The sequence below is a fragment of the Lissotriton vulgaris genome, chromosome 6 (genome assembly GCF_964263255.1).
Source record: "Lissotriton vulgaris chromosome 6, aLisVul1.2, whole genome shotgun sequence".
In the NCBI taxonomy this organism is placed as follows: Eukaryota; Metazoa; Chordata; class Amphibia; order Caudata; family Salamandridae; genus Lissotriton; species Lissotriton vulgaris.
In genome coordinates, this window is record NC_141694.1 from 1,330,772,549 (window position 1) to 1,331,878,002 (window position 1,105,454).

General features: G+C 45.0%; 1 protein-coding gene across 3 annotated transcripts; it reads left to right on the forward strand.

Annotated features, from left to right (window-relative positions):
- The first annotated feature begins 40,481 nt into the window (after window positions 1-40,481).
- Window positions 40,482-762,425, forward strand: LOC147708847 (MFS-type transporter SLC18B1-like). Of its 3 annotated transcripts, XM_086927467.1 has the most exons (14): window positions 40,482-40,647; window positions 113,231-113,370; window positions 113,508-113,603; window positions 171,358-171,431; window positions 220,354-220,501; window positions 242,566-242,722; window positions 312,528-312,664; window positions 321,090-321,191; window positions 334,183-334,274; window positions 414,137-414,232; window positions 509,066-509,140; window positions 694,111-694,204; window positions 759,456-759,505; window positions 760,509-762,425. In XM_086927467.1, exons 1-14 carry the CDS (start codon window positions 40,605-40,607, stop codon window positions 760,573-760,575), a joined length of 1,371 nt encoding a protein of 456 aa, XP_086783593.1. In that variant the 5' UTR covers window positions 40,482-40,604; the 3' UTR covers window positions 760,576-762,425. The 3 variants fall into 3 exon arrangements, with proteins under 3 accessions (XP_086783593.1, XP_086783594.1, XP_086783595.1); XM_086927468.1 differs by lacking the exon at window positions 694,111-694,204 and having other exon boundaries at window positions 40,490-40,647; XM_086927469.1 differs by lacking the exons at window positions 694,111-694,204; window positions 759,456-759,505; window positions 760,509-762,425 and having other exon boundaries at window positions 40,490-40,647; window positions 509,066-509,144.
- Window positions 762,426-1,105,454: the final 343,029 nt, after the last annotated feature.

The window sequence follows — 1,105,454 nt, forward strand, 5'->3', positions numbered from 1 at the left end:
TGGATAGATTCTTGGCAGAAACTATTTAACTCAAGCTACACCTCACTTACTTCTTCCCTTGTACTAGACTTAGGTTAGGTGCACCGGGGTAGGTGTATTTTAGATGCACCAGTTGAGTTTCTTTTAGTCATTATTTATCATTGTATGTATTTTATCTATTTTAAGAATCTAATGGCTTAGAAACCACATAATGCTTTTACAGTATTATTTCACAATACTCCTTTTACTGTACGCGCTTTACTTCATAGCAAGTATTACGATTGTTGCAATTAACTTCTCTTGCATGAGAAAGAAGACTGCTCAATAAATAACCTTTGTATTGAAAACGCCCGTCTCTCTATTTCTCTGCAAAAGCCCTGGTGAAACAAAGCATGCACGATTGACTGAGTGAAATAGGCATCTATTGTTTCTGCGACTCTGGAGATATATTTCTTATTCTTGGGGAACAAACTTGTCATGTTATATGGTTGTCAGAAACAAATCCCTTCTTGTGTATTCGAGAAAGTGTCTAGTGACCTCTGAGCTAGCTGGCATTCACAACTAAGTCTAACATACTCAATAGAGACCTAGTCGACCTAAGTCCTACGTCTAAACAATCGTTTATGTTATTCCAATGAGCAGAGCCTATTGGGAATATAGGAACTACACTACAAGTTACAGGGCACAAGGTACAGGGGCTAGGTGGCGTAGCAGGCAAGGGGAGAGATTAAGGGGAGAGGGGATAGGAGCAGATGAAGTAGACAAAGAATGAAAGAGGGAAAGCGGTAGGGGGGGTGATAGAGAGCATGAAAGAGGGGGGAGGATGTAGGGGACGTAGGCCGGTAAACGGGTAAAAACCGCGTCCAAGGTCTGGTAAGCTGAGATCCAACAATGTTGCGAGAATTCGTAGGAGGGAGGGGTGGTAGGAGCCAAAGTAGGGAGATGAGGAAGACATGTGCCCAATGTCTGGCTGGGTAGGTGATGGTCAAGGGGAAACCAGGGCCAATCTTCTCTATAGCTGTCTAGCAGCTCCACCCGTATCAGCCATGTTCCTCCGGTCTGAATTAAAACACTCAAGTAAACGACACAGATTACATAAAAAAGGGAATCTATGGTGTTCTCGATAGTATAAACTTAAATTGAAGGAGAGAGTAGCACTGGATGTTTCTGCGATTGGTCCTTGATAATTTAACATACAGAACTGTTTCAGAAGAAGACACTCACGAAAATAGGTGATGAAATAGATTAATAAAAAGACACCCCAGGATACTGAGGTCTCTTGCCAGGTTTTTCGGTCCGATAGATGTGCTGTGCCTAAAAAGAATGAATCCAGATTATCTCTACTGGTCTATAGAACACCCAGTACTGCACCCACTGACATCTAGATTGAATAAAATACTTCATTTTCTAGGACACACTCTTAGGTGGTGGTAAGGTGACTTCTTTGGCACAGGTGGACATTTCTTTTTTCTAACTTAAGTACATTAGAACTTGCCTTCTAGCTTCCTGCAGTTAATTATCTCTATTTCTGAAATCATTTTAACTCAAGCTGATTCCCGATTGTGCCATGCCACTCCAGCCCTTATTTATGGGATTCTGTGCTGCACCAGGCTGGTATGACTGTTATCGTCTTAGTAGTTTTGAACCTCTCCCTTCCACCCACAAACATTTCAAGTCACAGACTCGGAGATTTTTTCCAGCTCTATATGTTATGTTGATTCTTCCCTTTTCTTTTTTCTTTTTACTTTTCCTCGTTGTATACTCATAGTCAATACCTATGCTGCCTTTAGGCTTTACTGCAGAAATTGTATTTATCTTGGTATCTGATATATTATAATCAGAGGTTTCAGTATGTTTAGAAATCTGGAGAGCCTTCTTCAACTAGAACAGTTTTAAAAAAAATCTGACTATATAACAATAGGTGGAATCCTCAGGCTGTCGCGTGGAGGCGCCAAAACTCCACTGGCAACACAGTGAAAAGAACCACATATATCTTAGATTTGAAAACTGTTCGGTTGCATCTACTATTAGCTTCCAACCAAACCAGGAACATCCAGAGAATCATGCCAAGGTAAGTGGATTTCGAATATTCAGTGTTCTTAATTGTCAAGAGAAAGGTAGTCTATAAATGAAAGTGCAGCGATTTTTCAGGGGGGTTGCAAGATGAAAATGAAAGGTCTGTTGTGTCAATGCCTAAAGCATCCCAATTGCCAACGAAAAACCCAGCAGGCTAGGCAGCAAACATTGGAATAGTGTTGGCAGAGTAGCCACAGCTTACCCATTTACAGCAGGCCATTGACATAGTGGCATCAGAACGAAAAGAAAAGGTCAGAGATAAAGGGAAGGGGGCTCCATGGTTCAATAAACCACTAAGAGAAAGGAAACAACTCCTCCATCAAGCTGAGAGGCGGTGGCGACAAAGCTATGAGTCAGTAGAGAGAAATGCCTACAAAGCCCTTTTTGCTACTTACAAATTAGCTATCTTAGCTAGGAAAGCAGAATATTATGAGGTAAGGATTGTCTTGGCAGAGAATAAACAAAAAGAGACTTTTGCCATTCTGAAGGAACTCAGTCAAAAAATCCACAATCACATCTCTAGATTGTGATGCTTTTCAGGAGTTTTTCCTTCAGAAAGTCACGGACATCATCTTGGAAATTGCTAGAACCCCCACTGATCCTAATTCCCTTGACCCGACTAGGTCTCCTCCCTGCCTTAGTAGTCAGCTGTCCAAATTCCCTAATCTTGACTCAGCCACTTTGGTATCATTAACAAATCATACCACATCAGGCTCTCGAGCAGACCCTTGCCCTCCGAGGATTTTTGAAATGGCCCTGCCAGGGCTGGAGAAGCAGGTCTTGGGCCTACTCAATAATTCTCTGGATTTGGGATATCTACGAACAAATCTGAAACAAGCCAGAGTCACCCCCCTGCTGAAAAAGTCTGGTGCGAATACCCTGACCTTAAAGAACTATAGGCCCATCTCTCAGCTCCCCTTTCTAGCTAAGATCTTGGAACAGCACGTACTAAAGATACTCTCAAAGTATCTGTAGGTACATTAACTGCTCCATGCTAGACAGGCGGGCTTTAGAGCTCATCATAGCACAGAGCTAGTGATGGTGTCCGTCTTGGACGAGTTCAGAGTTAGGACCGACAGTAAACAGCTGAGTGCCCTGATTTTATTAGATCTGTCAGCAGCATTCGATACGGTCAGCCATAACATACTGCTGAACCGTCTCACGAATCTGGGTATTAATGGGCAAGCATGTCAATGGCTAAAGTCATTTTTGTCAGACCGAACTCAAAGAGTTCAGCTGAGTGAGCAGTTATTGTATCTGGGCTCCCTGACCTGCGGAGTACCCCAGGGCTCTGCATTATCCACTCTCCTTTTTAACATCTATTTGCAACCCTTGGTGGAGACCCTGACTCACATGGATTGTCAGGTCTTTAATTATGCAGATGACACCCAACTTCTTGTTTGGTTTAATAACACCTGCCAGGCTCAGGAGTCAGCAAAAAACCTGCTCAGGTTCACTGTAAATTGGATGACAGCCAATTCATTGAAAATAAATCCAGATAAAACTGAAGTGCTTGTCATTCCAAGAAGGAATAGCCCATGGTGTGATCGCTTTTGGCCTCTGGAACTTGGAGTAGTCCCGGCACCAGTCCCGGTCGTAAAAAGCCTGGGGCTGAAAATCAATTCTGAACTGTCTATGTCTTGTTAGGTTACCACTGTTGTAGGAACCTGCACGGGCTTACTTAGGCAGCTATTGAAACTTGCTCCTCTCTTTTCAATATCCTCACTGCAGTCAATTGTATCCTCCACTGTCATCTCCAGGCTGGATTACGGGAATGCCCTTTATCTTGACCTCCCCCAGAAGCTCCTCATGAGACTACAGGTTGTACAGAACGATGCGGCTTAGACTCCCTAGAAAGACACGAGCCACCCCTCTGGTACATAAATTGCACTGGCTGACTATTAAACAGAGAGCGCAGTTTAAGGGCCTTTGTATCGCCCACAAGGCAATTTATGGTGAGGCACCCAAGTATATAAAAGATCGCTTGATGAAGTATGTTCCCGGCCGGGTTCTACGATCATCTGAGGCTTGCAGGTTAGCTCCCCCCAGGCACATCTCCAAATCTAAAGGGAGTAGAGCATTTTCTGCGTTCCTCCTACAGGTCTGGAATGATCTACCGGAGTACCTGCGCAAGGAACCGGCTTTGCTCATCTTTAGGAAACTCTTGAAAAATTATCTATTTAGAGAGGTGCTAACAACTGCGTAACTCCTGCCTCCGCTGCTGCCTTGACATTTCTTCCCTAGTGACTTGCTCACTCTTCTCTAGATGCGCTTAGAGACCTGATGGTGATTTGCACTATGTAAAAGTCATATAACATAACAACATAACATAACATAACAAGGGTGCAATGATCACCTAGCAGCTGCCAAGGACACCCTGTTAGCAGATAGCTAACTGATCCACATCTTCATAGCCCTCAGTCTTGCTATCCTGTGACACAGGCAGGCCCTGCAGGGGGGTAAAATAATGATAGCCTTTGGAATGGTGTGTCGCTGTGGTTTCTCATGAAGCTCAACATATGTGACAATGGGGAAAATGTTGTTTTCTGTTAATTTAATCCTGAGTCTGCGAATTTGTTGCATCTAGAAAGCCCTGCTTGGAGGAAATGGAATACCATTTAGACAACCTGATTTCAAAATCCATGGAGACTGACCGAGAAATTGGCGTTTCACTGATTGTGGTCCTTGTCTTGATTCTCCTCCAGCATGCCAGAAAAGACTAGAATAGATTGAACCATTTGAGTACCGGAAAAGTAGTGTTAGATGTCTTGGTTTTCTCTCTCTTTTCACATTCTTCTCCGCCAACCTCTTTTTCCTCAAATGGGCTTGTTATCGATGGACAAAGAATTTGGTGCCAAATTTAAAGTTGCTGAAGATTACCTAAAAATTCATGTAACTTTACTCCGTTTTCCTCACATGGTTGGCATCAACTTAAGTTGGATATGAGTGCCTTTGTCCATGATAGGGAACAAAGTGCTTTTTTTTCCAGCACTGTATTATTTTAAATAAACATAAAAATAAAACAGTAGTGTAAATTGGATGCTGACAGTTTCTAGTGTTGACGTCTACTTGCAGAAAGTGAAGCACAGGTAAGTGACAGTTGAAAAACAAATCCGTCAATGGCACACACTGTGTCTTACTTTACTTCTTTGAAAACACAATAGTGCTCTGTATTGGACAACTCATACAGCACAAACGAAGGTGAGCACTACCTTCAACCTGAATTTATTCTCCCATCAGGCCTCGCCTGCTACTTTGTTATAAAAGCCACGGCTTGGTGCTGTCACATGCTCAACATCTTTGCCTTCTTTCTGATTTAGCTTCAGTGCTTCTCCAGCGCACAAGGAGTAAGGTAAACTTTTAAGGATAACACTTTCTCCTGGTTTTTGCAGTGGTATGGCTCTGAAGCCTAGGAAATTGCAGCCCGCGCATGCGTGCAATACTTTGAAACTTTGGCAAAAGTCTTTTGGACCTTCTTAAACACACCAAACGTGCAAACTGTTGCCAACTTCTAGTAAAGTCTCAAAACATGGGGATACAAATGTTGACTTCTTATCGGTATTGACTCATGGTATAAGATTCACTCTCAACTTAGTTACAGTATATTGGTTATTTGTAATGTTTCCTAATATCCCTGTTATTCACTGTTTCATTTAAACTTCGCTTTGATCCATGATGTACATCTTTTCCAACACTTGTTTCACTAGTATCCATGCTTCCTCATGGCAATGATTCTTTTTACGTGAACAATTCAACTGTTCCGAAGCTTTAAACTAAAAATAAAAAACATATATACTAATGAATGGTTGAACCTTGAGGGTATGCAAATTCATAATGTGTGTCATTTCTTTATGGGAGTAAAACACATGAAGCTAATTTTAAAATACTTCCTAAGCATTTAGAGATCCCAGTAGAATTTACCCACACATGTGATTTATTACATCTGCGCGGTGTCACAGTCTGCAGGTGACTAACCGGGACTTGCCTGCGGAACGATTGTGTTCCTTGGCATCCCTCTCACCGGACACCATTTCGAGTTTGTAAATATTATGAACTCGCAATTGTTTTCCCGCACTTGAGGGAACTGTCTCCACACTCATCACGGGAGGGGTACGGATCTAGTGGACCTACCTCACCCCAGGGGTATTTTTATCTGAAGTACGGAAAAACCCTGAGTGGTACTGAGTGCGACGGTCCTGAAGAAGACCAGAGTGACCCTATGGGCACATACAGAGCGGTCGAAACATGTTGACTCTGGCAGTGGTAGGAGGGAAGCCTTGAGATTCCTAATTATCTTGTAGTGGCTTTTTCCCATCCTTTTCCTTCTTTTTAATCATGGTAGGGGTGTCAAGAAAAGCTTAATAACGGTTGTGTTCTGGTTGACACCCTTAATCAGTTTTAAATCACTCTTCCTAACTACACCTTTCGTCGCACTTTCTCAGTGGTGGTCACTTGGTGTTTACACGATTTTCACCAAGATTTGTGTTATATGTCGTTTATGTCCACTTGTCTTGGCTGTATGTCTTGTTAAGAGAAGTTTATTATTTTCTTCCCCCTCCCTAATGCTCCGCCCTGTGTGTGGCTACACCAGGGAGTTTTGCAAGCAGGCCCGATGATGAAGCATGTCACATACTTTGGTGTGTGAATGAGGGCAGTTTTTTCAAATAGAGTAATTTGCCTTATTGGGGCTTTCTCTGTTTGTTTATTTTGTTTATGTAACTCACTATATACACCCCCTTTGTGCGTACATTAGAGTTTCTTGGCGGTCCGGGGTGGTAGAGTATAAATAGTCTTGACCCTCACCGCTCCTTTGTCTTTAATATTTATTACAAATGAACATTTAATTGTGCCCTGTCTCATAAATGTACAACTGAAGCCGGTTAGCTGCCTTATCTACAGATTGGATTTCCACCTTATTCAAGTAAGTCGTTAGACTATCCGTGTCTGTCGGCGAGCGTGCTATATTTTTATTTGCCGCCTACACCAAATGCTATCGGAGCGTACGGAGTCTTCTTATGCAGCTCCCTCTGAATTAAGCTGCTACTTAGGAATCGTTAGAAACCTGTAAGGATACATTAGGTTCAATCTATCAAAGAAACAAAAATAATATATCATTTCAGTGAATTAACTTTGAAAACAAAATCCCTTGTAGCTATCCCTCACTTTTACTATTCAATACCCAAGCCTACAAGGGTATATTGGGTCCTCCCCACCTTTTCTGATTCTGTCTCATAAATGTCAAGGCATATACAAAAGGACAGTCATTTTATCATTGGTGAAATCCAGGGTCGGACTGGTCTATGAGGAGCTCTGGCAGTGGTCAAGAGGCTTATCTGAGATATCAGTGTATGCAAGGTTTTTGGCTCTTTGTGGGCTGGTTCTATTGTACAGCGCTCTAACACCTTCGGGTAAAGTCCGCGCTATACAAAAGTGCATTAAATAAATCACCTTTGGTTACCCGTCCTTGCATTGTACCTCGATTGTTGAGTCTCTCCTCCTTCCCGTGTCATCTTACTCCCCATTGTTTATTTATTTCACAGGCTGTAGGCAGGACGGAAAGTGCATGAGGCAATTATTTACTAAAGAACATGGTGGGCTATCGTCTCTGCTTACACTTATGGCAGAGTGGGATGTAATCTACGTCGCTGTTGTCAGAGCTTTGCCACTTTCCCGTTCTTTTTGAAACCTCATATTCTATGTGCAGGAGGAAACGTGCATTAGGCATTTATTAATTAAACAGCATAACAGTCAATCGTCTCAAGTAACACTTGTGGCCGAGTGGGTAATACTAACGGGTACTAAAATAAGAGCAAATGGCTACTTAGTAGCTGATTACTCCCCTGTACTTTGGTGGCACCTAAAACTAAAGTTCCTGACATGCTATGCTGCCACCAGGAAGCCGTGCACACTTTGCAAGGGGCCAGTACTGGGACCGGGTGCGACTGATTCTTTATACTATTGTTCCCTGTTTTTGTTTCGGCGATGGTCGTGTTTGTGGTTATTCAGCCTTAAAAAGCTATTCATAATGTTCCAATCGCATTGCTGTGCGTGCCAAATCCCCCAAGCCGCATCCTGTTCCTCGCACACTCAATGGTGAACGTGCAGGTTTCTCCTCATATCAGCTCCAAAGGAATCAGTGCTCGCAACCGGTCGGAGAGAAGGTATATTTCCATTTTTCGGTTTCGCCTGGCGAACAGCTGCGCAAGCAGCGTTTCGCGCAGGCAAAATCTTATGTTAGAACAGTATGGCCTTAGTTCCGCCTCTCTCTTTCATTGGCTAGCTCCATAAATGGAGGCTAGCCATTGGAAGAGAGATCTGTCCGTCATTCACCGAGGCGATTGCTGGCCGTTCCGTAGAATTTTTCCCTTTTGCCTACGTCATGCGGCTGTGGGCGTGTTTATTTTTTTTGGGAGGGAGGTTTTTTTTTGTCATTCCGCCGACCGCCATCGGAAGAAGTCGTCCTTGGTGAGTGCTTGCTGTCCTGTCTTCCCCCGGCGCCCCTCCCGCTGTCCGTGTGCCCGTTACAGCCCCCGCTCCCGCTGTCCATGTGTGTCCGTTCCCGCCCCCCCTCCCGCTGTCCGTTCCCACCCCCCCTCCTCCCGCTGTCTGTGTCTCTGGCATTGTAAATGCTTGTTTTCACTTTATTCCAATCATGCCATGTGTTTACAGACCTTCTCTCCTTTATCGTCGCTCACCGCTCCTTTTCACTCTCTATTGTCTTGCTGCCCCCCTCCCCGGTTTGTTATCCCATCTTTGCTTTCCCGTTTTTTTGCTCTCCCCCTTTCCCTGTTTGATGCTTGCCCCATACCAACTAGCCCCCCCTCTCCCGTTCTTGCTTGCTTTGCCATTGCTTTCCCATCACGTTGTAGTTTGCCCCGCACCTTTTGGCCTACCAATGCCTTGCTTCCCCTCTCGTTATCACGTCCTTGCTTGCCTGTTTTTTGCCCTCCCACAACACCCTTAACACAGTCTAGGTAAATGCAGGCCACTAGGTAGAAGATGGGATTCGTTTGAACTTCCATGTCATTTGATCACGAAGAATGCACACAAAGCACCATAATCAAGCCCTACACCCTGCAGGTGTGATAAGTCCCTGCTGGGACATACCACATTGAAAGCGGCTGAGGGGGATGGCTCTCTGCTTGAGGTCATATGACTCTGATTTTACTGATATACCTCCAGCCCTCTTGGTTTTTTGACAATGCTTGTCTTATCAAAATCTTAGGAGTAAGATAGAGCAAACATTGGCAAAGCCAATAGGTTTCAACTACAGTTTACCTGCTGTGCATCATGGCTTAAAGTAAAAAAAAAACTCTATGACGTGGCCAGCTTTGACAACATCATAGATTTTTTCTTAAGTTTAAGCCATGTTGCACATCGCTCAACTGCGATGCAACATAAAAAATTTGACAAAACCAATAGATTTCACATATGCGAAACCTTGTGGCTTTTCCAATGTTTGTTTGAAGTGCTGGCACTTAACCTGAAAACGGATCTTGTTGTGGGTCTGCTTATTTGCTTCTTTGGCACATTATTACTTGCCTACAAGAGCAAATATGAACCTGCAAATGTTTTTTGACTTTTTAGAGTTTTAATGAGCATTGGTTATGTAATTATTGTGCACTTATTCAAACTGCAATTTTCCAACTTTAATTAGTTTGTGTAACAAAATTTAATTGGGCGTTAGTTTGGTGTTTGGTGTGTGAACATTAAATGCTTTTTCAAGGGGACTTGCTGAATACTCTCGTTCTCAGCCTTCGTTTTACACCCTCACTTTCAACTTGAAAAAAATATGAAGTAAAGTGCAGTGTAAAAAAAAAAAGTTGAGTTGTTGAATAAAAGATGTTACGTTTATTGTGCAAATGTGGATGTGCGCTGCATAGGCATGTCTTATTGTTGGTTGCGCATAGAGGAGAGTTTTCTTAATTAGTAGTTTGTCGCTTGTTTTTTTCACTGCACAGTTCATTAGCAAATAGTTTGATGGCGCAGCCTTTCCACTGGGTCTGCCTCCGTTTGTTAGGCCTGGAATAGTTTATTTTCTCTTGCTTGCCTCTCACCAGTGGGTGTGACTGACTCTGTTAGGCCTGCAGTACTTTTTCTTTGCTTGCCCTATCCATGGGTGGGGTTATGTTTGTTAAGCCTCCAGTGCTTTCTTTTTTTTTCTAGCCTTACGGTGGAGTGAGGGATGGAGGCGGGTGTGCTGTTTCATTAAGAAGTCTTTAGCTTATGTTTGCTGTAAGAGCGTGGTTGATGTGAATGGATACCGTTGTTTATTGTCGGGTCTCTCTTATCGTCCACTCCCCTTTAGGCACATTCTTAGTGAGAGGACCAAGGCTCCCACTGACCTTTTGATAAGTAAACTAAGCAAGGAAAATGACTAAAAGCTTCTCAGGTCATGTAAATGTAAATGTAAATGTATAGGCATTTATATAGCGCACTACTTACCCATAGGGTCCCAAGGCGCTTCGACCGCTGCGAAACCCTTCCTGGCTTCCCTGAGAGATGGTCCCTTAATGGGTATCTCCAGGGTGAGACCAGGCATCCCCGGCGGTCTGGTGGGGCCGTTAGTGAAGATGAGGCAAGCTAATGCCCAGAGTTGCCGAGTGTGATCGCTGATCAGAGTGGGCACCGAGGCGAGAGAATTATCGAGTCCGCTGACCCTGGTCCAGAAACCTGCCACGCTGGGAATCGAACCCTGGTCCCGGGCCGTCCTCTGCTCTCGGGTCTGCCGCCTCTAACCAGTGAGCCACACTACTTCACTACGTCATTAAATATTTAGCACTGTCGACTATGATCTAAAGATTGTAGTGTCAATTTGTAATCACTTTGATCATTTGAAGTGCTCGAATTTTAAGTGTGTAATTCCAAATAGGTCATTAGGAACTAATAGGTATATTTATTTGTTTTATAACCCTAGCAGAAACTATTTTTGCAGGTTGTGAATTATCTGTTTTTCTGGGACATTTTGAGGGCTGGATTGTTGCCAAAACTGATTGCCTTTGTCACTCAGGGTGTGCTACTGGTTATGACCGATGACCAAACCACTTTCCTTGGTGTACGCTTCTCTTAGGCATTTCCTGTTACTTTGAAAATCTGTTGGCTAGTTTGGGTGCTTTAGACGTGTTATGGAAATGACTAAATCTCCTTCTGTCCTTTGTATACGAATGACCAAGATCTGTTGAATTTTAGTACTGGGTTGGGTGGCATGAGGTTTTTGCTTGTTTGATGCTCTCCCATTGAATGGGACATCCGCAGCATTGTACATCAGGCGAACAGGCGCTCTCAAAAGTAGTTGTGCCTAATCCCAATAAAGGCTGAATTGTTTTTAGGGAAAACTGACTTATCTATGCAAATGTGACTGAAAAAAAATATGCACTGCAAACTTGGTTGTGCCTGAACATCTATGTAAAGTTGTGTTTTTACTTTATCACGTAGGATGCAACCATATATTCTGATGAATGACTTTTGCACAGGCGCTTGCATGTAGGACAGATGCAAGTGGGGCTATGTTGACTGACTTCATGAAGTAGTTTATCGAAAGTTGTTTCTAAAAATCAAGTGATTCCATATTAAACTGATGTTGGTAACGCTGCAAAAGTATCCAGTGAGAACTCAATACAAGTTCGAAATTGCATGCTTTATATGTTATGTGGTACAGTTCCCGACACCAGACTACTTACCCAATACGTTTATTTTAGAGTGATCCAGGAAACCAATGAGCAAATTACCGTCCCTAGGTTTAAAAAAAGAAAACAACCTTATCAAATTCTTCTCTGGTATTGTGGTGGGTTTTGGGAACAATGTACCCTTAGCCTTCTAGGTACTTGCATATTGTGTCCACATACAACTGCACTCTATTACCTTATAGGCACTATTGGGGTATAGATATTGTTAGTTTGTGAAACATTTAAGGCTATTTTTTCTTATGGATTTTCTGGTAGTAATGACATCATTAGAATAACACCGACACTGTAGAAAACTACGAACTGTCTGTTGCATCGATCACATTTGTCTTGGTTGACCTCCGGATTCCTGACCACGTCCAAAAGAATTCCGAGTGGATACAAGCTCTGCATCAGAGCACTGACGTTGGTGAAGGGAAATGTAAAACTAACTAAAGCAGAACGCAATGCTGATTACTTAGCTGTTTCATGAAAGTGGGTATGTTTGCTCATATGCAGCGGCAGAATACTGTCCAGCTAGACCTGGCGCAGGGTTGATGTTCTGCTGTGGTGATTGGACTCTAATGAGGAATTAGACCAGGAATGTATTTTTTTGTTTTCTTCCCTAACTTTTCCCCCTTGATTGCTTTACTAATTTGGTGGCCTGTATTGGGAAAACTGTAAGCATCTGCTTTATAAAGCAGTATGTGCAGATTTCATTAAGAATTTGGTTGTCCCTTCATTTTGTAAAGTTTGTTAAATTTTCTTGTTCTATTTTTTTTCAGCTCCCAGCCTTTAGCCTTCACAAATGGTATGTAGAATTCAGTCATTAAGACACATGAAGTGGTTGAAGGAGTAACTGGTATGCCAGACTACTCGAATGGTCTAAATCTGTAGTCTGTTAACTGTTCGTGCTAGTTTACAATGTTTACAATTGGTACTGTGGTTTACAATTGTTCCGCACTTGAGGGTTAGCAGGCCCAGTTTATCCAAGTATTGTTTTGGAAATTGACTGTCTAAAGCCTGGTTTAATTTCTTTCTTTCAGATGGAAACGGACAAGCAAGACTAACAACCGCTCCAGTTTGTTGGTTCACCCTAAGGAGCTCTTGGTTTGGTGGCTCAGTGTTGGTGCTGCCATTGAGGCTGTTATCGGTGCTCTCAAGGGAGCGTTATTGGAATGGGGTCAGCATGTAATAAAGAGACTGGCATTGAACCTTCCTAGTAGTCCAGGTACTGCAGCACCACAGAAGCAAAACGCCCAGGAAGGTAGCATCGTTCTGTGAAGAGCAGCTAGCACATGCCTCATGGTCACCAGGTTTGCTTGTTCTAACTGCTTTGCAGATGTGTGAAGATCTCTGTAAATTGGAGACTTGCTGCGCCCCCAGGGGAGGGAGTGTTTGGACCCAGGTTTGTTAGCATCGCTGCAATGATGTGGACTCTCACTGCACAAGAATGCTGACTAAACCAATTTTTATGAATTCTTTTTCCAGGGAAGAGGGTGTGGGTTTTAAGAGAGGGCGTGGCCATGCGCTTGAGGAATTACCTGCACCTTGTAAAATGTCTTTGGCAAAATATTCTTAAAATCTAAAAATATGAGAACGTTATAGTGATAGAGCGACAGCAACCCTGGCATTACATGTGTTCATTAATCCCTCAGGAAAGTCTTGATTTTTGGAAGCTGGCGCTTAACCGCGAAAACAAGAGGTGGGTGTGTGCGTGTGTTTTTTAATTTTATTTTTTAATAACCTTCCTGCGCTCTTTATTACTTGGCCTCATATGCGTGTGTTATGCTACGCCAGCTAACTATTCCTTCAGAAAAAATCCATGTTTCTCCTCTCAAATGGCCAATCTCCACTCCAAACCTACCCAAGAGAGGAAACAAGATTATTTTTTGCATAGGCAGCTGTGCAAGGCCTCCGGACAGCAGATATGAAGATTTCAATAATATATTTGGAGTTTTTATTAGCCATACTGTTGGGACAGTAAAGTCCCTCGCATGGTAACAGATGTGTACTATTCACTATGGGGACGTTCTATTAAAACTTGGAAAACAGGATGCTGCTATTCATTTAGTGCTTTTAATGTTTTAGTATTTTGTTTAGGAGACTCTATTATTCTATCTGGTACCTTCCCTGCATGTTCAGTGCTTAATCTTGAAATATGTGCCCATGACAAATGAACCACGTTGAGTGATGCTTTAAAATGGCGCTTAAAATTAGCATCCAGCTCCTTAGACTTTTCTTGTTTTGTTGGATTTGGAATCTGGGCTAAGAGAGGTGGAGAGGTGAAGATGTTTATTTAGAATCGTAGAATATTGTTAAGTGAAGGTACCGGAAAAAAGTAAACACGGCTTCCAATTTTGTTGCTGAGCCGCATCTCTGACTGAGCTAGATGCTCTACATGGAAAATGGGAGATTTCCCAACATGTTGGACACTTTAGAGGTATTGCCTATTATAACGGGCTAACTGGCTTGTCTGGGCAGAGAGATTGAAGGTCTGACCAGATTTAACCACTTTGAAATATTTAGTGACCAGTCCCCATCTCTTAGTGTTGCATAAATGAGGGGGAAGTTTCTGAAATCTGACTCCACCTGAAGAGCCAGTATGGCTGGAAAGAGCAAATTTTATGTGAAAGGACATTTTTCATCCATGGACTCTGGGTGTGTGTGTGTGGCTCTGTGTGTGTGTGTGTGTGTGGCTCTGGGTGTGTGTGTGTGGCTCTTGGTGTGTGTGTGGCTCTGGGTGTGTGTCTGTGGCTCTGGGTGTGTGTGTGTGGCTCTGGGTGTGTGTGTGTGGCTCTGGGTGTGTGTGTGTGTGTGGGTGTGTGTGTGTGTGGCTCTGGGTGTGTGTGTGTGTGGCTCTGGGTGTGTGTGTGTGGCTCTGTGAGTGTGTGTGTGACTCTGGGTGTGTGTGTGGCTCTTGGTGTATGTGTGTGTGTGTGTGTGGCTCTGGGTGTGTGTGTGTGTGTGGCTCTGGGTGTGTGTGTGTGGCTCTGGGTGTGTGTGTGTGTGGCTCTGGGTGTGTGTGTGTGTGGCTCTGGGTGTGTGGGTCTGTGTGTGTGTGGCTCTGGGTGTGTGTGTGTGTGGCTCTGGGTGTGTGTGTGTGGCTCTGGGTGTGTGTGTGTGGCTCTGGGTGTGTGTGTGTGGCTCTGTGTGTGTGTGTGTGGCTCTGGGTGTGTGTGTGTGGCTCTGGGTGTGTGTGTGTGGATCTGGGTGTGTCTGTGTGGCTCTGGGTGTGTGTCTGTGTGGCTCTGGGTGTGTGTGTGTGTGGCTCTGGGTGTGTAAGTGTGTGGGTGGCTCTGGGTGTGTGTGTATGGTAGTAATTGCTGTCTGCTGAGCTCGTCCGTAGGGTACAATAGGTCTCACATTTGCGAGAGATTAAGCTAATGGCAATGTAAATGACAATGCCATTTATTTATCTGTTTTCAAAACCAACACATAAATACAAATTTTGTCATTTACAATGCCAATAGCTCAAACATTTCCAAAGGCGAAACCATTGCATTGTAAATGCTTGTTTTTCTTCCCATTGTTGCATCTTGCCGCAATTGTTGCACCTCTCTTGCCCCATCCTGTGTCGTTTTCCTTATCAATGTTCATTTAACGGACTGCAGGCAGGGGTGAACATGCAGGAGGCAATTATTTAATAAAACACGTGGCCGGCAATTATCTCTGGTTACCCGTCCCTGCATTGTGACTGGATTGTTGCCTCTCTCCTGCTCCTTCTCCCGTTGTCTTACTCACCATTGTTTATTTATTTAAGGTAATACTTCTATGTGACCTTTTACTTAGTGCGTGTTTTGTGCTCAAAATGTAGCCAGAGCCACTTGCAGTTGGAATTGAACTAAAATCTCCGGATTTCAAGGGTTGCTAAGAGAAAACAATTTTGTTTCACTTTTTTCATGTTTGTAGTATCGAATTTCACAAACTTTTCGTGCTCTAGCCCCAGCGCTAGCAGGGCATGCACCTACTAATATCTAAAATACTCCGTCATTGGAGGAAATTAAAAGCCCCGGGGCAGCGAAAAGAAGTGCCTCACCAGACGTGAGCGGACAATCTGAGTAAGACGCACCACAAACTACAAAATATATAAAATATAAGACAACCTATCTACCTCATGATACCCGGGACAGATAAATAGTAGCTGTAACTAGACACAATAGGCTGGGGGTACCCCCAAGCAGATACAACGAGGCTCACCGCCGGACGGTGGCATGCCCAACGGACCACAGGACAAAAAGGAACAAACCGAACAAGCCAGGACGAGGCAACAGAGATAGAAGAAGACTGTGCCTTTTTCCCTCCTACCTCAAGGCTATATCAAAGGAAGAACACAAACTCTACCTCAGGGACGATGCGGGGCAGAGGAACTTTGTCGTCGCACACCCACTCAGCAAGTAAGGGAGGGCGGGGGGCGGGAGGGGAGGGATGGGCGGAGGGGGCAGGGGAAGCGGGGGGAGCAGGGAGCGTGTACATGGGCTTACTTTCTATCATCTTCTCTTTTTCTACTATCTTTCCCTCTATACTCTCATATCGAGGACCAGCAAGCACAGGCGTAGAGACCTGGATCCACACACAACCCAGAGACCAGAAGCACACAAGGAAGGGCCAAATAGACTGCGAAATACAAAGCATCATAAATGACAAACAGCAACCAGAGTAGCATCGCGACTGACATTAAGATAGTGTCCCTAAATGTCAAGGGTCTTAACAGTCCGGTGAAAAGGAGGAAGGTGCTCGAGCACCTTCAGAAACTTAAAAGCGACATATATGTGCTCCAAGAAACGAGATTAGAAGCAGCAGACATTGGGCGCATAGGTGCAAACTGGATAGGCGAGGTTGGGGGATCTCCGGCACAGAATAAGAAGAATGGGGTAGTAACAATCATCAGCAAAAACTCCAAACTAGCAGTGGTAGACTCACAAGCAGACACCCAAGGAAGGACACTTGTGACCACTCTTAGAAGAGCGGGAGAAACATTTCATGTAGCAAATATATATGGTCCCAACACCGAAGACAAACCATTCTGGGAGGGGGTAGGAGCACAACTACACACCCTACCGCTGGGAGACCTGCTGATCGTCGCGGGAGATATGAACCAAGTTCTTGACCCAGCGATCGACAAGCACCCACACAGACCAAGCCAAAACGACAAACAATCCCAACATCCTGAAGAATCTTTGCTCCAAACTCAGATTGAGAGATCCATGGCGCCTAAGCAACCCAGATGCCAGAGAATACACATTCTACTCCGACCCACACAACTCATACAGTCGAATAGATTATATCCTTATGTCAGAAACACACACACCTCATAGACCACACAGAGATAGGACCCAGATCAGTATCAGATCACTCGCACATAAGTCTAACCTTATCTGGCAGGCACAACGAAAAGCCAACCCGCAGATGGCGATTCGATGACAGTCTACTCCATCACACCTCAGCGAAAGCCGAGATAGAGGTGTGGTATTGGGTTCCCAAGGCCTACATACTCCGCAGAATACCCATTACACCGAAAGAACTGTTGGCACGGAAACTGAAAAGTACAAAAGACAAGTTTATTAAGACCCCATGGGGTGGTGGTACATTCCTACAGCACCCTTCGGCAATGCAAGAAGTATCACACCGAACTTCGGTGCGAGTCCCTCTTTTATACAGTTTTCAAACAAGAGAAAGGTAGGCGGTACATGGTTACAGAGTTTTAGGTACATATATGGTCATTTTTGGAACACAGCCAACTCATGGGAGGGGTTACAGCACCACTGGTCAGTTTGACGGAACATTCCTAAGGGGTGACTGGTCAGTCGGAACTGTGCATGTACAGGCTTGACCGTTACTAAAAACAGCCTGTTGCTGGGCAAACTCAAGTGGTCAGTGGTATGGGCAAAGGACTAAAGGGCATGCTGACCATGAGGCCGCTCATTCCCTAAAATGGCCGCCGTAACATACAAAATGGCGTTTTCGAATGAGGCCAAGATAAGGGAATAACGTGTAGCAAAGCTAAGCGCTAACCCAGCCATCGTCAAATTACGACAGACGACCCTTTTAGCGTTTAGCTGAAGCTACCTCATAATGGACATAGTCAGGATACTCATCCTCTATATCAATCGACATAATTTGGGCCACTTCTTTATGAAGCATCAATTCATTTTGGGCAAGAGCTCGTCTAGATGGAATACAAGCTGATAAACACATAGAACACAATGCAGGGCCACATTGTATACATAGACACAAGGAGAATATTATCCCAACTATGATACATAAGATTGTCAGTAGCTTCCAGCCCCATGTACTAAGCATTGACCAGAACCACCCCGAAAAGGTCCATGTACCATTGCCCGGATGTATCTCAGCAGCAATTTTGTGTAATTTGGATATGGCATCATATACAGATGGTGAATTGTCTGGAACGTACACACAGCAGCTACTTCCGATAATTCTACATGCCCCCCCTCGATCGGCTAGAACTACATCTAGAACCATCCGGTTCTGGAGCGTGACAATTCTAGATATTTGAAGCTCTTCAGTTATATTTCCCAATGCAAAAGCAGTATCATTAGCTACAGCCTCAACAACACGGGTCAGTCGTCGTATCTTTCGACTGTTTAAAGCAGCTCCCACAAAGGAAAACAAACCCAAATTAAAATCCACATATTGTTGCAGAGAAGTATCGGTCTGATCGATATCTTCAAGAACTACAGCACGTTTGACTCTATTTAGCACAAAATCGTGATATAAAATATAGTCATTATGGTACATTGGTGGGGCAATGAATACAGGGGGCAATACAAAAGATATATAGCACGTGCCTAACCATCCTAACGGGAGACGATGATAACCTTTATTACCACAGATGAAATATGTATTACGGGATGCCACAAATTATTTGCCATTCGGACTGTCAAACGTAAGTGTGGTGTTACATTCACTTTTTCCAACAGGGATTGTACCTTTATTTCGTATGCAAAGATCAGCCTTAGCATCTATAACATTAATAACATGAGAGCTGGACATATTGATGTTCCGTTGATTACTGTAAATTCGGGGTGCAGACACGGTGTCGGGGCGGTACTCTTCCCATTCGAATCGAGTACCCTCAGCTTGTGGATAGCCGTCCCGATCATGATAACATATCTTGTTTAAACGAAAAAGCACCCCCCCTTTTGATGGCCATCGCAGAGTAAACAGAAGAGTATACCAGGCATTGCAGGAACCATTGTGGGAAAACGGGAGTGGGATAAGCGGCGTGCCTCCTTTCTTCTGATGCCCAGGCAACATCCCACATACCCAACAGTTAGAAGTGTTCGTCATATTGTGAGTATGATGCAAAATTTGAATGAAGCTATTGTTCAAATAAGTCTGTCGGTGCCGTTCTTCATGATATGGTAAGGTGAAATGAAAATGCTTAGATGGAGCCGGGGTAGTCGGCAGCAAATGTTCTCGTACAGGCACCACAAGTTCTACTACCCAGGCTATCACTGCTATCACCACAATTGTCAATACAAACAATATGGCACCAAGAATTCTTTTGTCTCGTGATGCAGAAGACGCCATAGTTCAAAAGAGTTCACAATGTCTCAAATATACAAGTAAAAAAATAAAAATGTGAGTGCTGAGCTCCGAGGTAGCCGTTGTTTTCTTCTCCGGGGTCAAGACGGGTGTCGCTACTCTTGGCAGAACTGATCCCCCCCCTTGAGATTCCCGGCTTCCGTTTCACAAACCCCAGAGCGGTAACTCAACCAGTCTCGTACTAAAAAGAAAAAAAAAATCTTCTCCCTATCGCGGCCGCAGATTGTAACGCTGTTGTCCAGAAACGGTGTGGTCCGGGAAGGCTCCCTCAGAGTCGGCCGGCGTCACAGCTGGGCTTTTCTCCTCGTCCAAGATGTCTCTGTAATCAGACAGCAAGGTGGGATTCACCAGGTCCGGAGAGACACGACGGCAGTGAGTTGAATGCACCCACCGCTTCCTGTTGGTCACTCGCACAGCCGTTCGAGTTGCAAGCAGGACTTGCTCGGGGCCACGCCACCTTGGTTCCAAGCTGTTCGCCCTCTCAAACGATTTTACCATCACAAAATCGCCAGGACGAAGATTGTGAGCCTCTCCAATAGAATTGTCAGGGAGCGCTTCTCGAACCTGTTGGTGAATAGAAAGTAAATCATTTGTTAATCGTGCCAAATAATCGTTCATCATTATACAGGGCACATCATGTAACAATCGCGGCTTAGGAACTCCCCATATATTCATTGGCCTTCCAAACACCACTTCATAAGGTGTGAGGCCAGTTCGAGAGTGAGGTACTGATCTAATAGAGAGTAATGCTAACGGCACGGCATCCGGCCACTTCAAAGATGTGGACGCCAAAATCTTAGCCAACTTTAGTTTCAAAGTGGCGTTGTACCGTTTGACATGACCTGCTGATTGAGGATGGAACACAGCGTGAAACTTTTGCTGAATCCCCAATCCCTTCAGCACATATTCCCCAATTTTCCCAACAAAATGAGGACCATTATCGCTCCACAAAAATTTGCAAACTCCATATCGAGGGAAGTACTCTTTGAGCAAAACCTTAGCCGTTGTCAAAGCCGTATTATCTTTCGTGGGGAAGGCCTCAACCCATTTGCTAAAAGCACATACCACCACTAAGACATACTTAAGGTCATTGCAACGCTCAAGCTGGATATAATCCATCTGAAGTACCTCGAATGGTGCAGAAGGTGGAACGAACCCTCCTTTCGGAGTATGTGTTCCTTTTGCAGGATTGTGCTGTAAACATATCAAACAAGTCTGCACTACTCTTTTGGCCGTATTGGCAATCTCAGGATGCTCCCAAACTCGTGTTAACAATCGAGTGATCGCAAGAGCTCCAACATGTGCCAACCCATGTGTCATCTGGACCATCGCTTGCAAGTAAGCTGCAGGCAATTTCCATCGTACCATATCCTTGCTCCTCCAACAACCCTCATCATCCAGCACCCCCTCTGCTGCCCATGTTACAAGTTCTGCTTCAGTCGCTGATTTCTGGATGTCCAGTATCTCTGCTCTAGCATCATGCCATCGCTCGGCCTGCGACTTCACTACATACATGGGGGAGTCGTTTCGTGACATAGCTGTTTGTCTTGCTATACTGTCTGCAAAGGCATTGCCTTGTCCCACTTTGTCAGTGACCTTTTTATGTGCACTGCATTTGATTATCGCCACTTTCTTTGGACAAAGCAACGCGTTTAGGAGGTCACGCACTAGTTCTCCGTGCATAATGTGTACTCCATGCGAAGTCAAAAACCCACGCTCTCTCCAGAGTTGGCCGAAGTCATGCGCTACTCCGAAGGCGTACCGGCTGTCTGTGTAGATGTTCACACATAGGCCAGCAGTCAGTTTGCAGGCTCTTGTCAAAGCTATCAGCTCCGCTGCTTGGGCTGATTTCTGGGGTATTCGTGCTGTTTCTACCACCGTCTTAAGTGTCGTGATCGCATATGCTGCAGAAGTTGTGCCATCTGGCAGCCTCAAACACGATCCATCAACCCACAGTTCCCCATCCACATCTGGAAGTGGCATATCCTGTAAGTCGACACGACCCTTTGTTTGTTCCTCAGTCAGGAAAACACAATCATGGTGCTTTTCCTCCTGGCCCTCTTCAACCGGATATGGCAATAAAGTGGCAGGGTTCAGGGTAGCGCATCTTTTCAGTGTGATATGTGGTGCCAGAAGTGTGAGCTCATATCCTGTTAAACGTGCGCTCGTGAGATACTGCGTTTTCGTTTGATTTAACAGGGCATCTACTGCATGGGGAACTAGCACCAACAATTTGTGCGACAAAACTATTCCCTCACTCTGCCGTATAGCTACTGCTGTTGCTGCAACTGCTCGAAAACACCCAGGTAACCCTCGCGCTACAGGATCAAGCATTGCTGAGAAATACGCACATGGCCTCTGCTTATCCCCGTGTGTCTGCACTAACACTGATAACGCGCACCCATCTTTCTCGTGCACGTACAACGTGAAGATCTTTGTGTAATCTGGTGTACCTAACACAGGTGCAGAACAAAGGGCTTGTCTCAATTGATCAAAAGCATTTTGACATTCATCTGTCCATTCAAGGGGCATTGGTGTAGTTTTGGACAATAACGCTAACAAAGGTTTTATAATGTGCGAAAACCCCATGATCCACTGTCTACAAAAGGACGTTAATCCTATGAAGGCGCGTACATCTCTCTGAGTGCGGGGGACTGGTGTATCTAAAATCGCTTGAATTCGATCAGATGTTAATGCACGCCCCTCCTTAGACAAAAGATGACCGAGGTAGGTCACCTTGGGTCTACAGTATTGCAGCTTTTTCTTAGAGACTTTATGATTGTTCTGAGCCAAAAAGGAAAGCAAAGCAAGTGTATTCTCCTCACATTGTTCATAGGTGTCTGCAGCCAACAGGAGATCATCAACATACTGTATAAGGGCTACTCCGGATCACAATTCAAAAGAGTCAAGCTGTCTTTTTAAAGCCTTGCTATAGATGCTAGGACTCTCTGTGTAACCTTGGGGAACTCGACAAAATCTATACGATTTATTATTTAACGTGAAGCCAAATAGGTATCTGCTGTCAGGATGAATGGGAATGGAAAAGAACGCGTTCTTAAGGTCAATAACAGAAAAGGTTGTTGCAATTGGGGGTACCAATGTAAGCAATGTCGTGATATCAGACACCACCGGATATTGGGGAATGACAATTTTGTTAATTTCTCTCAAATCAATAATAAATCGATAGACTTTGTCATCAGTGTCTTTCTTAAGGATCGGAAGAATAGGGCTGTTACAGACATTGTAAGGAACTTCCTCCACTACTCCTGCAATGATTAAATCCTGAACGATGTGCGTCAGGGCAATTTCACCTTCCCTAGAGATCTTATACTGCGGGGCACGTGGCAAAAGTACTCCCTCCTTGACAGTAATTCGAATAGGCGGAATGAGCATCTGTCCCACATCCGTATCTGAGGTCGCCCATAACGTGTGCGGGAGAGAGGCTAATGAGAGTAATTGTCATTCAAAATAACCCGCACTCCTTCAGGAGCGCAGCGTATCGTTGCTCGAAAATATTTGAGCAAATCAATGCCCATAATGTTATCTGGAGTGTGAGGTGACAACAAAAATGGGCAAAAGCTAAAAAATTTGTCAATACAAAGTGCAAGAGGCTGTGATAATGGGCTAGGAGAGGGTGTGCCATCAAACCCTATACATGTTATCGTACAGGCAGAAGACCTTTTCCGAAGTTGCCCGGCGTTAGCCGCCTCTATACCCACTTAAGTTTACCAAACAAAGAGGCAGGCGCTGGAGACTGGAAGGCAGGAAACAGAAGTTTTATTCTCTCCGGAGGAGAAACACATCAGTTCGGACAGCAAGTATCGTCACGAGGTGCTCTAACTGCATCTCCGAGGCCTGGCCTCTTATACACAGGTTTATTACTTTATTGCATAAAACACATCTCTGTCAACCCTTTGATGTACGGAAAGACATCCTCGGAATCCCCGCTTCAGGCCCGTTCCCACACACATTTACAGTTGAAGTCCCCACCCCGGTCACAACAGATGATGATTATAGCGCAGCTGGACATTCCGCCGATTCACGGAATGTGTGAGGTTGATCGGATCTCATGGGGTGGGGGCTTTGATTAGCTCAAGGATCCTTTGATGGGGGGGGGTGTTTCCTACTGTACAGGAGGAAGGGGGCAATGACAGTACCCGCAGGGCCAGGTGGCGGCTTGGGAACGAGTGAGACAAACGGGCACAAAGGAAAGAGGGGTGTTATCAAGGGATCCGGGACCATGAAAGGGATGGAGGGAAGTGTCGCGCTGGGAACAGGATGGGGTTCCGAGGCAGAGCTGCATGGATGGGGAGGGTTTATGGCCCATGCATGAGAGAGCGGGGTGACCAGTGTGTGGGGGATGCTTGTGAGGGCGAAGAGCCGTGCTGGGGGTCAGTGGCGTGCAGAGGGTGGTTCTGACCAAGGTACCTAAAATGGCGGGTGTGCACGACAAAAAGTGTGGCATCAGGAGAGAAGGCAAGATGGTGCAGATAATGTTTACCAAATCGTATTAATTTTCCACAGTCCTCCCTTTAACATTCCTAAGACATCTTGCTGGCCTATTTCCTACCATGTCGATTGTGGCAGTCATAAGTAAAGAAGTAGGAACCCAGGTGAAGGAGCTATGCATAAACATTACATTTAAAATCTTTCATCTTAGGAGGCGGGCTCATCGCTGAGCTCGTTGCAGGAAAGTCATAGTAATGCAATATCGGACAAGAATGATTTTGTAGTGAAAGCGTTGGGTACATTTCATAGATGCTTATAGTCATTCGGAATATGAACTGATAGGTGATTACATATGTAAGTTCATTTTGTACTTGGTTGGAGCATAATCAATACAATGGTAGCTGGGAGAGAAATGAGACGTAGTAAAAACGATAATCAGGGGTGTCATTGTTCGAAGAGGAGGGGTGTTGCTTTTTCCAGTGTCTTATTGTCGTGGACCATTATTAGTGAGTTCTCAGCATTCTTTGTCGTCTTCTGTTGGCACTGTTGAGCACCGGCGGTGGAGCTATGCGTCCAGCTCTATTCCAGGTCCTGCGTTGCAGGGCATGACCTTTTCTTCGTGTTTCCGGTCACAAAGGTCCTTTCTCGCCCTGTGTCCTAACTATTCTTTTACGGGTACCTTAGACAGGGCACCCAAGTTTCATTTTAGTTCGCAACAAAAACCCTATTCTATCTGAATGCAGTTTTTCTTTCTCGAGTCGATAGTCAAAGAGTTCAGGTGGAAGAAGGGGGTGTGTGAGCGGTCCTTAGGGTAGGTCGGAGGAAGAGGGGATGGAGCAGGGCCAGATCGGGGACAGACCAGGGGGACGAAAAATTTCAGGTAGGTGGGCCCATGATCGGGCTCAGAGGGCGGGGACTTTCGGCATTTGTTGATCATCGAACAGGGGCATCAGGTCAGCCCTTTCCTTTCATTTGGTCGGAAACAATGCCTCGTCCTGCGACTCCTTACTGTTGCGGTCCCGCCTTGGTCAAAGTCGCAGATGATCCACGATCTGCAGTCAGGCCACGTGCTCCCACATCCGGTCTCTCTCTCCTTCGACGGTGGTACCCTTAAATGAGTTTGAAAAGACAGTCTTTAGAGAATTGGCAGTAGAAGGTAATCACATAAGTCTATTTCTCTCCCAACTCCAAGCAACTGGGGAAACATCCGCTACATTGGGGATTACAACCAACGTATGGATAATTGATGATAGGTTTGCTGGATTCCCTACAATTTTCCTTTGTATCTTATTTCTTTGGCGTTTGTTGGTATTACATTCATTGTCGTGGTACGAGGTCTGATACCTATTCATTGCATTTGTTTATTACAGTCACATTAGTTCTTCTGGCAGAGACCTACTTTTCTAGTACGAGTCTTACAAAGCTAAAACGTCCTTCAGGGCTTTGTATTCTACAAAAAAAGTGCAACGTGCTATCACCATGGTCTGATAGGTATCTTTCTGAGGAATGAACCTAGGCTAAACAATTTTCCATTATATCAATGCATCCTATCTTTCAGCTAAACATTTTACTCTCAACAGGGTCTACTGCAACAATTTCTTCATTTCAATCTAATCTTAACTTTGCAAACATCATTCTAATTTCTACATAGTTTCTTACAATCTGGCTACTTCATAAAAACGAGGGGGGGCTTGCGATAACTATTCAACTCATCCTTGGGGTGAGGGGTCTTATGAAAAACAACTAGGAACATAGCAAACTGGGGTGAGGGACTATCGTCTTGCTTTGAGTCGCAAGGGCGTTATCTAGCAGAAGGCTACAGTTCAGTTGGTAAGCGTTCTGGGACATTTCTCAAATTCTAAATTTTGTAGCTTGTTCATCAACAAATCATTTCTAGGAACAACGGCTGGCCTGGGTCGGCCGTAAGTCGACCCATCTCTTACAACCAGGGGTGAGCCACATTTTTCAAACTCTCGTCCGGGGCAGCTGATACAAAACTGGGGGCGTTCTGGGAAAACGGGGGTGCTTCGATCACTTTTACTGTTTGGACATTGAGACGATTCGGGACGGGGAAGGTCGCGTTACCTGAGGCATTTTATCATAGAAGCCACTGACATGTAGTTCCCTGATTACGGGTCAGATTAGGGAACCTCAGTCGTCTTACCTGTCCTTTCCTTTTTGGCCAATTTAAGTTACATCAATATTTAGCAGAAAGGAGAGGTAGTAACATGGTATCAATGTGATTTTATTTAGGACAAATTTGTTCAAATACTTGCGGTATTTGGAGCCAATTGGGTGGTGCACCAGGGATGGGGGTTCGCCAATTAGGTGCCAGTCGTTAGTAAGAGTGGGAGTGTGGAAGAGAGAGAGAGAGAGAGAGAGAGAGAGAGAGAGAGAGAGAGAGATGCAACAATAGGCTAAACAGTACACGTGCAACATGGAGAGTGGCCGTGTACTAAGATAGGCTATTCAGCGCTTTACACAACATGAGACATTACAGGTCTGTGTTAGAATATAGAAAGCATGCAGTTTGGGACGGACGAGCATTAGGCCTGGTACAGAGGGACATGCATTGAGTAAGAAGCACCATTGTGCCGCACTTCTCGCACTCTCGGTCCTTCGCCTAGTTAAATCAATGCTTCAGTCGCACAGAAAACTTTTTCTCAGTTTCAGACATACGTGACATGTGCTTATTCACGCAACACGGGTTAGGGGTGATCGCGTCTCATCATATCATACAACTATTGGTTCTTTCGTTACAAGAGCAGTTTGTGGGTGTCTTTAGGCGCCACCTTGCAGCGTTAGTCCGCGTCATTGTATCAGACATGGCGTGGCTTCAGATCTTCACTATACTCCAGTCGTGATTCCAATGTAACCTGTAGAGGGAGGAAAAGAGGGGAAGGGAGGGGGACAACATTCGAGCATATCACATGTACGGGCACGAAAGTCCTTTACTTACCACATACTCGTCTTATCCCCCCCGGGATATAATCCCTAGGGTCTTGGTTTCTGAAGCCAGGGGCGCGGGCAATGTGGTAAGGGTGGCAAGCGATAGGTTGTTCATGAGGGAGACGGTCTGAGTGTGGCATTTATAGGTCATGTGTAGGGAAACGTTAAAAATCAGAGGCGCTTAGTGCGAGGTATCTAATTTGTAGATATATCCAGCTATCGGGATCCTTAAATCATTCCCCATGCGGTGATGTCCTAAGGCATATCGGCTCTTCGGCCAACCCTGTTCCTTAGTACCTGTGAGTACCATGCCTTTATAAAATTTTATCAGTTACACCGTGTCACTTTACCCGTTCTCAGAAGTCGAGATCCTTCTTCATGCGTTTGTTCCTGAGCTAGTCGCACATTTGGGGGCAGCGTATCGTGCCTTAGATTCAATCATCAATCCGAGGCTGAGCGACCATTTTCTAATAACCTTAAAAAGAGAACAAAACAGGTCGTACAGAAAAACCTTCCCGCTGATCCCACATTTACAAAAGTATGCGATACCTGTTCATAGTTTGAAAAACCTTTATTAACACGATTTGATCAGTATGTAAAATATGAGAGTGCAATAGTATTTGGCCGGACACGGCGTTGGTTGAAGCACGTACAGTAGGGGGATATTTTGCAGCTTTAATAAAACGTGTAAAAAGGGTTTGTTTTGTCATTTTGCAGGAGAATAAAAACGTCTATCAATAGTTGAGGGATCAGGGGGCATTCGTTTCGTAATTGGAAGCATAGTTAGACTAGTTGCAATCAAATTTCCTAGATGCATACCGTGGGCGGGTGTCATAAGCGACGTTATGTATCAGTTACAATAATATCATAATAAATCGTACATTGAAACCAACATTTTAACGGGATCTTTTTACATGTTCGCCAAGTGAACCCTCCCTCTTTTTCGTCAAGTGTACAAAGGATCATATACATATTTCAGAGCATCAAGTCTTATTAGCTAAAAACACCACGAGGTGTTCGTGAGTTCCTGTTGACACCGGCGCCATTTTGGGCGAGGCCGGGTTAGTCCGGAAGCAGCATCAGGGACAAAATGTCTCCAACAACCGGCGGTTGGACCAGAGTTCCTTTCGGTAGTTCAAAAAGACTTGTGCTAACAGAAGGGGCAGGCAATGTGGACCATCAATCAAAAAAGGGGGGGGGGGAAGGAAGCTAAATTTCCCCTACCGGGTCACGTTGAGGTTCAGCCGGAACTTGCTCGAATTTGTTAGCCCACAATCTTTCAGGATGGTTCAGACTGAAGCTGGCGCTGACACGAGAGCACCACCATCTTGTGGCTACGTCGTTAGTGATCAAAGCAGTTGTTCCCCACCGGAAGCCTGTAGGGGCCGAGGGCTCCTGGGACTCTTGTAGAATCTTCGAGGTCGTGGAGATGCTGTCGGAGGTGGGGACTCGTGCCCAGGTGGGCAAGCGTCCTAGTTACATAGACTTCTTAAGGCGAAAAAATGGAACACCGTGCCGAAGGACATTCAGCTCGGGGCGCTAGGGTGTAGCTGTGGCGCCTCCACCTGGGGAGGCGAGGGAGGCTTGTCCGCACCGCCTCCCTCTCCCAGTGCACCCCACGCCGTCCCTTTGCGCGGGTCTACATGATGGCCATTGTGTGTCCTGTGCTGCGCAAGTAGGGTTGCTGGCCATCGTATGTCCGGTGCTGCGCAAGTAGGGTGGCTGGCCATCGTATGTCCGGTGCTGCGCAAGTAGGGTGGCTGGCCATCGTATGTCCGGTGCTGCACAAGTAGGATGGCCGCTCGGTTGGAGGATTTCTGCGCCGGGCCGGGGCTGGGAAACCTCCACCTGGGGAGACGAGGGAGGCTCATTCGCGTCGCCTCCCTCTCCCAGCCCACCCTGCACCAATTTTCAGTGGAGGTATTCGTGATGGCCGGACCAGAAGATACGAGGGAGGGGGTCATCTGCATCCGCCCCCTCCCTACTCGTGGCCCGGACCGCGGCGGTGAAAACCAGGAATCCTAACCGCTAGACCATATGGGAGAGGAGGATGGGACATGCCGGGCCCATGGTGCCTTCTGGGCATCCCACCGGCGACCTCCGTGATTGCTGGCTGTCGGCAGGACCCGGCCCCACACGTGCTGAGTGTTTCACCCTCCGGATGGGCGTGACCGGTGACCTGTTGCATCTTGGGAACTTCCGGAGTGGGTGTAATATGTATTGTATTGCTCCTATTAGTATGGCTTTACTTTACTGGAATTAAATCTTAACTTATATTGACAGAGACTTGGCTTCCTTGAATCTTTTTACTACGAGAACCTCACTGCAGTGGGGGTAGGTATTTATGCCTGGGTAATGGGGGGGTGGGGTGTCCACAAGAACAGTTTTCCTGAACGGGGGGTTGTCTATGCAGGCCTGTAATTGCTTTTGTCCACAGAGTGGGGGCAGCAGAGAGTAATCAGTCCCATTGTGCTCAAAGTTTGAGTTCATTAATGGAATGTGTACTAATCTGTCTGAAACTACTCTGTGTGTTGTTTCTGTATGTTATCCGAAAGGGTGGCTTTTGTGTTCGGGGACAGTAGCGGTAGTACGGGGTTCGTCACCGGGTAACCTAGAGCTTGACTGGGTTTCCCGTCTTAGCGCTGTTCGATCTACGAGAACTAAAACATGTCGCTGAAATCGGTCTGGCGAAATCTGTGCCATCGGGCGTAATCAAATGTGGTGGTTCTATCCGACCTGTCTGTGTCAGTCTGATTCATCTTTGTCTCACGCTTTTTCCCTTTCTGCCGGCCTGTTATCTCTGTCGGCTCTCTGCTCTTACCCGTGTTCAGTAGAGTCGGGCATTGGGCTTTCCAGTGCCCGGAATATTTACAAAAAGCACATTGATTTTGTCCTAAGTCTGTTCGTCCTGCGCGTAATGTCGGAGGATTACGTTCGGGTCGTCGTGTCTTGGGGTTGTCCTGTCGGTACATCCCTTTACACCGTTCCCTTCCAGTGTTTACTCCTTGGAACCGTGTCGCCGCTATCCCTTCCTTTGGCCTTTCGGATGCTTGGAAGGTTGTCTGTCGCGTTTCTTTACCTACTCTGACTTTGTCTCTTTCTTTTCGTAGCATTGCTTCTTTGCGCCACATACCGAGACTGTCGAGCATAATAGGCGTTGTCTTGCTACTACAAAGGGCTATTTCTAACGTTTCTATTTTATCAAGGTCGAAGGATCCTATCAGTGGCCACTGTTTCTCTTGATTTTCTTTGGTATACTTGTGCCATAGCTTACTATAAGCTATGGTAACTAATCCATACTTTGTGAACATGTCTTTATTAGGGGTGCCTTCCAGCGGAGCTAGATGGTCCACCTCTAATAAACGGTCCGGGTTGAACCAGCTACCAATCAGCGAGGAGAAGATAGACATGACGGATCACAATGGGGACAAAAGTCGGCACTGCCTATCTTATCACTGCGTGCAAAGACTAGACAGAATATTTCTATTCTACGTTGTTTGCAGGCAGTGACTACCTCATGAACCAATATCAAACAGTCAATGTTCGGTCAATCAAAACAATCAGTGGGGAGAATAAGTAGGCCCGCAAAGATCTGCGTCACCTACCCTTTCACTATCTGCAAAGAGGGAATATGTTCTTTCCTGTTTGCAGACAGAGAATCTCCAGAAAACAATCCGCGAACAGTAGTTCGGGTTCAATCAATTAATCAGTGTGGGAGAGGGAAATCTCCCGAAAACAATCCACGAACCGTAGTTCGAGTTCAAACAATCAATCAGTGGGGGAGAAAGATAGGCACGATGGCTGCGTTACCTATCCTTCACTGCTTGCAAAGAGAGAGCCGGTTGTTTCTCCGTTTGCAGACAGCGAACCTCCAAACAAATCAACAAAGAGTAATACTAGTATTTTTCAAACAATCAAACAATCATTTCGCAATTTGTCGTGTTTACACGACCTTACCCGGACCGCATGGTCAGTTTCTTGTCTTCCAAATCCAGCGCCCGATCGTCCTCTTTTCTCCGTATTCCTCGCGGCACTCCAGATGGTTCCCAGTCAGGACCGTAGATCACTCGAGAGAGGTCTGTTCGGAACCAGTGAAGTTCGGATGATCGGCTGCCAGACGAGGGTCTATTGGGCAGGAGCTCTCCCGATCGTTGCAGTCGTTCACTCTGTCGTCAGGACCTCTCCCACTGGATCCACGTGTCGCTGATGGGCCCCACGTTTGGGACGCCAATTGTTGAAAAAGGTACAGGCAGAAGACCTTTTCCGAAGTTGCCCGGCGTTAGCCGCCTCTATACCCACTTAAGTGGGTATAGAGGCACAAAGAGGCAGGCGCTGGAGACTGGAAGGCAGGAAACAGAAGTTTTATTCTCTCAGGAGGAGAAACACATCAGTTCGGACAGCAAGTATCGTCACGAGGTGCTCTAACTGCATCTCCGAGGCCTGGCCTCTTATACACAGGTTTATTACTTTATTGCATAAAACACATCTCTGTCAACCCTTTGATGTACGGAAAGACATCCTCGGAATCCCCGCTTCAGGCCCGTTCCCACACACATTTACAGTTGAAGTCCCCACCCCGGTCACAACAGATGATGATTATCGCGCAGCTGGACATTCCGCCGATTCACGGAATGTGTGAGGTTGATCGGATCTCATGGGGTGGGGGCTTTGATTAGCTCAAGGATCCTTTGATGGGGGGGGTGTTTCCTACTGTACAGGAGGAAGGGGGCAATGACAGTACCCGCAGGGCCAGGTGGCGGCTTGGGAACGAGTGAGACAAACGGGCACAAAGGAAAGAGGGGTGTTATCAAGGGATCCGGGACCATGAAAGGGATGGAGGGAAGTGTCGCGCTGGGAACAGGATGGGGTTCCGAGGCAGAGCTGCGTGGATGGGGAGGGTTTATGGCCCATGCATGAGAGAGCGGGGGTGACCAGTGCGTGGGGGATGCTTGTGAGGGCGAAGAGCCGTGCTGGGGGTCAGTGGCGTGCAGAGGGTGGTTCTGACCAAGGTACCTAAAATGACGGGTGTGCACGACAAAAAGTGTGGCATCGGGAGAGAAGGCAAGATGGCGCAGATAATGTTTACCAAATCGTATTAATTTTCCACAAGGGGAGCCCTTGGAACCAAGTTTTTAGACAAAGCACTACGAGTAGCTCCTGTGCCAACTAAAAACTGATCAGTAGAACCCAAAATGCCCGCTGATACATATGGACCTCTTTGATCTACTGGCACTTCAACCGATTCCACACCCCATCCTACGCAATCCTATGCATGCACATAATCCTGATGCTCCACATTCTCACCCTCCGATATCTGATACTGGTTCCGTCTATCAAAGGTGTTTCGTTCATCCTGACCACGACCCCTCGCTTCAAAACGACCACGATCACTTCCACCACCTCTCGCTCCTGAATAACTATTCCTCGACCTTCCACCTCCTCGCCCGCGCTGGCTACGTTGCTCACGAAGCACCGGACAATCTTCAGCCCAATGCCCAAACTCTTTACAATATGCGCATTGGTCCTCAGCAATATCGGTACGACCGTACGACGCATTACCCCCTCCTCGCCGGCCTCTATCATTCCCTCTAGAGTGCGCACCGCGAACCTGTGCCAACATCACCTTCGTTTTCAATTCCTTCGCTTTCTTATCAACACTTTCTTTAGCCTCTATTTCCTGCCGCTCGTAATACTGAGCCATAGTTAACAAAGACGCAGGGGTCGCTGTGGTCCAAGAACTTTCACTTGCTTTCAATCTTTTTGCAATCTCCGGTAGGAGATTAGCCACATACTTATCTACAAACAAATGCCTACCCGTATCATCTGTTAATGATTGACCACTGTAATCATGAAACGCTTCTTCAAAACGTGTGAAAAATTCAGATACCGATTCTTCTTGCTTCTGTTTGCACGAAGCTAGCATAGTCCAATCGATCTTTTTAGGGGGGAGAAGCGTTTTCAATTTGTTCAAAATAGCTGTTGGAAGGTCTAAAATTAAGTCACATGGTTTGCATGCAGGTTCCCTGTCTAAGTCAGCCTGGCCTATCTCCTTCCAAGTTGCCCCAAACATCGTTTGATCATTAGTCTTACGAATCTCTCTCCACATATCCGGGGGAAGGATTAATCCAAAGAAAAGATCTATATCAACTAGAGTCATAACACAAGAAGAAATGGCCCCCTCCACACCTTCATAGAATGCTGCCGGATTCTTACGGAGATCAGGTAAAGCGTTTTTCAATGCCATAACATCTGCTCTGTTCCAAGGCGTATACACCCAATTATATATAAAATACCCTTTCGCATTCGCGGACATTTTATCCTCATCTGTACCTTGCCCTTTAGGGGGAACATACAAAGGTGCAGCTTCTCGCATAGGCATACCATGCACTTTAGAACTCTTATCTGTTCCAAGGATAGAACACTGTTTAGACTGTTCCGTCGACTCCGGCTCAGGCTGTTCTGATGCCTTTCGTGCTTCCCGCAATTCGGACGCCTCATCCCGTAGCTGGAGCAATCGTAAGAAAAACCCGTCTGCATTTGTAAGAACAAAGAAACCTTTACGCATGTTCTCATGATGGACTGACACATCCTTAGGTTCTAAGTTCACTGAATTTTTACGATATCGAGCAATAACTTCATCTGCAAAAGTATTTAAAAAACACATCAATTCTCGTTCCGACCACTTATCCTTTTCAGCTACCACCTTTGACATAGTTATTCTATTCATATTCAATTTCCTGGCTAAACCACGCAATTCCGCTCCTCTCTCAGCTGTTAACCGCGTGCTCGTCTTATCCTGACCTTCATCATCGGAATCCTCGGACGGTGCCGTAGGCTGAACATACGGAGGCGGAGATCGATCTAGTAACGAAAAATCATCAATTTCATTAGTAAGGACAGGATAAAGCGGACGACGAATAGGAAATTGACCGGTCGTTTGCAAATTACGTTCCCGTGCCTCCCTCTCTTTCTTCTCCTGTGCCTCCTTCTCCTCAAGCTGTAAAGCTTTATCTCGAGCAGCCTTACGCTGCTCTTTGTCCGCCAAGGCAACCTCACGCTTCATACGTTCACGCACTGCTTTCTCCCACATTCGCACACAATCAAACATGTCCTGTCTAGACCTGCGCTGAAACAAACTGCTCCACAAACGGAACCTTTCGCAAATCAAACGACCCATGTAGTGGCCATTGCAACTCGGGATCGGTTCTAGTATATTTATGCCGTAATTTACTGTACAGTATAGGGGGAAGGCCAAATTTAACATACATATCACGATTAGGAGTTCCCTCTGGGGGAGCCGGCTGAGATTCGTTTAACCTATATGAGGTACCATTTCCAAGACAGCACATCCCTCGGAGTGTGCTTAAAACAGGCATGTTCAAAAAGTACCACGAAAGCGTGATACCGTAAAAATGGCACTTACAATACTTCACACAAATGTGCCGCTCAAAGTATGAACATCTCTACATGCCTGCCTATGTGAAGTGCACTGCACATATGTATTCAAATTCACAAAGTCAAAATGTTAGCTAACTCAAATCATAGTCACATTCATAGAACTTCAGTAAGCGTCCGTAGACTACCTTACCGATCACAAATCTTACCCAAGTTTCAAATGTCCAGATTCCAACTGCCAAGGTCTTTGATCGAATCAGCCAAACGGGCACTATACAGCAACTCAAACGAACAGGATCTCAGTCGGGGTCCGGCGCCACCTGGAAGGTCAGATCAGAAGGAAGGGAAGAAAACACCGTGGGTGCCAAGACTCGGGTCACTCAGTGGCAGCGTACGCGTCCATGGCGAGTTTCCAATCCTTCGTCACGACCTCTCCTTCGGGCATCCGAGTCGCCGATGAGTCCCTTCGTGGTCGCCAATTTGTGGTATTGGGTTCCCAAGGCCTACATACTCCGCAGAATACCCATTACACCGAAAGAACTGTTGGCACGGAAACTGAAAAGTACAAAAGACAAGTTTATTAAGACCCAATGGGGTGGTGGTACATTCCTACAGCACCCTTCGGCAATGCAAGAAGTATCACACCGAACTTCGGTGCGAGTCCCTCTTTTATACAGTTTTCAAACAAGAGAAAGGTAGGCGGTACATGGTTACAGAGTTTTAGGTACATATATGGTCATTTTTGGAACACAGCCAACTCATGGGAGGGGTTACAGCACCACTGGTCAGTTTGACGGAACATTCCTAAGGGGTGACTGGTCAGTCGGAACTGCGCATGTACAGGCTTGACCGTTCCTAAAAATAGCCTGTTGCTGGGCAAACTCAAGTGGTCAGTGGTATGGGCAAAGGACTAAAGGGCATGCTGACCACGAGGCCGCTCATTCCCTAAAATGGCCACCGTAACATACAAAATGGCGTTTTCGAATAAGGCCAAGATAAGGGGAATAACGTGTAGCAAAGCTAAGCGCTAACCCAGCCATCGTCAAATTACGACAGAGTAGGCGATAAAAGAATACATGCTAATGAATGACACACCAGAGACAAACAGGGAGGTACTATGGGACGCCCTAAAAGCCACCATCCGGGGAAAAGTCATGACAGTTAAGGGCAGAATGAACAAAGTGATAAGTGTCCCTTCTGTGTAACAGCAGTAAAAATATTGAACATCTTTTTTTCTGCTGCCCTATGTATTTGTTACCCAGGAAAGTTTGGCTTTTACCAGTCTGTCGGTTACTAGGCACCAGCTCTGCTCTTGCAGCGTGTAGGATACTTAAAACTGATACTTCCCCCTCCATCGCTATTGGTGTAGCAAAATTTGTGAGTTGGGCGTGGTCAATCCGAACCCGTAACCTTGGCAAATGATGTTTTTATTGTATAGTTTTTATGACTATTTGTTTAAAGTAGCACTGTTTTTATGTAGCAAGGGGTCTTCTCGTTCATCAATGTTTAAAAATGTAATACTTTTCTTAACTTGCTTTTAAATGGAATGTATTTATTATCTTATATGCAAAATGAATAGTTTTTTAAATATATATGTATTTGTCTTTTATGATGTGAATCGAATAAAGACCTCTTGACTGACTGACTGACAAAGAAAGGAACAAGAAAATTGAAGACCTAGAGAAAGAGATTAAAAAGCTGGAGAACAGCCTTATAGCCAGAATGGAAGATAAGAACACACTCACGAACTTGACCAAACAGAAGTACGAACTTAATAGAATATTGAGTGAGCGAGCAGGGACCTGGATTAATAAATACAAATCTATTAACCTCTGCACTGCAAACAAAGAGGGCAAAAACCTAGCATCCTACCTAAGGGGAAACAGAAACAGCACATGATAGGGGCCATCAAAGACAGACAGAGCAAGTCCATGACTACAAACAAAGATATCCTAGAGGTCTTCAGAGATTTCTATGAGGGACTGTATACCAAAGAGGAAACGCTAAAGGAGGATGGGGGCAAAGAGCTGCTAGGGAACGTAACCACACCCACACTATCTGACCGTGAACGCGATATCCTAGAGCTGGCCATAACGGAGGATGAGATAGAGAAAGCCACGACAAGCCTCAAGGACAATAAAGCACCAGGGCCAGATGGTTTCACAGCTGGCTTCTACAAGCAGTACCTGCACATTCTCAAACCCACAATGAAACCGGTATTCACGGAATGTGTCCAGACTGGATGCATGACACCATCAATGGCTGAGGCAAACATAATCGTTATACCAAAGGAGGGGAAGGATACAACTGAGGCGAAGAATTTTAGACCGATCTCCCTCATAAATGTAGACTGCAAGATCTACGCAAAAATACTTGCTAATAGACTCAACGCATACCTGCCCAAACTCATACACAACTCTCAAGTGGGCTACCTCAAAAACCGCATGTCCCACGACAATACGAGACTACTATGCCACATAATTAACCACTCCTCCTGAAGCAGCAATGCAGCAGTCATGATAGCCCTGGACGCTGAGAAAGCTTTCAATAGGGTCTCAAGGCCATTTTTAGATCAATGCATGGGGAAATTCGGGTTAGGACCAAACTACAGGAAGATGGTGATGGCCCTATACAACAATCCCAAAGCGAGGGTGGTGGTCAACGGAGGCACATCGAACATACTCAACATAGGCAGGGGAACGAGACAAGGCTGCCCACTCTCACCAGCCCTATTCCTATTAGCCATCGAACCACTCCTCACGATGATTATAACAAACGAAGATATAGTAGGGATACCAATAGGGGGAGAAACCTTCAAGTTAGCGGCATATGCGGACGACGTACTAATAGTCACAGAAGACCCAGAAAGATCCATTAAAGCACTGACTGACACTATTGATAAATACGCCCAAGTCTCAGGGTACAAACTCAACAAAGACAAATCAGAGTGCAAACCCCTAAACATCCACACAACAAAAACGGTACTAGGGACATCAGGACTAACATGGCAACAGAAGCCCATAAAATACTTGGGCATCCTCTTTGAGAGAGACCTAAGAACAACACTGGAACACAATGAACAAGCAACAATCCAGAAAATGAAGGATAAAGTAGAAGGGTGGTACCCCAAATTCACAACATGGTGGGGGAGGGTAGAAGCGATAAAAATGATGCTTACACCAGTGGTCAACTACATGCTAACCATGCTCCCACTGACTAACACAGAAGACTTCCACAAGAGACTAGACAAGATACTGAACAACTTCTTGTGGAAAGGGAAAAAACCCAGAATAAGCCTACACAAGCTCAGGCTCACAAAAGATCAGGGCGGTCTGAACATAACAAATTTCAAACGATTCCAGGTAGCTTGCATAGCCAGACAGGGGCTACACTGGCTGGACCCAAGACAGGAATATACCCCAGCATGGCTAACACTCGAGCGTGGACTATTAAAATGCATGAACCCCATCACCCTCCTCACCGCCACCCGGCACCCAGCAGTCAAGGACAACCCCGTCCTGAAGAACACGAAAACAGCTCTTCTGAGTGTCGACAAACTATTGACAACAAGCATAAAGGGTAGCCAATTTGAATCCATTTGGCACAACCCTACATTGAAATACAGAGATAAGGTTCTAGACATGCACGAATGGTACAGACATGGCATCTCCGCTGCCCAAGACCTTCAGAAACAGGGCGCGTACACAACATTCGACACCATCAAGGAAACTTACAACCTACAAAGCATAGAGCTCTAAAACTTCCTGAAAATTAAAGTGGCAATCAGGAAGGCAAACCTCAACAGCCGGACGCCATCGCTCATACAACTTGCAGCCAGTCTCAACACACTAGGACACCAAGTAGCAAACCTATACAAAGTCCTCCGCCCCAAAAACACCAAACTAAACGATAAAGTCACAAATTTCTGGGGGGCGGTAGCTGGAGGGAGCTAAGCAAAGCCGAGAAAGCAGAGTTGTGGAGATCCTCCACTAGGAAAAAAATAACGGCAGCGCTCAACCAGACCAAATATTGGCTAGTGCACAAGGCATACTGGACACCGGCCCGCCTGGCCTCCCTGGGGATCCGAGACAGTGATGCATGCTGGAATTGTGGCAAAGGGAAGGGATACTTAGAACACCTTCTGCTCAGCTGTCCTAAGGTCAGGGAATTCTGGAATAGAATTGGAACACTGATCAATGAGATCACAGGAGTAGACATACACATAGATTTCCCAAGTCTAGTCCTAGGTTTTGCGTCCCCGTCAATCACAACTACAGAAGATCGCGACCTCATTGATCTATTGCTGACGGCTGCAGTCAAAACAGTCCTAAGTAATTGGAAAGATACTTCGAAAGCTGCGCCCCAGGCATGGCTCAACTGGGTCACGTTCCTAAGGGGGGCAGATAACATCACAGCGAAACACACACCGAAAACTCACAGGCAGTCGAACATGTGGGGACCCCTAGACTGCTACCCAACATCGCATAAACCCCCATAGGCGCAGAATCTAGACAACAATAGAGGGGGCACACTTTACGGATCTGTGCGCTTACAAAAGCAAACCAGTGTGCAAGGCTCCTCTACCCTTTCTTTTTCGACCTTTATCCTTCTCTATCCTCTCTATCATCCGGGTCTTGGGGAAAGGGATACCAACGAACAACGAACAACGAAGCATTGCAAAGGGGGCGTCAGAAGACAACGACTAGCAGAACTTGGACAATCGAACTATCGCAAAGACATGGAAGGCCGCCAAATCCCCCACCCCCCGGAGCCTTTTCTTTCTTCTTCCTCTTTCTCTTCCCCTTTCCTCCACTCATGTATATCCCATGCTCCATGTAAATATATATTTTTTATACAATAAAAAAATTACAGAAATCAAAAAATAAAATAAAAATAAAATAAAATAAAATACTCCCTCATTCATTCCATTGGCCATGGGACTCGCTCCGAATAAAAGGAGCTTCTTAACACATTAAACAGGTCACCATCTTTCTATGTCATGGGCAGTTTTTACAGGCTTAACACAAACACACATTCATTCATAAGTTGTATGCTGAATAGCAGAAGAAAAACAGAAGTGGGAAGAGGAAGGCTAAAACCAATATCAGTGGTGGCTCCCTACCATCTCCTCACGCTGCTTTTTACACCTGGCCTTTAGACAGCTTTAGCTGTCTCTCCAAACTCAAAATACAACACAAACACAGGGCCTTTTAGTCAGCTCATTTCAGGCTCTGGTCTGGCCGAGGGTTATTTGCTTCTATAAATCACAGCAGCATACACCATTGGGGAATCGGTCATCCCACTTCACCCATTGCCTCTTGCAGACTGAGTGACAGCACTCACTTTAATTACATGAGAACAGTCGCCTGAAAAAAGGAGCCCCCTGAAATTCCCGGACACTTTTATTATTATATGTTTTCATACTGTTTTCCTTTTTTTTTTGCATACTGCACCTTTGCAAAAAAAAAAAACAGTGAGTTTGCCTAGGCCTGGCCTATTGGATTTGCCAATGCTTGCTATAAGAGTGTCCTACTCTGCTAAATCTACTATCCATCTCCAAAAACAAAGCATTAAACAATGGCACTAGAATGGCAGTAAGGCTACAGCAACTCATTCGGTTCTGCCACCAGCCTGCCCTCTCCACTTTATTTGTGTGTCTGCTCGCTCTGCTGGTCCTGCTTTCTAATTTCACCAAACAAAGCAGTAAATATTATACTAGGGTGGCTTTAGGATGTACCAGAATCTACTCATTTCCGGTTCGCGTCCTTATATTTCAGTTTACTTACTTTGCTGGTCCTGCTCGCTACCTTCACGAACAAACATTTGCAATGCAATGGGTTTCGCATTTGCTAAAGTTAGAGCTGTTGGCGTTAAAAATTACAATGTTTTTTACTAGTGCTATTATATACCCATCGATAGCGCTGTGCAAATATAATTACTCCACTGCAAATAAAAACAACAAGTAAAAAACATTGTCATTTTCAATGCCGACAGCTCTAACTTTAACAAATGCGAGACCTATTGCAAAGCAAATGCTTGTTTACCTATCTGTTTCGCTAATGTGAAACACTTAATTGTTGCCAAGACTTTGTTGCCACGACAATTCAAGTAAAACGATCTTGTAAAGTGATCCAGGTGGGTGGGTATCACCATTCTTAATTAATATAAGTACGTGTTTACACGACGTATACATGTATAATAACTAAGTAGTTTGTACAAATCAATTAACGTTTAATTTGAAGAAGAGCGCACATTTCTAACTTCATTCAAGCTCATATCGTGAATTATGACTAATGCCTGCGATTGTACCCGAGGCAGTCCTGCTTCCAGTGCTGCCCTCTGCTGGGACAGAGGCGGAAGTTTTCATGTCCGAGCTGCAGGCTGTCCTGTCTAAGTGAAGGTTCCAAGAGGGGAGGAGTTGTTGTGCAGCCGGGAGCGGGTGAAACACGGCGTCTTCGCATTCTCCGCACCCCCAGGAAAAGGCAACCGAACGCTCCTCGCCGTCCCTGCAGACCTGTTGCCATGGACGGTGCGGAAACAGGACCCGAAGCAGGCGACCTCTCCGGTAAAATCATGGAATCATTTCCAAGCAAGGCGTGCGCCTTAGTGTCCATACGTTTCATGTATTCCTCCTCTACTGTCACTGTGCGGTTTCGTAACTGCAGTGTTGCATCAGTAGTATTAGCAGCGAGTTGTCGAGGGAAGGGAATCTGAACTGGCCATATCATATCCATAGCTGCCAAGATTTCACACTGCATATGACAGCGGTCGAAGTGGGGACAAAAAGTCGGGGAATTGTGGGCGGATAATCGGAGGGCGGGAATAAACTGTGGCTTGGGTCAGTGGGCGGAGTCAGCGGTGTGGCCAGAAAGAGCAACACATTCCAATTCTTAGTATTTATTTGGCATTTCACTGACCGGTTCCCGCTTATTACGTTTTTTAAATCAACCAATGGATGCTCGTGTTTATTTAAGGTTCAATATAAGTTATTGACATTAAAATATCCCTCATTGTGAATGTAAATTTCCAATCACACAATGTGCCAAATATGCTTAAAAGTGGAACCATAAGGCATTTGTCTCTGAGCCATGCAGTTTCTGTCATCAGCCCTTTTCCCTTTTTCCACAAGAGCAGTTCAAACATGAATGGCAAACTATTCTAGGGGCATATTATCAAGAAGGGTGTTAAAACTATTGCCGCTTTAGCTGCAGGAAACTGCAGCTAAAGCGGCGATAAGGGGCTTGGTAATATGCCCTTGTGAATTGCCATAGAAGCCCAGGTTCGGGTGTGAACCTGGGCTTCTATCGGAATTCTCAAGGGCATATTATCAAGCCCATTATCGCTCCTTTAGCGACAGTTTCCTGCCGCTAAAGCGGCAATAATTGTAACGCCGTTCTTGATAACATGCCCCCTAGTTTTCAAATGCTTTCCACATAAGTATGGATCTGCCACATTTGCCTTAAAATACATAATCTGCTGCATAATCTGATGATTTTAACTAACAAATTGGTCATAGCTCAAACGCATAAAAAGTTACTAAAAAAGTGACATTTTGGTGCTGCGAAGAGGAGAGCCCTTTGCAATGGTTGATTGGTCACCATTCTCATTGCTGCATTAGCATATTACACTGGTACTAATGAGGCAAATTCTTTGAAGAGACATTTAGTATGTGTAAAAATGTCAAAAAAATAAAGTAACAGAAAATTTACTGCATTACGCTTCAGCCTTTATTTATGCTGCATAATTTAGTCAACACTGTGACATCATTTTGTCCTCCAATGCTGCATAATTCCAGAGACCCCAAAGAAGGCAGCATATGTTAAAAGTGCTTGTGCATGAAGTAAAGAGACAGTGAAATTTGTGAACTTAGTTTGGTGTGCGTGCAAATCCTGCATTGCCGATCCCTTCTGAGTTGCACTCTACCTGCTCAAACAAGGCCAATGTAGGTATCAATGGGTGAGGTGGAATAGCCTCAAGGGTCCTGTGACCTCAGTGACAGAGACACTGTTGCTCTAGGGTGTTCAGCTTCGTACGTCTGCCCGCAAGACTAAAGGTAAACTTCAGTATGAATTGTGGTGGACAGATATTCAAGGTTAACCCAACCTTGACACTGCTAGGGTCCACCTGCTGGTGCTAAGACACCAGAGCTTCTGAAGTCTAGCGGGCCTTCTAAGGTCTAGCATGGGAATGTGCATCTTCAGGAGAGTGGCCTGCTGGACTGGTCATGAAGGCTGAACTTGGTTCCCCAGTTCCAAATTCGGCAGCTCTGGCCATACTGCCACATCCTCTCCCATACTGAACACCATCCTACCCCACCGAGATAAACTTGCTCTGCCTTCAGCTACAACCCAATTATGCCCCGCTATAAACACCTGGGTGCAACTCAATTCAAATTATGCACTAGACAAGTAATACCATCCTGGAAAAAGCAAACGCTCATAGGGAATGCAACTTCAAGGAAAGGATGTGAAATGTTATCAGGAACAACATGGTTACCTTAACGCTTTTACACTCATTATTCAGAAATCAGTGAGTGTTTTTGCCTGAAAAGTTAAGGACGTGACTACAGAGCCCAGAAGGGACTTGTTTCAATAATCATTGCTTATTTCCTTATAAACCTTAAGCAGTATGGTTTAAAAAGACCACATCCCTGAACACATTTTATAATCTAAAATAAGGAAAACAGCTGATAAGGGTCACATTAAACGGTTTCCACTCCAAGCATCAACTAGGTATTGGGAATGGTGCTGTTTCCCACACGGGGAAAACAATGTTGTTCAAAGAAAGATGAGACAACGAAAGTAGCGCTTCCCTGGCAAACTCTTTAAAGTGGCACAAATGCATTTGGGTGTGAATGAAACCATTCTGGCCACTTTGCGACCACGCTGCTTTGCTTTATTTAGTTATTTTTCTTATTTGAACCATTTTTTTTTCTCTCCTTCCCAAGGCAAAAATGTCAGAAAAAGAGGACATTTCCAGCAAAAGTGTTTCTTTCTTTTTTGGATCAATTTCACAGGGGAACAAATAAAAGAAAGTAGAGAGGGCAAAAGCCGTGTCTTGAAGTCACGGTTTTCATTCAGCAAGTGAGAAAGAGCGAGACAGAGACAGAAAGAGATGTAAGAAGAGGAAGACAAAGAAAGAGTGGATGGGCAGCTGAGAGCGACAAAGCAGGAGAAGTGGACACTGTCCTTGCCTTCTCTGGGCAAGAAGGAAGAGGCAGAGTCCCTTTTCCTCTCTGCCCACCCCCACCGTCTCCGAAAAGCCAAGCCTTATCTATAGCCTTGGCTATTTCTGCTGTGCTAGAAAACATTTTTGAAATAAAATAGTAGGGGAACAGATTCTATGAAATTGAAAAAGTAGGGGTAGATCGTGCCCGGCCGATCCTGCCCACTTCGACCACTGCATATGTGTGACATTTTCGTGATTTCAGTGTACTTATAAATGACATTCAACAGCCAAACGTGTGACACTTTCCCACATGTAAACCCAAGCAATGAAGTCCATGGAAATACATAAACTACACTGGAAGGTGGTGGAGCTAGGCAAAGGCAGTCTCTACTTGGCCTTTATTGACCTAAAGACTGCCTTTGACCTGGTTCCTAGGGAGGAACTTTGGAGGGTGCTACACGGTCTAGGGATGCCCCCGTATTTACTAAACCTCCTTATCAAATTGCATAACAACACCTATGCCCAGGTCAGATGGGGGTTGAATGGGGAAAAGACCGACAAGATCAGGGTCGAGAGGGGAGTAAGGCAGGGTTGTGTCCTGGCCCCCACCCTATTTTCCCTCTATATCAATGGGGTGGTAGATCATCTACTCGGCGAACCAGCAGACGCTCCCACTTTGGGAGGCGTAAAAATTCCAACTTTGCTGTTCGCCGACGACACCCTCCTCATCTCTAAAACCCCCCAGGGTCTCCAGACACTACTGAATCGCTTCCAGGACTTTTGCACCACCAAGGGACTTGTCATCAACGTGGAAAAAACTAAGTACCTAGTTATGCATCCACCTCGCAAACTTGGCCGCCGTCCCACTCTGAACTCTATACCCCTTGAAAGAGTGGCAGAATTCGATTACTTGGGAATTCGACTTAATGACGCGTTGAGTTGGACCGCCCACATCAATAAAATGACAATGGCCCACAAAAGGGTGGGGGGGGCCCTCCTTAAGGAGTTCAACAACTCAACAAAACACTGTGTTGCCCCTCTACTTGACATATATAAAGCACGTGCGGTCCATGCGTCACTTTATGGAGCCGAACTGTGGGGCCTGGGCAAAGTGGATCTACTGAGCAAGGCCGAAAACAAATTCATCAAAGATCTCCTTGCCATTCCATCGAGTAGTCCGACTATCCCAGTGCTCATGGATACTGGCTGTAAAGCTATAAGGGATCAGGCCCGTCTTCGACCCCTCTTGCTCTGGGCTCGCCTGTGGAGGGTACCGGAGCTAAAATCTTATGCCGATGGCCTAGCTGAGGTGATGCACTCCGACGGTTGGCACAGGATTAAATGGCTGAAGGACATTAAACATCTTTTAGGGGACCTAGGCCTGTATTCCTGCTGGCATAGCCACTCCGCCCCCCCGAAGGAGACCTTAAAAAAACTTTTTTGGGAGTGGGTTCGTGTGAAGCGCATCAGTAATCAGCAGCACTGCAAAACCACCACAGCTTTTCTGCTGATAAAAGATGTCGTCGCCTACAAGCCGTACATGGACATAATAACAATCGCCATGGACCGGTCCTTGTACATCAAATTCCGCTTAGGAACCCTACCCTTGGCCGACCTCTGCTCCAGGTGGAATAAATCCCAGTCCTCATCACGCTATTGTGCTCTTTGTCCCGATAAACCAGAGACGGTGCCTCACTTTCTCTTCGAATGCCCGGACTATGGTCGCCCCAGATCACGTTGGCTTGGACCTATCTGCAGAGAATTAGGTACCCGCCAGTACTCTGTTGCCCTTCGGATTCTTTTAACCAACACAGCCCCTCCTATTGTTTGTGCTGTTGCCAAGTTTTTAAAATGGGCTTGGTTGATTAGACTTAGAAGACTGTCCATATCAATTTAATTCTTTTTTTAACTAATTTATGCTGATCAAATGTGTTTTACTCTTTTATCTAATGTACAGTCATACTTTTTTTTGATATGCTGTTTTTATCTTTTGTACCGCTTTTATGATATATGCATATCGAAATAAAGCAATCAAAAAATAAATAAATAAATAAATAAATATCAGAAAAAACACCCCTTTGAGCAATGAAGAGCTCTAAAAGCATTTTGAAACTGCTACAAAAAGCCTGAAATGTAAAGTCACTAATGTACTACTCCTTTCAAGGATGATGGTGCTGGAAAACAATTGTGGCCCCATGATATTAAACAATAAGTCTTTGAAGGCAATAAAAATGCACAAGTCAGTATTACCCCTCATAACCATGATTTAGTAATGTTTCTCTCTGGTGACACACACACACTCAGATAGCTGCAGTGATAGCATTAACCTACAAGACTTCATAATGTTAGAGTGCATTTCCCTCTGATTCCTCTACTTGCATTTATCTTTCATCATAACATGCATGCTGCGTTATTTTACATTCATTTAGCTGAAGGTAAAATACCAACTTTTTTAACCACGTCTTTGCATTGCCCCCACACTCTGACAGTGGCAGCTGGTATGTACAGAGGGAGGTGGGGTATATGGGCCAAAAATAAAAGTAAATAAAAAGAGAATTAGACTTACCTTCTCGTGCCAGTGCTCTATTGGACTTCCCTGTTCAAAGAACTGACATCCAGGCTGAGCCAGCACAGAGTATCTTTACAGTTGGGCTATACTAGGGGCCACTGGGCATCAAGACGGTGTGCTAGTCTGATTGAAGACTGAGGTGCGAGGCCAGCAGGACTGCTCTTGCATCTGCAAAACTGTGTCACTGCTGTCCTCTGAGAGGCCAGCTGCGGAGCTTGCCTCTGTGGTTCTTGGTGCTGTGAATGGCTGCTGAATGCGTAAAACAGTGTGCCCCCTGAAGTCCGTCACTGTTGAATACTTGTTCTCTACCAGCATATAAATGGGAAAACACACAAATCTTATATATTACTTTTAAGTGAAATATGGTTAAATAACCGGTTAGCTCCACACATTTCTATGTCTCGCTTTGATGGCTATAAGATTGTAACTAGAAACAGACTCCATACCTAAGGAAAGTATCAACTGCATGTTAGAGCAACGAGCCAAGTAAAGTTCCAAAGTTTGATGTGTAAAGAGTAAAACACCACGAAAATATGTACCCCAAGCGCGCAATAGTGTGGGCCCAAGAAAATAAAGAAATTATAAAGTTCAAATGCCATTAAATTATATAATTAATCTATTACCTCAATAGTGATTTCACAAATTGTAAATCTCAGTGTAAATGATTTGATGGGTTCTGTAACAAAGGAATACCGCACATACATTTCCATATAGTTGGAAATCTACAAATACCCTTAGCAATTCATGCTAGTATACTCACAAAGTGTCCAAATAATGTCGGTACTATAAATATCCAATTTATCCATAAATTGTGACCATTAGGTATTCAAAATCCAGCGTTATTATCCGTTCATATAGAAATGTCGAGTAACCCTGCGAAACATAAATGTAAGCCATGCCTTAGTACCACAACATAAATCAGACCCGATGTTAGAAATAATAATTATAATAATCTCACCTCCTACTCGGGCTTCTCCATAATATAAGTAGTGTAAGATTCAAAGATATAGATATAATTTTTTCCCCAAATCAGGCACGAGTACGTGTCCCTAAGTAAAAAGAAAGAAATATAATAAATCTGAGAGTCAAACCGCTATTTCCTAGCGATACTGACTAAATGATGGCCCCAAAGGGTAAACTTTGGATTGACCATATATACTACTGGGTAAGATACATTGATGATTACTTGTTAATTTGGCATGGGACCCCAGATGAATTGCAAGCCTTTTTTGATTTTCTGAATACTAATGAGGTTAACATGTCTTTCACAACACATTTTGATAAGAAACATCTCCCTTTTTGGATATTGAACTTTTTGTGGATGGTGATGAATTATGCAGTCGTATGTACCGTAAAGAAACCAGTTGCAATGCACTATTACATGCAGATAGCTGCCACCCTAGAAGCCAGGTTAATTCAATTCCCTACGGAGAAATGCTAAGAGCTCGTAGGAATTGTACAACAGATCGAGACTTTTCTTTTAAATTACAAGATATGACTAAGAGATTCAGGAACAGAGGCTACGATGAGCGAATTATTGATAATGCATTGTCTAGAGTATCCCGACTTAATAGATTGGATACCCTTAAGCCCAAACAGAAATACTCAACAATGATACAGCCACAAAAGATTAGATTGGTCACCAATTACGGGACTGGTAGCCATAAACTTTTTTCTGTTCTTGCTAGATATTGGGACTTATTGAGGACTGATAATGATACTATCCCATTTTTGACAGATCGACCTAGTCTTGCATTTAGAAAAGGTCTCACATTGGCCAATATTGTTAGTCCCAGTTATCCCAAATCTATATGACTGGTTGAGCCAACGCCCAGCTGGCTTTTATTACTGTGGAAGATGTAGTTCTTGTCGTTGGGCGACTAAGAAAATTAAGCAATTTCAATGTAACGATACAGGTAGCTATGAAATTAAATCTGTGAGACAACATTTGTTGTATACATTATTGCCTGTTCATGTGGCAAAATCTATGTGGGCAGTACGGTGAGACGTCTTAAAGACAGAATGATTGAACATTTTCGGGCCCTTAAAAATGGGGATACTAGATACCCTATTTCCTTACACTCTGTATGAAATGGTAATGATTCCATCAATCATAAATTTACGTACCATGGAATACAACACATTACCATGGACCGTAGAGGTGGTAACAGAACCCTTAAATTACGTCGCGCTGAAGCTAGATGGATTATGAAATTGCGTGCAGTTGAAGAGGGATTGAATCTTGATTCTGAACTACAATTCTTCCTGGGGGATTAAACAGTATTATTTATATATCCCTATTTTATTACTATCTGAGTGAGAAGTGAAGTCTTAAATTACGAATTCTGTAAGATTGAATGTACATACAATAGTAATGGACTCTGTACAAATAATGTTTTGTAAATTCAATTTATAATTAATGGCCTATGTTCCTCTACATGCAGTGTTCCTGAGGATAATAAGATTATAATTCTGTATATATAGTATAGATATGTGATTTACATTATGCTGGTATGTGATAGCACTTTTGATAAAAATTTGGGACTGTTATTGAATAATATGTACAAATGTACGTGTTTCCTTTTCACCCCTTTCCTTGTTCTATCACTCATCTGTCTCGTTTATTGTTTATTAATTTCCTTGACTTAATTTAAATGATGGTAGATCTGTATTATGGGAATGCCACACTATATGTTGGAATATAGCTCATATTATTTAACATCACTCGTGTGGCGTACCGCCTAGCTCTTGGGATTCCAGTTTGGGACATTAGCGGTTCGATTCTGCTATTGGTAAGATTATTTAATGAGGTCGGTTTTATTAATATATTTTTTGGTTTTGGTACCCAACATAAATCATATAATTCTAATTAGTATAATATGCTTCAAACTACACTGTTTTTTCCTATAAATAAGAGCATGACAAAGGGTGTGCTATGCTACTGAAGATCGTGGCAGTGGACTTGACTGAGCCTGCGATTTGAATCTCCGTGGATTTTCCCGTGAAACTTACTTTATGTGGTTCTTTTACGTACTTGAGTATTGTATTCTATAATGGTGATGAATTTTTACTGCTATTAGACGATTACTTACCATGGTTATTACTAATTGCATATTACAAGATGGCGGGGACTTTTAGACACTATGCCGGCTTATAAGCTCAAGATGGCACCCATGTAGAACACTAGATGCCGAGATCGCGGTTGAAGTGAGGACGTACACTCGACATAGGTAAGGGTTATGTGATGAGGGGCCATCATTTAGTCAGTATCGCTAGGAAATAGCGGTTTGACTCCAGATTTATTATATTTCTTTCTTTTTACATAGGGACACGTACTCGTGCCTGATTTGGGGACAAAAATTATATCTATATCTTTGAATCGTACACTACTTATATTATGGAGAAGCCCGAGTAGGAGGTGAGATTATTATAATTATTATTTCTAACATCGGGTCTGATTTATGTTGTGGTACTAAGGCATGGCTTACATTTATGTTTCGTAGGGTTACTCGACATTTCTATATGAACGGATAATAACGCTGGATTTTGAATACCTAAGGGTCACAATTTATGGATAATTCGGATATTTATAGTACCAACATTATTTGGACACTTTGTTTGTGAGTATACTAGCATGAATTGCTAAGGGTATTTTTAGATTTCCAACTATATGGAAATTTATGTGCGGTATTCCTTTGTTACAGAACCCATCAAATCATTTACACTGAGATTCACAATTTGTGAAATTGCTATTGAGGTAATAGGTTAATTATATAATTTTATGTCATTTGAACTTTATAATTTCTTTCTTTTCTTGGGCCCACACTATTGGGGCACTTGGGGTACACATTTTCGTGGTGTTTTACTCTTTACCCATCAATCTTTGGAACTTTACTTGGCTCTTTGTGGGGGATAGCGTATGCTCTTCCTTAAAGGTTGATATTAAGGCCAATAGGTTATGTTTTTTGTATATAATGTTAATTGTTTATAATTAGTGATATTATTTTTACTTCTTTTGGGTTGCAGCCCTGATCAAGTCAATTGTGCATTTGACAATGCTTGACGAAACACGTGTTGGCTGCTGAAGTATTATCGTTTTTGAAGTGGAGGATTTACAATAAACTCAGAATTGGAATTGTTGACTTGTCAGAACTTTGTATCACAGTGCCACGTTACTTTTGGAGATTGATCAAGTGGATCTCTTATCTGATCAGGGCTTACTTACAAACATTGTTCATTACCTGGATTTTTTTTGATACTACTGATACTACTGTGTGATTTATTATTGAGTGCTCCTTGAGAATTTAATTTTTCTTCATGTTCCTGGAGTGTCTTTAGGATCTGTGGGATAGTTTGGTAACCTATCCCTCTCACTGTGAAGCACCTGAGTACTTTGTGATTTATCTTTAATGTTGCCTATACTTTAGCTGTGCGCCTGATTCTGTGCCTGGTTACCCTCAAGTTGTAATGTTAGAGCAACGGTTGGTATCTGGTGAGTAGCTGGAAACATGGAATTTCCTAATGGTCTTTGCAATATAGAGGCTGACTTTCCCCTCAGCTGCCTTCTGCTCTGCCACCATCTGTGGGCATGGTGCCTTATTGGCCTATCTCAGAAATCGCAAGACAGATTTCACATGACAATGCCCAGCCACAATGCCCTCAGTCGGAGGGGTCTAACAGTCGCAGATGACTAAACATATTTTGCTGGCTGGCAGTGCTGCTTTTAACAGTGCGCTCAGCTGGACAGGACTGTGGGACTCCAACATCATGCATGTGACTGGACAGCTGTTATAAGACACGGATCTGCTGCTGTCTTACAGCGTGATCTGCTCCCCAGGTCATTCAACACTGAGGTGTCCGGCATGCATAAGGTCCGTGCCCTTGAGTCAAAGGGGAGTAGCACAGACCATAAATATGCTCATTTGTGTGGAAAAGGGTGCTTTATTTAAGACAAGGACACATTACAAAATACCCTATGCCTTTGCCTTACAAAACTAAACTTCACTATACATTTGTTCACTTACCCCCACCCCTAACATTCCCACACCCTTTACATCCTTTCCTTGCAACTGTTTATCTCAAATTCTGTATTTAACTGTTGACCTTTAAACTCCTGTAACCTACTTCTAATAACATCTAACTATCTAAGTATCCTCCACCTTAGCTTATAATTTGTTTCCTCCTCTTGGTGTAACCTTTCTGCCATCCCCCCTTTTCCTGGTTCTCCTCTGTTCACAACCCTAATCATAATTTGTAACCATGGCAAAAGTAGCAGCCAAACGCCACTCAAAAAAGGCCTCCTCATTTCCTGCAACTTGTCTGACCTCCCTATTTAGGCACTGCTATCGTACCTTCTGATGTTCAAAGTCCTGTCTAATGCCTCCCTCACTTGTATCAGATAAAGTTTCATCTCGTAGCAAGACAAATGCACCCTGTCTCCCCTGAAAAAATCGAGCATCTCATACTTCAATTCAGGGTGTTCCAACCAACCGAAACCTCTGACTTTACAAAACACCTGCATGTCTCTGTTACTTTTCCACCTTTCTTATCAATGGCGGCGAGTTTCGCAGTCCACCTCCACTTCCTCCTTGGAATAAATTCCATCCACAGGATGAAGCATCCGGACCACTCATTTCAATTAAGGCCCTCTTCATCTGCTTTAACAATGCTAAACCTTTATATACCACCAAATAATTTTTCCCCTAAGTGTAAGACCAACATATCTGGGCATGTGTGCCACCGCTTCAACAATTTGTTTGAACACCCCAACAATTCTTACCATCTCATCCCACCTTAGCCATGCCATGTGATCTTACCCAAACTTTCGTTGAGCCTGGGATTCAAACCTTGACCCTTCTGTATTTCATGCCTTTATTCCTATTTCACAAACAAGTGTCCTATAATCCAGATAGACAATTCAATGCTTCTGGCCCTGCCACAGCACCTGAAAAGAACAACATATATGAGAGCCAAACAATTGACCTCTTCATCAACACTCCTGCTTTCCCAGCCGTACATACAGAGGAAAGCATTTCGACGACCAATGACCCAGCTGCATGATCTTGTCCCTGTCCCAGCCTTATTGAACTGCCTCTGGGGCCACTTCGATCCTGAACGAGAATGTCCCGTACTCTCCTGGGGCTTCCCCTAGTTTTTCCAGCGCCTTTCACATAACCCAGAGAAACTGGTTAGAGGTCACCACTTCCCCGTTACCTAAACAAAAAACTGTGCCAGGCCTGTCCCCACAGATTACATTCAGCTTAACTCCCCAATGGACTCGGCACAGGCCCACATCAGGGAAAGCATGTAATAACACTGTCTTCCCGTTGGATCTTTGGTCTGTCTCAGATTGGCAAAGGCGCATTCTAAGCTACCCCACTCCTACTTGCCACCTCTGACCACCCCAACACTGGCACTCCTTTCCTCCCCAATAGCTCAAACACCCTGGACACCCCAAAGATCATCAAGGATATCAATGTCGAGAACAAAACTGTCTGCCCCTCCCCTGATTTGTCTTGCAGTATTCCTAATATGTTGCCTAAAAGTTGCCTCAACACTGTCCTCCTCGCCCCCACCTGTTTCCTTTGTCTATCCTTCCAGCATACTTCTCCCCTGTTCCCTGGCTGACATTAAGTTACCCCAAAAAGGTCTTGCCCATGAAGGCAATCCCTGACAGTTTCTCTGTAATCTTAATCCAAGATAACCCCTTTTCGATCAACTTCAGAATAAATTGCACAACATAGTCTTCCCTGGCCCAGACCTCTTACCTCCGCCTAGCCTCACCAGCTAGAAACCCCTTCCGAGCCTGCATGTACAATTTCCTAGTGGATTCTGCCAGACACCCTACCACTAAATACAGCATCCTTTCTCTCCTACGGTCCACATTCCCTTCGGCACAGGTGTCTTGAGCTTGTCCGCCTCCGAGGCCAGCCATGGGACCTCTTCCATTGTGAACGAGACAAGGCATCCACAACTTTATTGTCCACCCATGGCACATGTCTGGCCTTAAATGCTATATCTTGTCTCAGACTGCCTATAACGAAAACCCTCAGCAGCTTAAGTAGTTGTGAATTCCTTGCCTCCTGTTTAATCACCACATGTACCACAGCCATGCTGTCTACTCTAAAAAGAACCTTCCTATGTAACAGTTCCTGCCCTCATCCAGTCTACTACCAAAATCTTTTTAAGGGAACATATTGATGTGGAACAATATGCACCATGGATTTCTTTTTCAATCCGAAATAAATCAATTTCTTTTATTTAATTTTTCATATCAAAAGCATTTTTTCATTTTCATATTGTTATATACATATAAATGACATTTGCACCTTAATACATCCTAGAAAACAAAAATGTAAATTGCATTCACTCTCTCTCTTTCTCACGTTCTTTTCCATGCATCCATACATACAACCAACAACCTATCGCAAACCTCTTGGTTTTACAGAAACACTATATACATTTTTCATCTGTTATTTACAAAAACAAAGCCATGGAGAATTATTTTACATATTAATCCAAATTATATCATTGTAAGCACGTTCCTATGGCTGAAAGAAGAACTGGTCTACGAGTTTCGAACTCCCTCAGTTGAGGGGAGTTCTCATCAGGACCACGTAGCTTAATGTTAATTTAATTGGCTGTTCTCACATGAGATAAGGGGGGTGTCTTCTAGGTCTGCTATTACAATGATATCATTTAGATCCCATGGTGGACCGTATCGAAGGCCGCGGAGAGGTCCAGCAGCACCAGGGCAGCCCTCCCTCCCGCATCGGTCATCGCTCTGATCTCCTCAGTTGTTTTAATAAGGGCGGATTCCGTGCTATGGTAAGGTCTAAAACCATGTTGAGAGGGGTCCAGAGATTGAGTGGCAGCAAGGAAAGAACTTAATTGAGTATTCAGAGCCTTTTCTATTAGTTTAGCTGGTAGAGGGAGCCTTGCAATAGGGCGGTTGTTATTTGGGTCCCTGATATTAGGTTAGGTTTTTTCTGTAGGGGCAAAATCGAGGCATGTTTCCAACACGCTGGGAAACCTCCTGTCGCAAGCATTTTGTTAAAAATGGTCACCAGCGATGTGACTATCGGTTCAAGGGCCATTTTTATCCCAGCCACGGGGCAAGGATCTGACGGAGCGCTTGATTTTGCTGCTAACAGTATCCGCCTAATTTCGTCACAGTTTACTGGCGAAAAACAATCCAACTTTTGTCCTAAAGTTGGCTCCATAGCGTTTCCTAAGGAAGCCGCCTGGCTATTCATCCTCTCCTGACTAGAGAAGGCTTTGAAAATTATCTCCACCTTACCTAGGAAGAATTTGGCAAGATCTTCGCATAATTCAGCACTCGCGGGAATGGCCGCAGGGACCGGGTCATCCAGAGCAGACACCGTTGTAAACAGTTCCTTCGCAGAGTTCTTAGCAAGGTTTATGCGATTAGTATAGTATTCTTGTTTTGCCTTCCCCACCATTTTTTTATATGCTAAGAGGCTTTGTTTAAGAAGCATTTTATCACTTTCCCTGTATTCCGTCCGCCAGATCCTTTCCAGCTTTTTACATTCCAACTTGTGATTTCTTAATTCCTCAGAAAACCATGGTGCTGAGGGCTGGGCTCTGGCCAGGAGACGCAATTTGGGAGGGGCGAGGATGTTACAAGCTTTGTCAATCTAACTGGTATGGGCGAGAGCCGCCGCCTCCACCTCTAATGGGAGGGGCTCCTTGGAGGAGAGCAAGTGATCTTCCAATGCTCTACCCTCAATTTTGTTCCAGGCCCTGCAAATCCTGGCTACTTTAGGCAGACACCCTCCACCTTGGGATTTTGGCTCAGAGATGGCAAATAGCAGTGCCCTGTGATCAGTCCAAGTGACCGGTATAGATTTGGTAAAGACCAGAGTGGGGTGGTTAGAAAAAATCCCATCTAGGGTATGACCAGCCTTATGCGTAGGACCCCTAACCAGTTGTTTAAGCTCGGCGCCATCCATCAGGTCAATGAGTACCTTGGTGTCCGCGTCCAGGGGGTTTTCTAAATGGGAATTGAAATCTCCCAAGACAGTAAAGTCCTTAGAGCAAAGTCCCTCCTCCAGTATGCTTCCCACAGAGCTCAAAAAGATATTTTTAGAACCAGGGGGTCTGTAGACTAAACAACCGTTAAATGAATGATGATTAGCTAAGGTGAAGTTAAATGCTACCGCTTCACAACCATCCACAGTTAACGGGTGGAAGAAGGCATTAAGGGAGTTATGTTATATAACTGCCAAACCCCTAACTTTTCTCAGTGGCCGATCTCTCGTAAAGCTAAGGTAACCAGGGGGAGTGGCATTAACTAAGTCTGGGCCTGAGGCCGCATCTATCCATGATTCGGTCACGAAAGCGATTTTGATATTTTCTTCCTGTATTAACAACGCACACTCCAAGCTGTGCATTACCAGCGACCTAGCATTCAAAAAGAGCCAATCAAAGTTGCATCCCTCTGCTTTATATTTTCCTCGATATGATCTAGATAAGGCCTTAATGGGGGACATTAGTACGGCTTGGATCGCACTCATGCAGCCTGAACAGGCACACAGGCTTTCTGATTGGTCCATATCCAGATTTAGAACTATGCAGTTGGGTTTTATCCCTGGTCCACTCAAATTTTCAGTGTATCTGCACTATATGTCACCCTATGTGGTTCCCCCCTAATGTAACGCGCAGGGTTCGTGGCACTAGGCACGGGCCAGGCGCGGACGGGCGCAGACGGGCTTGCCTTTGGCGCGACCGCTGCGCGGTCGCGTCATCGCGACCTTTAAGCAGCAGGGGAGGAGAAAGACTAGACTGCTCGGCCTTGGCCTACCACAAGATGGCGGCCGTCCAGGCGAGCGTCCGGTCGCTGTCCCCCCCCTCCCTGTCTCCGTCCTCGAACCAGGCTAAGGGCACAGAAACTTGTGGATCAGCCTGCCCCTCCCGCCCGTGATTCGGAAATAAATGAAAGAAATTCGGGGTAAGATTAATAAAATACCTCCGTTAAAAGGGAGCAGCGCAGAGGACCCGGTAAAAACACAGTAACACACAATATAGGCTAAGACACAATAAAATCAGTGTATCCTCCCTAGCTCCCGGCTCACGCCTCAGGAGCATTCCTCTAGTCCCAGTCCCAAAGCACTGCACAAGTGGATGTCTTCCAGAGTACTTAGCAAAACCAAAACAGGGTCTGGGCTCACTGGCAATAAGGACAAGCCTCACTATCAATAAACTATAAACCAAAACACAATACCAGTATTGCCAACTTAATTACACTTGGACCACGGGTGGTCACTCGAATCGCTGACTGAAACAGTGACTCTCGGAGAACAGTTTTGTCCGAAATAAATCAAAAATGTTTTAATTTTGATATAACATATACCATATCAATGGGCAATTTTTTGTTTTTTAGATACACATTTGGATAGCTCCACAGAAGTATGTCAACACAACAAATAATGAAGACGAGTACAAAAAGACACTTTTTAGACAAATTGACACCTTGCATTCAACATTCATACGGGACAATACACATATAAATATACATATATACACAATCGAAAGATTCTATTTACAGCATATATTTTTGAAAAACAACGCATTGGAACAAACGGACTAGACAATTTTCATGTGTTTGAGAGTAGATCAACAGTTCCTAATGCTGGATAGAGAAGGTCTACGCGTTTCGATGACCCCTTGTTCTGGGGAAATCTCGTCAGGACCAAAAAGCCTTAGAGTTGCTGGGTGCTCTTTTGAGATTTATAATAGTGTTGCGCAGGGTGCGCTCTCAAAGGGTCTTCGAACTGGATGATGCCGGTAACTGCATTCACTTGACAGAGACCGAAGAACGTGGACCCCCAGATATACTCATCATACTACAAGCATACAGGAACTAATCTAACAAGGCGTTTCACCGTGCGGATCCGGGAAACAGCCCCGTCTCCACGCTTCAACCTGATATCTCCACTTCCACTTATGGATGAGAACAAAACCCTTTGAGAGCGCACCCTGCGCAACACTATTATAAATCTCAAAAGAGCACCCAGCAACTCTAAGGCTTTTTGGTCCTGACGAGATTTCCCCAGAACAAGGGGTCATCGAAACGCGTAGACCTTCTCTATCCAGCATTAGGAACTGTTGATCTACTCTCAAACACATGAAAATTGTCTAGTCCGTTTGTTCCAATGCGTTGTTTTTCAAAAATATATGCTGTAAATAGAATCTTTCGATTGTGTATATATGTATATTTATATGTGTGTTGTCCCGTATGAATGTTGAATGCAAGGTGTCAATTTGTCTAAAAAGTGTCTTTTTGTACTCGTCTTCATTATTTGTTGTGTTGACATACTTCTGTGGAGCTATCCAAATGTGTATCTAAAAAACAAAAAATTGCCCATTGATATGGTATATGTTATATAAAAATTAAAACATTTTTGATTTATTTCGGACAAAACTGTTCTCCGAGAGTCACTGTTTCAGTCAGCGATTCGAGTGACCACCCGTGGTCCAAGTGTAATTAAGTTGGCAATACTGGTATTGTGTTTTGGTTTATAGTTCCAGAGTACTTAGAGCACTCACCCCGGAATCTACAATATTCTCTTCTGCAGAGACCTTTGTTAAAATCCCAGCAGGTCCCTTGCGTTCCTGAGCGAGTGAGACTAAATAAGGGTGAGGAGGGTCATTCTTGGCACAAGGGGGAACCCGTGCAAAATGCTGGCACATAAGATGTCATTCTTAGTATATGATACACTAGTGGCAAATCACTTACCAATTCCACGGGATGCTTATCTCAGGCGACTTTAATAGTAATCTAACAAGTGTTATGCATGACAAAAACAATATCCCAAAAATATGGAACAAGTTGGAATCCATAGGATTAACGATCCTAAATGGAAATATGAAGGGAGATCAACCCGCAAGAATCACCTTCTCGAGTGGAAAGAAAAACTCCATACTAGACTTCACACTAATTAGTAAAGATCTAATAAAGATGGTCGATCATTTTGAAATAATAACCCGACCGGAAAGTGATCATTTCCCACAAGAGACGATACTGAGCATAAACACCGAAGAAAAAACGAAGATAGCATCATTAGCTTTTATTCCGGAAGTATACAACCTGAAGAAACTCAGATGGAGGGGTCCTATAAAAAAAAGAGATAATGGAAATGGTGTTCGAACAAGTAAAAATCATGGAGGCCATTGGAAACCAATCGCTCGAAGAAAAATGGGAGAATTTACATAAGCTTGTGCTAGGAAAATTTCCCGTAAAAACACCAATAAAATACGGACAAGATTCTAACAAAGAGCCATGGTACACTACTAAATTAAGAGATAAAAAAAGGGAAATCACGAAAAAACTAAGAACAAAAGCTGTAGACAAGAGGTTGGGAAAAGAAGCAGATAATAACGAAATACTGAAAATGAGAAAAGAATACAAAGAGGAATGTAGAAAAGCGAAAAGATCGCACACAGAGAAAATTTGGGAAGATCTGCTACGGACGAGCAAACTACCTAATAGTAGTGAATTCTGGAGCATAATAAATAACCTATCAAAAGGAACGGGCGGACACCACAACATAGGAATTAGTGAAACCACATGGCTACATTATATTGAAAGCCTGAAAGCCTGTATAACACACAGAGGTATCAACCACATAAAGAAATAAAGAAAAATTCTATAAAAGGAATGGTTCAGAAAGAAGCAGCAACTGGGCACGTAAAAGTTGACCAGTATGAAAATTCTTCCAATGGCGATCTAGAAGATCTAACTTTGCTGACAACAGTAAAACAAACAATCACCATGATAAAAAAACTGAAAGCGGAAGGAGCAGCAGGCCCCAATGGGCTCCCAAACGCTCTATTCAAATACGATCCCGATTTTTGGGCAAAGTATCTCACACCATTATTCAACCAACTATACATGGAAAAAAAGATACCGCAGTCCTGGCAGGGTAACATCTTCCACCCAATATATAAAAACGGGTGTAGAATGGAACCGGGGAATTACAGATTGATAGCCCTAATTGACGTTGAGGCAAAGCTCTTCGCATCTTGTATATTGATTCACCTTCAACAATGGATAAATAAAAACAAAATAGTACCAAAATTCCAAACAAGTTTTATGGAATGCACGGGTTGTACAACTAATCTCTCAGCACTGGCGTTGCTAATCGAAGGAGCAGGAAAAAAGAAGACCGGATTACTAGCGTGTTATATAGATTTGAAATCCGCTTTTGACCGTGTGCCAAGAGACCGCCTGTCGAAAAAACTCAAAACATGGGGTCTCCCGCAGAAATTAACTGACATTATAATAGCTTTATATAGCGGAACGTGGGAAAAAAGTAAAGCTAGGTGATGGGAGACGAATATCCGCAGAATTAAAAACAAGAAATGGCCTCAAACAGGGCTGTGTGCTCTCTCCAAGCCTCTTCAACATATACCTGGCAGACTTAGAAAGCCATCTGCAGAACGTGAACGGACACCCACCAAAATTGGCTAACTAATGCATCCAGTTCTTACAGTATGCAGACGACATCGTAGTTTTAAGTCAAACACCGATAGGCCTCCAAAGAGTGATAACTAACTTAACTGAGTACTTTGACTTTGAAGGTCTAGAATTAAACATCAAAAAAACTAAAGTAGTGAGATTGGCGGGCTCAAGCAGACGATCATTCAAATGGTATACAAAGGACAACTATAACACATACGATTACGGGGGACCCTAGGGCTAGTTTAATGACCGTGCTCTGGATACAAAAGATAAAGATATTGAGGAAACAACATCATATAAATACTTAGGAGTCACACTAAGCAAAAACATGTCTACATTACACCAAAAAAGAAAAATCAATGCTAGAGCCCAATCACTGAGTTTCGCCTATAGAACACTCCAAAAGAAACTTCAATGCCCATCATACGAACATCTTCTGAAAGTTATGGCAGCCCAAGTATTACCATCTCTGTCCTATGGGCTAGAAATATGGCACGGGAAAGAAATCGACATTTTAAACACACTCCAGATAAAAATATATAAATCGGTGTTCAATCTTTATAAAGGATCAGCTCCAGCACAAATAAGATTGGAATTTGGCCTGCAAAATCAAACCTACCAAAGGAAAGCAGTCTTAGCGAAATGGTGCTTCAAAGCTTAGATCAGCAGAACCAGGTTCACTAAATAACCTATGCTGGCTGGAAATAAAGAAACAATATGATCAATATGAACCAAACTCTTGGGGTGATGATTTGCGAACAACCTTGGAAACCCTTAAAATAGAGGAAATATGGAACAGCCAACTGGAAGAAGCGTCCTTTAAAAAGATCTGCAAATTAAACGCAAAAGCTCCATCCCTGGTAGAAGACAAAAAGACCTTGGCCAAACATCGACATGCATGGACCGTATTAAATTCATATAAACGGTTAAAACCGCAACCTTATCTTGTGGCACATTTCCGGCTATCTTTAAAAATGAAATTTATGGCTTTTAGACTGGGCGACCACTCTTCTAAAGATCTGATTCCATCTTAGAAAAACACACAACAAAAAACAAGATGTAGATTATGCGGATATCACACGGAAACCTTATGCCATCTATTGTGTACGTGCGAGTCAATAAAAGAGGAGAGAAGAACTTTGCTGAAATCAGTTCTAAATGCTCTTCAGATCCGTACCTGCAGGCAGGCTGTCACCAGCTGGATGGGTGCAGGCTCGAACATTTTAATATGCCGCGGGGTGAAATGTATGAAAAAAGTAGCGACTCTGCTTTCAAAGGCCGAATTAACTGAAGAGTGGGGACTGTAAAATAATGTTTTACTTTTAAAGAACCGAAAAAATTTGTAATATATTTTAAGAAAATGAATTTTATCTTTTGTACTAATTGTAATTTGTATATGTATACTTTATGTTTGTGACAAACCAAATAAAGTTAATCTTGACTGACTGACTGACTAGTGGCAAAGCACTGGTGCTGAAATACTGGACGTAATTCTTGCATAAGTGGAAACTATGGCAAAATGCTGGCACTGGCAGATTGGAGCTAATTCTTAGCATTAGGGGTACCTATGGCAGAATGTTGTTTAGTCACATTGGAGGTAATCCTTGCCATATGGAACACCCATGGTAAAATGGTGGCACTGGCACATTAGTTGCAATTCCTGGAAAAAACAGCACCCACAGCAAAATTCTGGTGCTGGCATGCTGGATGTAATTCTTGGCATAAGGGGCACCAGTGGCAAAAATACTGGTGCTGGCACCTTAAGGTATTTCTTGGCATATGGGACACTTGTGGAAAAATGATGATGCTACCTTAGTGGAGAAAATTCTTGGTATTAGGGAGGACAAACACTGTACAAATGCAATGTATTGAAAATACATTGCATTCACTGCAGACTATGCTATACTGGTATTGTGAATGCTGTTTTCTATTTCTTAAAAAAAAAATATTGCTACTGTGACCAATTGTTTATTGTACTGCAATTTTGACCCGGGGCTAGTAGCATTTTGGGTTACCCCATTGATACTTAACACGTGGCAGATGGGAGGCATCATGACAAAAGTTTTCAATAATAGAGGTAATTATTGACAGACAGGGGCACCCATTTTGCATTTTACAGGAAATGGGATGTACTACTAGGGAGCTTCTGCTTTTATTGGTTTGCCATATCATTAAAGTACTACGTATCTAACAATACACCTTTTGACTTAATTTTTTTCAAAATTTTCTTGGGGGCATTGGAGAGATTAATTGGAGTTCTTTGCATTTCACATGCTAAGTGTCTGTTAAGCAAGAGTTTTAAAAAGCCACCATAAAAATATATAATTTGTAAACTCTTGGTTGTGGCACATGCATTTCAAATATAGCACTAAGGGCCTGATTCTGATCTCGCTCGGAAGGGCTCTGGACGGGATCCCTAGCGAGCGAGTCCGATTCGTAGCCCCGGTTTCCAAAGGACTCATACCGCTGTACGTGCGAGCAAGTACAATGTGAATATCATGACTTGTACCCGTCAGCGAAGCACTCTGGACGACTACAACATGGTTGACTCGTGCAGGGCAATGGGTGCAATTTCAGCCGTATCGAGTTCGAGCCTTCGACTTGAAAAAGCTTCAAGAAGCGTTCTTTGGGGGGCTGTAGCAGGCCCCCCTTCAACCGGGCCCTTTGAATCAGTCACAGGGTGAGGGTACCCATGGGTTCCCACAATCCAAGCATGCACATTGTGTCTGGCACCATGGGGTGCCCGCCACAGGGTTTACGCAATTCCCCACCTATTTCCTGCAGTGGGAGCCTATGTACGCGTCTGTACGCAGGCTCGCATAGACTTCAATTAAAGTCAGAGAAAATCGAGTCCGTATGCTTAAGGGCGCATCGTACTCACTCGCTTTGAAGCCCAGAGCATGTTTCGTCTGGAAAGTGGAATCAGGCCCTGAGTTCAATTTCCCCAGAAAATGAGCATGTGGATTGAAAATAAAACATTTTCAGGTTAAAAAGACAATTTTTTTAATTCAAAGCTAAATTAACACCAACAGAGAAATGCAAAAGAACCCAATTGCTTCAAATGTAACAATATTATTGACAATGTACAAAGTAAGAAGAACAACTCTGACACAGTGAGCGATGCCGCCAGTGATGCCACAACCTGCACGAGGCTGAGGGCACCGTTTGTGAAGTGCCGGATGCACCGCGCCGCCTACACCACAGTTCCGAAGCCCCTAGCGCCTGCAGTTATCATCCTTGCTGACGCCAGTGCTCACACCAACACTGCTATCATCACATTATCACAGAGCGGATATCTGACGAGGGTGACTTCACAAACTCTTCGATGTTGCACCAGCTCGCCGAAGCCGACGCCTCCTGGTCAACTCCGCCTAACTTCCCCTGTCCTGGATTTGACGCCATGCCTCATCACGGACTCAATGCCTCACCTCCCCCGTGGCAGAGAGGAACCAGCTTCACTTCAGCACCAACGCCTCACCCCCACGACACCGTGCATCGTCTGTTGACAACTTTTTCAAGGCACTGTTTCTTGGAGGGGCCATGTAATAAACCCATAACACAGTCCATAGGAGTGACCGGAGTTCCCACCTAGATGTCCGGCACAGTGATATGTGTATCAAAAGGTTTGGAGGGGCCCCTACCCTACTCTTTATGATTATCAGCCCAGCTCCTTCCTGGGATATGCCCAGACTCCATCCTTGTGACCGCTTACTGAATCTTCAAAGTGCAACCTGTAAGGTTTACAAGGGAATAGTGGCTCTCCACTCTCCAGTGTTTTTCCCACCCTACTTACAGGACAATAGCAATGCACAAATCTGAATGGGGGGATTTCTCTACCTCCACTCCATGTTTCACCATGTGGGCTTGGGTCCCCTAAAATGGAACCCCGGGCCCTCCAAGAATTGTACCATTCATAGGCACCCCTGCACCCAGTGCATATACACAGTTACACACACCTCACAGTACTATTTCCTCCATTTGCTGTACCATTCATATGCACAGATGCATCCATTACATGCATTTAACAAGTGCTCGGAGGGCGTGGCCAAGATGATGACCGTACCAGACGTTCTGTAACAAAGCTCTGGCACAAGCCCGACTGTTATCCTGTATCCCGGCACTCCCCACCTACAAAAATAAGCAGAGGAGGGAGCGGAACCTCAACGGAATCCCTCGACAATGAGCTGGTGTGGAAAGGGCCTAACTTCCCCCGGTAAGAACCCTGAGAATATAAGACTGCCGGAACCGGCCTCTACCATCAGGCGCCCAGCTGATCACCCATGAAGACCAAGCTGGCTGCATTACTGGAGCGAGAGGGGTAGTGCTGCCCCTGAAGATGCTGCTGATAACCCCAGACCGCCAGTCAGACTCGTAGAACACAAGTCCTAGCCCTCCAATGGCAGGCGGGTTGGGTAACATGAGCAGCGTCGGCCACGGGAAGTAGGCCGCAGCATGCGAATCGCGGGGAAGCTGGGGTTTGAGGGCCTACCTCTTGAGACGTGATGGAGTGAGAAGAGGCCCGATACTGCGCCATCCCCGAAGCCGACCCTAGGCACCCAGCGACTCACTAACGAGAATGAAGCCGACAGCTACTACAAAGCGGTGGGGCAGCGCTGCTCATGGAGTCAGCGTTGGAAACTCTAGATCATCCAGTGAAGCCGTGGAACATAGCGCCTTGCCCATTGACATCCAGCGGGGAAAAGAGCCGTGATTGGCGCCGGACATCAGAACACGGCCGCTGCATGCGACCGTCGAGAGAGATGGGGCTAGGCGATCCGGTGGAACAAGGCACAGGAACAGATCCACACACAGAACGAAGCAGAAGGCCCCGGCCCAGGAAGTAACACTGCCAAAGACGGGAACCTCCCCCAACAAAGAATCCCAGGGACCTAAAACTCAAGAGGGGCCCTGCAGTCTTGAACTCCCGGCCTGGCCCTGAGTCCCAAACTCGACAACCCACTCCTTCTCAAGACATCGGAGTGCCACAAGCGACAGTCGGACCAGTGCAAGATGGCGCCCTGAAGAACCTGAACTAGCCGAAGGCATGTCCTGGGAAGGAAGCTCCAACGCCGAGGCAATGCAAGCACTCCTGCAAACATAACAGAGTGTCAGAATGCGGAGCCTACATGCTGGGGCCCAACAGAAAGTGCCATAGACACTACTACGGCTCACACACAGAAACGAGATGGGTACCTAAAAACATGGCTGAACCATGTAATCGTTGGGGGATGCTTGCGACTTTCTTTGCTTTACTTTAACATGGGTGTCGTGGAGCCTGGGACAACGTGTGGACTGGCACCAGTATATCTGAGGGAAACGGGCTGCCTCCTTTCAAATATCAGCTGCACTGTGTGCTAACGCGTATCGTGCAGCAGCATTTATAAGCATGTATTTCACTGTGCGGGGGTCCTGATGCGCTGGTCTACACGAGTACCATACTACACTGTGTAGGGTGTGCGGTTGGCAGGGTATTGTCTTTGTTTTGATCCTGTGTGAGGAGAGTTTCTGTGTCATGCAGGAGGACCACGAGGTGCGGTTTTGGGTGCAACAAGCCCACAAATGTTTGTTTCTTACTGTCGCCTGGTTCTAGGAGTACATCAGTCAGCAAAGAAATTGTCAGCGTGACCCCAGTTTAGCTCTACTAGTAAACATTGATAGTCTGTATTATTAAACACAATAATATATGTCCTAAACAGTCATTTTGCATTTATACATGCCAACATCTTAATATCAAAAAACTGGAGATTTTGAAAAAAAATCGGGGGCTAGTGTTTTTGACTTCTGTTGAAGTGCAGGGGGGAGGCAGCTAAAATAAACCCATTTGGAACACACACAAAAAACGGGAGTCTCACACCTGAATCGGTCCTAAATCACCAACCCTAAATTCTCATAAAAGCGTAAACATCACATGTGCACAATACACTGCTGTGACGGCCGCTTGTGCACCAAGAACTCCTTCCTCTAAGGGCCTCTTGTGAACAGACACCGGCTGCATGGGCCGCTTGTGAACTGAAGCAAACGGGAGATAAATCGTCAAATACAAGTTAGCTTTTTTATTGAATTATGTATTCTTAATAAAACGGGTCTTCTTTTCCCAGATCCTCGCTCCTTCCTGCTCCTTATGTTTCCCATCCCTCACTTCTTTAGCTTTCTCCAATACCATGACGTCGCTCAAATTCGAGTCTGCCCATCATTTTTATCCATGTTCTGTTCCCTTCTCTTCTTCTTTCACAATTCCTAATCTTTCATGCCTTCCCTCTCTCACTAACTCCTCTGGTCCTAGGATTTTCCTCTCCCATCCCTAACGCCCGATTAGTGCACCCCCTGCAGTCACTCCCACAATCTTTATTCACGCCCGTACCTCCCCATCTGTCTTCATGTATCTTTTCTCTCTACCTCACCAATCACAACATTCATGCTCATCTCTTTACCTCGCTTCTCCGTTTCCCTTTCTCTACACACACACACACCCAGACCCCTCACACCGACACCCCCCCACACACACAATCCCCCCACAAACACAATCCCCCATGCACACACCCCCCACACACACAACCCGCGCACACAACGCCCACACACACAACCCCCGATCCCTCCCACTCCCCCCACACCCCCCCACACCCACCCCCCACACATACCCCCCCACAAAGACCCCCCACACAGACCCCCCCACACAGACCCCCCCACACAGACCCCCCCACACAGACCCCCCACACAGACCCCCCCACACACAACCCCCCCACACACAACCACACAACACCTCCACACACACAACCAAACACACACAACCATCTATCTATCTACCTATGGCCCTCACTCTATCGTCCTCACTATATCTGTCTATCTATCTATTATATATATATAATCTTGTCTGTCTGCCTATATATCTATCGCCCTCACTCTATCACATCTATCACGCTCACTCTATCTATTTATCGCCCTCACTCTATCTATCGCCCTCACTCTATCGCCCTCACTCTATCTATCGCCTGCACTCTATCTATCTATCACCCTTACTCTATCTATCGCCCTCCCTCTATCTATCTATCGCCCTCCCTCTATCTATCTATCGCATCACCGCAGCATCACTCAGCACCACCACAGCATCAATCTATACAACCATTCAATAACAACTGGTTCAAATATGTTCTCTCAATGTTTCAAGCTTTATTACAAATGTCACAAAAAGATGTTAAAATTTCACTTCTGTTCTCGGATTTTCATCACAATAAAATACACTGAGCATAATCTTCACAAAAGTCATTTACAAAAGTTTAAGCTATTGCCATTATAAATTACAATAACTTTCATTTGAGTATTAATTATTTAAAAAAATGAAAAGCCATTGTTATTTGTAATATCAATACATCTAAGTCACGTAAATACAACACATATTGCAGTACAAATGCTATAGGTGTCACATTTGCGAAAGTTAAAATTATTGGCATTGTAAGTGACAAAGCTATTAATTTCGCTATTTTCAAAACCAACACAACAATCAAAAAATTGTCATTTACAATACCAATAGCTCAAACTTTCCTAATGCGAGACCTATTGCATTGCAAATGCTTGTTTAACATTTTATTCACCCAAAGGTCTTTCTTTTTCGTTTTCTTTGAAGTTCTTTTTGGGATTAGTTCGTCAACAGCTTTGGTCTTCCATTCAAGAAGTTTCTCTACTGAGTTTATTGTTTCTAATTGTGTGTGTGGTTAGCTAAGACCCCAACTCTTGAGTCTTTAATTTGTTCTATTGCCTGTATGTTACTGTGGCATTGCAGGACCTCTTTATTTTATTTAAGATTTTGAGTGAGAAAGTGATGATGTGATTGCCAGTCAATCCGACTGTTGAAACATGTTGAATAGCCATTGGCTCCGGTATGGAGAAGAGGAGACGGTGTCCTCCATTGTATGATCAGCTATGTGCGTAGGTCCGGGGAGGATTCTGTGTGTTTAACCCTGATGAAGTGGCATATGGCTGAGGCATATTTGGTTTATCAAACCCAATTTTAAGTCACTGAGTATACAGATATTGAGAGTCTGGTCCACAAATCTGACATAGTGTCCATGAAAGCATATGTAAAAGCTTTGTCCTTTGGAAGTGGTCTGCATGGCAAAAAGAAGTTGGAGGTGAAAATGTAACTGAGCTTGCATTTAGTAAGAGGAGCTTCACAACCTTACATTGCCACCTCTTTCTTCTTGGTGACTGTTATTGTATCATTTAAGATACTAGCCAGCCTGTCACATTTCTTTCCTTGTTGGTTGTGTAATTGCTTGATAACCAGATGGGTTAGCTTCATGAAGTATTGCAATCATATATATTCCCAACCATGCTCCTTTGATGAATAAAATGTCTAGTTCCGTACCTATAAGTGGATCAACACTGTTGTATTCGTTTTTGCTCATTGAACAGCACGCAGTTTAGATGGGGGTGTTTTCTTTTGCAGAAGGAGGATTCAGGTGAGGCATTGGCAGTTTGATTGGCATCCAGTGGGTCTCTTCTCCATCTTCCAGCTGGAGTTTGACTTCCAACATCCAACCTCGATGCCGTGGACAGACTTGGCAGCTTCACAAGTCATGAGTGTAGGCAGGGCATGGAGATAGATATCTGTTTATCTCTCAGCAGGAGAATGAGCGCAGTGGATGTGCTGGGAATGAACTCTGGCTGAGGTTTAATCTTATCTAACTGAACCACGTGTAACATTAATCTTGCTTTCTAAGAAACCACAGTCCAATAAACACACATCTAGCAGAAGAAAAAAGGGAATTCACAGGGTTCGACAGGCATCAGCAACTGATTAAAGTCGAGGTGGATTCGCGAAATTAAGCTGTCAATTTCGGTCCATTATTATTGTCCGCATGCATCAGACACTGTAAAGTCACGAATACAGACCGAATGTTGATGTGACTTTCCAGTTGCTCTTTTATTTATCCACATTAAGATGTGCTCCTTTCTTTTGAGCTAGGGACAAATACACATTCAGTAATGGCATGCTCCTCTTTGGTAGCTATTTATTGAAGTGTTTGGAAACCATATCAACATAGTCATTATCCCCCGTTACGCTACAATAACTTTTCAAAAGTTTAGAGAATAAATGCACAACTTTGAGGGTTTGATCTGCCAGGAGAAACACGCCACGTTAATTTTAAGATATACTTTTTCGTAAGTTTGAGGTATTGTATTTAGATCCGTTCATTCAATTAATTCGTTCTTTCGCTATTGATTTGCAGTTCATAAAATAATACATAAGTGCTCCATTGTTATTCCACGCTGCGGATCTTGGCTCTTACTCAGGGTTGTACTATGACACCGTGACCAGCATCCGGAACATGTGATAACTCCAAACTGCAATGCATGACTTAGAGCTGAAATCTTTAGCTCATTCATACTATACCGAACACTAAAGCAGGACTTTATTATATATAGCCGAATTATAATTATTTTAAAAAGTTTTAATAGCGTTTTGCAGTGGGTGCATTCAGAACATTAATGTTCGCAGTGAAATCAAATTGACATGAATGCAAGCTATGAACATTATATTCAGTTATAGTATATCAGTGACGGGAATCAAGTAGCAGGAATCTATGTCAACAGTGCATCAGTGCTTCATCACGTGGGTGGTATCACCTCCTCCAATGGGCCAGGAGCCGTCTCGCTATTGGTGGAGGAAGGGTCTGAGTTCACTTGCTCCTGGAGGTAGGTTCGTAGTGTATCCCAAAAACCTTTAGGACAGGACATAGGATGAAGTTACTGAGCATATACTTCGGCTTGGTCTCTGCGATATATCATGTCTTGTAATTAGCGATCATGACGAGGCACTCCTGTTTGCATCCAGTGCATAGCCACTCTCCTTTGGCCAGCAGGAGACCCATCACTGTGAACCGCTACTTTTCTTATGGTGACTCACTAGGTGCACCCAGCAGAGCAACGCCTTTAGTATGGAGGAGCTGGGCCGCGGGCACCTGTATCCTGAAGGGGGCACAGAGCTGTGTGGATTAAGGTAATGCTAACAGCAGCGCTATTGTAAACTAGTATTTGCAATGCAATAGGTTTGGCACGCGAGTTTGAGCTATTGGCATTGGAAATAACGTTGCCTATTATTTATCTTTTAGTTTTAAAAACCTAAAGAAAAGGTTTTGTCATTTACAATGCCAATATCTTAAACTCTCGTAAATGCGAGACCTATTGCAATTGCAAAAGCTTGTTAAAATTATTTTTGCCATGTTGTATAGCAGCCATGCTTATGCAGCATGGCTCCAAATAATTTCCAAAGTCAGCAATGCCCATGCTGTACACCATGAACAAAAAGGCAATGGCAGACCTAATGATCTCAAAGGCTAGACCTGTTGGCTTTACCAATGCTTGTTTTTGTCTGCAGACATTATTGTTGAATGTAGTTTCACCAGCATAATCAATCAATCAATCAAGGCATTTATAGAGCGCGCTACTCACCCAGAGGGTCCCAAGGCGCTTGGGGGAGGGGGTGGGGTGCCGCTACTGGTCGAACAGCCAGGTCTTGAGCTTCTTCCTGAAGGAGAGGTGGTCTTGGGTCAGGCGGAGGTCGGTAGGGAGGGTGTTCCAGGTCTTGGCGGCCAGGTAGGAAAAGGACCTTCCTCCTGTTGTCGCTCTTCGGATGCAGGGGACGGCGGCGAGGGCGTGGTTGGTCGATCGGAGGTGGCGTTTGGGAGCGTAGAAGTTGAGGCGGTTGTTGAGGTAGCTCGGGCCTTGGTCGTGTAGGGCTTTGTGTGCGTGGGTGAGGAGACGGAAGGTGATTCTCTTGTTGACGGGGAGCCAGTGCAGGTCTCTCAGGTGTCCGGAGATGTGGCTGCGTCGGGGGATGTCGAGGATGAGTCTGGCTGAGGCGTTCTGGATCCGCTGGAGTCTCTTCTGGAGCTTGGCGGTGGTTCCGGCGTAGAGGGCGTTGCCGTAGTCTAGTCGGCTGGTGACGAGGGCCTGGGTGACCGTCTTCCTGGTCTCGGTGGGGATCCACCGGAAGATCTTCCGTAGCATGCGCAGGATGTTGAAACAGGACGCGGAGACGGCGTTGACTTGTCTGGTCATGGAGAGGGAGGAGTCCAGGATGAAGCCCAGGTTGCGTGCGTGGTCTGTCGGTTTGGGTGCGCTGCCCAGGGCGGGGGGCCACCAGGAGTCGTCCCAGGCGGAGGGTGAGGAGCCCAGGATGAGGACTTCCGTCTTGTCTGAGTTCAGTTTCAGGAGGCTGGTCGTCATCCACTCTGCTACGTCTTTCATCCCTTTGTGGAGGTTGGTTCTGGCGGCGGCGGGGTCGTTGGTCAGGGAGAGGATCAGCTGCGTGTCGTCGGCGTAGGAGATGATGTTGAGGTTGTGCTGGCGTGCGATGGCCGCAAGGGGGCTCATGTAGGCGTTGAAGAGGGTGGGACTGAGCGAGGAGCCCTGAGGAACGCCGCAGATGACTTCCGTGGCTGCAGATCTGAACAGGGGTAGGCGGACTCTCTGTGTCCTTCCAGCGAGGAAGGAGATGATACACTCCAGTGCCTTCTCCTGGATTCCGATGTTGCTGAGGCGCTGCACTAGGGTGCGGTGGCAAACAGTGTCGAACGCCGCGGAGAGGTCTAGGAGGATGAGGGCCGCTGTTTCACCGTTGTCCAGCAGGGCTCGGATGTCATCGGTGGCAGCGATGAGGGCGGTCTCGGTGCTGTGGTTGGCTCGGAAGCCAGACTGTGAGGGGTCCAGGGATCCATTTGTCTCGAGGAAGGCGGCCAGCTGCTTGTTGACGGTCTTCTCGATGACTTTGGCTGGGAACGGGAGGAGCGGGATGGGGCGGTAATTCTTGAGTTCGGTGGGGTCCGCTGTTGGTTTCTTTAGTAGAGCGCTGAGTTCGGCGTGCTTCCAGCTCTCAGGGAAGGTGGCGGTGTCAAAGGAGGTGTTGATGATGTCCCGCAGGTGGGGTGCGATGACAGCGTCGGCCTTGTTGAAGACGTGGTGGGGGCAGGGCTCGGGCGGAGATCCGGAGTGGATAGAGTTCATCGTGCAGATGGTGTCTTCTGTGTTGATCTGGGTCCAGGCGCTGAGGGTGGTGGTGGGGGGGCGTTGGTGCGGTCGTGGGGAGCGTTGTTTGTGGGCTGAAGCTGTTGTGTATGTCAGCGATCTTGTTGTGGAAGTAGGAGGCGAGGGAGTTGCAGAGGTCTTGCGACGGGGTGATGTTGTTGTTTCCGGCGTTGGGGTTGGAGAGCTCTTTCACGATGTTGAAGAGTTCCTTGCAGTTGTGTGCGTTGTTGTCCAGCCGGTCCTTGAATGCTGTTTTCTTGGTGGCGTGGATCAGTTGATGGTGCTTCCGGGTGGCGAGCTTGAGGGTGGTCATGTTGTCCGGTGTTGGCTCCTTCTCCAGGCTTCCTCGAGGGCTCGGCAGTTCTTCTTGGAGCTCTTGAGTTCGTCGGTGAACCATGGGGCCTTCTTGCTGCCGGGTCTGCTAGGCGGGGTCCTCAGTGGGGCGAGGTCGTCTGCGCAGTTGCTGATCCACTTCGTGAGGTTGTCGGCGGCCTGGCTGGGGTTTGCTGAGCTGGCGGGAGGGTGCTGGCTCAGGGAAGCGGCAAGCTGGTCTGCTGTGATCTTGTTCCAGTTTCTTCTAGCAACCTGTTGCTGGTGGTGGTGGATCGTGGATCTTCTGAAGGTGAAGTGGACGCAGCTGTGATCCGTCCAGTGGAGTCCGGTGGCGTGGCTGAAGATGATGTCCTTGCTGGATGAGAAAACAGCGTCGAGTGTGTGTCCGGCGAGGTGGGTGGGGGTGGTCACTAGCTGCTTGAGTCCGAGATTGGCGAGGTTGTCAAGCAGGGTGGTGGTGTTGCGGTCGTTGTTGTTCTCCAGGTGGAAGTTGATGTCCCCCAGAAGGATGTAGTCAGCGGAGGGGAGGGCATGCGGGCAGATTAAGTCGGCGATGTCTTCGCTGAATTGTGTGCGTGGTCCCGGGGGTCAGTAGATGAGGGTGCCTCTGAGGGTGGTTTTGGGGTCCGTGTGGATCTGGAAGTGCAGGTGTTCGGCGGTTTTCAGGGTGTCGTCGGTGTTGGTCGTGATGCGGATGCTGTCCCTGTAGATGATGGCGATGCCTCCTCCAGTCTGGTTGCCGCGGTCTCTTCGGGTGATCTTGTAGCCCTCTGGGATGGCGATGGTGATGTCGGGCGCTGAGGAGTCGTTCATCCAGGTTTCCGTGAGGAAGGCGACGTCAGGAGCCGTGGTGTCGAGGAGGTTCCAGAGTTCGATGGTGTGTCTGTGGACGGAGCGGGTGTTGAGTAGGATGCACTTGAGGTGGTTGCTGCTGGTGTTCGGCTTGGTGGGTGCTGGTGCGGGGCAGGTCCGGTTGCAGGAGAACTTGCAGGCATGACAGCTGAGGGGTCCGTGGGTTCGTCTCGGGGTGGCTCGGTAGCATTCCGGGATTCGGCCGGAGTTGAGTGCGTTGAGGGTGGCGGCGTCGTACGTCCGGCGGGCGGGCTGGGGTCTGCGGGGGCCAGGGGTCCTGGCACTGGGCGCGGTCCAGGCGCGGACGGGCGCAGACGGGCTTACCTTTGGCGCGCCTTCGGCGCACAATCGGCGCGCCCGCTGCGCGTTACCGCTGCGCGTTACCGCTGCGCGTGCACACGGTCGCCATTTATGGCCAAGTGCAGGGAGGGAGGGGCAGCTGGGAGGCGGGAGCGGGGAGGAAGGGGGCGTGGCTACACTCCCCGGCGGCGGGAATCGGCAGCGGGGAGCGGGAGCAGGGGTCGGCAGCACAATCGGGGGGAAACCAGGGGCAGCACGGGGACAAAATAAACAAAAGTATCAGGGCACAGTAGAAACAATACAGCAGGAACAGACAGACAGAGGTACACAACGCGGAGGAAGCAGCAGGCGGGGGGCGTGGCCTGAGGGCGGACCCCAATAGACTGAATTCAGACAGTAGACTCTCGATTTTTGAAGCCAAATGATGGGAAACTTTATTTACAGAGCAGGCGGAACTGTTTCCTTGCATGTGGAACAAAGCTTGCCTAAACCACGCCTCTGCCATAACCACTCGTATGCCTTATGCAGTCAGCGGTCTAGATGTGCGCATGGGCGGGGAGGAACAGAAAGGTTCGGACAAGGAAACTCCAGGACACGGCCTGGTAAGTAGGACTGGGGCAAGGTTTTGGGGGTAGTTTAAAGGTTTGGGGGCAGTAGCGGCTGGTGACTTTTGAAAGCAGTGGGGCGTACAACTTTTTGCCGTACTGCACTATGGGAAAGGAAGGTTTTTAGATACTAAGCCAGAGCTCAAACGCCTAACTTCACAATTGTCCTAAACTTTTTTATGCTTTAAGGGCATATTTACACACATTTCTGAAACACCAATGCGGCCTGATGCTGATTTACATGACACTGCTTAAGAATGCATGCTTTCAAGAAATTATACAGTGCTTATTTTCACAGCACAGGTTTCCCCTTTTTACACATTACTGCAACAGAAACTGTCTTTGTTGAGGAGCAACAGACCAAGAATTTAATCAGAGTTGGGGAGGATGAACTTGCGGCTTTGACCATGTATTATAAGAATAAAATACCTCCTACTGTATGTAAAATGGATATTGCAACTCGCTGCAGTGTTACGCGCCAGAACTCATGCGTGACTTGCACTACGCTTCTAAAATACTGCATGGGTACTTTTTCCATATATTATTTAAGAACTAACACTATGACAGTATTGAATGATAATCCTAGATCTGCTCTAATTGTGTCATGACCGCACATAAAAATGCCTGATAAAGAGCATCATGTGTGTTCTGCATCGTGCCTCAGGGCTTTTAATTACCCACAGTAAATCATGACAGTTAAACGAGAGGCCACATGACCCAATGAGTGAAATATTCCAGATCACATTTATCTGACCTCTTCCCAAATGCAGGCAGCAGTTTGAGAATATTGGACTGAACCCTTGCGGCGCCGATTTGGCTCGAACCCCTCCCCCATCACTTCAAAATACAGATTTCTACTCACTTGCGCAATGCTCCAAACAATGAAAAGCAACTCTTAATAAAAATATAATAATATGAATAAATAAATAAACACTGTTCTCAAGCAACCCTGTAATCTCAGGCGTGCTCATTTCACCCTGCCATTAACACAGACAGCTTACATACATTTAAGAGCACTTAAACGGTCAACTGTTGTAAACACCGATTGGAAAACAAACAGATGAAAGACACCATGAAATGCATTTTCATTGAAAACAGCAGAAGCACTTGCCACATAGTATGCAGAAATATAAGCGCTTCTACCTGAATGTGCATTTTCTGTCTGCAGTACCTTCCTTCAAGTTCCCGCCTTCAAGTTCAACTGCCGACTCCCCGACTCCCGCCCTCCTCTTCTGAATTGATTCCCATGGTGCTCGTCGTCGTCACGTTAAGGCAGGAAGGCTGCAGGCAGCCTCCCTCCCCTCCACCACAGCACAGCGCTGTGATTGGTTCGTCCGGCTATCCCAACACCACGTCATTTCTCTGTATGCTGCAGCATACAGAGAACAGGGAGAGTGGGAGGGGTTACTCGAGGGCAGGGGGGGAGCGGCTTGCCCGCTGTTATTAATACAGTTAATACTGTCTGTTTGGACAGCCTCTCAGGCTGCCCAAACAGACAGTATTAACAACAGTGGGAAAGCCACTCCCCCCTGCCCACTCTCTCAACCAGGAACTTAATCTGCTTTCTCGCCGTGCGAGAAGGCAGAAACAAATGGTAGTATTCTACTATTTGCTTCTGCCTTCTCGCACGGCGAGAAAACAGTGGGGCGGCGCCCAAACACCCCCATGGAGGATCCGCCACTGTTTGGGGGTCAGTTTAGGGCTCAGAGCTGGGATCGGTGTATTTTTTTCCGGCAGGGATCATGGTTTTTGGGCTCACGGCGGGTGGGTCAGGGTAGTTTTAAGGGCTGGGGCCGGGTTTTAGGGCTCAGGGCAGAGAGTAGAGGCGGTTTTCAGGGGTAAGGTTCAATTTTAGTGCTCTGAGGGGGCTTGGGTCAGGGTCGTTTTTGGCAGGAGGCCGGTTTTTAGGCCTCTGTGCGAGGTAAAGGTAAGGGGCAGTTTTGAGGCCTGGGCGTCAGTTTTAGGGCTCTGGGCAGGTGGCTAGAGTTATGGTAAGTTTTTAGGCACGGACTGAGTGTTCGGGCTTAAGGTGACAAGATGGGGTCGTTTTAAGGGCTGGGTCGGATTGGATTGCAGGGCTGGGGTCTCAGGTGTTTGGTGATATATTCGTACGTACTTAATCAAAACTCTTAAATATTTCGAAAAATAAATATTTCCATTTTAAAGTCTTTATCATTTGTTTTCAAAACATTTGTTGCTGATTTGCATATGGCAAGGCTCGTACTCTGCTCTAAGAGCCAATCCAGATCCTTGCTTCGTCTCCCTCCATGGCTGACCCCCTGCCTCCCCAGAAATGTAGTACCCACTACACCCTTCAATAAAGATATCACTGGACATGCAGAAACGGCGACTTCAGGGGGACTGTTAGAGTTGGGGGTCTCTAGTTTGTTGACCAAATAGGGACCCTTGCGTCTAGTCAGGGTAAGGGGCCATAGCTTGGCATGAGCAGACAGGCTTATTTCAGAGGCAGTGTGTGGTGCATTTGCGAACACATACAGTAATCCAGTGACAACACTACAGATGGACCCGACACAGGTTGTATATAAAAAAAAAGTATCTTTATATAGACTTAACACAAGACCATAAACAACAAAAATCCACAATACTGTACTTAAAAATGGTAGAAATAGCTTAGTTCTCTTAAGATGGTAAATGCAACACTTTATGCTCAATGTACCTGTGGATGCGTAACGCTATACAACGAAAATGTTGTAGGGAAGGTGATGCGTCAGTTCCTTACACGCAAGAACAGTGATTCGTCGGTTCCCTACTGCTGCGTAGGGGACGATGATGTGTTGGTTCTTCTCGGCGTAGGGAGGTGATGCAGCGCTTCCGTGGCGATGCGACCAGCCATGCCTTGATGCGATGACGATCCGATGCAATGCAACAAAATGGCGTCTTCTCCTTGATGCGACAGCAACGAGGCGATGTTTGCACGCCCAACGGCTGTGCGGCGACTCTGTGAATCTTCTGAGCCGTGACAGGCCCTGCAACACGCTTCTGGGATGCGACGCCGTCTGCTGCGACGGCAACACTCTTCTCCGCTGATGCGAGTTGCTTTGGTGATGTGATGCGACAGCGGTGGCACCCTTCTTCAATGATGCGACGATAGTGACTGCGGCAGCGACATACTTCTTCGTTGATGCGACGGCGTCTGCTGCGACGGTGACACTTTTCTCTAGCGATGCGAGACGCTTCGGTGATGCGATGCAAAAGTGGCATCGGCTGCAGCCTTCTTCAGTCACGCTTCTTCGCCGTGAGTTGCACGTCCAGCTCCCTGTGACATACAGTCTCTCAGAAGGCCCAGCACAACAGTAGGCACTTCAAATTCCCAGCAAGGGAATGTAGGGGAGTTGGTTTGTGAAGTCTGTTGTCCCTGAGAATTTAGCAGGAAGCAAGCTCTATCTTCAAGCCCTTGGAGATCCTTTACAAGTTGATGAATGTAGCACAAAGTTCCTTTCTCCTTCTTTGGCAGTCAGGCAACCACTGCAGGCCAATCCCCCAAACAGCACTCAGCTTAGGGATAGCCTCCTCCTTCACTTTCTCTCTGGTTCCTCTCCTCCACAATGGTTCTTCTTGTTTCCCAAAAGTGATCTAAAGTTCTTGGGTCCCAATATTTATACACCTATTCTCTTTGTTTTCTGAAGGCAGAGAGTGTCCTGTACCTAGTCCAAACCAGTACTGGCCAGTCCTGGAACACTTTGTTGACAAGCTTTCTCCTTTCCTTTGACAGTGTGGCCCAGGGACATCAGACACATCGCAGGAGGTGGAGCCAGCATTGTGGAAGGCAGTCACAGCCCTATTCAGGTCCCAGGTGCAACTCCTCCCACCACTCTATATGCAGATAGCTATCTTCATCCCTGTGCTGACTCACCCTGCCTCCTGGAATCCCCCAGCCCCTGTCACTCAATCACCAGACAAGGAATACACAACCTAGCAGAGGCAGGCTTGGATAGTTAGGCAAGAACATATCTACTTTCTAAAAGTGTTTTTTTCAAACACAGAATGTTAAAACCAACTTCCCTAAAAGATGTATTTTATCATTCTGAGTTCAGGCATACTAAACTCTAATTTCTACCTAGTTCCCTGATTCAGTTAGGATTATAAAATGTAATAATCTAACTGCCCATTCTGGCCTATGGGGAACAGGTAGCCTTGCAATAGTGAAAAACAAAAATGGCTGTAATTCACTATCAGGACATGCCGCACACATCAGGGCATGTCCTACCATTTACCTACAATGCACCCTGCCCTTGGGCCTACCATAGGGGTGACTGATATGCAGAAAAAGGAAGGTTTAGGGACTGGCAAGTGGGTGCCTTTGCCCAGTCAACATGGCAGTACCAGACTGCACACAGGCTCTGCAATGGTAGGCCTGAGACACACTTTATAAGCTGCTCCGGTTGGTGGCACAATCAGTGCTGGAAGCCCACTAGCAGCATTTGATTTACAGGCCCTAGGCACACATGGTGCACTGTATTAGGGTCTGACAAGTAAACCATATAAGCCAATCATGGAGTCACTAATCCATTACAACAAATTTCAATAGAGCATATGCACTTAAGTACTGATCATCAGTTGTAAAGTGCCCAGAGTCATACAACCAACAAAAAGAGGTCAGACAAAATAGAGGAAGAAGGCAAAAAGTTAATGGATGACCCTGCAAAAAGGGCCAAGTCAAACAGGGACACATGCTACGAAGTGGTATTCTACCCAGAGATTATACCTACTTCAAGAAGACAAAGGCTCTGGATGAAATATAGGGGAAAAACATGTAGAAATGGACACAGCTAAATTCGATTTCTGTAGGCTTTTCTATATTTCTAAAAAACGCATATTCTTCATTCTCTCTCTCTCTCAACGACCACCACGCATCCCCACCCACACCCACACACACACAACCTCTTCCTAGGAAATTAATGGGGCCAAAGGTAATGGGAAATAGGTGGGATTTTTTACAGGCCACTAATAAGGAGGTCCTACCTGGTCTATGTGGCCCTTACATTTTGTTGATAGGAGACCTGGTGAAGCGCCATGTCATACCGGAAGACTGGACTCTAATTGCATCGGCCCATAAACTGCTGCCATCATCATCATAAAGTTACTTACAAATACACATACATTTTTGGCCTTTCAAGTAAAAGACAAAATACTTAATTCAGCTGTCAAAGTTTTGCCATTGAAATAATACCATAGCTAGGACTTCCTCCAAATGGCATGCTAACCGTACGTATTGAATTCACTGGGTAAATAGGATAAAACATGAACAACTACTTGCATAGAAATACAAACATAAAAATATGTTTGCATTTGTTGGAGCAAACCTTACCCAAAATCGTCAGAGGAGTAACCTGGCTTAAACACTTAGGGGGCAGTATGTATTAATGAAGCATATTTGGTAGGAAACAATGATGAGCAAACACTCGCAGTTTGGATGTGGTGAGATTTCAAGCTTAGGTACTCAGAAGCCACAAAATCAATTCCACTGGGAAGCGCCTATAAACTAGCTATGCTTGTAGTTCCTTTTATATACACCTGATGACAAAAAGGAATTAGCGGGGGCACTGTTCTAGCTTTCGTCGAATGGCTGTATAGCAAACTACTTAAAATAAATGGAGACAGGAGGAGCCCTCCTTATTTTTGAACTTCTTGTTAAACCTTTTCTCAAAAAAAGTTTAAACCTAGCGTGCTGCAGGGGCTGATATGCTGTCTGGTCATGCAGATTTTCTATGCCTTTCTATTTCAAGTCTTAGCGCTTGCCCTCTGCGCACTTTAGCTACTGTGCATTTGCTGGAAAAATCTCTTAATACTATTTACCACATTACAACTTCTTGTACCAATAATATGTGATACTAAAAACCAATATTCTGGTTCAATTGAATCAAACATTTATTCTGTTGTGAATCACAGAAGACATTCAATCTTATTCAAAAAACAACACAATCTTGTTGTGGCCCATGAAGAAATTTTTCGCTGTGCCCAATGCATTTCGGGCCTGCGTGGCCCTTTTTCAGGGCTTGATTTTATGAAAAATATAGACAAAACATTTACAAGAAAATGTACAAGGAAGCGATTTAAAGATTTCATACCAAAATTTGTACCTAGGATTCACAACTGAAATGTCGTGAAAATGTAAATGCTGGCATACATACATTCATCCATTTCTCACATTGTATATATAACATGTCCCTGTAAACATAGGTGAAAAGAAAACCAAAAAAATTAATTAACAATATTGCTCAAACGAAACAAAAAAGTGCACACAAAATAAACTCTACCATAATCCATGATATCACCCCGAATGTGATTTTAACACCAATTACACAAAACATGACATCTCTTTCAAAGGCTGTGTTCTTCGTCGAAAACAACAACGTGATACTGCTCCTGGAAAAATATGTAAATACTGAGTATCTGTGCCACCTTAAAAACCATAAAATCATCCTTCTAACACACCCGTTGCAACAAACTGACCTGGATGGATGCTGCTGTGAAGTCAAAAACTTTCAATGTCCCGCTGAATACCAAACATCCACAAAAACCATGTGAAATAATTATTCTCCCTAATTTGTTACCGAAACCTGCAACAATAAACTCCACCTTCAGCAACGGTCTTACCTCTTCAAACGCTATGAACAGCCAGGTGGCTTCTCCACATTTAACGATCATCTACATTGCGTCTCGTTTGGGACACCATTAATCCCACGGGTAGATGATGTTAGATTGCATCGACGATACAACACAATATACGAAGGACTACAACAATTGTAATTCTCTAGCTAGACTAAGCCCGAAGACGGCAATAAAAACAACTCCGAGTTCAAATAGAAACTCCAAAGATCTTACATCTCGAAACATGATCAAATACAACTATTGCCACGTTGCGTGAAACAACATAAAGACCAAACCAAGAAACAACATGAATAAAAAGAAAATCAACTAAAATAAAAATACAGATACATATATAATAAAAGTATATAAGTGAAAAGAATATACTCAGTGACATGAATATTTCTATTTACAATGTTAAGGTAGTAAAACACCCTTCTTGCACTGGTAGTGTTCATAGTATCCAATGGCGCCTTCCTACACTTTCCTTACTGTTACAGTCATAGAAAGCATCCTAAGTCTATTTTAGCATTATTACCTTTCGGGTCCTAAGTGTCCAATTTTTTTATCCAATAAACCGCTCTTTGTAGCTGGGTCTTGGTTAAATCTCTACCCGGTGTGAGTTCTACCATTTCAATGACCTGAAATTTTATTTGGGCTATTGTATGCAGTGCTTTCATCCAGTGCAATCCTAGACTACTTTTCGTGTTGCAATTTCTGATGGTGCTTTTATGTTCGGAAATGCGAGTTTTTATTTTCCTTTCCGTTTTACCTACATAAAGTAGTCCACACGGACACTTTATGCAATAAATGAGATTTTCTGCATTGCAGTACACATAGTGTTTGTTTTATAGTTACTCCTGTCGATGGATGCTAAATTCTGTATCCACAGATAACATTATTGCAATGCACACAGTTTAAATACATTTGGGTGCCCTTAAATACATTGGTGGTTGATTTGGGTTTATTTGTGAGCATCTCTTTCAAATTCTTGGATCGTTTATATGCATGTAAGGGTTTGTCCTTTGAAATCACTTTCATTTTGTAAGATTTCCCACCTATTGTTGATAATCTGTTTCATAAATCTTGAGCAGGTAGAGTATTTAGAAACAAATACTTGTCTAGTAATTTCTGGTTTCGGTTCATTTTCCAATAAACTGTTGCGTGTCTTGCTTTCCATCTTCTTAGTAGCTTCATTCAGAATATGCTCTGGGTAACCTTTCGACAAATATCTAGTTGTTTGTATATTGATGTTCTTTTGTAATCTTTGTTCATTAGAACATATTCTTTTGGCGCGTAAAAATTGAGAATATGGACGATTGTGGATCAAATTCTGAGGGTGAAAGCTGTGAAGTGAAAGTGCATTATTCTTATCCGTCAGCTTATGGGAGACCTCCGTGTAGATGATGTTGTTTTCTATTTTTACCAACACATCTAAAAAAGGTAACAACTGTTTATTGATTGTACTTGTAAAGTTGGATACATTCATCAAAATAATTCGATTGGGTGATTTTCTTTTCCAGGACATCCCAACTGCCGCTTCAATGTAGAAAAATATCATCAATGTACCTGCGATATAATAACACGTTGTCTGTCCATGGTCTTCTTGGATTGGCTTCTGTCAAATACATTTGTGTAGTATTTGTTATCCATCCCATTTCTAGAGCCTTGTTAAGCATAGTTTCCAAAGTTGAGATCAACTGTTTTGTGGGATCTTGATCCAATGCAAAATAAGTAGTAAAGTCCGTAATGTGTTCTTCAACCTTCCAGGTGTAAAAAGTCTTGTCCTTTATAACAGTAGCTCCTCCATTGTCTGCTTTTTGTATCATGATCCATGAATCTTGTGCTAGGAGATGTAATGTGTTCCTTTGATGTATAGTGAAATTCGTTATTTTCAAACTTTTTATTTTTATTTTTTGTAAACCATTTTTAACTAAGTTCTCAAATGCATCCAACACTTTGTGAGATGTTGGAGCTTGGAATGTGGACTTCCGTTAGAACAACCCGAACCAGAATTCATGGAGTTCACTCTCAGTAGTATTCAGATTTGAAAAGAAATAACGTAAACGTAAAATCCTCATAAATTTGAAGAAAGCTAATACATTCTCCAGAGTATTCATTTGATAGGTAGGTACATACCCCAATTCTTTGTTCAGGATTTTAGTTTGGTGAGTGGTTAATTCAATGGATGAAATATTGACAATTAGGTTATTCTCTGGCTCCTCAGGATCTGTTGTCATTTTTCTTTTGCTTCTCATGGTTTTCCTGCTAGTTTTCCTGGTGGTTAGCTTGTGTTCATTTACTGGGCTAAAAAAGACTTGGAAGTAGATGCTGCTGCTTGCACTGCCAGTTCCCCTACTGTTTCCACTCATGCCATTTCAATTCTTTTTTCAACCAATGGAGCTGGTCTGTTAGCATTTGTATCACTCTATGTAGCCACACTTTCCTCAGATGATGTACTTGTATTTCTCTTAAAGAATACTCTTCTTTTGGTGTAAACCTCCGCCCAACTATGCTACCTCGTTGAGTTTGTGGTCCAAGGTGTCTCTTTTGTACTTTCTTAACTTTCCTTCTTGCAGTTCTTTCGAGTATGCATCCAATTTGGTATTCATATCTTCTAATACTTTATTATTATGTATATGTACACTATCAGTGCAAGAAGGGTGTTTTACTACCTTAACATTGTAAATAGAAATATTCATGTCACTGAGTATATTCTCTTCACTTATGTACTTTTATTATATATGTATCTGTATTTTTATTTTAGTTGATTTTCTTTTTATTCACAGCGTTTCTTGGTTTGATCTATGTTGTTTCAGGCAACGTGGCAATAGTAGTAAGACAGGGTAGTTTCTTTCTTTTTAAGTAAGGAACATGGTTTTCAACCTGATTTGTATCTGAGTAGCTTTGAGCCGTTTCGAGATGTACTATCTTTGGAGTTTCTATTTGAACTCGAAGTTGTTTTTATTGCCGTCTTTGGGCTTAGTCTAGCTAGGGAGTTACAATTGTTGTAGTCCTTCGTATATTGTGTTGTATCGTCGATGCAATCTAATGTCATCTACCTGTGGGATTAATGGCGTCCCAAACGAGACGCGATGTAGATGATCGGTAAATGTGGAGAAGCCACCTGGCTGTTCATAGCGTTTGAAGAAGTAAGACAGTTGCTGAAGGTGGAGTTAATTGTTGCAGGTTTCGATAACAAAATAGGGAGAATAATTATTTTATGTGGTTTTTGTGGATGTTTGGATTCAGCGGGACATTGAAAATTTTTGACTTCACGGCAGCATCCATCCAGGTTAGTTTGTTGCAACAGGTGCGTAAGGAGGATGATTTCATGGTTTTTAAGGTGGCCCAGATACTCAGTATTTACATATTTTTCCAAGAGCACATTTTAACCACATATCATCCGAACATTGCAGTGAATTTAAAAATAAACATAATACTTTTAACATATAGTTGCTAAATATCATTACATTTATTTTAAATAGAACAAAGAACAAACCAGGTTTACTGCAGAAGTCTTAAACAGATAAAATTTCAACAACACCAAACTAAGCTATTAAATTGAAAAAAATTCAAACCAACCAATAACAATCTCCCACTCTTACATCATCCAATCAAATGAAGCAACTAATCAAATACACGGTATAAAAGGATTATTTTCCTAATGCTATTTCCTGCTTCTAACTCTAAAAAAGAAGGTGACACTCTGACCAACTGTTTCCTGAGAAAACTACTTTACCAGACAAGACTCCTACAGAAATAATTGAAGTAAGTTAAACTAATTTGTAAATGAAACAAAAGTATTAGGCTAAAAGTTCTACTATTTCTCGAAACTGTTTAAATAACATTTATTGTTTACCTTTTACATTTCTTCTACAGACATCTCCAAAACACAGCAATAAACCTTAAACAGATTATTTACTACAAAATTCTAATTGTAAGTATATTTAAATGTTTTCTAACACACCAACTGCATAAATGAAACCCACATTTCTAATACACATTTTCTTTATTCTATCTTCTTAACAGAAATTTTGAAGACATCAAAAAATTACTCCATCAAAGCTAAAGACTCCACAAATTAAAAAAGTAAGTATATTTTTAAAATTATTTAAGAACCCTAAAATCTTAACTACAAGACCGCTTCCCCCCTACAAACCTCTCAAAATGTTTTTAAAGAGTAGAATAACCAAGTTTTTTTTCATTTCTACCAACAGAAATAAAACAACAAAATAGAAGAGAAAGCTTGAAAACACCTTTTGAACATTTCAAATTACAACAAAAAATAAATGTAAGTATACTCATTGAAATATGAATGCACTTAAAACATGTATAGCAGTATTTTAACTTAAAATTTCTTTCTTTCTAATCTTTCCTAGCACAACAAATATAAACATGACTGAAGGTGCTGAGTTTGTTATGTCACAAAAGAATAAACTATTATTATGTTATATGGGGTATGTGTATACTCAAGAAAAACAGTCAGAACGTAAAGTATTTTGGAAATGTAGCAAATACTACTCTAACAAATACTATGGTAGAGCTACAACTGAAGAAGCTAATGTACTATCTACCAAGGAACACAATCACCCCCCTAACGTAACTGAAATTGAGGTCAGGGATGCCCTTGAAAGCATAAAAGAAGCTAGTACAGGGACTGACAAACCAAGAACTCAAATATTAAAAGAGGAACTCTTAAAAGTTCCTCAGCATGCTTCTGGGCAACTACCCTCAATAGACTCCCTACAACGAACAATTGCAAGGCAAAAAAGAGTCACAACAACTACTCAACCTAATCCAAAAATGTTTGAAAAGTTGTCATTCCCCCAGAACTGAGTATAACTCACAATAAGGAACCATTCTTTCTATTTGACAACAAATGCCCTACAAACCGAATTATAATGTTTGCTACTGCAAACAATTTAAGAAAATTACAAGACTGCCAACACTGGATGATGGATGGGACTTTTAAAACATGTCCTAAACCATTTTACCAGCTCTACAGCATACATGGACTGTACCACAATTCTAACATCCCATTAATTTACTGTTTATTGCCCAACAAACAACAAAATACATACACAGAAGTCCTAAATACAATAAAACAGAAAACAAATATTTATTTTCCACAGAAAATAATTATTGATTTCGAACTAGCAATGATCAATAGTATATTAAAAACTTTTCCACACACAGCAATACAAGGGTGTTATTACCATTTTAATCAAAGCATTTGGAGACACCTACAAGAATCGACGTTAAGCATACAGTATGCTACAAACAACAGTTTTGCATACCAAATAAAAAAATGAATTGCCCTATCCTATGTCCCTGTTACAGACGTAGCAGAACATTATAACATACTAATCGATAGCCCATATTTAAAAAAAAAAATGAAGATACACTAGCACCACTCGTCGACTACTTTGAGGACACATGGGTGGGAAGGCTACATCGATCTGGCCATAGACGCCAACCTAAATTTCACATAGCTTGGTTGAATGTATATTTAGGTACACTGAATCAAGAAGCTAAAACTAACAACAGTGTTGAAGGATGGCACAATGCTTTTCAAGCTACCACTAGCAGAGGGAAACCAACTGTCCAAACACTAATCAAAGCTTTACAAAAAGAACAAAGCTACCAAGAGCTACGCATACAACAATCAGTAACCCAAATAGGACCTAAACTAACTAAACAGACTAAACAAATGTTTAGACTACTCCAAAGCCAAGTCACCTTATATCCTTCTACACGAGGCCTAGACTACCTATCCCTAATAGCCAAAAGCCTACTGTGAATTATGTACACACAAATAACAGTACTCTATTTTATTTATACAAAATCTGATAAGTAGCATAAAAATATTATATTATAACAAATATTCTATAATTGTCATCCATATTTATGCGTATTTTAAAAAAACAGGATGTAGACAATTAAACAATATTTCTTATAATATATAAAAAAACAATAATAATAACAATAGCATTTCCCACCCAAATAAAATAAAATTAATACATTTACAATTCATGTTGCTGAAAAATACGTAATACAACCACTTGTAATCCATGGTCTCCACTGATAATCCATTCCAATTCCAATTTGTGGAAACCCTCAAAAACCCGAAAACAAATAAAATTGAAAAAAACGCTCCAGGAAATCCCGATAAAAAAAAAGTGTGGTAACTTTATTATTTAAAGTGACATACACACACTTTTAGTTAAAAAAAATGCATGATCTTCTCCAAATCCAATTCGATACCCTTAAAAACCAGAAAAGTAGTTTAAAAATTGAAGAATCGCTCCAGGAAATCCCGACAAAACAAAGTGTGGAAACTTTCTTAAAAAAAGTAACATACACACACTTTTATTTAAAAAAAATGCATGATCTTCTCGTAATCCAAATCGATACCCTTAAAAACCCGAAAAATAGTTAAAAAGTGTAAAAATCGCTCCATGAAACCACGAGAAAAGGAAAGAGTATAAAAAATGAATTTAACAAACTAATGCACACTTCTTTCCCCAAAAAAAATATGCATCCTTCTCCGGAACGGAACGGCGGAATCCCGTTACCTGTAAAAAATATCGAACACAAAACCACCCACACAAAGCCCCCAAATATTACAAAATACACATAACAATATTTTAAAACATTACAATCAACATATGTTTAAATCAAACACAGAAAATACACTAGGCCTCAAACACTCACGACACCTCCGTAAAAAACAACTAACACCTAAAACATACCAAAACCGTGACAAAATACCTAGAGTAATACTACACACCTCCGAAATACACTCAAACACTACTACTCTCTAACTTATAATAGTTAAAAATAACCTTACCTTTCCCAACGCGACGCATCATCCAACCACGAGCTTCTCCAGTCCGGAATGAAGCTAAATAACCTTACGCTGTAAAAAAATAGTCCCATTTACACAATAATAGAAACTTAAACATTAAATACAATGTCTAAGTAAAAATAAAATATACTACTAAACTTAAAATATTATACATTTATTTCTATCACTTATAAATATATTTGTAGATAAATCCTCCTTAGGATTCCTGCACTGATTTGCTTTGCTGTTGCCGTCCAGACGCTGAGTCTTCGCTGTGCTCCTGTGAGTTTGCTTTCACTTCTACCACCACTGCTAGCAGTACCCGCTGCGCGGGTCCCGCGTCGCTTGAGGGCACCCTTTGACAGCGCTACTCCCTGAACTGTGAATTTGGGTACTGGGACCTGCAGGGCTGCGAGCGTGTTGTGGGCGCAGGACTCAAAGTCCCAGGAGCGCCCACAACTCCCAAACGTCAGCAGCTGGGACGCTCTCCCTGCAGGCTCCTCCCCTGGCTGGTCAAACGCGGTATTAACCCGCTTTCTCACCTGTTTCAGCGGATTCCTGCACTGATTTGCTTTGCTGTTGCCGTCCAGACGCTGAGTCTTCGCTGTGCTCCTGTGAGTTTGCCTTCACTTCTACCACCACTGCTAGCGGTACCCGCTGCGCGGGTCCCGCGTCGCTTGAGGGCACCCTTTGACAGCGCTACTCCCTGAACTGTGAATTTGGGTACTGGGACCTGCAGGGCTGCAAGCGTGTTGTGGGCGCAGGACTCAAAGTCCCAGGAGCGCCCACAACTCCCAAACGTCAGCAGCTGGGACGCTCTCCCTGCAGGCTCCTCCCCTGGCTGGTCAAACGCGGTATTAACCCGCTTTCTCACCTGTTTCAGCGGATTCCTGCACTGATTTGCTTTGCTGTTGCCGTCCAGACGCTGAGTCTTCGCTGTGCTCCTGTGAGTTTGCCTTCACTTCTACCACCACTGCTAGCGGTACCCGCTGCGCGGGTCCCGCGTCGCTTGAGGGCACCCTTTGACAGCGCTACTCCCTGAACTGTGAATTTGGGTACTGGGACCTGCAGGGCTGCGAGCGTGTTGTGGGCGCAGGACTCAAAGTCCCAGGAGCGCCCACAACTCCCAAACGTCAGCAGCTGGGACGCTCTCCCTGCAGGCTCCTGCCCTGGCTGGTCAAACGCGGTATTAACCCGCTTTCTCACCTGTTTCAGCGGATTCCTGCACTGATTTGCTTTGCTGTTGCCGTCCAGACGCTGAGTCTTCGCTGTGCTCCTGTGAGTTTGCCTTCACTTCTACCACCACTGCTAGCGGTACCCGCTGCGCGGGTCTCGCGTCGCTTGAGGGCACCCTTTGACAGCGCTACTCCCTGAACTGTGAATTTGGGTACTGGGACCTGCAGGGCTGCGAGCGTGTTGTGGGTGCAGGACTCAAAGTCCCAGGAGCGCCCACAACTCCCAATCGTCAGCAGCTGGGACGCTCTCCCTGCAGGCTCCTCCCCTTCCTCTTCAGATAGTATATAGTATATTTTCAACTACAGAGTCCCGCTGCGCGGGAGCGCGCGGGAGGGCGCCGGGCGAAGCCCGGGACAAGGGCGGGACCGTCTGAGGCCGTCAGAGGCCGAAGTAGGCTGGGCTGGGCCCCATCCCTTTGATTATCATTGTAATTAATAGTGTTTACTATTGTTATTCTACCTTCGTACGGCGGTTTTGCTCTGGGTTGTATCGTGTCTTTTTGCTTTATAAATCTTAGAGTATCTTCCCTAGTTTACACATGACGGCAAAAAAACTTCGTTCTGGTCGTGTCTTAGTGGGGAGATCTGGTTCCAAAACAAAATCGAACCCTTTACGTAATAAAATTACGTCTTCAATGCAACTGAAAGGCCAATGTCAGCTCTTTAATTTATGGGATAAAGGGAAGGACAAGTCTGTAGAGACCCTCCTCCCCAGTGAAGTTTTAGAGGATAATGTTCCCGAGCCAGTTAACATCATCAATAAGGATAACTTTATTCGGGGCTCGGTTTCTGTCCAGCCTCAGTTTGCATCTCTCTGTCCCGAAACAGTGGGGGGTTTACCTTTGGTATCCACTGATTCGCAACGGAAATTGGACCCTCCTCTCGAGACCTCGGGATGTAATGGTAGGATATCTGACAATGCCAGCCTTCCTCAAGCTTCTCATATGGCAGCTCCTAAAGCCATAGAGAATACTAGTATTTTTTCTGTTCTGCCAACTAATTCTGCCATTCCAGAGGGTGATTTTACACTACCAGATATTGATTTGATAGCTCATAAAGGTTTGTTGAGACCTTCTCAGGACATTCCCAGGGCTAATCCCAATACTAATGAAGTTATAACAATTTCGAGTTCTTGTCCTCTTAGTAGTACCCCCTCAAATAAATTAGATTTTTCCCTAGCACAGTTAAATTTTACTTCCTGTTCTGGCCCCAATTTGAACAATTTTCCTGTGAGTCCTTCGAGTACTAACGGGAAGCTAATCTCCAATTCATTGTCCTCTTTGGAATCTTTAATATCTTCTATTTTGAGTTTACTTGAAAAATTTGTTGTAGGCTCGGAGTGTATCCTTGATACTGTAACTCAAATCCTAAGAGTACTTTTGCAGAATAAGAGCGGGTCAGTTTTTGAATGTTTTTCAATGCCCGCTAATCCCTTGGAGATCCCTAATAAGGGATCCCCGAGTGGAAAAGTAATATTAGACCCAGTTCAAACGCTGTCTAATCTTGAAGGTCAGAAAATAAATAAACCAGTAGTTATATCAGCTGATCCTAAGGTTTTCAAGGCGGCTTCGGCCGGATCTAATTGCATAGTTACTCACAATGACGAGATAGATGTGGTATCTGCTTCCCCTGTTATTCAAAATTTGGAAACTCCCTCTCTTTTTCCTATATTCTCGTTACAGACAAAAAAAGAGGATGAGGCCCTTACAGCTTCTCCAGGTAAGGTTGAAAAAATAGTCCCTCCAAAACAAAAAAAGAATAAAATAAAAAAGAGAAAACCCATTCGAAGATTTTCTAAAAAAAGACAGAGGAAACTCATGTTTGAAAAAAGTTTGGAACCAATACTAGAAAATTCCGCCCAGACTGAGCAGTCCTTTGCCACACAGGAAAATATGATTGTTTCTCCTAAGGTAGATTTAACGTCCATAGGGTCTGGTCCTATAAGTTCCACTAATCCTTTCCTCCCCAATGTTTTATTACCCTCTGCTAATCCTCTCCCTTCCTCTCTTAATCCTTCAGCAAGACCTTTTCAAGATTTATCCACAACTGCAGTTACTCCCCTGGTGCCTTCTAGGGAAAAAATAAATGTAGATACTTTTTTTCTTGATTTTTCGCCTTTATTTGATACTGATCTAATTTTAAACAGATTAGCCTTACTTATCTGTTTTCAAGAGATTGAAGGCTTAAAATTAATTCAAACTTCGGACCTGGATGAGGTATTTCTTCTTAACACTTCAGTGGGGAGAGTAGCAAGGGTAAAATTTCAGTCTAAAGTGGTGCTAAATCATATTTTACAGTGGGCTGAGGAACTACAAATCAGAGGGATAGACGTTACTCCATACTTCGGGGAAAAACGAAGTCAAAGTGCTCCATCCAATTTGTCATCTTCCACTAATATGAATTTGATGCCTTCTGATTGGTCCTCTGTTAGATCTGAGGACTTAAAAATATGTGTGTCAAGAAATGAAAGGCAAGTTCTTTATAAAAACCCCCCTCCTCTTAAACAAACTTTGAAGGATGATCATTCTAAATGGAGTTGGTTACCAGGAGTTCTGTCCAGTAAATCTTCTTCCTGCCCTAAACCGCCTTCAAATTTTTAACAGAGACTTGAAGTTTATCTCTTGGAATACTGCTGGTTTTAAAGATCATAAGGAAAAATTATGTTTCTTGCGTTCTCTGGAGGCAGACATAATTTGTCTACAAGAAACGTGGGTGGAAGGTAAATTAATACTAGAAAAAGAGTACTTTGTCTTAGAAGATAGTGCAATCCATTCTAGGAGAGGTCATGCGAAGGGAGGAATAGCATGTCTGTTATGAAATAGAATTAATTGGAACTATTCTCACTATCTTGATCCGGGGAAATTGTTCCAGGCAATAACTTTAAAAAATGTATTCAAGGATTGCCCTAATAGATCACTTGTTTTGATAAATACTTATATTCCCCCAAACTGCTGCTTCGATGATGGTTTAAAAACACTCTTCTCTTTTATAACTAAAATTATGGACACTACCCCCACCCCTTATGTATTAGTACTCGGGGACCTGAATTGTAACATATCTAATTGTGGGCTTGACTTGTTTAGAAACAAACTTAGGGAAGAGTCTCTGAGTATACCTCAGGCCCAGTTCCCGCTTAATGTCAAATCTAATAAAAGAGGTAAACTAGTTCTGGAAGGTCTATATAAAGTGGATTGTCTAATAATAAATGGGAGACTTCCCTCTGATACTCCGGCAGCTTTTACGCATAATTCAAATAAGGGAAACTCTATTATTGATTATGTGATTGCAGATTGTGCTTTCTTTTCCTTTTTGAAAGACCTTTTGGTTATTGATACTAATCTTAGTGACCATAATGCGTTGATGCTCACAGTTTCCCTCAGTCCACCCATGGCGGATTCTTGGAGTATCGATACGGATATGGCGAATTTTGACTCCAATTCCGGGAAATGTTTCTGGAATACCCGTTCCTTTGAGAGCTTGTTGACGCTCTTAATCTCTACTGTGGAGAATCTATTCCGCTGGGAGGGGAGAGAACTGTTAGGATTTGCAGATTTTTTAGAATTGGTAATTTCAATAGCTAAAAAGAACTTCATCGTCAAAAAACCCTTAGTAGTCCCCCAACCACTTCGAGCATTAAACATAGAAATAAATAAAGTAATACGGGGGCAATATTTATCATTTAGTCAGGAAGCCAATCTGAAGTTAGCACTTTTAAAAAGAAGGAGATCCAGGCTTAAGGCCCGTTTAAAACGAAATAAGGAGGATTCAGTATGGATTCAACTTAGGGAAGTTTCATATAACGGCCAAGCCAGGACATTCTGGTCATTAATCGGCAAAGGCTGTGGTACTAGAGTCAGTCCTACGCCTATTGCCATTGATGAACAGATCTGGGTCCAATATATTGAGAATCTGTACAGTAATAATAATTTACAATTAAATAATGATGCAACTTATGTTGACTCTCGTGTATACGATTCTCCCTCTGAAAAGGATATTGAATTTGCTATTAAGAACATGCGCTCCTCCAGTGCGATGGGACCCGATGAAGTTCCCATCTCTGTATTAAAACAACAGAGTGAGCTATGGAGCAAAATTCTTTTTCCTGTGTTTAAATCTTGCTTCTTCAGCGGAATAGTTCCTCCTTCCTGGAAAGGGAGTATCCTTGTTCCTTTATATAAAAAAGGGGCAAGAGACCTTCCTCAAAATTATCATCAAATTGCTTTACTTGACGCCATCGGTAAGGTTTTCGCAAAATGTATTCTCACTTTAATTAACAATTGGGTAACTGAGTTCAAAATTCTACCTTTTGAACAAACTGGTTTCAGGCAAAAGCATGGAACGTTAGACAACTTGACTGCACTTCAGGTTATTACGGAAAAATATGTGAAAGTGCGTGGAGGGCATGTATATGGTGCATTTATTGACTTCTCCACGGCATTTGATAAAGTGGACAGAACACTGCTGTGGAGAAAGCTATTTGATTTAGGGATGCCCCCTTTCCTTATTAAATTAATCCGTGCCCTTTATTCAGACACCTGGTGCAGAGTGCTGCTTGGCGGTGAAAGAGGTTTATCTAGAATAATACCCACATCCAACGGGTTAAAGCAAGGTTGCCTTTTGGCTCCTTTGCTTTTCTCACTCTACACAGTAGATCTACCTCTAGCGCTCTCAGCATGCTCCGGGATTGCCCCGACCTTGGGGGGCGTTCCGATTGTATGCCTCATGTATGCAGATGATATTTTGATTCTCGATCTTACCCCGACGGGCCTGAATAATCGCCTGCAAGCTCTTTATGAATACGCTGGAAACCATTATCTGTTGATAAATACTGCAAAAAGCAAAGTGATGTGTATGGCTGGAAGGAAGAAACCTAAATTTTATAACTTTCCATGGGCAGTAGGGGGTCAAAAATTGGAAACCGTGAGTTCTTATGCCTTCCTTGGTAAAATTGTCATGAGTAATTTAAGCGAGAAAGCTCATATGGCCAATAATTCCCGGAAGGCTATCTCGCAGGGAAAGAGTTTGGTATCCTTGTATAAAGCCACAGGTAGAAGGCATTTTTCTATACTACTGGATGTATTTAGAGCAAAAGTTCCTGCCTCCCTATTATACGGAATAGAGTTAATTGACCATAAAAATTGGAGCTTTTTAAATTCCTCGGAAGGAAAAATTTTACGTAGTTTATTATCCGTTAGCACAGCAAATTCTACTGCTTCCTTAAGACAGGAACTCGGCTTACGCAGCAGCTGGGTCCAAGGTCTGGCTGGTATCATACGCTGGGTTGTAAGTCTTGCAAAGAGTGAGCCCAATACCTTAAGACATCTCATAAAAAATGAATTGCTGGGAAACTTTAATAACTATTCTTCGATTGTAAAAAATTTCAGATATGCTGTGGGTCAATTGCAATTAGATAAAGATGTTTTATTTTCTTTATCTTCCTATCAATTAAAAACCCTTTTGAAGTCCTCCACGTGGGAACTTGGGTTTAGTCTGGATAGAGATTTCCGGATGTTGAAAAAAGGTTGCACTCCTGTTATTGAGTCCTGTCTATTGAGGAAAGCTCAACCGTATACTCAATGGAACATTTCGCACGGAGTTAGACGCCTAGTGCTTTTAGTAAGACAGGATTTGCTTCCGTTGAAATCTCTTTATTCCAGATGGTATGGTCACTCTGCGATCTGTGATTTTTGTCAGATGTATGACCAAGATTTGGCTCATGTCATTTTCGTTTGTCCAGCTCTGATGACTTTCAGGCGAAGATGGTTAAGACCAATCTGCCTTCAACTCAACATTTTGTCAGCCTCTGCTTTCCGGGCGGCTATGATTAACCCGCCAAATGAAATGTTTTGTTTTAAACTGTACATGTTCTTCAAATGTTTTTTAGATCTGTATTAAGTCGGAAAATTTTTAAACTGTTGTGTATTTGATGCTATATGCTAGTTCGAAATTTTACGCTTAATGCTCTCTTGTATGCATATTTTATGTCTTTTTATGTGGACCTCGTAAAGAGTTCCGTTATCATAATAAACTTGAACTTGAATAATAAATAATAAAAATGTATTACTAATTATTATTAATTCTTCATTTAATATATAAAGAGTGTAATAAATACATGGAACAAATACAACTTGAATTTATATACACTTAACATTTATGTATTATTTATCAAGTTACTATACAATTATGTAACATTTGTAAATTAATAATAATAATTAATAATAACTATTATTTTTTATTATTATTCATCATATTTATCTATATAAATTGTAAATAAATACAGAACCTAATTTACACTTGATTGAATATTGTCCAAAAATGTTTGTTATGTGTTAAAATATTTAATAATTAAATAAACTATGTAAATTAATAATAATAAATAATATTACATAGATACAATTATTAATAATAATTAATATACAAGTAAATAATTTAAAAATACAAATCAAACATTGTACCTCACTGTACAAATTATTTTCTTTCTTCTATTGTATTACAAACTACTTTTTAATTAAATAACCTTAGTATATACTTTACAATAATTCATTACAAATATTATGTATTACTAAGAACATTGTATTTTATATGTATAAATGTTATTAAAAATATATTTTGCATTTCAAAGTAGCAAATGTGTACTTACCTTTTTATACATTTTTGTTCATGTAAAAATGCTAATTATTTAATTAATACATTTAATATATTATATATTAACATTATTAATTAAATATTTAAAATACTAAAAAACAAACACTTTACAAAAATCTTTATCGGTTAAAATTTGTTTAAAATGTTTATAAAAATCCTGAAACAAAACTGTATATAATATTTTTTGAAATACTGTTAAAAAATATATATTTTGAAATGTAAAACATTTATGAATATAAATAAATGTAATGTAATACATTTTATTACCTACAATGTAACACAAAGAATATATTTTTTTATTCTGTACTGTGCATATTATAAATACAAACTGTTAATAAAAACTTTCAAACACTACATCTCTACTTATTTTGCTGCTAATAATAAAAAGTGTGGTTATTATAATATTATTTATATATTTACATCTATCTTTTTCCATTAAAAATATTAGGGGGCCCATTAGGATGGCGGGCGGATTGCCTCCGCCAGGGTAGCGGTGGCCACCGCCACCCTGGTGGAGGCAATCCGCCCGCCATCCTTCCCTGCATTCCCCCCCGCCATATTACGATGGCGGAGGGGACCGCAGCGGTCGGAAAGACCGCCCGCCTGTTTTCCGCCCCGGTCGTATAGCGGCCGGGGCGGAAAAGGGATAACATGGTGGCGTTGTCTATCAGACACCGCCAGCCATATTAGAATAGGCATTTCTCAATGCCTTTCCGTGGCGGCAATGCCGCCACGGAAAGGCATGCGGTGTTCACTCTGGGGGGCCCCTGTGGGCCCCCAGAGTGACGGGCAAAGGGGGGTGGCACACGGGGGGGTACATGTGGTACCCCCCTGCATTTGCATAATCGCAGCGGCAGGCACCGCGCGGTGCCTGCCGCTTCGAGTATGCAAATGCGTGCATTTGTTTTTAACATTGTGGCGGGCGGTGCAGTGAGCACCGCCCGCCACAATGTTACTTTGAGGAATGCGCCCGCCACAGTGGCGGGCGCATCCTAATGCCAATGTCGGGACCCCCGCCCTTTAGGCGGGCGGTCCCGATCTCCGTTAGGGTGGCGGGCGGACTGTTTCCGCCCGCCATCCTAATGGACCCCTAAATCTGTAAATATAAAATCATATATTTAGTTACATTACTTTTAAGATTAAATGATAAAACATATATAACTTACTAATCCCACTCCATTCAAATAACAGTTAAGGAATGTGCTGGACACTAACCCCATTTAATTTACTATTCCCACTCCTTAAAGGTGAAAATCAGGGAAGGTGCTGGACACAGACCCATTATAAATTACTATTCCCACTCCAGTCATATAAAAATCAGGGAAGGTGCTGGATACTAACCCAATTTAATTTACTATTCCCACTCCAGTCAAATAAAAGTCAGGAAAGGTGCTGGACTCTAACCCAATTTCATTTACTATTCCCACTCCAATGAGGTGAAAATCTGGGAATGTGCTGGACATATACCAATTATAAATTACTATTCCCACTCCAGTCAGATAAAACTCAGGGAAGGTGCTGGACACTAACCCAATTTAATTTACTATTTCCACTCCAGTCAGATAAAAGTCGGGGAAGGTGCTGGACACTAACCCAATTTGATTTACTATTCCCAATCCAGTCAGATAAAAGTCAGGGAAGGTGCTGGACAGTAACCCAATTCTATTTACTATTCCCACTCCAATGAAGTGAAAATCTGTGAAGGTGCTGGACACATACCCATTATAAATCACTATTCCCACTCCACTCAGATAAAACTCAAGGAAGGTGCTGGACACTAACCCAATTTAATTTACTATTCCCACTCCAGTCAGATAAAACTCAGGGACGGTGCTGGACACTAACCCAATTTAATTTACTATTCCCACTCCAGTCAGATAAAAGTCAGGGAAGGTGCTGGACACTAACCCTATTTAATTTGCTATTCCCCCTCCAGTCAGATAAAAGTCAGGGAAGGTGCTGGACACTAACCCAATTTGATTTACTATTCCCACTCCAGTCAGATAAAAGTCAGGGAAGGTGCTGGACACTAACCCTATTTAATTTACTATTCCAACTCCAATGATGTGAAAATCAGGGAATGTGCTGGACACAGATTTATTATAAATTAGTATTCCCACTCCAGTCATATAAAACTCAGGGAATGTGCTGGACACTAACCCTATTTTATTTACCATTCCCACTCCAATGAGGTGAAAATCAGGGAAGGTGCTGGACACAGACCCATTATAAATTACTATTCCCACTCCAGTCAGATAAAACTCAGGGAAGGTGCTGGCCACTAACCCTATTTAATTTACTATTCCAACTCCAATTATGTGAAAATCAGGGAATGTGCTGGAAACAGATTCATTATAAATTACTATTCCCACTCCAGTCATATAAAACTCAGGGAAGGTGCTGGACACTAACCGAACACAAAACCACCCACACAAAGCCCCCAAATGTTACAAAATACACATAAACAATATTATAAAACATTACAATCAACATATGTTTAAATCAAACACAGAAAATACACTAGGCCTCAAACACTCATGACACCTCCGTAAAAAACAACTAACACCTAAAACATACTAAAACCGTGACAAAATACCTAGAGTAATACTACACACCTCCGAAATACACTCAAACACTACTACTCTCTAACATATTAGAGTTAAAAATAACCTTACCTTTCCCAACGCGACGCAGCATCCAACCACGATCTTCTCCAGTCCGGAATGCGCTAAATAACCTTACGCGGTAAAAAAATAGTCCCATCTACACAATAATAGAAACTTAAACATTAAATACAATGTTCTTAGTAAAAATAAAATATACTACTAAACTTAAAATATTATACATTTATTTATATCACTTATAAATATATTTGTAGATGAATTCTCCTTAGGAAATTAATAATTAATAAAAATGTATTACTAATTATTATTAATTCTTCATTTAATATATAAACAGTGTAATAAATACATAGAACAAATACAACTTGAATTTATATACAATTGACATTTATGTATTATTTATCAAGTTACTATACAATTATGTAACATTTGTAAATTAATAATAATAATAAATAAGAACTATTATTTTCATTATTATTAATCATATTTATGTATATAAATTGTGAATAAATACAGAACCTAATTTACACTTGATCGAATAGTGTCCAAAAATGTTTGTTGTGTTAAAATATTTAATAATTAAATACACTATGTAAATTAATAATAATAAATAATATTACATAGATACAATTATTAATAATATTAATTAAATTTAACATTACCTTCAGAAAACTAACCTTTCTCTTTAAAGTCTTTCTGCCCATTAATTTCCTTTGAATGTTGTTTAACAAGTTGTATCAACATTTTTTCTTTTCTTTCAGTCTTTCTTAATAACCTCAACACATTGTATTTTATATGTATAAATGTTATTAAAATATATTTTGCATGTCAAAGTAGCAAATGTGTACTTACCTTTTTATAAATTTTTGTTCATGTAAAAATGCTAAATATTTAATTAATAAATTTAATATATTATACATTAACATTATTAATTAAATATTTAAAATACTAAAAAACAAACACTTTGCAAAAATCTTTATCTGTTAAAATTTGTTTAAAATGTTTATAAAAATCCTGAAACAAAACTATATATTATTTTCTGAAATACTGTTAAAAAATATATATTTTGAAATGTAAAACATTTATGAATATAAATAAATGTAATACATTTTATTACCTGCAATGTAACACAAAGAATACATTTTCTTTATTCTGTACTGTGCATATTATAAATACAAACTGTTAATAAAAACTTTCAAACACTACATCTCTACTTATTTTGCTGCTAATAATAAAAAGTGTGGTTATTATAATATTATTTATATATTTACATCTATATTTTTCCATTAAAAATATTAAATCTGTAAATATAAAATCATATATTTAGTTACATTAATTTTAAGATTAAATGATAAAACATACATAACTTACTAATCCCAATCCATTCAAATAACAGTTAAGGAATGTGCTGGACACTAACCCCATTTAATTTACTATTCCCACTCCTAAAAGGTGAAAATCAGGGAAGGTGCTGGACACAGACCCATTATAAATTACTATCCCCCCTCCAGTCATATAAAAATCAGGGAAGGTGCTGGATACTAACCCAATTTAATTTACTATTCCCACTCTAGTCAAATAAAAGTCAGGAAAGGTGCTGGACTCTAACCCAATTTCATTTACTATTCCCACTCCAATGAGGTGAACATCTGGGAATGTGCTGGACACATACCCATTATAAATTACTATTCCCACTCCAGTCAGATAAAACTCAGGGAAGGTGCTGGACACTAACCCAATTTAATTTACTATTCCCAATCCAGTCAGATAAAAGTCAGGGAAGGTGCTGGACAGTAACCCAATTCTATTTACTATTCCCACTCCAATAAAGTGAAAATCTGTGAAGGTGCTGGACACATACCCATTATAAATTACTATTCCCACTCCACTCAGATAAAACTCAAGGAAGGTGCTGGACACTAACCCAATTTAATTTACTATTCCCACTCCAGTCAGATAAAACTCAGGTACGGTGCTGGACACTAACCCAATTTAATTTACTATTCCCACTCCAGTCAGATAAAAGTCAGGAAAGGTGCTGGACACTAACCCTATTTAATTTATTATTCCAACTCCAATGATGTGAAAATCAGGGAATGTGCTGGACACAGATTCATTATAAATTATTATTCCCACTCCAATCATATAAAACTCAGGGAAGGTGCTGGACACTAACCCTATTTTAGTTACCATTCCCACTCCAATGAGGTGAAAATCAGGGAAGGTGCTGGACACAGACCCATTATAAATTACTATTCCCACTCCAGTCAGATAAAACTCTGGGAAGGTGCTGGACACTAACCCTATTTAATTTACTATTCCAACTCCAATGATGTGAAAATCAGGGAATGTGCTGGACACAGATTCATTATAAATTACTATTCCCACTCCAGTCAGATAAAAGTCAGGGATGGTGCTGGACAGTAACCCAATTTTATTTACTATTCCCACTCCAATGAGGTGAAAATCAGGGAAGGTGCTGGACACAGACCCAATTTAATTGACTATTTCCACTCCAGTCAGATAAAAGTCAGGGAAGGTGCTGGCCATTAACCCTATTTAATTTACTATTCCAACTCCAATGATGTGAAAATCAGGGAATGTGCTGGACACAGATTCATTATAAATTACTATTCCCACTCCAGTCATATAAAACTCAGGGAAGGTGCTGGACACTAACCGAATTTTATTTACTATTACCACTCCTTTCACATAAAAGTCAGGCAAGTTACTGGATAATACTCATATCAAATTTACTATTCCTACTCCAAAATATTAACATTTTTAACAAAATCATTCATTTTAAACAATATATCCCATATCCCCTATCAAATAAACCTCCCATTAATAATGTATATATTTATATTTTTTACCTATTTAATTTGTTTTATTAATAATATATTTAAATTAATTATTTTTTCAAAATTTGTAAAAAAATGTATTTCAAATTATCCGAAAATGTATTTTTTAATTAATTTTTTTTTCTAAAATATCAATATCCAGCATTAAATACTATTAACACAAATTGTAGTTAATAATATTAAATTTGAAAATTATTTCTAAATTTTAAATTTAAATTTTCAATTTGCATAAAATTTGCAAAATAATTTTTTGCATAATATGTTTTTTTATCATACTTTCAAACACTCCCCAACCTTATCCCCTAATAACCCAACATCCCTCTCCTAAAATTACATTAAAAAATCTGTAATTTGGATAAATATTATTTTTAAATAATTTCAAATATTTAATTTAATTTGAATATTTGAATATTTTTTTAAATGTTTTAAAAACACTCCCCACCCTTATCCCCTAATAACCCAACATCCCACTCCTAAATTTACATAAATACATTTAAAATTTACATTATTTTTATTTATATTTTTTAAATTTTAATTTTTAAATTTGCATATTTAAAAAAAGAAAAACAATATTTTAAAACACTCCTCACCCTTATCCCCCAATAACCCAACATCCCGCTCCTAAAATTTCTAAAATATATTTAAAATTTACTAAATATTTTCAATTTTTTTTTAAATTCTAGTTTTATTTTTCATAATTATAAAATGTATAAAAAAATATTTTAAAACACTCTCCACCCTTCTCCCCTAATAGCCCTACATCCCGCTCCTAAAATTTTAAACAAATATTCCAAATTTAATTTTTTTTTAATTTTTAAATTTAATTTACATAATTAAAACATTTTAAGAAACAGTTTTTGAAACACTCCCCACTTTATCCGCTAATAACCCAACACCCCGCTCCTAAAAGTGAAAATACATTTTTTTAATTTATTGTTAAATTTTATTTCTTATAAATTTCAATTATTTTAACAAAATGAACATATTTTTTAAATGTAAAACTAATTATTTTAAAACACTCCCCACCCTTATCCCCTAATAACCCTACATCCTGTCCCTAAAAAATTAACATAAAATACACAATTTAAACATTATTTCAAAATCAGAAAAAATCAACAATAGAAACACATTTGTTATATTTATATTATTACCATTATATACATTTTTTCCATATTTTATACTATCTATATTTTTTCGATATTTTTTACATTCAATATATGTTAAAACAATATTTTTAACACTAACAAATCGATATTAACATTACACAATATTTTGGATTTGATATTATTTACTTCGATATTTACTTAAGTAAAACTAAAACGATATTTGTATCATCGATATAATTACATTCGATATTTCACTACACTCGATATTTTTGACTCGACATTATGCCCATTCGATATTTTTTAATCGATATTATGCCCAGTTACCGTTTTATCCTATGAAATAGGAATGTGTAGCAAGCTACGCCTTAGAAAACATTATTATGTGGGTGCTTTTCTCAAACCACACTGCAGGAGATATTATTGTGTGAATGTTTTTTTTCCAAACCACACTATAAGAAATAATTCTCATCATTTAGCGACGATCCCAGCTCCGTAACAATACTCCCACACCCATAGCTGAAGAAAGGTCTTCGCCATGGCATCCACAACACTTTCGTCCTAACCCGTCCACATAACACACTTTTGTCGCAGACCATAACTGGTGTTTGGAGTACTACTTCTACTCCTCAGTCGAATAGATGCCCACAATAGAAGCACGAGATTGCAACCTAACGATAGGAACGGGCCAAAACATAAACAGGAAATCACCACTATCGAACAACGACAACGTCCGCTATCAATTTATTTCACCAACCACCTGCGCCCTTATGAATTTCCACCAATCACAAGGGAATTGCTACGTGTCTGTAATTTTCCCCATGTTCTGCCTATCGTCACATTTTCTGAGACAATTATTGCAACACTAAATGAGTGTTTATATTGAACTCTTACGATATATAACCTAAACACGACCCTCTCCTTTTGAAAAGTTGCAGCCATGTGTTTCCACTCGCCGGCACACAGTAACTTCCTCTGCTGGGCCGTAAGCTTCTCCCAACATCTGGCAGCCTTGCCTGACTTCTGTATTTCTCGAGGCAGTGGTTCTGGCCGATCTCGGCGGCTCTTCACAAATGCGGGGTGGGCTCCCGCTTCTCAATGCTCGCAAATGTGGAGTGGGCTCCTGCTTCTAAATACTTGTAAATGAGGGGTGGGCTCACTCTTCTCCATGAGCCCAAATGCGGGAGCACTACATTAAAAACAAGCATTGGTGATGCATTAGAACTTGGGGTGGTGGCGTCCCCAGAAGTCATGGACTGCGGGAGGAGACGGGGGTGGGGAAGGCGGGGGAACAAAATAGTGTTTACAGTAAAGGGGCCAATTGCCATGGAAGGACACAAATGACAACATGGCAGTCAGTAGGAGGGACAAACAAGCCTAAAACCAATGGGAAGGCTGTATTTAGGACCGAAGCCAATACAAAAAAAATGGGCAGAGAGTGGGCAGAGCTTTAACAAATCTTCCACGCTATTATACATACTGCATGTTTTAACGAGACAGCCCAAGCACTTCCTAGGCGAGACCTACAAATGTTGGCATGTACGTAGTATCTTAGTATTGATTGTAGAACTTGGACAATGGTTGAACTTCAGTAGTTTACAGGTTACTTATATGTTTGCTCGCTAGATATTCTAGGTAATAAATAGGTTAATTATTAACAACCACATACATTGCAAAGTATGTTCACCTTTGATGCAGAGTTTGACCATGGTTGCTGTCTTCATAATTAGATTATCCTTTCAACTATAAAAGGTAGTGTTTTGCCAATATTATAAGTAGTATAACGTTGATTCAGCCATATCATGTCTTTATTTTTGTCTAGAACTGATACGCCTTTACCCTAATTAAAAAAAATATCTAGCCGCATATCAAGAGCACACCACATGTTTCCATGGTGTACCCTGAGGGTATACCAGACATCCAGGCACTTTGCACTGTACAAGCAAAGCATGGCCTGAGGCTGTAATCTGCATCTAATGTCATCACATGCTATCTGGCTTTATAGGCATGTGAATACCGTATTACCTCTGGACATGACAATATTGTACTGCTCACAAGCCATGACCTCCAACCATTCCTTGTGCAGAGTAATATTAAAAAAAACTTGTTTCATACAGAACTTACTGGAGTTTCGACATTTTTGCTGAAAATAACTAATACTGGTATTAGCTAATTGCACAGTGTGCAATTTGTCAACCTTGTCAAGATATACTCCGCGTTGGCCAGGTTAAGATTCTAGCTCATGTCATGACCCAATTGTCACACATATATATTAAGAGGGAACACTTAACTCAGTGAGACATCTTTGTGCACTGGTTGCACCATGCTCTTTGTGCAGTTTTCTGTACCTGTGTTATTTGTAAATATATAGTGCTTTGGGCAGGACGAGAACCCAAATTGCCATATTCTAGGATTTTCTAGGTCTGAATAAAGGCAGGTTTCGATGTTAAGAGACCTCATGCCACTAATTCTTCAAATAAGTACACTACGAAGAACTACAGAAAGAAACAGAGCGGGCTTTGTGTCTAACCACATCTTAGGCACTGGCTTTCATCAAGCCTGTGGTATTTGAAGAATAGTTACATTGTCCCATCTCTCTCCTATTAGGTTTGAACTGGGCTCATGTTGTTTGTTAGACTGCAGATGCATCAAGATGTGTAACTTGTAATTTCGAGTGTTTTTTGCTGACACAACAAATTTTACTCGGTGACTTATGGCTTTTTTGTTAGTAAGTGTTGGTGTTTGAATGCCTAAGACTGTCATTCGGGCATATTACTCTTCTCTAATTGGCCGTGGGTAGTTATTTATTTCATTCTGCTGTCATGATTATGTCATTGTGTTTATAACTTTGTTTGCTCCTAAAGTAAAGATATTGGCACACAGGTTTTCTTAAAATGCAGCAAATGTACTAGCTCTTTGTCAAAAGTATCTGCATTGCACTATTTGAAGGGTGCATATCTTTTAAGTTCATCACTTATAAAATAAATTTCATCTTCGGACTCCTTTTCATGACACTTTGTTGAGGCTACATCTTGCTTTACCCTGCTAATGCAGTCTGTTCTGCAAGAGAGCAGTACACTATAATTCTGAATTGCTTCAATTATGTAACATTTGTAAATTAATAATAATAATAAATAAGAACTATTATTTTCATTATTATTAATCATATTTATGTATATAAATTGTGAATAAATACAGAACCTAATTTACACTTGATTGAATAGTGTCCAAAAATGTTTGTTGTGTTAAAATATTTAATAATTAAATAAACTATGTAAATTAATAATAATAAATAATATTACATAGATACAATTATTAATAATATTAATTAAATTTAACATTACCTTCAGAAAACTAACCTTTCTCTTTAAAGTCTTTCTGCCCATAAATTTCCTTTGAATTTTGTTTAACAAGTTGTATCAAAATGTTTTCTTTTCTTTCAGAGTTTTTCTTAATAACCTCAACACATTGTATTTTATATGTATAAATGTTATTAAAAATATATTTTGCATGTCAAAGTAGCAAATGTGTACTTACCTTTTTATAAATTTTTGTTCATGTAAAAATGCTAAATATTTAATTAATACATTTAATATATTATACATTAACATTATTAATTAAATATTTAAAATACTAAAAAACAAACACTTTGCAAAAATCTTTATCTGTTAAAATTTGTTTAAAATGTTTATAAAAATCCTGAAACAAAACTATATATTATTTTCTGAAATACTGTTAAAAAATATATATTTTGAAATGTAAAACATTTATGAATATAAATAAATGTAATGTAATACATTTTATTACCTACAATGTAACACAAAGAATACATTTTCTTTATTCTGTACTGTGCATATTATAAATACAAACTGTTAATAAAAACTTTCAAACACTACATCTCTACTTATTTTGCTGCTAATAATAAAAAGTGTGGTTATTATAATATTATTTATATATTTACATCTATCTTTTTCCATTAAAAATATTAAATCTGTAAATATAAAATCATATATTTAGTTACATTAATTTTAAGATTAAATGATAAAACATACATAATTTACTAATCCCACTCCATTCAAATAACAGTTAATGAATGTGCTGGACACTAACCCCATTTAATTTACTATTCCCACTCCTAAAAGGTGAAAATCAGGGAAGGTGATGGACACAGACCCATTATAAATTACTATCCCCCCTCCAGTCATATAAAAATCAGGGAAGGTGCTGGATACTAACCCAATTTAATTTACTATTCCCACTCCAGTCAAATAAAAGTCAGGAAAGGTGCTGGACTCTAACCCAATTTCATTTACTATTCCCACTCCAATGAGGTGAAAATCTGGGAATGTGCTGGACACATACCCATTATAAATTACTATTCCCACTCCAGTCAGATAAAACTCAGGGACGGTGCTGGACACTAACCCAATTTAATTTACTATTCCTACTCCAGTCAGATAAGTCAGGGAAGGTGCTGGACACTAACCCTATTTAATTTATTATTCCAACTCCAATGATGTGAAAATCAGGGAATGTGCTGGACACAGATTCATTATAAATTATTATTCCCACTCCAATCATATAAAACTCAGGGAAGGTGCTGGACACTAACCCTATTTTAGTTACCGTTCCCACTCCAATGAGGTGAAAATCAGGGAAGGTGCTGGACACAGACCCATTATAAATTACTATTCCCACTCCAGTCAGATAAAACTCAGGGAAGGTGCAGGACACTAACCCTATTTAATTTACTATTCCAACTCCAATGATGTGAAAATCAGGGAATGTGCTGGACACAGATTCATTATAAATTACTATTCCCACTCCAGTCAGATAAAAGTCAGGGATGGTGCTGGACAAGTAACCCAATTTTATTTACTATTCCCACTCTAATGAGGTGAAAATCAGGGAAGGTGCTGGACACAGACTCAATTTAATTTACTATTTCCACTCCAGTCAGATAAAAGTCAGGGAAGGTGCTGGCCATTAACCCTATTTAATTTACTATTCCAACTCCAATGATGTGAAAATCAGGGAATGTGCTGGACACAGATTCATTATAAATTACTATTCCCACTCCAGTCATATAAAACTCAGGGAAGGTGCTGGACACTAACTGAATTTTATTTACTATTACCACTCCTTTCACATAAAAGTCAGGCAAGTTACTGGATAATAATCATATCAAATTTACTATTCCTACTCCAAAATATTAACATTTTTAACAAAATCATTCATTTTAAACAATATATCCCATATCCCCTATCAAATAAACCTCCCATTAATTTATTTCAAATTATCCGAAAATGTATTTTTTAATAAAAAAAATTCTAAAATATCAATATCCAGCATTAAACACTACTAACACAAATTATGGTTAATAATATTAAATTTGAAAATTATTTCTAAATTTTAAATTTAAATTTTCAATGTGCATAACATTTGCAAAATAATTTTTTGCATATGTTTTTTTATCATACTTTCAAACACTCCCCAACCTTATCCCCTAATAACCCAACATCCCACTCCTAAAATGACATTAAAAAATCTGTAATTTGGATAAATATTATTTTTAAATAATTTCAAATGTTTAATTTAATTTGCATATTTGAATATTTTTTTAAATGTTTTAAAAACACTCCCCACCCTTATCCCCTAATAACCCAACATCCCACTCCTAAATTTACATGAATAAATTTAAAATTTACATTCTTTTTATTTATATTTTTTAAATTTAAATTTTTAAATTTGCATATTTAAAAAAAGAAAAACAATATTTTAAAACACTCTCCACCCTTCTCCCCTAATAGCCCTACATCCCGCTCCTAAAGTTTTAAACAAATATTCCAAATTTAGTTTTTTTTCAATTTTTAAATTTAATTTACATAATTAAAACATTTTAAGAAACAGTTTTTGAAACACTCCCCACTTTATCCCCTAATAACCCAACACCCCACTCCTAAAAGTTAAAATACATTTTTTTAATTTATTGTTAAATTTTATTTCTTATAAATTTCAATTATTTTAACAAAATGAACATATTTTTTAAATGTAAAACTAATTATTTTAAAACACTCCCCACCCTTATCCCCTAATAACCCTACATCCCGTCCCTAAAAAATTAACATAAAATACACAATTTAAACATTATTTCAAAATCAGAAAAAATCAACAATAGAAACACATTTGGTATATTTATATTATTAACATTATATAAATTTTTTCGATATTTTATACTATCTATATTTTATTTTCGATATTTTTTACATTCAATATATGTTAAAACAATATTTTTAACACTAACAAATCGATATTAACATTACACAATATTTTGGAATTGATATTATTTACTTCGATATTTACTTAAGTAAAACTAAAACGATATTTGTATCATCGATATAATTACATTCGATATTTCACTACACTCGATATTTTTTACTCGACATTATGCCCATTCGATATTTTTTAATCGATATTATGCCCAGTTACCGTTCTATCCTATGAAATAGGAATGTGTAGCAAGCTACGCCTTAGAAAACATTATTATGTGGGTGCTTTTCTCAAACCACACTGCAGGAGATATTATTGTGTGAATGTTTTTTTTCCAAACCACACCATAAGAAATAATTCTCATCATTTAGTGACGATCCCAGCTCCGTAACAATACTCCCACACCCATAGCTGAAGAAAGGTCTTCGCCATGGCATCCACAACACTTTCGTCCTAACCCGTCCACATAACACACTTTTGTCGCAGACCATAACTGGTGTTTGGAGTACTACTTCTACTCCTCAGTCGAATAGATGCCCACAATAGAAGCACTAGATTGCAACCTAACGATAGGAACGGGCCAAACCATAAACAGGAAATCACCACTATCGAACAACGACAACGTCCGCTATCAATTTATTTCACCAACCACCTGCGCCCTTATGAATTTCCACCAATCACAAGGCAATTGCTACGTGGCTGTAATTTTCCCCATGTTCTTCCTATCGTCACATTTTCTGAGACAATTATTGCAACACTAAATGAGCGTTTATATTGAACTCTTACGATATATAACCTAAACACGACCCTCTCCTTTTGAAAAGTCGCAGCCATGTGTTTCCACTCGCCGGCACACAGTAACTTCCTCTGCTGGGCCGTAAGCTCCTCCCAACATCTGCCAGCCTTGCCTGACTTCTGTATTTCTCGAGGCAGTGGTTCTGGCCGATCTCGGCGGCTCTTCACAAATGCGGGGTGGGCTCCCGCTTCTCAATGCTCGCAAATGTGGGGTGGGCTCCTGCTTCTAAATACTTGTAAATGAGGGGTGGGCTCACTCTTCTCCATGAGCCCAAATGCGGGCGCACTACATTAAAAACAAGCATTGGTATTGCAATAGAACTTGGGGTGGTGGCGTCCCCAGAAGTCATGGACTGCGGGAGGAGACGGGGGTGCGGAAGGCGGGGGAACAAAATAGTGTTTACAGTAAAGGGGCCAATTGCCATGGAAGGACACAAATGACAACATGGCAGTCAGAAGGAGGGACAAACAAGCCTAAAACAAATGGGAAGGCTGTATTTAAGACCTAAGCCAATACAAAAAAATGGGCAGAGAGTGGGCAGAGGTTAAACAAATCTTCCACGCTATAATACATACTGCATGTTTCAACGAGACAGCCCAAGCACTTCCTAGGCGAGACCTAAAAATGTTGGCATGTACGTAGTATCTTAGTATTGATTGTAGAACTTGGACAATGGTTGAACTTCAGTAGTTTACAGGTTACTTATATGTTTGCTCGCTAGATATTCTAGGTAATAAATAGGTTAATTATTAACAACCACATACATTGCAAAGTATGTTCACCTTTGATGCAGAGTTTCACCATGGTTGCTGTCTTCATAATTAGATTATCCTTTCAACTATAAAAGGTAGTGTTTTGCCAATATTATAAGTAGTATAACGTTGATTCAGCCAGATCATGTCTTTATTTTTGTCTAGAACTGATACGCCTTTACCCTAATTAAAAAAAATATCTAGCCGCATATCAAGAGCACACCACATGTTTCCATGGTGTACCCTGAGGGTATACCAGACATCCAGGCACTTTGCACTGTACAAGCAAAGCATGGCCTGAGGCTGTAATCTGCATCTAATGTCATCACATGCTATCTGGCTTTATAGGCATGTGAACACCGTATTACCTCTGGACATGACAATATTGTACTGCTCACAAGCCATGACCTCCAACCATTCCTTGTGCAGAGTAATATTAAAAAAACTTGTTTCATACAGAACTTACTGGAGTTTCGACATTTTTGCTGAAAATAACTAGTACTGGTATTAGCTAATTGCACAGTGTGCAATTTGTCAACCTTGTCAAGATATACTCCGCGTTGGCCAGGTTAAGATTCTAGCTCATGTCATGACCCAATTGTCACACATATATATTAAGAGGGAACACTTAACTCAGTGAGTCATCTTTGTGCACTGGTTGCACCATGCTCTTTGTGCAGTTTTCTGTACCTGTGTTATTTGTAAATATATAGTGCTTTGGGCAGGACGAGAACCCAAATTGCCATATTCTAGGATTTTCTAGGTCTGAATAAAGGCAGGTTTCGATGTTAAGAGACCTCATGCCACTAATTCTTCAAATAAGTACACTACGAAGAACTACAGAAAGAAACAGAGCGGGCTTTGTGTCTAACCACATTTAGGCACTGGCTTTCATCAAGCCTGTGGTATTTGAAGAATAGTTACATTGTCCCATCTCTCTCCTATTAGGTTTGAACTGGGCTCACGTTGTTTGTTAGACTGCAGATGCATCAAGATGTGTAACTTGTAATTTCGAGTGTTTTTTGCTGACACAACAAATTTTACTCGGTGACTTATGGCTTTTTTGTTAGTAAGTGTTGGTGTTTGAATGCCTAAGACTGTCATTCAGGCATATTGCTCTTCTCTAATTGGCCGTGGGTATTTATTTATTTCATTCTGCTGTCATGATTATGTCATTGTGTTTATAACTTTGTTTGCTCATAAAGTAAAGATATTGGCACACAGGTTTTCATAAAATGCAGCAAATGTACTAGCTCTTTGTCAAAAGTATCTGCATTGCACTATTTGAAGGGTGCATATCTTTTAAGTTCATCACTTATAAAATAAATTTCATCTTCGGACTCCTTTTCATGACACTTTGTTGAGGCTACATCTTGCTTTACCCTGCTAATGCAGTCTGTTCTGCAAGAGAGCAGTACACTATAATTCTGAATTGCTTCAACCCAAGATGTTACTTTATTATGGTATTTCCTTTGTAGGACATCTGAGGGCAGGGCCCTATTGGCTGTAGCAGGCACTGGGCTTTTCCCCAGTGGGCCGGAAGGTTGGGGTCGGTTTTGCAGCAGTACTGAAAAATCAGTCCCTTTCAACAAAAGCACCCAGCAGTGCTCTAGCCCTGCCAATTACGTCTACACCCCCCCTCCTCGGGGGGCTGGTCAGGCTTAATTGCCAGGGATGATTTGTGATCCCAGTCAAGCCTTGTCTGAGGGCAATGCACTAAGTCACCCGACTAATACCAAATACTTCCACTGTCAAACGCCAAACCTATTGACTTTGCCAATGCTTGTCTTTCAGATACCCAGTTCAGCCCCATACATTCATGTACATTCTCATATACCTCATAATCACACGTGTATAGACTAATTTGGCCAGTGCTGCCTAATGAGCAAAACCATTGGAGCCTCATATAAATCTTTGTGCACCCTCTTCAGCCTCATGAACTCACCATACTCCATATGTTTAGAAGGGCCTTATATGAGGAGTTGCCATTAGACAAGCATAGAAAAAGTGTTAAACTTGGCTTTTTCAGCTGGTTCACCCACAGACTTTTTGCCTCCTGTTTTTGACCTTGCTTTATATTGGTTTTAGGACTCTTGGCACTTTGTCACTGCTATTCAGTGCTAAAGTGCATATGCTCTCCATGTAAATTGTGCTTATGGATTGGTGTTTTTACATGATTTGCTGATATGATTTACTACCAAGTCCCTAGTACAGTGCACTGTGTGTGCCCAGGGCATGTAAACCAAATGTTGGTAGTTGGCCTGCAGCACTGATTGTGCCACCCACACTGACAGCCTGTCAGAGGTGTCTCAGACCTGCCACTGCAGTGTATGCATGCAGTTTTCACTGCCATGTCGACCTGGCAAGTGCACTCACTTACCAGGCCCACACCTACCCTTTTCTCTATGTAAGGCACCCCTCTGGAAGCCCAAGGTACCCCATGGGTAGAGTGCAGTGTATGTGAAAGGTGGGACATGTACTGTTGTGTTTTACATGTCCTGATAGTGAACAACTGCGTATTTCATTTTTCTCTATTGCAAGGCTATCTGTCCCATAGGCTGACATTTGAGTTGCTTTGTAACATCTTACAAGCATAACTTTCCATTGGGACAAGATAGAGAAATGGAGGTTAGGATGAACTCAGGATTTAAAAGTACATCTTTTAGTGAAGATGATTTTATATTATGTGTTTGAAAATACTACTTTTAGAAAAGAGGGTATTTTCTTGTCTAACCATCCTATTTGCCTCTGCCAGTTTTGTATTCAGTGTCTGGGTTTTAAACTGACAGGGGCTTGTTTGTGCATTCACACTACACAGACGCCAGGGGGAGTTGAGTTGCGTCCTGCCTTTCCTGAGAGACTCATAGCCAGGCTGAATAGACCTGGCTGCATTTAGAGTAGTGGGAGGAGTTGTTGCTCGCGCCTGAATGGACTGTGTCTGTCTTCCACAATGCCTTCTCCACATCCTGGAGTGAGCCTGGCCTGAGCCAGGCAGAACTGGATTATGTATGCCAGTGGAACTTTGTTTCTGCCAACTTCAGAAGGAAATGTGGTATACATATTTGGGCCTTGACCCCAGAACATTAGATTACTGCTGGACTAAGGAACCTGTCAGAAAGAAGAGCTGGACCAGCTATGAGGAGAGACTACCACTTTTCTGTGTGCTTTGCTGGGTTGGCCTGCAGTTGCTGCTTCTGTCTTGGGCAGGAAAAGGACTGGACATTTCTTTCTGCATTCTAAGTATCTCCAGGGGCTTGATGTAAAGCTTGTCTTCTGTTGGAAGGCTCAGGGAAATCAAAGATTTCAACTTCTTCTGGGTACCAGTTTCTGGAACTAGATGTTTTATTTGCCCCAGAGGAAAGGGGTAACCCGACGCTGTCAATGCTGCCACTGCAGGCCTTGTGACCTGAAGGCACTGCAGAGGGCACCGCCATACTTTGCACCGCAACCCTAGTGTCACCGATGCCGCCGCCCTATGTCGCCAGCGAGCCTCTGCTTGCATTGTGATCTATGGGCACCACCTCGCTTCGCACCGCCACTTGGTATGCCCAATAACGCAGACACCGCTGTCTGCACCGTGACTTGTGGACACCATTCTCTCCCTGTGTGGTGGAGGTCATGAGTTCAGCACCTCTGGTGGACTGCCTAGTAGTCCGCCAGGATCTAAATGATTCCAGAAGTATAAATGTATACACCTGTGTTCTTTGACCTTCACTAGCACTTTGAAGTTTCTTAAAGATTTGTGACTTTTGAACTTTAAAATATTATACATTCTTGACATTTTTATTGCTGTTTTACTTATTAAATGTTTATTATTTTACTACATTCATATGGGAATTGTGTAGTTTGATTTCTTGACTTTTGTTTTATTTGGTGCTGTTTTAAATACTTAACACTCACTTTTCTCTTAGAAGGGCCTGTTGATTTGTGTCAGTGCTACTAATCCCTAAATTCTCATTGCCACCTGCTTTACAAGGTCCTCGAATATTAATCTGTGTGGGAGTTAATACCCTGCCTCCTCCTTTATTGTATTCCAGGATTTCACTATTTCCAATTTCATTTTTTGTTTCAGGCAGTCAAAGACCAGATGAGTTCAAAGAGGAATCTGGAAAGCTTTCAAGAGCACAGATTTTCACCCTGATCTCCTGTGCTTCAATTAACTTTAGCTCAATGATCATCTACTCTATTTTGGCCCCCTTTTTTCCTCAGGAGGTAGGTGGTTCCTTTTTACATCAAGCAGTCCACATTTGCTTAATCATGTAGTTATCTCACACTTGTTCATTTTAAGCCCAACTTGCTCTGCTGTTCATGCTCTTTGTTTTATTGTTTTTATGTGTCCCCCCATGCAGGCTGCGAAGAAAGGTGTTAGCAATACAATAGTTGGATTAATTTTTGGATGCTTTGCTCTATTCAATTTCATATCTTCGTTAGTCCTGGGAAAATATGTAAGTAATTTTCTAAATTGTGGATACAATTTCATGAATGTCTACTTACAAAATTGTTATAATTAGCAGAAGTGATTTTGTGCAGTTTATCACTTTCAAACAGACTTTTCACACTCTTTTCAGAGGTTTTCTCCTCATAGTTCTGCCAAGTCCTGCTAAGGAGGTAGGGGAAAGGTAAGGAGTGCACAGTACAGAAAGTAACTTCAGTCTTAGAATCCTCTTTACATTCTTGTCACGCTGCTGCTTTCATGAGCCTTGAAACTGAGGGTTGCAGAAACAGTTCCAGGGTCAGCAAAGGACAAGCTATGGGTACCACTTGCTGCCCCTTTGGTACTCCTGACTGAAAATTCATGTTTTATCTCTGCTTACCCCCACATTTGTGCTTGCATTTATGAGGAGTTTGTCCCCGTAAACAACTTAATTTACTCATCGAAGTTTAACTGAAGTACATAAATATCTTTGAAAATTTGGCTATTTGTTCAAATTATAGCACTTGCTGAATTGAAGTTTTATTGGCTGCTTAGTATAAGTTATCGAAAATGGCAGTTATCGAAAATGGCAGTTAAGACACTTATTCTTTTCTGAATTTGGCTAGGGGAAATTATTTAAATAATGATACAGAAATCACTGGCAAAACCAAACAGTCTGAGGTTTACCAATGTTTGCTAAGCAAGAAAATATGAAACAGTAGGCATAGCCATTTTGCTTTTTGTGTGTTTTATTTATCAACAAACCAAAATGCATTTTAGTGGGGTAATATAATATAAAAAAATTCAAAAGGCTCGAAATACATTTTGTAAGCGTTTATGTGTAAATTTATTTACTGCTACTTTCCACTGGTGCGTTATAGAGGAAATATTCTTAGTGTAGTAGAAATTTTCAAAAATATGTTGAAGGACGTGAGAAGAGTTAACCTATTTTGTTGTAAACTTCTGTTCGCTTGAGAAAAGCTGTAAGTGTTGTACATAACAGAGAAAACTAAATATTTTGTATTAGATAAATTGGATCTTCCTTCCTTACTAATGTGCATGATTGCGTACATTACACATACCACCAAGGTGGAGGATTAAGTCTCACATCCTTCTGGTATATCCATGTACAATAAAGGTTGGCAGTAGTGCGAATTGACAGGTATTTCTGGTGTATGGCCTCGCTGTGTGACTGTTCTTTGCAGGTATGATAGCGATACTACCATCAGAAGTGCTGTGAATAGTGTAAAGTGTGTGTGCTAATGGGGAAGAAGTGGTCCGCTAAGGCGAAGGAACGCTCCCCTCCAGCCAGCAGCCTCAAAACGTGGAAAATAAAATGATAATAAAACAGGTTTATTATCTCTTTATTTATCCTCTGAAGGCTGAGTCTTAGGGGGCAGGTCCATCGCTATGGCGGCCCCGGAGTGGTACGGGTGGACACTGCTATCAGTGCACATGCTGGTTTGGACTGCTGTCTTAGGACAGCCACACCCTCATGCGCACTGAGCTGTCTCCAACCTGAGGTTGGATCCAGGAGGCACAGGCTCCCAGTCTCTCTGGAAACGCAAATCAAGGTCGATCAGGCCAATCCTCACACTGCTCTCAGCAGCTTGAGAGCAGCATCTGGATTAGCCTCTTGGAAGTCTGGGAGCCTGTGCCTGCAGAGGACTTGAGCCAGAGAGGAGTGGAAGAGCTCCAATGCGGCCAGTAAGTTATTTGTTTTTTGTTGTGTTATGTTGTCCCCCCACTTCTTTGGTTTGCCACTGGCCGCTGCTGGATCTGACCCTCATTCCCACCATCCTCATGTTGACCGATAGGTAATTCAAGGGCCAAAACTCCTTTGATAATTACCACATCAAAGCCACATTGTGGAGTATAGTGATTATAATTTATAATCACTATACTTCGCAGTGTGTACATGTAGATGGACATTAATTTCCTTTCCATTCTGCAGCTGTTCTGTAAGTCTGTTTCCGTATCTCACGCAACACACTTGGGCATCTATTTGTTGATATCACCCAACAACCTGTGTTCACTTTTTCCAGACAGAGCAATTATTGTTCTGCTTAAGCAAGCATATTTTACTCATGTAAAACGTCTCACTGTGTGCTCGTTACCCTCCTGAGGCGGAAGCTGGGAGGTCTGTTCTGCACTTACTATTTTAAAAATTTACTTATTGCTCGTTTGTAAGAATTTTAATTGTGTCACTACCTTTATTACAAAGCTGTTAGCTGGCCTTACCTTTCCCCCTGGCCTCGCTGCCCGACCCACGCCTCAGCCGATTTACAGGCTGATCGCTCTCGGCAGGGCACTGTGAACCTAGCGGCCATCTTGGAATAGTATTAGCGCTGTGACGCGCTCTAGTTTCCTTTAAAAGGGGACAGTCATGACTCCGCGCAGCGGACGCGAGCAGCGGACGTGCCGGACTCGTGCCGGACTCGTTCCGGAGTTGTGCCAGAGTCCTGCCTCGCCTCGCTGCCCGACCCACGCCTCAGCCGATTTACAGGCTGATCACTCTCGGCAGGGTGCTGTGAACCTAGCGGCCATCTTGGAATAGTATTAGCGCTGTGACGTGCTCTAGTTTCGTTTAAAAGGGGTCCCATTCCACGCAGCGCGTGTCTCACTGTGTGCACGTTACCCTCCTGAGACAGAAGCCGGGAGGTCTGTTCTGCACTTACTATTTTAAAAATGTACTTATTGCTCGTTTGTAAGAATTTTAATTGTGCCACTAGCTTGATTACAAAGCTGTTAGCTGGCCTTACCTTTCCCCCTCGCCTCTGAGGAAATATAAATTTTATGGTCCAGTAATGTTCCCTAACGTGTACCCCACCGTCTCCATGTACCAGCTTAAAGTGCATGTAACTTCCCTCCTGTGCCAGCTATGAAGACGCAAATACATTTGCGTCCAACGTTAACATGTCCTCTTTCAGACCCACCCTGAATGGGTTGAATGTTCCGTTCCTAAGTATGCCATGCCAACGTCTTTTTGTGGTGTACTTTACACGTTTTTCAGCTCTGGCGAAGTAGGCCCTGAATTCTGCCATCAAGCCTTTTCCTGCCTTCTGACTCTGAAAGCCTTAGCCTAGGCTGCCTCTGTACCCGTGACCTCTGCCTTACTCCCTGTGCGGCTAACGGCGCTTAGCTCAGCCTGCTGCCTGCCAAGACTGAATTCAACCTTCAAATTATCTGTTCCGCTCCTCGAAAATGCATTCCTACCTACTAGTTTAAGTAAACATCTCCCCAGCTGCAGAGCAAAGGGCCCGGCCTCACTGTCTCCGTGCAAGTAATTCATAGCTCCGTTACCATGGTAGGCCCATGCCCCCTCGCATCTCATGCAGACACTTAGACGCTTATACACGCACTCACAGTCAGTATAGAATAGCCTATGCCCAAGAGACCTTTCCCTCTAGATAATATGGTTCCCAAACATCAGATATCAGATATGATATAGGTACGAGTTGATCTGACATGCCAGACTTCTGTCTCTTTCCGCTAGCGTAAATGTCAAGTCCCCTGCACCCTCCAGTTCCACGTCAATCACACGTCATGCAGCTGCGCGCGCATCCAGGCCTCAGATTTCTGCTGACATTGCAAGATTCTGCTAAGTACCCACCTACTCGTGACACTTACCTGTGACGTTTCTAGCACACACCTCTATGTTCACGCCCAGTTCACGCCTCCTGATTACGTATTGCTAACACGTGTATGCTTTTATCTTGTTTCTCTCAGCTGTTACGCCTACTGTATTGGTATTCATTCTATGATTAAAGTATAAAAGTTATGTCTTGTCAATAAAGTATGCTCTATCCCTTCCTGCACCCCAGTGGTGGCAGGAACCCGATATCCGATCTGGTACCATGACCATTCCTTTTTAAGGAATAAAACCCCTAAGAACTCTAACACCACGGACTCTGCCTCTTTCTTTCCGATTGAGTTATTTTTGTTTAAGTACTTACCTGCATAGAAATTAAGACGGTAAATCAAATATTTACCACACCTCGCTGCCGGACCCACGCCTCAGCCGATTTACAGTCTGATCGCTCTCGGCAGGGCGCTGTGAACCTGGCGGCCATCTTGGAATAGTATTAGCGCTGTGACGCGCTCTAGTTTCCTATAAAAGGGGTCCCATTGCACGCAGCGCGTGCCTCACTGTGTGCTGTTTACCCTCCTGAGACGGAAGCCGGGAGGTCTGTTCTGCACTTACTTTTTAAAAAAATGTACTTATTGCTCGTTTGTAAGAATTTTAATTGTGTCACTAGCTTGATTACAAAGCTGTTAGCTGGCCTTACCTTTGCCCCTCACCTCGCTGCCCGACCCACACCTCAGCCGATTTACAGGCTAATCGCTCTCGGCAGGGCGCTGTGAAACTAGCGGCCATCTTGGAATAGTATTAGCGCTGTGACGCGCTCTAGTTTCCTATAAAAGGGGTCCCATTCCACGCAGCGCGTGTCTCACTGTGTGCTCGTTACCCTCCTGAGGCGGAAGCCGGGGGGGTCTGTTCTGCACTTACTATTTTAAAAATGTACTTATTGCTCATCTGTAAGAATTTTAATTGTGTCACTAGGCTGATTACAAAGCTGTTAGCTGGCCTTACCTTTCCCCCTCGCCTCGCTGCCCGGCCCACGCCTCAGCCGATTTACAGGCTGATCGCTCTCTGCAGGGCGCTGTGAACCGGACTCGTGCCGGAGTTGTGCCAGAGTCCTGCCAGAGTCCTGCCAGAGTCCTGCCAGAGTCCTGCCAGAGTCCTGCCAGAGTCCTGCCAGAGTCCTGCCAGAGTCCTGCCAGAGTCCTGCCAGAGTCCTGCCAGAGTCCTGCCAGAGTCCTGCCAGAGTCCTGCCAGAGTCCTGCCAGAGTCCTGCCCGTCTGCGCCCGTCCGCGCTAAGGAGGCGTCAGGGGGCAGTCAGGCTGCAGACCTCAGCCCCTCTCCCATACTGAACACCGCATTCTCCCTTAGCACCATGAAAGCACTCCAGCCACCTAGGTTACCCTGCCACCATAAACACCGGCCGGAGGAACTACTTAAAGGGTGCAAATGTCTGTGTTTTAAGAAAGGCCGGCAGCACATTCCCCCTCACACACCCGCGACCACTATCATTGAGACGCATACCCCCTCTCTCCAATCCAATGAGACTGGCTTTCTTATCAATGCCCGCTCACTGGTGAAGATTAACATTGCTTTTAATGACTTCGTTTCTGACAGGAAACAGTCTTGGGTTTTTATTACAGAAACGTAGGGCTCTGACTCTGCTGGTCCCGATTTGGTTGATGCCATTCCTGACGGCTACGCCCTCGTTAGACAGGACAGAGTCGGCCTGAAAGGCGGTGGTATAGGCATTCTGCATAAAACCACTTCTCGCTGTCGCATTGATTGCCTTCCCTCCCTCCAAAATTCCTTCCAGGCCGCCCATTTTACACTCAACCCCTCCCCCAGTGTTTCCTTCACGGTGGTTCTAATCTACAGACCCCCTGGTCCAAGGTCAGTCTTCCCCACTAGCCTCTTGGAAATCCTTGAACCTTTCATTGATGCCCCCAATTTTACCATCCTAGGGGACTTCAATTTCCATCTGGAAAACCTCAACTCATCTGACACCGGTTCGCGTGTCGATTCCCTGGCCTCTTGTGGCCTTTTTCAAAAGGTAAACTGCCCCACCCACTCTGCAGGCCACATTCTTGGCGGGATCTTTTCCAATGACACCAGATTGGAAGTGGGCCCTCCCATCTTGTGGTATTGGGTTCTCCAGACCTACATACTCCGTAGAATACCCTCTACACCATAACAGATGTTGGCACGGAAACTAGAAAATGCAAAAGACAAGTTTATTAAGACCCCATGGGGTGGTGGTACATTCCTACAGCACCCTTCGGCAATGCAAGAAGTATCACACCGAACATCGGTGCAAATCCTTCTTTTATACAGTTTTACAGTAATAAAAATGTAGGCGGCACACAGTTACAGAGATTTAGGTACATATATGGTCATTTTTGGAACACAGCCAACTCATGGGAGGAGTTATAACACCACTGGTCAGTTTGGAGGACATTCCCAAGTGATGACTGTTCACACTTAACTGCGCATGTGTGAGCTTGACCAATACTAAAAATAGCCTATTGCTGGGCAAACTCGAGCGGTCAGTTGTACAGAGGAAGGACAAAAGGGCATGCTGACCACGAGGCAACGCATTCAACTAAAATGGCCGCCGATACATACAAAATGGCTTCCGACAACCATAGTCAAGATAAGGGAAATACGTGTAGCAAAGCTTAACGCTAACCCGATCACCGTCAAATTACGACAGACGACCCTTTTAGCGTTCAGCTGAAGCTACCGCATAGTGGACGTAATCAGGGTACTCATCTTCAATATCAATAGACATAATTTGCACTACTTCTCTATGAATCATTTGTTCATTTTTAGCAATGGCTCGTTTAGATGGAATACAAGCAGAAAGGCACATAGAACATAACACTGGGCCACACTGGATACAGAGGCATAAAATAATAATATCCCAATTATTACACATAAAATCGTCAGTAACTTCCAACCCCAAGTACTAAGTAATGACCAAAACCATCCCGAGAATGTCCATGTACCATTATCAGGATGTATCTCAGCAGCATTTTTATGTAATTTAGATATTGCATCATACACAGAAGGAGAATTATCTGGCACGTATACACAACAACTACTTCCGATAATACGGCATGCTCCTCCACGATCAGCTAATACTACGTCTAACACCACACGGTTTTGGAGCGTTACAATTCTGGTAATCTGAAGTTCCTCTGTTAAGTTTCCTAAAGCAAAAGCTGTCTCATTAGCAACAGCTTCTACACAACACAATTCCTTCTCCTCCAGCTTTAAAGCCTTATCTCGAGCAGCCTTACGCTGCTCTTTTTCCGCCAAGGCTATTTCACGCTTCATTCGTTCACGCACTGCTTTCTCCCACATTCGTACACAATCAAACATATCTTGTCTAGACCTGCGCTGAAACAAACATTGCTCCACAAACTGAACCTTTCGTAAATCAAACGACCCATGTAGTGGCCATTGCAACTCTGGATCAGATCTGGTGTACTTATTCCATAATTTACTGTATAAAATAGGGGGAAGGCCGAATTTCACATACATCTCCCGATTGGGAGTCCCCTCTGGGGGAGCCGGCTGAGATTCCTTTATTCGATAAGTGGTACCATTTCCAAGACAGCACATTCCTCGAAGTGTGCTTAAAACAGGCATGTTCAAAAGTATCACGGAAACGTGATACCACAAAAAAAATGGCACTTAATATACTCCACACAAATGTGCCGCTCAAACACAAACAAATTTTAGAGAAATATCTCTACATGCCCGCCTATGTGAAGTGCACTGCACATATAGTTCAAATCATAGAATCAAATGTTAGCTAACTCAAAACATATTCAAAGAGCCACAGTAAGCGTCTGTAGACTATCTTACCAATCACAAGCTTACCAAATTCTCAGATATCCAGGTTCCAACTGCCAAGGTCTTTGATCAAATCAGCCAAACCGGCACTATACGACAACTCGAACGAACAGGATCTCAGTCGAGGACCGGAGCCACCTGGAAGGTCAGATCAGAAGGAAAGGAAGAAAACAACGTGGGTGCCAAGACTCGAGTCACTCAGTGGCAGCGTACGCGTCCATGGCGAGTTTCCAATCCTTCGTCACGACCTCTCCTTCGGGCATCGGAGTCGCCGATGAGTCCCTTCGTGGTCGCCAATTTGTGGTATTGGGTTCTCCAGGCCTACATACTCCGTAGAATACCCTCTACACCATAACAGATGTTGGCACGGAAACTAGAAAATGCAAAAGACAAGTTTATTAGGACCCCATTCCTACATCACCCTTCGGCAATGCAAGAAGTATCACACCGAACATCGGTGCAAATCCTTCTTTTATACAGTTTTACAGTAATAAAAATGTAGGCGGCACACAGTTACAGAGATTTAGGTACATATATGGTCATTTTTGGAACACAGCCAACTCATGGGAGGAGTTATAACATCACTGGTCAGTTTGGAGGACATTCCTAAGTGATGACTGTTCAGACTTAACTGCGCATGTGTGAGCTTGACCAATACTAAAAATAGCCTGTTGCTGGGCAAACTCGAGTGGTCAGTGGTACAGAGGAAGGACAAAAGGGCATGCTGACCACGAGGCAACGCATTCAACTAAAATGGCCGCCGATACATACAAAATGGCTTCCGACAACCATAGTCAAGATAAGGGAAATACGTGTAGCAAAGCTTAACGCTAACCCGACAACCGTCAAATTACGACAATCTCCCTCTCGTGGTCCGACCATATGGCACTTCCCTTCGACTTCGACCCCGGTCCACGGGATCCGCCTCTCAAGGAAAATAGTGTCTGGACTCTCAAAAGGAATCTCAGAGGCATCAATAAAGTAGCCCTCACCCCCTTTATCGATAAATTCATCTCCTCCTTCAAACCTGACACCGATGCAGCCGCTCTTGAGCTGACTCAGACCATCGCTGAAGCAGTCAATACTTTAGCCCCTTTGAAATCCCACTACTGCGCCAGGAAATGCCCTTCGGCCCCCTCGTTCTCTGACTCCCTCAGATTACGTAGGCAGGAATGAAGGAGACAAGAAGGACTCTGGAGAACTCATCTTGAGCCTGAGGAAAAAAACAAACCTAAAAATCTCATCATAGGTTATAAGGCCGAAATACAAGTGGCCAAACAATCCTATTTCACCAAACTAACCACCCCCCTCAGTTCTCCTAGAGATCTTTTAAAATTGTGGACTCCCTCTCTCTCACCCCGACACCAGATCCCATTGTCCCGACCCAAGAACTCTGTCACCAGATTTCCACGTTTTTTCACAAAAAAATAGTAGATATTCACTCTGCTCTAGAATCCCTTAACTCCACTCAAGTTCACCTCACTCCCCCTGACCCTATTCCTAACCCTATTTTGCCTCTAGCATCTCCAGAACGACTGTCAAACTTTCCTCCCCTCTCCCATGAAGGCTTAAATGCTCTTCTAGATAAGCTCAAATCTGGCTCCCCCCTCGACCCCTGCCCTCTCAAAACTCTGAAAGATTGCAGAGAAGTCCTTCTCCCCCCTTACCTGGAGGTCATGAATTTGGCAATTTCAAATGGTGTCTTCCCTGAATCTTGGAAGCTGGCTATTGTAAAGCCCTTATTGAAGAAGCCCACCCTAGACCCTGGCACTCTTAAAAACTTTCATCCCATATCCCTTTTGCCTGCCTCTGCCAAAATGCTTGAGACACACCTCAACCACCACCTCAGCGCCTTTCTGGACAAAAGCTAGCCTGCTTGACTCTTCACAGCATAGTTTTCGAAAGACGCACAGCACTGAGTCAGCCCTTACAGTGGTAGTCAACAATATCCGCGCTAAAGTCGACAGAGGTCATCCTACCATCCTGATCCTGCTCGACCTTACAGCTGCCTTTGACACCCTGTCCCCTACCATCTTGTCTAGACGGGTCGGTGAAATGGGAGTGGAAGGACCTGCCCTTAGTCTTCTGACTTCTTTCCTTAACCAACGCTCCCAAAGAGTCAAACTGGGTGACTTCCTTTCCTCTGCCAAGCCTTTGCACTGTGGGGTCCCGCAGGGCTCATCCTTGAGCCCTTCGTTGTTTAACATATATGTGGCTCCTCTTGCTAAGCTTGTTAGATCTTTTGGACTGGAAGTCTTATCTTACGCCGACAACACCCAGATAATGGTCTCCCTATCCCACTCTGTGGAGTCCACGGCCCTCAACTTTAAGAACTGCATGGAAGCCGTGGCAGGCTGGATGTCCAAGAACTTCCTTAAGCTAAACAGTGAAAAAACCGAGATCCTCATCTTTGGTGGCAAACAAGATCTCTGGTCATCGGACTGGTGGCCACCCTCCCTCGGAACATGCCCCCTGCCGTCCTTAGCTGCCAGAAACCTGGGGATCACCTTTGACATCACACTGGCAATTGACAAACACGTTGGCAAAACCGTGTCAACTTGTTGTGGGGTCCTGAGGGTCCTCAGGAAGCTAGTACACTATCTCTTCCCCGATGCCCGGAAACAGGTGGTTATGGCTCTTATCTCACCCCGCCGGACTATTGCAATGCCCTCTATCTTGGTATCTGCAAAAAACTCGTCCACCGCCTACAGACGATTCAGAACGCTGCAGCCAGGTTTGTGGTGAATGCCCCTAGACGTGTTTCTGTCACACAAATCAGAAAAAACCTCCACTGGCTACCTGTCCAGGCTAGGATCAACTTCAAGGTTCTGGTTCTGACCTATCAGGCCCTTCATGGCTTGGAGCCGAGGACATTGGGTCTCTCGTGTCCTTCTACACCACGGGCAGAGCCTTGAGATCTGCTTACAAAAATCTTCTCGCGACCCCCCGGATGGCCAAGGCCAGATGGGGCGGGAGGGCTTTTTTCTCCCTCGCCCCCAAGCTATGGAACTCGCTTCCAACCAACCTCAAAACCCAGCCATCTCTTGCCCTGTTCCGGAAAAATCTCAAAACCTGGCTTTTCACCCTATCATATCCTTAAGTGCTGCCTCCTCCTGTTGCATCCGACCACTCAGTTGTCTTTTTCCATCTTCTGCGCCTTGATGCCTCCGGGTTAAGTTGCACTCTTATAAATTGACAATTCATTCATTCATTCATTCATGTCTTTTGAAAGTTTGCTTCAGTAAACTAACTTACACTATGTTCCACGGCTTATTGATATTTCTTGTTCAGTTATCAATATGGTTTATTAGGGATTCCATTGAATTGTGAAATATTTTCTCAATGAGACCTCATTGGAATATTGTTGACCTATATTATAGATCGCTTTCATTTCATATAGGGTTTAGGGGCAGCTCCTCTGCCTTACTACTTGTTAAGTTCATGGTATAAGTTTGGTGGTGAATCATGTGTTCTGCTGGATGGTGTGAGGAAGGATTGTGTGCCGAAGAGAGAGGGGGGAGATGAGAGGTGAAAGAGAAGCGAGAAACATTGGGAGAGAAATGGAAAACAGAAAGGAAAACAGGGCAGATGAGAATGGGCATAACATGGAAGAGAAAGGAGGGAAAGGGAGAGGCAGATAGAAGAGAAATGAGAAGACAAGACTTCAGAGATCAAGCGGAGAATGTCGAGGTGCGTGAGCAAAATTAAGAGAGAGACCGTGGAAAAGTGAGTGACAGAAGTCAGGAAAGAGTATAGTCTGATAGGAATTTGGCTACAGAGCAGAAAGAAGGTATATTGAAAATAGGAGGAATGGAGAATAGGAAAGAAGGGAAGGCAGAAGGGGAGAAGTGAAAAGAGTCAATGGGAAGGGAAAGTACAAAGTATAGAAACAGAAGGAGAAAGAAAGATGGAGGCAAGGAAAATTTGAAATACGTTAGTGTATAATCTTCCATTAAAATAAGTACCCACCATTCAAACAATGCTCTGTTAGAGACAAGCAGGTAATATTATTAGAGGTTTAGTCATAATTTATTATATCTTCTGCGCTCTCATTTTCATTTAGATTTATTTTAATTTATAAAAGATGTTAAAGAGCAAAATGTTGGAGCTTCACTTTACAAGCATATGTTTAACAATTAATGTCTTATCACTCTTTATAAACTGTGATTTAAAGAGAAAGAAACTGAGGCAAAGACGCTTGCACATATCACTTATGGTCAATGTAGTTTCCTTAATGTGGTACTCCGATCAGGATGGGCAGTCCCCTATCCTTCCGTAATAAAATTAAACAAGCATGACCAGCACACACACTTAAATATTAATATCCAAGTAGTTCTTGACTTCTTACAGCATGGGTTGTGTAGCAATTCATCCACAGGAGTCCTTGTTTCTTTAGAAAACGTATTTATTCAATTCTTCACAAGATCAAAAGAATTCTCAGTAGCCAAAGCGTTTTGTCTCTATAAAGAGACTTCTTCAGGGCTACACATGACAGACAATTTGCACTTAACCCCTTCGATGCTCATGACGGAACCATTCCGTCATGAGGCAAGGGGCACGAAATCCCTCTACTGCAGACAGCAGAAGGATTTCCTTTTCTCCCCTGTGACCTTGGGAGCTGGGGAAGAGCTTTCCCAGCTCCTGAGGCCCCCTCCCTGGTTTCTGTTTAATGACGATGAGCGCGCACGTCACCCTGTCGTCATTGAACACAAACCGAAACAAAGGCTCATTTCAGTTTCACTTTTTACAGGCTAGGGGGCTATCTCAGCCCCCTGAGCACGTAGACAGACGGGAGAGGTATCATTGGAAAGGGGAGAATCTCCAGTTCTCCCAGTGGATCCCTGCTTGGGGATCGCCCCAGGAGGGTGATCCCCAAGCAGGGATCCACCCACTAGACACCAGGGAGGGGGGAGCGGCCCCTTGGGCAAGGGCCTTCACTCCTCCCATAAATAAATTAATATTATTCAGTCTTTCCTCCCCCCCCCGGGGGGCAGATGGGGCAGTAGCCCGCAATTTGCCCCCCCGGGGGGCAGAAAGCCCACTATACACCAGGGATTTTTTTGTGTGCACTTTTTTTAGGGTGGGGGCTGCCCGAAACGGGCACGCCAATGCCCCCACCCCCTGCGACCATTACTGCCTTTCTGCCACCCCCCTAGAGGGGCAGAAAGCCCACTTGACACCAGGGATTTTTTTTGTGCAATTTTTGTTAGGGTGGGGGATGCCCGAAACGGGCACACCAATGCCCCACCCCTCCCTCACAAACATTACAGCCTTTCTGCCCCCCAGGCAGTAGCCCCCAATCTGCACCCCCGGATGGGCAAGAAGCCTACTAGACGCCAGGGATATTTTGGGGCAAATCTGAATTAGGGTGGGGGCTGCCCAAAATGGGCATGCCAATGCCCCCACCCCTCCCCCCCAAAAATTACAGCCTTTCTGCCCCCCCCTGGGGGGCAGATGGGACATTAGCCCCCAATCTGCCCAAGGGGGGCAAAAAGCCCAATAGAGGCCAGGGATTTTTTGGGCAAGTTTTAATTAGGGTGGGGGCATTATCATGCCCATTTTGGGCAGCCCCCTCCCTATGTGCGCAGCCGGCACATACGGAAACCTAGCAAACAGGTACATTTTTGAAAACTAGACACACTGGGAAATCCAGAATGGGGTGCCTTTACTGGCTCTCACCAGGTTCTGTTACCCAGAATCCCTGGCAAACCTAAAAATGTGTCCCCAAAATATTTTCCACACATTTCTGTGTTGGAAAGTTCTGGAATCTGCGTGGATCCACAAAATGCCCCCCCCCCCCCCAAACCAGGTAGTTTTTCTATAGGTAACTTTGAAGTCTCCACAGTACGATTTGACCTATTTCCTGTTGCAGCCACTATGCCTTCCCACACAAGTGAGGTACCATTTTTAACGGGAGACCTGGGAGAACGTTGGGTGGGAGGCAATTTGTGGATCCACACAGATTCCAGAACTTTACCACACAGAAATGTGAGAAAAAAGTGAATATTTCGGTGAAATTCGAGGTTTGCAGTGGATTCTGGGAAGCAGAATGATGGGGGACCCATGCAAGCCATACCTCGCTGGACTCCCCCGGGTAGGTAGATTTCCCTAGATGACCGCCGAGCCCCGGGCCAAAAACTCATGGGACTCCCCTTGCAAAACCTGGTTGGTTTGTGATAGGTAATTTTGATGCCGCCTCAATAGGTTTTGGGCTCTTGCCTGTCACGGGTCCTTGACCCACCCACGCTAGTGAAGTACCATTTTTATCGGGAGACCTGGGGGAACACTGGGTGGGAGGAAATTTGTGGATCCACGCATATTCCAGAACTTTCCACTACAGAAATGTTGGGATAATGCGTTTTTTTACAATGTTTTAGGTTTGCAAGGGATTATGGGTAACAGAACCTGGTGGGGGGCAGTCAAGTTTCCCCGTGCTGCATTCCCTTGGGTGTCTAGTTTTCAAAACTGTATAGGTTTGCTAGGTTTCCCTAGGTGCTTGCAGAGCTAGGTTTCAAAAACTACAGCTAGGCACTTTGCAAAAAAAGGGTAATTTTTCACTGCTGAATTGAGGTGCGACCACGTTGCGTTTTGCGCCATTTCCTGTCACAGACACTAGGCCGACCCACACAAGTGGGGTACCATTTTTCTCTGAAGACTATGGGGAGCGTGGGGTGAAAGGAAATTTGTGGATATACGCAGATTCAAGAACTTTCCAGCACAGAAATGTGGAGAAAATGTGTTTTTTGGACAATGTTTGCAAGGGTTTCTGGGTAACAGAACCTGGTGGGAGGCAGTCAAGTCACCCCATCCTGGATTTCCCTGGGTGTCTAGTTTTAAAAAATGTATAGGTTTGCTAAGTTTCCCTAGGTGCTGGCGGAGCTAGGGTTCAAAAACTACAGCTAGGCACTTTGCCAAAATAGGGTCATTTTTCACTGCGAAATTGAGGTGTGACCACGTTGCGTTTAGCGCTGTTTCCGGTCGCAAGCACTAGGCCGACCCACACAAGTGAGGTACCGTTTTTATCGGGAGACTTAGGGTAATTCAGATTTGTAAATCAACTGTCATTACCTATTGAGTTTTCATGCATTTCTCCCTTCCAAATGAAAGACATTGTGTAAAAAAGAAGTTATTTTGAAAAATGACCAATAATTCTCATGCTAGTATGAGTATTCCCAATTTTGAAAATGTGCAAATATGTACTGTTTCTAAACTCTATATTTTGTACCCATTTCAGAAATACATAGGTGTTTTTCATACTGATTTTTCCATGTATATATTTTCCCAGAATAATTGCTCTATACCCGGTACATGCAAGTTGCTGCTCAGTTTTTGGCTCTGGGTTCGTCGGGTTCTTGGTGAACCTACAAGTCCTATATATCCCCACAACTAGGAAGGTCCAGCGGATGTATCGGTATATTGCTTTCAAAGAGCTGTCATAATTACAAGAAGTTACATGCGAAAAAGTTGACACAAAAGGCTGTTTTTTTCAACTATTTTTCAATTTTTCCAATATTTAACTGTTAGTTTCTATAAAGAAACCTTCATGGATTTATACAAATGACCCCTTTCTGAATTCAGAATTCTGTCTACTTATCTAAAATGTATAGCTTTCCAGGATCCATTATTGCTTTCAAACTCATTTTTACCATTAACTGAAAGGAGGTTGAAAGCACTAAAAATAGCAAAAATAGTCTATGTCCCAGAAAAATGCCAAAACTGTGTGAAAAATGTTGGTTCTCTGACAAACGTTTGTCATTCCCTAAAAGCTGGGGAAATGGTGATTTCACCCCCACAAACCCTTTTTTGAAAATCCCAGAGGCTTTCTTTTGCAGCCCGTTTTGTCCCATTTTTATGAAAAAAACAAAAATGTTACTGTATTTTGCTTAATTTCTGGGACCCCTCAAAAGGAAACCACAAACCCTGGGTACCTTTAGAATCCCCATGATGTTGGAAGAAAAGGACGCAGAATTGGCATGGATACCTTATCTGGTCAAAAAGTTACGGGGGCCTAAGCGCACACTACCCCAAAAAGCCAAAAAAAAGGCTTAGCACAGGAGGGGAAAAGGCCTGGCAGCGAAGGGGTTAAATGAAACCATTTACAAAATATTTTGATTTATATACAGTTTAAAATCTTATTTACATAACAGAACATGCCCCATTATATTTCATCTTAATGAACAAATAATAGCAGTTCACCTATCAGTTTGTACATCAATTTATACTTCCTATATGCAACCCATCTGTAAAGTCCTATATTTCCTTATATGTAATTCATTTATAAAATGTGCAAATTCGCAAGAGACACCCAATTTGATTTAGCAACTAACAACAACATTTTTTATATACTTCAGTGGTCATAATTTTAAAGTTATCCATGGGGAGCTATACTTTATTTGTTTCTCCATATATACACTATGTTCAACTTAACTTCATAATATAGAGACAGATCCACATCATAAAAGAAAATGCCTCAATTCAATTTCCAGACCAATTAGATCTTATCTTGGGCATATATTTCAGTTGATCTTAAATTCGGTGAGCCCCATTTTGTAGACATTTTAGCATAATTTTAGACATTATACATAGGACAATGTTTCTTATTTAGTTGTCCAATATCATAAATGGGTCCTTTTAGCCACAGTTAGACTCCACACACCGGTAACCGCGATCCCATTAGGATTCATATCTTAACATCCTCACTATAGTATCTTCTACATGTCGACAGACTTCAGTAATCCATAACATATATCACAGGCCTATGTTGGCATCTTTTTTTTTATCCTCATTCGCCGTTAATCTCACTTCAAAATCCACCCTGGGCATCTGGACTCACTCTCATGACACTGAGGAATGTAGGCTATTAGAATTGAGCCCCGTCTACTAGTACTAGACCTGCCTTGGGTATCAATGAACAAACCACTGAGAGACCCCTTCTGCCAAGCTCAAGAGCTAGATGACTTTCGCCGATAAACCGCCACAATACCTGGCAGTACACTGCTTAGCCCGAAGGGTGTTAACAGCATAATCATAGGACTTGGGGAAGAGAAAAAAACCACAAAAAAACACGATTCTACTTCGTCATCTAAGAGTCCCATCTAAGTTGCAGAGGATTCCAAAATGTTCTTCTTGCTACTTTCCTGTCTGGCTAGATCTAATTTAGAGACTGTCGAAAGTGATGACTGCCACTCCGCAAAGGTGGGAAGACTAGATTCTGTCCATTTTATACAAATTTGCCTCCTGGCTAGCAAAACCGAATAAAAGACAAAGCTTCAGCTAGGCCAGTGATGTTTTCTGCAAGACCAAATATTATTATAGGTAAATCTATGTTAATAGCTCAGCCTAAAACCCTTGTCAGAAAATATCCGACCTCCCGCCAGAAAGTATCAAGAGAAGGACATTCCATACACATTCCAGGCCACATTTTTTTTACAACTGACCGGTGGCCCATCTGAAATTTTTGTCAGTTAATAGGGAGTAAAGTAGGCCATGTGGATGGTGATAACAAAAACAAGATTCCTTTCTGTGTTGTACTGCAATGTAGTGACCAACTGGTCTACTAATAGTGTATTGTATGACTGGCTAAATTGACAGGCAATATAGGCACTAATTTTATACTCCACACTAGAATAGTTTTGTTTCTCTCAGCTGTTTATTTTTGCTTGGTTAAAATTCATATACATTTCACAGAAAAATTTATATCAAGCATAAAAACATTTGTTTTGAGCGTTCCCTAATCTAATACAGAATTGATCCTATTCTTGTTATCGCTCAAAAGCATAAATTCTTAAAATTTTACAAATTACATAATAAAAAACCAAACTTTTACATTTATTCAGTAAAAAACTCATGCACTATGTGTTGAGTCAAGAAGTCCTTATTGTCGACGCGTTTCGGTGCGTGGGGATCTTTAGGGCACCTTCTTCAGGACAGACTTTTTGGTTACGAAAATATTGTGCTTCTTTCTAAAATTATGAATAAAAACAATTAGTATCTAATTTGATGCTGAGGGTTTTTTTTAAAACTATCTCTAGAGTGTTAGTCACTCCTGGTGCCTTATATATCACTGTCTAATTATAGTACTCCTCTTACTTTGATAGCCAGTATTATCCAGACAATCCCATTTCTTGTCTTTGAGGATTGGTCCACAACTACTTTACTTGTATTGAGTAGTCTCTGTAACATAGGAGAGAAATCTATTATATTTTATTCTATTCAGGTAGCGACTAGGTTGATATTCTTAGTTCACTTACTTAAAAACAGGATTATATTATAATATAATAGATTTCTCTCCTATGTTACAGAGACTACTCAATACAAGTAAAGTAGTTGTGGACCAATCCTCAAAGACAAGAAATGGGATTGTCTGGATAATACTGGCTATCAAAGTAAGAGGAGTACTATAATTAGACAGTGATATATAAGGCACCAGGAGTGACTAACACTCTAGAGATAGTTTTAAAAAAAACCCTCAGCATCAAATTAGATACTAATTGTTTTTATTCATAATTTTAGAAAGAAGCACAATATTTTCGTAACCAAAAAGTCTGTCCTGAAGAAGGTGCCCTAAAGATCCCCACGCACCGAAACGCGTCGACAATAAGGACTTCTTGACTCAACACATAGTGCATGAGTTTTTTACTGAATAAATGTAAAAGTTTGGTTTTTTATTATGTAATTTGTAAAATTTTAAGAATTTATGCTTTTGAGCGATAACAAGAATAGGATCAATTCTGTATTAGATTAGGGAACGCTCAAAACAAATGTTTTTATGCTTGATATAAATTTTTCTGTGAAATGTATATGAATTTTAACCAAGCAAAAATAAACAGCTGAGAGAAACAAAACTATTCTAGTGTGGAGTATAAAATTAGTGCCTATATTGCCTGTCAATTTAGCCAGTCATACAATACACTATTAGTAGACCAGTTGGTCACTACATTGCAGTACAACACAGAAAGGAATCTTGTTTTTGTTATTACGTTGATACCCAGTCCTTTCTGGTTTATCTGGGAAACTCTCTTCTTTGAAGACATGTGGATGGTGAACAGGTGGTTTCTTTTTAGCCAAACTGGTTTCACAACTTCATATAAGATCTTACAAGATTTCTGCCATAGTTTAGCACAATCCTGTGTGGGCAAAGGTCCCCCCCCACAGTTCATCAGCAAGCTTAAATTCCATATCTACTTCTTCCAGCAGGATTTGGTACCAGAGGGAAACTTCTTTCTTCTCTGGGGGTTTGGTCACAAGCTGATGTTTTAAAATGCTTCCGCATCCCAAGGCGCGCTTCCGTGGGTGAGATTGGACCCAACTTGTAAGCTGATAATGTTTAAACGGAGAGAGTCCTCCCCCAACCCTATCCTGGAGATATTCCTAGGGGATAAGGTGCCTCCAACGAGGAGGTTTCTCCAAACCAATAATCCTGCGTCGCTCAAAGGTTTTGCCAGACTGTCCCTTAGGCACTCTGGGGTTCCAGGAGAATCCCAAAGGGGAGCCAAGCTGGAATGATAGTCGAGCCCCCCTACCCCCCTAATTTGGGCCCAGATTTTGGCTACCCCCTGAAGAACCTTCAGACTAATTTTTTGTTTAAACTTCGGATTCCCGAATTTGAATAAAAAACCTTCCTCTGACAATTTGGCAGCCCTGAGCATAGCCAAAAACATCCCTCCAGCACCAGTATCCATGGGCATTCTCGGTAACACGTGCATGTGAGAGTTGGAAAGCCCAGGGATATAGCTGGAGGTTTGGTAAGGCCAGGCTACCTTTTCTCTTCTCCGCCTCAACTTTTTCCAAGCAATCCTAGATGCCTTAGATGCCCAGATAAATGAGTTAATGTCGCTCTGAAGCTTCACAATCGTAGATTTTTCAAAATAAAGAGGGATACAATTAAAAAGAAATGTAATCTTTTGGGGTATCGTCATTTTGATCAGATTAGTTCTTCCCAAGATTGACAATAGAAGAAAAGCCCAAGATTTCATAAGCCTTCTACATTCCTTTGCCACTATATCTAAGTTGATCTCAGCGATCTTTGTGATATCCTGCACCACATGGACTCTCAGGTATCTAATTTTGGAGCTAGGCTGGTGACATCGCTGTGTCTCTGCCAAATTCCAGGTCATGATTTCAGTTTTCACGGCATTGATCTCATAACCAGAGACAGAGCCAAACTCCTGGGCCAAACTCATGACTGCTGGGAAAACTGACTGTAAATCCGCCGAAAAAACCAAGATATCATCAGCATACAGGGCTACCTTCCTCTCCCACTCCTCATACTTAAATGGCTGTATATTAGGATCCGCCCTAAGCCGTTGGGCAAATGGCTCGATGTAAAGATCAAATAGAAGAGGGTAAAGTGGGCAACCCTGTCTGGCCCCTCTTGTAATCTTAAAAGAGTCAGTAATATTCCCTTTAACCAACAGCCTAGCGTGGGTTCTGGTAAATCAACGGAACCATGTGACAAAATCTTCCTCTAAATTGAACTTCTTCAAAGCCCCCGACAGGTGAATCCAATTTACTCTGTCGAAGGCCTAGGTGGCATCTAAAGTCATGGCTGCCAATGGGAGGGAATATGTAGAGGCAAGATCAATAGCGCCAATAAGATCATACGTGAGATCTGAGAGCTGCTGATTCCTACCAAAACCTTTCTGATCCAAATGAAGGACATCACTCCACAAAAAGACCCAATCTCGCTGCCAAGATCGAAGTAAAAAATGTTTAATCTACATTTAAAAGAGAGATGGGTCTGTATGACCCACAACTTGACAGAGGTGTCCTGGGTTTTAGTATCAAGATTATTAGGGTGTCGTTCCAAGAAGCAGGGAGCCCTTAACCAGCCTCCACCACATGATTAAACAACTGCGTTAAGACGGGGATGATCTTCTCTCCCAACATCTTATAGATCTCTGCCGGAAGGCCGTCAGGGCCCGTCGCTTTCCCGGACTTAGAGCTTTGGATGGCTTCTCTAACCTCGGTTTGAGTAAAGGCTTGATCCAGATGTTGCTGTTGGCCCTGTCCTAGAGAGGGGAGGGGGATATCCCTTAACCAATTTTGAAGGCTGGCGACGTCTAACCTTTTGTCCTCACAATATATCTCTTGAAAGTAGGTCTGAAAGGCCTGGCTGATTTCCCCATCTGAGCGGAAGATCTCATTTCCACTAGTAATCGCATTAATATGATTTCTTGCCCGGTCAGCCTTGGCTTTCCAGGCAAGGAGTTTGCATGCACCCTCTCCAAATTCAAAATGGGCAATTTTACTAGCCTCCCATCTATAAATAAGCCTGGACTGAAGGATGCTTTCTAGATGCCCTTTTAAATTAGCCCATTTGGCTTTCCATTCTTGCTGGGCTTCGAGCGAGGCTTGAGGGGATAGCTCAGCTTCTAGATCTTTTAACTTCGCCGCGATGGAAGATACCTCCTCTTTATACTTTTTATTCCTAAAGCTTACCCTGCTGGTGATTGGACCATGCAGAAAAGCTTTAAAAGAGTCCCACACATTTAATATTGATGTTGACCCCATATTTGTATCGTGGAACCATTCAGTTTCTTGTAAAAGGAAAGCTTTTTCTTCCTCCACCAGGAGTAACAAACGATCAAATGACCATGTACGAATATGCCCTACTGATGGACCATCCAGGCGTAAAAGAACCCCTGAGTGATCAGAAAGATGATTAGCCAGATATGTAATATTGTTAACTCTATCTCTCAGCGAGTTACTTATCAGCATGTAGTTGATTCTGGATTGGTGCCAATATTTATGATTTCTAAACAACAATCCCTGCTGCAGGCCTGGTCTGTCCCTCCATATATCTAAAAGAGCAAATTGTTGCATTGCCTCTATGATAATGATACTTTATTTGATTTAAAAAATCATAAAAGGGTGGGCTTACCACCATGCAAACAGCGTATACATCATAAAAAAGAACAACACAAATTCAGCTTTGAATGTTGTTAAAAACTGGTATCATAAAATATGCAAATTTATCGGGGAACACAATGTTTTTAACTCATGATAAAGGGAAAGAAGTAGAGGTGTGGGAAAATAACAGTAGTTCAAACGGGGGGCACGTTATTTTTAACTCATAGTGCAAAAAGACATCCGTTTGGAAAGGAGGAAAAGGAAGAGAAGAGTCCGTAGCCGGCCGAGGCCTGGCCTATTGTCCAGAGACCTCTTTGGTTGCCGCCCTGTTTTCCAGCTCTATGGCGGCGAAGTTCAAAAATGTTATGGTTTTGCATGAAAGTTCTATCCAAGATCCACTTAAGCATCTTATCACCGCCGCTCTGCAAGTTCTCACCTGAGCTTCTCTTAGAAGTGGTCGAAGAAGCATTTTTCTAAGATTCTGAAGTGCCGGGCATATGCATATAAGGTGCAGCAAAGATACCGCACCGTTGCCACAGAGACGGCACTCGGGAGTTGCCCACGACCGTAGCCATTTAGGAGTAAGCTCTTTGGAAGAGAAGCAGCCCAGCCTTAAGAGACTAAGTTTCCTTTTGTGATGGTCCCTGAAGCATTCTTTCAAGTATTCCTGAGGTTTTAAGTTGGTATATGATGGCAAAACGATCCAGGCATGGTTTTTGCCGGCCACTGCTGCTTTGTCCATGAGTAATGATGCTTGTTTGACTGCTTTCTTGGTTATCAGCTTGAAAGCGGAGTAAGTCATGGGCAAAAGCCAGGATTCTTCCAGTTTTAGTGCCTCAAGAGCTTGCCTCAAGGTCTTATATGTTGAGTTTGGTAGACCAGCTTGTTTTTCGACTTCTGACCAGCAAAGGTGGGCCAGGGATTCGTCTGCTGCGTCCCTCATGCGCCAATAATATTTGGCGAGTGCTCCTTGTCTTGCAGGGAGCTGGTTGGTAAGACCATACTCCAAGCAAATTTGAGCTTGAGAAATATGGCGCGGAATTAGGAAGAGGTTTTTGAACAGCCTGGATTGGGCGAGGTTTAACGCTGTGGAGTCCTGGGTTGCCAGTAATTCTGAGCCGTATGTTAGTGATGGCAGAAATTTAGCGGCTACAATCTTAAGAATGTGGCCGGTGGAATGTCCGTTTAGTTGCTTTTGAACAGTTTTAAAAGCAAATTGAAGCTGCTTGGCTTTGGATTTCCCCTGTTCCAGGTGCTGTTTAAACTTTTGTCGATGGTCCAATAAGATTCCTAGGTATTTATATTTGTCTACATGGGTTAAAGAAGTAGAATTTATCTTCCAGACAAAATTTTGTTTTTTCTTTCTAGAGCCGCAGAAGCATAGAGTGTTTTTTTTTTTTAGGTTTATAGTCAGCTGTGCCTTCGCGAGGTACTGCGACAGTTTGGAGATCAAGCGTTGTAGGCCGATGGGGGTTTTTGACAGGAGAACTATGTCGTCTGCATATTGAAGAGATATTATAGGTGAATTAGCCAATTTTGGAGGATCACCCTGAGTGGTACGTAGGTCGCTTTCTAGATCCGCGGTGTAGATATTAAAGAGGCTGGGGGCCAGTACACAGCCTTGTTTTAAGCCATTGGTTGTGTGGAATTTCCTTGTCAGGCGTCGACCATCTCCTTTTTTAACTTGGACCCAAGTGTCTGAATAAAGCTCGATGATTGCTCCCAGCAACTTTGGCGGCACGCCCCAAGCTTTCATTTTGGCCCAAAGAATGGATCTGGGCACTTTGTCAAAAGCCGCTTTTAGGTCCAAGAAGCAAGTGTACAGCGGGGTGGAATTGTGAATTGCTTTGTTAACAAGGAGGGTTAAGGCGGATAAGTTGGTCAAGGTGCCCAGTCCTGGCCGAAAGCCTGTTTGTGTCCGGGGAATTATCCCTGTACTGCTCACCCAAGAATCCAGTTCTACCAGCAGATTGGAGGCATAGATCTTGGCCTCCACGTCTATTAAGGCTATTAGCCTATAATTGTTAGGGTCTGAGCGGGACCCGGATTTGTGGATTGGATGAAGAATACTGCCTCTCCATGATTCGGGAATATTCCCGGTTTTTAGACTGTGACCAAATAAGGGTGTTAGTTGGCTGGCCCAAAATGTCGGATCTTTCCTGAATAAGGCATTGGGAAGCCCGTTTGGTCCAGGTGCTCCATCTGTTCTCAATGATTTTATAGTGTTCGAGACCTGCTTTAAAGAGAACAATTCCATGTCTCCTGTGTTCTTAGATATCAGTGAGTGCCCACTGCTTTTTGGAGCCAGCTTTGTGCTCGGGCTGAACCGGGGAGGCTCCTCTGGACGCTCGTTGTTATTGTCGGTGGAATTGTATAATAAGTCTATGTGACTGCTCCAAAGCTGGTCCGTCATGTCCGAGTTAAACTGGTGATGTTTGCCGTTTAGCATAAAGTTTATTTTTGTCCAAAAATCTTTTGAGTTATTCAATTTACTTGCGTGGAGTATGGAGCATGCTAGTTTCTCCCTATGCAATCGCTTGGCCAGATGATCTCTCTTTTTAGTTCTTTTTTTAGAGATTCAATTTTGTTCAGCGTGCCTCTATGAGGAGATCCCTAGATTTTAAAGGGACAACGGCTTGCTATTTGGAGTTTTATCCAGGCCGGGATTTAGAACTATATTAAAATCTCCAGCCATAGTTATTGGCTCAGGAAAATCTAATAAATGAGAAAAGATGGTCTTAAGAATAGAGGGATCATGTTGGTTGGGTCCATAGTAGCCGACCAGCGTATACAAGGTCTCCATTATCTTAACTTTAACAATGATCCATCTGCCACCTGGGTCAACCAATTACTGTAAAATATGCGCTTGGGCTGATTTCTTAAAAATTAAAAGGACTCCTCTGATGTCAGCTGTCTGGCTCGTGCATACATATGAACCCACCCATCTTTTATTTTTAAGAAGGGAAAATATTTCCTTTTTCAGGAGATGTGTTTCCTGAAGGATCAGAACCTGAGCCAATGAATATTGGCGATACTATACTATCCTGTCCCTTCTCGGTCTGGTTCACAGGCCATTAATATTCCAGGACAAGATCTTTATAGGAGTCATTTTATATCAATCGGGAAGCCCAGCATAAAAACCGAGGTTTGAATTTGAAATGACCAGTACTGGCGATCGATCCAGCTTAGCTCCAAAACTCTCAACCAACAAATAGCAGGAGTACAGCCAACACAAAGAAACAGTGCGAACCGCTAATCCCTACCCCGTGCCCCCCATATTCCCCCCTCCCTCACTGGGAACTCATACCCCAATTATCTGGACAGATGGAGTCCAGGCAATTGCGTCCTGGAAGTATCTGCCCAGCCACCATCCTAATAAACAAAACAAAATACCCGGAGAGAACTAAAAAGATAAAGAGGGATAAAAAGCAGGGAGGCCCTGACTATACTAAAAGCACATACAAAAAATCTGGGATACAGATAGAGAACCTAGCTATATAGACAGATTTGCATCAATTAGTGTTTGATGTGATCCAGAAAGGAAAAATGTCCTTTCTTGAGTCCCCTCACTCACCAGGGTTTCCCTACGGTGACATGCTTCATCCTAGGGGCCATCCCAACCCGCTGCGGGTTGAGGCATGTTGCGACTTGCGAGATATGTAGGAGCACTTTAATGTGAATCTATGTGTAGTGCAGTGCTATGTGTGGGGTGATTTTAAAACTATCTAACTAGTGGGCAGAATTACTGTATTCTTGCTCCTAGCCGATATATTAAAAATGGGGTGGTCTCTAGGTCAAACTGATATGCAATGACTCCGGAGTCCTAGAAGAGTGCCAACATGTTTCGAGCTTACTCCCAAGCTTTTCTTCAGGACATCACAGGGACCAGACCTGTGAATATCACTCCAAAAAGTGCAATATTTACAGTGATAATAAATGCTATTTACTAAGCATTAGTAGAGAGATACATACGACAATTACTAATGTTCCGTAATGATCTGTAAATAGAAAGAACAACAAAATGATGACAAGACAAGTGTATCTTATATAGCGCACAGCTACCCCAACGGGGTGTCCCAGCGCTTGCATTGGGAACCCGTCCTGGCTTTTCTCTGTGAGATAACCCGCACTGGGCATCCCCAAGGTGAAGGCCAGGCATCCCGCCGCGGGGGGCCGTAGTGGAGATTAAGCAAGCTATTGCCCAGAGTTGCAGAGTGTGAACCCGTGGTTCGAGTAGGCACCGAAATGAGAATTATCGAGTCCGTGGACACTTGGGCTCAGACCCTGCCGCGTCGGGAATTGAACCCTGGTCCCGGGTCTGACCTCAGCTTCCGGGTATGCCTCCTCTAACCATTGAGCCACACTTCTCCACTAAAAAAACACTAAAAAACCACACCCTGCTTTCAGCAGTTTCCTTTAGGGAAAAGCAATTAATTCTTCCCCGTGGTATTCATGGCGAACGTGTCATGCGTCAAGAAATTACTGGCTTAGATCACAAACAAGTGCCTGTAAAAAGAATGGTCATGCGCTTGTGAACCTGTAATAGGAAACAACAAAGTGGTGCGTGGTGTCCCCTTTGTGATTTTGAGCGGGGAAGACCGAAAATACATAGTGCCATATAGAAAGCATACGAAACATAGTCACAATTCACACAACATAGAACATACTTTTTAAAAGCTTTGTCTACTGGTGGGACGTTATTGGGAGCACTCATGCCCCTAGAAGCATCCCCGAATCATTATGTTGGGGGACCAGACCTGTATCTTGAGGGACTGGGTCCATTGCTGTGGCTGTTGTTATTGCTGATTCCACTACTGTCTCCATCCCTATCACAGGGACTATATCTGAAGAAGAAACCAGTGGCGTAGTCAATGGCATAGAGGAGATTAAACTTGCCGAACCCTGACCCAGAGATCCTGGTCGTACGCCAATGACCAACACTTCTGGCTGAACCCTAAAATAAGAGCGCAGTGATGGGGTCACTTTAACCACGCTGCTAGCTACCTTGTGTTTTGGCTTCTTGGGTTTAATAGACTTCCCCTTTACCTGGTAGACCTGAAAAGCAGAGTCACTACCAATAGACTTGGTCGTTTCAGCTAAAGAGACCTGTACTCCACAAGAGGAAAGCCCAGCAGCAATAGCAATTTGCGGTGTCACAGCGTCGTTGGGATTCCTGCTGATATCTGTTTTACCAGGATAACTTTAATGCTCTTTTTACTATTTGCTTTAACTTTCTTAGAACCCCCTGTGGCCCCTCTTGTTGATTTCCTTTGTCTTCTCCCAGCTTCTATCTGTGGGCTTACAGCAGCAGGAGAGGTAACCTCTTGTATATTAAGGGGGGTCTGGTGGTTACTGGAATGCTGCGCTAATAAGGGAGCTGACACCTTTACCTTTAACTCACCTTTCAAATCACCAGCAGCCTCCTTCCCAACCTTACAGCTGAGTCCGTCTTCCTCCTGATCCTGTCTTTGTTCCTGTTCGGGGCCATTGTTTAAGTCCTTCCCACGCCGAAAAAAGCAGGTGATACTGACTTTATTGCCCCTGCTGAGGAGCCCCGTCGCTACCGCCTTGCGCCCTCTCCTGAGCTCTTGCGTGGCTTCCAGCAGGCAGGGAGGCGTAGGGAAACGGTTACCCACCTCCTCTCTGCACATCCCTGGTATCCGGCACCCAGCGGCTCTCCCCTCAGCAGCTCTTGAGGAAACACCACACCACAGACCTCAAACACTGGCACAAACACTGGGAAAGCCCTCCAGCACGGCCGCCGGCAGACACCCAACGTCCAGCGTCTCCCTCCTCGGCAGCCCCGCAGAAGAGCCACACTGCCACACCGTAAACAACAAACACCGGCACAAGCACAAGCCGGCAATCAGGTAACGGCCCCCTGCTCCTCCTCAAATTAATTACAGTCTATTTTCTCTCCCGGGTCTAATCCTTGATGGCTGGTGCAGGGGCTCCGGGCGCTACCGGCCAACGTGCAACCGCCATGTTCCCCGCCAGGCCTATGTTGGCATCTTAAACTAAATAGATAAACAATATTTCTGTTAGATCAATTTCAATGTACATGCAATTATTCATTGTCATTCCCTAAAGGACTACATCCATATTCTCAATTATCAGATACTTGTAATTCATCATAAAGTATCCTGTTAGCGGATCAACAGTAAGTCATTTTGTTGAAAAAGGAGCTGTTTCATATTCTAATTACTAGAGTTGCACATTCTCCATCTGGAAATACCGGTGGAGTACCTGATAGAAATCGCCATCTTGTGGTGTGCAACACTTGTAAAAATCATACCATAAAAGACGGTTATCGTCTCATATTGGATTGTTCTAATCAATAACATTGTGAAACTGCATTAACTTCTAAGTTCTTTTGTTATCGGAAAAGGAGCTATATTGTACTGAATTTTTCAAATGTATAGAGTTACACATGTATGTCTAAATATACAGCTGAAGCTTCTAATTAGAAGCCGCCAGCGTAGTCACAGAGAGTACCCGCCATCTTATAATGTGCAACAAAAGGGGATGATGGACGGAGCGTTTGAGCAAATCAAAAACTCACCCCCAGTCAACTGATCTGGGTTTAATCCATCACCATTCTTTAGCTCACTCAGCCACTCCAGTTCAGACATGGCCATATGCAAATCAGTCTGACCCTGTGCCTCATGGGAACAGTCCAGCCCGAACTGCCAAGCCATGTCTTCCCTGGACCGGAAACAAGCATCCTGGGACCGGTTTCGGATTCATAATCCTCATCAGCCAGGCTATCTTGAATCCAGTGGCCAAGTGAGCAAGGGACTCACGTCTGAGCATACCCTGCCAACTTAGGGCGAACAAAGCCAAACAAAAGGGGATGTTGGACGGAGCGTTTGAGCAAATCAAACACTCACTCCCAGTCAACTGATCTGGGTTTAATCCATCACCATTCTTTAGCTCACTTAGCCACCCCACTTCAGACATGGCCATATGCAAATCAGTCTGACCCTGTGCCTCATGGGAACAGTCCAGCCCGAACTGCCAAGCCATGTCTTCCCTGGACCGGAAACAAGCATCCTGGGACCGGTTTCGGATTCACAATCCTCATCAGCCAGGCTACCTTGAATCCAGTGGCCAAGTGAGCAAGGGACTTTTGTACCACTTTGTCGCCATAAGTTGGCTGGGTATGCTCAGACGTGAGTCCCTTGCTCACTTTGCCACTGGATTCATGCAAGCCTGGCTGAAGATGGCTGGAATGCCAGATACCGGTCCTAGGAAGCTTGATTCCGGTCCAGGGAAGGCATGGCTTGGCAGTTCGGGCTGGACTGTTCCCATGAGGCACAGGGTCAGACTGATTTGCATATGGCCATGTCTGAACTGGGGTGCAGAGTGGGCTAAAGAACGGTGATGGATTAAACCCAGATCTGTTGACTGGGTGTGAGTGTTTGATTGGTTCAGATACTCCGTCCATCACCACTTCCTTTTGTACCGCTTTGTCGCCATAAGTTGGCAGGGTATGCTCAGACGTTAGTCCCTTGCTCACTTTGCCACTGGATTCAAGCAAGCCTGGCTGAAGACGGCTGGAATGCCAGGAACCGGTCCTCGGAAGCTTGATTCCGGTCCAGGGAAGTCATGGCTTGGCAGTTCGGGCTGGACTGTTCCCATGAGGCACAGGGTCAGACTGATTTGCATTTGGCCATGTCTGAACTGGGGTGGCAGAGTGGGCTAAAGAACGGTGATGGATTAAACCCAGATCTGTTGACTGGGTGTGAATGTTTGATTGGTTCAGATACTCCGTCCATCACCACTCCCTTTCGTACATCTTATAATGTGCAGCTTACGTGCAAATTGTGTAATTAGTCACATTGCCCAAAGTTCACAAACCTTATCCTTTGGGGTTTTCATACATATTGCAACAGAAAGCCACATGCCCCACGAGCATATCTAAATTAATTTTAGATTATTTTAATCCCTACATGTTTCACAAAACATACATTGAAAGTTAGTAGCCGCCATCTTGTAAGTAGGCAACTTTAACACGAATCACATGGTTAAATCTCAGTACCCAAAGTTTGGGAAATGCATTGCCTTTAATTTTTTTGTGTTGTTGGAAAAGGGGCTGTATTTAATAACGTTGCATATATATGCCTGAATATACTGGTGGAGCTCCTAATAAGAAACTGCTGGCGCAGTTCACAGAGAGTAGCCGCCATCTTATAATGTGCAACTTACACTGAAATCATATTGTTAGGTCACACTGCCCAAGATCACAAACCGTATCCTGTACAATTTCCATACAGATCACAACAAAAAGCCACATTCCTCATGAGCATAATACCCAAATTCATTTGAGATAATTTTAATCCCTACATGTTACACAAAGTCCGCATAGAGAGTTAGTAGCCATCATCTTGTAATAGGCAACTTCAACACAAATCACATGGTTAAAGCTCAGTGCACAGGATTCTGAATACCTTTTTCTATACAGTCTTCATGTAAATCATAGCATAATGTCATATCGTGCAGAATTCAAAAAAGTATTGTTTCCCTCACAGTCCACCCCATTCTTCTTAAGATTACTTCTTTCCCTCATGGACACAAGAACTACACTATTTTGAATTGTTCTAGTTAGTGGTAATTGCAAAAGTGCGAATACAAGTTTGTCCACCCCATTGTTCTTAAAATTGCTAATTTATCTCAGGGACACACTGACTATACTATTTAAAATCGTTCTAATTCGTAGCAATTACAAAAGTGAGATTTTTTGTAATCAGCACTGGTCATAATAGGTGGTCGCCATCTTATAATGTGCACCATTCAAAAAACGTTATGTTTAGTCACAATGTAAAGTGTTTAAAAGACTCTTTTCCTTCCATCCCGTCCGATTTTTAAAAATGTATCCGTTTGACACACGGAGGGCAGGCAGGGGGTGATATCACCGTGGAGAGTGGGAGGCTGGCAGGGGTGAAGGAGAGGGACTGCATACCAAAAAAGTAAGTAAAAATGGAGCACCCGCAGGAACCTGCGGCCAGCAGAAGAAAATTGGCCATAGGAAGCAGTACTTGGGCCATGCTCCACAGCAAGGACAAAGACTTTAAACTAAGCAGGAAGTTTGGAGGCAGTAGGAGATGCTAACCAATAGGAGGCAAGGAAACAAGAGTGACATGGGTGGCAATCAATGGTAAGTTAAGATAATTAATAGTCTGACTCTAGACCCCTTTTAAGAATTATTTTCTGTACAAAGATTTTGCAAGCACTGCACAAGCGCTGGGGAGGAAAATCTTAAAAAGCGTGGGAGGTGCTGCGTTGCGTCACTCCTCGATCCTTCATAGCACCGGTGATCTCATCCCCCATGGCCATGTGTTATTTAATAGGCGAGTAGGGCCCTTCTTCACAAGCCTTGGAAGCCCCTGGTACCCAACCCCCCGGGCCGGTTCAATTAGTCTGTCCTGGTGAGCCAACACCCCTGGACAGAGTAGTTTCCCTGCTTGCATCAGTGCGGACAGGAAAACATAGGTTTGTTTCCGCTCAGCGGGAGAATTTTTAAATATCCTGCAAAGTAGGAGCACACATGACTTCCCTGCCTGCTGCATTGTGGGCAGTCAAGGCATGTTGCTCCCAGCTGTCGGGAAATAAACTAATGCTCCAGCTGGGTGAGAGAAGACATCTGTTTCTCTGTCAGCACCCCTGCGGGCAGGGAAACAGACATTGCTCCCGCCTGGAAGGAGCAAGCATAATTAGTTGCTGCATTTGAGCGGTAGCAATGCCGGCTCCCACATCATATGGGGAGTTGGCTGAGACACTGGGCCTTTCCTCCGTGCCCACCAACTGTTGGTTTGTGGGTACTCTGCATGGGCGCCTCAGAACCCGCCTCAGGAGTCCCTGGCGCGCACGAAGGTTTGGACAGGGTGTTCACATGTCCCTAACCTTTTTTGATGTATTTGGCCTTTGGGAGGAGGACCCCAGGGCCTATTAAATTTTGGGATGGTGACCACGCAGCCCCTCATTTTTTATTGCATTTGTCCCCAGGGGATGAGTTTCCTGGGGCCTAATAAGGCTCAAGGATGGGCAGCACCCTCTTCTTATTTTAATACGTTCAGCCCCAGGGGGTGGGGTCGACGGGACCGAAGCAGGTTCAGGGAGGTGGACCGTGCGCCCCACTCCCCTTAGTGGAATATGGCCCCAGGGGATTGGGTACCGGGGCTTAATATTGGTCTGGGAGGGGGGCCATGCAACCCCTCCTGTTTTTAGTGGTTAGTCCTTGGGTTTGGGGTCCTAGGGGTCTCTTAAGGCTCTGGGAGAGGGGTAGTGTACCGTATGTTTGTGGTTGGCCCCAGGGGTAGGGTCTACGGGCCTCCTAAGACTGAGGGGCAGGGGCCTCGTGACCCCTCCCCTATTGTTAGATTTTGGCCCCAGAGGATGTGGTCCCCAGGGCACATTTGGGCGAGGGGAGCGGGGAACCGTGCCCCCCTTCTCTAATGTAACTATGTTTGGCCCCCACAGGATGTGGTCCCTAGGGATCTTAAGGTTCAAGGGGGAGGCCATCCTCCCTTATAATTACTGAATGGCCCCCAGGGCCCATTTGGGCTCAAAGTGGGGGGCAGTGTGTCCCTCCCCAAATATAAATCTTTTTGGCCATAGGGGATAGGGTCCCCGGGGCCAATATTGGCTTGAGGGGAGGGACCCACAACCCCCTTCCTCCGGGAGGGAGCTGACTGCCTGCAAGAGGTTGGCCGCAGGGCCTAGCCTTTGTAATGTAATGTAATGTAACACAACACTTCTATAGCACACTATCACTCCAGGGAGCATCTTGGCGCTTTGGATCAAACTGATGTAAAAAATGACCCACAACTGTACTGTCCATGGGCGCCAACACTCATACCAGCTCTTTGCATACTGTATCCGTAAGACTGTAAATCCAGGTCTTAAGAGATTTCCTGAAGCACATTTCAGAAGAGATCTGACGAAGATGAAAGGGGAGTTTATTCCAAGCCCTAGAGCCAATCACTGCCAGGGATTTCCCTCCCTTGGTAGCAAGCCTAAATTTAGGGATAGTCAGTAGGTTAGCCGTGGAGGATCAAAGGTTTCGTGATGGACAGTAACGGGTAAAGCCTTTCAAAAGATATTTCGGGCCCTGAGAATGAAAGGCCCTGAAAGTGATAATTAAAACTTTGAACAAAATGCGTTTATGGATGGGAAGCCAGTGGAGGGCATCCAGCACAGTCGAGGCAGAGGAGTTCCTAGGCCATCTAAGTACCAAGCGGGCGGCAGCATGCTGGACCATCTGTAGCCAACCCCCCGCCGCGCACAAAGGTCATGTGCAGTCGGGGATTGGCTTTACGTATGGTAATGTAATAATACTTTGCATTTTTAAAAAAACACTAGAAATTTACTGGAAAAAACAAATGTTAAAGTAACGTTATAGTTAGGTGTGATAATAAAATCGAATTTTGTTTTAAAGAAACCTTGGAAATTCACTGAAAAGTCCAAAAGTTAAAGGGACGTTATAGTTAGGGGAACATTTCAGTGCTAATGTAATGGTTTGGATTTAAAAAAAAACTCGGTGCTAACTATAACTTGCCCCCCGCCATGCACTGCTTATGACCTCACATATTACATCACTCATGACATGTTTCATGACATCACTGATGACCTCATCCAAGCTTCTTTTGCACACATTCATTTATAAAGGAATATAGCATTTGAGGTATGAAAATAAGTAAAAAATAACTCGGAATAATTTTAAGCATCATTAATGCATTCACACATACAACTCTCTTAGGTGGAGCAAGCTTCTGTTAAGTGCTGTATTTACCCTATACCATACACTTAATGGGAAACCAAGCTCATGGTGACAATCGCCCACACATAGATGTGTAATCCATACTGCAAACTGTGTTCAATCTGTATACAGCTATTCAGAGAAAACCAACTTCCTCCAGATGCTCAAGCCCTGTTACATAGGTTATGCCCTACTGCGGAGACAGCCTTGAGCATGTATCAAAAATTTTACAGTTAGAAAACCTTTCATGAGAAAATAATTGGATAGGAGTAGAAAAGTGGATACTATTAACAGCATGTCACCTAAGCATGGACTTTACCATGTACCACACTGTTTGCAGACAGTCAAACTCTCATGAGGCATGTACCACAGATTATTAAATAGTATTTATTAAGAGCAGTATTCATTATCTCTCCAAAGAGGCACTATTTACTGGAAACACCTATGGCTGAAGGTGCTAAAGCTGATACTACCCACACCTTTTAAACTCTGCTAAAACATTATAGATAGATCAGCTTTGTTGGCTTATTGAGCACATGTACATGGGGAAGCACCTGGTGCACACAGTCGTCGGACCTATATAGAAATGATCATGCTAAGATGAATTTGTAAAGGGTTACACCCATTAGCAGCAAAGAGGCTGTACAAAATTAGGCAGATAACTAGGATGGTCCTTATCCACCATTATGTAAAATATAAAGGAATCTGAAACACTCATCAGATGATGTCATCCGTGATTTCACAAATGTCATTTGAGATGCTATTAGTGAAGTCATAAATGATGTCATAGAACATGTCCTGAGTGATGTAATATATGAAGTCATAAGCAGTGCATGGCGGGGTAGCAATGTATAGCTAGCTCTGCTTACTATAATTGGTGAATTTCTGTGCTTTTTCTAAGTTTAAAACATTGCATTGGCACTGAAAGGTTCATCTAACTATAACATCACTTTAACTGTTGTTTTTCACATTGAATATATATTTTATAGTATATTTATTCCAACAAAATGCTTCTAAGCACCTGAATGAGGGTTGTGCACAGCCTCTCCAGGGTGCACCACACCCATTAACAAATTCTCACACAACCTCTCTACCCATATCCAAAAGAAGGCACTGGCACTTACTTTCCTGAATCGTGCAAAGTGTACTTTATTGTCCACACACCATCTGCTGGCTCGAAGCGTTTCAGCTACCACATAACCTTGGTTACAATATTGAGCGCCATCATTGGATTACTTTTTTAAACCAGCAGGTGTCATTACAAACAAAATATATAAAATACTATAGTAAAAGGCTCTGATTTTACAGATGCATTTGGAACCAGTGTCTCTACCGACATGATGCACATAATGTAGCACCATTCAATGTACTGGGATTTAGATGTTATTCTAAAAGCAACCAACTTAATTTTCATTCCATAACAGTGTATATTTCATATATTGGATGCTTGTATAGTCATTGCTGGGATCTTGAATACCTTCACAGAGGGAAAACACAGTGCCTAAGGGTATAGGTAGTACACAATTGCCAGTCACGGTGGGGGCTGAAAAACTCTCATAGCTTGAAAGGTATTCAGGATAATGTATGTAGGAATCCTATGAGACAGTAGTTTTCTTCTCTGAGGATAGGAGAGTCTACAGAGGGGTCCAATTCATTCTAATGAAGCTGAAACATTAAGTGCCATAAGAGAAAAAGGAAGCCTACAAAAGAGGAGGATCACTCAGGGATGTAACACCTTCCTTGTGGGGGAAATGAGGAGGCTGGATTGGAGGGAGCCCAGAAAGTGATGTCACTTTGTCAAAAGCCCTTAATGAGTGGAAAATGGGAAGTTGTCTGGGATATACAGAATTGGGAAACAGACATCCTCTACAGAGAGGAAAAAAGAAGCCACAGTGAAAGTCTTAGAGGCAACTGCGGGCTTCAAAGGATCAGGGAAGCAAAAGTTTGAGAGTTGAAGGAATCCATAAGTGCTATGCACCACAGGGGTCAAAAAACCAGCATGCGGTGAAATATGCAGATAAGGAGGCCTGAGTATGCCACAATGGGATGGAACCACTTGGGCTGGAAAACCCTCTTGCCATGAACACAAGAGCTACAATGGAGTGGGCAACAGGTTGAACTGTTCCTTCAAACAGAGGGGAGAGAAGCAAATTTTTGTGGAAGGTGCCTGCAAGAGGCAAGCTCTGTTTAGGGTTCAAGGGAAAACCCTCACAGACTGACTGAACAGGTAAAGACATGGAGGTGAGGGTAACAAGAGGCAGGCAGCACAGGTTGCCAGGGTTATGGGAAGAAGTGGAGCTCACAAGGACACATGTGGGGGAGGAGAGTGACACTATAGCCTTGCACAAAGTAAGATCAGCTCTCATTTTCTTTGTACATAGAGGTGAGAGAAACACTGAAACTATGCCCCCAATACTAGTAAAATACCTGAAGCTACAGGTGGATGTATCCTAATCCCATTTACTCACCATCAGACAAAAAACACCAAGAGGCACTGTCACAAATACATTTATGGGTACGTGAAGTAGTAGTATTACAGGAGCACTACTACACTTACTCCTAAATAAGTGTGTGTATTTGCCAGGCAATGTCCAACTCCCCATTATAAAAAGAGCGAAGAGGTGAGAGTCCATTTTATTTGTCCTAACCGTATATGATTTCCTGAATAGTCCGATTTTACATATTTTGGGGTCAATTCACAAAGGCTTTTATAAGTCTGTAAAGTAGTATCAAACAAGTACTTCTTTGCATACTTATAAATGCCATTGTAAATTGGCCCCCAAATGTACACAGCAAGTGTATTATAACCCCATTAAACATTTGAAGTAGGGAAGTGCTTTGACACAAAGAAGGGCACCAATAGCACAATAAAGCCGTGTATGCTGCTGTGAATCCTTTGCACACAGCCCCAGCACAAGCAGCAGGGGCCGTATTACACATAGTGCCCCGGGGGAGCAATGGGCGTTTGAGCCCACTTGGTGCACCCCGGGACACTTTGGTATTGCACAAGGGGCTGCAGACCCTTGTGCAGTATCTTCTCTAAAGTACCTTCTCTAATTCTCTAATTCTCTGGCGCACATAAAGTGCCAGCGCTTCATTCAGAGGGCGTTCCTTTATTTGCAAGGGGGCGTCCCCCATTCAAATGAGGGAATACCTTATCGCCGTATTACAGACGCGGGTGCAGAGGCAAAGAAGCTCTCAGGAGGTGCACTAACAGTGCGCAATCTAAAAGGTGGCCCACTGTCAGTGTGCAGCCTGAGAGCAGCTCCCCTGGAGGGGCAAAGGGGGTCCCCTTTAAAAATGCAGGCGGGTTGCTGCCTGCCCAGTGAAACATGGTGTGGCTGCTTTAAAGTGTCTCCGTATTTCACCTGAATGCATTGCCCCCAGGGCAGCACGACTTCGCGGCAACCCAGAGGGTAGCGCATTCTATGTAATAGGGTGCACTTTCTCTGTTTGCACCCAGCTCACCTGTATTAAGGTGCGCCAGGTCTCAAACCAGGAAAGTGTGCCCTATACATAGTAGGGCCCCCAGGGGCTGTATTACTGTAACAGCGCATTTTCATTGTTTGTTCTGGGCACACCTTTTAAAACAATGAAAATGTACCCTATTTGCATAAATGTGCTTTCCCCAGGACAACCGTTAACTCGTGCTGCCCTGGAGGCAGCAAATTCAGGTGAAAAATGGAGCAGCTGCTTCAAAGCCGCTCCCTGTTTTCACAGTGCAGGCGGCAACCCTCCCGCCACTGTTAAAGGCGATTAGAGATCCCCTTGGAGGTAAGTGCAGTCATGGACCACACCCGCCTGCAAGGGGATGTTTAGGGGGTGTTTAAGCCCCCCTTTACCCCCTGTAGAGGGCTGCTCTCAGGGGGCACACTGACCGTGCACAACCTTTTAGGTGGCACACTTATTTGCGCCCATGTTGGTAATACGGCGCAGGCTCAGAGGCAACTGGATTCCTTCATTTGGATTGGCCTTGCCCCCATGCAAATGAGGGAACACCTGCTGCAGACGCGTTGGGGCTTTATGTGCACCAGCGCTATTGGTATCACAGAAGGGCAGCATAAGCGTCTCTGGCCCCTTCTGTAATACCAAAGTTCTGCGGGGGCATGCAAAGCGGGCGCAGATGCTTATTGCGCCCCCAAAGGCACTCTCAGTAATACAGCCTCAGATGTGTTTTCCTTCTACTCGGTGAAGATACACAGAGTGTGTGGTTCACTTTCTAGCCCTTACAGATGCATAGGCAATGGAAGTAGGTTGGAGGGGGGATTGAAGCACCTTTAAGATAATTATGCTGGAGTTTCAAGGTAAATATGGATTTTGAATTTTGTTTTGATCTTGTTACATTTGCTGTGGTTTAGAGAAAGAGGTAGAATGTATGGCTAGTTTTCTGACATTTTGTTGCTTGTTTTAACACAGATTGGAGATTCCTTTTATTTCTCGAGAGTGGGAAAAACGCTGTTGCATGTCATTTTTTGTAACGCACAACAACATTTAAGTGCTTCTAAAATGAGCTTTACAAATATTTCAAATTTGGAATTCTGAAGTGTGATGGAAACAAATATTTTAATAGTTTAAAACCAAATCACGAATTTACTTGGTGATGTCCAATGACAAATACTCACTGAAACCGGATACCCTCATTTATTGTTTGTGCCCAGTATGTTGTTTTATCAGTAAATCTGTATGTTTGTGTACATTTAATGGTTAATTAAATGGAAAATGTGCACAGTGTGCTCCATAATGTAACACCAGCTACATTCTACACCCTTACCACATTCTTGCTGAATTGGTGTGGCTTATTAGAACCGTTCTTCTTTGTGTATGCTTGGATTTTTCACAATCCATGAGTTTAGTGATGTAACATTGATGACAACACACCCACTCTGAAAATTGTTCCAGGACCTCTGTACAGATGCTTCAATATTTTAGTCCTAGAACCAACAAAAACAGTTCGGTTGTATTTCATATGTTTTCGTTACACTAGTTACTTTAGTACTGCACATAAGGTCATTACAAAAAAAACACCATGGGTACATTACCTCTCAAAATACACACAGCAGTACAGATGCGTAACACTTTTGCTACCTTTGAAATGTGAGAACAGACCTGTTCTAGAGGATGGGCCTGGTCCACCCAAGAAAGCCGCACTGGCCCTCCCAAGCCCCATTCAGAAGCCGAAGAGAGTTCATTGTCTGTCCTGCCAAGTACCACACATGCGTTACTCTAATGTATTCAGGAAAATTCATCGCACCACCGCAAGCACCCAATATTGTCCCACCATTGTGTTGAGTAGCATGGTCTTTCTCATTGTGCTTGCGCTAGTGGTTCAGATGCCTACTCTGCCTCTCCTTGGTTCTATTTCTCAGTTGCAATGCAATAGTGTCAGTAATACTTGTCAGGCTGAGCGAGGCGGTGATAGCCTTTGTTGCCTGCAGTTTGTTTATGCCCTTCCAGGAGGTGAGTTGGCCCAGCCCCACATGTATCCAGCTTGCACAACCTGTATCCAGCATGCTGCTTCCCTCACCAAAAATCCTGAGAAAATCTATTTGTATATATATGTATATAGCGATAACTCTAACCATTAGTATGCAGTAGACCTTTTACTCACTACCATTCCTATGTGATTCTTAGTATTTATCCATTTGTATCTCTTCCTTGAGTGACTTTACAACTTGTACATTTGCAATTTTCTCTGTTTGTATCTCTTCCTTGTGTGACTTTACAACTTGTACATTTGCAATTTTTTTCTGTTTGTATCTTTTATGTAACTCATGTAATCCTAAGTCCTTATGTATCGCAACTGGTTCTTTTTTAAAGTGCTCTGACACCTTCAGGTAATGTTCGCGCTACATAAAATCACATTAAATAAAAATAAACTGCACAGCCTGCTTGGACCTCAGAGTGAGTCGGCAGCAGGTGGAGGGAGGGGCTTGGGGAGGAGGGAATTGTGCTCTACAGTTGGCAGAGTTGGCAGACTCAGAGCCGACCGCTCAGGCCTTAGCATCCTAACTGCTCCCCATTTGCAACCTAAGATCTCCTCCAGCCCAGAACAACTGAAGATAACATGTTCTGATAGGCTCTGTCATGGCTGGCAGTACTGGTTTGCGAGTCTGAGAGCAGGGATATCTTAAGGATTTTAGGGGGCCTGGGCTGAACTTATTTTTGGGGCCAGGGTCGGATCGGTAACGCGGGCCCTCTGGCAATGCCCAAGGAGCCGGTGTCCAGTTCCAGCTGTGGGCTGCTGTTTTGAGCAGTCTGGGGGGCGGATTTGGGCGGTGTCTGTGTTCGGATGCAGCCAGTGGCCCAGTGGGTGCCTGAGTGGCCTTTCTGAGGCAGATGGGCGTCCATTACCTCCCTTTTATTAACAGGCAGGGGTGTCACTCCCAATCTCTCGCTGGGCCGGCCCCATTAATGTATGCAGATTGAGCGCAGTCAGGTGGGCGACCAGAAGTGGCCTCACTTGTTTTCAGGTGTGTTTCACCAGTGTAAACTAATTTGTGCATTTTTTACCCACGCCCCCTTTTTTAAAAATAAAATGTTGTCGAAGCAGTGTTTTGTGGAAAGGTAATATGCAAATGTGGGCCACTTATTTTAACGAGCCCGGGCCGAATTTAAATCCCAATCAAACCCTGTTTGGGGCGGTCTCGAATTTATGATTCAGTTTCAGCTCTTTCATGCCCTCTCTCGCCTGTTCACTGACAGTGCAGAGGCACAATCGTCCAAATTCTAAAGGTGTTTCCTTGGAATATTCAGGGATAGTGAAGTGTGTTTTCAATATTGTAACACTGCAGCAGCTTAATAATATTAATGCAAATCTCTGTGACTCCCTCCCTATCATATTTGTGGTCCTATTTTGATCTAAAAGAAAATATGGGACTTTGCATGAAAAATAAACCCAACATTTCTTTGCAAAACGTCTGAATTAGACTCTCACACATCACTCAAGTTAAAAATAAATTAAAGGAAAATGGCATTTAAAATAATCCGTTTAAGAGTTATTGGAATTCATCAGGGCAAGACTTTGCGCAACAGAGCTGACTGTATCAGGGCCCCCCTGAAAGTCTTGGGCCCTGGGCCATAGCCCACTTTGCCGATGACTTAAAACGTCCCTGTCTGGGAGTGTGAACTGCGCGTTATTTCCTTATAACTGTTTCTCTGCTGTGTCCCCACCCATCACTTGGAACCTCTCTATATCACGTCCTTCTGTCTATGTGTCTTGTTCTCTTCCCATTCTTTTTTCTTTCTATTCACATCTTACCCCATTTCGCTCTCCTCTTTCTCCTACTGTCTCTTTGTGTTACTTGAAAGAAAAAAAAACATCTTTCTCAAGTTGTTTCTTTAACGATCCCACTTTCTCATTCTCTGTCGTTGTGGTTTTTCTCACCATACTTTTCCCTCTGTTTCAACTTCTTTCTCTATATCTCACTAGTTTTTATGTTCAAATTCTTTGTAGAAAGTGTCACTCGAAGAGTCACACTTGAGGTATATAAATGTCATACATATGAACACTGCAAACATAGAATTGTCAAACATGTAAATACTGAAAACTTGGCGGCTATGGTACATTCATGTTTTTGAAATGTCTGTGCCTGTAACATGTCCTTAGTGCCTAGCGTCCCATTCATGTGAGCTATGGCGAACATACCTTTTTGCTGCAACGATTTCAGTGCTTTCATTAGTTGCTCACAAGGATGGGGCCACTCCATGCCAGTGAGATTCAGATTTTTGCTGTCAAGACGTTAATCTGTAAACTACCAATTGAAAGGGTTGCCTCTTTTTTTCTGAGAATGACAGCTATTTTTTTCTCATGCTACCTTTAAGCTGCTGCCTGCATATAGGAGTGGGTGATATAATAGGTGCTGCAGTTCACACCTGGCATTTAACCTCCATGCCTAGGGTAAGCTTTCTACACCTTAGGAATAAGCCAATCTAGCCATGTTTACAGGGGGCGTACAAGCACTTTTACTATTGGTTAGGAGGGATAGGGTGGACAGAATTCCAAATCCAGCAAAGTAGATAAGGCAAACATCTGTGGGACGTCACACAAAAGATAGTCACTTTCTGCAATTATGTAGTTCGTCTCCCAACCACTCACGGTATGTACTGTGCTCCATTGTTTCTTAGCTAGGTTTGTGCTATATAAATATCAAAGCATACATGGGGTCCTGGCCGGACCACTAAGAAGAAAGGTACAACTATTGTGGTGACTGACTTTAGTGTTTCGCCACCATTAGAACCTATTTTTTCTTAGTTTTAGCAGAGAGACACAAGAAGAAAGGTAAAACCTACAAGTCTCAGAAGAGGGAATTTGCTCAAACTAGGCACGGAGGCGGCACTGGTTTGCCTAATGATAAAACACAAAAATAGGTACAACAGGAAGATTAAATGGTTTAAACTCATTCAACTAAATACATAAATGATTGTGAGAAATACATATATATTTTCTAAACATTAATTATTCACAGTTACAATGTAAAAGTTTGGCAGTACTGGCCTCACTAAAGAAGCTAACATTAATTACTAATCGTGCGTAATCTTTAATACATATTAAGAAGAAATATTCTACAATTTAATCCTTTTCAATATGGCATCAGTACATTCGACAAACCACTTGTGAGTTGAGAGCCAGAGCCCATCAGGTGTCAAGTCTGCCCTGGTGGCATTGTCCTACCAGGCCTTACAAGGGTAGGGAGAGGTTGCCAATGATGAAGCCTGAGGCTTTCTCTTCCATAAGAATGGTTTCCCTTCCCTTGGTACTTGGACAGTAATTATGTGACGTCCTCAGTGGACTTTCCCTTGTTTTCCTAAATAGGAAAACAGTCAATCATCTTCCGCCTATAGATGCCGTACTTTATTGAGGTTGAGGCATTGGCCATCTAATCAAGGTATTACTACAAAAGCACAGTTTTGTATGCCAACTCTTGTAAAGGGAATTTTTAAATACCTTCTTCATTCATTTTGAAGCTTGAGGAAACAATACATTACATGCACAGGAAACTCTTTGATATTATTATAGAAACTGAAGCAACCTGCGAGGTTTGGGTTTATGCTCACTTGGCATTGGTCCTCCTATCAGAAAAGCCCACACCTTAATTCTAAAAACAAAAGATAGGAAGCAGGTCTAACCTATATCTCTACAGCTTACTGCAGGAGTAAGAGGCTAGCCGTCAAAGAGCTTGTTTTCTTTCAGCTATTAGTTTGTAGTATCCTGCATTTATATTGTACGGTATTTTACCACTCCTGCTCAGCCAGTGCCTGTGCTCTGACTCATCAGAATGTTGGAGTCTGATGATGCCTCGGAATGTTGGGACGCCGAGAGGTGAAGCGACAGTTGGTCATGGGCCGACAGGCAGCTCCTGGTGGGGCTCCGTTTAACAACCTTTTTGTCAAATACTAAAACGTTTGTTGTTTTTACTGCTGTTGTTTTTGCTGTACATGTGAAGGATACTTAATTGATGCTACAGGTCAACACTAATTCAGTTCAGTATTATTATGTCAGCTGCGTACTGTAATATTGATGTCAAGTTCTACTCTTTCTGTGGGGATCAAGATTTATGATTGACCAAAGCAGCCCCTGAGTCTGATACACAGATGCTGAAAAAGAAAAGGGTGAGCACACCGCCGTGTTTCTATATCCTATAACCATAGATCCCAGAGGATAAAGCAAAGTTGCTATTAAGCCTTATTTGAAACTAGGTTCTACTGTATAGCTGTCAGATAGCTTGTAACAGTATTGAATTCCCCAGATATTACATTTATTCGACAATAAGTTCCTATCACCTCTAAAAAATGTTATTTCAAAGTTCATAAAGCAAGCATACAGTAGTACCCCACTATTAAAATATTTACAACCATAGGCAGTGCTAACATTTTGTCTGATATACTACCAAGGAAGCCTATTTAAAGAATGGCAAAAGATTTTGGTGTGCAACCCATGGTTGTAGTTCATGTAACAACTTCAACATCAAGTAATGTCATTAGACAATAGTTTGATACGTTTGTGCAAAAGGCTGTTTTATACAGCAGGCTCATCAATGCCCCTCCCATGTATTCCATAAAACCTATGTTGAGTTTTGTCTGCTTCACTCATGCATACTCTTGGCCCACCCAGGTGTTTCCATGGCCAACCCAGGTTGAGAATCCTGGAGCTGGGCCTGTGCGAGAAGGAATATTCTAACAATGTATTCATCATTAACTCTGTGCATATCAACTGGGCTTTAGCAAGCCAGGAACAATGACGCTCACTAGAACCAAGAAACAACTCTCCCTTCTAGCCATTATCATGTGCTTTGCAAAGAGCCAGCTTACGGTAAAGAAAAACTTTTCACCCTGACCTAAAAATGACTGCATCATTCTTAAAACTAATGTATGCTTTTTTTTGTAAATTATTTTTATTGCAGAAAAGACCAGCATGGTATGCGATTTTTCCGCCGTCCCAGAAGCGGGAGAGGCAATATGCATAAAAAACACTTTGTCACACAGCCGTTCAGCCCACACCCCGGAGGTCGGGCGGCGTTTGCAAGATGTATGTTGAAGGCAAACCAATTTAGCCGGCGTGGATAGTCTACATCACAGTAAATATCTGCTTTTGTGAATTGGGCTTGAATCCCATTGAACCCTCAACTCCCCCTCCCCCCCTTCAACTTGTCAACTGTTCAGCCACTGGATACACCTTGGGTCGTTTTCAAGAGTCTTTAGTCACGTACATATACCAATCTATCAACAACCATTCCCACTCCACCCCTTCCCCTCGCAACCGCCAATTTCAGCATTTCCATTTCCCCACGGGGTCTCATGTACCAGAGGTACCTCATTGTTGGGTGACATAGTCCACATATGCCCCAGTATTACACAGTTCATATTCCAGTCCTCCTTTTTCCCCTTGGCACTCTTCCTCATTGCCCTCCCTCCAGACCGTGATACTGTCTCCACTTGGCCCACACCCTTCGGAACTTTTTGGGACATCCCCTCGCTTTATAGGTCACCCTCTCCGCTGCCATGTAAAGGTCGAGCCCCCGTCTCCATTCCTCAAGGGTCGGCGATTCTGCTGCTCCCCAATATTTTGCAATGTCTCGCTTGGCGACTACAAGCTCTAGAACCAGAAAAATGAGCAGGGGGCGAGGCAGGTCCACTTCAGTGGTCAGGCCCAGTAGGGCTAACTTAGGCTCTTGGGTGAGTTCCACCCCCAAAACCTCCCCCAGCTCTGTATAGATGTCTGTCCAGTAGTTTTGTATGTTTGTGCATTGCCAAAGGGTGTGATAGAAGTGCCCCTGCTGACTACCACACCTTAAGCATGTGGAGTCTGCTATTTTCCCCATCCTGAGCAGTTTCACTCTATCAAAATACGTCCTGTGTAGCACGTTTAACTGGATGAGGCGGAGCCTGGACTTGATCGCCACCTCCCGGGGGTGCATAAGGACCATCTCCCAATCAATATCTTCCATCTCACCCACCTCTGCCTCCCACACTCCCTTCAGTCTCACTAGGTCGCCCAGTATATTATTAGTCAAGGTTTTATAGGTGAGGGAGACCGCTTTACCCAATATGTGTTCCTGGAGTAGTCTACCCTCTAGTGGCGCATACTCAGGTATGTCTGCGAGTTGTAGCTTTTGTGCCCTCCAAGCGTGTCTCAATTGCATGTATTTGAACAATTGTGTGTGGCTGAGCCCAAATTCCGTCTTGAGAGCCTGGAACGTCTTCAATTCCCCCCTATAGATCATGTCGCCTATGTGGGACATACCTATATCGTCCCATCGTTGGAAGCCTCTGAGTTTACCAAGTTCCGGGAGCCACCGGCAGTGCCACAATGGTGTTTGTCTGGTGAGCTTTCCCTCCCAGCCCATGCGTTTGGTGGCTCGCCGCCATGCCTTTAGTGTGATTGACGTCGCCGGTAGCAGCGATTCCCCGATCCTCCCACCATACAAATAATAGAGAATGTTTCTGTTCGATAGTGTGTGTCTTTCCAACATATATGTCGGGTGGTCCGCCTGGACATGGATCCACTCGTTTATGGGCGTCAGGTGTTCCGCCCAGTAGTAGGCCTCCAGATTCGGTAGAGATATGCCCCCACTATATTGGTGTCGTTGGAGTGTCTGTAGAGCTATTCGCGGCTGCTTTCCCAGCCATAGGAAGGTACGGAGATCTGCATGTATCTTCCGTAGCGTATCGGTCGGGAGCGGGTAGTATTCATTCTGGAGTGCATAGAGGAACTTAGGCAGGGTGATCATTTTGTACATCGCTGCCCGGCCCAGGAGCGTGAGCGGTAACCGTTTCCATCTGTCCATGTCCCTCACCGCGTCTCCCATGATTCTGTCGATATTTTTGGAGAAGGAGAGTTTCTCATCTCGGGTGATATATATCCCCAGGTATAGAAAGCCCGTGGAGGTCATGACCAGGCGTTCTGGGATGTTTCCCCACTGCTCCCTCCCTTGCGGGTCATATAGGGCCGACTTGTGCCATTTGATGGTGTGGCCCGCCTGCGAACCAAAGCTGTCCAGTTCCCGGAATAATTCTGGCACTGTTATGTCGGGGTTGGTGACGTATAGGAGCACATCATCCGCGTAGAGTGATATCTTTTCCTGCATCGCCCCTGGGGTGTCTAATGAAAAGCCATGGATGTTTGGGTTCCATCTGATATTAATTGCCAGGATTTCGATGGTAAGTATGAACAGTAGGGGGGATAGCGGGCACCCTTGCCGTGTGCCCCGTGCGACCTTAAATTCGCGGGATAGTTTCCCGTTCACTCTCACTCGAGCTCTCGGGGCATGATATAGGAGCCGTACCCAGCCGCAGATCGCCGGACCAAAGCCAAACCGCTGGAGCACCGCCATAAGGAAGGGCCAGTGCACCGCGTCAAATGCTTTTTCTGCGTCAAGGGAAAGGAACCAGTGAGGTTCGCTCCTTCCCTTGACCTCCTGCAGCCAGTTATGGGTGCGTCTAAGGTTTAGTTTTGTCGCCCTGTCCGGGAGAAACCCCGACTGGTCCATATGTATAAGGTCTGGGATCACCGCCCTCATGCGTGTTGCCAGGATGGTCGCTAATACCTTCACTTCGATATTAAGGAGGGAAATGGGGCGATATGATGCACAGTCCTCTCTAGGTTTGCCCTCTTTGTGGATCGGCACGATGGTGGCCAGCGCGAGGTCTGGTGGCAGCGCGTTCTGTTGGAAAGATTCAGTAAGGAGATTTTTAAGGTGCCGGGTCAGGAGGTCCGACGCTTTTTTGAAAAATTCCGCTGGGAACCCGTTGGGACCCGGCGTCTTGCCCGTTTTTAGTTTGGCTATGGCGTCTGCAATCTCGTCAAGCGTTATGTCGCCATCTAGGGCCGCACTGGACTCAGGTGATAGGATTGGTATCTCAGTCTGTTCCAGGTATTGCAGCGCCACAGCTACGTCCCCTAGGTCCCTAGCTGTGTAGAATTGCTCGTAATGGGTCGCGAACGCCTCCGCTATCTCAGCGTCGGTGCAGCGCACACCACCATCTCCCGTTTTGATTTGTTCCACCCACCGTGCATCTCTGTCTCTCCTGCTGAGCCAGGCCAAGAGCCTACCCGACTTATCCCCCACATCGTACAGACGATGTAGAGTTGCTAGCGACTGTGTCTTTGCCTCATTGGAGACCAACTCCCTATATGTCCGCTGGGTATCTAGCAGGCGCCGCAACGTGTCCTCCCCCTTATGTGCCTGATAGTCCTCCTCCAGTGTCAGTATGGAGGCCTCCAGGGCTGCCACTTCCTCCTGCTGCCTCCGTCTCGCCTCTTTCAGCCTGCCCTGTATTCTGTCTCGTAGTACTGGCTTCATCGCCTCCCAGAGGGTTATCTTAGAGGCAACGGACCCTTCATTTTCGGCTATGTACACTTTAATGTCTGCCCTGACTCCGCTGGCAAGTTCTGGGGATTGGATGTCCCATGCCGCCAGACGCCATTCAGTTCCTCTCCTCCGTCTCGCCCCCCCCCCACTTTCGCGTAAAGGGGTGAGTGGTCAGAAATACCCCTCGCCTTGTAGTCCACTACATCTTCCGCCGTTAAGTGTTGCCTAGCCATAAAAAGATAATCTAGCCTGGAAAAGACTTTGTGTGCCCCCGAGTAAAAGGAGTAGGCGGGTTGTGTGGGGTGTCGCCATCGCCATATGTCCATGAGTCCTAATGTGGTCATCGTTTGTGCCAGAACTGTCTGCGGTCCCCCTCTACGTGGTAGCCCCGTACGGTCTAGTTCGTCTGACATCACATCGTTGAAGTCACCTCCCACTATCTGTATGGTGTCTGCCGTGTCGATGAGGAGTGATGCTATCGCTTGAAGTGTACGTGGTTGAAGCTTTGGCGGCGCATACACCGACACTATAGTGTATCGCTGTCTCCTCCACATCCCTTGAACCCCCACATATGTGCCCTGTGGGTCGCTCCATGTGTGCGTGACGCAGAAAGGTGGCGACTTTTTAACCAGAATCGCTACTCCCCTCGAGTCCGAGGTGTACCCTGCGTGTGCCAGGACCCTGAGCCTACCTCTCGCTATGAATGCACAGTTGTCACCTTTAAGGTGCGTCTCCTGCAGGAGAACGACATCCGGCGCTAGCCTCTTAAGATATGCGTTCACTAGACCCCGTTTGACTTTCGACCCGAGGCCATTAACGTTCCACGTTAAAATGGATAGTGCCTCTTCCTCCCCTGGTTGCGCTGTTAGTGTACCTGCCATCGTGTGTGTTGATTCTTAGCTGTTAGCGGTGCGTACGGTGGGTGTGTCTGTGGCAGTGGTAGAGTATGTTTTCTCGGGTGTTCCCCAACTGTGGCTTCCCCCCAACCTTGTTCCCCCTTCTCCCAACTCAAGATAACTCTGTTCCCCCTTGGACCCCCCCCCCCCCTCCCCACCACCCTCCCCTTCCAGCCTCATCCCCATATAGGACCGAGCTTTCAGCGGGAGACGGTCTGTCGCCCACCCACTCCTCCCCTCAACTTAACCGGCCCTCACCTTTCACCACAACTCGAAAGGCTGTGAGAGCACTAGTTCCAGTGTCGTTTCTAGCCCAATGTCTCAACCAGTTCAAGGAAAGAAAAACATGTACACTGGACAGGGGAGAGATAACAAACACAAGAAAGTACTGTCAACTTGCGTGTCTTCGTGCCTCCCGGCCGTCTTCTCTAGTATGCCACTCTGCAGTTTTCATGAGTGTGAGTCTTGCGTAGCGGAGTCAGTTCCGCTCTGTTTACCGGACAAGTCCCGTTCCAAATGGCGGATCTCCTTCTCAAGCGGGTGCATCGAGTCCCGTTCCTCACTGGGGTCTACCTCCTCAGGTTCCGATACTCCCTCTTCCGCCCGGTCCTCGCCGTCTCCTTCTGAGAGTGCCGATTGGCGAGGGACCTGTCTTTGTGCGCCCGCAGTGGAGGATTCTCCCGGTGATTCCGATCGCCCTCTTCTGGCCCCCGCGGATGTGTGGGCTTGATATGGTGTCCCAGCTGTGCGGGAGTGCAGCCTCCTCGATTTCCGCCTTTGTGGTTTTGGGAGGCCCCAGCTGACTCTCTCTCTCAGTGACCTGTCCAATTCCTCGCGGCCTGCCGCTTCTCTACTATTGAGGACAGGCCTCTCCTCCAGCCACTGCCAGGCGTCCTCAGGGTGTGTAAAGAAGAGTGATTTGTCCTTGTAAATAACCTTGAGTTTCGCCGGGAAGAGCAGCATGTAGGTGATATTTAGCGCCCTCAGTTTTGCTTTCACCAGGTCGAAAGAGCGACGCTGATTCTGGACCTCCTGGCTATAGTCCGGGAAAATCATGATGTTAGTGTTCTCTAGGCGGATCTCCCCCATTTTCCTAGCCTCACGAAGAATTAGATCTCTGTCAGCAAAGTTCAGGAAACGTGCAATCACTGGTCTAGGTCTTGCGCCTTCTGGGGGCTTCGCCAGCAGTGCCCTATGGGCCCTTTCGATTACGAAGCATGCCGAGAAGCGTGCCGTCGGGAAAGTCGTGGTCAGCCAAGTGTGGAGGAAGGCTGCCATATCGTTCTCCTCGATTCCCTCCCTAAAGCCCACAAAGCGGAGGTTGTTGCGGCGTGCCCTATTTTCCGCATCATCCACCTTCCAAAGGAGTTGTCTGTGAGATGCTTGGAGTTCCACCATGTCTTTGCGTAGCGTGGTAATTGAGTCTTCCGCCTCTCCAATTCGAGTTTCAGTTTCTGTGACTCGCGCCGAAAGGTTCCTGAAGTCCTGCCGGAGGAGGGTAACCTCGGACCCCACCTCACCTATTTTAACTTCCAGCGCCGCTCTCGACTCCTGGATGTCGGATCTTGAGGCTTGAATGGCCGCTAGGAGTCTATCGGTGTCCAGAGAGCCTTCCTGAGCAGCATTGGGGTGTTCCCTCCCTGGGCGGGAGGTCGCGAAGTTGTCCATGGGGCCTTGCTTCAGGGTTTTAGGGACAGGATCCTTCTTTCCCATGGTCGCCCACCGACGAGGTGTACCGCACTGGTGCCGGTGAGTTCCACTCCCCCTCGCGCACTGGTTGCCGCAGTCCGTACGTTTCTCGAGATTGCGTGTATCAGCCGCCAGAGCCCACTCCGTGCCCCGGGATAGCTCCACGTGTTTCCGCTCTCTGCCCGTTGGTTTTCCTTCACCCCGCCGGCTGGACGCCAAGCACCCCTGCTGCGCCAGCTATCCGTATTTCTCTCCAAGTCTCAAGGGCCACCTGGGCGCTCCCCAAGAGGGTCCCGCGCGGCCGCCAATCGTTCGTGGACGGAGAGTTGGTTATGAGGGATAAGGCCCACGTGGATGAGGGGGGGTAGGGGGGGACGGGCAAATCTCCGGGTCCGTGGTCTGACACAACCTAGGTCGGAGGCAGCAGCGTCTCCTTCTGGGCCCCCCCGCAGCTCCGGGCCCCACCGTCTCGGGACACCTCACTCCGGTGGTTGCCTGCGTGGGCCGGCTCCCCTGGACTGGCACCCAGGAGCCTCAGGGTCCGCCGGCACCTTCGCTAGTCGCTGTCCGCCCCCTCTCCGCGCCAGCACCAATGTTTTCCCCCTCGGGTTGCGTCGTTGTCAGGCGCGGGGTTGCCTCAGTTGGGCGCCATGTTGGTGAAGGGCAGCCCCGTCGGAGTAAGGTGCGCGGGGCCGCTCGCTGCTGCTCCTGGTCCTCTGCGGGTAGGTGGGGAGTCCCTCTCAGGCAGCGCACGCCATTCCCCGTCGGGCCATGTCCCCCCCAGGCAGTCCCGGGTCCCCGACCGACGGTCAGGCTGCCATGTTGGTAAAGGGCGGTCGCGGCCGAGGAGCCATGCGGGGGGTGGGGGAGGATTCCCACCGCTCACCTAGGGCTCTCCGTGGGTCGCCGCCGCTCCAGCCGGGGTCCGCTGTGCAGCGTGGTGTTCTCCCCCGGCATCGGCTTTCGGACTCCTCGCCGCCAGCACCTCCCCTCACAACAGCGGCTCCACCGTCACTCGGGGTCGGTCCGTGCGGGCTGTCGGGCCGCAACACCCCCTCTCCTGCCCCGCGCCCCGCAGTGCCAGTGCGCGGTCCTCCCGGTAGCTGTGCTCCGCTCCCCGTCGTCCGGTGTCTGGCTGAGGCTAGCTCCGATCCCGGGGCGCCATCTTGGTTTTGCCGCCTCCTCCTTCTCTGACCAGGAAAACCCCGCTAAAGATAGGGTTCCAGCGGTTCCGCGGACCTCTCTCGGCAGCGGCGCAACTTCAGCGTCTCTGTAAGGGATCCGTGTGGCGATTTTTAGATCTGTGGCATGAAGTTTATGGCGGATTTTGGTATCGACGGCCGGGAGCTCCCGAGCCTTGCGTCTAGCTCGGCATGCTGCTAAGCCTTGCTCATCGCTTGTCCCTAGCTGTAGTGCAGTGTGGTGAGCCAGTGTACCTAGAGCAGAGCATAGTACAACGGGTTGCATTAGTAACAAGCATTTTCAATGCAATAGGTCTTGCATTTACGCAAGTTTAAGCTATTGGCATTGTAAATGAGAATGCGTTTTATTTAAGTTTTAAAAACAAAAAAAAATAAAAGGCATTTTTATTTGCAATGTGAATAGCTCAAACTCAAATAAATGCAAGGCCTATTGCATTGCAAATGCTTGTTGTGAATAGAGGGAGGGGGGAGCCTGTTGAACTGTCGCTACTTTCGTGCCTGCGTGCCCGGCGCTTACCTCAGGCAGTGCAGCCCTACATAATTACTGAAGCATGAGGTAGATAAAACATCCTGTGCTCCCCGGGTTGTTAGAAATCCGCCTCCTCAGAAATAACTGTGGTACACGAGATCTGATTGGCAGCCTCCCGCCTAGAATTTTCTCGTTCAGTGGCCGGGAGCATTAGCAGCTGCCCTGCTATCTCAGAGCGCAGGAGGGGGGCTTGCATCAATATGCTCAGCAGAAGGGCGCCGGGATGTAAATGAGGAGGAGGGGGTGGCGGGGTAGAGAGGAGAGGCGCTTAAGAATGAATGGGAAAGTGGAAATAAGTCCAACTGCGGCACGACTAAATGCACGAAAACAAAACGTTTACATTGAAAACTGCAGGAGTCTTTGCGTCCACTAGGTTCACAATCGGCGTAAGAAGCACAAAAAGATGCCTGTTGCTGTGATACAGTCTGTGCATGTTTGTCCAACCAGTATTTGCATGCTTTAGCATCCGGGAACAGATGGGCTCAAATGAATCACTGAGGTATGCCATTCTGAACAGTGCAGCATGCTATAGCGACAAGAGAACCAGCATGTCGACCTGGTGCCTTATGTCACGTGTGATACCTTTCCCCGTCCAGGCCTGTACAAGGCAGGACGCTGTATGACAGGACTTACTATTGTGTGTGAAAACATACCAACACGTAAAGGAAGCGTGGCTACAAACAGGACTGCAGAAGGTGTCGTACAAGACCACAGACTCGTACATGCACTAGGTGTGCTAGCAGCATGTCTAAACCAATGTACATGGAGGGTTCAACATTGCACTAACCTTCTTAATCAATATTCACAAAGCAAAAGCCAGAGAGTTGTGTGTGTGCGCGCGCGTGCTAAAATACATTTTTTAAAAGCACACGAGTGGTGCGCACACGGCGGCAAAAGTGAAAGCGACTGCAGCGTCACGTCTGGAGAGTGGTGTGCGATGTGCGTGCACCATGATGAGAGACGAAAGCCAGATGGCACCTCTGCTCGTAATTGTTCATGTTACCACACGCTCTATGCCACACAAAAAGCTGTGGTCGGCTTTTTGAAGCCCACTCACTAAATGTCTTGCCAGACAGCGCAGGCGCTGGCTCAGGCGAGACCTAAAAATGTAATGCAGTGTATTACGTGAGTGCATTTAGGCTGCAGTGCATGTCCTAGGTTTCTGCCCTTAGGATGCAGTTGAGTATGCTGGTGTCTTGGGTGCTGTGTCGTAGGTTTCAGTCTCTGGGATGCAGGGCAGTGCTGTAAGTTAGTGCCTCTACTCTGTAGTGCTCTGTGCTGAGTTTTCTAAAATGCAATGCAGGGGGTTGGTAAGTATTGGCAATAGCAGGGGGCGCTAGAGGGCGCACAAGCAGAATGGCCACACTAACGTGAGGCTCCTGCAGCCTGGAAACACAATCCTACATTTATCCTTCTTAACCGACTCCTTGCCCGACAAAAACCACATAAGGGTGCTGAGGGTACCTTTCTGCCGCATCAGTGAAAAATTGAGAACTCCACGTCGTGCCGAGACAAAGATATAGGCAGCGACACCTGGACCGAGCACTGGCTGGTGCTAGGCGGAACGAACGGAGGGGGCCTAAAGACTACGCCAGTCCGTGGCGCGCCACTCGGCGCGCAGGCCTCTTGGGAGGATCACCGGGAGACGGCCACCTATCTGTGTTACTGAAGGGCGGCGGACCAAGAAGCATCGGAACGGTACTGGCAACTCCTGAACTACCGGGATTGAGATACTGCGTTGCAGGCAGCACGTACCAACCAAAATCTCACGTGTGATGGTGTCAGTTTTTCCATTTATCCAGACTTTACGCCTATAGTGCAGGAACAACAACGTAAATTCCTAGATGTAAAAAAAAAGCTCAGTGCACTACAGGTTGACTATGCGCTGCTGTACCTGGCAAAATTGGGAGTGACCCACCAAGCAAAGCAGCACTTCTTCACGAATCCGCAACAGGTGGAAGATTTTCTGAAAGCTCTGCGACTGGAACGTTCTGGGCAAAGAAATAATGGTAATGAGAGACGGGAAGATGAACAATCACCAAATGAAGACAAATCAAGCAATCAATCAATGGCATTTATAGAGCGCGCTACATACCCGTAGGGTCTCAAGGCGCTGGGGGTGGGGGGGTGCCGCTACTGCTCGAACAGCCAGGTTTTCAGCTTCTTCCTGAAGGAGAGGTGGTCTTGGGTCAAGCGCAGGTCGGTCGGGAGGGAGTTCAAGGTCTTGGCGGCCAGGTAGGAGAAGGACCTTCCTCCTGTAGTCGCTCTTCGGATGCGGGGTACGGCGGCGAGGGCGTGGTTGGCTGATCGGAGGTGGCGTTTGGGAGCGTAGAAGTTGATTCGGCTGTTGAGGTAGCTCGGGCCTTGGTCGTGTAGGGCTTTGTGTGCGTGGGTGAGGAGGCGGAAGGTGATTCTTTTGTTGACGGGGAGCCAGTGAAGGTCTCTCAGATGTCCGGAGATGTGACTGGTTCGTGGGATGTCGAGGATGAGTCTGGCTGAGGCGTTCTGGATCCGCTGGAGTCTCTTCTGGAGCTTGGCGGTGGTGCCGGCGTAGAGGGCGTTGCCGTAGTCCAGTCGGCTAGTGACGAGGGCCTGGGTGACGGTCTTCCTGGTCTCGGTGGGGATCCACCAGAAGATCTTCCGTAGCATGCGTAGGATGTTGAAGCACGCCGAGGAGACGCTGTTGACTTGCCTGGTCATGGAGAGGGAGGAGTCCAGGATGAAGCCCAGGTTGCGTGCATGGTCTGTCGGTTTGGGTGCGGTGCCCAGGGCGGGAGGCCACCAGGAGTCGTCCCAGGCGGAGGGAGAGGAGCCCAGGATGAGGACCTCCGTCTTGTCCGAGTTCAATTTCAGGCGGCTGGTCGTCATCCACTCGGCTACCTCTTTCATCCCTTCGTGCAGGTTGGCTCTGGCGGCGGCGGGGTCGTTGGTCAGGGAGAGGATCAGCTGGGGGTCGTCGGCGTAGGAGATTATGTTGAGGTTGTGTTGGCGTGCGATGGCCGCGAGGGGGCTCATGTAGACGTTGAAGAGGGTGGGGCTCAGAGAGGATCCTTGAGGGACGCCGCAGATGACTTTGGTGGCCTCTGACTTGTACGGTGGTAGGCGGACTCTCTGTGTTCTTCCGTCGAGGAAGGAGATGATCCATTCCAGCGCCTTGTCCTGGATTCCGACGTTGCTGAGGCGCTGTACTAGGGTGTGGTGGCAGACAGTGTCGAATGCCGCGGAGAGGTCTAGGAGGATGAGGGCCGCTGTTTCTCCGTTGTCCATCAGGGCTCGGATGTCATCGGTGGCGGCGATGAGAGCGGTCTCGGTGCTGTGATTTGCTCGGAAGCCGGACTGTGAGGGGTCGAGGGATCCATTTGTCTCGAGGAATGCGGCCATCTGCTTGTTGACGGTCTTCTCGATGACTTTGGCTGGAAACGGGAGGAGCGAGATGGGGCGGTAATTCTTGAGTTCGGTGGGGTCCGCTGTGGGTTTCTTGAGTAGAGCGCTGAGTTCGGCGTGCTTCCAGCTCTCAGGGAAGGTGGCGGTGTCGAAGGATGTGTTGATGATGTCTCGCAGATGTGGTGCGATGACTGCGTCAGCCTTGTTGAAGACGTGGTGAGGGCAGGGGTCGGTCGGTGATCCGGAGTGGATGGAGTTCATCGTGCGGATGGTGTCTTCGGTGCTGATCGGGGTCCAGGCGTGGAGGGTGGTGGTGGGGGGTGGTTGTTCGGTCTTGGTGTGCGTTGGTTGGTTGTTGAAGTTGTTGTGTATGTCCGCGATCTTGTTGTGGAAGTATGAAGCGAGGGAGTTGCAGAGGTCTTGCGATGGGGTGATGTCGTTGTTTCCTGCGCTGGGGTTGGATAGCTCTTTCACGATGTTGAAGAGTTCCTTGCAGTTGTGTGCGTTGTTGTCCAGCCGGTCCTTGAAAGCAGTTTTCTTGGCGGCGCGGATCAGCTGGTGGTGCTTCCGGGTGGCCAGCTTGAAGGTGGTCCTGTTGTCCGGTGTAGGTTCCCTTCTCCAGACTTTCTCGAGGGCTCGGCAGTGCTTCTTGGAGCTCTTGAGTTCGTCGGTGAACCACGGGGCTTTCTTGCTGCCGGGTTTGCTGCCGGGTCTCCTCAGCGGGGCGAGTTCGTCCGCGCAGCTGCTGATCCACTTCGTGAGGTTGTCGGCGGCCTGGCTGGGGTTTGCTGAGCTGGCAGGAGGGTGCTGGCTCAGGGAGGTGGCGAGCTGGTCTGCTGTGATCTTGTTCCAGCTTCTGCGGGCGGCCTGTTGCTGGTGGTGGTGGGTCGTCGTTCTCTTGAAGGTGAAGTGGACGCAGCTGTGGTCCGTCCATTGAAGCTCTGTGGCGTGGCTGAAGTCGATGTCTGTGCTGGATGAGAAGACTGCGTCGAGTGTGTGTCCGGCGAGGTGGGTGGGAGTGGATACCAGCTGCTTGAGTCCAAGATTGGCGAGGTTGTCGAGCAGGGTGCTGGTGTTGCGGTCGTTGTTGTTCTCCAGGTGGAAGTTCAGGTCCCCCAGGAGGATGTAGTCAGCGGAGGGGAGGGCATGCGGGCTGACGAAGTCGGCGATGTCGTCGCTGAATTGTGTGCGCGGTCCCGGGGGTCGGTAGATCAGGGTGCCTCTGAGGGTGGTGTTCGGGTCGGTGTGGATCTGGAAATGCAGGTGTTCGGCGGTGGTCAGGGTGTTGTCGGTGCTGGTCGTGAGACGGATGGTGTTCCTGTGGATGATGGCGATGCCTCCTCCCATTTGGTTGGCGTTGCGGTCCCTCCGGACGATCTTGTAGCCCTCAGGGATAGCGATGGCGATGTCGGGAGCTGAAGAGGCGTTCATCCAGGTTTCTGTGAGGAAGGCAACGTCAGGGGCTGTGGCGTCTAGGAGGTTCCAGAGTTCGATGGCGTGTCTGTGGACGGAGCGGGTGTTGAGCAGGATGCACTTGAGGTGGGTGCTGCTGGTGTTCGACTTGGCGGGTGTTGGTGCGAGGCAGGTCCGGATGCAGGTGAATTTGCAGGTGTGGCAGCTGAACGGTCCGTGGGTGCGTCGTGGTGTGGCTTGGTGGCACTCTGGGAGTCGGCCGGTGTTGAGTGCGATGAGGGTGGCGGCGGAGTACGTCCGGCGGGTTGGTCGGGGTCCTCGTGGGCCAGGGGTCCTGGCGCTGGTCGCGATCCGGTCGCGGACGGGCGCAGACGGGCTTACCTTTGGCGCGCCTTTGGCGCACAATCGGCGCGCCCGCTGCGCGTGACCGCTGCGCGTTCGCACGGTCGCCATATAAAGGCGAAGTGCGCGGGTGGGCGGAGCAGCTGGGAGGCGGGAGCGGGGAGGGAACAGAAGGAAAAAAGGGGCGGGGTCAGCGGTGGTGGCGGGAAGCGGGGAGCGGGGAGGGAAGACGGAGGGCGGCGAGGTAGGCGGGCAAACAGGAAGGACACAAGCTGAAAAATACAGGCACAAATGGAAATCAAAAAACGCTAACACGGGCAAGAAATACAATTTAACAAGCACAAATGGCGAACAAAGCAAAAACAAAACAAACGACAACAGAGTCAGCCGGCAGCGAGGCAGGCAGCGAGGCAGGGGCAAGGCAAAGGGGCACACGCAGCAGCTGGTGGCCGTGCGGCGCGGGGGTGTCCCACAAGTGGGCCACACTCACCTGTGTCGCACGGTCGCCATATAAAGGCCAAGTGCGCGGGTGGGCGGAGCAGCTGGGAGGCGGGAGCGGGGAGGGAACAGAAGGAAAAAAGGGGCGGGGTCAGCAGTGGTGGCGGGAAGCGGGGAGCGGGGAGGGAAGACGGAGGGCGGCGAGGTAGGCGGGCAAACAGGAAGGACACAAGCTGAAAAATACAGGCACAAATGGAAATCAAAAAACGCTAACACGGGCAAGAAATACAATTTAACAAGCACAAATGGTGAACAAAACAAAAACAAAACAAACGACAACAGAGTCAGCCGGCAGCGAGGCAGGCAGCGAGGCAGGGGCAAGGCAAAGGGGCACACGCAGCAGCTGGTGGCTGTGCGGCGCGGGGGTGTCCCACAAATAAGTTGGAGCTCTGATTGCTGCGGTGCTGTGATATCCCATTGACAGTAACTAGAGGCCCACGGGAGGGCTTCACTCGTGAGAATACACCGCTGCTGATCGTGTGTGCCATGGACGGGTACTGGACTGTTGGTGGTAATGTTTTCCAGTTACCCCCCCCCCTTCTCTTAATTTGCCCGACTGAGGCCGAACAGGACGTAGGGCAAGGTGTAGGGGGTGGCTATGTGCGCACCTTTAGATGAACCCCATAGGGTATACCCCAATGGACATGTTGACTATATTGCAAATGTTGGGGGTTTAATGGTTGCTAGGGAGGAGGGTGGGATGGGGATTCTGGCAAGTTGGGGGTGCTTCAGTGGGTGGGGGGTGGTCTAGGGGTTTTTGTAACAAATTTGGTTTCCTCTGCTATCGTCTATGACTAAAAAAAAAATATTGGCAATAGCAAGGAAAGCTGATGTGTGGAAAAAAAACCTCCATAGAAACGCACAGGTTATCACTGCCTGCCCCTGTCTTTGAGCATTTTGTTCTTTCCTAATTATATTTTAGTGCTGAACTTGTGAGTATTTCAGTTAACAGTACTGTGCTTCTTTTTCAGATTGTGCAAATTGGAGCAAAGTTCATGTTTTTATCTGGAATGCTTACATCTGGAGTTACTACTATTCTGTTTGGGTGAGTTTCAGTCTTATTAGCAGTCACCAGACGAAAGGTGTGTTTTGTTTTCTTAACCCTTTCGATGATGCACGGTTGAGCTGTGCTGATGACGAGCTGAGCTCGTCATGAAACCATAGCAATAATGAAATATCAGCATAGGAGGGGAAAACACCTAGCAGCCAAGGTGTTAATATGTTTGGCGTCATTTGATGAATCTTGGATGTGGAGTATGATAAACAAAAAAAGAACAGTAATTCACTAAGCAAAAAAACAAAGTTTAAAATGAGTTTATTGTTGACTTTGTTATAACAACTTAGCATGTGTTAAAAAAACCTCAGAAAGCCACCCAACAAACGACTGTCAATATGCAGTTATGGCTGTCAATCAAGAGGGAGAAACCACTGCAATTTGCAAGTTATGGTTAGGAACTCAAACAACAGCCATGCAAAAACCATAACTCCCACACCTATTTCAATGCTTTTGACCTCATAATATATATATATACCAATTACTAAAAACACCAAAGAGCAAAATATGATTAAAGAACAAATGACAGTACATTCTCCCTCATCCCTGTCAAAACGATGAGTAATGTGATAAAAAATGCAAATCCAACCTGTGTAAATGTATCTGTTTCATCAAGGGTGAAGTCATGAGCTTTGAATTTGGTATTTGAGTTATAGTTTGCATGGCTGTTGTGTTGGGTATTGATGGTGGTTCTAACCACAGTGACAGATTTCAATGGGTTTTTAGTTTTAATGCATAATCACTATAACTGTGATTTTTATTTTAGGTCAATATGTATACAGTTGAAACAATGGCACACGGCAGCTTCCGTACAATAATTTATACAGTATTTCAGAGTGAAATGTGTGGAGGCAGGCTAACTGCAAACGTTCCAGTTTAGTCATATTTCCATACAAAAGGCACACTTTATAGAGTGGTCTCCCCTGTTTGGCATCTTGTCTTATTTCAAGTAGGATCTCACAGTATAAAATAGGCTTTCCCTTTCAGTGCCAAAAAGTTAATGTAGCCCAGCCTCCACAGATTAATCACTGGTAAAGTTCAAAGCCACTCCTGGTTTAAATGTTTCATAGCAAAGTTATAAAAAAAAAGATTTTATATATAGAGAAGTATCCTGACAAGCCGGATGGCAGGCTCAACACTGAGTGCGTCCTGGAAAGCTCAAGGGCATTTGTTGATTATAAATTGCAACACGGCGTCCTTGCCGCTTCCGGATGCACCATCTTATTTCACCGTTTTGCGAGAAATGGATAGAAGAGGCTGCGGATTGAAACAAGTTCAATCTGCCCAGCGTGAGGAGCCGGAGGTAAATAACTGTCCACAATACTTGGTTTCCTACTGAAGGACACCTCAAATCCTCAAATCAAATATGCGATATTGAACTTACTAAAAGAAATAACTTTGGCTATTTGTAAATCATACATTTCCCAGCATGCAATAAAACTGGACATGAACGAAGTGCAGCCCACTAAGGGCAGGGAACCAAAAGAAAGCATGCAATTATTTGAAATTAAAAAGCCCTTTAACATTGCATACTTAGCAGCCTATGATTAAGGGGCGGCAGGCCGTGAAAAGCGCCAGGCACTATAATTCACCTGGGTTTTGATGGAGAGAAGTATCCTGACAAGCCGGATGGCAGGCTCAACACTGAGTGCGTCCTGGAAAGCTCAAGGGCATTTGATATCTATCTATCTATCTATCTATCTATCTATCTATCTATCTATCTATCTATCTATCTATCTATCTATCTATCTATCTATCTATCTATCTATCCTGGGGCGCAACAGACTTTACATTCAGAGACCACAACAAAACGTGCACATTTTACAATCACCCAATGGAGGGTATAAAAGAAGAATAAATGTGATGGTAACAGCAAGTACGAGAAGACCTTGCAACCTACTATGGACGCCCACCAGGGTGTGAACATTTGAATAAAAGACACATTGCAGGTGTTTCCAATCATCCGTGTGTTAGGTGAGAGGCGTACCTTTGAAAAAGTTCAAGGCTGAACGAAATATGTCAGGAATGCCGTCTGTCTCATAATAAAAGAATGTAAGCTTTGTTGTGGTGTGCGGCTGACTTTTTCTATGCAAGGGGGATTCCTGGTGAAATATATATATATATTCACTGAAAAGACCATAGGTTTCAGACAAGTTATAGTTAGGAATTAGCATTTAAAAAACCTTGGAAATTTAACGAAAAAACCATAGGTTTTTGGGGTGTTATTGTTAGCTAGACATTTCACTCGTATAAAACCATTGAAATTTCCCTGTTATATTTAGTTGTACTAACTACAACTCGCGCACCCGCAATCCACTGCTGATGTCGTCACATATTACATCATTCATGACATGGTCAGTGACATCACTGATGACATCACTGATGACATCATCCAGTGAATGTGGTTTGCTTCGATATTTAAATAAGTATTATATATATATATAGCAATCTGCCTTGAAGACTGAGTGGATGTATAAGTGTCTGAATGGAGGATTTAGTAGCAATGTGATTGACTGTCTATATGACAAATTTACAGTGTCTCACGAAATATATGGGATATTGATTAAACTTTGTGAATACCTGTATCACTATATCTCTTGTTGTGTAAACTATTACATAAGTTGGTTACTAGCTATGTGAAAGTCTACATTAGTTATTAATTAGTTAAGTGAGTATTTGTATGCGATAGTGTATGAATGTGTGTGTGGTTGGGTGGGACGTGTGTGACTGTCGAAAGATGTGTAAATAGTTGATTTAGTAGGTATATGAGGTTAAGACTGTATGTGGAAATAGTTGTTTGGGTGAGTAAATCTCTTTATGGGTGTGGTAATGAGTAAATATATTTCTCAATGATATAACAACAAACAAAAAATATAAAAGGCAGTGTATGTGACAATTGTTGTATATAAATAAGTATACATAAAACTCAGTGATTGTATGAGTGACGTATGGTTAACTGTATACCTGTAATAGTGATTTTATAACACACTAAATATGTTACTATCTATATGAATAAATAAAGTGGTGTTTGTGTAAGTGTGTAGCTTAGTAAATATAAGTATGATCAATTGTTTGCATAAGTGAGTAGGATGTCTGCATAAGTGAATAGGATATATCTTAAAAACGCTTCTTTCCCTCCCAAGATCCACAGCAAGCTTCATAGTTCATCAGGAATGCGGCGTGGACTATCTGGAGGATAGAATTGCCATGGCCCCCATTTTAAAGTGGATTTCAGTCTGGCTCAATCTTGAGCTTGAAGTTAATCATGAAATCCTAAAAGACTGCCTAATGCTAGATCACTGGGAAAAGATCCCTTGGCTGAAATATGTGCAACAAATGTGCGAAAAGTTGGGTCGGCCTGAACTGTTCAACAAACCTTCTAGTTTGTTGAAAGGTGATTTGAAATGGGTTAAAAATACCTTTCTGTTGAACAAAGGAATGGAGAGAGAAGGTAGGGAGCTGTTAAAACCCTCTGTCAGGTCCCATCAACTGATTGTTTCCTCTGGCCATGAACCGGAACTTTACCTTAAGGTCGTCAACAACTCCAACCATAGGTATCTTCTAACTAAGTTCCGATTTAACAAATTCCACTTATTAATCTCTGGCCGCTCTGGCTGGACCAGGAGCACGGACTTAGATTTGTGCAAATGTGATGGCTGTTCAATCATGGATACTGCCCACTTTTTGTTTTTTTGTGATTATTTCAAAGGCATTAGGAATAAGTACATCATACCCCTGTTAAAAGGGAAAGGTTTTAGACAAGTGAAGCCAGCTTTGCTGTACCTTCAACTTTTAGCGGAAATATGGGAAATTTACAACATGGCTAAATTCCTAACCATAGCGGTGAGACTTAGTAAAAAGATCACTTGGTCTTAGATGATTCTCCACATATGTTGACCATTGTAACTTGAATCAAGTTTCTTAAACCTACAACTCTTTATAATGAATTCTTTAAGTATGGATCATCGTACATGTTGTTGTTTTTAAATTCTTGCCACCACGTGCTGCATATTTTATGGGGTACTCCCTCTCTTTTTATGCTGTATTTTATTATTTGTTATGCTGCTTGGTGACATGTGGACTTTTTTATGTTTGTGTACTTTTATGGTTTTTGTGAATTGAACCGAATAAAGTATTTCTTGAACTTGAACTTGAATAGGATATGTGCTGGTGTGTAATGTTGATGTAGGTGTATAAGTATATTTAATAGTGTTCCATTTATCTTTGTTAGCATGTATGAGTGAATCTATAGGTGGGTGTTTAGATGTGTATGTAGATGTAGGAATCACTGAGTGGGTTTTTAGAAACTTGTACTGGTGTGTCAATGGTTTCAAATATGGTACTTCATATTTCATAATGAGTGTTGAAAGGTTATGCTACTGTATGATGAGATGTTTCCGTTTGTCACATGGATGATGTCATCAGTGATGTCATTTAAGATGTCATCAGTGATGTCACTGACCATGTCATGAATGATGTAATATGTGACATCATCAGCAGTGGATTGCGGGCGTGCGAGTTATAGTTAGTACAACTAACTATAACGGGGGAATTTCAATGGTTTTATACGAGTGAAATGTCTAGCTAACTAGAACACCCCCAAAACCTATGTTTTTTTCCAGTGAATTTCAAAGGTTTTTTAAATGCTAATTCCTAACTATAACATGTCTGAAACCCAAGTTTTTTTCAGTGAATTTCAAAGGTTTTGTAAATGACAATTTTGAAATGTAGTGCAGTTATATTATTTTTTTGGTACTGATTTTCTACATTTTTTCTACAATTTTTTTTAGATATTTTATTTTTTTAAATTACATTATACATTACATTACAAAATATGCTTTCTCAGTATGAATTACTTTAGTTTAAATACTTTGCATATAGGCAGTAGTCTTCTAAGTACAGTAGTTACAGTTGTAATGCGCAGCACAATATCAGACACAATGCCACACTGAGGTCAATGTGAATTTCTAGTTAAATGCAATTTGTTACTTTTTGGATTACTTTTCTAACCACAGGACTGAATCCAAAATTCAGTCCTTGGACATCTCCTGTAAACAGTTGAGTAAAAGCGTTTGGTTAAAGTAGAGAGTTTTAAGGAATATTATTGTATTTTAAAAGTTGGCACTTAGAAACTTTTTCACATAGAATCACCAATGTTATCCTATCACTTAGCAAGTAAGTAGTGTTAACGTTACTTTTTCTTATTCAGTGGTGGCTCCTGGATCCCGCACGGGTGCATCTCCTGTAAACAGTTGAAAGAATGTGTTTAAGTCAAACAGGCGATTTTTAAAGAATATTTTTAGTTTGTGAAAATAGATACTTAGAAACTTTTCTGGTGAAAATCAGACAATAGATTCCTGTGGAAGGAAATACAAGTTACTGGTAAGTATGGTTAGAATTACTTTTCAGGATCAGTACTGGGCTCAAAGAAGCAGCACTGAGGTCACTCCTGATAACAGGTGAGTAAATCAGAATTCGTAGTTCGGCTGATTTTAGAGGAATATTTGTATGTTTCAAAAATCAACAAACTTTTCTGCTGAAAACCACACAATGGATTCCTATGGAAGGAAATACAAGTCACTGTAAGTACGCTTAGAATTATTTTTCAGGGTCAGTGCTAGGCTAAAAGATGCCGTACTGGGTTCTCTCCTGATAACAGGTGAGTAAATGGGAATTTGTAGTTCGGCTGATTTTAGAGGAATATTTGTACAATGGTGAAGGAAGGGGGCGGGGCCTGAGGTAAAATGTGTGCAAACAGGCCCTGTGGCACTTTTTAAGTTGCGGGATTAAGTGCCCTTGAATCCTGAGGTCCCCTGGGTGCCAACTAGCCCACCAGGTACCTCTAGTATGCGCCAGGGGGCTGCGTTGCAGAGAGGTGTTCAAAGGCCATGCCCCTTTTTTTTTATTAAGTAGGGGGGGCTGTGTGGCCCCCTTTCCTTTTCAATTTTTTTTTAGCCCTGCGGACCCCATCCCCCAGGGCCTTCCCTCAATTTTTAATTTATAAAAAAAAAATCGGGCACGGGGCCGCCTGGCACCCCTCCCAAGGCCATAATCTACCCTGGGGACCCCATCCCCCAGGGCATGGCCTTTTTTTATTTATTTTTTTATTAGGAGAGGGGCTGTCTTGCCCCCCCTCCTATGGCCACTTTTGGCGCCGGGGACCCCATCCCCCGGGGCCGGCCATTTTTTTATTTTTTGGGGAGGGGGGCTGCGTGGCCCCCCTCCCGTGCCACTAATAGCCCCGGGGACCCCATCCCTTTGGGGCTGGCCCACTCCATTGGCAGGTTTCCTGCTCTCTCTTCCAAATAGGAAAGCAGTTTGCAATGGCAGGGTGGGTGCAGCGAGGCTCACATCCTGCCATTGCAAACAGCAGTGTCCCGGAGGTGGGCACCCTGGGACACTGCAGGAGCCGACCCTGGGGGGTGGTGGTCCCCAGGGCACTCGAGAGCTCCAGGAGGAGGGCCGTGGGGGGTGGTCCCCGGGGCTTGGGAGTCCATAGCGGACCCCCAAATTAAAAATGTAGTGCCCCTGGGAGGTGGCGGTCCCCGGGGCGTGTAGGAAGGCTCAGGCCCTCCCCACACAGGTTTTTTCATTAAAAAAAAAGCCCCAGGGGTGGCGGTTCCAGAGGCTGCGGGGGGCCCCGTGAGCCCCCCGCAAACATTAAAATAGGTTATAAAATCACTATAACAAGTATACATTTTTTGATACAGTGACTCATACAATCACTGAGTCTTATGTATACTTATTTATATACAGCAACTGTCACATACACTGCCTTTTATATTTCTACTTAGTTGGACATGTCTCATTGAGAAATATATTTACTCATCACCACACCCATAAAGAGATTCACTCACTCAAATAACTGTTTCCACATGCAGTCGTAACCTCATATACCTACGAAATCAACTATTTACACATCTTTGGACAGTGAAACACCTCCCACCCAACCACACACACATTCACTGTCCCATACAAATACTCACTTAACTAATTAATAACTAATATAGACTTTCACTTAGCTAGTAACTAACTTATGTAGTAGTTTACACAACAAGAGGTAGAGTGATACAGATATTCACACAGTTTAATCACTATCAAATATATTTAGTGAGACACTTTAAATTTGTCCCTGAAACAGTCAATCACAGTGCTACTAAATCCTTCATCCAGACACTTATACATTCACTCACTCTTCAATGGAGATTGCTATATACATAATACTTATTTAAATATTGAACGGAAAACATTCCCTGGATAATGTCATCAGTGATGTCATTTTAGATGTCATCAGTGATGTCACTGACCATGTCATGAATGATGTAATATGTGACATCATCAGCAGTGGATTGCGGGTGCACGAGTTATAGTTAGTACAACTAACTAAAACAGAGGAATTTCAATGGTTTTGTATGAGTAAAATGTCCAGCTAACTATAACACCCCAAAAACCTATGTTTTTTTAAGTGAATATATATCAATATATATATTTAAATGCTTACCTTCTTTGTATCCGACCACGCATGCAACCTAGGTCTCATCCTCACTCCACCCTCTCCATGACTAAGAAGATCAACACCGTCTCCTACTCCTGCTTCAACACCCTCCGCAAGATCTACAAGTGGATCCCCACCGAAACGAGAATAACGGTGACCCAGGCCCTAGTCAGCAGTAGGTTGGACTGCGGAAACGCACTCTACGCAGGAGCCTCGGCAAAACTCCTGAAAAGGCTTCAACACATCCAGAGAACGCCTCTGCACGCCTGATCCTCGACATCCCTCGCCGCAGCCACATCACACCCCACGTGAGAGACCTGCACTGGCTCTCTGTCAGCAAGAGGATAACTTTCAAGCTCCTCATCCACACACACAAGGCACTCCACAACACCGGACCAGCGTACCTCAATGGATGACTATGCTTCTACACCCCCACCCACCAGCTACGCTCCGCCGACCTCACCCTTGCCACAGTCCCCCGCATCCGAAGAGCTACCGCCGGCGGGAGATTGTTCTCTCACCTCGCCACAAAGACCTGGAACACGTTCCCCATCCTCCTGCGGCAGACCCAAGACCTGCTGACCTTCAGAAGAATCCTGAAGACCTGGCTTTTCGAGCAGTAGCAGTATCCCCCCCTCCCCCAGCGCCTTGAGACCCCCACGGGTAAATAGTGCACTTTACAAATGCAATGATTGATTGATTGTTATTTTTAATTAAAGTGCTGCCAAACTGATTTGTTTTTACTTTGAGAAAATTCTTTGTCACTGTTTGGTGTAAAGCTGTTCAGCCAATATCGAGAAGTTAGTCCCTAACATCCCCCTCCCCACCGAGAACGAACAACTTCTTCTCTACCTGAACAAGAAAGGTGCTGATGCCTATGGTATTGCTGAAGTTCGAATTTTTATTTACAGTACTGCCAAACTGACCCTTTTCGGCTATGGCCATATCCTTTGTCACTGTGTGGTATAAATCTGTTAAGTCATTTTTGAGAAATTAGTCTTTAAACAGGAAACCAGGTTTGGCATGAATGGGTTAACACTCAAAAAAAGTTATAGATAACTGACTTGTTGGTACCCCAGGAGTTCTGCAGGACTTCTGCAGTACCCAAAACATTTTAAACTAATTGCTACTGAATGGCAGCTGGAGCTTTTTTCCTTTTGGTCATTTTAGTACTAGGGTACCAGTATCCAAAAACTGATTGGCTGGCTGAAACATTCAAGAAAATGTTGCACCCATCATTACAGGAATCAAGGATTTGGTCGCAGAGTCTTGGGAAAAAAATATGAAAGTGTACACAGGGGTCCTGGGTTAGCACACACCGACTCACATTCCTGGTGGTTGGGGGGGCAAAGGCAACCACCATTGTGCAGGCCATAGCTGTGCTCACTATGGTTGGCTACCTGCCGTTGCCTTGACGTGGGCCCAACGATCTGAACCACATGGCTGAAGGATTGGCCGCCCTTGGGGAGTTGGGGCATGGCCTGTCCTGAGACATGACCCTGAGGCCAACCCCCGGTGCGCGCAGCTAAAGGGCATATGAAGTAGTCAGTTGGCACCAGCTGAGGTTGGGTGCACCAAAGGTCATGCACAACAACGATGTTGGCCTCAGATTGCCTGCCAGTTGACCGCATGGATTTGAAATATGCTTAGCTTCAAATGTGATGAAAAAAGCCCACAGAATTTCATTGAAAAAAACTAAGATTATAGTGAACTTATAGTTGCATATGGTAATAAGATAATAACTTATGTTACAAAAACATATTCAGAAACAAAAAGTCAAAGTAGTGGTATAGTTAGATATTGAAATGAGATATAAATTAATGTAAAAAAAAAATGAAAAACCCTGAATGCTGATTATAGCTTAGTAAACTGTTTATAACATTTGCCCTCGTCATGCACTGCTTATGACCTCATATATTACATCACTCATAATGTGTTAAATGGCATAATTTATTTTATCCCTGAGGACATCTCAACTGACATCATTGATGAAGTCACTGATGAAAACACTTATGTCATCATCCATAATACCTCTGCTTACATTACTCCATATAATCCTACATCTTGTTAAAAAGAAAGATGGTGGTTAGGGGCTTGTTGTCAAATACAGCGTAGAATTATTGTGTGTACATTTGTGGCTGCAATGGATATCAATAGCGTAAGTGTGTCTGTGCATGGTGAAAGTTATAAGTTGCATAGTTTACCAAACAGTAAAGTTTTGGGTGCAAGTAGTGTTCCATGTTATGCAAGGTTTAGGCTGAGAGCTGATGCGAGTTTTAGGGATACAAAGATAAGTTGATATTCCCACAAAAAACAATGGTCTATTACTAAAATCTAATTTCTAGCATTAGTTGCGTTATGATGGTTGCATTATTAACAGTGCTGTCACAAATGGAACATTAGGTTAAAAAACTCATCCTTACCGATCCCAGCAACTACCCACTGCCCTTTCTTAGCAGCATACAATTTGGTACATACCCATTGCTTATGTTTGATTACAATGGCAACCTCTTGAGTACTGGCAAATGATAACCTAAATTACTATACTTTCTTGGCTTGTGCTATGCTAAAAGAGTCTGTTGGAGACATATAATGCCAGGATTCATATGATGGATTTTATTCTTGGAGCTCTGGAGAGAAAGTGCCCCACTGCCAAAATCAAATATCAACAAATTCATACGTAGTGAGAACCCTCCTTCCCCCACCTTGTTCTCCTTGTCCCAACCTGATGTGGGTTGCAGAGGCATTAATCAAATAGTTGTTACTGAAAGCCAGTTGCACGAATTCTGTGAGGAAAGCAAAACCTTTTGTTCATAGTGGATGTCTAGATGTGTGCCCATGTTAATTAAATAGTGGCTACACAGTGCCATAGACAAATTCTATGTAAAGAGCACATTTACAAGGTGTGGATGTTTATTTTCATAACTTCACCGAAGATTTCGCAACATTGCAGATTGTTGAATAATGTAGAATGTAGATGGTGTAAGCATGTATCTCAGGTTGTATGCCATCGTACATATCGGTGAAATATGGGTAGTTTATTGTACCGACTACAGAGGGCTATCATAGTACCTAGCTAAAGTGACTAATGCACCTGTCAAAATCTTGAATTGGGGATCATATGAAGTCTTTAAGAATGTGAACTCATTGAAGTGAATAGAGAACAAACTCATTTTGGAGGTTATTTTAGATTTAAAAAGTGGGTGACCCCATTAAAGTCTTTGAAAGCATTTTGTTTGTCGGGAGAGTCAATACCAGTATCAAGAAGGTAATATCCACCATATGTGCGAGAGTGACAGATATACTATTTGTTCATCATGTGGCCAAAGGTTATGTCATTATCGCTTCAATAGTGAATGCAAATTGGGCACAGGTGTAGCTTGTTGAATTGATTCGCAGTCACAAAGTCATAAAACGCTGTTGCCATCATTAGATGATGTCATTCAGTGAAGTCATCAATGATGTAATTTGAGATGTAATCAGTGTGGTCATTGATGATGCCATTTAACATGTCATGAGTGATGTAACATGGGTGGTTATAGTAACGTCACTAAACTATAACTGATGAATTTTAGTGATTTTTTTCATTTTTTAAATGTTAGTTCATATCTTTTCAGCAACTAAGTACGTAATGTTAACCTCTGTTTTTTTTCACTAAGTGTGTGTGTGTGTGTGTGTGTGTATATATATATATATATATATATATATATATATATATATATACACACACACACACACACACACACACTTAGTGTATATATATATATATATATATATATATATATATATATATATATATATATATTTATATATCTAGCAAGTGTGCTCCGGCGCTTTCGGCTGGCATCCTCAACCTTCCTCAGCCATCCAGCATTTCTTGCCTTGTATTTGTTCTGCAACCTTTATTTTCCTTTATTTTCCTTAATTGTTCATCATGAGCCCGACGCGTTTTGAGGCAAACAACCTCCTCTTCATGGGGTCTTTGTCAACAAAAGCGAGCATTGCAGTCTCCCTTATTCAGTCAAACTTGATTGCGTTTGAGAGAGTAGCCGCCCTAAGTGGGCGTGGTTTCACTGGTTGCCCATCAAGAATGATGGTAGTTGTAGTTCGTAAGGTTACTGTTGTATGTGCCTTGAGTAGGTTGCAGGCTTTGTTGAATATTAGTACCAATTATTGTTGCCCTTAAGTAGGGGTAGAATGCAGGGAGCAGAACAGTCATTAAGCAGGAAAGTTGAACCAGGCAGCGATGCTTGTGCGTCGCCACGGTCTCTCCGCGTTGTGTGCCATTTCTTTGCAACCGGAGATGGTGCCCTGCCGCACGGCCAGGAACAGCTGTGTCAAATATCAAATCTAGCAAGTGCGCTCCTGCGCTTTCGGCAGGCATCCTCAACCTTCCTCAGCCATCCAGCATTTCTTGCCTCGTATTTGTTCTGCAACCTTTATTTTCCTTAATTGTTCATCATGAGCCCGACGCGTTTCGAGGCAAACCGCCTCCTCTTCATGGGGTCTTTGTCAACAAAAGCGAGCATTGCAGTCTCCCTTATTCTGTCAAACTTGATTGCGTTTGAGAGATGCTACCCTAAGTGGGCGTGGTCTCACTGGTTGCCCATCAAGAATGATGGTAGTTGTAGTTCGTAGGGTGACGATACAAAAAAGTGTGTAGGAGCGAGATGGCACCTCACGGGCGCACCACCAACGGGAACCTGGCAGGTACTCACCAGGATTGCCCTGTTATCCTCATTGGCACCATCAAGCTCGGGAAGAAAAAGAATTGTGTCCAGAAAACACAAACAGAAATAAGTGTTTAGTGTGAGTATGCTGTGAAGGTAGACCACACTTTTTTTTAGGTCCCACACCCAACACAAGAGACAGAATAAAATTTCATATCTGTGTTGTCGTGTGCATTTTATTTGTTGTTTTTTACACTTTATTGGTTGTCCTGTGGTCTACCTTCACTGCATACTCACACTAAACACTTAAACGCAGGTTCCCGTTGGTGGTGCGTCCGTGAGGTGCCATCTCTCTCCTACACACTTTTTTTGTATCGTGTCCTGGGTATAGTTTTGACACTAAGGTGTGTGTTTGTTATGTGTCTCGCAATTGGAATTTTACTGTTACCATAAGGGAATGGGCGCTTATTAAAGGAGGCACACTTTTAGGACATACCGACTACCCCAACAATTAATAAAAGGGGAGGAATTTTCTAATATTGATGCAACATATAGTATACCTAAAAAGAATCACAAGAGTCGATAAGTGCCAACAAAGTCTAGGTCATTAATGTGGTGTTTGCTTTTTGAGTGGAGGGCGACCTACGACTAGCTTTACCCTCTAAGCTCCTGATATTTTCAATGAACATGACGACACCAGGATGCTTTAGGAATCAGCAGATGCCGTAGTGCTGTTCCTGCACTATTTGAATTTGTGCTGCAGGCCAAGAGCTCTCTGTCAGTGTCTTACCAATGAAAATATCAGCATTTTGACAGTGACTAGGTCAAATCTCTCCTAAACTGTCAAGCCTAGTCACAGATGCCACAAGCAGATGTCCCTTTCCAATCCACATGACAACAACATGTAGTGTCTTGGATCGCAACACAACAAAACAGCTTATAATGCGTGTGCCTCCATGCACCTGAAGATCTTCTGGGACCTAAAAGCCAAATTGTTTTTGGCTAAGACGTGCTGGTAGACTCCTAAGGGTTCTCCTTCTGCCAAATATAAGTTACATATACAGAAATGATCTTCCAAAAGATGTCCTAAAAAATACAAGAAATGCTAATGGCAGGATTAGTCCTCTTCCTCCAGCAAATTGTCCTGATTTGATTTTTTCCTGATTCTCTGAGTCAACTGGGGCTACGTATGCTTTCTTGGTCTCTCGCTGTCCCCCGCTCCTCTTTGCCCCTTCACCCATTTGGTTGGTACTGAGTGCTGCTTCTCTGTATCTTTACATCGCTCTAGACCGTGCAGCAACAGATTTGCTGTTGCGTCTCCTCCCAGGCCATCAGCCAATATATTGAACACAGTGATGCTGGAGATTGCAGCACTGTCACCTCTGTATCAACAATGTGGAATATTGCGAGTTTGCAGACCTGTTTGTGTAGCAGGCTCAGAAGTATATGGCACTGAGACTCAGAGTGAACTCAGCATCTGTCAACTCCACTCATCTTACGCCTGGCTGTGTGGGAGATGTGTCAACAGGAACACCAAAAGCTGACAGAAGTACTTTCAATTCAGAGAATGCTCAGATGGAGGAGCCAACAGCGAAATGGTCTCTGTTAAAGGCCAAGAATTGGAAATTGGGGAAGGCAGCATTCAGAAGGAAGTGGGTGAGCCTGCCTACTCAGTTTGTCCAAATATCTCGCCAAATGTTTATGGCAGCTCACACCCTTTCGAATCTTCTGAAATAGCTGCATCTAGCACTCTGTCTGGACCTAAAGAATCATCCCCTAAGCCTATCCAGGCTGTTACTAATATTTTACTTATTGGACAGCTCTAACCCTGACAACTCTTGTTGTTCAAGTAATGAAGTCTTTATTTCTGCTGTCACAAACCTACCAGTTTGGGAGCATCAAATATTCTGTCTGAACAGCATGGTGTACCGTCCGCCAAGGGAGGAATCGTAATGAATAAAGACCACAAATTCACTTTAAAAGCTTTAACCTTGGATAAAATGAATGATCATATTGAAACCTCTGAGGTCCTTGAAACTTTTTTCTTTATCAGACCGTTCTGAAATAATTTGAACTCTGACCTTAACTCGGACCTACACATTGACTCCAAAACACAAGGAAGGCTACCATGGATGCCTTTTATAAAAGGGGGTCTTAGCAACCAGAAAACGACCTCTCTGTATGCAGGTATGTAGGAGATCAAGCTTATTTCCAAGTAAACTGTAATTTGAAAACCATATACAAAAATCATACTGTTTTTGTTGCACTGCACAAGGCACTAAGGCAGCTAGTGTTTTAAGAATTAATAAATAGACAATGAGTTAGATGTTTTGTACTTTTCGTGCTTTGGTGGGAGAAGGAGGGTTCCCACTATGTATTCATTTGTTAATATTTGAATTAGGCATTGGGGCACTTTCTCTCTGGAGCTCACAAAACTGACATCCATCATATAAATCCTGGCATTATATGTATCCAAGACACTCTTTTAGCGTAATACAAGACAAGTAAGCTTAGTAATTTAGGCTATCATTTTCCTATACTCTAGAAGTTGCCAATATAGTCAAACATATGCAGGGGGTAAGTACCGAATTGTATGCTGATAAGAAAGGGCAGTGGGGAGTTGCTGGGATCGGTAAGGTGATGTTTTGTAAACTTAATACTCCATTTATGAAAGCAGTGTTGACGATCCAACCATCATTATGCAACTAATATTAAAAACTACATATGGTAATGGACCATTGCTTTTTGTGGGAATACCAACTTATCTTTATATCCCTACTTCGATTCAACTATCTCCTAATGTGAATATTGTATTCTTTAAGGCACGTCAGTAGAATGTTGATCTCTTTCTGTTATATAACGAACAGCGAACCTCTTATATGGCCATCTATTCAACAAAATTATTTCTTCCCATTTATTTGGGACACTATAAAGGCTGTGGTGCATGAGGCTACCATTAGCTTTACCTCACATAGAGATGGTAATCCTCAGAAGGAAGATGACGATTTGCAAAGGAAAGTAGCATCCTTTGAATACACTTGTATTCTTCTTATTCACCAAGGGATTTTTCCCTTTCAAATGTCCCTTCTCAAAACCAAACATCATAAAGTTACCTTAGGATAAAGCACAGAAAAAACTGTGTTATGGCAAATCTGTATTCTTCTGAAACAATAACTGTATGGGGCACATTCTATCATTTCATAGTAGAGACACACTAATAAACATTGTATTCATTGTGTTACAAATGCAAGTAGCTAGGTAATTACTGTCAAGATAAGGTTATTGATATTTTCTGGCAATATAATACTGACCTTCGTAGATTCTGTTCTTGCTTATCTTAATCAAGATGCTTAGCAAAAATAAACTTTGGACTCTCCCTTCATATTGCAAGAGATTAATTTTGCTATTTGTTAACGTCTTGCAACATTCTAGCACTATAAGCTGAAAGGCTAGAAACTAGTTACTTGTATCATCACGTGTACATGGACCGAATTTGGGCAGTAGTAGCAGTTTTTGAGTCTGAGTCTGATGCAGTTAGTGTCAATTAGTAGATGCTACCAAGTGACATTATTTCAATGTGGGCTCTCCAATACACAAAAGCAGAGAAAATATCACAAAGTCTGTATAAGCCTAAATTGAGCAATTATATCCAGTGCCAAGTGCACTCATATTTTAATAATGCCTTGTCACGTTGTAATAATTTGCACTTTCAACAGAAACCATAATGCTGTAAAAAGCCCAACAATGATTTAAGATACAGTCTTCATAAAAGGGGGCGGGAGAGGGAAAGGAAAGGGAAAATACCGCCATATCCGCATCAGGCAATATTACCATGTGACATCATATAAATACAAGCTCTCAATGTGGGAGATTTCAAACCCTGTATCCCCACATCTGTGTGGACCACATTGGGGCAAATATAACAATTTAAGTCCAGTGCTGTCTATGCTAAAGAATGAAAGCAATAGTAAGTGATTTGCGGCACACCGTATAAGGTTGACTGAATGTTTCGTTAATGTGAAATTCAGATGACTTTTCTGGGTGCCTTCGGGTCTAATCCCCTCTAACACTGGGGGATTGAAAACTGAAATAACAATAGGTGCAGTGTCGACCAAACGACACTGTGTCCTTCAGGCACTCCTTGTGAGACGCGTCTCAGGCGGTAACTCAGTTGTAATCCTGTTCAGATCAAATAATGTAATCAACATCCGCTTGTCATTGATCCAAACGATAATACATTTATTTAAAAAATACATGTAAGTCTCTTCATTGTGACGTTCAAAGTTTTTCTTCAAGTAATCAATTTTCAATACAAATAGATATCGCTTCTTCATTTGACGCAGACTCAAAGTGCGATGTGTACATCCCTATGCATTTCAGGACCCGTGCCCTTCATCAAGGGGTAAATGTACGATCTGAAAGTGAAAAAATATCTGCTGTAGTGTAGTGTTCATGTGTGGTTACTCTTCCACTAAGTTTAATTAAGGAAAGATATGCATTCTGGAATCTGAGACATGTCCGGCGGAAAGTTTCCACCCGACATTGTAATGAAGCCCTTTGTGCAGCTGGAATTCTCGTTTGAAAATCAATAGTACTATGCTGCAACCATTATGGAAGGCTGTTAATACTTGTATGATCTAGGAATGTATGTGAATAAATTAAAGTCATAAGTTGATCAAAATACCAAATCAGGCTGCAAGGGACATAATGGGTGTAAATACCAGCAAGCAGTTACAAGTTATATGGTGCTTGGTGACTGCAAATCTATCTCAGAAAGATCATCACTAGGGGCATTCCTCATGGTGCATAATGATTGTAAATACCATTGAGCAGTTGCAATGCATGTGATGCTAGTGCCCATAAAATGATAATCTGTTAAGATTCAGATCAACACCAGGGTAGTTCGCATATACGTTTCTATTAAATAATCCATTAGGATGGAGCACCTTAATTACACCAGTCCTATCAAATGACAGAAGTATTGAGTCTAGATAATGAGAAATTATAGCAAATAATCAATGACAGACCCATATGTCATTGGTTCAAATTGTTACTAACCATATAATTCATCCTGCAGATGTCTTATACTTTGGAGGTTGCTATGTGAATGTGAGCTTTAACCTACCACCATGGTCCTTAATATCAACAAGACCAACCTTCATGTTATCTTCAAGGCTATACATAGTCCATCGGCTATCTGAAAAAATGTATGATAATATTTTAAAGTCAAATAAATGGCAGTATGCACATACAGCATCACAAACATCTAATAAATTCAACGGAGCTTTGGGACTAAAAACAATATCAAGACAATTAAACAAGACCGTACAGTGTGGCTTCAATTAAAGGCAAAGAGTTCAAGTCCAGTCATGAGGCCAAATGCAACTTGAATACGAGACTGTAATGAATGGTCACCAAGAACAGTACAGTTGGTAACTTTGGACCCAGCCTGCCCTAAAAATTACAGGCTGATCTGCCTGTTACCCTATCCCTCCAAAATTGTAGAACGCCTGGTTAGTTGTGCGCTCTCTAAGTATCTGGAAAGTAACAGAATTTTAGAGGATGTGCAATTTGGGTTCCGTCCAGCCCATGGTACGGAGACGGCCTTAGTGACGGTGACGGACGAGCTTTGTATGCGTGCAGACAGAGGTCAAGCGGTGGTTTTATTCCTGCTTGACCTGTCTGCCGCATTTGACAGAGTCAATCACGCCACACTTATGGAAAGGCTTAAAGAGGTAGGAATAACAGGTACGGCATTGAGCTGGTTCCACTCTTTTCTTTCTAATAGGAAAGAGGCAATGGCGCCCCCCCTATCAGTCTGTTTTTTACTGACATTTTGCATGGCGTCCCGCAGGGCTCTGCGCTCAGCCCTATACTTTTCAATGTTTATATGAAACCTCTAATTACTGTTATAAGGTCACACATTAACATTGTAAATTATGCGGACGATACCCAATTGAATCTTTCCTTAGAGGGAGAACAGTTCACAACGTTGGAAGTGTTTCATGAGTGTCTCCGAGATACTGCCCAATGCCTGAAGGAAAACTCGCTCCAGTTTAACTCACAGAAAACTGAGATTCTATATTGTGCAGTGGGGAAGAACCCCACCTGGCTTCCCCTGAATTTTTGGCCATTTGCAACAGCTAGTCCAGTGTTGCCGGTTGAGAAGGTCCGTAATTTGGGTGTTATGTTCAATAGTAAGCTGACTCTTGAAGCACAGGTAATAAAACGGTGGGGAGATGCTTTGCCATTATCAGAGCCCTGCGTAAAATTCTCTTGCTGCTACCAATGCATGCACGAGCACTGATAGTGCAATGCACCATTGTAAGCAGATTGATTTATTGTAACGTGTTATTGCTTGAGTCCCCGAGATATTTATTGGATAGTCTCCAGAGGATTCAAGCGATACCAGCAAAACTTGTCTTGGAGAAGTCAAGGCGTGCTTCTACTTATTTGGCTCTGGCTGAGTTGCACTGGCTTCCGATATTCCATAGATTCCAGTTTAAATCCTTGTGTATAGTTTTTAAAGCTCTGCATGGACTTGGGCCGACACTGTTGAGAAGGAAATTTGCGTGGTATGTTCCGTCGCGCAGCCTCCGCTCCTCTACAGCACGTCTGGTAAAGGTGCCTAGGTACAAAAAAATAAAATTAGGCAGTAGGGCCTTCAGCACTGCAGCTGCGCGACTGGAATAGCTTCCCTTTGGAGCTGAGACAAATGAAGGACCTCTTCCTTATTAGGAAGAGATTAAAAACTTGGCTCTTTCCTAGTCCCTAACTGATCATTTTGCGTCTCCCGGAACATAAGTCTGATCGTCACACTGTTGGTTTCAGTGCCAGGATGTCTGTTAGGTGACAGATTCAGAAAAGGGGGTGGTGATGAACAGAGTGTCTGAATTAAGCAGACCACTCTTACCCAGTCCAAAGATCAGGGCTTGATCCAGCACCATTATTTATCTCACTGCACCATCCCAGCTCAGAACCTGGCTATATGCAAATCAGTCTGTCCCTGGCCCAGTGCATAATGGGAACAGGGCAGACTAAACTACCAAGCCAATTCTTCACCAGAAAGGAGACAAGGTACCGGGGACCGGTTTCTGGCATTTCAGCCGTCTTCGGCCCGGCTTGCTTGAATGCTCATGGTGCAGTGAGAAAGGGACTCATGTCTGAGTATACCCTGCCACACCTATAGTGGCCAAAAACGATTCAGAAAAGGGGGTGGTGATGAACAGAGTGTCTGAATTAAGCAGACCACTCTTACCCAGTCCAAAGATCAGGGCTTGATCCATCACCGTTATTTATCTCACTGCACCATCCCAGCTCAGAACCTGGCTATATGCAAATCAGTCTGTCCCTGGCCCAGTGCATCATGGGAACAGGGCAGACTAAACTACCAAGCCAATTCTTCACCAGAAAGGAGACAAGCTACCGGGGACCGGTTTCTGGCATTTCAGCCGTCTTCGGCCCGGCTTGCTTGAATCCTGATGGTGCAGTGAGAAAGGGACTCATGTCTGAGTATACCCTGCCACACCTATAGTGGCCAAAAACGATTCAGAAAAGGGGGTGGTGATGAACAGAGTGTCTGAATTAAGCAGACCACTCTTACCCAGCCCAAAGATCAGGGCTTGATCCATCACTGTTATTTATCTCACTGCACCATCCCAGCTCAGAACCTGGCTATATGCAAATCAGTCTGTCCCTGGCCCAGTGCATCATGGGAACAGGGCAGACTAAACTACCAAGCCAATTCTTCACCAGAAAGGAGACAAGCTACCGGGGATCGGTTTCTGGCATTTCAGCCGTCTTCGGCCCGGCTTACTTGAATCCTGATGGTGCAGTGAGAAAGGGACTCATGTCTGAGTATACCCTGCCACACCTATAGTGGCCAAAAACGATTCAGAAAAGGGGATGGTGATGAACAGAGTGTCTGAATTAAGCAGACCACTCTTACCCAGTCCAAAGATCAGGGCTTGATCCATCACCGTTATTTATCTCACTGCACCATCCCAGCTCAGAACCTGGCTATATGCAAATCAGTCTGTCCCTGGCCCAGTGCATCATGGGAACAGGGCAGACTAAACTACCAAGCCAATTCTTCACCAGAAAGGAGACAAGCTACCGGGGACCGGTTTCTGGCATTTCAGCCGTCTTCGGCCCGGCTTGCTTGAATCCTGATGGTGCAGTGAGAAAGGGACTCATGTCTGAGTATACCCTGCCACACCTATAGTGGCCAAAAACGATTCCGAAAAGGGGGTGGTGATGAACAGAGTGTCTGAATTAAGCAGACCACTCTTACCCAGTCCAAAAATCAGGGCTTGATCCATCACCGTTATTTATCTCACTGCACCATCCCAGCTCAGAACCTGGCTATATGCAAATCAGTCTGTCCCTGGCCCAGTGCATCATGGGAACAGGGCAGACTAAACTACCAAGCCAATTCTTCACCAAAAAGGAGACAAGCTACCGGGGACCGGTTTCTGGCATTTCAGCTGTCTTCGGCCCGGCTTGCTTGAATCCTGATGGTGCAGTGAGAAAGGGACTCAATCGTTGTGTCCACCACAAGCGTGGAAGGGTATGCTCAGATGTGAGTCCCTTGCTCACTGCACCACCAGGATTCAAGCAAGCCGGGCCGAAGACGGCTGTAATGCCAGAAACCGGTCCCCGGAAGCTTGTTTCCTTCCCATTGAAAGAATTGGCTTGGTAGTTTGGTTTGCCCTGTTCCCATCATGCACTGGGACAGGAACAGACTAATTTGCATATAGCCAGGTTCTGAGCTGGGATGGTGCAGCGAGCTAAAAAACGGTGTTGGATCTAGCCCTGATCTCTTGACTGGGTTAGAGTATTCTGCTTAATTCAGAAACTCTGTCCATCACCACCCCTTGTTGTTTAATTGTTAGGTGACAGAGCGCTCTAGTAATATCCTAAATAAATAAATAGATAAATAAGCCCACCACGAAGGTCCCTAGGGACATATATATTGAGGATCCGTTAAGGAGATAATCAATTATTCTTCCAATACAAACCCCTACTCAGACCAACCACATCTTCAGCTCTTGTGTCAATAACATATTTTTAAATAATTAATGTAAAAAAAACAAGTACAGAAACAAAAAACATGCACCATCAAGTACATATAAATTAATTAAAATACATACAAACACAACATATTTCTTTTTTTAAAATATACAGATGTTTATCAAACCATTTGTAAGGAATGTAGGGTGCTTGTGGAAGCGTGCTTTCTGGCAGACACATGTACAGGGTCACCCTTTGTCCACGGGTTCAAACAAGAAGGAAAATAAACACTGGAGTGAAGTAAGAATCAAGCAATTTATTAACACTCATGAGCGGGGGAAAGCACCCAGAGATTCTCCAGGAGGAAGCACACCAAGCAATGATTACATGGGTTTTTATAGAAAAAAGATCACAAACAGGTGACGCCTCATGGTGTAAATAGAGCTTTGAGAAAAACAAGCAAATGAGGTCATGGTGAGAATCAACAGCATTGGTGTTTTGAGCAATCTTCACGTCTTGAAGCTGCACAACAAGATATGTTATCTGTGTGAACTTTATTCAGGACTGGACCATTGTCTGGAAACTCCAAGCAGGCGCCAGCTGTTCTTTTGCACTGACTCTTCATGTATACACAGCCTGCAATACCCCAATCTAGAGTCTTTACATATTTTTTGTGCAGGTGAGGTGTCGAGGATAGAGCCGGGGCTGGAAAGGAAGGCAGAGGTATAATGGATGACGCAAAGCTAAATTGAAAAACAAGAAGTATCGGATTTTATATTTCATCAGTCCTTCCTTTTTAGCCTATGTTAATCCATTTTTAAGTACATATATTAATATTGTATATCAATCCTCATGAGTTCATCAATTTCGAGTTGCATCATCATTTGTCTATTTGATTCATGAACAATAATTGGGGGAGGCTGATACTGTTACAAGTAGCTATACAAGCTGTAAATATCACAGGGGCACACTGAATGCAGCAACAGCAAGGGGGAAAGATGGCTCCTATAATTACTATCCTCATTAATAATTTCCAGCCCCAAGCAGAAACGATACCCCACAACCACTCAGACCAAGTACGTGTTCCGTGTTCCTTGTTCCTGATGTATTTCTGCAGTTATTTTATGCAGTCTGGATAGACAGAAGGAGCGTTGTCAGGAATGAACACACAACAGCTACTTTTGATGATGCGAAATGCTCCACCACGGTCAGCCAATATCACATCTAAAACCCTTCGATTTAGCAAAACCACAGTCCTGGTAATTTGGAGCTCTTCTGTGATATTTCCAAGATCCATTGCTGTTTGATTAGTCACTGCCTCTACCACTTGGGTCAAGTGTCTTACTTTTCTGCTATTCAGGGCTGGACCAACAAAGAAAAAGAGCTCCAAATTAAAATTAACATACTGTTGTAATGAAGTGTCAGTTTGATCCACTTCATTGCCATTTATAGTTCTTTTGAATCGTTTCAAGGAAGTGTCATTAAACAGTTTTCGATCTTTGGGATAAGATGCAGGTGCTAAAAACACAGGGGGAAGCAAGAAGGACACATAGCATATTCCAGACCATCCGATTGGCAAATGATAGTAGCCTTTGTTTCCACAAATGAAGTAAGCGTTATATGATGATAGAAAACTGCTATTGTTTGTTCCAGTGATATTCAATACTGTAGCACAGTCACTTTTTCCCACAGGGATACTGCTTACACAGAGACTTGCTTGGGCTCTTTTAACAGCGATAACAGGAGGCCCATTCCACTTGGCTGTTCGAGTGTTGGGGAAGATGTACCTTGTGTCGGAATTTCCCCTGCTGTATTTCTCCATTTACAATATAGTTCCTTTGTGGGAGGCCCTCGTAATTAGGGAAACACTCTTTATTCAATTGTGCATTAAGTCCCCCTACATCAGCTGTAGTAATATTATTGATTTTAGAGGCCCACCAAAGTCCGTACTAGGCTCTACAGGAGCCATTATGTGAAAATGGCAAGGGAATGAGGGGCGTTCCTCCCTTCTTCTGATGGGCTGGCAGCATTCCACATACCCAGCAGTTGGTAGTATTTTTAGCATTATGATTATGATGCAACATTTGTATGAAAGTATTATTGTGATATCACAAGTGATGCTTCCTTTCCTGATAGGGAAGAGTGAAGTAATAATGTTCTGTGGGGAAAGGAGTAGTTGTAGCAGACAGTAGGCTCTGGTCTGGAATTACTTCCTCCACTGTCTATAAGGCTGCTGCCAATATTATCAACAATATGATCTGTGTCACCATATACAGAGTCTTGTCCTTGGTTCCCAACGTGGATCCCAATTTCTGCATTCTCCTTACCAGTACCAATACAACCACAGGTTGGAGAGATACCCAGGTATACCTGAGCACGTATCACAACCTGCACTGCACGTAGTTCATCCGATTTTGCGATCCCACTGTGCCACAGCTGACCCTTCCCACTAATTGGGAGCAGGTCCTCCTGTATCTCTATCTGCTCCTTCCCTTCCTTGGTCGTAAATTGTACCCCGTTACTGCAGGCGTGGTTTGATCGGAAATCAAAGTTTCTTCATTCTCAGGAGCAGTATTCTTCTGAGTTTGCAATATGTCTTTCAAATCATTTCTGCCTTCTGGTTATAGAGAACAGTTGCTGGTATACTCTTGCAGTGTGAGGCATGGATCCAGTTCTTCCTATTCGTGATGCGGTTAGTGGTCCGAGTTGCAAGCAGGACTTGCTCGGGCCCTTCCAGCGGGGTTCCAAATTCTTGGAGCGTTAAAATTTTTTCGTCAATACGAAATCGGCAGGTTGAAGACGGTGGGCTAGACATTCTGAATTGTCAGGTATGGCTTTCATGTACCTGTTTGTGGATTATAGACAATTTTTCAGTCAAGTTTTGTAAATAATCTCTGAGAACAGGGTACTGTATTTCTTTCATTACATTTGGTCTTGGAGGTCCCCATACATTCATTGGCCTCCCAAACACTATCTTATAAGGAGAGAGGCCAATCTTACTATGTGGGATGGAACTAACTGATAACAGGGCTAGGGGCAAGGCATCTGGCCATTTAAGGCCTGTTGTTGTCTGTATTTTAGCAAGCTTAAGCTTCGGGTGGCAATGGAGCGCTCTACAAGTCCCGCTGCCTATGGGTAATTGGCAGCATGAAGCTTCTGTTTTACCCCTAGACCTTTCAGTAGGTACTCTATTATCTGACCAGGGAAGTGAGGGCCATTGTCACTCCATAGGACCCTACAAATTCCAAACCGAGGGAAGAACTCTTTCAACAAAATTGTAGCCATTGTCAAAGCAGTATTATTTTTTGTTGGACAGTTCTCCACCCACTTGCTAAATGAAAAAACAACTACTAAAGTGTACTTCAAATTGTTCCAAGTGGATATAATCCATTTGAAGTGCTTTGAAAGGTACATGGGGTGGAGAAAATCCTCCTGTGGGGGTTGATACTCCCTTCCCCGGATTGTGTTGTAGACATATATACAATGCTTTACTAAATGTTCAGCTGTTTTACGAATGTCTGGATTGTTCCAAACCTGTTTTAGTTGGGAGATGGTGTTTTAGTACTAACGTGGGCAGACCCATGAGCCATTGTCAAAAAGGGCAGTAAATAGGCATGGGCAATTTCCATTTTGACATATCTTTGGACCTCCAACATCCCTTATCATCTAACTCCCCTTCCTTTTCGAATTCTGCCTTTTCTTGTTCAGTAGCTGACTGTTGTATCTCCTGAACCTCCGTGTACATGTTTTCCCATCTTTCAGCTGAGGACCGTAGTACATACATTCTGCTTGTGTGGGTACTTGCAGTATCTTGTGCGATCTCATCTGTGAAAGCATTTTCTTGTCCCACCTTATCTGTAATTTTCTTGTGGGCACTAAATTTGATGATGGCAATGCAAGGGCGGTGAGGAGGCCATTTACCAATTTACCATGTTGTATTTTGGCACCATGTTAGGTTAGGACTCCCCATTCTTTCCAAAGCCTGCCAAAGTTGTGTGCCACATCAAATGCGTACTGCTGTTAGTGTAAATGTTTATTGATAATCCCTGATTGAGTTCACAAGCTCGGAAGAGTGCGATGAGATCAGCTGCTTGGGTGTATTTCTGTGGAATGCGACCTGTTTCTATGACTGTCTGCAACGTGGTTATGGCATAAGTTGCAGAGGTAGTGCCATCAAGTAATTTTAAACAGGAGCCATCCACCCATAATTCTGCAATGGATCTGACAGGGCTGTGCCTTTAAGATCTACTCTCCCCTTGGTTTGTTCCTCTGTCAGGAAAATACAACCATACAAATCATGGGGTTGTTCAGATGGTAAAGGTAACAATGTGGCGGGATTCAATGTCAAACACCTCTTGAGGGTAATTTGGGGTACCAAAAGCATGAGTTCATACCCTGTGAGCCTAGCACTAGTCAGGTGTTGTGTCTTGGTTTGGTTAAGCAGTGCGTCTACGGAATGTGGTATCATAACCATAAGTTTGCTGCTTAATCCTATACCATCAGATTGTCGTATGAAGATGGTTGTAACAGCCACTGCCCTAAGACAACGCAGGAGTTCTCTAGCCACTGGGTCCAATACATCTGAGAAGTAAGCACATGGGCGATGTTTGCTGCTGTGTGGCTGTGTCAAGACTGATAATGCACACCCTTCGCTCTTGTGTACATATAGTGTAAAGGGTTTGGTGTAATCAGGGGTACCCAACACAGGAGCAGAACAAAGGGATGCACAAAGCTGTTGATATGCATTTTGACATTCAGATGACAATCAGTGAGGAAAAGGGGTGGCTTTGGTAACAAGGGACAAAAGGGGTTTGATAATGAGTGAAAGGTTGGGGATCCATTGTCTACACTATGAGGTAGTGCCAATAAGTGCTCTGACTTCTTTTTGTGTAAGGGGAATGGGAATGTATATGATAGGTTGAATCCTATTCTTGGTGAGAGTGCATCCCTCCTTTGGCAAGAGGTGACCTAGATAGGTGACCTCTGGTCGACAATATTGTAATTTATTCCTAGATACCTTATGTTCTTTAGCAGCAAGATGGTGTAATAAGGAGAGGGTGACTTCTTTGCAATGTACCGTTGTGTCAGCCATGAGCAGAATGTCATTGACATATTGTGACTCCTGTTGGTAAGGGAAGTTCAAACTACTGTTGTTTGAGTGCCTAGCCGTAGATGCTAGGGCTTTCTGTATAGCCTTGAGGGGCTCTACAAAATATAAATGAACGACCTTTAAGTGAAAATCTCTACTATCCGGATGTATAGGGATAGAGAAAAAAGGCGTTCTTAAGATCAATGAAAGAGAACACAGTGGCTGTGAGCGCGACCAAAGTTAACAGGGTGGTAATGTCAGAAACAACAGGATATCGAGGACCTACTATCTTGTTAATTTCTTTCAAAGCGATCACAAATCTATAAACTTCATCCTGTAGTCCATCCCCTCTTTTAAGGAGAGGAAGAATAGGGCTATTACACACATTAGAGGAGACTTCCTCAAAGACCCTGGTAAGTAACATGTCATCAATGATGTGCATTACCGCATCTTCACCTTCTTTTGATATTTTATATTGGGGACAAGTGGAAAAAGAGCACCTTCCTATTGTCCATTCTCCCAACATCTGTGTCTGTAGTAGACCAGACACATGGGGGAACGGAATCGAGATCCGAGTGTTGGGGAAATATTACATTGTTTAGGCGATGTCTACCTTCCAAAGGTGGCACGCACCCCAGATGGAGAGCAATGTATGGAAGCATGAAAATATCCATGCTGGATCTAAGCACCATGCGAAGTTAGGAACCCACGTTCTTTCCACAATCGTCCAAAACTGTGAGCCACACCAAATACATACTGGCTGTCCGTGTACACATTCACTCGTTTTCCTTTCGCCAACACACACGCTCTTCTAAGTGCAATCAACTCTGCTGCTTGCGCTGAATTGTGTGGGATACGTGCAGCTTCAACAATAGTATGCAAAGTCGTCACAGCATATGCTGCAGTCGTATCACCATTTGGCAACTTGAAACATGAACCATCAACCCACAAAGTACCATCACATTCTGGAAGAGGAGTGTCTCTAAGATCTACTCTCCCTTTCGTCTCTTCTTCGGTTCTCAGAAAACAGTCATGCTGATCTTCACTATCATCATCTGCCTCAGCTAAAATCGGCAACAATGTGGCTGGGTTTAGTGTATTGCACCTCTTTATGTGTACATGACTTGCCAACAGTGTCAGCTCATACCCTGACAATCGAGCACTAGTTAAGTGCTGTGTCTTTGTTCTGTTTAACAGAATGTCTACTGCATGCGGGACCATCACAATTAACATGTTATTCATTACTAACCCAGCAGACTGTCGAATAGAAATAGCTGCTGCCGCAGTGGCTCTCAAGCAACTCGGCAACGCCTTAGCTACCGGGTCTGAAGTCGCCGAAAAATACGCGCATGGACGCTGTTTGTCCCCAAAAGACTGTGTCAGAACTGACAATGCGCAACCTTCTTTCTCATGGACATACAATGTAAAAGGCTTACTGTAGTCAGGGGTACCCAACACAATGCATCACTCAATTCGGAAAAACTTTTCTGACACTCTTCAGACCATGGATTGGGATTTGGTGTATCTTTACAAGTTAATGCCACCAAAGGTTTGGCCAATAAGGAAAAATTCGGTATCCATTGTCTGCAGTATGATGTAATACCCAAGAAGGCACGCACTTCTCTCTGTGTCCTTGGGACACTCAATTTTACAATTGCCTGAATTCTTTCTGGGGTCAGTTTCCTTCCCTCCTTCGATAAGAGGTGACCTAAGTAGGTTACTTCTTGTCGACAATATTGCAATTTTGATAGAGAGACTTTGTGGCGCAGATCACACAAATGACGCAACAATGACCATGTGGCTTCTTTACAAATATCCTCAGTATCTGCAGCTATTAGCAAATCATCGACGTATTGAATAAGGGTAGCGCCGTCCGGTAAAACAATCGTGTCAGGCTGTGTTTTTAAAGCCTGGCTGTATATTGATGGACTTTCACAGTAGCCCTGAGGAGCGCGTTTGAAGCGGAAACTTTGGCCTCCTAAACTGAAGCCAAAAATATCCCTGCTCTCCTCGGCAATCGGGATGCTGAAGAAAGCATTCTTCAAGTCAATCACCGAGAACCAAGTGGCTGAAGCTGGAATCATAGTCAATAGGGCAGTAATATCGGGGACAACGGGAAACTGTGGCACAACTATTTTATTGACCTCCCTAAGATCAATCACAAACTTGTAAACGGGTGGCTGGGAAGGATCAGTACGCTTCAAAACCGGCAGAACAGGACTATTACAAACATTACCTCTTGTCTCTTCAATTACATCTTTCTCAATCAGATCATGAATGATCGCTAACAACGCCTTTTCACCTTAACTAGAGATCTTGTATTGGGGAATGCGTGGCATTCTAACATTGGCTTTCAGTGTTACATCACATGGCGCTATTTCCAAGAGACCCACATCATTAGGTCCAGTAGCCCAAAGAATTTCCGGAAGAGAAGACAATTCTGTCGGAAGTTTATCCTTCGACAAATACATTGGAGAAACCACTTTCTTACCCAGTGTAAGTTGTACTCCCAAAGGAGAACAGTACAAAGTCGCATATAATCTTTTCAACAGATCCAGTCCCAACAAATTTTCACCACAACCTGTCGTAAGAATAAGGGGTGCTTCGAATTCACATGGTCCAACAGAAAGGGACATAGGACTAGAAATCGGGTTCCTAACCGGGGCGCCAGAAAAACCTACTGTAACGTTAATTTCGCCAGACAAAGGTGCGCCAGGGAGTTTTGAGTGCATAATAGAACTCTTTGTAGCACCAGTATCCAACAGAAAAGGCTCTGACACACCTGATGTAATCACCTCAACATAAGGCCCACTCTGATCTACTGGAACTGAAACGACTCCCTCTCTTTGTCCATGGCTGTCCTAGCAATCATCACCTTCCATATTCTCATCTTCTGCATAGTAGTCATCAGCATAGTACTGAGCTGTCCTAGTAAACGCGTTATTCTGCTGGTCGAAACTATTCATGGAATTCTGAGGTGGGAAAGAACGAGCGTTCTGGGAGAAATTTCCACGTCCCCAACCTCTGGGAGCTTGTTGAACACCTCGACCTCTTGCACCAGAAGCACCATTCGTACGCTGTAACAAGAACGGACAACTACTCTTGAAATGACCCTCTTCTTTGTAATACGCGCACTGATTGGGACCATACGGTAAACGTTGCTGAGAAAACTCGTTTCTTTGCGAGTTCCTCGAATATTGCTGAGGTTGCTGATAGTCGCGCTGGATAAGCTTGCAGTAGGAGGACTTTAGTTTTCAATTCCTTAGTCTTTTTATCCGCTTTCTCTAACTCATCTTTACACCTATTCTCATAGTACTGGGCCGTAGCTAAAATCTGTGCTGACGTTGAGACAGCCCAAGCACTCTCGGAATCCTTTAACTTAGCACACAACTCCGGAAATAAATTATGCACAAATTTGTCGAAGAACAATCTCTGGCCACCTTCGGTAGCCATATCCTGACCACTATGATCTACAAAAGTGTCTTCAAACCGCGTGAAAAAGTCAGACACAGTTTCATCCTTTTTCTGTTTGCACGCAGACAACTTGTCCGAATTAACACGCAATTCGGGCATCAATGTCTTCATATAAGTAATTATTCTACCAGGGAGTTCCGCAATTAAAGGCTCGGGCTTAGCACCACCAACTTGCCTAGCATCAGCAGCGGCAATTTCAACCCATGTGTCGCCTAACTCTTGATCATGATCCGCATGACGAATCTTTCCCCATAAAGGCTGTGGAACAACATTTCTAAACAACATGTCTATATCGGCTAAATTCATGATACAGGAGCCTGCAGTCTGTGATAATTCTTTGTAATATCCTGCAGGATTTTTACGGGAATCAGGCAATGTCTGTTTAAGAGCCAAGACTTCAGCCCGCTTCCATGGGACATGTACCCACACACGCTGAAAATGTGGCAGAATGGCTGGAACAGCATTTGCGTCCCCTTCCCTCCAAACTGGGGGAACCTCTCTCATGGGATATTGTCTTGCCTTCTGCTTAACCTCAGAGTCAAACGACTGAGAAACACTCTCACTCCTAAACGACAACAATGTCGCAACTGCTTTCTCAACATCAGAACCTACAATTGTGCCTTTTGCAAACTCGAACCATACACGGTCTTCCTCCAATTCCTGGCAAAGGAAAACACACATTTTCTCAAAGACGTATCTCTGCTTCGATGCTTCCCACTGATGGAAGACATCCATAATAGATTCTAAATCATATCGTATCGGGTCTGTAACCCATTTATGTGCCAAACGATCCAATATCTCTTTCTCTCTAGAGTCAGGCAACTGACTGCGTGACTGTCTACGCTCTGTACCAGGGGACATACCCAACTGTCCTAACCAAGGAGAAAAGAAACCAGAAAAGGCAGCAGTCATTCGCTGTCTGGTAGAAGGAGAAGAAGAAAGAATAAGGGAAGAATCCAGAGTTGGAGCAGAAGGAGCATTAGGAACAGACGTAGAAGTAGCAGGCAAAGGCAAAGTTGGCGGCCCCTGAGGAGGCTGCGCCAAAGGAACGGCAACCAACGGAAGAGGAGCTGGTTGTGGAGGAATCACAGGAGGCATAACAATCGGAGTTTGTACAGCCACAACTGGTGGCGGGGGTGCCGTAGCATTCTGTGCATAAGGGGGTGGTGAACTCAAGAGATGTGACATTAACGGATCTTTCTCAAGATCTTTCCTTGCTTCCTGTTCTTTAGTTGGCAAGGCTGGGTAGCATCTATCTACCGCTAACTTCTTTACTCGTTTCATCTGTTCACTTTCTTGTTCTTCTTCATTATCCCTAAATGCAACAGCAGCTTGTACCATTGACATACCCCGTTCTCGTTTATTTTTCTTCGCTAATTTCATTTCCCTCTGTTTGGCTTCTTTGCGCCATAGGCAAAAAGAGTCAAACATCGCCAGCCGGGCTTTTTTCTTAAAAAGTTTAACCTCTAGATTATCCAAAATTTCTGTGTCAAAGCTACCATAATGGGGCCATTTTAAAACACCATCCTTTCTGGAGTATCGGATACATACTTCGTTACATGTGATAGGGCCTACGCCATGCTTCACATATAATTCATAGGTCGGAGTTCCAATCGGAGGACCCGGACACGAGTCCCTACTACAACCAAGACAAAACAAATTCCCAAGTCTGCTAAGACCAGGCATCTTCGCTCTCTAGTCTAGCTTCAAACTTCAAAGGATTATCGAATACGATAGTCTTGTGAATACACGAGTCCTTCGGCTTTGGCACTTGCAAGCTCCAAATCAAAGCGATCCCAAAAGGATACCAAACTAAGAACCAAACTAAGGACTGGGAGACGCTCCACTTATACTTAACTGAGGTATCGATGATCGATGACATCACCAGAAGACTTGTCTATCGTTTCGCTCTACCAATCATCAAGGGTCCAAAACAGGGCGATAGTCAGGGCAGCAGTCCTTCGTAGCCGTCGGGACGCGGGGAACCTCGCAGCAAAGACCTTTGGACCACGTCGACATACAGGGGTCGCTGAAGTGGTTGGCCGTCCTTCGGGATTTTCACACGAAGCTCCTCACGAACCTCTGGCTTGGACCGGTACCGCTGATACCGCCCCACCTTGGGCGCCAACTGAGGTACCGGGTTTTTATGGACCTGGCGGTGCCAGGGAGAACACCCAAAGACCTCGAGTCCTTCCTGTTTCAGACTACAGAAACACAGAGTCTTCTAGGTGAAGTCAAAGATCGTATTTATTGGCTGCAGCCAGTAACAGGTATCCTAGAAGTACAACAGCATGTATGTTCTCAGGAGACTGCTCAAATTTACAAAGCCAGTCTTCTCTTTTTATACAAAATATTAAGCTTCAGGCAAACATTCCTTATTTTACAGTTGACCATACACATATTTTTACTACAAAGGAAAAGCAGAGTCATGATGACAAGCCCACATTTCAGTTTGTCCAGTCCATGATAGATTACCCGGCAAGGCCCAGAACTTTCATCAGATATCGACGGACCCCTAAAAAAAACGGGCACCTCCTCCTCGTAAAACAGGTCATAAAGAAGAAACAGGGACAGGTGTATGTGAGATTAAGCATAGCTTGTGTGCGATGAACGGTTTATGACATGTTGTGCCTTGATACTAATCTTGTTCAGCCACTGGGAAAGGAACTGCCCGAACAGGTTTGGCTTGAGGCAGTGGAGTCAGCTCGCCCAGGTCACAGAGGAGTCAGCAAAGGAGTACGTGTCCTTCAGTTCGAATTCGGCCTTAGTTATTTGGCTATGTAAGGGCAATCACAAAATGGCTGCCGCTCACAAAATGGAACCCGAGGGTTCTGGACGAAAACTTCGATTTCAGGGTGATTTCGTCACTCGAACATGACGAAAAAGCTTATGTATAGTATTTAAGTCATTACCGGTCTGCTAGTACCAAAATGGTCATGATACGACGATATTTATGACACGAGTGCAGTGGTTCAGTACCACAGATACCCGAGTCCAGAATTTTAAGTACCACACATCTCCCGCCTGAAGCCAAAATGGGGCATTTAGAATGCCAGTGGCCTTTCTCTTTACAATATGCACACTGATCCAGTCCTGGCGGTGTCTGTGTACACCGTGGTTCTTTTGGAAGTATTTGTCTAAAATGTTGACCACAGCCCCGACCCTGGGGTCCGTAAGCCTGAACCATCACTGCCTTGGTCTTTAATTCCTTTATTTTGCCTTCTCTTCTATCATGCTCAGTTGTCACCTGGTTCTGGTAATACTGAGCCATATCTAATATGGCCTTAGGGGATACTGAGGCCCATGTACTTTCAGACCCCTTTAAATTAGGGATTCAGGAATTCAGGAAGTATGTTGCCAACAAATCGGTCTACAAATAAATGGGATCCTGTGGGTGTAGATGTGTCGTGGCCACTAAAGTCATGGAAAATGTACCGAAGCAAGTAAATTAACAGGGGCGGACTCAGCCTGTTTTTGTTTACAAGCAGTAAGAAGCGTTATATCTATTTTCCGTGCTGGAATCATCGTTTTTTTATATAAGTGAGTATGTTACCGGGGAGGTCCGGTAGGAGCTGATTAGGATTTTTACCAGGCTTCCTATTGGCTACAGCTGCTATTATTGCTGTCCTATCTCCTCCTAACTCAATAACCTGATCCTGTTTCTGGGTGAGTCCGGCAGTAAGATCATGCCAAAAAACATATCAATGTCAGCTAGCGTCATAACACAAGAGTTAATAGCTGCCTGTACTTCATCATAAAAACCTTTGGTCTGGGGGTCAAAATAATTAAAAATCTTGGGAAGTTAGTGGCTGTTAACTTGGAAAGAGTAGGAAAGAAGATAGATGTATTATTAAAGAAATGGCAGAATCTTACTCTTGCGATCTATGGTCGGATTAACCTTGTGAAAATGTCCATTCTGCCAAAGCTTACCTTTCTCTTTGATAATATTGCGTTGTAATTTGAAAAAAAAGTTGCACAGGAAGATCTCCTCTTTCATATGGGCTAGTAGAGGAATACGCCCCTCCTGGAAGAAGCTGAGACGGAAAGTAGGAGTGGGGGGTTTAGGTCTCCCTGATTTTCCAATTTATTGCTGGGCGTTCAATTAAAAAATAATAGGATGCTTCTACAAAGACCGGATGAATCTCTTATAGGGGCTATGTTTAAAGCCATGCTGGTGGGTTTGTCTGATAAATATGGGGCTCCGAATTTTTTCTAGAAAGTTAGATTTAAATGCCTTCAGTCAGAGGCAAGAACCTGGTGCGAGACAAGATCCATGCTAGGTATTCCTTATTACAGCAGGTTGTTGCCTATTTGGGATTCTCCTGGTACCCCGGAATGGCTGTTAGATAGCTTTGCAAAACCATTGAAAAAGCCAGATGTCAGGCAGTGGGGTCATTTGATAGATGGTGTGCAAAAGCTAACCTGGAGCTATTGGCATACGAAGACAAATAGAGCAATATCTAGATTTAAAATCTACCAGATTACCTCTTATCTTAAGACTTAGAAAGGGTTTGCTAGAGACTCAGAACAACTGGAGCTTAAACTTCAGATCACAGCGGAAAAGAAAAAAGAGGTGGCACTTTGGTATCATCTTCGTTTGGATGCAGAACTGGCTGGTATGAAATCACCACACAGCACATGGGATGGAAGGTTGCCGGAAGCAGAGCTGGCGGATTTATGGCAAGTATCATGTACTACACTTTATCGGGTGGTTAAACCGGCTACTTTAAAGAAAAATCACTTTTTTACTCTACATAGAATTTATTGGACTCCAAAAAAGCTGCAGAAGATAAAAGGAAGTACAGATTCAAAGTGTAAGCGATGTGGCAGCGAAGATGCTGATGATGTGCTCTGTAGGGGGTCGACATAGAGGTAAGCCCTGAGTTAATTTTGTTTGGGATAGTCCAGCAGGATAAAGATAAGCTTGACTTGCAAGTGAACTGTCATTATCAGATTTTTTATTTAGTACTATAGCAAGAAGAGAAATCTGTAAAGTGTGGACCCAAGTGGAGGCCCCTTCATGGCAAGCCTGGCAAAACTCTGTCAGTTGGTTTAGAGAACTGGATAAAAGTAATCTCAGGCTATGGAATCTGTTAAAATTTTGAAGACCTTTTTTCTTGTTCAATGATTACACCCTTCTGTTTCAGTAACTGGGAGGGCAGCGAAAAATCTCGAAATAATCAACCCAGAAATTCTGACAACTTTATAGCCGATATTGGGTACTTATGAAGAGCGTCTCCTCTTGTGCCAATCGGTGGTGTTATGAGAACATTTAAAAAAAAAGAATCTTTGGGGTTCTTTCGAATATCAGGTAGAGAGGCTTTAAGAGTGAGAACATCCGTCCTTTTTCAGGGCTTATATATCCAATTATACATCAAATGGGCTCTGGCGTTGAAGCTGTTAGAATCATCATTGTTTGCGTTCCCTCTCCCGGGGTATAAATTGGGGCGGGGCTTCCCTCATAGGTCTTATCCGGGAAAAAGCAAAAAGATCACCATGGTGTCGCATTATGGTTGCTATGGCGGTATTAACCCTTCCTACAGGGAAGGCCTCTACCTGGCTCTGCTGATTAATGGCTCTAACATCATCTGGACCATTTCCCCCTGTAATCATCTCCCATTGGGCTAAACACTGGTAAGAAAGTTTGTTTATGAGACAAAGGAGCTCGCCTTCAGAGAAATCTTGTATCTGGTCTATTATTTCTCCGGCCTCCATTTCCGAATCATTTAACCATCTCAATACTGTCTGTGTTATTAGAGCTTGGCGGGCTGAGGTATGGCAGAGCGGAGAATTCGGGATTGGGATAGGGACGGGACCATCTGCCAATTCATGTGCGTTGGCTTGGGTTTGGGGAATAAGGGATGGACCTGCACAGGTTCAAAAGTGGGGGGTTGGACAATCATTGGTGGAGGAGGTGGGGGCTGTGGAACAGGAAGTACAGGATTTGGTGGTCCATGGGGAGGGGTTGCCAAAGGTGCATATGGGGGTAGGGGTTGTTCAACCATAATCTATTGGTTTCGGAGTCAACATTATCATGGTGGACTTGGGCCGTTATTGTTGGCGTAACAACGTATTCTTTAGATATTGTCAATCTATGTTCTCGATCTAAACATTCTATATTGTCCTGAACTTCTTTATCCTTAAATTCCTTAAACTTTTGATAAACTGTCTTCCTTTCCTATTTCCTTCTCACTTTCTCTGCCTTGAACTGCCGCTCCTTCACTTTCTTCCTCCACACACGCAAATAGTCAAACATAGCTGGTCTAACTTTCCTAGCAAACAATTCTTTCTCTAAGTGCTCAAGTTTTTGAGGGTCCATCGTCCCCTCTAATGGCCACTGAAATAGGGGATCCCCTTTTGTAAATTTGTTCCACAATGCACTATACATGATGGGACAAATACCATGTTTAACATACATTTCAAAATTCGGCGTACCTTCTTGTGGTGCCGGCTGACTTTCTTCTAAAATGCGCTGCTTATCACAGCAGCAACAACAAAACTTCGATAGGTTACTAAACACAGGCATGGTTATAATATATAAATAAGAACTCTTCAGACAGAAATTACGAGAGAAGTCTCTCACATTACCTGTGGTATTAACATTTACAAATGTTAATTAAATAAATACCAAACAAACAAAAACCGGTTCAATACAATCCTACCTATTTGTAGTCTTCAACTCCCACCTGTCGATCCTCCGTGATCAAATGATCAATTCAAAATAGCCACCTGAAAGCCCCAGTCAAGGTCAGCAGCCACCGGGAAGATCAGAGTCGGGAAGCTGAAAGAATCACTTTGACCACGAGAACTAGTCTCCTCAGGTGGTGTGCTCCTTAGTGAAGTACTTCTCACCGACACGATCTCCTTCCCCTGTCCAACTGCTGGCCTTTGATAGGGCACCACGTTCAGGTGTCAATTTGTGGAAACTTGCCTTCTGGTAGACACACTGGTGCAGGGTCACCCTTTGTCCGTGGGTTCAAACAAGATGGAGAATCGACACTGGAGTGAAGTAAGAAGCAAGCAATTTATTAACACTCATGAGCGGGACCTCGTCCAACATACACCAAGACATACTCATGGAGGAAGCACACTGAGCAATGATTACATGGGTTTTTATAGAAAAAGATCACAAACAGTTGACACCCCTTGGAGTAAATAGAGCGTTGAGAAAAACACACTAATGAGGTAACCGTGAGAATCGACAGCCTTGGTGTTTTGAGCAATCTTCGCGTCTTAAGGCTGCACAACAAGATATGTTATCTGTGTAAACTTTATTCAGGACTTAACCATTGTCTGGAAACTCTGAGCAGACGTCAGCTGTTCTTTTGCACTAACTCTTCATGTACACACAGCCTCCAATACTCCAATCTAGATTCTTTACAAATGTTTGTGCAGTTGAGGTGTCAAGGATAGAGCCAGGGCTGGAAAGTAGGGCAGAGGTAAAATGGATGACGCATGGCTAAATTCAAAACCGAGAAGGATCGGATTTTATATTTCAACATGCTGACCCTGTCTTTTTTGTTTTGCACATTGCAAACAACCACATTCTTCGAAAAGAGTGTCACAACACCTCAACACAGTATAACTGTTAAACAGGACTTAAAAGTTAAAAAAATTTAAATAGGATATAAAAGACCTACTTACAAGATAAATAGCATCAAAGGTTTCAACTAAAACTTCTGGAACAAAAATCCAGAGGAATGTGCTGCCCCAAACATAAATCAATCATTTGCTCATAAGCACCTAGTGCACCAGATCCAAACAGACCATAAATCTTTTGCAGTAGCAAACACTATAACTCTCTTTGTGTCTGTGCTAAGTCTTCTATGGGCCTCCAAATGCGTCTGGTTCCCAGCAAACCACAGGTGGGCTTTGTCCATTCATTTCTTTGGGTAACCTAAGCTGGACAAAAGAATAGTATGTGGGTTGACGTCTCTGGGGCTCCCATGCATACTGGACATAGATTATCTTTAACTGCTACATCTGTCCATTTGCTACAGAAAGCTTTTGTTGGTAATCACTTCAACTAAACTGAATATACAGTTTACATCCTCTCATCTGCACTATTTAATCTATTGTAGACTCCTAGTATGGGTCATGTTTATGATTCAAACATTCCTCAGTTAAGCTACTTGTCTTTCCCGTGACCCTTAGGACCGCCATAACTTCCCAGTAAATCATTTTTAAGCTGGCTTTTGAGACTAAAGTCAAATCATCCAGGTTTAGGCAAAACCTCTCAATGCCCAATCTGCCCAACAGGTTTTCATAAATTTGAGCCATGGAATTGTCATAGCCTTCCCTGGCTCCAATACCTCTCTTAGGCCTACCCGATAGGTATCAAGGGCTGGGGAAGACAAAAGAATATGCCAATATATCAAAATTCTACATTTTTTCTCTTCATTTCTTCCATGCCAGATCAAGGTAAACTGGAACCAGTGGGTTACTCGTTGGTAATGTCAATAAAGTTCTTAGAAGCTTGTGTTTGGCTGTTTTCAGTAGTTTGATGTTTGCACAGACCCAGATTTCTAAACCATATAAAACAGCTCTTTATGCCTTCACATTATATATCTCTAGTAGCGGAGCCACCCTCTTCTTGAAGGTCGTCTTTTGTAATTTCACAATGTAGGCAGCTTGTAGATAAGTTAGAGATCCATATTCTTTTTGGATTTGTAAGTCTCCATTAAGATTGGACATTAATCTTATACCTAAATAATCAAAACTGGACACTTACTCAATTTGACTTGAACCAACGTGCATCTGCAATCTTCCCAGTTTCTTTTGATGTAGTGGGCTAAAAACTGTTTTTGTGCTGTTTAGCTCAAACCCCCCTTCCCTACAAAATGCCATGAAATCATTTAGCGACTGCTGCAGCCCCCAGGAGGGTTTAGATAGCAAAAGCATGTTGTCCGCAAAGAGCAGGGTGGGCACCCAATGGCCCCCCACTTTTGGCAGATCACACCCATCCTTAGCTAAGTGATCAACTATGCCATTTATGAACAGCGAGAACAGGGTTGGTGCTAGGACATAGCCTTGTCTGACAACTCAATCTATTCTGAAGGGGTCAGTCAACTGTCTCTGTTCTCCCCATCCGGCACAGCTGTCCGAGTGAAGCTGAATTAGTATATCCAGAGATTTTCTGGTAAACCCATTTTTTGAACTCCTTCTATAAAATATCCCTAGGTACTAGATTAAATGTAGCACGCAGGTCGACGAAGGCAACATCTAACTTGCCTCCACCGATCACTGCGGTATTCCAAAATATACAGTTAAAGCACACCACCTGATCTAGGGTACTGATGTTCCTTCGGAAGCCCGCCTGGAGATCTGATAATATACCAATATCTTGTATCCAGGATTGTAGATGGGCCAATACCTGTTTACAGAAGATTTTTTGTAGTGCATCAGTCAAACTGATTGGTCTGTAATTTGCTGGTTCATTGTGTGGCCCTTTTCTGAAAATTTGAATAATCTCTGCAGACTTCTATGATGGGAGATGTCAGTTCCTGCAATATAGCATTGGAAAGTACATTTATGGAGGGGCCCCAGATTTCAGGGGCAACCAAATATAGGTCAAATATAGGTCATTAGGTAGCATATCTCGACATGGGGCTTTGGAGACATGACAAGATTTTATTGCAGCCACGATTGCACTGAGCTCACATTTCATACAACTATCATTTGAGGCCTCAGAGCTAACCAAAAGAGCTCCCGTTCTCCTTCCTGACACTTCTGGGCATGAGTATTTGTCACCAAAATAGGAGGCCCAGTCCAAGGGTTGGATAAAAAGCTCCACATTCCTTTAAGTGCCAGTGGCACTATCTGAGGCGATTATCCAAAAGGATCTAGGGTCCTTCGTTGTCATAGCTGTATACATATTTCCCCACAACTTGCCTTCCCACTCCCTCTTTGCATTGTCTAGTTCACTTTTACAAGCAGCTCGATTTTTCACCCAGTCTTCCCTGCACTTCGATTGCACAGCCCTAAACGGAACCCCTTTGGCTGTTCTACAAAAAAACCTTGTACCAGGCTGCCTCTTTGCTCATTGGAGGATCAGCTCTTTTGTTCTGGGCTAAGAGATCTTTAATCCTTTAATCCTACTGTAGAGAGTATCATAGATTCTCTGCAGATCCATTGACCTCTGCTTCAAGGGGAGACTGTGAATATTTTCCATTTTTGTTTTTACCATTATAAGGTAATTTACTAGGTCCTCAGGATGCTTGACTACCCATTCCCACGTCCAAATATTTTTATTGTTTGACTGGAGGATATCCTCTACCAGCGTATTTGCCTTATTTAGATTTCTCAAAAACATAGCACACTCTAGAGACTAGGTAAGGGTGTTATGGTCCCTGTCCTTTCTACCTTGGACACCCATGTCCTTCCGGAATGGCCAGAGTTGTTGCCCCACTAGGAAATAATTGATGCAGCTAGTGTGGCCAATTTTATTGAAAGTAGCTGTAATCTCTATCAGAAGATGTCATTCCATTTGCTGCTCTTAGATCATGACTAAAGGTTAATGATAATAGTTGTGCTGCTGCTGATCTCACCACGGGGAGGTCTGGTTGTGGAATCTTCCACATTTTACCGAGATAGGAAGTCAAAGCTTGTAGAGCTAACCCCAAGGGTTCAAAGGTTGTATTAAAGTCACCCCCCATTAAGAGGAAACCATCACCAGGCAGGTCTTTGAGCACATCCTCGATTGCCTTTAGCACCAAGTTCTCAGAACTTCGGTTCCAACCCAGTTATAGACATTAAAGATGGTCAAGCTGAGGCCTAAGGGCGGAGATAAACTATTTACACAAGCATTAGGCGAAGCAATGGTGATTTGATGTATTTTACCGCATATCTTTGTCGTAACCCAGACCGTTAGTCCTCCTGAGGGCCTCCCTCTACCAGACTGTAGTGCATCAATACAATACAAGGTAAACCCATTACTATATATTGTGACGGTACACCAAGTTTCTTGAAAAAGGCAGGTGTCATAGGTATCAACAAAAGTATCCCAATCAGTTTTGGATAACTCCCTACCAATCCCTGTCACATTTCAAGATATAATTTCTACATCATCCAGAGCAAGCTCAGTTCTACAACTATCCTTCCTACCTTCTCTATGGGCATAGGGAATCCCTTTGATCTTATCCTTTGTTCCTCTGAGAGTTCTCAGTTCTCAGTTCCTACGGTCACAATCATCAGAGCCCAGGGCTCTTCCTGGCCTGTATCGGACAGAGCTACTGACCCACCATCTACATTGGTGCATTTCTGGACTGCGGGAATTCCTACATTATTTCAATGGGAAATACTCTGCCTTTCCAGCCAATACACTGAACTTGGCTCGAATGTGTCAGTGTACCTCATAAACTTTACTAGGAGTATGGTTGTCACCCAGGAAAAGACACCTCATGGAGTTTGTATTTAGGCTGAATTTCGGTGTTCGCTCTCAGAATGGACCTTGCGTCTATCTCCATCAAACCCTTTACTAAGGCTGTGTATTTGAGCACTAATCTTAATGTGTCTCTGGTGTCCCCCTGCCCCAAAAATCTTTCTACATCCATTATACTGTTCTTAATAATTGAAAAGCACTGACACACCCACCTAAACCAATGTGTGACTTTATTTAAAAGGGAGACCTTTCCTTCTTTGGCCCTCACTGACAACTTGGGAACTTGGGTTAGGTAAACTATAGGTTCAACCCTATTCGCTGAATCTCTAGCGTAGGTCCCCCTCTGAACCTGTCCCCTGGGATACGACAACAGTGGGGGTTGTTTAATTGGGATGGACTCCACATCCCAGCACCCCATCCCTGACCCGCCATTCCTCCTCACCAGCCCTCTGGCGCGTTCAGATCTTAGATCTACCCCGGGGAGATTTGCGCCCCTCCGATCTACTCTCACAGCCTTTGTGAAGTTACACCCCGGGGTTTGGGGGTATGAGTTTAGATTTTGGTTTGGGGCACAGTATTCAAACTGGAATGCATCTGTGTGTTGGACATAGTAACGGTCACTGCCAAGCTGTCTAAGTACTGCTTTGCCCCGTGAGCTAAATCACTCCTACCCCCAATGGTTTGGATAGTTGCCTTTTGTGTTGGCACAACCCGAAAGCTTCTTTTCCAGGCTTTTCATAATGTTATTAAGTTAACCCACCTCTTCCTGAAGGCACCCACCCACAATTTCCATTGTTGCCCAAAATCTTCTAGATGCCCTGGTACCCCCCACTTTGCTCCGTCTTGTAACTGCACCGCTGCATCACCTTTTTTAATCACATCATTATTGACATCATTACCTATTGACAATGAACTATTATTGCCCGAGGCAGGTAAGCTAATTTTACACTCAATAACCGAACCGTGCTGGGGTTTAGGCTGCAGCTCAGTAACACTCAGAGATTCTGGGTATATTGGAGCGACTTTATTGGAAACTTTACACCTGCTGAGCTCATCTTTTTTGCCTTGGCCAACTCAAAAATAGAGTGAATGCGCTTTTGCTTTAGCTTTTTAGAAGTCAGAGAGCTTTAGATGGTGGCATGTTGTCTCAATGCAGAGGGAGGGAGGTATTTAATATATACACACTTTTGTCGAGTATGGTGTCTATGTTATCTATATTATTTATCACACAATTACTTCCTGCTGTTTTTATTCACTTTCTTTTTTCAGCTTGGCTGTCGCAGGTGCTCCCTCAGTAGCTTTCCTTTCCTCCATTTTTGTGAGTAACCTGTGCAGGAAAAGTCAAGGGAGCAAAGTCACCCCCTTCTCAAACGGGATTGAATTCCATCCCTCTAGGCAACACACTGCGAGGGAAAAACACAAACACTAAACCCCAGAAATGTTTGCCAGGACTCAATGGCACATAGAACCATGTACTACTCTAGCAAATAGGTAAGATCGTACCCAGGGAAATCTTAATGATTTTGGGGGCCCTGGGCCAAACCTGTTTTGGGGGTCCCTGTTTGGGACAATAATTTATGATCCAATTTCACTCGCTTTCATGCCCTCTTTGGCCAAGTCACTAAAAGAATGAGAGCAGGCTAACTCATATTAGACCTGGAGAAGGCATTCATCTCCCTGGAGCGGGGATTCCTATTTGCCACACTAGATAAATATCATCTGGGGGAGTCTTTTCTCAACATGGTGAAGCTACTGTATAGTGCCCCTACTGCAAGGGTTAAAGTAGGCCCCTACATATCCGGCCTCGTGGAAGTGCACAGAGGGACTTGGTAGGGCTGACCACTGTCTCCATTGCTCTTCGCACTGGCAATTGAGCCACCAGCGGAAGCAATACGCACATAGATACCAGATGGTATTGCGCAAGGAGACGGCACACGCACAATATCTTTGTACGTGGACCATCTTTTGCTATATATAAGAGACATCCACTGCATCCCACAGAGATTAGCAACCATATTGGAAAACTTTGCTTCTATAACAGGACTATGAGTAAACATCACTAAACCCTGTCTATATTCCTTGTCTGTTTGTGTGCATACATGTTCCTCTACCTGGGCATCCGCATATAAAGATGCCCAAAAGACTTAGAAGATGGCAACCTGGGCAGAGCACTGACCGCAGTCTGCTCCCAGATGGCGTTTTATAACACGCTTCCACTATCAGTGATGGGGAAAGTGGCCATATTAAAGATGGTAATACTGCCAGGTTTTTATATTATTTCACAAATCTCCCATGCTACATCCCTTCGTCCTTCTTCCGGCCCTAGAAAGATTAGCAAAAGATTTCATATGGGGAAAATGTAGGCACAGAGTGGCGATCAGCAAACTCTACTTCCCGGTGGACCAGGGTGGCCTGGCAGTTCAACACTTGGAACAGTACTACTTAGCAGCCCAAATACAATGGGTTGCCAAATGGTTTGCTGACCGCCACAGTGGAGCCACAGTAACCACACAAGACCCCCTACAGATCACGGAGCTAGTGGTAGTGGTAATATTCCAACCCTGTTCAAAAGCCAAGCCGCCGGGCTCACTACTGCTGAATGTGGCCTACAAGAGCTTCCTTAGAGCACTGTATATCACCCGCAAAACCACACCATACACTTCAGCTCTACCTCTGTAGGGAACACCCAGAGGTCACACAGTAACCACAGCAGCAGGTCTCAGAAGCTGGCACACTGTCGGAATTCAGGTATTTGGGATATATATCGAGAGGGCACACCAGTCCCATGTATAACGCTAATGGCGGAAGACAAATTAGCTCCCAGCCAATTTCTACTGCATCACTCCCTACTAGCGTTGATAACAACTAAATGGGGAGACATGACTACTGAACCAGAGACACACCTCACCATACAATAACTACATGTTATGGGGCAAGGTGAGCACCTTGTCAAATGGTTTGCAGCATCCCTCAGGCATCACACAGCGGCAAACCTATCGGCCCTTCACCAGCACTGGGAGGCATACATAGGACCCCAGCTCACAGACACAGAATGGGCCTCGGTGTTGGCAAGTACAACTCATGTTCCAAGGAATGTGCGCCTGTGAAAAATACAATTCTATATCACCCATTGAGGGTACCTCACGCCAGCGAAGATCAATCAATACTTTAGACGCCAAGACACTAAATGCCCCAGATGTATGCATTTAGATGCAGACTTGCTACACATGCTATGGAAGTGCTCCACATTAACAGAATATTGGTCGGCAGTAGCCGACGCGCTGGCGCACTACACAGGTCGCACACTCCCATTTGAATGGAACATATATCTTCTGCATGTATATCATAGAGCCCGCAACAATAAAACCACGTCTAGATTTTTAGATCTTTGGTTGGCAGTAGCAAAAAGGCTTATCACAAAAAGATGGTAGAACCCTGACCCGCTGCTCATAATAATGTGGAGAAGCTCCATGCTAAACTGTGCGAAAGCAGAATGCACTGCACTCAAATGTGAGGACATGCTTGGGATCCGCAAGATCCCCTCACTTCAAGTTGGGATGAAATCCTACCCGCACTGACCCACACACAAGGGAATGACTTGCCCTCTCAGACTCCTGTAGATGACACACCTCAAGAGCACATACCATAGAAGAGAGCATGCGGGGAAGAGAAGCGGAAAGGAGTGAGGTAAAGAATTCCAACCCACCGAATAAGTGCAACCACGAACATGCCCTTTCCAAGCTAGCATTGCGCCAGAGCACAAATGACAGACATTAACGCCAAGATAGTTGCTCCCAGGGTACCTAATCTCCAGCCTCACAGTTGAGATCCCTAATCCGTTAAGTATTATTTTGCCACAGTTTTGTTAACACCCCTCCTCCACAGTTACGGAGCACATCGTGACAAATGCTTGCCCAGCGCAGTTGCACAGTGTAATACGTATTAGGAACATCATCACTGACACCACAGACATATATCCAAGACAATGTGCCTGATTCCAGGCAAGATATAAAATATGTTATATAAGTAGTATAATTTGCTGTGAAACTTTAAAGGATTCATTGGACACAGAAAGATGTAAATGACACAAATATCAGAAATGTCCTTCCTTTTTTTTGTCTGTTATCGTTGCGTGTTGCAACTTAACGAACCACTGTGTGGCTGGTATGTGTTTATTATGAAGAAAAAAAACTAATAAAGACAGTTGTTAAAAAAACGTAAATGAAAGGAAAACACTATTTAAAACAATCTGTTTAAGAATTAGGTCAAGGTCATCAGGGCGGGACTCTGCAGAACAGAGCTGGCGCTAACAGGGGGCCTCCTGAATGGCTGGGGCCCTGGGCCCGAGCCAACTTTGCCCATGCCTTAAAACGTCTCTGAGCATACCCCCTTTACGGTGTTGATAGGGGGATGGCCTGGCCCAACCCAACCTCCTCTGGGCTCTGATGGGCACGGACTGGCCCTCCCTTGCCCGGCCCGTGCAGTAGGACAGCGCAAGGTTTAAGTGGATACAGCTGCTGAATGGACATGCAGTGGGATGTGGGATATGTAGTCCCCAGCGGCCGCTCAACGAACCAACGGCTTCACACCCTGCAGCAGAGTGGTTGATCCAGGCAGTGTCCCCTTGGTTCCCGGAGCAAAGCACTGACCTAGACAGTTGTTTCAAATCCCACAGGGCAAAGCAGCAGTGTCTGCTGTTCATCCATTTCCCCCGCCGACAAGGACTCTTATAGTCAGCCTGTGGAGTTTCCTCTGTGACGGCCTCTCCCTGCCAGGATCTCTGACTGCAAGCCCTCAGAAGTAGGGACCCCATGAGTAAGAGCTCACAGCAGGCCTCATTACAAACAAAGGACCAGGCGAGTCACCGCTGTAACCATCAGGCTTACATGGAACAGTCGTACAGCTGCTGAATTAGCCTTCGTGGCTGATCTCAGCAAAGTCCGGGCGGCAGCTTCCACCGAAAGCAATGCAGGTGAATATAGCTCCTCTGGTCCGTCCTCCCGTGTGCCACCTGTGCCCAGGCCATACCTGCAACAAGACTCACTGGAGAGGCACAAGGAATCCGGCAGCAGGCAGGTACCTCACGGATTGTCAGTTCGTCTGCGGCAAGCCTCCAACTGCCTCTAGCGCCTGGCCACCATGCCTCATGGCCCCTTAGCAGGCCGAATCGTAAACCGCTATTTTTGTGTGACGGCGGTGAGGAGGGAGCCGCTGGACACCCCTCTTAACAGCATCTTCCTGCTGGGGTCATCCACGTATTCTTGGGTGTTGTCAGGCCAGATTGAAGCGGTATACACCCGGATGGTTTGCTGGCCCAAGACAGAGCTCACTAATGCACGTCTTTTGTGGCCGCCATGCGATTTTTGATTTTGTTACCCTGTGCTGTGGTTTTGATTTTGATGGTCGGAATTGGGATGTTTACTATCACCTGTATTGTTTTTAACAATGTCTTCATGCGGGGGAGGAGCCTAGCCAGCAGCCGAGATGGCCGCCTAGCGCCTCGGCTCCGTCGACCCGAGTGCCTTTCTTCGACATCCTGACCCTAATCCTGCACCTCCGCGAACCCCACTTACCTCGGAGACGCTCCCACTCCCGCTGCGACGGATTCCGGCGAAAGCGGAGCGATCCCGGGGGTGTAGAGCCTCCGCTTCCACCCCGGCCTCTTGAGTGGCCACGGCAGGGATATCGAGTGCGGAGACGGCCGGCGGCGACAACAACAGCGGCGGCTGCAGCGGAGGGGGAGGAGCCGGTGGCCTGCTTCCACGGGCTGGCGCTGGGCTTTCTCACTGCAGCTTTTCCCGGCTTGGCTGCCCAGCGCGCCTTCCCTGCAACATTGTGTCGCCTTCATTCAGTGTATCCCGGCCTCGCTGGATGAGGGCCGGGATTGCTTCTTTGTTGCACTCTCCCACAGCGGACGCCATTTTCCGCGTCTACATTCCTGCATCTGCCAGTGGATTTCCCTGTTTTTCCGGCTCCCTGGTCTATGAAGCCCCCCTTTTGACCGGCTGCCTTCCCATCCCAGTGCCAGCTGTGTCCTGCTGACATTGTGCAGACCTTCGGGGGCGGCTCGTTGACGAGTAAGGCTTGCTTTCATGGCGCTCCACAGCCGTACACACAAGATGGTGGCCAGTTGCTCATATCCCATTCTGGATCCTCCGCTGGGGCTGCGTGATGTCCTAGAAGCAATTGTGGACTTGCGTATGACCTTCCGTGTCCTTACTATCGATTTGGGGGCCCGGCTCACTGAGATCCTTCCAGCTGGTCACGATTGCCCCTCAGCTCTGCGCACTGCGCCACATCCTCCATCGGTTGAAGGTGGATCACCCGCTCTGGAGTGTACCGGGGCGATGGATGGGCGCACCTCCATGACTGCTGTGGTGTCCCTCGGCTCCGCCTCGCGAGGGTCCGGCGGCACTGCTTCTTCGCTGGGGCCGTTGCTCGGGCCTCGGACGCCATGTTGCCCTTCTCCTTTGTTCTCTGGCGACATGCTTCCTCGCATCATTCTGGACTTGCCGGTTGGGCCCCGTCGGGCTGCTACGCTGGAACTTTTATTTGGTCTTGCGCCCAGTGGTGTGGATTTTGGTTTGGCCGTGAAGAACTCTTGTGCCCCATGTCATCGAACTTTCAAACAATTTGCCCCGTCGCGAGCACCTCGACTCCAGCACTGGATTTCACCGGAGCCCTCCTTATCCACGTTGGCTGATCTGGACTTGGACCCTGTTGACACGCCGGTTCGAAGGGGACAGGGTTGATGTTGTTTTCGATTGTGCTGCTGCTTTCTATGTGTATGGCCGGGACTGTGGACGTAACTTGTTGGAGGTACAGATCGATTAGGTACTGGGTCAGGGCCTGGGGTCGGGCGGCCGTGGGTGACGTTGCTATCCGTGTGTTCATTGCATCGGACATGCTGGATTGGCCCTCCTCCGGTCTTATGTGAAATGTGCTTCTTTTTCTTTCCTTCTCCTTTTCTTTCTTCTTCTCAATTTCTCTTTTCTTACTACATTTCGGGTTTTTTGGGGAGATGAAACACTCTGCTAGGGGGGGGGGTAGGCCGTAGCCTCTGCATGTGTGTAGGGTGGGGGGGTACGTTTTAGTTGGTGTTTATTTCTATGGTGCCTTTTGTTTTTATATACTTTTATCTTTCCTGGGCCCGTGTTAGGCAGACTGGGGGATGGGTGGTGGCGCGGTGTTGGTTGGGATGTTGCGTCCTCTCCCGGGGTATGCATACTGTGTGGCCGTCCTCTGGCTGGAACTTGCATGTTGCGAGCCGCACTGATTGAGATGGATGTTTGTTGTCGAGTCCCACCTACATGGACCTAGTTCTCTTCTTCTTGTTTGTATTAGTACGGAGCAGTACGACCTGAACTTCATTGTCGCGATGAAAACCTTCAAATTAACCTTCACCGATCCTGAGACATGGCAATATGGTGATTACAGTGTAACTCGTTTAATGCTTGCCTATAACAAAGATATTGCTGTGTCGTCGTAAAGTTGCATTGATGCTCAATTGTTAGCGTGGCCGGCCGGAAGGTTGTAGGCCCGTATTTGTACTGATTTGATGCACAATAAAGGTTTTCAAAAAAAAAAAAAAACAATGTCTTCATGTATGTTTTTTATTGTATGAGCATTATTTGTTAATTTTTGTTTATATATGTGTGCAGCCCTGAATAAGTGTATTTTATGAATGAAACACGTTGGCTAAACAGTTATGCTTTAATCTTTGCATCTTTGCATGGTTCTTTTGACTACATGCATTTTCTATCATAAGGACTTACTCAACTATTTCTTTGCAGTATTCTGGACAAGGCAGCTGATGGCACACCTTTTGTTGTTCTGTGCTTTGTATTGAGAGCAGTGGATGCGGTTGGGTTTGGAGCTGCCATGACAGCCTCATTTTCTATTCTAGCAAAGGCATTTCCTAACAATATCGCCACAGTTATGGTAAGTTTATTCTATTTTTGGAATTTTAGTTGCAATTTCAGGTACCTTTAAACAATACTGACATGCATTCATTGGATTTACTAATTTTCTCTTGCCTGAAATAATAAAATAGTACCTACCTTTTTTGTAGAATGTATTTCACTGTAAGGTGGCATAAGATAACATTGATGTTTACTTCAACGTAAATTAGGAGTATCAGGGTTAGAGCTAAGATCCCCTGATTTTCTCTTTAGTATCCAAGACCTTTGTTAATGTTTGGCACCAGGGGCTACTAAGGCTGCAGCAGGAACAAAAAGTAAGTAGCGTTCTTACCAAAGCTCTTCAGCATCAAATAGGTGGCTGTATGTTATGTTTATGCTTATGCAAAAACAACAGTTGATGGACAGAATGCAGAACAATGTCATACATTCACTCCAGTACAGAGATCTGGGCCTAAATCCATCGTTTTTCTGCACTCCACACCACCCCAGTTCAGACATGGCCATATGCAAATCAGCCTTGACCCTGTGCCTCATGGGAACAGTCCAGCCCGAACTGCCAAGCCATGTCTTTCCTGGACCGGAATCAAGCATCCTAGGACCGGTTTCTGGCTATCAGCCGTCTTCAGCCAGGATAGCTTGACTCCAGTGGTGTGGAGAGCATGGGACTCACGTCTGAGCATACCCATCCCACTCGGGGTGACAAATGCAAAAACAACAGTTGATGGAAAGAATGCAGAACAATGTCATACATTCACCCCAGTATAGAGATCTGGGCCTAAATCCATTGTTTTTCTGCACTCCACACCACCCCAGTTCAGACATGGCCATATGCAAATCAGCCTTGACCCTGTGCCTCATGGGAACAGTCCAGCCCGAACTGCCAAGCCATGTCTTTCCTGGACCGGAATCAAGCATCCTAGGACCGGTTTCTGGCTATCAGCCGTCTTCAGCCAGGATAGCTTGACTGCAGTGGTGTGGAGAGCATGGGACTCACGTCTGAGCAAACCCATCCCACTCGGGGTGACAAATGCAAAAACAACAGTTGATGGACAGAATGCAGAACAATGTCATACATTCACCCCAGTACAGAGATCTGGGACTAAATCCATCGTTTTTCTGCACTCCACACCACCCCAGTTCAGACATGGCCATATGCAAATCAGCCTTGACCCTGTGCCTCATGGGAACAGTCCAGCCCGAACTGCCAAGGACCGGTTTCTGGCTATCAGCCATCTTCAGCCAGGATAGCTTGACTCCAGTGGTGTGGAGAGCATGGGACCCACGTCTGAGCATACCCATCCCACTCGGGTGACAAATGCAAAAACCACAGTTGATGGATTTAGGCCCAGATCTCTGTACTGGGGTGAATGTATGACATTGTTCTGCATTCTGTCCATCAACTGTGGTTTTTGCATTTGTCACCCCGAGTGGAATGGGTATGCTCAGACGTGAGTCCCATGCTCTCCACACTACTGGAGTCAAGCTATCCTGGCTGAAGATGGCTGATAGCCAGAAACCGGTCCTAGGATGCTTGATTCCGGTCCAGGAAAGACATGGCTTGGCAGTTCGGGCTGGACTGTTCCCATGAGGCACAGGGCCAAGGCTGATTTGCATATGGCCATGTCTGAACTTGGGTGGTGTGGAGTGCAAAAAAAAGATGGATTTAGGCCCAGATCTCTGTACTGGGGTGAATGTATGACATTGTTCTGCATTCTGTCCATCAACTGTGGTTTTTGCATATGTTTATGCGTATTCATTTGTGTAATGCATATTACAAAACCTAACTACATCTAGGTCTTAGTTAACATTACTCAGGCCTTGGGGAGATGAAAGGAATGTAATTTACATCTTCATTAGTTGCAATGGATTTGTCCTAAATACATACATCTTACTGAAAGAGTAAGCACAACAATAATGGACAGGAGCAGAGTGTGTAAGTTAAAAAGAAAAACTATATCTGCGAGATGCATACTCGGAATAGAGGTGCAGCACTTACAGTTCTTGTTTAAGGAAATGTTAGACCCTGGATGTACTAGTGTTGGGAGAGGCATTTTTAGGTCACGTTGAGTCAGCGCATACGCTACTCAGAGAGACATTTAGTAGTTAAGTTTTCAGAGTGCTACTGGCTGGCATAGCGCTTGCGTTCACGCGAGCAGCCGCCATCTGTCTTTCACGGGTCACACTTGGCCGCACGTCTTTCTCTTTGATGTCTTTCATGGGTCACACTTGGCCGCACGTCTTTCTCTTTGATCTCGATCGCACTTCCGATCGCGCTTTCTGTCAAGGCTCATTAAGCACACACGAGCAATTGCTTTTACGAGCTTTCTTTCATATTCCTGAAGCCGATCGCTTCCTTGTGTGCGCGGCCGTAGAAGTGTTTGTTAACTTTTGGTACAAGAATAAGAAAGGATGCTTTACCATGTTTGACTTTGAAATAAATGACTGTTATTGATTATGATACTTTGAAGTGAATGGCAAAGATCTATTCCTTAGAATGCGGTTTGTAATGAAGAAGCTTGCCAATGTTTCATCACTGACCTAGAAAACATAATTTACGTTATTAATGCTTTCCATGATCCTTGTAAATGTAGTAATACAAAATTATGTTTCTAGTTACATGATTCAAGTATGGCCCTACCTAAATGTTTCTTCTTAGATCCAATCTGTTAAATCTGGATCTTGCTAACACTCTCTAGGCTATTAATTTGCAGTTCACTATGTGGCATTAAACCAGGGCCGTGTACATGCAGCCCAAACCAGATATTTGTACCTTTCGATTCTGTTGCTGTGGAATCCTGTAATTGTTATCCAGCTGCACATAGACCTGGCCCTGATGAAGACAATCTGAAGTTGATGGTACAGTGGCCCACATGCATCATTGTGTCATTTTGCATTTCTTAATTTGCGAAAAATAAGGAATCGCAAATTAAGAAGTGCAAAATGCTATGCATCATTTTTTTCGGTATTTCTTTGTGATTCGGTAAAAATCGCAATTTTTACCGAATCCCAAAGAAATACCGAATTCTTAAGTTAATTTTCGCAATTCCCATTGATTCCTATGGGCCAAAAGGCCCATAGGAGTCGATGCAAATTGCGAGTGGCACTTAGAAAATTTCATGGGTGCAGGGGGGGGTCCAAAGGACCCCCCCATGCACCCCTGAAATGTATTTTTCGCATCATGTTGCACACACACATGTCCTAAGGACATGTGTGTCCGTAACATGAATGTTGAAAAAAAAGCATTTTCAACATTTTAAACACTTTTTCCAAATTTACCGAGTGGTTCAACCACTCGGTAAATTTGGCACCCTATTTGCGAATTTTCACTTTTTAAAATAATGATGCATTGCTTTTAAGAAATCGCACATCTGCGACTTCTTAAAAGCACGCGCAATTTTAGAACTCGCAACAATGTTACGAATTCTAAAATTGCTTCATGCATCCCAAAAAGCACTTTTGCATTCGCAAACGGCCGATTTTAAGGAATCGCACCGTTTGCGAATGAAAAAGTGCTTGATGCATGTGGGCCAGTATTCGTACAAGCTTCATAATGGAGGCAAGGCGGCCAAGTAGTCCAACCAATTGCCGTGGTAGCAGTGTGTGAGATAGTTGTGTGTATTAGAGTCCGGCTCCTCTGCTTGTCTTTATGGGCTGGCCGATCATCTGCAGTAGAGTGGCATCAGGTGTGCCACAAGTTTAAAAGGTCAGAAAAGTGAGGAATGCCCCATGGCAGAGAATTTTGAATTGTGAATTGTCATTCATTCAAAGCCAGGAGAAGGACATTAGTGCCGGTATGATCTGATTGTGCCATGTGACACTGAATATCAGTCCAGTAGCATGATGATGCATTACTTGTAGTGAGATTTCTTAAATTCCTTATAGATGCCATTAGAGTAGTCTCAGCAGGACATAACAGCTGCAGATACTAGTGAGGTTTTCTAGGATGTGCAGAAAAGGCAGGATGTAGGATGAGGCCAGTTTAACGACAATATTTATTTTAGGTTGGACTGATACTTCACTGTCCAAATCACACACTCAAATTTCGTGCTCAGTTCGCAGAGGCTCAATGATTTAGGCCTGGTCACCGGCAGGTAGAGTGCTTTGCAGGACTGGAAAGCAAAACAACATTTCAATCTCGTCCCCATTCAGACGTGACATTAGGCAGAGCAGTGCTCTGGAACTATTAAGTTGTTAATTATAGAGAATATTTTATTTTGTGCTTTGTTTCCCAGGTTCGGGCAGATCGGGGTTTCATCTAATCAGAGCAGAATGGGGTTCACTTTACTAGTGAGCAATTGGAAGTATGACCATTCTTCTGCTGGGACAAGTTCTAATTGAATAGGGGGCAGGGGTTTACTGAAGGTCACACCATAAGTGGTTCATATTTTATACAGTGGGTTGTGTACTTTTTGAGATGCTGCGCCTATTGGAAATTGGAAACATTCAAGGCACCGCATGTAAAATTCAGTCGATTTCTGTACTAGTAAGGACAATTTTCAGAAACGAGGACATAATGCTGCTCGAGATGGCAAAATCAGGCACGCAATAGCCTATTTTAAAATAAAAGTAAATGGACAGGTAGACTTCAGAGTCATTTATCATCCGTTCATCTTTTACATACTTTAAGATTGACAATACATATTCTGGCAGGTGCATCAACGTAGCCTTTTGCTATTCTTAAATAGCGATTTTTAAGGAATCACTATTTAGGAATAGCAAAAGCCTATGCATGTAGGAATCGCTATTAAAATAGCGATTCCTTAACATTCCTTAATTGCTACTCGCAAATTGCTAGTCGCAATTAAGGAATGCGGTCCCATTCATTCCTATGGGCCTACAGGCCCATAGGAATGTATTGGAGATTGCATGAGCAATTTGCGAGTACCAGTAGATACTCGCAGTTCACCCGGAGTCCCCACAGCTTCCCTAAGTATAGGTGAGAGATTACTTTCGGGGTCGCAAACAAACAAAAGAGTATCTTCTGCATATGCCGATATTATAAACTGATGTCCCAGGAATCGCAGGCCCCTGTGGCTTTGGTATTCTCTTAGAGCACAGGCCAGTGGCTCAGCCACCAGCGCGTACAATAAGGGTGACAAGGGGCATCTCTTACAGGTGCCCCAAGCAATCTCAAAGGGCACCATGACATGGTTGTTCACTCTGACTCTGGCAGTTGGGCCCTGTAGAGTAGCACAATTAAGCGCAAGAACATGTCCCCCACCCCAATCCTGCACAGTACAGCCTTCATGAATACCCAGTCCACTGAATCGAATGACTTTTTGGCATCTAAAAAGATGGCCACAGCCTTCACTTCCAGATCTATCTGTTGCATCAGGCCAAATAAAGTGCAGAGATTACAGGTGATACTCCGTCTTAGGACGAAGTTCACTTGTTCATGACAGACTATTACTGGCACCAACAGGGCCAGGCGGTTGGCCAGAACTTTGACAAAAATATTGGTGTCCACATTTAGTAACGACAAGGGATTATGGGAGGTAAGGTCATTGGGTGGTTTATCCAGTTTTAAGAGGGCAACAATAAGCGGCTCCCTTATTGTGGGTGACATCATGTATGTCTCGACCAGCTCCTCAAAAAGGGTGATTGGTAGGCCTTGTAGAAGGCCACAGTGAGGCCATCAGTACTTCGGGATCCAGTCACACGCATTCCCTTGAGTGCAGCTCGTATTTCTGAGGGATCCAGAGGTGCCATGAGGTGCTCTCTGTGTTCCACTGTGAGCCATGTCATGTGTATGTGCTCCAGGTAGTCTGCTACAGCTTCTACGTCAGGAGCTTTGGAAGAGCAGTAGAGCTCAGATTAGTATCTGCAGAACCTGTCAGCTATGCGTTGCGAATCATGTACCGGCTGGTAATTTTCATCTAATATTTCCATGATCACTCCTGAATATCATCTGTGGTACATTAATGCAGCCAACGTGGTACCTGGATGTTGTCCCTCCCATATACTCTGGCAGGGGCATATTTGACTAGATGCTTAACTTCAGCATCTGCAGTCTCCTAAAATTCCTCAAGCTTTTCCCTGATGTCTTTGAGCAGTGGTTCATTACCTGCCCATTGGTGTTTTATTTACAGTTGAGCTATCTCTCTCTTTAACATAGCTAGTCTAGTTCTCAGGGACTTGAGTACCCCCTGCATGCTTTGGGATTGTTGTGCCTCTAATGTAAACTTTGAGGGTTTCCTAAACCATGCTAAAGCTAGAGACAGTACCAATATTGTGTTGGAAGAGTTCCTCAATCGCCTGTGCTAGTTCCGCCTTGAATACTGAGTCTAGTATAGAGTATAGCAGGAAACGCCAGGAGAATGCAGTGAATTTCCGACCTCTGAGAGCTATGTCCAACACTACGGGTGAATGATCAGAAAAGGACTCGGTAGCGGTTCATACTTGATAACTCGGGACACCAAGCCATTGGATACCAACCAGAAATTGATATGAGTATGAGTTTTGTGCGCTGCAGAGAAGTGCGCAAAACCTGCACTCTCTGGAGCGCGGAGTGTCCATATATCGACCAGACCTAAGAGTTCTCAGATACCTATGATTGCTCTGGCGGCAGCAGAGGGGTGACGAGAAAGACCATTTGAACGGTCACTGGTTGGATCTAATGCCGTTGAATTCGCCACCCCATATCTGTGGCAGGTCTCCCCATTGATACAAACGGGAACTAAGTGTATTGTAGAACTGTGGGTCATAGTGGCTGGGTCTGTAGACCCCAACCAATTCGAATGCTTCCCTGTCCCTGGGACAACGAACAATGGCAATGACAAACTTGCCCTCTTACGGAGCTCCTGCAGTGTAATACCAGACCTATTATTAGCCCATCTCAGCACCCCTGAGCATGTATGGTGAATTCCACCACACTAAAGGACCCCTGTAAGTTATGTTACAATAAGAGCCCACTATTTATAGGTAAGTGTGTCTCTTGCAAAATCGCTAAATCCACCCCATGTCTGCGTAAATCTGGTCCTATTAATAGGCAAATATACATGTGCTAAAGAAGGAAGACTATATCTCTGTTTTGCTGATTTCAGCAGGGCTTTCGATCTAGTAGATTATACTATCCTTTGGACTACTCTGCTCGCTATGAGGGCACCTAAGCCTATTATTTGCTTTTTGGCAAGATTATAGGAAAAAATGTAAATCCGTATTTGTAAAGCGCAAATTATTATTATTATTGCCATTTGTAGAGCGCGCGGCTACCTCCAACTGAGGTGCCCTGGCGCTAGCAGCAGGGGCAACGGTATGACTAGGAAACTAAGAGTGTTTAAGTCAAGTTAAACAGCCACGTTATCAGTGCTTTCCTAAATAGGCGTTCCGATTTGGCCTTCCGTAGATGTTCTGGCATAGAATTCCATAGAACGGTTGTTCTAACAGAAAAGGCACAGCCACCAATCCTAGCTTTCCTGAAGCGCGGAGTTACCAATAACTCCTGATGATTTGACCGCAGCGCCCTGATTTGATGGTATTTCCGAAGTCTTTGCTTGAGGTATTGTGGACAGGAACCTCTAGTAGCTCTGTAAGCCAGGGCCAATGCCTTGAACTCTATACATCTCTTAACCAGCAACCAGTGTAGGCTCCGGAGGTGGGGGGAGATGTGATGGCGATATGGCACGTTCCTAATAAGCCTTGCTGCCGCATTTTGAATAGTCTGCAGTTTCCTGATTAGGCAGTCTGGCATTCCCAGATATAGACTGTTTGCATAGTCAAGCTGTGAAATGATTAATGCGTGGACCACTGACTTTCTGAAGTCCATCGCCAGTAGATGCAAGAATCTTCTCAAGGCTTTCAACTTCCAGAAACTAGTGGAAGAAACCTGGCAAATCTGAGATTTGCCTGATAGATTGAAATCAAACTTAAATTTGGAATTTGGAATTTGGATTGGTATTTATAAAGCGCAAGCGGTCGCTCCGGAAGGAGCATCATGGCGCTATAGGTCCTGATTCCAGTCATAGAGGGGAGTGGGGGAGGCTAAATGGCGGCTTTGGACCAATCGTCAGGGAGCGTGAAGATCCAGGTTTTGAGCAGCTTCCGGAATGGTTTCTCAGATGTTTGAAGCCTGAGATGCCTTGGCATACTATTCCAGGCTTTTATGGCTAAGTTGCTTAAAGTTTTGCCGCCTTTGGATTTCAGGTTGAATTTAGACAAGGTCATGAGGTTGTCTTGTGAAGATCTTAGGGAACGGCACGGAGTGTAATGGGGGAAGCGTTTGGTTAAGTAGGAAGGGCCGGTTTTGTTGAAGGCTCGAAAAGCTACAATGAGAATTTTAAAGAGAATTCTCTTGTGTAGGGGGAGCCAGTGCAGTGACTTAAGGGCTGCGGAGATGGAGGATTTTCGTGGAAGTTTCAGGACAAGCCGGGCGGCAGTGTGCAAGACACTTTGCAATTTGGCGAGGGTCGATTTTTTGGTCCCTGCCATGAGTCCGTTGCAGTAGTCAACTCGGGACAGAATGAGGGCTACCGCTACCGTTTTTCTCGCTTCGAGCGGGAGGAAGTCAAAGAATTTCCTTAATGATTTTATTATGCCGAAGCATTTACCTGCCGTGATCGAAGCGTGGAGGTCGAAGGATAGCTCTGAGTCGAAGAGGACACCGAGGTTCCTAGCTGATGAGACAGTTTGGGGAGGGGCGGCAGAGTTGTCCGGCCACCACAGGGCAGGGCAGAAGGATGCATTTTTTCCGATGGGGAGAATCTCGGTTTTGTTCGAGTTGCAGCGCAAGTGATTGGTGTCCATCCACTGGAAGACTGCTGTAAGGCAGTGTTTCAGGTTGAGCTCAGCCGTGTTGGTATTTTCATCAAGGGGGATGATCAGGTTCCTAGCCGACGTTGCAGGAAGGGGTGGGGGATTCAGCTCTGAGGGCCACCAGAGTTCTGACCTGGGGGAGAAGATTGATTAAAAAATAAAACACTCTGTTTTTTCTGCGTTTAACTGCATGCAGCTATCAGTCATCCAAGTCACCACTTTCAGCAGACACCGCTTGAAGTTGGTGAATGCCGCCGCTGAGTGATCCCTGAAAGAGAACACAAGCCGAGTGTCATCAGCATTCGAGATGACCTTAACTCCCAGTTGTTCAATTATTGGAGCTAAGGGGGCAAGGTAACATTAAAAAGAGAAGGGCTCAAATCTGAGCCCTGCGGTACTCAGTATACTAAAGGGCTGGAAGAGGACACATGCGGGCGAAGAAACACTTTTTGAGATCGTCCCTCCAAAAAGGAGCGGAACCAGCTTAAGGTAGTTCCTGTCACTCCCACAGACACTAGTCTTTCTAGGGGGCTCTGGTGCGACACCATATCAAATGCTGCAGACAAATCCACTAGCACCAGCATCGCACAGTTACCCTGGTCCACAGTTTCCCTGGTCCACAGTTTCCCTTATAGTTTCCGCCACTTTTAGCAGGGCTGTCTCAGTGCTCTAGCCTGACCTGAAACCCGACTGAGAGTCATGAAGAAGTTTGTGAGACTCTAAGAATTCGGCCATTTGTATTTGGACTTCCTTCTCGAGTACCTTAGCCGGCACAGAAAGAAGCAAGATCGGTCTAAAGAACTACTCACCTTTACAGGTCTCAAGGCGCTGGGGGCCATTGCGGAAATTAAGTGCGCTATTGCCCAGAGTCACATGGTGCTGAGCTGAGCTGCCGCCAGAGCCGGGGATTGAACCATGAGTCCTGTGCTCCGAAGTCAGCTGCCTTGGCTGCTGCACCACACCTCTCCAAAGAATCTACTGTGTAAAGCACGCTATGGTCCACAAGGCGAATGTACCAATAACTTTGCAGTTAAACGCGGTATTCGGCAAGGCTGTGTACTTGCCCCTTTACTTTTTTCTTTGTTTCTAAATAGGGTGGACCAGACCCTACAAACAGTGCGTGCCGACACCCCACAAGTTGCTGGCCGACCCACACCAGTGCTCTTGTATGTAAATTATGCTGTCCTACTGACCAGGACTCCGGTAGGGCTGCAGTGTTTAATGAACACCTTTGGGGATTTTATTGCTGCTAGAAAATTGATTAATAACAAGAGCAAAACTTATACAATGGTTTGTGGGTCAAGGGACAAATAATGTAGAACAGTTCTTATGGATAAGTCCTCGGTGGCTACCGTTGATACCTTTTGCTATCTGGGTATTACTTTGTCAGGTAATAGCCCATGGTCCAGTGAAGTCACTAATGTCAGGATCAAAATAAACAGATGCAATCATGGAATTTTTTGATTTTCAGCCAAGCTGGGCTCTAGGCCGGTTAAGTAGATGATAGCAATTGATAGGGCAAAGGTTTTATCTATTGCGATATATGGGCTGGTGTGTCGGGCCACCATAAAAGTAAAGCACTCCAGATGGAGGAAAATGTTGTTTTTTAAATATACCACTGACACAGGAAGAAGAAGAGAAGTTGTTTATTCAACCCTGATCCTCAGGCACCAGCTGGCAACTGAGGCACACCAAAGTTCTAAGGTGAGCTTTACCTCAACATTCTAAGGTAGGGAAATACCAAGGCAGTGGGAAAGGAGGGGAGGAGCAGGAAGGGATTTGGGTTACAAGGGGGCAAGAGAGATACCAACTATATGTTATATAGTAAACATGTGGAAAGACATGCAAAGGTTACACTACACCTCCCTTTGACAGGGAAGAGAAACATCTGCAATATAGTGGATCATATATAATGATAACCTCATGAAATAAAAGAAAAAAGCATCACATTTCATAGTCCTCTTGCCACAGTGATGGACGATGTGTTCTGACAACCCTAGGCTGTTGCATGTTTGAGAACGACTCATCCTGACATTTTTTGTTAGTGGCCATCGAAATACCGACTTTGGGGTAGCAGGCTATATTGTCCATGCTCCAGCTGCTACCGTGTTCCAAAACCACTAAATTACTGTTTACATGCTGGATTCTTAGAGGTTTAGAGAATGATGATACTTTGAAACGACCAACCTGCGGTCTTTTGATCACTACCCATTGGCCTTCAAACCACTCTTTCTTGGTAGTTCCCCACTTCTGGTCATATTTAGTTTTGTACTATTGATGCTGACCAACTTTCTCCATGACTGATACCCTATCTACCGAGACAACACTTCCACCATTTAGCAAATTGGGACTGAGTTTAGAACCTGGATTCCTCCCTTTCAGGGACACAAATGGAGGAACTCCTGTAATGGCATTGGGAGAGGAGTGATATGACCATAGCATCCTTCTCATAGCTTCATCTATGGGTTAGTGTGACGTAATGGCCATTTGAATGATGTTATTTATCATTCTATTAGCCCTTTCTACCAGTCTATTAGCTTTAGGACAATTTAGGTGAGATTTTACATGCGAGATGGCTAGTTTGGATAAGGATTGCGTCATTAAATCCAACGTAAATTGAACACTATTGTCTGTGACCAGGGTACTGGGTATCCCTTTTGAGAAGACATCTTTTAGAAATTAAATCAGAGATGGTGTGGTGATGGAGGAAACCATTTTTGTAGAGATCCAATGAGAATGATAATCAATGAGTCCGAACATGAATCTTAGAGAAACATTTAGTAGATTTAAAGGACCTATGATGTCCAAACCTAGTTTGTCCCAAGGTTTGGAAGGAACAGACACACGATTGAGGGGTGCTTTTCGAGTGACCTTGGATTTGTCACATGATCCACTCGCTAGGCAATTTTTTACTGTTCTTTCCACCATACAGTCCATGTTTGGGAACCAATAGATTTGTCTAATTTTACTTTTGGTCATACTTCTTCCTGGATGTCCCTCATGTGCCACCTATATGATTGTTATGTTGCTTCCTTTAGTATTGTATGTGTCACCTTAAGGCTCGTGGTGTCAGAGGTTAGAATTGTACTATGTAGGTGTGGTCTAGGTGGACAGGCAGTTACTGACTGACTGCGGAGCCTTCCAGTTGTGTTCCTGGCACTACCTGTTCTTTCAACAATTCAACTCAATAAAGATACTTAAGTAAACCAGCTGTGTGGTTACTTAACAAGTGGCGACGAGGGTGGGATGTGTCTTTGGGTGGTGTAACGGTTAAGGTGTATGCTGATTCTGGATCCCCATATACCATTGTAAACGAAGAAGTGTGGAAAAAGAAATTTGTACATAAAATAGGGGATCATTTGAATGCATCTGATGTGAGTCCAGTGGGTTACACAGGTGAGAGGATAAATTTGTTAGGATTCAGATGGCTCTCTTTTCTTTTTAAAGGAAGAATGAAAGAGGAAAATTATATATAGCAAAGAAGGGGCCATCTGTGCTAGGATGGTATGACCAGAAAAATCTTCATATCATTCTAGATCCAAATAGTAAAGACAAAGTGCTGGTACTAGATGAAGGCAGTAAAATAGAGGATGTTTTGAAGGATAAATTTGCCAATGTTGTAAGTCAAAAGTTGGGGAAATTGAAAGGGTTTGAGAACAGGATTATGCTTAAGGCAGATGCTCAGCCAAAAGTACACAAGGTCAGACCCATTTCAATGTTAATAAGGGAGGAAGTGAAGAAAGAAATTCAAGGACTTTTGTCTAAGGGGGTTATTGAGGATGTGGACACGTCGGAATGGATTTCTCCGATTGTTGTCGCAAGGAAGCCCAACTGAAAAATTTGTTTGTGCATTGATTTACGCCATCAGAATAAAAACATTGTCATAGAAAGGTTCCCTTTACCAAAAATAAATGAGATGGTTTCATCTTTAAGAGGGGCAACATGGTTCTCAACGATTGACCTTTCTGCTGCCTATCATCAGGTAGTTTTAGAACCAGAATCGAGACATCTGACGGCGTTCATCACGCCATTCGGATGTTATCAATTTAGGAGGATGCCATTTGGCTTGGCATCAGCTGCAGCTGTTTTTCAGCGGTTGATGCACAAGTTATTTGGTGAAATGGAGGGTGTATGTTTTTTCCAGGATGATGTTCTTATTACTGGAACTAACAAGGAGGATCATGACGCTAAGTCGATGAGAGTGTTTGAAATGTTAAGCTCAGCTGGTTTGACAGTAGAATTAACGAAATGTAAATTTGGAGAGAGAAGTGTTTCTTACCTTGGTCATGTGATTAGTGAGGATGGTGTCAGACCTAAAGTTTCCTTGGTTGAGAATATCTTGGCTGCGCCAGCCCCAAGATCTAAAGAAGAGATCAAGTCATTCTTAGGGATGGCGGAATATTGCGCACAATTCATTAATAATTTTGCTGCGAAAGTTTATAACATCAGATCATTGCTCAAGAAGAATGCGAGATTTGAATGGACCAAACAGTGTGAAAGGGAGTTTGTTGAGATTAAGATGGATTTGCAGAAAGTGAGTTCACTTTCAAGTTTTGACCCTAATTTGGATTGTTTGCTGACTACAGACGCAAGTGATAAGGGTTTGGGTGCAGTACTTTCGCAGATTGGTGGTGACGGGAAAGAAAGGATTATTTTGTTTGCATCCAGGGCTTTGTCACCAGCTGAAGGAAGATATCCCATCATAGAAAGAGAGGCGCTGGCTTGTGCTTGGGCTCTAGAGCATTTTCGTGCTTTTGTATGGGGCAAGTTAGTACATATTCGAACAGATCACAAACCGTTGGTTCATATTTTGTCTACAGAAGGGACTGCAACGGCATCAGCTAGACTTGCAAGAATTTCAATGCGTATGAAAGAGTATATTTACAAGTTGAGTTACATGCCAGGTAGGGATAACGTAGTAGCGGATTGTTTATCCAGGTTACCTATGCCTCTGAAGGAGTGTGTAGATGATCCATGGGGAAGTTTCAGTGTGGCTTTGGTTCAGGATTCTGGTATACCTGCTATTAGTAAGGAGGATTGGGCTAGAGAGCATGGTAAAGATAAGATCTTGGTTGATATAGCTAAGTTTATTTGCGAGGGTTGGCCTAAAGAAAAGTTTATTGCTGATGGTTTGAGACCGTTTTGGGAAGTACGCTTGGAGTTGTCCTTTGAAAAAGATGTGTTGCTGAGGGGAGACAGGATTGTTCCTCCGGTGAGTTTATGGAAAAGGATTATACAAATGTGTCACGAAGGGCATTATGGGATAGTCAGGACTAAGATAGCTGTCAAAAAGTTGTTTTGGTGGCCCAAAGTTGATAAGGAGGTAGAAGATTTTGTAAGGGCATGTTTGGTTTGTACTTCTGCTGACAAGTCTTTAAGGACTTTGAAACCTGTGATGAGTGAGGGATTAATTCCCAGTTTTCCTTGGGAGACAGTTGCTGTGGACATTTTTGGTCCAGTGGGGGAACTCAGAGAGTACGGATTAGGTGCTATTGATCTTTTTTCAAAATGGCCGGTGGTTGAATTCGTGGAGAAGGTAGATACCCAAACTGTTCTTAAGTTTTTGGACAAGATTTTTACAATGGAAGGGTTACCAGTAAACATTTTAACGGACAATGGTGTTCAATTTTTGTCGAATTTGGCTCAGGATTATTTTGGAAGATGCGGAATCAAACATAAGACCACAGCTCTGTACAATCCAAGTGGTAACAGCACTGTGGAACGGTTCAATAGAGTAATTAAAGGAATTTTGCAAGCTGCTATTAACAAGAAGTTAGATTGGAAGGTGCAAATACAGAAGGCTGTATGCATAATAGTACAGGGTTATCTCCTTTGTGATTTTGAGAGGCAGGTCACCAAGGTGTAAGTTTAGCCCGGGATGGATGTTTGAAGGTAAACTGGAAAAGTGGTCAATTGATGAGGTAAAGAAGAATTTGGAAAATGTGCATTCTAAGATCAAAGATTATTATGACAAACTTCATGGTACTAAAGATACCCAGGTTAAGATTGGAGATTGGATTCGTGTTGAGAAGCCTTTTAGAGTTCAGAAGGGTGAGAACAAGTTTGATGTGGCTAAACAGGTAATTGAGGTTTTTAAAAACTCGGTTAGGTTGGATGATGGGAAAGTGTGGAATCTCAAGGATGTTGCATTTGATATCGGTTTGGACCATGATAGGGTAGAGTCTAGGAATGGTGTAGCAAAGGATTTTGATTGGGTGGAGGATTATTTCGAAAATAGTGATTTGCAATCTCGTTTGGCTTTGGAGGAGAAGCATGGTGTACATTCCCAAAGTGGTCCTTGTAGTGTGGATGTCTCGGCTGTGCCTTCTCAATTAAGGGAAGGGGAAGGGTCGGTGGATGAGCTGATGGTGGATGGTGATGTGAACAAAGCTTTGGTGAATGGTGCTTGTCGCATGGATGAAAATATGCAGTCAGGTCTTGTGAAGGATACTGGTTGTACTAAGAGGAAAAGGACGTTACCTTTGTGGTTGAATGAATATGTCATGTGAGTTTTACTGAATGGCTGTCCAGTGTGTTATTATGCTTCATTATTGTTCTATTGTTTTTTTTTTTTTTTTTAGTTTGTTGTATTTTGTAAGGGGGGGATGTGTTATGTTGCTTCCTTTAGTATTGTATGTGTCACCTTAAGGCTCGTGGTGTCAGAGCTTAGAATTGTACTATGTAGGTGTGTTCTAGGTGGACAGGCAGTTACTGACTGACTGCGGAGCCTTCCAGTTGTGTTCCTGGCACTACCTGTTCTTTCAACAATTCAACTCAATAAAGATACTTAAGTAAACCAGCTGTGTGATTACTTAACAATGATGCATTCCTGCATGTTAGTTGGAGGAACAATTTTGTTGCCTTTGTAGATTTGATCCCCAATTATGGATAGTTCATCTCTCACCACCCATAAAGACTTGAGAATCTCAGGAAGATCTTTGATAGTTCTGGGCCATCCTTTGCAGATACAATTTTTTATATCACTAAGAATGGTGCTTCTTGTAATCCCTTTTCCCATTCTTCTTTGTTAATGGCTGGAATGTCAATTGCAGGGATGGTTTCCTCAGGAGGGTTAAATTGTGAATCCTTTTTGGAAATGGGAAGTCTTGACAAATAGTCAGCTATTTGGTTTTTATCACCTGAAACATAACATATGGTGTAATTGAAACCTTGTAAGCCCAACACCCATTTAGAAATGCGGGGAGTAGCTATTTCTATACTTTTTCTGGAGAACATAGGAGGTAGGGGTTTGTGGTCTGTACGCAGGGTAAAGGGAATTCCCCATAGGAAAAATTTGAAATGGTTTATTGCCCAATAGCAAGTAAGAGCCTCTTTCTCAGTTGTGGAATAGTTACATTCAGGTTCTTTCAATGACCTGGACGCAAACGCTATCTCTCTCTCTTTACCATTTGCGTGAATGAGGCTCCTAGCCTTTTCATGCTTGCATCTGTAGTCAAAGTTGTCCTGGCACTGGGATCAAACAGTTCTGAAGTGGGAGCTTTTACTATGGCTTGTTTGATATAAGTGAAGAAGTCACTTTGGCATTGGGAATTCCAGTTAAAGGGGGACCCTTTTTTAACAATTCTGTTAGAGAGTGCACATGTCCTGCAACATTTTCCACAAACTTAGACATGTACTCTACCAGGCCCGAAAAGGATTTAAGCTCTTCCTTGTTAGAGGGAGCTGGTGCAAGCTTGACCGAATCTAATTCCTTCACCAATGATAGTGTGGGCCAGATATACTACAGACTTCACAAGTATTTTACATTTGTTTCTGTGAATGGTGAACCCTGCCTTGCTTAGTTTGCAAAGAACTTCTCTTAGGACAGAGGTCTTCAAACTTTTTGATGCTGAGACCCCCATTTCAAAAGATTTTAGGCGTAAGGACCCCTCCTGAAACAAATTTCTGGAACCTGGTACTCCTCATCCTCCACAACCATAAACGTCCCCTATTCCCACGGCAAATAATTTTTATGGTGGTGAAACAATATTAAACTGTACGGGCCGCCATGCGCATAAATGTAACCTGCACGGGTGCTGCACTTAATGTAGTAGTAGCACAGTGCCCGGTTAATTTATTATGCAGGTATACCACGCTTGATGATGTAGTCGGTGCCCATTTTCATCATTATTTATTTATTTATTTATTTAAATCGTGCAACCTGGCCTTCTTAGTGCCTCATTTAAACATGGCACCCGCTTAATTAAATACGTATAGGCTCCGCAGTTTTCTGCAGGTAAAGTTCCACTGGTTGACAAAAATGAGAGTTGGACTCAGTACTTAAGTAAGCAGTAAGCAAACTTAGCACTCTTCTACAGCAACATATGTTAAAGAGCAGTGCATGCTGGTTTCAAGTCACTGTGCGGAAACAGCTTCTTTAATATGATGCATTGTTATCTTTACTCATTAACTGCAGTGATTTGGCAATAGCAGCTACATTGCATCCTGGTAGTTAATTTTCCCAATGCTTGCACGTACTGCACTGCATCAAAATCGTATTTTGACATTTTTACGATATGGGCTTTTCATGAGAATATGTGAACTACATAGCTAAAATTAGCAATGGGATAATTACAGGCCCAATGGAACTGCCCATTAATAGCACATGCCTGTATTGCAGTCTCTGTTGGTATTTCGCTGGAAGTAGCTCAAGTGGCTGTTAGTATTTCTAAGATGGCCACTACACCTTGTGAGAGATCAGCCTACTCCTGCCCCTGACAAAAGGAATGTTTAGTGAAGTAGAGAGAAGAGAAAGTGTCTGTTGAGGCCCCATTGGAGATCAGCTTGGTTAGTAGGAGTCTCTCCCATGGGCTGCATCCATACTAACACCTGTGAGGTCATTGCAGCCTCATACTGTCGGAGGTACTGAGCTGTTAGCAGTTGAGCCAGACTGGCTTAGTGTGCATGTTTAGGGTCAGTCCTCTCTAAACTCCGAATTCCTGGTGATGTCTAAACAACTGCACTATGGGAGCAAAGACAAGCTAAGCGATTCCATACACACAGAAATACTATATTTTGCTTGCCACCGTTAGAACTTTGGAGCAGTTGAGGACTTGTGACAGGATCACACAGAAATGTGAGTAAGGGTAAATGCCAACTGCTAAGCAGAATGAGATATAAAAGCCCATAATGTGCTATTTTAATTTCAAAATGAACTGCCCAGGGACGGTTTACTTTTCCAAGTGGCCAGGCGGAAGTGAGCCCAGGGAATGCGCGACCCCCTTCCCAGGACTCCACGACCCCCCTGGGGGTCGCGCCCCACAGATTGAAGACCTCTGTCTTAGGATCTTGTTGTGTTCAGTTTCTGACTCTCCATATATCAGGATGTCATCCTGGGAACACAACACTTTGTCCAATCCCTTTAAAATGTGTTGCATTATTTGTTGGAACACTGCCGCGGCTGAAGGCAGACCAAACATCATTCTGTAGAATTTGTAGGCTCCAATGGGCGTTATGAAGGATGTGAGGGCTCTAGATTCGGGGTGGAGAGCTGCCGTGGGTTTTCTTGTCAGAAGTACACCTCACCAATTGATCTCTAATAAGAGATTCCGTTAATGTACCGAACTCACAGGTAGAGGCTATCCCCTAACACTGCAATGTAGCTAACTACTTTTTAATTCTTCCCCTGTGATCTAGAGAAAGATTTATGGCTTTTTGGGACCACATACATTTTTTCTTCAAATTGGATTTCTAATTTTTTAAGGGTATTTTGATAGACCTCATGTTGAGGGTCTCCGTGAGCATCCTCAATTCCGCTTTCACCTTCAATTAGAGTGTCAGGGAGATCATCAAAAATTTCTCTTGCATGTTTTCTCAACCTAGGTTACCGAATATACTGTTTGAGTACAGAAGAAAATCTGCCCCCCCCATAGCAATTAGATAAGATTCAAAAAGATTCACCCATCTTTTCCAAGGAATAAGTGGTTCTTCCTCAGAATTCAGGAACGGAGGAGGTTGAGACATTGCAAATGACGCCACAATAGCAAGGAAAAAATAGGAGAATAATAAGAGACAAAAGACAGGAGTAGGGTAAGAGAAAAGGTGGAAAAAAGGAGAAAAAGTGATGAATGGGCGAAAGAAATGGAGGAGTTGGCCAATCTAATACTGAAAATGTTTAAAAGTAACAATAATACAAAGAGTATGTTAAAATACTAAAGTTTCTAAGAAATATAACACTTTTCACAAGTATAGCACCAATAGTGAAATGTCAGTGTCAAGAGTAATACTGCGTACTTTAGCTGTGGAGGAGAATACAAGTTGTAAGCTGTGCCCGTCAGCGATAAGGTGTTTAACATGCACTAATAACAAGATGTGAGCTGTGCCAGTCAGCGGTAAGCGCACTGGCAGGGAAATCCAGGTAGATACACCCCGCACTGGGAGAAACCGATAGAGAAAACCTTATGTAAGCTGTGCCTGTCAGCGTGGATGAGGCTGGCAGGCAAACCTTTGTGGAACAATCAAAACCAGCTTGTTGAGAGAACCTTCGAGGCATAAACAGGAAAAATAAACACGAGAAGAAATCTCAGTGGCAGCAGGTGTGGAAATCACATGTTGAATGTTGAGAACAACTGGAATGGCGGATGCGTCACCGCACCTGAATGTTCTCTCAAAAAAGAGTTCATTACAAGCGCACAACAGATTCCTCACACAACTGCGAAGATTAACCCTTGCGCATGACCGAAACCATCCATCAAAACAGCTGGGAGGCTGAAGTGGAAAATTTGTTACCGCGCCTTTCCCACCAGATGAGAGGGTTGAGTCCTTACGCAGCGAATTCCTCTCGCGGGTGAGGAGGATTCCCACTGCACATGGCAGACACCGACAAATGCTGAGGGATTGCTGGAGCAGCCGAAGCGGCAACGAAACAGTACCGCACTTGACAGCTGGGTTCAACTGCGATGGCTGAAACTGTCAGATCCTCAGGCACCAGCTTGCAACTGAGGCACACCAACGTCCTCAGCTGAGCTTCACCTCAACATTCTAAGGTAGGGAAATACCAAGGCAGTGGGAAAGGAGGGGAGGAGCAGGAAGGGATAATGGGTTACAAAGGGGGCAAGGGAGATACCAACTATTCATTATATAGTAAACATGTGGAAAGACATGCAAAGGTTACAACAGATTTCCTCAAATGCCTTCTCAGTTTGCCTACCTCAGCCTCTTCCAAAATAATTCACAGAGAAGTAGGGTTACAGTATCTCACAGACCATATGGTCCAAAGACGAAACCAGTTTTACCAAGTCAATTATTTTAGACTGTTTATTCCTGGACAATGTACTGGTGATTCCTTAGTTAAGTTATAATACTTCTTTGTACAGTAAATTATTTAAGGTTTCTGTCCGGACTAACCATTTATTGGTAACATAACTTACCAAGCTGTCTATCAGAGAAACATTCATGACCCATAAAAGTGAAGTCCAGTTGGATTGTGAGAGAAGGAAATCAACTGTAAAGTGTTATCTAACACTTACTTTAACAGAGGGCTGTCAATACTATTTTATCTATATTCCTAATCTCATGCATCGTTTTGTACTAGTTAGATTTAGATTTTGAATTGCTCACCACCTAGTTGCCTTCACCAATATGAAAACTTGTCCCTTAGATTCGACCCCTTGCACATGTGGTGGTCAGAGCAAGCAAAGCACTGTGCACTTCATACTGTTTTGTAGTTTTTATTCAAGTTTTAGAAGTTACTATTTAAAACCACTCTTGCTTCCACAAGGTAAAGAATAGCATATTGCTGCCTTAAAATACAGGTCTGAAATAAACAACACTAAGGTCTGTCTTAATGTAGCAAATTTTTATTATAAATGCAATGAATGTAAGTAAAAGTATTGTCGTTCGGACATAGTGATGACCCTGGAGGAATTTAAATGGAGATTGTACCTCTTTTAATTTTTTTTAGTGTTTTTAGATATGATTAACTTTGGTATTATGCTGCATACTGGGTATACGCTTGTAATATCTTTTACTATCTTCATACCATTCATATGTAATGTAATCAGCTTTTTATCTATGTATTCTTTCATGGTTGTCTTACACACACCGAATAAAGTTTTTGAAACAAAGACTCACACAAATGGCTTGAAAATTATAAAGACTAGGTATTGGCAAGCCCTTTCTTGTATATATTGATTAGAGAACGGTGGGAGTTTTTTTATATTTAAATGATAACCTGAGTTCTTAGGATTTTTTGGAATAAATTAAATCATTTAGCACGAGCACTTTATTTTAAATTTAGATTGGGCATTCTTCCAATTGCAGTGTTTACTAAAGATTGGTCAAGCGGTATTCAGATGTCTGTTAAATAGACATTGCAGAATAAACAATAAAACATGTGAAACAGTTATTCGTTCCAGTGTGTTTTTTTTTCAGTTTCTAGAGTCCAAATGTACGAATCCTTTTTTCAGTAGTCCCCTTGCAACCCAAAAAAGGACTTTTTGATGTAGAAACCACCAATTGCAATTTGAATTTGCAACCAAAGTCCGAATCAGTATTTTGAAGGTGTGTGGGGTGTCCTTCCACATCCCAAGTAGTATTTGGAGTAGTATGTATTCACGTTTTGCGACCAAATTTCGGTAGCAAAACTTTAATATTTTACTGACTACAGAAATGTAGTGGTGAAACATTCGTAAGCGAGAAGGGGTCCCCAAGTGCTCCTTCACTTTTGTGAATGTTAAGAATTTTTTTTTTAAGTAGGCGGTGGTGACCACTGCCTAGCGTTAACATTTCGTTTTTCTTTAAGGAAAAACACACATGCTTGCTTTATTTAAAAGCAGTCTAAAACATGGTGGGCCTACGCAGCAGGCAGCGATTCATAGTGGATCGCAATTTGTGACCTACTGTATTAATATTCATGAGTAGGTCAATTTGTGGCCCACTATGAATCCGGTGTTTGTGAACCAACCTATTAGAACATAGGTTTGCCTGCAAAAACAGAATAGATTGAGTAAAAGGTGGTTCACAATGTGTGACAACCTTTACTGGCTCCGTTCTTTATTCATCTGGCCATAAATTCCTAGAGTCTGCATGGCCCATTAGGGGCACATTTTTTATGTAATTATTATATGACATGATTTTATTCTTTTCATTTTATGGATTTTAAATCGGTACCAAGCAAAGTGTTCTACATATGTTATGACTGTTTTACTTGTTGATGGATTATTTGATCTCAATACATAAATAAATGCAAATAAATGAAATCATTCATTGTGCTCATCTGAAACATATATTCACCTGTTGACTTCTGTGCTGATCAATATCTACCTTTAGTGATTTACACAGTTAATTTAAGTGTTTCAACAAAGAAGAAACTTTATATGTTTGACCTTTCAGGGAACACTGGAAATTTTTACTGGACTAGGCCTTGTCTTGGGCCCTGCCATTGGCGGAATTTTGTACCAGACTTTTGGATATGAAATTCCCTTCATTGCTTCAGGATCTGTTGTGCTTCTCATGTTGCCACTGAACATGTACGTCTTACCCGGATATGGTAAGAAACCATATTTCGTTGTTTCTGTTTGAAAGTGGAAGGTGTCGTTGAGCTCCACATAATTAACTTTTACCCCGTTATACTTTGTCATTTAAAAATAAGTGAAAGAAAACATGACAAGAAGATTTGTGATTTCCATGCATTGATGTTTTCTCTAACTACTAAACTGTTTAGCTACCAAAGTGGTTCTGAATATTTAAGGTGTCTAAAAAAAGCAGACTTTAGATGCAAAAAGGTGTTCCTATCCTATATGTGTGGGCTCATTCACCTTGCAAAAGTTGTGACAGAACTAAAAGTATGTTATGGTTCACCCAGTTTTTTCCTTTTCTGACTACCAGTTACATAAGGGTTCTAGCGACTTTCAGTGTTTGCCTACAGAAGTAACCATCCTCCTATTTATCTAACCTAACATTTGTCTTGTGATTAGTTTAACTGAAAGTTGGTCTGGTGGGAGAACTAAGAGGGAACTAGTGAATGAGTAACAAACATTCTGACTCTACCCACTAAAAAGTTGGGTCTCTATCACAAGGCTGGGCATCATTTTCCATTAGCCACATTCCTCCAGTCCCATGTCGCGTCTGCAATCCTTTTGTGGGCAGATTCTCAAAGGGAGGAGTGGCAGCAAGGGAGCAGAAAGGAACAGTTGGGGTGCTGTGTGTGGCCCTAAGAGCCACACAAAAACTGTATGGAGCAACCAAGACCTGTAGAAAGGTGGGTACATAACGAAGCAAAAACAAGAAAGGCAATTGATTAAATCTAGGTAATTGTTGACATTGTTCCTACTGCGAAGAGAGGAATCAAAGTCAACTTTAGGTGCACAATTAAGGATGGAAATTCACATATTAGTAGAGAAAGAAAAAACAACAAGAGTAAAACCTCCCCAAGAAATGTTTATGCTCAAACCACTACAGGACCCATTTCTAATAACGATTGGCAGGTAGAGAGAACATAATGGCAGAACAAATCCAAACGTGGACGCTCTAATGGTTCTCATGAAGTACTTTATGAGAAGAAGACAAGACAAGATTGATGTACAGTAACATCGGAGGCTTCTTTGATAACTTAGACAGCAGTGATATGAGTGTGAAGCAGAGAACTGAATATTTTATAAGTTGAAAACGGCAGAGTTGACAACAAACAAAATCATATTGTTGATTTCAAAATGGTGGTATCGCATCCATTCTATAGTTGTATGGTAACATGGTGTGCCTTTAAAACAGTGTCTTTAAAACAAAATACAAATAGAACTATAATACAATTAAAATGTAGAGCGAAAATGGGAGAGATTAAAACTTGATTATAGTTTCTTATATTACAAGTACTGTTTTTGTCTCTTTAAGGCACATTGAAAAAATAGAGCCAAAAATAGCAGGTAAAGGGATCCGACAATTGTTTTAGGAAATATTGAGGTCTATATCTGCACAAGAATGGGTGATTGAACCTGTTCCTCTCCTCACTATAGAGTTTACAAAAATTTAAAACATGAAGTTTGTGGTAAATGAAAGATGCAGAGTCCGCTTAGTAAGTTAAGATCCTTTATTGCAGGTTCCTTCCAGGTAAGATAGACAGGTTAAGATTGTAAGGAAAACCCCCCCAGGAGCCAGCTGTTAGCAGCTCAGCCTGAGATGACCAACTGCCACAGAAAGTAATAGAAAGGCACAGTGAGCTAGAGGGACACCCTGGCATTCTATGATGTCACAGATAACATAGTACAGTCTAGCCAGAGAAGAACAGTGGAGAGGACATTTACTACAAAGTTCACATTGGACTGAAGAGGAGTCACATGGGCAGGCATACAGGGCTTCCATAGAGTAAGTGTTAGCAGGATAACCCAGCATTAAGGGAATATAGTACAATCGGAACCTCACTAACAGGAATCTATTTTGGATGTTTGTCACAAAGGATACATAATTAAAAGCGGATATGTTAATTTGTGGCTCTAGGTGGTATTGTTTGACCCAGGATTTAGAGCAGTTGGCTTCTCATCTCATTTGCCTCTGTTTTTCTGTCAGTAGTTTTTTCAGTTCCGACCTAGAGATGGCGGTGCATGTAGCTGGGTCATCAAATAAGTTAGGCAAGCCAATAGTATATAGACTATGCTTGACAAACTGAAGCCACTTTATTTTACGTGACCCGTCAAGTTTTAAGCAGTCATGTAGAATTTCATGTGTTAGCTTCAATGTTTCTCTTCTCCATACTGGGGGGGGGGGAGGGGGGAATACATCTAGGCCATAATGAAAGGAACATCCAATTTGATGTGGCAAATATAAGAGGCGCAAAACTGGAGGACACCTATCTGGTGTTTCCTAAATGTATTCTTAATTTGTTGTAGAGTAGATACATTAGTGGCTCCCCAAACTTGTGCCCCATATGTTGTCACAGACTTTGTTTTGGCTTCATATATTTTCTTATGGCCTCCATAGGTTTAGACCCCAATTTTTTGATGAAACAAAAAACTGCCCCTATGTTTCTTTCCATCATGAGGTGTCTATTGGCCACCATGTTTTGTCATGTGTTTTTCGAATCGAATAGTACCCCCAAATAGCAGAATTAATCTACTACCTCCAATTTCCTCCCTTCTGTGTTCCAGCTAGGTGGATTTCTTAGTCTTGCTCCTGCCACAAGCACAAATGATTTAGATCCATTCACTTTAAGGTCTAGATTCTTCATAAATATTGTGTAGGAGTCTATGAGCGTCTGCATCGCATTGCCAGTCTGGGCCAGCAGTACCGAGTTATCTGCATAAAGGAGTAGGGGCACAAACACAGAATTAATGATAGGAACATCGCTGGTGGACCCAACCAATGCATCTTCTGCGCCATTCGTATAGAGTAAGAATAAAAAGGGAGCGAGTATACACCCTTGCCTGACAAATGCGGGCGACTAAAAAAATGTCTTGAAGCATTCCTCCTCCCTCCCAAGGCGAACACAACCCGTGGCAGCGGAATACAACTCTTGAATAAAATTAATTATTGGCTTATCTATGCCCATGTCTTCTACTATTGACCATAGCTTCTTGTGAGCCACTCGGTCAAAGGAGGCTGATAAGTCTATAAATGCTGTGTAAAGGTGGTCTGCCCTAGCTGTTGTATATTTAGGAATCAATACTTTTAAGTTGAGACACAGATCCACAGTCCCTTTATTCTTTCTAAATCCTTACTGGGCTCAAATTGGTATCTTGTTTTTTTGAGCCCAAACTTCCAACCTGTTTAGCAGAAGACGACCCATTAATTTTGCTGTACTGTATAGCACCGATATTGGTCGATAGTTTTTCGTTAATGCTTTGTTCCCCTTCTTATAAATCGGATTAGTAACTGACTTTTTCCATGAGGGGGCATTAGTTTGTGCTATAGCATTAACAACATTAGTGAGTAATGGGGCCCATAATTCTTGATTAATTAAAAAGAAATCTATTGGTACCCTGTCTGGCCCTGCTGCCCTCGATTTGCTACATTGTTTCAGTGGCTTTTTCATTTCATGCAGGGTAAAATATAGTTTGGCTCCCTCTGCCTCTGGGTCAGGCAGCACCGTGGCATTACAGAGCCCTCCCCTTCTGCACCAAATGGCCCCATGAAGTGAGTTAACCAGACTCCCTCCGTTACATGCTGGTCTAGGGAGATATCTGCCTTGTCTTTGAGGAACGGGCCATTAATTATGTGCCAGAAGTCCCTGCTGTTTTTTAATGTTGCTGCTTGTATTCATTTGTCCTAGGCTCCTTCCTTTAGAACCCTCAGATTATTATCTCTTTATGTTTTATAAGAGGAGTGTAACAAAATTACCAGCACCATATCTCTTGGTTTTGTACTGAGGGCGATATCAAGGTTTTTTAATGCTTTGGTACAACGATCATTAAACCAACATACTGACCCCCTGGCCTTGCGGTTACAAGGCGGCAAGAGATTAATATAAATTTCAATTTAAATTCGTTCAAAGGCTGCAGGGATTTCTTCAGGTAGTGAGAGTAGGTCTAAACAGATTGAGATTTCCTGAGTCATATTGGCAACAATACTACAAGTGAATTTCGAGGTGCCTAGCTTGTCCCATTTCAGGACAATCCCATTTTTCCTTGCAATTGATGGTTTTGGTACTCGTTTACCAGGATTAATGTTATTTAAACCCCATGGCATTTGGCAAGTAATTGCAGCTTGATCGCTAAATTGATAGTTTTCTGTCTTGAGAAGGGAGACATGGGCTCTTATAGCTTCAGAGGCAAGAATGAAATTGATGGTTGAATTATGGGATCGGACAAATAACTTATAGTCTAATTAGCATGTATTAGGGTCAGCTAAATTTATTATCTCCAGGTTATAAATCAATATGTATGAAGATAGCAATTAGCGATTCTGTAATAGCGATTTTTAAGAAATCGCTATTTCAGAATCGCTAATTGCTATGTATCAAGAAAATTGCAATTTTGTAGCGATTTCTTGATATTCCTTAATTGCGAATTCACAGTTTGCGAATTCGCAATTAAGGAATACTTTCCCATTCATTTCTATGGTGCAGGAGGCCCATAGGAATGAATGGGAAATTTGCGATTCTCAATTTGCTAATCGCAAATTGAGAATATTTTCAAGGGTGCAGGGACACCCTGTTGCACCCCTGAAATATGCATGGGTGCACATGTGGCGCACATACATACATGCCCCAGTGCGTCACCTGGCACTTCGAAAAATGCAAAAATATGCATTTTTCAAGGAATTCGCAACCTACCACCAACTTGCGATTCTTTAAGGCCAATTTGCTAATTGTTTTGGCTTCTTACATTGCATTGCATTTAAGGAATCGCAAAATTTGCGATTCCTTATTTTGCAAGCAGATTTCCTTGATAATACCATTAGGCCAAATTGCATTCGCAAACGCCGAGATTCTGCGAATTTCGGCGTTTGCGAAGTCAATTTGGCTTGATACATATGGCCCTTGTTGTCTATTTAGTGCAGAGCCATAGTCGTTATGGGAAAAGTGGCAAATAGGCTCCCCTAAATCATCTATCAGACCACAGGCCACGGGCTCCATCCAGTTACAACTATAGGTGTTAAAATCGCCCATTCATATTATATCTAGGTGATTGTGGTGACTTTTCAAGAGATGGCCAATATCTTATTCAATTAGCTCTACTACTCCGACCAAATCTCCTGTAAAGGTATTATACAGATTAATTAGAAGCCAATTCCTTCCATGTTGACCTACACATAAGAGAATGTGGTAGCATGTATTTATGAACTTTATTACCTTGACCCCAGCTGTACTGGCTTTTAAAGTATTTAACCCCCCCAATTGCACGTCCTGCTCTGGACGGAGCTGCATCTGTCTGGAAGGTGCAATAGCCACCTATACTAATCTCTTTGATTTCCCATGTTCCTTGGAGGCACAGGATATCCTACTTTGAAACGAGTAGTAGCCAGTCCTGATTCTTTTTTTTTCTGTTATCCACCTCTAACCCCAGAATGACGCTTATTTTTCGATTAGTGGTTGGGGTATTTCCAACCTGCAGTACAGTTGTAATAGTAAGTCAATCACATACTTCTAAGTCAGTAAGTGTTGTGTATCGGTTTCTAATTGAGATCACTGGGCAATCATAAAAGTATCGATTATGATTGGAATATAAAGTGGCTCTGTCCTGAGAGCTACAGGTAAGTCAAAATGGTTTATAGAAAAAACCCTATTGGCAGTGTAGAGATCTGTGTATCAAAGCATGGGACACTAGGCAATACATTCAGTAGGCACTCAATCAGCCTATAGTTGTTAAAATGTATGACCACACAGCCCCCCCCCCCAATGGATGTTGTGCCTTGGCCCACCCAATTTGTCGAGCCATAATAATATGAATAAAGCATGAGGTCCTCCGTATTGAATCTAGATAACCAATACAAAGCCTTATCCATTAATTCCACTGTCGACTCCTGCTGATGCGGTTCACCCCTGGGGGCCCGCAACGGGCCCCCGAAGACAACACCGTATGCCTTTGCACGGCGGAAATGCCGCCCTGGAAAGGCATATGACCGCAGCTATCGTAATCTGGCTGGCGGTGTCTGATAGACACCGCCAGCCATGTTAGACATTTTCCGCCGCGGTCGGAAGGCGACCGCGGCGGAAAAGCGGCGGATGGAAAATAGATCCCCCAGCCATCCTAATCTGGCGGGGGGTCTTTTTCCAGTCTGCAGCGGATAATCTGCATCCTCCGGGCCGGCCGGCCCGGAGGATGCGGATTATCCGCAATCCTAATGAGCCACTTAGTTGGGTAATATCGCCCTCCTCCTTGCATTGTCCATGGATGGGAGTTTGGGCTATTTCGGCTCTAGCTAGTGGTATCTGAAGAGGAACTGAATCTTTTATGCCCACCTGTTTTGACTGTGGGGGCCAAGGTGGCCTAATTTGACTCATGTGTCCTTGCTATCAGCGATTGTCCTCTCCTTTGATCATCACTACTTAGGAGCTTTAAACCTTCTATCTTTGTTAGTTTGCCAGTGATTGGCCCCACATTATTCAATTTGTATGTGAAACCGCTGGCTGCTGTCGTCAGGCAATATGGCCTTACGATGACATTGTATGCCGACGACACGCAGCTGGCGGTGACACTTAGTGGGGACCCTGAGGTGACTGCGCCCAGATTCCGGGCAGGACTGATAGCTGTGGCTAGCTGGATGCGTAACAACTGCTTACAGCTTAATGCAAAAAAGACCGAGGTCCTGATTGTGGGGAAGCAGGCGGAACTCTGGGGAGACCAGTGGTGGCCTCTCGAACTGGGGGCGATGCCTATTCCAGTGGACGAAGTAAAAAATCTGGGGGTATGGCTGGATTCTAACCTTTCCTTTGCCAGCCAGACAAAGAAGACAGCAGCCACCTGCTATGGCATTCTGCGAGGACTTAGACCAGTTCTCAAATTTTTCGACCCTCCCACACGTCAACTGGTGGTTCAGGCCTCTATCCTCTCACGGATAGACTACGGGAGTGCCTTGCTCCTTGGAGTCAATCAGGCTGAGGCGACGAGGCTCCAGAGGGTGCAGAATGCTGCTGCACGGGCCATTGTAGGTCTTCCGAGACGATGTTCTGTCTCTCCTGTCTTGGCCTCTCTGCACTGGCTTCCGGTCAGACAGAGAATCAAATTCAAGGTTCTCTGTCTGGCATTTAAGATCTTAAAGCTTTCTTCTCCTCCGGCCTTGACAGGCCTTATTTCTTCTTATGTCCCCACGCGATCCCTCAGATCCGAAGCCCAGTATCTGGCGAACAAGCCTAGGTTCAGGCTTAGCAGGATGGGAGGACGTTCCTTCCGCGTGCTGGCGGCAGATTTATGGAATTCCCTTCCTGTTCACATTCGGGCCCTCAACAGCTTGACCCTTTTTAGAAGGGCCATCAAAACCCACTTGTTCATCTCTGTAGGCTAATATCCCCCTCTGTCAGCTCTGATCTGTTGTGTTGTTGCATATGATCAGGCGCCAGGACGCCCCTTCGCTGGGGCAGCTGTTGCGCCTAATAAATGTTATTAACATAACATAACATAAGGTGCTGATAATTTGTTTCAATTTTCACTTCATTTTTTGGCAAATAACGTCCTCTATGGGAAGCTGAAGTGGTGCTGATAACGCGTTTATGTTATCCCTAAGTGGGGGGTTTGTAGCCATGTTTTTACGAAGTCTAGGGGCCTTAATGTTAGTAACTGTTTTGGACCTCCCCCTTTTCCACTTTTCTGGGGGTTCAGCTGCCGTACTACGCTCAGCCCCGTTTGGATTAAGTTCATTAAGGCTTTCCATCAGAACCGTCAAACTAGGAACTGATTTGGTTGCAGGATGCTCCCACATAATGCTCAGAGAACCCATACCCGTCTCCTCAAGGTTAATAGTAGAAAACCTTACCTCTTCCAGCTAGAGGCGGCCCTCTGTAATCTCAGTATCCTTTGAGAGGACATCAACTGCTCTTATCATGAAGAAGACCAGGGTGGTTAAAATCTCCCCTGCCCCGCTTCAGCTGGCTTTATCTTGCGCTTGCCCATATACGAGAAGTCAGGCCTCAGGTCCCAGAAGTGAATATGTGATGTAGCAACGCAATCAAAATGATCGCTCTATGTTACATCGCAGTTTTTACAATGCAAGTCGTTACAACAACTTGCGCTGGTGGCCGCTGGACTTCGGAGTAATAAGATTTACTATTCCAACACCAGTCTACATACAGTAGGGAAGGTGTTGGAATAGTAAATCTTACTATTCCCTAGGTTATTGTGCCATACAGCGCAAGTTGATATAACGACTTGTGTTGTAATGGCTGCGCTGGAACTGCATCGCGGTGTACTCACCGCAAAGTAAAGGATGTTTCCCCCCAGAAGTTAGGGGGGTGGCCCAGCCCAGCATCCTCCTGGCAATGACTGGCGTGGACGGGCCCGTCTAAGCCAAGGCACATCCCGCGGGTCAGCTTCGCACTTAAGAACACTTTTCCCAGTCGCAGGGGGCGATGGGAGATGAAGTCCCCCCCCTGCGGTGTCCAGAATCGTCCGTGGTCAGTAGTGAGGCTTTGTTGGCAGCTACAGTGGCCGCAGGCCGACATCGCGCTTAAGAGTGCTTTTCCAAGGCTCAGGGGGTGATGGGATATGGAGTCCCCCTGTAGTATCCACAATCATGTGCGGTCCCTTCCCTCCTGTGGATTCACTAGTGAGGCTTTGTCGGCGGCTACAGTGGCCGCAAGCCGGCGTCCCGCTTAAGTGTGCTTTTCCCAGTCGCAGGGGGTGATGGGATATGGAGTCGACCTGTGGTATCCACAATTGTGCGCGGTCTCTTTCCTCCTGGGGTTTCACTAGTGAGGCTTTGTTGGTGGCTACTTCTATCACATCGTGCAATGCTTTGAGACCTGACTAAGGTCTCCAATATGAATCATGCGGATATGGTATCATTTTATATTATCTGTGTTAATAAAGCATAAAGTGGCTGTAACATGGTCATCAGAAAAGCCTCAAAGAGGCTCATAATGGTTCCGCTCTAGTTGTTATAGAAAAATACAAGAGAGTGATGGCACATTTGCGATAAAAGGTTCCTGTAAAACAGATACATTTGTCCAAAATCATGAGGGCTACTCAGGAGCCTAAAAAATCATTTCATGCCTATTTCAAAAAGCTAATGCAGATCTATATAAAGTATAGTGGAGTTAAAGATCAGACAAAAGAAAGCATAAGCGTATTTGCGTCAGTGTTGGAAATGGCCCTTTTTGCCTGGTTATCCTCAAACTTTTTGCTTTTTCCTCCTATTTTTCCATGACCTGTTTGTGTTGGTTTTAGGACTCTGGGCACTTTACCACTGGTAATCAGTGCAAAAGTGCATATGCTCTCTGTGTAAACTGTGCTATGGATTGGTATTTCCATTATTGGCTATTTGATTTATGTGTCAGTCCCTAGTAAAGTGCACTGTGAGTGCCAGTGCCTATAAATGAAATGCTGTTGGTGGGCTGCAGCACTGGATTGTGCCACCCACGCAAACAGCCCGTAAAGTCTAACTCTGGCCTGCCATTGCAGGGCCTGTGTGCAGCCTGAGGCTGCCATGTCGACTTGGCAAGTACACTCACTTGCAAGTCCCTAAACCTTCCCTTCTCTACATGTGAGTCACCCCTAAGGTAGGCCCAAGGTGCCCCCTTGGGCAGGGTGCATTGTATGTGAAAGGTAGGACATGTGGCATGTCCTCATAGTGAATTACAGCCAAATTTGTTTTTCACTTTTGCAAGGCTACCTGTTCCACATAGGCCAGAGTGGCCAGTTTGATTATAACATTCTTATAATCCTAACTGACTCAAGGAACATGGTAGAAACACAAGTTTAGCATACCAGAACTCCGAATGATAAAATACATCTTTTAGTGAAGTTGATTTTATTTTCTGTGTTTGAAAATTCCACTTTTAGAAAGTAGGTATTTTCTGACCTAATCATCCAGCCTGCCTCGCTAGCTTGTGTATTGTCTGTTTGGTTTGTGAGTGACAGGGGCTGGGGGAGACTCCAGGAGACAGGGTGAGTCAGCACAGGGCTGAATAGACCTATCTGCACATAGATGGGTGGGAGGAGTATCACCTGGGTCTGAATAGGGCTGTGCCTGTCTTCCACAATGCTGGCTCCACCTCCTGTGGTGTGTCTGATGACCCTGGCCCACACTGACAAAGGAAGAAGGTGCACTCTGGCAGGATGCACCCAAAACTGGTTTAAACTAGGTCCAGGCCTCGCTGCCTTCAGAGGTCAAAGGAATTGCTGGAATAAATATTGGGGCCCAGACCCCAAGACTTTAGATTACTTCTGAACTAAGGAACCTACCAGGAAGAAGAACCAGGAAAGCTGGAGGAGGAGTACTGCCCCTATGCTGCGTGTTGAGGGGTTGGCCTGCAGTGGTTGCTGCTGTCTTAGGTAGGGACTGTGCTTTCATCATCCTGCTGTTAAAGGTTTTCTCCAAGGGCTTGTTAGTAGAGCTTGCCTCCTGTTGGAAGTCTCAGGGATAGAAAAGACTTCAGAGCACTCGCTTGAATCTAGGAACCTGCCAAGAAGAAGAGCTGGAAGAGCGGACAGGAGGAGTACTGCCATTTTGCTGTGTTGTTGCTTTGTTGGGTTGGCCTGCAGTTGCTGCTTCTGCCTTGGGCAGTGAAAGGACTGTACTGAACTGTCTCTACTTGTGCTGAGTATTTCCATGGGCCTGAAACCGAGCTGCCTCCTGTTAAGAAGTCTCAGGGCCTGCAAAGACTTCACCAGCCTCTGGGTACTGCTCCTGGAACTGCTGTTTCAGTAGCCACAGAGAAGACGGAACCGCGACCGACTCTGTCACCGACTCCGTTGCAGGCCTTGTGTCCTGAAGGCACCGCAGGCCGTACCGTCTCGCCCTGCACCGCACGCCTTGGTCTCACCAAAGCTGTCTGCATGATCGTCACTGAGCCGCTGCCTGCACTGCATCGAGAGGCACTGCAGCCCGCACCGCCTCGTTTCACTTCGCTGGCCTGGTCTCACCGACACGATCGCTGCTGGCTCAACACCAGCTGTCCGGCTCCTCCAGCTCCAGTTCCCAGCAACCGGCTCTGTCGCCTGCATCACAACCTGCCAGCACTGCATCAAGCACCGTCTTGCCCTGCACTGCTGTCTGGACGATCGTCACCGAGCCGCTGCTGGCACCGCATCAAGAAGACACTGCACCTTGCACCGCTTCCACTTTTCATCGCAACCGCGATGGATATCAAGACCGACTCGCTCCTCCGTGTGAGCCGCACTTAGAAAGGTACTGTTAACGGGTCTGTTCATGCTGTTGCTGGCCCGAACCGACGCGTCAGCTGGAACTGCAAGACTTTTTTTAAAAACTGGTGTGGTGTCCTTTTGTAGTGCTTAAACTATATTACTGTTGGTTATGTGCAAATGCTTTACACACTGCCTCTAAGATAAGCCTGACTGCTCGTCCTGAGCTACCAAGAGGGTGAGCAGGAGTTATTTTAGGAGTATAACTCTCTTATCCTGACTAGGAAGAAAGGTCCCTACTTGGACAATGGTGCAAGCCATTGCCAACTAGAGACCCCCATTTCTAACAGTTAGTGATCGGTATTCTTCCAAAGCTTCTCATATTGAGCAGAGTGTGATGTGTTGGCAGACTAAGAGAGTAGATGAACTACTCAAGTGCAAAGTACTACAGTGATTACTTTAATGTCACCACTGTAGTTGTAAACCGGTGGTCGGACCACTGGTGCAGCAGTCCCAGACCGAAACCAGACCTCCACCACGAGTTTGGCGGTCCTTGTATCAGGCCCTAAGCATTTTCAGAAAGGTGAAAGAGTCAGGCAATGGATGCACATTTTGAGACTGGTTCAGTTGATAGTGGAAATTTGAACATATAGAGAGTAATTTTTCAAGAATGTGATAAGTCTAATGATGGTCCTCAAGGCAGAGGTAAGGCTTTTGTGAATAACTTGAATGGAACAAATACAAACATCAACAGGTTGTAAAAGTGCACCCCTTGCTATTACTGCAGACATCTTGGACACTGGAAGTGTGAAAGTAGACAGATGTTAGATTGAATGGAAAATTATTTTGTTTCCTCAAATGCAGCAGAAGCCAATCCAGATGGAAATGCAACCAACTGAGGTAGTTGACCCAGTCCAACTGGCTTCTGAGCTGAATTTGTTAAATAAAAGGCAATTCAACATGAATATGCCAGTAGCTTCAGTAACGCAACACAACATGCAATATGCCAGTCTATCAACAGAGTCCTTTAATGCCTAATAATGATTATCTACAGTTTTCAGGATCTGCGATTAATTCACAATGACGGTTACTAGGGGAGAATGGTTGCATGCTTGTTGCAGTCCTGCCTAAATGTAGATCAGGGTAGATCATATGTAGATGGTGAAGTGAATGGCCTTCAGTATAATTTCTGATCTATACTGGCGCTACCTGCTCCACAGTTCAGCTCATGGAGGCTCCAAACCTACCCCTCTCAAACAAACAAGTCCCAAGTTTGAATTAATAACAATCAAATTATAAATCAGATCTCAGCAAATGTTCCTATAAACATTGACCCATTTGAGAGCAATAATTTGTGATATGAGCTATATAAACCTTTTAGGTAGAGATCGTCGTTGCAAAGTGAATTGCATGATTTATGGTACACCGGATGGTCAGTGGCAGCTAGTAAGGTATGAGGGTGGCGGGGCAGGGAGGGGGGGTTGAATAAAAAATGTAAAAAATCACACATCTGATCTCGCTGCGTCTCTCCATCTTTGCATTTTTTACATGACTAATGAGTCTCTTCCAGGGACCATGAAGCTCCGAGGCTCCCCACAGCCAGTAACAATGCTGTTATGCAGCGTTGTGATTGGTAAGCACCCAGGCTCCCCTGAGCCAATCACAATGCTGCAATGCAGTGTTGTTATTGGTTTGAGTGCAGTCGTTCGGCGCTCAGCCAAGGAACGGGGGCCTGGGCATGTTCCCTATGCAGGCTGTAATGCTGCCTGCATGGATAACATGCGAAGTGCGAATGAATGTTTGGCTGGCCTTGAGGGCCAGTCAAACATTCATGCACACTTTATAGAGTGCGCAACCACTCCTACTCCCCAACATCAGGAGAGCCAATCCCCACCTCACCCTAGCCTGACTATACAGAAAGTAAAATGATGATAACTTCAGTTATTATGATTTTATTTTTTCATTTACACGGCTCCGTGAACAGTGGGGCGCTGCTCCTCCGCCTTAGCGGAGGAGCCACCACTGCAGATGATGCAGCAATTCAAACGCGGGTCGAAAACTAAGTTTTAAAAATCACAATATTTGATTTCTTTCCAGTACACTCATGATTTGTCTCCTAATTTATGCAACACATTAAAGGAGGCGATATGGGATTTTACAGGTAAAGCAATATGGTTGATTAAAAGCAAAGTGCAAAGCCAGTGAAAATTAAGACTAAACCTAATGTAGTTTGCACTCAAACACCTTAGTACAAGCTTGTATGGGAAGCAGAGTAGGGCAGGAAACTCTTAATCAAGAAAATTATAGAACAGGGTATTTTAAAAGAGTGCTAGGCAGTCCCAGTAATTCCCCTGTGGCTAAAATTAAACAAGCATTGGTATGGCCAATCGGTTTCGCCTTTGGGACCTTATAAGTGTTTAACCATGCAGCACATTATCCCGGATGGTGTGCACCAGGGATTGAATATCTATACAATTACTACACACTGGGTCATACAGTGTGATTCAGGAATATATGCTATCCTCTGGCTCACGCTTCTTCTTTCTGGGAATCATTATGATAACTAACACGGGGAAGGCTTGTGAGAAGTCAGATGCAATGGGCACCAGAAACCAGTCTATACAACATAAATATTTATTTTTCTGTGCGATCTTTGAATATCCAATGGCTCATGCAAAAGAGAGTTACTGGTGATGAGCAGTGGATCCGTAACCATGAGGTAAGAGAGAGGTGGTACACTGACTTAGGGCTAAGCATGGGCGAATTTTGCGAATTGGCGATTCGCGAATTTGCGGATTTGCGAATTGGCAATCCGCAAAATTCGCGAATTAGCGGATTTTTTTATTTTTGGGTGTTCGCGAGGCGCTTTGCATGTTCGCGGGTGTTCGCGAGGTGCTTTGCAATTTCGCGGGGGTTTTTTTTTTTGCCTGCTTAATCACTGCCACCCTCTTGTTTTTTATGCCCATCTGCCCTCGGTACCACTTGTTTCTGTGCCCTTCTGCCCTCTGCCCCACTCATTTTTTGTCCCCTTCTGCCCTCAATCCCACTTTTGTGCCCTTCTACCCTCAGCCCCACTTAAAATGGCGCCGGCAAAGTGCCAGCGCCATTCTAAAATAGCTAGAAATCGCTTCAACAGGAAGCACTAATAGATAAAGTAAAGCAGGTGCTCCAGTTGAAGGTCAAATTAAGTTACACAATCATTAATCACCCCAGGTTTGGGAGTGATTAATGATTGTGTAACTGAATTTGAGCAGCACCTGCTTTACTTTATCTGAGAGCTTCCTGTTGAAGCTGACTTTTGTAACTATTTTAGAATGGCTCTGGCAGCTTGCTGGCGCCATTCTAAAAGAGTTACAAAAGTCAGCTTGAACTTTTGACCCAATCCCCGTTTGCGGATTTCTGTTCGCGGATTTTGCGGGAAATTTGCGAATCTCGCGGATGGTGAATTTACCGAAAATCCGCGAAATCCACGAGCGGAACGGATTTTCCGCCCATACTTACTTAGGGCATACCTAGAAGAAGGAGGGTCACTGGTCAATCAAGAGTCAATGCAAGGTGCGGTGGGACTTTTGAGGGAGGCTAACACATCTGCTTTACAAAACAAAGTAATCAAACGGAAGCGTTACCAAAATAGTGTTATGTGCTGACTGCCTTATCCCCTGGAAAAAGATCTCATCTTGAAACAGTTCTCCGAAGGCTGGACAGTGAATGGGCCTTAATCAGTGTAAATTGCCCAAAATCACCATATGTTAGGGTGACGCTAGGACTGTAATTTGATTTCATCCTTTGAAATATCCCAGGTGTAACCTTGTCAATTGTGTACAAGTTGTATTAAGTACCAAGATATAACAGCTGATGCCAGGAAAGATATCACAGTGTGAGGTGTGTGTTTTAAAGAAGGGACAAGGAGAGAAAATAGAAATGTTAACTAGGTCAGCAACGTAGACCGTAAGCAGCACGTGTGTGAATGGTTCTTAACGAAACCGTATCTGTATTTGTTTATTGTAAGTTTGTTTTTAGGTCGAGCCTGGGCAGCACATGCGCTGCTCTGTGAGGCATGTTGTATTCGAGTATGGACTTGAAGCTCCCTCCACACTCCGCCCTTATTTGTCATTGGCTTGAGTCATTGTCCTTCGTAAATGCTGGCTTCTGATTTGTTAATAGGCTTATTAGTCCCCCTTAGTACTGCCTTGTCTTCATTTGTAACCTTCCATTAGGACTGCCCCTTTTACTTCTGTTGTTACACGGTATGTCTTATTTAGTCTGTAAGCACTATTTTATTTAATGAGTTTCTCCTACTGTAGGCATAACATGCTTTCCTGCAACAATCAGCTCGCCATGCGCACTTTTACTTTCCAAGCAGCTCAGGACAGTGGCAGCCGCTTCTTTGAAATAACATAGGTCTCGCATTTACAAGAGTTTGAGCTATTGGCATTGTGAATGACAATGCCTTTTATTTATGGGTTAATTATCACAACAGATAAATAACAAGCATTTGCAATGCAATAGGTCTCACATTAATTAAGTTTGAGCTATTGGCATTGCTAAATATTGCAACACCAATTACAACAAAAGTCTATAAATTGTAGGCCAAAAAAATGTGTATTTATTTTTGAAGCAATGATGGCATGCTGCTCTTTAGATGAATATGTGTAAAAGTAAAGTGCGCCATACTGCGATTCCTACCATAGTTAATTGTAGATGCGTTAACAATTGATGTGTTCACTGATGGCTGGTGGTGTGTGTGCCTTTAGAAATTGTGCACTGATGGCTGGTGGTGTGTGTGCCTGGTGGAAGTGTGCACTGCCGACTGGTGGTGTGTGTGCCAGGTGGAAGTGTGCACTGACGGATGGTGGTGTGTGTGTGCATGGTGAAAGGATGCACTGATGGCTGGTGGTGTGTGCTTGGTGAAAGCGTGCACTGACGGCTGGTGGTGCAGGGCCGGCTCTAGGCATGTGCAAGCTGTGCACCTGCACAGGGCCACCAAACCCCAGGGGCCACCACGCCAATATATATCCTTAATATATTAATCCTCTGAGGATAGATACATATTTGCGTGGGGGCCCCTGGCAGGGATTTGGCGGCCTCTGGCTCTGTTCCACTACTAAACACCCTGACCCCCTCCCCTCTTTACTGGCCTGTGCGCTCCGCCCCGCCCCGCCCGGACCACCTCTTCCGGGCCCCCTACCTACGCTCCTTGCCTAGAGCCGGCCCTGGGTGGTGTGTGTGTGCCTGGTGAAATCTTGCACGGACGGCTGGTGGTGTGTGTGTGCTTGGTGAAAGCGTGCACTGACGGCTGGTGGTGTGTGTGTGCCTGGTGAAAGTGTGCACTGACCTCTGATGGTGTGTGCCTGGTGGAAGCATGCACTGATGTCTGGTGGTGTATGCCTGGGGGAAGTGTGCCCTGACGGCTGGTGGTGTTTGTGCCCAGTGAGCGTGAAGTGACGGCTGGTGGTGTTCGTGCCCGGTGAAAGCGTGCACTGACGACTGATGGTGTCTGTTGAAAGTGTGCACTGACAGTGTGGTTGTGTGTGTGTGGTTGTATGTGTGTGGTTGTGTGTGTGTGTGGTTGTGTGTGGGGTTGCATGTGTGGTTGTGTATGTGCTTGTGTGTGTGTGTGGTTGTGTGTGTGTGGTTGTATGGGTGTGTGTATGTGGTTGTCTGTGCTTGTGTGTGTGTGTGGTTGTGTGTGTGTGGTTGTATGGGTGTGTGTATGTGGTTGTGTGTGTTTGTGGTGTGTGTGGTTGTGTGTGTGTGGTTGTGTATGGTTGTATGTGTGGTTCTGGTTGTGTGTGTGTTGTGTGTGTGTGTGTGTGGTTGTGTGTGGTTGTATGTATGTGTGTGTATGTGGTTGTGTGTGGTTGTGTATTTGTGTGTGTGGTGGTGGTTGTGTGTGTGGTGGTGGTTGTGTGTGTGGTTATGTGGTTGTGTGTGGGTGTGTGGTTGTGTGTGTGTGGTTGTGTGTGGTTTGGTGTGGTTTTGGGTGTAGTTGTGTGTGTGCGTGTGTGGTTGTGTGTGTGTGTACTGTTACATCACTGCTCTTTATCTGATGCTGTGTTGGCCCAGAACGGACTAGTGTTTATCATGCGCAAGGATCACTTATGAAGCAGCTCGGTAATTGCTTGGATGGGTTAAGCGTGCAAGCCAGCCAATTACAAAGCCAATCGATTCAGCACAGGCAGCACATACTGCACGACGATGCAATAATAGTACTGACAGACTACTCATGGTATCATCAGCAACTGTATAGTTGGCGCAGGCAGCAGTGAGCTGCCAAATAACACTAACGGAGCGGGTACTGGCATTACTGCGAGACGCTGAGAGACAGTCAGCCTTTAATTAATTTTTATTGCGTGGCAATCTTGGGGCATTGCACTGATACAACAAAAATCGGCAAATGCGTTAGTCTGGCACAAGATGCGTGTGGCACTTGTTGAAATGTCAGCCATGAACGACACTGTGTGCCCTGGGGATGTTAGCAGTCTGGTTCTAGTCTGGAAGAGGAACTTCCAGGAAGGGGAGGAGGGAGTAAAAGGCAATGTTAGAGCAGCCGAGGCAGGATGGCAGAAATAAAGGCAGATACTACAGTGAAGCTTCATAACGTTTCTATAAAGAAGAGACTTAACACATTTCAGGGCTGTTTTCCGCCTGATATTGCATCTGCTTTAATAGAAGTCAATTGGGAAAATACGACCCCCCCCCATGTTTTTCCCCAAAACCTCCTTGTTTCCTGTTCTAGCATGTTAACATGTATGCAATTAGGAAGGCAGGGTAGGACTCCCCACACCAGTCTACTTGCATTAGCCATAAAGTGCTTGGTTGATTGTTGTTGATCAGAGCACGTTGCTGCTACGCTGATCCTGTGCGGGGTTACTGGTACAGTACAGGCGCATTAAGACCTCTCAAGTTTCACAGATCCACGCAAAAAGTTCGTTTTCTGTCTGTACTCGGCCAGGACACAAAATCACGGCCACGTGCTGACAGGTTATCCGATACTTCTGACAAAAGCATCAGCAAATAGTGGAGATGAGCAATCCCTGAAGGAAGGTGCCCATGTTGGTGTCTTAGACACTTCCTCTATAACCCCTCTGTCCTTGAGGTAGTGCTCTGTGTTTTTCTACGGATGTGGCCATCAGAAGGGACAGACCAGCAGTGTGCATCATTTTGATAACTCAAGGAATTTGGCAGCTGGAAAGGCAACCAGCTGGCTTAGTGAGGAAGACGCTTCATGTGGACATATGAGACGATCTTCAGGGCACAAACTGAAAGCTAAGACTATGTTTATGGGGTCAGCAAACTCAGTATACCCCTACAGTAGTACCTCTTGTTAACAGCGCTTAGGATGGGAAAAGTGGTGTATGCAACAACAAACATACACCTGAGCTGCATAGACTGTAGTCTTTGGAAATTGCCATTACTTAATTGATGTGCGCCACCAATGCTAAAGCCGGCCCTCGGACAAGTGCAACACTTTCAGCCAGTCTAGGCTTTTTACCAAGCAGCAGAATGTATTCTGGGACGTGTAGTTTAATTTGTCATCTATGTAGGTGCTCAAAAATACATGTGGACAAAACGCTGTTGTCTAAAAGGATGGAGGTGTCACAAATGACAGACCTCCAGTTGGCAACTATGTAAGAGACTTCAAAGAAGAACAAGTTGCGCTGAGGTATCCGGATCATTCAATGGTGGACTCTGTTCACCCTATTCGTAGGCGGAACTGCACATTCCTGGCATCCAAGTCATCCAGTTCGCAGTTTAGTGAAGCTGCTTTAAAATAGCTCCCCTCGGCGTACAAATGCATGGAGAACATAGAAAGCATCTACCCCCTCTCTTCTTACACCAACTGCATGCTGCACAGTGGCCATGTGAGCTAGTGAACCCATAAGTGGCAGAATGGGGGATGGGCAGCATTCGGTAAAAGAAGAATCTGATTCCAATGCGATCCCCGCCCCATGCCCCGGAGCGAAAGATAGAAAATCTGGTGCAGTAGGCAGGAATGTAGGGCTTCCTGTGTAACTCAACAGACTAAGGGAATCTGAGCAGGCAGCGGTGGGGTGAAGTGTGCTCATGTGCACTGATACAACACGTTTGTGTGAATTTGGCGTATCCACTTAGGTGAACCTACGTCCTTGCGTCCAAATGCAAAATGTGCACTCCGATGTGCGCTCACAAATAAAATGTACTGAGACGCGCATGCATAAGGAGCACATACACAGATTTGGGCCCCTCAAAAATACACAAGTGCACTTGATGCACACCCAGAACACACTAATCGAGTCAAAAACTGACACACACAAAGCACGCGGACGGGGTCTGACAGGCAGATATTTTGCAGTGCGTCTCCAGTGGCACCTAATGATACACATGTGGAGCAAACGCACTGTCGCTAATTAGAGCAGTAAGCATTTCCGAGGAGCTTCTAGCAGCCCTTAATGATGGAGCGGTGGCAGCACTCGTTGGACTCGATCGAGGAATATACAATATGTTCTACAGGTTGCATGCAAGCCAATCGATGTAGTTATGTTATGAGAATTAAGAACCGACGGTGGTGCTTGTTAATACCGGGGTCTTCATTTTATTTGCATAAGGCTAAAACGGAGTCTTGAGACAAACTGGCAGTATCAAGCTAACAAAACAGTTGTCCAGCAATAATAGCTTTGTCTATGAAACTAGGCTGTATACGTCCTCTTGATCAAAGCATTGCTACAAACTCACTCCTTCATTCTCCAAAAATATTTACTCCCCGTACATGAAATCTCATGAGATCTAAAACAATCAGTTTTGAAATTATCTGCCAAATGGGAGTCTCGTTAAGCCTGAAGAAACAGTACCTTTCACACGGTCACTTTGAGCTTCTAGGAACTTAAAACACTACAATTGTTATTTAGGTTGCTTTAAATGTCCTACAGCACACCAGAGAGGTGGCCTGAGGGCCTGCATCAAAGTGTGCTATAATGCATTTGCCACTTAACAAAGACAGCGTTCCATCTAGTTATCCACTTTCATAACCTATTCCTAGGCCCACTTGTGCCAGTAGCAGTTCCTTTGAAATGCTGCTTCTTTGCCGTCGCCACTGATGATGCTTAAAGGGCTTTCTCACCATGGAATTCAGGTTCAGCTCAAACAGTGGTAACTTGGGCAGCATCCGGACTGTGAATTGGAGTGGAATGGGTCTTTTACATGTCTAGAGCCAGCAAGCATGTAGCATAAAAATCTTACGTGCATTTGGATAGTCAGCAGTGCTATTAGGACAGGTGAGAAGTGCGGCCTTCATGTATCATTGAAAGTGATGTTTCACGAAACCCATCACGTTTATATTACTGGCAAGAATTCAGTCTCAAAAACATCAGCAGAGAAATCGAGTGATACCAGATTTCTTATACCTGCGTGTATTGTCCCCAGCACACGTCCCGAAAGATACAGAAATATATTAATATCGAGGCTCTTCATTCCTGTGAACGTTTGATCCAATTCAGAGACTGCTTCAGCCAAAATGTTTTTCCTGTCAAACTGGAGGCATTTCGCAAACACTATTCACATTTTCATTAGTGTGGGAACTGCAGAGGAACTCGATGGTCAAAAAGTGCACGGACTGCAAGGCAGGAAGGAAAGGCCAAGCGCTCAGATACGTTATGCAGTGTACTATGCCTTGATTAACTCAGAATAAACATCCATCTGGTGGTAAGACAAAGTTATGCTGAATGACTGCAGAAAGTGGGATAAGGGAGGGAGTGGCAAATGGTGAGCGGCCGCTTTGATGTTCTCAGTGGCCACGCGGCTCGCTGAGAACATCAAAGCAGCCGCGAGAGTCCTCCCAAAGGCTGCAGGCGGACAAATGGTTCGCGCGCCTGTCGCACATGCACTGTACCTGATCCGCCTGCAGACTTTGGGAGCATTTTTGAAAGCCCTTACTTTATTCTCGCAGAGCAACGCATGCGCGTTGGCTCAGCGAGACCTAAAAAGCATTGTCATTTACAGTGCCAAAAGCTTAAACTCTCGCAATGTGAGACCTATTGCAGTAGTTTCTGGTTGTGTTGTGAAAGAAGACGCATAGCTGTGTAGATTGTTATCGCTCTCGTGAGCTGCATATGGTTTTCATTTGTGAATTTAAACCTTCAGTGAATCGTCCAAAATTACAAGATGGGAAGCTTCCCACCGAGGAATGACCCTAGTTTACAAGCTGCAATTAAGTTTGATGTAGCTGCAAAACCACATCTGCTGTGTTATGTATATATTTTTGTCTATTTAGAGTAAATAGTCAAGTGTTTTGGGGGAAAATGTGTGTTTAGGGCATCTAAAAGGCAGCATATGGTTTTGTTCCTATCTATATTTTTTCATTGCCAGTGTTGCAGACATAGGTAAGCACATTATTTGAACAGTATACGTATATACGCTGCATTTTCTTTTTCAATACATACATTTGATGGAAAAGAGACACAACTTTTTAGATGCCACTGAAAACAATTGGAAAAAAGACAACTTTCCTTTCAATTTGCATAAATGCACCAATAAATGTCAATGTTTAAATAATTAAGTGCATACTTTATAATAGCAAACGAGAGAAAGACGCTGCTTTTATTGCACACTCTTTATGGCAAATTAAACAGCAGTGTGCCTTTCGTTTGCTACATTGTTTCAGTATTTAAAGCTATATTGTGTTTAAACTTAATAAAAAGTATATCTATTTTTTATCAATTTTCACATTTGTCGGTGCCTTTGTGCAAATTCAAAGAGGGCGGAGGCACATGCAGGGCTGGGCTGTTTAAAAATACGATGGAATGTCTGAGAGAGAATGGTCTACCCAAAATTGCGCTACTGAGGGAAAAATACAAGTGATACCCAAATAGATTTCAAAATTCTGAGCACAACTCTGAGCACAAGCAGAAAGGAGGCGAGAAAATATGCGGGGAGCACGACAGAATGCCTGAATGGATTAAGGAAGCACACATAGCTAAGAATGCACAGAAAGAGTCAGAATAGCTGGTGAACGCAGAAACGCAGAAGGGTGAAAAGGCGGACGAGAGGCAAGAGTGAAACAAGCATTTGTAATGCAATAGGTCTCGCAAGATTGCGAGATTTTAAGCTGTTGGTGTTGTAAATGACAATGCCTTTTATTTGCTTTTAAAAACCTGCAATAATAAAAGGCGTTGTCATTTACAATACCAATAGGTCAAAGTTTCTAAAATGCGAGACTTATTGCATTGCAAATTCTTGTAGTTTACAAGTGCCCCATTTTGGCTTTCACATTAATAGAGGCCACGCCACTTTCTTAAGACGAGCCGTGTCTAAAGAACGGTCTGGGGCCACTATTAAAGTGAATGTGCGGCATGGCACGCTTTACCAATAAAATCATTTGTTAGTATTGTTTGTAAAGTTGACAAACAAATGCTTTTTTTTTTTTTTAAAGCACCTGTGAAAGCGGGCATGGCATGCTGAATGTTGCAGGAAAGCTTGTAGTGCCTTCAGTAGGAGAAAGCATTCAATAAAATAGAAGACTTACAGTGTAACAACCGAAGTAAAAGGGCCAGTCCTCAGGGGAGGTTACAAATCAAGACAAGGTGGTACTAAGGAGGGACTGAAAAGCCTGTTGATGAATCAGAAGCTAGCACTTACGAAGGACAATGACACAAGCCAATGACTAATAAGGACGGAGAGTGGGCGGAGCTTCAAGTCCAATCTTGAATACAGCATGCCTCACAGAGCAGAGCATGCGCTGCCCAGGCTCAACCTAAAAAATTCTGAGCACAACTCTGAGCACAAGCAGAAAGGAGGCGAGAAAATATCCGGGGAGCACGACAGAATGCCTGAATGGATTAAGGAAGCACACATAGCTAAAAATGCACAGAAAGAGGCACAATAGCTGGTGAAAGCAGAAACGCAGAAGGGCGAAAAAACGGACGAGAGGCAAGAGTGAAACAAGCATTTGTAATGCAATAGGTCTCGCAAGATTGCGACATTTTGTGCTGTTGGTGTTGTAAATGACGATGCCTTTTATTTGCGTTTAAAAACCTGCAATAATAAAAGACATTGTCATTTACAATATCAATAGGTCAAAGTTTCTAAAATGCGAGACCTATTGCATTGCAAATTCTTGTAGTTTACAAGCGCCCCATTTTGGCTTTCACATTAATAGAGGCCACGCCACTTTCTTAAGACAAGCCATGTCTAAAGAACACAAGCCAATGACTAATAAGGACGGAGAGTGGGCGGAGCTTCAAGTCCAATCTTGAATACAGCATGCCTCACAGAGCAGAGCATGCGCTGCCCAGGCTCGACCTAAAAAGTGAAACAAGCCCAATGGGGTGGAGAAAAAAGTGGAGAAGGAGCAGATGAGTGGCAAGAGTAAAAAAAGAGACTCAAAGGGGTCAAAGCAAGATTGAAGGACTGAAAAGTGTCGTGAGATGGAGCAGTTACATGCGCAAGAGAAGGATCAGAAGTAAAAAGCATGGGAGAAGCTAAAAGTGGGAGAAAGGGGAGTAAAGGAGCTGAAGCGAAAAGCGATGTGGGATCATCAGGCAAAAGGATCCGAGTCTGAAAGTGTGTACACTGATCGGGGGATCAGTTCGACAAGTGGGGGCGAGGTGCTTGGCTAAGGCACTTGCTCCAAATATTCCAGAACTCTTGAGTTCTTGCAAAAGCCAGATGCCTGGAGGTTTTTAATTTTATATGTGCTGTGGCGAACTGAGATGCAGCTCACAGAAATTGCAATTGTACACTGGAAGGGCTATAGCTGGGGAGTTGCAGAGATCATTTCAGCAGGCGTACCTTAAAACAGATGGGCTGGACATGATATGCAGGCGAAGCCCAAACTTCAATCCACACTTCGAGAAAACACTGAGCACTATCTAAAACCTACTTCCTGCTTTGCAATATTGACTGTTTTTTCAGGGCACACGGTTGAGTAGGGGAGAGGTGTGAGAGTTAGTTGAGAGTTGTTGCCAGTTTAATATTCTATTCATGACTTACTATGAACATTAAAATACAATAAGAAGATGTGAAAAGGATTGACGTTACTTGAAAATTTTGAATTGGCAATCTAAGTTTTACCTGTAGTTTAATGTTTTTCTTGGAATTGTTGGTTGTTTAATTGTTCCCTGTGTCTTGGTTTGCAAATAAAGAGCACCTGTTCCATCCGGATATATAGCAGCATAATTCTTCTGTTTGACGTACAGGATCATGGGTACTTATTCTGTGAGGCACACATTTAAAGCATGAAGTAAGCTATTACTTGCAGTCGAGTTGAGCCTGCAAGGAGGTCTGTCGGCCATGTTTCAGACTGAATCCAGTATTCTTAAGGTTCCAATTACAAATTTACCATTGTATCAAAGTGGGATCTTTTGAAAATCAATTGCTTTCCTAAGCCCCTTAATCAGACGGAAAGTAGACCTGCTGGGGAACCAAGTAAATATTGGTAATAGGCGCAATGGAAAGTAGACATTTATGTTTGCAGGGAAGGCATAACTTCATTGCCATCAGATAACACCTCACAAATATTATGTTTTCTGTATCCAGCCCAATTACGTGGGCCTTAGTAAGCATTGGAGTCCTGGCACACAACCCGACACCTGTGAGACAGAAAACAGGATTGTGGAATAGCGAAGACCAAGCTTAAACTGTTTTCAGTATAAAGAGTCACAAATATGGCTTTAAAGATTGACACGTTATTGTTTTGTGGATTAATTCATCACTGTGAAGACATCTAACTGTAAAAAAAAGTGGCTTCTTACATTGTGCGAACGCTTTCATGTTGATTGAAGCCATGGTCGAAGAACCAGCGCAGGCTCGCTACGCTTAAAGGAGAAGTGGTTCTGCCTTTTGCTGCCGACACCGTACATTGGCCGCAGTTAATATGTGGTGCGGAGCAGCAGCAAGTCATGGAGCAGTAGAGCCTGCTTTCACAAATGGAAATTCCTCCATTCTCTCCATGTTATATTTATTTTGGTTTGTAATGCAAGGCACAACTCCACTGTAACAATCTGGACCACAGAAGGGAGAGGCAGGGAGTGTGTGCCGTGATGTTGTCTCCTATGCCGTTAAGCTTGCCTGAGGCATGGATGTTGTGGGCATTGTAATGACTGTAAAAAGCTCAGTGTAAAATATGAACACAAAGTCTGTGAGGTTCAGTGCAAAAAGTAAACGGGAGTCTGTGACAGAAAAGTGATGCCTCCTGTAACAAGCCATCACTCAAAGGAAAGAACGAGTGCCACAAAAACATATCAATTAAAGAATGTCGGAAAACCACATGCAGCGGTGGCGGTCTACAGGGAGGATCTAAAACAACAAAAGGCAGGAGTAATTAGAAATGCTGACCAAACAGAAGAATGCATTTCTAAAAGGCACAAATGAAAAAAATAGGAGGGTCTTCAAGCCACAGTGTACAATACAGCGTGCCTCAAAGAGCAACACCAGTGCTCCCCAGGCTTGACCTAAAAGCTGGGTGGAAAATAGCAGGTCATACAAGATCTTAAAAGTTGAAAAAAAAATGTTGTCCTATAGCACTGAATCCTGTTGTGTTTTTGTTTCAGATTCCTGTCGATGTAGAATAGTACACAGTCATTGACTTTTGCCAGAAGTTCTTCTCCATTCTTCTTCATGAAGACAGCCAAAATCTTTTCATGTTCAGATTCCTCAATAAAGTCCTCGATTAGTATTTTATTCCACAAAGTTATATGGAAAGCACCTCCGTTTTTATCTAGATTCTTAAGAAAGATTTGTAAAATCCTGTACACTGAGCTGGTGCAATACATGGATGAATCACAAAAAGGGGCTACTGGTCCTAGAGAAGGAAAAAATATATATAGGCAGGTTGTGGGAGACTAAAAAAAGGCACAGGGACAATCAAGGGGAACTCATGCTTCATCATAGGGCATTTGCTCCTCGTTGGACCGGCGCTGCAATGCCCAACAGGTCTCCCGAAGGGTCACTTTAGAGGAGATCTTTTATTGAAAAGATTGTAAGTGGGGTGATGTATTGAATCTGCTTTTTACAAGAAGGACAGATCCTAACTGCAACACTCCCGTAGGCCAAGGCATAACCCAGCACTTCCCCAAGGCGAGCTAATAACACCAATCGAAACGTATGAAATATAACACATATAAACTTATTAATACACTACTTCAAAAAGGCAGGCCGAATGCATTAGTCATGGCAGACTCACAAGTAACAAATGGATAATTGAAATAAACGGTCAAAATTGAATTATATCCAATGAAACTCCTGAAGTCGAATCTTCGACAGCAAAAACAGGTACGGACCACTCGGTGCACATTTTCAAAAATCAAAGTGCTTTATTCCTATTTACTCCGGCAGCATGACACGTTTCGACCAGGGCAACCCGGTCTGGATCACATTGTGCTTGCAGAGATCGTTAAGTTTAAAGTGCAGAGAGTCAACACAAGCTCCTCCCCCCAACAGACATAAACATGAAAGACATACTTTTAAATAACAGAATTATTTTCTTGCTGTCACTGAATGTTACGTAAAGAGATGACATAATTCATGTATCTGCAATGAGTGGATATATTTCACAAAATGTAATACGATAAAATCTATATTAAAATGGATTAATCACACTCAACGGCATATAAATAAATAAAGGGCGAGTGCCCACCTATGGTCAAATCTCAAAAGTATATCAAAAACAGACAGAAGCTATTAACATAGTCTAAAATGCCAACAGTAGAAGGAGCAATGTGCAAATAACAATAGTGCAAAAGTGAAATAAAATTTTGAGTTTTACATATATTCACTCAAATATCATAATAGCGAATGTCAACAGAATATTCTTAAAGTGCCAGGACATATATTCTATTTTAATGAACCCCAAACGGTCAATGTGATATACGTTTCCAACGTTATATAAATAAAGCTGATGTATAATACCAATACAAGGTTAAATCCATTAATAAAACAATGCCCAATAGTTAATCATAGAAAAAAATCTCTCTATTTGTATTAACAAATCCTCATATTAGGCAATACCAACAATCAAATTATATCTCCTTATTAATCTACACGATCCACTGCCCCTCATCATACAGTGGAATTGTGAGTTACCAATACATTCAGCAAAAAATAGCAGCAAATCATGGAAAAAATGTAAACAGTTAGAATGGTCTAGGGGAGCAAACTTGCCCCCAACAACAAAATTGATACTCAGTTAACAGTTAAATTGCTAGTTACAGACATTTAAATATACAATAAATAATAATAAATATTCCATAAATATTCATAAAAATTCATAAAAAATTGTATAAATCTTCCCCTATATTCAGACCGTTTGGAATTTTTGTGTCGAGGAGTAGGATATAGTGTCTCTCCAATTGTCTTAGGTTATGTTCCCTATCCCCGCCTCTCTTCAAACTTGGAACTGCATCGAGAACAAAATAACTCAAATCATTGAGGTTATTTTGATGCACCAGTTTGAAATGGCGTGCCACTGGACAGCTTGGATCGGAGTTAACAATTGCTCTTAAATGTTGCAAGATCCGGTTGTAAACCTAGAACTTAGTGCGCCCAATGTACTGTAAATTGCAAGTACACTTTAAAACGTATACTGCATAATCTATTTTACAGGTTAACAAACCGTTGATTTGAATCGCCTCTTGACTAAAAGCATCATGATATTCCTTCTTGTTAACTCCGAATTTACAGGCTCTGCACGAACTGCATTTAAAAAAGCCTGTACGGTTGGAGAGCCAGTTTGAAGATTTCACTACCAAGGGACTAGTCTTAACCAGAGCATCCCTCATTGATGGTGCTCTTCGAAACGTAATACAGGGGACCTCACTCAACAAAGGAGCCAGGGTAATATCCGTTTTCAAATTCGGCCAGTTAGACTTGAGGATGTTACGAATCTTTTTCTCATGATTACTAAAAGTCATAATTAATCTAACTTTCGGATCCTCTTTCAAAGGAGCAACAATGCCACTTATTGGCCCAGTTGCAGGTTGAATGGCTTTTTGTGTGGCATCAAATGTTAAAAACATTTTATTAAAAGCGTTCTTAAGGTCAATTTCTCTGTAACCTCGGCTCAAAAATCTGTCAAATGACTCATTCAAACATTGTTCCAAACCATTCTCATCGCTGCAGATACGCCGAATTCTTAAAAACTACCCATAAGGGATGCTCTTAATGAGGTGGCGGGGATGAACACTAGATGCGTGTAAGGTAGAATTACCCAAGGGGTCACTTCTATTTAAATAAAATTAATCCCTGGTGCTAGTGGGGACATTTCCGCTGCACAATCGCGATGCTGTGCGCAATCTTGAAGCATTAATGCCCTATAAAGAGACCACAGGGGAGATTAAAATCTCTTTCCTCTCCCCCGATGCCTCGAGCATTGTGCAAACACCCCAGGAACAAGGAAACCTACCTTGTTTCTCCAACGCCTGGAAGCAAATGACTTCCAGAGCGTCTGGGACTTCCTGAAGATGTCAGCTTGCGCTGTGACATCATGGGATTCCCATGGGGGTGGAGTTGGGGGTGGCATCGGAAACTCTTCCGCTGCCATCCCCCTTTGTGGGGGCAAACTCAGACAACCCTAGGGGGAGCACCAGCTCTCCCTAGAAGGGTGGGTGCCATGACGGAGCGGTTTCGTCATGAGCACATGCCAACCGTGGCTCATAATGGAACTGCTCCGTCATAAGCATTGCATGTGTTTAGTTTATATATATATATATATATATATTACCTACTGGTGGTCGCCAGTAGGTATATATAGTTAGGACCTAGTTTCCATAGGAAATCCGCAACATTCTATTGGGAATAACTTTGGCGCTGGTCGATGAATCTTCGCAAATTTCTCAAAGAAGATGGCCCACTCCGCTCCTCTCCTTCCCTGAAAGTTTTGGGGGGATTAGTCAAGTGGGGGCTGAGAAAAAAGGGGGGTCCCAAAACGTGTTTTCCCCATGTTAATTTCCATAGGACCTTTAGACACGGCTACAGCTTGAACCGCTGAACGGAATTACACCAAACTTGTCAAAATGGTAGAGTCTGGTACGCAGATCACACTTTTGGTTAAATAGTGTAAATCCCTCCAGTAGTTCTTGAGAAAATTAAAAGAGAAAAAATATATATATCTGTAAGCGCGCACCGTGCTCGCACCCTGCGATTTTTCGAAAAAAATAATTTGGGGGGGGCTTTGGGGGGCTTCTCTATTTTATTTTAATCTCTTTATTTTAATCTCGAGGGTACCCACCCCTCGTTTTGCCCCCCGAGATCACCGCCGCGGCCCGAGCCACCTCAAGATGGCCACCGCCTGATTGTGGGCGGGGCCGGGAGGACGCGGTTTCCGCTTCCCCCTGCCTGGGGGAAGCCTTTGATGTGCCCGTCCGGTCTCCCGTGCCGAGGGGGAGACCGGGTGATGCTGCCGGCCCGAGGAAGAAGTGTGGGCTGGTGCGGGGCTCCCGTGTGCTGAGGGAGGCCAGGGAAAAGAGGAGACGCCGCCCGTCCCGCAGCGGGGCCCACGTGGTGTTGGGAGAGCCCCGCAGCTGCCGGCGGAGAGGAGAAGGCGAGCCACAAGAGAAGAGCCCGCCGCACCTCCTTCACCATTGGAACCTTTTCGGAGCACATGTGCACATTCACCAAGCGAGTACAGGGTAGGGTTGATTGGCCAATCCCTCCTTTCATTTATTTTTTTAGGTTACTTTGAAGTTTTAATTTCTGTAGCATATGATAGAAGTAAAACAATTGCACAGTTGCCAAGGCATCATTTATTTGACAACACTTTGATTTGCAGGAGAAAAGAATCAGTCTGTGACTGCAATTTCACATTTTGAAGCACAATCCTTTATTATAAATAATGTAGCCGAACCAATTTTCGTAAGCAGCACCAAATTGCTTCTAGTTGTACAACGATCCATTCAAGCACATATGTATACACGTGCAAGGTTGTTCTTTCTGTAAATTAGTTTTTCATGATGTTCCTTATACACATTTTTCAAATTACTGTTCCCGCTGCTTTCGGCCCCACAGTACCGTAGAGTGACAGATGAACATAATATGTGCCAATATTGATTGTGCACCGAGAGCCCATCCTTGCAAATGGCCGCGGAATACTAAAACCTTTAAAATGTTCATTTTCCCTGTAGAGTTTCGTTTCACGGGCTTTAACTGCCAGGCGGATTTGCGAGCCTTATCAGCCCCTCTTTCATCTGCCATTTTCGATGGGGCTGAGAAGAGCCGGGCTGTCTGGACAGAGGAGAACAATTAAGCCATTCAGCCTTTCCCATTCATTAAACCACATCTGTTTACATGCACTGTGTCCACTGCGGAACGCCTGGGCCCTCCCACCTCCATTTCATCTCACTTCACTCAGGCTGAGGGTTTGGGAAGCTTAGGTTTTCAAGGTCTGCGTTTCCAATTTACTTTCGAAGACTCAAAGGTGAAAGGCTGCTGGAAAAAAACACTGGCGCACTTTTTACTCGGTGTTGTGTGGGCTGAATGAAAGCGAGATTAACTGGAATCTGTCCAAACCCAGCCATTAGTGGAAAAAGTTCCAAAGCCTGCACCGTTTTCTACATATAAGGGGATCTCACTGATTATCCAGTTTTTAAGTCCTTCTTTTTTTTTTCTATTTGCCTGCATTAATCTGTTACGCTATATGTGACTGAATGGTAAATATATTTGACTCAGTTGTATGTTTTTAGCATGAGATTATATGGGAGTTGTCAGGATATAATGCACTATAAATGCATCTTTTCTGCAACATGAAAATGATTTGGCTTGAGTCAATATATGTCAGACTTATTTGAACAGTATGCCTTCTGCCATTAGTATGGTCTCGCAGCCCTAACGGAATTCTGGTAGTTTTCAAGTATTCTATCACACACTGGAGCCTGATGTGGATTGTTAAGATTTATCAGCAATGGGTTTATGGTTCCTATAAGCACGTTAAGCATGAACAGGTCTGGGGATGGCAGATAGACATGTGAAGATGATGAGCCTATCTAGGCTTCTCGGGTGCTCTGCATTGAGGGCAGCTCTCATATTCTTTCACGCAACGCAGCAAGGGAACTTGATGAGCTGCGTTGCGTGAAAGGGAGATACCAGAAATGTGCCATATTTACTGAGATATGGTGCACTTCTACTTTCTCGTTGCTCTGTCGCACTCCAGGAAGCTTAGCGCCATTGCAGGCACCCTTGCACTATAGTGCAATGTGTCTGCGTCACGGGCAAGATTGTTTTTGTGCACACAGGCATGCATTCATGCACAAAAGCAATCCTTAGAGGCATATCTAGTGTATCAGAGCGTTTTACAGGATTAAGGGGTGGTATGCAAAGCGTAAGGACGGGAGGGATCAAATTGGGAAAGATAGGGGATATAGTGGGCACCTGCAACGTTTCGGTTTTGCGCCGGTGGCGCACCCCTGACTGGCGCTGCATTGGCAGCGCGCCCTGACATTCTGGACACAGGGCTCTTTAGTCCCTTTATTAGATGGGGGCTGGTATGTGATTTTATTTAGGCGCAATGTGATTATCAATGTGATGGTAATTGCCTAAAGTGAGTTTTGCGCAATGTGATATGATGCTAGGAAATGTAATGCATTTAATATGATTACGCACCTTGATCTTACACCTCTGAATGTTTTTGGGCATCATGTGTTTTTGCGCTATTGAGTTATGTTCTGGCACCTCTGAATGTTTTTAGGCATCATGTGTCTTCCTGGATTTTACACCTCTGAATGTGTTGGTTTATGCATCATGTGTTTTTCCTTCCCTACACCTCTGAATGTTTTTAGGCATCATGTGTTTTCTTTCCTTACACCTCTGAATGTGCAACAAATACGGCACAATCAGGGAGCAGAAGGCAAGAGGGCAAGAGATACGGCACAATCAGGGTGCAGAAGGCAAGAAATATGGCACAATCAGGGTGCAGAAGGCAAGAAATACGGCACAATCAGGGGGGCAGAAGCCAAGAAATATGGCACAATTAGGGGGGCAGAAGCAAGAAATACGGCACAATCAGGGGGGCAGAAGGCAAGAAATATGGCACAATCAGAGAGCATCTTGCTCCGGTCCAAAAATCGGATCCCTAGGGCTGCTCAGGTGATCCCACAAGGATATTAACATATTTAAACGTTATCCGCTAATAGAATTAGCATTTTCAAAACCTTGCAAATTCACTGAAAAAACCATAGGTTTCAGGACTTATATAGTTAGGAATTAACATATAAAAAACCATTGAAATTCACTGAAAAAACCATAGGTTTCAGGCCTTATATAGTTAGGAATTAACATCTAAAAAACTTGAGATTTGAGATGTCATCAGTGATGTCATCAGTGATGTCACTGACCATGTCATGAATGATGTAATATGTGACATCATCACCAGTGGATTGCGGGTGCGCCAAATATAGTTAGTCCAACTAACTATATAGGAGCAATTTCAATTGTTTTTTATATGTTAATTCTTAACTATATAAGCCCTGAAACCTATGGTTTTTTCAGTGAATTTCAATGGTTTTTTATATGTTAATTCCTAACTATATAAGGCCTGAAACCTATGGTTTTTTCAGTGAATATATATATTCATGTCTGCATATTTTGCACAATCTTGCTGGTTGCAATATCTGTACATTGTCTCTGTTGCGTGTTTTTTATAAAAATGAATAATATATTTTTATAAACCAAAAACATATTTATTTTTTTATCTATAAAATAAATTGTAATATCATCGTGATTTTAACATGATTATGCATTTATGCTGTTATAACACTCATGTAAAGACTCTGCATGGCACTGATTTGGAGAAAAAAAGACTGCTTAAGCCTAAGATATGTAGTGTGTCTTCAATGTTTACTACCACGTGGTTGTGAAAAAAATGCCCGGGAAAACTCTTTGTATTTAAGCTATTGAGATTGTACTGACCAACGATCTGTGAACAAGGGCGGATGCCCGAAACGCGTAGGATCTGGTGGCTTGAGCGCAAATAAATGGTTTTTTTGGCCCATGACGAACGTTGGTGTGGCGTGGCTTCTTTTCGACATTGCTGCGGCGGCGGCTGCGATAATTACTGGAGAGAGCCTCACTTTGTGCATATATATATATCAGGACTGATTACCGATCTTGTGGGAAGTTTCCTGAAATTACCTGGGCGCTGAAGAAGGCAACACCTTGCCGAAATGCATTCGCCACATCTGTGTAAATAAAGAAGCTTCCTTGAATGTCCCCTGGTGTGGCCTCTGCTCGTTCGTGAGAAGGAGTTGGATGTGATATATATATATATATATATATATATATATAAAAAGCAATCCCAGCCTGTCGGTGGATGACAGGAAACATCAGGGTGCAGACCTCATTACGCCACAGCAAACAGTCAAAAGCGAAGCTCACAAAGGATCCAACTCAAGTGAGTAGCAGGAATAAACGTTTAATAGAAGATGACGCGTTTCGCTCCACTAGGGAGCTTGTTCACATAAGCACTCAACAAAAAAGTGGGAGTATATATACATTAACACTGGGAGGGGCTTAATTGGGGGAACACGCCCAAAAGAAGGAAAAAGAAAACAGTGCAAAAAATAAAAAATGTTATTTTCACATATGCAGAAACATGCACCGTATATTGGCTGTTCAGGTTATGAAATAGACATAGTAATTGTGAACAAAAAAATATGTACAGTGTGTTGGGTAAACATGAAGAATGCTAAAAAAAAATAAGCATAGGCCATAGGTGGATAGATTATAAAAATCCTGGCTGAAAAATAGTACATAGTAATCAATGAAGCAATGAAGCAAGCGCAAATTGCAAGTATAATGGCATAGTGCCAAAGGCAATATAATGTACTTACAAACATGAAGCAAAGAAAGTTTATACAAGCCAGCAGAGTAATGCAGAATCTAAAACACCTGAAACTCAAGACATAGTGTCTGAATACCACAACAATGCTACTGTTGTTAAACATAAAACTGCCATATTCACAAAAGAGACCCCGAAAATGGTGCAAGTCATGTGCTGCATAAACAGTGCCGAAAATAAAAATAGCTGTGTATAGAGAGAATAAAATAGATTTGAAAGTGAAGAAATAATAATAGATACAGAAGCCCAACCGGAAATGTGTAATAAAGAAAAATCCAGATGGAAGCAAAAGAAGAATTGTAGCATATGAGGTTAAGTGTGCTAAAGGGACATGGATGCCTAGTCAGAAAATTAGCATAAAGTGACTATAAAACGGCATCCGGATTAATGAGTAGCAGTAGGCTTAAACCAATGGTGACACGTTGACCGAGCAAGAGAAAGTAAGAGAAACGAAGTAAATGCAGTTATAGAAAGAGATAGACAGAGACCAAGAACAAAATAATCCACAGTACAGATATTTAGAGGAAACTTTTCAAATCTTCACTCAGGTTGAGCCCATTCGGGGCCTTAGTATCAAGAGACAGAATGAGTTGAGATTCTCGCTGCCTTAGTAGTTTCTCACGGTCCCCACCTCGACTAGGTTGGGGTACTGAGCAGAGGACCGTGTATTGCAAATCTTTAAGCTTTTTATCATGGACTGCCTCAAAATGCCTTGCCACGGGGTAATTGCTGTCACTGTTAACGATGGCTCTGATATGCTGAAGTATTCTTTGGTGAACAGGCAGCTTGGTGCTGCCTATATACTCCAGATTGCATGTACATCTGAGTTTGTAGACAACAAACTCCGATCTACATGTCAAATATTCCCTGATAGGAATGGGTGTATCGCTAAATGCGGTGACATATTCAGTGGTGTTAGTGGCAAAGTTGCAGGCACGACAAGATGTGCATTTGTAAAAACCCATTTTGATAATCTTGGTGAGTTTGGGTGGATTCTCAGGTGCTGTTCGATCAAGAGCGCCACGCATCGATGGCGCACGTCTGAATGTAATGGTTGGTGTTTCTGGTAGCATGGGACCAAGGATGGGGTCCGTCAGAATGATCGGCCATTCAGTGCCAATAATGCACCTAATCTTACGTTCCTGTGAACTGTAAGTGGTTATTAATCTGACCGTACACTGAGTGCCTTCCTGAGTGTTTTTAGTACTGTCAATCGTAGAGTCCCTGGGTGTTAGAAGTGAAACTCTATCCACTAGTGATGCTTTGGCTAAGGCTTATATATATATATAATCATTTGTTTTGGGAATTTTAAGCGCAAACTAGACCCAAAGGTATTGGAGCACTTTATGCGAGCATCAGTTGTGTTACAAACAGACACATTATTTTTTTGTGAGGTAAGGGAGATTTAGAATTCTAGTGTGAGCAGAAGACTCTTGAAAAGCATGCCTTATTTAGAGAGGTATGCCAATTCAATGACTCTTACCTCTTCAGGAAGCAGCTTCCAGAGGGTGGCCATGTGCCACCTCACTCTAATATCCTTTCCCGTATTATCACCACTTTATCAGTGGGGGGCCAAACCAGGATTTTGTAGGTCTGTAAGTCGGCAATCACATATGCCAAGTGGGGCTGCTGTTAATATTGCTGACGTGCAGATCAGTCTGTACCCTTTGGCTAAGGCTTATATATATATATAATCATTTGTTTTGGGAATTTTAAGCGCAAACTAGACCCAAAGGCCTCTTCAGGAAGCAGCTTCCAGAGGGTGGCCATGTGCCACCTCACTCTAATATCCTTTACCGTATTATCACCACTTTATCAGTGGGGGGCCAAACCAGGATTTTGTAGGTCTGTAAGTCGGCAATCACATATGCCAAGTGGGGCTGCTGTTAATATTGCTGACGTGCAGATCAGTCTGTACCCTGTATGCAGTACCAAGTCAGCAATTCTGTATGACTAGAAAGTCTGGCATAAAGAATGCTGTATTGCCGATCAGGATGTAGCCCATGTGCAGAGGAGAAATGCTGATCCTCTATGCCAAAGGGGCCACTGGGGTAAGACGAGGAGTGTGGTCTGGTCAAGAACGTTGATGGAAGAAAGAGGCTGCTGTGGTGACCTGTGAAGACCCAATCCATGGCTGGGGACCAGCACTAGGAGCATCGCTCAGCCCTCCTCTACCATCTTTCGAGAATCGCAAAAAAACTTACCAAGTATCAGAAGAGCATCAAGGACTGCCAACTGCTGCAGGATTGCATGTTAGGAGCTGAAGGATACCTGACTTCAGTCCTCTCTGACTGCCTGTTAAAGAGTTAGAGCAGCCGCTTCGGCTACAGTTCTTGCAAAGGGGGCACGTTTCAGAAACGTAGTCGCTTGGATCCTGCTGATGCTCGTAAGACTGATTTACGGGCCTGACAGTCCCTGGGATGCTTACCCACCAGATAGCCCTTCAAGGATGGAACACTTTTAAAAATAAAGAAATCTTTATTTCAGGTTTTTATATAACAAACGGTGCAAGAACATTCCAAATTCGGTAAGCAGAATGTCAAAAAATACAATACTGTGTCCCAGACTCATTACAAACACAAGACATTCCCAGTTCCACTGCTTCCTCCCTCTGAGGTTCCTAGTGACATCACCTACTCAGTGATGAGTTCTCAGAGGACAGGGGCGTGGCTGGTCTGCCCATTCCCGACCCCTTATCTGAGCATTCGTCCGGGCAGTCCTTCATGGCCAGAGACATCCGTTCCTGCTGCATGCCTGCCCACTCAAAACAGTCCTCTTCTACCTTATCATCCATCTGGACTTCACACATCTGCACTCCTCAGTCAGGACCACACACTCATATCCCTACTTAATTGCAGAAATGTAGGCACCCTTGAATCATCCATCTCATGTCTATTCTACGATTTGCCAGCACAAAGCCTAGCATTGCAAACTTATAATACACTTTATCCGACTTTGGCTAGGTATGAGATGTAACTGGCAATGGTGCATTATATGATCTATGTGTATGTCGGTCTCCTCCCGGAATCTGTGCGTAATCACCTGCCAGAATGTTGCCAGCTTCGGGCACCCCCTGGCCATATGTAGGAAATCTGCTGCGTATCTGGGGCTGGCACTTGACCTAGTCCAATAAATGCCCCACAATCATTTCAGTGAACGTTAAGCGCAATGTAGGACATAGAAGGGTGCTAGTTTAAATATTGCAGTGTTGAAAACTCCCCGGACCAGTGCACAAGCTTTCGCCAGGCATGGTCTGTCAATGGCTCCCCCAGGTATGTATATATATATATAGGCATTTATATAGCGCACTACTTACCCGGAGGGTCCCAAGGCGCTTCGACCGCTGCAAAACCCTTCCTGGCTTCCCTGAGAGATGGTCCCTTAATGGGTATCTCCAGGGTGAGACCAGGCATCCCCGGCGGTCTGGTGGGGCCGTTAGTGAAGATGAGGCAAGCTAATGCCCAGAGTTGCCGAGTGTGATCGCTGATCAGAGTGGGCACCGAGGCGAGAGAATTATCGAGTCCGCTGACCCTGGTCCAGAAACCTGCCGCACCGGGAATCGAACCCTGGTCCCGGGCCGTCCTCCCCTCCCAGCCATGTCTGGTGACCTCAAAGGTGGCTGATCTATCCTGTTTTAGTGCCTGTACAGTTGTAGGACTAGTCCCTGAGCAGATCCCACCTCCACCACCTCCTTCAGTTTTTATGATCAATGAATCAATCAGCGGGGCTTGTATAGCGCAGCTTGTCACCTTTGGGGTTCTCCAGGCACTGTGAAGTGTGAGCGATCCTCGGTCGGAGAGAGGTGGAGATCGAAGAGCCATGTTTTCAGCTGCTTCATGAATTCCTTCAGAGAGGTGGAAGTTGAGTTTCTTCCAGGATTTGTCTGCCAGGTAGGATACGCATCGGCTGCGATCGATGCATGGGACAAGGTGAGAGTGGAGGAGCCGAGCTCTGTGGCCGGTCGGTGGAAGGTCAGGCGGTTGTTGTTGTAGGTGTGTCCGGTATTTTGGAGGGCTTTGCAGGTGTGTGTGAAAAGCTTGAAGAGGTATATTTTCTAAACGGGGAGCCAGTTTGAGGTCCCTGATGGAGGGGTGAGGCTGGGTCTTGTGGGAAGGTCGAGGAGGAGTCTTGCGGCTGAATTCTGAATAGTTTGTAGGCGGTTGAGGAGTTATTTGGTGGTTCCAGTCCCACTGAGGTCTGTGTGTAGCCTATCCAGATATCACTAGCTGTCTTGGAAATTTTGGCAAATGGTAAACATTGGCCAGGGCCCACTCCGAATGCCTCCTGAGCCTCTTTGAATGTTATTCAACGTTCCCTAGGGGACGTCTCTCCCAAAGTTTCCTAATATTCTGCAATCCAGGCCTGCCTCCAGAGACATAACCCTCTTGATCTACTAAATGGGCTTCCGCCATCACAATGCCAGTCTCACAGAATAAAGGGGCCGGCATAGCACCCGTCTTTTAGCAGTTTCTGAGGTCTGCGCCACCTACTGCACAATATATGGGCAATCTCTGTGTAGCCCGGCTCCCTCCATAAGACAGATGGGCAGCTAATCTGCACTACATACCCGCCAATAGCCTCTTTTCATCATTAGAGCCTTCAGGGGACAACTGTGCAGCATGCTGTAAGTGGCTGCTATATAATACAGTTCCAGATTTGGCAGGCCCAATCTTCTTCCGTATATGTCCAGCTTGGGGACCCCCTAAGTACTGCTCGGAGATACCCAGTCCAGAGCTATAAGGAGTCTGTTGCGCTCCGGAATGTCAAACGCCCCAGAGGACCCTGGGTGTTCTGCAGCACATTTATCAGGGCAGGAATACCATTTTTGGCAACCTCCACTCTGCCAGCTACCGATAACTGCAGCTTGCTCCAAATATCCACTGAACTTTCCAGTTCCTCCAGATCTCTCCTCATTTTCTAAGCGAATTGATTCTCAGCCTTGTGCATCAGCTGTATCCCCAGGTACCGGAAGCTATTCATTTTCCACCTCCGGCCCCGGTCAGAAAGGGGGTCAGGTGCATCTCTGGCCCACCATGTGATATTGAATATCAGGGACTTAGTCACATTTAGCTGGAGGCCAGACAACCTTTCAAATACAATCAACACTTCTCGGAAGAACAGCACCACAGACGTTGATCCACTGATGTATACCAGAGCTTCATCTGCATACAGGGAAACCTATGCTTGGTGTCACCCACCCGTATTCCTAGGCCATATAGCATTGCCCTCAGATATGCTGCTAGTGGTTCCATGGCAAACGCAAACAGGAGAGGGGACAGGGGTCAAAGACTTTTTCTGTGTCTAGTACCACCACTGCCATCTCCATCACTACATCCTGCACTGAGTACGTAAAAATGTGTCTGTGTTTGTTCGTGAAGGTGCTTATCTGCAGTCTAAATTTGCAGTGATCTTGAAGCACCAGCGAAACAACTACCCCTCGCAATCTATTAGCCAGTATCTTAGAATGGATTTTCACTTCGTCGTTTACCATGCACAAAGGATGATACGAACCAAGCCGTTCAGGGTCTCTGTCTGGTTTAGGAGGCAAAATTATCAGTCTTCTCTTTTTTGGCGAGCCCATCAGAGTATGCTGCATAAAATTCTGTAGGGAACCCATACGACTCTGGGGTCTTATATCATGGCATGGCCTTAATCAACTCCTGTTTCTCCTCCTTAGTCAGTGCCAAATACAGGGCCTCCTGCTGTGACAACAATTGTTTTCTTGAATCTAAGACGGCCGAGAACTCCTGCACCTCAGAGGCAGCACAATCCTCCTGCATTTGGTATAGGCATGCCCGGAGTTCGCTATTGATTGAATCTTGCCTCATAATTTGTTTACCCCTGCTGACTGCAGGGACATTATCAAGGTGGCGGTCTCTTTCTAAGAGGAGCCATGCCAGAAGGTGGCCTGGCCGATCACCTATGCTATGTAGCAATTGTCTGTTTTCCCTCAGTGTGACTTTATCTAGCCTGTCCCAAGTCTCACCCACTTGGCATTCACTATTTTTCCCTGTAATAGGGGGTTACCTGCCAACCCCACTGCTGAAGTCTATCCAGCTCACTCTCTTGCACCCATAACTCCACCTTAAGCTGGTGCTAAATGCTAGACACCTCAGAGAGGCACATTTATGTCATGAGCACCGGACATGAACAAACAGGAAACACCCTAGGTGTTCCACTGCCATCACTTTCTTTATCAGCCATGTCTCGCGCCACAAGGATCCTGTCCATCCTCCTGTTCCTATCATGCATTTCTGAATGAAAAGTGTATTTCTCCCTGTTGGGTACACAGCTTGCCCCGCATCAATGCAATCCAAACGTGCCATTGACGCTGCCAGCTTCTTAACCATCCCTGGTGTAGTATGCTTGGGTGGGAGGGTGGTTACTATCTATGTCTCCTTCCAAAAGACAATTGAAGTGCCTGCCCCCATGAGATGCGTCTCCAGACAATGCAATAGTATGCCCAACACCTTACCAAAAAAGGCACTATCATTGTAGTTGGGGGCATATGCATTCATGAAGCTAATGTCCCTTCCATATAGAGCTCCTTGAGAGAAATAAGTAACACACCTCCACATCTGCACACGTCTCACTAAGGCAAAAGGGCACACACCCGGGACAATCAATATAGCTACTTCTCTATAATAAGAGGAGTAAGTAGAGATGTACAGCTGCCCCCTCTGTTTCTTCTGCAGCTCATCTACCTCTAAATCTGTGAGGCCTATCTCTTGGAGTAGACCTATGACCACCCAATGACATCTAAGGTAGGTGTGGACCCTGTATCGCTTCTTATAATCTCGTAATTCATTGACATTCCCGGAAAAAAGTTTCACTTCCCCCGCCATTGCATCTCAGGTTGCCCCCTGTCTCCCCGCCGGGCACCTGCCTCTTCCCTACCCTTCTTGCCTCTGAATTCTGTGAAGGGTAACTTAGTCAATTTCCTGACACCCACATCCACTCTGGAAGTGTCTGTGCCCCTGTTTCACATGTGTAAATCTACCCCCTAGAAATGAGCACCAAACTACAACCACCACCAGACCAAGAAAGCCCCACCCCCAGGGTAAACATCAAACCGCTTCTTCCAGAGGTGTTTCTCCATTCAAGATGCCTATGAGTTCTTTACTCCCTCCCACACAGTGTAGCAGCCACAAACCTCGAGCTAACCGACAACTGACATCTAACAAACCTTGAGCCAACTTCATGGAGGACATGTGCCAGCCAGGGCCAGCTGGTTCTAAGGGCCAGTTTTGAAATCTCACTCCTGGAGTCCCCGAAATCCTAACCTGTTCACTAGAGCTGCTCAGTTATAACATGTGAAAAAAAAATGAAAAAAGTAGAAAGCACAGAAGAAAAGAATGGTGAGAAAACCAAATATTAGAATCAAAAAGGACAAGCGAAAAGATGGGAATGTGTGATGGTCCTACACATTGCTCCTTCCATCTTCCCTGGTGGTAAACACAGAATTAACATACCTCCGCCGCAGCAAAAAGGATTCAGACCAACTCCTTAGGTCCCATATGAAGAAGGAGAACAACATGATCCAACCAACTTATATTCAGGAGGCACTCAATCCCCAGATATCCCCTTCACAAATAGCAGCATAATGTCATGGTGGGGGGGGCTGCCCATAGTGTCCTCTGAAGAGGCAGACTCTGCCACAGCCAGCGCTATCCCACTGCACTTCTACCCGGAATTTGGTCTGAAGCAGACCCCAATGCCTTTGCTTGGTCGATCCACTGGGTTTAAACAGCTTGCTTATTCATGGGCTCTGAGCCCCCTTCTGCTCCCTACCCGCATCCTGTAAGTCCTCTGTGTCTAACCAGTTCCACACCTCCTTAGGGCTCATGAAGAATTGAGACTGGCTGCCATGCACCACCTATTGCTTAGCAGGGAACATCGAAATGTATTTGTAGGCCAGGAACTGGAGTATTTGCTTGGCAGATTGGAATGTGCGCCTCGGGCCTCAAGCCTACCGATTTAATCTCAGAATGTCTCAATCTCTGTTCTGTCATAGTGAGGGGCCCCATGTGTCGGGGGCTATTGTATTATGCTGTCGCGATCACTATAGTTGAGCACCTTTGCGATCATGGTGTGTGGCAGGACACCAGTTGGCGACTGGGACGTTAACACAGGGTGCGCTCATTCAATCACAAAATAGAGTGACAAGTTCAAGGAGTCGACAACACCCTAGAGCCAATGTTTCAGGAAGGCTACCGGAGTAGCACCCTCCAGTATCTCCGGAAAACGAATGAATCGCAGGTTGCACCTTCGAGCTCTACCCTTCTTGTCCTCCAGGTGGATGCTCAATTGTTTTGCTTTGACTAGCAGTGCCCCAACCATGGCCCGAAGTTCTTTCATTTCTATTGAAAGGGACTCCACCTTCATTCCGGTTTCCTGGGACCTCTCTGTGACCTTGCGTGCATCTGCATGAAGGAGGTGACCTCAATGTAGATGGAATCTATCTTCCCCTCCAGCGCCTGTTTGGTTGATGCAATGGATGCTAGTATCTGCGCACCTGTATTTTCCGCCCAAAATCACAGAGGGCTCCCCCACATCTGTCTCAGAGTGGCAGGGCACACAGTGGGGAGCCTTGTATATTAGTTCATCTTAGATTTCTGTGATCTGGAGCACACAGTATTAGGTAGGTTCAACTCGGGGGAGGCCGGGTCCCCAACTGCCAATGGCTGTCTCAATCCAAAAGTTAGCAATATAGCAGTGCATGGTCCACAGAGGTGACTACCCCACTGCGCTCCGGTTCCCACAGACTCCGATTGCCAACCTGCAGTTCAAAGCTCCAGTCAATGTATTAAATCAGTAAACCCAAGATCAGACACCGAACCAAAGGCACAACAGGGGGATTGGAGACAGTAGTCTGATCTATTTCCTTCATGCCCTGGCCCCCCCAAAGGTATGGGGGCTCTCCTAGCCGCACCAGCACCACAGCAGCCACCACCAGTATGAATGCGGGGAGGAACCGCCCAATCTGTGTTGGTTCACATCAGCTTTGAATGCCAGCCCCAGAACACTCCCTGTCAGAACTCTCCCGGTCGATCCCCAGGCCAGCCGGGGGACCACATGCAGCCTTCTCCTACCAAGCCTACCCGTCCTCAGTGCTGTACATGAAGACCTGGCCTGGGTCCAGTCACTACCCAAGGGGTCCGCACCATTCAGAGGCCCGATTCTTGTATTACCGCCGCAAGCATCCCCCTCCTCCTCTCTCCAAGCTGCGGACCCTAGATCTTGCTTCCCAGGCTAAGTCATGGTCAGCTTTGACTTTCTTACACACCCAGTAGGTCTCCCAGGCCGTGTTGTCGCACTCTGTGCTTAGGCCAAATAAATTATGGCTGAGGATCCCTGCCATATCCGCTCCGGCCATGCTGATCCAATGAACGCCAACTCTGCCTGGGATGGCCCCCTCAGTTCCATTGTCCGCAGGTTAATCACTCCAAAGCTCAGCCCAAATGCTGCACCATTTTCTGACATTCGTCCCGCTCTCACCCAACACCACTTTCCAATGCTCTGGCTTCGTTCGGAGTCGCTTTGCTGTAGCCATCTTGCGTAAAGGCCCCAGCGGGCAGATCGCTTCTCCGATGGGCTCTGCCACGTCACCGCTCCCCTCTCAATTCTGGCCCCCTCATTACTTGCAGTGAGTCAGTACTGCATCAAAGCGCCAACGGTCGGGCACTCAGCAATGCCAAGTCAATAAAGCAGTTAGATGCACCACTAGCTCTGTAGCGCTTTTAAAGGCCCAGTAAGCAGCAAGCCATGCAGTCTAGGTGCTTGTCGGCCTGTAGTGCATACAAGGGTCGAGCAGATCCCCTGTCCAGGGCGTGCTGGTGATCGGGCAGTCCCAGAACATGAGTGATATCTGCTGTGGGAGCACAGCATTGGGGGGATACAGGCAGGATATATTGTTTGCAACTTGGCAGGTGTTCGATATTCTCTGTGCAGTATATTATTTTGTATGTATTAAAAACGTGCAATACGGGAGACCTTCCGTGTGTATGCTAGCTCCCAACTCCATTCTTTAGGGGATACTGTACATCTAAGGAAGTGTTCTCATGTTTGTCGTTGGAGAACAAGCAGGTCTAGTGCTTTAATGTGAGATGGCTTTCGCAAGCTAGGAGATGAGTCTGCGCCCTTCACCCATTGTGCAGTGTCTGTGTCGGGGGTGAGGGGCGGGATATGAGATAGTTATGCCCCACATCCGCTCCCCTACTGCGATGATGCGACTCTTTATGCCAGAAACGTACTCGCCTGAGGTCCTGTCTGCTACGTAAGTAGGTCAAATGGGATGAGTTCTCCATCATTAAATAAGTTGCCTATGATCCCAATTCCTAGGGTTTCTGAAATGTTACACACCCTTGCAGTGCCAATCTGAAGGCGCCCATGAAGCGCAGAGGGATTCCCGGCACATTTAGCAGTGAACATTGCATTTTAATTTGTGTTTGGATATAAATACTTCCTTTTTCATAATAGCAACTATTCGACGGGGCAATAAGTTATTGCTGCTACTACACCTATTTTGAGTTATGAACTGTTTGTCACCCCCTGTGTCTATCTCCCCCTGAGAAGCCTTGGACTACTCGACCTGCGTTACCACGTTCAGGCCTACCCCCCACCATCTCACCAGAGGATGCAAAGTATGTCCTTATTGCTCTTCCAGGGGGCACATATCTATTAAACAAAATACCCCTGTTCCATGAACGGCATTTTCGTTAAAAAGCCCCCTCCCCCAGTGCTTTTAGTGCATACATAGAAACCAGAATATGGGGGAATAAATAGAAAAACTCTTTCGAAGTCTCTTGAGACAGAGTAGTCGCGCGAGAATTAGCAGCCATCTTCTATTTTAAGCAGTGCTCATCTTCTGGAAGTTGCTTGCTGTTCGACCTTGAGAGTTTTCTCTTCCTGGTCACTGCTCCCATCTTCACCTGGATTCCTGGTCTCCATTGCTGAGTTGCTTTCATGCCTGGGTGTCTAAGAAGGGAAGGAAAGGAACAGCATTAGGACAGCGCATAGTATACAATTGTGATTAAGAATGCCAGACTATTTATTACTTTGCAATGTGGGAACTGTCTTGTGGCCCCAATGAATAGCGATTTCTCTTTTGGGCAGCAGTAAACTGAGGGAGACACATTTCCTGACTCCTTTGGGGAAGTTTACCACGTAACCTAAAAGTGCCACTTCGGGTGAGGGGATGAGTGTCAGTTCGGTCATGTCACGTAGTGTTTTGGTACCGCCTCCTAATATGACTGTAGTTTTGGACAGGTCCACGTAAGATGGGCAAAATCTGCGTGTGGGCCATCACATTTACGACAGGTGTGAGGTCTGGATGGATCAAGTCTGTGGGATCTGGCAGGGGTGATGTATATTCTATGCAAGAATTTAAAATGGAGTAATTTAGGTTGGCTGTTTAAAGAGACTTCTGTCGTTACTGCGCAGCATTTAGACCCCTGGTCGTCTGTAATGGGGCCGCCTAAGTCATCCTCCCAGTCTTTACGAATCCTGTTGTCGTTGACCGGTATAATGCCAGAACATGCCTTGTATAGTTTAGATATAAGTAGAACCCTTCTTTTGCTCTCAATGATCATGGAGAGTGGAATGAACGATTCCGGTTCAATAGGAAAACCAGGCAGGGAGGCACGTAGGGCCGAACGGAGTCGACCCAGAATGAAGCGATACATGAAGGTGGCGTTGTGGAATTGGACGTCGTCCGTCACCGAGAAGACATGCCCTCCAGGGTACAAGTCTCCAAAATTAGTGATATCAAAGCTGGCCAAGGTGTGCTGCACCAGTCTCTCACCAGTGATTGGCAGAGAGCGAGCATTGGGGATAGGTAGAGCCGATGAATATAGTGTGGTTGTGCCGGTGGCCTGCCTCCGTTTCTCCAGGCCCAGCTGGTGGTATAGGCTGTCTGTATATCGGTATGTTGTCTGGGTATGCCCTTCGGTAATACTGTAGATAACTTCTCAGGCATAACAAAATCTGCCTCAAGGCGGAGAAATGGGATCCTAGCATCAGGGTGGAACCAAGCAAAGGCGTAGCTGCATTGGGCCACTAGATAGTAAAATTGTAGGTCAGGCACACCTTATCCTCCCCTCTCATATGGCAGGGTCAGTACTTGCCAACACATGCAAGCCTGTTTGCCCCCACCCCCAAGACCAATCTGATAAGATGCAAGCGTAATGTCAAAAAGAAATTATTCAGGGATGTTATTAAAAATATATAAAAATTTGGGGAGAACAACCATTCTTGATTACTGCAACTCTGCCAGCGATAGACAATGCCATCCGCAGCCATCTCTCCACCTGATCCTCGAGGGCGCTAACTGTTTGACCATAATTAAGGTGGAGGATCTGGGCGGTGTCCAGATGTATAATAATGCCCAAATACTTAATGGAGTTGATGCACCAGTCAAGGAGGAATTCACATTCCCAAGGAATTGTGCTCGAGGTTAAGGGGAAGTTAATGCCTAGGCCAGAATGTTGTCCAAATCTGATTATCTCTCTGATGAGAGGCTCCAAGTTGACCTGAGGTTCCCTGACATTAAGGATAGTGTTGTCCACATAGAGCGAGACCAGAATGTGGCCAGTGTTGATTTGGAGGCCCCTCTGTAGATGATTCTCTTGGAAATGGCGGATTAAGGGGTCCATAGCGGGTATAAAGAATAAGGGCAACAGGGGACAGCCTTGGCGTATGCCGCTAGATGGGGAGAAGGGTCAGGAAAGTGTGCTGTTCAGGCGAAGTCTCATCATGGAGCAGCAGTAGAGTAATGCAGTGGTGGCAATGAATCCCACAGTCAGTCCCATGCGGCGCATGACAGACGCAAAAAAGGCCACTCTAAGGAGGCAACTGCCTTCTCAGTGTCCAACAGGATTGCGGCAGCTGGGACCTCTGGGTTAATTCTGTGGAGAATCGAGATGAGCGTCCTGAGATTCAGTGAGGTAGATCGGTGGGGAACAAAGCTGGATTGGGCTGAAATGATAAATTCCATCAATAGAGACAAGCGCATGCCAAGGATCTTGGCCAGAACGTTATAATCTAAATATAGTAGGGATAACGGTCTGTATGGCCCACATAACGACAGGTCCTTGACTGGTTCGGGGAGGAGTATATCGACAGCCTCACAAAGTGTGGGGTGTAAGATTTTTTTCTCGAGGGCCTCCGCATATACCTTGTTCAGTTGCGGCACCAGTAAATCCTTATGACTTTTAAAATTCCCCCGTAAAGCCATCGAGCCCAGGGGCTGAGGAGCTTCGAAGGGCGTCGATGGCACTAATGACCTCGTCCTCCATGATCAGCTCAGACAAGAAGTCCTGTAGATTCTTCTCTAGGTAGACCACAGCAATCTCAGATAAATATGCTTCTTGTGCAGTGGGATCGCTCCCTTCTTTAGAAGGGTATAGAGTGGTGAAATAATCAAGGAATTCGTAACAAATCTCTGAGTTGTCAGTGAGCATCTTGTTTGTGGAAGATCGCAACTCGGTGATGTAGGATTTGCTTTATGGGGGTCGAAGCATCTGAGCTAGCACCCGGCCTGGCCGCGCGCCTTCGCCATAGAGACGAGCAGTTTGATATTTACCTAAAAAAAGTTCTCTGTGTTCAGTAAAGAGGTCTAACCGGTGTCCAACCGCCTCTGGATTAGAAGTGTTCATTGTTGCGCTATCCAATTCTGTCAGGTCGCGTTCCAAATGAGAGAGTTTGGCTCATAGAGTTTTTAGTACCCTGGCATGTTTGGTAATGCAGACGGCCCTAATGTATGCTTTAAAACCCTCCCAAAGGACTGCTCAAGTGTCAACCAAGCCAGTGTTGATGACAAAGTAGTCTTCAAGGGCTTTGCGCACTTCAGAGCAGAAGAGGTCATCGTTGAGGGAGCGTCTTGGATAGTGCCATTGACGTTCAAACCCATCTGGTTGGGGAACTCTAAGGATAAGCTTAACCGGGAGTGGTCGGAATATGTTCTCGGGAGAGTCGTGATTCAGTGGTACCAGCTGGAGATGCCAGGAGAAACCAGCCAATAATCGATCCTAGTCAAAGTGTTGTGTTGGCCAGCAAAATGTGTGTATTCAGTGAGGGAGGGGTTCACTTGCGCCAAATGTCAAGTAGCAATAATTGTTCACAAAGGTAAAGAAGAGCACGGCATGCACATGGTTTAGTTCCAGGAGGTTTAGCTGCGCCATCCAAGTCTGGGTTAAGGAGCAACAGGATCTAACTTTAAGAGCTGGGCATGCAGGGAATGAAAGAATTCCAGGGAATCAGTGTTCGGGGCATATACGCACACCAGTGCAGTGCTGTGACCCAATATGTACCCAGTAACAATTACCCTCGCTATCCTTTATGGTGGAGTGAAGACTGAAGGGGACCCTTTTGTGAATAAGAATGGCCGTGCCCCTAGCATAATTGCGGAAGTTGGCAAACTATCTCTATGCACCCCAGCTTGAAGCAAAATGTGCGCAATCAGATTTGGGCAGAAGCGTTTCCTGCAAAAAAGCAATGTTGATGTTGTGACGAAGTAAATCGTGGACAACATGTCTTCTCTTACGATTATCGTTAGGACCCCTGATGTTCCAGGACATCAAGGACAAGCCAGAGCGACCATCAACATTACCCAGCTGGGCCATCTAGTGGTTTTGGCACAAATGACAAAAAAAATCAATTGCTGATAAATGCTAAATCGGACAGTGAGAAGAACAGTAAATAAACAAAAATGTCTGTATGATAGTTGTCCCCCCAGCCCCCACCCAAACTAACCTCACTACGAAGAAAGCAAGACAAAAACCACAAATGACAACGAAACATGATATACCTAGTAGTTTTGCATTGGAATGAGAAAACCCTGGAGCAGTATACCAGTGTTACTAGAAACAAACTCAAGGTGTACACCATGAGGGGTGGCAACGTCACGTCAGTCATCCAGCTATTCGACACATTTTTATTGATAAATAATATTATCCCAATATAGCCATGCAACAATGGGAGAGGACCAGTGCGATAGAGTCAGCCCGTTCCAGCTCTTGAAAAGAGTTCCATACTTGCGTTGGAGTCGCTGTGCGGAGGTAGGTCAGCGACCGTCTGGTTATTGTGTTATTTGTATGTATGGAGAAATTCCTGCACCTCGGTTGCGTTATCGAAAACGCGGGCCCGGCCATCAACATAAATCGCAATCTGGAAGGGTATAGCATGCCACACTTCAAACCCATGTACCTGAGTGTGGCCTTGACCCCATTGTACTTATGACGGGCCTCCTGCATCATGATTGTAAAGTCTGGGTAGAGAGATAGTTTGGAGCCCGGCTATATGGTATCCCCGCATTCTCTGGTGAGGCGTAGTGCGGCGTCGTAGTCCCAAAAGTTCATGATGCGTGATATTATGGGTCTTGGGGAGGCAGCCCGGCTTCGGTCGGAGGCTCAGAGTGCAGTGAGCACCTTCCACCACAAAGCCAGGGGTAAAGGACTCCCTCCCAAACAGATCAGTAAGCAAGGCCTCAACAAAAAGGTCTAGACGCCCCGTGGCTGTGGTCTCCAGCACCTTCAAGAGGCGAATATTATTGCGCCTGCTGCTTGCCTCAAGGTCCTCGTTCTTGATCACTACATCCTTGAGGATACGTTCAAAGCAGTCCAGCCTCTTGAGTGATTGTGCAGTGCCATCCCCTATGTCCGAAATGCGCGCCTCAGCCACATCTAAGCACCTGTCATGCATTTGAATTTTGGCCCCCAGACTCTGGAGCGCTTGTCTAAGGTGTCGAACCGCCCATCTAGCGACCTGAAACCCGCTGACAACTCCTAGTAGTAATAAGGATTGAGCACTGGAGTCGCCATCCTGGTCCGCGCCCTGTCCTTCTCTGCCATGTCAGAACTGCCCTCCGGCACCTTCTTGAAGAGCTTATCCAAAGGAAGGGTCCTTTTCTTAGGGTCCTTGCGGCCCATGCCGCTGTGTAACAATGAGAAAAGGGAGGCAGTAAGATGATCACTGAGGAAATAAAGGGTGAGAGACGAAACCAGGTCCCTCTACTAGGGAGAGGAGAGGGGGGAATGGAGACAGTGCGCAGGGTGCATCAAGAGCAGTTGAATCGCAACCCGGGGCAGCCCTCCAAGAGGATTGATGAGTGCACAGGCAGCGAGCACTCCGTCGAGCCCTCACCGATGTAGAGGTATGACCGGATGTTAACTGCGCCTCAATGCAGTGATGGGGTCTGTGGGCTGGAATGCATGTAATCGGGAGCAGATGAAGTATGGCTCTTTGGCAGTTGCATGTAGGCCAAGGCGCAGGATTCAGATGCCCCCAAGCGGGGAAGTGCCACGCTGTGGTGTCGGCAATCTCAGGCCCCGTGATGCAGGTGGAAGGCAGAGAGTTGGGCCTACATGCCCACACCGAGTGGGCCGTTATGGTGGGACGTCGTGTGGTGGCAACTAGGCGCCGAGAAAGATAGATACACCCCCCACAACCACAGCAGCAAGCAATTGAGTGGACGCCTCCCAGGCTCACCCGTGTGCCCTGTCCCCACGAGGTCTCCAGGAGAGGGAAGGAACAGGTGGAACAGCCCGGGCACAGCCAAACGTGGCTGCGCCCCGGATGGACCGGAGAATATGTGGAGGCGGGAAACATAAAGAGGGACCCGTGGCCGGCGCACTCACGGCAGTGGTTGCTGTTCATTCCAGTCTGACGACAGCCCTCGGTCGCGTTGAGCCTCTAGTCGAGCTGCGCAGGGAACGGATCCGGCTGCGGCCGACAATAGCCATGCCCTCTGAACCTCCTAGCGCTGGGAAATCAGTTGCGGAGCCTTCAACAGGGAACCAGAGGAATCACCATGTACAGCACATGCATAGTGATCGAGCGACGTCAAGTTGGGGGTCCGCTAATGCCGCATATTGAGGGGATATTTCTGCTGAGCTGGAAACGGATGGCGGAGCTTCAATGCCGCGCAGCCATCTTGGTCGGCGACTTGGCCACGCCCCCAAGAATGACTCACATTAACCTTGTTTGCCTGGAGTGTGTGGCTCTTTAACACTTATTTTTGCATGCAGCTTGTAGCTCACTTGATGATAATGTAATGCATGTATAGAACTATATATACATCTCTACTCAGTGAATTGTTAGCACGTGATGATGTGAACTGTTAAACCAATGGCACTGGAGATTTCACATGGACACCGTAAGAACTTCAAGTGTATGATAAGAACCTGATAGAAACATCATGTTTAAGAAAAGGGGAACAAGGAGGGGGACAAAGTGGACAAGTTAAAGAAGAGCTAGAAGACTAAGTACTGATATATCCAAGGTCATACTAGGATCATACCAAGGAGTGAGAGTTCATCAACAGCAAAAAAGGGGACAAATACAGGTCAACAATTGTTTCTGAGGAGGTAATAGAGAGGATAAGATTCAACTTGAATTCATAATGTGCTAAAAACGTCTTTACTATTGCAGATCTGACACACCATTAAGAGAAGGAACAGCAAACTACGGCGCTGACGCACCGCGCAACCAGAGATTGTCCTCCTAGCCGCTTTCTCTATTCATTACATTACCATTGTGTGTGTCTTTGTCCTGAACAAGTGGAGAACGTGGAAAGGGATTTGGTATCAAGGTGAGTTGGAAGCCAGCATCTTGGAGTTCCAGCACACCTTTGCAGCACCAAAAAGGTTAGTATTTGACACTGAGAGCCAAGTGCTGAAGGGATACTTGGCTCAGTTGATCAGGATTCATAGTTGGTTGGGCTCCAGCCCATCGTGAGTATAAGGCCTCAGCCACCACAGGTGGGACAAATAGCTCCTGCTTGCACCGTGGCCCTCTGACCAGGGTTCTGAGAGCTGGTGGCAAGAGGTACCATGCCTAACGTTTAGAGAAGCCTTGGACTGCTCAACCTGCATTTGCATTAAGCCTGCCATCCACCATCTCAACAGAGGATGCAAAGTATGTCCTCATTGCTCTTCCATGGGGCACTGGGAAGTGGTGTCATGAGAAGGGAGAATAGGGAAGTTCTCTCATGTCCACGGGGAGGACTTTGTCACTAGTGCCACCAGGTGGGACACTTAAAGAGGGATTGTCAGACAAAAGACCATTACCCAGCAGCACTCAGGATAGCAGTCATATTACATGTGGGAGAAGGGACCAGAAGGGTGTGGTTGCACTCAAACTAGTAACTATGGTGATCTGGGGGAGGGACCCAGGCGCTCTGAACACAATGAGGTTTGTGCAGGAATTATCAATGTCCTGAGGAATACTGGAGGATTCTGCTCTATGGTTGAGAGGAAGTACCTTAAGCCTGAGGAGATACTCTTTGGGACTATGGATACAGGTTTGGTAGCCAGTGGAGAGGGCATAGAGTATCCACTTGACAGGGTTGAGATTGAGCTCATGGCAAGGTGGCCATGGTCCATGTTTGTGTAAGGGAAACACAGGGTGCTGGATGTCTCTTGGGCATTGATTTGATTGCCCCTGACTGGGTTCCTGGATCAGGAGTCTTTATAGCCCGCCCCACAGCAGTGAAGTGACCAAGGCACATACTGCAGATAAGTTTCATAGTGCAGGATCCTCCTGATTTGCAGGGACAAGCACTAGGTATTTGGCAGGAAATGAATTCTGGACATGGAGGTTTTTGCTTCTACTACAGAGGGAGGAGAGGGGAGGAGGAGGTTCCAGAATTGGGCTTGGTGCTGGAGGCTGGGTCACTTCCAGAGCTGCAGTGTTTGCTAGTTGCGGGAGGGCCTATTGGGATGATTTCTGCAAGGCCCAGGAAGTTCGTGATTGAAAAAAATATTGAGTTTTGTATGTTGGGAGAAAAAAATCTTGTGATACAAAAGCGTTGTCAAGAATATAATTATTTTTGCATGTAATATCATTTTAATAATATAGTTGTTCATATCATTTTGAATAATCTAGTTCTAAAAAATATTGTTTTTTAATGTGTTTTAGTTCATGTATACATTTTGTCATTATTGTTTGTATTAATATTAATAATATTTGCAAATATAGGTTGCAATTTTAAGTACATTTTAATTTTTCATGTAATTACTAATAGTACTTTATATGGTTGTAGTGAGTTGCTAGGTTTGTAGAGGTATAGGGAGGGAAGTTAATTAATAATTTACAATTAAATATTAATTTATTATTACAGATTTAATTGTTTAGTACTTTTGTAAATTGTGCAATAATTACATTTGATATATTTTTTTGTGCTGGATACTGGGTTTATAGTAGTATAGGGGGGGAAGTTAATCAAGTAATAATGAACATTTAACTATTAATGTATTCATAATTTGATTATTATTGATCTAGATTGTGTAATACCTTTATATATTAGTTACATTTTATTTGTGGGCAGCTGTTTTGTAGAGATATATAGGGTATGAAGTTAATTAAGTAGTAATTAACAATTAATTATTAATGTATTATTCATTATTTTAATTGTTAATTAATTATGTAAATTTTTTAATCATGTTATACATTAGTTCTATTTTAGGTGTGGGCTGTTGGTTTTATAGGGATATATGGTGGGAAGTTAATTAAGTGTGAATTATGAATTATTTATTATTAATTAGTTAATTGATAATACAGTTTTTACATTATGTAATATTAATGTATTTTAGTTATATTTAGCTTCTGGTTGCTAGGTTTGTAAGGGTATAGGGCATGACATTCATTAAGAAATAATTCACAAATATTAATTAATTAATTAATCGATTATCAATTATGTTAATTTTGTAATACTTATTTATTTTAATCATTTTTTAAGTGTGGGTTGCTGGGTTTGTGGCAGTATAGTGTGGGAGGTAAGTAATTAATAAATAACAATGTGTTTGCATTGATAATTATTAAATTGTGTATTCTTGTAAATTGTGTATATATATATATATATATATATGTATATATATATATGTATATATATATATGTATGTATATATATGTGTTTTTTGATTACTCGGAAACGAATTAAGGGTAACAGAGGCTGCCACCAGACACCAGAGTCAGGGATGGATCCACGCGGCCCTAAACACGGGAGGCACACTTCTGGAAACAGTATTCCAGTAGGACAACTCAGACAACGGAAACTAAAACACCACAATCACTCTTTCCAACCCGGACCTGCGAAATGAAGACTACAGAGACCATCATGCCAGGCGCAGTTTGACATCGAATCAACCACCAGGGGCCGGCATGAACTAATAAAAGTGAACATTACCTGCAGGTCACACTCAGCTCCCGAGGATTGTGGAAACCTTTGAGAAAGTTCGGAGTCACGAACGAAACGCATCAGGACTTCCAGTAATGAATTGCCTAATAAATGCTTCAGCATAGGTGTGCAGTGTGCGGCGCAAATTTCTTCCGGAACGGGGAGATACCTTGTGTCATATTAAACGACGTGGTCCAGTCGTAGAGCAAACGCACCACCAGCGAGAGCGCCTCGAATTACCCGACCTTGGACTGTTTTTTGATTACTCGGAAACGAATTAAGGGTAACAGAGGCTGCCACCAGACACCAGAGTCAGTGATGGATCCACGCAGCCCTAAACACGGGACCGCGACGGGAGGCACACTTCTGGAAACAGTATTCCAGTGGGGCAACTCAGACAACGGAAACTAAAACACCACAATCACTCTTTCCAACCCGGACCTGAGAAATGAAGACTACAGAGACCATCATGCCAGGCGCAGTTTGACATCGAATCAACCACCAGAGGGCCGGCATGAACTAATAAAAGTGAACATTACCTGCAGCTCACACTCAGCTCCCGAGGATTGTGGAAACCTTTGAGAAAGTTCGGAGTCGAAACTTGTATATTGATACAGAGCCCCGTGCACCTTATATCCGGTGGCAGTGCATGGCATAAGATGGCTTTTGGCCTTTGAATCAGTTGTTCTCTCAGCACCCTGATGAAGGAATTGCTTGTGTACATTCCACTTCTGAAGCGTGTGTCGGCGCTTTCTCTTTTGGTGTATTTGTGCATCTAATTTATTCAGCTAATATTGTATTGTAAGTTGGGATGTGTATGTATTTTTATTATCCGTGTTTTTATTTATTGTGTATTTGTCTTCACAAATTTGTATCGTCTTTTGTTATGTTTTTCTAATTGATTGTCATATTATGTTCTTTGTTTTTCATTATGATAGTGGGGCTCTTTTACAATTGATGTGCTAAAAAATATTATATATTGGTGTATATTATTTTCATGTATATGTGTAATACCAAAAACAATAAATTTACAAAAATGATTTATACTTTTGATAATAAAAAATGAAAATGATTGGTTTGCGGTACAATTTTATATGTATCTTGGATGTACTACCAAACATTGATTTATTGACTTCGGAGAAGTTATTGTTGTTATGTACCTTGTTTTTCCCTGCCTGCTTCTCCTTATGTCATGACACTCTAGAGTTTATGTAGTTCCTATAGAGAATATATATACAATCTGTGCATTTAGACAACATACACTGTAGGATTGGTGTCAGATGAACTCTGATCACCCCCACCGGATAAGTTAGCCTTTCTGTATCAGCTCGCTCTTCTTACTAAGGCGAGAATAGTTTCTGGCAACCTCAGAACATGACAACCCTGATCCCTCAGGACCATGGAAACAATGTACTACCTTTCGCTAAGTCATTTGTGGTTACTTAGTTTCTCTCGGAGAGATACACTGAATAAAACAAGCTGGGCGATTTCAATAATCATTTATTGAACAGTTGTTGTTCTGGTGTAGAATAGGTGTGCTGCAACAACCGTTAGACAGTATAGGATATAAATGATTAACAGTACTATGAAAGTAAAAGGATGGTATAGTTCTACCATCTTACTAAAATCATGAATATATTCAAGTATATAAAACACACGATAAAAGGTGAGTACTCCTACCATGCCTCCCTATCTTGATGTACCTAAATGTACCTAGCATGGGTGTAGGTGTTAAGCCAAGAATTCCTCTAGGATCTAGTCAACCCCATTACCTTAAGTGAGATTGTGGGACCCCATCCTGGTCTCGAGTTGGACACCCCGTGAGGGATGTTAGACCACTGCGAACTGGAGAGTCTGCATGCAGGAACCTCAGCGTCTCTGGTCAGTGTGTCAGCCAGGAAGTCTCAATCTCCTCTAGCTATCTTGGCAAGACATGATGTATATATACCCTTAGGTCTCCCAAGGGGACCGACCTTGCTGTGTTACTGTGTTGGCCTAAGGATGACGTCGAGTCTGAACTTTGTACAATGATTTTCTACAGTAGATTGTAGTCCTTCTGTGCTTCCAAGAACCCTCATGCATATTGTATGAGATTTCAAACTAGGGAAACCCTTGTTCTGAATGCAGTATAATATCTAGGCAAAAGGTAAGTCCCTGTAAATCGTGACAAGTGTAATGTAGGGAGAGAATGTAGGTGAAGGGCAACAAGTTTACAGAGGCCTATATCATAGTACCTATATGGAATAGAACACCCACTCCTCTTCCAAATGGATGGCATAGTTTGAAATTCTACATGTATTACTAGGTGTTCTAAATGTGTACACAAAATATACAAAACATTATTTTGCTAATATGTTAAAAACATTAGTTTAAAAAGTTTTTCTAAAAAAAATGTTTGTTAAAAAAGGGAAAGTATTAGAAATTGACAAATAGGCTATTGCTCTATGTCCGTAGATATAATCCGAACTACTGCAAGCATTTTGAAAGCCACACATGCGTGAAAGGAATGTCAATTTTGATATAGAGTTTCAGTTTTCAGGGTTTTTTTTTAAATTAAAAAAAGCTGAATTTCTTCGAGGGCACATGACGGGCCAAATGAGCCAAATGTTTATGTCCTGGCTGGTAGACGCAACATTCATGTTGCTTGCTTCTGCAGTTGGCTGTCCCTGTAACACCTCACAGATTATATCTATTGAGCACAGATGATTTTCTGTACTGTCCACAGCCGGTGCTGGGGCAGCCTGTGCGCCATCCAAGGTCTGGGTGCGAGAGGAGGAGCAGGTGTTTGTACCAACAGGTGCTGATGTTACCTGCGGTGGCTCTAAGAATGCCGACATCAACATAAGAGTACGCTGGGTACACTGCAAAACCTGTGCCGTTATCAGGTCCAGTAAAGCATCAACGTGCGGTCGCGCACCTGATGGGAGTGTCAGACAGAGACCCAACACGCATTCGTCTCCCCAAAACAGGCATCTGAGGACAGGTAAGATGCAGTCCATCCAGACTGGTCTGAACTATAAGAACCAAGAAGCACTTAGTTCCCTTAGGAGAAGTGTGGCTTGCCATGCGATCACAGTATTTTCTCTTCAGGATTACTGTTTCCATCTCCTTGGTAACCGGAACATCCATTACATAGCAGAAAAACGACAATCCGGATACCTGCTATCAGAAACAGGATCAGCGGCAGTCCTCCAAAAATGCTTCCCAATACAGAGTGTATAAAGTTTGGAATAACGCTGAGGACAGTCTGAAAGGTGCTTAACAGTCCAGAACCTACATTAAATAGGTGAACAATGCCTGTCCTATCAGACACGTTAAAGATACGATTTAGCATTTCTGCAAAAAGGAAAGGGCAGTTGGTACGTATAAGGGCCTGTATCACTGCTGAAGACCTTGCTATTTGGAGATCAAGAGTCTCCTGCGCGGAGGTTAAGGACACGGATTTCTGGGTAATCATGGCTTTCATTCTGCTCAAAGTATCAAACCATATTAATGAAATATTTAATGAAGGCAATAGCGGTGCCTCCCTGACTGTATGTGTTGGGGGAAACAATACTTGCATACAGCAAGTAACCCAGAAGCTTACAGTTACCAGACATGCAATGCCTGGAAGCATCCCACAGTAACCTTGATAGTTCAGCATCAAGTAACTTTCATTCGAAAGTAGTTTGAATACTGGATTTATCATGGCAGCTGGGGCACGCTCGAGGTGACAGAACAAATCTGCTATTGAACCATTACAGGCCCCATGAAGCATTATATCCTGGCATATAAGTGATCCACTTAAGGTATTCTCACAGTTAGTACCGCTAAGAAATACTTATTTTTCCCCACTTCGGCATTGAAATCTGTATTAAAATTTCCAAGATCCCTTGACAAATTCCTTACCCAATTTCTCATATCTGCCTGCATTTGTTCTAGGCAATAATGGAATTGAAAAGTTGTGACCGGGAGAGTTATGTGGCCATGGATTAACCATTCTGTAGACGGTGATTCTGCCACTGTAAATGTTAATCTGTCCAGTATTTCAACGCGCGGCATTGTATACTTCACTCCCCTGTGTGCCATTTCTATCTGTTTCTCTGTCAGATTGTAAGATTAGAACAGAGATATGTGGCTTATAAAATGCCATGGCACATAGCCTGCGCACAAAGATTGCAGCATCCAGCTTAGCAACATAATAGAACGCAATTGCGATTGTCCGTGTTGTAGTATGGACACGCCTAGTTTTAGTACATCGATAGCAGAAGATACAATGTTGCCCAGTGAATATATCTTGGATGTTAAGGTTGTTAACCAATTATCGACCATTGATAGAGCTTTCTCTAGATTTAGACGAGTGATTTCTCGTAATCTTTCCGTGGCTTCTAGTTGAGAAATGTTCCATATTTCATTATAGACAGCATATAAAAAAAACTTGGGACGTTGTTTCCTAGGACCTAGTAAAAAATCCTGCAGGTCCACATCCCCTGTAAGTAAGGATAAGTGTTGTTTCACCTGTGTGAGTGTTGAGGTTTGTAGCCAATCGAGGCATAACTTCCCAACACTGTATGATGTCACTACCCCTGGGTGTTGTGTCTGTACATAGCATGGATCTGGCCTGTTGATACTAAATCCTTCAGTTTTACTCAAGAATCTTTCTTGATGGTTATTGGTGTCTGTGGGCCAAATCAACCATCCTTTCCAATCGGGGTCTGATCTATTGCTTTGCAAGATGTCATCTTTAGTAACCACTTTTTGTGATGTTGCATTCTCCTCAGTGTTTGATGGTTCTTGCACCCGAGGTGTATTTAAATCTTTATTCCTAGCTAACTCAAGACAAGTTGTTTGTTGTACTTTTCCACTTAAGAACATTATTTGATGAGGAATGAGAGTGCCTCTGTTCCCTGGACCTGCCAGTCTCTAGTACCCTAGACTGATTTTAAGTCTATTGTGTCTTTCCATAGGTCATACCCTTATTCTTGCAACTGGGCAATAAAGGAAGCAGAATAGATCTGTTTGGTGTTTGTCAACATATTTTTCTGTGCTGGTGTAGGTGCAACCTTATAATAATATGAGGCTGGGTCTGACGTGTTAAACCCTGAAAAATACCAAACTTTTTGTACAAATGTTTTTGAACTGCTTCTCGGCGGTGTTCGGCAATGTTCCCATTGGTGATATGTGAAAACCTTCCTAGGGTTAGCTAATTTATGCCGAAAAAAATGACCATAATGTTGATAGCAATACATTTTCTCAAAGTCTGATGTGTCTTCTAACATTTCATTATTAGAAAAAGCATCAGATTTCTCTAAATCAGACAACATATTAGTTACAGTTTCATAGTCCCAATCATCGGAAAGTTTTAAAAGTTCAGTCTGGTCAAATATATCGAAATCAACCTTGCCCCATACTATACCACCAGGTACAGGAACTGCTGTAATGTTCACTGTTGGCAGGCCTCTTCTTTCACGATGTGATGATAGGTGCTGTTTCAAGATCATATTCATTTTTCGTGTTGCAGAGCTTTCTCGAAGATAAGTTCTATTAATAAGCATACTAAAAACAATTACTAAGCCTATCCAGAAAAGAAAGAAAAGTTTCATGTAGATACCTAGAGTTTTTTTGGGGTGGCGTTGTTTTGGTTTCGCTTGGATCTAATGAGAAGTTGTCAAAGTCAATGAAATAGCCAGATGCAGTTCGATCAATTTTCGGTAGTACCCCCATTTTCGTGGAAACTGTAGCTTGCTCCAGTTGGGGCATGTTGACGTAGATATCCATGTTTGGTCGAATTGAAATTTGTCCTTAAGCTGAGTTATCATGTTGAACTTCAGGGTCAAGAGAAATGAGTTCCATTGCGTTGCTGCTTAGTCCTTCATTCCATGTAGGTGACCCTTCAAAAGTGATGAGTCTGTTTAAACTTCTTGTATAGTTGTGAGAGGAGGGTGTCTGTTACTTCGGAGTCCACGTGGCCTACTACTCAGTATCGGACACATAGTCTGGTTTGATTAGGTCCATTGAGACAAATATTTTGTCATTTTTACTGGCAAGAGGTGGCAGAAGTACTGTTCTTGTTCCTTCAACTGCCAGAACAGGTACAGGCTTTCTGTATGATGGCCCAGATTCTTTTTTGTCTGCTATTTTCTCTCTGACTAGATCCCTAACTTTAGGGATCCAGACAGGTCTTGCAGTGACACGTTTGCTTCCCCAGTGGCGTTCTTCTTTATATTGACATTACTCGGTCCTGGTTTCATTCAGCTCCAGTAAAACAGCCGAACGTTTATGGATGTCACAAGGTTTTTTATCCGCCACTGGTCCTTCACAATCAAGAATAGGTACCCGCATTCTCATCCCAAATAGAATCTCATAAGGAGTGACCCCCCCTAGAGAGCTTCTTGGCTGATTATTTAGCGCTCTTTGGACTCCATACAGATGTTTTACCAAAATGCCACCAAGCCTAATAATCTAGCTGTTAAATATCGCTTTAAGTCCCGGTTTTTCCTCTCTACAACCGAATTTCCCTCGGGCTGGTACGGAGAGGAGTACCGCAATGATACCCACACTTCCCATAGCTTCCTTGTAAACCCAAGAGCTAAACACGAGGCCACGGTCATAATGAAGTGTGCCTATTGCATATGTCCCTATAAAGACTCGCAAATCTTTTATAACAGTTTGAGCGTTAGCTGATCGCTGTGGCCACACCCTTAGGAACCTAGAGCAGGAATCCACTGCAACCATGATATACTTGTTCTCCCCATCAGATTTTAAGGGGCCGCACTGGTCCAAATAAACACACACAAGTGGTTTGTCTGATATTAGTAATGTTGTTGCTCTGGACGTGTTACTATGGAACCTTTCATCTGCTGACAGATGTCGCATTTCAAGACGTAGTCTTTAGTCTGCCTTCTTAGTCCTGGCCACCAGTAGTGTTGTTTCAATAAAGAAACCGTAGCAGGAACTCCTGCATGTGCAGAGCCTATACCTTTGTGTGCTGCTAGAATTAATCCTAACCTTTGTTCCATATTTGGTATTACTCTATTCCCCACTCCAGGAATCTGAGCAAATGGAACATTGTTTGCATCAAACTTGTAGGAGTACTTGAGTCGAAACTTTTTCGGTACCACTGAGTTATTGCGTGTGGCAATAATCACAACCATTATTTCACCGTCTATTCTCGTTTTTGAACGAGTGATTGCAGCTACGGAAGCCGTGTGTACAGCCCCCTTTGCGGCTTCGCCAGCCAATGAGTTTTCTTCAACGTGGATGCCATTACGTTGATGACTCAGTGTGTGTATCACGTGAGCCCTTGGTAGTTCATTTTTCAACTCCACTACCTCTTCCCATAGAATTTTGTGCTTAATTGTGCCAGCTTTTGCATCTTTAAACCCATTCTGTCCTCAGTAGATATTAATTGTTTGACTGTACACAGTAAAAAGACTCACACACGATTAGTGTGGGGAATTCTCGATCCGTATTTACCAGTTCCAGTATTAGTGCTTTTAGTTATGCCAGCTGCGCTGTACAGTCGCCAAGAGACTGTGTTTTTGTGTAATTTACCATCCTGTATCCTGTATCCGTCCTTTAACGATTTCACACGCGGCACTGAATTGCTCTTTACTCCCTAGGCCGGTTGCGCAGAACCATCAGTGTAAATATTGTATTCAATACAATCTAGAGGCATTATTTCATTCGGTAGAGGATATTCTTGTTCGTACTCCAGAAATGCTTGTGTTTTTAAATGTGGGTCGTGCCTGTATTCTACATCTGTTGCAGTGAGAGAATTGGCCCATTGTATCCATCCTGGATGTAAGGCTTTAGCATTGGGACTGCTTGCCTTTGTTGCAGCCTCTAAGGCTGGAACCGAGGTCACAACTATTATACGTTTTCACTGAGCCAGGGCTCTTTCTCGGACTACAGCAGTCTGTACTGCTGTTAGAATTTTTTCTGTAGAAGTGAAACGCATCTCAGCATTTGTGTACAAGTGAGATTTATATGCTATTGGTACTGTTTCACCTTCATTATATGTTAGATAGGTGTATCCTGATTGACCCGCAACTATTCAGATCACCAGGTTGTGTACATTTACGCGTGTCTATAAGTGTTTTGAAACTATCATGTCAGCTTATTAGGAACTAAGTGTATCTGTGTGTTCCTGTGTCCAGTTTCTAACTGAAAAGTCAGGTTTCATTAAATTGCAGAAAGGTTTTACTAATGATTTCAGGGGTTAGAGCAGCGCACAAAAAGTTAGCGTCCAGACTTTTTCCTCCACTCGCAAGTTCATATCCTAGAAAAAGGACGTTAAGGTAGGCTATTTTCGATTTTTTAAAGTTTAATTTGTAACCCTCCGAGGCGAATCCCAAAATTATGGTATTTACTCTGTTCAAGTGTTCCTCCAGGTCATCGTCCGTAAGATAAATATCATCCACATAGGACAATGCCTCTTCATCCAGATTTTTAGGTAACTCATTTACTCTAGTTGAAAACAACCCCGGGCTGTTCTTATACCCCTGGGGAGCTGGCAGAATTGCAGCTGGGACCCTAGCACTGAGAATGCTGTCAAGTATCTGCTCTCAAGCGCTATATTTCGGCAAAAGAATCCATATGCGATATCTATTGTTGTTTTGTATTTTTTCCGCACAATGTTATTCATCATTGCGACACTGTGTGCAATTTGAACTGCAAACGTCTTGGTGTAAGTATTTAAATGCCTGTAATCTAAAACTAAATTATATGAATTGTCTGGTTTTGATACTGGAAACAAAGGGTTATTCATTTGAGAGGTGCATGTTTCAATCACCCCCTGACATTCATGTTGATCTAAAATCTCCCTGACCTGTTTTTTAGCTTCTTGCTTTATAGGGTACGGCCTTTGTGCAGTTGGATTGTTTTTTAGTGGAATAATTTGGTGGGTTGAGTCCTCATCCCATCCAACATGATTTTTGTATAATGCTGGAGCCTGGGCTACTGCCCACTCCCGCTCATATGTATTTTTTAATTTTTTTGGAACGTTGTCGGAAAATGCTGGTAAATTTATCATTTCTCCCCTAGGGCAATCCATGACGAATGCTGGTGGCCAGTCTTGTTCAGCTAACAAAATGTCATAGCCAAACGTCAGGTTCTCCCTAAAGAGACCTCTAACTGTACTACATTTGTCCCCCTCCATATGGAGTGTTATTTCATACAATTTATGTGGGACACTTACCCTAGTATCAGGTGTTTCCACCGTGATATAATCATTCAAGTCCGCTGTCACCAGAAATTCCATCAGGTTCTGGTGAGCTATTGTTACTTCTGCCGCACTGTCTAGCATCGTCAGAGGCTATTCCCAGTTCAGTAGTTGAGTCCTCAGAATTATGGGCTTGTCTGATCTTTAGACCTGCAACCTTCTTCTTTTTGAACTGTGGCTTTGGTTTGGCTTTATCTTCTTTTTTGGAAGTATATTCTTGAGCATGCTGCTTGTCTCTGGACTTTGTACTATCTTCTTGTCTTTCTGACCGATCTTCCCTTTCAGAGTTTTTCGATGAACCCTGAAAGGAACGGGAGGAACGTGCATCAGTAATCCTGATACCTGTCAGGTTTCCTAATGTTACCCCTATTCCTAAGGATATATATACCTACTTTCGGAGGGTTCCTGTAGAGGAGAAATACCTCTGGATGGAGATCTTTTTTCTTTACCATTTTGTTTTTTGTTATTTTCCCTCTTCTTTTTAGAAGGAGTTGGTGTCTGCTTGATAGTCTCCTTCTCGGAGCTCCCCACAAGTTGTGGTTTTAATGCTTTTCCACCCAAACTGTCCCTGCCTAATTCTGCATTTGCAGTTTCAATTATTTTGGGTAGTTCCTCCTCCTGTTGGTTATAAAGGACTGAACTCCCTTAGGCGTTGGCGGATGGCCACTGATGCTGCTTCCCCTTTAATATTTGCCAGTATTATCGCTGATACCTGGGCATAGTTACCTAGTAACTTCATCCCTAAGTTTGCACGCTCTGCTCCGTACTTATTTTGTATTTGTCTTCATTTGTCTGGTACTTCTGCTAATGACGGGATACCATCAGTTCTGGTATATAGGACAGCGAGAACTGTACCCCACAAGGTACAGTCCTCTAGTTGTTATGTGATCCCCATGGGCAAGCAGATTGTTAGCATTCTGTGTTTTTCATATGGGCTAGTATTCAGGAATACTACTTCTAGCTGTATTATTTTCTGAGCTATCCAGAATGGCCTTAATTCACGTTTTGTGGGCATTTATCCATTACTGCGTGTAATGTTTGTGGTGTAATTTTAGTACTTGTATTTCGAACTTGAGCTGTATTTGTTGTTACCATTGCTGGCAGGACTGTTAATGTTCTCATGACGTATGTTAATGTTAATGTTAATGTTAATGTTAATGTTACTGATTTGGTAAAGCGCAACAGCTGCCTCAGCAAAGAGGCGTCCCGGCGCTGCTAGACCAGAGGATCACAAACTCAAGGACAGTCAGGTAAGTAAAGGGGGCCTATGGCAGTGAGAACAGGATGGTCTTAATGGCTTTCCGGAAGGCTAGTAGGTTCTCAATGCCACGGATGTGGACCGGCAGAGTGTTCCATAGTTTGGCCGCTAGAAGCTGAAAAGACCAACCGCCCATCCGAACGAGTTTGGTACGTGGGACCTCCACCAGATATTGCCCGGAGGAACGCAGGTTCCGGGATGGCCTGTACCAAGACAACAATGGGCGTAGTAGAACCGGACTCCCGGATTTAAGGATTTTAAACGCCATGACAAGGGCTTTAAATTTAATCCGTGACGCAATCGGGAGCCAGTGTAGTCTTCCAATCGTTGCTCTAGCGGAGCATCTGTGGGGGAGCCCAACCAAAGATCTTGCTGCCAGATTCTGAACTCGTTGAAGTCGCAAGATCTCGGCTTTGTTCGCCCCTAGGAGCAGCACACTGGCATAATCCAGGCGCGAGAGGATCGTGGCCTGAACTATGAGCTGGCGAACTGTTGGGTCAAAGTACTTCAGGATAGGTTTAAGGCCCCTTAGCAGGCCCACACAAGTAGCTGCCACTCTCTTTGTGTGGGACAGAAAGTTGAGCGAGGCATCCATCCATACTCCCAAATTCTTCACTAGGGGTTTGGGCGTTGGTATAGTACCCAGCGATGCAGGCCACCAGTGTTCATTCCAGAGGGAAGTATTTTTTCCTACCAGTAAAACCTCTGTTTTACTGGCATTGAGTTGCAGACAGTTCTCAGACATCCACTGGGCTACTACTGCCATGCCCTCTCTAAACCTCGTGGCAGACACCGATGGCCCTTCAGCTAAAGTAATGACCAGCTGTGTATCATCCGCATATGATACCAGCTCCAAGTCCCACTCTTTTGCCACAACAGCCAGGGGTTGCACATATATGTTAAATAGAGATGGACTGAGTGCTGAACCTTGCGGGACTCCCTGGCCGATAGAGTGAGACTGAGAAATATATGGTGGTGCCGAAACCCGGAAAGATCTCTCCTCAAGGAAGGATCGAAACCACTGTAAGGCAGCTCCCATGATCCCTACCCCTTCCAATCGATGCAGAAGGATCTCATGGGAAACCGTATCAAAGGCAGCGCTGAGATCTAACAGAATCAGCGCTGCACTTTGACCGGCATTGAGGTCAAAGGCATTGTGTCATGTTTCTGTAAAGTTTTATTCATTCTTTGTGAAATGTGAGTAAGTCTGGTCCTGGCATAGTTTCCATGTCAGGATGTGGTGTATAAGTTGCCAATATTGGCCATGTCGTTCCTTCTCTTCCGAGCGGACCGAGTCTTACTCTTCTTCTTGTATGGGGTAGTGCGCCTTTAAACCAGTATAAGTGTTCCTGGTACTTAAGCGGAACCTCAATGTCTTCAAACTGACAATATTCGGCTGGTGCATCACTTTCTGTGTAGGAGTGAAATGGTTTCGTTCTTGCATTTGCTACTGGGAATGTAACCCATGAATAAAATACCTCTTGTCTGGATGATTTGTATGCCTCGATCACGAAAGCTATTATGCCACCCCTAACTGTTGAACATGCGCAAGCAATTTCAGGGTGACTGTATGTCTAACATTTGCTGCAATCTATATTGCGTCTGCATCCTCCTCGTCTTCTGAGAGGTCCAGTGCTTGATCTAATGGATTTATGTCCGTGTTAGTCATTGTGTTTTCAGAACACCAAATAACCTTTCAAGAAAACTAAGATAAGGTTTTTGCACAATTTTAGGAATGTTTCTGTTTCTACCTTGATAAACTATCTGCCAATAAATAGGATGTTTGCCTACTCAGCTGTTGCGGATTTTAGCCTACCCACTTCAGACGTCTCTGGTGTTTTGTGAATAGGGATTTCTGACCAATAGCAGTACTTAACTACTCAGATTCTACTGTTAAATAAGTACCCAACCAACGTTGGTGGCCCCATGTCGTGTAGTTCCTATAGAGAATATACAGGATCTGCGTGTTTAAGCAACATACACTGAAGGATTGGTGTCAGTGGAACTCATGATCACCCCCAACGGGTACTTTAGCCTTTCTATATCAGCTAGCTCACAGTGCCACTATAATCTCCTCTTACTAAGGACAGAATAGTTTCTGGCAACCTCAGTACATGACAACCCTGATCCCTCAGTACTGTGGAAACAATGTACTCCATTTCGCTCAGTCACTCATGCTTACTTAGTTTCTCTCAGAGAGACACACCAAATAAAACAAACTGGACGTTTTCAATATTCATTTATCGAACAGTTGTTATTCTGGTGTAGAATTGGTGTGCTGCAACAACCGTTAGACAGTATAGGATATAAATGATTACCAGTACTATGAAAGTAAAAGGATGGTGTAGTTCTAGTATCTTACTAAAATCATGAATACATTCAAGTATATAAAACACATAATAAAAGGTGCGTATTCCTAAGATGCCTCCCTATCTAGATGTACCTAAGTGTACCTAGCATGGTTGTAGGTATTAAGCCAAGAATTCCTCTAGGATCTAGTCAACCCCATTTCCTTGAGGGAGACTGTGGGACCCCATCCTGGTCTCGAGTTGGATACCCCGCGAGGAATGTTAGACCACTGCGAACTGGAATGTCTTGTCTGCATGCGGGAACCTCATTGTCTCTGGTCAGTGTGTCGGCCAGGAAGTCTCGATCTCCTCTAGCTATCTTAGCAACACATGTTGTATATATACCCATGAGTCTTCCCAGGGGTCCTACCTTGCTGTGTTACTGTGTCCGCCTAAGGATGACGTTGGGAATGAAATTTGTACAAAGATTTTATACAGGAGATGGTAGTCCTGCTGTTCTTCAAAGTATCCTCATGCATAATGTTTGAGATTTCGAACTAGGAAAAACCTGCGTTCTGAATGCAGTGTAATATCTAGGCAAAAGGTCAGTCCCTGTAAACCTTGACAAGTGTAATGTAGGGAGAGAATATAGGTGAAGGGTAATGAGTTTACAGAGGCCTATATTATAGTACCTATATGGAATATAACACTTCATCTGGCCTATGCCTTGAGTGAGTCCTGACGCTCCTTATGTTGCCCAACCAGTCTTGGACCCTTGGAAGTGGTGCTATAGGTGCTTCTTCAGCCAAAACCTAAAACTTTAAACATTTTCCACCAATCATTTTCCTGAGAGCTTACAGAAGACCAGGACCTAACTGCTCGCTGATCCGCCTGAGAAGCAGTCTGACTTTGCAGTAGCCCCCTCTATGCTCTTCTCTGCAGCAGCAAATCCTGTTCAGCTGGTCCTCTCGGAAAAGGTATTCCGCCTTATGGAGCCCTCATAGGCAACAGCCTCCAGCTTCACCAGCCTGGAGATTTTCGACTTCCAAAAAGGGTACAAAGTCTGGACATAGAAATCTTCACTGCGACTATGTCCAGTGGCTCCTTGACCACAATGCCTCCTCCTTAGACACTGCCGGCTCCCTTACCTCGCTGAAGTTTGCCTTCTCAGGAAATTATCTTCAGGCCAGTTGACCTTGTGTATCCGTACTGGGCTCCATCACGTCTGGCCATAACTTTTGACTGCCCCAGTCTCGGGCAACTAGATGCCCAAGGTTGGCGATTTGATCTTATAGGCTCTATTTTCCACTCAAAATATTTGAAATTCATAACTCTGGTTCTACTGATTACATTTGTACATGTAATTTTCATTTATTACATTTGGCACATTTTCTGTAAATTGGTGTGAGGCTTTTTACAGTATTACTGTTGATGTGCTTCATATACACTTTACATGGTGCCTCTAAGTTAAGATTTATTGTTTTAGTTCCAAGCTACCAGAGGCTTAGCACAGGTTCATTTAGTGACTTTTATAGTTCACCTTGGCAAGGATTGTGGTTCTTGCTTAAGTTGGGTTTTCACCTCCCTCAGTCAATAACCCAATTTCTTACAGCTTGTTTCATGGATTGTGTTCTTTTTGGACCAGTAGGGACGGGCAAAGAGCTACCCTCATAGGGATGAAAGGCTACTGCCTTTGCCAGTAGTTAAATGGGATAAGCGCAGTGGTGGCAGCATACTGTTTAGTAATCAGTACAAGTGAGAATCTCCTTTTTACCTGTGTCACTGGAGTGAGGCCTACGGGCTCATTCATTTAAAGTTCTTCTGCAGTGTGCTTAACTCACCCGTGTTCTACATCAGTTTGGTGTGTAGGGCTGCACAGTGTGTGAGTGGAATATATTTGCTGGGTGTATGTTGGCCTGTGAGTGGTACAATACAGGAATAATACAGTGCTGTGCAATCCCTGTATCTCATGTGCACGTGCTGGGTGTATGTATGCCTGTAAACGGTACAATACATGAAAAACTCATGGGTTCTATTTTGGGAGACCTCGGGCTGACTGGAGGATCAGGAGGAGAGGTGGTAGAAAAAAATGTGTATTGCTGCATTCCTGTAAGCTGGGTGAGATACACTTATGGAAGGAGAGCCAGGCTCTTCAGTACACTTCAAAGGGAGCTCTTTGATTAAGAAAGAGGTCACTTGGAAGGGAACTGGCTCATCTCAGTAAGGAGATGGGGATGATGACAGAAACTGAAGATTTATTGAAGTAAGCTTTCTATTGTATCCGACTGTATGTTTATCTATAGGTCTTCTCACGTTTTCCCAGGAGAAGAGCTAGGCACCTGCTTGTTTGCTACTAACTTGAGTTTCTGTTGAACCGCGTATTCCATTCTCTGTTTGCTGCATTATAGGAAACCTATAAAAGAGCACCAAAATGCAAGTGAGTTTTGCATTGTATGTTCCAACAGCTCAGATGACGAAGCCCTGGTCTGTTGAGATTGCGAATGTGATTTAGAATATTTTTTATATTTGCTCTACATTTGCATATGTACTAAAAATCACAGGGTTTCTTCAAGTGCTTTATTTTTTATCTGTCACAGTGATCCTGTATTAATGTGTAAAAAAGTCAAATATAATTTCATTAGTTGCCCGCTCTTCATTCTGATGTCATTATTCAGTTTTTACAATGATGTTAATGGAATGAGTATTGGATTAATTGTCCACTAACATTTTCACCCTGGGAATGTATAGAAAAGATCCCAGATGGAAAACAATTGTTACAGGTAAGCAACTTTTTCTAAGACAAGGACATCACTTAAGAGCGGGGTCTGGACACTAGTTGTTTTGTTTGTTTTGTTTTCAGTTTGGAGGTAATTTCTTTACTTTTGTTTCCTACCTTTTGTAATCCAGATGCAGTTCCAAGCCGAGATTCTTTCTGGAGGCTGATCACACTACCAAAGATAATGTTTATGTGCCTTATTATAACCTCAATGAGCTCATGCCTGGGCTTTCTGGATCCCACTATGTCACTTTTTGTCACAGAAAAGGTAAGCCACAACCTGCCTGCAACCCTATTTGCCCTTGTGCCTTCTGTACTCGGGAAACCATTTTGCTCTTTCAGGGGCTCCTATGCCAGCCTAGTCATGTAGTGCCAAGCCTCCTAGAATTTACAAGAACGATGGCTATATACTTTAGCTCCCTACCTTCTGAGCGCCGAGGAGGGTAACCGATCAACAGCAAGTAGGTCTTACAGTATATCTGCTTCATGACTTTTAAGATTCTAAGATGATTTGGAATTGATTAGCGTTACCCTGTTTTGCCTTTTTTTTTGGAAGGTTACTCCTTTCTATTCCTATAGTACAGTTACATTGTACTCAAATTTACAATGCAAGAACACACTGAGTGAGTCGGTTGAGAAAATCTATTGCCTAGCAGCTCCTTCTCACCACCTCTGCGGTTGTCTTGTTTCTGCATCTAAGAGGGACAGATTTTTATAAAGGTTGTACATGTGGTTGCTGCCTGTTTTGGCTCGTTAATGTGCAATTTACCCCTCAGCAGAAGGAGCTGCCCAATCTGGTTATCACTGAGGTTTGGGTGGTAGCCAAAGGTGTGCAGTGTGGTCCTAGATACAGGGATGAACTGCCATATTAATCTCTGCAGATTGTGAGATTGCATCATGTACCTAGCTTTGCATCTAAAGATGCAACTGATCGTTTCAAAATTACTTTTGAGGGAAAGGCTAATATCTTTTACTTGTTTTGCTCTTCACGACTCTCAAGATGACGTATGCAGAACTTGCATCTTCTTACACCATAACAAGCAGAATACCCTGGTTGTCTTCACGTCACTCTCGTCACTTTTGAGATCTCTCGAACTCTCCTTAACCACAAATTTCAAGGACAGCCACACAAAGCACAGTAACTAATGGGTACTCAGTCACACTTTATGATTACAATATTCAGAATATCGTCACTGCAATGGGATTGTCTGTTCTCAAGGATGACACCTTTCCACCCAAACATTGATTATGTCTTCAACATCCTGGTTCTCTCCAGAGGCCCTATTATAAAGGGTTGAGCTGCCTTGATAAAAATGGAGATTGAGTTGCCACTGTTGTCATATCGCTTTCTTGACATCTGCTCACTTTAAGTTTCCTTGTTTTAAAATCAACTGCAATGAAACCTCCCATGTTCAACAGGGTAATAACTGGCATAATTCAATGTATATCTTATGTGAACTTCCAAACTAATCTGTGGGTCTTGCCAGTGCGTGTTTGGCTGTCTCTGCATTGTGGCTCACCGATGGGGTTTGGGTTTTTAGGACCCTCTACCTTACCCGTTTTAGCTACTGTGTGCCTGGGTCTACCTGAGTCCTGACATGTGTCTTGGTCATTGTTCTTCACAGAAGACAGTGTACATTGAGTGGGAACCCATATTCATCTGGTCTGGCTAGGTGTTCGCGACTAGGTTGTCGAGTTCCTGGTGTTCTGATTAGGATCTGTGAAAATCTCTAATTGTGGAGCCCTGTTGACTGAGTACTATGAAATGTCTGTAAGGATTTGTATTGAGGTCTGTAGCCCATAGAAAGTGTTGCCTTGCAATAGGTGGTTACTGTCCTTTTGTCCCTATTGACCATGTTCCTGTGTCCCTGGGCTCAATGCTGCATGTTCCCTGTGCCCTCATTCTATGACGTACGGTGGAAGCCGTTCCTGGGAGACTTGCAGCTATTTGGCGATTTCCATTCAAATGCCGGCCTTGCATCACCCAACAGGCACATTAACAACATTCCAAAGTACCATGAGAATATCAGAAAAGCTGTGGCTCAGGGCTCCTTGTAGCTTTAAGCAGGATCAAGAATCATGTCTGGGAGTGAGTGCCCCCAGTCTTCTGTACAAACACAAAATATGCTTTAACCCATAATGTTGACCAATTATTTGTATTTATACATTGCCATTAATGTGCTGAATGCAATACCTGCAAAATTTGAGCTGGTGCCATGTCAGAGCCACTTTCATGCAAAGATGACTTTTAAAGCTTGGTTCCCAGTGAAATATACTGACCTTTATTCATTTCTCCATGTTTCTTTTATCTGTCAGTCAGTAAAATGTTTTATTTTGAGAACATAAAACAAGTTTGCACTTTTCATAAAAATACGACAGATGTTTAATTTTAAGCTAAGCAGACTCAATTATCTGACTCAGCCACCGACAGATAAAAAAGTCCTAGGCGGTGCAGGGCATGGCATAATCAACCTAGCAGTATGTTGAAGATATGCAATTGATAAAACATATGCGTTATTATTATCTTGTCTTATCTTTTACAATTCCAACCATACAAACGGTTATAGTAGCTGAAGTACAAAAACAATTTGTAAACTTCGATTGGCTGGTGCCATCCAACTTATTCAAATACTAGGCTTTAAGACTGTACTTACACTAATCTTTCCTAATAAATTTACACATAGTAATAAGCTTAATAAGTGTTTCCTACGCCCAATTGTAATTGTGTTAATATTTCATTAGTATAAGCAGTGGAAGCAAAACAAAGTCAGTGTTTCGTTGCTTTTTACTGCCTGCCATTTCCAGCTACTTCTGGGGCTTCTTCCCTTGGCTCACTGACTTTTTCTCTTAGCTACGGTGCCACTACTGACAGTGCTGTAAAAAACATAAGACAATATAGGGCGAAACAAATAATGCCAAGAAGGAATTAGAAGAGGAACGGGAAGAGAAGGGGCGAGAGACAAGAGTGTAGAGAGTTAAAGGGAGCGTGTAAGCGGGAAGTGCAGAGAGAAAACAAAAGAGGAAAGAATAGGAGCCAAGGATGGCAAAGGTAAAAGAGGGAAAAAAAGAGAATGTGATTGGGAGCAGAGAGATAGAAAGGGAGGGCGGGGCCATGGAAGTAAGGGGGAGAGAGTGGAGATAAGAACAAGCCAAAGGGTTAAAAGACAGCAAGAGGACATATATTACGCTTTTGGAGAGAATGGTAAGAAGGAGGTAAATGAGAGATATGAGCAAAGACAAAATATAGTGTGAAAAGGAGGGAGGGCATATAGGGCAGGAGATAAAATGGATGGAGTGAGAGGAGAGAATGAAGGAGAAGTGAGGATGCTGGTAATAGGGAAAAAGATTGGGTAAAAGGGAGCAAGAACAGAAGACAAGGTGGGGTACACATATAGACGTTAAAGGATTTGGATTGGAATATGTAGTAAAGAACCAACCACATTTATTAAAAGATGATATCTGAGCAGGCAGTAGATACAAATAGGTCATGTTGTTAAATAAGTAATAGATTTATACCAAATGAAAGGCTCTATTTTTTCCAGCCGAACGCCCCCTAGGAGCACCCCCCATGCTCACCCCATTCTCTCTCCCAACCTAGCCTCATAGTGACCCATTGTGTAGCATAGGCAGGTCTGAGCAGGACCCGGATCTACAGATATATGATTATGACCCTCTTGGACTTTTTTTTTTGAATTTGCAGGACACGATTCACTGCCACACACTACACCTTACACATGAGTTGGTTCACAGAATAAAAAAAAAATACTATAGTAGAACGAAAATGTGAATTGCAGGACATGAAGAACAACGAGAAACAGCAGAATGACATGATGCAGAAGACGTGGCCGGCCGTTAGGTGGCAGCTTAATGAACCCCTTAAACTTTTACAGGAACGAGACAGCGACACTACAGTCAACTAACTCGTTAATAAGTAGACCCCAATAACAAAAAATTGTCCGATTGACGAATAATCTGTGCTTGTATGTTTGCTACCTCCATATGGGGAATGAGGCTCATCTTACAGTTCCCCATTTTGGAGTTTTGTAAGCCAGTCTGCGAATACAGAGCACATCTATTTGGCTGGTCAGAATACATACAGCAGGTGATGGGAGGAATGCTTGCCAAAAAGTCTAACCACTGGCAATTACTCGGAGCAGCATTCCAACCCTTTGATTTTCATTCATTGTGTCGCTCTAGACAGAGGCACGCCTTAAGCAAATGTTTTTCACCCATTGTGCTGTTCTAGACAAAGGCACGCCATGTGCAAATAAGTACACCTGTGCTCCTCATCGGAAAACTCATGCCGAACTCCCAGACTAGGTCCCATCCATAAGGTACCATATGCAACCCCAGACTGGTACAGCTTGAAACCTATGGCACAGTGAGCAAGGGCCCCCCTTCATTTCCTTGGCCATATAGAGCATTACATAATACACACAAATGTTGATGGGAGGAAGGCTTGCAAAAAGTATAACCACTGACAATCCTTCCGGGGAACATTCCAACCCATTGTTTTTCACCCACTGTGCCACTCTTAGACAAAGGCTCGCCTTAAGCAGATCAGTACGGACCCTGCTCCTCATGGGAACAGTCCATCCCAGTGTGTAAAATAATGATGGACCGGAATGCTGCCTGAGTAATTACCAAGAACTTTTCTAGCACATGCATCTTTCAGTTGTCCTGAAAAAAACAACGTATTGTACAGGGGAGGTGGAGCTCGTGACAGACTTTCCCTGCATAATCTAAGTGTTCACTGAGTCTGTCTCGTTCCTGCCTGTGTGAAAGCTCCTCCCTAGCATCTTCATTTTCTCTTCAACAGCAGCATCACATTGAGGAAAACAGCCATTGTTTTGTCTAGCCTGTCCACCTTTTAGTCTTACTTAGGAAACTGCTCTCTTGGAATTTATATGACCTCTGAACCTCCAAAAGTACATTAGGTTTTAATTTGGGTAGGTCAGGAAGATATTCTGATCTCTCTCTAGTTCTGCTTGACACTTGTCTTCCCAGCTCTATCCCATCTTGCCTAACACTTGTTGACTGTAAAGACTCGGGCTCAGATTCTGATCCTGTACTAAAGTCTGGTCTGATTAAAGATTTGCAACTGAACAAAATTTCCTGAACCTGTCCTCTTTAGCATGTAAACCCGATATTTCATCCGCTAATGATTGAAATTGATTGTTTAAAGGGACATCTACAAAAGTCCACTGTGCTCTGGTGATTTGACTGCTTGCTTGAACTACTGCTTCGGTCCTTTTTTCACTTCTGCGACAATCATGCTTAGATTTACTCCTTTCAGGATTCCAAGCTCTTTCTTCTTAAGAAATGGGAAAAATGTAGAAGCAGGAGTTGCAGTACACCTCTCACTCTAGGATGAGGCATGTAGCTACTTCATGGGCTTAGATGTGTCCCACCAGCGTTCATTCATTGGAGAAGCAGCTGCTGGGAGCCACCACTAGTTGATGAGGTATAAAATTAAATGCTATAGGTTCCTGTGTCCTAGTGGCAATTGTTAATTACACATGTCTCGCTCCCTGTTGCAGCACTGCCATCCTAAAAATATGGCCCCAGGTGTTGATTTGCCGTGCTCTACAAATCCGAGTATTTATTTATTACTTCTTGTTCTTTAGTAGGACTATGGTGAGTTTAGATCTCCTCCTGAGGTATCTATCATGTATGATTTTGACTTCATGATGTCATCCAGTGATCACAGCGTGTACCCAAAGCCTGTGGTTGCTCTGGAAAAGGAGCTGGTCATATCCTAGTTCCTTCAGCACCCAGAATATTTAGGTTAACAGGGACATGAACTGCCCTGGATCCTGCAATGTTGCTGTTGTCTGATGGTTTCTCCCCTTCAGTCTCCCCCTCTCCTCCCCTTTCATGCACCTGCGTCTGTTTGGGAGGATCCTCACTCTTCGGTTTCAGGATTGGCACTTCTGATCTCTGCCATTGACTACTTACGAGTCGCAAACCGTGACAATGGTGTACCCATCAATAATGTAGCTGATTCGGGGGCACCGGGCCCCAGGTTTTTGAGGGGCTCACTGCACCCCAATTATAGCTGCTTTTTCAGTTCCAAGCCAGGAATTGAGGGGCCAGGTTTGTTGTTTACATGAGGGCCAATCTCACCCTCACTGTGCCACCACCCCATGACACCAAACCCCCATTAAGTCAGCAAAAGATCATGCAGCCCTTAGAGATTTTCACTTGTGTCAGAGACAATTGTAGTAAAGGGATGGGGGACACAGTTAGTTTGCTAAATCAGAGGCTCATTTCTGGGGATCATCCTTCAGAAAAGAGCAACGTTGCCAAATGTGAAGGGGCCCAGGAGAGCAACCAAAATGTAATTCAGTAAAGTGTTAACCATTCATTCCATTTGATCTGACTCTGAGTCCTTCTGTCCTGCTCTATTAAAGCCCAATTGTAAGTCAGGTGTCTTTTGGTGTCCCAATCTTCATGCACCCGGATGACCTGGTTTTGTGAACACCAGGCCCTATCAGATTTTACTGGCCAGAAAAATCAAGTTGTTAAAATCACAGAAGCATCGGAAATGGGTTGAAAGCATACGTGTAGCCTGGTCCCATACTACGGCATGGGAGAGCATGCATGGCTCCCCTCTGCCTGGCTCCATCACTACTCACCACTGACATTCTACCCTCTCGTTGCCTCACCGCCTGCCCTCCAACCCCATTCACCACCTGCTCACAGCCTGTGGGAACTGTGAACATTAATCTGTATGGAGTAGGAAATTATTTGCAAACTAGAACTGAAAATCCCAAGTCCCTATGGTTATTTCAAATTCTGTGAGGATGAACTCTTAATTGCACTGCTGTGGCAAGTGTTACGGCACGTATTTGCACATTCAGAGTTTGGACCGCACCAATTCCATTCAGCTCGTTTCTGGGCCTCCCCAGAGTGCTGCTTTCAATGGAGCTCTAAAGCCGCTGTTTCAGATTCCTTTAATTTAGATTGCAGTGTTTTTTCGGTCGAACCTGGGCAGCTCATGTGCTGTTCTGCGACGCATGCTGTATTCAAGTTTGGAGTTGAAGCTCAGCCCACCCTCCACCCATATTTTTCATTGGCTTGTGTCATTTCCCTTTGTACATGCTGCTGGCTTCTGATTCGTTAATAGGCCTGTTAGTCCATCTTAGTACCGCCTTGTCTTAATTTGTGACCGCCCATGGGGACTGGCCCTTTTACGTCTGTTGTTACATGGTCTGTCTTATTTAGTCTGTAGCACTATTTTCTTTAATGAGATTCTCCTACTGCAGACACAACATGCTTTCCTGCAACATTCAGCGCACCATGTGCGCTTTCAGTTTCCAAGCAGCCCGGGACAATGGCAGCTGCTTCTTTGAAATGAAATAGGTCTTGCATTTACAAGAGTTTCAGCTATTGGCATTGTAAATGTCAATGCCTTTTATTCATGTGTTAATTATCAAAACAGATAAATAAAAAGTATTGACACTTACAATGCCAATAGCTTAAACTCTCGCAAATGCGAGACCTATTGCACTGCAAATGCTTGTTCCTTGATGTAGCTTTCATGCAGGGCTTTAGCATGACATGTCTGCTTTAAATGTTGCTTAGGTCTGTGTATTTTTATTACATTAAAACGTGGCAACCATTATTTCATTTTTGTCTAAAATGTGAACAGTGGGTATGTTAAAATCCTTGTAATAATTAAACTAAATCGCATATGCAATACGACAATATTAGTCAGGCAACTTTAACAGTGACTCTACATTGAATGCAAGTCCCATCTCCTAATAAGTCAAGATACATTTGTTTGCGGGGTAATTTGATATTTACTTTACAAATGTGTTACTTTTAATTACTCATGGCATTAAAAATACGTAATTAGCTGGCAACTTTCAGGCATATTTTCCATAGTTCTATGCCAGTCACTCATAGAAAACCAAATAACACAGGGCCATATGTAGGTAATCTCTATTTACCTATTCTTAAATACCGAATTTTACCAATTCGGTATTTAAGAATAGGTAAATAGTATATAGGTAATTATTCAGTAACTTTTACCGAATCGTTACGATTCGGTATTTACCGAATCGGTATTTACCAAATAGGTATTTACCGATTCGGTCATTCCCATTCATTCCTATGGGCGTGGAGGCCCCTAGGCTGAATGGGAAGCCATTCACTCTTACGAATCGGTACTAGGGGGGCACATATTCAAGGGTGGCAGGGTGTCACATTGACACCCTGTTGCATCCCTGAATCGTGCATGTGTGCACATGTGGCACACATACCTGCCCTAAGGGCATGTATGTCTGCCACATGGCACTTTTGGAAAAGCACAAATTTGCTTTTTCAAAGGTTTTCGATATTTACCACCAAATTGTAGTTGGTGGTAAATAACGAATCCTCAACTCAGAAATGCACTCACTTGAGTGCTCCCTACATTACGGATTCAGTAATTTACCGATTCGGTATGTTAAGGATTCGGTAATTTACTGATTCCTTAAACTACCGATTTGGTAAATTACCGAATCTTTCAATTTGGCCTCCTAGATCTAAAAAGCCTAATACCGGAGGGTAACGGCCGAAATTCGGTAATTTCGGCCATTACCGACCGGTATTAGGCTACCTACATCTGGCCCTAAATGTATTGTTTTTATAACTGGAAAATTGGAATGCGTGTAGTTTTGACAAATGCATTAATTTTGTATCCACAGTTCCATTTACCAGTTGGCAAAGTGGGGTTGGTATTCCTTGGTCTTGCAGTGTCCTATGCACTTTCATCACCACTGCTAGGCTTAATAAGCGATAAAAAGCCAGTAAGTATGATATATTACTATTCTGTATGCAAAAACGGTACGAATATTATTGTGTAATATGTTAGATTGAATAACACATTGGTTTTTGGATATCATTCATAGGTCACTAGGGATCGCCATTGCAACCTTTATGTTTTCCCTTTTAATGTTACTGAAATGTTCACCTTTCAGACAAGCTCACTTTTGGGGGCGTGGTTCCCAACAAATCGGGGCGACAAGAACTTATGTCCACCATAGGCGTGGGCGGAAAATCCGTTCCGCTCGCGGATTTTGCGGATTTTCGGGAAATCCGCAATCCGCGAGATTTGCGAATTTCCCGCAAAATCCGCAAATCCGCGAGCTGCGGATTTTGCTCGCACTGCTCGCACTGTTCGCGTGAGTTCGCGCCCCGCGAATAAGTGCAAAATTGCAGAAATACGATCTTAGCAAAACTGAAAGTAACTACTTACCAGGTTCAAAAGTTCAGGCTCATCATTAGTAGCCATTTCCTGGAGTGCTTCCTGAGGGGCCCCTCCAGAGTTCAGTTGCCAGTTGAAACTATTATGTGACCCTGCTCTGAATCTCAGAATAGTTACACATATGCCACAAAGGTCCTGAATTACAGCTAAGGGAGACAAGCAGGAGCCAGGCTGGAAGTTAAAATCCATTAATCAGCCCCTAATTCATTATTGTCAGTTGGGGCAGGGCAGGTGTTGTAACTAATTTTGCAACAATGAAAGCACTTAGCAAGTGCAAAAGATCACTAATCAGGGCGCACTAAGGAAGCAGGTGCCAGCTAAAAAAATATTCTGTGACACATGAATCAGCCCCAAATTAATTCAGGTCACTTGAGGCAGGGAAGGTGTGCTTTGCTTTGCCGAAAATAATGTACACTGGACAACCAGAGGGTGTGGTGATGAAACAGAGGGTGGCATGGGTGGGCCAGAGGGTGGCATGAGTAGTCAGAGAGTGGCAGTGGTGACAGAGAGTGGCAGTGATGAAGAAGAGTGTCCCAAACAGGCTGGACACGTAGAAACAACAAGTTCGCGAAACTTGCGACCCGACAGGTAAGTTCGCAATTTGCGAAAGTGTACAAAACCCTCGCGAACTGGCAGAAACACGGGCGAACACAAAAAAAAAAAAAATCCGCAAATTCGCGGGAATTCGCGGATTTTGCGGATTGCGAATCCGCAAATCCTCAAAATTCGCGAACGCGAGATCCGCAAAATTCGCTCATGCTTAGTCCACCATACACTGCGCCCTACATGCTGCGGACACTGCTGCTACATTAGGCATGCATGGCTCCATATCTCCAGTTTGAAACCAAAGGTCCAGCAAAATGTATTTTACCTGATCTTCGATGGTCAATATCTCTTTGGACTGCAGGTTGATCAGTTATTAGAGAAAATGTAGAAGGGCGCTTAGACAGCTAAGGAAATGGGCACCTTTCAAACCCCTACCTTTTGCTGCGCAGCCTATTGTGGAGGTTGAAAGACCAACTCCCCAGAACCCTCCATCTCATACCATCGTCCACACGCACAACACACTACACCCAGAGACTATTTTCGAGGCTCCTACAGAGGTAACAACTCCAAAGGAAGAGGTAAAGGTGTCTCTCCCAAAGGAGCTGCCACCAGCGCTAAGCCCTAACTTACCTCTCCTTCCCCATGACCATATAACACCAGTCAGTGTCGACTTCAGGGGTTCTTTCCTGCTTGGTGGCACGTCACCTCTGACCAGTGGGTATTGGATATTTTCCAACATGGTTATTATCTGTAGCTCACTTCTACACCTCCCACTAGTCCACCTCCCAAACACAAACTCTCCCCACAACATCAACAGCTTCACATGAAGAGGTACACACGCTCCTTTAAAAAGGAGCTACAGAGTCCATCCCTCACCATTAACAGGGTACAGGAGTTTTCTGAACCCCCAAAAGGCTGGGTTACTCAGACCAGTTTTGGGCCTCAGGCCCTTAAACAAATACTTGCTCACAGAGCACTTTCACATGGTCACTCTTCAGGATGTCATCCTGCTACTAAAACATAGTGACTTTATGGCCGCACTCGACACCAAGTACGCCTATTTCCACTTTCCAATCTATCTGGCACATCGCCGATACCTCATATGTGTAGTCAGCAGAAAGCATTGTCAGTTCAAAGTGCTCCCTTTCGGAGTCACTACCAGACTCAGGGTTTTTACCAAGTGCCTCGCGGTGATGGCCGCTCACCTATGCAGTCAAGGCATCCACGCCTTCACCTATCTGGACGATCAACTCATCAAATGTGCCACTCATCAGTAATGCCTTGAACACACTCTGGTCGCCCTCAATCTACTACACAAACTAGGCTTCACCTCAAAATCATACCTCCAGCTCCTCCAGATTCAACCTTATCTGGGGGGCAATCTTCAACTCGGAGATGGGCATGGCCTACCAAAATACCACCAGGATACAGTCTTTTGGACACTCATCCCTCTGTTCCAACCAGGCAAACAAGTCACCATTAGGAAAGTCATGCGTTTTCTCTCCATGATGGCCTCCTCTATCGCCATAGTGTGGTAAATAAAGATTTACCGTATACTGAATTTCTATGCGGTATAAGTTCAATAAAATAGCTCAATCAAAAGGAGAGGCAGAGTCCGTGGAGTCTGAGTTTATAAGGGTTTTATTCCATGTAATGGAATGGTTCGAACCATGGTATCATGTTCCATCACCACGAAGGTTCAGGAAGGGATAGACAATGCTTTATTAACAGTGTACAATATATATAGTCAATGCATACAATGGTGATGGATACAGAAGGCGTAACAGCTGAAAGAAAACGAGATAAGAACACATGTGCGTAACAGAAGGCGTGCACGGAGGCGTACACGGAGGTGTGTGCTAGAAACGTCACATGAAAGTGTCACAAGTGGGTGGATTCATAGAGGAATCCTGCAGTGTCAGCAGAAGTATATGGCTGGATGCGTGCGCAGGCAACATGACGTGTGATTGACGTGGAGCTGGAGGGTGAAGGGGACTTGACATTTAGCTCCAAACGAGGAGACAGAAGTCTGGCGTGTCAGAACAACCTAAACCCAATCATATCTGATATCTTGTGTTTGAGGAACTGTATTATCTAGAAGGAAAGGTCTTTCGGGTAGAGGCTTTTCTATACTGACTGCTAGTGCGTGTATATGTGTCTACGTGTAATGCGAGGGGCCATGGGCCTACCATGGTAACTGGAGCAATGAATTACTTGCACGGAAACAGAAAGGCCGGGCCCTTTGCTCTGCAGCTGGGGGGATGTTTACCTAAATCACTAGACAGGAATGTATTTTCGAGGAGCGGAGCAGATAACTTGAAGGCTAAAGGGTTTTTGGCAGGCAAGCAGGCCGAGCCGGGCACCGCTCGCCGCGCAGGGAGTAAGGCAAGGGTCACGGATGCAGATCCAGGCTGTAGCTTTCTGAGGCAGAAGGCAGAAAGGGCTCGATGGCAGAAATCAGGGCCTAACTCAACAGAGCCAGGAAAACGTGAAAGTGCACCATGTAAGGACGGTGGCAAGGCATACTTAGGAACTGAATTATCGATCCATTCATAGTGGATCTGAAAGAGGACATGTTAACGTTGGACGCAAATGTATTTGCGTCTTCATATCTGGTCATGGAGGGAAATTACATGTACTTGAAGCACGTACATGGAGCCGTTGGGGTCTACGTTAGGGGACACAATTGACCATAAAATTCAAATTACCTCAATAGTACCCCATGCCAGGTTACACATGCGTCAGTTGCAGGAGTGCTTAGTGCACCAGTGGTCTCAAGTGGAGGGTCATTTGGGATGATCTAGTGTTGGTGGGCCATTAAGCTTATTGTTCTCTGCAATGGTGGAACACCAACAACCGGTTACAGGAATGGCCTTTTCCCGCCCCACTTCCGCAGAGGACAATCAAAAAGGATGATTCCGTTATGGGGTGGGGGGGGGTGGGGCCTACTCACAGGTCCTGACTTTTTAAGGCCAGAAGACACCTAGACACACGGGTCTCCTCATAACTTATCTGGTACCACTACCTGTTAACCTTGTGTAGGAAGCCTTTCTTCTCAACCTCACTGACAAGGTAGCCTTCTTCAAAACGGGAAACATGACCACATTACCTTCAGAAGCAAGGGGGCACCCGTCCCCTCAGCTCTCTCACTTAGCCCAGAGCATCTGGAGATGGGCCCTCATATACAAGATCCATCTGTTAGCGAATATTTACTGGAAGTGGACAACAACTTTGCCAAACTACTCAGCAGGATGCAGCTACAAGTCCATGATGGGGAACTTCATCCTCAAGTCCTTCTGAACTACTTCCGATGCTGGGAACTGCCGGACATAGATCTCTTCACAACAGCAGAAAATGCCAAATACCCAAACCTTGCCTCCAGGTTCCCACACTCACTATCAGGGGCAATTCACTATGGATCAGTTGGTCAGGGATATTTGCTTATGCTTTTCCTCCTCTCCCACTACTTACGTTTGTGGTTCGGAGGCTTTGGCAGACATCTGTCCCCCTCAGCCTATTAGCTCTCACATGGACACTCCAACCATGGTTCACTACCCTCATAGAACTCTCAGTAGTTCCAAACGATAAACTCCCCAACAGGCTGGACCTTTTCATGCAGAACCATGGTGAAATCAGACACCCGGACCCCAAGTCACTCAGCCTTGCAATCTGGCTCCTGAGGTCCTAGAGTTTGGGTAACTTAACCGTCCACCCCAATGCATGGACATTCTTAAAAGGAGCACAAGCCTACTACTCGTGAATGTTACGCGGCTAAGTGGTACAAAATCGTTTACTATTGTTGTTCGAAACCAATTGGCCTACTAGCTAGCTAAGTACAATACATTGTCTGCTACCTGCCTCCTCTGAAAACTTGAACTAGCTTTCACATCCATATGATTACATCTAGAGTCTCTAGCTTCAGAATATGCAACACATTTTCGTCTTCAAAATTCCTATAATTTTAACTTTCATGGAAGCGTTTAAAAGAGTTATTGCTCCTCGGATCCCGCAAGCACAGACATGGACTCTTAACATTGTCCTAACAAGACTGATGGGCCTTCCATTTGAATACCTCCACTCCTACTCTCTCCAGTTTCTCTCTTGGAAGGTATCAGTTCTGGTCGCCATCACTTCACTTAGGCATGTCAGCGAGCTTCAGGCACTAACTTTAGAAGAAACTTTCTTCCAAATACACAGAGGCAGTGTCGCACTCCGCACCTGCCCCAGGTTTCTCCTAAAAGTAGTCTCCCAGTTGCACTTCCTTCAATCCATTGGACTTCTTGTTTTTTCCCTCAACCAGACTCAGCTGCGGAAGTGTCGCTCCATACAGCAGATGTTAAATGAGCCCTCATGTATCATATTGACAAGACTGAAACATTTCAGAAAACAGAGTAACTTTTTGTTGCTTTCTCCAAACCCCATAAAGGCAAAGCTCTTTCTAAATCAGGCATTGCTAGGTGGATTGTTTAATGCATACAAGCATGCTATGCCAAAACAGAGGTAATTGCTTCCGACCCCCATTACCATCCTCCCCGCCCAACTTTCCATTAGCCCCTAACCCAGTTCTCCAGTCGAAGGCACATAAACCCACAAATGCTTCCCAAGGGAAGCAATACTGGAAAGCTTCCTGGTGATGGTTACCCTCAACCAACCCTGTTCCACCTTTTCCACCATTGAATTCCCCACATCATCATGCCGTCTGCCATTGTGGCTGTCCCAACTTCTCCTCTGGACCCCTAATGTCAAAAACTCCCACCATGCCTGACCGTACACCCATCTTGTAGAAATGGCCCAGGAACCAATTACCAATTGCAGCATCCTTACTCTCCTACTTTCCACAAGTCTGCCGGCATCACCATCTAGTCCTTGCCCACTCCCAAACAAGACGACAGAGTCTCTGTCACTGAAAACAGGACAGAGCATCGGCACTGTTATTATCTTGTCCTGGTACATGTCGTGCCTCGAAACAAATGTTCTGGCATAAACAGATCAGCACAAAAAAGTTCAGAAACTTTAAGACTTGCACCTCACGCGGTGGCTGGCGGTTCACCACCTCCATCACTATCATGTTGTCCATGTTGAACAACACTTTTATGTTTGCAAATTCACCTCCACACAGAGCCCACACCATTAACAATGGAAACAACTTCAGAAAGGCAATGCTTCTCCCACCCCTCTTCTAGTCCTCCACCCATCGTTCAACACACCAATATACCTGCCATTACAGACCAAAACATGTCCTTCCTGCAGAATCAGAAAAGACTTGTATTTGCCAGTCCGGTCATTCACCTAAGCCTTCCAATGACACCCCTTTGAAATGAGTCAAGAATGCCTGCCACATCCCCATGTCCTCCTTAATCCCTGCTTCCAAACGTATCCGATAGTGGAGCAAAGACAGATATTACAATGCCAGCCATTGACAGTGCCTTATCCACGTACCAGTGTTCCCCAAACTGTATACGCAACAGCTCAAAATACTGGAGAGAAACAAGCAGCAGCCTGAACACTGACTTGATGTCACTCTTTGCCATAGTCGCCTCTGACCTGCCTTACTCACAATGTCCAGTGCCACATCCATTGAAGAGTAGATCCTAGAAAGATCCTCTGGAATGAAATCATTAATGGCCTGGCCCAGGGGCCAGGACAAGGTGCTGTATCAGTATAAAGCTTCCCCTTCTCCCTTTTCAGTAATACCCCAATTTCGAGACAATTTACCTCTCTTGTGGCCAGGCGTTGAAAGGGCCCACGTTCTGCCCCTCCATGACTTCCTTGTATAGCTTACCTTGCACCACCTTTGGGTGGTCTCGCTCTGACTTTGTTCTCTGCCCATCTCTATACCTTCATACCCCAATGTAATGCCATCGGGAAACCCTGCTGTCAACAACTCCCTGTCCTCCAGGTTCCCGTACCATTGCAATCAGTATGCCAATCTATACAATTTAACTGGCATATGAGCCCTTCCCCAGTGCCTGAATTTCCCAGACTGCCCCCTCTGTCCCCTTACTGCTGCCAATGTCCCCCTTCCCCTTTTTTGTTCCTGCATTCCCTCTGCAATAGATATGTGGGTGCCTGTTCGCATTTCTTGAACATTTGTGTCTAAATTTACAATAATCCCCTAAGGCACGAGTCTGTTTTATGCTGAACACGCCCTTCTCTTACTTGGCTGTCCTTTTCCTGATGCTTCCATAGGGCTGCTATGTCACTGGCAACCCACAGGCCATCAAGACCGTTGGCGTGGGCCATGATAGCCCCATGGTATGAGGTCACAAATCCTTATCCAACTCCCCCCTCCACTTGCCCTTTGCATCGTAAGCCAAACTTGCTCTGAATTCCTCATCATACCTCACCCAGGTGTACCTCCCAAAAGTGATGTGAACCTTCCGGATCACATACATGTATTTAAACAACTCTGCACAGCGTTCCTGGAATTTCTCACAACACCTGCTGGCGTATATCAAGAATGCCGCCATCCTATTCTCAATAGTGACTGGTACTTAGCTCTCTCATATTCCTCATCCTAGGACCCTTCCTTTGCTCTATCTTGCTTTAATCAAATGAGCCCTCATGAGCTAGGGGATGCCCATGTAGGGCAATTTCTTCACCTTGAGCTCCTTGCTTTTCTCTGAAACGACTCGGTAGGTGGTTCTGAGGGGATTGGCGCTCAAGGGCAGTGCGCATGTGAGTATACACTAATAATAAGTAAGGATTGCGGTGCATAAGGGTAGGGAGAGCCACCCTCCTCCCCAGCGCGGGGATAACCACTGGTAGACCAAAACAACAATCTACTGCACACACTAACAGTATATACAGTATATCAATAGCAGTGTAACAAAAATGCTTGATTCTTTTCTGGAACAATCACTTCAGTTTATTCTCGAAAGCCTTCGCCAACTCGTGTTTCATTGCGCTATACGGTTTTGCGCAGCGATTTCTTAACGGCTAAGAAACAAACAAGTGTACAAAATTGGAAATGATAAGCATCCAACAATAACAGCTAATGTCAGTTTCCCAATGCGACAGTATATATTTGAAGGATATCGAGACGGCCCCAGTGTCTGTTCGTCCTCTCCTACCAACTCGAGTAGTTTGGCGCACCCGGCCTTCGCTCTTTCCTGACACTTGACGTTCTTTATACTGTCCCCTAAGATGTCTCGTACTTCCCCACAGTATGGCTCACCCACCTAATTGCCTCCTCCATTACCTGGACGTCATTAGCAACACTTTGCCTAGGCGTCTTACACTTCCTCGTGCACTCTACCCTCATTTCCACACGGCACACCAGGACGTTTCCAACCTCCAATAGCCCTGAAGAAGTCACTGGTAGACCTCCAGAGATTAATCGATGGGTTTGCGGCTTTTATTAGTAAGAGGAAGCTGATGATAAATAAGGCTAAAACTTTTGCAATGGTATGTGGCCCGAAATACAAGAGTTTGAAACCTTTTTTTATTGAATGCAACAAAGTACAAAACGTGAATAATTTTTGTTATTTAGGTATTTGCTTTTCTTTGGATGGGAAACAGAACCACGAATTGTCACATCTCCGGGTCAAATTGAGGAAAAGCATATATGGTGTTTTTAAATTTGCTTCTAATTTAGGGGATTACCGTATCAAAGACATAGTTAATATTTATAAAGCAAGATGCACATCGGTTCCACTCTATGGGGCTGTGCTTTGGGGATACCAATCTTGCTGTGATTTACAAATGGAAGAGAATTCTTTTTAAAAAAAGCTTTTATGTCTCCCGGTCTCAGCCTCCTCTGAGCTTATACATTGTGAAGTTGGTCTCAATTATCTGATGGATTTAATAGCCCTGAGACCACTTCAGTTATGGAGATCAATATGGTTAAAAGAGGAGACCATTTTTACCAAGTCTACTATTAATGATTGCCTGCGACTGGATAATTACCTAAAGATCCCCTGGCTTAATTATTTAGCCAAATCCTTTGGGGTCATATTCGATCGAACTATGTTGGAAAATCAAAATGAAGCATCTGGTTTGTCCAAACAGGAGTTAAAGAGTACCTTCCTGTCCCATAAGAATGAATGCAGGCTGAAAATAGTAAGGAGCTAAACAACAAAATGTGCCCCCTCCCTCGATTGCTTCAGTATTGGGAACCCAATAAACACAAGTTAAATCAGGTCCGGTATATTTATTTATACCTCTTTTTTAGTGATTATTTGAAAAAAAACTACTTTTTCATGGCAGATCAAAAATACAACATACACAATTATTAACAAAATACATTAAGCTACATTGACACAATGAAATTGACGAACTATAATGTGAAAAACAGTTTCAAGTGTCACATCCCACAAATAATCCAGTGCTGAACCAAAAGCGTAACAGTGAAATAATTCTAATACAGACAAATCACGAAAAACGAAAAAAGAGAGCCAATTCAATACAAGAGCACAAAGGCGTGAGGCAATATATTTTTAGTACACAATGAATGTATATAGTTAGCTCTTGCTGGATTGCCGACGCGTTTCAAGTTTGGGCATGAAGTTTCCAAACTATCATCAGGGCTCTTGATTATGTTCTGTTGGAATGTAAAAAATTTTTTTTTAGTTTTAATACAACCAAATGGCCTCCTAAGAAAGGTAGAAGTACCGTTTGAATGAAATTAAAAGTACCTGGTTGTTGGTAATGGGTTGGCCTGTGTGGCTTTCTATCAACGGACCGAATCCTTGATTTAGGGCTCAACCAAAAATGGCTTCATTGACAACACCACCCTAGAACAGAGGTGTTATCATCATTTAGAATGTGGTCTCCAGTGTACGGAATAACATCCCCTATACACTTTGCTAAATAGTAGTAAATATTGACGGAATCATACCTTGAGGTGATCGATTCCGTTGTCAATAGTGGAGGCTGGGGGGCGGAGGATTATCTTTACTCGTTAACCTGTGCATAAAAATTGTACCTGTTTATGATTAGGGAAACCTTCATGATTTACATACAGAGGCGCTCTAGTTTGCCAGAAATAAATGTACCTTTTGTTTGGGTCTTTGCAGCAAACCTCGTCCCCACTCTACTGCCCCGGCCGGGGCTGTAAGGAATCACAGGAATGTGAATTCAGTAAGTGCTTCGCAGACGCGAACAGTCGTTTGTCTGAAAAAACGCACGAGTGGTTTGTTTACTATGAGGCACACTGAATGAAAGGCTCCGGGTAGATAAGCCTAGCTGTTTATTCGGCTTACCTCGGGAATCCCGAGGTTAGCCGAATAAACAGCTAGGCTTATCTACCCGGAGCCTTTCATTCAGTGTGCCTCATAGTAAACAAACCACTTGTGCGTTTTTTCAGACAAACGACTGTTCGCGTCTGCGAAGCACTTACTGAATTCACATTCCTGTGATTCCTTACAGCCCCGGCCGGGGCAGTAGAGTGGGGACGAGGTTTGCTGCAAAGACCCAAACAAAAGGTACATTTATTTCTGGCAAACTAGAGCGCCTCTGTATGTAAATCATGAAGGTTTCCCTAATCATAAACAGGTACAATTTTTATGCACAGGTTAACGAGTAAAGATAATCCTCCGCCCCCCAGCCTCCACTATTGACAACGGAATCGATCACCTCAAGGTATGATTCCGTCAATATTTACTACTATTTAGCAAAGTGTATAGGGGATGTTATTCCGTACACTGGAGACCACATTCTAAATGATGATAACACCTCTGTTCTAGGGTGGTGTTGTCAATGAAGCCATTTTTGGTTGAGCCCTAAATCAAGGATTCGGTCCGTTGATAGAAAGCCACACAGGCCAACCCATTATCAACAACCAGGTACTTTTAATTTCATTCAAACGGTACTTCTACCTTTCTTAGGAGGCCATTTGGTTGTATTAAAACTAAAAAAAATTTTTTTACATTCCAACAGAACATAATCAAGAGCCCTGATGATAGTTTGGAAACTTCATGCCCAAACTTGAAACGCGTCGGCAATCCAGCAAGAGCTAACTATATACATTCATTGTGTACTAAAAATATATTGCCTCACGCCTTTGTGCTCTTGTATTGAATTGGCTCTCTTTTTTCGTTTTTCGTGATTTGTCTGTATTAGAATTATTTCACTGTTACGCTTTTGGTTCAGCACTGGATTATTTGTGGGATGTGACACTTGAAACTGTTTTTCACATTATAGTTCGTCAATTTCATTGTGTCAATGTAGCTTAATGTATTTTGTTAATAATTGTGTATGTTGTATTTTTGATCTGCCATGAAAAAGTAGTTTTTTTTCAAATAATCACTAAAAAAGAGGTATAAATAAATATACCGGACCTGATTTAACTCGTGTTTATTGGGTTCCCAATACTGAAGCAATCGAGGGAGGGGGCACATTTTGTTGTTTAGCTTCATATAGGGTCCAGCCCCCCCTCGGCCCCGCTAAGGACCTATCTCCTTTCTTTGTGTGCTGAAAATAGTAAGGAAGCAAACCACGTATCAACTTTATCATCTGCATATAGATACGGAGGGCTTCCAAACATATCTTTCACTTGTCACGAGACTTTCCCACCGCTATGTTTTAACCAGAATAAGGTTAGGCCTTGTGCATCATTTAGTTGCGTTCCCTACGATGAACAGCGCCCTGTTTCCCAATGCCTTTGTGACGGGAACACAAAGCAGAGCACCTTGCACTTTTTACTTTCATGCAATTTGTACCTGTCTTTTAGAATTGCTTATTCTAAACCATTGTTTAAAAAGTATTATGCCAAAACCACCAATGCTGCTATGACCCTACTTTTTGCACAAAGAGAACCTGAGATTTGTTACTATACTGCTACATTTATTTTAAGTTCAGTCAATGCCAGGAAGAGTATGTTGTTCTAATGCAATTAACCATATCCACAATGATTAGGGATGGTCTCACTAATTAAGCACCCTGCACTTTACATTTTGCACTTTCTGAAGCCTACGTGTCCTGGATCTCTGTTATCAAAATCATGTTATGCTGCTATGATTTTACTGTTCACATTAGGAGAATTGATGTAGTTTATGTACTTTATACTTTGCACTTTTTGAAGCCTACGTGTCCTGGATCTTTGTTACCAAAATGGTGTAATGCTGCTATGAGTCTATTGTTTACATTGAGAACTGACGCAGTTTATGATGTTTAATGGAATCAGTATTTGTATGTCATTTTCATTATGGATGTCGACTTTTTATCAATTGTTTTTTATGTAATGTGATTAGATATTGTGCTTTTATGGTTGTATGTCCCAACCGAATAAAGCTTATTTGAATTGAATTGAATTGAAGTCACAGGACAATTCCCTATGTGACGAAACCCGTGTTGGCTGGTTGTTTCTTTGTTGTTGCATTATTAAATACTTTCGAACAAATATACTGGAGTTGACCACAGAAATTGGTACAATACGAGACATTTCTACCATTGTTATGTCCCCATAACGTGTGCCCGGGACTGTGTTTACATTACTCCTAGTACTTTTTCGTTTAGAATAATTAGCACCTTCCATCTGCCCTGTGGTGACAATCCCATCTGTATTTCTTTGGTGCCTTCAGTCAACTAAAACAGGAAGTGAAGAGGGTGGGTGGGGCTTTAGTACTCTTTTTGGATTTGAAAGGGTGGCACATAATGAGGCACTTCAGCCTCATTATGTAATTGACATAGTCGAAAATGTACTCTGAGTAATGTAATTACTGGTAAGTAATTAGAACATTTCTTATCTTTGCATTGGTTCTTTTTCATTCTTTTTTGTGAATATTTTTATGCACCAAAACGATGTAACAAGAGATAGTCATGTAATCTTACAGATGAAACCATTAGTCACCAACCACATTGTAACAGGTACCATGAATGTTGTTCCATATTTGTGCCAGATAAGAAGTGAAATGAACATGAAAGAGGTAGTGTATGGCAGTAAAGAGCTGAATAACCCAAATTAAGTATTAGCCAGAGAACAGAAAAAGGACAACAAAGTAAAATGTATAAATGTGCACTGAAGAAGATGCATTTTTTGTTTTTAGGCGGTACGTAAATGGTTTGTTGTCATTGGTTGCTTGGGGACAGCTGCATGTTTTGTCCTGTTAGGACCGGTCCCTTTCCTGCACATTAAAAGGTACAGTTCACTTTATTTATTTGTTTTAAGTGCACCACAAAGTGAAAAAAGTTAACATGCTATCGGATTTCTCCATGGAGCTGTGTATTATCTGCTAAATATGAATAGAAAGAAAAAACGGATTAATTACTCATTGACTGTAAAGGAGAGAAGGATCACAAATTTAAGATTGGTAAATTGGGATATTTTAGTCACTCTAAATGCTGAACATTTGCTGTGCAATCAATCAATCACAGTACTTGTAAAGCACGCTACTTGCCTGTGAGTGTCTCAAGGGGCTGAGGGGAGGGGGTGCTGCTACTGCTCGAAGAGCCAGGTCTTAAGGAGTCTTCTGAAGGCAAGTAGGTCTTGGGTCTGCCGTAGGTGGGTAGGGAGGGTGTTCCAGGTCTAGGCGGCGAGGTAGGAGAAGGATCTGCCACCGGAGGTTGTTCGTTGGATGCGGGGGACAGCGGCGAGGCTGGCGGAGCTGAGCTGGCGGGTCGGGGTGTAGAAGCTGAGTCTGCTGTTCAGGTAGGGTTGTCCGGCGTTGTGGAGTGCTCTGTGTACGTGGGGGAGGAGCTTGAAGGTGATCCTCTTGTCGACGGGGAGCCAGTGTAGGTCTCTCAGGTGGGGTTGATGTGGCTGTGGCGGGGGACGTTGACGATCAGTCGGCTGGAGGTGTTTTGGATGCGTTGTAGTCATCTTAGGTGTTTGGCTGGGATTCCTGCGTAGAGTGCGTTGCCGTAGTCCAGTCTGCTGCTGACGAGGGCCTGTGTCACCATTCTTCTTGTTTCAGTCAGGATCCACTTGTAGATCCTGCAGGGCATGCGGAGGGTGCTGTAGCAGGAGGAGGAGACGGCATTGAACTGTTTAGACATGGAGAGGGAGGAGTCGAGGATGAATCCTAGGTTGCGTGCATGGTCTGTGGGTGTCGGTGCTGTTCCCAGGGTGGTCGGCCACCAGGAGTCGTCCCAGGCTGTGGGGGTGGGTCCGAGGATGAGTACCTCCATCTTGTCCAAGTTCAGCTTCAGACGGCTGTTCCCCATCCAGTCGGCGACGGCCTTCATTCCCTCGTGGAGGTTGGTTTTGGCGGTGTGCAGGTCCTTGGTGAGGGAGAGGATGAGCTGGGTGTCGTCGGCATAGGAGATGATGTTGAGGTCGTGTTGGCGGGCCACTTGTGCGAGGGGGGCCATGTAGACGTTGAACAGCGTCTGGCTTAGCCTTGGGGTTGCCGCAGATGATGTCTGTGGCCTCGGTTTGGAAGGGCGGGAGGCGGACGCTTTGGGTTCCACCGGAGAGGAAGGACGTGGTCCAGTCAAGGGCCTTCTCTTGGATTCTGGCTTCTAGGAGGCGTGTCTTTAGAGTGCGATGGCAGACCGTGTCGAAGGCGGCTGACAGGTCCAGGAGGATGAGGGCTGATGTTTTGCCGTTGTCTAGTTGGCGCCTGATGTCGTCTGTGGCGGCGATCAGGTCTGTCTCGGTGCTGAGGTTCCATCTGAACCCAGACTGGGACTGGTCCAAGATGTTGTTGTCTTCCAGGTGGCGGGCCAGTTGCATGTTGACTATTTTCTCGATGACCTTCGCCGGGAACGGGAGCAGGGAGAAGGGCCGGCAGTTTTTGAGGTCCTTGGGGTCCGCCTTGGGCTTCTTGAGGAGGGCGTTGATTTTGGGGTGTTTCCAGATTTCCGGGAATGTCGCTGTTTCGAAGGAGATGTTGATGACCTTCCGTAGTTGGGGTGTGATGGCAGCGTCTGCTTTGTTGAATACGTGGTGTGGGCACGGGTCTGACGGAGATCCTGAGGTGGATGGAGTTCATGACCTTGCGTGTCTCGTAGTCGTTGACTTTGGACCAGGAGGTCAGGCGGTTGGTGCTGGTGGTGTTCACAGGGGACCTGGGGTCTGGCGTGGTCGGGCGGTCATGGTGTTGAAGCTGTCATGGAGGTTAGCGATCTTGCGGTGGAAGAAGATTGCTAGTGAGTTGCACAGTTCTTGTGAGGGTGGTATGTCGTTGGCGCTGGGGTTGGAGAGTTCCTTTACGATGCTAAAGAGGTCTTTGCTGTCGTGTGCATTGTTATCCAGGCGATCTTTGAAGGAGGACCTCTTGGCTAATCTGATGAGGTGGTGATGTCTGCGGGTGGTGTCCTTGTGGGCTGCGTGGTTGTCCGGCGGGCATTCGTGGAGCCATATCTTCTCCAGTTTCCGGCAGGCGTGTTTGGGGGACTGCAGCTCGTCGGTGAGCAGGTGGCTCTCTTGCTGGCATGGTTGTTGGAGGGTTTATAGAGTGGGGCAAGGGTGTTGGCGCAGTCATCGATCCACTGTCTGAGGTTGCGGGCTGCGGTGTCTGGGTTGGTGGCGTTGATGGGCGGGTTTTGGGTGAGGGTGGTGATCATCTGGTCTTCGGTGACTTTGCTCCAGCAGCGGCGAGGCAGCTGTTGGGTGCAGTGGTGCGTGGGTGGTTTGTTGAAGGTGAAATGGATGCAGTGGTGGTCGGTCCAGTGGAGTTCGGTGGTGTGGTTGAAGGCAACGTGGGTGCCTGTGAAGAAGATGGGGTCCAGCGTGTGGCTAGCGGCGTAGGTGGGTGCGGTGACGAGTTGTCTGAGGCTGAGGTTGGCGAGGTTGTCAATCAGGGTGGCGGAGTTGGCGTTGTTGTTGTTTTCGAGGTGGAAATTCAGGTCCCCGAGGAGGATGTAGTCCGTGGAGGCGAGTGCGTGGGTGCTGGCGAGGTCGGCGATGGAATCGCTGAATTGAGCTCGGGGTTCGGGTGGTCTGCGGATGAGTGTTCCTCTGAGGGTGGTGTTGGTGTCGGTGTGGATCCGGAAGTGCAGGTGTTCGGCGGTGTTGAGGGTGTCGTCTGCTTGGGTGGCGACCTTGAGGGTGGATTTGTGGACGATGGATATTCCTCCTCCGATTCTGTTGGCGTAATCCCTGCAGGTGATCTTGTAGCCGTCCGGGATGGCTATGGCAATGTCGGGCGGCGAGGAGTCGTTCCACCAATTCTCGTCAGGAAGGCCACGTCTGGGGCGGAGGTGTCGAGCAGATCCCATAGCTCAACGGCGTGTTTGCGTGCAGAGCGGGTGTTGAGGAGTATACAGCCGAGGTGGTTGGGTCCAGTCCTTGGAGGTTTGGTGGTTCTGTCGCAGGTGAACCTACAGGTGTGGCAGGACAAAAAAGGTCTGTGAGTCCGTTTGGGGGCAGCTTGGAAGCAGGTGTGGTTACGGCCGGCGTTGAGTGCGTAGAGGGTGCTGGCGTCGTAGCGGAGTCTGGTGTTGTGGCGTTTGCGGGGTCCAGGGTTTCTGGCGGTGGGCTCGGTCCAGGCACGGACGGGCGCAGACGGACTCGCCTTTGGCTCGCCAGCGGCATGGCCGCTGCGCGGCCTCCATAAGAGGGGGAGAGGGAGGGAGGAGCATCTGGGAGGCGGGAGTGGGGTGTCCAATGGGGAGCAGGGGTGTGGGGCCGCAGGGATGCAGCGGTGGGAAAGGATCGGGAGATGGCGGGAACCAGACAGCGGCAGGAAGCAGAACACGAGGCAGCTGGCGGCTGTGTGGTGGCGTGGGGAGTGACCTGCCTGTGAGCAGGGTCAAAGGTCACTCCACCATTGAATCCTTTTCTGTACTATTAGAGTATCAACCCTGATTATCACTGTCTTGCTTGAAAACCTTAATTTATTTTTCTTCATTGCTCAGGATACCTTTATGGCAGTCCTCTAGACTTTTTGCTTGAGCTAGTGGGGTCTTATTGTAACACAATATACTTAGTTTGTCTTCTGAGTTTAATGAGATGAGCTTTTTCTGATAGATTCTCTCCTAGAGCAGTTTCAATGCAGCACTTGATAATACAGAGGCATTGCTCACACATGAGATTTCATGCAGAATCACATTGCCAGTTGAACGAGCAACTGCAATTCTTAACTCCCAAAGCAGAGTGAGCATGCAGAGTGGTTAAAGTGAGAATGCAGAGTGGTTGAATGCACACACTCCTTTCTGCATTGCAAAGTGTTCCTTGTTCCTTGAGTTCTGCACATCCTCTAGCTCTTCACATTGCAAAGACTAACCACCAGTCCCACATGTATGTGGTTTCCCCATTCCCCTTGGACTAGATAATGGAAATGCTTCTCTTTCTCGGCTATTGTTTACCACTCATAAACCTGTGTTTTCAGAAATCTTCCTCTCAAGCCCTTATACTAGTTTTAGTATTGTGATGGATCTGATTTGTATTCTTGGTAAGCTGGCCCGCTGGCTTTCTGAGGTTGGGGGTTAGGGGAGAGGTGCTCAGAGTGCCCCTGCCCCAGGGCCCAAATATTAATTAAAAATAAATAGTCATGCTTTGCAATCCGCAGTACTCCAGCGAGACAGAATATGGCCCTCCCCGTGAGATACTGAAGTACACTTGTAGGACCCTGCACCATTCTCCTGCGAGGTACCACCAGCCTCCGGTGAGATCAGTTCAGCATCACTGTGCAAGCTTCAGTGGGTGAAAATGTGGGATGAGGGCTGCTTGAGTTGACCATCCCCCCACTGTGGGCTAAAAGCTGTTCTCATTAAGGGAGTTGGGTGAGTATGATCAAATAATTAATTAATTTTCATTTTTTTCCCTACGGTACTCTTGCTGCAACAGAAATCTCTTAATTTTTTATTTTAATGTATCTGAAGCAGTTGAACAGAATTACCCAAATCACAAAAAGTACACATTCACAAAAAGCACTCTTTCAGAGCAGAGAAAGCTTTAGCCAAATTTAGTGTAATTCTCATCAGTCATTTTTTGTGTATCTTTGTTTAATTTTCCCTCTGGAAATTGCATGGGGAAATAGTGTTTTGGAAAGATGTATATTACACAGTGGGCATTTCCACTGTATAGTTATAATTAGGTCACACTGCATAGCAAGAGTGTTTTTTGTTTTTCTAATAACTTTGGTGCTGTTTGACAAATCTTCACAAAACTTTCTAAAACCAAAGTTCATTCATCTCCTTCTTGGAAAGATTCGAGGTGATCTCTCAAGAGGACTCCGAGAAAAAGAGGGGTGGGTTTTCAATATGCAATGTTCTCATTAAATTTCCATAGGTAATTTCAACAGTGATACAGAGTAAATGGCTGAACTGAGTTTCGCCAACTTTGTCAGAAAGCAAAATTTGTATAAAGAAAGTGGACTTTTTGTGATTTCTGTAAATCTGTTCTTTACAAAAAATAGAGACCTCTGGACGATTAGTCCTGTGAAACAGACAATTTAAAAAAATTCCAGTTGGCTTAGATGGGCTTTTTCCTGCTGGCCACTCCGCACCATGGGACCCTAGCATTCTAATTGTCTGGCCACACGTAACCCCAACAGAGACTTGGTCCCCTTATACTGATAAATAAAATGATGATCAATTTAAAGGGGTAGGGTAGGGGAAACCTTTTGCATGGCCTTTGTAGGTAGGTCCAGGGCCAAAATAAAAGCAAACAATAATAATTCAGTTCGCTGTTCCTGCACTGTTCTCACTCGTGTTATTGGTAACTCCTGCAAGAGACCCAAGAGACTCAGCCTGTCTCCCATCTGGACCCCCAGGAGATAAATAAATAAATAAACAAATAAAATTCAACCCCAAATTGGAATCTAAGCCTGTACTATGCACATCCTTCACCTTGTACAGAAGTCTTCACAGAGAGTATACTTCCTCTAGGTGCCCAAGCCCAATTAGGTGCTCATGTCCCTGCTATGCGTACCAATCCCTTGTATAGAAGTCTTCACCGAGACCCCATTCCCTCCTGACATCAAAGCCCCATAAGGTGGCTATGCTCCTACTATGCACATTGTTTACCTTGTAGTGGAATCTTCACAGAGAGCCCACTCCCTCCAGACACCTAAGCCCCACGAGGTGACTATGCTTCTGCTATGCTCATCCTTTGCCTTACATAGGAGACTTCATGGAGAACCCACTCAGTCAAGACAACCAAGCCCCATTGCTTGGGCAGGGTAAGTCCCTAGTATACTGTGCCTTTACCCAACACAATGGCCAGTTCTTCCATACTCGCATGTCCTGTTAGATGGCAATGCTCCTACTGCAAACACCCTTCACCATGGACAAAAGTCTTCACAGAGAGACCATTCTTTAGGCACCCAAGCCTAATTTAGGGGCTTAGGCCTAGATGTAGGTAATTTCATTTTACCACTTCTTAAATACCGAATCTTACCGATTCGGTATTTTAAGAAGTGGTAAAATAGAGGGGGGGGATGTAGGTATTTCAGAATCGGTAAATACCGAATCGTTAAGATTCGGTATTTACCGATTCTGTAAATACCGATTCGGTAATGCCCATTGATTCCTTTGGGCATTGAAGCCCATAGGAATCAATGGGCATTACCGAATCTGTATTTACCGATTCGGTAAATACCGATTCCAGCAAGGATGCAGGGGGTTTCACTTTGACACCCTCTAGCACCCCAAATACAGGCTTGTGTGCAATGTGGCACACATACATGCCCTAAGGGCATGTCTGTCTGTCACATTGCACAGGTGTACATGCACAGATGTGCATGCACACCTGAATTCGGTATTTTACCACACAATAGGATTGTGTGGTAAAGTACCGACTCTTAAGGGCCTGTGGCACTGTAAACTGTGCCACCTACATTTGTAATAACAGAATCGGTATATTTACCGATTCGGTAATTTACCGAATCAGTAATTTTACCGAATCGGTAAATATACCGATTCTGTAATTTTTAGCCCCCTACATCTGAAAACCCTAATACCGGTCGGAAACGACCGAAATCGGCCGTTTCCGACCGGTGTTAGGGCTCCTACATCTGGCCCTCAGTTCCTACTATGCAAACCCTCACCCTCGTGTTTAAGCCTTCACAGAGAGCCTGCTCGCTCTAGACCAGTGCTTAAATTGAACCTGGTGGTTTTCGGTTCTCTGCATTTAATTGTCAACACCGGCACTTATGACAGTCTGCCACATGATGGCACTGTCTGTTTAATTTAGAGATGAGCACAACAACAGTTGGATATTCATTTAATATAAATTAAAAATGACTAGTAACTGCCACCCAAGCAATTATTATAGATTTGAGGGCCTGGAATAGTCTGAATTGCCATATTTGTAGGAGTGTAATGGTTGTTACTGTTATTGACAGTGCTGGCAGTATTGATGATGGTGCAATATGCAGTGTCCCCTACTACACACATCCTTTGCCATGTACAGAGATCTTCAAGTACAGGCCAGTGCCTCACCATACCCATTACTTGTGTAAGCTTCTACTATGCACAGCCTTTGCGCTCCTCATAGGTCTTAGTGAGGGCAGTCCTTCACCACACCTCAGCCCTCTTACGTGAGCAAGCCCCTACTACACAAAGACTTCGCCTGTACAAAGCTTTTGACATGGAGGTCAGTCCCTTGCCACACCAAATATCCTTTGTGTGGGCAGACCCCTAATAAGTGCAGATGCGATGATCTTTGGAGTTGCGACGATCTCCGGGGCGACGATGCGAGGACCAGTGGTGATCTCTCTCTCACAGCTCCTCAATGCGATGGCTTCTGCGACGACACTCGCTGTGACGTGATGCGGTCCGCAAGCAAGCGGTGCAACAATCTCACCCAGCAATGACAGGCTCTGGGACGACACTCGCAGTGATGGCAATATTCCCGCACCGGTCTGGTGCGTCCCGCAAACGAAGGATGTGACGGCTCTGGCACTGTCAACACGCGCTGCGACAATCTCGACCTTCGTAGCGGTGGGAATTTCCTCGCACTGTCGGGGATGCACTCCGCAAGCCAGCGATGCGACAAAACTTGCAGAAAGTCTTTGCGCGGCGCGTTCTATTGAGCGGGCAGGGCCATGACGGAACCGCTCCGTCATGAGCACAGCGCAACCGCAGCTCGTGACGGAGCGGCTCCGTCACGAGCATGCGAGCGCCGCTCGCCCCCCCCCCCAGCGCTGCGGCGGAATTGCCGCCGCAGCAAAGGAGTTAAAAGCTTGGTTTCTAACTTCCCAACACAGGTACAACTTCTAGAGGCAACACAACTGGCCAAGCACTCTAGGAAGGACAGAACTCTCTCAGCAGAGTTCAGGGAAGCTGGGGTGAAGTCCTTTTGTTTCTGGGACTTCTTAACAGGGAGCCAGCTCTTCTCAGGCCCTTGGAGATTCCTTCAAACAAGGGGACTGTCACGGTTAGCAGCGGACAAAGAACCCAAGTAAAGAACACACAAGCCACTAACCTGAGGTATCTAGCCAGCGGGGACCACAGCGTGATGACAGTCTTCCCGATACCCAATAGCACTGACCCTCCCCGTGTGAACACACACACCAGAGACAGGTAGTCCTCCGGGTAGGGGGAAGGATCGTTGATCGGGGGAGGTTGTTGTGAAGACACCCTCTAGGTCTGGTCTAAGAATTCGGATGACTTCAAGGCACAACTATTCTGGAAACACAAGAACACTTGTTTAGCATGAGGATGGATAAGACGCCCTGGTTGTCTAATATATATATTAACAGAGCTGACACTTACTGAAAACCTTCGCTCTGAAAGCCTGAAGTCTGGGGAAGGTTCTGACTCGAGTTCAAGCGGAATCGGGGGGCTGTTACATCACAGCTCGATCCAACAGGCAATTAGGACACAGTATCTAGCACCAAGCAGTTAGCGTCACTACCGGCTGCCAATATCGCACAGAGTCTAAATAGTTCAACGTTCCAACAGGGTTCAGGATACGAAGGAAAATTAGAAGACGGAACACTAAGGTAGCACGGCCGTGCTAAAAGACAGAGGTCCGACCTCTAACTCACGGGAAAGACAAAAGTGTCTCAGCGTCCTCAGCGGGAAGGAAAGCGTCCGCGCACACCCACTCTCGGCGTCCACAGCGGGAAGGAAAGCGTCCGCGCACACCCACTCTCGGCGTCCACAGCGGGAAGGAAAGCGTCCGCGCACAATCACTAGTTTCTTAAGGAAAGCTTTGCTCCAACTCGATCAGCTACCTGAAGGATTGACAAGCACCCGGTAGTAGTAGGGGAGTGTTTTTATAGACGCCCTGAAGGCGTGTTTCGCTTCGCCAGGACCCAGGGCTTTCTGGGAGTTGTAGTGCCGTTTCGATGTTGCCCTATTCTCCCTTGATATCGCCTGGTAATCGCTACAGAACCCCCTCTCAAGGATCGCCGACCCGGCGGTCGGCCAGGCTTCCCGGGATTTAACAGATGAAACTGCGCTACCAAGTCAGGGCAATTGAGGTTCTGCACTGGTTCCCAAGTTCTCTCCTCAGCCCCAAAACCTTTCCAACTGACCAGGTACTGGACCCTACCCCGGTGGATCCGAGAATCCAGCAACTCCTCAACCTCATATTCTTCCAACCCCTCTACCAACACCGGGGGGGCACGTACGGGCAATCTAGTGTCCACGGAACAGGGCAGGAGTAGGGAGACATGAAAAACAGGGTGGATCCGCCAGTTACGGGGGATAGCCAATTTCAGTGCCACAGGGTTGATGACCTCCTCAACACTATAGGGACCGATGTATTTTGGTTTTAATTTGTTAATACCCCGGAGATGAATGTTTTTGGTGGAGAGCCATACCTTGTCCCGCACCTTGTAGTCCGGTTCAGGACTGCGTTTCTTGTCGGCGTTGCGTTTCTGCGAAGCCTGAGCGTCCGCCAGATGATGCATTGCATCCATCCAAACAGCCTGAAGATGCGCATGATGTTCTTGAATGCTGGGCAGATTGGAAGACACCGGCCAGTCGAAGGGGAGGATATTCGGGTGATACCCAAGAAGGCAGAAGAAAGCGGAGCAACCCAAGGTGGAATGGTCGGAGTTGTTATATGTGAATTCCGCTAACCACAAGAGGGTGACCCAGTCCGTCGAGTTTTGTAAGGTAAAACAACGCAGGTATTGTTCTATGGTCTGGTTGAGCCTTTCCGTTTTGCCATCCGTCTGCGGATGGTAACTTGTTGAAAGCCTGGCATCAATGGCTAAAGATTGGCAAAGAGCTTTCCAAAACCGGGACGTGAATTGTGTTCCTCTGTCCGTGATGAAGACACTTGGAATTCCATGTGCTCTGATGAGATGCTGAAGTATAACCATGGCCAGTTCAGCGGACGTTGGTAGTCCTTCTAATGGCACGAAATGGCCCATTTTGGTCAAGTGATCAATAAGCACCAGGATTGTTGTTTTTCCTTGACATAACGGCATCTCCACTATGAAATCCATAGAGACCGTGTGCCACGGTTTAGGGGGTACAGGAATAGGACGTAGTAGACCCGTAGGTCTGGTATGTTTCGCTTTACTCTGGGCGCATACCGAACAGTTCCTGACGTATTTCTTGACGTCGTTTCGTAAAGTAGCCCAGCAGAAAGATCGCTCGATGGAGGCTATCGTTTTATACACACTCCAATGACCCCCTAACACTGAATCATGAGCCCAATTCAGTACCTGCATTTGCAAACCCGGGTCAGGCACGTACAAAGCATGGCGATAATACAGGAGTTCATCAATTTGCGACTGCCATTGAGGCTCATCTTGGAGCCAGGCCTGGGCATCAACCTCCGTTAACGCCACCTTGACGTCCTCGATGAAATCTGTGGATGTTAGCAATGCAATGGTGCTTTCTGGGAATGACCTTTCAGGCAGAATAGATGGTGGTTCCTCTGGGAGGACTGACTGAGTGTCTTGGGTGTCTTGATTCTGAGAGAGGGCATCGGCCTTTCCGTTTTGGGGGCCGGGACGGTACTTAATAACAAAATCATAATCCGAGAAAAATAGAGTCCATCTAAGTTGTCTGGGGGTGAGGGCCTTTGCTGTTTTCAGGAACAACAAGTTCCTGTGATCCGTGAAGATTTCGATGGTATGCCGGGCTCCCAACAGGTAGTGTCGCCACTCCTCACACCCCCTTTTGATGGCAAGCAACTCTTTGTTGGTGATAGAATAATTGACCTCGCTAGGAGTGAGTTTCTTAGAGTAGAAGGCCACCGGGTGGATTTGCCCCGTTGTAGGGTGGCGTTGCGATAGCACCCCTCCCAAAGCAAACTGTGAGGCGTCGGTTTCCAAAATGAACGGAAGCTGGGCTTCCGGGTGGCGCAAGATGGGGGCTTGAGTGAACCTTTCCTTAAGGATCCGAAAAGACTGTTCAGCTTCCTCACCCCACTCAAAAGGAACGTTTTTCTTTAACCTCTTCGCCGCTAATGACAAGGGTAACTCGTCATGGACTTTCCATTGATTTCAATGGAAAATCAATGAAAAGTAAAATATTGCCTTAGCAGCCAAGTGGTTAACAGACTGGATATGGGTTGGATAATCCTGGGGAAGTCTTTAATAAAGCGTCTATAATAGTTCCCAAAGCCTAGAAAGCTCTGCACCGATTTGACGTCTTATGGGGTTTTCCAATTAGTGATGGCCTCAACTTTACCCTTCTCCATCTGAAAGCCGTTTGCGTTTATCACGTACCCCAGGAAGTAGACTTCAGTTGCATGGAAGAGGCACTTCTCCAGTTTGGCGTATAGATCGTGCTGTTGTAAATGACTTAATACTTCCGTGACATGCTGCTCGTGTTCCTGGATAGTCCGTGAGTAGACGAGGATATCGTCAATGTACACCATGCATATGGTATCCAGTAGGCCCCTGAGCACTTCGTCCAAGAAATATTGGAAGGCCGCAGGTGCGTTGCATAGCCCAAAGGGCATGACGTTATACTCGAATAAGCCGAACTTAGTTCGGAACGCCGTCTTCCACTCATCGCCCTTCTTGACCCGGACCAGATGATAGGCCCCTCTAAGATCCAGCTTGGTGAAGTAACGAGCCCCCTTTATCTGGTCCATCAATACCGGGATCAATGGAAGGGGATATCTATTCTTGACCGTGATGTTATTCAAGGCCCTGTAGTCGATACACGGTCTCAGCTCGGCACAGTCTTTCTTAGGTATGAAAAACAGGGGTGACGAAGCAGGCGAAGTGGAATGGCTTATGAACCCTGAAGCCAGATTCTCCTCAATGTAATTCTGTAGATACGCGTTTTCATGTTCGGTAAGGGCGTAAACATGACTACATGGAATAGCCGCCCCTGGGAGTAGGTCAATGCAGCAATCGTAAACCCTATGCGGGGGTAACCTGGTAGCCTTCTGTTTGTCAAAAAGGGAACGAAACCCCTCATAAATCTCGGGTAGACTGGTAGTACTGCAGATGTGTTTCTCAGTACACGCCATAGCCAGGTGGCGAACACCAGGACACGCTTCACCTTCAAGTGTTAAAGAAGAAGGGCGGTGACAATGTTCCATACAGTAGGAGGAGTTCAATGACACTGTGCGTGCGGACTAGCTCACCACAGGGTCATGTAGCGTTAACCATGGCATGCCAAGAATAAGGCGAAACTGAGTCGCCGCAATCAAATCGAACTGGATATATTCCGAGTGTTCTTCATGCTGCATGCGTAGAGGGATCATGTGCTTTATGACTGGCCCAGAAGACAAGGCGGAACCATCCACCGCCTTCACGTGTTCAGGTTTGTCCTTCTTTTCCCATTCTATTCCTAGGGAGGTTGCATAGTCGATGTCCATATAATTACCCGTTGCTCCAGAGTCCAAAAAAGCATCCATCTGCGTGACCTTGTCCCCTGTTGTCCACAAGGACACTGGCATGTTGATATGAGCCACAGCAGGCATCATAGTGTTTGCAAGAAGCGAGGAGATCGTAGTCTGTCGTATGTCCACCCCAGAGATCTCCACCTGGTTTGGATGTTCTAGTTTTCCGATGTCTCTCTCGTTCCCATGACGGCTGGTTTTCGAGGCGCTGGACTTCTCTCAGGTTGTTGGGCCCTTGCCCTACACTCCCTGATGAAGTGCCCTCCTTTGCCACAGTTTAAACACAGTTTCAGTTTACGCCGTCGCTCTTGTTCCTCGGAGGACAGAGGGCCTCGGATACCACCTATCTGCATGGGTTCGATTCCGTCCGTACTTTTGGCACTGTCTTCCTGTGGGATTTTTAGTTTGGGATACCATCCTCTGCCATCACCCCTGCTCCGATCTCCTCTTCTCTCCAACAGGCGATGGTCTAATTGCACCGTTAGGTCAATGAGTTCCTCACAAGTCGCCGGTAGTTGGACTACCTGCGATAAGACGTCCTTCAACTCGCTTCTTAGGCCTTGATAGAACAAGGAGGTCCGTTTCTCCTGTGGCCAATCGGTTTCGGTTAAGAGCCGGTTAAAGGACGTGATGTAAGACAACAGGTCCTGTGACCCTTGGTGCAACGTAAGGAGTTCTTTGTCCAATGACAACATGTGTGTCTTTCGGTCAAACAGTTTTCTTAAGGCAGAACAGAAATCGGGGAACTGATGCAGAACGGGATCATTCTTTTCCATTAAGGGGATTGTCCAGCTTGCAGCGTTTCTGCCCATGTAAGACATCATAAACGCAGTTTTCGCCGCCTCGTCTTGGAACACAGACGGTTTACACAGAAAGTGGAGGCGGCACTGGTTCAGGAAAGTCTCGAATTTCTTGGGATCCCCATAGAACCGTTCAGGGGGAGCAAGAGGAATTCCAGTATTCTAAATTACGTGCACTGTTGGGGAGTGGTCCGTGGAGGACGAAGGTATGGGGGTAGGAGAAAAGAACCCACCCCCTGCTGCCATTGGGGTTGTAGGCTGTGATACAGTTTGTCCGGGAGGGGGAAGTGTGGCTTCTCTAATATAAGACCCTGCCCCTGGATTTTTTCGAGACATGCCTGCGACTTCCCTATGCATGGTGTTCATGTCTTTTCTAAGTTCTTGGTTCTCAACTCGGGACGCATGCACTTCCTGCTGAAGTACACTAAAACCCTCAAGTAATGAGGCCAAAGCTGCACTCGTGTCCATGGTCCAGGCTAGGCTTCTTCCTTGGGCTTGTCAATCTGTCACGGTTAGCAGCGGACAAAGAACCCAAGTAAAGAACACACAAGCCACTAACCTGAGGTATCTAGCCAGCGGGGACCACAGTGTGATGACAGTCTTCCCGATACCCAATAGCACTGACCCTCCCTGTGTGAACACACACACCAGAGACAGGTAGTCCTCCGGGTAGGGGGAAGGATCGTTGATCGGGGGAGGTTGTTGTGAAGACACCCTCTAGGTCTGGTCTAAGAATTCGGATGACTTCAAGGCACAACTATTCTGGAAACACAAGAACACTTGTTTAGCATGAGGATGGATAAGACGCCCTGGTTGTCTGATATATATTAACAGAGCTGACACTTACTGAAAACCTTCGCTCTGAAAGCCTGAAGTCTGGGGAAGGTTCTGACTCGAGTTCAAGCGTAATCGGGGGACTGTTACATCACAGCTCAATCCAACAGGCAATTAGGACACAGTATCTAGCACCAAGCAGTTAGCGTCACTACCGGCTGCCAATATCGCACAGAGTCTAAATAGTTCAACGTTCCAACAGGGTTCAGGATACGAAGGAAAATTAGAAGACGAACACTAAGGTAGCACGGCCGTGCTAAAAGACAGAGGTCCGACCTCTAACTCACGGGAAAGGCAAAAGTGTCTCGGCGTCCTCAGCGGGAAGGAAAGCGTCCGCGCACACCCACTCTCGGCGTCCACAGCGGGAAGGAAAGCGTCCGCGCACACCCACTCTCGGCGTCCACAGTGGGAAGGAAAGCGTCCGCGCACAATCACTAGTTTCTTAAGGAAAGCTTTGCTCCAACTCGATCAGCTACCGGAAGGATTGACAAGCCCCCGGTAGTAGTAGGGGAGTGTTTTTATAGACGCCCTGAAGGCGTGTTTCGCTTCGCCAGGACCCAGGGCTTTCTGGGAGTTGTAGTGCCGTTTCGATGTTGCCCTATTCTCCCTTGATATCGCCTGGTAATCGCTACAGGGACACAGCAAAAAGCAAAGTCCTTCCCCTCTCCTTGGCAGCAAAGCAACAGTAGGTCAGTCCAGCAGAGCCACAACAGGACAGTGTTCCTTCTTCAGTTTCAGCTTTCTCCTTGGCAGAGGTTCCTTCTTGAATCCAGGAGGATCTAATTTTCTGTAATCAGGGGTCCTGTACTTATACCCCTAAAAGTCTTTGTTCCCTTTGTGCAGGAGGGCTCTGAGCCTGGTCTGAACCAGTTCTGGGTGTTCCTTTAGCACTTTGTTTTCCTGGCTTCTCCTTTCCTTAGAAAGTGTGAGGGGCAGGGTCGTCAGCCGCCCAGCAGGAGGTGGAGCCAGCATTGTGGAAGGCAGACACAGCCCTATTCAGGCCCAGGTGCTATCCTCTCCCACCACTCAAGGTGCAGATGCAGTCATTCAGCCTAGGGTTGACTCATCAAGCCTCCTGGGGGCTCCCCAGCCTCTGTCACTCTCAAACCAAACAGTCAATTCACCAAGGCACACAGAAAGGTCAGACAAGAGAACCACAACTTTCTAAAAGTGCTGTTCTCAAATATAGGAGTTAAAAACCACCTTTCCTAAAAGATGTGTTATTAAATTCTGAGTTCAGGGATACCAAACTTTTATGTCCTACCTTGCTCCTATGGGAAGATATGCTGGTAGCCACTGTAGCCAGCATTCCCCACGATAGCCTATGGGCAAGATAGCCTTACAATAGTGAAAAACGAAAATGGCTGCCATTCACTACCAGAGCATGTCACCTGCACTAGTAGATGCTCTACCTTTCACATACACTGTCCCTTGCCCAGGGGGGGGGGTACCCTGGACCTTCCTTAGGGGTGACCAATGTGCACAGAAAGGGAAGGGTTATGCCTGGTCAGTCGGGACACTGACCAGGAGGACATGGTAGTTCACAGACTGCACACAGGCACTGCGGTGGCAGTCCTGAGACACCATTTTAGGGCTACTCATGTGGGTGGCACAATCAGTGCTGCATGCCCACTAGTAGCATTTGTCATCAACAGCCCTGGCACACCCAGTGCACTTTACTAGGGACTTCTTGGTGATACAAATATGCCAATCATGTATATCCAATCACAATAACAATTTACACAGGGAGCACTTACACTCTGACACTGATCAGCAGTGGCAGAGTGTCCAAAGCATCTAAACCAGCAAAAACAAAATCCAGCACAGCATCAAAAATACAAGAGGTAGAAGCAAAAAGATAGGGGGAAACCACGCCAACGATGCCAGGTCTAACAGTTGATTATTATATAAACAGTGCACTGTACCTTTACAGGTCGGAGAGGCATTCCAGCCATGACAGTCCTGGAACGACAGCTGTGTTCGTTCAACATCAGCTAAAAGGAAGCAAAGTGACTATCATTATAAACATGAAGTAAAGGATGAAAAGTCATAAATATATATATATCCAAGAGCCAGCGTCTCTCTCCACACGCTCAGGAATTCTCCCAGCAAGGGATCACGCAGGCACGAACCAGTTGAGTGCTAATGTTTTTTATTTAGTGCAAGTTAGCCGCATGACGTTTCGGCTCAAAGGAGCCTTGTTCACATGAAAGTGATCACAATCACGACGAGTCCTTTTAAAGTGCCAGTAATTGGTTCTTGCTTAGTCACGTGTAAGGGCTATGAATGAACATAGAAAACATACTGGGGTCTTTATATCATACAACAGAGTTAATATCACATCCAGTTGAAGACAGTACACATTACAATCTGGATTAAATACAATAGAAAAATTCATTGGGCTAATTAACAAAATACAAATCACTGTAAAATACCAATAGATTCTGAATGTGTGTATACAATTAGTATACGTAGTTTGATGTGGCAAATTATGAATAATGATTTACCTATCCAATATTCAAATTAATAAGACTAAAGTGCTAATGCTTGATATTGATGTGCAAAGTACGTATTAGTGCAAAATTCAAGACTTCGGATATATCACTCCAAAAACGTTTTTTGTGCAAAATGCGCCAATGTGCAAATAGCAAATAAAGTACAAATTACATGCTTTGGTAGGTAAAGCAACAAATAAAAACCGTATACCTGATTCCCTTATAAATAAGTAAAATCATGTTAATATCCATTTTATATACACATTACCAATCATAATAAGTTAAAATGGCCTATAGTCGCATATTTACTGTAAATGTATACTGTATCATTATATTGACCCCTAATTAGCTGACCATGTAGTGTTTGAATAAATGAAATAAAATGTAAGTGAATTTGCATCATACATTCTGAAAATCGACTGTTGGGGAATAAGGACCCTCCTAGTCTAAACAGATATGATGAGCCCTCATTGTGTACAATTTTTTTTTTCAAATCTTATAGCAGCAGCTCCAGCAAAAAGTCTGACGTGTTTAAATGTTATCATGTCCGTATCCCCTATCGTGGTGTTTCCCAGCCGGGTATACTCTCACGATGGGACACTGTGCCTACTAAATAATTAGTACAGTTCTAGCTCAATACGATGAATTAAATTGTAGTTGAATGGCTCATGGAAGACACGTGTACAAATCCTCTGTGATGTTCAACCCCCCTGGGGCCTTGGTATCAAGTAAGAGAATATAACAAGTTTCCAATGTTCTCAGTTTGGCCTCTCTGTCACTGCCCCGTCTGCTAGCATTTACTGTATCTATCACAAAGTTTTTAAGTGAGGTGTTAACACTTTGGTGGTGGTCACGAAAGTGTCTCGCCACCAGGTAAGTATTATCCACATTTGTGATAGCTCTCAAATGTTGGAGAATACGTTGGTGTACAGGGAGTTTCGTACTACCAACGTATTTTAGTAGACGGGGGCATTGCAATACATAAATTGCATACTCAGTTTTACAGGTTAATACCTGTGTAATTGGATGTTGTACCTCCTCACTAAAGCCATCAGTATAGGTTTTAGTATTTATTCCATGATTACAGGCTTTACACTTGAAGAACCCCTTGTTATTCTGCCACCTGTCTACTAGTTGGTCTCTGAGAGAGGGTGCCCTACTATACGTTAACGATACCCTTTTAGGTAGACCAGCACCAATAATAGGGTCACTCTTAACTATGGCCCAGTGTCTGTTAACTATCCTGTAAATCTCACAGTGTTGTTTGCTGAAGCCAGTGATAATTCTAAAGTTCTTAAACTCCTCTGACTTCTTCTTGCTTACATCTGGCTCAGTCCCAGGTTGGTGTCTGATACTGTTTGTAAGGAGTTCCTCTCAGGTGAACGTCATAGATTTAACCCTGGCCTTTTCAATAGTTTGTACCGAATAGCCCCTTTCGAGGAAACGCTCTCTACTTTCAAATTGAGCTTTTTCCAGGTCTATAGGATTGCTACACACACGTCTCATTCTTAGCATCTCCCCATAGGGGATGCTGGATACGAGATGCATAGGATGTGCACTGGCCGCAAGTAAAATGCTGTTATCAGCCGTGGCTTTGGGAAAATTCTGGATTCAAGTTGACCTTTGTCAATATACAGTTCAGTGTCTAAAAATGTGACCGCACTCTGACTAAGTGTAGCAGTGAATTTGAGGTTTAAATCATTCTGATTGATGTTATCAATAAAATTCATTGCTGCTTCCTCACTGCCCCTCCATATCACAAGTAAGTCATCAATAAAGCAATACCAAGCTATCACATTGTTTTCAATAGTTTGTTGGTGTGTAGCCCTGAGTACCAGCTCCTCCCAAGCTCCCATGTGCAAACATGCGAAGCTCGGGGAGAAGCTGGCCCCCATTGCAACCCCTTGTAATTGGCGGTATATTAAGTTATTAAACATAAAAATGTTGTTAGTTAGACAAAATTCTAACATATCCAATAGCATCTTATTATGCCCTCCAAACATAGGGTCACGTCTCGATAAATAATGTTTTACAGCTGACAGTCCATGTACATGTGCAATACTGATAAATAGCGAAGTCACATCAAGTGCCATCAGCCAATCACCTGGTACCCAATCAATGTGTTTTGTTTTCACCTGAAAATCACCCGTGTCTTGCACATAGGAATCAGGTTTTTGCACATAGCCTTGTAAAAAGTAGTCTATGTATGTCGATGTATGTTCAAGCAGGCTACCTCTTGCAGATATAATCGGCCTGCCAGGCGGATGTAATGGATTTTTGTGCACTTTGGGGATAAAGTACATGATCGGTGTGACTGGATTATCAACCTTAAGGTATTTGTACTCTGCATCACTAATTAATTTGGTTGATTTCCATCGAGCTAATTTTTGATGGTATTCCAATTTGATGGCTTTCAAAGTCTGGGCCTTGATACGCTCATAACAGTCCCGGTCATTTAGTTGGGAAAATGCCTCCTTATCATAGTTCTCTTTAGTCATTAGAACAATGTTCCCGCCCTTATTGCTCCCTCTTATGATAACTCCTTTTTCATTAGATTGGCGGGTCGTGAGGGCTGTGTATCGTTGTGACAGTCCATCATACTTTCTTTTGGTGTTAGATATGTTTCTTTGTAATTCTTTCAATTGTCGTGAAAGATGTCAATGGCATCTCTTGGAAGTACCGGGGTGAATATCTAAGGGGGTCTGAATAGGGTTTCAACTGATAATCTGTTTCCTAACTCATCCATTTCACGAGTTTTTCTTATGGCTTGTGTAGCTCCTTCATAGCCTGCCCCCTCTGTTTCCCATAATTCCGTAATGGTCCTGGTGCCTTGGGATACATTGCTCACGGAATTATCATTTCCACTGGAAGGCTGCATGGAGTCTTTTGGCTTAGCTTTGAGTGCGCATAATTTTCGCAACTTAAGTCTTCTCACCGCTTTATAAAAGTCACATCTCGTCGTGGGATAATTGAAGTTGCATTGTGGAGCAAAAGATAAACCCAAATTAAGTATCTCTTCTTCCTTTGGGGTCAAACTTAATAGGGTTAGGTTGATAATCGTTCGATTCTTACCTCCAATTAATTTTGCTGGCCGGCAGATCCCTGCCCCCCACCTCTCTTCTTTTTCTGATACCCTCCTCTTGGCCGCCCTGTGCCTCTGGCGCCTCCTGCAGTTTGCCCGCTGTTTGCGTGTTTTTGCTGTGTATTTGATCTCAGGGTTTGAAGCCTCTCTTGGCATAAAAAAACAATCTCTTGCCCCGGTGAGGGTTTCGGGATACCTTCTGCCTGGGCTTGTTTACGGCGTTCTGTGTCTGATTTTGAGTCTATATCAGAACTGAGAGTGGAGTTAATCATGCCAACTTGTCCTTTGTTTTGTCGAATTATTTTGGGCTTAGGTTGAGGTTTGCTTGTCCCACTTCGCAATCAATCATACTTTCTGGAGAACGTGAAAATTTGTCCTAAGTCGTAATCACCACGATCTCGTTGAAACTTATAAGTTTTTCTCTCAATGATTTTTGCTTCCTCCTTCATTCATTGCCTTTGTAAGCCTGGCTCGTTCCTCATCTTCGCCCACACTCTCTAATTGCTCCTGAATGGCTTTAATTTCAGTTAGTAATTTGGCCCGATCGATATCAGCATATTTGATTAGAATCTGGACTTGGCGGCGTGATGCCTCCAGGTTACATTCCGCCCATTCTTTCATCAGATCGGGATTAGGATCCTCGTACGTGGGGGCTGTTAGTATGCGTAGACCTCGTGGGATGCGGTTTACCTCAATATACCTCTGTAATGATTTAGATTCCCACCATTTAGATTGTTCACTACGGGATTTATTTTCTAATGTCTTGAATAGGTCTCTTAGTGCTGTGCTGCTGCTACTTCTGGCGCCATTGTCAGTCCTCCCCCGGATGTTGGTAGGGAGAGGAGAACTATCTGAAAACATTGTTGATGCCAATGCTTCCTGGTCTCGAACACTGTCAGACGACATGCTTGCAATACTAAATGATTGTTAAACGGCATCAGAGCTGCCCGATATGATAATTGGTAAGCAGTGCGCCTATGCACTTTACTCTTCTCTCACCATGCCGCTCAGTTAGCTTACTTGTTGACTAGTCTGTAACTACCGGTTCTTTAATCACCCGGTCCGCCACCATGTGGGCACCATGTGGGCACCATGTGGGCTCGTACACACCAAGTTCTTTCTGATTCACAGTTGCGGCTGTTGGAGGTCAATCGTCTTACTCCTTCCGGAGTTTGAAGATCCCGGAAGCAACTCCAAGAAACGCACCGATTTAGGCGTTGACCAGTTAACGAAGAGGGTATTGTGTGTTGGTCGGTTCGGAAACTGCCCGACCTATATATCCAAGAGCCAGCGTCTCTCTCCACACGCTCAGGAATTCTCCCAGCAAGGGATCACGCAGACACGAACCAGTTGAGTGCTAAAGTTTTTTATTTAGTGCAAGATATATATATATATATGAGAGTATCAGGTACTTATATTTTTTATTTCGGAGCTGATGTGATTTCTTTATCCACTGTATCTACCCTGTGTATGATCACTATCTTTGTATGCTATCACTGTCTGAGAGCCTTGTCCCCCATCATAAGATCATTTTTTCTTTGCACATCATTTGATAAATATCTGATGTAAATATTTGATTTAAATTTGAAATATGAGTGAACCGTTTAAATTAGTAATTTCCATAGTATGATAATGTGGTATCCTTGGGGATATTATTATGGCACTACATCCTAATTTGTTTCCTCACAATGAAATTCAACAAGTAAAATGTTTAAATATATAAGTGTGGGGTACCAACTTGCTTAGCACTGTAGTCACAGAAAGTATATAGGACCTGGGTAATCCACTATTTTTAACCCCCGTACATGTAAACCTCCTAATAGGGTACAACATGGTGGGGCACGAGCATTCCCTTGTATATTCCTTGACCTGTTTTTTTCTGTATGAATTGTCCAGCCACATATGAATCATTTTTTGATCAGGTACCTGAATCTTAAGCTGGTTCAGATCGCACTTCGATTTTGTATTTCAATTTATTGCACTAGGGTTGGTCACTTTTGGGTCTTTTTTCAATTAACACTGTCATGTGAGCGGGCCTAGCAAATAATGAACACGATTGTGCACTACCATCCGGCATTCACAGGGTTCGTATGTCAAATCTTTTGTGTTTATAACATATGAAAACAGCAATGATGAATGATTTACATCTATATATTGTATAGGCAAAAGTCAAAATTTGCACTGTAAATTTGTATAATGTACATAGATTGTACATATGGATATTGAGATCAATTTCTAGACTGTATATATTCAGTTTTAATCATTGTTAGTATGGGTCTGTTTTCAACTACGGATGCTGTGCATCTAGTGTTTTTTCAGTTTCTATCATTTTCCCGCCTTCTGTGTTGATTGGTTACCCTTTATAAGCATTATCATTGGTTTCGTTCGACATGTGATCAAGGTCACCGTGTAGTGACCGAAACGCGTCATGCTGGCGAGTTCGTGTGAATAAACCATTTGAATCTTACCATTGCGCTGTGGAGTGGTCTGTACCTGGTGATTTCATTGTGGCAGATTGGATCTTGGTCCTTGTTTGAGACAGCGGAACAGGACTGTGAAGTGTATATCATTCGGAAGGTATTGGATCGTTACCTTCCTTACGGACCCTCCTTTCAACTGGGCTTTTCAGTTTCTGCGATCCAAAGCGGAAGCACTCTTGCAATTGACCCGGAAGGAGTATTGGAGCCGACAGCCCCTCGTAAGGCAATTAGGAAACCCATCGAGCCGGAATACCTGGAGCCGCCGTTCGTGAGTCCCTTGAGGGTCGGAGGACACCGAGGAGACGCCGCCGGCGGATTTCTGTGGTAAGCCAGCGGACTGGGATTGTTTTGCTGAATTCAATAGCAATTTTGCCATTTGACGGGAGAAAGGAAACGCACTAACAACACGATTGCCGGTTGCACGCAATCCTTCTGCAACCGGTTGTCTCAAATATATAGGTTTTTTCACTCGCATCATGGCCACGCCGGCAGAAGCCTTACGAAACCGGGAGGCTCTAGCCGATGCTATGTTTGAAAATCTACCCACTCCGAATAAACAAAATGAACCTGTGACACAGAAAAATGAAAGCATTGATTTGAAAAGCAAACTAAAAAAATTGGAAAAACTTCTTAGAACGGAGACCACAAAATGGTGGGAAAAACGGTCCTTGCAAAAATATCAAGAAGTGGGTCGTGTCCCTAGGGGGTTGAGGATCCTGATTGCACCATCATTTGAAAATCCCAACCCTCTAATGTTAAAAGAATGGGCAACAGGAAATCTTGACGCTTCAATGAACATGGTCAGCTTACTGATTAAATATGCTGAAATTGACCGCAATGAAATCTTGCAGGAAATAGAAAAATTGAATAAAGAACTGGAAACTGAAAAAGATCAGGAATTGATTAAAAAGACGAGAGAAGAAATTGATGTTAGACTTGCCAAACACCAGGAAACTATCAGCACGCGGAAACAATATAAGTTTGCACGTGACAAACAAGACTATGAGACTGGTAGAATTTTCACTTTTGCCCGCAAGTTCGACAATGTTAAAAGACAAGCGATGGCACATAAGGTAACTGCGCAAGGCACAAGCACTAATCAGGTTGTGGAACTGTCAGAGCCTGAAATGAGTTCAGTCACTAGTGGTAGTGAATCTGAGGACAACATCGCAGGGGGGTCCAACATGGGTCCGGTGCCCACAAAATACACACCTTCTGAGGAACTGGGTTTTATGGTCGAGGACAGATTCAAAACTTTGCGACCACAAACCCGGCAACAACGAAAGATAAACGAGCAGCAGCAAATAAAAAGCGCAGCGCAAGGAGACGATGCAGGCGCCAAAGGGAAACCAAAGAGAGGGAGAAGAAAAGGAAAGAAATGGTAGAATCTCCTTCTTCCCTTCTACCCACTTTATCCACGACTGCTATGGTATCGGGTATTTGTAACAGTGGAGAACAGGCAACTATTAATATGGAGAGCAATACTGTTATTAATTTATCTGATGTTGAATTATACAAAGCTGAATTGCAACTCTTGTCCCTGGGCCTGTCGTACTGCCCTAAAAATTCATTCAATTATGTACAGACCAGGGTGGATGTGTTTAAGTTTATGAGGAAATATGAATTTTTATGATCAATTGTGTCCCCTATCTTAGACCCCAACGACTCCGTGTACGCGTTACAAGTACATGTATGTTCCCTCCACTTCCAGGTATGAAGACGCAAATACATTTGCGTCCAACGTTAACATATCCTCTTTCAGATCCACCATGAATGGGTCGAATATTCCATTCCTAAGTATGCCTTGCCAACGTCTTTATGTGGTGTACTTTACACGTTTTTCAGCACTGGCGAAGTAGGCCCTGAATTCTACCATCGAGCCTTTTCCTGCCTTCTGACTCTGAATGCCTCAGCCTGAGCCTGCATCTGTACCCGTGACCTCTGCCTTACTCCCTGCGCGGCTAACGGTGCTTGGTTCAGCCTGTTGCCTGCCAAGACTGTATTCAGCCTTCAAGTTATTTGCTCCACTCCTCGAAAATACATTCCTGTCTAGTAGTTCAAGTAAACATCCTTCCAGCTGCAGAGCAAAGGGCCCGGCCTCACTGTCTCCGTGCAAGTAATTCATAGCTACTGTTACCATGGTAGGCCCATGCCCCCTCGCATCTCATGCAGACACGTAGACGCTTATACACACACTCACAGTCAGTATAGAATAGCCTCTGTCCGAGAGACCTTTCCTTCCAGATAATATAGTTCCTTAAACACAAGATATTAGATACGATTTGGGATTAGGTTGTTCTGACATCCCAGACTTCTGTCTCCTCATGTAGGGCTAAATGTCAAGTCCCCTTCACCCTCCAGTTACACGTCAATCACACGTCATGCTGCCTGCGCGCGCATCCCTGCCATGTATTTTGCTGACACTGCAGGATTCTCTTATGGATCGACCTACTTGTGACTTCATGTTAATGACGTTTCTAGTACACGCCTTCATGCACGCCTATTGTAACGCCTTTTCACTACGTATGTGTATTCTTATCTCTCCTCTCAGCTGTTACGCCTTCTGCATATGCCTTTACTGTAATGCATTGACTATATATATGAATGATTGTCAATAAAGTATTGTCTGTCAGTCCCTTCCCGAACCTACGTGGTGACGGAATGGTATGCCACCTTGGCTCGAGCCAAATACCCAATTCCTTTTTAAGGAATAAAACCCCTTTTTGAAAACCTCAAATATCACGGATTTTGCCTCTTATTTTTCTGAGTTATTCTTATTGAACTTTACCGCATAAATTAAGCATAGGTAATTTAAATTTACCACATAATTGGCGCCCGAACAGGGACCCCTCCCCCATCTCACGCGCCGGAGGTGCGTTGCAGGCCTAGCCCCCTGCCACAGCCGGACGGACAACTACGCGTACCCACAGGATTTCCTGTATCTCCCTCAGGCCAACGGAGGTGACTGAGGCTGCGATCAACACCCAGACGAGGCGGTGAGGAGTGCGGAGGATCCCGACCAGAGCCTAGCTGAGAGAGCAAGATCCGAGGTATACAGAGGCCCACCAGATTCCGAAGTTCCGAAGTATCTGCGTCACGAGTCGAGTCCGGTCCAGTCCAGTCCAGTTTCCGAGGCCTTCCGTTTCCGTGCTTCCCGGTGAGTACCATTGCTGGGGACGCATCTAGACGTGCGCATTAATTTGTGCCGGTCAAGACGGGTTTGGGTACACAGACCTGGTCTGCACTGTTTAGCAGTGTATCTGTACTGTTTAGCAGTATATCCTGTCTGCACTGTTTAGCAGTGTATCTGTACTGTTTAGCAGTACATCTAGTATCATGCAGTTAGCTAGTTTTATTCTAATCATTGTTGTTCGTTTTAAAATGTTTTAATGTGTTTTCAAAATGTCGTGGTATGAGTGATTGTTCGATCTTCATTATTGTGATTATTGTGTTAATTGTGTTCATATCTAAGTAAGGACCAAGTAGCCTGAGTTTTAAGATGCCGTTATTCTCCAAATTAAGACAGATAAAAACTAGAAAAGGGATACTCGAGGAAGCTGTTCCCATTCCACCTAGGGACACTCCAGGGTACTTTATGTACCACAAACATGGCCTAGATGCCGTTTTATATCTCGATTTATGGGTGGACTACACCAAGGATCTAGCAGAGAATCAGAGATGGCCCGCTGCTGGGACATGGGATGCAGATTGCATCATGAGAGTAGAAGAAGCATTATGGAAAAAGAAAGCCAGACAGTCACAGAAAGATGCCATTGAATTATGGCGTAAAGAATCGCATAGGCGTACAGAAAAAGCACACAGAAAAGAAGAGAAAAGTAGAGAGGATTCAGAAAAAGCCAGAGAAAACGTATTAGTTGAGGAAGGTATCCGAGTAAAAATAGAACAAGTAGATAGACAACGAAACACCCTTATGAATGGTATGTATCCTCTTCTGGCCGAGGGTTTACCTAAGGCCACCCCGTAAGTACCAAAAGATCTGCCACCTCCAATGCTCCCGACTAAAATGCATCAGAAAACCGCAAAGGATATTTTCCTTTCTTCCTATCTAGACGATGTAGCCCCCGAATATGTTAATACCGCACAGCCGCACACACCCCCTACTGGCGGCGCTCGACCCAGAGATAGTCAACCCCCACCTCCGCGACAAGCTACTCCTCCTCCCGTCCCAACCCTTCCAGCGGTCCTTCCATCACTGCCTGCACCTATTCCTCCTACTTTACACCCAAACAATCCTTTCGGAGCCGGCGCCTCAGGAGGCGCGTCCGGAGGGGCGACAGGTTTCCAAACCCCGCCACCAACACATCGGTGGACTTATAGAGAACTAGCACAACAACGTACACCTCGAGCAGCCGATTTTGACATATATGGAGACCGTCTTGCAGACTGTAGATATGATCCAGTACCTGGTAAAAAGAATGACGAGGGAATGTTGCTCGCATCAGTACGATTGCGACGAGTCACAAACTTTTTGTTGACACTACCTGGAATGGTAGATCATCTAGATAAAATATATCATTTTGTTCAAACAGGGGCAGGGCCTGAAAGTATTAAGGAAGCATTGGCCTACCAGAAAGTTGATACTCAAGGCAAGATACTACGGTTTCTTATAAACTGTCTAATAAGAGAAGCGGATAGGCCGGGCACAAACCTGGACGACATAAAAGCACTTCATAGATGGGGTCAGAAGATAGCAGAAGGGAATCATGATAAACAGGCTTGTATAGAAAATATGTACCGAAGGATCAGGAATGTAGTAATAAAGATGCATGAAAGAAGACAGCCAGTACCAGAAATAGATTCAGACAAACTTGAATCCTCAGGGGAGGAGGACGAACCAGAAGAAGTAACAGGACAAGTACAATTACCAGTTAGAGAAACGATAGCTTATGTAGGTAAAGGAAGACCCTTTAATAATTCAATGCGTCCAGTACGTCCAGAAAGTAAAAGAATTTTTCAGGAAGCCATGTGTAATCCGAGAACTCCTGAACACTTATTCCAAGCCACTGATAACAGACTTCGAGAACGAATGGGGTACCATGTACTCGATTCTATGGATGAACAGGAATTAGCTAGGTCAGCAGTACAATGGGCTGACAATCCTGAGAAATATAGTGATGATGCGTTAGCACACACATTTTTGAATATGACACCAAGCGAACAGCGTTTAGCTGGTACATACATGATACAACACCTGCTCTTATTATATAGAAGCCAACACTCTGATCCCGGTCCCCTGCCTGATATATTAACAGAACTGCTCATGAATAAATGGAGAGGTCTAGGTACCTATCTAATTAAAGTAATTCTAGAACATCGGCACAGATATAGTGCCTTCCTATGTCCACAATCTGATTCAGCACACTCCATGGAAAGAAAAATGTATTACATAGACAGACACAATCCGTTACGAGAAGTGCACCCAGTTCAGAATACCGACAATACGCTTAGACGCGTGTTTGTGTACACGCCCATAACTAAAATAGAATTATTGGAAATGAAAAAATTAGTACCTAGCCATGACAAAGATCCCGCAGGTTTTCATCGTGAAATAAAAGACATGTTACTCATGGGTGATTACACTTATCCAGACCTTATGAAAATATTGAAAGTACTACTGCCTGCTGGTATTTACGAGAAACTCAAAGAAAAAGAATGGGAAGTGGGAAATGCAAAGATTGATTGGACTGCATTAGAAAACGAAGAAAATACTCGAGTTCCAGGCCTAGGGCTTGGAGACAAAGTTAAAGCGTTACCAGGATTGTTAGTGCAAGTACTGCCACGTTTATTAAGTACGAAAAAGGAAGACTGGGGTGCAATGTCAGCCTGTAAACAGAAACCCGATGAAGACACTAGTGATTTTTATTCCCGATTTGAAAAATGTTTTGGTATTAATAGCGGCCTGAAAGCAAGTAGCAAGTCGTATCCACATCTTTTTGTAACGAAATTAGTCGAGAATTCACTGCCCCAGGTTAAGAACAGAGTACTGAAAGTCGAAAGCACTTGGCAAGCTAATACTCCTTCACAAATGTTACAAATGTTACAGTATCACCAGAATAGAATTAGAGAAGAACAAGAACACGAACAACGACGTATGAAAGACACAAAAATGAAAATGTTAGTTGCTCAGTCAGTTCCAGCTGACGGTCACAAAAAGGGTGCGACCCAGCCCAGTAATTCGACGGCTCCTGTTAAAGGAGTATGTAACTATTGTAAACAGCCAGGTCATTATATAAACGATTGTGCAGTTCTGAAACATAATATCTCCACGGGTAAGACCAAGGAGAGACCACGTCCACCTAGACAAGATCAAGCCCAACAGCAAGTACCCCAGAATATACAGCATATACCACCTATGCCAGCTTCACAGCAGACCGTAGCAGTACCACAGCAACAGCCTATTGCCGCAACACAAAACACGACACAACAGATGTACCAGTATGCACAAAATGACTACCCCGATTACCAGCGATACACATGAAACAGCCTAGAGAGGGAGTTTGGCTTGCCTCTTATTGAGGTTCCTGTAGATCAAGAGGGTCCTTATGTACACAGTCAAGTGTTAGGGAAAGACAGAAAGTTTTTAATTGATACAGGGGCAAGCCGTACAACGATTAGTCATGATGAGGTTCCAGGGGCACCCCTCTCAGGCTCACAGAATGTTTCCCTTGGTTTTTCAGGAAAACCTATTATTAACGAAGTATCACAACCTCTTCCTCTTGCAGTCGGTCCTCTGACACGGACTACAGACTTATTGCTTACCAAATCATGCCCAGAAAACTTGCTAGGTATAAAAACACTGAAAGCTCTAGGAGCTATAATATGTTGTTCTCCGGAAGGAGTACGATTATTCTTGCGAGATTTTAAAGGTCATTATGTATTGAGAGACATGGATCACCGATTACAGAATGTCCCTGCACATTTGTGGGCACAAGGCCCCACTGATGTAGGTTGTATGCACATTACACCATATCGAGTCACACTCAAAGCAGGAGTGGTATTACCACGAATTCGGCAATACAAGTTACCCCCAGATGCTGTAGTGGCTTTACTGAAAATCATTGACGAGCTCATTGCACAAGGAGTGGTTGTGGAAACCGACTCCAATGTATGTAATTCTCCTATCATTCCAGTCCTTAAACGTACTGATCCAAATGCACCACCAGTTTATCGATTAGTTATTGATCTGCGCGAATTGAATAAATGCATTGTACCACAGTATCCCGTGGTCTCAGATATCTCTTCATTACTGACAGCTATTGATCCAGAGACAACGTTCTTTACTGTAATTGACCTCAAGAACGCCTTCTTTAGCGTCCCAATCGATCCGGAAAGCCAATACTTGTTCGGATTCTGTTTAAATGGACGAAGTTTCAAATTTGCACGCGCACCTCAAGGATTCACAGAAAGCCCCAGCATCTATAGCCAAGCACTGAAAAGACAACTCAACAGTATCCACATGCCTGTTAACACCGCCCTGCTTCAGTATGTCGATGATCTGCTGATCACCGCCCGAAGCGAACCTGAATGTGAAAAAGCATCACTGACGGTTTTAAATTTTCTGGCTGACAAGGGGCACAAGGTATCCCCTTCGAAGCTGCAATTCTGTGTTCAGCAAGTTGTGTACCTTGGTCACTTGCTGTCCAAAGTGGGGAGACAGCTTACACCTGATCGCATTCAGTTAATTATAAACATGACACCACCCAAGACACAAAAGGAGGTGCGGGCCTTTATAGGCCTCACTTCGTACTGCAGACAATGGATTCCCCAATACGCATTCCTAGCAAAGCCACTCATTCAGTTGACAACACAGGAGGCAGCGACATCGACTGTCCTCCCTTGGACTCAAGAACATACACAAGCTTTTGAAGACTTAAAGAAAGCCTTATGTCAAGCACCTGTTTTAGCAACACCATGTTACAGTAAGCCTTTTACACTTTTTGTCACAGAACGTGAAGGTACTGCCTTGTCAGTACTCACTCAGGAACAAGCAGGTTCACACAAACCGTGTGCTTACTTTTCTAGCACATTAGATCCAGTAGCCCAGGCTCTGCCTGCGTGCCTGAAATCAGTTGCAGCGACAGCTTTAGCAATCAGACAAAGCGATTCCATAGTACGAGGACATCAATTGACAGTACAAGTTCCACATTCCGTGGAAGTTTTTTTAAATCGTACACAGACCCAACACTTGACTATAGCAAGACTAACAGGTTATGAATTGACATTGTTCCAACCACACATAGAAATCAGACGCTGTAGCACATTGAATCCTGCCACACTTTTGCCATTAAGTGGTGTAGACCCATTGGCACATGATTGTATTGAAGTCATTACTATTACGACGAAACCCAGACAAGACTTGACAGATGTTCCATTACCAGATCCAGACCTGACACTTTATGTGGATGGTTCATGTATGAGAACAGGTACAGGTGAATTAGTGGCCGCTTACGCAGTCACGACAGACACCGAAGTTATTGAAACAAATTGTATCGACACCCTGTCAGCTCAAGCAGCAGAGCTCATCGCTCTGACACAAGCCTGTATTCTAGCCAAAAATAAGAAAGTTAACATATACACTGATTCACGTTATGCATTCGGAGTTGTTCACGACTTCGGAGTCCTCTGGGGAGAGAGAGGTTACTTAACTTCTCACGGTGCCAACATTCAACACGGTCCCCTCATTCAAGCCCTGTTAGATGCAATACATCTGCCTACTGCAATATCTATTATGAAGTGTAAAGCACATACAAAAGTCACCGATATCATTTCCCAGGGTAACGACCTGGCAGATCGAACAGCTAAGCAAACTGCTCAGAATCGAACTCATGTAACTAACTTGACAAAGACAATAGTTCCGACATCGACACACTGCATGACAGTTAGGGATCCCGCACATGATGTAATCGACATACAGACACATGCTACACCAGATGAAATTAAGAAATGGACTGAACTAGGAGGGATCCAAACAGATCAGGGATGGATGACGAAGGGAAAATCTACATGGTTTCTCCCCGACTCTATGGTTCAAGTTATCATTAACACGATACATAGCCCAGCACACCTAGGAGAAAAAGCCATGCTAGACAGTATTCAACATATATGGTTCAATAAAAACTTACGAACAGCAGCCAAACAAAAAGTGCGTACTTGCATGATATGTTGTCAGTTCAACCCAGGGAAAAGCATTCCCGTAGAGCAAGGTGGATTTCAGCCTCCCGATCACCCTTTTGAAGTCCTCCAGATGGATTATATCCAGATGGAACGTTGTCGAGGTTTCAAATATGTCCTCGTAGTCGTATGTGCACTTTCCCGATGGACAGAAGCATATCCAGTCCCAGATTACACTGCTCCGACCACTGCCAAGCAGCTGGTTCGTGAATTTTTCCCACGGTATGGTTTGCCCCGTATCGTGTACTCAGATAACGGTCAGCCATTCTCATCCGAGCTTGTGAAACATATTACACTCCTGTTAGGCTATCAGTGGAAGTTCCACTGTGTCCGGCATCCCGAGGCAGCAGGTCTCGTGGAGCGTCATAATCAGACTCTGAAAATCCGACTTTCAAAAATCTGCAGAGAGAAAGGCGTTGACTGGATAGTAGATTTGCCAGTTGCCCTTTTTTATATGAGGATGGTAGCGCATTCTCGAACTGGGCTATCCCCGTATGAAGTGGTCTTTGGTAGGCCACCAAATATGTGGGGGACGCCTATACCTCGTAAAATAACAGATGTTGACTGTATTATGCTGACAGATTACCTTGCCTCCTTGATGTCTGCACTACAATCTTGTCGTTCACAGGTAGCTGCAGCCTTTCCCGACAACACCGAGGTGAAGCCCCATGAAGTGGTCCCCGGCGACTTTGTCTTCGTTCGTAACTTCGACCGGAGAAGTCCGTTGGAACCCCGCTGGCAAACTCCGAAATTGGTTCTTCTGACGACGAGGACCGCTGTGAAGGTTGAGGGCAGAAAAGGGTGGCTACACTCTAGCCACATTAAGAAGTTTCACGGACTCCCTTCGGACTTGGACTCTAAGCCCTGCCCTCCTCCAGACTGATTCTAAACTCCCCCTGGTTGAGAAAACCGCCTCCAAGGAATATAGACTAAAACTACGGTCTAGCAAGTCAGACAGTTTAATTGTTTAAGTCCTCCCCTAGGTGAATCGGTTAAATTAGTTTCTGACATGTATCCCCTAGACCGAGATAGAGAGAGAGATAGACAGAAACAACTCAAGAAACGTGCATATTGTAAATCACTTCGTAGTCACTGTATAGTGACATTATTGATTATGTTTTTCCTAAGTCTGCTGATTATTGCTGCCAGTATATTATTGCATATATATTACCCTATTTTCAAGCGTGCACCATCTGCTTACAACGTCACTGCCGAACATTCTTTTAGCGAATTACCTCCACACGAATTGTCTTACAGACTTGCGCTGCGCAACAACACATTCATTAGTATGTTACATCACTCCCATCAGACCAACAACGCTACAAATTGTTGGATATGTGGCCGACTCCCTCCCTACCAGAAATACAAGGGAGTTCTGCCCCTCTTTCCATACCCGTTCACTCACAACGGCTCATGTGGTGCATGGTTTAGATTGATTAATTCTTTAGATTCTGACACTATAGTGTATGCAGGAAATTGGGTTTGGGGAAACCTGAACTTAGTTTTGCTTAAAGCCTGCTACCCTAACAAGGAGGGACTTCCCACAAGGACAGGAACTGATCTAGAAAATGAAGTATATGGATTAGGTAATTATACAATTAACCTCATGATTTTAACAGTTGAATCCGAAGCTGCACCAGTATTGCCTGCTATGTCAGTATTACCAGTCACAGGTGAATTATGTGTCAGAAAGAATGGTTCAGTACACTTAGGTCATAGTAAATGTACTACTGTGGTCGAATTCAGTGATCAAGGCAAGTCTACATTCAGAGCTACTCGTCATTCCTACTTCGTTTGTGGTCATACCGCATACATACGCTTACCTTTAGATTGGGATGGTACCTGTTATATTGCATTCCTTCTGCCACCTGTTTTCCTAGCCCCTCCTGATTACCACAGAAATACCAATCTAGTAAACAATAGACTTCGAAGAGATCTCCCGATTGTCGACTACACTGAAACGGCATGGGAACAATACACAGACTTCAATAAAGGTTTCTTTCCCTACTTAGGTGCTGTCTTTAATAGTAAACTGATACGCAAATTGACTAGAACCCTCGAAGCAGTAGTGAATGAAACTACTTCCGCCTTAGGCAACTTGACAGAGGAGCAGTCTGCTATGCGGGTTGTTGTTCTTCAAAATCGTCTTGTCATTGACGTCATCCTAGCAGATAGGGGCGGAGCCTGTAAGGTCATCGGGTCGAGCTGCTGTGTTTTCATTCCAGAAAACGCACCAACAGTATATAAAGCTATAACACGTCTCCATAAGATTGCAAGTTTGATACATCAGAATCCAGGCACCTGGACTTGGTCCGGTTGGTTCTGGACAACGTTGACCGCCTGGGGATGGAAGATCCTATCCTTCCTAGGCATTGGCCTTCTTATAGTATTTAGTTGCTGCCTATGTCTGCAATGTGGGCCAGCGATTTGCGGCCTGTGTGCCACATCATGTATTCCACATTCAAGTTCCCATTCAAAACGCGAAAAGAAGAAAGAAGAGCAAATGATGTTACATGAACAGATTGATCGATTCATGAGGATCGATATATCATGAAGGGTCCGTAGGGGACAAGGAGGGAATGAGGAAATATGAATTTTTATGATCAATTGTGTTCCCTATCTTAGACCCCAACGACTCCGTGTACGCGTTACAAGTACATGTATGTTCCCTCCACTTCCAGTTATGAAGACGCAAATACATTTGCGTCCAACGTTAACATGTCCTCTTTCAGATCCACCATGAATGGGTCGAATATTCCGTTCCTAAGTATGCCTTGCCAACGACTTTATGTGGTGTACTTTACACGTTTTTCAGCTCTGGCGAAGTAGGCCCTGAATTCTGCCATCGAGCCTTTTCCTGCCTTCTGACTCTGAATGCCTCAGCCTGGGCCTGCATCTGTACCCGTGACCTCTGCCTTACTCCCTGCGCGGCTAACGGTGCTTGGTTCAGCCTGTTGCCTGCCAAGACTGTATTCAGCCTTCAAGTTATCTGCTCCACTCCTCGAAAATACATTCCTGTCTAGTAGTTCAAGTAAACATCCTTCCAGCTGCAGAGCAAAGGGCCCGGCCTCACTGTCTCCGTGCAAGTAATTCATAGCTACTGTTGCCATGGTAGGCCCATGCCCCCTCGCATCTCATGCAGACACGTAGACGCTTATACACGCACTCACAGTCAGTATAGAATAGCCTCTGTCCGAGAGACCTTTCCTTCCAGATAATATAGTTCCTTAAACACAAGATATTAGATACGATTTGGGATTAGGTTGTTCTGACATCCCAGACTTCTGTCTCCTCATGTAGGGCTAAATGTCAAGTCCCCTTCACCCTCCAGTTACACGTCAATCACACGTCATGCTGCCTGCGCGCGCATCCCTGCCATGTATTTTGCTGACACTGCAGGATTCTCTTATGGATCCACCTACTTGTGACATCATGTTAATGACGTTTCTAGTACACGCCTTCATGCACGCCAATTGTAACGCCTTTTCACTACGTATGTGTATTCTTATCTCTCCTCTCAGCTGTTACGCCTTCTGCATATGCCTTTACTGTAATGCATTGACTATATATATGAATGATTGTCAATAAAGTATTGTCTGTCAGTCCCTTCCCGAACCTACGTGGTGACGGAATGGTATGCCACCTTGGCTCGAGCCAAATACCCAATTCCTTTTTAAGGAATAAAACCCCTTTTTGAAAACCTCAAATATCACGGATTTTGCCTCTTATTTTTCTGAGTTATTCTTATTGAACTTTACCGCATAAATTAAGCATAGGTAATTTAAATTTACCACGAAAATTAAAACTTAAAAAGCATTTCAAATTGTCCAATGCGCATTCCAAAGCCTCCGACATTGTCAGTGGAACTCAACCTTCCAGGATATTTTCTATTTCTGACACTAAAGATTTGGTGGTAGCACAAGAACTAGCATTGGAAGAGGATTTTGTTCCTGGGGCGACTCAGCAAAACCTGAGAAGTGCTGGTATTACCACTAACCTTCCTTGTGCCACCAATTTCAAACCACCATCAACGTTTTGTCCCATAATGCCTAAGGATAATATAGATGCATTTGGGGACATGGTGGTAGAGGAATTGAAAAAATTACAACATAACACCACTCGCAAGAACAGACGTATGAGATATATGGAAAAACAATATAGTAAACTCATGAAGAAATTGAGGAGTGATTCCAATCTCATAATAAATAAAGCGGACAAAGGAGGCAACACTGTCATCTGGCCTCGAGACCAATACATGGCTGAAGCGGAACGGCATTTAAGCAATGTATCCTGCTACAGGAAAAGCAACTTTATTGACATCTTGCGCCTCAAGGAAAAAGTGCACAAAGATCTGAATGAATGGAGGCGTGAGGGGTTGTTAAGTAAACAAGAGCTTGCATTCCTGAAAAATGAGTTCCCTATAACCCCTTTCTTTTACTTAATACCAAAGATTCACAAGCAAACAACTCCAGTGCCCGGCCGTCCTATTATCTCGGCCCAGGGCAGCTTGTTAGAGTCTGTTTCACGCTACGTAGACCATTTCCTTCATGAATTTGTGGAATCATTACCTTCGTACATCAAGGACACTGGACATTTTTTGTCCAAAATCAATGATGTGTTATGGGACAATGAATCAATACTGATAGCGCTAGATATAGACTCTCTCTATACTAGCATAGCACATCATGATGGACTGAATGCTGTCAAATATTTCCTGAGTAAGCGTGATATTGCCTTTAGTCAACACAGTAATATGCTTTTAAAAATGTTGGAGCTTTGTTTAAATAACAATTACTTCCTTTATAACAAAGAGGTATACCAGCAGCTAAGAGGAGTGGCCATGGGGGCATGTTTTTCCCCCACGTATGCATGTCTTCATGTAGGGTGGTGGGAGGAACATGTCCTCATGGGGTCACTGGCGTCCAAATTTCCAAACAAAATATCACACTTTTGGCTCTTCATAGATGATATTTGCATGGTGTGGAGGGGGTCTGTGGAATCAGCTACTGAATTTGTTAGAGTAATTAATGAGAATCAGCTCAACCTCAAATTCACATCACAAATCAGTAAAGAGAAAATCCAATTTCTGGACGTTGAGATCTATGTCCAGAAGGGGAAACTCCAGACCAGACTCCATAGAAAGCCTACAGCGGGCAATTCTATTTTGCACGCTGGTAGTGCTCACCCAGGTCACCTCGTGAAAAGCATCCCCTATGGGGAATTCCTGCGTATTCGCAGGATTTGTAGTTCAGAGGATGACTTGATAAAGTGCCAAACAGAGCATTTAAAAGTTTTGTGGCTAGAGGCTATCAGACTACTGCCCTCAGGGAAGCTTTGAATAAAGCTAATGAGCTAAACCGAGCAGAATACCTAAATTCGACCACAGCTGTCAGGATAAGACAGGAATCAGCATCTGAGGTCCCTGAGAGGATTGGCAAGATTACCACTTACAATAGTGAGGAGAGAAAATTGAGAGGCATTCTTAGAAAACACTGGCCTTTGCTAAAAACTGACATCACTGTAGCCCCTTTATTACCTGAGGAGCCTGTAATAACCTTCATAAGGGCACCCTCGATGCGGGATGCCCTGGTAAGATCTAGCCCAGAGGTCATTCCTAAAAAGGAGGGATTGTTTGAAAGGTCAGGTTTCTATAGGTGCATATCTTGCAGAGCCTGTAAATTTGGTGTTTCCACCAAGGATTACAAAACTGCATTTGACTTATCTCCTACTCCCATCAGGGGGCACTATACTTGCCGGTCTGAGTTTGTAGTTTATGTGCTCCAATGTACTTGTGGGCTCAAGTACGTTGGTAGCACTAAGCTACAGGCCTTCAATCGAATACTCCAGCATCTCAGGGCCATTGTCAATTCAGACGACAAATATCCTGTGGCTCGTCATTTTGGCCTAGTCCATCAGAGGAATGTAAATCATCTCAGCTACTTCATTATTGATGGAGTCCCTAAGAGCATTAGAGGGGGCAATAGGGAGAAATCCCTCAGACAGTTGGAAAGTAAGTATATCTTACTGCTAGATACGAGAATTCCGAACGGACTGAATACGGGAGAGGACCTTCATTGTTTTTTATAATATCTGGGCAATATATTTGGCCTTGTCGGCCATAGTTCCAATAGCATTTAGTCCCCCCTATTCTAATCACCAGCTAGATTTGATCCTGAGAGTATCAGGTACTTATATTTTTTATTTCGGAGCTGATGTGATTTCTTTATCCACTGTATCTACCCTGTGTATGATCACTATCTTTGTATGCTATCACTGTCTGAGAGCCTTGTCCCCCATCATAAGATCATTTTTTCTTTGCACATCATTTGATAAATATCTGATGTAAATATTTGATTTAAATTTGAAATATGAGTGAACCGTTTAAATTAGTAATTTCCATAGTATGATAATGTTGTATCCTTGGGGATATTATTATGGCACTACGTCCTAATTTGTTTCCTCACAATGAAATTCAACAAGTAAAATGTTTAAATATATAAGTGTGGGGTACCAACTTGCTTAGCACTGTAGTCACAGAAAGTATATAGGACCTGGGTAATCCACTATTTTTAACCCCCGTACATGTAAACCTCCTAATAGGGTACAACATGCTGGGGCACGAGCATTCCCTTGTATATTCCTTGACCTGTTTTTTTCTGTATGAATTGTCCAGCCACATATGAATCATTTTTTGATCAGGTACCTGAATCTTAAGCTGGTTCAGATCACACTTCGATTTTGTATTTCAATTTATTGCACTAGGGTTGGTCACTTTTGGGTCTTTTTTCAATTAACACTGTCATGTGAGCGGGACTAGCAAATAATGAACACGATTGTGCACTACCATCCGGCATTCACAGGGTTCATATGTCGAATCTTTTGTGTTTATAACATATGAAAACAGCAATGATGAATGATTTACATGTATATATTGTATAGGCAAAAGTCAAAAATTGCACTGTAAATTTGTATAATGTACATAGATTGTACATATGGATATTGAGATCAATTTCTAGACTGTATATATTCAGTTTTAATCATTGTTAGTATGGGTCTGTTTTCAACTACGGATGCTGTGCATCTAGTGTTTTTTCAGTTTCTATCATTTTCCCGCCTTCTGTGTTGATTGGTTACCCTTTATAAGCATTATCATTGGTTTCGTTCGACATGTGATCAAGGTCACCGTGTAGTGACCGAAACGCGTCATGCTGGCGAGTTCGTGTGAATAAACCATTTGAATCCATTTGAATCTTACCATTGCGCTGTGGAGTGGTCTGTACCTGGTGATTTCGTTGTGGCAGATTGGATCTTGGTCCTTGTTTCTGAGGAAGCCGTTTCACGGCGAAACGCGTTTGTCTTTTGATGGGGTGACGGGGGTCTGTCAATAAACTGAAGAAAACATCCAGCTCCGAGTGCCGTCTGCTTTCTTGGATGCGAGCGAGCGTGCAGCGATATATATATATATATATATATATATATATATATATATATATATATATATATAGAGAGAGAGAGAGAGAGAGAGAGAGAGAGAGAGAGAGAGAGAGAGAGAGAGAGAGAGAGAGAGAGAGAGAGAGAGAGAGAGAGAGAGAGAGAGAGAGAGAGAGAGAGAGAGAGAGAGAGAGAGAGAGAGACTGTTCATCCTTTTCTCCATGTTCATAATGATGGTTACTTTGCTCTGTTTTAGCTGCCTAATAATTGTAGCTCATTCTCTCTATGAAAGATTACGATTGTTTAAATAAATGTATTGAAAACATATTTTGCATCTTTCTTATGTTTACCAAGGGCATCCATGAGTTGACAATAAAAGGGATAAGGTCTGTTTCCATGATCCTTTGGGGATCAGAGTGTCATGTTCAAGGTTGCTAAAATGACCTGCTACCTTGTAAAGCTTAGGTGTTTGAGTGAGGCACTGTGAGCTAGCTAAGAATTGGGCTAACAGCCTCTGATGGTGTAGATGGACTCAGTCCCTGCATTCTGATGTGCTGTTTTCCTAAAAATGTGTCCTACATTTTCTGGTGGGATCCATATAACATGGCGCCACCTACGTTGTTAGGTCAGGTACTTACTTGACAGGTGTCCTGAATAGTTCTCATGTGTTCGCAAAGTACTCTAGTCCCTTTCAAATGGAGATGCCCGTGGTGTTATGGATAGATTCTCCATGTGTTCGCAAGGTACTCTAGTCCCATTCAAATGGAGATGCCCGTGGTGTTATGGACAGATTCTCCCCAGCATAATAGGGTGATTCCCTCTCTGAATCCTACTCACCACAATAGTGAATGCAATCAGTATTCCTGATAATTGCAGACCTGCTGTTACAGCCCATTTAATATGACATGGGTGACAAAATTAGGGTGGAGTTGCTACCTTCCGATTGAGGCTCACAAAGCTTATAGAACTGTAGTATTCTGGTCATGGTTCTCTTTTCTAGCAATAGATGCTAACACACAAACTTTTCTCAAAAATACAATGAAGCTGTCTTATCAAGCCAAAACAGAGCTTATAACAACTTAGAAATTCCATTAATATTTCAGGAACATCAAAATTGGTTCCAAGGCGACCTACCACATATATTACATAACATTTGACTGGGTGCCTTCAGCAATGACGGAGCTACATGGTTTGCATTGACTGGTTACACACCATACCTAAATTTAGCACTGCTTAATGCGGGTGATCTACACAATCTCTATACTGGTCTAGTTACACTATACAGACATTTAACACAGTTTGTTATTCATACAATAACAACAGCGCCAGCAAGGGCTGTTAAAGGTCTCTAGCCACAGTTAGCTGTGCTTGCGATTAGGCCCCTAACTACCAGTGCTAACATGGCTATGATTCCCACCGGATGGAAGGAAATTCTGTTCTGGGTTACACAAAAAACAAATCAGCTTGAAGCAGTGTTTCCCCATAGTGGACAGTGGTAAGGATTGCTGATGCCTACAGCTAGTGCACAATTTTATGCTACGCTTTAAAAAAAACTTAAAAACCTTGTGATTTTTAACTGTTTGATTTTAAATTTACTCCAGCACTTTTTCATAGTGCTAATTTTTATGTAGTCCCGCTTCATTTTGCCTCCTTACTGCCCTGGTGCACCGCGGCAGCATTGCCGATTGTGCGGAGGGCTGGTCTTGGCTTCCTCACTTCCATCCAGCCTCTTCTTGCCAGGTTAGCAGTCCAGTTGCATCGAAGGCCCTCGCCTACTTAAATCGATGGTAACGCAGACGAGCAGTGAACGCTCGCAGCAGAGGTGCGCAGTGGGTGCACCGTTGGCGCACCAAAGGAGTGCCTAAATTAAGCATGTCTGCACCAGTCAGCGTCCCGAAGGTGACCGGCGCCAGCCATGCTGCCCATACTGCCGCAGGTAAGATTCTACTGTTAGAACATAAGTGCAATAAACTCTTCAGTCTAAAGTCTTCCATATCCTGCCAATGTAGAATTGTAGACCTTAATACCTATAACAGCCTCCATTGCCAAGGCTGCAATTGGACCCCTTCTCAGACTATAGAGATTTTATCTAAGGCTCCACTTCCTAGCAACAAGCTAAAGGACATGAATAAAATAGAGAATATTAACGCTACATTACTGAATTGTCGCTCTATGCAAAATCATGAGGTACACATTCATGACTTCCTGCTAGATGAACAACCAGATCTTCTATTTCTCACTGAGACCTGGCTGTCTGAGGCCTCTAACCACACCATTTCCTCAGCCATCCCTGCGGGCTACAAAATCCACAGAAGCTTGTGGGAAAGGAGGGGGTGTCACTGATTATCTTTAAACATAAACTGGACTGTTCTTCTATTATGATTGATAACATCGAGGGGGCAGAGTATTTATGCTTTTGTTGCATTTTATCTCCCCAACTAAGTATAGCAGGAATTCTATTATATAGACCTCCAGGTGCACTCAGTAATTTTATCACTACGCTTAACATAGTAGCCTCCACCTCACTGGCCTTAACATACAACAATTGCCTAATTTTGGGAGATTTTAATATACACATGGATAAAAAACATGACCTCATAGCAACTTCTTTGTTGGTTACTATGCAGGCCTGTAATCTTATCCCATCAACTTCTGCTTCCACCCATGCCAAATGCCATACCCTCTACCAAATTTTTCACAACTTTGATCTACTCGCAAGTTCACCTCTGCCTATTACCTGGTCAGAACAACTCCTTCTCAATTTTAAAATTCCCAACATATGTACATATCCCTTACCAAATGCAAATAGGAGGGACTTTAACTGCAGGGCTTTTCACAAAATATCTATCCCTGCTTTAGTAGACACCCTCGACCGGTCTTCCACGGATTTTACTGGCAATCCTGACAGGGATGCCTTCTTACTGGAGTCCTGGCTCCGAGCAAACATTGATGCTGCCACACCCACAGCCACCCGCTCCTCTAAGAGGTCGGCCCCAATCGCCTTTGTTCAACGAATCTCTTAGAACTAGCCAAAAGAACTGCAAAAGATTGGAAAGGAAATGGCGAAAACATGCCGAAAGATAGAAAAACCTACAAAGACACCTTAAAAGCTCACTTTACACAAGTGAGGGTGGCTAAGAAAAACTTCTTCCAGACTAAGATCGAATCAGCCCAAAACAAGAGTAAAGAAAGTTTCAGCATACTGAAATCATTCCCTTTCCCTAAAGCCGATAAGAAGGAAAGACCACTCACGGCGGAATGGTCAAGGCAGGTAGCACAATTTTTCCATAACAAGATCACTTTAATTCAACAAGAATTCGATAACATCTCTGAGGATTACTAGGTAAATGGAAAGCTTGTCTTGCATGAGATCCCTACTTTACTATCTTTCCCTGAGCTACAATTAGATAAGTCACTCACTGTTCTCCAAAGCATAAAGTGAGGTTCTCCAACTGACTCTTGCCTGACGAATATACTACATTTATGAGCATCTATCATCAATCCTACAGCTAATAAGCTATTCAATCTATCCCTTTCTTCTGGTAATATGTGCACATATGGAAGGTGGCACAGATCCTACCTCTTTTAAAAAAAGCAAATGCCAATCATAACGATCCCGCCAACTATAGGCCGATCTCCCTACTTCCCACCTTCTCTAAGGTATTAGAGAAACATGTAAACAGAGCTCTCATTAAGCATATTGAAGACTGGAAGCTACTTCATGATTCACAATCAGGCTTTAGGTCTAACTACAGTGCGAAGTCTGCTCTGTTGGAGGTGACAGAATTTATCAAGGGTAAGCTTGACCAGGAAGGAAAAGCAGTTCTGATCCTACTCGATTTGTCAGTGTCCTTTGATACGGTCCCACACAAGAGGCTTCTCTGTAGACTACTGAACATTGGATTGGGCAGGACCGCCATAACCTGGATGTCCTCCTTCCTGGAAAATAGATCACAGGACATCTGGCTCTCCCCTTTTTCCTCTCCCATATCTGCTATGAATGTGGGTGTTCCCCAGGGCTCTATCCTCGGTCCCACCCTATTTAATATATACCTATCACCCCTTGCATCTTTGGTAGAAGAAGAAGGCGCTAAAATTGTCTCGTACGCGGATGACACACTGCTGATGTTTACCTGTGACAAAGGAACTGATTTTGATGGAGCAAATATAAGGTCCTGACTCACAAAGTTATTTAATTGGGTCAAGATAAATTAGTTGAAGTGTAATCCAGATAAAACAGAAATCGTGTTCTTTGGACCAACTGAAACTTATAACTGGAGCGCTTGGTGGCCAAAAGACTTGTCACCTTCAGCTTAGAAGAAAGTCAAAAACCTAGCTATTGTCATTGGCAATACTCTCTCCATGCGTTCAAAGATCCAAACTTTAACAGGCGCCTGTTTTGGCATACTCTGCATGTTAAAACAATTCCTGCCACTTCTATCACTAGACAGTAGAAAGATTGGGATGCAAGCCTTGGTGACTTCAAAACCAGACTATGTCAACAGTTTGTACCTCGGATTGGCCAAATGTCTTATTCAGCGCCTGCAAGGGGTGCAAAATGTGGCTGCCAGTGCTATTGTGAGAACCAAACCCAGATCTAGTATTCCTCCCATCTTAAGGTCCTTGCACTGGCTGAGCATGAAAGATAGGATCAATTTCAAAGCTATGGTGATCTTTCTCAAAGCTTTTTATGGCATAGGAGCCTGCTATTTAAACAAACACGTAAACTGATATATCTCAACAAGCTATCTAAGATCTTCAAATGCTAACCTTGCCCTCATTCCCTTGCACGTACGGGTGGAAGATCTTTTGAATTCCTTGGTGCACGGATGTAGAAAAGTCTTCCTCTGAGATTAAATCCAGACCTGATAACTTTCATGAAGAATCTTAAAACCTGGATTTTTAAAAACTAGCCCTTCTTCAGCATTCTGCCACTCTTGCCGCTTCCATGCGCCAGGACACTCTTGTTTGAGTAGCTGTGCGCTATATTAAATGCGTCCATTTCATTTCATTTCATGATGTGCTTGCCACTTTGGATGGTTCCAAACATTGATGACTGTCGCACATGCGGTACAGTTTTGGTAGCAATATATACCATGACACATGGTACACCATCACTTGCTGTTTTGCCGAAAGTGCTGAAACGAATTCAAAATGAATACGGGGCCCCTTCCCTGGATTTGGAGATGTTATTCATGGGGAATTTTGCTACTATATCCTCATTCATTTTGAGTAATATTAAAGGGAAAGCAGCAGCATTTGTCATACACCAACGCCTCAAACAGGTTTAAGTAGCATAAATTAGCAATCAACTTTATTCGGTTCAGTGAACCATAAAAGTGCACAGTGCAAAAACATTAGCGACAGAAAACATAATCAATACTAAATGCAGGCCATAGCGGTATAAATGTATAAAACAAATGCAATCGTAGTGAATCGTTTGTTAAAATGCTATCACAATACTGAGGCAAAAAAACCAAAGGAACAAAAACCTCAAAAGAGTCCTAGGAATGTGCTCATTAATGGTCCGCTATGTCACCTGCATTATCTATATGGCTTTCTTAGTATGGACATCTCAAAAACACACACTGTGTAATAAAATCAAAATAGGTATCATTATACTACTGCATTTCTCCCATTTTTTCTTACCGTTGTATTTTGTTTACTTTACTTTGCTTACCAAACGTGAAGTCAAAGTGCAGGATCAGTGTTTAAAAAACCAATTATAATCGTGGTAAACAAAGATAGGTGCTATTAGGCATAAATTCATCATTAAAATCCATATAAGAAATAGAAGTCAATAAAGTAGCAATAAGCACTTCAATTCATTTTACACCATTGAAGGGCTACACAGTAAATATTTTCATAAAATTTGTGCCTAATTCTCCACATAGGGAGAAAATTACAAAAAACAATTTGATGGACAGAATGTAGATCAATGTCTTACATTCACCCCAGTACAAGGATCTGGGCCTAAATCCATCGTTTTTTGCACTCCACACCACCCTGGGTTAGATAATGGCTTTATGCAAATCAGCTCTGACCCTGTGCCCCATGGGAACAGTCCAGTCCGAACTACACAGCCATATCTTTCCCAGACCGGAATCAAGCATCCGAGGACCGGACCGGTTTCGAGGTAACACCTCTCATCAGCCCGGCTAGCTTGACTCCAGTGGTGTGGAGGCTCTGGGACCCACGTCTGAGCTACCCCAGTACACTCAGGGAGAAAATTACAAAAAACAATTTGATGGACAGAATGTAGATCAATGTCTTACATTCACCCCAGTACAAGGATCTGGGCCTAAATATATCGTTTTTTGCACTCCACACCACCCTGGGTTAGATAATGGCTTTATGCAAATCAGCTCTGACCCTGTGCCCCATGGGAACAGTCCAGTCTGAACTACACAGCCATATCTTTCCCAGACCGGAATCAAGCATCCGAGGACCGGACCGGTTTCGAGGTAACACCTCTCATCAGCCCGGCTAGCTTGACTCCAGTGGTGTGGAGGCTCTGAGACCCACGTCTGAGCTACCCCAGTACACTCAGGGAGAAAATTACAAAAAACTATTTGATGGACAGAATGTAGATCAATGTCTTACATTCACCCCAGTACAAGGATCTGGGCCTAAATCCATCGTTTTTTGCACCCCACACCACCCTGGGTTAGATAATGGCTTTATGCAAATCAGCTCTGACCCTGTGCCCCATGGGAACAGTCCAGTCCGAACTACACAGCCATATCTTTCCCAGACCGGAATCAAGCATCCGAGGACCGGACCGGTTTCGAGGTAACACCTCTCATCAGCCCGGCTAGCTTGACTCCAGTGGTGTGGAGGCTCTGGGACCCACATCTGAGCTACCCCAGTACACTCAGGGAGAAAATTACAAAAAACAATTTGATGGACAGAATGTAGATCAATGTCTTACATTCACCCCAGTACAAGGATCTGGGCCTAAATCCATCGTTTTTTGCACTCCACACCACCCTGGGTTAGATAATGGCATTATGCAAATCAGCTCTGACCCTGTGCCCCATGGGAACAGTCCAGTCCGAACTACACAGCCATATCTTTCCCAGACTGGAATCAAGCATCCGAGGACCGGACCGGTTTCGAGGTAACACCTCTCATCAGCCCGGCTAGCTTGACTCCAGTGGTGTGGAGGCTCTGGGACCCACGTCTGAGCTACCCCAGTACACTCAGGGAGAAAATTACAAAAAACAATTTGATGGACAGAATGTAGATCAATGTCTTACATTCACCCCAGTACAAGGATCTGGGCCTAAATCCATCGTTTTTTGCACTCCACACCACCCTGGGTTAGATAATGGCTTTATGCAAATCAGCTCTGACCCTGTGCCCCATGGGAACAGTCCAGTCCGAACTACACAGCCATATCTTTCCCAGACCGGAATCAAGCATCCGAGGACCGGACCGGTTTCGAGGTAACACCTCTCATCAGCCCGGCTAGCTTGACTCCAGTGGTGTGGAGGCTCTGGGACCCACGTCTGAGCTACCCCAGTACACTCAGGGAGAAAATTACAAAAAACAATTTGATGGACAGAATGTAGATCAATGTCTTACATTCACCCCAGTACAAGGATCTGGGCCTAAATCCATCGTTTTTTGCACTCCACACCACCCTGGGTTAGATAATGGCTTTATGCAAATCAGCTCTGACCCTGTGCCCCATGGGAACAGTCCAGTCCGAACTACACAGCCATATCTTTCCCAGACCGGAATCAAGCATCCGAGGACCGGACCATTATCTAACCCAGGGTGGTGTGGAGTGCAAAAAACGATGGATTTAGGCCCAGATCCTTGTACTGGGGTGAATGTAAGACATTGATCTACATTCTGTCCATCAAATTGTTTTTTGTAATTTTCTCCCTGAGTGTACTGGGGTAGCTCAAACGTGGGTCCCAGAGCCTCCACACCACTGGAGTCAAGCTAGCCGGGCTGATGAGGTGTTACCTCGAAACCGGTCCGGTCCTCGGATGCTTGATTCCGGTCTGGGAAAGATATGGCTGTGTAGTTCGGACTGGACTGTTCCCATGGGGCACAGGGTCAGAGCTGATTTGCATAAAGCCATTATCTAACTGGACGCCCCATATGTATGCGTTCTGGATAAATGATTACTCCTCGTTTACTCTTTTAGGACATTGTGCTGCCAGTATAAGATTGCTGCAAGCTGCCTAGGGTAAGTCCCAGATCAATCGCAGCCCGTGGCTTGTGACAGACGATAACAGTTTTTTTCATTAGTTGGTTATTATTTTTTGTTGCCCTTTTCTTTTTGTCTTTTTGTGTCGTGTGTGTATTTAGATTACTGACACATCAACACACGAAAGAGGGTTTGATTCCCTGAAGACTTAAGGTAGGCAGTCTGGTACCGGTGGTTGCTGATCAGTTGTGGTAATTTGGCAGATCAGTCAGTCTAAATTTGTGTGTTTCATTTTTTTGTAGAGGCTTGTGGTCCTGAGGAGAACCCTAAGATCGATTGGGATCGAAACGCGTCAACCTTGTTCTGGTCCCATGTCCTATATAATATGCCGCTCGCAGAGGTTGCTATTGTTCCTGGATTTTGGCCCTGACTTTGGTGCTTTTACCGTATTTGCCAGCACTCGTGTCCTGAAGGCTTGGGCTCTGGGATTTCGCTGCAGTGAGAGGGACGGGACTGCGAGGACCAGCAGCCCCGTAACCACGCACAGCTGAGTGCCTCTTCCCGCTGCCTGCCTGATTGCCCTGAAGAGTTCTTTACCTCGTGCGGCCCCCGCTTCGCGGGTGCCACTCGCAGAGGTTGCTATTGTTCCTGGATTTTGACCCTGACTTTGGTGCTTTTACCGTATTTGCCAGCACTCGTGTCCTGAAGGCTTGGGCTCTGGGATTTCGCCGCAGTGAGAGGGACGGGACTGCGAGGACCAGCAGCCCCGTAACCACGCACAGCTGAGTGCCTCTTCCCGCCCCCTGCCTGATTGCCCTGAAGAGTTCTTTACCTCTCGCAGCCCCCGCATCACGGGTGCGGCTCGCAGAGGTTGCTATTGTTCCTGGATTTTGACCCTGACTTTGGTGCTTTTACCGTATTTGACAGCACTCGTGTCGAAGGCTTGGGCTCTGGGATTTCGCCGCAGTGAGAGGGACAGGACTGCGAGGACCAGCAGCCTCGTAACCACGCACAGCTGAGTGCCTCTTCCCACCCCCTGCCTGATTGCCCTGAAGAGTTCTTTACCCCTCGCGGCCCCCGCTTCGCGGGAGCCTCTCGCAGAGGTTGCTATTGTTCCTGGATTTTGACCCTGACTTTGGTGCTTTTACCGTATTTGCCAGTACTCGTGTCCTGAAGGCTTGGGCTCTGGGATTTTGCCGCAGTGAGAGGGACGGGACTGCGAGGACCAGAAGCCCCGTAACCACGCACATCTGAGCACCTCTTCCAGCCCCCTGCCTGATTAGATATAACTAACTCAGATCTCTTCTGCGCAGGACGAGCGCGGGTGCGCGCCGGGAGAAGCCCGGGACAAGGGCGGGACCGTCTGAGGCCGATTGAGGCTGGGCTGGGCCACCCTCCTAAGCTCCAGATCTATTTTGTGAGACTTGATGCTTTTTTTTTTTTTTTAATTTTTGAAAACCTTTATTCAGAACAGAGCACACAGCTATTCAGCCTGACATCCCGGAGGCAAGGCAGCATGGATAATAGGAGAGCAATAGTGCAAAAAGATCCAAACATAATCATTGAAGGTTAATTTTATATTAAGATGAAGAACTCAACAAAGGAGCGCCCAAGGGCGCGAAAAGATGGCAATAGAGTCAATATGAGTCAGGGCGTCAGGGACGGGTAGGGGAGGAAAGGCAGGGAAGCGATCATCAAGGAGAGGATGTCAGAATGGGAAGGAGGGGGGGGAGGACAACAGGAGAATGCAGTACATCAAAGCTCAGTTGGTGTTACAGGTCAGGGTGACACATGTTCGTCCAGAGAGACTGGTTCAGGTGGCAAGCACACGTCTCCCCTATATTCATTCCAGGCCCCCCACACTTTATTCCAGGTTCGAGGTCTCCCTCTTGCCACATAGACCGTCTTCTCCCGGAACATGCACCAGTCCATATTGGCTTTCCATTGTACCACCAGGGGGGCCGTGGACGCACCCCACTTCTGAGCAATGTCCCTTTTGGCCACCATGTTCCCCAGGGTCACCCACCTAGTCTGCGCTGCGCTGTGATCAGAAGGCTCCCATACATTTAGGAGGCACCTACGAGCTTCCGTGTGAGCAATCACGCCAGTAACTTCTTCCATGATTCGGTGCACCCTCCTCCAGTAGGAGGCTATTACGGGGCATTCCCAAAGGATGTGTAGGAAAGTGGCGAGGGACCCGCAACCTCTGCGGCAGAGTCCGTCAGGCGAGTACCCCATGCGCATCAATCGGGGGCCCGTCACATACACCCGGTGCAAGATCTTGAACTGCACTAGGCGGAGACGAGAGGAGATTGCAACCTCTTTAGGGGAGGAAACTGCGCTCTGCCAATCCTCATCGTCAAGTTCCAGGCCATCCGCCACCCACTGGTCCCGCAAGCCAAGGAGGAGATCTGTGCGCACGTTTATCAACTTCTTATATGACAGGGAAATCGCGCTGTCTGGCATGTGCCCATCCAATATCCTATCCTCCAGAGGGGAGCTTTCAGGAATGTCGCCGTCCGGCGGTGTGGCCGAGAGCAGCGCATGTCTCAGCTGGGCGTAACGGAAAAACTCAGTCGCACCCAGTTGGTATTCGGTTTGCAGCTGGGGGAAGGTCTTAATAGTGCCCCTGGAAAGCATGTCCTCAACTCTGCTGATACCGATGAGGTCCCATTTATCAAACCCCTTGGTGTGCCACAGTCTACCCAGGATGTCCGATTCAAAGAGGGGGGTGAATCTGGTTAGTCTGCCTTGCCAACCTTGCGCCTTGGTGACCGCCCGCCAAATGTGGATCGCCGTCCGTGTAGGACCCGTCAGCCGTCGGTCGAAGGACTTCGAGTACAGGGCCCGATAATAGTTGCCGTCACCCAGAAGCCATCTATCCATGGCGTAGCCGGGACTACCCACAGGACCATAGAACCCGTGGTTGAGGGCAGCAAGTTGAGAGGACCAGTAGTAGCGGCGCACATCCGGAAGGGCGATGCCGCCGTCGTACCACGGAAGCGTGAGCTTATGGATGGCAACACGAGGTCGACCGTCCCAGAGAAGGGTTCGCAGGAGACCTTCAAGGTCTCGGAAATAGCGCGCCGGAACCGTATCTTGGGCGTTCTGCAGGGCGTACAAGAACCTGGGCAGGGACATCATCTTAAACAACGCAGCACGGCCAAGTGTGGAAAATAGACAAATTGATGTACATAAGCAGCGTTCATTTCCCTTTTTCCCACTCCTCTCCCTGTATGCACCATGAATACCATAAAATATTGACCGTATCACTCCGCCAGTAAAAGCCCGTGCCCATATGTACATGACAGCCATTTTAGGCACCTTGGCCTCTTGCCCACTCATTAGAATCACTGGCTTCCCTCCTGCGCGCATTTGAGCACCCCCCTCCCACTCTCACATGCATAGACCATGAAACCCAGCACTCTGCACGACCCTGCTATGAAAGGCAACCCTCCTGCTTGACCCAGACACCCCCCCCATTTCCCTCTTGAAGAAGCATCCTTCGCCTCAGCTGACATAGCCACCCAGCTGTATCTGACTGCCCCTGTTCTCTCATGTACGGGTCATAAGACCTCTCTCTCTCTCTGTGCGACTCTGACCCTGCGCGCACCCTGACCCCCTCCTTCTCCCTCACATGGACAAGTCATAAACCTTCTCCTTCTGCAAGACCCTGTCCTTGGGAGTCACGGCCGCGCCTGACCAACACCTCCTTTCCTTCCATAAATGCCCCTCTGTTGACAAGCCTTCCCTCCGCGCTCGATTGTCCACGCGGCATGAATGCCACTCCTTTGATGACCCCTTCCCCCGAGTCCGACTGACCACACATGTCCGAGGCCATCGCCTAAGCCAGAGGATACCATTTACTGCACTTTATTGTATGAAGTCACTCCTCTTCAAAAGGACCCACTATTGATCCTGGTCTCCCCACCCCCTGGGCTACGATCAGGCGCACACATCCTAATAATCAGCGGAACATTCAGCTGCGTCATTGCCCCCTCTCTTATCAGCAGGTCAAGGGTCCCTATTGTGAACACATGTGGGGTAGGATTGACACGAGGATTATGGGGTTATCTTTTCTTTGTTTTACAATGCTGTGACTGTAATGCCAAGTGTTTTGTAAGGTATAAAAGGCTGAGTCTCAGCTCACTTGTTAGAGCACCTCGAGACGATACCTTGTTGTCTGATCTGATGTGTTCTGCTCCGTCGGAATAAACTTCTGTTTCCTGCCTTCTGGTCTCCGGCGCCTGCCTCATTGCTTGGTAATTTGAATGGTACAAGGGCGGTTAGCGCCGGGCAAATCTTGAGAAAGGTCATAGCCCTACCTTTTTCTACAATTGGCGTCCCAAAGCGTGGGGCCCATCAGCGACACGTGGATCCAGTGGGAGAGGTCCCGATGACAGAGTGAACGACTGCAACGATCGGGAAGAGCTCATGTCCGATAGACCCTCGTATGACAGCCGATCATCCGACCTTCACTAGTTCTGAACAGACCTCTCTCGAGTGATCTACGGTCCTGACTGGGAACCATCAGGAGTGCCGCGAACATCACGAAGGAGAGAGGACGATCGGGCGCTGGATCCAGAGGACAGGAAACCGTCCATGCGGTCCGGGTAAGGTCGTGAAAACACGACGAATTAAGGAAACTTGTTTTGTTTGGATAATACTAGTATTACGCTTTGTTGAAACCTCTGGAGATTCGCTGTCTGCAAACGGGGAAAGACAAACAAGCTCTCTCTTTGCAAACAGTGAAGGATAGGTAACGCAGACTTTTGTCCCTATTGTAATCCGTCGTGCCTATCTTCCTCCCCCACTGTTTCCCGAACTGTCGTTCGTGGATTATTGTCTGGAGATTCTTTGTCTGCAAACAGGGAAGAACAAGGTCTCTCTTTGCAGGTAGAGAAAGAGTGGGTAGCGATAACTTTTCGTGCCCACTTATTCTCCCCACTGAATTGTTTGATTGGCCGATTATTCGGTATTGGTTCGTTTGAGGTATTCACCGCCGGCAAACAACGGAGAATAGAAATATTCTGTCTAGTCTTTGCCCGCCGTGATAAGATAGGTAGTGCAGACTTTTGTCCCCGGTGTAAACCGTCATGCCTATCTTCTCCCCACTGGTTGGTAGCCTGTTTAGCCCGGACCGCTTATTAGAGATGAACCATCCAGCTCCACTGGAGGGCACCCCTAATAAGGACATGTTCACTAAGCATGGACTAGTCGCTATAGCTTATAATAGGTTATGGCATAAAAATACAAGAAAAGGAGTTGAGCGAAATCAGTAGGCCACTGAGGAGTTATCAACTTCGCTAAAAATAAAATAAGAAACGCTAGAAACAACCCGTAATAAGAAACATACAAATGGCGAGGGAAGACAAGTTTGACAGCAGGCAAGCCACGAGGTAGCTAGGCTCTACTGCCTGTTCCTGCTCCCAACATGTCTGCCTCATTGCCCGCCACGCCCAAATAACGGTCACATGAAATAGAAACAATCCAATAGGTACCTACCCCCATTCCGGAAGCTCCCGAAGTGCAACAGGTCCGCGGTTACGCCCATCCGGAAGGCGAGGCCTCGAGGCACGAGGGGCTCGCCTGACCACGGTCGGGAGGAGATGATGTTGGGCAGGCGGTCCAAAGAATGGCAGAGTCCTCTCCTTCTCTCCACTTCTGCTGCCCTGCAGGCCACGGGGGGAGGGGGGGCTGTCTTGCCTCAGCCACCGACCACCCCCCCCCCTTCTGTCTCTCGCCTGGTCCGATCCACAAAGAAGGCCGAAGCCGGGGGCGAGAATGGCGGCAAATCAAGTAGTCCCGCCACATGTCAAATTCCTGGATAGTTACAGGTAGTGCCGCCACATGTCGACGCCTGGACAGTTCCAGATAGTCCCGCCACATGTCAAGAGAAGAGGGGGGGCTGTCTTGCCTCAGCCGCCGACCACCCCCCCCCATCTTCAATAGCCAGCACGGCCAATATCGAAGCGACGGAGCCGAGTAACGGCGCGGGGTCGCTGGAAGGGGGAGGTGACGCGAACGAGCCTCCCCCACCTCCCTCCAGGTGGAGGCTTCCAGCGACACCCCAATGCTCTTACTTAAAGAGGGTCAACATCATAAAGCGGTCTTCTGCCCAGGACGGGCACACGCTCCATGCCTTCTCCCCTCAACCTTGAAGATTCTATAAGAGCCGGGGGGCGCCCCGATCCCTCCGCATGGGTGCCCCCGCCCCCTTCACTGGGAACCACGACGCCGGTGCAACTCCTGCCGGCACCAGCCTCGGATTGGAAATGGCTAAAATGAAGCCACGGCACGGACTTGTTCAGTTCCGGAGGAACACCAGGATGACCCGGTAGGAAAAAAATTGTTGCCGCCCTTCCCACTCTTTGACTCATGGTCCATATTTGATTAACTATTGACCACATAGCACAAAACTTTTTGAACTACCAACGGAAAGTTCTGGGCCAACCACGCGAGACTAGAGACTTTCTGACTGTGCTGGAACTTGCCTGACCCCACCTAAAATGGCGCCGCCACAAAATGAAACGTATTTGAATAAACTTTGTTGCACCCTGATTGCGCAGCTTGTTGCCCCGAGATCTATGTGCAGTTTTTGGATAATGAAAGTAGATATGAAGGGCGTTGAGTATGTGCTTGGATAATGAATTGACTTAGGGTGGGTACTGATTATGATTTGGAAAATGAATTGGTGTAACTTAGATAACGAATGAGTATTGGATAATGAATTTATGAATTAATTAAAAATGAATTCTTGACATGCATCATGCTTGCTCTGTAAGGAAATTTTAATACGATTTTATTGCACTGCTGCACTTTATGCAATGAACTGCCACCAATTTCGTTTATTAAAAGTATTTTGAAGAAGAAAGCATGGTCGTAGCAGTTGTATTAATGAGTTTTGGATGCCTTACTACTGTGAGCGAAGAGTAAGTATGATGAAGGATGTAGATCACAAGGGATCAGATATTTAGCAGCTACATTATGTGCCACAAGCAGCCGGAAAAGTGTTTTAGACCCTTAAAATGACACCACAGAAATGCCACCTGACTGACACCCTTGCACCCGATAAAGAGGGTTACGACCAAGTAGCTCATGTAGATACGCAGATCGTCAATGATTATCTATCTGACACCACTGGTCCCTCTGGGCTTAAACGCCGAGATGGCAAGGGAATGCAGTACGAGGTGATAGGGCGAGTATGTGGTAGGTAAAAACATTTTCGAACTACTGCATGATGATGTGCTTTGAATGCTGCCCCCCCCCCACCCCTTATTTTCCTCCCTTCTGCAGGTCACGTCAGAACGTCGGCTGAAGTGTGGAAGAGCGACGGTTGGACCACCGATGAAAAGGGGAAAGAGGGAATATGTGTTTAGTCGTTATAACGATAAGTTTTTAGAGACATAGACTTAAATATGACTGTTCCTCCATTAGAGCATAGCGACTGAGAAAATGGACTGACATAAAAACTCGACGGGTACTGTATGACGGAAATTGACTGGAAATTAGCACGTTAGACCGGCTGGGAGGATGGACTGACATAGAGACTTGACGGGTACTGTATGACGAAAATTGACTTGAGATAACACGTTAAAGAATGTAACTAGACGTTTGACTAGGTAGGGAAAGGACAGAAGAAAAATGCAAGAGTTAGGGTTACCAAGGCTGCTGCCATCTGGGAAGTTAGAAATGTTGCTGATGTTCAAAAATACTGCTCCCCCCACCCCCCTTCTCACATTATAGATCTAGCCAAGCTGTCCGACTGATCTCCCGATCAATACTTGCCGTTGCCTCAGCCTGGAGAACTTCCCACCAAAGGAAGGAACTGAAAAATGGTTTAAGATCCAACCATGGGTAAATAGCGCGACCAGGTTAATTTCAGATCGACTGACCATGGTGTAAGTATTAGCGACTGAGAACACTCACGAAGATAGTAAATGAGAGAAAAAGGAGGAAAAAGGTAAAAAGAGCTAAGCACATAGATAAATAGGATACTAAAGATGCGCAGCATGCAGAAGTTCTCTTTGGCCAATAACTGTTTTATGTTTTGTCATGAACCCTTTTTGTATGTAACACATGTACTGCCTTCCCCTGTCTGAGTTTGTGTGTATGTAATGTACGAGTTTTATGTCCTCCCTCTGTCTTGTGTTTCCGTGTTACCTGACCCCTACCGTTCTGTGTTATGAATGCACTAAACGACCTGTTGCCGTACACGTCTCTTTCTCTCTCTCCCCTCGATCTCCCTCTCTCCCTCTATCTGTCTCTCTCTCTCTCTCTCTCTCTCTCTCTCTCTCTCTCTCTCTCTCTCTCTCTCTCTCTCTCTACATGTCATATGTGTACTGAATAGCTCGTTTAGGTTGCGGACGACTCTCACTCTCTACGAGAGTCCCCCTGTTCCATCTTCCTTTTTTGTATATATTTTGTGCCCCGCTGGCACCAGTCTGATTGGATACTCTGTGAACACAAAGGTGTTCGGTGAAATTGACAGATAATAAAATGATTGTGATTTGCCATATTACTACCTCTCCTTTCTACAAAATGAATGAACTCGAATTGGCTAAGAAAGAAAGGACAGGTGAGACGACTAAGGTCCCCTAATCTGGCCCTTTTATAAGGGGGACTATATGTCAATGGCATCCTAATTTTTATTGTTAGAGACAAGCGCCAAGGTCCAGATTGACCCCCAATGCCCAGATTGCCCCACCCCCTTTGCCCCAAGCGCGAATGCCCGAAGCGTCCCCGCCCCACTTGATTGACCCCAGCTACTGTCCCCGATATATATATCTGATGACCATGAGTAACTGCCGCCCCTCGAGAAAAACCTGTTTGACCCTGTCTTTCAATGATTGCACCCCCGCTCTGTTTGAAAGAGTTAGCCAGCTCTTAAGGGAAATGTAAGACTGTTAAGGCTCGGGTTAGAAGGACGAGTCTCCCCTGAATGTTGTCAATCTTGGGGTTTTTGTTGAAATACGCAGGTGATAAGAGTCTGACCTCTGTCCATATATGTCATGAACGAACGCCGATTAGACTTGGTGCGAACGCAGTAGAAATACCCACCTACTTACTTCATGCTAATAGACTTCTGACTATGACCAATGAGCATAACGCCAGGTGCTAGGATTGCGAGTGGAATTCAAATGTAAAAATCTCTTCTCCTGCCAGGTCTCTAAAACTTGTTTTTACCCATTTAAAGATACTCAATCACCGGAGGAGAAGGGCCGGACGTGACGCACAGCGTGGCTGCAGATCATGAGACACATGCGACCTCGACCAAAGGTGGAGCCGCAGCACAACAAGAAACGGGACGAGGCAGCACTCTCAAAGGCGGTAAAAGAAAGGATGAAGGGCTGTCCTGAAGCTCTCTGTCCGCCAACCCACGTGTGCCTGGAGCCTCCGTCCCTCTTTTCAAGCCCGATTGATGGGCCCGCTTGCTTGTTATCCATTGCTCCCTTGGTCCCTTTGGTGTGTCCCAGGAAATCTGCCCCCACTCCGCCCTCTCACTCCCATCAACTATCGAAACAACACACCCTCTTTTCCATGCGACTTTCTGCTGAAAGGAAGAACAGCATCTAGGTGGAAATGGGGTTACGCCACGGAAACATAGGTGCCAAACTTAAGGCGCCACTAAAAGGATTGGTTAGGGAACAGGACTGTGGTCTAACAGCAGAGGACTGACCGCACCCTGCAACGCGTAAGGATAGAACCGAGCTGGACCTATAGCTCCACCGCCGGTGCTCAACAGCGCCAACAAAAGGACACGGACTAGAGCCTACCAGTGATGGCTCACTACTAAAAAGACACTGTGACGAAGAGATCTTATTGGACTGAATTCCTCCCTCAACTACTTGGTCAAAATGATCATTGGTCACATTCGTTTTTGAAAGTCAGAAGCATTTATGCTATGTAGTACGTTTACAAATGCAATTTCCTATGTACTGCATTTTGCCAATCGCACCAACTGTTCATGATTTTTATGCAATATGTTAGTATTGACAAATGCTATTTCATCAACCACATGTTTATATGTACGCCCCTTAACTAGGAAGGATAGGAAAATGAACTTCATTGTTTATATGTACCCCCATCAACTACAAAAATGAACTCTGTTATGTAAAAAGGGGCGACTGTGGAAAATAGACAAATTGATGTACATAAGCAGCGTTCATTTCCCTTTTTCCCACTCCTCTCCCTGTATGCACCATGAATACCATAAAATATTGACCGTATCACTCCGCCAGTAAAAGCCCGTGCCCATATGTACATGACAGCCATTTTAGGCACCTTGGCCTCTTGCCCACTCATTAGAATCACTGGCTTCCCTCCTGCGCGCATTTGAGCACCCCCCTCCCACTCTCACATGCATAGACCATGAAACCCAGCACTCTGCACGACCCTGCTATGAAAGGCAACCCTCCTGCTTGACCCAGACACCCCCCCCATTTCCCTCTTGAAGAAGCATCCTTCGCCTCAGCTGACATAGCCACCCAGCTGTATCTGACTGCCCCTGTTCTCTCATGTACGGGTCATAAGACCTCTCTCTCTCTCTGTGCGACTCTGACCCTGCGCGCACCCTGACCCCCTCCTTCTCCCTCACATGGACAAGTCATAAACCTTCTCCTTCTGCAAGACCCTGTTCTTGGGAGTCACGGCCGCGCCTGACCAACACCTCCTTTCCTTCCATGAATGCCCCTCTGTTGACAAGCCTTCCCTCCGCGCTCGATTGTCCACGCGGCATGAATGCCACTCCTTTGATGACCCCTTCCCCCGAGTCCGACTGACCACACATGTCCGAGGCCATCGCCTAAGCCAGAGGATACCATTTACTGCACTTTATTGTATGAAGTCACTCCTCTTCAAAAGGACCCACTATTGATCCTGGTCTCCCCACCCCCTGGGCTACGATCAGGCGCACACATCCTAATAATCAGCAGAACATTCAGCTGCGTCATTGCCCCCTCTCTTATCAGCAGGTCAAGGGTCCCTATTGTGAACACATGTGGGGTAGGATTGACACGAGGATTATGGGGTTATCTTTTCTTTGTTTTACAATGCTGTGACTGTAATGCCAAGTGTTTTGTAAGGTATAAAAGGCTGAGTCTCAGCTCACTTGTTAGAGCACCTCGAGACGATACCTTGTTGTCTGATCTGATGTGTTCTGCTCCGTCGGAATAAACTTCTGTTTCCTGCCTTCTGGTCTCCGGCGCCTGCCTCATTGCTTGGTAATTTGAATGGTACAAGGGCGGTTAGCGCCGGGCAAATCTTGAGAAAGGTCATAGCCCTACCTTTTTCTACACAAGGAGGGAGAGCGGGAGCTTACGCCAGCTATCCACATCGCGCTGTAGACGCTGGAGAGGAGGGAGTAAGTTGAGGTCGTACCGCAACTTGGGGTTACCGGAGATGTAAATGCCCAGGTACTTGAAGCCACGTACGGCAATCTGAATGTTGCAGCCCCTGGGGAGTCGTGGAGTATCTCCTTTAAGGACGTACAAGGACGACTTGGCCCAGTTTATAATCAGGCCAGAGTAGCGTCCGAAGATTCTGAGTACGTCACAGGCCACAATGAGGGACTTGCAGGGGGAAGTCAAATAAAGCAAGATGTCATCAGCGTACAAGGATACCCTGTCTTCAAAACCAGGGGCCCAAGTAATACCGTGTAAATCAGGATGCGTGCGCAGTAGGGCTGCGAGCGGTTCAAGGGCCAAGGCGAACAGAAGGGGCGATAGGGGACAACCCTGTCTGGTACCCCGATGTAGGGGGAATGACGTCGACAGGCGACCGTTGACCGTGACGTTGGCCATCGGTTCAGCGTATAGCAGCTTCACCCAGCTCACAAAGACCGGCCCAAATCCGAGTTTGGACAGCACTGCCCAGAGGTATGGCCACTTGAGAGAATCGAAAGCCATCGTGACGTCAAGGGACGCGAGGATAGCTGGCTCTTCGAGGGTGTGGGCTCTAGCCATGACACCGTGAAGGCGGCGTAGATTGAGGGCGGTATTACGGTGGGGGATGAAGCCCGACTGGTCGGGGTGTACGAGGTCGCCAATGACACCAATCAGTCGGTTGGCGAGCAACTTGGCGAGGACCTTGGGTTCCACATTCAGGAGAGAGATCGGCAGACGTCTCGTGGTTTACCCTCCTTGTGGATGACCACAATAGTGGCCAACCTTTGATCCAGGGGGCGACGGCCCCTCTCAAAGGATTCCAAGAACATTTTCCGCAGATGCGGGGACACCGCGTCCGGGCGAATTTTATACAGTTCAACCGGGATGCCGTTAGGTCCCGAGGCCTTACCGGTGCGTAATGAACGGATCGCCAAGGCAATCTCGTCAGCGGTGATCTCTCTGTCTAAATCCGCACTTTCGTCCTCGGAGAGGCAGGGAAGTTCAATACCCGAGAGGAAAGCCGACGAGTCCGCCTCAGAGAAGTCCGAAGCGGACTCATAGACCCCCCCGAAAGTAACCAGCGAAGGATTCGACAATGGCACTCGGGTCCGTAAGGACCACCCCGTCGTCCCCCAAGAGTTCAGGCACCACTCGGCTGGCCATCTCCCTCCTGTCCAACCAAGCCAGCAACTTCCCATCCTTGTCGCCTACGTCGTAGACACGGCCCTGCTGTTCTTTAGCCAGAGTGAGTGCGGCATTCGTGGCAAGATCGTGGTATTCCGCTTGCTTCAATGAGAGGGTATGCAAAACCGAGGGGTCTGGCTCGGGCCCCAGCTGGGACTCGAGACTCAAGACCTCTTCCTCAATACTCAGCAAGTCGGCATCCCTAGTCCGACGGGCCTCAGCAATGAGCGCCTGGGCCTCGCCCCGGAGCACTGTCTTAAAGGCTTCCCACAACGTAACGGCCGAACCAACCGAGCCCACGTTTTCAGCAAAATAAAGGTCAATGGCTTTGGCCAGGAGGGAGCGGGTCTTGATGTTGCGGAAATACCACGGATTGACCGTCGCCGGTCGCTCCGACAATACCACGCCAAAATCAAAGGAGACCCACAACGGAGAGTGGTCAGAGATGCCCCGCGCTAAAAAGCGGGCTTCGGAAACGGCCGATGCGTGCGATGCCAGTATAAGGACATAGTCAATGCGGGAGAGACTCCCATGTGCACCCGAGAGAAAGGAAAATTGACGGAGCGTCGGATGGAGAAGACACCAGCCGTCCACCAGGCCCATGGACTCAAGGAAGGAGGGAAGCCACATCTGTGAGCTACGGAGGTCCCGAGACGGTTGGCGATCAAGCGAACCAGAGCAAACCGAGTTAAAGTCACCCCCCACTATTAACAGGCCAGCCGGCATAGACAAAATGGCACCACCAAGGTCCTGAAAGGTACTGGATTGCAACCCCGGGGGGACGTATACAGAAAACAACGAAAGAGAACGCCCTTCCCATCTACCCGCCACGGCAGCGTAACGCCCCCTGTCGTCAATCATGGTGACATCTATCTCTAGGGGAAGGGACGCGCGCATAAGGATACCGGCCCCCCGGGATCCGGAAGAGAACCCCGAATGAGCCACCATTTTGTAGCCTTTACGATTCAAAGCTTTACACGTATTACCCACCAGATGTGTCTCTTGAAGGAGGACAATATCAGGCATGTGACGTTTGATCAGTTGTATTACCACCCCTCTTTTGACTCGGTCACCCAACCCGTTGACATTCCAACTGAGAATTCTTAACTTCCTACCCCCCATCACCACGCAGCCCGCCCCACCCAGTCCCAGAAGACACCGATCTCAAATACAGTTCAGGAGCATAAGTGACCCATTGCCAGACAGAGAAAAGAAAGAAAAAACCAGCAAACAAGATAACTCTTCCCAACATACCCCCCACCCTGCACCCCTGCCTCAGACTAAAAAGCCCCCCCAACCAGCAGTGTGCCTGTCGCCCCATTAACTAATCTACGAAAGACCCAGAGGAGTAGGGAATCTCCATGAACACGTCCCGCCACCCACCATGTAAGTAAAGGAGAGTCAGGTTGAGTTACGAGTACCAGCTCCGGCAGTCATTCGAGGCGGGGGTGCCACCAGCCCCCTGCTTAGTCTCACTGTTCTGCCCCACCAGAGGCACCTCCATCTCTATCTTCCTGTTCATCCCGACGAGGCGAGACTGTGTCCAACCATTCACTGACGTTTTCAGGGAAGTCAAAGAAAAGGGCACGTCCCTTATGTTCAACACGGAGTTTAGCGGGGAACATCATTGAGTATTTGTAACCCATTTCCCTGAGGCGCCTCTTCACTCCTGCGTAGCTCTGGCGTTGGCGCTGTACCGACCTAGTGAAGTCCGGATAGAAGTGCACCTCCGCATTCTGGTAGTGGAGTGGCCCATGCGATCTAGAAGCTTGCAGGACCACGTCCCGATCTCTAAAGTTGAGGAGGCGCGCCACAATCGGCCGTGGCGTCACCCCTGTCTTTGGCGGGCCACCCGGTACCCGGTGGGCACGTTCCACCGAGAAAAAGTTACTCAATCCAGAGGGTGCCAAATGGGTTTTGATCAAGTCCTCCACGAACAGGTCCGTCGCAGCATCTTCGGATCCCTCCGGTACGCCGACTATGCGGACGTTCTGCCGCCTGGCTCGCCCCTCAAAGTCCTCCAGCCGCCTCGAGAATAGGTCCGTGGTCATCCGCAGGTTGCGGACCTCGGTCTGCAACTCGGATACATCGGAGGTTAGGCTGGAGGTCTTAATATCCAGCGCCTTCACACGCTCATTGGTCTTGCCCAAGTCGGCCCTTATAAGAGTAATGTCAACGGCCATTGAGTCGACCTTGTGGTTTAGAGTTTCGTGCTGTTGTTGCATATCGGCCCGGAAACTCGTGATGGCGCCCATGATGTCGCCGAGGGTAGGGTCCAATCCATCCGGCGAGCTCGTCGATGGGGGCCCCTTAGACACGGCCCCCGATGTAGGCGGTGACTTTAGGTGCACATAGCGCTCAATGCGATTCTGTTGCGCTTGCGACTTGCCCCGGCCACCTTTGTTCGATGCCCTGTCCGAGTCGCCTCTGCCCGCCATGATGGGTTCGAGAGAACAAAGGCAAGGCGCCCCTCAAGTCCGGGTCCACAGCCGACGAACAGGCAGGGCCGAGGAGACAAAACCAGGGTGTAGAAGGCACAAGCTGGAAACACTATCACTCCGCCAGTGAGGACAGCAGGCGGCCACTACGCATTTCAATCGTGCGAAGTGGCGAAGTCCGGAGGGACAATGGCACCGTACCGGCGCGGAGTTCAGCTCGACGTAACTCTGCACAGGAACCACCGATTTGGAAGCCGAGGGCAGTCCCCGCCTCAGCAGACCACCAGCAATAAGGTTCCACCAACGTGGATCAGGATTTCGAGCAGGATATTTGCGGTGGGTCGGACGGTCCACGGAGCTCCGAGCTTACGCGGCCATCTTGGTTGCCCGCGAAGCTCCTCCCCCGAGACTTGATGCTTTTAATGGTTTAATATTTTTTATAAATTACTGATTTTAGGGCAATCACATGTTTAAAATTAGATCTGGCTTATTATTTAATATTTAATATTTACATGGTTAATACTTTTTATACCTGCTTGTTTTTATCATTATCTTAATTTTTTGAGCACTTTGGCCAAATGACGCTTCGCTCCGGGAAAGGAAGAAAGGCTATGCCCAGTACTATTGGGGGGTCAGAGACTGGTACGCTCGACCAGTTTATTACTAGGGCGGCAGTTGTATTGGAACACGAGATTGCCTTAACCTAGAGACGCCTATCTCTAGACCCCATATTTGGTCTGCGGTTATACCGGAGCAGCATTTAGCTAAGCAGGCCATGGGTGATGTGAATCCCAGAACAAGTTTAATATCGGTAGGCTCTGAGGGATCTGTTGCTTCCACTCCTCTGAATAAATCTATAGAGAATTTTCCTTCTATAGATAACAGGCGGGGAAATACAACAGTGCTATTTTCACCTAGTCTTCCCAGTATAAACACAAATCAGATCGCTGAGCCAAAAGCGAGTAAAGGAATTAAGGCCCAGCAAACATTGGGGAAAAGAAAGTGAGGAGGATTCCCCCAAAAGGGAAGAACAGCGAAAATAACCAAACCTCTAGACAGACTCCCTCCTTAACTAGTAATGAGTACCTCCCTAACTCCACTGTGGATATAAGTTCCCAAAAGTCTGATCAACCGTCCGTTCAACTAGTTGCTAAACGACCAAATGATAGTCTTTTTGATGAAATTGAACAACTATTGAAATCTTTGTTACCACTTTTGGAGAGAATAAAGTTAATAAACGTGAATTTGGGAAAACTAGAAAAAGTTGTCACAGCGATTTCTAGCATGCTTGAAAAGGCCGTGGAGAGTTTCCAGGGACCCAGTTCCACAATTCACCAAAACCAGGATCCCGGTCCAATGATCAATGCTAAGGACTGCCCCCCAAACGTAGTTAGCATTGTTGGTAGCGATAAAAATAGGAAAACTGTACTCAGTTCTGAGCGTCCCACTGAACTGAGCAATCCTTCATATCCTATTAGGGTGGGTGATATAGTGTCGGGTAGGGAGGAAGGTAACCACTGAGTAATCAGAGAACGGGCAGATGAGACGATGTCAAAAGGGATTAATGCCCAAGGTAAAGAGGGTGGGAAAAAGCATCTCCCCCGTATCAACCTACCTCCTGAATCCGTCCCGTATACGGTAATTTTGGCCGGAGTCTCGGGGATTAATGAAGACAAGGTGGAATCTCATAGAGAGCTGAAAAATAAGGTTATACACTGGCTCAACAGAAAGAGGTCACTCCCAGCCTACACAAATGCAGAAATTGTACACGTAAGGAGGGTGAGTTGGGTGGGTTGTAGACCGAAAGGTATAGCGAGAGATTGCATAATTGTAAATTTTAGAGATCCTAGGGTGGTCAGGTTTATTTGCTATGAAGCAGGGATAGGAGGGGTGGGGAAAATTCAATCAATAGGCTTAAATTATTTTTATTCGCGAGTATCCCCCTCCCAAGTAAGCTACCCCGACTATAGTCAAGAAAAGAGACCATATAGACAGAATCTTGAAGATAGAACTGAGTTCTACCCCTCCCTGACCAATCGCTATGAAATACTTGCGGGGCTGGAAGGGGTAGACTGACTTAAGATTCATACTAAAGGGTCTATAGAGGTCCTGCACCTGTGTAATAAAATGTCGGGAGGAATAAAAAGTAGAGTGCAGGAAACTGATGCAGTATTGATGACTCCTGATAGAGATTCCCTTATGGAGGGCATGGGTCTAAGTTTGCCATCCGGACCCCCATTATCTCTAGGGGAAACCGGTTTGGTGGATGTAGCGGGAGTCCGATTGGATGAGCGAACACCAGAAAGGAGGGTTCCTGTGTTTTCGGGTTATGGAGCATCAAGTGGAGGAAGGATGCCAAACATGACCTCGACCCCGGTTAATATCCATAAAAAGGTTAATCCCACGATGACATTAAAATATATGATATTAAAAATAATCTCCTGGAATATTGCAGGCTTACAAAGTAAAACTTCAATAGCAGAATGGTCGGAACTAGTGGAAGATCATGATATCCTGATTTTCCAAGAGACTTGGGCTGTGGACTCCATCCACCGCCCTGGGTATTTAAATTTTCACAAACCGGTGGTAAGAGCTAAAAAAGGTAGACCCTCTGGAGGACTATCCATTTGGGTTAGACAATCACTTAACTATAGACCACTCGAAGTACTGGTAGAAAGCCCTGATATTCTTGTTATTAAACTGAAACGGCCCAACCAATTAGATTTGCGTATTATTAATGTGTATGTGAGAGGTCAACCTGGAGGGAGGGGTTCGGCAACCTTCCTGGAGTTTGACTCTTTTTACAATTCTGTGGGGTTGGACTGCCATGTGATCGTAGCAGGGGACCTTAACTGTTCGTTTGAACCCCTAAACCATGAAGGCGAGTCTCTCTTGGCCGAGGAAGATGCTCTATGGAACATTCCCCACCTTGATTTGAAACCTATAAATAAGTGGACAGAAGCAGCCCTACAGTGGATGGGCTTCTGCCTGGAGCGAGGCTTGAGAGCAGTAAATGGACGTTCCACTTCCGACAGGATTGGTAGGACTACCTTCGACAATGGTATTTGTTCAAGTCGAATTGATTATATTTTATTAAGGATAGACCATTGGTCTATACTTGATGATATGACAATACTTGATCGACCGGAGAGCGACCATAATCCGCTTGCATTGAGTCTTAAACTAGATGGGGGGACCAAGAACTATAAACAAACTGAGATAGCCACTGCGGATGCCCTGCTTACAAATGATAGGCGCAGGGTACTGTGGGCCAAGGTCATTAGTGACCCCATGACACTAGTAAAGATCACCCAGGAGATATCATGTACTTTGGGTGCCCTGAGATCACTCCCCACACAGGAAGATATAATTGGGAAGACAACAGCATTCCATGAACAGCTTTTTATGGAATTGAAATCCCATTTTTCTAAAACATGTAAAGTTACAAAATGTCCAACACAAAAGTCTGGGAAATCGTGGTATAAGAAACCGTGCCCTGTAGCCCATGTCTCACTGGTGTCAGCAATTAGGTCCCGTAATATCGTAGATATTAGGACGGCCAGGCTAAATTATCGTAAAACCCAAAGCAAGGCCAAAAAAGACTGGGACGACCAGCACTGGCAAGATCTTTTTGAGGCTAGCAGGTTGAAAAACCAGACTAAGTTTCGGCATATTGTGAAATGGGGAAATTCTGCGCACTTTGAAGTTCTAGAAAACCATGTGCCACCTCATGATTGGATAGAGCATTACCAGTCTCAGGTTAGGGGACTGGAACAGGAGAGCGACCCTACTTTTGGTGATATATCTCCCTTGCCGATGTCATCTCCCCAAACTTTATTATTTATAGAGAAAGATGTAGAGGAAGCATTGAGAAAGGTGCAAGGTGGTGAAGCCCCGGGAATGGACTGTATTACGGCCGATCAAACAAACTGGGTGCCTTATATCTCTTTTCTTGCTAATGCAATTGTGAGGGGGGCATGTATTCCGGATTCTTGGTACGGGGCTGAGATACTGCCTATATTTAAAAAGGGAGATCGCTCAATACCAGGGAACTACTGTCCAGTAAGTTTGATAGATGCCGTCCAGAAAATTATTGCAAAGATGGTGCTGGCAAGAATCCAGTTCTGGATGGAACTAGAGGAAGTGCTGTCTTCCCTTCAAGCTGGTTTTAGATCTTGTATTAGCACGATCAAGCAGGTTTTTAGATTTACTTTAATTTATTGAAGGGTTGTTTGGCTAGGTGGTGGCACTATTTTTGCCGCTTTTGTAGACCTTAAGTCTGCTTTTGATTTAGTCCCCAGAGTCAAGTTGTGGGGAGCCCTAAGAAATATGGGGATGCCACAGGAGCTTTGGTGATTAAGTTGTATGAAGCAACTTTTGCACAGGTTCGATGGTGTAAACAAGGGCAGGTTACGGAGAGATTCCCCATGTCCCGGGGGGTACGTCAAGGGTGTGTACTAGCGCCGACCCTGTTTTTGTTGTTCATTAACAGGGTCGTGCAGTACTTTGAAGCTTGTCCAACTGATGCTTCCACTTTGGGTGGCGTGAAGTTTCTGTTACTTATGTTTGCAGACGACACCCCAATCCTGTCAAAAACTGAGAAGGGCTTGCAGGTAGCATTAAACAAATTTGAGGAATTTTGCAAAGACAATAACCTACAGGTTAATATAACAAAAACTAAATTCATGGTTTTAACAAAAAATAGATCAGTGAATGGGTATGTTACTATGAATGGATCAACCCTAGAACAGGTAAATGTTATGACATACTTAGGGATTGTCCTGGAGAGTAGGCTCAGATGGAAGCCTCAGGTGGATACCCTTTCTCTTAAATTTGCACAGTTAACGGGATGCCTAATTAAAGAACAGAGGTCCTCATTAACAAAAAGGATAGGCCCTGCCTTAAAAATTTATAACGCCAAAATAAGTTCAGCAATCCTGTACGGAGCGGACTTATGGAGTTTTGCAGACCTTTCCAAGTTAGTTAGACTTCAAAATATTTTTTTTAGGACTCTAGTAGGCTCCCTAGCTCGAGTCCCATAAAGCCCCTTTTATTGGATTTAGGGTGTTACGCAATTGATGACGTGGCACGCTTTAAGCCTGTGGCTTTATGGAGGAGAATTTGGACAACCCCTGAACTGGCACTTTTTACCAAAGAAATCCTGGATGTCAGATCAGTGGTGGGCTCAGGTAACATTCCATGGTTTAAAAGAGTAAGATTATTATTAGAAAACATGGGTCTGAGCAATTTCTGGACCGATCCGGCAAATACTCCGTTCCCATCTAAAAAAGCTTATAAGGAAATATATTGGCTCACAGTCCGCCAGCAATACATAGACCAGATTAATACCTCTTCTCTGTTCAGCAAGTTTTTGGAACATAAACTAGATCCATCCTTAGAAGAATACTGGGATACCATCACCAAGAGTAGTGATAGGAAGATATATCACCAGTTTAGGATTTGCTCTCTCCCAATAAGATCATTTACAAAAAATTGGAATGGGCAAGTGGACGAGTTCTGTCCTTGGTGTGCGGAACAGAGGGAGACAATTGGCCACATTTTCTTTGTATGTCCTGCCTATCTAGCCCCTCGAAATAAATGGCTCAAACCTATGTGTAAAAACCTGGGTACGCGGGTGGGGCTAGAGGCCTTAAGGATTATGAGGACAGATACAAGGAAACCCGTGGTAATCGCAGTAGCAAAATTCTTGGGCTGGTTGTGGATTATTAGAGCTAAACCGTGATGCTAAAGGTTGAATTTGGTATTTATCGGACTTGTCCAAAGTTAATTGAATCCGAGGAAAGCTTTTCTCATATTTAACTAATCTGCTGCTAGGTGCACCTTCTTTGCACTTTCGTATTTTAGTATCTCTGTATATTTTTGTGTAATCAAATTGTATTGTATGTATAAAATGCACAGTCCAAATGTTTTTAAACCATTATGAAGTGTTTTAGAAAATGGTGATTATTTATTTTAAAATGTTGTCTTTTATGATGAAATATTCGAAATCTGAATTTCAATATGCCCTAATTTGTGATTAGTTTAAAACTATTGAGATTATGATGATGATGTAAAATATACAATCAAGGGAATTTATTATATTTAGCATTTTTTGTTGACATTGGACTGTTGCTGCCCATGTTGAGGGTCATGCAACAGTGAGTCTGTCCACGACTGGGTTTTCTGGAAGAATGGTGTGTGAGTGTGTGTGATGATTTTTGCCTAGCCCAAATTTATGAAAGGTGTGTTGTGTCGGTATGTACAGAGTGGAAAGGTTTGAATGAATTGTTCTTACTGTATATAGTCCGTTTGTAGTGTTTTGATGAAATTATATAAAAAAACGACTCTTTGTAAAAATTATTTGAATGCAAAGAAGTGCAATGAACCATTTATTGGTGCAATTCAAAAAGCTGATCTTTATGTTTTATCCATAAGATCTAGTTAGAAAGTTGTGGTAAGTGTAGCTCAGTATTGGCATTTGTTTTGTTCTTTAGGGATAAGGGATTCAGCAGCTGTTGGCGAGTTAGAATCATGAGTGGAATACAAGCTTGTAAAATGTGCAACCCAGGTTACCATGGGAATATACATTTTTGACTGGGGCTTACCATCCACTGATCGAGTAGCAATTATGCTCCAAAAGGAGTGTGAATCCCTTCTTCTTGCCGCAGCCAACAGATTGGTCCACTTCATCCATTCCCATTCTCTCTTGGCCTCTGTTATGCAGCCTTTATAGTTTAATCGAGCCTCCCTTCATAGAGCGGTCCTGCTCTTTTATGGCCATTGTCAGTGCTATTTTTGCAAGGTTACACTGCTGGTTGTACCATGTTGGGGATTTGAGCCTTCTGCTGGAGTGGCCGGGTTCTACATGGAACAATTCACATCATTTTCCAAACAATGTTAATATGAATCTGTAAGACTTGCCCATTTTCCAGACTCAAGCTGAACTGGTCTAAGAATATCAGAAGATCGCCAATTCCCCCAGCAACACATCAGTAAATATTGTCAATATTTTCTTCTGATGTTAGAATAGTACTCAAGCTGAACTGGTCTAAGAATATCAGAAGATCGCCAATTCCCCCAGCAACACATCAGTAAATATTGTCAATATTTTCTTCTGATGTTAGAATAGTACTCCAGCGCACCTTCCACCTGCTAGATGACAAGAGGGCCATTTGGGTTAGTACATGCTGTTGGTATTGTCATCTTCAGCTCTAATGATACGGAATTGTGGTCACTATCAATGCGAGGGATCACTGTCATGTCTAATACAGCAGCCCAGAGACTCGCATCCAATAGGATGTAATACAAAAGAATCGACCCCCCCGGATGGGTAAATGTATGGGTTCCCTCTATATGAGGTAGAACTACCATTACAAGCCCTAAGGCCCTTGTTTAGCACGAACGCGTTTAGTTGGACTGCCAAGGGGGACCATTTGACTGCTGGTAAAATTGACAATTAGGGTATAGGCCAGGCCAAGTCTTCCTCTGTAGAATGAAGTCTAAAGTGAGCATCCAAGGGCTCAAACTGACAGTTGATCACCTGCTACAATTTTCATTATCTCATTTGGGATGGAATCTAAATGTGCAATTAGCAATCTGATCACATCCGACTCTGGTCTGCCACCCCTGGCCACCTGCAGTATATATTATAGACATGACAAGGAATAGTACCACACAATGTAAGACTAATTCTAAGTATGTCCGGTGACCGCAGGTTAACCTCTTTATTGTAGTAAAGGATGAAGACGGCAATATGATAGAAGGAGCAGTTGGACAATTAGAGGGCTTCGTATAAACAAGCCTGGTTTGCAGAGATAACCCAGGGGGAGTGGTAGAATGTTGCTAACAACCGGGTGACTAACTTCTTTCCGTAAAAGGAGTTGCTTAACTGGGGGGTGGGGGGGGGGGCGGGGTGATTTGAAATTAATTATTGCACAGTCACTTAGTCTGCCCTTAGGTCCAGGGCCAATCCAACCCACACCTCTGTTAGCAAAATGTTGCTTCTCAACTTGTGGGGAAAGTTCCTGTGTCTTGTTACCCAATACAGAGATTTATTCAAGAGGTAATTTTGTGTCTTGAGTTGGTCCTTCCACAATGGAGGGACTCCTGATGGTACCAGAGTATAGGGGCAAGATGCTGGGGGCAGGGTGATTACTGGCTGCTTAATAATTTGAGCTGAGCCCCCCATTAGCTCTGTTCTTTGTCTTGCACAAGTCTCCAGGGGATCCCTTTGAATGTATCTTATTTCATTTAGGGTAGAATCATTGCCCATTAGAGGTGGAATCAACGTGGAGTGGCTTTGTAATTGCAACAATGTTGTGGAATCACCCTGTGATGGAGCAGATAGTCCTTGGATGCTTTCAGCCCAACCTTGGTCCGTGACTGAAGCCGGCAATGATACTAAAGCTGCAGCGGGGTTTAGGCGTGCTCTGTCCTCTGACTGATTAATCGCAGGAGTGAATGTTTCAAGGCATCAAGTCGTGAGATGATCAGTGATACTACTGCTTGTAATAGGTCTTTGAATATTGCAAAGCAATCCTCCAATAACTGTACCTCGTCCGGCGACTGAGGGACTATTATATGGGTCCTAGCTTTCTCTACCAATGAATTGGGCTGTTCACAGATAGAAGCTACAGTTTGAGAAGTTTGAACAGGGTCTAGGGTTGGAGCTTCTGTCTGCCTGGATGATTCCCTTTGGGTAACCTTTGTCAGCCGTTTTGAGCATTTGGTGGCTGGCATGGGACTAGCAGAGAGATATGAAGGCCTTGTTTCATAAAAACTACCCAAGTCCACAGAAACATGGGATGCGGCGAGGGGTAGGGCCAGATTTGATAAACCAAGGGAGAGCCTTCACTCAGTGATGTCTATTTAATTACTAATCGCACTCACCGCCCTCTGTCGCATTTCATCATTGATGTAGGAGGGGAGTACCTAGTTGCATGGAGCTCAAGGCTGCCTTCTTCCCCATGTTATACCATAGAGGTAAAATCAATAAAATCTGCAAAAAAAATTATTATGATTGTTATAATTTGTGTGTGACCAGTAAAAATAGGCTTACTGGCTGTGAGTTAGATAAACCGTCTCCAACTCCTTATGGTCTTCCTTGTGCTGTAAATCAGACGGTTCCTGTCATTAAGGAAAGGCCACTGGCTCAAGGGAAACACCTAACTGTCATTACTCCTGTCCCAACCTTAAAGGCTGTTACAAAGCCCAGCTTTCCTAACGCAAAAGCCTTTCATCCTAGATGAATACAATGGGCCACTTCCCTGATGGCTACTGATGCAAACTATGTCTTTGACACTACTTTGCAAAGTCAAGAATTTCTCAAATGTGAATATGAATACAACATGCCCTGTAACATATTGCCTCTTGATTAGTATAAACAAATCATATATACTGATGTTTCAGCCCAGCCTGGTATAGACATTAAACACCAATACTCAGTGGCTTGTGCCACCGAACACGGTGTCATGACGGCTGGAAAATTCCATCTTCAAGAAGCTTTTACACAGTCCCTAGGGGACTGCACGGTACAACTGGCTGAACTAAAAGCATTGATTCTGTCACTAAAGAATATGGATCCTGAATTTCCCACACTAATAGTGTGTTATTTGTATTACTGTGTAGAGTCTTTTAATGAAAACGTGCATTTTGGCTCCTTAATGGATTCAGAGACTCAAAGGGAAATACCATCAGGCACAAGCTCCTTTGAGAAAAGTTGGCACAACTTGAAGACAGTTTTCCACAGGCTCAGGTGATACACACATTGAGGCATCAGCGTGTTAGAAAACACGTTGTAGGGAATTTGTTGACTGATGAAGCAGCCAAATCTGTAGTCAAGACTGCTACAGTCCTGCGATTACTTGTGCTCCTATGAGGGTAGATTAAGCTATCATGGCTGCAATCAATGTTTCCAGCTAATGCACCCCTTTACGTAAACAATAACCAGCAAAATAATGCTACCACTTAAGTGCCCAAAATATTCCTTTTGCTACCATCCCTATGGTGGGTGATTGTGTAATTCCCAATCAAGACCCCAGGCTAGAATAATCAAAGCTGGCCATGAGGGTATAATGTCAGCCCATGCTGGTGTGGCGGCCACAATTTCTTTACTACAAAAGCATTGCTGGTCTGTGCAAGCAGGCAAAACAGTATGTCCTTAGTTGTAACACTTCCGAACAAATAGAATGCTCCACCATTGCACGCCCACCGCAGACAACCTCTTAGTTTCAAACAAACTGCTACACTGCTTGTACCTAGATCATTGTGGTCCTCCAAGTTAGGATGTTGCATTTAAATTAATTCTACTTGCTGTATAATCTTACTCCAGATTCCTATATGTGTGGCCACAACAATTGGCTGACGCTTGCACTGTTATCAAATATTTGCAAGACTACCAGGTCCCCTACCGCTGTGACAACTTTTCAGCTAAGAATGGCATCTACCAATCTCAGAGGACACCATTGTGCTCACTCTCAAGATGCCTGAACGCTCCCTTGGATGTTAGGCAACCCTAAAGGTTTTGCTACCTGTGAGCTACATGCCCATGGGAAAACCAGTTCGGCCCTTGGTCTCTACTCTCTGATTCCACCGCCAGCCTGTCTGCCTTAATAAAGGGCAGCCCCACAGGAGTTTGATTGCGGTTTGCCCAGCAAAGGCAGCTTATCATTTGAAGATAGCCTTTTTGGGTAACACCTTTAGTGGCTTGCTGCGAAGGGGAGGTAACGCCTCCCTTTTAGCAGGCTGCTTTTGTTCCTACGTGTAGAAGCTGTTCACACGACTCCCAGGAGGGCAGAAAGCTGCCTGATGGCCAGTGGCTATGTTAGACCACTGTACAAACTGGGTCATAGAGTGGCAACTTTCTAGAAGTTGCATTTCTGCAAAAGACATTAAATTCAGCTGGGCATCAAGTCGGGTTTAATGGCACACTTTATTTGGTACCTTGAAGTACCCTTTTTAGGAGTCCTATTCAGAAGTTAGGCTTAGTGGTCAGCTGGTAACTCTGTGTTAGCAATGGAGTTACTAACACCCTCCAAAGCAAAAACAACAATTTGGAAGTTTTGCTGTTAGGACATATATAAAATAAAAATACATGTCCCACCTAATAATATACAGCTCCCTGCCTCACGGCTCAATGAGTCTTCCTTAGGGGAGAATTAAATATTTGGTTAAGGGAAATGGTGACTTAGCCATTGGTTTGAACTGCAAAGTCGAACTAGCAGTGCTAAAACTGCTCTTCCAGTCTGCAGTGGCAGGCTGGGAGCCATTTTGTACTTTGTCACACACAGGGTGGCACAATCAGTGGTGCAGCCCTGGATAGGCACTCTGCCTTACATAGCAGGGGTACCATATACTAGTGACTTTTAAATAAGTCAGTCTCCTCCAGTTGTGGTTAGCCAATTCCACATACAATTTGTTATGGGTTAGAACAGTGGCACTGAGGTCTGGATAGCAAGCCTCAGTGCACTCTCAGAGTCGAAAAACTGCAGCAAGCGATCCAAATGGGGCAAAAAGTTGGGGGTGGGTCTGCAAAAAGCCTGTTTCCTTACAGTGTCAGAGTAACCTGTGATTTGTCTCTGTTTATTTAGGACAGCCTGCTACCCATCTGACAGAATTGTGCAAAGATACTGTCCTCTGGTCTTAAAGGGGATTGAGAAAAATAAATTCATCTAGTTAGTGGCTTAATGGTACTTCATGTGACTAGGAAACCTGGGTTCAAATCCCGGATTCCCCACATGTTTAAATTGGATGATCTATGTCAAATCAATTAACTTCATGTATCTACTTTACATGATAGTGAACTTTGGGAGCACTTTCAAGTAATTGAGTTCAAGATTGATCGTGTACAAAATCTCACTTTCATATGCTTTTGTAGATTGTATTGCTCCACCGCCCATAAGAATAATATTGCCCATGATATACGGGACACCAGACAATTGGTTCCCTTTGTTCACTCATGGTGTTGTAAGGAGGGAGGATTAATAAATGTTTTCCAGTTCATTTTAAGAAATGTACAATTCAAATTCATGTTGCGGCAGTGTTGTGATCTAATGTACTAAATTGAAAAACTCCTATATGTTTAAAGAAGCACTTCCTACATTTTAAAATCTTTATCATGTTCTTACGTTTTGTTAGCTGTGTAATTTACGTTCCAAATATTTTGAATTTCTGCATGTTCTTTGGCACTTGGTGATTGGCCAGATCAGTAGTTCAGCTTGGCTCGACTGTCAAGGCATTTTAAGACATGGGCAGTGTGGGCAATTGCACTGGGTACAACCTTCCAAGGAGTCTGGCTCCTGCTCATCCTACACACGCATCACTTGTGGAACATTGCCCCAGCACACTTTTCAGGGGTGGATGGGGGCTGCTTGTTCAATCACTTGACAGTGCCTCTACTCTTTCTGGCCTCTCTGCCGAGGCTCCTCTCTTGGTACGCAATACTTTCCACTACTCGTAAAGGACCCAATTTGCCTGATTTTAGGAATGGTTTCCCCTTTTTTTTTTATCTGGTTCCTAACAACAGCATTTTGGATTAGTTGCTGTGGATTTGCATCTGATCTTGACTTGGAGAAGTGTGGCTCACTGGTTAGAGGAGGCATACCCTGAAGCAGAGGTCAGACCCGGGACCAGGGTTCGATTCCCGGCGCGGCAGGGTCCGGAGCCCAATTGTCCACGGACTCGATAATTCTCGCTTCGGTGCCCACTCTAAGCACGAGTTCACACTATGCATCTCTAGGCAACAAGCTTTCTTAATCTCCACAACGGACACCCGCGGCGGGATGCCTGGCTTTCACCTTGGGGATGCCCAGTACGGGTTATCTCACAGGGAAAAGCCAGGACGGGTTCCCAATGCAAGCGCTGAGATGCCCAAGGGTAAGTTGAGCGCTATATAAGAACACACACACATACATACATACATACATACATACATACATACTTCATGTTGCTTTTTAATTCTCTTTGTCTGGTAGTCGCAGCTCCCAGTTCAGAGATAAATATTCAGTGCCTGGCAATCACTGCATAATGCTGCAGACGGGCCTTCTTGATGCTGTGAGGCTACAGACAATTTTTGGCTATTTCACATCCTGTCATTAAGTGTGACACCGTCACCCACACAATCTGCTGTGCTTCATTTCTTTAAAGTCCAGTGAAGGGTGAGTAGACCCAGTTGTTTTAAACTGTTAATATTTATTATCAAAATGTTGCTTGTCTCCAAGAAAGTCTGGGTAAATTTGGGGTGATGTCCTTGACACAATGCCCAAGAGCCTCAATTTACTATTGAACAAGGACATAACGTGTCTCTTGAATGTACCATTCCCAGTGTCTGCCTGCTGATACCTCTGGATCGGTTCGCTGCACAAAAAGGGTCCACCTCCCTATCGCCTCAATTCTGCTTTCTCTTAAAGCACAGAATGAGATGATAAAGTTAGGGAAGGAAAGGATGGGAACAGCAGAGAAGAAGACCTAGAATCAAATAACACCATTAACAATATTATCTCAGAGTCACACATATTCATAATTTTTCCCTATTCAAATACCTGTAAAATAATAGATCGGTCATCGGTGACGTCTGTCGTACAAATATGTATGTAGATAGATCTATCTAGAACATGGAAGTCTGCTATAAATGAGATATATGAATTATGATGGCACTGTGAAAAGGGAAAAAGAAACACAAGATCTAGAATTAGAACACTATAAAAGTCTTTCTTTTGTTGTTCCTTAGTAAAATATTCTGTGAACAACTCACATTGAGTGTTACCCACTCTATGAAAGCTCCTGCCAAGCTTCATAGGGGAGGAGAACTAAACTGCACCCCCTGTTTATTGGTAATAGCAAAATAAACAAAGCAAATTAATTCTCCTGTAGGTGAAGGCTCTTGATATTCCTCTTACAAGAGCTCCTAAACATACTTCATAGTGATCAGATTTACACAGTTGTAAAAAGCTATTATATTCCCCATAGCTTTATCTGTAAACCCCAGGAAAAGTATTTTTCTTTCTTAAAACTTGTTTGTACTATTGCAAACAAAACACAGCCTCAAACATGACACTTTATTTGGAATTCATTACCCTTCTGAACTCTGTTTATTCACACAGCATTAGACCTAAAGAATTGTTTCCATGAAGGAAATAAATAAATACAACTTGAGTTTATTTCTCAAAACTTGTTTGTTCTGTTCCAAACATAGCACAGCCTCAGAAATTGCACTGTATTTCGAATTCATTTCCATCCTGGCCTCTCTGTTTATCACACAGCATATGAGCCCCAAAGAATTGTTTCCATAAAGGAAATAAATGCAATACAACTTGACTTTCTTTAAGAATTGTTTCCATAAATAAAAGAAAAGAAAATCTACTTGAGTTTCTTTAATAATTGTTTGCATAACTAAAGAAATGAACAGCAACTTGAATTGCTTTCAATTTAACTTCAATAAATCCATAGGTCACCTGAAAGGGCAGACTACCCATTAATCAATCCTTAACATTAATTCATTTCCGCTGAAAACACTGCTGTGTCTCTTAGGATTTCCAAGAAATACAAAATAGAAAAAAATAGAAAGAAAGAGCAATGGAACCTCCCACCAAGGATTCCCCTCACTTAGGAGTGAGGCAAAAAAAGAACCAAAAAAAGGTGCAATGGCACCCTTACCCCACCACAGATGATTTATCCACTGCTGATATCCATGCTGAAGAAACAAATTATCTGCAACACACTGTGGGAAAGCATGATTTATAGTCCTGCCTCTCCCACTTCCTGCTGAGGCTATGGAAGCATGGAGGAAATGTCCCCACAGCATCATGGGACATGTATGCGGCAGACCTGGACGAACTGGGCGGCTTGTATAGCGACGGAGAGCTGTTGCCCTTCGAGACCTTGGCCGCAGATACCGGTCTACCAGTGGGCCAATTTCTGGCACACGCCAGACTTCTCCGTGAGCTCACGAAGACATGGGGTGACATGGGCCACGAGCCGTCCACCCATCTGCTTATCCAGTATTTGCATGTGATGGGCGATGGTTCCCATATAGTGCATTGGTTAGCACAAGCACTGCACAGCCATACTCAATTCTCCTCCCAAAGACCGAGGGAGAAGTGGACGACCGACCGGGGTAGCGACTGGACAGACAAACAGTGGGCCGCGGTGTTAGCGGGCGCCAGAAATATTCCTCGCAACGCGCGCTTTAAGACCATCCAATATTACATCATACACCGCGCGTATTTGTCCCCAGACAAACTGAATCGCTACTTCGGACTCACATCGTCGGCGTGTCCCAGATGTGGCCTCCTGAATTCGGACCTACTGCACACACTCTGGAGTTGCGCCCACCTCACCTTGTACTGGTCGGCGGTCACTGACACATTGACGGCGGCCACAGGCGATACCCTCCCCAAGACGTGGGAAACATGCCTGCTGGGACTCTACAAGAGGACCAAACAGACCAAGCTACGGGCGCGTTTTTGGGACTTGGGACTCATCACGGCCAAGCGTCTCATCACGAAACGATGGAAGAGTGCCACCCCGGCGCGCCCTGCAGACTGGCGTCGCTCTCTTGGCAACTGGGCTTGCGCGGAGAGTGTGTCTCTACACAGGGAGGAGACTGCGGGCTTACGGAAGTACCCGATCGCCCAAGACTGGGACGCTACCCTAACCGCGTACCATCGGGCGTGCACCCAGGCCGGTATAGCGTGACCACCCCGACACGGAATAGTGGGGGCCCAGTAGACTACTGTCCAGGCGTGGCGCGTGCTCCCCCTCTCCTCCGTCCACCCCCTCCCCCCCCCCTTCCCTTCCCCCGACAACCGGGGTCTTGCCCAACGGGAGATGTCCCCTGTCGCTCCCCCCACCCTCCCCCCCCCGCTCTGCAGTTGCAGCGACATTACATCCTCAACCGCCCCCACTCCCACGCGGCCCGCATAGGGTGCACCATACACAGCTAGGATCCCTGATACACTACTGTACACGCAAACACTAGTCCGACAGTTGTTGAAATGTTTCTCTGTCCCCCTCTTCTTTTAATTCCCAGTTATGCCTCTTGGTTGGCAAAGAGATTGTTTCTACTGTACTCATGATAATGCTCGATTTCCCCTCCCCGTTTACTTTACACACAATGCCTGTTGGACACTGCCGGGAACAGGAGACTGAAACCCAGCGACCCGTATGGCTATGTGGGATATGATCCTGCCTTTGACTGCCAATGTGCCACTCGGGGAACGCGACCCAAGACAATTGGTTGCTGGATTTCATGACCACCTTGGTCCTTTTTCAATGCTGCGGGCCACGTGCACTGCAGCCCGAGACATTTCCTGGCACTGCCGCTTACGGACTAATGCATCTCCCCTGGCTACTGTTTATTTTCACTCATGTATAACTGACATGTCAAAATGTGCTACTTGCTGGGTACCGTTTGTAGTAGTTCTTCCTTTTTATGACATTGTGTGAATACTTGCCTTCTTATCTGTGAAACTAAATAAAGTTTGGGACCGTTGGTCTTAAAAAAAAAAAAAAATCATGGGACATGTAGTGTTCCGTGATCACATGGGATTATTCACCATTTATTAAACAATACTCCTGACTCCTGTTTGTATATTATCTGTGGTGATAGGGTGAGCTTTTGTTTCATCAAAGTTAGACTACCCATGTTTACCTGTGTTCATTCTTAAATGCCCAGGCAGCGTTCAATGTTCAGAGTGCTTTGGACGTGACACCTAGAGGCAATCACATATAGATCATAGTGAATAAATAGTGTAATATAAAAAATTTGAAAATAAATGCACTTATACAATAGTGGGGTATGGTCGCTCCTTGGATGTGTCTGTAAAATTGGCCTCTTGTCCTGAATATTTGTCCTGAATTGCAGTCCTTTCCAGAGGTTGCCTCCATGCCAGGTGATCACCATAAGCACTGGTCGGGGGATGTCACCACATGATGTAGCACAAGAGGAGTATACGTGTGATTACTGCCCCTGCCCCAGTTTTCTGGGCTAGACTCATAGAGCGAAGCCTACACGTTCAGGATCCAGCTCACCCACCTTCTCCATGGATTGGTGTATTTGTCTCATAGTAGCTGTAGAAGGCGGTCCTAACCTGATCTTTGGAAGAAGTGTGGTTAACCCAAAATGAAACACGTCTTCTGGTAACCTTTAAGTCCATTGATGTGAAACTCACTGAGGGGTTCTTTTGGAGAAAGGGCCTGAGGAGGAAAGACCCTCTTCAGCCATAGACCTGCTAGGTCAGTTCCCTCGGTGACAGGAATTACCTGTTCCCCCTTCTGGTTGATAGCGCACAATGATCAAAGGCCCTGCACAGAGAACGGTTATTGGTTGCCAAAAGGGAACCCAAAATTGCAAATAAGAGTGGCTGAGAGCTCCCTAGAAAACCAGTTATATTTATTGTGTATGTCCTGATGAAAGTGTTTCATTGCAAGGGACAGAGACAACAGAAACAAGCATGAGTTATGTACAGTTCCTTATCTCTTGTTTGCAGAACGGTGATTATCATTGCCGATTTTACATGATTAGTATACTGTTGAATTTAGACATAGCATGTTCACAGAAGAACATTTGCTTGCTATTTTGTTCTACCCTTGCATCACGCCTGACTGAGATGAGCGTAGGTGATTTCATGTGATTCCATGTTGTTTCTGTGACACAGCCCTATAGTAAGGTCTGACCAGGCACTTGCACATCAGTGCCCATTGGCAGACCGAATCAGTCACATGCCTAGCTTTTTCGTTATTATCAATCTCTTTATGTTTTAGCCAGTACCTAAAGTCGTCATCTGATCAGAAATAATCACTGTTACTTTTCAAGAAAATCAATCAAATGTGTTAACTGATGTTTCCCACTTGTTTTTTCACAGTGTGCTCTGGCTGTTCGTCTTAACACTGGTCATTCTGGGCATTTTTCTTGGGCTGTCTGGCATTCCTATCTTCCCCGAAATGCTTTCGTGTGCATAGTAAGTAATAAATCATGTTCTTTCCTGTGGTTAAACCGTTACATTTAGAACACTGTCAAAGTGTTTCATTTATTAACGTGGTGTTTTCTCCGCCGGGTTTCGCAGTAGAAAGATTACTAAAGACCGCTCAAACAGTGTGATAAAGTAAACTAACATGCAACAGATGTGTTCTGATTGGTCCACGTCATATCTATTTATTCTACTAGTCCTTTGCCTTATTTATGCGTGTATTAAATACATTGAAACACATTGTAGTCAAGGGCTCAAGTGATAAAAGCAAAGGTCTTTATGGAAATACCTGTAGTAAAATGTAAGTAATTGTCTGAGATATACAGTATGAATGTTAATGGTCACTTTAACTGCAAGGGGTGAAGGATTGTGAAGGAAGGTTGTTCTACCCTAAAGGAGTTGACAGTATCAAACGCCTAATGGTTACCAGGGAGACCCATAGGCAACAAACCATGAAGATGGAACATTATAGTTTTGGTAGTTGTTTACACGACGTACGGACGATTTGTTTTGTGTATATAGGAATGAAGTCATCCTGCCAGCGTTTTATAAGTTTGGTCAATGATTGTGAACTTGAATTGTTAACATAGACGTAATGTAGACTTCATGGATTAGATGCAACATTTTTTTCTGCATGACTCAAAATTACGATGAAAACGACTACAACCATTAAGAATGTTCTAAGGCAAATGAGTGATTATGTACAGGCACTGCCTACCACGGGTCTGGTGGCCCAGTGGACTAATGTATCTACTGTAGGGGCCTGTATTCGACCTCGTGGTCACAGGTTCAAATCTTGGCGGGTCCATCCAGCCTTTTATCCTTCTGAGGTTGATAAAATGAGTACCATTATGTTGAGTAACAATAAACATCTGTCATTCAGCGCCAAGATCCCATTGATTGAACGTGTGCTTTACAAATACATGTTATGTTTTGCTACTCTATGTAAACAAGCTGAAGCCCACCAGTGAAGAAGCTGTTTGGACAGGTCTTAGAGTCAACATTTTTTTTTTACAGTTTTTTGTTACTATAGAACTTATTTGGCTCAAGACCTTCAGAGTGTTTTATATGAGCACAAAATTGCATTACACAAGGTCAAAATCTTTTGTTTTTGGTGGGGGGCTTGGCTCGACAATCCAATCTGGCAGACAGGCCTTAGCAAAGCTCCCGTAGCCTGCTAATAATCCTTCAATAATCCTGCCGCATCTGCCACTCCTACCTATTTATAAGCTACTGTGGAGACCAGAAACACTCACCCGAAACATATTGAGGGCTCCAGAGAGTGCAACACCGTGATTGATGCTGTAGAGTGGCAGCTTGGTGATCGGCCCTGATACGGCGGTGAGACACGCTTTGCGGAAGACGAGCTGCTGAGATACCTGGATGCCTGCTCGGCAGAAGGCTGTGGGGGAGGTCACGCCCGACGAGGTGATGCTGCTGGTGACGGCACCTGGGAGTGTGGAGTCGGCTGTTCCCGGTCGAATCCGGCCGGTCGTTCGGTGGTCGGATCGGGCCGTGGAGTGGGAACAGGCGGGTGCTGTGCTGATCACCCGGGCCCTGTTGCGGAGCGACTCCTGCTCCTGGCCATCCCTGATGGGCACTGCGGACAATGGTTGTGAGGGTGCCAGGGCGGAGGGCGGCTCCACACTCTGTGCCAGATCTGGAGAGGAGACAGTTGCTGGGCATTGGCGCCATCTGTCTGCTGCCGTTTGAGGGCTAAAACACTACTTTGGCGGCTGCAGCCCCACCAAAACTGAGCCGCCTTGAGCCTGCGGTGTGGTGGGAGGTGGACGCACCACCACTTGAGTGCCAAGAGGCTGCAAGAGACACTCCTGATCCGCCTTCTGTCTTGCGGCCTGTCAGGGCCTCGGGGTAGGGTGGCCAACTGGCATGGGTACAAATTCAGGACAGTGAGTGTAAAAATTCAGGACAAAGGGTCCAAATTCAGGACAAAAATTCAGGACAGAAGGTCAAAATTCAGGACAAAAATTCACGACAAAATAGAAGTTTTACAGACACATCAGAGGAGGTCGCTCAATGGTATATATGTACATAAATAGACAACCAACATAAATACAAGTCAAAATAAGTTCATATAAGTTGTGATAATCGTGGATTTCACGGTTTTCTCTGCATCCATGCAGCTTTGAGCATCAAAGCAGGTATTTTTATTGTAATTCATATGGTCATAATTTATTTATATGGTTACTGCACTGGGTTGTCCATTGTGATATTTTGTTTATAGTTCATGGTCCTGAGCAGGCATGTTTGGTGAGAGAAGTGGTCGGGAAGATCTGCTCGGATGGACTTTGTTACCAGCATCTCATATTTGAGTGACATTGTGAGATGTAAAGTGTCACGCATAGATTGTAGCTAATTGGGACCTGCAATGCTCGACTAGAGTGCAGTTCTCCGAGTGACCCGCTTTATGTGTCAGATCGCTTCAGGTATTCCATGTCTGCTTAGCTGGTGATGATTGGTTGTGGTGTAACGGCCGGAGCTGCCGACTTCAGAGCTGGTGAGACCCAGGTTAGAGTCTCAGCAGCGATGGCAAGATCCTGTGGTTTTGGGGAATCACTTGATCTCCACATGCCTATAATGCAGCACCTGGAGACCCTCACAGGGGATCTGCTGTGATTTACAAATCATGGATTATGGGGCTGGTACAGTACTGGGTGATGGGAAAGATCCATAGTGAACACGTCTTGTATCTTTGACTATTACGTTTTGCTTCAGCCCAGTGGAGTTCTCACCTAACTCTACTGGCTAGTTAGGTGTATCCTTCCACCTCTACTTGCGTACTTGCACTGAAATTCATGAGACTACTTTACAGCTGTTACCCTCTCTTTCTAATGTTGTTGGCTGTGTATCGTGGATCTCGCTCTAATATGCTAATGCTGCAATCAATAAACGCATCGAACTTGGACCTTTTGTCTTTGCCAATACTTGTTTAAAATGCAATAGCTACCTTCTACTTTGAGCTGATCAGCTGCTTTCTTACTGTTCAAGTCAGGCCTCTCTTCTTTTTTCTGGAATGAAGCAAGGGGAAAATCTGCGAATATTCATTAGAGAGAGGTGTGTGGTGTCTCCAAATGTCCTTCTAGGATTGCCAACTAGATAAAGATGAGAATGCAGATGGGAAAACGCGGGCATAAAGGAACTGTGGATAACTGCCTTTTTGAAAAGGGGATCCACTTGGGTGCTTGTGGAAATGAAGTTACAGAATGAAAGGAGTCTGAGAAGTGACAGGTGGTAAATATTTTCACTTGCAGGATCACTAGTCACCTGTTCCAGGGAGATCACACAGTGAGGTTCCAACTAGTAAATTGGCTGCTGCTGGCTGGCAGGAAGGACCTTTACCTTCCTAGTCTAAGGATAAAATAATAAAACATATGTTGAAACTCAAACCGGTGTGTGCCACTACTTCAATTTGGCAATGAGCACCACCAGCAACTTCTGGACCAACACCGAGGTGAAGCGACAGAGGAAACTACTCCACACCATGCGAATGAGGAAAGGTGTCGACCTATTGTTGTGCCTGAACTAAGTAAGGCACTTCTAATTTTTGGCACAATGATTCTTTAAGAAACACCTGCATGGATTTTTAATAATTGACTGAGCACCTTTTAATGTCTATTTTTGATCAGGCCATCACGTGCAACTAATACTGCACAGCATTCACCATATAATACTGAAACATTGCTAAGCAACCAGTGTGACAGTTTGTCCCTGTGCCTCACTCAGTGCACACCCGCAACCTTTCATCACTGCCATCAATGTGCACATGTCTCACTCAAGTGCACAAGTGTGACTCGCATCAGTTCCATACTGAATGAAGTTCTTCCTGCTTGCCAAATCTGGAAGCAACGCGTTCCCTGCTTAGTGCACATGTGTGACTTCACACCAGCATCACTATTGTGTATGATGACCCCCATGTAATTCCTCTTGTTTATCAAATCTGGAAGTAAACATTTGACTAAAACCACTCATCGCAATGCCATTGTGTGTTTCATTGATAAACTGCTAGAAAAATATACTTGACATTCTGCAGAAGAGACTATGGGCGAAATCAATTATAATTGAAAGAAGCGATAGCAATTGTGAATACTGTTGAAGAATCAAGTGCCTGCATGAAGGAATTGGAAATAAAATAGTTTTATGGAATTGAGACAGACTGACTTTTATGTAGGATGGGGGGGGGAGTTGTAGGCTTTGAGTACTCGATCATGTCTGATTACTCACCTGAACCTCCAATGTCAATAAGCAAATACTGAGGGATAGGCTTGAGATTAGACTTGGCTTGTCACCATCTTAAATTTCAAGTCTTATGGCCTGATTACGATTGTGGTGGACAGGGTTACTTGGTCACAAACATGATGGTTATTCCGGCTGCCAAATTACAATTCCATCAAATCTTTTGGAACTTGTTATATAGCTGACAGAGTATTCCATCCTCCAAGTTTGTAATCAGCCCCAAGTCCTTTTCATAACACTCCATAGACAAATAATAACTCGTCATCTAGTTTTCTTCTAGTAAACTCACTTACATGTTTGTCATGTAGCATATAATGCACTTGTGCAACCTCGTGCACGGATGCAACTGAGTTTCTTATGGTTTTTAATATAATTTGCTTACAGGAAATATAGACCTGTAACACAATTGAACTTCTTGAGCTCCAAGCTCTATCAAAAATTGCAGAAAGTATTAGGAAAGGGCACCTAGAGAGGCTTAATGCTTGTTGCTTCAACCAGCTTACACAGTTCTGTTAATTCACATGCTTTCAAATCCATAAAGCAAAATTGTCCATGTATTTTAAAGAAAGAACCTTTCAGAAAAATGTAAACCTTCCTATATAGTCTTTCAATCCTGTCAAGTGATACTGGCCCAGTTTGCTTGAAAACATTTACCACTAATTTCCCAAACGCCCTTGGGGAAGAATCCCCAACCTCCTGATCTCTTCACAAGGAGAGGGCGATTGAAATTATTTTACCTTGGACCCACTCATTTCGGGGCCCCACTCTCCTGTTACAGCCTGTTTTGAAATAATATAAAACAAGGCCTCACCTGTTCCTTCTTACTGCAGATACAGCAACAGCTCTAATGATACAAAAGTCTGTGTTTTCTCTTTCCCTTGAGTACTTGGCATCCAAATTACGAGCTGCTTCTTGGATCACAAACCTAAAGGCTGCCGCAAATGTACCATACAAACCATGGTGGGTTTTGGTCCCAGCCCTACCAAAGCTGCTGTCATGCTTGCCAACTCCTTGTAAATTCCTCCATCCAAGCTTAGAGTAATATTGTCTTTTATTGCTTGTATCAAGTTCAGAGGATGTTAAACATCCAACTAATTTTACAGCAAATATGTTGTATTCAATTCAAAATGGGACTCAGCATGGCGTTTGTAATACAGGTATCACAAGACCTTCTGGCAGGACTGGTAACCCAATGAACAGCTCTGAAGACAGAGCCAATAAGACCTTCCCAACCTGAGTGGTTACTCTCTGATCCTGTTAAATGTGCACCCAGAAGGATGGATTCCCTCTGTGAACCTTGCACCAGAAATAAGATCTGAGTAACCTGATAGATTTCTAGCGGTCTAGTGCTAAAACCTCTGTGATTTGTCAAGTCTTGCTGATACCTGTTATGCCTGGTTAGTCACTGGCCTGGTTTAAGACTGATGTAACAGCTTGAGTCCCACCTCAGCCTCTCCACTCTGCTAACTCCACTGACTGAAATACAAACACATGTTGGCAGGAGAGTGTAGGAGGTGGAAGGGGGTGTTTTATGGTTTCACAAATGCGATTGATGGTTCACACTAAACAGGCACTTCAAGAATGAATTCACACACATTAGTAGTGCCCTGCACAATACGTTTAGTTGGACCTGTTTTATAAGCAGATGAGCATTTGTAAGCTAATACATGACAGGTACCCTCCAATTAAATCACTTATTGGACGGGATGTTACAAAGATGCAGTTTTTATAGTCACTGTTGGGTTTTTTAGGGGCACTGCTGCAATTTCAAAGTCGCTGCATTGATGTTGCTAAAATGCACCTTTGCACTGTAACATTTTACAGTATAACTTTGCACCTGCTTTAGTATATGCTGCCGGGTGGTGATTTTTGGCACTGCTGATGTTATCAAGTTCCACAGCGCCCTTGCACTTGTAAATCTGGTAAGATGCCCAAGTTGCACCGTTAGGGAGGATACTTCAGACATCTTGTTAGTGCTCATTTGAGCTGCTGTTGAGTGGTCAGAGTGTGAATGGAAAACGACAACTAAGCTTCTGATTTTGCGCGTCCCTTGCATTTCTGTCTCTTCCAGGTATCACCACAGTTGTTGCTGGTGTTGTGAGCATATTGTACTCTTGGGAGTCTGAAACTGGGGATGGGGGGATATGAGGAAAGAGGGCTCATGTACGCTTTGGCTATCGTGGTGCCCTTTGAGATTGTCTGGCAACTGCACAGAGCGGCCCATTATCATTCTGTATGTGATAATTAGGCCGACATACAGAATGATAATGGGCCTGATAGCAGTCTGTGCTGGGTCGGGGAGGTGCTCTGCATGTCATTGAATTCACAGCAGGAGCACGAGCTGGCCCCTGCAGTGAGAGTTACAGAACTCTCACTGAAGGGGCCAGCTCGCTCCTATGTCGGAAATTACGGATAAAAGGCGTCCGTGAAAGAATGTCTCACGGACAACGGACAAGAGGCCCAAATTACGGGCGGTCCATGAAATTTACAGACGGTTGGTCACCCTACCTCGGGGGTTAGCTCGAGCCACGGTGTACATTGTCCACTTCCCCGATGGGAGACGCACTTGGAGCTGTGGTGGCTGGAGGAAGCTTTGGATGCGCATTGAGCCCCGTGCTGGCTGCAGGGGATATTTGACTGGCCCCTGTTGAGCTCTACAGACAGGCTTGGAGCGGGGCCCTTCACCCCCCCCCTCGCTGTTTCTTCCCGCCTCTGGGCTTCCTGGTGCAGCTGTGGCGGGGTGAGGGGGAACTCCAGTCATTGGCCTGATATCGGGCCTGGACACTCGCTCCTTTTTGGCAATCTCCACTGAAACCACACAGACTCCTCAAGCGACTTCCCTACTGTGGTGGTATTTGATTGGGTGGTTTGTAGGCACCAGCTAGGGGATGTGGGGTGCCCAGCTCGCAGAAGCGGTCGGACTAGGTGCGAGTCAGCTTGCCGATGTGGCACTCTTGGCTGGCTGAACCCGCCCATGTAGACCTGCCAAACAGATTGAAACGAGTGATGTTGTTCTGCGCTGAGTGTGAGGGGCTGGGTCGCTTTTTGGCTCTGCACTCACAAGACTTTCTAGTAAATACATAAACAGAATGGCTAAGGATAAGCCTCTGGACCTCCCATCTGAGCAGAGCACAATGGATAAATATACTGGTGCGGGGTCCCCGGTGCTGACTCAGGGTGTCCATGAGGCAGGCCAAGCCGGAGAATGCGGTACAAAAGGGAGTGGTGATGGACGGACCATCTGAACCAATCAAACACTCACACCCTGTCAACAGATCTGGGTTTAATTCATCACCGTTCTTTAGCCCACTCTGCCACCCCAGTTCAGACATGGCCATATGCAAATCAGTCTGACCCTGTGCCTCATGGGAACAGTCCAGCCCGAACTGCCAAGCCATGCCTTCCCGGGACCGGAAACAAGACTCCTGGGACCGGTTTCTGGCATTCCAGCCGTCTTCAGCCAGGCTTGCTTGAATCCAGTGGCAAAGTGAGCAAGGGACTCACGTCTGAGCATACCCTGCCAACTTGTGGCGAACAAAGGTGTACAAAAGGGGTGGTGATGGACGGAGCATCTGAACCAATCAAACACTCACAACCAGTCAACAGATCTGGGTTTAATCCATCACTTGGCATTTCGGGCTGGACTGTTCCCATGAGGCACAGGGTCAAGGCTGATTTGCATATGGTCATGTCTGAAATGGGGTGGTGTGGAGTGCAAAAAAGGATGGATTTAGGCCCAGATCTCAGTACTGGGGTGAATGTATGACATTGTTCTACATTCTGTCCATCAACTGTTGTTTTAGCATTTGTCACCCTGAGTGGGATGGGTATGCTCAGACGTGAGTCCCATGCACTCCACACTACTGGAGTCAAGCTATCCTGCCTGATGACGGCTGATAGCCAGAAACCGGTCCTAGGATGCTTGATTCCGGTCCAGGAAAGACATCGCTTGGCAGTTTGGGCTGGACTGTTCCCATGAGGCACAGGGTCAAGGCTGATTTGCATATGGCCATGTCTGAACTGGGGTGGTGTGGAATGCAACAAACCGATGGGTTTAGGCCCAGATCTCTGTACTGGGGTGAATGTATGACATTGTTCTGCATTCTGTCCATCAACTGTTGTTTTTGCATTTGTCACCCCGAGTGGGATGGGTATGCTCAGACGTGAGTATCATGCTCTCCACACCACTGGAGTCAAGCTATCCTGGCTGATGACGGCTGATAGCCAAAAACCGGTCCTAGGATGCTTGATTCCGGTCCAGGAAAGACATGGCTTGGCAGTTCAGGCTGGACTGTTTCCATGAGGCACGGGGTCAAGGCTAATTTGCATATGGCCATTTCTGAACTGGGGTGGTGTTGAGTGCAAAAAAAGGATGGATTTAGGCCAGATCTCTGTACTGGGGTGAATGTATGACATTGTTCTGCATTCTGTCCATCAACTGTTGTTTTTGCATTTGTCGCCCGAGTGGGATGGGTATGCTCAGACGTGAGTCCCATGCTCTCCACACCACTGGATTCAAGCTATCCTGGCTGATGATGGCTGATAGCCAGAAACCGGTCCTAGGATGCTTGATTCCGGTCCAGGAAAGACATGGCTTGGCAGTTCGGACTGGACTGTTCCCATGAGGCACAGGGTCAAGGCTGATTTGCATATGGCCATGTCTGAACTGGGGTGGTGTGGAGTGCAAAAAAACGATGGGTTTAGGCCTAGATCTCTGTACTGGGGTGAATGTATGACATTGTTCTGCATTCTGTCCATCAACTGTTGTTTTTGCATTTGTCACCCCGAGTGGGATGGGTATGCTCAGACGTGAGTCCCATGTTCTCCACACCACTGGAGTCAAGCTATCCTGGCTGATGATGACTGATAGCCAGAAACCGGTCCTAGGATGCTTGATTCCTGTCCAGGAAAGACATGGCTTGGCAGTTCGGGCTGGACTGTTCCCATGAGGCACAGGGTCAAGGCTGATTTGCATATGGCCATGTCTGAACTGGGGTGGTGTGGAATGCAACAAACCGATGGGTTTAGGCCCAGATCTCTGTACTGGGGTGAATGTATGACATTGTTCTGCATTCTGTCCATCAACTGTTGTTTTTGCATTTGTCACCCCGAGTGGGATGGGTATGCTCAGACGTGAGTATCATGCTCTCCACACCACTGGAGTCAAGCTATCCTGGCTGATGACGGCTGATAGCCAGAAACCGGTCCTAGGATGCTTGATTCCGGTCCAGGAAAGACATGGCTTGGCAGTTCAGGCTGGACTGTTTCCATGAGGCACAGGGTCAAGGCTAATTTGCATATGGCCATGTCTGAACTGGGGTGGTGTTGAGTGCAAAAAAAGGATGGATTTAGGCCAGATCTCTGTACAGGGGTGAATGTATGACATTGTTCTGCATTCTGTCCATCAACTGTTGTTTTTGCATTTGTCACCCGAGTGGGATGGGTATGCTCAGACGTGAGTCCCATGCTCTCCACACCACTGGAGTCAAGCTATCCTGGCTGATGATGGCTGATAGCCAGAAACCGGTCCTAGGATGCTTGATTCCGGTCCAGGAAAGACATGGCTTGGCAGTTCGGACTGGACTGTTCCCATGAGGCACAGGGTCAAGGCTGATTTGCATATGGCCATGTCTGAACTGGGGTGGTGTGGAGTGCAAAAAAACAATGGATTTAGGCCCAGATCTCTGTACCGGGGTGAATGTATGACATTGTTCTGCATTCTGTCCATCAACTGTTGTTTTTGCATTTGTCACCCCGAGTGGGATGGGTATGCTCAGACGTGAGTCCCATGTTCTCCACACCACTGGAGTCAAGCTATCCTGGCTGATGATGACTGATAGCCAGAAACCGGTCCTAGGTAGCTTGATTCCGGTCCAGGAAAGACATGGCTTGGCAGTTCGGGCTGGACTGTTCCCATGAGGCACAGGGTCAAGGCTGATTTGCATATGGCCATGTCTGAACTGGGGTGGTGTGGAATGCAACAAACCGATGGGTTTAGGCCCAGATCTCTGTACTGGGGTGAATGTATGACATTGTTCTGCATTCTGTCCATCAACTGTTGTTTTTGCATTTGTCACCCCGAGTGGGATGGGTATGCTCAGACGTGAGTATCATGCTCTCCACACCACTGGAGTCAAGCTATCCTGGCTGATGACGGCTGATAGCCAGAAACCGGTCCTAGGATGCTTGATTCCGGTCCAGGAAAGACATGGCTTGGCAGTTCAGGCTGGACTGTTTCCATGAGGCACAGGGTAAAGGCTAATTTGCATATGGCCATGTCTGAACTGGGGTGGTGTTGAGTGCAAAAAAAGGATGGATTTAGGCCAGATCTCTGTACAGGGGTGAATGTATGACATTGTTCTGCATTCTGTCCATCAACTGTTGTTTTTGCATTTGTCACCCGAGTGGGATGGGTATGCTCAGACGTGAGTCCCATGCTCTCCACACCACTGGAGTCAAGCTATCCTGGCTGATGATGGCTGATAGCCAGAAACCGGTCCTAGGATGCTTGATTCCGGTCCAGGAAAGACATGGCTTGGCAGTTCGGACTGGACTGTTCCCATGAGGCACAGGGTCAAGGCTGATTTGCATATGGCCATGTCTGAACTGGGGTGGTGTGGAGTGCAAAAAAACGATGGATTTAGGCCCAGATCTCTGTACCGGGGTGAATGTATGACATTGTTCTGCATTCTGTCCATCAACTGTTGTTTTTGCATTTGTCACCCCGAGTGGGATGGGTATGCTCAGACGTGAGTCCCATGTTCTCCACACCACTGGAGTCAAGCTATCCTGGCTGATGATGACTGATAGCCAGAAACCGGTCCTAGGATGCTTGATTCCGGTCCAGGAAAGACATGGCTTGGCAGTTCGGGCTGGACTGTTCCCATGAGGCACAGGGTCAAGGCTGATTTGCATATGGCCATGTCTGAACTGGGGTGGTGTGGAATGCAACAAACCGATGGGTTTAGGCCCAGATCTCTGTACTGGGGTGAATGTATGACATTGTTCTGCATTCTGTCCATCAACTGTTGTTTTTGCATTTGTCACCCCGAGTGGGATGGGTATGCTCAGACGTGAGTATCATGCTCTCCACACCACTGGAGTCAAGCTATCCTGGCTGATGACGGCTGATAGCCAGAAACCGGTCCTAGGATGCTTGATTCCGGTCCAGGAAAGACATGGCTTGGCAGTTCAGGCTGGACTGTTTCCATGAGGCACAGGGTCAAGGCTAATTTGCATATGGCCATGTCTGAACTGGGGTGGTGTTGAGTGCAAAAAAAGGATGGATTTAGGCCAGATCTCTGTACAGGGGTGAATGTATGACATTGTTCTGCATTCTGTCCATCAACTGTTGTTTTTGCATTTGTCACCCGAGTGGGATGGGTATGCTCAGACGTGAGTCCCATGCTCTCCACACCACTGGAGTCAAGCTATCCTGGCTGATGATGGCTGATAGCCAGAAACCGGTCCTAGGATGCTTGATTCCGGTCCAGGAAAGACATGGCTTGGCAGTTCGGACTGGACTGTTCCCATGAGGCACAGGGTCAACGCTGATTTGCATATGGCCATGTCTGAACTGGGGTGGTGTGGAGTGAAAAAAAACGATGGATTTAGGCCCAGATCTCTGTACCGGGGTGAATGTATGACATTGTTCTGCATTCTGTCCATCAACTGTTGTTTTTGCATTTGTCACCCCGAGTGGGATGGGTATGCTCAGACGTGAGTCCCGTGTTCGCCACACCACTGGAGTCAAGCTAGCCTGGCTGATGATGACTGATAGCCAGAAACCGGTCCTAGGATGCTTGATTCCGGTCCAGGAAAGACATGGCTTGGCAGTTCGGGCTGGACTGTTCCCATGAGGCACAGGGTCAAGGCTGATTTGCATATGGCCATGTCTGAACTGGGGTGGTGTGGAATGCAACAAACCGATGGGTTTAGGCCCAGATCTCTGTACTGGGGTGAATGTATGACATTGTTCTGCATTCTGTCCATCAACTGTTGTTTTTGCATTTGTCACCCCGAGTGGGATGGGTATGCTCAGACGTGAGTCCCATGCTCTCCACACCACTGGAGTCAAGCTATCCTGGCTGATGATGGCTGATAGCCAGAAACTGGTCCTAGGATGTTTGATTCCGGTCCAGGAAAGACATGGCTTGGCAGTTCGGACTGGACTGTTTCCATGAGGCACAGGGTCAAGGCTGATTTGCATATGGCCATGTCTGAACTGGGGGGGTGTAGAGTGCAAAAAAACAATGGATTTAGGCCCAGATCTCTGTACTGGGGTGAATGTATGACATTGTTCTGCATTCTGTCCATCAACTATTTTTTTTTCATTTGTCACCCGAGTGGTATGGTATGCTCAGACGTGAGTATCATGCTCTCCACACCACTGGAGTCAAGCTATCCTGGCTGATGACGGTTAATAGCCAGAAACCGGTCCTAGGATGCTTGATTCCGGTCCAGGAAAGACATGGCTTGGCAGTTCAGGCTGGACTGTTTCCATGAGGCACAGGGTCAAGGCTGATTTGCATATGGCCATGTCTGAACTGGGGTGGTGTTGAGTGCAAAAAAAGGATGGATTTAGGCCAGATCTCTGTACTGGGGTGAATGTATGACATTGTTCTGCATTCTGTCCATCAACTGTTGTTTTTGCATTTGTCACCCGAGTGGGATGGGTATGCTCAGACGTGAGTCCCATGCTCTCCACACCACTGGAGTCAAGCTATCCTGGCTGATGATGGCTGATAGCCAGAAACCGGTCCTAGGATGCTTGATTCCGGTCCAGGAAAGACATGGCTTGGCAGTTCGGACTGGACTGTTCCCATGAGGCACAGGGTCAAGGCTGATTTGCATATGGCCATGTCTGAACTGGGGTGGTGTGGAGTGCAAAAAAACGATGGATTTAGGCCCAGATCTCTGTACTTGGGTGAATGTATGACATTGTTCTGCATTCTCTCCATCAACTGTTGTTTTTGCATTTGTCACCCCGAGTGGGATGGGTATGCTCAGACGTGAGTCCCAAGTTCTCCACACTACTGGAGTCAAGCTATCCTGGCTGATGACGACTGATAGCCAGAAACCGGTCCTAGGATGCTTGATTCTGGTCCAGGAAAGACATGGCTTGGCAGTTCGGGCTGGACTGTTCCCATGAGGCACAGGGTCAGGGCTGATTTGCATATTGCCATGTCTGAACTGGGGTGGTGTGGAGTGCAGAAAAACAATGGATTTAGGCCTAGATCTCTGTACTTGGGTGAATGTATGACATTGTTCTACATTCTGTCCATCAACTGTTGTTTTAGCATTTGTCACCCTGAGTGGGATGGGTATGCTCAGACGTGAGTCCCATGCACTCCACACTACTGGAGTCAAGCTATCCTGCCTGATGACGGCTGATAGCCAGAAACCGGTCCTAGGATGCTTGATTCCGGTCCAGGAAAGACATCGCTTGGCAGTTTGGGCTGGGCTGTTCCCATGAGGCACAGGGTCAAGGCTGATTTGCATATGGCCATGTCTGAACTGGGGTGGTGTGGAATGCAACAAACCGATGGGTTTAGGCCCAGATCTCTGTACTGGGGTGAATGTATGACATTGTTCTGCATTCTGTCCATCAACTGTTGTTTTTGCATTTGTCACCCCGAGTGGGATGGGTATGCTCAGACGTGAGTCCCATGTTCTCCACACCACTGGAGTCAAGCTATCCTGGCTGATGATGACTGATAGCCAGAAACCGGTCCTAGGATGCTTGATTCCGGTCCAGGAAAGACATGGCTTGGCAGTTCGGGCTGGACTGTTCCCATGAGGCACAGGGTCAAGGCTGATTTGCATATGGCCATGTCTGAACTGGGGTGGTGTGGAATGCAACAAACCGATGGGTTTAGGCCCAGATCTCTGTACTGGGGTGAATGTATGACATTGTTCTGCATTCTGTCCATCAACTGTTGTTTTTGCATTTGTCACCCCGAGTGGGATGGGTATGCTCAGACGTGAGTATCATGCTCTCCACACCACTGGAGTCAAGCTATCCTGGCTGATGACGGCTGATAGCCAGAAACCGGTCCTAGGATGCTTGATTCCGGTCCAGGAAAGACATGGCTTGGCAGTTCAGGCTGGACTGTTTCCATGAGGCACAGGGTCAAGGCTAATTTGCATATGGCCATGTCTGAACTGGGGTGGTGTTGAGTGCAAAAAAAGGATGGATTTAGGCCAGATCTCTGTACAGGGGTGAATGTATGACATTGTTCTGCATTCTGTCCATCAACTGTTGTTTTTGCATTTGTCACCCGAGTGGGATGGGTATGCTCAGACGTGAGTCCCATGCTCTCCACACCACTGGAGTCAAGCTATCCTGGCTGATGATGGCTGATAGCCAGAAACCGGTCCTAGGATGCTTGATTCCGGTCCAGGAAAGACATGGCTTGGCAGTTCGGACTGGACTGTTCCCATGAGGCACAGGGTCAACGCTGATTTGCATATGGCCATGTCTGAACTGGGGTGGTGTGGAGTGAAAAAAAACGATGGATTTAGGCCCAGATCTCTGTACCGGGGTGAATGTATGACATTGTTCTGCATTCTGTCCATCAACTGTTGTTTTTGCATTTGTCACCCCGAGTGGGATGGGTATGCTCAGACGTGAGTCCCGTGTTCGCCACACCACTGGAGTCAAGCTATCCTGGCTGATGATGACTGATAGCCAGAAACCGGTCCTAGGATGCTTGATTCCGGTCCAGGAAAGACATGGCTTGGCAGTTCGGGCTGGACTGTTCCCATAAGGGACAGGGTCAAGGCTGATTTGCATATGGCCATGTCTGAACTGGGGTGGTGTGGAATGCAACAAACCGATGGGTTTAGGCCCAGATCTCTGTACTGGGGTGAATGTATGACATTGTTCTGCATTCTGTCCATCAACTGTTGTTTTTGCATTTGTCACCCCGAGTGGGATGGGTATGCTCAGACGTGAGTCCCATGCTCTCCACACCACTGGAGTCAAGCTATCCTGGCTGATGATGGCTGATAGCCAGAAACTGGTCCTAGGATGTTTGATTCCGGTCCAGGAAAGACATGGCTTGGCAGTTCGGACTGGACTGTTTCCATGAGGCACAGGGTCAAGGCTGATTTGCATATGGCCATGTCTGAACTGGGGGGGTGTAGAGTGCAAAAAAACAATGGATTTAGGCCCAGATCTCTGTACTGGGGTGAATGTATGACATTGTTCTGCATTCTGTCCATCAACTATTTTTTTTTCATTTGTCACCCGAGTGGTATGGTATGCTCAGACGTGAGTATCATGCTCTCCACACCACTGGAGTCAAGCTATCCTGGCTGATGACGGTTAATAGCCAGAAACCGGTCCTAGGATGCTTGATTCCGGTCCAGGAAAGACATGGCTTGGCAGTTCAGGCTGGACTGTTTCCATGAGGCACAGGGTCAAGGCTGATTTGCATATGGCCATGTCTGAACTGGGGTGGTGTTGAGTGCAAAAAAAGGATGGATTTAGGCCAGATCTCTGTACTGGGGTGAATGTATGACATTGTTCTGCATTCTGTCCATCAACTGTTGTTTTTGCATTTGTCACCCGAGTGGGATGGGTATGCTCAGACGTGAGTCCCATGCTCTCCACACCACTGGAGTCAAGCTATCCTGGCTGATGATGGCTGATAGCCAGAAACCGGTCCTAGGATGCTTGATTCCGGTCCAGGAAAGACATGGCTTGGCAGTTCGGACTGGACTGTTCCCATGAGGCACAGGGTCAAGGCTGATTTGCATATGGCCATGTCTGAACTGGGGTGGTGTGGAGTGCAAAAAAACGATGGATTTAGGCCCAGATCTCTGTACTTGGGTGAATGTATGACATTGTTCTGCATTCTCTCCATCAACTGTTGTTTTTGCATTTGTCACCCCGAGTGGGATGGGTATGCTCAGACGTGAGTCCCAAGTTCTCCACACTACTGGAGTCAAGCTATCCTGGCTGATGACGACTGATAGCCAGAAACCGGTCCTAGGATGCTTGATTCTGGTCCAGGAAAGACATGGCTTGGCAGTTCGGGCTGGACTGTTCCCATGAGGCACAGGGTCAGGGCTGATTTGCATATTGCCATGTCTGAACTGGGGTGGTGTGGAGTGCAGAAAAACAATGGATTTAGGCCTAGATCTCTGTACTTGGGTGAATGTATGACATTGTTCTACATTCTGTCCATCAACTGTTGTTTTAGCATTTGTCACCCTGAGTGGGATGGGTATGCTCAGACGTGAGTCCCATGCACTCCACACTACTGGAGTCAAGCTATCCTGCCTGATGACGGCTGATAGCCAGAAACCGGTCCTAGGATGCTTGATTCCGGTCCAGGAAAGACATCGCTTGGCAGTTTGGGCTGGGCTGTTCCCATGAGGCACAGGGTCAAGGCTGATTTGCATATGGCCATGTCTGAACTGGGGTGGTGTGGAATGCAACAAACCGATGGGTTTAGGCCCAGATCTCTGTACTGGGGTGAATGTATGACATTGTTCTGCATTCTGTCCATCAACTGTTGTTTTTGCATTTGTCACCCCGAGTGGGATGGGTATGCTCAGACGTGAGTATCATGCTCTCCACACCACTGGAGTCAAGCTATCCTGGCTGATGACGGCTGATAGCCAAAAACCGGTCCTAGGATGCTTGATTCCGGTCCAGGAAAGACATGGCTTGGCAGTTCAGGCTGGACTGTTTCCATGAGGCACGGGGTCAAGGCTAATTTGCATATGGCCATTTCTGAACTGGGGTGGTGTTGAGTGCAAAAAAAGGATGGATTTAGGCCAGATCTCTGTACTGGGGTGAATGTATGACATTGTTCTGCATTCTGTCCATCAACTGTTGTTTTTGCATTTGTCACCCCGAGTGGGATGGGTATGCTCAGACGTGAGTCCCATGTTCTCCACACCACTGGAGTCAAGCTATCCTGGCTGATGATGACTGATAGCCAGAAACCGGTCCTAGGATGCTTGATTCCTGTCCAGGAAAGACATGGCTTGGCAGTTCGGGCTGGACTGTTCCCATGAGGCACAGGGTCAAGGCTGATTTGCATATGGCCATGTCTGAACTGGGGTGGTGTGGAATGCAACAAACCGATGGGTTTAGGCCCAGATCTCTGTACTGGGGTGAATGTATGACATTGTTCTGCATTCTGTCCATCAACTGTTGTTTTTGCATTTGTCACCCCGAGTGGGATGGGTATGCTCAGACGTGAGTATCATGCTCTCCACACCACTGGAGTCAAGCTATCCTGGCTGATGACGGCTGATAGCCAGAAACCGGTCCTAGGATGCTTGATTCCGGTCCAGGAAAGACATGGCTTGGCAGTTCAGGCTGGACTGTTTCCATGAGGCACAGGGTCAAGGCTAATTTGCATATGGCCATGTCTGAACTGGGGTGGTGTTGAGTGCAAAAAAAGGATGGATTTAGGCCAGATCTCTGTACAGGGGTGAATGTATGACATTGTTCTGCATTCTGTCCATCAACTGTTGTTTTTGCATTTGTCACCCGAGTGGGATGGGTATGCTCAGACGTGAGTCCCATGCTCTCCACACCACTGGAGTCAAGCTATCCTGGCTGATGATGGCTGATAGCCAGAAACCGGTCCTAGGATGCTTGATTCCGGTCCAGGAAAGACATGGCTTGGCAGTTCGGACTGGACTGTTCCCATGAGGCACAGGGTCAAGGCTGATTTGCATATGGCCATGTCTGAACTGGGGTGGTGTGGAGTGCAAAAAAACGATGGATTTAGGCCCAGATCTCTGTACCGGGGTGAATGTATGACATTGTTCTGCATTCTGTCCATCAACTGTTGTTTTTGCATTTGTCACCCCGAGTGGGATGGGTATGCTCAGACGTGAGTCCCATGTTCTCCACACCACTGGAGTCAAGCTATCCTGGCTGATGATGACTGATAGCCAGAAACCGGTCCTAGGATGCTTGATTCCGGTCCAGGAAAGACATGGCTTGGCAGTTCGGGCTGGACTGTTCCCATGAGGCACAGGGTCAAGGCTGATTTGCATATGGCCATGTCTGAACTGGGGTGGTGTGGAATGCAACAAACCGATGGGTTTAGGCCCAGATCTCTGTACTGGGGTGAATGTATGACATTGTTCTGCATTCTGTCCATCAACTGTTGTTTTTGCATTTGTCACCCCAAGTGGGATGGGTATGCTCAGACGTGAGTCCCATGTTCTCCACACCACTGGAGTCAAGCTATCCTGGCTGATGATGACTGATAGCCAGAAACCGGTCCTAGGATGCTTGATTCCGGTCCAGGAAAGACATGGCTTGGCAGTTCGGGCTGGACTGTTCCCATGAGGCACAGGGTCAAGGCTGTTTGCATATGGCCATGTCTGAACTGGGGTGGTGTGGAATGCAACAAACCGATGGGTTTAGGCCCAGATCTCTGTACTGGGGTGAATGTATGACATTGTTCTGCATTCTGTCCATCAACTGTTGTTTTTGCATTTGTCACCCGAGTGGGATGGGTATGCTCAGACGTGAGTCCCATGCTCTCCACACCACTGGAGTCAAGCTATCCTGGCTGATGATGGCTGATAGCCAGAAACCGGTCCTAGGATGCTTGATTCCGGTCCAGGAAAGACATGGCTTGGCAGTTCGGACTGGACTGTTCCCATGAGGCACAGGGTCAAGGCTGATTTGCATATGGCCATGTCTGAACTGGGGTGGTGTGGAGTGAAAAAAAACGATGGATTTAGGCCCAGATCTCTGTACCGGGGTGAATGTATGACATTGTTCTGCATTCTGTCCATCAACTGTTGTTTTTGCATTTGTCACCCCGAGTGGGATGGGTATGCTCAGACGTGAGTCCCATGTTCGCCACACCACTGGAGTCAAGCTATCCTGGCTGATGATGACTGATAGCCAGAAACCGGTCCTAGGATGCTTGATTCCGGTCCAGGAAAGACATGGCTTGGCAGTTCGGGCTAGACTGTTCCCATGAGGCACAGGGTCAAGGCTGATTTGCATATGGCCATGTCTGAACTGGGGTGGTGTGGAATGCAACAAACCGATGGGTTTAGGCCCAGATCTCTGTACTGGGGTGAATGTATGACATTGTTCTGCATTCTGTCCATCAACTGTTGTTTTTGCATTTGTCACCCCGAGTGGGATGGGTATGCTCAGACGTGAGTCCCATGCTCTCCACACCACTGGAGTCAAGCTATCCTGGCTGATGATGGCTGATAGCCAGAAACTGGTCCTAGGATGTTTGATTCCGGTCCAGGAAAGACATGGCTTGGCAGTTCGGACTGGACTGTTTCCATGAGGCACAGGGTCAAGGCTGATTTGCATATGGCCATGTCTGAACTGGGGGGGTGTAGAGTGCAAGAAAACAATGGATTTAGGCCCAGATCTCTGTACTGGGGTGAATGTATGACATTGTTCTGCATTCTGTCCATCAACTATTTTTTTTTCATTTGTCACCCGAGTGGTATGGGTATGCTCAGACGTGAGTATCATGCTCTCCACACCACTGGAGTCAAGCTATCCTGGCTGATGACGGTTAATAGCCAGAAACCGGTCCTAGGATGCTTGATTCCGGTCCAGGAAAGACATGGCTTGGCAGTTCAGGCTGGACTGTTTCCATGAGGCACAGGGTCAAGGCTGATTTGCATATGGCCATGTCTGAACTGGGGTGGTGTTGAGTGCAAAAAAAGGATGGATTTAGGCCAGATCTCTGTACTGGGGTGAATGTATGACATTGTTCTGCATTCTGTCCATCAACTGTTGTTTTTGCATTTGTCACCCGAGTGGGATGGGTATGCTCAGACGTGAGTCCCATGCTCTCCACACCACTGGAGTCAAGCTATCCTGGCTGATGATGGCTGATAGCCAGAAACCGGTCCTAGGATGCTTGATTCCGGTCCAGGAAAGACATGGCTTGGCAGTTCGGACTGGACTGTTCCCATGAGGCACAGGGTCAAGGCTGATTTGCATATGGCCATGTCTGAACTGGGGTGGTGTGGAGTGCAAAAAAACGATGGATTTAGGCCCAGATCTCTGTACTTGGGTGAATGTATGACATTGTTCTGCATTCTCTCCATCAACTGTTGTTTTTGCATTTGTCACCCCGAGTGGGATGGGTATGCTCAGACGTGAGTCCCAAGTTCTCCACACTACTGGAGTCAAGCTATCCTGGCTGATGACGACTGATAGCCAGAAACCGGTCCTAGGATGCTTGATTCTGGTCCAGGAAAGACATGGCTTGGCAGTTCGGGCTGGACTGTTCCCATGAGGCACAGGGTCAAGGCTGATTTGCATATTGCCATGTCTGAACTGGGGTGGTGTGGAGTGCAGAAAAACAATGGATTTAGGCCTAGATCTCTGTACTTGGGTGAATGTATGACATTGTATTGTATTCTGTCCATCAATTGTTGTTTTTGCATTTGTCACCCCGAGTGGTATGGGTATGCTCAGACGTGAGTATCATGCTCTCCACACCACTGGAGTCAAGCTATCCTGGCTGATGACGGCTGATAGCCAGAAACCGGTCCTAGGATGCTTGATTCCGGTCCAGCAAAGACATGGCTTGGCAGTTCAGGCTGGACTGTTTCCATGAGGCACAGGGTCAAGGCTAATTTGCATATGGCCATGTCTGAACTGGGGTGGTGTTGAGTGCAAAAAAAGGATGGATTTAGGCCAGATCTCTGTACTGGGGTGAATGTATGACATTGTTCTGCATTCTGTCCATCAACTGTTGCTTTTGCATTTGTCACCCGAGTGGGATGGGTATGCTCAGACGTGAGTCCCATGCTCTCCACACCACTGGTGTCAAGCTATCCTGGCTGATGATGGCTGATAGCCAGAAACCGGTCCTAGGATGCTTGATTCCGGTCCAGGAAAGACATTGCTTGGCAGTTCGGACTGGACTGTTCCCATGAGGCACAGGGTCAAGGCTGATTTGCATATGGCCATGTCTGAACTGGGGTGGTGTGGAGTGCAAAAAAACGATGGATTTAGGCCCAGATCTCTGTACTGGGGTGAATGTATGACATTGTTCTGCATTCTGTCCATCAACTGTTGTTTTTGCATTTGTCACCCCGAGTGGGATGGGTATGCTCAGACGAGAGTCCCATGTTCTCCACACCACTGGAGTCAAGCTATCCTGGCTGATGACGACTGATAGCCAGAAACCGGTCCTAGGATGCTTGATTCCGGTCTAGGAAAGACATGGCTTGGCAGTTCGGGCTGGACTGTTCCCATGAGGCACAGGGTCAAGGCTGATTTGCATATTGCCATGTCTGAACTGGGGTGGTGTGGAATGCAACAAACTGGTGGGTTTAGGCCCAGATCTCTGTACTGGGGTGAATGTATGACATTGTTCTGCATTCTGTCCATCAACTGTTGTTTTTGCATTTGTCACCCCGAGTGGGATGGGTATGCTCAGACGTGAATCTCATGCTCTCCACACCACTGGAGTCAAGCTATCCTGGCTGATGACGGCTAATAGCCAGAAACCGGTCCTAGGATGCTTGATTCCCGTCCAGGAAAGACATGGCTTGGCAGTTACGGCTGGACTGTTCCCATGAGGCACAGGGTCAAGGCTGATTTGCATATGGCCATGTCTGAACTGGGGTGGTGTGGAGTGCAACAAACCAATGGATTTAGGCCCAGATCTCTGTACTGGGATGAATGTATGACATTGTTCTGTATTCTGTCCATCAATTGTTGTTTTTGCATTTGTCACCCCGAGTGGGATGGGTATGCTCAGACGTGAATCTCATGCTCTCCACACCACTGGAGTCAAGCTATCCTGGCTGATGACGGCTAATAGCCAGAAACCGGTCCTAGGATGCTTGATTCCCGTCCAGGAAAGACATGGCTTGGCAGTTCAGGCTGGACTGTTCCCATGAGGCACAGGGTCAAGGCTGATTTGCATATGGCCATGTCTGAACTGGTGTGGTGTGGAGTGCAAAAAAATGATGGAATTAGGCCCAGATCTCTGTACTGGGGTGAATGTATGACATTGTTCTGCATTCTGTCCATCAACTGTTGTTTTTGCATTTGTCACCCCGAGTGGGATGGTTATGCTCAGACGTGAGTCCCATGCTCTCCACACCACTGGAGTCAAGCTATCCTGGCTGATGATGGCTGATAGCCAGAAACTGGTCCTAGGATGCTTGATTCCGGTCCAGGAAAGACATGGCTTGGCAGTTCGGACTGGACTGTTTCCATGAGGCACAGGGTCAAGGCTGAATTCAATATGGCCATGTCTGAACTGGGGTGGTGTAGAGTGCAAAACACAATGGATTTAGGCCCAGATCTCTGTACTGGGGTGAATGTATGACATTGTTCTGCATTCGGTCCATCAACTGTTGTTTTTGCATTTGTCACCCAAGTGGGATGGGTATGCTCAGGCGTGGGTCTCATGCTCTCCACACCACTGGAGTCAAGCTATCCTGGCTGATGACGGTTGATGGCCAGAAACCGGTCCTAGGATGCTTGATTCCGGTCCAGGAAAGACATGGCTTGGCAGTTCGGGCTGGAATGTTCCCATGAGGCACAGGGTCAAGGCTGATTTGCATATGGCCATGTCTGATCCGGGGTGGTGTGGAGTGCAAAAAAACGATGGATTTTAGGCCCAGATCTCTGTACTGGGGTGAATGTATGACATTGTTCTGCATTCTGTCCATCAACTATTGGTTTTGCATTTGTCACCCCAAGTGGGATGGGTATGCTAAGACGTGAGTCTCTAGTTTTCCACACCACTGGAGTCAAGCTATCCTGGCTGATGACGGCTGATAGCCAGAAACCGGTCCTAGGATGCTTGATTCCGGTCCAGGAAAGGCATGGCTTGGCAGTACAGGCTGGACTGTTTCCATGGGGCACAGGGTCAAGGCTGATTTGCATATGGCCATGTCTGAACTGGGGAGGTGTGGAGTTAAAAAAAACTATGGATTTAGGCCCAGATCTCTGTACTGGGGTGAATGTATGACATTGTTCTGCATTCTGTCCATCAACTATTGTTTATGCATTTGTCACCCCGAGTGGGATGGGTATGCTCAGACGTGAGTCCCATGTTCTCCACACCACTGGAGTCAAGCTATCCTGGCTGATGACGGCTGATAGCCAGAAACCGGTCCTAGGATGCTTGATTCCGGTCCAGGAAAGGCATGGCTTGGCAGTACAGGCTGGACTGTTTCCATGGGGCACAGGGTCAAGGCTGATTTGCATATGGCCATGTCTGAACTGGGGAGGTGTGGAGTTCAAAAAAACTATGGATTTAGGCCCAGATCTCTGTACTGGGGTGAATGTATGACATTGTTCTGCATTCTGTCCATCAACTATTGTTTATGCATTTGTCACCCCGAGTGGGATGGGTATGCTCAGACGTGAGTCCCATGTTCTCCACACCACTGGAGTCAAGCTATCCTGGCTGATGGCGGCTGATAGCCAGAAACCGGTCCTAGGACGCGTGATTCCGGTCCGGGAAAGACATGGCTTGGCAGTTCAGGCTGGACTTTTCCCATGAGCACAGGGTCAGGGCTGATTTGCATATGGCCGTGTCTGAACTGGGGTGATGTGGAGTGCAAAAAACCGATGGATTTATGCCCAGATCTCTGTACTGGGGTGAATGTATGACATTGTTCTGCATTCTGTCCATCAACTGTTGTTTTTGCATTTGTCACCCCGAGTGGGATGGGTATGCTCAGACGTGAGTCCCATGCTCTCCACACCACTGAAGTCAAGCTATCCTGGCTGATGATGGCTGATAGCCATTGTTCTGCATTCTGTCCATCAACTGTTGTTTTTGCATATGCCGGAGAATGCAGCGCTACTTGCAACAATTACACAGTCGGGGGATCGCTTGAGGCCAAGATAGGTGCTGTAGGCTCGAATGTTATGCTGCTCAGGCAAGTTCTTAGAAATACTATGCAATGCATAGTTGAATCAGAAACCCTGGTCTCAGCGGTGGAAGACACAGTAAACACCCTCCAAAAGAAAGTATCTACCCTGGAGACGCTCACGAAGGGCCTGGCGTTGGGTTTACAAGGCTCAGAAGGGTGCGCTCATAGACGTAATCTGTTTTGTTGGATTCCTCGAGGAAGCGTAGAGGACCTCCTCATAAAATGGCTTACAGAGTTGCTCCTGCCTAACACAGTCTCTCCATGCTTTATAATCAAGCGTGCAAATCGGGTGTTGCTGCAGAAGCCCCCCCTGGGTGCCAACCCAAGGCCAATCATAGCGAGGCTCCTTACTTACAAAGACAGAGATGTTAGAATGCAGCAAGCCAGACTCAAAGCTACCCATGTATTTGCCTCACTCCATAACATGATCTTCCCTGACTATACCAAACTGGTACAGCAGCGCCAACAATCATTTGTGGAGGCCAAGTCTCGTCTTCGTGGCCTCAAGATCCAACACGCCTTACTATTTCCAGCCCGCCTGAGAGTGCACGCACTTCTTTGAGATGTCAGAGGAGGTATTTCACTGGACAGATGAGGTCGTGAAACTTCGGCCCCATACTCCACCCAGACTTGAGTCTGACTCCTCATCCGGGGGGGCCTGTCGGCGGGTCCCCTGAGGTGGCTGTAAGCAGCACCGCCGATCGCGTTCCAAGAAAAGATCTAAAATTTGCTGTAAGTCTTGTAGACAATTGGCTGAAGACCAGCCGGAGCACGCTGCACACTAATCAATGCCCAGCTGAGGACAGTGAAAAAACATTTACAACTCAGATGTTTAACAGACTTGGGCTACAATTGTACATATGTCTCTATGTTAATAGACGTTGTTATGTGCAGGGGACTCCAAATGGGGATCCATTGACTGAATGTTGCTTCTACTACACCATTAAATGAAGCTTGCGAGTTCACGGTGCGACATTGCAGAGAATTTAGAGGCAATTACGCCTGTTTTTTTAACTTTTATTGCTATCGTTTTTTATTTGTATCGCTAAGACTAGAATCTTATTTTAAAAACTTACCTATATCAGGCAGACTTTGGGGGTGACCTCCTTCCTCCCACACAATCCTCCCACACACGCTCAGCTCCATTGCCACTCTCCTGAGTGCGTGCCCGTCAGTGCGAGCAGACCCGCCATCTTTGGAGTTAGCGGTCCAGCTTTCGACGCTGGTGGGGCATAAAAACTGATGACGGTGCGAACCCGTGCAGCGGGCTCGCCAAAGGCAGGCCCGTCTGCGGCTGTCCGCAATAAGGACGCGTCCAGCGCCTGCCACGCTGCCCCTTCCACTGGAAATCTCGGAGGTACGGTGAGTGGGTCTACCATAAGGTATTCCGGTGCGGAGCTACGTAACATAGGGGTTCAGGGTAAAGGTACAGGGAGTATTAGACTTGAGGTAACAGCTCCACCAATTACAGATTTTGTGAGTAAAGAACTGCTGTCATGCAGCCTTTTGAATGTAAGATCTTTACCTAAACATGGTGTGGAAATTCAATTGCTGTTGGAGCATCATGGTTTGGAGGTTCTGTTTTTGACGGAAACTTGGACTCGCCCGGACTGTGATGTTGACTCGGGTGTGACTTGTTCACCCGGTTATAAATTCTGTCACAAACTAGATTGAGTGGGAGAGGGGGCGGAATTGGGGTAATCTATAAGGACTCCTGGGACTTGGTATCAATGAGATTGAAGGAATAGAACTTTTAGGCTTTGCCATTAAAAATGTCCATGCGTATGCGTTAACAGGGATTATCTGTTATAGGCCCCCTGGGGTCTTTACGGGGCCTCAACAGCAGCTATTACTGGAGATCTTTACGATCCTGGTCGCTGCACATCAGAGAGTGGTTATATTAGGAGATTTTAACCTTTGGATGAATGGCTCCCTCAATTCAGGGTATCTTAATGTTCTCCAGTCATGTGAGGGCCTTGGCCTTTTTCAGTGGGTGGTAGAAGCAACCCATAAGGGAGGCCATATACTTGATCTGATTTTCTCTGAAGATCATCTTCTTACTATCACGGAATTCTTACCTTTGGTTTGGTCGGACCATTTTTTAATTAAATTTGTAGTGGACATGGTCAAAAAGAACCATCGAACAAGTGGGGTTAGAAAAAATGATGTTGGTCGTGGCTGGAAGGGGCTCTTACGCAAGCGAGGCTCAGTCCCGCTGTTTGCGGTTGATAATTGTTTTTCAGTTACCAAGCCAGTCGGCGAAAACTATACTTCTCTCTGCGCAAAGATCACGGCAGACCTGAATGTTCTGGTGCCGTTGAAAAAGCATAGAACTAGAGGTAGTCACTCTGCACCATGGCTCAATGATAACTTAAAAACTATGAAATTGGATTGTAAACAGGCTGAGAAAAAAAAGGAGAAGGGGCTACTCTGATTCAGATAAACAAATATGGAAATCTAAGATTGTGGGCTATAAAAAGGAGATAATCAGGGTTAAGGCAGAATATTTTTCAAATGTGATCCTTAATGCCCCCAATGCTTCCAAAAGTATTTTTAATATTTTAAATAATCTTACCAACCCGGAATGTACAAAAAAGCAGATACCTCCCTCCCAGGAATTGTGTAACAACTTAGCTAACTTTTTTCATCTTAAGATCAAAGCTATCATTGACGAGTTAGGGGAGGAGAATAGGCATGTGGTGCCTGGAACCACTGATTCTGTGGGTAGCGGCGATAAGGAGAAAGAGGTAAAGGTTGTTCCTATTGACCACCTAGATACTAAAAGTGATAACGTTTTAATTGGGTTTGCTCCTTTGACCTTGGAAGAATTTTGTAAAGTAGCACAGGGCATTTCATAGAGCTCCCCCTTAGACCCTGTACCTCATAACATTTGGAAGACCTTTGAGACAGAGGTGTTTCCTACGCTTAGGTTAATCTGTAATCAGTCCCTTAATATCGGTGTAGTGCCGCTGCAGTGGAAACAAGCTCTGGTAACTTCTATGCTTAAAAAGGCCACTTTGGATCCAGAATGTCCCCAAAACTATTTGCCGATTTCACTTCTGCGTTTCCGGCCAAAATTACGGAGAAAGTGGTCAGTAGGACCCTCTCCAATCATCTGGAGCAGCACAAACTGTTGGAGGAGGCTCAGTTCGGCTTCCGGCTGCCCATGGTACAGAGTCGGCCCTGGTGACCTTGATGAATGAACTTCGGTCGCGGTTAGACAGGAATCAGGCAGCGGTTCTTATCCTGCTTGACCTGTCTGCCGCGTTCGACACGGTCAACCATGGAATTCTGCGCTCGGAGGGCGACGAGGAGGAGGACTCGGAGGGGTGTGAATCCGGAGGAGACGGGGAGAACAGTCGTGCCGAATCTGTCCACCCTCTGGTCGCCGAAATACAGCTACTGGAACAGGACTCATCGGGTCTGGGTTCCGCGGCAGACACTCAGGACTCGCACTCATGATCATGGATTTCCGGGGGACACTGAGATAGCAGCCCGGTAGCCGGGAACACGCAAGTTGACACGCCCTCCTATGCTATTTTTCTTGTTTGTACCGTTGTTTGGTATATGATGGGAGGGGAATGTGGGAGGGCAACAGGCCTCCTCCCGCGGATGGTTAGGTCCCGGGTTGGGACGCGACTGGAAGGGGAGGGAGGTGGGGTGGGGGAGGTAGGGAAGGATTGGTTTTTCTGCATATGTGAGTTGGGGGATCAGGGGAGTTGGGGAGGGAGGGGGGAACCAGTTGAGAAACAGCAACTACACGCCATGACGCACCTTGCACCGCACCACCTCGGGAGACCCACTTGGAAGTACGAAGGGAACACACAATGGTGGACCCACTAGATAACACCCACATTGGTGAGGCAGGAGTCACAATATTGTCTTGGAATGTGAATGGCCTTGGGTCAAAGATCAAACGAGGCCTAGTAAATGCATATCTTAAAAGGCTAGCGCCGGACATTATCCTACTCCAGGAAACCCACCTTAGAGGCACTCAGTGTGCTTTTATAGCAAGAGGCAGACACGTGGTATTAGCGCACTCAGGCTACACGACAGATTCCAGGGGGGCTGCAATCCTCGTTAAAAAATCCACACTGTTCATTACCACTCGTACATGGCTGGACCCGCAGGGAACCTATGCAGGAGTACAGGGAATATGGAGGAGGCGCCGGTACACAATCGTCTCAGCCTATGCCCCCCCAAAACTGCAGGCACGCACCCTCAATGCGGTCACTGCTATCCTTCTAGATACGGCAGACACGATCCAGATAGTGGGGGGGGACTTCAATGATGTGATGTGTGTCACAAGGGACAGATCGGGGACCCCATACACAGCAGTGTCAAGGCACAGCGCTAGCCCGGCGGATGCACACCTTGGGCCTCACAGATGTTTGGAGATGGCTCCACCCTACACAGGAGGCCTACTCCTTCTACTCCGGGGCACAGAGGGTCTTTTCCAGGCTGGATTATATATTTACTTCCAGGCAAGAAATCACGGTCAACGACTTAGCGGAATACAAAGCATGGGGAGTCTCAGACCACTCCCCCCTGTATGCACACCTGGGACGAGGGAGGAGGGAAAGGACCATGGAATGGCGCCTTGCGGACTGGGACCTACAAACACCTGACGTATTGAAGGGTATCAGAGCAGACATAAAGGTGTATGTGGCTGAGAATGAGGGTTCGGTTAAATCAGGGATCACACTTTGGTAAGCAATGAAGCCAGTCCTCAGGGATCGTATACAGAGCAGGTTGGGGGCGGCCAAGAGGGAGCTACAACATACGGTAACTAGTGAGGAGGTCTCGATCTTAGCCCTCGAAGCAGAATACCACCATGGGAAGGAAGAAAAAATACTTGGGAAACTGCTAGACACACAAAGACACTATAGAGAACTAGTCACTGGGGAAGCACGCACACAGGCGCTGGCGACACTCCACCGATTATATGACGTGGATGATAAATCTGGTAAACTTTTAGCATGGCTGAGTAAGAGAAAGAGGGCTACACGTTGGGTGGATAGGATTGAATTGGCGGGGAACAGATCAGCATGTACGGACGAGGCTATAACAGAGGCCTTTGCAACTTATTATGAAGACTTTTATAGGGCTAGAGATCTGGGTGGCGAGGCTGAAGAACGCCAATATCTTTGCGACATGGAGGTCCCGACACTGTCCCCAGAGGATGCTACGGACCTGGAAGCAGAGATTGCACTAGAGGAGATAGCAGAGGCAATAGCGTCTCTGAAGCCGGGGAAGACGCCGGGGCCCAACGGCTTCCCAGCGGAATTCTTCAAACGTACGGCGGACCTGCTGCAACGCCATGTAAAAATGCTATTTGTTGAGGCATTCCAAACGGCGAGCCTGCCACCTGATCTGGCCACGGCCACAATTGTCCCCATATTCAAGGAGGGCAAACCCAGAGAATATGTGCCTCCTACCGCCCGATTTCTCTCCTCAATATGGAGACCAAGATTCTGGCCACTGTCCTTGCTAGACGCCTGCGGAGGGTAATTTCTGATCTGGTACATGCGGATCAGTCCGGGTTCCTTCCAGACAGGGCAACCAAATTAAACGTCCGCCGCACACATAACTGGCTGCAGGAAGTCCGAGAGAGGAGCGAGCCCCACTGGTTCCTCTCGTTGGATGCAGAAAAGGCCTTCGATGCAGTCCATTGGCCCTTCTTGTTTGAGACGCTACGGCGGTTTGGCTTTGGCCCTCAGTTTTTGCAATGGATTCAACTCCTATACTCTGCCCCAAAGGCACGAGTGCGGGTAAACGGAAGGCTGTCACGCGAATTCCACATTAGCAGGGGAACACGCCAGGGATGCCCATTATCCCCCCTCCTCTTCACATTGATGATAGAAATCCTAGCGATCCGGATTAGACAGAACCAGGGAATCAGGAGGTTCACCTGGGGAGACTCGGGGGATACCCAAGAAAAAATTTCATTATATGCGGATGACGTCCTGCTGTTTGTTACAGAACCGGATGCTACAATCCCGATGCTGTTCTAGGAACTGGACGATTTTGGCGCGAGGGCGGGCCATACTATTAATTGGCATAAATCGATTCTATATGACCCGCAGGGCCGAGAGCGAAGGGATTGCCTGCCGGAACTCCTCATCCACACCACAGAGGGATTCCAATATTTGGGTGTGTACATAACGCTAGACAGGACACTTTCCCTTAATAACAATGTGACCCGAATCATGGCAAGTGCGAAGGCAGAAATGGACCGGTGGAGGCAGCTCCCGCTCACCCTATTGGGGCGCGCAGCACTATATAAAATGGTTCTGCTTCCAAAGTTCCTCTATGCCCTGCAAAACGAAAATTACCCGCTTCCGCCTACAACTTTGAATAAAATTCACGCAGATCTGCGAACATTCTTATGGCTGGGGAAACAGCCGAGAGTGGCCTTAGCCACATTGCAGCGCCACCAGTACAGTGGTGGGATTTCCCTTCCCAACCTAGAGGCTTACTATTGGGCGGAACACCTTACCCCGATAAATGAATGTTTGCATGCAGCAATAGATCACCCTACCTATGCGCTAGAAAGGTCGAAATGGTCTCATACCAACGTCCTGTACTACTTGTACGGAGGACTCGGGGGGAGACACCTTCTGCCGGCTACTAAGATCACGTTGACTGCCTGGCATAGGGCGACCAAACGCATGGGATGGGACAAGAGGCCCACCCGACAGACACCACTATGGCACTGTAAGTGGTTGGGTGAACTTAACAAACTGAAAGGCTTTCGACGATGGGATTACATCGGCATTTCGACCATAGGGGACGTGATTGCCAGGGGAGAACTGAAAACATTCCACGCCCTACAGGGAGACTTTGGCCTACACAAAACTCAGTACTACAAATACACACAGCTAAGACACGCCTGGAGGGCACAAAACATAGCTCTAACAGACATCCCAGAATACGCTCCGTTGGAGGGTAGGTTACTGCAGGAGCAGATAGGGAGGGGAGCGGTATCCCTCACATATAGAAGGCTGACCAACAATACATTAGGAAACCTACAAGACTTGCGAGGCAAGTGGGAGGCAGACACGGGGGAAATGGAAGACCTGGACTGGGAAATGGTTCTTATGCACCCGCGTGAGGTAGCGATTAAACCTAGACTCCGTCTCATACAGCTGAAGGTGTTACATAGAGCCTACTTCGACAGGGTGCGCCTGTACAAAATGGGGAAGGTCATGGACACGGCGTGCCTTAGGTGCCACCAGCCAGAGGGAAACTTCTACCACACACTTTGGGGCTGCGAAATCATACAGACATACTGGGAGGCCATATTTATAGAATTAGATGAGGTCCTGGAAACTACTCTACCACGTGACCCAAAGCTAGCCCTGTTGGGGTTGACGACCGAAGTAGACTTGGCCCGCCCCTTGATCATATTCCTAGTGCTGGCCTTGGTGGTGGCCAAGAGAGACATTGCACGACTCTGGGGAGCGTCCGAACCGCCAGACTTGGAGGAATGGAGGAGGGGGCTCGACCTATATATGGCGGCTGAGAGAGTGACATATAAAGCCAGGGGCTGCCCCAAAAAGTTCCGGAGAGTGTGGACAAAGTGGAGGCAATATCACGGACTAGAGTGAACCCACAGGGGATCTGAAGGAGAGCGCTGTTACACTTGCTGATTGATACATGCCTAATGGTGGCGACGGAGGGTGGATATGTTAAATGCCGTACTGTATAACCCAGTTTTTGACCGGTGGAAGAAATTTCATCAGGAGAGGGTGGGCAAACCCCGGGGGGGCGGGGGGCGGGCATGGCAGTAGCTGTTTTTTAGGGGTTGTTTTTTCTCATTTCTTTGCATACGTAATATGAGTTCGGTTGAACCGTAATGTGTTTTCTTGATCTATGTGTAATCCTCAGAGGCAAAAAAAAAGTTGCGTAACTGACGGATACTGGCTGAATGTTGAAGCCAGCCCGTGTCCTTGTATATTCTCTGGTGATACTCCCAAAGCAACAAAAAAAATGTATTTAAAAAAAAAAAAATTGGCTTAACATGTAGGGTAACTGTTGCTTGTGTGGAATGGGTTATGTGTCTGGAATGATTGTGGAATGGCTGAAGGAAAATATTGAGTGAATTGGGTGTCGTAAGGGTGTTTGTCTAAATTGTTATGAACTGGTGGTTGTATTTTTCTATTGAGTTTAATAATGTATTGAGATGGATTTTCTAAAACTTAGCTAAAAATTTGAAAATAAAAAGAAATATGTGAATTGATTTCGGTTTGGAACCTGTGATGTATTTGCATTGGTACCATTAAAAATGTGTATGGGAAGTAGTGTTCAGTATTGGCACTTGTTTGATTCAGACTTAAATGCCGAAGGGCACCAGTCACAGAGAACTTCGAATCATTTGCTAGAATGTCCGTGGCCTCCTGGACAAGATTAAATGGGGAGCCGTACTCCGACAGGCTAAAAGCTATAAAGCAAAAGTGTTACTCCTACAAGAAATCCACTTGCACCAAGACGCCCTGCCTGGCTAGATTTGGGTTTGCTCAGTCTTTTCACTCTGGGTTTACTAGGGGGTCGGGCAGAGTAGCAATCCTCATCCACTGTAGCGTTCTTTTTGTTCACTCTAAGACTTGGTCTGACCCGCAGGGCAGATTCATAGTGATTACTGGAACACTATATGGTGAGACCCTTGTTTTGGGCAGCATATATGCCCCTCCTCCCTTATCTTGGAATCTCGTAGAGCACTTGACAATGCTCTGGACTGAGATCCCATCTGGCCTAACGATAGTTGGTGGGGACTGGAATGATGTGCCCTGCTTGAGATAGATGGCACGGCGTAGAGCGACTAACGGCTATGCAAGAGTCAAAACTTCTGCCGTTGATTCAGGGAATGGGATGGGGCGACTCCTGGAGGACGTTACACCCCATGGAGCATGAATACACAAACGTTTCGGGGATACACAAGTGCTTCTCCCTGAAAGGTTTTATATTTATTTCTGTACCTCACACCCACAGACTACAATCAGCTGAAATTCTACCCCGAGGTCTGTCTGACCATTCACCAATTTCACTACAACTGTGCCTCGACCCTGAACGCTCACGGTTCCGTGGCTGCTGCAAGATGAACAATATAGACTACATCTCCTTACATCTATCACTGATTACTTTTCATATAACACGGGCACAGTCGGATCCCCTATAGTTTTATGGGAAGCCGTGAAACCTACAGTTAGGGGGGCGGACATAAACTTTTGTGCCACGCCGCATTGACAACGCCGTGAGAAGGTATTACAGAACAAAGCCTGGCTGATTGAGTTGGAGTATAAAAGCAGGGAGGAAGAGGGGTTACTGTGCGCAGACAACTACTTAGCACACAGCAAACGCATGCCAGCGAGCTACTAGGCGAAGCTAGACTCTACTGGCTCGCCACCCGTAGCCAGATTCACCAGTGGGGTGACAAATCCAGCGCCTTACTTCACCCCCTGTGTCAACAGACATTACATCCACACATTCGTCCATATATATGTGGCCCAGATGGGAAAATACTTACAAACCATCACAAATCGTAGCCGACGTTGCCGCCTACTTTACAGACCTCTATCCCCCTCGAGAGACCCTCCATGCCAACACTATCCATAAATCCCTTGCAGACTTGCCCCAGTGGACCCTTCCTGATTGGGTATGTGAGGCCCTTGAAGCTCCCCTGTCGACGGAGGAGATTCAACAAGCATTGATGGATATGAACTCGGGCAAGGCACCCAGCCCAAACGCTTTCCCCTTTGAGTTCCTTAAAATATACCAATCTCAACTGATGGCGCCATACCTGGTAGCCATTAATGCAGCGGTGGAAGATGGCTGCCTCCCTCCGGATTGTAGGCACGCAGAGATAGTAATTTTTTTAAAGGCGGGTCGACCACCCGAACTCCACTTCTCATATTGCCCTATTTGACTCCTCAACTTCAAAGCCAAACTCCTGGCTAAGTTAATTGCTAACCGCTTAGTCCCACATATTACAGACCTGATTCACCCTGACCAGGCTGGCTTTATGCTCAACCCAGGCCACATGGCATATTATTCAACAGGTGCACAATGCTATCGCTGCCGTAAATCAACTCTATCATTCGATTCACTTAGTTGGACCTATCTCTTCGCTTTGCTCAAACGCGTGAATATTGGTCCTCGACTACTTTCCTTAATACACTTGCTATATACTGACAACACAGCTCAGTTCGCGTGGCCAACTCCATCTCAGATACCTTTAGAATTGGAGGGGGAACTCGTCAGGGATGCCCCCTTTCCCCATATCTATTTGCGCTTGCTATGGTGCTGCTTGCAGCGTGTGTGAGAATAGATGCTCAGATTTATGGCTTTGAGTGGTCACAAGAAGTCTCGGACCACATAGCGCTCTAAGCGCACGATGTGCTGTTCTTTCTCATGCAGCTCAATAGAACTGGCCAACGCCTGCTCAGAATGATGAACATTTTTTGTGAAATCCCTGGTCTCTACATAAATCAGGGTAAATCCTTTTTGTGGCATTGCAGGACGGGGATCAGTTGGGTGGATGGTTGCGAGAGGTGACGGTGGTCCCCGATGGATTCAAGTATTTAGGGGTGTTCCTCTCTGATTCCCAATCCATCTCATGGGACTAGAATCTGGCCCCACTGTGGACACAGACCGGGAACCAGGTGCGCTCATGGTTCCATTTACCTCTGACCCTGTTTGGCAGATCTGCCATATTTAAAATAGTCTTGTTGCCTTGGCTGCTGTACTAGCTGCAGGATCGCTCATACCCGATACGGCCCTCGTGGTTCAGGCAACGAAACTCAATCCTTGCTCAGTTTCTTGGGGGGGTGGAAGGGGAGGGGGTGTGGCACAAGTGGTGTTGAAAACCTGCTTCAAATCTATCTACTGTGGTGGAGTGGCCACTCCAGACATCCAGGACTACCATGCAGCATCACATTTCCTCCTCCTTAATGACTAGGGGTATGAAGACAGAAGGTATCCTGCATATGCATTTGAGCGTTTGTTGATGGATGCCATGCCGGTACATATAGTACACATACTGTCCTGTGACCAGAACAGTTTTTACAACCTGTAAACAGGTATTATGCATGATGGGATGGTGGGGTAAATTGACCAAAGAAACCCCTCTTGCATAACGGCTTGTTGCCAGCTGCCTGGGTTTCGTGGTTGGGAGTATTTCTGGGATTGATACAGTGGGGGTAGTCATGCACAGTCGAAATTTGAAGTCCTTTCAGGAACTCCAGACAGAATATGCCATGCCCAGATCGCAATTCTACAGATACGTCCAGTTCCGACATGCCTTCTCCCCGTAGTTAGCACAGCAGGCGGACATAGTAGATTTCACCCCATTAGAAGCTAAGGTGTTTACGGGTGATCTGGAAGATCATAAAATAGCCAAAATATACCGCACAATTATAAATGATAGTCCCACTATGCTGCACAAGACTTAGGACACATGGCAGAATGACCTTGGCCCACTGGATGAGGACGATTGAGTGGAGGCGTTGGAGTCAGCACCGCAGCGATTGCGGCACGCTTGAGACTTTTTCAATTTAAATACCTTCACAGAGTCTACTTTACTAGATATAGGCTTTAGCCTGTTGGGCGTGTTGCCTCCTTCCATTGTCTGTGTTGTGGGGTGGTGGAGGGCACCTTCATATACATATGGTATGGCAGTGTATGTCTCTACTGAGGCTTTGAAGGGAGGGGTGACCACTTGCCTTTTGAAAGTCCTAGGATGGGATATCCCACTTTCACCATGCCTGACTATGCTCCACATTACTGATGGACTGGGTGGCAACTGTTAAAAGCGTCACTTATTATTTCTAGGCCTCACACTAGCTAAATGTGATATTGCCAGCGCGTGGAAGGATGAGTCTCCGCCTTTTGTCGCAATCTGGAAAAAAGGCCTAGATTTTTCTATGGGTCTGGAAATACCTTTTTTTAAGGTGAGGGGATGCCCCCAGAAACTCCCTAAAATATGGAAGAGGTGGGCAGACTATAGAGGGCTTTACCTGGAACCTATTCCTCAGCTTCTAATATTGAGGGACTGCAGACATGACTGTTTTGTACAGGGCCCCGGATTGTGAGTATAATTGCCTTTTCACTGGAGGGCCTGATCTATGTATCTTAGATTTCTTTATTTCTTCTCTAAGCTTAATATGGCACGTTTGTTTTGTTGTTAAAAGTTGTTTTCAAACATTCATTTGTTAATCATTGTATAACTGTAATGATGAACATTTTGATATCAGTATCATTAATAATTACTGTTCGTTTCTGGCCCCCCCTGGCGGAGCCAGATCTGTATCGGCTGTCAACAATAAACCATGTTGTGAAAAAAAAAGAATAATTTTTTCAGCTACGAGGAGATTAAGTGATTTTCCGAAAATCACAGGATGTTCAGCTGACACCAGAACACAAAGCTGGTTTCCCAGTTTGAAGGTCGACAGCTCTGGCTATTATGCCCTATCTCCTTCCTTGCAAGAAACAACACGCAACGACAGGCACTTGTTAGCTTCAGTGGATCATGACAGTAAGGGAGAGCTTGAGTCTCATGGAACAAGCAGCACTGGATCCATATGATGGAATACCAAATCCATTTCAGGAAAGTGCTTGAGCCATTGCTCCCAGACCACTGAATAACATATGGCATCCTTTCCACCATTTTCCAGCTCATCTAAATTACGAGGTTCCATCTCTGTTTAATTAAAGATGGTCGATAGGCATGAAAGGAAGAATCCTGAACCTGAATGCTCAGGCAAAATCATTAGGAAAACCTGCATAATAACACAGCTTTTCCAGTGTTCAGTATTTTTAGATTTATTCACCCTGATAGTAACTTGACAGAAGCAAACGTTAATTCATTGAGGGAATTAGTCTAAAACCAAAATCATAAATACTCTAATGCAATGTACGTTTAAGGATTTGAATAAGCACTGCACATCTGGCAATTAATCAAATAATAGTAAATAAGTCCCACAAGGACCACAAACATCTGTCCCTCCCTGAGCAACCAGCAGATTGACCCTAAAGCTGTCTAAACAACTGCATGCAGTGCATGAAAGGAATAGGTCTTTCCCAAAACATCTGTCTTTTTACAATGTTATGAACGATGAAAACACATAATTTTCATAGCACATTACGTGAAAACTGTATTGAGATTTTATTTGCACATCTAACCATTTTGCTATTAATTTAAAAACAACTCCTACATGTTCATTATTTTCATTGGCTAACAATGCACATAACTTGTATCACAGAAGAAATTGCACGTTGTATTAACACAAAACACAAGAAAACTATGAACTGCGTTTGCCCATAAATAACACCGACATGTTAACGGAGGCTCAGCTGAGCAGCCTTGCAATGTTGCAACACGAGAACATCGTTTCAAGGGAAGCCAGTGAAAGGTTATTTTGTTACATGCAAATAGAGACCCTAATTGAGTTTATAATGATTTCCTTTAAAGGAAATTGAAACATGAACGTACACAGCTCATTTACACTTTATACTGTTCATGGTGTTTGATAATAGAGTAATATACTATGGACAAAAAACTATAAGAAAGATGTAGCTATGTATAAGTCACACCTGCAGAAGCAGGAGTAGGTAAGTGAGTACAAATATAACAATCTGACAAATTCCCTATAGGCTTTGAAAAATGCACTCGCCCACTCGCTATGACGAGTCAGATTTTATCAGGTCAAGCTATATTTAGGACCTACTCGCCCATTCTGGCGAGATGCCTTTATATATTTTTTTATCTTGTGATATTTGCTCTGTGTCCAGAAACAGAGGCCAGAAGTCAGTTTACAGTTAGTTTTCCTTATCTGACTGCATAGTTCCAGGATTTTGTAAAGTGAACTGTCTGACCTGCTGTACAAAGTGTGAAATGAATAGCTGTAGTGTATCAGGTTTTTTCTAACACACATTTAAATAGCTAATAACTGTACAAACATTTCAAAAGATATATTTCAGTAGTTGTGATAGCCCATTTGTTGTTCCTCTGTGTTATGAAAAATTATTTTAATTGGGTGAAAAACAAATCAGAAGACTTTAATTGGTGATGTGCAACTGATAAATATGCATTCTGAAACCCACTTCTCACAGATTATTGTTAATACACTATATAGTTTTATCAGTAAAGCTGCAAGGTAGTAGGAAGATTTTAGCTAATTGCTGCCTGTAACTGATGCACTACTATATATATATATATATATATATATATATATATATATATATATATATATATATATATATATATATATATGTATGTATGTATGTATGTGTGTGTGTATGTATATTTATATATATATATATATATACACGTGTGTGTGTGTGTGTTACCTATTGGTGGTCGCCAGTAGGTAGTTATAGTTAGGACCTTGTTTCTATTCAAAAAGCGTTTATTCGTTTGCCAATATCTTCGGTGCTGTTTGACGAATCTTTGCCAAATTTTCTAAACTAATGGGTCCCTCAGATCAGCTCCTGTCCTGAAAGTTTCAGGGTGATTCGTCAAGCGGGGCCAAGAAAAAAGGGGGGTCCCAAAAAGAGTTTTTCCCATGTTAATTTCCATAGGAAATTTTGAAACATTCTACAACCCGAACTGCTGAACGGAATTACACTAGAATGCTAACTTTTTTAAATGGTGTAAGTCCGTTTAGTAGTTGCTGAGAAATTAAAAAAATAAAAATGTATATATCTGAGCACTGATTGGCTGCCAACACTCCAAAGCAGAATGTGTTGGCAGCCATCTTGCGACTTGGTAACTGAGTCATAAGAAAAAGGGAAAACAAAGTGAAAAATGAAGAAAAGGGGGCAGGGTAGAAACACCCTGATCCCCTCAGCCCAAAACAATCAAGTCCTGCTGAGAAAATAGGAAAAAAATTAAGAGCTGGCTCCCACACTTGGTTTTAATGAGCCCCTGGGTGGGCCAGGTCCTGGGGTCAATGTCAAAATTTGCAGCCCCAGGGCCCACCATCTCCCCGGGGCTTTGCTAATTATATGCGGGGTGCACATGGCCCACCTAGTTTAATTTGATGGGGGGACCAGGCCCCTGGGACCACCACCTCCCCAGGACTTTACGTAGTTATGCGCTGGGGCACATGGCTCCCCACAGCCCAGGTGACTGCCACCTCACTGTGACTTTATTTTGGGTGTGGGGGGGCCTCACAGACCTCACCGCCACCTCCCCTGGGCTTTAGTAATTTATTTGCTGGGGGCCTCGCAGACCTCCCTCAAGCCCTGGGGACCACCACCTCCCCGGAGCTGTTCAAATGATGGGAGGGGGGCCGCACGGCCCCCCTCCTGGAGCCCTTGATGGCCCTTGGGACCGCCACCTCCCAGTGCTGGCTCCTGCAATGTCCTGGGGTGCCCGCCCACGTAACATAGCTGTTTGCTATTACAGAGCGGGAGCAAACACTGCTTCACTTCATGGAAGAGAGAGCAGGAAAGCTGCTCTCGCTTCCATGAAGCGAAGCAGATTGCTTTTTGGCAAGGGCAGCTGCATGTTAGCAGCTCCCCTTGCCCAAAAGCAATGCTGGCTCCCGCAGGAGGCAGGGAGCCAGCAAGAACCGTGGGGGCATTGGGCCTTCCCCCACAGTCCTCAACTTGATGGTGGGTCCCGGGGGATGGGGTCCCTGACGCCAGAAGTGGCCCCCTTCCTTTATTTTGAAAATAAAAAATGGCCGGGCCCTGGGGGATGGGGTCCCCGGGGCCAAAATCGGCCTGGGGAGGGGGTTGCCTAGCCCCCCTCAAATTTAAAAATAAAAAGTCCAAGCCACGCGGCCCCCCTTCCCTATAAATATTTTTTTTTAAAAGAGGCCATGCCCTGTTATTTTATGTATGTATTTATTTTTTTAGAAGGGTCAGGCCCTGGGGTATGGGATCCCCAGGGCCCCAAAAATACTAAAAGAAGAAAAAATATTTTTCAAAAAGCCAGCATCTCTCCAGAGGCCCTGGCCCCCTCCCTACACCACTCTGCACACGCGCACCCTGGCGTGGTTTAAGTTGGGGAATTAAGTCCCCTTGAATACTGAGGATCCCTGGGGGCCAACTAGCCCACTAGGTACCTCGATAAGCGCCACACAGCTGAATTGCTGAGAGCTGGTCAGAGGCCATGCCCCTTTTTACACCACTCTGCAAACGCGCCTCTTGACGCACTGCTGGCGGGTGATGAGGTCCTCTTTTGTCCTGAGGACCTTAGTACACAACTGAATTTCATCCCCTAGCAGCAGTGCGCTACAAGTTGCATTTGCAGAGTTGTGTTAAAAGGGGGCGTGGCCTTTGAGCACTCTCAGCAATCTAGCTGCATGGGGCTTACTGGAGGTAACAGGAGGGCTAGTTGACCCCCAGGGACCCTAAGGAGGAAACGGGACTTCATCCCCCAACCAAGAGCACGCCAGGAGGCACGTTTGCAGAGTTGTGTAAAAAAGGGGGCGTGGCCTGTGTCCACCTCTCAGCAATCCCACTGTGTGGGGCTTACTGGAGGTAAGAGGTAGGCTATTTGGCCCCTAAAGGACCCTCAGCTGTGAAGGGGACTTCAATCCCCATCCAAGAGCGTGCCAGGGAGCTCCTTTGCAGAGTGGTGGGCAAAGGAGCGTGGTCTGCTATGAGAACTTAGCAATCTTATTGTGTGGGACTTGTTGGGGGTAATAGGAGGGGTACTTTGCCCCCAAGGATGTGCCAACTACCCCTCTTGTTACCTCTAGTAAGTCCTACACAGTGGGATTGCTAAGACGTCTTCGCAGGCTATGCCCCCCCCCCTTTCTCCACCACTCTGCAAACGTGCCTCCTGGTAGACTACAGGATGGGAGATGAGGTCCAATTTACTCCTGAGGGACTTTGGGGGCCCAGAAGGCCTCCTGGTACCTCCTGTTAAAGAAGTGTTTGAAATGTAATAGGTTTCACATTTGCAAGAGGTAGAGCGATTGGTGTTGTAAATGTTTTTTACTAATTTTTTTGGGAGTGGAGTGGATGTACGTTGTGTGTAGTGGAATTATGTGGTATGTGGTGCAGTGAAATTATGTGGATAGAAAGTATGTGGTATTTAGTGTACAGGAATTATGTAGAGTGCGATTATGTATTATGGAGAGTAATTCCATAGTGTGGTAATCTGTGTTGTGGAGTGGTAACATCAGGTTTAGTCTTCCTCATCTTCATAGAAGCTCAACTATGAACTCAGTGAGACAAATAAAGAAGGAATCACTGACCTAGTCAGAGGTATGAGCAGAGCCACTGGAATTATGCGACTGGCTGCATCGACTTTTGCACAATTATACATTTTCCGCATTAGCCACATAATTCATAATCTTTTCCCCTATTCTGCAGATTTGAACAAAAAAAGCCTTGTTTCTAGCTCAAGCGGCTCAACCGTTACCAAAAATGCAACAAGTGTCACAACGTGGTGGAAGCCCCTTTGAAACCTAGATTGTTCACCTGTTACTTATTGCTAAATAAGGGTGTTAAATTGGTACTAGTGGTGTGCAAGACACTCTTGCTTCCTTCTGCACCTCTCTTGCCTTTCTCTGTATTTATGTTGCTTCTTTCTGCACATTTCTTTATTTTTCTGCACTTCTCTTGCCTCTTTCTGCTAATCTCTTCTACTGTCTGCACCTCTCTTAGCTCTTTCTGCACATCTGTTGCCTCTTTCTGTACCCTTCTTGCCTCTTTCTGTACCCTTCTCTCCTCTTTTGAACCTCCCTGTCCTTTTTCTATACCCCCTTACTTTCTGTACCTTTTTTGCCTTTTTCTGCACCTCTGTTCCTTCTTTCTGCAGTTCTGCACCCCTCTTGCCTCTCTCTCTTCCCCTCTTCCCTCTTTCTGCACTTCTGTTGCTTCTTTCTGTACCTTACTTGCCCCTTTCTGCACCTCAATTGCCTCTTTCTGCACCTCAATTTCCTCTTTCTGCACCTCTCTTGCCCCTTTCTGCACCTCTCTTGCCTCTATCTGCACCTCACTTGCTTCTTTCTACACCCCTTTTGCCGGTTTCTGCACCCCTCTTCCCTCTTTGTACAACTCTCTTGCCTCTTTCTACACCGCTTGTTAGACCTGGCATCCTTGGCGTGGTTTCCCCCTATCTTTTTGCCTCTAACTCCTGTATTTTTGATGCTGTTCTGAATTTTGTTTTTGCTGGTTTAGATGCTTTGGGCACTTTGCCACTGCTGTTTAGTGTCAAAGTGCAAGTGCTCCCTGGGTAAATTGTGATTGGTTATCCATGATGGGCATATTTGTATTACCAAGAAGTCCCTAGTAAAGGGCACTGTGTGTGCCAGGGCTAGTGATTCAAATGCTACTTGTGGGCCTGCAGCACTGATTGTGCCACCCACATGAGTAGCCCTAAAATTGTGTCTCTAGCCTGCCACCACAGTGCCTGTGTGCAGTCTGTGAAATGCCATGTCCTCCTGGCCAGTGTCCCCACTGGCCAGGCCTAACCCTTCCCTTTCTGTACACATTGGTCACCCCTATGGAAGGCCCAAGGTACCCCCTTGGGCAGGGTGCAGTGTAAGTGAAAGGTAGAGCAGGTACTAGTGCAGGTGACATGCTCTGGTAGTGAATTACAGCCATTTTCATTTTTCACTATTGTAAGGCTATCTTGCCCCATAGGCTATCATGGGGAATGATGGCTACAGTGGCTACCAGCATATCTTCCCATAGGAGCAAGATAGTATATAAAAGTCTGGTATTCCTGAACTCAGAATTTAATAACACATCTTTCAGGAAAGGTTGTTTTTAAATCCTGTGTTTGAGAACAGCACTTTTAAAAAGTTGCTGTTCTCTTTTCTGACCTTTCTGTGTGCCTAGGCCTGTTTGTGAATTGGCTGTCTGGTTTGTGAGTGACAGGGGCTGGGTGGCTCCCAGAGGCTGAGTGGGCCATCCCTGGGCTGAATAGCTTCATCTGCATCTAGAGTGGTGGGAGGGGGTAGCACCTGGGCCTGAATAGGGCTGTGCCTGCCTTCCACAATGCTGGCTCCACCTCCTGCTGGGCGGCTGACGACCCTGCCCCTCTCTCTGAAAGGAAAGGAAAGGAGAGGCCAGGAAAACAAAGTGCTGAAGGAACACCCAGAACTGGTTCAGACGGGGCTCAGAGCCCTCCTGCACAAAGGGATTGAAGACTTTTAGGGGTATAAGTACAGTACCCCTGACTACAGAAAATTAGACCATCCTGGAATCAAGAAGGAATCCCTGCCAAGAAGAAAGCTGAAACTGAAGAAGGAAGACTGTCCTGCTGTTGCTCTGCTGGACTGACCTGCTGTTGCTTTGCTGCCATGGAGAAGGAAAGGACTTTGCTTTGTGCTGTGTCCCCTTGCTTGAAGGAATCACAAAGGGTCTGAAAAGAGCTGGCTCCCTGGTAAGAAGTCCCAGGAACAAAAGGACTTGACCCCCAGCTTCCCTGAACTCTGCTGAGAGCGTTCTGTCCTTCCTGGAGTTCTTGGCCCAGTTGTGGTGCCTCTGGAAGTTGTACCTGTGTTGGGAAGCTGGAAAACAAGCTTTAAGGAACTTTCTGCAAGTTTTATCGCATCGCTCACTTGCGGAGCACATCCCCAACAGCGCGAGGAAATACCCGCCGCTACGAAAGATCGTCGTTGCATTCTTCGTTTGTGGGAAGATTACCATCGCTGTGAACATCGTCACAGAGCCTGTCGTCGCTGGGTGAGATTGCCGCACCGATTGCTTGCGGACCGCATCATGTCGCTGCGAGAATCGTCGCAGAGTCATCGCATCGAGGAGCTGCGGGAGGAAGATCACAGCTGGACCGTGCATCGTCGCCCCGGAGATCGTCGCAGCCCCCAAAGATCATCGCATCGTGCTTTTGTGAGCCGATGTAATGGCTGGATTTTCTGGTTAGATGGGATCAGCCCCTAGGGGCCCCTCCAACCCAGCCAGAACGTAATCACATCCCTCCTCAGGACCAACTATCCAGGCACCTGGGTACCTACCTGAGGATGGGGAACTCGCAATATACAAGCTCATATTATTAAAAACACCACTAACTCTATAGGGATACTAAGAATACTCACTGATTACTAGGGATATCCATACCCTACACCACACTTATATTCACATCAGTTGGTCTCGCGGCCACTCAGACCCAGACCGGTCTACCCTAGGGCAGATATGACACCAATCCGGTGCGTCTACACATGGGCCTGCAGAACCCAATGCTCCCTTTTCCAAACGGTTCGCAATCCGGCAAACCTACACGCCAGTCTCCTTCCTGGCGCTCTCACTTATTCAAGCCACAATCCTGTGGGTATCCACGCTGGTCTCCCACCCAGCGTTCTCACTAACGCCGCATATCAACGACGACCACATTCCTATGAACACCTATATATATATATATATATATATATATATATATATATATATATATATATATATATATATATATATATATATATATATATATATATATATATATATATATATTGGGAAGTCTCTTCACTAAGGGTCTGCTACTACAATATTAGGAGTTAGCCAATTAATATAATGTATCTCTTATTCTTGGCATCATAGGTCCACTCACTCCCTATTTATGTGATCACCACTTACCTGATTGGGATTACTCATCCATTCATGTACCTAGTAAGCACCTAGAAGTTTTATTTACCTAGATTGAACAAAAGTATGAGACACATGCCAGTTTTCTACAAACTGGGGGTTATTTTATTAGTACAATATAAACCTTTACACAGAACTGACAAAGACTATAGGTAGAACACACCGCTGAAAGAGAAAAGATTAAACATAACAGGAACACTCCGCTGAAAGAGAAAAGATTTAAACATACAATGGCTTAGGGAATAAGGACAAGATTAAGGATGGAGTTCACCTTATTAGTGTGTAGTCTTGTTCTAGCTGTCATCTGGGTTCCTCTCTCGACTGTGCCTTGGCTCATCTCAGACTCTCTCTCTCTCCTGCACTCTTGGGTACACCTCTGCGCTGATCACTTTGCACTGGACTCCTCTCCCCCACGAACTGTCTCCACCTTCCAGCTTCAATCTTAATGGTTCCTGCCGCTCTGATCACCGTTCATTCCACTAGCTTATTCACTCTGTCTCTGCGCCAATGTCCAATTAACTCCATCTGCTCCCATAGGTTAGTCCACGATCTCTCCTCCGTCTCTTCTAAAAGGCATTACTTCAGACTCCAGCTATTCACACCTCCTCCTGATAAGTAACTGCTTCTGACTGCTTCCTTCAGTTCCAGCTCACTTTTCAACTCAGCTCTCTCTCCAGCTTGAACCCTCTCTCTCTGCCAACTCCACTCCACTGCTTTCCACTCCTCCACCTTAACACGACTGACTGGCACCGCCACTTTCACTCGACTGCAACTCTACTCGACTCGACTCCCTGACTCCGCCTCTGCACTTCACTGATATAGAATGCTGTTTCCTCATGGAAAGTTCCAGCCATTAGCCTGCCGCCCACCAGGTCTCTGCATCACCTCGCATCAAGGACACACACCCAGCCGGCCGGCCTTTTGTTGTGTCTTCCACACAGAGAATAATACAGCCTACCGATAAGGGCTGGCCCAGACCGGTTCTCTCCAAGTGAAAAACAGCCTTAACTATAAACTTTGCCTTTACCCTGAAAAGCCTCTCAGCTTCCTCAAGATGGAGTCGCTCTAGTTCTAGGCCTGTAGGCCTGAAAGGGATGAAATGCCCCTTAGCTCTGTCAGAATACCTACATAAACCATACCAATGTGTCTAATATGTCAAAGCCAATAGGCAATAGACAGGTTAAAGTCAAGAATAAAGGATCTATTATCATATTAATCAGCTATCCTCTTCTAGGTCTGGAAAAAAGGGCTTAAAAGGGCCAACACAGGCTAAGAATACCTATACTAGATGTGAGCAAGATTAAGGTCTATATCACTGCTAAATAAAGCCAAAAACTCTGCCATTACAGCCGCTTCCACCGAAAACCTGTGCACCAGAATCCACGCAAGGTATTGCATCCCTCCCCGTACAGAACGGAGTCACCGCAACACGCCCGCTACATCGAGCGGGGTTGTCGCATCGCCTCCCCAGGGTCTCAGAAGTGACGCATCGCTTGCTTTTCACTGCTACAGCTTTTCACTTGGAACTTTGTCGCATTGTTGGCTAAAACGCGACGCAACTGTGAACAATTCTAATGCAACCTTGAGAACTCTTTTGAAACCATATTCTTGAACTGTGTATGTTGGATTTTTGTTGTGTTGGTCTTGTGCAGTTTAGATTAAGTACCTTTATTGTTCTAAACTGTTGCATCGTCAGTTTGTGGTGTTTTCACTGTGATACTGTGTGTGTTCGTACAAATACTTTACACACTGCCTTTGATAATCCTTGACTGCTCGTGCTAAGCTACCAAGGGGGTGAGCAGGGGTTATCTCAGAGGGTTTCATCCGTACCCTGACTAGAAGCAAGGGTCCCTATTTGGACAGTGGTACCTACCTCTGCCAACTAGAGACCCCCAGTTCTAACACCTCTCTTCCCTCTTTCTGCGCTACTTTTGCCTCTTTCTGTACCTTTGTGCCTTCACCTGTCTTGTCTCTTTCTGCACCCTGCGTGCCTCTTTCAGCAACTCTGTTCATTTCTGCAGTTCTCTTCCTCTTTCTGCACCCCTCCTGCCTCTTTCTGTACCACTATTGCCTCTTTGTGCACCTTTCTTATCCCTTTCTGAACCCCTCTTGCCTCTTTTTCCAGCTCTGTTGGCTCGTTCTGCACCTCCTTTTCTTCATTCTGCATTTCACTTTCCTCTTTCTGTACCCCTCTTGCCTCTGTCTGCACCTCTGTTCCCTCTTTCAATATCTCGTTTGCCTGTTTCTGCACCACTCTTGCCTCTTTCTGTACCTCTGTTGCTTCTTTCTGCACTGCTCCTTCTTCCTGTACCTCTTTTGGCTCTTTCTGCACCTCTCCTACCTCTTTCTGCACCCCTTTTGCCTCTTTATACACCTCTGTTGGTTTTTTCTGCACTGCTCTTGCTTCTTTCTGAACCTCACTTGCCTCTTTCTGCACTTCTCTTGGTTCTTTCTAATCCTCTGTTGCTTCTTCCAGCAATTCTCTTGCCCTCTTCTGCACCTCTGTTGCTTCTTTCTGCACTTCTCTTGCCTCCTTCGGCACCCCTATTGCTTCATTCTGCACTTTCCATGCTTCTTTCTACATCTGTCTTGCTTTTCTCTCCACCCCTGTTGTCTCTTTCTGCACTTTCCTTGCTTCTTTCTACACCTGTGTTGCGTCTTTCAGCATTTCACTTGCCTCTTCCTTCACTTCTCTTGCCTGTTTCTGCACCTCTATTCCCTCTTTCTGCACCAGTTTAGCCTCTTTTTGTACCTCTGTTGCTTCTTTCTGCACTTCTCTTCCTTCTTTCTGCACCCCTCGTGCCTCCTTCTGCTCCTCTGTTGCTTCTTTCTGCACTTCTCTTGGTCATTTCTGCACTGCTGTTGCCTCTTTCTGCATCACTCTTGCCTCTTTGAGCACCTCTTTTGCTTCTTTCTGCACTTCTATTGCCTCCTTCATCACCTCTCTTGCTTTTTTCTGCACCTGGCTTGCCTCTTTCAGCACCTCTGTTGCTTTTTTCTTCAGATCTCTTGCCTCTTTCTGCACCTCACTTGCCTCTTTCAACACCTCTGTTGCTTTTTTCTGTATTCTCTTCCCTCTTTCTGCACTCTGTTCCCTGTTTCTGTACCTTTATTGCCTGTTTCTGTGCCCTTTGTGCCTCTTTCAGCACCTCACTTGGTTCTTTCTGCACTGCTCTTCCTTTTTTCTGCACATCACTTGCCTCTTTCTGCACTTCTCTTGCTTCTTTCTACACCTCTGTTGCTTTTTTCAGCAATTCTCTTGCTTCTTTCTGCATTTCTTTTCCATCTTTCTGTACCTCTCCTGCCTCTTTCTGTATCTCTCTTGACTCTTTGTGCACCTCTCCTACTTTTTCTGCACCCCTCTTGCTTCTTTTTGCACTTCTGTTGGTCTGCTCTTCACTGCTCTTGCTTCTTACTGCACTTCACTTCCCTCTTTCTACACGTCTATTGCTTCTTTCTGCACCTCTCCTACCTCTTTCTGCACCCCTCTTGCCTCTTTTCATGCCTCTTTTTATACCTCTTGGTTCTTTCTGCACTGCTCTTGCTTCTTTCTGAACCTCACTTGCTTCTTTCTGCACTTCTCTTGCTTCTTTCTAATCCTCTGTTGCTTCTTTCAGCAATTCTCTTGCCTTTTTCTGCACTTCTCTTGCTTGTTTCTGCACCTCTCTTGCACCTTTAAGTACCTCTGTTGCCTCTTTCTGCTCTTCAATTGCTTCTTTCTGTACATCTCTTGCCTCTTTTTGCATCTCTGTTGCTTCTTTCTGCACCCCTCCTGCCTCCTTCTGCACCTCTCTTATTCTTTCTGCACCCTTTGTGCCTCTTTCAGCACCTCTGTTGGTTCTTTCTGCACTGCTCTTTTCTACGCCTCCCGGACAACTTTCTGCACTTCTCTTGCTTCTTTCTACACCGCTGTTGCTTCTTTCAGCAATTCTCCTGCCTCTTTTTGTACTTCTTTTTCTTCTTTCTGCAGCCCTCCTGCCTCTTTCTGTACCCCTCTTGCCTCTTTGTGCACCCTTCCTGCCTTTTTTGCACCCCTCTTGCCTCTTTTTACACCTCTGTTGGTTCTTTCTACCCAGCTCTAGCTTCTTTCTGCATCTCTGTTCCCTGTTTCTGCCTCTCTCTTTCCTCTTTCTGTACCTCTGCCTCTTTCTGCTTTTCTCTTGCTTTTTCTGCACCCTTCGCATCTCTCTCAGCACCTCTGTTGGTTCTTTCTGCACTGCTCTTGCTTTTTTCTGCACCTCACTTGCCTCTTTCTGCACTTCTCTTGCTTCTTTCTATAGCTCTGTTGCTTCTTTCAGCAATTCTCTTGCCTCTTTCTGCACTTTTCTTCCTTCTTTCTGGATCCCTCCTGCCTCTTGCTGTACCTCTCTTGCCTCTTTGTGCTCTCCTTCTACCTTTTTCTGCACCCCTTTTGCCTCTATTTGCACCTATGTTGGTTCTTTATGCAATGCTCTTCTTTCTGTACCTCACTTGCTTCTTTATGCACTTCTCTTGCTTCTTTCTACACCTCTGTTGCTTCTTTCTGCACTTTACTTCCTTTTTTTCTGCGCCTCTCAGGCTTCTTTCTGCACCTCACTTGCCACTGCCAGTACCTCTTTTGCATTTTTCTGCAGATCCCGTGCCTCTTTCTGCACCCCTCTTTTCTCTTTCTGCACCTCTCTTGCTTCTTTCTGCACACCTGTTCCTTGTTTCTGCACCTTTCCTGCCTATTTTTGCAGCTCTCTTGCCTCTTTCTGTACCTTTGTTGCCTCTTTCTGCACTTCTCTTGCTCTTTCTGCTCCCTTTGCGCCTCTTTCAGCACCTCTGTTGGTTCTTTCTGTATTATTCACGCTTTTTTCTACACTGCTCTGCCGTCTTTCTGCTCTACCTTGGTTCTTTCTATACCTCTGTTGCTTCTTTCAGCACTTTTCTTCCCTCTGTCTGCACTTCTCTTCTTTGTTTCTGCATCCCTCCTGTCTCTTTCTGTACCTCACTTGCCTCTTTGTGCACCCCTCCTTTCTGCATCTCTGTTCCCTGATTTCTGTACCTCTGTCTCTTTCTGCACTTCTCTTGCTCTTTCTGCACCCTTCTCATCTCTCTCAGCACCTCTGTTGGTTCTTTCTGCACTGCTCTTGCTTTTTTCTGTCTGCACCTCACTTGCCTCTTTCTGCACTTCTCTTGCTTCTTTCTACATCTCTGTTTCTTCTTTCAGCAATTCTCTTGCCCTCTTTCTGCACTTTTCTTCCTTCTTTCTGGATCCCTCCTGCCTCTTTCTGTACCTCTCTGGCCTCTTTGTGCTCTCCTCCTACCTTTTTCTGCACCCCTTTTGCCTCTATTTGCACCTCTGTTGATTCTTTCTGCAATGCTATTCTTTCTGTCCCTCACTTGCTTCTTTCTGCACTTCACTTCCTTTTTTTCTGCGCCTCTCAGGCTTCTCTCTGCACCTCACTTGCCTCTTTCAGTATCTCTTTTGCTTTTTTCTGCAGATCCTGTGCCTCTTTCTGCATCCCTCTTTTCTCTTTCTGCACCTCTCTTGCTTCTTTCTGCACACATGTTCCCGGTTTCTGCACATTTCCTGCCTTTTTCTGCATCTCTCTTGCCTCTTTCTGTCCCTTTGTTGCCACTTTCTGCACTTCTCTTGCTTTTTCTGCTCCATTTGGGCCTCCTTCAGCACCTCTGTTGGTTCTTTCTGTATTGTTCTTGCTTTTTTCTTCACTGCTCTGCCATCTTTCTGCTCTTCCTTAGTTCTTTTTATACCTCTGTTGCTTCTTTCAGCAATTTTCATCCCTCCTTCTGCGATTTTCTTCTTTGTTTCTGCATCCCTCCTGCCTCTTTCTGTACCTCTTACCTCTTTTTACATCTGTTGCTTCTTTCTACACTGCTCTAACTTCTTTCTGCATCTCTGTTCCCTGTTTCTGCAACTTTCATCCCTGTTTCTGCACCTCTCTTGCCTCTTTCTGTACCTCTGCCTCTTTCTGCACTTCTCCTGCTCTTTCTGCACCCTTCACATCTCTCTCAGCACCTCAGTTAGTTCTTTCTTGCACTGTTCTTCTTTCTGTACCTCACTTGCTTCTTTAAGCACTTCTCCTGCTTCTTTCTACACCTCTGTTGTTTCTTTCAGCAATTCTCTTGCCTCTTTCTGTACTCCTCTTTCTTCTTTCTGCACATCTACTGCCTCTTTCTGTACCTCTCTTGCTTCCTTCTGTACCCCTCCTGCCTCTCTCTGTAACCCTCTTTTCTCTTTGTGCAACTTTCTTGCCTCTTTCTACACCTCTCTTCGCTCTTTCTGCACTAGTCTTGCCTCTTTCTATACCGATGTTGCTTCCTTCTGCACCGCTCCTTCCTCTTTCTGTACCTCTTTTACCTCTTTCTGCACCTCTCCTACCTCTTTTTGCACCTCTCTTGCCTCTTTTTATACCTTTTTTTCACACCTCTGTTGGTTCTTTCTTCACTGCTCTTGCTTCTTTCTGAACCTCGCATTCCTCTTTCTGCACTTCTCTTGCTTTCTAATCCTCTGTTGCTTCTTTCAGCAATTCTCTTGGCTCTTTCTGCACTTCTCTTGCTTGTTTCTGCATCTCTCTTGCATCTTTCTGTACCTCTGTTGCCTCTTTCTGCACTTCACTTGCTTCTTTCTGTACCTCTCTTTTGCTCTTTTGGCACCTCTGTTGCTTCTTTCTGCACCCCTCCTGCCTCTTTCTGTAACCCTCTTGCCTCTTGGTGTAACTCTCTTGCCTCTTCCCTCTTTCTGCACCCCTCCTGCCTCTTTTTGCACTCCTGTTCCCTGTGTCTGCACCTTTCCTGCCTGTTTCTGCAACTCTCTTGCCTCTTTTTGTACCTAAGTTGCCTCTTTCTGCTCCTCTCGTGCTTTTTTCTGCACCCCTTGTGCCTCTTTCAGCACCTCTGTCGGTTCTTTCTGTATTGTTCTTGCTTTTTTCTTCACTGCTCTGCCGTCTTTCTGCTCTACCTTGGTTCTTTCTATACCTCTGTTGCATATTTCAGCAATTTTCTTCCCTCTTTCTGCACTTTTCTTCTTTTTTTCTGCATCCCTCCTGCCTCTTTCTGTACCTCTCTTACCTCTTTTTACACCTGTTACTTCTTTCTGCACCCCTCCTGCCTCTTTCTGTACCTCTCTTGCCTCTTGGTGCACCCCTCCTTTCTGCATCTCTGTTCCCTGTTTCTGCACCTCTCGTGCCTCTTTCTGTACCTCTGTCTCTTTCTGCACTTCTCTGGATCTTTCTGCACCCTTCGCATCTCTCTCAGCACCTCTGTTGGTTCTTTCTGCACTGCTTTTGCTTTTTTCTGCACCTCACTTGCCTCTTTCTGCACTTCTCTTGCTTCTTTCTACATCTCTGTTGCTTCTTTCAGCAATTCTCTTGCCTCTATCTGCACTTTTCCTCCTTCTTTTTGGATCCCTCCTGCCTCTTTCTGTACCTCTCTTGCCTTTTTGTGCTCTCCTCCTACCTTTTTCTGCACCCCGTTTGCCTCTATTTGCACCTCTGTTGATTCTTTCTGCAATGCTCTTCTTTCTGTACCTCACTTGCTTCTTTATGCACTTCTCTTGCTTCTTTCTACACCTCTGTTGCTTCTTTCTGCACTTCACTTCCTTTTTTTCTGCGCCTCTCAGGCTTCTTTCTGCACCTCACTTGCCTCTTTCAGTACCTCTTTTGCTTTTTTCTGCAGATCCCGTGCCTCTTTCTGCATCCCTCTTTTCTCTTTCTGCACCTCTCTTGCTTCTTTCTGCACACCTGCTCCCTGTTTCTGCACCTTTCATACCTGTTTCTGCACCTCTCTTGCCTCTTACTGTACCCCTGCCTCATTCTGCACTTCTCTTGCTCTTTCTGCACCCTTCACATCTCTCTCAGCACCTCGGTTGGTTCTTTCTTGCACTGCTCTTCGTTCTGTACCTCACTTGCTTATTTAAGCACTTCTCTTGCTTCTTTCTACACCTCTGTTGCTTCTTTCAGCAATTCTCTTGCATCTTTCTGTACTTCTCTTTCTTTTTTCTGCACTTCTGCTGCCTCTTTCTGTACCTCTCTTGCTTCCTTCTGTACCCCTCCTGCCTCTCTCTGTAACCCTCTTTTCTCTTTGTGCAACTTTCTTGCCTCTTTCTACACCTCTCTTCGCTCTTTCTGCACTAGTCTTGCCTCTTTCTATACCACTGTTGCTTCTTTCTGCACCGCTCCTTCCTTTTTCTCTACCTCTTTCTGCACCTCTCCTACCTCTTTCTGCCCCTCTCTTGCCTCTTTTTATGCCTTTTTTTTCATACCTCTGTTGGTTCTTTCTGCACTGCTCTTGCTTCTTTCTGAACCTCGCATTCCTTTTTCTGCACTTCTCTTGCTTTCTAATCCTCTGTTGCTTCTTTCAGCAACTCTCCTGCCTCTTTCTGCACTTCTCTTGCTTGTTTCTGCATCTCTCTTGCATCTTTTTGTACCACCTCTGTTGCCTCTTTCTGCACTTCACTTGCTTCTTTCTGTACCTCTCTTGCCTCTTTTTGCACCTCTATTGCTTCTTTCTGCACCCCTCCTGCCTCTTTCTGTAACCCTCTTGCCTCTTGGTGCAACTCTCTTGCCTCTTTCTACACCCCTCTTCCCTCTTTCTGCACCCCCTGCCTCTTTCTGCACTCCTCTTCCCTGTTTCTGCACCTTTCCTGCCTGTGCCTGCAACTCTCTTGCCTCTTTCTGTACCTCAGTTGCCTCTTTCTGCTCCTCTTGTGCTTTTTCTGCACCCTTTGCGCCTCTTTCAGCACCTCCGTTGGTTCTTTCTGCACTTCCCTTGGTTCTGTCGGAACTGCTCTTGCCTCTTTCTGCATCCCTCTTGCTTCTTTGAGCACCTCTTTTGCTTCTTTCTGCACGTCTCTCTCCTCTCTCTGTATCACTGGCACCTCTTTCTCCACCCCGTTTCCCTCTTTCTGCACTTCTATTGCCTCTTTCTCTAGCTTCTTTCTGAACCTCACTTGCCGCTTTCAGCACCTCGTTTGCTTTTTTCTGGAGATCTCTTGCCTCTTTCTCCCTCACTTGCCTCTTTCAGCAACACTGCTGTTTTTTCTGCAGATCTCTTGCCTCTTTCTGCACCCCTCTTTTCTTTTTCTGCACCTCTCTTGCCTCTTTCTGCACCAATGTTTCCTCTTTCTGTACCTTTCCTGCCTGTTTCTGCAACTCTCTTGCCTCTTTCTGTACCTCTGTTGGCTTTTTCTGCGCCTCTCTTGCTCTTTCTGCCCCCTTTGCACCTCTTTCAGCACCTCTGTTGGTTCTTTTGCACTACTCTTGCCTCTTTCTGCATCCCTCTTGCCTCTTTGAGCACCTATTTTGCTTCTTTCTGCACTTCTCTCTCCTCTCTCTGTATCACTGGTGCCTCTTTTCTCCACCCCTTTCCCTCTTCCTGCACTTCTATTGCCTCTTTCTCTACCTCTCTTGCTTCTTTCTGAACCTCACTTGATGCTTTCAGTACCTCGTTTGCTTTTTTCTGCAGATCTCTTGCCTCTTTCTCCCTCACCTGCGTCTTTCTGCACCTCTGCTGTTTTTTTCTGCAGATCTCTTGCCTCTTTCCGCACCCCTCTTTTCTCTTTCTGCACCTCTCTTGCCTCTTTTTCTGCATCAATGTTCCTTGTTTCTGCACCGTATCTGCCTATTTCTGCACCTTTTTTTCCTGTTTCTTCAACTCTCTTGCCTCTTTCTGTACCTCTGCCTCTTTCTGCCCTTCTCTTGCTCTTTCTGCACCCTTCGCATCTCTCTCAGCACCTCTGTTGGTTCTTTCTGCACTGCTCTTGCTTTTTCTTTACCTCATGGGCCACTTTCTGCACTTCTCTTGCTTCTTTCCACAGCTCTGTTGCTTCTTTCAGCAATTATCTTGCCTCTTTCTGCACTTCTTTTCCTTCTTTCTGCAGCCCTCCTGCCTCTTTCTTTACCCCTCTTGCCTCTTTATGCACCCCTTCTGTCTTTTTTTCTGCACCCCTCATGCCTCTTTTTACACCTCTGTTGGTTCTTTATACACTGCTCTCGCTCCTTTCTGCATCTCTATTCCCTGTTTCTGTAACTCTAATCCCGGTTATTGCCTCTCTCTTGCCTCTTTCTGCACTTCTTTTGCTCTTTCTGCACTCTTTGCATCTCTCTCAGCCTCTCTCTTGGTTCTTTCTGCACCTCTGTTGCTTCTTTCAGCAATTCTCTTGCCTCTTTCTGCACTTTTCTTCCTTCTTTCTGGACCCCTCCTGCCTCTTACCGGTAGTCCAGTCCGGGTTTTGCAGTCTTGCCAGCCAGCAAGCAGCAGAGCAGAGTAGGGGAGCCAGCAGAGCCAGCGGTGTTAGTGGTGTCGGGAAAGCGGGAAAGACCATGATGTTGCTCAGAGAATTCTATGTTGCGAGATGTTCATATGATTGTCATAAAAGGAGTATCCTATCAACTACATATAGGATACTCCTTTTGTGACAATTGGCTATATAGTGGGATTATCCATCAGAGTTATGAGCAGATGTAGCCATCATATGAACATTTTGCAACATAGAATTCTTTGAAGCCTAAACTTCAATTGGGAGACAATAAACTCGCTAATCCAATGAGCATCGTTTTTGTCATTGATTTTTTCATAGTTTTTGTCATTTTTTTTTCATGGTACATATGCTATTAACTAAGTACTGTCAACCTTTTGCGTCTCACAGCTCGCCATTACATCTGGTACCTTAACGCATTGTCATTGCGCCGCACAGCTAGGGCAGTCGTGCACTGAAGGTGAGCAGCCTAGTGCTCCGAATGATGAAGCATTGCTGTAACGCCTTACGCACTGTGTCATCGCGCAGCGCTGCTAGGACAGTCACGCACTGAAAATGAGCAGTCAAATGCTCTGAATGATGCAGCATTGCCGTTACGTCCTCGCGTACTGCGTCATGAATCAGGAAGAACGGCAGCCCAATAATATTTAAAGACAAGACGGTAACTTCCCGCGAGGCACATCCAGTTTCAGAGGATACCGAAATAAGTGTACATGCGGGCGAGCTCCGAGATGAAGTAAGGTTTTTCTATGTCATAATTCAGAGTGGCATGAACTCTTCATTTCCTTTTTGTACCTGCCAGTCACGGACCCAGACTCTTCATCTAATTGTTTCCATTCTCATTCAGAGTATCAAATAGGAACTCACCTCTTCCTAGAACCGAGCGGCCCAAATAAAAACACGATTAATGTAAATTATATGGCAATATCCTGTTTTTTCTGTTTCACAATAGAAAGCCGACATTAATTAGCAAGAGCAGAGCACCCGCTAAGTTACACACAGATGCAGCTTCTCAACCGCTATACTCAGTCACTATCACTTTAAACTTAGAGCGATAAGTGACACTTCACGCTGCGTGCACTCGCAACAAGAGAGACCAGCATGCTCACCACATTTGGGTTACAAGCATGCTCGTCAGGCCGCAGCCAACATCGCACATCTCACGGCTGTTCTTGACATAGGGTGCAACACACCTATGACCTGTTTTTATTTACGAGCATGTCCACTACAATTGCAATTAAGCTTTGAAAGCATGTATTGCTTGCATTCGTATGAGTGTACTTGCATGGAGGGACACCGAGTGTTTTGAGCACCACTTGGGCAATAACAGAATGGAAGTTAAAACCATAAATGCCAATGTTTTTACAAATTTTCTCATATATGTTATATGTTGTTTTGTCCTGTCTATTTTCTTCTTACAGGTATTTTATCATTGATGGACCCTAAAATACGGTTTGTCCATCCAGCATGACATGCACACCTTGGAGCGTGTGCTAAATATGCATTAACACGTGGTGAAATTTTTACCACTCACTTTTTCACTCTGCACCACCATTCACTAGAGAGGTCCTGGAGAAAGCTCCTTGATTTTTACTGTGAGCTGAAATATGTTGACCTAGGGATAATCATGACACAATTAGTAGTTCTGACATATTACCCATCTTGTTCATTCATTTTTAATATACCCTGGGCCACTGGGAATAAAGTATTGGTTAGTGAGTTTCCCAGAAGTATTTTTAATTTCACTGCACTTTAACACACTATCGCCTTAGTAATACAAAACAACCTGCGCACATGATTATAATACCTTCATCAGCTTCATCCCGAGGCCGGTATTACATCCCCCCACCCTTCAAAAAATCTAGAATAGTGGGGAGCCATGCTCAACAGCCAAAAGGACAAGGGAGCCGTGGGTCAAAAAAGTTTGGGAACCACTGGGATCAAAGAACATCAGTTAAACCTGGTGGTGGCACAGGGTCCCTTCCACAAATGGGGGAGCCTTGGCTCAATCTATTTGCCACTGTTGAGAACGTGCAATGTCAGCAGCTCTGTACATTGGAGTTTCTAAGGCACCACTCACTAGGGGACACAATCTGCCTAGAATGGAACTCAGGACACATGTATGCCTCCTATCTAAAACCACTCCTACCCCGAGTTCTGAAGAGGATAGGGAACAACCGAGCCCAAGTCATTCTAGTAATCCTTGATTGGACATGTAGAGTATTGTATCAAGCTATCTTGGGCATGAACATCGGTCACAACAAACGGGCCAGGTTCTGCACCTAGGCCATCGCAATATCCACCATCATGCATGGAGATTAAGTGGTGACAGCAGTACACCTTGATTTTCCTCCAAAGGTGATTGATGTCATCATGGCTGCCAGGCTTCCCTCAAGAAAAACTTTATACACCTGTCGTTGGGATATATATGTGGTTTGGTGCAACACATGGCAGATTGACCCCTCCAGGCCAAATGATCTGACCCTCTATTGTTTGTTTGGCACTTGCTCAGCAAGGCTTTGCTTTAGGCACAGTTAAGGGGTACCATTTGGATCTTTTGCTATTTTTATGGTTGCTGGATCAGCCCTTTATATTCAAGTCACCAGTTGTTATGTGTTTTTGAAGAGTCTCCAACACTTGTTTCCTCCCTTTTCTTTTATCATACGTCTGAGGGACCTTTACTTAGTCCTCACATATTTGATATGCACTCCGTTAGTGCTGCTTCTAAGCTGTCCTTTGCGCCACTTCACCCTCAAGAGTGTGTTCCTCATTGCTATCACTTTGGCATGGCGAGTGAGTGAGCTTCAGGCTCTCTGTGTCAGGCTGCCGTGCACACCTTCTTCCCAGACAAAGTGGTTGTGCTGACACATTCATCTTTCTTACCACATGTGACGCTGTTCAACGTCAGTCAATCCAACACCCTGCCGGTGTTCTATGCTCCGCCTCACCCTTCTAAGGAGGAGGAGATGCTTCATCATTTGGACCTCAAAAGAGCGCCTAGCTTACATTATCATCCCAAAGAACACCAGGAGGACAAGCAGCTCTTTTTGGGATTCTAATGGCGCGGGATTACCAGCTCAGTTTACCATACTCACCTGGGCCTAAAACATTCACACCTTGAACCGGTAATCCCACTTAACCTGCCTATCTGAATTTTATTCACTTTAGGGCTTCTGCTTATACACCATGACTCACCAAATCCTTATCACCTGTGCTCTGAGTCCTAAGGATCAAAGGGAGTTAGCAAAATAGGTAATGAAATAAAATTTACCTTTATAAATAACCACAGGCTCAGAGAAATTTTAAACACTTTATCGATGTACGGTTTTGTGAATAATTGTCCAAACAAGTGCAGTCATAGACTTTTTGAGCAAGAAAATAATATTCAAAGTAATGAGCTGTAGAAATACTACGAGATTATTTCTAGACATTGGTACCTGCGAATGGTGAGAAAGGGATTCGGCACATGGAAATACCACACATGTTATATTTTCCTAGATTGGTGCGAAGACCAACCCTGGCCACGGGCTGGAACAAGGAAATTTCCCGCGACTAATCAGGTGCCAATTAGACAGGACTAGTGCGGATCAGGACAGGCATCCTCAGCTAAGTCCAACGCCAGCTTCACACCCCTCTCTCGCTACTCTCAGACCCCGACGGGGTAATCAATATTTCTCCTTCAGCAAACCCCGGTTCTTCTGACAGAGTGCTCGGCCAGCCCTCTGCTCTCAATTCTCATTCAGCATACCTTGGGTCAGTGACAGGTCTGTGACAAGTAGGTCAAACTAACTGACTAAGCCTACCTTAGTTATACCAATTCCAGGGCAATGTGCCACGCCCCAATGTTGTGAATATGTGTATTCTTTTAATTTAATTGGTCAGAAAGCCGTGGAGAGGTCATCACACCATGCCAGTATGAGATAATTTCCATTGGCTATAGTTGATCGATGTTGCCGCCCATAATTTAATTTTCCATGGGTTTTATTTTACCCAGCAATATTATTTCATTTAATGTACAATGTTAATATAAGTTTGCAAGTTGTCTTCCTCTTTGCAGGTCACAGGGTCGGGTTCCCATACGCATCTCAGGCAAGACAGTCATTGGCATTGGTTCAAGGCCACCGCTCGAGGTCTCTCAGCACTTTTGGTTCATGCTCAGTACGGATTCAATATGGCGTTACAAGTCACCCTTCAGGCCCAAATACGAGCTATTAATAAAGTCAAAGAGAGACACATTAGAATGCGAAAATAAATTAATGCACTGTATACCACGTATTTCTACTCTATTCCCATTACTTTATTTTAACTATAGCATTAATAGTTAAGCAGAACAAATGAATGAATGAACAGAGTCTTATATCGCGCAACTTAGCCCAAGGGCATCAAGACGCCAAAGCAGGTCACCCAACACACAGTCAGACAAAGTCGGCTTTACAAGTACGCTTCAGAAAAGAGCCCATCTTTAAAGCGTTACGGAACAGAGCGAGCGATGGTTGCCCTGAGAGCTCAGGGGTAAGAGTTCCACAATCTGGTTGCTACAGAGGAAAATGCTCTGCCTCCCCATTTGGCTCTTACAAACCTGGGGACCTCAAGAAAGTTTTTATTGAGGAACGAAGGGATCTACTAGGGAATAAAGATGAACAAGAGACTTAATCCTCTCTGGGCAGTACCGTAAAAAGCTCCATTAAATAGACAAAGAATCTTAAAAGTGATCCTGGAGTGCATAGGGAGCCAGTGCAGGTCCTCCCGGGCTGCCGAGGCTGATGCAAATCTAGGGAGGTTCAAAACCATCTTCGCCGAGCATTCTGGACCATTTGGAGACGATGGATAAGGCTCTTGTTAACGCACAGATAAAGGGCGTTACAATAGTCCAGTCTAGAGGAGACTAATGCCACCGTAGCCTGTTTCCGAGCTTCAGGGGAAAGATAATGGGCGATCTTTCTGAGAACCCTTATGATTCCACAGCAAGTGGAAACGGTCCTATTGACCTGACGGTCAAAAGAGAGGGCAGTATCCATTAGCACCCCTAAGTTCTTAGCATACTGGTGTGGGGGGGGGCATTCCCCAAGTGAGGGCGGCCACCAGTCACTTGACCAGATATCCTGATTACCCCCAAAGATCAAAACCTCAGTTTTCTCCCCGTTCAATTTCAGGAAGTTCTGCACCATCCACTGGGAGACAGCCTCCATACAGCTCCTGAAATTCTGGGCAGAGTCCTTCACGGAATGAGTGAGAGAGAACATTATTTGGGTGTCGTCAGCATAGGACAGCACCTCCAGCCCAAATGATCTAACCACCCTGGCAAGTTGGGCAACATAGATGTTAAACAATGTGGGGCTCAATGAAGAGCCCTGGGGGACCCCACAGTGCACAGGCTTAGGGGCAGACAGAAACTGGCCCAGTTTTACTCTCTGTTCCCTTTCGTTGAGAAAGGAAGAAGGAAGTCTCAAGGCAGGGCCCCTGACCCCTATCTCCCTGAGGCGAGACACCTGTAAGGATGGGGAAAGAGTGTTGAAGGCCGCCGTAAGGTCTAACAGGACCAAAAGAGTGGTATGGCCTTTGTTGACCTGAGAGTGAATGTCGTTAACAACAGCAGTAAGAGCAGTTTCAGTGCTGTGAAGTCTCCTGAAGCCCTGCTGAGAGACATCAAAAAGGGCAGAGTTCCTGAGGTAAGAACTAAGATGGAGATTGAGATGGGACTCCAACATCTTTGCGGGGGCAGGAAGAAGAGAAATTGGCCGAAATTTTTTCAAAACCCCTGGGTCCCGAGCAGGTTTCTTCAGAAGTGGTTTTACAACCGCCATCTTCCATGAGGAGGGAAAAACTCCCTCCGAAATGGCACGGTTCATAACATTCATAAGAGGTGGAATACCCACTTCCTGGCAAGCTTTCAATACTTTAAGCAGACAAGGATCTAAGGGAGAGCCCGATTTAGTATTGTCCAGAAGCTGAGTCATCACCTCTGATGTTAAGAGAGGAAAGGACAAAAGACTCGAGAGCAGCTCACCAGGCAGACTCCCGGCCTCAAAAGAGGCAGGGAGGATAGGAGGTCCCATACCCGAGTTTAAAGATTCAAGCGTGCCATAGATATCCAAGATGTTAGTATGGAAAAAGGTAGAAATGTTATCGCACAGCTCTTGAGATTCCACTATAGAATCTGCTACCTTGGGAGAGGATAGGGAGTCTATGATTTAAAAAAAACTCTAGGAGAGTTAAGAGAGGCAGTAACCTTAGAGAAATAAGCCCTCTTTTCCTCCACAACGGCGAACTTATATTCCTTTAGATAAAGTTTTTGTTGTTCCTTCTCCAAGAGATCGAGATGGGCCTGCCAAGCCTCTCCTGTTTAGTTCAAGCAGCAGCAGGTACATTAGTGTGTAAGACATGAAGCAGCCTTCTTTGGCATTTGTGCGCAGCTGTGGAAATGTCCCACCAAAAGCAGAGATGGATCACATCACGTAGATGTGGCAGACGCATGCGCAGTACGGTTCCTGTGTTTTCAGCAGACATTTTTAGATACTCGGGTTACTGTTAGTAAAAGCACATACGCAAGCTTCCCTTAGATAATAGAAATGTTGTGTAATGTAATTCCTAATAATACAAACATGTTGATTAATAAGTTACATGTTAATTTAAGAGGTTTGAATCCAAGCAAGTTTCTTTACGTATGAAACCTTGCTCCATCAATCCCCTCTTTGATGGTATTCTATACCATCACTAATTATGGAACCAGATGCCAACTTTAACATTCTCCCAGTTCTATTTCTTCTATTACTTTAGAATGTCTTCTATTTTTATTCTTTTGAAAGCCTTTCATTCTTTTATAAAACGCCCCCTTCATTTCTTCTTCTTTCCTTTCTCATTTACTGCATACCATTTTCTGTTTCTGCAGCATTTGCACCAAATCATCCTCAGTAAAAATCAATAGGGCTATTCCCATTATTGGCATCAGTATTCGACCTACAATACTTTTTCCTACGTTAGAAAACTAACCACCGACAGAGAGACCATAATATAGTCTGTTCCATACACTCTCAACCTCCAGTGGTTTCAATTCTTCTTCCAAATGTGCACTTTTCTATTTCGACACTTTTATCAGGAATGTATGTGCAACAATGATGAGCCCTCAACATTCTGCAGACTCCGCCCTCTTTTGCCAATAAAATATCAAGAGCAAGTCAATTTTGTAAAACCATTGATCTTACCGCAACTAATTCAGTATTGATCATCAAGAATCCTTCAGCAGTGTCGGTCGATAAGCGATCCACTACTGTTGATAATTTGCAAATTCCTTGTGCATTCAGAACCACTCCCACTGAAGGTATCAATGCATGAAATATGTCACGTACAATTTCATCAAAACTAGCTCTTTTATTTTGTGTTAGTCCATTATTCTCTTCATTGCTTCCAGTGATTCTTTTTATATGGTATACCTTTGGGAATACTATTCCGAAATAGCAACTCCCATACCATTGATCAGGCAACCTAAAATATGCCTTGTTCTCACAAATATAATAGATTCCAGGAAACACTGCATCAGTTCCCCCTTTTAGTCCCCAACCCCCAATTATCAGGAAATTGTGTTCACATTCACTGGAACCAATAATATTGTTATACTCTGTTTTTAACCTATGAGACAGATTTTTCCTTTCTTTTCAAAGTCCAGCGGCATAGCAGCATGAGCCTTGCCAGTTGCAATAAAATCCTCCCTTTCAGCCCATATGGATATCTGGGGTTTCGGTTCAGTGGCTTTCTATGGAAATCTTGTCTCCTTTTCTCTACTAAATTCAAAAACACTTTCTCTTGTTCATATAGTTTACATGTAAGATTATCTTTGTGTGCTTCAGATATATCTATTGTTTTAATGGTTAGAAAAAATTTACCAAAAATTGTGCCTCTTCAGCGCTAAGGACAGGGTTGATGTTTCTACGTATAGGAATCTCAGAAAAAAACATATCTATGTTAGAATAATAATACTGTAACTTTCCAGTTCTATAAATAAACTAGTTAGAATGCTACATGAAACACCATATGTCAATAATCATATTCCTATTAAAGGGCTTCACATCTTATCGATGTGAAGCCCTTTAATAGGAATATGATTATGATTATGATTATGTTGGTTTATGATTCAACTTGTACTTTTCTGTAGTTTGCTTTTCTTGTTTTTCTTTCTTCTTTGATTATGTACCTATCTGGATTGAGTTCAATAAAAAAAAAAAGAATGCTACATGAAACACCATATGTCAGTGGTAAATGATGATATGTCACTCCTTCAGCTACTGATGTGGGCAATTTCATGCACACATAGCACTCACTAACTTCCTTAGGGGCCCGATTCACAGAATGAACTTACTACTTTTGGCATTCACAGAATGCACTTACTACTTTTGGTATTCACAGAATGAACTTACTAATTTCGGTATTCACAGAAGTTAGGACTACTAACTTTAGGACTCTTAAATGCCTTCTGTGAATACCGAAAGTCTTAAAATTAGGATTTTTCTCAATTTAGTAATAGTAAAGTTAGGACTACTAACTTTAGGACGCCTAAATGCCTTCTGTGAATACCGAAAGTCTTAAAATTATGATTTTTCTCAATTTAGTAGTAGTAAAGTTAGGACTCCTAACTTTAGGACTCCTAAATGCCTTCTGTGAATACCGAAAGTCTAAAAATTAGGATTTTTCTCAATTTAGTAGTAGTAAAGTTAATTATCCTAACTTTACTACTACTAAATTGAGAAAAATCATAATTTTAGGACTTTCGGTATTCACAGAAGGCATTTAGGCATCCTAAAGTTAGTAGTCCTAACTTTACTACTACTAAATTGAGAAAAATCGTAATTTTAAGACTTTCGGTATTCACAGAAGGCATTTAGGCATCCTAAAGTTAGTAGTCCTAACTTTACTACTACTAAATTGAGAAAAATCATAATTTTAAGACTTTCGGTATTCACAGAAGGCATTTAGGCGTCCTAAAGTTAGTAGTCCTAACTTTAATACTACTAAATTGAGAAAAATCGTAATTTTAGGACTTTGGGTATTCACAGAAGGCATTTAGGAGTCCTAAAGTTAGGAGTCCTAACTTTACTACTACTAAATTGAGAAAAATACTAATTTTAAGACTTTCGGTATTCACAGAAGGCATTTAGGAGTCCTAAAGTTAGTAGTCCTAACTTCTGTGAATACCGAAATGAGTAAGTTCATTCTGTGAATACCAAAAGTAGTAAGTGCATTCTGTGAATACCAAAAGTAGTAGGTGCATTCTGTGAATGCCAAAAGTAGTAAGTTCATTCTGTGAATCGGGCCCACAGTTTCTACATGATGTACTAAAAAATTAGCAAACACATTTATTTCTGTCTCATTTCTATTTATTCTGTGATGTAATTTTTTCTCATCTGGTGCTTCTAATTCTACTCTGCCTTGCTTAAGATTAGCTACCTTTCCATGAGCACTAGTGTCATTCTGTCTACACTCACTCATTAAGTAAGGTATAGCTATTGTCTGTCCTAACCATGCTATGAGTACTATTAAAATACTACATATGCATATTCTACGTCATGTCTTACAACTATTTCTTTTCTTGTTTCCTGCAGCTCTAATATCAGCCATTTTTGACTATGAGGACTTAGCCCCTCTTTGTAACTTTAGCAAAGAATATAACCTCTGAAGTTAGTTTCTAGTTGATCTCACTTCTTCGTCAAATTGATTAGCAATTAATTCATCAACACTGATTTCCAGTTTCTCAAACTCTTCGAGAATCACGTACGGCTATTCAGGACCCTTGAGTTTATTATTTAGTCTTTTTAATCGTAGACTTCTCCTTCTGTGTTTTTCTGTGGATGGTCCAGACTGACTTGTTACTTCATCTACTTGATCAGGTTCTTCATTTATTTTAAGGCGATATTTCAGTCTTTCAATAAAACCAGGCCAAGTATCACTTTTTCTGAGCCTCTTGGCTAGCACTGTGCTTTTATTTTCCTCAAATGTCCTTTTATTTTCATTAACTGGTGGAACACTTTGATTTTCTTCGTCTTCAGAATTCCTCTCTATCTGACCTTGTCCAGGGCTTATTATTATTGTCGTTTCCGCCTGGATGGGTTCTTCTACACTAGTCGGACCCTGTTCAGGAGTTTGCTAGATTTGGTTTTGACTTTGTTCTCATTCTTCTTCCTGAACTTGTTTTTCTATACCTGTCTGGTCCTGCTCAGGTCTTTCTTTCTCTTGATTTTCTTCTGCCTGAGCTTTTTCTCTAGTACCTATCTGTCCCTCCTCAGACTCTGGAGTTCTGGCGGGTGTTTTGTGTGTCTGAGTATATTGATCTTTCCTTATCTGGTCCTCCTCAGAATTACTATTGGCTTTGATTTCTGTAATCTGAGTGCGTTCTTCTATTCCTGACTCATCCTTACTATCGCTCTGTCTATCTAGATAGGTTTGACTTCTGGTTCTCACAATATCTTCAGGTATGTCGACTATGGGTATCCACTCATCCTGACTGGTGCTAGGTCATTCCTCATCAGCTACTTCAGGATCTATTTCTTGGGACCCTTCAGCTGGACACTCCCTTGATGGTCTGTTCACGAATGACCCTGGCATATCTGTACTAGATATCATCCCAATTACTTGGTCTGACCACAGGGCCATTATCTTCCAAATAGACATACGACCTGTCGCCCCTTTGGTCTCCAGGCCTGGAACCAGAATGGGCACTCGTGCCTGGAAAACTGCAGATATGCCTCAGATGCTACATTCTCTGGCTTCCTCCCGTCCTCAGGGTGGAAATACTCCGGCACTATCGGCCTCAACTTTTCAGGACTGGATCCGAAGTGCTGCTGACCTAGTGGCCCCAGAGAAAATCACGAAGCCCAACAGAGTATCCCCCTCGGCCCCCTGGTACAATGAAGATCTTCGACTACATCGCCAACATTGCAGAAATTTAGAAAGGCGCTGGAGGAAGATCTATTGCCCCATAGCCAGACAAACTTATAAAGATGCCCTTCAGATTTACAAAAAGGCAATCTTGGCCCGAAAAACTGAATTTTTCTCGGCACAAATTAAGACCGCTGCTAATTCAGCCAGAGAACTCTTCTCTGTTGTCACCAGCTTGTCTACCCCCCTGCTGGGCCTGAAGTGGAGCCCTCACAGGCTTTCTGTAACGAATTAGCAACCTTCTTTATCACAAAGGTTGCAGATATATATGCTTCCTTTGAAGATAACTCTAGAACTGAATGTAGAGGTGGTAGCGGGAAAGAAACATTGTTCCACCACAATCATGACCATCTTTCATGCTTTCTACCCGCATCACATGAGGATGTGATTAAAATTGTCTCTACCATCAAATCGGGCTCCCCACTGGATCCTTGTCCCCCAACCGTGATGTTAAAACTCACAGAAGTGATTTCCCGCCCTCTCATGGAGATCTGCAATACTGCATTTTCGACAGGCCAATTTCCAAGTATATGGAAGAACGCTGTCATAAAACCCCTCCTGAAAAAACCTTCCTTAGATCCCACAGCCGTTGCAAGCTACAGACCGATCGCGTGCCTGCCCTTTCCTGCCAAAGTATGTGAATACCTAATGAATAGACAGCTCTCAGAGTTCGTCGAGATTCACCAACTTCTCGACGATACGCAGTTTGGATTTAGGAAAGGGCATGGAACAGAGACTGCCTTGATAAAGGCCTCTGACGAGATCAGGGTGATCATGGACCAGGGAGGGGCAGCTGTTCTTATCCTTCTGGATCTGTCAGCAGCTTTCGACACGGTCGACCATGCCACCTTAGTCGACCGTGTCACTGCTTTGGGGATTAACGGTTGCCCCAAGGATCTTATCTCATCGTTCCTGGCAAACCGTACCCAGACAGTAAAGTTGGGAGATTTCTATTCCCCTATCTCTGCACTCCCTTGTGGAGTCCCACAAGGCTCCTCGCTAAGTCCTATGCTTTTTAATATCTATGTAGCGGACTTGGCGAGGATAATAAAGGCCTATGGGATACAGCTTACATCGTATGCAGACGATACCCAGCTGGTGCTGGGTATTCACAAGGATGGTCTCACCGTAGCAGCCAACTTTCAGAAAGCTATGCTTGAGGTCAGTAGCTGGATGGCTCTGAACTGCCTTCGCCTCAATTCGGATAAGACCGAGATCATGACCTTCGGAAGACTCTCCCCTGAATGGTCTCTTGGTTGGTGGCCAGAAAAGCTTGGCCCTCCACCTGTCCCAGTAGAAAAAACCAGAAACCTGGGAGTGGTCTTCGATAACAAGTTGGTTTTCGACCTCCACACCAATAAGGTGGTGTCGTCGTCTTTTTTCATGTTGAAAAAAATCAAGAAGCTGCTGCCTTATCTTCCGCCGTCAGCTGGGAAGACTCTGGTCTCTACCCTAGTCTTCTCCAGGATGGATTATGGGAATGCACTTTTCCTTCACACCCAGAAGCGTGTCACAACGAAGCTGCAATCTATTCAGAATGCGGCTGCTAGGATTCTTCTCAACATCCCTCGTCGCAAATCTACCACTCTTGGTATTCGTCAGCTTCATTGGCTGAGAGTGGAGAACCGCGTCAAGTTTAAGGCCCTCTGTATTGCTTATAAGGCTGTACATGGCATTGGACCTAGGTTCCTGGTTGAAGCCTTCCAGACGTATACTCCTAGGAGGCAATTAAGATCGGCCAATAACAGTCTCCTCCCGGTGCCACGCACAAGATCGGTCACCTGGGGAGACAGGCGCTTTCTTGTGGCCACTCCAAAACTTTGGAACCTCCTGCCACTAGCCATCAAAACCGCCCCGAACCTGATGAGCTTCCGCAGGCTCTTGAAAACATGGCTGTTCAATCAGTAAGAGGATGATTTGATGACAGACTCCAGTTGCTCTACAGCGCCGAGACACCTCCGGGTTTTGTTGCGCTATAAAAGTTGCGTAAATAATAATAATAATAATAAATAAGTTGCACAACCTTCAGCTTCTGCCTCGTCAGGTTCATTAACCTTTTTAGTATGGCTGGCATATATCCAATTTGGCATGCCTTTACATTTCACAGCTGTGTTGGTAACCAGTATTACTTGATGTGGTTTTTACCACCTTGGAGCTAGGCACAACTCTCGAGTGTGATCTTTTATCACTACCCAATCACCTGGATTCAAGGCATGTGCTGGAGTGCATTGTCTGGCCACAGCGTCTTCCCCAACCTGGTGAGAGATAGAACGCACTTGGTCAGCCAGCTCTTTGCAGTACTCCAGTACCAAATCATCATTTATATTTATCAGCTTGTGTCCTGGTAACCATGCCTGCCTCATTGCTCTTCCCATGAGTATCTCATGGGGACTCAAGCCTGTATTTTTATCTGGAATGCTTCTGAGTCCCATCAGAACAAGAGCTAAAGCATCAGGCCACTCAAATCGAGTGGATTCACACATCTTTCCCAATCTCAATTTGGTTGCGCCATTGAGTTGTTCTACCACTCCAGAAGCATATGGGCGATTGTCACATTTCACCCTAGATGCATTAGGTATACGATGAATGCCTGAGGGATGAAAGTTGGAACTACACTTCACAGAATGCTGAGGGAAGAGGAGTCTCACAGTCTTTTCTTCATTGATTATTTAAGCTCCTGCTCTCCTACTATCAGGTGCTTGTCACCTGATTTCATGCTTCCTTGACCTCGAATCCTTCGTGTTCTGGCTGAAAGACTATGCTCATGGTTTACTGGTGAGCCTTTTTTGATTGTAGTCTCTGGTAGTGTAGAAAGGACATTTCCGCGCTGGATTTAGCTGCACTCAGACGCGGCGAAAAAGCGCATTTCCGCGCTGGATTAACGGCTTGAATACGCGGCGGACTCCGTATGTTAGGAGCGCATTGCCGCATTGAATTAAATGCCCGTAGACGCGGTGGTCTCTGTGTGTAGCAATCGCATTTCTGCGCTGGATTCGGCAGCACTCGGATGCAGCGGAATGGGAGAAGAAGGAATGCGGAAACTGAATTCCAAGTTTGCTGCGGACATGTTCCTTCTGTGAGGCCTCGCTCAGAATCTTGCCCTTGTTTCTGTGAAAGCGCAAAGAGGCGCTTTCATCGTCCAAAAGGAGTCTTCAGTTTTATTTGGTTTCCTTTCTGCACGTACTGTTTGAAACCAGAAAGGCTGATATTAAGCCCTTTAGTGCACTCCTTTTCTCCCGCAATAGGACGCACTTATGTTCCTATTTGATATTTTCCTTGGAATGCGTTCTGGTACTAACAATTACAAGGTGGAACTCTCCAAACCACATCAATCGTCAGAGCCCTTTATCTGATGAACAGGGCTGTTGATAATCTCGGATTACCTTGCTAGATCCAAGCAAGAACTACAGTAACTAGAATCCATCTGGTTTTCAGATAAGTCATGTCAGGAAGTTATGTTGAGTAACTTGAGTGTGACATTCTGATTTCGTGATACAAGACTTGCTTTTTTTTCTTTTCTTGCTTTATTTGTACCTTTTGGGCCTTTTTTATGAGAAATAATTGTGGCAGTTTACATGTAAGTGTATATCTTCACATAGTCATATATGATTTTCATTAGGGAGTGTGTGTATTGTATGTATGACATATTCTCTCTCCCCTGCAGAATTCACGGGCTATAGAGGATTAGGATCCAAGCAGCTCTCAACCAGTCCTTGAGTGATTATTCAAGCTGCTGCAACTTTATTGTTTCTTTTGTCCCTTTTTCCCCTTCCCCTGTTGTGGTGCTGTCTGCTTGAGTTTACTATTGCTCGCAGGTAGTTCCATGTATGGGGAAAAGAAGAAGTAGCATTGGTCATCGCTCCCGCTGTACTAGGCTTATGACGTTAGTGATAACCTATGTTCACTTCGTGACAGCAGTATGCACAGTGCAGCTTTTGCTCAATTTTGAATGCTTCACAAATTAGACAAATTATATCATTATTAAAAGACCCTCGGTCTGATTCAATCGTCACTGGAAAACCAAACATAAGAATTAGCTCTCTCAACAGGAGTTTGGCTACAGTTAAGCTGTCATTCCTTCTGGTCAGGTAAGCCTCCACCCATTTGGAAAACAGGCAGAGAATGACAAGGACATATTTCAGTCCTCGACAAGGTAACTGAATGAAATCCACTTGTAGTCTTATGAATGGGCCTTCTGCCTTTCCAATTTTCCCGGGGCAAACTGCAGTTATCCTACCAGGGTTCATTTGTTGACAAATTAAGCTTCTCTGCCAAAGACTCTCTGCTACATTCCTGAACCTTGTGCTAAACCATTCTTGTCTGAACAGTCTTATCATTGAATCTCTGCCTATGTGTGTGTCCCCACGTAACATCCTAGCCATAGGTGCAAGCATACAGTCCGGTAGCACTGGTCTCCAATCTAGGTAAATTATGACACCATCTTCAGCCCTTCACTGACAACCTATTTTCTCCCATTCAATGTTTTTCTTTTGCTTCTGCTTAATTTTGTAAGTCTCTCACTTCCTCCCATGTTTTTACTCCTTCTAACAGCATAAGTTGGCAGCTGATTCCATATGCATTGATTTTCTTGTTTACTGCCATTTGGTATTTGGCACAATGTTGGGCCACCGGATCAGCATAACGATTACCGGCTGTCACTTTGTCATTTCCAGATTGGTGAGCAGCACACTTGACCACGGCCACTTCTTTTGGCAATTGAATTGCATCAAGTAATTCTTTTACAAAATGTCCATTTTTAATAGGAGTTCCTGAAGAAGTCATAAATTCCTTTTGCATCCAGAGTTGGCCAAACTCGTGCACAACCCCGTAGCCATACTGACTATCAGTGTATATGGTTACTTTCCAATTTTTCCCAATTTTGCAAGCTTTTATTAGAGCAATTAATTCAGCTACCTGGGCAGACTTGACTACTGGTAAATAAGATGGTCCGACTATACCACTCAATGTGCTCACAGTGTTAGCAGCACTCAATCCTCCTTCCTCATGTCTCATGCATGAGCCATCTACAAATAGCTCGTACTCTGATTCTTTTAGTGGTTCTTCTCGTATGTCTGGATGTGGTTTAGTACAGTATTCTTTAAGATCGACACAATCATGCTCGACTTCTACTCTTACCTCCTCAAAATGTGAATTAGGTAAATGTGTTGCAGGATTCAGGACAGTACATCTTGCTATTGTTACATTCTCTGCCCCTAGAATGACTCGCTCATACTTAGTCAGCCAACTAGGAGTTACTTACTGAGTGCATGTTCTGGTTAACAGAATCACAACTGCATGAGGAACATACACTGTCACTGGATGTCCCATTATGATAGACTCACTTTGTTCTAAACTCATGCAAGTTGCAGCTACAGCTTTCAGACATCCTGGCAATGCAGATGCCACTGTATCCAGTGTGGCAGAAAAATATGCCACAGGGCGTCGCGTTATGCCATGGGTTTGGGTCAGAACTGAAAGTGCACAATTGTCTCTTGCATCACAGAATAGTGCAAATTCTTTTGAATAATCTGGCTTCCCTAATGCTGGAGCTGAGCACAGACAGTTACGTAATTTTAAGAAATCAGTCATGCTCTTTTCAACCCATTCTACTGGATCTTTTGCTAGTTTCTTTGTTAGTTTAATCAAAGGCTTAGCTAGGACTGCAAATCCCACAATCCACTGCCTACTGTAACCTACAACCCCGAGAAACATCCTTATTTCTTTTTGTGTTTGGGGTAAATTCATGTTTCGGAATATTTTACTTCTCTCTGATGTCACTCTCCTCTCTATCTGGTGTCCCAGATTTTTCACTGATGTTGTACAGAATTGCAATTTTTCTGGTGACACTGTATGTCCTCCTTCAGCCAAATGATTTAACAATGCAATTGTATCCACAATGCAGTCATTTCGGGTATTAGACTCAACCAGTAGGTCATGTACATACAGCACCAATACTGACTGTCCGGGCAGCACCAAAGATTCAAGAAATTATTTCAAAATCTGATTAAAAATCGATGGACTTTCAGTGTACCCTTGAGGAACACGATTCCAGACATGTACCTGCTCGTCAAACTTAAACGAGAATAAAAATGTTCTGTCTGGATGCATTGGAATGGAGAAAAAGCATGGCATAAATCAATTACAGTAAACCATCCAGTTCCTCATGGTATCTGATACAAAATCACTGCTGGATTTGGTACTAATGGGCAACATAGAACAACAATTTTATTTATTTTTCGGAGGTCTTGGGCCACCCTATATTTCCCAATGAGTTTCTTTATGCCAATTATAGGTGAATTATATGGACTGCTCATTATTTCTTTTAAAATGCCTTGCTCAACCAAACGCTCTATTTCTGCTGAAACAACTGCCTTTATTTCTGTGCTCATTTTGTACTGTCCGGTTTTTGGGGAAACTGCGCCTTACTTCACTGTCACTTTTATTGGATCAACATTTGCCATTAATCGTACTTCTTTTCCGGTAAAATCCCACACATTAGGATTTACAGTATTTTGCAGCTCTTCTGGTAAATCTTTTCTGGTAATCTTTTTAATATCGGTTTCTTACTTAGCTAACATTAATTTATATATTCCATCCTCATCTGGAGTCTGAATTTCAATACCACTTGGGGTGCAAAAGATTGTGCAGTCCATTTTGCACAACAAATCCCTACCTAGCAAGTTTACTGGACTGGAGTCACACACTACAAACGTATGCATTTCTTTAAAATTGCCAATTCGTACTTCCATTGGTTCTGTAAAAGGGGTCCTAATCTGTTTATTAGAAACGCCCACTACTCGCTTCTCCTGAGAGGGGCAGGTTTGGGATGTCTGCTGTTCTCACAGTAGAACGTGTAGCACCAGTGCCCAACAAGAAGGTGATGTAATTTCCCTCAACCTTGTCTTCCACGTTAGGACCTGACTGATCTACCGATACGGATGCACCAAGTGCGCATTCCTCTTTTCCCCCTCTCAGGCACCGTCAATAAATGTCTTCTTAAAAAAATGTGTCACGCAAAAGAAATTGTGGTGTTACCGTATTTTTCTTACCACTTCCCTCCCGAAATCTGGTGTCCACACTGTTTTTGGCTTGATTCACAAAATCTGGCATAGGGGCAGGTGGTAACTGATTTTGTATTACCTGTTGCTGTTGTCTCCTTAACATCTCGTTCTGCGTCTGTGGATTTAAATTGTCATTTTAGACATTATTACTTTGTATAGACTTACACTTGTTTTTCCAATTCCCCAATTTTCTGCACCAAACAGGGAAACTTTTTCTTTGTCTATTCTCTGCTCAATCTACCTTTTGATCTGCCCCCACTTCCATCTCCTTGACCTTCTCCTTTTCCTTGATTATGTGTCTGCGGACTTAACTGAAGTTCCCATTGCTTTGCTAATTTTACTTGTGCCCAGATTACCTTCTCTTACAAATTCTTCCGCATGTTTTCAATTTCATCCCCACAATATTTTGTATATTTGAGGATTTCATCAACAGACTTAGCCTGCCAGCATATTTTATGGTCTTTATTCATTTGCGAAATTTCTGGCTTCAAACCTGACACAAAACGATAAATAAAATGTGTAATTTCCTTGTTATCAATATTTTCCAACCCACTGTACTGTTTGAATACTTGTAAAAGGCGCTCATAATATGCGTGCATTGACTCATCCTTATTTTGGGTTGCTCTATCTATTCACGTCGAATCTGTCTCTTTTGAAGGTACCTTTCCTTTCAAAAAGTTATTACCTGATGGTATTTTTTCATACCATCATCTGACGGAGCTCCTATTTTTGGATCTCTAGGGTATTGGGCCAATCTACCGCAATTTTGCATTCCGTCCATAAATCTGCAGGGACAACTATGTCAAATACACCATCTAAAACTTTTAGCAGTACTTTTGAAAGGTTCACAAACCTTTCAACTTGCCTGTACCATTCTACAGGTTTCTCTCTGAGTTTTGGGAAGTCATTTGTAAATGATAAAATATCCTGTCGGGACCAAGGGACATGTACATAACTTCCTCCTGCAACTTCTCTCATTGGAGACAGTCATTCTACCTTTTCTGTTTCTGTCATTAAATACTCAGATGTGGTTCGATTTGCCTGAGCTTCCTCCTTTTTCTTTGTCCGTCTAGCTTTCCATCTGTCTAAGTCCCTCCATTTTTGTAACAATGACAATAATTCCTTTATTTGCAATTTTCGTCCAGAAACATTCATGTTTTCTAAACCTTTGTCAGAAAATTCAGCTCTGTAAGGTTTCTGCAATACTTTAGATTTACCTATGTCAATTCCCATGTCGGAGGCCAAATTCATTAATTTCTCATGAAATATTTTTGTATTACAAGTGATACTTCTGCATATGAATAACAATTCTTCTTCACTGAATGTATCTAGTCTTTCTAATCCAACTTTACCAGCTATCATTTTTTCTAGTTTGAAAATGTCCAATACCTTTGGCTGTGATTTTGGCTTCTCTATCTCACAGGACCATCTTTCTATTTCTTCTGGGGTCACTACAGTGGCATTTCTCGTTCCTGTGGATGTTTCAATCTGTACTTCTCTAGAAGATCTAGGAGTAACTTTCCTGATCGAATCACCCATAGGTTCTTTTATGGGTAAATCCATCAGGAAAATAACTGACAAGCACTCACTTGCCTGGTCATCAATTATTATATTTTCTTTTTCTGGGTTGTACAACAGGTGTAGTCAGAACAGGAGTTTTAGAACTAGGTTGCTTATCCCCATATAAGGGAACGACAGGACCTATCGTTACTGCTATTGTTAGGGCTTTCGGACTCGTATTTACTTGAGTGATTTTCTGAACTAATTCACTTTTCTATTTATTGCTTCTCTTTCATTTTCTCTTAATACCTTTTCTAATGTGGTCTCATGTACAATTTGAGGAACCAAAGGTGGTTTTAGGAACAGAGCACTTGGGGTACCTCCCTTGTATCTTCTTGATAGGGTGGTGGATTTCTCATTAATATATCCTCAAGATCATTATCATCTGAATCACCACTGCTAGTTATTCAATGTTTCATTTTCTCTGTATTTTTATTTCCTGACTGTTCTTATGTGGTAAATACAGGAAATAGTCCTTCTACTAACATGGACTGTCTCTATTGTTTCATCTGCTTATCTCTGGTATCTTTTGGAAATCTGGGGTAAATCTACTTAAATTCCTGTCACACCAGGGCCTGTCTCACTCAAAAGCCTCAGTTTACCACTCTTCTAATGCTTCATATTGCGTTATTCTTGGTCTGAGGTCTAATTCATTCATGTGAGTTTGTATGGTGTGCAAAACCCTACCATTAAATGTACCATATTCTGGGAAAGCTAATATGCCATCATCCTTTGTATACTCTATCCAGTTTTCAACCATAGGCAAGTGTGGTAGCCCCTTTCTATCATCATGTATGATGCAGGCATTTTTGGTGGCGGTATAATAATCTCTTCTCTCGTTTAAAATTGTTATCCTTTTTTAAATAATTCTTAATTTTCTGCAAAAATGAAATTGTTCTCTTTTCTCCATACATGATATATGGTCTTCCTCTAATATACTGTTCGTGAGCGAAACCTAAGTACCTTCTATCATGGCGATTGCCTATAATTGTTGGATCTAAATGCCACATATACTTAACACTTAAACCTTTAATTATTGGAGTATACTCAATTGTTTACTTCCCTTAAATGCTTCTCCAATACTAGCGCTTTTCTTATTTTCAGTGACCTATCAACATTTAAAATTCAAATAATTTCAACCAATGGTTGCGTAACTTTTCCTTTGAGATGATTTCTCGCTCTCTGCTCTCACCCCTCCTTTACAATATTACCTTATTAGGATACCCGCTGCCTCAACCAATCCAAACTCTGCTCTCTGTGAGGTCAGTGCAGCACCTGCGACTGACCCCTCCTTTGCTAGGTAATACGACAACTCAATTTATTTTCAATTTAAATGTGCATTTTATTAATTATTTTTTTCTATCTTTATTTCGATCACTTGGACCATAAAAGATATACATCACAAGTTAAAACACACAAGAATAATACATGTTCATAAAACAAAGATTTTAAAAATCACTACTGTTATCATCTTGTGGTACAGATTCAAAGTGCTGGTGCAAGATAAGAATCAAAATGCTAATTATGTTTCAAAATCACATCTGTTATAGTAGATAAAACTAATTATAATCCCTTCTAATTTGTGCTTATCTATGCTTTGGTTTTTACATTGCCTGTACCAAGTGCGTATCAGCGTTCAGGATATGGCGAGTGCACTTGTGCCAAATCGCTGTTAAGAATTTAGCCACCGCAAATACAATAGGAGGTGATAGATCCGTCTTGAGTATTCTGTATGCTGGAATGCAATGCCTAAAACCTAAGTTTTTAAGAAGAAGAACAAGCCAATACTTTCTAGATTTTTGATAGGCATTGCAAAAGAATAAAACATGTAATTCATTTTCCAACTGGTTTAAACATGCGGGGCATTGCTTAGTGGAGGAGGACTGAAACCAGCAAATGCTTTAAGGGGGAGGGTACCATACCTCCACTGCAAAAATAACTTCCTGGTCAAGACAGGACAGATTCCATAAAGGACCTGCTCCAAATGGTAGGAGTCTTTAAATTGGATAAATGTATTTGTTAAAGTCCCCAGCCGCGAATTCCCTAGTAAGGTATTTAATTTAAAATCATAATATTCCTTTATTAAACATTTGAGTGAGACCTTACTACAAACGTTATCAGGGTCTAGCCATAATTCTGGCCTTCCCAGACTTTCGCATATCTTTTTTATGTATTTTAACAAGGGAATATTCACCAGATTTGGTAAGCTTAAAATCTCTTTCAGTTCCTTCCTAAAAATGAAGAGCTCTGGGGTACTCCAGAGTCGTCGCCAGAATGTTAGAGGTTTTAGGCCCAATTCCTCATCAATCGATCTAAGGCCCAAATCAAATCTGAGAGGGAGGAGCGGAGTGCTTGGAGGTAGGGCTGCCAACTGTCTGATGAACTTATTTTCTGTAATCATCAAGTCTTGGCAGGATGTGTGCCCCCACAATTCCCCGCCATATGTGACTGCCCCCTCGCCTGCATTTTATAAATTTCGAGCAATGGGCCGAAGGGTTTAAGGGTCGATCTATTTATTAACCTGGAGATGCCACCCGTTAACTGCACCAATTTAAGATTAGCTTTTGTTCGATGCGTATCCCAGGTCATATTTTGATTGATGGTCACCCCAGGTACTCAAATGTGTGCACCCTCTCTAGCCTCATTGTGCCTATGGTTGGATTGGGGCGGGTTGTGGGCGGGGGGCTGAGAATCATGAATTTAGTCTTGAGGGCATTAATCTCCAGCCCCCTTTTCCCACAGAATGTCACGAAACCATTCAGAACATGTTGTATCCCCATCGGGGATTTTGACAGCAGCAGGGTGTCATCCGCAAACATGATTGCGGGCACCCTGCTGCCATTGAGCCTTGGGGCATCTATGTCATTGATCCCAGTCAGGTGGGCGATTACCCCATTGACAAAGAGGCAGAACAGGGTAGGCGCAAGCACACACCCCTGTCTCACCCACCTGTCACCAGGGAATCTCGCTGAAAGCAATCCGTTCCTGCCACACCTGACCCGTGCAAAGTTTTCTTGATGAAGTCTCATCAATATATTCAAAAGATCAGGTGGAATACCCAACTCTACTAACGCGGACCACAGTTTAGTTCTTGGCACCAAATCGAAGGCGGCACGCAAGTCTACAAAGACCGTATATACGCTTCCGCCCTCGATTGTTACAGTTTTCCAAAAAAACAAGTTAGGACGGAAAATCTGATCCGTTGTTGAGGTTTTCTTTCTAAATCCTGCCTGGTAAGGGCTCAGAATAGAAAACTCTTCAATCCAATCCTGGAGGCGATCTAGTATCAGTCTCCCGAATAACTTTTGTGACACATCGATGAGGCTGATGGGCCTGTAGTTGGCCGGGAGCAGAGGTGAACCCTTCTTTAATATGGGGATGATCTCTGCGCCCAGCCAAGTACAGGGCACCTCCATTCCCCTCAGGACGGCATTAAAGATCACCAACAGATACGGAGCCCATACTACCTTAGCCTGTGCAGTGATTCCTAGGACTGAATGTCTCACTGTTAAATTTACATCTCCTAGGCTCTCTTTTGTTGCTGTTCTTATTTACCGACCCCCTAATCCCATGCCCTCCTTTCCCCGTCAGTTTGCTGATTATATTTTATCAGTTGACTATCAACAATGCCAAGGTCATGATTATTGGTGATCTTAACTATTGGCCCTCTGATCCCCGAGAAAGCCACCTCTCGGTGGAATTCTCTGACCTTTTATCAGGCCTGAACTATTATCAACATATCACCAATCCTACCCATTGCAAAGGCCACATCTTAGATCAGGTGTGGATAACCAATCTAGATATCTCCTCTTCCATTGTGACCCCATGCTCTTGGTCAGACCACTACTTTATTTCTTTTGTTCTTAACTTGTTCACTTCTAACCATCCTCCCTCTTCGACCAACTTCCATGCTCGGAACTGGAAGAAAGCCAATCTAGTGGAACTTCATTCCATTTTGTCCTCTTCAATCCCTCCTACCTCGACTTTGGTGTCTCATCAGGCTTCTCTCCTTGATCAATGGCTATTATCTGCTTGCAATTCCATCGCCCCTTTAAAAAATATAAAAACTAGGCGCCCTCATGACGCCCAGCGTTGGTTCACTGACCAACTGAAGGCAGATAAACTGGCCTTACGTCAGGCGAAGCGCCGCTGGAGGCGTAATTATGACCATCAGATGAAAACTGATTTTGTGGACCATCTGAGAACCTATAAAAAATCCCTTCTATCGGCCAAAACGATCTACTTTTCTCAAAAAATCATGTAGTCCGCCTCTAAGACAAAGGATATTTTTTCCATTGTGAATGAGCTCTCCCTTCCAGATCGAGTCACCCTTCAACCTCAACCCTCCCAATCCTTGTAAACTTGTAAACTTGGGGATTTATAGAGCGCAGTTGTTGCCCGAGGGCGTCCAAGCGCTGGGAAACCGTGACCTACAGAGAACAGGGAGGAAGGAACAGCAGTTTAGCAAGCGGATGTAAATAGGTAAGTCTTCAGTTGCTTACGGAACGTAGTAAGGTTCTGAGTGGCTCTAAGATGGAGTGGCAGAGTGTTCCAGGCCTTGGATGCGTTGTAAGTAAACGTCCTTCCGCCGATTCTAGATCTTTTGATTCTTGGGACCATTGCTAAGAGAGACTGGCTGGAACGTAGACTTCGATTTGGGATATAGTGGGTAACCAGATCACGGATGATGATGGGTCCCATGTCCCAGAAAGCTTGATGGGCTATGCATAGCGTTTTGAACAGAACTCTCTGCCGGACCGGGAGCCAATGAAGGTTAGTTAGTCCGGTCCTCACTGAGTGTCTGCGAGGGATTTTGAGTAAAAGGCGAGCTGCGCAGTTCTGAACAGTCTGTAACCTACGAAGGGTGTATTCAGGTGCACCCAGGTAAAGTGCATTGTTAAAATCAAGGCGCGAGTGAATGAGACCTTGAATGGCTGCCTGTTTGGCTTCCATAGGGAGGAGTGGAAAGATTTTATTTAGCACTCTCAAGATGCCAAAACAGGTGGCGGAAAGTTTTGTGACTTGGACATTGAAAGATAGAGAACTGTCCAGCCACACTCCGAGACTTTTGATGGTGTTTTTTGGGGTAGGGGGGGTCCTAGGCAGGGGGGCCATAGGGAGGGGGGGAAGTGTTGGTTCTGAGGGTCCTAGGAGCATCAGCTCAGTTTTGTCTCCGTTCAGTTTCAGGGATGATGACGACATCCAGTTCCTCACTTCTTCCAGGCATTCTCTGAGCCCGCCTGGCGCAGTTCGAGAGGCCTCCTGCGCCAGTGAGACCACCAGTTGCGTGTCGTCCGCATATGAGATGATCTTGACTCCAAATGGGCGGACGACACTTGCCAGCGGTCTCATATATAAGTTGAATAGTGCAGGGCTCAGAGAGGAGCCCTGAGGAACTCCACAATTCAAAGGTCTGATGGAAGAGATGGAGTCGCCATCAAAAACCCTGAAAGATCTGTTCCCCAGAAAGGATTCAAACCATGCCCAGGCCTTATCCTTAATCCCCACACAGGACAGGCGGCTCAGTAAGGTGTCATGACTGACCGTGTCAAATGCCGCGCTTAGATCAAGGAGGATCACTGCCACTGATCCTCCCTGATCCAGGATTTTTCGCGTCTCCTCTATGACCATGAGGAGGGCGGTCTCTGTCCCGTGCTTGGGTCTGAAACCCGTCTGGGTAGGATCCAGTATGTGGTGGTCTTCTAGATAGTTCACTAGCTGTTGGTTCACATATTTCTCCAGAACCTTGCTCAGCCAGGGGAGCAGAGAGATAGGGCGATAGTTAGCCAGGTCAGACGGGTCCAGATTGGGTTTCTTGATCAATGACCTGACCATTGCTTGCTTCCAGATGGTTGGCACAGTGCCGGAGGAGATGGAAGAGTTTAGTACCTCTCTGATGACGGGCAAGGTGGTATGAGATGCTGCCATTCGGATGTCGGGAGGGGCGGGGTCGGCCGGAGAACCTGATTTGACACTAAGGGCTAGTGATTCTAGGGTGGAGAGGTTTAGAGGGGGAAAGTGGGTTAAGCTGTATGGAGTGGGGGGGTGTGGCGGGCTGGGGAGGTTGGTAGGTTGACTAGACCCGTCACTACTTGGTGAAGAAAATGTTGAATAGATTTTATTAATTTTCTGATAAAAGAATTCGGCAATGTCATTGCATTGGGTGACAGATTTTTCGACATGCACCGCAAGTGGAGGGTTCGTTAATTTTTTAATGATCTGGAAGATCTCTTTAGGTTTAGATCTAGCCTTCATGATTTTGTCGGAGAAATACGTCGACTGAGCTGCTTTTACTTGGGTTTTGTATTCGTTAATGGTTTCACGGTACCGGGTTTTGTTGTCTGACGATTTGTCTAAACGCCAGCGTCTTTCCGCCCTTCTACAGAGACGCTTTTTTTCCCTAAGAGACTGGGTATACCAAGGGGCGGTTTTGTGGAGCCGCTTCAATACAGTCTTGCTCATTGGGAGAGTAGAGTCCAGAGTGTCAGTGATCCAGTTGGTATAGGCCTGGTTTGGCAGGTGTGAGGCAGAGAGTTTGATGCACCACTTGTCAATCTCAAGGCGCGGCCAAGCTCGCCTGATTTTGGTGGTGGGGGGGTGGAGAGAGTTTAAGCGTGGTCCATCTGAAGGGGATTAAAAAGTGGTCAGTCCAGGGTAAGGAAATGCCTGGGTCCACTGTGATATCAGGACAGTTTGAGAAGATTGGCTCCAGTAAGTGACCTTTTACGTGAGATGGGGAGGGGACAAGTTGGGTGAGTTGAAGAGCTGCTAAATCCTCTAATAGGATAGCGGCTGTGTGGTCCGAGGGGGAGTCAAAATGGAGGTTTAAGTCACCTAACACGGTAAAGTTAGAGGAGGTACTGACTCTGATGGCCACCTTAGATGGCAGTGTTTCAAGAAACTGCTTCGGGAGGCCGGGCGGGCGATAGATAAGGGTGCTTGAAAAGCAGATGTTCGGGGAGAGGTTAATGTTAAAACCCATGCTCTCGCAGTCTGAGATGGTCTCAGAAGAGAGTCGACAGTGGAATTGTTCCTTATGGATGATAGCAAGGCCTCCTCCTCTCCCTTTTGGCCGATCTTGCAGTGTAATCTGGTAGCCGGTAGGGAGGGCCTCTACTATCGCCGGGTTGGAGTCACTGGTAAGCCAGGTTTCCGTAAGGAACAATATGTCCGGGGTATATTCCTCTATCAATAGGGCCATTTCGGCGCTATGCTTGGGCAATGAGCGGCAGTTTAGTAGAAGCATATAGAATTCATGTGTGGCCGTTGTACACAGGTTGGGTTTGAGGGGCGCAGAACAGGTAGGGCAGGTTGATGGTAGGTCCGTGGCTTGAATAGAGTGCGGAGAGCAGGCGTTGGCGGGGGGCCTTAACTTGTAGAGGGTTGTCAGCGTGTAGCTTCTGCGCGAAGACAGCTGGGATGCAGGGGGGGAGGCCCAGGGCCCGGACTCGGCGCGGAAGAGCGCAGACGAGCTTGCCTTATGCACGCCTTCGATGCGCAATCGTTGCGCCCGCTGCGCTCGTCCGCTGCGCTTCCTGTACATGCACATGTTTGTAGTCTGGGAATCCTGGGGGGGCGTGGCCTCGGAGTGAGCGTGTCCTGCTCCGGGCGGGGAGAAATGTTGTTGCGAAGTGTCTAGTTTCTATCCTTCCTAGTGCTCGTTTAGCCGCGGGGACAGGTGTCTGCACACAGCAGTCGTGTGCCAAGTAGCAGGAGTAAGTGCAATTAAAAGGTTACAATTTCAATTTTTAAAAGCAGTGCGTGATTCAAATAAGATGCAAGACTCCCGGCTGTGCCTCAGGAGGAAAGCGATTACCCTTGTGTGACTCACTTAATGTTTTCTTTACTGATAAAATTATCAATATTAAGAACAACATTCCTATGCCCTCATCCCCTCACCCCCCTCCCTTACCTCCTAGAAACCCTTGCCGCTTGGATGCTTTTCCTCCGATCTCCCTTTCTGAGTTCTGTTCACTCCTGCACAAAGTGAGCTCTGGCTCCCCTATCGACTGCTGTCCTCCCCAGGTTATTAGGGACATCTTCTTGGCCTGCCCTGATCCTCCCCTGGCCTTACTCAACAACTCTCTGGCGCCAGGTGTGGTTCCGGATTCCTTTAAACAGGCAGTGGTGACACCAATCCTAAAAAAGATCAATGCCGACCCCACGGGCTTAAGTAATTATAGACCCATTTCCCTTCTCCCCTATCTGGCAAAAATTCTAGAGACTTATGTCACCCGGTGCCTGAGCGCCTTCATTGAGACTTCATCTTTCCTGGAGGCCCACAAGCCGGATTCCGCCCCCTCCATTCCACCGAGGCGGTTATTGTGGCTGTCATGGACACCCTCAGGAAGGGCGCCGATAATAACATCCCTCAAGCCCTGGTCCTTTTGGATCTATCGGCGGCTTTTGACACGGTCGATCACGCTATACTGATCGACCGTGTCAGGAACGCCGGTATTCAGGGCATGGCTCTTGAGTGGGTCAGGTCTTTTCTGGATAATCGCTCTCAGGCAGTGCATTTGTCTACCTTTTCGGCTTCCTACTCTCCCTTGTCCTGCGGTGTCCCTCAGGGCTCCACTTTATCCCCTTTATTATTTAATTTATACATGCAACCTCTGATTTTTTTCCTTTGCAAGTCCGCCGCTACCATCTTCAATTACGCGGATGATTTGCAGTTAATTTTTCCCACTGATACCTCCCTTTCCTCACGTACTACCTTTCAATAAACCATGCTTAAGATCTCTGAGTGGATGTACCATAGTCAACTCAAATTAAATACCACTAAGACTGAGCTTCTTTTGGTGGGAGGAGCAGCCAATCCATGGAATGACAGCTTTTGGCTTCCCTCACTAGGGCTCCCCCCCTGTCCTGTCAACTCAGTGAAGAGCCTTGGCATGGTCATCTCTAGTGACTTATCCATGGGGCCCCAGATCAGTGCGGTGACGTCATCCTGCTTTTACCAACTACGCAGGATACGAAAAATCTGTAGATTTCTTACCAGAGACGCACTGATCCTTGTCATCATGGCCCTGGTCACGTCAAGAATTGACTACGCCAACACCTTGTATGCCGGTATTCCTGCATACCTCCTTCACAAGTTGCAACTTGTGCAAAATCAGGCTGCTTGCCTGATCTATCACCAACCCCGACATCAACATGTCTCGCCGCTACTGCGGAGCCTTCATTGGCTCCCTGTAGCCAAGCGTTGCATTTTCAAACTGGGCTGCACGATTTTTAAAGCCCTAGCTGATCTTGCTCCTATTTTTATCTCTTCTAAATTGAAATGTTATGTCCCTTCTAGAAACCTCCGCTCCTCTGGCCACAATTTGCTAGTCATTCCAAAAACCAAATGGAAAAAACATGGCGGCTCCTGTTTTTCTTTCTGCGCCCCCAAAATCTGGAATGCTTTCCCGCCTGCCATCCGTCACTGCTCCACCTATGGCTCTTTTCGTAAACTGTTAAAAACTTATCTTTTTCAGTCTGCTGTTGAGTAAAACACACGTCCCTGCCTCCCCGCATTTGTCATGAGCGCCATGAAACCGTACGGTGTCCGAGCACGGTATAAAACTTTTTACCATACCATACCATACCATCTGGCTCTTGTTTAAAAAGATCACCCGGGATCCCATCCGGGCCTGGAGCTTTACCAGATGCCAGCCTGGAGATTGCGGGAATAAACAACACAACTGCCAGTACTGGACTGTAACTTACAGAATTTTCTGTTAACACATGTATGAATCAAACATACCGGTCCGTTTTTTATATAACGTCACTAGTTTATTGGTAAATTTATTTCACTAGTCTTCCATTTTTTTCTCCTTTTTGTTTCTCAAGAACACTTTTTTGTGCATATACAAAATGAACAATAAAATACAATTACAATGACATATATTCTCTATACATATTTACAATTAAATTCAACTCATATACACCGTACGTTGACTAGTCCATTCAACATACAGTCACACACACTCATGCATACTACAAAAAAACTGTAAAGTGTGGCCCTTAGCCAAAAGAAGCAATTCAAAATTCAATGTATGTGTTTTATTACATGCTACTAAGTGCCTATATTATATGGAATTGTACTGTAAGAACCTAATTCCTTAATGTCCTAACTCAGTCCTTATAATGTTATTATTGGCAAAGGGCCAACATAGGGTCGACGCGTTTCAAACCCCCTGACTGCGGGGTTCTCCTCAGGACCGTACAGTTCTAAAAAAACAAAACACAAGACAAATGCGCCAGATTAAGTCACCTAATTTAAAATGCCTTTTTTGAAATAAACATGTGGCCGCCAGCCCCCAAGTATCTGCCTACCTTACTTCAAGGGAACACGATGTCTTTATATAATCATGTAGTGTAGTCACAAAATTCTAGACAAAGACAATTGTACAAACACATATGTTATAGATACACTAAACATGTATATGACAATAGATCAGCTCGTCTCACAATGGGTCGGAAACATTGGGCCATTAACACTCACCCAATTTACGGTGTAGAATAAGTTACAGGCAAGTACTGGCAGTTGTGTTGTTTATTCCTGATATTTGGCTTAGCCTTGCTGGGTTAGGAGTCAAGACCCTGTGTTGTTATCCAAAAGCCTGGAGATTGCAGCCCGCACCTCTACCTCGGTGAAAAGATCCCCCTCTAGCTGTAGGCCATTAGTTGGCATTAGGCCAGCTGAGGCCCCATCTGGGTCCAAATAGGCTCCCATGTAAAGAGCTTGGAAAAGTTCATCCCAGACCTTCGCTGAGATGTTAGGTTCAGTGGCCGAGAGCGGCTCTTCAGACCCCGTGTTTACAATTTGACAGAATTTACGGGAATCTCTATCTACCAATGTGATGGTAAGATCCTCCAATTTCTCCTGTTCCCATTCCATCCTGGCATGGCGGGTCAACTGCTTGTAATCCCTTCTCCTTGCCTGTATTACAAATCTATTATTACTTTGTTTTAGGGAAAGTAGTAAATCTGATTTAGCATTTCGGCAGGCAGCGTTATACCACGAAGGACGGTGACTCCTGATGTCCCCAGTTTTTCCTGGGGAGAAAAGAACCTCAGGTATGATCTTTAAAAGGTCCTCATGAGAGGACCAGAGTTTTTTGTGCGTGTCATGGGCGTGGGTTTGCGCCACTAGTGCGCTAACCTTTTCAAGTGTGGGAATAACACAACCGTACAACTTTGAAACCTTTTCTGGATTAGTGGCTAGTTTGTCCCACATCACTCTACAACTATTGTTCGCTAAGGTCAACCCTGGAACCGGGTCATCTACACCAGCCCGGTTTTCCTTGTCTATACCAGGCAAAGAGAATTCTAATTCTAGCGCATTATGGTCGCTATCATCCCTGACTATCACCCTGAAGTCCTTAATTTTAGACCAGGAGGACAATTGGACTAATATATAGTCCATTCTTGACTCCCTCCCCACTTTATTAAATGTGTATTTGGGGGGAAAGTCTGAATTCATACGCCCATTACCGGCCCTAATAGCATGTTTAAGAGTTAGAGCAGTAATCTGGACTGCTAAAGGTGTCCAGGCTCTAGGGGGAGGGGCCAGCGTGGGAGGTACTGACCACAGCGCGTCCTCATCCATTGTTGTTCCATCTAGTAGACCTGTTAGTGGCTCATAGTGGCAGTTCAAATCCCCTCCATCCACGAAGGGTTTACCCTTGGGAATGTCATTGAGGAAAATGGAGAGTTCTTCAATGGTATTCGATTCCCGGGTTATATTCACCGGCCTGGAGTAGACATTTACCAATGTTAATTTAGTGGAATTGGGCCACTCCATGAGCACGCATACGTCCTCCGATGCTGTGAAGTGGGACTTAGCTGTGCAACCCAAATGGGTTGCCACCCAAATAGCAAGGCCACCAGAGGGACGCCCCTTGCCCCCCCATCGGGCAGGAATAGAAAATGCAGCAAAGCCTGGGCAGGTGTATTCCTCTCTCGCCCAGGTTTCTTGGAACATACAAACGTCTTTGGTGTCTATGAATGTGCTCCAGTCTGGGCAGTCAAGCTTGTTTCCTAAACCAGCCAGGTTCCAAGACAGTATCTTTAATGATGCTGGTTTGGAATTAGAGGCAATACTTGGAGTACCCCCCTGACCTGTTAGGCTATCCGGCAATATTACATTTTGATTCGGATCCCCTTGTTTGCCTGTAGGTTGCGTATTTCTAGGTGATAACCCGGCGATGGGCCGTTGGCATTCCTTGTCAGGCTTTTGTTCTCTGGGAGACTTAGTCTATGGGATGCCAGCGGTATCTTGACCGGGGAAGATTAATTTTTCCACCTGCTCACCCCTGGGTCGGTAATGGACCACGCCCCTCCTCAATGGGTAATGTCAGTCATTCATGTCCAGGCAGCTAAACCTATTATATGTTGTTAGATAGGCAGGCTGCTGGACTATGGGTCGGGGAAAATCCCTTCTCTCCCTATTTCCCCAGCCTGATGATTTCTCGCTCTCTGCACTCACCCCTCCTTTACAATATTACCTTATTAAGACACCCGCTGCCTCAACCAATCCGAGCTCTGCTCTCTGTGAGGTCAGTGCAGCACCCGCGACTGACCCCTCCTTTGCTAGGTAATACGACAACTCAATTTATTTTCAATTTAAATGCACATTTTATTAATTAACAACATAAAAACATTTGCTACTGTACCTGATTGAATAAATTCAAAGAAAATGACAAGTTCTTTCACTGCGAGTAAAACCTTTCCGTTTACCCTTCACACACTACGAGTAAAACCTCTTCCGCTTACTCTTCATACGAGCATCAAAGAACCTATTACTCCTTCAGACTTACCCTTTCTAGGTGATATAAGACCAAAGTTTTACCAGTGAACTCCTTTGCTATCAATTATTCTCACTTTTACCCCTGAAAATAATCTCTAACTAGTGCTTCAAGTTCTACCTAACTTTACACACTTACTTCATCAGGCAAGTAACCTCAATGCAGTGTGGCTTCCTTTAACCACCCGCTATTCAATATCCCCTGGGAATTCCAGACAACATAAAACAATACAAATGGATTTTGGTTAATACATATTATCAATAGAAAATCAATATAAAGTCAATGTGCAACTAACTACCTATCTTAACTAACCCTAACCACTACTCTGCTACCAAAGAAATACTGATAGCCCGGGATTACCAGCTCAGTTTACCATACTCACCTGGGCCTAAAACATTCACACCTTGAACCGGTAACCCTACTTAACCTCCTGCCTATCAGAATTTTATTCACTTTAGGACTTATGCTTATACACCATGACTTACCAAATCCTTGTCACCTGTGCTCTAAGTCCTAAGGATCAAAGGGAGTTAGCATAATAGGTAATTAAATAACATTTACCTTTATAAATTACCAAAGACTGAGAAATTTTAAACACTTTATCTATGTAATGTTTTGTGAATGATTGTCCAAACAAGTGCAGTCAAAGATTTTTCAAACAAGAAAATATTAATCAAAGTAATGAGCTGTCGAAACACTACGAGATTATTTCTAGACATTGGTACCTGAGAAGGGTGAGAAAGGGATACGGCACATGGGCATACCACAGAGATTATATTTACCTAGAATGGTGCGAAGATCAACCCTGGCAACGGGCTGGGACAAGGGAATTTCCCCCGACTAATCAGGTGCCAATCGGACAGTACAGGTGCAAATCAGGACAGGACAGGTATCCTCAGCTAAGTGAAAACGCCAGCATCACACCCCTCTCTGGCTACTCACGGACCCCGACTGGGTAATCGATATTTCTCCCTCAGCAAACCACAATTCTTCTGACAGAGTGCTCGACCAGCCCTCTACTCTCGATTCTCCTTCAGTATACGTTGGGTCAGTGACAGGTCTGTGACAAGTCGGACAAACTAACGGACTAAGCCTACGTTAGTTATACAATTTCCAGGGCAATGTACCACCCCCCAATGTTGCGAATATGTGTATTCCCTTCATTTGATTGGTCAGAAAGGGGGGGAGAGGTCATCACACCATGCCAGTATAAGATCATTTCCGTTCGCTATAGTTGATCAATGTTCCCGCCCATAATTTAATTTCCCATGGGTTTTATTCCACTTAGCAATATTATTTCATTTAATGTACACTGTTAATATAAGTTTGCAAGTTGTCTTCCTCTTTGCAGGTCCCAGGGTCGGGTTCCCATGCGCATCTCAGGCAAGACAGTCATTGGCATTGGTTCAATGCTACCGCTCGAGGTCTCTCAGCACTTTTGGTTCATGCGCAGTACGGATTCAATATGGCGTTAGAAGTCACCCTTCAGGCCCAAATACAAGCTATTAATAAAGTCAACGGGAGACGCATTAGAATGCGAAAATAAATGAATGCACTGTATACCACGTATTTCTACTCTGTTCCCATTACTTTATTTTAACTATTGCATTAATAGTTAAGCAGAACAAACAAAGTTTAGTTCAAGCAGCAGCAGGTGCATTAGTGTGTGAGACATGAAGCGACCATCTTTGGCATTAGTGCGCAGCTGTAGAAATTTCCCACCAAAAGCAGAGATGCGTCACACCACGTAGATGTGGCAGACGCATGCGCAATACTGTTCCCGCGTTTTCGGCGGCCATTTTTAGATACTCGGGTTATTGTTAGTAAAAGCAAATACGAAAGCTTCCCCTAGATACTAGAAATGTTGTGTAAGGTAATTGTTAATAATACAAACATGTTGATTAATAAGTTACATGTTAATTCGAGAGGTTTGGATTCGAGCAAGTTTCTATACGTATGAAACCTTGCTCCCTCAATTCCCTGGAGCGAAGAAAGGCAAGGCCAAGGTGGGGAAGTGTGGCTCAATGGTTAGAGCGGCAGACCTTGATGAGGAGCGCTGGCCATGGGCCAGGGTTCGATTCCCGCCTCGGCGGGATCGGGCTTAAATTCCTCTGACCGGATATTCTCGCCTCAGTGCCGAATCTAAGCATGGGCCCCACGCTGCAACTCTGGGCAATAGCTTGCTTAGTCTCCACAACGGCCCCGATAAACAAGGGATGCCTGGTTTCACCATGGGATGCCCAGGAGTGGACACCTCACAAGGAAAAGCCAGGAGGGGTTCCCTTGTGGTAGGAGTACAAGCGCCGGGATGCTTATGGGTTTCTGTTCGCGCTATACAAATACAACACACATGCAGAAGAGGACCACCTCTTGCTGGATCGTACCCTGCAGCAAGGTCTGCTACGCACTGACCAAAAAAGCAGCCTCCAGAAGGTCGGCAAAACCCTTTCTCAAGGGCCAAAGCTGCTTCCACTGTGTTGGCACAAAGAGTTTGTGTGCTGGACACCTGCCAGGTGGTTAAGTGGCATTGTTTCATACATTCAAAAAACACTACTGTCTGGATAGCCAATTTGCCAACAGGACCGGACAGGTTGTAGCGGGCACCGGGCAATTCCCCGGTGGGCCACACGGGTGGGGGCCGGTTTTGGGCCCAGGGGCCATTTTTGTTGCAGGGCCGTTTTTTGCAGCATAGCTGCAAAATCGGCCGTGTAACAAAATCGGCCGAAAACCGGCTCTGCAAAGAGCTCGGCAGAACCCCCAACCCTTGGGGGAGGGGGGCCGGCCGAGCACTTTGCCAGGGCCGGTTTTGGTTCCCAGTCCGGCCCTATTTGCCAAGAAGGGCATTTCGGTTGCTCGGTTTTACAGGATTACTTGGTTTGAGCCAATTCACAGACCCACCTCCTAATAGGTACTGCTCTGGTATCTATTAAAAAGGTGAGGAATCTGCGGTTAGCAGCCTTTATCAGAAAAACAAGTTACTTACGTTTGGTTACTCGTTTTCTGATAGAAATTCCATATAACTGCAGATTCCTCAACAGCCATCCAATCCTCCCTGTTTTGTGAAGTGGGCTCCACCGATTAATAAGATCTGATGTCTAGAAATCTACACACTGGTAGTCAAAGCCAGTTTGCTGCTGGTGCTCTGCATCTTGGGTCCTGAACAGCCTCGAAAGCAACTGAGGTCAGTGTGAAGGATTGGTACCTACATAGGCGCCCTGTATGTCAATCTCTGAGTGATACTGCGTGAGTGCAGATCTACACGGCCCCACCTACCGGCATGCACAGGTGCTGCTCAAAAGTTTCTGGAATCCACTCTGATGCCTTGGAAATATTCAAAGTCAAGCAATCGAGTAACAAAGAGTTAGTCATCACAAATGTTGCCCTTAAATGATCGCACGTAAAGGATAACAATCAATAGGATTTTATGAGGAACTTAACTAGCTCTAAGTTAGAGAACAGGATTCAGAGAATATGAATACGTTTCAAATTATATTTTATAACGCATAAATACAAACCAGCTAGGCACGCGGCTATGGTGTTTTCCTTACTGTTAAAAGAAATGAAACACAAATTAAGTTTCAGTATAAACCTGCATCTCTTATCGAACAAGATTTACGTATTGGAGCAAAACAAGTTTCTTTTTACATGAAACTCAGAGCCATCAATTTCCTTTGAAATTAATTCGCTTTTGAAAGGTTAGTAAACCAATAGTTTCCATTCGAATGACTTTTAAGCGACTATCTAAAATGCCTTACTCCTTAATTAAGATACTTGTAGGAGCGAGGGCCGCTCCATCCTTCAACCTGGACAGAAATTCTCACCTGTCTAGAATCTTATACATCTTATATATACCTGTATATACTTGACCTCTCCTGATGGGGCTTCCACCCTGTTTCTGATTGCAGGAAGGGCTCCTAGTTCCGTTTACGTGAGGAGCTGCTAGTGGAAGGGACAGAGCAGCGCTGCCAATGCCAAGGCGTCCTGATCCAGGACTGCGGAGCCGGTGTTCGTTGCTGCCGCTTTTACAGTTTTATTGTTTTGAAGGTCTGACTCCTTTCTGCCGAGGATCACAAAGGGGTGGGGGCAGCGCACTGTGATGATATTGAGAAGCACTGTGATGCAGGGTACACATGTGGTTCTTCTGTACAGTGAAGGAAATGGAGATTCGAAAGAAAAGTGGTGCTTGTATTAAAAAAACGCCCAAACTACAGTACTAAAAGAAAAGCACTGTTTAGTGTGAAAAGACTTTGGGCCAGATGTAGGTGGCCCAATACCGGTCGGTAACGCCCGAAATTACCAAATTTTGGCCGTTACCGATTCTGTATTTTTAGGAATTGGTAAATTACCGATTCCTTAAAATACCGAATCGGTAAATTACCGAATTTGCAATGTAGGGAGAACTCAAATGAGTGCTTTTCCCATTTTAGGATTCGTTATTGGTGGTAAATAAGGAATACCTTTGAAAATGCAAATCTGTGCATTTTCAACTGTGCCATGTGGTAGACATACATGCCCTTAGGGCATGTATGTTTGCAACATCTGCACACAAGCACGATTCAGGGGTGCACCAGGGTGTCAAAGTGACACCCTGGCACCCTTGAATGTTTTCCCCATTTTCCCGAATCGAAATACCGAATCTTACCGATTCTGTAATTTTTACCGAAAATGTATCTACATCCCATTTACCTATTCTTAAATACTGAATCAGTAAAATTCGGTATTTAAGAATAGGTAAATTGTGATTACCTACATCTGGCCCCTGGTTCTGCATATCAATCCTCGTGGCGTTTTACTTTTACTTGGTTTTTATTGGAGGCCTAGCTAGTTCTTAGTGACCAACTGGAAAACAGCAAGCAGTGAGTATGTCATCGGAATCTAGAAATCTAAGGGCACATGCATCAAAGGTAGGCAATTGCGATTCCTTAATTGCGATTATTAAAGAATCACAATTATGGGAATCGCAATTGCCTATGCATGTAGGTTTCGCTAAAATATTAGCAATTCCTACTTATTCCTTAATTGCCAATTGCAAATTGCGGTTCGCAATTAAGGAACAGCTTCCCATTCCTTCCTATGGGCCTAGAGGCCCATAGGAATGTATGTGAATTGCATGCACAATTTGCGAGTACCAAATAGGTACTCGCAAAATGTGCATGCAATTTCAAGGGTACAAGGGGGCGAAAAGGCTACCCTGATGCACCCCCGAAATAGGCATGTGTGCACATGTGGCGCACACACATACCCCAAGAGCATGTGTGTGTGCCACATGCCACTTTGAAAAATGTACTTTTGTGCATTTTTTAAAGTTTTTGCAAATTAGCGTTTCCTGAATGCGAATTCACATTTAGGAAAGGCTTGTTGCATCCAAAATAGGGAATAAAATGCATTCGCAATTTAGGTAATCCCAAATGCCAAAATACCGGTCGCAAAGGGGCTGATTCTGTGAATCGGCCGTCTGCGACCGGTATTTTGGTTGATGCATGTGCCCCCTAGTCCCTGCACTTTCACTCACTATCAGCTATGGACATCTCTTCTGTCAAACTCTAGTGGGATACAATTGAACAACAAAACTATTTTAGACAGTATACACATCTTGATTAGATTGACCCTCCCATAGATAGTTAAATATAGGTGCTGCCACTTCTCAGAAGGATATTTATGTCTGTTGATACCCTTGACAGTTTTTTGCGCTGAGCTTCTCTAGTTTCTGTTTGATGTTGATCCACAGGTATATCATCTCTTTTACTTTAGTCACGGTTTTTGAGTTCCATGTTATTACTTCTGCTTTGTGTTCTTTTAAGTGGTATCCTGAGAATTTACCAAACTCAAGGTGCTTATATGAAGAGCCAGGTCTTCAAATTCTTATGGAACTCAAGAAGTGAGGGGGATGCTCTGATGTGTTGAGGGAGGTCATGCATATCTTGCTTTTGCTGATGCAGGGAGTGTGTGCAAGTGATAGTGAGGCAAAGCGTAAGTGGTTAAGAGTATGTAGCTGTTCAGGTATTCTGGCCCTGTGCTGTGTAGGGCTTTGTATATGTGTGTGCTTAAGAATGGGGAGCCAGTAAGCTTCTTGAGGTGTAGTGTGATGTGGATGTGGCATGGTATGTTGAGTATGAGTCTTGCGGCTGCATTCTGGATGGTCTGGAGTCTGTGTAACAGTTTCTTGAAGATTCAGGCTTAGAGAGTGTTGCTGTAGTCCAGCCTGCTGGTGCTAAGTGCTTGTGTGCTAGTCTGGTGGTATGCATGCTCACTGCTTTGACTTTAGCCATCATGTTGAACTTGTCATCTAGCATAATACCTAGATTTGTTGCATGATCTGTGGGTGTTGATCCTAGGTCCGACAGTGACCAGCTGTAATCCATGGGGATGTCTTCTTGATGAAGACTGGTACGTCCATCTTGTCGGTATTGAGCCTCAGCCAGTTGGTTCACATCCAGTCTGTGACCATTGTCATGCAGTTGATGAAGTTGTCTTCTGGTGGTGATTGTCTTGCCTGTCAGGGAGAGAATGAGTTGGGTGTCATCGGCATAAGAGATGGTGGTGATTTTTTTTGTGATTGGATGATGTTGGTGAGCCGTGTCATGTTTATGTTGAAAAGAGTGGGGCTGAGGGGCGATCGCTGTGGGACACCGCAGATCAGTTTTTTGGTCTCTGATGTAAAGGGAGGCAGCCTGACCCTTTGGGTTCTTCCTGTGAGGAAGGAACAGGCCCATTTCAGAGAGGATCCTTGTATTCTAATCTCATGGATCCTTCTAATGAGGTAGTTTTAAGACACAGTGTCGAAGGCCGTGGAGAGGTCGAGCAGGATGAGGGCCACCATTTCTCCTCTGTTCAAGATGTTTTGAATGTTGTTGGTGGTTGCGGTGAGTGCTGTTTCGGTGCTGTGGTTCTTTCTAATTGGCCTGTGCCAGCTCAACATATATCACAGCATTATCAATGCTCCTGTTGCAAAGCAAATAGTATTTAATATAAATAAAACCAACAGATTCAATCTCCTTAATTCTCTGATTAAGTAGACCCAAGTTCAAGGATAATTGGTAATGCCTTGTATAATTTAAGGACCTTTAATTATCAATAGAAAGTGATTCAAAGATCCTTGTTGCTTAGTTTAGAGAATCATCAATTTTCAAAGCCCCGTGATAAGGCACATTTTCCTCGGAAACGTTACTATACACTGACGGATTGTTTCCCACCACAAATGTTTATTGTTTTCATAAATGGTGTATATTTTGGAATTTCCAACTGTAAAAGCCAAAGTCTTGGCGAAAAAACATTTTCTAAAAAAAATTAGACTCGTACAGATTCCATGGTCGATTTACTTTACAAGCATATCTTTTTACTTAAAACTGAACTCAGGTTCTTTCAGTTTACATTTCTTTTGGATTTCAGTTGGTGAATGACGTACTTCAGTGTAGTTGTTTGTGTCAACCTCTACATGTGTATTTAACTGTATTTCTGTGATGCATGCTTACATTTTCAAGTTTTCCAAATATGTAATTGTGTCTTGCCAGTTGTATGATTGATTCACTTATTGCATTTTTTGTGTTTGCAGTGAAAATGGATTTCAGGAAGGATTAAGTACCCTAGGTCTCATTTCTGGGCTCTTTACTTCAACCTGGTCGATTGGGTAGGTACAAAATCTCTATGCAGTTTTAGCTGTAGTAGTAGTAATTTGCATGATTTGTGTTAGTTATATTAATCTACCACAGAACTCTCTTCACACGTAGGCAGCTCGTGTATTCTATAACCATGGTCAGCACCCAAATTTCGAAAATAAAATTTGTAATACACATTTTTCTTGCCATTGATGTAACACAGTATTTATAGATTTCATCTTTCTAGAAGATTATTTGTCAGAGTTTAGATAATACATGTTTACCATTGTAACCCTTGTTAGAGATTTGTATGGTTTTGTGTTTTTGCACATTGTTAACAGCATTAACAGTGTGAGTTATTCGGTTAGACATACAAATTCACCTGTATAAACTGATGTTATATGACTGGTGTTGAAACAAATTTCCTATGACACAAATAAGTGTATTTTTGTTATATTTTTACCCTTGCCACAATTCTGTGCAAATCAGCCTCTTGCCCAAGATGGTAGTCATCTCTGTCACTCATTCAGATCCTCCTCCCTCAGGCTTTTCAGAGCACAGTCAAGCTGAAATCTGCTAGGTACTGTCCACTGGCATAATTGTTGCCCTGTTCCAGAGTAACTTCTGCAGTAAGCTGTAACTCATAACATTTATTCCTTCTTTCCACTTGTTAACTGAGACCTGTTTTTTCACATAACACTAAGGGCCTGATTACGATGCCGGTCAGATCAGCTTCCATGGTCCTGTTGGAGGCAGTCTGACTGCCACTGTTTCATTGGAAGCAGTAGGTCCGACTGCTGAATTATAATGCATGCATCTTCTACTCCGACTGACCTCTAAAAGACCACAGACTTCCCCAGCCTTTGTTCAACTTCCGAGATGGTGGTTGAAGAAATATAGCATCCATTGGGCAGCCGACCGTCGTCTTGATTACGATGTGAGTTTCCGATGACCCGAATGTGGCAGTCTGACCGTCTGCCTGGAGTCTCCATAAACAATTGATTTGGGGTGCATGCTCGCTCAAATCAACTTCTCCACAACAGTCTCCAGCGTGGATCCATTTATCCAGGTCTACCCTACACCGCAGCAGCTGAACCCCGAAGAATACAACCCTGTGGGCACTGGAATGCAGGTAAGTCCATAGGTGGCATGTATCCCCATTGAATGGACTGTGCACAGATGACCAGACTCCAGAAATAGGTACATGGTGCACAAGGCATATCCCCACATATGTCATGAATGTGTCTGCACATATCACACGTTTTCTGTGATTCTGCAAGCACTTGCAGCGACCTACTCGGGGGTATCTCCACAGCTGTTGATGAGACTGCCGCTGTAACAGCGGTTGCATCGTAATACGGCGGGGGAATTTTCCTACCCTCAGCAGTTCTAATCGGATCGCTCCCATGGCAGACGGTCCGTATGGTAATTAGGCCCTTTTTGTTGATTTAACATATTCTGTTCCAGCATGTCTGGATGACATTAGTATAGAGGGTCTTACATAATTATGAATTAAATTGGGAAGTGCTTAAATAGAAAGGGAATATGACGTTTATTTTTCTTGTGCTTTTATTCGCTGAGGAAATGATAAATTTACTTGCACCGGGATGCATATACCGAAGCGTTGATTTATTAATTAAGAACAATGTGTAAAAAACCCTTGATTTGGGGGATGAACCAGAAGATTTTCCTGCAGACATGGATGCTCAAATAGATGCTGTCCCTTTTTCTATCGATTTTGCAATCCTTTGGGACTTACAATTATTTCTGATTTTCACATACTCCTTATACCTCTGTTTAAGAGAGCCTTTATGGCACTGAATCTGTACCACTTATTTTTGAATTTTGTAATTAAAATGTTCTTTGTTCTAGAACTCACTGATTAAGTGGTCCAATCGAAGTTAAAATTGGATTAATTTAAATGCTTTGTATTTTCTCCTGATTTGAGGCTTTAGGGAGTGCCTTAATGTGGAGGTAAATTGCCTCATGAAATTGAGGTTTAAAACCATCTCCAATACAGTAAATATAGGAACAGTATTTGAGGTAAAACTTCAGAGTGTCTTGATTTTGGGGTACAGAGATTTTGCCTCTCACATATCCTGGTTGCAGAGGATGGTTACCTGTTAAAGAGCACCTCCTTTTCTGCTTCTAAAATCCCTTTGTGCCAAGGCTTTTTGCAATTTTGATCCTGAACAATTTGGATTGTAAATATGAATAGGGTAGAATAATTCTTGTGCTCGTGACAGTGGTTGAGGTGTTTCTAATGTGCAATAGAGATTTTGAAGTTTACGTTAGAAATTGATTTGTCTGCTGTATTTGAGGTGTTTGGATATTTAAGGCTGATTCTGGGTTCAGCTGATGGGTTGACTACTTTTGCTTTGATGTATTTCTTTATTTGTGATTTATATTGCAGAGGATTTTGTATTATTATCGGTAGGACTTGTTTATTGGATTCGTCAAAACCCAACATCTTCAGATACTGTGGTTTTATATGTCTCCATAAGTTACTGTGTATTGTGAGGCACCGCATGCACACACATATTGTTTTCTGAATGAGCAGCTTTCCTTCCTAGAATCGTGTGTCTAATCTGGATTGGTGTCTTTATTTCTAAGTAGCACGGAGTAGGTTCATTAATCAGGGTGGATTGCCACTGGATGGGTGTCTGCCTAGTGCAACTTGTGGCTTAAACAGTGCCAAAAGAGGGATGTTCTTGTTTCTGTTGGTTGCAAGATTTCTCGAACTTTAAATCACTGATTTCCTTCTTATTTAGGTTGAGCAAACAGTTTAGTTTTTTTTTTTTATTTAGAGGAAGTTCAATGAGAAAGGCTTTGCAGTTGTTTTCCTCATTCACGGAGTGGGGTGCTGTAATAGGTTAATCAGCCGGAGAGTAGCACTGAAATTGGCAAGACATCACCACAAAGACACGCTGGCAATGATTGATTGCTCATAATACCAATGAAAATATGGTGGTCTTGCAATGATCCATAGTATAATGTATACACTACTAAGTCCTCTGTCTGTCTCTAATCAGAACAATTCCAAAAGTGTGATGATTGGGGCACTCTGATACATGTAGCTGTGATCAAAGAAAGTGAAGGAAAAAAAGGAGAAAAAAAAGAGGGGAATGGGAGATGTCCACTCTAGGATATTTGGTATCCCATCATTGCACACAGATAGGTGCCCAGTGTCATCATCTGGGTTTTTACCAAACAACTATGTATCACTCTCTCTTCAGCAATTGAGAGAGCCTATAGCTATAGTTGTATCCTCTTGTGGTTACTCTCAAGGGAAAGAACGTGCAAGATAGGAAAACGTTTTTCAAAAATACTATAAGAAAGCAGTGTATATGGCGAATGTGTGAGTTAAAATCAGATAACCTCCTACGGTTCCAAATGTACCTATTCAATCAATATGTGTTCAGCGGAGTTTCCCAAATTAAAAACTAAGAGTGCAGTAAGAGGACAGTTATACCTTAATCACTGTCCATGTGGTCAACATGTTTCAGCCTTCGGGACCATGTTCCCATGGCTTTCGTCAGGACCTAATTAGATGTAATGTCACTGCAACATTGAATGTAGGATATATACATACTTTATATCCAGTTTCGAATTCTTGGAACAAGTATGAGAATCTAAGGGGAAAAAATGAAAAAAAGGGAAAGAGATGGTATCTACATTCCATTGTTCATGTCTGTACCTCACCTCTCTCGGATCCAGCTCGAGTATATAAATGAGGCCCGCTCTGAGAAAATTAATTAATACAAGTCTATGACTACAGACTTATTTCAAATGTTCAGGCTTAAACTTTTTCAGCCTTTACACTTTAGTGATTGAATCAGCATTAGTAACTCTCCATCCTCCACTAAATGCATAGATGAGAGACCGCAGTCAGCCCATCTGATCATTTATTGTGTGTTTTCAAATGAGCCCTCTATGTGGCGAAATGGCATTGACATATGATTTAAACTGAATCATCAAGAAGGGAGGGAGAAGGAAGGTGTGATCCATTCAGCTTCCTTGAACTTAGTATGGAAATAATCAAATGGGGAAAGGATCACTTGTCCTGCATAACCTGTGTATGCAATATTCCGACGTGTCCCAATAAAACACCCTCATACACGTTTTTTAGATGGGAGGGACGGTATATCTTGGTTCTCCGCCTATTGAACACGTGTTTGCATCATCACGGGGCTAGTGATTATGCAACCTCCACCGGGAGGAATACCCCTGGTTAAAAACAGTAGTGATCAGTGATGTGTTGAAGGGGCAAACTCTATAAAATACTCGTACAACCAGAATTGGATTTTAATCGGTCTGGGTTCGAGATAGGTATTAAAAATATATGGTGCGCGTTTCTGAGAGTGTTTAGGGCTCTCGCGCACTGAAATTAACTGGTATATACAAAATGGTCGGCATGTTTCAGTCTTTGGTCACCCAGGTGTGTCAGGTGGGCTTTCTTCAGGACCAGAGTGAAGTGTGATCTGAGATAGTGAGTGTCTCAGAAAGTGTAATCCCTAAAAATAAATGTTCTTATTGGGAAAAAGTGAAAAATAAGATATAGTAATCTTAATCTTGGTACGGTCTTGTTGGTACCTGTAATACACGAGAAACAAAGGGGAGGGAAGGAGGAAGGGGAAGGGATTTATGGACACATGTAGCGAAACATTTTTCCATTTTGGTTACAGCAACTAGAAAATGGCAATACTTTGTGAGACCACACAGCCATCACATGGCAAAGAGTCACTCTCTCACTCTCGTTGTTTTCATCAATAAAGGTCATAAGGGCAAAATATCTCTACTTATTCTTATTGAACCTTTGTATTTTCATCTCAATTAATTTGGACGATAGAATTAGTCAATAACTCTTAAGTGTGTTACTATAACTTTCATTCAGTGTCATTAATTGCAACAGTCATGTGGTAAGGCGCCAAACGATAAATGGACACCGAAATTGTATCTGCTACCCTTTCGTTGCGTCAATATTGTGTTTTGCACAACATGCTCATTCACTCTCAAAAATATACACAACAGTGTCACCAGGGGTAGTAATACATGATGTGCGCTTGCGGGTGAAAAACGCTGCATTTTTTACGAGCGTTTGTTAAGAGTGAAAGCCGCGTTTAGCCGCCGGTATTTTAGAAAAAACAAAACACGTACCTTCATTGTTATTATGAGGTGCCTCAACGGGTCCCCGGGAGTTTGCGAGGCCTGCTAATCTAATATTGACAAACATGACATATTTAGAAAAGAGGTTGAATACGTTACAGTTTTTTTAGGCAGCATGCTGAGTTCCCATGGTACCTGAGGTCTCATTTCATGCACGACTTGTGCTGACTCCTCCAGTGTAGACCCGGATGTCGTTTTCTGCTTCCGGGTGTGGTTTTTATCGTTTGTGATGAGTAAAGAAAGAAAGAAGGCAGACTAAAAAGATGAAGCCTACCTCTTATCTTTTGTTTACGGATTTAAGGGCTACATTATTTTTATTTTTAATGATTAAATATTTAGTCATAATTTGTGTGTTGTGAAGCACGTAAAAGTAGAAGTAGAATAGAAGACAGACTTGCATGCGCGGTCTAGTCGGTTTTATAGACACAAGTTGCTTGGCGCCAATATTTGATGATCGAATCAATCATAAAAATTATAAATTGTTCGAATTCACTGATCACATTGCATTTTGCTTAGTTGTTAAAAGAGTTCAAATAGGGTGGTTTACTAAACATGTCCCTCAAGATATAGCTAGTTAGGCTTGATACGGCAGTGGCTAATAGTAATGGTAACATTCTGTGCTAGATGAGGCTCATATCTTTGTTGGACAAAAGGTTAATATAATTCCTAGAGATTTGTCAGTTGTTAAGACTCAGCCAGGGAATATGATCATTCAGTCCTTGTGTGTCAGTTTTCAATCTGTGCCCCCATTTTTGCTCTTTTTCGAAGAGGATTTTCTCCGCATTGTGGTTTTTTAGCATCAGGGTTTCTAAGACAATCCATTGTAAGCCTGCTATTGAGTGACCTGCTTCTATGTAGTGATTGCTCATTTTGGTTGTGCTTTTCCTTCATTTGACATTGCTTCTGTGTTTGAATATTCTTTGCTACACTTTTCGGCACGTCATGCCAATGTAGCGCATGGTGCATGGACATATGATCATGTAGATCACGTGGCTAGTGTTGCAATTTGTATGATTTCCCATTGTCCATGTCGAGTTTGGTAACAGTTGTATAGTTTTAACAGTACTTGTGAGGGCGCAAACTGAGCAGTTTCCACATGGGAAGTGGCCTCTGACTGGGGCGTGGTCCCATAAACGGGGGATCTCTGTTACATGTTTTATGGGCGGTGGTCTAGTGTGGACTAGTATATCTTTTAGGTTTCGTGTCCTTTTATTAGCAAACCTAGGTTTTCGCCAAGTCAGATTCGCAGAGGTCAGAATCCTCCAATTTTTGTTGATTATTTTCTTCACATTATTGGACGCTATACTGTATGTTGTTACACATGTCAGTTGATCTTGTTCAGGTGCCCATTGAACTGTTTCCAGTAGATTGTCTCTGTTCTGGTTTCTTGCTCTCTTTTTACATTTGTTGATGATTCTGGGTGGATAATCGCGATCTTTCAGCTTGGCGCTCAAGTTGTCTGCTTGTTTTTTATATTCCTTAGTTTTGCTGCAATTTCTTCGGAGTCTTAGAAATTGACTTAGAGGGCGTGGGTGGAACTTTGGAAAGAGAGCAAGCTGTTTTTTGCAGTTGATTTAAAATAGGTTTTTGTCTGTAGAGTATGGTTTTCAGCATAAATTGTGATATCCAGAAAGTCAAGTTTTTGTTTATCTGCTGTGTATGTGAACCTCAGCCATTCATCCCTGGTGTTGATCCACGAGTGGAAATTTAGGAGGCTCCCCATGTCACCCTCCCAAATGAGGATGATATCATCTATGTAGCGCCTCCAGAATCTTATTTTCTGATGAAAGGGATTGTTGGCGTTGTTTATGTGTGTTACCTCGAAATGGCTAACGTAGAGGCCCCCCACACTTTGGGCGAATGTGCTCCCCATTGACGTGCCATGGCACTGTTGGTAGAGAGTTTAGTTGTATTGGAAGTAATTTTCTGTTAGGGCCAACCTACTACATTCGAGTACAAAGTGTCTTGGGGTTTTGTAATGCCATTCAGTGCTGAAAACTAGAGTCTCCAGGGTGTCGATGGTCTTTTGTTGGGGGAGGCTAGTGTAGAGGCTCTCTACATCTAGCCCCACCAAAATCATGCTCTCCTCTGAGTAGTCAATATCTCGTAAAAGGTTCAGCAATTCTCTAATATCTTTGAGATACGTGGGTGTTTTCTGTGCTAATGGTTTTAGATACTGATCTGCAAATTGCGAGAGTGGTTCAAGGACTGAGCCGATTCCAGAGACGATAGGTCTTCCGGGTGGGGGTCTGCGTGCCTTGTGAGTCTTAGGTAGTGATTAAAAATATGGTATTATTGGATTATTGGTCTCTAGGAACTCCGCCTCTTTTTTGGAGATCCAGTCATTTGTCTCAGCTTCTTCCACCTTGAGAGCAATGGTCCTTTGCAGTCTTTGTGTAGGATCTGTATTGATTATTTTGTAGAATTTTTTTGTCTGAGATTAGGTCCATACATTGTTGGTTGTATCCTTCTTTGCTTAATAGGACTATTCCTCCTCCTTTTCCGCCTGTTTCATCACAAGTTCTCCATTATTTCTTAAATCATCTAGGGCTTTTTGTTCTGCCTTTGTGATGTTGTGGAAGAGTTTCTTGATTTTTTTCATTAAGTTCATCTACTTCCTTCATGATCGCTTGTTCAAAAGTGATGATTTCGATTGGTACTTGTGAGTTCAGAGGACAAAATTTTGATTTCTTCCGTAGGGGCGTGTCTCCATCTGGGGTTGGGTTTTCTTGATTTTTGAAGAAGGCTTTCAGTTTCAATTTTCGGCAGAATTCAGCAATCTCACACTTGGTTCTGAAAATGTCCAGATTCGGTGTGGGGACATAACCCTTTGTTGGTCTCATCTGTTGATACCGAACAAAACTCTGCGCAAGGTGACAGATTAAAAGGGTTTTGCAATATATAAGAGACAACAATGAAAAATTAGGGATTGACAGTTTAAATCATATGTCAATGCCATTTCGCCACATAGAGGACTCATTTGAAAACACACAATAAATAATCAGATGGGCAGACTGCGGTCTCTCATCTATGCATTTAGTGGAGGATGGAGAGTTACTAAGGCGGATTCAATCACTAAAGTGTAAAGGCTGAACAAGTTTAAGCCTGAACATTTGAAGTAAGTCTGTAGTTATAGACTTGTATCAATAAATGTTTTCACACCGGGGCCTCATTTATATACTCGAGCTGGATCCGAGAGAGGAGAGGTACAGACATGAACAAGCATTGGTAAGCACTTCTAGTTTATTTTATTTTATTATAAATAATGTGTCTTTAAAAACAGACATGTGGGCACAATGGAATGTAGATTTCATCTCTTTCCCTTTTTTCATTTTTTTCCCTTAGATTCTCTTACTAGTTCCAAGAATTCGAAACTAGATATAAAGTATGTATATATCCTCCATTCAATGTTGCAGTGACATTACATCTAATTAGGTCCTGACGAAAGCCATGGGAACATGGTCCCGAAGGCTGAAACATGTTGACCACATGGACAGTGATTAAGTTATAACTGTCCTCTTACTGCACTCTTATGCCCACATGCATCAAGCTCCCGTTTTGCCTTTCCAAATTTGCGATTTTTACTGAATCGCAAATAAGAAATCGCAAAACGGGATGCATTATTGAAAGTGATTAATATTTGCGATTCGGTAAAAATCGCAATTTCTACCGAATCGCAAATATTATGCGAATTCAAAAATGCGAATTCGCAATTCCCATTGATTCCTATGGGCCAAAAGGCCCATAGGAATCAATGGAAATTGCGAATTCGCAATTTTGAAATCGCAAATGTTGATGCATTCCATGGGTGCAGGGGGGGTCCAAAGGACCCCCCCCCTGCACCCCTGAAATGTATTTTAAAATGGATGTTTCACACACACATGTCCTAAAGACATGTGTGTCTGTAACATGACATTGGTTAAAATGCAAATTAGAACATTTTAAACATTTTTCGCAAATTACCACGAGGTTCAACCTCGTGGTAATTTGCACTTGCAATCTTCAAGATCGCAATTTTTTTAAAGAATGATGCAATCGCATTTAAGGAATCGCAAAATTGCGATTCCTTAAATGCAATCGCATTTTAGAAAATCGCAAAATTAGCGATTTTCCACTAAAACCAATGATGCATCTCAAAAAGCATTTTTGGAATCGCAAACGGCCGATTTTAAGGAATCGCACCGTTTGCGACTCCAAAAATGCTTGATGCATGTGGGCACTAGTTTTTAATTTGGGAAACCCCGCTGAACACATATTGATTGAATAGGTACCTTTGGAACCGTAGGAGGTTATCTGATTTTAACTCACACTTTCACCATATGCACTGCTTTCTTATAGTATTTTGAAAAACTTTTTCCTATCTTGCACTTTCTTTCCCTTGAGAGTAACCACAAGAGGATACAACTATAGCTATAGTCTCTCTCAATTGCTGAAGAGAGAGCGATACATAGTTGTTTGGTAATAACCCAGATGATGACACAGGGCACCTTTCTGTGTGCAATGATGGGATACCAAATATCCTAGAGTGGACATTTCCCATTCCCCTCTTTTTTTCCTTTATTTTTTCTTCACTTTCTTTGATCACAGCCGCTTGTATCAGAGTGCCCCAATCATCACGCTTTTGGGATTGTTCTGATTAGAGACAGACAGAGGATTTAGAAGTGTATAAATTACGGATCATTGTAAGACCACCATATTTTCATTGGTATTATGATAGTTAGGTATTTGAGGATTTAAATTTGGTTGCTCTATAAAGATAAATTTGGTTGGTCTATAAATATTTCTCCCTAGGGCCCTCTTTTTGTAGTATTTGTTTAATGATTGATTGCTGACAGAGATAATAGGTTGAACTTTGACAGAGCCGCATTGGAATTGATTGTTGTCTGCTACCTTGGTCTGTGTGTGTTTTTAGTAGTTTTTAGCAAAATAAAGGGTGCTGTATTGAAAAAAATTGTTTCTTTTGTATGTTCTACAACCGATGGGTTGCGGGTCAGAAATTACCCTCAGGGTTAATGCCTGCAGACGAAATGATGATGGACTTCGGGAGTTATAACTGTACCTTGATTTCTGAATGGAATGAATATACTGCTTCTGACAAGAACTTGCAATTTCCTTTAGAAGTTACCTTTAATATTAGAAAGCTAGATTTACTAGGACAGCCCATGAGTGAGAAAATGCTCTACCATGTCTTATACAGTTTGAGGTGCACCATGTGATCCCAAGCAACCGAAATAGAGAGAAAAAAATGACATTGCTGGTGAAGGGCTCATTTAGACAATGGCTTGAAAACAAGTTGAGTCAACAGGAATAGTGCCGGAGGGAGACCTAATGGAGGGAGTGGGAGTTTTTCCAGCAATAGTTAAAGCAATAACAAACAAAACAAAATCTTATGAGGGAAATAAGAGGAACATAATCAAGAATCATAACTTTTTAAATAACCTTTTGAATGCGAGACCTCTTCTGTATACTGATGGGATGTAGAGACAGGGACTTTGTCCTGCTGTGGTGCTGGATACAGGTTCAGTAAGAAATAGTATAGGTGTACTAGTACAGGTAACAACTATGTGTGAACTTAAAATGACAACCGTGACAAGTACTCATAGGGATACTGCAATTGCTTCTCTTGCCCCCAGAGTTAATTTACTGGTCACTACTGCTGTCATTTAAAAACCATCCAAAAGGGAGGGTTGTCAATGTGGGTCTTTGAAAATTTGAATTTGGAGCAACGCTACAGAGAACTGTTTGCCTGAACAGGCTTTTGACTTATGTTTAGAAAATTGGATATCTGATTAAAGAAGCTGCAAGATGTGCAAATGGGGCACATTATAAACTTGATGATTTGGCTGATAAGTGTGAGGTTGACCTTAGCAAATGAAGAATGTGAAGATAAATTACAAAATGGATTTGACCAATTGAACATTAAAATAATTGGGATTTATAGCAATAGGGTCACATATTAAGGATTTAATTGAAGAAACAAGATAATGAAATGACTTAAAGTAAACCCGGGAAAGGTGGATTTCTGCTTGTCACTTTTGTGGTAATATTGGGCATTGGAAAAGAGAATGTCAACAGAATTCTGACTGAATACAGAATCATCTTGTTCCTCAGATGCAGAGAAATGTGAAACAGATACAGATATGGTCAGTGACAACAACTCAACCAGCTTCTGTGCAGAGTATTCACGAGCAGAGGTTGTTGTCCATGAATAATATACCCAGTGTTGCAGCATTACATTAAAAAATGTGGTATAACAAATGGTACCAAAAGAATTGATTGTAAATAATGATTTTCCTCAGTTTTCTCTTGGAAAAGATTCCTAATGGTGGTGCCTGAGAGGAGATAAAGCTTGCTTGCTTGAACCAGCCCTTGAGGTAGACCAAAGTGACCCATACCTTGATGCTGAAGTCAATGGCCACCCCTTTTCTTTTGTGATTGATATAGGAGCTACCCGCTCTACAGTGCATTCTGTGAAGGTTCTAAACCTACCCTTCATGGGAAGAGAAGTCCAAGTTGTAGGGATTATTAATAAACAGATTGGTAATACACATTGTTAATTAAGTCACAGTTAAAATAGGGTAAATGGAGCAGAATCATCCTTTCATTTTGAGTGATTCAAGTCCTGTAAATTGTAGGGAAGAGACTTGCTTTGCAAGCTGAACTGTATGATTTACTGTACACCAGAAAGTGTTGGAACTGAAACTCAAGATGCAAATTCAGTGTTCAAAATTAAAACACATGACAGTTCAATTATTCTCAGTTCTAACCCAAGAATATTTGCCTCTGGATTTAAGACATGGTGTCAAACAAGAGATGTTGGATTTCTCTAGCAAAAAGACAATATTAATAAAAGGTGCCAAAGATATCAGGATTAATGTGAATCCTAATACCATTTTCCCTAGAACTAAACCGTGAAAGGAGAAGAAGGGATGAAACCTGTCAAATAGGATTGAACAGGAAATATTTTGTAAAGTGTTTGGTAATCCTTGTAACTCTCCCGTAATGGGAATTAAGAAACCAAATGGTAAAAGGGGAATAGTGTAGCATTTTAGAAAAACAGAGTAGTCCTCTCACGTTGTCCTGTGGTACAGAATCCAGCAGTAATTCTGTTCCAAATTCCATCTGAAGCAGAATGGTATTCAGACATTGACCTATGCTAAATGTTATTCTCCATTCCTTTTCAAGGGGAAAGACATTATCTCTTTCCGTTTCAATTTGAAAATGAAGTTCTCGTTTGCTGTAGGATACTGCAAGGTTATACTGAAAGTCCTTAAAAGTTTAATCAAATCCTAAAGAAGGATCTGGAAAATGTGAGGTTGCCTTGTAATTCAGTCTTTTTGTAATACATTGAGGACTTGCTACTTGGATCTAAGATGGAAGAGTACTACAAGCGTGACACAGTTGTTTACTGAATCACTTAGCTGACTGTGGTCACAAGGTTTTTCCTACACAAATGCTGTGTTGTAAAAAGGAAGTTGTTTATCTTGGTTGTTCAGAGGAATTCTTTATATCACAAGACAGTTTGCTGTTATCAAGTGTGCTACCCATAAGGCTAAACAAGATGTTGTCACTCTGGAAAACCTATGTGCAGAGTATGTGACTGGGTATTATGCACTTGCAAATGAAACAGTGATTCAGGAGACTGAACAAGATGAATTGAGACTAAATTCAATGCAAAATACTGGAAGTGTTAATTGTTCCCTGCTTATTTCAGTCCAACCTTCTTTTCATGAATTGAGAGACATTTATGAAGAAGTTTCAGAAGATGAGAAAAGGAAATAGTAGACGTTGGGTTACAACAGAAATTGTCAGGATTTATATGTGATCCCTGAACATAAGTACATCTTGCCCCACTCTATATTATTCCGAATGGGGTGCCATCTCCATGAACAATCCCATTCAGGTAGAGATGCCATGGAATTTTCAAAAAATGTTGGGAAAATACCAATTTTGAAAAAGTTGCAGATGACATATATACGCGCTGCCTGGTATGTCAAAAGAACAGCCAAAGCCCCAAAAACTTTTGTTGATAAACCAATTTTATTATTTTATATTAACAAATGATAACAAACTAATTCAAATGTAACATTTCAGTTGTAATGGAACATCTTCCATCTACCCCCATCATCTCATGTCCTTCAGTTTGTTTTATCCAGTCCATAGTAAGGTCCTCATTTGCCCCAAATTTTAGTGTGCTTCTGAGTGCAATGCCAGTGCCTGACATGTTATATAAGTTGTTCCTGCTTAGCACACCAATCCACCCTTCTCCACCATTCTGTCAGTGTATGGGGTTGGGGTGCTTTCTATTGGCTACCAATATCTCACTTGGAGACTAATTTTGCCACTCCCACCATTGTCCGCTCACGTCATGGCCCTCCTGATTCCACCAGTATCCCAAGCAGGCCCACCCTTAGGGTCATATCCACCACTCTGTCCAGAACATGGGGAGCGTTCATTCGATGCCCAACCAAGAGCCTCTTATTTAAGGATGCGCCCTCACCACGTGGAAGAAATCTGCCTTTGTCGGGGTACATCGGAAGTATGTCAGCCCCAGCCATTCACAGGTGCTTAGGCTCTAGGTAGATTGCATAGAGATAGTGTAGCTGGACCAGCCACAGCCTGGTGGAGATCGTAAATTCACAGGGAGTCATCTTGGTATCTAGGTATCTCACCAGTCCAGCTCTGTCAGAGATGCAAGAACACCTCTGGTGCATTATGCACTAATGCATGGTATATTTGAGCTATTTCTCCCTTTCCGAGATGGCCGATAAGAATTGTGAGCTTTAAACAGGCTATGGTAGGGCAACTCAGCTGGGACCTGTATCTGGATGAAGAGGGCATGATAGACTTGCATGTATTTGTGGAATTGCGTACTGGAAGGAGAAAAAAGTGTTCATGGAGACCTTGGAATGAATAGAAGGGGTCCCCTTGCCAAATGTCCCCCCAGTGTGGTGATACCAATCCTGTCCCAGTACTGGAAGCCGTCGAGTCATAGTGTTGTGCAGCCCCCATCCCTCCCATAACGGGGTCAGTTATGGACGCACAACGCTGTGTTAGTACAACACTGTATTAACCCTAGTATTGTTATGTTTCCGATTAACTTCTCCTGTCAGCTATAATTTGTAACATGTAACTGAGAGCTTTTCTTTCACATAATTCGTATTTTTGATTTAACATATTCTGTTCTAGCATGTCCGAATGACATTAGCATAGAGGGTGCTGAATAATTTTTTTATAAAAGCGAATAGTACTTAAGTGTTAAGGCAACATGAAGTGTATTTTCAAGTGCTCTGATTTGCTGAAGGAATGATTAAATTGCTTACACTATGATGAGTATCTAGAAATGTTGATTTAATATGCAAGAATACGGCTTAAAAGCCTTTTGAATTTGGGGGTGAGACAGCAGATTTTGCCAAAGATTTAGATGCTACTAGGGATGGTGTCCTTTTTTCAATGGATTTTGCTGCTTATTTGGAACCTCAAATAACTTCTGAATTTTTACATACTCTGTATAACTATGCATAAGAGAGACATTATGGCTATTTTTTTACATTTTGAAATACTGCTAACTTTTCAATGATCTAGAACTCAGTTATTGAGTGGGCCCAATCAATCTAAAATTGAATTAAAAAAAAAACATTTTTATTAGATTTTCTTTTTATATTTACATTTGACATATGTATCATAATAGAGTTACACACGCTATTTTGGCTCATAACTCAAGAGATTTTGAGACAGGTTACAGGTATACAAGAGTAAAATGTTTCTGTTTAATATGTGTTAAAATATCCTGAGAAGTATGGTCCCCCCTGAGATTGTAGTTCTGCCTGTGTTGTCATCAAGGTAGGTAATTGGGAATAATTGTTTGCTTTAAACTAAGGGGGAATAATGTGGATTGGGTGCAGGGGTGGGCATTTGCAGACCTGGCTTTGGACGTTGTAATCAGGCGTTCTGTACATGTTACCATAATATGGGAGGAGCTGTGTCCTTATGGATTTAGCAGGATAGCTATGAGTGTAGTGTAGTGTTAGAGGGGGTGATCTACCGAAAACAGCTGTTCATTTGTTTCATTAGTCGAGGGCTTCTGGTTTGGCATTCCGGTTAGGGTTGGTGGTGGTAGGGGAGGTGGGGTGACTGAAATTTGTGGAGCTACAGCGAATTACTCGCACTGTATATTATTGAGTCCTCCTCCCCGTACCCCATTTAATTTCCTCTCCTGTCCAGGCTGCCAGTGGGGGACCCGCGGGTGCGCACCAGGGCATCACAATCCCTCGCTGTGCCAGCAGGAGGTCAGGTGATGCAAACCGTGTCTCCAACCTACAGTGTTTCCTGCGTTGGGTCACTCCTAGTGCACTTGTTTCCCTAGTGGCCATGTAGGTAAACCCTGTGATCTCTTGTAATGTGCAGTGGACTGTTCCCAATAGGGTTGTATAGTTGCGTAATTCCAGGACATGTGTTGGAATTATGTGTTGGGGAGCTGGCAGCCTGGACAGAGGAATTGTAAATTGGATTTGTCCAAATACTTTGTATTTTCTCACCATCTCTGATGCAGTAAATGTTGAAACAAGTTTTGAGATAAAATTCTGGGTGTATTATTTATTTTAAACAAACTTTTATTGGTTTCATATAACAATAAACAGAAGACTTAAGCTGCCGGGACTTACTACTTCAGAAACAGGCAATGATAGACTATGATATATCCACTATGGTAGTAAAGAGTAACAAATGTCCAGGACATAGCAAATCAGAAACAGACAATGATTAAAAGAGTTAAAGATGTGCACTTCTTTCAAACTCATGCCGCCTGAGTGCATAACATATTAATGTCATTTCACCTCTTCAGCTAGCACCTAACAAACAACAACACCCCAAACTTAAGTTACCCTTTACCAAGCTGTCATATATACAGTGTGCCATAATCTGCTGCCAAGTTGAGCTCACCACTGTAGCTCCAATCCCACCCAAAGCTTTCTCAGTAAAATCAATTTCCTCCACCCTCTGAATCATCCAGCAAAAGATGGGAGCGGTCAGATGTATCTGAGCTAACGTTCAGGTTATCTACAAAATGCCCCATGCTCTAGCCCTATTAATTGTTTCCCGCCCTGTCTTCAATTCACGAAACCATACAGCACTCTCAAGTCCTGCCCATTTAACCAACTAATCTCTCCATTTAAGCTGTTGTGCTACCCTTAATATTTCCAGTGTGTTGGCAGTTCTCGATTTGCAAGTATCCATGTCAAATCAATAAATTAGTCATTTTTTAATGCTTTTTAGGGTGTGGGTAACCTCCAAAGAGACAGGCCAAGGGTGTACAAGGGATCACACTTTGTTATATTATTAGCGCAGTCCGCTACCGCCTCTCAATACCCCGCTAAAGAGGGGCAGGACCATGCCATATGGAACATTTCTTGCCCAAGCTCCCCCCAGCTTGAACATGCTGCAGAGCAGATGCATAGAACATATTGATCCTAATTTTGGTATGTCTTGATTCCGAGGTACAATGATTTTGCTCCCGCATCATCTGTTTCTATTTCACAGTAGATGGATTTCCAGTGTTAGGTGGGGTTCACAGACTATTCATTATCTTAATCATTGTTTTAATTGTACATAACTTTGTGTTGAATCCCCACTAGAGCTTTTATGGTTTGGGTTAACTGCTTCGATTTGACTTATGACCTTTGCAAGAGGTTGTCCGTTATGGCTCACTGGAACTGAGCATAACACAGTTTATGGGTATTATTGTGTGAATTTCTTTGTCACATGTTTTCAAAACATCTAAACAAGAAAGTGGGGGCAGTGATACACAAATATTCTGCACCTCCCAGACAAAGGATAGACTTGTTGGCCGCGTTCGACACGGTTGATTATACCCGTCTTGTCAACCATGTCGAACAGGCCGGTCTCAGGGGACCTGCCTTAAACTGGATCACCTCTTTTATAACAGGACGTACGCAATCAGTGAGACTTGGCACCTTCACAGCTCCCAGAATTCCCACTACATGTGGGGTCCCTCAAGGATCCTCATTATCACCTTTATTATTTAATCTTTATCTTCGCCCATTACTATATTCTTTAAGGAACTCCAAAGTTATTATTTATAACTATGCGGATGATCTCCAACTTGTCTTCCCTCTTAACGCTGCAGATTCTGTGACAGGATTCCAGAATACCATGACACATATACAGAGGTGGATGAACCTTAACCATCTAAAACTTAACCCAGGCAAGACAGAGTTGATCTTGCCTGGGAAAAGTGAATTGAGGTGGGGCCCATGTTTCTGGCCATCTGATATGGGCGCCCCACCCACAAAATCCCTCTCTGTTAAAAGTCTGGGGGTCACGCTGAGCGCAGACCTTTCACTGAAAGGACAAGTTGGAACAGTAGTTTCTGCTAGTTTTTTCAACTTAAGAAAATAAAGAAAATAGCCCAGTTCTTGACGCAATCTGCTCTTATTCAGGTAATCATTGCCCTTGTTCTTTCCCAACTGGATTTTTCCAACAGTCTCTATTTGGGACTTCCAGCAGACCAGCTGAAAAGACTTCAGCTTGTTCAAAATCAAGCAGCCAGGCTGATTTGCAGACAACCTAATTGGCAGCCTATTAGAACTGGTCTGGAAAGATTACATTGGCTACCTGTAAAACAAAGGGTTGCGTTCAAGGCTGGATGTATTATTTTTAAAGCTTTACAGAATACAGGCCCAGAATTTTTCAAGAAACTCGTCTCTAGGTACAACCCTTCATTAAACCTTCGCTCTGCGCATAAATCTTTTTTAGTTGTCCCTACCTTCAAGAAAAAACGTCTGGGGGGGGGGGGGGGGAACTGTTTTGACCATCTTGCAGCCACCTTTTGGAATTCTCTTCCTCTGCCTTTAAGGCAGAGTCCTGATCTTCTTACCTTCAGACACTCTCTCAAGACTTGGTTCTTTAAACAGGCTTACTTCTAGAGTATTATTTTGTGTTCTGTTCTCTTCCGATAGCGCCATGAAGCCTACGGGCGTACGCGCGCTTAATAAATACATTTTAAAATAACATAACATAGGCCAAACAGAAAACAAATTGACTTCAGGGGTGCACAAAGGCCTAGTAACTCTATGCCACCATAGTAGTGTACAACATACATGAGAAGAACATTCTTCATATACCAAATATACAATAACACAGAGAGCAGTACAAAGTCTTTCAAAAGGTCTGCCAATGGAAGCAGGTCAATTTATTGTTGACAATCCACTGATCCAGCTTTGCTTGAACACAGAAGACAGCTGACACGTGTTTCGTCCTAGACAGCTTTTTCAAAGCTGTAGGTCCAATAGACACATATATAAGTATAGCTTGCAATGAAAACTATGCACTAAGGGCACCCCTCATACCTTCATGCTGGAGCAGTTATGCTGAGGGAGACGCTGTGTCACCTATTAAAACCAGGACAAGGAGACACCATGGCAACAACAAATAGACCAAACTCCAACCAGCTGTGTTAGTCATCAACGGGTAATATCTAGAATATCTAGAATAAAACATTCCACTCATATGATTGGTCCTAGAAACTACAGAGAAATATAATCTAAAAGACGTGAAACAGGAACACATCCAGGTAGTGTTTCAAAATTGAGTAAAAACTCCCTCTAGACCCCAAGTGGAAGTGGTGATACAAAAACAAGAAGCAGCTGGTTCACAGTTGTGTGCCTTGTGTAATCAATATTAGAGTAAGATCGTCAATGCTGAAAATTGAAATACCTGAATAATGCATAAGTAACTAAAACAGGTCCATGAGGGTCCAGTGAGTAAAACCAGAACCTTATACGAAATGTGAGAGAATTCAGTAAGCAGTAAGTCATTCATATCACAAACTGGGTGGTGCCATATGCACCTTCGCTTGCCATCCTAGGCATGCCCAGGAGACATAGGGCAGTAACTAGTACAGAACTCACTCATTGGGAAGAGGTGCCGTACAAACGTTAAGTGACCTATGCAATGATAGGCAACTGATCCAGTTCGCGGAGGGTACATTTCCTGCTGCATGCCACTGTGACATGCACACTGAGTGCGTTGGGGGGTGATTTGACGCAGTACCTATCACCCACTTAACAATACAATATTTACATGCGTTGGGCACGGACCGTCATCTCACTAAGTGGTTCGGTGAATCACTTAGGATCCACACGGCACCACAGTTGATTTCTCTCCGTGCCCACTGGGATGCAGATTTGCGAAGGCCCGTCACGGACAGGGAATGGGATAGCATACTTGAGAGTCCCACACAAATCCCTCCTAATGCCAGGTTTTGGCTCATTCAATATTATATAATACATCTGACGCTGGAGCGTATAAATAAATATTTTGACCGAGATGACGCCAGATGCGCGAGATGTGATGAAATAGGGGCAGACTTACTACACATGCTATGGTCGTGTACGGTTATCCAAGCCTATTGGAACACGGTCATCAACTGCCTAGCTAGGTGCACAGGATGTAACCTGGACTGGTCATGGAAATTATGCAAACTAGGACTGTATCAAAGACCCAAAAAGTACAAGACGACGTCTAGATACATAGATCTGGGCCTCATAACAGCCAAACACCTGCTCATGCAGCGTTGGAAATCCCATACTCTCCAAAAGCCTGGTACCAATCACTACCGTGTTCGGCGCAAGCAGAAAGTGTAGCACCCCGTTGGGAGGATGCCATGTGGACACGGAAACAGCCAGTGGCTGCGGCATGGGACACAACACTCAGACTTCCGAGCGCAATGACGGTATCAATCAGAAGTATCAGCAGATGAACCCGAAAGTGATGAGGGGACACATGGCCAAGACTGACATACAGTGCACATATGGTGGGTTGGTGACAAACACTCTACTAAGGACATCTTCATTGGATAGTGAGTGGGGCGTTGTCCCCACCTTCCATTCCAAGCCTGCTCCACCCTTCCCCCCCTCCTCCCCCACTCTTTTGCAGGACATTCATTTTGTCCTCCCCCACCTCTTTCCCATCCATCAATCCAGATGTACTCGGAGCCCCCAAGACATCTCGGTAAAACTATGCTACTTGTATACATTGATTCAGAAAAGGGAGTGGTGATGAACAGAGTGTCTGAATTAAGCAGACCACTCTTACCCAGTCCAAAGATCAGGGCTTGATCCATCACCGTTTTTTTGCTCACTGCACCATCCCAGCTCAGAACCTGGCTACATGCAAATTAGTCTGTCCCTCGCCCAGTGCATCATGGGAACAGGGCAGACCAAACTACCAAGCCAATTCTTATACTGGGAAGGAAACAAGCTTCCGGGGACCGGTTTCCTGCACCATCAGGATTCAAGCAAGCCGGGCCGAAGACGGCTGTAATGCCAGAAACCGGTTCCCGGAAGCTTGTTTCCTTTCCAGTAAAAGAATTGGCTTGGTAGTTTGGTCTGCCCTGTTCCCATGATGCACTGGGCCAGGGACAGACTAATTTGCATGTAGCCAGGTTCTGAGCTGGGATGGTGCAGTGAGCTAAAAAACGGTGATGGATCAAGCCCTGATCTGTTGACTGGGTAGGAGTGTTCTGCTTAATTCAGATACTCTGTCCATCACCACCCCCTTTTCTGAATCATTTTGTCCACCATAAGCGTGGAAGGGTATGCTCAGATGTGAGTCCCTTGCTCACTTGCACCATGAGGATTCAAGCAAGCCTGGCCGAAGACGGCTGTAATGCCAGAAACCGGTCCCCGGAAGCTTGTTTCCTTTCCAGTAAAAGAATTGGCTTGGTAGTTTGGTCTGCCCTGTTCCCATGATGCACTGGGCCAGGGACAGACTAATTTGCATGTAGCCAGGTTCTGAGCTGGGATGGTGCAGTGAGCTAAAAAACGGTGATGGATCAAGCCCTGTTCTGTTGACTGGGTAGGAGCGTTCTGCTTAATTCAGATACTCTGTCCATCACCACCCCCTTTTCTGAATCGAATTGTATACATTGGGCATTGGCATACGCAAACAGTTATGAGCACACCGCATATTGCTGGAAAGGGTAGTTGGGTTTGCACAGTGCAATGCAGGCAATAATAGCCTTAATACATATGGTGATTTAAGGATGTAGTGCAAGAGTCTCAGGAAGCAGAGCAAACTGTTTTGTGTTATTTGAGTTAATTTGACTATAGCTAAAATCTGAATTTTAAGTCACTACACCAATCAATGTTACCTTAAATCGGTTAACACGTAATAATGTTCGGATTGTCTAACGTACTGATGGCATTGTCGGCACAAAGTTACAGTGTAATTTGAATGTACTTCCAGAAGTGTCAGAGGTATTAAAGCTCACAATACAAAACAATGAAAACAAATGGAAAAAAAAAAATAACCAGTAATTCATAGTTCTATCTCCAAATCAGTTAAAATTTAGTAGTTCATAAAACACACACCTGCAAGTTTAAGCTATGTTGATACAAACACGAAGTCTGAGACGGGGACCTTGATATGTCTTTATTGTCTCCAAGCAAAACTATTGGATATACAGAAGGAAAAAGAAAAATAGGGGATCAGTAAAGAAATTTATGAAAATATGATAAGGACTGTTAAAGAAAAATGTTGATAAATTAATGGTCACTAGGAAGTACCGGTGTGCTCCGAATGCGGGTGGTCGTGTGACGAGTACAATCATTCAGGCATTGCATACCCTTTAAAAAAACAGTCTGTCATAATTGAAAACAGCCCCAATTGTAGCCATCAAAAGGGCCTAGAATAGGCGCCATCTTGTAATGGACCTCGGCATGTTAACTTCAACCAATTTATAATTATACACCAATCCTAATAGGTGGGTAATATGTCTCAGTTAGATTAATAACTTAAATGGGATCCTAACGTATACAAATAATAATAGGTCACAGCGGCCCATTCCGGCACTCATATCAAAATAAACTCTATTTTCAACATTTAAGTTTAGTGAAAATGGTAATGAATGTATAATGTGGTATCAGCTTATTAGCAGCAGGCAAAGGAGTTGATCCATGAAATCCCCATATAAGCTTGTACCATATAATACATCGGTTACCATTTTCCCTAAGCCCCCTAAATATTGAAAATTGAGTTTATTTTGGTGTAAGTGACATTCATGAATACTTTGATGTTGGTGCGCATCTGCCCTTATTTATTCCATGCCTGGAGCCGTGAATGCACATATACAACAATTGCAATAATTGAATGGGCCGCCGTGTCTATTGAACTTACAGCGTTGAGAAAGTCAACTAGTATGAAACGCATGTCGGCTGTTTTCTAGTGTACCAACAAAGCTGGATCATCGGATTGTCAACAACAAACGGACCTGCTTCCATAGGCAGACTTTTGGAAACACTTTGTAGTGCTCTGGGTGTTTTAAAATCACTTTGGACCTAATACCATTTACATCATGGACATTAATTTGAGGCATGCATTTGAATTGGGCAGGGCTCATTGGTATAAACTTATTGATGACCAAGAGTCCTGTGATTGTTCGTATAGTTTAGGTAATTCCGTAGTTCAAGCTAGCCTGGCTGCTAAAGTCTGTTAGCCCGAAACCAGTCCTAGAATGCTTGTTTTTGGTTCAGGGAAGACCTGGTTTGGCAGCTCAGGCTGGACTGTTCCTGTGAGGCACATTTAAAGACTGATTTGCATATAGCTGGGTCTGAACTGAGGTGGCGAACTGAGCTAAAGAACGATAATGGATTCAACCGAGATCTATCACTGGGATGAATGTCTGAAAAGTTTCAGTGCTCTGTCTATCATTTCCTTGTGTTTTTTTTGTTCGCCCTAAGTTGGCAGGATATGCCCAGACGTGGGTCCCTTGCTCACTTTGGCACTGGATTCAAGCTAGCCTGGCTGATGAGGGCTGTTAGCTCGAAATCGGTCCCAGGATGCTTGTTTCCGGGTCTGGGAAGACCTCCCTTGGCAGCTCGCACTGGACTGTTCACTTGAGGCTCAGGGTCAACACTGATTCACATATAGCTGGGTCTGAACTGAGGTGGCGAAGTGAGCTAACGAACGATGATGTATTCAACCCAGATCTGTGATTGGTGGTGAGTATCTTAAAAGTTTCAGCACTTCGTCCATCCTCTCCTTGTGTTTGCTTTGTTCGCCCTAAGTTGCCAGCATATGCTCAGACGTGGGTCAGTTGTTCACTTTGCCACATGATTCTAGCTAACCTGGCTGATGAGGGTTGTTAGCCCAAAACCGTCCCCAGGATGCTTGTTTCCAGTTCAGGGAAGGCCTGGCTTGGCAACTCGGGCTGGACTGTTCCCATGAGGCACAGGGTCAAGACTGATTTGCATATAGCTGGGTCTGAACTGAGGTGGCGAAGTGAGCTAAAGTACGATGATGGATTCTACCCAGTTCTGTGACTGGGGGGTGAGTGTCTGAAAGGTTTCAGTGCTCTGTCCATCATCTCCTTGTGTTTTGCTTAGTCCACAGGGCTATGCCAATAGCTATATATCTTAGACTTTAACAGGAGTCTCCATATCATGGGAAAAGACAGACTCATGGAATCAATTCAGTGCTTGTACAGTCCATAGAAAGACAGGCCTCACAGCTGCGCTTTAGCTATATATTTTACTTCAGAGTGAGGCACATGGTTACATATATATATATTTATTAATTTTCACATTGATAAAGGTCACATACAGTTTCCGATCTACAGTTTGCAAATTATACAGTAGTGTAAAGCCATCAGGGAAGATAAATTAATTACAATCATGGTACGTCCATGTGTCGCTCTTCAGTGCTCTTTTTAGTATGAAGGAGTTAGGTCCTTAGGTAATGGGGAAGGCTGGACCTTAATACAATTTAAATAGAGAAAATGCCCCCCCACTTGTTTTTTAGAAGAAGCTTCTTAATTATAAGCAACACATCCACCTGGGTTTAGATATGTTAGGTATTTTTATTTTTACCTTGATTTCATCAAATTGTTTAGGAAATTCTTAACTTTACATGTCAGACAAAGAACACCACAAGTATAACATGTACATATACCAATTTGAACATCACATTTGACACAAAAAAGAAAAAATCACAAGTATATACACTATACACAACAAAGCATTACGAAAAAGAATTACTTCAGGTTTAATGATCAATTCTTCATGCAGGTCAAAGGTACGGCCATGGGCTGTCCATATGCACCGGAGATGGCCATACTCTACATGGCGGAGTATGAGAATAGATTTATCTACTCTGACAATCCCTACAAAAAACATATCAAACAATGGTGGAGGTATATCGACGACGTGTAGCTCCTGTGGCAGGGGAGCCACACCGAGTTGAATGCCTTCCACCTATGGATCATTGATAGACACCGTGATATTAAGTTCTCATTGGAGTCAAGCAACCACAAAATGACATTTCTAGACCTTGAAATAACAAGCATAGACGGACACCTTAAATCCACTCTTTTCCGAAAAATGACGGATAAAAACACAATCCTTCACCACCGAAGTGCTCATCCAAGAAGCCTGAGGGACAATTTGCCCTACGGGCAATTACTTCGGATTCGAAGAAATTGCTCGGAATTGGCAGAATATGAGAAACATGCACCCAGGTTCTGTGAGGAAATGAAGAACAGAGGGTACCCCAAGAAATTGTTAAACAATTCAAAAAAGAGGGCACACTACACCCCAAGGGAGTGCTTACTCGAGCGAACAGCAAAACCAGAAATGGACCGGCTGGTATGTGTGTCAACCTTTGGGCCAGACACACATAGAGTAAGACAAATGATATTGAAGAATTGGCATTTGTTAGAGGAACTTGAATGTCCTTTCCCGCGACCGTTGTTTGCCTATAAGAAGAATAAGAGTATTGGCCAAAATGTAATCAGGGCGGATGTACTAACCCCCAAGCCTAAAAGTGATCTCATCTCGAAATGGGGCCTGAAGCCAATAGTAGGGCACCACAGATGTGGAAACTGTATATCATGTGAATCCACAATTGAAGGCTCCGAATTCGAACACAGGGGAATCAAATGCAAAAACAATGGATTCTCTAATTGTAAGACACGCAATGTGGTATATGCAATCACCTGTGCATGCCAAAAATTATATATAGGGAAAACGACACAACAGGTCAACAGTCGCATCACCCAACACAGGTCACGAATTAAAAAGAAGGTGGTGAGTGCTCCCATGGTCCAACACTTTCTTGATTCAGACCATAACGAAATGGACTTCAAATGGACTGTACTGTGTACAGTAGTGCCTTCTGGAAATAAGGGACCGATAGACATTGAAGAAACCTTGCTAAGAAAAGAGGCGTACCTGATCCTTAAATTTAATAGTGCACAAAATGGATTGAACACTCTGTCCGAGGTGTCTAGACTATAAATCAAGGCTGTATGGGACTCCACGGGGGCCTGATGGTCCTCTTTGATTAAGGGGTGCAATATGGGGAAAAACGAGCGGAATTTCCAAGCATTTCTGACACTTGCAGGCCACCAAACCGGTACGCGCGCATTGACAACTACAATTCCCAGAAAACTCGCGGTCATGTGACCGCATTTAGTATCCAGGCAACCTGACCGCCGCCCTCGACATTGAATCATTCGGGAAGCAAACCGCAACGCGAAAGGTGAGCGGAGGGACTGGGTGCACACACGAATTTGGCTGGTTAAATTCAGTAACTCAAACAGATACCGATCTTTCCTAACAGCCTTGAAGATCGGTGGATGATTGAAAGTTTTCATGCGGTACTTCTAAATCAGCACGAAGAACTAAAAACTGTGAGGCATGAAATGAGCCGCTCCTGAAGCCCGCGGGGCACCGTATGAGGTAGGGGCAGCCCTTTAACTTATTTTCTTGGGTTTTAAAGGACTCAACTTTGCAAGTATTGACGTCCTCCTCGTCCTCCCCCAGGTCCTTGAAGCTTTACCGTGCCATAGGGAGCGCCCTACTGTACCCCCAAACCAAATTGAAGGTATGTCTCGCAATGTGCTTTGACCGAAGTGACTGTAGAGCTATCTCTGTACTTGACTCTAAATTAAATTCTTAACCTCTTGTAGACTGCAACTTTAATTTCCCTGAACAAGACATAGGACAAACTCGGCTACTATCCAGGTAAATTGCTTTTAAAGGCAGAAAATGGGCTTAAGGAGATGAGGCCTTAGAATTGAGACTGAAACAGTGTTTCTCTTTTTACTTTACACACATGCAGATAGTAATGACAAGGCCCTGATGAGAACTCGTAATTGATGTATGAAGTTTGAAACGCGTCGGCAAGAAAGGGGATAAAAATAACAGCACCAATACCAAACAATTAATACGACCACAAATTATTTTCTGTACTGACTGGTATAATTTATGTGTCGCAATATCTCCTTTCACTCATGATTTAGTCTATTACTGTTTCCATAATTTTTCACTGTTGGTTAATGAGACTAATTATCGTGATTTTTCTCGTGGAACAGTCTGAATGAAGACGTAAATGCTTTGTTGTGTATAGTGTATATACTTGTGATTTTTTCTTTTTTGTGTCAAATGTGATGTTCAAATTGGTATATGTACATGTTATACTTGTGGTGTTCTTTGTCTGACATGTAAAGTTAAGAATTTCCTAAACAATTTGATGAAATCAAGGTAAAAATAAAAATACCTAACATATCTAAACCCAGGTGGATGTGTTGCTTATAATTAAGAAGCTTCTTCTAAAAAACAAGTGGGGGGGCATTTTCGCTCTTCAGTGCTCAGCATTTCCATTTCCACTGTTAGGTAAACACAAAGGTTACCTGAGTGGGCATTCCACTTGCCCCACTTCCTGTCCCATTTCTTTGGACACCCTCTTGTTTTGAATACCTCCTTCTCCGCAATGATGCATTTATCAAACTCTTTTACCCACATTCGGGGAGAAGGGCTGTCTACCGCCCCCCACTTTTTCCCAATCTCACGTTTGACTAAGGTGTAACCCAATTTGGTCAGCTGTTGTTATACTTCTGTTAGGTCAGTCTGTTCCCACATGTTGAGTAGACCCAATCGCGGCGTAAGGCGGACTCTTTTCCCAGGGCATCCTTGATGTGACTTGTGCCCCCCTCCCATATGGGTTGCACCATTTGGCAGTCCCAAATCATATGATAAAAAGTAGCATCTTGCTGGCAGCCCCGGAGGCAGAGCGCATCCGCCCTTGAGCCTATCTTTGCTAGGGTTACCCCAGTCAGATAGGATCTATGTAAAGTTTTGAGTTGGATTAATCGAAAGCGGATGGCGATGGCAGCTTCCCTAGGAGACATTAGTGCTGCTTGCCAGTCTTCGCCGTCAGTGGGCCCAAGATCTACCTGCCATTTCTCTCGAAGTTTGTGGAACATGTTGGGTAGGTTGGTATATAGTTTTTTGTAAGTCAATGATCTGGCTTTGGTGAGCAGCGGTCTATCAAGTAGCCCTTCCTCCAAGGGGGACGACTCTGATATGTCACTCATGCCAGGAAGAGCTGTGGTAAGGCCATGTCAATATGAAATATGACATGGCCCACTGGTAGGTATCTAAATACCTCTCTGTGGGTCATGTCATATTTCTCTCTCAATTCCCCAAACTTAAGGATTGTGCCCTTCTTAACCAGGTCCCCAATGAGGTCCCACTTGTCAAACCCGGGTTGGTGACACAGAAGTCCTAGTCGTTGAGTAAACCTCAGTGGTGTGGCTTTGGTTAGGACATTCGACCACCTCAGACAGGAGTTTGCATGTTGCCTAATTGCAACTGTATGGGCTGTGGGGCCGAAATACTGTCCTTCCGAGCCTTTGAGTACAGCGCACCCATGTACCCTGCACTCTCCATTTAGTATTCGTCCAGCAAAGAGGCTGGATCAATAGGGGAGCGATACAGCCAGTGATTCACCACCATTAGCTGCGATGCCCAATAGTAGTGTCTAATGTCCAGGAGGGCAATGCCCCCGTTGTACCACCCCTTAGTTAGCTTGTTCATTGCAATACGAGGGGATCCACCGTCCCATAGTTACGTCCGGGCTTCACCCTCCACCCCTGAGAAGTTTGCATCTGGGACTCTGTGAGGACAGTTGTAAATGATATAGAGGAAACGTGGGTGGGCCAGCATCTTAAAACGAGCCGCCCGGCCCACTAGAGAGAGGGGCAGGGACCTCCAGTGCTTAACATCCGTGCGCAGCCGAGCCAAAGGAGTGGAAATATTACGATCATAAAAGAGTTGTGAGTCTGGGGTTATGAAGATTCCAAGGTATCAAAAACCTTCCATGGCCACCTCTACTCTACAGCCCGAGGGAAGCCGGGGGACCGAGCCCCTAAGGACAAACAGTACCGACTTGCTCCAATTAATAGCATATCCTGAGTATTTCCCAAAGTCTGTAAATATATTTAATACTCCATGTATGGATCTATATGGGGAGGCGAAATACAACAGTATGTCATCTGCATAACGATATTCTGTAATCATGCCCTTCCGCCCATTTCAATCCTCTCACCATTATGCTGCGTCTGACCCGGGAGATTAGCGGTTCCAACATTAAGGAGAAAATTAGGGGGCCTAGAGGACAGCCCTGTCTAGTGCCCCATTTTAATGAGAATATTCGAGACTTGTAATTGTTTACTCGCACTTCAATCAATCAATCAATCAATCATAGCATTTGTAAAGCGCACTACATACCCATGAGGATATCAATGCACTAAGGGCGGGGGACGCTGCTACTGTTTGAAGAGCCAGGTCTTGAGGAGTCTCCTAAAGGTTAGGAGGTGTTTGGTCTGCCATAGGCGGGTGGGGAGGGTGTTCCACGTCTTGGCGGCGAGGTGGGAGAATGATCTGTGGCCGGCGGTCACTCTTCGGATGTGGGGGACGGTGGCGAGGGCGCTGTCTGCGGAGCAGAGCTGGCAGGTGGGGGTGTAGAGGCTGAGTCGGCTGTGAGGTACGCTTGTCCGGTGTCGTGAAGTGCCTTGTGTGTGTGGGTGAGGAGTTTGAAGGTTATCCTCTTGTTGATGGGGAGCCAGTGTACGTCTCTCAGGTGGAGTGTAATGTGGCTGCGGCGAGGGATGTCGAGGATCAGGTATGCGGAGGCGTTCTGGATGTGTTTCAGGAGTTTGGCCGGGGCTCCTGCGCGGAGTGCGTTTCCGTAGTCTAGTCGAATGCTGACGAGGGCCTGGGTGACCGTCCTGGTTTCGGTGGGGATCCACTTGAAGATCCTGCAAAGCATGCGGAGGGTGTTGAAGCAGGAGGAGGAGACGGCAATGACCTGCTTTGTCATGGAGAGGCTGGAGTCGAGGATGATTCCCTAGGTTACGTGCGTGGTCGGTGGGTGTAGGGGAGCTACTAGAGCAGTCGGCCACCAAGAGTCGTCCCAGGCCGAGGGGTTGGATCCGAGGATGAGGACCTCCGTCTTGTCCGAGTTCAGCTTCAGTCGGCTGATTCTCATCCAATTGGCGACAGCCTTCATTCCTTCGTGGAGGTTGGTTTTGGCGGTGTGGGGGTCATTGGTGAGGGAGAGAATCAGCTGGTTGTCGTCGGCATAGGAGATGATGTTGAGGTCGTGCTGTCGGGCGACGTGGGCGAGCGGTGCCATGTAGACGCTGAACAACGTTGGACTGGGGGATGAGCCCTGGGGTACGCTGCAGAAGAACTCGGTGGCTTGGGAGCAGAAGGGGGGGAGGCGGACGCTCTGAGTTCTGCCTGAGAGAAAGGAGGTGGTCCAGTTCAGGGCCTTCTCTTGGATTCCGGCGTCCTGGAGGTGTGCTCTTAGTGTGCGGTACCAGACCATGTCGTAAGTGGCTGACAGGACCAGAAGGATGAGGGCTGCGGTTTTTCCATTGTAGAACAGGGCCCTGATGTCGTCTGTGGCGGCGATGAGGGCAATTTTAGTGCTGTGGTTGCTGCGAAAGCCGGACTGGGATGGGTCCAGGATGTTGTTCTCTTTGAGGAAGGTGGTCAGTTGTTTGTTGACAGTTTTTTCGATGACCTTCGCCGGGAACGGGAGCAGGGAGATGGGTCAGAAGTTCTTGAGGTCCTTGGGGTCCACCTTGGGTTTCTTTTTTTATAAAAATTTTATTTTGATTTGCAGAAGAGAATAAACAAAGGGCTGCGGAGGAGCCGCACATTACTCAAGATCAGGACAAAATCAGTTTTCACACAACAGCAGGGTTCCAATATATAATACAAGCATATCCAGTCCAGGAGCGAGACAACACAGCCATTAGGACCACTGTACAAAGTGTTCGACATCGCCTGTCAGTAGGCCAGTTCAGCTAGGATAGCCAGTGCTGCAATATGCTGGACCCCAATCCTGCATTTTCCACGCAAGCGGGTCAGACAGCCAGTTAGTAGAACCTCCACAGCCCAAAAAACCAAAACAGAAAATCTCCCCCACCCCTCCCCCTCCCTCCCCCCTGGTGGTGACGCCATTCACTCAGACACTCAGTCCACAACCACATTACACTTGAAAGAGGTGCAGCGACCTCAATGAAGCTGGACACACAGCCGAAGGTAACCCCTTAGAAAGGAAGTTAACCAGGGGGCCCCACTGATATCGGAAATTCTTGAATTGGCCAAGGAAGATGTCCGCCACCCTTTCCAAACTGAGCAACCTCCAGAGTCGCGCGTGCCACAGTGATATCGCCGGGGCTTCCTTCTTTTTCCAGGCCGCAGCCAGCGTGAGCTTCGCTGCGCCGAGGCACAGCCACAAAATCTTTTTATCCGCCCTGGTCTGATAAGCAAGGCCAGGGTCACGCAGCCCTAGCAGGACACAGGCCATGGAATCCTCAATGGGATAAGTCAATATGTCCCTGATATGTGAGAGGATTTCCTCCCAGTACGGTCGGATCACCGGGCAGTCCCACCAGATGTGGCGGAAGTCTCCCAGAAGTCCGCAGCCCCTCCAGCACTTATCGGAGGTCGCCGGGAAAATGCGGTGGAGCCTAGTCGGGCACATATACCATTGCATGACCGTCTTGAGGTGGGCTTCCCTCAAATGCAAGGAATGGTTAAAGGTCGTCAGGTCACGCCAGAGCGCCGACCATTCCACATCCGAGATATCTCTCCCCAGCATTTCTTCCCATTGCCCCATATAACGAGGTCGAGGAGCTATCGTCGATTGTAGCAATAACTGGTGCAGGAAGGAAATGGCCCCCTTCATGGCGGACGTCCGTAATATAAAGGCTTCAAACGGCGTCGGCGGTCTCGTAGCCGCCTCCAACACTCCAGGTGACGTAGCCCAGTGAAGCAGCTGAACATGCCGGAATTGTTCAGTCTGGGGGACCCCATAGTCTCTCATACAGTTAGCGAAAGTGAGGGTGTCCAGGCCGTGGAACAGATGGGTCAACGCCCGACACCCCCCTCCCTCCACACCTCAAACGGCCCCTCATGAAGCGCCGGTGGGAAGGCCGGGTTGTAGTCCAAGGGCGTAAACGGCGAAGGGAACGTAGTCCAGCGGTCATCCGCAGCTAGTGAATCCCACACCTTCAACACCGTGCTCGTAGGAGTGCTTATATATGCGTTAAGGGGGCGGTCCTTCTTTGGTTTCCAGGCTAAGTCCCATATCGACCTGCCGGCCACGCATCGGTTCATATGGAGCCAATGTTTCTCGGAGGTTCGTTGCGACCACTCTACCAACACTCTCAGCTGCGCCGCTTTGTAATATAACTGCAGGTCAGGGAGCCCAACTCCACCCTCGGATCTCGGTCGGCGTAGAACCGCATAGGAAAACCGTGCCTGACCCCCCTGCCACACGAAGCGCAGTATATGAGTCTTGAGCCGCCTAAAAAAGTCGCCATCTATGGGGATAGGCAATGCCTGGAATAAATACAAGAATTTAGGGAGAAGAACCATCTTCACGGCATGGATTCTACCCAGCCATGACAAAAATTTTGGTTTCCACCTGTCCAATTCCGCCCGGGATTTCGCCAACAAAGATGGGAAGTTGGCCTGGAACAGCCTGCTCACTGTCGGAGTCAGATGGACCCCCAGGTAGACGATCGAACCTGTGGCCCAGGCCAACGGAGTCAGCGGTCGTACCCGATCCATTTCGACCTGCGAAAGGGTAAGATTCAGGATGTATGACTTGCTATAGTTGACCTTGAAGCCTGCCACCTCCTCAAATTCCAACAAGACCTCCCTAATGCAATGCAGCGAGCGTTCCGGATCAGTAATAGAGAATAATACATCGTCCGCGAAGAGCGAAATCTTATGCTGTTCCCCCGCGAATGGCAGGCCTCGAATCCCATCATGCTCCCGTACCGCCACTGCCAGCGGCTTGATGCTCAGCGCAAACAATAGGGGGGACAGAGGGCAACCCTGTCTAGTGCCTCGAGTGTGAGCAAAGTACGCTGACATATGACCATTCACCGCAACCCGGGACCGGGGGCAGCAGAAATTAGCCTTCACCATAGTGATGAATGTCTCCGAAAAACCGAAGGCAGTCATGGTATTGAACAGGAAACCCCAGTCCACCCTGTCGAAGGCCTTCTCGGCGTCCAGACCCACTAGTACCGCAAGTATACGGAATCTGTCCGCCTTTTCTATTAGATGCACCACCCGACGCGTGTTATCATGCGTCTGGCGCCCCTTGATGAAGCCAGATTGGTCCGGGTGGATTAGCGCCGGCATAAGGTCTTGTAGCCTACGCGCCAGGATCGCCGAGTATAGTTTGGCGTCTATATTAAGAAGCGCTATTGGGCGAAAGGAGGCGCATTGTGTGGGATCCTTCCCCGGCTTTGGCAAGACTGTAATCATCGCCTCCGCCTAGGAGCCAGTAGAGGAACCGGAGGTGGCCATGTCATTAAAAAGGGTGACCAAGAAATCGCACAGCTCGGAGGCGTAAGATTTATAGAACACGGCGGTGTAACCGTCCGGGCCAGGAGCCTTGTGAAGCTTCAAGTTCGTAATGGCATCTAGCACCTCCTCCCTGGCAATCGGGGCCCCTAAGAGCTCGTTCCATTCCTTGGATACCTGTGGAAGGGGCAGGCGCCCCAGATACTCCTTCTGTGCAGCTGTTTCCAGCCCATCCCCCTTGTATAGGTCCGAGTAAAAGCGGCCGAAGATGGCCGCCTTTGTTTCGTCCCGATGCTGCAACTGTCCCGCAGCGTCGCGGATCCCCCCAATGTACTCACGTTCCCATCTGTCACGAAGCTGACCGCCCAAATGCCTCCCCACCTTGTTACCACAAGAGTAGGACTGTCGGCCCAACCTCAGTAGGGTGAACTCCGCCCTGTTATTATAATGTGCTCTCAGTTTTCCTCGTACCGCCGTTAGAGGCCGGAGGGTCACCCTCGAGGGGTTGAGTTTATGCGCCTGCTCGAGAGAGGCTAGCTCAGCCTCCAGGGCCTCTCGCTCCTTGCGCCGCATCCTATTGAGTTGTGCATTGAGGCCCAAGCAAGTGCCCCTGATGGACGCCTTAAAGGCATCCCATGTATTGGAGACTGAGGTATCGGACGCCGGATTGAGGGCAAAGAACTCCCTAATGGCCAACCGCAGCGCCTTGTTCGAAGCCTCGTCCCGAAGTACCGACGCCGGGAAATACCATTTCCGCTGCCCGGTGCCGGTCGATGACCAGCGCAGGGTAAGCACCAGCATGCTGTGGTCCGAAACTGAGAGGGGCAGAATGGTTGAGTCAAGGACATCTCCTCTAAGAGCCTGGCTAAGAAATATATGATCCAATCGTGAATAGGAGTGGTGCACATGAGAAAAAAACGTGTAATCTCTTGACGTTGGATGAAGAAACCGCCACCCATCAACCAACCCCAGCTCCGCAACCTTTTGCCGTGACAACTCAGAGAGCACACCAGTATCCGCCCTGCGAGCGCCAGAACAGTCCAACGCCCCGTCCCATACCAAATTAAAGTCCCCCATGAGGAACAAGTGCCCTTCAACAAAATCACCCACTTTGTGCAGTAAGCCATGCAAGAACTTATTCTGGCCAGTATTGGGAAGATACATCACAACAAAAGTACAAAGCCTCCCCTGAACCAGCCCCTTCACCATCAACCAGCGGCCCTCCCTGTCCGTGCGTATCGCAACAGGTTGAAAATGCAGCGCAGCACGGAAGAGGAGGGCCACCCCCCTATGCTTCGTGGATGCAGAGGATCTGTATATTAGGGGATATGCCTTATGCTTAAGACGCAGCTCATCTTTGCGTGCCAGGTGAGTCTCTTGAAGCCCCACTACATCCAATTGGTGGTCAGTTATATATTTCCATACCTTTTGCCTTTTCTGCGGAGAGTTCAGCCCCTTAACATTCCACGTCCCTAAGCTAACAGGCATTGTGAGACAAAAAACAAGAACCCTCTATAAACTCCATGACATGCCCCCCTCCCTCGCCAGAAGGTCCCCTGGTCACAACCCGTATCAAAATCAAGCTCCCACCAACCCTCCTCCCCGCAGTCCCATCCCTGAGCCCCTTGCCAAATCGCCTTGCATCTCCCACACCCACAGCACACCCCACCCTCCGGCTCACAGCCACGTGATACAATCCACAACACATCCGCGTCACCACCAACACCCCCCCTCACCCCCAACACCCCAAACTGTCCCCCCAAGGCCCTCCCCCCCCCGGAAATCCCCAAACAAACCATCAGAAGTCCAAAAGAGTCCTCCATGGGATGGCGAGGAGACATCAGCCGATGTCCCCCACAGTCCCCGTACCTGGGCGTCTTCTCACAAAGTACATACGAACCCACGGTACCTGCATTGGTGCGTCCCTCCGACGCCAGTCAAAACAATCTTCAGAAATCACGCCGCCCCGGAACCAAGCTGAGAGGCAGATAGCGTGACGGTGGCAACCGAAGCCACCGCGTCGTCCCGTTCTTGCAGGCTGGTGGTCCTGTCAGGCACCCTCCTCCCCCCCCCTCCCCACCCACTCTGTGCCAGGAGGGGGACCGTCGCCGGCCCCTCGCAGAAGGGCTCCTATCGCCAGGTGAAGTGTCCGGCTCGTCGATTCCCAGGAGATCCTTTGCTACTTGAAGGGACCTGATCTGTTCAAGCCTATTGTTCCACCGGAATATGATGCGAAACGGGTGGCCCCAAGAATAAGCGATGTCGCGCTCCCTCAAAAAGGCAGTCACAGGCCGGAACTCACGCCGTTTCTGCAGAGTGGAAGCCGCCAAATCCTGGTACAATTGCGGATGATGTCCACGAAACAGGAGAGACGGAGCCTCCCGTGCCTTCCTCAGGATGCGCTCTTTCAACTGAAAATCGTGGACGCAGACTAGGATGTCTGGCGGAGGGCCCCCCCCCGCGCCTAGGAAGACCAACCCTATGTGCCCTGTCCATCTTGACGTCAGTAATTTCTTCGTCGCCCAAGACCTGCTGGAACAGCGCCAGGACATAGCCTCTCAGATCGCCAGACTCCCCGTCCCATGGTACCGACTTGATACGGATGTTGTTCCGCCTGGAGCGGTTCTCCAGGTCCTCCGCATGGGACTGCAGGTCCAGATTCTGTTCCCTGAGACGCAGCACATCTTGTTGCAGCTGATGGACATCATTTGCCAGGTTAAGATCATGGTCCTCCAGGGTGGCCACCCTCTCGCCACCCCATCCAGGTCTCTTCTCACCTCCCTACGGTCCGATGCGAGTTGGGACCGCAGCTCGGAGATATCTTCTTTGATGGACGCAAACAGCTCGGTCATGAATGCTTTGGTGACCGGAGCCTCATCTTCCTTCGATGCGGACGAGCAACTCGCCCCAGGGGACGGCGGGAGTTGGGAGCCCCTGGTTAGGCCATCCTTGCCATTCTTCCCCCTCCTCGGGACGCCCGCCATCTCAAGATCGATCGTGTGCGCTTCCTCAAGCCAATCGCAATCCACTGATGATCACAACCCACTGTGCCAGTCGTCGTCTGCGAAGCGAAGCAACCGAGATGGGCCTCCACACCCCTGCTCCACACCGTCGTCCTCACCGAGCCCGTCCTCAAGGCGCTGTAGCCGTTGTAGTAGGCCTGCTCCCCTTTACGGCCAGCACATCCGAGCCATCGACAGCCCCCACTAGGTCACTGTCCGTCAGGGCGGGGGCCCTCAGGAACTAGAGGACGCCCCACGAATCCGGGCCACTGCGGACGTGCCTCCACGCGATCGCCCCTCACCGCTCGAGCACTCCGTGCCAGTTCTCAAGGCGCTGGGGCCTCTGCCGCGGGCCTGCACCACTCTTCTGACTCCACACCCGGGCCTTCAATAGCCCCCTCCAGGACACTGCACTTCAGCGCGGAGGGCCCCCAGAGACAAGATGGGACCACGCAAATCCGGGCCTCCGCCGGACCTCCCGGCCGATGGCACCAAGCGCGTAGCTCCACGCAGTGCCACCGGCCCGATCCACACTCGGAACTAGGCCTCAATGACTGCCCCAAAGATCTGTGCCCCCTCTGCTTCACCAGGGCATCCGCTTCAGCTCCATCACGGCAGTATGGCACTCCGGCCCAGGCGCACCACGCGCGAGGATCACCCACGGCCGCAGTCCGCCACGGGCCCGCTCTGAAGTCCGCCCCGCTGAAAGAGGCACACCGCTACCCCCAGTACTGCCCTTCTGCACGGCCAGTTAGAGCGAGATGCCTCCTCTGTGCAACCTCTGCCGCGTTCCGAAGGCTCCCTCTGCTCTCCAGATCGGGAGCCCGTGTCCTCCCCGGCCCCCTTCAGTCGCTCACCTCCGTCTTCCCAGCGGCTCCACTGCGCCGCCGAGTCTTGCCCAGCTCCACCGATCCGAGCTCAGGTCCGGCAGGCCACTGCACCCAGGGCCCCGCACTGCTCAGCCCCACGCAGGAGGGTGGGCAAAAGGAGGGGGAACCTCCCCTCGACAGCTCCGCCGTTTACCCCAGGCTCCGCGCCAGTCAGCGGACCCGGCCTGCACCTCGCCTTCCGCCTGCCCGCACTTCCGGTGCGGCGTCCTCGCCTACGCCAGTCCGGCGTCCGTCAGGCCTTCACTCGTCGCAGCCTCAGCAGCGCTCTTCTTCGTGTAGGACGCTCCGGGAAGCGAGCTCGCCCGCCCGAAGTCTGCCCCTAAGCACCGGTTCCCCTCAGCATCGAAACCGCCAAGCAAGGTACGGTTCCGGGGGTGCTATTCGGAGCTTTATCGAGGTCGGCGCCGGAGGGATCGCAAGGTGCGTCTCACTCCGTCGCCATCTTGGCCACGCCCCCACCTTGGGTTTCTTGAGTCGGGCGTTGATCTCTGTGTGCTTTCAGCTCTCTGGGAAGGTTGCTGTCTCGAAGGAGATGTTGATGGTTTTCCGGAGGTGGGGTGCGATGGTACTGCTGGCTTTGTTGAAGATGTGGTGTGGGCAGAGGTTTTCCGGGGATCAGGAGTGGACGGTGTTCATGATCTTGATGGTGTCGTCGTCGTTGATGTTGGTCCAGGTGAGCAGGCGGTTGGTGCGGGAGGTGGTTGTGGGGGCGTGGGTATCAGCGGTAGCCAGAATGGTGACTGCATCGAAGCTGTTGTGGATGTCTGCGATCTTGCGATGGAAGAAGGTGGCCAGCAAGTCGCACAGGTCTTGACGGTGGGATGTAGTTGGTGTTGGAGCTGGCGTTGGAGAGTTCCTTCATAATGCTGAAGAGCTCTTTGCTGTTGTGTGCGTTGTTGTCTAGGCGGTCTTTGAAGGAAGTCCTTTTGGGGACTCTGAAGAGGTGGTGGTGTCGGTGGGTGGCGTTCCGGTGGGCTGTGTAGCTTTCCGGTGTTCATTCACGGGTCCAGTTTGTTTCTAGTTTTCGGCAGATTCGCTTGGAGGCCTGGAGGTCTTCGGAGAACCTACTGGCTCTCTTGCTGGTGTGGGTGTTGGGGGCTTCTTGAGCGGGGCGAGGTTGTTGGCACAGTCGTCGATCCATTGTCTGAGGCTGCGGGCTGCGAGTTCAGAGTTGGTCGGGTCTGCGGGTGGGCTCTGGGTGAGGACGGTGGTTTACTGGTCCTCGGTGACCTTGCTCCAGCTGCGTCAGGGCATCTGCTGGGTGCGGTGGTGTGTGGTGGATTTCCGGGAGGTGAAGTGGATGCAACGGTCAGTCCAGTGGAGTTTGTGGTGTGGTTGAAGAAGACGTGGGTGCTAGCTGAGAGGATGGGGTCAAGCGTGTGATACGCAGAGTGGGTGGGTGTAGTGACAAGTTGTCTGAGTCTGAGTTTGTCGAGGTTGTCGATCAGGGTGGAAGAGTTGGAGTCGCTGTTGTTCTCGAGGTGGAAGTTCAAGATCCCGAGGAGGATGCAGTCCATTGAGGCGAGGGCGTGTGTGCTGATGAAGTCGTCGATAGAGTCGCTGAACTGTGCTCGGGGTCCGAGGGGTCCGTAGATGAGGGTGCCTCCGAGGGTGGTTTTGGGGTCGGTGTGGGTCTGGAAGTGCAGGTGTTCGGCAGTGCTGAGGGTGTCGTTGGCGACTGTCGAGATTTTGAGAGTGTTTCTGTGGATGATGGCATTTCCTCCTCGTACTCCGTTGGTGCGGTCCTTGCGGGTTATCTTGTAGCCTTCCGGGATGGCTATGGTGGTGTCGGGTGCCAAGGAGGGGGTCAACCAGGTCTCCGTTAGGAAGGCAACGTCTGGGGTGTTGGTGTCAAGTAGGTCCCAGAGTTCGATGGCATGTTTGCGGACGGAGCGGGAATTGAGCAGGATGCATCTAAGGAAGTTGGGTTCTTCGGTTTGTCGGTCAGATGCTGGTAAAGCTGCAGTTCTGGCAAGGGAAGGGTCCCCGTATGCCGGGATAGAGCAGCCTCACCCAGCCCGGGAGTTTCGGGCCAAAGCCCATATGCCTCAGGACGAATAGGTACGGCCATTCGGTAGATTCAAATGCCATTGAGGCATCAAGGGATAACACCACTGCGTCTTCCTCTATAAATTCTCGCGAGCACGTTGTGAAGACGCCGAATATTGAGCGCCGTATTTCTCCCTGGCATGAAGCCAGATTGGGCAGTAGGAGCCGTAATCATTGGCGGGTTTCCCTGGCTTACGAATCACAACTATTGATGCTAGTCTCTGATCCTCTGGCAGAATCCCTTTCTCGTAACTCTCATCATACATGGCCCCCAAATGAGGCACCGCCTGAGTGGCAACCATTTTCAGGAATTCTATGGGGCACCATCGCCTTCCCTGACTGGATGTTACTTATGGCCTTTAGGATTTAGTCGTCCGTCAAGTCCTCGTCCAAAGCGTCTCTGTCACTATCAGAGAGTGTCCACAGGTCACTATCTGAGAGGAGCTGGCAGGAGTCATCCTCCTTGTATGTGGTGGAGGGGGTGTAGATTTGTTCCAGTAGGTCAACGACTGCGTCCACCATTCCTTTTGGTTGTGTGACCTGCGTCCCGTCTCTAAGAGTCAACTTGGGCACCCATCTCTCACTGTGTTCCCTCTTCTCCAACCATACCAGGAGTTTACCCCCCAAACCCCCCAGTTCATACACCCTATATTGAGTGCGGAGGAGTTTGGCCTTCATCCTTTCCCTCACCAGGATCTTATATCCCTCTTGTTTAAGCATCAGGCTATGCATGGCCTCCAATGAGGGAGTATTCATACTTTGGTCCTCCAGCTGCTGGAGTTCACATTCTAGTTGGACTAGCTGTTGCTGTCTTTTTTTTGTTCACCCCACCTTGAGGGCCAGGGCCTGTCCCTTCAATACCGCCATAAAAGCTTCCCATATGATCTGCCCCAAGTCCACTGACCCCACGTTGTCTTTGACAAAGTTGACAGACAGTGTGAGTAGTTCCTCTTTGAAATCAGGGATTTTGAGCAACCAAGGGCTGAGGATTATTGTGGCCGCCGGTTGGCAGTTAAAATTTGTAAGGTAAACCCTCACTGGGGGGTGATCTGAAATACCCCTCGGTATGGCGTGGGGATTACGGAAGTGGCCAATGGATGCCGAATGTGTTAGGAAATAATCGATGCGGGATGAGCTGTTATGCGCATTAGAGCGGTAGGTATATTGGGGTTCGTCTGGCTATAATGTGCGTCACACATTGGTTAGTCCCATAGCTGTGGTGAACTCCATATAGGTATGGGGTTGTGTCAGTGGCTGTTGTGGATATCTATCTCTCTGATCATCCATAGTCATGTTAAAGTCCCCTCCCAGTATCAGGGTACCTATGGGAAGGTCTGCTAATATCTTCCCCAGGTCTCCCAGTGACTCCTTACCCAGTGCCGGCGGGTGGTATACCGAAACCACATTGAGCACCCTTCCCTCCCATTGCGCCTCTAGTGCTGCAAATCTACCCTGCGAGTATGCTCATGTGCACGTCGACATGAGTGGCAAGTTATTTTTAACAAGGATACCTGTCCCACGAGATCCCGAAGTGTATTCAGCGTGTATCAGTAGTTTACATCCCCAACGTGTGAGGGCTTTGCATTTGTTACCCACCATATGTGTCTCTTGTACTAACACCAAATCAGAGGCTCGACGTTTTAGATACTGTTTCACTATTCCCCATTTAATTATGTCCCCATCCCCTTTACATTCCAAGTGAGCCCAGAGATTGACGTTTCCATATTAACCTCCGTCATCTGAAGTCAGGGCAGATGGACCAGATCTGGGTACATATATTACATGGAAAACATCTAGTGAATGTTTTATCACTCTGATATTTCCATAAAAGGTTTTGCAAACATCTTTATGTTCCACTGAGATGGACATATTTTCTTACCATGTGGCGAACTAAACATGATACAGTCCTAAACTAACAGCAGTTTTGATTTCAATTTCTCTTTTGATATTCCTTTGGATTGACCAGCCAGTCGGGCCATTCTTCCCAAACAAGAGATAAGAAAATACATCTAAAGGAAAAATAATCATAGAAGATGGTTACTCACAAAGCCTGGTATAATGAATGAATGAGTGAGTGAGAGTGAGGGGGTGAGTGGACAAGAACTGTTTCACATTGAGAGGAGACCAAAACAAGTAATTTGAAAGAGTGGAAACAAAACCTATAAAAGTCAACCAGTGGCAAGCTCACGATTTCACTTACTGGAAATAAATGCTGCATGGTAAAAAGTACAGTACGGAGTAGGTTTGAGTGAGTAAAGTAGATTCAAGGACTTCACACTTTTAATCACATCTAGTGAATCCTGTTAAATCACTGGGATTCTTCAACTTTTGCCCAAGATTAAAAACTTCTGTTATTCGTCCATGTGGTGGGAGGGGATTTTACTGACATCATGCTCCCAACATTGGATTGCTCAAGTGTGGCAGCTGCCCCGCAGGAGTCACACACCCTTGGGGAAATTTGCACACCCCATAGGCATCTGCAATCTGTGGAGATGGCAACATCCCTGAAACAGCACCTACTCCTACTTTTCTGGGGCACACAAGGGTTTATCCTAGCTAGATTATATATTTGTGCCTGCAGGAAAGGCGTTGTCAGTTCTCTGGGACGAATATCTAGCCCAAGGCTTGTTGGACCACTCTCCTCACTGTATTACTTTGGAGAGCAGAGGTCGACCACGGGGAGCGGGGTGGGGGTTAAAAGAATTGGATCTGAGAGATGCAGATGTCATGAATGAACTGAAAATAAACTTGAAGCTTTATTTCCAGGAGAGCTATGGGCCAGTCGGATCCGCAGTGGTCTTATTGGAGGCCTACTAGGCTGTGCTGAGGGACAAGCGCAAAATACCCTGACTCTCAAAAACGGAGAGAGGTAGCAGAGATAAAAAGCCTAGAAATGCGGATCCGGGCCCTTGAGAGCTTCCCTGGAGCTCCTACTGATCCCCAGGCCCTGCGCTCCCTTGAGGTGCTCCGAAGGAAGTACCGAGATTTGGTGTGAGGTCTTCTGTGAAATATTGGCCACACAACATCATCTTTATGATGCATGGGAGAAAGTGGGCAAGGTCTGGCCTGGCTTGATAGATGGGATGTGGTGTTCCAATGGATTCACACCATTATATATGGGAGTGGAGTTCCCCACTCAACCGCCGTGGCTACCATGGAGATATTTTCTGGCTATTACTCCTCGTTCTATAAGGTCTGCCTGCCTGGCATAGCATAGTTTAATACTTCAGCAGGGTTGACCTGCCAGTGGTACTCTCGAAAGATTGAGTGGCACTTGATACTGGCATCACCCTAGAACAGAAAACTTCAGTCTATGAGGCGTGACCCCCAGGAAGGAAGGGGCACACATTTCCAGGCCTCACTTCACCCAGAATGGACAACCATCCCGGGACAGTTAATTCCAATCCTTAAAATGTATCGGCTGTATTTTAATTAAGTATCCTGTGCTGTGCTGTGAAAAGAAGAAGCAGGGCAGACAGCTAAACATTACTTTGTGCCAGGGTGCCTGTTTGCCTGAATGAAATGCAAATGTGCGCTATGAGTACATAAAAAGAATGCTTGGGGAGGTTTTTAGCTTTAACTGCTCGAAAAACTCCAATCATTGTGATGGCAAAGATTTGCTTTTTTGAGTGGTAGTCCAAAGAGTTAACAACTGGGCTGTGAAGTGATTGATTTTAATCATAATTGTATTTACACAGTGCTTAGTACCCCATAGGAGGTGTTGAAGGGGCAGTCATGTAAAAAAAGAATATTGCATTACTTGTGGTTTGGCATTACTAAAATTTTAATTTTGGACGCGCCATTTTATTGCAAAACTATTTGCACATCTATCAGATATAAGATAGCAGTCTATCTTATACTTGTATGTAATGCAAGTATAAAATAATGACTTACACATTCACAGTGCTTTTTGTCACAGGCTGTGATCTCGTAGCACTAAAAATACACAAGTCACTATTCTCCATTGCACCAACCAAATTTAATTCTGTGGCTCTCTGGTAACACACATACCTCCGCAATGCATTACCTAATAGAGGTTTCATAATGTACAACAGTGCATTTCCCATGCAAAGTCAACCCTGCGTAGCTTTGCATGGCCTCATAGATATGGAGTGAGACAAAGTAACGCAAGTTGCAGCGTTGCCTTACTCTGCATCAAGGAGGCATTGCGGTGGATGTTCCCACGCAACACCCATGGATTCTGATGCTGCCCCAGATGTACAAAATCATGTAAACTTGGGGCAGCGGCATAACTTTATGCCTCCCCACTACAGGCGTAACAAGGAGAAATGATTTCATTTGTCATCGCTTTTTCCTCTTTCCATGTGCACTGCTTTCTGTTGCACACATAGAAAGATGACAACGCCTCTCAGGATATTTTTTGTGCAGGAAAGTATCCCTTTCTGCAAATAAACAATCCTGCCTACATTAGCGCTAGGTAGCAATTTGTGCACCAATGCAGGGGGAAAGGGCAGGAATGTACTTCATTCTTGCCCTTTCACATTGGCGTAGGGCAGCGCAGCTAGAAGACCTTAGATGCTGCCCTTGGCCAAATACACATAAATGAGGCCCTTTGTGTTTAGCCACAGCTTTGACCACACCCCTGCGCTCACTGAACTTTGGTTTGCTAAAACACTTTTTGATATTATTTCCCGGCTGTAAAAATGATTTGCTGTGGGAATTGGGAGCTTTTTTTAGTTGTTGATGATGAGGCATACCGGGTTCTAAAATTTTTTGCCAGGAGGGGTCCTTATCCCTAAAATCATTTGACAGGGTGTCTCAGTATCAAAAGGTTTAATGACCTCTACCCTAGAAGAAGTCACAACCGCCATTGCCAAACTGAAAACGGGACAGTTGCTGGGACCTAACAACCTCCCAGTGGAGTTTTAAAAAAGATACTCAAACTTCTTAGCACTCCATATGCTCAACCTTGTCCGTGGAGCGTTAGCTCCAGATCTTTAATGTGCAACCATTGTTATGATCCACAAGCAGGGTAAGCTTCAAACCAACTACGCCTCTTGTCACTGCTAAACATTGAGGTGAAGGTACTAGCCCGTACTGTTGCCACTTTACCTTTCACAGTGATCTTCCTGCCCATCGACAGTCTCGCTTTATGCCTGGTAAGTCTATGAGGCTCAACCTTCGACGTCTCCACAATTGAATGTAGGAAGTGGCGCTAAGAGAGGACCCCAATATCTACCTAGCGTTAAACACGGAGAAGGCATTTGATGCCATGTATTGGTCTTTTCTCCACCAAATGCTTTGCAAGTTCGGCTTTGGCCCCTTTTTCTGACAATGATCTCTCTTCTGTTATCTGGCCCCCATTACGGCTGTCCAAGTAAAATGTGTCCTGTCCTCACCATTGTCAATCGAATGTGGCACTCGAAAGGGGTGTCCCCTATCCCCCCTGCTGTCCACTCTCAACATCAAGCCACTGGCACTGATGAGTCGTTCCCACCACGACATCCTGGTGTTCAAGATCTCAGAGGTAACTGGGGAAGAGTAAAAGTTCTCTCTCTATGTCAACGATATCCTGCTGTATGTCAGTGATCCTGAAACCATTATACCTCTGATCCTCAATACTTTCTAGATCTACAAGGCTCATTCAGGTTATCATATCAATTGGAAAAAGTTGGTGCTCTGCCATCACTTAACCCCTTTGGACTCCACCGGTCTATTAACAAATAAGGGACTGCTATTGTTAGAAATAACCAAACTAATACCACTAACAATAGACTACAAATACAAACTCTGCAACATCTTTTTATACAATTTCTTTTCGGTCTTACAGTAACTCTGGTTTCAGCCATTTTAATTCAAGAAGATTTCTCTTCTTTCTTTTAATTTGGAATCAGTATTTTAATTACTTCAAGGAGGTCTCACTGTTCTTTCGTCAATCTACACTACGTTTACTTCTTCTTCAGATTCCATATTTTTGTCAAGATTCTCAAATTCTTCAAGGACCACATAGGTCCACTCGGGTCCTTTGAATTTATTATTTAATATTTTCAATCTTGGACTGAATATTTTTAGCAATCGACTGTTCAACCCGAGTCTGACTTGTAACTTCGTTTACTTGTTCTGGATCTTCAGTTATTGTTTTTAAACAATATTTTAATCTTTTGACCCCACCTGGCCAATTGTCACCTTTTCTGAACCTTTTGACTTGCACTGCACTTTCACTTTCTGGGTCTCTTTCAAGAGCCCTTTTATTTTTGTTACATTGTGGCACAACTTGATTTTCTTCGTTCTCTGAGTCCCTCTCTACCTTACCTTGTTCAAGACTTGTCTGTGTTGCTTTCTCAGCCTGAATTCGTTCTTCTGCTTCAACCTGTTCATGTTCAGGTATTCTGTCAGTTTGTTCTTTTTCATCTTCTTCTTCCCGTACTTGTTCTTATATTCCTAGTTGGTCCTGTTCACGTCTTATTGCACCTTTGTCTTTTGCTGCCTGAACGAGTTCTTCTACACTTGTCTGTCCCTGCTTATGTCTTTCGATTTCTTTACTTGCCTGAGTTTGTTCTCTGCCCCTATCTGGTCCTGCTAAGAATTTTCAGTTTCATTGTTAGATTCCTCCTGAGTATGTTCTTCTATACCTATCTGGTCCTCACTAGTCTCCTGTGCTTCTAACTTTGCCCTTCTCCGTGTTTTGATGTTGACCTCAGGTATGTCAACTATTGGTACCCAGTCCTCCTGACTTGTGCTTGGTTATTCGTTGTCGAACTCTCTGCAATCTCTTGTTCCAGGGTCTTTAACAGTACATCCTTCAGCAGCCTCAACTGTTTGAGTCAGTTGTGGTCTTCCTTCATCAGGGGCTGGCACCCTTTTCGTATGGCTAGCATGAACCCAGTTTGGAAAACCTGCACACTTCACTGCTGTGGTTGTAACAAGTATGACTTGTTGTGGCTCGTCCCACCTTGGTGCTGGCACGACTCTCTGGTGTGGTTCTTTATCACCACCCAATCTCCAGGACTCAAATTATGAGCTTGATCCGGCTGCATTGTCACTGCATCTTCTCCAACCTGGTGAGAGATATAACGCACTAGGTCAGCCAATACTTTGCAATAATCTAGTACCCGATCATCAGATATACCCAGCAATCTATGTCCTAGTATAAATGCCTATCATTGCTCGTCCCATGATAATCTCATGGGGACTCAACCCTATTTTCGTGTCAGGAATACTTCTGAGTCCCATCAGAACAAGAGGCAATGCATCTGGCCAATTCATTGAAGTGGATGTACACATTTTTGCCAGTCTCGAATTTATTGTGCCATTCAATTGTTCCACCACTCTAGAAGCCTCTGGGCGGTATACACACAGTGCAATTTTTCTTCAATCTTAAATGCGTCACAAATTATTCAAAATATTTCATTGTTAAAGTGAGTTCCTCTAGCTGATTCTAAAGTTACTGGAAAACCAAATTTAAGGATGAGTTCCCTCAGCAATAACCGGGCAACAGTTACGCTGTCATTTCTTCTTGTAGGTATGCCTCCACCCACTGTGAAAACAATCACAAGGATGTACCTCAACCCCCTGCATGGTGGTAAGGCTATGAAATCGAGTTGTAACCTAACAAATGTTCCTTCTGCTTTTCCAAATTTTCCCCAACTGACCACTGTCTTTCTTCCTGGGTTTATCTGCTGAGAAGTTAAACATCTCTGGCAAAGACTCTCTGCGTCCGCCCGAAATCTTGGATTATACCAATCTTGTCTGAATAATCGAATCACGGCATCCCTGCCTATATGTGTGTTTCTCCATGGTACATTCTTGCCATTTGTGAGAGTAAACAATCAGGCATAGCTGGTCTGCCATCATGGTACACCCACACACCATCTGCTTCCCTTCGTTCGCAACCCTGTTTTATCCAGTTTTCTCTTTCACTTTCTTCCACCTGTTCCTGTAACTGTCTCACCTCCTCCCACGTTTTCAAAACTGAAAATGACATAAGTTGGCAGCTGATTCCACTTGTATCCATTTTCCTATTTATGGACATTTTGTTTCTAGCACAATATTGAGCAATTTTGTCAGCGTAACGATTACCAGCTGTCAATCTGTCATTTCCTGACTGGTGAGCAGCACATTCGACCACTGCTATTTCATTTGGCACATTGTATCGCTTCCAGCAATTCTGTTACAAACTTTCCATTTCTAATAGGGGATCCTGAGGAAGTCATGTATCCCCTTTGAGACCACAATTGGCCATAATCATGCACAACCCCGTAACCATATTGACTATCAGTAAATATGGTCACCCTCCAATTTATCCCAATTAAGATAGCCTTAATCAAGGCTATCTATTTGGCTACTTGTGCAGACTTTACTCCAGGTAAACAAGATGCTCCTACAACCCTAGTTAATTTGCATACAGTACAGGCTGTACTCAGTCTGCCTCCATCAAGACTAAGGCAGGAACCATCAACGAATAATTTGTGTTCTGGTTTTTTCAGTGGTTCTTCTTGTATGTCAAGACTAGGTTTGATACTCATGTCAGTAACATCTTAGCAGTCATGTTCTACCTCATCTTTTACTTCTGTGCATTTGGGATCTGGTAATAGAATGGCTGGGTTCATCACCGTACATCTCATACTGTCACATTTTCTGCTCCTAGTATGATTTTTTCATACTTTTTCATCCGACTAGGGGTAAAATGCTGTGTTCGGGTTCTTGTTAACAAAATCTCTACTGAATGTGGAACATATACCTTTACTGGATGTCCCATCACAATTGACTCAGTCTGTTCTATGATCGTACAAGCAGCAGCAACTGCTTTTAAGCAGCCTGGCAATGCTGAAGCCACAAGATTCAAAGTAGCTGAAAAATAAGCTATTGGACATCGGCTTAATCCATGTCTCTGTGTTAAGACTGAGAGTGTGCAACCTTCCCTCTCACAACAGAACAGTGCAAATTCTTTTGAATAATCTGGCATTCCTAGGGCTGGTGCTTCACATAAACAGCTTCGCAATCGTACAAAAGCTCCTACACTTTCATCATCCTAAACTATTGGATCTTTCACTCTTTTCTGTGTCATTTGGATTAAAGGCTTCGCCAGTAAGGAGAACCTAGTAATCCATTGTCTACAGTATCCTACCACCCCCAGAAACATCCTGATCTCTCTCTGTGTTTGTGGTAGCTGCATTTGTCTTATTATTCCGATTCTCTTTGTGGTCACTTTCCTCACTCCTCTTTCTATTTGATGTCCCAAATATTTCACTCTTTGTTTGCAAAATAGTCATTTTTCTGGTGATACCTAGTGTCCTCCGTCAGCCAAATGATTTAATAGTGCAATTGAATCATTGACCCAATCATCTTTGCATTTTGATGCCACAAGCAGGTCATCAATATACTGCACTAAGACTGAGTTTCGGGGCATGACTAACTTTTCTAGCCACTTTTTCAAAATGTGATTAAAAATTGATGGACTTTTAGTATACCCTTGAGGAACACAATTCGATGCTAAAATACGATCCTCAAATTTAAATGCAAAAAGATACTGGCTATCAGGGTGTAAAGGAATGCTTGGCATAAATCAATTACAGTAAACCAGCCAGCATTCCAAGGTATCTGATACAATATCACTGGTGGATTTGGCACCACTGGACAGTATGGTACTACAATTTTATTGATTTTTCTTAAATCCTACACTATCCTGTACTTCTCACTAGGCTTTTTAAGACCTATTATAGGTGAGTTACAAGGAATGCTTATTATTTCTTTTGAAATACCTTGCTTAATTATTCGGTCAATTTCAGAAGCTATTCCTGCCTTAACTTCTGGACTCATTTTGTATTGCTGAGTGTTTGGATATACTGCACCATCTTTCACGGTCACTTTCACTGGGTCTACAATTGCCATTAGACTTATTTATTTTCCTGTGAAATCCCATACTTCTTGATTTACTGTAGTCTTCATCTCTTCTGGTAAGTCATTTTCTGTCATTAATGAGTACATCTCATCAACTTCTGTACCTTGCTTAGCTAGCATTAATTTATAAATCATGTCTTCGTCAGGAGTTTAGAAAGCAACACCATCCAGTGTGCAATAAATCGTGCATTCATTGTACACAAAAGATATCTGCCTAACAAATTCACTGGACTTGAGTCACATACCACAAACGTAGGCATATCTTTGAAGGTTCTGGTTTGTACCTTAATGAGCTTTGTAATTGGGGTTCTGATCTGTTGATTGGTAACTCCAACCACTTGGATTGAGTCTCTCAAGAGTGGTAGGTTTGGTAAGTCTGCTGTTCTCACAGTAGAACGGGAAGTACCAGTATCCAATAGAAACGTGATGTAATTACCTTCCACTTTCCCATCTACAAATGGACCTGACTGATCTACCGGTAAGGCTGCGCCAAGTACGCATCCCTCTTCCTCCCTCCTCAGGCACCGTCATTGCATACATATATCATCCTCAGCATTATTCTGCAAAAAATATTGTAATAACACTGAATTTTTCTTACTGCTTCCTGGAAATCCAGCGTCCACACTGTACTGTGCCTGATTCAAAAAATTTGGCATAGGGGCAGGAGGCAACTGATACTTCTGAATAACTACCTGCTGCGGTTGATTTACAAATCCCTCATTCTGCGTCTGTGGATTTAGGTTTGGATTTGGGCCATTATTATTCTGGATATTTTAACACTCGTTTTCCAATGTCCAAGCTATCCGCATTAATGACAAGGAAAATTTTCTTTGTATCCTCTCTGCTCATTCGTCCCTTTTGTTTACCATTACTTGACAAATTATCACTCTGACTCTGTTCTTTAGTCTGTCCGCTGGTTTGATCATCTAAGTTTATTCCTTGATGCTCTGCCAACTTCACTTGTGCCCACATCATCTTTTCTTTCTGTTTCTTATGTCTATCCTCAATATAATCCCCACAATACCTAGCATACTTTAATATCTCATCTATGGTCTTACTTTTCCAACAATCTTATGCTGTTGAATCATCTGACTAATTTCAGGTTTCAGTCCAGTAACAAATTGATACACAAAATGTCCCATATCCTTATCTCCAATACTTTCAAATCCACTGTACTGCTCAAATACCTGCAATAAGCTTTCCTAATGGGCATGAACAGATTCATTTGGGTTTTGGGTATTTCTATCTATTTTTATCCAATCTGTTTCCTTTCAAAAATGTAATTACTTGATGATATTTCTTCATCACATCATCTGAGGGTGTTCTTGTTTTTGAATCTTTCAGATATTCTTCAAAAGGCCAATCAACTGTGATCTTACATTCTGTCCACAAATCTGCAGGCACCACTATGTCAAATAAGCTATCTAAATCTTTCAACAAAACCTTTGAAACTTTAACGAATCTTTCAACTTGCTGATACCATTCGACTGGTTTCTCTTTCAACTTTGGGAACTCTTTGTAAATAACAAAATATCCTGTTGGGTCCATGGAACATGCACGTATCCTCCACTAGGCACCTCCCTCATAGGACACAGTCTTTCTACGTTTCCTGTTTATTTCATAAGATATGCAGTAGATGCTTCCTTAGCCTGTGCCTTTTCCTTTTTCTTTTGCTATCTCACTCTCGACTGATCAATGCCTCCCCATTTCTGCAAGATATTCAACAAATCTTTCACTTGTAACTTTCTTCCAGACACATTCATATTTTCAAATTCTTGACAGTAAACTCCACTGGGTAAGGCTTCTGTAATACCTTTGATATCCCTATATCCCCATTTCAAAGGATAATTCTGTCAATTTGTCATGAAACAGTCTTGCATTTCTGGTTATACTACTGCATACAAACAACAATTCTTCTTCATCATAAGTGTTTAGTCTATCTATTCCTACATTTCCAGCAATCAATTCTTCCAATTCTACTTTTAATTTGTAAATATCTATTATTTTAGGAGGTGAACTCTGTTTTTCAATCCCTTGGGCCCATCTTTCTAAATCTTCTGGGGTTACTGATGTGGCACTCCTGATCCCTGAGGATGTCACTGTCCTTCCTTCCTCTGAACTGCTAGGTATAACTCTCTTTGGGTTTTCGCTTATATTGTCTCTTATTGGTAGATCCATTAATGAAATTACTGAATCACACTCACTGGCTTGGTCATCAGTTATTACGATTTCTTTTCTGGGATTATTTAAATGAGTCGCTGCCACTTGTGGCTTTAGGCAATTTACCTTGTATCATACAAAGAAACAACTGGTCCTTTAGGTATTGTAAATGATTCGGGATTCACATCTAATTGGGTTATTTTCTGTATTAATTCTTCTTTATTTGTATTCAGAGCTTCTTTTTCCTTGTCATACAGTACTCTATTAACTGTTGGATCATGTACAATCTGTGGAATCAATGGAGTTCCTAATACTGGAGCACTTGGGATAACTTTACTTGGTCCCTCTTGATACGGTGGAGGGTTTTTATTAAAAATGTCCTCTAATAACTCATCCTCTGATTCTGCATACTCAGTTGCACTCAAATGTTTTGATTTATCTTTACACTTACTCCCTGCTTGTTCCTCAGCCATTAGTACAGGATACAACCCGTCTGATACCATATTTCCTCTCCACTGTTTCATTTGTTCTTCACGGGTCCCATGCATGCCTCTGGTATAAAATCCTGAAATTCTTCCGCTTCTACCCTTTTCTCTCTCAAATGACTTAGTCTCCCATTCTTCTAATGCCTCATACTTAGTTAATCTAGGTCTTGGCTCCAATTCATCCATCCGCATTCTCAAATTTTGTAAAATTCTTCCGTTAAAAGTACCAGGCTCTGGAAAAGCTAAAACACCATCATCTTTTGTGTATTCCATCCAATTTTCCATCCATACACATGTATGATAACCTCTCTTCATCATCATAAATGAAGCAGGCATTTTAGGTGGTGGAATAGGAATTACCTTCCTAGTTAAAATGGGTTTAGCTTTCTACAAGAAATTCTTAATTTTCTGAATAAATGACTTTTTTCTCCTTTCTCCATACATTTTTCCGGTTACTCGATGGATAAAGCAATAATCTGCAAAACCTCGAGCTTCCCTGTCAGGGTGATTCGCGTAAAAGGACAAATGAGAATCGAACATACAATTTTTATACTATCCACTCAAAATTTAGTTCTTATTCAGCTTCCAATCAGGCTTTAGGTCAACATCAAAGTCTGACCAATACTAGTGCGGCCTTTGGAATTACGTCAGTTTTACTCCTTACTACTGACCCCTCCTTTACAATCTGCGTTTGTCACACACACCTGCTGTTTCCACCAATCCAAGTGCGGCTCACTGTGACATCAGTGCAACCTCCAGCAACTGACTCTTCCTTCAGAAGGTAATGCATAAAATTTCTTTTCTTTATTTCTCTGAAATTAAATCTATTAAAAACAACATATAAATATTCTCTACACTGTCTGCTTCACTAAATCAAAGGATAGATTATTCTTTCAACTGCAAGTAAAACCTTCCGCTCACTCTTCTTGGAGTAAGACCTTCCGTTTACTTTTCATATACTGCAAGTAAAGCTTTCAGTTTACCCTTCAATCAAGCTCAGAAGAACCTGCTACTCCTTCAATGTTACCCTTACCAGGGGCCAGATGTAGGTGGCCAAATTTAGAGTTTGAGATGTAGGGGGCCTAAATATTACCGATTCGGTAAATTTACTGAATCAGTAAATTTACTGATTCTGTAAAATACCAAATCGGTAAATTTACCGAATCAGTAAATCTAGATGTAGGTGGCACTGAACACAGTGCCACAGGCCCTTAAGAATTTGTTATTTACCACACAATAATATTTCGAGGTAAATAACGAATTTCAGTGTACATGCACATCTGTGCATGTATACCTGTGGGCATGTATGTGTGCCACATGGCACACAAGCCAGAATCAGGGGTGCAACAGGGTGTCAGTGTGACACCCTATCCCCCTTGACAATTCAGTGATTTTACCAAATCGGTATTTACCGATTCAGTAATTGCCATTGATTCCTATGGGCCTCAAGGCCCATAGGGATCAATGGCAATTACCGAATCGGTAAATACCGATTCAGTAATTACAGTATCTTAACGATTCGGTAAATGTTACCAAATATTTACCTACATGTCATTTACAGATTTGTAAATACCGAATCGGTAAAATTCGGTATTTACGAATCGGTAAATGCCATTTACCTACATCTGGCCCCAGGTAATATAACACACAGTTTCACCAAAGAACTCTTTGCTACCAATCACTCTCACTCTTCACTCGAAATAGTCCCTAGTTTAACACTGCCATCCCTACCTAGCTTCTCAGTGTTATTCCAACAGACGAGTAACCTCACTGCAGTGTGGTTTCTATCGCCACCCGCTATTCAATTTCCCGGGAATTCTGGACAACATAGAACAAACACAAACTCTTTTGTTAACAAAAAACAATAATTCAACATCAAAATGTAATACTAATCACCAAATTAGTCAATAATAACTATAGCTCTGCTACCAGAAAACTGATCCAGCGGGTTACCAGCAACAGGTAATATAACACCACATACTCACCTGGGCCCTTAAATTTATTCACATAACACTGGTAATATCCGCTGGGGTCAGGTTTTATAATTCACTAGATTAGTTATTTTTCATCCCTAACTTATCTTTCTTTTTTTTAATATATTTTTTTTCTGAGCAGAACAGAGAACAAAAATAGCAAATCATTGGTTGTCAGGAGAAAAGCAAAAGAAAAAACAACCATCATCAATCCGACTTTGCGCAAATACACAATATATAAATTTAACATCTGAAACCCCTAAAACAGAGATGGACACATCCTTAATTAAAATGAAACAGAATATCAAATTTACATCAACATCAAAAAAGTGATTGCACCTTCCCCATCCTAAAATAGTGTCTTGTGCCACATTATCATCAAGATTACGAAAAAAGTCAGTTGGATTTTCTACAACTTTTTTTTTTCCCATGTGCAAAATCTTGGCATTAATACAGTACTTTTTCTTCTTCTCTTTCTTTTTCTTTTCTCCCAGTTAGGGTCTTAAAGTGCAGTGCGTTAAAGTGCCAAGTTCTCTAAAGTGCAATGTGCTAAGGTGCTACGATACAGCCACATTATCAAAAAACTTCCAGACCACAGCAACATTTTTTGATGCGCCAACCCGTTTAGCATAACTTTCCTCAAATCTCCTTATTCTTGACATTTTATTTATCCATTTAGGAGACTCTCTTCCGACCTCCAGTTTTGGAGAATTAATGAGCGTGCTGCTGTAGAGCAGATTGAGTTGTACGTCTCTTCGGCCTTAGCAAATCTGGCTCAACTTTAGAGAGCCCGAAGAGAGCCACTTCTGTCTCGGGGTCAATCTTTTTTTTATTAGACTGGCTCATTGCTAAAAAAATGTTTCTCCAGAAGGCTTCAAGCTTCAGGCAAGTAAAAAATATATCAAGCCAGTCTCCCTGACCGTGTGAGAGACATCGAAAGCATTTATTATCCACTTATGCATGACATTTGTTTAACTTTTTCGGAGTGTAATAAGCCAGCCACCGTGACAAGAAGGCCATCCTTTTAAAATTAGCTGCTATCAGAGTCTTACTTCCAACTGGCTATAGCCTGCCATTCCTGATGAGCGAAGGAACAGGTAGTCTCCCGAGTTATTTTCCCCAAAAATTCATCAACCGGGAGAGTACCTTTTGTTTCATAATTAAGGAGTACCAATTTCCTACTCCCTTTAATTTTACTTTATATAGAGCATCAACCAGGGCAGTTGGAACCCCGCTTGGCAGGAGATTATATTGTTTAATGAAGTTATTAATCTGCATATTCAAAGAACCCTGGCTTAATTCGATTCCCTGCTCTACCTAGTACTCCTTCCCAGGAAATCACTGTATTTACAATTTAAAAAATGGCCCAGATTTTCGAAGCCAATGTCCTTCCATCTCCTAAGGAATAGTTACGAACAGCCTTATAACAGGACTTTTTGGGTAGTTTAGATGTCTTTAGAAAAACTGGAATTTGTGTGCCGGACTTATCGATCATTCTTTCAAAAAAATATGTGTCCATCTGTTCGTTGGATTCCAATAGACGTGCTGTAAGATCTAGTAACGCTACCTCATAGTGGGTACGGATATTTGGAAAGGCTAGACCCCCTTGTTTTGTCTCTAGTTGTAGTATGGGCAGTTTAACCCTTGACACCTTTTTATTCCAAACAAATTTCCTATTCATTGAGTCAATTTCCTTGAAAGATTTAGCATTGATTTTTAAGGGTATATTAACAAACGAAAATATTGAAAGTGGAAGAATTGACATTTTTAAAAGTGCTACACGACCGATCAAAGTCAGTGGTAGAAGGGACAGTTTGTCCAATAGGGTTTAAATTTTAGTTCGCACAGCTAGGTAGTTCAAGTTAAATAATTGATCTATGGGACTCGAGAAGAAAATACACAAATATCTAATAGGCTCTTCTTTCAGGGCTTGGGTTCTTAAAATTGTATTATGCACTAAAATCTCCGTTTTGTTTTGGTTTATTTTATAGCCTCCTATTTGTTCGAATTTACTAAATTCTAAAAGAGCTTCTTCTACAAGCTGTTTATCCGGGCCGAGATACATAATTATATCATCCGCAAATAATTTTAACATAGACATCCCTTCGCATGGAGCTTTAATTAGGGGATTTACGCAGATTCTCACAGCTAGGGGTTCAATGAAAAAAGTAGGGGTGACATCGGACACCCTTGTCTAGTGCCTCAGTTTATGTCCACGGTCTCTATTGAGTCTCCATTAACTATCACCCGGGCGTGAGCACCTTGGTAAATATTTTTCAGCATATTTAAGACCTGCACCAGGATGCTGAAATTACCAAACAACAATGCATCCAAGTTTACCAGGTCGAATGCCTTTTCGGCATCGACCATGGTAATAAAAGTAGGTATTATATTATTTGTCACATAGTCAAGTGCTTGAATTGAAAACCTGGTATTAGAAGACATAGATCTTCCCGGCACAAACCCGGTTTGATCACAGTGAATTAACTCTTGGGCGATGGGAGTAAAACGTTGTGCCCAAATTTTCATTAATATTTCAAAATCTGAATTAAGAAGACTGATAGGCCTATACGAAATAATGTCTTTGCCATTTTTCCCCTTTTTGACAAAGCTAACCAAAATGGATTCCTTAAAACTCGGGGGAACATAGCCTCTCTGAGTGATATTATTAAAAAGGTTTAGTAGAAATGGGGTCCGCTCTCTCCAAAAGGTTTTATAAAATTCAATTGGAAGACCATCGGCTCCGCAGGCTTTTGCTCCTGAAATAGATTTTATTACATTCATTATTTCTTCTTCAGATATGTCTAGCAAGAGCTGTTCCACCATAGGCCCTGAAAGAATGGGGAGCTTGACCCCATCAAAATAGTTGTCAATTAGAGTTGCTCTAACTTCATATCTAGTGGTGTACAACTGAGAGTAATGGTCAAGAAAAACTTGAGCTATCTCCTCTTTACCCGTTAAAGACAATCTAGTTTTGGTATCAATAATTTCCTTGATGGTGGCTGCCTCCTGTTTAGTTTTGATACTACCGGCGAGCATCTTGCCAACCATCTGACGCTTCTCATATACTCGCTGTAGATATGTTCTGGAGCTGGCAATCTCTTCCAAAGTAAAAAACTCACTTAACTCGTATTTGGCCCTATCTAGCTTTGCTTTGGAGTCCCCCGTCCCTGCAGACTGTACATATCTAAATTATGTTGCTTCTACCACTGCCTGCTGAAGTTTTCAAAATGTTCTCTTTCCTCAATTTGACTTGAGATGCTGATAGTGCAATCATTCGCCCGCGAAGGGCAGCCTTAAACTGAGCCCCCAAACTGAGAAAATGTCTGCCGTGTTCTCATTGATCTTGAAAAATTCCACAATCAAATCTTTTGTATGAGCCACCCATTGCTGGTCCTGCAGAAGAAGTCGATCCATCTGCCACCTGAATCTTGGCCTCCTGCTTACCCCTATTTCTATATTAAGTTTAAGAGAATGGTCAGATAATTGATTAATGTCTATAGCAGAGGTAGTACAACCCAGGGTTTGTGATATTAAAAATAAATCAATTCGAGAAGCCTCATGGAATTGATTCGAATAGCCTGAAAATTCCAATTTTCTATAGATTGGCACCGCGCCAGGGATCCATCAAAATATGCTCCTGTCTTAAAACCTCGATCACCTTATTAGTTTTGGGTTTAGGGTCTTTTTTATTTTTGTTCAAGGTATCTAAATCCTGAATGAAGTTAAAATCACCTCCCATAATTATTTTGCCGGGGAACCCCCTTAGTAACTCACTAATTCTGCATAGGGCCTTGGTGTCATCCACAATGGGGCCATAGTAGTTGATGCAATGCAGTATTGTGCCATTTAATTTAGCCTCAACCCATATCCATCTCCCCTGGGGATCTCTCTTCAATTGGCCAAACTCCCATGGGAGACCCCTGCAGAAATATATAGCAACTCCTCTCTTAGCCAGTCCTGCAGAAGCAAAAAAGGCATGCGAGTACCATTTTAGGAGGAATATTCTAGGAGAATTCGTTTTTTAATGTGTCTCCTGTAGAAATAGTACTTAGGGTGAAAAGGAAGCTAACCCTCAAATTAGAGCTCCATATTTTTGTTTATTCAAGATCCCATTCACGTTAAGCGAAAGAATACTGCACTTACTTGAAATTTATGATCCTATATCTATAACCTTACTAATTACATAAATACTTTGCATCCTATATCTATAAACCTTACCAATTACATCAATACTTTGCATACTCCTGACCCTTTTTTCAATCAGAACCCTGCTACTGCTCATTTAACCAATGCTTTCACCCCCCTCCAACCCTTCCCCCCCAACCCATACAACTACTTTCACCCCCCCCCCCCCCCGGTCGAAGCCTCCTCTCCCCCAAAATGTGGTCTCCTCTGGTCCTGCAGGCCACATTTCCCCCCTTTTCTTGATGGGGGCCTGGACCCTGCACTCGGTGACCGGCCCCACCCAAGCAATCAGAGCAATTTTCCCATAGTGCACAAACATATTGCAAGATAGTTAATCTTGTCACAAATATTTCTTTCACAAATTCCTGAGCTTCTTCTACCCGTGTAAACAAGTGAAACTTCCCTTTAACCAACACCTTAAGTTTCGATTGCTGCTCAATGGATGCCTGGGCCCCCTGAGCTTTAAATAACAAAAGCAATTTTACAAATTCTTTCCCCCTTCGTGCTGCCCCCACTGACATGTCATAAAAGATACGACATTTCGTATTTTTATCAATAACAAATTGTCTCATTTGAATAGCTTTCATAAGGACTTTTTCTTCCATCCTATAATCCGAGAAATTAACTAGAATTGTCCGCAGGTACTTTGAGGTGGGAAGGGGTGGGCTGAAACCCAGTGAGCTCTTGTTAGCGTAAGGTCCCCCGCCTTGCCAGGGAGCACTTTTTGTTTAATAAAGGTTTCGACCCACCTGACGGTATTAGTTCCTTAGCTCCCCTCTGGGACTCCTACTATCTTAAGATTTGAATGGCGCAAGTAGTTCTCTAAGTCCTCTATTTTCGACTCAAGAGCGATTTTATCTGCAGTCACCTCATTTACTTTCCGGATTGTAGTGCTCATCTGCTCCTCAAGGTGGGCAATCCTAGATTCTGCTTTTAAATGTATAGTCGCAGTCTCTAATTCCTGGGATTTTTTTATTTCTCTAATTTCCTCAAGTATTAGATTCAGGAGATCTTTCACTTCCATCTGTTGCATGCAGGTACTGGAGGAGAGACCCTCTGCCTTCTCAGGGAGGGTTTCATTTCTGTGTCTTACTGGTTCCCCGCCACTTTCTAATACAGCTCCTAGTGTGTCTTGCATCTGCACAGACTCCAGCGCCTGCAGTGTTGCAGTATATCCCGAAGTTAAATCTGATTCAGAGAAGGGCTGCTGAGCAGGTATGAGGTCTGTGGAGCCTTGATTAAAAGGTGAAAGAGCGGAATAACCTTCCACTTGATCTGCTAGAGCTGGAGATGTTGCTGAAGAAAGTGCCGAAGATTTCACAGAGGTAGTCGTACCCATTTGTGTCGCCTCATGGGGTGGGGTGATGTGTAGTCCTTCAAGGAGTCTGAGTGTTACGTCACTCTGGGGGGCTCTGAGTGATAGGAAGCTGGCTGCTTTTTTTGGCAAACAAGGGAAACATTGCACTCCCTATTACTACCTTGGTCAACCCTTTAGGGACCTCCACCCAGGCTTTAGATACTGACTCCTGTGGAAACTTTAACAATGGGATTAGAATTTGCGAGGGAGATATCACTGGTGGCAGTCCCATATGATCTTCAGGAGAGCTCTCTGAACTGGAACTCACTTCGGATTGGTTTGCAGATACCAGGGTTTTTGCTACAGAAGAGTTTCCCATGGCTTGAACTAGACGCTTCCTGGCTTTCATTCCGGTGGCAGCCTCTATCCTGGCCACCGTACTAGCCTGCTTTTGATGTCTTCCCATTTTAGTAGCAGTTTATATGAGCCTCCCATGTCCAGATTTGCTCAACGCGAACTGGCTGATGCTTATAAGGGTCCACCTCCAAACGTCACAAACCCTCTAGTACAAACACACAGAGGATTTGAGCCATTAGGTGAGGGATAAAAAGAACAGGGAAGGGAAAGGGAAGGGTCAGCAGGGAAGGGATATACCTGAAACGACAAAGCATATACTTAGAAACACTCAACAGATAACAGGCTACTCTCATGTGGTCTCACTAAAGAATAACACCCAAGTACCTTGTGGTATGAAAGCAAACGGCCCTGGCGATACTTCTCCTCACCCACCTCGAGTCACTGTATAAAGCCTTGTGGGACACAAACATAGATCAGGTAAAAGCACATCCTCACGAACACCTAGATCACAAACACACACCCCTGTAATTGGCATACCATGACAAGAGGTAAGAGACTCTAAGAATTGGTTTCTGTTAATATGCACAGCATCCTGCTGGAATATCTAAATGAAAGAAGGGTTCTCTGGGATTGTAGTATTTACCACAGTTTCCTTATTACCAGAAACAGCAGTGCGTGGGAAGCAAGAACCACCAGACTCCGCTCTGTATCATCATAAGGGCAAGTACTGTTTATTGCTATAATCCCCAGTAGCAAGAAGTCACAACAATAAATCCTCGGTATATCCAAGCAGCGTGGAAGCCTCCTCGATCTTTCTTAACCGCCAGAAGGACGAAGAACGCGTTTCACAGTAGCGTGTAGAACCAATCTCCACTACGCTCTGCGAACTGAATGTCTATGGAAGTAGTATATCTCCAGGACTTCAGCAAAGGACACTATCCTATAGAAGATAGCTAAGAACATAAGAAAAGGGAAACGGCAACGCGTGGCAGATACCACCGCGCTCCGCTCTAGCCAAAAGGAGGAACAGGCACAGCGCAGCCAAGTTCGCCGGCCTGAAAAGCGAGCAAGCTCCCCGCACTCCCGATCCTACCTGGAACTCTAGAAAACGAAGGGTTCAACTTGCGTTACTGCTCAAGACCGCCGAACAGACCAGCGGCAACCAAACACTCCGGGCTTTCCCGGAAATCCAACGAATAACACGCAACAGGAAGCGTGTTCGCACTGCTCTAGTAGTCCCACACGCAGGGGAGTCTGGGAGTTGTAGTCTTCCGCTCCCGTTCCGTTTTTAGTGTTCATTGTCCCAGCGCTACGCCATATAAATCCGCATTGCAGGCGCAACCTGGGTATTCCTGACATCCCACCTCAGTTTCTCCACCAGCGCCTTCTATAGAAAACTGCAGAAGACATGTTTCTGCGAAAAGTTTCACCAACTGAGCTACAGGCTCCCTCTGTTTGTTTCCTCAATGCAGTCTCAGAACTCCTTGTACTGCTGGCTCCCTCTCAGCTCCGCTCCCCAGTCCCAGCCAGCTCAAAGGCACTTTTCCCCAGGGCGGCCAATTCCTGATATTCACACTGCTCACACAGCTCTTATACCACTGCAGATACTAACAGCTCAGCATTCCGGATTGCACCCTCCTCATTCAGATATTGCTCGCTCTCCGTTCGTATTTAAAGTGCCTTCTTGCGCGGCATCCGCTTTCTCAGCGCCCCGGTACCTTTATCAATGCTGGGCAGCTCTTGCTTCTCTCCTCCGTGTTTTTGAACGCCCCAAAATCCCTGCATTTAACTATGCACACGTTCTCTGCGTCGCAGGGGCTCTAGGAGAATCGCGGTGTTTGTGTTGGAATTCCACGTACTGCTGCCATTCCTCACAGCACGCCAACGCTGTGTTTGCTCTGGTGGGCAGGGCCTAGGTCACTACGGCTACGGAGGTGCCAGAGTCTCCATACCGAACTAAACCATCCTTAACTAATCTTTCACTGATCAAAAGTTCTTTCCTCTGGTCAATGGACCATTAGTTGGAACTAGTTGATGGTGAAATGACATAGGATTTCAATATACTTACACATTTGGGAATAATCACAGTCGGGATGTCTTTTAAAATTTTATCTTAGAATAAATTCATGTGAACCACTTACACAGTACAAAACAAACTCCGTCTCTCACAGTATGGAAGTTACAAATAATCAATCAAATTCTCATTCAAATTTACTTTGCAATGACACTGCATGAGAGGAAAGAGGATAGAGAGAAAAGTACATAAGCGTTTATGCAGATATAGATATAGTTACCAAAGTATCTTGTGGAAACCAACTCCCAGACCTAGGAATTGGAAAGAGTCCCCCAGGGAAGGTCTGGGGAACAAAGACTTCAGGACAGGAAAGATGACCTCTCTATCCCTACGCTTGCGTAGCACCCATCTCTGACACTCTCTTCCTTCTCAAGATTCATCTGTGATCTTCTAATTAATCTTCTCAAGATAGTTGGCTCAGAAATTCAGCATCCCGATCTCCCGACTTCTCTGTACTCTCGTCTCTTCGGACTGCATCCCAGCCTCAGACTAACTAACTAATGCTACCTCAATTATACCTTTCTGTATGCAGTACCACTGATTAATGTTTCAAATTTATGAAACTCCTAACTCTGATTGGACAGGCTAGGGGAGGTGATCATCACATCATGCTTATTTTCTAATGTTTTCTTTTATCCTTTGTTTGAAATCCCACCCCTTAAGGTTTATACATCAGTCTTTATTCTCACCCATATTTACAATGTAATTGTCACATATTAGCAGAAACAAATGTGTTTTCTCATGCATTTCAATGGACTGTCGTTCCAGTTCGTATGAAAGTTGAGACTTGCAGCCTTGAACGGAGTTCAAGTTGACATAGCATTTTTTAATTTGTGTTCACTGTGCATGTTCGGCAAAATAAGACGGAACAGACTCTAGTTCAACACATGAGGTCCATTACAAGCACTATAGAAAGGGTCAAAAAGACGAATGTTAAAATAAAAAATAAATGATTTCACTGTACACCACCTATCTCTATTCTAATCCCATTTACTTATTTTTATTCTTCCTGTATTAGCATTAGTACATTAGCTGAGTTTAGTTTTCCAGCAAGCAGGTGGCAAGCATGTGAGTTTCGAGCTGCCATTTTATTAGCTTCACGACAAGTGCAGAAAGTTTCCCTCCAAGCACAGTTACGTCAGACTATGTAGATGCAGTTGACGCATGCGCACTAAAGAATTTCGGTTAGCGGCCATTTTTAGCATCATTCTCGAGTTACTGGTTAGTAAGATACATATGCAAGCTTCAATCTTATACTCAAGTGTCATGTAAATACATGTTATTTCCACAATACAAGTTTTAATATGGGGTCAACGGTTACTGGAGAGGATTGCATTCAAGCAAGTCTCTTTTCCACGAGTCCTTGCTCCATCAGTGCCTACGACTGGACAGCGCACCTGGTGGCTGTAAACGACTAATTGTTTGCCCTTCAAAGACCATTCCACTTGCAGGTTGGAACACAACCAATTTACTAGATTCTTCTATCTTCACTTTTTATATGGGGGCAAGGGACTCCGGCAACTTCTGCCAGCCACACTGGTGGCAATAGAGGCCTGACTGAGAGCAACAGGCTGTTTGCGCCGGGCAAACGAGTTGACACGTTAAACCCTGCTCTGGGATGGAAGTTGTTGAAAGAGATCGGGAAATAAGGGGCTTTGGAGCCTAGGACCGGCTGGGGATTTCATGTGAGAGGGATCTCCTTGACGGATGTGAGTTGGTGAAAGTTTGCGACCCTCCAGCTTAGCATTCCATTCTTGAAATATGCCCAGCTTTGGCACGCCTGGTGAGAAGAGGGCATAGACATGTTGGATTTGCCAAAGTTTGCCCCTTTGGAGGGTGGGGCACTGCCAAGGCAATATCCCTTACATAGAAAACCCTTACCAATATTATGCCAGACAGACTGTCCAGACTGAGGGAGCAGTGGTGCCTAGTGGTGAAGGAACTAGAGGACGTGGACTGGGAAGCAGCCTTATGCACTCAAGGGTGGTGCCCATAAAATCAAGTCTGCCCTAGATCCAACTGAAAGTCCTACACCTGGTCTACTATAACAGGGTCCAGGTACATCGGATGGGAAGGGTCCCCTCCCTGGCCTGTCAACTTACATATGCTCTGGAGGTGGCCAACTATACAACAGTATTGAACATTGATGGCTGGAGAGTTGGACAGGGTGGTGGATGCAAATATTTCTTGTGACCCCAAGTACATCCTGTTGGGAGTGCGGGGAGATGTCGATGTCGCAGGGCACAGCTTCTTTTCTGTAATTTGCTGTTATTCATAGCCAAATGGGATGTGGTACAACATTGAGGGGTGCCGGAAGCCTCAAAATTGCTGGATCGGAGGAGCAAAATGGGCATATATAGATGCCTGCGTATTTTCCACAAAGGGTGGGGAAGGTGATTGAGATACTATGAGATCCAGCTTTCGTTGGGAGCAGCGACTCCCTAGGCATAATTGGAGGGAGGACTTGTATGTGGGGAGCGTAGCTGTGTTCCTTGTTGGGATTTCTTCTGTATTTGAAACTGCTCTGCGAATGCCCCCTTGTGCTTGGTTTGGGCGGTGTGGGTTTGTTCATGTCTTCCTCATGGTGTCTGTATTTTATTGTTCACTGCATGGTTGGTGCTCAATCGCACTGTTTTCTGTGTTATTTATGAAACGCTGAATAGCCCAAAAAACAAATAAAGAATTATTTTTTATAAAGCTGTGATCACCATCAATCGTGATTTACATTCCCCTGATACTTTCCTGAAGGATACTTACTTCCTTACAGTTGAATCTTCCTGATTTCAAGGCACTAGGTCACTTAAAAAAGAGGGTGTACCCTTCTTCTTATAGGATATACTTGTTTGTAATAAAGGACAAATATGACTGGGTCAAGAGCTAGCCACCTTACTCGATAGATGCCTCCGCTCCTTGTGGAGCTGCACCCTTATGCTGATTGATTAGACTTCTGCTTCCCCTTCTTTCTCCTAATATAATATATTCAAGAACAATAGACTAATATAGTTGTTTGAACAGACAGGCTCAGATTATCTGTCCAGTCAGCACTCCTTAAAGTGTATCTTGCCTTAAATTGAACGTGAATTGGAATTTCCTAGAGGAAGTGCAAGCTATTGAGGAAGAGTAGTTCTGTTCAAAAGACTTTATTCGGTATGTATTAAACACCCATAAAAGTGATAACAGCACTAAAACAATTGCACACAATTATAATGTAAAATAGCAATACAAAAAGTGATTACTTAAAATTACCTGAAAGCATTCCACCATGTTCCATAAAAGCAGTTATTGCACAACAGAGGCTTTATGGTAGTATCATCTAAAAGTTAATACTTTTGCGAAAATTAATTACTTTTAGAATAAAAAGTGCAAATTAAAACAGACCCCGCTATAGTTTAACTCAAGCATAAATTTCAGGGCAACAATGTGAGATCTGATATTTTGTGCCAAGAGGGGTTTTCAAACAGTAATGCCTAAAGTTGGAGTAAAAATTACAAAATAGCATAAAGTGAATTCTGCTTTGCTTGCTTTGGCCGTCACAAGGACAGGGGATCGTATCTGAAGAACAAGATTTCATGGAGTGGGAAGCAACTAAACGATGGTGTGAGCAGAAACAGGAATATGAAGAAAAGGATAATATTCCTCGGGCGTTTTCTTGTGCACCGCACTCACCTGCACCCTCTTCTCTTCCCCCACAGCCCAGTGCTCGATCATCGACTTCTCCCAAACAGGAAATACCAACATCCGTTGAATCCGGTCATGGGACACACAGAGAGCCAATCAATAAACAGCATGGCCCTCTTAAGGACTGGCCTCAGGAAGCGCAAAAAAAGAAGAGGAGGAAGCTACAAACTCGGAAGGAGTTACAACAGAGACCTTTGAAGAGCCCTAGAAGCCGAGACCGACCTGGTTCCTCTCCCAGAGTTGGCAGAGAGGAAGGACCACAAGCTCGAGCAATCCTAGTCCAGTAGATGCAGGAGGTCGTAGTCCAACCACCCTCTCCGGAAAAAGCTACTGAGAGACCAGCAAGGATTTCTCCGAGCCAGCAACTCCTAGTTCCAGTCGGACAGGAAGACTCCACTCGAGCCCACAGCCTGATGCACCGCCCGCCACATTTTGGTAGAAATGTGGCTTAGCCGATACCGGGGCCAGCTCTGGGGAAAGCAGAAGGGTAGAAGTGTTTAATATCCCCAAATCTTCTATGATTTGTCTAGTTTCTTTTCACACTTAATTAGCGGCTACCTAAAAGTATATAAAGGAGTTTGTTAACTTCATTCTATTAAGGAAGGAAACCTTCTTTCTGTCTTTTCTCGTATCTTAAACAAACTTTTTTTTTTTCAATAGGATCGCGGTATCTATTCTTTCGGGAGTTAGCCTATCCTTGAAACAATAGGGTAAAGTGAAATGAGTTTACCCTGGTATTTATTTGTTTCTCGGGGGCATCTTGGAACTGGGCCGACTATTGCACTTGAATCGAATCTGAAAAGAAAAGAAGAGTTAAGGCATTAAGGAAGCGGACTCTTCTACCTTCTACGAAGTGAATACAAGTCTGTAGACAATCAGTTGTGTGAGATAATAAAGAAACACCCTAATTCAACAACTGGACTTTATAGTCATACTTAACCACAGTTGACAGATGGACAATTCCAAGTCTGAATCGAATTAATACAAAACGATGCAGTGGGTTTGTGACCCTGGTTAAATAACTTTGACAGCCCTCCTCTTACACAAATGATTTGTAAACCATAACAGTAGGCTTCACCCTTCGGATCGCATGCGAGCTACCCTTCTGTGATTCATGAAATCTTCTTTAATAGACAATTTGGTGAGTGTAGTTACCTGTGGGGGTTAGATGTAATTAATATAGTATAGCCAGGGAATACACAATGCTTTATCCAAGGACAAGCAGTGTAAGATGATTGACTTGATGAAACCAGTCTTGCCTTTGACCCAAAAGGAGTGCCAGAGCAGCAAGGGGTGATGTGTGATTAATTCTGCTAGATACTGTAACCTTGCCTCTCCCTGTGTGTTAACTCTGTGGAAGCAGAGGTGGGTAAACATCATAGATGCTTGAGAAAACAGTTTACCTCAGTCTGAAGAATCTTGCTGTTATAAAAATCCCACTCACCAGCCCAATTGGTAGCAATAGCAAGTACTCTGCCCATATATATATATATATATATAGCTAACATTTCTTTAATGGGTCGGGTGCCACTTTTAGCACAATTGTATTTACTAATTAGCAGATCCAAATTCACTTATTGCTCTATGGTCCAGACACCTTGTCTAAACCCAAAATGTACCAGGAAACGTATCAAATATTCATATTCCCACTCGGCTAATCTTTTTAATAACACTTTACTCATCACTTTTGCAGACGAGTCTAAAAATGATATTGGGCGGTAGTTTTTAAATTTGGATTTATTGCCCTTTTTGTAAATGGGTATAATAATAGACGTCCTCCAAAATGGAGGGATCACATTGGACGGAGCTATTGACTTCACTGAACTGTATTTTGAGTTTTTTCTTGCAGAATGCATATCTTTATGATTGTATGTTGGATTTTTATTTTGTTATACAAAGATAAATATTGGCTATTTTTCAAAAACTTGTGTGGTGTCTGTTTGTAGTGTTACCACTGTATTACTGTGTGTTTTGTGCATATGCTTTACACATTGCCTCTGAGATAAGCCTGATAGTTCATTCCATGCTGCCAAGGGGGTGAGCAGTGGTGTTAGACCTAGCACCATTGGCGTGGGTCTCCCTTCCATTTTATGCTGTTGCCTCATGTGTTTTGCTGGTCTAGATACTTTGGGCACTGTGCCACTGCTATTCGGTGCCACAGTGCAAGTGTTCCCTACTGTAAAGTATTGTATTGGATTAGTGACTCCATGATTGGTTTATTTGATTTACTTGTCAAACCCTAGTACAATGCACCATGTGTGCCCAGGGCCTGTAAATCAAATACTGCTGGTGTGCTTGCAGCACTGGTTGTGCCACCCACAGAAGCAGCTTGTAAAATGTAACTTCGACCTGCCATTGCAGAGCCTGTGTGCTGCCTGGGACTGCCATGTCCACCTGGCAAGTGCATCCACTTGCCAGTCCCTACACCTTCCCTTTTCTACATAGTAGTCACCCCTAAGGTAGGCCCAAGGGCAGACTGCATTGTAGGTAAAAGGTAGGACATTCCCTGATGTGTGTGGCGTGTCCTGATAGTGAAGTACAGCCATTTCCGTTTTTCACTAATGCGAGGCTACCTGTTCCCATAGGCCAGAATGGGCAATTTGATTATAACATCCGATAATCCTAACTGACTCAGGGGACTAGGTAGAAATTCGAGTTTAGTATGCCTGAACTCAGAATGATAAAATACATCATTTAGTGAAGTTGGTTTTACCATATAGTGTTTGAAAATACCACTTTTAAAATGTAGGTATTTTCTTGCCTAACTATTTAAGCCTGCCTCTGCTAGGTTGTGTATTCCTTGTCTGGTTTTTGAGTGACAGGGGCTGGGGGCTCCAGGAGACAGGGTGAGTCAGCACAGGGTTAAATAAACCTATCTGCATGTAGAGTGGTAGGAGGCGTTGCACCTGGGCCTGAATAGGGCTGTACCTGCCTTTCACAATGTTGGCTCTACCTCCTGTGGTGTGTCTGATGACCCTGGCCCACACTGTCAAAGGAAAGAAGGAGTCCTGTAAACAGAGTGCTCCAGGATTTCACAGAACTGGTTTGGACTAGGTACAGACACTCTCTGCCTGCAGAGACAAAGGATTTTGGTGTATACAAGAGGGGACCCAGACCCCAGAACTTGAGATCACTACTGGGAATCAAGATGAACCTTTGTCAAGGAGGAGAACCAAGGAAGTTGCAAGGAGGAGACTTCCCCTGTGCTGTGCTAGTGGGGTTGGTCTGCAGTGGTTAATTTATTTGCCAAGCAAAGAAGAAGAGGAACTTTGTGTGTACTTTTGCAATCTTGAAAAAGAATCTCCAAGGGCTTGAACTGAGCTTGCCTCCTGCCTGAAGTCTCAGGGATACAAGACTACACCACCAGCTCCCCTGAATTCCCTTGCTGTAGGATTCTGCCTGCGGAGAGGTGTCTACTGTTGTTTTGGCCCTCTGAGAAGACTGCGAGTTGCTGGGAGCTGGAAGCGTGACGCAATGAGGAGAATCGCGTCGCCGTCACAGCAGTTGCCTATGCATCACCGAAGAAGCGTGCCGCCGCTGCAGCTGTTCGCCGTCGCACCATCGACGAAGCGTGTTGCATCACCGGAGAAGCGTGTCGCCGCTGCAGAGATCACCGTTGCATCACCAGAGAAGCGTGTTGCAGGGCCTGTCGCAGCTCAGAAGTTACCGAGTTCGCCGCACGGCCGTTGGGCTTGCACGCATCACATCCAATGTTGCTGCATCGCGACGCCATTTTCTCACATCGTATCGCACCAGAAACTCACATTGCATCGCGGCGCCATCTGTGGCATCACACCGGATCACAGTAAGAAACCGACGCATCACTTTCTCTCCGGTAAGGAGCCGAAGCATCACCTGCGCTGCAGTAAGGAACTAATGCATCACCTCCCCCGAAACAAGGAGCCAATGCATCACCTTCCCTGCGACCCTTTTGTTTGTATTACTCGAGAGTAAAGTGTTGCATTTACCATCTACATTGAACTGAACTATTTTCTACCATTTTGAAGCCTATTTTTGATTACAATATTGTGAATTTTTGACATTTGGTCTTGTGTTAACTCTAGTAAAGATTACTTATTTTTCTAAACTGGTGTGGTGTCCATTTGTAGTGTTTTCACTGTATTACTGTAAGGGGTTCACAAATACTTTACACACTGGCTCTGAAGTAAGCCTGTCTGCTCATGCCAAGCTACCAAGGGGGTGAACAGGGGTTATTTTCGAAGTGTACCACCTTACACTGACCAGAAGGGTCCTTATTTGATAAAAGATACCTACCTCTGCCAACTAGAGACCCTCAGTTCTAACAAGGGGTAATTTTAGAAGTGTAATCCCCCTTAACTTGACTCGAAGGAAGGGTCCCTACTTGGACAGGGTACAAACCTGCCAACCAGAGACCCCCATTTATAACACATCCCATCTGTTTTCACTCACACCTCTGCAAATAGTGCTGTCCCCTTTCTGCATCATGTTCAGTCACATTTGGCCTAAGGAGCCTTAGAGAGGCTACCAGAGGTGGAGAAAGGCGTGGGGTGTTACTCCTACTATTTCTCGGTCCGAAGGAAGATGGACTCAGATTTTAGATCTTTGCAGCCTGGGCACCTTCCTAAAGAAGGACAAATTCAAGCTGCTCACTCAGGTCCTGACTCTTTTGTCTCTGAATCCAGGGAATAGGTCGATGTCCTTGAGTCTGCAGGATGCATACTTTCATTTGACCATCCAGCAGTCCTAAAAGTGCTACCTTTGGTTTGTAGTGGGATCGGGACATTTTCAATTTGCTATTCTACTCTTCAGCCTCATCTCTGCCCCTCCGGTGTTTGTGAAAGCATGGCGATGGGCATGGCCCATATTCGTAGGACACGGATACGCCAATTTGTGGAACTCAGCCACAGACTGCAGTCAGTCTCATACCATCTCTGGGCAGCAGTCATGCTTCTTTCATCCCTGGGGTTTTCTATCAGTAAACTGAAATCCCATCAAACTTCTGATTAGAGGATTGCCTTCCAAGGGCTCATGGTGACATTCAGGGCCTTCCATTCCCCACAATGAGCCCAGGACGCTCAGGATATGATTCTGATGTTTCAGTGCTCAAGCCTAAGTTCAGGTGCAGGCTTGGACTACAGTCCTCATGTCCCTTGTGCCCATTGGCATATGTGGGTATTGCAGTAGAACCTCTGCTTTCAGTGAGCACAACACAGAGGCTGCCTGAAAGGGAGCATCTTTATCTTAACAGAGAGAGTCTGGGACCATTATTGGTGGTAGGTCGACACTAACCTGTCATGCAGCAGGCTGTTCTCGCAACCCCAACCAGAGTTCACAGTAGTGACAGACACATTGTCCCTGGACTGAGACAGTCAGCCAAGAGAAGTGGAGATTAGGGGTCTCTGAATCAACGTAGGGCAAAAGCTTCATATCATCCATATCAAGCTTTGTGCCATTTGGTTGGCTCTGACACACTTCTCTAATCCATCAAGTTGAGGCCTGTGCAGGTCCTAACAGACTACATTACCAACTTGTAGTACAGAAACAAGCTGCGCAGCGTGGAGTCTTGGACCCTGTGCTAGGAGAGACCAGGTGCAAGACCACATGCTGCACAGCTTGGTTGGGCCTGGACTATCAGGAGATCTCCCTAGTAGCCAATCATATCAAGGGACCACTCAATGCCAGGGCAGACACACTCAGTTAGACGTCAGTTTGTGGTCCATAGATGGAGTCTCTATCCAGAGGTGATGCAGGGCACCACTTGCAGTGAGGCATGCCCTGGCTGGAACCTTGTCTAGAATGTGTAATGCCATGATTACTGAAAACTGGAGTTACTACCAAGAGGAAGTAGTGGGACACAGTACTACTGTATGCCTTTATATTGCTACCACGCCTGCCTGAAGAAAATCAGGAAAGATGAGGCTCAGGTCATCTTTGTAGCACTGGATTGAGCCAGGAGAGTATAGTACCCATGTCTGCTGTGTAGAGACTTAGCGGTTTTGACTGCTGAAGTAGTGGATGTAACTCTATGGCTAGATTTCCCTTCTACCAAATCTATCATTTTAGGGCTTTGGGTGAAATTTGTGACCTGTTTTTGGGACAAATGAGCTATAAATCATTAAACAAAAGAAAGGGACGGAGAGGAAATGTTACAGTTCAGCTCACAAAAACCTTCTCCCCGAACAAAGTAATTGTGAACAATTTAATGTGCTGTTCCGCTGGTTCATCAACACTACACTGAGGTGAGTGGTTTCTAACGGTCATTGAGGGTATCCTTAATACGATGCACTGACCCTCAACCACCAATGTGGCATGCTTCATCATCAGGTGGTACTCCTCAATGTGTGGGTGCTGCAATATGCAGCACACCCCTTTTATGTTGTGTGTTAGATAGACAATTTGATAATACCCTTCTCTGAGCTCTGGAGAGGATATGGTTCAATGGAAATGATCCAGCACCAATCAGGGATCGATAATCAATAACCATTCAACACATTCATGGGCCCATAACACAACTCACCTCACATGAATCCGCTGAATGGTGCTGCATTTTAGTTTCAAGACTAAAAGAACACTAATAAATCAGCTGTTCATTATACAAGCTTGTATCTAATTTGCTAAATAGCTAACTGAGCCTGCATACCAACTTCTTTCCTTTGGTCGATGGACCTAAAGTTGAGAAGTTGATGGTAATAACAATATCTATCTATCTATCTATCTATCTATCTATCTATCTATCTATCTATCTATCTATCTATCTATCTATCTATCTATCTATCTATCTTTATCTGAAACACCACAAACTCAGTGTAAAGTTAATTTTGTTTATCACCAAATAATGTAAAAATAACAGTTTATACATGTACAGATTCACAAGGCAAACCATGTATTATTCACAGAGAGAGAGAGAGGGAGCATATATCAATGCAAATATCAAAATGAATAAATGCACATGAAGGAGTAGATAGGCAAAGAGACAAAAGTTTCAGAGACAAAATACATTTGCAATTGATTATGCAAAGTTCGATTAATTTAGCTAATACTAACCTAAGGAAAATAAGGAAATACCACACCTTGGCCACAGGGATATTAGGGGGTCCCCAGAGATAGTTTCAGGGAACAAAGATCATCAGGATATTTGACAAAATGACAGGAACAGGAAACAGGTGGGCCTCAGCAAACCGAGGGACAACAACGATCTCCTTCTAAGCTTCTCCCAACGCCGACCTAACCACACCCCTAAAGGCACCCAGTTATACCCTAAAACCTACATGTCCAACCCACAGTAGTTCAAACATTTTGGAAAACTCAATCTGTCATTGGCTGATTCAGGAGGTGTTCTATCACACCACCATAGTCACAATCATAATTTCCACTACGTTCTTTTTCCCATATTCATTCATATTTCACTATCCACCCATTTCCTTTAGACTGTAACATATTTCAGTTTTCTAAATTTTTATTACTCATGTGTGACTTGGCCCTTCTGGCAGGTTCACCCCTGAACTTTTTGCCTTTTTTAATTTACATAATTATAGTGATTTCTGATCTTTGCGAACTTTGACACATTGTCCCAGTGTAAAGTGCGTGCACTCTCTGAGTGCGTGTGTGATATTGGCCTGCCCTCCCATTGGAGTGCATGGGGGATATGTGTATCCATGGTAGTTCCTGATGTGTGGGGAGTACAGGGTCGAGTTTGGTATGTGTGGACTCGTGAGATTGAATGCTGCACGATGATGTGTGCCGATTTATTGTGTCTGGTGTGGAAGTGCCACTTCTAAAAGTTGGCATGTCTGTGCAGTTAATGTGAATTGATTGTCTGGCTTGTGATTGGCTGGAGCTGGCTGGTGTGCCTGGCTCCAGGAGTCAGGATGGGTCTGCCTCAGTGGTGAATGGATAGATCTGCATGTTGATGGGAGGGAGGAGTGCACCTCGGACCTGAATAGGGCTGGGCCCTCCCTCCACAATGCTGGCTCCACCCCCTGTGGTGTGTCTGATGTCCCTGACCCACCCTGTGATTAGGCAGAGGGGCTGAGCAAAACAAAGTGCTCAAGAACCAGTTGCGTCTGGTTCGCCCCTTGCCTGCACCTTTGGAAACGAAGGAAATAGGGTATAAAAAGAGGCTGTGGCCTCATGTAAAATGTTTTTCTTCCTGACTTGAATCTACCAGGGGCGTGCTGCTGCTGCTGGGACCTAGGGGAAGGCTTGCCTCCCTGGGCCCTGCCCAGCCCCTGGATGCCTAGATACCTGGAGTTCTGGCTTGGATCCTAACAGGAGGGGGCTTGCTGCTACTGGGGCTATGGGGGCTGTCTCCTTGATGGAGTGCCCTGTGTGCTGGCCCCTGGGCCCTGCATTGCCCCTTCTGATGGCCAGGACCTCTTGGAAACCCTTTTGCTCCAGTTGCTTGTGGGGCTAGGGTTTCTGCCTCCCTTAGCGCCCGGGAAGAGCTTCAATTTGGAACTGCCCTGCTGTGTTTATAGCCGGTGCCTACCCTGCATTATGCCCGTGGTGGTGTGGAGTTAATTACGGGTGCCCACCCCGTTTTTATGTCAGTGTCCGATTTCGGGTTCCCACCCTGCTGATGGCTGCATCCTTATATTTATTTTTAAAACCGAGGGTGCCCACCCCTCCTTTATGCCCGAAAATTACCACAGCGGCCCTATTGCCGAAAACAGGAAGTCAGGCACCGTAGGAGGGAGCCCGGGTGAAGTAGGACCGCACCGAAAACAGCGAGGGCCGCAGCAGTGATTTTCGGGCATAAAGATGGGGTGGGCACCCTCGGTTTTGAAAATAAATATCAGGAAGCGGCCATCAGCGGGGCGGGCACCCGAAATTGGACTCTGACATAAAAACGGGGCGGGCACCCGTAATTAACCCCACACCACCACGGGCATAATGCAGGGTAGGCACCTGCTATAAACACGAGCAGGACAGTTCCAAAACAAAGCACTTCCCAGATGCTAAGGGAGGCAGAAGCCCTAGCCCCACAAAGCAACTGGAGCAAAAGGGTTTCCAAGTAAGTAAGTAAATTTTATTGTATATAGTTAATTAAAACCTTTACAATATGGTTACATTAAAACACATTTTTTAAGAATAAAATATTCGACTTTAGAAGATCATGTAAAAAAAAAAAAAAAAATAACTTTCTAAAATGTCTATATATTTGATATATTTGTGAGAGGGGATTCAGAGTCTGTTCATAACACTTCAGGCATCCGTGTTCGAGCATTCAGTAATCTTTTTTCTCAGTCTTCACTACTAGCAGCAATGCCTTTTGACAGAATCTGGCGGCCCTACAAGCTGTCTGCAGATGGTAACTATTCAGTGCTAGCATGACAGCTGGGCGGCATGATCTAATCTGAAAAAGACGGAATACATGCAGTAGATAATAACGTCTCAAAATTTTCAAAGATGGGCAGATGCACAAAATGTGCAACATTGATTCTTCCATTTGCCCACATAGTCTGCAGACAGGGGTCGGCCATGTTTGCTTCCATGGAGGTGTATGATCTTTTAAAATGGTGGTGCCCAGCCGTAATTGTAATAGTGTTTTTTGGGCGGCATTGGATATGTGATTAACTAAGTACGGTTGGGGTTCCATTTTCACATACGTGGCCAGGACCGTCCAACTGTGTTTTTTCTGTGCTGTTGCGGCTTTGTCTGTTAGCCAAGAACTTTGCTTTGCTGCTCCGTTGGTTACTTTTTTAAAAGCCGCAAAGGTTTGATTTGTATTCCATGTCTCCTCCAACTTAAGACTTGCCAGGGCGTTCTCCCATACTGGTTTCCAAGCATTTTTCGACTTGGTCTGGTTGTTCATCTCAATCCAACAGAGGCCCATTAGCGTGTCCTCTTGGGCTGCTCTTAGTTTCCAACATGTTTTTAGAATGGCCGCTTGTCTGACTTGATGCTGGTTTGATAGACCAAATTCCAGGCGAATCAATGATTGAGATACAAACCTTGGAATCTTAAAGATATATTTGAACAGCTCTGATTGCTGTGTGTTCAGAAAATTTGCATCTTTACCCCTATACAATTCCGAACCATAGGTGAGCGAGGGTAAAAACTTGACGGCTATCACCTTCAACAGGTGCGAGTTGGATGGACAGTTCAATTTCGTTTTTAATATGTTTAGGGCAAAACGAAGTTTATTTGCCTGTGCCTTTCTATACAGTTGGTGATCTTTCAGAGTCCACCTGGCATCGACAACTACTCCCAGATATTTGTACGAGCAGGTCTGCTCTATTTTGTTGCCTGCGATGTGCCATTTGAAAGATTTCCTCCCTGGGCGAGAAGCAAAACAGACGATCTTCGTCTTTTTATAATTAATTTGCAGGCCCTGCGCACTGATGTATTCATGGAGCTTCATGATGGAACGTTGTAAGCCCAACGGGGTCTGACTGCACAGTACAATGTCGTCCGCATACTGAATGCTCCTGATTTTGTGATGGGCTAGCTTTGGCGGATCGCTTTCTGTCTCCGCAATGTGCTTGTCCAGGTCCGCTGTGAAGATGTTGAAAAGAGTTGGGGCCAATACACAGCCCTGCTTGAGGCCCACATGGGTGTAGATTTTTCGTGTAGTTCGATCGCCATTGCCTAATTTTATTCGAACCCAGGTGGATGAATACAAATTCATGATGGCCCGCAGCAACTTTGATGGTATTCCCCAAGTGTCCATTTTTTTCCATAGAGCCTCCCTCGGGACTGTGTCGAACGCAGCTTTCAGGTCGACAAAACACGTGTACAGCTTAGTTGACTTTTCCCTGGCTTTGTCCACCAGAAGATTTAACGCCAGCAGGTTACATGAGGTGTTGGTTCCGGGCCTAAAGCCAGTCTGCGTGATCGGCAAGATCTTATTCGCACAAACCCAGTCTTCCAAAGCCATCAAAAGATTTGAGGCGTATATTTTGGCCTCGACATCTATGAGTGCTATGAGGCGGTAATTGGCTGGATCGGATCTTGTGCCTGCCTTAAAGATTGGATGAAAAATGCTGCCTCTCCATGACTGGGGAATGCTTCCAGTCTGGAATGCATTGTTAAATAGTGGGGAAAGATGTTCTGCCCAGAATTGTTGGTCTTGTTTGAACAGACCATTCGTTAAACCGTTTGGACCTGGGGCTCCCTTAGATCTCAAGTTTTTTAATACCTTTTCTACCTGGGATGGCGTTATCCAGTTTTCATCCGAAAGCTGGTCTGCTTCGTGATTGGTTTCTAATTGCAGGGTCTGAAACGCTGGGCTCCCCACTGGATAGTTGATGATTTGAGTTTGCTCCAAGTGCTGTATCCAGTCATCCTCCAGAATATTAGCGCTGAAGACCTGTGCAGCCCCGTTTGCAACTTTATTGATTTCAGCCCAAAATTTCCCGTTGTTATTTGATTGACTGGATGCTAGTAGTGATTGCCAGATGTTAGTTTGGTATTTTGATTCTTCTAACCACACATCTTTTTTATAATTTTGCCTTAAACCATAGATTTAAGTGGTTATATCATTACCCTTTGACCTGGCTGTTGCTTGCAGCTTCCTAATTTCTTGATTAAGGGTCCTTTTCTTGCGCACTATATTGCCCAAAGACGCTTGAGGGGTATTACTTGATTTCTTTATGTTACTGTGGTTGCCGAATCTCTCAGTTAGTGATGAGGTCAGTCTTTCCCAGTTTTCCCGATGTGCGGATTGATCTTCTCCGGTCACTTCAATAACAATATTTTTCACAAATAACATTATGTCTTTGATGTTATTGCCGTTCCATACCAGTCTCTTAAGGTTGTAGAGGCTTGGGGGTTCTGTCAGGTCTTTGGTCTGTGTAGCCCTATTATATTGGATGTTGATTTCAAATGATTGCAGGCTGTGGTCGCTCTCCAATTTTTGGATGATTTTGTAACTAGCGATTGTTTGCAAAACCTCTAGATCCACGATGGTGTAGTCCAGCACTGATTGGGCCTGTTTAGATATTCTAGTTGATGATGCTGGTTGGTCTTGTGGGAAGCGGCCGTTCAATGCGATCATCCCGACCTCAGCGAACATGAGTGCACATTGTTGACCGATCTTGTCCCTTTTTTGATAATTTGTAATAATGCTTGGGATTGGTCCGCCAATCCGTTTATGTTGGTTAATGAGTTGAGCGTGGTCTGTTTGAAGCAGGAACATGTTCAGGTCGCCAGACACGACCAGCCCCGCCTGCGGGTACGTGGATTGTAGTGATTTTATAAAGGCTTTTAAGGTCAGGATTTTCTCCACTTTGTTCTTGGGGTTTGGATGAAGATAGATGTTACAGATTAATATTGAAAAAGTATTGTGGGCCCTCTGCCTACCATTGCCGAGAACTGGCGTCAGCTCTATTTTAATACACTGGATCCATTGTTGTCCTGTGTCGATGTTATCATATGACCAAGTGATCCCAGTGTTCAGGTAGATCGAAAGGCCTCCGGCAGCCCTTCCTGACGGGCCTCTTTTGATCGCTGCTAATTGGATTTCCTTAAAGCCGTCAATATGCTGGGAAGCCGTTGACCAGGTTTCTTGAAATAGGATAATGTCAAAAAAATTTAAAAATGACAATAATTCTGCATCATTGGTTTTGCCCCCCAGGCCATTGATATTCCACGAGCAGACTTTCAGAGTCGGTTTTCATGCTTCAACCATCCTTGCTGTGGATGTATTTTGGGTTGGTTGCAGAATTTTCCTGCATTCTTTGTCAACCCCCCACAGGCCTTGATGAATGATGCGTAAATTGGCCCAACCCCCCTTGTTAATATCCATACCCCCAACGGCACCCCGAAGAATTCCGCCTTCTGGTTTTGGTCTTTCTTCCGCCAGCATGGAGAGTGGGCCTGGGTATCTTTCTGGCGGCACTGGTCTTATTTCAATTCCCCAGTTGGCGAAATCTTCTCTGTATCGCCAAATTTCTTTGGCTATTTCCGGGTCCTTCCATGTTGCCACAGTCATTTCTCTCCCATGTGTGTTGGGAATTGTTTTAAATTTGATGCTATCTATGTGAGTTGTGTTCACATATTTCAACGTCTCGAACTGGTTGGTAAGTTTTAGAATGGCACTCCAAGAGGTCCTGGGCATCAGGAGTAGCACTAGCAGCAAGCCCCCTCCTCTTAGGATCCAAGCCAGAACTCCAGGTATCCAGGCATCCAGGGGCTGGGCAAGGCCCATAGAGGCAAGCATTCCCCTGGGCCCCAGCAGCAGCAGCACGCCCCTGGTAGATTCAAGTCAGGAACAAGAACATTTTACATGAGGTCACAGCCTCTTTTTATACACCATTTCCTTTGTTTCGAAAGGTGCAGGCAAGGGGCGAACCAGACACAACTGGTTCTTGAGCACTTTGCTTTTATTAGCCCATCAGCCTATTCACAGGGTGGGTCAGGGACATCGGATACACCACAGGGGGTGGAGCCAGCATTGTGGAGGGAAGGCCCAGCCTATTCATGTCCCAGGTGCACTCCTCCCTCCCATCAACATGCAGATCTATTCATTCACCACCGGGGCAGACCAATCCTGACTCCTGGAGCCAGGCACACCAGCCAGCTCCAGCCAATCACAAGCCAGACAGTCAATTCACATTAACTGCACAGACATGCCAACTTCTAGAAGTGGCACTTCCACACTAGACACAATAAATCCGCACACATCATCGCGCATCATTCAATCTCACGAGTCCGCACATACCAAACTCGACCCTGCACTCCCCACACATCAGGAACTACCATGGACACACATATCCCACATGCATTCCTATGGGAGGGCAGGCCAATCTCACACAAGCACTCAGAGAGCGCACGCACTTTACAATGGGACACAGTGTCAAAGTGCGCAAAGATCAGAAATCACTATAATTATGTAACATTAAAAAGCAAAAAGTTCAGGAGTGAACCTGCCAGAAGGGCCAAGTCCAACAACTCAGCACTGCCGCTTTCGACGGAAGAAGTTTGTAAATTTCCTTTTATTCCCATAGCCATCTTTCCATTACTTGGCAGACACGCAATGTTCTTTCATGAGGATCAGTCACTGCCTTTCACTCCATTCTCTGCCAGAGCTCAATTTTCAGCGTTTTATTTCTTCCTTTGACCACTTTTTAACTCTTAATATTCATGCAGAAATATACGCCCATACTTTTCTTAAGTAATTGAAAAATAGACATTATTAATTTCATGAAATGTACTTCTCACTGTTGACCTCCAACCACTGTACTAACCCAATGTTATTTTTCCAAGAAAGAGCATTAATGTGCAAAAGCAGCATTATTTTTGTTCAACTTAAAAGCAGAATGCAATTGCAGCCTTGTCTTTCATGCATTAGGCTTAGCATTAGTGCACGCATGCGCAAAGCATTTTCCCATTGTGTTTGTGCATGTTAATCACGCATCACACCATTAGTAAATGTTACTAGGGGATTCATCCGAGCAGGTTTTACTTTGAAAAAACCCTTCACAATCAATTCCCCCCTTTGATGGCATTTTTGAGCCATCACAAAATACCCATCATGCTAATTGCCACCTTTAATTTTTATCTAAAGGTATGTACTCTTTTCTCTCTTTATCATTTAATCATCTAAATTTTTCATCATTTCATAATGATCTTCTTTCATGTCTTCCAATTCTACCTCATTTCTCTTTCTTTTTCTAGCTCTACGCTTATTTTCCCATTCTATTGTTTTCTCACATCTACATTTGCAACATTTATATGTCATTATTATTGATGGTATCACTGTAGCTAATAAAATAAATGGTATTAGTATTCTCCCTAATAAACTACTTCCAAATGTAGAACACTAATTATCTATAGAGGAAAACCTCTTACTACGTTTTTGACCCAAACTCTAGTTGGGTCAAATCTTCATGTAATTTCATTGAGCACTTGCTATTTGTATGTCCTAGCTCAAAAGTAACTATAGCACGCACAAGATACCTTGCCCCTATTTATCGCACCTGCAGAATTACAAGAGTGAGCAAACTTTTAGAGTTGTGTAAACAGCCACCGAATGAATTTGTTTGCTACAAGTTTTATACATTTTTAAAATCTTTTTTACCATTATATTGATTAATGTTGAAATTATCTTTTTCTGTAAAATGTAATATTTGTGGTCCTCTGTCGAGTACCAATACAAATAAAACTTTTTGACTTGACTTGACTCATGTAATTTCATAATATTTTTAATATACCCCTCTATATTTTTACTTTTGTAAGTACAGCGTGTTGTATTTTCAACATGCCACCAACTCCACCCTCTTTTGCTAGTAAGATATCAAGGGCAAGTCGATTTTGCAAAACCATTGATCTAATTGCAACCATTTTAGTATCAATCATTAAAAACCCACCAACGGTATCTGTTGATAAGTGATCAACCACCGTAGACAATTTTAGAATTTTATGCAAATTTAGAACCCCATCTGAAGGCATCAGTGCACCAAAGATATCACCTACTATTTCTGAAAAACTTGCTCTCTTTTTGCGTATGAGTCCATGCTTTACTTCATTAATCTTATTGTTTCGATCTACGTGGTAAACCTTGGGAAAAAACAACCCTAAAATAACAACTACCATACCAATGTGAAGGCAACCTATAGTAGGCACTTTTACCAAACACATAATAAACTCTTTGGAAAACAGTATTAGTCCCTCCTTTCAATCCCCATCCACCAGTTATTAAGAAAGTATGTGCACATTCACCAGTACCAATAAAATCATTATTACAATCAGTTTTTAGTCTAAGCAAGCCAGGTTTTCCTCTGATACCAATCCAGAGAAATTGCAACATAAGTCTCACCTTTTTTGTAATTTCCATCTCGAAAAGCCCATGGTGGAACATGTGACTTCTGTTCAGCAGCTTTTCTTTGAAAATCCTGTCTTGTATCTTCTACCATATTAATGAAATCCTTTTCTACAGTTTGCAAACTACAAGTTAAGTTATTTCTATGAGGATATACTATATCTAAAGTCTGATTATTATGAAAAAATTCTCCCATATATTCTGCTTTTTTATGACTAACTACCTTATCCATATCTTTTCTAAAAGGAATATCTGAAAAGTACTAGATCTAAATTTGAGTAGTAGAACTCCAACTTTCCCGTTACATAAAATAAACTGGTTAGTACACTACATGATACACCATTTGTTAAGGGTAAATGATGATAGGTTATACCCTCTGAGACAGACGAAGGTAATTGCATGCAGACATAACAAACGCTCACATCCATTGTGTCCACGTATTGGTAGAGCAGTTTTTTGAAGAGGTTTAACGAAAAATCATTAATCAATTTATCACGATGATAAATACTTTCATCTATTTGTTCTATATTAATATAGCCTGACCTCGGTCCATGGCGTAACCCGGGTCCCCTGGAATCCCATACACTATATGGTTCACTGCGGCCAACTGAGAGGCCCAGTAGTACTTGCGCAAATCTGGAAGCCCGATCCCACCATCATACCAAGGGAGGTTCAACTTGCTAAAAGCTATACGGGCACTTCTGCCCCAGAGGAGCTGCCTCTGGAGGGCCTCAATCTCCCTAAAATAAGCAGCCGGCACCGGGTCCATCGAGTTCTGCAAAGCATACAAAAACCGAGGTAGCGCCATCATCTTGAACAAAGCAGCTCTCCCGAGCAGAGAGAGAGGAAGGGACCTCCAGCGTTCCACGTCTTTCCTACACCTGCTCAACAGAGCAGCCAAGTTACTCTCATATCTCAGCTTCAGATCAAGCGAAATTTATATGCCCAGGTACCGAAAGCCTGTCGTCTCAATCCGCACAGGACACGATTGGGGGATCGCCGGCGGGTCACCCACGACCACAAACATCACCGACTTGGCCCAGTTAATGACCAATCCAGAGTACCTGCTAAAGATAGCAAACACATCCAGGAAAGTCCGAAAGGACTCCCTGGGCCTAGTGAGGTAGAGCAACACATCGTCGGCATACACCGAAATCTTATCTTCCCATTCGGAAGTCCATTGCAAACCCCGGATCGACCTATCCCATCTCACCCATGCAGCCAGTGGCTCCATCTCGAGTGCGAAGAGTAGCGGGGACAGTGGGCACCCCTGCCTGGTTCCCCTCTCTAACTGAAAATCACGGGACTTGCAATTATTAACAATCACTCTAACTAGGGGCTTTGTGTATAACAGGCGCACCCAGCTGATAAACTCGCTTCCAAAGCCCAACTTCTCCAACACAGAAAATAAATACTGCCACTCCACCCTCTCGAATGCCATCGAAGCATCCAAGAAGACCAACACCGTCGGCTCATGTATTTTCGAGGCCCACCCCCCCCCGAGGACCCCCTGCAACCGGCGCAGATTCAACGCCGTATTTCGACGCTGCATTGGTCTGGATGAATCAGAGACGTAATCACCTTGACCAGCCTGGTCGCTAGGAGTTTCACCAATATCTTGGGCTCTGCATTAAGGAGTGATATGGGCCTATAGGAGGAGCATTTTGTCTTGGGTTTGCCCGCTTTAAGAAGGACCACTACATTAGCGACACGTTGATTGTAAGGACGCTCACCGCACTCCTTACTCTCCATAAACATGGCGCGCATATAGGGAGCCAGTTTATTTGCGTTCAACTTGTACAGTTCAATAGGGATCCCATTCGGACCAGTCGCTTTACCCGATTTTATCTGCCTAATCGATTGGTCCACCTTGTCATCCGTCATTGCGGAATCAAGGTAACTTCTGTCCTCCTTCGCCAAACAAGGCATAACGATATCCCTAATCATCTCACTGTTTTCTGCTGCTGTGAAGGCACTCCCGGCCGTATAGACCTTCTGGTAATAGTCAGCAAACTCATCTGCCACCGTCTGCGGATCCGTGGGTATCCGTGACCCCTCCAACTCCGGTACAAGCACGGAGGCCCGCACCCCGCGCTGAAGCCAAGCAATCACCTTTCCGGCCTTATCCCCGTGTTCATATATACGGCTCTGGACCGCAGCATAACGCGCCACTGCTCTATCCCTAACAAACGCTCTATACTCCTCCTCTCAGAGACGCAACTGATGGAGGTCCGCCGGTGTATGTGTCGTAGCTATCTTCCCTTCCAAGCACGCAACTTTCGCCTCCTTCCGAGCCACTTCCGCCTGCGCTCTCTTTTTCTTACCTGACACCAGGGACAATACTTCCCCCCCTCGCCACGGTCTTATACGCCTCCCAAAGGGTTTGAGCAGAATCCACCGAGCCCGTATTCTCTCGAATTTAATGATCAGACATCTGGAGAATTTCTCTCTTAATGGCGGGTCTTTCAACTGCCAAGCACTAAGGGAAGGGACCCTGCCAACTGCCGGCAGCTCTAGGTTAAGGTCTACCCACAACGGGGAGTGATCAGATATTCCCCTCCCGAGGTAACGCGCCTCACGGATCTTAGGCGCCATTGCAGCTGGAAGCAGCACATAATCCAGCCTAGACAGGCTACCGTGAGCCGCCGAGACAGGAATATAATGCGTGGCCGACGGGTTGCACGTGCGCCAACCGTCTATCAAACCCAGCATTTCCAGAAAATCTGGCAACCATTTCTGCAATTGTCTAAGCGCACGGGGTGGGCTACGATCCTTCTCGCCATCTAGCACTGAATTAAAATCACCGCCAAACACCAAATCTCCAAGAGGCAGAGAGAGGAAGACGTTGCACAAATCACAATAGGTCTCATTCTGCAGGCCAGGTGGCACGTATACTGACAATAGAGTAACCATCCGGCCCCCGACCTGCCCCGAGACACCCGCATATCTACCCCTCTGATCGATCCAAGTACCCTGTAACGACAACGGGAATGAGTTCTTGACCAGGATCCCAACACCCCTGGAACCAGTAGTGAATCCAGCATGCGCCACTAATTTATACCCACCCTTGTGGAGTGCCAAACATCTATTACCAATTAAGTGCGTCTCTTGCAGTAGTACCACATCCGGAGAATGTTGCCAAATAGGCTGACTCACCGTCCCTCTCTTAATCTTGTCCCCCAGGCCATTCACGTTCCAACTCAATACTTTCATCCCCGACCCTTTAATACTACGTTGCTCCGTACCCATGCAAAACAAATCTCGCAACAATGTCATCACCTGAGATAAAAAAATGAAATAAACCACACTCACCCTCCCACACATTCCACAACAACACTCCCCACCCTCTACCCCCCACCCTGCACCCCAGCATTCAGCATTCGCCAAACCCCAACTAGCAGTGTGCCTGTCGCCCCATACTCTAACTAATCAACTATCTAAATATAGAGGAGTACAGCGCCCCTGTTCCCCAGCCTGCCCCTGAGACAAACACCAGTTACAAATCTCAACCTCGGAAAGCGTGCGCACACCAAAGTGTCCCGCCACCGCCCCCCCCCCCCCAGACGATCAGTACCACACCATAGTCCATGGCCGTAAACAACACCACTGTTCCTGTGGGCCTTCTTCATTTTTGCCACTGCGGCTCTGTCCGTACAGGAAGACTTTCAACCCAGTCCGACGCCACCTCAGGTTTATCCATAAACCAGACCTTTCCCTGAGCCTCGACTCGGAGCTTGGCAGGGAATATCATAGCATATTTGTATCCTTTGTCCCTGAGTCTCTGCTTATCTCCAAGAAAGCTTTGCCACCGTCTCTGTACTTTCTGGGTAAAGTCCAGGTAGAAGTTCAGGGTTGAATTCTCATACTTCAAAGGTCCCTCTGACCTGGAGGCCTGCAGGATAGCCTCCCTGAAGCTGAGGACCGTCGCATTCATCGGTCGGGAAGGGGCGCCCGGGCGCGACCGCCTGCCTGGTACTCTATGCGCTCTTTTGACAGTGAAGAATGTACCCAGACCTTTAGGTTTCAAATGGTTAAGGATGACACCTTCAACAAACAGGTCGGAGGCCAGCCCCTCAGCTCTCTTCGGTACCCCTGTAATACGCACATTGTTCCTCCGGGCCCTCCCTTCAAACTCATCCAGCTGGCGACTTGCCACCTCACCGGCGGCCTTTAGGCTCCGCACCTCCTGCTGTAGTTCTGCCACATCGTCCGTCAGGCTCGCCGTTTTAATATCTAGCGACTTTACCTTCTTGCTCGTTTCAGTGAGGTCGACCCGGATCAAATTGACTTCTATGGTCACCGTGTCCAGCTTGTGATCCAGCGACTCCATCTTTTGTCCGAGAGACGTTTTACCTCCAAATGGCCGCCGTCACATCATGTAGCGTGAGTTTGGGAGCAGAACCAGAGGCATCCGGCTCACCATCGTACGTACGACCAGACCCCGTGGGTGAGCCCTTGTTCTGCGTGTAACGATCCAACTTCTTGGACTGCACATAACGGGCCCCCCTGTCGGACTTGGTCTGGGGCTTCTCCGATTCAGGCTTAGCCGCCATCGCGACTCCAGGAGCAGGATTGCCCGTCCGCCAAGTCTCCGACTCTCCCTCAGCACCTCGGCCAGCTCCCAGAGCGGTTCGTCTCGTCGATCCCTTCCTGTGACGATCTTAACACTCAGTTATATGGGCCTGCCGGGCCCTCGCCGCCTCCAGCACCGATCCCGACTCCCAGACACCGTCACCACAGCCAGGCCCATCATGGTTACATCTCTGTCTTCAAAGCCACCGAGCCCTTGTTCGACCCTGGCTGCGATGTTTTCATGGTAGCTCCCTATGTCTAGGCCCAGTCCGAACCCAACACAGCTCCTTAGGGCTAAACAGGCCACCAATGGGGACCCAAGTTCCGCCCAGGGGCACAGCGTCGCAACCGACTATTCTGTCTGGTCCCCTCACAGCCAAGGCCTTCACACTTGTCCACAGCCGTGTGCGGGTGAGGGGGGGGCCACGGACAAGTCAACCGCGACCGCCGGCAAAAATGGGGCCGGAACCAGCAACCTCCGGCGCACGGACCCGTTGTTGTTCAACTCCAGCCGGGGTCGAGTCTCACCCAAGACCCCGGTCACCTTCCGGTCGTAGGCCTCGAACTCGCAGACCCCACAATTCTGCAGCCTAGAGTCACAGCCGGCCGTGGAACGTCACACTCGATGCCGCTCCCGTTCTGCCACACAATTCTGGATCACCAGCACAGGATTTCAGTCAGGATATTCCCGGTGGCGGCGGGGGGGGGTCTCTGGAGCTCCGAGCTCACGTGGCCATCATGAACGCGCACGAAGCTCCTCCTCCTTTCACAGTTATTTTTAAGGTGGTTTAAGTTTGCTTTCATCAACTTGCGCAGTACCATTTCCAGTTTCTCTTTTCATTTGATCAGTGCTGTACATTTTTTCCAATATCACATAAGTCCATTCCGGAGCTGTATATCTCTTGCTCTGAATTCTTATTCTTTTTGTGTTTTGCACTGATTCTTTCTCTGATGCCTCTTGTTCAGTTTGCCTTGAAACTTCATTTATTTGCTCTGGATTTCTCTTTTCAAAAGTGTATTTCAGTCTTTTCACTCCACCTGGCCAATTATCTCCCTTCTTTGCTCTTTTAGCTTGAACTTCTTTTTCACCTTCTTTTTCTTGTTCACATGTTCTTTTATTTAGCCCTTCTCTTTATTGTGCTTGTTCTTTAATTTCAGAAACTCTTTCTTTTTCTTTCTCAATAGTAGTCTTTCGAGACCCAGCAGCTGATGCCCACTTTACTTGGCTTGTGCTTGGTTGTTCATCATCCACAGTCCCATCAGAATCTGTCACTCTAGATTCTATGGCTTCTCAACCTCTAGCTTCTGTTTTTTCTTTACTTTGACCAGTTGCTGTTTACCGTCTTCAAATGGACATGAGACTCTTTTTGTATGACTTGCATGAATCCAGTTTGGCAAGACACCACACTTCACTGCTGTTGTTGTCACCAAAATGATCTGATATGGTCCATGCCACCTGGGTTCTAAACACAACTTCCTTACGCGTTTCATGATAAGGACTTACTCTCCTGGACTCAGATCATGTGTTGTGGTTACAATTTCTCCAACCTGATGAGACACGGAACGCCTCAGATCAGCCAATCCTTTGCAATAATCAAGCACTAAATCATCAGAAATATTCATCAATTTGTTTGCTGGTACAATCCAGTCTTTTTATCAGGAATACTTCTTAGACTCATCAACACCAGAGGTAGAGCGTCAGACCATTGCAGTGTTGTGGATGCACATACTTTTCCCAATCTAGATTTTATAGTGCCATTGATTTGCCCCACTATTCCAGGAGCCTCTGGTTGATAGGCACAATGCAGCTTTTGTTCAATTTGCAATGCTGCGCAAATAATCAGAATTATCTCATTATTGAAGTGAGATCACCTATCTGTTCTAAAGTGACAGGAAATCCGTACTTAGGGATCAATTCTCTCAGAAGCAATTTAGCTACGGTAAGGCTGTCATTTCTTCTTGTGGGATGAGCTTTTACCCAACAAGAAAACAAACAAACAACAACCAACACATATTTTAGTCCATTACATCGGGGTAATTCTATGAAGTCAAGTTGGAGTCTTGTAAAAGGTCCTGCTGCTTTTCCAATTCGTCCCCAACTAACAACTGTCGGAGGAGGACTTGCAATTATCTTTAAAAATACGGGGGGTGGCTAGCCGCCTAGGATGGCAGACGTGCTCCGGTGAAGCTCCGAAGCCTTGGGGAGGGCAAAAATCCTGTAATCCGCCTAAATACGCACTGGGCTTACCTCGGGCTTCTCTGTGCCCTTTCTAGACGACCTGGTGCGGAGAGCTGCCGAGCCTGAGCTGCAGAACGGCGGTGACGAGGAGGATCAGGAGTCCACAGGTGATCGCGGCCTGTCTGCGACTCGCTCTGGCAACTGAGCTCCCGGCTGCTGCTTGAGACTCGGTGTCCTTGGGCAAGGCGGAGTAGATAGAGGTCCCCCACGACCCAGTGCCTGGAGGCGGCCTGCGGTTATTGCGGGAGCTGGCGATACCCCGACGGTCTCAGGTGAAGGGTGATCTTCTGCAGATCTGCGGCCCAACGGTGAGTGCGGAAAGAGCCAACTCCAATGGCTATCATTCTGGATGGCTAGCAGAAACCTGCAGGAAATAGGCTACGGAACCTGTGACCTTGACCGTAGAGCCCTACACCACTTACTTCTTCCCAAGGTAAAAACTCCTCCGGACGGCGCCCCTCTGCTAAAAACTGCACTTCAGTCCTGGAAGAGGGCTTTGCGCTACACCTCAGGCACAGTCCCATATGAGAGATATATACCCCTCCTAGGACTGCCAACCCCCGGGGGCAGACTCACGAGGACCCGTCAGCGAGATTGGAAAGAGGCCGGGGTGGGAGAGGTCGGATCGTTCTTTGGGGATGGCACCCTACTAAACCACAACACTTTCGTGCAGAGTACTGGTACACCAGACCGCCTATACTTATTGCTCGCAACGATAGCTCATTACATTAAGATTACATGGGCGCCCCAACGTACGGAACCCCCACAACACGAGCTAGTGAGCATGCTTTATCATATGCGAGAGGGTGGCCATCTCGTTAAATGGTTGTACGCTGGCATTCGGGCACAAGCCTCTACAGCACTCACTGCCCTTCGCACAAAATGGGCAGAAGAAGCGGACTCGGAAATTACTGAAAAAGCCTGGGCGAGTATCTTGGAACACCCTAAGTGAGTTTCTCGCAACGCCAAACTTAAATTTATACAAACCATGATACTCCATTGGTCATACTTAACCCCAAAGAGAATCCAGGGCATGTTTCCGGAGGCCCAACACTGCTGTCCGCGATGAAAAACAGATGAGGCGGGGTTTCTACACAGGATTTGGTCCTGCCCCCACCTTATTGACTATTGGGGAAAAGTCCGGGCTACACTTGGGGAGATCACACACCACACAATCCAAGACAACACTCTGGAGTGCTTGCTGGGACTCCGCAGGCGCACCAGTGCCTTAAAGGTCCAATTACGCTTTCTAGACCTTGCCCTTGTATTGGCTATCAGGGCGATCAAAAATACAAAAAGTGTCAAAGGGTCTAAAGGGTCTATGTGTGGTTCATTGAACTAACAAAGATCTGTGCCTACTCATCTAGCAGTTTTGGAGGAACATTGGTGGATATCAGCGATCACTAGCAGGATACCCATCAGTCACCACTCGGAACCGCCCTTCATCATTTGGCATTCCTGTTGACCACAAAATTGGTGCACCACCGGCTCAGATGGAAGGTCAGATAGTATAACCTCTTATGAACCTAGTGGTGGCCAAAGGTGGCTGAGTGTCACAAACTACCCATCAATGGAGAAGATGAGGGTGACTAATTTGCAGTGCTGTGAAAAAGTGTGAAAAGTGAGTGAGAAAACATAAAATTGGGTGAGAGAGCAGAAATAAGACTAACTTTATTCTGTTCTATGCTCGCTCCACCAATATTAAAAGGAGCAGCATAGGTAGATGTACATAATATGTACCTGAATGTAAAAATGGTCGACATGTTTCAGCAATATGTAAGGACTGTAAAGTCCATTGCTTTCATCAGGACCGAAGTATAACAAAAATGCTACTGCAAAAGGGGAAGTGAAGGGTATAAAAAGTGACGCAGTGTTAACATTTCTGCAGCATGAAAAAAGATCACCTGATTTCCTAGGTATGTCCTTTATTCGCAGAAGTTTTAAATGTCACTATGAAAGAAAAAAGAAGGACCCAGACTAGTACAAGTAAAATGACCACATACATATAGACAAAGCAACATGTGGTTAATCCACATTAAGCCATTCACCAGTATCATTAGGTATGTACACACATTGGTTCTGTGTGATATTAACATAAAGATACATAAGTATAATATTCTCATGTAGCATTTTATGCTTCATCTTACCCTTATAGTTGAAGCACAAGGCTCCACCCCGCCTGGCAACGGCTCAGGACACGAGGGAAGCACCGCTCTAGTAAAAAGAAGCAAAAAACACAGAGGTATGTCATTGCTTCTTGGTCACCACAAAAAATAAAGCATAATAAATAGGTACCTCGAGAAAAATGACTCTCACGGAATTCGTGTTGTTTAAAAAGGCACAAAGTCGTTTTGGAACTGTGATCTTAACTAGCATGTCAATCGAAATGCCCAATATCTAAAGCATGTTGTGCACTTTATGTTTTATCAAATGATTATACAGGGCTTTTTTGCAGTCCTTTCCTCTCTCGGTTAATCAGGTTGGATTAAGAGCAACCACGGAAGAAAAAACGACAGAGCCAGCTGTCAGCTGCGTCCGTTTTTTTGTCTCACAAGGCAGCGACTATTAAATATATTCAAAAGAGTGCGTGCAGAGATATCGCCGATCTTCTCAGTGCTCACATGGTTTGTAAAGTGAATCCGAGAAATGTTTTTGCGCTTTAGTCAATAAAAGAAAGCATACTTGTCAAAAGCACACTCGGCGTCCGACTTACCTATCTGTCGGTACTTGTCTGCCACCATCTGGGCCGGTTGGGGAGGTGCCGGCTCTGAAACGGCGCCTCAGATATATGCCGCACATTGATTGGTTGACCCGGTGTTCAAATCAACGTTGAAGTGATGGCGCATTGTATTGTAGAACAGTTGATCCTGTTCATTGGCCCAGACGAGGTCATGTGAGCGGACCAGATTTTTGCAACTAAGTGATTAATTGGTCAACGTAAGAGGTTATGTTGTTTAAGGTTGCCTGGAGACCTGATCGAGTTACCAGAAAGAGACATTTCGATCATCACATTAGATTGGTGTTTAACTCAGTAGATCGGAGATATTTTAATCGATCATCTTACATGGTAGAAGCCTATATTTAGTGCGATCTTTTTGTATAGAAAAGGACAGAGGGTATAATCCTCGATCTTATTCTTACTGATGTTTAATATGTGATGTATAAACTACTCTATTCCGTGGAGAAGATAGATATTTTAGCCTAACTCATTCAGTTATATGCCAACTGTGGAGAATGTTTTGTTCATCATGTGTGCTCTGTTTTTTCAGGAGAAGAGAACATATATCATGCCATCACTATTCCATCTGTATCTCTACTTTGAACATAAGGTATCTACTCATCACATTCAGATCTCCCGTAATTGAACAGATGTTTCCAAAGAACCTTTACATGAGAGGGACTATAGGGCAGACCACGGTATATATTTTTATCAGGGCGATCACCATTAGATGGAAATCGCCCAGATGCCCCCCATTGACAGTGTGGCAGGACAACATGCTTCAATGGGGTGGTGCTGAAAGTGCGGCCATTCGACGGGAGGAGCTGAGAGGGCTGCGGAAACATCCCATCTCTATGGACTGGGACATTATGCTGGAGGACTTTAGGCAGAAAGACTTCCTACCTACACGCCTCAATCTCATTCCATAATCCACCCAGCAGCCCCTGCAGGTACAAGACAGAGGACACCATACCTACCCTATTAGATCTCCACCGGCACGTCAGCTGGGTTAATAGAAATTACTGATACGTAACTATACTTGGTTGTGACTTATTCAGGGAAGGACAGACCAGGAGGGAGGGCGGGGGAGGGAAGTTGAGTTTATGTTACTGGAATTGTGTTCAAAATCGTGAATTGTACTTATATCTAGGGATATTGCGGCTTATCTATCGACATACATTACTTGTATTATACTTGTATTGTCTACGTTGATGTATATTGCATTGGAACCTTGTTAGTTGGACTGTACTAAAAAGTGATTTGTGCACGATTGTAAAACAAAAAAATATAACTCTCACAAAGTCCTTCCTAGGACGCATGACTGTTATGATGTAGTACGTAATAAAGTATGTTTTAAAAAAAAATCTTTAAAAATACTTACACCTGCAAATGGGAGGATTTATCCTACATAGGCTGGGGAGGCAGCTTATTTAAACTCTCGCTCACTTCTCAATTTACTTTTTCTTGGATCCTGATTTATTGACCTACTGGTCCTTTTGGACCTTGGGCATCGCTGCTCCCAGAACTCATTGCTCCCCTGTTAATGGAAGCTACGAATTTCACCGTTCTAGGCCATTTAAATATCCATTTCAATGACCCACATGTACTGTCAGCTCCACCTTGACTGCTGATTTAGCAGCCATGAATGTGTTACTTCATAACTCTGGGCCCACTCACCAGGCGGGACATCTGCTTGACCCTATTTTTTCTAATCTAGCTAACATCTTATACCAGAAAGCCCTCCCCATTATTTGTTCAGATCACTTCCTGGTCGATTTTAGGGTAAAACTGGAGATGCAGTGCAAAAACTCCTTTACCTTTCCTTCTAAAGCGGGCTTCAGAAATTGGAAAAATGTAGATATTGATCAATTTAATCAACATCTTTTAAACAATATTCCTGCCACCCCCCCAACAAAGATTGCGGAGGTGGACACATTCAGTCATGGTTGATGGGCTCTGTTTCACACAAAAATTAGCCATCATAGCCTACTTGCCCCATGGTTCTCTGATAAATTCAAAATGGTTAAAACCACATGTAAAGCTCTAGAAAGACGTTGGAGAAAGAACTATGCACCAGAGTCAAAACTTATCTATAAACGGGCAAAAAAGGATTACCATGAACTATGTAAAGCTGCGCATGCGGAACTTGCACATCACACCATCACTTTAGCTCACAGCAATCCTAAATTCCTATTTAAAGTTATAAAAGAGTTGTCAGGTGCATCTTGCCAACCCATGCCACTGGAGCTAAATACAGCGCAATGCGAAAACCTGGCAGACTACTTCATTGAAGCATGCCTACGAATACAGAGCCGTATCCAAAGCCCATTGAACCCACATTGGGCAGTACCATTTCTGCTATGATACAGTCAACCAATGCCAGCCCTGGTGAGACGCTGGAAAGCTGTCTGCCCTTAGATACACCATCCTTTAGTCGCATCCTCACCGGTCTTAGATCTGGCTCCCCCAAAGACTCACTTCTCATTCCCATCCGTCAAAAATTGGAACTACCATTACTTAATGTTATCATGGAACTGCTTAATTCATCGCTACGTGAAGCAATAGTACCAGCGGCTTGAAACACGCCATGGTCCTACCCCTGCTGAAAAAAGTAAATGGTGATTTAGCTGAACTTTCTAATTTCCGCCCTATTTCCCTTCTCCCAACCTGGTCTAAAATCCTGGAGAAACATGTCAACCAGCAACTGTCACAGTTCGCAGACTCACAAAAAATCCTCCATGAATAACAATCAGGTTTAGAGCTGACTTCTCTACTGAATACCCGCTCCTGGGCGTCACTGAAACCCTTCGCAAGCGCCTGGACAAGGGAGAAACAATGGCACTCATACTGCTTGACTTGAGTGCTGCTTCCGACACTGTATCGCATACTACCCTTCTACAAACTTTACATTCTTGGGGCATTGCCAGAACAGCACTCCACTCAAATCGTTGTCTAGCTTTCTAACGGATAGGACTTTTCTGGTCTTCTCCCCTTCTGCTAGTTCTAAGGCCCATGTTTCCCAACATGGAGTACCACAGGGATCCATGCTTGGCCCGCTACTCTTTAACATTTATGTTAGCCCTCCGGCTACTATTGCTGAGGAAGCTGGGTTAACCATTTTCTCTAATGCAGATGATACCCAGCTCATCTTCTCCTTGTCCTCCAAGGAGACTTCTAATGTGTCATCGCTCCAGGTAGGGCCACAAAAGGTAGCTGGCTGGAAGCTTTCCAATCGGTTGAAACTTAACGGTGGGAAAACGTAAGTTCTTATCCTCGGCAGAAAAAAAGATCTTTGGGGCCCCAAACATTGGCCGCCTCAAATGGGCGATCTTTCTAAACCATCTCAATCAGTCCGCAATCTTGGTATAATCATAGATGACCAACTCTCTATGAGACAGCATGTGGTCAAGGTCGCTTCGACCTGCTTTACCATCCTAAAATGGCTGAAATAAATACTTTGGATGCTGCCCAGGTCCACACAAAGATTGATCATACAGGCCCTAATTGTGTCTAGACTGGATTACGGCAATGTACTATACTTGGGCGCCCACAAAGAAGTAGTGCGTAAGCTACAATTCGTCCAGAATTCTGCTGCCAGGTTACTGTGCGAATTACCTAGAACGGCATCCATTTTAGGAACCCTCCGCGACCTTCATTGGCTCCGGGTGGAAAATCGCACAAAAATTAAAACCCTTTGCTACATGCATAGGATTAAATCTGGGACAGCGCCACAGTACTTCAGGGCTTTGGTTCACCCTTACCTTCCTACGTGCCTTCTTCGATCTTCATCTCAGGCGAAGTTCCAAGTCCCCCGGATCAAACAGGTACGCATGGGTGGTAAATCCTTCACCTATCTAGCTCCCTCACTGTGGAACTCTCTCCCCTTACAACTTCGGCATGAAACTATTTACTAGAAATTCCGAAAAGATCTGAAAACTTGGTTATTTAACCAATAGTGCAGCTTCACCTCTTGCGTGTGTCCGTTGGCGCCGGGAAACCTTCAGGTAGCTGTGCGCCCTATAAATTCAATAATAATAATAATAATAATAACTGTCTTTCTAACTGGATTCTGCTGCTGACAGATGACACATCTCTGACATATTCTCTCTCCAATGAACCTAAATGTAGGCTTATACCATGACTGCTAGAAGAGGTGAATCATTGCAGCTCTTCCAACATGTGCAATTCCCTGGTAAACCCTTACCATTTGGGAAAGTAAGCAATCTGGCATTACTGGCCTATCATCTGTGTACGCCGACACTTCATCTTCTACTCTTCTTGTACAGCCTGATTTTATCCAAAGCTCTTTTTCCTCATCACTTGCCTCATCCTGCAACTGCCTAATTTCATCCCAAGATTCTAAAGAGGAAAACATCAAGTGGCAATTGGTAATTGGTATTTTCTTTCTCCACCCTTCTGTTGATGGCATTTGAATTTTGTGCACAGAAATGCGCTACTTGGTCTGCATATCTGTTGCCATTCATCATATAATCATTTCCTGACTTATGTGCAGAACATTTCACCTCTGCAATCTGTTTGGGCAAGTGCAAGGCATCCAATAAATCTTTCACATTTTTGCCATTTTTAGGTCGAGCTCTCTCGACCTATTGTGGCCGAGTTGCTCCTCAAGGGACGTAGATTGGTGCACGAGCGCCGATTGCACATCGTGGACGCGCATCATGCCCGCCCCCCCCCAGCCGTGCACATCTTTTGCTCCACATTCCACATTCACAGCGGCAGCCTCTCACAATCACGCACACAGCCACACTCACGGAAGCGCGCGCACACACACACACACACGCACACACCACACACCATACGCACACACCATACGCACCTCACACACAGGTGCCAAGCCCCACTTACCGCCTCAGCCGCCTCTCCTGACTTCTGCTGCCATCCACTCTGAGGGCGTGGGCTTCTCGCAAAGTCGGAAGTCCCGCCCCACGACTGCCGTGAGCGTGCACATCCCGAGACCGGAAGTTCGGGAGAGTGCACGCTCACGGCTTTTTTTTAATGTGCAGATGATCCTTTCACGGCCGTGCAGCTTTACTGCTGCGCGGCCAATGCTTGTTTCATGGAGCTCGGGCGCCTGGCCCTCTCGTGCCATAGCCGTGCCTGGGGTTCTTACACAGGCACAGCACCCGGGCCATCAGCGGCCCGTAATTTCGTTTTCTTCTTTTGTTTCCTTCTGCAGGATCTACGAGCTCAACGAGCAACGGGTGTTTCCAGCTCAAGAGCAGCGGAGGAGCTGGGTCTCGGGGAGGAGCAAGCAGCAGCATCGGAGGAGGACTCCAGCTAGAGGCCTCGTAGCATGGTGGGCAGCCTTTGCAGCAACTTTGGAACAGCGTTCGTCGCGGCCATCCCCCGCGGCTCAACGTGTTGCCATATGGAGGGCTGAAGTTTGCACAGTGCGGTGAAACATTGGGTAAACCTTCCCGGGCATGCTGTGCACGTTGACCGATTTGTTGCCGCAGTAGATTAGGGTGTGGTGCTCAGAATCCCGTGGTGGGTTCTATCCTCATAATGAGCAGAATTTTTTACTTCGCGCTATTCGCTGAGGGGATGTAGCTCAGTGGTAGAGCGTGTGCTTTGCAGTTGTGCGGTCCCAGGTTCAATCCCCGGCCTCTCCAGTGCTTTTCTGTTTTAGGATAAATGCTCCCGCAGCGTTTTAATTAGTGGGGTGAAGGTTACATGCCTGTAGCATATTGGCGCAGCGAAAACTATGGGATCGGTACTAACCATCCGCACCGCGGCGTACTGATTGTGCGGAATTTTGTTTTTGGAAATGCATTATTTGTGATGTAAAGGTTGAAGCAGCTGGTTATGAAGCCGGGATACAGGGTTCGAGTCCTGGCAACGGCTCAAACACCCTGTGTTTCCGTGGGGGTTACTTTGGGCTGGCATACGCACGCAGGAGATAAATTAGTGGAACGGGGTTAAGCAATAAATGGTTTCCGGTTACCCTGTGTGTAAACGATGAAAGGAAATACATGCACAAATGCGTGCCATGGCTTATTATCTCCCCAGCACAAGCCGACCCCTGGTTTTGCTACTAAAAGTTGGTTCTTAGTTATAAGCTGAAGGAATTTGCTGGGGGGAAACAGTTTAATGTGAAAAGGGTGTGGCGCAGCGGCCAGGGTGCCTGGTTCTGAATGCTGGTTGAACGGATCGATCAACGGCAGCAGGTTACCGCAGCACCATGTGACATTGGGCAATAGAGCACTTAATGTAACGTTGTTGTAAAAGCAAGTACACACGTTCTCAATCTTATGGTAATTGTCCCAGTTGAAAAAACCACAAATGACGGCAAATGTTTTCCCCGAGGCAAACGTACGACACAGTATGCCTGCAGCACTCCCAGTGCAGTAAATTGAGACAATAGGGAGCTTCAGGGTAGTGGTCACGGAAATTCTATGCGCATGAGTACAGTCGTAAGTCCGTAGGTAGTCACTAACATTACTGCGAATTCCAGGCGTATTGTATGTGTATCTTGCGTACACCTACAGAGGGTGTGCGTGTAGAGGGTTGGCCATTAAATAAGAAAGCTATTTACAAATACGGGAAAGCTGGACTGTAAAAATTGCATTCTCACGTGTGTTAATTCCGTACACATCGTCAAATACATTGTCATGCTTAAGTTACACAGAACGTACATGCTTTTCTGCCCCCCCTTCCCTCGTTGTGCGTGCTGTTCCCTGCTTGTGACCCGGTTGCTGTGTTAGGTGGGGCTAGGGGGAGGGTGGTGGGAGGAGTCCGCTGGTGGGCAGGTGTGTGTGTGTGTGTGCGGTAGAAGCACTGCGGGAGAGAAGCTATGGTCTGGAGAGCACACACCAACCACGGGGCAAGAACTTGGAGCAAGAAGAAACCATAGTGACACCCACCCTCAGCACCACTGCTCTCACCCCAGCACCCGCGCATTTCCACTTGCTGTTTCCCAAGTTTAACCTGCGCGTTTGCCAGAAGGGCTCTATTCTGAGCCCCGCTTCCATCTGCTCCACCCCCTCTTGTGCCCTCAGCTCTGACCGGTGCCCGGCTCAGACATAGCGCTCTTACCCCTTGGTCATCAACTCTTGCCCCGTACCGCCCTCTGACCTCAAGCAGGGCATTCGTCCTTGCCACATTGCTCTCTGCCCTCGCAGGTGCCCTCAGCTCTGAATCCTCTGCCATCTGATCTCACCCTGTGCCCTCACTCACTTCTTACCCCTGTACTCTCAGCTCTTACCCCTCTGCCCTCAGCTCTTACCCCTCTGCCCTCAGCTCTTCCTAGGCCCTCACTTCTGGCACCTGTGCCCTCTGACCTCAACCCAGGCCTTCAGCCCTCACCACGCTGCCCTCTTCCCTCATCTGTGCCCTCACTGACTCCTGTGCCCTCAGCTCTTACCCCTGTGCCCTCAGCTCTTACCCCTGTGCCCTCTGCCCTCACCCGTGCCCTCAGCTCTGACACCTTTGCCCCTCGCCGGTGACCATGGCCAGCATGGCGGGGGAGAATGTGGCCTTCCTGCTGGCCCTGTCGGGCTGGGTGCTGGTCTGCTCCACCCTGCCCACCAACTACTGGAAGGTGTCGAGCATCGATGGCACTGTCATCACCACGGCCGCCTTCTGGTCCATCCTGTGGAAGACCTGCATCACCGACTCCACCGGCATCTCCAACTGCAAGGACTTCCCGTCCATGCTGGCCCTGAAGGGTGCGTCCGACAGGGGGCAGGAGGGGTGCTGCTGGGGGCTCTGACTACCGCTGGAGGGGCTGCTGGGGGGCTGTGGCTCTGACCACCTCAGGGGCGGCTGCTAATGTAAAAACATCTTCCTATGCCATTATCTCACCTGTGTCTGTTGTGAAATATTATATAGCGTGCAGTTGTCTGTTTTGTGCCATTCAATTATATACTTCTCTTTTCTGATTGAGGATCATTATTGTAAAGTTGGCAGTAAGAGCAATGAGAAAGGGAGAGACTGGCAAATCGATGGTTGCAATGGGGTTAATTTACAAAGCTTTTATCTTGTTTAAGTTGCTTTTATGCCTGGATCAAGGCAGAGCAAGTGATTGTGATTCATTAAGGTGTCATGTACTTGCACAAGTTTGTTTTATGTATTGTTTTGTAATTGTATTTATATAGTGCTTACTACCCCTGACAAGGTGTGGTTGGGTGGATGGAGTCAGTGGATGAATGGAGTTGAGTGGTGGCTAAGTGGATGGACTTAGTGGGTGGATGAAGTGTGTGTGTGTGTGTGTGGCTGTGTGTGTGTCTGTGTATGTGGCTCTGTGTATGTGTGTGTGTGGCTCTGTGTGTGTGTGTGGCTCTGTAGGTATGTATGTGTGTGGGACTCTGTGTGGGTCTGTGTGTTTGTGTGTGGCATTTGCGAGAGATTAAGCTATTGGCATTGTAAATGACAGTGCCATTTATTTATCTATTTTCAAAACCAACACATAAATAAAAATGTTGTCATTTACAATGCCAATAGCTCTAACTTTTTCAAAGGTGAGACCGTTGCATTGTAAATGCTTGTTAATCGGAGAACCTGAAGAAGTCAGAAATCCCCTTTGCATTCATAGCTGCCCAAAATCATGGACCACCCCAAAGCCATATTGACTATCAGTAAATATGGCCACTCTCAAATTGTTGCCAATTTTGTAAGCTCTTATCAGAGCGATTAGTTCAGCAATTTGTGCGGAGTTTACCCCAATTAGGCAGGATGCTTCTAGAACTGCAGGCACTGTACATACTGCATAGGCAGAACTCAAAACACCACTTTCATTTCTCAGACATGATTCATCAGCAAACATCACGCTAACTGATTCTTCTAGTGGACTGTCTTTGATGATCGGCCTTGGTTTCGTACACAACTCTGTCACATCCAAACAATCATGATCTGCTCCGTCTTTTACCTCCTCGCAAAACGGACTAGGCAACAATGTTGCAGGATTTATCGTCGTACATCTCACCACTGTCACATTCTCAGCACCCAATATCACTCTTTCATACCTAGTCAGCTGACTAGAAGTCATATGCTGTCCTTGTTCTTGTCAAAAGAATCTCAACTGAATGTGGAGCATATACTTTAACAGGATGTCCCATCAAAATCGATTCACTCTGTTCCAGACTCTCACAAGTTGCAGCAACTGTTTTCAAACAACCTGGTAATGCTGCAGCCACTGAATCCAAAGTAGCAGAAAAAGTTTCCACTGGACATCGTGCCATTCCATGTTTTTGAGTCAAAACTGATAATGCACACCTGTATCTCTCACAACAGTATAATGCTAAATCCTTTCCATAACCTGCCATTCCCAATGCAGGTGCACGACAAAGACTGTCTCGTAACTCAATAAAAGCCTTCATGCTCTCATCATCCAACTCAATCGGATCACTCACATCTTTGTGTGTCAGCCTCTGTGAATGTTTTACAGTCAGTAAAAAAACCCTGGTCCACTGTCAACAGTATCCAATCATTCCCAAGAACATTCTCACTTCTTTCTGAGTTTTGAGCAGACTCATTTGCTGAATCACACGGATCATTTCTGGTGTCACTTCCCTGACTCCCTTCTCTATTTTGTGTCCTAGATATTGGATATCCTGCTTACAAAATTGTAATTTTGCTGGTGATACTTTCTGTCCATTTTCTGCCAAATGGTTCAATAAGGCAATTGTATCCGTCACACATGCCTCTCATGTTTTTGATGCCACCAGTAGGCCATCAATGTACTGAACCAATACTGATTTTTCTGACATTTCCAAAGTCTCTAAACACTTTTTCAAGATCGGATTAAAAATTGAGGGACTCTCTGTGTACCCTTGAGGAACTCAGCAACAAGCCAAAACATGGTCACCAAACCGGAATGCAAATAAATATTGACTATCCGTCAAGGAATCAAGAAAAATGCTTGACACAGATCAATCACTGTGTACCACTCTTCATCACAGGGGATTTGAATTTAAGAATCACTGCTGGATTTGGCACTATTGGACAACAGGGTACCACTATCTTATAGATTTTCCTCAAATCTTGCACTATTCTATATTTTCCTTTTGGTTTGTTAATTCCCATAAAAGCAAAATTACAAGGACTGCTCAGTATTTCTCTCAAAATACCCTGTTCAATCATTTGATCAATTACAGGAGAAACTCCTGCTATTATCACTGGACTCATCTTGAATTGAGGTGTATTTGGATATGTTGCACCAGGTTTCACTGTAACCTGAATAGGATCCATACCTTTCACCAGACCAATTTCTTTTCCTGTAAAGTCCCATTCATCAGACCTTACTGAATCTCTCAACTCTGCAGGCAAATCTTTTTCAGTGAGAAGTGAAAACAACTCATCAACTTCTGTCCCTTGCTTCCCTAACATCATCTTAAATGCAACATCCTCATCTGGTGTTTGGAAAGCAATACCATCTGGCGTGCAATAGATGGTACAATTCATCTTGAAAAGTAAATCTCTCCCTAACAGATTCACCTGACTTTTATCACATACCACGAACCGATGCATGACTCTGAATCTTACAATATGAACCTCTATTGGCTTTGTGATTGGAGTTTTAATATGCTTGTTTGAGACTCCTACAACTTGGAAAATTCTCCAGAGATGAGTAGGTTAGGAATTTCTGCTGCTCTCACAGTATAATGGGTAGAACCAGTATCCACTAAGAATGTAATATCATTACCTTCCACATTTCCATCAACAAATGGACCCGACTGATCTACCTCTAGATTTGCCCCAAGCACGCAATCTTCCTCCACCTCAATCACCATCATTGAGATGAGTCTGAATCACTCTCATTGCATTGCAACAAGTATTACGAAATCATTTGCACATTCTTACCAACTTGCGTGAAATCCTGTGTTCACACTTGTTAGAACTGGGGGTCTCTAGTTGGCAGAGGTAGGTCAGGGTAAGGAGGAAACCCTCTGAGATAATCCCTGCTCACCCTCTAGGTAGCTTGGCACGAGCAGTCAAGGCTAATCAGAAGGCAATGTGTAAAGTATTTGTACCAACACTCACAGTAACACAGTGAAAACACCACAAACTGACTCCACAAAAGTTTAGAAAAATAAAGGTATTTAATCTAAACTACGCAAGACCAAAACAACAAAAATCCAACATACACAGTTCAAGAATATGGTTGCGAAAGAGTTCTTAAGGTTGCGATAAAAATAATCCACAGTTGTGTGAAAAGTTCACAGTTGCGACACGTTTAGCCAACAGTACCTTTAGTTGCGACAAAGTTCCAAAAGCAGAAGCTGGTGCGGTGGAAAACAAACGATGCGTTACTCCTGAGACCTTGGGGAGGCGATGCGACACCCCCACCTGCAGCAGCGGGCGTGTTGCGACGAATCCGGTCTGTATGGGAGGAAGGCCACTTGTATAGATTCTGGTGCGTAGGTTCTGTAGGAAGTTTGTTCTCGCAAAGGCACGATGCGACGATCTCGTAGGGGCTGCGTCCATCTCCGGGGCGACGATGCGCGATCCAGCGGCGATCTGTCTCTCACAGCTCCTCAATGCGATGGCTCTGCGACGATGTTCGCAGTGACGTGATGCGCTTTGCAAGCAAGCGGTGCAGCGATCTCACCCACAGACGACAGGCTCTGCGACGACACTCGCAGCGATGATAGTCTTCCCTCACCGCTGGGGTGCGTCCCGCAAACAAAGGATGTGACGGCTCTGGCAGCGGCAACACGCGCTGCGACGATCTCGGCCTTCGTAGCGGCGGGAATTTCCTTGCACTGTCGGGGATGCACTCCGCAGCGAGCGATGTGATAACTTTTCTAAAGCAAAGTCTTTAAATCTTGGTTTCCAGCTTCCCAGCAAAGGTACAACTTCTAGAGGCACCACACATGGGCCACACACTCCAGGAAGGACAGAACTCTCTCAGTAGAGCTCAGGGGAAGCTGGGGGTGAAGTCCTTTTGTTCCTGGGACTTCAAAACAGGTAGCTAGCTCTTTTCAGGCCCTTGGAGATTCCTTTAAGCAAGGGGACACAGCACAAAGCAAAGTCCTTCCCCTCTCCTTGGCAGCAAAGCAACAGCAGGGCAATCCAGCAGAGCAACAGCTGGACAATCCTCCTTTTTCAGTTTCAGCTTTCTCCTTGGCAGAGGTTCCTTCTTGATTCCAGGATGATCTAATTTTCTGTTGTCAGAGGTCCTGTACTTATACCCCTAAAAGTCTTTGTTCTCTTTGTGCAAGTGGGCCCTGAGCCCGGTCTGAACCAGTTTTGGGTGTTCCTTGAGCACTTTGTTTTCCTAGCTTCTCCTTTCCTTTCAGAGTGAGGGGCAGGGTCTTCAGCCCCCCAGCAGGAGGTGGAGCCAGCATTGTGGAAGGCAGACACAGCCCTATTCAGGCCCAGGTGCTATCTCCTCCCACCACTCAAGTTACAATGCATTAATTCAGCTTAGGGCTAACTCAGCCACCCTCCTGGGGAATTCCCTGCCCCTGTCTCTCTCAAAACAGACAGTCAATACAAAAACAGGCCAAGGCACACAGTAAGGGCAGACAAGAGAATCTACCTTTCCCAAAAGGTGTCTTATTAAATTCTGGATTCAGGGATACTAGACTTTTATGTCCTATCTTGTTCCTATGGGAAGAGATGCTGGTAGCCGCTGTAACCAGCATCCTCCATGATAGCTTATGGAGCCAGATAGCCTTGCAGCAGTGAAAAAATGAAAATGGCTGTAATTCACTATCAGAGCATGTCATCTGCACAAGTACATGCTCTACCTTTCACATACACTGCACCCTGCCCATGGGGGTACCTTGGGCCTTCCATAGGGGTGACCAATGCGCACAAAAAGGGAAGGGTTAAGTCTGGTCAGTGGGGACACTGACCAGGAATACATGGCAGTTCACAGACTGCACACAGGCACTGCGGTGGCAGGCATGAGGGCACAATCAGTGCTGCAGGCTCACTAGTAGCATTTGTCATTACCAGCCCTTGCACACCCTGTGCACTTTACTAGGGACTTCTTGGTGATACAAATATGCCAATCATGTATATCCAATCATAATAACACTTTAGCACTGATCAGCAGTGGTAAAGTGCTCAGAGTCCTATTGCCAACAGCCACGGGTCAGGAAAAATAAGGGAGCAAGAAGCAAAATGTTTGGGGATGACCCTGCAAGAAGGGTCAGTTCCAACAACACTGTACCTCTGTACTTGAACATTCACATTATTTGCCATAGGAGCTTCTGGCACCTGTAACTGTGGAGTAACTATCTGCTGCTGCTGCTGTTGTTGAGTCACAACCAACTCAACCTGCATCTGTGGATTTAAATTTTGATTCACCGTATTACTCTTTAGAACAGTTATACATTTGTTCTTCCAGGGTCCAAATTTTCCGCACACATGACAAGGATATTTCTTTTTCAAATCATCTTTACTCATTTTTAATCTACCTCTGCCACCACCAGATACCTGACCATTCTGATTCAAACCCTTCATTTGATAATCGGTTTGGGAACCACTATTTGCTTCTTGCTGCTCTGCTACTTTCACTTGTGCCCACATAATTTTCTCTTTTAATTTTTTATGTTTCGACTCAATATAATCACTACAATACTTAGCATAACTCAATATTTCATTGATCGTCTTGCTCTGCCAACATATCAAATGTTGCTGAATCATGCTACTAATCTCTGGTTTCAATCCAAACACAAAATAATATACAAAATGCCCCATGTCTTTATTTCTAATATTCTTAAACCCACTTTATTGTTTGAACACCAGTAACAACCTCTCATAGTATGCATGTACTGATTGTTTCGGTTCTTGTGTTCTGTCTATTCTAACCCAATCTGTTTCCTTTGGGGATATTTTACTCTTCAGATAAGTTATTACCTGATTGTACTTTTTCATCACATCATCAAAAGGTGCACCTGGTTTTGGATCTCCTAGGTATTCTTCTTTAGGCCAATCAACATTAATCTTACACTCAGTTCACAAATAAGCAGGGACAACAATCTCAAACAAACCTTCTAAATCTTTCAACAAGACCGTTGAAACTTTCACAAACTTCTCAACCTGTTTGTACCACTCAACTGTTTTTTCCCTCAATCTAGGAAAGTCATCTGTAAAGGACAATATATTGTGTCTATTCCAAGGAATGTGAACATATCCACCACCTGGACTTCTCTCATTGGACACACCCTTTCAGCTTGTTCTGCTTCCCTCAATGGAAACAAAGACACATTTTTATCAGTATTCGCTTCTTCTTTCTTTTTCGCTCATCTACCTTTCCATTGTTCGACATCTCTCTCCATTTCTTCAAAATATTCATCAGCTCTTTTATTTGCAATCTTTTACCAGACGCATTCAAACTCTCCAAATCCTTACCGGTAAAATCTATTCTAAACGGTTTTTGTAAAACCTTTGACTTCTCTATATCTACACCACACTTACTCGCAGCATCTGTCAATTTCTCATTAAGATTTCCTGCTCTCTAGGTAATATCTTTACACAGAATAATAACTCCTCATCTCGATAAGTACTTAATCTATCTGGAATTATTGTACCAAAAGTCATTTCCTCCAAATCCACTCTCAGTTTACTCACACCTATACTCTACATTTTTATTTTTCTCTTTACATTTGCCTCCAGTCAATTCATCAGCAACTAAAACTGGATATGATCACTCTGTTACTATGGCTCTCCTCCATCTTTTCAATCTTTCTTCTCAATTCTCAAAAGGATATCTAGGTATCCTATTCCTGTATCTTCTTTAACCCCTATAAATCTCTCGCTCAAATGTCTCTTACTCCCATTCCTCAAGCGCTTCATACTGAGGAGGTCTAGGTCTTGGTTCTAAAGAATTTATTCGATCTCTCAGATTCTGTAGAATCCTTACGTTAAATGTACCATGCTCTGGAAAAGCCAAAATACCGTCATCTTCAGTGTACTTCATCCAATCTTCTATCCAAGTGCCTGTGTGGTACCCACATTCTAACATCATAAAAGAAGCGGGCATTCTTGGAGGTGGAATAAGAATTCCCTCTCTGGTCACTATGGGTATGTCTTTTTTTTATTTTTTTTTATTATGTTTATTGATTTACTAGCAGCCCGCCCCAGCATTGCCTGGGCAGAAAGGGGCTGGGGGCAGTACACCCGCTCCCGCCCCGACCCCCTCCAGTCCCGACTCCCTCCCGCCCCCACTCCTCCCGCCTGCCCCTCTGTACACACCCGCTCCCCTCCTGCCCCGACTCCCTCCCGCTCCGACTCCCTCCCGCCCTGATTTGAAGGTTTACTTACGTCAGCTGCCGCTCCGCTCCTCTACACATGCAAGGCAACCATTTGCTAGCCCTCCGACAACTACACACCCCTGCCTTCTGGATGACGGCTACCTTTTTGAAGCCTGTGCACACCATGTGAATAAAACGTACGCACCCGCTCCCGCCCGACCCCCTCCCGTCCCGACTCCCTCCTGCCCCCACTCCTCCCACCTGCCCCCACTCCTCCCGCCTGCCCCTCTGTACACACCCGCTCCCCTCCCGCCCGACTCCCTCCCGCCCTGATTTTAAGGTTTACTTACCTCAGCTGCCGCTCCGCTCCACTTCGCCATGACGCACCCGCGCTCCTCACTTCACCGCAGCTCCATGTCTGCCGCTCTAACACGTCGTCATCACGCACGTCGCGTCACGGCCAGCGCTAGGTCCCGGCCGGCGCTACTTTCAGGGGACTACTTTGTTTAGAAACGTAATTTTTTTAATTTACTTTTTTAAAAAAATTTATATAGCCTATGTCCATCTACACACCCTGACATTTTCATAGATGTATCGGGTGTGTAGATTGGCGCTGTGGTTCCCGAGTTTACCTGGCCAAAAGGTGCAAGTTCTTTCTTTATAATAGTAGTATAGATTAACAATGAAATCACAGTACAGCAGTTTATAAAGTTTCAGATGTACTGATCAATCTTCAATGTACAGTCGTTCATAATTGTTACAGGCAATTCAGCAATAGAGTTCGTTCGCCTATCATAGCCCATTCCCACAGCAGTATCAACGCTCCCTACCACGCTAATGCTCCTGCAAACCCTCCTCATCACAATCACTTGGTGGTTCACATATGTCCCCCCTAAATTTGATCCATGCCTCACAAACCATGACCTCGTCCATGTCCCTGCACCATGAGGCCAGTGTTGGTATCTCCACTGAGCCCCATTTTTGTGCGATGTTACGCTTGGCTAACATAATTCCTAATGTCACCCAGTCCTGCGCCTGGTGAGTGAGGTCTTTGGGCTCCCAAACATTTAACAAACAGCGTCTGGGCTCCGGTATTAGTGAGACGTCCTCCTTTTGGGAAATCGTTCTCATCACTTTCACCAAGAATTCCATGATTTTGGGGCATTGCCATATGGTGTGAAAAAAGGTACCTTCGTTCCCACAATGCCGTAAGCAATACGGTTGTGGTGTTTTACCTATCTTGTGTAAGGTTTGTCTAGTAGAGTAAGATCGGTGTAAGATTTTTAGCTGCACCAGTCTGAGTCGCGATGGTATACCCACCACCCGTGGGGAAGCCAGTGCCTCGTGCCACTCAGTCTCGTCAAGGTCGGCAACGTCTTGGACCCATTTATCCCTAAGGGGTCCAGTGGGGTCAGGCAGGTTATTGACCAATTTTCGGTAAGTAAATGATGGTGCTTTCTTAAACATATAGTCTGTCAGAAATCTGTCCTCCAGAGGAGATGCCTCCGGGACATCGGTGCCAGGTGATAACGCCATTGTTAGTGTGAGCTTTATCTGTATATACCTAAACATTTCAGAGGAGGCCAATTCACATTGTCGCGACGCTCAAACGTGATAACCTCCCCCTTGCTCCATATATCTCCCTCTGTGGATATACCTATGTTGTCCCATTTATCGAAGCCCTTACTATTCCTGAGCTTACCCAGTCGCTTTGTGTCCCAGAGAGGTGTCAGCTGAGTTATAACCCCCTGCCATCCAAGTTTAGCCTGAGCTTTGTGCCATATGGAAACTGTGTGCTTTGTGGGTCCCACCAGTGCTGTGGTCAGCCTCCGGTTGTAGAGGGTAGACAGCATACCATTTGTTCACAAAGCAGATCTAGCCGCCTTAAATGCTGGGTCTGTCTGCGGGGCATGGATCCACTGGTTAATGACTTTCAATTGCGCCGCCCAATAGTATAACTGTATGTTAGGGAGTGCTATCCCCCGTCGTACTATTCCCGGACTAACTTGAACTGCACTATATGCGCCGGTTTATTTCCCCATAGTAAGTTGGAGACCTGGGCTCCTATCACCCTAAAGTAGCTCGGCGTGAATGGGAATGGCGTGTTTTCCAGCACGTATAGAAATCGAGGGAGGGCCATCATTTTGAACAGTGCTGCCATACCCAACAATGTTAATGGCAAGGTCCTTCAGTGTGTAGCATCTCTTTTAAGGCGGTCTAACGGGGGTTGGAGATTTCGGTTAAAGAATTTGTCAGGGTGGGCTGTTATATGTATACCTAAATATTTAAAGACCTTTTCGGAGATAAGAAGTGGGCAGTTCAGGGGGAGCTGTGGTGGGGGGCCATGTAGGACATAAAGGACCGATTTGGACCAGCTTATAGTGTATGCAGATACCATCCCAAAAATTTCACAGATGTTTAGGAGAATTAGTATGGAACGTTTAGGAGAGGTAAGATATAATAGAACGTCGTCCGCATATAGGGAGATGCAGTCTTTTTACCCTACAGTCCACCTAAGTCCTTGTATCATTGGGTCCCACCTAATCCATGCCGCCAATGGTTACAACACCAGGGCAAAGAGCAGTGGCGACAAGGGGCATCCCTGACGCGTGCCACGCGTCAGGGGGAAGTCATCAGAAATGTGTCCATTAGCCACAACATGGGCCATCGGCCTAGTGTAGAGAAGACGGACCCAGGCACAGAAATTAGGCCCAAAACCCAGATGCTGGGGCACGGCGAATAGGAAGGGCCATTCGACCATATCAAAAACCATTCGGGCATCCAGAGACAAGATGACCGCAGGCTCTTGTATGTACGGAGCACTTGCCAACACCCCAGGCGCCTCAGGTTGAAGGCCGTATTCCTGCCGAGCATAAAACCGTACTGGTCGGGGTGTATCAGGGTCGTCAAGTGTGGTGTGAGCCTAGTCGCCAACAGCTTAGCAAGGATTTTGGCCTCTGTGTTAATCAGTGATATTGGGCGGTACAAGGTGGTGTCTCCAGCAGGTTTGCCTGGTTTCAGTATAGCCACTATAGTAGCCATACATTGGTCTGGGGGATCTCGCCCAGTTGTAGGCTGTCGGAGAACATGCGCAGCAAGTGTGGGGCAGTGGTCCCGCTGTTCTTTTGTAGAGTACTATAGGTATCCCATTCGGCCCTAATGCTTTGCCAGACTTCAGTGAACTAATTGCCCCCTGTACTTCCTCCACCGAGAGATCCGCTTCAAGCTCAAGCGCTGCCTCTGGGGTGAGTTTGGGCATATCAATGTCTTTTATATAACCCATAGCCTCCTCCTGCCTCATCATAGAGATGGCCGTGTATACCTTCTGAAAGTAATGTGCTGGTGTGTGCACTATCGTCGGTGGGTCCGTAGTAAGCCCGCCCCCTTCCGTAGAGATACACTCTATCCACCTAGCACCCCGCTCCCTTTTGTCAAGCCATGCACGAGCTTTACTGCCTTGTCGCCTGTTTCATATACCCTGTGTTTCATGGCCGTTAACCGTTGCAAGGCCAATTCCCGGAGATGTTTTCTGTGTTGTTGTTGTTTCAGACGCACGGTTTGGGACGTGGCAGGTGTTGGATTAACAGTGTGGTGTGTCTCTGCCTTATGCAATTCCAATTCTAAATCCAGCAGCTCTTTCTGTTTCTCCCGCTTATGCCCTGTAATAGATGCGATAGCCTGCCCTCGCAAGACTGTTTTATACGCTTCCCATAGGGTTGTAGGGGAATCAACCAACGTAACATTCTCTCGGAGACAGAGATCTGTCGCCTTAGTGATGGCCTTTTTGATTTTGGGGACCTGCAGGTAGCCAGGGTATAGCAGGTATATACGTCGTTGCATCTTGTGGTGGTACGTGTATTGCAAGAGTATTGGGGAGTAACCTGAGATACCCCTGGGTCTGATTACTACGCCATCAATATTAGTGAGGCTGTCCATTGAGGCCAAAAAATAATCTATTCTTGTCAGACTATTATGTACCCCGGAGTGGAATGTGTATCGCTGTGTGGTCGGGTGGTGCCATCTCCATACATCCCTAAGTACGAGTGTCTCCAGAAACCCGCCATGGTGAGGTACGCCAGTGTTACTGGCCCTCACAGGGTATCGGTCAATAGCCCCGTCTATAGTAGCGTTAAAGTCCCCTCCAATCAGTAACTCCCCCACAGGAAGGTCCAGTAGAAATGTACTGAGAGCCAGGAGTGTGATCGCATGCAATGTAGGTGGGACGTAAACTGAGACTATGTTAATGGATCGCCCTTCCCACTGTCCGATCAGGGCTGCAAACCGACCTTGATCATCTATTCTTGTGTTATGGATTATCAGGGGGGTTTGCTTTCGCACCAAAATACCTACCCCCCCCCCCGATCCTGAGGAGAATTCTGAGTGCACTATCATTGTCCATTACTTTACAGGTGGTGCCAGTAAGGCGTGTCTCCTGCAGCAATACCACCGCTGGCGACCATCAGTTGATACACTGTAGGACCAAGCTCCTCTTAATTTTGTCCCCCAGGCCACGCACATTCCATCAGGGAAAGCGGAGCCACCTGAGTCAACGAGCATGTTCCCTGCATTGGGCTAGGTGGGGCGTATTGTGTCATCTCTGGTGAAGTGTTTGAGATGCCATGCCGGATCACTGGGGCTAAACCTATGCCTTGTACTGTGTTTGAGCAATGCACATCTGAGTACTGCACTTGAAAGCATAATAACAAACAAACATGAACAAAGAAACATTCCCATGCCCTCCACCCCCCACCCTGCCAGACGAACTCAGAACTGCCCGCCACCCCAACATAGCAGTGCACTTAGACCCAAGCCCCATGAACATTACTTGCATGTAGGGGGAGAGAAGTCCGGAGGAAGTTACATCTTTCCCCTCCTCAAAGGCAATTTTACTTAAAGGTCAATTTTCGTCCCTGATTGACGATGAGTTCGGTTATGCACCACTGCATAGCTCCTGAATCCGTCGCCCAACTGCATTCTAAACTCTCACTCTCCGGCCTCCCTCTGTTGCTGGTGGTACCCTCCATATCGTGCTCTCGGTCTCAGTGGCCGTCCTCTGTTCTGTGATGTCTCCGACGTCTGTCAGGCTGCCAGTCCCTTCCACTCACCGCCACCCCTCCAACCAGTCGTGGGCCTCCTCAGGAGTCTCAAAAAAGCATGTTTTTCCGTCTGCTACCACCCGTATCCTTGCTGGAAAGCACATCGAGTAGGGCAGTTCTCTGGCCCTCAGCTCCTTTTTAACCTCTAGGAAGCTCCTGCGATGCGCCGACACTACCGCCGTGTGTGTAGTCCGAGAAGAAGGACACTGTCGAGTTTTGAACACGTAATTGCGGCGCCACCCGTGCCGTCTGTAGTATAACATCCCTATCCCGGAACTTTAAAATTCAGGCAAGGACTGATCGGGGGGGCGGGTTTGGGCTTCCTCCCGGCACCCTGTGTGCACGTTCTACAGAGAAAAGGATCAGAGTCCTCTAGATTGTAGTCTATTTTTTATGAGTTCTTCTACGTACAGGTCCATTGCCGGGCCCCCTTCGCTCTCTGGAATGCCCGTGATTCTGACTTTGTTGCGGCGGGAGCACCCTTCCTGATCGTCCAGCTTCGCCGCCATGCGTTTGTTTTCCATCTCAAGCTGTGGCAACTTTTGGAGCAATGTAGTAGTGTCCTTCGTTAAAGATTTGGTCACTTGCTCGACCTCTGTGACCCTGGCGGTCATCTTCTGACCTAAATCTTGTTAATAACAACATGAAAGAATACTACCTTGTCTGTTCCACTAGGTAAAGAGATAGTCTTCACTTCAAGAGGAGAATTATTTCACTTCGAGTAAAACAATGACCAGCGCTATTCTATACCCAAACAAGCAACTGGAGGATTTGGTACTCCTCTAGGGATAAGGCCAAAGTTTCGTAAGAGGACCTTCACATGGGAAGAGGTCTTGGGGATAAGGCTAGAGTTTGACCTTTCACTATTAAACACAAAAATCTACTCTCATACGAATAGTCCCTAATATAATACCTACAGCCTTTCGCTGTTCAGTATTACGACAACAGACAAAGTACTTCTCCAGTGTGATAACGTATCCAAACTCTTCTACTGCCTACTTCAGGCTAAAACAGTATTATCCCAGGATCTCGGGTAACTCTGCACCCTCATTTCCACCAGACATAGAACAAAACAATAACTTTTCATGTTAGGAAACAAATAATCAATAATCAATAACTATTACCAAACTAATCAATAATTAATCATCCTCTACTACCAAAAACTGATCCAGAGCCAATCAGGGATCGATAATCAATGACCATGTGACACATTCACGAGCCCACAACACAATTCACCCCACATGAATCCGCTGAATGACGCTGTATTTTACTTTCAAGACTAAAAGAACACTAATAAATCAGTTGTTCATTATACAGGCTTGTATCTAATTTTATTATTAGCTAACAGAGCCTGCATACCAACTTCTTTCCTCTGGTCGATGGACCTGAAGTTGATGGTAATAATAATTATCTTTCTATCTATCTATGTTTATCTGAATAGCCACAAACTCAGTTTGAAGTTAATTTTGTTTATCACCAAATATTGTAAGAATAAGAGCTCATACATGTACAGATTCACAAGGCAAACAATGTATTATTCACAGAGAGAAAGAACTTATATCAATGTACATCGTATCAAACTCATATTAAAATGAATAAATGCACATGAAGGTGTGAATAGGCGGAGAGACAAAAAGTTTGAAAGACAAAATACATTTGCAATTGATTATGCAAAGTACGATTCATTTAGCTAATACTAACCCAAGAAAAATAAGGAAATACCGCCCCTGGGTCATAGGGATAGTAGGGGATCCCCTGAGATAGTTTCAAGGCCCAAAGATCATCAGGATATTTGGCAAAAGGACAGGAAACAGGTAGGCCTCAGCAAACCGACGGACAACAACAATCGCATCTCCCAATGCTGACCTAACCACACCCCTAAAAGCACCCCAGTTATACCCTAAAACCTGCATGTCCAACCCACAGTAGTTGAAACGTTTTGGAAAACTCAGTGTCTCATTGGCTTATTCTGGAGGTGTTCTATCACACCACCATAGTCACGATCATAATTTCTATTACTCTCTTTGTCTTGTATTCACATTACATTACACTATCCACCCATTTCCTTTTGACTGTAACATGTTTCAGTTTTCTACATGTTTATTATTCAGCACTGCTGCTTTTGATGGAAGAGGTTTGTACATTTCCTTTCATTCCCATAGCCATCTTTCCGTTACTTGGCAGACACGCAATGTTCTTTAGTGAAGGTTAGTCACTGCCTATCTCTCCATTCTCTTTCAGAGCTCGATTTTCAGCATATCATTTCGTCCTTTGACCATTTTTAACTTCTAATGTTCATGCAGAAATATAGGCCCATACTTTTCTAAAGTAAATGAAAAACAGACATTATTATTTTCATGAAATATACTTTTCACTGTTAACCTCCCACCATTGTACTAACCCAATGTAATTTTCCCTAGCAAGAGCATTAATGTGCAAAAGCAGCATTATTTTTGTTCAAATTAAAAGCAGAATGCAAATGCGGCCATGTCTTTCATGCATTAATCTTAGCATTAGTGCACGCATGTGCAAAGCATTTTTCCATGTGTTCGTTTGTTGCAGGTTATTTTTATTTATTTAGTTATCGCATTTATAAAGCGCATGAATCGCCCCACATGGGGCATCTCCGCGCTGAGGACCAGCAATACAACACAAAGGGAAAGAGAAGTTAAAAGAGATGGGTCTTGAGCTTCTTTCTAAATTTCAAATAGTTGTCATTCAGCCAAAGATCCAACGGTAAATTGTTCCATAGAGAAGGGGCTATACAAGAAAAGGATTTTCCTCCTAATCTAGCTAGTTTAACTCTCGGCACTACCAGTAGGCCTTTGCCCTCAGACCGAAGTGTTCGAGTAGGAGTGTATTTGATAAGTTTTTCTGACAGGTAGGTGGGGGCCAACTGATTGAGGCCTTTAAGGTTATTTATGCATCACATACTTAGTAAATGTTACTAGGGGATTAATCTGAGCAGGTTTTACTTTCTCAAAATCACACCAGGAATCACCAGGAATCTTCGTTGCTCCACGGACTTCCGCATCTTCCGGACCAGCCTGCTGAGCCGCTGCTGCTCGCCGGACCCGCTGCGCGGGTCCCGCTTCGCGGACTCAAGCGGCTGTGGTACTTTTGTAAGGGGCCTCGTTTGGACACCGGCAGGGCTGCGAGGGTTGAGCGGGTGGACTCCAAGTTCCAGGAGTCCCCGCGCGCCCGTTGTCAGCTGGGCTCCTCTCCCTGCCGGCCCCGCCCCCAACACACTCCACCTTAAAGTTGCTTCCAGCCCACACAGCTGTGGAAATCACACCAGGAATCACCAGGAATCTTCGTTGCTCCACGGACTTCTGCATCTTCCGGACCAGCCTGCTGAGCCGCTGCTGCTCGCCGGACCCGCTGCGCGGGTCCCGCTTCGCGGGCTCAAGCGGTTGTGGTACTTTTGTAAGGGCCCTCGTTTGGACACCGGCAGGGCTGCGAGGGTTGAGCGGGTGGACTCCAAGTTCCAGGAGTCCCCGCGCGCCCGTTGTCAGCTGGGCTCCTCTCCCTGCCGGCCCCGCCCCCTAGGTCACCCTTGTACCTCTTTAAAAGGAGCAGTCCTTCCCGCAGCGCGGGAGCGCGCGGGAGGGCGCCGGGAGAAGCCCGGGACAAGGGCGGGACCGTCTGTGGCCGTCCGGGGCCGCAGGAGGCCGGGCTGGGCCAGGTCATTTTCATTGTACTTGCTGTTAGCAGCGTCTAAGCTTTTTTGATAATTGGGACTGCTAGCATTGTTTCCTAGCCATTACCTCAAACCCCACTATCCTGGTTTGTCCATTGTCATCATGAGTCATTCTGCTCCACCAGGTGTGAGTGTCTCTGTTTTGGGTCCCCTTGATAAATTCTTTAAGAAATCTGCAAAGGAGGTTGATATGGACCTACTTCTTGCCGAAAGGAGAGCCGAGCGTAGACGCTCAATTGAGCAGCTAAAGAATATCCCACTGCCAGTCCTTAATATCCCTAAGGATCTCCCCGCTCAAGGTTTGTGTGTTATTGATGCTGACATGACCGATCTTAATCTTACCCCTAGTATTTTCAGGTTCCCTGCTATCTCCCCGCCCTGTAGCAGTGCTTCCTGCGGTAGTCAGTTGGTCTGTCCCCCTATCAACCACTCAAGTATAAATTAAACAAACATTCTTGATTTACACAGCAGGGAAGTAGACCCATCCCCTCTGCTGTCCAACTTGTCTCTGGTTTGTATTGTCCCAGGAGAGACCACTCCAGAGGCGAGTGGCCTAAAGCCAGGACCTACGTCCAACGCAGCTTTAAGGGTAGTTCACTCTCCACCTAGGAAGAAAAGGCGAAAGGGGGGGGTAAAAAGGAAAGGGCGTAGTTGTCAGTCCCCACCACCACCGAAACCCAACGCAAATAGTGTGTTGGGTCCACCTCCTATAGTAGAGCCTCACCCCACAGATGCTGGTGAACATGCAGCCCCTGAGTTAGTAAGACCAGAGTTAGTTACCTTAGGGGTAGGTGAAGTGACTTTAGACACCTTGGAGAAGCTTATTAAATCTTACATGCTCCCCCTGCTAGAACGTGTAAGGGTTATGGGTGAAAAGTTGGATCGCCTTGTGGCGTCCATTGAATCATCTCATCCCACAGGCCTGGAAAAAAATAAAATCCCCTCCTCTACCCCTGCAAGTTCATCTCATGTTGCTGGCATATTATCCAAAGCCACTAGTCACCCTACCACCATTACCACTAAATCGCTCACTTCCAATACCACCAAATCAGTTATTATTTCAAACAAAGCACCGTTAGTGGCTGCGAAATCCTCAGTAACACAACCCCCTGCGATAGCTAATCCAAGTATGGCAATTAGCAACACACTGGCTAAGGGTGCAGCATCATCGACAAAGAAAGGGTTGGGTAAATCCGCTGATGTAAACCGTAAAATGAAGAAACTCCCATCGTTAAAAAGAAACGTAGACTTGCCACCCGATTCCTTAAATTTTGTCATTGTGATGACAGGTGTGCCACCAGTTCAGGAAGGGGATAGGGAAAATGACGATAGTTTAAAAAACAAAGTCATTTTTTGGCTAAAAACAAACAGACCCCTTCCCCCGAACCTTAATGGGGATATTGTCACGGTTAGAAGATGCCAGTGGGTTGGGGTGCGCCCTAAGGATATTGAGGGGGACATTGTGATTATTAATTTTAGAGACCATAGGGTTGTATCCCACCTTACTGATTGGTACGTGGGGAACAACGAGGGAGGGATTTCCACAAGGAATTTAAGTTACTTCTACCCCGAAACTTTGATTAACCCAAACAAACGTCTTCCTGGTAGAACTAACAAATCTAAACCCCCCCCCCCCAGTTGGTCCAACTTCACATCAAGCTTCCATGTTCCCCATTTTAACCCTGAAGCGCTTTATCGTTCGTACACCCAATCCACTTACAACTGTCCTGTACAAACGCCGGGCTGGGCTAAGCCATTCATCCAGCCCTCTGGTCCTTCTACAACCCACGGAATGCCTTTTCCAAATAATCCCCCGTACCCTTTGATTCCCTCAACACCAGTTTTTACGCAGTCACTGCAGCCTCCCAGCTTATTTCTAGCACATCCTTATTCCAATAGGCCCTCCCATCCTAAAGATCTGTGGAACATCCCACTTAGAAACTTATATGACCCTCTCTCTGGGCTGTCGTCTATTGATTGACAAATAAGTGAGAAAAGCACCGTCGCCCAGTTTAATTCTTGTGTGGGAGTGGCCCCGTGTATCCTCCCATGTAATGCTGTAAGTTTCAAAGCCCCTCTTGAGTGTCGTGAGGATGGAAACCCAGTTTACCTAAGTGAGCGGGTCACATCACCACCGTCTCATGACACAATGCCTTCTAATGCTGCTTCTCCCGTAGGCTCATTCTCAGTACAGGCAACTCGGGTTGGGTTATGTAGCAAGTCAAGGGAAGGGATGCTTGCTGAGGTACCCCTATCTGAAGCAAGATCCCCTTATCCTGGAGAACCCTCTCCCGTAGTTGTAAGTGTCCCGGGTGTTCAAGCTTGTCTTAAAGGTACTACTCTGGGATGTTGGAATGTGGCGGGTATAGATTCCTGTATATGTATACCTGACTGGGCTGACTTCATCAGTCAAGGTGACGTCTGGTCCTTTCAGGAGACGTGGTCAATCCATCCGGTTTTTTTCCCAGGTTTTCTGAGTTTCAACAAACCCGCAGTTAGAGGTCATAGAGGCAGGGCTATGGGGGGGCTCACTGTTTGGGTGCGCCAATCAGTAGGGGTCTCTGTAAAAGAAATCTATATTGATTGTCCTGATATCCTTATAGTTAGCTTGAAACTCAAGAGTGGGTTGGATATTTTGTTGTTTAATGTCTATGCCAGAGGAACACCGGGTGGTCGTGTATCATCTACCCTAACACTCCTAGATGAATTTCTTGGCTCTATACAACAAGGGGGCCATGTGGTGGTTATGGGAGATTTCAATACCTGCTTCGAACCCCTAAGCGGGGAGGATGGGATGCTAACTGAGGGCGAGGACATGACATGGGGCATTCCACAGCTAGAGTTACCTCCGATTACTAAGTGGTCCCAAAGTGCCACTTTCATCAAAGGCCTTTGTCTGAATTGGGGACTGCGTGCCCTAAACGGTCGTACGCGATCGGACAGACTGGGCAACCCAACATTTTTTAATGGAAGGCACAGTAGTCGCATCGATTATATCTTAGTCGATGCAACTATGTGGCCCCTAGTTTCGGACATGATAATCAGACCACGGCCCGAAAGTGATCACGAACCCCTCCTAGCTGAACTGAAGGATTTCAGTTTTGCCGGGTCCTCTGTGCGTCACTCCAATGTCATACAAGAGGCCTTGGTAATAACAAATGATATGAGGAGGGTTCGTTGGCCAAAGGTTGCCGTGGATGAGAATGCACGTATTAAAATAAGATCTCTGGTTTCTGACTCCCTAAGAGTTCTTGAGAAACGTGACGACCCGAACCAAATACCCCTCAAAATTTCTGACATTCATGCCAGCCTGTTTGTATCCCTTAAGACATTATTCATTAAAGTAGTAGCCAAAAAGGGCTCAGGAAAGCCGAGGAAGCCTGCGAACTGGTTTGATGATGAGTGTCGTACATCCCATTCAAACCTGTTCATAGCATTAAAATCCAGGAACCCAGCCCTAATCAAAACTTGCAGGAAGGCCTACAATGTAGCCAAACGGCGGGCTAGAGCCGCCTGGGATGAAGAGCGCTGGGCTCTTCTTGTTGAGGCATGTGGCTCTAGAAATCTTACGCAATTTTGGCATCTCCTTAAATGGGGTAAGTCCCAGGATGATCGTCCCAGCCCCGCCTCTGTCGACCAACAAAAATGGGTGTCCCATTTTGAGGAACAGTTCAGGTGTCTCAGGGTGGGGGAAGCGCCCATCGGCTGGCCGCTGTCCTTTGATACCCTCGTGTTTTCGGCCAAAGAGGTAGAAAACGTCCTGAACACCATCCCCAGGGGCAAAGCCCCCGGCCCGGACTGCATACCAGCAGACATTTTTCAACAGGATCAAGACCTATGGGTACCATACCTACTGCACTTGGCAAATACGTTGGCCAGGGGAGCAAAGGTGCCAGACTCTTGGGCTGGTGCCGAGATTTTGCCCATCTTCAAGAAGGGTGATCGGTCGGTTCCTTCCAACTACCGACCGATCAGCCTGATTGATGCTGTTCAAAAGATAGTGTCTCGCCTAGTCCTTTCCAGGGTCCAGGCTTGGATTGAAGAATATAATATACTTACCCCTCTCCAAGCAGGGTTTAGACCCCATGTAAGTACCCTGGACCAGGCATTCCGGTTTATGTTATTACACTGGAAGACGGTCACTCTGGGCAAGGGTAACCTATTTGCGGCATTCGTAGACCTTCGGTCTGCGTTTGACCTTGTTCCGAGGGCTGGGCTCTGGAACTGCCTTCTGGAAATGGGTATGCCTCCCTCTTTGGTCCGCATTATAGTTAATCTTCATGCAGAGACTTATGCCTTTGTAAGATGGGGCAAACCTGGAGAGGTGACTAAGAACTTCCCTGTGTCGAAAGGTGTCAGACAGGGATGCGTTTTGGCACCAACCCTGTTTTCCCTATATATAAATAGAGTCATCAAGTACTTTGAAGCCTGTCCAACAGATGCTCCAAGTTTGGCCGGCATGAAAATCCCTCTGCTCATGTTCGCTGACGATACTCTCCTAATCTCGAGAACCAGACAGGGATTACAGCTAGCACTGTCGAGGTTTGAGAGTTTCTGTAGTGAGCATGAGCTAGAGGTAAACGTTGCCAAGACCAAATTTATGGTTATGAGGGGGCACAAACAGGTCAAGGCTAGGGTTACAATGGGGAATACCCCCCTTGAGCAGACCAAGCATTTTACCTATTTGGGAGTTACTTTCAGTGACACATTAAGCTGGACCCACCAGATTGAGCTCATGACCCTGAAACATCAGCAGCTGGGCGGAGTCTTGACCAAGGAACATAAATGCTCTTTTACGAAGCCTATGTCACCGCTGATGAAGATCTATGGTGGAAAGGTCTTATCAGCGGTGTTATATGGCGCAGAGCTATGGGGTGGTAGCAACTTGGAATCCCTGAAACACGCCCAAAACAAGTTCCTAAGGATGGTTACTGGTCTGCCTCAGTCGACACCTTTAATCCCCCTACTATTCGACCTAGGGTGCCACTCGGTGGTCGATTATGCCAAATACCGACCGTTATCATTCTGGCGACGTCTGTGGACAACGCCTGCTCTACACCATTACGCTGAAGCTTGTCAGGAGGTAAAAAATATTCCAGGAGCCTTAAAAATAGGATGGTTTAGAGATCTCAAGGCCACTCTTTTATCTATGGGCCTTTCTGAGTTGTGGTCATCGCCCGAGACAGCCACTTTTCCATCTAAAACAGAGCTAAAAAAATGTTATTGGGACTGGGTGATGTACAATACTTTCTCAAAAACGAGCCCATGTAGTCTTTCAGGATTATTTATGGTGCACAAAGATCTACCCAGGTTAGAAAGATACTGGGAAATCATCACCAAACCTCTGGACCGCAAACTCTTCTTTCAATTTAGATGTGGTTCACTCCCTATAGGAGACTTTACCAATAAGTGGGGAAATGCTAGTTCGGGGTTTTGTGCAAACTGTCAGGGCTCTGGGGAAAGTCTATCTCACCTTTTGTTTGTGTGCCCCTTATACTCTGCCCCCAGATCCAAGTGGCTCAAACCTGTTTGTAGTCAACTAGGCACTCGATCGTCTGCTGAGGCCTTGAGATTGTTAAAAACTAATCTGGATCCGCTTATTGTTGTGGGGGTTGCCAAGTTTCTTGGTTGGGCTTGGGTGATCAGATGTAGGTTTATTAAACATAATTAGAGAATGCTTTTATCTCTTATATACTGTGGTAATATGGTATCTGTGACACCTTTTAAATTTTTGTATATTTCTGCATGAAGTCAATTCGATGTTGATGATTTAATATTGATTTTATGTATGTTACTGTGTATTTTGTATTTATGTCTTTTATGGTAAATTTAACCGAATAAAGACTTCTTGAACTGAACTGAAAACCCTGCTCCAACAGGAACATGCTTAGAGGTAAAATTGGAAGAGGTTTCCCCTGCCAAGGACAAAATATCATGTCTTTGGGGGAATAATGAGTCTTCGGTTCTATGTGGTGGTGGTGGTCAACTTAGGATGTGCCCTAACAGGCTAGGGTGGGTAATTTCAAATCTGGTGGACCGGGTCCGACTCTCGGCAATGACACTCAACATCCTGTGTTTTTGTGCAAACCACTTAATCTCCCTGTGCCTAACAAAAATGAATGTGTCCATGTGTAACGTAACTGGTGCTGATGTAAAGCGCTCAGATACCCGATACCTTTGGGTCAAGTTTGCGCTATAGAACACTTTGAAGAAAAAATTGAGTGAAGTGCAAAACTTCAGGTCTCAAAGTTAGTGCCCTAATCTACTTAGTGTTGGTTGTATTAGAATGTGTTGCTGTATACCCTTGAATTGGAATGAATACATCTAATTTAGAAAAATTAGGTGTTTCTCACATTGGAGTTTTTAATCCTCATATGACCTGTTATTAACACCCTGACCAACAAGATGTAAATATTTACAGAGACAAATGGTAAAATTCCGCACATCATGAATTATGATTCAGGTTGTACAATTAAGTGTCCGGCATGCGGACAAAGAGATCACTGCAAACGTATTGGTGGTTATTGTGTATTCATGCCATAAAAAAGGGTTTTACCTTACCAGTTTTGCAATCTAAACCAGCGCCTTTGGAGTGACATGGAGCCGCTTCTCATACAACAACAGCACATAAACACAGCATAGTTATGCTGATTCACGGAATTACTAAGATATTGTATCAGTGGTGCAGTAAGGAATTCCCGTTTGATAGAAAATGAGCCCTAGGCACCTACTTTTGTCTTGAAGGAGAGTTGAAATTAGCCTACCACCTTCTTTGGTCTCAGAAAATGGGACAACATGGTAGTTGAGGGATTTTCAGCTGTTCCTACCGTCGATTCATCCGTGTAATGCAAGTTACGTGGTACAAATGCATCACATTTCCTGGGTGCCATTTTGAAGTGGAGTAATTTCTGCGGTACCTGATTGGTATGAATTGATGCTAGGCAGCCTTGTGCTGTGTTTAGTAGGCACCATTTGGAGAGCAGTTATTCTCTAATGTATGTATGGAAGTGTGCTATCCAGTAGGGCGTTAATGCTCTAAAAGGTATTTCATAGCTTTTTGTTGGCACCAATATGTAGTGTACCCATTGAGCGATGCCCTCAATAGTAGCTCGAAATACTTGCATGTGCTTATCGGCGGGTGCAATATCAGGATTCCCTGTGGAGAGTGCGATTCTGTACAATTGCTTGTGAATGCAAAAGTTCCTTGCAGAAAAATACACCGGGAAATCCATGCCATGATAGATTAAATTGTCTCAATGCTTCTCTTATCAGATATCCCAATCTTTACTCTAAAGTTATAGTAAGGGTGAGGCTTCATGAAAGTAAATGATAATTCTCTTAGAGGGAGTCTGTAGCCCCAATATTGAAAATGAGAGAACAGGTTAGCAATAGTCTTCAATCAATTTTTCGAAACGAAAGTCCATTGTATCTCATCATTTAATCCACTTTTGTCATTATGCAGTTTGAAGACCAAGTGTTGTTCCTTATTAAGTAGTATTTCTTGAATATTTGGCCCATTTTGTAATTTTTCTAAAATTAACGACTTCATATGATTGAGAGTGCAATTATATTCGACATGGTGGTTTGTTAGCTTAGTTTCTCCTCATTGGCATTGGATCGTGCTTCTGTGCTTATTGATCCTGGTTTTCATTTGTCTTGTACTCGTGCGTGTATATTTCAAGTTAAGGTTTACATTTTTTAAGTATTTTTAGCAACAAGGTACAATAACCATCCCACCTACATCCACTGGCTGGTGGGGAAACAACACAAAATATATAGCATTAGAGGGCAACCAAGAAGGAATGGTAGGAAGACATACAGAGGTGTAGGGTGTGTCGACAACCTGAGAGAAGGGGGCCACAATCACAAAGTGAAAGGGGGGTGAGAAAGACTGAGGACAAATGCAGCATGCTGGTTCAGGTAGGTGCGTAGTCAGGGTATGTCAGGCGGAGGACATGCAGGAATGTTGAGAAAGTCAGTTCTCCAAATTCGTCTGAAAGATGCACGGTCCCCATATCTTATCAAACTGCTGTAGCGTATTGGTCACTATTGCTGTCAAATTCGCCATCCCCAATAGCCACCACAATTTATGCAGCCAGTTCAGTCTCGTTGGGATTGCATCTGAGCCCCAGCGAGAAAACAAATGTTGTTTGGAGGCCCTGAGCGCTCAGGTAATGGCATGTCACATTACAGATTTTAATGGGTATGCCAGAGGGTTCGAAAGTCCCAATAGGATGTAGCTAGGAAATCTTGGGAGGTCAGTGTCCTACATTTCGTCCACAGCTGCTAACACCTCCGACCAAAAGGTGCTTATTTTGAGCCAATGCCAAAGAGTTAAGGGTGCCAGTCTGTCTACATCCTGTCCTGCAGATACTGTCTCTACCCACTCTTCACTGGGCTTCCCTGGCTGTTGTAAAATACCAATAATGTGCAATTTTAAGAAACATTTCTTTGCCGTAGGTACTGTGAGCAGAAGCGCAGGCTCGGTGTACAATGTTGCACCATTCTTTGATGGTAAATGTATGTTCACATTCTTTCTCCCACCATTGCTGTGCAGGTGTTTGAGGGCATCTGTGGTGTATTGAGGAATGTGTATATGGCTGAGAAAAATAGTTTTTCTTAGGAGAGAGTATGGAGCCATTTTTCGAAGGCTGTGAGGAGACTGCCGGCATGGGAATGAATCAGAGTTTGTGAAACCCAATGGTGGTTGGCGGTATACTACCAGTGCACGGTGGATTGGAACTGTAAGCATACTGAATCTGAGTAAATTCCATAAGACCGCCCATTTAAAGAAGTCACCCACCCTCCTGCAATTGGCATATTGCCATTGAGTAAATGCGGAACCATGTAGTGCAAGGGGAAGTTTGTGTTCCCAATAATCGGTGTTTAGGTGAAGTATGAGTAGACAGTTTCCAGTGGATGTGCACCGTGTTCTAGACTCCCATTGTAGCCAGCCCAGGGCACATGTGAGACATAGACCCCAACTGGCCGATGCCGTTTCAGAAGCTTTGGTACCTTCCAAATGTGAATGCCAGCTTCAGCTTGATCTATAAAACACCAGTGTTTTCCAGTTCTAGGCCGAGACCACTTCACCATATAGCGCAACTGTTGTGCATGATAGTAGCATAATAGATTAGGAACACCTAGCCCACACTCCGACTGATACAAGTACGCCTGCGTCTTTGCCATCTGTGCCTTCTTCCCATCCTATATGAAGTCCTTTATACGACTTTGACGCTTTTCGATTACCTGCAAAAGGAAGGGGGGGGGGCTCGAGTGGCAATGTTTGCATATATGAATTTTCAGTAAAAGTGTCATTATAAAGCTGCTAAGAACCCCAGTCAGTAGAGGCCTTATCTCCTCCACATAGATAAATAAGAACAGGTGGTCAAGATTGCAGCATAGTATTGCTCAACTGTTTATCCAGGTGTAGAGTGTATCGGCAAGCCCTAGTACCCTACTCCTTGGGACTCCCAAGCCAAAGGGCCCCATATATAAGGCACAAAGCAAGGGCACCCCTGGTGAGTGCCCTTGAAGAAATTGAAGAGCTGCAACAGGAGCCCATTATCTCGCACCATTGCTTTAGGAGAGGTATAACTACAATGGACCCACTGAAAAAAACGTGGACGAAGGCCAAACCTTGCCAATACTGAGCGAAGATACAGCCAGTGTGCCCATTCAAAAGCCTTCTTTGCATCTATAGAGAGCAAAAGGGCAGGAATACGGGAAATCTGCTTCTTATCTAACAGATGACAAATACGCTTTGGGTTATTGCTACAGCCTCTCTCATGTATAAATCCGGTTTGGTCAGGGTCCACTATGCCTTGCATACAGGTAGCAAGACGATGTGCTAAATTTTTTTTTACAATATTGGCATCCACACTAAGTTAAGAGATAGGTCGGTAGTGGGAGCAGTGTGCAGGATCCTTACTGGTCTTGAGGATTGCAGTGATTGTTGCAAGTTGCATTGTATCTTTAAGGGTACCAGCAGTACTAAAGGTGTTGTACAGGCACACCAGTATGAGAGGTAGCAATGACCCAAATATTTCATAGCAGTCTATGCTATAACCATCTTGCTGAGAAGCTTTGCTTGTTTGTAGGCATTGTAGGACCATGAGGACTCATTGGGGGTGATATCCCCCTCTAAAATGGAAATGTCTCCCTGAGGTTGCAAGCCAAGGGGACCATGGCCAAATAAGAGTCAGTGTTCCCAGCATCTTTCTCTTGTTCTGTATAGAGGGTGGCATAGAAATTTTCAAATTCCTGTATGATCAGGTCAACCTGATGGTTTGTGGTACAGTCGGAATCCACAAGCTCACCCACCCTGTGTTGAACTGCGTGGGAGCGAAGACGGTGGGCCAGTAGGCATCCCGCTCTGTTCCTTCTTATATAAATTTCTGTTTTGTGCGTAAATGGGTATATTCTGCCCTATCCGTAACTAAGGCCTTAAGTTGTTTGTGAGCCACAGTAATTTGGCGCAGTGTCGCAAAAGAACCAGTGTAGTTGTGTATCCCCCCCGTGTAATTCACCTATTTTGGTCTCCAACTGAGCTCAGGTGCTGTGTCTGTTTTTATTGAGGCGGGTTGCTACATCTATAAACTCGCCCTTAGTGTGTCCCACAGCAATGCTCTAGGTTTGCCTGGTGTGTCATTAGTAGCTAAGGAGTTGATAGTGTCTGTAATAACAGTGACGGTTTTTCATAGGTGAGGAGCTTGCAGTTGAGTTGCCAAGTGTATGGTGGTGGTGTGGAGCAAGGAAGGGTGCATCTGAGGATGACGGGGGAATGGTCAGAGAGGGCAGCCACTCCGATATCCACTGCCGCAGTCACGCTAGTAATGTGTGGGGATGTGAGAAAGAAGTCACTTCAGTCATAAGTCTGGTGTGCCGTGGAAAAGAAGGTGTAGTCCTTCACAGTCAGGTGTTTTTGTCACCACACATCCACCAACCCTTTGTCTGCCAGTCACTGCATTCACGCTGTGGTAACTGCACCAGTATGTCCTGCCCTCTGGATGGATCTATCTAGACGTTCATCGAGTACTGTGTTAAAGTTTCCCCCTACAGGGATGTGGAATTCCTATAGCCCGACGCCCAGGACATGTTGTTTGGGGTTACGGGCAAAACGTTTTCATGTGTATTTTGTCCTTGGGACAAGTAGGCCCAACCTCCTGCAGCACAAACCATTTGCCTGCCAGTTTGAAGTACCACATTAGGGATCATGGAAGGGCATTGTCTGTGGTTAAGGCAATATTTTTGTCCATGTGTCAATGCTGTTCAAACTTGTATTTATGGTTCATTAATTAAAAGCCTTTTTTATTAGGGTGAGTGCTCTAAGTAAATGTTGTAAGCTCGGACTGTACTACTGACAGTGGTTACAGTATAAAAATGTGTATGCACTTTTTCAAAGTGTAGCAATATGAGGTTATGTATAATGTTCCCAGAATACTCTGATTTGATGTAAATAAGTGCAGAAGCTTGAAAGCAAGATGGATGATTCTTTGCCTTCAAAATAAAATGTTCATGAAAAAACATGAAAGCAGGAAAAAAAACCTTTTCTCCTGAGGTTCCGTAATTCTGAACCCATTTTATAAAGGTCGTCGTATCGTGACGATTTTGGTAACAGCGAACCGCAAATGACGAGTGCGGTATGCACGAGTGTTTTCGTCATGTTCGATCGATGGATTCACTGTGTATTCAGGGATTTCGTTCTGAACCTTCGGGTTCCATTTTGTGTACGGCAGCCATTTTGTGGTTGCCCTCACATAGGCCGATGACTATGGCCGAGCGAGTCCTTGGGACACGTACACCTTTAGCTGACTTCTGTGTGACCTGAGCGAACTGACTCCATTGCCCGAAGCTAACCTTGTTGAGCCAGTCCCTTGTTTGGCAGCTGGTCAAGATAGAGATCAAAGAGCAGGACATTGCTGAGTTTATGGTACACGCACACACCCTTCTATCTTGCTTCTCATCTGTTTCTGTTCCTTCTTTTATGGCCTATTTATGGTTTGGGTTGAGGTCCTTTTATTATGGGTTTGTCCGGCCTGTCCGAGAAAGAATGTTGGGTTTTCCTTGTAATTGATGGTGGGCTGGACAACAGAAAAGTGGGCCTGTCGTTATGCGATACCTTTTGCAATGTCACTTTGTGATTGGACAGTTCGTAAATAATTGATGCTAGTCAGGAATGTGATTTTTGGCATAAAAGACGATGTCTCGCAATACTAAATTGTGCAGTCTCTAGCGAACCACCAGTGTTGTGCTTCGTAGACCTCTGTTCCTGGTTGCAGCCAATAAATTTGATCTTTGACGTCACCGAGAAGTATCCCGTGTCTCTGTATTCTAAGACAGGTGAACCCGAAGACATTGGGCGTGCCCCTGGCACCGCTGGGTCTAAAACCCGGTTCTTCACTCCAAACCACTGTAAAATTGTAGGTATCATTTCTTTGCAGCATCATTTAGTTATGTGTTGATGCATGCTAATATTTCCCCAAAATATTCATAAAGTAAAATCAGTGTAGCCCGTTTCAATAAGGTTTTGGGAAACAAACATATTCAAGCATTGGCAAAGCCAGTAAGTCTGGAATTGGTGGTCAGCTTTTTTGTTTTGTCAATGTATGACTTGTTTTGGCATGGTTTTTGTAAAACCATATTGGTGTGGGAGCTGCCAGGCCTTCACCGTTATAATAAACATTGATAAAAGCAAAAGTAGTTTTTGGTCTCAAAAAGCACACTCTGCCACAGATACTGAAACTGAACAAAACTACTTTGTGTGCCGATATGCTCCTTGTGAAAGAGCAGAATGCTGTCACTCACAGTGAAGGCAGACAATACAGATAGAGAGAGAGACAGAATTTTAATAGACTCAAAAGGTCACGGTTAACACCAGACCATGCTAGGGGCCCAATTATTAAAGAAAGTCTCAAAAGTGCACCCATGGTATATGTCCTTGCATTATGTGCAGATAAACGGCTTTCGTGAATTCCCAAGAATTTACAGAAGTAGGTCAAGAAATAGTAATTATAGAAAATATTTGTGAACTGCATTTTAGAATGAGCAAATATGCATGTGTAAATTTGCTCATGCGAAAATCTGAGTGTTTGCAAGTTCACTTTCCCTCCAACCACTTTCTTCCCAACTCTGAAAGAATGTTTACCTCTGCCATTGATAGGAGTAAATTGCCAACATTTCTTAGTATTGGAACAGATTAGAGAAGAGTTGTTGAAAACCCTTAAAACATGCAAGTTTACCAGGAGCTAAAGTGCTTCCTGTCAACGTAAGCAGATGGGTTTCCTGTATGAAGCAGATGTCGCATTTAGGGCCTCATTAAAATATCTGTTGGAAAGGCTCCGAACGGCATTCATTTTGTCTGAATCCGTGTCGGAACCTGCATTTCCTACCGACTCGTAAACATATCTGACTGACCGATTACAATAGATGGAAACCGTTCGGACTTTTCGACTCTGTTCTGACCGGCATTCAGAGAAACCGAGTTGGTCGGAGCCAACTCATACAGGGCTACGGACCGCGTTCCACTCAACGTATTATGATGTCTGATTCAGTCTGTCTTTCCGAATCGGCAGTTGGAAAATAACTTTGGGGGGGCCCATAAAAGGCCCCGGTTGGGGCCTGTGGGGTTACCCATGGGTCCTTTCTTTCCAACCATGCATGGTGTGGCAGGAACCATGGGGTGTCTGCCACAGGGTGCAAGGATTTCTGCAACCACCCCTTGCTTCAGTGGGAGCCTGTGTTGTCAGACGGAACACAGGCTCCCTTTGAAGTCAATAGGAGTCCGACCGAACGGGGTTTGGAAGCATCATAATCAGTTGGTCGGCTCCCTGAATCCAATTTGTCTGCCAATCACCCAGCCTGTCAATGTTCACTGTCTGGTTCTGATGCACTGTCGCAATGTTATAGTTGGTGTAACAGTGCCACATTTTTCTTGTGGCTTTTGGTCTGCAAGGGTTACAAACTGTCTACTTCCTTTGACGTACGGAACGGTGCAGTTCTGGAGGAGGGGATTCCCCTAGGAGAGCCACCATGTCCAGCAGTGATTGGGCCTAATCTATATGGGTATACTCCTAGGTTCATTGTTCCAAAACAAATTGTAGCCGGGAAGGGTGCCCCTACTTGTACTTAATCTCTTCTTTGCAGAGGGAGTCAGTTGGAGGCAGAAGGTCTTTGTGCCTACAAAGTCAATAGCATTTCTATTGTGCACCGTCAACGTGATGGCCTCTTTCTGCAAAAAATACTGGGCGTCCTACTCTTTAGTTACTGTCAAGAATGATGTCCTGGTCTACGCATTCTGGGCCACTTGGCGAAACAGGCCAGTGACCTAGTCTTCCAACTTTCCAGATGCTGCCTGCAAGGGATCCCCTTTTATGCGGATATTTGAGAGCCTGGATCTGTTTTGGAGATCTTCCTGCTGGCATCAGTAATTCTGCCTCATTGACTAATCACCTGTCTGTATCCATTGTTTTAGTTGTAAATAAATGTGTTCTTAAAGTAATGCAAATAGAAGCAGGCCAGACTCGGTGGGAATGTGCTTCACATGGACACACTCTGAGTTTCTGAATACAGGTTATTTTCAAATTGAAATATGTTTTCCTTAGTGTCACACTTGTTGATGAACGATGAAGTTGATTGGGGTATGGCTGTCCAGTGTGAAGATCTCAGTAGTTCTTCAATGAGGAACAGGGTGGCATCTTGTGGAATGCTCTTGTAAAGAGCCTCCATGTCGGTACGATAATATTTTCCGTATGGAGTTGATGCCAGATACGATTGGTCTTCCATGCAATGGTATTCTATCTTTATGCATTTTTGGGAGTGTGTAGAAGTAAGAGATCTTAGGGTTGTGCTTTTGGAGGAACTCTGCTTTTCTTATCCACCTCACAGTTTAAGCTTTGTAGACCATTGTCTCTATTTTGTTTTTCAGGTCATGGATTAGATCTTTGGTGATTCTCCTGTAACTGTTACCATCAGAAAAGAGTCGCAAAATTTAGTCCTGTAATCTTCCAATGAAATAATTACCACTGCAGCCCATTTATCTGCTGGTTTTATTGTGATGGTCTTGTCATTATAGAGGGTTTATATTTGCCTCTGTCTCTTCTCTAGAGATGTTATGAAAAGTCCAGAATTACCTTTAGGACAGCTGGGTCAAAAGTTTGAATGTTTCTAGGCATTATTGATAGGGGATTGTTACTGGTAGAGGGTTTCCTCAGTTCTGTGTTTTTGATCTCCGCCCTATCTAGTCTGTCCCAAGAATTGTAACTGTTTCTTTCACAAAAAAAGCTGACAATTCACAATGTAACCGTAAGTGGTTCTCCTCAGGCGTGGGTACGAAGCCTAAGCCCTGTTTTAATACTTTCTTCATAATGCTGGTGCCTTTTATTTTGCTCCTTGTTTGCATCCGTGGTTATTCTGTCCATCAGACATGGGGTTAGAGTCCCTTTTGCCAGGTACTTCCTCTGCCTTGTCCTAAAAAACGCTGGATGTTCTGTGGGTGTGTATATCTTGGTGGGTAGCCACCCATTGCTAGTTGTAAAATGATGGTGGCGGGTAGTAAGATGGGCCTGTATGGCCCACAAAATTATGAGGGAGTTTTGGAAATTCATCTCCACTGCTCCACTCATCTGAGCTAGATGTACACCTGTTTTGACAGGGACAAGCTTTTATAGTAATGGTTGGTTGTGGAGTCTGGTAATCACAACTGTTGGAAGTGTGGGGTAGCTTTTTTAAAATAATAAGAAAATCATATAGTTTATGATAATGTGCAGAGTTAGCGTGTAAGCTTTAATGAAAAATAAAATGTGTTTTAATGCATAAAAATGTAATAAGCAGCCATATTTACTCGTACTAGGCCTCAAATGGCCAAAGCAACATTGCCTGACAAGCTCACTTGACTAGAAACTTTAAATACGCCTAAAATGTTTACTTCTTGATCTTTAAAAGAATGTTTTTCATAATAAATAAATGTTTTCATATTTTTCCACAGAATGTCTCTACTTACACAAAGAACACTGTTAACAAATGATTAGAAACTAGTCTTTCAATGGGGTAATGAAGAGTGCATATATGAAAATGCAGCAATTTTTAAGAATATGAATGGTTGTTGTGCCATATGTTTTTCTTTTTGTCATATTGGGGTTTCAATTTCTACATAGACCTTTGTTAAGAAACTTGATATATTAGAAGGTTAGAAACGTAGTTTAAACTTGGGCAAATAGGCCTGAATGGGACAAGGACCCACTAGAATTGATGCGACTTAGGGGCTGATATCAATGTTGTTCTGAAAGCCTCAGAACGGCAGTTGGAATCCCCTAAACCGTGTCGGAACCTATCCGCCCAACTGGGTCGTACACAATTCTGACCGACAGATTGCGATGCGTGCGATCTGAAAGGAAACCCTTCAGTCTGGCCGAATTGGTTCTGACCAGCATTTGGAGACTCCGAGTCAGTTGAAGTCAAATCGTATAGCTCTACAGACAGCGTTTCCGTCCGATATCGTAATGAGTCCCAATGTTGCAAACCTAACATTGCTGTCTGTAGACTCTTGTATCCCTGTAAAAATATGAGAAGGGATCTTGTTCCCATGAAAGCATTGGATGCTGATTGGTTGACTAAAGGAAAAAGAAGCTTGAAGGCTGCAACATTGATAAAATGTGTTCTCTGTAATAGTGTCTGTTCCTAGAGTAGGCTCACTACCTTTTCATTACGACTTACGATTGAGACTTTTTCATCCCTCATTCTCTCTCCCCAGTCCACGTTGCTCTGAGACTCTAGTTAGTTTCTTGAACCTCTCTTTATGGACAGTTTTGCTTTGAAATATTTTTAATCTGTTTGAGCTGACTTTAGTGCTAAAAGTTTATATATTTCGCTCACTCTCTCGAATTAGAACTCTTTAGGGGTTCTGACTGATTCCCATTTTTTTCATGATTCTCATTATAGGGATTATTTCCTTTATGGAATATGCTTTAATGCATTTACTATATGACCTGAGTAACTAATATTGGTTTTTGATTTCTGTTCATATTTTGATGATTGGGATAAATACGATTTAACTTGTGATCTAATAAAGATGACTTACTAAAAGATAAAAAAAAGTTTAACACATACCAAGCTCTCATTATTGACTGAAAATAGATTAGTGATCTTGATTATAATCCATGTGATGCAGAGCTCCTGATCTTCTCCAGAACTGCCAAAAAGATCCATCGCATCAGAAGTGAGCTGCAGGGGTTAGCAATGATATTTATCAACCATGACTTTTAATTCCTGTTTCCGCTCCAGCAAAAGTATACTTTTCTTAACTGAATTTCTTTTTGTTCTTTTGTAGTTTAATTGTTTTCAGTATGGAGTGATATTCTTTGTTTTCATTGATATCAGTTTTGATCTCTTCAATCTTTTCTTATATAGGGTCAGTTGCACAGTACTTCTCAGTGAGTTTTCATCTAAGAGTATTTTAGCAAGAAAATCATCTGATAATCGCTTTGCAATGTTGATGAAGAGTATTAACCAATAAATTGTACACTTCCAAGCTATTTTTGGCCTGTCTTTCCAAAAGCTAATGTCATCAAGAAATATCCTTGGCTCATTGGTCACTAAAAGGCTAATAGGAGCTGCGTCGTTGAGGAGACAATCAGTCAATATAGCTCAATGTAGAGCTGTGTTAACTTGTTTCCTCTTCATTAAGGAGAAGGCATCCCAATTCATCTTGGATGCTATTCAGCAGAGTACTATCACGGTCCTCTAAAAGGGAAGGTGTTTGAATGATTGCTGTGATCATGTTGTCATTATAGCTGAGACCTTGAAATGTTGCCATTGTGCCAGTACTGTTGAGTTCAATTGTGTTCAGTAGATAAGAATTTGAACGGTAAGATTATTACATAGAAATGATCAATATCCACGCTTCTGATCAAACAAAAGGGGGATGGAGAGGAAATTAAACAGTCCAGCATACATCCTCCCTGAACAAAGTAACTGTGAGCAAAGTAGTGTATCATATTAAGGGTGCCCTGAATGACCATTTAGATTTCCCTCACCTCAGTGTAGTGTTGGTAGACCAGGGAAAACAGCACACTACTAGTTACAAATTAGCTATGTACTTAACAGCCAAATTCTGTTATGTTTTGTTGTTTGTTCTATCTTTAGCCTAGGCTTTCTAGTGGGTACAGTTAAAAGCCCCTGCTCGTTCAATATTTGTTATTCAATTCGCCCTTTGTGATGAGATTTTTCAAAGGACTGACATACACATTCCCACCTATGGTTTATGTTCTGCCTCAATATTTCCTTAACTTGGTCCTTAAATTCTAATGTCCCTGCTTTTCAGACAGATGTACAGCTGTTCTCTGTAAATTCTCACCATCAAGAATGTAATATTCATGACAATTTTATATGTGGTGTAAGTGAGCTGGAGGCATTCATTACAAACGCATTCACCTCCTTTTTCCCCAGCAAATTGGTGCTGAGGGCTGATACTTCCTTTCTGCTAAATGTCTTATTGCCCTTCCATTGATGTGTGTAAAAGACAACTACCTTCCCTGTTTTTGTCTCTTCCACGTGCCTCTAAAGAGGAGTAGATACTTCCCTGGTTGTACCTGAAGAAGATCTGTCTCTACTTTGAGCATTCAGGTGAGTATATGGTTGATGGCCAGCTTTTATTGCAAGTTGCCAGAGCTAAGATGGGGAAAGTGGTACAGAAACAAACCCTATTCAGGTAGATCCTCTTTTATGTAAAAACATGCTGTGCTAAGGAGAAGTCTCTTGAGGGCCAACAGGCTCACTCCATCAGAGTTGAGGCAGCTTTGTTAGTGTTGGTGAGGATTGTTCCTGTCCTGGGCATCTGCCAGGAACCAAGCACTACAGTCGGGTCCGCAGAGAAGGGTGTTTTGCGCACATGGTTTTAAAGGATTTTATTGGGTGTGAGACTACCTTTCTAGGTGGGGAAAGTACAGCTTCAGTATCTATTCAAATAGTGAGGAAATCGCAGACAGAAGTATCCATGAAAAGAACAAGCTACTTAACTTTTGTAACACCTATTCTCGTCTATACTCTAATTAACTGCAGATTCTGCACTGACCTTTATCCTCGCGTTCTGTGGTGCGGCTGCCCCTAGCTTCTAAAAAAGTTCAAAGTTCTATATAGCACACTGTCATCTCAAATTAGTCATGGGTGATCCGTGACTGAGTGTGTGAAATAGTCCAAAGTAAATTGAGGACAGCCCACAAGGGTGGGGTAGCTCCACGCAATCACTTACAGAGGTTGTATGAAGCCCAATGGCACCTCCTACCAATGTGCAGAACCATGTGCTTCAAAACAAATTCAGTTTACTGCCTGGAGATATTAAAAAATGTAAGGCTCCTACACTTGTAGGTCCCACCAGAAAGAACTGTATTGAAAGTTAGTAACGTGTTATTTTGGCCCACTCTCCTATACAGCCCACACCTCTCCTTGTGTATTTGATGATGCTGCTGATATTCCAAAACAAAAGTAATCATCTGACTGCTATGCTACTTCCACTATCTAAACATAGAGTAGCGATGGCTCAGCTGAAAGGCCCAGTCCTCAAATGAAAAAATCGGCTGCAGGATGCAGTGTTCTGTAACAACACAGTTGAGGTTTAGTTCTCCCTCCAGCACCCCATTTCACAACATTGAGACACCTGGAGCCGTTTTGCACATATCTGCCAGATCCAAATCAGTCTTCCTGTTAAGGTCGACAGACGCATCATATTTTGCAGCATTCAAACTGGAGGTCAAATGGGCATCTCTGTCCCTGATTTACTTGTCACTGCAGGTGTTAGGCCAAAATATTAACTATTGACTAAAATAAAATGGTGATACACAAATATTATGTGAAGAAAATCGGGACGCCAAAAATATCGTTGAGAAGAATATTGAAGGTAAGGATATCGTTTTAAGTGTTTATGGTTGTAAAAAATATAATTTGAAAAAATATTGTGGATATTATTTGTAAGTGCTATTTTGTAAGTATTTTATTCTAGTGTTTTTAATTTTGTGTTTAACCGCATCACTGCGGCGGCTTTACCCGCTGTGTGCGGCAATTTTCGAAAAGCCACGTTACATGACGAGCTCAGCTCGCCATCCGCACACGACCACCGTGGCTGATGACGAGCAGAGCTTGTCATCAGCAGCGAAGAGGTTAATAATACATTTCATTTGCTTGTTTAGTAGGAATTTAGTAATTATTACTTTGTGATTTTTTTATTTTTTGTTGTATTAATGAGTATAGAGAAGTTTGTATATATATTTTCTGTAGTAGCAGGATGTTGGGTTTTTAGGGGATACGGTTGCAGAGATTTTTTTAAAGTGAATATCTTAATTCCAGTGTAATTTTAATTTTTTATTGCTATGCAAAATAATATTGAAAAGTATTATAATGTTTTAATGGTAGGTGTTTACATATAATATTTACTATTTTAATGTATTGATAAATTTTATTACATTTTTAAAACAGTTTTATTGTAAATATTGAATAATTATTTTAATTATAGAAAATTGGAAGAAAATATTATTTTTTAAATGTAATAATGTACAGCTGCTGTCAATTTAGTTTAATTACATTTTTTAATGTAATATATCTTTATATAAAATTTCTATCAGATGTTTTTTAAATGTTGAAAATTATGTTGAGGGTGATTTTTTTTTTTTGATTCTTAAATGTATTTGGAAAAAATGGAAACTATGTATAATTACATTACGAAAATATAATAAATATGTATTATTTATGATGTACAAATTAAGATTAGTTGTATGTTTATATGTTATTGGTTTAATTATTTAACTGTTATAATACTATTTTTAATAATGACATTTTTTTCTTTCTATTATTGGAATAAATTTGGTTGTTGGGAATATATATTCTGAAATGTTTTAATTTAAATGCAATATAATTTATATGGAGTTGGCCTAACGGCTAATGCGCTCGACCTCTGACCTGGGGAACTGGGTTCAAGTCTCGGTAACGACGCTAAACATCCTGTGATTCTGGGCAAATCACTTAATCTCCCTGTGCCTAACAAAAATGAATGTGTGTCCTCACATAACGTAACTGGTGCTCATGTAAAGCGCTCTGATACCCGATTTGGTTGCGGGTCAAGTTTGCGCCATATATAAAATTGTAAAAAAATATATATATTACTTATATAATTAGAAAATGTGGTTTATATGTTTTATATATTTTTTTAATGATTTTGATATTTATTTACTTTCCAACATTTAGGAATATTAATATATATATATATATATATATATATATATATATATATATATATATATATATATATATATATATATATATATATATATATATATACATATAGTTGCTAAATCATTTTTAAATAGTGATTAACGTGTTATTATATATGTTCATGTTTAGTTTTAACTATATAGGTTTTTCGTTTGGGTTATTATATCTTCTTTTTTTCCAAAACATTTTTATTTATTTAAACCACACAATGCCCAAGCATGGTACAAAGCCAGTGAAGTAAAACAGATTCACCATAGTACATGTTAGCATGCCACTTAGTGAGCCACACTCGTTCATCCCCACCTGAGGCCAAACAACTAGCATTAAACCTCAAGCAACATGCCATGCAGTCAATCGAAGACAGATGTGTGTCCCCCTCCAAGGACCAAGGTGGACATGGTTCCAAGTGTATCCCCCTTTGACCAGTCCAGTCATTTTAAACCTTACGGTGTTTCTGTGCTCACCCCTGGCCAAATAAACCATTTGTTCCAGACTCATGCAATGATCCATACCAGTGACCCATCTATCTACTGAGGGCGCCACAGTGTCTTTCCATGCCCATGCAATGTAGCGCTTATCTGTCAGTAGGCCCAATCAAAGCAGAGCCCTCTTGTAGCTATCTCCCCCCTATATGCTCTCTGATGTGTAGAAGGATAGATTTTGGGTCCCTGGGCATCTCCCAGCCCAATATTGTCTCCAAGGTTCCGAGTATATCATCCTAAAGGGGTGATAAGACCAAGCAGCGTCAAAATGTGTGTATCAGGTCCTCTGTTGGGTCGGCACAGCACAGGCAACGCCCCTAGCCAACGAATCCCATTTTGAACATTCGTGTACTTGTAAGGTATGTGCAATGCAACAGTTTCAGCTGGATCAGCCGGAACTGATAAGCTATCATTGCCTCCATAGGGGCAGCCATAGCCTCAATCCAGTCCTCATCCTCCAGTGGTCCCAAGTCTCTTGTCCACTCCTCCTTCACCCCAACCATTGGGTATAGTTGGTTGAGCAGCAACGTCTGGTATAGGACGGACATTTGTGTTATTTGTGTTCCTTGATATCTTTAAGTAGGATTTTCACCTCCATGGGCAAATGTTTAGGGAGGACCACAGCATCTCCCCAAATGTTTAGGTAGTTAAAGTGCACTGGGACTCCTTTAGGAGCAATAGAAGAATACAAGATTGTCAATAGATAGAAAAACCAGTCGACACTTGTTTCGCACCTATTGTCCACTTTTTAAGGTAAAAGGGTAAGAATTAAAGAATATTTGGTAGAGTGTTAAGTTTAGGATGTCTGAGCAAGGTATTCCAGTGGGATCGTGGCCAAGATTGCGGATTAGCAGAATACTTTCTGTCTCTGCTTCAGGCCTGGACTGTGGTTTTTACGATATTCCTAAAATTCCCTAGCATGCTGCTTTGATTCACAGATGCCAGGGGTCCCTTTATATATTATGTGTCATCACTATTGCATTTTAACAACATACGCACATCTTGATACCGTGTGCTTAATCTCGCTGCTGGTGTTGGGAAATGGCTACTTTTATCTTCCATGTTTAAACAAGTCGGTCCACTTCTTGGGGTTTTTCACACTTCTAGTCGACTTGTATTAGGGACTCCTTTGCATGACTATGATGGATTAAATATCAGAACGTAGCACCCATGCGCGACCCATTATGCCATCCTGTTATCCCCACGTTGTTTGCAGGGTCTCACAGGCCTCTCCACCCTTGGGCTCCAAAGGCAAGTTCATCCCGCCAGCAGGGCTCAACACATCTGTCCGTTACTTTAGCTGACGCAACCTAAGTTCACAACCTCTAACAATGCCACACGCTGGAGCATGCCTTCCTGGGCTCCTCTGTGCCACACCTGGCTCCATTTCAGCCAAGCCGGGTCTCTGGGAGCATTCCTCTTTCAGGTGGGGTCTGGGACCAGGTGTATTTGTGCATTAACGTTATAGTTATAGAGCTGGCTACCAGGAGCAAGACAATTGTCGCATTGACAAAGCAAAACAACCGACCACCAGGATTACAAACAAACTGAAGTACGATGTAATCCAAAAAACATTCTGGACACGGTTGCATGAGATTGAAATCTCGGCCCCCATCTCCCTATGAGCTACACCTTTGCTAGGCAATCCGCGTTCAAATGAGAAATTGCTGACTCATGATGTACCTGTTTTTATCTGACAACGCAACAGTGTTTTGGTTTAGCTTCACATACACACGGTACTGCGTAAGGATGTGATCTTCCTGCATGGCATCAACCTGGCCAACTCAAGCCACTTGTAAGGAAAAGAAAACAAAGAAGGAGATGAGTAGAAAGATTATTTTCTCTTGGGGCTACGGACAGAGAATTAAATGCACACTTGAGTGAGGAGACAATACAAGGTTAAAAGCAAGGCAATTTGGAAGTCGAGCTTAGGTCGACTCAAGCGCAGATCTGCGAATATTCAACAGAAGCATTTTAGATCCAAGCACACTTGCACAAGTGACTAACATTCTATTATTTGAACTAAGAATTAAAGTTTAATTAAGGGAGAGAGCTGCCTCGAGACTGTTGGAAAACAACCAGAACCAGTTGCACTTGTTACGAAAAAACGAATCAAGCCAATAGAAAACATATTGGAGGGTACAAATTGGTTTTATAAGATTGGAAGAAGTGAAGCCTGGTATACCAAAGTTAATTTTGTGGGTTTTTTCTCATTGTGCTAATGTGCTCGTGAGTCTAAGGTGGCATAGTAGAATCTAGTAAGACGCAACACGAAATGTACACGGTGTAGAAGATACATACCCAGGATTAGACACCTTCTCTGTTTCCTTCAGCCTATTCCCCCTTACCCTTCGGGGTTCCTCTAGAGTAAGTAGTTTCTTGACTTTTTGGTGAACACAGTGAGACGTAGGAGGGCTGTCTACCATTCTTCTCCATCACTCCGGTCGGGACAGAATCTCAGGTTAGTCAACCTTCAGTGCACTCAAAAAGGTTCAGGTTTATGCGACTGACTTGTGACACTCGCCTCCCCTGGCCCCTAAGTCTCCTCTTTATAGTGTTTGCCCTACAGCGCAGAAGATTGAAGCAATCCTATGCATGAACCCTGATGCAGAATGGGACGAAAGATCAGCTTTGCATTCCCCCCGCAAGGTATGGGGGCACCTCTGGGTTGCGAGTGGTACATGGAGATGCATGAAAACGGGAACTTCTGGATATACTCCACACATTCAAAATAGAACTGCACGATGAACTGATACAGGATTTCTCAGCCTTGCTGATATGCGCTCTGCCCCGAACTCCAAAATACTGGAATTACGCTCAGACTTTGAGTCTGGTATTTAATGCATCATGGACATTGAAACCAGGCTTGATAGCCTGTGGGAACAGGATGCTGCTACGTTTGCTCTTACCTCTGCGGTAAATCACCAATGAGGTGGCATTAGACAAATTAAAGGACTTTTAGAACCGTTCATGTGCGGCCTGAGGGAAGATGTTTTAGAGCCTAATCTAAACACCTTTATGACAGCTATATTTTCCGAAATACCGGGAGATGGGCACAGTGAAGTCCCCCTTGATAGGGTCCACAGAGCCGGCCCTCAGCAAATGCTCCAGCAACAAAGACCGAGGGACATTTTGGTCAAGTTTCATTACTACTCAGAAATTAAAGTAGAGCTGGGAAAAGCATGAGAACGTGGAAATGTTTTATTTTAAGAATACACGTGCTCCGTTTATCAACACTTAGGGCAGGCTGCCCTACATCGAACAGCAGAATTCAAGGCGATCTGTCAGAAGTTGCACGAAGAAACAATTAAGTATTGTTGGAAATATCTTTTTGGTCTTCCTTTTGAACTAGGTGATAAACAACATGATGTCACAGAGCTGGGAATCACTGAGTCTGTGCGTCCAGCATATGCATCACAGCAAAGGAGCAACTGGCGCATTTTGGAAGAGACAAGATACATATGGATGAAGTCACCCGAAAAGGCGTACAGTTACATTTTGGGTTCAAGAATGACTCTAACTAGTTTGTTCTCGGGCGGATGGCCAGTGACACCGACACCTCTGCCTAAGGGTGGGCTAATTACCTTTTCGTCCTCACGCAATCCTACTCCTTAATGCTCTGGAGACAGAACTCACTTTTGAGGCTGATGATGGATAAGGGGCACGTACAGGAGACATACATTGATGAACCGTAGCTTTGAGGTTAACACAAGGCATTTATGATCAATTGAACTCCCCAGGCTGAGAACGCTTTTGTCCTTCTATGGATCTGGGATTGGGCCAAGGGGGTGTTCACCTCGACCTGAAGGTTGAAACAAGAGGAGGAGAAGGAGTCCCCTTGATCCCCACATTGTCGCGCTAGGGCTGCCCCAGGCCTTGATCCTGATTTTCCCAAGCCAGTAGACTGTGGAGGTGCTCTGTCTAACCAATACCAGGCATTGCTTGCACAGGAGGCCCCCCCAGTCTTGGCCTTTCAACTAGGAGTACGAACGAATTTTAGGCAAACAGGTGTCAGAAAAACAGTGGGACGGTTGAGCAGAGACATACATTTCTCCTCCAAGTGTGTTTAGGGTAGAGAGATCCATTATGAAATGTGGTATGGCTGTACCTATGCTCCTGATCACTCGCATAGAACGTTCCAGAATATCAATCGTTGGTCTTACTGGCAACCAGTTACATTATTTGTTTTTGGAGAAATAAACCCCAAAGGTTTCATGTGATACATAAAATAGGGACAATAGATTAGCCTGCCATGCCATACAAATTAGACTGGGCTTGCTAAAGTAACCCAAACATACTTCCGATTCACACAAACATGTTTGGACGGATTGGTGAGAATCCCTTAAGAAGATACAAAGTTTTTAGATTTTCAAAGATTGACTTTGAACATGATGGGACCTCACCCTTCCTTCTGATCCAGCGCTCCTAATGAAAAACTGTCTCACCAACGTTACTTATTTCCACAATACTCACCATTATCATGAATCACTACCAAGGCCCATAAACTAACGAGACAATTTTTGACCGACTGAATCATGTGACCTAATTATTCAAATCTATTCATAAACTATTTACAAGACTATTTACAAACTGCAGTTTATCATTTCTTACCATGGTTTAAAACATATGACTTTTAATTAAGTCACTAAGGCGAATGGATCAACTAATGATAACTAGACCATGAATAAACAAGACCAGCTTGTCATTTCAAAATCTAATTTTATTAACTTTATATTCAAAGAAAGAGCATTTTTAATCGAGAATCATTATTTTATTAGCAAAGTGAAAGCATCCTTTTAAGGAAAATACTTTTAGACCGACATTTTAATGATAATTCAGTTAGCATGAATTAAAACAAAATATAAGTTTCCATTCCCTAAATTCTATCTCCCTTTCTAAAACTCTCTTTACCTAAAAGAATAATCATTAAAGACTGCTATCCTTACGTGCGCCAAAGAGTCCAACAGCACGTTACACCCTTCAGGAATCGGAAAGCGAGGAGTGAATCCCTCCTCCCCATGAGCCAGGTTTTATACCTTTCTAACTAGCTAAAGTAACTAAATTTTGCATTCTTCTCCATAAATCCAAACTTATAATTGGCTGAGTAATGTCAGTCCACCATTATGTCATTACCATTTCCAAACCAAGAACGGGCTTTTCTTTAGCCCTATTGTCCTTTGCTTTCGTGTCATTTCGCTTCCTCGAAAATGTATCTTTTATTCGAGCTACAGTTCATGACTTCCTTGCCTTGGCAATCCTGCCGCTTCCTGTCCTTGGAACATTCTCTCCATGAGCACATTAAGCACAACTTATTTAACAGTATTTTCTGACAAGATTGTCGACGTGGTAAAACTTTCCACTTCTGTGCAAGGCTCCTTTCTGGACAGGAATTGAAAAAGACTTCTTTTTGTAGGCCTAAGGCCTCTCACGGAAACTAGTATTTAAACAAACATAAAACATTAATTAATTAGAGAAATGAAACCCATTCTGTTACCCACCCCCTTTGCTAATTGTTAACCCGTTAATTTATGTTACCTAGCTAAGCACACAAGGCAGCATTTATATTAACCTTCTTTTTTTAGGCCATTAAGATTCTCCACGAGCTTTTGCCACAGAAAAGACATAACATAACATAAGCACACATATAGGCACATGCCATTAATTAAATATCCACATTTAATACTGACAAAGACAATAGACAAGGTTAGTTTATTATTTTCCACACACTTGCAATTGCAACATAGAGCATAAGAATTAGTCCCATGAATGTATGCATTTTTTTAAAAACTAAGTTGGTTAATTATTTCAACACATGCTTATTAATACTATTACATTTGTTATGGAAGTTTAACTTTGCGAGTTTGAACAAAATTTCATTCATCTGCTCACTCCATCAACTCCCTCATCTGGTGATTTCATAATCACCAAACTACACCCAAAAATTTCAGCAAAATTTTAATCTTATGAACATGTTTTGAACATACACTGTATTAGTTTTTCTAAACCTTAGATTCCGCAGTTTGTCTACAACTCTCATATTGGGCTCTACGAAACTCTTCTGGTTCTATTTCTTTTCCTCATTCTTTTCTGAGCTTATAAATTCTTTTCTTTTCCTTTACATATTTCTTTCTCTTGTGTATCATGCAACTAATTTTTAACAAAAGTGTCACTATAACTATTACAGGATAAAATATTTTACCAATGATTGAACTACCAATCTCTTGAAACCAGTTTCTGATTGTGGCAAATCTTTAACTCAAACGTTCTGAAAAGATTTCATCTTCTAAAGGTTCTATCTCAGTATGTAATTCAGTAAATATACACCCCCATTTTTTAAATTAAAGAATCCTCTAACAGCTTTTCTTCGACCTTACGTCTTACATCAATGTGTTTTTCCAGCTAACACAATTTCTTCGACCTTGTGTCACCTAACACAATTTCTTTGACCTTATGTAACCTACAACTTTCAACCTTATATAAAAAATTTGTCATTATCACTTGTGTCATCTATATCTTCTTGGCTACTACTGCTCACTTCCACTACTGGTGGAATGATGATGTAGGTCCATTCAGGTGACTTATATTTTTGATTAGGCTTTAACACCCTCTTTGCTCTACTGCTAATCACTTCTATTTTCTTCCCTGCTTGATTTTTCTTATCTGAATCACTTTTCTGACTTGAGATTTCATTAACCTGTTCTTTTGATTTATTCACTAATTTGAATTTCAGACTCTCATTCGGCCAATTATCTCCTTTTCTTGAGAGTTTCTTCTTTGGCGCAGTTTGATTGCACTCAACTCTCCAAGCTCTTTTTCTAGATCTTTTCACATTGGATTCATCATCACTTTCATATGTTTCGCTTTCTGTGATATCAGCTGTAGATTCAGGCACTTCTTTACTCAGCAGTTTCACTCTGTTAGGAACATCATCTTTATAGCTGGTACTTGGAAATTCATCTTCTTCTTCCTCTTCAATTACTTCCAATCCACCAGTTTCAGAATTTTCATTCCTTCTTCCAGAGCTTCCAGTCCGCTTTTCAATACTCTCCTGATCTTCATTCAGTTCTTGTTCAGACTCTTTTTCTGCTTCTTTTTCTAGCAGATCTTCATCATTTTCGGAGTCTAGTATCACAATCTCCAAATCTTTTTCATTCAATGCCTCATTTGCATTTGAATCTTCCAGATGTCGAATTTCTTGTCGATCTTCAGGATCTGGATTTCTTTCAGGTTCTTCTTCAGAATCTGAATCAGTTGTTGTATCACCTTCTTCATCAGGATTCTCAGGTGGTGGTACTCGAATGTTATGACTAGCATGTATCCACCTCTTCAGACCTCTACACTTTACTGCATTTGTTGTGACAAGAATCATCTGTCTTGCCTTCTGCCACCTGGGTACCAGACAATTCCTTCTTCGATGAACCTTTGTCCTCACTCAGTCTCCTGGCAATAGATCATGAGCCTGTTCTTTTTCTTTTGTAAGTACTTCAGTTCCCACCTGATGGAACACAGAAGTCACCACGTCAGAAAGATTTTTGCAGTAGTCCATAGTTGCACTATCATTTATACTTAGTACTTTATCAACTGGAACAAATGCTTGTCTCATGACTCTGCCCATGAGAATTTCGTATGGGCTTAGAGCAGTTTTTCTATCTGGAGTACTTCTCAAAGACATCAAAACAAGTGGAAGTGCATCAGTCCACTTCATTCCTGTAGCCAAACACATTTTCGCAAGCCTATTCTTGATTGTACCATAACTTGCTCAACAACACCTGATGCTTCTGGTCTGTAAGCACAGTGTAACTTTTGTTTTATAGCAAGTGCTTCACAAATCATTTGTAATAGTCTGTTTTCAAAATGTGTGCCACGATCAGTCTCAACCGTCACCGGAAATCCATACCTAGGTATGATTTCTATTAAGAGCAATTTTGCCACAGTAACTGAATCATTATGACGAGTTGGGAATGCTTCCATCCATCTCGAAAACAGACAGATTATCACTAAGACATATATTAATCTGTTATGGGGAGTCATATCAATGAAATCCATCTGTAACCTGGTAAAAGTACCACCCTCCCGTCCTATGGTTCCCAAGCTTACAACTGTTTTCCTGTTCGGATTGATCTGTTGGCAGATCAAGCATCTCTGACAAAAAGATTCTGCAATTATTCTGAATTTTGGATTGTACCATGTCTGCCTAAACAACCTAATCATTGAATCTCTGCCTAAATGTCCTGGACCATGATACATACGTGCCATATCAGCAATCATGCAGTTTGGCATTACTGGTCTGTCATCTTTGTAAACCCAAATTTCATCTTCTTGCCGCTGTCTGCAACCTGCTTTTTTTTTCACAACCGTCTTTATTGAATTGTTAGGCAGAGCATAGGTACAGTACTCCACAATCAGGAGGATACCGTCCACATTAATCAAATAGCAGGATGAACAGAAGCCTAAATTTGAAATAACCCCTCCCCCCGTTCCACGTCCCACCCATCCCCAAAAACACACCCCAACTCCCTCCCCCGGCTACCCACCCCTTATCCCACCCTAGCCCTGTGCACGTGTCCACATTTCACATGTATACAAGCAAGGCAATGTAGGTATCAAGTAACGACCTAGGGCCCAAGGCCCCCATCCGGAGGCGGCACATCCTCTATATCAACTGGGGGTTCCAAATCCAGTCCTCTGTAGTCCGTCCACCGCTTCCAGATCTTGTAATGTTTCCGGGGGCACCCCCTGGCCTCAAAGACAGGCAACTCTAAGCCCATAAGGAAGTCTAAGCCCGCCTTCCAGGCGGTAAGTGGGGGGGCACGATCACTCTTCCAGGCTTTCGCCAGATCCCGCTTAGCTACAACCAAACCTAGCAACAGCAGGTGGCGTTTATAGATGTTGCCTCCAACATTTTCCAGAACATGGAGGAGGCCCAACCTGGGTGTACGGGGGAGGTCCCACCCCAGCACTTCCGACAGACAATTCCATACCCCATTCCAATAGCGAGTCAGACCCACACAGGACCACACCATATGCAGCAACGTTCCTCTTTCAGTTCCACAGCGCAAACATTCTGGAGTGGCAATGAGGCCCGCACTCCACAGTCTCTCCCGAGTGTAGTATGCTCTATGCAGGTATTTAAATTGTATGAACCTGAGTCGCACAGCAATGGCAGCCCCACGGGGGGATTCAAGTGCCTCCCTCCAGTCATCCTCATCCAACGGGCCAACATCCGTCTCCCAGGAGGCCTTCAGGGACAGGAGAGATGAAGAGCAGTGAGTAACCAGCGTCTGGTAGATTTTGGAGACCTTCTTATCTCCCAGGTCCCCCATGAAGAGCTTGGCCTCCACCGGGCTGAATTCAGGAAGCTGGTCCAGCTCCACTAGACTCGGCGCGAGTGCATGGCGAAATTGTAGATATCTGAAAAATTGGGACTTGGGCATATTGAATTCGGAGCTGAGATCCTGAAAGGATTTGAGGGTGGTTCCGGCGAGAACATGGCCGAGGGAGATAATACCAATGGCGTCCCAGCCACCATACCCCGACAGGGAGGCCAGCGCCGGAAGCCGGCCGTTGTGCCACAGCGGAGTTTCGGCTGTCAGCCTACCACACCAACCCATACGGCGCAGCGCCTGCCTCCAAATCACAAAGACCACCTGGGTGACCCGCGGCAGCATCCCTCTCCGCCTAGCCGAGTACAATAGTGTATGCAGTGTGGCGTCGCCCATTAAAAAGTGTTCCAACGCGTACGCCGGGTCGCTGTGGTTGCCATACCACCACTCATTTAGAACCAGCAGATGGGAGGCCTGGTAGTAAGATAGGAGGTCAGAGGTAGCCAGACCTCCGCAGTATGTGGATAGAAAGCAGGTCCGCAGTGCCACTCTAGAGGCACCCCCTGCCCACAGAAACCGGCCAAGTGTTGAGTTCACGCGACGGAACCACTGCGGGCCAATCCTGTACGGGTGGTTCTGTAGTTGGTAGAGAAGCCGTGGCAGGGCAACCATCTTGAAGATGGCAGATCTGCCATATATATTAAGGGGCATGCGAGACCAGGCCTTGACGTCCGATTGGACTTTATCCCACACCGGCAGCATGTTGCGCTCCCACGCGACCGCGGCAGACTCCGACAGGAAGACACCCAGGTATTTCAGACCACCGACCGCTACTTGTAAAGCCGAGGCCCAAGGATATGTCTCGGGCTCGTCGCCCAGTACCCATAGGGTCGATTTACGTGGGTTAAGAAAGAGTCCCGAAACCTCTCCAAACACTCGCATCATATCCAGTATGCGGGGGCCAGAGCGGGGAAGATCAGTCATAAAGAAAAGGACGTCATCCGCATATAATGCTATTCTATCCGTGAGGTCTGCTCCCCACACGAAGCCACGATATTGTGTATCGAGACGTACCCGTGCAGCCAGTGGTTCCATGGCCAGAGCGAATAGGTAGGGGGAGAGGGGGCAACCCCGTCGGGTTCCCCTGGCAATCGGGAACTTCTCTGAGACCGCTCCAGAGATGCGCACCGAGGCGGTAATGCCTGTGTACAGCAGCCTCACGTAGGAGAGGAATACCGGTCCCAAGTTGAGAAGCGGCAGAAGGGCAAAGAGGTAGGTCCAGCTGACGGAGTCGAATGCCCTATCTATGTCCGCTAGGAGCAACGCCGCCCGATCCCCGGTCGCCCCCACAGCGTCCACCGCCGCCTGCGCACGCCTAATATTGTGTTGCGTCGCCCGATGCGGCATGAAGCCTGCCTGATCCGGGTGCACCAGATCTGCAATATATGGGAGTAGACGGTTTGCCAGAGCTTTGGCTAGTAGTTTGGCCTCAAGGTTGATCAGGGAGATGGGGCAATAGGACTCGTGTCGATCGGGGGGCCTACCTGGTTTCTGAAAAACCACGATTTCGGCCTGACGCCAGTCCGACGGCAGGCTGCCCTGCTCCCGCGCCAACTCCAATGCCTGTCTATAGTGTGGCCCAAGCTGCAAGTGGAATTTCCTATAAAATTTGCTGGGAAACCCACTCGGTCCCGGTGCCTTGCCTACATTAAGCTGGCCCAGTGCGTCTCCCAGTTCCTCCGCCGTCAGGGGGAGGTCGAGGGCCTCCCGTACCTCGTCCGAGACCGTCCGAGGGGGGACCTCCGCGAGGAACTCAGCGATCGCCTCCGGTTGGAGACACTCACGAGGAGCGTACTGCACTGCATAATATTGCGCAAAGCTCGCCGCCAAGGTCACAGGGTCAGTTATCGCGGTCCCCTCCCCATCGGTGAGGCCTGGTAAGGTGATCGGTTGTAATGAGTGTTGGCAGAGCCTATGGAGCATGGTGCAGGATTTATTACCCCATTGGTAGACCTTGCTCCGCGTGGCCAGCCACGCTTGGCGAGCTTCGTCTAGTAGTACCGAGGCGTAGGAGTGCTGGGCCTGCAGATATATTGTCGTACCGCCAAGTCATCTCCCTCTCCCCTGCATCGTCCCTCCAGTACTTCCACCCGTTCAGCAGCAGCAGCAATGGTCTCCTGACGAGTGCGACGGGCAGCTGCGCACCAAGCAATGTTGATGCTTCGCATAGCGGGCTTCATGGCTTCCCACACAGTCACCGCGTCAACTCTTTCCGTTAAATTCTCCTGCCAATAATGGGCTATCACACTACGCATATGCTGTGTGTATTCCACTCGCTGTAGGTGCCACAAGGACATCCTCCATCGAAATGGCAGGCGGGACTCGCGCAAGTCGACCTGTACCGTAACAGGGGAGTGATCAGACAGCCCCCGAGGCCTAATTGCAGCCCCCTTCACCCTGTCGAGGAAGGCCCCCGGCACAAACACACAATCCAGCCGGGAGAAGGAGCCATGCACAGCTGACACATACGTGTACTCACGCGCCCTGGCATGCAAGTGTCTCCAGGCATCCGCCCAGCCCAACCCATCAATCATTGCCTTCAGCTTCGAAGGGGAGGCTGCCACCGCGACCCCTCGCGCACTCCGCCTGTCCAGGCCCACATCCACCACATCATTCCAGTCGCCACCGATCACAGCCAAGGAGTCGGGGATCTCAGCCCACAGGTCAAATAGCCAAGGACCACTGCAGAGGGGGGGGGGCATACACTCAGCCAAACACCACCGGTTCCGAGCCAATCGTCCCTTTCACAAATACATACCGACCCTGAGGATCAAGCCAATGACGCTCGTGGGTATAGGACAGCCGCCTGTGGATGAGAATAGCCACCCCCCTCTAGCCTCTGGAGAACCCTGCATGGAACACCTGATGGAAACCAAATCTCTGCAAGCTCCGTGTCTTTGTGCTTAACATGTGTGTTTCTTGGAGGAGCATCACATCAGCCGTGTGCCTTTTACCCCAGCGCAGTACCGTCCCACGTTTGATTTTGTCTAGCATCCCCCGGACATTCCAGCTCACTATACGCATAGAGTCATTAGGAAGTTCTCGCCCTGGGGTGTCAGCCATAGTCACAATTAACAAGTCTCCGAGGCCTCCAGAGCCCGACCCAGGCCACCCACACCATACAAGCCAAATCAGCAATAATCACATGCACCCCCTTTAGAACACCCACCACCCCCCCAGTCCCCGTCCGCCCGCCCCGTCCCCCCAACAACCAACTTCCCCACCCCCCGCCCCTATTCCTCAGAAAACATTGAAGTACCTGTCGCGGCATGGGGAGTTTCAAACCCAAAACAGAGCGCCTAAAACCCACCATACCAATGGATCCCAACTTTCCCCCCCCCAACTAATAGAGCCGTTCCCTCAGGGCCACCCCCCAGTCACGGGAGGATCAGGCAGCCCATCAGAAAGTACCCCAAACCCCCATTGTACCAAGTATCCAAATCACATGGAGAGCATAGCAGTCAGGCGCCACCCATCAGAAGGCCCCCAAGCCCCACCATGGCCCAGGTCATACTGCACCAGTCGTCGTCTGCTCCGCCATTCAAGCCTCCGGACAAGGCCCTCAGCAGAGTCCACCGATGGAGCCGGGCGAAGTAATGAAAATTGAATGCACACCGATTGGTCGTATCAGGCTGCGTCTCGCTCAGTGGGCCCCCTCTGGACAGAGAGCGCCGTCGTGAACGGGACTTCCGAAGTCGTTTACCCTTGCCGGCGGAATCGCTCCGCTCCTGAGATGATCCACGCGATGGTCCAGAACCCAGACTGGGGGTTCGGGCAGAGCCTGACCGTCTCATCCGTCCATTTGAAAACGTCCTCCGGGGAGTCGAAGAAATGAGTCTTGGAGTTGAAGACCACCCGAAGGCGGGCTGGATAAAGCAATGAGTATTGGATCTTCAGGCCGCGCAGTTTAGCCTTCGCAGCTAGAAAGGAGTGCCGCTGCTGCTGCAGCTGTCTGGTGTAGTCCGGGAAGATCATGATCCTGTGGTTGTCGAACAGCAAAGTCTCTTTGGCCCTAGCCTCCCGGAGGATGGTGTCTCTGTCGTGGAAGTTGAGGATTTTTGCTATGACCGGCCGAGACCGTTCCCACACTGGCGGTTTCTGCGTCAACGCTCTATGGGCGCGCTCCACCACGAAGCAGCGCCACAAAGCGTCCGGGGGTAGCCAGCTTTCCAGCCACCTCGTCAGGAAGGCGTCCATGGGCCCTTTCTCGCAATCCTCCGGAAAGCCCACGAAACGCAGGTTATTCCTTCACGCTCGCCCCTCCGCGTCCTCCACACGAAGAGCCAGCCCCTTCTGGATCTTCTCCATCTCCACTACCTTCCGTTTCAGCTCACCAACATCTCCTTCCACTCCCGTGATCCTGGTCTCGGTCCCCGTGATGCGGGCGACAGCGTTGCGGAGGTCTTGGCACAAGAGCATGACATCGGCCCCCACCGCACCAATTTTGGCGTCCAACATGTCTCTGGACTGCATGATGGCCGCCATCAGCGCCGCGTTGTCTGGCCCGGTGTTCTGGCCTCCTCCGGCAGCCCCCGACCCTCCACTGGGGCCGGTGAACTTATCGATCGGCCCCTGCTTGGCGGGGCCCGTGCCAGCTCCACCTCTGGTCATCGTCTGGATAGTTGTAATAGGCCTCTCAGTGTCTTGGCAGTCTCTCCTCCCCCATCTCCCCAGATCAGCCGCCACTCGGGGTAAGGCCCGGGACCTGGGACTCCGCTGGGCGCCTCGCTACACCTGCCCACCTCCACAGCGCACGGACACTGTGCCCGCGTCCACAGTCAGCGGCTTCCAGCAGTGTCTAGGGCCCCAAGTAGCAAATGGGGCAGCCGGTCCGGCTCCTCACCGTCACAGGGCTCCTCCGGTATCTCGCGTGCACTGAGCACTTCGTCGCCGCAGGTGGTGAGCACAACCAGGCGCCGGGGCCGCCGGGCGATGCTGTTCTTCTGGGTCACCCTGGCCGCCCAAGGCGTGTACAGCGCTGGGGGGGGGGCGGACAGGCGCCGAGACTGCACGGGCTGCACCGCCCGCAAGGCAGGAGGACGAGGCGCCCCCAACAATGGCGCGGATCAAGGCTCCGGGCCGACCACCTCACAGGTCACCACACGGGGCTCACAGCAGCAGGACGTGCCTCCTCTGTATTGGTGTGGAGGCACTCGACTCACTGCCACACTGTCCTCGGCTGTCCAGGCGGATCCGGCCGATCCCGGGATCCACAGGGCCCTCCGGCAGTGCTCCCTCCGTATGGCCTCCAGCTGTGTCCACAAAGCGGCACTTGGCAGGAGAGTTCACCGTCTGTACTCCGGTCCGTAACCAAAGTGCCTCCTGGAGCCCCTCGGGCCCGCCGATGATCTTTTGCCCGAGGTCCTGCGCCGGCAGTCGGGGTCTCAAAGAAATCGAGGCCCCGGCATCACACGCGGCCGGTAGGCCCGGCAGGCTTCACCGCAGACAACAACCCTCGCTGGTGATCGGGTGTCTCGGAAGCGCCACCGGAGGGTGCCCCTAAACTCCAGCAGTCTCCGCCGACGTGTTGATGACAATTGCGGGTTTGGGGAAGGATAAATTCAAAAGGATAAAGGTCGGGCCGGCGGGAGCTTTACAGAGCCACGTCCGCCATCGTCGCCCTCCAAGCCACGCCCCCGCAACCTGCTTTTAACCATGAATCTTTTTCCTCATCATCTGCCTCATCTTGTAAATCTTTTACTCCTTGCCATGTCTCAACTACAGATGTTAGCATAAGTGAGTTCAAAACATGTTCATTGTCTTTTTCTAGATTAATAGACATATTATTTTTTGCGCAGAATTTTGCGATTTCATCAGCATATGCATTTCCTTTTGTCATGTAATCGTCTCACTTCTTATGTGCTGAACATTTTTCTACAGCAATTTTCTCTGGTAGCTGAATGCCATTGATCAGCCTTTTAATCAATTTTGCATTCCTGATAGGTGTTCCCGCAGAAGTTAAATAACCTCTTTGAGACCAGAGCTGGCCATAGTCATGGACCATGCCATACCCATACTGACTATCAGTCACTATGGTAATTTTCAACCCTTTTGCTCTTTCACATGCACGAATCAAAGCAATCAATTCTGCTATTTGAGCTGAACGAATTCCTTTGAGACAAGAAGCTTCAACCACATCTTCAACTGTACAGACAGAGTATGCTGCACTCAGAATGCCTTCATCTGTTCTCAAGCATGAACCATCAAAAAAATAAACAAAATCTGATTCAGTTAACGGAACATCTTTAATGTCCTGCCTAGGTTTGGTGCAATATTCTAAAACATCCAAGCATTCATGATCAATGTCATTTTTATTTCTGATTTCTGTCACAGTACCATCAGGTAATAATGTGGAAGGATTTAAATTCACACATCTTGCAATAGAAACGTTATCTGATCCCAGAATTATTTTCTCATATTTTGTCAATCTATTGCTTGTTAAATGTTGAGTTTTACTTCTGGTGAGGAGAATCTCAACAGAACGGGACACATATACTTTAACAGGAAACCCCATTATCATCCCTTCACTTTGTCCTAGACTCACACTTGTTGGAGCTACTGCTTTTAAGCAACCTGGTAATGCTTTTGCAACAGGATCAAGAACAGCTGAGAAATATGCAATTGGCTTTCTCAGTTTCCCATGTCTTTGAAACAAAACTGATAATGCACATCCTTCCCTTTCACTGCAATACAGCTCAAATTCCTTTTCCTAGTCTGGCATTCCTAATGCTGGTGGTTCACACAAACTTCTTTTTAACTGCTCAAAGCCTCTAACTCAGTTTCTGTTAGGGTAATCGGGTCTTTTATGTCTGCTTTTGTCAGTCTCTGCAATGGTTTTGCAATCACTGAAAATCCGCTAATCCATTGACGACAATAACCTACCATTCCTAGAAACATTCTAACCTGTCTCTGTGTTTTTGGAGGTTGCATTGCTTGGATCATTTTTATCCTTTCAATTGTCACTTGTCTAATTCCTTTTGCGATTCTGTGACCAAGATATTTTACGTCTTGTTTACAAAACTGTAATTTTGCAGGAGACACTTTATGTCCCTCATCTGCCAAGTGATTCAAAAGAGTAATGGTATCTGTCACACAGTTGTCTCGTGTTTTTGCAGCTACAAGGAGATCATCAATATACTGCACTAATGTTGATTTTCCAGGCAAATCTAGATTTTCCAAGGATTTCTTTAGCAACTGATTAAAAATAGATGGACTTTCTGTATACCCTTGAGGGATACGACACCATGCTAGAATACGCTCTTGGAATCTGAATGCAAAAATTTGTTGGCTTTATGGATGCAATGGAACAGTAAAGAATGCATTACAAAGGTCTATAACTGTATGCCATTCTGCATCATGCGGAATCTGATATAAAATTACCGCTGGGTTTGGTACGACTGGGCAACATGGAACAACTATTTGATTAATCTTGCTCAGGTCTTGAACAATCCTGAAAGTTCCATTTGGCTTTTTGATTCCCATAATCGGTGAATTACATGGACTGCTCTCAATTTCTTTTAAAACACCTTGTTTTATAAATCTTTCAATTACAGGTATGACACCTTCAATAACTTCTGCTTTCATTTTATACTGAGGAATGTTTGGATAATTTGCTCCTTGTCTTACTGTTATTTTTACTGGGTCTACATGTTTCAACAAACCCATTTCGTCTCCAGTTAAATCCCAAATTTTAGTATTGACTGTCTCTTTTAATTCTTCAGGTAAATCATTTTTGTCAAAAGCAGGAATTAATTTACTTTCTTCTGCTTCAACCATTAACATTGTTAATGTATAAAGGCCATCTTCTTCTGGAGTTTGGAGCTCAATACCATCCGGTGAGCAATATATTTTACAGTTCATCTTACAAAGGATGTCCCTTCCTAACAGGTTTACAGGACTGCTATTACAGACTACAAATCTATGTTTGTCTTTAAATTTACCAATTTCAACTTTAACTGGTTCTGTTAAATCTGTTTTAATATGTTGATTAGCTACGCCAACTACTTGGATGGTATCCCCAGAGAGAGGTAGGTTTTCTATTTCCACTGATCTAACAATAGAACGGGTAGCACCTGTGTCCACTAGAAAAGTGATTCCTACATCATTCACTTTACCATTAACAAACGGACCAGACTGATCTACCTTAAGAGTGTAACAGTAAACGCAATACATATGTAGCCAATAAGTAGACAGATGCAGTTTCTTGGGTATATTCTTAAGGTAGGTGGTTTAATGAGTCCACAACCAGCCGACACGTGTTTCGTTGTGTTGGAGTGATTCACAACGACTCTTCAGGGCTGGCAACAAAAAGCATAATGGAGTGTGTATAAAAAATTTTCTTTACATACAGCACATTTTTGTAGAAACAACGGTGACTCAAGGTGAATTGTTTATACACCTCTAAAGTGCCGCTAATCACCATAGACCATCGGTGGAATAGAGGTGGTTTGTGTGATCAGGGTGACGCTTTTTAGAGAAAAGAACAATCAATCTTTGCATTGTTTCACGAATGTGTCTATTCTCTCGTGCGACATGCTTAGTCAATAATATTATTGTAGGAAACGCGGAGTTTCAATTATAACCACAGTAATATTTCATGTGCCGTAGTGAATCAGATCCATCACTCAAAGGTCTCAAAATGTGAACGTGATATTGACGTGTTAAATCCTCAGGAATATTTAATGTGTGACTGCATGCAAGTCCTAGGTGCGTGAAGTGAAGGAACATTAACTAGGAGCCAAAGGGAAAGTGCCTACCTTGTGGCACGACCTACATGCATGTAGGTCCGGAAGAAAAAGATTCACAATAGGTCTGAATCTATAGAGGTGAAAGAGAAGCATATGAAGGGGCAGCAACTATTTGACAAGCCAATATGGCTGAGAGAGAAGATATGGGGTATTGACTTACCATTTATTCCTAATGGTATCGGTACGGCTATTTGTCTTTTAGAGTTAAGTATTCGAGAAACACATATGTGTATGTCTGACGATCTCAAGCACACTGGGTCAGCGGTGCTTAGTTAATTTTACGCTGAATAGAAAGAAAACTGAGCGTTACGGTATATTAGCATTATTACGTGCGTAGACAACAAAGTGCAGTACAAAACATCTCTCTCTCATAGGATTTAATTATAAATGTACCTTAATACGTGTGGGTATTAAGAAAGTACCGGGAGGGGATCCACCTTCCGTTTCTAGTTCCGCAAGTATCGCTCGAATCTTGGCGTTATTCCATTGAGGAACACGAGGGGGTGAAGGGAAATAAAAGGGAGAAATTAGAATAGCAACGGTAAGTGCTGTCCTCCACTTATGTAGATCGTAATATAAACGATCTTGTCTAAATTAAAATAAAACGTGTTTGTTGAGAAACGTACTCACCAGCTACGTGGCATCCCTCCTCCTATATTACCCGGTCGCCGTTTTCCGAACAACGGACACGTGATCGGAAGAAGGAAGTGAATTTAAGTAATACGTTTTGGAAAGACTAGACCGTGTTTGTTGCTAAACCCTCCGCCATGTTAGGAATCTTAATTTACTCATGTTATCATAGGCGGCAAGGCGATCCGAACAAAAATTAACAGAGACAGGGGGAGTGTCTATATGAGAGAACCATATATTTTGGTTCACGACGGAAAAAGTAATATGCGATTATGTGCGCATTCCAAAACATGTGTTTGGTATCTAGATGAGATAACACTTTCGGTGAAGACACAAATGTGTTTTCTGTGAATATACTCGCACAGTATAGGCGATTGCGATTAACTATCATAGCTAAGTCACTGTAGTGGGTAAATTCAGTACATCATAATAATAATATGATGTACTGAATTTACCCACTACAGTGACTTAGCTTTGATAGTGTTATCTCATCTAGATGCCAAACACACGTTTTGGAATGCGCACATAATCGCATATTACTTTTTCCGTCGTGAACCAATATATATGGTTCTCTCATATAGACACTCCCCCTGTCTCTGTTAAGTTTTTGCTCGGATTGCCTTGCCGCCTATGATAACATGAGTAAATTAAGATTCCTAACATGGCGGAGGGTTCAGCAACAAACACGGTCTAGTCTTTCCAAAACGTATTACTTAAATTCACTTCCTTCTTCCGGTCACGTGTCCGTTGTTCGGAAAACGGCGACCGGGTAATATAGGAGGAGGGATGCCACGTAGCTGGTGAGTGCATTTCTCAACAAAACACGTTTTATTTTAATTTAGACAACAAGATAGTTTATATTACGATCTACATATGTGGAGGACAGCACTTAACGTTGCTGTTCTAATTTCTCCCTTTTATTTCCCTTCACCCCCTCGTGTTCCTCAATAGAATAACGCCAAGATTCGAGCGATACTTGCGGAACTAGAAACGAAAGGTGGATCCCCTCCCGGTACTTTCTTAATACCCACACATATTAAGGTACATTTATAATTAAATCCTATGAGAGAGAGATGTTTTGTACTGCACTTTGTTGTCTACGCACGTAATAATGTTAATATACCGTAACCCCTCGGTTTTCTTTCTATTCAGCGTAAAATTAACTCAGCACCGCTGAGCCAGTGTGCTTGAGATAGTCAGACATACACATATGTGTTTCTCGAATACTTAACTCTAAAAGACAAATAGCCGTACCGATACCATTAGGAATAAATGGTAAGTCAATACCCCATATCTTCTCTCTCAGCCATATTGGCTTGTCAAATAGTTGCTGCCCCTTCATATGCTTCTCTTTCACCTCTATAGATTCAGACCTATTGTGAATCTTTTTCTTCCGGACCTACATGCATGTAGGTCGTGCCACAAGGTAGGCACTTTCCCTTTGGCTCCTAGTTAATGTTCCTTCACTTCACGCACCTAGGACTTGCATGCAGTCACACATTAAATATTCCTGAGGATTTAACACGTCATTATCACATTCACATTTTGAGACCTTTGAGTGATGGATCTGTTTCACTACAGCACATGAAATATTACTGTGGTTATAATTGAAACTCCGCATTTCCTACAATAATATTATCGACTAAGCATGTTGCACGAGAGAATAGACACATTCGTGAAACAATGCAAAGATTGATTGTTCTTTTCTCTAAAAACCGTCACCCTGATCACACAAAACACCTCTATTCCACCAATGGTCTATGGTGATTAGCGGCACTTTAGAGGTGTATAAACAATGCATCTTGAGTCACCGTTGTTTCTACAAAAATGTGCTGTATGTAAAGAAAAATTTCTATACACACTCCATTATGTTTTTTGTTGCCAGCTCTGAAGAGTCGTTGTGAATCACTCCCACACGACGAAACACGTGTCGGCTGGTTGTGGACTCATTAAACTACCTACCTTAAGAATATACCCAAGAAAGTGCATCTGTCTACTTATTGGCTACATATGTATTGTGTTTACTGTTACATAACTACTGGTGTTACACCTTGTTTATGTGTGCGAGAGCATCGCTGTTTTTGATTGTTGTGAAGGTATATGCAGATTTTCTAATTGAACGGTTAAGGGGTCTTTTCCGTTCGCTCTTACGCACCATACCTTTACCTAGCCTTTGAAACACTCTCAACGTACACACCAGGTAGAGCGCCCTCCTTTTCTGAGACTTCTCAAAAACCCCATCAGCTGTATCCTACCTCAAGAGTGGCTCCAGGCAGACACTCTTCCTCCTCTCTCAGGCACCGTCATAAGTAATCCTCAGATTCGCTTCCTTCATTTTCTTTCAACCAATATTGTTGAGAAACATTCGACACATTCACTCTTGGCGATCAGTTTACCTGTTCACCTCCGCAGAATCCTGTTTCTGTATTGTATCTCTGCACATTTACACAATTTGGAAGTGGCGGTTGTGGAATCTGACTTTGCTGATTCACTACCTGTCGCTGTAGCTGTTGCTGCTGATTTATCTCATTTAACTGTTGCTGTAGCTGTTGCTGTTGATTTATCTCATTCTGCATCTGTGGATTTAATGATGTATTTTTAAAATTTCTGGATTCTTACATTCGCGCTTCCAGTGTCCAATTTCGCAGCAATTAAAACATGGGAGTTTCTGCTTTATTTCTTCCATATTACCCATTAATTTTGGCTTATTAAAATTACCCTTAAATTTCCCTTGATTCTGGTGAACATTTTTGTTTTCTAAAGTTGCAATTTGTGGTTCAGCCACTTTTTCCTGTGCCCACATAGCTTTTTCTTTTAGCTTCTTTTGTTTAGCATCTATCTCATCACTGCAGTATTTTGCTTTTCTCAGAATGTCATCAACTGTGAGTGATTGCCAACCAACTATTCCTGATCTAATCATCTCACCAATTTGAGGTCTCAAGCCATAAACAAATCTGTATATGAAATGGCTCATATCCTTTTCACTCAATTTCTCATAGCCACTGTATTGTTTAAATACCAGCAGTAATCTTTCATAGAACGAATGTACTGATTCTTTTGGTTCCTGATTTGTTCTGTCTATTTTAACCCAAACTACTTCTTTTGGGGGAATCTTGTTTTACAGCCACAAATCACTTTATCATACAGATTTATAACATCAGGTGAAGGTGCACCTGTTACTTTATCTCGAGCAGGTTCTTCCTTGGGCCAATCTATAGAAATTTTACATTCTGTCCAAAGATTTGAAGGAACAACAATGTCAAAGAATCCATCAAGATCAATCCACAGAACTTTTGAAACCTTAACAAATCTCTCTACCTGACGATACCATTCCACAGGTTTTTCTCTCAGTCGAGGAAAATCATTTGTAAACAGTAAAATGTCTTGTCTTGTCCATGGAACATGAACATACTCTCCGCCAGCTATTTCTCTCATAGGAAACTCAGTTGCTATTTCCCCTCTTTCCCTTTTGTCTTCCTCTCTTTTCTTTGTCCATTTCACTCTCCATTTGCTTAATTCACCTAATCTTTTTAGAAACACTATTAATTCTTTCATATGAATTATCCTTCCTGTGGTGTTCATGTTTTCAATATCTTTTTCAGGGAAATCCACTCTGTAATGTTTCTGCAAATTTTTCTGCCTACTCAAATCTATTTCTAATTCAGCAGCCATTTCCTCTAACTGATCATACTTGGTTTTCGTTTTCCATTGCATACTTTTACAAATAAACAATAATTCATCATCCTGATATAGCTTTAAACTGTCAGGTCCAATTGTACCAATAATCAATTCCTCCAAATCCGCCTTCAATTTTGCAACATCAAGTAATTTAAATTCTGGGGGCTGTGAAGTCTGTTTTAAATCTATTTTATTTATGCTCTTTTCTGGAGTTCCAGAATCAGATCCTGCAACAGGTGGAGTTTGACCATTTGAAAAACTTTGATTAAAAGTTAAGTCGGGCATCTTTTTCTCTCGATGAGTTTCTGTTAAATCTGAATAAAAATTTTCAGCCACCTTCTGAATTTCTGCGTTTAATGGAACAGTCAGAGCTGAATGTCTAATTTCCTTCTGATCAAAAACTGGAAGAACAGGTCCAATTGTTACTGGTACTGTTACCGCTTCCATACCTTTAGTTAACTGCTGTATTAATTCATCTTTTGATCGAAAATATTCTCAGGCATTTGGTATATCCCCACATTTTTCTGTTCTCATTACATTTCTTGGGATTCTGTTTCCCTGAACTGTAGTTTCAGCATAATTTCTACTTTCTCCAGATATACTAGAATTAGTTCTTGTTTCTACACTCCCAGGAAATTTTGCATTATTCTGATTTAATCTAAATGGAGTTTCATCATTAATTTCCCTAGGAGGAGCACTTGGAGAAGTTCCTGGAGGAATTCTCGGAGTTGACCATGAGCAAACTGGTTGATAAGGTAGCGGTTTCGATTTTGTGATATAAATCTCTTCTAAAATAGAATCTTCTAATTCACTATCTTCACCAATATTATTTTTCTTTTCAGTACCCTTTTGACCTGTTTCCTCACTAAATCTTGCTGAGTACAAACCATTACACATTTTTGCTAGTCTCCAATGACTCATTCTATCTTCATGAGTTTCTCGATTAATATCTAATCTAGTGCCTCTTGTTACACCTCTGTTTTCACGTTCTAATTCAAACATCTCATCCTCCCATTCAGCTAAAGCCTCAAATTGTGTAGGTCTAGGTTTTGGTACGAGAGTCATAATTTTTTCTCTCAAGTTTTTCAACACCTTAATGTTAAATGACCCATCTTCTGGCCATGCCAATACACCATCATTTGCGGTATATTCCATTTAATTCTCCATCCAAAGGCAAGTATGATAACCATTTTCACCTGACATATAAGCTGCGGGTGTTTTGTACTTATGAAGTAATGTTCCACCTCGCGTTTCAATTTTCTTGACATTTTTGAAAATATACTTCGATTTTTGATACCATGAAAGCTTCTTTTCCTCTTTCATGTAATAATAATCCATTGTTTTTAAACAATTCCGCTTACTTTGAAAAAGATCGTAAATATTTCCTTGTTGTTCGGCTACTGTTAGACCTGGCACCTTGGCGTGAGTCTCCCTTCCACTTTTTGCTGATGTGCCTCCGATGTTTTGCTGGTTTTCCGATACTCAGGGCACTGCGCCACGGCTGATCCGTGCCGCAGTGCAAGTGCTCCCTACTGTAAATTGTACATGCGATTGGTATCCATGATTGGTTCTTTGGATTTACTGTTAGTCCCTAGTAAAGTGCACGAGAGAGTGCCGGGGCTTGTAGATGCCAATACTGCTGGTGGGCCTTCAGCGCTGGTTGCGCCACCCATCGAAGCAGCCGTAAAGATGTGTCTGGGAACTGCGACCGCAGAACCCGCGTGCGGTCTCGTACTGTCACGCTAGCTGGGCAAGTGTCCCCACTTGCCAGCACCGACCCTTCCCTTGACTACATATTAGTCACCCCTAGGGTAGGCCTGCGGGCAGGTGCGTTGTAGGTGCAAGGTAGGACAAGCCCTGAGATGCGTGGCCTGTCCTAGTAGTGACTTACAACCAAGACCGTATTTCACTATTGAAGCTTACCGGCTCCATTAGGCCAGACTGAGCTGCGAGGATTATTACACCCTATAATCCCCGCAGGCTCAAGGAGCATGGTAGCGAGTCATGTTTAGTATGCCTGAACTCAGGATGATAAAATATTTCTTGTAGTCAAGTTTATTTTAGTATCCTGGGTTTGCAAATGCTACTTTTAGAAAGTTAGCATTTGCTTGCTTAACCATTTCAGCCCGCCTCTGCTGGTATGTGTATCTGACTGTCTGGGATGTGTGAGTGACAGGGCTGGAGGGATGACAGGTGGTGAATGCGCAGATTACACCTTAGTGGGAGGTAGGAGTGCCTCTTGACTCGAACTGTAGCTGTGCTCGAACACCACAATGCTGGCTCCACCCTCCTGGGGAGCGGCGGATGACTCTGCCGACGCCTGGCCCAGGAAGGGCGAAGCCCCCATCAACAAGGTACTCTGGCCACCACTGTCCGGACAATGCTGGCTCCACCTCCTGTGGGGCGTCTGATGCGCCTGCCCCTCACACTGAAAGCAGAAGCCGGAGTACACCCACCGGGGTACTCAAAGACTGAGAGTGGCTATGCAAAGGCCCCCCTGGCCTGCGAGAACAAAAGAATTGGCCTATAAAAGAAGGAGCCCTGCTCCTTGAAAATTAGATCCGGTTTGGGCCACAGAAGGACTCTGCCCTACGAGAAGGACCGTGAGAGACAAGGAAGGGTGCTGACTCTTGCCTGTGTCTGGTGCCTTGCTGCTGAAGGAGAGGAAGAAGAAAAGACTACGAGAAGACTTTTGCTTTACTTTGTGCCAAACTCTGCTAAAGAGATCTCCAAGGGCTTGCAACTGAACTTGCCCCCTGACCAGCGTCCCAGGACCAGTGGACGCTACCCCCTTGGAAGAAAGCGACTGCGGGTGCTGACCATCGCCGCAGCACCGACGGAGGAATCTCCTCCAAGGCAAAGTAAGGACCAGCCGCCGCTGGCCCAAACACCGTGACCGCAGCTGCACCGGGAGCCCGAGAGCAAAGCAAAGGAGGACCCGTCCGGTCCGAGCTCTCGAGGTGACTGCATAACGAGCAGCCACTCACCTGCAAAGACGGACAGTTGCCCTGTGAGAATCCGCAAGGTCGGTAGCCTGCCCGACAGCCCAGCTGTGAGCCCACAGCTGCACCGGCACTTGGCTGGGTACGTCCTGCACTTGGGGACCGTACTGCCACTTGCCACCGCCGCACAGCCGCCGCCTCCAGGGTCGGAGCGGACGACAAGGAGAGGACCCTGCCGCCACAGAACACCGCTGCCCCGGATGACCAGTGACCTGCTCGGCTGAAGAGCCGCAACGATCAGCGACCCCAGGAAGGCAACGCGACGTGGGACAGATCCCCTGGAAGACGCCGGCTCCACAAGAACTTTGGTTAACACCGGCCTACGGGCCTCAAAAGAACTGCATAAGAACTGTGGTAACCTGAACTGAGTAAACTTGCAACCGTTATCATAAAGTACGTTGACTGTATTCACAAGCCTGCTTAAAATCTATATAAAGATATATATTTTTACAGAATACAGTCTGGTCTCGTTGTGTGGTGGGTTGGTTGTAAAGGTGTACTATTGCAAGTGTTTAACCCTATGTGCCCCAAAGATTAGCCTACGACTGCTTAAGCCACACTACCTAGAGGGTAAGCAGAGGTTGTCTGGAAGGTAACCCTCAGCCCTGACGAGGAAGAGAGAGTCCCTGCTTGTCGCTAGTGTTGCACTGCGCCAACTAGAGCCTCCCCCTTCCTACATTGGTGGCAGCGGTGGGATTTCGAATTTACACTTGCGATATCTATACCTGAGCTTCTGACCACTACACAAGGATTACGGTCCAGTTACTTAGCCACAGACTTTGCTTTTTGAATTTTGCCGAAAGAAGATTCCGAGTGCGAAAACCATGCCGGGCACAAAGAGCCTGGATGGAGCGGAGTCCACGACCTCTGAGGTGTTGGAGGTGGAGTGGGACGCCGCAAAATTGGATAAATACACCAGAGCTGAACTGAAGTTTTTTTGCAAGAAACTCAAGGTTCCGCACGTTGGCTGCAAAAACAAGCCGGAGCTCTACAAGGCCCTGAAAGCCTGGGTGGAGTCCAGAAAGACCCCGGAGGATCAAGACGCCCTCGCCGAGCAGAATGCAACGACGGAGCAGAATGCCCTTGGGGATCTGATCGATCTCGAGAGGCAGGACAGCGAGCACAGCTTTGGTAAAGGCCTGTCGCCAGAGGAGCTGGCGGACAGGAAGGAAACAAGGAATCACGAAAGAAAGCTGGCAGAATTGAAAATCCAGCTGGAGCTTGAAACGAAAAGAATGGCGCTGGAAGAGCGAAAGCGCCAGATGGATTATGAAATAAAAATGAGGGAGATAAGTCTCAAGGAGAGAGACTTGGATCGTCCTCCCTCTGGTGGCAGCACATCGCCAGTGCAGGTAGAGTCAAGAGTGCACATCCCGAAGGACGTAGTTAAGGAGTTCTTTAAGGGGGATGACATAGGACAGTGGTTTAGGGCATACGAGGTAGCCATGTCCTCCCACGGGTCCCTGACAAGGATTGGGGAGCGGGGTTGTGGGGAAGGTTCCTTAGCGAAGGTAGAGATACCTTGCTAGATTTGCCCGTAGAAAATCAGAGATCCTATGCCCACATGAAAGAAGCTTTACTGAACAGGTACGGGCTTACCCCTGAAATGTATAGACAGAAGTTTAGGGGATGTACTAAGCGGCCTGGGAATACGTATGTGGAGTATGTGACTTACTTTTGCAGAGCACTGGATGGTTGGGTGAAAGGTAACAAAGTTAATGATTTTCAAGGTCTCTTTGATTTAATTGCATGGGAGCACTTGTCTGATCACTGGTTTCCTGAGTTACGCCAACACCTGATCGATAGCAAGCTGTCCAACCCGAGGAAGCTTGCTGAGGAGGCGGACCGCTGGCTCAGCACCAGGGTCCACAAGGGTCCCGTGGGAGACTCCGCCAAGAGTGGGCAGGGTCCCCAGCAGAAGAGTGGGGGGGACAAAGGGGGAAAACAGAAAGGGTTCCAAAAAGGCCCCCAAAGTAGTTCCCAAGGGAGCCCGCAGCAGGGTTCTCAGCCTCCCCCACCTCCGAAGCAGAATGGGGCCCCGACAGGTAAACCTGTTCCAAAGGGGCCCTTCAATTGTTTCAAATGTGGCGAGCCTGGGCACATATCCAGTGACCCCAAGTGTCGCCTGTTTGGAAAACCCGCACCCACTGGTGCTCCGCCCGACAAGTGACTAGCGTTCACCTGGGAGAAGAAATGATGGTCCCGGGGGGTGGAGATCCCGTTCACATGACCCTGGTCTCGCTAGGGGACAGTGAGATGATCCCTACGAACTACCTGCCCTCTAACACTAAGAAATATGGGCAGGTGGTGATCATCAATGGTAAGGAAGCTGAGGCTCTTAGAGACACAGGAGCCAGTGTGACTGCAGTGAGGCAGCACCTGGTGTCTCAAGAACAGGTTGTACCCCATGCCTACTGTAGGGTTATCAACGCTGATAATTCAGAGAGTCAGTGTCCGATGGCTCAAGTTCCCTTCGAGTGGGGGGGGTTCTCTGGGACTCTGCAGGTCTGTGTAAGAAAAACCATGCCTGTTGACTGTTTGCTAGGGAATGACTTGGAGCACTCCCCTTGGGAAAAGGTGGAGAAGACGACTCACCTGCGGATGGTGGGTCTGCCTGACTGGGCGTGCGTGACCACCCGGTCGATGGCAGCCAGTAGGGGTGATCGAGAGGTCCTGGGGCCTGAAGGAGAGGCCCAGGAACCGGCCTTAGGGAGAAGGCGCAGGGGGCGCGGGAAACCGGCTCCTGAAGTTCCCACGGTCCAGGAGGAAGCAGACCTTGAGGGGGATGCCCTGGAGCCTACAGGGGAACAGATCGCCGAACTGGGGGACCTGCCTGAGCTGACCCATTGGCAGCAAGAATGAGGACCCTCCAGGGAGGAATTCTGCAAAGAGCAGAAAGAATGCCCTTCTCTCGTGGGTATGCGGCAGCAGGCTGCAGACCAGGCCAATGGTGTTCTGGCCAAAACACATTACGTGTACTGGGAGAACGACCTCCTGTATTCGGAGCCTAAGGCTGCTGAACCTGGGTCAGCCCGTGTGCTGGTGGTACCCCAGAAGTTCAGAGCCTTCCTACTGGGTCTGGCTCATGATGTGCCTTTAGCAGGACATTTGGGGATGGACAAGACCTATGACAGGCTTGTCACCCACTTTTACTGGCCCCAAATGCATAAGAGTTCAGATGCTTATTGCAGAACCTGTCCGACTTGCCAGGCAAGTGGGAAGACGGGAGGGAAGAACAAGGCTCCCCTCCAACCCTTCCCTGTGGTCGGTACGCCATTCCAGCGAGTGGGTATTGACATCGTTGGGCCTCTGGACCCCAAGACAGCCATGGGCAACAGGTTCATCCTGGTCTTGGTGGACCATGCCACCCGGTACCCTGAAGCCATCCCTCTGAGGACAGTGACGGCTCCCGTGGTGGGGCGTGCACTGATGGGAATTTTCTCTCGAGTAGGATTCCCTCTAGAGGTGGTGAGCGACAGGGGGACCAACTTCATATCGAAGTATATGAAGTCCCTTTGGCAGGAGTGTGGCGTAACGTACAAGTTTACCACGCCCTACCATCCCCAAGGTAACGGGTTGGTTGAAAGATTCAACCGAACCCTAAAAGGCATGATCATGGGCCTGGAAGGTCCGATGAGGCGTAAGTGGGACGTCCTCTTACCATGCCTGCTCTTTGCATATCGCGAGGTGCCACAGAAGTCCCTAGGGTTCAGCCCCTTTGAACTACTGTACGGTCACCCCGTGAGAGGACCGCTGAGTTTGGTCAAGGAAGGCTGGGAGCAATCTCCCAGGAAACCTCCCCAGAATGTATATAGCTACATGCTGGCCTTCAGAAACCAAACCCGACGCTTCAGACAACTTGCCGAGGCAAATCTGGAAGCAAGCCAGGAGGAAATGAAGCGGTGGTACGATCAGAATGCCACTCTGGTCGAGCTTCAGCCTGGACAAGAGGTTTATGTCCTGGCCCCAGTGGAGCCCTGTGCCCTTCAAGATAAGTGGACAGGCCCATTTGAGGTTGTGGAGCGCAAGAGCCCCGTGACATACTTGGTGGACATGAAGATGCCCAGGAACCCTTTGCGGGTCCTACATGTCAACCGCCTCAAGCCCCACTTGCGAAGGTCAGAAGTGGGCATGTTGTTGGCAACCGATGACGGAATGGAGGAGGAGTCGGAGCCTCTCCCTGACCTCTTGGTGGCCTGTGAGAAGGATGGGTCAGTGGATGGAGTTAACCTCTCACCCACCCTGACCGCCGAACAACAGGAGGACTGCCGCCAGTTGCTGGGGCAGTTTCCAGACCTGTTTTCCCTGGTTCCGAGTGTCACAGATTGGTGCGTCCATGATGTGGACACTGGAGACAGCTTACCTGTGAAGCACAAGGCTTACAGGGTGACTGACAGGGTCCGGGCCTGCATCAAGGAGGAGGTCTCCAAGATGCTTGCCCTCGGGGCGGTTGAGTCTTCCAGCAGTCCTTGGTCCAGCCCCGTGGTCTTGGTTCCGAAGGCTGCTGCGCCGGGAGCCACACCCGAACTCCGGTTCTGTGTGGACTACAGAGGACTCAATTCAGTCACGAAGACTGACGCGCACCCCATCCCCAGAGCTGACGAGCTCATTGATCGGCTAGGGGCTGCCCGGTTCCTCAGCACGTTTGATTTAACGTCTGGGTACTGACAGATCGCCTTGACCGATGGGGCGAAGGAGAGGTCGGCATTCTCTACACCAGATGGGCATTTCCAGTTCCGGGTTATGCCATTTGGAATGAAGAACGCCCCTGCCACCTTTCAGAGATTGGTCAACCAGGTGTTGGCTGGACTGGACGAGTTCAGTGCCGCCTACCTGGATGACATCGCGGTGTTCAGCGGCACCTGGCCCGAACACCTGCGACACCTCTGGGAAGTGTTGATGGCCCTGCGCAGAGCAGGCCTCACAATCAAGGCAAGCAAGTGCCAGATTGGGCAGGGTTCAGTGGTGTACTTGGGACACCAAGTTGGGAGTGGCAAGGTAGCCCCCTTGCAGCCCAAGATCGAAACCATCCTGGCTTGGGAACCCCCCAAGACCCAGACTGCAGTGAGAGCCTTCCTGGGGCTCACTGGGTATTACAGGAGGTTTGTCAAGGGCTATGGCACGATCGTGACCCCCTTGACCGAGCTGACTTCGAAGAAGCAGCCCAGGAATGTGATTTGGACTGACACCTGTCAGAAGGCTTTTGACACCCTGAAGACTGCCATGTGCACGGCACCCGTGCTCCTGGCTCCTGATTTCTCCAAGGAATTCATAGTGCAAACAGACGCTTCAGAGCATGGTGTAGGGGCTGTTCTTTCACAGATGACTGAGGAGGGCTTTGACTAACCCGTAGCCTTCATAAGTCGGAGGTTACTTCCACGGGAAAGTAGGTGGAGTGCAATAGAGCGTGAAGCATTTGCTGTGGTCTGGGCCCTGAAGAAGCTAAGACCCTACTTGTTTGGGTCTCACTTCCGAGTTCAGACGGACCACAGGCCCCTCAGATGGTTGATGCAAATGAGGGGTGAGAACCCGAAACTGTTGAGGTGGTCCATTTCTCTACAGAGTATGGACTTTACGGTGGATCACCGCCCTGGCACCGATCACGCCAACGCTGACGGTCTGTCCAGATTTTTCCGCCTTAGTGATGTGGAACTCCCTGGGGAAGGGTAGTTCCCCCCACATTTCAGCTGGAGGGGACACATGTTAGACCTGGCACCTTGGCGTGAGTCTCCCTTCCACTTTTTGCTGATGTGCCTCCGATGTTTTGCTGGTTTTCCGATACTCAGGGCACTGCGCCACGGCTGATCCGTGCCGCAGTGCAAGTGCTCCCTACTGTAAATTGTACATGCGATTGGTATCCATGATTGGTTCTTTGGATTTACTGTTAGTCCCTAGTAAAGTGCACGAGAGAGTGCCGGGGCTTGTAGATGCCAATACTGCTGGTGGGCCTGCAGCGCTGGTTGCGCCACCCATCGAAGCAGCCGTAAAGATGTGTCTGGGAACTGCGACCGCAGAACCCGCGTGCGGTCTCGTACTGTCACGCTAGCTGGGCAAGTGTCCCCACTTGCCAGCACCGACCCTTCCCTTGACTACATATTAGTCACCCCTAGGGTAGGCCTGCGGGCAGGGTGCGTTGTAGGTGCAAGGTAGGACAAGCCCTGAGATGCGTGGCCTGTCCTAGTAGTGACTTACAACCAAGACCGTATTTAACTATTGAAGGCTACCGGCTCCATTAGGCCAGACTGAGCTGCAAGGATTATTACACCCTATAATCCCCGCAGGCTCAAGGAGCATGGTAGCGAGTCATGTTTAGTATGCCTGAACTCAGGATGATAAAATATTTCTTGTAGTCAAGTTTATTTTAGTATCCTGGGTTTGCAAATGCTACTTTTAGAAAGTTAGCATTTGCTTGCTTAACCATTTCAGCCCGCCTCTGCTGGTATGTGTATCTGACTGTCTGGGATGTGTGAGTGACAGGGCTGGAGGGATGACAGGTGGTGAATGCGCAGATTACACCTTAGTGGGAGGTAGGAGTGCCTCTTGACTCGAACTGTAGCTGTGCTCGACCACCACAATGCTGGTTCCACCCTCCTGGGGAGCGGCGGATGACTCTGCCGACGCCTGGCCCAGGAAGGGCGAAGCCCCCATCAACAAGGTACTCTGGCCACCCCTGTCCGGACAATGCTGGCTCCACCTCCTGTGGGGCGTCTGATGTGCCTGCCCCTCACACTGAAAGCAGAAGCCGGAGTACACCCACCGGGGTACTCAAAGACTGAGAGTGGCTATGCAAAGGCCCCCCTGGCCTGCGAGAACAAAAGAATTGGCCTGTAAAAGAAGGAGCCCTGCTCCTTGAAAATTAGATCCGGTTTGGGCCACAGAAGGACTCTGCCCTACGAGAAGGACCGTGAGAGACAAGGAAGGGTGCTGACTCTTGCCTGTGTCTGGTGCCTTGCTGCTGAAGGAGAGGAAGAAGAAAAGACTACGAGAAGACTTTTGCTTTACTTTGTGCCAAACTCTGCTAAAGAGATCTCCAAGGGCTTGCAACTGAACTTGCCCCCTGACCAGCGTCCCAGGACCAGTGGACGCTACCCCCTTGGAAGAAAGCGACTGCGGGTGCTGACCATCGCCGCAGCACCGACGGAGGAATCTCCTCCAAGGCAAAGTAAGGACCAGCCGCCGCTGGCCCGAACACCGTGACCGCAGCTGCACCGGGAGCCCGAGAGCAAAGCAAAGGAGGACCCGTCCGGTCCGAGCTCTCGAGGTGACTGCATAACGAGCAGCCACTCACCTGCAAAGACGGACAGTTGCCCTGTGAGAATCCGCAAGGTCGGTAGCCTGCCCGACAGCCCAGCTGTGAGCCCACAGCTGCACCGGCACTTGGCTGGGTACGTCCTGCACTTGGGGACCGTACTGCCACTTGCCACCGCCGCACATCCGCCGCCTCCAGGGTCGGAGCGGATGACAAGGAGAGGACCCTGCCGCCACAGAACACCGCTGCCCCGGATGACCAGTGACCTGCTCGGCTGAAGAGCCGCAACGATCAGCGACCCCAGGAAGGCAACGCGACGTGGGACAGATCCCCTGGAAGCCGCCGGCTCCACAAGAACTTTGGTTAACACCGGCCTACGGGCCTCAAAAGAACTGCATAAGAACTGTGGTAACCTGAACTGAGTAAACTTGCAACCGTTATCATAAAGTACGTTGACTGTATTCACAAGCCTGCTTAAAATCTATATAAAGATATATATTTTTACAGAATACAGTCTGGTCTCGTTGTGTGGTGGGTTGGTTGTAAAGGTGTACTATTGCAAGTGTTTAACCCTATGTGCCCCAAAGATTAGCCTACGACTGCTTAAGCCACACTACCTAGAGGGTAAGCAGAGGTTGTCTGGAAGGTAACCCTCAGCCCTGACGAGGAAGAGAGAGTCCCTGCTTGTCGCTAGTGTTGCACTGCGCCAACTAGAGCCTCCCCCTTCCTACAGCTACTCTAGCCAATCCGTGCGCGAAACTCACCAACAAGCCAATCAGGTTAAACCACGTCACTATTCTGCTCAACCAATAGAATTACTGTATTTCTGGATAAGCCAATCAGCTGCAAGCCTGCCTAGTCACATGAACCAATCGGTACGCGAATACTGTGACGTATGCTAGCCAATCACAGCGCGATCCCTGTGACGTATGATGCAGCTTCACTGTCCTCGCTCTGCTATGACACTGACACCTCCTTTACAAAATATTTTCACAGCACCATTTTTTACAAAACTCTCAATGGAATTCAGTTAGTAACTTCACAAAAACAAACCATTTGACTGTTTCACTAAAAATAAAGCGATAGTTTTTTTCAATTGTTCAAGTATTCTTTCGCATGAAATAGACGACGCTATTTTCAAAGAATATTTAAATTCGTTGATAAAACAAGTGGCCTTGCCCTACCCCTCTAACACACACAATCATACAGAAAGAATGCCTAATCATTCATTCATGAAATTTCAGTAGGACTTTAACCTGCCAATAAAAATCCTCACTCGCCAGTAAGAATAGACAACGCTTACTTACCCTTCACTCAAGCTTGGATAAATTCTACTACTCTTTTCACAGTGAGTTTTAAAAACAGGACAGGAGTCCCTATAGTCAAAAGCTACAATTTCATAGACAATCCTCACTATACATTCTACCTAACACACCTAAGATCCCTAAACTTGTGCTGTACTTCCACAACATTTGTGATATATGACAATATCACTATTTTGAAACAGAACAAATGCACTGTGTAACTTCACTTGTCACACTACTCATGCCGGCACAACTAGGAATTTTCACACTGCTGAAAAAAACCTTTCGACTACATGTAACAACTGAACAAACTTAACATGTTTTAGACATATATCCTATGTAATTATCATGTACCATGTCAGTTACCATAGTAACCGTAACTCTGCTACCAAGTAATTGATACAGCGTTCCTAATAAAAAACTGTCTCACCAACATTACTTATCTCCACAATACTCCCCATTAATCATGAATCACTACCAAGGCCCATAAACTAACGAGACAATTTTTGAGCGACTGAGTCATGTGACCTCATTATTCAAATCTATTCATAAACTATTTACAAGACTATTTACAAACTGCAGTTTATCATTTCTTACCATGGTTTAAAACATATGAGTTTTAATTAAGTCACTAAGGCGAATGGATCAGCTAATGATAACTAGACCATGAATAAACAAGACCAGCTTGTCATTTCAAAATCTAGTTTTAATAACTTTATATTCAAAGAAAGAGCATTTTTAATCAAGAATCATTATTTTATTAGCAAAGTGAAAGCATCATTTTAAGGAAAAGACTTTTAGACCGACATTTTAATGATAAATAAGTTAGCATGAATTAAAACAAAATATAAGTTTCCATTCCCTAAATTCTATCTCCCTATCTAAAACTCTCTTCACCACAAAGAATAATCATTAAAGACTGCTATCCTTACGTGCGCCAATGAGTCCAACAGCACATTACGCCCTTCAGGAATCGGAAAGCGAGGAGAGATTCCCTCCTCCCCATGAGCCAGGTTTTATACCTTTCTAACTAGCTAACGTAACTCAATTTTGCATTCTTCTCCCTAAATCCAAACTTGTCATTGGCTGAGCCATGTCAGTCCACCATTATGTCATTACCAATTCTAAACCAACAACGGGCTTTTCTTTAGCCCTATTGTCCTTTGCTTTCGTGTCATTTCGCTTCCTCGAAAATGTATCTTTTATTCGAGCTACAATTCATGGCTTCCTTGCCTTGGCAATCCTGCCGCTTCCTGCCCTTGGAACATTCTCTCCATGAGCACATTAAGCACAACTTATTTAACAGTATTTTCTGACAAGATTGTCGACGTGGTAAAACTTTCCACTTCTGTGCAAGGCTCCTTTCTGGACCGGATTCGAAAACGCCATCTTTTTGCAGGCCTAAGGCCTCTCACGGAAACTAGTATTTAAACAAACACAACACATTAATTAATTAGAGAAATGAAACCATTCTGTTACCCACCCCCTTTGCTAATTGTTAACCCGTTAATTTATTTTACCTAGCTAAGCACACAAAGCAGCATTTATATTAACCTTCTTCTTTTAGGCCATTAGGATTCTCCACAAGCTTTTGCCACAGAAAAGACATAACATAACATAAGCACACAAATAGGCACATGCCATTAATTAAATAGTGGCATTTAATACTGACAAAGACAATAGACAATGTTAGTTTATTATTTTCCACACACTTGCAATTGCAACATAGAGTATAAATATCAATCCCACATGTTTTTCTGAATGTATGCATTTTTTTAAAAAACCAAGTTGGTTAATTATTTCAACACATGCTTATTAATACTATTACATTTGTTATGGAAGTTTAACTTTGCGAGTTTGAACAAAATTTCATACATCTGCTCGCTCCATCACTTCCTTTGGCAGAAACTCTCTATTCCACTTGTCGCTATGCAGTTGTCTCCGGGCTTTAGTTGAGATACAGGCTCCTGATAGGTCTACGTTTGAAAGTGTTTCTGGTGTGTAGGCAACCAGGGGGTTGTACAATGTTGTATGATGGGGAACCGAGCACTTTAGTTGCGATGTGGCTTGCTGCCTGCGGGTGACTTTAAAAAGATCTTTGCATGTATTCTTGCATTTTGTACACTAATAAATAATAGATATAAAAAAAGGATGGAATTGGAGATGGTATTTTTGGAAGTAACCCCCTCTCCCAGAGGTGCAGTAATCCAGTTATGGCTCCAGGAAAATTGCAATGACCTTAAAGTATCAAGTGGATAGGCTGTTCAGAATGGACCATTAATAAAAAGACAGAAATGTCTTCAAGGATTGATAGTACTTGAAACAATATCTCTATGCTGCTTCTATATATTGCACATATTTGAACCTGAGTTATTGACCTCCTAGGTGTAGATTAGGTCTCCCTTTCTAGTTATATATTTTACCTATTGACTTTGCTTGAAAGAGCAAAAATGCATTATTGCTGCTCAAAAATGATGCAGTTTAACTACATCAAAATATGCCACTTTCACTTTACCATGTGTACAAACATTGAACCTGAGTGTCCTATTTTTTACCTTGAAGAGCTCATTTTGATCTCCACCTGAAGGAGGCAGTAGTCTCTGATCCCCACTTGAAGGAGGCAGTAGTTTCTGATTTTGATTAATGCACATCACTCTCTTCTAGCCATGCTAAAAAAAAGTGCATATGTTCAAACCAGGAACCCACTTTCTTTGCCTAACCTGCTTCTGTTTCTTCTCTTTGTGATATTATTACTTCAAAAACTGAAAGTCATCCATGAGTACTTCCATGTTCTCATGTTTGCACTCTTGCATCATGCTTTCTACATCACAACCTATGAGATCTGTCAATGTGGGTCACTTACCTGTTTAACCAGAGCTTCAACACTGTCCCTTGATTTAGTTTACACATGAAGCTGAGAGGTGGGTCGTCGCTCCTTCCAACACTGGGATTTTTGTGCATGCATTGTACATGTTTGCTCTCTCCTCCAAAGGGCAATGAATGATTCCACACCTTTGATCTTTTTTACCCTCCACTTAGTCATTACACCTCCTCCACTCGTAGTACACAAGCCCGTTTTACCTTGAGAATGTGTAACGGGCTTTCTCAGGCCACTAGCCCTGAATCCGATTTACCCACCCCTACCTTCTCTTTATTTTTCTCCACTAAACTGATATCATCCATCCCTTGCCACACTTCATAGTATACGTGGTCTAGCACTCGATACTATTCTAGATCCTATGCAGTAAGAATGCATAGAAAACTGTAATGATATATAATGCCTACCAAATATGCCCTGAAGCGGAACTACCATCTAGGTTTATGATGACCCAGTTGCTCCCCTTCTCCAACATCCCTAGGCTACTTGCTGCAAATTAAAGCACACTGAGTTTGATAGCTGATAGATAACAGAAATATTATTAAGGTCTGGCCTTTTGTCAAGCCCTGTACTCAACATCATTGTCACCCTGCACCCAGAGCCAGATTCTGGGGCCCATACTCTGGATGTTAAGATGAATGTAGGGTGTAGCTTTAGGCCAAGTCCGGTGCCAGGAGTGTGCAGTGCACTGCTGAAGGGCGTGTGAAGCTGATTCTGATGAGATAAGAAATGGTGTCACTGGTGAATGGCTGCACAGCTCAGCATAAGTGGTGAAAAAGGGTTTCTTTGTTTTGTTTCATAACAATAACATACCTTTTTCTGAAAGTTTTTGTGGCATATGTTGAAGCAATATTATGCCACTGTAGTGATCTGCACAATCATAACTTTAGCATCCCAGGAAAAGTTCATGACTACACCTGAAGGTATCATCTATGACATTCCGTACCCACGGTTAGACCTAGCATCATTGCTGTGAGTCTCCCTTCCATTTTGACGGATTGCCTCCTCTGTTTTTGATATGTTTTTGCTGGTTTTATGCTTTGGGCACTGTGCCACTGCTATTCAGTGCCACAGTGCAAGTGCTCCCTATGTTAATTTGATGTACTGATTAGTGATTCCATGATTGGGTTATTTGATTTACTTGCCAGACCCTAGTACAGTGTACCATGTGTGTCCAGGGCTTATAAATCAGATGCTGCTGGTGGGCTTGCAGCACTGGTTGTGCCACCCACAGAAGCAGCTTGTATAGTGTGTCTCAGGCTTGCCATTGCAAGGCCTGTGTGCAGTCTAGTACTGCCATGTCAACTTGGCCAGTACACCCACTTGCCAGTCCCTAAACCTTCCCTTTTCTTCATATCAGACACCCCTAAGGTAGGCCCAAGGGCAGGGTGCATTGTAAGTATAAGGTAGGACATGCCCTGGTGTGTGTTTGTGGCGTGACCTAATAGTGAATTACAGCCATTTTCGTTTTTCACTATTGCAAGGCTAACTGTTCTCCATAGGCCAGAATAGGCAGTAAGATTATTACATCTTATAATCCTAACTGACTCGGGGAACATGGTAGAAATTCGGAATTAGTATGCCTGAACTCAGAATGATAAAATACATCTTTTAGCAAAGTTGGTTTTAACATTCTGTGTTTGAAAATACCACTTTTAGAAAGTAGGTATTTTCTTGTCTAACTATTCAAAGCCTGCCTCTGCTAGGTTGTGTACTTCTTGTCTGGAGTTTAAGTGACAGGGTTGGGGGATTCCAAGAGACAGAATGAGTCAGCCCTGTGGTGAACAGGGAGATCTGCATGTAGATGGGAGGTAGGAGTTGCACCTGGGACCTGAATAGGGCTGGGCTTTCCCTCCACAATGCTGGCTCCACCTCCTGGGGTGCGGCTGCTGTCTCTGCCCTGCACTGTGAAAGAAGAGAAGGAATCATGTCAACAAAGTGCTCCAGGGCTATGCTTTCCCTCCACAATGCTGGCTCCACCTCCTGTGGGGCGTCTGATGTTTCTGCCCTGCACTGTGAAAGGAAAGAAGAAGTCCTGTAAACAGAATGCTCAGGAACTGGTTTGGACTGGGCAAAGGCGCCTCTGCCTTCAGAGAACAAAGAGACAAGTAGTATAAATATTGGGCCTCAGACCCAAGAATTTTAGATCAGTTCTGGGAACAAGAAACCTTTTGCCAAGGAGAAGAACCAAGGAAGATGCAGGAGTTTTGGACTGCCCCTCTGCCAGTGTGCTGTTTGCTGGGTTGGCCTGCAGTGGTTTCTTTATTGCCAAGGTAAAGAAGAAGGAACATTTTAAGGACTTTCATCATCTACAGAATATTCTCCAAGGGCTTGAATTTGTGGTGGCCTCCTGTTGAAGTCTAAGGGACAAAAGACTTCATCTCAAGCTCCCCCCTGAATTTCCTTGCTGGAAATTCCAACTGCAGAAGCTTGCGTGTCGCTGGGAGCTGGAAGCGCGTTGCAATGAGAAGAAGTGTGACGCTGCCGCAGCTGAGATCGTCGCATCGCCGTAGAAGCACGCCGCCGCATCTCCCAGAAAGCGTATCTTTGTCAAAGCTGCCTGCTGTCGCATCACCAGAGAAGCGTGACGCCATCAAGAGTCGCCATTGCATCACCGGAGAAGCGTGTCGTAGGGCCTGTCGCGGCTCTAAAGAACAGAGTCGTCGCAAGGCTGCCAGGGCATCTGCGCATCACCGTCGCATCAAGGGCGCCATCTTCTTGCTTCGCACCCGGATTATCGCATCGCATCGAGGCACTATCTTGTGCATCGCCACCAGCCCGCAAGTCGAGAATCTACGCATCAACCTCGCACCGGTAAGGATCACGACGCATTCCCTATTCTGCGCAAGCATTGATGCACGAGGCATCATCTCCCCCCGATTACAGAACAGACGCATCTCCCCTTTTGCGTGCCTTTTGTTCATTTTGCGTTAAGCATCCAGGTACATTTATTATCAACTTGAACTAAGTAACTTTTACCAACTTTAAGTCAATCTTACGTACAGTATTGTGGATTTTTGTCATTTGTGGTTTTGTGTTAAGTCTATATAAAGAATACTTATTTTTATAAAACCTTTGTTGTGTCCATATGTAGTGTTTTCACTGTATTAATGTGTATATTCACAAATGCTTAACACACTGCCTCTGAGATAAGCCTGTCTGCTCGTGCCAAGCTACCATGGGGGTGAGCAGTGGTTATTTAGAAGTGTAATCCCCTTGTTCTGACTTAGAATTAAGGGTCCCTATTTGGACAAAGGGGAATACCATTGCTAACTAGAGACCCCCAGATCTAACACCCACCTGGTTTGGGTGTTGGGAAAAGATGTAGGGCAAGGCCTTCAGCCAGACACTGCAGCCAGATTCCCAAACATGGTACCCACTTAACACAGCCTTTAGTTGACTCATTGCATTCTAGACACAGGTGTGACTGCAGGTCATGTCCTATTCCCAGTAACATTGTTCACAGTATTTGATGGGCACATCTTTCTGATTTGGCTACTGAATATTACACATTAGGGATGGCCTTTGTCCATACCTTGCACCCAATGTCCTGACTCAGTTCAGCTAGACAGTACCTGTCGCTGTTTCCAGCATTTGTGACCTATTGTGAAGCTCTGTACTAGCACCTGCCCTCAGCAACCCTCCGAGTTCAGCCTTAAGCCCTGTCTAGCAGGAACTTGCAACATGATGTGGTATTTGGCTTCTTCTTATGTCAATACTTTTTATTGCCTATGCATGCCCAATGTTTTTGCATTCTTACATATTGCATTGGGGAATTATAATGAGAAATGCACTTTTGGTAATCTCCCCATAACCTTCTATTCCCTTGACTGCTCTCCACACAATGTTCCATGGTAAACTTATAGATACTAGTTTTTGGAACGTTTCATGTATATTGAATATACTTGGTCAAAATGGTAAGCAATCCAAAAGATGCTTTTTCTACTGCTGCAAATAATACAGTTGTTTACAAAGACCACGAATACTAGAGAAAGTGCATGGGATTAGGTTTAAGGTTATAGAGTAAAGGTTTCATAATGCAATATCACCCCAGCTTTTCTTTGAAAATTGAGCTTCAGTTCAGCCAACACATGTTTCATTGAAAGGCATGTAAAAACCTGACTTCTTCAGGGATGATACATGAGTGTAAATCTGCTCAATCTTAAAAAGTATATCAGGCTAACCGGCACAATGGTGCTGTGATCATAAGTCAGTAGGTTAATGCTCTACAATACAGCAGCAAAGTAATACGCCAGGGAGAGTGCTCCTTGTGTACCTTAAGAAGCTATGGTGTCACATGCCTAATAACAAAACACGTGTTGGCTGAGCTGTTCTATGCTGGCTGTACAATTCTACAATTCATTGGAATTTTCATTGGCTGTGTGAACTTTAACTAGTCTTTTTGTGAAGATTTATGGTTACACCGCCTTGGCTCGAACAACTGAATCAGATTAAAGTAGACTGTACATCATTTATTGTTGGACTGAAGACTTTTTCTTACTACTTGAGTACTCAGACCAGTTTGTGGACAAATTAAAGTTCTTTTTAGCTAAACCAAGAGGTAGTTTAACTCTTTCTCACTCTTCTCATTGTCTACTCATTATCACACTCTGCACCCATCACTCATATCACTTATCCACATAGGAGATACCCAATAAAAGGAGCTCCTCTCAAGCAGGAGAGTTGTAGCCCACACCGTACTCTATGGGTAGGGTGTGATGAAGAACCCTATGATGAAGCATTGCCACCTAGGGTGGTGTGATGGATTTAGTCCTAAGAAGTATTGGTTCCCTGCAATAGTTTGACAACTTTATTTTCAGACTCTCAGTACTTTGGTGGTTGTATAGTGATAGGTGGCTGCCTCCTGAGCCTCTCACTACATTGGCACAGTCAAGCCTTTCATGCAAACCTCTTCATAATAGAAACATTTACATATAGAGTCATGGTTTAAGAAATAGAAGAGTGAGTTGGAGAGGAACAATTGCAATGTTTATTATTTCAATAGGCACTTGGGCTTTAACAAGAAAAGAGGCATAGGTTTTGTGAAGGGACTCTCCAAAGGCCCAGGACTAAACTTTCCCACTTGTTGTGTTGGTGTAAGATGTTGGCTTACTCATCTGATAGAGACTACTAGCTGCAGATTCCTTGACGTAGAATTATCCCAAGACGTAAGACTGGATCTGGAAAATTTTCTTTGCCACAGCATCTCTGCCCGCTGATGGGAGGGCAGTACCACGTGACTCCGCCCTGACATCCGCGGGCGTGACATCAGCAAGGTCACATCAGCCCCACCTAGTTGAGCCAATGTAAGTTTTTCTCTTTTACGCGTGCAACGTGGATCCGGATTATGTCCTGGCCTGTTTTCAGGCCTTCTATTCCTGCTTTGCGTTGAGGAACAGTGTGCGAATGCCTTCGGGCTTCAAGGCGTGTACCTCTTGTGCACGTACAATGTCTGCGACGGACCCTCACCTGATTTGCATGTGGTGTTTAGGCGAGCACCATGACTCGACGGATTGTGATGCCTGTCAGCACCTTAAACCGAAGTCACGGCGGGAGCGCCGGATAAATTTGCTGTTGGCCCGCTTGTCCAGGTCAGTGTTGTCCCAGCATCTGTGCCCTACCTCGGAAGCCAGGAGCCGCCGAGTCCATCTGAGACATCACCCTTCGCCACGGCTCCAAGGGCGTTGCTCGCTGACTGGTAGGTCCTGTAGTTTGTGTCTGAGGCACTGTCCTCCTTCAGCGCCCCTGCCTGTCCCCACCCTACCCGCCCACACCCTGCCCGCCTTTTCCAGGCGTTTGGGCGACTAGTGCCCAAATGACAGCCTACGCTGGAGCTCTGCAGCTCCTGAGACGGTCTCCTGAGACCTCCTGAGACGTTTGTGGATCCCTTGCCTCGCGCAGCACTGTCCGCGGAGTCGCCGGCGGTGCCGAAGGTTTCGACTTCAGGTTGTAGGAGGTTGGTGTCATCGAGGCGTGGTCTTACTGGGCTCCCCTCTTCAACACATGTCATCCCTGTCTTGCCACAAATCCCTACGGGGCTCCCTGTGGCATCACAGGAAGTCACCAGGACTCAGGGCTTGAGCCCGAGTTCCCCTCGGCCCTCTGACCGGGCGGCTGCCTCGCCAGAGGCAGAGCCGGCACCATTTTGGTGCCGCAGGCTTTCCTCTCCAGCCCTGGTGGTGCTGCGGGTGGATGCCAGGGCCTGGGGTCTTTTCTCAAGTCCTGCTCGGTCCTCTGCATAGGCGGCTGCCGCATGTGAGGTCGAGCCAGTGCCTTTTCGGCGCTTTTCCTTAGCCAAACCGGCTCTGACCTCACCCCATTCTCCGAGGGAGCACGTGGTGGTGGAGGTCGACTCAGCGCCGACAGTGCCCACTCCGGCACCGATCGATGCAGTGCCTGCACCTGTGGCAGACTCCACGGCACCGTGCCGGTATTGAGTCCTTGATTCGTCTCCTGAGGTTACTTCCTTTCCGGAGATTCATTATCTACTGGTCTCTTCCTCTCCGGAGACAGGACACCGCATTGTTGCTTTTTCACCTGCGTCTTCCAGGGAGGGCTCCTCGCCGTCCCCGCGGCCTCAATCCTCTGACCCTCTTTTTTGCAACTCGCGGTTGGCTTCTCCACCGGCTTCTTCCCCGGGGGCCCCTCCGGTCCCCCACTCATCCGTGGATCCCCCACCATTCCGGGGGTGGCCGCTTTTCCCTGTAGCTGGACTTGGGGACAGACGGCTCAGTTTGCAGCCGTTGCCCACGGACGAATTGCTTTCTCCCCCGCGGCACCCTACGGAGGCCATTGTTGTGTTGCCTTTGTTCGGGCTATTTCCACAGCCGCTGGCATTTTGCGGATGGGTGACCCCGTCACCCGATTCCCTAAAGATAATCTCTTGGAAGTTCTCCACCAGGGCTCTGGTGGACGGGAGCTGTTCCTTCCTTTTGAAGTGTCAGTTCTCTTCTGGGTGCGTCCTGCCACGGGTGATACGGTGCCTCAGTCACTCCTGCATCACCACCGTCCTGCTCTGCATGTCCCAGTCTGCCTTTCCTTCCACCCTTCTACTCAAGGCTCTCTTCTACGGACTGCTTTTCCGTCCATGCCTGTGGTTCTGTTTCCTCCGTCTCGGGAGGCACGGTGGTTGGATTCATGGGGGCATAACGCCTTTGCTTCTTCCAGTGCTGATTTACGGGCGTTCAACATTCTTTGTGTGTTGGCCAGGGCTGCCTCCAGCCTGTGGGATTCTGTGGAGTCCCTTCTTTCTCATGTCTCCCATGAGGGTGCCCACGCTGATCTAAGACACCATGGCCTTGTTTATTCTCCGTGCGGCCTTGGATCTTGCTGATGCTCTCGGCTGTGCTATGGCCAGTTCTGTGGCTCTTCATCGCCATGCTTGGCTAAGAGATGCTGTTTTATTAGGGAGCGTCTGGTTGACCTGCCCTTTGACGGGGTCCTTTTGTTCAACACTCATGCAGACTCCGCCATTCAGCGTCTCCTTGCGGGGCTCCTTCCTCCTTACCCTCTGTGGACGAGCTTGTTGATCCCTGGGCTTGACGGGAGGTGTTATCCCACCTGCTTCCTGGGATCTGTTTTCTTGAGTGGCCCGTTACATGCTTTGTATGGTTTGACATGCCTTCGGGGTCCTTTGGTTGGCCTCTCTCTTCTGTTGGCTGCTGGTTCAGCCCTTTGGCAAGTGTGTATTTTTTGGCTGATTGCTAAGTCATCTATGGTTTCTACCCCAGGTCTTATGTTCTTGTTCTCTGATTCGGGATTCTTTCCCTAAGAGTGGTTCCCATGTTTTCTTTGGGACGTGCCATACCCTAAGTTGGGTACTTGTAAATATTGTATAGCTTTGTCTTACGCTGGGAGGAGGTGGACTCCCTTTTGTGAATTCCTTGCCTTTCCTGACGTTGCTGTATACCGCTGGTGCGGCTCTCTTATCTTTGTCTGGGCGTAGCTCGCGCTGCTCATGGGTCTGTCATTTCAGTATCCGCTGCATCGCTGGGCCAGCTTGGCAGGCCGTCTACAGCGTTGCGCTGTGGTGTTTCCGCCTTTTTGTCCGGTGTTTTGGACTGATCCTCTGGTGTTCCATGGTGGATAGGATTTCTTGGTGTTTCCCTGTGTTCTGGTTAACAGGTTTTTGTCTGTCCTACGTGTTGTGTGACTACGTCTTTCTTCTCATGCCTGCTCTTCTTGACGGTGGAGCCGTTCCTGCCTTGTCCTTTGACTCGAGGCTGTGGCCGGTTCAGCTGTCCCCTTCACTGTGTGTGTGTTTTCCCGTGGAGGGTTTTGCCTCCATTTCTACCTCCCCTCCTTGGAGTTTTGGGGTGATTCTTTTCTTCCTCGGTACTCCTCTGCCATTGTCTGTCCCTCCGGGCCTTTTGGGCGGATGTTCCTGGCTAGGCTTTGGGTGTCCTGGCCTCCCTTCACCTCATCCTTGCTTCCTTCTGCTTGGTGAGGCTGTGCCGCCCTTCTTGTCCCCCTCACACTTCCCCTGCTGGGGCCTTGTGTTTCTTCTTTCTGGGAGGCTCTCTCGCAGGCCCTACTCCCTTCTGGGTATGGCTAGGGTATCTATTCTGCGAAAAGGAATCTGCGGCTAGTAGTCTCTGTCAGATGTACAAGTTACTTATCTTCGGTAACGATGTATCTGGTAGAGACTATTCTAGCCGCAGATACCTTCACTACCCTCCCTTCCTCCCTGTTATGCAAGGACCTTCAGCTGGTCTTACCCACTCGCCTGCCTCCGGGTGGTTATGTCTTCTGCGAGTGCCCTCTTTCGCTTCCTCCATAGTGAGATGCTTCGTTCTGTTGGTTTGAACCTCTCCTTCCTTTCTGGTGATTGGTCGGTGGGTTCATGGGTACTTATGCGTCCCTGCACTCTGGTCTTCCAGTGTGGGGCCTACTCATCCTCTTCTCCGTTTTTCATTGCTTGACGTTTCTGACTTCTCTCCAGTCCTCTGAGTTGGGGTCCCTTGGCTGTGCCTAGGCCCTTAGTTCTCTACATGCGATGCGCCTCTCCTTGCTGGTGTTGTCTTGGGGTAAATTGTCGTTACTCTTCTGTTCCAGCCTTGTTGTCCTTCACTGTTTATTAATTGTGGTTGCAGGCCTCTTCATCTGCTGTGAAATTTTTTCACTTGATTTTCTGCCCCAGGGAGGATGTCGTATTTGCTTGCAGGGTTGTTTCGGTGCCACAGTGCCTGGCGCTCTCCCGACTGGTGCTGTTCCTCACCATTCACTTCTTACCTTTTTGTTTTTCTTATTTTTTCGCACACTGTTACCATATTCTCACAGTTTTTGTTTGTGATGGCTCCACGGGATGGGGCTTATGTGACCTTGCTGACGTCACGCCGGCGGACGACGTCAGGGCGGAGTCACGTGGTACCGCCATCTCGGCGTGCAGAGATGCTGTGGCAAAGAAAATGCTGTGGCAAAGAAAATTTTCCGGATCCAGTTTTACATCTGGGGATAATTTTAAGTTGAAGAATTTGCGGGTAGAATCGTCTCTACCAGATACATCGTTACCGAAGGAAAGTAACTTGTACTTCAGTGAGACCAATGAGATTAATGAATGTAGTCCTAGCACCACAAGAATTGTAGCATAAATTCTTGATCAGTTCAAATGCAAAGAGCAAAGAACCCTGAACATTTGGCTGCAGAATTTAAGAAGTGTTGGACTTGACCCTCAGGGCAGGGTCACCCCCAAACGTTTTGCATTCACCCCTCCTATACTTCCTGACTTCGTTTTTGTTGGTTTAGGACTCTGTGCACTTTACCACTGCTAACAAATACTGAAATGCTTGTGCTCCTATATAAACATGGCAAAATTGGCTTACACCTGATTGGCATATTTATTTACTTATGGGCCCATAGTAAAATGGTATACCGTATGCAGAGTGCCTGTAAATTGTAATTGTAATTGTAATTTATATTTATATAGCGCATTATCACCAACGGTCTCTAAGCGCTTGCTTTGGGAACCCGTCCTGGTTTTTCCCTGTGAAATAACCCCCAAGGTGAAAGCCAGGCATCCCGCCGCGGGGGCCATAGTGGAGATTAAGCAAGCTATTGCCCGGAGTTGCAGAGTGTGAACCCGTGATTCGAGCAGGCACCGAAGCGAGAATTATCGAGTCTGTGGACATTTTGGGCTCAAGACCCTGCCGCCTCGGGAATTGAACACTGGTCCCGGGACTGACCTCTGCTTCATGGTCTGCCTCTTCTAACCATTGCAATATTGATAGGGGGGTTGTACCCAGTTAAAGTCACGGGGACCTGGGTAGACAATTGGTGATAAGAAGGGGTCCCAGTAACGTAGAAACTCAACTTACACGGTACAAATGAAGTCAAGCAAAAAGCAACTTGGTCCACAATGTTTTATTCACACTGTGGAAGCATATTTGAATATACATAATTCAAAACAATCTGTGGTTATTGTACAGTGCCCCAAAGTAGTAAAGAAGAAGGGAGGGTGTGATTGTGTAAGGAGGTAGTGAAGAAAGGAGGGGAAATATTTGATACTGGTGTAATCAGTAAATATGACAATTACTTATATATGTTACATAAAACTGTACATAAAACGGGACCGTTAGGTTCATACAGCTGATTTACGCAAAGATCATCCTCCACAAAGTTCATAAATTAAGACAGTTTGGAGTGGAGTTGATACGGACAGACTGGTCGTTGTCGACGTTTCGACCCTTATAAATGCAGACAATAATATTCTTGCTGTAGGGTCTTCATCAGGACATGGGGGATGGGACACGGAACCACGAGGTGGTATGATTAGGAACCGATGTCGTCTGATTTAAGGTCGATCTAGTAGATCATTTAACAAGGTCTCTGTAGTTACAAATGCATGTCATAGGTCCGGATTTCCACGAAGAAGCCAATTCCGATCGTCGTATTGAAACACGCCCGACGGGACTGGGGTTGATTCTTTCAATTACAATCAAGAGACGTCAAGTACGGAGTGAATCACGTCCTGATCGCTGCTCCAAATCGCAATCTTCTAACCATTGAGCCACACTTCTCCACTATTTAAATGCTACTTGTGGGCCTGCTGCACTTATTGTGCCACTGGCTTAAGTGGCCCCCTTAAAACATATCCAAGGCCTATCATTGCAGACTACATGCAGTTTTAAGCAGCCAATTTTTTTCCCCTTACAAAGCCTTAAACTCCCCATTTATTACATATATGTCACCCCTGAGGTAGGCCTTTAGTAGCCCATAGGTCAGGTTGCAGTGTAATTAAAAAGTTGGGCATGAGTTTTGCATGTCCTGATAGTGAAACATTCCTAAATTTGTTTTTCACAACCATGAGACCTACAGCTTCCATTGGACAACAGTCAGTTGCCTTATTACATTTATTAAATGCTTACCTTTGATTGGGAATCTGTAAATAATATGTGTTTGGTGTCTGAGAAATTGTGAATAAAAATCTTCTTTATTTGTAATGTTGTATTTTAAGTTGTACTTTTGAAAATGCCACTTTTAAAAAGTGTTTTTCGCCTTTCCTAGGTCACATAATTGAGAGTAGTTGGCAGTTGACCTTTGTTTATTCCTCCTAGGCAGCTGAACAACAGAGGTATTAGGTATGCCTGGGTGGGCCATCACTGGCAGGCAGGATTTGGGGGTGGGGCAGCCCCACTTGCAACTGAATGACTTGTGCACTTCCTTCACACAAAGGAAAGCCATGAGGCAAAGGAAGCAGGAAACTTTAAGCACTACAAAGGAAATTCTCTAGAAACTTCTCCTGCTTCAAAGGAGGCACCAGGTATAAAATGAGGAACCTCAGGCCACTCTTCAGTAGATCTGCAGAAGGACAGTCAGAGGACTGCCAGCTGCGTACATAATAGGACTGCTTTGCAGCACCTGGAAACCGCCAAAGGCCTGTCATGCTGTTTGAGTCCTGTTCCACTGCTTAACATTTTTCCACCAGGGTGTCTCTAAGGGCTATCAGAGCTTCAGGGACAGAAACAACTCCAACCAACTTGAACGTGCACCTAGACCCAACTTGAGTGAGTCCTAACCTCCTTACTGGTGTCCTTCCAGTCCTGGATTCTTAGTGGTGGTGCTAAGGGTACCCTGATAACCAAAATCAAAAGCTTGGGACTGAGAAAATGTTTGGACTAAAAACTGCTCTGAGAACTAAGAGGGGACTAGGGCCAACCTGCTTGTCCATCCCCCCAAGATGCATCGCCGGTTTTCCTGACCATGTGTGCTCACCTGTACCTATGCCTTGTATTTTGTATATTCCTTGTTGTACTAAAATATTATCTTTTTATTCCTTTTAGAGGGTTTATTGGACCAACACTTGGTGGATTCCTAAATGATAGATTTCACTTTGAATGGGCTTCAGCAATACAAGGAGCAATTTCTTTGGCTGTTGTGAGTACATATTTATTTCCTAGGGAACTGTAGTTGGGCAACTTTGCCTTGTTTCATACTGGTTTATTGAAAATATAAGCTATGAATGTCTAAATCCTGCTAGATTTCTGAAACCAATAACATACTAAGGACTCATCCATAATTATATGGAATACCTTACAATAAAATGTATTTTGATGGCTATTTAGCTGGCTGCCATGTAAATAATCAATCATTAGGGGGTTTGTATAGCGCGCTACTCACCTGTGAGGGTTGCAAGGTGCATGGGAGGGAGCGGCTCTGGATCAGTCGAAGAGCCAGGTCTTGAGGTCCTTCCTGAACTTGTGCAGGGTCGGGAGCGTCTGATGTTCACAGGGAGCTTGTTCCAGGTCTTGGTGACGATGCAGGAGAAGGCTCTTCCACCGGTTCTGTTTCTGTGGATGTGAGGGACCTCGGCCAGGGCGAGATCTGCGGAGTGGGGGTTCCTCTTGGGTACGTGGAAGGACACTCTCTCATTGAGGTATTTGAGTCCGATGTTGTTGAGGGATTTGTAGGCATGGATGAGGATCTTGAATTGTGGCCCTCTTCTCGACGGGGAGCCAGTGGAGGTCTTGTAAGTGTTGGGTCATGTGTTTGTGATGCAGAGTCCCAAGGACGATTCTAGCAGTGGCGTTCTGGATGGTTTGGAGTTTGTGTAGGAGAGTCCTGTTGATTCCAGCGTAGAGGGCGTTGCTGTAGTCTAGTCTGCTGGTTATGAGTGCATGGGTGACCATCCTTCTGCAGTCAGGGGAGATCCATTTGAAGGTCTTACGGAGGATGCAGTTGAAACTAGTGGAAGCGACAGCATTCATCTGGCGGCTCATGGAGAGAGACGAGTCCAGGGTATTGCCATGGTTACAATCGTGGTCTGTTGTGGTGGTAGGATTCATGATGGCGAAGAGCCACCAGTTGTTGTCCCAGGCGGAGGTGCAGGGTCCGAGGAGGAGGACCTCGTCTTCTGAGTTGAGCTTCAAGCAGCTGTCTTACATCCAAGCTGCCACTGCCAAGTTTTTCATTGCTTGCAGAGTCTGGTGTCTTCGGGGGATCTTCGTGAGTGAGAGGATGAGCTAGGTGTCGTCGGCATAGGATATGATGCTGAGCTCATGTTGTCTGATGATGGCGGCGAAGGAGGCCATTTAGATGTTGAAGAGCGTGGTGCTGAGAGAAGACCCCTGGGTCACTCCGCAGTTGATTTCCCTGGCTTCGGAGAGGAAGGGAGGGAGTAGAATTTTCTGGGTCTGCCTTATAGGAAGGATTGGATCCAGTCGAGGGCGGCTCCCTGTATCCTTGCGTGAAGTCTGGCTACGAGTGTGCGATGTGAGACAGTGTCGAAGGCTGTGGAGAGGTCCAGAAGGATGAGGGCCGCTGTGTGCTGTGAATGCTGCGGAATCCGGACTGGGAAGCGTTGACGATGGAGTTTTCTTCAATGAAAGAGGTCAGCTGGGTAACTTTGGCTGCGAAGGGGAGGAGAGAGATGGGCCAATAGTTCTTCAGGTCCGTAGGGTAGGCTGTGGGTTTCTTGAGGAGGGGTTTCACCTCTGCCTGTTTCGTCTGGGCAGATGCCGGATCTGAGGGAGGCGTTGATTTTCCATCCTAGTTCGGGTGCGATGACAGCGGTGGCCCTGTGGAAGATGTGAGGTAGGCAGGGGTCCGTTGGGCCCCTGAGTGAGTTTTCTTCATGGTTGAGGTGATGAGTTCTGCGGTCACAGGATTCCAGAACCTGATGATTGGCTTGTCAGTGGTGGTGGTTAGGGGAGTAGTGTCCGGTGCTGATTTGCTGAAGTGGTTGCATAGGGCCTTAATCTTCAGATTAAGAAGTAGGAGCTTAGCTTGTCGCAGAGTTTCTGGGAGGGCGTGATATCTGAGGCTTCGCAGGTGGGTTTTGCGATTTGCTACATGACGTTTAACAGCTCCTTGATGTTAGTCGCGTTGGTCTGGACTATGTCTCTTATGAAGGTCCGTTTGGTTTCTCTTATGCGCTGGTGGTATTCTATTTTGTGGTTGTTATGGGCTTCCGTGGTTTTCTGGTGTCGCCAGGTTTTCTCTAGGCGTCTGCAGGTGCATCTGGCTTCTTGAAGTTCCATGGTAAACAAGGCTGCCTTCAGGGGGGTTGTTTGGCGGTGTGGCGGAGGGGTGCTATCTTGTCGGCGCAGCAGGAGACTCAGCAGTGAAATTCCCTCACTGCGGAGTTGATGTTGGTGGTGTTGCTGGGGGGGTTTTTGACGAAGGATAGTGATGAGGTGCTCCTCTATGATCTTGCTCCAGTTCCGTCAGGGCGGGCGCGGGGCTGGCTTGGCTGCGGTGGTGGTGTTGAAGGAGAAGTGGATGCAGTAGTGGTCTGTCCAGATGGGCTCGGTGGTGTGGCTGAACAGGATGTTAGTTTCTCCCGTGAAGATGGGGTCAAGTGTGTGACCCGCTCTGTGGGTGGGCATGTTTATGAGCTTCTCAACTAACTACCTGCCCACTGGCTAAATTGTAGACATTTTTTAACAGTTAGCCTTGGCTCTGCTAGCTAAATGGTAAAGATTCTACACAGTTTAGTTGGCAGTCATACAAATAACTAAGAAAGTTAGATTTTTACTGGTCCGCTAGCTAAATAGCAGAGATTTTTTACTGTTTGGCCACCAGTCATGCAAATAGAAAAAACACTTTACTATTTCATGGCCTGCAGCTAACTAACAGACATTATGTACTGTTTGGCCAGCAGTCAAGTAGATAGCAATGAAAATGAACTCTTTACCCGGATGCTAACAAAAGAGCAGACATTATGTATAATTTGGCCGACAGCAATGCAAATGTCAAGTAAACTTAATTATTTACCAGGCTGTTGGCTAAATATCAGAAATGGTGTACTATTTGGCTAATGACCTTGCAAATAGCAGATAAATGTCACTACTTAAATACAAGAAATTCTGTACTATTTGGTGACTGACTGTGCCAACAGCAAATGAACTTACCTGGATGCTAGTTAACCCCTTGACTGCTGGGGCTCTCCATCCCCCCACCATGCTGAGCCCTTTTTGGCTATTTGGGGTAATTTGTGCTTAGGCCTCCATACCTTTGTGTCCACGTTAGGTATCCATGCCAAATGTATGTGCTTTTTTTTACCAACATCCTTGGGATTTTAAAGGTACCCAAGATTTGTGGATTCCCCTGGTGGGGACTGAAAAAATAGCCACAGTATAGCTAAATGTTGAGTTTTGGGGGGGAAATAGGGGAAAAAAGTACTCTGCATACAAGTGTCTGGTTATTCACTTCATAAAATGGCATCAATGAACGGTTTACTGTGCTAAAGTCACCATCTGCCCAGCTTTCAGGGACATGCCCAGTGGAATAAAAAAAAAATTCTTTACCACAATTTTGGCATTTTTGAAAGATACAGCCCATTTTTCCTATTTTTTGTGCTTTTAACCTACTTCCTGTTTGTGCTGGCAACCAGTGTGAAACCCATGGGTGATCTAGGAAAGCTATATATTTCTGAAAAGTGGACAACATTCTGAATTCGGCAAAGAGTTCTATGTGTAGATCCTGCAAGATTTACCCAAAGAAACTTAGGGCCTCATTACGATGTTGGGACGGAGACTGACTGACATGTAGTCGTTGGTTCCACCTGCCATATTATGATACAACCGCAGAGTAAGCGGTCGGAAACATGCAGTTCACTATTCCAACATGTGCTGCGGCCAAGCCGCCATAGTAAAAGACATGTGTGCAAACATACATGCACCGTGGCCAGGCACCATGTGGTACATTAATGTTTGGGGGCACCTCCTGCATCCCTCCTGGCCACATAACGGAGGCCCACAGCGGGCGTGGGTCCTGCTAGAGACCCCCAAAGTACTTTACGATAAACTTTCCATGTTTGTGGGACCACAATGAAAAGGCTGTGGGAATAGGACATGATAATCCCTGACCAACATCCTATTAAGGCCCTAAATTCTGAAATAGTGAAAGGAGTAGGAAGAAAACAACCATAGGAGTAGGAACAAAACAACCATTTGTGATAATGTTTTTATCTATAAAGTTTTGTCACGCAGACCAATTTATAAAAGCAATTTATCATTGTGTTTGCTAGACTCTTTTGGTTGTGGGGATATATGGGGTTTGTAGGTTCTCCAAGAACCTGAGGTACCCAAAGCCAACAACTAAGCTGCACCGTACAATGATTTTCAATGTGTACTGAGTATAGACCAATTCATATGGTGAAAATGTGTAGAGTGAAAAATAGGTATCAAGGTAACCTATGTATTTCTAAAATGGTTACTAGATATGGAATTTAGGTGCAGCAGTTATTTGTACATATCAACATTTGTGGTTACCCATAGGAGCACATGATTTAGAGGGATTATTCAAAATATCTTCTTTCTTACACACTGGCTTACACTTGAAAGTCACACATGCAGTGAAATCCATTTGTTAATAACAAATATCCTACTATTCTATGCTCCCACATGTATTCTGATAAAAATCGTAACTCACTTTTGCAGGTAGGCCTAGAGCATGCAACAGGCCTGTTGTTTTTTTTTTTTTTACAAGTATGTCGCTGTGTATTTTGGGTCATAGCTCAGCCAGCATGTAGAGAAACCTAGCAAACCTGTACATTTTTAAAAACTAGACATTTAGGAGAATCCAGGATTAGGTGGCTTGCCTGGCTCTTGCCAGGTTGTTATATCCAGAATCTCTTTCAAACATTGACAAAAAGACAAAAAAAATTCTCACATATCTGATGGAAAGTTCTGGAACCTGCAGGAAGCCACAGACGTCCTTCCACCCAGCGTTTCTTTAAGTCTTCCAATTAAAATGGTACCACACTTGTGTTGGTAGGTCTAGTGCTTCTAACAGGAAATGGCCCAAAACGCAACATGGATGCATGACCCTTTTCCACTCAAAACGGATCTGTTTCTTAGCAAAGTTGTTGAGCATTCGATGTTGGACCTTAGCTCAGTCTGCACCTAGGAAATGTAGCAAACCTTGTAGATTTTTGCTAATTAGACACCTATGGCAATCCAGGATGGGTGACTTGCGTCGCTTCACCAGGTTGTTTTACCTAGAATCTTTTGCAAACCTCAAACTTAGGGAGAAAACAAATTTCTTACATATTTGTGATGGAAAGTTCTGGAATTTGCAGGGAACCATAATCATCTTCCACCCAGCATTCCCATTAGTCTTCGGATAAAAATAGTACCTCCCTTGTATGGGTAGGCCTAGTGCCTCTAACAGGAAACAACCCAAAACGCAACATCACATTTTTCCACTCAAAACGGATCAGTTTATTGCACAGTATGTAACTGTGGAGTTTGGGCCATAGCTCAGCTAGCACGTAGGGAAACCTAGCAAACCTGTACATTGTTTAAAACTACACATCTAGGAGAATCCAGGACAGGGTGACTTGCATGGCTCTTGCCAGGTTGTTGTACCAAGAATTCCTTAGAAGCCTCAAACGTTGACTAAAAAAAACATTTTCCACACCTTCATTTCTGTGATGTAAAGTTCCAGAATCTGCAGGGACCCTCAATCTTCCTTCCTCCCAGCATTCCCCAAAGTGTTCGTATTATGCTACCTCACTTATGTGGGTAGGTCTAGTGCCTACTACAGGAAAGGGTCCAAAACACAACATGGATACATCACATTTTTCCACTCAAAACTGACCTGTTTTTGTAAAGTGTGTAGCTTTGGATTTTGGGACTTAGCTCAGCTACCACCTAGGGAAACGTTACAAACCTGTAAAAAAAAATGTAAATTAGACTCCTATGGGAATCCAAGATGGGGTGTTGTGCGTCGTTCTAGCCCAGCTGTTTTATCCAGAATCCCTTGCAAACTTCACACTCTAAAAAGAACATTGTCTTCACATTTCTATGATGGAAAGTTCTGGAATATACAGGGAGCCACAAACTTCCTTCCATCCAGCATTCCCCTGAGTCTTACAAAGATAGTATTTCACTTGTGTGAGTAGGCCTTCAACAGGAAATAGCCCAAAACGCAACATGGATACATCACTGTTTTCCATTTAAAACTTACCCGTTTTTTGCAAAGTGGGTAGCTGTGGATTTTACACCTTAGCTCAGCTGGCACCTAGTAAAACTTAGAAAACCAGTAAATCTTTAATACACCTAAGGCAATGCAGGATGGGTGACTTGCATTGCTATCCCCAGGTTGTTCAACCAGAAGCCCTTGCAAACCTCAAACTTTGAAAATAACACTTTCCTCTCGTTTTTTTTAGATGGAAAGTTCAGGGATCTGGTGGTAGCCACAAACTTCCTTCTACCCATGTCTTCAGATAAAAATGTACCCCACTGGTATGTGAAGGCCTAGAGCCCGCAACAGGAAATTCCCAAAAACACAACATGAACACTTCACATTTTTCCGCTCAAACATGACCCCCTTTTTGCAAAGTGGGTAACTGTGCATTGTTGTCCCTAGATTTGCCAGCACAGAGGAAGCCTAGCAGACCCGCATATTTTTAAAAACTAAACACCTGGGGGAATCCATGATGGTGTGATTTGTGTGGATTCCATGAGCTTTTTTACCCACAATACGCTGCAAAGCTCAAACCTTGCCTGCAATCATAAATTTTCTCTACATTTCAGTGATGGTACCTTCCAGAAACTGCAAGAACCCACCAACTTCCTACCACCTAGCAGGAGTACTGTTTCCTAATGTATGTGGGGTGGGTGCATGGCCATGGTCATGCCCCCACCTCTATAAACATATAAAATTACTAATCCCTGGTATCTAGTGGGCAAAAAGACTGCTCTAAAGAAACATTCCTGAGGGGAGAGAAATCCCTTGCATAAGGGGCTGGTTCCTCCAATCACAGCGATGTGTAGTGCGTGGATCTCTGATTGGGGCTCGCTCTCCTGTGGTGGTCCCCTAGCAGGGAACCACTTGACAGGACTACCTTTTGAAAGGGGAGATTCTTCCCTTTCCAGAGCCTCTCCTTTTAGAATCATTGCTTAGTCCCCCAATCACTGATTTAGTGAAAGTATAAATAACCTCTTTCCAACTGTCTCAGTGTCAGTCAATGGCCGATAACCACACTGGGGAGGGTGTGCAGGTGTCAGCCATTGGCCGACACCTGCTGCAATGTTAAATGGCAAACATTACATGTCATTTGGCCTTGGAGATAGCAAAGAAACTTCAATATTTACCTGCCCACTGACAAAATAGCAGAAATTATATTCTACTTGGCCAGCAGCCATGCAAATAGAAAATAATTTTCATTATTCACATAGTAGCTGGCTAAATAGCAGACTGGATGTCCAACTTGTCCAGTAACCATGCCAATAGGAGAGAAACTTTACTATTTACTGGCCTGCTGTCTACCCTTAGCTGAAAGAAACACGTTAGTGTTAGATTACTTACCTTAGAATATCCCCCAGGCGTCAGACTGGATCCGGAAAGTTTTCATCAGCAGTACCCCTTCGCGTCAGTAGGCGTCGTCTGCGGCTCCACGTCCGTCGTCGGCGTCGTTATCGACGGGATGACGTCGCTAGAGAACTTAGATGCTTCCCTCGTGCACTCACATCAGTTCTTCTTTTTTCCACGTCAGCAAGCGCAGATCCGTGAAGAGCGTACCCTTAGTAATTTTTTGACTAACTTTTTGGACATTTTTGTCTAACTTTTTCGAGTCCACTCGACTCCTGGTGCCAGTAGGGATGCCCAGTTTCAAGCCGTGTGACGCCTGTCACTGACTGATGTCGGTAACTGACCCCCACCGCCGGTGTCTCTACTGTTTGAGGGCCGACCAAGATGACATGTTGTGCCCCGACTGCCGGGCCTTGACGTCGAAGGCTAGGCGGGAGCGGTCCCACAAGCTACTCTAGCTCCGGCAGTTGGCTCCGTGCCACTCAAGGTCCCGGTCGAGGAGGAAGTCGAAGGACCGGTCGCGGAGCCGGAGTCATCACCGATCGTCAGGATCCAAGTTCTCGCACTCGGGTAAGTTGAGGCATGGCAAAAAGAAGTTGAAGAAACACCATTGTTCTTCGACCTCCCCTCGCCGGTCGGGCGAATCGGCTGAGGGTTCAGGTGGCACCGCCGTCGCGGTTCCGACGGAGCCCAGGCAGTTGCATCCAGCAACACACCCTTCCTTTCCTGGGCTCAATGCGATTCTGGAGCAGATTCAAGACTTCCTCGTGGCCATGAGGACTCTCTTTCTGCTGGCGGGCCCGGCCGGCGTGTCTTCGGGCCCCACGGGTCCAACAAGGGGTCCTAGCCCTGTGTTGCTGGTGGCTTTGGCCACTGCCTCGACACCGCCGGTGACTTCGATCATGGCTCCCCAGGAACCCGTGGGATCCAGGCCTAACGCCGACTGGTGAGTTGTTCACCTATGCCCGGCTCCGTCATTTCTGCCTGTTTATCATGACACGGATCAAGGGGAGGACTGGGAGGGGTCTGAGGACCCCCTGGCACAGCAGTGCCAGTTAAGTCAGGACTGGGCAGACTTCGCCTGACACTGGTTTTCTCTCTCCTCCTTCCGTGGCTACGGAGGAGGGAGAAACTTATGCTGTGGTGCTGCGCAAGGCATCCACGGCCCTGGGCCTTGAGCTCCCTGCAGCAGCCGTGAGGACTAACCTCCTAACCAAGGTGCTTCAACCGCCAGTAACCTCCTCAGAGCCTTTACTGCAGTTTAATGAAGCCCTCACTGATGTTCTGATGGGCACTTGGTCCAAGCCCACCACAGTTCCCCCTGTGGATCGGAACGTGGCCCGGCACCACCGCCCAGCTCCGAGCGACCCCTGCTTTCTGTCCACCCACCCCAGCCCTGAGAGTATGTTATCCAGGCCTCCACGTCTCAAACCGCCTTCCCGACTGCACCTCAGGACCGGGAATCCAAAAGGCTGGGACAGCTTGGCAAGAAACTGTTTTCCTCCATCAGCCTAGTGTTGCAATTCATTAATACCGCATGCCTTTTGGACAGTTACACCCACTCTCTGTGGGATACGGTGGCGGACGTGCTGCCCCAGTGTCCGGAGGAGGCCAGGACATTGCTCGCCCAGTGTCTTGCTGAGAGGCGGGATGCAGCACTGTACTCCATTCGATGTGGACACCATGGACTCGCTGGGCAGAGTGATTGCAACAACGATGGCGATTCGTTGTCACGCCTGGCTGAGGTCCACAAACTTTTCAGGGGATGTCCAGAGCACTCTCATGGACATGCCTTTTGATGGCTGTCGCCTCTTTGGCGACAAAGCAGATAGTGTGCTGGAGCGCTTTAAGGACGCCAGGGCTATGGCCAAGTCCTTAGGCCTGTCGGTCCAGCGCCAGCAAACTTCTGCTTTTCTCTCCTTTCATGGCCACGGAAGGGACACTCCCACGCGTTCGTCCAGCTACAGGCCGCAGAACCAACCTCAACCCGGTCGTGCATTCCGCCGTGGCTGAGAAGGGGGACAGAGAGCCGGTCAGTCCACATCCGCTCCCGCAGCATCTGCCTCAAAGTCTTTCAGGCCCATTCCATGCCAGTGGGAGGCAGAGTTCGCCATCACCTGTTCCACTGGTGTACCATCACTTCGGACAGGTGGGTGCTGCAAATCGTCCGAAGGGGCTACTCCCGCCCCTTCGAGGCGACTCCTCCAGCCATGCCACTGCAGTACCACCGCATATCGGGGGATCACTTGCAACTTCTGCAGGAGGAAGTTTTGGCCCTCTTGGCCAAGAGGGCCATCGAGGGCGTTCCTGGGCCAGAAGTAGGACGGGGTTGTTACTCCCACTACTTTCTGGTTCCCAAGAAGGGCAAAGGAGGCCTCAGGAGCGTCAACTGCTTCCTCCCGAAGAAGAAATTCAAGATGCTGATGTTAGCTCAGTTTTTGGATGCCCTAGACCATGGAGACTGGATGGTAGCATTGGACTTGCAGGACGCTTATTTCCATATTCCTGTCCTGCTAGCCCATCGGCGTTACCTGCGGTTCACGGTAGGCCACAAGCACTTTCAGGTTACCGTGCTCCCCTTCGGCCTCACCAGTGCCCCTCGGGTGTTGGCGGTGGTCGCAGCTCATCTGCGCAGATTAGGGGTTTCAGTCTTCCCCTATCTCAACGACTGGTTGTTGAAGGCGAGCTCGCCCCAAAGAGTCGTCTCCCACCTCCAGACTACGACTGACCTCCTGCATTCACTGGAGTTCTCTATCAACGTGCCGAAGTCACACCTGAGTCCCTCCCAGATCTCCTCTTCATCGAAGCGGTTCTGGACTTGGAGCAGTTTCTGGTTTATCCTCCCGAGATTGTGGGTTCGGGATATTCAGGCTCTGATTCCGATCTTTCGGCCGTTATCCCAAATTTTGGTCAGGATGGCCCTATGGCTGCTGGGTCTGATGGCCTCCTGCTGGTACATCACACTTGTGGCGGATGCGGGCTCTGCAGTGGGACCTGAAGTTCCAGTGGGCACAACACCAGGGCAACCTGTCTGACCACATCCTGATCTCGGAGGACACTGCAAGACAGTTGCAGTGGTGGCTCACGGACCGCGATTGGGTCAGTGGTAGATCCCTCTCCCTACCCTAACCGAAGCACACAGTTGTGATGGATGGGTCCCTCCTGGGATGGGGGTGGCCACATGGGAGAGGGGGAGATCAGAGGCCTCTGGTCTCCGGCAGAGTCGACTCCATATCAACCATCTGGAGCTGCGGGCGATCCGACTTGCACTGAAGGCATTCCTTCCCTCTGTCTGGGGTAGTGTAGTGCAGGTGTTCACAAACAACACCACCGCCATGTGGTATTGCAACAAACAGGGTGGGGTGGGGTCATGGACCCTATGTCAGGAGGCTCTGTGCCTCTGGACATGGCTGGAACATCAGGGCATCACCCTGGTGGTTCAACACCTGGCAGGTTCTCTGAACACCAGGGTGGATGATCTCAGCTGTTGGTGCATGATGGATCACGAGTGGCGTCTGAACTCGGATGTGGCACAAGGTCTCTTTCAGCAGTGGGGAGAACCTTGGTTAGATCTATTCTCCACCGAAGAGAAAGTGCAATGTCATCAGTTCTGAGCGTTTGAATTTCCAAGGCGGCACTCGCTCGGAAACGCTTTTTGTCCCTAGTGGAGTTGAGTTCTGTTATACGCCTTTCCGCCTATACCCCTTCTGCCCAGAGTGCTGAAGAAGATCAGGCGCAGCCGGGCCCAAGTCATCCTTGTGGCTCTGGATTGGGCACGAAGATACTGGTATCCCGAGCTACTCAGTCTGTCAATCGATCCCCCGATTCAACTTCCTCTTCAGGAGGACCTTCTGTCGCAGCAACAGGAGATTGTCCTCCACCCGAACCTGTCCAGACTCCACCTCCATGCGTGGAGATCGAGCGACGACAGTTGATGCCATTTAACTTGCCTCCTGAAGTCTGTGATGTCATTCTGGCAGCCAGGCTTCCCTCCACAAAAATTGTATACGCCTGCAGGTGGAGCAAATTTGTGGCATGGTGCACAGCAAAGGCTGTGGATCCCCTTTCCGCCCCTTTTGTGAGGTTCTCCTCTTTCTTCTTTCCCTGGCCCAGCAGGGCTCTGCCCTGGGCACCATCAAGGGATATCTTTCCACTGTTTCAGCATTCTTGAGGCTTCCTGATCAGCCTTCACTTTTCAAGTCCCCTGTTGTGAATAGATTATTGAAAGGCATTACTCACATATTTCCTCCTGTTCCCTTTGTAATGCCTCAGTAGGACTTGAATCTGGTGTTAACCTATCTGATGTGCGCTCCTTTTGAGCCATTCCATAACTGTCCTCTTCGTCTTCTGACGCTCAAGACTTCTTTCCTGGTTGCCATCACCTCTGCCAGAAGAGTGAGTGAGCTCCAGGCTCTTTCTTCTAAGCCTCCTTTGCTCTCTGTCCATCCGGACAAAGTCGTTCTGAGGACTCGTCTTTTCTACCCAAGGTGGTTACTGCCTTTCACATCGGCCAGACCATTACCTTGCCCATCATCTTTTCGCATCCTTCGAAAAAGGTAGAGAGGCTCCACCGTCTGGACTCAAAACGTGACCTTTCTTTTTACCTGAACCGCACACAATAGATCCAGGTGGACGACCAACTGTTTGTTGGCTACGTAAGTGCTAAGAAGGGACGGGCGGTGCACAAACAGACCATCTCTCGGTGGGTCATTTTGTGCATCCTTGGCTTAAAAGGACCCTCCTGAGGGGCTGTGTGCCCATTCCACTCAGGCCATGGCGGCTACTACTGTTTTGGGACAGGGGGTCCCTTTGCAGGACATTTGTCGGGCAGCTACGTGGACCTCGCTGCACATGTTTGCCAGGCATTACTGCCTGAACAGCCAAGTCTGGAGGGACGGCTTCTTTGGCGGTTCAGTTCTCCAGGACTTTCTGATGTGATTTTGGTTCGCAGACCCACCACTGGGATTGGTATTGCTGGGGTATCTTTTCTAAGGTAAGGAATCTAATGTGTTTCTTTCAGATGCACAAGTTACTTACCTTCAGTAACGATATATCTGTAAGAAACATTAGTTAGTGTTAGATTTGTTACCGCCCCACCCATACTCCCCGTTCTGCTAATCGATATCTATGGTTAAGGATTTTCCCTGTCAGGGCCCTAGTTTCATGACACCAGTGTTGGTTTCTTGCATGGCTCTGCATTCATGGCGTGGAAAGCTATGTACAGAACTGGCATCGGTGCACGAGGGCGGCTTCTAAGTACTCCAGCGACGTCATCCAGGGGATCACGACGACGGACGCGGAGTTGCAGGCAACGCTTACGGACGTGCAGGGGTACTGCTGACGAAAACTTTTCGGATCCAGTCTGACGCCTGGGGGATATTTTAAGGTAAGGAATCTAACACTAACTAATGTTTCTTACAGTTCTATTGTTACCAAAGGTAAGTAACTTGTTCTTCAATGCGTCGGACGGCCGGGGGCCGTCTGACGTCACGGTGGGCGTGTGCGTCGGTCGGCCGGGGGCTGTCTGATCTGCGCACACGTCGGATTGGGCGTATCCTCGGCGGAATGTCCGCCGCGGCGAAAAGGCTAAACAGATTACATTTTGTATCATTGTACATGATGCAGATTTTAACTGGCACTTACCTCTAGGTAGAACTGCAAACAAGGAGTGAACAGAATTGGCATCCATCTTCTTAAGCCAGTTAGGGTCCTGATATCATTCCATTTGCAAAAATGTTTGCAAATTGTGCACACTATTTTTGCCAATGAAATAGTATTTTGACCTATGCATTATTAGGCTCATTCGCAAAATAAGGAATTGAAGGGGGCAGCCTAGTTACCAGCCTAATTAATAGTCAATAAGGTTAGAATTTGCAAAGCTGTGGGTTTGGCTGTAATCATAGGCATGGTTTCCTGAAATGGAAAACACGCTCTCATACCTACGACCGCATTCCAAAATGTAATGTTCGAGGGATATAAGCTGCAGATCACACACTATGCATAGATTGCAATCTGGTGTTTGGGCCCGGATGTTTGCAGTTTGTTATTGTCTTGGAACAAGTCTTTGGAAGTCACAAGATAGGTGACTCCTCCTCTGGACAATAGTGCGCCTGGGCACCGACTCCATCTTCAGATAGTTTTTTCCCGCCATCTGGCTCGGATGTGTTCGGTGACGTTACCGTTTTACCTTTCGACGCGCAATCCTTTACCCTTTCTTCGGTATTGTCTTCAATCGTGTTTCCCATTCGGCGCGCATCTCTGCAAACTGGAATTCTTCGGTTCCGGACGTCGACACAGGCCTTTGGGCCTATCTGCGCCATCAGGCCCTTTGGCTCATGGAAAGGACTCCTTTCAAAAAGTGTCCTCAATTGGATCCAAGTTTTCACACGCCGATCTTCATGAGGTGCGTAACCTCTGCCTTTCACCCGAGCACGAGGCCAAATGCTGTCAAGCTTGTGCCTCTTTCGACTCCAAGAAAACAATAGGGGATCATTGGGCTCTAAGAAGCATGGCTCGATCATCAACATACCATATAATATCTTCGAAAAAGGCATCAATGTACCAGAACAGGAGCAGATCGAAGAGGGCAACATTAGCGTCCCTGAAGCCGACGACTCCGAAGTTGAAGACATCATTCCAGGGCAGCGGGTCGTAAGTAATGACGTCGACCCCTCCCCCATTCATGAAAAGGCTTCGGTAAAACCTTCACCTTTGGGCCTAGGTTCACACCGGGACAAAACTTCCCACGCCCGCCTTCGGGCCCGGAAAAGAAGTCTACACATAAGCCTTCAGGCCACTCAGGTTGAGCCAGCCTACCGTTGGTACCAACACCTCATCCCCGGCACCAACAACAAAAGACAAACTCAAAGAGAAACCACTGTCTTCGTCCGCACCAAAGCCTGGTTCCACATTGACGCACTCAGCACCGAAATCCACTGACACTGAACCTTCGGATCCCAAAAAATCATCTGAACCAAGGAAACAACCTGTTCCGAAGACCACTGGCACAGAAACTTCGGATCCCCAAAAATCCTCGGAACCAAACAAACAACCGGTTCCAAAGATCCCGATTAAACTTTCGGAACCCAGGAAAACTCCTGATTCGAAACCTAAGGAGCATAAAACAGCTCCAAAGCTTATGCCACACAAACAGTCAGCTCCAAAAAAATCAGCACCAAAGCAACACACTCCAGAGGAGGAGCTTTTTCAACCTGATCCAACCCAAAAAACTCTCGAAATAGACCCAAAAACAGGTCACCTTATAATTAGTCCTTCCAAGAAAAGGAAAATGGACAAACCTGCACCACCTCCACTCCCTTTTAATAAAAGAGACATTGCCACTTCTCCTTTAAGAATATATATATATGTGTGTGTGTATGTGTATATATATATGTATGTGTGCATGTATTCATATAAGTATATCTGTATATATATATATACATATATATGTGTGTGTGTGCGTGTGTGTGTGTGTGTGTATGTATATCTAAATTCACAGAAAAAACCATAGGACATCACTGATGACATCATCCAGTGGATGTGGTTTGGTCCGATATTTAAATAAGTATTAAATATATATATATAGCAATCTGCCTTGAAGACTGAGTTGATGTATAAGTGTCTGAATGGAGGATTTAATAGCAATGTGATTGACTGTCTAAGTGACGAATTTAATGTGTCTCATCGGAGTAGTGACAACCGCTATTGAGCACACCGAAAGACGCTTGTCACTACCCGTGGGCTCACTGCCCCCGCTTTCCACAATCAATCTGTCGGATACCACCAATATCTTCCAGGATTCTTATCTACTACCATCATTCGTATCCCTCCCACGTATTCCACCCGTGACAAATGTACCACACATTCAAAAGGACACTAGTAGTACGGAATTGTCTTCCTTGCACTCCACGGCACTTTGTCCATCATTGGCTAATGACATCAGTGCTTCTTTGGGAGTAATCAGCAAGGTCATCTCCCCCTCACACCAACTTGATGCCCAAGATAAAGTGGGAGATATTAGCATTCCTCTCCAGTTACGTGAACAGATCTCCCTTTCCAACCCCACAATAGACTTACTAGAAAATGAGACTTCACTAGAAGGGACTTCACTGTCATTGCCCCAACCACTTACTCACTCACCCATAATGACTAAGAGCCAGGTTGTCCCCAGAAAGAGGAAACGAGGGGTGGACCTATTTCAAGGTAGAAGCACTAAGTCTAGGAAGAAAACGGACACCAAACAAAGGAACGCCAAGAATACAGAAAAAGAATCGACATCAAATGAGACAAATATGCCAAATAATCACACAGCACAACCCCCTTTAATCAAAGAATTGGTAGGGAATTTCGAGCATTTGATCAAATCGTTAATTTTACCCATAGTACATAGGTTAAAAATCATCTCAGAAAAGCTAGGAGAACTAGAAAGTACCACTCAAACTAATGTAGAACTCACTAGAGAACTTATTAAACAGACATCTAACAACATAGTATGTAGAGGGCGTGGCCAAGAGCCGACAATGGCGGACGTGTAGTTGAGGAGCTCCGTCCTTAGCCCCATATACAAGCACTTTATCCTGGTGACCTGCAACACCAACCACCCCGTTTTTCAACACCCGGAGTCTCAGGAGGCAAACGGCGAATAACTGCGGAGAGCCGCCTCTTCTGGACAGCGCCGACACCCTGGCGAGCGGCGACGACCTCTGAGGCCTACAACAGCGAGGTGTGCCGCGGACTCAATTTGCACAGGAGGCCGGGCTGCGGCGCGACCCTGGCGAGCTGAGGAGAGTCCCCAGAGGTGAGCGGGTCCACTGAGCTCGGGCAAGCTCTCCTGCCTGACGGCGGACGCGGCCCCTGCTGCCGCTGCATTGCCTCCCTCCCACCCGACAAGACCGAGGGGCCGACCCTGACCTGCCTGCCCTGATCGCGGCTCTGGGACTCCGGAGCCGACTTAGCGCCCGCCCGCGCGGGAGGGTGACGACCGTGCCCACCCGGACACCGGCGACAGTAGGGGGCCCCGGGGGCAGGAAAAACAGAGGACGCTGGTGCCTAGGGACTGTGGCAGATACCTGAACACACCGGCAGCTCACTGCGGCCTCCCACCAGGGCAGTGCCATAGCCGCCATTCGCCTTCACCCTGCCATCACCCTGGGCCCCCGGGCCCCCCGGGCAGTCAGCGCGGAACCCTGCACTATGGAGGCATAGCGGCGGAGGTGCCGCCGCCCTCGAGTCACCCCAGCCCACCACCACGGCCCCTGCACCCGCAGCACGGAGGAGGAGGCCCCTAGGCACAGCCGTGGAGCACCACTACATAAGGCTCCTACAGTGGACCGCAGGCTGCAAGGTACCTTTTGCTAGACAGGCACATAGCACCTTCCCTTCTGCTACCCGTTGACGGGTCCCCACTAGCGACCCAGCACCCGCACCCGCCACACCACAGAGGCGGAGCTGCAAATAGGAGGAGGATCTTCCGTGGAGCGCCGCAGCACGCACTGCTGTCGCTTCAAGGCTGTTGGCCTTGCATCGCCCTGAGATATATCACCATCACGCCTACCTCCTAGAATACCACGGGTGCCTGCGCAGACGTCCTTGTCATCAGAGCGGGCGAACCGGGAGCGGTGAGCGCGCCTACTTCCACGCCACCCTGTACACCAGATCGATGGGGAAACACAGGGGCAAGACCCAGGACCACAACGCACCCTCAGATATGCAATCCACCGGCTCTGAGGACCCTCTCGCCTCATCTAATGCAGACATTATCCCGACGACCGGTAAAGGCTCGCAGGACGCCAAACTGGATCTCATTCTTAATGAAATACGGGCCACACAGGAGGCGCTGGAAACACGTATAGACAGCATGGCGACGGGCCTCTCATTACTCCGAGCCGACCATAACAAACTTGCGGAAAGGGTGTCGGAACAGAAAATTGCGCTGAATGATCTCATACCTCAACAGACGGAACACTCTGCGAAGCTGGAAGGTGTGGAAAAGCAACTCAAGCAGCTGTGGGACAGGGTGGACGATGCGGAAGGGCGGGCGCGCCGCAACAACGTACGCATCCTAGGCGTACCGGAACGCAGCGAGGGGAAGAACCCTACCGAATTTGTGGAAAACTGGATCAGGAAGATGGTGGGTCCGGAAGATCTCACGGCGCTATATAGCATAGAGCGAGCGCATAGGATGCCATCAAGACCTCCACAACCAGGGGCACCCCCGCGCCCCTTAATCGCGCGCCTCCTCCACTATAAAGACCGTGACACAGTGCTGAGAGTGGCACGAGAAAAAGCGCCGATCCGATATGAAGTCAAGAACATCTCCATATATCCTGACTTCACGCCCACAGTGCAACGGGCGAGGTCCACCTTCATGGGGGTGAAGCGCAAGTTACGGGAGAGAGACCTGAAATACGCCCTCCTGTTCCCCGCACGCCTCAAGATTATACACGGGAACAAATCCTACTTCTTTGACTCGCCAGAGGAGGCGGAGGAGTGGATGGAGGTGACACTAAGGCCGCCGACCTCCCAGGACCCCTTCGAGGACGCCGGGAACGACAGACAGCGGAACTCCTCAGGACAGAGTCGCCCCACTTCCAAAGCTGGACGAGCCACCGCATCACGCCCACCTCCGAGGGGACAGGCTGCAGCGGACCCACAGACAGCTCGATCGTCGGTGGTGCAACTGACAGAGGAGGCCCTCGCCGCTCATGGCGCGGACACAGCCAGGGGCCAGACCAGCGACTCTGATACACACACTGAAGTGTCCGGGTCGGCGGACAGCCTACAACTGTTCCCCAGGATCACGGCGCAGGCAGCAGAGGACCTTTAGAGTCAGCGGCTCGCACTATGAACGAAGCCCGGGTGGTAATGTATGAACAGTGTCTCTCCTTATATAATGGGGGGTTGTTAGCAGGCTACATTACAGTGGGCTGCCGTACCATCGCAAGCCAGTACAAGTCGGGCACGAGTGGCCCACTTCCCCCATCGTATGCACTTGGAACTGTTTAAACTCTGCCCACGTTGGGCACTTTGGTTTGGATCCCGAGCCCGTTGGCACGGGGACCTCGATGTTCAGGGGCTAACTGTTTGCACGACACTCTTATCCTACAGCACGAAGTACTTGGCATGGTCACTCACGGTCCCATCATGGCCGTACTACAAGCTCAGTCATGGGGGCGCTTAATGTTTTTAACTTGTGCACCTGGAACGTGCGGGGCATGGGCTCGGTCCACAAGAGGCACAGGATACTGGCCCAGCTCAACCGCCGGGGAATGATGATAGCCTGCCTGCAGGAAACACACCTGAACTGCGCCGAAAGCACGAAGCTGAGGAAGAAATGGAAGGGTCAACTCTTTGCCACGTCCTACTCGGCATTCTCTAGGGGGCCGTGATCTGGCTCCGCAACTCTGTTCCCTTTAAGCTGCTTGAGCAGAGACTTGACAAGGAGGGCAGCTATGTGTTTGTGAAGGGCCTGTTGGATGGGGACACTGTTGTCTTGGGCTGTGTGTATTCACCAAATTCAGGCCAATTAGATTTCCTAGTAGAAGTCAATAGGGTGCTTGCGGATTGGGCAGACCACCAATGGGTGATTGGAGGGGATTTCAACGCTGTTTTAGATATTGCACTCGACAGGCCCCACCCCCCACTACATGCCACGGAAAGCAGAAGGCAGGCAGACGCACTAGCGCACTGGGCGGTGGGTTGGGATTTGGCGGATGCATGGCGCAGCATACACCCTCTGGATAGGGAATATACCTTCTTTTCCCCACCACACCAACTGCACACCAGAATTGACCGCATATTCTGCTCTCCCTCCCTACTAGGGTCAGTCGTCCAAGCCCAGCATATGGGGAAGACCCTTTCGGATCACAATCCTGTTGAGCTCTCCTGGCAATGGGGCCGGGTGCTGGCCCCTATCCCGACTTGGAGATTACCCACGGAACTGCTTGAGGACTCGGTCTTCAGGTCATCCATGACGGACGCTGTTGAGACCTACTTTACCACAAACACTAACACCGCCAGCTCTAGGAGAATAGAGTGGGACGCCTTCAAGGTCTGCATCAGGGGAGAAGCGATGGCCTCCAGGGTGGGCAGGAGGAGGGAGGTGATTGGTGATTTAAAGGAAGTGGAAGATAAACTGGCAATGCTAGAAAGCGAGGCTGCGGGCACGAACACACACTTCACCCCATTGCAAGAGGCGCACATTAAACACGCTGAGCTGCTGGAAGATTTGAGATTACTAGATTACAAGGAGTACACTAACAGACAGCACACACAAGCAGATAGGTCAGGCCCCCTACTAGCCCGTATTATACGTGACTCCCCAATGAACCATCCGATTTTAGAAATACTCGATCAGGACGGTGTACTGGCTTCGACCCAAATAGGGATAAATACCGCATTCCGGGACTATTACACTACACTCTATGGCCCCCACCAATGTCTCCCAGAGGCTGCGCTAGAAGACTTTATAAGGGGATTAATCCTACCCCAACTCACCACCAGGCAATGTGAGGACCTGAAGCAACCTATTACTATCGCAGAGATTAGGCAGGCCATACGCGCCCTCCCGAGGAGCAAAGCCCCTGGAACAGATGGCCTACCGGCTGAGTTCTACGCTACGTTCATAGACCTTCTAGCCCCACACCTACACGCTGTCTACCTGGAAGCACTACGGACGGCCATGCTACCACAGTCCTCTCTACAAGCTTTAATAACCTCTCTCTTAAAACCGGGTAAAGATGGCATACACCTCGATAACTACAGGCCGTTGTCCCTCCTTAACACCGACTCCAAAATTCTAAATAAGGTATTAGCAATGCGCCTGGCGCAGTACATCCCGCACCTGGTACACCCCGACCAATGCGGGTTTGTGCCGGGAAGGAGCACGGCCATGAACCTTAGAAGGCTCCCCCAACTGATGCTGCGAGACCCGGCGGACTTGGGCTCTGAAGGCTGCATCTCGTTGGACCTGAGGCAGGCCTTTGATTCCCTCAGATGGGATTTCATGTTTGCTGCGCTCGAGAAGTTTGGGATTCCACCAGAATATATTGCATGGGTCAAATTACTCTACACCCGCCCTACGGCCCGGGTGCGCACGTCCAAATACATCTCTGGGCCAGTGGACATAGCCAGGGGCACCAGACAGGGATGCCCGCTCTCTCCACTCCTATTCATCCTAGCCCTTGAACCGCTACTCTGTAAACTCAGGACGGCGGCTCCCCGCTGCGGCATTCAAAGGGGCGCGACTACCCACATGGTGTCCGCCTATGCCGATGACATTATCCTATATCTCTGCGATCTGAGGGGAGACCTGGCTCCTATAGCTCAGATATTCGAGAACTTCAGACACTTGTCGGGCCTCACCATAAGCGAATCCAAGTCCTACGGGTTTGCGTTTGCCGCCCCTGGCCTGCTCGCACCCCTACCCTTCGCACCGCATACCTTTCAGATGGCAGATACCACGTTCCGCTATCTCGGGATACAGATCTACAGGGATGCCGATGCCATGCTAGATGGCAACATTGGCCGTGCTATTAGAACGCTTAAATCGCAAGTTCAATTCTGGTTGTCATTGCCCCTATCGGTGGTCGGCAGAATAGCCATCTCCAAGATGGTGATGCTCCCCCGCCTCATTTACTATTTTACCAACTTGCCGTTTCTGATCCCTGCATCGACATTCAAATCGCTGGATACGCTCCTCACCGAACTCGTATGGGGCTCGGGGCGGCGGCGCATAGGCCTTGCCAAACTGCAGCTCACTTCTGGAACCGGAGGCATGGGAGTGCCAGACTTCAGGGCCTACAACTTCGCATGTCAGTTGCAATGGCTAGCATACTGGCTAGCTGGTCGGAACCTACAAGAAATTGGCATGACGGAGGAAGACCACTCCAGAGGGAGGATCCATGCCTTGCTCCTGCCCCACTCTGACCTACCCAGGAATACTCCACCGCTTCTCCGGCTTGCTGTCCGATACTGGCGGAAGGCGTTGAAGTACACTACACCGGCGACATCCTATGCCCCTACAATCCCGCTACTAGGTATCCCGTTGGAGATGGGCCCGCTCACAACGCACGCACTCACACCTTGGCTCGATGCTGGGGTGGCAACTATAGGGGACCTCTTTGCTGCAGGGCGAATGCTGTCCTTCGGAGACTTTAGGGCTACACATGGTGTCCCCGGGGGATCCTTCCTTCTACATGCCGGCCTCCGCCATTACGTGGCTGGGAAATGGGCACACGAGGGGGTGGAACCACCCACGAACCCCTTACCATCAATGCTGTACCTTATGGGGACGGGGAGCCACCTGACTAAATGGCTGGCTGCTAGCATCAGAACGGGGAGAGCAATCCCGCTCCTACCTCTCAGGGTAAGGTGGGAGGGTGATGTGGGTAGACCGCTAAGGGACAAGGAATGGGAACGTATTCTCCAATTTCCCAAGAAGGTAGCCAGAAACCCCAAATTTAAGTTCATCCAGCTCATGCTCCTCCATAGGGCTTATCTAACACCTCACCACATACACGCTATGTTCCCTACTGCAGTAGACACTTGCCCCCGATGCACCGCAGATGATGCTTCACTAATCCATATGCTGTGGGACTGCCCCAAACTGGGCTACTACTGGACCACTGTCAACGAATCCCTCACCAGTGCAGGTGCCCTACCACACCCGCTCACTCTGGAGTATGCGCTGCTGGGGCTGGGACCCACGGCGCGCATTAGAAGTGTGGCGGCACGCTTAACTGACATGGCCATACTGCTGGCTAAACGGGCAATTACGATGAGGTGGAAGTCACCCAAACCACCTGATCCCGAATGGTGGAGGGCGGAGGTGTCACGGTGGGGCAAAGCGGAGGGGGTGGCGCTGCAGCGCGAAGAATGCAGGGGCCTCAGGAAAACACCGATTTCACTGGATTGGTTTGCTATATTGGGGATGTTCGAAACGGAGGGAGATGGGGAGTCTGTTGAGTCGATGCCATAGCACTGGACTGAGTCCTGCCACACTGGGCGCACATGTGCCGCACCGCACCGCAGGTGGTACACTAGACAATGTCACGGGATTCCCCGTGCTTTAATTACTGCTGTCCATGACTAACTATATAGAGTGCTACTAATGGGAAGAATGGACCCAAGGGTACAGCCAAGTACGATCAGACTTATAAATGTATGTGCTACGAGTGTCGGGGGGGATTTTTGCGGGTGGGGGGTGGGATTTTTCAGGTTTTTTAAGGGCATTGTTTACTTGTTTAGTAATACAACAAAATACAAAATGTGTGATGATTCAGCTGGTATTATGTCAACGGGAGCACGGCTCACTCTGCTTTGAACTCTACTGTTAACTCTGTAGTGTTGCTCGAACCACTATGCTAATAAACAGATTTTCCGCAAAAAAAACAAAAAAACAACATAGTATGTAGGAAACCTACTATCCCGCCAGCTTCTCAGGAAAAACACACTAGATCTGACAGTAAATCTACGAAAGAGCAAAAAAAAATAAAAATCTACTTGCGAAAATACCAATAGGGCGGAACTCCCACAGCCTGAGTTGGCTCTTAAAAACCCTACACCTATATCTCAAACTCAACAAGGCTTAAAAAACATAGGGGATAAAAGCACTAGGGTTGTTGCAGCAAACAAAGATTCCAATGCTGGAAATAAAAACATAATAGACATTAATGGGGCTAAAAATAAGGTTAATCCCATATCTGGTAAAAACAACCCTATTTCCCAAAATAGGCCAGAAACTAGAACTCGGCGTGAGATTCAAATTATGCTTCCCTCTGTCAGCTCAGCTCCCTTTGTTGCTGAGCTGACAGGGGTTCCTGAATTACTTCCAGCTCAATACGAGGACTATGGGAGCCTCAAAAACAAAACAATATACTGGTTAAAAAGGAATAGACCCCTTCCCCCAAATATTAACGGAGAGATCCTATATGTAAGAAGGACCAAATGGTTGGGTGTTAGACCAAAGGACATCAGAGGAGATGTCATAATCATCAACTTTAGAGACTACAGAGTTATGAACTATCTAAACGACTGGTATCAGGAAAAGGAGAATTTAGGTATACAGCTGCAGCAATTAAACTACTTTTACCCTAGGACACTGATACTACCCAAACACCAACAGGAGTCTCAACATTGTAGAAACTATGAGGCTTATCATTATTCATCCACCTTAACAAATAGATATCATGCTCTCCTAGGTCTAGAAGGTGTAGACTGATGTACCCAGGGACTCTCTCCTAAGGTAAACCCCCAATCCCAATCACATTTTTCAGGTGAACAACCTTTAGCTCACCCTGAACCCGAAGTTATTATGAGAAATGTAATTGGTTCATTTACTCAAACCGCTAAAATTGATTCACCTCCAAAACCTCCAAATACCTCGCCACTCCCCTTAAACACAGGAACCCCAGGCTCAATTATTACTTGGAATGTGGCGGGCCTAGCTGGTAAAATTGAAGATACCCATTGGCAGATAACAACAATGACCCATTCCATCATTGCCGTGCAGGAAACATGGGCAACTGAAGAACTCCATCTCCTGGGTTACAAAACATTCTCTACACCAGCCATACCTAGTAGAAGAGGTAGACCGAAGGGAGGTTTATCCCTGTACTTATCAATCACTACTGGTCCAACCGTCCTAAAAACCTATCTGGATAACAATTACTACCAAATTCTAATTACCTCCTGGGGTCTTCAAAAAAAATTAATCATAATAAACTTTTATAACAACATCCCTACACTAGAAGTAGAAAAGGTAATCAAAAAATGTTCAGCTATTCTTAACTCTATCAAAGAATCCCTAACTGGGAACATGACCATTATTTAGGTAGGCGATTTCAACTGCTCCATATGCCCAATGAGCTCAAAGGGGGTGTGTGGCTTAGAGGGAGAAGACCATGGGGCGATATTCCATCACTTCTGCCACACAAAGTTTGGGGACTTAATGAATAACATAGTGGGAGATTACTCCCTGGCCTTCATCAATGAGCTTTGTAATCCACCTAAAAGATTTAGCCCAACCTTCAATGGCAGAGGAGCAAAATCAATTATAGATTTTGCACTATTTTCAAGCCGTTACGCTGCCCTGGTAACTAACTGGGAGACTGTTAATACAGCTATGAGTGATCATTACTCTATTTCGGTCACTTATAATTTTGACTTCAATAGCCGACCTCAACCCACCCATACTCACTATGATCTGAACCCGACCCTTGGACAAAAAAATGGGTTTTCCATTAAATGGGAGAAAGTAATCCCAGAAAACTTCATAAAAAGTCTGACGACTTATACCCTTAACGATATTAATGTTTGCCTGTCCTTAGAAGAAGATCCAACTTCTGTTCTTAGATCCTTTGGTAATATCTGCTCCCGCATTAAAAAGCTTTTAACAAGAATCCCTCGTAATACCATTAAGGGTTCCCTGGGCTGGTTTGATGGAAATTGTGCAAGGGCACTTACGGCACTCAAAAAAATCCTACATTCCAGTTCGTCCACTAGAATACAGATTAAATCTGCAAGACGTAGATACCGCTCTGCTCTAACTAACAGAAAAAAGGATCTTAAAGCTAAAGCCTGGGCCACTTTGCATTCAGCGTCTGAAAAAAAGGACAATGTTGCCTTTTGGAAGGCCGTAAATGCACCGTTCTATCAAGAGCGCTAGGGCCCCCGCATTGACCATGCAATTTCAGCACAGGAATGGGTGAAACATTTTCAGGCCCTTTATAGTATTCCCGCTTCCCTAGAAGATCCCACTCATTTAAGATCTATAACAGAAAACTCTGGAACTTCCTTTCCAATAGATATCCATTTTGAATTGGAAGAGGTTCAAAAAGCTTTAAAGGAAAGTCCAGCGGCAAAAGCTCCCGGCCCGACTGTGTTCCAATTGATGTTTTTAAAAATCTCCCTGATCTCTGGGCCCCAATACTTACAAATGTACTAAATTCCTCAAATCAAATTGGTTTTATGAAGACTTGGCAAGAGGCAGGCCTGGTTCCCATATATAAAAAGGGCGATAGGAATGATCCTGTCTGCTATCGGCCTATTTCGCTTTTAGACAGCTTAATGAAAATTAATGCAGGATCATTCTTACTCGAATACAGGAATGGCTTGAGGAAAATGAAGTTCTATCCCCATTACAATATGGATTTAGGAGAGGGAAGGGAACGATAGAACAGGGTCTAAATCTTGCCCTCATTACCTCAAAATATATACATGCTAAAAAGAACAACCTATGTGTAACATACGTAGACCTTAGCTCTGCGTTTGACTGCGTAAGGCATGATATTTTGTGACAAACCTTAGGGGATATTGGGCTAGATAACAGGATTCTTACTTTTATCAAAGAACTTTATTTTGGGGCTGGTGCCCGCGTGAGATACGGCAAAAAAGGAGAATGCTCAGATTTCTTCCCCATTCACAGAGGAGTAAGACAGGGGTGCATTCTTGCACCCCTGCTTTTTAACCTATATATAAATGATGTGGGTCCTTTCCTAGCACAACACTACAATGATTACCCAGTAATCAAGGGAAAACCCTTACCTATACTTCTCTACGCCGATGATGCGGCAATTTTATCACAGACAAAGAGGGGATTACAAAAGGCAGTAGAAACATTCTCACACTATATGAGTAAAAGGGGGCTTCTTATAAATGTCACCAAGACCTTTACTATGTCTTGTGGTCCAGGGAAAGTTAGAGCACCTTGTAACATTATCTTAGAAGACAGACGTGTTGACCTAGCGGACACTTTTTGTTATTTAGGTGTGCATTTTGACAGACAAGGCACTTGGAAACCCGCAGTCAAAGCGAGAGCCCTAGCTTTTAACAAAGCAACTGGAGCACTCCTAAATTTTGCTAAAAAGATAGGATCGAGGCCACCTAGGGAGCTCCTCCAAAGTTTTTAATGCAAAATGCGTCTCAAAAGGAACCTACGGAGCAGGTTTATGGGGATTACAGCCTGTGGAAGCAATTCAACGAATAGAGAATAAATTCCTACGATATCTCATGGCAATGCCAAACAGCACATCTACATATGTGCTCCACGCCGAGCTTGCTATACAATGCATCTCGGATATCATAAAGGTGGCACCAATTTTACTTTGGCATAACATCTGGACCAACCCTGCCACAACACTAAACAGAACTATAATAGAGGACTGCTTGTTGTGTGAAGGGGTAAAAAACATTACATGGTTCACTTATATGAAGAACATTGTATCTGAAATTGGTCACCCGGAATATTTCGCAAACCCAACCACAGTGGACTTTGTTTCACGATCCACGCTTAAAAAAACTTTGCTGGAACACCTTGAAATAAAAAGATGGAACTAAGAGAGGTCCAAGATCTCAGTTATCAATCATGATGATGTTACATTGCACAGAAACATTCAGCTGTATCTTGTAGTAGACCAACCTTTCTTCTTCCGTAGGCTCCTAACATGCTTTCGACTGGAAACTTTTTATAGACTAATAGCGCTCCCAAGGTGTAATGACTGGTCCAAAGATAAAATTATCTGTCCTTGTGATGAGGTGTCAACCCAATCCAATATTCATTGCACTCTCTATTGCACTTTCTATTCACACCCAAGGCGACAAATATTAAGACCTCTTTTGCTATCCTGGGGAGTAAGAAAGTCAAGAGAGGCATACAACAAACTAAGGACTTTGGAAGATTACTATACCATTAACATCATAACCATGTATTTGAGAGCAATATTGAGATTGAGACGGACCATCATAATTGAATAACCGTTGCTTCCTTGATGAATTAATTTTTAACCTTTTTTTAAGTCACATGCTCCTACAGAAACCTTTTGTCTTGTTTTTAGAAACCGGTTAGACTGAATTCTATTACCGGTCTCCTGTTTTAAATTCATAATTGTACTCATGATGAATTGTAATGATTGTGATTGTTGCATATGCTTTTATGAATTGTTTTTACACTACGAATAAAGCTTTTTGAACTTGAACTTGTGTCTCACTAAATATATGGGATAGTGATTAAACTGTGTGAATACCTGTATCACTCTATCTCTTGTTGTGCAAACAACTACATACGTTGGTTACTAGCTATGTGAAAGTCTATATTAGTTATTAATTAGTTAAGTGAGTATTTGGCTGGGATAGTGAATGAATGAATGTGTGTTGTTGGGTGGGACGTGTATGACTGTCCAAAGATGTGTAAATAGTTCATTTAGTAGGTATATGAGGTTAAGAGTGTATGTGGAAACATTTGTTTGGGTGAGTGAATCTCTTCATGGCTGTAGTGATGAGTAAATATATTTCTGAATGATATATGTCCAACAAACTAGAAATATATGGTTGTTGTCTATAAATAAGTACATCTAAGACTCAGTGATTGTATGGATAACTGTATACTTGTAATAGTGATTTTATAACACACTAAGTATGACCTTCTAACTATACGAATAAATAAAGTGGTGTTTGTGTAAGTGTGTAGCTTAGTAAATGTAAGTATGATCAATTGTTTGCACAAGTAAGTAGGATGTCTGCATAAGTGAATAGGATGTGTGCTGGTGTGTAATGTTGATGTAGGTGTGTAAGTATATTTAATAGTATTCTATTGATCTTTGTTAGCATGTATGACTGAATGTATAGGTAAGTGTTTAGATGTGTGTGTAGATCACTAAGTGGGTTTTTAGAAACTTGTATTGGTGTGTCAATGGTTTCAAACATGATACTCCATATTTTATTATGAGTGTTGAAAGGTTATGTTACTGTATGATGAGGTGTATCAGTTTGTCACATGGATGATGTCATCGGTGATGTAATTTGAGATGTCATCAGTGATGTCACTGACTATGTCATGAATGATGTAATATGTGACATCATCAGCAGTGGATTGCAGGCGCGCGAGTTATAGTTAGTACAACTAACTATAACAGGGGAATTTCAATGGTTTTATATGAGTGAAATGTCCAGCTAACTATAACACACCTAAAACCTACGGTTTTTTCAGTGAATTGTTAAGGTTTTTTACATGCTAATTCCTAACTATAACATGTCTGAAACCTATGTTTTTTTCTGTGAATTTCAAAGCTTTTTTAAATGCTAATTCCTAACTATAACATGTCTGAAACCTATGTTTTTTTCAGGGAATTTCAAAGGTTTTGTAAATGACAATTTTTAAATGTATTTATTGTTATTTATATATTTTTTATACTGATTTTCTACATTTTTTTAAACAGTTTATTTTTAGATATTTTATTTTTTTAATTACATTATACAATACATTGCAAAATATACTTTCTCAGAATGAATTACTTTAGTTTAAATACTTTGCAAGTAGGCATTAGACTTTTAGGTACAGTAGTTACAGTTGTTGCAATGGGTAACTCAATTGCAAACACAATGCAACATTGAGGTCAATGTGAATTTCTAGTTAAATGCAATTAATTACTTTTTGGATTACTTTTCTAACTACGGGACTGGATCCTAAATTCAGTCCTGAGACATCACCTGGAAACAGTTGAGTAAAAGCGTTTTGGTTACAGTAGTGATTTTTAGGAATATTATTGTATTTTAAAAGATGACTTTTTCACATAGAATCACCGATGTTATCCTATTGGCGGGAAATTCACTTATCAGGTAAGTAGTGTTAATGTTACTTTTTCTTACTCAGTGCGTTTAAGTCATACAGGCAATTTTTAAGGAATATTTTTAGTTTGTGAATATAGACACTTAGAAACTTTTCTGGTGAGAACCAGACAATGGATTCCTATGGAAGGAAATACAAGTAACTGGTAAGTACGGTTAGAATTACTTTTCAGGGTCAGTGCTGGGCTAAAAGGTGCAGCACTGGGTTCTCTCGTGATAACAGGTAAGTAAATCGGAATTCGTAGTAAGGCTGATTTGAGAGGAATATTTGAACAATGGTGAAGGAAGGGGGCGGGGCCTTAGGTGACATGTGTGCAAACATGCCCTGTGGCACGTTTTAAGTTGTGGGATTATGTCTCCTTGAATTCTGAGGTCCTCCGGGGGCCAACTAGCCCACCAGGTACCTCTGGTATGCGCCAGGGGGTTACGTTGCAGAGAGGTGTTCAGAGGCCACGTGCCTTTTTACAACACTCTGCAACGCAGCTCCGTGGTGCTTACTCGAGGTACCTGGTGGGCTAGTTGGCCACCAAGGACCCTCAGTATTGACAAGGAATGTATTCCCCATCTTAAACCGCTCCACAGGGCCTGTTTGCACACATGGGAACTCAGGCCCTGCCCCCTCCCTTCACCATTGTGCAAACTCGCCCCATGGCACGTTTTAAGTTGAGGAATAATTTCCCCTTCAATACTGGGGGTCTCTGGGGTCCAACTAGCCCACCAGGTACCTCCAGTAAGCGCCACAAGGCTGCATTGCAGACAGGTGTAAAAAGGGGCGTGGCCTGGAGCAATGAAGCAAAGCAGTTTGCAATGGCAGGGTGGGAGCCACGAGGCCCCCGACCTGCCATTGCAAGCAGCATTGTCCCGGGGTGGGCACCCCAGGACCCGCTCCTGCAGTGTCCTGGGGTGCCCGGGGCCATTGAGGGCTCCAGGAAGGGGGCGGCGCGGCCTCCCTCCCACATTTTTAAGAAGCCCCTGGGGTAGCGGCCCTGGGGCTGGGGGGGCCTGAGTGCTCCCCCACCCAATTTTACTAAGCCCCGGTGGTGCCGGTCTGAGAGGCCTGAGAGCCCCCCCACCCATTGGATTGAGGCATGACGGGTGGCGGTCCCCGGGGCTGCGGGGGCCCCCATGAGCCTCCCTGCATATATTAAATTAGAGCCCCAGGGGCGGCCGTCCCTGGGGCTGGGAGCCTGAAAACCCCCCACCCATTTTATAGAAGCCCCGGTGGTGGCGGTCCCTGAGAGGGCCCTTTGAGCCCCCTGCATATTAGAGCACCGGGGGGTGGCAGTCCCCGGGCGGGGGGGCTTCAGAGTCCCCCTATCCTTTTGATAGAAGTCCCGGTATGGTGGTCCCCGGGGCTGCGGGGGGGCCCGTGAGCACCCCGCATATATTAAATTCGAGCCCCGGGGTGGTGGTCCCCGGGGCAGTGTGGGGGGGATTGGGACCCCCCACACTTTTTAATAATGCCCCCGGGATTTTGTTTTTATGTCGCTAGGATGTGCAGATCCTACGCACATCCTCGATTAAAAAAAAAAATAATAATAATAATTTTTTGGGCCCTGAGCAGGCCTAAGGGGTCAGGGTATGTCTACCTTGCCCCCTTTTCGCGTTTTGCGACATTTGTTTTGGGTTTCTTCTGCCTTGGTTCTACCGAGGCACAAGATGGCTGCCAACACTTCCTGATTTGGAGTGTTGACAGCCAATTAAAATACAGCTTGTGCACGGCAGAGTGCGCTTAGGCTTCGCTTACGGTACGTGGACCTTCCGATCCAATAGTTATATAATACAAACTGTCATTTTCTCAGGAACTTCTGAACGGATTTGCACCAATAAGCAAAAGGCACAAGTCTATACCAAGGACTACCTCTTTGCCAAATTTGGTGTAATTCCGTTTAGCAGTTCGGGCTGTAGCTGCGGCTAAAGGTCCTATGGGAAATTGCATGGGGAAAACCCATTTTAGGACGCCCCTTTTTTTTGGCTCCCGCTTGATGAATCATCGTGAAACTTTAAGGACATGAGCGGACTGGAGCTGGCAAAAAGTTTAGAAAATGTTGCGCAGATTCGTCAACCGGCGCCAAAGTTATTCCAAATAGAATGTTGCATATTTCCTATGGGTAATAGGTCCTAACTATAACTACTGGCGACTGCCAGTAGGTAATATGTGTGTATGTATATATGTGTGTATGTATATATATATGTGTGTGTGTATGTATATGTGTGTGTGTATTTATTTGTGTGTATATATTTATATGTATTTGTGTATGTATATATATATATGTGTGTATGTATATATATATTCACTGAAAAAACCATAGGTTTCAGGCCTTATATAGTTAGGAATTAGCTTTAAAAAAAACTTTGAAATTCACTCAAAAAAAGTTTTAGGGGTGTTATAGTTTGCTGGACCTTTCACTCATACAAAACCATTGAAATTGCTCCTATATAGTTAGTTGGACTAACTATATTTCGCGCACCCGCAATGCACTGCTGATGATGTCACATATTAGATCATTCATGACATGGTCAGTGACATCACTGATGACATCATCCACGTGACAATCACATACACCTTTTCATACACCAGTAAAATCTTTCATCCCTCTTTGTAAAATACAGAGTATTTCCAGAGTGGGAACTAAATCCCCTTGAGTACTGGGGTCCCTGGGGGCCAACTAGCCCAACAGGAACCTCCAGTATGCGCCAGGTGGCTGCGTTACAGAGAAGTGTAAAAAGGGGTGTGGCCTCATTACACCTCTCTGCAATGCAGCCCCTGGCGCTTTTTCAGAGGGGGAACTAAATTCCCTTGAATACTGGGGGTCCCTGGGCGCTAACTAGCCCACCAGGAACCTCCAGTATGCGCCAGGGGGCTGCGTTGCAGAGAGGTGTAAAAAGGGGCGTGGCCTCTTTACACCTCTCTGCAGTGCAGCCCCCTGGCGTGTTTCCAGAGGGGTAACTAAATCCCCTTGAATACTGGGGATCCCTGGGGGCAAACTAGCCCACCAGGAACCTCCAGTATGCGCCAAGGGGCTGCGTTGCAGAGAGGTGTGAAAAGGGGCGTGTTGTCATTACACCTCTCTGCAACCCAGCCCCCTGGCAAGTTTCAAGAGGGGAAACTAAATCCCCTTGTATACTGGGGGTCCGTGGGGGCCAACTAGCCCACCACGAACCTCCAGTATGCGCCAGGGGACTGCGTTGCAGAGAGGTGTAAAAAGGGGCATGGCCTCATTACTCCTCTCTGCAACGCAGCCGCCTGGCGCTTTTTCAGAGGGGGAACCAAATCCCCTTGAATACTGGGGATGCCTGGGCGCCAACTAGCCCACCAGGAACATCCAGAATGCGCCAGGGGGCTGCATTGCAGAGAGGTGTAAAAAGGGGCGTGGCCTCAATAACCAAGATAAAAATTTGGTGTTTTCTACCCTCTTTCTGAGTGAGCATTAAATCCTTTTGGGACTTGGAACTCTTATATATATATATATGTATATATGCATGTGTATGTGTATGTATATGTATGTATGTGTGTATATATATGTATGTATGTGTATGTATATATATATATATGTATATATGTGTATGTGTATATATGTATATGTATGTATATATATATATATATATTCACTGAAAAAAACATAGGTTTCAGACAAGTTATAGTTAGGAATTAGCATTTAAAAAAACCTTAGAAATTCACTGAAAAAACCATAGGTTTTAGGGGTGTTATAGTTAGCTAGACATTTCACTCGTATAAAACCATTGAAATTCCCCCGTTATAGTTAGTTGTAATAAAGCCCCGGGGGTGGGGTCCCCGGGGCTGGGGGGGCCAGAGAGCCCCCCATCCATTTTGAACAAGCCCCCAGTCCGCAGGGCAGTGTGGGGGGAAATGGGATCCCCCCACAGTTTTTTTTAATAATGCCACCAGGATTTCCCTCCCCCGGGGGCAAATTACCATATTTATCGCGGGAGACCGCGTTTCTTTTTTTTCCATCGCCAGGATGCCCGGATCCTACGCGCATCCCGTGATAAAAAAAAAGAAATTCTTTGGCCCTGGGGGTCCTTGTGGGACCCCCTGAGCAGGCCTAGAGGGTCAGGGTGTGTCTACCCTGCCCCCTTTTCGTGTTTTGCTGCGTTTGCTTTGGGTTTCTTGTTCCCTCGAGGCACAAGATGGCTGCCAACACTTCCTGATTTTCACTGTTGACAGCCAATTAGCATACAGCTCGTGCATGGCAGGGTGCGTGCAGGCTGCGCTTAGGGTACGCGGATAGATACGCGGATCCACTGCGCCCATAGATATATAAATGACTTTAACTGTCATTTTCTCAGGAACTACTGAACGGATATGCACCAAATAAGCAAAAGGCCCGAGTCTGAACCAAGGACTACCTCTTTGCCAAATTTGGGGCAATTCCGTTCAGCAGTTAAGGCTGAAGCTGCGTCTAAAGGTCCTATTAGAAATTACATTGGGAAAATGCGTTTTGGGACCCCCCCCTTTTTTCTCGGCCCCCACTTGACGAATCACCCCTAAACTTTCAGGATAGGAGCTGACCAGAGCTGGCCAAAGGTTTGGAAAGTTTTGTGCATATTCGTTAATCTGCACCAAAGGTATTCCAAATAGAATTTTGGGACCGCCAGTAGATAATGTATATATATATATATATATATATATATATATATATATATATATCAATTCGAGCTCCCGCGCCCAAGATCGCCAAAGTTCACCACAGGTACAGACCACAAAACGTGCAAAAGTTTATCAAGAAGGTGGTTTATTGCCCCATCGTCTCCAGCATGACGCGTTTCGACTACATCACGGTAGCCTTGATCACATGACAATTGGAACCAATAGTGAGTGTTTATATACAATGTGCAATCATTGGGCTGGGTTTAAAAGTGCCTAGATATAGAAAATAGATTTAACGGAGCAATTATTATTGATGTAGAAAAAGTATGAAAGTGCAAATGCATTTAAAATTATACATCTTATTATCATAAGATAAGATATAAATAACCCATAATTATAAATACACATGTATAGAATATAATCTAAACAAATTCATTACTGAGTCATAATGAGAAATATATCAGGGTTAAAAAATGCTCAACAGTTATATGCTAACCTAATTTCCACAACAACCTATATAGCGCTAAATTTAGAATCCAGCCCAAAAAAACTGACATAAAATGCTAGTGCAAGAATGAAATCAATGTGCAAATCAGTGCAAAGTGCAAAATCTCAATAAACATGAATAACTAGATATAAGATTACATCATATCCTATTACCAAGCTAAAAAATGACATTTTCAATGGGCGCTTCGATAGGCAACCATGTTAAAAAAAAACCTTCATAAATGTATACTGGTTCTATAATCAAGTCAAACCCCATAATATAGTTGGGCAACATGATAAATCTGTTCAGTATGGCAAATATAAGCTAAAATTCATTTTACAGAAATTTTGAATTATACTGGAAAAATATATGCAATGCTGATAGAGAGACCAGTTCTGGAACAAAGTACCCGGAGTGTGTGAACCAAAATAAGGGGGACATGAAAAGGGGAAATATCGTCCAAATTACACAATATTGAAATGGTCCATGACAGTGAAAGATCAAGATATCCTGAAGCAGGAAATATTCTATAACAAAGGGAAATCAGTTTAAAAAGAAGTTATAAAGTGACATGTGCAGCCATCAGTAGCTAAATTCTAGCCTGGTATTTATAAAAAACAAAACAGATCTTCCCCTATGTTCATCCCTCTCGGGATCCTGGTATCAAGCAGTAAAATTAATTTACTTTCCAATTGTCTTAATTGTTTCTCCCTATTGCCTCCCCTGATGTTCTTGGGTACAGCATCAATGATGAAGTATTATAAATCATTGAGATTCTTTTTATGCACTAGCTCAAAGTGGCGTGCCACTGGGTAGTTGTCATCTGAATTGACAATCGCTTTCAGGTGTTGGAGGATACGATTAAATGCCTGTAACTTCGTACTCCCAATATATTTCAGCTCGCAAGTGCATTGAAGCACGTACACTGAAAAATCTGTGCGACACGTATAAAGTTCTATAATTTGGATAGGCTTGGGATAGAATGCAGAGTAATATTCATTTTTGTTAACGCTAAATTTACATGCTCTGCATGATATGCATTTGTGGAAACTAGATTTGTTGGAAAGCCAGTTTTTTTTAGATATTACTTTCGGACTGGTTTTCATCAGGGCATTCCTCATTGAGGGTGCCTTTCTGAAAGTAATGGATGTCTCATCTGGTAACATGGGGGCCAAAGTAATATCGGTTTTGAGCAATGGCCAGTGTCTTTTCAGTATCCCCCTCACTTTCCTTTCCTCTGTACCGAATGTTGTGATGAGACTAATTCTGTCTTCTATTCTGTCGGGCTGCTGATTATTAATGCATCTCCCCACAGTAAGACACTCTTCTCTGCTTGAACTGTTAGCTCGATCTTTGGACTTCTGTAACTCACTCAGGCAGTAACCCCAGGCAAGAAATGTATTAAATGCCTCTTTTTTACATCTCTCCAAATCCAGTTCTGTGTTACATATTCTTCGCATTCTTAGGAACTCCCCATAGGGGATGCTCCTAATAAGATGGCCTGGATAGGAGCTGCTGGCATGCAGGATTGCATTTCCAGCTGTGGATTTCCTATGCAACCGTGTCTGAATCTTGTTCTCACTAATGTAAATCTCCACATCAAGAAACTGGATCTGACTGGTACTGATGTGAGAAGTAAATTGTAAATTCAAATCATTTAAATTAATGGTGTTGACAAAATTAATGGCCGATTCATGAGTCCCCTTCCAAATCATGCAGATGTCATCAATAAAGCGCCAGAAGTGGACTATATTGTCCGCAAATAAATGGTTAAGTGAACCCCTAAGGACATGCTCCTCCCACCGCCCCACATGCAAGCATGCGTAAGTGGGGGAGAAGCATGCCCCCATGGCCACACCCCTGAGTTGTTGGTGTATCTCCCTATTGAATAGAAAGTAATTCTGATACAAACATATTTCAATTATTCTAAGTAGCATGATGTTATGCTATATTGCGTTTGTCCAAAAAGTACTTAATGGCACTTAGTCCATCCGCATGTTGGATGCTGGTATATAACGTGCTGATGTCCTAAGCAATGAGTACATAATCTGTCTCCCATTCAACATCCTTCAATTTGGAAAGGAAATGGCCAGTGTCTTTAATGAATGAGGGCAGGGCTTTCACAAAATCATGCAAGAAAGGATTTACATATTTTGAAATTGCTTCTAATAAGCTACCCTGGGCTGAGATGATCGGTCGCCCAGGTACAGGAATGATGAGCTTATGAATTTTGGGGATGAGGTAAAGAGTAGGTGTTACTGAATAGTCGTTTTTCAGGAAAGCATGCTCTTGTTTGCTCAGAAGCCCCTCTCGTTTCCATTGATTCAGTTCTTTATGTGTGCTGTCTTTCAAATTTCTAATGTCATTAAATGTTCCTTTCTTGTAGCAGGCCACATCACTAAGATGTTGTTGAGCTTCCTCCATATACAAGTGTCGTGGCCAGATCACTGTGTTACCCCCCTTGTCCGCCTTGTTGATTATTAAATTCGAATTGCTTCTGAGTTTCTTCATAAGGTTACTGTACTGTCTTTCCATATATCTAACTCGCTTTGCTTTCCTAGATATATTGTTCTGTAACCCTTTCAGATCCTCAACCACAATGTCATTAAAACCATCAATATTGTCTTTGGGCATGAGGGGGCAAAAGGTAGATGGAGGTTTGAACTGGGTGAAACAGGTTTGATTCATAACAATGCCCGCAGCCTGTAATATGTCTTGTGTCGAACCCTCTGCACAGTCTTCCTCGCATACTAGTTCCTGGGCCACTTTCAATGCTCTGACATCTGGTACTTGAAAATTGATAGAGGGCTGTGACCTGCTAATGATATTAGAAGCTCGATCCTGAACATTGGCCAATTTGAAATGCTTTTTGAGCTTCAGCTTCCGAATAAATTTTAAAACGTCTATGCGGGTTTGAACATAATTCAAAGAGTTCCTCAGACAATAGGATAAACCCAGAGATAGCAATTGCGTTTCTGCCTTGGCTAGGGTGATGTCAGAGAGATTGACTACGGTGTTGTCGCCTGATTCAATTTCTTGGGGTTCACAGTCAGCAGGGGTCGTAGTTGTAGTACCCATGTCACTATTGCTTGTAATTGCAGGAAGTGCCCCTATCATTTCTTTCCTCTGCCTTTCTTTGCAAAGCCTCTGCCTCTTGTGTTTCCTCCTTGCACTACGTCTTTTGTTATTATTCCTTCGTTTATTTTCCGCTGTTGCCGGGTCTGTGGTCGTAGTGTCTTGAATCTGTCTTCTATGAGAAAACCCAATTCCTCAGAGGGCGAGTAATTGGTGGGCACTTGTATTAAATTAGATGCACTGTTCATTCCATCATCCGAACCAATATTGCTTGCTCCAGAGCTCAATTCGGGTTCCGAAATCTCTGCATTTCAATTGTCAATGGATGTTTGATTGCTCGTCTTAGGTATTAGTGCTTGTCTTTTTACTGTGTCAAATTTGCGTGCAAACGTAAATATTCTCCCTGTCTCATTGTCTCTCTTGTCACGCGCAAACTTAAATTGTTTCCGAGTGCTGATGGTTTCTTGATGTTTTACAAGTCTTACATCTATTTCGTCTCTATATTTCTTCACAAACTCTTTATTGTCATCCGCTTCAATTTCGTTATTAAGTTGTTAAATTTCTTTTAGAATTTCATTGCGATCAATTTCCGCATATTTAATAAGGATGCAAACCATATTCATGGATGCGTCTAAGTTGTTGGACGCCCATTCCTTCAGCATTAGGGGGTTGGGGTTCTCAAAAGATGGAGCTATGAGAACCCTCAATAGCATTTGTCGCTGTTTTTTTTCTGTGTAGTGTTGTTTGCAGTGAATCGTTAGCAATGTAAATCTCTGTGTCCGGAAAAACTACTCTTTCGGAGCTGATTTCACGTTTGAACATGCTATCCTACATGGTGAAAGCTTTCACAATGAAAACCTAAAATGGAGCATCCCATATGTAAAGATTTCGGATTGGTAATCTGCAAAAGAAAAAAGAAAATTAGAGTTTAGAATTATGTAGATGTGAGTAAATGAGCTGAAGCATTACAAGTTGTGGTAACTCTACAGTTTTAAATGTGCAGTGTGACTCGTATATTCCTTTTCTGTTATAGTGCCGCGTTCAAGTGGTGTCTATATGGAAGTGCCTACTGCGTTACTGATGCCCGTTATGGCGACTTATACTATTGCATTGCATTGCTATGCAGGCTTTGTAGATCTAGGCTGCTGTGCTTACCTTGTATAAAGAGTGCGGCCTCCGGAGTTCACCACTCCACTTGAACTCTGCTTCTGTACGTCAAAGTATATTCAATAAGTTGCAGAGAATGCCATTGCTGTTGCTCGATAGACCATAGTTGCTTCTGAACGATGTTTGGTGAAGGAAACAAAAGGAGATTTTGATTAGTCATTGAAACTGAGTTTCGTAACTACCATCAAAAGTGAATTTTAATGTGGGTTCTTAATATTCCGTAGTTAAGGCTGTTGCAGCTCCAGCAAACAAAGGAAGATCAATAAGTTAATAAAGGCCATGGACACACAATTAATAATAATAGAGGCCTAAGCATGTGGTGCAGTACAGAAATACGACACAGAAATTTATGCACGCACAATTTTTAAGATTAGAGGTGTATAGGACCTCGTGACTTATAAAGAAATATTTCAATTATCTAAGTACAATTTAAAACCATTGAGGGTTAGGAAAGCCAGATGAAGGATAAAAAAATAGTATTATGCATATACAATTTACAGTGGAGGCTGATGTTGTGACGTCTTCTCTTACCTTTGTTTCTCTCGTCTTTTGTCGTGTCTTGAAAGGCTGTGGTTTCGCTGAGTCTGGGGTGTTTTCGACAGTCTGTGTGTCATTGCAGCAGAGGCAGGCAAAAGAGAGCGTGCTCACGTCAGTGCCCGCATTATATGGGAACCGCGGGGGCTAACCAAACCAAGCCCGGGCCCATCATTGGTAGCGTTTTCGCAGTCTATAAGGATGATGGCCCTGGGGGAGATCACATTGGCCAATATATTGGTTTCTAGGCTAAATGATAGCAAGCATGCTTGGTGGTGGCATGTGGGTAGTGTGAGCCGGCGTGCACCACGCATGTGCAAGTATGAGTGTGTGCACCAACAATTAACAACAGAGAGAGATGGGGTGGGTGTTAAAATGTACGCAGAGGCAGGCCCAGAATCGGATCTGCAGAGTCAGCACTTCTAATCATTCTTCTTAGCGCGCCCTGAGCTCTGATTTGTCACTGAGAGGGTGATCGCACAATAGTTTGTAATGCTTATCATACTCAGCGTGTACCCACTCATACAGTATGGATATGCTTTGACGTTGCGCGTCGCATTAAATCTTCGGTGTGACGTCATGTACGGCGTTCTGTACGCGAAAGGGGGCAATGTTTCTACTTGGTTTAAAACATTTATTTATGTATTTAATGTAGATACTAAGGGCAGACATTTGGGATAACTATGATTTTTAAAAAATACTTTTAATAATCCTATATTACTTTTAAAAAGAATTACACAAATCGCGGTAGAAGATCATGCGTACTCGTATTGAAAGAGCTGCGCAAGCGCATCATAAGCGTACGCAAAGCCATGTGACTTTAAAAGCAGAGATTTGATTGGTTCGTAACTTTTCCTATTGCGAGTGTTGAAAGTTCCGTCTCATTATAATTATTCGACTTTGACTTTATAAGAAGAAGCATTTCTTGTGAGAATCTTCTCAAATAGAAGGAAGACCCCCATAATAAGAGCAATGGAGTCATCTTCCAGCAGTTCTTCAGAGGGAGATTTCATTCGTGAAGATCTTCCAAAGAAGAGGTAAGAAGCTCTAATTTGGAAGTTTTTCACTTTTCCAGAAGGTCAAAAAAAGGTTAATGCTGCAAAAGTAACCTGTAAAATTTGCCAAACAACTCTTCCAAGGGGTGATCCATGTAAAAAATACTTATTTGGCACAGCAAATATGGTGCGACACGTGAAGAACTTGCACCCCAAGAACTTTGCTCGAGCTGAAAGACGGAGGTTGCACGAGACCCCACCTGCTGCTACACCAAGCACTTCAACTGCGGCAGCATTTTCAGCAAGCAGTCCACACCCACACATTGATTCTGACTTTGCTAAAGTTAAATTTCTTTGCATTTATTGCGATAAACTTTTGTGTTATGGGGAACAGTCTATCAACCTGATAGAATGCAGGATACAGAATCATTGCTGTCCTCGACATTAGTTGTTCTTTTTTTCATTCTTTTGTTCCGCTTGGAATTTGTTGAGAAAACACAAAAAAGATACAAAACAAATAAAAAAACAGTTCCTTTTTAGAACTACCTGCACTAGTCAAAGAAATAACTATATTTCTATGTTAGTGAGTAAAAGTTTGTCAGAATGACTGTATAGTTCATAAATGAATGAATATATTACTAGTGTCTGGAGAATGTGAAAGTGCAGAACTATAAGGAAGTGCTACAGCATAAATCTATAAGGTGTTTACCTATAGTATACTGTAGTATGTGCGAAGCACTTGAATGTTACATATGTTAGAAGTCTATGCTTCAATTTGCTGTGCTGGTGAAACTGCCTGGGTGAATTTGTATGTAGTAGGGGTGGATTTACAATCCCCTTCTGCCTCTTTTACACAGCTGTTGCGTCACTTTTGTGACACAGCGGTGGTGCAAAAGATGTGCCATGGTGTGTGCTATTAACAATGTGACGCATCTGGAGGGTGCATTACATTGTAAAGCTATGCGCCAGAAGAGGCTTTCCTGTGCAGAAGGGGGTGCAGCAATGCCACCTAAAAGTGACTGAGTGAAATGCATAACATTTCATTCAGTCACTTTTGAGCTTATGCTGCATCAAAACCTTGCACATGCTTGAAGCAGGTGTAATGATTGATACAGCTTTGTGAGCATAGGGCCCCAGAGCATTGCTGGAGTTGTGTTATACTTGCAACCGAAGTCAAGCAATAATTAATCCACAAATTACTTTGCGATTTAGTTTTGTTATTATTTTATAATAAGAATATGAAATATAATCTAAAAAATTAAATACATATTTATATTACAAATATAAGAAATTAGTGTAAAAAGAAAGACATAATAATTAATACATTTATAACTTATCATTTACAAAACCTTTGAAATTCACTGAAAAAGCCATATGTTTCACAAATGTTATAGTTCGGAATTAGCATTTAAAAAACCTTGCAAATTCATTGAAAAAACCATAGGTTTCACACGTTATAGTTAGGAATTAGCATTTAAAAAACCTTGCAAATTCGTTGAAAAAAACATAGGTTTCACACACGTTATAGTTGGGAATTAGCATTTAAAAAACCATGCAAATTCATTGAAAAAACCCTAATTTTCACACGTTATAGTTAGCTGAACATTTCTCTCATACAAAACCTTTGAAATTCCTCCATTATTGTTAGCTCAGCTAATTATAACTTGCGCGCCGGCAATGCAATGCAATGCACTGCTACATACACGATTTTGGATCCGGAAGTGTCTTTATATCAGAAGATTTAACAGGGTTTTTTCAGTGAAAGGATAATTTCTTCGTAGTTAGCACATGGGCACATAGCGTTATTTTCTTATCGCACCCACAACAAATATATTGTGAGGCATGTCACACTGTCCGAAATCGATTACGGCATTTTTACCATGCATCCATCATCATCGTGTTGAGTCAAACGTATCCGCACCTCTTTTGCTCGAAAAACGCCATCAGCCCCTATGTGCCTATGTACTAACTATGAAGAAATTATCCTTTCACTGAAAAAACCCTGTAAATCTTCTGATATTAAGACACTTCCGAATCCAAAATCGTGTATATATAAATGAAAATCGACCCAACATCATAGATCTTACAAATGTACTTGTCTGAACAAAACTGACGTCAACCATTAAACACGGAACTAGTGACAAAGTAGTCTATCACTCACGATCTATATCATTGAGTTTCCTGGAGTACTAATATTCAGCATCCGTGCCATTTTACCCGTGTCTGCTATCAGGAACATAATCTCTTGCCAACCAAATATAAATGATGCTATAAGACGGTATCCTGATGAAGGCAGCAGTGCCGAAACGCGCGTAGTCTCTATTCTGCCGCTAGCCATCATCACATAGATCCGCTGTCTAAATTCTGATTGATAAATATGACTTAAAGATGTAAATAATATGTGAAAATGTATCCGATATCTTGAAATATGTGTAAATCTTTATATCCAAAAAAAGCATAATGAATTCAAAAACTACCAAAAGAACAGAATAACAATAAAAAATAAATGTTTCCTAATATATTCTGTTGCATTCTTGCACCCTACTTAGTTGTTTAATGTATGTTTGCTATTGTTCTCTTTCCTAAAACTGTACTATTTCCCTACATATAGCAAACCTATTTGTTCAGTAGGGGTCCCTGTTATTTTCCAAAAACAAACCAAGTAATCTGCACATTTGGAAAACCCATGTCCCTGTCAATACCTCTATTTTTTGCAGCCTCTTTAGCTCAATAGATATAGCTGAATCCCACAATTCATACTCTAAGCATTTTGAAGTGAAGGAAAAATAGTAGTCAGGAGAAGGCTAGATCTGAATGAGGTAGTTATACAAAGGAAAAGCAGTTAAAATGGAGGTGTTTTCTAATTTTTTTTTAAGAAATATTTCATTAGATGCTGTCCGCATGAAAGTGAGTAAAATTTAGGTAGTGTGTTGGAAGCCTTAGCAAGAAGTCTTTTTATTTGCTGTTGTTTAAAAATTAAATGTAATACAGACATGAATATGCTTTTGAATCTGTGGAGTAAAGCACATCTGCTGTATCTTATTTGGAAGTAGCATGTTCCTTCTAGAATGTGCTGTGTACTTGTGACCTACTGGTTCCACTTGGTTGATAGGTACACTGAACTGAGACTTTATTGGGGGGAAGGGTGTTAAAGAGATAGAATATTTGTTTTTAAATATGTCGGTTGATGACACAATTTAAATAATGGCAAGGTTTCATTCCCAACTCTGGGCTATGTAATAAACTGTTGTTCAGTATTTAAAATAAAAAAAATGAAGCTAGCTATAGGTTTTAACATGCATCAACAGGAACCTCTATTTGAAAGAGAGGGATAGGGTTAACAGATGCTAACCATTTACAAGTAGAGATGCAGTAGTCTAAATGAAAGACATGATTTCATTTGCTGCCTTTCTTGTGATGATAGAGTGGAAAGTTGAAGAGGTTGCCATTTTACAGTTGCTTTCTATGACAGTGGTGTGCCATTCTTGTGCTTTGTTTTTACAAATCTTAACAGTGTCAAAACTATTCAGAAAGATCTAGAACAACAATAATAGACAAACACAATTCACTGGTGTGTATATAACTTTTTAAATGTATAAAAAATGTCCATTTGAAATGAAGATGTATATGGGAGTTTGACCAAAAAGAGTATCACAATGATGTGAAAAAAATATATCAGATGAACTGTATCTGGCAGAGGGTATGTGTTTAAGATGTTAGTACTGTGAGCACTAGCACTGGGAGGTGGCGCCCCGGAGACTTCAGCGCAACAGCAAACAATGAAGTAAGTCATTCCTTAAGCAACTGGTCATTTGTAAATAGAAAGGCCACATGTACCTTACTTTGAACAACCACAAAGAGCGGCCTGGCACACCCCAAAAAACTCCTTCACGCTGAGTGTGTGTGGTACACCACCACGGTGAAGGGGCAGACACTTGTGAGGTGCACAGGAACAAAGAAGCACATAGTATCATGGTGAACATAAACCGTGCAAGGACACACGGGTAGAGGGGAGGGCAGCACTGCACACACTGGAGTGCGTCACCCAAGGCCAGTGCCACGCAGGCTGTGCCCCACGAATTGTCACTACTGCACACACTGGAGTGCGTCACCCAAGGCCAGTGCCACGCGTGCTGTGCCCCACAAATTGTCACCACTGCACACACTGGAGTGCGTCACCCAGGGCCTGGCGCCATGGATGGCGTGCGCCAATGATGGTTAACACAGCACACACTGGAGTGTGTCACCCAGGGCCCGGCACCACGGATCGGGGATGCCCTGGGAGAGGATTTTGTTCATCTTAACAAACCTGCGGTGAGGGAACCCAAGGGCAGGCGGCCAGTGTCCCGCTGCACTTCTATGAGTAATCAGCAGTACTTGTGTAGAGACAGATGCTTTAGGGGCGATGTAGGAGAACACTAAACTGCCACTGGCCTTCTGTTTGTGACGATATCCAACAGGGAGAGGATATGGAGGCAGAAGTACAAGAGCGAAGGTGAGAGAGTCGATCCTTCCATAAGCAGCAGCAAGAATCTCCCTGGATCTGCCAAGACATCCCACACCACCCCCCCACCTCGGCCCCCTGCACTGGCCCCCATCAAGAAGAGACTCCACTTCAAGCTGCTCACTCACCTACAAAGCCCTCCACAACACGGGACCTGACTGAACAACCACCTGACTCTTCACCCCTCCCACCAGACACCTGCATAAGGCCTCTCTGACCCTCGCCGCCTTCCCCCAAATCCAGACCCACCTCGTTGTAATTTTGTCATTGCAGGCTGTCCGAATATTCTCTTTTGAGCGTTACTATTTTCTTCAAAATATCATGTGCTCTCGTTTTCCTAGTGTGATCGTCTTACTTGTGATCCTTCTTCTATATTAGATTATTTTAAAGAATTAATCACATTTAAAACGAGCATTTGCAATGCAATAGGTCTCGCATTATTAAAGTTTGAGCTTTTGGTGTTGCATTACTTATTTTTTTTTTTTATTATTTATTTATTTTATTCCATTTGTATAGCGCATTATCACCGATTGGTCTCTAAGTGCTTGTACTCGAAAACTGATCGTTACAGAAAACAGGCAACCAAATTATATCAAACCCCACGGTTCTCGAATGAGCACCGTTTTTAACATTCGCCTAAAAGGCAGTAGATTCGGTTCCTTCCGTAAGCCTAGTGGTAACTTATTCCAAGCTGCCGGTAGGGTAGTTGAGAAAGCACGTCCACCGAGGGTGGTCATGCGGTAGCGCGGGCTAACCAGAAGAGTGTCCTCAGACGAGCGCAGGGTCCTTCTAGGGATATACTGCACCAGTCTGGCTTTAATGTAGCTAGGAGCATTACCATAGACAGCTTTATGTGCGATGCACAGACCTTTGAATAAAATCCTCTACCTAATGGGGAGCCAATGTAATTGGCATAAAAGAGGAGAGGCATGCGTGCTTCTGGATTTTCCAAAGTTCAGTCTAGCTGCATCGTTCATCACTATTTGCAGTCTCGAGAGTTGTTGCTGAGGGTGCCCAACATAGAGGGCGTTCCCATAGTCCAAACGTCCTAAAAACATTGCGGACACCACCGTCCTTAAAGTAGAAAAAGACAGCATTGGAGAGATTTTCCGGAGTTGCCTTAAGAGGCCAACACATGTGCCCACCACCGACGACACTTGGTTTTTCATAGATAGGTTACCATCAATGTGGATGCCTAGGCTTTTCACCACCCTAGCTGGTGTCGGGGTCCTACCCAACTCCTGAGGCCAGAGGTGATCGTTCCATGGGTTGCCCGAGATGGTAATGGGCAACACTTCGGTCTTCTCTTGGTTGATCTTCAAGGAGTTGGAGGACATCCAATTACTCGTGAACTTTAATATGTTATGTAACCTGGCTTTGGCTCCAGGTGAATCCTCAATTTGTATGATAATCTGTGTGTCATCGGCATAGTTGTAAATCTGACACTCCATCTGATTAAGAGCAGAGATCTGTGGCTGTAAGTATATGTTAAAAAGGAGCGGTGAAAGGGCAGATCCCTGTGGTACTCCACAGGTTATAGCCGCTGATGTAGAGACCAGATCTAACAGCTGGACCCTCTGCGATCTTCCCTGCAGGAATGAAGTTAGCCAGCCCAGGGCGGTCCCCCCGTTGCCCAGATCTCTCATGCGTTTCAACAGTAGGTTGTGACTCACCGTGTCGAACGCGGCTGAGAGATCTAAGAGCACCAGTGCCCCGGGGATCTTTTTGTCAGCTCTACATCTTAATTCGTCCAGGATGGATACCATCACCAGCTCCGTGCTATGATGTTTTCGAAAGCCAGCCTGATTTCGCTCTAACAGAGCGTTGGTCTCCAGATGTTTTGAAAGGTGCATCAGAACGTGCTGCTCAATCATTTTGGCTAGAAAAGGTAATTGAGAAATGGGCCTATAGTTTTTTTAATTTTTAATGTCGGCCCCAGGTTTCTTAAGAAGCAGGATCAACCTAGCCTCTTTGAAAGAAATTGGGACCTGTCCCATCTCTAGGGATCTATTAAAGAGGGTAAGCACATCCTCTTCAAATCCCGACATCGCGAGCTTGAAAACACTAGGTGGGCAGGGGTCTGCCTGAGAGCCAGAATTTACTCTCTCTGCCAGACTAGCCAACATCTCCTTAGTAATCAAGGGTAATGTGTTTAAGAAGTGGTGTACCTCGGGGGTATCCGGCATAATATGTGATGGACAGTCAAAGATTGACGTCCGGGATATTTCACCCTGGAGGTCTTAAATTTTTCTTATAAAGAAGTCCTGGAAGTTCTGACAGCAATGCCAATAGCTCAAACTTTAATAATTCTAGACTTATTGCATTGCAAATGCTTGTTTTATAAGGTGTTTTAAACCTCACATTAGACACTTGAGTGTAATTTGAATTCTCTGATCAGTTGACAGCGAAATCACCTAACAGACTTACATAACGTATGGGAGACGGAGGGACTAGGTAAATAGTCTGATACAGTTACTTACAAGATCTATTTTGTACATGTCCCTCTTCCATCTATGTTTGTCAGAGCGGGGCCTTATCGACCTGAGTGGGTACCAAGCGAGGTGCGGTCCAGTCCTCGTATCAGACGAGTGAGCAAAACAATTTTTTCCCATTATAATACATTACAAGCTTGAAGCTGTCTTGAGGCTAATAATTTGCATATACCTCTGTATTATTCACCAGTTGTTAAGATTCTACACCTATAACCTTTTTCTGTCATTAAGAGTACCATGATCTAAATTTCTTTTACAGGTGACCTCCACAACTCGTCTATACGTAGGATCTGTAATTGGCATCAGAAGTTGTATTAATTTCAACCTTCACGTGTATTTTTCGTATTTTATTGCTTCTCTCTTTATTTGTCACTAGATTTTGGACACAATAGATTCTATGCAGTAGCTATACTATTAACAGAAGGTCCTGAAGAAAGCCGTGGACCATTTGTCCTGTTGGCTGAAACATGTCGACCACTGGTATAAGCAGCTATTTTGGAAACTGCTTCTTTGCACTGTTTTTAATAAGGATTACAATAGATATCCCAATAAATAATTTTCTCATTTGTATATCCTTTTTTACTCTCACTATTGCACTGTACCTGTTATTTTCACATACACTGTGGGGTTTTTCCCTTACGGTTCCATGTGAGCCTAATCTCCTTTTTTCCTACACAACCCTTTTTGAGGAAACAATCCACCGAATTCCCCTCTATGATCAAGAGGGCTAGTGGAAGGTAGGATGGATACCCAAATGATGATAATGATCACGTTGGTGAGTGATGGGAATCCAACTATTTAAGGGTCTCTTTACTTTATAACTTTTTATATCCTCTTGTGGTTTACGCTTGATGACCGAGTTGTTTTGCTATCTTTCTCCTTAAATAGGCAACTAATAGATTATCTGTTTGTTGTTGATCGTAAAGGATCTGGGGAATCAATCCAAGTCTATAACATCCCTTGGACCCTTGATCACTTTTGTGTTTTCTTTGGGTGGGCTAAGTGCAAACAACAGGGTGTTGTGTAGTTCCTATATATTCCTATACAGACTCTGCAGGTTCGTACAACATAAACTGTGGGTCTGGTGGCAGACTGGTTCCGAACACCCCCACTGAGAATGTTAGCCTGTTTGCATTAGCTAGCTCACAATGCCACTAGAATCTCCTCTTATTGGGGAGAGAATAGTTTCTGGCAACCTCAGAACATGACAACACTGATCCTTCAGAATCGTGATGCTCACTTATTCGGTCTCAGAGAGTTCACAGAAGAAACAGCTGGGCGTGCTACAATAAGAATTTATTGTACAGTTGTTCTTTTAGTGTAAAATAAATGTGCTGCAACAACAGTTAGACAGTAGCGGATATATATAATTAGCAGTACAGAGAATATAAAAGGATAGTACAGTTCTCCCATCTTACAATGATCATGAATACATACATGAGTATAAAATGCATGATAAAAAGAAAGCTCATACTCCTACGATGCCTGTCTAGATGTACCTATGAGTACCTGGCATGTCTAACCCCATTACCTGAAGTGAGAGAGTGTGGGACCCCGTCCTGGCCTCGAGTTGGACATCCTACGAGGGATGTGTTAAACCACTGTCAGTTGGAGCGTCTGCATGCAGGAGCCTCAGATTCTCTGCGGTACAAAAGGGGGTGGTAATGGACGGAGCATCTGAACCATTCAAACACTCACACCCAGTCAAAAGATCTGGGTTTAATCCATCACCGTTCTTTAGCCCACTCTGCCACCCCAGTTTAGACATGGCTATATGCAAACCAGTCTGACCCTGTGCCTCATTGAAACAGTCCAGCCCGAACTGCCAATCCATGCCTTCCCTGGACCGAAAACAAGCTTCTGAGGACCGGTTTCTGGCATTCCAGCCGTCTTCAGCAGATTCTCTGGTCAGTGTGCAGGCTGGAAGTCTCGGTCTCCTCTAGCTAACACTAGCAAGATGTGCTGTATTTATACAGAAAGTATCTAGGGTTCCTTTGTCTCTTGTTTCTTGTGTTAGCCTTGTTGTATTTTGAGGATGACGTATGGGATGAATCTTGTACGTAGATATTATGCAGGTGGTGATTTAGCCCCTGCCTGCTTTCCAAGAACCCTTATGAATAGGTGTGAGCGCAAAATCCGTTCCGCTCGCGGATTTTCGGTAAATCCGCAATCCGCGAACTCCTGCAAATTTACCGTGAATCCGCAAGCGGCAGATTCGGGGGGCAAAAGTTCAAGCTTGAAGTTGTAAATATTTTAGGATGGCGCCGGCAAGCTGCCAGCGCCATCCTAAAAAAGTTACTAAGTTAGCTTCAACAGGAAGCACTAATAGATAAAATAAAGCAGGTGGAGGCAGCGGGTTTTCGAGCTAGTAGAACGTCGCGTTGTTGGTTCATCGTTGGCGCTGTTTGGTGAATCTTCACAGAACAAAGTGTCTTCCTCCTCAACTCTTCAGTTTTCTATAGCAATATTTAACAGGAATACCGCAGAGGCAACTTGCTGAATTGCATTAAATATAGCAGAAAAGCTCAAACTTGGCCCAGAAAGCAGGCTTTTTGTGATTTGGTGAAAACCCGTTCAGTGGTTTTTGGGATAATAATTGACAAATATATTTGTATATCTGGACAGTTGGGTTTGAGTGACTCTCGCAAGAGTCCCTCAAGCTCAAATTAAAAAAAATAAAGCATCCTGATTGGCCTAGAGAACTTTGTTTTTCTCAGGCCATCCCGTTCCTGCAGGAGTGTAGGTCCCATGGAATGGGAACTAGAACTCTGATTAGCTGGCTAAAACATCTTGGAACATAGTCCCTTGAATTGACAATTAGTTAAAAATAATATATAAAGGGCAGTGTATGGGGTACCCTGTCCCTCTAGCCCCAGAGCTAAATCTTCTGCAGAAATATGTATTTTTCTGCGATCCCGCTGTACTCCTGTAGGATTGCATTTAAAAAAATGTCAGCCACTGAATTTTTTTTTACTATAAATGACCCTGGAGTGGGTGTATGGGCTTCTCTCGCCAAGCTGATTTAGGCCCTGAGAACCCCATCCCCTGGGGTTCGCCAATTAATAGAAGGTGGATGATAGTGTGTTGCCCCCCTCCCTGAGCCTCATTGTAAAACCCTGTAAATAATCCACTAAATCTTCAAGGCTAAGAAGAGCATGCACTCCTGAGCTGACGTGCAAGAAAACTTATTATAACAACAAAGTGAAAGGTACCAGAGTAACCTGATGCATTTTGGCATCAGAGCCTTGCACAAGGCACCAAAGCTGTGATGCTAAAACACATTGGGTAACTCTGTTGCATGTCACTTTGATATAATAAACTTTCTTGCTTGTCAACTCAGGAGTGTGCACTCTTCTTTTGACTTTGAGATTTGTTTTGCAATAGCAAAACATATCTGCGAGGCATATGGTGGCAATAAATAGGCCTGACTTATTATGAGTATTTATGGCATCCATCTTATAGCCTAGAAAACGGGAGGATGAAATCAGGAGTTAATGTTGATGATCATAATATTGGGTACAGAGATCCGCAGAGACCTAATGTGCATGCAGAACAATATGTTCACCTTTCAAGTTATCAGACATGTTTGGTTTTGGTGACCAGATGGGTAGAATAATAGAAGATAAACCTGTATCTGAATATGATAAGGAGAGTCCTAGCTTAAGTGTATTAGCTGACGTAGAATGTATTTAAATTGAGGAGTACAAATATCCTAGACAGGATATTGAATTAATAGGACATATGAATAAATTGAGTTCAAACTAAGTATGCAATAATTGGCGTTAGTATTTTATGTATTCTACAGTTCAAGATGCACATGTACCTTCCATCTGGCACTTTATAATTTATTTACTGGATATGCACTTTATATCAGGCACCTTATCTTCCATCTTTGCAATAGGAAATTCTAGCACATGCACTTTATGTTAAATAGTTTAGGTGAATTGTTACCTTAACTTCAAATGAGGTACGCAATCCCCCAATTGTGCAGTATGATATGTTATCCTATTCCTTTTATGCTAGATAGTTTAGAGTAACTTTTACATTGATTTAAAATCGCGTACCCTGACTTCTATTAGTGCAGTATGAAATGTCCACACATGCCCTTGATGTTACAAAATGTTAGGGGGAAAGTTAATTCATCCTCATCATTATCAAAACTAATTAAATATAATGAGTTTTAAAGTATGCATAAAGTTGAACAACTTGCATGTATAGGCTTACACGTGTGTATATTTAAATAGGGTACTTTACCCTGCATTTTGTGAAACATATGCACATGTACCTTAAACCGTAGACACTATTGCAGTAAAATCAGCATTCTAACCTGAGGACATCCATATGCTGAGGATATTTGTTCTTGCATAATTTTATTTCTGTGAAAATTTGCACTTTACATCGGCCAGTCCATTAGGTAATATACATTTTTATTTTATATATGTAATCAGCTGTTTGAATTACGTTACTGTTTGTGTATTAGAAATCATTGCCGGCGGGGCATGGCTAGCAGCCAACGAGAATGCCCGCTGCCTAACGGAGCTACTGTTCCCAACACGTCTATCCTGCCCTATCCGACGCCGTCCACGGCTACAAATTTCCTGAAATCGTCTTTATTCCTTCCCTACCTCCCCCCCCCCCCCCCCCCCCGGAAGACTGGCTGGTCCGGCAGTGTGTACGAGGATTATAACCCCCTTTCCAAAGACTCCGACCGGAGCCATAATGGCGGCTCCCTGACGGTGAGAGAGGGAGGTGTGGCATCTTTGGAGCGGAGGAGCCTGTAGCCTGTAGACCCCAGTGAGAGCCCTGCGAAGCTCCGTACAAAGAGGCGGCACCGGAGATACCCTGAGGAGGCTGAGCGGCGCTGCTCTTTTGGCAGCCGCTCAAACTGTTTAGCGCTGGTGAGTGCCGGGGAGGCATAGCTGCAGCCGGAGGCCCCCGAGCAATGATCTGGGCATTGCTGCACGCAGAGCAGTTGGCACGATTCGGATAGACGCGAGGGCAAAGGAGCCCACTGAAGGGTCATCCCGGGTGCTGCGGGGGACTGAGGCCCGCAAACCCGACCTTCGGTAGAAGACGGCAAGAGGAGGCGCGGCAGCCGCTCGACTGAAGTGGGCTGCGCTACGCCACAAATTGAGGCCCCGGCTTTGCGGCCTACCGCGGCTCCTGAAAAGAGGTGAGGTGCGGGAAACGAGAGGAGAGCGGGCGAGGTGGCACTTTGGACACTAATTGAGGGACGTCCAGAAAAGGGAAAGCACGCTTCAGACTGCTTTGTAGGGATGAATGGCGTAGCATACCGGTGCAAATTATTATATCCACTGCCCAGGGTGCCTGAACTCATAGAATGGCCGGGCCTGCATGGTTGCATGTGGAGCCTGAGATAAGTGACGTATACTGGCGACAAAGGGCGCCTGAGGCTGAAGGTGAATAGCCCAAACGGCTCCCCACATCTGGACCGCGTTGGCGCAGCGGGTTGCTTCCACCTTCTACGGGGCCAAAGTACTGGTAACGCTTGTGTGACATTGTCGAGGTTGCAGTAGGGCGCATTGATTCTTGAAACCTCCCCAACTGATCAAGGACAGGCTGATGCTACGGGAGCTGCAGCAGGGGCTTGAGGAACGTTCTGAACCCAGGGTCTAAAAGCTCCAGCCCAGAGAGAGATATTGTACTAGAGTGTCACAATTGGAGTGCGGTTACGGACCCTAAAGAAAGCTGGTGCAGGCACTTCAACCATACGGATGAAAATTGCGACAAGCGCAGAGGCCCAGTCTGGACATTCTGTGTTTTAGGACTGCGGAGGCCAGACAGCGACTCCAAGAGGGATTTTGGCTACTCTCACCAGTGATCGGCGGCTCATCCACCGATGCTACCTTGTGTTCTCACCTAGTGGGTCATCTACTAGCGCACATCCATGGCGACAGGTGGGAAGTGACCTAAGGCGAATGCCTAAAAGCCGCTGGCCAAATTCACATAGTCTGAAGTGGGAGAAAAAGGTGACTCGCCGCAATCGGAGAAGATGGAGGAGCAGCTGCCTCTAAAGAAGGACCGGTGCCCACCCTACCTGATGTAATGGTGGCTATTAACTGAGTGTGTGCCTCAGTGGACTCGGTCACAGTGGCGATCTCTCTAATCAGGGCGGATTTCCGGAAGATTGACGAGAAAGTCAAGGAGCTCAAGATAGTCACCAGTGCCCTACAGATGGACACATCAGAACTTCAGACACTGATGCTCGAAATGCAGAAGAAGCAGGAGAGTATGGCTCAGCAGCTCAATGATTACAAAGGCCGGGCCTGCTGCAATAACATTCGTATCTTAGGGGTTCTAGAAAAAATGGAGGGGCCGGCAGCAGACCTATATGTAGAAGACCTCATCATGAATCAACCTAAAGCCTAAGACTCTGTCCAGCTATTTTTCCATTGAAAGAGCCCACAGAGTACCAGGAGGTAGACCAAAGCCGGGAGCGCCCGAGACCTCTGATTGCACGAGTGTTCATCTATCAAGATAGAGACATTATCCTGCAGATGGCGAGATCCACTCCCCCACTGAAAATAGATAACTACAAGGTGGCCTTCTTTCCTGACTTCACGGCCAAGGTTCAGGCCCAGCATCGTAGCTTTCTGGCAGTGAAAAGGGAACTCCGAGACCGTGAGGTGAAGTACGCGATGCTCTTTCCTGCAAGGCTTAGGGTGGAGTCGGATGGCAAATCATGGTTTTTTGACTCGCCAGAGGCAGTCCGGGACTGGATAGAAGGATGGAGGACGGTGGGAAGCCAAAGACGAGGACGCTGTGAAAGGACTAACCAGCGCAGAGGTAGCCGAGCTGACGCTGTAACAAATGGCCCAGTAGAGGAAGAAGGTCAGTCGAAGGAGCAGGAGTGAGGACTCTTGGCTTTACGGATGGAGAGTCGGCGCCCAACTGAAAGCGCAAGTAGGGGAGGAATGGGTGAGGGTTTGGTATGCTCATCAGGTGCGTGACAAGGGACCTGATGCATGGGTTAAGACTGATGGGTTTAAACGATGTGATCTGAACGGGACTAATCAATTTGAACAGGGCATGGCTACAAGTTAATTGTGATGTGAACGGGTGGGGATGGGAGTTAATTACCCTGTGCATTTTCAGCATTTCAGGGGGAGAGAGGCACTCTACCATGTTTGGGAGTGGGTAGTTCTGAATCTACGGGCAGGGGGCAGGGAGGAGGGTGGCACTTGGGGGAGTGAGGTTGGGGGGTTGGGTGGGTTTGACGTTGGACAGGAGGGCTGGGAGGGGGGAGGGAGCCAGAGGGTCTGGAGTGTAGGGATGTTTCTTTCTTGACTGTTTTATTGGTGGGCACTGTGATATTATGATTCAAAAATATAAAGTAGCCATATTGAACATTGGACTGCAACAGCTGAGTGGGAAGGCTCAAGATTTTTCACAATTTGCGATAATCAGAATATTGGGAAATGGTATTGTAGCCGTATTGTAGCCACCATATTGGAAAAGTCGTGAAGGATCCGCATACGGTCTGCGTCGGGTGCATGGCTTCGTGTTACGTCATATAGGTATAACATCAAGTGATGTGCGCGATTGGTATGCGCCAGCTGCGCAACTCATGCTCCCGCGTAGTCGCGTCATGTGTGCATTACAGTTCGTGACATTTGCCCATGACTAGTAACTGCAATAATTACAGTGCTGCAAACAGAGTGCATGTTGAATTTATAAGTGCTTTGGTATTGGTGCAGTGATCGGATAAGTAGATAGTGGTACATAAGTGATTGGAGAAATGCATGGGACTGACAAGAGGATTCCTAGGCTGTATGAGTACTACCTGGATATTTTCAGGAGTGTATCAATAGTATGTACCTGGTTAGAAGTGTGCATGCATTGTGCACAGAATATTGTAGGTGTAATTGTGTTAGTGGCTAGGCCATTCCATAAATACGTGACTAGTAACTAGAATGATTACAGTGCTGCAAACAGAGTGTATGGTGAATGTATAAGTGCTTAGCTATTGGCGGAGTGATAGGATATGTAGATTGTGGTGGATAAGTGATTTGAGAAGTGCATGGGACTGACAAGAGGATTCCTAGGCTACAAGAGTACTACCTGGGTATTTACAGGAGTGTACCAATTGGATGTATCTGGTTAGAGATATGCATGCATACTGCACAGAATATTGTAGGTGTACTTGTGTTAGTGGCTAAGCCATCGTATAAGAACTTCACTAGTAACTGCAACAATTACAGTGCCTCAAACAGAGTGCATGTTGAATTTATAAGTTCTTTGATATTGGCTGAGTAATTGGATAAGTAGATAGTGCTGGATGGGTGATAAGAGAAGTGCATGGGACAGAGAAGAGGATTCCTAGACTGCATAAGTACGAACTGTGTTTTTACAAGAGTATGTAGCTGCTTAGAGGTCTCCATGCATAGTGCACAGAATATTGTAGCTGTACTAGTGTTACTGGCTAGGCCATTCCATAGGCACATGGCTGGGGTATTGCAGGAATTAATCAGTAGTCTGCAGGGGGTTAGGTCACTGCATAGATTGTGCATATTGGACTTCAGCACCCTGTGCCTTAATGCCTGAGTCATTGTACAAGTGCATGCATAGTGACTAGATACTTAGAGTGCTGGTATTTGACAGCAGGGTGAGTTCATAAGTGCTTGTGTTTCGGCATATAGATTAGATAAGGACATGGTTCTGTTAGGATGATTGAAGGAGTGGACAGAGAGTGTCAGTGTCATTGCTGACTTGCATGGCTAATACCTGGAGTTTTGCAGGAGTGAATCAGTAGTCTGCAGGGAGTTAGGGGACTGCATAGGTTGTGCACATTTGACTGTCTCACTGTGCCTCTTAATGCCTGAGGCATTGTACAAGTGCATGGATAGTGACTGGATACTAACTGGGTATTTACTAGAGTGTATCAATAGTATGTAGCTGGTTAGAGATCTGCATGCATATATTGCACAGAATATCTAAGCTGTACAAGTGTTACTGTCTACGCCATTCTATAAGTACATGACATTATAACTGGAATATTTACAGTGTTGCAAACAGAGTGCATGGTGAATGTATAAGTGCTTAGGTATTGGTGCAGTGATAGGATAAGTAGATAGGGCTGAATCAGTAATCGGAGAATTGCATGGGACTGACAGAAAGATTCCTAGGTTGCATGAGTACTAACTTGGTATTTACAAGAGTGTACCAATAGTTTGTAGCTGGTTAGACATCTGCATGCATAGTGCACAGAATAACGTACCTGTACTAGTGTTATTGGCTTGGGCATTCTATAAGTACATAACTAGTAACTGAAATAATTACAGTGCAGCAAACAGAGTGCATAGAGAATTTATAAGTACTTCGGTATTAGTGCACTGAATTAATAAGTGTATGGTGCTCGATGGGTGATTGGAGGAGTGTCTCAGTACTAACAGGGCAATACCTGCTCTGCAAGGACTCTCCTTTTAGGATTAAAGTACTGCATAAATCTCTACTGATACTTTACCTTTCTACTACTACTATTAATATTACATATAGCCAAATACAAAGCAGAAACTATTCACATTTCTCTGCTATAAGTCTCACCGTATCACTGAAAAACATACATGAGTGTCTCGCTACCACAACACTATCTACACCACATAAATTCAAAGAAACACTTGTAACCTTGCTAGGTCCACCGATAGCTTTGGGAGCGTCTCACTTCATGTTCACCTTATTTTATATGCGCGGGCAATCTTGTTTACAGCGGTCTGCCGGACTCTCGCTATTTGTGCCGCGTTGTTACCTTCGGGTTACTCTTCAGTGGGTGCACTCTTTACAACTTGCTACAGCTCTTACTCACTTCACTATGGGAAGTGAGACGCTCCCAAAGCTATCGGTGGACCTAGCAAGGTTACAATGTTTCTGAGCCATAGGGGGACGCCCATACACGGATGTAAAAAGATACAAAAAGATTGCAGCTCAAAGACCCAGAATCAGAAATAGGAGAACAACGGCTACAGGAAAGATAGAAGTGACAAGGCCCTGGGGAGAACCCATAACTGTTGTATGGCGTCCATAAGTCATGTTGTGTACAGTGAATGTATATATTTATGTAATAATGTGTTTTGGTAAATGTTTTGTATAAGTTGATTTATATAGGTGCTATATGTGTTGTGTTGTCTTTCTGACATAAACCAATGATTTTTTCAAGAAAGAGAATCTAAAGAAAAGGTAAAAATAAATATACCTAACATATCAAAAATAATATTGATCTGTTACTTATAATTCAGAGCAAACCAAATAAAGTGGGTTGGCATTTTCTAAATAAACGTATATAATAAGGTCCAGCCATTCCCACACCTTTTGGACCTAACTCCTTTACTTTAAATAAAGCATCATGAATGTCGGCGTTGTAGCTGTCGTATTGCACTGCATCGAGAGAAGCGTCGCGCCATGAAGTGGAAGCGTGTTGCTGCTGCTGCCGTCGCAACTCCAAGGGAGGATGTCGCCGCTGAAGCTGTCGTATTTCACCGCATCAAGAGAAGTGTCTCGCAACAAGGAAGAAGCGTGTCGCCGTCGCTGCCGTCGCATCTTGAATGTCAGCACTCTAGCTGTCGTATTGCAACGCATCGAGGAAAGCGCCTCGAATCCCCGGAGAAGCGCACCACCGTCTGAGCTGCTGCCGTCACATCATGGATGTCGGCCCTGTAGTTATCGCATTGTGCGGAAGTTTCTCCCAACGTCGGAGAAGAGTGTCGCAGCCGAGGGTGTCGCTGCTGCAGTTGACGCATAGAATCGAGACTTCTTGCATGATCGGAGAAGTATGCCGCATCTGTAAGATCTTCACGTCTTTATTTCTTTGCACCGGAACTTTGCCGCATTTCCATCACTGCAACATTACTTGTTGTGGAAGCGCAATGCATCGTAAGGTACATTGACGCAAAGTGTTGCATCTTAAGGAACTGAACTGAATTAAGCTAAAACTACAGTTTCTAAGTATAGTATTGTGTATTTCTGGCGTTTAATGGTCTTGTGTTAGGTCTATATAAAGAATACTTATTTTTTATACAAACCTTGTGTGGTGTCCGTTTGTAGTGTCGTCTCTGGATTACTGTATGTGGTCACAAATGCTTTACACACTGCCTCTGAGATAAGGCTGTCTGCTTGTGCCAAGCTACTAAGGGGGTGAGCAGGGGTTATTTTAGGAGTGTAACCCCTTACCCTGACTAGAGGCAAGGGTCCCTATTTGTCACAAGTACATACCTGTGCCAACTAGAGACCCCCAAATCTAACAATCAGCAATCCCTATTCCAAAACACACACAATACTATACAAAGTGTATATTAAACAACATGTAAATGCATTACCAAAAACTGCAATAAATATTTCTTCATTACAAAATATGACAAACTTCAAATGTTATGATTTATATTTCATGTTAAAAACAAAGGCACCATATAGTACACCTCAAAAATTGATAACTCACCTTTCAAATTAATTTGTAGATTATGAAGTATCAGAATCACACACCAGATTTTCTTATGCGCACCAATTAATATAGTGCACTGCTCTTAGCAAAACCAAAAAATGGCAAAGTTTCCCTCTCATTTTCCACACATATACATTTAAATATCAAAACACATTGCTCCCCAGGTAATTCAAATTCTAAAACACATTTCTTTTGGTTACACATATCAACCCTTGCCAACTGACTTCTAACTGAACCGAAATTACTTCTGGAATTTTCTGGAGTCTCGCCTGGACTGTGCACCGTAAGCAGTGGAACCTCGGATCCATACGAGAGTTCAAAAGTATATTACAAATAATTGTAACTTTTTTTTTAATAACACACCACTTCTAACCATAGCACTGACTTGGGAAATCTCACTGCAATAACATATCTCTTCAATATTTATAACAAATACACATGTTAATGCCACACATAACTTACAACCCTATCCCCATTCTGCTTAATGCCTGTTTCCATAGTAACAGTTCATGGAACACTCAACTGAACTCACAGGTCACAAGTTCAGCACACAATGTTGCGAATTCAAACAGCAAGTGTGCTTGACTTTCCAAAATATCAGCTTATCCTATCTAATGTACCTTTCAAACATGTTTTACTAACCAATAGGAAACATTCTTTTTAAACACAGAAACATGCACCCTATTTTTCACTTTATAATGTTCTTAAACAGCCAATAATGTCTCTTCTTTTTAAAAACGTCATATTATCCACCATTTTAGATACTTCTTATTCTACCAACTGCCTACTTCACATACAGACAACTCCCCTTCAAGATGCTTAGAGTGTGGTTTGTGGGACACACCTATGTTTTCTGGTGCAAAAGGTATGCTGAGCACAGAGGTACTGACAAAAATCTAGCTTTGCAAAATGTGGACATTAAATGGATTGGACAAAAAGGATTAAAGTGGCACCAATTGATGCCTTTGGTTAAAACCTTTTTACATCTCCAAGCCCCTGACCTCATAAATGTGCACTGTGGTGGCAATGACCTAGGCACATTGGCTGGGGTTGGAAATACTAATGAAGGACACCTATGCAGAATTTTTGTTACTTTTCCCCCAAACTGCCTTTGTCTGCTCTAACATATGCCAAAGACAGAAATGGAACTGATCCAATCAATTTTGTCCACAGATTGAGAAAGCTAGAAAAAATGTCAATAAAGCTATTTCTGCTTATCTCAGAGACCATAGTATGGGGTCCATATACAACAATAATCTGCGTTTTAATATGGATGGCATCTACAGGACTGATGGTGTACATTTCAACAGATAAGGTAAACAAAGTCTTTCTCAATAACTTAAGACTCTGCATCGGCACTTACAGGCAGCTACAAAAATCTCTCAATAACCACAAGGGCCACCCAATATCCTAAATTATAGCCTAGGTTTATAATAAAAAAATGTTGCTGGGTGTCGCGCCCACAGCGCGATGGGGAGTCGCGCACCCCTCTCCTTCACACCAGGGGGCCGCGCTGGGAACTGCGCACCTCTCGCATTCACACAAGAGGCCATGCTGGGAATCGCGTTCACACCGGGGGGCTGTGCTGTGAACCACGCACCTCTCACGTTCACACCAGGGGGCTGTGCAGGGAGTCGTGCACCCCTCGCGTTCACACCAGGGAGCCACGCTGGGAACAGCACACCTCTCGCGTTCACAACAGGGGGTCGCACTGAGCGCAGCGCTAGGTTCATGACTCCAAATTCTACGGGAAAAAAATGGCTCCTACAATTATTTTCTATTTACCCCGGGGACCCCACCCTCCATGGCCTAGCCACTTCGTTGGGGACCGTGGGGGGAGCCCCAATGCCCCCACGGTCCTGCTGGCTCCCCGCGTCCTGCGGGAGCCGGCATTGCTTTTCCACGTGGAAAACTGCTGACATGTAGCTCCCCGTGTGGAAAAGCAATCTGCTTTGGATTTTGAAAGAGAAAGCAGGTTTCCCTGCTCTCTCTTCCAAAATCCAAACCAGAGTTTGCTATGGTAGGGCGGGAGACGTGCTCCCGCCCTACCATAGCAAACAGCAGTGTCTCAGGGGTGGGCACCCTGGGACACTTCAGGAGCCGGCCCTTGGTGGTGGCAGTCCCCAGGGCCATTGAAGGCTACAGGAGGGGTGCTGTACAGCCCCTCCCAACTTTTCCAAAACCCTGGGGAGGTGGTGGTCCCCGGGGCTCTGGGTTCCATAATAGACTCCCGCATTTAAACAGTTAGTGCCCTGGGGAGGGGGTGGTCCCTGGGGCTGCGGAAGCCCCCGCTACACATTTTGTAAATACCCGGGGACATGGCCCACCTGGGGCTTAAAATTAATGAAGCGCGGAAGCCCTTGCTTTGTTTTTGTTTTTTTCATCTGGCCCAGCGCACATTTAACTGTTTTAAAAAAAACTCCAGCAGGCCTAGGGGGTCAGGGTGTTTCTACCTTGCCCCATTTTCTTCTTTCTCCCCTTAGTTTCCCTGTTTTCAACTGACTCCGTTCTACCTAGTGACAAGATAGCTACCAACACTTCCTGGTTTGGAGAGTTGACAGCCAATTAGTATAAAGCTCATGGTCGGAAGGGTCTGCGGATCCACTGTGCCTCTATATATCAAACTTTTATTTTGAGATTTTCTCAGGCACTACTGAACTTATTTAGTCATTTAAAAAAGGTCTCTTTCTGAAGCAAGGGCTACCTTTATGACAAATTTAGTGCAATTCCATTCAGTAGTTAGACCTGTAATCGTGTCTAAAGTTTCCTATGGAAGATAACACGGAGAAAACACGTTTTGGGACCCGCCCCTTTTTTCTAGGCTCCCGCTTGTCGAATCACACCGAAACCTTCAAGACAGGAGCTGACCGGAGCGCCCCACGAGTTTTGAAAATTTCGCAAAGATTCGTCAAACGACACCAAAGTTATTGGGAAAACAAAAAATGTTTTTCTTATGGAAACTAGGTCCTAACTAAAACTAGCTACTGGCGACCACCAGTAGGTAATGTGTGTATATATGTATATATATATATATATGTTTGTGTGTGTGTGTGTGTGTGTGTATATATATATATATATATATATGTGTGTGTGTGTGTGTGTATATGTGTATATATATACCAAAATTCATCCTGATGTCCGGTCCACTTGTGCAGGAAAACCGAGCTTTATTAAGGCTCCACTCAACGCGTTTCGAGGATACAACCTCTTGTTCACGAGCCTATGTATATATTACCAACTGGTGATCACCAGTAGGTAGTTATAGTTAGGACCTAGTTTTTATAGGAAATCCGCAACATTCTATTGGGAATAACTTTGGCGCCGGTTGAGGAATCTTCGCAAATTTCTCAAAGAAGATGGCCCGCTCCTTTCCTGAAAGTTTTGGGGGGATTAGTCAAATGGGGGCTGAGAAAATAGGGGGTCCATAAACGTGTTTTCCCCATGTTATTTTCCATAGGACGATTAGACACGGCTACAGCCCGAACGGCTGAACGGAATTACAAGAAATTTGGCAAAATGGTAGTCTGATTCGCAGATCACCCTTTTGCTTAAATGGTGTAAATCCTTCCAGTAGTTCCTGAGAAAATCAGAAGAAAAAATATATATATATCGGTGCGCGAATCGGGTGTGCGCGAGCTGAATTCTGATTTGTTGTTAGACGTCTGTCAACATTCTAATCGGTGGAAACCAGAAAGTGTTGGCCGCCATTTTGTGTCTGAGGCATTAGAGAGCCAAAGAAAAGTAGAAAACGTAAAAAGGGGGCAGGATAGAGACTTCCTGACCCCCTAGGGCTTCTCAGGGGGTCCCTGAAGGACCCCGAAGGCCCCCCAAAACATTTTTTTGGTGAAAAAAACGCGAGGTGCAATCACCCTCGAGGCAGAGGAGAGCTCAAAGCAAAAGTGGAGAACATGAAAAGGGGGCAGGGTAGAGGCTCCCTGACCCACTAGGCCTTCTCAGGGGGTCCCTGAAGGACCTCGAAGGGCAAAAAAAACATTTTTTTTTTAAATCGCGAGGTGCGCGCACGTTGCTCGCACGTTGGAAACTAAACAAATTTTTTTTTTACAAATTTGACTGTTTATATGTTGATTGAAGATGTCGACTATACTGTTCAACTTTATTCACATTATAAAAAAAAGGTGAGCCATTGCATATTATAGGATACAATCAATGTATTGCAATATACATAGGCAGTTTGTTGAAAAATAAATATATAAAAAATATATTAATTGATACAGAAATTAGCATCTTAAAAAACTTTGAAATTCACTGAAAAAACCATAGGTTTCACACACATCATAGTTAGGAATTAGCATTTTTAAAAACGTTGAAATTGACTGAAAAAACCATAGGTTTCACACACGTCATAGTTGGAAATTAGCATTTTAAAAAACTTTGAAATTCACTGAAAAAACCAAAGGTTTCATACACGTCATAGTTAGGAATTAACATTTAAAAAACCTTGCAAATTCACTGAAAAAAACATAGGTTTCACACACTTTATAGTTAGGAATTAGCTTTTAAAAAACCTCAGAAATTCACTGAAAAAAACCATAGGTTTCAAATACATTATAGTTAGGAATTAGCATTTAAAAAAACCTTAGAAATTCACTGAAAAAAACATAGGTTTCACATACGTTATAGTTAGCTGACATTTCTCTCATACAAAACCTTTGAAATTCTCTAACTCGCGCGCCCGCAATGCACTGCTGATGACGTCACATCATAAAAAATAGGTGAGCCATTGCATATTATAGGATACAATCAATGTATTACAATGTACATGGGCAGTTTGTTGAAAAATACATGTATGCAATTATGGTTTGTTTTAAGCTTATACTCTTTCTGTAGTTCTGTCACGTGATTGTTCAGGTAGTGCACAGCAGTTAAAATGGCAACTGCTAAAATGTAAAATATTGGTGAAGAAGCCTGCTGGTCAGGTGAAATGATTCCGAAGGGTTGACTTGGAAATAAATCATTTTGGCCCACACATGGTGTCATCAACTCATGTTGTTTCATGGGAAAGGTGAAAATATTAAAGACCTGACTAAGGAGGTCTTTTCGCGATGACACACCCGCTATTCTGGAGGCGGCAGCATATCCCGGAGTAAGGAGGTTTTAAATCTATATATATATGTATATATATATATATATAAAAACAAGGTTAAAGGGATGTTCTAGTTAGTTGTATATGTCAGTTAAAAGATATATAACAAAACCACTGAACTTATCTCCAGTAAGTAGAACTCATGCCCTAAGGTAATTAGAACTTGTGCCACCACTATGGAAAGTTTTGTCATCAATGATTTCACTTCAAATGTGCAAATGGTGCAGGTATATTATCAATGATGTCATAGAACATGTCATAACTGATGTAATATGTGTGGTAAGCAGTAGTACATGTTGAGGGCGTGAGTTATACATGCCTTAGGGAATGAGTTATGCATAACTGAAAGAAGAACAATATGAATATGTTATGCAGGATCTGCAAGGATCAGCATCACTGTATTATCACTGATTTGCATATAGGTTCATAGACGCCACCTCTCTTTCAGTGACCAATAGACTCTTCTTAAAACCCTCCAGACTCTGAGGATCCAACAAAGCATCAGACACAATTGGCTCAAGTATGCATATCGACTAAACAAACACTGATACAGTAACACTCCTTTATTCAGCGAGACATGAAGCCAAATTATGTGATATATTTATTGTAAGACAAGCGATCAACAGAACATGTTAAATGAAGTATCACTTTGTAAAACAATGCTTATAGTCTTCATATGTCACAATTAATAGGAAAAACAGGTATATTATCTAACACAGTATAGTACTCTTCCCCTTTGGGATAGTGACACTAGGGTCCTCAACTGTGTTTTGTCACTGTTCAATGTAACTTAATAATTGTAATATCTGTTATTTAAATATTATATAGTACTGCCTGCTTTTTCCCACAGAATATTCCAACCTTCAACAATATACAAATTATCGAAATATCGCATACATCCAAAATAGCCCAGGTATTGCAGTCAGTCTTGTGACTAAAATACAGAAAACAACTAACAGAACAAAGTTGACAAGAAACCTTTCATGCATCCAACGAAGTACAGATAAGCCATGTAGCTATTACTATGCTTGTAACAGTAGTTCACTCCATGGTATGATTTGCACAGCCATCGGTCAGAACATATTATTCAGATTTATCTGACATGCGTCCAGCACAGCAGTGATAAATTCAATAATGGTAAGAAAAAGCACTTGCCACATCTCCTTTCAGCAGATAGTGGGACTACTGTCTTAAAAGTTGCATGCTGCAAATTTTAAAGATCACAGGCTTTTGCACACACACCCCACAATCACAGACCCATAACTTTTGTCAATAAGACAGATACTCACAGCACCAATAACATATCACGCTGTATCAGACTTAGTTCAGCAATGGAAACCTCAGAATTATGTGGCAAGTACTAAAAGTGATATGCGGATAGACAAGGTACAGAATGTGGAATAAACAAATGCCACTAAATAACACATCGCAAGGTCCTTAAATGCACATTGTGACCCATCGTATTAGCCCAGGAATAGCACGAGTGACTTATTATGCGCTTGTAAGCAATCCGTTGCCTAACAATATTTAATTTGTGGTTTTCAGCAAAAACAAAAAAGGAAATGTGAAGGATGAGAAGTTTTTAAATTGTCTTAGGTGCCCAAGCCATAAAAATCACGTTTCATTTTACAAGGCTATTTACTACAAACGTTCAAAGTGTTATATGCAAAACGTTGGTAATACTGAGTGCCAATGTTTGGCTATATTTCCCACACACTCAAATGCAGACGTCTTGGCAGATGTTTGTTCTTAAGTGTGTTTCAGTTAATGTATACAAACTATATTCTTAGCGTTTTGGTATACTAACTTGTGACAATTTTTTCAGGGTCTGTCAGTAGGAATATTCTACTTCAGAGAAAGCCTGGTTAAAAAAAGGTGAGTCACTCCTTTTAAAGATTGTAGAATTAAGTTGCTGAATTTAAAAGCAATGGGGTGTGGTTCAAGTCTCTACTCCAGTTTCAGGTTAACAGATGTTGTCAGTAACTCCAGGTTAGAGGACGATAGGTGTATTGTCATACATTTCCAGGCAATGTCTTTGTTTACTTTATGCCGACCATTCACTTATTCCGTTTCATAACTTTTTCTCTTGGTAATTTTTAGTTGATTTGTAGTTCTTGTTTTCCTACTTTAACTTTGTCTCAGTTTTTACTTGGTAGGAACTCAATTTAAAGGTTTTTTATGACAACACTTTTATGGCATGTGTGTTTGCTCCTTTAAATCCACTTTATCTTTCACAGTTAAACATATATTGACGTGATTAAATGCTGTTAAGTAAGCCACCATATTTACCCTTTCAAATAAAAAAAAATCTGTTTCAGCCTGAAGGTACAGCATAGAATTCAAGCAATTTTACAGCATCGAAACAGCCATTTTATCTGTTGAAGTTTAGCCTTTTCCATTTTATCCACTCTGTGCTGCATATGTCTCAGCCTTGCTGTCTTCGGTGCATTGCATATTATCCATGTTGGCTGTTTCTTCCACCCACCCGCTTCTCCAAGTGCAGATTGATAAACAGCCTTTGTTAATGCAATGTTACAAAACAAAGAGCAGGTTGGCACTCGAATGTCTTGATTTTGTGTCTCATTAAACATACAGCGATATTAGAAGTGAATCATTGATATGACAGTGCATTGACGAGCAAAAATGACATAAGGTCTGTGAGGGAGCAAGAAGGCCACTGTGACACAAAAAAAGATGCTGTTGATAACTACTTAACTTCTTTTGTGAAAATACCTTTGTTAACCAATAAGGGTCAGTTGAATGCGGTTCTATGGTTTATCTTCGATATTCTATATTGGCATGTCCTAGTTCTTTGTGAAAAACACTGAGGTCAAAGAAACTCTGAAACATTCACGTATTTCTGTTTCTTTTTAATCAGATTGGCATCGCCCAATATAGATGGTACAGACGAAGAACGATCTCGGCTATTACCCAGCGAAACATAATCGGAGAATATTGCAAATATATATGTTTTAAAGTTCAGCCTAAAATTAAGGTGATCATTCCTGCAGAGAAATATCCAGTTCTCCATTGAATCTCCAATGTGTAGAATTTGATCAGTGCACAAATGTTACATTAATTCAGCAATGAAAAGACTTTAACAGAACCTATGTTTGTATTGAATGTTGAACTGACCACTCATTTGTATATAAAGTCCCAATAATGTAAAAGGATATGTCAGTAAAGTTTAAACAACCATAGCACTTTGTGAGCAACACTTGTCCTATATGTCTCAACCACTAAAGCAGCCACTTGCAATATGGAAACCTATAATGTTGCAAAATAAGTGTAACAACTGTTTGTAATAGGTTAAATTAAGTTAGCCATATGTGTGTCCCTAGAAAGTCCAACTTAACATTTTCCAGTTTTTTTGTAAATGAAAGAAACTTTGGTGGATTTTTTTGAGTAATAACTTTCGGAATTAAAGTGTAAGACTAGTAACATTCATTTGCGAATCAAAAGTAGAACTGTGAATGAAGTATCACCAAACGGCCTTGCCAATAATGGTGAAGAACACTCGACGTTTCAGAGTTAGGATTTCATTCGTCAAATCCAGAAACATTGACTTGAGTACTTGTCCTAATTTGTAATGGCAAATGACAACATGCAGCAACATAACCAAAAAAAATTCAAACAGAAAGAGAGCTGAACTTGGAGACTCCTGAAAATATTTTTGAACTTCTACCGAATTCAAGAGGCCGTGTGGATCAAATGGGCATTCCCTATTTTACATCTGAAACGAGGCATTTTGGGTTTGATTCACAAATAATCATAAACTCCAGTTTATGAAGATCTGAGCAAGTCGAGGGAGCCACACAAAAACGCCGAGCAATATAAAATAACAAAGTGGTACACCATTACTTACCCCGAATTTGTCCATCATTATTTATTCTGTTCTTAAGCATTGTTCTTCTACTGGTGCACAATACTATATGGATCGTTTAAGAGAAAGTACAATTCAGACAGCTGCTGAACGAATCCAACACGAAACATACTCCATTTATGGTGTAGAAAAGTATACTTTTGTTTGTTTACGTATAGAGTGTGGTGCTCTGTCAGAATAATGACACCATTTTGAAAACTGCTGTTGAAAGCAAAAGGGGGAGCGCTGTCATAGGCAAAGTGATTTCCAAGTGAGCGCTGTCATGGACAAAGTGATCACATTGTCACAAGTTACTTGTGTGAAATCACAACACGTGTGACTCCTCGGAAGGAATCTCTCTCTAGAGATTTGTGTGGTTTGTCAATTATTCTACCTCGTTTGAACCGTTAAAAGGGGAAACCTTAAAGGGTTTTCTGAAATTGCAAATAATGCACAATATTGCACATATTTTTCATTTTCCTTTTGACCTTTAAAGCAATTAAAATATACTTATAACTTAAACAAGTTGACAAATTGCATTTTGGGTCAGAATGCAGTACACGTTCAACGTATCATTAAGATGTTTCAGGGTGAATTGTTTGTTATTGCAGCAAAAATTCCTTTTCTAGTTCGAGATCAGTACTCCCTCTTCTAAAGAGAGAGGGACCATTTAGACTGGTCCACAATGACATCTGAGTAAGTCGCTAAGGCTCATCATAAAACCACTTGTACTCAACATATAGTAAAAGTATTGGAGAAAGATATTCTTGTTTTTGACTAGTTTTATTTTCGTTTTTCTTCAGTACAGCTTTACAAGTTAGAAGGCCATAATCCACTTAAAATGTGTATTGCTCTGCAAAGGAAAGAAGTGCTGTACCGAGCTCCCAACAAGCTGACTACATTTGTAATTAATAAAGTGTGTTTTGAAGGACACTCATTTTGTTCTTTTGTTCATTTTACAAGCCTGTTGTGTTTGAGAAGGGAACCTTGCACAGTTTGTATGTTTATCTATGACCGCATTAACATAGGGAGAGTCTACTGAGGAGTCTTACATTTGCATTTTTTTCCAGTCACAGCAGGTAATAATCATGAGCTGGGGCGTAGCTCAGTAAAAATCATTAGGGGGGTGTGAGTCCGAGATTTCCCAACTAGCAACATTGTGGAACCATCTAAAAAGAGTAGCAACGGGCTGAGGTCACTGAATGGGAATAATGGACAAGCTTAGAGGCATTCGTTTTAAGTTATTTAGTAAAGTAAGGACAATCCTGAGAGCAATAATATAGTCTTAAGTCACAACACAAGTTAGCATTGAACTCAAAGTGTCTACTATTTATTTGCGAACTACAGTATACTATAACAACATTTTTTTAGCATGTGCTTAAAAGGAGCGATTGAACACTTATAATGGGAAAGAAACAGCTTTGACCTGAAAAATTAATTTGAGTGTTTTTTTTGTGTTCCAATTGTTTATTAGGACGACATAGGGAGGGGTACATAGCATGGGTAATCATCATCCAGCAGCCAGGTACAGCAACTTCGTTCAATGGTAATTAGGATGAGATGGTACATAAGTACATATGGACGAGAATGGGAAGGGAAGGATGCAAAGGTAGTCATGGAGGGGGAAAGGTAGGAGATAGGGGCTAGGGGCCTCCGGCTCTCGGTGGGCTCTTTCTGTGGTGTCCGCAGTGTCATATGGTAACGGATGGTTGTGGGGGAATATGAGCATCCTGGTTAAGAAATCTCTTTTCTGTTAGGTAGCTATGGGGCCGATGAACAGGTAGGGCGTCTGTGTCCGGGTGTCTCAGGTTGTGTGTGGGGCAGAGGTCAAGGTTGGGTTGTAGAATGGGCAGGAAGTAAGGGTTGCCTCTGATCCTGCTATCAGTGGTATATCCATAGGTCATTGTATAAATGAAAGGGAGTATGAAGAAAAGAAAGGGAAGGGAGACAGGAAATGAGAGGGCCGGGTTGATGGTGCTGGTGTTCTCATCCGCTGTCGTCAGGTTGAGGGGAATGGGAATCCATATAATTTGGTGGATCTGCATGTCCGTGGGGAGGAGGAAGAGGGGGAAGGAGTTGTGGAAGGGAGAAGTTGTTGGCGAAATTGTGGGAGATGATATGAGGAAGAGAGGCGGCAAGGTTAAGGGGATGGGCCATGGAAGGGAGGGGAAGGGAAGGAGGGATAAGGGGTCCATGGGAAGTGAGGGGGAGAGGTGGGAGGGGAGGGGAGGGATGGGGAGAGATTGGGGAGAAGAGAGTGAAGGCATGAAGGTGAGGTGGGAAAGGATAGGCTGCATTAGGCTAGGGCAGGATAGGTCGGTGGAGGGATGAGAAGGGGGTTACACTAGAGGGTTATACTAGAGTGTCAGTACATGGGTAGCAGTGGAAATAGGAGGGGGAGGAAGGATGGGAGAAAGTGAGTAAGCCTTCTGTGCTGAAGGGGTAGACAGCTGTGCGGAGCAATGCTGCCCAGTTTAATCCATATGGTTGGAGGGGGACTGGGGGAGGGCGAGGGACCTGAAGGGCATTCACATATGAAATTAATTATATCGCAGCAGGTGTTCACGCATCTCCAGCCGTTTGCATCTGGGAGGAGAGCTGTTCTGTTCAGTTTCGTTGGTGTTCAATACAAAAAAAAGGCAGAACTTCAGGTGGGCGTCCCTTGTGCCCATATGCAGGGCTTCTAGGGCATCTGCCTACTCGACTTCTTCATACGTGACTAGCAGACAGGTTTGCCATCTGGTGTATATAGCTTGTGATAGGGGTTGCAAGAAGAGATGGGATGAAAAAGTACTGTACAGTCCTGACATCACCTCTTTGTGTTTACCTCATATGTGTAGATAGCACACTACTGGGGAAGGCTGTAGGGACCATGGGCGAGGACCCAAACAACCCCTCAGTCAGTACTGCAATTCCATGTAGTGCCAGGTTTGTGTCGGGTGAAGGCAGAATTCTTTCCTCAACTGTTCAAATGATTTGAGGTCTCCGTTTAGGAGCTGGTCAAGAGTGTGGATACCTGCTTTCTTCCATTGGGTCCAGGACAGTGTCTGTCCGTCAAAGCATATGCTGGCATTACCCAACAAGGGGGCTTTCTCATGGAGTCATGGGTCCGTCCCAAGTAGGCAATGTGCGCACTGTCAGGCCTTATGCATAACTTGATGAGTGGGGTCATTTTGGCAGGCCCCGTATAGGATAGAGAAGCCTGTGTCCGCAGAGAGTAGGTTCCGTTCAATGTGGACCGACTGCGGTAGGTCCAAAACCCCCTGCGGCATATGCGCCTGTTGGGAAAGCTGGAGAGCAAGTGCGTAATGTTCCACTGATGGAGGCCCAGGCCTCCATTGGAACGGCGCACCATCTGTATGATTGCGGTGAGTATGCATTTCGAGGAGCCCCACACAAAGGACCGAATCTGGGAGTCAATGAGGCTAAGTGTGGAAAGAGGCACCTGGACAGGGAGCATCCCAAGGGTGGATATGAAGCGTGGTAGGGTTACCATCCATACTGCCTGCACTCTGCCCCACACAGAAAACACCAAGACAGACCACTTGTCGAAGTCCTGTTTCATCTAAGCAAGTAGTGGATTAAAATTGTCTGGGACCATCCCCACCATGCCTCTGTTCACCAATTTCCCAGATATTTGAGACAGGAGATTTGCCAGTGAAAAGGGTATCCATGTATGGCAGCTTTGGTGGTACCAGCCCAGATTGGAAGGGCTTCGCTCTTGTCCCAATTTATTTTATAGGCAGAAAATGAGGAGAAGTAGTGGATGCTTAGTAAGGTCAGTTGAGATCATTGCAGATCAGTTACAGTGAGCAGAATGTCATCTGTGTAGAGGTAGAGCTTGGAGTAGCCTGTTGGGAATGGTATGCCCGCTATGCTGTCAGAGTTGCAGATAGTAGAGGCTAAGGGTTCCATGGCCAGAAAGGAAGAGGAGTGGGGAGAGGGTGCATCCCTGATGTGTTCCCTGGTGAATTGGGAAAGGGTTGATTAAGACGCCCCGCAGTTGATCTGGGCAGTGGGGCAGTCATACAACAGTTGCATCTTAGCGACGAATTGGTCTCCCAAGCCAAAGTGCTCCATCACCACAAATAGGTATCTCCAGAGGGAGAGGGCCAATGCATCAGTCTGGAAATCTTTGGCTGTCCAAAGATTGTGTGCCACAGTGCGATGGTGGTTTCTGAAAGACCGGCCTGGTATGAAGCCTACTTGAGTGAGGTGTATCAGAGATGGGAGGACTTTTCGCAGGCAGGATGCTAAAACACTGGCCAACATTTGAATGTTGCAGTTTAGCAGGAAGATTGGCCTGTAGTTGCCACATAGTAGGGTGTCTTTCCCCGGTTTGGACACGATGGGAACACTGCCTTGTTAGACAGGGGACCCAGGGAGGAGGTCAGTTCCGCCTCTTGAAATGCGACTCTCAGGGTGTCAACCATCTCTTCTCCAGACCACTTATAAAATTCAGCTGGGACGCCATATTCCCCGGGGGCTTTTTGATAGGGTAGTTTAGATATTGTGAGGCCTTTCTCCTCTTTGCTGAATTTTCCATTCTAGGAGCTCTCTGCCATTGTCTGAGAGATGGGGAGGGTATTGCCCCCTGCTGATTTTATAGTGGGATGGCTATTGGGCCTTCCAGTTGACAGAGCTGTGCTGCCAGCAGTCGTCCAGCTTTTTCCCCTTGTACGTAGTGTCGATGTTTCATGCATTTCCAAGCGCATTCAGCTTTAGAGGTGAAAAGGCTATTTAGGGCCCTGTTTCTAGGGATCTAGGTGTTGCAAGGTGTGGGGTGGGCATAATAGAGGCGGGTATAGAACAAGATGTCCCTCTCTAGATTCTTCTGGCATCTAACTGCCTGTTTGTGGGCCACCGCGGCACTCCTTATTAGTTGGCCCCTGATGGTGGCCTTCACGGCAGCCCAGAGTATTCTGTGAGAGGTCATTGAGTTATGGTTATCAGAGAGATACGCAGAGAGAAGGGCCTTCCATGGGAATTTACCCTGAGGAGTTCTGTGCTGCTGTATGTTCACACAGGGAGAAAATTACAAAAAACAATTTGATGGACAGAATGTAGATCAATGTCTTACATTCACCCCAGTACAAGGATCTGGGCCTAAATCCATCGTTTTTTGCACTCCACACCACTTTGGACTGGGATGAATGTGTGACATTGATCCACATTCGGTCCATCACCTGTTTTGTTTGCTGTATGTTCACACACCATGGATCTGAAAGAGACCATTAGTTATAGATTCCTTACCTTAGAACTACCCCTAGGTGTCAGACTGGATCCAGAGAATCTTTCTGTAGCAGTACCCCTGCGCGTTCGTAGGTGGAATTGGTCGACTCCTTTTCCGTCGGCGGTGTTGTGGTCACCGGGATGACATTGCAGTGTCTACTTAGACTCCGTCCCTGCAAGTTGACGCCAGTTCTTTCTTTTTCCGCGCCAATCAGCGAAGATCCAGCTAGAGCTTCCCCCTTAGTCATTTAAAAAAAAAAATCCACTTATGTTGAGGTCTTTTTTGAGTCTATTGACTCCTGGTAGCACGAGGAATGTCCCATCGTTAGACCGGTTTCAAGCCTTGAGATTCATGTCAAAGGTCTTGACCCCACCCTCCTCAGCACCTTGAGACCCTCACCGGTGAGTAGCGCGCTTTACAAACCCTGATTGATTGATTGAATAAGGTTCCGCACCTCGTTTGCCTTTGGTGCCTGGAGCGCAAGTGTTGCCACATTGCCTGGAGGAGGCCCGGGCCGTTCTCACCGGCGCAGTGGCAGAGGGTCGAGATGCTGCTAAGTTCGCCATTCTGTGTGGGCTGCATACCGTCAACTCTCTAGGCGGGATGGTTTCCACATCAGTAGCCTTGGGGCACTAACCCTGGTTAAGGACATCTGGTTTCTCTGGGGATGTCCAATCCACCCTTTTGGACATGCCCTTTTATGGCCGTCGACTGCTCAGCGACAAGGCAGACTCAGAGCTTGAGCGCTTTAAGGAGGGCTACGGCCTGATACTTGTGCCTCACAGCAACCTCTCAACCCAAGCAGTCCGCCTTGTTTCCCCTTTTGTTGGTATGGAAGAGGTCTGGCCACAAGGCTACTCAAGCTACCTAGCTTCTGTGTAGCCGCAGATGTGGGGCCGAGCGACGCAGGTCTGGGTTCCCTTTCTGCCCCTCTTTCAGAGGTTCTCCTCTTCATTTTATCTTTGACCCAGCAGGGCTCTGCTTTGGGCACTCTAAAAGGCTACCCTTTGGCCATCTTGGCTTCCTGCTTCTTCCTGATAAGCCTTCTCTTTTCAAGTCCTCAATTGTAAATAGATTTCTAAAGAGCATTACTCATCTTCTTCCTCCTTCTTCTTTCAGAATGCCCCAGTGGGACTTGAATCTGGTTCCTACTTACCTTATGTGTGCTCCCATTCGAGCCATTACATAATTGTCCGCTTTCCTGCTTGTCATCACTTCTTCTCGCAGGGCGAGTGAGCTTCAGGCTGTTTCCTCCTAGACTCCTTTTCTTGCAGTTCATTCGGACAAATTGGTCTGTCGCACTAGGCCCTTTTCTGTCCAAAGTGGTTACCTCTTTCCACATAGGTCAAACCATCACATTGCTCACCTTCTTCCTGCCTCCGCACCTTTCCAAAGAGGAGAGACTCCACCATCTAGACCCAAAATGTGCACTGTTCTTCTGCCTTGACCACACTAAAGATTTCCGGGTGGACGATCAACTCATCATGGGTTATGTGGGCGCCAAGAAAGGTTGGGCTGGGCTCTCGATGGGTTGTCCTATGCATCAAAATGTGCTATTCTTTGATGAAAAAGGAACCGCCAGTAGGACTGTGCACCCACTCGACCTGGGACACAGCAACCTCTACTGCTTTGGGACATGGAGTTCCACAGATTGACATCAGCCAGGTGGGCATCTCTGCACACGTTCACAAAACATTACTGCCTGAACAGCCAAGTCCAGAGAGACTGCTTTTTGGGCCATTCTGTTCTCCAGGACTTTCTGGTGTGAGCTTAGTTTGCAGACTCACCTCCGGGGTTGGCATTGCTGGGATATCTATTCTAAGGTATTCTAAGGTAAGGAATCTATAACTATTGGTCTCTTTCAGATGAACAAGTTACTTACCTTCGGTAATGAGGTATCTGTAAGAGAAATACGTTAGTTATAGATTCCTTACCACCCCACCCCACCCCTCCTCCCCGTTCTGCGAAATGGCTTCTAGGGATAGGGACTCCCTTCAAAGGCCCTAGTTTTGTGCAACAGAGTCGGTGTCTTGTATGGCTCTGATCTTCTGGCATGGAAAGTCTTGTGAGAACTGACATCAGCGCGCAGGGGCGGCGTCTAAATAGACCCCGCGACTTCATCCCGGGGTCGCGGACGACGGACACGGTGTCTACCAACGCCACCTGTCAACACGCAGGGGTACTGCTACAGAAAAAACCTCCAGATTCAGTCTGACGCCTGGGGTTAATTCTAAGGTAAGGAATCTATAACTAATGTATGTCTCTTACAGATACATCGTTACCAGAGGTAAGTAACTTGTTCTTTACATCCTGGAGAGGTCAGCCCTACCTCCAGGGAAATTAGGGCTGGAGAGTGATTGGAAAGTGCTGCCTCCGGTATTTGAGCACACAAACGATCACTACTCTTCTGTGAGAGATTTGGAAGTAGTCAAGCCTGGAGAGTGTACTATAGACCAGGGAGGTGAAGGTGTACTCTATATCTGTCGGGTGACTAAGGCTCCAGTGATCTACCAATCCATTGTCCGACTGCACATCACTCACCGGGGCCCATTCTGCAGCAATGCCTCTATCGAAAGGTCCAGTTCTGTCCCGGACTAGGTCCCGTGTGAGGTTCCAATATCCACCAGTAATGTATACGAGGCACCTATTTCTACTAATAGGCGGTTCAAGTGGAGGAGAAATAACCGCTTCGCCCCTGTCTGGACGTAGACCAACCCCACACATAAGGAATTGCAACCCATATACAACTTGGCAAATGCATGTCTGCCATTTGGGTCAGGCCATATCTTCATTACTGTGACTGACGGGGATTTGCAGGGAAGAATCGCTACTCAACATTTGGAGTTTGAGTATTTCAAGTTTCATTCTACATCCAGGACACTTCATCAAAAAAGGACGATTCTCTTTTTTGTCTCTTGTTTATGCAACATATTCTGATACCAGAACTGGCTTTAGTGCAGGTGGCGACTGGTGCAACAATCTTTTTTCGGTGCCCCTTCCCCCAATGTCCTCCTTCTCCCCGCATTTCCTCACTACAACAATCCAACATTGCCCCCTTCTCTCCATAGCTCCGCTCACAAATGTATTTCATTTGTTTTATTTATTTATTTATTTATTTGAGAGTTTTAAATAGAGCTGGCTAGACCCAAGGGTATCAGTGTGAATTACAAGACATAGCATTGACAGAAGGAATCACAGTCAACATAGTATAACAAGAGGGGATAAAAACAATGTAACATGAAATACGTTCTATGAATTTTGTGATTTTAAGCAAGCTACTTCATTTGCTTTTATTTCAGTTCATTACCTGCTACAAACAAGCTAGGCGTGCCTACAGACTTTTCAGTTAAGAAAGCATAAACTACAATGGGATTGAGTAACAGTGGTGTTTTTAGGTCTCGCCTAGGCAGCGCTTCCGCTGTCTCGTTGAGACATGCAGTATACACTATAACATGGAAGCTCCGCCCACTCTCCATCCATCTTTTTCATTGGCTTGTGTCTTAAATTGTGCCTTCCGATTGGTTGTAGGATTGTTAGTCCCTCCTTATGATGGACATATCTATGTCCTTCCACAGCTATTTTAGTCAACATAAGCAGACATATGAATAAAAATAATATGGTCAGCATGGTTAAAACTCCATAAAATACAAAAGGAGGAATCGTATTACAATGATAGTGCAAACAGGAGATTAGCGCCTGGTTTTAACACGCTCCCTATATAGGAACTATGTATTATAAACTAAAGAAGGTCTCTTGAACTTGTTTTGGGAGCCCCCATTACCTGTCCGCTCAGTAAGTGTAAATTACATCTGGATCTGGTAGTCTCTTTGCATCCCGGAATCTTCCAAGTGTGTGGAATTATGGCAAGTGTGCTATGATAAAGGCGCCAGAATCCTGCTTGGCTCGCTGCTGCCAAATGTTGTGTCTAGAATGTGTTACATGGACATGCCGATAAACAGGCCCACATGTTAAGATAACCTTGGCGGCTCAGCACTCACTGTACAGAGTGGGGGCACGATGAATGTCTAGAGATGTCAATAAACAAACCTTTTCTCATGTATAGACCTTCGTGAAAGTGAACTTGCAAAACCAGCTAAGCAGTGTTGTGTGCAAAAAGCAACAAAAGTTAAAATGGCGTTTAAACTTCTAATAAACCATGGTAACATAACATGCACACAAAAAGAGGCCCTAAACCATACTACAATCTGAGATCTACGTTTAATTATTTATGATTAATACAGCCCAAGCGTGGCTTTAATTATTTATGATTAATACAGCCCAAGGTGAGGCTCGGACCTCCGTTTAATTATTTATAATTAATACAGCCCAAGCATCAAACCCTGCTCTCCAGCTCCAAAGTCGGCAGCTTTATATGTTAAGCCAACTCTCCACGCTTCAAGACAAGCCCCTGAAAGGGGTTTATCTTTGTTTCCGATGCGCGCACTTACTAGAGTAAGCGGAGCACAAGCAGGCATCCACTTCAGCATGCCTACTCTGCTCAAGAAATGCATGAATAGCCCAGGAATTAGTGTAAAGAAACACTTAGGAAGAGTCCTGTATTGTTTAGAGTTGCCAAACTCTCCTTCTTGTTATTTCTGCGGTTGGAGAAAGGGGAAATAACTCGCTGAAATAGCGTACCTTATAATCTTTCAATGTCAGAAATGATAATTGCAAATCATTTTAATTACGACTGCATGGAAGACGTCAACAAAACTAGCTGACAGATCTAAGAGGGAATCAAGTAACTGTGCACCAGTAGAGGGTTGCTCACAATGATGTGTAATTTACATAGGTAATCAAACCAAACACAGTGGGTGCTGGGGGGACCTGCAAACAAACTCAGTGGGTGCTGGGGAAACCTGTAAACAGTGCTATCCACGACACCGGCTGTCTAATTGCAAGATCATAATTTGCAAATAAGAATCAAATGTTGAGCCAATGCCGAGGGAGGCTCGAACACTGGCCCCCAGCTCTCAAGTGTGCATCTCTAACCGCTAAACCACAGCCTCTCCATCTGAGGATAACAAATTAAAAATGGGACAACTAATTGCATGCTTTTTTTCCCTTCCCTGTTTACTTACTTTTGTTACAATAGTGCACCCGCGCGTGTGCCGCCAGTACAACAAAAGTAAATAAATAAAAGGTAAAAAACGTCTGGCTGCCATTTTTCCCCAAATTGTTTACTTTCGTTTCAATTGCTGTACCCGCGCTTTAGCTTGAAGCATCTGAAGCTAAAGCGCGAGTGCAGAATTACTTCAAAAGTAAAGAAATAGGAAATAATGCACATTTTCTTTTTCCTTACTTTTGAAGCAATCCCGGCACTCGCGCTATAGCTTCAGATGTAGCTAAAGCGTGCATGCCGCAATCAGCATTAGGATAGTGGAGTGCCGTGTAATTTTTGTTTCGTTAGCTATAAGGCTCCGAAGCCTGCCCCGTGCCATGGGATTGACTGGGGGAACTTGTGTCAGTTGCTTTATCTGCTCCGGGTTCCTGATCTTGCAACATGGCTGAGGATTGCTTGCCTGTGGTTAACTGCATGTATTCCTGGTACTGTTTCCTGTGTCCAGTGACTGCACACGCGCGCCTGCATCAGTGACGGATTCTAACTGTGGGAGTGCGGAGATGCTGACTCCTCGCTCTTCGATAGTAATATGAGGAAACCAGGGGCAAACAAACAGATATCTACACCCGGGAGTGGGATCCATGCTGGTGAGTAGACTCTCCAGTGTTGGTGGACTTAATTGCAGCAATCACGGGACTGTATAGCAGCCTCAAAGTACAGACTACTTTAATCTTCAGTTAACGACAGCTTACTCTGTAAGGAAATCATTGTGTTTTAGGGTTCCTCTGGGGTGGTTATATTACTCTCTGCTCACAGTTCACCTTTTTTCGTGGGCTATCTTTAAAACAAATGCAAATCGTAATTGTCCAATCAGGTCAGTTGCAAAGAACTTGGACTACAACTCTCAGAATGCGTTGTCATTTTTAAATGGAATACAGGATTGAAAGAATTTTTTCCAAGTGCCATGAAGTCATGTGCCCACTCTACGTATGATAAGAACAGTGAAACGACTCACCAAGATTTTGCTGCACATAGGTGGGACTAAGACTCTTCTAATGTCCCTCGCTCGCTCCTGGTTTTCCGAACTGCTGCAGCAAATTATTTGTTAGTCTGGCTCGTAATGGGAATCAGTTACAGTGTACGTAACATTAACTACTCATTGTTAGAAATGGGATCTCTGGTTGGATAAGGCTTGCGCCAAAGCCAGGCAGAGACCACCACTCTAGTCAGGGCAAGGGAGTTACACGCCAAAGATAACCCCTGCTCACCAGCCTTGGTAGCTTGGTACAAGCAGTCAGGCTTATCCCGGAGGCAAAGCGTGAAGCGTTTGCACAAGACACACACACAGCAGCAACACACTAGGCACACCACAAAATGGAACTCCACACAAGGTTATATATAAAAATAGCCTTTGTATTACCATAAACACATTAGATCATAATGACACATATACACTGTACCAACTGGCACTGGGCAGTATTTACAGGGGATTATGTACACATGACAGGGCTACATAGACCTCCGTCAGAATCAGCACTTAGTAGTAATAGTAGATATAGATCATAGAACAACTGAAGCACAAAATAATAGTTGTAGAGCACAACCAGTAACTACTGGTAAAAGTTAGGAACACACCACGCAATACTAAGCACCTTAGGATTAGGCCTAATACACAGTACGCAATTACTGTAAGCATAAATCACGCAGTGAAACCTGACTCACTAGACTAAACCATAGTATGCAAAACAACCTCCTAATCATAAAACACATTTAGAGGTCTAACACAGGGTGCATACATACATTAGGCCAAATGTATAAAACATATTAGACCTGAAACACAGGATGCAATCACTTTGCACCAGAATCACTTTAGGTACTGACCCCAGGCCAGTGGGCCTTCTATGGGGCTCAAACGGGCTTTGTCCAACAGTGTCAGGGCGTGCTACCTAGGCACCAAACTCACTTAAACGTGGCAGTTGCCCACTAATTGCTGGGCAGCTGTAGAAAATCCAGAGGATGGGCACGGGCACTTGGTGCCCTCAGGAATCCACACTGAGGCTCTCTAAACGATTCTGCGCCACATTGCAGCTGCCTGTGCTCTCGCAGGGCAGCTGGACTCAGCACCACCAGGCACTGGCACTCTCTGTGCCTCTGGCGCCACACATCATGCCCTAACAGCAACTTGGCCGGGCACTGGGCACAGGAGAGTCCCACTCTGGGACTAAAGAAACGTGCTAGGCCCCAAACGAAGTAGGTACAGCAGGAGGGGAGGTGGCAGGCACCGGCAATGTGCCCCGACACCCCCTCTACAACAATGAACCCAGGAGCCCTGCTCACCGGGCTCTTTCCTTTTGTGCACCAGGCCTTCCGCTCCGCTAGACGATCCCCAGCCCCACTGACCAGGCTTTTATGCAGACTCCTTCGGTCAGCGGCGGGGTAGCGCGAGGCTCCTCATTGATTTGGCTGGCCTCTCCACGCTGCAGGATTCTCTCTGCAGAGTCCTCGCTGGCCACGCAGCACTTCTCCTACCATGGCGGGCGAAGGTACCGGCAATGTGCCTTGTGCCCCCTCCGCCTCAGATGCACAACAGCCGCAGGGCGCTGGGCTCTCCTCAGTGCATGGGAGCCCCGCTGTCAGACAGGCTGCTTCTTGACCCCCCTTTTGGGTCTCGCTCACCTCCCAGCGCAGGGTAGGCTCCCGCCTGGGTTCTCTTAATGCGGCACATCCCGGGACACCAGAACAGCTCCGCTGGTGTCCGGACTGATCCACTTCTCCACTGGGCACTGGAGCGCCGGGATGGGTCCCATCGGCATCTGGCATCCTCTTTTCTCGCGGCCTCGCCCACGTCACCTCACAGGTTGCCTGGCTTCCTTTTTAAGCCGGGCCGCGGCGGTGATCCTTCGGTACGGTGGTCACGAGGGGTGGGCTCCCTCTTATTTGAATACAAAGTCCCTGGCGGGGTGGGCACCCACTAGAGGTTTTAAAAAAAACAGTGCAACGTCCCTGGTGGGGTGGGCACCCGCTAGGTGTTTCAAAAGCACAGCAAAGTCCCTGGTGGGTGGGCACCCGCTAGGGGTTTCAAAAATCAGCACAAAGTCCCTGGTGGGGTGGGCACCCGCTAGGGATAAAAAACGGCATATATAAGGGGGAATCCCACACGGTGCAGCTTCGTGCTGCAGGCCCTCAGCCCTCCCCCTGGGGCAGAAATAGGGCGCTCACAAGACATATGTCCAGCGCTCTGCCCAGGAATGAATACAGCTCTTCTCCCTCTGTAGAAAATAAAGCGCTCACAGGCGCTGTAGAACAAAGACCCAGGAAAGTCTTTGTAGAATGAAGGGGGGCAAAGGCTGGGCCCAGGGGCCACCCCACGGGCCCTCTAGCAGGGAGGTACCTTCTGGCGCCCAGCAGCAGGCACCCCTCAAGTTAAGAGCAAGAGAGAAGATTTTCATGGGGTCACAGTCCCTTCTTATACACAAGTTTTTCTTTGTCACAAACTGTAGGGCAAGGGGAGAACCAGTTACAACTGGAGCCCTTTGTTTTGCTCAGCCTTTCTCCCTATTCACAGGACAGGCTAGGGACATCAGACGCACCACAGGAGGGGGAGCCAGCATTGTGTAGGGAAGGCACAGCCCTATTCAGGTCCCAGGTGCAACTCCTCCCTCCCATCTACATGCAAATCTCCCTATTTTCCACCAGGCAGACCCATCCTGGCTCCTGGAGCCAGGCACACCAGCAGGGCCCTGTCAATCACAAGCCAGACAGGAAAATCACATTCACTACACAAAGAAATGCCAACTTCTAAAAGTGGCACTTCTCCACTAGACACAATAAATCTGCGCACACCATTGCGCAGCATATATTCTCACGAATTCGCACATACCAAACTCGCCCCTGCACTCCTCTCACACCAGGAATTACCATAGGCACATATATCCCCCATGCATTCTTATGGGAGGGCAGGCCAATCTCACCACACGCACTCAGATTGAGCACGCACATTACACCGGGACACAGTGTTAAAGTGTGCAGAAGCCAAAAACAACTAACATCAGGTCACATTTAAAAGCAAAACGTTTAGTGGTGAACCTTCCAAAAGGTCCAAGTCCAACACCCATGATGTAATGTCTAGTGTTCCCCCAAGAGACCACTGATTTATGCACGGATTAAAACACAGTTGGTTAAAAAAATTATGCATAGCTGTTGTCAGTGTGTAAACGGTTTGGGTCATCTGAATTCATGCACCATGGGGAAAAAAACAAATTTGTCCAATTCAAGCCTTAAACATTACAAGTTGTCCTGTGTTAGGAATGTGAATCTCATTGTGCTTTGTTTAGCTATTCTATTAATGTTTAGCAGTATAATTGTGAAAATAATAAAATAAAACCAGGACTAAAAAGACCATTAACTCCTTAGCTGTTAATGTTTTATTTTGAAGTTAATAATCCCATTTAAAAATTGCTCTGATCGCTGTAGGAGAAATTAAAACACAGCAACACCTCCTTGCAAGTGACCTGTCCTCTTTTTACTTTTTTCTTTCCTCCTTATCTCTTTCTTCCAGAATTTATTTCTTTCCTTCTTGCCTTCTTTCATTTTTGTTTTATTACATCTTTTCTTCACTGTTTATTTTTTCTTCCCCTTGTCTCTATTTTTTCCTTCTCCTATTCTTTCTCTCTTTCCTTCAAATAATAAAATAAAACCAGGACTCAAAAGACTATTAACTCCTTAGCTGTTAATGTTTTCTTTTGAAGTTAATAATCCCATTTAAAACTTGCTCTCAACGCTGTAGGAGAAATTAAAACACAGCAACACCTCATTGCAAGTGACCTGTCCTCTTTTTACTTTTTTCTTTCCCCCTTATTTCTTTCTTCCCGAATTTCTTTCTTTCCTCTTGTCTTCTTTCATTCTTGTTTTATTACATCTTTCCTTCACTCTTTCTTTTTTCTTCCCCTTGTCTCTGTTTTCCTTCTCCTATTCTTTCTCTTTCCTTCCTCCATTGCCTTTTTTTATTCTTTTTATTCCTTTATTCTTTCTCCCTTTCCTTTACTTATTTCCTTCACACTTTCCTACACTTTTCTCTTTCCCTCTCTTTTTTCATCGCATTCTTTTTCTCCTTTCTCATTCTTTCTTTTCTCCATTCTTCTTTCATTCTTTCTTTCTTTTGTCTTCCTTTCTCATTCCTTCCTTTCTGCTCTTTTTCTTTCTTTTTTCTTTCTGGCCTTCTTACTTTCCTGTCTTTTTTATTTATGTCCTGTCTTCTTTATTTCTTTAAGGCAAAAGGTTTGCAGCCAATCCCTTTTTTACGTCTGTGTTAGACAATACCTTTTGATTTAACTAAAATTATGAGTAGAACGTAGTTGCCTAAAGGAGTTTCACCCAGACTTCAACCATTGTGCTGTAGCTGGCGTAATTTACATTTTTCTTCACCTACTCAAGCATGCACTACGGGGCAAAGTATCAGCGCACGTCAGCCATCCGCAGACTTCAGAGCCAACAGCACTTTAAATTGCGATACTACATTCCACCATTTCACAAAGAACACATCCACCACTAAATAGTTCCCTTCAGTGCCAAGGAGTACTATTGTAATGTGTGTTTATTTGACACCTAAATAAGATATTGCCTTTAGCAAATGATGTTTCTTTTATTTACATTGATGAGTGTAGCAAAACAATAAAGGTTTACAAAAACTACAAACAAACAAAACAGGAATTGCCAGAAGGCTGGGGCCTTATGCCAGACATTCTGGCTTTGCCAATGCTTGTTATTAAACTTATATATTCTTAAATCACTTACAGAAATGTATTAATCCTCCATGGGGCCTGCAAAACCATGTTCTAACCCATGCATTGATGTCTGGCACTCTCTACTGACATACGAAGATGGCAAATGGTGGCAACGACATTTTCCCTAGAAAGCAGGCGATACCCGCAAGTGTACATATGGAGCAATACTGCAATGGCAGGAACATCTAGTGCACAGTCGTCTACACCGTGAACAAATGCACAGATTAGTGCAAAGGGGAGGATTCATTTACTGAGAGGAGGAAGCAACACTACATATGGTGCAGTCTCCTCCTGTGCAAGGATATTCAGAGCTCCATGTACATTTTCTGTGCTGCCCTACTTTTAACAGTCTTCTATAAAAAGGAGGCTTGTACTATTTCTGCCCTACCTGCATCGGTTCTCTAAAAAAAAAGAAGCTTGCACTTTTTGTGCCCTACCTGTACCTGTCCTCTATAGAAAGAAAGCTTGCGCTGTTTCTGCCCTATCTGTACCGGTCCTTTAAAGGAAGGAATCATTCACTCTCTCTTTTGCTCTTTCACTCTCTCTGCCAGCCTCTGTCATATTGGTTTACATCAGGTCTTCAAGCACAGTTTCTTTTCCGTGCCCTTTTAAAAATGTCCATCCCTTAAACTCACATTCTCCTCCTCTTCTACAGGTGTCTTCTGCGTACACAGGGACTCCTTCATGCATCTGTGGCCTGCTCTCACCTTCTTTCTCACACACTCTCTCTGCTCCTCTGTCTGGAGTTCATTCACCACTTCCTGCACAAACTACCTCTCTATTTCTTTTGTCTATTATGTGTAGCTCTCACTCCTATCTGTTCACCATACCACAGTGGAGTGGTGTGGCTCACTGGTTAGAGGCGGCAGACCCGGAAGCAGAGAACGACCTGGGACCATGGTTCAGTTCCCGACGCGGCAGGGTCGTGGACCAGGGTCAGCGGACTCGATAATTCTCGCCTCGGTGCCTACTCTAACCAGGGATCACACTCGGCAACTCTGGGCATTAGCTTGCCTCATCTCTACAACGGACCCCCACATTTGCCGGGGATGCCTGGTTTCACCTTGGAGATACCCAGTAGGGACCATCTCACAGGGATAGCCAGGACGGGTTCCCCAGCGGTCGACAGCGCCACGATGCCTCAGGGCAGCAGTGCGCTTTACAAGACACATACATTTACATTTACATTCCACACAATTCTAACCCTCACAATGCCACAGCTAACAATTCCAGTTCAACCCACAAAAATCCACTCTAAACCACATGCATCCACTCCACTCTAAAGCAAAACACATTGGTAAAAATGCATTGTCATTTACAATGCCAATAGCTCTAACTGACAAATGCGAGACGGATGCATTGCAAATGCTTGTTTTAAAAAGTAGATGGAAAGACATCCAACTGAAGAGCTTGCAAAAGAAATACACACTTGGAATTTTCTGGCAGAAAAGAGAAGGATCTGTGAAAGAATCATCAGAGAAAGAATGTCATCTGAAGTAATTGCCAATGTCAAACAGAAGCAAAACAAATGTCAACCACACTGTGTCAATATCTACCGACTGTGTTTAAAACAAGGTTGCAGTGAAATATGCAAATGCTATCGAAAGGCACATGGAAACATTTAGAGATGCATGCTCCAATTCCTGTTATGACAAACTGGCAAAAACTTCACATCACCCCCATTCATGCCAAAGACCCAATTCAACCTTCAAGCTTGATAGATGCCAAAGACCCAATTCTGCTCAGGGGCGTAAGTGAGTCCCGTGCAGTGTCGGGGGTCCTGGGTTTTCTTGTTTTGGAGGGGGCTTCCTCACCCTCTATGCCACGCCATTGCATGCCTTTCAGTATGCGTGCAAAGGCATGGAATATGAAATAATTAAACGTGCAGTATAGGGGACCCCAACCGTTCAGGAGAGCACCCACTGAGCTCATCATTTTACGTTAGGTCACCGGTTTTGCTTTCATTCACCGTGCCCAAAGTGCCAAAGACAGAGTCCCATCTTCAAGCTTTCAACACGCCAAAGAAACAATTTCACCTTCCTGCAAATACTATTTATTGTTGATTAACATTGTGAAATTATAATCTGTTAATTGTTGCATTCCTTATCATGAACGCTGCCATTACTGAGAGTATTAAAGACTTTTCACTGGCTGCCTGATAATGACCAAGTCACATTTAGGATATCCAAAAGAGCTTCTGTTTTGTAGCGTTATGAATACCAGTGTAGGGTGTCAGAGCACTTTACATCACACATAAACTATGCAGAGACAATGAATCATGCATGTGTACATCAGTCTGTGGGAAATGTGACATAAAATAATGAGGATTGCAAGGTGTATGATTCACATGTTATGCATACTAGTAGGCAGTATATTTTGATAGATTGGTTTTAAGAAACACAAATTTCGGATTAACATACTTTTGAGGTTGACTATACTAATGAAACTATACTTCCTTCTGTACAAACCAAAGTTTTTTTAGAAACATTAGGATAATGGAAGATTGGGGAAAAAACATTACGTCCTTACCTATACCTTGCAGCTTACATGCAACTCTTTGATGACAGTTCATAGGTCACTGTGGTATATTACTTAGGATTGATATTTATAAACTACAAGTAACAAAAAGGATCTCTGTGACAAAAACAGAAACCCACTGTAGCAAATCGCGGTATTAAAATGAAAGGCTGAGCCGCGATTGCAAGTTATGATTTAACTTTATTGCTCCTGAGCGCCAGGACAGCCGCCGTGTACTCACACGGGCATCAGCACTTAAAATGGCCGCTCGCCAATCTCCCAGCATGCCGTGCGTGACGCACTCAAAAACTAGAGAGCTACACCCCATATCTCCCCCCCTTTGCACAGAGGGGAACAGGCCAGGAGGGGAAGGAGGGGGAAACAAGGGAAGGTCACTTCCGCTAGCACACAGCGGTTAGCGCTCTAGTTTGCTGCACGTGGGAGGTATTTAGGCAGCGAGGAGCAGGCGGCATTTGCGGTAGGGAAGACAGTGGCAGTGTCGCCCGACCCGCTGACGCCCCGGTTCAGAGCAGTAGACTTATGCTGCATTTTAAGTGATTTTAAAACTGAATGTGATTTAAAACTGTAAAAGGGATTCCTGATACAATTTAACTGCGCCGTGTTTTTAAAAGTGTACTATCTTTCCTGATTGATAGCAGTGCTACACGCTCATAGTAATGTAAGCACATGCCATATTTTCTTAACCTAACCTGAGCTCGATCTTGTGTCCTGCCCGCCCCGGTCCGACTCGGCAACCAGTGCCGTTGAGCGGAGGGCGGGTCAGGCAGAGCCAGGTCACTTCCGCTAGCACACAGCGGTTAGCGCTCTAGTTTGCTGCACGTTGGGAGGTATTTAGCCCCCTCGTCACAGCAAGCGCGCAGCGCTCCCGCGCAGCGAAGCGCCGGAGAGGTGCCAGAGAGAAGCCCGTCTGCGCCCGTCCGCGACAGGACGTGGCTAGGGGCTATGGCACTACCGCTAGGAGACGCTACGCATACTAGGTTGGTATACTCCTCACACACACTACATTATTTACGCCCTGTATCGCTATCGCCTAATTGCTTCCCTTCATCTCATTTTCTCCCTGAAGGGCCTTTTTCGTGTAGGTCTTGTCATACTCAATTTGTGACGTGTAAAGCTTCTCTCCAACAACGCTCTGATTACTTCTCGACTACTGTACCTCTTGGAGGTAGCAACCTACTGTGTAATGTTAGATCTTTAGTTAAGCATTCTACTGAGGTCTGGGATCTTATTTCTACTTACAAACCAGAAATATGTTTCCTAACAGAAACCTGGCTTAAACCACACACTACCCCCGCTATTACCCTTGGCATACCGGTGGGTTATAAGATTGTCAGACTGGACAGACCTAAAAAAACTGGTGGAGGACTAGCAATCGTTTTTAAAGACGATATTTCTGTTTCAGTTTTGGACCAATGTTGCTGTCCTGATTTAGAGATGTTGACATTTAGGATTGATTCATCTTCTAAATGTGGTAGGAAAGGAGCCCTGGTTTACCGCCCTCCTGGCCCTTTACAAAATATGTCCAAATTGTTAGTGGAAGCTCTAGCGCCACATATAAGCCCTGATAAAGACTTTTTACTACTTGGGGATTTTAATATCCATAGTGAGGAGAAAAATAACAGTGAGGTACAATCCTTCATGACCGATATCTCTCTTCTGGGACTAAAACAAAACAATAGTGGACCTACACATCAAGCAGGACACACCTTGGATATGATAATAACCAATTTCCCGGGCACCGAATGCAATGTACCTAAACAATATCCCTGGACAGATCACTTCATGCTTGAGTTTTTCATGCCAATAAATGGCCCTCAACCCACTCCACATGTCCATATTCCATCTAAACGAAGGCAGTGGCATAAAATTACTAATCCTATCTTTGAACAAACTTATCTCTCCCCTCCTGTTGTATGTACAGATGACGTAAATAGCGCCCTTTCTAAGTGGGATTTAGCAATTAGTGATGCAGTACAACAAATTGCCCCGATAAAGACTTTCAAAACGAGTCTTACTAAGAAACATGAAGTCTGGTATTCGGAGGATTTGCGCAGCCTTAAACGAACAGCTAGGAAGTTCGAGAAAACTTGGAGAAAATCTCACTTGGAAGGAGATAAAACTAACTATAAGAGGGCTCTCTATACATATCACAAAGCCATACGTTCTACTCGCAAGAACCATATCACCGCCCAGCTAGAGGCAGCTGGTAACGATTCTAAAACCTTGTACCAGATTGTCAATACCTTTCTGAAGCCCACAGCTTGCGAAAGTGCTGATATGGCCTCACAACATCTTTGTGATAGTATTTCGACCTTCTTTACTGATAAAATTGATGCCATCTATAAGAAAATAGAGACAGCTATCATTGATAAAAGCAGCCAAGATAACTCTGCTTTGATACAAATGGCATCTACTAAAGTTACCAACTCTCATTCCTTTAATGAGTTTCCGGAAATATCACTAAGTGAGGTCCAAAGACTACTCACGGATATTAAAAGTGGAAGCCCTGCAGACTTGCTACCTGCCAGACTTATGGGTCCACTAGGGAGCACTCTGGGCCCTGACGTTCAGAGGCTAGTGAACCTCTCACTTACATCTGGAGTTGTTCCTCAATGCTGGAAAAAAGCTCTTGTTAGACCTATCAGGAAGAATACAACACTTCCCTGAACTAATTTGTCTAATCTCAGACCTATTTCCCTGTTACCATTCTTAGGGAAACTCACCGAAAAGCCTTCCAATAAACACCTATCCACCTATCTGGAACAATCTGGCAGCCTCGATCCATCACAGTCAGGCTTCAGGCCAAAATATAGTACAGAAACGGCCTTGCTGTCGATAACAGACGATCTTAGGCTGTACCAGGACAAAGGCTACTCTGTGGTCCTGGTGCTGCTAGATTTATCGGCAGCGTTCGATACTATTTCTCATAACATCCTTATCGAACGCCTGTCTGGGAGTGGAATCGGTGGTACGGCACTGGAATGGATCAAAAGCTTTCTCTCCAACCGCACCCAATCTGTCACCATGGGTGATTTTAGGTCGGAGGAGGTTGACATCACCAAAGGGGTCCCGCAGGGTTCATGCCTAAGCCCGACCCTATTTAATACCTATGTGGCCCCCCTGGCAGATGTAACCAGAGCTTTCGGTTTTCATCCAGTGTCATACGCTGATGACACGCAGCTGCTCTTCCCGTTTAAACATCTTACTCCGGAGATAATTCAATCTTTCTCCGATGGGATAAAGGCAGTTGCAAGGTGGATGTCCTCCAATTTCCTCCAATGCAACGTTGGAAAAACGGAGGTGATGCTTTTCGGGGAAGTAAAGGTCCAATGGTCTCCTGACTGGTGGCCTCTTGATCTGGGCCCAGTTCCTGAGCCCAAAACAGTAATCAAGAATCTAGGAGTCAGATTGGAACCGGAATTGACCATGAAACATCATGTCACCACTACTGTAGGAACATGTTTCCACGTAATAGGTCTCCTCCGGAGGATTTTTCCTTTCCTCCCTGACTCATATAGGAAAACCTTAGTCCAGGCTCTTGTTATCAGCCGTCTTGATTACTGTAATGGACTCCTGATAGGAGCTAACGAAGAGGTTCTGGACCGCCTACAGGTGGTACAATTCAATTCAATAATCTTTATTTCGTTGCAATTGCATCATAAAAGATATACAAAAACGCAATATGTATAATATACATGTAAAAAAGAGGGAAAAAGAAAAAGAATACATAATGCACATAATTATACATGGCCACAATATCATCACAATTTTACAGAATATATAATTCATGATTCATAAAGTGCTGGTGCATTACCAAATATAATCCCTAACCTTCTCAGTTGAATCACGAGAGTGAGCTTTAAACAATCATCAATAAATATAGTTAAAAAGAAGTTTAAAATATTTACAAAGTTAAAAAAGCATTAAATTGATATATAACAGCCAGACACTTAAAATGCCAGTGATGACTTTTGCCTAATGAATTTTACTGCCAAAAGGAATCTACTGACACAAAACACTATTACTTGACTAGTGTCCGTAAGTAATATTCTTCCTGCTTCCTTATAAGAAGTTGTTCCAATATTACGGCACAATGGCACTATCCATTTTTTTCTAGTTTCAGCATAGCTTGGGCAGAAAAACAAGATATGAAAAATGTCTTCTCTTAAATTACTTGTACATAAGGTGCATTTGTCATTACTGGTTTTCCCCCATTTGGACTCGGTTTCCCGAGTTCTTAGTATACCATACCTATACTTTATATACAAGGTTTTCGCTAAAGGTGGTTGAATCTCATCAAGAAACATTTCAAACTGGGCTACATTTTTCACCAATAAAAATTTTTCGGTTAAGGGGCCATGTGCTCCAACATATACAGCATCATGGCTCACTAGAGCCCAAAAGGAAAGTTTAACTATCTTCTTTGATGACACAGTCAATAGTTCGGGTTGAGTCCAAAAATGGGATAAACCCAGTTTTGTTAACCAGCTCTTAACATGTTTAAACCAAAAAATCTTATTACACGTGTCCAGTTCCTGAACTTCAACCAACCCTTTTTTATATTCAGACAGCTCTGGGGTAATCCACAACCTGACCCATAACAATAATGGTCTTAATATAGCATGTAGGTCAGTGCGTCGTATATTCATATCAAGGAGTAGGGGTAGTAAAGGAGTACTACTAGGAACCTTTAATAGTCCCCTTAAAAACCTGTTTTCCATGATTTCAAAAGTCTTTCTGCATACGGGTCCCCAGAGTTCTGCCCCATAAACAACCGCCGACTGAACCTTGCATTTAAACAATTCTAACGCTGGGGTGACTGCTTTATTGGTACAGTTATTGTGTCTTTTCAGTATTGGTAGACAATTTTGCTTGAAGACAATTTTGGATTTTTCTAATTGGGGTTTCCAACTTAAGGATGAATCTAATAGTACCCCCAAATAAGTAAAGCTTGATTCATAATCAAGTTTTTCTCCATTTAACGTTAAGTTTTTCCTGAAACCCTTGTGAGGATTAAGTGCCATATATTTAGTCTTTTTTACATTAACTTCTAACCCTTTTGTAATACAATACTGCTGGAACCTATCTAATAAAATCTGCAGGCCCCGAGGGGTTTGTGAAATGAGAATTGTGTCATCCGCGAAGAGGAGGGCCGAAACTCGATCCCCCCCCAGGCGAGGTGAATCATTATCACAATTCTCCATTTGGGCTGCAATATCGTTAACATAAAGGGAAAAAAGTGTAGGTGCCAGTACGCACCCTTGGCGTACTCCCCTCTTAATAGGGATTTCGCTTGTTAGTTCGCCATTAGGACCCCATCTTACCCTGGCATAGTTATTCTGGTGTAACCTGATCACAAGTTTCAAAAGATCTTTCGGGAACCCCTGCTTTTTCAATGATTTCCACAATAGATCACGGGGAATAAGGTCAAAAGCTGCTCGTAGATCTACAAAGGTAACATATAAATTACCTCTGCGAATAATAACATATTTCCAGTACAAGCAGCATAGCCTTAGTACCTGGTCGATGGTTCCAGTCTTTTCCCTAAACCCTGCCTGATACTTGGATAAAATCAGGTTTTCCTCCAACCACGTATTTACGCGGTTAAGTATATGTCTGGCATAAATTTTCTGTGTTATGTCTAAAAGACTAATGGGGCGATAGTTTGCAGGGTCCCCTCTATCCCCCTTTTTAAAAATGGTGATTATTTCCGCCCCATCCCATGTGTCAGGGATTTGGTCACCTGCTGCGATGACATTAAATAAATGATTTAGATAAGGTGCCCAGATCTCCACATTATGTTTATAAAGATCACCAGGGATCTTATCCAGGCCCGGGGCCTTCCCTTGCTTCACAGAAGCGATTGCTGTTTCGGTTTCTTGTAGATCAAAAATTACCAGTAGGTTTTCAGCATCCTCTATCTGGGTAACTATTTCATTTGGATCTACCATAAGCTTTTCCTCTGTGGTTTGGGCTGCATATAATGATGTAAAATGAGCAACCCATGTGGCTTCGTTTAAGAATACCTCCCTCGAGCCTTTATCTGGTTTATTCCCTTTGGCTACTAACTCCCAGAACTGCCTGTGGTCTTTGGTTTTCGCAGCTAATAACATGCTGGACCATAGGTCCTCGTCCCAGGATGACTTTGCAATGGCTAAAGTTTTATTATAGATTTTCCTTTTAATTTTGAGATCTTCGGGGTTTTTTGTTTTTACCGCATTGATCAGGTTGGTCTTCGCTTCTCGGCATTCCTTGTTAAACCATGGTTTGCCTACTGGTTTAGTGTTTACCGACCCATTCCCCTTCCTTGGTTTTTTAGTAATAAGATCAATCAATTTTTTACAAAAGGCTTTGTGTAGCCCAATAAATTCACCAGATTTACAATCATCCATATTATAGAGCTCGAATGAGTTCACAAAAGCGGAATAAATGTTAGCCAATAGATCCTTTCTTTCTAGGATATATGCCCATTTGATAGCCCTTCGATTATTACTTAATACAACATTATCACAGATTAATGGTAATTGTGAAACAAGACTACCCCCAGTAGTATCAGGTTCTTTCAGGATACTTGACAAGAAACTCATTTCTAACGGGAAGTGATCACTCTCAAAACGTTCTCCAACATTTAAATCATATGTATATGGCCATAATTTAAAAGAAACAGAGACATAGTCTATCTTGCTACTACAGATCCCCCTACTAAAGGTAAATGCTCTCGGGGAGTCTGATGGCATGCGGCCATTACAGGCTCTTAGACCATAGCTTGTGAATAACCCTGTGATCTGGAGGGCTAGTGTGGTTCCACGAACAATTCCACTATTTAGCATTGGTATCCCATGAGCCACATCCTCATCCTCATATAGTTTAGTCATCCCCGCAATCGGCTCAAAATTACAATTTAGGTCGCCACATAAAATGATACCTTCATCATGTTCTAGAGTACCCATGAGCATTTCCAATTTCTCTATACATGGAGATTCCCTATTAGCGGGACATGGTCTGTTGTACACATTTATAAGATTTATTACCCTCTTGTCACTTGTAGTTAGTTTCAATCCTAGTATATCTAATGAATCGGTGTTTAACATCTTTATCCCCACATCGATAGTTGTACTGATCCATATTACCAACCCTCCCGAAGCTCTCCCTCTTACTGAGGGTACTGCCGCCACTTGGTAGGTCCTATATCCTATTCTATGGATCTGGTCCGTGGCCCATGTTTCTTGTAGTACACAGACATCAAATGAATTGATATAACTATTCCAGTCGGGATCACACAGTTTTGGACCAACACCTGCAATATTCCAAGAAACTAAGTTTAACAATGAGGATCTCTCTTTTGCACAGTGTGTACTAGGTTTAGCAGTGGGGAGTGGATTATCATCAATATTAATACAGGTGTTTAACTGCCTATCCACCGCTAACCTACTATTATCACTATCTCCTCCCATCATATCACGGGGTCTTGTGCATGCTTCATGGTCATACCCTGTCAAATTATTGCTGTTGTGAATATTTTCACAGTCAATCTCCTGATGATTAGGAGGTATATTCGTTTCCCCATTTTCCCTAGGAGATGTAACATTAAGTATGGGGGTCATATTATCTGGTGAAGAAGGTTCATTTAGTATGGTAGCCTTTGATGTTGCCTGACGTCAGTCAACTGACTCTAGGCAATCAAATTGGTTATAGGAGAGGATATTAAAGGGATGGTATGTTGGTCCTAGCCAACCTACTCCTTGGCGTCTATTTCCACGGTGCCTTACCGTGGTCCACCCGTCTGTCCTAGGATGGAAGTGACTGGGTGGATAGAAATGTGTTAGCTTAAATGGATGTATGGTAGTGGCTGGATCTGGATTAGGATACTTCCAATTGCAAATATAGTTAACTGTTCTTGGGTTATCAAAATTAATAACTATACTGTCCCCTTGTATGTCTTTCTTCATGCGCCCCACCCACGATACTCGCCTAATACTCAGGATGTTGCCCCTCAGACCAGGGGGCAACGGCCTGTTGGTATTAAGCCATTGAGTCACCCTTTTCCAGAGGTAGGATGTACTTTCCAACTCTTGTTCACCTAGCTCTGGGACTCCAGTCAGGATGACCACAAATGGGCAAACCTCTGGAGGAAGATTAAGTACATCCTTTCCATCATCTTTACTAGGTTTGTTTACATCTAGTGTCTCTTTATTACCAGTTAGGTTTGGGGTGCTTTGCTTTTGGGACTGGCCATTGGATACATCACTAGGTGTCATAGGTCCCCCCACATTCGATTTAGGTGCTAATTTTTCCTTTTGCCCATCTCTAGCATCTAAGGGTTTTACGGGAATAGCTGTTGTCAGTGTTGGCAATGTTGGTTGCGAGTTAGGACTTGGCTTCCTCAATTGAATATCAATTCTTTCCTTTATGTCCCTCTCTATACGTTTCAAAAATACCTCTATCTTACTTAATCTCTCCTCTAATGGGTGGAGCATGTGACGTAGTGCTTCAAGTATAATAGTTGAGGCAGAGTCCACTCCCTCTGCCCCTATCCCTATTAAATCCTTGTTTATGGCAACAGACCCTTCCCGGCTACTATTAGGTGAGACAGGGTGTTTAGGGCCCTTCCTTCTCTTACCAATAGGGATTTTTATAGACCCTTGTTGATTCTTTGGTATAGCCCCCTTTTGCTGTCTGGTATTGTGAACTTTAACTTGCTCAACAACCACCGGTACAGCACGAACAGTAGGTAAATTGTTGGGAGATTGTAAAATAGAGTCTGAGACTGTTAGGGAACTACTCTCTGTAACATTTAGTATATCATTGGCAACAGTTGTATCGACATTAATAACATTATTTTGAAGATCGTTAGAACTTCCGACTGTTTCGGTTCTATCTTTGGCAATCGGTGTTTGTACATGTGCCAATGACCCAAGAGAGGATCTTCTCGCAATGTCCAATTCCTGTGAAACCCTCCTTTCCATAATGTTTATGCTTTCATCCACCACACAGTTCATTCTTTTAAGAAATTGGTCCATAGCTCCTGTAAAAGCAACAGTATCACTCCTCCCTTTGTTTTCCTTTGGCGGCATTATCCCAATGACAGAGGGGATCGTGTAAGCAAGTAAAAAGTTAAAATCCAATTAAATTCAAACAGTACTCACGAAATAAAGTGTTGAAGAGTTGAAGAAACAAGGGGGGTGGCCCGCCCGACCACTGCTGTCCACTGATGGCCACAGACGGCCCCGCCCTTGTCCCGGGCTTCACCCGGTCGCTCCCGCGCGCGACTCGCGGGGCGAGAGGGGGTGTCAGCCTTTTAACAGGCGCCTCCGGGCGCTCTCCGGCCGTCAGCGTCGTCGTGCCCCGCCCCAGGGGCTGCTGGGGATTGTAGTGCGCGGTTCCCGGGTCGCGCTGTCTCCCGGTGGTCCTTGGCGCTGTTCCGCCGTTCCCCTCACGGCTCCTGGTCACTCAGGTAAGTTTTTGGCGTTTGGTGTTCCCCCACTGGGCTCCCGGGGGGTCAGCCTTTTAACAGGCGCCTCCGGGCGCTCTCCGGCCGTCAGCGTCGTCGTGCCCCGCCCCAGGGGCTGCTGGGGATTGTAGTGCGCGGTTCCCGGGTCGCGCTGTCTCCCGGTGGTCCTTGGCGCTGTTCCGCCGTTCCCCTCACGGCTCCTGGTCACTCAGGTAAGTTTTTGGCGTTTGGTGTTCCCCCCAGGTGGTACAAAATACAGCAGCTAGGTTGGTGCTTAATGCACCTCCTATGTCCCCCTCTAAACCACTACTCCACAAACTACACTGGTTGCCTATTCGGCAACGAGTAAAGTTTAAGGCTTGCTGTATTATCCATAAAGGCCTTAATGAATTGGGACCAGAGTATCTGGCCACTAAATTTGTTCCATATGCTCCCACCCGTAGCCTCAGGTCTAGTGACCAGCTGCTGCTAAACATTCCTAAAATAACTAAAGCTAGGTTAGAAGGCAGGGCTCTGTCTGTGGTAGGCCCTGGTCTCTGGAACTCTCTCCCGCTTTTCTTAAAGCAATGCAGGAATCATCTTAAGTTCAGAAAATGTCTGAAAACCTTTCTGTTCAGCTCATTTTAATATGCATCCTGTTGGATCTGAATAGTCCCTGATACATTCTCCATTACTGTGGCCTATTTCCTGTTGTATACCTGGTGTCACCAGCGCGGAGATACTCCTTCGGGAGTTTATTCATAGCGCTTTATAAACCTATAAATAAATAAATAAATAAATAAAGGTGGGGTGAACATAGTCTTACTTGATCTTCATGTCAAAGTTCTCAAATCTCCTCAGCAACTTGACCAGTCTATCCACTCTAGTGCGCGGGTGAGTCGTAACAGTAACAATTTGCTGTCCACTCATTGGGAGACTTCCGTCTCTTATGTCCTCCATCCGTCTCGACCTTTCTCTTGCATTCGTACCAGGGCTCTGGGGTGTTGCTGATTTGCTTCAATCATGTCACCATCCCCATACAGGGTGTCCAGATCTTACTGCTCTGGGTGGGACGCTGTTGGGTATTGAACTGCTCCTTCCGGGGCTTGTGCTGTTTCTGCAGAGCTTCTCACTGCCAGAGCCATGGAATCTGTTCCTGTAGAGTTTTCCCATCTCATGATCCGGTTGCATCTTGCCATCCTGTCCTGTGACCATACTTTCCCGTCACTTAGCAAGGCCGACCTTGCGTAGGGCTCTACAACTTGTAACGGAGGGCCAAAATTACTGTTTCCTTTCCTCCTCAATACCGCCTGTTTCACCCTTACCCATTCGCCTTTTTTCAGGGTGTCTTCCTTGACATTGTGTCGCTTGTTGAAGGGCTCCGTGTATACGGCGTGCGCCTTTTCCATATTGCGACGTACCACTGCCGGGGACCACTTGCTTTGAATAACTAGTTGTTTCCACGCTAGATTGTCTCTTGTGAAGGGGGCACGGCCACGTAATATTTTGAACGGGCTGTACTCGGTGTTCGCCGGGATGATGCGATAGGCCCAAATCATCCGTTGGAGTTCCTTCTCACAGTTTTTCCCTGCGCTTATCGCAGCCTGTATTGAGCCCATGATCACACAATTGAACCTTTCGACTAGTACGTTCCCTGCTGGGTGGTACACTGGGGTGTGCTTGACTTCTATTCCGTTGCTTTCCATGAAGGCTTTCCACCTTGCTGACACAAATTGCAGCCCGTTATCACATGTCACCATCCGGCATCAAATACCATTCAAAAGATTGTGAAAAAAGAATTGGCAGATTCTACAAAGCACTGGAAAATGTTGGGATCCACCATTGTTTGCTTTCAAACGCAGTGGAAATTTACGAGATGAACTGGTACATGCAAAAGACCCAATAACAAGACCTGGTGATCAAATCACCCTATGGAATACACCGAGACCAACTGGACACTATGCCTGTGGCAACTGTGTTGCATGCCCTCTTATCATAACCACGAAAGAAGTGGACATTGGCAACACATGTCCATGGAAATTGAATACCTTTTCCAATTGCAACACAGAGAATGTGTTGTACCTCTTGACATGCCCATGCAACTTACAATACGTGGGCATGACCACACGAAAAATTAAAACCAGGATCAATGAGCATCGGAGTACCATCAGGTGTCGAAAAACAAACACCAAACTCACAAAGCATTTTGTTGACCAGAATCACACAGACAATGATCTCAAATGGTTAGTGCTAGAAGTAATGAGGAAACAGAAGAATGATCTTACCAGACCACTACACATTAGAGATGTCACGATTTCCCCCGACCGCTGGTAAATCACTGCCTGCTCTTTTCTATGGAACGGGTTGGGAAACTACATATCCCATGACCCTTTGCGCGGCGCGCTGCTATGACGCTGTGCGACTAAAGGGATTAATATGGCGTCTTACGGTGGACGTGCTGCCGATTATTCCTGTTTGCTAGGAGAGTGTCTCAGCGTGTATCCTGTTTTCGAGCTGATGGTTCTTTGGAGATCGGCGGCGGTAAGCGTTGGTCCGTTTGGTTTGGATCGTGGTTACCGAGGTGGGGCTTAGGAAGCGCCCACTACGAGCGCTGTGTTTTAGCGCTATTGGCTTGTGGTTCCTGGATTAACCTGGTGGGGCTTAGGAAGCGCCTGCATCTGTACGGTCCCCAGGATTCTTGGCACCCGCTTTCTGGATTAACCTGGTGGGGCTTAGGAAACGCCCATATCGTGAACTACCAACAAAGTCTCAGGTTTTCCATTACGGAGTGGGGTGCTTAAGTGTGTGAATAACTTTGTTGGAACCTGGTGTTCGGATATTAGTTATACTAATATCTTCAGGGAGCGTCTTGCTCCGGTTTGTGCAGGACACCTGGGCTTAGGTGCCGCAAAACCAATCATTGCACACTACTGACACATTAGCGCTTACAGAGAAGGATCTGTAAAGACGCTTTGTTTGTTTTGCTTTGTGCTGGGCTTATGATTTAGTACCTTTTTGCTCATTTGATCAACAACCTGTTTAGTGAATGTATGCCATAACTTGGGGTTGACTTTCCCTGCTATCCCACCGGAACATTCGTTTCATACATTTCCTTGGAGGAGGAACCTTTGGTTGTGATCTTCAGTCAAGGAGAATCCTCATCCTTCCTTTTTGTTCTGGGCAGTGTTAGGTTATCTTCATCCTAAAATCTGGGTAGGTGTCCTTTCAGTTTCAATATCCATAAGGTCCAGCCCAAAGGAAGGGAGGGAACACGGGGGTTTTCTAATGTTCTCTTTATTCTATCTTCTAGCAGCAGAACCAGGGGATTTAGAAGCCGCCCTTTAGATCGTTCCTTTGTTTATACAGACCTGTAGGAAGCAGGTGAGATAGCATGTGGTATATTGATTAGCCTGTTTTCCCGCTTAGGGTTATAGGTGCACTTATCCTTTGCTTCTGTACTTACAGGTTGCGGTTCCAGTTGCCCAGCTGTTCCCCTCCGGACCTATATTTTTCCCCCGCTTGATCTCCTTAACAGTCTGTGACGTTTTACAGTCAGACTTGGGATGATCTAGAGGTGGGCCCCCTTATAGCATCAATCCAATCCTGAGGAGCAACCACGACAGACCTGACAAGAGAACAGCGATGGGTGTACCGCCTACGAACATGGATCAACGGCCTGAATGATGATATACCGTGGCTACAACTGGCCACATGAATTGACTATCTTTGGAATGCATCACGAGCCACACATAACTGAGTCTATCTAGAACACTAGACATGGCGATACATTTCCACATTCCTGTAATGTTAGGAACAAACCTGGTGCCTTAGTACCGCCTAAACACCTGTGCCTGGCACTTTTCAATTAAGTAAACTCCACAGCTACAGTGTCTGGTTCATTTCCACATGGGCACATGCACACTACATACATACCTAAACAGTACATAACTGGTCTAATTTTCCCCTGTGAATGACCTCTTTGTATATATGCACCTTCGGTGCTAGACAGAATACTCATCAAGCTCAGCCCCTTTAAAACACACACGCTAACGAGGCTATGATCGCGGTGCACAACCAAGCTACACATTCCATAGAAGCAGGCTCGGAATAACATCTGTGTGCGCATGCACACCACACGAACCGAATCTCAAAACAATTGCATATGCCGCCGCTTGTTTACACGAGCCGCACCTTAAACCAGTTGCGCATGCTCCGACTCGTTGACACCACTCCTTTGCGCAAGCTAGAACCCACAACAATAGCGCTCCGTGTTAAGGAATACCACAGGTGTTTCCAAACGGAAACCAGAGTCCGGAAGGGCCATTCATGGCGAGTCAGGCAACCTCCATGATTTTCCTCCATACACGTAAGGTGGCCAGGCATCGGGTTGCATTACTCACGGTGGGACATCTTACGGTAATTAACTACAGTTGCCACTGATTATATCGGGCACACACTATATATACTCCCCTCCCCTCACACATTATTCTACAACCATCGAGGAGAGGAGAAGGACGTATAGGTGGAGCAGCGGAGACTATCCTAATACACAGTAAGAGTATGCTTGTTTGAGAATGTGTGAGCGAGTCCTAAAGAGTGGGACTCTTACCTTGGAAATATGTGAAATTTCACCTATACCTTTTTAAAGAACTAAATCTGGGCATTTAATTCTCTTCTTTCTCCTCATTTTTTAACAAAAGCCTTGTATCAAAAGGATCCCTGGTCTTTCACCCTCCTATGGAGCAATGAGTTCCAATTTTTAGGGTAAGCATTATTACCATGTAATAATGATAGTGTGCAGACATATCCCTTGCTGCACGCCATGTATTATCACTATCCCTGTGTTGCTTTGTGTAATTGTTTCTTTTGTATATTGTTATGTCATTACAGGCTACTACTACCAAGGCCACCTTATAGTGGAGCATAATCACCATCTGCCCACACAGTGGACACCCTCCAACTACAGTTTGGACTGGGTGGAGCCCGACCCTTAGTCACACATAGGTCCTGATGAATGCCGCGGACCCACACGGGCCATTTGGCAGAAACATGTCGACCTCCGAAAATCGGTGTGGGGACAATTAATACCCCAACACACCGACCACGTTTTTAGTATACCATATAGGCGCCAGCAATATTAAAAATAATATGACGCCTATAATGGATTTTTAACTCACGTTTTCTTTGGGCCCCCACTTAACTTAGAAGTGCATCCCTGTCGTCAGGTGCATGCCCGCCCTCCATCAAACCAAGTTTTTGGAGGGCGAGGACTGGTCAATGATGAAGCATGACACCAGGTGGTGTGTGAGGTCAGTCTTACACTTTTTGTAAGATGCCAATATTTTAAATTAAGGAACATTTACACTTAGTTCACTTTTGTTTTGTTTTTTCTGCTAGGAACAGCTTTGTGGCTTAAACAGTTATATTGGAGGCCGCTAGCTCCTAGAACCCCATGCCTCCAGTTCCCTTACACCTAGACAAACTCTGGGTCATCGTGGTTATACATTTTAGAACAGCAGTTCTGCTGTGGGAACATTATTAGGGGTTATACCTTACCTTGGTATAGGACTCACTGAAACACTCTGGATTGTGCCTTTCCAGGGGTATCATATCGATACATTCTTTCAGGAGAAAAATACACACCTATGTGTTAAGGTGTGACAAGTGTCACATTGCAAAGATGGACACGGAATTAACGTTCAATGAGTAGAACTATGCTGAGATCTTGAGAACACCATCACTACTAGCAGAAACGGTAGTAGCCCATACTGTGCGGAATTCTGATGAATGGGAGGCTTTGTCTAATAAGAAAAAAGAACAGATCCGAGCAACTCTGCATGGAGCCTTCATGACAGAGTACCTACGGAAGAACAGTGCTCCGAGAGGTCTCATAGTCACCAACGAGCCAAGACTATTCCTTAATAACAAGGAGTTCCGTGTGAACTGGTCAAGAATAGCGTGGAAATGCACTAAAGACTGGCTAGTCCTTATCATCAATACTGCCAGGGAACTGGCTGATGCTTTATTAGTTGAAATTCAACAGAGTGAGAGCAGATTAAAAACCATGGTTCAGATCACAGTTTTCAAAAAGAAACTGGAAGAAACCAATAAAGATCATACCGAATATCAAGACTACCTCACCCAGTCTAAGTTAACAAAGCTTAAGAAAGATGTACAAAAATTCAGTAGAGAAAAAATATACCCGTACACCACTGATGAGTACTATGAGAGACCAGCTCAACCACAACAAATGAGGAAACAACAACAGCGCTTCCGGCAGACACCACAGAACTGGACTTTTAGTTCTGGCGATGAAAGGAGCACAAGTGGTAATAGTAGCAGTGATGAGAGCTCCGATGAACACCAAGGTGGACGTAAACAAAACTATAACCAACACATGATGCCTCCATCGATGCCCCACATGGGGTTTTGGCAACAACCCTTCTATCCACCAATGTTTGGTTTCCCCCAAGGCCCACAAGCTTTTTATATTCCGAGGCCGTGGAACGGGAAGAAGAAGGCAAAAAAGACGAAACTCAAGGGTACAATGGGAGGATCAGACACCAGTAGCGATGGGAACAAGAAGCCGGGGTAGAGGAGAGGGGACGGCCCGTCGACCAGCCGGGACTAACTAATATTGTGAACCTCAGTGACCACACTCTCTCATCTGATGAAGAATCAATCCTGAGAAAGGGCCTTGGGTTTGTTCCTACACCTGCCAACGACCCATTTCTATTACACACTGAATTGGCACAATTTTTCAGGCAGATAAAACTTCGGAACCCTTTCGGGGAAGACAATGATACTTTGAGAGAACATACTAATACAGGACTCAGGAAGAAATCTACGATTACACCACCCACCCAGACAATCCCGTGCCATATACAAGCATTTGAACAAGCAGTGCTTACAGAGATTGAAGGGATCAACTTTAAGGAAGAAAAGGGATCCAAAATTTGACAAACTCTGAACGAAAGGCCCTTGAAAAACTGAAAAACACCTCTGAACTCACAATAAAGCCTGCAGACAAGGGCGGTGCAACAGTTCTGATGAATAAAACCATGTACCGGGAGGAATGTAATCATCTACTTTCGGATGCCATCAGTTATGAGAAATGCCAAAATGACCCAACAACACGTCTAACTAATAAAATACAGAGCATGGTAAACAAAGCTCTGAATAATGATTGGATTACAAAACGCGAAGCTGAGTTTCTAGTTAATGAATCGCCCAGGATCCCCAGATTCTATACTCTACAGAAAATTCATAAACAGAAAAATCCCCCACCTGGACGACCATTAGTTTCCGGGATTGGATCTATTCTGGAACCATTGTCGCAATTTTGCGACTGGTTTCTTAAAACAATCGTGCAAAAATCACGATCATATCTCCGTGACACCAAGGACGTCTTGTGCCTACTGAGAGACCTAGAGATTGATGCCACAGAAGATCTCCTTTTTATCACTATGGATATAGAGGCACTTTATACCAGCATTCCGCAAAGACGCACCCTGGAGGTAGTGGAAAACATCCTCCTCAACACCGAATGGAACTACCTGATCCCCCAACATTTTGTAATGGAATGCGCAGAGATGGCTTTAACAGAAAACTTCTTTGAATTTGAAGAAACTTTATACCATCAGATTACTGGTACCTCAATGGGCAGTACATTTGCCCCGAGCCTTGCATGCCTATATGTGCATCAATTTGAGGAAGACCATATCTTCAATGACAGCAACCCGTTCACATTGCAACTGAAAACCTGGAAAAGGTTTGATGATGTCTTTATCATATGGCCTGGAACTGTGGATACAGCCAAAGCATTTGTTGAATTGGTCAACTCAAAGGACCAACATCTTAGATTCACTCATTCTATTGAGAAGGAACATGCCGTCTTTCTGGATCTGGACATTTGCATGAGTACAGGGGGGATTAGTACACAAGTACATAACAAACCAACAGACAGGAACAGCTTATTGCTCTACGAAAGCTTCCACCCTAAATCCCTACAGAACAACCTCCCAGTTGGACAATTTCTACTGGTCCGTAGAAACTGTACTGAAAAAGAAACATTCCTGTAACAAGCAGATATGTTGGAAACTAAACTTCTAGAACGTCATTACCCAAGAAGAATGATCAAACAAGCAAAGAAAAGAGCCAAGAATATCAACCGAGATGCCTTATTGGAAACAACTGAAAAAGAAAAAAACAAAGGACTTGTTTGTGTTACTACCTACGCCCCGGCATCAAATACCATTCAAAAGATTGTTAAAAAGAATTGACAGATTCTACAAAGCGCTGGAAAATGTTGGGATCCACCATTGTTTGCATTCAAACGCAGTAGAAATTTACGAGATGAACTGGTACACGCAAAAGACCCAATAACAAGACCTGGTGATCAAATCACCCTATGGAATACACCGAGACCAACTGGACACTATGCCTGTGGCAACTGTGTTGCATGCCCTCTTACCATAACCACGAAAGAGGTGGACATTGGCAACACACGTCCATGGAAATTGAATACCTTTTCTAATTGCAACACAGAGAATGTGGTGTACCTCTTGAAATGCCCATGCAACTTACAATACGTGGGCATGACCACACGAAAAATTCAAACCAGGATCAATGAGCATCGGAGTACCATCAGGTGTCGAAAAACAAACACCAAACTCACAAAGCATTTTGTTGACCAGAATCACACAGACAATGATCTCAAATGGGTAGTGCTAGAAGTAATGAGGAAACAGAAGAATGATCTTACCAGACCACTACACATTAGAAAACAGCGATGGGTGTACCGCCTACGAACATGGATCCACGGCCTGAATGATGATATACCGTAGCTACAACTGGCCACATTAATTGACTATCTTTGGAATGCATCACGAGCCACACATAACTGAGTCTATCTAGAACACTAGACATGGCGATACATTTCCACATTCCTGTAATGTTATGAACAAACCTGGTGCCTTAGTACCGCCTAAACACCTGTGCCTGGCACTTTTCAATTAAGTAAACTCCACAGCTACAGTGTCTGGTTCATTTCCACATGGGCACATGCACACTACATACATACCTAAACAGTACATAACTGGTCTAATTTTCCCCTGTGAATGACCTCTTTGTATATATGCACCTTCGGTGCTAGACAGCATACTCATCAAGCTCAGCCCCTTTAGAACGCACATGCTAATGAGGCTATGATCGCGGTGCACGACCAAGCTACACATTCCATAGAAGCAGGCTCGGAATAACATCTGTGTGCGCATGTGCACCACACGAACCGAATCTCAAAACAATCGCATATGCCGCCGCTTGTTTACACGAGCCGCACCTTAAACCAGTTGCGCATGCTCCGACTCGTTGACACCACTCCTTTGCGCAAGCTAGAACCCACAACACTAGCGCTCCGCGTTAAGGAATACCACAGGTGTTTCCAATCGGAAACCAGAGTCCGGAAGGGCCATTTATGGCGAGTCAGGCAACCTCCATGATTTTCCTCCATACACGTAAGGTGGCCAGGCATCGGGTTGCATTACTCACGGTGGGACATCTTACGGTAATTAACTACAGCTGCCACTGATTATATCGGGCACACACTATATATACTCCCCTCCCCTCACACATTATTCTACAACCATCGAGGAGAGGAGAAGGACGTATAGGTGGAGCAGCGGAGACTATCCTAATACACAGTAAAAGTATGCTTGTGTGAGAATGTGTGAGCGAGTCCAAGAGAGTGGGACTCCTACCTTGGGAATATGTGAAATTTCACCTATACCTTTTTAAAGAGCTAAATCTGGGCATTTATTTCTCTTCTTTCTCCTCATTTTTTAACAAAAGCCTCGTATCAAAAGGATCCCTGGTCTTTCACCCTCCTATGGAGCAATGAGTTCCAATTTTTAGGGTAAGCATTATTACCATGTAATAATGATAGTGTGCAGACATATCCCTTGCTGCACACCATGTATTATCACTATCCCTGTGTTGCTTTGTGTAATTGTTTCTTTTGTATATTGTTATGTCATTACAGGCTACTACTACCAAGGCCACCTTATAGTGGAGCATAATCACCATCTGCCCACACAGTGGACACCCTCCAACTACAGTTTGGACTGGGTGGAGCCCGACCCTTAGTCACACATAGGTCCTGATGAATGCCGCGGACCCACACGGGCCATTTGGCAGAAACATGTCGACCTCCGAAAATCGGTGTGGGGACAATTAATACCCCAACACACCGACCACGTTTTTAGTATACCATATAGGCGCCAGTAATATTAAAAATAATATGACGCCTATAATGGATTTTTAACTCACGTTTTCTTTGGGCCCCCACTTAACTTAAAAGTGCATCCCTGTCGTCAGGTGCATGCCCGCCCTCCATCAAACCGAGTTTTTGGAGGGCGAGGACTGGTCAATGATGAAGCATGACACCAGGTGGTGTGTGAGGTCAGTCTTACACTTTTTGTAAGATGCCAATATTTTAAATTAGGGAACATTTACACTTAGTTCACTTTTGTTTTGTTTTTTCCGCTAGGAGCAGCTTTGTGGCTTAAACAGTTATATTGGAGGCCGCTAGCTCCTAGAACCCCATGCCTCCAGTTCCCTTACACCTAGACAAACTCTGGGTCATCGTGGTTATACATTTTAGAACAGCAGTTCTGCTGTGGGAACATTATTAGGGGTTATACCTTACCTTGGTATAGGACTCACTGAAACACTCTGGATTGTGCCTTTCCAGGGGTATCATATCGATACATTCTTTCAGGAGAAAAATACACACCTATGTGTTAAGGTGTGACAAGCGTCACATTGCAAAGATAGACGCGGAATTAGCGTTCAATGAGGAGAACTATGCTGAGATCTTGAGAACAGAATCACTACTAGCAGAAGCGGTAGTAGCCCATACTGTCCAGAATTCTGATGAATGGGAGGCTTTGTCTAATAAGAAAAAAGAACAGATCCGAACAACTCTGCATGGAGCCTTCATGACAGAGTACCTACGGAAGAACAGTGCTCCGAGAGGTCTCATAGTCACCAACGAGCCAAGACTATTCCTTAATAACAAGGAGTTCCATGTGAACTGGTCAAGAATAGCGTGGAAATGCACTAAAGACTGGCTAGTCCTTATCATCAATACTGCCAGGGTACTGGCTGATGCTTTATTAGTTGAAATAAAGCATCAGCCAGTTAATAACAAGGAGTTCCGTGTGAACTGGTCAAGAATAGCGTGGAAATGCACTAAAGACTGGCTAGTCCTTATCATCAATACTGCCAGGGAACTGGCTGATGCTTTATTAGTTTAAATTCAACAGAGTGAGAGCAGATTAAAAACCATGGTTCAGATCACAGTTTTCAAAAAGAAAGTGGAAGAAATCAATAAAAATCATACCGAATATCAAGACTACCTCACCCAGTCTAAGTTAACAAAGCTTAAGAAAGATGTACAAAAATTCAGTAGAGAAAAAATATACCCGTACACCACTGATGAGTACTATGAGAGACCAGCTCAATCACAACAAACGAGGAAACAACAACAGCGCTTCCGGCAGACACCACAGAACTGGACTTTTAGTTCTGGCGATGAAAGGAGCACAAGTGGTAATAGTAGCAGTGATGAGAGCTCCGATGAACACCAAGGTGGACGTAAACAAAACTATAACCAACACATGATGCCTCCATCGATGCCCCACATGGGGTTTTGGCAACAACCCTTCTATCCACCAATGTTTGGTTTCCCCCAAGGCCCACAACCTTTTTTATTCTGAGGCCGTGGAAGGGGAAGAAGAAGGCAAAAAAGACGAAACACAAGGGTACGATGGGAGGATCAGACACCAGTAGCGATGGGAACAAGAAGCCGGGAGAGAGAGGACGGCCCGTCGACCAGCCGGGACTAACTAATATTGTGAACCTCAGTGACCACACTCTCTCATCTGATGAAGAATCAATCCTGAGAAAGGGCCTTGGGTTTGTTCCAACGCCTGCCAACAACCCATTTCTATTACACACTGAATTGGCACAATTTTTCAGGAAGATAAAACTTCGGAACCATTTCGGGGAAGACAATGATACTTTGAGAGAACATACTAATACAGGACTCAGGAAGAAATCTACGATTACACCACCCACCCAGACAATCCCGTGCCATATACAAGCATTTGAACAAGCAGTGCTTACAGAGATTGAAGGGATCAACTTTAAGGAAGAAAAGGCATTCCAAAATTTGACAAACTCTGAACGAAAGGCCCTTGAAAAACTGAAAAACAACTCTGAACTCACAATAAAGCCTGCAAACAAGGGAGGTGCAACAGTTCTGATGAATAAAACCATGTACCGGGAGGAATGTAATCGTCTACTTTCGGATGCCATCAGTTGTGAGAAATGCCAAAATGACCCAACAACACGTCTAACTAATCAAATACAGAGCATGGTCAACGAAGCTCTGAATAATGATTGGATTACAAAACACGAAACTGAGTTTCTAGTTAATGAATCGCCCAGGGTCCCCAGATTCTATACTCTACCGAAAATTCATAAACAGAAAAATCCCCCACCTGGACGACCAATAGTTTCCGGGATTGGATCTATTCTGGAACCATTGTCGCAATTTTGCGACTGGTTTCTTAAACCAATCGTGCAAAAATCACGGTCATATCTCCGTGACACCAAGGACGTCTTGTGCCTACTGAGAGACCTAGAGATTGATGCCACAGATGATCTCCTTTTTATCACTATGGACATAGAGAAACTTTATACCAGCATTCTGCAAAGACGCACCCTGGAGGTAGTGGAAAACATCCTCCTCAACACCGAATGGAACTACCTGACCCCCCAACATTTTGTAATGGAATGCGCAGAGATGGCTTTAACAGAAAACTTCTTTGAATTTGAAGAAACTTTATACCATCAGATTACTGGTACCTCAATGGGCAGTACATTTGCCCCGAGCCTTGCATGCCTATATGTGCATCAATTTGAGGAAGACCATATCTTCAATGACAGCAACCCGTTCACATTGCAACTGAAAACCTGGAAAAGGTTTATAGATGATGTCTTTATCATATGGCATGGAACTGTGGATACAGCCAAAGCATTTGTTGAATGGGTCAACTCAAAGGACCAACATCTTAGATTCACTCATTCTATTGAGAAGGAACATGCTGTCTTTTTGGATCTGGACATTTGCATGAGTACAGGGGGGATTATTACACAAGTACATAACAAACCAACAGACAGGAACAGCTTATTGCTCTACGAAAGCTTCAACCCTAAATCCCTACGGAACAACCTCCCGGTTGGACAATTTCTACGGGTCCGTAGAAACTGTACTGAAAAAGAAACATTCCTGGAACAAGCAGATATGTTGGAAACCAAACTTCTAGAACGTCATTACCCAAGAAGAATGATCAAACAAGCAAAGAAAAGAGCCAAGAATATGAACCGAGATGCCTTATTGGAAACTACTGAAAAAGAAAAAACAAAAGACTTGTTTGTGTTACTACCTACACCCCGGCATCAAATACCATTCAAAAGATTGTTAAAAAGAATTGGCAGATTCTTCAAAGCGCTGGAAAATGTTGGGATCCACCACTGTTTGCATTCAAACGCAGTAGAAATTTACGAGATGAACTGGTACACGCAAAAGACCCAATAACAAGACCTGGTGATCAAATCACCCTATGGAATACACTGAGACCAACTGGACACTATGCCTGTGGCAACTGTGTTGCATGCCCTCTTACCATAACCACGAAAGAGGTGGACATTGGCAACACACGTCCATGGAAATTGAATACCTTTTCCAATTGCAACCCAGAGAATGTGGTGTACCTCTTGACATGCCCATGGAACTTACAATACGTGTGCATAACCACACGAAAAATTAAAACCAGGATCAATGAGCATCGGAGTACCATCAGGTGTCGAAAAACCAACACCAAACTCACAAAGCATTTTGTTGACCAGAATCACACAGACAATGATCTCAAATGGGTAGTGCTAGAAGTAATGAGGAAACAGAAGAATGATCTTACCAGACCACTACACATTAGAAAACAGCGATGGGTGTACCGCCTACGAACATGGATCAACGGCCTGAATGATGATATACCGTGGCTACAACTGGCCACATGAATTGACTATCTTTGGAATGCATCACGAGCCACACATAACTGAGTCTATCTAGAACACTAGACATGGCGATACATTTCCACATTCCTGTAATGTTATGAACAAACCTGGTGCCTTAGTACCGCCTAAACACCTGTGCCTGGCACTTTTCAATTAAGTAAACTCCACAGCTACAGTGTCTGGTTCATTTCCACATGGGCACATGCACACTACATACATACCTAAACAGTACATAACTGGACTAATTTTCCCCAGTGAATGACCTCTTTGTATATATGCACCTTCGGTGCTAGACAGAATACTCATCAAGCTCAGCCCCTTTAAAACGCACATGCTAATGAGGCTATGATCGCGGTGCACGACCAAGCTACACATTCCATAGAAGCAGGCTCGGAATAACATCTGTGTGCGCATGCGCACCACACAAACCGAATCTCAAACAATCGCATATGCCGCCGCTTGTTTACACGAGCCGCACCTTAAACCAGTTGCGCATGCTCTGACTCGTTGACACCACTCCTTTGCGCAAGCTAGAACCCACAACACTAGCGCTCCGCGTTAAGGAATACCACAGGTGTTTCCAATCGGAAACCAGAGTCCGGAAGGGCCATTTATGGCGAGTCAGGCAACCTCCATGATTTTCCTCCATACACGTAAGGTGGCCAGGCATCGGGTTGCATTACTCACGGTGGGACAGCTTACGGTAATTAACTACAGCTGCCACTGATTATATCGGGCACACACTATATATACTTCCCTCCCCTCATACATTATTCTACAACCATCGAGGAGAGGAGAAGGACGTATAGGTGGAGCAGCGGAGACTATCCTAATACACAGTAAGAGTATGCTTGTGTGAGAATGTGTGAGCGAGTCCATGAGAGTGGGACTCTTACCTTGGGAAAATGTGAAATTTCACCTATACCTTTTTAAAGAACTAAATCTGGGCATTTATTTCTCTTCTTTCTCCTCATTTTTTAACAAAAGCCTCGTATCAAAAGGATCCCTGGTCTTTCACCCTCCTATGGAGCAATGAGTTCCAATTTTTAGGGTAAGCATTATTACCATGTAATAATGATAGTGTGCAGACATATCCCTTGCTACACACCATGTATTATCACTATCCCTGTGTTGCTTTGTGTAATTGTTTCTTTTGTATATTGTTATGTCATTACAGGCTACTACTACCAAGGCCACCTAATAGTGGAGCATAATCACCATCTGCCCACACAGTGGACACCCTCCAACTACAGTTTGGACTGGGTGGAGCCCGACCCTTAGTCACACATAGGTCCTGATGAAAGCCCCGGACCCACACAGGCCATTTGGCAGAAACATGTCAACCTCCTCAAATCGGTGTGGGGACAATTAATACCCCAACACACCGACCACGTTTTTAAAATACCATATAGGCGCCAGCAATATTAAAAATAATATGACGCCTATAATGGATTTTTAACTCACGTTTTCTTTGGGCCCCCACTTAACTTAGAAGTGCATCCCTGTCGTCAGGTGCATGCCCGCCCTCCATCAAACCGAGTTTTTGGAGGGCGAGGACTGGTCAATGATGAAGCATGACACCAGGTAGTGTGTGAGACCAGTCTTACACTTTTTGTAAGATGGCAATATTTTAAATTAAGGAACATTTACACTTAGCTCACTTTTGTTTTGTTTTTTCCGCTAGGAGCAGCTCTTTTGTGGCTTAAACAGTTATATTGGAGGCCGCTAGCTCCTAGAACCCCATGCCTCCAGTTCCCTTACACCTAGACAAACTCTGGGTCATCGTGGTTATACCATCCTTGGGATACCTTCCCTTAAGAACGTGGCGGTGAGGAAGGACAGCACTGCTTCTGTATCGGCTTCTTCGCACACTTCCACTTCCGGCCACTTGGAATATCTATCCACTAACACTATTGCATACTTGGGTGTCCCATTAGTGTCCAAAATGGGGCCCAAGAAGTCCACCAACAGTTCTTCCCAGGGACTGGAAGGACAGGCAAATCTCCCTAGGGGCGGGCGTAGCAAGACTGCAATGTCTGCGTTGTTGCATTGTTCACACATCCTTACGTGTTTCTCCACTTGTCAGTCTATGGCAGGCCACCAATATGCTTGCTTGGTCCTTGCCTTGGTCTTTACTATCCCTAGATGTCCTTCGTGTAGTATGTCAGAAGATTGTTTATTAAGGGCAGTGGGGGGACCACTTTGTCTCCTCTTAGTAGGATCACTGGGTTGTCTCCGATGGACAATTCTTCTCGGACTTCCCAACACTTCCTCAGACTGCTGTCTAAGTGCCTCTTCTCCGGCCACCCTTGCGTCACGTACTTCTTTACTGCCTGGAGTGTGTCGTCCTTCGTATAAGCCTTCTCCCACTCCTGCGCACCAATCACTGCTTCATAGTCTTGCGTGAGCGCGACCATATATTCTTCCCAATCCGTAGGTTCTTGATCTGCTGCCGGTTCCTTACTGCAGCCCTGCTTAGGAAATCCGCTACTTTGTTTCTGGTGCCTGGAAGGTATTCCATGTTATATGCGTAATCCAGTAGTCTCATGGTCATCTTCGCTATGCGGGGTGTCACATGTGCATGCCCGCAGGAGGTCAAGACCCTCACCAGTGGTTTATGATCCGTGCGGAGCAGGAATTTCGAGCCCCATATGAATTGCCTGAACCGCTCCATGGCCCAGACTGCTGCCAACATTTCTTTCTCTATCTCACTGAACTTCTCCTCGTTGGGTGCTAACGACCTTGAGGCGAAGCTGATGGTGGTGATTTCCCCTTCTTGAGACCTTTGTGTAAGTACGGCGCCTAGACCCTTGTCGCTGGCGTCAGTGCTCAGAATAGACAGCGCTGCTTGATCAAACCCATTGAGAGGCACTGCAGCTCAAATGTCCAATTTCAAGCGTTCAAATTCTATTTGTTCTTCCTCCGACCATTGGAAGGTATTCTTTTCCTTTAGGAGTTGCCGCAGGTGGTGTGTTTTGGACGCAAAGTGAGGTACGAATTTGCTGTAAAACTCTGCCATCCCAAGTTAGTTCTGATCTAACTATGTTGCATCCAGTCGGCGGAGACCTGTTGAAGAAAGCAGCAGTTCTATAGAGCATATCATAGCTCTTACTTGCGAACGGCCCTACGATCTACCAGTGGGAACTTACCAAGGTTCACTTGACTACAAAATTTGCCTATGTTCGGTCCGTTGGCAATACCTACAATATTGGGACATTCTAGCGTTCTGGTCACACTAGTCCATACATTCATTTTTTATTTTCATTATGACGCCCAGTGCTAATCCTGCGCCATTATGTTTTGCGGATTGATCTTTTGGAATCTTTCTGCTGTGTTCGCAGGTGTCCCTTGAATCTTCCACAACTTTTTGGTTAAGATATACTTTTTGCGGACTCATATTCTGAATTTTTCTGCCGCGCTCACAGGTGTGTTTTGGACCCTTTTACAATATTGGGTTGCGATCTCTTGTAACTCGACCACGGTGGCTTGCACATAATAAAATCTTTTCTAAAAGGATTACATGCCACCCTCATTTTGAGGTTCAGCAACTTTTTGATCTCTCCCCTACAAAAGTGAGGGAACACAGAACAATTTTCCGAATTTTGCATTCTTGCCTTGTCTATTTCAACATAAACAACAAGCCTTGAGGAAGTTACGTTCTAATAACGAAACACGTGTCGGCTGCTCGTTACTTGATGTCATTTGATTGAGAATTGTACCTAATGTTCCAAAACATGTGTTACTGATTTGACATCGCCTGACTGATATATTTGTGTCTAATATGACATTAAACTAGAATATAATTATAATCTCCTTGATGTTTTCTCCATAAGTGGTTTCACATTGAATGTGTTTCTGTTCATGGTCTATTTATAAATACATGATTCTGTAAAGGTCAGTTCTTACAACTTTTTTCTCACAGTTGCACTTGCTTCTGTGTCCTACATCTTGAGTGCAGAGGTATAACCATTGTACATTCGATTTGGTGGTATGCTGAGGTGAGATCCACCGTGGAGAACCACATGACTCCCTTCGTTCTTGCCAACATCTCGTTTATCCCGGGTAGTGGGAACTTGTCGATTACTATGTTCTTGTTAAGTTCCCTTAAGTCCACAAAGAGGCGCACTTTTCCATTGGGTTTCTTCGCCTCCACTAATGCCGCAAGCCATTCTGCGCTTTCAATGGCCTCAATTACTCTGTTTCTTTCCAGGCGCTGTAGTTCTTCTTGCACCGCCTCTCTGCTCCTGAAGGGAATATTGCGAACCTTGTGACTTACGGGCTTTGCTCCATCCTTGAGACAGATTTTGTGGGTACATTTTGTCAGTCGCCCTATCGTGCCTTTGAATACTTCTGGGTAATCCTCCTTCCACTTGTTTTTCTCATACGTCTGGATTGTGTCAGTCATGAGCACTTGGGTCGTGCCTCCCGGGTTCAGTTGGATGCCTAGAGCTCCTTGGTCCATCCAACCGATGTACAGTTTCCCTTCTGCCGTTCGCCCCCAGAACTCGAACATCAGTGGGCGATAGCCTACCATTGGTATAGGTTTGCCTGTGAATGTGACAGGGTATATGTCAGTTGGGTTCAAGTGAGCGCCTACTTGGAGTTCAAAGTCTTGCTCCCACACTTTGCGTTGGATTATTGTGTATGGGAGCCGGAATCTGCTACCATGTTCACTTGTATGCCTCCAAACGACATTTGTAATGCCGGCTTCCTGGACCTCGTACAGTCTATCTCTAGTACTTGATCATCTATGCATATGACTTCGTCTTCTCTTTCCTCTCCGGGTCCTTCTTTGTCTCTATCCGATTCTTGAGTGACGTACTTCACTTCCGTTCTCCGGAGCTTGCGTCGGCACACTTTTTCTTAGTGCCCAATTATTCCGCAATATGAGCATTTGGCTCTGAAGGCTGGGCATCCTTTATCTGACTACCACATCTGTAGCAGGCGTTTCTGTTGTCGCTTGGTGGTCTTTGGGGTTTTGAGAACTTGGACGGGTATTTCTTCTGGTACCTCGCATTCTGCGGTGGTTGTTGCTGTGACACTTCTTGTTTATTCCTGTCCGAAACCTTGCACACCAGAGTCTTGTTGATGCTTTCTCTTTTCGCTGCTTCTGCGCATCTCTTTGACAGTTCAGCTTTCCTCACGAGCGCCACTACATCCTTGAGGGGGGCATCTCCGTTGATCCATAACTTTTCCTGGATCGCTGCGTTCACGGTGTGCATTATAATCTGGTCTCTGATGAGTTCATCGTGAAGCGTGCCAAATTTCTTTACCAGGTTGTCGTACACTCTAATGCCTTCTGGGCCTAGGTTGTGTAGGAGGATCTTCTTCCTCCTCGAGCTAGAGAAGGCACCATCCCCTTCTTCTTCCAGTGTGGACAGGTAATTTAAGAAATAGCACCTCCAATCTTCCCATGGCATTGCAGGAGCGCCCATTTTGGGCAAGAAGGGGACCAAGTTCGTGAGGGAGGAAGACTGTGCGTACATTTGTGGTGCGTCGCGTGGCTCTGGGGCTGGTAGTTCTGCAGGTCCTAGCGGGCTCCCTTGGGCTTGCCTCTCTCTGGACACCAGTGCCTGCGTGGTTGAAGGGTCATTATCCCCTTCGTGGCTTGAGCTTCGTGGCTCCAGCGTTCTGCGCCTTCCACGGAAAACGGTGACTATTGCTGGCTGGGTAAGTGGCCTTCTCTACTGATCTGCGCTGTGCACGTACACTGCTGGGTTACGGGGTCTAGGCGGGCACTTACTGGTGTGCTGGAGGTGCAGTCTCCTTCCTTGTCTACAGGTGGTCTGATCAGACGTGCAGCGTGCCTGTTCTACTGCAGGTGATGCTGTCTTGGGGCATCGGACAGTGTGCGTTCCACTACCCTTTTGGGTCTGCCAGGGGTGCTTCCTGTCGTGCTGCTTAGGACCTGGGCCTGCCCCCTCATTTCCCCTGCGCCTGATGGAACAGGGGGGTTTGCATCCCTGTCTTCCCTTTCTTGTGCGCACCCCCCCCCCCATGGTGCGGCCATCTCCTCTGCGCGCTCGGGACAGCTGGTCGGAGTTCCGTGGGTCCTTGGGCGTGCGCCGCTCGATGTAGATAGCGGCGGTTCCCGTGGAAGCCTCGTCGCCAATTTGTAGTAAATCGCGGTATCAAAATGAAAGGATGAGCCGCAATTGCAGGTTATGATTTAACTTTATTGCTCCCGAGCGCCAAGAGGGCCGCTGTGTACTTGTGCATGCATCAGCACTTAAATTGGCCGCCTGCCAATCTCCCAGCATGCCGTGCGTGCCGCACTCAACACCTTGAGGGCGACACCACACCCACTGACCTTTTCAGACAGCTCATTACCGTCTGCGCTACAGTCGAAACTGTTACTAGACAAAACTCCAATACGCTCTCCAGCAGAACCTTAACTTTTAATCACCAGCGTTATCTTGACATTTTTATTGTTGCCTGAATCCTACTGGAACACACAAGGAACTCTGCTGAATCAGACACATTTAAACTAAGTTATTTTCTGACAGTGCCCCCCAACTCAGTAACTCCAAACTCTGCGTATGTGCTCAGTGCCATAAAAGCCAGCCCTGTTCGATGCCCAGCTCTGGGTCACCCAAAAAACATGTGCAAGATTTAAACTTCAAATGCATGTTTCCAGAGTCAATATTTTGGGTTTTTTATTGTCTGACTTTCTTACAGTGCTGCTGATAACAGACAGCTGCTTCATAGTACTTGTTGGCAGGACAAAACATACATAAATAAATAAATACATGAAACTCGTACTTCAGTTTCCGAACATGTCGGGTACATATACATGGCAGGTGCACATGCGGCTTGTGGTAGACAAAAATGTAAACAGATCACACCTGAAGAGCGTCACTTGCCTTCTCACGAGCGAGCACAGCGCTCCCAGAACACACAAGTAGAATTCCAATTGTAGATAAAATTACCAGCATGCAGAGACGGCATATATCACCATGCTGCTCAAGCACTGGGCCCCTGACCATTTAAATGTATTAAATTGAAATTATTGAAAAAGAAAGAGATCAAATCCGTTGAAAGGCCAGTATGTGTCACAACATTCGGGCCATACACAAATAAACTGAAGTCATTAATTTTAAAGAACTGGCACCTGATCACGAATTCGGAGGTTCCGATGGAGAAACCATTGTTTGCTCTAAAGAAAAACAAAAGTATCGCACAATACGTAGTAAGAGCTGACCTGGGAGTCAGCCAAGCCAAAGCAGACCTGCGCACTCTATGGAAATTACCTCCAATAAGAGGCCACCATAAATGTGGCTCGTGCGTGTCCTGCCCTAACACGATAGAAGGGGAGGAATTTCAATTTCATACATCGAAATGGTCACACAAAGAATTCTCCAATTGCAAAACAAGCAATGTAATATATGCAATCATGTGCCCATGTCCCAAGTTGTACATTGGGAAAACTACCCAAAGAGTAAACCAGCGAGTGGCGCAACACAGATCCAGAATTAGACACATGGTGTTGACTGCCCCTATGGTACAACACTTTGTTGAACAAAAACACACTGAGACAGATTTCAAATGGACAGTACTATCGGCAATAAAAGTCCCCCCCAGAGGAGGAAATATAGATGCCATGTTGTTGAAAAAAGAAGCCTACTTAATCCTTAAATTTAACTGTGTGGTGGATGGGTTGAACGAAATGTCTGAATTACAACGATCTAATTACTGAGCCCCCTGCTAAACCACCCCGTGCAAACACACACACCCTCTCGCAAGACACAGTGCCAGTCCTTCTTTAAATATAACTCGATTTAACCTTGCGAAATCTAAGCTTTACACAGTGTGAAACGCCAAAAAACACAGAAGACTACAAGTTCCATGATGCTTAGCAGAGTATTTAAAAGAAAGACGAGTTCCGTTGGAACGTCTGAGAACACAATCGACTCGCAGCGAACTGAACGCCAGTCATGCGGCCACACGGAGATTTCTGAAATAGACTAGGGAACACTCAACAGAGGTAAGAAGTTCGGAACAATTACCCCGGACCTTAGTTAAGTAACACCACGACCGTAACTGGAAACATACTGAATGGTCGCCCTCCCTTTTTCTAAATTCACAGAAACCCAAAATCATTAGGAGGACAACACGAAGAAAATAAAAGAAAGTGGAGCCGCATACGAGATACACACCTTGTCGCTCACAAGTAAGTCTTACCGCTTTAGACCAGTGCGTAACAAACACTCAGTCATTTTCACACACGGACTGATTAAAATTCTCATTTCAACAGAACTAAGCATCGCGGAACCAAAAAAGATTTCCACAAACGGACAACGCAACTTTTCGAGCACTAGCAAGGATACAAAATGTGATAGCATGTACTTTACCAAAGTAACAAATAAGATAAAAAACTCAAAAGCATGCCATCCTTTAATTCATTGTCTAGGCAATGGCGATATCGAAGGATAATCAGATGCCCTGTGCACCAAAAGCGATAGCGAACATCCATGTGAGAAGAGGTAATACCTCCCCCCATTTTTTCTCATGCAGTATACTAGTTAAATAAATTGTAGAAGAGGAGATACTAAATATTCCCCAATCTTACACCATAGGTACACAGCTCAGCCCTGAGGAAGAACCCTGTAAACAGAACAAAGGGTTTGGAAACGTGTCGGCTGTTCGGCTGTCTTAAGGGAACCTAAATTTCAAGGGTTCAGATCAAAGGATCCATGTACACGAATATAGGGCGATTCCAGCAAAAGTTATAAGGCCCAATTTGTCTAGTCCCACTAAATATGTACGCTTGGTCGTTAGGACTAGTATAAAAATAAGTACAGGTGTACCAAATTGAGTTGCTTTGTAGTCCAAATAGTCAAGTGTAACTATTAATGAATGTTATGATTTGTTTTTCACAAAGTATCACATTTATGATTTATGTTTGAACTGTTTCAACTGCTCAAGGAATGTTTAAACCTCTGATGTTTGTACAAAATGTAAATAATTTCTTGAAACTTTGAAAATGTATTAATGAGTACACAAACCTTCGGAATCTATGTAAAGAAGGCACACAGCTGCCAAATAAAAAGCAGTTGTGAATTGAACTCGAGCCCTGGCACCTTTGTTTTGATATAACGTATATTTGTCCAGCCAGGACTTGTAGGACAAAACCCCTCCATTGTTAAAAGCACATCGGTTACAGGCACTGCAGCGCCTCTGTCAGCCCTAGCAGATTCACCTACGCTGCGGGCTTCTAATTGCTGTCTCTATTTCCTCACGCTCGCTCCCTATGGGCCTGGCTTCTGCCTCACAAAAAGGGGGGTTTTGCACTCGCTGTTTCAGCGGCGCTTGCCGCTCTTGGTCAGAATGAGTCCTCTGCCTCTCACAGCAGGCCTTTCCTTTCACGGGCTGTGGGGGTGTTTTGCTGAGTCCTCCTACGGTCACACAGCGTTGCTGGTCCATCACTCACTCTCCTTTTCACTCTCCCTGCCCGCCAGCCTCACGCGGTCCTCGCGCGGGCAAGGGGGGTCACTTTTCTTCGCTCCCTGCCCGCTGCAGCATTTCCTTCGCTCGCGGGCAGGGGGCTGTGGGCCAAGTTCCGACGTGTGCTGCAGGCACTCACCTCAGAGAGTGTGGGCGCCACATCGCGGGTGAGCTCCGCTTTAACTACTTGTGCCCCTCTTCTTCGCCCTTCCCTCGCCGCGGCAGCCACACACAGTTTATTGAGCTGCGTACATGGGGAAGGGAGTTGCTGGTGACAAACCGCGGGTGGGCTCCGCTCTAATGGTCTCGGAGCTCGGCAGCTCTTCTCACGCTGCGGGCGCTCTTCTTTCAAGTTTATTCACCCCGCCGCCGGACTTCACACACGCTGTGCGGCGGGGGACGCTGCAGGCAGGCCGCGGGTGGGCTCTGCGAGCCTTGCCGTATTAACGTGGGCAATATCTGGCACCGCTCGCCCTGTTGAAGTAACATGTACAGTTAATGGCGGGTGGGCTCCGCTTTGTATAGTTCTGGGCGGCGCTAGCAGGCGGCCGCCATCATCGCGGTTATGTTCATTGCGGGTGGGCTCCGCTTTTGATGTCCGCATACGTGTGGGCTCACCTTTGGCCAACGGGCCATTCTTGATCCGCAGGTGGGCTCCGCGAGGGCTTCAGCGTCGGTCTGCACTTTTCTTCAGGCTCACTTGCGGCCGGTACAGGTGGGCTCTGGCCGGTCCGCTTATATTCTTGGGGTCACTGCCACGGCAGGGCCGCATTCAGCAGGCTGGAGAGGTGCGGGGTGGACTCCCGGTCACCTCTTTCCTTTTCTCCAGGCCTGGGGCTCGACACACGCCTCATGGGCCTCTCGGCGGCCGGCTGCTTTCTCAGCGGGAGTGCCTTTTGCAGCAGGCAGCTCTCTCTTCCCCTTTTCCTCAAAGTTTTTTTCAGCTGCGGCACGCGTGGCTAGCGTTACCGCCTCATCGCCAATGTAAGGGTCGGGCCTTAGGCCCTCATGCTGCAAAGAACCTCTGATACAGACACTCTGGTAACTGGGTGCAACTGGCCCAGAGCACGTCCGCTCGGCCTCTTTTATTGATGCTGTGTCACATGACCAGTGACATCTGTGGTGGGTGGGTGTTGAGTGTAGATACAGAGTTCAGCACTAGAATGCTGACTTATGCTGGGCATTACACCTATCATGGAGAAGCCTTCCTTAGAAGTAGAGGCCGAATTTCGTCAGTAAGATATAGTGCAGATAACCTGACATTCATGAAAGTGGCAGTTCGGTCTAGAGTTGGCTTTGAAGAGCATTTTTTTCAGAAAGCCAGGTAGCCAGTACTTACATAGGACACCCAAGACCCAACTATAGGATAGAGCAAGTTTAATGTGATGGACATGTGCTGCAGACAACACAAGTTCTTTTACAAAAGGCTGGTCAGTGCCAGCTGGTGAAATTTTAAAGTGGAGAGGCACAAATGCATTCACCAAAAAGTCGTACTCCTTCCTGGGAGAGTTCCAGCAGTATGGAGAAGGGCTTCCCCAAGAGAAATGTGGAACAGGTGGGAGAGTCAAAAATAAACAGAAGAATACAACAAATGGTGAAAGGAAAAGGATTGGAATGGCACATCGACGGAGAAGAGGGCAGGCTGTCACAGGTAAAACGAAGGAGGGTGCTTTCAAATTAAGTTAGAAAGTAAAAGAACTGAAAGAGAGGTATTAAAAGTATGAAGAAAGGCAGAGAGAGCAAAGATGACAGTATGAACATAGCTAAAAGCATCACGGTGAAGAGAAACAGCTAGAGAATAGACAACAAAGAGTGAATGAAATTGAAAGGGGAGAAACGGAGATGAAGTTAATAAAAAGTGATGACAGAAGCGAGACATGAAAGAGAGGACAGAGCGTGACTGTGGAAAAAGAAGGTGAGAGAGTGACAAAAGAAAAGATATCCATAAGGAGATATATGTGCAGGAGAATGAGAAAGTCATTGGAGGGAGATAGGAAGAGAGCAGACATTTCTTCAAGCTGATTAATCACTCCATTTGTCCTCATTTGTAATTCACCAGTAAGCCGTGAGGGCAAGGCTCAACGCGATGCTGCTAACGCCGAAAACGCCGTGAGGGGAACGGCTGTAGCCCTGACTTCTGACTACAACTCCCGGCAGGCCTTGGGGCGGTGGCGCGCATTATTCACGCCAGCAACGCACCCGGAGGCGCTAGAATAAGCCGCAGCGCCTTGAGCTCCTGGGGTCCTCATTTGTAACTCACCAGTAAGCCGCGAGGGCAACGGCTCAACGCGACGCTGCTAACGCCGAAAACGCAGTGAGGGGAACGGCTGTAGCCCTGACCTCGGACTACAACTCCCGGCAGGCCTTGGGGCGGCGGCGCGCATTATTCATGCCAGCAACGCGCCCGGAGGCGCTAGAAGAAGCCGGAGCGCCTTGAGCTCCTGGGGTCCTCATTTGTAACTCACCAGTAAGCCGTGAGGGCAACGGCTCAACGCGACGCTGCTAACGCCGAAAACGCTGTGAGGAGGACGGCTGTAGCCCTGACCTCGGACTACAACTCTTGACAGACCTTGGGGCGGTGGCGTGCATTATTCACACCAGCAACGCTCCCGGAGGCGCTAGAAGAAGCCGGAGCACCTTGCGCTCCTGGGGTCCTCATTTGTAACTCACCAGTAAGCCGTGAGGGCAATGGCTCAATGCGACGCTGCTAACGCCGAAAACGCCGTGATGGGAACGGCTGTAGCCGTGACCTCGGACTACAACTCCCGGTAGGCCTTGGGGCGGCGACGCCAGCAACGCGCCCGGAGGCACTAGAAGCCGGAACGCCTCTCGCATCGCGAGTCATACGCTGGAGCATCTCGGGAGAAGCCCGGGACAAGGGCTGGACAGTCTGGTTGTCGCTAAGTATAACTATGTACTCATTTTGAGGCCCTCCCGGACTTATTTGGCGGAGATTATTATTTTCTGTTTGTCTTTTAAAGATCTGAGTCACGTAATAGGTGCGGATTTAGCTCCTTTTCTAGTTCCTCAGCGCAATTCATGATACCTTTAATATTTAATCAATTTTAGGGGGTTACATTCTATAGGTGGTAATTATGTCTAAACAAAAATCCATTAAAACCCCATCAGTACCAGCCACATTAGATAACTATTTAGTTAAAGTGGTCAACAAAATTATTACTGAACGGCAACGGTCACTAGGGAGGGGGAATTCTCCTAGCACTCCACCTAATCTGCTTATACAGACACCTGTAACAGTAGTAAATGATAGTTGTGATTCTGATGATCCGGACACAATTAACGTGGAATTGCCAGTCGAACCAATACCTAATCAGATTATGGTAGATGATTCTATTGATACCCCAGGATCTTGTACCCCGGTCCCCGGAGTAGTTAGAGCCTGTAGGAAAGTCCAAACGAAAAGGGGGGTAATTCATAACAAAAAAAGGACAGGCACATCACCCAAAAACATCGTCGGCGACGACGACATCACAGATAAAGAAGGTACAGTTACGTTGAACACCAAGCAATTTGATCTCCTGGTTAGCATCATTGATGCCAAGATAGATAGGATCATTAAACCCTTGGTAGAAAAACTTGATTTGATTTCAACTGAGTTAAACAGATTGGGATGCCTTCTGAACACCCACCCTGACCTGGCTGGAAGTCAAAAACCTATTGGAAAAGACTCTAGTGTCAGTAATGAAATGCCTATTTCTTGCGAGGGGGGGGTCAAGTGCTAATAAGATAGTGACGCCGGAGACCTCGCAAATGATTTGCCAGGAAAAACAGGCCACAGCAGTAGCTGCTGCTGAGAGTAAGGAGGGAGGGACAGAAGTCAGGAGGAAATGTTTTATTAATCTCCCACCTGACTGTGCGCCTTATGTGGTGGTTTTAACTAATGTACCACCCTCTGTCGTGTTTATATCTAGGACCCTAATTCGATATTCCCAATTTATGCCCTTGTGAGGTTATGATCAATAATATCCTGATAAGAATCAGATCCATATTCAGTAATAGCCCATGCAGTCCAAAGCACAGCACAGCTACTCCCATCGACTCCTCGAAAGCACAACGCGTTCTTTAAACAAACCAAACCTCCAGCAGCCCGGGAAATCCCCCCTGCTTTTGTTTTGATTTGAACAAGAACTCCTGAAGTCCAGAAAGAACTGTTAGTTCTTAGTGACGTCTTATGTCCAACCTTACGTCAAACCCGGAACCTTCCAGGTATAAAATACCAACAGTTGCCTTAAGGAAAAACACGGTGATTTGGAGCAGAGCGGCCATCTACTTGCCCCAGAGCCCAGCTGATGCGAGACTCCACGGAAGCCGCCCCTCCCGTTTGACACACTGAGAGAGACGCTGCCTTTTTCTCCAGCCGAGAAAATCCAGCTCCGATGTTTCCAGCCTACCCTTGCAGGTTGCTGGGATATCGAGTCCTGAGGAAAGAGATACCAGACCTCCTACATTCTATTACCAAGGTACGAAGCTGACTAAAACCTTAAGAGAATTCTTGATGCAGATTCTTGGCAAAATAATCTTAACTAACTTAATTTAAACTGCTACTTACTCATACCTTCCCAAGTATTAGACTTAGGTCAGGTACACCGGGGTAGGCTTAGTTAGAAGCACCGTTGAGTACGTTAGTCAATGTATTTGTGTATGTATATATTTTATCCTTTTTAAAGTATCATATGGCTAAGAAACCATATCAATGCTTTTACAGTATTATTTCCTAATACTACTTTTACTGTATGCACTGCTGACTGAGGGAAATAGCTGTCTATTGTTTTCACAAGACTCTAGAGATATACTCTTATTCTGAAGGAGCAAAGTTGTCATGTTTATGCGGTTGTCGGAAACTGAATCCCTTCTTGTCTGAGCCAGGGGAGCTTATCCCTCCCTATTCATTCAAGAAAGTTTCCAGTGACCTCTGAGCTTGCTGGCGTAAACCTAAATTACGTTTAACATAGTCAGTAGAGACCTAGATGACCTCAGTCCTACGTCTACACTGCTGTTTATGTTATTCCAATGCGCAGAGCCTATTGGGAAAATAGGAACTACACTACATGGCGCCCAACGTTTGGTAAGGCGATAATCTAACGCAAGACACTAGAGTAACTCAGTCGTGCTTTTTCACACAGACCCCTTTTTTCCCGTAAAAACTCCAATAGACGTCTGGAGTGGGTGAAAGGTTAATATCCGCCGGAACTTAGTAGGATGAGAATCCTATGTATTAGTTTTTGGTTTGACTCCCGGAAGGCCTTGGGACTCCTCAGTCAAGATTATGAGCAGAGTCATGCTGGTCAGGCTAGAGGAATGAGCCGAGCAAGAGGGTATTCTGACCGACAGTCAATACGGATTTAGAAAGGGCAGGGGTACCCTAGATCAGTGCATAAACCTTGACCTACTGATTGGGAAATATACTGAAGCTAAACAAGGTTCTCTTTATCTCTGCTTTGCAGACCTAAGTAGTGCCTTTGATATGGTTGATCACGCTCTCCTATGGACAACCTTGCTGCAGCTAGGTGCGCCAGAGGGCATCATTTTCTTTTTAGCCAGGCCATATGGGAAATTACAAACGTGTGTACGTTAAGGCTTCAAAGGGGAATGCACCCCGAAATTTAGAGTTAAGAGAGGGATAAGACAGGGCTGTGTTTTGGCCCCCCTTATTTTTATCTTATTTATTAATGGAATTGATGTTATTTTAAAAAACGTAAACGCAGATGCCCCTAAGATCAAAGGTGTCCCTGTCCTGGTGTTACTTTACGCCGATGACGCTGTATTGCTCTCAAGAACCCCTTGGGATTGCAGTGCCAGATCGATAGATTTTCCACCTTTATTAAGGAAAGAAAACTGATCATTAATAAAGGGAAAACACACACCATGACCTGTGGGGCTAAAAGCAAATTTTTAAATGTCTTTTTTATTGATAGTGACAAGGTGCAACATGTTGATACATTTTGTTACCTTGGTATAACCTTCTCCAAGGACAGAAAATGGTTTAATGAATTTAACAATATCCGTAATAAGATGGCCAAAAACGCCCATGGTGTTTTTAGATTTGCAGCGAAGGTCGGGGATCGCTGGACCAGGGACATGCTTAATATTTATCAAGCAAGATGTGTCACTATTGCACTTTATGGGGCGGGTGTGTGGGGTCACAAATGTGACCATAATCTGCAGCAGGAGGAAAATCGTTTTTTTTTTCAAACTGCTGGCTTTACCTGCGTCCGCCTCAACTGAGATAATTCATTAGGAATTGGATACTAACTACCTGATTGATCTATTATCCTTGAGGCTACTTATGATCTGGCGCTCCATTTGGCTACAAGAAGAAAAGTCCTTTAATAGATCTATAATTGAGGACTGTCTCTCTCTGGATAAATCTCTAATTAAAGAGAGGGACCCAAAATACCAAAGGGGTAGGGTTCCAAAAGACAATCTGTCACAGAATAAAGTCCCCTTTGGAACAATTATAAGCAGTCAGACACACTTACACATAGCGCCTTACTAATTGGTACATTCTTCCAAATTTGAGCAATACTAAAAGATGATGCGAAAATAGTCAGAAATCATAAAAAGTACACAATTTAATATTTTTAAAAAAAGCATTTACATTAAAAAAGGATAACCCATATATCCTGATACAGTATATGCAGATAATGATCACACGGTGGGAACAAAAACAACACAATAGTTAAAAGATAAAACAGGGATACTATGATATAATTTCAGTAAATCATGTTCCAATTTTGTAATTTATATCTATCCAATTGGAAAAGTTGTACAATCCAATGATTTAGTGTATCCCAATACACAAGGGCATCAACGCGTTTCGGTTTTGGCAAATTAAATTTCCAAGCCAACACCTTCATCAGGATGAAATTTTAAAATTCCCAACATATAAGAAACATCTCATAAAGTTGGTAGCCACAGGCCATTTTAGGTCCTTCCAATATTATGTCACAAGGTAGGAAGTGATTAAATACACAGCCCTGTGCTGTCGCCCGTGAGGACTTTGTTATATATTTTGTCTCTCGGTGCTTAGCAGATTGAATTTTTTGTAAAGTTGAAGACAGCTTGCCGTCTGTCTTAAAATATATGTGCATGGGTCGGCGTTGAGTTGATGCAAGCTTCTCTTTTTCGACGAAGCTAACGCCTAAGACGCGAGACTGCCAGCAGTCTGCGATCGCATAGTGTGCCTTTCTTCTTGTGGGGTTCTGTTATCTGAAATCCGGTTTGGTGTAGCACACCATTTGGTTGCGCTTCCGATTCTTAAGAGGTACAAAAGGGGGTGGTGATGGACAGAGCATCCGAATCAATCAAACACTCACACCCTGTCAAAAGAGCTGGGTTTAATCCATCACCGTTCTTTAGCCCACTCTTCCACCTAAACATGGGCGGAAAATCCGTTACGCTCGCGGATTTTGCGGATTTTCGGTAAATTCGCAATCCGCGAACGCTCGCGAATTTACCGAAAATCCGCAAATTCGCACGCAGCGGATTTTTTTTTCTTGGTGATACAATTTTGCGGCGCGCGGCGTTTACTTACCGTCATTCAGCGTTTGCCGAGTTATTTTTCTTGATATTTTGCGAGTGCTGCGCCATTTTGGATCTTGCTGCGGGATCCCGCGGGAATTTGGCAAGCGCGATTACGTAATCGCGGCCTGCCAACTTGCACAGCGAGAGTTCGTCAACGCGAGTACGCCGTGATCATGTATCGCGGTACTTCGCAATTGCGAGCTTGGAGATGCGGCGAGCAGCAACAATCTCACACTCGCGAAAATACAAAGCAATTCTGCACAAGAAATCCACCAGCAAGCAGCATAAACCTTCTGGAAATGATGATTTTTATCTGAATAACTCCTCAGGTTGACATTTGCCTGCACTTTTTTTGCGAGGAGTCCATTTTGGGGAGGGGGGGGGGGTGGGAGGAAGGAAGTGCCCCACAGTCTTCAACTTCCTGTTTCTGTCCAGCAGGCTCCTCCCAGTGCTTTGTCCATTTCCTGGTCACGTTTCATTTGGATCTGGAGCTGGAAGGATTACTTTTTGTGGATGCTGCTGGATATTTGGATTTGAGGCCTTTTTGACTTTCTTTGGATCACTTTTGGATTAGAAATTTCACAAGTAAGTTTGTTTGGGGCATTACAGTTGCTGCAACTACAATTTTGGAATTTTCGATTTTTGGGCTGTTTTGGGGCCTTTTGCCCAGGGGTACTCAGTGGTGGGTGCACTGAGTCTTTCTGTGGGGTGTTTTGAATTTAAACATCATGGAGGGGCTGGATGGCTTGGGATTGTGCTGATCTTTCTGAGATTTTCGTTTTTTGGCCTGTTGTGGCCTTTTCACCAGGGGTAGTGAGTGTTGCATGGGCCTAGTATTTCTGTGGGTTTTCTTGAATTTAAACATCACGGAGGGGCTGGATGGCTTGGGATTGTGCTGATTTTTCTGTGATTTTCGTTTTTTTGGCCTGTTGTGGCCTTTTCACCAGGGGTAGTGAGTGGTGCATGGGCCTAGTCTTTCTGTGGGTTGTCTTGAATTTAAACATCACGGAGGGGCTGGATGGCTTGGGATTGTGCAGATTTTTCTGTGATTTTTGTTTTTTTGGCCTGTTGTGGCCTTTTCACCAGGGGTAGTGAGTGGTGCATGGGCCTAGTCTTTCTGTGGGTTGTCTTGAATTTAAACATCATGGAGGAGCTGGATGGCTTGGGATTGTGCTGATTTTTCTGTGATTTTCGTTTTTTTGGCCTGTTGTGGACAGGCCATGTGGTTGGGGGCCATTTTGAGTGCTGCTACAGGCCCTGGCCATGTGCTGGGAGGGAGGGGCCATTTTGAATGCAGGCAGTGATCTCAGGCCTGCACCCATTTTGCCTAGCTTTCATCCATTATGCCCAGGGGTAGTGAGTGGTGCATGGGCCTAGTCTTTCTCTGGGTTGTCTTGAATTTAAACATCATGGAGGGGCTGGATGGCTTGGGATTGTGCAGATTTTTCTGTGATTTTCGTTTTTTGGCCTGTTGTGGACAGGCCATGTGGTTGGGGGCCATTTTGAGTGCTGCTACAGGCCCTGGCCATGTGCTGTGAGGGAGGGGGCCATTTTGAATGCAGGCAGTGTTCTCAGGCCTGCACCCATTTTGCCCAGCTTTCATCCATTATGCCCAGGGGTAGTGAGTGGTGCATGGGCCTAGTCTTTCTGTGGGTTGTCTTGAATTTAAACATCATGGAGGGGCTGGATGGCTTGGGATTGTGCTGATTTTTCTGTGATTTTCGTTTTTTTGGGGTGTATAACTGAACTGATGTTCCTCTGTCTTCCATTGCTTTTAGGTGCACAAGACTCAAGAGAACCACCAGTGCCAGGAAGAAGTCCTGCAGCGGTGTGTGTGTGCAGCATAACGTCACGCAACGTCACGTCTGGCCACAGACAACTCTGCAACTCGTGCAACTGCGGCCTGCTGTTCTGACCTGCTCTGAAGAAGATGGCCCCAAAAAAATTTCTCCGTAGCTCCTCTAGCAAGAAAGTTGCCAGTAAGGAGCAGAAGAAGCAAGTTACCAAGGAGGCTGGTGTGCCGGCCGCCGCGTTTTTTAGGAGTAAAAAAAAAAGTACGCCTGCAGCAGCAGCGGTATCTGCTGGGGACCAAGCTGGGAGCAGCACCCCCGCTCCATTGGGCTCAGTGCCTCCTCCACCACCACCACGCCAACTTAAGTCAAAGTCCTTGAGTGCTGCACAGGCAGTCAGTGTACTTCTTCAATCACCATCGACCAGTGATGTTGGCTCATCGCAAGAAAGTAGCAGCAATGTCCCTGAATCAACACAGGTTGTTGTAACTCATCTGACAAGTGTTGAACAACCACAGCCACAACAACAACCACATGTGCAAGTACAAGCCCAAGTACATGTGGAAGGAGAGGCAGCGCAAGGAGATGCGCAAGCAGAGGTGCATGGAGGGTCACAAGTGCCCACAATAGTCGTTCCTCCCGAAGTAGGGGCACATCAGGAAATCGACAATCAAACCGAGGTATCATTTGAGGAAGCCACTCCTCCTGATGATCATTCATTGTCTTCCACATCCCTAGCAAGGAAAAGATCAAGGGGGGTGTCTACATCTTCTTCAAGCCCACCTCCTTCTGATGATCTGGATGAAGATTGGGAACCATCACGGCCATCTGAGAGTGAGGCACACCATGATTCAGTGCTGCTGGTGGCATTGTAACTTCCAAACGGAGCCGCCTCTCGCCCAAAAATGTGGAGAGGTTAACAATGATCAAGATGAATCAGCACCTCATACCACCAGATTACAGAGTACGAGAAAGCACGCCGGATGAAGACGAGGTGGACAGCAACATAGATGAGGGAATTTCTACTCTGTCAGGTGACACTGAGCTCACCCTGCCTGAATTCGCAGAGTATGATGACGAAGCCTTATTCTTATTCGTGGACCGTGACACCGAGCCCTGAAAATGAGACAATGAATCAATAACTTTCTTTTTCATCCTTATTCACTTTTATTCCTGTGTGTCTGTCTTTCTTTGTTGTGCACAGTTAATATAATTCAAACTTTAATCACCTAATCACAAAAACAAGCCCATCAGCAGAACTGTCTTCACTTGTTTGCTTATTGATTTGAAGGTGCCGCAGTCTGCATTCCTCAGGTTCACAAGTTGAGAAGAACATGCTCCTCTATCCTCCTCCTCCAGACTCCTATTTCCATCAAAGCAGAGGGCTGGTTTACGCCCAATGAAGAAAGACTCAGCACTTGTGGGGGTGTTCTACTTCTTTGCGGGTGAGTTGACGGCTCTGGGGCCATTGCTGGGAAGCTCTAATACCGGATAAAAGTGGTTGGACCAAATCCGAGGCGGACATTTTTTTGTGTTTTTGCTGACTTGCTTGCCTTTGAGGTGCTCTTTGGGGGTTCCGGCTGTTTGTGGGTGAGTTTCGGGGTCTGGGAGCACTGCTGGGACGCTCTAATCTTGATTGCATTTGCTTTTCAGGAAATCCGTGGTGGTAAACCGGAGTTATGGCCCAGCTACACAGCGCGTTTGGACCGAAGGCCAAGAAATATTGTAAATATGAGATTTTGCTTTTGGGCTGTTTGGGGGTGTTGTGCTTTTTGGCGGGTGGGTTGGCGGGTCTTGGGGCATTCCTGGGATGGTCTAATACCGGATAGAAGTGGTTGGGACAAAATCCACGCTGATTTTTTTGGGTATTTCTGACATTTTGCTCAATGTAGCGTTTTCGGGGGTCTGTTTGGGGGGCTTCCTGGTGTTTGTGGGTGGGTTTCGGGGTCTGGGAGCACTGCTGGGACACTCTAATCTTGATTGCATTTGCTTTTCAGGAAATCCGTGGTGGTAAACCGGAGTTATGGCCTAGCTACACAGCGCGTTTGGACCGAAGGCCGAGAAATATTGTAAGTATGAGATTTTGCTTTTGGGCTGTTTGGGGGTGTTGTGCTTTTGGGCGGGTGGGTTGGCGTGTCTTGGGGCATTCCTGGGAAGGTCTAATACCGGATAGAAGTGGTTGGGGCAAAATCCATAAGGATTTTTTTTTTGCTATTTCTGACATTTTGCTCAATGTAGCGTTTTCGGGGGCCTGTTTGGGGGGCTTCCTGGTGTTTGTGGGTGGGTTTCGGGGTCTGGGAGCACTGCTGGCTATGGATACTTTACTTTGCAAGAGGTTTGAAGCAAATCCATGGTGGCAGAGGGGAGTTAGGGCCTAGCTGCAGAGCGCTCGCGGAGTGATTTGGGAAATTGGCCAAAAAATGACTAAGTCCCCATTTTTGTACTTTTGCTCTTTGGCTGTTTGGGGGTCTTCTACTCGTTTTCTCCTGGGTTGACGGCTCTGGGGCCATTGCTGGGAAGCTCTCATACCGGATAAAAGTGGTTTGGACCAAATCGGAGGCAGATTTTTTTTGTGTTTTTGCTGACTTGTTTGCCTTTGAGGAGCTCTTTGGGGGGGTTCCGGCTGTTTGTGGGTGAGTTTCGGGGTCTGGGAGCACTGCTGGGACACTCTAATCTTGATTGCATTTGCTTTTCAGGAAATCCGTGGTGGTAAACTGGAGTTATGGCCTAGCTACACAGTGCGTTTGGACCGAAGGCCGAGAAATATTGTAAGTATGAGATTTTGCTTTTGGGCTGTTTGGGGGTGTTGTGCTTTTTGGCGGGTGGGTTGGCGGGTCTTGGGGCATTCCTGGGAAGGTCTAATACCGGATAGAAGTGGTTGGGACAAAATCCATAAGGAAAAGCCTTTTGGCACTTTTTGTAACTTAGGGTCGTTAGGGTTAGCCCTAGCAGCAGGATTGCATGTGTTTTGGGGTGTTCTAGATTTTTGCAACTGAGTTCTGGGGTCTTAGAGCACTCGTGAGAATGTGTAATTTTGGTTGCAAGTCATTTGAAGAAAATCCACGGTAGGAAAGGGGGGATTTGGCATAGTTAAAGAAAGCCTCTGCCACTATTCTTAACTTAGGGCTCATTAGGGTTAGCAGTATTTCTATTGCATGTGTTTGGGTGGGGGGATTTTCGAGTCTTGGAGCGATGCTGGCTATGGATACTTTTGCTTGCTTGCTAGTGGTTTGAATACAATCCACGGTGGGTAAGGGGGTATTTGGGCCTACTTTTACTTTCGAATTACGTTTTGTCACCAGTTTTCTGCTAGACCTCATTTTTTGAGATCTGATTGGGGGTCTTCTACATTTTTGCAACTGGCTTTAGTAAGGGTCTGGGTGGAAGCACTGCTGGTAAGGTCTAATTTTGCTCTAAAACACAGTTTACAGTACACCTAGCTTGAGGGGAAAGATCCGCTAAATTAATTCGCCCATACTTATTTATCCTTGAAAAAGTGACTCAGACAGAGTACGCACTTTCAAGAATGTTGTACTGTCTATTAGGAAAATCAAAGTGTGACTTTTTGCACTACACAGCGTACATACCTTATATTTATTTATCTGTGCTGTTTTTCGTTCAATAATTACAGGCCGGGTTTCAGTCTGCAATGGGGAAAAAAGGATGGAGTCAGGCTTCACATTAGCGAGCCGCAATTCAGCATCCGCCAGGCAGGCAGTGTACAGGGTGTCTTCTGGTCACCAACATTGATGGACGAAGCGTCAGCTGGAATGGAGGAGTGCCGCTAATAAGAGGAATTGTTTGCTGCATGCAACTTACTTACCAAATTCAACAGGACAACTACAACAATACAGATACAGTATCCATTATTTTATTCAATGAGTGTGTGTGACTGCATTTCTTGGATCTCTCTCTGCTTCTAAATTGATCCCTACAGCCATTCTATATGTTTTACTTCAGCTATTTTTTTAACCTAATTTAATGTAGCCCTATACTGTCGCATTCTGGCATTCACGGTTGTCGAAAGTACTACCTACTTTTCTGTAACAATGCATTCAGTAGTGCATGCACTTCCTTTATGTCACGTAAAAGATTTATGGTTAGCTTTGTAACTAAAAATTTCTTTATGTTCAATTATTGTTTGTCCATGCTGTGCTTTTTTTTTTCTCTCAACAAAACCTACCCAAAAAGAAACCCCCATTCCTATCCATTTTACAAACCCTAACCCTCTTCCCCCGGGTTGTGTGGTTTTGCTTGATGTGTGACTAACTGACATCTATAATTCCAATAACTTGCTGGGGAGGATAAGGTCATAGCAACAGGCTGGTGAAGGAATCCGAGGATATATTCTAGACTTACTCAGCTTCAGTACTATTTCTTGTAGTATTAGCCAATGTCAAAGAAATCCTACGCAAGTACAAGTTATACTATAAATACTTTACCATTTGTTAGGCTACATTGTGGCACTGTTGTAGTCTAGTGTACTGTCACCTGCTATATTCTCTATCGTACCGTTGTAATGCTACAGTAAGGACAAACCAGGTTTCATTTTCTTTTTTTCCATAGGCATGCAACTGCCACTGTGTCACACCACTAGTACCACCGCAATGAGGATGAAATTTCATTCGCCCTGGATTGCCAACCTTATTCGCTGTTTCCTGTGGAGCCAGCCCTGGGCCTAGCCCTACTTTCAAACACAAATTACAGGTAAGATAAGCGTTTGGTTGGAGGTAGTATAATGGAGTATTAGGAGAGACGAGAGATTGACGGTAGTACTACTAAAGTCCTAGGACTATTCAGGAAAACAAACTTACTGTTAAACCCCCACCCACCAGACTCAAAAGCAGTAAAAAACAGGTATGCTCAGATAAAGTTTGAAAAAGTATATTTATATCCCTAACAAAATAATCTCCCGCAAGACCCTCCCTAACCCCAACGGTTGTCCTTTAAAAGTCCCAAACCCGGGGGGGGTGGCTAGCAGCCGATCATGGCGGCAGCATAAGGGACGAGCTCCGCAGCTGAAGCGGCCTCTTCGTCAATCCGATATATAATCCGTCACATTTTCTAAGCCCTACAGGAGGGTAACAGAGCCCAGGACCGGGTGGAGTAAGCAGCGACAAGCGGCGACAAGATCTGACGTCTGATGACCGAGATACGTCGAAGCCACGAATCGGCCTACCCCGACCTCCTAAGCCGGGACCTCTCCTGGTTGAGTGGCCCAGCAGGAAGTACAGGCGGACCTGGGGACCCGGACCGGAAGTGCCCGTAGGGCGCAGGAGACGGCAGAACGAGTGCATACCGGACGGTCGGACGCAACGAAACGCACGGACCACGGGGCTGTGGTGGACAACAGCACTGTCGCTGGCGTTCCGACCGTCCCAGCGGTTGACACGAGCGGCACCGAAAGTCAAGGAGCCGGTGACGAAGGGGGCGTCCGCCATTTTCTAGATCGAAGAAGGTGCTACGCACTTGGCAATTGTCGGCGCTTTTCGCCCTCCGGCTCACCCTACTGAGACCTGATCTCTGTCGAATTGGCCTGGGCAGGGCGTCCACACCACTCCGCACATCCTGGAGTGTAGGGGCACGAGGAGCACGACAATCAGCGGCATGGCGGGGAAAGGCCCCAAGGGCGGCGCCACACAGACCCGCATCGAACGGTATACCTCCGACAAGTCAACCGTCTCCCCAGCGGGGAAAGACCAGGGAGGTAAGACGACCGAAACCCCAGGGGGGAAGAAGGCGACATTAGACGATGTCATGCATGCTCTGACTCAGCTACAAACGACCGTGGGCGCGATCTCCACGGATGTCACTCTACTCAGAGCGGACCTCCACAAAATGTCAGAGAAAGTCAAGAACATGGAGGTGGTCACAAAATCTCTAGTGGAGGACGTCTTCGAACTTCAACGGGAAATGGGGAAGATGGCGCAGGACAATAAAATGCTCCAGGAGAAACTGGATGAACAGGAAGGACGTTCGAGGCGGAACAACATCCGCATTATTGGAGTACCGGAATCAGAAGGAATAAAGGCCATGGACCTCTTTGTGGAGAGCCTGATCACGGATGAACTGAAGCCAAAAGGGCTGTCTAACTTTTTTTCAGTGGAAAGGGCCCATCGGGTACCGGGAGGTCAACCAAAACCGGGGGCAGCTCCACGGCCCATAGTGGCTCGTCTGTTTAATTTCCGTGACCGGGACGCCATTTTGCAGGCGGCCAGAAGCTCTCCTCCTCTTAAGATCCAGAACGCTACCGTCGCCATTTTTCCCGACTACACAGCGGAGGTCGCCCGTCGGCAACGAACGTTCTATGAGGTGAAAAAAGAACTGAGGTCCAGAGAGCTACCGTATTCCATGCTCTTTCCTGCGAGATTGAGGGTGGTAGCGGAGAACAAAACGTGGTTCTTCGACAACCCTGAAAACGTGCAAGAATGGTTGGAAGGCTGGAGGCCGGGACAGAATCAGAGAAGGACGAATCGACCCAAGAAGGACCGAACTGGAGGCCACCGCCAGGACTCCCAGGCTTCGGGAGGGGGTCCAGATAACAGCGATTCTTTGGGAGCAGAAGGCGGCCAGGAAGAGTTCGAGGAACAATGAACATCAGACATTCTTTTGTTATTGACAATTTAATGCTGCGTAAGCGCTTCCCGCCATTGGACACTGGGTCAAGGGCCTCCGAGGGTGTGAATGAGAGACTGCCGGCAGCGGAGAGTCCCTCACCCCAACGCGCAAGTACACTGTTTGGGGGATGGGGTATGCACTCTGCTCAGTTGGGGGGGCAGGCAGTTTTGAGTCCGTGCAGCAGGGGGGCAGGGAGGGGGGGGGGAGTGGGAGTTGGGTAAGTTTGCACTACGGGACCCCTTGGTCCTGCAAGTTTTTGTTCTTCGCACACATATGTTTATTGGCATGTTTCACGCAACTGAGAGCATCTGTTCTATTTGGGGCGATGAGGGAATGGAATGTTTGAAAGAGTCACACTTGCCCTACATCTGTCTCCGCATGCCACCTCGCCTACGGCGAAGAGGCTTCATAATGGTTCACCGCTTTTCTTATGGTTGGAACAAATAGTCACACCACACAGAGCCCGCTGCTCGTCATGTCATGGAACGTCAGAGGTCTAGGGGATAAGATCAAGAGGGGACTGGTACTACAGGGAATTAGAAGACAAAGGCCTGCTCTCATTCTCCTACAGGAAACACACTTGACGGGGGCGGCCACGAAGGCCCTAAACAGGAGAGGCTATCAAATGGTAGTGCATGCGGAATTCACTTCAAGGTCCCGTGGTACGGGTATTTTGCAGAAGAAATCCTCCCAATTTATTGTGAAGTCAACAGCAGTCGATGCTCATGGCCGCTTTGCGGCAGTTCATGGCCAGTGGGAGGGGAAATTGTTAAACGTAGTCTCCGTATACATACCACCAGCACTACATTCTGTGGCCCTGCCGGACCTTGGCAGATTCTTGTTGGACCTCCCTGATGGGGACCTACTCATAGGTGGGGACTTCAACATGACACTCACGGACACCCTCGACCGGTTTCCCTCCCGCACACACACAGAAGGGCCCAGCAGGCTCCAGACCTTTCTAGACGCACAGGGATTGGTGGATATATGGCGCACATTACACCCTGGCCAGCAGCAATATTCATATTACTCGGCCACACATAACAGTCTCTCTAGGATAGACTACTTCTTCACATTGGGCAACGGGCATCTTGCGGTGGCCGAGACAAGTATACAGCCGAGGGGCATCTCGGATCACTCCCCGCTCACCCTGACGATCACTACCACAGACACTAAACGACAGAGGCTGTTCCCGGTCTTCCCTGGTTATCTTAAAGTCCCCCAGATCAGTAGAGACCTGAAGAAAGCTACACAGCTTTATTTTGAGGAAAATCGGTCCTCAGTAGACTCCCCCTCTACGTTATGGGAAGCATACAAGACCGTGTTTAGGGGCCAAGCCATTGCCATTGTTTCGAACCATAAAAAGGCACACAGGAGGGAGGCATTGGACTTGGAATTAGGCCTCGAGAGGGCCAACACCGCCCATATGGCAAGTCCTTCGGACGACACGCTCCACGATCTACAGGTCCATCAACGTCGCCTCACGACCACTTAAGGAGGATCACGGTGTCGGACATTGCTGCGACACAACACAGGGTCTACGACATCGGGGACAAAGCTAGTAAACTTTTGGCGTGGCTAGACAGGAAGCAGGAGGGAGGAAGGAACATCCTACAGCTCACTGACTCGTGCGGCGTCGTTCACACCCGCCCTAGCGAGATAGTGGAGGTCCTTGCTGATTATTTTAGTGAAGTGTACACCCCAACGACGGTGGTGGGGGAGGATGAGGTCCGTGTTGCCCTTGAGCATGTTCCCCTGCCGAAATTGATGGAAGAGGCGTCAAAGGACATCGACGCGCCCTTGACGGTGGAAGAGATTCAGCTAGCCATTGGCGCCCTTCATTCGGGTAAGGCCATGGGCCCCAATGGGATTCCCATCGAGTGGTTTAAAATTATGACAGAGTCCTTGGGTACACCCCTTATTCACATGTATGAAGAATGTAGGTTGAAGGGAATACTGCCGCCGGATCAACGGATGGCAACTATTGTAGCCATACCGAAACCAGGTAAACCCCCCAGTGAATGCTCGTCGTATAGACCCATCTCCCTTCTGAACCCAGAGGCCAAAATTATCGCTAAGGTGTTGGCAAATAGGCTCTTGCCGTGCCTAACTCAATTGATTCACCCGGACCAATCCGGCTTCATGCCACATCGGAGTACCGCCTTAAACCTCCACAGGGTGCATGGGGTTGTGGCGCGACTCTCGCTACTAAGGGAGCCGGCTGCGATCCTTTCACTAGACGCGAAGATGGCATTCGACATGGTGGAGTGGAACTATCTTTTTGCAGTGCTCGCACATATGGGCTTTGGCCCGGTGTTTATCTCCTGGATACGCATGCTTTACAGAGACCCCGTAGCCAGAGTGGTGGCTAATGGCCACATTTCCAGAACCATACATCTAGGTCGTGGCACGCGACAGGGTTGTCCGCTTTCACCCCTCCTTTTCGCCCTGGTTCTGGAACCGTTGGCGGATAGAGTGTCCCTATACGCGTACGACATGCTGATATACCTTACTGACCTGGAGGACAGCCTTCCTAACCTCCTGGCTCTCTGTACTGCACATGGGCGAGTCTCGGGCTACACCATTAACTGGGCGAAATCAATAATTTTTGAGCTACGGGGACCACTCCCGCCACTCCCGGATTCCTGTCCACTAGAGCTAGCGCACACTTCTTTTAAGTATCTGGGGGTCCATGTTACCTGAGACGAGGCAGAGTTTGCACGACTTAATTTGCAGCCTCCCTTGCTCCGCCTCCGTAGTGATGTGCAACATTGGAAAGAACTCCCCTCAACACTACTGGGAAGGGCAGCGCTCTTTAAAATGATGGCTCTGCCGCGCTTCCTGTACATTCTTGAAAATACTCCACATTTGGTACCGGATAGCTTCCTCCAAAAAATAACGGCCCAGATCACAGGCCTGCTCTGGGGAAACCAGCCAGCCCGGATCTCGCACATAAAATTGAATAAGGGGTGGTACGACAGAGGCATTGCGCTGCCCAACATACGGCTGTACTACTGGGCGGCCCAGCTTAAAATCCTTAATCAGTGGATACACGCCCCGCAAGAGGGCCCAGCGTTTAAAGCAGACAGGGCACAACTGGGTACGAACAGTTTGTTGGCCCCACTGTACCACCGCGGTATTGCAGCAAAACTCATTGGGCCCACGAAACACACTGTTCGTCTATGGTACAAGGCACAAGTGAAATTGAAATGGGATGGGACCATCACAAAACTTACGCCTCTATGGGACGCGAAAGCATTGGGCCATTTACGACGCTCCAAGGGCTTCACGCAGTGGGACAACATCGGGATCTCAACTGTGGGGGACCTGTGGACGAGGGAGGGAGTGATTCCTTTTGAGACTCTGCAGGAGCAGTATGAGTTGGGGGATACTGAGCTTTACAGGTACATACCATACAGATTAGACACGCCCTACAAGCGGCGATTCCGCCAGGCACATCCCCACCAGAATCTTCCCCTCTAGAGGACCGTCTACTCACAGATTACCTACAGGAAGGGGCGACATCGATGACATACCGTAAATTGATTAATAATATGCCTGACCCACTGGGGAAGCTGAAAGACAAATGGATGATGGAGGTAGGAGATCTAGACGAAACCGAGTGGAACGCAGCCATGGCGTCCCCACGTGAAGCAGGCATATCTTCCAAATTCCGCCTGGTACAGTTAAAGATTCTGAATAGGATCTACTACACTCGCACGACGCTACATAAACTGCACAGGGCGGATCATCCCTATTGTCTCAGGGGTTGCGGGGCAGAGGGCTCGTTTATACACACGATATGGGAATGTCCGCTGATTGTTAGCTATTGGCAACGAGTTTTGCGCACCATAGCTCAAACACTAAACACCTCACTTACTCTAGACCCGCGGGTGTGCCTGCTGAATGTCTGGGGGCCGACCGACCTCACCTTTTATGCGAGAACGTGGACCACAGTGGGGCTGGTGACGGCAAAACGAGATATAGCGCAGAAGTGGGAGTCGACTGATCTCCCCACGCTGGCTCAATGGATCCGAAACATGGACATGCTCATGCTGACTGAAAGAGCAGTGTATAAACTAAGGGATAATCCGCGTAAATGGAATGGGGTCTGGCAGCCTTGGAACTCCTACAGGGGGGACATATGTGAGCCACTGGATGAGGAAGATCTTGAGGGAGCTGAGAGTGAAGAAGACCACTGATTGGGTATGGGGGTGGTTGCTGGGCGTCCCACACGGGAGCGGGATGGAATTGCGCTAGGAATATGGTGGGGGGGGGATGGAGTGGGGCGTGGGGCATAGGAATGTTTGATTGGTCCCTATATAGGACGACTGTGATGCTAGATACTGTCAAAGCTACCTCAATGACATGCCGATTTATATGTGCACTTTTTATGGTTTAAGTTCGCTTTTATTCAAAAACAAAAAAGAAAAAACATAAAACGCAAACTGTAATTTCCACGGTACATGTATGTTCCTTTTCATCAGGTCACTTTGCTTAACGAATTCGTAACGTAACTGTGGGGAACTATCACAATGCCTACCGTTTCACATTTACTTTGTATTCTGTAAAGACCCTCCGAATGTATGTGTTAATGTGACCGATGATGATGCCGATACTATTTATGTTTTGCAACAAAAAATAAATAAATAAATAAATAAATAAAAAGTCCCAAACCCAACTCCCGATTCCCACCCCCCAAAAGTCTCTTAAAAAGGGGCAAGGGACACTATGGGTGGATGCTGTTGACTTTTTGGGCCACCCCTTTTTCTGAATCGACTTTTTGGGCCAGGGCATCAAACTCCTCGCGGAGCAAGGCGTGCTCTAAGCGGAGCCCCTCCAACACGTTGGTAAAGTGGTGGAGCTCCTGCTGAAGGCGGGACACCCTCAGGGTACTGCGGCGCAGGCGTGCCTTGCAGTTGCAATGGCTGTGAGAGGCAGCTGTTGTCCTTGCTGCTCGGCGTCGGCGTTTGGCTTTGGCAGCCCGGCTCGGTCTGGCTGGAGCACTGTGCTGGGTGGCAGCCCGTGGGGGCACGGAGGCCGATGCAGCCGACATTGTTGTCGTGGTCGACTGCGCACTTTCGTCGTCCTCCAGGGCCACCAGCCGCCGATATTCAGCAACAGTGGCATCGATCCTCAGTTGCCGGGCCGCTCTAGCCAGCTCCTTCCTCGTTGTTAGTTTGGAAGGAGCATCTATATGAAGAAAGAAAGACATAGTCTGTAACCAATGCTCTTTAAGATTAACTCAATCATTCAGCAGAAATTTGTGTTACAGTACAACTAGCAACTTGCAAGCGCATTACATAACTATTGAGGCCAGTATCTATCTAACCTCCCACTTCTTCATCCTTGCTCTAACATTAGTGGGAGTTTAAGGAACAAATTCTACGAGCACTATGGACTTCCATTGGAGTCGACTATGAAAGTACACCAGTTTTATTCTTCTTCTTGTCTCTTGTTTAGGAAAATTGGTACATTATCTTCTGCAATCCGGCATAATGCCAGCGCAGTGAACTTGCACCCGAGAAAAAGAGACGCACGCCATGATGAGTGACCTAGACTTGCGTTACTGTACCGGTCCAGTACATGCAGGTGGTGAAGCTCTTACTTTTCTATTACGGGTGGCACTGAGAATACTCTGTTACAAGGGTGTTACGGTGTGGGCGGGATGTGGCGCAGAAGATATGGGCAAGAGGCGTGCTCATGGTAACTGGGGTTTTATTGAAGCAAAGAGTTGGTCAGTACAGCTCTGTCTGTTAGGGAATCTCCGTGGGGACCTGCTTCGGCTCCTTCTACGACGGTGTACTTTCTCCTTCTTCCGGGTCCCTTCCGGTCCTCTGGAGGGAGTCTCTTCCTCCTCGGATACCGTCCCGGCGTGCGGAGTAGCTCTCCAGCAATCCCCAAAGAGAAGAGAGGAAAAGTATCAGGTGTTTGTCCACTTAAACAATCAGTGTAGGATAGGGTGTGAGGGATTCACCGGTGCTCTGATAATACTGTGCTCTAACGTGAGTGGGGAGGGGCTCGTGCACAGGAAGGGTACCGGGGATGTTCAGACGTCCCGTGGAGTTGTACCTAGTGTACGCTGACCTCCCACCCAGCCCCCTATGCGGTCACGCACCTGAATGAGCCACGCACCTCCCCTGGGTGAGTGGCTGGGCGGCTCACGGGAACGGTGGCCTCCTGGCTTAACTCCGTCCGTTGCAGGCGCTGAGTCTGCCTCAATCCCGACTCTCGTGTCCTGTCCTGACGTCCGACGCTGAACTCCTTCTCCCGCACTCCTAGTCCCGCTCTCGGATTTTCCAAGGACGTCTCCCGCTCTCTCCTCCTGAAGTCCAATCCTCACGTCCTCAACTTCCTCCTCTCGACGATCCGATCTCCGCTCACTCTCTCCTTCCGACCTCCAGGTGAACAAGCACACCTGTGACCCGGCGGGTTCTCCTTTTGATGGGCCGGTCGGATATGTTGGCTCCTCCCACTCGGCGTCCTCTCCTGAGTTAAAGGGCCAGTCCAGGGCGTCTGCCTCGTTCACGCTTGCACCCGAGTCCTGCGATGCAGAGAGAGAGAGAGGGGGGAGGGAACAAGAGTTAGGTCGAGCCTCCCCTCGGTCGAGCTTCGGGCTCGATGGGGAACTGCCCCTGGAGGCTGACAATCCTTATTGCCATCTGATGTCCGTCTGTACACCCCGTTACACACCTCCCCCCAGGACGCTCCCGATCGGGGAGTGGATGACGAGAAAGATAGTCTGCATTAACGTTTTCAGTCCCCTTCTTATGGAACACAGTGAAGGAGTAGGGCTGCAGCGCCAGGAACCAGCGCATGACCCTGGCATTGTTGGACTTATTACGTGACATCCACAAGAGGGGAGCATGGTCAGTGTACAGGTGGAACGGGCGACCCTCTAGATAGTAAGCCAGCTTTTCGATAGCCCATCGCACTGCCAAACACTCCTTTTCTATGGTGGCGTACTTTAACTCTCGGGGAAAGAGCTTACGGCTGACATATACCACCGGGTGCTCAAGCCCGTCCTTACCTTTCTGGGACAATACTGCGCCTATGCCGTACTCTGAGGCATCTGTGTGAAGCATGAATGGAACTGAGAAATCCGGGGAAGACAGCACCGGGGTAGTGGTTATAATGCGCTTCAGGTGGTTGAAGGCACTGGTCATGCATTCTGTGGGTTTGATGGGGGCGTTGGATTTCCCTGTTTGTCGTAGGGCATCCGTAAGGGGGGCCGCGATGTCCGCAAAGAGGGGGATGAATCTCCTATAATACCCCACCAACCCTAGGAAGGCCCTCATTTCTTTTCTGGTGGAGGGGAAAGGAGTGTCCGCTATTGCCCTTACTTTTTCTATCTGTGGTTCAATCATACCATGCCCCAAGACATAGCCGAGGTACTTCACCTTCTGGTAGGCCAGCCTGGATTTCTTGGCATTCACTCGAAGTCCCGCCTTCTCCAGTTCCAGAAACACCTGATGTACATGCTGTAGATGGTCCTCCCACGTTTTGCTGTGTATGACGATGTCATCTAAATACGCCGAAGCCATAGAGGACACTGGAGCTAGAACTGTATTCATGAGCCTTTGGAAAGTGGCAGGTGCCCCGTGGAGCCCGAACGGGAGGACGGTAAATTCATAATGCCCCTCGTGAGTGCTGAAGGCGGTCTTCTTCTTGTCCTCCTCCCGTAAAGGCACCTGCCAATAACCTTTTGTAAGGTCGAGGGTCGAGAAGTATCGGGCTTCCCCAAGGCATTCAATGAGTTCGTCCACGCGAGGTATCGGGTAAGCGTCGAATTCTGATATCTCATTGAGGGCTCGGAAATCCATACAAAATCGCCAGCTACCGTCAGGCTTGGGGATCATGACTATAGGACTTGAGCATTGGCTGGTGGACGGTCTTATCACACCAAGCTCCAACATATCTTGGACTTCTTTCTGGATGGCAGTCCTCAAGGCTTCCGGCACCCGGTAGGGTTTGATATGAACGACTTTATCCGGCAGGGTGTTTATGCAATGTTCTGCCAGGGTGGTTCGGCCGGGCTGGTCTGAGAACAATCCCTCGTGTCTATGGAGGAGTGTCTGTATATCATCATTTTGGGCGTGAGTCAACTCCTCATTGATGTTCAGCTGGTCTCTTGTGGAACTCGTGGAGTAAACACTAGTCGTTATTTGTACATCGGCTGGTGGGGATCCTAACCATTTTTTTAGAATGTTTATATGGTAGGTCTGCGTTTTTCTTGGCCCTGTTTGCAGGCAATAGGATGTTTTTCCGATAGTTTTGACTACTCGGTAGGGTCCGGTCCAACTGGCACGGAATTTCTGTGTGGAAGAGGGCAACAATACGAGGGCCCACTCACCCTCCTTCAACTGCCTCCATTTCTTGCCCTTATCATAGACTTGTTTCTGTCTCTGCTGGCTAATCCCCATGTTTGCATAGGCCAGGTCTCTTAGTTTTCCCAATTGAGTTTTGAGGTTATGGGCATAGTCTAGAGTGGCTGATGTTTCTTCTGGAATCTCGTTCTCCCATGCTTCTTTGGTCATCTCCATCAGAGATCGGGGTTGGCGACCATATAGAAGCTCAAAGGACGATACTCCGAGGCTGCTTTGTCGTTGCCCTCCTATTACATACAGAGCCAGGGGAAGAATTTGGTCCCATTCGTTCCCATTGACCTCCATCATTTTCCTCAATGTAGCCTTCAGAGTGCGATTATAGCGCTCAACTAAACCATCCGTCTGCGGGTGGTATACGGAAGTCCTGATTTGGTGCACATCCAGACATTTGCATACTTCCTTCATCAGACGGGAGACGAAGGGGGTTCCCTGATCCGTCAGTAGCTCTTTTGGGAACCCCACTCGGCTGAACACCTCAATCATTCTATCTGCGACCTGTTTCGTGGTGGTAGCGGTGAGAGGAAAAGCCTCCGGAAACCTGGTGGCGTAATCGACTAACACCAATACGTATTGATGTCCTTTTCGCGTTTTTGGCAATGGACCGATGATGTCCATACCGACTCTTTCAAAGGGTTTGCCGATTATGGGAAGGGGCTGGAGGGGCACTGCGGGCGGCTTAGTCATGTTCTTTTTTGACATATACTGCATTCCTGACAATATCGGTGGGCATCCTTATATATACCGGGCCAGTAGAAATAACGTAGTATATTTTGCGTGGTCTTTTCGCTCCCTGTGTGTCCGGCCACTAGATGAGTGTGGGCGAAGAACAGAATTTGTTCTCTGTATGAGACAGGTACCAGTAGCTGTTCTGGCTCTTCTTCCCTCGCCTGTCTGTATAGCAGGTCGTTGGTGATGAGAAATCTGGGGTATCTTGGATGAGTGGCGTCAGGATTTTGGTGGGCCTGTTCCCAGGCATTTAAAAGGGTAGGGTCATTTATCTGGGCGAACTTAAAGCTCCGGTCCATTATCCACGGTTCAGGAGTCAGAAGGGCTGGTTTTGGAATATGCCGGCGGGATTCTCCGGTACCTATGCTCTGATTGAACCACTGAAGAAACCGGGGATTGTCTGTTCCTATAATTAAGGGTTCCGGTAGGGTTTGGAGTACCCCCACTCTTACCAGCTGCTGTGGACCTCCTTTGGGAGCTATGGGTATCTGAGCAAGGGGGTATGTTCTAACATTCCCGTGTACACATCTTTTGGCCACTGATTGAGGATACAGATATTGTGACCTGAGGACATGTTGGGACTGAATAACGGACTGCCTGCACCCTGCGTCTAGTAAGGCTTGAATAGAGCATCCGTTCAACTGTACACTCACCCGGTATGTGCTCCCCATCTCGGCCGAGTACAGTACTGTCCGTGGCAAGTATCCGACCTCCATAGGTTCTTCATGGGGTTTCTTGGTGGGGCAAAATCTGGCGATGTGTCCCCAGTTCCCACAATCGAAGCATTGGGGTCCAGAGGAGGTGGGAATCTCTGGCTTCCAGATACGTGGCTTCGGGTGTTCTATGGGACGCGGGGTGGGGCGTCTCTCTTGCTTTATCTGAGGCTTCTGGGGGCGCTCCGGTTCCCATCCCGAGGAGCGGGGTTGTGCCCTAGAAAACGTGGTAGCCATCTCTACGGCCTCCGCAAAGGTCAGGTGGTGATGTTGCCGGAGCCACCGTTGAGTAGCATAGGGGAGGGCCTCCAGAAATTGCTCGAGGTAGATACGGTCCATGATCTCCGTCTTGGTACTGCTGGAAGGGGTCAGCCATTTGTCGGCGGCCATCTTCAGTCTTACAAATAGAGTTTTAGGGTTCTCGCCTGGGGCGTCCCTTTCCTTCCTAAACCTTAGTCTATAGGCCTCTTGGTCCAGGCCGAGATGATCAAGAATAATTTTCTTAACATCCGTATATGAGGTATCGCCGTTGGGGTTGGCGACCTGGTATGCGGCTTGAGCCTCGCCAGACAGGAGAGGCGCCAAGAAGAAGGGCCACTTACTCATGGGCCATCCACAGGCCCTCGCGGCTCTTTCAAAATTAAGCATAAACGCATCAGGGTCGTCTCCCGCATGATATTTTTGCAGGGCCACTGCGGAAGAGCCATGGGGAATAGTTCCTTCTACTTGGGTTCCGCTTGTGGGGCCGGGATCGAGTCACGCCTGTTGGGTTTCTTCTCTAGCAGCTAGGGCTTTTTTCAGAATCTCGCGGTCTGCTTGAGCTGAGGTCAACTGCTGTTCGGCAACCCAGCCGAGTTTCTCCTGTCCTTTAACGAGTTCTTGTATGAGGGTCTCCATCTCTGTATCGGGATTCACATTGCCCACATTCTCCACCACTGTTACGGTGTGGGCGGGATGCGGCGCAGAAGATATGGGCAAGAGGCGTGCTCGTGGTAACTGGGGTTTTATTGAAGCAAAGAGTTGGTCAGTACAGCTCTGTCTGTTAGGGAATCTCCGTGGGGACCTGCTTCGGCTCCTTCTACGACGGTGTACTTTCTCCTTCTTCCGGGTCCCTTCCGGTCCTCTGGAGGGAGTCTCTTCCTCCTCGGATTCCGTCCCGGCGTGCGGAGTAGCTCTCCAGCAATCCCCAAAGAGAAGAGAGGAAAAGTATCAGGTGTTTGTCCACTTAAACAATCAGTGTAGGATAGGGTGTGAGGGATTCACCGGTGCTCTGATAATACTGTGCTCTAACGTGAGTGGGGAGGGGCTCGTGCACAGGAAGGGTACCGGGGATGTTCAGACGTCCCGTGGAGTTGTACCTAGTGTACGCTGACCTCCCACCCAGCCCCGTATGTGGTCACGCACCTGAATGAGCCACGCACCTCCCCTGGGTGAGTGGCTGGGCGGCTCACGGGAACGGTGGCCTCCTGGCTTAACTCCGTCCGTTGCAGGCGCTGAGTCTGCCTCAATCCCGACTCTCGTGTCCTCTCCTGACGTCCGATGCCGAACTCCTTCTCCCGCACTCCTAGTCCCGCTCTCGGATTTTCCAAGGACGTCTCCCGCTCTCTCCTCCTGAAGTCCAATCCTCACGTCCTCAACTTCCTCCTCTCGACGATCCGATCTCTGCTCACTCTCTTCTTCCGACCTCCAGGTGAACAAGCACACCTGTGACCCAGCGGGTTCTCCTTTTGATGGGCAGGTCGGATATGTTGGCTCCTCCCACTCGGCGTCCTCTCCTGAGTTAAAGGGCCAGTCCAGGGCGTCTGCCTCGTTCACGCTTGCACCCGGGTCCTGCGATGCAGAGAGAGAGAGAGGGGGGAGGGAACAAGAGTTAGGTCGAGCCTCCCCTCGGTCGAGCTTCGGGCTCGATGGGGAACTGCCCCTGGAGGCTGACAATCCTTATTGCCATCTGATGTCCGTGTGTACACCCCGTTACAAAGGGCTACTGCTTAATTAATTTAACTTTCACCCTACAGTGCAAATGAGTACTAGAAATGGAAAATGAAGAAGATAAATAATCTGATTATCTATCACTTCACATGGGATGTTTTTGCTTAAATATGGGATGACTTTAGGTGCTTTGCTTTTTATTGAGTGACCAGTGATACATCCACACATGAATGACTGAGTACTACTAAACTTATTAGGAGAGGTAGGGAGTGGCCTCCGTAATAACCGGATCTATGCTGTGCTTGCAATACAAACTACTGCTACTATTGATGGTAGTATTTGGAGAAAATTACAACTTCTTTTCCTTGCCTTTCCTACACTGGAACGGACGTGCGGGTGCAGTGTTACATGCTCTTCAAAGTTACACTTAGTTCATCCACTGACCGTCTACTCTCTCTAGATCATGGGTACTCACAAACTTTCTCTCGGGGGCTAAATTTACAGTGTAGTTTGTGGCCGAGGGCCGCACTGGTGGGGGCGGAGTCAGAGGGGGCGGGGCTAAAGCAAAACGAAAACTTGTGACCATGAGGTTGCACACAGGTCCCTGCAGCAGATGCCTTCATCCACTGAGCCACCAGACCCAGCATTTACATACATCTCTCTCCCTCCTACTCTCCCTCCTGCCCTCCCTCTCCATCTCTCTCTCCCTCCTGCCCTCTCTCACACCTCCCCCTCTGTCATCTCACTGTGTGTGTGTCTGTCTGTGTCAGCCTTCAGCCCGGGCTGAGACAGCTTCCTCAACGCGCACACACAGACAGCCACACCAAAGTACTTAACAGGTCTTTAAAAGACCATTAACATATTATTGAGGCTTTGTTTGTTGTAGCGCCCCTGCATCTCCACCCTGACAATCACTGCTCGCTCGGCCCCACAGAGCAGAGGCTTTGTTCTATTTCACCTCTTTGTGGCCCTGCATCTCCACTCTGCTCTGTGGGGGCCGGGAGAGCAATGATTGTCAGAGTGGAGATGCAGGGGCGCTAACAGGTGAAATACAACAAAGCCTCTGCTCTGTGGGGGCCGGGGGAGCAGTGATTGTCTGCAAGGTCTGCGCACCGCCAAGGAAGGCTTGCCGGGCCGCCACCGGCCCACGGGCCGTACTATGAGTACCCCTGCTCTAGATACACATATGCTATCTAAGAGTCAGATAGTAGCATGATCCAGGCATCCATCTATTCAAAGTATATGGACACATACAGTTTCTGTGTCACCCACCCAGGCTGTTGTCCTTCCACCCATCATTGCTTCATCATTCACCCAGCCATGCATCTCATATTCTTTCCTTCCCAGCCACGTCTTCAATCTCAATAAGTAAGGAATATATAAGAGCTTACCTCTGCCCGCCACCACCACCGTCTCAACTCTCACAGCCGGCACTACAGCCGCCGCCTCCTCCCCTGAAGAAGTGCCCTCCGCCTCCGTGTCGAGCACCACCACCTCCGCGCTGACCCCGCCACCAGATGTTCCACCTACAAAGTACCTACAAAGTACATTTAAGAATGTTAGAATAAACCACTCACTAGTATTTGGTCTAGGAATGTGAAAACAATGTAATTTGTGACTGTCTACTCTAAAGTAAAAAAAAATGTCCCTTTTTCCAGAGAAGGGTGTTGTCTTGCTGCACTTTTTGGCACAACTGATGAAGGCTGGCTTTTTAACACGCACCATTTTTCTCCACACAGACAGAAGATGGACTTCTAACAACAAGATCAAGTTGAAACCAGGTGAGAGCTCGGCTCGACCACAAGAAATGACTTCAATTAATCGTCAGCACTAACCACTTTTCCATTATCAGTTAAACGTTTAGGTTTATTATGACTTCATTTTAATAAATGTGTTTACTTTTAATAAAGCTTTTAAACTTAAATAGACTCTGTGTTTTTTGGCCCAGACTAGAGTGACTGAGCGAAAGGTTTTGCAATTTTTGCAAGCATGAGTCCGTGCCTCTGACACTTCTTGACTCTGACTCCGTACTCTTGAGCTGCGTTGGATAATCATCATTGGGGATCAACCATCGATGAATTCGGGAGGTAAATGACTGTGCCACACTATGTAGTCAGTCAGTAAGGACATTGGGGGTTCAAAGTCTGTTATCACAGAGGTATGTGGAAACTCTAACAGCGCCTATTATAATTGATAAGCAATGCACTATTTATTGTCCATAGTTCTGTTTCTGCAGAAGAATTGTCCCCGCAACAGTAGTGGTATGGATTGTCCTCCTTTCCAAACCAAAAGGTAGTATCTTATTCTTTCTTGGTGGTCATTCACATTTTATAGTTGGGAATTTTCAAAGCAGATAGAACACTTCAAAAGACATTATGGACAATCCCAGAGGACTGCACTAAGTTGATAGAGCTATTGCTGACTAGAATGGGAGTTTTGCCAACCGTGCAATCTTAGTTAGCTACACAGACAGACTAATAAGAATAATCTAGTAATACCACAGGGAGTCATAGTAGAGGCAGGATAAGAATTTAGATACAGTCTACAAGAAGATCAAAGACGATTTTGAAAAAATCAAATGAGGAACGCTAGGAAAAATAGGTACTAGTCTAAAATGAAAACTTACTGGGGCCAGCAAAGGAGCCCTTGCCTGCCCGATCCTGGCCCTGTTCAACAGTATCCGCCGCCGCCTGCTGCTCCTGTGTCCCCTCGCCCCTGGGGGGAGCTGACGTACAACATGAAAGAAAGAACAGAAAACATGGATGATTGTTGCTTGTCAATGTCAACCAAATCAAACATTTCAAAACAACAATAACAAAATATTTCCGCGAAATTATATTGATTAGGGTTAGTTTTCATTGATTTGCGGACCTGCGACTTCGAAAGTCACGTAACTCACTAAACAAAGTACTGAAAGGTTCACCTAGGACTGGCAGGCAGCAGTCCGCAGGCAAGACGCAAAGTGACAGACAAACTTCATTGTGATTTCAGTCAGATCAGTGACTACACTTAAAGTTGCCTGCTACATAACCAGTCATTTAAATAGTCAAACTATCAATCCACCGCCACTATTTTTCTTGTTGTCAGGGGTACAAAGGAAGGGGCAGATTTAAGCCCCTTGCGGCTCTTTTGCTCCGTTCTTGCGTGACTTTTGTGACGCAGCAGCTGAACAAAAGAGGCGCCATGGTGCGGCGTATAATATTATAACAACGTGACGCATTTGGGAGATGCATCCCGTTATAAAGCCCTGCGCCATCAGGGGGCGTTCCGGCGCAAGGGAGGGCATTCCTGCGCTGGAACACATCCTAAAAGTGGCTGAGGGAAATCTACAAAATTTCAACCAGTCACCTTTAGGACAATGATGCGTCACACAAACCATGCACCTGCTTGAAGCAGACGTACGGCTTGACCCAGCATTGGGGAGATAGGGTACCCCAGAGCATTGCTGGAGCTGCGCCATCGTTGCGACGCAACTCCAGCAGTAAAGCTTCGGTGACGTTTTGGGCCCATGGTGCGCCGCATTGCAAATACAGCGCACCATGTTTGGTGGTGGGAGCGGGCCGCACAATTACTGGCGCATCCCTACTACTTTGCAGGGATGCGACGGTAATTGCAATTCTGCCCCTTAGGGGCATACTTACTTACGTGTTCTGGCGCATCTCCAGAGATGCGCCAGATCAAATGCGTCACGCAAAACTACCCTTGCGACACGGCAGATGAGCCTCATTTACAATGCGGCGCACCCTGGCGCAAGGGTAGGCACATGCGTGACGCATCTCGTCACGTAAGAGTGGCGCATCGTTGGAGTCTCGTCGCCAACGCAATGCAACTCCAGTAATGCTCAGGGCCACCCAATACTTAACATGCTGTGTCAGTCCTTACGCCTGCTTCAAGCAGGCATAAGGAATTGAATTGACGTAGCAGCGTCGCAGAAGTGCCTGCGTTAAATCTTGTAGATTTCACGCAGGCACTTTTGTGCGGCGCACAGCCGCCGGACCGCCCACCCTGCGTACTAGAAACGCACCCATTGTGGCGCAGGCCCATGGCTTTATAACGTGACGCATCTCCCTAGATGCGTCACGCTGTAAATGACTCGCAGGGATGTGCCACGTTTACGCCGCTGTTGCGTCACGCAAGGCAACGTAAACGTGGCGCAAGGGGCTTGTAAATGTAATCTGCCCCCTAGTGTCTAGCATTACGCAGTTCTGTAAAGTACACTCATACATAATAGTTACTCAGGCCAATGAGACCACAAAATAGAAAACAAATAAGCATAGTAGCAACGCCACTGAGAAGGAGAGCAGTGCACCTGAAATGCACAGAAGATTTTGAAATATAATTTAACTACAATGTAATCGTCAGCAGCATTATTGGCTTGCTCCATGTAAAAAGCAAATATTTGCAATACAACAACACAGAGCAGGAGAAAACATAGTAGTGAGTGATGAAATAGCTACTACTACTCACCAAGCCCGGGGATCTTCAAGCCGAGCTGGTCCAGCAGGTCGCGCTCCCGGTCCAGGAGGTCCGTCCAGCGGTGGGTGGCCTGGCTGTAGGTGCGCTGGACCCCGGAGAGTTGGGACATGGCCCAGCACACCTTCTGCCACCGCTTCCGGCGCTCCCGGATGTTGTAGCCGGCCGCGGTCCTGCCGCCTGCCGCGATGGTCCTGGGCAGGCGGCGCTGGACGAAGAAGACCAGCGCGCCCACTTCCTCCGGGCTGAAGATCTCCCGTCGCGTCACCTTCTCCCCCCTCAATCGCCCGCATGCTGTCCTGGCACGTGGTCCAGGACTCCTCCTCCCCGCCGCCGCTGCGGCCCTCAAGTGCCTGGGCAGCTTCATGGCGCCTCGCTTCACCATGGTCTGGGCAGGTAAGGTAGGAAGTAGAAAATTAAGAAGGAATAGGATAGGGAAGAAGAAAAGAAAAGAGTTTAAAAAAGTAGTTTAAAAGTAAACAAAAATAGCAGAAAAGACAAAAATATACAGCTAGGAAAAGAGAGGGATAGATAAGAAGCAAAATCGTTCGAAAAAAACTGAAAACAAGCAAAGGATGGCAAAGATAGCAAGAGGATAAACACCTTGCCCAGACACAGGAAATGAATGAAAAACAAGATGGCCGCCCGTTCACAAGCGCGAAAGTAAGTTCGCACGCGATTTTGGTTGCGATCTTGCGCAAACTTGTACTCGCAATGCGCTTACTTCGCGAGATTATACATAGCGGGCGGAAACGGAAATACATCACGCAAACAAAATGGCCGCACCCGTACTCGACCTTGGGGTAAATTTGCGTGTTGCGCTGCAAGCGGCTCGCGAATACTGCAAAAAACATCGCGAAATAACACGCCGCAAAAAAATATAAAGCTCATTCGCACAAATTGGCGGCTTCCGCGGTCGGTTTCGCACGACGCCGAGCCTCGCAAATGGCGCGAAATTACCGAAAAACGATTTTTGCAAAAGCAAAACCAATGAGCAGGTGCAAAAGGTCAATCTCATGATTTGTAACCATTCCCTGTAATGCTTCCTGAGGGGGCCCTCCAGAATTCGGTTGCCTACTTGCAACTATTGTGTGACCCTGCTCTGACCCTTACTGTATGCCACAAAGGTCCTGATTTACAGCTAAGGGAGCAGACAAGCAGGTGCCAGGCTGGAACTTCAAATTCAGTGACACATTAATTAGCCCCTAATTCATTATTGTCAGTTGGGGCAGGGCAGGTGTTGTTTACTAATTTTGCAAAGCTTAAAGCACTTAGCAGGTGCAAAAGTTCAAGCACATCATTAATCAGGAAGCACTAAGGAAGTAGGTGCCAGCTAAAATTATGTGACACATTAATCAGCCCCAAATTCATTCAGGTCACTTGAGTCAGGGAAGGTGTTCTATGGTTTGCCACAATGATGTACGCTGGTCAACCAGAGGGCGCTGTGATGAAACAGAGGGTGCCATGGGTGAGCCAGAGGGTAGCATGGGTGAACCAGAGAGTGGCAGTGGTGACAGAGGGTGGCAGTGATGAAGAAACAGGCTGGACACGTACAAACAACAAGTACGGAAACGTGCGACCCGATAAGTAAGTTCGTGTTTGCAAAATTGCACAAAAATCCTCGCGAAGTTGTGCGAACAGGTTCTAAAAAAAAAATCCGCAAATCTGCGGCAATCCGCGGATTTTGCGGATTGCGAGTTCGCAAATTCGCAAACGCCAGATTTGCAAAATTTGCCCATGCTTACTGCCACCCCAGTTCAGACTTGGCCATATGCCAGAATCAAGCTATCCAGGCTGAAGAGGGTTGAAAGCCCGAAACCGGTCCTTGGATGCTTGTTTCCAGTCCAGGAAGGACCTGGCTTGGTATTTCGGGCTGGACTGTTCCCATGGGGCACAGGGTCAAGACTGATTTGCATATGGCTGGGTTCAAACTGGAATGGCATGGTGAGCAAAAAAACGATGGATTTAGGCCCAGATCTCTGTCCTGGGGTGAATGTATGACATTGTTCAGCATTCTGTCCATTACCTGTTGTTTTTACATTTGTCACCCCGAGTGGGACGGATATGCTCAGACATGAGTCCTGTGCTCTCCATGCCACTGGAATCAAGCTATCCAGGCTGAAGAGGGTTGAAAGCCCGAAACCGGTCATTGCATGCTTGTTTCCAGTCCAGGGTGGACCTGGCTTGGCATTTCGGGCTGGACTGTTCCCATGGGGCACAGGGTCAAGACTGATTTGCATATGGCTGGGTTCAAACTGGAATGGCATGGTGAGCAAAAAAACGATGGATTTAGGCCCAGATCTCTGTACTGGGGTGAATGTATGACATTGTTCTGCATTCTGTCCATCACGTGTTGTTTTTGCATTTGTCACCCCGAGTGGGACGGGTATGCTCAGACGTGAGTCCCGTGCTCTCCATGCCACTGGAATCAAGCTATCCAGGCTGAAAGCCCGAAACCGGTCCTTGGATGCTTGTTTCCAGTCCAGGGAGGACCTGGCTTGGCAGTTCGGGCTGGACTGGAATGGCATGGTGAGCAAAAAAACGATGGATTTAGGCCCAGATCTCTGTACTGGGGTGAATGTATGACATTGTTCTGTATTCTGTCCATCACCTGTTGTTTTTGCATTTGTCACCCGGGTATGCTCAGACGTGAGTCCCGTGCTCTCCATGCGACTGGAATCAAGCTATCCAGGCTGAAGAGGGTTGAAAACCCAAAACCGGTCTTTGGATGCTTGTTTCCAGTCCAGGGAGGACCTGGCTTGGCAGTTCGGGCTGGACTGTTCCCATGGGGCACAGGGTCAAGACTGATTGCATATGGCTACGTTCAAACTGGAATGGCGTGGTGAGCAAAAAAACGATGGATTTAGGCCCAGATCTCTGTACTGGGGTGAATGTATGACATTTTTCTGCATTCTGTCCATCACCTGTTGTTTTTGCATTTGTCACCCCGAGTGGGACGGGTATGCTCAGACGTGAGTCCCGTGCTCTCCATGCCACTGGAATCAAGCTATCCAGGCTGAAGAGGGTTGAAAGCCCGAAACCGGTCCTTGGATGCTTGTTTCCAGTCCAGGGAGAACCTGGCTTGGCAGTTCGGGCTGGACGGTTCCCATGGGGCACAGGGTCAAGACTGATTTGCATATGGCTGGGTTCAAACTGGAATGGCATGGTGAGCAGAAAAACGATAGATTTAGGCCCAGATCTCTGTACTGGTGTGAATGTATGAAATTGTTCTGCATTCTGTCCATCACCTGTTGTTTTTGCATTTGTCACCCCGAGTGGGACGGGTATGCTCAGACGTGAGTCCCTTGCTCTCCATGCCACTGGAATCAAGCTATCCAGGCTGAAGAGGGTTGAAAGCCCGAAACCGGTCCTTGGATGCTTGCTTCCAGTCCAGGGAGGACCTGGCTTGGCAGTTCGGGCTGGACTGTTCCCATGGGGCACAGGGTCAAGACTGATTTGAATATGGCTGGGTTCAAACTGGAATAGCATGGTGAGCATAAAAACGATGGATTTAGGCCCAGATCTCTGTACTGGGGTGAATGTATGACATTGTTCTGCATTCTGTCCATCACCTGTTGTTTTTGCATCCGATTCTAAAGAAGCATCCAACAGGGCCTTGTTTATGTGACGGTATATCTAAGCAGAGCACCTTGCACTTTTTACTGTTTTGCAAACTGTACATGAATTTTCGTACTGCCTATTTGAAACCTATGTTTGTTAAATATGGTGTACGTACAGTTAATCAGGCTATGAGTTTAATTTTTAATCTGCAATTCGCCGATATCTGTTTTTATACTGCTACGTTTTTAAATCAGTCTATTAATGCCAGGAAAAGCATGTGTTTTTAAGACTCATGTCTGTTATCTCTTTAGATGTCTTTTTTATTTTGAAATTTATTGTATGTAATATTTATTGTGCTTTTTATCCTTGTGCTTTTATGGTCATTTACGTGTGCCGAATAAAGCTTCATGAGACAGTCATTGGAGGGAGAGGAAGAGAGCAGACATTTCTTCAAGCTGACTAATCACTCCAAGTTGCAGTCAGAAATCTCCTAATCACTGTAATGTTTCTGCAGCAGCATCTTTCCTTTTCTCACTTTGCTACTTCTCCAAAAAACATTGTGTGTTTTTTTTTATGGCAATCTATGTATTACTTTCTTTTTTGGCGTTGTGGCTTCATGCATATGAAGTACAAACCATTAACACCAAATAGTGCCGTTTACAATAGACAGAGCATGTAATCCGTGTCAAAGCTATAGCACAATCACAAGTACATTCATCACATCATCCCAATCCAAAAAATGCAACCATCTGCCAACCGCACCTCCTCTAAGAAAGTCCCTAAAGAGTCAGCAGGTAGGTGGTAAGGGGTCATATAGCCTTAGGTCACGAGGTCACCTGCCGTTCCTCAGCATTCAGTTCAAATTGTTCTATGCAGTAGACCTTATCCGACAGCCACTGCCACCAAGTGGGTGCCGCGCATTTGCCCCAATGCATGGCAACTCTCCTTTTGGCAATCAGTAAGGCCACTGCCATGAGTCTACGATTGGCCAGTTTTAAATCCTTAAATAATCGAAGCAGGCACATATGTGGGTGTCACAACACAGATTCCAACACCATTGCAGTTAGGGCTCCCATGACATGGCAGCTGGGCAGGACCCTGCTAGATGCACGAATTCTGCCTCAGACGCTCCGCACCACAGTTTGTATCCCCTCTTAGACCAACTTTATATAGTTTAATAGGTGTACAATACACTTGATGAAGATACTTAAATAAATAATGCACAGATTACAATTAGGTGTGAACATGCCAGTCTGCGCACAGCATAAAGTCCAGTCAGTCGGTGCCAGTGTCAGATCAAGTACTGCATTCCATTTCTCCAATGCCGGGTCAGGAGCCACATGTCTGTCATCTACTGACAAATATTTTGGGAATTAGGGCCCTGCGTGTGGTGCCAGTCAGCAAGGTTTGCAATACACAAAGTGTAGGGGGGTTGAGCTTTTTGTGCTTGTACAGTACACAAGCTCATTGGGTGCGCTCGGGGCAGATCTAGGTTGTGTGCTTGAGAAACAAAAAGAAACTCCCCATCTCATGCTTAAACACATGGGGCCTCATTTATGAGGCTGTGCGTCACTTGTACACCTGCCGGTGCGTCACTTTTTGTGACGCACCAGTGGCGTAAAAAATACGCCTTGTTGCACCATATTTACAAAGTGACGCATCTAGATAGATGCGTCACTTTGTAAACCCCTGCGCCACATTATACCTGTGCCAGGTATAATGTATGCAAGGGGGGCGTATTGGGGGCATATTGACGCAAGAAAGGGTCAAGGAAGTGACGCAGTGAAATCATGAGATTTCACTGCTTCACTTCTAGGGCTCAAATGTGTCAAAATCTTACACCTGCCTCACAGCAGGCGTAAGACTGACGCACTTTTGTGACACACTCCAGTAATGCGTCACTTTTGCACCATACACATACGTCAGAAATGCTGACGTATCTGTAACTCCTTGCGCAATGATGCGTCATTCTGTAAATATGACGCATCATTGGTGTCCCAAGGAGGGCGCAATGAAAAGTGACGCATCACTGTTTTCATGCAGCAATGCGTCACTTTTCATAAATGAGGCCATGGGGGCTTATTTACAGGCCTCTTGCGCCACTTTTGCGTCATTTTTAACAGGAAAAGTGACGTACGGGTGGCACAAGGGGCTTATAGATAAGCCTGATGATGTCGGTGTATAGGTTGTTAAGAGAGCACTGTAAAGAAACAAGAATTATGGTACAAATCACCACTCTGTTGTACTTCAGGAGGCAGCCCCACCCTCAATAAGGTGTATGCATTCATAGCCTGAACTCACGCTAGTGGAAACCCTCAGAGCTGCGTCCAGAGCGCCCAGAGAGGCAGACAGAATGGTTTGTGCCGTGCTGGCAGTATTTTTACAGTTACTCAGTATGCAATTGGATAGGGTCCAGGGATTCAGTCTCTCACACCCGTGTGGTGCTGTCTGGGTCTGAATTCCCCCTCAGGTCCCTGAGAATCATCTAGAACCTTGTGGACTCTCACAAAGGACGACCCAGTGGGCAAACTAACTCTGCCACCTCCTGGGCCGTGTCACCTCCTGTTCATCCCAGAGGACCTTGCGCCTCTGTTGCCAGTATTGCAGAGGTTTTCTCACTTTCATGGGGCCACGTCCCAGCTACATGAGAGAATGCTAGGCAGGCATCTGCGGCTTGTATGCAATGAAACAGTGTGCCCACGACTCTACAGGTACCCTGGAGGGACCCTGGTGTCTCTGTCTGCCTGCGTACAAATTAAAGTTTACGGCCATCTACACCTCACTGTAGGTCACCCACTCACAACCAGTGGCGGCTGGTGACATTTGAAAGTGGTGAGGCGTAAATACTGAACTGTGGTGAGCGAGTTCAGCAAGCGAGGCCGAACCACCTATGGGGGGGTTTGGGGGGTTCGGGGGGTTCTCCCATGAGAACATTTTGAAAAAAGAGTGGGCAAATGGTGCATTCTGAAGCACATTTGAGAAAGACGTTGCTTGGCGAATACATCTCTGGGAGTAGCCAGACAAGTCTATTTGCACTTGCACAATTACATCTCTCTCCCTGCATTCACATAGGCACAGTCACCCTGCACTCATAGACCCATTACTCATCCTTCCCTGACACATCACTAAGCCAGCATTCACCCATCCACATCACTCACTCTGGACTCACACAGGTACACTGCTCAACCTGCACTCACACAGACATCACTCACCCTGGACTCACACAGGCACACTGCTCAGCCTGCACTCACACAGACATCACTCACCCTGGACTCACGCAGGCACACTGCTCACCATGCACTCACACAGACATCACTCACCCTGGACTCACACAGGCACACTGCTCAGCCTGCACTCACACAGACATCACTCACCCCGGACTCACACAGGCACACTGCTCAGCCTCTTGCAATACTCGCGGTCGTGCCGTGGGGGTCATGGCAACATTGTATATTTTATTAAAAGGGATACGGCTATTTTTTTTTACCAGTAGGTTACAAACAAAACAACGTTATTATGGGCAATCTCCGGAGAGGGGCCAAAAAATGAATGGGCATATCATCTAAACTGACGTGTCTGAGCGGTTTTGAGGCACAATAGTACTCAGTGTGACAAACTGACACTTTCAGAATCTTCATTCAAAGTTCCCTTTGTCTGCCTCATCTCACCTGCCACGAATCCAGATTCTAAACTTTTTAAGTAATTCTGTGCTGCGTTCCGGGCTTTGTTACAGCGCCTTGGGCACCCGCAGGGCACTGGACTGTGACTCACCTCAGCATGAACTGCTGCAGGCTCGAGTGTGCGCATTCAATTTATATCTGAAGCACATGCGCTGAATCCTATGCGTCGTGACACAGAGCACCCCTCACAGCTAATGGAAAGTCAAAATTGCACGTAACCCACATGGAGGAGGAGCGGAAGTTAGTAACATGATCTATGCAAACTTTACACGAGCCTATGTAGCCCGGGCAGATAGAAAGACATCAAAACAATAGGAGCTAACTGTAACATTAAGTTGAAAACGAAATCATACAAGAAAACGCATCTAGCCATACCTGAATAGAGCCCTAGGAGAGACAGTACTCAAGCAGATCCTTAGCAAGACTCATGGTACTCGAGTCACAATTAAAGAAGGCAATAGAAGATAGAAGTCACTAGCCAGGTTCGGCCTGTGCAGACTATGCCACATAAAAAAGGAAACCTTGGAGCATCTATTTTTGTTGTTGTAGATTTATGTAGCGCAAACTCGACCGGAAGGTATTGGAGCGCTTTACATGAGAACTAGGTACGTTAAACAAGGACACAATCATTTCTTGGTAGGCACGGAGAGATTCAATGATTTGCCCAGAATCAGAGGAAACTGAGCCGACGCCGAGGGTCGAACCCGGTTCCCCAGCTCCAAAGTCGGCAGTTCTGGGCGTAAGGCCACAACCTCCCCCCCAATAATGCATCCGCCCGGTTCTTTAAAAATGCTCAGCGCACTTTAATACATTTCTATCTAGTGGGATGCGCACATGCTCTGAAGCAAAAGACCTACACTTCTCCGCGGAAACCCTGCTGACCCGTAGTCGGGGAAGCAGGGACTAACATGTGGGCTGTTTTGCTGGCACTTCACCCAGACACCCCCTTTCAGATCCTGGGGTTCCGTTTCATGTGATATCCTATTGCGTTCTGGGATCTGTAGTCACTCACGGGATGCCGCATTAAATCAACTGGGCTGACACAGAAAATGCCAGGACACATTATGTTGCACGTGTAAGTGAACACGGTACATTTTCCTCAAAAGTCACCATCCCTTCTGTGCCAGGCCCCAATTGTGGCACAGCGGGTAAAGGGTGGTCTTTGAATAAGGGGGGGGGGGGGGGGGGATCAGGTGGTGGTCTGGCCTGCTGCCCTCAGAAGGCAAATACTCGTCCAGCAGATGGTTCACCTTCACCGGTTTAACTGGGTGCCCTCCCCCCTCCCCCCTCCCCCTTCCCCACCCCTCAGGCATCGCCCAGTGGATTAGCGAAGCCCAGAGAGTGAGACTCGCTACCAATCCATTGTTTCCCGTCTGCTTGGGTGAGCAAACAAAATGGGTAATGTCGCGCAGGGCTGGGGTTAACAAATAAAACATTTCAATTTTTAAAACTTACCAGGTCCGCGCCTTCTGTGCTCCGGGGTCCAGGTCTCATGATTGCTGTTGGCGCCTAGCCGCCTACAGGCACTTCCGCCGACCGCCGATCCCTCACAGCCAATCCTGGCGCCTGTAGGGCACAGCTACTCTCTGCCCACCCAGCCCATTAGAAAACAGAGGCTTGAGCCTTTGCCCCAGCCACAGCAGGCACTAGTGCGCATGCGTGGGCACGGAGAAAAATTTGCCCTCCGTCCCCACTCATGCGTACTTGTGCCCCACTTGTGTCCCATGTCTGACGACAATGTGAATGCCTGTCAGTTAGCATGACGTCGGTCCGCCCACCCCCTTCAGACTCTGAAGGGGGTGGGCAGACCGACGTCATGCTAACTGACAGGCATTGTCAGTTCCGTTCTTCTACAAAGGCAGGGCATCTCCGACCGAACTTAAGTAAACTGACTGAGAGTTCAGTTTACTTAAGTTCACAAAAACCGAGGGAGGGAGCTGCGGGCACCACGGTGGGACGGCTGGTGGGGCAACGCCCTAGCGCCCTTAATGGACGCACCGCCACTGCTCACAACAAATGCAAGTCATGAGAACGCTTACACACACTCAGTGTGGCAGAGAAGTAGTGAGGGCCTATCAAAAGACTGAAGTGTATAATTGGAGAGTGTTGCACATAGATTTTAAACCCAGTCAGGATACTCTCTCTTTCGCAGAGGCCAGCCGCCATTGGGGGCATCAGAGGCCGGCACCATAACGGCAGCCGAGCCCCCCCAACACCTACACCTGAACTGGTTTTGGCACCGGAAGGCACGCCCCCCCCCACCCGGTAGCTACGGCGGCGCCTACCCCCCGGGCCAATGGGCCCCTGCAACATTCGAATTGCCTAATGCGGGGGTAGCGCGCAAAACACGGCCACCTTCGTTGGGGGGGGATAAAAGCTTGCTGCCCCCAGGACGACTCCCATCTTTGGACCGGGGGGAGCAGCACGAGGATAAGAATCGTTGACCCACCCACCCACACCTAAAAGGCAGCCATGTTGCAGGGCTGTTGGAAGGGGCAGGGCGAGAAACAACGGGGACAATGGTTGGCACAGAAGCACACTGGAGGGCGGTGTGCTGAGACAGGACCAATTGCCTTAGGATGCCTCACGGCTGTGCGAGGGGACCGAAGGACAGCGGGTAGGACCGTTCACCTTACGATGCCTCACGGCTGGGTGAGTCAGACTACCAAGAGGGGTAGCAAACGGAGATGGCGCTCACAGCTCAGCCCCCGCCGGTTAGCAGGGCACAACAGGAGTCCAACAGGCAGCGAGTTGGGCCTAACTCTGGGACAACGCTACACCACCCCTCCTTCAAGCAGATATCAAAGTAATATTTACAAATATGTCAAGCCACACTGCCATCGACAGCTGAATAAAGGGGTACTGAGTACCCAGAATTGATATGTAACCCTAATAAAAAACTGCGGCCAACAAATGACCACCATAAGAAACGTGTCTGTTGGCTTATTTGCAAAATAAGGTGCAGGGATCAGAGGGAACACAAAGGGGGAGAGTGGGGCCACTGCGGGAGTTATCCTATTTCGAGGAACAAGCATGCTAGAATTGTGTCTTCACATCCGTTCTGAGCACTGCATCCTGCCCTTGTGTCCCCATTAAGTTCAGAGCACTTTAGTTTTTGGATTTTCCAGTTTAAACCTTTTACATTCTTGCAAATTAAATGTTCAGAGGCGCAGGATTCTTTTCAAGCAGTATAACAAGCTGATCATATTACCACATCAGTTTGCTTTTCTTGTTCACAGATTCCAGAAATGAAGATACAACACCAAAGTGTGGTACTTTTCCAAAACGTATTTGTTAGTTTACGCTCCAAAATATGGCATCTTCCACTCTTCCAAACCGTATTGATGAACATAAACAATGTTCCATTGTTAACACAAATGGTGTAGGGAATGGTTACTTTGTTGCATTCAGTAGTCACCACCACGAACCTGGTTATGCTCCAAATGCAGTAGAAAGTGATACTGGACAGCACTTGAACACTGTAGTGCTTACAATGCTATTCAATACTATTCTAAAAATATTCCAAATCAATTTTACCTTTAACAATAGAAGCGGCGGTGCCCATGCCTTTTCACACTTCCACTTGCAACATCCAAATAAATTATTTGTGAGGATAAATGCGGAAGGAACAGGCATAACTGTATGATCGGAGCCCAGAGCAACCAAGAAAAGATGACTAACAGAAGTAACCCTCAGTTCAGAAACATAAACTAACCAAAAAGGACCAGCAAGATAAGCATCAAGGTGATTTGATATTCGGCATGTTCAGGTACGACTCTCAAATCTCTCACGGCAGTACCATAATTCGAAAGATCGGATAAATATTCAAACACAGTACAGTGCCTTAAATTTTCCGTTAGATCTACTCCTGCTCTGCAGGAAGGACCAAGCAGGCTCCTTTTGTGTGAACATGTACACTTCCCTTCAAACTCCATATTGAGGGGGGGGGGGGGTATACAAACATTTTGCGCTGTGTTAGAGCTACAAAAGTGATGCTAACCAGCGCAAAATGTTTTTTTTGCTATTTACTTTCCAGTGCAAAACTTGTTTCGTACTGGAGGACACCCTCAAAGTAGTGCAAAGCACTACTTTGCGTTACTTAGCGCCGAGGGGGGCGTTAAGTGGGTGGGACATGGTCGTTCCCATGCAACCACACATGCCTTTTGACGCAAAACCATATTTACAAAGATTTGTTGACATAGGTTTGTGCCAAAAGTTAACGCCCCTTCAAAGGAGGCGCTAACAGGAGAAATGCTTTAATTTATCTGCTTTTTTGACTTTGCATGCGTGCTTCACTGTTCATCACGCATACAAAGTGGGAAAAGCTTTTTCATCGTGCTAGGCATATTAGTTTGTAGAGGAAGGATACCTTTCCTGTACAAAATGTTTGCTAAACTCATGCACACACCCTAGCGTTCTAGCTCTAAGGTGTGTGTCTAGAGCACGGCAGCTGAAATCAGCACTGGCGCAAGGGAAAGGGAAAAAGAGAGCCATATCTCTGAAGATATGGCGCTCTCATGCTCCCTCCCTGTCGCGCAACGCAGCACAACCTCGGGGGGGGGGGGGCTGCGCTGTGTTGAGTGGATTTTTTGAAAATCTCCCCATTAGTGGTTTACTGTTAACGATATTTCATGTTCTGAAGATCTATTCTAAACTTCCACTAAGTATGCATTTGAGAGAGCGCAATTTGAATGAAACATATGTCCGTACCATATTTACAAGCCTATAGCATAAAGTTAGAACTTGTAGCGTAAAGTTAGCACATGTAACTCTAGTAATGAGAAACGTGTCTGTATTTACTCTAGAATGTGCATTAGAATTAGAAAGGCCCGTATATAAGTTGGGCTAATATAGAAACGTGTGAAAATGCTTAAGAACAGTAGAACGTGCTAAACAGAGTTCATGTATGTATGCAATAATTAAACGGAGAAAGAGATGAAATGTAAATTGAAGAAATGTGCAGACTATATAGCACTGTGTAAGAACGAGAGTATAATGTTGTATTTTATGTAACATGGATTCGATTATAACCAATGATTTGCTAATTCGATTATATATATATGTGTGTTAAAAGTCATACCGTGTAGAAGAGTTTGTAGGAGTTTTAGAATGGTGTGATCATATGCTATTTTAACCTAACGGACCAAGGGTTCGCAAGAGTGTAGTCCACTGCATATAATTTAGTGGCCTCTCAGGAATAGGGGGATAGCTTTGATCTGTACGTGCGAGCCAAGAGTCAAAGGTCTTGTTAAATTAAAGTGACAATGCTGGATGAAGTTTGTGGCCTAGCGAGATAACGGACGCTTGGAATTTGAGGTCCTGTTTCGAAGTGTCTGTTTTCGAGGTGACCAAGAGGGTTATAATCACAACTGTAATGAATAGAGCTCTGTTGAAGTGATAGACTTTGGTCTGAAAGTGTCAACTGGAATGTCATGAGGTTACCAGCACGATGACGAAGACGGCGCCATGAGAAGCAAGGTCAACTTAACAGACGACTCGAAGAGACGTAACGATGGAAAAAGCCCAGAAGCGGGACTACGTGAAATGTGTACATGGTGGGCGTCTCAAGTGGGCGTTCCACCCATACTGTGATTTTGTATTTAGGGACAGCACCCCGGGGAGAAGGCAGAGCAGAAGGGAGCAGATGGCCTGAGCGAGAGAGTAGAGAGCAGCAGGCCGAGGACCCTTAGAGAGCGGATGGGTAGGCAGAAAGGGTACTGTTTCTCGACATAGGTTTCCATCAGAGATTAAGAGAGTTTGAACTTCTTTGGAAGTCAAACTGCTGACACCTTTTTAGGTAAAGGACTTTCTGAGTAGGGATGTCATCTAGCATAGAGTAGGGACAGATTTAACTTGTTTATTCTTTTATGTAAATGACGCATCATATTCATTTTGTGTCTATGCTATTCAATTTGCTAATTTTGGAATTGGTTTTGATTGTATTCGTTTTTAGACTGAGATTCTTTAGGGAATTTATGTTCCTTTTAGTTCCTGTATACTTGTTGAATCTTATCTTGAGAGGATTGTACTTGCAATTAATTTTGGTTTTATATTAAACTTTTTAAACTTTACCAGTCGTAAGTGGTTCTTCAGAGTGGCGTCAGTCCATGGGGTTGATTTAACTTATGTGGGTTTGCCTTTTACTCAATGACAGTCAATAATCGATCCAAAAAGGACAAATGAGATAAGTATCTAGGTGATCAGATAGGATATCGAAATCTCATTCCCCGCAGTTGGTAGCAGAGAAAGATGGTTGGCTTCTTGAGGAAGGCAACCTAGGTTAGGCCTAGATTACCCCAAGGTCCCTAGTCATCGACGACCAGAAGAAGAATCCCTGCCAAAGAAGGTGCTGACGGTGCGAGAGAGAAAAGCAGCAGAGTCCGTCGAGAGTGAGTATAAGGGTCATGCGTTGCCAGATTGCTGTGTTTTGTGTTGTACCTGTGTTGTAATGTCAAGCGGAGTTGAATGCCTGTAGTGTGATTGTGGGAAGGTTGTGAGCGCGCGCAACCGGATAAAATCTTAAGTCCAGGGAAGGGCTTAAGTGGTTCGGGTGTATCGAACACCCAGAGTAATTGTCTACCATTGTAAAGGGGGTCATGAGGTACCATTGATCGCCCGCAGGACCGAGATAGGGGGAATGTCTGAGTGAGTGTATGAGTAACGGACGCTGGTCGGACGTTTACTGTGTGTAAGTAACCTATCAGATAAGGCGAGCGTCTGAACGTGGGAGGAAAGACGTTTCGTCAGTTGAGGTGACAATTACAGTTAGACTGTGGACGTACAGTCAAGAAAAGTGATCGCTTGGTCGGAAGTAGTCATTTTTCGGCGTATGAATGAAAACGCATGCAAGACCGTGAGACGAGCTGAGAAAGGAGGGGAACTGCTGCAGAGGGGACAAGTGACGTCAGCGTAGAGCCGCGCTGGGATTGGTTGGTCAGCGTAGAACCGCGCTGGGATTGGCTGGTCAGCGAGAGCCGCTCAGGGATTGGTGGTTTGTCATCGGGAAGTAAATAAGGAAGAGAATTAAGGAAATCGTAGATTCTTGAAAATGAAGTGTTTTAAACGTTTAAGGGCGATCTTTAAGAGAGATAGAGGAAACTCGTATGCAGGGAAGAAGCCCCACCGGAGGGCACACCAGCTTATTATATGGCTGTGAATGTAGGGTTACACTCAATACTATGGATATCCGAGTGGAGTAAGCTAACAGAAGGAAATAAGGAACTGACGTTCCCGAAATACGGGACGTTTAGGTTAGAAGCATTGAATCAGCTGAAAGCGGTAATGCTCGCAACGAGACCTCTACCGAGGCCAACACAGTTCGAAGCCCTCAGTGCATGGTTCAGGGCGGCAAACGACAGGATCTTGAATAGACCCAAGAAAGAGTGAGACGATCGGTAAGAGCAGTGCAGGATGCTAAATGGGATGATGAAGCCAAAAAGTGGAGGGTGCAAAGAATGGAAGCAGACAAACTGTACCTAATGCTAGAGGCTACGGGAGAAAAGAAACCTCTAGAAGAGGATGAGGAGAGCGAGACGGAGGAGGATCTGATAGATAGGCTATTAATGGACAGACCACCTCCGTACAACAGAGAAGCCGAAAGTCCCGAACTACAGCAGGGGGACGGGGCTAGGAAGGGGGAATATAGACCGCTCCCGGTAACAGAGTGGGATCCCAAGAAAGGTGAGGAAGCACCTCAATCTAGTCCCGTACAGAGAGTAGTAGGAAGATTTGTGGTCCAGAAGGTGCCAGAAACGGAGTGTGCAAGGTCGTATCAACTGCCGGATGCTCTACAAGTACCTGTTACCATAGGTCCTATAGTGTCAATCTATAACCCGGAGGGAGCCCAGCAGGAGGAACAGGCACGGTGGGACAGGGAAAGGGCAGAGATGGAAAGTAGGAACAATACGATCAATTCCCAAAGGCAGTTGCTAGGACCAAGGAGTCGGAGTACCCCATTGGGTCCAGTAACGGATCCCTGGATAGAACAGGGGTGTCAGAGAGGACAGATGGATCTGAGGGGACCGAAACCGAAATCCTTTAAGGAGTTAAGAGAGTACTTGAAAGAATGGGATGCTGCCGTAGAGACTCAGAATAAAAGAATAGAAACAGAAACAGAATGGAGAGATCAAGACAACAGGATCCTCTCTCACTGCGGAGCTGGCGAAAGCAGCCCGGAGTGGGAGGGAGGGAGTCAAGGAAGCAGAGGAGATACTTGCCATACCACCGGTGGCAATAGACAATTGTGTGAAGACAAGAATACAGGATGTGGGGGGATGCCTCGCCCCATCTTTAGTGAAGGAGAACGAAAGACACAGGAGTACCGAAATAGTTTCAGGTGCACTCACCATGCCCCGGACAAAAATGTGCGACATTGGAGTCACGAGGGTATGGGGAGTCGCGAAGGGTCTCGCCATGCATCCGGTGATCACGGACGGGATCGCGGGAACATGGAGGGCCGTGAGGGACCTTTCCGTTTATTGAGTGACACCAGACAGCAAGGGAATAGCAGTGACTTAGAACAGAACGGAGGATCCTATCTTGCATCTAGAGAGACCGAGCCAAAAAGACAGAATGCAGTGATGGGGAATAGAACGTTGTTCCACCATACCCCTAGGGAAGATGGGAAAGCTTGGGACCTAGAGAGGTGGGAACAAAGAGAAGCAAGGAGGACTCCTCATAACTCACCTGTGCCTAGACGTAGGACTCGTAGTGGGGGTGAGAGGGATGTAAACGAACCACCTAGGAGTGAGGTACTGAGAGCTGAGATAAAAGCAAAACGGCTCGATGTAACCAGTTTGAAATCAGATTTGGATGAAATAATAGACGGCACATTGCCAATGGAAAGGATCGATCTGTATGAACAGGATGAAATACTGTTCATGTCTAAGGATGTTACTCGGAAAGCGAGGTCAGTTCATGAAAAATTATCTGAGTTGGCAAACAGGTATATGATAGACTTATCACGAACTAAAGCTTTACAGAGTAACCACAGGCTAAACTGCACGGATCAGGATCTAGATGAGCGTAGGACGATTGGGCTGAAAATACACATAAAGGAACTGATCTTGAGTATCAGATTGTGGAGGAATTTGGATAAATGGGAAGAAAGATGGTCCAAGAGGGGATCCGTCAGAAGGAGTACACTTGCGGGGTCCCCGGAGGGAGGGCTAATGCGAATGGAAGCTTTCCCTTTGCGAGAAATCGCGAACGGAAACTACGTGCATGTGCCCTGGAGTAGGGGGGATCTAGCGGCATTTACCAATTCGTTCCCAAAGCTAAGGGAGAATCCCGTCGAATGGTACAAACAGGTAGAGAGGTTCGTGAAGATCTCTAAGGTGCTGTGGGTCGACTTGAACACCCTGTTTGATATTGTAGTACCCGGAGATTTGTGGACGGCATGTAAGCTCAGTGTCGAATGGCCCATTTGTGAACCAGATAGAGATGCCCTGCCGAATGGACCATCAGAGAAAGTCATGGAAAAGTACGAGAGGGTAATGGCATGGTTGAAAGAGAAGGTGCCGTTGCAGGACATAGACTGGGTTAAGATAGATCGGACCACTCAGGAACCTAAAGAGACCGTTCACGAGTACTATGAGAGATTGCTGAAAGCATTCAAACAGTACAGTGGATTGGACGTGATGGACCCCAAAGACATAGGACAGTTTGTGTGGAAGTTCGTCCTGGGATTGAGAGCAGACATAAGCCTAATGATTCAACAGCATTTGATCTGTTGGCAAAACAAACCTTTAGATGAGATCCTGAGGTATGCGAGGTACTGTAGCGATGAAATAGATTCGAAAGCAAAGAAACTTAAGGAGAAGCTGATGTTGGTGCAGATGCAGTCAGCTGGAAAGGGCGGACAGCGGCAGCAGGGAACAGGAACCCTAGGGAAGAAACAGATTAATCAAAGCAGAGATGAGGAGGAAAAACCGAGACCTAGGGTAGATATCGCGACACTGAAAAAGACAACGAGGTGCCATCAGTGTAACGAGGTGGGACATTGGAGACGCGAGTGTCCCTATAATGTCGAGACGGGGGAATTAGAACAGGAGGAGGATGAGGTTCAGAACAGCCTGGTGAAGGGAACAGCGGTCCCGAAGGGAAAGTTTATCAAAGGGGGGACTCAGACTCCTCGACCTCAGTTCCCTCAACCGCCTCGCATTGCAAATGGAGGGAAAACCTATAGACAACTACCACTGTTCGTAGGAGGAGAAGAATGCTACTACGTTGATCCCCTTACAGGACAGCGAGTGAATAGGGAAGAAGACTGTACCCTAGGGGCAGCCCTGGAGGTAGACCAGAGGGGACCATACGTGGAGGCTGAGGTGGCTGGATGTCCTACGACCTTTTTGGTGGATACGGGGGCCACTCGATCCACTTTGAGATCGGCGGTAGTCCCAGGTCTGCCAATGTCGGGAGAAACGATCCAGGTGGTAGGAGTCGCAAATAGGAGAATGACGAATCCTCTGACAGAACCAGTATCAGTGAAGATAGGGAAATACAGTGATGAACACCAGTTTGTGATTTGTGATTCAAGCCCTGTGTGTCTGCTAGGAAGAGATCTGTTGTGTAAACTAAACTGCACCATATATTGCACACCTGAAGGAGTAGAAGTGCAGACTAACGATGATGATGCCGATTTCAAGGTTGTAAACTCGCAGGGATGCGTGGAACTATACCCTACCTTAACGGTGGAGGAGCTTCCACAGGACTTGAAGGAGACAGTGTCAGCTGAGGTGTGGGATTTTACTGGGGAAGAAATAGGACTGATTAAAGGGGTAGAACCGGTAAAGATCATGGTAAAACCCAATGCCGAGTATCCAAGAACACCACAATATAAGTTGACACCGGAGACGATTGCAGGAATAAAGCCTGTGATCGAATCCATGATTAAACAGGGAATACTGAAGGAGATCGTGGGAAGTCCATGTAACTCCCCGATTATGGGTTTGCAGAAGCCTAGTGGGAAATACAGAATAGTGCAGGATCTTCGAAAGATTAATAATATTGTTGTTTCATGTTGTCCAGTGGTACCGAATCCATCAGTGATATTGTTTCAGATACCGTTCCAAGCGGAATGGTTCACAGTGATAGATTTGTGCCAGGCTTTCTTTTCAATCCCTCTAGATGAGGAAAGCCAATATTTGTTCGCTTTTAAGCTGGAAAATCACGTTCTAACATGGTGTCGTATTCCCCAGGGGTATACAGAGAGCCCATCGATTTGTAACCAGCTGCTGAAGAAAAATCTTGAAAGTCTAGTACTGCCCATGAACTCGGTTCTGGTCCAGTACATAGACGACCTACTTGTGGCGTCAGAAACGGAGGAAGCTTGCAAAGTAGACACCATCACCTTACTAAATCACTTGGCCGAGAACGGACACAAGGTGTCTCCAAGTAAATTGCAGTATTGTCTGACTGAAGTGCAATACTTGGGCCATAGGATTGAAAAAGGAAAGCGGAAGGTGTCTCCAGACAGAATAGAGGCGATCATGAAAATGAGAGCGCCCAAAACACAAAGAGAAGTCAGGATGTTTCTAGGCATGGTTGGTTATTGTCGGCAGTGGATAGCCAACTTTTCACTGAAGGCAAAACCTTTACAGAAACTGACGCACAAGGGGTGAGTGATCCGGTACCATGGGACAAGGATTGTTTGATGGCGTTTTTACAGCTGCGGGAGGACTTGTGTTGTGCCCCGGCTTTGGGAATGCCTGATTACGAGAAACCATTCTTGCTTTACTGTTGTGAAAGGGAAGGTTGTGCCTTAGCAGTTTTGGCCCAGATATACGGAAATGCCCGTAGACCAGTTGCATACTTTTCGGCTACCTTAGATCCAGTAGCCGCAGCGTTGCCCGGATGTCTCAAATCCGTTGCTGCAACGGGTGTCAGCATTGAAAGGTGTGAAAATGTGGTTATGGGACATCAGTTAGTGGTGTACGTGCCGCATTCTGTGGAATTGTTAATGACTAGGACCAAGACTCAGCATCTGACGAATAGCAGGCTCACACGCTATGAGCAAGTCATATTGGCTGCTGAGAATGTGACCCTAAAAAGATGCTCTGTCTTGAATCCTGCTACTTTGATGCCACTTCCTAATGAGATTGATGATGAAATTTGTACAGATCATGACTGCCTTGATGTGACTGAACTATGCACCAAACCAAGACCAGATATCGTAGATGAGCCATTGACTGACCCTGATGAAATATTCTTTGTTGATGGTTCATGCGTAAGAGACGATATCGGTCAGCTGAGAGCAGCATATGCAGTTTGTACCATTACCGGAGTAGTGGAAGCCGCCTGCCTGGAAGGAGTACACTCCGCTCAGGTAGCTGAAATCATTGCTTTGACCCGTGCCTGTTTGGCAGGCAACAAAATTCGAGTCACCATATACACCGATAGCCAGTATGGTTTCGGGGTAGTTCACGACTATGGGCAGTTGTGGTCTCAAAGAGGTTACATGACCTCCTCGGGTTCTCCTATTAGGAATGGAGAATTCGTGAGATTATTGTTAGAGGCATTGCAAGGTCCAGCAGCTATAGCGGTTGTTAAATGTGCCGCGCACACAAAGAATACAGATTTTGTGTCGCAAGGTAACCGATATGCAGATGAAGTCGCACGTTACTGTGCGGAACAGGGGTATTCTCTCACAGAGGTAGAAGTGGGGGGAATACAGGAAAGAACTGATTTGACTATGTTGCTAGATACTGTAGACACGTGGGATGAATTGAAGTGCGTCCAGGAGAATGCACCTGATTTTGAGAAAAAGGCATGGGAAACAGCTGGTTGTACCAAAAGTGAGATGGATTTTTGGATCTCCGCAGATAGGAGAGCAGTTTTACCAAACGAACTTGTTAGTCCAATGGCAAGGAGATCGCATGGACCAGCACACATAGGTAGAGATGCCATGGTGAGAGTATTCAGACAAACGTGGTACAATCCGAAGTTTAGAGTAGCGGCAGAAGCAGTATGTCAGCGTTGTGTGATCTGTCAGCAGCTAAACGTAGGAAAGAGAACACCAGTCACACTGAGTCACATAGGGAGGTCTGGGGGGCCTTTCAATAGAATGCAGCTGGATTTTATTGAAATGCCCAAGTGCAATCGACTCAGATACGTCTTAGTGATTGTCTGTATATTTTCCAGATGGGTTGAAGCTTACCCTACACGTAGGTGCGACACACTTACAGTAGCAAAATTGTTGCTTAGAGAGCTGATACCGAGGTTTGGGGTGCCATCCTCTTTGGAATCGGACAGAGGAACACATTTCAACAGTGAAATAGTGAAGATGCTATGTTCAGCCTTGAGTATTGACCAGAAGCTCCACTGTAGTTATCGACCAGAAGCTTCGGGGATTGTAGAGCAAATCAACAGCACCATAAAATCCAGACTTGCCAAAGTTTGTTCATCGACGTCCTTGAGCTGGCCTGATGCACTTCCATTGGTCCTTATGAGTATACGTAGCACGCCAGATAGAAGAACGGGTCTCTCCCCACACGAGGTGCTAATGGGGAGAGCTATGAGACTGCCATCGGTTCCGACTGCAGCACTATTGAACATCACAGACGATTTGATCTTGGACTACTTCAAGGGACTATCTGATGCCATTCATTCTGTGTCCCTCCAGGTGCAGGCTGCAGAGGTTCCATCAGCTCAAGACCTGTGCCATGACCTGTGTCCTGGGGACTGGGTCCTGGTGAAGAAACATGTCAGGAAGAACTGTCTAGACGTGCGCTGGCGTGGACCATTTCAAGTCATACTAGTTACGAACACTGCAGTAAAGTGTGGAGGCTTGCCCAACTGGATACACGCCTCACACACCCGAAGAGTTCCAGCACCTCTGGAAGAAACAGCTCCTCTCTCGGATGAAAATCCAGCGGAAAGCGGAGAAGCCACAGAGAGGGAAAGTCAAGCTGTAGAGGTGATCGAAGAGGCTGAGCCTGTATCGGAACAGGCTGATGACGGTCAGGACACCAGTGAGACCGAAGTTGCCTCAGAAGAGGAAAGTAGCTGGGAGTTTGGGTCAGACACCGAACAAGCTGTAAGTGGTCAAGAAACGAGTCCAAGAACAAGGAGCAGGAGGACAAGGAATGGAGAAGCTAGTTGGCCGGAAAGAAGGAGAAGGTCAAGTTTGAGACGAAGGAGCTACGGACTCAGGCTCTGAGAGTCCGAGAAGATCAAGGAGGGTGCGTGTGCCCTGCAGAAGATACGCCACCCCCGAGTGGACCTATCTAGCAGCAGATGTCCTGGGGACAGAGATCTGGGAGAGTGAGAGAGGTGCAAGTGACCAATCTCGATTCAACTGTGACGGTGGAGATATGGATGTTGACGCCTAGAATCGAGACTGAGGGGTTACTGACCTTCACACTTCCCGTTCCCCTTACCTAAGTCGGATCAAAGGCCTATGCATAAAGACTTTTGTGATTAAGCTATAAAGAAGAAGATAACCTAGCGCCGAGTGGAAAGAAGAATAAAATTAGGGATTACATTTAGAGGACGGAGAAGGGTTAGGGTTGTCTGTGGCTGAAGTAAAAAGACATTGTTGTGAAAAAGAGACTTTTGTTGGTTAAGAGTGCTTCACAGACTGAGAAATCAAATAAAGCAAATAAAGACCTGAAAGAGAAAACTTTTCCTCGAAAAAGAAAGGAGCCACGTTGTTTGATAACATGGAGAATGGCAACCCAAACCGAGAGGTCAGATGCATGATAGGTACACTAATAGCAGTAGTAATTTCTCTTATCATTACAGTAGTTACCATATCATACATAATAGGAAATACAAGTGTACAGGAGACAACAGATGTAAAGCCTGTAACGACTTTGAAACCTGCTCTTGTTGGGAAGAAGGAGGAGAGCAATGAAATCCGTGAAAAGGCGTTACTGGCAGATGAAGCTCGTAGGTTACACGTAGACGAGTCGCAGGGAAATTTTAGATCAAACGCATATGCCAAGTTATTGTACGAGTATATTGATGCCATGGAGGCCAAAGATTGTTATGTTTGCATGCAATTGCCGGCTTCTGTAGATGAAGGCATCAGATATCATCACCTCCCACTGACATATGGGATAACATGTAGTTTATTGCTCAGTATATTTTATGGTAGAGAAGGGTTTGAGTACTACTTTTCAAATTATGATTCGGTACTGCCTGAAGTCCCGAATTATAAACAAATGAATAAGTGGGACTATCACAAAAAGGAAGATAGATTAGCAAAATTCTTTCTTCCTTGGGATACATTAGATACTTCATATGCACGCCGAAATAATCTAACTTGCAAAGTGTCAGAGATCGAGAAGAAGTTTATTGGACAAGTAGATGACAGGTACAGGAGGCAGAAGATTCTAAAAATGTCAGGACAATGGAAAACAGATTGGACCGAAGAGGAAAAGGCACACAAAAAGAAGGGTAGTAATGGTCCAATAGCTTTGGATAGAACGCAGAAAGGAAAGTTATGTTTAACTCGAAGCAAGACATATTATGAGAGTGTATTTGTAGGTGAAGTTAGTTGTGAACATGCTTTTCGGTTGGAATATTACACGAAAGATTTCATGAAAGGGATGCAAGCGATTCCTAATGTATATTTTGTATGTGGAAGAAATGCCTATGTAAAATTGCCTGACAATTGGTATGGTTCATGTTATTTGGCAATTGTCTTCCCCAAAATATATCATGCAAAGGATTTAGAGATCATAGAGGGAAAGGCTTCGACAAGAGGGAAAAGGGAAGTAGGAGATGTTGAGGTAGTTGGAGACGTATTCGGAGCAATGTTTCCTCTTTTAGGTTTGATACTTAATGATGTTAAGATCAGGAGACTAGCTACAGTTGTGGATAGATTGTCTGCAAGTACTGCAAGGTCATTGATGCTAGTAGAAGGAGAGATGCAGTCGATTAGGGCAATGGTTCTTCAGAACCGTCTTGCTTTAGATGTTCTGCTGGCAAAAGAGGGCGGAGTTTGCAAGGCTTTGAAGGTCCAAGAATGTTGTACTTACATTCCAGACAATTCAAAACCACTTGAAAAGGTTATACGGAACATTACTGAGATACATCGAGAAATCGAAGATTTGACGAAAGTAAATGTGTGGGAAAAAGTAGGTCATGGAATGGGAAAAGTTGAAGGTTGGTTTGCCAACCTTGGTAAAAGTGTTGTTTGGTACATTTTGAAACCTGTCTTAATAATATTGATTTGCATAATCACATTGTGGGGTTTAGTGAGACTGTACAAATGGTATAGGTCAAACCGGTTACAAAGGTCCATGAGAGAGCAAGAAAGAAGATTAGCTGCTTTGCAAGATCAGCAGTATAAAAGTTTAAGAGCTCTCGAGACGATAAAAAGAGGGAGCCTTGTAACTAGTTCTGTGTAAAGTAACATTCAAATTGAAGTATTTGTGATGACCCCTAGAGGTCATCAAAGGGGGGAACTGAGAGAGCGCAATTTGAATGAAACATATGTCCGTACCATATTTACAAGCCTATAGCATAAAGTTAGAACTTGTAGCGTAAAGTTAGCACATGTAACTCTAGTAATGAGAAACGCGTCTGTATTTACTCTAGAATGTGCATTAGAATTAGAAAGGCCCGTATATAAGTTGGGCTAATATAGAAACGTGTGAAAATGCTTAAGAACAGTAGAACGTGCTAAACAGAGTTCATGTATGTATGCAATAATTAAACGGAGAAAGAGATGAAATGTAAATTGAAGAAATGTGCAGACTATATAGCACTGTGTAAGAACGAGAGTATAATGTTGTATTTTATGTAACATGGATTCGATTATAACCAATGATTTGCTAATTCGATTATATATATATGTGTGTTAAAAGTCATACCGTGTAGAAGAGTTTGTAGGAGTTTTAGAATGGTGTGATCATATGCTATTTTAACCTAACGGACCAAGGGTTCGCAAGAGTGTAGTCCACTGCATATAATTTAGTGGCCTCTCAGGAATAGGGGGATAGCTTTGATCTGTACGTGCGAGCCAAGAGTCAAAGGTCTTGTTAAATTAAAGTGACAATGCTGGATGAAGTTTGTGGCCTAGCGAGATAACGGACGCTTGGAATTTGAGGTCCTGTTTCGAAGTGTCTGTTTTCGAGGTGACCAAGAGGGTTATAATCACAACTGTAATGAATAGAGCTCTGTTGAAGTGATAGACTTTGGTCTGAAAGTGTCAACTGGAATGTCATGAGGTTACCAGCACGATGACGAAGACGGCGCCATGAGAAGCAAGGTCAAGTTAACAGACGACTCGAAGAGACGTAACGATGGAAAAAGCCCAGAAGCGGGACTACGTGAAATGTGTACATGGTGGGCGTCTCAAGTGGGCGTTCCACCCATACTGTGATTTTGTATTTAGGGACAGCACCCCGGGGAGAAGGCAGAGCAGAAGGGAGCAGATGGCCTGAGCGAGAGAGTAGAGAGCAGCAGGCCGAGGACCCTTAGAGAGCGGATGGGTAGGCAGAAAGGGTACTGTTTCTCGACATAGGTTTCCATCAGAGATTAAGAGAGTTTGAACTTCTTTGGAAGTCAAACTGCTGACACCTTTTTAGGTAAAGGACTTTCTGAGTAGGGATGTCATCTAGCATAGAGTAGGGACAGATTTAACTTGTTTATTCTTTTATGTAAATGACGCATCATATTCATTTTGTGTCTATGCTATTCAATTTGCTAATTTTGGAATTGGTTTTGATTGTATTCGTTTGTAGACTGAGATTCTTTAGGGAATTTATGTTCCTTTTAGTTCCTGTATACTTGTTGAATCTTATCTTGAGAGGATTGTACTTGCAATTAATTTTGGTTTTATATTAAACTTTTTAAACTTTACCAGTTGTAAGTGGTTCTTCAGAGTGGCGTCAGTCCATGGGGTTGATTTAACTTATGTGGGTTTGCCTTTTACTCAATGACAGTCAATAATCGATCCAAAAAGGACGAATGAGATAAGTATCTAGGTGATCAGATAAGATATCGAAATCTCATTCCTCGCACATTCTTAGAACACATGTCCAGAAACAAGTACTCTCTATAATCTTTATAGAGAAATTCTCACTTTTTACTGCTTCTGTCTGTCTGTTTCTCAGTTATCTTAATATTAACATAAACTACCGCCACCGTTCTCCTTGCCTGTTGGCACCTTAGTGGGTATCCTGAACGGTCTGTCAATCAATAACCTAATGTGTATTTGTGAAGTGCACGTTCACCCAAGGGAAAGTTGGCGCTGGATAACAGATGTATATTGTTACCCAACGGTACTCATTTTATCGACCTCAGAAGGATGAAAGGCTAAGTGAACCTTCCAGAATTTGAACCTGTGACTATGAGGTCAAACACAGGCCCCTGCGGTGGACGCATTAGTCCACTAAGCCACCGGTTCCTGCAATACTGCTTCTTAGTTTTATGGTCCCTCAAAAGATAAAACATATAGGAAGGCTAGCATGCTAAAAAAGCAATCCTGTTCTTTTTCTGAGGGCATATATTTATGGGTGACAGTTGAGCAGTATTAATCGTGAATACCTGAACACTTAACGAACCCACTATTTTACTCTGTGAGCCTCTGCAGCATCTTCATTCGCCATTACTTTACCTTTCATATTGATCACGGTGTTGCTGGCACAAGCTTCTAAAATCCGACATATCTCACATAGCTCAGTACAAGCTACCAAACATTGCAACTCATTGCCAGCCAAGATTATAACATTCAGGAGAATTTAAAGTTAGAATAGACATGAAAACATGGCTGTTCCCAAGATAATTACTTCTACTGGTGAGCCTGGGATATAGTCCAGAAGTCTCACCCTTATACCATCTTAAGTACAGTCCAGATCCATGGAACAGTTTTGACCAACACATTGTTCCAAGACCACAAACACAGGCATCCAGCCCAAATTGGAGATGTCCACCTAACATGATCTCACAATGATGTTCCGATACAATGGAGTATACTAGCAGTGCCATATCAACCATGTGATCTGCCTCTGCATTCAATACTAGAAGTAACCTGCTGCCCCTTTGCAACGGAAAACCTGCAACCGGCTGACACATCTGATCTATAGCCCACACGTCCCCACACCCACCACTCTTCACAGACATAATAAACAATGTCCACCTTACCTGCTTAGTCTAACCAAAAGATGGAGGACAGTTAGTCTGTTTACACAGTCCTCTCAGTATCATTCATGACACCATATGATGTCAATTTATTACCTGATCCCTCATCGTCAATAGGATTAGCATATAATGTAAGAAAGAACCTTGCTTCCAACTGGAGGGCATAGATAAAGGCTACACCAGTCCACTTAAATACCACTCAGTACAAACTTGAAAGGTCTGCCAAGAACAAAGAGATTTGCCACACATTGCTATTCATCAGAGTACTCTAATAGTCCACCCTGCATTTCCAAATGGTCACATTTTCTCAGCACTGACATCCTATAATGACAAAAAAGACGACAATAGCATTACTTCATGGCAAACCTGTCCACTTGACATCTCATAGTGACAATCGTATAAAAGTGGATTATAGCGCGGTCTACCCGGGCAAATCTCTGATCCGCTGTTCAATCTTTACCCACATCTTACCTCTCCCAGATTCATAAGATCACAGACTTGGCAACCTTCTGCCTCAGTCAGCATAAGGAATCGTAACACAAGCATAAAAGACATACTATCAACTCAACAAAGAGACTAGAAGAGCTAATCAGAACTGAAACCATGACACAGGTTATAAAAATTTGCACCTGTCTCACACTTTCTCATCTATCAAACTTCTAAGAGAGTCTTCCTATAACATGATAACTGCACCTTGGTGGTCATCAAGCATTGCATGGAAAGCTACCCACATAGGGTCAAGGCAAGGACAACAGATGTCCAACCATAAACCCAAATGGTGTAGCATTCTACCTCCATGGATTAACACTTATGAAAGGGACTTCTAGCTGCAGATTCCTCACCTTTTTAATATTTGCCAGGCATCAGACTATATCTGGAAACCTTTCATAGGAACTTCTGCATGGTGGTAGGTGACCCCATGTGGCTCCCCACTGACACCATTCCAGTCCGTAAATGATATACAGGGCCTATATACGCACTACTCCTGTGTGCTGAAATCAGTTTTTCCTTATGTTCTATAGACACAGATCTATTGCTACCTCATTTCTCTTTGAGACCCTTCTTTACCTCAACAATTTGTAAAATAGTGTACAGGGGAAATACACCTCTCAAAATAACAGGTTTTAAGCCCTATAGAAACTGTCACAAACAAATGCATGTGGCAGACCGGCAACAGGTTTGCCTGTGGTGCCGGGAGTAGAGTCACAACTCCACGGCCTGCAGTGATTGTGCATCGATGAATCTGAATTTCATACGATACTGCAGCACTAAACTCAACATCGCCAAGCACCAGAAGACTGCGTGACATTGCCACTTCAATTTGGATGTTTGAGCCTGCACCTTTCCAAATCCAGGAGTCATTCCAGGGGTTTATCTTCATCTCGATCTAAGTTGTCAGGTAAGTCTAAGAAAACAATGCAAGAAATCTAAGCAGAAGTGAGTCCCTTCCTGTGAGTCTCACTCTCCTGAGATGGCATGGTCACGGCCCGTAACTTTCTGATCCCACTCCCAAAATCAATCAGCTTCAGTGCCTGTTCAACAACTTGTTTTGGCATAGCTCGAGATTCTGGAGCTGTCTGCTACTCCTAAACAAATTGACGAATTCTGCGAGGCAATGCTCTGACTCTTCAAATTCTTTCCGACTTCGTGTGGCAGACCTTGAGGTCCATGGATCCGAAAGGCCCTCCATCCAGAATACGACCAGTGGGTTCACCCTCGGATCCAGTTAGACCCTCACAGCCCACCACAAGACTCCCTCTTGCTTAACTTCTGGCTCCACCTGCGGCACCAAGGACCACATAGGTTGCCAGAACTTCAACGCCTGTGCCGACTCCATTGACACTGGCAGATGAGATACCTATTGTATGCTCTGATTCATAGTTGGCTCCGGTTTGACCTCAACCAAGGTCACACCTGGCTGTTGTTGAGGTGCTGCTTCTTCCTCCCAAGCCTTCACAAGGAGGAACACATACTCTGCATTCCCTGTTTGGCAGAGATTCAGACAACAATTTTGACAAGAAGATAGTGACCTTGATACCGCCCTGAGTCAGGGATCCTCTCACCCCTTGGTCCTGCCACTGTGTGAGAATGCTTCTTACCCCATGGTAATGCGTAGGGCAGCTAAAGGTCTTAACCTCCACCTCCCTACCTTGGAGTTCAAGACCAATGTTTTTACAGAGGTCCTTCAGCTAGGGAAAACATCCACTGAGCCCCTCTTACTGAGACCCTTGCAAATGCTTTGTTGGGGGGATCAGCTACACCCTACTCCCTCAGATTGCACGAAGCCACTGTCCTGTTCCAGGTGACCCTGCATTTTTATCTCAGTCCCCTCTCCTGAATGCTTAGTGGCACAGGCAAGCAAGACTAACCACAACACATTCCGTACTACTCCCACTGTAGGGAGTCAAAACAAGTGGACATTTTTAGAAAGAGCATCTTCTTGTCCACCAGCTTGGCGCTTCCATCTGTAAATGCCAGCTGCCTGCCGGGGTGCTATTTGAACGTCCTTTGGAATTTCATCACTCAAGTCCTCCCAGGAATTCTTTAAGATCTCCAATCTGTCTGCACCCAGGCTATGCAGGATGATTGTTATGAAGCCAAAGTCACAATTGGTTGTGACTTGGACACCACCGATTCCATCATGCAGGCCTTTAGCAATAGTGTTTCAATTGCTGCCATGTTTGACTACTCTCACCAGTTTTTCAGGCAATATTCAGCTGTTTGACAGGACTTCCTTTTCCTGTTGGATAAGGCACATTCCGTTCTTGACCGGTTGAAGGAGAGCAGGGCCACAGCAAACTTCCAGTGCCAATCTCCTATACCTCACCAGCTGCATCAAACCTACTGCTCCTTTTGCGGCTTCAGCAGGGGTGGGCAGTCTATACTACCTCCTTAAGGCACCCAGAAGTTTCACAGTCATGGTCGCGGTGCCCCCAAGCCGGCCAAGGTCAACTGACCAGCCAGTCCACTACCCTCTCCCCAGCTGCCCCACCTGCCAAAACCCTTTAGTGGGCCCATAGCAGAGCACAGCTATCCAGTGTGAGGCAAGATCCAACGATTTATGCTGGGTTTGCAGGCTAAAACATCTAACAGGTAGGTGCTGCAAATCCATCGGCAGGGATATGCCCTAACCTTCATTCTGTTGTTGCAGCACCTTCCACCACCGCCCCCAGTGACTGACAGAGGACCATCTCTCTATTTTGCAGCAGGAAGTACATTTACTTTTGGCCAAAAGAGACATTGAGAGGGTGCCTGCACCAAAAATAGGATGTGGTTGTTATTCCAGTTTTTTGCTTACACCCAAGAACAACAGAAGCTTTCAGCCTATTTTAGAAATGCCATTACAAGAATGGGGTGACCCAATAACAGTCTTGGACCTGGGCTCAATTAGATTCAGAATACAGTGGTCCTAAACCTTCATTTAGTGTAATATAAATCAATTATATCAAAGCAATTTTGGAGCTCACGTAATGTCTGCTCCCAGTAATCAATACATATAAGAGAATGATGTGCCACAACCAAACATCTCCAAAATAACAAAATGTATTCAGTCATATTTGGAATAACAGTTGGATTCCAACTGCATTTTCATTTGAATACAGAAAAGGGGGTTTAGAGTGGTTGCTCCAGGGGGAAAGTACAAAAAGGGGAGTAGGTGCTCAAGTGTGGAGAAAGGGAAGATTCCCAGGTGAAAATAGACAAAGGGTTAAGAGACAGTTCAGTGATTAGATTGATAGAAAAATATAAATTTTGGTGACCTGGCCATACATTATGCATAGTTTACAAGGTCTATTTACATATTTTTCACATTCTACGAATGCATCATTGTTCAGCACTGCAAAGGCGTTTTTTTTTGGTCCAGGATCGATGGGTATGGGCGTCGACGGTTCGACCCGACTTGGGGCACAGAGGGTACTTTAGGACCTGGGCCTGCGGGTCTTCCTCAGGACTGGGTGGGGGTCAACCAACTTCTGTCTGTGATTTACATCTACATAAAATAATGGAGAGGCTGTCAGGGTTGGGCACATGAATGATTTCCAAAGGTTACCAGGTAACGATTAAGACCAGTTAATGGGACTTACCCGCAAGTAATGCAGTGAGGACCAGTAGAGTCCTTACTGGTTTGAGTGCAAGAGGCAGTCATCCTCTGCAGGGGGCATGGGGCTTGTGGGTATATCCTTATGCCATGGGTAATAATTCTTATTCAAGGTTCCAACCTTTCCCGTAGTGAGGGGTAGTCAGCCGTTTTATTTCAGTTCTAAGGCACTCAATGCCGGAAACTAAAATTAAATAAACAAACAAACAAACACAAAATTGTTACAGTGCTGGTGGTCTGAACCAAGGGAAACCTTTGGCCAGCGTGAGGGAGAAGTATTAATTACAACCACAACGCTAATCACTGAACTGTCTCTTAACCCTTTGTCTACTTTCACATGGGAATCTTCCCTTTCTCCACACTTGAGCACATACTCCCCATTTTGCACGTTCCCCCTGGAGCAACCCCTCTACACCCCCTTTTGTGTATTCAAATGAAAATGCAGTTAGAATCCAACTGTTATTCCGAATATGACTGAATAAGTTACGTTATTTTGGAGATGTTTGGTTGTGGCACATCATTCTCTTAAATGTATTGATTACTGGGAGCAGACATTACGTGAGCTCCAAAATTGCTTTGATATAATTGATTTATATTACACTAAATGAAGGTTTAGGACCACTGTATTCTGTATCTATTTTAGAAATGCACCCTCTCAACGCTTTCCTCCAGAAGGAGAAATTAAAAAAGCTCACATTGGCCAAGGTGTTGTTTGCGGTTGACACTGGAGACTGGATGTTGGCGTTGGACCTGGAGACAACATATTTGCATATACCTATCATGAAGGCCCATCAGTGGAGGGCGTGGCTAGGCACGCAACGTGAATGGCCGCCTTAGGGTGGAGCTCCGCTCCGAGCTCCCCTTCCCGTTGTAATTATCCGGAAAATAAGACCTTTGACCAGCCGAGTGCCGACGACGCGGCAGTGGGACACCATCCTCCAACACCCTGCCGACTTGGATGGCGTTCGGCGCTTCCACGCCGCACCGAGCATTCCGCGGCGCTGGAGCCGCCCACGTCGCATCCAGCGCCGGCGGGAGACCAGGCCAGACCGGGGCTTCACCACGTGCCCCAGGCCCTAATCAGTGGCCTACTCACAGGGCCTGCGCACACCGCTGGGGGAGACGAACGGCGCCCAGGACACGACCGGGCTCGTCCGGGACCACCACCCACAGCGACCCACCAGCAGAGCTGTGAGGCCCCCGGGCGTTGACACGTGACGGACCGGAGCCGGCTAGAGAACAAAGGCCCGGGGCGGAGAGGCACAACGATCTCAGCACTTCACTGTCACCCTCCACGAGAGTCTGAAAACCAGCTCCAGCCCCAGAAGGTCAGTCGTGTACGCGCTGCTCACAGTGGGTGGTGTACGAAAACAACCATGGCGGCGGTACCAGACGGCCTTGAAGGCGCCATTACTGGGCGGACCCGGGGGCCTACGCAGGGTGCCAAAACGCCCGCTACACGGCGGAGAGTGGCAGGGGCACACAGACGCCTGCATCCCGGAGCACATAGCGAACCCGAGGCCCGCGGCGCCACGTGGAAGGTGTGCACATCTGCGCAATCCATACCCACGCCAACAATGCAACGGGTGTCCACGCACTGACGTATTGCTACACGCACCCAAACTCTCGGCAACCTAGCCGGCACCGGACCGCACAGAGCAACACCGCGCCCACCTGGTCTCCAGCCCCTACTCGCTCGCAAGCCACGGCGACCGAGTGACCGCCATATCCAGTTCTCCCGACACAGGCCACGTAGCTGAGGTGGAGGCGAACCACAACGACGTCCGCTGGGCCCAGAACCCGAACTGGAACCGGGGCCAGTGGCTCCAACTCGAAGGGCAAGATGGATAAGTCCGGGAAAGGCCCCGACCTCGACCAAACAACGACAAAACTAGACACCATGCTGGCGGCCATGGAGAGATTGGAGGAATCCATACAATTGACCCGCACGTCCCTGGCTCCGAAAATTGATAGCGTGGTCATCGACCTGACGCACCTGAGAGCGGACCATAAAAAATTGTCGGAACGCGTCACGACTCTGGAGAGTGACATGCAGGTGCTCAAACCTCAGGCGGACCAGTCACACAAGCAGATACAGGATTTATTGAACAGAGTGGAATTCCTCGAAGACAGGGCCGAGGACGCGGAAGGTAGGGCACGAAGAAATAACGTGTGTCTAGTCGAGGTCCCGGAGAAATGGGAGGGGAGGACCCCAGAGGAACACATGGAACGGTGGCTGAAAGACTTACTACCGGAGGGGTCACTATCCCCTCATTTTGTGATAGAACGAGCCCATAGAGTTCCTACCAAACCCCTGGCGACGGGATCCAGACCCATGCTGCTCCGCATATTGAATTACCGTGACAGAGACTCAATTTTGCGAGAAACACGCAAACTCCACGAGATCCGGATTGAAAATGCGACCGTGATGTTCTTCCCGGACTACACAGTACAAGTACAGCGGCAATGGCATTCATTTCTGGAGGTGAAAAAATGCCTAAGGCAACTGGGGCTGCAATATTCCCTATTATTCCCTGCGAAATTGCGAGTAGTGGCGGGAGAACGCACTCACTTCTTCACAGAGAAACCCTTTAGTGGGCCCATAGCAGAGCACAGCTATCCAGTGTGAGGCAAGATCCAACGATTTATGCTGGGTTTGCAGGCTAAAACATCTAACAGGTAGGTGCTGCAAATCCATCGGCAGGGATATGCCCTAACCTTCATTCTGTTGTTGCAGCACCTTCCACCACCGCCCCCAGTGACTGACAGAGGACCATCTCTCTATTTTGCAGCAGGAAGTGCATTTACTTTTGGCCAAAAGAGACATTGAGAGGGTGCCTGCACCAAAAATAGGATGTGGTTGTTATTCCAGTTTTTTGCTTACACCCAAGAACAACAGAAGCTTTCAGCCTATTTTAGAAATGCCATTACAAGAATGGGGTGACCCAATAACAGTCTTGGACCTGGGCTCAATTAGATTCAGAATACAGTGGTCCTAAACCTTCATTTAGTGTAATATAAATCAATTATATCAAAGCAATTTTGGAGCTCACGTAATGTCTGCTCCCAGTAATCAATACATATAAGAGAATGATGTGCCACAACCAAACATCTCCAAAATAACAAAATGTATTCAGTCATATTTGGAATAACAGTTGGATTCCAACTGCATTTTCATTTGAATACAGAAAAGGGGGTTTAGAGTGGTTGCTCCAGGGGGAAAGTACAAAAAGGGGAGTAGGTGCTCAAGTGTGGAGAAAGGGAAGATTCCCAGGTGAAAATAGACAAAGGGTTAAGAGACAGTTCAGTGATTAGATTGATAGAAAAATATAAATTTTGGTGACCTGGCCATACATTATGCATAGTTTACAAGGTCTATTTACATATTTTTCACATTCTACGAATGCATCATTGTTCAGCACTGCAAAGGCGTTTTTTTTTGGTCCAGGATCGATGGGTATGGGCGTCGACGGTTCGACCCGACTTGGGGCACAGAGGGTACTTTAGGACCTGGGCCTGCGGGTCTTCCTCAGGACTGGGTGGGGGTCAACCAACTTCTGTCTGTGATTTACATCTACATAAAATAATGGAGAGGCTGTCAGGGTTGGGCACATGAATGATTTACAAAGGTTACCAGGTAACGATTAAGACCAGTTAATGGGACTTACCCGCAAGTAATGCAGTGAGGACCAGTAGAGTCCTTACTGGTTTGAGTGAAAGAGGCAGTCATCCTCTGCAGGGGGCATGGGGCTTGTGGGTATATCCTTATGCCATGGGTAATAATTCTTATTCAAGGTTCCAACCTTTCCCGTAGTGAGGGGTAGTCAGCCGTTTTATTTCAGTTCTAAGGCACTCAATGCCGGAAACTAAAATTAAATAAACAAACAAACAAACACAAAATTGTTACAGTGCTGGTGGTCTGAACCAAGGGAAACCTTTGGCCAGCGTGAGGGAGAAGTATTAATTACAACCACAACGCTAATCACTGAACTGTCTCTTAACCCTTTGTCTACTTTCACATGGGAATCTTCCCTTTCTCCACACTTGAGCACATACTCCCCATTTTGCACGTTCCCCCTGGAGCAACCCCTCTACACCCCCTTTTGTGTATTCAAATGAAAATGCAGTTAGAATCCAACTGTTATTCCGAATATGACTGAATAAGTTACGTTATTTTGGAGATGTTTGGTTGTGGCACATCATTCTCTTAAATGTATTGATTACTGGGAGCAGACATTACGTGAGCTCCAAAATTGCTTTGATATAATTGATTTATATTACACTAAATGAAGGTTTAGGACCACTGTATTCTGTATCTATTTTAGAAATGCACCCTCTCAACGCTTTCCTCCAGAAGGAGAAATTAAAAAAGCTCACATTGGCCAAGGTGTTGTTTGCGGTTGACACTGGAGACTGGATGTTGGCGTTGGACCTGGAGACAACATATTTGCATATACCTATCATGAAGGCCCATCAGTGGGGGGCGTGGCTAGGCACACAACGTGAATGGCCGCCTTAGGGTGGAGCTCCGCTCCGAGCTCCCCTTCCCGTTGTAATTATCCGGAAAATAAGACCTTTGACCAGCCGAGTGCCGACGACGCGGCAGTGGGACACCATCCTCCAACACCCTGCCAACTTGGATGGCGTTCGCCGCTTCCACGCCGCACCGAGCATTCCGCGGCGCCGGAGCCGCCCACGTCGCATCCAGCGCCGGCGGGAGACCAGGCCAGACCGGGGCTTCACCACGTGCCCCAGGCCCGCATCAGTGGCCTACTCACAGGGCCTGCGCACACCGCTGGGGGAGACGAACGGCGCCCAGGACACGACCGGGCTCGTCCGGGACCACCACCCACAGCGACCCACCAGCAGAGCTGTGAGGCCCCCGGGCGTTGACACGTGACGGACCGGAGCCGGCTAGAGAACAAAGGCCCGGGGCGGAGAGGCACAACGATCTCAGCACTTCACTGTCACCCTCCACGAGAGTCTGAAAACCAGCTCCAGCCCCAGAAGGTCAGTCGTGTACGCGCTGCTCGCAGTGGGTGGTGTACGAAAACAACCATAGCGGCGGTACCAGACGGCCTTGAAGGCGCCATTACTGGGCGGACCCGGGGGCCTACGCAGGGTGCCAAAACGCCCGCTACACGGCGGAGAGTGGCAGGGGCACACAGACGCCTGCATCCCGGAGCACATCGCGAACCCGAGGCCCGCGGCGCCACGTGGAAGGTGTGGACATCTGCGCAATCCATACCCACGCCAACAATGCAACGGGTGTCCACGCACTGACGTATTGCTACACGCACCCAAACTCTCGGCAACCTAGCCGGCACCGGACCGCACAGAGCAACACCGCGCCCACCTGGTCTCCAGCCCCTACTCGCTCGCAAGCCACGGCGACCGAGTGACCGCCATATCCAGTTCTCCCGACACAGGCCACGTAGCTGAGGTGGAGGCGAACCACAACGACGTCCGCTGGGCCCAGAACCCGAACTGGAACCGGGGCCAGTGGCTCCAACTCGAAGGGCAAGATGGATAAGTCCGGGAAAGGCCCCGACCTCGACCAAACAACGACAAAACTAGACACCATGCTGGCGGCCATGGAGAGATTGGCGGAATCCATACAATTGACCCGCACGTCCCTGGCTCCGAAAATTGATAGCGTGGTCATCGACCTGACGCACCTGAGAGCGGACCATAAAAAATTGTCGGAACGCGTCACGACTCTGGAGAGTGACATGCAGGTGCTCAAACCTCAGGCGGACCAGTCACACAAGCAGATACAGGACTTATTGAACAGAGTGGAATTCCTCGAAGACAGGGCCGAGGACGCGGAAGGTAGGGCACGAAGAAATAACGTGTGTCTAGTCGAGGTCCCGGAGAAATGGGAGGGGAGGACCCCAGAGGAACACATGGAACGTGGCTGAAAGACTTACTACCGGAGGGGTCACTATCCCCTCATTTTGTGATAGAACGAGCCCATAGAGTTCCTACCAAACCCCTGGCGACGGGATCCAACCCCAGACCCATGCTGCTCCGCATATTGAATTACCGTGACAGAGACTCAATTTTGCGAGAAACACGCAAACTCCACGAGATCCGGATTGAAAATGCGACTGTGATGTTCTTCCCGGACTACACAGTACAAGTACAGCGGCAATGGCATTCATTTCTGGAGGTGAAAAAATGCCTAAGGCAACTGGGGCTGCAATATTCCCTATTATTCCCTGCGAAATTGCGAGTAGTGGCGGGAGAACGCACTCACTTCTTCACAGAGCCCACAGACGTGGAAGCCTGGCTTGACAGCGGAGTGGACACAGACCCTAAAGCGAACACGGGTCCCGCACCCCGGAGGCGATCCGGGAGTAACGGAAGAAGGCGCAGACCCCGCCAACGGACGCGGACCGACGCCCATGAAATGGCAAAAACTCCCCCCCAGGCGGACGCTGCGACGAAGGAGAAGCAAGACGCCCTCCGCCTGGTCATGGAACTTAGCAGATCCCCCGCACAAAGCGAGGCAGCGAGCGGCAGCATGCAGGAACTCCCCAGTGACGATGAAGCCATTTATGGACTGCCGGACTCTCAAGCATCAGGGAACAGACCGGACGTAACTCCACAAACGGCGGACTATATCGGCTGACGACAACAAGAACCAACACTTCTTAGGGACATTGCCAAAAGGAGGCCACGCTGGACCGGACCTGATGTCATACACGGGCCAGTGCGTGAAACAGAGGCCGACGCCCTTGGACCTCATAGCCGGGTGGGTGGCCAACCCGCACTGAACACACCCCCTCCCTGGCGGACGAGTGGCCCAGGGGGACATTGGAATTTTGCGCCTGGCTGATACACTGCTCCAAAGACACTACGCCTAGATACAGATGGCACGAGACACGTAAAGTATGATGTTTCCTATGTGTACTAAAGGGGTCCCCTGCTTGCATGGGCGGCACAGACTGGCACGCCACCCCCGGGATTGAGGCGATCCCTCACACAAAGATACTATTGACTCACTACTATTGACACTGTGCACATAGCACATCCCCCCCCTAAATTTAGACTTTGTTGGTCTCCTAGAGAGTATGGACGGGAGCACGTTTCGCATCCGACCTTTTGGTATTTTGAAGGTTCATACTGTTCAATGGCTACATGTTTCCGTTAGCCATGTTCCTCCCCCCTTCCCCGCTCTTACTGAAGTGGTATATACTTATATGTTACTGCACGATTGTGGGTGACGCCTACCGGATAGCGAACATTAGGTGCATGGGGAGGAGTGGAGGGATCTGGGTGGTGGGGATTGCTACAAACTATGATGTCTGCCGTTAGGATGTGCACGTGGAACGTGAGAGGTATACACACACCGACACGCCGCTATCAGATTTATTTCTACCTCAAACGACACCACGTTCAAATCGCCCTTCTCCAAGAGACACACCTCAACAATACGGAAGTACCCACACTGAGACGTAGATGGCGCGGACAGCTGCATGCCACAGGTTTCTCGTCCTATGCTAAAGGCACGCTAGTGTGGGTCAGACCGGGCGTTCCTTGGACGACGTTAGACACACACATAGATCCCGAGGGGAGGTACGCCGCGATCCACGGTAGGCTCGACGGTAACCCGCTGGTTCTGGTCTCAGTGTACGCACCCAATACTGGACTAGCAGACTTTCTCTCACAACTGTCAAACACACTGGCCCCCTGGCATGGAGTCCCCTGGGTTCTGGGCGGAGACTACAATAGCACACTGGACACTGCCCTGGATCGCTCACACCCTCCACCCCCCACCTCACAAGCTCAACACACCGCGAACGCGCTCCAAGCATGGTCCACGCAATGGGATATACACGACGCATGGCGCAGACGCAACCCAAACACTAGACACTACTCATATTACTCGGGGGCTCACACCCTACATGTGCGACTAGATAGGTTTATGGTATCTAGCGAGCTCCTGCCACACATCACTGACACTTGTTACATGGGCCGCACACACTGTTATCCCAATCCACACACCCTAGACCTGTCATGGGAACAACCGCGACCCCCGATACCCACATGGAGGCTACAGCCTGATCTACTGCTAGACGGCCCGTTCCAGGGCTACATAGCTACACAAACAGCGCAATATTTTGAGGACAACACAGGCACGGCATCGACACCACAAATAGAATGGGATGCGTTTAAGGTGGTCCTCAGGGGGCACTCTCTGGGCACCCAGGCTCACTCCCGGCGCCAGTTGGAAACAGACCTCCGGCGCTTGGAGTCGACTCTGCAGCAAGCGGAACAGACGGCGACCACTGACAACAGCACTAACTTACTGGAAGCACGTGTGGAGCACGATAGATTGATAGATCGGTTGAAACACATCAACTACATGGCCCACTCAGCACGTACACACCACGTCGGGGATAAACCTGGCAAGTTGTTAACCTGGCTGATACAACGAGAGGAGCGCACGTCGCCCGTGACAACGATTCGCCCGGCCAACGGCCCGGTAGTATACATCCAGGCGCAAATACATGAGGCCTTTGTGGCGCACTACAGTGCGCTGTATGAGTCCCGACTACTAGCCACACATTCGTCCATCGAAACATACCTAGATGAAATTGTGCTGCCTGTCATAACAGACGACCAACGTGACGACCTGGGAGCCCCCTTGGAGGCAGATGAGCTACGAGAGGCCATATTCGCTCTTTCGAATGGTAAAGCTCCCGGCCCAGATGGGTTACCGGCGGAATACTATAAAGCCTGCTCCGATATACTCATCCCTGAACTACTCAGGGTGTATTCGGCGGCGCTAGAAGACTCAGCTCTGCCCAAGTCAATGAATGAGGCGACGCTGGTATCTCTCCTCAAACCGGACCGAGATGGCATGCTCCTTGGGTCATATAGACCATTGGCACTGCTGAACACAGATTACAAGATCTTGGCGTCGACCCTGGCCAGATGCCTGGCAGCCTTGGTGCCTGCCTTGGTGCGTGCTGACCAAAATGGCTTTGTGCCCGCTAGGTGCACCTCCCATAACATACGTAGGCTGTTCCGTGTCCAGACCTATGCAGTACGGGAATGGCCGCGCTCGGGTTGCCTGGTTCTAGACCTAGAGAAGGCATTCGACTCGGTCGAATGGCCTTACTTGTTATCAGTGTTGCGCAAATTTGAATTAGGAGACAACTTCATTGAACTAGTCGGACTACTATACAACCGTCCGGAAGTACGAGTCCGCACCGGCAAACTGATGTCTGACCCCATCAGGGTCCGACGTGGCACCAGACAGGGCTGTCCACTGTCTCCACTGCTGTTTTCACTGGCGATAGAACCCCTAGCCGAGATGTTGCGTGCCAGGGGCACACATTGGGGCATTCCACTGGCGGACGGCGTACACATAGGGCCCGATTCACAGAATGAACTTAAGACTCAATCCTAAACTTACTACTATTTTGGTATTCACAGAATGTACTTACTACTTTTGGTATTCACAGAATGAACTTACTACTTTTGGTATTCACAGAAGTTAGGATTTTGTCTTAAGTCTGTCTTAAGTCTGTCTTAAGTTTGTCTTAAGTCTGTCTTAAGTCTGTCTTAAGACAAAATCCTAACTTCTGTGAATACCAAAAGTAGTAAGTTCATTCTGTGAATGCCAAAAGTAGTAAGTGCATTCTATGAATACCAAAATAGTAGTAAGTTTAGGATTGAGTCTTAAGTTCATTCTGTGAATCGGCCCCATAGTGTCGCTATATGCGGACGACTTACTTTTGTATGTCAAAGACCTCTCCTGCATACCGCCGGAACTGTCAGAAATCTTCCAGTCTTTCGAGTCCATGTCAGGCCTTAAGGTCAACTGGGCCAAGTCAGGGGTGTATGCATTTGATCCGGACACCCCTGACACAGAGATCGTGATCCGCGGTGAACGGCTACCATGGCACCGCACCACGTTCAAGTACCTAGGCATATACGTATACAGAACACCCCCGGACATCCTAGATGGTAACCTCACACGCGCCATAACATCCATAAGATCCCAGATCTCCTTCTGAAAGACACTCCCACTCAATGTGCCGAGCAGAGTGACATTGACAAAAATGATCGTCTTGCCCAGACTTCTATACTATTTTGCTAACATCCCGACATATGTCTGGGTCCGCACCTTCAAAGAGTTGGAAACCATGGTCAGGGACCTGATATGGAATACTGGCAGGCCCAGGGTAGCCCTGAAGAAACTCTACGCCCCAGTCAGCGACGGGGGCCTTGCAGTGCCGAATCTAGAGCTCTATTATTTGGCAGTGCAATTGCAGTGGGTGACGGCCTGGCTAGCGGGCAGAAACCTGGAAGACACAGCCACGGCCACTGGTATGCTGTCACACGCCCAGATACACTCCCTCTTCCTCCCCCTGGCACCCGCAAGGAGAGCGACTCAACTGCATACAGCCATAGCTGTCGCATGCTACGCCAGGAGCCTGAAAATTACTTAACACACTAAGCCATACACCCCCGCGTTACCACTCCTGGGCACACCCACAACCTCGTCTGTTGTCACAGAAGCAGCACTGGAACGGTAACTGGACATAATATCGACTACATAATATCGAATGGACAAAATATCGACGGAAAAATATCGACATTAACTAAATATCGACTATAGGAATATCGTTGGACAAAATATCGACTGTAAAAATGACCCAAAAATATCGAATACAAAAATATCGACTCAAAAATATCGACCAGACAAAATATCGAAATATAGTGAAAGTAAAAAATATCGAGAAAATGTTAGAAAATATTGATTTTATAAAATAATATATATATAATATATAAATAAATAGTACTTAATGTTTAGGAGCGGGTTGTGGGTTTATAGGGGAATAGGGTGGGAAGTAATTTAATAATAATTAATTATTTAATATATGTTTGGTAATTGTTTTAATTAGATTTTAATTGGTAATTAATTAATATTAATTAGTTAATTGTTTAATTGATTATTTAGCATATAATTTAATTGATTAATTGATTAATTCATTATTAATAATTATTATTTTTATAAATTGATTTGTATATGATTTTAATTGATACATTGGTTATTAATTATTAATAATTAGTGATTTATTTTATTAAGAATTAGCATATTATTTACATTTATAAATTGCTAACACATTAATTATAATTAGTTAATGATGTAATTAATATATTGCATATCATTTAAAAAAAATTAATTGGTAATTAATTTATAATAATGACTTAATTACATTAATTGGATACATTTAAATGTAATGTGTTAATTTATGTTGATGTTAATTAATTAATTGGAATTAAACAATATTAATTAATCAAAATTATTATTATAGCTAATGTGATAATATATTTTATTATTGTTTTTGTAAAATATTATTTTTTTTATTATATATTCATGTTTAATGTTGTGTTCATTATTATTTATAGTGTTGTGGCTCAGTTTCATAGTTTTTGTTATAGGTTAATTTTTCAGGGTTCAGGGTCATTTTTCTGTTCGTGAGTAAAGGTGTATTTAGTGGGATTTGGGAAATTTTTACGTTTGTGGGTAAATGGGTTTTTTTGAGGTTCAGGGTCAGTTTTCAGTTCTTGTGTAAAGGGCTATTTGTAGGGTTCAGGGTCAGTTTTCAGTTTGTGGGTAAAGGGGTATTTGTAGGGTTCAGGGTCAGTTTTCAGTTTGTGGGTAAAGGAGTTTTTTTGAGGTTCAGGGTCAGTTTTCAGTTTGTGGGTGAAGGGGTATTTGTAGGGTTCAGGGTCAGTTTTCAGTTTGTGGGTAAAGGGGTATTTGTAGGGTTCAGGGTCAGTTTTCAGTTTGTGGGGAAAGGAGTATTTGTAGGGTTCAGGGTCAGTTTTCAGTTTGTGGGTGAAGGGGTATTTGTAGGGTTCAGGGTCAGTTTTCAGTTTGTGGGTAAAGGGGTATTTGTAGGGTTCAGGGTCAGTTTTCAGTTTGTGGGGAAAGGAGTATTTGTAGGGTTCAGGGTCAGTTTTCAGTTTGTGGGTGAAGGGGTATTTGTAGGGTTCAGGGTCAGTTTTCAGTTTGTGGGTAAAGGGGTATTTGTAGGGTTCAGGGTCAGTTTTCAGTTTGTGGGTAAAGGGGTATTTGTAGGGTTCTGGGTCAGTTTTCAGTTTGTGGGTAAAGGGGTATTTGTAGGGTTCAGGGTCAGTTTTCAGTTTGTGGGTGAAGGGGTATTTGTAGGGTTCAGGGTCAGTTTTCAGTTTGTGGGTAAAGGGGTATTTGTAGGGTTCTGGGTCAGTTTTCAGTTTGTGGGGAAAGGAGTATTTGTAGGGTTCAGGGTCAGTTTTCAGTTTGTGGGTGAAGGGGTATTTGTAGGGTTCAGGGTCAGTTTTCAGTTTGTGGGTAAAGGGGTATTTGTAGGGTTCAGGGTCAGTTTTCAGTTTGTGGGTAAAGGGGTATTTGTAGGGTTCAGGGTCAGTTTTCAGTTTGTGGGTAAAGGAGTATTTGTAGGGTTCAGGGTCAGTTTTTAGTTTGTGGGTAAAGGGGTATTTGTAGGGTTCTGGGTCAGTTTTCAGTTTGTGGGTAAAGGGGTATTTGTAGGGTTCAGGGTCAGTTTTCAGTTTGTGGGTAAGGGGTATTTGTAGGGTTCAGGGTCAGTTTTCAGTTTGTTGATAAAGGGGTATTTGTAGGGTTCTGGGTCAGTTTTGGCCTTTAGGGTGAAGGGGTCTTTTTAGTGTTTTGGGACAGTTTTGGGTATTTTAGAGTGCTGATGTATAGTGTAACTTAACACTGATACATTAAATCTATTACACGAAAATAGATATTATTATAACTTTACATTAGTACGCTTTATTTTGATCAAAACAATATATGTATTAGCATGTTTCCAGACAGTAGCTAGAGTGGAGTTGGAATTCTAATTATTAATTGGTTGGTGTCCAGCACCATCAGTAATATTACCTACACTGGAGTTGGATTAATAAAAAAACATTGGTCAGTCTCCACCACATTTTATGGTATTACCTTGAGTGTAGTAGGAATAGTAAATAATTTTTTGCTAGTGTCCTGCAGCTTCTATGATATTAGATGGACTGGAGTAGTAATAATACATATAAAATTGGTCAGTGTGCAGCACATTTGTATACATTTGTTCATTACTGTATTTTAATATTAAAAATTAATGCAACATAGATGTTTTCAAATAACTTTATTAAACAATTTTTCAATTTTTTATTGTGTACTACAATACAATCACAAACAAATATAACATCACATTTTTTTGACTTTTATTATTCACAGAATAACATCTTTACATTTATATACATGTTGTCAATGTAAAAAAAAATTTGATTACTAGATTCTTTTAGTAAATTTTACATATTCCCATCAGTCACTTACAATTTAAAGTATTTATATAGAAATACATAAAACAATGATTTGTTATACATTTCTTACATTAATATTTAATAATGTTAATATTAAATATTAATATAATAAAATATATATAATACATTTTTCTTTTTAACAAGTAACATGACTATTATTACATTTGTTAGGATAAATTGAAATACAAAAAAAATTTTTATTGGTGTATATTTCACAAAATGTTGTTTTTACATAAAACATATAAATCGATTTGGTTGTAAAGTTTATAATTGTATAGGGAAACAATATGTTTAATTATAATATCTGGTATTGACCAAATATTAGTAAAGCAATTATATACTTTTGTTTTAGTTAGAAATAATTATAAAACTTTTTGTAATAATTAATAAAAATAATAATTATTTTATTAATTATTATTATTATTATTAATTAATAAACATAAACATTCATTTATTATTAACAAAAATATATACATTCACAGATAATAGATACTTTTTTTCAGGCCATTCTTTATATACTAAATGGTTCTAATTGTTATATTAATAACAATAAATAAGTTATATTATTTATCATTATTAATTATTACCATAAACATTTATAATGTTTTCTTAAAATTATACACAAAATTATTCATATAAATATACACAATAACAAAATATTTACATCTTTTATTCAGTCTTACATAATTATTTAATATTATTAATATATAATAAATATTATATATTAATTTATATTAAATATATTTATGTTTGTTAATAAAGGAAAATTGTCATGAGTATAGTGTATTAATTTGTTACATTATACATGTGTATGTATTATATATTTTCCATATGACATTGTTTATTCTATTATCCTTTTACACAAATGGGTTAAGGGGACTACTTTTTTACCGCGTAAGGTTATTGCGCTCCATTCAGGACTGGAGAAGCTCGCGGTTGGGAGTTGCTTCGCGTGGAGAGAGGTAAGGTTATTTTTAACTACAAATTATAAGTAAGTGGTCATGTTTGAGGGTATAATCGAACTCTGTAGTGTTTTTTGGTGTATGTATTAATAGTTTAAGTAGCGTTTGGGTGAAAAGTCTCCGTTATAGATGTGTCGTGCTTTTTTTCCTTCAAGTCTAATTTTAAGTGTTCGGAAATGTCTTCTTACATGGTTAATGTTAATTGTTAGTATATTTACAAATGTGAAGGGGGTATTTGTGGGTGGCTTTCGTTATGTATGTTATTTTACAGGTTTCGGTTCCTCGCATGAAAACTACATGGAAGGAAGCGTGTTTTTTAACGGAGAAACAAATGTTTAAGTTATTATGCTTATATTTTGACATTTATCTCCTATTTTTCGTGTTTGCCAGGAGCGGTTTTTACACTTTTTAAACCTTTTTCGGGTTTTTTTGAGGGTTTCGATTCGGATTGATACATTGATATGCGTGACCGTTTTTTTTAAAATAGTGTGTATATAACTTTAAATCCTAAAGTGTCCACACTACTGTTTTCGGGATTTCCTGGAGCGTTTTTTTACGTTTTACATTTTATTTTCGGGTTTTTGAGGGTTTCCCATATTGGAATAGTAAGATATTGGATTGGATTGTATGGATTGATTTTTCCTTGATTGCGTCTCTCAAGTCCAAAAATTGTAAGTATTTATTTTACAATTTTGATTGGGTGGGAAATGTCGATTTTTAATGTTATTAGTATGTTATAAAAAATTATAAACATTGCATATTTGTTACGAATTTTTTTACATAAATTTAAAAAGTTTGTCAAACAAATATGTTTTATTTATAATTCATTATATATGTTTATGAGATGTAATTTTTATTATTATTGTAAGAAGACATTCGTATATTTACTTTACATTTTTATAGTAGACTTTTTGCTATTATTGCCAGGTATTCTAATCCTCTAGTTGTAGGGTATAATGTGACTTGACTTTGAAGTAGTCGGAACATTTGTTGGGTTTGTTTAGTGAGTTTTGGACCTATTTGTGACACTGATTGTTCCATTCTTAGTTCCTGATAGCTTTGTTCTTTTTTCAAAGCTTCTAGAAGGTTATGGAATGTGGGTTTGCCTCTGTTTGTAGTTGCTTGGAAAGCATTATGCCACCCTTCAACACTGTTGTTGGTTTTAGCCTCTTGGTTTAAAGTACTGAGATAGACATTCCACCAAGGGATTTGGAATTTGGGCTGGCATCGATGTCCTGATCTGTGCAACCTTCCCACCCAAGTGTCTTCAAAATAGTCTAGCAATGGTGTTAGTTTATCCTCATTCCTCTTATAATATGCGCTGTCAATTAATAAATTGTAATGTTCAGCAACATCTGTAACAGGGACGTAGGCCAGGGCTATTAACTTTTTAACTTGATAGGCAAAGGTGCTATCTGTAGAGTATAGTATACTTAAAGTAGATTTTTGGAGATGCCTCCATATACTCTGATTAAAATGATAATAGCAACCCTGGATTGCTGTGTGGGGAAATGTTCTCAAAATGCTATTAATCATAGCTAATTCGAAATCAATATTTATTTTTTCGGGAAAATAATTATTGATTTCCGTTTTGAGAACATTTAAAATTTCGGTGTAAGTTGTTTGCTGTTTGTTGGGTAGCAAACAGTAAATGAAAGGTATGTTAGAATGATGGTATAAACCGTGGATGGAATACAGTTGGTAAAAAGGTTTTGGGCAGGGTTTAAATGTTCCATCCATCATCCATTGGGGACACTGTTGGATTTTTCGTAAATTACTTGCAGTTGCAAACATAATTATTCTGTTTGTACTGCTTTCATTATCAAAAAGAATAAATTTATCTTTATTGTGTGTGATGGCCATTTCGGGTGAAATAATAATTTCCTCAAAACAAGTTGGGTTGGGTTGGGTTGTGCTAGTGAGTCGTTTAGTGCGTGCAATTGTGCGTTTCAGGGAGTCAATAGAGGGTAGTTGACCTGAAGCATGGGCAGGGATTTTTACCAGTTCTTCTTTAAGGATTTGTGTGGTGGGTTTGTCACTTTGTGTGCTAGCACTTTTAATACTTTCTAAAGCATCTCTAATTTCAATTTCTGTGACATTTGGGGGATGATTATGTTCTCTAGTAAATAGCACATTAGTTTCCTCAGTAGTGGCCCTCCCATAACATTTGTTGGAGTAATATTTTGTACACTTCCAAAAAACCTTTCTACCACTTTGTCTCTCCTGATTATACACATAACCCATGTAGCATAATAGTAATTTATTTTTCTGAGACATGACAAATTCTGCACCTTCAGTCATTTTGATTTACTTGTTCTAGGAAAGAGTAGAAAGAAACAAAATCAGAACACATTTTTTTACTTTTGTGGTGCTAACATCATTATTGATGCATTTATACTTACAGTTAATCAAAGTAGTAGTCACAGAAGCAGAAATGTCTTTTCAATGATGTTCTTGTATGTATGTCTTTATTTGCTGTTGGTATGAAAATATAGAAAAGCAACGTTAATGTTTACATATAACAAACGTATTTCCTACTCAAAAGCAGTTGTCATTTTTGCCTACTAGTGCATTTGATGTAAACATTACATATACTTACTTGTTTAAATAGTAGAATAGTAGTAATTGCTGGAGTACATCAATTTAGTACAGGTATGATCTGTAGAGTAGATAGAAGAAATAAAAGCAAAATATTATAATTTTAATACTGAACAGTTTGGAAATGTAACAGATTTAAACGTATACTAACTTCTAAATATGTCGTTTTCTTTGTTGTAGGTAGAATAGCTGTATGATGTATTCAGAATATCTGTAGAGGAAATATAAAATAGATAACATGTTGTTAAGAACATAGTCTGTGTTATTTTCGGCAGTTTTAGAGAAATGACAAGTATACTTACATTTTTTACAAGGCTATTCTTGTATATTGGTATATTTTGTGCAGGATGTTTTCATATGATATGTAGAATAGATGTATGATGTTTTCTGAATATCTGTAGAGGCAATTCAAAATATATAACATGGTGTTAAGAATATAGTTAGCGTTTTTTGTGCCCACTTTTTAGCAAATTACAATTATACTTACATTTTTCAGAAGGGTATTCTTGTGTTTTGGTATAGTTGATGTTGGATCTTTCAAATGATCTATAGGGAAGATGTAAAAAGCAAGATATGTTGTTTAAAAATGTGCATTAATGAAATTGGCAGTTTTATAACAAACACATCTATACTTACATGTGTAATTAGTGTAGTTTTATCGTTTTTGCTGTAGAAATAGCACAATTTCAGTATATCTGTAAATATAATGTTTTTAAAAATTAAATACTCTTGTAAATTAGTGTTTAAAAACAGCAGTTGGTGTGTAACAGAGAATTATTATATACTTACTATCTGATTTTGCACGTGAAGAAATATGACCATGTAATAGGAATTGTGTTGGAGTAGTTTCTATCAGAAAAGTAGGAAGACATGAAAATAAAATAAGTGTAAGACTTAGGAGATGTAAGGAAAATAGTGCACTTCTAATTTAGTTTTCTACAAAAATGCTGTGTTACTTACTTGATTAATTAGCTAATGAGCTGGATCTTTAAAGATGTTTATTCTGCAACAAAATCTTCAAAGTGTTGGCATCTACTTTCCAGAGAGGTAGCAGCAACAAATGGTAGAATGCATGTATCCCTTTTATAGTATATGTGTTATGTGTGCTTTGATTTGATTGGTTGTAGGATGTAAGGAAGCAAAGTATAGGCTAGTTTGAATTGTTTAAGTTAATTGGAGTGTTTGTTGATGTGAGAATGGTGGTATGTGGTTATTCTCGCATTAAAGCAGGTTCGTGTTTAAATGAAATATATTTATATGTGAAAATAAGTAATGAAAATGTTAGTTAAATGCAAAGAATAGTAGAAAATGATAAAATGCATGTAATAGAATGTATAGCAAATGTGGATTAATAGTAATTTTATGTAAGTAACAGGTATTATATGTGAAATGTATTTTTTAGTGAGAAATGACTTTTATTGATGATAAAGATGGTATTTTAGAAAGAAAAGTGTACAAACATGAACTCGATATTTTTTTTTTACGATATTGTGGTAGTCTATATTTTTGTAGTCGATATTTTTGTAGTGTTAGGGCTAATTTCATGTCCAACGATATATTTGTAGTCGATATTTATTTAAGCGATATTTATGTATTCGATATAGTTAGTACTCGATATTTTTTACTCGATAATTTTGTAGTTTGTGTAATAAGTATAGTAAGTCGATATTTTTGTCGTCGATAATTTTTCAACGATATTTTGGTAAGTCGATAATGTGCCCGTCGATAATATTTCAGTGATCCCACTGGAACACTGGACACGCACAGGGGGGAACACCATGGCGGACCTATATGCCGATGGAGCCCTGATACCTTTTGTGACGCTGGCCGACGACACTGGTCTCCCAGCGGGGCAGTTTATACAACACGCCTCCATAGTCATGGCATACACGCAAAGGTGGGGGACCATAGCAGAGGAACCGCCCACGCACCAACTGATACAACACCTGCACGTTATGGGGAACGGTACACATGTAGTACACTGGCTGACTCAAGCACTGCTGTCGCACACGCAACATACCTTACAGCCACCACGAGACAAATGGGAGGTTGACAGGGGGAAGGATTGGACGGATGGGGAGTGGACGGTGATATTAACGGGCCCAAAGAACATCCCACGAAATGCGCGATTTAAGCTGATCCAGTTCTACATACTGCACCGTGCTTATCTATCGCCAGATAAAATTAATCTATACTTCCCGGGCGCCACAGCTGGTTGCCCACGATGTGCACTGGAGGGCGCGGACCTACTACATATGCTGTGGCAATGCCAACAACTCCAGACATATTGGCAGACACTACTACCGACACTGGAACGCTGCACCGACATGCAAGTACCAAACACATGGGAAGCGTGCATACTGGGCATATACAAACGAACCAAGCACAATAAAGCCCCCTCTCGCTTCTGGGATCTAGGCCTCATTACGGCCAAACGACTGATCACAAAACACTGGAAACGACCCACCCCCACCCTGATGACACATTGGCGCGCCTCCCTAGACAACTAGGCGAAAGCAGAAAGCATCACCCTACACAATAAAGAAACTGCGGGACTGCGGAAGTTCCCGATCGCGGCATTATGGGATGGAATGCTGGGCTCTTTACATAAGGATAACCAAGTAGGGCCTGCCGCGACAGAGACCACAGACCGCGACCTTAGCACCCCCAATAGGGACTCGCATATCCAACCACAGGGCACCGCTGCAACACCCACTGACGATGCCCCACCGTGATTGTCACGGAGCTACCCCGCCTGACATCCCGAACATGCACAGCACCCGCTGCCCCGGGCCTTCGGCCCTCCCTGACACCGAGAGATAGCTCGCAGACACCACCCTGAGGCCTCCATAGCCCCGTAATGTGTCGGCAGGTCCCTGACCTGGACCACACACACCACATCTACACGTTAGATGACCACACCCCCATCTTCAGCCCCCTTTTAGGTTTAGTTCCTGTTCCATGTTATTCACTTTTTCTTGATATCATCTTGCTTAATGCACTGAAACGACAGGAACATTTATATTGCATTATTGTTGAACTGTATGCAACACTGTACCATTGTAAAGTTGTGATACGTCCCGCGACCATGACAGACATCCTCGAGATGTGACCGAATGCATGATGTAACAATTGAGTTGCCTTTTATTCTGTGAATTCAATAAATGATATATTTAAAAAAAAAAATGAAGGCCCATCAGTGCTACCTGCATTTGTGGTGGGACAGGTGCAATTTCAGTTTGCTGTACTCCCCTTTGGTCTCATCAGTGCCCCTCATTTATGAATGTGATGGCGGTGGTGGGAGCACACCTTCGGAAGTTAGACATGCCAGTTTTTCCCTACCTCGATGACTGATTGTTGAAGGCGAGCTCACCCCAGGAAGTTGTCAACCACCTCCAGACCAGGCGCAAACCTTCTATCTTCTTAGAAGTTCACTCGAAATGTTTCCAAGTCTCAATCTGACTCCTTCTCAGATGCTCCCCTTTATCAGAGCCATTCTGGACACAGTTCATTTCCCTAGAAAAGTGAGTCAGTATATTCCGTCAATATTTCTGATCTTTCAGCCTCAATCTTGGATTTCAGTGAGGTTGACTCTGAGGCTGCTCTGATTGATGGCCTTCTGCATTATGCTGTTGAGGTTGACTCTAGGGCTGCTCTAATTGATGGCCTCCTGGATCCTACTAGTGGAACACGCAAGGTGGCATATGCGGGCTCAGCAGTTTCAGGAGGCATAACATCAAGGGGACCTCTCCAACCACGATCAGATTTGGAGCAGACTGCATAAGACCAGTGCAGTGGTGGCTACTGAACAGTAATTCAGTCAGAGGCAGACGCCTCTCCCTTCCCAATCCAAGGGTGGCATCACTTCTGGGTTGTGGTGGCCATTTGGGAGACTAAGAAGTCAAAGGCCTCTGATGGAGGCCTGAGTCCATATCAATCTCCTGGATCTGAGTGTCATCTGCTGGCATTGAAAGCCTTACTTCCATCCAGCAAGGGATAACTGTACAGGTGCTCACAGTCAATACCACTGCCATGGGGGACTGCAACAAGTAGTGCATGGTAGGGCCAATGCCATTAGTCCCTGTGCCTCCCGAAATACCTGGCCCACCAATTAATTTTCCTGGTTGTGAACCAGCTGACAGTATTGTTAAATGCTAAGGACGGACGAGCTGAGCCATTTGCGCCTAGTGAATCACTAGTGTCATTTGCACCTGTAGGTGATGCAAGGTCTCTTCCGCGAATGGGGAGACCCTAGGCTCAGTCTGTTCGCCATCATCAGAAAATGTGCAATGTCAGCATTTTGCACATTGGAGTTTCCAAGGCATCTCTTCCTCTAAGACACATTCCACTTCTTGTGGATCTCTGGGCACCTGTTATGTTATGTTATGTTATGTTATGTTATGTTATGTTATGTTATGTTATGTTACGTGGAGTTTTGTAAAGCGCTCAGCTACTCAGGTAGAGTGTCCCGGCGCTGTCAGACCTTACACGCACAGAACAGACAAAATAGATGGAATTATTGTGCGAAAAAACCTGTTTTAAGGTCTTCCCTGAAAGCGAGAAGGTTGTCAATCTTTCACAAAGACAGGGGCAGTGTATTCTAAAGTTGGGGAGCCAAACGCTTGAAAGAGCGACCCCCGATGCGAGCGCGCCTGATTGCCGCAATCGTGGCCAGAGCTAGCGCTGTGGAACGTAGCGATCTAGAGGGGAAGTAAAAGCCTAATCATTTCCTGAGATAACAAGCACCCGTACCGTGAAGGGTCTTGAATGCTGTAGTTAAAGTTTTAAAGGTAATACATTTGGGCACAGGCAGCCAATGAAGGGACTTTAGAAGAGCTGCAGAGTGGACTCTCCGGCTGAGGCCGAAAATTGCTCGGCAGCGAAATTGTGCACTGTTTGAAGGCGAGATAGAAGATATTCAGGAAGGCCCAAATATAGCACGTTGGCATAATCCAAGCGAGAGCCTATCAGGGTCTGAACCGTGGTCCTCTTGTGAGCCAAGGGCAAAAGTGGGAGAAATTCCCTCAGCATCTTTATAAGGCCAAAACACTGTTCCACTAAACCCAGAATCTGTGGTTTAAAAGTGAGACCATTGTCCACTTTCACTCCCAGATTCTTGGCCATAGAGGTGGCAGCGGATGGAGGAAACATAGCCGCCGGCCACCAGGACTTCCAGCAAGGGTCGGGAGGGCATCCAAAAAAGAGTACCTCCGATTTGTCTGAGTTACATTTAAGGTGATTCAGTTGGAACCAAGCAAAAACGGCCCCTAAACAGCTCTTGATACTCTCTCCATTAAAAACGGTGTTGTTTTCGCATGTAAAAAGGAGCTGTGTGTCATCGGCGTACGACACAATCTGGGCGCCGTAAGACTCCGCTAGTGCCGCCAAAGGGGCCATGTAAATATTAAAAAGAGTGGGACTCAAGATCGACCCCTGAGGAACTCCCACCTCCATTGGCGGCACTACGGCTGAGTAAGGGGGGGTCCCAGATTGTTTGTTGGCGGTCAGATAAAAAAGACTTAAACCAACTAAAAGCTGTCGCTCTCACACCAATCTCATAGAGTCTTGAAAGGAGACGGTTATAGGGGACGGTATCAAAAGCCGCCGAAAGATCTAACATCACCAGCATCGCCTTTCCTCCGGAATCTAAGACCTCCTTAATCGCTTCTGTAACCTCCAACAATGCTGTTTCAGTGCTCATATTTGCACGGAACCCGGACTGGGTATGGTGGAGAATGTCATGTGTCTCTAAAAAATTAGAGAGGGAGGAATGAACATGCTTTTCCACGACCTTCGCAAAAGCCGGGAGCAGGGAGATCGGTCTGTAGTTGGCATGGATGCCGGGTTCCAGGTTTGGCTTCTTTAGGAGAGGAAGAATAAAAGCCTGCTTCCAGGCAGGAGGAACAACTCCCGACTCGAGGGAATGATTAAGAACCAGGTTTATTATAGGATTGATAGCTTGTGCTACTTTGGCAAGGAACTTAGCTGGACACGGATCCAACGGAGAGCCTGATTTTAATTCGGATAAAAGCTCCAAAGAGGTCGTAAGGGAGAGAACTGGAAACTTCGAAAGCGAAGGTCGCTCCGAGACAGGACAAGCTGAAAAGAGAAGAGACGTGGGAGCCACAGCCGGTTCTGACGGCAGAAAAGATGCCTGAATATTTTTAATTTTGCTAGCAAAAAAATCTGCAAGCTGAAAGACCCACGGTTCAGAGTGGGAACGTTTGTTTATAATAGATGAAGGCGATGTAAATTCCTTCACTATCACAAAGATTTCCTTGCTTGTGTTTGCGGCAGCTTCAATTCTCTTGGCAAAATAGGATTATTTTTCCAAAATTATCTCTTTATGATAAGTCTTGGTGTGCTTCCTATAAACTTCCTTTAAAAGCCCTTCATAATTTTGATGCCAAGCCCTCTCGGCCTTCTTACAAAGCCGTCGACTCTCATTGAGAGCGGACCTGAACCAGGGTGCTGAGGCGCGAGTGGAGTTTTTGCGAGCAGCCTGGGGGGGAGCCAGTTCATCGAGGCGCTGTGCGAGCCAAGCCGGAAAACGATCTAAATCAGCCTCTAAGTCGCCCGTTAACAGGCAAGGATAGGCTGTCAGAGATTGTGCTAGCATGACCGATGACACACGATGAAAGGCACGCGAGGCCGAAGACTGGCAACTGGAGCTGTTATTTGTCAGCCTGGTTTCCCTTGGGATATCGAAATTAACCAAGTAATGATCAGACCACAACACTGGTACATGTGTGGTAACAATTACAGGAGTAGTGGAGAAAATGTGGTCCTATGTGTGGCCTTTATTATGGGTGGGGCAGTCAAGATAGGGAAGCAGGCCCAAAGGGTTAGTAGTATCTAGGAACTTGATGGTATCAGCCGCCTCTGCAACATCCATATGGATGTTGAAATCACCCAGAAGCAGGCAATGTTTAAACTTTGTGCTTAAAGATTAAATAACAGTGTAAAGCTCCTCATGAAATAAACCCATTGGGCCAGGGGGTCTATAAACCAGCAGCCCGGCACAGGATTGATGAGGTGAAAGTGACAGGCAGAATCCCAGGGCCTCCGCCCCATGGATCTCTTCAGTGGAGACAATAGAACAGGGAAAACATTTGTCGACTACCAGTGCAACCCCGTCTACCTTGCCCGTTACCCGATCCTTTCTTAGCATGACATAGTTCTGGGGAAGGGCATTGGCAACATCTGGACCAGAGAACTCACCAAGCCAAGTCTCAGTTAAAAAGAGACAAACGGGCTTGGACTCGGATAGTAAGTTAAAAAGATCCAGAGCATGTTTACCTAGAGACCTGGTGTTAAGTAGTAAACAGGTAGCATTGTTTTGCGGATACCCCGTGCCCGCCCCCAGATTGCGGTGATTCTCCGAGCCTAAAGAGGCATTACTAATCGAGCCATTCGCCAGTGTCCACCCACAGCTGGCGCAGCATTTGATGCCCTTAAAACTGTTGGGAAAGACTGTGCACCAATTGCTGACATTTCCCCTTAAGGCAATAAGCTGTTCCAACGCATATTTAAGCACCTTACCCGAGGGTGGATAAGATAAAGCACCTGCTCGTCCACCGCCAGCCGCCTCCGGGACGCTGACGGGCGCAGACGGGCTTTCCTTAGGTGCTCCTTTGGCGCGTTGGAGGTGCGTCCGCTACTCGCGTCCGCTGCGCGGAGCCATAACCGTCTTGATTTATAGCGTCACAACTCTAGCCAGCAAGCCTAGTCCGCCGACCAGCGAGCCTGCCTCCCCCAAGATGGCCGCTGAAGTTGCAGGCAGCCTCCTAATCCCCAAATGCACCTCAGCTCCTAATCGGCTGAGTGGGTGCAAAGGTGGCGAGATGCGACGCACGTTTAGGAGGTAGCAAGGTAGGGGTTAGAAATAGCGATATATATATACTCTTTACAATAGCCGATTGGCGTCTCCCGTCTTCCGCCTCAGGAGTAGCTAACAGTGCGGCGCAGATTAAAAAGTAACAGAACAAAATGAAATGAGTGTAAAAATTACAAATCAAAGTTACAGTTTAAAATCACAGAAAATGCACACTCATATCTCCCGGCTTCCGCCTTAAGGAGTGTTACGGAGGGTGCAAGGTCTAACGGGAGCCCCGACTGGACGCTTGATTTATAGCGTCACAACTCTAGCCAGCAAGCCTAGTCCGCGGACCAGCGAACCAGCCTCCCCCAAGATGGCCGCTTAAGTTGCAGGCAGCCTCCTAATCACCAAATGCACCTCAGCTCCTAATCGGCTGAGTGGGTGCAGAGGTGGCGAGATGCGACGCAAGTTTAGGAGGTAGCAAGGTAGGGATTAGAAATAGCGATATTTATACTCTATACAATAGCTGATTGGCGTCTCCCGGCTTCCGCCTCAGGAGTAGCTAACAGTGCAGCGCAGATTAAAAAGTAAAAAAATGTGTCAAAATTACAAATCAAAGTTACAGTTTAAAAACACAGCAAATGCACACTCACATCTCCCGGCTTCTGCCTCAGGAGTGTTACGGAGGGTGCAAGGTCTCACCTGTATGCCTTACCACCAATTTCACTCCTGCCAGGAATCCTCAAGAAAATCATGACCAACCGGGCCCAAGTCATCCTTGTGGCCCCAGATTAGGCATCTTCAGTATGGCACCCAGAACTCCTGTGTTAAATCATCTGTCCTCTAATAAGTCTGCCCCTCCGGGTGGATCTTTTTTCGCTACAGCAGGGCAGGGATCTGCACCCAGGCAGTCTCCACCTTCAGCTCAACAACTGAACACCTTCAACCTTCCATCACAGGTGGTTTATTGTCATTTTGACAGTCAGGTGCCCCTTGCCAAAAACTGTATTTACCTGTATTGGGACACATTTGTGGCTTGGTGCAGTACTTGGCAGATAGACCCCCTGCAGACAAAGTTATCTGATGTTTTGTTACAAGCAAGGCTTTGTTCTTGGCACAGTTAAATGCTACATTTCTGCTCTTTTGGCTTTTTTGTGGTCTCTAGATCAGCTGTCATTGTTTTAAGTCCCAAGTTCGTATGCGCCTTTTGAAAGGTGTACAACATACACATCCTCCCTCTCACTCTGTCATGCCACATTTGACCCTTAACATGGTACTTACAATGGTGAAGTGCACTCTTTTCCAGCTGTTTTCCAGCTGTTTTCCAGCTCCTCCTTGCAGCTTCTCACCCTCAAGACAGTGTTATTCTTCTCCGTAACACTCGTGTGGCATGTGAGTGAGCTCCAAGCTCTCTGTCAACCCGCTATATACCTCCTTCCTGAAAAGCTGATTTAGCGGACATGTCCATCCTTCCATCCTAAAGTTGTAACGCCATTCCATATTGTTCAAAACATTACCTTGCTGGCGTTCTATGCTCTACTGCAACCCTTTAAGGAGGAGAGAGCCTCCATAGCTGGGACCCCAAGAGACTGCTGACCTTTCACATATATCATAGCGGCTTGACTGATGCCCGGTGGAGCTACCTGTTAGCTATAGAGGAAATGGGCTGTGGACTTCCCCCTCAGCCATCACCTACCCAGCCGGACTTTGGAGAGACTCTCATTCGTCTCTCCATCCATTCTATCTCCATCCTTTCTCCCTCCTATACCTTTACCTCACTCCCTTACCCTTCTAAGCTCCATTTACCTCATCTTCTGATGCTCTTGAAATGTTTTCTTGGAACTGATGTAACTTGCAACTGATGATATTTTGTAATTTTGTGGATCCTTAAGTGAAGTGCTCTGATACCTCCGGGTCTAGCCAGCGCTATATAAACCTCAAATAAAAAAACAAAATGTGTGTGTGTATATATATATATATATATATATATATATATATATATATATATATATATATATATATATATGACAATCAGTTCTTTGTGGGGTTCTCTGGAGCGATAAAAGACTGTGCAGAAGACAACCATCTCCTGCTGGATCATGCCTTGCATTAAGATGGCTATGTGTTGCCTAAAAAGCAGGCTCCAGAAGTACTGCATGCTCATTCTACCAGGGCCAAAGCTGCTACCAATAAGTTGGCATGCAGGGTCACCGTCCTGGATATTTGGCAGGCATCTAAGTGTACGACCCTTCATACATTCATGAAGCACTATTGTCTGAAAAGACAGGTTTGCCAAGAGGGGCATTTTGCCCACATGTTCCTACAGGACTTTCTGGTTTGAGTCCATTCACAGACCCACCTTGAAATAAGTACTACTTTAGTAACTTTAGTATCTATTCAAAATATGAGACATGTGTGGCTAGTAGTCCCTATCGGAAGAACAATTTACTTACTTTCATTAACTCTCTGGTAGACCAGTGGTTGGTGAATCCTAAAAGTGATGGGGCAAAAAGCTGAGATCCAAGTTGAAGGAGCAAGTGAGTGCAGCAAGCACGCCAAAGTGAAAGAGGAGTGTTCAGGGGTGCAGCCTCATCAGGCGAGAATAAAAAACAAACATTTGCAATGAAATTGGTCTTGCATTCATGAAAATTAGAGCTATTGGTGTTGTGAATGACAATTTGTTTTGCTTTTGTTTTTTTGTTTGCAGTTCAGTATTTATATAGAAAACATGGCCACACTATACCAAAAATGAGCATTCTGAAAAAAGCATTTGCATAGGTTTCTAACTTATGATATCATTGGGGTGGGGAGAGGCAATTAAAAGCTGCAATTTACAACTGGTTTATCTCTGCCTAATAGAAATAGTAGAATATGTTCCTGGAATGAAAAGAGGTAAGTATGGGGATTCGGGCAGGTTACCTAAGGTAGATGAGTTCCCCTAATTCTGAACGTGTGGCACACTATCATGCAGCACCACAGAGAAGAGCCTAGGCATATATCAAAAGCACTGAACATGTGTAACAAACAAGCAACAGCCTTCCCTATAAGAATGCCAGGACGGCGGACATCAACATCACTGATAATTTCAGCCAGACTAATACAATTGTTTCAGAAGATGCAACCATTTATGAAATGCATTTAACAAAAGGATTTCGAGTTAAACCAGTAACATTCTTACTTACCAGAGCGGGTCCTAGTACTCGTAGTCTAGCCTATGCTCAGTGGAGGTGTGGGGGCCGCAGTCACAGAGGAAGATGCGTCCATTTGGCAGTGCTGCTGTTGCTAGTGAAGATGGTGGAGACGCAGTGAAGAAGTAACACTGAGAAAAGCAGTTGACCAACCAGTAGCAAGTGAATGCCCAGAGCCATTTCGCAGAGGACACCTATTACCAACAAAAAGGGCCACATCTTAACATAGTTTTAAATCTAGGGGCGGATTTACAAGCCCCTTGCGAAATGTTTACGACACCGTAGCATCACGTCCTAAACCATGCGCCACTATGCAACAGATTTACAACGTGACGCATCTAGTGAGATGTGTTACGTTGTAAAGCCCTAAGCTACATTATACTTGCGTCAGGTATAATGTATGCAGGGTGGGCATTCCATTGCAAGGAAGCCTCGTAAAAGTGATGCAGTGAAATCTACAAGATTTCACTGAGTCACTTTTACGTCCCCGCTGCGTCAAAACCTTACTCCTGCTCATCTGTCTCTCCTTGAGCCACGGTGCGCCAGATTGTAAATACAGCGCATGCATGGTGGCGCAAGGGGTTCCTAGCGTCACGCAACATAACTGCTGCATCCCGGCTGATCTGCAGGGATGCGCCAGTTATGGTAAATCTGCTCCTTAGCGTTTATGGACCTCTACAGAAGCACGCAAATTCGCCATGCCTCCTAAGGGAGGGAATAAAGGAAGGGAGTTCCCAAGCGTATTTCATTTTAAAGTCAGGCAGCTGATAATAGATATATGTTATTGATTTAGTTAGATTCCTTTTAGGCACACAGTGAACTCTTCTCGTCTCTACTGAGCAACAGTTTTCCTACCATGGGGCTTATTTACAAACGTCCAATATTCAAAATCAAAAAGAGAGGGAGGATTAGAGAACTAGTCCTTATCCCCTGAGGTAATGTGTCTAATCAAAGAGAACTAGTCTAACTGGATGGGATATATGGCTCAAAACTGTATAGTTGATGATGAAAAGAAAAGAAAAGTCTTATTTATTTTTATAGAGCCCTCACCCACCAACCTAGTTAGTGGCATGCTTCATCTTCGGGGCCACCCAGTGACACTGAATGTTTCCCAGGTGGGCTACAACACCTGTATCGCTGCGGAGCAGTTATATTATTGCGTGTGCAGTGATGTGACGTGAGAGTGATAGTTTAAAAATTTCCAGTGGTCCCATTACCCAAAGGGGTTATCTTTAATGTTTGGGCCTCTGGCAGTAGTAAAAACAAGGTGGTGGATGTAGGTGAAGTAGTATTAGGGTACTCCTGCATCCAGTGGGTGGTCTGCATGTTTCAGCCAGGCCTTTTGGTATACACTGGCTTTTCTCATGACCTTAGTAATATGTGAAATGTGAGATCTATACTAGCTTTCGTGTTAGACCAGAAAATGTGTTGCACTCGCTAAGGTGCCCTATGTGTGAGAGGGGGTTTCCCGTTCAAGGAATTCACTAGCGATTTGCTGCAAGTGCCCTATGAGATTCCGGCAGGGTTGCTGGCTTACATTGTCGTTCAGGACCCTCGTAAAAACCTGTCCTGCTGCGTCAGATTTTCCCATGTTAAAAATGACGCAATAGCGGCGCAAGGCGCATGTAAATAAGCCCCAATATCTTTCCAATGCTTCGCTGCGAACATGCCATCTGGAACCTATCCGCTCCAAAATAAAACTGCTTTAATCTGATAGTCAGGCAGACATAATCGGGTACGAATTAGGCATACTCCTCGATAGGGGCCATGGTACAGTCAAGTAGAATACTGCTAAGCAACTGTAGTAGTGATGAGATTACCTTGTTCATAACATAAAAGTTCTGCTCGTTTTTGCTGCCCCATTACGCTGACCTAGAATTTACTCCAAAATCATTAGATAAGAGCGGCATGCACCTCTGATTATTAGCACACATGAAACAAGTACAAATCATATGGAAATAAAGGAAGGCATTTGGTAGAGGATGTGACCTAACGGTCCTGGCTGCTGACTTTGGATATGGGAATTCTTGTTTAAGTCTCGGTGTCGGCTCAACATGCCTACCAAAAATAAATGTGACCTTGTGTAATGAACTAGTGCTCATGTAAAGCGTTCTGATACATTTGGGTTAGGTTTGCGCTATATACAAACTGCAACAGAAAAAAGAGGAGGCAGGAGGAGGGCCCCTTTGAAGGACAGGAAACATCAAGAATGCTGATGACCGGAGAAGTCAAACAAAAAATTAGATATGGAGATGACTTACAGGGTAGGTTGAGCGCGTTTTGTGGCATCCTAGAACATGAGCTGAAGAAGAAAAAACAAGTAGTGCTCTGAAACATGTAAATTCCCATATGTGAGAGCCTACAAGTAATAGGGGAGGTATTCATGGATGGTAACAATACACCAAGAGGCAGGACAAATGTAAATGATGCACCCCAGAAAACCAAGGAGCTTTGAAGGGCACAGAAAAAAACGAATAAGCAGCGATACACTGGATACAGCAGTCTCAAAAAGACAGTGCATGCGCTGCCTAGGCGAGACCTAAAAATAGGTTCAATGGTGTGTTGCATATACAGAATACATTGGTGCAAAATTTCAAAGAAGGGAGTTCAAATGGTATATACTGCAGCACAAGTTTCCAGAAATTTCATTAGAAACAACTCAAAGGATACCACTGACATAATATTGATTAGCATAGTTTGTATAGTCCAGTCCCTTTGTGGTTCAGGACGGAGCTTATTACCCAACAGCCATCCTGCTCAACACTTTACAGAAACAGAACGTTTTACTCATAGGACACCTTTCAAAATACAAATCTCCATTCATGCTTATTTGAGGACTCCCTGTTGAGTGGCGAGCTCTGGTTATTCTAAAGTTCACACTCCCAGATGCTCAGAATAGCAGTATTCTGCTAGGTGCAGATCTATCTGTTCAGTGCAAGTTCCATGTTAAGTGCAGAGCTCTCTACAATTAACAGGGCTCATTGCTCAGCACAGAGTACACTGAACAGTAGAGGGCCTCCTCTTCTATAAAAGAATCTCCTGCCCATGAAAGGGTTCATTGGTGGGTACAATGCTCCTCATCAACTGAGAACATCCTTCATAGCTCCAGTGTCGGTGCACAGGGTTGATTCATCTCTTGAATGTTATAGCTATTCACCAGAGAAAAAACAATGAAACAGTTCACAAAAATGACTTCTAACCATATGAGACACATGCACAATGACATATGTACTGCGAGAATAAAATATCTGTCTAGAAAGAGAAGCAGCTTCGCAAAGGAAGTAGGAGACACTTAAGTGGCCACAATTGGAGGGATGTTGGTTCTCTCACAAGGAGTATATGTCTAGGATTGAGTGGGAATGTTCATCAGAGACATCCTAAAGTTTTAGGTGACTGAAGTGCAGGGGGCACAATGGCTCTGGTATAGCGACATATAGAGAGTACCCATCAAGAAAAAAGATGTACCCTTTCAAAGAGAGGCAGAGAGATTACAAGTCCAAGGGAAGTGAACAGGTCAAATCAGAATGAGTGTGTTCTAGTTGAGAAGAAATGCTGTTGTCCTATAGTTCCTATATACCCTATACAGGATCTGCGCATTTGGATAACATAAACTGTGGGATTGGTGGCAGACTGGCTCCGTGCACCCCCACCGGATTTGTTAGCCTGTCTGTATCAGCTAGCTCACCGTGCCACTAGAATCACCTCTTATGGGGGAGAGAATAATTTTTGCCATCCTCAGAATATGACAACCCTGATCCTCAGAATCGTGGAAACAATATACTACCTTTCGTTCAATCACTCGTGCTCACTTAGTTAGTCTCAGAAATACACAGAATACACATACTAGGCATTTTGTCACTAAGAATTTATTGATAAGTTTTTATTTTAGTGTAGAATAGATGAGCCGTAACAACCATTAGACAGTAGCCGAGCTATATGATTAGCAGTACTACGAAAGTGAAGGGATGGTACAGTTCTACCATTTTGCAGTAATCATGAATATATAAAAGTAAATAAAATACATGATAAAAAGTGTGTACTCCTACAATGCCTCCCTAACTAGATGTACCTAAATATACCTAGCATCTCAGTAGGTGTTATGCCAAGAATCCCTCTAGGATCTAGTCAACCCTATTACCTGAGATTGAGAGAATATGGGATCCCGTCCTGATCTCGATTTGGACACCCCGCGAGGGATGTTAGACCACTGTGAGCTGGAGTGTCTGTGTGAGAAGTTAGCCTGGCATATTATGTCCACTAGTTCTAGTGGGCACCTTGCACCAGTCTAATCAACCCCTATTGATGGTGGTTGTAAAGTCAACCTTATAGAAAGCTATCCTATAGTGGTAGCATGAACCAGTAGTCATCAGGCTAAGACTTCAGTAGGCGAGTTAAGCAAGTTGTTTTACCAATTAAAATCCCTTGAGTACCAAATGAAAGGCCACCACACACGGTATATATCAAATATACATGTATTTAATCTAAACACAACCCCTCCCCTCTGCACTCTTTATGAGGTAAGTGGTAAAAATACAATACAAGTCACTGAGGTAATATACAATAAGTTGCACAGTTAACGTTATGCTCTAGGGCCTCACAAACCATGTACTAAAATAGTTGTATAAGAACCACAAGAGAATTAGAAAGCAGGCCTGGAGCCGGTGGAATCGCTGGGGCTACTCTTAACAACCAAAGGTTAGGAAGTGGGAGGCCCACGGGAGACACGTGCAGTGTCTAAACACAGATGCGGGTTACCATTGACTTTCTAAGGGAAACGTAAAAGTTACAAATATACAATTTAAGGACACTTCCGGATGGACTAGGATGTAACCCTTTTAAACTAGGACACTTCGAGAGTCAAGACCCATGGGAGCACCAGAGTACTCGTATTACCTCACCCAGGGAACTCGGGTGCATAGGTGTCTTTTCGTGTCGGGTTTCATCTTCGTTTTCAATGGAGAGCTGCAAAGAAGTGCTGCAGGCGACCAGAGGAAAAGTGTCCGGGTGGATCCAAGGGTGGATCGAAGATCTGAAGAACCTGAAAGCAGAAGGGACAGAGTCTGGGTCACTAGTCAGTGACCAGGAAGGAACCAGGCGATGTTGGGTGATTTCAGGTGAAGAAGTCGAGTTTGTCTCTTCAGCCACAAGGTACAGGAGGCATCAACAATGACCAGGAGCTGGATTCGAGCTGTCCCACAACGAATCTAGTTGACTGCGGTTTCGGTATCCGAATTGGACCCAACGAGCCTTGGCAACCATAACCCACGCAGGATGTCGAGATTGGCTCTGTTGCAGACCAGCAGGGTCTGTGGTGCTTCTCCTTTGCAGAGAAGCTGGAGCAAGCCTTGAGCAACCAGGAAAGCAAGTTAAGTTCAAAGAAAAGACTTCAGGGGGCTCACTAGCCAACGGGCAAGGAACCGAGAAGATGCGTCAAGCTCAAATGCAAAAGCGGGGCCCACGGGACACTCGCGGAGTGTGGGGGCCTGGGCTTTGGTGCAAATGGTGCTCGGGGCTGAACAGCATCCCAAAGCACAACTTCGAGATACCTCATAGAAGGAGTGCAGCTTGTAAAATGCAGGATGTCCAGGAGTTCCGGTCCCACATCTCTTGTGTCTGCCACGTGTCTCAGCTTTGCTGTGGGTGTGGGTGGGGGGTCAGAGATGTCTGGAAGTCCATGCCTGTGTCGCAGATTCTTCGGGATCCGGCAGGAGCCTCGAAAATGCAGACTGGCAAAGTTGCTGTTGGTGCCTGTTTGAACAGGGTGGTCATTCCTTGACCACAAGGGAGATGTCTTCCATCTTCCAGTCGAAATGGAATGTCGAAGGTCCAGGATTTCTGTATCAAAGTTTCGTCCAGGGTACCTAGACCACCACATCCTCATGCATGTCGAGCTCTTCACGATATAATTCTGGCGGGGCAACTGCTTGACATCTGGAGAGTACGTCACCCAGACACCCGCGAGGCAACATGTATTTCCAGCCACCATGCGGCCTGGTCCAGCATAGACTTCTGGTTAGTCTCCCCCGATGTTGCCTCTTGGACGACAGAGGTATGTGGCCTCGCCCGTTCCCTATCAGATCACGTCCGTGTCGTCTACTAGAATTAGTGATCCCAGATACACCTACATGTGCATTTAGCTGGAGACTCCCCCCACACGCCCTATTGGATGAGGCATTCAAAGAAGAGATTAGAAAAGACATTACAGACTACTTCACGTTAAACTCAGGCTCGGTATCTACCGAATCGACATTGTGGGATGCGTTCAAGGTGGTCATTCGGTGGCAGTGTATAGCGAGACAAGCTGGAGTCCTCAAGGCCATTAGGGGCACTATAAACACACTGAAGGGAGAGATCAAAAACATAGAACACGCGTTTTTTAGCAACCCAAGCCCTGAGATAGCGGCAAATTTGAAGGTAAAGCTATTAGACTTCGCTGAGGAGGCCCAAAGGGAGCTAAAATTCCTGGGTAAGCAGGCCGAAGCCAGGAAATATGGAGAGGGAGACAGGCCGAGTAGAACACTGGCAGGACTCATTAAGAAGACTTAACACACACCGTTTATAAACACGATTCATAGTCCGGACGGCCAAGTTGTTACGGGGCAAACCGAGATTCTACATGAATTTCGGGCCTTCTACTCAAATTTATACACTGTCACACAGTCTACTCTGCCTGGGACCTTCCAAGATTTTCTAGATTCCATAGAATTGGCGTGGTTTAATGACGCTCACCGTAAATATATGGAATTTCCGGTGACAGTAACTGACATAGCAAAAGTAATAAGTGGCTTCCCATCAAACAAGGCCCCTGGTCCAGATGGCCTTACAACAGCATTTTATAAAACATACACGGAGGAATTGGCACAAAGACTGCATGCTGTATATGCGCAGTCGCTGGAAACGGGCATTCTCCCGGCCTCCATGAGGGAGGCATTGATAATAACGTTATTGAAACCAGACAAAGATGAAGTATTGCTGGACTCCTATAGGCCCCTTTCCTTAATAAATGTTGATGTAAAAATATTTGCCAAACTTACAGCTGACCGCCTGGAACCACTTCTCCCGATGATAGCCCTCCCTGACCAATCAGGGTTCATACCCGGCCGCTCCACGTCCCATAACCTTAGAACGGTGTTCACGGCGCTACACTACCTCCACCCCACTGTGCATGCTGCCGCCATTGTCTTAGACGCCACTAAGGCGTTTGACTCCCTTGAGTGGCCCTACCTGTTCCGTATACTGGAACTCACGGGGTTCAGCCCACTGTTTATTGCACAAGTGCGGCTATTATATAATAAACGGACGGCAAGAGTTAGGGTGAATGGCATGATCTCATACACCTTTGAAATATCGCGGGGCACGAGACAGGGATGTCCGCTGTCCCCCCTCCTATTTGCAATTGATATGGAGCCCCTTGCTGCCAGGATAAGACAACATCACACTGCCCGGGGAATCCGTTTCAGCACCCGCAGCCTGTTAATATCCCTCTATGTGGATGATATGACCCTGTATGTCCTGAACCCTTTCCAGAACTTGGACACTCTGTTGCGTGAGTTTGTGAGGTTCGGTGGATTGTCCGGAATATCCATTAACTGGGCTAAATCTGTGATTTTCCCCTTAACTGACAGTACACCCGAAGTGACCTCAGAATTTCCCCTTCGCTGGGAAGCGGAGGAAGTCAAATACCTGGGGATCTGGCTTAGCCGGAACCTTCAGGAAATTTGGAATTTGAATTTTGGACGAGCCATTGATTGGCTTGAGAGTAAAGTGGCAATCTGGTGGAAGCTGCCCCTATCCATTGCAGGGAGGGTGGCTCTGACTAAAATGGTGGTCTTGCCAAAATGTCTGTATTTATTTACGAATATTCCGATTCCGCTCACGAAACATTTCTTTTGCAGCCTCCGCTCCCACTTACTATCTCTAGTCTGGGCGGGTGGTCAGGCCAGGGCTTCATGGGCTCTTCTGACGCTGCCATTGAGACAGGGTGGATTAGGGGCTCCGGATATGCATTTATATACACTATGTGCGCAAGCCCAGTTTCTGCATTTTTGGACATATCAAACGCCATATCAACCACATGTAGCGGTGGAAATAGACTCAGTGGCGCCCTTGCAGTTGAATGTGCCCCTTTACCGCAAAACTCCTCGTCCCAGTGTAGATGTGGACTCGGCTGACACCCTACGTTGGGCATAGCGCGAATTGCAAAGACGGGCTAGACTCCCACTGCTGTATGCGCCTGCAATTCCTTTGAAACACAACCCAATGCTGCCATGCTTGGAGGAAAGTAGCGGTGAGATTAAGATGGGGGATACCCAGCTGCGAACCTTTGCTGATGTATACCCTGATGGAGTATTCAGAGAACTGAGGGTGGCGGAGTAGGGTACGGCTGTCCTATTTCAGGAGCTATTTGCTTATCTTAAACTGAAGGCGTCATGTCGCTCGTTTTGGGGGGGGTTTCCGAATGAACCACTGACACTTAACGCCCTGCAAAATATATTGGCCCGGGCATCACTGAAGAGATTGGTGACTCGATTATACACTGAAATGCAAAACCAAGCCCCAATAACAATGCCAAATTCCATGCAGCTCTGGAACAGGGAATTAAATCCTCCATTAACTGATGAGCAGTGGACTTTCTGCTGCAAGCAACTGCTGGAGCTCACCCCCAACTACAAATTGCGCCTCATACATTTTAAATTCTTACACCGATACTATCGTACTCCCATCAGCCTTCATCGTATGCACCTAAGAGAAGATGCTAGATGCTGGAGGTGCGGGTTTGACAATGCCACCTTTCTACACGTAGCCTGGGACTGCCCTAATATAACTAGCTACTGGCAGGAAATTTTTGACGCTGTGAACCAAATAGTTGGAAGAACTGATGACCCATCCCGCATCTAGGACTCTTGGGACTGGTGCGAGACACTGTGCCCCATAGACGAAAGTTACATGCCATCCTATTACTGTATGCTGGGCGACAAATTGCTTTTAGATGGGGTCGAAAGAAATTGCCTAAGTTTACTGCCTGGTTATCCGATGTCGCATACGGGCACACGCCGTTGGGTGTCTACTGGGAGCTGATGCCCTCTGCATCTGGGCCCCGGGACATATGGGAGCCTTTTACACAATGGTCACGATCAAGGGTGAACTCCATCACGGCTAATACTGGGTTGATCCAAACAGGAGATCAGGAATAACTGACAAATTAGACTACTATCTAATTTATATGCACTCATGCCTATCACCATTGGTATATGGAATAATTTGCTTTATGAACTATAAAATGGATATGTCTTTGCTTATTTGTTTGCCTCATGGAACCCACCCCGCCTTATTCCACCTATAAAATGTTCATATATGTGTAACCCTACAATAACATATCTGTTTTCTTAGTTATGGTTTTTTTCTTTTTCTTCTATACTACTTTGTCTTTTGCTCCTTGACTCATATATACTAATTTCTTCACTTAATATACGGAGTATGTAAGATATGATGATGTTGCACAAAAATCGCATCTAATATATGTAATGTTATATTCCTTTGGAAAAAATCAATAAATAAAGTTTTTTTAAAAAGTTTTGTCAAGGGTAATCTAAAGTCCTAGGGACACAGCTCCCATACTTATACTAAGTTTGTGGGCTGGACTACCTGAAAAGGTCCCTCCTATGGGTGGACCTGGGCAGGGGGTGGTTACACCCCCTTCCCTTTGTCCAGTTTCGCCCCAGCAACTTGTTTGAACCGGGCTATGCATGGAGCACCTTGTGTGCCCTGGGCAGTGTCTGCAAAGCCTTCACTGAATGCAGCCCTCCCTGCCCCAATACACTACAAGCCTGTCTGGGGAGGTGCTGGCACCTCCCTGGACAGGAAACCTATTGTCCAAGCCTCCCCTGCCTGAGTTTCGTCCAGCAGCAGGAGGTAAGACTCATGTCTGTGGCAGCAGCATCCATTTTGTGATGCCTGGGCTCTGTTTAACTTTAACCAGGTTTAACAGTAACTACATGTCTTCTCCCTCTAGAAGGGTGGAATGCTACCACCGCCGCCAGGACTGGCGGGGGGTTAGCATTCCAAAGTGTTTGACACCTTACACACCATGTTTTGATAAGGCCAAACCAAAGTTAGCATTAACCTCAAGGATTATAATGCACTTAAGAGTATATGGTATGGCTATATCATAGAACAGCTATAAGGAGATGGTTCCGAAAGCTGCAGAGGGGCTCAGCTCATGCTAGGGCACCCTCTCACATAAAACCAAGTACTCTGCCTCCAGGATTGTTAAGGCCTACCATAGGAGTGACTTATAGGTGTATTTGTGTCTGTATGTATATATAGATATAGGTATACTATATCTATGTAAGGGGATATTGCACCACCTTACCCAGGCTGTTTGAACAGACCTGTGGTGTCAGTTTGGAAGGCAAACCAGGGGTGGCACAATACATGCTGCAGCCCCTGCCATGAAAGGCCTAAGGTGCACCTATGCCCTGGGTACCTATGGTACACTATACAGGTGCTCACAAGGGTGACCCAGTAACCAATCTGCTATGTACCTAAAGTACATGGTATCAATTTAGAGAGAGAACAGCTGGGCTGTGGGTCTGATTGGCAGGCCCACAGCCACACTAAAGTCGAAAAACCAGAGAATCACAGCAAAAAGTGGGGGTAACCATAGGAAGAAGACCCTACTCTCCTACAGTCTACATTCAGGAACTTCAGCGTCTCTGGTCAGTGTGTCAGCCAGGAAGTCACGATCTTCTCTGTCTTCCTAAGCAAGACATAATGTATATATACCCATAGGTATCCCAAGGGTCCTACCTTGGTGTGTTACTGTGTCGGGCTAAAGAATAACGTCAGACCTGAACTATATACAGAGATGTTATATAGTAGATAGTAGTCCTGCTGTGCTTCCACAAAACCTCATGCATAATGTATGAGATTCGAACTAGGGAAAAACTGGCGTTCTGAATGCAGTGTCCTATCTAGGTAAAAGGCCAGTCCCTAAGAACCATTATGTATGTAATGTAGGGAAGATTATAAGTGAAAGGTTGTAATGTTACCCGCACCTATATAGGGTACCTATAAGTAATATAACACTATGTCATGGGTGAAATATCCAGGAAGGACGATGTCCTCAGAAAGTGAGGACAGCTAGGTATTGGGAGAATGTCCTGGGATAAATGCTGTATCCAATGAGAACATGCATTCTGGTGCAGAGGGAGAATGTACACAGGGAGCTCTCCTGGAACATTTCCTTGGGATGTACTGGTTGCAAGGCATGTGAGCATATCTACCGAGACACAGCATGTCCAAATAGTTAGGGAATGTGAGGACAGATGGACCAGATACAGGGAGATCCACTTTCAAGTATTGCCAAACTTGTCCAGCGAGAGGGAGCATGGCCAAATACATGAGAAGCATGTGTCCAGGCATCTGTGACATCTCTGAAGGCAAGGCTGATGGGGTTTGTGTTTAGGCATGGTTGGTATTTGCTTGGGTATGTTCTTGGTAAATGCATCGATTACACAAAAAGATTTGGAGGGGATAGGACCTAACTGGATGAGGACATGGAGGGTGGACATGATTTCAAGCCACAGGGTCTAATTTAAACCAATCACTGCAATCGCACACTGCTCTCTAAACACACATCTGCTTCACACATGACACAAAGCTCTGAAAATGCACCTCTGTTTCAAACATTGAATGCAGGTCTGTAAATGCACTTCACCCTCATACACAGCTCTGTAAATGCACTGCCGCCACACTTAGTACCACTGCTGCTAAAGCACTGAGACACTGGCATGGCTTATCTAATGTATCTCAAAAAGCTCAAGTTGCACCCAGTAGTAACTAAACACAGGCAAAGCTCAAACAATTCATCAAAGCTTTGGCCTGTTGCACCCAGTGGTTTCAGAAAAACCCTCACCTTACATATAGACCTCCGGCTCCTTACCTTACATCCGGGAGCTCTATTGCAGCACCTCTTTTATTATACTTTTGGCAGCAAAGGCCACAGGTGAGCAGTGTGGGACTCCGCAGGAATGTGGAGGTGACTGTAAGTTGCACATAGCAGGGCAGTTCTGTGCGCAGACCCATTATATATAAAGTTGCCATCCAGCAGTAAATGGTTAAAAAACGAAAAAAACTTTATTCTACACTGCCTTCCAAACTTGAAGCATATTGTATTCTGGGACTCGTTGGCACACATATATATTTATATAAGAACAATGAAATACCAAGCCCTTACAAGCTGACTTAGCTGCCTGCTATCGATAAGGTATTTCAGGTGTCATGAGGTCAGTTTACATTTCTGTGTCCGTTGATTCGACTAATATCGAACCCAGAGATGGGTAGCTGGCTCTTGAAAATCTAATTTCAAACCTAATACATGCTTGTAAAGTAAAAATTGAGGGGTTTTGTCAACAGCAGTAACATTACATTAGGCTGTGGGCAAGGAGGGTGGCATCACATAGTGATAGAAAGAAATTTCTCACCTGACCTCAGGCTCACATGCTCTTCTCTGGAGTCCAAGCTGCTGCAGTGCCAGTTATGCACAGCTTAGCGAATTCACAGTAGGCAAGACACCCCGGGGCCTGGGGCCATGAGGGGCCGGCTGCAGCAGCTCGTAAAAGTGAGATATATTTCATATGGTGTTCTCCCACGGTTTGATCATCAGCAGCAAGGAAATTGGGGGGCAGGGCCAGACTGGGATCAGCAACCAGCCTTGGCAGATTGCTGCTCGTTGTCTGGGAGGTGCTACCCAGAAGCATAACTCCCGCTTTTGTTACGGGGGGCGATATTGCAGCACTGCTGCAAAACCGGACCGCAGTGACAGGCACAAAACCGGCCCCCACATCTCCAGCCCACCGGGGAAACCTGGTGCCTGCTACGGAAAGTCAGGCCCTGTTGGGGGGAGGAGGGGGGGGGGGGGGGATACTATACATTTTCAATGGTCTAGATCCAAGTGCCCTATTCAGCAGCATATGTGAGTCATCCAGGGTAAATAAAAGACACAAAAGGTGCGGCGTCCAAACTGCATGTCACTCTGCTGTACTTACCCACCCTGTGCCGCATCAGCATACGCCCCAAGACGAGCATATGAAGCCACACTTAAAATAGCCACTCCTACCATTGTGACATCACTAAGCTGGACTGTGCCACAGGCCGATTCATGCCATACGCCCGCCCAGCACATGCGTAGTTGACTCCTCCCCCCAAAAACTCGGCCATTGTTTTTGCTCATAATGTAGCTCGGTGATGATCATCTTCCCAGTATTTTACTTCTGCTCTTTCTGCCTCCTCCCACGTAACTCGTAGGGCAACCCCCTTTGTGCCCCTTTCTACCTGTCACATTTGGTTGAGACTCTATCCAACTGCAGATTCCTCGCCAATCCTCCCAAAATCCCTGTTTTGTGTTTGGACTCTAGCTATAAATAACATTTTAATTCTAGGAATCTGCACACTTGCCACATTAATTTGCTTTTGGGGCTCCGGGGGTGTGGATACTCTTGAAAGCTACAGAAGTCAGTGCATGGCAGTGGCGCCATTAAGACTCCACATTGTGGTGGGCCGTGGCAGGGCCTCACACGTGGCGTCACTAGCACTATAATAACGGAGACAGACACTGGGAGTGAGTGCTAGCCGGAAAGACCCCAAGCGGTCTTCCGCCTTGTTTATTTATACCCCGGCGCGAGCCCGCCCCGGGGTATGCGTGGATGCGTGCATAGTGGCAACATAGTAGAGGAGAGTCCGGGTGGCTCTCTACACCCATGTCATTTCCGGAGGGATATAGCATGATTACGGAGCCACACAGCACCACCTACCAGCGTGCAGAGGTACTTTTGACAAGATTCTGGATCCAATCTGACACCTTGGTAATTATTCAAAAGGTGATAAATATATGGCTGAATAGTCTCTACCAGGCAGAGCATTACCAAAGGTAAGTAACTTGTTTTTCAGCACTTTACATACGGTTAGTAAGTACTATACACTTGCTCCCCGACTCCTGTAGTGGCCAAAACAGACGCTGAGGGAGAGCCAGACTACTGCTAGGAAGAAAGCTGCCATTTTCAAGCACAGTGACGCTGCCCCTGTCTTTTCTGTAGTCAATATTTTCTAGTTTCTTTTGCACTTAATGCCTTGCTACTGCTTTCTTTGCACCCAAAATATGATTTGTGCATGGAAAAGTGTCAAACTTCTGTTGGTGTTACATTAACGATGATGTCACACCTACACACGATTTTGCACTTAAATGTGATTTGTGCTCCCACACGTGTTGCTATACTCTTGTTGATATTTGTCCAATGCTAATTTTATACCTAAATGTGATGTTGCTCTAAATGGGATGTTGATCCTAAAAGTGTTTCTGTACTCTTCATTTTGCACAAAGTTTGATTTGGCCCCTAAATTCAATTTTATATCTCAGTCGGATTTATTTCCCAAATTTCTAACATTCTTACTTATGTTAAACCTAAATGTGATTTTAGCCATATGTGTGATTTGAGCAACAAAACATTTTCCACACTCATATTGACAGTACTAAAAGTGATTTTGCGTCTCAGGTGTTCTAAACCATTTGTGATGTAAGACTAATGAACACCTTTTTGTATCTAACGTGATACCTAACTCCCAGAGTTTTTCACCTAAATGAAACCACACCCCCTTGTGCTGGCTTTGCACAAGGGAGGAATTTGCACCTGCATGCATTTGTGCACCCAAATGCGATGCTTGCTGCTAATGTTCTTTTGCACTTAAATCAGATTTTTCTCCTTCAAGTGTTTCCACAGTCCTTTTAATTTCACACCAATAGAGTTTTTGAACTTGCATGCGATTTTTCACCTAACTGTGGTTTGCTTCTAAATGTGATACGTTGGTGAACCGCCGTGCAGAGTGAAGACCCAGCGGAGTGACTGGGCGACCCGTGGCATACTTTGGTGCAGTTTTGCACCTGGGATATTTGTTACTCAGACTAAGCGACCTGTCAGTGTTCCACACAGACGTTTTTCACCATTTAGAAGAATTTCTCCATCCTGTGAGACCTCACGAAGGGTTCTGCCTGATTGGATCTACATTAGTTCTTTTATCACCCTGTCCTGAGGAGGCCAGAGTTGTTGGAAGGCCGAAACGCGACCGCGTCGACACTTTCCATAAAGAGGAGTCTGATCTAACCTTGAAATCAAAGTGGAATTATACCCATTGACACATTCTTTATATTTAGGTTCTATATCTTCCTTTTTGAACCGATTGTGTCTGACTACCTCGGAGTGTACTTCCTAGAATTAATAGGAGGACACTTAGCCTTTGCTTTAATAATTTTTTCTGGGTGAAGAAGGAGTTGTTTGTGATGCACTTGCTTCTTGTACAAATTTGGTATATTTTGTCTTTCTTTGTTATATATATCTGTGTACATATGTATGTATATTTGTGTATAATGTAAATGTGAAATTTACAGAAATTACTGGATAATGATTCCGTGTGATTTCGATAAATAAAATATGTAATCATGTCTTCAAATAGTTGTGATGGTATCTTTATCTATAAAATAGTGGATGAGTGGACAAGTGTCACTAATATAGGAAAATTAACAGTCCCCTGTTATTTAATTATTCTATATCTATCCCTCCTTTTCCATTTTTCCTGTTTGCTTGCATCTAAATGTGATACATCATCACTGGCACCTAAATATGAGTTATCTAAATGTTTACTATACTCAAGCTTATGTTACACCTTTACACCTAAATGAACATTTGCATTTAAATGTGATTGTTGCTCAGGTGTTTCCACATGCTTGCACATGTACCAAGGATGATTCTGCACCTAAATGTGATTTTATCCCAAGGTGTGATACCACCGTTCCGCTTACTTTGCACTAATGTTGATTTAGTATCTAAAAGTGATTTTGCATGCAATTTTGATTTGTGCTTCTAAACATTTCCATACACATGCAAATGTTGCACCAAGGATATTTAGTCACCTCAATATTCCATCAACCAAATATTGTGCCATACTGATGCTGTCTGTCTTACTGTACAGAGTGTTATGGTATGGCTGTCCTATATTGAATCTACTTCACTTCTGGAGATTAATAGTAGGGTAGTGGGAAATTATTAGGATTGCTTGGCTGGTGACGTGGTTCATAGGTTGGACTCTTTTGAGTTGGAACACTAATGCTTGTCCATTGCCTGGATCAGCTTTCGGAATAAAACAGCACTGGTGAAATGTTAGCCAAAACCTGATTTAAAAGCTGACAAGCTAACAGGTGTTTGTCTGGACCTTTTAGCTAACCCTTGGTGGGGGTGCCACTCTGGAGTTGTGGCCTGCAAAGTCTGAGCCTCCCAAGCAGTAGGGATGGTGGCCTTGACTGGTGCCTGGATCCCTGGCCTTCGAGGAAGGGGCCGCCCCAATCAAAAGCCATGGCTTTACCTGCCTCTTACTGGGGATTACTGAACTGAAATTGTTTGGCTTGTAGGAACCCCCAGACGGGCCCAATGGCAACCTGCCCTGGCAAGTTAGGGGGCTCTGCCCTATGACTGGAGCCCTCGCCTGGGGTATTGGGCCTTGATTGTGATAGTCATGGCTTCTGCCACCTCTCATTGGGGATTCATGGAATCTTCAGCCAGAAGATGCACCAGACTCCTATGTCCAAAATTGCCCTGCCTGTAGGAAAGGTGGCCCTGGTTTGTGCCTAGACCAGGCCTACGAAAACCAGGCCCTTTTGTGAAACCATGGCTTCACCTGCCTGTCATCCGAAATGACTATTGATGTTGAGGCCAGCCTCCTCGCCGGGCAGGCTAGGTGGGACTGCCTTGTGGTGAAGCTCCATCCTGGGGGACCACGTCTCCCAGGCTTCACCCTCGTCTCACTGTTCGATTCTTAAAGTTAGTTGATCCGGCGAAGCCCCAGACTCCTCCATGGACCAATGTCACCCTGCTTTGGAAGGGAAGGCCGCTTTAGCCAGTGCCTGGTAGACTAAGTCCCTTCAGGTGTGAGCGCTGGCTTCACAACCATCTCTTGCTGGTTATTCTTTTTTTTTTTTTGGGAAAACCTTTATTGATAAGTCAAAGCACACAGCTATTCAGCCTTACATCCCTGAGGCTAGGCAGCATTATAAAAGCGAAGGAAAGGTGTGCACAAAACAATCAGAGGAGCAATCAGGTTTTAATTTTATAATATAAATATGAACCTAAGGAACAAAATAGAAACCTAAAAGGAAAAGGAGAAGAAGAAAGAGGGAAGGGAAAAGGGAAAAGGTGGCAAGGCAAAACATAGGAGCAGTAAAGCACAAATCCAGGGGGCGAGTGGGACCTGTCGGCATTTTGAACGAAACATATCGAGAAAAGCATACAAGTGTGGGGGGAAGAAAGAGCAGGAATACATTAAAGTGAAACATTGAGTGGAAGGAACGGCTAGGGTGAGAGACGAGTCTCTGGAGGACCCGCATCAGGGGGCACACAAATATCGCCCCTGTAAGCATTCCATACCCCCAGACCATCCCCCACATCTTGGGTTTACCCCTAGCTAGGTACACAGTTTTCTCACGGAGCATGCACCAGTCCATATTGGCTTTCCAGAGACTCACAGAGGGGGGGGGTCGGGCGCCCCATTTTTTAGCAATGTCGCGCTTGGCCACCATGTTCCCTAGCGTGACCCAACGAGTTTGTGCATTATTGTAGTCAGTCGGACCCCACACATTCAACAAACAACGTCGAGCTTCAGCAGACAAATCAACGCCAGTCACATCTCGCATAACCGCATGCACCCGTTCCCAATAGGAGGCAATGGCCTGGCATTCCCAAATGGTATGCATAAAGGTGGCCAGTGCACCGCATCCTCGCCTGCAAAGGCCATCCTGGGAAAGCCCCATGTGAATTAACCTGGGGCCAGTAACGTAAACCCTGTGGAGAATTTTAAGCTGAACTAAGCGCAGCCTGGCCGAAATCGCTACTTCCTTGGGGGAGGACACCGCACACTGCCAGTCTTCATCATCCAGCTCAATCCCATCACTCACCCACTGATCACGCACTTTCAACAACAGGTCCGTCCGAACGTTTATTAGCTTTTTATAAGTCAGGGAAATGGCGCTATCCGGCATATGGCCGTCCAGCACCCTATCCTCCAGCGGGGACGACTCAGGGACCTTCTCACCCACAGGCAGGGCAGACATAAGGGCGTGTCTCAGCTGTGCATATCTAAAATATTCTGTGGCACCCAGTTGGAATTCAGTCTGCAGAGTCTCAAAAGATTTAATGTCTCCTCTGGCCATCACATCAGCTACCTTAGAAATACCGATGAGGTCCCATCGGTCAAACCCCTTCGAGTGCCACAGCCTACCCAACAAGTCGGAGTCATAGAGGGGAGTGGCCATAGTGAGCCTACCCTTCCACCCCAGCGACTTCGTAATGGTCCTCCATATCTGTACAGCGGTCTTGGTGGGACCAGTCAATCTTCCGTCCAGAGATCTAGAGTACAACGCCCTGTAATACATCCCGTCATTCATGAGCCAGCGATCCATGGCATACCCCGGGCTTTCCGCCGGGCCATAAAAGCCATGGTTAAGAGCAGCCAATTGGGAGGCCCAGTAGTACCGGCGGACATCAGGCAAGGCAATACCGCCGTCATACCACGGAATGGTCAGCTTAACTACCGCTATACGCGGCCGACCCTCCCACAAAAGGGCCCGCTGTAGACCTTCAATTTCCCTGAAATACTTCGAAGGGACGGGGTCTTGCGTATTTTGAAGCGCGTATAAGAATCTCGGCAGGGACATCATCTTGAATAATGCCGCGCGGCCCAACAGGGACAGCGGCAATTTTTTCCAGCCCTCCACGTCGCGCCTAAGGCGCGCAAGAGGGGGAAGCAAGTTGTTGGCGTATCGCACCCGGGCATCCTTTGACACGTAGATACCCAGGTACTTGAATCCCTGCTGCGAGACCTGTATCGCACAGCCCCTGGGAAGACGTGGAGTGTCTCCGTTAAGCACATAGAGGTAGGATTTGGACCAGTTAATAACCAGGCCCGAGTACCCACCAAAGGTGCACAGTACGTCAAACATAACAATCAAAGACCGACAAGGGGAGGTAAGGTAGAGCAGAATATCGTCCGCATACAGCGAGACTCGATCCTCAAAGCCAGGCGACCACTTGATCCCACAGATGTCAGGGTGAGTGCGGATCCGGGCAGCCAACGGTTCAAGCGCCAGGGCAAAAAGGAGCGGTGATAGTGGAGAACCCTGTCTAGTACCCCTGCGTAAGGCAAAGGAAGCAGACATCCGGCCGTTGACCGTTACATTAGCCAACAGGGAGGCATAGAGAAGCCGGACCCAACTTATGAAGTCGAGGCCGAACCCAAACTTGGACAGTACCGCCCAGAGATAATTCCATTCGTGGGAATCAAACGCCATCGTTGCGTCCAGGGAAGCCAGGACCGTCGGCTCGCAAAGCTTGTGCACCCGCGCCATGACAGCGTGAAGCCTCCGAAGGTTAAGGGCGGTATTACGGTGGGGTATGAAGCCCGACTGGTCTGGATGGACCAAGTCTGCGATCACACCCACAAGCCGATTAGCCAGCAACTTAGCCAGGATCTTGGGTTCGGCATTCAAAGAGATCGGGCGATACGATCTACAAAGGTCTCTGGGCTTCCCTTCCTTATGAATGACCACAATGGTGGCCAGGCGCTGATCCAGAGGGAGCTCACCAATCTCCCGGGCCTCCAGGAACATACGCCGCAGGGGCACTGCGACTGTATCTGCTTTAATCTTATAGAGTTCCACCGGAAGACCATTAGGACCGGGTGCCTTGCCAGATCGCAGAGACCGAATCGCAAGCGCCACTTCGTCTGCCGTAATACACCGATCCATGTCGTCGCGCTCGGTGTCCGACAGGCAAGGAAGCTCAACCCCATCCAGGAAAGAGGCCGAGTCTGACTCAGTCAAGGTGGAGACTGAGGTGTAAACCCTCTCGAAGTAGTCGGCAAAGGCCGAGGCGATAGCACTGGGGTCAGTAACAACCACCCCGTCTTCGCCCAAAATCTCAGGCACTACACGGGAAGCCAACTCCCTCCTATCCAACCAGGCAAGGAGCTTGCCCGCCTTGTCCCCCGCATCGTAGATCCTCCCTTGCTGTTCCCTGCCCATCGCCTTGGCAGCGTCAGTGGCTGTGGCTCGATATTCCGACTGCTTTAGGGAGAGAGCGTGCAGCAGTTCGGGCGTCGGGTCTAACGCCAACTGGGAATCCAGGCCCGCAATATCCGATTCCAACCACACCATGTCTTCATCCCTTCGTCTACGCACCTCGGCTATCAGGGAGAAGGCTTCCCCTCTCAGGACAGTCTTAAAGGCCTCCCAGAGGGATAAGGCCGATGCTACCATACCCGTATTCTCAGTGAAATACAGGTTGATGGCTTTAGCTAGGAGGTCTCGAGTCTTGGGGTTGCGGAAGTACCATGGATTGACCGGCGCCACCCTGGTCGTCGCCGCAATACCAAAGTCAAAGGACACCCAGACAGGAGAGTGGTCCGATATGCCTCTGGCCATAAGGCGGGCTCCAGAGACAGTCGATGCCTGGACCGCCGGAGTCAAGATGTAGTCAATTCTGGAAAGGCTACCGTGTGCGCCCGAGTGAAAGGTATACTGCTGCTGGGCAGGGTGTAAAAGCCGCCAACAGTCAATAAGGCCCATAGTGCCCATGAAATTCGGGAGCCATGATTGCGCACTGCGAAGATCTCTGGACGGAAAACGGTCAAGGGTCCCCGAAACCACGGGATTGAAATCCCCACCAAGGACAAGCAATCCCTCCGGGAGGCCCAAGATGGCGCCTCCGAGATCATGAAAGGTAGTCGTCTGCAAACCCGGGGGGATGTAAACTGAAACCAAAACCAGGGTGCGCCCCTCCCACCTGCCCACCACAACAACATATCGGCCCCTATCATCAATAACAGTGGACTCCACCTCCAGGGGGAGAGACATGCGCACCATGATTCCAACCCCTCGGGACCCCGAAGAGAACCCGGAGTGAGCCACCATTTTAAACCCCTTTCTGTTAAGTGCATGACAAGTATTGCCAATAAGATGCGTCTCCTGCAGGAAAATAACATCGGGTACACAACGCTTAAACATTTGTAACACAACCCCACGTTTAATGCGATCCCCCAGCCCATTCACATTCCAACTCAACACATTTAAAGTCCTACCCCCATCATCAAAGACGCACCGTCCCACCCACCACCCCCAGAAAACAGCCACTGCAACGTTGCAACCAGAACAATAGTAGCCTTGCCATAGTAAGAGAGAAAAAGGAAAAACAAAGGAGAAACACACAAACCATCCACCCCCCACCCTGCACCCCTGCATTAGACTAAAAAAGCCCCCCCAACTAGCAGTGTGCCTGTCGCCCCTAGTAAACTACCTACGAAAAGCCCCCAGAGGAGAAAGGAGACATCCTATCACGCCCCGTTACCCTCCAAAGTTGAAAAACAGCAGAAATGAAAAAAGAAAACAAAAGTCAGTAACTGCGTGCATCCGCAGGGTCCTCCACCGAAAGAGATCCGGAAAAGCACAGTTCATTCCTGAAAACCAGGACCACCCGATGCCTCTTCAGACCGATCCTCAGGGGTAGTCTGACGTTGAGGCAAAGTGTCCAGCCAGTCCCCAGCTGCCTCTGGAAAGTCAAAAAACACTGTTCGAGCGCCATGTTCTATACGAAGCTTCGCTGGGTAAAGCATGGAGTACTTCAGCCCCATATCCCTCAATCTCCGCTTAACACCCATGAAGCTCTGTCGACGCTTCTGTACCGCTTGAGTGAAATCAGGGAAGAAGTTCACATCAGCGTTTTGAAATTTCAACGGACCTCCTCTCCTTGATGCCTGCATGATCGCATCACGGTCTCTGTAGTTAAAAAGTCTGGCAATGATGGGGCGAGGAGATGCTCCCAATTTCGGCTGGCCTCCAGGCAGTCTATGCGCTCGCTCCACCGAGAAGAACTTGCTCAGGCCACCCGGAGCCAAGTGCGTCACCACCAAATCCTCAACAAATAAGTCGGCAGCGTCTTCTTCCACACCCTCCGGTACACCAGTAATGCGGACGTTCTGGCGCCGTGCCCGTCCCTCAAAATCATCGAGCCGGCGGGCAAGCATCGAATTGGCGGCCTTCAAGTCCCGAACCTCCGACTGCACATCAGACATGTCCGTAGTCAAGCTCGACGTCTTGATGTCGAGCGACTTGACCCTGTCATTCGTTTTCCCGAGGTCGGCTCTGATTAGGTTGAGTTCAATCGTGAGGGTATCGACCTTGTTCGACAACACCTCGTGCTGCTTATGCATTTCAGCCTTAACGCCCGCAATGGCTCCCATTACGTCCCGGAGGGTGGGTTCAGCATCTTCCGGAGACACATCTCGGTGTGAATCCTTGGTGCGGCCCGAAGCACCAGGCGAGCCCTTAGGAAGGGAGAAGTGCTCAGAAATGGTGGTCTGCGAGAGGGAAGGTTTCCTGCTGACTCTCGGGGGCTTCCCCTCGTCCGGGTCTCCTCTGCCCGCCATGATGGGCGACGGGAATCGAGCGACCCAAGGCGGGGTCAGGCCAACACCACCACCACCAGACGGTCGAAGTCAGCAATCACCTCCACCGTCCCAATAGAGCTCCAGGCCGACAGACAGGCCAGTCAGGTCTCCCGTACTGGGCAAGGCAGCCGACACCCCTCGAACTGCCACCGTGTAGAAGCACCGCCGTCCCCCTCACAATGCCAGACCAGTATGGCGTCGTCGTCACCAAACTTCACGACGGTGTAACTCAGCACAGGAAGCCCGGATCTTCATTCGGAGAACGGGCCCCGCATCCGCAACAGATTCCCACCACCGTGGGACAGGATAGTTAACAGGATCAATGCGGAGGATCCGAGGGTCTTCGGAGCTCCGAGCTCACGCGGCCATCTTGGTTGCCCGCGAAGCTCCTCCCTTGCTGGTTATTCTTGAAGCTGGTTGACCCTGTGGAGCCTTAGGTGTATCCCCCGTCTGACACCACCCTGCACTGTGTAGGGAAGATCTCAATATCTCCCTGGCTGACTGCTGCCAACGTAGCCATTTGGCCCTGGATGCCTAGGGGTGATATTTGCCTGGTTACGCCACTTTCTTCATTGATGCGTGAGCCGGGTGATCCACCAACGGGAGTCCCAAGCAACACTGTTACATCTGAACAGCTGCAGGCACAGAAAAGGCAGGAGCAAGACAGCACTGCACATGCAGTGAGAAGGTATGTCACCCCATGAGGCTTCCACTCTGGTTAACATTGATGAATCAAAAAGATTTTCCATGTGCTTTTCCCAGAAGACCCACCCCGTGGCACCAGGCAGGAGAGTGGCTTCCTTTTTTTTTTTATTTTTTTTTTTATTGAAAGTTCATAGCAGCATAGTGTACATTAAAAACAGCAAAATGTAATAAATAAGTATATATATATATATATATATATATATATAAATATATATAAATATATAAATACACATGATACATACAGTGGAAACGACTAATAACAAGAAGCAGTATTTACAGGGAGAGACAATTAAGAAGGCGAGAGAAGATAAACCGTTAGCATCATAAACAACATCAGCCCACAATATGAACTATAGGACCCCACACCTGGACTTCCTCCACATAGCCACTGGTGCCCATATCCGTAACCCCATTTCTCTAGATTTAATTCCTTTTAGGGCATACCCTTCTGACTCAATATTATGGATCCCTAACAGCCTACAAATCCACATTTGAAAGGTTGGGGGCTCAACATCTTTCCATGCAGCAGCAATTAATATCCTAAAAACGGCTGTCGATATAAAAACTAGCGCCTCTATCTCTGTACTCAAACCCAGCTTTGCATCACAACCAAGTATTAAAAGAGTAGGGGATAGGTCTATTCTGACAGCTAGCAACCCCTCTAAAAATATTTCAATTTCCTTTTTAATGGGACCCAGATTTTCACAACTACAGAACATATGCAATACATCTGCTGGCCCATTACCACACCTGGGACAGTTATGGTCTGATCTTTTACCCCATTTAAACAATTTAGCTGGTGTGTAATATAAGTTAAAAAGGGTCTTAAAATGCTGTGCTCTTAGATTTGATGATCGCAAAAACCTTTTATCCATTGCTATTGCTCTATCGAGATCGATGTCTGGATCATGCAATTTAGAGGCCCAGCTTTCCTCTGTCTTGATCAAGTCGTCAGGGAGACTCTCCAGAAATAACCCATAAAATTCCTTAATTCTGTGACCACCACCTTTCATATAATCTAAGTGCACATCCTTTGGATATATTCAAGCGCGGTCTTTTGATTTAATTATGTTAACCAGCTGCATATACTTAAACTCTTGACCACCTAATAATGAAAACCGTGTCCTCAACAATTCAAGGGGCCTACAGACATCTTTTATCATTACTTGGCCTAGTGTAGTAATCCCCTGTCTTTCCCAGTGTTTCCATGGACCATCATCGCTTAAATGCGGGAATAAATCTGAGTTCCATAGTAGGGTATGCTGGTTATATCTTGGGATATTCTGATTTTTATATATAGAGGACCATACCCCCCAGATATCTTCAAGTAACTTGTAGCCAAATGCCTTAAAGAAACGCTTGTCGTGATTCCTCAACAATATCCCGTATACTTCCCTCCCAAGTGCCAGATGATAAATAGAGGGGATGTCTCCCTGACTGTATCTAATGTCCTCTGGGAAGAAGAGTACAGACATCTCTGTAAGGAGACAAGCCCAGTTGTAAAACCTGAGATTTGGTATTCCCAGCCCACCCTTTTCTTGGGGGAGGGACATAAATTTATTAGATCTCCTGACCTTACCGTAATGCCATACAAAGTTCATGAAGATAGACTCCATTTCCTTAATCATTGTGTCTTCTATTCTGAAGGGGATAGACCTAAATTTATATAGAATCTTGGGGAAGATGGACATTTTTATGACATTAACCCTTCCTATAATTGATAGGTGGAGCTTATCTATTCTTCTTAGGTCCTGTTTGATCTTTAACAATAACGGCTCAAAGTTATCTTTAATAATATCCCTTGGCTGGGCGTTGATTGAAATACCTAAGTAAACTACTGAGTCCACATATCTATTGTCCATTTTAGTTATATTACTGGTACATAATACCTGCGTCTTGGCTACATTCAAGCGATATCCGGATAATCTGCCAAATTCGGAAGTGATTCTAACTATTTCCCTCAAGGCACTATCGGGATCCGTAGTTGTTATAGCTACATTGTCCGCATAGGCGAGGACCTTGGTATGGAATCCATTGGTAACAACTGGCTTGATTTTACTATTCATTAAAAGAGTTATTAAAGTATCTATATACAATGCGAAAAGAATGGGTGAGCACGGGCACCCTTGTCGCGTGCCTCTTGATATGTGGATCTTCCCCGAGTGCTCATCCATAAGATAAATGCTAGCCGTTGGATTGAAATACATAGCCCGAATTGCCTGCAAGAATCTAGGGCCGAAACCTCTATCTCCCATCACTCTCCACAGAAAGCTCCACCTGACGCGGTCGAAAGCTTTTTCTGCGTCAAGGAGGATCATCGCGACCCTCCCCCCCTCGGCAGCGTGTATATCAAATAGTGTAATGGCTCTCCTTATGTGGTCAGTCGTGCTTCTACCTGGAACGAAACCATGCTGCCAGGGGGAGACCAGGGTCCCGATAATCCTACCCAGTCGCGTCGCCATGATTTTTGCATATAATTTATTGTCGCTATTTATTAGCGATATTGGTCTGTACGAACCGGGACTTTCTTTAGGTTTCCCCTTCTTATGGAAGACCACAATATTTGTTTCGGTCCAAGATTCCGGGATAACCCCGGTGTTCATGACCCCGTTAAATAAATCCAGTAACAGAGGTATTGTTTCTTCCCTTAAGCATTTATAGACCTCCAGGGGTATGGCATCGGGGCCTGCTGCCTTACCAGTTGCTAAATCCTGTAGTGCCTCGGATAGTTCATCTATAGTTATGCTTCGTTCCAATATTTCTCTCTCACTGGGAGTAAGTTTAGTGCCCATTTCCGGCCAATTTATACCCAACTCATCCATATCCGAATCTTCCTTATATAAACCTTGATAGAATCTCCTAAAAACATCTAGAATTTCTTCTGGCTTCTTATAGGTCTGATCCCCTTCCTTTATTTCAGTTATAATATTCCTTGATGTAGCCTGCCTTATCCGCAAGGATAGGACCCTACCTGCACTTTCCCCTGTTTCACACATTCCAGCCCTATGGGTTTGATATACTGCTGCGGCTTTTTTGCCAATTGTCTCTGGATTTCAGCCTTAATACTATTCAGCCGTTCTAAACTTGTGTTACCCTGAATTCCCTGACATACATCTTTCCTGTGTTGTTCCTCTGCCTCGGCCAGTTTGCCCAACAGACGTTCCCTCTCTATCTTGGTTCTTTTCCACATTCGGCCAGTATAGCCAATTGTCTCCCCTCTCAAACCTGCTTTAAAGCTATCCCAGACAGCAATGCGGGAGGCACTATATCTATTAGCATCAAAGAATGATTGAGACCAATCTTTTATGTGCGATACGTAGTTATTGTCCACTAAAAGCTTCCTATCGAAAGTCCAGGGTCTAGCTTTTTTCCCTTGTTTGTTAATGGCAATTGTTAGGACAAGGGGATTATGGTCCGATATTAACTTAGGTAACTTTGCTATTTCCACATTAGAAAGATAATTAGCTGTTATCATGAAGTAGTCCAATTTGGTATATTTATTAAAAGGATGTGAAAAATAAGTGAACCCCGGATCGTCCCTATTTAAACTTTCCCAGACATCTATCAACCCATGAGATTGTATGACAGAAGATACTGCTTTGAATACCCGTGGCTTACGACCTGTATATATATTCCCATTTGTAAAATCTGCTGAGATATTTAAATCTCCACAGATTACTATTGGTGCAGACCAGTTGGTTAATTCCTGCTCTAAGTGGTCCATCACTGCTGGATCGTCAAGGTTGGAACCATATATTGAACATATAGTAATGCCTATGTTCATTTCACATATTGCCCATCTTCCAGATATATCAGCCTTACATCTTTTTGCCCCCCCCAACCCTACCCTGCCAATGATTGCTACCCCTTTTATCGTTGATGTTTGTGAGGAGCAAGATAAAATTTCATACCCCCTTAAATTTAACCAGTGTCTTTTTTTCCAAGGTAAGTGGGTTTCCTGTAGGCATAAAATATTGGGTAAACAGTCAAAATATCGAGTTTTTAATTTCGACCTACACTTATATCGAGTTGCTAATATCGATGGGACAGAATATCGATGTCCAGAATATCGATGGCCAGAATATCGACCCTAAGGTAAGTAATATCGAAATTACTAATATCGATAGCATATATATCGATGTAAGTAATTTCGATTTACTAATATGTGTTAGAAATATAAGTTAAGTATTTAAATTAATTGTTATAATATGTGTTTAATATGTTTTTATAATTTAAAAATATATAAGAGTAAATAATATGTTTTACTACCACAGCGGGTTGTGGGTTTATAGGGGAATAGGGTGGGAAGTAATTTATTTGTAATTAAATAATTAATTTTTCAATGATTAATTTATTTTGCAATTAAATATTAATTGGCAATTATTTATTTAAATTGATTAATTGATTAATTAATTGATAATTTATGTATATTTTTAACTAAATTATGTTTTACTACCACAGCGGGTTGTGGGTTTATAGGGGAATAGGGTGGGAAGTAATTTATTTGTAATTAAATAATTATTTTTCAATTATTAATTTATTTTGCAATTAAATATTAATTGGCAATGATTTATTTTAATTGATTAATTGATTAATTAATTGATAATTTATGTGTATTTTTAACTAAATTATATGTTTTACTACTGGAGCGGGTTGTGGGTTTATAGGGGAATAGGGTGGGAAGTAATTTATTTGTAATATTAATTAATTTTGGGTAAAGGGGTATTTTTAGGGTTCAGGGTCAGTTTTCAGTTTATGGGTAAAGGGGTATTTTTAGGGTTCAGGGTCAGTTTTCAGTTTTTGGGTAAAGGGGTATTTTTAGGGTTCAGGGTCAGTTTTCAGTTTTTGGGTAAAGGGGTATTTTTAGGGTTCAGGGTCAGTTTTCAGTTTTTGGGTAAAGGGGTATTTTTAGGGTTCAGGGTCAGTTTTCAGTATTTGGGTAAAGGGGTATTTTTAGGGTTCAGGGTCAGTTTTCAGTTTTTGGGTAAAGGGGTATTTTTAGGGTTCAGGGTCAGTTTTCAGTTTTTGGGTAAAGGGGTATTTTTAGGGTTCAGGGTCAGTTTTCAGTTTTTGGGTAAAGGGGTATTTTTAGGGTTCAGGGTCAGTTTTCAGTTTATGGGTAAAGGGGTATTTTTAGGGTTCAGGGTCAGTTTTCAGTTTTTGGGTAAAGGGGAATTTTTAGGGTTCAGGGTCAGTTTTCAGTTTATGGGTAAAGGGGTATTTTTAGGGTTCAGGGTCAGTTTTCAGTTTTTGGGTAAAGGGGTATTTTTAGGGTTCAGGGTCAGTTTTCAGTTTTTGGGTAAAGGGGTATGTTTAGGGTTCAGGGTCAGTTTTCAGTTTTTGGTTAAAGGGGTATTTTTAGGGTTCAGGGTCAGTTTTCAGTTTTTGGGTAAAGGGGTATTTTTAGGGTTCAGGGTCAGTTTTCAGTTTTTGGGTAAAGGGGTATTTTTAGGGTTCAGGGTCAGTTTTCAGTTTTTGGGTAAAGGGGTATTTTTAGGGTTCAGGGTCAGTTTTCAGTTTATGGGTAAAGGGGTATTTTTAGGGTTCAGGGTCAGTTTTAGGTTTTTGGGTAAAGGGGTATTTTTAGTGTTCAGGGTCAGTTTTCCCTACTGTTGCACCCACTGGAGTGGGAATAGTAATTATTGTTAAGTAATTATATATTATATATGATTTTTTTTTTTATTAAATATGTATTATTATTTTTTTTAACAATTATTACATATATTTAAATATGTTTAAGTAATTATTATGTATTATTTACAGTTTTTTTTATGTTATTTTAAATTAAAAAAAATCGATATATTTAACAACGATATTTTTTACATCGATATTAAATTTTCGATATTTTGGTACTTACCATGTTGTACATAGGGCGTCGATATTTTTGCTATCGATATAATTACGCCGATATTTGTGTAGGTCGAAATTCTGTCTGTCGAAATTCTGTCATAGATCCAAAATATTGGCCCCTATTATTTTAATATACTCCTCCAACCCGCCCCTTTTTTTCCAATTATTCAAACCACCTATGTTAAGGCTTACAACATTTAGCTTAGACATAACCCTGCAAGAGACATAGCCATTGGTCTATCCGATCAATTATTCTCCTGGACAAATCATGTGGATAAAGCACCTTTGACATTATTTCATGAGCAGGAGAGTGGCTTCCAATGCAGCAAAGGAAGGCAGCTCCACCACCGGTCTGCCCAGACATCCAGGCAGGCCTATACACGTCTTCAAAGCTTAGCCTTGCCACATGGGGCCGGGCAACCACGTGTCAAGGAAGCGTCTCCCATTCGCTAGCCAACGCAACTGGTGGGAGCCAGGGCTGACCTCTGGGTGTCAAGAGCCCTTCACCTAGGCAGCCGGCATGAACCATCTCGCCAGGTTGGGGACCCCATGCCCGGTGTGGAGGGGCCAATTGAGAAGGGGCATGTTATTCCACACTGCCGTAATGATTCAAACAACCATCGCTGGATTGTGCATGTGGAAGCCACAGTGGCTAGGGCCGGATCCCCTTTCACCCCTCAAAGCAACAACCACGTGCATCTGCTGAGGTTTGCGCTAATGGCATTTCCAAGTGGCATGGCATCCCTACTGAAAGGAGTTGGGAATGCACTCATGTCCCTGCTCCCTCCCATTCCAGCCTACTTTGCTCCCTTGAGCAGGCCACTCCTCAGCAGCTTGAAGTCCAGTTCGTCTGGAATGGGAACATGATGGTGGCACCAGCAGGATCTCTCTTTTTCTGGCCCAACCCAGTGAGGCATTGCAATTCGGTACACAAGGATTGTGATGGGTGAGTGTGGGTTCCATATGGGGAGGATTTCTGGTCACATTTTTCCCCTCTTCAAGAGTAGAACCCCCTGTCCACGTCCCTCAGGTTATCAGGTAGGTCCTCCTTGGCTGGGAGAGGGGCTTGCCCCATATCTTAGACTCACCCATTCACAAGGGGATGTAAATGGCCATGTGCCTGGGTTTTACCTGGTAGGCAGCCAAGGTTCAGGATGGTGCCATTGATTACCAGGCTGCTCATCCCTTAGTAACCCATTTGCAGGTTCACCTATGGATACTTGGCTACGACTTTTAATTCCTCTAGATAGTCAAGTTTGATCATCTTCTGGGCACTCTACCAGGGATGTTTCTGATCTCTTGCAGGGCTAATCAGGGGACCTAAAACATAGATTGAGAGGTAACAGAAAACAAAATGTAGTAACTAGCAATTTAGACAGAGGACTATAGCAAGCAAGAAGAGTCAGTCACTGCTTGTAGTTTTCTCTTTCATTAATCCATTTCTTTTCAATAGGTGCAGCCAACCTGTTTCACCTAAACGTAGCTTCTTCAGGGTACAGTAATGCAAAAAAATGGTCTATTCCTTGTCTGAGCCACATTGTCGCACTCTATCACAACATTCTCCTCAGCATATCACAGTTTTACTTTTCCAAACATTGAACTTAATGGGACTTTAGTCCTGTTTGAGGTTAGTTTGATCGCAAAAACATCATAGCAAGGAGAGTTTCCCGATTAATAGTGTCTTCAGCAACACGATTTTTATTGACCACACTGTCCCAAAGTGGAGTCATTGGGACTTGGGAATTCAGGTCACTAAGTCATGCCTGGAAGTGACGTGTTTTATTTATTTAGAATACAAAATGTCACCAGAGATATTGACTTGACACCTTTTGTACCACCAATGTGATCATGGTGAATGTCTCATAGGTGTAATTTCGTGCACCCCTAATTATAATTCTGCACACCCCTAATTAATAGCTTACACTTTTTCTCCATCATTTTATTATGACCACCAAACCATGAACAGAGAGCTTCATATCCGATCGCATGCTAATGTGCAGGTATCAACATGTTGGAATAGAAATGTTCATGTTTGTGCATTGCCCTATGCAAGTCAGCATTCGCGGCACCATTTTCTATTCAGGCGCCATTATGAATAATGATCGAAACTAAACCTATGCTGTTTCTGAGAAAAAGCCTCTGTTACATTTCGCTTCCGCAATTTTAGGTTTTGCTTCACTAATGAATAGATTGTTCATATTAGTGCATACCTTTCTCACTAGATAAGAGGCCCTCTCCCACTTGTCTGCTGGCGGGTGCAGGGTGAAACGACCTAGGGTTGTATTAGGTGATGTGAGATATGAGAATAGAAACCTATTTTTTTTCTATTTCACTGTCCAGCTGCATCTGCTTGGAAAATTCTTCTGTGGGCGTGCCTTCGTGCGGTCATGAAATGTAAATAATGTATCTTTGTGCTTGTTGATTTCTTTTTATTTTTTTTATTTTTATTGAGATGGATTAGAATACAAAAAGAAAAAACATACATACATACATTTAGATTATCAGCTGGATAAAAGAGAGAAATATACACGGAGGTTTTTAAAAGGTCAATTTCTATCTGCACACTTGCCTCTTATTTTTATATTAACACACGTTCGAATAATGATAAAATACCTCAGATCTTACACAAGGCGATACAAGACCCTTATCTAAAAAGGATTTTACAAGCCGGCATAGATTCAACAATTTCATCCTCTTGTTTCCCTCCATTTACTAAGGGGTGCCCAGATTTTTTTCCCATATTCTTTCTTCTTTTGTCCCTTAAAATTATATAAACAGTCCTCAATATTATGGATCCCAAGCAATCTAGTTAGCCATATCTGGAATGAAGGTGCTATTGGATCTTTCCAGGCTGCCGCTATTAAAATTCTTAATACTGCAACACACAAAAATACAAAGGCTTCCGCTTCCTGTGTAATTTTAAGATTTTCGTCCCTGCCAATTAAAACAGTCGTTGGGGATAGAGAAATTTGTCCCTCTAGCAGCCCCGATAAAAATTTCTCCATTTCAGTTAAAACAGGTTTCAAATTTGGACAGGAATAGAACATATGGATTAAATCTGCTGGGCCTTGGTCACATCTTGGACATCTGTCCGTATCCCTTTTTCCCCATTGGAACAGTTTCACGGGTGTGTAGTATAAATTAAAGATCATCTTATAATGTTGAGCTTTTAAGTTAGTTGCTCTTAAAATTTTCTTGTTCAGCGCCAGTGCATAGTCCACATCTACATTTGGGTCCCCAATTTTAAGAGCCCAAGCATTTTCCACTTGTACAACATCCTCTTCCATGGCCTGTAACAGAAAACCATATCCTATTTTAATCTTCCTACCCCCATTCCTTATATACTGAACAATCGGGTTAACCTCCTGAATAGAAATCCTGGGTCTTATGGATTTCACTGATTGTTCTAACTGGTTATACAACATCCAGTGGTTCGCTGAGATACCGTATCTTTGTTGTAGGGTCTCAAATCCCAACACCTCTTCCTTATTCATAACATCCCCCAAATACCGAATACACAGCCTTTTCCAAAGAACACTATTTCTATTCTGTCCCAGATGTATGAATGGGCTTGAATCCCACAGGTCTATAATTCCATTAATCTTGGGGATTTTAAGGAATTTCAACATTAAATTCCAAACACCCCATACACCTAGCATCACTTTACTTTTGCTCCTCTTGAAAAAATGAACACTCACTTCCCGGATTAAAATTCCCTTAGCTTTTTCACCTACTACTAATTCATAAATTGTAGGGACCCTAGGGGAATCAGCAGGAATATTGGAGCATAGTAGGTGTTTCATATGTAACAGTAAACATACCCAATGATATAGTCTAAGATTAGGAGCTGCTAGCCCTCCTCTCTCTATAGGTAATGACAATTTAGCTAATGACCTTCTTACTTTACCGTATTGCCAGAGAAACTGTGAGAAAACTGATTCCATTTTTTTCATCAGGGATTCATCAATTAATAAAGGGATAGCACGAAATAAATACAACAATTTCGGGAACATTGTCATTTTGAGTACATTAACTCGTCCAATCAGGGAGAGATGTAAGACGTCGATCCTCCTCAGATCTTTCTCCATCCCCGCTAATACTGGCAGATAATTTTCCTGGATTATTTTACCCACGTCAGCATTAATTTTGACTCCTAGATAAATTGCAGCGTCGACATATCTTTGATCTCTTTTCGGAATATTCTTTGTACAAATTATTATAGTTTTATCAGTGTTAAGTTTATACCCTGAATATATCCCAAAATGCTGATCCAGGTTATTTAATTCTTGTATTGCTGTATCCGGCTTATTTGTAACAATTGCCAAATCATCAGCATACGCTAATATCTTAGTAGTGTGACCGTGAGATATGACAGGGGAAATTTTCTCTGACACCACAATTTTCCTAATCAGAGGGTCTATGTATAATGCGAACAATATGGGTGAGCACGGGCAACCCTGACGTGTACCCCTTTTGATCGTTATCTCCTCTGATTGAAGCCCCATAGTGGTAATTCTGGCAACCGGGTTCATATACATAGCCTTAATACCTTTCCTACAGTTTTCTCCGAAACCCCTTTTCTCCAACACCTCCCACATAAAATTCCAAACAACCCGGTCAAACGCCTTCTCGGCATCCAATAAAATCATAGCCATGTCACTCCCTGCAGCCGTAACAGCGTCAAATAATGTAATAGCCCTGGCTGTATGTTCGGTGGTACCTCGCCCTGGGACAAACCCATGCTGCCAGGGTGACACAAGTTGACCTATAATCCCTCCTAGTCTATTAGCCCAAACTTTTGAGTATAATTTCGCGTCTGTGTTTATTAAAGATATCGGCCTATATGAACCGGGATTCTCCTCTGGCTTCCCCTTTTTGTGAAATACCACAATATTGGTCTGCTTCCACGTATCAGGGATAACACCTGAGCATATGACTCCGTTAAAAAGATCCTCCAGTATTGGGAGAATTTCTTCACTCAGAGCCCTGTAAACCTCGATTGGAATCCCATCTGGGCCAGCTGCTTTACCCAATGCCAGTTCACTTAAAGCATTCATTATCTCCTCACTTGTTATACTCGCTTCCAATCGATCCCTGTCTTCCTCCCCCACCCTAGGTGTTATAGGAAATTGGTCTTGTATATGATATACCACCCCCGACTCCTGATCATAAAGTTTTTGATAAAATTCTTGAAACACCTGTACTATAGATTTTGGGTCATTATATTCTCTCGCATTAACTTTCATCTTACTAATTTTATTTCTATTCAAATCCTGTCTTATGCGCAATGCTAACGCTCTGCCAGCCTGCTCCCCTGTCTCATAGCGCCTAGCTCTTTGAGTCTGATATTCGCAGATCTCTTTTTGGGTAATTATTTTTAAGAGGTCCCCCTTAATCCTGGCCATATTTCTTGTGGTCTCTCTACTGTCTTTACCAGTTATTATTTCGTCAATATGGTATCTCTCTATTTCCGCCAGATCTGCTGTAAGTTTATCTATCTTATTTTTATCCTCTTTCCTAATTCTCGATGCACAGCTGATCGTCTCCCCCCTTAATGCGGCTTTAAACGACTCCCAGACTCCATTTCTGGAGGCACTATATCTGTTGTAATCAAAGAATTCCTTTGCCCATCTTTTCATATGTTTTAAAAACCTTTCGTCGTTTAATAACTTTCTATCAAAAGTCCATCTGGATATTTTCCTTAGTACACTGGGAACTTTATAAGAGAGTATCAAAGGGTTATGATCAGAAATTATTCTAGGTAATTTCTGAATATTTACCTTACCTATCTCCCCTAATGTAATAAAAAAATAATCCAACTTGGAATACTTTTGTGCTGGATGAGAGAAATACGTGTAACCACAATCTCCTGGCATCTTTTCTCCCCATACATCTAACAGGCCATGGGATTGCATCATGGAACTTATCGCTGTATTAACCTTTCGTTTGCGGCCTGTAAGATTAGTCCCCTGTTGCCAATCCACAGAGATATTCATGTCCCCACATACTATCATTGGGGCTGTCCAGTTGGCCAATTCCTCTTCTAGTTTGTTGAACATCATAGGATCATCTTCATTTGGACCATATATCACGCATAGCGTAAACCCCATACTCATTTCCGCTAATATCCATCTACCCGAGCCATCCGTTTTTATGCGTTTGGCACTGCCCAAATGATTCTTAGCTAATATAGCCACTCCTCTTATCATTGATGTTTGGGTGGAACATCCAATCAGGGTAAACCCATACATTTCCAAGACCTTCCTTTTGTTCCAGGGGATATGGGTTTCCTGAACACAAACTATATCAATATTAATCGATCTAACCAGATGGCTCAGTCTCTGCCGCTTCTTCCAGTCATTTAACCCCCCTGCATTGATACTACAAATTCTAATGTCTGACATATTTTGCGAGTTTACCTTTTCCACAATGACTCATATCCAGATACCTGATATCAACCTGAAAACTATTCCTTTCCATCTCATACTTTTTCATTATTTTCACCCCCCCTTCCCTCCCCACCCCCTCCTCCCTCTGCACTCTCACCCTCCCCCTCCTGGGCTCCAAACTGGAGCCACCCCTCACCCCCCCGCTTGTCTAGAGGCGCTCAGACCGCTGGTCTGTGCACGTGATGGTTGCAGCTTAGCGTGAGGAGAAGTGGCCACGCTTCTACCTTTTCCTTTTTATATAGATCCCTCACCTTTTTTTTTTTTCTACCAAATTTTTTTTTTCCCTTTTCCCCCTAAACTCCCTCAGTGAAAACACCTCACACAAGAGTATCCCCCTCTTTTGTTCACTCCCCATAAAGATACTTCAGTAACTCTATTTCCAATTTACATGTACATTTTGGCACTCCAAATACTCCCTCTATGACTGCAAAAACTCTTTAGCTTTAATCTCTGAGGAGAAATAAAATGTTTTTCCGCCCTGAATTACTTTCAGCTGGGCGGGATTGATCAAGTAGGCCTGCATACCCTTGTCCTGAAAAGGTTTGATCATTTGTCGCAGCCTCCAACGCCTCTCGACTGTAATATGGCAGAAGTCTGGACGGACAAAAAAGGTATATTCATCTACTGTCTTTTTTTTGTCAGGCCTTGCCCTTTCAGAGATTGCTTGTCTTAAATTGAAGTTACCCAAAAAGATTAATATCGCCCTGGGCTTATCCCCTTCTTTTGCCTTTTTATAGATATTGGCTGGGGTACGATGTGCTCTCTGAATCTCCCTATCGAAATCCCAGTCCTTCAGCTCCTTGAAGGCGGACACAAAGAGTTTAACGATGAATGCTTTCATATCTGTCCCCTCAGCCCCTTCCGGGATTCCAAGGACACGAAGGTTATTTTGCCTCGATCTGTTTTCTAACGACTCCAGTTTCCACTGGATGTCGGTAAGATGTTTTGCTTGAGTGTCAGCTTTGTCAACTGCTGCTGCCGCATCAGCTTCTGTAGAGACCACTCTATCTTCCAAATTAGTCACTCGTTCCCCCAGGTTCACACAGGCCTTAGTCAGCTTTCTCACCACCCCTTGCATTTTTCTAACAGCCGCCTGCGATTTCCGACTCTCTTGTCTTGATTCTTCTCTATGAGCCAGTATCTCCTGGTGAATGATCTCCAAGAGTGACATTTGTGCTGAGTCTCCTTCCGGGCTGTCTGCTGAGGCATTATATTGTGATACTTCTTTTTTTTGATTAGATACTTTTGCTCTCACCACCATTTTTACTGCTGTATTTGGGGGGCTGTTTTCCTCGGGTTCTGAATCGCTGCCAGTCTCTATATCACTGGTTTCTTGCCCCAGACTATCCTCTCCTTCCTCAGACCATTCGCCGCCTTCAGATACCGAGAAAAATGCCTCACTCGGTGCCTCTTTTTTACTGCAGCTACTCCCCCCTGTGTCGTCTTCCAAGACCTTTTCTAAGCCATGGTGTAGTGAATTACTATCCCCCAGCCGATCTACTACTGGAGTCTCCGATTGTTGTTCTTCACCTTCCACCATTATTACTGAATTCAGTTGATCAGCGAGCTCATCCACTATAGTGCCAGGAGATGCCTCCTTATTACCAGCATCTGGGGCAACCTGTATATTATCTTCCTTTTGATCTTTTGCATCCTTGCTCTTATTCAGCTTTTGGAAAATATCCGATATTGGGATAATACCCAAATTATCCGGGTTTCCTTTACTGGCACCCTGCTGTGCTGTTTTTTTTACTGGAGGGGAGCCTTGTTTTTTCCTCTTACCGCCGTCATTGTCCGCCAATGCCTCCGCTAGCTCCGCTGCTGCTTTCCTCCTAGCCGCTGCCTTAGCGCTGGCGCTTGTCTTGGGAGCCATGATTGCCCTCCGCCTTTCCTCTGGCCCAAATGTTTCCTTACCGTTTGAGCAGCCTCCGTTTTCGGCAATCTCTGTCTCAGTCTCAGTCAGCAGAGCTCCGACGCCCTCCAGAGTGTAGCTTGTCTGCTCCTCCCTGCCACACGGGAGGTTAGAAACCAACTTCCCTTGTTTCTCAGCGTGGTTGATTTCAGTCCTCTCTGCAGCACTCCTAGCGACTGGACAGACTGGGCTCCACTCTGAGTGTATATGAATAAACAGTTATTGGTTTGTATTCTCTACTGTCTGACCGACTCTTCATTTGGTATGGAAGACTGAGAGGTGGTCATTAGTGACCCGGGTGGCCCTAAAACACTTCCTTCAGTTGCCCGAACAGGGACTCCTTCGAGTGATTGATCCATCCCCAATCCGCAGATGGGGGGAGGCCAAGGACATCCTCGGGTCGGACTGACGGGTTCAGGGATCCCTGCACAAAGAGTTTCTGTTACTCGCAGCTGCCCCTTCTGTCCCGCCGGACGGTGCCTCGCCCAGTGGTCTTCCCTACCAGGGTCCGGAACGGCGAAACCCTTGGATCTTACCATTTGGTCTGAAGAGTCTGCAGTGGAGAACTGGTTTGTTTGTACTACTGATATCAGGTGAGTTTGTTTTGGTTCTTTGTGGATATGGCACCATTGTGGTTTAAGTTTGGTATGGTCTGAGGACCATTTTTGATAAAAGTATTTGCAATTACTTTGCTAGGTAAAAACAACGAAGTTACTTTCCTTTTAAAATGCCTTGTTTTAGTAAAATCTTGTATTCGTGTTGTTGTTGTTCTGCAGATGCTCGATTGGAAGAAGCTCAGCCGGCGCCTCCTGAAGGCAGCCCTAATTTTGACATGTATGTGAAGCATGGTATTGGCCCTATTATGCTTAGTACATTATGGCACAAATATACAAGGGATATTGCCGAGTTGCAGTTGTCGTTGATGGGCACTTTTGATTAACAAAATATTGGGTTTTTATAGGAGCTATTATTTAACAAAAGAAGTAGACAGTCCATGTTTGATTCCCTCAGAACTTGGCAGAAGGAGACTAGACAGAGACAGTTACAGATGGAGAGGGATGCACGGAAAGGGAAAAAGCAAAAATAGACACAGAAATTTGTGGCACATGATAGAGAAAAACAAGAGTATGGAATTGAATGTGAAGAGAGGAGATTTTGATTGGATAATGATAAATCTTATTTGACCAAAGAAAAAGACGATATTGTTGTAGAGGAGTTGCTAGATACTCGACTCCCGCCTCCTTATGCCCCACATAGGATATATCCTACCGTTTATTTACAGTCACAGCACCCTGTTACGTTTGCTTCGGCTATTCCCTTATCAATGGCTGTTGTTTCGAAGGCTTTGACTATGGCCCATCCTGCTCCTTTTTTGTCCTCAGAATTTTTTCCAATTTTGACTCTCAGCACATCTACTGTCTCGACTCCTGTATCCACTGTTCTTTCTCCTCAGGTGCACGTGCCAGCAACAATTGTACCTGTCACTTCTGTTGTTTCTCCTTCCATGGTCTTTCATCCTCCGATATATTATTTGCATGTTGAGACACCAATATGTGGTTTTGAGGATAGAGATTGGACGAAATTTAAGGAGCTAATAGGCCTGCTAGTGTGATCTGGGGTAGGGGATGAAGAGAAACAAGTAATAGCTGACAAGGTAGCGTGGTGGGCTCGTAATGCGATCTATAGTGTGGAAGATGTTTGGGAAGTCATGCAGGATTTTGAACCCTTTATATAACAACATGCCATAAAGCATATGTCTTCTTCATTGATTAGTCTTTGGCAATTTGTCTGTTTCTAGGAAGAATCCTACAGCTTATTATAAAGAATAAACTGAGGCTGCCTCTTCTACTTTAATGACTCTTGTTGATATTGAAATGTTTTTTTGTCTCCTCTTTCTTGTTGATGTTTGCAGACAGGTTCATACTCAAGACCATGTCGTGGAGTTGGGTGATACATGGGATGTGATTAAGGGATGGGATCAGGAAAGGAAGCCAGGTGATACACCCTGAGCTGAGATACTTGCTTTGTCAAGTTGTATTATTACATACATGCATTCTTTTACTCCGACTAAGAAGGTAAGCTGGGACAAATTGACGGCTTGTCGACAGAAGAAGGATGAAAGTGTGTCTGATTTCTTTACCTGTTTGAAGATACTGTTTTGGACTATAGTGGGCAGGATATATCTATCGAGGGAGGAGTTTGATTGTTTGACAGATTTGTTTAAATATTCTTACTGAAATTACAACTCATTTAATGGCGTCTGAGAGTACTTTGTCCACCTCTTCCCCCTCTGTTATTTTGAATATGGCCCAGTACTATGAACATCGAGATCAGGAGGAAAATGATAGGACTGATAAGGAACACAAGGATTTAAAGAGGAAGGTATTGTTGCAGCAAGTATTTAGGGGAAATAGTAGGGGACGGTGTGGTCCTTCTAGATAGCTTCCACATACCAGTAGACAGTTTTCAACAACACCTTTAGGGCCAAATGCGTATTGTAAGGAGGAGGGTCATTGGTGTAGCCAGTGCACTGTGCTCTTACAGAAAGTTGCAGCTCCCAGAGGGTGCGGTTCTGGTGGGAGAGGACGTTGGAAAGAGAGAGATCAGAATGCTACGGTTTCGCAGGGTCGTTCTGATAATAACTACTTTGATGACCCTAGTGTTGGCCAGTATTATCATGATGACTATGATATAGATGAGGTGACAGGTATGTCCTATAGCTAGGACAACCAGCGACAGGGACCAGTTCAGATACCTGTAGATCAGCGTGGTCTTTATATCACTGTGGATTTGCAAGTCTTGACTAAGGAATTTTTGGTGGACACAGGTGCAAAAAAGAGTTCTGTTTCTCGACATATGGTCCCTGGGACAGCCCTGTCTGGCCACAATAATGTTTTGGATGGTTTTTCAGGTGTACCGGTTGTAATTCCTATTTCACGCCCCCTTATATTGAATGTTGGTCCTTTTACTGAGGAATCTCTGTTTTTGTTGACATCTAACTGTAGTGACAATCTGATGGATTTGGACTTGTTGAAGGAGTTGTATGCTACTATCTATTGCTCTCTTGCAGGTGTCTATATTACTATGGGTCTGGATGTGAGTACTAAACAGTGTTTGTCCCAGGATGCACCTCTTCCAGCGGAATTTGCAGATGTCCCACCCACTCAATGGACGACAGGTGACACCAGTGTAGGAGTGTTGCAAATACCACCAGTTTCTAAACAAGTTAAAGAGAAAGCTGTCTTGCTTCATATTCCTCAGTATAAGATTCCACAGGCAAGAGAACAGGCTCTTCTTCAGAATATTCAGGATTTGATACAAAAGGCAGTAGTTGAGAAAACGTCTGGCAATATTTACAATGGTCCTATTCTTCTGACTCTTAAAAGGACACCTTCAGGCTCCTCTGAGAACACTTATCATGTTTATCGTTTTGTGAGTGATCTGCACAAGGTTAATAAAATAGTGGTTGCAAAGTTCCCTGTGGTTCCTGACATTACTGCGCTTTTGACGATTATTCCTTCTACAGCTACATTTTTCTCTATTATTGATTTGAAAAATACTTTCTTTAGCATTCCTATCCATCCAGACAGTAGATATTTGTTTGGGTTCACACTGGCTGGTAGGAGTTATAGATTCTGTCATGCTTCTCAGGGCTATATGGAGAGTCCTTGTATGTATAGTCAAGAATTAAAGGGTCAGTTGGTCCTTATCGCTTTCCTCAGATAATGTATTGGCGCAGTATGTTGATGATCTACTCATAGCTTCTGATACGGACAGAGTTGTAAGGATAGTACAGTTAAATTGTTGCTGCATTTGGCCCATCATGAAGACAAGGTTTCTCTTTCTAAATTTCAGTATAACTTTACTACTACTAAATTGAGAAAAATCCTAATTTTAGGACTTTCGGTATTCACAGAAGGCATTTAGGAGTCCTGAAGTTAGTAGTCCTAACTTTACTACTACTAAATTGAGAAAAATCCTAATTTTAAGACTTTCGGTATTCACAGAAGGGATTTAGGAGTCCTAAAGTTAGGAGTCCTAACTTTACTACTACTAAATTGAGAAAAATCCTAATTTTAAGACTTTCGGTATTCACAGAAGGCATTTAGGAGCCCTAAAGTTAGGAGTCCTAACTTCTGTGAATACCGAAATGAGTAAGTTCATTCTGTGAATACCAAAAGTAGTAAGTGCATTCTGTGAATGCCAAAAGTAGTAAGTTCATTCTGTGAATACCAAAAGTAGTAAGTGCAATCTGTGAATACCAAAACAGTAGTAAGTTTAGGATTGAGTCTTAAGTTCATTCTATGAATCGGGCCCTGTGTGCTTATTTCTCTGCTGTGCTTGATCCCATCGCAAGAGCCCTCCCAAGTTGTCTGAGAGCAGTCGCGGCTGCAGCCACTTCAATAAGACAATCAGCTGGACTCGTACTTGATACTGAGTGACCTCACAGTTATGGTATCCCATGCTGTGGATACACTTTTGAGTAAGACAAAGACACAGCACCTCACCAGTGCACATCTTACAGGCTATGAATTGACCCTCTTTGCTTAGCATATTACAATTAAAAGATGTGCTATTCTGGATCCAGCCACGTTACTACCTCTCCCTTTCGAGAACGATGCAATCGATAAGCATGATTGTATCTACCGGTAAGAAGAGACAAAGGCATGGGTAGACCTGACTTATGTTCTCATATCTGACCCCCAAGGCGAACTATATGTCGATGGCTCTTGTTTTAAATTACCAGATGGTACCACAATGGCAGCTTCTGCTGACACTACGTTGCGCACAGTGGTAGAGACATCACAGGTCCTCTATTAGTCATCTCAAGCTGCTGAGCGTACCGCTCTTATTCGATCTTGTGAACTGAGCGAGGGACTGGTTGTCAACATCTATACAGACAGCCAGTATGCCTTCTGGGTCACGTATAATTTTGGGCAACTCTGGTCAGAGAGAGGGTTTCTTACTTCTCAGCTTTTGTCTGCTTTAACACTCCCCAAGAAATTGACCATAATTAAATGTAGTGGCCACAGGAAGGTTACTAATGACATGGGTAGAGGAAATGCTTTTGCAGATCAGATAGCTAAGGACACGGCCCGGACACAGATGAAACACATGTTTGTAGCAGGTCCAGCTGGGTGGGTCCCTGAAGTTCTCAAGTTTGAGAATACTCTTGAAAGTGTAATGGAGATACAAAGTGAAGCTACAATGGAAGAATTAGCATAATGACAGGAAAGTACAGCACAGTTAAATGAGGAAGGATGTTGGATTGATAAATCAGGAAAGCGGAAATATATATTATATTTTTCCTGTGGTTACTATGGCACATGGTCCAGCTCTTATTTGTGCAAAAGGCATTTGTAAGCTGTTAGACCCTGTTTGGCAGAATGTCAATATCTCCAAGACAGCTGCATATTTGGTGAAACATTGCATGGTCAGCATGATGCATAATCCAGGGAAAGGTACCCCTACACCACCCGGTAATTTTGCACCACCCACTTTTTCTTTTGAAATCCTTCATATGGACTATATTGAATTAGAAAGATGCAATAATCTTAATTATATTTTGGTGGTTGTATGTGCATTTAGTAAATGGGTTGAGGCTTACCCCACTAAAGATAATACAGCCATTATGACTGCAAAGGTCCTTGTTTTGTTTTGCCCGAGTTATCTGGAGTGACAGTGGAAGTCATTTGAATGCAAAAGTGATTCAATTGATTTGTGAGGGTCTCCATGTGAAGCAAAGATTCCATGCTGCCAATAATCCACTGTCAACGGTACTCTGAAAACTAAAATTGGCAGAAATTCAGGAGACCACAGGGTTAAAATGGCCAGATGCTTTACCATTAGCACTTTTGTCGACAAGAACAACATCACATTCTAGGACAGGACTGTCTCCTTACGTGGTAGTGTTTGGGTGCCCGGCAAATGTCTGGGGCATCTTGCGTACTCGTAGGTTCTCTGATATTGAATACACGGTGTTGCTTGATTACCTTGGCCAGTTAACAGAAAATTTGCGTTCTATTCACCAACAGGTATGAGAGTCCCTACCCTCTACACCAGAGGGTGTCGGTCACGATATCCAGCCTGGTAATTTTGTCCTATTGTGCAATTTCCAGAGGAAGAAATGTTTCGAGCCACCATGGAAAGGCCCTGAGCAGGTTCTGTTGGTGACACGTACTGCTGTGAAGGTTGCTGACTGTAAGAACTGGGTCCACGCAACCCACTGTCGGAGGGTTCCCTTGCCTCTACCCAATAACCAGTGGGTCAAAGACGGCGTTGGGGACTCAGAGTGCGAGCGGGTGCCCAGGTCTGTCCCTTTTAGTGATGCCCAGCTAATGTCGGCGCAGATGGATAAAGAGAATGAGGATGTGTTGAACTAGGCTGTTTCACCAGAAAAACGAGCTATCCAAGAGCCTTTGTTCACTGACCGCAGGATGCCTGGAGCTACCAGGTACAATTTGCGCCCTCGGCTGAGGAAATACGGATTCCAAGGAGAAAAGAGATTAGGGATGGACTGCATAAGATAGGTTGCACTGCGGTATAGTACCAACAAAGTTAGCTCAAATTAGTGATGGATTTTTTGCTTACTTTATTCTAGTTGTTTGAACATTAGTTAGGAAACGCCAAAGTATACCCTGAAGATATACCATCTTGATCGAAGTGGGATACATTAAAGCGCTTAGGACAGAACAAGCTCCACCACCGGTGCTCAAGAGTGCAAACTTATTGATGGACAATAGGAGCCTGTACCAGTGAGGCTCAGACGGACACTGGGAACTTGTATATTACCTTTGCATTTTGCCCCATTTTATCATTCGTTATGTATCCCTTTGGTAGACTGATTCCTGAGGAAGAGCAACCAGTTATGTAGTTCTTGGGATGGTGTTGCCCTTAGGTCTGCGCTGCAAAGACGCTAAGCTTGATGTCCATTGAGTTAAAAGGAAAAAGGACTTTGACCAAAGAATTCTGTGAGGGAATGACTGATATAGAGGTCAATAATTATAGTAATGGTATCACTTTTGGGTACATCCTTTATTCCATTTTCACTTTGGGTGGTATCTCTATGGCCCAAGGTGAGAAAGCCAGGGAATATTTTGGGTGCAAGTTACAAATTGTATCTAATACTACCTTGGCAGCTTCACGCGACATCACCACTCAGTTGGAATTTATGCCAATATATTCCGAACAGACTAGATACACTGTGGATTTTATCTTAACCAAGAGTGGTGATGTAGGCACAGTAGTGGGAGACCAGTGTGTAGTCGGGATCAAAAATATGGAAAAGAATAATGCCAAACACATTCTCGATATCCTCGAGAATGTCAAGGGAATGGAAAGTGGAAATTGGCGTTTCGGTAGTTGGGGCTGGATTCTCTAAAATGTTATTTACATGATTGTGATATTGGTGCTTTGTTGTGCCCTTATTCAGTGCCTCCCCTACTGTTGTTCCTATTGCACCACCATTCTCACCCCCAAAAGGAAGATATCAATTCATGATACCAATGCTGCAATTATGGTACAGAAAGAAATTGAGGAGCTCATGAACATAGATTAGGGCATTTTTTAGACTTCTTCCCTCCTTACAGTCTCCTTTCCCGATACTGAGAATGTGGAATGCTCATAAGGATTGATTGTCATTATTGTTTATGGTTTCCTGTTTTCCTAGTTTTCAGTTTTCCTTGTTTCTGTTAAAAAATGTTTTAGCTCATGCTAAAAGGAGGATCTGTTAGAATAGAAATGTTCATGTGTGTGCATTGCCCTATGTAAGTTAGCATTGGGTGCACCATTTTCTATTCAGGCGCCATTTTGAATCATGATCAAAACTAATCCTTTGCTGTTTCTGAGAAAAAGCCTCTGTTACATTTTGTTTCTGCAATGTTAGGTTTTGCTTCACTAATGAATAGACTGTTCATATTAGTGCATACCTTTCTCACTAGATAGCAAAGTTCATGATCCCAGTCGAACGGAATGTCCAAGGACAGTACATAGAGCTGCAGCCTATGGTCGCCATCTTAATCTAAGTCATCAGTTAAGTCCCACCAATAGAAGAAGTAAAAGAAGTCAAAGAGGTCTTCGACAAAGAAGTCGAAGAGGTCTTCGACCTCACAGTTCCCCGTTCAAATCCTTGGACAAGTTAAGGGAGAATCAGCATTCCAGACTTCGCACCTCGGCAGAGCCTGTGCCAGGGTTAGCTTCGCAACTCCCTAACTTTCCTGGAACCAGAACGATCCCCAATCAACTGAAAGAGTTCTATGAGGCCATGCACCTCATATATAAATGGCCCAACCTGTCTAGAGCCCCTTTGGGTGTCATGAGTTTATGAGGGGCCCCCACTGGATTGTCCCCCGGCACAGCATCAGGGAAACTGCAATTTGGATAAGCGGCAGATCCCTCTCCTTTCCCCAGCCACACTTGGTTGCAGTGACAGATGTGTCACTCGTAGGCTGGGGAGGACATCTGGGAAAGGTGGAGACCAGAGAACTCTGGTCTTCAGAGGAGTCTGGTCTGCACATCGACCTGTTGGAGCTGCAGGAGAACTAATTGGTATTAAAGGCGTTTCTTCTCTCAATCAGGTCTGGTGCAAGTATTGACGGACAACACCACCACCATGTGGTACTGCAACAAACAAGGCAGGGTGGGGTCGTGGACCCTTTGTCAAGAGGCCCTGAGTCTTGGGAAATGGCTGGAATGTCAGGACATATCCCTGGTGGTTCAACACAGGGTAGGATCTCTGAATCCCAGGGCAGACACACTCAGCCATATATCACTAGCGATCCACGAATAGCATCTCTATCCGGAGGTGGTGCAAGGTCTCTTTCAAGAATTGGGAGAACCTTGGTTAGATCTGTTTGCCACTGCCGAGAATGTGCAGAGTCAGATGCTTTTCTTTTCAAGAAAATAGGGAAAGAGCAGGCCCAAGTTATTCTTGTGGCTCCGGATTGGACACGGAAAATCTGGTATCCCGAGCTACGAGCACGAGCCTCGCCTCCTGTCAATTTGCCTCTTTTGGGAAGATCATCTGTTGCTGCAACAGGGGAGGGTCCGGCACCAACATGTGCGCGCTCTCTACCTTCATGCATGGAAATCTAATGGCAACAGTTATCAGATTTCAACCTTCCTCCCCGAGTCTGTGATGTTATTTTGTCAGCCAGGCGTCCCTCCATCAAGACGCTGGGACAAATTTATGGCATAGTATACTTCCAAAACCATTTAACCTTTCTCTGCACCCCTCTCTCAGGTTTTACTATTAGTTTGCTCCTTGGCCCAGCAGGCACTGCTCTGGCACATTAAGGGCTACTTATCAGTCATTTTGGAATTTTTGTAGTTGTCGGCCCAACCTTCGTTGTTTAAGCGACCCATTGGGACGAAGTTCCTTAAAGGTCTCAAACATGTTTCTTCCCAGGCCATTCATCATGGCTCAGTAGGACTTAAATTTAGTTCTGACTTTTCTGATGTGTGCACCTTTTGAGCATAGCACAACTGCCCACTGCGTTGCTAACCATAAAGGTATCCTTCCTAGTGGCCATTTTATCGCCCAGAAAGGTTAGGGAACTGCTGGAACTGTGTGTGCACCGTCCTTATACCACATTTTACTCAGACAAGCTGGTCCTTCGAACACATGCCTCCTTCCTTCCGAAGGTAAAGATACCCTTTCATGTAGACCAATATATCACCTTGACTACCTTCTTTGCTCTGCCTCACACTTCTTAAGAAGAGGAGAGAATGCACTACCTGGACTCAAAAAGAGCATTGTCGTTCTATCTTGATTGTACCAATGAGTTCAGGGTAGATCATTAACTCTTCGTCGGATATGTTTGAGCTAAGAAGGAGAAGGCCATGCAGAAATGGACCATCTAATGCTTGATAGTGTTCTTCATAGAAATCTGCTACGCATTGGCAACAAGCAATTCTCTTAAGGATTTGACACTTAATCTACCTGAGCCAAGGCTGCAACACCTGAATCAGCTCACAGAGTCCCTGTCCTGGATATCTGTCAGGCAGCTATGTAGGAATCACTGCACACATTTTCCAAACACTAGTGCCTGGATAGTCAGGTCCGTCGTGATGGGCACTTTGCCCGTTCTGTCCTGCAGAACCTTTAGGTCTGACTTGATTTTGCAGACTCACCGCCGGGGGCAGGCATTGCCTGGGTATCTATTCTAATCTTCGGTTACAAGTCCCTATCAGATGAACAAGTTACTTACCTTTGGTAATGCCTTATCCGGTAGAGATTCTATCCAACTTCAGATTCTTTACTGACCCTCCTATCTTCCCGGCTCTGCAAACTTGATTTCAGTGTAAGGGTCACCCTTCTAAGGGCCTTAGAAATTCAAACCAGTCATCAGTGTTGCCTGTGACTACATGCATCAGGCGTGAAAATTCATGAAATGAAATTGCTGTCAGCGTGCTGGAGTGACTTCTATATAGTCACCACACACATCACTTCCAGCGGGGACAGCACTGATGATGCAGACTTGGTGCTAAATGACACCCCACCTGCAGGGCGCAGGGGTACTCCTAAAAAATGTCCACATCCAGTCTGACACCTGGGAAATATTATAAGGTAAGGAATCACAATTCTCCATAAAAGCTGATATTCTTTGTGGTGATCAGCTGCACCAGGTGGTTAACATGCTGACTTCTACTACATGTCCATCTAAGTAGAAGAAACGTATATATTGCAAAAAAACATAGTTATTAAATTACAAATGTCATACAGAAACAAGCAGCCAGAGTGTATAGCAACCGCTTTTAACTGGGCAAACTCGTACACCAATCACAGTACTTTCTACATTATCATTGACCCACTAGAATGCTAACCTTATGTTCTATTTTGTCATTAGTATCCACCATTAATTTATCTTGATCTATCAAGGTAACGTTTACAGACACATTTCATTAATATTGAGTCTAATGTCATCTATTCTTTAATTCATATTTCCTAATTTGCATTTCAAATTGCATTTTAGTTGAGCATAAATACTTATTTGTTCATTCAAAATAAATTATATTATAAGAAGTGATGATTATAGCAATGGCCATCAATTTTTAGCATGTTGGCAATTTTAAAACCATTTTTTTAAAACAATAAAAAAAATACTATATATTTTTTTCTCATGGATACCCCTGACCTTCAAATGTGCCCTGTGCTATAGTTCAATTCTATGAAATGTGCTGTAATTTTCATCAAAAGTGCAACAATTATGTTATGTTAAAGACTATCCAGGTCTCAACTTTTCCAGCAGTGAAAGGCTCAGGCATATGGTTTATAGGCACATCATCGATCTCTTCACTTAAATATTGTTGTAAACATAACACAAAGTTCAACAGATGTATAGTGTTGGGAGATGTTCAAGTCTGAACTTGGTTGCGCAACAAATTGCAACACATAATTCATCACCAACTTCTTAAATTAAATGTGAATATGAACAAAATCCTTTTATGTTTTCTTATTGTTTAAAGGATAAACTCCATGTGCATACTACTGATGTTAAATCACAGTAAGCAATTTGTTATGGTAAATCACAATAAAATGATGAATCACAATAAAGAGGTAAATCACAGTAAAAAATTCTCAAATATATTAATTTGTGAAACAATAGGATAAAAAACTATAATAAACCTATCACATAATAATAGCATGATTGTATACCATTCATAACTGCTATCAAATTATTAAATTGTGAACATTATACATGTACATGGAGTTCGCACCCAAATTATGTCTCCTTGATATTTCGGCCCCTAGAAATAGGATCATCCTTGATTCACATTTCCATGGCCACAATTCATGATCTCCGCTTTGTGGATATAATTTGGTATGTTTTATTACATAATATTTGAGACCAGTGAGATTGCTGTTATGGACATACCAAAAATGTTTAGCCAGATGGTATCTCCTGTCATGATTTCTAATGTCTCTTAAACTTTGTAAAATGTATAGAGGTAGGTGGTAAACTCCGCTCGGCTGGCGGAGGTCACAGAGTTTTGCTCACTCTGCGCTCCCCTTGGAGCAAGAAGTTTGGCAAAAACTCAGCTACTGGGCGTAGCGGAGTTTCTCACCCACCCCTAATTAAATATTTATCAGCATGCGCTATTGTACTAATTGTAAGTCTCCCAAATGTACATACAGAACAGAAGTGATACTGTGCAATGGTAAGTAACCAACTGAAGTGTCAGACTGACTTTCATTCTTACCAATCAGAGTAGAGTATGATTTCGCAACATGGTCTGGCGTCTAGTGGGAGTTTATGGATGGAGGCGGGATATGCCGAATCAGGTTTGTCTAACCCTCACTCCTCAGGTCAGGTCCTCCTTACCCGCTCACCTGCCTGGAAGCAGTGGACTGCGAATCGATGAGAGGGGAAAGTTGTTAAGAAGTGACCATGCATCTCTGTGTTTAAGTAGGTAACACTACCATGCTTGAGAAGGGTGCGGAGCTCTCGGACTCAAAGCACTGCATCTGAGACAACACGGCCAGCTGCATCTGAGACAACACTAAGTTGGGACCTCAGCAACAATAGCAGGGCTGCCCCTGGTAATAGTACTTCATCATGGGTTCTGGCAGCGAAAATGAGCAGGGTAAGCAACCTCTGATGAGACCCTTCTGGCCTCCCTCCTTGGTTTCCCCCCTCTGTCCCCGCAGGTGGAAGCTGCAGTATCAATCAACTCAAGCAGTTGTTCCGGAGTACAAAGCTGTTAAATCTGGCAATAAGTTTCATTTTATTGATTGTTTTGTACAGCGCTACATGCCTCAGAGCGCTATTGGGTATATGTGATGCTGTGGTAATGATTCAATCCATTTTCTCACTGTTCTCTATGTAGTGCTGGTTAACTTCTGTGCTGTTCCTGTCAGTGCGCTCTTACGAGCACCTCCGTGTATAAAACAAAATGTAAAGCACTCTGGAAAAAACACAAGTAAGAGAATAAATGCCAGAGCGAGCATGTGTAGGACGTGAAATAATTGTAGTTCTAGTTCACCGACACTCAGAGGTGGATAACTTGTGCGAAGTGTGCTTGCAACTTTTGTATGTTCATATAGATGTTTCTATTTGGTTTTCGTTCGTGTCCCGACCCGATTTCCAAGTTGCGTGAAAATAAACAATAAAAACATTTCCAAAGGATTCTCAGTCTGCTCCACTCCTCTCTTTAACTATTTTACTCAAAGGAAATGTACAGCTACCCCAAAGCCTCCCCACTACACTTCTAAGTTTCAAAAGAAGTTTATTGATATAAAGTAGCAAAATAACATATAAGATATAACAGCAATGAAAATATAGAGGTACGTACAGTAAAACAATTAGGAATTGGTATTTATACAAAACATGAAATAAATCAATTAACCTTAATAGTCAAAGAAAATAAAACAGTAATCCATAAAAACCAGTAATGACAAGGAAGTAGCTTATTGTATAAGATGTGTCAAAATGAAATGAAGTAAGATGAAAACTAGAAAATATCAACATGAAGGAAGTCACGGAGGTTTAGCCACCTCTTGTTGCAGAAGAGTCTGAGATAAAGAACACCTGGCACTTAAGTCAATGAATAACGTAACAGGTGACCAGAGGTTCAACCGTTTTGACGCCAAATGTAATGGGTACACAAATGTAGTGTCGAATCTGTGATTGTAACAGATAGCATACCACCATGCTTGATACGACAGTTTGGTAAAGTCCTTCCAATTTTTAGTTATCTGTTGGAAAGCCACTGCTAATAGTAAATCTATTATCTTTATGTTAGAATCGCAGTCTTTTCAAATAGGATATAGGCTACCTAAAAAAATATGTGTAGTGGAGAAAGGATAGCTGGAAGAAAAATAGAATTAATTTGAGACCACACTTTATCCCAAAATTTTTGGACAGTGGTACAGTTAAAGAGCAGGTGAAATAAATCCACACGTGGGGAAGAGCAAGTCCAACATAAATCTGAAAGGCCCGAGTGTCTTGTACTAAGAGCAAGTGGAGAAAGTAAGAGCCTGTTGTATATGAAGAAAAGTGTTTGAGTGGTATTTGCAGCCCTGGACGATTTTCGCACCTTGAGCCATATCCTATCCTAAAGATCCACAGACCATGAAACTGCCAAATCTCCCTCCCACAAAGTCTCCATTTTAGTTTTGGCTCTCGGGACAGATGGACTGCTTAGAAGTTTATATATCATAGAGGCCCTGGTACCATGAAGCAATAGGGCCGAAGTGCAGCTGTGTGGTCAGGCTCAGGGTAGGAACTATGATGGGAATTTGTGTATTGCATGTAAGCAGATTGAATTGCACAAGTTAAGATGGAGTATTTGGAGTGGAAATTGGGTGGAAAATCAAAGGAAACGGCAGCCTGTGAAAACAAAATGAGTACATCATGATCATATAGTTGGCGCACACAAATTAGGCCCCGTTGTCTCCAGGATTTCCAAAAAATAGGTTTATTATTTATTAAAATAAAAACATTGTGCCAGATGTGATGATCAAGAAAATAAGTCAAGGAAGAAGGTGGAATGATTTTGGAAGTGTATTTGATTATGGGAGTAGATACAGACTGTGGTGTACGTGAGATTGAAAGATATTCTTGAAAGGAGAATGGAGAAATAAATGACTGTTCAAGCGTAGTCCAAAGAGGATAGTTCGCTGAGGATTCAGAAAGCCATCATGAGGATTTATTTAATTGGAAGGATTTATGATAAAGAGGAAAATTAGGAAAATGTACCCCTCCCCCTCTGTCTTTGGACGAATCAACTTCGAAATGGACATTCATGATTTCTTATGACCCCATAAAAAGGCAAATAAAATGGAATCATTTTTTTTAAATACTTCAAGGGAATGGATAGCGGAATATTGGAAATCGTATAGAGGATTATAGGACAAAGCATCATTTTAATGGTATCAAACCGGCCCCACCAGGACAAGTACAGAGGATGCCATTTCGTGGTTAAGGTAGATATCCTCTGTATGCAATTTTCCATACACCGAGCGATTTTACCCGAGATAGAGGAGTTAAAATGAAGACCTAAGTATTTAGCATGTTTGGGGCTCCATGTAAAGCCCGAGTTCACAAAGTCAGCCTTGAAAGTATATTTCGTCAGGGGTAGAATTTCACACTTATTCTTATTCAACTTGTAACCAGAAACTGACGCAAAGGAATCAACCTCCTCCAGGAAAGCGGGGAGAGATGTTTGGGGTTACGACAAAAATAAAAGGACATCATCACCATAAGCTGCCATCTTAACGTCAGTCTGTTTAAAATTAAAGGCATGAATGTTGTCATTCTGGCGAATCTTTAACAAAAAAGGTTCTAAAGCAAGGTTGAAAAGGAAGAAAGTGGACATCCCTGTTGAACACCTCTACTAAGTTTGAAGTACGATGAGATACAGCCGCTCTTGGGTTGAAATACAAAATAGAAATTAAGGCAGACATTTTTGGGCCAAAGCCGAACCATTTTAATGTATGCAAAAGATAAGGCCATTCAACTCTGTCGAAAGCTTTCTTTGCATCCAGAGCTATAGCTGCCAAATGATTTTATCCATCTGTCAGCGCTACGAGACCTAACGGGTGAACTATGCGCGATACAAAAACAAATACAAATACAAATACAAGGATGAGAAGAGTGAGAAGCTTTAGAAAGAACATTAAAATATAACCGAGTATTATCCGTAAGCAGCCTACCTTTAACAAAACCAGACTGTTCCATTCCCAGTAGGTCAGACAATAGAGATTCCAAATATAAAGCCAAAGCCTTTGAAAATATCTTGTAATCAATATTCACCAAAGAAATGGGATGATAGTTTTTGCAGTGTTGCAGATCTTTACCATCCTTAGGGATGAGGCAAATGAGAACGTCTGAAAAGGAGCCAGAAGATGCACCAGATTGTAGGAAGGCAAGTAAAAGGGTGTGTAATTTAGGAATAAGTAGAATTGCAAAATGATTAAAGAATTCTACAGTGAAACCATCAGGGCCTGTGGCTTTGTCATTTTTGAGGGTCTTTAAGGCAGCAAGGTGTTCTTTTTGTGTAAGATCAATTTCCAGCGATGAGAGATCTTGACGGTCATTAGGGGTGCGTTGAATCGTGGAGAAAAATTGGGCTATGGATTGATCAGAGGAAAGAGTTTCAGATGAGTATAAAGATTGATAAAATCAAAGGAATTCATTTAGAATTTCTTCATCTTTAAGTTTCAATGAATGATCTTGGCCAAAAACAGAATCTATGTTGAGTTTATTCTGTTTAACCTTTAAATAGTTAGCTAGTAATTTCCCAGCTTTATTCTGGCCCCCATAAAATTTAGCACTGGACTTTAACAAGTAATTTGAAGCATTTTTGGTGGTATTTTAATTGAATTGAAATTTAGCCTTAATAAGGTCAGATAAACATTCTTTCGACTTAGAAGAATAATATGAGTGTTCTAGTTTTTTAATTTTGGATAATAGGCCATTGGTCATTTGTGCCTTTTTCCGTTTACGGGAGACGAAAGTTAAAATAAAATCTCTGGCTGATGCTTTAAATGAGTCCCATACTACAGGGAAAGAGATGGTGTCCAAGTGATTGAGGAGAAAATATTCATGAAAGAAGGAAGTAAAGGATGTTGTAAAAACTGAGTCCAAAAGCAAATTATTATTAAAATGCCATTTCCGGGATAGTTTGGGTTTGTATAGAACATCCAAATGTATAGTGACAGGAGCATGATCAGACACAAAAATAGAGCCAATATCCGCTGCCATAAGTGATTGGGAAATGTGGTGAGAAATAAAAAAGTAATCTAGTCGTGACTAAGTATGATGTGTTAGTGAATAAATGGAGTACTCCCTCAGGGTAGGATTACAAGTTTATGTTGCTTAATTAGTTAGTCGATAACTTTATTTCGGTCACAACGGACCATAAAAGTGCAGAATAAAATACATACATACAATAACAATAAAATCGATTAATAAATAACATAGAACAATACAAAGACAATCATATATTTACATCATTGACAAGGTTAAAACTATGCATTTGACCTACCCATCATAAAGCCGATTACCAAATTCAGTATAGTTTTCGACACTGGTCATTATTTTATACAAGCATTCCAGCTATCCAGTTATATCAGTGACTGGCTGCTTTCATTTGGGGATGATGCATCCCAAATGCAAAAATAACGGTAGCAAAGGGGCAGATTCTGAGAATCTGCCCCTTTACGGGCGGTTTTTAGTTTCATGCATCTGGGCCCATATCGTGTTCCCAGTGAACGTAGCTGTGGCCGAAGTGTTAAAAACTCCTTACGACGGTCCGCAGTTGATTTGGCGTAGTCTTGAGAGAAGTAAATGGAGTTTCCTGACCAGGTGATGCGATTCATGGCTCTGGCTGCAGATAAACCTCTCAGCAAATCAGTATATTCAAGGAAGTATAGGAACACTCCCCTTGGCTTTTTTGTGGAGGAAGAGGACATCACTCTAGACAATGGACCCAAGCGATGGGCTCTCTGGATGTTTAAAATGGTACTTTCCAGTAACTGAAGAAGCTTTGGAAAGGAGGATTTGAAAAATGAAATTGGATCTGATCCTTCCGTTCCTTCAGGGAGACCATAAATGCGAAGATTATTTCTCCTATTTCTATTTTCCAAATTTTCGACTTGTTTGTGTAAAACTGATACTTGCGTGCATAAAGCGTCTACTTTGGAATCGGAGGAGTTAAGGGAAGTAACATTTTGTTCTAATACAGCGACCCGTTCATTCACATTTGACCATTTATCAGAAAGCATGTGAAGTGTTGATTTAGTGTATTCAAAAAAAGGGCGTAGAGCCCTGATTTCTTCTAACAAAATGTCCATAGTAACTGAAGTAGACTGAGGAGAAGGATGATCTTTCTTCAACCTCTTAATTGGCTCTTTTGTAGTGGAAGGAGCCGATGCAGTAGAAGACGTCAACGAACGCTTGGATGGGGTATCTGGTAAATCTTCCATTGATAAACACTGATATCGTGAGCTAGTGTGAACTATAAATTTGCGAGGCGAAGAAGTAGATTTGTAGAGGTCCTTGGTTAACCTACCCATAGAGGAGAGGGATATCCTAGAGGATAAAGATTAGTAACAGTAAAAGCACATATTACATCGTCGTAAATAGTATCTCAAAAGCACAGGAAAACAGTATGAAGAATGCACAGTACACAAACAGCACAATAAAGTATCATAACATTGTAGTCACATGCTATCACTAAAACATAAATTTGAGGAAGAGAACCATGGTATACAAACATCAATAGTGAAGCAAAAAAGAGGCAAGCATTAATTTCAAACCATGAAGTACTGAAGAAACCAAAGAAATATTTGTGTGGGAAATATAGTCATTTTAAACCATCTGCTGAAAGTACGACAGGTCATCGTTTTTCATAAAAAAAATAAATGTTTTCAACGGTAGAAAAAATGATTCAAAATGTCAATTAAATTGTGCCTCATGTTGAATAACCACTTTTTAAAGTCTCACAGTGACCAAAATTGCCATTTTTACAGACTTTCCACCTACACAAAACCATTCCATTTCGACCAATTTTGGGGAGGAAAATAACTCTAAACATTCTTATTTTAGTTCCAAAAGTTATAATTCACATGCAATAGTCATTTACAGTCAAAAGAGAAAACATTAAAAAATGACAATTTCTTACCATCTGGAGAAAGTTCGCACAGGTCTAGGGTCATCATTTTTCATCAAAAAAATTATTTTTTTCCACTGTAAAAAAAATGATTAAAAAAGTCAATTGAATTGTGCCACATGTTAAATGACCACTTTTTAAAGCCTCACAGTGACCAAAATTGCCATTTTTCCAGACTTTTCCAAACACTCAAAAATTCTATTTCAACCAATTTCCGGCAGGAAAATAACTCTAAACACACTTAATTTAGTTCCAAAAGTGATAATTCACAAGTAAGTCATTTACAGTCAAAAGAGAAAACATTAAAAAATGACCATTTCTGACCAACTGGAGAGAGTTCGACAGTTCCGGGGTCATCGTTTTCCATCAAAAAATAAAAATGTTCAACTGTAGAAAAAATGATTCCAAATGTCAATTGCATTACGCCTCATGCTGATAACAAGTTTTTAAAGCCTCACAGTGACCAAAATTGCCATTTTTACAGACTTTTCCACCTACTCAAAACCTTCTCTTTCGGCCAATTTCGGACAGGAAAATGACTTTAAACACACTTATTTTAGCACCAAAAGTGAAAATACACATGCAATAGTCATTTACAGTCAAAAGAGAAAACATTAAAAAATGACCATTTCTGAACATTTGGAGAAAGTACCACAGGTCCAGGGTCATCGTTTTTCACAAAAAAAATTTTTTTTTTCAATTGTAGAAAAAATGATTCAAAATGTCAATTGAATTGTGGCTCATGTTGAATAACCACTTTTTAAAGCCTCACAGTGACCAGAATTTCCATTTTTACAGACTTTTTTACAGACTTTTCCACCTACTCAAATCCTTCTATTTTGACCAATTTCGGGCAGGAAATTGACTCTATACACAATTATTTTGGTACCAAAAGTGAAAATTCACAAGCAATAGTCATTTATAGACAGAAGAGAAAACATTAAAAAATGACAATTTCTAACCATCTGGAGAAAGTTTGAATAGGTCCGGGGTCATCGTTTTTCATCAAAAAATTTATTTTTTCAACTGTAAAAAATTGTAAATTGTAAACTGTAGAAAAAATGATTGAAAATGTCAATTAAATTGTGCCTCGTTTTGAATGACCACTTTTTAAAGCCTCACAGTGACAAAAATTGCCATTTTTCCAGACTTTTCCAACTACTCAAAACATTCTAATTCAACCAATTTCCGGCAGGAAAATAACTCTAAACACACTTATTTTGGTTCCAAAAGTGATAATTAACATGTAATAGTCATTTACAGTCAAAGGAGAAAACATACAAAAATGTCCATTTCTGACCACCTGGAGAGAGTTCGACAGTCGTGGGGTCATCGTTTTTCATCAAAAAATTAAAATGTTCAACTGTAGAAAAAATTATTCCAAATGTCAATTGCATTGGGCCTCATGTTGATAACAACTTTTTAAAGCCTCACAGTGACCAAATTTGAAATTTTTACAGTTTTTTCCTCCTACTCAAAAGCTTCTATTTCACCAAATTTTGGGCAGGAAATTGACTCTAAACACATGTATTTTAGTTCCAAAGTGATAATTCACATGCAATAATCATTTACAGTCAAAAGAAAAAACATTAAAAAATCATCATTTCTGAACATCTGGAGAAAGTTCGAGAGGTCCAGTGTCATCGTTTTTCATCAAAAAAATGATTTTTTTCAACTGTAGAAAAAATTATTCAAAATGTCAATTGAATTGTGCCTCATGTTGAATAACCACTTTTTAAAGCCTCACAGTGACCAAAATTGCCATTTTTACTGACTTTTCCACCCACTCACAACCTTCTTTTTCATCCAATTTCGGGCAGGAAAATAACTCTAAACACACTTATTTTGGTTCCAAAAGTGATAATTCACAGGTAATAGTCATTTACAGTCAAAAGAGAAAACATTAAAAAGTGACCATTTTTGAACATCTGGAGAAAGTGGGACAGGTCCAGGGTCCTCGTTTTTCATCAAAAAAATTGAATCTTTCAATTGTAGAAAAAATTATTTGAAATGTCAATTAAATTGTACCTCAAATTGAATAACCACTTTTTATGGTTGAAATTTCTTTATTGTTTTAAATTTGCAACACACAAATACAGCAACATATGATTAGCCATCAACCACCAGAGCTATGGACTGTACAGTTGTACCTGAGTAAGCCAGAGGTGGAAATTCCACAATAAGTGCCTCGCCAGCTTGTTTTGCGTACAAAAGATAATTCTAACCTAAAAAAAAGGGAAAACCCCCCTTGATCTCCCCCCTCCCCTACTCCTCCAACTCCCCCTCCCCCCATGTTCCATGTCCACTACCTAAGCTTCCTGGGTCCATACGGAACTCCCCCTTATGGAGAAAAACACTTTTTAAAGTCTCACAGTGTCCTAAATTGCCATTTTTACAGACTTTTCCACCCGCTCAAAACCTTCTATTTCGACCAATTTCAGGCAGGAAAATTACTCTAAACACACTATTTTTTTTTTAAACAAGTTTAATTTGTCACGGCTCACATAAGGTCCGTCGTTTACTTACGCCTGAGGCAATCACCCAGGTTGTGATTGCTACCGTCCTGTCCCATCTGAACTACGCAAATGCCACCTATCTAGGTCTTCCCAACTACCTATCCAAACGTCTCCAGATGGTACAGAACCATGCTGCGAGGCTAATTCTGAACCAACCAAGGCGACAGGCAGCCACCCCCCTACTTAGGAAACTACACTGGCTTCCAGTCATCCAACGCTGTGCCTTTAAAACCGGATGTATAATATTCAAATCCCTTTACTGTAAAAGCCCTATATTTATTAATCAACTAATCTCAAGATACACTCCATATCGAAACCTACGCTCACTCCACCTGAGCCTCCTGCAGACACCTTCTTTCAAATGTAAGCGCGCCGGAGGCCGTAGGTTCGCCACACTCGCTCCCTGCCTGTGGAACTCCCTTCCTTTGGAGATCCGGAACTGTCAAGACCTTCTGTCCTTCCGGAAAGCCCTGAAGACCTGGCTCTTCAGACAAGCATTTCAATAACTCATTCCTCCTCATCTATGTTTATGTCACTACTGATCGCAGCGCCAAGAAACCAATCGGTGACAGTGCGCTTAAGAAATGTTTTAATAACATAACATAACATAACATAACAGAAGCTGCATTCCTCCGTAACCCAGATACTGCTGCACATATCAAGTATACAACAAGAATGACGTTGACTTTTATAAAATGACAAAAACATAATATAACAAACCCCTCCACCCTCCCCCAATTGAGCTCATGCATCAAAGAAAAAAAAAAGGAAAAAAAGGGGATTACATCTCTGGGACCATACACTAAGCCCATCAGCCAACCCGCAAAGCCCTGCCTCCACACACACACATCAATCTGGCAAGCAAGCATCTCTCTCTGGCGGCGGATCTAATTCCAGTCCCCGTTAGTCTGCCCATCTCAATGTTTGAGGGGGCACGGCCTGGCAATGAATTTGATGTACCACCTCAGGACATCCTTAGTAGAATTGCCATGGATATTAAATCAGGTTCGCCTAGGGACCCGGCTACCCCTAAGGTGTTGAGGAGTAGTATGGATGCACTGGAGCCTTTTCTGAGACACCTTTTGGAACTCTCTTTTATTTCAGGAGTGGTCCCAGAAATGTGGAAGCAGGCTGTGGTGCTTCCCCTACAGAAAAAGCCTCACATTAGTGCTGACCAGCTTGACAATCTGCACCCCATCTCTCTGCTCCCGTACTTTGCAAAGGTTGCGGAAAAGATTGTGAATTCTCAGCTTACTGCCCACATTTGCACCAATAACCTTCTTCACCATTCCCAGTCCGGCTTTTGGGCTTTGCATTCCACGGAATCGGCCCTGTTGTACTTCACTGAGACCATCCGGAAGGATGTGGACGTAGGTCAGACTGCGGCCTTGATTCTTTTAGACTTAAGTGCCGCATTCGACACTGTCGCCCACCATACTTTGCTCCACGATTCGGAGAGAGGGAGTGTAGCTGGCAGCGCATTAAAATGGATGGAGTCCTTTCTATCCGAGCGCAGCTTTTGAGTTATGAAAGGAAACCAATTCTCTAGAAACATCAAGCTGGCCAGGGGAGTGCCTCAGGGTTCTGTATTGAGCCCTACACTGTTCAATCTGTATGTCGCCCCCCCCTGGCTAAAATCTCGGATAAATATGGAATTAGTGCCTTGTCTTATGCTGATGATACCCAGCTAGTAGTCTCCCTGACCCAAGATCGTGCAGATGCTGCCTCCAACTTTGTAGCCTGCCTCCAAGAACTTGCTGACTGGATGGCAAATAATTGCTTAAGGTTGAATGGCAGCAAGACCGAGGTGTTGGTGATTGGGAAGGCTCCTTCTGTTTGCTCCTCGGCATGGTGGCCCCAGTCTCTGGGCTCGACTCCCATACCTTGTGAACAGGCTAAGAATCTTGGGGTCTGGGTGGATAACAAACTGTCCTTCGACTACCACACCAGGCAGGTGCCAGGTGCATGTTTTGGTATATTGAAGAGACTGCGAAAAACCCTAGATGCCCTTCCCACTGCATCTAGAAAGATCCTGGTCCAACCATAGTAACATCTCGCCTGGACTATGGGAACCTATTATATTTGGGCACAACTGCAAGATGCCTGCAGCATCTACAGTGCATTCAGAATGAAGCGGCTAAACTAGATCTCAGGCTCTCTAAAAGGGCCTCAGCGACTGGTGCGCTGGCTTCTCTGCACTGGCTCCCCAATAGGGAGAGGGTTAAGTTCAAGGCCTTCTGCGTGAGTCATCATATCTTACAAATAAAGGGCCCCTCATATCTTCACAATCTTCTAATACCCTATGTACCGACCAGACTTTTAAGGTCCGGCAGGAAAGGCACTGTACATATTCCCAAAGTTAAGAGAGCCAGGATGGGTAGGCAATCGTTTCGATACTTGGCTGCCCAATTGTGGAATTCGCTCCCACAGACACTCCGTTTGGAGCATTCTGAAACGATCTTTCGGAAAGGTTTGAAGACCTACCTTTTCCCTGTGTCCTAATCTGTGTGATTGGTGCATCTGTTCTTTACTGCCACCGCAGCGCGGGGACACACTGGCTCAGTGTAACCAGGCGCTTTACAAATGTAATTATTATTATTAATGAAGACTGGCTGTTCAAGCCCCATGCAAAAATCCATCCCATTCCCCCATGCAGCCAGTGGCATAGCCCGGGGCACCTTCCAAGCCCTGGCAATGTCCCTCTTTGCCAACGTGGGTCACCTAACAACAAGAGGTGTCACATATCTATTGCCCCCAATTCCCTCCGTGACATTTAACAAGGCCAAGCGCGGCGTGTATGGAAGCTCCCATCCCAACACCTCTGAGAGGCAGGAGAACAACCCCCTCCAAAATCGATGTAATGCAAGGCAACTCCAGACTGTGTGCAGAAAAGCACCCTCTTCTGACCTACAGCGGACACACTCAGGGGAGACAATCATTCCTGCCCTCCACAAGCGCACTCTAGGGAAGTACACTCAAGTAAGTATTTGAATTGTATCAGTCGCAGGTGCGTGGCTATTGCTGCCCCCCGTGGGCTCGCTAGTGCCTCCGCCCAGTCCTCTTCCTCCAGATCTCCCACATCTTCCTCCCATATTGTCTTGAGCTGCTGCAGTTTTGTGGAACAATGAATGACCAACGTCTGGTATATGTGAGAGATCTTACGGTCGGGTAGTTCCCCCATAAAGACCTTTGCTTCAATAGAGCTGAAGTCGGGGAGAGACTCCAGGCCTTCCAGGCTAGGTGCCTTCGCATGCCGAAACTGCAAGTATCTAAAAAACTGGGATCGTGGCATCCCATATTTGTCCCGTAAGTCTCTTGAATTATTTAAGGGTCAGACCTGTCATCACGTCCCCTAGAGCCGAGATTCCTATGGAGTCCCAACCGGGAAAGCCTTGCAAGGCTGCAAACTGAGGCAAACATCTGTTACCCCAGAGAGGAGTCTCCCGGGTCAGGATAGTCCACCACCCCATCCTGCTCTGGGCCCGCCTCCAGACAGGAAACACCACCTGTGTGACCGAGGGCAGGAGCTTCCGAAGTGGTGTGGAGTATAGTAGTGTGTGCAGAGGTTTGTTGTTCATTAGCTGCCGCTCGACCGCATATGCCGGGTCCCCCCTATCCCCGTACCACCATTCATTGAGGACCAGCAGGTGCGCAGCCTGGTAATAAGAGAGGACATCTGACGTAGCAAGACCACCGGTGTATGTGGATAGAAAACAGGTGCATAGGGCCACCCTCACCGCGCCCCCCCCCCCCAAAACCTGCCCAAAGCCGAATTCACCTCCTGGAACCAGCGTGGTGAAATCTGGTAGGGATGATTTTGTAATTGATAAAGGAGACGGGGAAGCGCTACCATCTTGAAGATGGCAGACCTACCGTATATCGTTAAGGGCATGCAGGACCATATCTTTAGGTCTTCCCGGGTTCGATCCCACACTGGGACCAGATTATGGTCTCTGGATACTGCCTGGACATCAGACAAAAAGACCCGCAAGTACTTCATACCACCCGATGCCCATCTAAATCCCCAAAGCAGGGCATCTATAGGCACCCAGGCCGCCAGCGGCTCCATGGCAAGCGCAAAAAGGTAAGGGGAGAGGGGACAGCCCTGGCGCGTGCCCTGCTGAAATGAGAATGAGCAAGAGATCGCCCCCACCTACCCGCAACAATGCTGTGAGGTTAGTATAGAGCAACTGCAGATAGGCCAGAAAGGCTGGGCCAAGGTTAAGTCTCCGCAACAGAGCAAACAAGTACACCCAGCTCAAAGAATCAAAGGCCCTATCCATGTCAGCCAGAAGTAATGCTGCCGGCTCCCAAAGCCGCCCACAGGCTGACACGGCAACATGCACACGCCTAATATTGTGGCGAGTCGCCCTCTGAGGCATAAACCCGGTCTGATCCGGGTGAATCAGTGCTGTGCTGTGTGGCTGAAGCAGATTAGCCAAAGCCTTGGCCAACACCTTTGAATTAATGTTGAGAAGGGAAATGGGATGATATAAAATATGTTCCTCCGGGGTCTGCCAGGTTCGAGGAACACTACCACCTCCGCATGTCTCCAGTCTGGGGGGAGCCAGCCACGCTCCCGCGCCTCCTCTACCACCTGCCGAATATTGTGGGGCCAGTTGCACAAAAAAAACATTTAAAAAACTCACTGGGGAAACCATTTGGGCCCGGAGCCTTCCCGGGATTCAACTCCCCAAGGGCCGTGCCCAACTCATCATCCAACAGAGGCCTATCCAATTGCTCCTGCACATCATCTGAGACGGTCTTGGGAGGAAGGTCATCAATAAACTTCGCTATAACCTCCGCCACGAGACACTCTTTAGGCGCGTACAGGTCCTCATAATATGCTGCAATAGCTCGGGGCTCAAGAATCGGCGCTCCCGCCGGGTCCAGGACCCGCGGCAGGGGCTGTGCGTGCAATGTATCCTGGCACAGGCTGTGGAGCAACTTATCTCCCCATTGATAGACCCAAGCCTGGCGAGCCTCATTGAGTAGTATTGCTGCATATTGTTGCTGAGCTAACACTACATGCCGTCTAGCAGGGCCTCCATCCGCTTCCCGACCCCTACGTTCCAGCGCCTCCAAATCTGCCTCCCAATGAACCAGGTCCTTCTGCCACTCCCTCTGCATGGCCACACACCAGGAAATATCTACCCCTCGCAACGTGGGCTTCAATGCCTCCCAAAGTACCGCTGGAGACTCGACCAAACCCACATTAACTGCCGGATAGTTATCTATCTCCTTGGCCAAATGTTCTCTGTATTCCTCCTTCTGCAATTGCCACCCCGACATATGCCACCTAAGTGGCTGCCATCCCAGGCCAATCTGAAATGTGAGAGAAACAGGTGAGTGATCTGACAGGGCTCTAGGCATACTGGTCGCTGACAATATTCTGTGCGCTAGCCCCCTGGGAACAAATATGTAATCTAGTCTTGAAAAGGAGTCGTGGGACGTGCAGAAGTAAGTGTATTCCCAACAAGGGCCGTGTAGGTGTCGCCAGGCATCCGTCTAGTCTAGCCCCGTTACAAGGGAGTGTAGTTTAGTAGGGGATCCCCCACCCCAGCAGCATCTTTGCTCCTCCATGTATCTCGATCCAGCTCCATTACATCATTCCAGTCTCCCCCAATAACAGAGAACGTGTACGGCATATCTCCCCACAATGACAGAAGCCGCTCCACTAAGGACCACTGTAGTGGTGGTGGGGCGTACACGCTACCCAGCGTCAAGACTTCTCCCCTAATTCTGCCCTGTATGAATACATACCTTCCCTGCGTGTCTAACCAAAGCCTCTCATGGGCATGGAGGACCCTGCGATGGATCAATATCGCTACACCTCGAGAGCCCTGCGTGAACCCTGAATTAAAAATGTGATAGTATCCATAACGCTCGGGGCAAAAGACCTTAGTACCCAGCAAGTGTGTTTCCTGGAGCAGGAGCACATCGGCCCCAGCTCTCTTGGCATAGAGAAGAATGGCCCCTCGCTTTCCCTTATCCAGTGCCCCATGAACATTCCAACTAACTACGCACAGGGAACCAGGTATTATCCTCCCTTCCACCTTCGTGCCAGACATGTCAAGAAGCTCACATCCCCATGGCCCATGCATGTGTTCCCCAGAGCGTACAAATCAGTACAGGCAATCAGCATGAATGCGCAATCAACCATATAAAACAAACCCCCTTCCCAACAACCCACCTACCCCCCACCCCATACCTCACCAACATGGAAGTATCTGTTGCGGTTGGATAGGATCCATTGTCCCCAACTGGGGGACAGGAACCGTACCTTCCAATGGATCCCCAACTGGTCACCCATAACTCTTGGGCCTTACCCCTCCCCGCCCACCACTACGTGACCGGGTTCCCAGCCCCGTAACTGTGCCTAACTGAACATCAAAACACGGTCTCTTGAGTCCCAGTCCCTGTTGGACCCATTTATCAGTCCGCAGAAGTCTGTTTCTCCGGTGACAAGCCCCTCTGTCGGAGTGCGGAGCCGGACAGGGACCGCCGCCTTGACCTCGATCTCCTGTTGCCTCCCCGTGGACCTCAGGGGCCCCTCTGGGCTGCCGCACTCGACAAATAATTTAAATCTCTGCCAGGTGGCGTGTGCACCCTCACAGTCTCATCAGTCCATTTAAAAACATCCTCAGTAGAATCGAAGAAAAGCGTGCAAGATCAGTAGATCACTCTCAGGCGGGCTGGATATAGTAGCGCGTACTGGAGCTTTAGGCCACGGAGGCAAGCTTTGGCCGCCAGGAAGGATTGTCGCTGCTGCAGACCAGGCGCGTGTAGTCTAGGAAAATAAGAATATTGGCGTTGTCACATGTGAGGGATTTCTTGGCTCTGGCCTGCTGCAGGATGTTATCCCTGTCCACATAATTCAGGAATTTAGCGATGATTGGCCGTGAGCGAGCCCCTTGGGGGGGTTTCTGCATTAGGGTTCTGTGTGCCCACTTCACCACAAAGCAGCGTGAGAGAGTATTTGGGGTGAGCCAGCCCTCCAAGACACTGTGTTAGGAAACGCTCCACGCTATCTCCCTTGCATCCCTCCGGAAATCCCATGAAGCGAAGGTTGTTACGCCGAGCCCGCCCTTCGGCATCCTCAACCCGCAACGCCAGACCTTTCTGGATCTTCTCCATAGCTGCCACTTTCTTCTAAGGTCGTGACATCATCCTCCACCTCCAATATGCTGGTCTCTGTCCCTGTAATGCGTTCAACTGCATTGCATAGGTCTTGCCTCAGCAGCATGACATCAGAGCCCACGGCCCGATCTTGGCGTCCAGCATGTCCCTGGACTGGGTAATGGCCGCCATGAGCACCGCGTTGTCCGGAACCTGGCCCTGCGATCCCGCAGTACCTGCAGCGGCCCCCGCTCCTTGTCAATGGTGCCCTGCTTGGTGTTTCTTCCTCCGCCCTTGTTGCGTGTCATCACCACGCAGTAGGTGTTATCCCCAGGAACCAAGGGGCGACCGTTCAGGGGGCCAAATGTAGACACAATCTAATATGGATTAATCGTCTTTCCAGCCACCGTTCAGGACTGAACGATGACATCCCATGGGGATCTATACTGCGACGCTAGTTTTACTAGCATCAAGATCTCTATCGGAGAAAGTGAAACATAAGACATCATGTCTACACATAGGTGCTTCAACACACTTTGAATCTCTAAGGTATCAATGGGTACCATTCCCTTCATGCTGAAATACACCTTATCTAGTTAAAATGGAGCACTCTTGACTTGCAATATGAATATAGATGCCCTATAACAGATACACAGAACACTTGTAGAAGGTGAATACCTGTGACACCATCATTACCTTTGTACCTTAGATGAACATTATAGTGCTTAGTGTATAGCACATAACCTTGTTTGTCAACCAGAACACAGTAGAGGCATTAATATGAACCCACACAATCCGGAATGCTTGTTTGTTATAATAACCTCCATAGCCACTTGTAACAATCAGGTAGGATCTACCTGCTAAAACATGTGGTTAAGCCGTGGGCGTTTTTTATGTGAGAATTTTCCGAGTGGTTTAATTATGTTTTATCATCACTCACGGCTAATAATAACTGATGGCTTTTGTGTAACAAGATTAATAATAGTGCTTCTTTAGCAGCACAAAGCCTAAGTTTTTCCCTGCTCGGGGATTTGATAGGCATCAATATGAGTCCATACTGTCAAGCGTATCTTTCCCCAAAAGATCGTAGTTATTGAAACTTTTGTGCAACATTTACCCAGCATAAAAACAACTTCATTACGTCCAGGGTGGTCGCCATGAGAGTCTTTGTGAGCGGTATAATAAAGTTTTACAAATCGCTCCTGTTTTAAAACACACCTCGGCTCCTTTAATCAATTAAAAAAATGAAGGAAACGTCATGACATGCGAGTCACGTGTCTATTGTCACATGTCCCGTGTCTGACGTTATTTCAAACTAACGCGGCCGGGCTCGGCGTTCTTTCGGGCCCCGGATGTGAAAGGCTAGGTTACCTGAGGGGAGCCGCCGGCTACAAAGTAAGTGCAGGATCGCAAGGGGTTTCTTTCAAACTGCCATTACGGTTGGGAAAGAGGAAGCAACGGTGCTATAAGCGCTGTGGCAACATACTAACATAGCTTTCACTGATCATTCTTTAGATTGCACAACATGAAGAAAACCCCTACTGTGTCCGCCCATGTTACGCGGAAACCAAGCACAACTTGTAAGTTCCGGGAGAGGTTTATTGTCTCCCCCCCCCCTTTTTTTAACTTGTAATATATAACGGAGTTGTTGCGGGTTCCAATAAGAGCCAAAAATGTTAAACAGCGTGCACATGCTTTGCAATAGTAATTTCATGTTTTTGAGGCACAGTTCGGTTGCATCGAGTAATCTGAACACCATGCAGCCTCTGATAAAATGTTTCATGACAATTATAGTCTTATGCAACATAGCAACTGACTTTGCACAATACAGTCATGTTCCTAGAAAATTATAGTGAGATTAAGTGACATACAATTTTAGTCATCCTTTGGCATTCAGAGCACGATATATGCCTGCATGATTGAAATGTCACTGACATGGGTGCCACCTGGTGATGGTATAAAGTATGGAAACACTGCCCGGGGATTATTTACAGGTATAAATGGAACCATGTGATTAATTTACCTCTGGTATTTTCTGTTGTTTTCTCCTTACAGGCTTGAGGCCCCAGTAAATTACTGAGGGTACCCACAAGGATATATCCGTGAGTAATACCTTATTTTTATTTTTCACATAAATATCCTCACGGCTGGGTGCACCTTAGAGTGTGCACACCACCAGAGGATTACACTGTTGGTCCTGACGAATGCTGAGCGATTTTGGCTCTGACAGCTGAAACATGTTGACCAAATTCATATAGGTCTTAAGGTTTCCAAATAAAGAAACCCTCTTATAAGTCCAAACATCACCTGTTTTTAACCAATGCGGGTTAGACTATTAATAAAGTAGTTGACAGTCACAACTACGCATTTTTTAATCTTTTTTGCACACACTTAGCACAATTGGGTTTTTCACTGCATCAACACACAAAAGAACCAGCTCCCCTGTAAACAGGCGTAGAAGCACACTGGGAGGTCACTCGGTCCTTTCAGTGGGAACCCAATGATGAAGCATGTCACCACTAGGTGGTGAGTGAGGGTTCTTTTTATAATCAACTTTTGGGTTTTTTTCTCACCAGGTTCCCCATTTTTCCCTCTTTTGGACTTTCATTTGAGGTGTCATACTATTTTCACTCTTTCGTTGTTAATTAATAAGACACAATCTAATATACAAGAGACGCAGCACCAGATCAACAGTCTCTGCCTCCGAACCCCCTCTGCTGGTTGCTGCTGCCACGAGGACCCGCAATGGCCCCTAGTCCACCCTCACCTCAACCGCAGAGGGCCTCACTGCGCATTCGTGTGGCCCAATCCGACCACCGATGGGTGCCACTGGCCCTGGCAATGTCTGGGACGCCCCCAAGGGCATCGCACCAGCTGCGTCCAAGCCTACTTGCGCCCGGGGGCTAAGCTGCAGTGACCTCAGCCACCTCCGGGGCTTAGCTGGGCGGCATGTCAAGGAACGGCTAATGCCCGGCCCGCACCCCTGCTGCTAGGTGGCCCGCGGTAGGTCAAATGAACTGCTGGACAATCGGAGGTCTCAGGGGCACCACTCTACCTCTTACACCGCCTCCACCGCAGCCCAACTCGACCGCCGAGCACCGGGACACCACCGGGGCGGGCAAGGTTATTATGAGGAGGGTCAACAGACCGGTACCCCCAGTGTCGCCACCACACCCCCGAGCCTGTCCAACTACTCCTGGCCGCCCGGATCTCCGCAAGATGGCCACCATCTCGCTAAGGCCTCCACTCCCAGGGACTCTGACACCATGGCCCGAGGCCTCCACCAGTGCTCGCCTCCTCACTCCACCGGCCGCCTCCACTCAGACTCCCCTTCAGCATCACTGTCCCGGGGGAATCCGGCACTGGCGCAGAGCTCCGGGCACCCTTCTTACCGGCGGCACCCAGGCCTCCGTCCCGGCCTGGCGAATCACAGGAGGCCCCGGCTTCCCCAGCTCACCTCCTGCTAGGTCACCACATTTTGCGGGCCCTCGATCTCTGCCGCCGCTCCACCTCTGGGTCTCGCACTCACGTCGGAGAGCCACTCGAGTGTTCTGGGGCTCTCTGGCACCGGGCACACCGCTACTGATGTTCAGAGGCAGGATATAAATACGGGATATTGGATGGCTGGTCGGAGCACGATCAAACCGCACCTGCCATCTTCGCCGGTTAAGCCACGCCCCCTAAACACACTTATTTTAGTTTCAAAAGTGAAAATTCACATGCAATAGTCATTTATAGTCAAAAGAGAAAACATTAAAAAATGACCATTTCTGACCATCTGGAGAAAGTTTGACATCGTTTTTCATAAAAAAATTGATTTTTTCAACTGCGGAAAAAATGATTCAAAATGTCAATTGAAAAGTGCCTCATGTTGAATAACCACTTTCTAAAGCCTCACAGTGACCAAAATTGCAATTTTTACAGCCTTTTCCACCTACTCAAAACCTTCAATTTCAACCAATTTCCGGCACGAAAATGACTTTAAACACACTTATTTTAGTACCAAAAGTGAAAATTCACATGCAACAGTCCTTTACGGTCAAACGAGTAAACATTAAAAAATGTCAATTTCTGACCTTCTGGAGAAAGTTCAACAGGTCCAGGGTCATCGTTTTTCATTAAAAAATGTGTTTATTCAACTGTAGAAAAAAATGATTCAAAATGTCAATTGAATGGCGCCTCATGTTGAATAACCACTTTTTAAAGTCTCACAGTGACCAAAACTGCCATTTTTACAGACTTTTCCACATACACAAAACATTCCATTTCGACCAATTTTGGGGAGGAAAATACCTGTAAACATTGGTATTTTAGTTCAAAAAGTGATAATTCACATGTAATAGTCATTTACAGCCAAAAGAGAAAACATTAAAAATGACCATTTTTTACCATCTGGAGAAAGTTTGATAGGCCCGGGTCATCGTCATCAACATTTTTTTTTTTCAACTGGAGATAAAACGATTAAAAATGTCAATTGAATTGTACCTAATGTTGAATAACCACTTTTTAATAGTCTCACAGTGACCAAAATTGACATTTTTACAGACTTTTTCACCTACATGAAACTTTGCATTTCGACCAATTCCGGGCAGGAAAATGCCTCTAAACATATTTATTTTAGTTCCAAAAGTGATAATTCACATGCAATAGTAATTTACAGTCAAAAGAGAAATCATTACAAAATTAACCATTTCTGACCATCTGGAGAGAGTTCGACAGGACCGGGGTCATCGTATTTCATCTAAAAATAGATTTGTTTCAACTGCAGAAAAAATGATTCATAATGTCAATTGAATTGTACCTCATGTTGAATAGACACTTTTTAATAGTCTCACAGTGACCAATATTGAAATTATTACAGACGTTTTCACCTACTCAAAACCTTCTATTTCTACCAATTTCGTGCAGGAAAATGACTCTAAATACACTGATTTTGAACTAAAAGTGATAATTCAAATGCAATAGTCAAGTCAAGTCAATTAAGCTTTATTTGATTTTAAATAGTAAAATCATAAAAGCGTACATTTAAAAACCAATGTTAAAAAAGATCTATACATTTAACAATTAACAATATAAAAGGAAATACTATAATACAATTCATACATGACTAAAAGTTATCAAGGGAATCACTCCACACGATTCATTTTGTGTAACCAATATCGAGAGTAGGAAGGATAGGACATATGTATGTACAAATTCTATTTGGAATATTTACTTTAGTTTCTTTATAAACTATGTACAATCTTTCATGTCACTTTCTAATATAGAAAAATTCAATGGCCATATACATTATATAGTGTTCCGAAACCTAATAAGAAATTTAAAAAAAGAGGATACTGCCTTGATAACATATTCATTCTCTTGCTGTTTTAACTTGAGGAATGCCAATCTACAGGTACGTAGCCCCCAGGCTTTTAATATGGGTTTTAAAAATCTCTTCCTCGGTATCAGGTAATACTTGCAAAACAATACACAGTGAATATTTAATTGGTATGAAGTATCATCGCATGGGCAAATGACCCTTTCCCTTGACCAATCATTTCTTTCTGGGAAAGTTATCAATCTGTCGAAGGTATCAGTGCAGAAACGGGTCAATAGCATGCGAGTAGAACAACTTGACTCTAGTAACAAATTAGGTTGGACCCCTGATGGTAATTAGCTGGTTATCTGCAACTGTACATTTGACCTTTTCCAGGAGCCACCTCTTATTATCTAAATGCTCAAAGGCCATCTTTTTCAATGAGTTTTTAGACACCGCTTCCATGCTTACAGGATTTGTGAAGAATTCCAGGTGACCAATCTCATTTAGCATTTGTTTTACATAATTGAACCATTTTATATTGACCGCTCCATCTAGCTTAAGGCAGTCTGTGATGACATCTCTATTTAGACTTGTCTCGGGTGTTACCCAAACTTTATGCCACAAAAGTAAAGGGGAGATTTTAATGATATCAGAGATATATGGTAGGCCCACTTCACTATGAGAGATATAAGTAGCTATGGATTTGGGGGCTGCTAATAAATAGCGAATAAAGTGATTCTCGTGGAATTGAATCTGTTCCGCTTGTTCAATCCCCCAAATGCCTGCCCCAAAAGTACCGGGGAAGACACATTTTGATTTATAAATTTGTAAAAGTTCTCCAACCGGTCTTCCACCCAATTGTTCAGCAAAGTTTGTCAGCGCTCCTGTTTCCTTGTAGTCACAGCTGCCTGCCAAGTACCCTTTCTATCAAAGTTGATTCCTAGATAGGAAAATCTATCGGTACTCTCAATCTTATTCCCATCCAGAAAAATTGGGCACGGAGTCCTCTTTGTCCCAATTCCACAGGACATGGAATAAGTTTTGGAAACATTAACTTTTAGCCCTCTGCCACTCATATAATCAGCGAATTTAGCTACTGCCCTTTGGAGGCCAACCCTGGTCAGGGACATTATTGCGGCATCGTCCGCGTACAGAAAAATTGGTACCGGGATGCCCCTTACAGTTGGGTAGTCATACTGAAATTCGCTGAGATGTTGACCAATAGAATTAATATACAGGGTAAAAAGAAGGGGTGCTAAAATGCACCCCTGTCTCACGCCCCTCCTTATATCAAACTTCTCTGAACACTCACCCCTCCTGGCATACCGTACCCTAGCACCCGCCCTCTATACAATTCTTTGATAAATAAAAGGATTTGTCTATCTATACCAATGTCGCTAAGTATCGTCCATAATTTCTCGTGATCCACACAGTCGAAAGCGGAGCTTAAGGCCACAAAAGTAACAAAAAGGTTTCCCTTCTTAGCCTGTGTGTATTTGACTATTACTAGTGCTAGGTTGAGGCCCTGTTCTATTTTTTCTTTGTCCGCCCAGAACCCATATTGTAGGTTAGAGATAACATCATTCTCCTCCACCCACTCCAGTATCCTGTTTAAAATGATCCGTCCTGCCACCTTCATCAATGCATCTAATAACGATATAGGACGGTAGCAGGTGGGGTCGTTCCTATCCCTTTCTTTAAACATCGGGATCACAATAGCGTCTGGCCAAGTTGGAATAAATCCAGACCTATTTGAACAATTTAGCACATTGGTTAGCAAGGGTGCCCATACGTCAATCTCAAATTTATAAACATCAATCGGGACGCAGTCCGGACTGGGTGCTTTTCCTGAGGAGCTTTCCTTAATTGACCTTATAACCTCCTCACACTCAAATACAATGCCCAGGGGAAACACACTAGATGGCTTATTGTCGTCAAATGTGCCAATTGCATTTTCAATTGCTTTTCCCGAATCGTCTATGTTAACCTTATCATAGAGGCCTTTAAAGTGTGTCACCCAAGTTTCGCCTGTAATTGCAAGGTCAATTGCATCTGCCTCCTTACTTTGTAGGAACGGAGCATTAACCGCTTTCCAGAAAGCTATGTTATCTTTTCTTTGGGAAGCTTCATGTAATGCCAACCATGCGTCCCTCTTTAATTGTTTTTTCCTGGTAGTTATGGCGGTATGATAAGATTTTCTGGCTTGCCGAACTAATTCAATTGATCTTGGGGAGTCGTGTAGGGCGCGTTTCAAAGTAGTAGGTGCCTTAGTGCAGCCTTCATCGAACCAGCTATGGGCTTTGTTTGTACTATGGCGGTATTCCCTTGTTAGTAATTTATTTGATTCCGCTATGATTTTAGTGAAGGAATCAAGGACTGTGTGGGTTTCCTCTCCTTGTGGAAGGCAAATTAGCATGTGATCGTAAGTATTTATCACTACATTTTGAAGAAAAACCACAGGCTCCACTTTATCCCATTTAATGGAATATCCGTTTCTACGAGCCAGGCTGATCGGGGGATTATTATGGAACGTTTCCCATCGATTTTTGCTCAACTCCCTTAAATTTTATACCAAGGGAGATAGGGTAATGATCACTCAGCATGGTGTTGAGTATTACCCAAGATGACACTAGCCCTGAATGCCTCATGGATAAGAGGGCAAAATCGATAATCAAATTGCACCCTCTCCCATTAAAGGTGGGATGGAAAGGTATAATAGGGGAACATAGTTTGTTAGCGTATGACAAATTAAAATGGAAAATCAAGTTATTTATCAAGTCCCCTAGTTTGGAGTGAGTGAAATGGGTGGGGGTATCCTCCTTATTGTCCCCTAGTCCACAAATACCAGCAGCACCGCTGGGGCATAAGGTACAGTTGAAATCGCCCACCCAAAGCCAAACCATGTCTCCAAACACCTGTTCTTCCAATCTAAGTAGATTGTTCATAAGATTATTTATAACATTTTCCAATAAGGATGTTGGGATGTTAATATAGAAATTTATTATCGCCATATTTTTTACATCTCCCCAGGTAACTAGTAGGATCTGATAGTACTCCATTGACATAAATTTGGCTACTGTGATCCCCCTCCAGGGGTTGAAACATACGTACACAGCCCCCCTTTATTTCTGCGTTGTGAACTAACGATGGCCGGTGTATTAAAAGTTTGATACCCATTGATGTGTAATTCTTTATTGGACCACGTTTCCTGAAGGCAAAGTATACTGTACTTAGTTACTATATCCAGCCATGGGGGATGGGTTACTTTGTTTAAGAGCCCGGCGACATTCCAGCTTAGAATATTCTTATTAGATTTTATCACTTTTGGGGGCACCCTTTCGTGGTTCACTATAATTGTGCCATCTTTTATTCCCTTAGTAGGTACTGGTCCTGTCTTCATTGGAGGATCTACTTGATGCCTTTGTATTTTAAGTTTATAATCTAAAAGTGTCCTATTTCGGGCATTGTTAACAACTGCATCTAATTTAACTTTGTCCTCATTTTTTATCTCAAAACTTTCTACACTTTCCTGCACCTGATGCCCATTTAGTTCTGTAAATAGCGGATTGATCGTCTCAAAGGATTTCTCCTCTCTTCTGTTCTTCCCCTGTCAATCTTGATCGTCCATACCTGATAAAGCCTCATAATAATTATGTAGAGGTATACTCCACCTTGGTGTGTATGTGGCTTGCTGTGTTCTGCCCTGATGGTATGTAGGGGTCCTGCCTGTAAGTGAACGTGGGGGATAGAAAGCCCCCAATGGGTTAATACTTATAGAATTGTGATGTATAGAAATACATCTAGTTCTTGATAGAATATCCAGTACAAGTCTAGGATCACTGAAGGTCAGGACAATGCAGCCTCCGGGCGAGGTCTTCTTTTCCCTTCCCACCCAAGCTACCCTTCTTGCCATTTTAAAACAATTAAACAGCTCGTTGGTTAACCCGATTTGATTTCCCAGCCAATGTAGGGACTTATTCCTGAGTTCCCTCTAGATTTCATGCTTTGCTGGTGCTAATATGGGTACAGTGGCCAGCACCACCACGTATGCTGTGGCGCAGGAGGTAAGTCTAAATGATCCCTCATGGCCAAATTATTGAAATTAATTGGATCCTTAGAAATGGTGACGACTTTCGATCTCATTGGAATCGGGTGCCTTGGTTAAAGGGTTTATTGGGTCAGAATGCACTGATGGTGTGTTTCTGCTATTCTTAAATCTGGAATTTGTTTGTGTATTTCCCGCAGATAAAGGTATTGGATTTACCGTGGGCAGATCAAATATGGGCTGTAAATTAAATGTAACTTTCTCTTGGGTACCAGGCCATAGCCGACTTTCATTATCTGCTCTTGTTGTGGGGTGTTTCTCTTTAACCACCGACTCCAAGTTGGTCATTCTATTGGCCAGGGACTGTAATGCTTCGACCAGGGTGCCTTGGAGGGTATTTATGCCCTTCGTGAGGTTTTCAATCGCAATTATATTACGCTCAGTTTGGGTAGGCTGATTAGTCTTACCAAAGTTTTTATTAATACTGCGAGTATGTGCTTGTACGGCAGGTTGTTTCCCCTTGAGCCTTTTTCTATTGGGATACTCCTTAGGAGGACTTCTGTGAATAATGCTTGTATTTATCATGGGATTGTTATTGCCCCCCACCATGCATACGGGATTCTTAGAGCGTTTATTCGGGGTTGACCCTCTACTTCTTCATCTGAGGAACTCGCTTCGATGGCCACTAGAAGCTGTTGTACACATCCGTTTTTGGCTCTATCCTGTGTATGATTCTCTCTCGGGGGGACATCTTGGGGTTGTGTGGGCACTATGCGTTCTACATCCAGATTACCTATCTCTTTTCCCAAAGTCTCTTCCACATTAATGATCTGTTTTTCTATCGCACCCATGGCTCCCACCAAATATGAGAGCAATGAGGATTGGACCCCGGATTGTAAATCTTGGGGACCCTTAACATCAACGTGAGTCTTCTTTCTTTTACTCATAATGTATCCCGTGTGATAACTTCCTAATATAACCAGTAATCACTTAGTTGAACCAATGCCCACAAAAATACAAAATATATAACAGTAAAATACGAGTTTTGGGGCAAGATGTTAGAGAATGGGCTCAGCCCAGCCTCCTTCAGGCTCCGACGGGCCCGGGCACGCCCGCGCACATCCCGCGCTGCGGGAGGGTGCTGCGGGAGGCACACTGCAGGAGGCGCGCTGTTGTTTTTGTCACCTCCGGGCGCTGATGAATGACGCGTTGAGAGTGCGCCGCACAGGGATTCTGGGAAACCGAGTCGGAGTCCTCATAGGCCAGCAGGCAATCCCTAGCTTTGGCGCAGGAAGGGAGGTGAGTCTGTTTCACCCGCAGATTGCAGAAAGCAGCAGGAATTCAAAGAGGTCCCCCTCATTTACAGACAAAAGAGAAAACATTAAATAATGACCATTTCTGACCATCTGGAAAAAGTTCGATAGGTCCGGGTTCATCGTTTTTCATCAAACATTAAATGTTTTCAACGGTAGGAAAAAAATATTCAAAATGTCAATTGAATTGTGCCATTTTCTACATTTTTCCACCTACTCAAAACCTTCTATTTCTACCAATTTCGGGCAGGAAAATGACTCTAAACACACTGATTTTAAACCAAAAGTGATAATTCTAATGCAAAAGTCATTTACAGTCAAAAGAGAAAACATTTAAAAAGGATCAATTATGACCATCTGGAGAAAGTTCGACAGGTCCAGGGTCATTGCTTTACATCAAACAATACATTTTTTCAACTGTAGGAAAAAATGATTCAAAATGTCAATTGAATTGTGCTTCATGTTCAATAACCTCTTTTCAAAGCCTCACAGTGACCAAAATTGCCCTTTTTACAGACTTTTCCTCCTACTAAAAACATTCTATTTCAACCAATTTTGGGGAGGAAAATGACTCTAAACACACTTATTTTAGTTCCAAAAGAGAAAATGTACATGCAATAGTCATTTACAGCCAAAAGTGTAAACATTAAAAAATGACCATTTCTTACCATCTGAATAAAGTTTGCACAGGTCTAGGGTCATCATTTTTCATGAAAAAATTGATTTTTTCAACTGTAGATAAAAAATCATTCAAAATGTCAATTGAATTATGTCTCATGTTGAATAACCACTTTTTGAAATCTCACAGTGACCTAAATTGCCATTTTTACAGACTTTTCCACCTAGACAAAACATTTCATTTCAACCACATTTGGGGAGGAAAATAACTCTAAACATTCTTATTTTAGTTCAAAAAGTGATAATTCACATGCAATAGTCATTTACAGTCAAAAGAGAAAACATTAAAAAATGACCATTTCTTACCATCTGAAGAAAGTTTGCACAGGTCTAGGGTCTTCATTTTTCATGAAAAAATTTATTTTTTTCAACTGTAGGAGAAATTATTCAAAATGTCAATTGAATTGTGTCTCATGTTGAATAACCACTTTTTAAAGCCTCACAGTGACCAAAATTGCAATTCTTACAGAATTTTCCAACCACTCAAAACCATCTATTTCAACCAATTTTAGGCAGGTAAATGACTCTAAACATTCCTATTTCAGTAATTTCAGTACCAAAAGTGATAATTCACATGCAATAGTCATTAACAGCCAAAAGAGAAAACATTAAAAAATGACCATTTCTGACCATCTGGAAAAAGTTCGACACGTCCGGGGTTATCGTTTTTTATCAGAAGAGTTGAATTTTTCAACTGCAGAAAAAATGATTCAAAATTTCAATTGAATTGTGCCTCATGTTGAATAACCACTTTTTAAAGCCTCACAGTGACCAAAATTGTCATTTTTACAAACTTTTCCACCCTCTCAAAACCTTCTATTTCGACCAATTTCGGGCAGGAAAATACATCCAAACACACTTATTTTAGTTACAAAAGTGAAAATTCACATGCAATAGTCATTTACAGTCAAAAGAGAAAAGCATTAAAAAATAACCATTTCTGACCATCTGGAGAAAGTTCATTGTTTTCATCAAACACTCCCTCCTCACTGAAATGAATGCAGCAGGTCTTATCCAACTTGTCCACTCCTCTACGCTTTTAGCTGGACACACGTTAAATGGAATCTTTTCCAATCTTAACTCCTTCACCATAGAGCACACAATACCACTTACATGGACAGATCATTCCGCTGTCTGCTTCAATATTTTCCCTCTTACCCCAACCCTCACGAAACCTTGTAAACCCAACACTTTTAAATCTTGGAAAAATATTAATGTTTCCGAATTTAGTAATAAACTAGACCCCTTGAAAGAAATTGACACTTCTGACCCAGAAGCCGCGGCCATTTACTATACTACATGTATTAAGATTGCAACTGACACTTCCGTTCCCACAAAAAAAGTTCTGCCAACAGACTATCAAATTCTGCCCCATGGTTTACCGGGGCCCTCAGATTAGAAAAACAAAGCTGCAGACGACAAGAACGCAAGTGGATCAATAACTATGACCCTCATGAAAAAGTTGCTACAAAGAGAAGTTAAAGAACTATAAATTATCGATCATCACTCAGAAAAGCATTTTCTTTAACAATCAAATTGAATCAGCCCAAGATTCAATTAAACAACTTTTTCAGGTGGTTTCTCACCTCTCCGGTCATGATAAATCCTCCACTACAGAAGCGTCTCAACCTATGTGCAATGCACTTTCTACTTACTTCCAAGAAAAGGTCTGTGACATTTACTCCAATTTTAACTTGGCTGCTAGGTGTTTTTACCTCCTGTGCTGATCTTGGATGATTCCCATTGTTCATTTCGAGCTCAGCTCGTCATCAGCACAGCTCAACCGTGCCTCATGACGAGCTGAGCTCGTCATGAGCATGGAAGGGGTTAATAAACTCACTAATGATACACATCAGGCTTATATTCATACTATACCGAAATCCACACCCCCTAATTCTCCAAATTTTTCTTTCAATCACACCTCGCTTGAGCTAGTTCACAAACTTATGATGTCCACCAACTCGGGTTCACCCAACGACCCCTGTCTACCTTCAGTTTTTAATGCCATGATTACATCATGCACTTACCCTACCATATGGAAAAAGACAGTAGTCAAGCCACTACTAAAAAAAAACACATTAGATCCTTCCAAAGTCACTAGTTACAGACTCATAGCATGTATTCCCTACCTATCTAAGATCATCGAAAAAATCATGAATACTCACTTATCTGAATACATAGATATTAACAACTGCTTAGATGCTTCCCAATTTGGATTCAGGAAGGGACACAGGACGGAAACAGCATTAATAAAAGCTTCAGATGAGATAAGAATGATCCTCAACAAAGGATGTGCTGCGGTGCTCATATATTTTGACCTTTCCAACGCTTTTGACACAGTCGATCACTCCATTCTTATCGACCGTGTCAGAAAAGCCGGAGTCTCATCAAATGCCGTCTCACTCCTTGCATCCTTTTTGACAGACCGAGAGCAATCGGTTTCCATGGGCGCATTCTCTTCCGACTCCTTCTCACTACCTTGTGGAGTCCCTCGCTGAGTCCAACACTTTTTAACATTTATGTGGCGGACTTGGGGAGGGTCATTAAAGCTCATCGTCTAGCAGTAACATTGTACGCAGACGATACGCAGCTTGTCCTGGCCATTAACAACAATGGAATGGAAGTTGCTAATAACTTCCAAAAAGGAATGCTCGCCATATGTAATTGGATGAACTCAAACTGTCTGAAGCTTAATTTGGATAAAACTGAGGTGATGGTATTTGGGAAACTCATTCCTGCATGGTCTCCCACTTGGTGGCCTCAAGATCTTGGCCCCCCACCTAACCCTGTCACCAAGGTTAGAAACTTAGGCGTAATTTTTGACAACAAACTCTCATACACTCATCAAGCCAATTTAATAGTTTCTGCCTCCTTCTTTAAACTTAAAATGATCAAAAAACTTCAACCTTCTCTTCCCTTAAACAGTATAAACACTTTGATCTCAACTTTACTAATGTCCCTAGTTGACTACTGCAACGCTCTCATGCTTAATGCTCAAGAACAAGTAGTCAATACACTTCAGCTGGTTCAAAACTCGGCTGCAAGACTCGTGACAGGCACACCCAAGTTCAAACCCATCTCCAATATCATACGCAAACTTCATTGGCTACCGATTAGACAGCGAATTAAATTCAAAAGCCCTGTGGATAGCTTTCAAAAGCATTCATGAAAAAGCGCCTTCCTTTCTCAAAGAGGCCCTCTGCCCCTATCAACCATCACGCACTATCAGATCTGCTGATGCTAACCTTCTGAAGGTAGTCAAAACCAACAAGGCTACTTGGGGAGATAGATCTTTTGCAATAGCCACGGCCAAATTATGGAACACCTTGCCAGGTCATCTAAAGAACATCCCTACATTAATATCATTTAGGAAACAGCTGAAGACCTGGCTATTCAATCACTAGACTCCACCATATTCTTGGGTCTAACTGTTCAGTTTTTCTGTCAAGCGCCAAGACACCCTTGGGTAATCGTGCGCTCAATAAATTGCATTAAATAAATAAAGAAATAAAAATAAACAATATTTTTTCAACTGTAGGAAAAATGATTGAATTTTGCCTCATGTTGAATAAACACTTTTTTAAAGCCTCACTTTGACCAAAATTGCCATTTTTACAGACTTTTCCTCCTACTCAGAAGCTTCTATTTCATCCAATTTCGGGCAGGAAAATGACTCTAAAAACACTTATTTAAGTTCCAAAAGTGATAATGCACATGCAATAGTCATTTATAGTCAAAAGAGAAATTATTATAAATTGACCATTTCTGACCATCTGGAGAAAGTTCGCCAGGTCCGGGGGTCATCTCTTTCCATCAAAAAATCGATTTTTTCAAGTGCAGAAAAATGATTCAAAATGTCAATTGATTTGTGCCTCACGTTGTATAACCACTTTTTAAAGCCTCACAGTGACCAAAATTGCCAACTACTCAAAACCTTCTATTTCGACAAATTTCGACCAGGAAAATTACTCTAAACACATTCACATGCAATAGTCATTTACAGTCAAAAGAGAAAACATTAAAATTTGACCATTTCTGACCATCAGGAGTAAGTTCGACAGGTCCAGGGTCATCGTTTTTAATCCAAAAATTGATTTTTGCAACTGTAGAAAATATGATTCAAAATGTCAATTGAATTTCACCTCATGTTGAATAACCACTTTTTAAAGCCTCGCAGTGACCATAATTGCCCTTTTTTACAGACTTTTCCACCTACTCAAAACCTATTTCGAACAATTTCGGGCAGGAAAATGACTCTAAACACACTTATTTTATTTCCAAAAGTGAGAATTCACATGGAATAGTTATTTACAATGAAAAGAGTAAACAATAAAAAATGACCATTTCCGACCATCTGGAGAAAGTTCGACAGGTCCGGGTCATAATTTTTCATCCAAAAATACATTTTTTCAACTGTAGAAAAAATGATTCTATGTCAGGACCGGAGGCTTCAGATTATGCTTTTGTACCTTCTCCGCTGTTTTATTCACAAAAGTCACAGCAGCCAAAAATACACAAATAACAACAGCCCTATCCCAGAACAAGGGTATGGGCAAACAAATGAGAAATATTTGTCCATCAACTTCAACTCCCATGAATATCATTAAGCAGTCCCCAACATAGTCCTTTCTCAGTATCCACTGCGGCTAGATAGGACGTCTCCTTCATGACCACTTCCTCTTTCTGCGCTGCTTCGCTGCCAGTTAAGTGGTCTTTATTCCTCTCTCCTCACTTTCCTTCAATGGTTGGGGTTTGTTGGATTTAAAGTTGTCGATTTTCATGTATTCATTATTGTGGGGTTAATTTGATGCTCCGTTTTCTTTACAGAGCCATTTCTGGTCGCGGGAACTTTTTTCTGTTCCTACGCGACTTTGCCTGTTATTCGGCCACCTCCGGACGCTAGGGGGTGCTGGTGCGTCTCGTTCTCCTCGGCGCGATTTCCGTCAGGGAGTTGCGCTGAGGAGACCGTTTCTGCAGAGCCTTCCCCTGTCGCCTCACCCACACGCTCGACTTTGAGTCTGTATTGCCCCACAATTGTTTCAAACGCCCCGGTGGGGGTCTGTATTGCGGCCTAACCGCGTTGCCGCCTGCGGGCGTATGAGGGCACTCTGAGCCGATTGCTTCCACTCATTGAACCTAGCGCGCGGGGAGGTGACGAAGGCCCGGTCCTGTCAGGAGGGCCTGCGCACTAGTGGGGTGAGTGCCCCCCATTATTCCCGGTTACACTGGGCACTACATGCTGGCAGTTTCGCTCTGCCCCAAAATTCCTGCACTGGCTATAGCCGGCATCCCTGTTGATTCGAGACCCCTTGGATTTCTACATTGGATTTTGCAGGTGAAGATGGGGGACGAGTATTGCGAAGAGGAGGAATCGCAGGGCTATCTTAACGACAATGAGTTCTACCAGGCTGTGGATAGCTCGATTTACAGATGCGTCACAGAAATCGTAGGCCCTATGGAGGAGCGCCTCTCTGCATGCATTATTCAGGAGTTCAAGAGGGTGACTCAGGCACACTTAGGGGCTTCTGCTGCTCCAACAACACCTACGGGGACTACCCCCCAGCCCCTAAGAGACCCTGTAAGGAGGGGGTGTCGAGTGGGACACGAGGTGTGGACAAGGACGCCTTTGAGAGGTTGCGTGACGCATTCCTGGCCAAGGCGACAGATCCTGCCCCTGCGTCCCCACCGGCCCCGGGCCCTTCGGGCTCCACAGAGTCAGCTCCTTTGTCTCCTGGACCGACCTCCCCGGTGGACACTTATGATGATGAGGATGGGTCGGAGTGTTCTTGGCGGCCTTCGAGCTCTGCCGCCGAGCTTTCACGGGACGATTTGGGTATGCTGGACCCGGATGAAATAATGCATCCGCGGTCCGCATCCTGGACCCCTGAGGAGAAGGTGGCAAAACTTGTTGCGGGCCGCCTCCGCAAGCCCTTGGGAAAGGAGGCGAGGAGTTGCTTGCGTGGGGAATGTCCCAGACCCCCGCTGGAAGGGAAGGTTGCCCAGACCCCGGAGTTGGATCCGAAGATGGCCACGTTTTTGGTAAAATTTGTTAAGGATCCACGCAAAGGCATTGACCGCTCATGGCGTTCATGCCAAGATACGCTCTTGGACGCCATAGGTCCCATTACCAAGATCTTGGACATGGCGGAGGAGGCCAAGGAATCCAGGACTGCCATCTCTCCTGAGGTCCTCTCCAACTGGGTGCAAAGAGTAGTGGTGTTCTTAGGGAATGCGAATTGCGCTCTGTCTACAGAGCGGAGGAGATCCCTCTTAATTAAATTAGATCCTAAGCTGGGGGATCTGGCCTCTTCTGAGGCGGGGGCTGTTGCCCATGGTGGTCTCTTTTTCCATTTATAAAGGAACTGGGGAAGTTCGTCAATACATTCACGTCCCTGGATAGGGCCCAGTCGAGTATTAAGAAGGTGTTCCATCAGCGTTTCTCCAGGGGGTCCGGTCGCGGAGGGGGCCGCGCGACCGGCCGTGGTGGTCAGCAGGCAACCAACAGGAATCAAGGCCCCGGAAGAGGACAATATGCCTCATCACAGAACTACAACACCATCTACCCCACCAAAGGACAACGCTTCCGTGGACGAGGTGGCTTCAAGAATGCTGCAGGGAACGCCTCCAACGGTGAGTGTTATACCTGCGGACCAAGTCCGGGTGAAAGGACGGTTGGCTTTGTTTCCAGATGCCTGGGCCGCTATCACGGCGGATGCATGGGTTTTACAAACCATAAGGGGCTTTCATGTGGAGTTTTACGATCAGCCCCGCCAGGGCAGACCGCCCCCCCCCCCCCTATCGTTTTCTCTTGTGTAGATGCTCGTTTGATCGACGAAGAGGTTTCAGTCCTGCTTCGCAAGGGTGCCATTTGCCGCTCGGTTCAACACCCGGCTGGGTTTTTGAGCAACTTGTTCCTAGTGGACAAGACGGATGAAGGGAAGCGCCCGGTAATCAATCTCAAAGAGTTCTACGGATGGTTGATCTACCGGCACTTCATGATGGAAGGTATCCATCTTTTACAAGATGTTTTGCTTCCCAACGATTGGATGGTGCGGTTGGACCTCAAAGACGCTTATTTGGTGGTCCCAATTCACCAACCGCACAGGCGTTTCCTGCAGTTCCGGTGGAGAGGTCAAGTGTTCAAGTTTACCGCCCTTCCATTCGGTCTTTCCTCAGCCCCTTGGTGCTTCACCATGCTCCTCAGACCGGTAGTGGAATTCTTGCGGAGCCAAGGTATCCAGATGATATTCTAACTGGACGACATCCTGTTGATGGCGCAGTGCCCGGTACAATTGGACATTCAACTGCGCCAGACTATATCCCTACTCCAGGATCTGGGGTTTGTCATCAATAGCGGGAAGTCTGTACTGGTTCCATCTCAGTCAGTGTTGTTCCTCGGGTTTACCGTGGATTCAGTGCGATGTACTCTGAGCCTTCCTTCCAAGAAGCTAGGGAAGATTCGCCACATCCTACGGCAGACGATCTCTCGATCGCATACCTCCCTCCGTCAGATTTCCCGGGTGGTAGGTCTGCTCTCTTCCTCCATCCAGTCAATCTTTCCGGGGCCCCTGCATTACCGCGCCCTGCAGCGCCTCAAGGTGCATCACCTTCATCGCGGTCTGTCGTACGATCAGGTGGTTCCCCTGTCAGACGAGGTCAGGGAGGAGATGAATTGGTGGCTGACGCATATGGAGGCCTGGAATGGCCGAGCGATTTTCGGTCCGGTCCCCGACCTGGTGATAGAGGCCGACGCCAGCCGAGCTGGTTGGGGCGCCCGCTGTAGAGAGTTTTCCTCAGGCGGCGCCTGGTCGTCCGGGGAACAGGAACTTCATATAAACTGCCTGGAACTGTTGGCCGGGTCCTTCGCGGTTCGCTGCTGGACCAAGGACATGGTTCGGTCCTGTGTCTTGCTTCGCATGGACAATATCTCGGCTGTAAGCTACGTCAACCATTTAGGAGGTCCTCGTTCCAAAGCTCTTTCTGATTTGGCAAAAGACTTTTGGAATTACTGCCTGGAACACCAGGTTTCAGTGACGGCGGAGTATCTGCCGGGTCAAGACTATCAGGTGGCGGACTGGCACTCTCGACATCTGCGGGACTCCAGCCAGTGGAAACTGGACCCACAAGTGTTCAGGTGGCTGAGCAGCACCTGGTGCCCATTCACGGTGGACCTTTTTGCGTCCCACCTGGACTTCCAGCTCCCTCGCTTCTTCAGCTGGAGACCGGATCCCATGGCGGAAGCCACGGACGCTTTTCTCCAAGATTGGAGTGGAGAGAGGTCGTACGGCTTTCCCCCATTCTCAATGATCCTGCAGGCGGCGGCCCATCTTCGCCGCCAGCAAGCGGACGTAGTCTTGATAACTCCATGGTGGAGGTCACAAGTCTGGTTTCAGGTTCTTCTGGAACTTTCTTGGGATTCTGCAATCCTACTCCCCCGGTTTCCACGACTTCTTCTCAGCGCGGACGGGGAACTCCATCACCTGCTCACTCAGAGCTCGCTTCATCTCATGGCGTGGAGGTTTTTGGGCGACGTTGGTCGCTCCCGGGCCTTTCGAGACCAGCTGAGAGCTTCCTCTCGAAGGCCTGGGCAGGCAGCACTACGAAGCGTTATTGCTCTGCCTGGAATGGATGGTCACGTTGGTGTCTTCGACGGGACCTGGATCCCGTGGTCGCAGGCGTCGTTCCTGCGTTAAATTACTTGGCGGAGTCAGCTTCAGCTGGCCTAGCCTACCGCACGATTAATGCGATGCGGTCGGCGATTTTGGCGGGCCATCAACCGGTGGCGGCAGTCCCACTTGGAGAGCATCCTTTCGTGTGTCGCCTCCTGCGAGGGGTTCAACTTTCCCTGCCTCCAGAGCCGCGTTATTCGGTTCTTTGGGATGTTATCCTGGTTCTCAACCTTTTTTTGTCATGGCCTCCGAATAAGTATCTGTCTTTGAAGGAGCTTTCAGCAAAATTGGCTATGCTTCTATGTCTGGTTTCATGCAGGCAAGTGTCGGATGTGCGCGCCTTGGATGTCACAGCGAGAGTTTTTTTCCCTGATGGGGTGATTTTCACGTTGGGGCGTCGCACGAAGTGTGCTTCAAGGACGATTTCCTACCCATACTTTGTGGACACTCCCAAGTTGTGCGTGGTACAGTGTCTGAAAGCTTATGAGGAATTAACCTTGGAACTTCGTCCTCCGGGCGAACGACAGCTGCTAATCGTGCTGCGCAAGCCGCACAAGGCTGTCTCTTCTCCCACTATTGCCAGATGGGTTCGGTGGGTAATGCAGGAAGCAGGCATTGACACGAAACAGTTCGGTGCTCATTCAGCTAGAGGGGCCATGGCCACGAAGGCTTTCTCTTTAGGTGCCAGATTGGAGGATTTGATGCGAGCTGCAGATTGGTCTTCGGACTCCACCTTTAAAAGGTTTTACTTCAAACCGGTGATTGATATCCGCCTGCCTGCTTGCCGCTGCCTGGCGCCTGCCTACCGCTGTGTGTGCTGAGTGACGTCGCTGCCTTCTGCCTGCAGCCTGCCTGCCTCGGAGGTACCGCCTGCCGCTCTCTGATCGCTGCTGCTGCCCCTTCCTCACCCGCTGACCACCGCCGCTGACCCGGTCACTTGACCCCCGTTCTCCCGCCGCCGCCCCAGTCTCCTCCTCCTGCTCCCGCCTCCGCCTCCAGTCCCGCCTCCCCTCCCTGCCCATTGGCCACCCCGCCTGACCCTCCCTCCCGGCTCCTTATTTAAAGGGACTGTGGCGTACTGGTCAGTGTGACCCCCTGTGCCCCCACAGCTGGTCGTTCCTCCCCACTGCTCTGCCGCCTTCCTGCTTGCTGCTGCCTGGCGCCTGCCTACTGCTGTGTGTGCTGAGTGACGTCGCTGCCTTCTGCCTGCAGCCTGCCTGCCTCGGAGGTACCGCCTGCCGCTCTCTGATCGCCGCTGCTGCCCCTTCCTCACCCGCTGACCACCGCCGCTGACCCGGTCACTTGACCCCCGTTCTCCTGCCGCCGCCCCAGTCTCCTCCTCCTGCTCCCGCCTCCGCCTCCAGTCCCGCCTCCCCTCCCTGCCCATTGGCCACCCCGCCTGACCCTCCCTCCAGGGTCCTTATTTATGACGCCCCCCAGCGACCGCGCAGCGGACGCGTGCAGCGGGAGCACGGTTTGAGCGCCGAAGGTGCGCCAAAGGTAAGCCCGTCTGCGCCTGTCCGCGCCTGGACCGCACCCAGCACCAGACCCCCTGGCCCCCGTGCCCGCCAGCCCCCCCGCAGGACCTACAACTTCGCCACACTCATCGCACTCAACACCGCCCGAGCCCCCGGATGCTACCAAGCATCCCCGCGACACACCCATGGACCCTTCGTCTGCCGATCCTGCAACTTCTCCTGCCACCGAACCTGCACCGCACCTGCCAAGACTGGAAGCAACAACCACCTCAAGTGCATCATGCTCAACACCCGCTCCATCCACCGCCTCGCCGTGGAACTCTGGAACCTCCTCGACACCGCATCCCCAGACGTCGCCTTCCTCACGGAAACCTGGATGAACGCCTCCTCAGCCCCCGACATCGCCATAGCCATCCCGGACGGCTACAAGATCATCAGGAGGGACCGCATCAACCAGACCGGAGGAGGCATCGCCATCGTACACAAGAGTGCCATTCGCATCTCGACTGACTCCAGCATCACATTCAGCGCCGCGGAATACCTCCACTTCCAGATCCACACCGACCCCAAGACGACCCTCAGAGGCACCCTCATCTACAGACCCCCGGGACCGCGTTCACAGTTCTGCGATGACATCACGGACTTCATCAGCCCACACGCCCTCCCCTCCACCGATTACATCCTCCTCGGGGACCTCAACTTCCACCTGGAGAACAACAACGACCGCAACACCAACACTCTGCTGGACAACCTCGCCAACCTCGGACTCAAGCAGCTGGTCAACATCCCCACCCACTACGCCGGGCACACGCTCGATCCTATCTTCTCCTCCAGCAAGCACGTCTCATTCAGTCACTCCACCGTACTCAACTGGACAGACCACAGCTGCGTCCATTTCAGCTTCGCAAAGAACACGGTCCGCCACCACCCGAAGCAGGTTCCCCACAGGAACTGGAGCAAGATCACCGCCGACCAGCACCTCCCTCAGCCAGAACCCACCCGTCAGAACAACGGACCCTAACACAGCAGCCTGCAACCTCACGCAGTGGCTGACCACAAGTGCTGACGACCTCACCCCACTGAAGGACCCACTCACCAGACCCAGAAGCAAGAAGGCTCCCTGGTTCACAGACGAACTCAAGGACTCCAAGAAGGCCTGCCGCACCCTCGAGAAGACCTGGCTCCTCAACAAGACCACCGACAACATGACCGCCCTCAAACTCGCCACCCGCAGACATCACCAGCTCATCCGCACCACAAAGAAGAAATCTCTGAAGGAACGACTGGACAAGAACGCCCATGACAGCAAGGAACTCTTCAACATCGTCAAGGAATTCTCCAACCCCAGCACCGGCAACAACGACATCACCCCCTCACAGGACCTCTGCGACTCCCTCGCCTCGTACTTCCACCGCAAGATCTCCGACATCCACAACAGTTTCAGCGCTCAACCCCCGCACCCACCAGTCGAACCTACGCACCCAGCCGCCATCCTCCAGACATGGACCGAAGTGACCCCCGAAGACACAACAAGCATGATGAACACCATCCACTCCAGATCGCCGACCGACCCGTGCCCCCACCACATCTTCAACAAAGCGGCCCCCACCATCGCACCCTATCTCCGAGACATCATCAACACCTCCTTCAACACAGCCACCTTCCCTGAGAGCTGGAAGCACGCCGAGCTCAGCGCACTACTGAAGAAACCAACAGCGGACCCGACCGACCTCAAGAACTTCCGCCCCATCTCGCTCCTCCCCTTCCCGGCCAAAGTCATCGAAAAGGTCGTCAACAAGCAACTGGCCGCCTTCCTCGAGACGAACGGATCCCTTGACCCATCGCAGTCCGGATTCAGAGCCAATCACAGCACGAGTCCGCCCTCATCGCAGCCACGGACGACATCCGAGCCCTGCTTGACAACGGTGAAACAGCGGCACTCATCCTCCTAGACCTCTCCGCTGCATTCGATACTGCTTGCCACCGCACCCTAGTCCAACGACTCAACAACACCGGCATCCAGGGGAAGGCCGTGGACTGGACCACCTCATTCCTCTCCGGAAGAACACAAAGAGTACGCCTCCTGCCGTTCCGCTCGGAGGCCACCGAAGTCATCTGCGGCGTCCCGCAAGGATCTTCGCTCAGCCCCACTCTCTTCAACATCTACATGAAACCCCTAGCTGCCATCGCCCGCAACCACAACCTGAACATCATTTCCTACGCCGATGACACCCAGCTGATCCTCTCCCTCACCAAAGACCCCGACACCGCCAAAGCGAACCTTCACGAAGGGATGAAAGACGTCGCCAAATGGATAAACAGCAGCCGCCTAAAGTTGAACACGGACAAGACAGAAGTCCTCATCCTGGGAACATCCCCCTCCGCATGGGACGACTCCTGGTGGCCCCCAGCCCTAGGCACCGCACCCAAGCCAACAAACCACGCACGCAACTTGGGCATCATCCTGGACTCCTCCCTATCGATGACCAGGCAAGTCAACGCCGTCTCCTCATCGTGCTTCCACACACTCCGCATGCTCCTCAAGATCTTCCAATGGATTCCCACCGAGACAAGAAAGACGGTCACCCAGGCCCTCATCACCAGCAGACTGGACTATGGAAACACCCTCTACGCCGGAACAACAGCCAAGCTTCAGAAGAGACTCCAGCGCATCCAGAATGCCTCCGACCGACTCATCCTGGACGTCCCCCGACGCAGCCACATCTCGAGCCACCTGAGAGACCGACACTGGCTCCCTGTCAACAAGAGGATCACGTTCAGACTCCTCACCCACGCACACAAATCCCTCCACGACCTGGGCCCTAGATACCTCAATGACCGCCTGACCTTCTACACGCCCACCCGCCAGCTGCGATTGGCGAACCTCGCCCTCGCCGTCGTGCCTCGCATCCAGAGAGCCACCGCCGGAGGAAGATCCTTCTCCTACCTAGCGGCTAAGACATGGAACTCCCTGCCCGTCCACCTGCGACTGACCCAGGACCACCTCGCCTTCAGGAAACAGCTCAAGACCTGGCTGTTCGAGCAGTAGCAGACCCCCCTCCCCACGCGCCTTGAGACCCTTCCGGGTGAGTAGTGCGCGATATAAATGCCATGATTGATTGATATTGCTCATTTGGTTTTGAGTAAGCTTTGAACTAGCATAATCTGAAGCCTCCGGTCCTGACATAGAATCGAAATTTGCCTAGCAGTGTAACGGTAAGTTTCAATTCTATTAAGGACACGGAGGCGAGGATTATCCCTCCCGGACTTCCTGGGGAGTTTTTTTCCCAGCCGTACGGCAGTAAGTACTTAGGTTTTCCAGATTTGTGATTGTGACAGCTGTACATAGTGCATTATATGTTTATGGTACAAGGACAGTTTTTCCCTTTCACTGCAGACGCTGTGATATCTTTTATAGGAAATGATGGCGCCAAGCAGGACCAATAAGAACATAGCGTGCCTCGCGTGAAGAAAGAGGAAGTGGTCATGAAGGGGACGTCCTATCTAGCCGCAGTGTATACTGAGAAAGGACTATGTTGAGGACTGCCTAATGATATTCATGGGAGTTGTAGTTGATGGACAAAAATTTCTCATTTGTTTGCCCAGACCCTTGTTCTGGGATAGGGCTGTTGTTATTTGTGTATTTTTGGCTGCTGTGACTTTTGTGAATAAAAGAGCGGAGAAGGTACAAAAGCATAATCCTCGCCTCTGTGTCCTTAATAGAATTGAAACTTACCATTACACTGCTAGCCAAATTTCGATTCAAAATGTCAATTGAATTGTTCCTCATGTTGAATAACCACTTTTTAAAGCCTCACAGTGAACAAAATTGCCATTTGTACAGAGTTTTCCACCTACTCAAAACTTTCTATTTCGACTATTTTCGGGCAGGTAAATGACTCTAAACACATTTATTTTAGTTCCAAAAGTCATTATTCACATGCAATAGTCATTTACAATCAAAAGAGAAAACATTTAAAAAAATGACCATTTCTGACCCTCTGGAGAAAGTTCGACAGGTGAGGGGTCATCGTTTTTCATCCAAAAATAGATTTTTTCAACTAAAATGTGCCTCATGTTGAATTACCCCTTTTTAAAGCCTCACAGTGACCAAAATTGCCATTTTTACAGACTTTTCCACCTACTCAAAACCTTCTATTTCGAAGAATTTCGGGCAGGTGAGATTCAGCAAAACAAAGAGAGAAAAATTAACAAGTTCATGATATGTAATACTACATACTGTGTTTACTGCCTTTCCTGCCCAAATAACCTTTTATATGTAGAAGCATATTACATATAGGAAGCGCAATACATCCCACCAAAAAAATGTATCCTCGAACACGCCTGAGCCATAGAGAAAAAGGACCCTGCATATCCTATTGTGAGACATTTTTTCTGAATCCCACGCCAGCAATAGAAATCTGCTAAGATTCTTTTGTGTTGATCATGTTCCTCCCAATGAGAGAGGAGGGAATAGAGAACTCCGCCTACGGAGGCTAGAGCCAAGGTACATTAATGATTTGCAGACGAGAACCCCGGGGGGTCTGAACACAGAAGAGGAGTTGGCTATTCATGTAGGTTAAGACCAATTGCAAACCTATCAGTGAGCTTTAATCATTATTCATTCCTCCAACAAAGCATGTAGTCTGTTTATCTGTTGTATTTTTAATTTTATTTTTATTTGTAATGTACATGCTTAGTCTCACTTAGATATATTTGAGAATATAGAGTGCCTAAATGCTCATCCAGAGCTTAATCACGTACAACAAATTGTGACAAGGATATAGTCAGCTCATCCAGAGCGGAATTAGACTATGGTACTACATAAAATGTTACACTACACAATCATGTTTAAATTATGACTGGTTTCGTATACATTGTTTAATTATATTGTGATGAATTGAACGATCTTAATTTCTAGAAAATGTGTAATTCAAGTTATTGTTGAAATGAATTAACATGGTTTATAAATTGTGAGGCCAAATTAACTCACTCAGTAATGGCGCCCATTACCAGTCGCTAAGATCGACTTCTGTAAGCCGCTTTCTATTCTATATTTAAATTGAATTGCGCATGTGCAAGAATATGTTAAAATGGCATGCAAAGCGAGTAAACAAACTATGGTCGAGGAAGGTGCCAGCAGAAACGCGTCCCGTCATTTGTGAACAGATGAAACTTGAACTTGCGAGTTCAGTGCCTTCTTTTCCGTGGAGGAGAAGTTTGAGCTGAATGTGTGTATATATGTATTCACAGAAAAAACCATAGGTTATAGTGGATATATAGTTAGGAATTTGCATTTACAAAACCTTGAAAATTCAATGAAAAAACCATTGGTTTTAGGCCATATATAGTTAGGGATTTGCATTTACAAAACCTTATTTTACTCGCATAAAACCATTGAAATTCCATATATAGTTATAAGCGCTAACTATATATCGCGCACCCGCAATCCACTGCTGATGATGTCACATATTACATCATTCATGACATGGTTAGTGACATCACTGATGACATCACTGATGACATCTCAAATGACATCACTGATGACATCACTGATTACAACATCCAGTGACTGTATGTTTCTGTAAAGTTAAAATATGTTTTACATATTGAAGAATGAGTGGATATATAAGTGTCTGGATGAAGGATTTACTAGGTGCATGACTGACTGATTGAGTGAGTGATTAAATGTGTCTCACTGAGTGCATGGGTTAGTGACTAAACTGTTTTAATTTGTGCATCATTATATCTGTTGTTCTACAAACTGCTGCATATGTTGATCAGTAGCTATATGAGTAACTGTATGGGTTATTGATTGGTTGTCCAAGTATTTGTATGGGAAACTGAGTGTGTGTGTATGGGTGGCTGGGAGGTGTGTGACTCTGTACATAGATGTGTGAGTAGTTGATTCACTATATGTATAGATTCAAAAGTGCATGTGCAAACAGCTGTATGGGCGGTTGACTGTGCATGAGTGTATTAGTGAGTGAATGGATATCTCAGTGCTACATGTCAAATTAAGTACATATGTAAAACACAGTACATGTGAGAGTTGACATCTATAAATAACTGTGCATAAGAGCCAGTGAATGTGTGAGTGGCTGTATGGATCATTGTGAACATGTATCAGAGATTGTATAAGAGAGTAAAGTAAATATGTGTTAGTATATGTTTGAATAAGTAAGGTGTGTATAACTGTATAGTTGAGAAAATGGAGGTGTGATTGATTTTTGGCATAACTGACTAGGTGTGTGAGTAACTCCATGGATGAGTGACAGTCTGTGACTGTCTGTTTACACTGATTGTATCTAAGGTTATATTAGAGTCTGAAGAGGTTCATGGTATTATCACATGAATGATATCATCAGTGATGTTATCAGTCATGTCAAATGAGATGTTTTCAGTGATGTCATCAGTGATGTCATTTGAGATGTCATCAGTGATGTCATCAGTGATGTCACTAACCATGTCATGAATGATGTAATATGTGACATCATCAGCAGTGGATTGCGGGTGCGCGATATATAGTTAGTGCAACTAACTATATATGGAATTTCAATGGTTTTATGCGAGTAAAATAAGGTTTTGTAAATGCAAATCCCTAACTATATATGGCCTAAAACCAATGGTTTTTTCATTGAATTTTCAAGGTTTTGTAAATGCAAATTCCTAACTATATATCCACTATAACCTATGGTTTTTTCTGTGAATTTCATTGGTTTTTTAATAGCAAATATGAAAAGCTTTAAAATGTCAAGTACGTGATAGATAAAAACATTTTCGTATTTATGCACGCTGATGTGCTTTGAACGCTGCACCCCCCCCTCCCCTCTTTTGTCTTAGTAGTACTCTCTCTTTGCAGATACTGAAGGGTAGTTAACGCAGGCCTTTACCCCCGTTGTAATCCGTTGTGCCTGCTTGTCTCTCCATTTGATTGATTGTTGTCCAAGCATTTACTGTTTTAGAATTGGTTCTCTTTGGATCATTCTCTATTTACAAACAAGCACAAAGTCGCAATACTCTGTTTAGTCTTTGCAGATAGTGAAAAATCGTGTAAAAAAATAAAAGTAATCGAGCAAAATCAGTAGGCCACTAATTGGATCTCTTTTTGACCTCGCTAAAATAGAAATATTAGGAACAACCCTTCATGAGAAATACGAAAATAGTGAGATGAACTGAGCTCCACACCATGAGGGCTGCAAGACAGCTCGGCTCCATCACCCATCCCGCACAAAATAACGACAAACCCTATGCAAATATTAAAAATATAGACAACACACCAGCAAAGAAACAGGGTAAAACATTCAGAAAATATTGTTGGCAGCATTTTGAAAGGAAACAGAAACAGCCGTTCTCCTAGTGAGTTTCACATTGTTACATTTAGGAAGAATGTTGAAGAGTAGTATGTGGAAAATCTGAAGCCATTTTTCTACAAACTCTCAATCAGACTTGGATGGAAAAAAAAACCTGAAGAATGTACAAACTGAAAACCAATTTTTGTCTGTATAGCATCAACAGTAACGCTTGAGTCAGCTTTGTGTCAAGCCGCCATTTTCATTCAATCAATAGCGTCCCCCTGCACACATTCAGGGACCTGGTCGTGTCTTCAGATGAAACGGATTGTAGGAAAAGAAGCAGAAAGGAAAAGGAAAAAAGTTCCGCCGGACCTCAGGAGCCTGCCGCCTATGTCATGTGCCACCTTTGGCCACACCAGGGCAATAGTGAAGCTGCAGCAGGTGCAAATAAGCTTCAGACAGTCTTACAAGCACTGCTCAGAACTCTCAACTGAGGCACTCAACATCCAGGACTTGCCATTCGGATCTTGGCGCCTTGTGCTGGTTCCGACCTATTCACACATCGGTCCACTACTGACATCACCTCATAAGCCAACGGGGCACCCCACGCCGACTTTCGGCGCAGCATTGTAGGATGGCCACACCAGTGCGGCAACTTGCTGGACACAACATCGGGGCCATCCAGATCTCGGCGCGTTCGACTCACTGTACCGCAAGAGTGACCTCAACTCAGCTGGACACGCCATCTTTCGGCGCAGCATTGTAGGATGGCCACACCAGTGCGGCAATTTGCTGGACACCACCTCAGTGCCATCCGGATCTCGGCGCGTTCGAGTCACTGTACCGCAACAGTGACCGCAACTCAGCTGGACACGCCGTCTTTCGGCGCAGCATTGTAGGATGGCCACACCAGTGCGGCAATTTGCTGGACACCACCTCGGTGCCATCCGGATCTCGGCGCGTTCGAGTCACTGTACCGCAAGAGCGGGAGAAACTCAGCTGGACACGCCGTCTTTCGGCGCAGCATTGTAGGATAGCCACACCAGTGCAGCAACTTGCTGGACACCACCTCGGTGCCATCCGGATCTCGGCGCGTTGTGCTGCCTTCGGCCTATTCGCACATCGGTCCGCTACTGACGCCGCCTCACGTGCCAACGGATTTTCTGCGCTTTTTGTAGCCCTATGCCGCATAACAGGTCATGTGACTTGTTTATAAAACTTTTCATTGGTTCATTTTACTTTTGGTTTCCTAAAGATGGAAGGCTTGGTCATATGACCTAAAAATAACACTTTTCATTGGTTTAGAACATTTTTTTTCCCAAACGATGAAAGCCCCACCTTGTTTCTGGATCATTCAGACTGAAGCTGGCGTCAGCATGAGAGCACCACCATCTCGTGGCTCCGTCGTGGTCATTCCGCGAGCAATCATGGCAGCCGCTCCCCACCGGAAGCCTGCGGGAGTCGGGGGCCCCCAAGACTTTTGTAGAATCTTCACGGCTGAGGGGACGCTTTTCGAGAATGGAGCCCAAGCCCTAGCAGGCAAGCGTCCGAGTTCCAAGGTGTCCCAGGGCCATTTCAGTGGACCAGGCCCAAAACCGAGGAGCCGTCCGCCATTTTAAGAGCCATGTGGCAGCCGCCTATCGCTGCACTGCAAGAGTGGGAGCAACTGAACAACATGGTGAGCGAGACGCTGTAGCCGCAAGAGCGGGCGCAACTCAGCTAGATGGCCGCCACCTGGGGAGGCCCGTTCACGCCGCCTCCCCCACGCCCCCCCCCCCCCGGGGCGCCGCACGCCAATTTTCGGAGCAGCATTGTAGGATACCAAAACCAGTGCGGCAGTTTACTGGACATCACCTGGGTGCCTGTCGTACATGTTGTGTCAGACATGGGACACTGGACACAGTCCCATCAACATCTCAACGCGTTCTGCTGTCTTGGGACTATTCGCACAACAGACCGCTACTGACGAGGCCTCCCCCCGCACCACCCGGGACGCCCCACGCTGTTTTTCTGTGCTGCATTGTAGGATCCCAAAACCAGTGCGGCACCCAGGCGACATCACCTGGGTGCCGTCCAGAACTCTGCATGTTGTGCTGCCTTGGGACTATTCGCACAAAAGACAGCTTCTAACCATTGTTGCTTTTTGAGTTGAAAAATGTTTAAATGTTTTTAGTTTTTGTTCCGTTCATTATAGTTAAAAGTTAATAAAGTTTTATAATCTTACTTTGTCGGAGTGTTATCTATTTTTTTAAAAACGGGTGAATAGGGCCTTGAATCGGGTTATTGTCATGTGTGGGCTTTGGAAGTGTGCTGCTGCAGGATCGGACATTTCAAACTCAAATGCACGTTCTTTTTCTTACCTTTCCGAAGCATGGAGCGCAATAGCAGGCAGAGAAAGGGTGATGCAAGTGTTGAACACTGCCTGGCCTGGCAAGTTGCTGGCAGTGCCCCCCCCCCCGCCCGCTCCTGAAAGAGGACACACACACACCGCCGCCCGAGTACTTCACAAATCTTTAAAAGACCATGCGCTTGTTCATGAGGCTTAAATGGTTTATCACCTCTTCTAGAACCCCTGCATCGACCCTCTGACGTTTCCTGGAAAAATTACCATGTAACACAATACCAAGCCCTGTCAGCTGAAACCCCCAAGGAATCGTGGGGCATATTATCAAGGGGGTTTATCTCCGCTTTTTTGGCTTTAAAAGCCATGAAAGCGGAGATAAAATTATCTCCCTATTACCAAGCTGTCGCTAACACCAGTTAGTGACAGCTAAAAGGAGATAGCGACCATCTTGGGCCCCGCTTTGCATGTCAGTGATACTTATCACTAATGACATGCAAAGTGGCGTGCCAAGATGTTAGCGACTGCAAACAGTGCCTAACATCGCTATCTCCTATTACCAACTTTTGGAGATATTCGCGCTAAGCGCGAATATCTCCAAAATCTAACACCTGCCCTGAGCAGTTCTTAGCCATGTTATCCAATGGGAGGTGGATAACATAGCTAAGAGCATTTGCTCGATAATACATGAATATCGCTGACTTTTCTGCGATAATAGCAAGGTTTATCTACGATAAAAATCGCCGATGTGCGGCGATAATTTTTGACTCTAAACAAGTTAGAGACAAAAATTATCGCTAGTTGTTCGTAATATGCCCCCGGGTTTTTGCTTGCAGAAATCGGGAGGCGGGAGACTAGCACTGAAATCAGTAGTCACACGCCTGAATCGGGAGGGTTGGCATGTCTGAATTCTCTACAGCTGGGGCCATAAACTACATCCGCAGGGGTAGGTGATAGCCTGGGACCAGCCTGGCATCTAAAATGGCTGCCGTGCACGACAAAATTGTGGCATTGGAAAAAAGGCAAGATGGCGCAGCCGCTGGAAGAGATGTATCAACATATATCAGCCTCCTCAGCCACCCTCAGGAAACATAGGGGATTAGGATACGTCTCCCGCACCCCCTTATACCTAGTAATTTAATTAACGAAGCACAAAATGGCGAATTCCCGTTTCGCTACCAGTTCGCGGCCCGTGAAGCGCTTCTACCGTGAAAAATCATTTTTTTTTCTTTTCCCCACGGGACCCTTTAATAACCCCAACAACATTCCTAGGGGGTCAAGAGGGGTATACCTTGCCCCCTTTCATTAAATTCCCCCTTCGTTTTTCACCTCTTCTTCTCTCTCGATCCTACCGAGAGACAAGATGGCGGCCGCTCCGGACTGTTTAGAATGTTGACAGACACCGGAGAGCCAATCAGCTTTCTGCGCGCAAAGTTCCGAAACGCGAAAAGTAAGCGGACCGGATCGCTGCCCAGAGCGCTGTTACAGATATATATCTTGATTTAAACGTTAATTTCTCAAAATCCACTGAAGCACAAATATTGAGACCTAGCAAAGGCACATCGGGCTAACATTCCCTACAATTTTGCCAAGTTTCGTGCAAATCCATTCAGCCGTTCGAGCTAAAAGTGAGTCCAACCGCCCTATGGAAATTAACATGGGAAAAACGCGTTTTGGGACCCCCCTTTTTTCTCGGCCCCCCCTTGACGAAACCCCCCCAAATTTTCAGGGGCTGCTCAGAAACAAAATGTGCCATTTTCCTGAAAATTTCAGCCAATTCCGTCCACAAACGCCAAAGTTATTAGACATAGAATTTTCAGAAATGCCATAGGGAATTAATCCTAACTATATATACCTACTGGCGATAGCCAGTAGGTAATATATATATATATATATATATATATATATATATCATAGGGATATTTTTCAGAAAGACACACATTCACTGGATGGTGTCATCAGTGATGTCATGAGTGATGTCACTGACCATGTCATGAGTGATGTAATATGTGATGTCATCAGCAGTGCATTACACGTGCAAGTTATAGTGAGTCCAACTAACTATAACGTGGGAATTTCAATGGTTTTATGTCAGTAAAATTTCCAGCTAACTATAACTGGTGTCAAACCTATGGTTTTTTCAGTGAATTTAATAGGTTTTTTAAATGCTAATTCCTAACTCTAACTGATCTGAAACCTCTGTTTTTTTCAGTGAATTTGATAGGTTTTTTAAATGCTAATTCCTAACTATAACTGGTGTGAAGCCTATGGTTTTTTCAGTGAATTTCATAGGTTTTTTAAATGCTAATTCCTAACTATATATAAGGCCCCAAACCTATATTTTTTCAGTGAATTTCATAGTTTTTTAATAGCAAATGTCTATAGCTATGAAATGTAATATTTCTTTTCTTTTTTTTCTTTTTTTTTGCTCTGGAGCGCTCCCGGTGCGCACCCCGGTGAGCGCACCGGAAAGCGCACTTTTTTGGCACGCCCCGGGGCGCGCACCGGTGAGCGCCCCGTTAGCGCTATTGCCGCGAATGAAAACATCATCGTGACGTATCGCGTAGCCGCGTCCGCGTGATACGCACTGCGTAAGCGCACCCGGAAGCACTCGAGCGAATACAATCGCGCAACGTAAGCATGCGACATGCTTACGCGACGCGCCCCGGGGCGCGTAGCGTAAGCGCGTCGGGTCATGTGACCTAAAAATAACACTTTTTATTGGTTCAGGACAGTTTTGGTTTCAAAATGATCAAAGCCCTGGTCATGTGTCCTTAAAATAACTCTTTTCATTGGTTGTTATCAGTTTTTTTTACAACTAATGAAAACCCCACCCATTTCCTTCATTTCTTCTTTCACTTTGGAGACAGCAAGACCGTTTTTTTTCTGTCCTACCATTTTGTGCAAAGAATTGCAGCTAGACCATCCAGCAGTAGTGAGGACTCAGATGGCTTCATTCAGGAAGAGCCTCCTCAGCCCAAGATCAAGGAGCATTTTATTTGGAATTTTTTTTCAATACCTGAAGGATTAAAAAAGGTGAATGCTCCCAAAGTAGAATGCCAAATCTGCCATACTGTGCTTTCCCGAGGAGACCCAAAAAGGAAGTACAGTTTTGGCAATTCGACAATGATTCGCCACGTCCAACGCAGGCACCCCCAGAACTATGCCCTGGAGAGTGTGCGAGACCTGGCACGTAATCCCCCAAGGGATGGTGCCTCTACATCTTCAAGAGGACCCACAACATCAGGGAGAGGACGTGCAGTGGAATTGGAGATGATTCCGAACATTCAACCTGTTTTTAGTGACATTACTATAAAATGCAAGCAATGCGATGAACTGCTTTGCTATGGTGAGCAGAGCATCAAGCTCCTTGCACGAAAGAGACAAGAACACCGCTGCCTTCCCCAGCCCTAATTTTTCCCCTTTTTTTTTGCTCCTGTTGAGCAGTTTTGTTTTTGTTCTGAAAAAAACAACAAAAAGAAAAAAAAACAGTTCTTTTTAGAACTACCTCCAAATTATAAAAAAAAGGCTAAATTTTTTTAAAACTCTGTCATTCTTTTTTCCCCATGGTACGCTCCCCGGTGCACTCCCCGGTGCGTGAACCGGGTGCTCCCCCCCCCCCGTGAAAATAAAAAAAAATTACATTTTATTGGGCCCCGCGGGAGCTTTTATGGCCCCCACATCAAACCTAGGGGGTCAGGGGGGTCTACTCTGCCCCCTTATGGTAATTTCCCCCTTTGTTTTTGCCACCTCTTGTGTCTCGATTCTACCGAGACACAAGATGGCGGCCGCTCTGGACTGTTTCAAATGTTTACAGACACCCGAGAGCCAATCAGCTTTCCGTGCGCAAGACGCGTAGCGCGCCCGGTGCACTCCCCGGTGCGCGTACCGGGGCGCTGCCATAGATATATATATTTTTTTAAACCTAAATTACTCAAAATCCACTGGAGCACATATCTTGAGACATAGCAAAGGCACATCGGGCTACCAGTCCCTACAATTTTGCCAAGTTTGGTGGAAATCCATTCAGCCGTTCGGGCTAAAAGTGAGTTCGACCGCCCTATGGAAATTAACATGGGGAAAACATGTTTTGGGACCCCCCTTTTATCTCGGACCCCGCTTGACGAATCCCCCCAAACTTTCAGGGAAGTACCGGAGCTCGACGAGGCAAATTTGAGAAAATTTTCCGGCAGATTCATCAACCGGCGCCAAAGTTATTCCAAATAGAATTTTGAGATTTTGCATTCAAAAAAATCCTAACTATAACTACCTACTGGCGACCGCCAGTAGGTAATATATATATATATATATACATATATATATATATATATATATATATATATATATATATATATATATATATATATATATTTTTTTTTTTTAACAGAGTTTTATATAGTGCGAACTTGAGCCGAATCGGGTATCAGAGCACTTTACACAGCACCAGTTGCATTACATGAGGAGACATTCATTTTTGCATTTTTGTGTTGTTAGGCACGGGGAGATTAAGTGATTTGCCCAGAATCACAGGATGTTCAGTGTCATTGCCGAGACTCAAGCCCAGTTCCCCAGATTCGAGGTCGACTGCCCTAGCCATTAGGTAAACTCCTCCCCCTCTCCTATACCAGAACATATGGTACCCCTTCGATAGAAATCATACCAGAGGTACTGAAACAAATTCAAAATGAGTACGGGACAGAACCTGCATTAGATCTGGGAATAAAACTGGTGGGCAACTTTGCCCAAGTATCAACAATTATGCTGAGCAACATAAATGGGCAGGAAGCAGCGGTGGCCATACACCAACGCCTGAGGGAATGTATTCTTACACAGCAGGAGAGAGAGCAACTTAAGAAACGTATGCCTCTTTAGGCAGGGATAATCTAGGAGCCAAACCTGGGAAGCCAATAGCCAAGAGTAATTCTGAAAAGGATGACTCTAAGCAAGCATCCGATTCTTCGAAGAAGAAATGGGATAATAAAGAAAAAAATAAACTAAACAAAAATCAGTCACGGGGTGGGTCTCCTAAACAGGAACACACCAAGCAAAAATATAATCTTCAAAACTGTGAAAATATTAGAAAACCTGACAAGTATCAGGATACTGACACACGTTCATCTCGTTCCTTCCAGGAAACTTCCGAAAAGCATTTAGAGAGACACGGACGGCCAAGGTACAGATCGGAAGAGCCAGTCAAGCAGAAAAGGGAGACACAGCGCACTTCGGAGTGCATCCTTAAACAAGAAGACAAACAAAAGACTGCCAAACCTCAATTCAATAAGAAGAAGGTAGCTGGGATTAAAATTAGACATACCCAGAATACAACATTTAAAAAAAGAAATTATGACGGCCAAAATAATCAAACAGATCCTATCCAACCACTCCCGAAGCAATTAAGGTTGTGGATTTTTTTTCTTGAGTTTAAAGCCTACTAGACTCGTAGGTGCCTAGTTGCGAAAAGACTTCTTGTGGGCATTCTGAAAGCTTCATTGGGATTGCATTTCACCATTGCTTACCATTGGCTTTGTGGTTCGTATCTCACATTTTCTGGCTTTCTATTTGCTGACTTTTTGTTTTAGGCTGTCTGGCTGTCTTTGTCCCTCTCGTTGGGCATACCCTGGTTCCTGTATTCTTCCACGAGTGCTCGCTTTCTGTAAACAGGGCTTTACATTTTGTTATTATCTTGTTACATAGACTGGGCATTCAACGACAGAGGTCAAAGGTCAGACTCTGTCCTCCAAGGGAGCTAGGTGCATACTTTTTACTTCTCTGACTTTAAAGTGAGAGCATTTATGTGACAATCTTTCTTGATACCGGGGGTGGGAAAGTTTTTTTTTCTAGCACACAAAATGTAAACGAACACAAAAATGAACCACATTTTTTGTTAATTCTGATATGTATTGGAAACAAATATTTTAATATGATCAATACACGAAATAATGCCATTTCCCCACATCATCGTTTGTGCGCTGTATAGTTTTATTAGTAAAACTGTATGACTGTGTAAAGGTAATGGTAATCTCAATTGAAAATGTGGTGTATGTCATGGCAGTCTACTATCACATCATTCATACTCCACTCCAATCCACCCCAATCCACTCCAACTCAATCTACTCCCTCCAATCAACCACCTTAATCTACCCAACTACCCCACTACAATCTATCCCTCTCCAATCTACCCAGCTCTACCCCCACTCCATTCTACGCCAATCAATCCCACTCCACTCTACCCCAAACTACCCCATTCCACTATACCCCAATCTATCTCTCGCCACTAACTTTTAGTCATGCTGAACAGCAGCTACACTGGTGCACATAATGGCTAAAACACATTGCCAAAGCCAATAGCTCTCGCATAGGCGAGACCTATTGGCTTTGTCAGTGCTTGCTGTTTTTGCTTTTAATTTATTTCCACTGCCTGAAGCTCCTCTTTTGCTATCCTTCCCACTACCCGTTGACTCAAACATATGTACTTCTCCTACCACCAGATACTCGTTGATCTCCTCTTGTCACAGTCTTTACAAATCAATATTGTTTATGACTGGCCTTGCAGCTCTCATTTTCTGTCTGGTCCTCTCTGTTTTTAATAGCTTTTTGGGCACCTTTTAAAATCTATACTTTACCTACCTTTTAAGTGGAGTCCCTGTCTTGCAATTGTAAATTAAACAATACTTAAAACGGCACCCGTTTCATGCCATTTGGGTGCTCATGCAAGATGACGCAAGCATGCGTACATCATCCTTCTTTGCCACCATAGTGTCATGATTTGTACACATGGCATTGGTGCACTCATCTTTGCTCACTTTTTGCAATTTTTTTTATTGTTGCAGATATTGCAGACTAAAAGCAAAAAACATTTGCAAGCCATTTGGCTGAAAAGGCAAGACCTGCTGGCTTTGCCAATGCTTGTTTTTTTAGCAGTACTCTGCTCTGCTAATAAAATGGTGTATTTCTTAAATTTCTTTGTATTTCAAACACGGCTTACCCATTACTACTCAAGATCATCCTAGAATAATACATCTCCATGGCCTGGCAGCTGACCTGGGAAGTGACCTAGATGACGGCACGTGGAGATACTGCTGCGAAAGCACAAAGCGGATATCACTGAACGGTAGACATAGACTGATCCATTCTAAATTTTTACATAGGGTCTATTACATACCAGAGAGGCTGCACAGGTATGGATTGCGAGACTCCACAGAATGTGATCGCTGCAGTGCATAAGAAGCAGACTTTTTCCACCTAGCTTGGTTATGCCGTGGGATGGCGGACTTCTGGGTACTGATTTTTAAAAACTTGGGTGATATTATAGATATGATGCTGACACCTGACCCACTGCTGGCACTACTGGGATATTCCGAACAAGTACCTAAACCAGTCAGGTGACTGGTAGACATGGTGCTACTGACAGCCAAGTGTAGAGTAGCGATTCGATGGTCCCGAAGACCTACTCCCACAATTGAGAGCCGGAGAAAAGACATGGTGTATTTTAGTGCGCAAACTGAAAACTACAGTGAGATCCTCTCCCGCGCAATCATCGTAAAAAATTCTGGGGGCTGTATAAAACAAACCTACTCACCCAAGATAGAGAGAAGGAAGGTACGGAAGCGCCTTTAAATGAATAAAGGGGTAGAAATGTGAAACATGGAAGAGGTAAAGTGCAAATGATGTTACAATAGTATTGAGGGTTGAACGCACAATAGCGGGTTTGAACAAGGTTGGCTCAGAGACAGGTATAATGAATGACAATAATGTCAGGAGTGCTACAAGACCCCGAACTGTCATCACGGTGCTTAGGGTAGAATTGCAAACCGCATTAAATCTAGTAATTGTCTACTGTTACTAGTTTGCACGCCAGATATAAGTGATTCATACAATGCAAATATGTGTCCGAAGATTGTCTTTCTGCAGACTGACTCTGTGTTTCTTTGTATACACAAAATGTTAATAAAGTTTTAATTAAAAAAAAATCCCCATTTTGAAATCGCTATGTAGCAATACAGCCAGAACTCTTCCTTGAGTAATACAACCCCATCACAAAGTCATCATCGATCAGTACAGTCCATTCTAAAGATTTCTTGGGATCATCTTTGAGCAATACAGCCTCATTCTGATGTCATCACTAGATCATTTTGTAATAATTCCTCCCCACCCTGAAATACTCATAGGTTCATCCTGAAGTAATACAACATAATCCTGAAATCATCCTGGGATCATCCCACAGTAGTAAATGACCATCGCATGTTTTCCACTGGAGTAATCAGGGACCCATCCTGGAGTAACATATCCTAATTCTGAAATCATCATGAGATCATCCTGTAGTAGTAAAAGATCATCACATGTTTTTCACTGAAGTAATCCTGGAGTAGTTTCCGTGATGACTCTAGGGTCATTTCACTTACATATTTCTCCTATACACATACTTCAGGATGGTTTGGGATGACTTCCCCAGATAATTACAGGAATAGCCAGAAGAAGCAATTGGATGCCTTCAGTATGACTCCAAGATGTTATGTTATGTTATGTTATGTTATGTTATGTTATGTTATGTTATGTTATGTTATGTTATGTTACAGAATGTATTGAGCGCAGCGGTTACCCACAGGTGTCCTGGCGCTAGTTACCTATCCTATTAGCAGAGCCACTGATGCAATTTTACTTATCAAACAGCCATATCTTCAAACCTCTCATGAAGGCTAGAATGTCAGTGGCATTCCTCAGGTAAAATGGTAGGTCATTCCAGGTTTTGGCTGCCCCAACAACAAAACATCTGCCTCCCCATGTCACCTTTTTTACAGCTGGGACTGTAATCAGCTTGGCTCCTAGTGAGCGAAGATTTTTTTTTGGTATGTACCAATTAAATTGTTTTTGTAAGTAATCGGGTCCTATTCCTTGAAGTGCCTTAAATGCGGTACACATGGATTTAAAACGGACCTGGTTTCTCACCGGGAGCCAGTGGAGTATTATGTAATGATGCTGGTTAGGCTTTACTATGCAATGCTCTCACAATACCCCAAAAATGGTCATTGGATGCACAATAATAAATTATTAGTCAGTGCTGGTAGAGTAGTAAAGAGCAGTCAGGCTTCACTAGGGAAATATATGCTAAGCACCAACATGGACAATAAGTAATTGACAAGACTCGAAAGAAATGTGACACCAATTTGTGAAAATAAAGCTGATTTAAATAGAAATTTAGACACCAAAAAGAAGTCAATCGGATAAGTATAACAGGAGTTATGGATTTTAGAACCAATAACAAATTAGTGCAAATAAATACTGCAAAACCTTAGCATGTAGGACAATAGTAAAAAGCACCAGTGGCAATCGGCTGCTTGCAGGTCGCATTGAGTGTACCCCATTGGGGGATAAAGTGAAGGGTCCCAGGACCAAGTCAAGACAGTCAGTTTGATTTTACCAGGCTTGAGAAGCCAGAGTGCGGAGTTGCCGTTGCTGTCTTTGCTGCTGTACTGAGAGCCATAGGGAGCTGGTTTTACAGCTTAGACAGTGCTGGTGGGGAAACAGGTGCAAAAAGGCAACAACACGGCAACTGCTGTGATCGGTCAAAGGTGCTGTGAAGCTCCTGTGTGATACAGCATCAGGTAAAGGTGGTGGTTGTCGGACTGGCCACCAACAAGACATGGCAGTGGTATGGTCAACAAGAAGTTATTTTGAGGTCCAGAGGTCGGGGAAAAACAGTAGCTCCCTGAAACTCCTGGAGGTCAGGATTACGTTTACCACAATCAACTGGATCATCTACTTTTGGGTGATCCATTGGAGGGCCCAATCGCCAGCGATTATTTGGTTCCGGTACGCTGTTTTTACCTGCAGACTGCAGGGGACTAGTGCCACTAGTCCAAGAGAGTCTGGAGTTTGCTTTGGCTCTCAAAGGAGTCCCTTTGTCTGGGGGATCCTGTCTTTTGTCCAGGACGAGTCGCAGCCATGCACTTTCATGATGGTTGTCACTGGTGAGAAGTATCGTACCTTTATTTAGTGCAGCTCCTGTTGTTGCAGAGTCAGATCTCTCCTGTGTCCTCTGTTGCAATTTGAATCAGAACTGAGGATCTTGTGCCAGGAGTGCCCCTTAAATCTAAGATTTAGGGGTGTTAGGGGAGTGGGTACAAGTAGCCAATGAGCTACTAGCCCCAGTGGCTAATCTGCCCTTGAGGTGACCACATCCGGGGGGTGTCACCTTTTCTTGTCAGAACCCTCTTTTCTGTCACTTTTGAAAATGGCAGAAACCTTCCTATGCTGTACAGACCAGGTAGCCCACCCTAGAGGTGAGGTTAGCCTTCTGGGGGTGTACATCTCCTGACTTTATAATTCCCCTACCTGCTCAGGTGCAAATGTACCTAGGGCAGAGGGAGGGCTGTTTCCTCCTTTGGGAGGCAGCCTGGTTGCATATCACAGGCAGTGTAAGCTTTAAAGCTCTTTGCTTCGATGTGCCACTTTACTAGCCATCCTGACAAAGAGGGAGGTGTCACCTCCTTCCCGTCCATGACATTGTTTCTTACTCCTGGGAACGTTCACATCTCCTGGAAAGGGGTCAGATTCCTGTCTTGGCAGCAGTAGCTGCGGTCTGACAGTCAGAGCACAGGAAAGGCTGGGGCAACCTCTAAGGTAGCCACCTGGGTGCATGTCACACTGACCTCGACACATGAATAATGTAGGGATGGTGAGGCATGTTGTTTGATACCAAACATGACATATTTTGGCAGTACCATCATGGAGCAGGCAACGTCAAGGTTGCCTGTGTCCCGCTCCATGTTATCCTATGACCCACTGATCACTTATAGCAGCCCTTAATGGAAAAGGCTACTATATGGACATATACGTGTGCACTTATACGGCTTCAACTTTAATATAATGCACCCTGTCTCCTGGGCTCAGGAGGCCTTCCTTAGAGGTTACTGGCATATATTAAATACAGCATTGACTTTGCCACACATGGTGAGGGCAATGTTGAGTTTGAGCAATTTGCACTCCACCTACAGTTTGCAGTGACAGGACTGCTGTCATCAGTTTAACTAGGTCTCTGAGCGTGGCACAAATAGTACGTCAGGCCCTGGTGACCCCTTTAACTCCCGTGCCCTGGGTACCGCTGGTACAATTTACCAGGGACTTAAAAGGGGGTTAAACGTCCTTGCCAATTGGGGTTACCAATTCACATGTACCAGTTTTAGGTAGGCAGCACTGGCACTGAGGCCTGGTTAGCAGGCTTCAGTGCACCTATCAGAGTTGAAAGCTAGCATTTATGTATTAAATCTTTTATTGAGCACAGATAAGCATTATGCACCTCAAAACATCATTTGGGCCGGGGCCGATATGGGGAAGCCAAAGTCTAGAGCCCCACTGTTGCCCATCGCATTTCTAGCAGGGCACACTGTTCGTTAACACAGCAAGCCGCCTACAACCCAACCGGGCCGGCCGCGTCAAAAGAGGTGCTAAAGAGGTGCAGGCTGTGTAGTAATAGTGCAAAAATGTAGAACTTTAAATAACCCCCCCTACCCTTCCCACCCTTTCCCTCCCCTCTCCTTGTCCATTATTGGGGAAAAGTAGTAGGCCACTGTTGTCTTCTATTGGTCAGTTAACGCCGCGCGTGTCGGGGCTGTGCGCTTGTGGGTGCACGTCTTGGATTCCGGGAGACGTGTTTCTGCGAGGCGCAGCAGACGCAGGTAGCGGGGACAGCTCACCTCACGGAATTCCCCTGTTAGTAGGGTGAGAAAGGGCCGCCAGAGCTCCGCAAAGTCTGTCCCCCTCCCCGCCGCTGCCAGTGACAGTTTCTCCATCCCCAGGATTGCCCAGAGCCGGTGCAGCCACCCCAGTTGTTGCGGAGCCTGGACGGCCCTCCAGTGGGCCACAATATTCTGGACCGCTGCCCCCAGAGCTAGTGCGATCAGCCGCCCCCTCCAGGATTTCAGAGGATACATGAGAGCGTTCGGGAGGCCTAGTATGATGTAGGCTGGGAAGCGAGGCAGCTGTGTGTCTAGGTGTGAGTCTATGAGATCCAGGACCGGGGTCCAATAGGAGCGAAGCGCCTCGCAGCTCCATAGCAAGTGTTCCAGCGTTCCTAGTTCCCCGCACCCCCTCCAACACCTATCGCTAACTCGGGCATCCCATTGGTGCAGTCTCTCAGGGGTGTGATACCAGTACGTGGCGACTTTGGTTAGTGTCTCGGTGAGCCCGGTGTGGTGTGCTGAATGTCTGGCCCTGTGGTACACCCCTTCCCATTCTTTCCTTGTGAGTTGTCGCCCCAGATCTCTCTCCCACCTGGCTTGCCCCGCGTTGTATGTGTGGACCTGAGTGAGGAGCAGCTGTTGATAGAGGTCCGAGATCAGTTTTTTATCCGAGGTGCGTGTCAGCAGCCATTTTTCATAAGGCGTGAGGTGTCGTTGGGCACCAGGTTGGATCGAGGGGTGAAGCACCCAGTGTTGCACTTGCAGGTACTGTAGGTGTTCTGACTCGGCAATGCCGTAGTCTGTCCAAACTTGATGGAACGGGAGGATCCCTTTGAGGTCAAACATGTGGCCTGCTGCTTTACAGGGCGTCGCACGCCAAGTCGTGAACGCTTTGGTGTCCAAACCAGGCGTGAAGTCTGGATTTTCGAAAATGGGGGTCATAGGCGAGGGAAAGGTGGTCAATCCCTTGGCCACGGCCACTCTGTCCCATACCCCCAGGGAGGTGCTCGTGATTTCAGAGGCGTAAAGGTTAGGGGGTCTATGCCGGCGCAGCAGGAAAGGCATGCCCTGAAGGGTACGGCCGGCCACTGCCTGGTCCTGGAAGAGCCAGTGCTTGCCTGACTCCAGTTGATACCACTCCACTAAGGTGCGTAGCTGTGCCGCCTGGAAGTACAGGGTGAGGTCAGGCACACCGACCCCCCCATTAGCAGGGGGCAAAGTGGCGAGGGTATGCTTAAACCGTGGCCGACGGCCATTCCAAATGAATCGCGACAGCTCCGATTGGGTCTGTTGAAGCCACCCAGCTGGGGGTTTCAAGGGGAGCGTCTGGAACAGATATAAGATCTGCAGCAGCAGCGTCATTTTGACTGCGGCAATTCTGCCTAGCCATGATAACGTAAGCGGTTGCCAACGCCTTAGCTGCTCCCGGAGTTTCCTCGTGAGTGCCTCATAGTTGACCCGTGCAGTACCCCGCACTGTCGGGGACAGGCGGATGCCCAAATAGGAGACGGAGGCGTCCGACCACTGCATTTTGAACTCGGCCTTGATCTCGTCCACCACGTCTGGTCGCAGTGAGATGTTGAGGGCTTCCGATTTCGCTTCGTTGATTTTAAAGCCCGAGGCCAGGGCAAAGGCATGAAGCTCCACAAAGAGAGCACGCAGGGATTGCATCGGGTTGGTGAGGGACAGTAGTATGTCGTCAGCGTAAAGGCTGATTTTGTGCGTGTCAGCACCGAACCGAATGCCAGAGATGAGCGTGTGGTGCCGCACCCTCTGTGCCATCGGCTCCATGTAGAGCGCGAATAGGAGCGGCGAGAGTGGGCAGCCCTGGCGCGTACCTCTGCCAATGTCGAACCTCGGGGAGGTATGATCGTTCACCCGCACTATGGCGTTGGGCCGGCGGTAGCAATTGAAGATGCGGTGGCGGAGTTTCTCCCCAAACCCGAAGTGGCACAGCACTTGGTCGAGGTAGGGCCAATGCACCCTATCGAATGCTTTCTCAGCATCGATGGTGAGGAGCATACAACCAGGTCTAGTGCGCGACCCGGCCTCAATAAGGTGTAGCACCCGCCGAGTATTGTCACTGGTCTGCCGTTGGGGGATAAAGCCTGACTGGTCAGGGTCTATCAGCTGCTGCATGTACGGCGCTATGCGACCTGCGAGTATGCCGGTGTAGAGCTTCAGGTCTATGTTCAGCAGCGAGATAGGCCTGTATGAGCCACAATTTGTCGGGTCGCGGCCAGGCTTGGGAATCACAGAGATAGACGCCTCCAGCAGCTCCGGGTGTATGGCACCAGGCTTATCAAAGGTGTTAAACAGGTCGCGCAGGAGGGGGGCGATCTGCTGACAAAAGGCCTTGTAGAAGGCCGCAGTATAGCCGTCGGGTCCCGGGGATTTCCCCACCTTGAGGCGAGATATCGCCGAGATGACCTCCTCCAGGCCGATAGGCCGCTCTAGGAAGTCCGCTTGGGCCTGATTAAGGGTGGGGAGCACAGCGCCTTGCAGATAGGCCGGTCCGGCATCGGGGTCCAGGCGGTCCGCATCGTAAAGTGCCGCGTAAAAGTTGCCGAAAGCTGCCGCTATAGCTGCATCCTCCGTGATCTGGCTGCCACTAGCAGATTGGAGGGAGCGCACCTGTTGCCGTTGGGTCTGTGCCCGTAGTCTGCTTGCCAGAAGCATCCCGCAGCGGTCGCCCCCGGTGTAGTATGCGTGTTTGAGGCGCATGGCGGCATATTCCGCCACATCTTGGTCTAGGGCAGCTAACATTTTCCGCTCGGCGCATAATTGGCGCCACGCCCGCGCCGCCCCTGTGCGTTGGTGCATTTGTTCCAGCTCTGCCACCCGTTGGGTAAGTTCGGCTCGCTTTAGAGCCCTTTCCCTGTTGTTGGCGGTGGCAATGGAAATAAGTTCACCGCGTAGGACCGCCTTGAGGGCTGCCCACTGAGTGGCCTTTGTAGTGTCGTCATTAGCGCTGTGTTCCAAGAAGTGGTCAATCGCGGTTTTGAGCCGTTCTTGGGTGTCGGGCAGTTGCAGAAGGCCATCCCGCAGCCTCCAGTGCCGTTGTGGAGCTGGTGTGTTCCCCACTCGAAATGTCGCCACGACTGGGGAATGATCCGACAGCGAGGCCGGTAGTATCTCCACCTCCTTGACCTGTGGCGCCAGTTGAGAGGAGCACAAAAAATAGTCCAGCCTCGCATAGGACTTGCGCGCCGCTGAGTAATATGTGTAGGCCGTCGTTTGTGGGTGAGTGTGTCTCCATAAATCTATGAGGCCCAGGTCTGCTATATGTGCGTGCCCTGCGGCCGTGAGTGCCCCTACTTGCCCGGATCTCTGACCTGAGCGATCTGCTGTGTTGTGGAATACAATGTTGAGGTCCCCACCGAGCAGTAGGTGTGCGTGTGTGGTGGATGTGGCGGCTTCTAGTGCCGTGTGCAAGAACTTTTCCTGTCCCTCATTCGGGGCGTAGACCGAACCCACAAGCAGAGTGCGGCCCGCGACCTGGAAGTTGTAAAGTAGAAGCCGCCCTTTAAGTTCAACTTCTTTCTGGAGGACCCTCCCCTCGAACGACTTGGCCACTAGAATTGCTACCCCGGCTACTTTTTTCTGGGAGGAGGAGAAGAACTGCCAGGGAAAGGCGCGCGATTTAAGCCTGTGGTACTCACTGCGGACAAGGAGTGTTTTCTGGAGGAGGCATATGTCCGCTTTTGAACGCTCCAAAAAGGACAGTATCGCCTTGCGCTTGTTTGGACTATTAAGGCCCCGTACATTAAGTGAGAGTACCGTCAGGTGACGTGTCATGTCTGAAGTAATAGGGGCGATGCTAGGTCCCACCCGTGGGCGATGGGCGCGAGCTGAAAGACCATGACAGACATTGCGCGTGAATGTCTACTGACTCCGTCAGTGACGTTAGAACCCCCTGGACAAGGAGAGCCCCCCCGACCCTCCCTCTCTTCCCCCAACTCCCCCCCAGCCCCAACGCCAACTGGTGCAACTCCCTCCTCCTGGATCCCCCTCTGTCCCAATGTCCAAACGTTGAAAAAGGTGCAAGCACCGGTGTAACTCCCTTCCCTCGTCCCACCCCCTACCCCTGCCAACCAGAAAGCTAGCATTTAGTAGTCCAAATGCGGGCTCAACGAGGGGACAGCTGTAAAAAGCCTGTTTTCTTACACCCCTGAATCTTTTTGTGTGGTAATCAGCTTCAGATTCCTGCCTGCTGTGTGAGACATCCTTCAGGAGAAAGAAGAAAGGGGAAGAGGTGAATTTCAAAGAAGCAGCACCCCAACCTAACACATCAAAGACCAGACACTAAATTAAATGTAGTGTCTGGAAAAGGACTCTGAGCAGAGGAGTTTAAGACCCCAAACTTCGTCATCAGTGGAGTAGCAAGACAGGTTATGTGTTGAGGGGAAGCTTTGCAAGACTTCTGACTGTGACCAGGTCTGAGGGCCCAGGTTTGCTTGTCTCCCTGCTGGGTGAGGGGACATCACCCAGGAAAACCAAGCCCACTGCCCTAGCGCACCAGTGCAATCCTGCTCGCCAAGACCAGTGTGCCTTGTGAGGAGGAGAGTGTTGGAAGGGGCAAGGTTGAGGGAGGAGCCCTAATTTGAGGACTCCTTGTTAAAGGTGTGCGGACTCCGCTCTTGCACCAGGAAAGCCGCAGTGCATGTGCTGGATTGATTTGGAAACACCCGTCTGCCAGAGGGTCACTGTGTGCTGAGCCGAGAAATGAGAGTTGTGTAGAGGGCGCCAGGCCTGCACGACCTAGTGGTGGGTGGCCCGTATGCCAGAGAGGGTTGCCATTGTGAACATCAACGACAGATCAGTGTGACCAGAGTTGTGATTGTCATGGTGGCAACCCTGCTTGCTAGGAGGGCCCGTCAGTGACACTGACTCCAAGGGTGCCTGCCGTTGCCCGGGACAGAGAAACTGCAGCTGTGACCTAGGTGGGTCTGGCCCACATACTGCAAACTACACCAAAGGAAGCCTGAGGATTAAAGGACATTGCGGGAGTCACCACTGGAGCACGGAGATCAACTTTCTCGCTGCAAAGGTATGTAAGACTTACAGTGCGATCACCAGAGCGGAAACAACCCCAATCACTAGAACCAGCCGGTACCGTGGCTTGGAGGAGAAATCCGCTGCTACTTGTGACTGGGAGCAGCCCAACTTTGCTGATATGGAGCAGGATTTGCTGCACTGCTCCAGGGTTCCATATCACCAGAGCATGTAGGCTGTTAACTGTGCCTTTGGATTTCTGAGAGGACATATTTTGATTGGTACTGCAACCTTGTACACTCTTGTGACTGAACTTCCGAAAGAAGTCAGAGGGAAAAACTCTTGTCTAGTTTACATTCCCTAGATGTGGCCAGCAGTGAATAGGGATTAACATTAAACCTGTTTGTAGGAAAGTAGGATCTGCTTCTATGGTTACCCCCACTTTTTGCTTGATGTGATGCTGTTTTTGACTCGTCTGACTTTGATCCTGCTAATCAAGACCCCAGTCTATCTGCTTTCTCCTTAAACTGTTGTGTTCAGTACTTAGGTATATCCCAGATTGGATACTGGGGTACCCTTGTCAGTCCCTAGTACATGGTACCCAGGACATAGGTACTCAGAGGTTTCCCATGGGCTAAAGCATGCATTATGCCACCCATGAGAGACTATTCAAAATGGAACTACAGGCCTGCTATGTCAGCCTGTGTAAGTTTGTGCATGCACCACATTCTAAAGATCTAGGTTTACCATATCTAAGGGTCACTGCACTTTAAAACCTATAAGTCACCTCTATAGCAGGCCTTTACAACCCTGAAGGCAGGGTGCTTGATTCTAAGTGAAAGGGTGCCGCTGCATGAGCAGGACACCCCTGCAGCCTAAGGAGTCCATTCTCCCGGATTGTCAGTGAAGCAGCCATATACTATATAGAAGGGCACAGCACAATTAGGCAATGACCATCTAAATAAACGGCAGCAATAAATTATATCATATTTGGTATCAAACATTTTGGAATCATACCTCCCACACCGTAAACGGTGAACACTGAGCGCCTAACAGAGGACTCTCCCAGTGCTTGGAATCAAACCTCCCACACCGTAAACGGCGTGAGAGGTATGATTCCAAGCACTGGGAGAGTACTCTGTTAGGCTCTCAGTGTTCCCGGTACCAGCCTCCTAGACCCAGACAGTACAAAATGGTTGCTGCTGACCATAGACACATTTCTGCCCTCCTGCTGCTGAGCCAAGCTCGAGCAGAGGAAGGTAGAACAATAGGCATCCTGTCAAAGGGAGGTATGACCACCTCCCAGACCAGATTTAGTGTATTAGGGCTGGGTGGGTGCTCTTGCCAGAACCCACAAATCTGCATGAGGGACACATTTGGTGTCCCTGTGCATAGTACAGTACAAATCAGTCCTGGGAGCCATTGGCTCCCACTCCGGGGCGAAACTGAGTAAGGGACATGGGAGTAACCTGCCCCGGATTGTCCCCTGCAATGTTCCCAACTATTTCCCTAGGGTATGTAAGAGCTTACCTGGATGTAGGTCCCTGGATCCATCGAGGGTTAAGATTCAGATCAGACACCTAAGACCTGTTGGTGCTTCCACGGGACACAGACTTCTCAACACTCTACATCCTTTGTGGGACAGCTCATACCCTGTTATAGTTCATACAGGTGCATGATATAGGCTCAGGTGGCAACCAGACCGTTCACCTACATTTCACTACATAACGGTTCTTAGTACTGACCTTTTACCTAGTTACAGTACTGCATAAATTACATGGGGCTTTCTCAGCAGGACCACCATCTCCTGCATAATAGCTAAGCATATTGGTCATTCCTTCCACCATCCTAGTCCAACATGACACAGAAAGGTATATCCCCTGAGGGTACCTTTTTAGGTATAGAAGCATCATATCTTTGCTGAGACAGGCACAGGTGAAAAGAACTTCTATGCAGACACTCCAGCACACAGTGGTCCGACATCCCTCGCGGGTTGTCCATCTCAAATCCAAGATTGGGGTCCCACAGTCTCTCAATCCACGTAATAGGGTTGGCTTTATCCTATGGGGATTCTTGGCTTCATACCTACATACATGCTAGGTACACTTAGGTACATCTAGTTAGGGTCGCATTTTAGGAGAACGCATTAGTACTGTCATGTATTTTTATTCATTTTTGTACTTGCCTGTACTCATTGTTTTAGTACTATGGTAGGAAGCTACCATCCCATTACTCTATTGGTGCCTACAATCATTTATATTTGTTTTTGTCTTATGGTTGTTTCAGCACACCTGCTTTACATTAGAAGGACGCTGGTTCAATAAATGTTTATTGAAAAACGTCCTCACCGTTTATTCTGTATATTCCTCTGAGACGAAGGGAGCACGAGTGACTGAGCGAAAAGTACTGTACTGTTTCTGCGATCCCTGACGGGACAGAGATGTCATGTTCGATACTTGCCCAGAACTATTCTATCCTTGGTAAGAGGAGTTTACAGTGGCACTGTGAGCTAGCTGGTATACAGGCGAACATACCAGTTAGGGGTGTGCGGAATCAGCCTGTACACCAATCCAGCAGTGTATGTTGTCTAAATGCGCAGGTCTATATGGAGTTATAGCAACTACACAACATGGTGCCCAATGTTGGTTTGGTACTTATTTAACTGTCACATCAGAGTAGTTTAGTTGTGCTATTCTCAGAGACCCCTACTCACATTTACCCAGAGACATCTGGAGTGGGAAGGGAACTATCCGCCACAGCTGAGTATTGGCTGGAGGTTTATCAAGCTTGAAGGACAAACAGTTCCTTGTTGTGTATAAAACCTTATCTCAGTTGCCTTGAAACTTTTCCTTGAAACCTTTTTCAATAATGGCTGACGAAGATGCCACTGCGCCAGCACAACATGCGACTGCAGCAAGGGTGGAAGAACAGAAAGGTGAAATTAACATTTCAGAAAATATCAGAACTGCCCTTACTTTAAAACTAGAATACTATGGAGTCACATCTAGGGGTGGGACAGTAACTTTTATGATTGAGGCATATGAATCATACAGAACAGAGGTAACCTTTTTATGGGTTAAATTCCTACCAGCAGATGCATGCAAAAATACATTTAATTCAAACACTGAAGAAGAAACCCCAGATGACTACTGTCTGTATGAAGACATTGATGTTCCACTCACCGACCGGGAGCACATAAACTGGTTTAAAGGCGTCCTCCCACATACAAAAAAACAAAGTGTGAATAGGTCAGCTCAGAAGAGATGGAGCCACTTGGCCAGTCCTAGCTGCTTACACACCACATCTAGACATTGATACCATGCCAGTAGTAGTCTTATGTCCACTTCATAAAGAAATAATAAACATTTACTGAAACTTAGCACAATTCATGAGGGAAACAATTACACTTCAGCCAGCAAGAGCTACACAGGCAGGACTAATTCAGGGATCTGCAACTAAATTACTCCACAAACTCTACATGCAGTTATGGGTAAAATGCCCACTAGACGTGAGCAAATGCCATTCTGGATAGCTCAAAAAATAACACAGCTAGAGGCAGTGTTTCCACACAGAGGCCCTAAAGAAAAACACAGAATGCTAACAATCTGCTTGCCAATGGGGACAGCTCCCCAGATAGAGGATTGTACCTGTTAGGGTACAGTATTTGCTGCCATATATACCAGAACTCATGGAATCCCTTCAATATCAGTAATACCAGCTGTTTTAAGAAAAATAAAGAATGAGTATGGAGCAGAACCTGCTCTGAACTCAAGGATGAAAGTGTTAGGAAACTTTGCCCAGGTATCTACTATTATATTAGCAAACATAAAAGGAGAGTGTTAGATTTGGGGGTCTCTAGTTGGCAGAGGTAGGTACCTTTGACCAAATAGGGACCCTTGCGTCTAGTCAGGGTAAGGGGGTACACTCCTAAAATAACCCCCTGCTCACTCCCTTGGTAGCTTGGCATGAGCAGACAGGCTTATCTCAGAGGCAGTGTGTAAAGCATTTGTGAACACATACAGTAACCCAGTGACAACACTACAGATGGACACCACACAAGTAGTAGAATAAAAATTAGTATCTTTATATAGACTTAACACAAGACCACAAACGACAAAAATCTACAATACTGTAGTTAAAAATGGAATAAATAGCTTAGTTCTCTTTGCGACACTTTATGTTCAATGTACCTTTGAATGCGTAACGCTATACAACAAAAGTGTTGCAAGGAAGGTGATGCGTTGGTTCATTACACGCAAGACCGGTGATGTTTCGGGTCCCTACTGCTGCGTAGGGGATGCATTGGTTCTTCTCTGCGTGGGGAGGTGATGAGTTGGTTTCTTACTGCGCTTCCGTGGCGATGCGACCAACAGAGCCGTGATGCGATGAATATCTGGTGCAATGAAACAAAATGGCATCTTCTACTTGATGCGACGATGCGTGCATGCCCGACGGCCGTGCGGCGACTCAACGATTCTTCTGAGACACGACAGGCCCTGCGACACGCTTCTCTGGTGATGCAATAGCATCTGCTGCGTTGACGACACTCTGCTACGGTGATGCGAGGCGCATCTGGTGATACGATGGCGACAGCAGCGGCACGCTTCTCCGGTGATTGCGACGACATCTGCTGTGACGGCGACACTCTCCTCCGGTGATGCGATGACAACGGCTGCAGCGGCGACGCGCTTCTTCGTCTTAAGTCACGCTTCCAGCTTCCAGCGACACGCAGTCTCTCAGAAGGCCCGGCTCAATAGCAGGCACTTCAATTTCCAGCAAGGGAAGGCAGGGGAGCTGGTTGGTGAGGTCTGTTGTCGCTGAGAATTCAGCAGGAGGCAAGCTCTATCTCAAGCCCTTGGAGATCCTTTACAAGTTGATTTGAAAGTAGCACAAAGTCCTTTCTCCTTTCGTTGGCAATCAGGCAACCAGTGCAGGCCAATCCCCCAAACAGCACTCAGCGTTGGGATAGTCTCCTCCTCAGTTTCTCTGGTTCCTCTCCTCAGCAAAGGTTTTTCTTGTTTCCCAAAAGTGATCTAAAGTTCTGGGGTCTGGGTCCCCCCTTTTATGCACCAAAATCCTTTGTCTCGGAGGTAAGAGAGTGTCTGTGCCTAGTCCAAACCAGTTCTGTTCGGTCCTGGAGCACTTTGTTGACAAGTCTCCTTCTTTCCTTTGACAGTGTGGGCCAGGGACATCAGACGCACCACAGGGGCTGGAGCCAGCATTGTGGAAGGCAGGCACAGCCCTATTCAGGTCCCAGGTGCAAATCCGCCCACCCATATACATGAACATAGCTCTATTCAGCACTTTGCTGACTCACCCTGTCTCCTGGAATCTCCCAGCCTCTGTCACTCAAACTCCAGACAAGGAATACACAACATAGCAGAGGCAGGCTTTGGTAGTTAGGCAAGAAAATACCTACTTTCTAAAAGTGGTATTTTCAAACACAGAATATTAAAACCAACTTCACTAAAAGATGTATTTCATCATTCTGAGTTCAGGTATACTAAACTTGAATTTCTGCCTAGTTCGCTGAGTCAGTTAGAATTATAAGATGTTATAATCAAACTGCCCATTCTGGCCTATGGGGAACAGGTAGCCTTGCAATAGTGAAAAGCAAAAATGGCTGTAATTGGCTATCAGGACATGCCACACACATCATAGAACATCAAATCAACTATCAATTTTAAATGATAGAGAGAGTCTGACAAAAAGAAAACATGCCTGGACAATAATAAATGGATATAAATCAAAGAAGGTACAAGACTACTTAGAAACACCATGGTCAGGAAACAACAAACAAATCCTTCTCAAAGCAAGATTTGGAATCCTTCCGGGAACCTGCCACCTCCCGCCTTGGAAAATCTCTGAATGGAGTTTAATATGTAGACTATGCAACAACGGAAAGGAGAATATTGTCCACTTGCTCTGTATTTGTCCGGGACTGCGAAATGAAAGGACAAAACTACTTAAAGTCCCTTTTAATGTACGCGGAATTCGATCATGTAGGCAAGCCCTGAAATGTTGTCTTCAATCAAATGATATAGCCATGAATGCTACCTTTGTAAACATTTTATTAATGGTAAAAACAAAATTAGTAGACTAAGGGGCAGATGTAGGTGGCCATTTACCGTCCGGTAATGGCCGATTTCGGCCGTTACCGACCGGTAAATGGGTTTTTGGGATGTAGGGGGCCAATTTTACCGAATCTGTAAATTTACCGAAGCTGTAAAATACCGAATCGGTATTTTTACTGATTCGGTAACTTCTAGATGTAGGTGGCACTCTTCTGAGTCCCAAAGGCCTTTCAGAAACGGTATTTTACCACCCAATCCAATTGGATGGTAAAATATCGAATCCAGGTGTGCTTGCACATGTGTGCATGCACACCTATGCCATGTGACAGACAGACATGCCCTGCCCAAATGCATGCCTGTATTTGGGGTGCTTGAGGGTGTCAAAGTGACAATGCCCATAGGAATCAATGGGCATTACCGAATCAGTATTTACAGAATCTGTAAATACCGAATCTCAACGATTCGATATTTACCGATTCTGTAATACCTACATCCCCCCCCACTCTATTTTACCACTTCTTAAATACCGAATCGGTAAAATTCGGTATTTAAGAAGTGGTAAAATAAAATTACCTACATCTAGGCCTAAGTCTTAAATGAAGTATACTAAGGATATATTTTAATGAATTTTATGATGAAAGTTTTATTAGCTCCCCAGCTTTAAAGTTCGCAATTCTAGAACTTGTGGCGGGAGGTGTGAGTGTATGTCGGTGCTGGCCATCAATGAGAGAGACATGTGCATTTTTCAAATGGGTGGTGAAAAAATTTGAGAATGTTGCTGGAGATGTGGGCCTCCGTGCCACCAATGTACTTACCGGGGGCGGGTAAACACCCATTATTCCGCAAATTTCTTTCCACATACCATCACTCCACATACTTTCATTACAAAGGTACCATGACTCCACAAAGCCATTATAACGCATGGCATTACATTTTATATGCTTTTACCACGCATACATTTACAACGAAATTCAGCTGTAAATGCATGAATGGTAAAAGCATGTTTTTTTTAAATGTTTGGATAAGGTAAGTATGGGTATGGGGTATATGTTTTGGGGTACTAAGGAATATGTTTTGGGGTGTTTGGGTATTTTAAGGGTTCAGATATAGTTTTGGGTTATGGGGTACAGGGGGAGTTTTAGCGTTTAGGGATAGGTATGGGTTTTGGGGTACAGGGGGATTTTGAGGGTTCAGGGGTAGGTTTGGGTTTTGGGGTACAGGAATATTTTAAGCGTTCAGGGCTAGGTTTGGGTTTTGGGGTACAGGGGTATTTTTAGAGTTCAGGGCTAGGTTTGGGTTTTGGGGTAGAGGGGTAGAGGGGGATTTTAGGATTCAGGGGGTAGGTTTGGGTTTTGGGGTACAGGGTTATTTTTAGGGTTCAGGTCTAGGTTTGGGTTTTGGGGTACAGGGGTATTTTTAGGGTTCAGGGTTAGGTTTGGGTTTGGGTTTTGGAGTACAGGGATATTTTAAGGGTTCAGGGCTAGGTTTGGGTTTTGGGGTACAGGGGTATTTTAGGGTTCAGGGGTAGGTTTGGGTTTTGGGGTACAGTGGTATTTTTAGGATTCAGGGCTAGGTTTGGGTTTTGGGGTACAGGGGTATTTTTAGGGTTCAGGGGTAGGTTTGGGTTTTGAGGTACAGGGGTATTTATAAGGTTCAGGGCTAGGTTTGGGTTTTGGGGTACAGGGGTATTTTTAGGGTTTAGGGGTAGGTTTGGGTTTTGGGTTAGAGGGTATATTCATAGGGTTAAGATGGGTTAGTGTTTAAGGGTGTTGGGGTATTTTAAGGAGGAAGGGTGGGTTATGATTATGGGGTGCAGGGGTATTTAAAGGGAGCAGGGTGGGATTAGCACACGATATGAGACATGGCATGAAGGGCGGAACGTACCACACTCCCCCAGCGTTTGTCACGCCCCCAGCACACGCCCACAGCACAATGCACACACGCCCACAAGGGACTACTTTGCTGGCACGGTTCTTTTACCTTTTAAGTGTATATGGTGGGTGTCTGCATAGCCTATGTCCTTCTGCTGCAACTGCCCTTTCCAACGCTGTATTGGGTGTTGTGATTGGTGCTGTGGTTCCTGAGATTACCCGCCTCAAAGGTTTGTGCTCTCTATTATATTAGTATGGATTTTACTGAAACTATAGCATTTAAGAAACCTCAGCAATATATCACTTTTAATCTAAAGCATGGGGGTAGGAGATCGATTGTTCTGCTCCGATTCGGGATACTACCTGTAAAAACCGTAACATCTAAATGGCACTCAAAAGAAACCTCTATGTGTAATTTGTGTAACGGCGGGGAGCAGGATTTGGAGCATTTGATGTTTACTTGCCCAAATGCGCAATTGTTAATGGCAAGAAAGAGGTTTTTACAACAAGTTTACACCAAGTGTAGAATTAACTCAACAAAGGAATTGACTATTTTATGTAAAACTCTGCCAAATGAATTTGTTTGTTACAATTTTTAAACATTTTTAAAATCATTCTTAACTTTGTATTAGTTTGAAAATTTTAACAAAATGGTGTAAAAATAAGAATATGATGCATTTAATATTTGTGGTTCTCAGTCAAGTACCAAATCAAATAAATAAAAATAAACTTGAAACTTGAAGGGCAACAACTTGTGCGAGCAGATATCTCGCTACCTAAAACTAAGAACACTCTGTTATCCCATTGAAATATGAAACCAGTAGAGGGACAAAACAAATGTGGCAATTGTGTAGCCTGTTGTAACACCATCGAAGGGAATGAATTTGAACACATGGGAGTTAAATGGAAACATTCTTCTTTCTCTAATTGCAAAACAAGAAATGTTGTTTACGTTGTAACTTGTCTATGCAATAAGATCTATATTAGGAAAACTAATCAGCAAGTGAATATGAGAATTACCCAGAATAGGTCAAGGCTTAAAAAGAAAACAGCTACGGCCCCAATGGTAGAACACTTTGAGGAGAAAGGTCATGGTGAAAACTACTTTAAATGGTCAGTTTTATTCAGCATGAATAATATCAAACACCCTACCGATGCAGAGAGAGTGCTTTTGCAGAAGGAAGCCTATTTAATTTTAAAATTCAATATGACTCAAACTAGCCTCAATAGCCTTTCTGAAATATCTAGGCTTTGATAACGCTAAGAAATCTGATGGCGCCCCCCACTTTAACAAGTAAACTAAAGATACCTCAGTTTTTAGGTGGCTCCTATAACTGCCCCTTGAAATCGGTTCGACATAGTAGATGCACCTCCGTTGTATATGATGTACGAATAATTTACCATAAGAAATTAGATGAGTGAGAGATAGCTTTGGGAGAACACACGTAGTGCCACTAAACACTTTCCTGATTGAAACCACAAGTACCATAATTCCTTTGGCCATAGGGAAGACGTATACCAAAGGAATCCAAGATGGCCGCTGTTGCGGTGGAAACTGAGACTGGATTGCGGCATGAAAGAAAAATAACGTGTGCCCGTGTAGCTAGAGAATAAATGAAAGGCAGCGAGGTTACATCGGGTTATTGATTAACGCACGTGTATCCTTATGCAGTAGGAACGAGTTATATCGAGGCGGCTCCTTCCCGTAATAGAGATACGGTTGAAATCGATACTACGACCAGGACCAGGTAGGACCGACCCATTACACGCTTGCTAAGCGGGCGTGGTGTGTTGTCTCCAAAATTGGGCCAACGCTTACTGTGTGTACTGCATTCTTGTTCCACAGACGGAAAAAGAAATAAAAAAAATCAGTTTTAAAAGAAGTGGTGTTCCAAATACAACGTCCTCCACCTAAGATAGGAAGGTACGGGTCACATTGAGATTTTCGAGATATACAAGTAGCCTGGTATGGGGTTACTACAAGTGATCGTATGGTATTAATCCCCCTAGATCCGTACAAGCTGCGTGTCAAACGGGACCCTGGCCCAGAGATCTTACATTACTCGAGCTCGCCTCCTCCAACAAAAAGGTACGAGCACCACACACAAGTGTCCCAATTTTGGGGGCTGCAGCCCAAGTAGAATCTCCCTTTGTTGATAAAATCCCTCCTTTCCTTTGCAGGTATTGTTGATACAATCAAGTAGCCAGATAAATTGATCTGAGTCTCACGAAGAGATAATTGGCTTGAGCACTGCAGGTGTTTTTTTTTAACTACTTTGGGTTTAAAAGAAGTAGGGACACAAGAAGAGGCTGTTTGCAATCAACATAAAAATTATTTTGTTGTTTAAACCTATTGCAGATAAGTGACAAAGCCCTGATGAGAATCCAGGAAGTAACCCACTTGGATTCGAAACGCGTCGGCAAAATATAAGGAGCAATTAATATCATTGGTTGAATGAACTAGCAGTTGCTAGCTCTAGAAAAGTGTCCGCCATTGGTTGATCTTGTCTCCTTTTTTCTGACTTTGTCTTTAATTAAGTTTTGAATATTGATTGTTTGTACACAAATATATAAATATATTGTTTGTATTGCACGTAGGATGTATGGATTGTATTCAATACTAAGTGATGTTTTGTAATTGGTTTATGTGTTGTATATATTTGTGTAAATATTTTTGAACGTGTAAATATTTCTTTTTCATTCCTAAATGAGATACAAAATTTATAAAAATAATTGTGTAAATCGAAGGGGTATAAATAAAAGTACCCGGCAAAACTTGAAATCAATTTTTTGTTTTGACCCTTGAAATAACTTGTTGTTGAGATTATGGGTTGGTGTGGTCATTTCTGTTGTGTTTTTAATCCTGGAGACTAAGGCATATATGGGCAAAAAGGGGAGAAAATGGAATTTTAAATTACCCAATTTTGCACTTATCAAGTTAAAGAGCGCACTGAGGGTGATTGGTAACCACAGCAGTACATTTGAGCAAAGTTTGGATGTTTGTACTGTTAAACAAGCTCTTTGTATCTCATGACCATCAACCTTGAGTTGAAAAGGAATGGGCACACAGACACTTCAAGAAAATACCTCTTAAGTGAGCCTCATTCTTTCTATCGGTTTAGCCAGAAGTTCAAACTTATTCCATCATTAAGGACTTATTTTATATTCCTCCATTCTAAAAACGTACAACACTGACTCTGTGTTAGCTCTAATTTCTATTTATTTTGCTACTCAAAATGATTAAAAACATGCATGATCCAGCTGCCTGAGTGTTGCTCTGTACTGTGTAACTGCACCATCTATCAGAGCATTGTAACCTGAAACATAGCTTTGCTGTCTGTCTGTAGACCACGTCTGGTTATTTTATCTAGTGTTAAGCCCTGCTGTATTAGGCCATGGCTTTAACATATATCCTACAGGAGAGGACATTATTACAATTTCAGAATGCAAGAACTGTATCTCAAAGGATACTTACTTACTCGGTATAGGCCATCAACCAGGAATCTCGAGCAATCTCTATTGTGGGCTTTTTTTCAATCTGACTCCGGGTGTAACCCATCTCTCCGCAGTAAGCCTCAAGGCATCGATGGTAGGTGTTTTTATGGCTTTCCTTTTTAGGTCGAGCCTTCGCCGCGCATGCGCTGCAAAGGAAAACAACCTTTTCCTAGCGCTTAGGCTTTTCAGCCAAGCACGTGCACGCGTTGCCATTGCCTTCAATGGCAACGCGTGCACATCAGGAGATCCACTTGCGGGAGTGCGCGGCCCATGTGGTCACAATTATCGCTCCCGCGAGTGAATCTCTCCCCCCTGCTACAGTACGAGCACTTTTTTTTCTTGTTTTACTAGGAACTTGAGTGAAACAACAATGTGAACTAAAAAAAAGTTCTTTGTGACGTTTTCTGCTGACGTCGGGGGCAGTTCTTTAAATAACAGGATAAAAGGGCTTGAGTCATTAGTGAAAACTCGAAATATTGTGATGAGCCTTGTGTTACAGTAAGCTGGCAGTCATCTCGCTCCAAGCCCGACAGATAAGAGTTGAACTGTTTACCGAAAACGCGCATGTTCCGACACAATATTTCGAAGTCTTGAAAACAAATCCCGCCGATGTAAACTGCCCGTGGCCGCGGTTTGAACTAAATTCACACGACCACGGAGGGCAGTAACATTTTGTTTGTTTTTAAAGTGGAATATGCGCGGCATAGAGGCGCTCTTTCTTGATACATTTATCAGTGTCGTTTAGTGTTGAAGATTCTGTCATTCGAGTCCCGGCATCCACACTTAGCCAAAAACATCATGTGATTTGTGGCAAATCACCCTCCCCCTGTACCCGAAAACGAAACCATTATCACGTGCAATTGTGACTGGAGTATGTAGGATATGAAATTCGAACGGCGCAGTGTTTTTTCTAGTACTGTATACATTACAGCCCCCCCACACACACATACACTCTCACCTGTAACCATCACTACTGCAATCTGTCATCTGGACGCTTCCCTTCACAGGCAGCACTTTCACAACTTTTACAACGCTTTGTGTAACGCACCACCTTGATCTCCGCATCCAGGTCGGCACTATATCGTGGACCTCTAGTATATTCTATTTCAGCACCTGCTTCTCTGTTTACAGTTTCTATTTCTTGCAACCACTTTACCTCTTGTATTTGCACCCGGAGAACCCACACACTATGTGTTGAGCTACCTTGTTCGTGTTTGAAAACAAAATGCACATATCTCTGTTCTGACAGCCATGTGGGCATTACTATTTGTACGTTTTGCCTCTTGAATCTCAGGAACTGTACTGTGCTTATTTATCGTCTATATGTGTTGGTTTTATCCCAGTTTTATATTGTAATCATTCTGCGTTTTCCGACTCGACTCTCTGCATGGTCCCGCTCGCCCTGCAGCTCCGATAATGGGTCGGCGGGGGGGGGAGGGGTTGTATGGTAGCAGAACCGAACATCAGCTACAATACCTTTGCGCTCAGTAGATGCAGTTCAAACAGCGGGTTGTCTTGGCTTGGTCCCCTCCTGTGAATGCCGTCTCCACACTCTTGTGCAGCACAGATCAGGACATCAATGATGCCCTGTAGAAGCGCCTTGAGATCATTCTGTCGCACATATAATATGCCCTAGGATTGGTCCTTAATGTCGCCCAGTGACACTGGGATTCCCCAGCTCGTGTGCATGCGCAGCCGAGATTTGGTGTTTGGTGTGAGCTAGGGCACAGGTGTTGAAGCTCACTTCTCTCCTTCTCTGTACTGTATGCAGTATACACTCTTGATTCATTGGGATCTCTTGTCCCTCAGGACATGTGGGAACCATTCCGCGTACCTAGGACACAGGGTTCACTCTCCAAACAAATGAGAGAGAACCGAGAAATAAGTAAATATGGAAACATGATCCCTCAGTGTGCACTGACCCCCACGTCTCCAAGCACTCCTTTTACTACTCCTCAGTGGCCCAGTTACCTCACTCAGTACGGGGGTTTAAAATGAGCCCAAGACAGGGGATCTAACGTGTTTCTGCTTCCTCCCGAGAAAAGCTTCTATGTCACAGAGGTAACAAGTGTTGCTTTGCCAAGAGACAGACTATACAGAGAGAGGAAGCACTGGTAAAAATATAAATACATAAAAGTAACCAGTTTGTATGCAGTAACATAAAAAGGAAAATCAATGAAAGTGTTGAGAAAGCTACATACCTTGAAGTCTTTTTGCGCTATCACATTACAAATAGCAATTCCATTGCTAGAAATTTACAGTAATTCTTGGTGTCAGAGCAGAGTAAGTATATTCACCTGGCCATTGCCTCTACAGAGAAAACACACTAGTTAGTAAGCATTGGCATAGCCAATAGGTCTCGCCTTTGGGACCTTATAAGTGTTTAGCCATGCAACAGTTGATGTTGTTGCACCAAGGATATTGCGCTGCATAACTAAATACTTATAGGGTCCCAAAGGTGAGACCTATTGGCTATGCCAATGCTTGTTTACTTTTCCCTTGAGAGTTCCAGGTGAGTGATTGCCTGGTGGTGTTCGATGCAGGCTTGCCGTGGGTGTGACCTATCCAGTTCCAGTGCCTTTTCATGATTTCTTCATGAGCAGGGAGTTGGAAAGTTTTCTGCCAAAGGTCCTTTTTGCTGATGGGGTTTGGCCAGTGGATTTGGAGGACTTTCCGAAGACTGGTGTTGATGAAGGTCTGGACTTTGTTGTTGGTAGTCACTGTTGGTCTCCAAGTTTCTGCTCCATACAGAAGGACCGATTTTACATTGGTGTTAAATCTCAAAGGATAGCTCTGCTGTTATATCTCAATCTAGAACCTTTTGGTATCATTCATGTGGTATGCACTATTGTAATATGTAAACTATACTAAGACAATAGAAACATTACTCAAATGGGTCACAGAGCTTCCAATACATAATCTTCTTTGATGCTTCATTAATATTAGTGAGTGAGGAAAATGTAATTTAAACTTGTCACTCCTGCAGGTGAAATCATGTGCCAAGTAAGTATTAAGTACTAACTGTCAGTCAAAAGTCCGCTTCTCTGGCAATCTGAAGTCTGGCAATTCAAAACTAGTCGAGCCAGAACAAAACAATACGTGTCCCTGCTCATAGAGGGACTGGTACCTGATTGAGTAATGAATTCCTTTACGGAATTCACTACCCAATCAGAGTTTATTGAGGGCAATGCTGGTGAACTCTTTTACAGAAACAGATCCAGCAAAAGATATAATAGGATGTCATGTAAGCATTTGAATGTTAAACAAAGAATCTTAAAGTTAACTCCTTTCTGTACTAGCAGTGCAGGCTTTTAATCAAGGGGGGAATGTACCCATAGTAAGACTTTTTAGCACAAGGATTATGGTCCTAGAGTCTTCTGCATTTATTGCTTGAGCTGACTGTGATGGCTTTATAAAATATGAAGCTGGTTCTAAAAATGGAGCGGGTGGTAAGGTGAGCCAATCAAGTTCTACCATGGTGGGGATAATTTACCATAGTTCTTCAGGCACTGAATGAGGTGTGCTGTGTGGCTTCTAGAATGCCCTTAAGACTTTCCATTATGGAGTCTGGGAGGCCATGGATATGCCATTAGCCCTAGCTAGATGCACCAGGTCTGAAACAGCAGTTAGGAATTTGCTTTCTGGATGAACTTACTTCACTTTCTTTAGAAGAGAGACCTGTCTTTGTTTTTTTTGCAATGTGTTCTTTGAACACCTTCATGAACTTAGAACACAAGGTAAGGCCTGTCCTTACTCCCATACAAGCTCCCCAAATCCTCACATCATCTCATGGGCACATCCAAATGAATACATTTAAGAATATTGGGCATGCGTCATCTTCAAGGGTTAGTATTACATTTCAAGGCTTGCTCGATTATGAAGATCACTATGGCAATAATACACAAATATAATGTAGTAATCAGAGGGGGAACAGAGAGTGGCGATGCATGGTCATGACATGATACCACACCACATCGATGAACAAGAATCACCTAAGCATTTACCATCAGATCTGTGACTCCTGCGGAGAACTACTCTTTATAACGTAAACCTGCCTAAGTAGTCATGCAGCCTCCATGCTACACAAAGCTATTCTGAAACTCTACTGAATCGTGATCAGAAACTAACCACCAAGAAGATTCACAAGTGACGTGCGAGCATATTCAAAACTACAAACCTACATGTGGCCTCAGGAACTCCATCTTCTGTCATGACGAATATATCCACTACTGGGAATATATACACCACATACAAAATCAGCTTTGATAGTACTGTGAATAGTCATCAATCCTAACCAATTGCACAATTGTATGCTGCTCCAGCATTGAGATCAACCCTCTGCTTTATGATTAACTTTCAAGCCTGATCTGTGGAAGACTCTATTTCATCTTTGAAATACATAAGCTGGTCTGTCAGCACAGATCAGTGTGGCCCTTCATTACATCCTTCTATTGTAGAAAGAAAACTGCATGGCATTTCTCTAGTCCAGTCTCAACTTGTTACAGAGCCCCAAGACACTGATAATCCGTCACCGAGTCTCACCAAAAGCTCTACCAATGAACTTAAGTCGGCCTACCATCAGTGTGCATTCCTCCATGCACACCTCTTTCCTGTGTGCCCTGGTATCTAGCTAAAATACCCTGTGCATCTCCTAAGCTCTAAGAATTCTTCACATGAGACTCTGCTTTCCAACATGCTCCAAAGTGACATCTCAAAAGCAGTGGAAGCTATGCAACTTGAAGAGAATGCATACCCTTACATAGAGAAGGAATTCACACTGCACTCATTTTACATATAAACTGTAATTACAGGTACACATTGAGATATGTACATAAAATTGTTTAAGGAAATGCTGCTGCATTTTAAAGCCATAGTGCATAGCAAGCTCACTCTCGAGCACACTTCTCCATTCTACATATTAATATGGTACCCCTTATTGTTATGGTCAGTCAGTTAAACAGGTCTTCCTCCCACATACTCATGCAAAAGTATACTTATTTCTTGTACCTCAGTTCTATTTTTCAGGTTGGGGGTATGAATGTATGTGGTAATTGTAAAAGCCTAGATGAAAGTCATTGGATGTAGCAGAGGGCCAAAGGTGCAATGAGAATCAGAATAAAGACCTGCAGCCTTATTTATGAAGGTCTTGTGCCACTGGTGCGTCACTTTTCAAAATGGGAAAAAGTGACGTACCAGTGGCGCAAGGCTTTCATAAATGAGGCCCCTGTATTGTATCCTGCATTTTCTCTAGTGCAAGCTTCTCCAACGAGTGGCTCGTGAGCTACTGGTAGCTCTCCAGCTACCTGTGAGTAGCTCTCCTCTGTGCAGGCAAGCCTGCTAAGTGAGAAGCTTTTGGTTGTTTGAATTAATATACTGGTTTCAAAATTGAGAGTATATGTTGTAGACAAAAATATGTTTTTTATCAGAACTCATAGGCTGGTTTTTGGAGAAAAATGTTTTTCAATCTGATATTTGAGTGATAAATCATGTGGCATTGGGTAGACTTTCTACAAATGTTATCACCTTGGTACCAGAGTTGTTAGTGATATAACTATTAGGTATAAGCCAAATAGAGGCTAGCATACTAGCAAAGCCTTTTATATTACACTTGGCAACCATGCATGATGACCTGAAGTGATTACGGCGGGTCTTTATCTTGCATATGGCTGCTATTAATGTAATTTTGTCAGATGTGGTCACTTTTACAACACAAATAATAATAAAACCTCTTGATGAGTTTCATTGAACATAAGTAGCTCTTATTAGAGAGAGGGTTGGAGGTCCCTGCTCCAGTGCCATTATGCCACTCTTCCAAGACCCTCTATATCCCTCCGCTCTTCTTGTTTCCCCTCCACCCAATTGTATATTTCAGTTTATAAAGAGAGAACAATTATTTTCACCCTACAAAAGCCATAACTGTTGGTTTTTTTATGTGTTTTAGTTTAGAATAAGCATAGGTAACTTTTAATATGGTGAAAAGTGATGCACTGGCGGCGCAAGAAGCTTGTAAATAAGCCCCATAAAGTTTTAAGGATGTGGGCACTTTCATAGTGCTAAAACTTCACTGGAGCAACCATGCACATTCTCTCCTGCTTTTCTACACACTTATTTTGTAATGGCGGATAGGTGGAATGCTGCATAGTTTGTGTGCGTACCAACTGCTGGAGTGGGTATATAATAGAGATGTGAGTAGTAACAAATGCACGTGCATGTGTCCATTACTTTAAACTACACACATGTAAACATGTAGGCAAAAAAACTCAGAACCCCTGAGAAAAGCAATTGCCAAATGTTATAATGTCGGATTATAAATGTTATTGTTGCGTTTAATACAAAACTTCATGTCAAGGATGTTTGAGAATAAAGGGCTTGGGAAACAAACCGAGCATGTTATTTCCTTAAGATCATGTCAGGTGAATCGGGGAAAACATAAAGACAAAGCATGCCTTTTGATACCAGACGCAGCAGTAAACTAAACCACTCATTCAAAATGTCCTGGTATGGAAGGTTAGATTTAGTTCTCACTGTTTAAAATGATGAGCCAGCGCAAGTTCAAGTGTTAAGAAAACAATGCTGCTGAAAGAAATCCCAATGTCCTACTCCCTGCTCGTTTTCCCCTAAAAAGAAAGGAAACACAAACCCGGGCTTCCGCACAGCCATTCAAAGATGTGCAAACGCTGATTCATGCATTACAAAGGGCCCATGAACAAGTCAAGAGGCGTGCAAGATGGAAACACCTGAGCCTGGAGCCTCGCCCAGACTGGGGGATGGGCCGTGCTTCCACGGACATACCTTTGAACGGGTGGCAGGCAGGACAGTAGTATTGGCAAATACGTTATTCTGCTGAGCTTGAATTCCACAACTGTTAATGTTAAAACAATTTTCTCATATTAAAGTAAGCCGTTATTTGAATTACTGAGCATAGCTCCAGCCAGAATGTCACTGAGGCCCGAAACGGAAACTTTCCCTGATTATGCGCCACTTCCAGAAGAGAGCGATTTTATGTAAAAAAAAAAAAAAGTCTTGTTTCCAGGTGCTTCCAACAACATTTCAGAAATCGTGCAGCATAGGGAAAACATTAGGGTGTGTTTTGTCTTCTAATTTAAACAAAAGAGAAAAAAAACGATGATATTTTGATGGAGCTACACTCAGTAATTCAAATAACTGCTTACTGTAACACGAGAAACTTGTTTTAACATTAAAAGTTGTAAAATTCAATCTCAGTGGCATAAAGTATTTGCCAAAACATATCATGAAAACATACAATAGATGTGAATGCTATAGAGTGATCACCCTAGATCTGCCATTTGGAGCCATGAAGTGAAGGATGTAACTAAAAATAACGATGCAATTTTAACCAGTTTTGTGAGAATTAGACTAGAAGATATCTTCTTTTGTCTTACTTTTAAGCTTTCAAAAGAAAAATATCAGAATGTCCTTCAAAATTCTTGTGCATTGTGCAGGGTGGAGGCGAAATGAGGGAAAGTGTTTCACAGTATCGCAGCTGTAAAGTGACAATGTACAAGACTATACCGATCCACCTGTTTAAAACCAGTGGAATACTGTATTATAATCAGGGTCATTGCAATTATGTGGCAAGGGAAGAGGAAATTATGCGGGATGCTTGACTAAAGTATCCGGTGTGATCAGGCACATTTTGTAACAGTTGTCCTTCATTATTTTTGTTTTTATAACTCATATAAGCACTGTATGGGTCAAGCTTTCACGTCATTTGTACCAGTTTAACACCCAAATACATTTTCCATGTTAGTAACGCTTGATCCCTTCGATCTAGAAACAATACTGTATGTTGTTAAAATCTTTGGATTGTGCAGATGATGAATTGTGTAGCATTAGCAGCAAATACATATTTATGAGAAAACTACAACAGCTACATAAATACAAACGCAAGCCATCTGTGGGACTTCATTAATCCAAAACATTCAAAGCCTCGGCAGACACCACTGTTGAAATGCAGTGCTGTCTCACTCAAATGTGGCTTGCTGGGCGCTAGTCGGTAGTTTGTGTTCAGGGATGGGGAGGGTTACTTGGTGTCAGTAGCTTTCCAGCCTTAGGTGTGTCTCCCTACCAGGAAGGCGGAAACAAAGAGATCGATCTGGACTCGCCCCTCTTCTCAGTCAGTTCTAAAAGCATGCTACTCTTTACTTGTTTTGTCAACAGCTCCTTTGACATTCAGGGGCCCACAAAGTCAAAAGGCTTTTGCTGTACTGGGGCGAACATGGCCTAAAAGAGTATTTCATTGTTCCTCCGTTGTAGCAGGATTTGGCAAACTAAAAACAGGTTAAAGGCAGAATGAGACAGCTGTACTTGTATTCTATTGTTTTTCTCGACAGGTGCATGAAATGCGCTCAGGGCTTGTATATTTAGTGAATTAAATGCCTCAGATGTCCCTCGTTTGTAAGGCCTTCTAACTTTTAAAGCTAAATTTGACAGTTTTTGACCTTTTTTTTACTTTCATTTTTCTTTTTACAAATGCAGTCTGTTAAATGTTGACTGTCATATTTCTTCAGTTTTCCAGGTTAGTGGTCCTGTGTCAGGTAGAATGTTTATATAGTCATGAGTCCTACTTCTTATTTGAGAAACAGCTTTTATTGTTATTTTCATATTCAAATGTACTAATCAACCTTGTCATGTACGCATTACAACCTATGTTATGCAGAGTACACATCATGTTTCCCTAGAATAATTTTATTCTGACTCGTGAAGTCATATTTCCATAATGAATAATTTTATTAATATGTTTGTGCATGGATTTCACTAAATCAACCTAGATTAAAAGTGAGTAAAGGCACGCTGGACTAATATTATTTGCTTTATGTTGCATCTGTGAGTTTGTTTAAAAATAATCGACTAACCTTGTCTTATGTCCTTGTCAACATTAATGCGGCTGTTTAATTAATCGGTACAAAAGGGGGTGGTGATGTTTAATTAATGGCATGTGCTTATTTTACATGTGCTTCTGTCTATGTCGTGTCTCTTTTTATTTTTGCACAGGTTCGTGGAAAATCTTGCTGGCCTAAATGAAGAATGGTAGATATATTCTTGCTGCATACGTGTGCTTCCTGCTAGATAACTTATACTAATGGGTTAACTTTAGCTATGGTGGGTGGGAAACAGAATGGGTCTCAATTCTTTATTTAATTGCTGTCTTGTGTTTCTTTAAACATTAGTTAACCGAGTGGGCCTTTAATGAAAAGAAGCCTGAGTGGCAGTGCTGCTGAGGACGTGTCGTGACTTGACCAGAGTAAAACTTTTGCTCTCGAGCTAAAAGAATGTTTCCTGCCAAAATAATAAAAAAGAATGATGTGCAGGACAATTGACGTCGAGTCTTCACGTTTCCTCGAGTGCACCAAGGACACTGAGCCTGCTTTGCCTGCCAAGTTCAGGATGTCAGAAGTCTATTACCCAGCTAAATGTTGCGAACCTGAGGAAGCTGGGATGATGGATTTTATGAACAATAGGGGCTTATGATGTGCCCTGGACTTTGGTCACGAACAAGTGACACGTTGGTGGACTGACATGGTTCAGCCAATCGTGAGGCTGAATTTCTGGTGTTCTTTAGTAATTTAGATACTTAGTTAGAAAAACTATGAAAACTGACCCCTTCTCAGGAGCCCCGGCCCCGCACTTCCTGATTCCCATGAGACGATGACATGCTGATGGACAATTCTTTCATGTAAGCATTAACAGGGCTTTGACTTTGCTTTTTCCCCACTAGGTTGTCAGTTAGGGAAATAGATTTAGGGTTTGAAAAATGAATGAATAATATTCATGCTTCTGATTATTTAGAATTGCCATGATCAATGTGCCTTTATTAACACCTTGGCTGCTGCCCAGATTCCTCTCCGGTGCTGGACATTCCTTAACTGGGTGTGGTCATGACGGAACCATTCCGTCATCAGCACAGCTCAACCGTGACTGATGACGGAATGGTTCCATCACCAGCATCGAAGGGGTTAATAAACTGCTAAAAGTTAATGCTAATAAAAAGATTTCTTATTAAAATTGAAAATAAAAAGACCTAAAATGTCAAGCTGGCCTTGATTTATTTTAGTCATTACCATCAGTTAATCTATCGACCAGTGTGGCTTAATTAGGTGTTTCTGTTATTTTTACCATGGTTCTAAAGATGATAAACTGCAGTTGTAGATAAAGGATATATAATTATTAGTTAGGTATGATTAATTAGGCCACATGATTCAGTTGCCAAAATAACTGTCTCGGTTTCTTATGGGCCTTGTGAGAGTTTATAAATTATGGTGAGAATTGTGGTGTTGGGTGGTGTAGTTGAAACTGAATTTCTTTAGTGGCGCTGGATCAATAGCTAACACTCTCTCTCAGATATGTTATTGTGACTGGAACCTGCTGTCTGCTGGTACAAAGTACACCTATGCAGCTACCTCCTAGGGCTTTGCAGTTATGAAATTGAAATAGAATCTTAATTTTATGGCTTAATGCAACTTTTCTGTTTGAACTTGGGCATTTCCAGTGCTTTCTGGTCTTTGGCACAGCTGGAGCATCATAGGATCAAAGGACATTTTGGGCCAGGCACTCTTTGGCACAACTGTGCTTTTCAGGAAAGTGACACCCAATGTATTCAAGAAGCACATTCATAAAGTCAAATGTTAATATATAACATAAATTATCTTTAGAAACCTGCTGTCTATGGTATCAGGAAAACATTAAACAAGGAACAGGCCAGTAATGTTATCACCACTAATTTTCCAAAACAACCTATATACAAATAGGTCAGTCCTGGAAATTGAGATTTGGAGTGGATTTTAATCTGGCCTAACTCATTAATGTCAACTAGGTAAGCCACCAATTGCAACTCACTCCGATTGGGGTCAGCAGACCTCCATGTTTCTAATTGCCTTTCAATAAAGTAAATTTACTATATATATTTTTTTTTCCATGCAGTCCGTTTTCCCAAAAAGAGATTGTGATGCATTTAAAAAAATCGTTTTTTATTTGTTGTTTGAGAGTTGGCAGTTGCTCTGTGAATTACTACCTGCTCCCAAATAAACGTTTTAATTCATGAAGGGAAGGTATTCTAAAGAGAAGCTTTACCTTTTTGCTAATGGGTTACCTCCCCAACTTGGGGGTGTAAAAACTTCAATGTTTTGTAGTGATATTTAGGTCAGAAAACACTGCTTCTGATTTGGTCGCCTACAGAATGCTGCTCCTGCCACATAGCCATTCAGAATCCCACGAATGGAGGCAGAAAATAATTTGCAAATCCTAAAATGGGATTAGTATATAGCAAACAAAATCTAAAATCTAAATTATCGTAAAATGAGGAATCTGAGCATTTTAGACTATTAAAATGCTTCTACATCCATTCCAATGAATACCAATGGAAGCAGCTGCACATCTTCTGTGTGAACGGATCATATTTAGATTTTCTTCTCCTATATAACTGACTGACTCATGTCTGAATATTGTATAGTCAATCCAAGGTTTAAGGAGATAGTTGATGTGGCACTCAAATCTCGAATGGGGCACTATGACGAATGACATAAAAATATCAGAGTGCATGCCTTACTTTTTGGATATATGAACCAATTCATCTGGCCAAAAGGAGAATACCATAAGCTCAATAATGGGAATATCTCAAAACAAGGATGCTCAAAACAGGAATAAATGTTATAGTAATTTGAGAGTGGTACATGTATTATGAATTTAAGGATATATATATATATATATATATATATATATATATATATATATATATATATATATATATATATATATATATATATATATATATATATATATATATATATATATATATATATATATATATCGAAGAACGACCACTCCAGGTAAGGAAGGATCAGAGGACACAGCGGGGTCTGTTGGAAGCTTCCATTTAATTACATGTGGACATAATGCATTTCGGCACCAGCGTGCCTTCCTCAGACGTCCATGCCAAAGTTGTGAACTGCACCACCCCTTCATGGTTCACGCTGCCGCCTTTGTAGTCAGGAAGTCAGCTACTCCTCCCAAATCGCATGCAGCTGTGGTTCCGTGTGTGAAGACCACAGCTCCCATAGTGCAACAGTTCGGTAAGTACCGAGGTGGAGTGGGGTTTTAGAAAGTTCTTGGTGAGTTCGTGCAAGTTAAAATTATTGGAGTCTTCCTCGGGTCCCCGGTCGTTCTGCCACCGTCCCTCAGGATGAACGTAGCCATGCAGATTCGGATACTGTGACCCTACTGCCCCGTGCAGTCACGAGCCGCTTGTGCGGTGGACACAGGTCAGCCTGAAGTCTTGTGGCGGGACTGCGACGTACCGATAACTCGGTGCAAGGAAAGAGCCCAGCGTTGCCACTGGAACCAGCAAAGAAGCAGCCCTGCTTATAGAACGGGTCCTCCAAACGCGGTTGCCAGCTACCGCGTGAAAACATCGAAGAACGACCACTCCAGGTAAGGAAGGATCAGAGGACACAGCGGGGTCTGTTGGAAGCTTCCATTTAATTACATGTGGACATAATGCATTTCGGCACCAGCGTGCCTTCCTCAGACGTCCATGCCAAAGTTGTGAACTGCACCACCCCTTCATGGTTCACGCTGCAGCCTTTGTAGTCAGGAAGTCAGCTACTCCTCCCAAATCGCATGCAGCTGTGGTTCCGTGTGTGAAGACCACAGCTCCCATAGTGCAACAGTTCGGTAAGTACCGAGGTGGAGTGGGGTTTTAGAAAGTTCTTGGGGAGTTCGTGCAAGTTAAAATTATTGGAGTCTTCCTCGGGTCCCCGGTCGTTCTGCCACCGTCCCTCAGGATGAACGTAGCCATGCAGATTCGGATACTGTGACCCTACTGCCCCGTGCAGTCACGAGCCGCTTGTGCGGTGGACACAGGTCAGCCTGAAGTCTTGTGGCGGGACTGCGACGTACCGATAACTCGGTGCAAGGAAAGAGCCCAGCGTTGCCACTGGAACCAGCAAAGAAGCAGCCCTGCTTATAGATATATATATATTTTTTTTCACATTCCTGGCGTATTATACGTATCCTGAAACACCAGAGTCAAGGCCGAAGTTCAATATACAGTGCTAAGGTTTATTTGGCAAAACAAACAGCCCCTACTCATTTCGAGGTAAGCCTACCTCTTGCTCACGGGTGGAGTACAGGTTAACCCGCCAAACTTTTAAAGTGATACACACATATTCTTAACATATCACGTGGTAATAGAAATCAAAAACATACTAACAGAGCTACAATGTTGCGACTGCCAGGTGTTTCTCGACTGTAAATAAAGATAAATAATACAGTCCAAGTATTCTGATATTCAAAACATGATAATTTTAAAATACAGAAAAAAACTGAAGAATTGCCACGTATTTGTATACAATGAAGAAACACATCTCCAGCCTACATCGGCATCGAGGGAATTGCCCGAGTGGGCATATAGTTATACATTGAATCATAATGTTTACTCAATGCTTGTTGAGTTAACGGACCTTCGTAATATTTATATAAGATAACATTGCAGTGTGACAACAAATCAGCACCTGCAACCGCACGCGCGTGCTTTGGCAAAAGTTTTGTTGGGTACCATTAGTCCCTATATCTCGATAAACGAAAGTCCTGCAATATTCCCATTCATTGCATGGTAACTTGCTTCTTTGGTGTACGGTATCTTGTATAATGTGGACAATATTCCTCAATTTTCACAATTTTCACAATTACGCCCAAGTGGGCAAAAGCGTCCAACACCTGCAAAAATAAACATGACATTCTGTATTTTCAGCTTGTATGTTTCTGACAACTGATTAATGCTGTGAACGTGCACATTAAAATGATAGATACTATCAAAAGTTTAAGCAATACTACAATAGAAACGGCAGCAAGTTACAAAATAGATAATACATTAAACATGAATGCGCATCGACCAATTAGAGTACACAGATACAGGATTTTTTATATTAATTGCGAAGATGGATTGCTAATTCCTCCCCGAGGTTATGACCAACGGGGTGAATTGTGTTGTATTTAATTATGTATCTGGATTCCAGTTTTCTTAATTCAAGCCAGCGGTTGCCACCCCTTTCCTTGTTTCCTACACAATCCAGTACCACAAATTTTAACAAATTGGGATTTTGGTTATGTTCCAAGGCAAAATGTCTTGCCACTGGGTACTGCTGGTTGACATTTTTATTGGCCCTAAGGTGTTCAAGGACTCTAAGTTTAGCTTGTTTGGTGGTACAACCGATGTAAAATTTCTCGCAGGGACAATGTAACGCGTATATAGCGTATTCTGTTGTGCAACTCAGATGTTTGTTAATTTTATGTTCCTCCTGTTCTGATGAAAGTTTGATAGATTTACAGTTTTTACTAAATCTACAAGATTTACATCTCTTACAAGGAAAAAATCCTTGTATCGCATTAGATTTGGGGCTTTCTTTGATAAGTGTGGTACTTAACATGTCTCTGAGTGATTTAGCTTTTTTGTATGTTATTGATGGGGTATCACCAATTATTTCCTGCAGATCTTTGTCCAATCTAAGGACGTCCCAGAATTTTTTCATGCTTCGTCTTACATCCCATGATTGGGAATCATAATGGGTTATGAAGCGAATGGTGTCAACTTTCTGACGCTCTTTTGGGATCAGGAGATCCACCCTGTCCATTTGGGCGACCTTGGCTACTGCCTGTTTAATGTTTTTTTTGGAATAGCCCCTTTCAGTAAACCTTTTGATCATCACTTGTTTTTCTTTCTCATAGCTGTCAACAGTACTGCAGTTTCTTTTGGCCCTAATGAGCTCCCCCAATGGAATACTGCGTATAAGTGTGGCAGGGTGACAGCTCTCAGCATAAAAGAGACTGTTACCGGCAGTTATTTTACGGAACAGAGAACTTGTAAGGGTCCCATCCTTAACTCTTAAGTTTACATCTAAGAATTCAAGTTGTGTTTGGCTCATTTGACTTGTGAATTTAAGGTTGAGACCGTTATCATTGATAATTGTCTCAAATTCTTTGGCTTGATTAAGTGTGCCATTCCAGACACAGAAGATGTCATCTATGTATCTTAGCCACAGGACGGCGTGGGTACTGAAGTAGGAGATGTTGCTCACTACTAGCTCCTGCCACCAGCCCAGGTATAACCCCGCGAAACTGGGGGCAAAGCAAGTACCCATCGCCGTCCCGCGGATTTGCTTGTACACGTCTTTGTTAAAAATGAAAAAGTTGTTTGTGAGGCAAATCCACATCATTTCGAGTAACATGTTAGTATGTACCAAGTGAGAGATAGACCGATTCTTTAGAAAATGCTTGCATGCATCAATACCCAGATTTTGTGGTATGCTTGTGTATAAGCTCACTACATCGAAGCCAATTAGCCAATACTCTGGTTTCCATGCAAATTTGTCTATGATTCTCAAAAAATCAGAAGTATCGCTCACGTATGATGGTAAAGACTGGACTAAGGGCGGAAAGAAGTGATCAATATATCTAGATGTATTTTCTAGTAGACTGCCCACCGATGAGACGATAGGTCTCCCTGGTGGCATTTCGAAGTTTTTATGCAGCTTAGGCGGTAAATATAGTGCCGGTGTCAATGGGTATCGACATAGGAGATACTTGTACTCCTCATCATTTATTGTGCCCATTTCCTTCCAGTGATACAATTTATCAAAATACATTTGTTTCATATCATTGTATTTCTGTTTATTAGCTCTCACATAATTTTCCAGATCACCCAACTGCCTGTATCCTTCCTTTAAGTACATGTCTAGGGGCCAGATAACAACATTTCCCCCCTTGTCACTGTTTTTTATCACCACATCAGACCAACTTTCCATGTCTTTCAATGCAAGAAATTGTCTCCTGTTAAGGTTCATATTAAGCTTGGGTCTTTTCTTATCAATTCTACGCATTTCTTCCAACATCCCCTGTTCAAAGGTGTCAATGTAACTGTTCACGATATTAGGAACAAAGACAGATTTGGGTTTGAACCCACTCTTGCTACTTAGCTCAATCGCTTCAGTTTCAACCATGTTCAAAATGGGGTCATCTATAACATTATCACAGCCTGCAAGTTCCTGAAAGGTTTGCAATGTTTCGGCATCATTTAAAGTCAACCCACTCGCTTTATCATGAGTATCAGCATTTTTCAAGCGTATTTTACTGGCAAACCATTTTCTCAGCTTGAGTTTGCAGGGTGAAGCGAAATAAGTCTATGCGTGAATTAGTAAAATTAAATCTCGTGGTGGGACAAAAAGAAAGACCCCTTGCTAACACTTCCAATTGCTCAGATGTTAAAATGTGTTTAGATAAATTTACCACTGTTCTTGTCATCATTGCTTCGCAGATTTGCCCCTTGTTCGCATTCCCACTGGGCTGGCCACATTCTTTGTCATTCCTCTTCCGATTGCTTTGTTTCCTCCTCTGCCGCCTCTTCCACGATTTCTTGGAGGCGTTCCCATTTGGCGTCCTTGTACCATCAGGGCAAATTCGTTTAAAATTCTGTCTTTTGGGGCCACAGTTTCATCCACGTCTGAGATGTCACTTTCCACAGATTCACTATCTGTATCTCCCAGTGCAGTTTCCTCCTCCGTAACTGCATTGGTTTCAGGGACATCTGATTTTTTGGCACCCTGTTTGGTTTTACTATCTTTTTTGGCAGAGGTCCTTAAAGCATCAAATCTCTTTGCAAAGGTTAGAAACAGTGGAATTTTCTTTGTTTTTTTTCTTTTATTTCTTGTTCTATTTTTTCTAAACGTTTGTTCAATTTGGCCATCTCAATTGAAAATTCTTCTTCGGAGTACTTTTCTTTCAATTTGTTTATGAGGACTTCACTCTCCTCGCCCAGTTTGGCACACTCTTTTTCTGCATATTTAATCAATATTTTTAACATGTTATTAGAACATGTATTGTTATTGTCCATCCACTCGTTTATGAGCTCTGGGTCTGGCTGCTGGAAGGTAGGTATAATAAAAATGCGTAAAGCTCTCGGTACTCGATTGCATTCGAGGTATTTGGTCAGCGCAGCCGCTTCCCACCATTTAGATTGTTCTCGTTTTAATACCTTCCATAGCGCGTCCCATAATTTCTTCACATCGTCCACTGTTTTGACTGGTGGCCTGTTCGCGCTTACATTCTCCTCGCTGCTGGTCCCAGCATGAGTAAATAACTTGTCAGCCGCCTCCTTCCTCCTGCTATTTCTCAAATCCGCCATTGTAACCTATTCAGCGGGCCCCCCGGCGTGCTGCTGATAGCACTGAACAGTTCTGTATCGCCTCACTTTTGTGCTGCCGGTTCAGAGGTCGGTCCCCGAGGTATTTCAAATAGCTTGTTAATACTGGCGTGGAAATCCAAAGTCAAATGTTGTTCTTTGAGCTCTAGATAGCGTCTTCCACACCCTGCGGTCACAATAATTCTCGTCCTTTGTTACAAATCCACATACCTCGGTGATTCAGCATTAAAAGTTTCAGGCGGGCAGAAGCATTTTACAATCAAATCGCAGAAGAACTCAGATGGCGTGCTTCTGCCGCTTTTCACAGCGGGCGCTTGACAGGGTCGCAAAACCTCGAAATTTTCACATTCCTGGCGTATTATACGTATCCTGAAACACCAGAGTCAAGGCCCAAGTTCAATATTCAGTGCTAAGGTTTATTTGGCAAAACAAACAGCCCCTACGCGTTTCGAGGTAAGCCTACCTCTTGCTCACGGGTGGAGTACAGGTAAACCCGCCAAACTTTTAAAGTGATACACACATATTCTTACCATACCACGTGGTAATAGAAATCAAAAACATACTAACAGAGCTACAATGTTGCAACTGCCAGGTGTTTGTCGACTGCAAATAAAGATAAATAATACAGTCCAAGTATTCTGATATTCAAAACATGATAATTAAAAATACAGAAAAAACAGAAGAATTGCCACGTATTTGTATACAATGAAGAAACACATCTCCAGCCATGATATGAAACAAATGTATTTTGATAAATTGTATCACTGGAAGGAAATGGGCACGATAAATGATGAGGAGTACAAGTATCTCCTATGTCGATACCCATTGACACCGGCACTATATTTACTGCCTAAGCTGCATAAAAACTTCGAAATGCCACCAGGGAGACCTATCGTCTCATCGGTGGGCAGTCTTCTAGAAAATACATCTAGATATATTGATCACTTCTTGCAGCCCTTAGTCCAGTCTTTACCATCATATGTGAGAGATACTTCTGATTTTTTGAGAATCATAGACAAATTTGCATGGAAAACAGAGTATTGGCTAATTGGCTTCGATGTAGTGAGCTTATACACAAGCATACCACAAAATCTGGGTATTGATGCATGCAAGCATTTTCTAAAGAATCGGTCTATCTCTCACTTGGTACATACTAACATGTTACTCTAAATGATGTGGATTTTCCTCACAAACAACTTTTTCATTTTCAACAAAGACATGTACAAGCAAATCCGCGGGACGGCGATGGGTACTTGCTTTGCCCCCAGTTTCGCGGGGTTATACCTGGGCTGGTGGCAGGAGCTAGTAGTGAGCAACATCTCCTACTTCAGTACCCACGCCGTCCTGTGGCTAAGATACATAGACAACATCTTCTGTGTCTGGAATGGCACACTTAATCAAGCCAAAGAATTTGAGACAATTATCAATGATAACGGTCTCAACCTTAAATTCACAAGTCAAATGAGCCAAACACAACTTGAATTCTTAGATGTAAACTTAACAGTTAAGGATGGGACCCTTACAAGTTCTCTGTTCCGTAAAAAAACTGCCGGTAACAGTCTCTTGTATGCTGAGAGCTGTCACCCTGCCACACTTATACGCAGTATTCCATTGGGGGAGCTCATTAGGGCCAAAAGAAACTGCAGTACTGTTGACAGCTATGAGAAAGAAAAACAAGTGATGATCAAAAGGTTTACTGAAAGGGGCTATTCCAAAAAAAACATTGAACAGGCAGTAGCCAAGGTCGCCCAAATGGACAGGGGGGATCTCCTGATCCCACAAGAGCGTCAGAAAGTTGACACCATTCGCTTCATAACCCATTATGATTCCCAATCATGGGATGTAAGACGAAGCCTGAAAAAATTCTGGGACGTCCTTAGATGGGACAAAGATCTGCAGGAAATAATTGGTGATACCCCATCAATAACATACAAAAAAGCTAAATCACTCAGAGACATGTTAAGTACCACACTTATCAAAGAAAGCCCCAAATCTAATGCGATACAAGGATTTTTTCCTTGTAAGAGATGTAAACCTTGTAGATTTAGTAAAAACTGTAATTCTATCAAACTTTCATCAGAACAGGAGGAACATAAAATTAACAAACATCTGAGTTGCACAACAGAATACGCTATATGCGCGTTACATTGTCCCTGCGAGAAATTTTACATCGGTTGTACCACCAAACAAGGTAAACTTAGAGTCCTTGAACATCTTAGGGCCATTAAAAATGTCAACCAGCAGTACCCAGTGGCAAGACATTTTGCCTTGGAACATAACCAAAATCCCAATTTGTTAAAATTTGTGGTACTGGATTGTGTAGGAAACAAGGAAAGGGGTGGCAACCGCTGGCTTGAATTAAGAAAACTGGAATCCAGATACATATTTAAATACAACACAATTCACCCCGTTGGTCATAACCTCGGGGAGGAATTAGCAATCCATCTTTGCAATTAATATAAAAAATCCTGTATCTGTGTACTCTAATTGGTCGATGCGCATTCATGTTTAATGTATTATCTATTTTGTAACTTGCTGCCGTTTCTATTGTAGTATTGCTTAAACTTTTGATAGTATCTATCATTTTAATGTGCACGTTCACAGCATTAATCAGTTGTCAGAAACATACGAGCTGAAAATACAGAATGTCATGTTTATTTTTGCAGGTGTTGGACGCTTTTGCCCACTTGGGCGGATTTGTGAAAATTGTGAAAATTGAGGAATATCGTCCACATTATACAAGATACCGTACACCAAAGAAGCAAGTTACCATGCAATGAATGGGAATATTGCAGGACTTTCGTTTATCGAGATATAGGGACTAATGGTTCCCAACAAAACTTTTGCCAAAGCACGCGCATGCGGTTGCAGGTGCTGATTTGTTGTCACACTGCAATGTTATCTTATATAAATATTACGAAGGTCCGTTAACTCAACAAGCATTGAGTAAACATTATGATTCAATGTATAACTGTATGCCCACTCGGGCAATACCCTCGATGCCGATGTAGGCTGGAGATGTGTTTCTTCATTGTATACAAATACGTGGCAATTCTTCTATTTTTTCTGTATTTTTAATTATCATGTTTGAATATCAGAATACTTAGACTGTATTATTTATCTTTATTTGCAGTCGACAAACACTTGGCAGTCGCAACATTGTAGCTCTGTTAGTATGTTTTTGATTTCTCTTACCACGTGGTATGGTAAGAATATGTGTGTATCACTTTAAAAGTTTGGCGGGTTTACCTGTACTCCACCCGTGAGCAAGAGGTAGGCTTACCTCGAAACGCGTAGGGGCTGTTTGTTTTGCCAAATAAACCTTAGCACTAAATATTGAACTTGAGCCTTGACTCTGGTGTTTCAGGATACGTATAATACGGCAGGAATGTGAAAATTTCGAGGTTTGGCGACCCTGTCAAGCGCCCGCTGTGAAAAGCAGCAGAAGCACGCCATCTGAGTTCTTCTGCGATATATATATATATATATATATATATATATATATATATATATATATATATATATATATATATTACCTACTGGCGGTCGCCAGTAGGTAGTTATAGTTAGGATTTTTTTCAATGTTAAATCTCAAAATTCTATTTGGAATAACTTTGGGTCGGTTGACGAATCTGACTGAAAATTTCCTCAAAATGGCATCGCGGCGTTCCGGTCCTTCCCTGAAAGTTTGGGGGGGATTTGTCAAGCGGGGGCTGAGATAAAAGGGGGGTCCGAGAACGCGTTTTCCCCATGTTAATTTCCATAGGGCGGTCGATTTAACTTTTAGCCCGAACGGCTGAATGGATTTACACCAAACTTGGCAAAATTGTAGGGACTGGTAGCCCGATGTGCCTTTGCTATGTCTCAAGATATGTGCTCGAGTGGATTTTGAGTAATTTAGGTTAAAAAAAATATATATATCTATAGGGGCGCCCCGGTGCGCGCACCGGGGAGCGCACCGGGCGTGCTACGCGACTTGCGCACGGAAATCTGATTGGCTCTTGGGTGTCTGTAAACATTCTTAACAGTCCGGAGCGGCCGCCATTTTGTGTCTCGGTAGTATCGAGACACAAGAGGTAGCCAAAACAAAGGGGGAAATTACCATAAAGGGGCAGGGTAGATCCCACCTGACCCCCTAGGTTTGATGTGGGGGCTTAAAAAGGGCCCCGCGGGGCACAACAAAAAAAAATTTTTTGTTTGGCGCGGGGGGCATGCCCGGTACGCGCACCGGGGAGCGTACCATGAGGAAAAATGAATGATAGAGTTTTTTTAAAATGTTGCTTTTTTTTAGAAATTGGAGGTAGTTCTAAAAAGAACTGTTTTTTTTCTTCTTTTTGTTGTTTTATATTTTTTATATTGTTTTTTGAACATTTTGTACTTTTATTGGATTTTCTGAACAGTTTTAGATTTTTTTTGTATTTTTCATGGGGAAAAGCGAAAAAACAGGGAATTGAAAATGGCTCAACTGGAGCAAAAAACTAAAAGAAAAGAAAAAATTAGGGTTGATTGGGGCCTTTATGGTTTTCCCCAGCAAGGACGATGAGCTTTGCGCTCTGTTCTCTGTAGGAGATGGTCTTCCCACAAAATTTACAGATAATTCTGAAATCTGCAAATCGGGGCTGAATGCACAGCATCGTCTCACTTTCCTCTGGTGCAGACGCAGTGGGTTGTTTCCTTTTTGAGCTGGTTCTTGTTGATCGGGGAGGGTTACTGGCCAGTTCCCTCATTTCTGCAGCAGAATAGTTCATAGGATGTTTGCGCTTCATGTGGCGTATCATTGTGTACTTCCCAAATGAATATTTTTTATTTGGGTTTCCCCTGGAAAGTTCCATGCCACAAATTTTGCAACTGACCTTGGGTGCATTTCCTTTTTTTTCCCCTCTGGGAGAGTAAAAAACTCCCAAATAATGTGTGGTCCTGGCTGGTATGGGGTATTGTGTTCTTCCAACCATCTTGAAGTCCCCTCCTCCTCCTCCTCCTCTTCCTCTTCTTGAAGAACACTAATGATATCTTGAGGAGGTCCTTTTGGTGGTGGTGGTGGTGCAGAAGCTCCAGCTGCTGCTACTACTGAAGCCATTATTTTGAGCAAAAAAGTAGAGAGAGCTACAAACAGGTCTTCCTAAGTCAAAGGACAAAGTCAGAATAAGGAAAAAAGGTGGGGTCTTTCATCCTTTTGAAAAAAAAATGTATTGAACCAATGAAAAGTGTTATTTTCAGGTCACATGACCAGGGGCTTCATCATTATGAAACCAAAACTGTTATGAACCAATGAAAATTGTTATTTTCAGGTCACATGACCCGACGCGCTTACGCTACGCACTCTGGACGCGTGCCCGGGGGCGCGCCCCGGGTCGCGTCGCGTAAGCGCATCGGATGTTTACGTTGCGCGATCGTATTCGCTCAAGTGCTTCCGGATGCGCTTACGCCGTGCGTATCACGCGGACGCGGCCACGCGATACGTCACGATCATGTTTTCGTTCGCGATATTGCCGCTTACGGGACGCTCCCCGGAGCGCGCCCCGGGGTGCTTTATAAAAGTATGCTTTTCGGGGCGCTCTCCGGGGCGCGCACCGGGAGCGCTCCAAAGCAAAAAATAAAAAATAAAAAAATAAAAATTGGGAAAAATTGTAGGGACTGGTAGCCCTATTCTTAAGTGGTTTTTACGAAAATTAACTTTGAAAAAATATATATTGTGCTACATTGGGCTATATATATGTTAGAGCAAAAATGTAGCCCAAATGTAGCCCAATGTAGCCCAATGTAGCCCAATGTAGCCCAATGTAGCCCAAAGATGGCCACCAGAGACAAAAAAAAAATATAGCCCAAATATCAGCCAGATGTAGCCCAACTGTAGCCCAATGACAGAATGTACCAGAGTGTTCTAAACAACTAGAGCGCTAACAGTCTTACTTATAAAGTGAGACTTATAGTTAGGAATTAGCATTAAAAAAAACTATGAAATTCACTGAAAAAACCATAGGTTTCAGACCAGTTATAGTTAGGAATTAGCATTTAAAAAACCTATGAAATTCACTGAAATAACCATAGGTTTCACACCAGTTATAGTTAGGAATTAGCATTTAAAAAACCTATTAAATTCACTAAAAAAAACATAGGTTTCACATCAGTTATAGTTAGCTGGAAATTTTACTGACATAAAACCATTGAAATTCCACGTTATATTTAGTTGGACTCACTATAACTTGCGCGTGTAATGCACTGCTGATGACGTCACATATTACATCACTCATGACATGGTCAGTAACATCACTCATGACATCACTGATGACATCATCCTTGTGACAGAGTGACAGACCTCCTTTCACTGTAATGTAACCCATGAAACACATATTGAAAAATATAAATGAAATTTTTTTTAAAAATGGAGATACCCATACCAGTTACAACAACCAATTCAATAATTCCACCATCTATATACACATTCACTCATTCACCAACAGTTCTATATAGTCACTCATACATATACTCACTCATCATATGTAGTGATACACCTATACATCCTGTTACACACCGACAGTCATCCAAAAGTTACTCACACACATACTCACACATGCAAATAAACTATTGAACATCCATTTATTTGCATATACAGCTATACACACACTACCACCTTACTTCTAAGGAAACTTACACATACTTACTCTCTTAAACAATCACTTATAGAAACACATACTTATTTAAACAAGAACTCTTTCAGTCTCTCACTCTCACATATACTCACTCATATACATCGATACTCACATATACTAGATTAAAACATATGTAGTTACTGATAAAGACACTAATGAGACAGTCATTCACTCACTAACACACGCATATACACACTCATCCACCCATACAGTCCTGCACATATGCCGTCTTCAAAACACATACAAACAGTGAGTCAGTCATTGATGCATCTATGTGCTAAGTAACACTCCCACCAAACCATACAGACACTCATACTGATACTAAGAAAACATCTAATAACCCATATACACACACATGTAGCTACTCACCAACCCATGCAGCCATTTATACACAAAGTGAAACACTGATACATATATTTAAATATTTAAACATTACTCGTTAATATATGTATTCACTAAGATACACTTAATAAGCCAGTTAACCAATCATTTTTTTTTTTAAAAACATCCATTTACACACGTATTTAAACATTTATTCTTCCATCGACCTTTACATATACATATATAAAACGTATTTATTTTTCAGAAAGGCACACATTCACTGGATGGTGTCATCAGTGATGTCATGAGTGATGTCACTGACCATGTCATGAGTGATGTAATATGTGATGTCATCAGCAGTGCATTACACGCGCAAGTTATAGTGAGTCCAACTAACTATAACGTGGAATTTCAATGGTTTTATGTCAGAAAATTTCCAGCTAACTGGGTGCATTTCCTTTTTTTTCCCCTCTGGGAGAGTAAAAAACTCCCAAATAATGTGTGGTCCTGGCTGGTATGGGGTATTGTGTTCTTCCAACCATCTTGAAGTCCCCTCCTCCTCCTCCTCCTCTTCCTCTTCTTGAAGACCACTAATGATATCTTGAGGAGGTCCTTTTGGTGGTGGTGGTGGTGCAGAAGCTCCAGCTGCTGCTACTACTGAAGCCATTATTTTGAGCAAAAAAGTAGAGAGAGCTACAAACAGGTCTTCCTAAGTCAAAGGACAAAGTCAGAATAAGGAAAAAAGGTGGGGTCATTCATCCTTTTGAAAAAAAATGTATTGAACCAATGAAAAGTGTTATTTTCAGGTCACATGACCAGGGGCTTCATCATTATGAAACCAAAACTGTTATGAACCAATGAAAATTGTTATTTCCAGGTCACATGACCCGACGCGCTTACGCTACGCACTCTGGGGCGCGCCCGGGGGCGCGCCCCGGGTCGCGTCGCGTAAGCGCATCGGATGTTTACGTTGCGCGATCGTATTCGCTCAAGTGCTTCCGGATGCGCTTACGCCGTGCGTATCACGCGGACGCGGCCACGCGATACGTCACGATCATGTTTTCGTTCGCGATATTGCCGCTTACGGGACGCTCCCCGGAGCGCGCCCCGGGGTGCTTTATAAAAGTATGCTTTTCGGGGCGCTCTCCGGGGCGCGCACCGGGAGCGCTCCAAAGCAAAAAATAAAAAATAAAAAAATAAAAATTGGGAAAAATTGTAGGGACTGGTAGCCCTATTCTTAAGTGGTTTTTACGAAAATTAACTTTGAAAAAATATATATTGTGCTACATTGGGCTATATATATGTTAGAGCCAAAATGTAGCCCAAATGTAGCCCAATGTAGCCCAATGTAGCCCAATGTAGCCCAAAGATGGCCACCAGAGACAAAAAAAAATATAGCCCAAATATCAGCCAGATGTAGCCCAACTGTAGCCCAATGACAGAATGTACCAGAGTGTTCTAAACAACTAGAGCGCTAACAGTCATCACTCATCACTCAGTCATGAGTGATGTCACTGACCATGTCATGAGTGATGTAATATGTGATGTCATCAGCAGTGCATTACACGCGCAAGTTATAGTGAGTCCAACTAACTATAACGTGGAATTTCAATGGTTTCATGTCAGAAAATTTCCAGCTAACTATAACTGATGTGAAACCTATGGTTTTTTAGTGAATTTAATAGGTTTTTTAAATGCTAATTCCTAACTATAACTGGTGTGAAACCTATGGTTTTTTCAGTGAATATATATATATATATATATATATCCAGCTCGAGTCCCTGCAGTAGTGATAATGTGTTGTGGATAAGAAGAATAGGTGCAGCCAGTGTAATGAACTAGAAGTCACTTATAATGGGTTCACTTATTAGTATTCTGTTTTCGTTCAAACTTGGCTCTTTTGTAGAACTTCCACTGTGTGAATTTTGAGAATATGAAATGATATTGATGATTATAGTTTAATAATGGGACGGAACACAAAATGAATCAAGGGTGACTTGCCGATCCACGGCGATATGTTTTCCACTCGGCACTGGTTGTGGTTCAGTACATTGATTTGTATTTTATTGACTATGTGATTTAATATGATAAACGTTATGCCACTTCAATATGGCCGATGGGTTGCCAGCACGAAGAGGTTTTTATGCCGATTCACGGCGAAATACCATAAAATGCGAAAGTGAATTTGCGCATAATCAAAGCTTTATTTAAATCACAAATGTTAGTAATATGCTAGAAACTAATGTTAGCATTTACTGGGGCCGAATTAAGTAGGACAGCCCTTAACCCCTTCCATGCTGGGCCGATTTTTCTCGTGTGCTAGGCTTATTGAAGAATCAATGGCTTTATGACGGCCCCCAGCCGTCATGAGCACACGAGCACTGTAATGCATGACGGATGGGGGCCGTCATCAGCATGGAAGGGGTTAAAGTGTACAGTAACTCACAACGTGTCGTTTACTGCTAACACCTTCCAATATGGTGTAATGATTTGTTGTCCCTTGTTTGTTTCGCCCACTGATCACGTGTGAACGCTATTAAAAACATGGCGCCTACCATCAATGTTTGTGACATTGAGGAAGGCGGAGCGCCGAAACGCGTCTGTTGCAAACCAGAAAATAAATTAACTGAAAACGACCCCCGGAGTGCGTGGTTTCTTTCCTTCGTGCAAAGTCTGGTGGAAACCGTGAGCCGGATATATATATATATATATATATATATATATATATATATATATATATATATATATATATATATATATATATATATATATATATATATATATATATATATATATATATATCCATACTAATAAATAAGGAGAGAGAGCCCAAACCTTTGAGGCGGGTAATCTCAGGAACCACAGCACCAATCACATCACCCAATACAGCGTTGGAAAGGGCAGTTGCAGCAGAAGGACATAGGCTATGCAGACGCCCATCATATACACTTAAAAGGTAAAAGAACAGTGCCAGCAAAGTAGTCCCTTGTGGGCGTGTCTGCGTTGTGCTGTGGGCTTGTGCTGGGGGCGTGACAAACGCTGGGGGCGTGTGGTACGTTCCGTCCTTCATGCCATGTCTCATATCGTGTGCTAATCCCACTCTGCTTCCTTTAAATACCCCTGCACCCCATAATCATAACCCACCCTTACTCCTTAAAATACCCCAACACCCTTAAACACTAACCCATCTTAACCATATGAATATACCCTGTACCCCAAAACTCAAACCTACCCCTAAACCCTAAAAATACCCCTGTACCCCAAAACCCAAACCTAGCCCTGAACCCTATAAATACCCCTGTACCTCAAAACCCAAACCTACCCCTGAACCCTAAAAATACCCCTGTACCCCAAAACCCAAACCTAGCCCTGATCCCTAAAAATACCACTGTTCCCCAAAACCCAAACCTAACCCTGAACCCTTAAAATATCCCTGTACTCCAAAACCCAAACCTAACCGTGAACCCTAAAAATACCCCGGTACCCCAAAACCCAAACCTAGCCCTGAAGCCTGAAAATAATCCTGTACCCCAAAACCCAAACCTACCCCCGAATGCTAAAATCCCCCTGTACCCCAAAACCCAAACCTATCCCTGAACCCTAAAAATATCCCTGTACCCCAAAACCCAAACCTAGCCCTGAACCCTTAAAATACCCCTGTACCCCAAAACCCAAACTTAGGCCTGAACCCTAAAAATACCCCTATGCCCCAAAACCCAAACCTAGCCCTGAACCCTAAAAATATCCCTGTACCCAAAAACCCATACCTATCTCTAAACCCTAAAACTACCCCTGTACCCCATAACCCAAAACTATATCTGAACCCTTAAAATACCCAAACACCCCAAAACATATACCTAAGTTCCCCAAAACAAATACCCCTATACCCATACTTACCTTATCCAAACATTTAAAAAAAAACATGCTTTTACCATTCATGCATTTACAACGAATTTCGTTGTAAATGTGTGCGTGGTAAAAGCATTTAAAATGTAATGCCATGCGTTATAATGGCATTGCGGAGTCACAGTACATTCGTAATGAAAGTATGCGGAGTGATGGTATGAGGAAAGAAATTTGCAGAATAATGGGTGTTTACCCTCCCCCGGTAAGTACATTGGTGGCACAGCGTCCCACAACTCCAGCAACATACTCAAATTTTTTCACCACCCATTTGAAAAATGCACAGGTCTCTCTCATTGATGGTCAGCACCGACATACACTTTTAGACACACCTCCCGCCACAAGTTCTAGAATTGTGAACTTTAAAGCTGGGGAGCTACGTTCGAATCTCAGCATCAGCTCAACATCCTGTGATTCCAGGCAAATCACTTTGTCTCCCCGTGCCTACCACAAATGAATGTGTTCTTCTGTAATGGAAATTGTGCTCATGCCATGTTGCCGAGTTCGCACTATATAATATTGCAAGGAAAAATAAAGTAGGGAAACTTGAGTTCACACACTACTGAACGCTCACTCTTAAGTGCATCAGCAGTGCACTGTGAATCGGAGCGTTTCACAGGCCTGTCACAGATAAGAAATGCTATCAAAACGAAATCCTACAAAACAATATACTACTGGCCGGCAGCAATTCATACCCGGACAACGTCGGGACGGGCTGCTAGTATATATATATATATATGAGTTTACACCTCCTCCACAAGAAAAGAGACGTGACCCAGAAGGGAGAAACACAGGAGCACTTTAATGGACAAAAGTCTTGGGCGAATGCATTTCAGTATTTTCTGCCTTCCTCAGCGTCCCTCTCCAGCTGCTCCTTGTGCTGCCAAAAGTCGTCCTGTCACGCTGTTGTTACAGGTAGCCATGCTCTGCCCCCAAGATGTGATGCGGCCATCCTGTGTAGTCCCGTGTAGTGGAACTACACTTCCCACAAAGCCTCAATGTTGTGCCTCATGGGAATTGGAAAGTGCTGTGGGGTGATGTAGTTGGAGTTGGATTCCGTGACAGGCGCTGCCCTCGAAGTCCATTGGGAGGTGAGGCAAATGTGCAGTTCAGTGCCCCCTCGAGTTCCCCTTCCATAGCCGCCACAACCTCTCCGCCTGGTTTCCTTCGTGGGGGTTGGCGCAGGAATCCCGGCCACCCAAGAAGAGGGTGTGAATATCTTCTAACCGCGTCTGTCAGCCAAGCGTCCTGGTGGGTACTGGACTCTATTGCTATTGCAATCACAAAAAGGTGCTCCACCGAGCGAGCCAGCAAGTTCAGACCACTTCAGGTGCGGGGGTACACGTAAATTTCGCCCTGGCTTGGCGCACAATGTCTGAGTTTACACCTCCTCCACAAGAAAAGAGACGTGACCCAGAAGGGAGAAACACAGGAGCACGTTAATGGACAAAAGTCTCTGGCGAACGCATTTCAGCAATTTCTGCCTTCCTCAGCGCCCCTCTACAGCTGCTCCTTGTGCGGCGAAAAGTCATCCTGTCCCGCTGTTGTTACAGGTAGCCATGCTCCGCCCCCAAGATGTGTTTCGGCCATCCTGTGTAGTCCCATGTAGTGGAACTACACTTCCCACAAAGCCTCAATGTTGTGCCTCATGGGAATTGGAAAGTGCTGTGGGGAGATGTAGTTGGAGCTGGATTCCGTGACAGGCGCAGCCCTCGAAGTCCATTGGGAGGTGAGGCAAATGTGCAGTTCAGTGCCCCCTCGAGTCCCCCTTCCATAGCCGCCACAACCTCTCCCCCTGGTATCCTTCGCGGGGGTTGGCGCAGGAATCCCGGCCACCCAAGAAGTGGATGTGAATATCCTCTAACTGCGTCTGTCAGCCAAGCGTCCTAGTGGGTACTCTGCTCTATTGCTATCGCAAGCACAAAAAGGTGCTCCACCGAGCTAGCCAGCAAGTTCAGACCACTTCAGCGGCGGGGGTACACGTAAATGCGCCCTGGCTTGGCGCACAATGTCTGAGTTTACACCTCCTCCACAAGAAAAGAGACGTGACCCAGAAGGGAGAAACACAGCAGCACTTTAATGGACAAAAGTCTCAAGCGAATGCATTTCAGCAATTTCTGCCTTCCTCATCGCCCCTCTCCAGCTGCTCCTTGTGCTGCGAATGAGGAATCTGAGCATTTTAGACTATTAAAAATCTTCTACATCCATTCCAATGAATACTAATGGAAGCAGCTGCACATCTTTTGTGTGAACGGATCATATCTAGATTTTCTTCTCCTATATAACTGACTGACTCATTTCTGAATATTGTATAGTCAATCCAAGGTTTAAGGAGATAGTTGATGTGGCATCTCAAATCTCGAATGGGGCACTATGACGAATGACATAAAAATATCAGAGTGCATGCCTTACTTTTTGGATATATGAACCAATTCATCTGGCCAAAAGGAGAAAACCATAAGCTCAATAATGGGAATATCTCAAAACAAGGATGCTCAACACAGGATTAAATGTTATAGTACTTTGAGAGTGGTGCATGTATTATGAATTTAAGGTATTATATATATATATATATATATTCACAGAAAAAACCATAGGTTATAGACCATATATAGTTAGGAATTTGCATTTACAAAACCTTGAAAATTCACTGAAAAAACCATAGGTTATAGACCATATATAGTTAGGGATTAGCATTTAAAAAACCTTATTTTATTTGCACAAAACCATTGAAATTCCATATATAGTTAGTTGCACTAACTATATATCGCGGACCCGCAATCCACTGCTAATGATGTCACATATTACATCATTCATGACATGGTCAGTGACATCACTGATGACATCACTGATGACATCTCAAATGACATCACTGATGACATCACTGATGACATCTCATTTGACATTACTGATCACATCACTGATGATATCATTCATGTGATAATACGATGAACCTCTTCAGGCTCTAATATAACCTTAGATACAATCAGTGTAAACAGACACTCACAGACTGTCACACATCCATGGAGTTACTCACACACCTAGTCAGTTATGCCAAAAATCAATCACATCTCCATTTCCTTAACTATACAGTTATACACACCTTACTTATTCAAACATATACTAACGCATATTTACTCTCTTATACAATCCTTGATACAACTTCACAATGATTCATACAGCCACTCTCACATTCACTGACTCTTATGTTCAGTTATTTATATATGTCAACTCTCACATGGAGTGTGTTTTACATATGTACTTACTTTGACATGTAGAACTGAGATATCCATTCACTCACCAATATACTCATGCACACAGTCAACTGTCCATACAGCTGTTTCTACATGCACTTTTGAACCCATACACCTAGGGAATCAACCGCTCACACATCTATGCACAGAGTTATACACCTCCCAGCCACCCACACACACACTCAGTCTCCCATACAAATACTTGGGCAACCATTCAATAACCCATATAGTTACTGATATAGCTACTGATTTAAACATGCAGCAGTTTACAGAAGAACATAAATATTGATTGCCAAATTAAGACACTTTAATCACTAACCCATGCACTCAGTGAGACACATTTAATCATTCTCTCATACAGTCAGTCATGCACCTACTAAATCCTTCATCCAGACACTTATACATCCACTCATTCTTCAATATGTAAGACATATTTTAACTTTACAGAAACATACAGTCACTGGGTGTTGTCATCAGTGATGTCATCAGTGATGTCATTTGAGATGTCATCAGTGATGTCATCAGTGATGTCACTGACCATGTCATGAATGATGTAATATGTGACATCATTAGCAGTGGATTGCGGGTCCGCGATATATAGTTAGTGCAACTAACTATATATGGAATTTCAATGGTTTTGTGCAAATAAAATAAGGTTTTTTAAATGCTAATCCCTAACTATATATGGTCTATAACCTATGGTTTTTTCAGTGAATTTTCAAGGTTTTGTAAATGCAAATTCCTAACTATATATGGTCTATAACCTATGGTTTTTTCTGTGAATTTCATTGGTTTTTTAAAAGCTAATATCTATAGCTGTAAAATATATTCTTTATTAAGTGACGTATCACGTAGCCCGTGAGACGCCTCATGATGCATCGCATAACCGTGACGTATCGTCTCTGCAGCGCAAACCAAACCCAAAACGTAAGCGCGCCAGAACACGCTTAAAGATATATATATATTTTTTTAACCTTAATTAGACAAAATCCACACGTGCACATATCACAAACGTTCAAAAAACACAATATGTCGGACTACCGTTACGCTGCCGGTTAGCTGCCCGGTTAACGTACCAGGAAGCACCTTTACCGCGAAAATCGCAAATTTTTTTTTTCACCCCCCAGGGAACTTTAATAGCCCCCTCATCAATCCTAGGGGTTCAGGAGGGGTCTGCCTTACCCCTTTCATTCATTTACACCTTTTTTTTTCCACCTCTTGTCTCTCGATCCCACAGAGAGACAAGATGGCGGCCGCTCCAGACTGTTTACAATGATAACAGCCAATCAGCTTCTCCTCAGACTCCCGTTACACTGCCGATTAGCTTCCCGGTAGCTGCCCGGTTAGCTGCCCAGTTTGCGTACCAAGACGCGTCTCTACGGCGTTTGTTTTTTTTTGGCCCCACGTGGCTTTATAATATCCCTCTCATAAATCCTAGGGGGTCAGAAGGGGTCTACCTTGCCCTGTTTCCTTCATTTCCCCCTTTGTTTTGGCCTCCTCTTGTCTCTCGATCCTACCGAGAGACAAGATGGCGGCCGCTCCGGACTGTTTACAATATTGACAGCCAATCAGCTACTCCTCAGACTCCCGTTACACTGCCGGTTAGCTTCCCGGTTAGCTGCCCGGTTAGCTGCCCGGTTCGCGTACCAAGACGCGTCTCTACGGCGAAAAAATCTGATTTTTTTTTTTTTTTGGTTACACTGCCGGTTAGCTTCCCGGTTAGCTGCCCGGTTAGCTGCCCGGTTCGCGAACCAAGACGCGTCTCTACGGCGAAAAAATCGGATTTTTTTTTTTTTTTTTTGGGCCCGGCGTGGCTCTATAATATCCCCCTCATCAATCCTAGGGGGTCAGGAGGGGTCTACCTTGCCCCCTTTCCTTCATTTCCCCCTTTGTTTTGGCCTCCTCTTGTCTCTCGATCCTACCGAGAGACAAGATGGCGGCCGCACCGGACTGTTTAGAATGTTGACAGACACCGGAGAGCCAATCAGCTTCGCTTTGCAAAGTTCCGATACGCGAAAAGTTCGCGAACCGGTTAGCTGCCCGGAGCGCTGTTACAGATATATATCTTGATTTAAACGTTAATTTCTCAAAATCCACTGAAGCACATATATTGAGACCTAGCAAAGGCACATCGGGGTACCAGTCCCTACAATTTTGCCAAGTTTCGTGGAAATCCATTCAGCCGTTCGGGCTAAAAGTGAGTCCAACCGCCCTATGGAAATTAACATGGGAAAAACGCGTTTTGGGACCCCCCTTTTTTCTCGGCCCCCCCTTGACGAACCCCCCCCAAATTTTCAGGAGCTGCTCAGAAACAAAATGTGCCATTTTCCTGAAAATTTCAGCCGATTCCGTCCACAAACGCCAAAGTTATTAGACATAGAATTTTCAAAAGTCCCATAGGAAAAAAATCCTAACTATATATACCTACTGGCTATCGCCAGTAGGTATATATATATATATATATATATATATATATATATATATATATATATATATATATATATATATATATACATATATATATATATATATATATATACATATATATATATATATATATTCACTGAAAAAACCATAGGTTATAGACCATATATAGTTAGGGATTAGCATTTAAAAAACCTTATTTTATTTGCACAAAACCATTGAAATTCCATATATAGTTAGTTGCACTAACTATATATCGCGCACCCGCAATCCACTGCTGATGATGTCACATATTACATCATTCATGACATGGTTAGTGACATCACTGATGACATCACTGATGACATCTCAAATGACATCACTGATGACATCACTGATGACAACATCCAGTGACTGTATGTTTCTGTAAAGTTAAAATATGTCTTACATATTGAATAATGAGTGGATGTATAAGTGTCTGGATGAAGGATTTAGTAGGTGCATGACTGACTGTATGAGTGAGTGATTAAATGTGTCTCACTGAGTGCATGGGTTAGTGACTAAACTGTTTTAATTTGTGCATCATTATATCTGTTGTTCTACAAACTGCTGCATATGTTGATCAGTAGCTATATGAGTAACTGTATGGGTTATTCATTGGTTGTCCAAGTATTTGTATGGGAAACTGAGTGTGTGTGTATGGGTGGCTGGGAGGTGTGTGACTGTACATAGATGTGTGAGTAGTTGATTCACTATATGTATGGATTCAAAAGTGTATGTGGAAACAGCTGTATGGGCGGTTGACTGTGCATGAGTGTATTAGTGAGTGAATGGATATCTCAGTGCTACATGTCAAATTAAGTACATATGTAAAACACAGTACATGTGAGAGTTGACATCTATAAATAACTGTGCATAAGAGCCAGTGAATGTGTGAGTGGCTGTATGGATCATTGTGAACATGTATCAGAGATTGTATAAGAGAGTAAAGTAAATATGTGTTAGTATATGTTTGAATAAGTAAGGTGTGTATAACTGTATAGTTGAGAAAATGGAGGTGTGATTGATTTTTGGCATAACTGACTAGGTGTGTGAGTAACTCCATGGATGAGTGACAGTCTGTGACTGTCTGTTTACACTGATTGTATCTAAGAATATATTAGAGTCTGAAGAGGTTCATGTTATTATCACATGAATGATATCATCAGTGATGTTATCAGTCATGTCAAATGAGATGTTTTCAGTGATGTCATCAGTGATGTCATTTGAGATGTCATCAGTGATGTCATCAGTGATGTCACTAACCATGTCATGAATGATGTAATATGTGACATCATCAGCAGTGGATTGCGGGTGCGCGATATATAGTTAGCGCTTATAACTATATATGGAATTTCAATGGTTTTATGCGAGTAAAATAAGGCTTTGTAAATGCAAATCCCTAACTATATATGGCCTAAAACCAATGGTTTTTTCATTGAATTTTCAAGGTTTTGTAAATGCAAATTCCTAACTATATATCCACTATAACCTATGGTTTTTTCTGTGAATTTCATTGGTTTTTTAATAGCAAATATGAAAAGCTTTAAAATGTCAAGTACGTGATAGATAAAAACATTTTCGTATTTATGCACGCTGATGTGCTTTGAACGCTGCCCCCCCCTCCCCTCTTTTCTCTTAGTAGTACTCTCTCTTTGCAGATAGTGAACGGTAGTTAACGCAGGCCTTTGCCCCCGTTGTAATCCGTCGTGCCTGCTTGTCTCTCCATTTGATTGATTGTTATCCAAGCATTTACTGTTTTAGAATTGGTTCTCTTTGGATCATTCTCTATTTACAAACAAGCACAAAGTCGCAATACTCTGTTTAGTCTTTGCAGATAGTGAAAAATCGTGTAAAAAAATAAAAGTAATCGAGCAAAATCAGTAGGCCACTAATTGGATCTCTTTTTGACCTCGCTAAAATAGAAATATTAGGAACAACCCTTCATGAGAAATACGAAAATAGTGAGATGAACTGAGCTCCACACCATGAGGGCTGCAAGACAGCTCGACTCCGTCACCCACCCCGCCCAAAATAACGACAAACCCTATGCAAATATTAAAGATATAGACAACACACCAGCAAAGAAACAGGGTAAAACATTTTATTAAATAACTATTTACATAACTATTTTATACTTTTTATTGCCCGATCCGGCTAGCTCAATCGATCGAGCATGAAACTCATGCACTCTGATAGCAAGCGTTGCTACTGATGCTATGCAGACCAAAACTGGTTTTCAGTTTGTACATTTTTCTAGATTTTTCAATCCAAGGTTGGTTGACTTTGTAGAACGATGGCTTCAGATTTTCAACATACGGTGTGGTGGCGCGGACTGGGAGGGGGCGCTTCGCTCCTGCCCCCTCCCCAAGTAAGTTTTTCATACGTGAAAGTACGTTAATGGTTTTGGTCCCTGTGTTGCTTCAATGTCACTGCCATTCTCAAATGGCATAAGTTCTGGATGTTGGGTGCCATAGTTAAGAGTTCTGAGCAGTGCTTGTAACACTGTCTGAAGCTTATTTCCACCTACTGCAGCTTCACTATTCTCAAAGTAAGTGAGTGTCGTTTGTGGACCTGACTGCATTAGAAAACAATGTGATATGTTACCTTCCTAAACAGCTTGACGGAGGCCCCTGAGGGGCGGTGTGATGGCCATGGACTCGGAGAAGACGCTTGGCTCCGACACCCTCCCCAAGTCTTATAGCACTGGTGTAGCCTGAGATCGCCCCCGACATAAGCGGCCGGCTCCCGGGGTCCGGCGGAACTTTTTGCCTTTTGATGACTCTTCAATTCTGGACCTTGTCCCACAATCCGTTTGACCTGAAGACACGCTGTAGTTGGGCGCCCCTTTACCGTTTCAGTTGCCATTCCGCCCGCTTTTGCTACACTGTGCCTCTTCCGCCATTCTGCTGTTTACCGCCCGCTCTTGCGACTACAGCATCTCGCTCATCATGTAGTTGAGTTGCTCCCGCTCTTGCGGTGCAGCGATAGGCGGCTGCCACAGGACTCTCAAAATGGCGGCCGGCTCTTCGGTTTTGGGCCTGGTCCACTAAAATGGCCCTGGGACACCTTTGAACTCGGACGCTTCCCTGATAGGGCTTGGGTCCCATTCTCGAAAGCGTCCCCTCAGCCGTGAAGATTCTACAAAAGTCTTGGGGGCCTCCGACTCCCGCAGGCTTCTGGTGGGGAGCGGCTGCCATGATTGCTCATGGAATGGCCACGACGGAGCTACGAGATGGTAGTGCTCTCATGCTGACGCCAGCTTTAGTCTGAAACATCCAGAAACACTGTAGACTACCAATTCGATCAGTTCCGGTAGCGCCCCAACATGACCCGGAAGAGAAGAACTTGCCCTCCCCTCTTTGACTGATGGTTCTTGTTGCCTGTCCCCTCTGTTGTCATTTAACAGAACTTTTTGGACTGCTGAAAGGGGTTGTGTTCCGAACGCTGGTTGGTGGAGACATTTTGACTATATTCTTGACCTACGTTGTCGCGTAATGCGTTATATGACACGCCGCGTTAGCGCACCCGGAAGTGATCCGAGGCGCGGCGCGAAGCGCGTAACGTAAGCATAACAGGTCATGTGACTTGTTAATAAAACTTTTCATTGGTTCATTTTGCTTTTGTTATTTTAATGATGAAAAGCTTGGTCATATGACCTAAAAATTACGCTTTTTATTGTTTTCGAACATTATTTTTTTTAAAACATATATGTTATAATATTCCAGGCTAATGTACTTTCCCGGAAAATTTACAACTGTCCTGCAAGTAAAATATATTCCTTTTTCGAGAAAAAGGGCGTTTCTTCGTTCCATGACGGAGCCGTTGAGTAAAAGAGACTCGGCCTGCTGTCTTAGTCGCCGATACGCCTGATTATCAGATTCTTATCGATCACTTTATGTTGCAGAAATGAAAAACACAACTGCCCTTGACCATTTATCTTTACTGCGTTCCTACATATTATACCTTTTATCCGTCATGTAATTGGACTGCTTTATTTCACTTGCCTTTTACTGATTCGAAAACAGTGACTAAAAGTAAAAACTTTACCAATGTAAATACTACTACCGTGTTTTGTTTTAAAAACCTTTATTGTGAAAATGTCAGTATACAAATACGGGCCTATAACCACGTGGGCCGGCCACGGAGCAAACTGAAATCGTATATGATGAGGAGACATTTACACTGTAGAGGAACGTAACGGGCGGGCCATTAGGTTGCAAGAACTAAGGTGTCTAACAGTTGCGGAATCGGTGGACGTACATTTTGTAATTAAAATACGACAGGGCCACTTACAATAACATTTTCTAGATATACATTTGCGGGCAAGGAGTTACGAGTCCCATTTATACCGGCGCCATTTTGGGCGAGGCCGGGCAGGTCCAAGATATAGTCAAAATGTCTCCACCAACCATCGGCCAGACCAGAACCCCTTTCGGCCCTTTATGCTACAAGATGGTGTCTTCCATTCAGAAAATATTGTTGTCAGCATTTTGAAAGGAAACAGAAACAGCCGTTCTCCTAGTGAGTTTCACATTGTTACATTTAGGAAGAATGTTGAAGAGTAGTATGTGGAAAATCTGAAGCCATTTTTCTACAAACTCTCAATCAGACTTGGATAGAAAAAAAAATCCTGAAGAATATACAAACTGAAAACCAATTTTTGTCTGTATAGCATCAACAGCAACGCTTGAGTCAGCTTTGTGTCAAGCCGCCATTTTCATTCAATCAATAGCGTCCCCCTGCACACATTCAGGGACCTGGTCGTGTCTTCAGATGAAACGGATTGTAGGAAAAGAAGCAGAAAGGAAAAGGCAAAAAGTTCCGCCGGACCTAGTGAAGCTGCAGCAGGTGCAAATAAGCTTCAGACAGTCCTACAAGCACTGCTCAGAAATCTCAACTGAGGCACTCAACATCCAGGACTTGCCATTCGGATCTTGGCGCCTTGTGCTGGTTCCGACCTATTCACACATCAGTCCACTACTGACATCACCTCATAAGCCAACGGGGCACCCCACGCCGACTTTCGGCGCAGCATTGTAGGATGGCCACACCAGTGCAGCCACTTGCTGGACACCACCTCGGTGCCATCCGTATCTCAGCGCGTTCGAGTCACTGTGCCGGAAGAGTGACCGGAACTCAGCTGAACACGCCGTCTTTCGGCGCAGCATTGTAGGATGGCCACACCAGTACAGCAATTTGCTGGACACCACCTCGGCGCCATCCGGATCTCGGCGCGTTCGAGTCACTGTACCGCAACAGTGACCGCAATTCAGCTGGACACGCCGTCTTTCGGCGCAGCATTGTAGGATGGCCACACCAGTGCGGCAACTTGCTGGACACAACCTCGGTGCCATCCGGATCTCGGCGCGTTCGACTCACTGTACCGCAAGAGTGACCGCAACTCAGCTGGACACGCCGTCTTTCGGCGCAGCATTGTAGGATGGCCACACCAGTGCGGCAATTTGCTGGACACCACCTCGGTGCCATCCGGATCTCGGCGCGTTCGAGTCACTGTACCGCAAGAGTGACCGCAACTCAGCTGGACACGCCGTCTTTCGGCGCAGCATTGTAGGATGGCCACACCAGTGCGGCAATTTGCTGGACACCACCTCGGTGCCATCCGGATCTCGGCGCGTTCGAGTCACTGTACCGCAAGAGTGACCGCAACTCAGCTGGACACGCCGTCTTTCGGCGCAGCATTGTAGGATAGCCACACCAGTGCAGCAACTTGCTGGACACTAACTCGGTGCCATCCGGATCTCGGCGCGTTGTGCTGCCTTCGGCCTATTCGCACATCGGTCCGCTACTGACGCCGCCTCACGTGCCAACGGATTTTCTACGCTTTTTGTAGCCCTATGCCGCATAACAGGTCATGTGACTTGTTTATAAAACTTTTCATTGGATCATTTTACTTTTGGTTTCCTAAAGATGGAAGGCTTGGTCATATGACCTAAAAATAACACTTTTCATTGGTTTAGAACATTTTTTTTTCCCAAACGATGAAAGCCCCACCTTGTTTCTGGATCATTCAGACTGAAGCTGGCGTCAGCATGAGAGCACCACCATCTCGTGGCTCCGTCGTGGTCATTCCGCGAGCAATCATGGCAGCCGCTCCCCACCGGAAGCCTGCGGGAGTCGGGGGCCCCCAAGACTTTTGTAGAATCTTCACGGCTGAGGGGACGCTTTTCGAGAATGGATCCCAAGCCCTAGCAGGCAAGCGTCCGAGTTCCAAGGTGTCCCAGGGCCATTTCAGTGGACCAGGCCCAAAACCGAAGAGCCGTCCGCCATTTTAAGAGTCATGTGGCAGGCGCCTATCGCTGCACTGCAAGAGTGGGAGCAACTCAACAACATGGTGAGCGAGACGCTGCAGCCGCAAGAGCGGGCGCAACTCAGCTGGATGGCCGCCACCTGGGGAGGCCCGTTCACGCCGCCTCCCCCACGCCCCCCCGGGCCGCCGCACGCAAATTTTCGGAGCAGCATTGTAGGATACCAAAACCAGTGCGGCAGTTTACTGGACATCACCTGGGTGCCATCAACATCTCAGCGCGTTCTGCTGCCTTGGGACTATTCGCACAACAGACCGCTACTGACGAGGCCTCCCCCCGCCCCACCCGGGACGCCCCACGCCAATTTTCGGAGCAGCATTGTAGGATCCCAAAACCAGTGCGGCACCCAGGCGACATCACCTGGGTGCCGTCCAGAACTCTGCACGTTGTGCTGCCTTGGGACTATTCGCACAAAAGACAGCTTCTGACCATTGTTGCTTTTTTGGGTGAAAAATTTTAAATGTTTTTACAGTTTTTGTTCCGTTCATTATAGTTAAATGTTAATAAAGTTTTAAAATCTAACTTTGTTGGAGTGCTATATATGTTTAAAAAATCGAGTGAATGGGGCCTTGAATCGGGTTATTGTCATGTGTGGGCTTTGCAAGTGTACTGCTACAAGATCGGACATTTCAAACTCAAATGCACGTTCTTTTTCTTACCTTTCCGAAGCATGGAGCGCAATAGCAGGCAGAGAAAGGGTGATGCACGTGTTGAACACTGCCTGGCCTGGCAAGTTGCTGGCAGTGCCCCCCCCGCCCGCTCTTGAAAGAGGGCACACACACACCGCCGCCCCGAGTACTTCACAAATCTTTAAAAGACCATGCGCTTGTTCATGAGGCTTAAATGGTTTATCACCCCTTCTAGAACCCCTGCATCGACCCTCTGACGTTTCCTGGAAGAATTAGCACGTAACACAATACCAAGCCCTGTCAGCTGAAACCCCCGAGAAATCATGGGGCATATTATCAAGGGGGTTTATTTCCGCTTTTTGGGCTTTAAAAGCCAAAAAAAAAAGAGATAAAATTATCTCCCTATTACCAAGCTGTCGCTAACACCAGTTAGTGACAGCTAAAAGGTGATAGCGACCATCTTGGGCCCCGCTTTGCATATCAGTGATATTTATCACTAATGACATGCAAAGTGGGCGTGCCAAGATTTTAGCGACTGGAAACAGTCCCTAACCATCGCTATCTCCTATTACAAACTTTTGGAGATATTCGCGCTAAGCGCGAATATCTCCAAAACCTAACACCTGCCCTGAGCAGTTTTAGCCATGTTATCCAATGGGAAGTGGATAACATGGCTAAGAGCATTTGCTGGATAATGCATGAATATCGCTGACTTTTCAACGATATTCATGCATTGCGGCCGTTTTTTATCGCATTTGCGATAAACCTTGCTAATAGCAAGGTTTATGTGCGATAAAATTCGCCGATGTGCGGCGATAATTTTTGTCTCTAAACAAGTTAGAGACAAAAATTATCGCTAGTTGTTGGTAATATGCCCCCGGGTTTTTGCTTGCAGGAATCGGGAGGCGGGAGACTAGCACTGAAATCAGTAGTCTCACGCCTGAATCGGAAGGGTTGGCATGTCTGGATACTCTACAGCTGGGGCCATAAACTACATCCGCAGGGCTAGGTGATAGCCTAGGTCCGGCCTGGACAATCGGACACAGAGGAACAGGAGTGTCAGAGGGTGCGGTAGTGAATAGGGTGAAAGGGAGGTGTCGGGCGGGCACAGGGTGTGATTCTCAGAGAAGAGCAGCGCAGATGGGGGGAAGTATATGGCCCATGCATGAGAGAAACAGCGGGGGTGACCAGTGCGTGGGGGAGATGCTTGCGAGGGTGGGGAGCCATGCTGAGGATCGGCGGCGTGCAGAGAGTGGCCCTGGTCAAGGCATCTAAAATGGCTGCCGTGCACGACAAAATTGTGGCATTGGACAAAAACGCAAGATGGCGCAGACAATGTTTATCAATAAGGATTCATTTATAACAAAATATTTACTCGCAGTGACAAAATGGTGGTCAACACTTCCTGATTTCCATCGAATCGAACGTTAACAAACGTCACGCAGCAAAAAAAAAAAAAAAAAGCTCACGCACAGAGCAGTTTTTAGCCATGTTATCCAATGGAAGGTGGATAACATGGCTAAGAGCATTTGCTGGATAATGCATGAATATCGCTGACTTTTCAGCGATATTCATGCATTGTGGCCGATGTGCGGCGATAATTTTTGTCTCTAAACAATTAAAACAAAGCACAAAATGGCGAATTCCCGTTTCGCTACCAGTTTGCGGCCCAGTTCGCGGCCCGTGAAGCGCTTCTACCGTGAAAAATAATTTTTTTTTTATTTTCCCCACGGGACCCTTTAATAACCCCAACAACAATCCTAGGGGGTCAAGAGGGGTATACCTTGCCCCCTTTCAATAAATTCCCCCTTCGTTTTTCACCTCTTCTTCTCTCTCGATCCTACCGAGAGATAAGATGGCGGCCGCTCCGGACTGTTTAGAATGTTGACAGACACCGGAGAGCCAATCAGCTTTCTGTTATCCAATGGAAGGTGGATAACATGGCTAAGAGCATTTGCTGGATAATGCATGAATATCGCTGACTTTTCAGCGATATTCATGCATTGTGGCCGATGTGCGGCGATAATTTTTGTCTCTAAACAATTAAAACGAAGCACAAAATGGCGAATTCCCGTTTCGCTACCAGTTTGCGGCCCAGTTCGCGGCCCGTGAAGCGCTTCTACCGTGAAAAATCATTTTTTTTTTATTTTCCCCACGGGACCCTTTAATAACCCCAACAACAATCCTAGGGGGTCAAGAGGGGTATACCTTGCCCCCTTTCATTAAATTCCCCCTTCGTTTTTCACCTCTTCTTCTCTCTCGATCCTACCGAGAGATAAGATGGCGGCCGCTCCGGACTGTTTAGAATGTTGACAGACACCGGAGAGCCAATCAGCTTTCTGCGCGCAAAGTTCCGTTTCGCGAAAAGTAAGCGGACCGGATCGCTGCCCGGAGCGCTGTTACAGATATATATCTTGTTTTGAACGTTAATTTCTCAAAAACTACTAGAGCACATATATTGAGACCTAGCAAAGGCACATCGGGCTAACAGTCCCTACAATTTTGCCAAGTTTCGTGCAAATCCATTCAGCCGTTCGAGCTAAAAGTGAGGCCAACCGCCCTATGGAAATTAACATGGGGAAAACGCGTTTTGGGACCCCCCTTTTTTCTCGGCCCCCCCTTGACGAAACCCCCCAAATTTTCAGGGGCTGCTCAGAAACAAAATGTGCCATTTTCCTGAAAATTTCAGCCGATTCCGTCCACAAACGCCAAAGTTATTAGACATAGAATTTTCAAAAATCCCATAGGGAAAAAATCCTAACTATATATACCTACTGGCGATAGCCAGTAGGTAATATATATATATATATATCCATATATATATATTAACCAAGCAAAACATAACTAATTTCTTAGTTTCCTGTCATAATACATCATTAGTTTCATTCATAATGTGTTGTCTCTCCTCAGAAGATTATATCATTTTACCCAATAATACAATTCTGCCTGAGTGGGCTAACAAATGTTACAATTATGCCCAAGTGGGTCATGATTGAAATTAATGTGTTAATTTATCCCGAATGGAACATTATTTTGTAGGGACGGAAGATGCATCTGTGGTGGTGGGGCTGGAATTTGTGTTGGAGCAATATTGGTGTGAGCCTTGCTGTGAGTTTAGGTAGATTTTGACTACTCTGGTCGAGGACACACTCTCTCCTCAGCAGCTCCGTGCCAATTTCCCTGCCGCCGAAGCCTCCTCTCATCCTCCTGAGAGGGGTTCGAGCCCCCTGCGTGCCAGTCACCGCCGCTGAGTATATTATTTTATTCGCTCTGGGCTGTTTCATTATTATTGTCTTGACTGCTGTGGTGGGACAGAAGGCTGCCCTCTGGAATGATTATTGGTGGCCAGCGCCCCTTGGTCCTATGCCTATGCTCAAGTCGGTGGTAAAGAACCTTGAGGTCTGGATGGATTCCACGCTCAGCTTCCAGACTCACACAAAAAAAGTCGCTGCCACCTGCATAGGACTATTAAGGGGCCTCAAACCTCTCTTGAAATTCTTTGATCCTGCAATATGACAGCTTATTGTGTAGTCTACTATACTGTCGCAGCTAGACTACGCCAGCTCTCTGCTTTTAGGGGCTAATAAAGCAGAGATACGGCGACTACAGCAAGTTCAAAACTCTGCAGCCAGAACTTTGGTGGGTCTCCCCCGCTACTGCCTGGTGTAGGCTACAATTCATAGGTTGTACTGGCTTCCGATTGACAAACGGATCCAGTTTAAAGCCTGTTGTCTTTTAAGATCCTAAAGTCTAACAGCCCAGGGCTCTTGAGCGGTGTGCTGAGCCGGTATGTCCCACACCGACAGCTGCGCTCCCTGGGACAGCATATGGCGACTGTCCCACGGTTCAAATGCTGCCGGGCTGGAGGGCGTTTGTTTCGTCATCTGGCCGCCAAGCTATGTTACTCTTTGCCGATACATTTTCGGGGTATGGAGGACCTGCTCGCGTTTCGGAAAGCCATTAAAACCTTCCTTTTCTCCTGGGGCAGCTGTGTGCTTAAGAAAACTTTTAACATAACATAACATAACATTATTGTTGTGTATCTCTTCTGCTTGCTTATTGTAGCGTCTTTACTGCTGAGCTTTCTCCCCGCTTCGTTTCTTCCGCTGCTGTGCACCCGCCCCCCTCCTTTGCCCATCCCGCCTCCCAGCTGATCGTCCCACCACCCTCCCCTTAATGGCAGATTCTGCGCAGAGGACACGAGCAGCAGGTGCGCCTAAGGCAAGCCCGTCTGTGCCCTGACCCTACCACGGCCAGTGCCAGGAACCATGGATCTCTGGGACCCCACCATTTCAACTCCGCTGCACTCCACGCACTCAACCCCGGAAGACACACCGACTGCAAAAGATCCTCGCCCCAAACCACCCATGGACAGTTCTCGTGCAGACTCTGCCGTAGATCCTTCACCACCGACCAAACCATCACAACCGCCGACGGCCTGCATGATGCACACACCGCCGAAACTCTGACATGCATTCTCCTCAATGTGTGCTCCCTGCACTGACACGCCATAGAGATCTGGGACCGGATACACACCCTCTCGCCCGACGTCCCCTTCTTCACGGAAACCGGGACCAACGCCACCTCCAGCCCTGACATTGCCATGGCCATCCCCGACCGCTACAAGACCCAGAGAAAGGACCCTTCCAAGAGGAGGACTCGCCATCACACGCAAGACTGCCCTCCAACTTTCCACATCCAGCACGAGCGACCCCCACTCCAACACAGAACACCTCCACTTCCAGATCCAGACAAGCCCCAGGACCGCACTACGTGGCACCCTCATCTACAGACCGCCGGGACCTCACACCCACTCTACAACTACCATCGTCTAGCTCTCCGCACCCCACGCCATCACCTCCATGGGCTACAACCTACTCGGGGACCTGAATTTCCAACTTGCCAACAGTGACAACCCCAACTCTACCACTCTCCTCGACAACTTCCCCAACCTCAGTCTGAAGCAGCTGGTCAACACGCCCACTCACAAAGCCAGAAACACCCTCGACCCAATTTTCGCGGGAGGGATAAACATCCGCTTCAGCCACACCACCTAGCCCCCTTGGACGGACCACCACTGCGTCCGCTTCACCTTCAGCACCATCAATGCACTGAAGCCCACCCCGCACCCACCACAAAGGAACTGGAGCAAGGTCACAGAGGAACACCTCAACACCACCCTCCTCCAAGACCCCCCCCCCCAACACCATTACCGACACCAACTCTGCAGCCTTAGAATTTCACCACTGGATCTCTCACTGTGCTGACAAGCTTGCACCCCTCCCCACCAAAAAATGCCCTCTCAAGGCCACCTGATTCACCACAGAACTACAAGAAGCCAGACGCTCTTGCAGACACCTAGAGAAAACTTGGCAAAACCAGAATACCACGGAACCACGGAACAACCACAGTTGCGCCCTGAAGGAATACCACCAGCGCATAAGAGACACCAAATGGACCTTCATAGGAGACAAGATCCAGACCAACACGACCAACTCCAAGGAACTGTTCAACGTCATACAGCAGTTCACATAACCCCCCCAGCGAAGTCACGGACATCACACCTTCCCAGGAACTCTGCGACGAGCTCAGCGCCTACATCCACCTGAAGATCAAGGTCCTTAATGACTACTTCAGCGAACAAATGCCGGACACCACCCTCCCAACTCCGCCGATAAGCTATCCATTAGTCAGAACTTCGAACCTGCCACCGTCCAACACATCACCACAACCATGAAGAAAACCCACTCAGGAGTCCCTACGTACCCCTGTTCACCGCATATATACCAAAGGGCCGCCGCCATTTGACCTGAACTAGGATGGACCGTAAACACCTCCTTCTTGTCCGGCATCTTCCCAGATGACTAGAAGCGGGGGAGGTTAAACTTCTCCTCAAGAAACTGACGGCAGACTCAACATGGTGAAATCTGGCTCTACTGCCGACCCTGTCAAACCTGACACTTTCAGCAAGTTCATAGACTGCCTCCTGACTGAGGGGAGGGTACTGATTAATAGATAACTCCAGTCAGCGTTGCTCCCCAAATCATGGAAGCACGCTAAGGTCGTTCCAATCCTAAGAAAACCCACATTGGATGCTTCCGCTTCTGAGAACTTCCGGCCCATCTCATTGCTCCCTTACCTGGCAAAGGTCATGGAATCCCATGTTAACACCACCCTTACAAAGTATCTAGAGGAGAATGAGATTCTGGATAAATCACTAAACGGGTTCCAGTCTAATCATAGCATGGAATCCGCCTTGCTGGCAGTCACAGATCAGCTGAGGGCGGTACTGGATGAGAGCGGCACCACTGCTCTGGTGCTGCTTGATCTAAGTGCGGCCTTTGACACGGTCTCCCATGAGATCCTACGCCATCGACTCAGGGAGATCGGGGTCTGTGGAACCGGCTGGGCCTGGTTTGCTTTTTTATCTGAACTTTTCTTCCAGATTCATGCCCCGCCCCATGCGCCAGCATCAAGGGTTATCCTTGCGGTCAACCACTGCTGAGGAACTTGTCCTCAATCCTGCCCCTGTGCTGCTCCGTGGGAACCCTTGATGCTGGCTCATGGGGCACGCTAGATTTCACATCTATAGACCGATTCAGGTCCTTTTTTTCTGAATAGCAGGGTCCGTTCAAACCCTCAAATTAAATAGAGTAGCCTATTTTTGCTACTTTATTTTAGGACAATAGGCATACAAACCTAGTGAGTTACTTGAACAATTTTTTAGTAGGGACTACCTTAGGTCCTGATGAGTAAACAGTAGGGGACTGTTTACGAAACATGTTGACCAAGTAGGGCTCATCATAGCTCTACTACCTACCCCTTTTTAATATTTCCAGCTAGAGAAGCGAATAAATCCTTTTTTTCAACTAGCCAGGGAATTGTTAAAGTCTTATTTACTACTACACATAAGTCCCTACACATACCTAATCACCCACATTTCCTTCACACCTCACATAGCCTATTCTCACAAAACTAAGTGCTCCCGCGTAGTTCGTAGGTCGCAGCACACCCCGCCCCGTAGAGGGACGGGAAGACCCCTATGATGAAGCATGACACTAAGGGATTCTTAGTGTGTGAGGGGTATTTTAAAAAACACATAGTGCTTGTCTTTGCCATTAGCAAATAATAGGCTCTCCACTCACCCTTCTCCGTTTAAAAGCAGAAACCCCAAAACTGAAATTCACTTAATCACATTGATAGAATCCCATTGTTTATACATGTATCCAAGGAGGGTGATTCTATCACCATTAGCTCTATACTTCCTTTTTGTTTATCTAAACATGTCTGTAATCACACACATTCTCTTTGGCAACCGTAGTAATACTATAGTCACACAACATCTCTGTGGGGACCAATACATCTCTATAATCACACACTATCTCTGTGGGGACCTGGGCATGTCTATAATCACACACTATCTCTGTGGGGACCTGGGCATGTCTATAATCACACACTATCTTTGTGGGGACCTTAACATCTCTATAATCACACACCATCTCTGTGGGGTCCTGGGCATGTCTATAATCATACACTATCTCTGTGGGGACCTGGGCATGTCTATAACCACACACTATCTCTGTGGGGACCTGGGCAGGTCTATAACCACACACTATCTCTGTGGGGACCTGGGCAGGTATATAATCACACACTATCTCTGTGCAGACCTGGGCATGTCTATAATCACACACTATCTCTGTGGGGACCTGGGCATGTCTATAATCACACACTCTCTCTGTGGGGACCTGGGCATGTCTATAATCATACACATTCTATTTGGTGACCGTAGTAATACTATAGTCACACACCATCTCTGTGGGGACTTGAACATTCATTTAATTACACACAAGCTCTGTTTTGGCTTGAGCATCACCAGCTTTGCATTCTCTTTTTGAATACTGAAAAGTAGTAAAGTTAGACTTTTGGTCAAAATGTACCTTTGTGAATACTGAAAAGTAGTAAAGATAGACTTTTTGTCTATGTTTACCTTTGTGAATCGGGCCCTATTTTAATGAGGACTTAAACACAATCACCTTCATGCACTATCTCTGTGGGGACTTAAACATCGCTATAATAACACACTATCTTTGTGGGGACTTGAACAACACTGTAATAAAACACTATCTTTGTGGGGACTTGAACATCACTATAATAACACACCATCTCTGCGGGGACTTTAACATCTCTATGATAACACACTATCTCTGTGGGGACTTGAGCATTTCTATAATTACACACAACCACTGTGTGGACTTGAACATCATTAGCTTCACACCCTTTATAATGGGATTCAAGCTTTGAATGTACACACTATTTCAGTATCTCTGTGGGAACTTAAACATCTATTTTGGTAAAAACGTAAGCAGCTACTCAAGCTCTGGATTCCACTTGACAATATTCCTTTGTTCCATATGTTAATTTCTTTATGTGTTAGTTCACTTATCTCCTAAGATTTTAAGCACTAATAAATAGGTTAAATGCAGCTTTAAGTGTCTTTCGTTAAGCATGATATGGTATTTTCTGGCACATTAAGATAATCTGCCTTTAATGTATACCCCTATTATATATGCAGCAATTCATATATGAATATATTATAATGTTGTTTGTGTATATTGTTGCTAAAATAAACATTTAGCTATGTGCCTTCGACTGTATTCAATCACAAATAGTGTTATGGACTAGGTCTCCACATGGATTGTAGCACGTGTTCAAGTCCCCACAAGGATGGTGCTGTGCGCACGATTAAATAACAATATATTTGCAAATTTGAAGCAGGATCCTGTATCATGAATTTTTTCTTAACATGTTTCTGTTAGTTGTGTGTTTTAAAAACATTGGGAAAGGTAAGCCCCACAATGCAGGTATTCACACATAGTCCCCACAAGGAAGGTAACACGTGTAGTTGTGTATGAGATTGAAGCTTGCACTGCTGGTGAGTTTGGTTAATATTCACAGAGTGTGGAGGGAAGCTTGTGTTGCTACTGCTTCTATGGTTCACCTTCTTTGTGATGGAAGTCTCGTCGCTGCCGTTTTTCTTCTCTCCGTACGGAAGATCGCACAACTGCTGCCAACGCTCTACCACTTTTACCTAAGTGAGAAGCCTGCGCTCTGTTGAAGTTGCTTTGACTGTTTGTTTTATGAGTGAATTTAGTCTGTTCGCTGCCAACTTTTGCACATGGTTGTAGGTTTCAAGTGGGCTTTAACCTTGCTTTGTATTTCCTGTTTTATGTGAAATCGAATTATAATACTGCCTGTACAGTACCGGCTTTGTGTGTGTAGACTTGCATCATGTCTGTATATGCGCTTTTTCGGGAAGGGACGCTTGTTGTGCCTACATTTTTCTGTCAGATCTGCATGTAGGATAGGCTTACACTGCCCATGCTGTGCCTTTTCACACAGAGCTTCCATCCACTAATGAAGCACAATGAGAGCTTGCATTTCTCCTGCATGTGCTGTGTGAGGGAACCTTGCAATGCAGCTGCTTGTGATACAGTTGTTGCTGTGTTTGTAATAGTGATTCATGCACAGCTGTTGGGTCTGCACCACATGCACCGTGCACATGAAGGAGGTTGCCCAGGGGTCAGTGTTCTTTTGTGTGTGAGTGAACCTTGCATTGCTGATACCCAGGCTACTGCTTTCTTTCTGTGACTGGAGATTTCCATCTGTGTATATTCTGTGCAGATTTCACTCAACAAAACATGACTTTTCACCCGGAACAAGATATTTCATGAGAAAGAAGCAAAAACGTTATTGCAGTAATAAATACTGGAAACTGGATGTTGCCTCCCAGTAAAAAGACAAAGCACTGCCGGGAGGCCAGTGGTGCCACGAGGATGACAAAGATTTCATGTAAACAGGAACTGCTACATTCACAGCAGCCCTTTAAAGTGGTAGATGCAGTCCTGCACTAGGAAAGGGGGGAGCGGGGAGGGAAGGGGGGTCTCCCGGGAAGCTGGCGTATAGTGAGCTGCTGTTGACGCTGAATGGACTAAGGGACCGTCAGTCGGCGCAGACCTCAGGGCACCCCACAGGGATCAGCACACTCTTACCATAGGCACACACATGATTTGCTGCCACAGATAAGCAATGCCTCATAGTACTCAGCCAAATCTTCAAGAACTCGTATATTTAACTAACTTTTTTCCTAAATGATTGATAAAAGCTGTATTTTTTTGCCAAAGAATTTGAACACGTGAGTTGTCTTTCGGGTACTTTCCATTAGAAACAAGCCCGGGAGTGTCGCAAACATACTATAATGTTTCATCTGCTGTATTACAAGTGCATTACGTATATGGCACTTGCAATAGGGTGATTGGGATATCTGTCCCGTTCGTGAGGGAGTTACACATCCGCCAAACTCTAAATCAGGCTAGAGTCAGCAGAGCAGGTTCAAGTCAGTTCTACCCTTCGAAGAAAGCACCAGCTCCATATACTCGCCCACCTTTATGCGAAGATCAGAGTCCTGTTTGGAAAATACTTTCTTAAATGTGCACACTTATAAGGTTCACAAGCAGCTTAGACAAGTGCCAATATCGAACAGCCATTGCCAAGCAGTTTGAAGCCGGTAACCCACACGCAGGAAACAGCTGACGTGTTTCTACAAAAAACAAAGCCCCCTTTTATTTGGTGGGGGTTTTCTGCAACGGGGGCACGATCAAAGGGGTAAATAAGCTTCATTTAGATGGAATGGATGGACGTGAAGCATTTATAAGTTTACAGTTGTACTAAGTAAGAAGATGAGTGCATGAGCTGTCATTAAAAAGGGGAGATAGGTAGGGGAGCAAAACAAGCATTGGCCGCGCGGCAGTAAAAGTAATGCCGCGCAGCCTCGAATGTAAATAATAAAACGCTAGTGTGACTGGAGTTGTGCGCACGTGAGACGGGAAAAAGTGCTGTGCACACGTGCGCGCTTGTGCGCGTTCTAACAAGCTGGTCGCTGGCCTGAGTAGCACTTTTGAAAGCAGCCACTAAATTTCTCGCAAGAGCAGCGCATGCGCGCTGACACTAGCGATACCTAAAAATGGGATGTCCTTCTTTCCAGCTTTCTCTTTGCCTACAGAGAGGTCCCTCAGAAAGGGGTTAGTTACAGCCCTTTGAACTTCTTTTTGGATATCCAGTTAGGGGTCCCCTGTGTCTAGTGGAGGAGGGATGGGAATTACCTCTCAAGCCCCCCCAAACAGGACATAGTGGACTATGTAATTGTTCTTCACTCCATGATGGCTGAGTGCATGAAGAAGGCAAGTATAAACCTGGAGGCCAGCCAAGACTTGCAAATAGCTTGGCGTGACCAAAAGGTTGTCCTGACTGTTTACCAGCCAGGCCAGAAAGTGTGGGTGTTGGAATATGTGGCTCCAGAAGCTCTCCAGGACAAGTGGAGTGGACCCTACACTATCATTGAGCAAAAGGGAGAGGTCACCTATCTGGTGGACCTTGGCACTCCTAGAAGCCCCCATAGGGTGCTTCATGTGAACAGGCTAAAACATTTTTCGGAACGGGATGACATGGGCTTGCTCATGGCAACTGATGAGGGACAGGAGGAAGAGAGTGACCCTCTCCCTGTAGCCTATGTCCTTCTGCTGCAACTTCCCTTTCCAAAGCTGTATTGGGTGTTGTGATTGGTGCTGTGGTTCCTGAGATTACCCGCCTCAAAGGTTTGGGCTCTCTCTTTATTATATTAAGTATGGATATAGCCATGCTCCACTTTATGTACTTCTGATTTTGTTTTTTCATGGGTATGCCAATATGGGAGCAAAAAAACAGAAGCTTTGATGTGCTAATCAAGTTTCAAGTTTAAATACTTTATTCAACAACATTGTCATAAAAGCATATATCCCTAAGATAAACAGAATAAATACTAGTCTAGAATGTTAAAATACATATTAAATTTCATACAATTTATACTTTGTTGACGAATAGCTCAATAAAAGTGTACATTTATAAAATCAAGTCACAGCACAAAGATTAGAAAAATATAGGTTTTGTCATTCAGTTAATTAATTAGAGTTTTAAAGTGCGCGTACGTATTATCCAAGCCCACCCCATATATTTAGCTACAGCAATTGCAAGGTTGGGGGCACAATTTGATTTTAGAATCCTTAGGGCCTCTAAATATTTCCTTGTCCCCAAATGTTTGCATGCTGGCTTTAACCATCTGCTTCTTGGGGCAGCATATAGTGGGCATACAAACAAAAAATGTGGGATGTCCTCTACATGTGTTTTACAGTAAAAACAGGTATTTACATTATCAGGAGAACATTTGACTGTGAAAATCAAATTCAGGCAATTGACTGTAATTGCATTGTGTGTGGTTCGTTGCATCACAAAAACAGCAAAATGGAATTGTATTGTATGAAGGTTTTGTACCGCGCATACTGTCACCGTACGGGTATCCTGGCGCTTAGATTTTACAGTATCAGACTCAGATGAAGATGAATCAAGGGCACAGAGAAGCAATAACAAGTCGGTGGGAAAAGCCAGGTTTTCAGGCTACGCCTGAAACTCATAAGGGACTGACTCTGTCTGATGCTCACGGGAAGTTTATTCCACCGGCGCGCCGCAACCACCCGGAAGGCCCTGCCCCCCAGCCTAGCCCGCTTGACTCTTTGGACTTCCAGCAGACCTGCACCAGCCGATCGAAGTTGTCTCTGTGGCCGGTACCAGGAGAAACACCCCTGCAGCGGAGCTGGGCCTTGGTCATGCGTTGCTTTAAATACCATGCACAAAGACTTAAATAGTACCCTCTCCTTTATCGGCAGCCAGTGCAGATCCCGTAGGGCTTGGTGTGATGAGGCGCGGCGATTTCTTTTTAGTGTCAGCTTATCCGCTGCCGATTGCACTCTCTGCAGCCTGTCAATGACAAACTGAGGCGCCCCCAGATATAACGAGTTGCAATAGTCCAGCCTGCTGTGGACAATGCTCCTCACCACCAGCGACCGTTTGTCATCTGGCAGGATCGGGAGGAGCCGGCGCAGCATCCGTAAGAACCGAAACACACGCCAGCTATTCTGTTGGCCTGTGACTCCATTTGTAGATTTTTATCAAGCAAGACCCCTAGATTTCTTAAAGTGTAAGACGGGGGCACTGGCTCCTCTTCCGGGGTAAGTCTAAATTCCCTCGGTAGGTGCTTGGTTAATCCTGCAGGTGGCACAGTACAGCACCTCTGTCTTTTCCCCATTGAACTGTAAGGAGTTCTTCCTGAGCCACCTGGCTGTATGGCGCATACATTCCTGGAATGTGTCCATTGTGACTGCGTGCTTCCCTTCCAGGGAAAACACCAGCTGCGTGTCGTCTGCGTAGTTGACTACCTCCACCCCAAATGATTTAATGAGGGGGAGGAGCGGCTGTAGGTATACGTTAAATAAAATGGGGCTGATGGCCGACCCCTGAGGGACCCCATGATTTCTTGCCGTTTTGTTAGCAGAGAAGGGTGCCAATGTGACCACTTGCTGTCGTCCTGAGAGGTAGGACCGCGTCCATTGTAATGCACATCCCCGCACTCCCATGCTCTCGAGCCTTCCTAACAGAATAGAGTGGTCAACCGTATCGAATGCGGCCGACATATCGAGAAGCACTAACACCGTGACATTCCCGCTGTCGGCCCGCATTCTCAGTTTGTCCAGCATCACCAGCATCAGAGTCAGCGCGGACTCCGTCCCATGTGTTGGGCGGAAGCCAAACTGATCTCTGTCCAGCCTCTGGTTTTCCTCCAGGAAGCCGGAGAGTGACCCTCCCACTGCCCGTTCCAGTTTTTTAACCGGGTAGGGGAGCAGGGAAATGGGTCTGTAGCTCTCCGACTTGGCAGGGTCCAGAGATGGTTTTTTCAGCAGGGGTGTCACCACTGCCTGCTTCCAGCCATCCAGAACCGCTTCCTCCTCAAGGGACTGATTATACATGCGTTGCAGCCATGGGAGAGTTAAAAGACCAAATGTTTTCCAAACTTTTACCGGCATAGGATCGTCCAGAGAACCCGAGGATACACTATCTGCCATGCTGTTAAATGTACAATTGAGAGAGCGCAAACTGACCTAAATGTATGAGTACACCACACTTACACGTAGTACGCACAAGTCATGAAGAGAAATTCCATGAGTGCTGATAGTATCTACATCTATATTCTGAAATGTGTAGTCAATATAGAGATTTAAGTAGAAATGGAACTAATGAAAAACTGTGTGAACTATATGACTTTAGTAGACATGATTATTCCTGAATCCATGTTGTGTAGCTGCTAAAATGTAAGATGGCATACGGTTAAACGTAGAAAGAGGTAGGCCTCAGGGCCAGAGCTAGAAGGGAGGGGGAAGGTGGTTCAATTTCACAACATGGATTGCACTAATGTTTTAGTAATAACGTTAATAGGCCATGATTTATAGATGTGTTTACCGAATAAATAGAATAAGAGTACTAACATGCTAATAATTAAAGAAGAAGTTGAATGCTATAATCATTATGAGAAATGTTGTAGGGCTGGAATGTTTTAAACGTTGATTTACACATACTGGTCTGGGCCGGGAAATGTTGCAAACTTTTGTTGGAAGTCTATGAGAATTGGGATTTTGGCTGCAGATGTCTGTCTGCAAAAGAAAAGGGGGTATCCAATTATAAATGAAATAAATAGAGGTTTGTTCGGGAGACGGCCCAGACATGGAGGAGGGTTCCGGAATGTTTTGAGGGGTATCAGCGGGCCGGAGAAGAGTCTGAGAAGCAAGGTCGACTCTAACCACAAGGCCTCATCATGGAAAAAGCCAGAAGCTACACCACGTGAGGGGCGTCTCACGAGGGGCGTCCCAAATGTTGTTGTGTTCTTTGTATTAGGGACAGCACCCCTGGGTGGAGTTAGAGCAGAAGCCTGAGGACCCTTTAGAGAGCGGATGGGTAGGCAGAGAGGGGTCATGACTGGAGAACTATAGGTTTTCACCAAGAGACTGAGAGTGGGTGACTTCCCTTGGGGGTCATTCACTGCTGACACCTTTTGTTAGGTTGAGACCTGGTTAAGTAGGGATACCATCTAGAGCAGGGTAGGGACAGCCTAACTTGTGTTTTCCCTCCAACTTAAATGACGGAGAGATCGCAGTATGTGTCAATGCTGATAGCTTTATTATTCTTAGAACTCGTGCTTGTAGTTTCCGTTGCTCGTCTGAGGGCTTTCAGAGAGCACATGTATGTAGTTGGGCCCGTGTATTTTGTGAATCTCATCTTGAGATGCCTGTACCTACAACTTATCTTAACCTTATAATAAACCTTTGAAAGCTAGAAGTTGTTTGTGATCTTTTGGAGCAGAGTCCTTTATTGGGTGAACTAACTTGGTAAGAGATGCACTTTCTTCCCTCAATGACAGGCAATAAAGGTTCAGTCGACCAGATCGGGGTTTTAGATCAATAGTGATAAGGTATCGATCAAAATCTCGCCCTTCCAGTTGGTAGCTATAGAGGATGGTTGCCTTCTTGAGGAAGGTGATCTAGGCCAGGTTAGATTACCCCAAGGCCCCTAGAGATCGATGATCGGAAGAACCGCCCGCCGAAGAAGGTCCGGATGACGTGAGACAGGAAAGCAGCAGTATCGGTCGAGAGTGAGTATAAAGGGTCATGCGTGCTAGATTGCGGTGTTTTGTGTTGTATCTATGTTGTAATGTCTGGCGGAGTTGAATGACTGTAGAGAGACTGTGGAACAGGTTGTGAGCGCGCACAACCGGTGGAAATCTTAAGTTCAAGGAGAGCTTAAGTGGTTCGGGTGTGCCGGACACCCAGAGTAATTGTCAACTAGTGTGAAGGGGGGTCATGAGGTACCATTGATCACCCGAAGGACCGAGATAGGGGGAACGTAAGAGTGAGTGCGTGAGTAACGGACGCTGGACGGAAGTTACTGTGTGTGTAAAGAACCTATCAGAGAGACGATAGACATCTCGTCAGTTGTGTTGACAATTACAGATAGACTGTGGACGTACAGTCGAGGGAAGTGACCGCTTGGTCGGAAGTAGTCATTTTTCAGAGTATGAATGGGACGCATGCATGACCGCGAGGAGAGCTGAGAAAGGAGGGGTGCTGCTGCGAAGCGGAGACTAGTGACGTCAGAAAGTGCCGCGCTGGGATTGGCCGGCCGGAGAAAGACCGCGCTGCGATAGGCCAGCTAGCAAAGCTGCGCTAGGATTGGTGGATTGTCATCAGGAAGTAAACAGAGTATTCAAGCTGGAAATCGTGCGCGTAATTATGAAGTGTTTTAAATGGTTAAGAGCGCTGTTTAGGAAAGAGCGGCGGGGATCGTATGAAGGGGAAGAAGCCCCGCCGGAGGGTACGCCGGCTCGTTATATGGGGACACATGTTGGGCTGCATACGATTCTGTGGATCTCAGAGTGGAGTAAGATTACAGACGGAAATGAGGAACTGACGTTCCCGAAGTACGGGACGTTCAGATTAGAGGTGTTACACAGATTAAAAGCAATTATGACCGCAACGAGACCCTTGCCTAGACCGACCCAGTTTGAAGCCCTTAATGCATGGATTAGGGCAGCGCACGAAAAGAACATGAACAGACGACAAGAAAGGGTGAAACGTTCGGTAAGGGCAGTACAGGATGCCAAGTGGGATGCGGATGCTAAAAGATGGAGGGTGCATAACTTGGAAGTAAATAAATTGTATCCGGTGTTAGAGATGCCCGGGAACAAAAGCCCCCTAGAAGAAGACGACGAGAGTGAGACAGAGGACAGCCTGATAAACAGATTATTGACAGACAGGCCACCCCCGTATAACAGAGCAGGGGGAGATGTCGAGAATAGTGAGAAAGGGGGGGGCAATGCAGGAGAGCATGGGCCGCTTCCAGGTCCCGATTGGGATCCCGCTGCAAAGAAAGAACTGTCCCAGCCTAGCCAGGTGCAGCAGGTAGTCGGGAGGTTTGTGGTGCAAAGGGCGACAGAGACGGAGTGTGCCACATCCTACGCATTACCCGACGCACTACAGGTACCTGTTACCATAGGTCCTATAGTATCGATATATGACCCAGAGAGGGCTAGAGGGGAGGAACGGGTACGGAGGGACAGAGAAAGAGCAGAGATGGCAAGGAGGAATGATACGATCAACTCCCCAAGTCAGTTGCCGATACCAAGAGAGTGGAGCACCCCAGTACACACAGCAGGAGATCCGGGGGGCCATAGATGGCCAGAGGATATGAGGGGATCAGGACGGAAATCCTTTCAGGAGTTAAACGAGTACATGAAGAAGTGGGATGAGGCAGTTGAGGCTCACAAGAGCATCATAGCTGCGGAAGCTGCAAGGGAAAGTCAGGACAGCAGAGCCCGGACTCACTGCGGGGCTGAAGAGAGCAGTCCGGAGTGGGACGGGAGGGAGAAGGACAGTAGGGGAGTCACCCATTGGGCCCGGAATGGAGGTAGATCAGACCTGGAAAATGGGGGCCCAGAGAGCAGGGGGGTGTCTCGCCCAATACGTAGTGAAGAAGACAGGAGGACACGGGAGTACAGAGATAGCTTTAAGTGTATCCACTGTGTGCCCGGCAACAGAGAACAGAATGAGAGTTGCGAGAGGTCGCACCACAGTCCCTGTGATGACGGACATGAGCGCAGTCCAGGGAATATGGGGAACCAGGAAGGATCGTATCAGATACTGAGTGATACTAGGCCGAGAGTGAATGGAGACCGAAGGGAGAATAGCAGAGAGTCCTACTGTGAAAAGAGAGGAGAGAATGGACAAAGTAAGATAGGGGGTAACAGGCCCGTGTTCCATCACCTTCCAAGATCGGATGGCCGAGCATGGGACCTGGAGAGATGGGAGCAAGAGAGAACACTCCCCAACTCTCCCGAACCCAAACGTAGGGCCCGGAGTTGGGATGGGAGAGAAACCTGTGAACCTCCCTCGAAGGAGTTATTGCGAGCAGAGATAAAAGCCAAAAGACTCGATGTCTCCAGCTTAAGGTCAGATCTGGATGACATGGTAGACGGTACCCTGCCCTTAGAAAGAATGGAAATGTATGAGCAGGATGAAATTCTGTTCATGGCAAAGGACATAACTCGGAAGGCGAGAGCAATCCATGAGAAATTAGTAGAACTAGCAGGCAAATATATGGTGGACCTGTCAAGGACCAAAGCATTACAGGGTAACCACAGGCTACATTACTCAGATCGAGACCTAGATGAGAGGAGAACGATCGGATTGAAAACGCACATACGGGAGCTGATCACTGGAATAAGGACATGGAGGGCACTGGATAAGTGGGAAGAGAGGTGGTCCAAGAAAGGGACCGTCAGGAGAAGCACACTTGGTATGACACCAGGAAGACAGCAGGGAGTAGAGGCATACCCTTTGAGGGAAGTCGCAAATGGGACCTATGTCCACGTCCCTTGGAGTAGGGGAGATTTAGCTGCTTTTACCACCTCCTTCCCCAAACTGCGGGAAAACCCAGTGGAGTGGTACAAGCAAGTTGAGAGATTCGTAAAAATCTCAAAGGTCCTATGGATAGATTTGAACACGCTGTTTGACATTGTAGTGCCAGGAGATTTGTGGACCGCATGCAAGGTTAGCGCTGAGTGGCCCACCACAGAGCCCGAGAGAGATGCTAAGACCAATGGGCCGTCCGAGAGCGTGATGGCAAAATTCGAGAGAGTAATGACCTGGCTGAAAGATAAAGTGCCAATGCAAGACATAGATTGGGTCAAAATTGACCGAACAAGACAGGAACCGTCTCTTTGGGTTCCTGTCTTGTTCGGTCAGAGGTTGCTGAAGGCGTTTAAACAGTATAGCGGTCTGGATGTAATGGATCCAAAGGACATAGGGCAATTTGTGTCCAAGTTCGTCTTGGGCCTGAGACCGGATATTAGTTTAATGATACAGCAACACTTGATTTGTTGGCAAAACAAACCCCTAGACGAAATACTGAGGTATGCCAGGTACTGCTGTGATGAGATAGACTCCAAGGCAAAGAAACTAAAGGAGAAACTGATGGTGGTACAGATGCAGGCAGCAGGGAAGGGGGGACAGCAGCAACAGCAACCAGGAACAGGTACTGGAGGAAAGAAACAGTACAGTCAGAACAAGGGCAATGAGGAGAACTCCACCTTTAGACCCAGGATAGATATAGCTGCCTTAAAGAAAACAACTAGGTGCCACCAGTGTAACGAGGTGGGGCATTGGAAACGCGAGTGTCCCTATAATGTTGAGATAGGAGACCAAGAGGTAGAGGAGGAAGAGACCCCGAGTGCGCCTACAAGAGGGGTAACGCAATACCAGGGAAAGGTGCTCAAAGGGGGGGGCCACCTCCCCGAGCTCAGTTCCCGCAGCCACCCAGAGTAGGGACTATGGGTAAGACCTATAGACAGATGCCACTGTTTGTCGGGGGAGAGGAATGCTATTATGTGGACCCACTAACTGGACAGAGAGTGGAAAGGGAAGACTGCACCCTTGGGGCAGTTTTAGAAGTAGACCAAAGGGGACCCTATGTTGAGGCCGAAGTGGCAGGGTTCCCCACGACATTTTTGGTGGACACAGGAGCCACTCGATCCACGATCAGATCAGCCGCAGTTCCAGGCCTGCCCATGTCTGGAGAGACCATACAAGTGGTGGGGGTCGCTAACAGGAGAATGACCAGTCCTCTGACTGAACCCGTGCAGGTGAAAATAGGGAAGTACAGTGATGAGCACCAGTTTGTGGTTTGCGATTCTAGTCCTGTATGTCTGCTAGGAAGAGACCTCTTGTGCAAACTAAATTGCACCATATACTGCACACCACAGGGAGTGGAGGTATTGACTAATGACGATGATGCTGACTTTAAAGTCGCAAATTCCAGGATGTGTGTGGAATTGTATCCCACTCTGACAGTAGATGAGCTCCCCTGGGATCTGAGAGAGACAGTAGCTCCAGAAGTGTGGGATTTCACTGGGGAAGAGATTGGGTTGGTGAAAGGGGTGGACCCAGTGAAAATTGTAGTGAAACCGCATGCTGAGTTTCCAAGAACACCTCAATATAAATTGACTCCAGAAACGATTGCAGGCATAAAACCCGTGATCGAGTCCATGATTAAGCAGGGAATACTGAAGGAAATCGTGGGTAGTCCATGTAACTCCCCGATTATGGGTTTGCAGAAACCAAATGGGAAATTCCGGATAGTGCAGGACCTCAGAAAGATTAATAACATAGTCGTTTCGTGTTGTCCAGTGGTACCGAATCCATCAGTGATACTGTTTCAGATACCGTTCCAAGCAGAATGGTTCACTGTAATTGATCTTTGCCGGGCTTTCTTTTCGATCCCTTTGGACGAAGAGAGCCATTTTCTTTTCGCATTTAAGCTGGAAGGTCGCGTCCTAACATGGTGTCGTATTCCTCAGGGGTATACAGAGAGCCCATCGATCTTTAACCAGCTTCTAAAGAAAAATCTTGAAAGTCTAGTGCTGCCCCAGAGGTCAGTTCTGGTCCAGTACATAGACGACCTCCTTGTGGCGTCAGAAACAGAAGAAGCTTGCAGGGAAGACTCTATTGCATTGTTAAATCACCTAGCTGAGAATGGCCACAAGGTGTCCCCGGGAAAATTGCAGTACTGCCTGACAGAGGTGCAGTACTTGGGACACAGAATTGAGAAAGGTAAACGAAAAGTGTCACCAGACAGGATAGAGGCCATCATGAAAATGAATGCGCCTAAAACACAGAGAGAAGTCAGGATGTTCCTAGGGATGGTGGGATATTGCCGACAGTGGATTGCAAACTTTTCACTGAAAGCAAAGCCCTTGCAAAAACTGACGCACAAGGAGGTGAGTGATCCGGTACCATGGGACAAGGACTGTTTGATGGCGTTCCTACAGCTGAGAGAGGACCTATGTCGTGCTCCGGCTTTGGGAATGCCAGATTACGATAAACCATTCTTGCTTTATTGTTGTGAGAGAGAGGGTTGCGCGCTGTCTGTGTTGGTCCAAATTCATGGGAATGCCCGTAGACCAGTCGCTTACTTCTCGGCTACTTTAGATCCAGTAGCCGCAGCGTTGCCCGGATGTCTCAAATCCGTTGCCGCAACAGGTGTCAGCATTGAAAGATGTGAGAACATTGTCATGGGGCACCCGTTAGAGGTGCATGTGCCCCACTCTGTTGAATTGTTAATGACCAGGACCAAAACCCAGCATCTGACCAACAGCAGGCTCACGCGCTATGAGCAAGTTATTCTTGCTGCAGAGAACGTGACCCTCAGGAGATGCTCTGTTTTAAATCCTGCCACCTTGATGCCACTCCCAAACGATATTGAGGATGATGATGAATGTACAGACCATGACTGCCTCGATGTGACTGAACTATGCACCAAACCGAGACCCGACATCGTAGATGAGCCACTGACTGACCCAGACGAAATTTTCTTTGTTGATGGCTCATGTGTAAGAGACGAAGTTGGGCAGTTGAGAGCAGCTTACGCTGTTTGTACAATTACTGGAGTTGTGGAAGCTGGATGCCTGGAAGGAGTACACTCCGCACAGGTAGCCGAGATCATTGCCCTGACGCGTGCCTGCCTGGCAAGCAACCAAATCCGAGTCACCATATACACCGACAGCCAATATGGTTACGGGGTAGTTCATGATTACGGGCAGTTGTGGTCTCAAAGAGGTTTCATGACCTCTTCAGGCTCTCCCATTCGCAATGGAGAGTTTGTGCGCCTGTTGTTAGAGGCGTTGCAATGTCCAGCAGGTATCGCAGTTGTGAAGTGCACCGCACATACCAGAAATATGGACTTCGTGTCACAAGGCAATAGATATGCCGACGAAGTCGCGCGGTATTGCGCGGAACAGGGGTACTCTTTCACAGAGGTGGAAGTGGGTGGAATAAATGTTAGAACTGAATTAGCCATGATATTAGAAACTGTTGATACTTGGGACGAACTGAAAAACATGCAAGAAAATGCTCCTGATTTTGAAAAAGAAATGTGGGAAAAGGCAGGATGTGTGGTGGGTGAGGCCCATTTCTGGGTTTCACCAGATGGCAGAGCAGTGTTGCCCAATGAGATGGTGAGCCCAATGGCCAGACAAATACATGGTCCCGTCCACTTAGGAAGAGATGCTATGCTGAGAGTGTTTAGACAGACCTGGTACAACCCTAAGTTCAGAGTAGCAGCCGAAGCAGTGTGCCAGCGTTGTGTGACTTGTCAGCAGTTGAATGTAGGGAAAAAGACCCCAGTTGCACTGAGCCACATTGGGAGGTCAGGAGGTCCATTCAATCGAATGCAGATAGATTTTATCGAAATGCCAAGGTGCAACCGCCTCCGCTACGTCTTGGTGGTTGTTTGCGTATTCTCCAGGTGGGTTGAGGCATACCCTACACGTAGGTGCGACACCCTCACAGTAGCCAAGTTACTGCTTAGGGAGCTTATTCCGCGCTTCGGGGTGCCGGCCTCTTTGGAATCAGATAGGGGAACGCATTTCAACAGCTCACTTGTGAAAATGATTTGTGCGGCTTTGAACATAGATCAGAAATTGCATTGCAGTTATCGACCAGAGGCCTCAGGAATTGTGGAACAAATAAATGGCACCATTAAGGCCAGAATTGCGAAAGTGTGTTCATCAACATCCTTGAGTTGGCCTGACGCTTTGCCATTGGTTCTTATGAGCCTCCGTAGTACTCCAGATAGGAGAACGGGGCTGTCTCCCCATGAGGTGTTGATGGGGAGAGCAATGAGGTTGCCTTCTGTCCCAACTGCTGCGCTGATTAACATCACAGATGATATGATCCTGGACTATTGTAAGGGGCTGTCTGACGCCATTCATTCTGTGTCCCTTCAGGTGCAGGCTGCCGAGGTTCCATCGTGCCAGGGCCCGTGTCATGACCTGTTTCCTGGGGACTGGGTCCTGGTGAAAAAACACGTGAGAAGAAGCTGCCTGGATGTTCGTTGGCGTGGGCCCTTCCAGATCATCCTGATCACGAACACGGCTGTGAAGGTGGGAGGCCTGCCCAACTGGATCCACGCGTCGCATACGCGGAGGGTTCCAGCACCTCTGGAAGAAACAGCTCCTCTCTCGGATAGACGTCCAGCTGCGGACCGAGAAGCCATAGAGGGGGCCAGCCAAGCTGTAGAGGTGCCAGCGGAAGCAGGGAACGAGTCTGACCAAGCTGAGGACGGTCAGTACAACAGCCAAACAGACGACGCTACGGAAGGAGAAAGTAGCTGGGAGTACGAGTCAGACACTGACAGGTCTGACAGAGAGCGTGAACCGGCAAGAAGGAGAAGGAGTCGAGAAGCTGATTGGCCACAAAGAAGAAGCTCTAGTCTGAGGTCAACTCCAGAGAGAACCCTTCCTCCGATATCAGAGGACTCAGACCCGGAAGAAGGTGCTCGGGGCGCTGAAGCACCGGACTTGAGGAGGTCAAGAAGAGTGCGTGTGCCTAGCAGAAGATATTCCACCCCTGAGTGGACATATCTGGCGACAAATGTCTTTGAAACCGGAGACAGGGAGGATCCGAGCGGTGGTGGTGTCCAGTTCTGAGCCCATCGTCACAGTGGAAATACGACTGTTAGTACCCGGTGTCGAACAAGAAGGGTCACTAACTTTTATGCTCCCCAGACCTCCCCGCCTCAGCAAGTTAAAGCACATGTTTCTCACAGAATTGCAATTCCCTGATTTTGGTACAAAGATAACAGACCAAGAAAAGCACAATCTTCGTATGGAAATATTGAACTTTGCTGTCGAAGCTGCAGGCAATCGCCTGATAGTAGATGCTTAAAAGACTTTGTAAATAAGCGAGAAGAAAAGAAGATTACCTAGCGCCCAGGAAGCAGAGAATCGTAGGGACTTTCCCTTGAGTTGATGGAGAAGGGCTAGGGTTGTCTGTATTGAACTATAAAGAACTTTTGCGAAGAAGGTTGTCAGCTTCCAGTTGTGTGGTTCTAAAGACAAGAGGAGTAAAAGAGACTGTAAAGGAACGAAAAGAAAAGAACTTTGTGCTGAGTTACGAGAGAGCCACACTGTCTGACGAAATGGAGGCCGGCACCCAGAACCGCAGAGCGAAATGTATAATAGGTACACTAATAGTAGGAGTGATAGTATTAATAGCTTTAGTGGTAACTGTCTCTTATGTAGAGGGACGTGAGGAAGAGGCAAAGGTAACCGATGTGAAATCTGTAGAGGCGCTTACACCCACCGTTGCTGGTGAGAAAGGGGAAAACACACAAGAAAAGGCGTTATTAGCTGCAGAAGCCCGCAGGTTACATATAGATGAGTCCCAAGGTGACTTTAGGTCAAATGCTTATGCTAAACTTTTATATGAATACGTGGATGCCATGGAGGTTAAGGACTGCTATGTTTGCATGCAGTTGCCGGCGTCTGTAGATGAGGGCATTCGATATCATCACCTCCCGCTGACATATGGCATTACATGTAGCTTGTTGCTTAGTATATTTTATGGGAGAGATAGTTTTGAATACTATTTCTCCAATTACGATGCAGTGTTACCAGAAGTCCCAAATTATAAACAAATGAACAAATGGGACTACTGGAAGAGTGAAGACAGGTTGGCAAAGTTTTTCATTCCTTGGATTACCTTAGATACTTCACATGCCCGTAGAAATAACCTGACATGCAAGGTGTCAGAAGTCGAGAAGAAGTTCATAGGGCAGGTGGATGATCGAAATAGGAGACAAAAGATTTTGAAAAAATCAGGACAATGGAAAACAGATTGGACCGAGGAAGAGAAGGCACACAAGAGAAAGGGTAGTAGTGGTCCAATAGCTTTAGATAGAACGCAGAGAGGAAAGTTATGTCTTCATAGAGCCAAAACGTATTATGAAAATGTATACGTGGGAGAAGTTAGCTGTGAACATGCTTTCAATCTAGAGTACTATACCAAGGACTTCCTTAAGGGAATGCAAGTGATTCCAAATGTGTATTTTGTATGTGGAAGAAATGCCTACGTGAGACTACCTGACAACTGGTATGGATCATGTTACTTGGCCATTATCTTCCCTAAAATATATCATGCCCAAGACTTAGAGATCATCGAGGGCAAGACATCATCGAGGGGAAGGAGAGATGTAGGAGATGCAGAAATGGTCGGAGATGTCTTTGGAGCTGTGTTCCCTCTTTTTGGGACTAATCCTTAATGATGTTAAAATTAGACGACTGGCAACAGTCGTAGACAGGTTGTCTGCCAGCACTGCTCAGTCCTTAATGCTGGTAGAAGGAGAGATGCAATCGATAAGGGCTATGGTTCTCCAGAACCGTCTTGCATTAGACGTCCTATTAGCAAAAGAGGGCGGAGTCTGTAAGGCTTTGAAGGTCCAAGAATGTTGCACTTACATTCCAGACAATTCAAAGCCCCTTGAGAAGGTTATTAGGAACATAACTAATATTCACAAGGAGATCGAAGACCTGAGTAGAGAAAATGTCTGGGAAAAGGTGGGCCATGGAATGAGTGAAGCTGGAAGTTGGCTCACCACCTTAGGCAAAAGCTTTGTGTGGTCTATCCTAAAACCTATCATCATAATATTGATCTGTGGGATCGTGTTGTGGGGATTGGTGAGGGTATTAAAATGGTACAGAGCAAGAAGGTCAGAGAGGGCCCAGAGAGAACAGCTGCAGAGATTGGCTGCCATACAAGATAGTCAGTACAGGAGTCTGAGGGCTCTGGAAACGCAGAACCGAGTTATGCTAGCAATCACTGCAGGGTCATCAAAGGGGGGAACTGAGAGAGCGCAAACTGACCTAAATGTATGAGTACACCACACTTACACGTAGTAAGCACAAGTCATGAAGAGAAATGCCATGAGTGCTGATAGTATCTACATCTATATTCTGAAATGTGTAGTCAATATAGAGATTTAAGTAGAAATGGAACTAATGAAAAACTGTGTGAACTATATGACTTTAGTAGACGTGATTATTCCTGAATCCATGTTGTGTAGCTGCTAAAATGTAAGATGGCATACGGTTAAACGTAGAAAGAGGTAGGCCTCAGGGCCAGAGCTAGAAGGGAGGGGGAAGGTGGTTCAATTTCACAACATGGATTGCACTAATGTTTTAGTAATAACGTTAATAGGCCATGATTTATAGATGTGTTTACCGAATAAATAGAATAAGAGTACTAACATGCTAATAATTAAAGAAGAAGTTGAATGCTATAATCATTATGAGAAATGTTGTAGGGCTGGAATGTTTTAAACGTTGATTTACACATACTGGTCTGGGCCGGGAAATGTTGCAAACTTTTGTTGGAAGTCTATGAGAATTGGGATTTTGGCTGCAGATGTCTGTCTGCAAAAGAAAAGGGGGTATCCAATTATAAATGAAATAAATAGAGGTTTGTTCGGGAGACGGCCCAGACATGGAGGAGGGTTCCGGAATGTTTTGAGGGGTATCAGCGGGCCGGAGAAGAGTCTGAGAAGCAAGGTCGACTCTAACCACAAGGCCTCATCATGGAAAAAGCCAGAAGCTACACCACGTGAGGGGCGTCTCACGAGGGGCGTCCCAAATGTTGTTGTGTTCTTTGTATTAGGGACAGCACCCCTGGGTGGAGTTAGAGCAGAAGCCTGAGGACCCTTTAGAGAGCGGATGGGTAGGCAGAGAGGGGTCATGACTGGAGAACTATAGGTTTTCACCAAGAGACTGAGAGTGGGTGACTTCCCTTGGGGGTCATTCACTGCTGACACCTTTTGTTAGGTTGAGACCTGGTTAAGTAGGGATACCATCTAGAGCAGGGTAGGGACAGCCTAACTTGTGTTTTCCCTCCAACTTAAATGACGGAGAGATCGCAGTATGTGTCAATGCTGATAGCTTTATTATTCTTAGAACTCGTGCTTGTAGTTTCCGTTGCTCGTCTGAGGGCTTTCAGAGAGCACATGTATGTAGTTGGGCCCGTGTATTTTGTGAATCTCATCTTGAGATGCCTGTACCTACAACTTATCTTAACCTTATAATAAACCTTTGAAAGCTAGAAGTTGTTTGTGATCTTTTGGAGCAGAGTCCTTTATTGGGTGAACTAACTTGGTAAGAGATGCACTTTCTTCCCTCAATGACAGGCAATAAAGGTTCAGTCGACCAGATCGGGGTTTTAGATCAATAGTGATAAGGTATCGATCAAAATCTCGCCCTTCCACAATCATTTAGGCTACAAAATCTATCCAAGGTGGCTGACTGGGGAGGAATTGGTTCCGCCTTATATTCCGCGGGAGCAGGGTCACCGGGATCTTGGCCTTGAAACCTGTCAACAATCTTTGCCACTTTGTTTGTAAAGTGGCAGGCTACATTGTTGCACAGGTCCTGTGACGCAGTGGTCTTATTACCAAGACAGGTCGGAGCGGAAAGCTCCCTAACTATTTTAAACAGAGCTTTAGTGCTTTTAGGTGCTTGTAAGATGGTATTGGAGTAGTACTCAGCTTTACACTCCAGGATCAGCTTCTTATATTTCCCCTGTACCGCTTTTAATTCCTGTTTTTCCCCCTCTAGGTAGTTAAGACGCCACTTTCGTTCAGCCTTCTTACATACCCGTCTCAGCATTCTCAGCTCATCCGTATACCCGGGAGAGGATGGCTTCTTCCTACTTTTTATCCTTTTAATCGGGATCATCCTATCCAAAGCTCCCGTGACAAATTCACAGTAGGGTTTATAGTTCCCTTCTACCGTAGCCTGGGGATCAAACCCGTCAGCATTGGGGAGGGTCAGATGGACATCCAACCTATCTAGTTTTGCCCACTCCCTGCCTGTTCGGCCTACCGCTAAGTGACTGATGGGCCAGCTATCCCTCCTACCGAGATTTTAAAACGGATTAGGTAGTGGTCCGTCCAGCTTTGCGGAGTGATATCTAGTACTTCGAACTCCTGCGGGTTGGCAAATAGGAGGTCCAGCATGTGACCACCCTGATGGGTCATGGAGTTTACCAGTTGTGCCAGATTTAGATTGTTACAAGTATCCAGTGAGTCTCTCAGATGGGGCACCAAAACGCCACTGTCCCACAGGTTGAAGTCTCCCAGAATCACCAGTCTGGAATGGCTTAGAGCAAGGCTCACCACTACATCTAGGAAGGCTGTAAAGGATGTGGCACTCCCTGGCGGTCTATTGCAGACCAAGCCTGTGAGCAAGTTACCCCCCCCGTCCCTGAAACGTGAGGCCCATCATTTCCATCCCCACAACCTCCTCTACCTGCAGGGCGGTGCAATTTAGTTCCTCTTTAAAGATAACACCGACCCCCCCTCCTCTGCCCTTCCCTCTTGGAATATGGCGGATATTATACCCTGGTGGACAGGCCAGCCCTAATTCTACCCCATTATCAGTGCTAGTTCATGTTTTGGTTAGGAACAGGGCGTCTAACTCTAAATCTTCTATCAGGGAGGCCACTTCCGTGTGATGTTTTACAAGCGAGCGTGTGTTTAGTAGCCCACATGTCAGTTCTATATTCCTGATATGCCCTTGGGGATGCTGCGGGACTATCGTTGGACCTCCCCTCTTACCTACTTCCAGGAGTCCTTCTCTGGAATATGATATTCTCCCTGCCTCTACCATTTGATGGGCAGCGTGACTGGCCCTAGGCCCGGCCGAGGCGCGGACGGGCGCAGACGGGCTCGCCTCTGGAGAGCCTCCGGCGTGCCACCGGTGCGCACGCTGCACGCAAGCGCTGCGCGTTTGCATCTCCCGCCTTAAGTAACTCGGGGCTGAGGACCAGGCACTAGAACGCTCACCAAAATGGCACCCGACAAGTGTCCGGTCCTCCCCCAATATGGCAGCCCACAAGCGCTAAGGTGCAGGGCCTACCGCTCTAGCAGCAAGGGAGATGTGCAGGGATCGTTTTTTAAGTGCAAGTGAGTGGCGGTAACTAGCAGCACCTATGATACAGTGAATTGTGATGACTTAGCTATTACGTGGTCATGAAGTTCAGTGAGCAGTTCCAATTTGCATTCCATAAATGCTTTGACTCTGGAATAGCCGGTTTAGATTTTTCAGATCACTGGTATTTTCTCCTTCTCTGTGAGTTATAGGCATGCTCACTGTTTGCATTCTAACGGTGAGAGCAGCACATTCGTTTTCTGCTCCTTGTGGAGGGCAGCATTATAAGCAGCCCATACCATGTGGGGATGAGTGTGATTTTTGGGTGTGGGTTTTAAAAAAAAAATGTTTTTACCCTTTTTCAGCTTATATAGGAAATATTTTTATGTAGTGCATATTCACCGAGGTGTAGGTGTTGTGCTATGGGTCTCAGCCCCTGGTGGTGTAAAGATTGATCATTCAAGAGAATGCCAAAATTGTAACTTTTATAAGGACTAAAAGCATATATGCAGCTACACAGCACAGTACTGGCCAATAGGGCAGGAGGATGCTCAGTGTCTGTACACAGAAAAGAAGGGGTTAACCAGAGATGGTCAAGTAATTCATATGGCAATATGCGCCAGGCAGAGATGGTGTTGAATGAGTAAAATGAAGCCAAATGGACACAAATTGATGATATGATCAATAGCAGTGCATTCTTTTTTGGCAAGGTTACTTCCTAATGTCTCATATGAGGACAAGCACCAGTAGAGTGAGCCCTAGTTTGGTAGTAGCTCCGTCCCTAGCCAGACTGGCTGCACCCTGCATGTGCAAGTAAGGGTCAGAAATCAACAGACTGGTCAGTTGCTGCCCTGTGAGCACAGGAGCAGATCTTGTCTGTATCATGTAACCCTTCTGTCCACCCGCCTGCATGCAAGCCCTGTACTTTTTGTGTGCCCCAGAGACCATTGCTCTATTTTACATAAGGAGGCATCCGTCTGTTCTTTCGAGAATTTTCTCCTAGACAATTTCACTTTCATTCTTGGCAGTGAATGATATGTCAGAGTAAAAAAAGAAACCATACGGCAACAAGAGACTTGCCCTTTTTCCATTGTTTTTGCATGGAGAGCAGCATGGCACTGAACTGGTAGTTCTCAATCCACCTCTTCAGTAGGGTGTTTCGATTCTCTTGTACTTTCTGGGGCTGGGGTGCTCAGTGGGTACTTCTCCCTGACTGCAGTGACATGCGTACAATTTGAGATTGATAAAATCACTGACCTGGTTTGTAAACCATTCTAATGCTAGTGATTACTAATAGGTATCATAGGTAAGCATGGGCGAATTTTGCGAATCTGGCGTTTGCGAATTTGCGTATTTGCGAACTCACAATCCGCAAAATCCGCGAATTCTCGCGAATTTGCGGATTTTTTTGTTTTTATAGTGTTCGCAAGGGTTTCTGCCAGTTCGCGAGGATTTTGTACCAGTTCGCGATTGTGAACTTACTTGTCGGCACGCAACGGTCGCGATTATGTTGTTTCTACGTCTGGTTCATCATCACAGGTTCACAACACCCTCTGTTTCAACACTGCCACCCTCTGTTTCACCCATGCCACACTCTGGTACATCAATGCCACCCTCTGGTTCATCATCATCACTGTAGATTATGGGGGGGAAAAGCAAGCACACCTGCCCTGCTTCAACTGACATGAATTAATTTGGGGTTGATTTATTAATGTGTCACTGTTTTAAAATTCCAGTCTGGCACCTGCTTCCTTATCTGTAATTTGCTTTCTGTTGCAGTGCAATTTTTTTTCCAGGACCTTTGTGGCCTACTTGTAGCTATTCTATGATCCGGCTGTGAGGGTCAGAGCAGGGTCATACAACTGTTGCAACTAGCAACTGAACTCTGGAGGGGCCCCAGTCAGGAAGCACTACAGGGAATGGTTACTAATGATGAATTTGAACTTTTGCACCTGCTGAGTGCTTTCAGTTTAGCAAAACTCGTTTTTCTGCAGAACAGCAAATGTAATGCCCCAAACAATCTTACTTGTGAAAGTTGATTTCTAATCCAAAAGTGATCCAAAGAAAGTCAAAAGGCCTCAAACCAAAAAAAGGGCAGGCAAATGTCAACCTGAGGAGTTATTCTGATAAAAATCATCATTTTCAGAAGGTCTATGCTGCTTGCTAGTGGATTTCTTGTGCAGAATTGCAAATTTTGTAATTTCGCCAGTGCGAGATTGTTGCTGCCCGCCGCACCTACATGTTCGCAATTGCGAACTTACGCCGCACGCCGCAAAATTGTATCACCAAGAAAAAAAATCCGCTGCGTGCGAATTTGCGGATTTTCGGTAAATTCGCGAGTGTTCGCGGATCGCGAATTTACCGAAAATCCGCAAAATCCGCGAGCGGAACGGATTTTCCGCCCATGCTTAATCATAGGCTTTCTTATTGTCCTTTGTTGCTTTCAGTGACATTGTATATTTAGTAAACAATGTTGCCTTTGTGGATAAAATAATTATTTTCATGTTTATCTTCTACCTGAAATACAACATGCACCTACAGTTTGTGCTTCTCCGTTCTGATTCAGCATAAAATGTGCCGCTTCATGTTGCAAAATGTTTATTTTTTGTGCTCATACTATAGTCATGTGTGGCATTCCTATCGCTATGCACAACCCAAGAGAATCTGAAATTTACCAGCAATCGGGATAATTATCCTTACCCTTCCTTGATCTTATTATCAAACACAATGAAGTGAAACTGATTATCACCTTCTGCAAAAAGGAATTACCTTGCTCAAATACCACACAAACCTGTAGTGATTGAGGCTACAGAGCTGCAGGGGACAGGCTAGGCTGCAGGCTTGGGCCGTGATGCAAATAAGGCACACACACCCAGTTGGACAGTACTGGACCAAAAGACCCGAGCGGTCTTGCGCCCCTCTATTTATGCCCTTGGGCGAGCACGCCCTCGGGATGCATGGGTGTGTGAGCGGCATGTGTAAACGGGCCGGGTGGCTCCGTTACTACATCCCTCCAATCTTTTAGATACAATGACTATTCACAGGAAACCGCTCAGATCTTCTGAGCACACCACGCAAAGTCTCTTAGTCTCAAACTAGGGGTCGGATTCGGCTGGAGACCATACTTCTGGCTCCAGACGCTCTTCCTTGCTTCTGACCCTTCGGGCTCCTACGCTGGTGCAGGTGCAGCCTCCTCAGGACTCCTCCTGTCCTCCACCGCCTCTGATTCTCTTCGGGGTTGCAATGGCACCTCCTCCAGTTCGCTTCGCGGGACCTACACGAGGACCACTCCTTCACCACCTTCCAGCTCTTCAGGGAGTTGGTCACCCACCAGCATGTCCCTGGGGACTTTTTTGAACCAGGAGGTGTTCCTCGTGACCACATGGGTGCCCCGCATGACCGATACCATGGTCCCTTGTATGTTGACTACTTCCCATACTTCTGGCTCATATGTGGTGCGATACTTCCAGTTGGGGTGGCGGTCCTTTACTATGACTCTGTCCCCAACTTGAATGCTCATGGACTGAGCCCTTCGAGCTTGGCTCGCTTTGTCGTTGGATGACTTCCTTCTGCCTTGCGCGGTGTTTTGATCTAGTTCTGGGGGACTTCAGGATCGATACGCAGGAACACTGTCTCTCGGGGCCCGACGAAACAGTAGATGGGCTGGAGCGCACTGGGTGGTGCAGTGTGGGGTCTGACGATATGCACTGAGAAACTGCGAGAGACACTGCTCTGCATTGTGTCCTTTGTCCACCCCGATCCTGAGGGCCCGGTTCATCGTGCGCATGAACCACTCCACCTCGCAGTTCGCCTGGGGCCACTGTGGAGTGATTTTCCGTTGTCGGATACCGCGGGAGGTCAGGTAATCCTGGAAGTCTCTGCCTTGGAACGGCGGTCATTTGTCGGATTTGATCTCGTCCGGCAGGCCCATCATTACGAACGTGCGATCCAACACAGCCTTGACGTTGGAGAACGCCATTGAGGACACTTCTTCCACCACCGGAAACTTAGAGTGGGAGTCGACTAGTACCAGCGTGTTCCATTCATCTGGGATTGACCCAAAGTCGATGCTCACTTTGGACCGGGCATGGGTCTTCGGTGATCAACAGTTGAGGCGCAGGGTCGCCACTCGCGATGCTACAGGAGTGACAGTTGTGTACTACCTCCTCCACCATGATGTCCATTCCTGGGAACCAGACCTTGCTCCTGAGTCTGGCCTTGGTCTTGGAGACACCTTGATGACCTTGGTGTGCCAGTCGGACCACCTCTTCCTGCAGACTCTTCGGGTTCACGAGGGAGGTTCGCTTTGCACCCTCCACACCTGTTGCCGAAAGATTTGTTCCTCCGCCGTGAGAGAGCTGACGCCATCCAGAAAGTGACGCCAGTTTCGGTTGACCAGTGTGCTCTTGACGTTGACGAGGCACTCGTCGGACTCTATGGTTTTTTCCCACGTCTTCAAGCGTGAGCGCAACCGGACATGCTTCCAGGGAGACCTTACGAACAAACTCCTTGGTGTACTCTTCATCCGCCAGTGCGCAGAGCGACGGGGGTGGGTCAGGGTGGCATGAGAGAAAATCAGCCGGGTTATTGGCTCCTGGCCGGAAGATCACCTCAAAAAGGTATGTTTGTAGCTGCACTGCCCATCTCTCGATCCGTGGAGGTGCGAGCCGAGCGGTGCTGGCAAAAAAGCGGGCCGAGGGGCTTGTGATCTGTAACCACCCAAAATTCATGTCCATAGAGGTACAGATGGAAGTGCTGGCAAGCCCATTTTATGGCCAAAGCCTCTTGTTCTATCTGTGCATACCGCATCTTGGTGGCCGTCAGCACACGACTGGCAAATGCGGTGGAGACCCATTCTCGGTTTCCTGCATCAGGCCAGTTCCTAGCCCAACTGCGCTGGCGTCCACCACAACCTCCGTGAATCGATACGGGTGAAAGTACGCCATGACTCGGTCATCGATGAGGGCGCTCTTGACTGCCTGAAACGCCAGATCTTCCCTGGCATACCAGAGCCATGGTTGGCCCGCTTTCGTGAGGACATGGAGTGGCTGGGAGAGAGATGCGAGGTTGAGGATAAACCAGCCACAGTATGTGGCCATTCCCAGGAAACTCCAGACTTCAGTGGCCGAGGTGGGTCTTGGGGCTGATCGAATGGCCTCCACTTTCTTCGGGTCTACACGCAGTCCGTCTCGAGAGAAGATGTATCTGAAGAAGTCCACTGACTCCTGATAGAACGAACATTTGGATCTGTGCAGGGTGAGTCCGTTGTCTGCCAGGCGCTGCAGGGTGGCTCGGAGGTGCGCAAGGTGTTCCTCGAGTGACTTGGAGAACACAAGGATGTCATCACTTAAGTTTATTACCCCGGGTAGTCCGGAGAGCCTCTCCCTTATGGCGTTTTGGAACATCTCAGCGGCTGACCAGACTCCAAAACTCAACCTCTTGTAGCGACGTAGCCTATCATGGGTGGAAAACGTTGTTATGTTCCAGCTGTCGGGTGGAGTTCCAGCTGGTGATACCTCACATTGAGGTCCAGTTTGGTGAACCTTTTGGTACCGTTCAGGTCGTCAACGATGTCGTCCATTCTAGGCGTAAGATGACGCTCCCTTTTTACGGCCTTATTTGATAGGTGCATGTTAATGCTTAATCGAATGGCCCCCGGCTGCTTTGGTTTTGGGGCTATGACGAGGGGGGACACCCACGGGGTGGGGCCCAACACTTTCTCTGTCACCCCCAGGTCTTCAAGCTTTCTTAGTTCTTCCTCCACGTGCGGCCGCAGGTGGAATGTCACGCTCCGGTGACTTAGCGCCATGGGCCGGACTGTCAAATCCACGTGTAACTTGAACGTCTTCCCTTTCAGGCATCCCAGGCCCTCAAACAACATGGGGAAGTCTCTGAGCATCTCTTATGCGTGTAAATTGTGTACTTGATTGGTAAAAAATACAAGTTCCAGGTCTTCCGCCTTGTGACAACTGAGTAGGGTGCCTCTTCTCTCTTCAGTGACATGGAATTTCGTGCTCAGGCTCCGGCCGTCACTGGTGACTTTGACCTCCATGATTCCTCGTCACTGTCATACGTGTATATTCTTGCTTTGGACGGTAGGCGTGGCGGGCGTGGCACTAGTTTCGCGTACTAGTCACTGTCCATTACGTTGACTGACGCTCTGGTGTCTATGAGGGCGCTCACTGGGGACCCTGCTACGTGATATCGCACATGGGCGGCGGTCTGCGCTTGGACCCTTCTCTACCAACGAACGACACAAAGAATACTTCATCTTCTTCCGTCCCAAAGTCGAACCCTGGAGGTGTGTTGTCAGCTTGGTTATTTGGATCTTCCAGTGTCAGCTGTCGTACAGCCGTTGCAAGCTCGCGCAGGCCGGGGGTGTTGCTCCGTCCTCTTCCGCTCCTGCAGACTTTGGTGAAGTGGTTGAGTTTCCACATTGCGAACACGTCTTTCCTCTTGCAAAGCATTTCCCCCCTGGAGGGTAATCCAGGCCGCATTTGCCGCACATGCTTTTCTGCGGAGACCTCGCGGCTTCTCTCAATTGGGGTTGCCTTTTGTGGACCACATCCACCCTCTTCTCCTTGATTGTGGGCATCCGCTGTGACGTTGTGGGCCGTTTCAGGGCCGCTTCCATTTCGTCCGCCCGGGAGTTGGATAATTATTGGGACCTGGCAAGTACTAGAATTTCTTCGAGGGTGATGCCTGGCTGCCGCAGTATGAGGCGTCGTAGCAAGACCGACCGGCAACCTTGAATGAGCTGTGTGCGGATTTCTGCCCTCTGAATTGGCAGCGTACACGAGCGGGCGTAGAAGATGTCTATTGTTTCGGCCTCTCCCTGTCGCGCTTGCCTGAGTTTGAACCATTCGAAATCCGGGTTGATTGAATATCAAAGTGGCGGTTCAGAGCCACGACCGCCCCGGCATAGTTGTCATCCTCCCCCCTGTCCGGCAAGGTCTCGAACAGGTCGTACAACTCCGCACCTCCATAGCACATGAGGAGTGATCTCTTCACTCTCCCGTCTGTGTCTCGCACTCCGATGAAGTAATGGTCCAGACAACCAATCCAGGAACGCCACCGTGCTGCGGTGGTGGACGGGTCAGAGAGTTCACTGAAGGGCGGCAACGGGGCAGCCGCGTCATGACTGGGCGGAGCGGGAGCTTGTTGGGCGGCCTGTTTTGGAGCGGGAGCTTGATGGGCAGCCTTTTGCGGAGCGGGGGCCTGTAGTGCAGCCTGCTGAGCGGGTGGTGCCGATGGGGGGGCGTCGGAGCACAGACGACGGTTGGTGCTGGGAGAGGTGTGGCGAGTACTGGAGCAGTCTCTCACCGAGCAGCAGCGCTGGCGCACATGATGGTGGCGCTGGCGCAGGTACCACGACGCAGGGCCTTCCCCCAGGAGCCTCTGGGCGGAGTG

What these genes read in the sequence shown, in the direction of transcription:
- LOC147708847 (XM_086927467.1), top strand. Translation starts at nt 40,605, where the DNA reads ATGGACGGTGCGGAAACAGGACCCGAAGCAGGCGACCTCTCCG. An exon ending in CGTTAGTCCTGGGAAAATAT is followed by an intron (nt 113,604 to 171,357) that starts GTAAGTAATTTT and finishes CTTCTTTTTCAG; the next exon opens with ATTGTGCAAATTGGAGCAAA. An exon ending in GTACGTCTTACCCGGATATG is followed by an intron (nt 242,723 to 312,527) that starts GTAAGAAACCAT and finishes TTTGTAATCCAG; the next exon opens with ATGCAGTTCCAAGCCGAGAT.